At 41.8% G+C, this 1,082,486-nt stretch overlaps 3 protein-coding genes, 2 long non-coding RNA genes, 1 other non-coding gene and 1 pseudogene across 17 annotated transcripts; 2 read left to right on the top strand and 5 right to left on the bottom strand.

Annotated features, from left to right (window-relative positions):
• The first annotated feature begins 46,778 nt into the window (after positions 1–46,778).
• Positions 46,779–46,885, top strand: LOC126424528 (U6 spliceosomal RNA). The gene has a single exon (XR_007576178.1). It is a non-coding gene; the product is annotated as a U6 spliceosomal RNA (small nuclear RNA).
• Positions 46,886–107,973: 61,088 nt separating this feature from the next.
• Positions 107,974–724,185, bottom strand: LOC126473442 (uncharacterized). The gene is made up of 3 exons (XR_007586464.1): positions 724,025–724,185; positions 505,006–505,039; positions 107,974–108,041 (listed from the first exon to the last, which is right to left on the bottom strand). It is a non-coding gene; the product is annotated as an uncharacterized LOC126473442 (long non-coding RNA).
• LOC126425215 (5S ribosomal RNA) lies at positions 234,582–234,699 on the bottom strand (annotated as a pseudogene).
• Positions 724,186–724,776: 591 nt separating the features above from the next.
• On the bottom strand, positions 724,777–759,509 carry LOC126473428 (protein-lysine N-methyltransferase EEF2KMT). Of its 2 annotated transcripts, XM_050100471.1 has the most exons (6): positions 759,105–759,504; positions 758,688–758,831; positions 739,057–739,245; positions 732,415–732,781; positions 725,255–725,392; positions 724,777–725,042 (listed from the first exon to the last, which is right to left on the bottom strand). In XM_050100471.1, the coding sequence occupies exons 1-6, from the start codon at positions 759,177–759,179 to the stop codon at positions 724,927–724,929; spliced, it is 1,029 nt and encodes a 342-aa protein (XP_049956428.1). In that variant the 5' UTR covers positions 759,180–759,504; the 3' UTR covers positions 724,777–724,926. The 2 variants fall into 2 exon arrangements, with proteins under 2 accessions (XP_049956428.1, XP_049956438.1); XM_050100481.1 differs by lacking the exon at positions 758,688–758,831 and having other exon boundaries at positions 759,105–759,509.
• Positions 759,510–761,176: 1,667 nt separating this feature from the next.
• Positions 761,177–761,872, bottom strand: LOC126473446 (uncharacterized). Its single transcript, XR_007586465.1, has 3 exons — positions 761,759–761,872; positions 761,494–761,600; positions 761,177–761,317 (listed from the first exon to the last, which is right to left on the bottom strand). It is a non-coding gene; the product is annotated as an uncharacterized LOC126473446 (long non-coding RNA).
• Positions 761,873–835,647: 73,775 nt separating this feature from the next.
• LOC126473419 (sedoheptulokinase-like) lies at positions 835,648–950,345 on the bottom strand. Of its 2 annotated transcripts, none has more exons than XM_050100450.1 (8): positions 949,598–950,345; positions 916,236–916,497; positions 912,985–913,244; positions 889,234–889,499; positions 879,797–879,934; positions 856,905–857,048; positions 852,113–852,308; positions 835,648–842,114 (listed from the first exon to the last, which is right to left on the bottom strand). In XM_050100450.1, the coding sequence occupies exons 2-8, from the start codon at positions 916,464–916,466 to the stop codon at positions 841,931–841,933; spliced, it is 1,419 nt and encodes a 472-aa protein (XP_049956407.1). In that variant the 5' UTR covers positions 916,467–916,497; positions 949,598–950,345; the 3' UTR covers positions 835,648–841,930. The 2 variants fall into 2 exon arrangements, with proteins under 2 accessions (XP_049956407.1, XP_049956417.1); XM_050100460.1 differs by having other exon boundaries at positions 950,078–950,345.
• Positions 950,346–1,029,786: 79,441 nt separating this feature from the next.
• LOC126473382 (uncharacterized) lies at positions 1,029,787–1,072,033 on the top strand. 10 transcript variants are annotated; one of them, XM_050100417.1, is made up of 3 exons: positions 1,029,787–1,029,929; positions 1,057,466–1,057,712; positions 1,071,844–1,072,033. In XM_050100417.1, the coding sequence occupies exons 1-3, from the start codon at positions 1,029,867–1,029,869 to the stop codon at positions 1,071,921–1,071,923; spliced, it is 390 nt and encodes a 129-aa protein (XP_049956374.1). In that variant the 5' UTR covers positions 1,029,787–1,029,866; the 3' UTR covers positions 1,071,924–1,072,033. The 10 variants fall into 10 exon arrangements, 4 of the variants coding, with proteins under 4 accessions (XP_049956374.1, XP_049956351.1, XP_049956366.1 ...); XR_007586453.1 differs by lacking the exons at positions 1,029,787–1,029,929; positions 1,071,844–1,072,033 and adding exons at positions 1,030,636–1,031,008; positions 1,031,146–1,031,246 and having other exon boundaries at positions 1,057,466–1,058,607; XR_007586455.1 differs by lacking the exons at positions 1,029,787–1,029,929; positions 1,071,844–1,072,033 and adding exons at positions 1,030,636–1,031,059; positions 1,031,152–1,031,246 and having other exon boundaries at positions 1,057,466–1,058,607.
• The last annotated feature ends 10,453 nt before the right edge of the window (positions 1,072,034–1,082,486 follow it).

Genomic DNA, 1,082,486 nt, shown 5'->3' with positions numbered 1-1,082,486 from the left:
TCTTAATAGAGTCCTACCAACCTGGCCCTTCTGCTTGTCAGTTTTTTCCATATATTCATTTTCTTGCCTATTCTGTAGAGATCCTCGTCATGTCTTACCTTATCAATCAACCACATCTTCAACATTCCTCTCTAACACATCTGCAATGCTTATACTCTCTTCTGTTCCGGTTTTCCCACAGTACACGCCTCACTGCCATACAATGCTGTGCTCAAAACGTACGTTCTCAGAAATTTCTTCCTCACATTAAAGCCTATGTTTGATACTAGTAGATTTCTTTTGGCCAGGAATTCCCTTTCTACCAGTGCTACTCTGCTTTTTATGTCCTCCATGCTCAGTCCGTCAAGGGTTATATTGCTGTCTAGATAGCAGAAATCCTAACTTCATCAACATCGTGATCACCATTTCTGATGTTAAGTTTCTCATTGTTCTCACTTCTGTTGCTTCTTATTACTTTCGTCTTTTTTTCGATTTACTCTCAATTCATATTCTATAATCTTTAGACTGTTCATTCCATTCAACAGATCCTGTAATTCTTCTTCACTTTCACTGAGGATAGCAAAGTTATCAGCGAATCTTAACGGTGATATCCTTTCACCTTATATTTTATCCTAATCTTGAACCTTTTTTTTATTTCCGTCATTGCTTCTCCGACAGCAGGGGCGAAAAACTACATTCCTGTCTAAGACCCCTTTCAATCCGTGAATTTCGTTCCTAGACTTCCACTCTTATTGTTCCCTCTTGGTTATTGTGCATGTTGTATATTATCTGTATTTCCTATTTTTCCCTGGATTTCAAACATCTTGCACCATTTTACATTGTCGAATCCTTTTTCCAGGTCGACAAATCCTATCAATGTGTCTTGATTTTTCTTCAGTTTTGCTTTCATTATCAACCGCAACGACAGAAATGCGCCACTGGTGCCTTTACCTTTCCTAAACGCAAACTGATCATCACCTATCAGATCCTTAACCGGTACTTACATGCTTTATTTCATATATTTATGCTGTAAGCCCAGAGATGGCGTTAATGTATTTTAAGGATACATGTGATACTAGTTTATGCCCACAGAGAACACATCATTTTTTATTGTACCATTTTCAATCTTTATTTTAGGTATTCGTTCATTTATGTGCCAATGGCTAGCTTCATACCGTTCGAGATTGTAATGGTGCTTTATTCCACAAGTTCATAATGTAAGCCCAGAGATCGCGGCAATTTTTTTTTTTCCGAATTGCACGATTTAGTTTATGTCCAGAGAAGGCACATCATGTTTCATTGTACTATTTTCATTCCTTTATATTTTAATCATATTGGTACATTATTTTAAGATTGTACTTTTAGTATTGTATAGTAGTGTAAATGACATAGTATCCTGTACTTACTGTCATTGAGAAGGCTGGACTTATGGCACCATACACGTGACTTTCTTCCCATGGTTTAATCATTACTTGTAGTTTTATTGTTTAGTAAATTTAAAAAAAAATAGCATTACTATTATTTAACTATTCACCGGCACCTCGACAAAGGGCACCACACGGCTGTGCCGTCATGTTTTCTTCCTGTTCAACCAAATAAACAACATTTTCAGTTCATATTTAGCCTTCATATTTAGACTCCTGTACGCTCTGCACCGAACAATATTGTTTACTATGTGACATTTTTCACTAATGTCACCTGTTGTTATATGTTACGTAACTGTGTCGTGTTTATGTTTGCACTGACGATACACGGTCAATTATATTTGTTACATTGGCAATTACGTTATACTTGTTCCTGATTTCCTGTTTTGTAATTTTAAGAACTGACTATGACTATATAATAGTTGAAATCTAGATCAGTTGTAACAAAACGAAGGATTTCTCGATCAATAGCTATTGTTTTCTCCATTACCTACAAAATTAATGGTTGTTTTTCTACTTTAAATATTTTTGTTTTGGCTTAAAAACCATAATACCAAAAATATACAAAGACAACCATGAATTTGGCATAATAATCTTAGAGAAAGAAATCGAGTGAATCAGATCATGACACATATATGTCGAAAAATGTTTCTGTAAATAGAAAAAAAGAAACACACGGTGTTTTGCAAAAAGGCGGTGTTTAGGAAGCCAAATTTAATCTGCAGTAACGAAAAATATGTTAAAAGGAACTTCCAAGCCCAGAAAGATGGTTATTTTACCCCACTGACTGTCGTCAGACTTCCTATTGTTTTGTTTCCATTGCCGAGTTTTGGCTGTGAAACCATTTCAAAATGTATTCGTTAGGGTAACCAGGTAATATTATTTGAGTCACGCGCATCATTTACCTTCTTTCTTCTGTAATCTTGCCCAAGCACTTGTATTGCTACAACCAATTAGGATTTTTTTGAAAAGGAGCAGTAATTATAATGGTAACAGTTGTGGAAATTTCTTGGCGAGGCATAACAAGAAGCAGTGATAACATGATTATTTATTCATCGATACATTCTTTTGCGTCTTGCAAGTGCGGTGTTCGTTACGTACAGGCCAGTACGACTCCATGCAAAACGCACGTAAATTTGTCGAAGAATAAATGATACTTTGATCAAACCGGGAGATGAAACAGTGTACATGGCGGACAATGCGTTTTTCAGCATACACAGACTAAGAGCTGTGACCAAGGTAATCATAGCCTCCGTCATCGAGCTACAGTACGCAGAGGACGCCCTGCAAGCAATTTTTATGCAAAATGGTGAGACTTGTCTTACCTTACCTTGGCAATCATTTCTCGACTAACGCAAATATTGACACTGAAATCCAGTATCGCGTAAGATGTGCTAGCGCACGTTTGGACCTTCGGCAGCCATGACTTCCAAGACTCAGAAGAAACTCTTTCTCTGTCAGAGCAGGATTATGCCAACTTCCAATTTCAGAAGTGAGGCCTAGATTAAGTACAGAAGACATCTGAATCTCCTCGAGCAATATCGTCACTGCTGACTTAGGAGAATACTGAATCTGAAGTGGGAAGATCGGCACACTAACATCAGTATCCTGGAGGAAACAAACGCAACCAGAAAAGAAGCCGTCGCCATCAAATATCAACTTCGATGGACCGGTCATATTACCAACTGGCTCGACATACATCCACCACAACAAATAATGGATTCGGAACACAAACGAAGGCAACAAATATTAAGGACGATAACAGAACGTGTGCAGCGGTGTTCTGAAGTCCGACGATGCCACATCGACGCCAAGGTTTGGGAATCCATCGTCGACATGGCATCGGACTGTTTTCCACGGTTCAAACAACAATGACGAAGATTCGGCCCGCCCGGTTAGCCGCGTGGTGTAACGCACAGCTTTCCGGCCGGGAAGGCGTGCCGGTCCCCGGTGCGAATCCGCCCGGCGGATTAGTGTCGAGGTCCGGTATACCGACCAGTCTGTGGATGGTTTTTAAGGCGGTTTTCCATCTGTCTCGGCGAATGCGGGCTGGTTCCCCTTATTCCGCCTCGGTTCCACTATTTCGCGATTGCTGCGCACACACTTTCTCCACGTACGTGTACACCATAATTACTATACCACGCAAACATTGGAGTTACACTCGTCTGATGTGAGACGTTCCCGAGGGAGGGGGGGGGGGGGGCAATGGGGGCCGAACCGCACAATAACCCTGGGTTCAGTGTGGGGCGGCGGTGGGGTGAGTGGACTGCTGTCGCCTGTTTTGGGGTTGTGTACCATTGAGGCTACGGCAGGGCCGAAGCCTCTCCGTCGTTTCTAGGTCCCCAGTTGAATACAATACAATGGCGAAGATTAAGGTCCTTACCCGCCCACGGTCTAATAAAGGATGATGATTCTCGCAGAGGACAAAAATACTCCTTAACGAGTCAATGCCTTTCATGATGATAACCTGGCTATGTCCGCCCCCGGTAGCTGAGTGGTCAGTGCGACAGAATGTCAATCCTAAGGGCCCGGGTTCGATTCCCGGCTGGGTCGGAGATTTTCTCCGCTCATGGACTGGGTGTTGTGTTGTCCTAATCATCATCATTTCATCCCCATCGACGCGCAAGTTGCCGAAGTGGCGTCAAATCGAAATACTTGTACCCGGCGAACGGTCTACCACACGGGAGGCCCTAGTCACGAGGCATTCACCTGACTATATTCCGCCACGAATGTGCCACAATATTATTCGTTTGTAAAGAAACATGATTCGCTGTAGCGATTCATGTGACTCGAACACAGCCGGTTGCGATAATGACACTGCTCAAAGGCTGGCGCTGTGGTATGGTGTTGAAGAGTCTCGTAAAACATTTGAAATTCTACTTTTCGAAAACGTTTGAGAAGTGCTTAGTACCAGAGCAGCATTCATTTACATCTAAGTACCGTGCGGGAGACGAGCGAACTGGGGTTGTATGCTTGCGTTATATGTGGTACGCTGGATTTCTAGAGTAAATTATTGACGTCTGATGATGAAGTGAGATAATGTGGCCAAGCTCCTACGATTACACTATTATATATGCGCAGTCTACATATACATTTACGGGTATATCCATATTCTGCAAACCACTGTGAAGCGCATGGCAGACGAAACTCACCTTTATAACTAGTTATTAGGAATTCTTCCCGTTCCATTCACGTATGGATCAAAATGGTTCAAATGGCTCTAAGCACTTTGGGACTTAACATCTCAGGTCACCAGTCCCCTAGACTTAGAACTACTTAAACCTAACTAACCTAAGGACATCACACACATCCATGCCCGAGGCAGGATTCGAACCTACGACCGTAGCAGCGGTTCCGGACTGAAGCGCCTAGAACCGCTCGGCCACAACGGCCGGCTCACGTATGGATCACGTGAAGCATGCTGTAAACAGTATAACCCGTTTCTCATGATGCGCACGGTAAGGACAGGTAAGGGATTGTAGTATATTAGTATATTGCTAGACTCATTATTTAAAGCACAGTCTTGATACTAGGTAAGTTGGCATTATTCTACACACATGTAGTAATATATACTATGTCATCAAAAGTATCCGGACACCCCCAAAAACATATTTTCACATATTAGGTGCATTGTGTTGCCACCTACTGCCAGGTACTCCATATCAGCGACCTCAGTAGTCATTAAACATCACGAGAGAGCAGAATGGGGCGCTTCGCGGACCTCACGGCCTTCGAACTTGGTCAGGCGATTGGGTGTCACTTGTGTCATACGTCTCTACGCGAGATTTCCACACTCCTAAACTTTCCTAGATCCGTTGTTTCCGATGTGATAGGGAAGTGGAAGCGTGAAGGGGTACGTACAGCACAAAAGCGTACAGGCTGACCCCGTCTGTCGGCTGACAGAGACTGCGACAGTTGTAGAGGGACGTAATGTGTAATAGGTGGATATCTATCCAGACCATCACACAGGAATTCCAACCTGCATCAGGATCCACCAAAAGTACTATGACAGGCGGGAGGTGAGAAAACTTGGATTTCATGTCGAGTCGCTGCTCATAAGCCACACATGACGTCGGTAGATGTTCGGAAAGGCTCCCAGCGTGCTGTTCCATGCTATGACGTGAGAAATTCGGCACGCTCAGCGCTCAACGTTTGACAGCACGGTCCGTGTGCCAATGGCTTTAGGCTTCGAAGCATGCGGGCCGCGTTTGTGAATCCGCCACTCTCGAGAAACTCTGGGGTATACAACGCGGCGTCTGAACCCGAGCATCTAAAATTCTCGGAGCAAGTGTGCCGAGAACTTTCTAGTGTTGCAACTGCAATGTCGCTGTTTCACGAACGCAGTGGGCTGCAACCTTAAAATGTATTGCATTGGTAGTACGTCATATTACTAGGTAAAAAGTTAATCGTGTCCGCCACAGTGTGAAAAAGACAGTGCTGTCAAATAAAATTACTTAATGTGTAGTGCGGGAGACTTGTCGAAATGTCAAGGGAACAAAATAAACAGTGAAGCAAAAGTAACGAAAAAGTCATTATAGTTTCCTTTCGCACTACCTCGCCCGATCTGGCTACACACGACAGATGTATGTGGGACATCGCCATACTCAGCATCATTGGACCAGGAGCAAGCAGCTACTCCAGAAAGCCCAAGTCCCGCACGACACATCGTATCTTCTTCCAGATAGCCAACACCAATGAACCTCATGCTAAGAGACAAAAGCATAATTCCGCCAAATATCCTCAAGAGAGAATATACTATACGCAAATATGAAAGCATCCCTAGTGTTACCTTCAACTGAACTACGTGTTTAATTCAGAAAGGAATTATAACTGAAATGCGGAGGAAACAGCAATAATTTGACAGTTGGAGAACAGTGTGCTGCCGAAGCTGAAACCATATTGCCAGCAACTGTTTAGTAGTAGTTCTCGGACCTGAAAGTACCCTAATGTAGTGACCTAAATCTGAAGATGCAAATGGTGACAACCTCTCAGTTTAAGCTGGCATCGGTATTAGAGACCCACATGTTTTTATAGAAAAACCAGCGCATGTTAAAAAAAAATCGCCGTTCTTATTTATAAAATATCTGATCAAGTGAACATCCGCAACTTTCATTTATCTTCCATAAACCTTCGTACTTGGCTCATAACTGTTACGATGAGAAAATAAACGCATCAAAGCACCGAATGCGTAACGTTCCAATAGTACATGAAAGTCCAAAGCTTCAATGGTTACAAAAAGGTCCACGTTACGAACTCCACAATTTCGATTTTCCAACGTAGTTAAGTGTCCTAAATTCAGAGATGTTGTCATGTGGACAGGTCATGAATTATCTTTCCGTGAGCTTAAGTCTAGACACATTTAAGACGCAGTTATGCCAAACGAGACGAGTATTTTGAGAGACACTTTCTGATTAATGCCACTAAATCACTCAGTGGTAATCGTGTTGATAAGAGAAAGAGATATTCACTTTCGCATACAATTCTGATAACAACACTTTTTATCAATGTTCTATGCTACGATCAATAATACGAATTTCACTACAGTGCCAACAGGTTTTATACTGACACAATTGTTTTCAAACAAATTCATCGGTCAATTCCTGTCCTTCAAACAAATCCGTTTTTCTTTTTGCATCACATGAAATATTCTACGGAGATATACTCACGAGAACATTTGAATTAGTAGTAATTTTTCTGAGTGCTCTTATCGCCAGGGGAATGGAATAGTTCAGCGAGTCCCATAACCGACGTCTTCGACGTTATACTGTCAGCATGACAGTCTTGCGTAGGACAACTGCGCGTTTGATCCAGGTTGCGGTCGTATCGTATGTGCCCGATGCATGCGACACTCCATCGTCAAGGCGTGCTGGCACCGATTTTGATGTTCCACCGATTTAAGGACTTACCATGATTACTTCGACTGGGACAACACTATCTCGGCCTGCCTCGACTGCCGCAGGCCCCAAACAGCTAATGACAAAGTGGCCATCAACTATCGGAGGCTCTATGTGGTACCAGATGGACAGGACGGTTGCGCAGCCTTATGATGCAAAGGCAGTGTCTCACGATGTACTGCAGGGTTCACTGCTTCACAAGGCCGCAGAACACAGAGATTAGCAGTGGCAGAAGAAGAACACCACAGTTGGATGCTCGAACAAGGGAGAGAGGAAGAAATGTCCATTGGACTGACGGGTCGTGGTATACAGGGCGTCCCAGGTACCCTGACCAGGTCATATAATTTTCTGACAGAAGCAAAATAAAAAACGTATGAAGCAAATATGGTTTAGCTACCAGGGTGATACTGACTAGTATGATTGACTTTCTTGTCGCGCACTATATCCAAATCTGAAGAAAGAATGAAGGATCAGGATTAAAATGGCCAACGAAATGGCGGATCGTACACATTACACTACGAATAAATGTTGTCACAGAAATAGTGTAGGAAGATTATTGTCAAACAAAAGCTTCTGTCAGTGATTAACTGTTCTGCCATGCGGGGCACTGACGAATAGACAGGGCTCCAGTTGTAATAACAACTGAGTGTTCACGGTTACTGCGTCTCCTCCCTGTTTCCCTGGCGCAAACACAACAGTGCTGCCCCGTCGCCATGTTTTCAGTTCACTTTGTCGAGTCATATCCGAGATAAGCCGCGTTCCCAGAGGGAACGGAAACTTTCACAGCCGTCCCCTCGCCATTGCACGACCGAGTCAACTGGCAAGTGAAAACATCCTACTGGCTCATTGTCATGCCATGTAACCAAATAGTCATGAATAGCTTTCTGGTCCATCCATCGTCCCACACCACTGTTCAAGAGCTTCGTCAGATACCACCCGATAAACACAAGCCTTCAATCGTTCGTTTGTGTGCGTGACTAGCTAGTGTCATTGCAGAAAGTAGATTTTGTTTTCAACTAAATGAGTAAGTACTTTATAAACCTTATGACAAAAATCTCATTCCAGCCTTCTGCAAATTCTTATAATCATTCATTTGTATTACAGCAACAAAGCAATTTCAAATTTCAAAAGTATTGTAACTGAGAGTTTATACTTGTAGAGGTTCACATTTCTGCAGAAATGTCTACATTGTAATTGTGATTTCAGAATAATAATAATACTTTTTTTGCTTTAGTCTCTGTGTGTAGATTACAAAAATGGAAAATAAAATTAACTACAGGAAAAGTTATATTTACAGCACCTGTGGCTTACCGGAATTTTGACTAACTCTGAAAATAAAAACAAAACAGAAATGTTGAGAGAAAATCGTTACTTTTCAATATATCACCAAAATTTGGAACTAGTTTTACTCAAATTACTTTTCGAATGATACTTCGTCCTTTGTTGACAAGATTTATTACCATTCCGACGCACCCAAATGATTTATACGAAAACTCAATTTTCTTACCCAATATTTTCGGGCTCGTGATCTTTTCATTAACGCTTCTGTGATCTCTTGAGCTGATATCGGCGCAGTTACATTCACGCCTGTAGGGTCTACTACTTATTTCAGCTGACTCCATCGCGAATCAGCTGCTTAGAGGATCAAATCGCTCGTATGATGATGATGATTGGTTTGTGGGCCGCTCAACCGTACAAAGTCCCAGTTTTTTCACAGTCCAATTTTTTGCACAGTCCAATCTAGCCACCGTCACGAATGATGATAGTGATGTTGATGAAATGATAAGTACAACACAAACACCCAGTCCCCGGGCATAGAAAATTCCCAACCCGGTCGGGAATCAAACCCGAGACCCTGTGATCCAGAGACAGCAACGCTAGCCACTAGACCACGAGCTGAGGACAGCTAGCTCGTATGGAAACACGTATGATACACTTGCTAGCTTCTGAGGATGATGGTGTAGAGATATCGCAGATGATGGTTGAAGTGATTGCTGTAACAAGCAGAAATCTACAGATACCACTCTTTTAATGCTGACCTCTATTTTGGCCGGGACCGAGGTTGGAATTGCCTTACACGTCGGTCAGGGGGCCTGAAGATGGCATAATATATCGCCGAAAGTGGCAGCTAATAAAACAACAGTTTGGAAATTAGATGACTGAAAGGTGTTTGATTTGCCATTCTGTGCTGACCAGCCGAGTCCCGCAACCATCTCTGAAAATATGGACACACAGAAATAGGGTAGATGTTAGACTATTAGCTTTTAGATCATGGACATGATGCCCAACAACAGCTAGATTTCAAATACACCTGACGATGAGCCGGCCGGTGTGGCCGAGCGGTTCTAGGCGTTTCAGTCTGGAACCGCGCGACCGCTACGGTCGGAGGTTCGATTCCTGCCTCGGGCGTGGATGTGTGTGATGTCCTTAGGTTAGTTAGGTTTCAGTAATTCTAAGTTCTAGGGGACTGATGACCGCAGATGTTAAGTCCCATAGTGCTCAGAGCCATTTGAACTACCTGACGATGAGGCTAAGACCCCGAAACCGTAGTAGCGTATGGCGACTTCTGTCGTGCAAGGCTTCGGTCAATAAAGTATTTTACAACTGTGTAGGATTAGTTTACTATGAACACATTACTGGTTTGTTTTTCCTACTCATCCGCATTTACTTACTGAGCCGTGGCGGCTCATATCGATAGTGCCACTCTGGTGGTTTATCTTTCCTGCCACGGTCAGGGCGGTAAGCAGCGCCCTCTGGGGCCTACGCGAGGAGTAACGAGGCGTGGTCCTGGTGGGGGGGGGGGGGGGGGCGGGGGTTGCTCCGGGACGTGGTAGAAGACGGTTGTCGGGTTGACGCATGGAGATGTACAAGTTGGCTCTGAACGGAAGGCGCCGTAGCAAGCAGCGAGAAGCGGGCGTCCTGTAATTTGTGTGAAGGAGTAACGATTTTTGAATTGGATGTCCCAGTGGTTCCCGAGAGTTGCGGTGGCTGCTTTCGGAGAAGAGAATTGGTAAGAGCTTGTGTCTACGCTCTTTTCCGTGCGATGTTGTTGCCTGCCGTTATAAACGGGTGAAAATCAGGCGCTTGTATTGACTATTGTATTGACTATACGGGAACTGGTGATGTAAAATTACATTTGTGATTGAGTCTCACTTGTACTGTGACAATTTAGAGGCGAAAACTGTGGTGGTTTCATTAGGTCTGGTTCTTTGCTGTGCAACTAAGGGAGTCAGTTATTTGTGGTAACTGAGGGAGCACCATTATGTTGGTCTAAGTGATACGTTCTCCACGTTTTGTCTATGGCTTTGCGAATCGAAATCGTGGGGGAGTACACGTGTGAGTAATTTGCTATTGTATTGCTGGTTATGCTGTAAAGACTGTTCTCTGGTGTGTAATTTGCTATTGTATTGATGGTTATGCTGTAAAGACTGTTCTCTGGTGTGTTAAACCACGCTCTGATTTGTAGCCAATCTAAGCAGAAGTTACCATTGCTACTTGCTTATGTGCTACTGTCCTTATGATTGGCGTTGTTTGTCTATTGATTGTGGGTGTGCTCAAGTTCAAAAAAAAATTACGGCTACTATTCATAAGGGTTGTCTAGTAAGGAAATTACTTAAGCTTTCATCATATGCTGGTCTGTTTGCCTATCACATTGGCTTTCTATGCAGTAACTGAAGGAATGTGTATGGTGGTTCAAGATTGTAGGCTGACTAGTATTTGAACTGGTCACCAATGTCCCACCTCCCTAAGATCCAACGCAAGAGTGCAATGTCCTGAGCTACCTCGTTGCGTTTCGCTTCGTTTGTTTGCTCTGTACGAGCAGCGTCTCCGTTAATTGTAAGAGTCCCGCAGTTTGTGGAGTTTCCGCACAAAGAGGACTGCCGGATCTCGGCTGAGCATCTCTGCCGGAGCACACCGCTGGAGCCACACACGCGCTGCGGAAGATAGAATCTAGCAGCTCGTTAGGCGCTGCGGTCGCGACCTTACAAAGCCGTCCGGCCGCGTCGCGCGACTACAAAACGAGACCGCAGCCGCAACGCGATACGGCCGCCCCTCGCCGCCCAGCAGGTGCGAAAGCGCCGCTCCACTTTCCTCGGCGCCGCAGGATGGACGTCTACGTACGCCTCGTCGCCGCCACCCGTCTCTGTCCCACCCCGCGATAGGCGCCAGCTCGCCCGCGCAGCTTTCGCTCTTTCCCCGCCGACTTCGATTGTTTCCCGCGCTCCGGCCGGTTTTACTACCCGTTTCACCTCCGCCGGGTCACCTTTTGTTTGCCGTCGTTCTGCCGACTCAAATTACAGCGCGGTACAAGAACCGAGAGGAGGGCAACGTGGCGGAAATAATACCTGCAGCTCGTTATTTGCGATCGTTCGGCGAATGCCTGCTTGCCATCTGCGGTTACGTAAGGTGCTAGATTTCTCCGATACATGCGTATGGGGCGGTTTGATGTTCCGCGAGGAGGATGGCTCTGACCTTTAATGAACACACTTTCCCGCACAAAGGCGAGAGGGCGCCGCATGTATCAGCTGCACGATCGCCCCGGAGAGGAAACATTAGCGAAACGTAATACAGTGGTCAAAATAAGTTCAAATGGCTCTGAGCACTATGTAACTTAACTTCTGAGGTCATCAGTCCCCTAGAACTTAGAACTACTTAAACCTAACTAACCTAAGGACATCACACACATCCATGCCCGAGGCAGGATTCGAATCTGCGACCGTAGCGGTCGCGCGGTTCCAAACTGAAGCGCCTAGAACCGCTCGGCCACACTGGCCGGCTCAAAATAAGTGTTGCTTATTGCTTTACTCTCAGCACTGGACACAATAGCAAAGAAACTAAGTTACTTCTGTCACGTACAACCATAAGAGGGCAAAAATAAAGACAATAAATACATTTCCACTTGACAAACACAAACAAAAATAAAAACTTACAGAAGATTCCACACTACAGTTTCTTCTCACAGTGACCTTGCATAAGAAATTTTCTGTGAACCAATTGGCCCTCCGCATAACTGGAGACACTATTGAATGCGATCAGGCACAGTTCTTACCAAACTGTCCACATAAGCCTGTAGGATATTGTCCCGTTCCTCGACATCGGCGTGTATTATGACCTATAAGTTCTCTGGTGGGACAGGACGACTGCAGACTGCTCGTTTTAGCACTGCCCCTAAATTCTAAACGCAATTGAGATCAGGAGAACACGGAGTCTGTTCCGTCTAACTGGTTCTACGCACCACTATGGAGGTCTCCACAAGGTTGAGACGATGGGGGCACTCGTTGTCGTCTATCAACATCAATCCCGCTCCCAATATTTTCACCAAATGGAGCCACAATGCGTACGAGGAGGATTTCGTCCCCATACTTCACGTTAGTCATCAAACAGAAAAAAAAAACAAAAAAACAAAAAAAAATTCAAATGTGTGTGAAATCTTATGGGACTTAACTGCTAAAGTCATCAGTTCCTAAGCTTACACACTACTTAACCTAAATTATCCTAAGGACAAACACACACACACCCATGCTCGAGTGAGGACTCGAACCTCCGCCGGGATCAGCCGCACAGTCCATGACTGCAGCGCCTGAGACCGCTCGGCTAATTCCACGCGGCACGTTAGTCATCTTCCCGTGCAATGGCACAAGGGATGTCCTTAGACCATACGTGACTTCACCCCAAAACGTGACTAAATTAGGTTGATACGAGCAACAGTCTGTGACACAGACTGTAAACGATGTCCTCGTTTCCTCCACCCGTGAATATCGGCTTTGTCACGGCAGAGACAAGAAACGGCATTGTGTCTCACTGCTGCCTACACCACAAAAAGTGGTTTCGTGTCCATGCGACACGAGCCACTCTCCGAAACCGATATAGGATAGAAGCCTTGAGTCTTCCGGCACGTAGTTCCTGTTCATGGAGTCTATTCTGTATCGTTTGTGTTGACACCTGCTCTCCTGTAGACCTTTGGAACTGCCACCGTAGACGATTATCATTATGTTGATTGTTTCTGATTGCCGTTACACGCAGACATCGAATCTGTAGATGTGTTGCTTTTATTTGTCGGCCACTACTGTGACATTTCTCCACTGATACTGTAGTCAGAAGCTTGTTACATGTTCTAGAGACAGCGCTTTGACTCACAGAAACATTAGCTGGCTCCTACGCTGCCCCACTGGAGTGACTGTACGGTGTCTCTGACCGTACGTTATTGTTGTCTTGAAGCAGCGCACCTCTCGTAATGACACATAGTACAAGTACTGCACTGTTTACAGGTGACATGGCCGACCAGTGTGGCCGAGCGGTTCTAGGCGCTTCAGTCCGAAACCGCGCGACCGCTACGGTCGCAGGTTCGAATCCTGCCTCGGGTATGGATGTGTGTGATGTTCTTAGATTAGTTAGGTTTAAGTAGTTCTTGGGGACTGACGACCTCAGATTTTGAGTCCCACAGTGCTCAGAGACATTTTAACCATTTTGAACAGGTGACATGGAAACCATAGGTTGCATACTGCCCCCACAAAGTAGAGACATGAACTATTTCCCCTAGAATAACATCACAAACAAGGTAATGTAGTGATATCATAACGTATTTCTGGATCAAAACGTTCCATATTAAGTTTCAGCAATATGCAACATTTATTAGAGAAAGCTTTTGACAATGTTGACTCGAATGCTCTCTTTCAAATTCTGAAGGTGCCAGGGGTAAAATACAGGGAGCGAAAGGCTATTTACAATTTGTACAGAAACCAGATGGCAGTTATAAGAATCGAGGGGCACGAAAGGGAAGCAGTGGTTGGGAAGGGAGTGAGACATGGTTGTAGCCTCTCCCCCATGTTATTCAATCTGTATATTGAGCGAGCAGTAAAGGAAACAAAAGAAAAATTCGGAGTAGGTATTAAAATCCATGGAGAAGAAATAAAAACTTTGACATTGTAATTCTGTCAGAGACAGCAAAGGACTTGGAAGCGCAGTTGAACGGAATGGACAGTGTCTTGAAAGCAGGATATAAAATGAACATCAACAAAAGCAAAATGAGGATAGTGGAATGTAGTCGAATTAAGACGGGTGATGCTGAGGGAATTAGATTAGGAAATGAGACACTTAAAGTAGTAAAGGAGTTTTGCTATTTGGGGAGCAAAATAACTGATGACGGTCGAAGTAGAGAGGATATAAAATGTAGACTGGCAATGGCAAGGAAAGCGTTTCTGAAGATGAGAAATTTGTTAACATCGAGTATAGATTTAAGTGTCAGGAAGTCGTTTCTGAAAGTTCAAAAATGGTTCAAATGTCTCTGAGCACTATGGGACTCAACTGCTGTGGTCATTAGTCCCCTAGAACTGAGAACTTGTTAAACCTAACTAACCTAAGGACATCACAAACATCCATGCCCGAGGCAGGATTCGAACCTGCGACCGTAGCGGTCTTGCGGTTTCAGACTGCAGCGCCTTTAACCGCACGGGTTTCTGAAAGTATTTGTATGGAGTGTGGCCATGTATGGAAGTGAAACATGGACGCTAAACAGTTTGGACAAGAAGCGAACAGAAGCTTTCGAAATGTGGTGCTACAGAAGAACGCTGAAGATAACACGGGTAGATCACATGACTAATGAGGAGGTATTGAACAGAATTGGGGAGAAGAGGAGTTTGTGGCACAACTTGACTAGAAGAAGGGATCTGTTTGTAGGACATGTTCTGAGGCATCAAGGGATCACCAATTTAGTATTGGAGGGCAGCGTGGAGGGTAAAAATCGTAGAGGGAGACCAAGAGATGAATACACTAAGCAGATTCAGAAGGATGTAGGCTGCAGTACGTACTAGGAGATGAAGCAGCTTGCACAGGATAGGGTAGCATGGAGAGCTGCATCAAACCAGTGTCAGGACTGAAGACCACAACAACAAAAAATGCGCGCATCACTGTAATTACACACTTGAGTCCCTTGTGATCTTTCGTTCCAATCATTTAATAAAAGAATCGAGGGCAGGCTTCGTTGCCGCCACCATCAGAAGGAAGACTTCGTTTACACCATCTTCAGGAAAGGTGATTGACTAGCGTTGTCTCTTGTAGGCAATGGTTTTAATAAAACATCTCCTGGGGTTTCTGTCACTGCTCCCAAATGAAGTTTTTCTGAGTTGCCACGTCACTTATTACTGTTTATTCCAAGTCCAGCAAGGATTTACATTTTTATAAAAAATTATAGAAGCTGTAAGCTTCTCTAACGTCGTCCATCACCAGCCAGCGCCCTCGATTTTGCTGTCTTCACAATACACAGTATCGTTCCTGACGGGAGGTGGTTCGTCTATGTTGTCATTTCAGTGGCTTGCGACAAACATTTCGTAGCTCTGAAGCTACGCGAAAGCCTTGAAATGACAGATACTGGCGCCTCAACGCTGCCACGACTGCACGCTGCGTTTGATTTGTTCGAGACATCAGAAGATTGTACTCCGAAAAACACAGTCTAACTAGAGATTTGGACTACTACGGTCGCAGGTTCGAATCCTGCCTCGGGCATGGGTGTGTGTGATGTCCTTAGGTTAGTTAGGTTTAAGTAGTTCTAAGTTCTAGGGGACTTATGACCTAAGCTGTTGAGTCCCATAGTGCTCAGAGCCATTTGAACCAATTTTTTTTAACTAGAGATTTGTGCGATTACGTTGCAAAACTGAATCAAGAGACTACATTCTACATACAAATTAAAACCGACAAACATTTTGGACCACATGCTGTGCTTTTCGTTACTTTTTTATCAGCTGCCTATCCGAAGTAGGCAAACAATTCCTTCACACAGAGCACAGTTCGAGGCCCGTGTGGAAAGCTTGACGTTTATTTATAGTGTTTCCCCATCTCTTCTATTCACCTCTTTTGTCGATGTGCTTAACTTCGCTAGCGTAGATCACAAAGCGCTAATATCTGTCGAGAAAAGTTATTTGTAGATTATTTATACAATCCTACAAGAAAACTTATAATAATTATATTAACAGACTAGAGGGTTGACAAGAGGATTAGCTACAATTTGTGACTCATCAACTTAGTAGGGACATCAAGATTGGATTCAATGGAGAAGGAAGCTGGAAACAATTTGATCTTCACTTTTGGTCATCCAGTAGCTGCGACTGCTTCTCAATCGTCCTCTTAACAGCTGCGTCTGGCACAGTGGCATTCCATAATTTCATTGTGCATCTTTCAGTAAATTATTTTTAAATTTAAATTTCCAAGGTAATTAGATTTACTTCCTTGAGAAAATAGTAATTTTAGAACCGAATAGATTCTAGTCTTGTGTCATGTACCTAACAGAGATTTTTGTAATCTGTAGCGTGAATAGACAGTATTTATGTAGATGCCAAAAGATCGTGGCATTCACATATGTTATTCAACGTGGGACCCGACGAAGAATGCTGCTGGCAGAAGTGTCGTTTCGCCGTTACACGGAATTGGTGAGGAGCTTTTAACAGCAATCTGCAAATATAGTATCGCATATGGACATCAAGTTGGAAATAGGGGAGCGGAAAGTGGAGAAGGAGAAGCAGCTGGACTACCCATGTACGCTTCAACACCGAAATAGTTTCCGAACATGAGCGCTGCTTGTAACAGTAGTTTCATTTCTCAAGAGCTAGTGTTCCCAACATCCTCAATAATCTGTTTTACATATACTTATCTTTGACTGGATCAACAAATTTCCCCCTTCGGGGCCCACTCACTGCTAAGTTATCCTGGTTGCCGCAGCTGTTTCCCGCAAAACCGTCCTGTTTGTCTTTATATGTACTTGTCACACGCGGCATCCATTCGATGCCACCCTCACGATTTACATACTTGTCAATACTGAAGACCAGCACAGTTCTTTTTACCAGGGGCGTCGATTACGAAAAGCAACGCTTTTTTTTTCAGAAAGCGGGTTGAATTTATTCAGGATTCCAATACACCGTATTGTTCCCATTTTTGGTTCAAAATCCTATTTTTCAGTATGATCTCTGTTCAATGCGTGGGCCTTGCGCCATCTTACTGGAAGGGCCTGTATGTCCTCGCGGTATCACTCTACTGGTCATCTTCTACCACTAATTTATCGTAGACTGCTTGACCAAAGAATGGTATCTTACGATTGGAAGACCGGCGCAGGTCATTCCAGTTTTTAAGAAAGGCCGTAAAACAGATCCACACAATTACAGACCCATAGTGTTGACGTCAATGTGTTGTAGAATTATGGAACATATTTAATGTTCGAGAATTATGACATTTTTGGAAAATGAACATCTCCTCAACAAAAATCAACATGGATTCCGCAAACAGATATCCCTCGAAGTTCAGTTCGCTCTGTTCCTCCATGAGATCCACAGCGCAGTGGACGACGGCGCTCCGGTTGATGCGTGTTTCTTGATTTCAGTAAGGTATTTGATATGTGCCGCATTGCCGTTTAATGAAAAAAATAGAGCCTTACGGAGTATCGGAGCTGGCTTGGGATCGGATTCAAAACTTTCTTGCAGATAGAACTCAGCACGTCGCTCTTAACGGAACAAAATCGACAGATTTACAGGTAATATCCGGAGTACCACAGGGAAGTGTGATTGGACCGTTGCTGTTCACAGTTTATATAAATGATCTAGTAGAAAGCGCGGATGCTCTTTAAGGCTGTTTGCAGATGATGCAGTTGTTTGTACCATAGTAGCAACGCCAGAAGATAGTAAGAATTTGAAGAACGACCTGCAGAAAATTGATGATTGGTCGAAGCTCTAGCAGTAGAACCTAAATGTAAATAAATGTAACATATTGCGCATGCATAGGATAAGAAATTCACAGTATTGATGAAAAACAGCTGGAGACAGCATCTGCCATAGAATATCTAGGAGCAACTATCCAGAGCGACTTTAAGTAGAATGACAATATAAAACAGTTAGCGGGAAAAGCAGGCACCAGACTGAAATTCATCGGAAGAATCTTAAGGAATTGTAACTCATCCACAAAAGAAGTGGCTTATAAGGCGCTTGTTCGCCCGATTCTTGAGTGTTGTTCGTCTATCTGGGATCCCTGGCAGGTAGGACTGGTAGAGGAGATAGAGAAGATCCAACGATGAGCGGCACGTTTCGTCACGTGATCGTTTAGCTGGTGGGAGAGCGTTACGGAGATGCTAAACAAACTCCACTGACAGACGTTACAAGAGAGGCGTTGTGTATCACGGAGAGAGTTACTATTGAAATTTCGGGACAGCACTTTTCAGGAGGAGTCGGACAACATACCACTTCCCCCCACACACATCTAGCGTACTGACCACGAGGAGAAAATTCGAGAAATTAGAACCAATACGGAGGCTTACCGACAATCATTCTTCCTACGCACTACTCGCGAGTGGAACAGGGTTGGTGGGATCAGATAATGGTACCGAAAGTACCCTCCGCCGCACACCATTAGGTAGCTTGCGGAGTATGGTGCAGATGTAGATCGTCGACGTCGGAGCCAGCGTCCTCCACATCATCCACGTACTGCTTCCTGCAGAGTGCATTCATCACTGACGTAAACAGATGGAAGTCAGAAGGCGCGAGGTCCGGGCTGTTGGGTGGATGAGGAAGAACAATCCAATGAGCTTTTGCGAGCTCTTCTCGGGTGCACTGACCCGTGTGAGGCCTTGCGATGTCTTGGAGAAGGAGTAGTTCTTTTGCATTTTTCTGTAGACCAGAACGCTGACGTCTTTTCTTGAATTTCCTGAGAAGTGCACAACACACTTTCAAGCTGATCACTACAACCGTGAGGGACGTCATCAAACAGAATAACCACTTCGTAGTCCCAGAAGACCGTCTTCACGGCTTTACCGTCTGAAGGTGCGACTTTGAACTTTTTCTTTGGAGGGGAGGTGATGTGGAGCCACTCCATCGATTGCCGTTTTGTTTCCGGTTCGAAGTGAACCCACTCCTCACTCCTGTGTTCAATAAAACATTGGCACGATCAGCCTTGTAACGCGCAAGCAATTCCGCACAGATGGTCCTTCGTTGCTCTTTATGCGAGGCGGCGAGGAAACCATCTGAAAGCACTGAGTGTCCCAACAGATGGAAAAGGGTGTCAGCAGCGAAGAGTTTGATTGTTATGCGTCGATCACCTGAATGAAAGTGTCCGCACTTTCCAACATTGCAGGAGTCACATCTGTGTGCGGCCGTCCGGCACGCGGGAGACGGGACAGGTTTGCGCGACCTTGTTGCCATGACGACAGACGCCTCGCCCAACAACTCAACGTGCTTTTTTCAATGCCAAGCCTCCGTAAACATTCTGCAAGCGCCTATAAATATCTGCAGTGCTCTGATTTTCCGCCAAAAGAAACTCATTGACGGCACTATGTTTGGAAAGCACCTCCGTTAAAGACGCCATTTTGAAGTCTTAGATATAGCGTCACTATTTATTGGAAGTTCATGAAACTGTAGGGGCTGACGTGGGAATATTCCACGACCTCCCATAACTAATTCTGCATTTTTTCAGCCCAGAAAACAATACGTTGCATTACTTATTGAATGCCCTTTGCACAGAATGTTTTCTTCTTATGCACAAATGCTGTCTCTGTTCAATGCAGTCCGCAGCTCGTGGTCGTGCGGTAGCGTTCTCGCTTCCCGCGCCCGGGTTCCCGGGTTCGATTCCCGGCGGGGTCAGGGATTTTCTCTGCCTCGTGATGACTGGGTGTTGTGTGATGTCCTTAGGTTAGTTAGGTTTAAGTAGTTCTAAGTTCTAGGGGACTGATGACCATAGATGTTAAGTCCAATAGTGCTCAGAGGCATTTGTTCAATGCAACGGCCTCACACCACCTTACTGGAAGGACATACATGCCCTCATGGTACCACTCCATTGGTCGACGTCGGAGCCAGCGGCTTGGTGTATCAGTGACCTCCCCATCATCCATGTCCTGCGTCCCGCGGAGTGCATCCTTCATCGAGACGGAAAGGTGCAAGTCAGAGGGTGCGAGATCCGGTAACCCTATGGTCATCTTATGTGTTCTCACTTCCGATAAGAAAGTTATTCTATATTAATCAAGTCACCATTTTATTTTCTGCTATTTTTTCGCATTCGGGAGGACGACGGTTCAATCCCGCGTCCTGTCATCCTGATTTAGTTTTTCCGTGATTTCCCTAAATCGCTTCAGATAAATGACGGGATGGTTCCTATGAAAGGGCACGGCCGACTTCCTTCCCCGTCCTTCCATAATCCGATGAGACCGATGACCTCACTGTCTGGTCTTCTCCCCCACAACAACCCAACTCAACCCCAAATGCTATTTTTTTTTCAGTTTCATCTCAAGTTCCTCTATCATTAACAGTATTCTCTGCTAAGTATACTGTCCTTTCCAGTCAACAGAGGAGACCCCGCTTTTTTCGGCCATAACAGATACTACATTTAAACATTGGCACTAACATCGGTCCTCCTCGCATTTTCATTCTATTTTGGAAATTTTCCCACATCCCGCATTGCTTTTTTGACATACAAATCAAATGACAGTGGATGTAAGCTTCAACCTTATCTTGCAACTCTGTTAACGCGAAATAGTCTTCTCAAACATACTTTCGGTACGATTTCCAGCAACTGAAATAAGTACCTTTTTCGTTTTAACGGCACGTTTACTACCAGACAGCAACTCACTATTTTCCGAGGCATGTGGCGCAGTGGTTAGCACACTGTACTCGCATTCGGGAGGACAATGGTTGAAATCCGCCTGCGGCCATCCAGATGTAGGTTTTTCCTGATTTTCCTAAATCACTTCAGGAAAAAGCGAGGATGGTTCCTCTGACAGGGCACGATCGATTTACTCCTGCCGGACGGTGTTGCCGACTGGTTCTAGGCACTTCAATCTGGAACCTCGCGACCACTACGGTCGCAGGTTCGAATCCTGCCTCGGGCATGGATGTGTGTGTTGTCCTTAATTTAGTTAGGTTTAAGTAGTTCTAAATCTAGGGGACTGATGACCTCAGATGTTAAGTCCCATAGTGTTCAGAGCCATTTGAAGCATTTTATTTACTACTCCATCCTTAACAAAAAAACTACCCGAACTTTACTCCGTCTCTAATAATCTCGTTGTCAACGGAAGGAAGGAAGATTGGGTTTAATGTCGTTAATCGAAGTCATTAGAGGCCGAGCACAAGCTTGGATTGTGTCAAGGATGGGGATGGAAATCGGCCGTGCCTTTTCAAAGGAACCATCCTGGCATTCACCTAGAGGGATTTAGGGAAATCACGGAAATCCTAAACTGATGGCCGGTTTGAACTGTCGCTCTCCCGAATGACAGTCCAGAGTTGTCGACGGAACGCTAAACCCTAATCTTCCTTCCATCTTCCTTCAAAACAATACGAGAACCATCAGTTTCGCAGGAGCTCCTCAGCTACAACTTCCTGAAATAGTGTAAGAGTACAGTAACTTTGTCGGTGCCATCCTGACTCACTTCCTCTAGAGGCAGATATAATTATGGACAGACGCTTATAAAACATGTTTACGCCAGACCTGCGCGTTTTCCTTAAATACTGAAATAAAGCCGCGTAGACTGGCATTAAGACTGTCTAATTTCAAACTGACAAAAACAGCTACAAATTACGACGCGCGTCTGTTAAAGACAGGTTACAAGCTGGTCACGCTAAACCTGTTATTACTGCGATAATAAGACGAGCTCCTCCGCAAAGTGTGCTGCTCTTATCTCTCATCACGAGTACTACGCAGTGCACGCGCGATGCACTGAGCGGCACGGCCACTCTTGCTCATTTCGCTTTCTGAGCTACAATTTAACACGATTTTTTTAGTAACCCTTTTTATTCTCTGGCACTACAGGTAGAGTTCTTAGTGCGAGTCCTGGCCAACTGTAGAGTCCGGGAATTTTATATAAAATATCGGGAGAGCTGATAGTGAGGCAGAAGAAATCCGATTTTGGAATATTTAGGAGGGGAATTCCAGTTACAGCATTTGACTTACAACTATAGGAATCCTCTCGAAATCATGGTCAGAATCGGAGGTTGGCGACTACTTTCACTTTACGTCTCAAACAACACACCCTTAGTTCAACAATTACGGCGACTCTTGGCCCATTAGCGACGTCAGCGCGGTAACTAGGGCGGTAACTTGGTCTATCAACTGGAAACAACAGACGTCCATTCGACCAGTCACTTATGAGGTGGCAATGTTACACAGTGGATGTGTGGCCTTGATGTGTCAAGGTTGTTGAGTCAGAAATCGCAGTGCAGCGATATCTCTAATAAAGTGTTTGAGACAGCCTACAGAATATGCTGAAGACGAGAAAAGTGTGAGCAAACCTTGTCCCATTCACCTTGAGTCCCGAACAAAAACAATGATAATGATATGCAAAATGTTGACACTTTTTTCCTGGAAAAATTATCACAGGTAACAGATCTAGCACAAAACGACACTGTACAGGAATTCAGGTGAGGGCTCAGTGCTTTCGTGGCATAAAGACATACAAGGCCACGTAATGCCCGAATTGTATGACCGTTATGGGCGTAGTAGTGAGAGATCGGTGTAGCGCAAGGGGGGGGGGGGGGGGTAAAGGACTGTTTCGAACACCTGAAGCATTAAAACCACCATTTTCCTTATCTTTTATTAATCCAATCTCCCAATCTCGAAAATTTTTTTCGACTAGCGGGGTTTATATCCCAGACTAAAACTAGGAAAGCCTAGTGTTTATATAAAAGTAATTATTTACGTTTTTACAGAGCGAAGTTCATAACTTGTTCTTTGATACCTTGTTCGACCTACGCAGTCTTCCTACAGTGAGGTGACAAAAGTTATGGGATACCAAATAGTATCGTGTCGGACCTCCGTTCACCCAGCACAGTGCTAGAACTCGACGTGCCATGCACTCAAAAGTTGCTGAAAGTCCCCTGCAGAAATACTGAGCCATGCTCCCTCTATAGCCGTCCATGATTGACGAAGTGTTGTCGGTGCATAATTTTGTGCACGAACTGACCGCCCGATTACGTTCCATAAATGTTCGGTGGGATTCATGTCGAGCGATCTGGGTGGCCAATCATTCGTTCGAAAAACTGTGTGTGAATTCCTAAGGGATCAAACTGTTGAGGTCATCGGTCTCTAGACTTACACACTACTTAAACTAACTTATCCTAAGAACAACACATACACCCATGCCCGAAGGAGGACTCGAACCTCCGGCGGGAGGGGCCGCGCAATCTGTGACATACGACCTCAAACCGCGCGGTCAATTCGTTCGAATTGTTCAGAATGTTCCTCAAATGAACCGCAAACAACTGTGGCCCGGGCACATGGCGCATTGTCATCCATAAAAATGCCATGTTGTTTGGCAACATGAAGTTGAAAAATGGCTGCAACTGGTCTGTCCAGGCAGCCGAGCGTAACCACTTTCAGTCAGTGGTCGATGGAGCAGGAGTTGAGGACCCAATCAATTCCACGTAAACACAGCCCACACCATTATGGAGTCACCACCAGCTTGCACAGTGCCTTGTTGACAACTTGGGTCCATGGATACGTGGGGTCTGTGCCATCCTCGAACGCTACCGTCGGCTCTTCCAACTGAAATCGGGACTCATCTGACCAGGCGAAGGTTTTCCAGTCGTCTAGGGTCCAACCGAAAAGGTCACGAGCGCAAGAGAGGCGCTGCAGGCGGTGTCGTACTGTTGGCAAACGCACTCGCGTAGGTTGTCTGTTGATATAGCCCATTAGCGCCACATTCCGCCGCACTGTCCTAGCGGATAAGTTCGACGTATGTCCCACGTTGATTTCTGCGATTATCAGTGTTACTTTTCTGCTACCACTGACAACTCTACGCAAACGCCGCTGCTGCTGGTCGTTAAATGAAGGCCATCGGCCACTGCGTTGTCCGTGGTATGAGGTAAAGTCCGAAAATTTGTACTCTCGGCACACTCTTGACACTGTGAATCTTGTAATACTGAATTCCCTAACGATTTACGAAACGGAATGACCCATGCGTCTAGCTCCAACTTCCATCCCGCATTCAAAGTCTGTTAATTCCCGCTGTGCGTCGGAAATCTTTCCACGTGAATCACCTGAATAAAAATAACAGCTCCGCCTCAGGGTATGACACTGCCGATCGCAAGCGATGCGATCAGCGGCGACGTACTTCACACCAGAAACGATTTATTTAACTTCCCATTTTCTCCTTCAAGGGACAGAGTGAGACCATTTCCTTTTTCTGATCCAAATACTATGCAAGCAAGCAGTGGGACAGAAGGGGAGGGGATATCAGTCCCACATTTTGGTTAGTAGAGACACTCCTATAAAATATTAGTCGGGACTGGGGGATAGTAACTGTTTCCAATCTGACACAAAAGTTTTCTGAGTTTTACATTGGGCCGACACGTAAACGCAGGAGAACGCCTGTGGCTGAAACGTTGGTTTCTGAGGATTTGGTTTTTGCATTATGACGTGACACGGTATTCAGAAAATTAATATGTCAATTGATTCTGGCCGTGGAAGCCTACGGAGTAATGTTTTCAATTTGTATCTAACACAATTTACCCATCGTGTCTACTAGAAATAATAAGAGTGTCTTAATACTAGGAGCGATCAAAAATTTTCCGTTTGGGGGTGTTGCTGCTACGTATATGGCACATAAAACGACTCCGATGCCGATATATAAGCATCGACATGTAGGCAAGGGATAGTAGCATTCGTGTCTTTCCGACGTGCACGGGGTAAACACAACATGAACTGTGGCGACGCTGTTACCAAACCCGATATTGTCCTACACATTCGGATTGGTTCCCCAATGTGCTATTCCATGCTCTGACGTCAGAAACTCGGCACGTTCAACGCTCAATGTTCGATAGTCGACACACCAGTCCGTGTGCCGATGGCTTTAGGCTTCGAACTGTGAGGACTGCGTTTTTGAATCCGCCACTCTCGAGATACTCTTGGGTGTACGACGCGTCGTCTGAGCCCGAGTATCTAAAATTCTCGGAGCAAGTGTGCCGAGAGCTTTCTACTGTTGCAACTGCAATATCGCTGTTTCACGAAGGCAGTGGGCTGCGATCTTAAAGTGTGCTGCACTGGAGCTCTCGGAGTCAATCGTGATGATAGTACGTCAGATTACTAGGTAAAAAGTTAATCGTGTTCTCCTCAATGTGAAAAAGTCAATGCTGTCAAATAAAATTATTTAATGTGTAGTGCGTGAGACTTGTCGAACTGCCAAGGGAACAAAATAAACAGTGAAGCAAAAGTAATGAAAAAGTCATGTCTTCATGTCTGCGTCAGATGTTCGCGCACATTGTGACGAAAGTATGCTGGTGTGTCATCATGCATGAGGCACACTTACACTACTGGCCATTAAAATTGCTACACCAAGAAGAAACGCAGATGATAAACGGGTATTCATTGGACAAATATATTATACAAGAACTGACATGTGATTACATTTTCACGCAATTTGGGAGCATAGGTCCTGAGAAATCAGTACCCAGAACAACCGCCTCTGGCCATAATAACGGCCTCGATACTCCCGGGCATTGAGTCAAACAGAGCGTGTACAGGTACAGCTGCCCATGCAGCTTCAACACGATACCACAGTTCATCAAGAGTAGTGACTGGCGTATTCTGACGAGCCAGTTGCTCGGCCACCATTGACCAGACGTTTTTACTTGGTGAGAGATCTGGAGAATGTGCTAGACAGGACAGCAGTCGAACATTTTCTGTATCCAGAAAGGCCCGTACAGGACCTGCAACATGCGGTCGTGCATTATCATGCTGAAATGTAGGGTTTCGCAGGGATCTGAAATGTAACGTCCACTTTTCAAAGTACCGTCAATGCGAACAATAGGTGACCGGGACGTGTAACCGATGGCACCCCATACCATCACGGCGGGTGATGCGCCAGTATGGCGATGACGAATACACGCTTCCAATGTGCGTTCACCGCGATGATGCTGTAAACAGAACCTGGATTCATCCGAAAAAATGACATTTTGCCATTCGTGCACCCAGGTTCGTCGTTGAGTACACCATCGCAGGCGCTCCTGTCTGTGATCCAGCGTCAAGGGTAACCGCAGCCATGGTCTCCGAGCTGATAGTCCATGCTGCTGTAAACGTCGTCGAACTGTTCGTGCAGATGGTTGTTGTCTTGCAAACGTCCCGATCTGTTGACTCAGGGATCGAGACGTGGCTGCACGATCCGTTACAGCCAGTGGATAAGATGCCTGTCATCTCGACTGCTAGTGATACAAGGCCGTTGGGATCCTGCACGGTGTTCCGTATTGCCCTCCTGAACCCACCGATTCCATATTCTGCAAACAGACATTGGATCTCGACCAACGCGAGCAGCAATGTCGCGCTACGGTAAACCGCAGTCGCGATAGGCTACAATCCGACCTTTATCAAAGTCGGAAACGTGATGGTACGCATTTCTCCTCCTTACACGAGGCATCACAACATTTCACCAGGCAACGCCGGTCAACTGCTTGTTTGTGTATGAGAAATCGATTGGAAACTTTCCTCATGTCAGCACGTTGTAGGTGTCGCCACCGGCGCCAACCTTGTGTGAATGCCATGAAAAGCTAATCATTTGCATACCACAGCATCTTCTTCCTGTCGGTTGCATTTCGCGTCTGTAGCACGTCATCTTCGTGGTGTAGCAATTTTAATGGCCAGTAGAGTATGTTTAGCCGAAGCTGAAACCATGTCGCTTGTAACTGACAAACACCGGCAGATATCCATCGCGGACTGAAGATTGTGCATGGGGCAGAATGTCTTTCGAAAACCATCGTTGTGGAATGATGTGTCAAGTTACGTGCTGCTTCAGGACAACGCATGTCCCCACATCGCAAATGTCGTAACGCACAAGTCATGCAAACTCAAGTGGGAGACACCCGAGCAACAACTCTACAGGCCTGATCTTGGCTCATGCGATTATCACGCCTTTGGTCCCTTACAAAAGTCCTTGAAGTGTCGATAATTCCGGTCGGTTGAGGACGTGCAGCGGCCAGTTATGGACTTCAAGCAGAAGGGCACGGTGATCAATCCGACGCATCGGTGGAGCGATTGTCTCAATGCTCACGGCGGTTTTCCTTGATTGGCATACAGATTCTGGACTGTGTTGGCTTCAAACGGAAACGTTTCGATTGCCTCTTATATATTGGAGGGAGTAAGTGTCAGATTGCGATAACTTTGTCAATCTGAATTACAGAATCAAGATTCGTTGAAAGAAAGCATAACTGGAAATTATAGACTACTGACACCTGACCGGACCGGGTTTCATGCAATGATACAACGAGCCTCCTGCAAAGTTGCCACGACGGCTATCGAGATGTCAATCTTTCTTGCGTCTGAGGATTGTAATTCTCATACATTGATAACTCCACATTCTATTGCACTTTAACCATTCCTTCTTCAAGTCCTCCTTGAATTTGCAAATGTGCACTTTCGGTCCAAAAGCGACTTCAGTACTTTGCAACTGGCCATACTATGGCAGGAGCTGTTGCCCAAGGGACAATAAATTAGCTCTCGAATTTGTGCCATTTAATTTGTCAAGGATGTTGATTAACATTGACATTTTCTGCTGTTTGGCAACGGTGTTATTTGCAGGTGAGAAAACCATTCAACACAATGTCAAGGTGTTGCACTTTAGCTGCTGAGCTGTAACTGCGGAATGTAATGGACACTCTCACTGAATGCATGAAAGGCGCGAATCTCAGGTTCACTGGCACTAGGTTTCAGTCGCCAAGTGTTGATGCAATTATCCCTTGTAACAGCGTGACATCCTTTCTCAGTACTGGCTAAAGCTGCAGTAGCTGCATATCTAGATCGAAGCAACACTAGGTCCTACAAATTATATGGACTGCCATATAGCTCACTTCTTGCTCCACTTGCCGGCCGGTGTGGCCGGGTGGTTCTAGGCGCTTCAGTCTGGAACCGCGCGACCGCTACGGTCGCAGGTTCGAATCCTGCCTTGGGCATGGATGTGTGTGATGTCCTTAGGTTAGTTAGGTGTAAGTAGTTCTAAGTTCTAGGGGACTGATGCCCCCAGCTGTTAAGTCCCATAGTGCTCAGAGCCATTTGAACCCAATTTACTCCACTTGTGCTCAACATCAACACAGATGATCTTCCCGTGACGTTTGCAGAAGCAACGTATATCGCGACACTCTTATAGCCACTAGGCTAACTTTAAGACTGTTAAAGCTACTCTCTTAAAAATCTTCAAAATTCCATTTGTTTATAACGACATTTCCCGTATTTCTCATTCATATTATCATCTCTTAGTGTATATTCATTTCTTCCTGTAACAGACGATATATTTAAATCATAAATCTGCCTGCCAACACGACGAATCCGACTTGTTATAGCAGCAATGTACTGTCTTTTACAAAGAACTTTTATGTGTAATACGATGTGACATTACCGTCACATTTAGCCAAGAATATTGTCTCATTTTCTTCCTTAATTTGGTGGTTATTTTATAGAGTACTGGGAATGTGGGCATATGAGGAAGGGTTTGCGTTTTTCGCACTTGTAAGGTGAACTCCCAGTGTGGTTTCAGGGTCATGTTATTGGCAGAAGGCAGTCGGTGAATCACAGTAGGAGAAGTGAGCCTCCCCAGGGAGACAAACAGTTTTCGTGGAAGTGAGGCTGCAGCTTGCTACGTCCTTTTGTGGACTGAGCCAGTGACCGGCCTAGCTGAGTCCACGGAATGCTGTGCGACCATTGAAGTGCCCAGAGTAATCGAGTGTGACGTTTTTGATTTTTCTGCATGAGCATCAAAAGTCAAGATGCCACGATACTCCCGGCCAGCCTGAGAAAGACGATTGCTTTTCCAAAATTTTGATATTTCAATCGAATTGAGTTGCACCGTTACCGCGCTTCGTGCGAAGAGTCCTAGCAGTCCAGGAGACATTGCTCTAGGCCAGTACCAACCTCGTCATTGTTAATGTGCGTTTTGTACGCCAAGAGTGGGAAAGTTCTGTTGTGTTCCCCTTTTTTTTACGGAATATGTGATATTCTCGTCTATCACATTGGATAAAACATTAAGTCGTTCATCTAGACATTTTTAACAGTAGAGTGTAGAGGACCGAGAAGTAAGTTTCGTGGCATTTCTATTCTGGCCGCTATACGGTTTGTCTCCCTCCTGCCATCTGGTACTGATGGGCGCACGCTTTGCTGATTTTGGGGAAATGTAAGTTTCGCAGTCTGCGGTAGCGTGACTCGTAGTCTGAGTAGCTCGCTGTTTACTCGTTCTGGCTCATAACGGGAGATACCCATTTGATGATAATTTGTGATTCTGTCTCATTAACGTTGAATTTGTAAACTGCTTCCCATAAGAATAACCCGCTGCGTTTTCTCCAAGCAGTCTTCCGTATAATTTAGTACCACCCCACAGTGTTAGCCTCATTCCGTGTGAATTCAATCCAGATTTTTAGAAAATTTTCTCTTCATAGCTGCTTGTCTATTGTGTCCAATAATTAGAGCAAATAAAAATCTGTTTTACTCAGAACTGACTTAAACTAGATCCTTTAAATTGCCCTACAACTTTTCTTTTGTTAGGCGAGCAACTAATGATAAATACAGCCAGTTGTACACCGAAGCTTGTCGTTCTCACAGCGACTGTGTTACCGTTGCGCGCAATGGTTACAATCTATGAACATCCTATTATTATTCAGTGAAGGTAACGAGCATTGCAGTCAATTCTGTTTTTTGATTGTAAGAATTTTTATTGACTAGAGAGAGCAGTGTCGACTTCCCCTCAGATTATACGTTTTCTGTGTGTTACTATGTTCTTTCATGAACATTTGTCTGATGCCCATACAGCATTCAGACGCAATAATGAAATGGTTCCTTTCGTATAAATTGATTAATTTTCCAGATTCATAAAGTCTCAGCCAAAAGTGTCCACTCCAGAGGTGATAAAAAAGGGAAAGAACAACTATTTTCATTTTACAATTGAAATTATTGTAACAGCTGATTATAAATTTACTTCAAATGAAATTATACTCATCTACGTTAATATTTGCAGTGGAAATTAGCTGCATGACAAAACATCATCGTTGGTAAACAGTGCGTTTGGTGATGAATGATCATGCAAATAGTTAGTGGTCACACAAAAGAAGCTATTTTGTAAAAGTGAAACGGCCTTCGAATTGAGATGCAGGTTAGACATTTTAATAATAAAATAAATTAGGCTAGAACGCTTATGACGCTCGATCATAGCGTCACCAAACCAGCCGCTTCAAACTTAATTTAAATGGCCAGAAATTAATTGTAGTTCATGAATGACGCAACGAGCCAGAAATACTTTTTAAATGTTTTATTGTAGTGCCATAACCGGTTTCGCGCAAATCCAAAGATTATCATTAAGCAAAGCTATATAGATATCATTCATTAAATAAAGAATATAAACAGAGCAAAGATAATGCGTGAGATGCACGTGCAACATTTAACACGTTAATAACAGAAAAATGTTTGCACCGTACGCGTAAGCTTATTATTAAAAATTAGTAGAACAAATTATTTTTTCTTTTTTCTGTCAGTGAAAATTATTGACGAAATACTTCAAAGCCAACCGACTGCATATTATAAAGTACACATATATGAACATACATTTATGTGTACAGACATAATTCATCAGTTAATTGCAGGAAATACAAAATTAAGAAGTAGGTGGGTAGGCTGAGAGCAAGTCATTTGTTCATCATGGTAGTTCGTATTTAGACTACTATATACTGGTATCTTAAACTGCACCGGTGTGACTGTTAGGGGTGCAGTTTGTGTTTGATTTCTGTGAACAGTCCAAGGAAAGTATTTACAAAATGTTTATGTGCTAGCTCCCGCTGTTCATTTAGAATGTATCGGTGTTTCTAACATTAATGACAACTCACAGATATTACATACCACCAACAAAGACAAGAAAATGGAGGAACTAGAAATATATTTTCACACCCTCAGTTCACCGATAGGTTCTAAATGAGTAGCTGGAGCTAGCAAATAAACATTTTGTAAATAATTTCCATGGACGGTTCACAGAAACAACACAAAAATTGCACCCCTAACAGTCACACCACTGCAGTTTAAGATACCACTAAATAATTGTATAAATATAAAGTAGCATGATGAATAAATGTGTTTCTCTCATCCCACCCACCTACTTTTTAATTTTGTGTTTCCTGCAATTAACTTATGAACTGTAGTGATAACAAAATATCTCTACACATAAATTTATGTTCATATATGTGTACTTTATAATTTGAAATCGGTTGGATTTGGAGTATTTCGTCAATAATTTCCAATCACAATAAAAACAAGAAAAAAAATTGTCCTACTGTCTTTTAACAATAAGTTTACGCTTAAGGTGCAAACATTTTTCTGTTATTAACATGTTGCATGTTGCACGCGATTCACGATCATCTTTGCTCTGTTTGTATCCTTTATTTAATGAATGATGTCTTTGTAGCTTTGCTTAATGATAATCTTTACATTGTAAAGGAAAACGTCAAGTGTATACTGCAGGTGAGATGCTCAACATACAATTTAAGAATATTGTGAAGTGTGCCACAGTGATTTAGTTACAATATGTGTGTTATGCTGGAATTCAAGAACATATACATCCATCTGTAAAACCACATGGACCACAACAAAACAAATCGCCTCTACTGGAACGTCTGTATGTGAACACTACTGTTATGTATATTAATGAGACAACTGATATAGTGGCACTAAATACTCAAATACTCTTGTGCAGTGTGGAACAGAAGACGTGTTTTTAATCAAAACATCTACGTAACGAAAAATATTAGCCGTCTGATGACGGGCATGGTAGCGCGAAATCGGTTATGCCACTGCAGTAAGAAATTTAAAAAGTGTTTGTGACTCATTGCGTCATGCACAAACGGCCACGAAGTTCACAAGATCATACATGGATAAAATAACACAGAAATTAATTGTCTGATTTAATTAAAACACGAGAACTGAGAGGTTTGTCATTTTATAGAAAGAAACAGGTTCAAAACGTAATATTCCTATTATTGTAATTATTGGCGTAAAGATACATATAGTACAACTTACATCGGTATCGTGTCTATGTCAGAAGAAGAAGAAGACAATCTAGCGTAACTTATTTCTCAGATGGGACAATTACTGCAGAACAGAGATTCGTATAATGCTGATGTGTTAAAGATGTTAATTTTTCCAAGACTTTGTTTTTACGTTAGCACAACCAAAGCTAACAGCTTTCTTTCCCGTTCATTCAGCAAAGTTGACACAAACTCGCTAATATTTTAACTGAAATATTAGTAGCTCTTACCCCCTCGAGACGGTCTATAAGCAAGATATCGTTTGACGTTTCTATTATATCCCTTCAGGATTGTTTAATTACGCACAAGAATTCATCATTGCGTATATACCGAAGTACATGTTATAATAAGCAAGAACATTTTAGAGCAAAGGCATACTATAACGGACCAGGGCCAATGTCCAAGCAAACAGCATAAACCATGAATGTGACATATAATTTCAGGGGAAATGATAGGTCACACCTATTTCCTTCTAGATGAGGAAAGGCGATAGTGAAGTTAAGTCTTCTATGTGTTTTTGAATAAAGGTATGAACAGCCCATTGTGTGGGGAATGGTGTGTTGTTATGTGCAAATGTCCAGATGTCGCGTGTTTCATGGGCGCAGCATATCGGTTGGGCAGAATGACGAACGGGACGGAATCAGTTGCTGAAGGGTGGGAGGGGGGGGAGGGGGCTACTCCCGAAACGTGTAACCATAAGATTTCTATGGCCGTGGAACGCCAGCCACGAACAATCTACGAGAAGTTATAAAAACAAAGGAAATTACGTTATTCTGTCATTATTGACGAGTTATACTTATGTAAAGATTAATATCTACCTATGTAATATCTACCTATGTAAGAAGAGGAGAACGTATAGGGACAGTTAATGAAGAAAAGTTATAATTTCGTTGGTTGCAGAAGATAAAAGACTTTTACTTTTATCTTTAGAGAGCAGCCTACCTAAGCTGCCAGAAGAAGTTTGATGTAACACGGCACATCAGAATATAGTAGCTGTTCCGACGGAGAGGAACTACAAGATAGAGGCGACGGATATTTTAGTTCCATTACGCAATAAAGGGAAGAAGACTATGAATGTAGACTTAGTCCACAACAAAAGCGAACAGGAACAGTTCAGTCTTCAACGAACATGATACATAAGGCACTGGCAAAGGCAAACGTAAGATTTGCCCCTTTGATAACTTTTTCTTTCGTATTCAAAAAATTCTTGTCAACTCGGGTATGAGCACGGGCAGCTGTGTTTATTCAGGGTGCAGTAACAATTAACAGTGAAAACTGGCACAGTGCACCGTGTGGCTAGGGCCTATCGTCGGGTAGACCGTTCGCCTGGTGCAAGTCTTTCGAGCTGACGCCACTTCGGCGACTTGCGTGTCGATGGATGTGAAATGATGATGATAGGGACAACACAACACCCAATCCCTGAGCGGAGAAAATCTGCGACCCAGCCGGGTATCGATTAGCACAGTTGAAACTACTGTATGTGGTAACATACGCAAGAAGTTCCAGTAAACATATATGTGGAAAACGAGCCGTTTGTGAGATAACAACCAATTGTTACGAGCCGTCACTGACTTCAGTATTACTCTACTTAGTATAAAAAGTCCTCTTCGTCCGAACAGGTCTTGGAAGGCCGAACGGAACCGACCGACTGCAGTGTCATCCTCAACAGATAGTCGTCACCGGATGAGGATATGAAGGGGCGTGTGGTCAGCACACCGCTCTCCCAGCCGCTGTTAGTTTTCTTGACCCGAGCCGCTACTTCTCTATTATGTAACTCCTCAATTATTCTCAAAAGGGCTGAGTGCAACCCCCTTGCCAACACCGCTCGGCAGACCCGCACGGTCGCCATCCAAGTGCTAGTTAACGCCGACAGCGTGTAACTTCGACGATCTGACGGGAACCGGTGTTAACCACTGCGGCAAATCCGTTGCCTCTACTTAGTGTAAATATTTTTGAAATGTAATTAGTTCTGTCAAGTCCCCATGTAATTGGGATGGTTCCAGAATGAGATTTTCACTCTGCGCTGATATGAAATTTCCAGGCAGATTAAACCTGTATGCCGGACCGAGACTCGAACTCGGGACCTTTGCCTTTCGCGGGAAAGTGCTCTACCATCTGAGCATCCAAGCACGACTCACGCCCCGTCCTCACAGCTTTACTTCTGCCAGTACCTCGTCGCCTACCTACCAAACTTTACAGAAGCTCTCGTGCGAACACAGTTTTAATCTGCCAGGAAGTTTCAATTGTGATTTTTGGAGAATTTATTGCAAGCATGTGAGGCACCGGTAAATTTTGCTGCTGATGTAGAACGACACCTAAAGCACCTGTATGTTCCAAGATTCGTGCTGAGGTGGGGCTTTGGAACGGACAATAATTGTGAAACTTCGTTATAGATGACCATCAGCTGTTAATTTTTATGCTCAGTGCTATTAGTTTTGATCAGCTGACCATTATGAAGCCATAACAAAGCGTAACCAGCTTGCCAATTTCAACCGTTGTACTGACAAGCTGGCTTCTTAATACTCTATCGAATAAGGTACTGTGCATAAAAATTACCAGCTGATGGTCATCTACAATGAAGTTTCACAAATATGATCCAAGACGGATAAGTCTACACCTTGGCCTCCAAGGTCACCTGATGTCTATACTCCGGATTTTCATGTCTTGGGTCATCTCACAACTGAAAGGTACACCATTCCAACTGATATGTTTGAAGCATTGCAGCATCAAAATTCAATGTCTTCTCAAGATTTAGGAGATGATTCGGGGCTGTTTAAGAGCATTCGTAACTCGCAGCACAGAAAAGGGCAGTATTGCATTCAAACGCAAACTCAACACGTGGGACACCACCTGTAACAGATTCGAATGTACAGTAAATTGTAACATGTAACGTGCAGAGGTAGTATTGTGTTTATTGTTAACGTACGCCATGTGAGCGCTCATTTAGTGGGACTTTAGCCTGGAAATGTTAAGCTCTGTACTGGTCATGCTTTAGTTGAAGGGAGAAAGTGGGAAACCTGCTGCTTCCGCCGCGAGGATTATAACTTGCTGGTTGACGTTCTGTCGAAGGAGAGGCCTTGTGATTCCTGGAGGCGTTATGGAACCTTAGCGGCTGGAAGAACCCCGAGGCTTTCTTTCAGACCTTGAATGGAGGTCTGTCGGCAGCTGCCAAGTGTTACTTTCCGGTTGACTGTAATAGCTATGGTTCCAAGGCCACATTTATAATGGCAATTTCTCTGGGAGGAGGAAGAGATGAGGTGTGGACGCAGGGAACTGAGTGACCAATGACTGGTTTGATGCGGCCCGCCACGAATTCCGTTCCTGTGCTAACCTCTTCATCTCAGAGTAGCACTTGCAACCTACGCCCTCAATTGTTTGCTTGACGTATTCCAATCTCTGTCTTCCTCTACAGTTTTTGCCCTCTACCGCTGCCTCTAGTACCATGGAAGTCATTCCCTCATGTCTTAGCAGATGTCCTATCATCCTGTCCCGTCTCCTTATCAGTGTTTTCCACATATTCCTTTCCTCTCCGATTCTGCGTAGAACCTCCTCATTCCTTACCTTATCAGTCCACCTAATTTTCAACATTCGTCTATAGCACCACATCTCAAATGCTTCGATTCTCTTCTGTTCCGGTTTTCCCACAGTCCATGTTTCACTACCATACAATGCTGTACTCCAGACGTACATCCTCAGAAATTTCTTCCTCAAATTAAGGCCGGTATTTGATATTAGTAGACTTCTCTTGGCCAGAAATGCCTTTTTTGCCATAGCGAGTCTGCTTTTGATGTCCTGCTTGCTCCGAACGTCATTGGTTATTTTACTGCCTAAGTAGCAGAATTCCTTAACTTCATTGACTTCGTGACCATCAATCCTGATGTTAAGTTTCTCAGGATAGCAATATCATTAGCGAATCGTATCATTGATATCCCTTCACCTTGTATTTTAATTACACTCCTGAACCTTTCTTTTATTTCCATCATTGCTTCCTCGATGTACAGATTGAAGAGTAGGGGCGAAAGGCTACAGCCTTGTCTTACACCCTTCTTAATACGAGCACTTCGTTCTTGATCGTCCACTCTTATTATTCCCTCTTGGTTGTTGTACATATTGTATATGACCCGTCTCTCCCTATAGCTTACCCCTACTTTATTCAGAATCTCGAACAGCTTGCACCATTTTATATTGTTGAGCGTTTTGTCCAGGTCGACAAATCCTATGAAAGTGTCTTGATTTTTCTTTAGCCTTGCTTCCATTATTAGCCGTAACGTCAGAATTGCCTCTCTCGTCCCTTTACTTTTCCTAAAGCCAAACTGATCGTCACCTAGCGCATTCTCAATTTTCTTTTCCATTCTTCTGTATATTATTCTTGTAAGCAGCTTCGATGCATGAGCTGTTAAGCTGATTGTGCGATAATTCTCGCACTTGTCAGCTCTTGCCGTCTTCGGAATTGTGTGGATGATGCTTTTCCGAAAGTCAGATGGTATATCGCCAGACTCATATATTCTACACACCAACGTGAATAGTCGTTTTGTTGCCACTTCCCCCAATGATTTTAGAAATTCTGATGGAATGTTATCTATCCCTTCTGCCTTATTTGACCGTAAGTCCTCCAAAGCTCTTTTAAATTCCGATTCTAATACTGGATCCCCTATCTCTTCTAAATCGACTCCTGTTTCTTCTTCTATCACATCAGACAAATCTTCACCCTCATAGAGGCTTTCAATGTATTCTTTCCACCTATCTGCTCTCTCCTCTGCATTTAACAGTGGAATTCCCGTTGCACTCTTAATGTTACCACCGTTGCTTTTAATGTCACCAAAGGTTGTTTTGACTTTCCTGTATGCTGAGTCTGTCCTTCCGACAATCATATCTTTTTCGATGTCTTCACATTTTTCCTGCAGCCATTTCGTCTTAGCTTCCCTGCACTTCCTATTTATTTCATTCCTCAGCGACTTGTATTTCTGTATTCCTGATTTTCTCGGAACGTGTTTGTACTTCCTCCTTTCATCAATCAACTGATGTATTTCTTCTGTTACCCATGGTTTCTTCGCAGCTACCTTCTTTGTACCTACGTTTTCCTTCCCAACTTCTGTGATGGCCCTTTTTAGAGATGTCCACTCATCTTCAACTGTACTGCCTACTGCGCTATTCCTTACTGCTGTATCTATAGCGTTAGAGAACTTCAAACGTATCTCGTCATTCCTTAGTACTTCCGTATCCCACTTCTTTGCGTATTGATTCTTCCTGACTAATGTCTTGAACTTCAGCCTACTCTTCATCACTACTATATTGTGATCTGAGTCTATATCTGCTCCTGGGTACGCCTTACAATCCAGTATCTGATTTCGGAATATCTGTCTGACGATGATGTAATCTAATTGAAATCTTCCCGTATCTCCCGGCCTCTTCCAAGTATACCTCCTCCTCTTGTGATTCTTGAACAGGGTATTCGCTATTACCAGCTGAAACTTGTTACAGAACTCAATTAGCCTTTCTCCTCTTTCATTCCTTGTCCGAAGCCCATATTCTCCTGTAACCTTTCCTTCTACTCCTTCCCCTACAACCGGATTCCAGTCGCCCATGACTATTAGATTTTCGTCCCCCTTTACATACTGCATTACCCTTTCAATATCCTCATACACTTTCTCTATCTGTTCATCTTCAGCTTGCGACGTCGGCATGTATACCTGAACTATCGTTGTCGGTGTTGGTCTGCTGTCGATTCTGATTAGAACAACCCGGTCACTGAACTGTTCACAGTAACACACCCTCTGCCCTACCTTCTTATTCATAACGAATCCTACACCTGTTATACCATTTTCTGCTGCTGTTGATATTACCCGATACTCATCTGACCAGAAATCCTTGTCTTCCTTCCACTTCACTTCACTGACCCCTACTATATCTAGATTGAGCCTTTGCATTTCCCTTTTCAGATTTTCTAGGTTCCCTACCACTTTCAAGCTTCTGACATTCCACGCCCCGACCCGTAGAACGTTATCCTTTCGTTGATTATTCAATCTGTTTCTTATGGTAACCTCCCCCTTGGCAGTCCCCTCCCGGAGATCCGAATGGGGAACTATTCCGGAATCTTTTGCCAATGGAGAGATCGTCATGACACGTCTTCAATTACAGGCCACATGTCCTGTGGATACACGTTACGTGTCTTTAATGCAGTGGTTTCCATTGCCTTCTGCATCCTCATGTCGTTGATCATTGCTTATTCTTCCGCCTTTAGGGGCAATTTCCCACCCCTTTGACAAGAGAGTGCCCTGAACCTCTATCCGCTCCTCCGCCCTCTTTGACAAGGCCGTTGGCAGAATGAGGCTGACTTCTTATGCCGGAAGTCTTCGGCCGCCAATGCTGATTATTTATCAAAATTTAGGCAGTGGCGGGGATCGAACCCGGGACCGAAGACGCTTTGATTATGAATCAAAGACGCTACCCCCCCCCTTTTTTTTAATCTCATTTTGTTCGCTATTGTTCGTTTCATCTGCTCGGGGCGGACGTCGTAAGACATCCATTTAAGTTCGTTGTCGATCGATTAACTCAGTTTTTTTATTACAGAGGGCAACTGACCGTCTGACCGAACACGCTGAGCTACCGTGCTGGCAGCCCTAGACCACGGGTAGAGATCGAGTTGTGTATTGAAATGCAAAAGTGAAGAGAGCAGTATGTGTGTTGGGTGTTGGTGCAGAGTCGGGAACAGTAGTGTTAACTGTGAAGTGGTGGCAGCGGGGTGAGGTGTTGGTAGCAGCCCGACGGAACAAGGTGGCAGTTCGGCTTGAATAACAGAGACGTACCGCACACTTTCTGAGGCAAAGTGCTGTAGTACAATTTCTGTCATGGTTGGAAGCAATAATTATAATCGGACGAAGACTGGAAGACCGGAAGTTTGTGGGTTTTACCACCTGTCAGGAAGGCCTGTATGTATCCAAGGGCTAGATTAAACCTTACTTGGCATAATGTAGAGAAGGAGCGTTTATTAGACAATATAATTACAGAGACTAGATGAAACCTTACTTGTCAACTTGGCAACGTTTATTAAAGGAAGTGAATAAAACCCTTTCCGCTTTTAATTTATATTGCCATGTCCCTTTAACAGACAGTCTCTTCACCTGTAATTGTTTAGTGTTCGCTGTAATCTTTGTGTGATGGTAGGCTAAATTTATATATAGTTGTCTGTACTTCTGCGTTTGTTTTCCTGCGCTTCGACGATCTTTATCAGAAGGCGCTGGATCTTCGCGATTATCAGAGAGGTCAATGATTCCTCTTTATAATTATTCTCCTTTTCTCATGGGGAAATATTTTCATCGTTAGGTTGGCGCCTCTACAATTATAGTTATCGGTCTTGAAAGAAAGATGTTAAAGGCTGCCGAAACACTCAAGCTAAGAACCTAACCGCAGCGGTAACATCAGTTTCAGTCAGAGCACCAAAGTTAAGCACTGTTCGGCTTGGCTAGAAATTTGGATAGGTGAACGTCAAGGTCTGCAGATTGCTGTTGGCAATTGGGGTGCATTCGGCCCTTGTGAGAACAACTGACGAGCCCGCTGAGAGTAACTCTATAGTTGCTCGGTACCGTTGGGCCTTTCAAGGCCTGCTCGGGCGGAGCTGGTTACATAAGTAACACACTTAAGGGTGGTGCATGGCAATCGTGCATCTAATTTGAGCCAAATTAGATGGGATATTGATCAAAAAGCTGACATTACAGATACATTTGTACTATCTAGGAAACTATGCGTAAAAAAAGTTTTGAATCACTTCGGTTCTGAGAGTTCCGGAACCTATACAGAAAATTGGAATAGAAATCAACATAAACATCACTTCCGCCCTTTTTATTGCCCATGAAAACCACACATTACATGTTGTACCACCGTACAGCGGGAACTTCAGAGATGATGGACCAGATTGCTGTACACACCTGTACCTCTAACACCCAGTAGCACGTCCTCTTGCACTGATGCATGCCTGTATTCGTCGTGGCACACTAGCCACAAGTTCATCAAGGCACTGTTGGCCCAGAATATCCCAATCCTCAATGGAGATTCGCCATACATACCTCAGAGTGGTTGTTGGGTCCATAAACAGCCCTTTTCAATCTATCCCAGGCATGTTCGATAGGGGTCATGTTTGGAGAACATGCTGGCCATTCTAGTCGAGCGATATCGTTATCCTGAAGGAAGTCATTCACAAGATGTGCACAATGGGGGCGCGAATTGTCGTCCGTGAAGACGAATGCCTCGCCAATATGCTGCCGATATGGTTGCAATATCGGTCGGAGGATAGCATTCACGTATCGTACAGCCGTTACGGCGCCTTCCATGACCACTTGCGGCGTACGTCGCCCCCACGCAATGCCACCTAAAAACAACCAGGAATCCCCACCTTGCAGCACTCGCTGGACAGCGTGTATAAGGCGTTCATCCTGACTGGGTTGCCTCCAAACATGTCTCCGACGATTGTCTGGTTGAAGGCATGTGCGACACTTATCGGTGAAGAGAACGTGATGTCAATCCTGAGCGGTCCATTCGACATGTTGTTCGGCCCATCTGTACCGCGCTGCTTGGTGACGTGGTTATGAAAATGGACCTCGCCATGGACGTCGGGAGTGAAGTTGCGCATCATGCAGCCTTTTGCGTACGGTTTGAGTCGTAACACGACGTCCTGTGGTTGCACAAAAAGCATTATTCAACATGGTGGCGTTGCTGTCAGGGTTCCTCCGAGCTATAATCCGTAGATAGCGGTCATCCACTGCAGTAGTAACCCTTGGGCGGCCTGAGCGAGGCATGTGATCGACAGCTCCTGTCCGAACAACATCGCTCTTGCTCACTCCGAGACACCTGGACACTTCCCTTGTTGAGAGCCTTTCCTGGCACAAAGTAACGATGTGGACGCGATAGAACCGCGGTAATTACCGTGTACGCAACACGAGCCATGTACCTCCTTCCAGGTGGAATGACTAGAACTGACCGGCATTTGGACCCCCTCCGTCTAATAGGCGCTGCTCATGCATAGTTGCTTACATCTTTGGGTGGGTTTAGTGAATCTGTGAACAGTCAAAGGGACTGTGTCTGTGATACAGTATCCACAGGAGTCCTGGGAACCGGAGTGACGCAAAACTCTTTTTGATTTGTGTATTTCATACCTAAGACAGCAGCGGCTCGAAACTGCACACACGCAATTATCTTTCAAATTTCTCGTTTCCCACTTTCATTGGAACGTCTTTGTTTCTATTATCGTATCTTTTCAACCGTGTCAATTTTCCTATTAATTATGTGACGCCATGTACATCATGCATATTTCTATCTAGGTACAGCTTGGCCATAATACGAGTAAAAGAACGGTCACACAGTCAGCTTAATAACTGATGTATACAAGTTGCTGATATGTTTAATAGGCAGAAAAATTGAAAAGAAAATTGAGAATTTGCTATACGAAAATCAGTAAAGGAAAGATAAAGGCACCATAGAGGCAGTTCTGACTTTGTGATTGATAAGGCAATCAAGACTGAAGAAAACTGAAGACACATTAATAGCATTTGTCGACCTGGAATAAGCGTTCGTCAATATAAAATGGGGCAATGTGTTCTGAATTCAGAGAGAATAGGCTTAAGCGATAGGAAAAGATGGGTAATGTAAATAGTACTAGAACCAAGAGAGAAAAATACGAGTGCGAGGCCAAGAACGAAGTGTACGTATTAAAAAGGGTGCAAGACATGGATGTAGCTTTTCGTCCCTACTGTTTAATAGGGGTAATGCAAGAGTAGGTTTAATAATGAGTAAAAAATAGGGACACGGATAAGCTACTATTAACAGCATAGTGAACGCATTATGGTAGCCAAGATAGACACGAAGCCCACACTCACCACAGTGGTACAAGTTTATAAGTCAACTAACTCCGTAGATGAGGAGGAGATTGAGGAAATGTATGCTAATAGAAATTATTCAGATAATTAAGGGAGCTGAAAATTAGATAGTCATGAGGGACTGGAATTTAATAATAGGAAAAGGAAGGGAAGTAAAAGTAGTAGGTGAATATCGACAGGGGGAAAAGAATGGAATAGGAAGCCGCCTGGTAGAATTTTGCGCAGAGCATACTTTAATCTTAGCAAACACTTGGTTTAAGAATCATGAGATACGATTGTATACGTGGAAAAGACCTGGCGATACAAGAAGCTTTAAGATTGATTATATAACGGTTAGACAGAGATTTAGGAACCAGATTTTAAAGTTCCAAGGGCAGATATAGACTCTGACCACGATTTATTAGTTATGAACTGCAGATTAAAATTGAAAAAAAACTGCAAAAAGGCGGGAATTTGAGGAGATGGGACTTGGATAAATTGAAAGAACCGGAGGTTGTGGAGGGTTTCGGAAGGAGCAATAGGGAACGGTTGAAGAAAAGGGGAAAGGAATACGTTGGAAGAGGAATGGGTAGCTTTGAGAGATGAAATAGTGAAGGCAGCAGAGGATCTAGAAGGTAAAAAAACGAGGGCTAGTAGAATTCCTTGGATAACACAAGAGACACTGAATTTAATCGATGAAAGGAGGAAATAGAAAAAATGCAGTGAATGATGCGACAAGGAATACAAACATCTAAAAATGAGATTGACAGGAAGTGCAAAATGGCTAAGCAGGAATGGCTAGAGAACAAATGTAAAGACGTAAGGCATATATCAATCACTAGGGGTAAGATAGCTACTGAAAACAGAAAAATTAAAGAGACCCTCGGAGAAAGGAGAACCACCTGCACGAATATCAACATCTCAGATGGGAAAACAGTCATAAGCAAAGAAGGGAAAGCACAAAGGTGGAAGGAGTATACAGAGGGTCTATACAAGGGAGATGTACTTGAGGGCAGTATTATGGCAATGGAAGAGGGCGTAGAGGAAGATGAGAAGAGTGATACGATACTGCATGAAGAATTTGACAAAGCACTGAAAGACTTAAGTCGAAACAAGGCCCCGGGAGTAGACAACATTCCGTTAGAGCTACTGATAGCCGTGGGAAAACCAGCCATGACAAAACTGGTGAGCAAAATGTATACCCTCAGACTTCAAGAAAAATATAATATTCCCTATTCCAAAGAAAGCCGGTGCTGACAGATGTGAAAGTTACCGAACTATCACTTTAATAAGTCACGGCTGCGAAATACTAACACGAATTCTTTACAGTAGAATGGGAAAACTGGAAGAAGCTGACACAGGGGAAAATTAATTTGGATTCTGGAGAAATGTAGGAACACGCGAGGCAATACTGACCCTACGACTTCTCATAGAAGATAGGTTAAGGAAAGGCAAACCTACGTTTATAGCATTTGTAGACTTACAGAATGCTTTTGACAATAGCGACTGGAACACTCTCTTTCAAATTCTAAAGGAGATAGGGGTAAAATACAGGGAGCGAAAGGCTATTTACAATTTTTACAGAAGCCACATGGCAGTTATAAGAGTCGAGGGTCATTAAAAGTGAAGCAGTGGGTGAGAAAGGAGTGAGAGAGGGTTGTAGCCTATCCCCAATGTTATTCAATCTGTATACTGAGCAAGCTGTAAAGGAAATAAAAGAAAAGTCTGGATTAGGAATTAAGGTCCACGGAGAAGAAATAAAAACTTTGAGGTTTGCCGATGACATTGTAATTCTGTCAGAGACAAGAAAGGACTCGAAAGAGCAGCTGAACGGAATGGACAGTGTCTTGAAAGGAGGATATAAGATGAACATCAACAAAAGCGCCGGCCGCGGTGGTCTCGCGGTTCTAGGCGCGCAGTCAGGAACCGTGCGACTGCTACGGTCGCAGGTTCGAATCCTGCCTCGGGCATGGATGTGTGTGATGTCCTTAGGTTAGTTAGGTTTAAGTAGTTCTAAGTTCTAGGGGACTGACCACAGCAGTTGAGTCCCATAGTGCTCAGAGCCATTTGAACCATTTTTCAACAAAAGCAAAACGTGGATAATGGAATGTAGTCGAATTAAATCAGATGATGCTGAGGGCAATAGATTAGGAAATAAGATACTTAAAGCAGAAAATTAGTTTTGCTATTACTGAATCAAAATAATGGATGATGTTCGAAGTAGGGATGATATAAAATGTAGACTGGTAAGGAAAGAAAGATGTTTCTCAAGAAGAGAAATTTGTTAACATCGTATATAGATTTAAGTGTCAGGAGGTCTTTTCTGAAAGAATTTGTATGGAATGTAGCCATGTACGGAAGCGAAATATGGACGATAAACCATATAGACAAGAAGAGAATAGAAGCATTTAAAATGTGGTGCTACAGAAGGGTGCTAAAGATTAGATGGGTCGGTCACATAGCTAATGAGGAAGTACTGAATAGAAATTTGTGGTACAACCTGACTAAAAGAAGGGATTCGTTGGTAGGACACATCCTCAGGCATCAAGGGATTACCAGTGTAGTATTGGAGGGAACTGTAGGGGGGGGGGGGTAGAAATCGTAGAGGGGGACCAAAGGATGAATACAGTAAGCAGATTCAGATGGATGTAGGTTGCAGTAGTTACTCGGAGATGAAGCAGCTTCCACAGGATGGACTAGCATGGACAGCTGCAACAAAGATCACAACAACAACAGTGTTCAATCTATACATCAGTGGTAAGGTCCGCTGAGAAATTATTGTCCTCATTGAAAGTGCAAATGAATTACGTGATCTCTAATGGAATGAACAGTTTAATTAGATTGAGAGTAATTCGAAGGAAGACGAAAGTAATGAGAATTAGCAGAAATGAGAGCACCGGAAACTTAACATCAGAACTGAGCATCGCTGAGTTAAGGAATTCTGCTACCTAGGTAGCAAAATAACCGAAGAGGGATGGAGCAATCAGATTAGCACTGCCAAAAAGGAAGTTCCTGGCCGAGAAAAGTCTACTAGTATCAAACACAGTCCTTAAATTGAGGAAGAAATTTCTGATAATGTACTTTGGAACACGGCACTGTATGTAGTGGAACATGTACTATGGGAAGACGGAACAAAAAAAATGTGTGTGAAATCTTACGGGACTTAACTGCTAAGGTCATCAGTCCCTAAGCTTACACACTACTTAACCTAAATTATCCTAAGGACAAAGACAGACATCCATGCCCGAGGGAGGACTCGAACCTCCGCCCGGATCAGCCGCAGAGTCCATGACTGCTGCGCCTAGACCGCTCGGCTAATCCTGCGCGGCACCAAGACCGGAACAGAAGAGAATCGAAGCATTTAAGATGTGGTGCTACAGACGAATGTTGAAAATGAGGTGGACTGATAGGGAATAAGGAGATCCGTGGAATCGACGAGGAAAGGGATCTATGGAAAATACTGACAAGCAGTGGGGACAGGATGTTACGACATCTGTTAAGACGCTAGGGAACAACTTCCGTGGTACTACAGGGAGCTGCAGAGGGTAAAAACTGTAGAGGAAGAGAGCAATTGGAATATACCCAGCAAATAATTGAGAACGTAAGTATTGATACTCTGAGATGAAGAGGTTGGCGCAGGGGAGGAATTCGTGGCGGGCTGCATAAAACCAATACGAATGCGCAGACACTGGTTCCTAATTTCTGAATCCAAGCGTATCGACACAGAGAGGAAGCTTAACAGCCGCGCTGAGTGGCTGCGTGGTTTGGGGCGTCATGTCACGGACTGCGCGGCCCCTCCCGCCGGAGGTTCGAGTCCTCCCTCGGGCATGGGTGTGTGTGTGTGTTGATCTTAGCATAAGTTAAATGGCTCTGAGCACTATGGGACTCAACTTCTGAGGTCATTATTCCCCTAGAACATAGAACTACTTAAACCTAATTAACCTAAGGACAACACACACATCCATGCCCGAGGCAGGATTCGAACCTGCGACCGTAGCGGTCTCGCGGTTCCAGACTGCAGCGCCTAGAACCGCACGGCCACTTCGGACGGCCAGAGTAAGTTAAAGTAGAGTGTAAGTCTAGGGGCCGATGATCTAAGCAGTTTGGTCCCTTAGCAAAAAATAAGTAAAAAATAAAAAAAGAAGCTTAACACGTCATGTACTTGCCGTGAGACAAGTGCAGATGGCGATGAAACTCCAAATCCTTAGCAGGACATCAGGCATTCAGAGGGAAGCTTGTCAGCCAGCGATACGAACAGTCGGTCGTGAAGCGAGGGGGCGGCTTAGCCGTGGGAAAGCACGCGCGGCTGGTCGCTGAAGCGGGTGGAACGACGCCAAAACGAGAGACAGACGCGCGCTGGACCACGACGGCTCCGCATTACACGCCACTGTGCGGGCGCCAGCGCGCCAAGGACGAGCGGTAAGTAGGGCCACCGAGTGCCCAGATTACGATCCGACATCTCTCTCTGGACTCAGGCGACCACCATCACTCCGTTACTTCATTCATTATGTAGGAGGATACAGTGCTTGCGCACTGAAATGAAAGCGAAAGGGCAACTCGGTTAGAGCGTTTGTTTCGGGTATGGGTGTCTAAACTGAATTATCTCGCGTCCGTCTCCGGCCACGCGAAGGTTTTGTACTTTCTTCGGCAGTACATGGAGTAACACTGGAGCGATACAGAGAAGAACAGCATGGCCCCTCCTCAAGGATGACACTCAAAATTTTTAAGCGTTCCACATTTTAAATCTTAGTATGAAACTAAGTTGATCAACATAGACTGGGAGAAGCATTGAATATGAAGGTTATAAGTAACTGATGCACTGAGAACCATAAAGGCTTAAACCATTGACACAAAGTTTTGAGAAAACAGGTGTTCGTGAAAATCAGATTTGTAGAGAAACCACTAGTCTCATGGGTCCGAAATGAATGTTAACGCCGGCCGGGGTGGCCAAGCGGTTAAAGGCGCTTCAGTCTGGAACCGCGCGACCGCTACGGTCGCAGGTTCGAATCCTGCCTCGGGCATGGATGTGTGTTATGTTCTTAGGTTAGTTAGGTTTAAGTAGTTCTAATTCTAGGGGACTGATGACCTTGGAAGTTAAGTCCCATAGTGCTCAGAGCCATTTGAACCATTTGAATGTTAACCTACTCTCATTGTCCTATATTTCCTGCAAAAAAAGTAATGTACTCACTTTACGTTATTTAATACTAATTAATATTTAGGCTTATATTTAATATTGATGTTAATTCATAAAATATTCGTGTATAGGCTACTGACATTAGTGTGTTTTTGACAGTTGTAAAGTTTATGCTTAATGATAATGTAGAATCAGAACAAAGAGTATATACCAAATGTCCCACATACACGATTACCACCTATTCCAACACTCCAAGGTCCTCGTTATCATCATTTACATCCTATGGCTAGAGGACGATATAAAACTCCCGGTATACCTCCACCTGCGAAGTACTGTACAACGGACACCATGTAGACACTAAATTATATTCGCAACCCTAGATAACAATTGAGCAGCGAAGAGCAACAAGATTATGCTTTATACTCTCGGCCCAAATGGAAATGAAAATCAGAGAAATCGTTGAGCCAGCTTTTAATGAATGTTCATGTAAACAACATCAACAGATGTCAGGAGTATGCATACATGGTACAATCTCAAAATCCATAACGGTGTGCTTTAGGCCTTTATGGTTCTCAGCGTCCAAATTGTTTATGATAGTTCAAAACTTAGTGTAAAGTACTCGAACTGATGCTAAAGAGATTTCAATTGAACAATTAGTTTCTCTTCCACTTAAGATAGGTGAATACGATTTAGTTTCCACTGAGTCTAATTCAAGAAAACCGCTCGATAAAAAACGAAAGTGAGCATAGTTTTCTATCCTATAGCAAGAGAGAATTTCTTACAGTGTTTCCTGTATGAAAGCTACAACAGCTGTCTAAGGAGAACGGAAATGCTGGAAGGAAGAGGCTAAAGAATCCTACGGAATGCGAACATTTTAGGTTTGGCTTTACCGTGGCTGTTATTGACACTGAATGAAACGCAAAGTTTACTGTTACAAGTCACTATTTACACTCACAACGCGTTTCAAAGACTTAAACCTCCTTCATCAGGTGGATTTACGAGGGATATTCGGAAAGTAAGTTCCGATCGTTCAAGAAATGGAAACCACTGTGAAAATCTAATAAAGCTTTGCACATATGTGCTCGACAGTGTGTCTAGTAGAAAACCTGTTTAGATACATCACTTCGCTCTTTTCGGTTCTGAGCGCATGGTGAGCACATAAAGATGCGTAGAAAAATAGTGTCTCCCGCCAAATATGAGGTCCTGGTGAGAGATTTCCCCTGATGTTACGCAGCCCACATTACAGTATTGTCATACGGTTCCTACTTCGTGATAATTCTCGGTCGCAATGGAAACGCCCCTGCAGCGTTTTCGATGGGAAATGTTTGATCACCCGCACTACAGCTCGTAATTGGTTCCCTCTGTGTTTCATCTCTGCTCACGTTAACTACTGGCTATGAAGACAACATTTTCGCATAGACAACGAGCTACATATGAGCGTAGAGAATTGGCGGGAAGCACAAGCGGCTGCCTTCTATGACGAGGGTATTGGAAAGTTGGTACAACGCTACGACAAATGTCTAAGTGGGAGCGGTGACTATGTAGAGCAGTGGCTGGAAGCTGTAGCTAACTAGTGCAGATAAAATATTTCTCATTTTCAGAGTGGTTTCCATTTCGCGATCAATCGGAACTTACTTTCCGAACCGCCCTAGTACATGTGTGGAAAAAAAGTACATTAGTTACGAACTACGGCGTGTACACACTTTATTCGACGTTTAAACGTCACTACAGATATTCGGCTTTAGGTTATGACATGTTCGATATGCCTGCCATCATTGGTGATCATATCCCCCCTCTATATATCGACAAAGTTATCTATATGTCGACATACGGACGCAAAAAATACCGACGTACCATCAAAAATAATAGCGGCGGCGCACTGTAAATGTACTGCCAGTTTTAGAGCGTTTATTTAAGTATTGATTTTTATTATATATTCTGTACTCACCAAGCTAGCACCCTAGTTATCCCCCGTAGAACAAGAATAGAAAGGAAAACGATCCACGTTCACGCTCGGCGATAATCACTCTGCTAACAATGGTAACTGCAGGTAAGTGGCACAATAAAAGGTATTCAATGGGTCCGTCGTTCGGTTTCTTCACATATCAGATTTGTCTGGAACACTGCATGTCGTCCTCCTAGCAGTTGTAGTGTCAAAACTTTGTGGGGAAGTTAAACGTTGCAGTTTATATTGGTAGCACCTAGTGCCGATTACGTCAGTATTTCCCATCACAGGTCTCCGCGAAGACCAAGCTTGTCATTTAGATTTTTGCTCATCAGTTTCAGCAACTGTTTTCGAAGAATGCTGATGTGAAGAAATAGCACACTGTTGCGTTAAGAAATGTATTTTAACGCAACTGGTGTGCTATTTCTTCACATTGGATAGCTTGTTATTCTTCCTCCCCTCCCCCCCCCCCTCTACCCAAACGGACTTCTTCTTTGTGCCATCTACACTTGCTTCACACAGTCAAAGAGAAAGACTGGACGTGATGTAAGGCCAAGTAGTAAGACTCCTTCACACAAAGACAGTAAAATTATGTTGTACTACAGTTTTAAAAGAACAACTTCAAATATTTATCAAAAATTCCGAAAAAATATAATATAAAATAAAATACTTCGATATCGATGTATCCGTATATCGGTGACAAAAATGTCGCCGATATACATATGGATAAATGGATGTATAAATATTTTATCAGCAGCACTAGTACCGAGGCAAGATCGGTACATCGCGACGGAAACACAAGTAGACATAGAAGCAACGACGAATGAGAGTCGGTGGCGTAGACACGCCCAGAAGTGTTTCCACACGCCACCGCATCAGCTCGCTTACTTTAAGCCCCAGCGCGGTGCCGCTCAACCAAGTCAGCTATCATTTTCTCTCTTCGGAACCAGCATGCGAATTGTGTTAGACGTAACTCTGCGTACAAGTTTATAGTCAGTGTCTGTGTCAAGGGATACATAAATGTTCAGCGACGGTACCAATACTCATAATATTGCTGTGGACATGGTTAGTTACAAATTTACGTGTGTCATCTTGTTCAAGTTGTAATAAAGTGATCCGATATTTTGTATGTTGTAGATATAGTTGGCCCCTCCAGGAGTAAAGCTAAGAACCTACCACTGTACGACGGGAGTTATTTCGTCCGCTACAACATTAAAAATGAAACTGAAGAACATGAGGAGCATGAGGATAGCGTGGATAGTAGAACAGTTGATCAGATTCCTGGAACGCAGATGAAGACCGAGGAAGATATTAAAAATATTATCAAGAACCAGGCCACAAAGCAAATGAAGGAAAGTAAAGGTTTTCAGGAAAAAGTAAGACTGACTGAGTTAAAAAGAAGTGAAATTCACAGCAAGAGAAGAAACGTAAATTGAAATGGCAGGAACGCAATAAAGCAGAAGAAATAGCGGAAAAAAGATTGTATGGAATAGGATTATTTGTATTTGCGTAAATACAACATAAACGTTGTTATACACGGCATAATTATAGGTAGTCTCGGAATAGTGTCTTTGACTAGTAATGAAACCGTCCTGGGATCCAGGTTTGAACCCAGCTACTGTTTAAAATATGAATAAAAATCAACAGCAATGACGCTGAGTCACAGCGTGGAATGACAGAAGTCCCAATGTTGTAGGGAAGCTAGACAATCTGAGAAGGCTCACTCTAGATATAGCGCGGGTCAGTGAAGTGAAATGGAAAGAACATATACGTATATTTCTTTTGAGACAAATCTACGGTAATATCAATTCCAACAGAATGTGGTATAACAAGAGTAGGATTCCTTATGAATTGCAAGGTAGGGTGATGAGTGAGCTATTGACCCTGAATAAAGAAAAGTGTGAAGCTATTCACATGAGTACTAAAAGAAATAAGCTAAATTTCGATTACACGATAAGTCACACAAATCTGAATGCTTTAAATTCAGCTAAATGCTTAGGAATTACAATCACAGATAACCTAAATTGGAACGATCACATAGATAATATTGTGGGTAGAGCAAACCAAAGACTGCGATTCATTGGCAGAACACTTAGAAGATGCAACAGGTCTACTAAAGAGACTGCTTACACCACGCTTGTCCGCCTTATTCTGGAGTATTGCTGTGCGGTGTGGGATCTGCATCAGGTGCGACTGACGCATGACATCGAAAAAGTACAAAGAAGGGCAGCTCGTTTTGTATTATCGCGAAATAGGGGAGATAGTGTCACAGACATGATACGTGAATTGGAGCGGCAATCATTAAAACAAAGGCGTTTCTCGTTGCGACGGGATCTTCTCATGAAATTTCACACACCAGTTTTCTCCTCCGATTGCGAAAACATTCTGTTGGCACCAACCTACGTAGGGAGAAAAGCTCATCACGATAAAATAAGAGAAATCAGGGCTCGCACAGAAAAATTTAAGTGCTCGTTTTTCCCGCGTGCCATTCAAGAGTGTAACGGTAGAGAGACAGCTTGAAGGTGGTTCATTGAACCCTCTGCCGGGCACTTTATTGTGAATAGCAGAGTAATCACGTAGATGTATTGCAGAAAGTTTAGTAATAGGGTTGTTTCCATCAGAATCGACACCGAACTAACACCAACAACAATAGTTCAGGTAACATGGTGACGTCTCTAGCACAATGTGAAGAAATACAAAGACTATTTGAGAATATCATTTTGGGGTAATGAAAGCAGTTTTGGATTGATCTGGGGGAGGAAACCAAACAGCGAAGTCATCGGTGTCATCGGATTAAGAAAGGAAGTCGGCCGTGCCCTTTCCAAGGAACCATCCCGGCATTTGCTTAGAGCGATTTAGGGAAATCACAGAAAACCTAAACCAGGATGGCCGGACGCGGGACTGAACTGTCGTCCTCCCGAATACGAGTCCAGTATGCTAACCACTGCGCCATCTCGCTCGGAAAAGCGGTTTTAGGTGAAGCAATAGTTACGGGAGAATATGGGTGATAGTGAGCACACTGTTTAAAAACCACATGAGGAGGAGGTATACTTGGAAAACGCCTGGAGATCGAGAAGAGTCTGGTTGAATTACATCATGGTCATAAAGAGATTCCGACATCAGATATCGGATTGTAAGGCGTACCCAGGGGCAGATAATAATGCAAATCACTATTTAGTAATAATGTGGAATAAGCTGTGTAAGGAAATGGGGTTTGTACTGCCGAATGATGAGATGTATTGAAAGTTCTCTGAGTCTATAGATACTGCAATGATGAAAACCACAGTAAGCAGTCCAGTTGTTGAAGACTGGACATCTCCATATATGGCAATCACAGAAGGTAGACAGTCAAACACAGAAACAAGGAAGAAACACTTGAATGATTGACGAAAGAAGGAAATGCAAAAATATTCTGGGGAAAACAGGAGTAGAGCAAAATAAGTCACTTGGGAATGAAATAAACAGAAAGTGATGGGAAGCCCAGGTGCAATGGTTGCAGTAAAATGTGAAGAAATAGAAAAAGAAATGTTCGTCGGAAGGACTAATTCAGCGTATAGAAAAGCCAAAACACGTTTCGCTGAAATTAAAAGAAAGGTCGTCATCAATAAGACTGCAATGGGAAATCCACTGGAAAACACAGAATAGAGAGACAATAAGTCGAAAGGGTACGTTGGAAACTTGTACGTGGGGGAGGACTTGCCTAACGAGGTGACTGAGGAGGAAACATAAGTCGACATGAAAGACATAGGGGATCCAGTATTAGATTCATAGTTTAACAGAACTTACGATCAGATAAGGCAGGAAGGGGTAGATAACATTACTTCGGAATTTCTAAAATCTTTGCGGGAAGTGGCAACCAAGCGACTATTTTTAAGTTTTTGTATAGAGCCTATGAGTCTGTAGGCACACAACCAGACTTTCGAAAAAATATCACGCACACAATCCCGAAGAAAACAAAGGCAGATAAGTTCGAGAACTATCATTCATTAAGCTTAACAACTCATGCATCAAAGTTGGCGACAAGAATACTATCCAGAAGAATGGAACTGAGGATCCGTTATGCAACGATCAGTTTGGCTTTTGGAAAGACAAAGGCACCAGACAAGTATTTCTGACGTTGCGCCTGATAATGGAAGCAAGACTTAATATAATCAGGACACACTCATACGATTTGTCGATCTGAAAAGAAAAGAAAAAAAATTCGTCATAGTAAAACGGTGTAAGATTTTTTTGTTTTCGTCTTTACTTCTAACGATTATGATCCCATATTTGATATATTGCTGTCATCTGAGGCCAAATAGTATATTCTCGTTTTTACCTCTCGTGGAGAGGTCCTGTCTCTACAATCTAGTGAATATTGCAAGTCGTGTCGCATGCCGTTACTGCTCACCACATTTCCTCCAGCGCGGTCGGCAAAATGTTTTAGTGACTGTGTTTTCTACATTTTGTCCCTAACGTTACATGTGACAACCAGAGCTATTACACCATGATGTTGACACAACTCCGTGACGATTTTATTACACTGCTTAGTGGAAACAGTATGGCCACCTGCTTAATAGCTTGTTTTCCCGTCTCTGGAAAGAAATACATCACTTATTCTGCATATCAGGGATTCGACAGGTTTTTGGCAGGTTTGCGGATGTTTGTGGCATTAGACGTCTACGCACAGGTCATATAATTCGCGTAAAAAACGAGCTGCTGATTTACGTGCACGGTGAAGGCACCAGATAGCGATATAGACGGGTTCCATAAGATTTACATGAAGCGAATTTGGTCGCCGAGACATCAACGTGAGTTCACTATAACGTTCCTCTAGCCACTGCAGCACGGTTCGCGCTCCGAGAGACGAACAATTGTACTGCTGAAATATGACACTGCCGTCGTGGAAGACATGAAGCAGGAAGGGGTGCAGCGGGTGGTTCGCAGCTGTCAGCGCGTCTTCGATTCCACCACAGGTACCATAGAAGCGCAGGAGAATGACTCCCACAGCATAATACTGCTCCCACCAGCCTGCGTCCATAGAGCGCTGCACGTTTCGAGCCAGCGTTTGTGGAGACGACCATCGATCTAGTGTAGCAAAAATCTACAACTACAACCACATGGATACTCTGCAAATCACATTCTAATGCCTAGCAGAGGGTTCATGGAACCACCTTCACAATTCTCTTTTATTCCAATCTCGGAAAGCGCGCGGAAATGAACACCTATTTCTTTCCCTACGAGCTCTAATTTCCCTTCTTTTATCGTGGTGATCATTCCTCCCTATGTAGGTCAGTGTCAACAAAAGATTTTCGCATTCAGAGGAGAAAGTAGGTGATCGGAATTTCGTGAGAAGATTCCGTTGCAACGAAAAACTCGTTTCTTTTAATGATTTCCAGCCCAAATCCTGTATCATTTCTGTGGCCCTTTCTCCCATATTTCGCGTTAATACAAAACGTGCTGCCCTTCTTGGAACTTTTTCGATGTACTCCGTCAGTCCTATCTGGTAAGGATCCAACACCTCGCAGCAGTATTATAAAAGAGGACGGACAAGCGTAGTGTAGGCAGTTTCCTTAGTAGGTGTGTTACATTTTCTAAGTGTCCTGCCAATAAAGCGCAGTCTTTAGTTAGCCTTCCCCACAACATTTTCTATGTGTTCCTTCCAATTTCAGTTGTTCGTAATTGTAATACCTAGGTATTTCGTTGAATTTATGGCTTTTAGATTAGACTGATTTATCGTGTAACCGAAGTTTAACGAGTTCCTTTTAGTACTCATGTGGATGACCTCACACTTTTCGTTATTTATGGTCAACTGCCACTTTTCGCACCTTTCAGATATCTTTTATAAATCGTTTTGCAGTTTGTTTTGATCTTCTAATGACTTTAATAGTCGATAAATGACACCGTCATCTGCAAACAACCGAAGACAGCTGCTCAGATTGTCTCCCAAATCGTTTATATAGATAAGGAACAGCAAAGGGCCTATAACACTACCATGGGGAACGCCAGAAATCACTTCTGTTTTACTCGATGACTTTCCGTCAATTACTACGAACTGTGACCTGTCTGACAGGAAATCACAAATCCAGTCACATAATTGAGACGATATTCCATAAGCACGCAATTTCACTACGAGCCGCTTGTGTCTTACAGTTTCAAAAGCCTTACGGAAATCCATAAATACGGAATCAAAAAAAAAAAAAATGGCTCTGAGCACTATGGGACTCAACTTCTGAGGTCATCAGTCCCCTAGAACTTAGAACTACTTAAACCTAACAAACCTAAGGACATCACACACATCCATGCCCGAGGCAGGATTCGAACCTGCGACCGTAGCGGTCACTAAATACGGAATAGATCGGAAATCCCTTGTCAATAGCACTCAACACTTCATGTGAATAAAGAGCTAGTTGTGTTTCACAAGCCGGTCGGTGTGGCCGTGCGGTTCTAAGCGAGTCAGTTTGGAACCGCGTGACCGCTACAGTCGCAGGTTCGAATCCTGCCTCGGGTATGGATGTGTGTGATGTCCTTAGGTTAGTTAGGTTTAAGTAGTTCTAAGTTCTAGGGGACTGATGACCTCAGTAGTTAAGTCCCATAGTGCTCAGAGCCATTTTTTTTTTGTGTTTCACAGGAACGATGTTTTCTAAACCCATGTTAACTATGTGTCGATAGACCGTTTTCTTCGAGGTGATTCATAATGTTCGAACACAATATATGTTCTAAAATCCTGCTGCATATCGACATTAACGATATGGGCCTGTAATTTAGTGGATTACTCCTACTATCTTTCTTGAATATTGGTGTGACCTGTGCAACTTTCCAGTCTTTCGGTACGGATCTTTCGTCGAGCGAACAGTTGTATATGATAAGTATGGAGCTAATGCATCAGCATACTCCGAAAGGAACCTAGTTGGTATTCAGTCTGGACCAGAAGACTTGCTTTTATTAAGTGATTTAATGTTGCTTCACTACTCCGAGGATATTGACTTCTACGTTACTTATGTTGGCAGCTGTTCTCGATTCGAATTCTGGAATATTTACTTCGTCTTCTTTTGTGAACACATTTCGGAGGGCTGTGTTTAGTAACTCTGTTTTGGCAGCATTGTCTTCGATAGTATCTCCATCGCTATCGCGCAGAGAAGGCATTGATTGTTTCTTGCCCCTAACATACTTCACATACAACCAGAATCTCTTTGGATTTTCTGCCAGGTTTGGAGACAAAGTTTCGTTCTAGAAACTGTTATAGGCATCTCGCATTGAAGTCCGCGCTAAGTTTCGAGCTTCTGTAAAATAACGCCATTCTTGGGGATTTTGCGTCTGTGTAAATTTTGCGTGTTTGTTTCGTTGATTCTGCAACAGTGTTCTAACCCGTTTTGTGTACCAAGGAGGATAAGCTCCGTTGTTTGTTAATTTATTTGGTAGAAATCTCTCAATTGCTGCCGATACTATTCCTTTGAATGTAAGCCACGTCTGGTCTATACTTATATTATTGATTTGGAATGAGTGGAGATTGTCTCTTAGGAAGGCGTCAAGTGAATGTTTTTCGAATATGTATATTTTTCGCCCGAAGAGGCGACACTCTTCCATTAATCTGCAATCGAATCCCGATGGTCACGTGCCCACTGCAACCGTAATGGGCGATAATGCTGGGTCAACATGCGAACACGTAGGCGTGGTCTGCTGCGGAGCTCCATGTTCAGCAATGAACGATGAACGGTATTGGTCTCGCGGTTAAGGCGCTCAGTCCGGAACCGCGCGACTGCTACGTTCGCAGGTTCGAATCCTGCCTCGGGCATGGATGTGTGTGATGTCCTTAGGTTAGTTAGGTTTAAGTAGTTCTAAGTTCTAGGGGACTGATGATCACAGAAGTTAAGTCCCATAGTGCTCAGCGCCATTTGAACCATTGAACCGAAACACTTGTGAGGTGCCACAGATCACCAACCATCCTACTTTACAAAGCAGACAAGCCTCTGTACCCCACGTTCTGTGAAGAGTCGTGGACGTCCAACCTTTTAGCCCCTAGTGGTAATTTCCCTCTCCTTCTACCTCTTTCCGTAGATGCCCACGACAGTAGTTCGTGAACATTCGACCAGCTTCGCCGTTTTCGACGTACTCATTCACAGGCTCTGTGTAATAATAATCTGGCCAGATTTCCCCATTTGCAGCCCATATCTTCGCTAGGATGATCCCCCGTCCGTGCCTGCTCCGCTTACATAGTTTTGTTATCGCGTCACGTGCTCGCGATGCCACCAGGCGGCGTCCAACGTCGCGTGGGCAGTGGTCATAATGTTTTGGCTTATCAGTGTATAACACTGTTGGTAGCTTGGGTTTCCTTTTTTCTCTTTTCTCACTAATATACCATAGCTTTTAGCCTTATTTCTCGTTTTGTTTAACTGCAGGTAATTTGGTGATGCTCTAAACGTACGAATCCGGTCGTGACATTATAAAGAGTATAAATGCAGTGTGGTGTGGACATTACATTTTGGCACCTAGTGCGTGGAAAACACATAACAATGTGTTGCTCAAATGTCACAGATGCTACAATGGCCGCATGAAGTTCGTCACTGGCCGCTTGAAAGACAGAGAGAGGTCACCTGGAGCGTTGAGTGGCAGTACGTATTGATATTCGCCGATGGCAGCGGGTGATTTCGTCGACAAGCGTATGAAACAGTGTCCCCGACTTATTATCATATCTATCGAGCGAACGGCACACGAACTACTGTCCAATGTGCATAAACTTGTTCTCCAGCAGCATCGCCATTCCCCCTGAACTCTGTCAGAATCGTATGATAATTACACGACAGATCACCCGATCTCAATCGTACTAAGCGTGGCTGTACTGTCACAGTGACAATCGTACTCCTAAGGATCTCGGTCCGTCCACCACCACCGGCAACCATAAGGGCGGGAAGCCTGACGATGGTCCGACGAAAGGGCCGAAATCGGTTGCCAACAAATAAAAATAAAAAAAAATCTGAAAACGCGATCGGTACTGTTTTTATTGATTTTTAACATTTTATACCGATCGCTGTGCTCCAGACAAGAAAGCTTTCTAAAATTTTGGCTTGCATGGAGTTTTATAAACACCTAAAGAGGAAAAAAGACTTGCTTAAAAAGTTGAAATCTTCCGGAAAATAAGGTTCACCAACTACTTCTGCCGCAAAACATTCCATGTAATTGTGATCTGAAAAAAGTATTTATATTAAACAAACTTTTTACCTCATTTGCACACCCCCATCTCAGAGTTCAAATGGTTCAAATGGCTCTGAGCACTATGGGACTCAACAGCTGTGATCATCAGTCCCCTAGAACTTAGAACTACTTAAACCTAACTAACCTAAGGACATCACACACACCCATGCCCGAGGCAGGATTCGAACCTGCGACCGCAGCAGCAGCGCGGCTCCGGACTGGAGCGCCTAGAACCGCACGGCCACCACGGCCGGCCATCTCAGAGTGTCCCGACGAGGTCTCAGCTAGCTTTATGAACCCTAGTACGGCATGAAAAGTGACAATTGACGCTAAAAAACATGAAGTGTGAAGTCATCCATATGAGTACTAAAATGAACCCACTAAATTTCGATTACAGGATAATACACACAAATATAAGGGCTGTAAATTCAAATAAATACTTAGAGATTACGGTTACGAATAACTGCAACTGGAACGACCACGTAGATAATGTTGTGGGGAAAGCAAACAAAAGACTGCGATTTATTGGCGGAAAACTTAGAAAATGAAACAGATCTACTAAAGACACTGTACACCACGCTTGTTCGTGCTCTTCTGAAGCGGTGTGGGACCTGCATCAGCTACTATTGACGGAGAACACGGCAAATGTTCAAAGACGAGCAGCTCGTTTTGTACTACAGCGAAATACGGGAGAGCGTGTCATGGATATGATATAGGGACTGGGGTGGCAATCATTAAAGAAAAAGGGATTTTCGTTGCGCCAGAACCTTCTCATGAAATTTCAGTCACCATCTCTGTCCTCAGACTGAAAATATTTTGTTGATTTACACCTACTTAAGAAGGAATAGTCTTCATACTAAAATAAGAGAAATCAGGGCTCTCGCGTTGTTCGAGAGTGGAACGGTAGAGAAATAGATTGAAGGTAGTTCTATGAACTCTCTGCCAGGTACTTAATTTGTGAATTGCAAAGTAATGACGTTGATGTAGATGTAGATTGGCCTGGCCAGAGTCCGTACCTGAACTCCCTGAACGTAATGAAACGCCTTTGGGATGAGTTAGAAAGTTGAATTCGCATGAGACAGCAGCTTACATCATTACCGTTGCTGGTTTTGTCTCTTGAGAAAGAATAGGCTACCATTTCTCCACAGGTATTCAGTTACCTCGTTGAAAATGTCCTCAACAGAAGCAGTCATAAAGGCTAAGGGTGGACCCATCCATATTAATGCCCACCAGTAAATGTCCGGATACTTTTGATCAGAAAGTGTATGCGGTGGTATATGGTGCGACGCGTGGCTGGCTTCCTCAGGCGGAAAGAAGTTGTTACACAATACACTAGAAGAAGTTGTTACACTACTTAGGTGACTAACTCAACTGCTCATGAGTTGGTTCAAATGGCTCTGAGGACTATGGGACTCAACTGCTGAGGTCATTAGTCCCCTAGAACTTAGAACTAGTTAAACCTAACCAACCTAAGGACATCACAAACATCCATGCCCGAGGCAGGATTTGAACCTGCGACCGTAGCGGTCTTGCGGTTCCAGACTGCAGCGCCTTTAACCGCACGGGCACTTCGGCCGGCTGCTCGTGAGTGTACGCTACTTGTTGATGTAAATTCCTTTTCTTTGTTTTAGAAAATAATAATAATTAAAAACAGAAAACGTATTGCTTGGTAAATATAATGAGAGTGAGGTGGTAAGTCGTCAGAGAAAACGTGTGTAGCGATCTGGTTCGATGGTTCCAAGCGCCCACGCAGTAACGGTATTGCCCATATTCGATCGATGGTGAATTTCAGAGAAATCGGACGTTATTGCACGCTGCTAACCGGGCGACAAAAGACTCCAGCTGACACATTCCTCCACGTGAGCCTGCTCCTTAACGCCGCATTACCTTGCTTAGCGCAAAAGTTGGCGGGCAAATGTCGTGTCGTGCACCCGGCAAGGTTGTGTGGATCACGAGCGGTCCCATCGGCTTACGTTTACACGTCACGCAAGAACTAAGAAAATTAAGGCTTTCTCAACAAAGAGAAACGGAGAATTGAATTCATTACATTTTTTTAAGAACGAACATTAATTCACGGCACTCTGGAAAAAGCCATGGCTCTTGTTATCGGAGGACAGAGCGGGTAGTACTGTTGGTATTCCACTAGTTAACAGATTCGTTGCCTGTAATGCTTTACAAACGCAAACTGTTGGTTCCACCAGTGCTTCTGCCGCTTAAGGCGTTTTGAATGTCAAACGTAGCTGACCTACATAGACTGGTGCAGCCTTGGTGGTCTGTCCTCGAGAACAGATACACACTCCAAGATTGTTGGCTTCCATGAGTCGTTTTAAACAAACAGCGTTGCTGCCAACCGAGAAGCAGAAAGCCTCATACCGGTCCGTTGCAAAACCAAAACGAAGACATACGGACAATTAGTTTCATTCTACAGACGACTTTATAAAAATATTATAGCATACGGTATAATAAGTGGTTCTTACGTGTGTTCGACGTTACAGCAAGATGCCTCGTACTCTACGATACGTCACCGTCACTTATGCTAATGTACTGTACATCACTTAAGAGACAAGACTCCATTGTAATGGGTCCTTTCGCCTTTTTTTTGTTATTAGCTCTGAAGATGACTAATCATTGTTCGAAACCGATACGAAGCCTGTGAAACCGTGAAAACACTGTGGCTGTCAATAAATACTATAAAACTCCAGGTTTTCGATACGGAATCTAAAACATTGTTGGCTACTCAGGGAGACGTGGTACGGCGGTGTGGTGGAAACGGGGTTAGCGGGGAGTTATTTCTGTCTTTGGAAACGTCGATGAGTCTCTGAACACAAATCACAGAGACTGCCGAAACTTTGAAACTAAAGGGAGAATGAGATGCATAAGAGTGCGGCGTTGCGGTTCCTTTGGTCCATTATCTGCACCTACTTGTGATCTCGTTGCAGCAGATCGCCGGTAGGAAAGCCGAACAGAAACATACTGTACTGCAGCTCGGACAGGGCTGCATACAACGATACTATTCTAAGAATCGGGAAAAGGTCTTAACTTTGAATGAAAGGTGGAAATACTGGCAAAACTTGAGTATATTCTGAACCTTGATGTACACTTTCACTGCCAACCCGTAGAGTTTTTCCCATTTTTTGATTCATAACTGTGGTGCAGTAAATATAATACGTGTACCTCGACTTATGCAGGCAATTTGTTTCTAAGAATAAAACTTCTGCCTATAATTTGAAAATATTGTCACTAACAGCCGATAAATCTTGAGGAAATGTACATGATCTGACAAAAAGAGCGCAGTCTCACGAAAATGGCGATTAGAAAGAAGAAGAGTGTGATGGGTAATAATGGAACGCGATGTCCACTAAACTAACATGTATCGTAATGGCAAAAATTTCAGCATCAATCCCAGACGTTGCCGGCCGAAGTGGCCGTGCGGTTAAAGGCGCTGCAGTCTGGAACCGCAAGACCGCTACGGTCGCAGGTTCGAATCCTGCCTCGGGCATGGATGTTTGTGATGTCCTTAGGTTAGTTAGGTTTAACTAGTTCTAAGTTCTAGGGGACTAATGACCTCAGCAGTTGAGTCCCATAGTGCTCAGAGCCATTATTATTAATCCCAGACCTTGTACACGATGTTTTCCAGCGAAGAAAACGGAGAATGGAAGAAATGTTTTATGCATCGCTGTATGTAGTAAATCGCTCGTTCACTGCCACAGTGATGATAGAAAGTTGCACCTGTCACCGTGTGTGGAGACAGATCAAGGTCGAAAATCAGTAGCCTACTAAACCGCTACGGCAAATACTACCTTAGTGGTGCTCGGAACTCGCTTAGTTTTTCTCTGACATCGTGCGTTTCACACTTGTATCTTTAAATGCGCTCGTAACATGAGGATCGTTCCTTTGTCTTGTAGTCACCGAATGTATGCTTCTGTTTCTTTCAAACAAGTACATCTTATCATTCACAAATCCCACGATGAACTGCGATGTCAGAGTAATAATCTGCAGCTCGTTCAATAGTGGCATCATCTTCGAAATTAACACGACGTATGACTCTATTAATATAGCCCACATAACAGCAATAAATACAATATACACTATGCGATCAAAAGTAACCGGAGACCTGGCTGAAAATAACTTCGTGGCGCCCTCCATCGGTAATGCTGGAATTCAATATGGTGTTGGCCCAACCTTAACCTTGATGACAGCTTCCACTCTCGCAGGCATACGTTCAGTCAGGTGCTGGAAAATTTTTTGGAGAACGACAGCCCATTCTTCAGGGAGTGCTGCACTGAGGAGAGGTATCGATGTCGGTCGGTGAGTCCAGGCACGAAGTCGGCGTTCCAAAACATCCCAAAAGTGTTCTGTAGGATTCAGTCAGGACCCTGTGCAGGCCAGTCCATTACAGGGATGTTATTGTCGTATAACCACTCCGCTCCGCCACTGGCCGTGCATTATGAACAGGAGCTCGATCGTGTTGAAAGATGCAATCGCCATCCCCAAATTGCTCTTCAATAGTGGGAAGCAAGAGGGTGCTTAAAACATCAATGTAGGCCTGTGCTGTGATAGTGCCACGCAAAACAACAAGGGGTGCAAGCCCCCTCCATGAAAAACACGACCACACCATAACACCACTGCCTCCGAATTTTACTGTTGGCACTACACACGCTGACAGATGACGTTCACTGGGCATTCGCCATACCCACACCCTTCCCGGATGGCCACATCGTGTACCGTGATTGCCGCACGGGATTAGACGAGCGGTCTCAGGCGCTGAAGTCATGGACTGTACGACTGGTCCCGGCGGAGGTTCGAGTCCTCCCTCGGGCATGGATGTGTGTGTTTGTCCTTAGGATAATTTAGGTTAAGCAGTGTGTGAGCTTAGGGACTGATGACCTTAGCAGTTAAGTTCAATAAGATTTCACACACGTTTGAACGTTTGTACCGTGATTCGTCACTCCACACAACGTTTTTCCACTGTTCAATCGTCTAGTATTTACGTTCCTCACACCAAGTGAGGCGTGATGTGTGGCTTATGAGCAGTCGCTCGACCATGTAATCCAAGTTGTCTCACCTCCCGCCTAACTGCCATAGTACTTGCAGTGGATCCTGATGCAGTTTGGAATTCTTGTGTGATGGTCTGGATAGATGACTGCCTATTACACATTACGACCCTCTTCAACTGTCGGCGGTCTCTGTAAGTCAACAGACGAGGTCGGCCTGTACGCTTTTGTGCTGTACGTGTCCCTTCACGTTTCCACTTCACTATCACATCGGAAACAGTGGACCTAGGGATGTTTAGGAGTGTGGAAGTCTCGCGTACAGACGTATGACACAAGTGACACCCAATTACCTTACCACGTTCGAAGTCCGTGAGTTCCGCTGAACGCCCCATTCTCCTCTCTCACGATGTCTAATAACTACTGAGGTCGCTAATATGGAGCACCATGCACCTAATATGAAAATGGTGTGTGTTTGGGGATGTCCGGGTACTTTTGTTCACATAGTGTAGGAAAGTAAACATGTCGTCCTTTACCAATATCACGTTAATAAATGTAATAAATTCATATCATCGTAACAGGTAAAAATTGAGCCTCGTGATTCTAATGCATTGTCCAGCAATAAAGAATAAATGTTTTGCGAATAAAAATAGTGCTCGGCTGTGTTGTGACAACGTCGCAGTAACGTGGGGAACTTTGGCGTCTCTGATGTCACATAAAAGAACCGCAAAGTCGCAAGACAAGCAAACTACGCCGACCGTAAAACAGGTTCACTACTCAATCAAACGGCCCGTTGGCTAGAGAGTGAAGGGTGTCAACAACTTTAAATTGCGTCCCATTTGTTACACACTTGCCCTGAGACTGGTGTAAGCTATAGATTTTCCAAGCGCAGCAATCAGTATCGGAAGCATTAGAATGTACGTGAACAACATTTTTGCCTCCTACGCAATTGCGCCACATGCCTCTGCGCATTATTTCATACCAAATGTAATTCACGGCCACGCTTAAACTGACGGCCTAGAAAGCGTTAACAGCTGAGACACACTTTAGCTGGCTCTAGTCCAACGCGCCTACGAGATTCCATTTGTCAGTAAATACGTGTATAGCCTGCAAATATTCCTCCGGGAATGGGAGTGCCTTCTAGAAAGACTGCGAACACTAGATACACCACGCAGAAAGTATAGATGGAGGGCGAAAGACTAAACTACGAAAGCTTTAAAAAATTGGTATATTTTTATGGAAAGGAAAAAGGAATGTTTTATGGATCGCTGTTTTCGACCTCATTAGAAATAGAGAAGAATCTAGAATTTAATAGGAAAGGAAATCGGGCGATATCTCGTTTAAGGAACCATCACAGAGTACTCTTCAAGCGATTATTTTAAAAAAAAGAAAGAAGAAAAACGCTACACCCACACAGAGCTACGGGAATTTGAAGCCTACCCCATTCGAACAATTTTGCATTAACAAAATATAGGGTATTCAATAGAAATAGTCGTTCAATATATGGTTTGACGAATTAAACATTTTGTGTAAACATGCAATAAATTTTTAATGAGTTTGCATTTACATGTGAAATTGAAGCATATAGAAATTTCCTCTCGCATATCACATGTCTAACCAAGCAATGCAGGCGCCTTGTCACGGTGCGTGCGGCTACCCACGTCGGAGGTTCGAGTCCTCCCTCGGGCATGGGTGTGTGTGTTGTCCTTAGCGTAAATTAGTTTAAGTTAGGTTAAGTAGTGTGTAGGTTTAGGGACCGAAGACCTCAGCAGTTTGGTCCCATAAGACCTTGCACGAATTTGCACCAATGCGGTAGCTTCAAGCGGTCTTTTTTTTTTTTTTTTTTTTTGTAGTATATCAACTACTTGAAGCAATTCTACTAGAGAAACTAGCACGATGTTTGGTTGTGGGGTACTTAATGGAAGTGAACTTGTTGCTGGAAAAGAATACGATATTCTCTTTCTAGGACACTGAATGTTTTCCTCGTGTTTTCAAAAAATGGTTCAAATGGCTCTGAGCACTATGGGACTCAACTGCTGTGGTCGTAAGTCCCCTAAAACTTAGAACTACTTAAACCTAACTAACCTAAGGACATCACACACATCCATGCCCGAGGCAGGATTCGAACCTGCGACCGTAGCGGTCGTGCGGTTCCAGACTGTAGCGCCTTTAACCGCTCGGCCACTTCGGCCGGCCTCGTGTTTTCAACAAACATTATGAAACAGGAATTTCTCAGCAAACACATAATTATTTTTCGTACCTTGTAAGTGAACCTAATATGGATTAAGTAGAATCCAGCCTTCAGCAAGTAGAACACGATACTGGATGTTTATTTTGTGTGTTCATGGCGTGAAATTATTACAATAATGGTAGATCAGTAATAACATACGGAGATTAATTACATACAAAGTATTAATTGCAGAGAAATTTCAATAAAATAAAGACAGAAACTAATAACAATAAAAATATAAGGTTTAATATAAGGTTTAATATATGTAGCAAGGATTTATAAATTCAAACAGGAAGATAAAAAAAGTAGCAAGGTAATTCCCTTCATATATCTGAATATTCAATGCACGCTGCTGTAAATTATACATGGGCCTTTGCGTTTGTAAATAGCTTCCACAAATTATTTGTCTCTATTTTGTTTCTTTTTTGGATTTCTAGATACTACATAGGCTGACGCAGAAACTAGCAGCAAACATTCTGTAAAAAACTCTTGCATCAATCGATGCAATTTGCATTATATGTTTGCCTGTAAAGCAAACTTCTCATCTCTTCGTTCGACGTGCTATTTCAATCAGACAATTCGACCTGGCATTGCGCAACTGCAGACTAGTTATGTTGCATTCCAGATCACTGGTGGCATACTTTGTTAGGCGAAATAAGTTGAAACCAACATTCCCATGGCCTAGCATTCGAACATCTAATATAAACGGTACCATACTAAAAACAGACTGTTTACCTTGGTGTGTACAGAGGCTCGGATGAATATCTATCGTCATTTTTCGGATGCATTGTGGTAACTTTTCCAATTAACAACAGTATAAAAATTTTTGCGCAGCTTACAAGATATACAAATAGCCAAAAAGTAGCTCATAAACACTGTTGTCCTAATGGAGCTCTGGCTAGGCCCTTCTTCATCCTCTGCTTAGGATGTTACTGACTGGACAGCAGTACTGGAGGAGTACGTAGCCAACATACATGTCTGCCGGTCATCACTGATCACTTACGGAACGGGTGCTACCAGTTCAAAGTATGCTTTCAAGTATCCTTACGAGACTGAGTTTCGAGCTGCAGCCCTCACACAAAGAGAACATGTTTGGCGGTGACGAGGACTGAACGTGGTTCCCACGTGTCGATGTGGTTGCTTTGTGGTAGTCTCAGTGTGCCACTGAGTGTTCTGTAGACTTCCACGTCCAATATGGAATTGCACTGGTATCACTCTTTTCCTGTGTAAAAAAAAAAATGTTCAAATGTGTGTGAAATCTTACGGGACTTAACTGATAAGGTCATCAGTCCCTAAGCTTACACACTACTTAACCTAAATTATCCTAAGGACAAACACACACACCCAAGCTCGAGGGAGGACTCGAACCTCCGCCCGGATCAGCTGCACAGTCCATGACTGCAGCGCCTGAGACCGCTCGGCTAATCCCGCGCGGCTTCCTGTGTAAACTGCAGGTTTTTGTGCAGACCTTATGCTGGTGGGATTTCTCCAACAGGCCAGATAAGGACGGTAGCATCCACATACCTCAGCCAACGGCGTAGTTGTAACTGCGTAGTATTTAACGCTTTTGCTTGGATCTAGAATGAAGATGCGATAAGCTACGCAAGAGGGAAAGAGTCCATTGTCTGTATGTTAACAATATTGACGACTCCAGGTGGAACGCGTTGACGACAAACATGGCTGTAACAGGACACATACGTCAGATATTATTCGATCTTGCAGGATGCATAGCGTCGTTTCTCTGGATGTGTGGGCCATTATATCCAAAAATGGGATGAAGTGTTTACATACTATTATGTGGGCCCCCTAGTTAATGTAGTGTACTATCAACATCAACACGCTTCGAAATTTACGAATATCCTCCATCTACTCGTGAAAGTCCAGCGATATTGTGCGGCCAAATAAATTTAGAATAATAATATCGCTGTCTTGTGACAGAGGTAGAGGTGCAGTATACAGGCGAACCTACTCAAACACTCCGCGCTCCGAAGTAGGCCACTGTACACAGACAAAACGTCGAACTTAAATATTTTATATTGTGACGCGGGGGTACACCACGAACGATATGAAAATGACGAATGGCGGGGAGATCCACGTGACTGTTTTCACATGTTGCGTTTTTGAGGCACAGATGGGGAAAAAGACCCCTCACTTTCCTACATCGGTGTAAGAAGCGCCTAAAACGCACACATTCGTTAATCTGCTTTCATATGTCTAGCTACCAAGCATACAACGCGTTAAACTAAGCCAACAGGTCACTTATTCACGGTCAGCATTAACTAGACTTTACATTTCATTCAATATTTATTTTCTCAGAACTGTTATGTGGCTAGTAAACAGAGACACTAAATGTGGTGTAGCCGACAGGCATAGCGCTGGCGTCTGACATCGACACCACATAGATGCTCCTTCCTATCAGAGCACTGCTGGCCGCGCCAGGGAGAAGGAAGAAGAAGGACGCGCCCACAGAAGTTCTTTGCACCACCGTCGACGGCCTGTCTTGAAACAGATGGATACACGGACGCGAGGTCAGTTCTGCGCAGTTCTACGCTTGGCTACATTCCAGTCACCGCCTAGTCTACAGCAAGCAGCGAGAAGAGTACCGTGCCCTGCGACAAAAGAGTTAGAGACATCCAGTTCGACTCTTCAAGTTAATCTCCAAGTCTATGCACTGGCTGTGAACTTTGTCTATGAGCAGTATTACGAGAAAGAGTTTGTATTGAAAAGTATTTCGAGTTGTATTACCGACGACAGTCTATTTGATCATAAGATTTAGAATGCTTCTATCAATGTATATACATGTACCTAAGCTGTGACCTATAGTCACAGCAATGAAGAGGTTGTACAACAAAGATAGGCGTCAATTTCGACTGTAAATTTTATGCGTTGAATAATCATGTTATTTCCCTTCTGTTTAGAACCCATTCATTAGTGGCAACCCATCACAAGACTAACCAACGATAATGGTATCAACAAAAAAAAAAAAAAAAAAAAAAAAAAAAAAAATTAGCAAACTATTTACCTTGGTGAGCAAAATTTACGAAACAGACGAAATATCCTCAGACTTATGGAAGTAAACTTACAGAAAAGCAGGTGCTGACATGTCTGACTATTTTAGAACCATCATTTCAATAAATCATGTTTGCAAAATAATGACTAAATTATTCAAAATAAAATTTAAAATGTGGTAGAGGAGAACCTCGCGGAAGATCACTTCTGTTTCCAGAGAAATGTAGGATTACTCCCAGCAATACCGAACCTACTTCTTACCTTAGAAGACAGGATACACTGCTGCATTTGTAGATTTAGAGCAGGTTTTTGATAATGTTAATTGAAGTAGACTCTTTTAAATCATGTAGGCATCAGAGATAAAGTACAATAAGCGAAAGATTATTTACGTGTTCTGTAGGAATCAGACTGCAGTCATAAGAATCATAGAACATGAAAGGGAAGCAGTACTGGGCAACAGAGTGAGACAGACTTGTCGCATTCTCCCAGTGTCATTCAATCTGCACATCAACGAGAAGCTGTGAAGAAAATCAGCTGGAAATTTGGAAATGGAGTAAAGATTCAGGGAGAAGAAATAAAAACTTTGAGGTTTGCCGATGGCATTGCAATGCTGTTGGAGAAGAAGAAGGACTCAGAAGAGCAGTTGAATGGAAGGCATATCATCCTGTAAAAAATTACAAAATGAACTTCTAGAAAAATAAAACAAAGGGAATGGAGTGTAATTGAACTACATCAGACGTTGACAATGTAAGATGGCAAGAACTATGCCCCTTACATGAAGTCATTAAAGATCACCTAACTCACGTTGAGCGAACAGTAGGGCTGAACAACAATGACTGACAAGGCACAACGCATCTTGTAGAGGGCATAGTATGGACGTATTGGAATAATTAATGTCGGGTGACGGTTTTAAAGTAATTCACACGACATGAAAACTTTGTGGAAACGCGTCGATTTACTGGAGGCTACTTTACCCCAGGGAAGTACTCAGAATTGACCATGGCCGCCAGGGGAGCGGCTAAGGGAAGCGACAATAGGCAGCTTAGGGCGGCTCAAGCTCTGAGAAAGCGGTAACGGGGCGCGGCCTCCAGCCACCTTAAGATGAGTGACAGTGGGTGGGTGGTTGACCCCGACTCCATGCTGGTGTACCGGGAAACAGACGGAGAACTTGTACACCTGTTGATAAATGTACGTCGTCCCGTTTTCTGTGAAACATGTGAGAAAGCCGCGCAAAGCTATGGTGGAGTGGGCAACAGAGGTCAAAATATGCGTGTTCGTGACTATAGCAACTTCACGCTGAATTCACGGTCCACAAAGTCTGAAGCAAATCAGGTGAATAGCGACAGAATGAAATACGCCGGCCTCTGATGGGAATGTAGGACCAAGGAATTTGAAGTACTCTTCTGGGAGTCAGAATTCCAGAAAACTTGGTGTTCTGCAGACGCTAACCTTGATGGGTGGTCTGGGAGGAGCTAAATAACAGAAGTTGAGAGGAAGGGAAATTTTGTGGGAATTTGTTCACTTCCCAGAGCAGGCATTGGTCGGCGCTGGGAAGCGACGCATACTTAACAAGACTTGCATTGCAATTGGCGTAAGTGATTTTGCTGGAGGGGAAACCGAGGCGAAGAGCAGACAGTGAGAAGTCTCCGTAGAGGTCTTCCATTCCCAGCTTGCCTAGAGTGCGGACGTGGCGTTCTTTACTTAGCTTGCCTGAGAAAGAGTGAGCATCTCTGCAGTTTAGGACTTAGCAAATGGAACGATTGAGCTTGGAGATTGAAAGTTTTGATCAGCTATGTACTGAGCAAGATAGCTAGGAGTGAATAGACGAGCGCAGCCTTGCAGCACCACGAGGTCGGCCGACGTCCACACAACGACGCCGCTCCGCCACGCTGTATTCGGTGATATTGCGCCCGCTCCGGCCACTGATTAATTTGTTGGATCACGTCGGCAAAGTTTCCACGAGGGTTTCATGGGCCGTGTATTGTAGAATGCTTCTCGCACTTCGCATTACGCCTGGGTCAGTCGATAGGAATTACTTTTGAGTTATCGCACTTTACTCCACGCAAACGCAATTTATTACCACTGCCTGATAGGAGAGTCTTGTAATGTGATGATTGAAGGTCGGGAGTTAAAATAAATTTGTGCTAATCGACTGCATCTGTTTTCAATCAAGTAGTTGAAATCCCAAGTCACTTTCTTAATTAATTTTATGTTCTACATTTGCATCTGGTGTTCAATGTGCACCCCTTTTTAATTAAAAGTGATCAATTCTGAATAAATTAATGTCAACACTGCCACCGCAGTTCAATCAGGAGTCACAGGGACATACAACTTTTTTGCGTTATCCGATATTGCGGCAGTTTTGCACTCTCTGTTGATCTGTTAGTCAATTATTGGGGTGAACACACGCCAAAACCAGCTAAGTGACGGGTGGGGTGTTACAACAAAATTAAATCAGGAAATGAGACACTAAAAGTGGTAATCAGTTTTGGTATTTTGACAGCAAATTAACTGAGAATGGCCAGAGCAGAGAGCACATAAAAATGCAGACTGGCAATAACAAGGAAACTTCTAAGAAAAAGAAATTTTTTTTTACACGTAATGTAAATTTAAATGTTAGGAAGTATTTTCTGAAGTGATCTATCTGAGGTGTAGGACTGTATGAAAGTCAAATCTGGAAAATAAATTGTCCAGATAAGAATAGAATAGAGTTTGACAACCTCACCGTTATCAATATTTCGCTGTGTACTATGTGAATGAAGGCAATGCAGTTTCTATCAGTCGTTTCTGCTTGTCTTCTAGAGGTCAGTCTGCCCCTATTTGTATTTCGGTTCTACCTGCAGATTCACGAACTGCGTCGAATTTTTCTGTAAGGTACGGCTAGCTCGTCAATTGACGCCTTTACGTGAGTGGAACGTTACCCGTGAGGCTATAAACTCATCCTTGCGGTCACGCCCACACGCGAACAACTGAAAAGTATACTGTGCACAACGTAGCTTCTACTGTACAGAATCACTTCCCATTTTCGACACTTTTAGCTCTCACATTATTTTATTTTTCGAAACGTAGTAGTAAACTTCACAAACTGATGACGTAAAGCTATGAACGCTTCTACTAAAATACCTGTCAAAGAAAATAAAGCATCCAGGAAACATTTCGAATGTCATTGTAAATTCGTACAGGTATACACTATCAACTGGTGTGTAAATGATTAGAGCTGAAATTCTCTGTTGCAGGTAGAACGGACACCAGGTGCACTAGCGCTGTTCGTGTTTAGTGTTGTTACTAGGCCTGGTAGGGTATCTTAAGGGACGTGAATAGCTTCAGATGTTGAGTGATCACTGTGAACGATACGGAGATTCGCTTCTCAAGTGAAACAGCGATCATTGTGAAGGACACGAGATGTGGCGTGTCGTGTGAAACTCTTTTATCACACCTGACAGATTTTGAATGAGGTCTTATTTGGGGTGGGGTCTCCATTTGGCCAGCTGGTAGAATCAAGATTTGTGGGGCGTTCAGATGTGACAGCGGCCCGATCTTGGACTTCGCGAGAATGTGAGGGCATGCATACGCGTCGTAAAAGTTATTGTTGATCACATCTAACCACCACAAGGGAGGATCATGGTACTGTGTAGAAAGCACACCGGACCGCTTTCACATCTGCGCTTCTCAGTCGACAATACGTAATGAACTCGACGCTACATTCAGTGACATCTTGTACCGTTGGTCGGAGACTAGCGGCAGCTGGACTGGGCACTCACCGTCCCATTCTAAGGTGCTGTTAATACAACAACATAAAAGGCTGCGATTGGAGTGGTGCCTTGACCGGGAAGCATGGATGTCTCATGAATGGGATCGCATTGTGTTTAGTGATCGATTGCAGTCTGGACTACCCCAGACGACCATCATCAGAGACTGTGGTGGCGACCCCATTCTTCCACTGTCGACTAGAGGTACAATAGAGTTACTCCCGGCGTCATGATGCCGGGAACCATCGGACACGACTTGAGATACTGACTGAGGGAACACTGACGACGGAACGGTAGGTCAGGGGCATACAGCGTCCTCATGTGTTGCCTCTCAGGTGACAGTATCGTGGTACCGTTTTTCAACAGGACAATACTCGCCCACACATGGCACGTGTCTCTATGAACTATACGTGATGCTGAGGTACTGCTGTGGACCTGTGTGAGGCCAGCTCGTACCCCAACTTCGTCTCAGTACCAGTGTCCAGGACATAAAGAACCAGTTACAAAAGTTCTGAGTCAGCTCGTCAACTCGTCACAGAACAGGATACAACGGTTTTATGGTTCAAATGGCTCTGAGCACTATGGGACTTAACTTCTGAGGTCATCAGTCCCCTAAAACTTAGAAATACTTAAACCTAACTAACCTAAGGACATCACACACATCCATGCCCGAGGCAGGATTCGAACCTGCGACCGTAGAGGTCATGCGGTTCCTGACTGTAGCGCCTAGAACCGCTCGGCCACCAAGGCCGGCACGGCTTTATGACACCCTTCCCATCGGAATCAGTGTTTCCATCCAGGCCAGAGGGGGTGCAACGTCATTATGATAAGTGAGCTAGCCCGCATCTCGTGGTCGTGCGGTAGCGTTCTCGCTTCCCACGCCCGGGTTCCCGGGTTCGATTCCCGGCGGGGTCAGGGATTTTCTCTGCCTCGTGATGGCTGGGTGTTGTGTGCTGTCCTTAGGTTAGTTAGGTCTAAGTAGTTCTAAGTTCTAGGGGACTGATGACCATAGATGTTAAGTCCCATAGTGCTCAGAGCCATAAGTGAGCTAATTCTGCCAAGTTCTTCGTAAATTTATACCCACTGAAATAACGCCACACACATATCCTATCAACCCGTTCGTTCCGTTTCCTCCTCCCTTTCCGCAGGCTTCCCTTTTTCTGTCAGGCAGTGTGTATGTCATGAACCCCATGACCGCTCTCTGGGATCCGCGTTTTTTTCTGGCTGCACAACAACAGGAAAAGAAATTTTACTAATAGACCTTATCTCAGCGCCAGCTGGTTAACAGCCAGTTCCGTATCCATAACGCTACTTTCATCTTCCGGGAGATGTGGAAGGTCCGCTGTTGTTTTCTATCTTCTATCTACATAAATGATCTTTTGGATAGGGTGGATAGCAATGTGCGGCTGTTTGCTGATGATGCTGTGGTGTACGGGAAGGTGTCGTCGTTGAGTGACTGTAGGAGGATACAAGATGACTTGGACAGGATTTGTGACTGGTGTAAAGAATGGCAGCTAACTCTAAATATAGATAAATGTAAATGAATGCAGACGAATAGGAAAAAGAATCCGGTAATGTTTGAATACTCCATTAGTAGTGTAGCGCTTGACACAGTCACGTCGATTAAATATTTGGGCGTAACATTGCAGAGCAATATGAAGTGGGACAAGCATGTAATGGTAGTTATGGGGAAGGCGGATAGTCATCTTCGGTTCATTGGTAGAATTTTGGGAAGATGTGGTTCATCTGTAAAGGAGACCGCTTATAAAACACTAATACGATCTATTCTTGAGTAATGCTCGAGCGTTTGGGATCCCTATCAGGTCGGATTGAGGGAGGACACAGAAGCAATTCAGAGGCGGGCTGCTAGATTTGTTACTGGTAGGTTTGATCATCACGCGAATGTTACGGAAATGCTTCAGGAACTCGGGTGGGAGTCTCTAAAGGAAAGGAGGCGTTCTTTTCGTGAATAGAGGAGAGATTAGGGCTCGTACAGAGGCATATAGGCAGTCATTTTTCCCTCGTTCTGTTTGGGAGTGGAACAGGGAGAGAAGATGCTAGTTGTGGTACGAGGTAGCCTCCGCCACGCACCGTATGGTGGATTGCGGAGTATGTATGTAAATGTTAGTTCACTACTGTTTAGTAGCTGGCACGGCTGATGATCCGGCCACGTACGGGAATTAGGCACGGCCCTGGTCTACAGTGAGCGGCCGTCGATTGTTGCAGCGAGTAACGGTCGGCCAGTTGTTTTGTGTGCGCAGCACGCCTCGCAGCCATTGTCCGCGGCGCCCGGCAGAACAATAGCGATGTGCGGACAGTGGCGGGCGGGGCCGCACGCCCCCCGTGGCGCCCGGCAGCCGTCCGTTGCTGTGCAGATATTAGCGCCGCCTTGCTTACCACATCGTTACGCTGCCCTTTCCTAATCCATATGATACTCCATCCTGAGCACCTCTTAAGCCTGTCTACAGTCCATAGTCATGGATGACAGGAATCCACTGAAAGATGTACAAGCAGCATACTGATCGGTTTTACCCCTACGAGCAACGGCGTAGAAGTTAGAAAGCAGCTACCCTCAGGACTCAATACGAAACGTTTTTTTTTTTTTTTTTGCCTCTGTTAGAAGATACACCTCTGGCCATCACAATTGTACGCCACGAAGATGACATGCTCCAGACGTGATATTTAACCGACAGGAAGAAGATGCTGTGATATGCAAATGATTACCTTTTCAGAGCATTCACACAAGGCTGGCGCCGGTGGTGACACCTACAACGTGTTGACATGAGGAAAGTATCCAAGCGATTTCTCGTCCACAAACAGCAGTTGACCGGCGTTGCTTGGTGAAACGTTGTTGAGATGCCTCGTGTAAGGAGCAGGAATGCGTACCATCACGTTTCCAACTTCGATAAAGGTCGGGTTACATCCTATCGTGATTGTGGTTTATCGTATCGCGACATTGCTGCTCGCGTTGGTCGAAATCCAATGACTGTTAGCAGAATATGGAATCGGTGGGTTCAGGAGGGTAATACGGAATGCCGTGCTGGATCCCAACGGCCTCGTATCACTAGCAGTCGAGATGACAGGCATCTTATCCGCATGGCTGTAATGGATCGTGCAGCCACGTCTCGATCCCTAAGTCAACAGATGGGGACAATTGCAAGACAACAACCATCTGCACGAACAGTTCGACGACGTTTGCAGCAGCATGGACTATCAGCTCGGAGACCATGGCTGCGGTTACCCTTGACGCTGCATCACAGACAGGAGCGCCTGCGATGGTGTACTCAACGACGAACCTGGGTGCACGAATGGCAAAACGTCATTTTTTCGGATGAATCCAGGTTCTGTTTACAGCATCATGATGGTCGCATCCGCGATTAGTGCATCGCGGTGAACTCACATTGGAAGCGTGTATTCGTCATCGACATACTGGCGGATCACCCGGCGTGTTGGAATGGCGTGCCATTGGTTACACGTCTCGGTCACCTCTTGTTCGCATTGACGGCACTTTGAACAGTGGACGTTACATTTCAGATTTGTTACGACCCGTGGCTCTACCCTTCATTCGATCCCTGCGAAACCCTACATTTCAGCAGGATAGTGCACGACCGCATGTTGCAGGTCCTGTACGGGCCTTTCTGGATACAGAAAATGTTCGACTGATGCCCTGGCCAGCACATTCTCCAGATCTCTCACCAACTGAAAACGTCTGGCCAATGGTGACCGAGTAACTAGCTCGTCACAATACGCCAGTCACTACTCTTGATGAACTGTGGTATCGTGTTGAAGCTGCATGGGCAGCTGTACCTGTACACGCCATCCAAGCTCTGTTTGACTCAATGCCCAGGCGTATCAAGGCCGTTATTACGGCCAGAAGTGGTTGTTCTGGGTACTGAGTTCTCCTGATCTATGCGCTCAAATTGCGTGAAAATGTAATCACATGTCAGTTCTAGTATAATATATTTGTCGAATGAATACCCGTTTATCATCTGAATTTATTCTTGGTGTAGCAATTTTAATGGCCAGTAGTGTAATAGGGATGAAATATGGAGAGCGAAAGGTACTTCATAACTAGTACAGAAATCATACTGTAGTCATAAGAGTCAAAGGATATGGATCGGAAGCAATAGTGGAGAAGGCAGTGAGACAAGGTTGTACTGTATCCCAGACGTTAATCAACCTCTACACTGAACAAGCAGCACAGAAAACCGAGAAAAAATTTGGAAAGGTAAGTAAGGTTCAGCTAGTAATTTAGTTGAAATATTTTTTTTACTAACAGCCAGCTTCTCTGAGGTATCAGGGAACTTACAGCTTTATTAATTTTCAATCCAGAAATATATGACACGAAATGCGAATGGTATGTGTAGAGTGTTTAAAAAAAGTGTCACATATTCGTACAATAGGAAACACTGATCAAAAATAGAAGCAGCGCTGCATGTGGTTCCTACGCACCCTGATCCATCCTTCAGCTCTTCTTTGCACTGAATCACGCCCTCTTTCCGCGATTTTGTCACAGGCGTTGGACACACGCTCCTGTAACATCTGCACATTGTCGATGGGTAGGGCATATATAAATACCATGAATTACCCAGTAGCCAGAAATCCAGGTGATTCACGACCGGTGGACCAGGGGGGGAGGGAGGGGGAGCAATGTACCGGACCCTCTCGACAAATCCATCTCGACAATAGACGAACCACATGAAAAAATATCGGTCATTGCAAGAGGTAAAATATCGTCTTTCTCTAGGTCAATTCACATGCTCAAACTGTGCTTCGGGAATGAGAAAAGTGAGGGACTTGAAGAGCAGCAAATATTGCTTACTCTGAGTTCTACGTGTTTCCTCGACTAAACGAGTTAGCAACTGGAAACCAGAGGCCGATGAAAAATTTACGTTAACCGTAGATAGATTTTTTCTGCGTTTTGCGTCATCAGTATTCAAAAATGGAATGAGATCCTTTAGAAAACGTTAAACAAAGTGTATTTACCTAAAAGGGGACTACGTCGAAAATAAGTGCGTTTTGGATCTACGAAAAAAAGTCGTTCACGACAGGTCGAGACTGTTTCCCCTTCCTTTCGTACAGCATTCGTTCGCTCGACATTTCGTCCGACAGTGTTCCCCTGAAGTAACCATCAATGATTATGGATAAACGAAATGAATTTCCTACATGAATCCACGATCATTTTGAGTATTTTATGATTAAAATCGTCTAGGCTGCGTATGAAAATTTCCTTATTTATTACGACGTTTCGACTACTGCCATCATCAGCTGTCTGCAGTGAGGTACTGTCGAACGATCCTTATAAATGTGACGGTGCGCCATCGTGCATAACCAACAGTCGTTGTCTGTCTGCATGCCAACTTTCTCCAGTTGCGCTGGTAATTTATCGCACAGAAATCGGTGATCCATGATAGCGTCTATTAACCTGTTTGGTGAACATTATGGCTTATGAGGCTATCACCGACGATTCCTGCCAATGGATCGATACTGAAGCGATCCTGATGCCTCACCTCAAAAAATGGTTCAAATGGCTCTGAGCACTATGCGACTTAACTTCTGTGGTCATCAGTCGCCTAGAACTTAGAACTAATTAAACCTAACTAACCAAAGGACATCACACACATCCATGCCCGAGGCAGGATTCGAACCTGCGACCGTAGCAGTCGCGCGGTTCCGGACTGCGCGCCTAGAACCGCTAGACCACCGCGGCCGGCTGTCTCACATCTATGACCTAGAGGATTTGCTCATACGTTTGTATTGTGGTAACTTACTACACCATCTCCTGTAGGTGTATGTGACACTTAAAAAAAAAGCTGTGTTAGACGTTGTCTCGTAAAATGACATGCGGCCGAGAGGGCAGTATGCTGACCACATGCCGCTCCATATGCGCATCCAGTGACGCCTATGGGTGAGGAAGAGTCGGCGGCCGGTCGGTACCTTTGGGCCTTCATGGCCTGTTTGGGCGGAGTTTAGCTTTTTAGTTAGACGTTGTAATATCCTGAGCTGGCATACAGGAACCTCACTGACATTTTTCGCACATCGACATGTAATTGACATCTGCTGTGTTCATTAACAGCCACTCACCCAAATCTCATATGAGATTTTCTCCTGCTGCCCGAAGGTTTGTTAGTAACGTAATCGGATTTCGTTTATAATCCACTATAACACTATATTGTGAGCAAGTCAACTTATTTTTTCGCAGAACAACCTTTCAGCAACAGAGAGTAAATGAAGTAACATTGTCAATGAAGGCGCACATGTTACCTAAAACTGCTTCTGAGGAAAATGGAAAAGCTCATACATATGGACCAAGTCAATAGGAACAAATGGTAAAGACACAGTGGGAGAACGGCGTCAGGAAAAGATCACGCGGACGAGCAAAGCACATGCAGATCCACACAAAATAAAATTATAAAAGCTAGTACTGTAGAGAGAAAGACAACGGCAGATTTCCTCACTCCTGTTATCGCCATTCACAGTGCATTCATTTCCAGATACAGTATTTTTTCAAAGTACTTTTAATGTCCATCACGTTTTCTGCTGCTGTAATACACGTGACGAAAACTGTTATATCGGAAAAAGTTTCGTGGGTGGCACACACCACTTCAGGTACCGCAACGCATGTTGCTCAATAAGGCGGCTAGCTCCGAGATCAAAGAAGAATTACGGCGACACTTGCGCAGGCACCCGTTCTTGGAAGGCGGGAGGCAGCCGTTGTTGTTGCTTTGTAGAATACTAAGCGGCCTCAAAGTCAGCGCTGCCGTATGTTCTTAGATATTTCTTAACGTACTCCAACGGTCTTGCCAGTCAACACCTGAACGGACGTATAGGAAAGCCACTAAATCAGTGACCAGTCCTTGGGTACTAGCAAATGAAGAAACTCTACCGTGAGGAATCTAAATCGCATCGTAGTCACCTATGTGATATGAATTAAGCGACACACATCCACAAATTCAATTCGGAGAACATTAACCTCGCTTTTATAGTGATATCCAAACAAATTACAACGCAGAGGAGTTATTTAAATCTTCAAATTAAACTATTGCGAGCTTGTCACCTGATTAGTGGGAATAATATTACAAGTTTTAGAACAATATGGATGAATTATTGGCAAAAAAAGACATTTGCGCCTGAAATGAGAGTTTTTATAGGTTTCGAATTCACAATGTGCGTCATTTCAAATTCACAGTTCATTAATAGCTTCCTGAATAAAACAGTCTAGATCGCTTATTAAAATTTCGTTATTTATTACGATGTTTCGGCTACTGCGATTATCAGCTATCTGGAATTAAGATGAAAGGAACATAAGGAGAGACAGGGGTTGGTTAGATAACAATAAGTTAACAAAAAATAATAAAGTCAAAGTTTAAAAAATATTTTTAAAGTTCCACTCACCGAGAAGCTTAGCACTTATGAAAGAAAGTGCTATGTTGGTGCTAAAAGCTATGCGTAATCAGTTTGTCAGATAATAGATTGGTTCAAATTTTTTTACCAAAATGTAAGTTCCAGTCGGCTAGTGGCGACGTTGTGGGGAGTCGTTGCCTCAAAATTTCATTTTACACTCCTGGAAATTGAAATAAGAACACCGTGAATTCATTGTCCCAGGAAGGGGAAACTTTATTGACACATTCCTGGGGTCAGATACATCACATGATCACACTGACAGAACCACAGGCACATAGACCCAGGCAACAGAGCATGCACAATGTCGGCACTAGTACAGTGTATATCCACCTTTCGCAGCAATGCAGGCTGCTATTCTCCCATGGAGACGATCGTAGAGATGCTGGATGTAGTCCTGTGGAACGGCTTGCCATGCCATTTCCACCTGGCGCCTCAGTTGGACCAGCGTTCGTGCTGGACGTGCAGACCGCGTGAGACGACGCTTCATCCAGTCCCAAACATGCTCAATGGGGGACAGATCCGGAGATCTTGCTGGCCAGGGTAGTTGACTTACACCTTCTAGAGCACGTTGGGTGGCACGGGATACATGCGGACGTGCATTGTCCTGTTGGAACAGCAAGTTCCCTTGCCGGTCTAGGAATGGTAGAACGATGGGTTCGATGACGGTTTGGATGTACCGTGCACTATTCAGTGTCCCCTCGACGATCACCAGTGGTGTACGGCCAGTGTAGGAGATCGCTCCCCACACCATGATGCCGGGTGTTAGCCCTGTGTGCCTCGGTCGTATGCAGTCCTGATTGTGGCGCTCACCTGCACGGCGCCAAACACGCATACGACCATCATTGGCACCAAGGCAGAAGCGACTCTCATCGCTGAAGACGACACGTCTCCATTCGTCCCTCCATTCACGCCTGTCGCGACACCACTGGAGGCGGGCTGCACGATGTTGGGGCGTGAGCGGAAGACGGCCTAACGGTGTGCGGGACCGTAGCCCAGCTTCATGGAGACGGTTGCGAATGGTCCTCGCCGATACCCCAGGAGCAACAGTGTCCCTAATTTGCTGGGAAGTGGCGGTGCGGTCCCCTACGGCACTGCGTAGGATCCTACGGTCTTGGCGTGCATCCGTGCGTCGCTGCGGTCCGGTCCCATGTCGACGGGCACGTGCACCTTCCGCCGACCACTGACGACAACATCGATGTACTGTGGAGACCTCACGCCCCATGTGTTGAGCAATTCGGCGGTACGTCCACCCGGCCTCCCGCATGCCCACTATACGCCCTCGCTCAAAGTCCGTCAACTGCACATACGGTTCACGTCCACGCTGTCGCGGCGTGCTACCAGTGTTGAAGACTGCGATGGAGCTCCGTATGCCACGGCAAACTGGCTGACACTGACGGCGGCGGTGCACAAATGCTGCGCAGCTAGCGCCATTCGACGGCCAACACCGCGGTTCCTGGTGTGTCCGCTGTGCCGTGCGTGTGATCATTGCTTGTACAGCCCTCTCGCAGTGTCCGGAGCAAGTATGGTGGGTCTGACACACCTGTGTCAATGTGTTCTTTTTTCCATTTCCAGGAGTGTATTTTCAGTATAACCGACATATTTGGCCCGAGAGAAACAGCAACTATATTGATACATAAAAGTTCTAATTTATTCTTCACTCCCAGTTGCAAATTTTTAAATACATGACACGTTTCGATCATTCTGGATCATTTCCATATGTACGTAGTTGTATGTTCAACACTAATATTTTCAACAATTGTCATTTATCCTTCAGTCTCAATAGCACATTTTTGATTAGATGTTTCAATCACTCTGGATCATCCACACATCTATGTAGTTGCGTCACCAACCATCTTGTCTGTTCAGAACCTCGTATCAGTACTGTGATATAAGGTTCTGGACAAACAAGACGTGTTGCTGACGCAAGTATTAGATCTGAAGTCGATCCAGAGTGATCGAAACATGTCATGTAATTAAAAATGTGAAACTGAGACTGAAGAACAATTGAGATTCAGATTACAGATACGAGGTTCTGAATACACAAGACAAGTTGCTGACGCCACAATGTAGCTCTGAAGATGATGCAGAATGATCGAAACATGTCATGTTATTCAAAATTTGCACATGACACTGAAGAATATATGAGAACAATTTTAATTTTTATTTTACTCTTTACAAAATGGTTCAAATGGCTCTGAGCACTATGGGACTTAACATCTATGGTCATCAGTCCCCTAGAACTTAGAACTACTTATACCTAACTAACCCAAGGACAGCAGACAACACCCAGCCATCACGAGGCAGAGAAAATCCCTGACCCCGCCGGGAATCGAACCCGGGAACCCGGGCGTGGGAAGCGAGAACGCTACCGCACGACCACGAGATGTGGGCTTACTCTTTACATATTTTTTGTTTCTTCCTATATATTTTTTGTTTCTTCCTATTTATAAAAAGACAAATCATCTTTATATTATGAAACACGATTCAAATTATCCCATATTTTGACTTTAAATGTTTATATTTTGAATACAATCTTTTTTATAAGTACGAAGAGACAAAAAATATATAAATAATGAAATGAAATAAAACTTGACGGCAACGCCACTTGTCGACTAAAACTTACATCTTTCTAAAATTTTTTGAGCCAATTTGTTCGCTGATTTCCTTATTAGGCATAGGTCTTAGTAGTGCCACAGAACTTTCTTTCATAAGTTCCAAGCTTTTTGGTGAGCGTATCTTTAAATACACCTTTTACTTTACCTTATGCCACCTTGTTGTTGTATAACAAATACCTGCCTCTCTTTATGTTTCTTTCATCTTAATTGCAGATAGCTGATGATGGCAGTAGCCGAAACGTCGCAATCAATAAAGAAAATTTCATACGCAATCTAGACGGTTTTATCCACAAAATATTCACTATGATCGTGGATTCATATAGAAAATCAATCATCATTGATAGTTACTGCTGGGAAACACTGACAGACAAGACGTCGAACGAATAAAGACTGTATGGTAGGTAGATGAAACAGTATAGAACTCTCATGAACGACTTTGTTTCTTAGGTCCAAAATGCAGTTATTTTCCAAGTAGTCCCCTTTTAGATAAATACACTTTGCGTAACTTTTTTCAAGGGATCACATTCAATTTTTGAAGATTAATGATGCAAAACCTAGAAAAAAATGTATCCACGGTTGACGTAAATTCTTCCTCGGACTCAAAAGGTTTCCAGCTCCTAATTCGTTTAGTCGAGGAAACACATAGAACTCAGAGTATACAATATTTGCCGAGTAGAACGTATGAGCAACAATTCGCTCTTCAAGTCCCTCACATTTCCCATTCCCGAAGCACGTTTTTGAGCATGTGAATTGACCTAGGGAAAGACGATATTTTCTCCCTTGCAGTCGCTGGTATTTTTTCATGTGGTTCGCCTATAAGAACTATAGCTCCTTGCTTTACAACAAATGCAATAAGAGGAATCACTTCTTCCATCCCAGAAACTCTTGCCATAGCCATTACGGGAGAGGAAATCGATATTTTTGTTGCATGCTGACAGAGATCTAGAAACACTGCGTCGCTTGCCTTTATGGCGGAACTGCTTTTCATCCATAGTCACAAATCAACACAAAATTACTTGGATTCCATTTAAAATTGTCCAAACAGTGCTGAGAAATTAGTTTTTGTATTTACTTTTGATCAACGCTCATCGAAGATTTTTGTAGATTAATCTTCATGTAAAATGTATCGCACACTTCTTCTGGTATGCCTCTGGTGTTAGATATCTCCTTCACCGACTGTGAATGAACTTCCAATGGCAATAAACCATGTGAAACAACACATTATATGACGGCAACCTTTCGGACGCAATACAGTATTATTCATAAATACCTCTTGGGTTTCAGAAGACGACAGCGCGAAAATTATAACACGCATAAGAAATAAGATATACCAAAACGACAGATCATCTCTCCAATTTTAGATACGTTACACGCACCGTAGTGTAGTTCTTGAGCGCACCACTAGGAAGCAAGCGTGTCAGAACACGTACACAAACCACCCGCACCGTATTGTCGCGCCTGCAGATAGGCAAACCAATGAACGGGCGTGGAAAACGGACTGCTCTCATTGTGGATTCCCAATAGCAGCAGCTGCAACATCAGTGAATTGCTCACGTGTTGACGTTTGCCTTGTCACAAACGGTGCTCTTACTGAGCAGGTGAGGTTAAAGCTTAGATAGATGATCTACCCACTGATATGTGTCTGTTTCCTTTACATATCATACACTCCTGGAAATTGAAATAAGAACACCGTGAATTCATTGTGCCAGGAAGGGGAAACTTTATTGACACATTCCTGGGGTCAGATACATCACATGATCACACTGACAGAACCACAGGCACATAGACACAGGCAACAGGGCATGCACAATGTCGGCAATAGTACAGTGTATATCCACCTTTCGCAGCAATGCAGGCTGCTATTCTCCCATGGAGACGGTCGTAGAGATGCTGGATGTAGTCCTGCGGAACGGCTTGCCATGCCATTTCCACCTGGCGCCTCAGTTGGACCAGCGTTCGTGCTGGACGTGCAGACCGCGTGAGACGACGCTTCATCCAGTCCCAAACATGCTCAATGGGGGACAGATCCGGAGATCTTGCTGGCCAGGGTAGTTGACTTACACCTTCTAGAGCACGTTGGGTGGCACGGGATACATGCGGACGTGCATTGTCCTGTTGGAACAGCAAGTTCCCTTGCCGGTCTAGGAATGGTAGAACGATGGGTTCGATGACGGTTTGGATGTACCGTGCAGTATTCAGTGTCCTCTCGACGATCACCAGTGGTGTACGGCCAGTGTAGGAGAACGCTCCCCACACCATGATGCCGGGTGTTGGCCCTGTGTGCCTGGGTCGTATGCAGTCCTAATTGTGGCGCTCACCTGCACGGCGCCAAACACGCATACGACCATCATTGGCACCAAGGCAGAAGCGACTCTCATCGCTGAAGACGACACGTCTCCATTCGTCCCTCCATTCACGCCTGTCGCGACACCACTGGAGGCGGGCTGCACGATGTTGGGGCGTGAGCGGAAGACGGCCTAACGGTGTGCGGGACCGTAGCCCAGCTTCATGGAGACGGTTGCGAATGGTCCTCGCCGATACCCCAGGAGCAACAGTGTCCCTAATTTGCTGGGAAGTGGCGGTGCGGTCCCCTACGGCACTGCGTAGGATCCTACGGTCTTGGCGTGCATCCGTGCGTCGCTGCGGTCCGGTCCCAGGTCGACGGGCACGTGCACCTTCCGCCGGCCACTGGCGACAACATCGATGTACTGTGGAGACCTCACGCCCCACGTGTTGAGCAATTCGGCGGTACGTCCACCCGGCCTCCCGCATGCCCACTATACGCTCTCGCTCAAAGTCCGTCAACTGCACATACGGTTCACGTCCACGCTGTCGCGGCATGCTACCAGTGTTAAAGACTGCGATGGAGGTCCGTATGCCACGGCAAACTGGCTAACACTGACGGCGGCGGTGCACAAATGCTGCGCAGCTAGCGCCATTCGACGGCCAACACCGCGGTTCCTGGTGTGTCCGCTGTGCCGTGCGTGTGATCATTGCTTGTACAGCCCTCTCGCAGTGTCCGGAGCAAGTATGGTGGGTCTGACACACCGGTGTCAATGTGTTCTTTTTTCCATTTCCAGGAGTGTAGTTTTAATGCAGTCACCTTCTGAAATCTCAGAACTACTCATGAATAACCTGTTACTATCATAAAAGGATGCATAAACTAAGTTACTCAACTGAAGAAGTTGACATTTCACTTATGTAAGATATACCACATGACAGTAGCAAACTGTAGTCACTTGGGTTTTCTGATAATAATTAATTAATGTTATGCTTCTGAGTTTTTTTTTTTAATCTGGATGGAGTCCACGCAATAAGTATACATTACAGCGCTACTCGCTGAAGATGGGGACTGAGTCAGTTGTCGAAATATTGCACGACTTGCAGGTCGGTCACAAGTCTTGTTGCGAGATGTGTGTCTCACTCTGTCCGCCTGCTTAGCTGAGTGGTTACGTACTTACCTCCCATGCAGCTGGGCCCCGGTTCGATTCTCGTGCGCTGGGTGTTCTGTTGTTCTTATCATCATTTCATCCTTATCACAAGCATGCGAGTCGCCCAGTGTGGCAACGACTGAAATAGGACGCGCACTCGGCGGCCGAATTTCCCCGGATGGGGCCTCCCGGCCGGCAATGTCATACAATCATTTCATTTCTCCATCAGAAGCTAAAATGAAAGAGTATGGGACCGTAGGAGTCTGTGCACAATTTCAAGCGGCATCCAGAACGAATGGTAGGCGCAAAGAAATAACCTGTTTCGAGAATTCTCGTCAGTCTGATTTATACAAATACATATCCCGAAGAGCAATTCCTTCGTTGTGGAATATGTGGGGGGCAGAGTCGTACCCTACTCTGAGCAGAGTTATGAAGTTACTTGTAGTATACCGCCAAAGAATATTTATTATTCGTGGCTAGTAAAGACGTTTGATGATGCTTTACAGTGAAACTTGGCAGCCATTTTTCAGGAAATGCAAATCTTGATGATGAAATCCAACACCTCCTCAAATATTCCAATACGGGTTTTGGTCATCTTTGAGTAAGGATTTTTGATTATCATCAGCATTAAGACCAAGCTCTAAAGATACTAAGCTACTGTTATACCATCACTTCTCTAGGGGTGCGAAGCATGGACTACTGACAGAAGGCACGTACGGTGTCTGAAAAAGTACCATCAGCGCTGCCTGAGAAGGATCGTAAGGGTGGAATGGCAAGATCGGCGCACTAACATCAGTGTTATGGAACTGGCATTGAAGCCGTGATCATCAAGCATCAGTTCCGCTGGAAGGGCCACGCTGTTCACAAGCTTGAATCCCGTCTACCAAAACAGATTATGAATTCCCATCTAAAAGATGGTCAAAGAAAACTAGGAAGACCACAAAAATGATACGAATATGCATTAAAGGGCAATACGAAAAGGTGTCAGTTTGAAAACTGTACCAGAGAAACTACTGCGCTTAATCGTCCAGTATGGGTCATAATTTTTGGGAAGGAGTTCAGCGCTTCGTGCAACTGAGGCGGAAAAAAGATACTAACAAATGCAGTGCTAGGAAACAACGGGAGCTCCTGAAGCTAAGCAACACTACGCTGCCAATCTCCATCAGAACAAACTTGTGTTAATAATATGGAATCTAGAAATTGTATTTTGGAGACGACAATCACAATCTTCAGCGACTGACAGCCCATCACAGCTAATAATTTCGAAGATGTTTTGCTGTGAAACTCCTGAAGAAGAAAATGCAAAGTGAAGGTAAGGAATCTCTGGGGTTCGCTTACTGTGATATGACCAGTGTGCGTAGTGACTTTACAGGACTCATATAGTACATCTTACTTCGTCACTTGAGACTAACATCGTGTGAAATGCAGCATATACGTTTGCCTGTCAGCTTTCTTCGGTAGTCTTTGGTACGTCTGTCGAAACTGTCCCATGTACACCACAGTGAACTACTGGACAAAGCTGCCTACTTTAACATATATTTATTTCCTTCGTATTCGAACAGAATTCAAGTCATACGAGAAAGTCCGTGACGATGTAGCGTACTGCTTCAACTCATCTGCCACGGGCCGGAATGCCTGCGGCAGTCGCAAATACCCCTGTCAGTCTGATTGAAACGATCTGCTGTAATTATTTATTTTTCTGATGAATATCAAAAATGGCTCTGAGCACTATGGGACTCAACATCTTAGGTCAGAAGTCCCCTAGAACTTAGAACTACTTAAACCTAACTAACCTAAGAACATCACACACACCCATGCCCGAGGCAGGATTCGAACCTGCGACCGTAGCAGTCCCGCGGTTCCGGACTGCAGCGCCAGAACCGCACGGCCACCGCGGCCGGCGATGAATATCCCTGAAGTTATCAAAGATTATTTTCTTATGTTCACCGGCAATAGCCATCAGCAGTTCGAGTTGTACTTTACTGAATGAACTAAAAAAAAAGTATGTTTGTGAAGAAGAGTCTTTTCAACAGAAAGACAAGCATAATTAGATATCTCACCTAAAATACTTTATGGGCCCTGTGGTAGTATGCTCACATATACAAACTGACGTTTGTCGGCTCATAAAAAAAATCATAATCCAAGTTTTCAGGATACGACTTGTGTCGCACAAGGGCCTAGAATACTTGCGGCTTTTATGGTCCCCATCATTTCAACAGAAACATAACACTGTCCTGCGCCCATTTACCAGTAACACAAGACCGCATCACCTGTTGCGTGAAGCGTGATAGTTATCTGCGTATCAAGTTGACAAGTTGTCGATCAGAAACACCTCCTGTAAGATTACTTGTCAACTGATCTACAAATGTCAACCAGAAATTATTGTCAATAAGCTGTAGACTGGGACGGACACAGTCTAGGAAATAAATGATTCATTCAACGTGTTGCAGCACACCAAATATTGATTCGTGAGATACAACTGATGGAGTAATGGAGAATCAAATAGCTTCCGGGTTTAAAATGTCGTATTCCTAGTATGCACAAAAGAGTCGATTACCACAAAGCACCACCGGAAATGAACCGGTCTGCGTCATTCACCTCATTGTGGGCCACTTAAATACAGGAAATACTGCTAGCGATCTACCGCTGTTCAAGAAATAGGCGTGTGTCCAACAATAGAGTTGTTTCCTCTTATGTAATGAGTTTGTTGTGTGTTACGTGTGGTTGCAAGATGTATGACAAATATCATGAACACAGCTTATGAAATTTGTGTCCTGCAACCTAAGATGTGTTATTTGAAGTACACATGAAAAGGCTCGATTGTCGTGTATCACGACTGCACTTAAATGCAGACTGTCGGACGCGTTTCCCGTTCATCACTCTCTTCATTTACATCATTTATATACAGGGTGAGTCAGGAGGAAAGGTAAGTGTTCTGACGGGTGATAGCATTACTGATTCTGAACAAAAAACTTGATGTGGACATATGTCCTATTCCGAATGTTTTCTGAGATAGAACACTTCTAATGTACTTTTCTATTTGTTTTCTGTATTATTCGTTGTCATTGTTTACAACGTACCATAGTAATATAGAGGAGGTTGAGACGAACATTTTGATACAGGACGCTTGTGGTCTAACAAGTCGGAAAACTACCTCAAACTGTCATACAAAAAGTACCTAAGCTAAAGCGCACACGCGTCGCGTGAGATTTTCGATATTCCCGCGATCTCTCCGCGCAAACTGTTAATCCTAGACAAAAAATAAATAGGACCTTTTTTGTAGCAAATTTAATTTAGTTTAATTGTGTACTGAGACACTTTTCGTTGGAATGTGCGGTTTTCGAGTTATTGTCCACCCCGATAGCTGAGTGGTCAGCGCCGCAGAATGCCACGCAAGGGGCCCGGGTTCGATTCCCGTCTGGGTTGGAGATATTCTCCACTCAGGGACTGGGTGTTGCGTTGTCTTCATCATCCTATCATCCCCATCGACATGCAACTCGTCGAAGTGGCGTCTACTAAAAAGACTTGCACTAGGCGACAGGTCTACAGACATCTCATCTCTCTTCGAGTTATTAAAGAAAAACGTACAAAAGTGATATTAAACGTGTTCTCTCTCGGAAATCATTCGACATAGAACGTCTGTCCATATGAAGTTTTTTGTTCAGAATCACTAATACTGTCGCGTCTCAAAGCATGTACCTTTCCTCCTGACTCGCCCTGTATGTTATACATATGTGAAACTCGAATTAAATTGGGGAGGGAACTTATTTAAATTCTTTGAAATAAGTTTAATTAATACATAGTGCGGCAGCTTCAAAGAAACACGAAATGATCACGAAACTGAACATAGCTCATTGTGGTGATTTGTGCTATGAGACTAGCAACAAGAACGTACAGCAAGTTGACGACCGATGTCAAACAGCATAAAGTCGTTGTAAGAGAAGCTAAAGAGGACTTTATTCCTAACTGACTTACGGAAACTCTTAGAAAAAGAGAGAGATATGACACGTCATACTGGCGACGTCCACGTGGAGACTTTTTGACGTGTTTTCCTACTGTTTGACTTCGTTAGTCACACAACACTCTAGTATGGCTTTCAACTCTATAACGTATTTTAGGAGAAATAAATAAAACACCCCGACATATTACAATGTCGCTTCTAAAAACGAAGAAAATATTTCAGGCGACGAACACAGTACCTCTTAATTACACGATTTTGTGCACGTATACATTTTCTTCTTGACACTGACAAACGTTATATTGCGAAATTTTAACGTGTCACGGTTCTTTCCATATCGATTAGATGAAGAATATGATCTTAAACTAATTATATCCTTTGCGTAAGACGAAGTAAAATTATGGTGTAAAATAGAGGTTTGTATAGGTATGAATGCAACCAACAGCTCTTTACATTTTACCCGAATTAATGCACCATTCACTAGTTTTCAGATCACTGCAGGTTCCTCGTTAGGTGAAGGTATTAGAAGTACATTATTTCTGGACCACGCGCAGTTATACGAAAAGGTCGTGGTTTTGGATAAAATGACGGAAACTGAAGCATGTGTTAATGAAATATTTACGAAACGGAAATATCGTTATGTTTTAGACTTACAATGCACTGGATTTCGATAATGTACATTTCAGCCAGGTAGCTGAAAAAAGAAACGGACACACAATATTATGAGCACTTCGTTTTACAGTAAAAAAAAAATGGAATATAGGTGCTAGATCTTCACTAATACGCTTTCCCTCCTTAGCGATATTTGACATGAGTTGTATTTAATTTAGGGGATAATGTAACTACAGCAATAGGTAATGAACGCAAGTGAACACTGAAATCTACAGTGAATCAACAGCTCCCAACATCACATGCGTCCGTTATTTATGTTTGTAAATATAGAATTGTTTAAAACTATTGCGAAACTTTCTGAAATAATCGCTCCGACGTTCAGTTACACAATCGTCCGAGCCATAAGCCCAGCGGCATGCTTTACGGAAACGCTGTGCGATTTCAGCCTTGTCCCAAAGTGGCAAACAGGAAAACGTCTACCAAGATGCAAAATATTCCTAAAGAAAGGAAGCTTAGGCTTAATGTACCGTCGACAACGAGGCCATTACAGACCGAACAGAAGATTAGGGAAGAAAATTGACCATATGCTTTTCAGAGGAAGCATCCCATAAGTTGCTTTAATTGATTTAGAGAAAGCACAGGACGTCATGTCGATGGTTTGAACGCTACCTCCCGAATGGGAGTCCAGCGCCTGTCTTGTCTCGCTAGGTAAAGTGTTCTGACTACAATCGATAGGGGTTGTTGGGTTGAATCATTTATAACGCAAGGACTCCGGCAGCACCTGCGTCTCTCCATTCCCGCGATGAGATACTGATAGTTCCCCAGATCAATATTGCAGACCGCTCCCTTCAGTTAGGTGTTTATGACCGACATGTCGAATCCATGTTTCACAATTGTCCGAAACACAGCGCAAGCTGCTATGCAAGTCACGTTCTGAAGCTATCAAGAAGAACCGTGTCGCCTCTGTTAGAAAAGTAATTGATTTCTGCAGCTGATAAATACAAGATCACATTAAATTGTGTATTGCTGTTTTTTTGTTTCAAAAATTCGCCTTGCTGTGTGATTTGGCAATTATTCTTACATCCGATTGTATAAATTACTTGAGCTTAAATTAGCACAAAAAAACTAACTCGGAACAAGATGAACTCAGAAATCTGCATTGTATAAACGATAATCGCAGATTATTTCGCCCTAATTTGGATCAGCTTTGACCAAAAAATTTCGCAGGTCAAGTCACGATCAATTGCAATCATTAGTTCACCACCATCTCACCACCTTGCTACACTAAAAAGAACGGGTTTCGGTTTGAGCAAATACAAGTTGAGAAGAGGTAAATAATAAAGTTGTTGTAAATACTCCCACACTGCTGAAGTTTGCAACACTTTTTTCGATCTGTAAGGTTAGGTTAAGGAGAATATCAGTGATTAATGTACATAATAATTACTCTCTCAGAATTCTCGTAGCAGATTCATAATGAAATAAAGAAAGTTAAAAGTCTAAATGCATTTCCTAGACTCTTACTGGAAGAGTAAACGAGGGAAATTCGAACTGTTTGCAGTGAGCAGTTAAGTGTTTTAGAGATCAATAGCAGCCAATAAGGACTGAATATGTCTTACAGAAATACTCTGTAGCCTTCAACACAAGTAACTATATAATTCTTTTTAATTTTTAAATTATTCTTAAACTTCTATGACAAATGCACACATGTTGATGAACAGAAATAGTATTCATTTTTAAGTCAGTCAGCTCAGTCATTTTTAAAGGCCAATAGGTAAAAGAAATTGTCTTGGTCGCTCAGTGGCTGTGTATGTTTTACCTATCACTTGTTTCGCCTCTGACAACTTGTGTGCTAATGTGCAAAATGGCGACGTCACCCGTGCATCACAGTCCATATTAAACTGTAGGTCCCCTTATATTTGGATGAGTAAGTTGTTCAAAGGTCTGAGGAAGGCAGAGGAACATCACCTCCAAAAGGAAGTGGTAGAGTCAGCCTTCAGGTTCATGACAGCTCTAACAAAGCAGACAATTCTAATGTGTAGCTCTGCCACTTTCTTCGTTTATAGTTTCCTCGGGGTTGAATAACTGATGTCGTAGCGGACCCTTATCAGTTAGAGGGTCCGCACAACAGACAAGCAAGGTGGGCTGCCGACCTCCCTTCAAGAGCTCAGATCAAAACATCGGCAGTGGATGTAAACAATAACAGGCTTTCCGCATAAACACGGAACTACTTCGTGAAAAGCCATGTGACAGTGATCCACCAATTGGAACTAAGTGACTACGTGCAGCACTCCGCCGATTCGGCATTATAACCACACCAGCAGAGGCAGGCCGGCAGTGTGTACCTACAGCTACGACAGATCCGGCCAGTACTTGTGCCGGCTCTAGCATAGTAGATACTCGCCGTAGCACCCAGTAGAACGTTGTATCTTTGTAATTGGTATAATAGTATTTTGATCACTATTTTCTTATCATTGTCTTGTACTCTTACCTGGTTTTGCCATCACAAGAGTTGTGCTTCTTGTAGTTCTTGCGTTTGGAAATTAGTGCAGGCCAAAAAGGCTTTTTTTATCATAATAACGTGTGTTCAAACTTGATTTTTACTTATTTCCTGCCGACGGCAGGACCGAACAGTTATTGTGGAACTTTCATTTTCGAACGAAATGGTCTCCTCAGAGGAACTTCTTCAGTCCTTGGTGGAAATTCTACGGCAGATTCAGGCAGCGCTCACAAGGTCAGAACTTGGCCATCACTCCCCAGCGTTGCAAGAGGAAGCTCATAGATTTGATTCCAGCGTTTTTTTTTTATTTTTATTTAAGGTACACTACGTCCCCTTTTCTCTCCGAGACACGGTCCAGTTGGAACTTCGCTACTTACAGGACTAAGGCATCCTTCCTCCCGTTGCCAATACTAGTGAAGCCGACCAGTGCTTTACGAATCTATGGCGATTTTAAGGTCGCGGTAAATTCTCAGTCTGTCGTCGATGCATATACTGTCTCATCGGTGGATGACATACTCGCACGTCTTGCAGGTTCAAACATCTTCGCCAAAATTGATTTGCGCGATGCTTATTTAAAGCTGCTGTTGAACAAGGGATCGCAGCAGATCCTAGTCATAAATACCCCGTGTGTCCTCTTCTGGTACAACCGGCTCCCATTTGGTATTACCTAAGCCCCTGCCATTTTCCAACGTTATTTGGAACGCCTCACAAGTCAGCTGCTCGGTGCGGCCAACTATCTGGACGATGTCATCGTCGGTGACTCGTCAGCGGAGGACATCGCGCACATGCTGGACAGGCTGTTTCAGGTTTTTTCCTGGGGCTAACCTGCGTTGCTGGAAAGATAATTGAGGTTTTTTTTTTCCATGAGACGTCAGTTATCTTAGGTTCACGACTGATGCGCGCGGCCTACACGCCTCTAAGGAGGTGATTCAAAACCTGCCTCCTCCCACCAACGTGAAGCAACTGCAATCCGTCCTCATCAAATCAACTACTAACGGCGTTTTATACCCCACGCTGCCGAGATTTCGGCGCCCCTAACGCCGAAATCTCGGCCGCGTTACTGCCCAAGAGTGCTCGTTGGGTTTGGGACACGGGGTGTGAGCAGGCTTTTACAAGTCTCAAGTTGGCTCTCTCCCGCCTCCTTGTCTGGCTGCTTACGACCCTTTCCTGCCCCTCATCGTCGCCGCCGATGCGTTGGACTATGGCCTGGGTGGGGTCCTCTCGCAATTGGTTTACGGCATTGAGAGGACGGTGGCTTTTGCATCCAAAAATCTGACCGACGCTCAAACAAAACACAGTCAAATTGAAAAGGAAGCTTTGGCGCTGGTTTTCACCCAGACGAAATTCTTCGATTTCGTGTGTTGTTGTTGTTGTTGTTGTGGCCTTCAGTCCTGAGACTGGTTTGATGCAGCTCTCCATGCTACTCTATCCTGTACAAGCTTCTTCATCTCCCAGTACCTACTGCGGCCTACATCCTTCTGAATCTGCTTAGTGTATTCATCTCTTGGTCTCCCTCTACGATTTTTACCCTCCACGCTGCCCTCCAATACTAAATTGGTGATCCCTTGATGCCTCACAATACGTCCTACCAACCGATCAAGTTGTGCCACAAACTTCTCTTCTCCCCAATCCTATTCAATACCTCCTCATTAGTTATGTGATCTACCCATCTAATCTTCAGCATTCTTCTGTAGCACCACATTTCAAAAGCTTCTATTCTCTTTTTGTCTAAACTATTTATCGTCCACGTTTCACTTCCATACATGACTACACTCCATACAAATACTTTCAGAAACGACTTCCTGACACTTAAATCTATACTCGATGTTAACAAATATTTCTTCTATGGTCGTCATTTCACTCTGCAGACCGACCACAAACCTTTGGTTCGTTGTTTGACTCAGGTGCTGCAGACAGCAAACCGCTTCCAGCGTTGGGTGCTCTTCCTGGCGAAGTTAGACTTTGATGTCTATTGAACCTCTGAATGGCACGTGAACGCAGATTTTCTGTCCCGGCTACCTGCCAGAGCGGACCTTTAGTTTGACGCCTCCCCCTTGGTTTGTTGTCATGTGGCACCGGACGTGGTCGCAGCTCTGGATGCACTTCCGTTGGATGCCGATGCGGTCCAGCGGGCCACCGCTCAGTGCTGGACACGGCAAGCTCTCTGCCGCCAAATCGCTGCGGGTTGGCTGACCAGCCGTCGTAGCGTTTACGATGCAGAGGTCCAGAATTTTTGGGATCATCGGCATAGTCTATTTTTTTCCACAGTGTTGTCATTCTTTTGCATAGTGATTCAGATGTTCCCCGGGTGGTCATAACTCGTGCATTGCGCCGCCGTGTCCTCAGTCTCCTCCACACTGGCCATTGGTGCATTGTCCTCACCAAACAGTTGGCCTGCCACCATGTTTCTCGGCGCGGTTTGGACAGAGACATTGCCTCCCTCGTGTCAGCCTGCACCATGTGCCAAACACGTCAGTCAGCACACCCCCCCCCCCCCCTCCCCGCTCCAGTATTTTTTTATTTTTTGTGGCCGGATGCAGCTGCTCCATGGAAATGTCTCCATTTGGATTTTGCGGTGCTGTTTCATGGTTCCCAGTGGCTTATACTGATCCACTGATCCAATCTGAGTCGGGATACCTTTACGTCCCCACATGATGAACACCACTTTTGCTGAGACTATAAAAATTCTTCGGCGCCTCTTTCCTGCCGAGGGACTCTCCAAAACGATCTTTATGGACAACGGTCCACTATTTACTTTCACTGAGTTTAAGCAATTCTGACTGCCAGTGGGATTCCCCTCGTCCATATTGCCCGCTTTCGCCCTGCGTCAAACGACTTGCCAGAACGTTTTGTGGGAACGTTCAAGACCCAGCTCGATAAGCTGCTGAGCCATCACCCACTGGAGGAGGCCGTGCTTCTTTGGCTATATACTGCACTGCCCCCCCCCCCCCATGCTGGTAAAAGTCCAGCAGAGCTACTTCACGGTCGACCATTCCGCTCTCCATTATCTGTCATTGTTCCCGACACTTCTCACTCTCCCACCCACACTCCGATGTACTCCTTCTGCGTACTACTCTTCTCATCCATGGGAGCGCTGGGCTCCTGCCGTGATCACCAAGCTCTGTGGCTGGGCGATGGCGTCTCTCCGTTGGGCCGACGGTTCCACCACCAGCTGGCACCCCAACCAGCTCTGTCCCCGTCTGGTGGACCACGACGTCCCGTGGGAACTGCCAGTGCCTATCGCCGGGCGCCCTGTGATGGAACTCTGCTTCCGCTACCCCTGCCGCGTCGCCACCTCCCACCATTGCTAGCCACGAACTCACGGACGTCGATGAGGATGCCCTTACTCCTGCTGACGTTTGTGGTGCATTTTTTTATCATAATAAAGTGTGTTCAAACTTGATAGTTAGTTCTTTCCTGCCGATCCTACGACAATACAACGGTGGCATTAAAATTTGCGAAGTATTGAAACTCGTCCACACAGAAATAAGCCTAAATCAATGGTCAACGATCGGTAATATGTATGTTTTCATCAACCTCAGAACTCATCAGAAAGCCTGACATGGTCATACACTCCTGGAAATTGAAATAAGAACACCGTGAATTCATTGTCCCAGGAAAGGGAAAATTTATTGACACATTCCTGGGGTCAGATACATCACATGATCACACTGACAGAACCACAGGCACATAGACACAGGCAACAGAGCATGCACAATGTCGGCACTAGTACAGTGTATATCCACCTTTCGCAGCAATGCAGGCTGCTATTCTCCCATGGAGACGATCGTAGAGATGCTGGATGTAGTCCTGTGGAACGGCTTGCCATGCCATTTCCACCTGGCGCCTCAGTTGGACCAGCGTTCGTGCTGGACGTGCAGACCGCGTGAGACGACGCTTCATCCAGTCCCAAACATGCTCAATGGGGGACAGATCCGGAGATCTTGCTGGCCAGGGTAGTTGACTTACACCTTCTAGAGCACGTTGGGTGGCACGGGATACATGCGGACGTGCATTGTCCTGTTGGAACAGCAAGTTCCCTTGCCGGTCTAGGAATGGTAGAACGATGGGTTCGATGACGGTTTGGATGTACCGTGCACTATTCAGTGTCCCCTCGACGATCACCAGTGGTGTACGGCCAGTGTAGGAGATCGCTCCCCACACCATGATGCCGGGTGTTGGCCCTGTGTGCCTCGGTCGTATGCAGTCCTGATTGTGGCGCTCACCTGCACGGCGCCAAACACGCATACGACCATCATTGGCACCAAGGCAGAAGCGACTCTCATCGCTGAAGACGACACGTCTCCATTCGTCCCTCCATTCACGCCTGTCGCGACACCACTGGAGGCGGGCTGCACGATGTTGGGGCGTGAGCGGAAGACAGCCTAACGGTGTGCGGGACCGTAGCCCAGCTTCATGGAGACGGTTGCGAATGGTCCTCGCCGATACCCCAGGAGCAACAGTGTCCCTAATTTGCTGGGAAGTGGCGGTGCGGTCCCCTACGGCTCTGCGTAGGATCCTACGGTCTTGGCGTGCATCCGTGCGTCGCTGCGGTCCGGTCCCAGGTCGACGGGCACGTGCACCTTCCGCCGACCACTGGCGACAACATCGATGTACTGTGGAGACCTCACGCCCCACGTGTTGAGCAATTCGGCGGTACGTCCACCCGGCCTCCCGCATGCCCACTATACGCTCTCGCTCAAAGTCCGTCAACTGCACATACGGTTCACGTCCACGCTGTCGCGGCATGCTACCAGTGTTAAAGACTGCGATGGAGCTCCGTATGCCATGGCAAACTGGCTGACACTGACGGCGGCGGTGCACAAATGCTGCGCAGCTAGCGCCATTCGACGGCCAACACCGCGGTTCCTGGTGTGTCCGCTGTGCCGTGCGTGTGATCATTGCTTGTACAGCCCTCTCGCAGTGTCCGGAGCAAGTATGGTGGGTCTGACACACCGGTGTCAATGTGTTCTTTTTTCCATTTCCAGGAGTGTATTTTCGTCTACAGATGGTCTTACCAGTTTGTGTTAGCAGTTAATTCGGCCGCGCCACATAAAGGCCAATGTCCAGTGGCCATGATGTATCAGGTACCAAACGATGTATTCCCTGCGATATTGGTTATAAAGATAATTATGACAACACTGAGTTTTGGTTCAAAAGGCTCTGAGCACTATGGGACTTAACATCTGAGATCATCAGTCCCCTAGAACTTAGAACTACTTAAACCTAACTAACCTAAGGACATCACACACATCCATGCCTGAGGCAGGATTCGAACCTGCGACCGTAGCGCACTGAGTTTTAAAACCATACTGGCTGAACATGCCAATTATCGTTTTCCTAATCTTCTGCGTCCACGAACCTTAAGCTCTGAAAATTATATTATTTCTTGCCATTTGCTTCATGGATATCTCTGAGGGTTATATTGTTTCTTGTCGTTTGCTTATGGACATCTAGCTCGATGTTTCTCAGCTGTGAAAAAAATTTCTTAAATAAATTTGAGAAATTTCTTACGCTCATTTTGTTCCATATATACATCATGAATCCTTCAATAACAAATACTGTGTACAGACGGTCAAAGCCCGATAGTTGTCTCAGCAGCTTATTTAGCGGTGTTGCCAAGCATGTATGTTGTTAATTTAGATCAATACTGAACCTCGTTCAGCTGACGCAAGTTCAGTGTTACACAGTGAAGCCAATTCATGAAGTAGGTTCATTCTGTGAACTAAGATCAAAATTTATACAATTGGCCCTTCTTGTCACACAATTCGTGCCATATGTTTACGAGCATAGAATTGTTGACTACAGTAGTCTTTTTTACAAATGAAGGGGTCAGCGGAAGAAACTGCTAATCTTAAGTTCAGTGGTCACCTTGTCTGATATGTTTCTGAATGCTTGTAACAAGAAGTTCCTTATGTACCACTAGGAAACTCAGCGAGGTACCGGGGTTGAGAAGGGTTTGTACCTCTTTAATTCTGCCGAATTGTTCATAAGAAATAGACAAGCACTCGACCCCCTCTTTACCTACCATCCAATTGATTATGTGCACAAGAGTAACGAAAGGAACTCATGGTGGTCTCTGCTAGTTGGAAAAATAAGGACTGCACACTCACAATAATTTAATAAAAATCATAATCTACCCAGTAAAAAAAGAGAATTTTATTATAATAAACTACAGGAAATGGATTCTGCATCTATCTACGAAATTATAAGCGGATTAAAGATTACAATGAGATCTACTATAAGTTAGAACATAAAGGTACTTCATCGTCGGGAAAACAGTAGGTTGAAGTATATGGTATACTGAACTATTATGAGAATAAGAGTTGGCTCGAGAACAAAAGGCCCCTTCTATGTGCGATGCAATAAACTGACAATAATGACTGGAGGTCCTTATGAATCAAATATTACTCCCCCAACTATAATGCATCATCGCGATTGGTAGTGAGACCTCCAATAAAGAAACAAACAAGGTGGACTTGTAACAAAGCGAGCGTGTACTGCTGAGGACTTAAGTATAAAAATGATAGAGCCTGCAATGCCGAAGCCGCAAAATACTTTACCAGTCCTGAAACCTGCAGCACGTTGTCGGTAGGCAGTATTCTGATGATGTACGCGCTGACTCCAGCTGTGCAGCAACTCTTGTTCTCTGTTTCAACCCGTCGCCTTCAATGCTGTCCGAGAATTCTAAGTTTTGCTCACATGTCCGAAGCAGGGAAACTCCTGGATGCACGATGATGTATCACTAGGAAGAGGCACAGCAAAACAGCCTAAATTCGTCCTGTCGGTACAGGTGCGAAAACGCAGAGTAAGACCTGGTTCTTGAGTTGCAGAATGAAACTGGAGTATGACCGAAGTCATACTCCTCAACGATTCCAAAAAAGTGTGACTAAGTTGCACGACCGTACGATTACAATGAAGATCATACCATGAATGCCATGCACCCGCGCGACACAAGAGTGAAGCCAAAGTTTCTCCTCCCCACTACCCTCGAAAAGCTGCGAATCCACATTCAGTGCTGATTCCAAAATTCCCCGACACTATCTCGGAACATAATCCACGCCAATAGCGATCGTTCCCTCCACTTTCAACCATTATCGCAGCAGCATGACTAAGTATATATGAACGCGGAATGACGTACACTAGTGTGAAAAATGCGACGTAACAATGCACAGACAGCGCGTGCCTTTGGCAAAAAGCGGCGGCTGACCTTGATTCGACAGTAACCTGATTCATAAATCATTATGAAACGTTTCTTTTTTTTAAACAAAACTGAGCTGTTCGCAGGCTAATCAGCAGCCTCCAGCCAAGAAAGAACAAAGCTGAAGATCTTATATTAGTTGTCATTATTGGCACACACAGCTGTTACAGTGAAGAAGGTTTCTATAGACTGTTTCTTCCATAGAATAATCTACTATCATTGAATAAAATTTTCTCGGGTTTCCAACCGCGTCAATTGGTTAAAACTACACGAGCTTTCGGCCAAGCACTCCTTGGCCATTGTCAAGTGTTATGACTGCCAGTGGGCTGTTGGTGCGCCCTGATATACGCGAGACTCTGCATTCACACATTACGTACCTCTACGGGGAGGAAACATGGCGCAGCGTAAAACGTCTCTGAAAGGTGCGTGTCAAGAAGGCAAATTTGTTAAGTTCGCTATCCTTCCTTCTGCGCTGCCGCGACGAGAAGACCATTCCACGATTTGCTATGGTATCCCATCATATGCAGGATTGGCTCAGGTGACTTTTAACATAGGGGGGTTATGTAGGGATTTTACTAAAGAGGATCAGGTAGTGATTGTGGGTGGGGCTGGTAATAGTATTGATAGGGATGGGGAGTATGACATAGATGGTGACCTGGAAAAGATAGCCACTCAGACTGGCAACACGAATGTGCATTTCGTGGAACTGTTTCAGCGTCACGATCGGCCTCATCTTAATACAGCCGTCAGGCGTAATAACATGAGACTTGGGGGTGCACTGATGACAGAAGGCATGAGTCACATTTCAGTGGTGTCGGTGGAGTCTATCAGTAGGACGGGTTTCACTAGACATGGCCTGCACCTCAACAGGTATGGGAAGGGGAGGTTGGCAAAACTTATAGGTAACAGCATAGGTGGGGGTGGTGGGATCACTCATGGGAAAATTCCGGTAGTTGTGGGTGTTAGAGCTGTACCTTTTTTAGATTGAAGTCAGCTGATAGGTATTCCTGCTTAAGGGAAGTCTCTCTAACAAAGAAACCACTCTCTACAAAGCTTGGGTATCCGATTAATGAGGGAATTAGTATATTTCATCAAAATATACAAGGTATTAGAGATAAAGTTAGTGAACTGCTTATAGATGTTGACTCTGAAATTATTGGTATATCTGAACACTTCTTAAATAAGGAGATAATTCAGAGGCTTCCTTTACCAGGATACAGGTTGGCTGGCAGCTTTTCTAGGAGCTCTTTGCGGTGTGGGGGAGTAGCCATGTATGTGAAAAACGGTATCCCATTTGAGTCAATTGATGTTTCAAAGTACTGCACTGAAAAGGTGTTTGAATGTTGTGCAGGTGTGGTTAAATTTAGTGGAGCTAAACTTCTTACTGTTGTTATTTATAGATCCCCAGACTCCGATTTCACAACATTTTTGCTAAAGCTAGAGGAGGTTCTTGGTTCACTTTATAGGAAATACAAAAAGTTAGTTATATGTGGTGACTTCAATATTAATTGTATAAGTGATTGTGCAAGGAAAAGGATGCTGGTAGACCTCCTTAATTCATATAATCTTATGCAAACCATATTCTTTCCAACGAGAGTGCAAGGGAACAGTAGAACAACCATAGACAATATTTTTGTTCATTCGTCATTATTAGAAGGGCATTCTGTTAGCAAAAAGGTGAATGGCCTTTCAGATCATGATGCACAAATTTTAAGTCTAAAAGTTTTTTGTGCTGCAACACATGTTAAATATAGTTACCAACGTTTTAGGAAAGCTGATCCAGTTGCTGTACAGACTTTTGTAAACCTTATCAAGGAACAAGAGTGGCAAGATGTTTATAGTGCTGATACAGTAGACGATAAATATAATGCTTTCCTCAAGACTTTTCTCGTGCTCTTTGAAAGTTGCTTTCCGTTAGAACGTTCAAAACAGGGTACTAGCACAAACAGGCAGCCTGGGTGGCTGACTAAAGGGATAAGAATATCTTGTAGAACAAAGTGGCAATTATATCAAAACGTTAGAATCAGTCAAAATCTAAATGCAGCAGCCCATTACAAACAGTATTGTAAGGTGCTTAAAAAAGTTATTAGGAAGGCAAAAAGTATGTGGTATGCAGATAGAATAGCTAAGTCTCAGGATAAAATTAAAACCATATGGTCAGTCGTAAAGGAAGTGGCTGGTCTGCAGAGACAGGTCGAGAATATAGAATCAGTGCGTAGTGGGGATGTCCGTGTTACTGATAAGTCGCATATATGTACAGTACTTAATAATCACTTTCTGAATATAGCAGGTGAACTAAATAGAAACCTAGTCCCAACAGGGAATCATATAGCGCTCTTAGAAAAAAGTGTTCCGAGACTGTTACCTGAAATGCTCCTCCATGATACTGACAAGAGGGAGATTGAGTTAATAATTAAATCACTAAAGACCAAGAACTCTCATGGATATGACGGGGTATCTAGCAGAATACTGAAGTATTGTTCCACGTATGTTAGCTCAGTACTTAGCCATATCTGTAACTTTTCCTTTAGGAGTGGTCGGTTTCCTGACCGATTAAAGTACTCGGTAGTGAAGCCACTTTATAAAAAGGGAGACAGGGATAATGTTGACAATTATAGACCTATTTCTATGCCATCAGTGTTTGCTAAAGTTATTGAGAGGGTTGTATATACAAGGTTACTGCAGCATTTAAATTCACATAATTTGCTGTCAAATGTACAGTTTGGTTTTAGAAACGGTTTAACAACTGAAAATGCTATAGTCTCTTTTCTCTGTGAGGTTTTGGACGGATTAAATAAAAGGTTGCGAACGTTAGGTGTTTTCTTTGATTTAACGAAGGCTTTTGACTGTGTTGACCACAAAATATTACTGCAGAAGTTGGAACATTATGGAGTAAGGGGAGTAGCTTACAATTGGTTCGCCTCCTACTTTAAGAACAGAAAGCAGAAGGTAATCCTCCGCAATATTGAGAGTGGTAATGATGTTCAGTCCCAATGGGGCACTGTTAAATGGGGCGTTCCCCAAGGGTCGGTGCTGGGGCCACTGCTGTTCCTTATTTATGTAAATGATATGCCTTCTAGTATTACAGGTGATTCAAAAATATTTCTGTTTGCTGATGACACCACCTTGGTAGTGAAGGATCTTGTGTGTAATATTGAAACATTATCAAATAATGTAGTTCATGATATAAGTTCGTGGCTTGTGGAAAATAATTTGATGCTAAATCACAGTAAGACTCAGTTTTTACAGTTTCTAACCCACAATTCAACAAGAACTGACATTTTAATCAGACAGGATGGGCATGTTATAAGCGAGACGGAACAGTTCAAGTTCCTAGGCGTACAGATAGATAGTAAGCTGTTGTGGAAAGCCCATGTTCAGGATCTTGTTCAGAAACTAAATGCCGCTTTATTTACCATTAGAACAGTATCTGAAATAAGTGACATTTCAACACGAAAAGTAGTATACTTCGCATATTTTCATACGCTTATGTCATATGGTATTATTTTTTGGGGTAATTCTTCTGATTCAAAAAGGGTATTTTTGGCTCAAAAACGGGCTGTTCGAGCTATGTATGGTGTAAGTTCGAAAACCTCTTGTCGACCCCTATTCAATAGTCTGGGAATTTTGACATTGCCCTCACAGTATGTATTTTCTTTAATGTCGTTTGTTGTTAGCAATATTAGCTTATTCCCAAGAGTTAGCAGCTTTCACTCAGTTAATACTCGGCAGAAATCAAATCTGCATGTGGAATGCACTTCCTTGACTCTTGTGCAGAAAGGAGTGCAGTATTCTGCTGCATCCATTTTCAATAAGCTACCACAAGAACTCAAAAATCTTAGCAGTAGCCCAAACACTTTTAAGTCCAAACTGAAGAGTTTCCTCATGGTTCACTCCTTCTATTCTGTCGAGGAGCTCCTGGAAGAGATACAAAATTAAGCAAATTCCAGTGTACATTTTTGATTTTCTTTATTTAAACTAACGACTTGTCGCCTGAATATGTTTCTTATATTTCATTTTATCTGTTTCTACAATCGTGTTATAATTTCATGTATTGACTCGTTCCATGACCATGGAGACTTCTCCTAAATGTGGTCCCACGGAACAATAAATAAATAAATAAAATAAATAAATAAATATCAACACCGCGGCCACCAGGAGGATATGTCGTCGTGTCAGCTTTGCATTATTACGAGAAAGGATTCACAAAACAAGGCAACAGCTGGATGCAAATGGACGTACTATTATGGCCTTGCTCATGCAGTTATCAAGAACACTCACAGCTTTGGACTGGGAATGGATCGACGCTGCTACGGTTTCTCAACAGACGTCAGCACAGAAACGAACTACAGAGAAGCAGAAAGGGAAGTTCGGCCGCCTTTCGCAACAAGAACATGGTGCGGACCACAGATCTTCAGAACGCACCGTCATCAACTTGACGGCGAGAGATATAGACGCGGGTGCAATGTCGGCACTTAAGAAAGGACTTAATTTCGCACCCTCACCGCGGGACCTGTGAAACAATAAGCGGTGTTGAACAGGCAGTCCACAAGCTCCCACATGAAACAGCGGACGAAATACGGCGAGAAACCAGCCGTATACTGACAAAGGCGAAGTTACCAGCATCCAACATGACCACGGTTGAGCGCAACGGTCTTCGAGCACTACGTAATGATGAAAGCATTGTGGTACTTACCGCTGACAAGGGCAATGCCACTGTAATTATGGAGTTCGAGGACTATGATACGAAGATCTGTGCGTTACTGAACGAAGTTACTTATCGGAAGCTCCCACGCGACCCGACATCAAGAACAGTAAGAAAAACATCAGAAGTTCTTAAGCGATCTTTAGTGGAAGACAGTGTGGTTAAGAATCTTCTCCCACAGGCGTCTAGACCACCTACTGCTTATGGTTTACCGAAGATACACAAGGACGGGACGCCATTTCGCCTTATTGTGTCCACAATAGGTTCTCCAACATACAAGCTGGCGAAGTACTAGGCCACGCTCCTCGCTCCACATGTGGGACACTGCGAACATCATATAAAAAATTCAGCAGAATCAACCGTCTACGCCTTAGTGAGGACGATATTATGGTCAGTTTTGATGTAGTGGCGCTGTTTACGAATGTGCCTATCAAAGATTCTTTGGCTCTAATTTACCACTACTTTGTAAGTGACGTGGTCGAGCTATTTAGGCACACTCTTACGTCCTCCTACTTCGTGTACAACGGCCAGTATTACGATCAGACAGACGGCGTAGCAATGGGCAGCCCGTTGGCTCCAGCTGTTGCAAACCTCTTCATGGAGAATTTTGAGGATATTGCCACAGATACTGCGCCATTGAAGCCGAAGTGTTTCTTTCGATACGTTGACGACACGTTCGTCATTTGGCCACACGGACGCGAGAAATTAGACGAGTTTTTGGAACACCTCAATGGCATCAACAGTAACATCCAGTTCACCATGGAGGTGGAAAAAGATAATGCATTGAACTTCCTCGACGTCGTTGTCTACCGTAAGCGAAATGGGTGACTTGGCCACAGCGTCTACAGAAAACCCACCCACACAGACCTGTACCTGCACGCCACCAGCCATCATCATCCAGCACGGAAGGGCACAGTATTGCAAACATTGCTTCATCATGCAAGACTAATATCAGACGACGACAACCTGCCCCACGAACTGAGCCACCTACGCAAGGTTTTCAGGAATAACGGCTACAGCACCTATCAAGTGAAAGAAGTGATTTCTGGGAAATATCAGAATAAGACCACCGACGAAGAGCAGGAAAAGAAACTTGCTTTGCTGTCATTCTGTGGCTCTGTGTCGGGCAAGATAAGCCGCCTGTTGAAAAGACACAAGATCAAATCAATCTTCAGGCCTCCAACGAAAATCCTCAATTACTGAGACCATTTAAAGACGCCGTAGGTCTCAGAACACCTGGAGTCTATGAAATACCTTGTGAGTGTGGCCAGAAGTACATCGGACAAACTGTGCGCACTGTGGAACAACACAGGAAAGAACACGAGAGGTATTATCGCCTAAGCTATCCAGAGAAATCTGCGTTAGCTGAGCATGCGTTAGAAAACGTTCACCACATAAAATTTGGCGATACCTCTGTCGTGGTTCGCACTAACGGCTTCTGGGACAGTTTAATAAAGGAAGCTATTGAAATAAAAATTACCACAAACACCCTGAAAAAGAGACGGTGGCTTGCAGCTCAGCGCTGCATGGGATCCAGCGATCGCGCGGTTGAAGAGGGCACATCGAACGCAGACTCAAAACATGCCCATATATGGCAATGTCACGGGCACCAGTGACGTCACAGCCGGCAGCTAGCGTATATAAGGGCGCACCAACAGCCCACTGACAGTCATAACACTTGACAATGCCCAAGGAGTGCTTGGCCGAAGCTCGTGTAGTTTTAACCAATTGACGCGGTTGGAAACCCGAGAACATATTATTCAATGTTATCGCCGCGAAACTCTGCATCCATACAAATCTACTATCGGGTCACTGGGAGCATTTCGATGGATAACGCACTGATTTTCGCAGTGGACTGTAGATGTCTCTAACATGGCCTCTTCACTCGTAATGGAACGCAAACGTGTCAACTCCACGCACAGCTTACTTCATGGTTGGAAGGTCTCTCAACATTTCGAACTACTTTTTTGTGACATATCTGCAACACACTTGCTTTTATCAAATTCCAATACACAAGTACGATAGCTACAGTCACTGTGTCTATGGCATTGCTGAGTAGCACCAGATGCGAAAATGGACGGAACTTACTAACTTCCGGCGTTTCTTTTCAGTTTCATCGTACTTCGTAGAGTCTTATACGCCTTACCTGGCATTTCTTCTGTAGCAATCCGAACATTTAACGATATTTTGGATTGCCAGTACAATTTTCCCTCCCCTGTTGGTTACTGTTGTCAACTGGCATCTTAAATGGTGAAATATGATACCTGCTCAATAGAAGATTATGTTTTGTTTTCTTCTTATTTATATTGTTTGATTTATTACTGTTACAATATGTTTGCCCTTTCGACGACATTTCTGAATAGTTTTGTTAAATTACGCACATCCGTATTTCACCCATCGGGATAACCATGGGTGCTGAAGCGGCGCTTCCGGGATGGGGAGGTGTTCCAGCCACAGCACAAATCCACCCGGTGGTTTAAGGGCGAGGGTGGTGTGCCGACCAGACCTGGAGTGGTTTTCAGGCGTTTCCCACACCTCACTAAGTGAATACAGGGCTGATACACAAGACCTGCCTCAATTACACGATTCTGAAACATTTAGAAAACTACTACACGTACACGTACACTACACGTAAACAGTTGGTATACACATATTTCACCTGTGAGGGGGGGGGGGGGGGGGAGGAGGAGGAGGGTAACGGGTGGTGACAGAAAGTGCATCTCGCCACCGCTTCAGCCAACCACACCAAATCCGTAAATAACCATGCCGACCCTGCGCCGATGCGGGACTGCGGCACAGGAAACAGAAGAAGACTTATCATGCCCGTATTTTCATTTCTTGAAAATCACATCAGCAATCTCTCACTGGAGATTTTCTGTTCTCTTGACTTCTTCGTACCAGCAAAATGTTTTTCTAACTGTTTAAGCATCTTTCTTAGCTTTCTGGACCTCTGTGTATGTCTATTTAAACTTCGTTTTCCAAGATGCTAAAATTGTTGATTAATTTAATGTGGTTTACCTCCCTATTCTTAAAATATACCATGCTCTACATTTACGACTTTCTGCTTGGTACATCTAATTCGCTCTAGTTTTATGTTAAAATAAAAGCATCAAAAGACTTTTAAGTAATTATGACTAAAAAATTAATCTCTAGAGCACAGATGTGGTCATGTGAAATATGAATTACCTCTGAGTTGGTGACGACGTTGTGCTCTTTTCCCGTGAAATGGAAGAAGTGGTAGATGATCTGCAAAGAGAAAGCAGAAGAGGTAACAAACACCCATAAATCTTCCTAAACAAGAGATACATGGCGGACAGTACATACAGATACACAAAATGTCTTACAGACCACCTTCTGCCAGTGGTTATAGTATTTTCATCATGAAGTTAGAAAAAAAAAAAGAAACTGTGCAGCCGTTCATTGAGACTGGCAACGAGAAAGACCATCAAAACACTGAAATTCATACATAGGTACTGTAGTGCGGTTTATAACAGGCCGATTCTGTATTTCGTTCATTACACAGTGTAATGAATATAAAGCGTCACAAGCTACTTGGCGTCGTGTTCTGCTGTTGACCTGCTCTTACAGCTGTAAAGTAAAGCACAAATAAATCCTCGTTCCATGGCAGTAAATTTTATCACATTCATTAACGTTCTCTATTGGCCTAGTGTAACATCAAAATAATCATTTACACTTAAAAAAACAAACCAACTATAAACAAAACAAACCAACTATAAACACCGTACCGGTCAAAATTTAATGCACTAATTTCGTTCAACAAGGTTTCATGCCAGATATCAAGGAACGTTTTTTGTACGTAAATTAATTTTCTTTTTTTTGTTAGAACGAAGTTATTATAATACGCTATGCGTTCCAAAAATTATATCTTAGATATTTATTGGGACGTTGTTATAAATGAATTGTATTAACTAAACGAAACACTTTTTAGCCTTGTTTCACAAACTTGATTAATGTTGTACGACGTAGGTTTAGGTTTATAAGTCTATTTTCTAGTACATAACTGATTACAGAAACAAGCTCCAAACAAAGATAAACATGTCAACTTCTTAATCTATCAATTCTAGGGTTAAACTGTAAAAGTTATCTGTCTATAATTTTGATACAATTGCACGTCCATTTACAAAATTCATTAGAGACAACTTTTACAACAACTATGACTAAACAAACATTGGGGAAGAGCTACGCAGAGGAATGGACTTCTACTCGTAAATGAAGGCACCAAGTTTCTACAATGTAGGGGTTGGAACACTGTCTAAAAGGAGTGAACAGTTTAACTGAGTTTGTTCATTCAGTAATAAATGTGAGGATACAAACATCTGCTTCTTAATTTCTAATATTACTGAGTGAGCTTTGCACCCTTTCCCCCTGTGTGTAGAACCTCTACATCTATTATGCTTGACATTTTTTTCGTTTAAGCAATGTTCAGCAAAGGATGAATCTTACTTAAACTTCGTTTTTGAACAGTTCATGAGTTTCCAGGAATAATGTTGTTATGTAATGAGGACAATACTGTTCCGCAATTTTTCTAGCGATCATTCGGCACATCATCACTTCCTCTTCCCAATTGCAGGCTGTGAACCTACTGCCATTTTCAACGCGCGTCGATGAAAAACTCCTGAGCGTGAAAGCTTGCCTAATTTACTTGATGGTACGTAAGAATTACGTGACTCGAAGGTATAACGGAAAAGTCAATACACATGCGCCACTAATAATGAAGATGGCACGACATCGCTAAGCACAGATAAAATTTTGAAGCACTGAGCGTTAAAAAAAAGGGGGGGGGGGCACAGACAGCCATTGGGGAAGCTGCAAAATCCAGAAAGATAGTGAATCAGGTAGGGTATTGTTCGAAGTCATGGGAAGTTGCAGAGCAACCGGTTACGAAAGCTGAGAACAGAAACTCATGTGAGAGCGAACGAAAACCTGAAACTGGGGTACGTATGGTTCAAATGGCTCTGAGTACTATGAGACTTAACATCTGAGGTCATCAGTACCCTAGAACAAAGAACTACTTAAACCTAACTAACTTAAGGACATCACACACATCCATGCCGGAGGCAGGATTCGAACCTGCGACTGTAGCAGCCCCGCGGCGCCGTACGGAAGCACCTAGAACTGCTCGGCCACAGCGGCCGGCAAACTAGGGTAGTGTGTTACTTTTGCAGATTGTATTCTAGCCTCCTCGTAAAGCTCAATAACCAAGTTAAAGCTATTTTAAGCTTATTGCTTTTTCTGATCGAGCTTGTACGTGATTAGGACTTATTGTGCATAGAGGTAAAGGCAATAAGGACAGTCAAGTGAACATATGTACAAGATTTTGCATGATATGGTTGTTGGTCCAGTTCTTTTTCTCTGACCGTACTATCAAATCTGAAATGAACCTTGCAACTGATGGTTTTCTTTAATTGCTTATCACCTGTTATTACTTTTTGAAGAATACAATATATTGCTTCATTCGGTTGTAAAAGTTTATGCCTATCTTCGTACAACGTTTCCGGAATTATATGTTTTTCTTGGCCTCTATTCTATCCTGATGCAGCACCATTAGAGTTTTTCCTGTGGTGCTACATCAGAGACAAAACAAAACTACTATTCAAGGTTCTAAATCCTGAAATAAAGAGTATTCAAATTCATTACATAAATTCCTCCTTGGATGTTAACTAATGCGTGGAACTGAAATCTTGTATCGTTTACTTACTCAAGTGTTACTTTTTTCCCAGTATACGTTAATGACAACACTACGAAACCAGCCTCTCTGTCGTGTACTAGTCAAAAACAGATAAACTGTAAATAAATAAACACAACCAGCCACTAAACTTTAATTGTTCCGTTTAGATACGTTGTGGAGGCTTTGCTCCATCATCAGATGACAGTTTCGCTGAGAAGCTCAGCAGCATTGTTTAGAAAATCGAAGAGGTCGAAATATTTGCAGGCTCATGTATCTGAGTTGTGTTTTTTCTCGAGAACTTTATATACGTTCTACGAGTCGTAGTTGAATAATTAAAGTTTAGTGACTGGTTACGTTGTGGATTATTTATTGTTCAGACGCACATTGACAGATGCAGCGCATAAATTAAGTATATATATATATATATATATATATATATATATATATATATATATATATATATATATATATATATGTGTGTGTGTGTGTGTGTGTGTGTGTGTGTGTGTGTGTAGAAATGAATCAAGCTTGTAACAGCAGACACGCTTTTTCCGACATCTTGCTGCATACTGCGCAGGACGCTACACGCTGCTGGGAGCGCAACACTCACGGTTCGGCGCAACTCACGCCGTGTCTGCCATTTCTCCACAGGCTGCTGTGTGTGACCAGCAGTTTGCACAGTTGGTGCTAAGCAGAAAACCAGTTAGCCCTTACACAAGGACTCCATACACCCACCACATCGTTAGTACACTATAGCCTGTTCACAAGAAACTCTTCCGGTTTGATGAGAAAGTATACGTGTGTATTATTGCCAAAGAGTACAAGGCTTTAAAAAATCGAAACTCTTTTTCTCTTCCTTATCACAGTTACGATCATCCAATGTACATCTACATTGTATTTCAGTGCTTGGCCGGAGGAACACGGAAAAGAGACACACTAAACAATCGGAAGACTGCAATTGTGCACAGCGATTCCAGCGGCTTTCTAAAATGCGTTATTTTAAAACAAATAATATACTTTTATTAATTATATCTTTTCCGAATACAAAAACCGTAATCTTAAAATAGGAGGTTCTTCAGAAAGAAGAAAGCTAATTCAAAAATTATTTCTTACAAGCTAGAACGGGTACAATTATAACGTTCAAGGACAGAGAAGGGTTCAGATTTCAAGATTCAAACGGTTATGCATTCATTGTGCGCACTATTTGTAACACGCCAAACATAAAAATGGTAGCGCATTTCTTCCCAGAAATTAATCAGCCGGTCCCTATTTGTCGGATTCATAGCGTCGACAATTCGATGTCGCAGATTTGGAAGAGTAACTGTCGGCCGTTGTGGCCGAGCGGTTCTAGGCGCTTAAGTCCGGAACCGCGCTGCTGCTACGGTCGCAGGTTCGAATCCTGCCTCGGGCATGAATGTGTGTGATGTCTTTAGGTTAGTTAGGTTTAAGTAGTTCTAAGTCTAGGGGACTGATGACCTCAGGTGTTAAGTCCCATAGTGCTCAGAGCCATTTGAACCATTTTTTGAAGAGTAACTGGCACAGGTGGAGGAAAATACAGTCTTTCATGTAACCCCACAGATAAAAATCGCAAGAGGTTAGGTCTGGAGACGTGGGAGGCCACCGACGATGAAACTGATCTTCTGCTCCTTTTCCAATCCAACTTCCTGCAAGGGTGTTATTCAGGTAACGTCGAACGTGACTGGAGAAGTGAGGCGGGGAATCATCCTGCTTGAAGATGTAGTTAAATGAATCACTTTGAAGTCGGGTAAACAGCCAGTTTTGTAACATGTCCAGATGCGAGATTCCCGTTATAAATTTCTCATCAAAATGAATGGTCCATAAACCTTGTTTAAGGAAATGGCGCAGATTGAGTTAACTTCAGCGAGTCGCTTTCGTAATGAATAACTTCCACGTGATTTTCATTCGCCCAAAACCTAACATTAAGGCAATTAAATATAGCAGAAGGATGAGAAACGTGTTCATTCGAAAAAAAATCTATCTTTCAGAAAAACTGTACTCTTCCACGTCCTCTAAATTTGACTGTAAAGTTCGTAGCTTTTGGTGTTGTCGTCCGGATGTAACGCTTGCAGTAACTACAGTTTGTATGGTTTCTGACGCATACGGTGTTACGGAACCCTCCATACTTTTGGTTGAGGAGTTTTAAGCTCATAACTTGCTCGTATTGTAGAATTTCTTGAGCTCCTTTCGTAAATGCACAGACATTTTCATACGATGTGCGTGGACTATCTGAGAGGAGTTCAAACACCAGAAAATACTGCTGGAATGTGGGAAAGCCTGAAGAAAAGTCGACGAAATCTCAATGCCTTTTATCTGAGCTAGTGGGAATTAACAGACCGCCGTGTCGAAAAATTACCATAAAGGACTTTCACCTGCATCCTAACAAATTTACTGATGTGCGTAAGTTACAGCGTCGAGACCAACTGAGCGTGTTGAGTTCTGCCGGTATCTGAGTGAAGTGAAATCAGGACTTCTAGATTTTCAGTTTCTCAGTTCTTCTGATGGGGCCTGGTTCAGTATGGCAGGGTATGTGCTACTAGGCATCAGAAAATCTCCATGAGAACTCTGAAATTATGTTGCATGATCTCTAGATTGAAAGATCAGATAATCCTCAAACAGCTCGAAGGGCTACAGCAGAACACCTAAAACGCCATTGTTGCTGTCTCTCAGGCAGAGCTGCCTCGATGTTGGTGGTGGCCATTTGAAGGCCTTGTGTGATGCTTATTAGCAAGAGCCAATCCTGCGTCAGTCTTACTGAAAATATTTTCCGGGCCAGTTTTGTTTTCCCCATCCTGGTATATAACACCTAGCGTGAAACAGAACCTTTGCTTTGATGAATTTGCGGAAAGATAGGGTTGTTAAGTCTGCATGTATATAAGGAGCGAAAAACATCAGATGTTACTTTTTCAGTAACAGGAAACTAAGCATTGCCCGCGAAAGCCTAGGTTCCGGCACGCTGTTTTAATCTGCCACGGAAGGAGTGCGGGGGCGGGGGGGGGGGGGGGGATGTAGGGGGGGTTTCTAAACAAATGAACACTGCCACCTTGAGCGACCGCCCTCTTGCCCTTTCCCGTTCCAACACAAAAGGTAACACGCTTCCGCAACGCCCCTTCTTCCATTCAACTGACACGCTTGTCAGCGCTGTCGTTGGCGGCGAGCTCAGCGACCAACGTGCGCAATAACACAGGCGTAAACGCCCCGAATAGACCACAGACCGTGAGTTGCGGAGTACCAGCTGGATAGCTTGGAGTAGAGGTGAAAATTCTCTCTGGCTGTAACGTTCCCAGACTTTTTCTCGTGATGTGGAGTACCACGAAGTCCCAGGCACGTCCGTTAGTGAAATACCTATTCCTAGCTATGTCCGACGTTTTACGACACTAATTAGTATGAAAACGTTTATCGGCAGACCTGGATCACATCTCGGTACTGCTAAACTCATAAAATAGTCTTAATATGTGTCGACAGCCTGGCTTTGACGCACGAGACAAGGTTAAGATAAATCACCGCTCCTGCGCCACTCAAATAGGCCTTGTAGGAAATAAGTGAATCTCAGAAAGATTCCAAGGTCCCGCGAGTATACACTGAGGTGACAAAAGTCATGTGATAGCGACAAACAGATGTTGCCAGTACCGCGTACACAAGGTATAAAAGGGCAGTGCATTGACGTAGCTGTAATTTACAGTCAGGTGATTCAAAAAATGGTTCAAATGGCTCTGAGCACTATGGGACTTAACATCTGTGGTCATCAGTCCCCTTGAACTTAGAACTACTTAAACCTAAGTAACCTAAGGACATCATACACATCCATGCCCGAGGCAGGATTCGAACCTGCGACCGTAGCGGTCACGCGGTTCCAGACTGAAGCGCCTAGAACCGCACAGCCATAACGGCCGTCTCAGGTGATTCACGTGGAAGGATTTCCGATGGGATTATGACCGCACGACGGGAATTAACAGACTTCGAACTCGGAATCATAGTCGTAGCTAGACACATATGACATTCCATTTCGGAAATCGTTAGAGAATTCAGTGTTTCGAGATCTACAGTCAAGAGTGCGCCGAAGATACAAATTTTCAGTCATTACTTCTCACGACGGGCAACGCAGTGGCCGACGGCCTTCACTTAATGACTAGGAGCAGTGGTTTTTGCTTAGTCAGTGCTAGCAGACAAGTAACCGTGAAACAGCGGCAGATATAAATGCGGGAAATACGACGAACGTATCCGTTAGAAAAGTGCGGCGAAATCTGGCGTTAATGAGCTATGGCAGCAGACGGCCTTTGCTAACAGCACGACGTAGCCTGCAGCGCCTCTCCTGGGCTCGTAACCATATCGGCTGGTGGTTGGATCCCAGACGACTGGAAAACCGTGGCCTGGTCAGATGAGTTCCGATTGCTGTTGGCAAGAGCTAATGGTAGGGTTCGAGTGTGTTGCTGACCCCACGATGCCGTGGACCCAAGATGTCAACAAGGCACGGTGCAAGCTCGTGCTGGCTCCATAATGGTGTGGACTGTGCTTACGTGGAATGGACTGGATCCTCTGGTGCAACTGAACCGATCATTAAGTCGAAAAGGTTAAGTTCGAGAACATTTGCAGCTGTTCATGGAATTCATGTACACAAACATTTCACCTGGTCACAATTCTTCACGACCGGTTTGAAGAACATTCTGGACAATTTGAGCGAATGATTGGGCCACCCACGCCGCCTGACATGAATCGCATCGAACATTTATGGGACGTAATCAACAGATCAGTTCGTGCCCAAAATCCAGCAGTGGCAACACTTTCGCAATTACCGGCAGCATGACTCAGTAATTCTTCAGGGGACCGACTTCAAACGACTTGTTTATTCCATACCACGTCGAGTTCCTGCACTACGCCGTACAAAAGGAGGCCCGACGCGATATTAGGAGGCATCCCATCACTTCTGTCACCTCACTGTATTGGGAAACGTACTTTGCCAATGGACAGTGTCTTGAAATGGGGATATAAGATGAACATCAACAAAAGCAAAACGAGGATAATGGAATGTAGTCAAATTAAATCGGGTGATGCTGAGGGGATTAGATTAGGAAATGAGACACTTAAAGTAGTACACCTACATCTACATCTACATTTATACTCCGCAAGCCACCCAAAGGTGTGTGGCGGAGGGCATTTTACGTGCCACTGTCATTACCTCCCTTTCCTGTTCCAGTCGCGTATGGTTCGCGGGAAGAACGACTGTCTGAAAGCCTCCGTGCGCGCTCTAATCTCTCTAATTTTACATTCGTGATCTCCTCGGGAGGTGTAAGTAGGGGAAGCAATATATTCGATACCTCATCCAGAAACGCACCCTCTCGAAACCTGGCGAGCAATCTACACCGCGATGCAGAGCGCCTCTCTTGCAGAGTCTGCCACTTGAGTTTATTAAACATCTCCGTAACGCTATCACGGTTACCAAATAACCCTGTGACGAAACGCGCCGCTCTTCTTTGGATCTTCTCTATCTCCTCCGTCAAACCGATCTGGTACGGATCCCACACTGATGAGCAATACTCAAGTATAGGTCGAACGAGAGTTTTGTAAGCCACCTCCTTTGTTGATGGACTACATTTTCTAAGCACTCTCCCAATGAATCTCAACCTGGTACCCGCCATACCAACAATTAATTTTATATGATCATTCCACTTTAAATCGTTCCGCACGCATACTCCCAGATATTTTACAGAAGTAACTGCTACCAGTGTTTGTTCCGCTATCATATAATCATACAATAAAGGATCCTTCTTTCTATGTATTCGCAATACATTACATTTGTCTATGTTAAGGGTCAGTTGCCACTCCCTGCACCAAGTGCCTATCCGCTGCAGATCTTCCTGCATTTCGCCACAATTTTCTAATGCTGCAACTTCTCTGTATACTACAGCATCATCCGCGAAAAGCCGCATGGAACTTCCGACACTAAAGGAGTTTTGCTATTTAGGGAGTAAAATAACTGATGATGGTCGAAGTAGAGAGGATATAAAATGTAGACTGGCAATGGCAAGGAAATCGTTTCTGAAGAAGAGAAATTTGTTAACATCGAGTATAGATTTAAGTGTCAGGAAGACGTTTCTGAAAGTATTTGTATGGAGTGTAGCCATGTATGGAAGTGAAACATGGACGATAACCAGTTTGGACAAGAAGAGAATAGAAGCTTTCGAAATGTGGTGCTACAGAAGAATGCTGAAGATTAGATGGGTAGATCACGTAACTAATGAGGAGGTATTGAATAGGATTGGGGAGAAGAGAAGTTTGTGGCACAACTTGACTAGAAGAAGGGATCGGTTGGTAGGACATGTTTTGAGGCATCGAGGGATCACAAATTTAGCATTGGAGGGCAGCGTGGAGGGTAAAAATCGTAGAGGGAGACCAAGAGATGAATACACTAAGCAGATTCAGAAGGATGTAGGCTGCAGTAGTTACTGGGAGATGAAGAAGCTTGCACAGGATAGAGTAGCATGGAGAGCCGCATCAAACCAGTCTCAGGACTGAAGACCACAACAACAACAACAACAACTTTGCCAATAGTCGGTGCACCATCTCCAACTTTTAGCCTGAAACCCTACCGTGACAAAATTGTACAGAAGTTCCTTTACGCTGCGTACATTGAGTGTTCCACCATAATCAAAAGATTGCAAGAGTACGCGAGAAACAGCTACAGAAAGCTCTAGTTTAAAGATATGTATATCAAGAATCACACCAAAATCTAAATACTTTAAGTTTCCTCTGAAATAATTGCAGTTTATTTACTTTATATTAAACACTTCCAAGTCCGTCCCTCCAGTCGACGACGCCTCACATAGCCAGCTAATAGCTCCACAATCTAACACGAGGGCAGCAAAGACAAATCACGTGCATATGCACTAAACTTCCATTACTCTGCAAGAGACTGATCACGCCAGAAGCGAATCCTCGATGAAAATAACGTCTAGAAGTTTGTGGTCCTGAGTCAAAAAGGCATTGTCGGTTTCCTCTGGCAGAAAGGTTACGGACGGATTTCTGGAGAAAAAAGGAGTCATTCTTATTTGCCTAATAGTGTGCAAGTCTTCAGTGAAATGGATGAAAAACGCGTAATAGGAAGCCAGGATTGTAAAAGAGAAAAAAAGTTCGTATTTCTTTCTGAAAATGAATCTCCCCACTGAAATACTTTGACTATGGGAAAATTGCGGCGTCTAAATCACGCTTTGTTGGCACATTAATCCGAAGAGATTAAGGCAGCCATACAACAGATTTTAGAGAATTTCACTACTGCTATGGAATATACTCACCAGAAAAACGTCGGACAAAATGCATTGGTACAAGAGAGAACTACGTTGAACAGTTAAGTCCATATTTCTGCTGGGAAAACACAGTGGTAAATTTTCACCTTGTTCTTGCTTGTAGTAATTTCTTTATTTCGAGTTCTTTATTTTGAAATCTGTGCTGAAAATTTCCCACATCTCTGTAGGAGAGTAGAGGGGACGACTTTTTTCTTTGAGCAATAGCGTTACTAATTACACCCGCCAATAAAAGATACTACAGTTAAATTCAGCTATTAAAAGTTTCCTATCCAGAGCCATTCACGACAAGGATCGGCACGATCAAACGTATCTGAGAATTGTTAATTTCTAAAATTAATAACTTTAATAGAAAAAAGTCACAGTTGTAACCACGATGTCATTCGTTGACGTGCTTCAGGCTCCAACCAATGATATGTGAAGAATTTGAATAATATTCAAAATTAAAAGGTTTAACATATATGTAATTATATTAAGCAATTGATTTTGAAGTAAACTAACAACAAATCAAAAAAGGAAGCTGTGTAGTACCGTAGAGAAAAAAAATACTCAATACTGAATATCTATCAACAACTTGGGTGATGTATTTTCCAACAATTAATTACACTCCTGGAAATGGAAAAAAGAACACATTGACACCGGTGTGTCAGACCCACCATACTTGCTCCGGACACTGCGAGAGGGCTGTACAAGCAATGATCACACGCACGGCACAGCGGACACACCAAGAACCGCGGTGTTGGCCGTCGAATGGCGCTAGCTGCGCGGCATTTGTGCACCGCCGCCGTCAGTGTCAGCCAGTTTGCCGTGGCATACGGAGCTCCATCGCAGTCTTTAACACTGGTAGCATGCCGCGACAGCGTGGACGTGAACCGTGTGTGCAGTTGACGGACTTTGAGCGAGGGCGTATAGTGGGCATGCGGGAGGCCGGGTGGACGTACCGCCGAATTGCTCAACACGTGGGGCGTGAGGTCTCCACAGTACATCGATGTTGTCGCCAGTGGTCGGCGGAAGGTGCACGTGCCCGTCGACCTGGGACCGGACCGCAGCGACGCACGGATGCACGCCAAGACCGTAGGATCCTACGCAGTGCCGTAGGGGACCTCACCGCCACTTCCCAGCAAATTAGGGACACTGTTGCTCCTGGGGTATCGGCGAGGACCATTCGCAACCGTCTCCATGAAGCTGGGCTACGGTCCCGCACACCGTTAGGCCGTCTTCCGCTCACGCCCCAACATCGTGCAGCCCGCCTCCAGTGGTGTCGCGACAGGTGTGAATGGAGGGACGAATGGAGACGTGTCGTCTTCAGCGATGAGAGTCGCTTCTGCCTTGGTGCCAATGATGGTCGTATGCGTGTTTGGCGCCGTGCAGGTGAGCGCCACAATCAGGACTGCATACGACCGAGGCACACAGGGCCAACACCCGGCATCATGGTGTGGGGAGCGATCTCCTACACTGGCCGTACACCACTGGTGATCGTCGAGGGGACACTGAATAGTGCACGGTACATCCAAACCGTCATCGAACCCATCGTTCTACCATTCCTAGACCGGCAAGGGAACTTGCTGTTCCAACAGGACAATGCACGTCCGCATGTATGCCGTGCCACCCAACGTGCTCTAGAAGGTGTAAGTCAACTACCCTGGCCAGCAAGATCTCCGGATCTGTCCCCCATTGAGCATGTTTGGGACTGGATGAAGCGTCGTCTCACGCGGTCTGCACGTCAAGCACGAACGCTGGTCCAACTGAGGCGCCAGGTGGAAATGGCATGGCAAGCCGTTCCACAGGACTACATCCAGCATCTCTACGATCGTCTCCATGGGAGAATAGCAGCCTGCATTGCTGCGAAAGGTGGATATACACTGTACTAGTGCCGACATTGTGCATGCTCTGTTGCCTGTGTCTATGTGCCTGTGGTTCTGTCAGTGTGATCATGTGATGTATCTGACCCCAGGAATGTGTCAATAAAGTTTCCCCTTCCTGGGACAATGAATTCACGGTGTTCTTATTTCAATTTCCAGGAGTGTAGATTTTGAGTCTTAGATACGATTAATTTGCGTATTCTACAAAACCTAGTAAAGTTAGGGACGTATGGTCATCGCTGTTCAGAAAAAAATTGGAAATCAGTGGGCTCATGCTTAGTTTTAATGACACATTTTAAATAGCATAGTAACTTAGGAAAAAAAAAGTTTAATAAATGATTGCCAATAAATGAAGACATCGTGTTTCGTGTCCGTGGATACGACTTTGAAAGTAGCACACTGTGATGCCACTAGTATTAATTTCGGTTACAAGGTATAATTTTTATCTTCATTTGTCTGTATTCGGGCAGTAAAAGTAAATCTGGAGGCAGGTCGATGCCTTCACCGGGTGTCTCAAACGTGTTAGGTCAAACTGAAACAGATGATCGTGAGCCGGCCGGAGTGGCCGAGCGGTTAAAGGCGCTACAGTCTGGAACCGCACGACCGCTACGGTCGCAGGTTCGAATCCTGCTTCGGGCATGGATGTGTGTGATGTCCTTAGGTTAGTTAGGTTTAAGTAGTTCTAAGTTCTAGGGGACTTATGACCACAGCAGTTGAGTCCCATAGTGCTCAGAGCCATTTTTAGATGATCGTGGATCCGCAACCCATTGTATTGAGATAGGGAATCAATGGTCGGAAACGCATATTTATCGTGTTGTGAATATACAAAGCGTGCACCGCTTAACAACAACACAGCTCTCAGTAACTGTTCAAAGCGACGACCGCCAGTCTCAATGCATGCATGACATCGGTGCATGAAGTTCTGCCGCACTCTGTCAAAGATCCCTGGTGTCTGTTGTACCAGGAGACAGGGAGCTTGGACCCTAGCAAGCAGGTCTTAGTCCGTTTCCACAGACGTTTCATACAACAACGTCTTGACGTAATCTCAGAGGAAAAAGTCCAGGGTGGCCTTGGAACAGGACATCCCCTTCCAATCTAATGGCGAGGGTATGTGTTATTCAGTTGGTCGCACACATTAACAAAGCAAGAGCGTTGAAAAGGGGACCATTCAAACGGGGAAACAGCAAATAAGGTCCTATTAGGTGATCTTGGACGATGCACGACATACCTTGCAAGAAAATTGTTGCTCATGCCTACAGGTGCGTGTGGCGTGGGAATTGTCCTCAACACAGACAGGGCTGTTGCTACTGTTGAAAACACCATCATGGATGAATGAGGCCCCCGTCCGTGAACAATACAAACTGTACAAAGTTCGGTACTACGGTACTGCGGTGGATAATCCATTGACAGAAGTAAACACGGGGCTCAAAATCCGTTGGTGCCGGTGATTGCACACTTTCTTTATGATAGGTGCGTAATACTGTTTCACCGGTATTCTCCACACTGTATTCTTCGAAGTGTACGTTCCACGGGCAAGTTGACGGATACTTATTGCTGGGTGGTCGGCCACACTATCCAACACCATCTCCTCAAAGTCTGAAGTTTGTTGGAACATTGGCCGACTCTCTGGGGCGTGAACGACCCCGTCTCCCATAAGTTGGTATCCACGGAGATAAACTTCTTCCAATTGCGATGACGCCTGATGGGAAAGCGTTGACCTGTACATATGTGGTGCTTTACGGGCACTACTTCCTGCCACACCGTACATTAAATACATGTCTGCCAACTCTAGTGACGAGTACCTTCCACCTCTGACTACCTGTCATGCACTGTGCACAGTAACATACCTCACCATGGACACATCAAAAGCTATTTGATGCAGTGGACAACTGACACCAGGTATAGTGGTGTGCGTGCGGCACAGGTTTATGCGCCGGTGTGATGCATGCGGTCGTCACATGACACACGTACTATGAGCTAAGTTATGGCCGGTATGTGTGGTTTGAGGTCAGATGTATACGCTGCTTATCATCCGCCACATGTACAGCAGACACCCAGGGTCTTCACGAGAGTGCAGCATAACTGCGTGCGCCGTTGCAATACGTGCATTAAGACTGGAGGTCATCGATTCGAAAAACGTTATGAGGTGTACGCCGTGTATGTTCATAACACAATAAACATTCATTTCTGAAAACTGGTTCCCTATCTCAATATAATCGTGGACCCTTTAACACCTGTTTCAGTTTGACCAAAAGGTCAGAGACATTCTATATAGGGAGGGACTGGGCGTGCAGTGTGAGGGAGAGTGCAAAAGTCAAGGGTTATCTGAGTGAGATTCAATTTTGAGCTAAAAAGTTTTTTTTTTTTTTTTTAGGAAAATACGGAGACAGATTATGGAAGGCTGGAATCCCTTAGTGTGCCATAGTTACCGTTTAGTTGTGATTCGGTGCGGAAGCGCAAGTTTCAGATAAAAATCAGCAGACTGTGGCATGAAACTTTGAATTATTCGTGTGGCACGTCGCACTGGACTTAGCAAAATTTTCGTGCTGTGGCACCGAACTTTAGTAATTTAGAGTGAACAGTCGAAACTGAGTTTTACTGGTTAGTTTGTGATTGTCTTCAGCTTAGTATACACTGCTGAAATCTTCGGAATTATCTGGCACAAATATGCAGCTTAAATCTGAAAGATTACGTCTCTCTTGCAGAATCATATGCTGGCCGGATACTTACGTCCCCATTCTGTGCAATAGACTGCTGATATTTCTAGCCGAATTCTGTTTACTAAATGGTACACCAAATTATCGAGTGTAACCTAGAGTTATTGATTTTTCACTTGTGTCAGAAGCAAAAATTTTGAGTGGAACAAAGTGCAACTACGTATACTTGTCATCCTAGACAATCAAGAGTCAAACAATTTTGCGGCCATACATCGTTTCAGTAGCCTTAATGTTAATACGAAACATTTGTTCCCATCAGGTCGCAACCCTGGGTCTAGGTAAGGTCGAAATGTAACAATTCGGTAGCAGTTTGACGAAGTGATATCGAAGGCTTCAACTGATCTGGGTATTCTGCCTCCTCTCTTGCTTGCTCACTACCCAGTTGGAAGAGAGCTGTCAGTAAGGCGATAATTGGCTTGCACCCTTTACTTCTGTTTTATTTCATTCAATTCTTTATTTCCAAATGTATCTCCTTGATTTGCCTTTATTATAGCTCTTTCACTCTGATTCTGTACTCCTTATTCAACGTTAAAACCCTCAATCCTCTAATTTTGACGACGTAGTTATTATGCACAATATATGTTGGTGGAAGCAGGTAGTATGAATATTTTTGCTAATAAGACTCTCTATGACGCACAAAGTTTTTCTTGTATCAATTTTGTCTAGCATCTCTTTGAGTCTTCGCCTTAACTACACATCCCCATGATGAATGGTGCAGCTCTTCTTTGGATAATTTCCCCCCTAATTACTGGAACTCGATAAGTGTCTCAGACGATGATAATACTTATTTGGTGAGCTTTTTGTAAGCGACCTTTTTCTAGCGTGAGTTACGTTTCTTCCAGCAAATATGAGTCTGGCATCTGCCTTTTCCACAGTTACACTTAGGCGGTCGTTCTATCTTAAACCGCTGCAAACGGATTATATTACATACTAAACAGTCCGTTCGGGCACTCAACTGATATTGGATCTTCCAGTCTACTTCCGCGCATTACGTTATACTTATTTGCGTTTAGAGTTAGCTGCCAATCTCGTACCCGGCTCTGGCTATTTAAAAGTCTCTCTGCATTTCGTAAAGCAACAAGCCACTACGATTCCATCATAACTTGGGAAAAAATGATCTTTTTAACACTGCAATAACAAGACTGTTTCCAATTGCTTTAAGTATGGCGATTGGTTAAGCTGAACTAAAAGTGTAGCTACGCAATAAGTAGTTGTGCAGTAAATAATATGTACTTTACCGGAGACCACAAATTTAAAAGGGAAACAGCCGTCTGTAGTCGACATTCGAGCTGCAGCGACATAATTTCACGGCTAATCCTTGCATTGCATGCTGTAATTCAGACTGTATGAACAAGAAAATTAACTACTCTCAGTCGGATGGTAGATGTTAGAGGCAAGAAAATCACTTGTTAAATAACTTTGACGCAGCAGAAGAGTTTCAGCACCGTATTTAATGGGCAAAAAAGTAAATCATTGAAATGAAAACACAAGTGGAGAGGGACACAACTCGAAAGCAGTGCCGTCACCAGCAACTTGTCACCAAGTTTGCGCAAAAGAGGACGGGCTGTATTCAGTCGTGACGAGACATACACCACGAAATACAGCCAACTATTTTCTCGATCCTTCCGCTGAAAATTTCCTTTCATGCCGACAAGTTCTTGTTATGAACATGTCGTCTGCGCTTTAACTGAATTTTCTACTGGTTTTCAATAGCTACTATAATTGTTGTTGTTGTTGCTTCTGTAGTGGTGGTCGTGGTGGTCTTCAATCCGATGCAGTTCTCCACGCTTCTCTTTCCTGTCCAAGCTTCATCTCCGAAGAACTATTGCAACCCACATCCACTTGAACCTGCAAACTGTACTCATTTCTCAGTCCCCCTCTGAAATTTTTACCCCCACACTTCCCTAAATGCTAAACAGACAATTCCTTGCCGTCTCACAATTTGTCCTATCAACCAATATTAGTCAAGACGCGAAACAAATTTCTTTTTTGCCCAATTCTATTCTGTACCTTCTGATTAGTTACATGATATACCCACCTAATCTTCAGGGTTCTTCTGCAGCACCACATTTCAAAAGCTTCTATTCGCACCTGAACTGTTTATCGTACACATTTCAGTTCCATACAAGGCTGCACTCCAGATAAATGCCTAGAGAAAAGACTTCCTGACACTTAAATGCCTCGGGCATGGATGTGTGTGATGTCCTTAGGTTAGTTACGCTTAAGTAGTTCTAAGTCCAGGGGACTGATGACCTCAGGTGTTAAGTCCCATAGTGCTTAGAGCCTTTTGAAATCAAATTTATGTTCACTGTTAACAAATTTCTCATCTACGCAAACACTTTTCTTAGCATTGTCAGTATATATTTTGTATCCTCTCTCCTTAGACCATCATCAGTTATTTTACTGTTCAAATTGCAAGACCCAAGAGACTTCTAGTGTCTCGTTTCCTAATCGAACCCCTCAGCATCGCCTGATTTAATTTGACTATATTCCATTTTTTGATTCTGCTCATGTTCGACCTATACCATACTTTCAAGACGTTGACCATGAGTTGTAACTGCAGTTCCAAATCCTTTGCTGTCTGACGGAATTACATTGCCCTCGGTAAACATCAGCGTTTTGATATCGTCTCAATTTTTCTTTGACTTCCTTTACTGCTTGGTCTTTGTACAGACTGAATAACTTCAAGGATAGGCTACAACCCAATCACACACCATTCTGATCAACTGCTTTACTTTCATGTTCTTCGACTCTTACGTCGTCTACTACATATGGACACACACACACACACACACACACACACACACATACAGAGAGAGAAAGAGAGAGAGAGATCTCCTCGATTTACCTTTATCATAATTTTTTCACTCTTGATTCTGCAGTCCTGATTCGGCTTTAAAAGCCTCACTTATCTAATTTCTGACGACATAGTCCTTATGCGCAGTACGTGTTAGAAAAAGTAGTATAAACATATAGGAAACAAGGTTCCTGTATTTTATGCCTGCTACCCTCAGAATTTCATTGCGTTTATTGCAGTCAATAATATCAAAAGCTTTAATTCTATAAGAGCTATAAACGCAGGTTTGCTTTCCTTTACCCTATCTTCTAAGACAAGTTCTAGGGTCAGTACTGCCTAGAGTGTTGCAACATTTCTCCAAGATGTGTCTGTACTTCACAACCAAGACTTGTTAATCTGACAGATCCGTAATATTTACAACTGTCAGCATCTGTCTTCTTTCGAAATGGTATAATAACGTTCTTCTTGAGATCTGAGGATGTTTCGCCTCTCGTATATATCTTGCATGGCAGGTGGAATAGTTTTGTTACGTCCTCCGGAAGATCTCAACAACTCTAAGGGTGTGTCTTCTACTCCGACTTAGGGCCTTCGTGATCTGTCAAAATCTTTTCGCAGTATCGTATTTATTTATTGGCAATATTAGGCTCATTAGGCCCTCTTTTATACCGAATTAGGAATTCTACATACTTCACATTACATTCATTACGACAAGGATATTATTACAACTTATGTATAAAAATGGATTTTTTTGTATCTGTTTAAAATTAATGCGCTTCGACGTCGATCAGCATAAAAGTTGGCACTAATCTGTATTTTTTATGGACAAAATTATTCTGCTATACAATTTACTGTAACTTCCCACTTGATAGTGCTGCAGCATATCAACTTCTATATAGTTCAGTCGATCATCAACAACGATCCTCAATAATAACAGATACTTAGTCATTGTGATCATGATTAATAATTGGTGACTGAGTTTCAAATGGAGTAATTTCATTTTGTTTAGTGCTGGACATTGATAGCGATAGAAATTTGTGTCACATATAACTAAACTATCTTTGGACGCATCCTTTGTAACCAAACGTTAAGTACGGGAAACTTTTTGAAAAGTCACCCAAAAAAATCAAACATCGGGAGAACTATCAGACATGTGTTGCAACTGTCAGTCACTAGAGATGCTGAAACGTCTATAGGGGCAATATTCCGCTATGTCCCATAACAAATTCCACATTCTTTCAACCGAAATTGGTCGAGAAAGAAATGTATTGCATTACTTATTGAAAATGCCTCGTAACTACGGTGTCATCAGAAAATTCAAAGGTTTTATTTCTTCTCCCTACACTTTAGTTCAATTTTCCAAATTTTTGGTTTCTTTCATAACTTGTTGAAAGTACAGACTCAACAACGTCGGTTACAACCTTGTCTCACCTCCTCCTCAACTACTGCTTTTCTTTCATGTCCAACGACTCATAATTGTAATTCTTTCCCTGTACAAGCTGTACATAACATTTCGATTCCCGCATTTTATCGCTGCTACCTGAGGAATTTGAAAGAGTGTAGTCCGGTCAATATTGTCACAAGCTTTCTCTAAATCTACGTATGTGGTAGTGGATTGAGCTTAAGCTGAGCCCTCCGACCAGTTTGGGGCCCCGGCTGGCGACACTTCCCTGCTTTTGTACAAGCAGTGCTGCCCCAGTCCAAAAAGATCGTGACTATTGCTGTCTCGCTGAATGAGATGCCTGTGCTCCTGCACATAGACACTAGCTCGCCAGTCACCATCATTGATTGGACAACCTACCAGAAATTGGGAGCGCCACAGTTACATTTTGACACCCCTCTCCGAAATTTCAGTTATGATTTAATATCGCTCTTAGGCTTTCTGTATGTCAGAGTATAATCGGAGCTAGAACCCTACGGCCAGGACCGAGCAGGGTAGCACACTGGACTTGTGTTCGGAAGGACAACAGTTCAAACCCGCGTCCGGCCATACTGATTTAGGTTTTAATAATTTCCCTAAATCGTTTAAGACAAATGTTGGGATGGTTGCTTTGGAAGGACACGGCCGCTCTCCTTCTCCATCCTTCCCTAATTTGAGCATGTGCTCCGTCTCTAATGACCTCGCTGTCGACGGGACGTTAAACACTAATCTCCTCTTCCTCCTCCTCCTACGGACCGGATTTTTGGAGCTACTGTCCCAGGAACCTGCAGCGTATTAAGATTCGTTCTCTTTAATGTATATGAACGGGAAATTCACGACTCCACTGAGTCAACATTGACAAAGAGTTTCCCTAAATCTACACCACTGGCCATTAAAATTACTATACCAAGCAGAAATGCAGATGATAACCGGGTATTCATTGGACAAATATATTATACTAGAACTGACATGTGGTTACATTTTCACGCAATTTGGGTGCATAGATCCTGAGAAATCATTACCCAGAACAACCACCTCCGGCCGTAATAACGGCCTTGATACGTTGGGTTGGGTTGTTTGGGGAAGGAGACCAGACAGCGAGGTCATCGGTCTCATCGGATTAGGGAAGGATGGGGAAGGAAGTGGTCGTGCCCTTTCATAGGAACCATCCCAGCATTTGCCTGAAACGATTTAGGGAAATCACGGAAAACCTAAATCAGGATGGCCGGACGCGGGAGGCCTTGATACGCCTGGGCATTGAGCCAAACAGAGCTTGGATGGTGTGTACAGGCACAGCTGCCCATGCAGCTTCAACACGATACCACAGTTCATCAAGAGTAGTGACTGGCGTATTGTGACGAGCCAATTGTTCGGCAACCATGACCAGACGTTTTCAATTGGTGAGAGATGTGGAGAATGTGCTGGCCAGAGCTCCAGTCGAACACTTTCTGTATCCAGAAAGGCCGGTACAGGACCTGCAACATGCGGTCGTGCATTATCCTGCTGAAGTGTAGGGTTTCGCAGGGATCGAATGAAGGATAGAGCCACGGGTCGTAACACATCTGAAATGTAACGTCCACCGTTCAAAGTGCCGTCAGTGCGAACAAGAAGTGACCGAGACGTGTAACCAATGGCACCACATACCATCACGCCGGGTGATACGCCAGTATGGCGACGACGAATACACGCTTCCAATGTGCGTTCACCGTGATGTCGCCAAACACGGATGCGACCATCATGATGCTGTAAACAGAACCTGGATTCATCCGAAAAAATTACGTTTTGCCATTCGTGCACCCAGGTTCGTCGTTGAGTACACCATCGCAGGCGCTCCTGTCTGTGATGCAGCGTCAAGGGTAACCGCAGCCATGGTCTCCGAGCTGATAGTCCATGCTGCCGCGAATGTCGTCGAAGTGTTCGTGCAGATGGTTGTTGTCTTGCAAACGTCCCCATCTGTTGACTCAGGGATCGAGACGTGGCTGCACGATCCGTTACAGCCATGCGGATAAGATGCCTGTCATCTCGACTGCTAGTGATACGAGGCCGTTGGGATCCAGCACGGCGTTCCGTATTACCCTCCTGAATCCACCAATTCCATATTCTGCTAACAGTCATTGGATCTCGACGAACGAGAGCAGCAATGTCACGATACGATAAACCGCAATCGCGATAGGCTACAATCCGACCTTTATCCAAGTCTGAAACGTGATGGTAAGCATTTCTCCTCCTTACACGAGTCTTCACAACAACGTTTCACCAGGCAACGCCGGTCAACTGCTGTTTGTGTATGAGAACTCGGTTGGAAACTTTCATCATATCAGCACGTTGTAGGTGTCTCCACCGGCGCCAGCCTTGTGTGAATGCTCTGAAAAGCTAATCATTTCCATATCACAGCATCTTCTTCCTGTCGGTTAAATTTCGCGTCTGTCGCACGTCACCTTCGTGGTGTAGCAATTTTAATGGCCATTAGCGTACAAATGCTGTAAACATAGGTTCGCATTTCTTCTGTCCAAGATCAGTGCCAGTGTTGTTCCTACACTTCTCCGGATCTGAGGCCGATCTTCCCTGAGTTCTGCGTTTCACGTTAAGCCTGTGGAGCGAGGTGGGACCGCGGAGTGTCGGGTGGTGAGGCCTGGCCCACACGCGGCCGTGCTCTCGGGGCAGGTCCCGCACGCGTGCACGCACGCACGCAGCCCGGTAGAGCTGGCATCCCTGGCGGCGGCCACACGCGGCGCACACAGCCGCCTCCTCTCTCCTCTCCTCCCAGACAGAGCCGGGGGCAGGTAGGCCTCCCAGATGAGATGGTAATCGCCGGCCCAGCCTCGGGCCGCTAAACGGGAACAAAGCGTACGGCCGCCGCGTTCGTGCCTGTCCCAGCGTGCGTCGCTTTCCCGTTACGTACACCGTGTCACACGGCTGACCTGCAGTTCACGAGACTTCGCGCAAGCGTGATGTCATTCTGACGTCACACTCAATGTGGAAGAAGAAAAGAGCTCTCTATCGACTTCCGTTTGGTTCACAGCACGCGAGACAAACATGAGGGTCAAAACGATAACATTCAACTCAAGTAGAGAGAACTTGAGGTTACGATTTTTCTTGCTGCAGAGTACGTTAACCTCGAAGTTTACAAATGTGTAAAGTTCTGCAGTTATGTGGACTGGGTTGTGGATAAGGGAGATATTAAAGTGTTTGCAAGAATTAACTCCGAAACTTACTGAAAATATTTTACTAACTATTTTTCCTAATACGCCATCATCAACTACGAAAATGTAACGACTTTCTGATTTACAAGTGCCGTCCGGGGTGACCGAGCGGTTCTAGGCGCTACAGTCAGGAACCGCGCGACCGCTATGGTCGCAGGTTCGAATCCTGCCTCGGGCATGGATGTGTGTAATTTCTTTAGGTTAGTTAGGTCTAAGTAGTTCTAAGTTCTAGGGGACTGATGACCTTCGATGTTAAGTCCCACAGTGTATAGAGCCATTTGAACCATTTGAGTTACAAGCGAAAAAGAAGCTGAAGCCAGGCAGCACTGAATCCAATAATGTGTGTATTCAACAAAGTTCATTACGATATTCCAACAAAATAAACCTTTTTTTAGAAAATCTTAAGACTAGTTTCAGTAGTTGGTGTCTATTTATAAAGGGTGAGTAGCTATTCTACCATACGAAGCTCATTTATATTAGGTCCAATGAATAAATACTCTTTCAAAATACCAACACACTGTGGATCTCCTAAAAACACGTCGCTAACGGTAAACTTGGTTGTAATGAAATGACGACAACCCTAACATTAAAGATGTACTTTACTTGAAAAAGTTTTTTTGGAAAAAAAAGTAGAGTTGTCCTTTGTAGTTACCTTTTAACTCTGGTGCGCCGGCCGGGGTTGCCGAGCGGTCCTAGGCGCTACAGTATTGGAACCGCACGACCGCTACGGTCGCAGGTTCGAATCCTGCCTCGGGCATGGATGTGTGTGATGTCCTTAGGTTAGTTAGGTTTAAGTACTTCTAAGTTCTAGGGGACTGATGACCTCAGAAGTTAAGTCCCATAGTGCTGAGAGCCATTTGAACCGTTTTTAACTCTGGTGCAAATGTGACAGCCTTTTGTGTGTTTTTTATTTGGAATTGTAGTTTCCTTGACCAGATGATCAACGTGTGAATATTTATTCGCATTTGCGTGTTACATGATTAATTAGGAAATTATGTACGATGACGCCTCACACCTGAGGAGGAGGGGGAGAGACAGAGAAAGAGAGAGAGAGAGCGCACTCTGTACACAACATCCAGTATTACAGAAGGAACATACTTCTATTACTTTTAGAAATGCGAAGGCGAAAAAAAAAAATTCGAATACGTCAGAACGCGAACCACCCTCATACTTTACCCTTCCATTCAACACTCAACGCTTCCAAACGTTACACCACGATCAATTGACAGACTTTCAGCCTTTGTATTGTAACTTGCACCTCATGAAAGCTTTAACAGGCGATACCTCATTCTATGACGTTTCACTATAAAAAATAGTACCAACAATGATGTCTTTTTATATATATACAGTGCCAAATTGCCTTGAAACGGCATACTTTCATAACACGGAAGTTAAGATACGAAATTACTGTACCCAATATGGTGTTCCCAAGCACCTAGCATCGAATGTTAAGGAAAGTCGATAGCAGTTCCTGCGCTCTTCGATAAGTGGGTGAGGCGTCAAAATGACGTCATGTTTGCAAGAAATATTGTGAACTGTATGTTACCCGAGTCACACACAGAGCTTACAAACTGAACACAACGATTCTCGTGTCAGACACGTGCACCTGGAGGGTTACCGATTCGGCAATTAAGGCTGGCGGAGAGAAAATGCATTTCAGGTATGTCCGCGCATATGCGCGTGACGCTTTCAAGAGAAGGCTTTCGGCGCAAGCGTATTTCATCGTTCTTGACTTCCGTAAGGCACCGCCGCCTAATGAACAAAATACGTGCGCACGTCACATCAGAGCAAATGGGTACTAAATTGAAGAGTTTGTAGCAAGCAAAACACAGCATGGCATTCTCAGTGGAGAGAAGACTTCAACGTAAAACTGGCTTCGGGTGCACCCCAGTGATTATAGGTCCATTACTTTTCATAATACAGGGTGTTGGAGAGAGAGTACACATATACATATAATAAATATAAATATATTATTAAACTGTGAGACATATAGCCATGAAGCGTGGGATACATATTTACAAATCTCTCTAGTTTAAATTCTTCATTTGTGTGGCTATAGTGTCCGTAGTTGATTTATAATTCTTGAGAGTATTTTTGGTCTGTCGCTGCAACTACAAAAACGCGTGATCTTTTCACCAGACGCGTTTCGCTTTATTGAGGTAAAGCATCATCAGTGGTCTGTAATTAAGTTATTTACATTTTGATTTGCTTTTTAGATCGAAAATCAGTTAGTTAAGAATAGGTTGATCTGTACTTTCGGTGATTTTTCGGCTGATTTCTCGCTTACATCGGGAAAGGCGGTCGTTAGCACATCGATGTTTTTCTGTTTTTGACACTGATAATTTTCGACTAATTTTTAGATGTTCTGCAGCACTATTCATTTCTCACACCACACTGTTATGCAGACTACTGTATTCTATTTCTTTTTGTACTTCAAGTATGTGTTGTTGTTTCTGTTTTGTAGTTTTGCCAACATAACCCTTCCACTACTCTGTCTTTGACCTACAACTGTTTTTTTTTTAGATTGTTGTATTTTATGTTCCTGTGTATTTATATACCGCGCGAGAGGTAAGAGTAGAGAAGCAATAGCGATGTAGAGTTCTTTTTTTTTTTTTTTTTTTTTTTTTTTTTTAGGGGAGGGGGAACGAGGACATACGCATATAGCAATATAGCAGTCTGACGGAGTGTGAGTTAGAGGAGAAGGTGAGTAGCGACAAGTGAAATGAAACTGTCAGTGGGGGTGGGGGTTGTGGAAGAGTGGGAGGGGGTGAAGGATGGAAAAGGCTCTTTTCTTTTTAATTTTAATAATCAACAGCCTCAGTTGCACGGTTTACCTAGAATTTCAGTCGGGATAACCGAACCTTCTTCAGAATAACAGTAACTGCCGTTTGTCCATAATGGACATCGTCAAGCTAGAACTACAAATCCATAAATTATCGTCAGACTGTAAAAACTTATTTGAAACTGCCTCGACCCCACTTCGCGACCGCGATGCGGCAGCCACGAGTGCTGTACTGGAACTTTTCATGTAATTTCATCAATTATTCTATATAGAGTCTGGTTTCCAATATTTATCTGGTCATTAACCAACTGTTTATTTTGTGTTAATGTTTTTTGAATGTGGAAATTTTCTTGGAAAGGGAGGAGGTGTCTGTCTTAACTGATTTTTATGATGTTCATATCGTTTTCAATACTGCTTGGTCTATGGTGTTGTTCTTTTAGATGATACGCAAATGTTGAATAATTTGTACCGTATTTGAATGCTCTTAATGTTCTTTATATCTTGTGTCCTGCCAGCCATTCCAATGTATATCTTCTCACAATCTCTGCAACTGAGCTGATAAATACCACATTGTTGGTATCTGTCTGGTTTTGATTTTAGTTTTGGGATGTGCTTTTGTATGGAATTGTTTTATAAGCAATGTTTATGCCTTATTTTTGAATATGTTTCCTATTTTATGAGTAAATTTGTTGTGATAGGTCATTGTATGCCATTTTCTTGTTTTAGTGCAAGCTGTACGAGTTAGTGTGGTTTGGTAAGTTTTTTTCATTAATTATCTTTTTATTTTTTTGTTTAGTTTGTCTACCATTCTTTCTTTGGGTCCATTTTAATGCTATTTGTTTTATAATTGGTAAGTCTTTCTGGTAATTAGAATTCTTCAGGGGGATCCTGTTCAGCCTGTTTAACATGTATCTGATTGCTGCTTGTTTGTGGTTCTGTAGGTGGTTTGAAGTTGCATTTAAGATAATGTCACTTGTTGTTGGTTTTCTGTGTATGTCAAAAGTGTGTTTATTATCGTCTTTTCTTATGGTTATGTCTTAGAAGTTGTGTGTGTTTTCTTGTTATTCTTCTATTGCGAACTTTATGTTTTTGTATACAGTATTTATGTCTCTGTGTAGTTGCTTTATTCTGTTTTTAGGTTCATCTACCGTGCATATTATGTCATCCACGTATCTGTGGCAGTAGATGACGTTGTAGCTTTTCTTTGTTATTAAAAAAGTGTCAAAGACCGAAAAACATCGATGTGCTAGCAGACCGCATTTCCCGATGTAAGCGACAAATCAGCCGAAAACTCACCGTAAGTACAAATCAGCCTATTGTTAACGAACTGTTTTCCAATATAAAAAGCAAATCAAAATGTAAATAACTTAATTACAGACCACTGATGGTGCTTTATCTCAATAAAGCGAAACGCGTCTGGTGAAAAAAGTCACGCATTTTTGTAGTTGCAACGACAGACCGAAAATACTCTCTAGTTTAGTTTACAGATTTCAAAAATCCTCCACCAGCGACACGGACAATTTACATCGATACTCGAAATGAAGTAGGAGTTAAAAGTCCAGAAAGAAGATATAAAAACTTTGAGGTTTGCCGACGACATTCTAATTCTCTCGGAGACAGAAAAGGATTTGAAAGAACAGTTGACGACTTCGACACCGTTTTGAAAGGTGGATATAAAATGAACGTCAACAAAAGCAAAAAAAGGTTAATGCAATGTAACTGAATTAATTCAGGTGACGCTGAGGGAACTAGATTAGGAAAGAAAACATTTAAAATAGTGAGTGACTTTTGCTATTTCATAACTGCTGATTGTCAATGTAGGATATAAAATGTAGACTGGCAATGGCAAGAAAAGTGTTACTGTGGATGAGAAATTTGCAGACATCGAATATAGATTTATGTGCCAAGACGTCTTTTCTTTACGTATTTGTCTGGAGTATAGCCATGTATCTAAGTGAAACATAGACAATAAACCGGATAAAAAGCGAATAGGGGCTTTTGAAATGTTATGCTACATAAGAATGCTAAAGATTACGTGGGTAGCTCACTTAAAAAATGAGGAGGTACTGAATAGGTCCCCCCCCATGAACCATGGACCTTGCCGTTGGTGGGGAGGCTTGCGTGCCTCAGCGATACAGATAGCCGTACCGTAGGTGCAACCACAACGGAGGGGTATCTATTGAGAGGCCAGACAAACGTGTGGTTCCTGAAGAGGGGCAGCAGCCTTTTCAGTAGTTGCAAGGGCAACAGTCTGGATGATTGACTGATCTGGCCTTGTAACAATAACCAAAATGGCATTGCCGTGCCGGTACTGCGAACGGCTGAAAGCAAGGGGAAACTACAGCCGTAATTTTTCCCGAGGGCATGCAGCTTTACTGTATGATTACATGATGATGGCGTCCTCTTGGGTAAAATATTCCGGAGGTAAAATAGTCCCCCATTCGGATCTCCGGGCGGGGACTACTAAAGAGGATGTCGTTATCAGGAGAAAGAAAACTGGCGTTCTACGGATCGGAGCGTGGAATGTCAGATCCCTTAATCGGGCAGGTAGGTTAGAAAATTTAAAAAGGGAAATGGATAGGTTGAAGTTAGACATAGTGGGAATTAGTGAAGTTCGGTGGCAGGAGGAACAAGACTTCTGGTCAGGTGACTACAGGGTTATAAACACAAAATCAAATAGGGGTAATGCAGGAGTAGGTTTAATAATGAATAGGAAAATAGGAATGCGGGTAAGCTACTACAAACAGCATAGTGAACGCATTATTGTGGCCAAGATAGATACGAAGCCCACACCTACTACAGTAGTACAAGTTTATATGCCAACTAGCTCTGCAGATGACGAAGAAATTGAAGAAATGTATGATGAAATAAAAGAAATTATTCAGATTGTGAAGGGAGACGAAAATTTAATAGTCATGGGTGACTGGAATTCGAGTGTAGGAAAAGGGAGAGAAGGAAACATAGTAGGTGAATATGGATTGGGGGACAGAAATGAAAGAGGAAGCCGCCTGGTAGAATTTTGCACAGAGCACAACATAATCATAACTAACACTTGGTTTAAGAATCATGAAAGAAGGTTGTATACATGGAAGAACCCTGGAGATACTAAAAGGTATCAGATAGATTATATAATGGTAAGACAGAGATTTAGGAACCAGGTTTTAAATTGTAAGACATTTCCAGGGGCAGATGTGGACTCTGACCACAATCTATTGGTTATGACCTGTAGATTAAAACTGAAGAAAATGCAAAAAGGTGGGAATTTAAGGAGATGGGACCTGGATAAACTAAAAGAACCAGAGGTTGTACAGAGATTCAGGGAGAGCATAAGGGAGCAATTGACAGGAATGGGGGAAATAAATACAGTAGAAGAAGAATGGGTAGCTTTGAGGGATGAAGTAGTGAAGGCAGCAGAGGATCAAGTAGGTAAAAAGACGAGGGCTAGTAGAAATCCTTGGGTAACAGAAGAAATATTGAATTTAATTGATGAAAGGAGAAAATATAAAAATGCAATAAGTGAAACAGGCAAAAAGGAATACAAACGTCTCAAAAATGAGATCGACAGGAAGTGCAAAATGGCTAAGCAGGGATGGCTAGAGGACAAATGTAAGGATGTAGAGGCCTATCTCACTAGGGGTAAGATAGATACCGCCTACAGGAAAATTAAAGAGACCTTTGGAGATACGAGAACGACTTGTATGAATATCAAGAGCTCAGATGGAAACCCAGTTCTAAGCAAAGAAGGGAAAGCAGAAAGGTGGAAGGAGTATATAGAGGGTCTATACAAGGGCGATGTACTTGAGGACAATATTATGGAAATGGAAGAGGATGTAGATGAAGATGAAATGGGAGATATGATACTGCGTGAAGAGTTTGACAGAGCACTGAAAGACCTGAGTCGAAACAAAGCCCCCGGAGTAGACAATATTCCATTGGAACTACTGACGGCCGTGGGAGAGCCAGTCCTGACAAAACTCTACCATCTGGTGAGCAAGATGTATGAGACAGGCGAAATACCCTCAGACTTCAAGAAGAATATAATAATTCCAATCCCAAAGAAAGCAGGTGTTGACAGATGTGAAAATTACCGAACTATCAGCTTAATAAGTCACAGCTGCAAAATACTAACACGAATTCTTTACAGACGAATGGAAAAACTAGTAGAAGCCAACCTCGGGGAAGATCAGTTTGGATTCCGTAGAAACACTGGAACACGTGAGGCAATACTGACCTTACGACTTATCTTAGAAGAAAGATTAAGGAAAGGCAAACCTATGTTTCTAGCATTTGTAGACTTAGAGAAAGCTTTTGACAATGTTGACTGGAATACTCTCTTTCAAATTCTGAAGGTGGCAGGGGTAAAATACAGGGAGCGAAAGGCTATTTACAATTTGTACAGAAACCAGATGGCAGTTATAAGAGTCGAGGGACATGAAAGGGAGGCAGTGGTTGGGAAGGGAGTAAGACAGGGTTGTAGCCTCTCCCCGATGTTGTTCAATCTGTATATTGAGCAAGCAGTAAAGGAAACAAAAGAAAAATTCGGAGTAGGTATTAAAATTCATGGAGAAGAAATAAAAACTTTGAGGTTTGCCGATGACATTGTAATTCTGTCAGAGACAGCAAAGGACTTGGAAGAGCAGTTGAATGGAATGGACAGTGTCTTGAAAGGAGGATATAAGATGAACATCAACAAAAGCAAAACAAGGATAATGGAATGTAGTCTAATTAAGTCGGGTGATGCTGAGGGAATTAGATTAGGAAATGAGGCACTTAAATTAGGAAAGGAGTTTTGCTATTTGGGGAGCAAGATAACTGATGATGGTCGAAGTAGAGAGGATATAAAATGTAGGCTGGCAATGGCAAGGAAAGCGTTTCTGAAGAAGAGAAATTTGTTAACATCCAGTATTGATTTAAGTGTCAGGAAGTCATTTCTGAAAGTATTTGTATGGAGTGTAGCCATGTATGGAAGTGAAACATGGACGATAAATAGTTTGGACAAGAAGAGAATAGAAGCTTTCGAAATGTGGTGCTACAGAAGAATGCTGAAGATTAGATGGGTAGATCACATAACTAATGAGGAAGTATTGAATAGGATTGGGGAGAAGAGGAGTTTGTGGCGCAACTTGACCAGAAGAAGGGATCGGTTGGTAGGACATGTTCTGAGGCATCAAGGGATCACCAATTTAGTATTGGAGGGGAGCGTGGACGGTAAAAATCGTAGAGGGAGACCAAGAGATGAATACACAAAGCAGATTCAGAAGGATGTAGGTTGCAGTAGGTACTGGGAGATGAAAAAGCTTGCACAGGATAGAGTAGCATGGAGAGCTGCATCAAACCAGTCTCAGGACTGAAGACCACAACAACAACAACAACTGAATAGGTTACGGATGAAAAAGCTGAGAAGGGATGGGTTGATAGGACACATTCTGAGACATGAAGGATCACCTGTTTAGTACTGGCGGACGGTGTGTGTGGGAGGGGGGGGGGGGGGGCTAAAAATCGCAGAGGGAAACCACGAGATGAATACAGTAAGCACATTCAGGCGGATGTAAGTAGCAGTAGTTATTTGGGGATGAAGACACTTGTATAGGATAGAGTTGCATGGAGAGTTGTATCAAGCCAGTCTTCGGAATGAAAATCACAACATTTAGAATTCATCCCATACTCGGGTAAGCACGTCCATCGTCACTGACTTTATATCAGTAAGAATCCGGTTTTTCATCGCCTCTAGATTCTGTGATAGTGTTAGTGCATAAACGTTGTGCTCAGTGAAACCTCAAAGGAAGAAGTCACCAGCCATCAAATGCGGTGACCGTGGAGGCGAGCTAAGAAGGACTAAGTCGCCGTCTCTTCGCTGACCAATCCAAAGGCTCGGTCGAGTTTCATTCAGGTTCAGTTACTCGCGCACTTGTGGAGGTGCCCCATCTTGTTGAAAAATGAAGCCGTCTTCGTTCAGCCTAGGAAACAACCAGTTTTTTAACATAGCAAGATATTGCTAAGCGCTCAACGCGTTTCAAACAAAGAAGAATGAGCCGTAAGTAGATAAGTGGGATATAGCACAAAACACACTGACTACGTGTGAATCTCGTACACGTTCAACGTGTGCTTGTGGTTCTTTAGGCCCCGAATTCGAACACTGTTCAAATGGTTCAAATGGCTCTAAGCACCATAGGACTTAACATATGGGGTCATCAATCCCATAGACTTAGAATTACTTAAACCTAACCTAAGGACATCACACACATCCATGCCCGAAGCAGGATTGGAATCTGCGACCGTAGTAGCAGCGCGGTTCCGGACTGAAGCACCTACAACCGCTCGGCCACAGCTGCCGGCTCGAACACTGTGTTTGTTAAATTTACCACTAAGGTAGAAACTCGCTTGATCACTGAACACCTTACGTGGTGCGAAAGTACGAGACTATTCGTGAAATAAGAAACGATCGATTGCGAAATGGAAATCACAATGAAAACCCGATGAAGCTTTTCATAGATGTTTTGGGCAGTGACTCTAGTATGCCGTATATACCGCCACGTCGCTCTTCTGGGTCCTGACGCACAGTGAGCATGTAATTATGCCTAGAAAATAGTATCTCCCGCCAAGTGTGGGTGCCTGCCGAGAGCTTTCGTCTGATTGTACGCAAACCTGGTACAACGCTACGACAGATGTCTTAAGTCGGAGCAGCGACTATGTATAGAAATAGGTGGAAAATGTAGCTAAATGTTGCAGATAAAACAGTTTCGATTTCAATGTGGTTTCCATTTCACGACTAATTGTTCCTTACTTTCCTTATAGCTCTCGTATTATCACTGTCAAATTGTTCTTGAAGGCAAGTGTAGCTGCCGATTGGCACGACGAGCTCATCTTGTAGGACTACGTCGGAAAGCGGTTTGAATTCGTGCGACATTTTCGTCGGGAACATAAGGGCGGCGAGGACTCTTTCCCTTACACACACATCCTTTGTCTCCAAGCTGTCGATACCATCCACGAATGTTCCATCCCTTCGGAGGATCAGTTTGGTACCTCAAACATAAACGTCTTTGCACTGTAATCGCGGAATAACACTTCGCAACTCGAGAACACAAAATGGTGTCTGCGCAGAATAGCCATTTTGCAACATGTGACGGTAACCAAGCACATATAAGACAACTGATATATAGTGGCAATGATTATAAACTAGACAGTGTACTCGTTCCTCCCATAACCAAACGGTGGCGCAGCAATTATCGTCTTGACAACATAATAATTTGTAATATGTATATTCTTTTGCAAACACCCTGCATACATAAACGGCGTACTAGACAACATCGGAAGTTCCATGAGACTTCTCGCGGATGACGCTGTTGCACACGTTGACGCGTCGCAATGCTATAAAATTGCAGCGAATTGCAGGAGAATCTGCAGAGGATCGGCCGGACAGGTGGCCGAGCGGTTCTAGGCGCTTCAGTCTGGAACAGCGCTACTGCTACGGTCGCAAGTTCGAATCCTGCCTCGGGCATGGATGGGTTTGTTGTCCTTAGGTTACTTAGGGTTAAGTAGTTCTAAGTCTAGGGGACAGATGACCTCAAATGTTAAGTCCCATAGTGCTCAAAGCCATTTTTTGCAGAGGATCGACGCTTGGTGTAGCGAATACCAGTTGATCCTCAGCATAAACAAATTTAACGTTTGAGTATATATGATCAGAAATATCAGTCATTATATTATTACACGATTGCAGAACAATCACTGGAAACACTAACTTCCATAATATATCTAAGAGTATGTGAACGGATATGATTAGATAAAAGAAATTATTCAGGTAGTGAAGGGAGACGAAAATTTAATAGTCAAGGGTGACTGGAATTCGAGACTAGGAAAAGGGAGAGAAGGAAACATTGTAGGTGAATATGGATGGGGGGGTAAGAAATGAAAGAGGAAGCCGTCTGGTAGAATTTTGCACAGAGCATAAATTAATCATAGCTAACACTTGGTTCAAGAATCATAAAAGAAGGCTGTATACATGGAAGAATCCTGGAGATACTAAAAGGTTTCAGATAGATTATATAATGGTAAGACAGAGATTTAGGAAACAGGTTTCAAAACGTAAGACGTTTCCAGGGGCAAATGTGGACTCTGACCACAATCTATTGATTATGAACTGTAGAATAAAACTGAAGAAACCGCAAAAAGGTGGGAATTTAAGGAGATGGGACCTGGATACACTGACTAAACCAGAGGTTGTACAGAGTTTCAGGGCGAGCATAAGGGGACAACTGACTTGAATGGGGGAAAGAAATACAGTAGAAGAAGAATGGGTAGCTCTGAGGGATCAAGCAGTGAAGGCAGCAGAGGATCAAGTAGGTAAAAAGACGAGGGCTAGTAGAAATCCTTGGGTAACAGAAGAAATATTGAATTTAATTGATGAAAGGAGAAAATATAAAAATGCAGTAAATGAAGCAGGCAAAAAGGAATACAAACGTCTCCAAAATGAGATCGACATGAAGTGCAAAATGGCTAAGCAGGGATGGTTAGAGGACAAATGTAAAGATGTTGAGGCTTATCTCACTAGGGGCAAGAAAGATACTGCCTACAGGAAAATTAGAGAGACCTTTCGAGAAAAGAGAACCACTTGTATGAATATCAAGAGCTCAGATGGAAACCCAGTCTAAGCAAAGAAGGGAAAGCAGAAAGGTGGAAGGAGTATATAGAGGGTCTATACAGGGGCGATGTACTTCAGGACAATATTATGGAAATGGAAGAGAATGTAGATGAAGATGAAACTATCAATTTAATAAGTCACAGCTGCAAAATACTAACACGAATTCCTTACAGACGAATGGAAAAACTGGTAGAAGCCGACCTCGGGGAAGATCAGTTTGGAGTCCGTAGAAATGTTGGAACACGTGAGGCACTACTTATCTTAGAAGAAAGATCAAGGACAGGCAAACCTAAGTTTCCAGCATTTGTAGACTTAGAGAAAGCTTTTGACAATGTTGACTGGAATACTCTCTTTCCAATTCTAAAGGTGGCAGGGGTAAAATACAGGGAGCGAAAGGCTATTTACAATTTGTACAGAAACCAGATGGCAGTTATAAGAGTCGAGGGGCATGAAAGGGGTGCAGTGGTTGGGAAGGGAGTGAGACATGGTTGTAGCCTCTCTCCGATGTATTCAATCTGTATATTGAGCAAGCAAAAAAGGAAACAAAAGAAAAATTCGGAGCAGGTATTAAAATCCATGGAGAAGAAATAAAAACGTTGAGGTTCGCCGATATCATAGTAATTCTGTAAGAGACAGCAAAGGACATGGAAGGGCAGTGGAACGGAATGGACAGTGTCTTGAAAGGAGGATATAAGACGAACATCAACAAAAGCAAAACGAGGATAATGGAATGTAGTCGAATTAAGTCGGGTGATGCTGAGGGAATTAGATTAGGAAGTGAGACACTTAGATGGGTAGATCACGAATGAGGAGGTACTGAAAAGAACTGGGGAGAAGAGGAGTTTGTGGCACAACTTTACAAGAAGAAGGGACCGGTTGGTAGGACATGTTCTGAGGCATCAAGGGATCACAAATTTAGCATTGGAGGGCAGCGTGGAGGGAAAAAATCGTAGAGGGAGAAATGGTTCAAATGGCTCTGAGCAGTATGGGACTTAACATCTAGAACTTAAAACTACTTAAACCTAACTAACGTAAGGACATCACACAACATCCAGTCATCACGAGGCACAGAAAACGTAGAGGGAGACCAAGAGAAGCAGATTCAGAAGGATGTAGGTTGCAGTAAGTACTGGGAGATGAAGAAGCTTGACTGGGAGATGAAGAAGCTTGCACAGGATAGGGTAGCATGGAGAGCTGCATCAAACCAGTCTCAGAACTGAAGACCACAACAACAACAACAATGTGAACGGAGCAATTTAAAGTGGAATAGCCACACAAAACTAATCGCTGGACAGGCAGCAACCAGATTGAGAGTTACTGAAAGAATTCTCACGTGGTATAGTTCGTCTACAAACGACGTAACTTGCAAAAACCTCATTCGACCAATACTTGAATGTTGCTCGTTGGTCTGCATTAGGAACCAGATAGGAATGAAGAAATAGAGAAGATACAAAGAAGAGCAGCGCGTTTTGTTACACGTTGACATAGTAAACACGAAAGCATCATGGAGATGATCAAACAACTGCAGTGGCAGAGGCAGCAAGAGAGGATTTCTGCATCACGGTGTAGTTTACTGTTAAAGTTTCGAGAGTGTACGTTCCTAAAGGAGTCAAGAAATATATTGCGTTGTACCATGAAGATAAAATTAGAGAGATTCGAGCCCATATGGAGGCTTAACGGCAATGTTCTTACAACGAACAATTCGCGACTAGAAAAGGAAAACGGGGATGTTGGAGTGGTACACAAAGTACCCTCCGCCACATACCGGCAACGTGGGTTGCGGAGCTTAGATGTAGGTGTAGAAAGGGAAAAGGTGCATTAGGGATCACATCTTACCCGCCCTTAATGGGAATATTATGCGGTGTTCGGTCAACAACAGTCCCGTGCCATCAACGTAACAAGTCTTTTTTAAAAAACTGTTTATTATATATTGGCTTTCGGCTGATAGCCCAATAGACTTCAACTCAAAATTCCCGCAGTTTCGTTCTCGTGTATCATCAGCCTCATCCTCATCATTTACACACATACTCTGAAAGCCATCATACGGTAAATGACGGAGGGTCCTTTGTACCACTATAATCATTCCTTTATCTGTCTTATGAGCAAATGGACCGACGGAAAAACGACCGTCTATATGCTTCTGTACGAGCTCTGACATATCTTCTCTCGTCTTCTCGGTCGTTACGCAAGATAGGTCTTGATGGCAGTATTATCGTTCAGCAGTCTGTCACAAATGCTAGCTCCCTAAACCATGTCAACCGTATTTCGCGAAATGAACTTCTTCCCTGCAGGGATTCTCATCTGATTTCACTAAGCACCTCTCCAACACTTGCATGTTGATCGAACTAGTCAACAACAAATCTATAGCACGTCTCTGAACTGCTTCAGTGTCTTCCTTTAATTCGAACTGATGCGAATCTAAAAAACTAACTGTACTCGAGAATGGATCGTGAAAGTGTTACGTAAGCTCTCTTCTTTATAGATGAGCTTCGTTTTCCTACAGTTCTCCCAGTAAATCGAAGTCGACCATTCGTCTTCCACTACGTACTCGTTCCATTTCCTTTGTAACGCTACGCCCAGATAATTAATCGACGTGACTGTGTAAAGCAGCAAACTAGCACTGCTGTACGCGAACATTACAGGATTGTAATCATGACATTCGCTGCTCGAGACTGGTCTCGTCTACACTTTTCCATCCGTAACAGTTTTCAACTATACGCATCTTTTCCGCTGCTGTACGTTTTCCATTAGGTCGTCTTTTCTCATCCCTCCGAATCCAGTAAATACCTTTCTTGATTCGATTACTGTCTACTCGTCTGGCTCTATGTCCCGCCAGCCTCGTTTTCATTCCTACAGCAATCGCAGTTACGTCATCCTCTCCAGACTGTTCCCTGGTCTTTTTGTTTGTTCTGTCTCGACTAGTGATTCCCACACGCATCTCTCCGTCGATCACTGGGAGACCCTCAGTGTTTCAATGTTTTTCACATTAAAGTCAATTTGTCACTTCCCTAAGTCAAAACTAATTATACAAACTGAGTGCAAACTTTCAAAAACTTAATAAGTTTTCCAAAATAACTGCAGGCCATTTTTTTTGTTGTCCATTCATTCACTGTTTTCTGCTGCCCCACATTCTGTAACTAAAAAACTGGGCCTATGATTTTATTCATAACTGCTGCTATTTCCTTTCCGATATGTTTGTTATGTATTATTTTAATCTGATGGTAACCGATTTTCAAGTCTACTTTCAAACTTGGTCTCTTAAGTTATATCACCCATTGTTATGTTTGGCTGCACTAGAGGCAAGCAAGACAATGTTTTCAGCAAAACAAAATTAGTTCTGGTATGTAGCAAGTACCAGCACCAAACCCAGTAACAATGCGCCTCTCAGCAAGCTAGTGCGGATGCGCTCTCACTATTTGCCACGAGTCTCGATCCAGACAACAAGGAAAATAACGTGATGGACGGGGAGATACTGGATATTCTTAAAGTATTGCCCTACACTGGGCACTAGACTCGCGTTCGGGAGGATGACAGTTTAAATCCGCTTCCCGTCATCCATGACGTCCCTAAAACGCTCCAGGCAATTTCCAGGATGGTTCCTTTGAGAGGGCACAACCGATTTCCTTCTCTACTCTTGAAACAATCCAAGCTTGTGCTCCATCTCTAATGATCTCGATGTCGATGAGACGTTAAACGCTTATCTTCCTTCCTCAACATTGAGCAAGAGATGCCACAGCAGAGGCCCTAACTCTCAAACAGATTCTCCACTTTGCGCCAACAGCTGGCCCGAACGCTTACTCACCAACGCCGCCGTCGAACTATGAGTCATGAGCACGTTAGAACAAAGACGCCATCAGAGCGCAATTCTGTATTTGAAGGCTGTGGGCGAATGCTGGATGCAACAAGCAGTTTCTGTAGGGGGGTCATTTGGAAAATCCGCGCATCAAAGCGCTTGTTAGGCGCCATGTCTACCGACCAGGTGTGTAGAATATGCTGACAGTGGCTGCGGTACCTGCGCTGCCACCCGGGGGACACCGCTCCTGATTGATGTCACAACACTCATGGAAGCATGTCCACATCAACTACGATGGCCTCTTCCTCGGTGCTGTGTGGCTACTGGTCGCAGACGAGTCTCCAAATTTCCCTATGTAGCCTGCTTTTATACATCCCCAGCCGCAAACGGCATCCAAAACATGTTTTTTTCCAGTTTTCATCCCGCCTCTAACGCCGCACCGTCCACTTTGTGCGCGCATTCAAAACGCAAATAACCAAAGCTATCATCACTGTCGATAAGGAAGACACACTGAATATTTCCTTAGCACCCCAGTGCAGGGCCAATCACCAGCTTAAATTATCCATGAGCAGCGGCAGCGCACAGCTAGAGGCGCCTCAATATGACACTCCGCCCTCGATATAAAGTGTGCAACATTGTCTGGGCTGCATGTCCAGGAACCAGAATGGGTTTTTGGCGTCTTCACAGCCAGTTGGGCCACCATGATGATGTTCAACATAGAAGCATATGGGGCATACCTAGTGTGGCACACAAATCAGCTCCATGTATGCCTGTTATCCATTGGGTAAGCTACAGACCCACCTCTTCCTGTATTATCGGTATTTGTCACAGTCCAGTACCAGTTATGACGAATTCCCATTGTGCTCTCCCCCCCCCCCCACATCCACACCCCTCCCCCACGTCGGTGATCACATACTAGAACGAAGCTGCTGTAGTGCGCGATGGCACTGTGTTCTCGAGATCGCCCATCTGTTTCTATGCCTTCGCCATCTTGGGAGGTGGACCCACTTTCCAACTTCACTGCCACCACGGGACTTGACTCCTCTGGCAGAACCGTCGTGTGAGACAAACCTACCTGCATTTCGCCTTGTCCGGCTCGTCATCTCCGTCACCGTGCCCGACAGTTTCGGCCGTACCACAGTGTTCAGAAATGAGCTCCGTATACTCGCCTTAAACACGCCAGCGAGTCCTGTGGCATTCTCTTGAACTCGCCGCCTCCGCGTGCTCGTAGACGACTGGTGAGTCTGCGCCGCTGTCCACTTGTTACTTGAATCTGAGTCTGTTATCGGGCACAAGGGGACTCGACTCGCTCAGAAAGGGAGCGAGTACATGAGTTGATAAGTACTACCTCGGACTCGTGGCACACCCGCCATGTACGCAACATTTTCGAAAGAAATTTCCGCCATTGTAATGTAAACCACTATTCATTTATTTCACACAACCGTGATTTCGGCTTCCAATCGTTCTCAAGTGCAAGTTGATTATTACAAAATGTCGAAACTGCTAGTAAATTTATGATATTATGTGTTTATTCAGAGGGTGTCTAACAATTACACTGACGTACACACAATTTAGAGGAGTTACCAATTCTGTAACAACAGGAAGCATGATATGAGGATGAAGTGCAATCTCTAAATAGTGATTAATTATTAAAATAAATTCACAACAGTTTTCTAAAAAGCTACAGAAATTAATGATAAGCTACATCACTCGCTGTCAACCCATAAACGCATGATCCCATGATCAAAAGAATACGTAAATAGCACGCGTTTTGATCACAGGGATATAACAGTGACGAGTTTTAGTTTGACGTAGCACGTATGTTTTGTCATGGTGGAAGTGGAATAAACAGGAATACAACCATTTTGTTTGCACTGGATGAAATTAGTATGATTTTCGTCTCAAGCGTGGACTAAAGCATGAAAAGTGTTCCAGGCATCATTCCTCTTCGAATGGAATACGTTTGCAACTGTCTTCTTTGCATCAATTAACTTTCGTCTTACACCCTCCACAGTGTCACAAAACACACCTTCGTTAAAGGCTCTGTAATCCCGACAATCGGCCATTTCGCCTTGTCACTGCTACTTTGCAGCAGCAAGATCATGTACTCAGCTTCCATACTAACAGCTGGTCACCACTGTTGCATGTTTCAGTAAGAGAGAAAGAGTAAACGATTATGAAGCAACTGCAGCGCCACAGTTCTCGAAGTAGCAGGAACAAGGTAAGCCCGCTAGCTTTGATGTAACAGCGGAGCCTTGATTTAAAAAGCATGCAACCCGCAACATTAGACTCGTGTCGCTCCGTTTCAGATCTCTACAGTACCGGTCGACTACAAGAGGAGGAGGGTGGGAGGTCTATCGTGTATCTCCGCCTTAAAAGATATCGGCGATGTCGAATCAAAGAAGTTGTGGGGCACAGTAACCCAGGATAGGCGGCGTTTCCGGTGATTCACCAGGTACCGCCAGAATACCAGTATAAGCAGAGCCCGACAGCTCCGCTTACATATCGTTCGCCAGGTGTTACCACATCATTCTCGTGGCACGCTACTGGAACCTAGGTGTTCTCTACTGGTCTACGGATTGCTCTACTGACTATGAGCTGCTGTACTGATAACGACTTGAGAGAGGCTTTTTCGGACTACCTAGTTTGCTTGCTCTCGCTGATCAGCCATTTCACGTTTTGTGTTATACTTTGACCTATTGTTGTTTCATATTGAATTAGTAGCAGAGATGTACGTTTGTACACAGGAACCAAACAAGTGTGTACAAAAATTGGTATTAAAACTTGAAACGTTTATTTTACTATGACCTACATGGGTATGAATAAACCTCGTATTTGTTATGATATGGAACTGGAATGTTGTCCATGCCCAATACATATAGTATGTCACTTCATGAACAGTGCTGACATCTTGCCATCGCATCTCAGACTTGCTCAAGGGGTCGTGTAGGCCAGCCAGGGATCTATACATTCCTCAAGGCTATTTTGTGGCGTGAACTGCAATATGCAGACTTGCATTATGGTCATAAAGAACTTTACAATCTGGTATACTATTCTTGTAACCTTCAACTATTACCAAATCAATCAGTTGTCATATCTAATAGGTCCACATAACAACATTCCATGAGTTGGAGGGGTATGGGCATCGAGAATCGCTGTTACCTGTAACCGCCTACACGCAAACTGACGTCAATCTGATCAGCCCAAACACTAAACACCGTGGAATGTCACTCAGTGTCCCAGCGGACTCTCATCCTACACCATAAAAGTTCCTGTTGCTGTAGTATGGTAAACAACGTGTGACAACTCGGGTTCACAACCCAGCTTTCAGTAATCTATCCTCGACGGTTCGTGGTGACAGTTGACCTGTAACCTTTGCCCGGATTTCAGCTGTTCTAATTCGTCTGTTGTCCTGACTACAGTTCGTCACCAATCGTTCCACAATGGTTGTACTACAGCCAACTCTCTGTATGATCTGTTAATACGAGGGCTATCCACAAAGTACATTACGTGTTGGAATTAAAAATAAATAAAGTATTGGAAATTTTTTTTATTATATACAGATGAAAGCCACACTTAAATACTACTTTTCTACATAGTTGCCATTTAAATTAAGGCACTTATCGTAGCGATGGACGAGCTTGGAAATTCCTTCGTCGTAAAATTCGGCCGCCTGCGCCTTCAACCACGTGGTTACCTCTTCTTGAAGCTGTGCGTCGTCATCAAAACGCTGCAGAGCCAACCACTTCTTCATTGCTGGGAATAAGTGGGAGTCGCTCGGTGCCAGGTCGGGACCGTGCGGCGGATGAGGAAACAACTCCCACTTAAAAGATTCGAGAACTTCACGAGTGGCATTTGCCGTGTGGGCCCGGGCGTTTTCGTGAATCAGCAAGATCTTTGAGCCCAACTTTCCCCTGCGTTTGTTTTGTATTGCTCTTCTGAGGTTGTGCAGAGTTTGGCAATACCTTTGAGAGTTTATTGTAGTGCCTCTTTCCAGGAAATCCACAAAAATCACACCTTTTCTGTCCCAAAAGACAGTCGCCATCACCTTCCTTGCCGACATTGTCTGCATGTATTTCTTGGGTTTTTGGAGGGGAATTTGTGTGCCCCCACTGCATTGACTGCAATTTTGTCTCGCAGTTCACATGCTTAACCCATTTTTCGTCACCAGTAACGATGCGATCGAGTAATGAGTCGCCATCTTTCTCGTAGGCGTCCGAAAACGTTAACGCTGCAGCCATTCGCTGATTTTTGTGAATCTCTGTCAAGAATTTTGGTATTCATCTAGCACAAAACTTGTGGTAACCAAGCATTACGGTAATGATTTCGTGCAACAAACATCGTGAAATTTGTGGAAAACTCATAGAGAGTTCCGTTATTGTGAAATTACGGTTTTCACCGACCGCGGCATCGACTTTTTCGACAAGTTCCGCAGTCACTATGCCGGGTCTTCCACTTCGCTCTTCGTCGTGAACGTTAGTTCAGCCATTTTTAAATTGTATGACCCATTGACGCACTCCACCTTCAGTGATTATGTTGTCCCCATACACTTCACAAAGCTGCCGATAGATTTCTATCGGTGTACAGTTTGTTCAGTCAGAAACCTTATTACAGCACGCACTTCACACTTCGCGGCATTTTCAATTAACGCTGACGTTTCAAACTGTCACAGTAACTCAACGGAGTACAGCACGAACCTCTCACTAGCACGGCAGGATGCCGACTGAGCGGCGGAATGCCATGACACGAAAATGGCCGCGCTAGCCCCGCACCTTACGGACACAAACGGAAACGTAATGTACTTTGTGGATAGCCCTCGTACGATACTCCTGTGTCACCCATGTCAATGATTCGACCTTTCCAAAAGTCGAAAAGGTGGCGATAAACTGCACTTGCACATCGTCTCGGCGATCTCCACTTGAAATTTCCAGTAATGTTAGACTCTTCCAGCAGCCATCACTTACTCAAACCATTCTTCATAATTGAGAAATTTTTTTTGTCAGCAATCAAAATGCTGAAAACAAGCTGGCATTAGGATGAAATTTTAATCAAAATATCCCACAGGCATGGAAATACTGGAGTATCAGTTTGCCAGCATTCGATCTAGGGGTTCGTTGTCTGACACTTCCTGTCCCCTAAGTTTAAAAGCCCGTCCTAAAATGAAGTGCTGCTCAGACTACTAACTAAAACGAAATCTCGTTTCCGCAAGACTCGGAAACGATATGTTACAAGGGGTGATTAAAAAGGTCTAGTTTGAACGCTATACAGTCCAAAATCGGTATGCCAGTCAGGCAAAATCTGCATGAGCATTGAGCCAATTATCCAATCTAAGCACCAGGTTGAAGATACCCCACTGCTGTCTGAAGACGTTGTAGCTGCCTGCTGCGCGACGTCGTTCGACAGGAATGGGCGTCCCTTCAGTGTCCTTTTTAAGAGACCGAAGGCGTGATATTCGCTAGGGGAGAGACCAGGATTATAGGGCGGGTGACCGATTGTGCCCGACTAGAGTTGGTGCATCTTCTGTGTTACACTTGTGATATGAGGACATGCGTTATTATGAAGGAGCAGGACCCCTTGGCGCAGTTTTCCTGGATGTTTCGCCTTAGGTACACTCCGCAGAGTCTCCAGCTTTGTGCAGTACCGTTCCCCAGTAATGGAGAACCAGTTACCTTGAAATCAGGCTCCTTGTGTCGAAACGCAACCAGCACGGAATTTGGCGCGCCATTCCACATCCGTGGTTTCTTTGGATGCATTTGGTAATAACCTTGGAATAATTCACGTACCTGCATTTAACGCACGCATATCTGAAAGACAGGCATGCCACACTAATCCCTTACCTACATATGAATGCTTATATACCAGCAACGGAGGCGCGCTACGTTGCATGCACGCTGCAGCAACGTCCACAAATGGAACTTTTTGATAGCCCTTCATGCAATACGACTGGACTTTCAGTAGTACTACTGTGTATAAACGTAGGTGAATAATCACTTACCACAAATATTTGCTTAGTGCACGATCACAAATTTGATGTAGCATCAGTCAGTGACCAGATGTGACCTTGGATACTGGTGCAAGAACACGAAATATTGTCTGATACAAAGATAATTAAGTTTCTTTATCTACAAAGGTGAAAATGCTATATCAAATCCACGGTGCACTCCTGCCAGATCAGACGAATACTATATTCTCCTCAAAACATAACTAGGACAGATGAGTGTGACGCCGGAAATTTGAGGTAACATGTCGAGCCTAGATACAAGGAACAACTCAATGTGACTTATTGCAAGGAAAACATTTACCTATGGCAATAAAGTAAAGCTATAGCCTTAATAATTAACGGTCGCTACTAAACGTGACACACTTTTACGTCACGTTCGTTGTGTTTTTGCCAGTAGGTCAAGATAAAGTTCATTCCAGTTACATCCGAGCTTCCGCGGTACAGCGGCGCAGTCACCCATCTGCGCATGCGTTAAGGAAGCCGCGCACGCTCGTGGGCAATTAACGCGACTCGAACAACTTTCCGTTCACCTTGAGGCGGGTTCATCCCACAATCACCTTCCCACAATCACCTCCGGCGTTCCCGTTACATCCTGTTCCTACATCAAAGTCGGGAAAAAGGAAAACACAGAAGAAACGATTACGCCTCAGCGTTACTCAGGAAAGACAAATGAGAGACGCTTTTCGATTGGAGCCGATGTTTATTGCCTTTTCATCTTTTTCTTTTAAGGAGGATTTCTTTTAAAAATGCCGTTATACGTCAGATTGAAAACGAAAGGTGCAAAAAGTCAGGACGTGATTTAAAAGCCAGGATAGAAAACACAGAAAGAATACCGCCTTTCCCTAGATGTCCTAAAGAACGTTTACAGCACCAAACTGCAACTCCTGAGAAATCTTAGAGCAAGGACAGCGTGTGGATGTCGGATAATTCATTACAACCTCGATGCACTGTGCTATGGCCTACGGTGTGAATACACTGTGGCAGGGGAAAGACGATGAGGCGTGAAAGCACGATCAAAATATCTACGAAAACTATTGGTACAATGATGATGGTGATGATGATGATGATGAGGTCCCATACTCCGAGGAGCTTAGGGGACGATGTGGGAGACCCGCACCGGCGACTAGGCAAGGTCGTAGCGGAGGTGGTTTGCCGTTGCCTTCCTCCGACCGTAATGGGGATGAATGATGATGATGAAGACGACACAACAACACCCAGTCATCACGAGGCAGGAAAAATCCCTGACCCCGCCGGGAATCGAACCATGGTACAATGAAAGATTGAAATTTTGGACTATACGCCGCGTTTCTTGTCCGACATCAGTATTTTGCGCAGAACAAAGAGGGTTCAATAAGAGCATGTATTTATTTTGCCTAACATCAAAGAGACTTTGGAAGTATTTCTGGTGCACAGTCTGCCACCCTTCGTTTGGATCCAAATACATAGTTCGTTGGTAATGGTTACTGTAGGGCTGTCAGTCTCCAGATGATAACTAAAGGGATGTAACTAAAGGGATGGGATTGGGCTTTATCTTTTTCTACAGGTTAACGTACTGCAATCATAAAGCGACTAAAAACAGCTTTGTAAAACCGAAATAAGAAGGCTGATACCATCTCTCGCTAATACTACACAAGCTTCTTTATCACTGACCAGCAATTAAAACGCCAACCTCTAAACACTATATAAATAGTGGCACTTTCTAAGAGAAGTTAGCACAGAAGAACACCTTAATAACATGGACTCAAATAAACAGCAATAACTTTATATTAATGGACAATGCGTAAGGCATGACGTGAGTCCGAAGTATCTGTGGTAACGCTCGACTGAACGTTGTTGTATAGAGCCTTTCTGTAAGGACTGAAGCAGAAATTGAGTAGGTGTATTCCTACTTTAGGTTTTGGTAAAATAATCACCTCTGAATACTAGGCAACACTTCTAGGACAATTTAACAGGGTAACACGTGGAAAGAGGTCTAAATTCCAGCAAGAATAAAACATATTAGATCGGAACAGTGCACCTACTTACAAAGCGCTACAGGAATGGTTGTTGTTCGAACCCTATTCAGCAGATTTGGCACCATTTCACTATCACCTACTCCCACATGGACAGAAATCCGTGGCGAGGAAACTTTTTGAATCTAATGGAGAGGCTATGGCAGGCGTGGACGGGAATTTCGCAGAATTGCCTGGACTGCATTTCAAGGATGAAATCTACTCGCTAGATAAACATCCCATAAAGTAAGTAGTCGTAAAATGAGATTGCGATGAAAAACAAGTGCATTTTTGTGGTTTTGAAATTGATCTTTACTGCGTTGTGCAATTTCACATGGATAATGCTGGTCTGGCTGGCGAAAATTAATGCTCTAGTCCAGAACTCATGTATGAATGTTGCTGATAAATCTTCCGGCTCGTATGGCCGTACTCTTTGAAACTTTTTCGTTCCTGAGGTTTCATCCTGGGCTGCGTCGGACATCTTCAGAAGTCCTCCTGGTTCCGCTGAGTCTTGCCGACTGACGGATCGAACATAAGTGAGTAACATAAATACCTCGAAAAATGAGGGTAGAAGAATTTGGGGGGAGGAGGGGGGGAGGGAGGTATATGTATACAGTTGATCAACAGACGTAATACTTTGCAAAGATAAAACTTAATCATCGAACTGCCCACTATCAAAGGTAAAATATACCTGTTGGTTCTGTAAAGCTACTACCCGTGTATCACAAAGTCACATCGCTTCTTTTCTGTTAAAATTGTCTTCATGTTTGTAAACTTCGACAGCTTCTCTAAGTAGCTGTGGATCATCACTGTACATAAAACTTTGGTTTCGGAAAACTTCACTATTGGTTTCATGACTTAAGAGCATACTCAGCTACAGCTGACTTTCCTTAGTCAGCAGAGAGTTTCGTATCTTTTAGTTAAGTTTTGTCTTATACAAGGACAATATGTTCTGACCACGCATGCTCTTCTAACATGTTGCGTTCGCGCAGTATTTGTGTCGCTTTCCGACGTCCAGCCTGTCAGTCGACGGACCAGGAACGCGTCACAGCTCTGGATGAAACATCAAGAACTAAAATGTTCCATACACCACAACCGCAAAACCCGAAATCTTCACCAGTAACTAAGAAAATCGGTAGTGAAAACCTTCATACAGTATCTTTGTTTTACACTACTGGCCATTAAAATTGCTACACCAAGAAGAAATGCAGATGATAAACGGGTATTCATTGGACAAATATATTACACTACTGACATGTGATTACATTTTCAAGCAATTTGTGTGCATAGATCCTGAGAAATCAGTACCCAGGACAACCACCTCTGGCCGTAATAACGGCCTTGATACGCCTGGGCATTGAGTCAAACAGAGCTTGGATGGCGTGTACAGGTACAGCTACCCATGCAGCTTCAACACGATACCATAGTTCATCAAGAGTAGTGACTGTTGTATTGTGACGAGCCAGTTGCTCGGCCACCATTGACCAGACGTTTCCAATTGGTGAGAGATCTGGAGAATGTGCTGGCCAGGGCAGCAGTCGAACATTTTCTGTATCCAGAAAGGCTCGTACAGGACCTGCAACATGCGGTCGTGCATTAACCTGCTGAAATGTAGGGTTTCGCAGGGATCGAATGAAGGGTAGAGCCACGGGTCGTAACACATCTGAATGTAACGTCCACTGTTCAAAGTGCCGTCAATGCGAACAAGAGGTGACCGAGACGTGTAACCAATGGCACCCCACACCATCAAGCCGGATGATACGCCAGGATGGTGATGACGGATACACGCTTCCAATGTGCGTTCACCGTTATGTCGCCAAACACGGATGCGACATCGTGATGCTGTAAACAGAATCTGGATTCATCCGAAAAAAAATGCCTTTCTGCCATTCGTGCACCCAGGTTTGTCGTTGAGTACACCACCGCAGGCACTCCTGTCTGTGATGCAGTGTCAATGGTAACCGCAGCCACGGTCTCCGAGCTCATAGTCTATGCTGCTGTTCGTGCTGATGGTTGTTGTCTTGCAAACGTCCCCATCTGTTGACTCAGGGATCGAGACGTGGCTGCACGATCCGTTACAGCCATGCGGATAAGATGCCTGTCATCTCGACTGCTAGTGATACGTGGTCGTTGGGATCCAGCACGGCGTTCCGTATTACCTTCCTGAACCCACCGATTCCATATTCCGCTAACAGTCATTGGATCTCGACCAACGCGAGCAGCAATGACGCGATATGATAAACCGCAATCGCGATAGGCTACAATCCGACCTTTATCAAAGTCGGAAACGCGATGGTACGCATTTCTCCTCCTTATACGAGGCGTCACAATAACGTTTCACCAGGTAACGCCGGCCAACTGCTGTTTGTGTACGAGAAATCGGTTGGAAACTTTCCTCATGTCAAGCACGTTGTAGGTGTCGCCACTGGCGCCAACCTTGTGTGAATGCTCTGAAAAGCTAATCATTTGCATATCACAGCATCTTCTTGCTGTCGGTTAAATTTCGCGTCTGTGGCACGTCATCTTCGTGGTGTAGCAGTTTTGATGGCCAGTAGTGTACTATATGGTTTTAAATAATTTATTTTATGTTATGTCACATACCTGTATTAACGCATTTGTGATCCCGAACAATTAAATAAACAATGTGGAGGCCTAAAATGCACTGTCCAGTAAATAGTGTACATGTAATTGTCGAGGAGATCTGTAGGGCACATTACAGTCACTTAAGAAGAAACAATTTGCCAGTATGAAATCCGACAGCCGTACAAACTGATAGTCTCATCAACATATTGCTACGAGGGGTTTTTAACATAGTACACTGGAGCAAGTGAGATTTGTACATTATTGTGAAGATCGGTAGTGTGAAATCACTATCGGCAGGCTCAGTAGCCGCTCTCCGCAATTTAGGTGAAAGTGTGTTCCCAGTCTCAAAGCTCGTTGAGCACTGCCCGCCAGCAACGACTAGGTTGCCCAGTAACGATCCATTCATCCGCTCACTGCAGGTATTATGACCAGTTTGTCGGCAGTCCTAGTTTTTAAGCCAGCGATAAACCAACAGAGACAAAGTGAACCGGCATTTAACTCGGACTGCGGTCTAGAATTTATTTGCCGCGTTAGGGCGGAGAGAGCGAAAACCTCGTGACAGATGTACCGTAAGAACAGCTGTGGCCCAGTTTCGTAGTTACGTAAATTTCTCGATTGAATTCACCGGACCCTGTAATTTATGGCCCTTTCTTGCTGACAAGTACGTACCTTGTGTTGCCCAAAGTGGGTAATTTTTTTGTTAACATATCACTCTTGTTTCGCCACAGGCTTCATCTGTCGAAGGTCCAATGCGGCCATGTATGTAGCGGTTACATTCTTGTAAGGGGCTACTGTTGCATCAGCAGCGATATTTGGAAGTTTTCGGAAATACTAAATCGAGTGTAATCGAACGCAGACATTCTGCCCGATTAATAGCGAGAAATAAGCTTGCTAAATCGTAGTTGTTACTGAAGTCTTTCGAAGACGATTTCAGTTAGGTAATTAATTGGGCAAAGAAGTATTTAAAACAAATTACTCCTTTAGTTTCCACAATATGGCTCCTCGACGCGGCACCGAGCAGCAGCCGAATTCGAACGGCCACCGATCATCCTCTGCCACACACTGACGGAAAAGGATCGCAACACCAAGAAGGAATTGTGCAAAATAAACGAGATTTGGTACGCGAGAAAGATGACGTCTCCTCAAATATCGCGCCGCTCGCACAAGAGGGGCGCTAATAGCGCCTCTAAGAGGTTGCAAATGAGGTTTGCTTTAAATACGTGCTGTAACAGCCGTGAGCATTAGTTACCTTTGAGATTGGACGTAGTGAGTTGATTTTAGTCAAGAATGCCTTTAAGACAACAAAGACTCCATTATCTGAGTTAGAACGACGTCGTGCAGCAGGGCTACGAGAAGCTGAATGTTCCTTCTGCGATATTGCAGGAAGATTTGGCAGCAATATAGCCACTGTACACGACTGCTGACAGCGACGGTCACGAGAATGCACGGCTGCAAAAAGACCGGGCTCTGGATGGTTGGTTCAAATGGCTCTGAGCACTATGGGACTTCTGAGGTTATCAGTCCCCTAGAACTTAGAACTACTTAAACCCAACTAACCTAGGGACATCACACACATCCATGCCCGAGGCATGATTCGAATCTGCGACCGTAGCGGTCGCGCCGTTCCAGACTGGAGCGCCTAGAACCGCTCGGCCACTCAGGCCGGCGGCTCCGGATGGCCACGTGACACTAGCGAGAGGGAAAACCATCGTGTTATGCGTATGGCTCTGACGCATCGTACTGTGTCTGCAGCAGCAATTTGAGCAGCACTTGGCACCACAGTGACACTATGAACTGTTACAAAACGGTTACTTCAAGGACGTCTCCGAGCCAGACGCCTTGTAGCGTGCATTCCACTGACGCCAAACAACCACCGCCATTTGCGACTTCAACGGTGTCAAGCATTGGAGGTCTGTTGGTTTTTTTTATGAACTCTTAGTTCTGCCTCGGTGCCAGTGACGGCCATGTGCTGTTTAGAACAAGGCCAATTGAGAGCTTGCAACCAACCTGTCTGTGTGCTAGACACATTGAACCTACACCTGGAGGTATGGTCTGGGGTACGATTTCTTAAGACAGCAAGAGCACTGGCGTGGTTACCCACGAACTCTGACTGAAAATTTGTACGAAAGTCTGGTGATTCGAGCTGTTGTGATGCCATTCATGAACAGCATTCCAGGGAGTGTTTTCCAACACATATCGCTGTTATAAAGGTGGCAGGGGTAAAATACAGGGATCGAAAGGCTATTTACAATTTGTGCAGAAACCAGAGTCGAGGGGCATGAAAGGGAAGCACTGGTTGTGAAGGGAGTGAGACAGGGTTGTAGCCTCTCTCCGATGTTATTCAATCTGTATATTGAGCAAGCAGTAAAGGAAACAAAAGAAAAATTCGGAGTAGGTATTAAAATCCATGGAGAAGAAATAAAAACTTTGACATTGTAATTCTATCAGAGACAGCAAAGGACTTAGAAAAGCAGTTGAACGGAATGGACAGTGTCTTGAAAGGAGGATACAAGATGAACATCAACAAAAGCAAAACGAGGATAGTGGAATGTAGTCGAATTAAGTCCGGTGATGCTGAGGGAATTAGATTAGGAAATGAGACACTTAAAGTAGTAAAGGAGTTTTGGTATTTGGGGAGCAAAATAACTGATGATGGTCGAAGTAGAGAGGATATAAAATGTAGACTGGCAATGGCAAGGAAAGCGTTTCTGAAGAAGAGAAATTTGTTAACATCGAGTATATATTTAAGTGTCAGGAAGTCGTTTCTGAAAGTATTTGTGTGGAGTGTAGCCATGTATGGAAGTGAAACATGGACGATAAACAGTTTGGACAAGAAGAGAATCGAAGCTTTCGAAATGTGGTGCTACAGAAGAACGCTGAAGATAACACGGGTAGATCACATAACTAATGAGAAGGTATTGAATAGAATTGGGGAGCAGTTTGTGGCACAACTCAACAAGAAGAAGGGAACGGTTGGTAGGACATGTTCTGAGACATCAAGGGATCACAAATTTAGCGTTGGATGGCAGCGTGGAGGGTAAAAATCGTAGAGGGAGACCAAGAGATGAATGCACTAAGCAAATTCAGAAGGATGTAGGTTGCAGTAAGTACTGGGAGATGAAGAAGGTTGCACAGGATAGAGTAGCATGGAGAGCTGCATCAAACCAGTCTCAGGACTGAAGACCGCAACGGGCCGACCGAGATGGCCGAGCGGTTCTAGGCGCTACAGTCTGGAACCGCGCGACCGCTACGGTCGCAGGTTCGAATCCTGCCTCGGGTATGGATGTGTGTGATGTCCTTAGGTTAGTTAGGTTTAAGTAGTTCTAAGTTCTAGGGGACTGATGACCTCAGAAGTTAAGTCAGTTAAGTCCCATAGTGCTCAGAGCCATTTGAACCATTTTTGATCGACAGCTGAAATGATCAGAATACCCGATCTGTGAAGCCATCATTGTGTTAAGCCGGACTGAGGTTTGTGATATTTGTACGTCATCCAGAATTAAGAAAATTTGTCTGAACTATTCTTTGGAGAAAAAAACGCACACACACAGATAGTTCAATTTTATGCGTTTTGCATACTGTCGTCGTCTTTACAGAAGTGAAATACTGTCGCAGACTATGGGCATAGTCTTACGGGAACACAATGATCGCCTTACGAATGATACTCTTTAATTATATTTTTCTCACTCGGGTCACAAAAATGGTAACATAACCGACTTTCAGCTCGTAGCAAGGAACCACCAGATGATCTACTTACAAGGAATATTATAAGGGCTATAGTACATCTATAGCCAATGGCCTTGCCGCAGTGGTAACACCGATTTCCGTCAGTTCAGCATAGTTAAGCGCTGTCGGGCTTGACAAGCACTCGGATGGGTCTGCGGAGCGCGCAAGTGGGATGTACTCACCCCTTGTGAGACAAATTGAGGAGTTACGTGGTGAGAAGTAGTGGCTCCGGTCACGGAAACTGACAACGGCCGCGAGAGCAGCTTGTTGAGTCCATGCACCTCCATATCCGTACCCAGTGACTCCTATCGGCTGAGGATGATAAGGTGGTCGGTCAATACCGTTGAGCACTCCAAGGCCTATTCGGACAGAGAGAGAGAGAGAGAGAGAGAGAGAGAGAGAGAGAGAGAGAGGTAGTATGTGGTAGTCAAAAGAAAGCTGAAGAGTGGAAAATAGGTAAGTAGTGTTCATTATTTCGAAAGCAAACCCCATAACTGTTAACACATTTATCCCTCAGAAAAGACACTCAGTGCCTGCAATCAAGAATATTTGTGGTTGCATACGGAGTACCCAGGCAAATCGACGGCCACGAATGTCTTTTTTCAGGGGACTAAAATATGGAAATCAAACGGGGAGAAATAAAGACTATACGGAGGATGTGAAAGGCTTACCAACAAAACTTACGCAACGCAGTCGAAACAAACATGGCAACATGTGGGCGGGCATTTTGTTGGAACGTTGCTTCAGCTACGTTGCACAGGTGCACACCTGGGTACAATCATGGCGACAGCAGTTATTTTTCCATGCATACATTGACCGTCTTGCCTCAGAGTGGGATTACTTGAATAATAAACCAGTACTCACTTTTTTCCCCATCTGTCTTTATTTCATTTGACTGACCAACTGAAAACCTATAGCGGCGTTGTATGTAATCCCATCGGGTGAATATATTTCCGTGAGATGGCCTACTGGTATTCCAAGGGGCACAGGTGGAGTTAACGCTTTCGGGTTCCGCAGTTCATTGCATGATGGATTCTTTCCGATAGACACAAAGTGGGGTACTCAAAAAAAAAAAAAAAAAAAAAAACCAAAAAAGTGTGTGAAATCTTATGGGACTTAACTGCTAAGGTCATCAGTCCATAAGCTTTATTTTTTTTTTTTTTTTGTCATCAGTCTACTGACTGGTTTGATGCGGCCCGCCACGAATGCCTTTCCTGTGCTAACCTCATCATCTCAGAGTAACACTTGCAACCTACGTCCTCAATTATTTGCTTGACGTATTCCAATCTCTGTCTTCCTCTACAGTTTTTGCCCTCTACAGCTCCCTCTAGTACCATGGAAGTCATTCCCTCATGTCTTAGCATCCTGTCCCTTCTCCTTATCAGTGTTTTCCACATATTCCTTTCCTCTCCGATTCTGCGTAGAACCTCCTCATTCCTTACCTTATCAGTCCACCTAATTTTCAACATTCGTCTATAGCACCACATCTCAAATGCTTCGATTCTCTTCTGTTCCGGTTTTCCCACAGTCCATGTTTCACTACCATACAGTGCTGTACTCCAGACGTACACCCTCAGAAATTTCTTCCTCAAATTAAGGCCGGTATTGGATATTAGTAGACTTCTCTTGGCCAGAAATGCCTTTTTTTGCCATAGCGAGTCTGCTTTTGATGTCCTCCTTGCTCCGTCATTGGTTATTTTACTGCCTAGGTAGCAGAATTCCTTAACTTCATTGACTTCGTGACCATCAATCCTGATGTTAAGTTTCTCGCTGTTCTCATTTCTACTACTTCTCATTACCTTCGTCTTTCTCCGATTTAGTCTCAAACCATACTGTGTACTCATTAGACTGTTCATTCCGTTCAGCAAATCATTTAATTCTTCTTCACTTTCACTCAGGATAGCAATGTCATCAGCGAATCGTATCATTGATATCCATTCACCTTGTATTTTAATTCCACTCCTGAACCTTTCTTTTATTTCCATCATTGCTTCCTCGATGTACAGATTGAAGAGAGGGGCGAAAGGCAACAGCCTTGAGTTACACCCTTCTTAATACGAGCACTTTGTTCTTGATCGTCCACTCTTATTATTCCCTCTTGGTTGTTGTACATATTGTATATGACCCGTCTCTCCCTATAGCTTACCCCTACTTTTTCCAGAATCTCGAACAGCTTGCACCATTTTATATTGTCGAACGCTTTTTCCAGGTCGACAAATCCTATCAAAGTGTCTTGATTTTTCTTTAGCCTTGCTTCCATTATTAGCCTTAACGTCAGAATTGCCTCTCTCGTCCCTTTACTTTTCCTAAAGCCAAACTGATCGTCACCTAGCGCATTCTCAATTTTCTTTTCCATTCTTCTGTATATTATTCTTGTAAGCAGCTTCGATGCATGAGCTGTTAAGCTGATTGTGCGATAATTCTCGCACTTGTCAGCTCTTGCCGTCTTCGGAATTGTGGGGATGATGCTTTTCCGAAAGTCAGATGGTATATCGCCAGACTCATATATTCTACACACCAACGTGAATAGTCGTTTTGTTGCCACTTCCCCCAATGATTTTAGAAATTCTGATGGAATATTATCTATCCCTTCTGCCTTATTTGACCGTAAGTCCTCCAAAGCTCTTTTAAATTCCGATTCTAATACTGGATCCCCTATCTCTTCTAAATCGACTCCTGTCTCTTCTTCTATCACATCGGACAAATCTTCACCCTCATAGAGGCTTTCAATGTATTCTTTCCACCTATCTGCTCTCTCCTCTGCATTTAACAGTGGAATTCCCGTTGCACTCTTAATGTTACCACCGTTGCTTTTAATGTCACCAAAGGTTGTTTTGACTTTCCTGTATGCTGAGTCTGTCCTTCCAACAATCATATCTTTTTCGATGTCTTCACATTTTTCCTGCAGCCATTTCGTCTTAGCCTCCCTGCACTTCCTATTTATTTCATTCCTCAGCGACTTGTATTTCTGTATTCCTAATTTTCCCGGAACATGTTTGTACTTCCTCCTTTCATCAATCAACTTAAGTATTTCTTCTGTTACCCATGGTTTCTTCGCAGCTACCTTCTGTGTACCTATGTTTTCCTTCCCAACTTCTGTGATGGCCGAGATGTCCATTCCTCTTCAACTGTACTGCCTACTGCGCTATTCCTTATTGCTGTATCTATAGCGTTAGAGGACCTCAAACGTATCTCGTCATTCCTCAGTACTTCCGTATCACACTTCTTTGCGTATTGATTCTTCCTGACTAATGGCTTGAACTTCAGCCTACTCTTCATCACTACTATATTGTGATCTGAGTCTATATCTGCTCCTGGGTACGCCTTACAATCCAGTATCTGATTTCGGAATCTCTGTCTGACCATTATGTAATCTAATTGAAATCTTCCCGTATCTCCCGGCCTTTTGCAAGTATACCTCCTCCTCTTGTGATTCTTGAACAGGGTATTCGCTATTACTAGCTGAAACTTGTTACAGAACTCAATTAGTCTTTCTCCTCTTTCATTCCTTGTCCCAAGCCCATATTCTCCTGTAACCTTTTCTTCTACTCCTTCCCCTACAACTGCATTACAGTCGCCCATGACTATTAGATTTTCGTCCCCCTTTACATACTGCATTACCCTTTCAATATCCTCATACACTTTCTCTATCTGTTCATCTTCAGCCTGCGACGTCGGCATGTATACCTGAACTATCGTTGTCGGTGTTGGTCTGCTGTCGATTCTGATTAGAACAACCCGGTCACTGAACTGTTCACAGTAACACACCCTCTGCCCTACCTTCCTATTCATAACGAATCCTACACCTGTTATACCATTTTCTGCTGCTGTTGATATTACCCGACACTCATCTGAGCAGAAATCCTTGTCTTCCTTCCACTTCACTTCACTGACCCCTACTATATCTAGATTGAGCCTTTGCATTTCCCTTTTCAGATTTTCTATTTTCCCTACCACGTTCAAGCTTCTGACATTCCACGCCCCGACTCGTAGAACGTTATCCTTTCGTTGATTATTCAATCTTTTTCTCATGGTAACCTCCCCCTTGGCAGTCCCCTCCCGGAGATCCGAATCGGGGATTATTCCGGAATTTTTTGCCAATGGAGAGATCATCATGACACTTCTTCAATTACAGGCCACATGTCCTGTGGATACACGTTACGTGTCTTTAATGCAGTGGTTTCCATTGCCTTCTGCATCCTCATGTCGTTGCTGATTCTTCCGCCTTTCAGGGGCAATTTCCCACCCCTAGGACAAGAGAGTGCCCTGAACCTCTATCCGCTCCTCTGCCCTCTTTGACAAGGCCGTTGGCAGAATGAGGCTGACTTCTTATGCCGGAAGTCTTCGGCCGCCAGTGGTGATTATTTATCAAAATTTAGGCAGGGGCGGGGATCGAACCCGGGACCGAAGACGAAAACTTTTTTTTTTTTTTTTTTTGTTAGGAATCAAAGACGCTACCCCTAGACCACACTACTTAACTTAAATTATCCTATGGACAAACACACACACCCATGACCGAGGGAAGATTCGAACCTCCGCCGGGACCAGTCTCACAGTACATGAGTGCAGCGCCTGAAACCGCTCGGCTAATCCCGCGCGGCGTGGGGTCGTCCAATTCCATCGCGCATTAGGGGAACCTGTTCAACAAATGTATCGTAGAATGAAAGAGGTGTACAGAGAGCAGTATCTTGTATGGTGCAGGACGTGTGAACATCAAGGTATGCCACGCTCTGGGCAGGCGCACGTAGTCACCACTGCTGCCACGTTTTCACCTGTGGAGGAGCCGATACGAACGAGAGATTACTACGGAACTGTCGACAGCCTAGGAATTGTGCATCACATGATCCACGAGAAGCTACGTTACATGAAACTTTGTGCACAGTGTGTGCCCAGCATCTTTCAGCATATCAGAAGACAGCGAGAATAGGTGTTTCCTGATACGCAAAGCATAGAACCGATTTCATTGTTCAAATTATTACGACGCACGAAACGTGTGTTATCACTTCGATCCTGCCTCCAAATGGATGAGCATGTATTGGTGGCGTCCCGGCTCCCCACGTGCAAAAGATAAGCACGCTTGTAAGTAGGCTGTTTAGGTTCTTATATTGGTAACGCCACCGCCACGTAGCGCTCTGTATGAAAATCATTGGCTGTGCTGCGTGCAGTCTGTGGCTGGCTTGCATTGTTGTTGGCTATTGTAGTGTTGGGCAGTTGGCTGTTAACAGCGCGTAGCGTTGCGCAGTTGCAGGTGAGTCGCCAGCAGTGGTGGATGTGGGGAAGTGAGATGGCGGATTTTTGAGAGCGGATGATCTGGACGTGTGTCCATCAGAAACAGTACCTTTGTAAGAATGGATGTCATGAACTGCTATATATAATATGACTTCTGAACAATATTAAGGTAAATACATTGTTTGTTCTCTATCAAAATCTTTCTTTTGCTAACTGTGCCTATCAGTAGTTAGTGCCTTCAGTAGTTTGAATATTTTATTTAGCTGGCAGTAGTGGCGCACGCTGTATTGCAGTAGTTCGAGTAACGAAGAATTTTGTGAGGTAAGTGATTTGAGAAACGTATAGGTTAATGTTAGTCAGGGCCATTCTTTTGTAGGGATTTTGCGCTAAAAATATTGTGTGTCAGTTTAAGCACAGTCATGTATAATTTTTCTAAAGGGACGTTTCATATGTCGTCTTTGCAACGTCGTGCCAAAATAATATGTCGTAAATGTTCAGGCAATTTGATTAAGCAAATGCGGATGAGTTCTGAGGGGCTGTAAGGGTTTGACAGGTACTGATTCTTGTGCAACATGTCTTCAAGATATATCACAAGACTGGAAAATTCAGATTGTTCGAAATGTTTCATCATTATGATGCTATGATTTACTCGGTCTTGTGTAACTTGAGACCAATATGCTGAGAGGAAGGCATGATAAAATTCTCCTTCACTGCGACAATCGTGAATGACCGATCGCATTCTTTCAGCTGGTTCATTCCCTAAGTAGCCACACATAAATTCTAATCTGTGCTCTAATGACCAGTTGGGAGGAAAACCATGAGAGAACTGATGAAGCCACGCTTGTGGATGAATGTCGTTGCCGGAATTCTTAAATGTTTTGAATTTACGTGTAGTAATAAACAGCTTATAGTCAAAATCATCATGTCGGCGAGTCGCATATCTATCATTGTTACTTCGTTTCGGCGGTTCCATCTCAAAATTCGGTGTACCTTGCCAATTTCTTGCATAATTTCCGAAGTTCCCTGTGTTATTATTTTGTGGCTGTTCCGTATTTCTATGTCCCTCTTCCCGTATTGGAAGTTCTTTTATGGCTGCTTCGTGATTCTGTAATGCATTTTGATGCCGCGAAAAAATAGGTTGAAAATGCTCACAAATTTGTGTTTTTACGTCATTACAGGCTTTTTGACATTTCGATTCAATGTTATGTAACTCAGTGGTTAAATCTTCACGTGTTTGTTCAAGCGTTGTGTCTAACTTTTGAAGCTTTTGCTGTGTTTGTCTCTGATTTTGTTCCATTTGTTGCAGTAATTGCAATAATAATGTATTAGTGTCTGGAATCTGTTTCTCTATGCTTTTCGGCAGTGCATTTGCACCGGCAACATTCACATTTTGACAAGCAGAAAATATGTCTTGACTTATTTGAGAAATCGGTGAGGACGCAAAACCTGAATCTACAGTATTTGCAAGATTGTGTCCTGTCATTTCGGATTCCTGAGGCGAGCTGTTGCCGACCGATCGATCGATAATGCTTCCCTGTTCACTACTTGTTTCATTGTTTACATCATTATTTGCCGCTCGCTCCATTTCCCTATGCACAACTACCAAATTACTACTTCGAATGTCTGTTAATTCATTACACAGTGGTGCTGATAAGCTACGTTCGTCGTCGCTATTATTTCTCAGTTTACTTTGGAGCCTAGTGTTACGTTTTTCACACGCCATTATTGTCACAATATTTCACACGATAACACAGAAAAGCACAATTTGAAGAGCAAAAATAAGAGAACACATTAACATAGCACTGAAAATAATATCTAGTTAAGTGCAGCTGCGAAATACTTGGTGCAAATCTACATGCATGCCACAACTGTTTTACTGTACAACAATGAAAGACTGCAACTACAAAGGAGATTCTCTCTACAATTACACGCTAGCAATAAACAAAAGCTACACTAATTACACAAACTACAAGAAAAAAATCAGAAGATTCCAGTGAGGTATCCTCGGCTAAGGGTCGACATATGAAACGTCCCCTTAGAAAAATTATACATGACTGTGCTTAAACTGACACACAATATTTTTAGCGCAACGCAATCTGACTTTCAAAAATCCCTACAAAAGAATGGCCCTGACTAACATTAACCAATATGTTTCACAAATCACTTACCTCACAAAAATCTTCGTTACTCGAACTACTGCAATACAGCGAGCGCCACTACTGCCAGCTAAATAAAAGATTCAAACTACTGAAGGCACTAACTACTGATAGGCACAGTTAGCAAAAGAAAGATTTTGATAGAGAACAAACAATGTATTTACCTTAATATTGTTCAAAAGTCATATTATATATATATCAGTTCATGACATCCATTCTTACAAAGGTACTGTTTCTGATGGACACACGTCCAGATCATCCGCTCTCAAAAATCCGCCATCTCACTTCCCCACATCCACCACTGCTGGCGGCTCACCTCCAACTGCGCAACGCTACGCGCTGTTAACAGCCAACCGCCCAACACTACAATAGCGAACAACAATGCAAACCAGCCACAGACTGCACGCAGCACAGCCAGTGATTTTCATACAGAGCGCTACGTGGCGGTGGCGTTACCAATATAAGAACCCAAACAGCCTACTTACACGCTCTGCACCAGTTGCCGGAAAACTCATATACAGTTCTTTTTCCGACGAAGAGGGATCTTTTCTCATCGACTGACTGCCACAGAGTGCAACAGTTAACGACGAGCAGTAGTGCAACATGTTGCTGAGGCTCAAAGAGCCCATCAAGAACAAGAGGGGGGAGGGGGGCAGCTCTCGTATGGGATACTGCTTCTCCAGGACAACGCTAGGCCACGTGTGGTCAGGAAAACCGTCGTGTTCCGATAGAAATGTCGAAGGGAGGTCGTGGAACATCCTGCTTACAGCCACGTGACCTCCCCATGTGACTCGTATGTCTTCGGCCCCTTAAAACAATCTCTGGGAGGTCAGAGGGCCACCAGTGACAAGGAAGTGTAAGACACCGTGGAGAACTGTATCCGTCAGCAAAGGCTTTTACAGTAAAACAGCTCACTTCCTTCCTATCTACTGGGATCGGTATGCCAATGTCAGTGAGAACTATTGTAGTTGTACAGTTCTACATGAACCGTAATTATAATACTGTTATTAAAATTTCCTTACCTATAGATGTAGTATCCTTTTTATTTGCGCACACCATATATGTCCTGGTACTATCTATTGATACATGCACACTGCGACAGCCGTCACATATTATGAGACTAAGAGACTCTAGACATGGACTTAAGGCTGAATGGAACTGTGTGTCCGCTTAAATCTGCAACTGGAGAACAAATGCTCATTTGCGAGTTACTTACCTGACATCAAGCAGAAGAAGAATCTACTCCTTGTTTTGAGCGCTGTCTATAGCGTCAGGCCATAACTATGGCGGATGAAAACGACTATTTGAAGGACGTACGGAAGATGCATTAATATACGAGGATTGTTATATAAGTAACGCAACACTTTTTTCCTTGGCCAGTTTCGGTTGAAATAATGTGGAATATGTTGTGGGACATAGCGAGATATTGCCGCTTCAGCACCTGTAGCTTCATGACGTTCCGATACGTGGTGACGCTATACGTAGCCTTCAAAATGGCGTCTTTAACGGAAGTGCGTTCCTAGCAGAGAGCTATCATTGAGTTTCTTTTGGAGAAAAATGGGAACATCGCAGATACTCATAGGCGATTGCAGAATGTCTACGGAGACCTGGTGATGAACAGAAGCATGATGAGTCGTTGGGCGAAGCGTCTATCATCATCCACATCTACATCTACATCCATACTCCACAAGCCACCTGACAGTGTGTGGCGGAGGGTACCTTGAGTACCTCTATCGGTTCTCCCATCTATTCCAGTCTCGTATTGTTCGTGGAAAGAAGGATTGTCGGTATGCCTCTGTGTGGGGTCTAATCTCTCTGATTTTATCCTCATGGTCTCTTCGCGAGATGTACGTACTGCTTGACTCCTCGGTGAAGGTATGTTCTCTAAACTTCAACAAAAGCCCGTACCGAGCTACTGACCGTCTTTCCTGGAGTTTATCTATCATCTCCGTAACGCTTTCGCGATTACTAAATGATCCTGTAACGAAGCGCGCTGCTCTCCGTTGGATCTTCTCTATCTTTTCTATCAACCCTATCTGGTACGGATCCCACACTGCTGAGCAGTATTCAAACATTGGGCGAACAAGCGTACTGTAACCTACTTCCTTTGTTTTCGGATTGCATTTCCTTAGGATTCTTCCAATGAATCTCAGTCTGGCATCTGTTTTACCGACGATCAACTTTATATGATCATTCCATTTTAAATCACTCCTAATGCGTACTCCCAGATAATTTATGGAATTAACTGCTTCCAATTGCTGACCTGCTATATTGTAGCTAAATGATAAGGTATCTTTCTTTCTATGTATTCGCAGCACATTACACTTGTCTACATTGAGATTCAATTGCCATTCCCTGCACCATGCGTCAATTCGGTGCAGATCCTCCTGCGTTTCAGTACAATTTTTCCATTGTTACAACCTCTCGATGTACCACAGCATCATCCGCAAAAAGCCTCAGTGAACTTCCGATGTCATCCACAAGGTCATTTATGTATATTGTGAATAGCAACGGTCCTACGACACTCCCCTGCGGCACACCTGAAATCACTCTTACATCGGAAGACTTCTCTCCATTGAGAATGACATGCTGCATTCTGTTATCTAGGAACTCTTCAATCCAATAACACAATTGGTCTGATAGTCCATATGCTCGTACTTTGTTCATTAAACGACTGTGGGGAACTGTATCAAACACCTTGCGGAAGTCAAGAAACACGGCATCTACCTGGGAACCCGTGTCTATGGCCCTCTGAGTCTCGTGGATGAATAGCGCGAGCTGGGTTTCACACGATCGTCTTTTTCGAAACCCATGCTGATTCCTATAGAGTAGATTTATAGTCTCCAGAAAAGTCATTATACTCGAACATAATACGTGTTCCAAAATACTACAACTGATAGACGTTAGAGATATAGGTCTATATTTTTGCACATCTGTTCGACGTCCCTTCGTGAAAACGGAAATGACCTGTGTCCTTTCCCAATCCTTTGGAACGCTACGCTCTTCTAATGACCTACGGTACACCGCTGCAAGAAGGGGGGCAAGTTCCTTCGCGTACTCTGTGTAAAATCGAACTGGTATCCCATCCGGCCCATCGCAAGAAGGTCGCAAAAACCTATCCGAACTCCCGTGTTCTGCAATGTTAGACCGTGCGGACACTCTCATTCGAGGTGATCGAGTGACCACAATCAAACACCTCGCTGCAGAACTGGACGTCTCTGTTGCTAGTGCTGACACATTCGTCGACCAGTTGGATTACTCAAAGGTGTGTGCCCGCGGGTTCCTTGCCGCGCTGGATCTCGCTCCTTACGATTTCCAACGATTTGACTCTATGAAAGATGCACTGGGCGAGAAGCAGTGCGTGGATGATGCGGATGTTATTGATGCAGCAAGACGTTTGCAGCGATGTCGACCAGCAGAGTGGTACCATGCGTTCTTCCTGTAAGGTGGCGTATGGATGTCGCATGGAGCACGGATTGTGTTGAAAAATACGGTTTTGTAGCCGCAAATGGTTCAAATGGCTCTGAGCACTATGGGACTTAACTTCTGTGGTCATCAGTCCCCTAGAACTTAGAACTACTTAAACCTAACTAACCTAAGGACATCACACACATCCATGCCCGAGGCAGGATTCGAACCTGCGACCGTAGCGGTCGCGCGGTTCCAGACTGTAGCAGCAAGAGTGGAGAATAATATAGCGTGTTGAAATCCTGTTTAAATCCAACCTGCTCCCACAAAAAAAAAGTGTTGCATTTCTTACTGACCGCCTCTCGTAGTCCGTTCTGTGCGTCCTGCCTCTACAGCCCGTATTTGTCGCAACACTGGATACTGGCCTTGTCTTGTGGCACCCTCTGTGTACGTGTGTGTGTGTGTGTGTGTGTGTGTGTGTGTGTGTGTGTGTGTGTGTGTAGCTATCTACTGGCGGACAGAGCGTGTTATAAAGCTGTCCTAACAGCGTGAAAAAGGATCGCAACCTTGTGAAGGTCAGGAGACCGACGCGCAAGCTACCAATAAAGGGAGCTGGGCGCCATAGATCTCCCAGCATGAGAAACAGCTGCAGAGAGAGCGACGGCCGCAAAACACCGAGCGAGACGAGAATGAAGGAGCAACGAGTATGGAAAGGAAGAACTGCTTATTCCATTCTGGGCTTAGCATGACGGTCACAGGATGTCAGTGAACGCTGACGAGCCCGCATTCTCAGAACCCGCCTCCGGAAATGTTCGCGAGAGTGAAACCGGCACCGTCGCCATGCAGCGAAACCGGCGCCTGGGCTTATTTTATGCGTCGTCAGATTTCTTCCCAGACGTGCAAGTCAGCGCCGGCAAAGGCAGACCAGCCCAGGGCAGGACGGGCCGGGACACGGTCCGCGGCGGGCATATTGTTCTGCAGAACGGGTTCCGCGCCCAACATGGACTCCTCCCAGCCGGGCGTTCGCTCACCTCCGCGTCCGACCGACCGTTCTTTCACGTCGACTCAGCGCTGCGCATCTCCCTGCGTACAGATTCTTATTAATACACAGCGGGTCCCAGAATGTTTACGCTGATTTAGAGTGGTCACAAATCTGTAATTAACGTCGACACAGACATGCATACAGTCATAAGGCTTCCAGTCATATGTAACATCTACATCTATCTATACCTACATCCACCGGCCGCTGTGGACGAGCGGTTCTAGGCGCTTCAGTCTGGAACCGCGCTGATGCTACGTTCGCAGGTTCGAATCCTGCCTCAGGCATGGATGTGTGTGATTTCCTTAGGTTAGTTAGATTTAAGTAGTCCTAAGTTCTAGGGGACTGATGACCTCAGATGTTAAGTCCCATAGCGCTTAGAGACATTTGAACCATTTTTTATCGTTCCATTCACGTATGGAGAGCGGGAAGAATGTCTGTTTAAATGCCTCTGTGCATGCTGTAATTAATCTAACCTTTTCCCGAAGATTCTTTTAAGAGAGTATGTAGGCCGTTGTAGTATATTCCTAATCATCATTTAAGACCGGTTGTTCAAACTTTTTAAGAGGCTTTCTCAGGGTAGTTTAGGTTTATCTTCAAGAGTCTGCCAGTTCGATTCCTCCAACATCTTTGTGACCCTCTCCCGCGAGTCAAACAAAGCTATAGCCATTCGGTCTGCCCTTCTCTGTATACGTTCAACGTCCCATATCAGTCCTATCTGGTATAGGTTCGCACACACTTCAGTAATAATTTAGGATGAGTCACACAACTGATTTGTACGCAATCTCCTTTATGTTGTTGTTGTTTTTGTGGTCTTCAGTCCTGAGACTGGTTTGATGCAGCTCTTCATGCTACTCTATCCTGTGCAAGCTTCTTCATCTCCCAGTACCTACTGCAGCCTACATCCTTCTCAATCTGCTTAGTGTATTCATCTCTTGGTCTCCCTCTACGATTTTTACCCTCCACGCTGCCCTCCAATACTAAATTGGTGATCCCTTGATGCCTCAACACATGTCCTACGAAACGTTCCCTTCTTCTTGTCGAGTTGTTCCACAAACTCCTCCCCAATTCTATTCAATACTTTCTCATTAGTTATGTGATCTACCCGTGTTATCTTCAGCGTTCTTCTGTAGCACCACATTTCGAAAGCTTCTATTCTCTTCTTGTCCAAACTGTTTATCGTCCATGTTTCACTTCCATACATGGCTACACTCCACACAAATACTTTCAGAAACGACTTCCTGACACTTAAATCTATACTCGATGTTAACAAATTTCTCTTCTTCAGAATCGTTTTCCTTGCCATTGCCAGTCTACAATTTATATCCTCTCTACTTCGACCATCATCAGTTATTTTGCTCCCCAAATAGCAAAATTCCTTTACTACTGTAAGTGTCTCATTTCCTAATCTAATTCCCTCAGCATCACCGGACTTAATTCGACTACATTCCACTATCCTCGTTTTGCTTTTGTTGATGTTCATCTTATACCCTCCTTTCAAGACACTATCCATTCCATTCAACTGCTCTTCCAAGTCCTTTGCTGTCTCTGACAGAATTAATGTGTCATCGGCGAACCCCAAAGCTCTTATTTCTTCTCCATGGATTTTAATACCTACTCCAAACCTTTCTTTTGTTTCCTTTATTGCTTGCTCAATATACAGATTGAATAACATCGGGGAGAGACTACAACCCTGTCTTACTCCCTTCCCAACCACTGCTTCCCTTTCATGCCCCTCGACTCTGGTTTCTGCACAAATTGTAAATAGCCTTTCGATCCCTGTATTTTACCCCTGCCACCTTCAGAATTTGAAAGAGAGTATTCCAGTCAACATTGTCAAAAGCATTCTCTAAGTCTACAAATGCTAGAAACGTAGGTTTGCCTTTCCTTAATCTAGCTTCTAAGATAAGTCGTAGAGTCAGTATTGCCTCACGTGTTCCAATATTTCTACGGAATCCAAACTGATCTTCCCCGAGGTCGGCTTCTACCAGTTTTTCCATTCGTCTGTAAATAATCCGCGTTAGTATTTTGCAGCCGTGACTTATTAAACTGATAGTTCGGCAATTTTCACATTTGTCAACACCTGCTTTCTTTGGGATTGGAATTATTATACTCTTCTTGAAGTCTGAGGGTATTTCGCCTGTTTCATACATCTTGCTCACCAGATGGTAGAGTTTCGTCAGGACTGGCTCTCCCAAGGCTGTCAGTAGTTCTAATGGAACGTTGTCTACTCCCGGGGCCTTGTTTTGACTCAGGTCTTTCAGTGCTCTGTCAAACTCTTCACGCAGTGTCATATCTCCCATTTCATCTTCATCTAATCCTTTTTGAGGTCCATAATATTGTCCTCAAGTACATCGCCCTTGTATAGACCCTCTATATACTCCTTCCACCTCTTTGCTTTCCCTTCTTTGCTTGGAACTGGGTTTCCATCTGAGCTTTTGATATTCATACAAGTGGTTCTCTTTTCTTTGAAGCTCTCTTTAATTTTCCTGTAGGCTGTATCTATCTTACCCCTAGTGAGATAAGCCTCTACATCCTTACATTTGTCCTCTAGCCATGTCTGCTTAGCCATTTTGCACTTCTTGTCGATCTCATTTTTTAGACGTTTGTATTCGTTTTTGCCTGCTTCATTTACTGCATTTTTATATTTTCTCCTTTCATCAATTAAATTCAGTATTTCTCCTGTCACCCAAGGATTTCTACTAGCCCTCGTCGTTTTACCTACTTGATCCTCTGCTGCCTTTACTACTTCGTCCCTCATAGCTACCCATTCTTCTTCTACTGTATTTCTTTCCACTATTCTTTTCAATTGTTCACTTATGCTCTCCCTGAAACTCTTGTCAACCTCTGGTTTAGTCAGTTTATCCAGGTCTCATCTCCTTAAATTCCCACCTTTTTGCAGTTTCTTCAGTTTTAATCTACAGGTCATAACCAATAGATTGTTGTCAGAATCCACATCTGCCCCTGGAAATGTCTTACAATTTAAAACCTGGTTCCTAAATCTCTGTCTTACCATTATATAATCTATCTGATACCTTTTAGTATCTCCAGGATTCTTCCAGGTATACAACCTTCTTTTATGATTCTTGAACCAAGTGTTAGTTATGATTTAGTTATGCTCTGTGCAAAATTCTACAAGGCGGCTTCCTCTTTCATTTCTTCCCCCCAATCCATATTCACCTACTACGTTTCCTTCTCTCCCTTTTCCTACTGCCGAATTCCAGTCACCCATAACTATTAAATTTTCGTCTCCCTTCACAATCTGAATAATTTCTTTTATTTCATCATACATTTCTTCAATTTCTTCGTCATCTGCAGAGATAGTTGGCCTGTAAACTTGTACTACTGTAGTAGGCGTGGGCGTCGTATCTGTCTTGGCCACAATAATGCGTTCATTATGCTGTTTGTAGTAGCTTACCCGCATTCCTATTTTTTTATTTATTATTAAACCTACTCCTACATTACCCCTATTTGATTTTGTGTTTACAACCCTGTAGTCACATGACCAAAAGTCTTGTTCCTCCTTCCACCGAACTTTATAGACCGACTGAATTTCTCTACCAATACACCGAAGTCCGCTGCCGGCTTTACACACGACAAACCTATGTGAACGTTCAATTTCACGTCCTAACAAAGTGTTATACACGGGTATTTCTATGAATTTACCGTTTCCAGCTGTGGCTCACAGATATTACAGTCACAGCAAAATACGTTTTTTCGTTGCTTAAAGAGCACAATTTTACACTTTTGAATATTTGAAGCAAGCTACCGATCTTTGCACCACTTCGAAATGCCATCAAACTTCGACTGAACATCTGTGCAGCCTCTTTCAGACTGTAATTCGTTATTGATAACTGCGTCACCTGCGAAAAGTCTGGGGTAACTACTAGCATTGTCTGCAAGATCACTTGTAAACAACATGAACAGCAAGGGACCCAACACATTTCCCTGGGGTACTCCCGAAGCTACTTCTACGTCAACCGATGACTCTCCATCCAAGATAACTTGCAGCGTCCTTCCTACCAAGAAATCCGCAATCTAGTCATGGATTTCGTCTGATAACCCATACGAATTTTGCACAGAGCATAACTTAATGATAGCTAACACTTGGTTCAAGAGTCGTAAAAGAAGGTTGTATACCTGGAAGAATCCTGGAGATACTAAAAGGTATCAGATAGATTATATAATGGTAAGACAGAGATTTAGGAACCAGGTTTTAAATTGTAATACATTTCCAGGGGCAGATATGGATTCTGACCACAAAATCTTGGTTATGAACTGCAGATTGAAACTGAAGAAACTGCAAAGAGGTGGGAATTTAAGGAGATGGGACCTGGATAAACTGAAAGAACAAGAGGTTGTAGAGAGTTTCAGGGAGAGCATAAGGGAACAATTGACAGGAATGGGGGAAAGAAATACAGTAGAAGAAGAATGGGTAGCTCTGAGGGATGAAGTAGTGAAAGCAGCAGACGATCAAGTAGGTAAAAAGACGAGGGCTAATAAAAATCCTTGGGTAACAGAAGAAATATTGAATTTAATTGATGAAAGGAGAAAATATAAAAATGCAGTAAACGAAGCAGGCAAAAAGGAATACAAACGTCTCAAAAATGAGATCGACAGGAAGTGCAAAATGGCTAAGCAGGGAGGGGTAGAGGACAAATGTAAGGATGTAGAGGCTTGTCTCACTAAGGGTAAGATAGATACTGCCTACAGGAAAATTAAAGAGACCTTTGGAGAGAAGAGAACCATTTGTATGAATATCAAGAGCTCAGATGGCAACCCAGTTCTAAGCAAAGAAGGGAAGGCAGAAAAGTGGAAGGAGTTTATAGAGGGTTTATACAAGGGTGATGTACTTGAGGACAATATTATGGAAATGGAAGAGGACGTAGATGAAGATGAAATGGGAGATACGATACTGCGTGAGGAGTTTGACAGAGCACTGAAAGACCTGAGTCGAAACAAGGCCCCGGGAGTAGACAACATTCCATTAGAACTACTGACGGCCTTGGGAGAGCCAGTCCTGACAAAACTCTACCATCTGGTGAGCAAGATGTATGAGACAGGTGAAATACCCTCAGACTTCAAGAAGAATATAATAATTCCAATCCCAAAGAAAGCAGGTGTTGACAGATGTGAAAATTACCGAACTATCAGTTTAATAAGTCACAGCTGCAAAATACTAACGCGAATTCTTTACAGACGAATGGAAAAACTGGTAGAAGCGGACCTCGGGGAAGATCAGTTTGGATTCCGTAGAAATATTGGAACACGTGAGGCAATACTAACCTTACGACTTATCTTAGAAGAAAGATTAAGAAAAGGCAAACCTACGTTTCTAGCATTTGTAGACTTAGAGAATGCTTTTGACAATGTTGACTGGAATGCTCTCTTTCACATTCTAAAGGTGGCAGGGGTAAAATACAGGGAGCGAAAGGCTATTTACAATTTGTACAGAAACCAGATGGCAGTTATAAGAGTCGAGGAGCATGAAAGGGAAGCAGTGGTTGGGAAAGGAGTGAGACAGGGTTGTAGCCTCTCCCCGATGTTATTCAATCTGTATATTGAGCAAACAGTAAAGGAAACAAAAGAAAAATTCGGAGTAGGTATTAAAATTCATGGAGAAGAAGTAAAAACTTTGAGGTTCGCCGATGACATTGTAATTCTGTCAGAGACAGCAAAGGACATGGAAGAGCAGTTGAACGGAATGGACAGTGTCTTGAAAGGAGGATACAAGATGAACATCAACAAAAACAAAACGAGGATAGTGGAATGTAGTCGAATTAAGTCGGGTGATGCTGAGGGAATTAGATTAGGAAATGAGACACTTAAAGTAGTAAAGGAGTTTTGCTATTTGGGGAGCAAAATAACTGATGATGGTCGAAGTAGAGAGGATATAAAATGTAGACTGACAATGGCAAGGAAAGCGTTTCTGAAGAAGAGAAATTTGTTAACATCGAGTATAGATTTAAGTGTCAGGAAGTCGTTTCTGAAAGTATTTGTATGGAGTGTAGCCATGTATGGAAGTGAAACATGGACGATAAATAGTTTGGACAAGAAGAGAAGAGAAGCTTTCGAAATGTGGTGCTACAGAAGAGTGCTGAAGATTAGATGGGTAGATCACGTAACTAATGAGGAGATACTGAATAGAACTGGGGAGAAGAGGAGTTTGTGGCATAACTCGACAAGAAGAAGGGACCGGTTGGTAGGACATGTTCTGAGGCATCAAGGGATCACAAATTTAGCATTGGAGGGCAGCGTGGAGGGTAAAAATCGTAGAGGGAGACTAAGAGATGAATACACTAAGCAGATTCAGAAGGATGTAGGTTGCAGTAGGTACTGGGAGATGAAGAAGCTTGCACAGGATAGAGTAGCATGGAGAGCTGTATGAAAACCAGTCTCAGGACTGAAGACCACAACAACAACAACAACCCATACGATAATACTTTCGATAATAAAGTGTGGTACTGAGTCAAATGCCTTTGAAATCAAGACATACTGCCACTATCTGCCTTTCATTGTTGGCTTTCAGCATCTCATGTTAGAAAAGTGCGAGGTAGGTTTCACGCAATAGGCGTTTTCGAAATCGATGCTGCTTGGCATGGAGAAGGTAGTTCTATTCGAGATACCACATTATGTTTGTGCTCAGAATATGTTCTAAGACCGTACAACAAACAGATGACAAAGGACCGGACGGTAGTTCTGTGGGCCACTTCTGCAAGCCTTCCTGTAGACGGTTGTGACCTGTGCCTTCTTCTAGTTGCTAGGTACGGTTTCTTGTTCCAGGAATCAACAACAGATTATAGTTAACAGAGGGCTAACTCCCCCGAAAATTGGGCAAAGCATCTGATGTGTGTTCCATCGGGCCCTGGAGCTTTCTTCTATTTTGACGATTTCAGTTGCTTCTCACCGCCACAAATATTTATCTAACTCATCTTTCCAGTAGTAGTGGAATTAAATTGGGGCAGTACACTTGGGTTTTATTTCGTAAAGTATCATTTTAAAACAGAAGTATGCATTTATGCTATTTCTCCGCTACTCTCAGTTTCGTTTCCTGTCTCCTCCGTGAGCGGCTGGGTGCCGCTACCAGCCTTTACATCATTTAATGCGCTCAATATGAGCACCTGTTGGAGTCACGCAAAAGTACTCTTATCTCACGGCACACATTTTATACTATGTGACAGATGGCACTTTCAGCTGTTTGAATGATGCGTCCCGCAATGTGATCCGGTATACGTGTGGCATACATCTTGGTATTAAAAAGAAAGAAACAATAGAATGAGGTAAGGTCTCGTCATTGTGGTGACCATGGGATTGCACCATCCCTTCCAATACTCCGATATGGAAATTCTTCATCCAAAGACACCGGGACGCGTGTTGCCCAATGAGATGGTGTTGCATCTAGTTGAAACATTACATCGGACCTTCAGTAACTGGGCTGACGTAATGCTCGTATCGCTGATTTCGATGGTTATCGTTAAATACTGTCCGACGACAGTCTCTCCAGACGCAGAAAGTCGCCTACTGCTTTCCAATTTTTCAACTGTGCCCATATTTTTAAAAAATGCATTCATTTCTGGTAAATTGTTCTGAACCGCTGTTGCTTCGTTACTGGAGAGTTCGACACACCCAGTCACACAATGCATTGTGCTTTTTCCTGCACTAATGCAGCCATTTTACACTTTATTCGATGGTGTCGCTCCCCGCGACGCATTCAGAAAATTAAACACAGCGTCATGAGACATAATGATGGTTCAAATATCTCTGGGGCTTAACATCTGAGGTCATCAGTCCCCTAGACTTAGAACTACTTAAACCTAATTAACCTAAGGACATCACACACATCCATGCCCAAGGCAGGATTCGAACCAGCGACCGCAGCAGCAGCGCGCAGCGCGTTTCCGGACTGAAGCGCCTAGAACCGCTCGGCCACACCGACCGGCTGAAACATAATGAGTTTGTCAACAGGATATTACAGACATATGGCGTAATAAAATACTAACACCTGTTTAGAATCAGAGTAAGCATTCTGGGGCACACTGTGTATTATTGTTATTATTATTATTATTATTATTATTATTATTATGTACAATTATTGCATCACGCAATGTTTTATTCTTCAAATTTCTGGGTTTCGCTGCAGCTCTAATTTTTCTTCCGTGAATCCTTCATTTCTTCGGTCCATTTTGTTCCTGTCGACTTCGATCTTTCGTTCTAACCGCAATTCACATTTGTCAACTATTTGGTCTTAAGAGTTTGCATCTTCGAGAAACTTATCTCAGCTTTTTCTATATCTTTTTTAACTTCTTGTCTCCAGTGTCTAGTTTTCAGCAGTTTCACACATGTTAAAAACTTTGAGGACAAGTCTATAAAATTTTAATATTCTTTTTCGGCTGTCTATCGCAACTCTGGATACTTCCTGAGAATCTTTGTTATAACTTTGCATTCTTCTTTCAGGGTGTTTTCAAGCAGCCTTTGATGCGAAGCATGAGTTTCGCTGGCATACAGGGCTTCTGGTTTCATAGGTGTGTTATAGTGACTGATTTTTGTGTGTGTGGAGAGACATTTTTCGTTGTATGTGTTGTGCGTTCTTCTATAGACCAACTTAAGTTTCTGTAAGCGAATACACTATGCTTTTTTCCCCCTGCTCCAGAAGATCTCCTCTAGGTGTTTGAAGTGCGGCACTCTCTCGATTTGAACCTCTTTTGTGGACATCTTTGGATGTCGAGTGTTGACCACTTTTTTGTAAGTACACTTGAAAGCCATTTTTTCCAACAGGGTTTTCTATCTGACCGCAAAGGTCTCGTATATTCATATTATGGCCTATCAGTCTGCAAAGGCTAGGTATATGCCTCTGATATCTTTCTGTTGGATTAGTTGCATGGATTTCTAGTAGTTGTGTATTTATTAGCTTACTCGTACTGAGGATGAAGCTGCGATCTATATTTACTTTCTTAGGAGGAGAAAAATTTCTTAGCCAATATCGCAATAAAATGCTATATTGTGGATGACCGGTTACGGTAAACTGTGTTACCATCATCAGATCTGTAATAACATTACAAAAGGTGCTACAAATGTTTTACAAATAATGCCAGATTAACCTGTATAGAAATCAATGACAACAAACTTTAGTACAGGTTATTATAAATATGTTGTGCCAGATGCACACACGCATTACCTACCAGGCTGCCACAAGACTGTCAACAACCAATGCGTCAGACGAACTGACAAGGACAGTGGCGTCGCTGCAGTGCATGGTTACTACCATTAAAAATGAAATGCGTAATTTAAAACTAATCATGATTCGAAATATAAGAGTTATAAAATGCTAAAAAAACTTTTTGATGATTTCTTGCTTACCAAACTTAGTGAAGACATCCTATAAATCATATTTACGAGAAATCCATTATACGATGGTTGCCCAGAAAGTAATGCACCGTATTTTTTTCTCAGCCGAAAAGCAGGAAACGGAAAACGTTACGTATGTACACTACTGGTCATTAAAATTGCTACACCACGAAGATGACGCGCTACAGACGCGAAATTTAACCGACAGGAAGAAGATGCTGTGATATGCAAATGATTAGCTTTTCAGAGCATTCACACAAGGTTGGCGCCGGTGGCGACCCCTACAACGTGCCGACATGAGGAAAGTTTCCAACCGATTTCTCATACACAAACAGCAGTTGACGGGCGTTGCCTGGTGAAACGTTGTTGTGATGCCTCGTGTAAGGAGGAGAAATGCGTACCATCACGTTTCCGACTTCGATAAAGGTCGGATTGTAGCATATCGCGATTGCGGTTTATCGTATCGCGACACTGCTGCTCGCGTTGGTCGAGATCCAATGACTGTTAGCAGGATATGGAGTCTGTGGGTTCAGGAGGGTAGCACGGAACGCCGTGCTGGATCCCAACGGCCTCGTATCACTAGCAGTCGAGATGACAGGCATCATATCCGCATGGCTGTAACGGATCGTGCAGCCACGTCTCGATCCTTGAGTCAACAGATGGGGACGTTTGCAAGACAACAACCATCTGCACGAACAGTTCGACTACGTTTGCAGAAGCATAGACTATCAGCTAGGAGACCATGGCTGCGGTTACCCTTGACGCTTTATCACAGACAGGAGCGCCTGCGATGATGCACACAACGACGAACCTGGGTGCACGAATGGCAAAACGTCATTTTTTCGGATGAATCCAGGTTCTCTTTACAGCTTCATGATGGTCGCATCCGTGTTTGGCGACATCCAAGCTCTGTTTGACTCAATGCCCAGGCGCATCAAGGCCGTTATTACGGCCAGAGGTGGTTGTTCTGGGTACTGATTTCTCAGGATCTATGCACCCAAATTACGTGAAAATGTAATCACATTTCAGTTCTAGTATAATATATTTGTCCAATGAATACCCGTTTATCATCTGCATTTCTTCTTGGTGTAGCAATTTTAATGGCCAGTAATGTATTACCTGAAGTCTCCCGAGTGAGCGCGCCAAGTTTCCATTACTTCCGACAGATAGTGCAGCTGCAGGACAGTTTCAATATGGCGTCTGTATGTGATGTACATTACAAGCAACGTCCCGTCATTGAATTTCTCACTGCGGAGAAAGAAGCTGTGGGGAATATTCAAAAACGCTTGTGAAAAGTTTATGGAGCAGCTGCTGTCGACAGAAGTACAGTTAGCCGCTGGGCACGAAGGGGAGGTCATCAGAAGGCGCTTCGGCGGAGCTCCACGATTTGCAGCGGTCGAGAAGACCATCCACGATTGTCACGCCCGACATATTGCAGAGCTGATGTTGTCATTCGCGAGGACAGACACATTACTACTCGGTAGTTGGCGCTGCACTTGTTAATCAGCAAAGAAAGTTTGGATGCTCTTGGACTTTCAAAAGTGTGTGCAGTCCCGCGGTGTCTAACGGTGGATTACAAATCGCGCAGAAAAAACATGTATCATGATTTGATGCAACGTTTTGAAGCTGAGGGAGAGACCTTCTTCTCGCTGATTGTGACAGGTGATGAAACCTGGATTCACCATTCTGATCCCGAAACAAAACGACAGTTGATGGAATGCGGCCATTCCCACTCCCCACACAAGAAAAACTTCAAAGCAACTGTTTTCGCCGGTAAGGTCATGATCACCGTGTTCTGGAGCTGTGAAGGTGTGATTCTCATTGAAGTGATGCCAAGTGGTGGTACCATTAATTCAGAAGCATATGTCAACGCATTAACAAAACTCAAGACGCTCTTTCGGCGACTTCGGCGCCACAGCAAGCCAGGAGATGCTTTGCTGCAACACGATAACGCTCGGCCCCACACAAATCTGAGGGCTGCTGAACACATCGCAAAACGGGGTTGGACAGTTACCCCATCCACTCGACAACCCTGGCCTAGTCCCCTCGGACTTCCACTTGATTGGGCCATTAAAGGATGCCATTCGTGGAAGACATTTTGAGGACGATGAGGAGGTGATTCACACAGTGAAGCACTGGCTCCGCCGCCAGGACAGGGCACACACGCCCTTGTTTCGCGCTGGAGGAAGGCCATAGAACGGGATGGAGATTACGTGGAAAATAGGGCGCATATATAAAACACCATTCTTTCGTATGTGTATTTCTCATTACGTTCAATACAGAATTGTTGAAGAAAAATAATGCGGTGCATTACTTTCTGGGCAAACCTCGTATCTTCACGAAACTGCAAGTACCGTTATGACAACATAACTAAGTAATGGCCACATGAATACTACAGAAAATTAAATTGTTTTATTTTTTAAACATTATAAAAAGAAGTTAAACTGAACGACAAAAAAACTTTTAAGAAATTATTAAAATACAGCGGTGTTCAATCCAAAGTTTGGAGCTAACGCAACTAATCTTAAAATTATACTATTGTAGTGCAACACACCAGGCTTAGAGCACGGAAAGATTAGGTGATATTATTGCCCATATCAAGGTCATAATTACTATGTGGCATGCCAACAGAAAGCGGTCATAAATGGCTACAACATACTCCTTAGATTGAGCACATGGATGTCTGTAAATAATACTGAACAAAACACAAAATATGATTCTGAACCACAACCCTACTAAAGCTCATTCGTTTCATTACATGATTATAAATTATGATGCCTAGGAATATTGTCATGTAGCCAACTATCTGTCTTCAGCCATCAACCTCCACAAAGGCAATCCAGTGTGGATAGAACTCTGAATAACTCACAGCATACGCCAGAGATCCAGCATGGGCTCAAATAATTAATACTAGACCACTTGGGGGCTACCCTTAATAAATCGTTCTATTACACCATTTTAGCTCTAAGTCCACGTGGTGCATCAGTACACAGTCACTGGTACTAAAGAGCTAACCACACCAAATACCCGGCGCCTTGCTGCGTCTAACAAGCAGGCTGTAACCATTTTTGACCGCTTTCTGTTGGCATGCCATGTAGTAATTATGATCTTGATATTGGCACTCACATCGCCTAATCTTTCCGTGCTCTAAGCAGAGTATGTTGCACTATAATAGCAAAATTTTAAGATTAGTTGCGCTACCTCTAGACTTTAAGTTGAACACCGCTGTATTTTAATAATTTCTTAAAAGTTTTTTTGACATTCGGTCTACCTTCCTTTTATAATGTTTTAAAAATTAAAAAAATAATTTTCTTTAGCATTTACGTTGGGGCTTACTTAGTTATTTTCTTATAAAAGTACATGCAGTTTTGTGTGATGATATAATGCATTTATCATAGATATGATGTATACGATGTCTCAATTATGTTTTGTCAGGACGAAATCATCAAGATGTTTTTTTAGCATTTTAGAACTTTTATATTTGGAATTATGGTTGGTTTTAAATTACGCATTTGACTTTTAATGGTAGTAACTATGCACAACTGCACACTGACATTTCGAAGACATGATTTTATGAGAATTTGATTGAAAGAAAAAGAACTGATACAATGGACTCGGTTTGATAGAATTCGGAAATTACGTTAAGTGATCAAAATTGTAAATGTCAATTATAAATTTATTTCACTGATCTCAAATACTATGATCAGATTCATAATAATATATTTTATACGTCTTTTGTACAGGTAGTTATTTAATGATATTTTAATAAACATGAAAGAAATTACCATTATTAACAAATCGTTATGTTAATAGACAGCATATTTACTGCACTAAACTGAGAAATCTACTCAAAATCATTACGAATTTACAAGCCAGAAAACAGATGTACTTCAGAACATCATTATTTTCAAACTTTTGGAACTGAGCGACGTTTAGTTTTTTACAATATGTTTAGAAGCTACATTTGTAGAACGTTTAGAAAGTATTTCCACTAGCTGTTTCATTCAGTCCATCAATGCACACCATTGATCTTTAAAATCGTACAATAAATTTTAATGTGTAATGTTTTTGCTTGCAGAGCTGTTACTACAAAAGGCCAGACTGAGTTTAATATCAAACCGAAGAACAAATTAATTCATTTTTTATGCGTCAGAGCAGGACTATATGACTACTCATACTTAACGCACGAACAAGGACGACAGGAAGAAAGTATGGAACAGATACTGAAACGTAAAAGATCTGATTTAAATGACCCAGGAGAACCATGTCCAACCACGAAACCAAAAGTTACACTGTGACAAATGACAAAGACAATACCAACGGAATTACTCTAGATGTAAGACTGGTCGAAAAACCTCCTTTTTAAAATTATATTTTTGATGATCTATGAAAACGTCTTCCATCATTTTATGACTATGTTTTCACTCCAAAAAAAAAAAAAATGTATGTAGTTGAACTTTTACAAACTTTACAGCAGACTGAAGAAAAATGGGGAAAATCAGCTCAGATGACATCATTTACTAGTTGTGTATCTAGTTTAGAGAACTGGATTGGAAAAGCAAGCCAAAATGCCAAACTTACGACGTAAATAATTAGATAAGACGCTTAGAGTGCGTCCACAAACCACTAAAGAGATCAAATTAAAAGAATTGCAAAGAAAGAATACTTTACAAAGGTAAAAAAATCCCTTTGTTTATGTACAACTATGTTGTATAGCTACGTATTAATATTATGTAAAAGACTAATGTAAAGGACGTTTCTGAAACTCTACATCAATAGACCACATTAGTATCTAAGAGGAACGTCGAAGCAAGGTGAACTAGGGAAAAAAGAGACTAGAAACGTACGAAGTATGCTATTTCAAGAGGATCCTGAGAATATTATAAATAGTATAGTTTGTTAAAATTCATTAATTGAAGAGCACCTAGAAATAACAGACGAGCAACGAAGTCCAGTGAACACTTTACCAAAACTGTTTGTGAGACAAATGTCAAGCGTGCAAGAATCACAGCCAAGTACAGTTAATTTTACACTGGAATGGAGGTAAAAGTTGACACACAACGCAGAATATGTAGTATCTCTTTGTTTTTATTTAGACAGTAACCCACAGTACATGAGACGTCGGTAGTCTCAAGAATAATGCTTGAGACGTGATAAAAATACTACGTGCTTTAAGGAGCTCTGCGGTAGTAAAACTGGTATGCACGAGCAGCTTACGCGGTTGAGTTGAGAGAAGAGTACACACCCTCGTAAAACTCGGGCTAAAATTCGTAATCCACCGAGCCTTGAAACAGCGTCTCTTACCAAGTGATGCTGGATGAAGTACTAAAGCGGAGAAGTACTATGTTTAGAAGAACTAACAGGAAACGCTTGTTGATTTATGAGATGGTGAGAAGTAATGAAACATTAGCGCGCAGCATCAACAACCCGCAAGGCACATAAGTGAAACACTGAGTGTACTGAAAGGGTAAATGATCATATAAATCTTCAACACGCGTATCAAGAATGTGATGTACCTGGAAGACAATACGCTAGGCTGAAATTTTAACTGAACAATGTGGTATAGTGGTTACGGGATTGTAGCCGTACTCGTGAGCAGCAGGGTTAGATCTACGTCCAGAGAACCAGATTTCGGTTTGCCACGATTTTTCTACATCATAAATGCCAGGGTGGTTGCTTCAAAATTATCCGAGGCCAATCCTTTCCGACCTTCTCCCTTCTGGCAATTAATTCCTGGAGTATCAACGTGGTCTAAGGGTAGAGTCTTTGACTAGTAATCAACCAATGTTTAAATTTGTATAAATATCAGAAATGTCGGTCGAAGAGTTGCAATAGACGGGATCATCCTGTCAAAGATCTTGTGAAAGAGTGGTTAGGGACATCCTCTGCCCTTGGGGTGAAAATATGCCTCTAAAAGGCGGAAGAATTAGCAATGATCAATGCCATGAGGATGCAGAAGGCATTGTAAACCACTTCATTGAAGACGCATAATTTGTATCCATAGGTCATCTGAAAGACAGTTAAAAAATAACGGACCCGCAGAATCCTAAACATATCCTTAAACATCGCTTTGCTGCAGAATTCTTGAACACAGTGTGCGTTGAAGGTAATATATTTGCTTGAGACAGAAAACCTTCTGTCCACAAACGAGCACGAATTTAGAAAGCATCCTCATGCGAAGCTCGCCTTGCTCTTCTCTCACACGATATCCTGCGAACCATGTATAAAGAACAAACAGATTCCACATTCGTACATTTCCGAAAAGTGTTTGACACGGTGCCCCACTACATACAGCTGAAGGCCGCAGCATACCGATTAGATTACCAGATACGTAATTGTCTCGAAGAGTTCTTAAGTAGTAGAACCCAGTACTTTGCCTCCAACGGCAAGTGTTCATCATAAACAAGGGTATCGCCAAGAACGCACCAAGGAAGTGTGATAGGACCGCTCTTTTTCTCTGGATATATAAATGATCTGATGGCCAGGGTGAGCAGCAATTTACGTCTATTTGATGATGACGCTATGGTGTACGATAAGGTTTCGTTGTTGGGTGATTTCAGGAGGAGACAGGACGCTTTTAAATTTCTATTTGGTGTGGTGAGTGGTAGCTTGCTCTAAATCTAGAAGGATGCGCGTCAGTGTGGATGGGTAGGAAACGCAGTTTGAATACAGCATTAGTAGCGTGCTGCATGGTACAGTAACATCCAGACGAAACGTTGTAAAATGATATGAAATGGAACGATCAGGTAAGGGCAGTGGTAGGAAAGGCGAACGGTGAACTTCAATTCATCGGGAAAATTTTGGAAAAGTGTAGCTCATCTATAAAGGAGACGGCGTACAAAACACTTGTACGACCCATTCTTGAGCACTGCTAGACTCTTTGGGATCCCTACCAGGTCGGATTAATGGAAGACATAGAAGCCATTCAGAGGCGTGCAGCTAGACTTCTTTGTTGGTTCGATTAGCACACAAGTTTACAGAGCTGCTTCGTGAAGACAACTGGGAATCCATGGAGGGAAGACATTCTTTTCGCGACGCAGTACTGAGGAAATTTATGGAACCAACATTTACCGCCGACTGCAAAACGATTCTACTGTCGCCAGCTTACATATCGCGTAAGGACCAAGAAGATAAGATGACAGAAATTAGGGTTTGTCCGGCGGCTTATAGACGATCGGTTTTCCCTCGCCCTGTTTGCGAGTGGAACAGGAAAGAAAGTGGAGATTCGCAGTAAAAAAATGGTTCAAATGGTTCTAAGCACTATGGGACTTAACATCTGAGGTCATCAGTCCCCTAGACTTAGAACTACTTAAACCTGACTAACCTAAGGACATCACACACATCCATGACCGAGGCAGGATTCGATCCTCGACCGTAGCAGCAGTGCAGTTCCGGACTGAAGCACCTAGAGCCGCTCGGCCACAGCGGCCGGCAAGTGTCAGTATGTGTTAGCCTTCGACGAGCACAGTACGGTGGCTTGCAGAATATATCTGCAGATGTAGATGTAGAAAAAGTATCGTGATGATCTCTCGAATGGCAAAAGTTTCCAGAATAGTCCTCCAATCGGATTTCCGGGAGGGGGTTGCCAAGGAGGAGGAGGCCATAATAATAAGATCGAATAACCAACGAAACAGTAGTACTTGCGAGTCGGAGCGTGCAGTGTTAGAAAGTATGAATATGGCATGGAAGGTAGAAAATCTGCAAAGTAAAATGTAAAGAGACAAATATGAAACTTTCGAGCAAATTAAAACTATGTGCGGGACTGAGTCTCGAACTCGGGACCTTTGCCTTTCGCGGGCAAGTGCTCTACCAACTGAGCTACTCAAGCACGACTCACGCCCCGTTCGAGTCTCGGTCCGGCACATAGTTTTAATCTGCCAGAAAGTTTCATATCAGCGCACACTCCGCTGTAGAGTGAAAATTTCATTCTAGAAACAACCCCCAGGCTGTGGCTAAGCCATGTCTCTGCAATATCCTTTCTTCCAGGAGTGCTAGTTCTGCAAGGTTCGCAGGAGAGCTTCTGTGAAGTTTGGAAGGTAGGAGACGAGGTACTGGCGAAATTAAAGCTGTGAGGACAGGGCGACCGTCGTGCTTGAGTAGCTCAGTTGGTAGAGCACTTGCCCGCGAAAGGCAAAGGTCCCGAGTTCGACTCTCGGTTCAGCACACAGTTTTAATCTGCCAGAAAGTTTCATATCAGCGCACTCTCCGCTGTAGAGTGAAAATTTCATTCTTGTAAAGAGACAGTCACGACATAGGGGGAGGGGGAAAGGGGGGGGGATGAAAAGAAGATACGGATTTATGGTCAGACGATTACGGGGTAATATCAACAGCAGCGGCAAATGGTATAAGGGGAGTATGATTTGTTACGAACAGAAATGTAGAGCACAGAGTGTGTTACTGTCATACGATTACTCTCATCACGACCGTCAGGCAAACCAACGCCAGCAATAGTTCAGGTACACACTGAGATGCCAAAAGTCATAGAATAGCGATATGCACATATACAGGTGGCGGTAGTATCGTCTACACAAGGCAATGCATGGGCGCAACTGTCATTTGCACTCAAGTGTTTCGTGTGAAAATGTTTCTGACGTGATTATAGCTGCACGAGTGGAATTTACAGACTTTAAACGCAGAATGTTAGTTGGAACTAGACGGATGGAACATTAAGTTTCGGAAACTGTTAGGTAATTCAATATTCAGAGATGACACAGGGTCAAGAGTGTGCCGAGAATACCAGATTTCAGGCATTGCCTCTCACACGGACAACGCAGTGGCCGACGGACTTCACATAACGACTGAAAGCCGGCGTTTGCGTAGAGTTGTCAGTCCTGACACGCAAGCAGCACTGCGTGAAACAACCTCAGAAATCAATATGGGACGTATGACCAACGTAATAGTTAGAATGGTACTTCGAAACTTGGCGTTAATGGTCTATTGCAGCAGACGACTGACGCGAGTGCCTTTGCTGACAGTCCTACATCGACTTCAGCGCCTCTCCTGGGCTCGACACCATATGGTATGGACATTAAACGACTGGAAAACTATAGCCTGGTCAGATGAGTCCCGATTCCAGTTGGTAAGAGCTCATGATAGGGTTCCAATGTGGTGCAGACCCCAGAAGCCATGGACCCAAGTTTTCAACAGGGCACTGTGCTGGTTGGTGGTGGCTCCATAACGGTGTGAGCTGTGTTTAGATGGAACGGAATCCGTCCTATGGTACAACTGAATCGATCATTGGCCGCAAATGGTTACGCTGGGCTACTAGGAGAACATTTGCAGCCACTCACGGGCTTCATTTCTATGGATAACAATGCGCCATGTAACCACTACTGTTCGTGATTGGTTTGAAGAACATTCTGGCCAGTTCGAGCGAAATATTTTGCCACACAAATTGCCCAATATGAGTACCATTGAACAGTTATGGGACATAATCTATAGGTCAGTTCGTACATAAAATCCTGTACCAGCAACACTTTCGCAATTACGAACGGCTATAGAAGCACCACGGCTCAACATTTCTGCAGGGGACTTGCAACGACTTGCTGAGTTAATACCTTATCGAGCTGTTGCACTACGCTGGGTAAAAGAAGATCCAACACGATATGGGAGGTATCGCATTACTTTTGTCACCTCAGTGTACACGCGGTCGTCACAAGCAGAAGATGAGGAGATACAAAAATATATGGGTATATTGTACGTGTAATCCGAAATGTAAAGGGAGGTGATAATCTAATCATCATGGGTGATTCGAACAGAATAGAAAGCAGAGTTATGTAGGAATATGGGCTTGGCAGTAGGAATGAGAAAGGAAAAAGAATAATTGAGTTTTGTAATAAATTTCCGTTGGTAATAGAGAATACACTCCTACAAAATCACAAAAGAAAGAGGTATAGGCGGGAAAGGCAGGAGACACAGGTTCCAGCTCGATTATATCATAGTCAGACAGAGCCTCCAAAATCAGGTTTGGATTATAAGACGAATTCGGGAGAGTACACTGAAGAATAATCTGGTAGCATTTCCTGCAATACACGCGGTAATCTACAAAGATTCAAAAGGTTTGGTTCTCTCAGCATCAGGATACATAAAGTCTAAATACGGAATTAAATAGGCAAATGCTTTTCACGAAAACAATAAGTGGTTGAATACTATTCGTACGCTTAATCGAAGATTTGTACATCAGGAATAGTGACTACTAATGCTGAAAACTGAGGTTGAAGAACATTATTTTCGTGTTCATTTGTCTGTTTTCAACGGCTACAAGCAGATGAGGACATGTTATGTACACATAGGTAACAGATCAGCTACTTTCAATTTTTATTGTTGAGTTATAAGTTCTATCGTTACGCGATATCGCAAGTTTGTTGTGGCTTCTCCCATCCTTGATCTTTCAAAGAAAATGGGGCATCATAGTTCACTGGTACTGAACTTCGTAAAATTCTTCCAGACAGAGGATGGTGCGATTCTGTAATATGTCCGACAACGATCATACAGACCACATGGCGCAAGTGTCACACATTCCATGTACACGCATAGCATCCAATAGACCACGCCACATCATAACAGGTTCAGTACCGTCTTAGCAATGCTGCACCAATTCTTACGCCACGTGTATGTAGCTCGTTTCCGTGGGCATTGTTATTAAAATAGACCAGATCGCTTTTCCCATTTTCTATTACAGTAGAGGTACAATAAAGGTAAAGCTATTATCAACCTGGAGGTATGTTCGAACACCACTGTGCTTTGCTAGGCACGGTCCTATTGCACAGAGTATTCTCTTGCCGTCCTCAGAACTTTGACCTTTAAATTGTCTTACCCCGTCAGTTGTGAGCAGCACCAACATTTCAATGTAGGCTCCGAATCATGGTTCAATTCTGCGCTTCTTCACGTTAACAAGGATTGTCAGAGATGAAAGAAGTGATAAGTGATATATAAAAATAGTAACCTGACAGGGAATCGAACCCGAGACCTTTCGATTCCTTGTCTAATAGTACACCATTCGGCCATCGACCTGTGTATGTATAAGTTTAAACATTTAGTAAGCATTCGTAAATACACTTCGAAATTTTTCGTATTATTAATGAATGTGTACTCAACATTCGGTTAATGTTCGGCAAATTGTACATTAGAGCGTAATATAGCAAACATAATCTATAGAAGACGCCTCTGAACTCTTTAGACGTCTTTTTACGAACCCTCCGTAGCGTTCGTAACACACCAGCAGTACTTACAAATAGTTCATACAAATGTCTTGTACGCTGTACCCAGTTCACGAACTTTCCCATTATGTACTCTCATGCCGTGCGGGGTAACCGCGTGGTCTCGGGTGCCCCTTCCGCGGTTTGCTCGGCTCAGCTTGTCGGAGGTTCGAGTCTTCCCTCGCGCATGCGTGTGTGTGTGTGTGTGTGTGTGTGTGTGTGTGTGTGTGTGTGTCTTGTCCTTAGCGTAAGTTTAAGTTAGATTAAGTAGTGTGTAAGCTTCGGGCCGATGTCCTCAGCAGTTTGGTCCCATAGGACCTTACCACTAATTTCCAAAAAAATTTTCTCTCTCATGTTTCAGTATTATCTCTTAAACTTTCATTGATGCTACTGAGTCGGAAAATGTAAACAAGAAAAGTGTTAGTGTTTATGTCATATCAAATGTTGGTCCGGCCTTCACTCTCATGGACTTTCGTACGTGAACAGTAATATCGCCATACTATTCCACAGTCTCTTTGCTAGTTTGTGTGTGGATCTTGGAGGATATCCGTCATTCTCTTTGTTTCCTGATAACGATATATCGTTCGGGTCATTCATTCTGGCAATGACTTCATTATTTTTCAAAAGGTTATGTAGTCTTTTAAATTCGGACGACCCTGTCATTCACTCCAAATAGCACATAATGGTTGCAGCCTTAGACAACAAATAACACGCAGTCGTTAAGTGGTACACAGGCTGACACTAATCATACAAAGACTACAATGGATCGTTTGTCATATTCGTAATGCAGTTACTCAGTATTGCAACGCAAAAGCCGATCGCCGCAATTGTATTAGCGAGTCGTCCTTGATATCAGCTTCATGAAAATTCACCCCTGACTGGTTTGCAGCTGAACGTGCCATTCTATGTTCGCCACATCACTTACCTCTGACAGTAGGGAAAAAACAGAGGACACTAAACAGCGAGGGAAAAGAATAAATTTGCAGAGCAAACAGTACCTCTCGCTTCGGCAAAAAATAAACATTTGGATACGACTTAATGAGCGGAAGTAAGGTCGAGAGCGCTTATTGTTGTTGTGCCGCGGATTTCGTCAAGCACTGTAAGCTGCCATGCGGAAAATTTGTCGGTACCTTTGCTTGTGCGTCACGGCTGGACTGCGTACTCATTTACCGGCAGATAGACTATAATAAAGAACATTTTTAGCCACAGGATAACGGTGAAAATGAAGATTAATACGACGAAATTACTCTCGTAGCATGACCGTGACATGCTGCGAAAGAAAAACTTCGTTTGCCACGGGACCTGTGTACGCCGGACGAACGCATCGTGTCTATTTTTGTTACCAGAAATGAGCGGCGGAACGTAGGGATCTTGAGCCAGGACGCCGCTCTCAGTAACCGACTAATTGCGGAGTCTAACACTGAATACCCCGTTGGCGGCTCCATTCTCCATCTTGACCAACGACGAGACCGCTTCTAGCCAACGGAAATATATCATATCGAGAAGTATGTCCACTTTGCTACAGAAAGAAAGCAATATTATTGTGAATTAATGTATACATTCCTCTCTTTCACCAATAAAAACTATTATTTGATAAAAGACTCGCAATTTCACGAAAGAATCATCAGGTGGCGAATTGTTCACACTTGTTTTCGTCAAACAATAATGGATTCTGATGAAAAATGATGACGCTGTTTGTTTTTTATTTAATAACTTATTTTACGAAACAGGAAAAACTGCTGACAGGGTGTAAATTTTAAGTTGAAAAACCAGAATAACTCGAAAAACAAGCTTCACACGAAAAAATGTGTAGAAACCAAAGCTATTTATTTCCGAGGAGGACATCTGCTCCCCCCCCCCCCCCCCCCCCCCATGGGAACCACCATTTTTTATTGCAGAAACAGATTCTACATAAAGAAACTACGCACATTTTGTCTTAAACATTTGTTTTGATTCTTGGTAGTTGACGCTGTAATTAATAAAAATCCATGTTCTAATTTTGCGTGCAGAATGGTTACGGATAAATAAAAAATACTTAAGTTAGTAAGTAGGATGTTTGGTTAGTTAGGTAGCTAGTCAGATGATTTGTTTGATAATTAAAAGTTATGTGGCCTCATGACCACGAAACAAATAAAACTTATCCGAATCTGCGGAAAAAATTAATATTTGGGTCAACATTTGTAAAACTCTAATTCCTCTCTCTCAGACCCACCCTATGGGGATAGAGGGAGAGTTTTAGTTTTAGCGAATCAAAATTTACGAAGTAAATAAGTATTTTTTATTTATCCCTAACCATTTTCCACCCAAAAATGAGAACATGGATTTTCTTGAATTATAGCGCCACTACCAAGAATGAAAAGAAATGTTTAAGACAAAATGTACGCAGTTTTTTATGTACAATCTGATTCTGCAATAAAAAATGCGGGTTCCCATTTCAAATTTTAAAGTTGCCTCCCGCCCCACCATCTGGGGGTGGGGTGGCGGGCTAGTTTTAGCAGATGTCCCTCTCGAAATTAATCAACTTTGGATTCTACACATTTTTTCATGTGAAGCTTATTTTTCGAGTTATTCTGATTTGTCAACACCCTGTATACAATAAACTACTATACTACTATATACAATAAACTATTATGTCATTATGTCATCAGGGGAAAGCTTACCGTTTCACTCTCAGCCAAGTAGAAAGGAAGTAGACTGTAGCTTTACACTCCAGTATATATCAGGAAATTGACTTTCATCTAACTGGGTCACCATACATTACAATGTTCCTCGCGGTTGCACTCCGTCACCAATTCTTTTCTTAATATACGTAAATGATATCTTTACTTCTTTCCCTCCAAATTTACCTGCATATTTCATTGAACTAAAATATATTTGAGAATACCGCCTTAGTAAAACATATGGTAGCACACAGGTAGAACTGGCATTTACAGTGATGGAATTGTAATAACGTGAAAATTCAGCAAAAAAGAACAAAAGCACATTTTTGCAAAAATATAAAACTATAGACAACTAAAAGTGTCCAAAAAGTTAACATAATTATATCAGAAATTTGAAAGAAACGTTGCAGTTGAGATACTGTATGAAAATATCACCTTTAATAAAGAAGATAAACTGTAACATGGGCAACCAAATGTGCTGCCACGTAAGGTAACGAGAAACCCACTGATGTTGGTGTAAGAGCTTAGAAAAGTATTAGAAATTATGAACAGCAAGTTGAGTTGTGCTCAAGGCGAAATCGTCAGATATTTTTCATACACCAAGGAGTTACCGCTGAATATCCCACATAGCTCCAAAGCTCTGACATTTGAAATTTAGACAGTCACAGTGCTTACAAATTCTCATCAAGAATTCGATAATAAAGCACTACATAAAATGACTCGCGATTACAATAAAATCAACGTAAACAACTGTTATAGTAGTGACACTATACTTCTGTATAATAGTGGCACTGTAAGTGGAATAGAAACTTTCTGGTAATGGTTTCTAGTCTCGTAGGATAAACGTACTCATTGTAATCTGCAGAATCTGATTGCAGTTACCTTTAATTACGTCTTCACGTGCGATATACTTACGTTGGTTTAGTTTGCACACTTTCATCCCTTGTTATGATACTGTGTAGTATCTGGGTACACTTTTTTTCCAGAAGCGTGAGATTTGGACAACATGCAGTCCACTATTCATGAACCTCATGCTGGCTGACATTTAACAAGTTAGCAATTGTTGCAATGACATAACACCTGCACACATTTCATGAACCCGAGAGAGGGAAATATGTCTGCATTCGAGTCCTTGGGAAAAGTGTGCGTTACTTTGCAGCACAAATATTCAACACAGGTCCACATTCAAGTTCCGTGGCAAAATCTTTCCCACTTTCGCAGAAAATAATATTAATTGTGACTGTTGTCTTCTTAACTAAAATCAACGTAATTTGTGATATATTTTATCCGTGTATGATTTATCTGGTCTGTTGCGTGATCCAGTAATTCTGATTTGACCCCCCACTCCCCGTCCCCAAAAAAAAAAAGAATATTTCTACTCAATCTCGGAATCGTTCACAAGAATAGGCCACTGCGTTAATTTCCCGTTCCCTGATCATCTTTACCAACTGATGCGTAAGATTCACACAAGCACGTTATTCTCATTATTATTAAACGTATTTAACTATTATTCGCTTATTGTACTGACATGATTCACGATCACGTCTAAATATTACCACAGTCTTGTGGAATCAGAAATTATACAAATAAAAGTTTGCCACACCTGAAAAGTTCTCTCGGGCTCCTTTAGTTCTTGGCCACATCTACGCTCGGCATTAGCTGCTGTAAATGTCGCCCCACGATATTAATGTTGACTCATATAAAACTCACCGCCTGTTGTCGCCACAAGCTGGATAAGGAGTCCTGACCTTCGAAGAAAGCTGCAAGACGACCTTCGGAAATGGGCGTACTTCCAGCGCAGTATCTTAAATCAAAATGAGCAACGCATGGTGAGTCAAACAAGCCTGCAGAACAGGCAGAGAAGAAAACAAATCTTTTTCATGTGGGATAGGAATCACTGTTACATTCTATACAAATGTATTTTCTCCCAATTTTCTTTTTCAAGTATGTTTCTTTTCTCAAAGATTCGATCATTCAAGAACTTATTATGCTTGACCCGCATTGGAGGAAGGGGATATAATTCCGCACAGCTATTTGGACTACACGCAGTGTCCCTAACTCGATTAAAGTGATTGCCGGGATGGTTCCTGTGAAGAGCACACGGTCCACTTCCATCTTCATCTTTGTCCTATTCGAACTAATGCACCATCGTTGATAACCCCGTCGCAGATGGAGCATTAAAACACTGTCTTCCTTTCTTTTAGTGTCGAAATTAATATGTAGAATGCTATCTGAGATCTGTATATTCTTACTGACAAATACACATAAACACTGCAGTTAAACAACGTACATTTTAAAGCCAGTTTATTACATGTAACCAAAATAACAACGATACACATATAAATATATGTTTATTTCCATTTTGGTGTATTCTGAACTACGTTCAGCGTTACCAAGGCCCTTGTCCCCGAGTGAGTAGTCAGCCACCCTCTTCATCACTGGAGACGGTTGTCCAGAAAGTCGCGCGGTGTAGCCGCGCGATTTAGGGCGCCTTGTCCTGGTCCGTGAGGCTCCCCCCGTCGGAGGTGTGAGTCCTCCCTCGGGCATGGGTGTGTGTGTAGTCCATAGCGTAAGTTAGTTTAAGTTAGATTAAGTAGTGTACAGACTTAGGAACCGATGACCTCAACAGTTTGGTCCAATAAGACCTTACCACAAATTTCCTTGTTATCCGGAAATCTATTCTCCTCGCGAACGAAGTCGCAGGTTTCCCTCCTTCTCCCTTTAACTAAGGCGTGACTGTTATAGAGCTTAACTATATCTCCAGACTAAAGTCTCATTAAATGAGACGACATACCATACCAAAGAGATTATTTTAACACTGTGATATTTCATCTCGAACAATGCATTCTGCCGGCCGGAGTGGCCGAGCGGTTCTAGGCGCTACAGTCTGGAACCACGCGACCGCTACGGTCGCTACGGTCGCAGGTTCGAATCCCGAATCCTGCCTCGGGCATGGATGTGTGTGATGTACTTAGGTTAGTTAGGTTTAAGTAGTTCTAAGTTCTAGGGGACTGATGACCTCAGAAGTTAAGTCCCATAGTGCTCAGAGCCATTTGAACCAATGCATTCTGTGAAAAATATTGTGTGCTTGGGATACCACAACTTGTATTTGTTAAAAGACATCCTGCTGCACAAGAGGAGTGCCATGTAAAATATTTAATTCTCAGATCAGTTCTCGTGCATACAGCCCGTCATCAGTGGCAATATATTGTGCATGTCTACATCGAATGACGAATGCGTCGTTTATGAAGTTTTTATTATGTCAAAATTGATGAGGGTGTAGAAAACACAGAACTCCGTCGACATTTAAAAACTAATTATAACCATGCGTATGTGATCACAATAGGACCCATCGTCCGTCCCAGCGCTATGGGACACAGATCATCGTGCGTATACATTACAGCTGCCAAAAGGTAAAAGACCATCCTTCGAGGTCTCCTTGGGTGCCAGTGGCAACAGTAGTAGCGGAGATGCTACCTCGCAGAACTTGTAAGCTGCAGCTAGTGAGTCTGCAAAATGATACAATTAAAAGTTCGACAGTACGACCAATAATTCGACAAACATAGATGTCCAATGTCAGTAGGTTCCCACTACAGCACCAAAACAAAACTAGTGGAGTAAATAATGGATCAAACATAGCAACCTCCTCATCTCAGAGTAGCACTTGCTACCTACGTCCTCAATTATTTGCTCGACTTATTCCAATCCCTGTCTTCCCCAACACGTTTTGCCCTCTACAGCTCCCTATAGTACCATGGAATTCATTCCTTCATGTCCTAACAGATGTCCTATCATCCTGACCCTTCTCATTGTCAGTGTTTTCCACATATTCCTTTCTGATTCTGCGCAGAACCTCCTCTTTCCTTACCTTATTAGCCCACCTAATTTTCAGTATCCGCCTGCAGCACCACATCTTAAATGCTTCCATTCTCTTCTGTTCCGGTTTTCCGACAGTCCGTATTTCACTAACATACAATGCTGTGCTCCAGATGTACATTCTCAGAAATTTCTTCCTCAACTTGAGTCCTATGTTTGATACTAGTAGACTTCTCTTGGCCACGGAATCCCTTTTTGCCAGTGGTAGTCTGCTTTTGGTGTCCTCCTTGCTCCGTCCGTCATTGATTATTTTGCTGCCAAGGTAACAGAATTTCTTAACTTCGTCTACTTTGCGACTATCAATCCTGATGTTAAGTTTCTCCCTCTCTCATTTCTTCTACTTCTCATTCCTTTCCTTTTCCTTCGACTTACTCTCAATCCATACTCTGTACATATTTTGTACTCATTAGATTGTTCATTCCATTCAGCATATGATGTAATTCTTCTCCACTTTTACTCAGGATACAATGACATTATCGAATCATATCATCGATATCCTTTCACCTTGAATTTTAATTCCACTCCTAAACCTTTATTTTATTTTCATCATTACTTCTTCGACGTACAGACTGAACAGCAGGGGGGGGGGGGGAGACCACACCCCTTTTTAATCCGAACACTTCCTTCTTGGTCGTCCACTCTTTATTATTCCCTCTCGGCTATTGTACATATTGTATATTACCCTTCTCTCCCTATAACTTACCCCTGTTTTTCTCAGAATTTCGTACATTTTGCACCATTTTACATTGCCGAGCGATTTTTCCAGGTCGACAAATCCTTTGAACGTGTCTTGATTTTTCTTTAGTCTTGCTTCCATTATCAACCGCAACTTCAGGAATATCTCTCTGGTGCCTTTACCCTTTCTAAAGTCAAACTGATCGTCCTTTAACACATCCTCAATTTTCTTTTCCATTCTTTTATATATTATCCTCGCTAGCAACTTGGGTGCATGAGCTGTTAAGCTGATTGTCCGATAATTCTCGCACTTGTCAGATCTTGCTGTCTTCGGAATTATATGGCTTAATTTTTCCGAAAGACAGATGGTATGTCGCAAGATTCATTCATTCTACACACCAATGTGAAGAGACTTTTGTTGCCACTTCCCCCAATGACTTTAGTAATTCTGATGGAATGTTATCTACCCCTTCTGCCTTATTTGATCTTAAGTCCTCCAAAGCTCTCTTAAATTCTGATTCTAATACTCGATCCCCAATCTCTTCTAATTCGACTCCTGTTTCGTCTTCTATCACATCAGACAAATCTTCCCTCTCATAGAGGCTTTCAGTGTATTCTTTCCACCTATCCGTTCTCTCCTCTGCATTCCAGTCCTCCATGACTACTGGATTTTCATCTCCCTCTATGTACTGTATTACCCCTTTCAATATCCTCACATATACCTTCTCTATCTCTTCATCTTCAGCTGGCGATGTCGGCATGTATACCTGAAGTATCTCCGTCGGTATTGGTTGCTGTCGATTCTGATAAGAACAACCCTATCACTGAACTGTTCACTGTAAAACATTGTTTGCACTACCTTTCTATTCATAACGAGTCCTATTCCCGTTATACCATTTTCTGCTATTGTTTATATTACCCTATATCATCTGACTAGAAATCGTCTTGTTTTCATTTCACTTCACTAACCGCTACTGTATCTAGATTGAGCTTTTTATTTACATTTTCAGATTTTCTAGCTTACTGCGACACTGACAATGTGAAATAGAAAAAAACTGTGTTATTTGGACATTGTGTGCAATTCACCGACAACCTATTCGGCAGTCTTACCTGTGTACAAAATTTTCTTCTCCTTCTCGGCTTTCGTAAAGTAATGAAACCTCTGCTTTCTGCATTATCTTTACTATGCGATAGGGATAGTTCCTACAATCCTGTAAAACAACTTTTTAACCATATTTTTGATTCCTCGTTTGCTCCTTGCGACATAAATGTAATGACAGTGCATATAATAAAACGTGACTGATTGTGAAGAACTTTCAACTACATCTGCACAAACCGAGGTGACAAAAGTCATGGGATACCATCTAATAATGTCTCGAGCCTCCTATTGTCCGACGTGGTGTAGGAACTCGACGTGGCGTGGACTCAACAAGTCGTTGGAAGTCCGCTGCAGAAATATTGAGCCACGCTGCCTCTATAGACCTCCATTACTGCAAAGTGTGCCGGTGCAGGATTTTGTGCACTGACTGACCCCTGGACTGCGCCCCATAAATGTCCGATGGGGCATGGAGATCTCGGCGGCCAAAGCATTCGAAACCTCCAGAACGTTCTTCAAAACCAACAGCGGACGGCTGTGGCCTGGTGAGATGGTGCACTGTCATCCTTAAAAATTCCATCATTTTTTGGAAACATGAAGTCCATGAATGGCTGCATATGGTCTCCAAGAAGCCAAAGATAACCATTTCCAGTGAACTGACCCTGTCCATTCCATAAACACAGCCCACACCATTATGGAGCCACCACAACCTTGAACAGTGCCTTGTTGACAGTTTGGGCCCATGGGTTCTCGGGGTCTTCCCTACCATCAGCTCTTACCAACTGAAATCAGGATTCATCTAACCAGGTTGCAGTTTTCCAGTCGTCTATGACCTAACCTATATGGTCACGAGCCCAGGGGCGGCGCTGCAGGTGATGTCATGATGTTAGCAAACACACTCGCTTCGGTCGTATGTTGCCATAGCCCATTAATGCTAAATTACGCAGCACTGGCCCAGCAGATACATTCAACGTACGTCCCACACTAAGCTCTGCGGTTATTTCACGCAGTGTTACCTGTCTGTTATCACTGACAACTCGGCGCAAATGCCGCTGCTCTCGGTCGTTAAGTGATTGCCGTCGGCTACTGCGTAGTCCATGGTGAGAGGTAATGCCTGAAATTTCGTGTTCTCGGCACGCTCTTAACACTGTGGATCTTGGAATATTGAATTTCCTAACGATTCCGATGTCCCATGCGTCTAGCTCTAACGACTTTCGACGTTGAAAGTCTGTCAATTCGTGTCGTGCGGCCGTAATCACGTTCACACGAATCACCCGGGTAGAAATGAGAGGGTAGAAATGACAGCATCACCAATGCACTGCCCTGTTATTCACGATACTACCACCATCTGTAGATGTGCATATCGCTATCGCATGACGTTTGCAATCTCGGCGTACACATTCTACAAGGCAACAACGACCTATGTGGCTCCGAATGAGCCCTAATTTCTCATATCTTACCTTCGCAGTCCTCACAGGAAATGTATGTTAGCGGAAACAGGATTGATACACAGTCAGCTTCCAGAGCCGGTTCTCTAATTTTCGCAATAGTGTTTCTCGGAGAGAACGTCGCATTCGCTCCAGGGATTCCCATTTGATCCCCAAAGATCTCCGTAACACTTGCGTGCGGTTCAAACCTACCGGTAACAGCCTATCTTTCAATTGCTTCGATATCTTCCTTTAATCTACATCTACGTCTACATCTACATTTATACTCCGCAAGCCACCCAACGGTGTGTGGCGGAGGGCACTTTACGTGCCACTGTCATTACCTCCCTTTCCTGTTCCAGCCGCGTATGGTTCGCGGGAAGAACGACTGTCTGAAAGCCTCCGTGCGCGCTCTCCTCGTGATCTCCTCGGGAGGTATAAGTAGGGGGAAGCAATATATTCGATACCTCATCCAGAAACGCACCCTCTCGAAACCTGGCGAGCAAGCTACACCGCGATGCAGAGCGCCTCTCTTGCAGAGTCTGCCACTTGAGTTTGTTAAACATCTCCGTAACACTATCACGGTTACCAAATAACCCTGTGACGAAACGCGCCGCTCTTCTTTGGATCTTCTTTATCTCCTCCGTCAACCCGATCTGGTACGGATCCCACACTGATGAGCAATACTCAAGTATAGGTCGAACGAGTGTTTTGTAAGCCACCTCCTTTGTTGATGGACTAAATTTTCTAAGGACTCTCCCAATGAATCTCAACTTGGTACCAGCCTTACCAACAATTAATTTTATATGATCATTCCACTTCAAATAGTTCCGCACGCATACTCCCAGATATTTTACAGAAGTAACTGCTACCAGTGTCTGTTCCGCTATCATATAATCATATAATCTGGTCTGGTACGGATCCCAGACTATCGAGGAGCTCCATAATAGGTCGCACTAGGTCCTATATGCGATCTGATTTACAGATGAACCACATCGTCACAAAATCCTCCTAATAAACGGAAGTCGACCATTCGCCTATCTTGCCACAATCGCCAAACGCTCGTCCCATTTCCCTGGACCTAAAGTACGTAATGATTGTGGTGCTACGCAGTAAAGAGATAGCAACGTGAATGCCCGAAGTACGCAGCTTAGCAGATGACAGACAACTGAGACGGCCACCCCTTCGGGACAAAGGTATGGGTCCGCCTTTCGCTTAGAACGAGAATTGTTTTTTGAGCATACGTTGTTTTGTGCGAGCTCTTATTTTATTTTTCTCTAGCTGAATCAAAATTGCGACATTAACTGTGAGAATCCGGACAAGATCAACAAGTGGTACGCCATTTTCTGCTGGCTGTCTACCACTTCTTGCATTCGGCGTCAGCCATCTGTCAAACGAGAATGAGCGAGTGTAAACGACGTTAGCACGTCCGCCGCGCCAGCCTTCTCGCTTGCTGCAGCAAATCACTGGCACCGCAGACAGGTACGACCGGACACTGTTACGACTTATGGCCAGCGTGGGGCGGGGTGCGGCCGCAGCGTCGTAGAAAGCCGCTGCAGCGAAGGCACGGTCCGGCCCGCGCCAAGGACGCGTCGTGTCGACCGGTCACTCAAGGATGTGCCCAGTGCCTGTCACTAATGCCGCCTTATACGGCGGCGCGCGAAACACAAGCGGCGAGCCGGAGATGCTGCGGGGTGATCTGCGTTGCTCACCATGTCCGGTGTTGTGGTCAGGGCAGGGCCTGAACGCACATACTGGGACCGAAACACCGGCGGCTGAAACAGGACGCCGAACACTGTCAAAAAGACAAGGTCGCGTTCACTTACAGAAGTCTGTTTTCCAGCGTTTTTTTGCAAAGAAGGATAATTATTTGGTAAATATTCGATAGATTCTGATTCGTAGATTATTTATTTATCGCACGATGAAAACACACACACACACACACACACACACACACACACACACACACTGCTCAACAAAAGTTCGGAATACTCCTGTAAAATGATGTACTCTACGATACTAATGTCTCATTGACTTCATGCATTATTCACTTGGTGCCCATATAATGGAATGCTTTATGGTTGTTTCCCAGTCACGTAAACATGCCGCTGCCGTAGTGACACACCGCTAGCAATCCAATATCAACAACAACAGCTTCATTTAGTTTGTGTTCAGCGATGCAGTAACGTGCCGCATGGAGTCAGGATAGCGGCTTTACTTTCAGCAGGCCATACACAGAAAGATGTTGCCGATCGCTTACATGTCACTCGAAGTGGTGTGTCTAAGATATGGAGAAAGTACAGAGAGACGGGAAATGTGAACGGTAGACCTCGCAGCAATAGTCCTCGTATGTCAATGCCAATTAATGGTCTCGTATGACAATGCCAATTCAGGATCGTTTCTTCCAACGGTTGGCTCGCAGGCGCCCAACATTAGTTGCCAGAATTACCGGAAATGGCTTTTCCCGGGAATCGGAGATTCGTATGTCGAACCACATACTGTGTACAAGATTGGATCAGTGTTATCTCGTTTCCAGAACACCAGTGAGAGGTTTTCCACTGAACCAACGGAACCGACGCAGTCGAAGGACCTGGGCCCTTGCTCATCAACACTGGGCCATTGCAGAATGGAGTAATGTCATGTTTGCTGACAAGATCATGATTGGTTTGCGACCAGACATTAGACGTGATAGTGTTTGGAGAATCGATAGATGACACCAGGAACGCCAATACGTTCAGGAAGTCCATCCGTTTGCAGGTGGAAGTGTAATTTTCTGTGCGGAAATAATGATGGGATGGCGGACCCCTATAATTCAAATCTGCGGCAATTTGACTGATCCCCGATATCTCCAAGAGGTTCTACAAAAGACTGTAAGGCCCTACAGACGTAAATCGGTGACAACTCCACCCTAGTCGATGGCAATGCAAGACCACACTGTACTATGGCAGTATCACGGTATCTTCAGAGATGCAACATCAACGGAATTGGCCAGCACAGTCCCCAGACATGAATGCAACTGAGTATGCATGGGACGTGTTGAAGGCGGCCACTGAACAGCGTCCACAAAGATAAACTTGATGGTCTTATCCAGAGCATGCCACGCAAAGTGGAAGAACTTATTCGTGCGCGGGAAGGACACATTCACTACTGAAGAGTGATAATCATCGTTTTGAGATAAAGATTTTCACTGTTTTTGTTTTCAAGATGTACATTTACAAGAGAGCCTGCTTTGTTTTGTAATGGTGTTTTGTAACTAAGCAAAATCGTTCTTGTTTTCAGAAGGAATTATGTTTCTTTTGTTAATAAGGTAATGTAAAAACCTCAGTGGATGCACTATAAGGAGTCATTATAGTAAACTCTATGATATTCCAAACTTTTGTTCAGGTGTGTATATACAACATTTGTGAACAAATGAGCACAGTCACAAGCTCATACTATTTTACTCCTACGGGTCTAGTTCCCGCTATGGTAGATTCATCGTAAAGCGGCACCACAATTTGTAGGACTGGAAAGTTACACAAGTCGCACCAGTACCAAAGAAAGTAAACAGGAGTAATCTGCTGAATTACAAACCCGTATCACTAACGTCGATTTGCGGTAGTATTTCGGAATACTGAACGCTATGAATTACACCGAAGAAAATGATTTCTTGACAAATAGCACGTATTGAGAAAATAGCATTATTAGGAGACGCTTCTTACGAAGTGATGTGTGTTATCGACAGGGAAAGTCAAATTGATTCCAAATTTTCCAGAAGGCTTTCGACACCATTCCTCATAAGAGACTTCTAATGAAATTACGGGCCTATGAAGGATCGCTTGAGTTGTGCGACTAGATTCATGAATTCCTGTCATAAAGGCCACAGTTCGTAGTAACTGACGAAAAGTCATCGAGTAAAACGGAAGTAACATCTGTCGTTTCCCAAGTAAATGGTATAGGTCATCAGTTGCTCCTGATCTACATAAACGACACAGGAGACAATCTGAGCAGCCCTCTCAGATCGTTTACAGGTGATGCTATCATTTACCGTCTTGTAAAGTTATCAACAGATCAAAACCAATTGCAAACCGATTTAGACAAGATATCTGGATAGTGCGAAACGTGGCAGTTGACTCTAAATAACAAAAACGTGCGTGGTCATCTACATCTACCCATTAAATTTCGGTTACACAATAAATCACGCAAATCTAAAGGTTGTAAATTCAACAAAATACTTAGGGACTATAATTATGAATATCTGAAATTGGGAAGGTCTCATAGATAATGTTGTGTGGAAGGCAAACCAAAGACGGTGATTTATTGGCAGCATACTTATACAACAGAGCTACTGAAGAGACCTCCGACATTACACTTATCCGCCATGTTCTGGAGTTTTGCTGTGCGGTTTGGCATCCACATCACTTAGGATTGTCGGAGAACAACGAAAAAGTCCAAAGAAGGGCAGCTCGTTTTTTAGTATCGTGAAATAGCGGAGATGGTGTCCCGGATGTAATAAGATAATTGGGGTGGCAATCATTAGAACAAATGCGTTTACGTTACGGCAGGAAATTTCAATCCTAACTTTCTCCTACAATTGGGAAAATATTCTGTTAGTGCTATCTAAATAGGGAGAAATGATCGTTATGACCACATAAGAGAAATCATAGCTCTCACGGAAAGGTTTCAGTGTTCGTTTTTCCCGCGCTCCGTTCGCGAGTGCAACGGTAAAGAAATAGCTTGAAGGCGTTTCGATGAACCCTCTGCCAGTCACTTAATTGTTAATTGTGGAGTAATCATGTAGATGCAGATGTAGCCCATCCCCACTTGTGCTTTAGGTAACCATATCTGGCTTGTCCGGTTCGAATCCGGTTCATGATTCTCCAGTGACGTCTGCAGAGATCGCATCCTTGCATCCACATGGAAGGAGGCTCAACTAGATGTTTGTCGACTAGTGATGTCTCCTCCTACTGGGTTTTCCATGAATGGTCACTGACACTGAAGAGGATCCAATAGGACTGTTTGCTGCGTGCCACAACGGTTTTCTTGATTTCAAGCATTGATGTTCAGCTCGTGCAACATCTCGATGAATGGGTAGCATGTAACTGAGGTTTCTTTTGAATGTTATACCGACCTTCAGGAGAGCTTGTGAACGTCTTACCACTGGGGTTGGGATATTGCTAAAACAGGAATTCGCAGTGTATTTGTACTCCGAATATATCCCTTAATTATTCGAACTGCCTGATTTAGATCCAAGTCTATCTTCTCAGTGTGAGCACTATTGATTCAGATCGAACAGCAGTATTCAGCAACGGAGTATGATAGGGATAATGTTGTGAATCTCAAAACATGAGGATTATCTCCCCAAGAGGTATAAGAACGATGTTTCCCGTTTGAACTTTAACGTCCACGCTTGAAAGATGCTGCTTATAAATTAGACTTCTGTTTAATGTTATTTCTCGGCTTTTGGTGTACTGCAGTACGGCAAGACTTGGCCTCTGAATCTGAGTTGTGCGTAATTTGCCTGTCTGCTACATAGGTGACATGCAGATATAACTGTTTTCTGAGACTTAGGTGGAGGCACCATTTCTTGAAGCATACATCCATGACATCCATATCAATTGATTATGTGGTTTCATCATCAGAAAAGTTGGATCTCTGGGCCACCAAACAAATGTCATCAGCATAAATGAATTTCCTTGAAGATGTTTCGCCGGCCAGTGTGGCCAAGCGGTTAAAGGCGCTACAGTCTGGAACCGCGTGGCCGCTACGGTCGCAGGTTCGAATCCTGCCTCGGGCATGGATGTGTGTGATGTCCTTAGGTTAGTTAGGTTTAAGAAGTTCTAAGTTCTAGGGAACTGATGACCTTAGAAGTTGAGTCCCATAGTACTCAGAGCCATTTGAACCATTTTTTTTTTTTTTTTTTTTTTTTTTTTTTTTTTTTTTAGGATGTTTCCGATAATTTGTCTGTGTACGGACTGAAAAGGAGGGGAGCCAGAACAGATCCTTGACGAAAACCATCATTTTCTTCTTCTGTTATTGTTAGAATAGATGCAAAAGTATCTACAGCTTAAGTGGGTTCGTAACGTTACGTCCTGTGTTAACACTCATGAATTTTATAATAAGACCTTCTTGTCAAACAGTGTCATAACCACCTGATAGATCCAAGAAGGCAGCTAAACTCCCTGACTTCTTCTCATACCCATTTACGATACAAATGGCGAGAGAGAGAGTACCTGATAGTTACTTCTCCCTGATCTGAATTGTACTGCCGGCCGGTGTTGCCGGGCGGTTCTAGGCGGTACAGTCTGGAACCGCGCGACCGCTACGGTCGCAGGTTTGAATCCTGCCTCTGGCATGGATGTGTGTGATGTCCTTAGATTAGTTAGGTTTAAGTAGTTCTAAGTTCTAGGGGACGGATGATCTCAGCAGTTAAGTTTCATAGTGCTCAGACGCCATTTGAACCATTTGAATTGTACTTGTTGTACTGGAACATGTTTGTCCCTTACTTCAAAAATTCTGATGTGGATCAGATGTGCAAATAGCTTGTGTGCGACACCTAGAAGTGTTATCGGACGATACTTTTCCTTTTGTGGAATCTTTTTTTTTGATATGGTTAGTACTTTTGTTTTTTCATGAGAGGTGAAAGATTCCGGTCTTTCGGATATTTGAGAAGAAGTTGCCATGCCATTTTACTGTAGCTGGTCCCAAGTGAGCTTGAACTTGAGGGTATATTCCGTCAAATGCAGCTCTTTTCTACGTTTCCTACTTTTGACTGCGTCTTTGGTTTCCCCTTCTTCAAATGAATGGAAAATCTGCTGGGCAACTCTCTTCTTTTGCAATTCAATTGTAATATGAATATAAAAAAAAGAGCTGTCTTACTGATTTCTGAAGTGATGGAATATGCCTACGTTGGTTCATGTCTGTAGGTTAACTTTTAAATATCATACATGTGATCCTACACGAGGCCCCCGTGTGGTGTTGATAAAGCAACAGAGATGTGACCGAACTGTCTGGAAAGACTTCTCTGTCAAAGGACATACAAGAAGTCAGACGGTCCATTTCAGGATACAAAATTTCTTAGAATTGATTCGTAGTGAATACGTGGTCTTCTTTTTATATTATTTTTCCTGGTCTTATCCCGAATTTTCACGGGGTCGGCATGTTAATTTGCATTTGGCAGTGTTAATAGTAGACGGTGGCCGGATGCGCTTCTTATCGCCACAGGAATTTTGTATACCCCGTCTACATGCGTCCAGTGTTTTCTCAAGTGAAAGTGCGAGAAAGTTTTCGAAATGGTTACGAATCGTGTGTCTGGCTACCAACCGCATTCACCTACTCGGTTGTGGGAAACCGCTTAAAGCCCACATCCACGCTGGCCTACATCGTAAATTCGCCGGACAAATTCGATCTGGACCTGGTGCGCGCCTCCCCGAATCGCGGAAATGGTGCGCTAAGGCTCGTGGCAATCCGGGAGGGCTGTACTGAATACTTGATAACAGCTGAAAATTTGTGCCACACCGAAGTGTGAAACATAGACTTGCCGCTTATCCAGGGCTGTGGCCTAAAACGTTACGCTATCGGGGCACATCTCCATGCCTGACACTAACATTTCGTGGTGTGATTTTCGAATTCTAAAAGGCTAAATCTAAAGTTCTGTCTACTGGCCCCTGTCGGGCTATTCAGTTCCTACCGGCCGTCGTGTCATCCTAAGCCAATGGCGTCATTCGGATGCGGTATGGAAGAGCATGCGTTCAGGACACCGCTCTCCCTGCCGCTGTCAGGTTTTCAGACTTTGGAGCCGCTACTTCTCACTCAAGTAGCTCATCAGTTGGCATCACGAGGCTGGGTGCACCCCATTCCAGTACTCCACCAATGAAAATCTCCTGGTATTACTGGCAATCCAACCCCGTCCTCCGCATAGCAGTCAGACATAATGACCACTTAGCTACTGAATCGAACAAAATTCTACATCGCCCAGACTGGGGCTCGAATCCATAACTCTGAGGTTAAGAGTCTCTTGTTCTCTTGACTGAGCTCTTCATCTGCGAAAGCTACTACCAGGTGTTCTCCCAGTGTCCACCACTAGGGGAACGGAGATGAAGAAGCATGGTTTACCTAGTCACAAGCGATGTATAAATCATTCGCGTGCTGTGTAGTACAATTTCAAGCTTTCGACGAAATTTTCCGTTTTATTCATAAGGAATAACTGACTGCCGTGGTTGCCGTTGCGGTAACCATTTATAGTGCAAGTGGTTCAAATGGCCCTAAGCACTATGGGACTTAACATCTGAGGTCATCTGTCCCCTAGACGTAGAACTACTTAAACCTAACTAGCATAAGGACATCACACCCGTCCATGCCCGAGGCCAGATTCGACCCTGCGACCGTAGCAGCAGCGCGGTTCCCAACTGAAGCGCCTAGAAGCGCTCGGCCACAGCGGCCGGCATTTATAGTGTACAGACGGCTTGTTATTGGACTACATACGTCATCAATATGTCACGGTTACACAGGTTATGTTTACGTTTGCACTAGCGGTGCCAGCGCTCTCATAGGAACATAAACAGTACAGTGTGTTCCTCCATGTCTTCTCAACGTCGAGAGCTCGCTTTCACATACTACTGAGATTACAGCCGCTACCCTGATAGAAGTATTCTCGTACGATCTACTCTGTATGATGTATTATTACGTCACGATCGCTAATAAATATGTAATATTGTCATTATCGATTTCGGCATCAAGTTGCCATCTTCAGATGTGATTCATCCACAAAAAAGTATCGTCAAGAAATATACAATAATAGTTACAGTTATGCAATTTGAACATCATTAAGTCTAAAATACAATTCTATACGTCATGGTGTTGTAATTTTAATGGCCGCTATTGTATTAATGGAGGTAAATCAGTATCATACTTCAGCCCTTTCGTTGTTCTTACTCTCATATTTACGGAATATTAGAAGATGAACTATGAAAAGAGAGCTTAAGTGCTTGTCGGGCTTGCGAAGACCAGTCAGTTTCCCGGCTGACTGCATGAGTAGTGAGGTGAGAGTCAGCTGGCATTTCCGGGCCGTCCCCGTTTCATGACGGCAGCTACAACTGTGTGTTTCCCGCCTGGGTTTGGTTGGATCCCAATTATTAGCAGTAGTGACTCCCAAATATTGCGCTCAGAATCAAGGTTTAGAGCGCCATGGCGGAAGGCAGTGGTGTGGCGATTCAATTTGGAATTATTTCCACATCGCACAGATCAGTCTTGCAACTTCAGCTGTTACCATTAATGCTATTATAGGCATGGTGACTTTCGCCACTACATGCTCTTGCTCTTGTGGTCTTCACCGATAAGAGTGGTTTCATGCAGCTCTCCATACTACTCTATCCTGTGCAGGGCTCTTCATCTCTGAATAACTACTGTAACTCGTATATCCTTGTAAATACGCTTCTTGTGTATCAATTATTTTGCTCCCCAAACAGCAAAACTCATCTACTACTTTCAGTGTCTCGCTTCGTAATCTAATTCCTTCTGAAACACCTGATTTATATTGATGGTGTTAGGACAGCAACCAGCCACAAATTTACTTTCAGTTTCTTTATTCAAAGGGTACCTTTACCGGTTTCGAATCGTTGCGATTCATCCTCAGACGGTTTACATGCTTTCTTTATGACATGTGGTGTGCTTGTCCTAAAATATAAATAATACATAATTATAAACACGCCACACACAGATGGTTGCGTTACAGATTTTCGTTGCATGTGACTTACGTAAAACGTCGGTTTGGAGTGCTTGTTTTCATAACATTCGTCCAACAGATGTGAATACATTCCCACTGCATTCTTATTGTTGCACACGTAAATTGTTCTCACTGAACACTTTAGATTTGTCACCGAGGATCTACCACGCACCACATGTTTTGATACATACAAAGAGCTTACAAACATATGAGTATGAAAGATGCTATGATACATCGCAACATTTGACGATGATGTCCTATGTTTGGAAAGGATCATATATTCATTTACGCAACTGTAATGCCTTTTACACTAGTACAGAGACATTGAATTTTTGAGTTGATATTGTTAAATTAATTACACTCCCGGAAATTGAAATAAGAACACCGTCAATTCATTGTCCCAGGAAGGGGAAACTTTATTGACACATTCCTGGGGTCAGATACATCACATGATCACACTGACAGAACCACAGGCACATAGACACAGGCAACAGAGCATGCACAATGTCGGCACTAGTACAGTGTATATCCACCTTTCGCAGCAATGCAGGCTGCTATTCTCCCATGGAGACGATCGTAGAGATGCTGGATGTAGTCCTGTGGAACGGCTTGCCATGCCATTTCCACATGGCGCCTCAGTTGGACCAGCGTTCGTGCTGGACGTGCAGACCGCGTGAGACGACGCTTCATCCAGTCCCAAACATGCTCAATGGGGGACAGATCCGGAGATCTTGCTGGCCAGGGTAGTTGACTTACACCTTCTAGAGCACGTTGGGTGGCACGGGATACATGCGGACGTGCATTGTCCTGTTGGAACAGCAAGTTCTCTTGCCGGTCTAGGGATGGTAGAACGATGGGTTCGATGACGGTTTGGATGTACCGTGCACTATTCAGTGTCCCCTCGACGATCACCAGTGGTGTACGGCCAGTGTAGGAGATCGCTCCCCACACCATGATGCCGGGTGTTGGCCCTGTGTGCCTCGGTCGTATGCAGTCCTGATTGTGGCGCTCACCTGCACGGCGCCAAACACGCATACGACCATCATTGGCACCAAGGCAGAAGCGACTCTCATCGCTGAAGACGACACGTCTCCATTCGTCTCTCCATTCACGCCTGTCGCGACACCACTGGAGGCGGGCTGCACGATGTTGGGGCGTGAGCGGAAGATGGCCTAACGGTGTGCGGGACCGTAGCCCAGCTTCATGGAGACGGTTGCGAATGGTCCTCGCCGATACCCCAGTAGCAACAGTGTCCCTAATTTGATGGGAAGTGGCGGTGCGGTCCCCTACGGCACTGCGTAGGATCCTACGGTCTTGGCGTGCATCCGTGCGTCGCTGCGGTCCGGTCCCAGGTCGACGGGCACGTGCACCTTCCGCCGACCACTAGCGACAACATCGATGTACTGTGGAGACCTCACGCCCCACGTGTTGAGCAATTCGGCGGTACGTCCACCCGGCCTCCCGCATGCCCACTATACGCCCTCGCTCAAAGTCCGTCAACTGCACATACGGTTCACGTCCACGCTGTCGCGGCATGCTACCAGTGTTAAAGACTGCGATGGAGCTCCGTATGCCACGCCAAACTGGCTGACACTGACGGCGGCGGTGCACAAATGCTGCGCAGCTAGCGCCATTCGACGGCCAACACCGCGTTTCCTGGTGTGTCCGCTGTGCCGTGCGTGTGATCATTGCTTGTACAGCCCTCTCGCAGTGTCCGGAGCAAGTATGGTGGGTCTGACACACCGGTGTCAATGTGTTCTTTTTTCCATTTCCAGGAGTGTATAAAGTTTTTTATATTAGTACTGTATGGTAAAATAGTATATTATTTAATTACATTTAGCATCATGAGAATTATAGTAACACATAAATTTTCTACTTGATCTGTAGATAGGCGTACTAATATTATTTGCTTTGGAGGTTGGAAAATAATTTTTCGAAATTTTTCATTAAAGGGGTGTTAGCTAACTCTGTTTGTTCATTAAGGATATAGTCTGGGGTGCTGTTTGTGTGTGTGTGTGTGTGTATTTCTATTTCTTCTAATGCATTCATAGTGCCTCCTTTTTCTGCTAGATGTAAAATTTTTAAGTTGTCCTCAATGTTTCCCATTGAATGGTTTTCTTCGGCAATATGGGCTGCAAATGCTGATTTGTTCAAGTTACCAAGTCATAAAGCATCAATATGCTATTTGTATCCTGTTTTAATTCGACTACATTCCATTATATTTGTTTTGCTTTTGTTGATGTTCGTCTTACAGGGGATAGGCAAAATAATGTGAACACCTGTACTTGCTTGGGAATGATTTATTAATAAGGGGTTGGGCCCCCACTTGCCCGTAATACAGCTGAGATTCTTCTTGGACTTCTGGCATATAACGATTGTATAGTCTCCAGTGGAATGTTAAGCAACTCTTCGATCAGAACCCCTTTAGTGACGAGGGAGACGGAACTCTGCTCCAGGGTCTGCACTCCAAAACTGTCCACAAGGGTTCGATAACGTTCAAGCCAGGGGACTGTGCTGGGCACGGAAGACGCTGCAGTTCAGTTGCATGCTCCTCATACCACAATTGTACTGTCCTAGTTGTGTGAATGGGTGAATTATGGTCCTGAAATACGGCGTAGTTGTTAAGGAACAGCATTTGAATCATGGGGTGCCCTGATCACACTAATGGTCACATAAGCTTTGGCTGTAACACGGCCTTTGAGAGTAATGATTGGACCAGCAGAGTACCATGATATGACTGCCCATACGACTATACTTCCACCTCCATGCTTAACCATTGGAATTAAACAATGAGGATTGTAGGCTTATTTTGGCGTTCTCCAGATGTAAACCTGGCACGGTGTTGGAAATAATGAAAACGTGGACTCATTGCACCATTGTTTCCACTGATCAGCCGCCCAGGATTTATGTCTTTGCATGTTTTGTGTAGGCCGTCATGACTGTTGAGATAGTTGCTCTTGAAAGATTCAAGATTATTATTGTTGTCCGGAGGCACACGTTTGCCGATGCATATCGCTATTGCGTGGGCCGCTTGGTTCCGCTTGGTTACTGATGCTCCAGCCGATCGGGCAAGCTGACGTCTTTGGAACTCCGTTAGGTCTTTCATTGCACGTCGACCTCGGGCTCTGAATGCACATAGGAAGTGTGCATTACTTGTAAACAACCTGCACTGATGCTTAGTCCGTACCAGCGAGACACGGGCCTTACCTTCGTCCCGTCACTACCGCTCTTCACATTATTTTGCCCTTTCCTTGTATATCCTCATTTCGAGATACTGTCCCTTTCGTTCAATTTCTCTTCGAAGTGTAACAGCTATGTTTCTCGACATTACTAAATACACGCGGCACAGAATTTATGCCACAAATTCTATTTTGGGGCATACCTGTTGACACGACGCATGGCACCTGTAGCAGGGGAGCGCGCCGCGCCGTGCCGCTGCGCCTTGCGCAACCGCGGTGCGTGTGTGCACTTGCCGCTGCACGCGCCGGCGCGCCCCCCAGGTGGTCGGGTCACGGCTGCGAGATCTCGGGGGGCCAAGGATTCTGCGCGCGGTTCGTGACTCGCGCCGCTGTCTGCCTTTTCAGGAGAGAGTGCCGCGGCCCACGCAATAGCGATATGCATCGGCAAACGTGTGCCTCCGCACAACACTAATAATATCCGGAAACTTTTATTTTATACCTCAGCTAAGGTAAGCAGCTATCCAGGAGAAGGGGTTTAGGCTGGTTATTCCAATCACTTCGATCGATGCGGCAGCCAGCAGATGTGGGGCAGTGATTCGGATCCTTCATTCGTATTTGGGAGGAAAGGGTTAGCGTTACAGGCGCTTGTGAGTCAACGGGGAGAATTGACCCCAAACGGGCCATGACTGAACAGGTATTTTGTCACAGCAATTTCACAGCTAGCACATATTCTATCTGATCAAAAGTATTCGGACCTCCCTTGTGTAATGTGGATCTAACCAGTAGATGACACGAGAGGCGGGCCCGCCACTGTGAAAGGAAGCAGGCAGTATTGACAGCAGAGCGGGGTCGCTCAGGAGAGCTGAGTGATTTCGAACGTGGACTACTCATTACACGTCACCTGAGTAACAGACCCATCTGTTGTGTGCTACTTCGTACACAGAGTTAAGGAGAGACGGGGCACAGAGTGGTGCAGCAGCTGTCATTGTAGGGAAGTCAGAAATCATTAGCGAAAACATAAATACAGTAAACAGAAGTTTTGCTTAACTTGTAGCGTTCTCCAAGCGTTGTGAATAAACTTGAAAAAAGAACAAACAGCAATAAGTCCAGCTATTTACAAGAAGCAAAAGAGTGTGGTGCAGCGTGAGGCTCACACTACTAATGCATGAGCGAATTGTCGAAGGCTAACTTAGACTGAAGTCCCTAGAAGATTAACGACCGAGACTGGACCGTGTAGCTGCCGCCGGCCATCCTGTATCGCGGCGGCAGAGGGCGCTCGTTTTCGGAACCACTGTAGGCGTGGCCCAGCGGGCGCGCATCATTGGATCCGGCGGGTACCCGCGCGACCGCTATTGGCGTCTGTCGGAAAATGAGACGTCGGTGAGGGTGGTATCAATGTATGCTACCGCACCATCACGCACATTTCAGCCCTTCTAAAGATGTCCGGAAGAAATCACCCATGAGTTTCAAAGTGTTGCCAGCAGTCTACCTTGTACAATGACTGGATTTTTTGAGTCATCAATCTTCCGACTGGTTTGATGTGGTCCGCCAGGAGTAGCACTTACACTATATGTCCTTGTTTATTAGCTGGATGTATTCCAATCTGTTCTTCCTCTACAGTTTTTACCCTCTACAACTCCAATACCATATAAGTTATTGCCTGGTAACACATGACTGATTTATAGAGTTGTATTCGTGTATTTATATAGTTGTATTCGTGTCTTGCCGCGAACATTTTCATATTTTCTTCTTTCGTCGATCAGTTGAAGTAGTTCTCCTATTACCCACAGTTTCTTCGCTGTTACTTTCCGATTATCTATTTTTGTCTTTCCAACATCAGTAATTGATCTTTTTAGAGATGTTCACGGTTCTCTAACTGAACTGCCAACTGTGGTATTCACAAAGTAGTGTCCACACCTTCAGGGAACTTCAAACGCGTGTCATCACTCCTCAGAACGGAAAAAAAAGGTTCAAATGGCTCTGAGCACTATGCGACTTAATTTCTGAGGTCATCAGTCGCCTATAACTTAGAACTAATTGAACCTAACTAACCTAAGGACAGCACACACATCCATGCCCGAGGCAGGATTCGAACCTGCGACCGTAGCGGTCGCTCGGTTCCAGACTGTAGCGCCTAGAACCGTACGGCCACTCCGGCCGGCTCAGAACTGCAGTTGCCCACTTTGCTGCACACATTATTCCGTATGATTTTGTTACACTTCTATCACCTCTTCAGCAATACCACACTATTGGCCATTAAAATTGCTACACCAAGAAGAAATGCAGATGATAAACAGGTATTCAATGGACAAATATATTATACTATAACTGGCATGTGATTACATTTTCACGCAACTTGGGTGCATAGATCCTGAGAAATCAGTACCCAGAACAACCAACTTTTTTTTTTTGGTCATCAGTCTACTGACTGATTTGATGCGGCCCGCCACGAATTCCTTTACTGTGCTAACCTCTTCATCTCAGAGTAGCACTTGCAACCTACGTCCTCAATTATTTGCTTGACGTATTCCAATCTCTGTCTTCCTCTACAGTTTTTGCCCTCTACAGCTCCCTCTAGTACCATGGAACTCATTCCCTCATGTCTTAGCAGATGTCCTATAATCCTGTCCCTTCTCCTTATCAGTGTTTTCCACATATTCCTTTCCTCTCCGATTCTGCGTAAAACCTCCTCATTCTTTACCTTATCAGTCCACCTAATTTTCAACATTCGTCTACAGCACCACATCTCAAATGCTTCGATTCTCTTCTGTTCCGGTTTTCCCACAGTTCATGTTTCACTACCATACAATGCTGTACTCCAGACGTACATCCTCAGAAATTTCTTCCTCAAATTAAGGCCGGTATTTGATATTAGTAGACTTCTCTTAGCCAGAAATGCCTTCTTTGTCATAGAGAGTCTGCTTTTGATGTCCTCCTTGCCACCTATGGCCGTAATAACGGCCTTGATACGCCTGGGCACTGAGTCAAACAAAGCTTGGATGGCGTGTACAGGTACAGATGCCCATGCAGCTTCTACACGATACCACAGTTCATCAAGAGTAGTGACTGGCGTATTGTGACGAGCCAGTTGCTGGGCCACCATTGAACAGACGTTCTCAACTGGTGAGAGATTTGGAGAATGTGCTGGCCAGGGCAGCAGTCGAACATTTTCTGTCTCCAGAAAGGAATGTACATGACCTCCAAGATGCGGTCGTGCATTATTCTGCTGAAATGTAGGGTTTCGCAGGGATCGAATGAAGGGTAGAGCCACGGGTCGTAACACATCCGAAATGTTGCGTCCACTTTCCAAAGTGCCGTCAATGCGAACAAGAGGTGACCGAGACGTGTAACCAATGGCACCCCATACCATCACGCCGGGTGATACGCCAGTATGGCGATGACGAATACACGCTTCCAGTGTGCGTTCACCGCGATGCACCAATCGCGGATGCGACCATCATGATGCTGTAAACAGAACCTGGATTCATCCGAAAAAATGACGTTTTGCCATTCGTGCACCCAGGTTCGTCGTTGAGTACACCATCGCAGGCGCTCCTGTCTGTGATGCAGCGTCAAGGGTAACCGCAGCCACGGTCTCCGAGCTCATGGTCTATGCTGCTGCAAACGTCGTCGAACTGTTCGTGCAGATGGTTGTTGTCTTGCAAATGTCCCCATCTGTTGACTCGGGGATCGAGACGTGGCTGCACGATCCGTTACAGCCATGCGGATAAGATGCCTGTCATCTCGACTGCTAGTGATACGAGGCCGTTGGGATCCAGCACGGGGTTCCGTATTACCCCCTTGAACCCATCGATTCCGTATTCTGCCAACAGTCATTGCATCTCGACCAACGCGAGCAGCAATGTCGTCGCGATACGATAACCCGCAATCGCGATAGGCTACAATCCGACCTTTATCAAAGTCGGAAACGTGATGGTCCTCCTTACACGAGGCATCACAACAACGTTTCACCAGGCAACGCCGGTCAACTGCTGTTTGCGTATGAGAAATCAGTTGGAAACTTTTCTCATGTCAGCACGTTGTAGGTGTCACCACCGGCGCTAACCTTGTGTGAATGCTCTGAAAAGCTAATCATTTGCATATCATAGCATCTGCTTCGTGTTGGTTAAATTTCGCGTCTGTAGCACGTCATCTTCGTGGTGTAGCAATTTTAATGATCAGTAGTGTAAACTGTTTATATAATAACGTGAGTGCGCTGAGCCGTGACTTCCTGCTATGCTCTTGGCAGGACAGTTTCTCTCTCGGAGTTACGCGGTTTGCGGCATCCTGGTTGGCTAGCGCCCTCTGCTTAGGACGGCCGCGGCTCGCGAGGTGGAGACTCGATCGGGGCAGTGACGGAGGCTTGTCTGGCGTCGGTGACAGAGGGAAGACAGAGCACGGGGCACCGCGAGTAGTCAGTCGGCGCTTGGTGTACTGCGAGGGCGCGCGGTGTTGACATTACTGTGCCTGTGTCTGGTGGCGAGCGAAACTGGAGTGCGCAAGCATTCATCGGTGAACATAGACTCTTTTTAAGAGTCGTGTCTATCTCGCATCCTGAGGAGAGCGCGGGAGAGTACCCTAGGGTGCATCTTAACGGCGAGATCCTGGACTATATATGGTGACCCATTTTTTGGTGGAAGTTTTGGATGTCATTGCTCCGTGTAGCCACTTTGATTTTCGCTAGTCATTCCTTAAACCACTTGGACGTGTGTCCGGGATACTACATATTGCAAGTCCATGTAACTATGCTGTGCCCTGATTCTGTTGCATTACAAACGTGGCCGATATTCGGCGATTACTTTTTTGTTATTATTGTTAATATGTTAAGTGGTCAATTTTATGAATAAAAGTTTATTCTCTGTATAAATCTTCAGCCGCCAATTTCAATTGGAACTGCCTACTACGTTCTGATTGGCAACTATAAAAGTAAAACTTCGCGCCGTCAAATGGTGCTTTGGTATTTAAGGTTGTGTACGGATTGTATAGTCATTATCACGTTGAACTAGTTGCGGTTTATAAATTTATCAACTGAAAAATCACGTCATTGGAGACTGTGTAACCAACTATTGCCTTAATAGTAACTGCGGTTGTCACACTATCACATTTAACATCTATTCCTGCTTCTGGCTCTACCCAGTGCTTGGTTGTTGGTTTTATTGGTTTTATTATTTTAGTGAACTGTGTATTAATACTGGGTTTGTGTGTTCTAGAAGCCGTTACTGGTGTGCGCAGCCCCTCCAGCCCGTTGTCGCTTGCCCGCATCTCGTGGTCGTGCGGTAGCGTTCTCGCTTCCCACGCCCGGGTTCCCGGGTTCGATTCCCGGCGGGGTCAGGGATTTTCTCTGCCTCGTGATGGCTGGGTGTTGTGTGCTGTCCTTAGGTTAGTTAGGTTTAATTAGTTCTAAGTTCTAGGCGACTGATGACCTCAGCAGTTGAGTCGCATAGTGCTCAGAGCCATTTGAGCCTGTTGTCGCTTGAGCTCTCGAGCACGGAATTCAGACGCCAAACGTCGAGAATGCGCTGATTGCTGTGTAGATCTTTCAGGCTATCACAACATCACTTTGCCGAATGTTTTCCATAAAAATTAATTCATGTATTTATGAGATCTTGTTATTTCAATACCTTTTGAAACCCAATAGTATTTACAAACTGTTATTTTTCATATTCACAAGGCCTGTTTGTTGACTAATGAGCTCAGATCTTTAGTTATGTTAAAGTTATATTTGTGTAAAGTAATTTTTTATTAATTTAAATTTGGGACATAAGGCTGGTTTTCTTTTAAATGTTTTTGAATTATTCTCATTGCTTTTATACAATCGAATAATCGCTGTAGATCACCGCCATTTGCAAATACTAAGTAATCACTGTGTTCTTACCAGTGCTTTGTTTAACGTGGTGAAAATAAATTTTTGTATCCTCAAATAGGATCAGCATTGCACGCCAGTAGCCCTTGTGCCCTGATTACCAATCCTATACCTGAAGTTACCATACGCCTTAGAATCCAATATCTGATTTCTTAATCTCTGTTTGACAGTCTCAAGCGTATGCCGAGAATATCACAGTTCACGCATTAACTCTCACCAAGGACGGGGCAGTTGCCGACGGTCTTCGCGTAACGACCGAAAGCAGCGGCGTTTGCGTTATCATTGTTAACAGAGAAGCAACACTGAGTGAAATAAGAGCAGAAATCAATGTGAGACGTACAACGAACATATCCATTAGGAAAGTACGACAAAATTTGGCGTTAATGGGCTATGGCAGCAGACGACCGACGCGAGTGCCTTTGCTAACAGCACGACATCGATTGCAGCACCTCTCCTGGCTTCGTACCATATCGGTTGGCCCTAGGCGCCTACAAACCAGCGTCCTGGTCAGCTGAGTACCGATTTCACTTGGTAAGAGCTTGTGGTAGGACTCGAGTGTGGCGCAGAGGCCACGAAGCCGTGGACCCAAGTTCTCAACAAGGCACTGTGCAAGCTGGTGGTGGCTCCATAACGGAGTGGGCTGTGTTTACATGCAATGGACTGTGTCCTCTGGACCAACTGAACCGATCATTGCTGGAAAAGGTTATGTTTGGGTACTTGCAGATCATTTGCAGCCATTCATGGACTTCACGTTCCCAAAGAACGTTGGAATTTTTATGGACGACAATGCGCCTTGTTATTGTGCCACAACACTTCGCGATTGGTTTGATATCTATTACAGACATTTAGAGCGAATGATGTGGCCACCAATCGAACGTTTATGGGACATAATCGAGATACCAGTTCGTACAAAAATTTCTCCACTAGCAACACTTTCACTATTACGGATAGCTATAAAGCAGCATGGCTCAGTATTTCTACAGTGGCTTCCAACGACTTGTTGAGTCCATGCCACGTGGTATCCCAAGACATTTGCCACTGCAGCGTACAACTAAGGGAGACATAGCCAGAGTCCTGGTGCTGTTTGTTCTTGATGGACTGTTGTTTTGTTATTGGCATATATATGTAACCTACTGTACACATATCCATATGTGATGTACTGTATTTCCGTCTTTGAAATAAAATATATAATTTACGGCTCAGCATATTATAGGGTCCATGGGTCTGTAACGCCGGAAATGCATATCCTCCTATTTCCATCTATTGTACTATTATTTTTTTTCCTTGTTTTCTTACCTCAAGATATGACATTTCTGTCTCTTTATATATTGTAATTGTTTTACTGTTTGTATATATATATTTATGCACTTATGTCGATGTATAATTGGTTTGTTTCGTAAATATTATTTGTATTTTTACGCTGGGTCTTGCCTAGGAAAACTGCTATCGAACGATTACATCGATGGGTCGTGTGAAGAATCAAAGTGTGTAGGATCTTTGGTAGTGAACTCTGCCGCGTGGAGCGCGGGCAGAGCTGTGGGAGTCTGGCTGGAGTAGCGAGTGGAGCAGGTGTGTTGTGTGACGCTCCCGCGAGTTGCCGCGCTTTCGGGGTTTGGCAGCATGTAATTGCGCTCGACTCGCGATGATAGTTTCTGACATGGTGTCGCCGACGGGAAGCATTAGCTGGCGCACATCAAGAGCCCGTTTCGCCTGGTGACCGTGTCGAGAAGAAAGCGCGCCAACATCCAGCTTCTGCAACAGCGACGGCCGACAATGAGTGACTGTCGCCACCTCCTCGATCGACGGCTTCAAACCTTCAATCAACCAACAAGGAAGACTAAAAGCACGTAAAGTTTCAGAACTGTATGGCAGACCTCAGCTTTTCAAATTGTTCCATTTGCCTCGCAAAATTACAGCAACTTAGCATGAACCTTTGTTGCTCATTGTCCCAATTGCATTGCCAAGCAGGGTCCCTTCCTTTTCCGAAATGAACCCGAGTGTCGTTGAAATTCAAACGCCAGCATAATTCCATTTCACTGCTTTAATTTCAAAGTTCAATTTAAGTATTCATAGCTGGCTACAATAGTTAGATTACACAAGCACAAATTAAGAGTGCGAGTTTTGTTACCGTATTTTAGCTTACCTGTGACTGCAGCTCAGCTTGGTACGTACTAAATTTTACTATTGTTAATTGTTCAGAATCGTTTAATTCAAGTTCAAAGTTAAATCTCTTCTTTCTAAATTGCGTAGATTCAAGTAGCTTTAGAAATGATTGTTGAGGTAGTCCAAGACTAACTGTATTTCGATGTGCTTCAGAAAGAAAGCTCACTATTAACTTCAGTCACTAAATTAACTTTCGATTTTCCGGTTTCATTAATTCTTTTGCTAAATTAAGTGTAGCGAAATTTATTACTTCTGACAAACTTTCAGTTTTCACACTACACGTGTCAACCTTCAGTTGCCACGCTTCTAGTGTTAATTATATGTGTAATAACCTTTCTTTTTCAGTTATTATAGTAATTGTCCATAGGACTGGCGACCGTAATTTCCCCCAAATCTCAAATATCTAATTACCGCTAGTTGATTGTTAACGTAACGGCCGCACATTTACTTTCTTTATTAACTTTATCCCTATTTCAAAATTAATTTCCACCAGATTCACTTGCATTTTTCCTTTCATTTAGATGTAACCCTTTCCTCCCTCTTTACCGACAGGTTAACTTCGGTGACGATTGCTTTTCCAAAATTCCCATTAGGTACACGCGGTTTCATCTTTCACTGTCATTAAGGTCGATAAGTGAGGGGGAGGTTACAGGTCCTCCCTTCACACTGCAGATTTATTCTGCCAAAAACCAAGAAGCATATACACTATGTGATCAAAAGCATCCGGGCACCACCAAAAACATACTTTTTGCATATTAGGTGCATGGACTCCATAACAGCGACCTCAGCAGCCATTAGACATCCTGAGAGAGCAGGTAAGGGCGCATCGTGGCACTCACGGACTTCGAACGTGGTCAGATGATTTGGTGTCACTTGTGTCATACGTCTGTACCCGAGATTTTCACACCCCTAAACATCCCTAGGTCCACCGTTTCCGATGTGATAGTGAGCTGGTTACGTGAAGGGACACGTACAGCACAAAAGCGTACAGGCCGACCTCGTCGGTTGACTGACAGAGACCGCCGACAATTGAAGAGGGTCGTAATGTGTAGTAGGCAGACATCTATTTAGACCATCACACAGGAATTACAAACTGCATCAGGATCCACTGCAAGTATAGTGACAGTTAGGAGGGACGTGAGAAAACTTGGATTTCATGGTCGAGCGGCTGTTCATAAGCCACACATCACGCCGGTAAATGCCAAACGACGCCTCACTTGGTGTAAGGAGCGTACACATTGGAAGACTGAACAGTGGAAAAACGTTGTCTGGAAAAACGAATCACGGTACACAACGTGACGAAACGATGGTAGGATGTGGGTATGGCGAATGCCCGGTGAACGTCATCTAGCACGTGTAGTGCCAACAGTAAAATTCGGAGGCGGTGGTGTTATGGTGTGGTCGTGTTTTTCATGGAGGGGCTTGCATCCCTTGTTGTTTTGCGTGGCACTATCACAGCGCAGGCCTATATTGATGTTTTAAGCACCTTCTTGCTTCCCACTGTTGAAGAGCAATTCGGGGATGGAGATTGGACCTTTCAACACGGTCGAGCACCTGTTCATAATGCACGGCCTGTGGCGGAATGGTTACGCGACAGTCACATCCCTGTAATGGACTGGCCTGCACGGAGTCCTGACCTGAATCCTATAGCACACCATGGCTCAGTATTTCTGCAGTAGCTTCCAACGACTTGTTGAGTCCACAACGACTTCGTGCCAGGCCTTACCGACCTAACTCGATACCTCTTGTCAGTGCAGCACTCCGTGAAGAGTGGGCTGCCATTCCACAAAAAACCTTCCAGCACCTGACTGAACGTATGCCTGCAAAGGTGGAAGCTGTCAGCAAGGCTAAGCGTGGGCCAACACCATACTGAATTCCAGCATTACCGATGGAGGGCGCCACGAACTTGTAAGTCATTTTCAGCCAGGTGTCCGAATACTTTTGGTCGCGTAGTGTATATCTGTTAGGTACAGCACTGGTCTACATTATCTTTGGACTACGTGACCTTCACCAAGTTCTTACTTATACTCTGGTGCTGAACAGCAGTTACGTTCGCGCCATTTTAGTTTAGCTAATATATGGTGGTGTGCAGGGCTGTTGTGGATGGCACATGAGGCTTTTCTTGAAAACACGGTGGAGAGTAAAGTGCTTCCAACGCTCTTACAACAGTCAGGAATAAGACCTAGTTTGGGTCCGCAAGAAACTGCTCCTGTTCACAATGTAAAGGGCAATGAATCGCTGCTCGTCCAAAAGCAAATGGATTTGCTATGCTGAGGGGCTCAAACCGCCGACGTGAAACCCACTGAACATCCCTCGGACCACTCTGAATGTCGTCTGCCTACCATGTCAGTTTCTCGGTACAACCACTCAGCATTCTTCAGGAAGATTACAACAAACTTCGCTTTGTGCGTTCAGAAAGCTTCCCCCGAAGTTTAAAATTAAGCCCAGCACTATTACTAACATGTTTGGCGTCTTTGAAATCGACAACAATGAGCGTTGGGACTTCGCACGACATACTGAATGATTGTTCTTTAGTAGTACCCATGCAGTGAGTTACTTTTATGTATGTCGTGTAGCTTCGTACTAAACTCCACGTTATTGTTGCTTTGCGAGTATGTGCAGTAATGGAAAAAACGCCAGAAAAGGCAGAAAGACATATGTGTACTACCATAACGCCGTGTCAGCCTCTAGCATTCGAGCGCCCATAACTGTCATCTTCGTCCAGTTTCCAATGTCGTCTAAGCAGAAGCTGGTGCAGGGGCAGCAAGCACTTCCCATCTGTCCGTACTCAAGCCTTGTGGAGACGCCCAGGCACTTTGCGCCGAATGGTTTCCGCTCTCACGATCCGCTCAGCCGTTCATGCTCTACAAATATTTGTTCAGTTTCGCTCTAAGAAAGAGGCACACCTCTCTCCTCATCTTAAGAGTAAACCCGTGTACACTTTCGTATGAGCGCCTCGCACCTGTCCTTCTGGACAAACACAGCGCAGTGCTTTTATAAACTCAGCGGAACCAGAGTAGTCTCACTGAGACGAGAATCTTCGTCTCTTCGGCTACCTTGTATCCAGTGAGAGTGCAAGTGCCTCTGAGGACGATATGTACAGCGTAGCCAAAATAAAACTGGCTCGGAAAAAAACGACGCACCATAAAGGAATTATCCGAATGGTACGGAAATCGGTAGGTGTAATGTACAGGTACAGACAAATAAATGATCACAATTTCAGAAAATTGGATGATTTATTCAAGACAAAGAGCTTCATAAACTGAGAGAGTGAAGAACGCTTTGGTCCACCTCTTGCTCTTATGCAAGTAGTTGTTCAGTTTGACATTGAGAAGGTTGTTGGATACCCTCCTGAGGGATATCGTTCCAAACACTGTCCATTTGGCGCGTTAGATCGTCAAAATCTCCAGCTGGATGGAGGACCCTCTTCATAATGCTCCAAACGTTTGCAATTGGGGAGAGCTTCGGGCACTTTCTGCCCAAGGTAGGGTTTGGCAAAGACGAAACAAACAGTAGAAACACTCACTGTCTTCAAGTGGGCATTTTTTTGCTGAAATGTGTGCCCACGATGGCCTGCCATGAAGGGCAACAAAATAGGGCGTAGAATATCGTCCATGTACGGCTGTGCTACAAGGTTGCCGCGGATGAGCACCAAAGTGGTCTTGCAGTGGAATGAAACGGCACCCCAGACCAAGACTCGTGGTTGTCGGCCGTATGGCGGGTGACAGTCAGGGTGGTGTCCCCACATTTTCCGAAGCGTTTACAGAAATGTCTACACTGGTCATCGGGGACCAGTTCGAAGCGTGTCTCATCACTGAAGACAATTCTGCTCCGTCAATGAGATTTTAGGTCCCGATGACCAGCAAAAATGTATCTGGAGAACGAGCGGTATGATACGAACTTGTCTGTCACTCGCCATACGACCCAACAATTAGGAATTATGGTCTGGGGTACCATTTCTACTGATGGCAGAAGCCCTTTGGCTGTCATCCGCAGCACCCTTACGACACAGCGGTACGTCAATGATATTCTACTCCCCATTTTGTTGCCTCTCATGACAAGCCATCTCGGGGTTACATTTCAACAGGATAATGGCCGCCTGCACACGACAAGAGTCTTCACTGCCTGCCTTCGTGCTTGCCAAAACCTACCTTGGGTTACCTTGGCCAGGTCACCGGATCTCTCCGAAATGGAGAATGTTTGGAGCATTATATCAGGGCTTCCAACCATCTCAGGATTTTAACGGTCTAATCCATCAACTGGACAGAATTTGGTGCGTCAGTGCCATGCCGAATAACTGCTTGCATAAGCGCCAGAGGTGGACCAACGCGTTATTGACTTGTTCAGGTTGTTAAGCTCTTTCTCTTGAAAAAAAATCACACCATTTTTCTGAAATTGTAATCATTTGTTTGTCTGTACAAGTACATTACATCTACCGATTTTCGTACCATTCGGATCATTCCTTCGTGGTGCAACCTTTTTTTGTGTCTTACAGTGTATTTCATGTACCTTAAAATAGGCAGACCACCTTACATCAACACCCATAGTTGCAGATGACTAAGTTAGGCTGCCGGTCTTAAACCACATGAAATATTCTGTGGGCCGTTTTATTTGCGCATCGTGTGTGTGAGACTGGATAGAACGCATCTGAAGAAACACACGTGAAGTTGAACCTGGGGATGGGCGAAATTAGTTATTAAAGAAATGAAAATTGCGATCTTTTTGGAATACTATAATACAAAATAATTGGCCTAAAATTTCTCATATGGCGCATGGTTCAAGTTTGTGGTACATGCATGATGGAGCACCGGGACCTTTTGCTGCCGATGTATGACTTCTAACGCGCCAATATCGTCACTTATAGATAGGGAGAGCAAAGCCTGTGCCTTGACTGTAGCTACGAGACATCAGAAATGATGTGTACAGCGGTCCCGTAGGTAACACTGAGGAACTGGTGCAACGAACTGTATAGTCTTATCAACATTTGCTGTGTGTTCCAGGGTGTTTGAAAGAATTCGTGACTTACTTCAGAGAAGACTGCAATTTTGCATCGAAATGCGAGGAGACATGTGGAACCCTTCATTAAGCTGTAACACGTAACGTGCTAAAGTAGTACTGCATTTCTTGTTAAGGTAGGCCGTGGGTGAAATTTGAGCCCAATTAGATGGGACTTAATCGAAAACTATGCTTTTCAGATACATCTGTACTGACTCGGGCAATATTTCTCGCTTAAGTCAATGGCGGTTCATAACCACACATACGCAGTTATCTCGCAAACGCCTTATTTTGGCTTCTGTTAGCGTATGCTTTCAGCCGTGACACTTTTCGCCATTAGTTATCATACAGGATATTCAGAAATACCCGTTACAGATTTGCAGGACTTGGGAGTGAATAATTATATTTTGAACCCATGTGCGGAAACGTACTGTTTCCTTGCTACAGCCCTTTAAAACATGTTGGCAGCACGACCACATTTACAGGTAATTGATTAGGTGTGACTTATTTTACAATTCCATTTTTAAGCAGAGTTTCGAAAAATTAGAATTAATAGGAGAACACTGGTGATTTTTTGTAGTATTCATGCACTTACCACATATGGTGAAAAGCAGCCAAAAGTGGACGGACTAACTTTTCTTTCATTTGCTTTTTTTATCTAATATTTTGGTTCTATGTATCTTGAAACTGAGGCAGTCAAAAGTTTTCAATTTTTGTTCGATTCCTGCGTTTATTGCAGGAAATAACACGAATAAAATACCGAAAATTGGTTATTTCCCAAACACGGTTTTTGAGAGGCGTAACAGGTTAATTGGCTTTGAAAAGAAAAACGATATAAGCGAAGACCGTTATTTCATTGAGAACTACCGTCCTTACTAGGTGATGTGTAAATGGCAAACTGTTAGGGTTATCAGTTTGAGGACTTGGGCTTCACGTATTTACCCTACAACGTAGAAAGACTTTTAATTCAGTCGAATGAAGAAACGTAACTGAAAAGTAAGTCGTACACTGTCTCGTATCTCACAGCGTGTATTTCACTACAAAAGGGGCACTTCACGTTAGTGTCCGACACTCGTTTTGTAGCACGGGTGACGCATAGAAGTGTCAGAGCACTACAGTGAAATCACATTAAAGCTGTGCACATATTTACTGAGTGCGATAAAGTTTTCAAGCGGTGTCAACTCTAGTTAATGTACATATTTAGAGGCAGACTACAGAAATAAGCGTCACTGCAACGTGATACACGTCCGGATGACTTTTCAGACTGTCATGACGAAGTAATCCCATGTTCTCGCTAAAACCCTGGTCCAAAATCTGCAACTAGTCCGAAGCCTTCAGCACTTCTACCTTTCACGGAATTGTGAGTTGTTGGTGTTGCGGTCTTCAGTCCGAAGACTGGTTTGATGCAGCTCTCCATGCCAGTCCAAAGTGCGCAAAACTTCTTCGTAATTATTGAAACCTACATCCATTTGAATCTGCTTGCCGTATTCAAGACTTGGAGTCCCTCTAGAACCCCCCTCCCACCGACCCTACCCCCATTCCCGCACTTACGTTACCAAATGGACAATTTCTTGATGCCTCACGATGTGTCCCATCAATCGATTCCTGTGTAAAAGTTGTTACTAAATTTTTTTCCCCAATTCTGTTCAGTACTTCCTCATTTGTTATTCGATCTGCCACCTAATCTTCTTCATTCTTCTACAACACATTTCAAAAACTTCTATCTGCTTTTTGTCTAAATTGGCTATCGTCCACGTTTCACTTCCGTACAAGATGACACTCCAGACAAATACCTAAAAAAAGGCTTCCTAACACTTAAATTTATATTAGATGATGAGAAAATTCCTTATTTTCAAAAATGTTTTTTCTTTCTACTGCCTGTCTGTATTTTACATCTTCCCTAAACGACCATCATCAGTTATTTTGCTGCCCAAATAACGAAACTTTTAGTGTCTCATTTCCTGATATTATTCCCTTAGCATCATCTGACTTATTTCGGCTATATTCCATTACCTTGGTCTTACTGTTATTAATGTTCATCTGATAATCTCTTTTTCAAGGCACAATCACTTCCGTTCAACTGCTCTTCCGATACCTTAGTCATTTCTGACAGAAGTACAGTGTTTTTTCCTTTTGTGGGTGGACTTTCAGTGATTGATATATTGCGAGATGTCAAGTCTTTAATCGTTCGCCGACCTGTGTGGCCGAGCGGTTCTAGGCGCTCCAGTCTGGAACCGCGCGACCTCCACGGTCGGAGGTTCGAATCCTGCCTCGGGCAGGAACCATTTTTGAAACCCAGGCAGAGAACATGCTCTTTCCTCTACTGCTAATGAGAGTCATTTTCTTTACACGTACATTTTACATTGATCTAGTGAAAGAAAAGTGAGACGTTTTTCTATGCACCACTACAAGTGCCATCAACAAATTTCATAATTTTATTCCATCACCCCGAACTGTGATTAACTTTGAAAATTTTTCCTTGGTTTCCTTCACAGCTTACTCAATTTACAGATTGAATAACATCGAGGACAGTGTACAAACTGGAATATGAGGCGCATATGAAATTAAACTAGATAGACAAGCACTGGAAATAATAACAATTATCGCGACGAAACTGGAAATGAAGGTGATTCTTTAAAACGTAAGTACAGCCGGCCACTGCCATTCATTGCCACAAATTGTCGACTAAGGTTTTGAAACATGAAATGTCATTAAAAACAGCTTTCAAACGTTCTTGATAGCAGCGAGGTTGACAGAACATGCCCCATGAACGTTTCAGCAACAAAGAGTTGATTGAAGATCGAACAATTATTCGGTACGCGAGTTTATTTTTGCACACTAAAAAAGCTTCGGACAGAATCATATCTCTGTTGTTACGAAGGAAGTGCACCACTACAACTGGCGAAGGCTAGTAAGCAACTGTCGTAACATCGCACATTTTATCGAAAAATGTGATTGCTTGCTGTCATTTGTCATAGTTCTCCAGACGAAGGAAGAGTGGAATAAAGTAGTATTAAGAAGCACTAAAGATGGAGTAAGTATTACATTGGAAGATGCTAAATTAAAGATGTCCGTACAGCACTTGCGTAGTCACAAAGCTCCGTAAATGACAAGTAGTTTTCTCTCTAACGTTTCGAGTAGGGCTGTGAGAGACGCTGTGTGAGACTCTTACGGGGCATCGTGGGCATGCGCTGGCTTCAAATTCATCAAAATACAGACTTTTGTACTCTGGAAACATCATCGCCATGGCAGCCCTAACGGTACTGTTCCTATAACACTAGCAACTTTAGAGTAAAGAGTAAGTACAAGTAGCGACTAGGGGAAAGCTGTGCTACACTGACACTCGACCCCACAGTTCTTGTGCTTCGCACGCACTCGCCTTAGCCATTTGGCTTTCTGAACAAGCCTCCAACCGAGACACAGACTTTTATTTTCACTATCGTTCCGTCCTATTACTTCTGAACAAATACAGATAGTTCCTCATTTCAGAATGGTACCGCCAGAGTACGTATATTCTGACAGTGGATGTAATGGTGGATCCGAGCTTACCACGAAGGACATATACCAAATGAATTAATTTGACTGACGTGAAATACATGGCTTCAAGGAGGATGACTGGAATTAAATGCAGTGACATGTAATATTAGAGCGGACACGCTGGAGAACCACTTTGACAGTCACCGGGAAGTCGGTTTTATACGGTGACCGATGTTTTACAAAATGACGCGGCGACATACCCAGAAAATCTTTATGTTAAAAGCAGATCGCATGAAATTTTCTGCCTAAAGGGCTGCAGAACACAGTTCGGGGAATTCGAAGGTGTTTCTCCAAAGACCATGACGATACTTCCAGCCAAAGAGAGCAAATGTTACACAGACCATGGTCTAAATATCTACAAACCATATTTTAGCAACAAAATGAAAGAATCATATTGTACTTTTTTTATATGAGGCGCCATTTGCTTTGCTCCGTCATACATCTATTCAAAAAATGGTTCAAATGGCTCTGAGCACTATGGGACTGAACATCTGTGGTCATCAGTCCCCTGGAACTTAGAACTACTTAAACCTAACTAACCCAAGGACATCACACACATCCATGCCCGAGGCAGGATTCGAACCTGCGACCGTAGCAGTCGCGCGGTTCCGGACTGAGCGCCTAGAATACATCTATTCTTGAGACGGTTCGTCACCTATGAAATTTAAAAAGGACCAGATACTTTTATTAAATATAAACGATGATCGTGATACTGGAGTAGTATATTACTTATTGACTGCAATTTCATAATTAATGACGAAAAGCAAACAAATTGTATTTTATATACTAAGATGGTATCTGTTCTTTCGGACATGTCCCAAAGAACAGATAAGGCTCACCGGCCACTTGACCATCTTCTTCTTCTATGCAAATGCACAAACAGTGCTCGAACGCTTACGGGAATCGGCAACGCGCCGCGAGTAATGAGTATAATGGGAGGGGGTGGGAGGGGAGGGCACTACGAATGTAGTGCGGAACAATACATTGAGAATGAGGGTTTCGCGGGTGCCAGAGATAAATCCCTGCAGTCGTACTATCCTCTGTGTCTTCGTTGGCTCAGATGGACAGCCGGCACGGTAGCTCAGCGTGTTCGGTCAGAGGGTTAGCTGCCCTCTGCAATAAAAAAACTGAGTTAATCGATCAACAACGAACTTAAACGGATTTCTTACGACGTCCGCCCTGACCAGACGCAACGAATCAAAGCGAACGCCGGCACGATAGCTCAGCGTGTTCGGTCAGAGAGCTGGTTGGCCTCTGTAATAAAAAAAAAACTGAGTGGAAGGATCAACAGAACGAACTCTAACGGACGTCATGGGACGTCCGCAACAACCAAACACAACTATCAGAAAGAAAAGAAAAAAAGAGAGATGGATAGAACGTCTGCCATGTAAGCAGGAGATCCCGGGTTCGAGTCCCGGTCGGGGCACAAATTTTCATCTGTCCCCGTTGACGTATGTCAACACCTGTACGCAGCTAAGGGTTTTCATTTCATTGTAAATTGTATTTTGCTCCGCCAGCATTATTAATGGACAAAAACACAATTATTTTTCACGCTTACATCCAAATGAAGACGTTAAATAAGAATATGTCCCTAATAATTCAATGGGTGTTTAAACGGAGTTCGTACACTCTCTCTCTCTCTCTCTCTCTCTCTCTCTCTCTCCCTCTCGCTCTCGCTCTCGCTCTCGCTCTCCCCCCTCTGTCTCCTTCCGTACGTCCGACTCACTGCCGTGCGCTCACGCACGTTAGTCACGGCAGTGTCGTGAACTATCTTTCCACGAGTATGTGATGCACCGGAACAGGAAATCTCGCTATAAACACGAGGCAGTTGGGTCTCGTCACATCACTCAATGTGTCACCCTTGTTTGTGTGTGTCGTCAGCTTAAAAGACCTTATTGTTTATCACATGAAACGTCACTCACGTAACCACGGAGTATTTCTTGAGAAACACAGAAGACGTAATGGCAGCGCTTGTGTAGATGCGGCCAGGTTGACCAGTTAAATACTGCAATACGCAGACGACACCTTAGCATTCCATCGGATTTGAACCAGACTAAACTGGTCTCTAGATAAATGAAATAGTGAAGCAGTCTGAAACCCTTAATTAACGTAGCTACAACGTTTTTCATGCTTTATTATCTTCCCATACGACAGGAAGGTGGGATGGGTTGAGTCTAGTAATAATAGTACACTGCAAAGTCAGTGCATCAGTAATTTGAGTACCATGAACTAATTTCCTGGCCCGCTGATTTGCCGGACATCGAGCGCCTGCAGGAAGCTCATATAGTACGTATTAATAATTTATATTAATTGCATCTCTTGAGTATAAATAACTCTTGTATCTGTGGCCCGTCAAGGTATATGTAATGCAGAAGTGCAGACCTTTTTCCTGTCAGGCATTTACCAAGCAAAATTCAAGGTGAAAGGATATCAGTGATAAGATCCACTGATGACATATTATCTTCACTGAAAGTGAAGATGACTTACAGAATTTGTTGAATGGATTGAACACTCTAATGAGTACAGAATGAGAGGAAATTGAAGAAAGACGACAGTAACGGGACGTAACAGAAATGAGAACAGGGAAAAACTTAACATCACATTTTGGGACCACGAAGTAGACGAAATTAAGGAATTCTGCTACCCAGATAGCAAAATAACCGACAAACGTAGCAAGGACATAAAAAAAGCAGTCTAGCACTGGCAAAGAGAGCATTCCTGGCAAGAAAGTCTGCCAGTACCAAACATAGACAACCTCATGATACCATGGACCCTGCATGTCTGCAGGGAACTGTTCAACCTGGTGGAGACTCTGTAATGGTGTGGGGCGTGTGCAGTTCTAGTGATGTGGGACCCATTATACGTCTAGATACTCTGACAGGTGGCACGTACGTAAGCATCCTGTCTGATCGCCTGCATCCATTCACATCGATCGTGCATTCCGACGGACTTAGGCAATTCCAGCAGGACAATGCAACACCCCACACGTCCATAATTGCTACATTGTGGCTCCAGGAACACTCTCCTGAGGTTAAAGACTTCCGCTGGCCACCAAACTCCCCGGACATGAACATTATTGAGCATACCTCTGACGCCTTGCAACGTACTGTTCGAAAGAGATCTCTAACACCTCGTACTCTTAGGTATTTATGAACAGCCCCGCAGGATTCATGGTGTCAGTTCCCTCTAGCACTACTTCAGACATTATTTAAGTCCCTGCCACGTCGTGTTGCAGCACTTCTGCGTGCTCGCAGGTGCCCTACACAGTATTAGGCACATCTACCAGTTCCTTTGACTCTTCAGTGTACATGTTTTGAATGTAAATTTTTGTTACACACTGCAGTGCATTACAACACCCTTAATTTAGCTTCATATTCCTTGCTACACATACAGGGTGACTCAGGTGCCCCTACCGACGTCTTACGCAAACTGCAGTCTTATATCTGGCCTTCAAAAACCATGCGCGAGATTTTCATACTCTCCCGCTTGCTACCCGCAGACTATCAGTCCTACAGAAAAAAACGCACTCCGTCTGCAGGCCACAAGTGACCCATCGGGACCATCCGACCGCCGTGTCATCCTCAGTTGTGGATGCGGATAAGAAGGGCGTGTGGTCAGTACACCGCTCTCCCGGTCGTTATGATGGTTTTCTGTGACCGGAGACGCTACTATTCGGTCGAGTAGCTCCTAAATTGGCGTCACGAGACTGAGTGTACCCCGAAAAATGGCAACAGCGCATGGCGGCCTGGATGGTCACCCATCCAAGTGCCGGCCACGCCCGACAGCGCTTAATTTCGGTGATCTCACGGGAACTGGTGTATCCGCTGCGGCAAGGCCGTTGCCACAGAAAAACCGAACAGGTCATTTTTGTAGGAAATTTAATGTAGTACTGAGATACGTTCTCGAAGGAGGCCATGGTTTTCGAGTTATTCGAGAAAAACGTACAAAAGTGGTCGTGAAACGCACGTCCACCGTCACACTGATCGCGAAACATGATTTGAAGTATGGCACTGGCTCTGCCTCCTACCACTGCACCTACGTTTCCATCTACGCGAGCTCTTCCTGATATTCGGCCTTTTTTAGTATTTATTGACTGGGCTATTACGCCACCAGCATAGTCGGCCATGTCGTTAACATTATTAATTTAAGCGTGCCCTCCTCTTGAGGGTAACTAAAGAAGAACGATTTTTGTAAACGTTACGCTAAAACTAATTACGTTGATAGTTCCATGCAAACTCAATCTTTACAAGCGCATTAGTTTCGTAGTGAGAAGGCCTGACGAATACAACTATGTAATTGTTTATTTTGTTGTTGTTGTTGTTGTGGTCTTCAGTCCTGAGACTGGTTTGATGCAGCTCTCCATGCTACTCTATCCTGTGCAAGCTTCTTCTTCTCCCAGTACCTACTGCAACCTACATCCTTCTGAATCTGCTTAGTGTATTCATCTCTTGGTCTCCCTCTACGATTTTTACCCTCCACACTGCCCTCCAATGCTAAATTTGTGATCCCCTGATGCCTCAGAACATGTCCTACCAACCGGTCCCTTCCTCTTATCAAGTTGTGCCACAAACTCCTCTTCTCCCCAATTCTATTCAATACCTCCTCATTAGTTATGTGATTTACTCATCTAATCATCAGCATTCTTCTGTAGCACCACATTTCGAAAGCTTCTATTCTCTTCTTGTCCATGTTTCACTTCCATACATGGCTACACTCCATACAAATACTTTCAGAAACGACTTCGTGACACTCGATTTTTACACTGTTAAAATTCACGAAATTGTTAGGTAACGTTCACATAAACGTTAATTTTACAATTTGTGTGCTCGGCTAAGGCAGTGGCGTAATAAAGCAAGTTAATGAAGACCACAGGAGGTCGATTGTAGAAAATACAGGGTGATTCAAAAAGAATATCACAACTTTAAAAATGTGTATTTAATGAAAGAAACATAATATAACCTGTTATACATCATTACAAAGAGTATTTAAAAATGTTTTTTTTCACTCAAAAACAAGTTCAGAGATGTTCAATATGGCCCCCTCCAGACACTCGAGCAATATCAACCCGATACTCCAACTCGTTCCACACTCTCTGTAGCATATCAGGCGTAACAGTTTGGATAGCTGCTGTTATTTCTCGTTTCAAATCATCAATGGTGGCTGGGAGAGGTGGCCGAAACACCATATCCTTAACATACCCCCATAAGAAAAAATCGCAGGGGGTAAGATCAGGGCTTCTTGGAGGCCAGTGATGAAGTGCTCTGTCACCCATTCTCTGTAAACTGTTTATACCAACGTTTAATGCACCACCTATCAGGAGGTTTAACACCATACTTCGTTCGAAATGCACGATGGACAACTGTCGTCGATTCACTTCTGCCGTACTGAATAACACAAAAAGCTTTCTGTTGAGCGGTCGCCATCTTAGCATCAACTGACGCTGACGCCTAGTCAACAGCACCTCAAGCGAACAAATGTACATCTAAATGAAACTTTATAGCTCCCTTAATTCGCCGACAGATAGTGCTTAGCTCTGCCTTTTGTCGTTGCAGAGTTTGAAATTCCTAAAGTTGTGGTATTCTTTTTGAATCACCCTGTATTTCGTGTTGTCGCAAACTCTTGTACAGTGGCAGGAGGGAGTACGGCCTCTAGCGAAACAGTATCACAGTACAAAATTTAATTACAAAAAGGTCCCGTTCATTTTTTCTATAGAACTAATAATATGTGCTTAGTGAGCAAGAGAATATGAAAACCTCACGCTTGGTTTTTGAACGCCAGATATATACAGTGCAGGTTTCATAAAACGACATCGGTAGGGCAGCTGGATCACCCTGTACGCACCGCGTTTGTTGATGACCGTGTATAGTTGGGCATTCAAGAATTCATGCTACTTCCATTTGAAATCCATACCACAGCAGCTGATGAGGTGAATCGCGCAACAAGGCAACGTAGGGGAAAAAAGACAGCTTTTAAGCGATATGATTGAAGCAAGTACTTGTCATAAGGGAGCTGAGAAATCAACGTCTCAATAATATTTCCAACTGTTTCACAATGAAAATACATTTTCGTTTTTAGGAGAAACACTCAACGAATGAATCTGCAGTTAGATCAAGTTACCATACTGCTTTTCAGCCTGCAAAGTGTTGCTAAGTTTCATTGAGATCCAGGCTATACTGAGTGTGGAAACTCCGCTACAGTTAGAACTTACACTCCTACTGTCTGACGTTTGCGATATTAGTTTCACAGCGAAATTAATGTCGGAAACTTCTGCTTCTTCAGTGTACATTTTCACGATTTTACAAGTCTGCAGCTACGATAATGTAGATGTTTAAATTTTTCTGTACATGCTGCTTTTTTTCGCAGTGAAGGGGACCAAATCCATCCACAGAAGTCTACTGTTAGACTTCAACTTACGAGCGTTTTCTCCGAGTTAGCATTAATCGAAAGGTGGTACCAGACATTGATCCTCTAGTGAAAAGCATAGGTAGTATTCATTGACATTCTGTGTTTTTATGTTAGACTTATTAGTGCGCCTGTACTGTGAAAAGCCGGTTTGCCTGGCAAGCGCCCCAGGCAGGCTCCGAGTAACTGTCACTCCGTGCAACTGTTCCAACCACGCTCGAGTCGTACCTCTTACGCAAGAATTACTATATTTGGTAGGATAATTTAAATAACACAATTTGTTTTGCGAACTCTGGACCTTTATTTTTTAAGCTATCAATCAGCTTCCACACAAATGCAAAAATCTTTTCTCAAAACGAGTTTTCAATCTTTTTGAAATCTATACTTTCAGTACGATCAAGGCACATGATTTCCTAATTCGTACCACGAATAAGGTGTCGGCGACGACTTAGTAAACCTGTGGAATAATTTACCAAAACGTCACAATAATTTATCAGAAACTACAAACTTAACGTTACTGCTATTGTTCCACGTAATGAAATCACGCATAAGAAACAAAATATAAATTCTTAACAAAGTGCTAAACTGGCATGTGGAAAAACGGTTGGTCTGAACACAGATATCAGTGAAATATTTCTTCAGTTTGCTTTCCACACCAGCGCATAGGTCATGTACATCAACCATTACATTTCATAATGTCTTCCTCTCGATCTTTCTTACACATTTGACAAACCAATTCACACTGTACTTTAATTTTTACTCAACTTGAATCTTACTGTCTTTTTTACAGGTTTGTGCATCTTCTTTTTATTTGCCCTTTCTTTGGCTTCTACTTCCTTTCTGTAAGGACGTGACGTTAATTTAAATGTTGGTTTTGATCCTTTCGTACTTTGCTAGATAACTATTGTTATACACGCAACAGGAGATAAAGTGTTCTAGCAAGGCGTTATTTGTTGACTGTTAATTTCGGCAACAGTTGCAATATTGTTTTCGGGTCCACATTCTTGAAACATTGTAGAAGCTCCAGACTGATCATTGAGTGTTACAGCGGCAAGCGGCCTTCCACATTTCTGCGTTGTTAGCCGATTCTTGGTGTGATTGATCAACAATGTGTACAGTAGGGCTACAAAGTCCTCTTCTTTAACGACATTTCTATCATACGGCCACAGGCCTGTTGCCTTAAAACCATTTAGTGCTGCGTCCATAAAAACTGATATGGGATATGCATTATACAGCAGTTCTGCTTTATCAGCTTGTTTTATTACACTGCCAGGATTTGCACGTAGTCATGAAGATGCCGCTTTATTCTAGTTGTTTTTTAGTGTTTTAAAGAACGATCTGTTCAACAGTTCTAGATGATGAGCCATGTGAGCAGGAAATTATAGCATGATTACATCACAATGACGAGCCAGATGAATTGCCTCTAAATTTCTGCTGTGTGTGCTATGTCCTTCCAGTAAAACTTTCCTGTATTTTATGAACTGTTCTGGCCACGGGACAAATAGTTCTGATATTATCCATCCATATGTTGTGAATCGCCGGCCGGAGTCTAGAACAGCGCGACTGCTACGGTCGCAGGTTCGAATCCTGCCTCGGGCATGGATGTTTGTGATGTCCTTAGGTTAGTTAGGTTTAACTAGTTCTAAGTTCTAGGGGACTGATGACCACTGCAGTTAAGTCCCATAGTGCTCAGAGCCATTTGAATTATTTGTTGATAATCCAAATAGTGTGTTTGGTGGAGATCCTCTTTTTCAGACATACTTCATTCAGCTGCGCTTAAACATCGCCTGCTGCATTAATTGCGTATGTGCATGTCGCTGTACGACCCATTTCTCCGCTTGTGATTGCGTCCACATGCGTTTGCTTTTTCAGGCAACTACTTAAGCGGTTTGCGAACTGTGAGTAACGCACTTTCATCCGCGTCATATATTTGGTGAACAGTAAATTAATATTTCCTCATATTTATCAAAAAACTCATTAACACGCTCTTTATTAAACCCCTTCCTTCGTGCCATCTCTATTGCTTCGGGAACTCGCAAGGACAAAGAGGGTGCGTTCATTCATAAATCTTTAATACCATATTTCACTGGATATCTATTTTTTTCTTTATTGAACCAATGTGGCATATGAAGTTTCTCGGCAAGTTGGTAGGCAAATTTCCTTAATTCAGTAAAAGTTACTCCGAAGAAACTTCACTCTAAATTAATTATATGCTGTGCTAAATCATCTTCCGTCTCTGCTGTCACATAATTAAGTCTTCCGAATTTTGATGTTCTATTTAAACTCTTCAAATGAAGACACAGTGTAGCCTTTCTACATGATTCATTACATACAATTTCACCATTCCTATGTTTCAGAATAGCTTCGTCCATATCCTGCTGCTTCTGCTTATACAGGGTGACACAAAATAACAGGAATGTTTCAAGTGAGTAGTGGCAGCCATGGGCAGGTGGCAGCACTGCGGGTTCATGATAGCGAGTAAACAGTCGGCCTTTTCACATCAATGAAACGGACAACTACGTGCGTTAGCCATAAAAAAAGTTTTATAAAAACAATGATAGTTAGCTAGCGGCGCAGAGGGAGTTTCGACCTTTTCATAATTTAGGGCGTCATGATGCCGTTCCGTCGGAACACGCGATAAAACGATGGATTAATAACTTTGAAGAGACTGGATCTGCCCTCAAGAAGAAACCAACAGGACGACCAAGAAGTGTGCGTCCTCCAGCGAACATTGATGTTGTATACGAGTCTGTCTTACAGAGCCCACGGCGTTCAATTCGTAAGCAAGCAGCAGTGGTTGGAATGTCCCGGGAGTGTGTCCACAGAATTCTTCATCCTGTTTTAAAACTTCATCCGAAAAACGACAGATAGTGCAACAACTGAAGGACAACGATTACCGGTTACAATTAGGATTCTGTCAACAAATGATAACAAAAATAAACAATGGTGATAAATTTCTAAACAAGTTGTGGATTTGAGATGAGGCACATTTTACTCTCACAGGTTATGTGAATAAACAGAACTACCGTTACTGGGCAAACACAAATCCTAATGACGTTCGTGAGGGTCATTTTTACGCTAATAAGGTGACAGTATGGTGTAGTGTTTCAGCCTGGTTTCAACAGGACAGAGCGACATCACACATTGCACGACAATCAATGGCATATGTGCGAGAATTGTTTGGCAACCGTGTGACCTCACGATTCGATAACATTCCCTGGCCCCCTAGATCCCCAGATTTGTCCATTTGTGATTTTTTTCTTGTGGGGCTACCTCAAGAGGGAAGTCTACACGATTCGACCACGAATCCTGGATGAGTTAAGAGAATTAGGGATGTAATTCATAGTATCCCAGTTGAGATGATGCAGCGGTCGATGAGGAATCGCAACAGCAGATTTTACGAATGTGTTCCTACAGCAGGACGCCATCAAAAGCACTAGTTTTTAAAAAGTGATAAATGACATCAATGTTTCGTAAATGGCAAAGTTGTAAGGTTTTAATTACTATGAATGCAATTTCTTTTCCTCATCACTTTTAGTTTTATTGGACTGTTCGTTTTTCTGTGTCACCCTGTAGTACGCTTTCTTCGCCATATTAATCAACTGAAGCAAACAATTTTTAGTTGGTATGTAATATTCTTCAACGCCAAAGTCGTACTGGCACGATTAACGAATTCTTCATAGGGGTGGCTTAGGCAGTGAGAATTTTAATATTTAAAACCAGAGCTACAGGCATAACCTCAAAGTTTTCTACCGTTTGGTCATGCTTTCCGGTAAATAAATTGTAGAGTACCACGAAAACGGACATGATAGAAAACAATTACTTCATAATCGTATTCTCCTCTGAAACTGCTTACAAATGAGCGAAAGCATGTAAGAAAAGCAGTAAAACAAACTTACAAGTTAATTATTTTTCTGTCACGACAGCCAGGGTTCGCTCACTTGTTTTTGCTTACTCGCACGACTACTTGGTTCAGTTTTTAGCCACTTAATGTCGCATTCTGTACGTTCGAAATCAGATATTACCGGAGTACGACTTACGCAACTTTATCCTACCTGATTCGAGCCACATGCCACCCGCGGGCCGAAGTTTGACGATCACAGGTATGGCCGGTTCCACTACAAGCCGTATCATGTATCGACAGACAATAAATAAACATGAAGGGTCAAAAGAAAAGAAGAGCACAGCAAGTCACACGACGTGAATGGAAAAGGCTTAAAACGAACGTAAAGTCGAGCAACGTTCTAGTGGCTGACAGCTTCTGCGAATTATTGTTATGAGTCATAGCAGCCAACTGGATGCCCCTCTCTAATGTGGTTTTCTCCAAAAGCGGTGTTCTACAACAACAGAGTACAGGTTATCTACCTTTGTGTGGTATTGCAAGTGGAGAAGCTGTGTTAGCTGTCGCCGGCCGCGGTGGCTCAGCGGTTCTAGGCGCTTCAGTTCGGAACCACGCTCCTGCTACGGTCGCAGGTTCGAATCCTGCATCGGGCATGGATGTGTGATGTCCTTAGGTTAGTCAGGTTTAAGTAGTTCTAAGTCTAGGGGACTAATGACCTTAGATGTTAAGTCCCATAGTGCTTAGAGCCATTTTAACCATTTTGTGTGTGTGTGTGTGTGTGTGTGTGTGTGTGTGTGTGTGTGTGTGTTAACAGTCCTTCGTCCGTCCCAGGACAGAGCAGATTTCTTTCGCGATACTTGGCGTCGTCAGCAGCAGTCCCACGCTGCGGGGAGACTGCCCAAGTGCCCACTGCCCTCACAAGTCACCTCGTCACACGCTGCGTGTTCAGGGCCGGGCGGTCCGTGGGAGGGGTGTCTCCAAGTCGCGCCAGGAAAGGACGCGCAGCTGTTAACTCAGTCACTTAGAGCGCGAACCACGCAACCGTAATAATGGAACAATGAGCAGTAGCAAACCTACAGTCGTTACGTAGGAGCAAAACTGCTAGTTGCGTGCGCATGTCATTATCTCAGCAAGCCAACAGTTAACGTTGGCGCTTCGATGTGAACGGGATAAAACTGACGAAGAAAGTCGAAGCAACTAAAGCTTGTTTGCTGTTTCTTTAATCACTCGGAAAGAGAAATTCCAAAGTATGAGAAAAAGGTACATTAGGGAAGTTTCTCCAATATCCTCCTCCCCTTGCCAGCTATCATGTTGGTGCCTCCGAGATGTCCGCTATGTAACGACGTATTAGTTTTTTTCTCTTTCTTCCTGTTTAAGCAAATTTTTTTTTTTTTTTTCGAAGAGCAAATTTAATAGTCTGACGATGAAGCGTATTTGTGGTGAAGAAAAGGTTCATGTGTATTTAACAAAGCCACATTGCTGAAGGTTTGAAGGGATAAGTTCAATACCTAAGTAATTTTTGTAAGTCACTATTCGTCTTTTATCTGACATACTTCAATTGTCACTTCCTTCTTTACCTCCCCTGGCCACGATGTGTTACAACGCATGTAACTTTCTTTAAATAACAATGGCTCTGAGCACTATGGGACTTAACATCTATGGTCATCAGTCCCCTAGAACTTACAACTACTTAAACCTAACTAACCTAAGGACATCACACAACACCCAGTCATCACGAGGCAGAGAAAATCCCTGACCCCGCCGGGAATCGAACCCGGGAACCCGGGCGCGGGAAGCGAGAACGCTACCGCACGACCACGAGCTGCGGACTAAATAACAATAATCACTAATTTTTGTTCAAACAGTGTCATGTTCTTTTACACTGAAGAGCATACCGGGAGGAGGCATTCCGGATGTGGAAAGGGTGCTTCAGGATGCCATGAAGAGTACAGGGTGCAAGGTGGTGACTCATGTCGATACCAATGACTTGTGTCGCTTTGGATCGGAGGAGATTTTCTCTGGTTTCGGGCGGCTAGCAGAAATGGTAAATATTGCCGGTCTTGCTTCCGAGATGAAGGCGGAGCTCACCATCTGCTTGGTTCAAATGGTTCAAACGGCTCTCAGCACTATGGGACTTAACTTCTGAGGCCATCAGTACCCTAGAACTTAGAACTACTTAAACCTAACTAACCTAAGGACATCACACACATCCATGTCCGAGGCAGGATTCGAACCTGCGACCGCAGCGGTCGCGCGGTTCCAGACTGAAGCGCCTAGAACCGCTCGGCCACACTGGCCGGCGCTCACCATCTGCATTCTATATAAATACAAACGCAGAAGTACGTTTCTTCAGAATCTCAAATCTCCGAAAGTTCTTCACGAATCGCTTTGAAATTTTGACATAACGTTGGAGTCTAATACTGGCGTGTTTTACGTATCTAATTCTTTAGTACATTTATATTTTAATACATATAGTACATAAACATACCTGTACTAAATGAAAGGAAAACATGTTACCAGAAATCTCAAAATGTACCTTCCCGATTTACTTCAGATTCTTACAAGTTACTGCAATAAATGTTTAGACACATATGGAATATAAACTTTTTACTACATAAATATATACACTATGTGATCAAAAGTATCCGTACACCCACAAAAACACAAGTTTTTCATATTAGGTGCATTTTGCTGCCACCTAGTACCAGGTACTCCGTATCAGCGACCTCAGTAGTCATTATACATCGTGACAGAGCAGAATGGGGCACTCCGCGGAACTCACGGACTTCGAATGTGGTCAGGTGATTGATTGGGTGTCATTTGTGTCATACGTTTGCATGCGAGATTTCCACACTTCTCAACATCCCTAGGTTCACTGTTTACGTTGTGATAGTCAAGTGGAAACGTGGAGGGACACGTAGAGAACAAAAGCGTACAGGCCGACCTCATCTGTTGACTGACAGAGACCGTCGACAGTTGAAGAGGGTCATAATGTGTGATAGGCAGACATCTATCCAGACCATCACACAAGAATTCCAAACTGCGTCAGGATCCACTGCAAATACTATGACACTTAGGCGGAGGTGAGAAAACTTTAATTTCATGGTCGAGCGGCTGCTCATAAGCCACACATGACGCCGATAAATACCAAACGACGCCTCGCTTGGTGTAATTAGCGTAAACATTGGACAATTGAACAGTAGTAAAGCGTTGTCTGGAGTAACGAATCACGGTACACAATGTAGTGATCCCATGGCAGGGTGTGGGTATGGCGAATGCCCAGTGAACGTCATCTGCCAGCGTGAATAGTGCCGACAGTAAAATTCGGAGGCGGTGGTGTTATGGTATGGTCGTGTTTTTCATGGAGGAGGCTTGCACTCTTTGTTGTTTTGTGTGGCACTATCGCAGCACAGGCCTGCATTGATGTTTTCAGCACCTTTTTGCTTCCCACTGTTGAAGAGCAGTTCGGGGATGGCGATTGCATCTTTCGATACGATCGGGCAGATGTTTATACTGCACGGCCTGTGGCGGAGTGGTTACACGACAATAACATCCCTCTAATGGACTGGCCTGAGTCCTATAGAACACCTTTGGGAGGTTTTGGAATGCCGACTTCGTGCCAGGCCTCACCGACCGACATCGATACCTCTCCTCAATGCAGCACTCCGTGAAGAATGAGCTGCCATTCCCCAAGAAACCTTCCAGCATCTGAATGAACGTAAGGCAGCGAGAGTGGAAGCTGTCATCAAGGCTAAGGGTGGGGCAACACCGTACTGAATTCCAGCATTATCGATGGAGGGCGCCACGAACTTGTAAGTCATTTTCACCCAGGTGTCCGGGTACTTTTGATCACATAGTGCATATATCGTATAGCATAGTGAGACCTTGTTAGCAAAGGAAAGCTGGGTTTTATGATTTACTGGTTTATGATTACAGGATCTGAATTTGCAGTGACTATAAACAAGACTCGAGGTCAGAGAGAGGAGGGAAAAGGACAGAGAAAGGGGCGCTAGGTGATGCACTGAGGGAAGGGGAAGGAGGAGCAAAAAAATGGCTCTCAGCACTATGGGACTCAACATCTTAGGTCATAAGTCCCCTAGAACATAGAACTACTTAAACCTAACTAACCTAAGGACATCACACACACCCATGCCCGAGGCAGGATTCGAACCTGCGACCGTAGCAGTCCCGCGGTTCCGAACTGCAGCGCCAGAACCGCACGGCCACCGCAGCCGGCGAAGGAGGAGCAGATGGACGAAGGAAGGGGGATGGGGGAATGGACAAAGGCACGGGAGAGAAGGAGCTTACGACGTGTATCCAATTCCCATATATATTAGTAACCAGCACTTTCTCTTTTCTTTCTTTTCCATTTAAGCAGACTTAATCACTGCAAAGTGCAGCCGGTGGTCGGGAACAGCTAGTTTTGACATGAAAAAAGCTTTGTTTTAACGCTGAGCTGCGGGCCATCTTACACGGGAAACTCCCCATCGCACCCCCATCAGATTCAGTGGTAAGATGACCCAGTGGAGAGCCCGTCGAAAACTGAACACAAATTAAGCATGGAAACAGGAAGAAAGAGTACTGAACTGTGAAAGAAAAACAAAATAGAAACGGTGAACGGTCCAAGGACAAGAAATGCAACTAGATCAGCCCGAAAGAGCAACGGCGTCGCGGTTAAATGGACACGGCGTTGGACTGCCAGGCGGGCGAGTCACGTTCTAACCTCCCTAGGGCCAAATTTTATTTTTTTCTTCGTTTTTCGCTGTATTCAAATTCGTGTCTGTGTCGTGGTGTAATGTCAGTTTTCAAAAGCGAGGTGTAAGGAAGGGACCTATAATGACAGTTGATTCGGCACCTCTATTAGCAGCCGAAAGGAAGTGGCTTTCGAATGCGAACCGCAAATGTTTGATAACAAGGCGACAAGTCATAAACGGCATCAGTGACAGTACGTGTGTCGTATGACGGGAATTTCACCGACGCACCTAATTTCTACGCCCGGTAAGTGAGTGAGATACGCCTCCTTGTCCGATTTAGGTGTTTGTAAAACTGAATGTGATCACTCCCAACGAAATGATGAAAGCGTAATAGCTTGTCACATAACCTGCAACAAATGAACGCAAGTTTCACAATCACACAGTTTCTCTGTGCTCTGTGAAAACACATGTTTTTAACGGTTTTGAAGTTGCGTTCCGTTTTCCAAGTTTTGACACTCGAACTTCATAGTTCACAACCGTTTATTTGTTGTTTTCATTTCTGTGAGACGTCTTTGTGGTATATCGCCTACTCTCACTATTCAAGTTTACTTGCAACTGTAACGTGTTCTTACCACATGATTCATATTCTATAAACAGTGTAGAGTATGATACCAGCTAAGACTACAGAAAGAGAACAAACATTTCAATGACCGGACGGACAGTTCACAATGTTGTGCGAATATAAATAAATAAATAAATTGCACGACGGAGTTTTGAACATGGCTCGTTGTGTTTACAGTTCAACACGATGACTAGTTAACCACGATGCCATTGGCTATTCATCTTTCCTTAATATTGCGTTTGTTTTTCATAGGTCAGTACACCTCCCTTCTATTTGCAAGCTTGATCTATGTTCAGTTTTTGACGGGATATCTACTGGTTCATCTTACCACTAAATCTGAGGGAGATGCGATGGGAAGTTCCCTTTGTTAGGATTGTACGGCCTTTTTCGGGTAAATTTTCAGTGGACAGCAGATACGAATGAAGTTGGCGTTCTCCTCTCAAATTCTGCGCTCCGCAGGCTCAAATTCGCCGTGGTGCCCGATCAAATACGTGTCACTTCAATTGGCAAAATCGAAAAAGACCTTTGAAAGAATGGCTAACGGAATTTTGGCAGTTGTTTGAAATGGGTTCGATTTCGCGGAAAGCTGACATCTTCCAAAGCTAATTTCATCCAAATCGGAATTTTTTACTTCCTGTTGCGAGAAGCGTGTTCTTCAGCTCTTTACGCTGGGAAAAATCATATTCGGGTAACTTTATTCGATAACGAAATGTAGTGGGAAGCATGCAATGTGTCTTAATATGCATCTGATTGGTAGGTCACTCATAACGCCATAGCAAGGCCACGAGCCTACTATAAGCTTTTTAGCAGGAAATTCTAAAATCTAACAAACAATTGCGTTTCGAATTACGAATATATTTTTACGAAAATATTTATTGTTCCTAATGTAATGTCTCTTGCAGCGGTCTCTCCACGATATTTTCAGAAATTTTATAAATTATATAACTCAGTACATATCTCGAAATATCTCTTCTAATCTTACCGATTATCAATGCAAAGTAGTTTCAAGCCCGATTATTCCTTGGAGCGTCCATTTACTCCATGGAATAGCTTCTCTGCTATCTATGTTTTCTCTTATTGAAAAGAATGAAGGACTTCTTGCCGATTAGTCGTGAAAGAAGGATGTATATGTATGTATTGTTGAGCTAGTCGCCATCTTGATGAGATTCTGTATGAGAAGGAATTTGATACAGGAACTAAACTAAAGTAAGTGTGTTCGCGTATTATTTAACTGATTATTATTGGCTTCATTTTTTCGTCGATTTATTAAAACTCAAGCAATGAACTCTGAAGCACTAAACCGGCTCCTGAGGAAAGATGTACCATTGCAATGGTCTAATGATTGTGAAAAGGCTTTTTGTGAAATTAAGGATCAACTGATAAATGCTCCGTTATTATACCAGCTCAGATGGAAACCCAGTTCTAAGCAAAGAAGGGAAAGCAGAAGGGTGGAAGGAGTATATAGAGGGTCTATACAAGGGCGATGTACTTGAGGACAATATTATAGAAATGGAAGAGGATGTAGATGAAGATGAAATGGGAGATATGATACTGCGTGAAGAGTTTGACAGAGCACTGAAAGACCTGAGTCGAAACAAGGCCCCCGGAGTAGACAATATTCCATTGGAACTACTGACGGCCGTGGGAGAGCCAGTCCTGACAAAACACTACCATCTGGTGAGCAAGATGTATGAAACAGGCGAAATACCCTCAGACTTCAAGAAGAATATAATAATTCCAATCCCAAAGAAAGCAGGTGTTGACAGATGTGAAAATTACCGAACTATCAGTTTAATAAGTCACAGCTGCAAAATACTAACACGAATTCTTTACAGACGAATGGAAAAACTAGTAGAAGCCGACCTCGGGGAAGATCAGTTTGGATTCCGTAGAAACACTGGAACACGTGAGGCAATACTGACCTTACGACTTATCTTAGAAGAAAGATTAAGGAAAGGCAAACCTACGTTTCTAGCATTTGTAGACTTAGAGAAAGCTTTTGACAATGTTGACTGGAATACTCTCTTTCAAATTCTAAAGGTGGCAGGGGTAAAAAACAGGGAGCAAAAGGCTATTTACAATTTGTACAGAAACCAGATGGCAGTTATAAGAGTCGAGGGAAATGAAAGGGAAGCAGTGGTTGGGAAAGGAGTAAGACAGGGTTGTAGCCTCTCCCCGATGTTGTTCAATCTGTATATTGAGCAAGCAGTAAAGGAAACAAAAGAAAAATTCGGAGTAGGTATTAAAATTCATGGAGAAGAAATAAAAACTTTGAGGTTCGCCGATGACATTGTAATTCTGTCAGAGACAGCAAAGGACTTGGAAGAGCAGTTGAATGGAATGGACAGTGTCTTGAAAGGAGGATATAAGATGAACATCAACAAAAGCAAAACAAGGATAATGGAATGTAGTCTAATTAAGTCGGGTGATGCTGAGGGAATTAGATTAGGAAATGAGGCACTTAAAGTAGTAAAGGAGTTTTGCTATTTGGGGAGCAAAATAACTGATGATGGTCGAAGTAGAGAGGATATAAAATGTAGGCTGGCAATGGCAAGGAAAGCGTTTCTGAAGAAGAGAAATTTGTTAACATCCAGTATTGATTTAAGTGTCAGGAAGTCATTTCTGAAAGTATTCGTATGGAGTGTAGCCATGTATGGAAGTGAAACATGGACGATAAATAGTTTGGACAAGAAGAGAATAGAAACTTTCGAAATGTGGTGCTACAGAAGAATGCTGAAGATTAGATGGGTAGATCACATAACTAATGAGGAAGTATTGAATAGGATTGGGGAGAAGAGAAGTTTGTGGCACGACTTGACCAGAAGAAGGGATCGGTTGGTAGGACATGTTCTGAGGCATCAAGGGATCACCAATTTAGTATTGGAGGGCAGCGTGGAGGGTAAAAATCGTAGAGGGAGACCAAGAGATGAATACACTAAGCAGATTCAGAAGGATGTAGGTTGTAATAGGTACTGGGAGATGAAAAAGCTTGCACAGGATAGAGTAGCATGGAGAGCTGCATCAAACCAGTCTCAGGACTGAAGACCACAACAACAACAACATTATACCACCCTGATATGAATGTCGGATTCTGTTTAGCCACTGATTCATCAGATGTCGGATTAGGATCTTGTTTATTTCAAATTAGGTACATCGATGGTGTAAAAGCCTTTTGTCCAATTGCATTTGCTAGCAGAGTTTTATCCACCTGTGAAAGAGCATATACCACTACGGAATTGGAAGCTTTAGCAGTTATTTGGTCTTTGAAAAGGTTTAATTATTATGTATATGGCTCAAGGATAGCTGTTTATTGTGACCACCAATCACTAGCCTTTTTACAAACTTGTAAGTTGCTGCATCCTCGCTTGTCAAGGTGGACGCTGGCGCTGCAAGAATTTCGGTTTCAAATTATTCATGTAGCCGGAAAAGAAAATATTATAGCTGACGCGTTGTCAAGATCTCCAGAAGGAATAACACCTGAACTGGATGTAAATAATAAGGCAGAATTTCCAGTGCTTCTTCTTCAAGAAAATAATTACAAGGTATATTATATTCATTTATGTAAGACAATGGCTCAGCTTCAGAAGAAGGATCGACGATGGAATGCTATAATACGACAATTCAATCAACAAAATCCTATGGTCAATTTGGAATACTACCGGCTTGTGAATAATATTTAATTTTTTAAATCTGGGAAGGCTGAGAATCCAAAGTGGTGTGTCTGCATACCCGAAGAATAGGAAGAACGACTAATTTGGTTTACACATTTGACCTGGGGTCATGTTGGTGTTGTAAAGTGTGCTAATAAGATTAGATATTATTGTTACTTCCCAAATATAAGGCACAAAGTCATACAGAAATGTATTCTCTGTCAAAAGGCTAAGCCGGACAACAAGGGAAATAAAATTGCGCTTCACTCAATAATATCTGAAGCATCAAGATCACATATATCATGTGATATTTGTGGACCACTTCCTAGAGCCAGAGGTGGTGTTAAGTACATTATTGGATTCTGTGATGTGTTTACAAAATATGTTAAACTATATCCTATAAAATCAGCAACTGCAAGAGCTGCCGCAGTAAAGTTTGTAAATGACTACATTCCTCATGCAGGGATTCCAAAATCTATAATCTCCGACAATGCGAAGATATTTATTGGATATTTATGGAGAAAATTAGTATCACAACTAGGAATAAAACAGATATTTATACCTTACTATCATCCACAAGGGAATTTAATTGAACGGGTTTTTCGAGAACTAAACAGATTCATGAGAACGTACTCTCATGATAAACAAACTACCTGGATAAACTATTTGACCGAGTTTGAGCAGATTTATAATAATTTACCTCATAGTTCTACAAACTTTACCCCGAATGAACTGATGTTCAGAGATAACGAAAGAAACTTTTGGGTAGATAACTTGCCTAAACTCGAGGACACCAAAATGTCATGGGAAGAAAAAATTCGCAATGCTCTCATTAATATTACGGAGAAAGCAAGACAGCGAAAGGAAATCCATGACAGAAACATCAAACGGATTCAGACTTTCAACATCGGACAGAAAATTCTTTTAAGAAGACACATCAAGTCATCAAGGTTGAAGAAGACCATCAGAAAATGGAATCTAATTTATACAGGTCCATATATAATAGTTGATATACCGAATCCTGGTGCGTATTTATTAGCATATCCGGATTTCCCCATGTAGACCCAAAGAGGTACTTTTAAGGAAAGTGTTTCAAATTAAATGAAAAGTCTGTATGAAGTATAATAATTGAAGTGCGAAGGACAGTATGCCTCAGCTACTGTGATAGGTTAAATGACAGCATGCCAAGCATCTGTGATAGTTTAATGAACAGTAAGCGATTGCTTCTGTGATAGTATAGGAATATTTAGAAAAGTAAGTGGAACTGTAGTTATTGCTGCTGTGAAGACTTACGGATTATCTGTCTACACGATGATCACCAAAGAAGCTTATGCGTGTGAAATAATATACATTCAGGGAGTGTTAATCTCCGTGAGAATAAGTTTACTGAAACTATATGAGCGAATACGGCGCTTGCGTGTGAAGTTAGTGTTTGTAAACTGACAGTTCACAGGAGAACAAATGAACCGCGTTAGGAAATTAGAATCGATTGCTACTGTCCACAGATATAAAGACTCGCTGGTTTTTTTTTTTTTTTTTTTTTTTTTTTTTTTTTTTTTTTTTTTTTTTTTTGCGCGAGCTAAATTCTATTCAAGAGAATTTAATTAACCAGCTTAGTGTGTGTTTATAAAATTAGAGTTAATAAGAAAGTTCTTGATTGAATTTGTAATAATGTGTCATTTTCCAGTTGGATTTGTTTATTGTTATATTGCATTCATATATGTTCATGAGAAAATGCGGCATTTGGAGTATAAAAGAGAAAAATTAATTTCAGCTGGAGAGGTCATGCAGCAAGACTTAATTAAACGTTCTCTTTCAGCAAAATTTCATTTTAATCATGTATGAGTAAGATATAATTTTTTTTGGAAATTGTCTCAAATAATAAAGTTTTTAACATTTTGACATGCTATCCACATTCGTACTTGAAACCAAATTAGGAAAGATTCAGATCTACTTCCACCTGGAAAAGCCAACGAAAAATAAATAAATAAATAATTAAAACCAGGATTAGAACGTTTCGGCTTACTCAAGAAGATGGATGAAATTATCCATGTTTTCAAAATTGTTTTCCGATCTGGAGTTATGATATTGTGCAACTACAGTATCGATTAAGACACCTAAGTGTGGAAAGTATAAGACGAATGGATTTTCCCATTCCTCAGATGGAAGATTGGATGGATCAGGTCCATATTTGAGTTCAAAATGAATCTGGAAAATTTCGACTAACCATTCTCTTCCAGGAATCTTTAATAGTTGACCATTCCTTAGACGAATTTCGATTGTTTCATACCACAATACTGAGTACCTGTTCCTGAGGTTCTTTCTGGTCTCTCAAATCCGTTACGTCTCCTGTCCGGTACGCCAGTGCGACGCCTGTCCTCCGTGCCGTGTCCCATGTTCCTGTTCGATCAGTTTCACCGCAGTTCAGCAAGACATCGATGAAGAAACTTTTTCAGAAGATTGTTAAAATTTGCATGTGTAAAGATTTTTTTTTTTTTTTTTTTTTGGCTATGAGGCAGATTTTATCTTTCCTACGAATTCTAGAATATCTCTCAAATTTCTAAGTTATTCTGTCTTTCCTATCTATGATACCTAGTTGGTGTCTAAGCCTCCAGGTTTTCCGGGGTTTCCCTGTGAAGGCCAGTTCCTCAATAGGTAGACCTGATTAACAACTATATAAGTCCATCTTCCCTAGTTAAATACGTGGGATGAGGGTATGCCCCAGTACACGTGAAAGCAACAACTAGGTATCTAGGTAACGAAGATACCAAATCTCTTTCAATTCTTGTAATCAAAAAAATTCTTACTAACTTCTTACAATTTATAGGAACGTATGTTCCACAAAATTCTAACGAGTTAGCTAAGCCAATAGTTAGCTCACAAAGTGGATACATATCAACTTTGCTCGATGCGAGGGGCGATGTAATGTCTCTTGCAGCGGTCTCTCCACGATATTTTCAGAAATTTTATAAATTATATAACTCAGTACATATCTCGAAATGTTTCTTCTAATCTTACCGATTATCAATGCAAAGTAGTTTCAACCCCAATTATTCCTTGGAGCGTCCATTTACTCCATGGAATAGCTTCTCTGCTATCTATATTTTCTCTTATTGAAAAGAATGAAGGACTTTTTGCCGATTAGTCGTGAAAGAAGGATGTATATGTATGTATTGTTGAGCTAGTCGCCATCTTGATGAGATTCTGTATGAGAAGGAATTTAATACATGAACTAAACTAAAGTAAGTGTGTTCGCGTATTATTTAACTGATTATTATTGACAGTGTCTGCTTACTACGCTGTGTTGCACGGGATCAGTGGGGAACGTCTGATTTACGCTGGACGAACCTGCCGTTTGTATGCTCAAGATATCCAGTTACTTCAAATAAATAGGCTAACACGGTCTTACCAGCAGATCTCCGGTCTTCCCCATGTGATCACCGAAAGTTAATAATTATTACAAATGTTTCCAGGAGATCGACTGACAATTTTCATCGCACCGAGACTTCGAAATTGCTTCACTGCCTTATGGAATTTAAGTTAACCTCAGTTTAATCAGGATAGAACAGTATTGAACTGTGTGAATGTGATAAGCCTGCTTTGTCAATGAAAATTCCCTTAATATACGCATGGTTTTACTATCCTGATCAGTGAAGCTAAATCAGGCCGGTGTGTGAGAGGTTTTTTAAATTTTAGATCCCACACACAAAAAAAATATTAAACTAATGATTAATACACTATCAGATGGTAATAACTACTATAAATTTGTCAACTTCAGGATTATGATGGATCTTTGCGTAACTGTAATGCAATACACAGAACTGCCACGTTGGGTGCAACCGTCATTGTAGGCGAATAACAGTGGTGTAGCAACAGCTTAAAAGTGTCACTGTAATAAGAATGTGAGGATACAAGAGGCGGGAGGAGTGTCATTAAACCCTCCTTCCAGCAGCACTTTGCTACAAATATATTATTACATGCAAATACACTCTAGGACAAAAAAACCGTTGCACCATGAAGGAATCATATAATGAGATGTAAATCGGCAGATATGGTGTACATTTACGGACAAACAAATAATTACAATTTCAGAAAACTGAATGGTTTATTCTACAGAAAGGGCTTAAGAAGTTAAAAATGGTACAAATGGCTCTGAACACTATGGGACTTAACAACTGAGGTCATCAGTCCCCTAGAACTTAGAACTACTTAAATCTAATTAACCTAAGGACATCACACACATCCATGCCCGAGGCAGGATTCGAACCTGCGACCGCAGCATTCGCGCGGTTCCGGACTGAGCGCCTAGAACCGCTATACCACCGCGGCCGGCTTTAAGAAGTTAAACCAGTCAATAACGCGTTGGTCAATCTCTGACCCTTGTGCACCAGTTATTCGGCTTGGCATCGATTCATAGTTGTTGGATGTCATCCTGAGGGATACGGTGTCGCACAGTGGTGGGACACCGTTTTGACTGTCGCCCGCCATACCATCCGTCAAGCGTGGGTGATGGTCTGTGGCGCCATTTCTTTTCACAACGGGTCCCCTTTTGGTTGCCATTCGTGGCACCGTCACAGTACAGTGGTACGTCGACAATAATCTACACCCTGTTTAGTTGTCCTTCGTGGCAAGCCATCCTAGGCTCACATTTCGGCAAAATAATTCTCACCTGCACACCCCGAGAGTTTCTAGTGCTTGTCTTCGTGCTTGCCAAATCCCATCTAGGCCAGCAAGGAACTCTCCGCAACTGAGAACGATTGGAGCATTATGGGCAGGGCCCTCTAACCGTCTAGCGATTGTGACGACCTAACACGCCAGACGGACGGAATTTGGCACTCCGTCAGGAGCACATCCAACAACTCTATCAATCGGTAACTAGCCGAATAACTGCTTGCTTACCGAGTCCATATTCTGCTAACAGTCATTGGATCTCGACCAACGCGAGCAGCAATGTCGCGATACGATAAACAGCAATTGCGATAGGCTACAATCCGACCTTTATCAAAGTCGGAAACGTGATGGTACGCATTTCTCCTCCTTACACGAGGCGTCACAATAACGTTTCACCAGGCAACGCCGGTCAACTGCTGTTTGTGTATGAGAAATCGGTTGGAAACTTTCCTCAGGTCAGCACGTTGTAGGTGTCGCCACCGGCGCCAACCTTGTCTGAATGCTCTGAAAAGCTAATCATTTGCATATCACAGCATCTTCTTCCTGTCGGTTAAATTTCGAGTCTGTAGCACGTCATTTTCGTGGTGTGACAATTTTAATGGCGAGTAGTGTATATACACTCCTGGAAATGGAAAAAAGAACACATTGACACCGGTGTGTCAGACCCACCATACTTGCTCCGGACACTACGAGAGGGCTGTACAAGCAAGGATCACACGCACGGCACAGCGGACACACCAGGAACCGCGGTGTTGGCCGTCGAATGGCGCTAGCTGCGCAGCATTTGTGCACCGCCGCCGTCAGTGTCAGCCAGTTTGCCGTGGCATACGGAGCTCCATCGCAGTCTTTAACACTGGTAGCATGCCGCGACAGCGTGGACGTGAACCGTATGTGCAGTTGACGGACTTTGAGCGAGGGCGTATAGTGGGCATGCGGGAGGCCGGGTGGACGTACCGCCGAATTGCTCAACACGTGGGGCGTGAGGTCTCCACAGTACATCGATGTTGTCGCCAGTGGTCGGCGGAAGGTGCACGTGCCCGTCGACCTGGGACCGGACCGCAGCGACGCACGGATGCACGCCAAGACCGTAGGATCCTACGCAGTGCCGTAGGGGACCGCACCGCCACTTCCCAGCAAATTAGGGACACTGTTGCTCCTGGGGTATCGGCGAGGACCATTCGCAACCGTCTCCATGAAGCTGGGCAACGGTCCCGCACACCGTTAGGCCGTCTTCCGCTCACGCCCCAACATCGTGCAGCCCGCCTCCAGTGGTGTCGCGAAAGGCGTGAATGGAGGGACGAATGGAGACGTGTCGTCTTCAGCGATGAGAGTCGCTTCTGCCTTGGTGCCAATGATGGTCGTATGCGTGTTTGGCGCCGTGCAGGTGAGCGCCACAATCAGGACTGCATACGACCGAGGCACACAGGGCCAACACCCGGCATCATGGTGTGGGGAGCGATCTCCTACACTGGCCGTACACCACTGGTGATCGTCGAGGGGACACTGAATAGTGCACGGTACATCCAAACCGTCATCGAACCCATCGTTCTACCATTCCTAGACCGGCAAGGGAACTTGCTGTTCCAACAGGACAATGCACGTCCGCATGTATCCCGTGCCACCCAACGTGCTCTAGAAGGTGTAAGTCAACTACCCTGGCCAGCAAGATCGTCGGATCTGTCCCCCATTGAGCATGTTTGGGACTGGATGAAGCGTCGTCTCACGCGGTCTGCACGTCCAGCACGAACGCTGGTCCAACTGAGGCGCCAGGTGGAAATGGCATGGCAAGCCGTTCCACAGGACCACATCCAGCATCTCTACGATCGTCTCCATGGGAGAATAGCAGCCTGCATTGCTGCGAAAGGTGGATATACACTGTACTAGTGCCGACATTGTGCATGCTCTGTTGCCTGTGTCTATGTGCCTGTGGTTCTGTCAGTGTGATCATGTGATGTATCTGACCCCAGGAATGTGTCAATAAAGTTTCCCCTTCCTGGGACAATGAATTCACGGTGTTCTTATTTCAATTTCCAGGAGTGTAGTTAAGGCTGGCTGGCTCTGAGCACTGTGGGACTCAACATCTGTGGTCATAAGTCCCCTAGAACTTAGAACTACTTAAACCTAACTAACCTAAGCACATCACACACATCCATGCCCGAGGCAGGATTCGAACCTGTGACCGTAGCAGCCGCGCGGTTCCTGACTGAGCGCCTAGAACCGCTAGACCACCGCGGCCGGCCTATAGTTAAGGCTCACCGTTAGTGAGTCAGCCGTACTGAGTCAGCCGACAGAAAGGGCGTATCAAATGTGAAACTTGTCAATAGTTTGTTAAAAGGATTGTAATTAAGTGAGGTGCAAAACAAACCTGTATCTTCGGGAAAGACTTCAAACATCCAGCAAAACAGGGAGGTAAAACTAGTTTACTGACAAGATAATTACAGAGTGAATAGAGAATTGCATATTTATTAATATAAATACATGACGACATGGATGGAAGGAGGGCATAAATAAAAGAATGTAGTTTTGAGCAATCGAATTTCAAAAGACAAGTATCGATACCTTTCTTTCATAACTTTAATGTGGAAGACATTTTGCTTTGGACACCATTCACGGTCGGTACTTTTAGTTCGACGCCGTGTCCGCTATCACACTTTCGTATGGGTTATAAGGGCATGTTGCGCTCCTAGGAAAGTGCTTCTGAATTCCTTCGAGGCCTTCCTTCGGACCCATCCAGTGACTGCTGAAACACTGTAAAGCTAGAATAGTTCCTACTCAAAGAGGTACACTACATAGAGGGGCCGTGGCACCTTACCTAGCACTCTCTGCGGTCCAGCGCTGTACCATTAGCCACCATCTTTTGGGAAGTCGAACTACGGTTGTTCTGAAGGCGAGATAGCACATGTGAGAACTTTTAAGATAAGCAATTGCGAATTTCTTTTAAAAGTCATGCCTAACGTTTGCGCAGCGAGTAAGTGCAGTCACAGAAGCAATAAAACTATTAATATTTCTCATTTCAAATGAGTACTGTTTTACTGACCGTCTGGGGCTACAGTATATGAAAGCCACTGACACTGTAGAGGAATGGTGTATACAAAGTGCTACACTCAGAGGTAACATTGTTTCCGGCTCTAAACGCTAAGCGCAAGAAGTTGTACACTGATGAGATAGAAATCACTGGATACCACCCCCCCCCACCCCCCCACCCCCTCAACCCTCCCGACCAATATCTTGTCGGACCTCCTATTGCGCGGCGTAGTGCAACAACACGACGTGCCATGGGCCATGGACTCAACTAGTTCAACTGGCTCTGAGCACTATGGGACTTAACATCTATGGTCATCAGTCCCCTAGAACTTAGAACTACTTAAACCTAACTAAACCTAAGGACAGCACACAACACCCAGTCATCTCGGGGCAGAGAAAATCCCTGACCCCGCCGGGAATCGAACCCGGGAACTTTGAATCCTGCCTCGGGCATGGATGTGTGTGATGTCCTTAGGTTAGTTGGATTTAAGTAGTTCTAAGTTCTAGGGGTCTGATGACCTCAGAAGTTAAGTCCCATAGTTCTCAGAGCCATTTGAACCATTTTTGAACACGGGAACCCGGGAAGCGAGAACGCTACCGCACGACCACGAGCCGCGGACATGGACTCAACAAGTGGTTCGAGGTCCTCTGCAGAAAAAATGTGCCATGCTGCCTCTTTAGCCGTCCATAATTGCGAAAGTGTTGCCAGTGGGGATTTTGAGCACGAACTGACCTCTCGGTTATGTCCTGTAAATGTTCGATGGGATTAATGTAAGGTGATTTGTGTTGCCAAATCATTCGCTCGAATTATCCAGAATGTTCTGATGTGGCGCATTGTCACCCATAAAAATTCGATCGTTATTTGTGAGAATGAAATCCGTGAATGACTGAAAATGGTATCTAATTAGCCGGCGTAACAATTTCCAGTCATACATCGGTTCAGTTAGACCAGAGGATCCAGTTCACTCGACGTAAACACAGTCCACACCATTAGGGAGCCACCCCTAGATTGCACAGAGCCTTGTTCCTATCTTGGGTTTATGGCTTCGCGAGGTCTGCGCCACCCTTGAACCCTGTCATCAGCTCTTAGCAACAGAAGTCGTAGCTCTTCTGAACAGCCACGGTTTTTGAGTAGTTTACGGTCCAACCGATACGCACACGAGCCCAGAAGAGGCGCTGCAGGCCATTTCGTGCTGTTAGCAAAGCCACTCGCGTCGGTCATTTAGCAAAGGCACTTGCGTCGGTCATCTGTTGCCATAGATCAAATGGTTCACATGGCTCTGAGCACTATGGGACTTAACATCTGAGGTCATCAGTCCCCTAGAACTTAGAACTACTTAAACCTAACTAAGGACATCACACACATCCAAGCCCGAGGCAGGATTCGAACCTGCGACCGTAGCGATCGCGCGGTTCCAGACTGCAGTGCTTAGAACCGCTCGACCACTCCGGCCGGAGCCATAGATCACTAACACCAAATTTCGCCACATATTCCACACTGATTTCTGTGGTTATTTCACTCAGTACCGCTCATTTGTTAGCACTGACAACTGTACGCAAACGCCGCTTCTCTCGGTCGTTAAGTGAAGGCCGGCCGCCACTGCGTTGTCTGCGGTAAGAGGTAATGCCGGAGATTTGGTATACTCGGCACACTCTTGACAATGTGGATCTTCGAAAATTGAATTCCCAACTGACTTCCGAAATGAAATATTCCATGTGTATAGCTTCAACTATCATTCCGCATTGAAAATCTATTAACTCCCGTCGTGCGGCCATAATCATGTCGGAAACCTTTTCACGTAAATCAACGGAGTACAAACGACAGCTCCGCTAATCCACTGCCCTTTTATACCTTGTGTACGCGATACTACCACCATCTGCATATGTGCATATCGCTATCCAACGACTCTTGTCACCTCGGAATAATTCCGTAATTTTCTTATGCAGTATCATGCCCTTTTCTTGACTTCCGAAAACGTGGCGGAGAATTGTTCATTTCGCTTCACTCTAGACGCGGTGTTGCTATGTATTCTGTCTCTCTGGTTTCAATAGACTCTGAGTTTCCTTACAGATGCAGTACACTTTCCAAGCATTCTATCAACAAATTTATATCTTTCAGTCGTCTACTGCTATTTTCAAGTTTTCGTTACAATCGGGAAGTTTCCTAGTGATGCAGTCAAATGACACACTGGCATTCTCTCTCTTTTTATGTGCTTGTCTTACATGACATTGGCGTTTTTGACTGCAGACATTTGGTACGACGTATTTCTTCTTCAGAAGTGAGGCAGCTTCGAGGCCGCTTTCACAATGTGTGTCACTCCGCAGTGCGCCCCCAGGCACAGACGCCGCGGCAGTGTAGCGGACGTGTCCGGCAGTGAAAGTGGCCGCCGCGACAAGACCCACATCGGCCGGCACACGGCACGCACATGCGCTCGGCCGGCCAGAGGACGGGTTTTATTTTTACGGGCGGTCCGGCTGCTGGCAGGGCGATATTATCTGCGCCGGCTTACGGCACCGCCAGACGTGACGCTAATGTTAACACCAGGGTCATCGAACGCCCCGCTGCGCCACGCCGCGCCTCAGACGCGCCCCTTAGCGCAGCCGGCCCGACCACTCGGCGAGTGCAGAGAGAGTTGGTTGCGTCAGGCGCGACGACAGTGAGTGATGGAGGCTGTGGCGGCCGCCTGTAACACAGCCGTGCGCTCCTAGTCTTACATGAGGGCCGCCATCTCTCGTTACCGTGGTCTGTCTCCACTTCCCGGACCACACTTCTCGCTCGCAAACGGAGCTAATGAGACATCCGCTGCGCACTGGACAGGCAAAATGACCGCCCTCGTCCACTCCAGGCCAACGCGAAAGCCACTTGGCAACACGACAGTTGTCGGAGGAAAAATGGTGCAAATGGCTCTGACCACTATGGGATTTAACTTCTGAGGTCATCAGTCCCCTAGATCTTAGAACTACTTAAACCTAACTAACCTAAGGACATCACACACATCCATGCCCGAGGCAGGATTCGAACCTGCGACCGTAGCGGTCGCGCGGTTCCAGACTGTAGCGCCTAGAACCGCTCGGCCACCCCGGCCGGCTTGGCGGAGGACAAAACTTTGCCGGTCAGCAATCGCCGACATCAAAACTTCGTTCGAATTCAGCTACGGAAATTAGCTACAAGACTGTTATAAACGTTTGCTGCTTTATGGTACCACGCAACATTTTAATGTTTTCCCTGTGCCATCACCCACATACACGTTAACAGTATTGCCCACATCTCCTCCCCATTTATCTGTTTCCACCTCTTCCTCCATCAATCCACCTCATCCTCCCACCTTCATCTACTCCTCACATCTCTCTCTGACCATCTCCAGCTCTTCCTCTCTGTCCAACCCCTCCTCATCTCTCTCCATCTCCTCCTCACCTTCTATCTCGTCCTCACTCTCTGTCTCCTCCTCACTCCTGTCTCTATACATCTCTTCCTCCACAAACTCTGTCTCCTCCTTCCCCATAGTCCTCCTCTTGCTTCCCGTGCTTATATCCCTAGCTCCTTCCTCTCTATCCATTCGTTCCTGCTTCTCTCTCCTCCTATCCATCCATGCTGACATTAATCTACAAAACACACCTGTCATGTAAGGCAGCCTACATACCAGGAGCTGGAAAACTGTGTCTTGCCCCTGACATGTAGGCTGCCACACAAAGCAGGTCGATAAGGAATGGCAACACTAATCCAACACAACATGTCTGTCATTTAGGGCAGTCTACTTGTTAGGGTCTGGAAAACCATTTTTTGCCCCTGAAATCTACGCTACCCTGCAAAGCAGGTCGATCAGGCAGCTGCTCTTCCTACACACTATGCATGTCATACAGGACAGCCTATACACCAGGGGCTGGGGGAACACATTTTTGCCCATATTTCCACTCCTATTGAAGTTGGGAGGTTATAAACACCATAGTGCTGATACTTGTGAGACCTGCTGTTTCTATGCCACCTGCCACTTCTGTGCCTAGTTCGGTTGAAATAGATCCAGGGGTTTGAAAGATGGTCCTGGATGTATACACATGAATATATTCTGCTTTTTTGTATATAGGGTGTAACAGGCATAAGCGAAATATTGTTCTATGTGGTACCTTAATGTGTGCACACATCAGTGTGTTGGTTGTTTTCTCTTTGTGTCAAAAATCTTCCCACAGACATGATACAAACTGATCTCAAAAATGGTTCAAATGGCTGTGAGCACAATGAGACTTAACTTCTGAGGTCATCAGTCCCCTAGAACTTAGAACTACTTAAACCTAACTAACCTAAGGCCAACACACACATCCATGACCGAGGCAGGATTCGAACCTGCGACCGTAGCGGTAGCGCGGTTCCAGAATGTAGCGCCTAGAACAGCTCGGCCACCCCGGCCGGCCTAATGTTCTCCCCCATTACACAAATGCACAACTACATGGACTGCAAGGTTTGCAGAAGAGCTTCTGTGAAGCTTGAAAGGTAGGAGACGAAGTACCGGCAGAATTCCATAGGACTGGTCGAGAGTCGTGCTTGGGTAGCTCAGATGATAGAGTACTTGCCCACAAAAGGCAAAGGTCCCGAGTTTGAGTCTCGGTCCGGTACAAAGTTTTAATCTTCCAGGAAGTTTTATATGGACTATGTCTGTCAGTATAGACCAACTGTTTTGCGTCCACATGTCCGCACTTGAATACACAACCGGAGGAACAAAGGAAAACAAGCATTAATGACTTGCTCCTGACACATGTACTTCGAGGTTCTAACCAGCCTACAGACATACTACTCGTAAGAGTTATAGGTATTAATCGGCAAATGAAGTACATACTGATGTTATGTTGCTCAGTGCACTGTCCTTAGTCATCAATAGAAATATATGCTCTTATAGTCATTACAAACTTCTAGGACTCGTAGAGGGGAGTGCGGTTGCAATATTAAATAGTAACCTATATCCAGAGATATACTGTTTACGCCGGCCGTAGTGGCCGAGCGGTTCTAGGCCCTTCAATCTGGAACCGCGCGACCGCTACGGTCGCAGGTTCGAATCCTGCCTCGGGTATGGATGTGTGTGATGTCCTTAGGTTAGTTAGGTTTAAGCAGTTCTAAGTTCTAGGGGACTGATGACCTTAGCAGTTAAGTCCCATAGTGCTCAGAGCCATTTGAGCCATATACTGTTTACATGCTACAGCCATCTGAAAACATTTTTGCTAGGTAGGTAAGCAACAGGGTAGTCATGGTGGGGTGGGGTGGTTGCGTCGGATCGTCTGATATCATTTGACGTCGATCCTACCTATCTGACATGCTTAGTAACCCATTCACGCGTCTGTGAGTGTCAGAGCAACATGGTTGAGTATACGTTTGCAGGTTATACTGAAGTGATCATTCTGGATTGCGTAGCTCACGGTGATGGAATTGCTGCTTGCAGACTTTATCAAGATCGTTCTCCACAACGTCCGACTCCATCGCATTCCATTTTCGCCACAATTACAAAACAGCTTCCATAAAGGGCACCTTCACTCCTTCAACAAGTACCTATTAAGTACCTATTAATGAGTGGAATTGCAAAACAAGTGATATGCTGGGTCACGCCCAATCAATTACTTGTAAAGGTGGTCGCGTTACTAACATGTTTTCAAATGGTTGCAGCACAGAAACGATACGTTTCTGGACATGGATCCGAATTCAAAATATTATCTACTCACTCCCGTGTACAAGTCATATAAGTTTGTAAAGGGAATTTCCGAACACGCTGCATTACAGGTAACTCATTGATATTACAAAGGTTTCGGCCACTGTTACAGTGGCCATCTTCTGGGTCTACTCAATCCCTTTTACATGAACGACCCGTCAATTCCGACCACATAGAGTACGTGAAAGAACTTGCTCCTCTTCTGGGAGCTGTGTATCATAGGTCGCTGGACGAGTTAAGCCTTCCTAGTCACTTAAAAAAAAGCACAGGTCATTCCCACTCTCAAGAAGGGTCATCGAACACACGAACAAAACTATAAATCTATGTTTCTGATGACGGCCTGTCGTAGAATAATGGAACATGTTTTTACGGTCACATATTATAATACAGGGGTATTCTAAATGATGGACCTGTTTTCAGAACTTTGTATTTATTCAAGTACAAATCAAAAAGGAACAAGATTAATACCAATGAAAAGAGAAACTTTCATTTTTTCATAATGTTTGATATTAATTTAATAAATTTAATAATTTATAATTAATTAGTTTTTAACAATTATTTAATAATGATAAATGTTAGAAATGTTCAATATGGCCTCATTTGGCTGCACGTCAAACATCGACGCGGTAGCCAAACTCGTCCCACACACACGAACGCTTATCTGCTGTTACTGAGTCCACGGCAGCAGTGATCCGGTTCCCCGGACATCATCCTCTGACACACACGGTCGGCATGTGCTTTTCCCTTTGCACACACTTCCAGTCTGTTTAAATTGCTGAAACCAACGACTAATGCTTTTGCGAGTTGGTGGCAGAATACCGAGTTTCGTACGAAATGGCGCACTGCACTGCAATTTGCGACTCACTTTTCGCGAGCTCAAGAACGCAGAAAATATTGTGCTCTACAGTCGTCATCTCACTCACAACTGACAATGAAACGGAATGACGGCCTCGCGAACACACGCTTCTGAAACCATTACCAACCGCCCGCGGCCGCCCGCCAAAAACTTTGACACTTCCTCCTTTCATTGGTATAAAGCTTGTTCATTTTGGATTTGTACTTCAATACATACGAATTTTTGAAAACGAGTCCATCATTTAGAATAACCTTGTATTTTGGAGACCGAAATTCTCCTCTGCAGCAATCAACATGGATTCCGAAAACAACAATCATGTGAAACCCAACTCTCTCTGTTCGGCCATGAGACTCACAAAGCAATAGGTACCGGCGTCCAGGTATATGTTCAAAAAATGGCTCTGAGCACTATGGGACTTAACATCTGAGGTCATCAGTCCCCTAGAACTTAGAACTGCTTAAACCTAACTAATCTAAGGACATCACACACATCCATGCCCGAGGCAGGATTCGAACCGGCCACCGTAGCAGTCGCGCGGTTCCGGACTGGAGCGCCTAGAACCGCTCGGTCACCACGGCCGGCTAGATGCTGTGTTCCTTGACTTCCAGTAGTGGTCCTCATTGTAGCGTACTGAATAAAATACGAGCGTATAGAATATTATGCCAGCTGTGTCATTGGATTAGAGTTATTAGCCAAGAGAACACACTACGTCATACTCGACAGAAAGAAAGCTTCAGACGTAAAAGTAACTTCGCAAATACCTCAAAGAGTTACCTTTCATTATGTACGTATAAATCAACTAGTGTATAACACTGTAAGCTGAAGATGCATGAAGATTTTCGCGGATGACACTGTTATATGCAGGCAACTCACAACACTAGAAAAATTGTAAGATTTCTAGCTTATTTTTTGTATTCAATGATAATAATGTGAGCTCTCTTTTTATTCAGTGTGTTACACTTCATATTTTTACACTAGATATTTTTCAAACAGAAACCTTCAATAACTGATATGTTGGGCCATAGAGGTTCTGAGTACAAGCAATGTGAGCTTTGGTTGTCAGTAGCATTGCCCTTGCCAATTACATTTAGTGGGAAGTAAGTGAAGGTGTCGGGTGTTTGTTACACAGAAGGCAGAGATGCAAATGCAGACTATGTTGCTTTTTGGAAATATGATTTGATAAAGACTGATTTGTTTGAAGTATGAAGATTTTCAGGTAAGTTGTCACTGCACTGCCTGCTCGCATGTAATTTATAAGGAATCTGAGAGCTCATTTATCATTTCAATAATTTTTTTTATAAGAACTGATTTTTGCAAAGATTGTTGTTTTGTAAATAATGTTGTAATTGTCACGGAGAGAGCTTCAGAACATAGTTTTCAATGTTAGTCTCTTTTTCAGGCATTTCATAAGTCGAGTTTCTACCACTGTCTTCTCATGAAAGTTTTATTTTCTAATAGTGTGTTTCCGCAATGCATTGAGCGGAACACAGTCATTCAAAACAAAGTATGATGTGACTAGCATGGCTACTTTCCCTTGCATTACACTGGACATTGTTTCTTTTCTTTATCTGCTTTGCTGCTGCAATGTATTTTAATATTCACCATTTTAGAGAAGAGCGGAGTTCCCGAAAAGGTAAATCATGAAAATTTATTAGGGCCAGTTTAATATCCGCCAGGACACGATAACATTATTTGCAGTTGAAAATTGTTATGAAATTCAGTTTAAGTTCAAATTACATTTCTTTGTCAGAGTCCTATTCTTACAGGTCAATGTTACATTCGCGTGTGCATCATTTAATGCCTGAACTTTTATTTAGTCTCTTTGCGCACGTTTCTCCCTACATTAACCATGGACCTTACCGTTGGTGGGGAGGCCTGCGAGCCTCAGCGATACAGATAGCCATATCGTAGGTGCAGCCACAACGGAGGGGTATCTATTGACGGGCTAGACAAACGTGTGGTTCCTGAAGAGGGGCAGCAGCCTTTTCAGTAGTTGCAGGGGCAACAATCTAGATGATTCATTGATTGGGCCTTGTAACATCAACCAAAACGGCCTTGCTGTGCTGGTACTGCGAACGGCTGAAAGCAAGGGGAAACTACAATCGTAATTATTGGTTCAAATGGCTCTGAGCACTATGGGACTTAACATCTATGGACATCAGTCCCCTAGAACTTAGAACTACTTAAACCTAACTAACCTAAGGACAGCACACAACACCCAGTCATCACGAGGCAGAGAAAATCCCTGACCCTGCCGGGAATCAAACCCGGGAACCCGGACGCGGGAAGCGAGAACGCTACCGCACGACCACAAGCTGCGGACCGTAATTATTCCCGATGGCACGTAGCTCTACTGCATGTTGAATGAAGATGGCGTCCTCTTGGAAAAAATATTCCGGGGGTAAAAAATTCCCCCATTCGGAACTCAGCCCCGGGCGGGAACTACTCAGGAGGATGTCGTTATCAGAAGATACAAAACTGGCATTCTACGAATCGGAGCGCGGAATGTCAGCTCCCTTGATCGGCCAGGTAGGTAAGAAAATTTAAAAATAGGGAAATGTGTATGTTGAAGTTAGATATAGTGGGAATTAGCGAAGTTCGGTACCAGGAAGAACAAGACTTCCGGTCAGGTGAATACAGAGTTATACATCAAAAATCAAATAGGGGTAAAGCAAGTGTAGATTTAATAGTGAATAAGAAAATAGCAAAGTGGATAAGCTACTAGCCAGCCGCGGTGGCCGTGCGGTTCTAGGCGCTCCAGTCCGGAGCCGCGCTGCTGCTACGGTCGCAGGTTCAAATCCTGCCTCGGGCATGGGTGTGTGTGATGTCCTTAGGTTAGTTAGGTTTAAGTAGTTCTAAGTTCTAGGGGACTGATAACCACAGCAGTTGAGTCCCATAGTGCTCAGAGCCATTTTTTTTGGATAAGCTACTATGAACAGCACAGTGAACGCATTACTGTAGCCAAGGTAGACACAGAGACCACGCCCACCGAAGCAGTACAAGTTTATATGCTAACTAGCTCCGCAGATAACAAAGAGATTGAAGAAATGTATGATGATGTAAAAGAAATCGTACAGACAGTTATAGGGGACGAAAACTTAGTAGTGATGAGTGACTGAAATTCAATAGTAGGAAAAGGAAAAGAAGGGAATAGAGTAGCTGAATATGGACTGGAGGAAACGAATGAAAGAGGAAGCCATATAGTAGAATTTTGCACGGAGCACAGTTTAATTATAGCTAACACCTGGTTTAAAAAACATGAAAGACGGTTGGGGATGTGGAAGAGACCTGTAGAAACCCGATGGTTTCAGATTGATTATATCATGGTTAGACAGAGATTTAGGAACCATATTTTAAATTGTACGGCATTTCCAGGGACAGATGTGGATTGAAACTGAAGAAATTGAAAAAATTCAGGAATTTAAAGAGTTGGGACCTAGATAAGTTGAAAGAACCAGAGGTTGTTGAGAATATCAGAGGGAGTATTAGGCAACCTTTCTGCTTTCCCGTCTTTGCTTAGGACTGGGTTTCCATCTGAGCTCTTCATATTCATACAAGTGATTCTCTTTTCTCCAAACATCTCTTTAATTTCCCTGTAGGCAGTATCTATCTTACCCCTAGTGATATGTGCCTCTACATCATTTATCCTCGAGCCATACCTGCTTAGCCATTTTGCACTTTCTGTCGATCTCATTTTTGAGACCTTTCTACTCCTTTTTGCCTTCTTCATTTACTGCATTTTTGTATTTTCTCCTTTCATCAATTCAGTATCTCTTCTGTTACCCAAGGATTTCTACTAGCTTTCGTCTTTTTACCTACTTGATCCAGTGCTGCCTTCACTATTTCATCTCTTCTTCTACAGTATTTCTTTCCCGCGTTCTTGTCAATCGTTCTCTAATGCTCTCCCTGAAACTCTCTACAACTTCCGGTTCTTTCAGTTTATCCAGGTCCCATCTCCTTAAATTCCCACCTTTTTGCACGTTCTTCTGTTTTAATCTACAGTTCATAACGAATAGATTGTGGTCAGAGTCCACATCCGCCCCTGGAAATGTCGTACAATTTAAAACCTGGTTCCTAAATCTCTCTCTTAACGTTATATAATCTATCTGAAACATTCCATTGTCTCCAGGCCTTTTCATGTATACAGCCTTCTTACATGATTCTTGAACCAAGTGTTAGCTATGATTAAGTTATGTTCTGTGCAAAATTCAACCAGGCGGCTTCCTCTTTCATTTCTTACTCCCATTCTGTATTCACCTAATACGTTCCCTTCTCTTCTTTTTCCTACTATCGAATTTCAGTCACGCATGATTATTAAATTTTGGTCTCGCTTCACCATCTGAATAATTTCTTTTATGTCATCATACATTTCATCATTTCATCAATCTCTTCGTCATCTGCGGAGCTAGTTGGCATATAAACTTGTATTACTGTGGTAGGCGTGGGCTTCGCGTCTATCTTGGCTACAATAATGCGTTCATTATGCTGTTCGTAGTAGCTTACCCGCACTCGTATTTTTTTATTCATTATTAAATCTACTCCTGTATTACCCTTATTTGAGTTTGTATTTATAACCCGGTATTCACCTGATCCTCCCGCCACCGAACTTCACTAATTCCCACTATATCTAACTTTAACCAATCCATTTCCCTTTCTAAATTTTCTAATCTCCCTGGCCGACTAAGGGAGCTGACATTCCGCACTTGGATCCGTAGAATGCCAATTTTGTGTCTTCTGATAACGACATCCTCCTGAGTAATTCCCGCCCGGAGTTCCGAACGGGGGAATATTTTACCCCCAAAATATTTTTTCCAAGAGGACGCCATCTTCATTCAACATACAGTGGAGCTGCATGACCTCGGGAATAACTACGACTGTAGTTTCCCCTTGCCTTTAGCCGTTCGCAGTACCACCCCAGCAAGGCCGTTTTGATTGATGTTACAAGGCCATATCAGTCAATCATCCAGACTGTTGTCCCTGCAACTACTGAAAAGACTGCTGCCCTCTTCAGGAACCACACGTTTGTCTGGCCTCTCAAGAGGTACCCCTCTGTTGTGGTTGCAGCTACGGTACGGCTATCTGTATCGCCGAGGCACGCAAGCCTCCCCACCAACGGCAAGGTCCATGGTTCATGGGAGAGATACAAACCTTGTGACCTTACAAATGTGCTATAATGACTTAGCTCCGCTCCTGTATCCACTATCTTCTTACGATAAATTTTTTTACTCAATTTGTACACACCCTCTACTTTCCTGATCTGGATACCGGTCACATCCCGTTCAGTATCTGTGTTGGATTACTTCACCCAGATACTTAAACTTCTTTGCTTTTCCTATTTTTCCGTGCTCACTTATCATCTAATGTGCTCCATCACAGATACAGATAGAATACAGATGATGTACGAGGGCTGTTCAGTAAGTAATGCAACACATTTTTTTCTGAAAGAAGGTTGGTTTTATTCGGGTATTCCAGTACACCACATTATTCCTCTCTCTTCTGGCTACAGAAATCTGTTTTTCAACATAATGTCCCTTCAATGTAACGGCTTTATGCCACCTCATTGGTAGGGCTTGTACGTCCGTATGGCACCACTCTACTGGTTGATGTCGGAGCCAGAGTCTTGCATCAACAACCTTCCCATCATCCATGTACAGCTTCCCGCGGAGTGCATCCTTCACGAGGCCAAACGGAAGTCGGAAGGTGCGAGATTCGGGCTGTGGGGTGTGGATGAGGAAGAAGAGTGAAATAGAGTTTTGTGAGCTCTTCTCGGGTGCGCAGACCTGTGTATGGCGTCGCGTTGTCATGGAGAATTTCGTTTGCATCTTTGTGACGACGAACACGCTCAAGTCGTTTCTTCAGTTTCCTGTGTGGAGACAACACACTTCAGAGTTGATCGTTGCACCATAAAGGAGGACATCGAGCAGAATAGCCCCTTCAGAGTTCCAGAAGACCGCTGCCGTGACTTTACCGGATGAAAGTGCGACTTTGAACTTTTCCTTCGGACGAGAGGTGGGCGCCACTTCCTGGATTGCTGATTTTTTTCCGGTTCGAAGTGACGAACCCATTTGGCGAACCCCTACGACGATCTTCATAAAAAAAATTGTCCTACGCAACCTCGTAACGCGTATCCAATTCCGGATAAATGGTCCTTCGTTGCTCTTTGTGGTCTTCTGCTGCGCGGTGAGGAACCCAGCGACACAAATCTTTGAGTGGAGTGGAGGACAAGTATGTCTGCACTACCAACAGAGACATCCAGAAAAGAAGAGCAGAAAAGTGTTTGATTGTGATCCGTAGGTCAACTTCCAACACTGCACGAGTCACGGCTGTGTGAGGCCGGCTGACACGAGGGAGATCGAACGGGTTTCCGTGACACTGTTGCAATGAAGACAGACGCCTCGCCCAACGACTCTCCGTGCTTTTGTTCAGTCTCCGTAGACATTTTGCAAGTGCCTCTGCATATTTGCTATGCTCTAGTTTTCCGTGAAACGAAATCCAATGACAGCTTTCTGCTTGGAAAGCACCTCCGAAACAAATGCCGTTTCGAAGGCTGCGTATAACGCCAACACGTAGCGGAACTTAATGAAACTATAGGGGCTGAATCGGGAATATTCCACGATGACACACAACAAATTCCGAAGTTTTTCAGCCGACACCACCAGAGAGACAAATGTGTTGCTATGGTTACTGCACGCCCCCTTACATTTCGTCTTCACAGGAGATTTGTAATCCTACTTCATTTTCGTGACTGCTGAAACACTGTTTTTGCCACAAAAGGACAAGACACCCGCGGAAGTCTGGTAGGCTACAGACCCTCTTTCGGGTCTGGGGCCTAAATATAACAGATCATTATTTCCTTCTTCTTTGTCAAACGATTTTCGCCATTCTCGAATGACCTTTAAGATAGAAGTGAGAAGAAGCGGACGACATCTGTCTGTTTCTCTGCCCCTAATCTTTATGTCGAGAGGCTCCAAAATCTCAATCTTGAATTTTATTTTCCATATTGCTTAATCAAGTTTCCACACCAAACTCTTCTACAAAATTCATTACCTATCCTCAGGCAATCGACTCTACTTTCTTCTGATGTCAACAAACGTAATCACGTAGTCAAACTTCCTAGTTTTATCGTATCTTATACTGTTCTACAGACTGAAAAGTTGTTCATGATATGAACGGCCCTTTCTGAAACCAGTCTGGTGCTCACCATTCTGTTTCTCAAAAAGAACTTTAATTGTGTCTAGTAGTGTTTGGAAATAATTATGTAAGAATAAAGTTTCTGTGTGGCTACAAAAAACGGGCTGTGGAAGGGCTAGTGAAAAAAGTAACTATCGCTAAAATCATTGTCATTATACCACCAGTTCTCCAGTACATTTTCCGAGTATGTAATTGAATTTAAGACATCCCAGACATCACGTGTCGTTCTTAACGTGCAGGTGTCGTGAGACGCGGAAGGGGCATGGTCGTACGCCACGGGAGTATTGTAAGCTTTTCGCGGTATCTCTACATGAAGTGGGCGCAGGGGGGACCAGCGACCGTTAGAAATTAAAACTGTACAACTGCCACAAGTCACATGTAACTTTTCACTACTGGCCTGTTTCATTCGACCAGATGACAAGATATTTAATAAACTGTAATCGGCGATTCTATGCAGAGCCAGATACAGTTAAAGTGCCGGCTTTGGCTGTTTACTTTCTGAAGATGTTCGCACCTGTTGAGTGAAGCATGCCAAAAAGTGAAGTTACATGCGACTCGCGGCTGCTCTACAATTCTAATCTATAAATGACGACATCTGTGGTCTAGCGGTAGCGTTTTTGATTAGTAATCAAAATATCCTCGGTCCCGGGTTTGAAACCCGCCACCGCTTAACTTCTGATTGATAATCAGCACTGGCGGCTGAAGAATTCCGGCGTAAGAAGTCACACTCTGTCAACGGCCTTGTCAAAGAGGGCGGAGGGGCGGATGCAGATTCGGGGCACCCTCTTGTCCTTGAAATGGGAAACTGCCCCTAAAGGCGGAAGAATCAGCAATGATCAACGGAATGAGAATGCATAAGGCAATGGAAACCACTGTATTAAAGACACACAACCTGTATCCAAAGGACATGTGGCCTCTAATTGAAAAAGTGTCATGATGATCTCTCCATTGGCAAAAGATTCCGGAGTAGTCCCCCGTTCGGATTTGCGGGACGGGGCAGCCAAAGAGGCGGTGATCATCAGAATAAGATTGAATAACCACCGAAAGGATAACGTTCTACGAGTCGGGGAGCGATTCTTGACCATGGTAGGAACACTAGAAAATCTGAAAAGGAAAATGCAAAGGATCAATCTAGATACAGTAGGTGTCAGTGAAGTGAAATGTAACGAAGAAAAGTATTTCTGGTCAAATGAGTAAAGAGTAATATCAACTGCAGCAGAAAATGGTATAGCGGGAGTAGGATTCATTATGAATAGGAAGGTAGGACAGAAAGTGTGCTACGGTGAACAGTTGGGGTTGTTCTTATCAGAATCGACAACAAACCAACACCGACAACGATAGTTTAGGTATATTTGCGGACGTCGCAAGATGAAGATGAAGAAATAAAGAAAGTATATGAGGATATTGAAAGGGTAATACAGTACGTAAACGGAGATGAAAGTGTAATAGTCATGGGAGACTGGAAGCAGCAGAAGAAAAGATTACAAGAGAATATGGGCTTGGAACAAAGAACGAGAGAGGAGAAAGACTAATTGAGTTCTGTAACAAATTTCAGCTAGTAATAGCGAATACGCTGTTCAAGAATCACAAGAGGAGGTGGTATACTTGGAAAAGACCGGGTGACACGGGAAGACTTGAATTAGATTACATCATGGTCAGACAGAGCTTCCGAAATCAGGCACTGGATTGTAAGGCGTACCCAAGTACAGATATAGACTCAGATCACAATGTAGTAGCGATGAAGAGTAGACTGAAGTTTAGGAGATTAATCAAGAAAAATCAATACGCAAAGAAGTGGGATACATAAATACGAAGAAACGACGTGATACGCTAACGCTATAAATACAACAATAACAAATAGCTCAGTAAGCAGTATAGTTGAAGAGGAGTGGGCATACCTAAAAAGGAATATCACAGAAGTTGGAAAGAAAAACATTGGTACAAAGAAGGTAATTGCGAAGAAGCCATGGGCAACAGAAGAAATACTACTGTTTATCGATGAAAGAACGAAGTACAAAAATGTTCAACCAAATTCAGAAATACAGAAATGTAAATCGCTGAGGAATGAATTAAGGAAGTGCAGGGTAGCTAAGAAGAAACGGCTGCACAAAAATGTGAAGAAATCGAAAAAGAAATTATTTTCGGAAGGACTAACTCAGTGTAAAGGAAAGTCAAAATAAGCTTCGATGAAATTAAAAGAAAGGGGGGTAACATTAAGGATGCAACGGAAATTCCACTATCAAATGCAGAGGAGACAGCGGATAAGTGAAAAGAGTACATTGAAAGCCTCTATGAGGGGCAAGATTTGTCTCACGCGATAGAAGAAGAAAATGGAATCAGTTTAGAAGAAAAAAGCGGATCCAGCGTTAGAATCAGAATTTAAGAGAGGTTTGGAGGACTTAAGATGTAAAAAGGCAGGCTAAAATCATTGGGGAAATGGCAACAAAACGACTATTCACATTGGCGTGTAGACTGTATGAGTCTGACGACATACCATCTGACTTTCGGAAAAATACCATCCATACAATTCAGAAGACTGCAAGAGCTGACAAGTGCTTAACAGCTCATGCATCGAAGTTGCTGATAAGAATAATATACAGTAGAATGGAAAAGAAAACTGAGGATGTGTTAGATGACGATCAGTTTGGCTTTTTGAATGGTAAAGGTAACGGAGAGGCGTTCTGAAGTTGCGGTTGATGATAAAAGCAAGACTAAACAAAAATCAAGACACGTTCATAGGATTTTTCGATAATGTAAAATGGTGCAAGAAGTTCGAAATTCTGAGAAAAACAGGGGTAAGCTATAGGGAGAGACGGCGGGTAATATACAATATGTAAGAGAGGCTAGAGGCAATAATAAGAGTGGACGACCAAGAACGAAGTGATCGGATTAAAAAGAGTGTAAGACAGTGATGTAGTCTTTCGACCCTACTGTTCAATCTGTGCATGAAAGAAGCAATGATGGAATTATAAGATAGATTCAGGAGTGCAATTAAAATTCAAGGATATCAGTGATATGATTCGCTGATGACATTGCTATCCAGGGTGAAAGTGAAGAAGAATTACATGATCTACTGAACGGAATGAACAGTCCAATGAGTTCAGAATACAGATTAAGAAAAAATCGTAGAAAGACGAAAGTAATAAGAAGTAGCAGAAATGAGAAAAGCGAGAAACTTATTAGATTTGAGGGTCACAAAATAGATGAAGTTAAGGAAATCTACTACCTAGGCAGCAAAATAACCAATGACGGATGGAGATAGGAGGACATCAAAAGCAGACTAGTACTGGCAAAAAGGGTATTCTTGTCCAAGAGAAGTCTACTAGTATCAAACGTAGGCCTTAACGTAAGGATGAAATTTCTGAAAATGTACGTTTGGAGCACAGCATTGTATGGTAGTGAAACATGGACTGTGGGAAAACCGGAACAGAAGAGAACCGAAGTATATTTTGAAATTTGGTGTTCCAGATGAATGTTGAAAATTAGGTTGACTGAGGAGGTTCTGCGAAGTATCCGAGGGGAAAAGAATATGTGGAAAACACTGGCAAGGAGAAGGAACAGGATGATAGGAAATCTGTTAAGACATGAGGGAATGACTTCCATGGTACTAGAGGCAGCTGTAGAGGGTGGAAACTGTAGAGGTAAACAGAGACTGGAATACATCCAGCAAATAGCTGAGGAAGTAGGTTGCAAGTGCTATTCTGATATGAAGTAGCTGAAACAAGTGAAGAATTCGTGTCAGGCAGCGTCAGACCAGTTAGGAGACTGATGATTCAAAAAATAATAAATAAATAAATAAAATAGAAAGAATGTAGCGGGAAGGAGGAAGACACTGCTTGACGCAGGAGTCTGCAACTGATCCTCAACTTAAACAAATATAATGTAATTCGCGTACACCGTGGGCTAAGTCAGTTATTTTTGTTTACGCGATTGGCCACCAATCGCAGCGAACAGTCATCAACGTTGAATATTTAGAATTGGGGCTCGAACTTTATAAAATGGAATGACCTCATAGTACGAAATGCAAATGCCAGAACGAGATTCATACGAAGAATTCTACAGCAACGTGGTTCCCCCGCAAAGAAAGTAGCTTACATAATTACCGTCCACACGATTCAGGAGTACTCCTTAGAAGTTTGGGACTCTTAAGAGAATTATTAGGAGAGGCAGAGAAGATCCAAACAAGAGTACAGCATTTCGTGATGACTTATGTGCGGAAGCGTCACAGAAGCACTCATTCATTTGTGTTTTATAAAGAAAAGGCGTCTTGTGTCACGACCTTGTTTACTGTCAATAGAGTACGCTCTAAGAACCGTCAAGCAAATATTATGTAATCCATTATACATCTGGCAGAATGTCCATGACGGTAGAATCTGCAAAATGTGAGTCCATTCGGAGGATTACCAACAGCAGTTCCTTGCACACATGCCTCCGCCATACACCCGAAGATCACAACGTGGTTTGTAAACTACAAACGCAGATATAAGAATTACCCTGGTCTCTGTCCTCAAAAAATGAAACGAGATATTGCAATAACGAGTAAGTCACTTCGTGGAGTGAAAGGTCAAGACAGATCTACAACAATCTTCCTCGCATGTTTTACCATCAATTAGTGTGGGAGCAATCTCCACTGGCAAACGACGAGAGCCATTCACGAACGTTTGGGAACTAATTACAGAAAAGGTATATATTACATAGGTTATCTTGCCTCAGAGTTTGAGAGGATGTAGTGAACAGATTCTCTGAGGCGTCTCGCAACTACACTCATTTTCCACTGATCGTTGCGTGGAACCGAATCAGACTGCGGCCTTGTCCTTTCAAGTTTCTCTCCAGCTCGTTTCAAACGTAAAAACTCGATAATTATTTGGCATTCCTGGTTCATGGTGTCGGTTCCTGTAGTCATGTCCTAGTTCATGAACCACGGGCAACGTATGAGTGGCCAAGTAAGTGGTCCCGACAGTCGGAATACCAGTTACTTTGGAATAAGGCTGGGCATCTCGGACATATTCTGAGTCGTGGTCACCTTTGTGCTCATACGGCAAAGACTACCAAATCCACCGGTTAGTCCCTCAACCGTTAGGGGTAAAACCCAATGGGACTCGGGGCAAGTAAGGCTAGCAACCTGCTTCCCTGGTACTTTAAATATGATGCTGGCAACAATCAGAGCAAAATGCCTCGGACCTTTGGAGGTGACGGAGTCCCACCTCTAACTGACAAACCAGGGACTCCTAAGATACGACTTGGCAAACAAATGGTAATGAGATGAGGAGCTATTAATATCATTGGGGGCTACTCTGGGAAGAAGGTAGAGCTGGCAGAGGCTGCAAGTAAGATGGGGCTGGACGTCTTAGCTGTTAGTGACATTCGGGTAAGGGGTGAGAAAGAAGAGGAAGTGGGAGAATACAAGGTCTACCTGTCATGAGTCAAAGCAGGAATAGCACAATGGGGTGTAGGGCTTTACATCAGGAAAGAAATGGAGCCCAACGTAGTTGCAATAAGGTATGTAAGCGAACGACTGATGTGGATAGATTTGACAGTGTCTAGCAAGAAAATTAGGATTGTGTCAGTATATTCGCATTGTGAAGGGACAGATCAAGATAAGATGGATAGCTTGTATGAGGCACTGAGTGATGTAGTTGTTAGAGTAAAGGACAAGGACAGTGTTCTGCTCATGGGTGATTTTAACGCCACGATTGGAAATCGAACAGAAGGGTATGAAAAGGTTATGGGTAAATTTGGAGAGGATATGGAGGCTAACAGGAACGGGAAACAACTCTTGGATTTCTGTGTCAGTATGGGCTTAGTAGTCACAAACTCCTTTTTTAAACATAAAAACATTCACCGCTATACTTGGGAAGGCAGGGGAACCAGATCTGTCATTGACTATATAATAACAGATCAGGAATTCAGGAAGGCTGTGAGGGACACACGTGTATTCAGGGGATTATTTGATGACACTGATCATTATTTAATCTGCAGTGAAATTGGGATTGTGAGGCCAAGTGCAGGAGGTCAGGTCCATATGTAGGAGGATAAGAGCGGAGAAACTTCAGGATAAGGAAATCAGGCACAAGTACATAACAGCGAACTCAGAAGATTACCAGTTAGTTGAATGTAGTCAATTACAGTCATTGGAAAAGGAATGGACAAGGTACAGGGACACAGTACTAGAAGTGGCTAAAGAATGTCTTGGAACAGTAGTGTGTAAAAGTAGGATGAAGCAAACAGCTTGGTGGAATGATACAGTTAAGGCAGCCTGTAAAAGGAAAAAGAAGGCGTATCAAAAATGGCTACATACTAGAACTCAGGTAGACAGAGAAAGTTATGTTGAAGAAAGAAACAAAGCCAAACAGATAATTGCAGCATCCAAGAAGAAATCTTGAGAAGACTTTGGAAACAGGTTGGAGACTATGGGTCAAGCTGCTGGAAAACCATTCTGGAGTGTAATTAGCAGTCTTCGAAATGGAGGTAAGAAGGAAATGACAAGCATTTTGGACAGCTCAGGAAAACTCCTGGTGAATCCTGTGGATGCCTTGGGCAGATGGAGGGAATATTTTGAAGAGTTGCTCAATGTAGGTGAAAATACGATCAGTAATGTTTCAGATTTCGAGGTAGAGTGGGGTAGGAATGATGATGGAAATAGGATCACATTTGAGGAAGTGGAGAAAATGGTCAATAGATTGCAGTGCAATAAAGCAGCTGGGGTGGATGAAATTAAGTCGGAACTCATCAAATACAGTGGAATGTCAGGTCTTAAATGGCTACACAGGATAACTGAAATGGCCTGGGAGCCGGGACAGGTTGCATCAGACTGGACAAAAGCAGTAATCACACCAATCTTTAAACATGGAAACAGAAAAGATTGTAACAACTACAGAGGTATCTCTTTAATCAGCGTTGTGGGTAAAATCTTCTCAGGTATTGCTGAAAGGAAAGTGCGAGTATTAGTTGAGGACCAATTGGATGAAAATCAGTGTGGGTTTAGGCCTCTTAGAGGTTGTCAGGACCAGATCTTTAGCTTACGGCAAATAATGGAGAAGTGTTATGAGTGGAACAGGGAATTGTATCTATGCTTTATAGATTTAGAAAAGGCATATGACCGGGTTCCTGGGAGGAAGTTATTGTCTGTTCTACAAGATTGTGGAATAGGAGGCAAACTTTTGCAAGCAATTAAAGGTCTTTACATGGATAGTCAGGCAGCAGTTAGAGTTGACGGTAAATTGAGTTCATGGTTCAGAGTAGTTTCAGGGGTAAGACAAGGCTGCAACCTGTCTCCACTGTTGTTCATATTATTTATGGATCATATGTTGAAAACAATAGACTGTCGGGGTGAGATTAAGATATGTGAACGCAAAATAAGCAGTCTTGCATATGCGGATGACTTAGTTGTGATGGCAGATTCGATTGAAAGTTTGCAAAGTAATATTTCAGAGCTAGATCAGAAATGTAAGGACTATGGTATGAAGATTAGCATCTCCAAAACTAAAGTAATGTCAGTGGGAAAGAAACATAAGCGGATTGAGTGCCAAATAGGAGGAACAAAGTTAGAACAGGTGGATGGTTTCAAGTACTTAGAATGCATATTCTCACAGGATGGCAACATAGTGAAAGAACTAGAAGCGAGGTGTAGCAAAGCTAATGCAGTGAGCGCTCAGCTACGATCTACTCTCTTCTGCAAGAAGGAAGTCAATACCAAGACTAAGTTATCTGTGCACCGTTCAATCTTTCGACCAACTTTGTTGTATGGGAGCGAAAGCTGGGTGGATTCAGGTTACCTTATCAACAAGGTTGAGGTTACGGATATGAAAGTAGCTAGGATGATTGCAGGTACTAGTAGATGAGAACAATGGCAGGAGGGTGTCCACAATGAGGAAATCAAAGAAAAACTGGGAATGAACTCTATAGATGTAGCAGTCAGGGCGAACAGGCTTAGATGGTGAGGTCATGTTACACGCATGGGAGAAGCAAGGATACCCAAGAGACTCATGGGTTCAGCCCTAGAGGGTAGGAGGAGTCGGGGCAGACCAAGGAGAAGGTACCTGGTTTCGGTTAAGAATGATTTTGAAGTAATGCGTTTAACATCAGAAGAGGCACCAATGTTAGCACTGAATAGGGGATCGTGGAGGAATTTTATAAGGGAGCTATGCTCCAGACTGAACGCTGAAAGGCATAATCAGTCTTAAATGATGATGATGATGATGATGGAAGAACCAAAATAGACGACTACGGACTAACTGGTGCTATCAAACAGCGTTGGCCTCGTCAGCACATGGTTTTCCTGGTCTTTTCTAGGCTTTAGAATCGAATGCACTACTTCTACTTTAGTAGGTCATTATTGGTCCATTCGAGAATGATTAACCCTTGTTTACCATCCCCCCACCAAGCAAAATTCGTCCGGTGGTAGTCGAGATCTACCGTAGGTCCGCCAAACCGTGAGATACGCAGACGGACTGATTTCCATTATCACAAGTAATACTTTCACCTCCTGTTCTGTTCGCGGATATATCAGTTCATTAGTTTAATGGAAAACTCACTATCAGTTGTTGGCGAAACAGTGAAGAGCAATAAATTTATAAAAAAGATTAGAGAGCTTTTACAGTAGCGTTTTGCACAATGCAAACAAATAATCATCCTCCAACTGCCCTCATTTGGCTTCGCACGCTACTGGCTGTCAACATCTGAATGCAGTGCCGCAAATTGTGAAGAGCGCTGTTGAAGATCCTCATGCGTATGCGTCGTGACTCCTACTTTCCGCGGCACACAAGCCTGCCAACGGCAAGCAGTCTTCGCCAGTCACGCATCTGCTGCTTCGCTTTCTCCTTTTGCCTTTCTCAAAACACACGCCAACATATGGCGCTTAGCCATTCACCGCTCAATCCTCACTGAAAACAAAACAAGAGAGAGAGAGTTAAAACTGCCTTCTACATTTTTAAGATTTAAAGGCTTTCCAATGAAGGACGTAATATTTGACGCAGCAATGGTCTGGCAAGAAGTTAGTTTGAACAGCAAAGTGCTTTACAACCACCACCTCTTATCCATACAGTTATAGAGGGACCTGCAGCTTAAGGGGAGAGTCTGGTAAAAAATGAAGCTTTTTCCTTAATTAATCAATTGGTCTCAAATTTTTGACATACCATTTCTGCTAAATACAATGATAAAGTTACAACTCGACCTACCCAATAGTTTTCGGGAAATTTTTGTTTCATTTTATTTTGAAGGGTTTTTTGAAAATCTGCTTTAATATAGTAAATTTACTTTAATGAGCTTGACAAATTGAAGACTGTTTTTAATAAGATAGACAGACAGTTTCACTTACGCTTTTAAGGATATATTTTACGAGGGCCTTAAAATTAATTTTCAAAGTTCTAAATCTTTTTATTGAAATAAAACATTTACACATTAATATTTTTTTTCTAATATTTTTATCCAAAAGTATACTCAAGAATGTTAGCACTGATACTAAGAGTTTTCTCTAAAAATTTCATCCAATTTACGGAATTTTTACTACTAAAAAGATATATTTGAATGTTCAGTTTCACAAAATTAGAGGTAAACGCCGTCACAGTTACACAACACAATCACTCCCCGTTCCTTGCTCTAAAATCCACCTAGGCTGTAAGTTGTTCTTTCCGTTCTCTTCTGAGCTTCCTCTGCTTGTATGAGCGTCAATCTGGATGCATGTCTTCTTTCATCAAATTATAGGCGCTGTTTGGTTTATTGCTTCCTTCTCCGCTCGTGGCTAACTTTCCTCTTTTTCGGTCTCCGTTGTTCTTGTTGCTTGTCAGACAGCACCCTCGACTGAATGTGAAACTGCTTCTGTCACAGCTAGTTCTACTTTTCTTTTGTATAAATGTACATTCTTTGGGCACTTTGATCAGATTGTACTATGCAGACACTCATTTGCATTTTGAGACCTTCCAGAAGTGCATCTGGAGAGAACTGTTATCAGATGCCAGCCTCTGACAAACATGCATCTTTTAACACCGACAGCCTCAGAGCGGTACGGATAGCAGTTTTATGTGCTTGTTCTCCTTTGGCAAGGATACGATTACAGGGACACCAAGAATTCGCACCTTTTGGACACGTCATCTGTTCCGGTTTCTCATCAGTGCTAATGTAGTGGTACAGTGCTGCGTAGATTGCGCTTTTCATTGGCGTAGTAGCTTGGGCATTATCAACAGCGGTTCTTCTATCATCACGAGTCCGCTTTACAATTTTTTCTCCTTTCAAACTTCCAAGTGCTTTCTCACCGAAAGTTACGTTTGGTGCCCGACTTTCCTTCACCACATTTCTCAATCCTATCCCAAGTTGTTTCGCGATGTACCTCACACACTCTTCCTTCACACTTCACAATTTCAGTGTGACCATAGACATTCAGTTGACCTCATTATATTTTTTGTACATTTCTCTTTTGTATTTCACAAAATCCTTACGTATTACAAGAGTGCAAATACTAATGAACACATTTAAGTGACATTTTTTTAAATTCAGTATTTTCTTACCAGACTATCACCTTAATGTGGACATTTATTAATAATACAACATTAAAAGCTCTACACTGCGCAGGTTTTAAAGGATTAATTTGTTCAGCTTTATCGGTTTCGGCTTACAAGGACAGCATCAGACTTTAACAGACTATCGTCACCACAGAAGTTACAATGTTGGTAAACAACATTTGAAAAGTTGTCATTCATCTACGCTGAGGCACAAACACACAGTAAACGTCATCTTTCGCAGCGCGGCGGTAACGCGATTTAAAACGTAAAAACGTTTAAAAATAAAGACATATCAGGGGAGGTTACCAGGAAAAACATTAACACTAGACTCGAGTCTAGTAGTCTAGGGCCTGTATAACAGTGTACATTAAATAAGTAAACCCAATAAAATAAAATAAAATTTGTACTTGACTACTTCAAGAGGTATTATTCTAGGGGAGCGATACACAAACCACTGTCCTTGAATAATACCTGTTGAAGTAGCCTTATCAAGCTTTCATTTTACTTTTATATAGCCTTTAAAATTGCTACACCAAGAAGAAATGCAGATGATAAACGGGTATTCATTGGACAAATATATTATACTAGAACTTACATGTGATTACATTTTCACGCACTTTGGGTGCATGTTGTTGTTGTGTTGTTGTGGTCTTCAGTCCTGAGACTGGTTTGATGCAGCTCTCCATGCTACTCTATCCTGTGCAAGCTTCTTCATCTCCCAGTACTTACTGCAACCTACATCCTTCTGAATCTGCTTAGTGTATTCATCTCTTGGTCTCCCTCTACGATTTTTACCCTCCACGCTGCCCTCCAATGCTAAATTTGTGATTCCTTGATGCCTCAAAACATGTCCTACCAACCGATCCCTTCTTCTAGTCAAGTTGTGCCACAAACTTCTCTTCTCCCCAATCCTATTCAATACATCCTCATTAGTTACGTGATCTACCCACCCTATCTTCAGCATTTTTCTGTAGCACCACATTTCGAAAGCTTCTATTCTCATCTTGTCCAAACTACACTCCTGGAAATGGAAAAAAGAACACATTGACACCGGTGTGTCAGACCCACCATACTTGCTCCGGACACTGCGAGAGGGCTGTACAAGCAATGATCACACGCACGGCACAGCGGACACACCAGGAACCGCGGTGTTGGCCGTCGAATGGCGCTAGCTGCGCAGCATTTGTGCACCGCCGCCGTCAGTGTCAGCCAGTTTGCCGTGGCATACGGAGCTCCATCGCAGTCTTTAACACTGGTAGCATGCCGCGACAGCGTGGACGTGAACCGCATGTGCAGTTGACGGACTTTGAGCGAGGGCGTATAGTGGGCATGCGGGAGGCCGGGTGGACGTACCGCCGAATTGCTCAACACGTGGGGCGTGAGGTCTCCACAGTACATCGATGTTGTCGCCAGTGGTCGGCGGAAGGTGCACGTGCCCGTCGACCTGCGACCGGACCGCAGCGACGCACGGATGCACGCCAAGACCGTAGGATCCTACGCAGTGCCGTAGGGGACCGCACCGCCACTTCCCAGCAAATTAGGGACACTGTTGCTCCTGGGGTATCGGCGAGGACCATTCGCAACCGTCTCCATGAAGCTGGGCAACGGTCCCGCACACCGTTAGGCCGTCTTCCGCTCACGCCCCAACATCGTGCAGCCCGCCTCCAGTGGTGTCGCGAAAGGCGTGAATGGAGGGACGAATGGAGACGTGTCGTCTTCAGCGATGAGAGTCGCTTCTGCCTTGGTGCCAATTATGGTCGTATGCGTGTTTGGCGCCGTGCAGGTGAGCGCCACAATCAGGACTGCATACGACCGAGGCACACAGGGCCAACACCCGGCATCATGGTGTGGGGAGCGATCTCCTACACTGGCCGTACACCACTGGTGATCGTCGAGGGGACACTGAATAGTGCACGGCACATCCAAACCGTCATCGAACCCATCGTTCTACCATTCCTAGACCGGCAAGGGAACTTGCTGTTCCAACAGGACAATGCACGTCCGCATGTATCCCGTGCCACCCAACGTGCTCTAGAAGGTGTAAGTCAACTACCTTGGCCAGCAAGATCTCCGGATCTGTCCCCCATTGAGCATGTTTGGGACTGGATGAAGCGTCGTCTCACGCGGTCTGCACGTCGAGCACGAACGCTGGTCCAACTGAGGCGCCAGGTGGAAATGGCATGGCAAGACGTTCCACAGGACTACATCCAGCATCTCTACGATCGTCTCCATGGGAGAATAGCAGCCTGCATTGCTGCGAAAGGTGGATATACACTGTACTAGTGCCGACATTGTGCATGCTCTGTTGCCTGTGTCTATGTGCCTGTGGTTCTGTCAGTGTGATCATGTGATGTATCTGACCCCAGGAATGTGTCAATCAAGTTTCCCCTTCCTGGGACAATGAATTCACGGTGTTCTTATTTCAATTTCCAGGAGTGTAGTTATCGTCCATGTTTCACTTCCATACATGGCTACACTCCATACAAATACTTTCAGAAACGACTTCCTGACACTTAAATCTATACTCGATGTTAACAAATTTCTCTTCTTCAGAAACGATTTCCTTGCCATTGCCAGTCTACATTTTATATCCTCTCTACTTCGACCATCATCAGTTATTTTGCTCCCCAAATAGCAAAACTCCTTTACTACTTTAAGTGTCTCATTTCCTAATCTAATTCCCTCAACGTCACCCGATTTAATTTGACTACACTCCCTTAGCCTCGTTTTGCTTTTGTTGATGTTCATCTTATATCCTCCTTTCAAGACACTGTCCACTCCGTTCAACAGCTCTTCCAAGTCCTTTGCTGTCTCTGACAGAATTACAATGTCATCGGCGAACCTCAAAGTTTTTACTTCTTCTCCATGAATTTTAATACCTACTCCGAATTTTTCTTTTGTTTCCTTTACTGCTTGCTCAATATACAGATTGAATAACATCGGGGAGAGGCTATAACCCTGTCTCACTCCTTTCCCAACCACTGCTTCCCTTTCATGCCCCTCGACTCTTATAACTGCCATCTGGTTTCTGTACAAATTGTAAATAGCCTTTCGCTCCCTGTATTTTACCCCTGCCACCTTCAGAATTTGAAAGAGAGTATTCCAGTTAACATTGTCAAAAGCTTTCTCTAAGCCTCCATAGTTCACGGCGGTGATACTTCTCCTTAACGTCAGCCTAACGTGTCCGTGCCCAGTTTCGACATTGTTGGTGCTTTGATTGTGTGGAGACAGTTTCTTCATCAAAAACGTCAGTTTGCGTTGTTTACGGGAGTACTAATCGGTCCGATCGTAATCTAAAGTTTAAAGGAATCACATTTCATTCTTAAGTGGAGTAATTCAATCAATATTTTCTGTCATATGCATGTATTAATTTTACACTGTTTACTTTTATCGTAATGGTTTTGTTTCGGTCATTTGACTTTAGATTTGCCGTACTTTACTCAGTGTCTGTTCTTTCTTTTCTTTCCTGTGTTTCTCATTGCCTTCCAAGTCGCAAACGCTCCGACGTCCGGGCCACACTGTACCAATGATCTCGTAACCGCAGTGCACACGGCAGCGTAAACACGCAGATTGTTGGGGCAGCATCTCGTGCCCTAAATTCCTCTCGCCGAGAATTATTATTTATTCTTCACATTTCGTCCCCCTTTAAAAAAAGATTCTGACTAGAACAGCCAGAGACAGTAGTCATATGTGCGTGAGTTTTGTGTGCATGATTGCTTGAACATGTATGTGTGTCGTGCTTCCGTTCTGAAGAAGGCTTTGGCTGAACATTTGTGTGAACACTCTTTTCGTCGTGCTTGCCTTGTTCTCGGCATGTGAGCAGCAATCTATCCGTTTTACAGTATAGTTATTGTCTCATGAATTTTGTTGTAAATAATCCACTGCACTTCAACGGAACAATGACGTACATAATTACAACACTAGAAGAAAAAAAATGACATTCCATACGCCACATTAAAGTTGTCTGTAGCACAAACAGAGCTTCACAATGCTGCAACCGAAAGTGTTGATCACTTACCCATTGATATGAAATGCCTTACACACAGGAAAAATGGTTCAAATGGCTCTGAGCACTATGGGACTTAACTGCTGTGGTCATCAGTCCCCTAGAACTTAGAACTACTTAAACCTAACTAACCTAAGGACATCACACACATCCATGCCCGAGGCAGGATTCGAACCTGCGACCGTAGCGGTCGCACGGTTCCAGACTGTAGCGCCTAGAACCTCTCGGCCACCTCGGCCGGCTACACACAGGAAAGTAAAACTTGAAACTAAACTGAAAATGTTTCTCTCTGATGAAACCTCCTATTCTGTGGAAGATTATCTCTTACTGAATGTGTAAATGGTGATAGATAGGAATTACCAAATAACATTTGTCTTTAACTAAAAAAACATAAAAATTAATGAATGATCAGCATGGAAGCATATTTACAAAAATTTGATGTCAATATACAGGGTATCCCATTTATCTTGACCACCCTAAATAACTGTTTGTCCAGATGCAAATTACAAAATGTTTCAAGCAAATGTTCTTTAGCCGCCAGGGGGACATCAATCAGCATGATTGTCTTCGTTATAGCTTTGTTTTTTACGAAGATATGAACAGCGGTATGACTTTTTTAAATGGGACCCTGTATTTTTTATTCTGTAATTCATTTCCTCTCCTAAAGACCTATTCAAAAATGTATGATAGTGTACCATTCACCGAAATACAATGTTATTAATTACATTACACAACACTGACTTTGAGCCTGGGATCACAAACTCGTACACTTGCTGGAGTTGTCAGAAAACAAATGAAAACCAGCTTTGACTCTCCTGTACTACTGCCCAGGAGACCTAGCAGTTCAAGTAACTGTTCCCCCTCGACCAATCCATCTGGAAGGATACCTTCGGTTCAGAACACGTCGTGCACGCAAGGCATTACGGCACTTCATCCAGAAGAGGAGGAAGAATTCGTCTGAGGAAGTTGGCATACGCTGTGCCGTTTAGACTACAATTGATGAAATAAGGGCCAATAATTTTAGTACCAATCATCCCACACCAGACGTTAACCCTCCACTGACGCTGATGTTCCACCTGTCTAAGCCATCGTGGGTTGTCGCTGGACCAATAATGCATGTTCCTTGTATTTACCTGTCCTTTGTTTCAGAAGGAACATTCATCAGTAAATAGAATATTGGAGAAGAATTTCGAGTTGGCGAGGATTTGCTGCTGTGTCCACTGACAGAACTGTTCACGATTCTGAAAATCATTCCCATGCAATTCTTGATGTAGGTGTACATGGTAAGGATGGAACCGGTGACGTGTAAGAATACGATGTACACTGGTTTCAGGAATGCCAATCTGGTGATCAAGCTGTCGTGTGCTCACATGTGGATTCACAGCAACGGAAGCGAGAACAGTAACTGCGGCAGCTTCATCTGGGCGAGTGCTACGACGATTGCGTTGTCGTGGGTTGAAACTTCCCGTTTCCTGAAGCCTCACAACAAGACGAGAAAACATCCGGGGTTCTTGTCAGGACATCGCTCTCTGTGCAGTTCCGCTGCCTGTGTAGCATTTCGCCTACCTTTAACAACAACAACAATGAAAGAAACGTTATGTCGATGCAGTTTGTAGGAAGGACAGTCTTTACTGCATGCCTACTCTACACAACAGTATTTAAAAGGACTAAACTACTGTATATAAGAAATCAGTATTGCAATTACTGTTCTGCTAACTGACATTTCCCAGAGATGTGTAGCATTTCTACCTTTTCTTCGTTGGTGTACATTCTACTCACACAACTCTTCAACTGACGATGGTTGACGGAATGACAGGCGTGCATTCTACTTATGTTTACATTTGTCCTCTGTTAACGTCAGCATGTAGATGTGTTCCATTACCCTGAGTACCTGCACTAAGCGCTGGGAGAGTCAACGTCATTGTTGTGTTATGTAATTAATAACGTTGTGTTTCAGTGAATGGTACACTGTGACACATTTTTGAATAGGTCTTTAGGAGAGAAAATGAATTACGAATAAAACATACCGGGTGCCATTTAAAAAAGTCATACCGCTGTTCATATCTTTGTAAAAAAAACAAAGCTACAACGAAGGCAATCATGCTTATTGATGTCCCCCTGGCGGCTAAAGAGCAATGGCTTGAAACATTTTGTAATTTGCATCTGGACAAACAGTTATTTATGGTGATCAAGACACATGGGACACCCTGTATAATGACTCGTTCTATATCATTATGATTTATTGTGCAAACTATACATGGAACATGAAATTAAGTAACTAACTATTGGTCCATCACAAAGCATGATATAGACTTACATACTTTGAAAATCTCAAAAATGGTTCAAATGGCTTTGAGCACTATGCGACTTAACTACTGAGGTCATCAGTCGCCTAGGACTTAGAACTAATTAAACCTAACTAACCTAAGGACATCACACACGTCGATGCCCGAGGCAGGATTCGAACCTGCGACGTAGCGGGCGCTCGGCTCCAGACTGTAGCGCCTAGAACCGCACGGCCACTCCGGCCGGCTGAAAACCTCAAAATAAAATTCAGAAGTAACATACAGCAGATGATCAAAGCAGCAAATTCCAACTGTGCTATGGTTGGTTATTCTTGAAAAACTGACGGAGGTACTGGCGAGAAATGTTCCGCGAATAGAAGCAAATAGGTCACTGTTAGAAAGGCATGCTTACGTCTTCCACAGGTTACGCTACCATTGCTAAAAAGTTACTCACATACCTGTTAAAGAAAAATACCCATTTCAAGGGGTCTTAAGCGCTGAGATCATTCCCTCAATCACATCTACAGCAGTCCACAGAGCTGGAAGATGTTTAAAAAATTACATCTTTTTTTACCCAGTAAGTTGCTGTTATTTGCCACACAATGAATAACGCATTATAGGTAGGATTTCTAAGTGAGAAAATTTGCAAACTACAGTGAGATTAGTGCACTGACTGTCTAATAAAACAAGAACTCTATTTTTCACGGAGGTATACCTGTATGCAATTCTGTTTCTTTGACATTTCAATGAAAGTTCACTATGTTGACATGCACAAGATACTGTAGCATCCCTTGCTTCTTTCCTCACTGCACACATTTATGGGCTAGCAAAGAACAGGTAGCTAAATGTTTTGCAAAAGTGAGCACTAAAATGTTGTGCACGAGAGTTGAAAGCTGAAAATGTAACGAACAAGAAGCAGTACAGATACCAGTAAGCAAACAAGCATTGGTTTCAGAGTTCCAGATTCATTTGCTATCGGTAAAAACACAGTAAAAGTGGAATTAAATGGATTACGAAAGAATGCTTTTCACATCACTTCCATCTGTTTCTGGTTATCCGAGATATAACAGCAAAACAGAAGTTACGTTAAAGAGACCGAATGCGTCGCATTACTAAAGATGCACTCAAGAACAGAAAAACGTCCGAAATTGCCTTCCTTACACTATGTTGCTCATGCAACAGCTGTTGTGAGCACACGACAGAAATAACGAACAAAAGGCAATCGTAAACAATAGTGTCCTAATGTTTTGGACTACTTAAAATGGTGGCAGGACCCGTCCACTCCGGTCTCAAAACAAAGTACAGCGCTAAGTCTGTAGTGCCATCTCCCTTCTTTTTTTGCCCCCATGGTATTTATGCCTCAGAGTCCGTAAGTAACATTTTTCCAATGTTATTTACGAACGTTGTACCTTCTTTGGCGACGATAGTCAGTAAAAAAATGATGATGGCCTCGTAAACCTAAAACCGGTTAACCTGAACAAATTAATACTGTAGAACACACGCATCATAGCGTTCCTCACTGATTATCGATGTTGCTCTATTAAGACGCTACGGAAGGATCAGATAAGACGATATTTTTCACATTAACGTACTTTGCCGGAGGTGAAACAACAGTAAAGTCATACATAAAAAACACAGGTCTGATTTCGGATAGAACCTAAGACATTTGAATGCATAGTCTGGCATTTTACCACTCAGCCGCCGAGCCACACCAATTCACAGAGTTAAAAATTAATGCACGAAAATCCCATGAAACAGGAAGGAAGATTAGTGTTTATCGTCCCATCGACGACGAGGTTATTAGAGATAGAACATCAGCTCGAACTGGGGAAGCAGGGGGAAGGAGAACGGCATTAGCCTTAAGTGTTTCAGCAAAATCACGGAAAACCAAAATCTGGAAGGGCTTCCTCCCGAATACGAGTCCAGTGTGTTACAGCTGCGCCACCTCAGTCGTTATGATGAAAGAAAATGGTTTTGGAATAGGATGGCACAACATTGCAGTACAGCTCGAGGCGGATATTTTTTATAACTATGTATGCATCGATCTGTACGTACGATCATTTGTTCATTTCACTTTGTTGCCATATGCGTACATATGGTCTAAGTTGCAGATATACTATGTCCTGAAAATACTGCTGTGACCCAATTAGGGATACATTTTATCAACGTGAAATGTTGTCAAGACTGAAGAGGTTTAGTTGTTAAAACAAGAGAATGTGAATTCCTGTGTCGGATGGTGTGCGCAAGCGAGGGTGTTGCCAACACGTTGAGCGCATATTTTAATTTTATTGTGAGACATTCTGGGAACGGATTTGAGCTTGGACTGTGATTAGCTTAGGAAAGACCCTTTTGGCTGTACTTGGCTATGAGAAGACAAGGCTGTGGAGTAGGTATTCTTTTTGTATGTCGCATTATTATGGAAATGGAGGTTGCATCCACGTAAAAACCCTAAGATATTACCCTCGTGAACTTGAACTTTGTGTGAGTTTAATAAGTGAGAATTTCTGATAAGAGCTGTGAACTGTGTTAATTAGTTACTCAAGTGCATCGATCAGTGATTTGCTCTTCAGGACTGAATTAAGGAAATTCGAAATTGGTAAGTCCTATGGGACCAAACTGCTGAGGTCAGACGGCCGGGGTGGCCGAGCGGTTCTAAGTTTGTGGTAAGTCCTATGGGACCAAACTGCTGAGGTCAGCCGGCCGGGGTCGCCGAGCGGTTCTAAGCCCTACAGTCTGGAACAGCGCGACCACTACGTTCGCAGGTTCGAATCCTGCCTCGGGCATGGATGTGTGTGATGTCCTTAAGTTAGTTAGGTTTACGCAGTTCTAAGTTCTAGGGGACTGATGACCTCAGCAGTTAAGTCCCATAGTGCTCAGAGCCATTTTGCTGAGGTCATCGGTCCCTGCGCTTTCACACTACTTAATCTAACTTAAGTTAACTTACGCTAATGACACACACACACCTATGCCTGAGGGAGGACTCGAACCTCCGACGGTGGCAGCCGCGCGAACCGTGACAATGCGCCCTAGACCGCACGGCTAAAATTAAGGAGAGACTAAAATTCCATGCAATAGACTGAAGTTTAAACAATCAGTCTGATCAATCGACCGATTCTATGGGCCATTCGCACTTTTTACGTTTTGTGTGGGTCGAATAAAGCAAATGCGCACACCCTGAAGAAATAGACTTGGAACGAGCATGTACCGTTTACTGCATTAACCGAAGCGTGTTTTGCGCTAATTCGACATTAGACTCCTATCCTAGCATCCGCTAGTGACTGTTGGCACTTTTATCACGTCGCAATCTGTCGAACAGTGGACTCCAAGCGCAGAACCCATAACGCATTGGAAAAACGCCATTACCAAGATCGTCAGCGAGGCAACATCTTCCCAGCCTTTGTCTTCACTGAAGTCCCTCCACCTTTGCAGAAACACACCTTCGACAAGAAAAGATGGTGCAGCCATTGAGAACTTTGTACGTCAATGTTTATTTATCACAGTGAGCGACATAGATACTGAAATGGAATCACAATTAAAGATAGCAAAATACTAAAAAGATTGTGTAATGTAATCAATCAACTTTTGCAGAGAGTGAAGTGCTTCATTAACTTGGCAATAGCACCGACAAACCATTCGAACTGAAAAGCATTGCAATATCATTTATTACACTGTGCAGTCACATTAAAGTGTCCTCCTGTCAAACAAAAGCCTGAATACCACATTCCATAGCACTTGCAGAGTTAATGAGGTTCTGGACGGTACCAACAGGTTGCGCTAATTTCTCGGATGAGCATACCTGGCGCGAAAAGGTCGATCGAGGTGGTCCCACAGATTCTCGACTGAGTTTAAATCCGTGGAGTCTGGTGGCCAAGACAGTAGGGTAAACTCATCTTGGTGCTCTTCGAACCACACGCGTACACTGCGAGCTGTGTGACACGTTGCTTTGTCCTGCTGGTAGACGCCACCATTCTGAGAAAAAACAAGCTGCATGTAGGGGTGGACGTAGACCCCAGGGATGGATGCATATCTGCGTTGATCCATTGTGCCTTCCAAAATGAAGAGATCACCCAACGAGCAGACCATAACGCTCCCTCCTCCAGCGTAGCCCCTTCAGACGACTATTACAGGGTGTTTACTACCAGACGTTGAACGTCGTACACGCCAACGGCCACCTGTCCCATGGAGCATAAAACGTGATTCATCTGAAATGACCACCTGTCGCCACTCAGTGGACGCCCAGCGCGGTACCGTCGTGCAAATTCCAGCCTTCGTCGCCCATGAAGAACAGTCAGCTTTGGTGCATAAACCAGGCGCCTGCTGCAGAGGTCCAAACGCAGTAACGCTCTCTAACTAGCGTTGAGGAGACACGTTTGGTAGATCTTTGTTTCATATAGAGGGTGTGTTGGTAAAAGGTTGACATTTACTCGCCTGTACACATCTTCGCAGCCGTCGTTCATCCCTGTCATATATGGCGCGCGGCACACCACAGTTGACTCGGCGCCAATTTCGGGTAGCACTATTTTGCCATGCACGGTATACTTTAACCACGACAGGACGCGAGCAGTTTACAGACTTAGCCCTTCCGGAAATGCTTCCACCCTTGGCCCGAAAGCCAGTTGATCATGCCCTTCTGGATCTCAGATGAATCGCCCCGTTTCCACATTACGACCACTGCGGTGCTTCCCGCGTCCTCCGACACGCTTTACATACCCTCCGCTGCCAGTGCTGCCAGCTGCCGTCTGTGAGTGGTTATTGCACGTTGACGTCAAACATACGCGATGGTCACATTGATGTGATTGGACCGTGTATTTAATTCAGACAGTTACAACAGATCAGAAAACAATTAATTTTTATCAGGTAGTTTTCCAAGTCATTACAAAGAAAAAATTCACAATTTGCATCACTAATCTTAATTTATATGCTTATTTAAAACTGTAGCACATGATCTGAACATCTTGTTATGTAGTATGATTAACAGTAGGATTAAGAGAGAGCGTATGAATTGAGTGTGTTAGAGAGGGAGAGAGAGAGAGAGAGAGAGAGAGAGAGAGAGAGAGTCAGAGTGTCAGTTACAGTTACCTCTGCCAGAGAGGAAGTGCATCCATATTGGCAAAAAATCTATTACCTGGAAGAACTGTTATTTCTCCAATCGCTAATATATTGCTCTGTGTGATTCATTTTTTAAATGAATAGGACAGTTGACTTAGGCTTTACTTTGATAAAAATGTGATAAGCTCTGAAGATCAAACTCTTCGTAAACAGCGTCCCCAACGGTAGATTTGCACGTCTGGTATATGGCTTGAACATGAAACTACGTACAATTTTTTTCTGTGGCGCTACAAAAAATTACTCTGTAAAATTTTGTAATTTAAGTTAGGGCTTTTGATAACAAATAGTTATTGCCTCAGCTAATAGCAACTGAAAACGATTTACAATTATTAAAATTTTCAAACATAAAGTTATAGCCACATTTCTATCCTCGCCAGGCAGCGACTGGGAAATGGTCTCCCGCCGCACTATAGTATCGATATGAATGTTACGAAAATTATCACAGCTGTTACTTTAGTTGCATTTATCGAATATGTATTATTTTATATGTACATCGTCAGGTGCAAAAGTGGCACACATTTGCAGACGTTGTGATTTAAAAAGCCTAATCGCCGAATAAGATGTTGAACGATACATGCTGCAATTGGACAAGTACAACGTCTTACTTCATTGAGCCGGCCGAAGTGGCCGTGCGGTTAAAGGCGCTGCAGTCTGGAACCGCAAGACCGCTACGGGCGCAGGTTCGAATCCTGCCTCGGGCATGGATGTTTGTGATGTCCTTAGGTTAGTTAGGTTTAACTAGTTCTAAGTTCTAGGGGACTAATGACCTCAGCAGTTGAGTCCCATAGTGCTCAGAGCCATTTGAACCATTTTTTTTTACTTCATTGATTGTGCCTGCCTTAAGCACAACCAGAAGATCGTGCTGGGTACAGAAAAACGTTCAACGCTACACTGGGCCAGTAAAAACAAGGCCTGGGGATAGATTCATAGGGTCTGAAATGGCAACATGCATAGTTTTAAATAAGGTTTCATGTAACTGAAGACGGCATGCCAAAAGTATCGCCACAGACAAGATTCTTTCTAGTGTAAAAGTCAGTTTTATAACTGGCTTCGTATGGCTTCCCACGAATTCGTCTCTTGTGACAGCCTCTTCGTCACAGAGTAGCACTTTCACAGTACATCTTCAATTCTTTCCTGGATGTACTCCAAGCTCTGCGTTCCCCTACAGTTTTCACTCTCTACGATTCCCTCTAGTACTGCGGAAGCTGTAACTCGATATCCTAACAAATGTCTTATTATACTGCCGCTTCAACCTGTCAGTGTTTTCTTTATGTTCCTTTCTTTCCGATTCTGCGGAGAACCTTATCTTTGCAGTCCATCTAATTCTCAACGCCCTTCTTTAGCGCCAAATCTCAAACGTTGCGATTTCATTACTCTACGTTAATTATTTTTTGGCGTTGCGATTTTTTTTTCCCACCAGTGTGTATGCTCACTCAGCTTCTAGATAGTTCACCGCTTCCGGTTTCTAGTGGAATCTGGTAAAACACTGATCGCATACGCAAACAAAACGATCGAAATGAGATAACGCCGGATTGGTACGCAAAACACATAACGTGTAGAGGACGCGTTTATGATATTCACTGACCAAAGCCACTAGGAAAACCACCGTAGTATGATAGTATACGGTAGCCCGCGGCAGTCTTACAACTCTACCACTAACGCAATATACAGTCTCGTGGAGTGGGTCCTGGCGCTTCTGGAAGAGCGCGCCGCCGGGTGCTGTTGTCCTTGGGGACGACAGACACACCGTTTCGAGTGCTCCGGACTGCCGCCCACTCGCGTGCACGGGCGACGCGGTGCTTTACGAAGGCGGCGGCTCGGCGCGCTGTTTTGCATTAGCCGGCTGAGTTATTATTGTTTTAATTAGCGCCCGGGGGGCGGCGGCACGGGCGCCCACCTTTGTAGTGGCACGGGGGATAAACAAGGCAGCGGCGCCCGCGGGGACAGGGGGCCGCGAGACGGCGTCTGCCTCCAAAATGGCCGGTAATTGGCTGCTGCGGCCAGGTAGAGGGCGTAATATGTGAGCGGTGAGTTTGTGTGATTTCAAAGCTCTGACGGCTTTATGGAGGGCGCGGGCGCAGGCGCTCCGGGGGGATGTAGGGGCAGGGCGGGGAGGCGGAGGCGTCCGTGTAGGCGTGTGTGTGTGAGGGGCGACGAAAAAACGAGGAGGCGCCCGGCGGCTGAGAGCGGTGGGGTGGCTCGCCTTGTCGGGCTGCCGCGGCCGCGGCCGCTCGCGAGATGGGCCCTCCTCTTTGTTGCGGCTCGTGAGAACGCCGCGTCACATCCACTTGTTAATCATTTAGTTCCACTTACGATGCCGCCCACAGCCGGCGCCGGCCACAGGTACCGCGGCGCACGTTGCGGTGGGCCCCCTGCCGTCCCTTTCATTCCCTTCCCTTCCCTTCCCTAGCGTGCCCTGCCGACTGTCTCTCTGATTTGTTTGTTGCGCCCCTCCGCGCCGCTGATGCTGCCGCCTTGAGGACGTTGCCTAATCGAACGCGGAATAGGGACGCATCACGAGGTTTTGTTCCTCCTCGGCTTCCCACAGAGCTTACACTGGGGGAAAGGGAATTCTGTGCTGGTGTTTAAAAAAACAGTCACACATTTCTACACGCGTCAAAACTAGAAGAAAACTTGCTATGTCCGAAGGAACAAACATCACACGTATAATAGTAATATCTATACGCGTTGGTGTCCGCCACCGGTAGCTGAGTGGTCAGCGTGCCGGAATGTCAATCCTAAGGGCCCGGGTTCGATTCCCGACTGGGGCAGGAGATTTTCTCCGCTCAGGGACTGGATGTTGTGTTGTCCTAAACATCATCATTTCATCCCCATCGACGCGCAGGTCGCCGAAGTGGCGTCAACTCGAAAGACCTGCACCAGGCGAACGGTCTACCCGACGGGAGGCCCTAGCCACACGACATTTCATTCATTTCATTTCTACGCATTGATGGCATTTCTTACTCTTGAATATGGATGCACCCTTGGTCCGACCTCTTGCGGGAATTATGCTAAATACTGGGGGAAAAAGAATGGTGGACATAGGGAACTACAGAAGTAGTGTGCGACAAGTTCGGAATTTGATCCGGATGTGAAGCGTGCTCGGATACCCGAAGCAGTTAAGGCAACCAGTAGCGCAAAGCAGCAAATTTTCACTTGTCGCCACTGAATTATTTCATTTCCCTCATGCTCATCAAAGAAGAAAATCGGCTGTAATGATACGTTTGGAAATCAATATCTGTTGAGATATGGGCCGATCTGTAACGGACGGCAACGCTGCAAGTGCTTACTATTAATCCTGACACATCCTTCACTCCTTTTTCACAGTGATTCACGCACTCGCTCCATTCCGACTGTGTTACATACTTTGGTCACACGCTCCTGTAGCCGGTCGGTGTGGCCGCGCTGTTGCTACGGTCGCGGGTTCGAATTCTGCCTCGGGCATGGATGTGTGTGATGTCCTTACGTTAGTTAGGTATAAGTAGTTCTAAGTCTAGGGGACTGATGACCTCAAATGTTAAGTCCCACAGTGCTCAGAACCATTTGAACGCTCCTGTAACGTGTGCACATTTTCGATGGCCTTGGCATACACCAATGTTTTGCACTGTCCTCAGAGCCAGAAATTGAGCGGATTCACGTCCACTGAACGTGGACGGCATGCTATAGAAACTCGTCCACCGACCCATCGACCATGAAACGAAACCATGGCACGATACGTAGCAAATGAAGTAGTACTCCTTCGTATATAAACCATATCCTTTGGCTTTCTGCAAGCGTGACGTTCTCCAATAACGCTGGTATTTTATCACGCAAAAGCTGGTGATTCATAGAACCTGCTAATCTGTTTGGTCAAGCGTATTGTCCTTTGAGTCTGTCGCCGACAATTCGTGCCCACTGAATGATACTGAAACCATCTTTATGCCTAGCCTCGATGACTGCTCGAGAACTTGTTATCTGTTCACTCCTGTGTGTTTTGATAATGTACTACGCCGTCTCTTATGAATCCGTTCTCCTCCACACAAATTATAAAAACAGATGTACGTACATAGTTATGTATATCGCATATCTGCTCCCAAACAACTGGAGCGGATTTCAACCAAACTTGGTACATGCATCATTTACTTTCTGGAAAGAATCACTGTGGGGTACGGACCACTTATCTGTCAAAGGGGTGCGAGTGAAACCTTTGCGAAACTTTTTCTCGCTGACAGACCCCACGAAATGATGAAAGACGTCTATCGTTTACTACAATTTCGCTGAGCATGTAGGATAACAGTCGTATAAAGCATGACGTTTTAATTTATTACTTCTTTACTGCTAATTGTATTTGTGACACATTTTGAAGACAGTATTCACGTATACCACTGAATACACCAGTAAAACTACATCACTGCCGCGCAGAGTGGCCGCTGTATCACGGATTGCGAGGCGCCTCCCGCCGGAGGTTCGAGTCCTTCCTCGGGCGTGAGTGGGTGTGCTGTTCTTAGCATAAGTTGGTTTATGTTAGTTTAGCTAGTGTGTAAGTCTCGGGACCGATTACCTCAGCAGTTTGGTCCCTTAGGAATTCACGCACATTTAAACATTTTTTGAACATCATTGTACCACACTTAGTTCAGGAGATACGACGTCAAAAACACTGAGATGCGTGAAACTACCGTATCATGCAAGATGTTTAAATTTAGTACTTAGTTGTTACTAACTCTGTTCGCTGCATGTTTCGAAGATAGTATCCACATCTGCCGCTGTACCTACAAAAATTATCGTTGTAGGACACATAGTTAAAATACAGAGACGCGTGAAGAAATGCAGCATCAGGCATGACGTTTTAATTTATTACTACTTTACTATTAACTCTATTCACAGCACATTTCGCACACTTTAGCCAAATATAACACGGATGAACCTGCAAAGTTATATCATTGTACAGCATATAGCTCACTAGGTACGATGTCATAAATATTGAGCTGTCTAAAAATGAAACTGCAGCGCGAAATTCACTAGACATACAAATGAAATATGTGTAAAAATACTTCTGAAATATGTCAAATATATGTGAAATATATTTGAAATGTGCTCATTTCGGCAAAGTCACGGATAAAAAGCTTATTCTTAACTCCTGGAACGATTTCCATCAAATTTGGTACACATATTTTCAGTCTGGAAAGAAATACTGTAGAGGTAAGAACCACCAGCCTTCTACTGAAGTGAGCGTAATAACGTGGAAAGATATTGGGGCAGAAAGAATGGACAGACAGTGAGGAGAGAGGAGGAGAAAGGCGCAGGTAGGAGGAGGAGGAAGAGATGGAGAGAGATAGGGGAGGGTTAAATGGACAGAGAGAGGGGAGAGGTGGAAATGAGAAGGAGACAGCGACAGGGGGAGGGAGAAACAGGGAGTGGGAGGAGGAGGAGATGAATAGACGGAGGAGGCAGGAGGAAATGGAAAAAGTGATGAGGAACAGAGTGAGGGGGAGGAGGAGACGGGCAGGGAGAGGGTGGGAGGGGAGGAGATGGACAGACAGTGAGGAGAGAGGAGGAGAAAGGCGCAGGTAGGAGGGGGAGGAAGAGATGGAGAGAGATAGGGGAGGGGTAAATGGACAGAGAGAGGGGAGAGGTGGAAATGAGGAGACAGCAGGAGACAGAGACAGGGGGAGGGAGAAACAGGGAGTGGGAGGAGGAGGAGATGAATAGACGGAGGAGGCAGGAGGAAATGGAAAAAGTGAAGAGGAAGAGAGGAACAGAGTGAGGGGGAGGAGGAGACAGGCAGGGAGAGGGTGGGAGGGGAGGAGATGGACAGACAGTGAGGAGGATAGGCACAGTTAGGAGGAGGAGGAGGAGGAGGAGGAGGAGATGGACAGAGATAGGGGAGGGGGAAATCGATGGAGTGAGGGGAGAGGAGGAGACAGACAGAGAAAGGAAACAGGAGATGGACACAGTGAGGAAGATATAGTCAGAGGGGGGAAAGAGAGAGATGGGCAAAGAGAAAAGAAAGAGGTGGGGGGACGGTGGAGGAGGAGATGGACAGAGATACAGGGAAGGGCGAAATGGCCTAATAGAAAACTGAAATAAATACACACCAGGCTGTGAACCAACTCTCAAGAGGCATTCATTTCCAGACATATCATTGTATTAATTTTTCTTCTAGTTATGACAAATAATACCTCAAATAAGCACATGTGACACTTTTTCGAAAACACCCTGTACAGCAATGGTTGTGTTATTAGCCTTTATAGCAGCAACAGTAGAATATCAATAGCGACAACTGCTACCAGTCACTTATAAAAAATTTCCTTTTTTCCATAAATAATACCTCCTACTGTGGCAACAGGATAGGAAACACTTTCATGTATCGCTATGAGTGGTCGTTAAACGGCAAATTGTGTGCAAAAACTAATTTCTTTACTTACTTCGGCAGTGTGGCGGGTATTGCTGTTAATATCCGACTGGCAGTTTGCATCTTCATCATCCACTCATCACAGAATAAGTCACTACTCACTACAAGCACTGGATCCATAAATCCGCTGGCATCCGACACGACGTGTAGTAGAGCTATCTTCAATCAAGATATTCCGCTTGCAAACTTTTCCAACAGGCGGCAACTATCTTCTTTTCTCCATGCTTCTAGAGCTTTGCATTTTTCCTCAAACCATTCTTGCTTACCCATTTTGCACTTTATTTTAATCTCATCTTTTAGACCCCTGTATTGTTTTCTTCCTGCTTCATATGCTGAATTTTTATATTTTTTCTTTCGTCAATTAAATTCAGCATTCAGCATTCATTCTTGTATTGTCAATGGATTTTTACTCACAATAAGCCTTGTCTTATTATCTATGTGATCCTCTGCTGCCCTTGCTACTTCGTCTCTCAAAGCTATTCATTTGTCTCTATTCCTTTCCCCTGTTTCAGTCCAATGTTGCCTAATGCTCCCTCTGAAACGCTCAACAACCTGTGGCTGTTTCAATTTTACAGATTCCATCGCTTTAATTTCCTACTTTTTTCCAATTTCTTTAGTTTTAATCTGCAGTTCATAAACAGTTAATAATGTTCCGCGTCCACATATTCCACTAGCGACATCTTGAAGTTTAAATTCTGGTTTCTTTTATCTTTAACTATACAATCAATCTCTAACCGTCAATCCATATTTATGGGTGTATATAACGCAGGGAGCGTTCGCCAAATACGATAAAAAAGTGCTTCCAGTTTTTACGTAGCACTTGGATGTGATGATAAAGCATAATGTTTCTGTCCTTGTAGAAAATATAAATAATTAATTTCCGCTACAAATGGCGGCACTATAATAGCCAAACTACATTAAACGCACTGGCAAAGAAATCTGGATACTTCTTCTTTAGATATATTTTACTTTTTAAACTTATTTTACTCCATATTGCATTTAATTTTATGTATTAGTCTATTGTTTAAACACATAATTAGTCAAGGTAGTCTAATTCCTTTCATATCAAAATGTATTGAAATTCTTGATTTATATCTCCCAATAATGTCATACTGTTGAACTAAATTATAGTAAAACATCTGTATGGTACTATATTCACAGCAAGTTATAATGCAGCAAATTTATTCTGTTGTGAATTGTATACGCCCATAAATAATTTATGAGCTCATTATCGTTACGATTATAATATGCATCACAAAAAGTAAATGGTGTTACCTTTTCTAAATGAAAGGTAGATTCTGCTAGTCCCTAAACGGTTGCTTTCGTCTTTCAGACACGGAATGAAATGTACCTGAAAAAAGGTATTAAAATTAATTACCATCGATGACTTATACATCTGAAACATAAAAACTAGCGTGCGATTTTGCTTTCAGAATATAAGGCTAAGTTTGCATACTTTCATGTGCAACAGTCATAATCAACACCAACATTCAGATGTATGAAATGTGTTGCCTGTCACTCATATTACCGTAGCATGACCATCATCCTGTGTGTGCGCGTGCTGAAAGCGCAACCATGGCCATGCGAAGCCGCCGTGCCAAAGAATAGGTGGCGGGACTTGCATAGGGTGTTTGGTAGGACAGGAAAGCATTGACCCGCAGAGGCATATATTAACTCACCTGAAACTGTAGCGGCGTGGATTATGTGGTTCAAAGAAACTATTTGAACAGACGCTTCCAGAGAGTGATTTGTGGCGTTTCCCAGCGGAGGAGAAAGCTGCTTAATTAGTTGAAGTCTTGCCAGAAGACGTGCAACGAACGACTTGTATAGCTCCGACGTGTGATGTGTTTGTCAATCACATATGACAGCGTTAAGCGACGGTTGAAGGAAGCCGAATTAGTTTCCACAAGAGCATCCTAAGATGACATTCTTTCCCAAAATAACACATCATATTTTTTGGCTTGCCTGGTGAATACTGAATCTGGAGAAGTTATCTTCACGAGGAACCTACGCTTTGAACTACAAACGTTGGGATGTAATATCTTTGCGGTACCTCCTTCGACCCTCAGAAAGAGATAGCGATCGTTTCTGTCTCGAATCGAGATTCGATATCGTCTGGAGGCGTCTCTTCACCGTCCTGACGTTAGCCTCAATGGGGATCACAGCCTTCTGTTCATGGAGCATTTCATTTTATTTACTGTGAGGGAAAGATATCCACAACATTGATCCAAGCCAGTAGGTCTGATGAACATAAATTTTTAGTTATGATTTCTATTTGACTTGTCGCAATAGCTGTGTACGGTTTTCTATGCACTGGTATCCATATCGCCTCACGATGCCTCTACGTTACGCCAACAACAACAACAACAACATAGCAACCAAAACGTGAGGCGTGCCTTTTACAATGCGACCGTCATGAAACACTAATGTATTCGGTAGTTACGTGGCGCACACGGAGCGGAGATCGGACACTGTGGCATAACGGAAAGGAACACTAACAAGTGGATAGAACGAACTTCCCTCCATCGATTTGATTCGTACTGGCAGACTGTGTAGAGCACAACTAGAACTTCGAAGATGCAACTCTCAACAGTTTTCAAGAAAACTGAGTTTGAAAATCTTAAGCGTGCTCATACACTTCGTGTCTCAATGGCCTTGCCTCCGTGGTAACACTGGTTCCCGTCGGATTACTGAAGTTAAGCGCTGATCGACTTGGCTAGCATTTGGATGGGTGACCGTTCGGTCTGCCGAGCGCTGTTGGCAAGCGGTGTGCATTCAGCCCTTGTGTGGAAAATTGAGGAGCTTCTTGATGGAGAAGTAGCGGCTGTAATCATGAAAACTGACAACGGCCGGGAGAGCGGTATGCTGACCACATGCCCCTCCATACCCGCATCCAGTGACGACAATAGGCTGAAGACCACACGGCGGTCGATCAGTACCGTTGGGACTTCCGAGGCCTGTTCGGACGGAGTTTAGTTTTATATACTTCGTAGGGTCGCTAGTCCTTAGCCCAACGAGTCAGTGCTTAGTTTCATAAGTGTAAGTTCTTTGGATCGAATCTCACTACCGGTACAGTTCGTTTTATTCTCACGTAATTCTAGCAACAAATATGCGAGGTATACCATGAAACTGTGTGATAAACGCGTACCGTTTGTGAATGTACACCAAGTCTCTTTTTCAACAGACATACTGAAAAGAACCATGCACATGTGAATATTCGGAATTCACTACAAGCGCTGTATGTTGCAATAATAATTGTATTCCGTGTTTCTGTGATCAGTATCACCCTGATTCTAGCAGTGCTCCATAGGTTACACGTTATCCTTGTCACACATGTAGATAAAATAATATAAACAAAATGAGTATAATGTTTTGATTGAAAGTACTTGTGTGTCCTTTTTATTTCCGAACTCCTTACGAAAATTTTTCCTTTCAGGATAAAGATTAGGAATATAACTAATGAATGATTAAATACTGCTATCTGGCACAGTCATAATAAACCCATTGTTAGAATTATGTGGGAATGAAAAAATACAAGTCCCAGCGGGGAGATTCGATCCAGAGACCTTGCGCTTTTGAAAATATGTGCTATACACTACTAGCGTAGCAAGGCATATGAGTACAATGAATGGCGAATGGGTAACCTTGCCGTCACGTTACCGGACACATGTAACAGATATTATAAGGATCACCACACAAGTGCTATATTGCTGCTATATTTCAGCGTACATCTTCGGACGCCATAGCAGATCTACAGAAAGCGTGATCGTGTTGTGCGACTTCCACATCATGGGAAGTTGGTTTGTGGATCATTTTATTCAAATGGTTCAAATGGCTCTGAGCATTATGCGACTTAACTTCTGACGCCATCAGTCCCCTAGAACGTAGAACTAGTTAATCCTAACTAGCCTACGGACATCACACACATCCATGCCCGAGGCAGGAGTCGAACCTGCGACTGTAGCGGTCGCGCGGTTCCAGACTGTAGCGCCTAGAACCGCTCGGCCACTCCGGTCAGCTCATTTTATTCGTCTGCATCGCTTGCAAGTGACACAGGTGCCTTCATGAATTAATGTACATCGTCACTGTTCGTATATTATTTGCCTTATTACTAGTCTAGTCACGACAATATCTTCATATTTTAAATGAAACTACTCGTACTAACAAAGCGAACAACGCGCGACATTAAACACTAGGGAGCGAAGGCAAGGCCCCAGTTCATCACGTCAAGGGAAACATTTTTAAGCGCTATAATGTCCGACTACTTGTTGCCCAGAATGTGGAATATCTCGAAACACAATTGGTACGTTTTATTTCCGATCTGGCACCTCGGACTAAGATATCGTCGACTAGGAAAGAGAATAGGATAATAATCACACCGGACAAAAAATTCGTCACCCCAAGGAGACACGACGCCAGGACTGTGTAACGCCGGCTCTGACCGTGATAATGCCACCAGTTCGGCGAAGACGAGAGTCCGCGCGTTTCTCCAGCTATGCCACATCCAGCTGATGGCGCTAAATTCATCATTAGACAACGCAGAGCTACGAAAATTGCGCGGTTGCAATTGCTACGCTCCAACCGCTGTTTCATATGTCCTAGAAATTTTCTATGCAATTAAATTAGAATGATTTAGCGGGCCACTTGGGGAGAGAGTGCACGTCAAATCAGAAACGCATGTGTCCAGCCCTTAGCTGTTGTCGTCCTCGACAACGGGAATGTCCACAGCATAAACACCATGAAGACACAGAGAATGTTCAAATAATCATGTTGTTTCACGTACACGGTACTTTGAATGAGTGAGACCAATTCATGGCACGAAAAACCTCAAAACTTCGAAGAATAACCTCTGACCATAACTAGACAATTGACTGCCTTATTTTTTCTTTTGATTTTCTTTGAGTCATCAGTCTTCTGACTGATATGATGCGGCTCTCTACGAATTCCTATCCAGCGCTAACCTCTTTATCTCAGGATAGCACTTACAAACTTCGTCCTCAGTTAATTGCTGAATGTATTCCAATCTCTGCCGTCCTCTGCAGTTTCTACCTTCTGAAGCACCTTCAAGTACCATGCCAGCCTGCTTTTTACATCCTCACTATTCTGTCCTTCGTGGGTTATTTTGCTGCCTTAACTTCAACTACTTCTTGAGCCCCAATCCTGATGCTAAGTTTCTCGCTGTTTTAATTTCTGGTGCTTCTCGTTACTTTCAACTTTCTTCGAGTTACTCTCAGTCCATATTCTGTACTATTCATTGCATTCATTCAATCCTGTAATTCCTTTTCGCTTTCAATGAGGATAATAATGTCATCAGTGAATATTAACATGACTATCCTTTCACATTAAATTTTAACCCCACACTTCAATCTTTCCTTTAGTTCCGTCATTGCTTCTTCCATGTACGCGTATATTGAAAAGCAGAGGCAAAAGACTACATCCCTGTCTTGCACCCTTTTTAATCTGAGCATTTCGTTCCTTGTCTTCCACTCTTATTGTTCCCTCTTGGTTCTTCTACATATTATGTATTACCAATCTTTTCCTGTTGTTTACCCTTATTTTCTTCTTCTTTTCTTTTCTGTATTTTCTTTTCTTCTTGTATCCCAAGTCCTTCTCCTCAAACAGACCCTCGGTGTACCCTCGGCCTATCCACCCTCTCCTGTCCCACTTAACAGTGGAATTTAATTGCACTTTTAACGTCACCGCCCCTACTTTCAGTCTTACCGAAGGGTTGATTCGATTTCTGGCAATCATTTCTTTTTCGATTTCTTCACATTTTTCGTGCAGCCATTACACCATAGATTTCCAGCACTTTCTGTTTATTTCACTCCTAAGTGACTTTATTTCTGTATTCCTGAATTTCCCTGAACATTTTTGTACTTCTTTCTTTCGTTTATCAACTGAAGTATTTCTTCTCATACCAATGGCTTCTTCGTAGATACCTTCCTTGTGCCTACGTTTTCCTTTTCAATTTTTGTGATTGCTCTTTTTAGAAATTCCATCCCTCATCCACTGAACTGCCTACTAAGCTAGTCATTATCTATAGCCTCGAGAATTTCTAGCGAATCTTTTCATTCCTTAGTATTTCCGAATTCCACATCTTGCACATGGATTCATCCAGACTGATCTCTTGAACTACAGATTCCTCATCATCACTACTAAGTTGTGATTCGAGTCTACATTTGTTCCTGGGTATACCGTACAATCCAGTCTTCGATTTCGGAATATCTGTCTCAGCATGATGTAATCTAACTGAAATCTTCCCGTATCTCTCGGACTTTTCCAAGTATAAATCCTTCTCTTGTCATTCTTGAACAGAGTATTCGCTCTTACTGGCTGAAATTTATTTGCAGAACTCAGTTAGTCTTCCTCCTCTCTCATGCCTACTACCAAGAACATATACTCCCCTAACCCTTTCTTCTAGTCCTTTCCCTACAATCACATTCCAATCCCCAATGGCTATTAGATATTCAGCTCCTTAGACGCACTGAATTACTCGTTCAGTATCCTCATATACTTTCTCTGTCTCTTCAGCTTATGCCTCAGAAGTCGGCATCTGTCGGTTTTGGTTTGCTATCGATTCTGAAGAGAGCAACCGTATCATTGAACTGTTCACAGTAACTGACTCATTCAGATTCATTCTGTTATATCATTTTCGGATGCTGTTGATATTATTCTTCACTCAGTTCACCAGAACTCGTTTCCATTTAACTTCACTGACCCCAGACTACAGATTGAGCTTTAGCGTTTCTCGTTTCAGATTTCTAGCTTCTCTAACACTTCTGGCACTCTATGCCTCGACTCGTAGAACGTTATCTTTTCGTTGTTTATTCAATCTTTTCTCAAGGTCACTTTCTCCTCTGCAGTCGCTTCCCAAAGAGCCAATTCGGGGGATTAGTCACTAATATTTTGCAAAATGGCTCTGAGCACTATGGGACTCAACATCTTAGGTCATAAGTCCCCTAGAACTTAGAACTACTTAAACCTAACTAACCTAAGGACATCACACACACCCATGCCCGAGGCAGGATTCGAACCTGCGACCGTAGCAGTCGCGCGGTTCCGGACTGCGCGCCTAGAACCGCGAGACCACTGCGGCCGGCTAAGAAAATTTTGCAAATGGGGAAATGATTATGACCGTTTTCCAATTACAGGCCACGTGTCCTGTATGTACACATTACGTACTTTTAACGCAGAGGTTTCCATTGCCTTCCGCATCCTCATGACCTTGATCATTGTTGACTGTCCTCATTTTAGGGGCAGTTTCCCGTCCTAAGGGGAGAGAGTACCCTGAACTTCTGCCCGCTTCTGCGCCGTCTTTGACAAGGCCGTTGCCAGAATGAGGGTGACTTCTTATGCTGGAAGTCTTTGACTGCCACTGCTGATGATTTTTATTCAAAATTTAAGCACTAGCGGGATTCGAACGCGGACTCGAGGTTGTTACGATTATTAGCCAACGGCGCTACCCCTACACCGCTGTCACAGCATTCCCACACTGCAGGTTACAGCTTCATTGGGCTATCAGTACACTCAACACTTCCTTAACTGAAAAACAGGCAGAATCGTTACACGTCGGACAATACTACACGCCTCCAGTGAGTTACTGTCCGGCTTCTGCCTTATTTTCTGATTTATGTGCCGCTCCGAACAATAGCCCTTTCTTGTGAAGTACGTGATTTTCAACGTCGACTGCATCCAGTTGCCTTTGGAATGTTAAAACCAGCTGAGATGGACGTGCATTCACTGACAGCAGAAACTCCTATCAGGCTTGAAACTGTCACTGACAAGACTCTCTTTGGTTCTGTAGGTTGGGGTCTGTTAACGACCAGTGTCCTTATTGCGTGTTACATGGCTGCTAGCGGTACACGATTCCATGCAACAAAGTTGTGTAATCTACACTGATACACCAACAAATTGGCCACCTTCATTCATTGTATGGCTATGGGCGCGTCCAAACATGAAAGCATCTCCAGAATGAGAGCTTCTGTAAAGTTTGGAAGGTAGGAGACGAGGTACTGGCAGAAATAAAGCTGTGAGTACCGGGCGTGAGTCGTGCTTCGGTAGCTCAGTTGGTAGAGCACTTGCCCGCGAAAGGCAAAGGTCCCGAGTTCGAGTCTCGGTCGGGCACACAGTTTTAATCTGCCAGGAAGTTTCAAGTTTCATGAAAGCATCTGTCTGCCATTCTGTCACGTCTCCATGTCGACCCATTTCGCTGCGCTGACAGTATACCACTGACTACACACACACACACACACACACACACACACACACACACACACTCTTCACTATCAAGGCTTACGTCAGCCGTGGAGGGTCACGTGACCTCTCGGTATCAGTCCTGCACCGTCTACTTATCAGAACAATTTTAAACACATCATACGGAAGGCAACACTAACTTAACTCCGAAGAGAATCGAAATATGGCATGCAGCACCTCAGTAACACATTGTGTCCCAAGGGGAATGGTCAATGTCCATGGATATGGCAGAGACGGTCGTTCGAAGGATAAAAGTCTAGAAAAACGGGTGATAACATGCATCGTTTAAGAGCTGTGAGTTGTTGTTCAGCAGAAATGTGTTCCACAGTATCGAAGATAAACAAGTGGTCTTAAACTCTTAAAGTCTATAATTACTGAACATTTTTTTTCTTAATTTGGTCCACACTATCATTTCTCAAAATATGGAAAGCAAAGAGCTTGCAGTAGAAAAAATTTGTTTCAATGTATCGAAAATGAAGTAGTCCTCGAAGCTCTTAAGGTATGCATCTTGGAGCCCAAGTTTACTTGACCTGCTCCCTGCCGCCGTTGGATAAGCAGCTGCAGCAGCAAGTCGTATACCCCTAGCTCACTCATTTGTTACATAGTTTAATTCTTAATTTCTTTGCGTGTTTTTGGTACTTGCAATGTGTAATTAATAAATTTCGGGCGTATTATAGTACTTGAGAGTTGTAGCATCGCGTTTTAGTACCTGAATAGTGTAAATTCGCGTAGTCGTTTGTCTACTGTTTTGTTTTGAACGGCCAGTGTCGGTTGGTCGCAGTCAGTGTGCTCCCTGCCGCCGTTGGATAAGCAGCTGCAGCAGCAAGTCGTATACTCCTAGCTCACTCATTTGTTACATAGTTTAATTCTTAATTTCTTTGCGTGTTTTTGGTACTTGCATTGTTTAATTCATAAATTTCGGGCGTATTATAGTATTTGAGAGTTGTAGCATCGCGTTTTAGTACCTGAATAGTGTAAATTCGCGTAGTCGTTTGTCTACTGTTTTGTTTTGAACGGCCAGTGTCGGTTGGTCGCAGTCAGTGTGCTCCCTGCCGCCGTTGGATAAGCAGCTGAGCAGCAAGTCGTATACTCCTAGCTCACTCATTTGTTACATAGTTTAATTCTTAATTTCTTTGCGTGTTTTTGGTTCTTGCATTGTTTACTTCATAAATTTCGGGCGTATTATAGTATTTGAGAGTGTAGCATCGTGTTTTAGTACCTGAATAGTGTAATTTCGCTTAGTCTCCTTCCGCCGCCGAGCAGTGTCAGCAGTGCGCAAGTAGCAGCATTACTGCATTTACTAGGCAATCTTGTATTTTAATAACCGTTTAAATTTTGTCGATTTGTTTGCGCTCTCTGTAGATTAGTTCAGACGTTCTTTGCAAAACAGTTTTTAGCATGGATAGGGACTGCAACTGCTGTGTTCGGATGCAGGCTGAGTTGGCATCCCTTCGCTCCCAGCTTCAGGCAGTGTTGGCTTCGGTCACACAGCTTGAGGCTGTTGCCAATGGGCATCACTGTGGGGGTCGGGATGGGGGTTTGTCGGGGACGGCCAGCTCGTCCCACGCATCCCCTGATCGGACTACGACTGTGGTTGCCCGGGATACTGCCCGCACTGAGGCTGATCCCTCACCTGTGGTAGAGTGGGAGGTCGTTTCAAGGTGTGGCAGGGGGCGAAAGACATTCCGGAGGGCTGAACGGAAAGCCTCTCCAGTTTGTCTGACGAACCGGTTTCAGGCTCTGTCCCAGGCTGATACTGATCTTCGGCCTGACATGGCTGCTTGTCCTGTTCCAGAGGTTGCCCCTCAGTCTGCAAGATCCGGGCAGTCGCAGAGGGTGGGCTTACTGGTAGTTGGGAGCTCCAACGTCAGGCGCGTAATGGGGCCCCTTAGGGAAATGGCAGCAAGAGAGGGGAAGAAAACCAATGTGCACTCCGTGTGCATACCGGGGGGAGTCATTCCAGATGTGGAAAGGGTCCTTCCGGATGCCATGAAGGGTACAGGGTGCACCCATCTGCAGGTGGTCGCTCATGTCGGCACCAATGATGTGTGTCGCTATGGATCGGAGGAAATCCTCTCTGGCTTCCGGCGGCTATCTGATTTGGTGAAGACTGCCAGTCTCGCTAGCGGGATGAAAGCAGAGCTCACCATCTGCAGCATCGTCGACAGGACTGACTGCGGACCTTTGGTACAGAGCCGAGTGGAGGGTCTGAATCAGAGGCTGAGACGGTTCTGCGACCGTGTGGGCTGCAGATTCCTCGACTTGCGCCATAGGGTGGTGGGGTTTCGGGTTCCGCTGGATAGGTCAGGAGTCCACTACACGCAACAAGCGGCTACACGGGTAGCAGGGGTTGTGTGGCGTGGGCTGGGCAAGTACAGAAAGGGAAACAGCCTCAACGGGTGCGAGGCAAAGTCAGGACATGCGGGGACCAAGCAGCAATCGGTATTGTAATTGTCAACTGTCGAAGCTGCGTTGGTAAAGTACCGGAACTTCAAGCGCTGATAGAAAGCACCGAAGCTGAAATCGTTATAGGTACAGAAAGCTGGCTTAAGCCAGAGATAAATTCTGCCGAAATTTTTACAAAGGTACAGACGGTGTTTAGAAAGGATAGATTGCATGCAACCGGTGGTGGAGTGTTCATCGCTGTTAGTAGTAGTTTATCCTGTAGTGAAGTAGAAGTGGATAGTTCCTGTGAATTATTATGGGTGGAGGTTACACTAAACAACCGAACTAGGTTAATAATTGGCTCCTTTTACCGACCTCCCGACTCCGCAGCATTAGTGGCAGAACAACTGAGAGAAAATTTGGAATACATTTCACATAAATTTTCTCAGCATGTTATAGTCTTAGGTGGAGATTTCAATTTACCAGATATAGACTGGGACACTCAGATGTTTAGGACGGGTGGTAGGGACAGAGCATCGAGTGACATTATACTGAGTGCACTATCCGAAAATTACCTCGAGCAATTAAACAGAGAACCGACTCGTGGAGATAACATCTTGGACCTACTGATAACAAACAGACCCGAACTTTTCGACTCTTTCAGTGCAGAACAGGGAATCAGTGATCATAAGGCCGTTGCAGCATTCCTGAATATGGAAGTTAATAGGAATATAAAAAAAGGGAGGAAGGTTTATCTGTTTAGCAAGAGTAATAGAAGGCAGATTTCAGACTACCTAACAGATCAAAACGAAAATTTCTGTTCCGACACTGACAATGTTGAGTGTTTATGGAAAAAGTTCAAGGTAATCGTAAAATGCGTTTTAGACAGGTACGTGCCGAGTAAAACTGTGAGGGACGGGAAAAACCCACCGTGGTACAACAACAAAGTTAGGAAACTACTGCGAAAGCAAAGAGAGCTCCACTCCAAGTTTAAACGCAGCCAAAACCTCTCAGACAAACAGAAGCTAAACGATGTCAAAGTTAGCGTAAGGAGGGCTATGCGTGAAGCGTTCATTGAATTCGAAAGTAAAATTCTATGTACCGATTTGACAGAAAATCCTAGGAAGTTCTGGTCTTACGTTAAATCAGTAAGTGGCTCGAAACAGCATATCCAGACACTACGGGATGATGATGGCATTGAAACAGAGGATGACACGCGTAAAGCTGAAATACTAAACACCTTTTTCCAAAGCTGTTTCACAGAGGAAGACCGCACTGCAGTTCCTTCTCTAAATCCTCGCACAAACGAAAAAATGGCTGACATCGAAATAAGTGTCCAAGGAATAGAAAAGCAACTGGAATCACTCAATAGAGGAAAGTCCACTGGACCTGACGGGATACCAATTCGATTCTACACAGAGTACGCGAAAGAACTTGCCCCCCTTCTAACAGCCGTGTACCGCAAGTCTCTAGAGGAACGGAGGGTTCCAAATGATTGGAAAAGAGCACAGATAGTCCCAGTCTTCAAGAAGGGTCGTCGAGAAGATGCGCAAAACTATAGACCTATATCTCTTACGTCGATCTCTTGTAGAATTTTAGAACATGTTTTTTGCTCGCGTATCATGTCATTTCTGGAAACCCAGAATCTACTATGTAGGAATCAACATGGATTCCGGAAACAGCGATCGTGTGAGACCCAACTCGCTTTATTTGTTCATGAGACCCAGAAAATATTAGATACAGGCTCCCAGGTACATGCTATTTTTCTTGACTTCCGGAAGGCGTTCGATACAGTTCCGCACTGTCGCCTGATAAACAAAGTAAGAGCCTACGGAATATCAGACCAGCTGAGTGGCTGGATTGAAGAGTTTTTAGCAAACAGAACACAGCATGTTGTTATCAATGGAGAGACGTCTACAGACGTTAAAGTAACCTCTGGCGTGCCACAGGGGAGTGTTATGGGACCATTGCTTTTCACAATATATATAAATGACTTAGTAGATAGTGTCGGAAGTTCCATGCGGCTTTTCGCGGATGATGCTGTAGTATACAGAGAAGTTGCTGCATTAGAAAATTGTAGCGAAATACAGGAAGATCTGCAGCGGATAGGCACTTGGTGCAGGGAGTGGCAACTGACCCTTAACATAGACAAATGTAATGTATTGCGAATACATAGAAAGAAGGATCCTTTATTGTATGATTATATGATAGCGGAACAAACACTGGTAGCAGTTACTTCTGTAAAATATCTGGGAGTATGCGTGCGGAACGATTTGAAGTGGAATGATCATATAAAATTAATTGTTGGTAAGGCGGGTACCAGGTTGAGATTCATTGGGAGAGTGCTTAGAAAATGTAGTCCATCAACAAAGGAGGTGGCTTACAAAACACTCGTTCGACCTATATTTGAGTATTGCTCATCAGTGTGGGATCCGTACCAGGTCGGGTTGACGGAGGAGACAGAGAAGATCCAAAGAAGAGCGGCGCGTTTCGTCACTGGGTTATTTGGTAACCGTGATAGCGTTACGGAGATGTTTAATAAACTCAAGTGGCAGACTCTGCAAGAGAGGCGCTCTGCATCGCGGTGTAGCTTGCTCGCCAGGTTTCGAGAGGGTGCGTTTCTGGATGAGGTATCGAATATATTGCTTCCCCTTACTTATACTTCCCGAGGAGATCACGAATGTAAAATTAGAGAGATTAGAGCACGCACGGAGGCTTTCAGACAGTCGTTCTTCCCGCGAACCATACGCGACTGGAACAGGAAAGGGAGGAAATGACAGTGGCACGTAAAGTGCCCTCCGCCACACACCGTTGGGTGGCTTGCGGAGTATCAATGTAGATGTTGATGTAGATGTAGAAATACTGATCTTAATAGTGATCATTCCTCCTGATTTTAACGGTTCTCTTTACTGGTTTCCTATAAGCTAACAAGACTGTACTGCTGTCTGAAACTATCTCACAGGTTTTTAGTAGTACGTTCGGCTGTATTAGTGTATAAATTTTAAGTCCTTTTTTTCAGCATTAGTCATGCGTTCCAGACAGGTTAGGTGATCATGGTAAATTACTATTATTATTTATTTTATGGCCTTTATTGGACCACTCTAGTCAAAAATACAAAGTTGTAAACAAGTTGTTACACAGGGATACAATTTCGCTCAACAATAACTTAATATGATATTTAGGTAATATAATTATTAGAGTCTATTCTTATATGAAAGGTGTTTTGCTCTTCTGTCTGCCCAATATTTCTTCATTCTTTCAGCTATTTTCTTTCTTTCTTCATCATGGTAAATAATAAGTAACACTCCAGTTATTTTGTCTAGCAGTCTACATTACTCTGAAGTAATGGTGAGGGCCGTGTCTTATGGACTTTAGACTCAACAAAAGCACTGTCCACGAAAAAACATCAAAAGACGACTGTATAAAATACTATTAAACTGTCACTGACCGATAATGTACCGACCACTTCGCTCATCACCAACGATTTGAATGCACATAAATGTCACGCTACAGAGCGGGTTTCACTTATGTTCTTTACTGTGAAATAAAATTGATCCAATAATTATTTTCCTGTAAGTTGTAACGGTCATCCGGGTACAGCAACGAATTGAGTCACACTCTTCTTCAGGAACTCACAATCCACATCTGTATAAAACTCAAAGGCTAATAGGTCAGTTTTCCGTTCGAAAAATCTGCGTTTAACATTAGTAACGGTGCGACTGCACCATAAAAAGGACAGGGCGTACAAAGACCAGACAACCATGATGAAAACTATTACCGCACAGGCAGACGGCAGAGCACAGGTCAAAATACAAATTAAATTATCGTCGTAGACACTACAATGATATAAGCGGTACAATGTACAGTGCCAAACCGTGCAGACGCGTGTGTGACGAGAGGCACGCCGTTATGAGTCACCTACAGCTGAAACTAAGAAGAGGAAAGAAGTCGGAACTGAATCATAGTTTATTCGCTGCAGTGTTCTTCTACAGGAAACAGCGACCACATTTCACCTGTCTGAATGCTTGCTTTTACGGCAGCACGCGTCCCTTTTTCCTAGCAACAACGATTTGCTCGTGTTTGTATTGCACAATGCTTCATTTCAAATTGACTGATATGAGATAGTGAATGAGGGGATAAGCACATATTCCAGAGATCTTGTAGGTTTATTTGTGTTAACCACTTTATACTGGCAGAGGGAAATGTTCCATACCTCCTTGCTTTCGCGAAGCTTCGTCTGACTGAAAGGTATGCAAAACCACTGCCCTTCTTAAATATACTTATATTCAAAAGCTGAGGGATCGTTGAGTCCACAGAAAGCATTACGTCTTTTCAAAACGGTGTGCACTTAACTGTGTCTGGGTCAACACAGAAAAGTATTACACAAATGGCATTCCTCCAACAGTCCGTGTGGGCAGAGGTCTTTGGTATAGTGATTACGACTGCGTGTTGTGTGTGGTTGACAAATATTCAAATATCATTCGCGTCGTATGGAAGCAAGATGGTACTGTGAAGTCAAACCTGGACAGATCATTGTCAGATTACAGACTGGTCACAAGTACGAGGTGGAGATGTAGCCATTTTCTAGGCACAAACTGCAACGGACAGGCGATGTACAGGCAAATTTAAAACTTCGGTTCTTGGAGTAACTGAGCAAAGATAACACGCACACACTGGACACTAGTACCACTAGTCAGAAGTATCGACAGTGAAAGACTGTGAACTACAAGTGAGGTAAAATTGACTCTGTCCCTCTGTTTTTTGACAAGGGACAGAGCAGGATTCTAAGCAGAGTTTAAACAAAAACCTCCATCCCTGTTTACGAGGTTGCTCGCTAATTTAATCTCAACAGCCTCCTTAATAACACTGTCCCGATAGCAGGATGTGCATGCCTATATCTCCCTATTGTCAAAAAACCTGTTACCTCACTTGCTAGTTTGTAGTCTTTCACTACCGATGCTTCTGACTTTGGTCATCTTTGGTGGCACTAGTGTTCACAGAGTGTGTGTGTGTGTGTGTGTTATCTTTCCCGAATTACTCCAAGAACCGAGGTTTTAAATTTTCCTGTACACCGCCTGTCGGTTGCAGTTTGTGCCTTGGAAATGGCAGGGTGTACTCCCGCCGAAATATCGGCGGTCGCTGTAAATATTACCTGGCTGAATTCCCATAAGTTGTTGGAAAACTTTATACACCCGGAGAAACTCAGGTCTCACAGTACGCTAAACAAATTGCGACTTCTTTTCCAGTAACATTTTGAAAAGTAAAATTGTTAGTGTAGGATTTAGAACGGGACATTTTGTACTTATTTTGTTTGAAACGTATCAGGAGATCTTACGATTGTAATTAAATTGTGCATAATCTATAAATTATGTAGCGTACTAGTTACAAATTATCATAATTATTTTAGCTCTAACAGTAATTTGCATACAAAGTGTCTACAGCGCTTTCTGCTTCAAACACTATTATTACAGTCTAAGCAAGAGCTAGGTTAGTGCTCTCCACAAGCTGCTCCTGAGTAGTGGTTAAAAACAGTCGTCGTCAGTCTTCGTTTGCTTGAAGGACAAAATGAGCATAATTTTGTTGTTATCTTTACTAAATTCTCAATCTTCTGCGTCTTTATCAGTTCCTTCAACCACATCATGCAGTGTGTTAGTGTCAAAATCAAAGTCAGCACCATCAGTATTGTGTTAATTTCAATAGGAAAAGACGAGGTTAGCACAGGGGGGGGGGGGGGGGGGGGGGTGACTACTGTGATTTAAAGTAACACTGCTTGATATTTCACCAAAAATGCCACACTGAGACAAATTCTAAGATCTAAAACAAATACGTCACTATTAGAAACCAGGCACACCCTTACTAAAAATTCATAATATTTACAGTCAGCTAACCGCTGGACTCAGGCGATAAATAAACAAACAACGGTAGCGACCATGTTTGCTAGGAAGGTACTCAAGAACACGTGTCGCTGTTGTGTACGGATTGGCGGGAACCGAGAGGAGGTAACAACTGCTATCGTAAATTTTATGAGGGTTTGGTTATCTAGGGCTAAGTTCTCCGGTTCCTAGGCTGAATCTGTGGTGCAGGTCCTAACAGGCGAAATTTGTGATTTTAGAGCACTTTTCAAATTAACATGTTTTAATGCAGCACGTGAGTTATATTATTTAATTTATAAAGTTTTGCTGTAAAACTGTGCTGTTTAATGAGCTGATGAATGAAAAGAATTGAAATCTTGCAACATTCAACATGATTTATTAACACCGCTATGAAAAATTATAGTTAAAAAGAAAGAGAGATAAAAGGTTGAGATTGATTGATATACAAGCAAAAAACAGTTACAATTTCAGTAACGATAAATCGTAACCGTATGCAGTTGGTGGTAGTATAATTGCTGCTATTACCTTCAGTCCGAAGACTGGTTTGACGCGGATCCCCACGATAGTCTATCCCCAGCAGGTCTCTCTATCTCCGAATAACTACTGCAGCCTACATCCATTTTAGCCTCCTATCTGTATTCACGCCTAAGTCTCCCCCTATGTATTTTACGCCCTCCACCCCCAAAGTTCCCTTCATTATCAAATTGACAATTCTTTAGTATAATTATCACCACAACATAATATTTTTTAAAAATAAAAACAGATTCGCTTTCTTCATTAAATAAAACTCTCATGTGTTACCACGATCTGGCAATGACGTTATGAAGTGATCTGTCACGCTGTCAGCCATCTTGTACGTTTCCCGCAATGTGTCCTCAAGGGAGAAAGTTAATCCGAAAATGGACTTCTCCAGTTTCAATCACGGGCTTAAAAATCTGCTTCCGACGACAGTAAGTAAAAGTTTTGATGGATCCCAGTTGGATGAAATGAGGACTACAAGTCATTGTCTTTCCGCGAATCGAACTCACTTCGGACCCCCAAAAATGAAGTTAATATTTCTTTTAAAAGTCTTTACGGTTGCCAGTTGAAGTGCCACGCGTTTGACCGAGTGCCTGCGGGAATTTGGCATGAGGGAGCCTAAGGTTTGAGAGAGGAACGCTGACTTAATTCATATCAGACACATCCAGCTGTATGTGCCTATACAAAACAATTACAGCTACGAATTTTACGATTGCAAGAGGGCCCACACCGCGTTATTGAAACGAACGCTGTTTATTTGAATTTCAAGCTTTCGCGTTGCTGGCCCTTACGAGGTAGCCTAGAGAGTGTGCGCCTACGTACGGCTCGGCGGCCTCATGTATCCACTCACTCACGAGAGGACCGCGTCTCCTCCTCGTCAAAGATTTCGTCCAGATTTACGGTGTACGCAGGACTTGGCCGGAAATGAAATTAACAGAACTGGGCGCTCCAGAAGCGTAGTTCTCAGGCAGAGGTTGACAACGAACAGAGTACAGAACGGTAATCCGAGAAACGTGGGGTCGACTGCCTGACCGGAAACTTTTTTATTTTGAGTACTTACGTTACTTACACTGCAAATAAACCGAAATAATGGCGAATATATTATACTTATTAATATTTTCATAAAATGCATGAACAGGAAAGGCAAAGAAAAATTTGAAATTGCAAATAAATTTCCAGCAACGGAGTGCAAGGCGTACATGAGAACTTCGTATATAATGTCGGATACTTTTAGTGTTTTAAACTGATGATTTACACTTGTTGGGGTGGTATTCACCGTAAAATGAAAGAAAGGAGAGTAGTAATTTTCCCGGTATCTTGCACGTTTTAAACGCGCTTTATTACGGTTGCATGATCGTTTTAAACTTTCTATCGAAAAACTAATTTGATTTATATTCATAAAAGGTTCTCTCTCATAGCAGCAAACCACACATAGCGTTTCATTTTTCGAAATATTGGCCAGCATAAGTCATGATGTGTAAAGGAACCTGTTTTGATACAGTCTTCTTTTTTTTTAGGCTTTTTGATCAAGTTCTTTAACTGACGGTGAAAATAGTCATCGCCGGGTTGCACTAGCGGCATGCATTTGGGATTAATCAATTTAATAATGCCTTTTATAAAAATATAATAAACAAAGTACATTGATCATTATTTCAGTTTATTTGAAGTATAAGTAACATAAAAATTGAAAATAAAAAACAAGTTTCCGCTAAGGTACTCTCCCATACAAACCTCGGGTTACCGTTCTGTTTTCTTGCGCTAACTGCTACCTGGAAACTACGCTAACATAAAGGGTTGAAGCCTCGCCCGACCCACGCTAAAAAGCTATTACTTCCAAACACTTGATCACTTGGAGCTCTCACTTCTGTCATTTTCATTGCTGTCCAAGTCGTGCATATACCGTAAGGCTGGATAAAATCGGTGATGGCGAGTAGGTGCCGTCCCCTTATCAGACAAAACCACTGTGCGGATTGACGAATGTCGTGTCTCGCCCAGCGTTAAGGTGGAGTAGGGTCCTGCTCACGGAAGAATCGCTGTTTATTCTGGAGAGCGGTTCTCGCCTCCTCTGCTTAAAATGGGCTCTTGGGCACGTTACAATGCTGCCAATGTCGTGGAAAGGCGCCGATACGGCAGAGCCAGTGTCGTCGTGTGGTAAGAAGTACGAATATTTTTTCTAAAGGCAGTATTTCTTCTCATAAGAAGCCTGCTAGGATCAAACATAGGACTAATTTTATAGAGGATTTTCTGGTTCAAAAATGGTTCAAATGGCTCTGAGCACTATGGGACTTATCAGCTGAGGTCATCAGTCCCCTAGAACTTAGAACTATTTAAACTAACTAACCTAAGGACAGCACACACATCCATGCCCGTGGCAGGATTCGTACCTGCGACCGCAGCGGTCGCGTGGTTCCAGACTGAAGCGCCTAAAACCTCTCGGCCACTCCGACCGACCAGGATTTTCTGACCATGTATGATATGGTCAGAAGTGTCAGGACACCTATTAGTCGTCGCTGATACACGCTTCGCGTTTATGACGGCTTGAAATCTACTGGGAGCATTTTCAGTGAGGTGTCTTGATGTCTGTGGAGGAATGGCCGTCCATTCTTCCCCGGAAGCCGAAACCACAGAAGGCTGTGATGCAGAACGCTGGGGTCTGTCCCACTGGGTTCAGGTCGGGACTCCGGGTATGTCTTATCATCTCAGGAATGTTAACCTCCACAAAAAAAAAATGCCTCACAGATGCAGCTCTACGACAGGGTATATTGTCCACTGATAGAAACACTCATCTTCTCCGAACTCTTATCCTACTGTAGTCAGTACCCAATGATGCAAAATGTATCCATATCCTTTCACATTCAGCATTTTCTAAGCGGACCGCAAGCTAACCATGAAGAACACCCCCATACCGTAACACCACCTGTTCCGTACCTCGTTGTTGGCACTACACATGATAACAGGCATTGTTTTCGAGGCATTAGCCTAAAACAAGCACTTCCATCGAACTGCCACAGGGTACAGCGCGATTCGTCTCTCCAGTCACTTGCTTCCAGTCACCACCGTCCTCCTTGCGCCACCCCAAAAGTCCATTAGCATTGCCTATGGAATGTGTGGGTTACGAGGAGCTGCTCGACCCTTGTACCCTATTCTTTTTAGCTCCATACGCGTAACTGGACTACCGGCAGCACTCCGGAATTCACGTGTGACTGCTTCCACTTATTCCATGCGATTTTTAGAACCATTCTCTGCAATGCTCGACGGTCCCTGTTAGTCAATACATGAGGTCTGCGCGGTCTCGGTTTACGTCTGGTTCTTGCTCTGCGTGTCCACAATCTCGTCACCAATAGTCGACCTTTAGAAGGGTTGAAATGTCCCCAATGGAGTTGTTACTCAGGTGACATCCAATGACTAGTCCACATTCGAAGTCACTGACCTCTCCCGGCCGACCCATTCTGCGTGTGTGTGTGTGTGTGTGTGTGAGAGAGAGAGAGAGAGAGAGAGAGAGAGAGAGAGAGAGAGAGAAATTTTATGGGACTTAATTGCTAAGGTAATCAGTCCCTAAGCTTACACACTAGTTAACCTAAATTATCCTAAGGACAAACACACACACCCATGCCAGAGGGAGGACTCGAACCTCCGCCGGGATCAGCCGCACAGTCCATGACTGCAGCGACCCATTCTGCTGTTACTGCTACTCTGTTGACAACATGTACTCTCCGTCTATTTTTAAACTCTACCGGCCCGCCTCTCATGACATCTGGTGGTCGGTTACGCATTATATACCGGTGTCCGGTTTCTTTTGATCAGACACTGTACGTCTGGAGCACAGCACTATAGGGAAGCGACCCACGGACTGCCAGAAAGCCGCAAAGACAGAGAATTGAAACGGTTGAGACATTGTATTACAGAATGATGCTGATATTAAGTGAAATGACTGATAAGAAATGAAGAGGTTCTCCGGAGAGTCGGCAAGGAATAGATTATGTGAAAGACACTGCTCGGAAGAAGAGACGGGATGACAGAACGTGTGTTTAGGCAGCAGGGTATATATTTGATTGTAATAGAGGCAGTCTAAGAGCGCAACAACTATACGAGAAGATACAGATTGGAGAACACACAACAAATAATTTAAAGTTCGTCTTTGACGTGATGCATGTGGACCTGGCTTCCGTTTGATGGATAATGAAGCCGAGTTACACAGGGGTGGTCTGTTGGACATACAAGACTGGGCCACATGCTTTTGCCCTAATCCTGCCACCGTGAAACTCTGTTGATCTCCACGTTGCCCCAAACCAAGCCCGACGCCCTGATCCACAGTACGATTAATGGTTGTACATTACTGAAAGGTGACTACCGGGAATTTCGGGAAGGACTGCACCAGGGGTTTACAAACCTTTTTGATTCACATTTTTATTACGAAGTTTTATTCGCCATTAAATTTAACAGTAATTAAATATCTTTGCCAAAATGGTCACAAAACAATTTTACAATATCAATAAATATGAGCAGAGATTTTGCGTGCTCTAAGTTAAGACACATTCAGTTAACACAGAAGGCACTTAAATCCCAATGAAAACAAACCCAATTAGTTAACTATAATTATAATATTAATGTAATCCTCCCTACGAAACTGGAACAGAATTTTATCATAAAAAATAGATCTTAAGGCTTCAACCCATTACAGAACAGAGCAAGGTCTAAGCTTACGATAGCGTAAACATTAAGACGAAACAGTTTGCAGTATACGAAAAACTCAGCAGTACATGAATATTACATTCATTAATGTCATGATTATAACATTGCCAATACAGCTCCTACAAAGGGAATTTCAACATACAGGGGGAAAAAGGTAAATAGTGGCCCAAATAAAAGTGTACAAACTAATGGCCAAGTTCTTAATTGATCTATTGATACATTAGAACTAGCAGACTCTTTAGGTGCTTGGACTCTAGTGGCTAATGCCAAAATATCTGAAAAAGATACAGTAAGTAGCTGAACTTGTACTGCCGGATGACATGGCGTCGCTTATTCCCTAGTTACGCGACCAAACACAGGACCACGGAACCTCTAGCGCGGGCACAACTCGTACCCGTCGTAGTCAAATTCCGTTCGGCCGGGCACGAACGACCAAACAGGAAAGGAAATACACAGAGAAAGTTTTTCACACGATGCCCAATCGCAGTCCGGGCTACGACTAATGTACGAGTAATAAATGGCTCAAATGGCTCTGAGCACTATGAGACTCAACTTCTGAGGTCATTAGTCCCCTAGAACTTAGAACTAGTTAAACCTAACTAAGCTAAGGACATCACACACATCCACGCCCGAGGCAGGATTCGAACCTGCGACCGTAGCGGTCTCGCGGTTCCAGACAGCAGCGCCTAGAAGCGCACGGCCACTTGACTAATGTAATAAAAAAAAATGGCTATGAGCACTATCGGACTTAACATCTGAGGTCATCAGTCCCCTAGATTTTAAGGTTCTAAGAGGAGAAATAGACTAACAAATATATCACCTGCTTCCCGGTACACAAAATAGCCTGCAACAGACTAAATCAAGACTCTAGAAAAAACTTTAACAAACAATTTCGTAAAATATAACATATAAATGGCAGTATAAGAAAAGCAGAAATGTAATAGTGTGACAAATCATTTGACGTCACCTCTTGGGAATAGGCTAATGCACCAATCACTTCCTCACCTGTCGCAACATTTAACGGTCTTTTCAAAATGTTGCGATTATGCTAGAGGCAAGTCCACTGCGGCTGTAAGCACGGAGGCGAGAAGATATGTCGCTAGAAAAACAGAAGCAATCACCATCACCTAAACGTGTGATTTCGGCTCCACATGTGGCAGTCTTATTGAAACCAATGGCAGTCCTTCAGTGTTGTAAGATGCCAACCGCACAAGCTACCCTGCTGGACTCACGACAAACTACAGCACCCCCCCCCCCCCCTCTCTCTCTCTCTCTCCTCTCGAAACCATGGAGCGCTCCTCTTCCCCTCCGAGCCGAATGCTAACTCATCATGATGGGTCTAACTTTTAGCTTCCCCCCCCCCCCCCCCAATCGCCGCCAGAGCGTTCCGTCTACCACGCCCTCATCGATAAACCATGCACTTGGTGAAGAATTGATGACCAAACGCCCGAATGGCTCAATTATCATCCCTACCAACTTTCAAAAACTAAGAATTGGGAAATTCTTACTTTTAAAAATCGGTAAGAACGAATGACCAAAAACCGCGGCTCATTTTCAGTATAATCTCGAGGCAACTGATGTGAGTCTTTTCGTACAACATCACAAAGCTATAAAACTGCTGTACAAATGCAAACACTAGAAGTACCCAAAACATGGATTCGTAGGCCTAAAATGAAGGAAAGGCAACCACTTTCCCGCAGCGGACTGGTGCGCAGTGCACAGAAACAGGTAACAGAAAATAGTTAACCTACCATTTCTTACCATTATAACACTTCGACCGTACGTTTTCATTATCTTTTTTTCAGATTTAACTTCTTGTAACTGTCCACCACGCTAATTGTCATACTAAAACTGCCTGTTCTCAGGCGGCTGCCTCTTTTCGGAATTCCAGTAAAATTTTTTTCATTTTCTCCACTTTTTTGTTTCCACATTTTTTGAAACATCGTTTTTTCACTAGGTGATAAACGAATGTCACATCGGCAAAGAGTATAAAATGCAAATGACGGGCGTTCCCTTGGCCTGAAGATCCACGGAAATTTGCGAACATTTTTTTCGCGAAAACAGCATTATATTTGTTGGCATGAAGAGGAACAAAACACCGAACAAAATTGCTATGAATATGACGAATAAGATACACATAAATTTTCCGCTTTTCAGGGATTCGCAATAACGCTCTTAATCATCCACTTCACAGATTTATACAGATTATAGGAACGACTTCACTTGAGCACAACGACAATACAGACAAGTCCAAACAAAGCACAATATCGAGCAATAGGCGTATACTGTTACGCCCCGGGATAGTTTCACCGGTGTACACTAGAAATGTATCCAAGTTCTACCTTGACAGCTCCCAAAAGGCGAACTGCCTGTACCAGAGGTCAGTAGACTACCTGCTAGGGGGAAATGCTGAGCGAGTTACGGCAAACACGGAAGCTATCCCAGAACAGGGTGACGACTGAGCACACAGATCTGCAAGCAAAGCATAATGTCACGGAAACCGAGAGATACCGTCATACTAGTGACAAAGCAGAGTTTCGTACGGAAGGCCACCAGAAAAGTCTCTGGAAGGTGAAGCTGCAAAAGTCTGAAGTCACTAGCAGAGCTGACAGCGAGGGAAAAGCAGGACACATGATATCATTGCCATCACTACCGCCACAGAGCGCACAGGAAGCGCAACATAAATACCCCACCCTTCTTAGCAAATGTCTGATGAGTGCTGACTGCCGAATGCTCAGTGCTAGTCTAAGCCCTCATGTTAGTTGCATTGCAGCTACCCAGGGAGAGGGGAGGCTGTGAGGTCCTCCCTCGGCTCTCTTAGCTGTCTTTGATCGTCCACGGAAGCTCGAGTCTGTTTGGGAGGCTGCTGCTGTTGCTGCCAGCTGCATTGCCAACATCCGAGGCCACATTGTTGGAGCATGGAGGCCGCCATCAGTCTGCAGGCCAGCTGTATGTTTGACTTGCTTGACTTGGACATTGTCTGTCATCCGCCTTCAAGATTTGGGGGGGGGGGGGGGAGGGGGGCACTAGTGCTGTCATCTCGTCCCTGTGGCAGACACTGATATTGCCACCTCCTATCTTCCAAAAGGGCTGAGAACCACTCGTGGGAGCCAGTGAGTACTTAGGTGGAAATCTTCAACATCATCTTGAGCACTTTGGTGATCGATAAGCAGAGCGGGAGGTCGCTGGAGTCCACGAGTAGACGGCTGCCCCGTGACGTTGCAGCAGCCATCTGACGCTTCGCTTCACCGGCGATACTGCACGACGAGCACATGCCAGCGTTCTGTCACTGAAGAGGTGCGGCGCTTTGGAAGACAATCCTGTATTACCGCCTAATAAATGTGTTATTGTCAGTGATGTGCTCCTGGATCTCTTGAGCGTAACTAGGTCCTCTTCAGCACATTCCACCCAGCTCTCTTGTGACGATTGTAGGAGTCTGAGACTGGACCCGTGCAATACAAATACATTGTGCATACTACACTAGAACGAGGAAAAATGGCAATTGATATACAGGTCATGCGTGACATCCTGATTTCCGTAAACTTCGATATGTATATTAATTAAAACGACTAATGAGTGGAGGATTTGTGACCACTGGGCAAAAAAAAGGGCAGGTTTTCAAAACAAATGTATTAGTTTGGACAATAATTAGCTAAAAGTCGGGAGAAATAATGGAATCATAGGGCTGCGGGAGAAAAAGTGGAAAATCTGGCGTCTGCGTAAAGCGGTAATGTTTGCAGGTATGCATTATGTATTGCATCATACCCAGAGCTGGCGTACATTATGCCCTAGCAGGGGTACCAGACCAATAACTGGTCTGCTCACCGCCTCCCCTCGGCCTGTCGCCAGTTTTCTGGCACACCTTCTTCCTACACCACCGTGCACAACGTTGCAGTGGCACTTTATAGTGCACACCTTATCTCTATGATTGTTGTTGTTACATAGACCACTTATGGAGATGAGTGTACAAACATCGAATTATTTCAGCAGATGTTATGTCTGACATTGTAGTCTTTAGTTTCATAAACTACATCTGTATAAACTGCCACAAAATTCCTAATACTTCCAAATTTGTCACATCTCCTTGTTACTTCTGTCTTTTCATCGCAGAAGTGAGCCAGACCTTTTAGAAATGGTATCTTGTAAGTTAGAAATACGTACTGCGCTCATCGAACCGTACCAAGAGTAAAACGTGCGTACAATAAATAATGTTGGTAAGTGCTCGTTTCATCTCAGATGTAATTTATAACGTCGTAGTGTTAATCTTAAATCCGGCTTCGATGTTCTTTCTATTATACAGTGACACAATAGAATAATAATTAAATACAACGCCGTCGATTTTGTTGCAATGGTCGAATGTGTTTGCGTAAAAACTATTCTCAAAATATTGACAGGAAAATATTCGAAAAATAACTGTTGATTCCCTCGCAATTAACCAAGTGCACCGTTTCGCCGGTCTGACAAAAGGAAAGGAATACCAACACCAAGATACGTAAAAATTTGTTTTCCGACTGAAACTTGTTGATCGCTAAATACTGAAACTATCATCTGTCGATAAATATTGTGTGTCGTCTTAGTTGCAGAGAAAGAGACAGAATACCACAGAAAGGCAACACTGCGACGACAGCAAAGCAAGTTGCCAAAACAAACTGGTGTCGTTTAATATAGTGGTCGATAACGCGTCAAGTAATAGCAAGATAACATTCAACTGTTAATGTTCAATGGTTACAGTCAGGAACGAAATTACCCCTAAATGTAGCAGACGAACACTTTACATTCACAATCTTTCAGCAGTGACTGTAACGTAAACATGTAACTACTGTAATCTCAGACCATTTGTTATTTGACATACACAATGAGAACACGGTGGTGAAAATTCAGTTTTGGATCATTCTTTGAGTGATTTAATAATCGTTTATTATAGATAAGTTACATAAAATAGAGAAAAAAACCAAAATCAGTCGGAGATATGTGTAATCCACACACAAGGTGGGGAGAACAAAAATCTCTGAGAGAAACGTTCTACAAAAATATCCCTCTCCCTCCCCCCCTGTCGCCCTCTCCCTCTCTCTCTCTCTCTCTCTCTCTCTCTCTCTCTCTCTATCTCTCTCTCTCTCTCTCTGTGTGTGTGTGTGTGTGTGTGTGTGTGTGTGTGTGTGATGTTTCGAGTCAGTCTGCTACTAGTTTTGTGACAATGTCAATTTGTGTGTATGGGTGAAATAGCTACCGCATCTGCCTTATATCCCCCACATCACAATCATGTCACCACAAATTAATTATTTATTAACTTCAGCAGTATTTCTGGGTCGACTCCCTGTCAAGTATTTACTTTAGGAGGAAGGCGTCTCTTGTGGGCGGTGGTATACAGTAGGTTGGTTCATTCATACTTTCATACAGACCATTTGATATGGAGGGGGAGGGGATGGCGACATGAATTTCTCACTTATCAGTATCAAAGGAGTGCTGCCACTTGATGCTTTTGTTGAGGCATTAGCGCAGTACTTCACGTAGCTGTGCAGCCACCGACAGCAGTCGCCGGCCGTGTGGTGCGCGGCTGGGGTAGCCTGCGTGGGTGGCGAGACGCGAGCAAGTTTTTCAGATATGTTTAAGCGGTCTGTGTGTACATACGTGTTTCCTTACGAGATCGCAAAGAAAAAGCGCCGAAACTCTTTAAATATTCCACACACTGCAATCGATATCCCTCCAAATTCTTTACATAAATAAATAAACAATACTGCCTAAATTGTTTAAACAATAGTCCATACACTGCTATCAATTTCCCACAAAATTCTCTAAATACGTAATTAAATAAATAAATAAATAAAGTAGTATCATGTGCAGTCCTGTATACCATAAATTGTTTAAATACACAATATTCCACACATTAGCCAAATTATTTAAACAATATTCCATACATTGCAATCGATTTCCCTCCAAATGGCCAATCAGTTGAGTCTTTCTTCCGCCAATTTCCGGGTGGGGGGGGGGGGTAGGGGAGGGGGAGGGCGGTGGGGTTTCTCAGATGGCTGATAAATTAATTGATCAATTTAATTAAGTAGTGAATCAAATTGATACCATAATGTGCTTGTATCAGTGAAGGCAGTTCTCAGAAGGGCGGGGGAGGGGGAGGGGTGACATGGAAAAACCACTTAACCAAACAATAGGTTAAGGATGTATCAATCAAAAGGATAGATTATCCCCAGGGTGTCATAATCCACTTAGCAAAACAACAGGTTAAGGACCCATCAATCAAATGAGAACAATAGGTTTGCCCCTGAATGTATGCAACCTGCAGTAACAAATAGTGCTGATGTCCTTGTTGCCTCCTACTACTGCCAGCTTCGCAGGAAATTGCAAGCCCTTCTGTATTTGAATATTTTCTAATTTTAAAGCGCACTTCATTTAAAATATGACAAACAGCACTAAAAACAATTATTGTAATAATGCCTATTGTCACTGTGAAAAACTGAAATTATTACTTTATAAAATTCGTACGAAAAAGAAGTATTTAACCATCCCTTCCATCCACGTAATAGGTTTTCATTCACAACAAAAACTTACGTTCTATTCTAGAAACTTTACAAGGTAAACTTTACAATGTATGCTACAAGGCTTTATCAAAATTCCGGAAATATGGCTTAGACAGGCATGGGCAAACTTTGGTGACCTGCGTGCCTGATTTACAAACACACCTAAGCTCGCGGCCAGCATTGTCACGTGACGCGACTGCAACGCTGCTAGCACATAAAGTCGAAACTATAGCGTCCATGACGTTGTTTATGGTGTAACCTATCAATAGGAATGGGACCTCTTTCTCCACCCGCCACACCAACAAATTATGCTTCAAAAGACGCGTTTCTGAGAGAACATTCATTTTATGTTCACCCCATCTTCAAATGTTTACATTTATTTACGAGTTGTGAACACTGTTTCTTCACTTACAACGTTTTACAACAGCTGTCTTAAAATTTTCTGCTGCAAAATTCTGCAAGGCCGTTAGTAAAGAAACAACGTTCACAGCACATAAATAAATGTAAAGCTCTCAAGACGGGATGCCAGACATCTTGAAATGTTACTTATAAAAGCAGCTGGTTGCAGTTAATTCATTATAAACTACCTTCAATATCAAAAGTTGCAGTGTTCTATTACAACGGACAAAAATTATTTCCAAGAGAGAATAGAAAGACAAAATACAGCATTGAGATAGAGAAGCCGAACTGACAAGTAACTGTAACTTTGTAGGACATTCGAGTGTTTGAAATTTAGCTTGTTGATATTCACTAACGCTATTAGGAAGCGTTTTTAAAATATTTGTCCCGAAAACTTTTGATGGGTGATTTCTGAGACATTAAATAAATTAAGTTATCATTTGTCTGTTCATTTAAAACACTCCAAAGTTTAAATCGCTTAAACATAGCGTGTATCGGCTGGATTATACGAAAGCCGAACTGGAAAAATCGAACATTCACTGGTCTGCTTCATGAGCTCCAAAGCCGAGGCGAGCCGAACGTCCGCTGAAATAACCGAAAATGCATTCCTGGCGCTGTCAAACGCGAGCACCACCCTCTCGCTTCCATGAATTTCTTCCGCGGACCGGATTGAAATTAATCGCAGACGGGGGTTGCCCATCCTTAGGTTAAGGTATATGGCAAGGAGAATTTGACTGAAACAAGTTTTATCACACAGTAAGCAAACACATCAATAAAACAAAATACAGCTCTAAATGAAACAAGTAGTTTACTGTTACCAGTCACCGTTTTATTTATTTCCACGATGCGTTTCAAAGGTTTTTTTTTAATCTTATGTGACTTAACTGCTAAGGTCATCAGTCCCTAAGCTTACACACTATTTAACCTAAATTATCCTAAGGACAAACACACCCACCCATGCCCGAGGGAGGACTCGAACCTCCGCCGGGATCAGCCGCACAGTCCATGACTGCAGCGCCTTAGACCGCTCGGCTATTCGAAGGTTTAAACCTCCATCATCGGGTGGATTTACATTACTTAGTATGATATTTGTGTGTGTGTGTTGTGTTACGATTTTTTGGAGAAACTTGTGGCACCGCCTAGTGGAGAAACAAGACACTATTTCAGAACATGGTTTTGGATTTCTTCTGACAAAAAATTAAACTGATATCTAATGGTAAACATAAAATAAATAAACTAGAGTACCTCCAGAGGTCACAGTTTCCTTTCGCTGTCGTAACACATCACATGTATACTGTCACATTTGTAAACAAATATGGCGTCTGGAATCTGCTGTGTGCAAGGTTCGTACAGCAGAAGAGAAGACATAATCGCAAAGTGCAAAGAATATACATCGTAACAACATTATTACATATATATTCTTTGCACTTTGCGATTATATCTTCTCTTCCGCTATACGAACCTTGCACCCGGCAGATTCCAGACGCCATATTTGTTTACAAATGTGACAGTATACATGTGATGTTTTACGACAGCGAAAGGGAACTGTGACCACAGGAGGTACTCTAGATTACTTATTTTATGTTTACCATTAGATATCAGTTTAATTTTTTGTCAGAAGAAATCCAAAACCATGTTCTGAAATAGTGTCTTGTTTCTCCACTAGGCAGTGCCACAAGTTCCTCCAAAAAATCTTAACACAGCACACACACACACACACACAAATGTCATACTAACTAATGTAAATCCACCCAATGATGGAGGTTTAAACCTCCGAAACTCGTCGTGGAAATAAATAAAACGGTGACTGGTAACAGTAAACTTGTTGTTTCATTTAATGTCAGTAACAGTCACGGTAAAGCCTAACCTAAAATGTTCGCATTTAAAATACAGCTCAGTTTCAGGACATACGTAAAAATACACGCACCTATCTTCAGTTGTTTTTTCATACATGTGTGTGCATCTATATCCTGAGCACATGGTAGGCACGATTCCGGAAAGACATTGAGCAGTTGTATAGTTCACAAAACAAAGCATCAGAACAGCTGCAGAGTGACTACATGAAATATGGTGACTAGTAGTACGGTGTGGCGCGGCAGGAACAGCTAAATGACGTGTCACGATCTCTATGTACACTCTTTTTCTTTAGTTTCAGAGATTCTAGGCAAACGACTGGTGTAGCCTTCTCGAGCCATCGTTCATCGGCCTGTGGGAGTGAACGTGAGACGAAGCCTTCGTGACCTCTTTGGCGGAGTCAGCCGCACCCGTGACTCACCGCGTCATACCCGCGAGGCGGGCCCGCAAACAAACGGCTAATTAGCGGATTACGCTGCATATCTTACGGAAAGCGCGCAGCTTTCTAGGTCAAGCGCTGCGTTGGCCTCGCCGTCCGAGCCGGATCAAGCCTATCGCCTGCAGTCACCTGTCACCGTCCCCCATCTTTGAGCCGCGGGAAAATACCTGCTCTAAACAAAGGCACCGATAATTAACACCACTGAACTCTCCTGACTCATTACAGCTGTACGCTGGAGCGGGATTCGAACATGGACTTGTGCAGAGCCGACCTGCAGCTGCTAACAGAGAGACGACGGCGTAAAGCACGCATCCGGGTTCCAATCCGTGACCAGCACACAGTTATAATACTCGTAAATTAGAAATATTCATTTCTGTTAATAGCCAATTGTAGATAGACTCGTAACTGACCTATTTGTTCCAGTCAACAGTATAACTACACTATTGGCCATTAAAATTGCTACACCGCAAAGATGGCGTGCTACAGACGCGAAATTTAACCGACAGGAAGAAGATGCTGTGATATGCAAATGATTAGTTTTTCAGAGCATTCACACAAGGTTGGCGCTGGTGGCGACACCTACAACGAGCTGACATGAGGGAAGATTCCAACCGATTTCTCATACACAAACAGCAGTTCACCGGCGTTGCCTGGTGAAACGCTGTTGTGATGCCACGTGTAAGGAGGAGAAATGCGTACCGTCACGTTTCAGACTTTGATAAAGGTTGGATTGTAGCCTATCGCGATTGCGGTTTATCGTATTGCGACACTGCTGCTCGCGTTGGTCGAGATCCAATGACTGTTAGCAGAATATGGAATCGGTGAGTTCAGGTGAGTAGTACGGAACGCCGTGCTGGATCCCAACGGCCTCGTATCGCTAGCAGTCGAGATGACAGGCATCTTATGCACTGGCTGTAACGGATCGTGCAGCCACGTCTCGATCCCTGACTCAACAGATGGGGCCGCTTGGAAGACAACAACCATCTCCACGAACAGCTCGACGACGTTTGCAGCAGCATGGACTATCAGTTCGGAGACCATGGCTGCGATTACCCTTGACGCTGGATCACAGACAGGAGTGCCTGCGAAGGTGTACTCAACGACGAACCTGGGTGCACGAATGGCAAAACGTCATTTTTTCGGATGATGCTGTAAAGAGAACCTGGCTGAATCCAGGTTCTCTTTACAGCATCATGATGGTCGCATCCGTGTTTGGCGACATCGCGGTGAACGCACATTGAAAGCGTGTATTCGTCATCGCCATACTGGCGTATCACCCGGCGTGATGGTATGGGGTGCCATTGGTTACATGTCTCGGTCACCTCTTGTTCTCATCGACGGCACTTTGAACGGTGGACGTTACATTTCAGATGTGTTACGACCCGTGGCTCTACCCTCCATTCGATCCCTGCGAAACATTACATTTCAGCAGGATACTGCACAACCGCATGTTGCAGGTGCTGTACGGGCCTTTCTGGATACAGAAAATGTTCGACTGCTGCCCTGGCCAGCACATTCTCCAGATCTCTCACCAATTGAAAACGTCTGGTCAATGGTGACCCAGCAACTGGCTCGTCACAATATTCCAATCACTACTCTTGACGGGGTATCGTCTTTGATTCATAATCAAAACGTCTTCGGTCCCGGGTTCGATCCCCGCCACTGCCTAAATTTTGATAAATAATCAGCATTGGCGGCCGAAGACTTCCGGCATAAGAAGTCAGCCTCATTCTGCCAACGGCCTTGTCAAAGAGGGCGGAGGAGCGGACAGAGGTTCAGGGCACTCACTTGTCCTAGGGGTGGGAAATTGCCCCTAAAGGCGGAAGAATCAGCAATGATCAACAACATGAGGATGCGGAAGGCAATGGAAACCACAGCATTAAAGACACGTAACGTGTATCCACAGGACATGTGGCCTGTATTTGAAGAAGTGTCATGATGATCTCTCCATTGGCAAAAGATTCCAGAATAGTACCCCATTCGGATCTCCGGGAGGGGACTGCCAAGGGGGAGGTTACCATGGGAAAAAGATTGAATAATCAACGAAATGATAACGTTCTACGAGTCGGGGCGTGGGATGTCAGAAGCTTGAACGTGGTAGGGAAACTAGAAAATCTGAAAAGGGAAATGCAAAGGCTCAATGTAGATATAGTAGGGTCAGTGAGGTGAAGTGGAAGGAAGACAAGGATTTCTGGTCAGATGAGTATCGGGTAATATCAACAGGAGCAGAAAATGGTATAACAGGTGTAGGATTGATTATGAATAGGAAGGTAGGGCAGAGGGTGTGTTACTGTGAACAGTTCAGTGACCAGGTTGTTCTAATCAGAATCGACAGCAGACCAACACCGACAACGATAGTTCAGGTATACATGCCAACGTTGCAAGATGAAGATAAACAGATAGAGAAAGTGTATGAGGATATTGAAAGCGTAATGCAGTATGTAAAAGGGGACGAAAATCTAATAGTCATGGGCGACTGGAATGCAGTTGTAGGGGAAGGAGTAGAAGAAAAGGTTACAGGAGGACGTGGGGTTGGGTTGGGTTGTTTTGGGGAAGGAGACCAGACAGCGAGGTCATCGGTCTCATCGGATTAGTGAAGGAAGTCGGTCGTGCCCTTTCAAAGGAACCATCCCGGCATTTGCCTGGAGCGATTTAGGGAAATCACGGAAAAACTAAATCAGGATGGCCGGACGCGGGATTGAACCGTCGTCCTCCAGAATGCGAGTCCAGTGTGGAGGACATGGGCTTGGGACAAGGAATGAAAGAGGAGAAAGACTAATTGAGTTCATTAACAAGTTTCAGCTAGTAATAGCGAATACCCTGTTCAAGAATCACAAGAGGAGGAGGTATACTTGGAAAAGGCAGGGAGATACGGGAAGATTTCAATTAGATTACATCATGGTCAGACAGAGATTCCGAAATCAGATACTGGATTGTAAGGCGTATCCAGGAGCAGATATAGACTCAGATCACAATATAGTAGTGATGAAGAGTAGGCTGAAGTTCAAGACATTGGTCAGGAAGAATCAATACGCAAAGAAGTGGGATACGGAAGTACTAAGGAATGACGAGATACGTTTGAAGTTCTCTAACACTGTACATACAGCAATAAAGAATAGCGCAGTAGGCAGTACAGTTGAAGAGGAATGGACATCTCTAAAAAGGGCCATCACAGAAGTTGGGAAGCAAAACATAGGTACAAAGAAGGTAGCTGCGAAGAAACCATGGGTAACAGAAGAAATACTTCAGTTGATTGATGAAAGGAGGAAGTACAAACATGTTCCGGGAAAATCAGGAATACATCTACATCTACATCTACATCTACATTTATACTCCGCAAGCCACCCAACGGTGTGTGGCGGAGGGCACTTTACGTGCCACTGTCATTACCTCCCTTTCCTGTTCGAGTCGCGTATGGTTCGCGGGAAGAACGACTGCCTGAAAGCCTCCGTGCGCGCTCTAATCTCTCTAATTTTACATTCGTGATCTCCTCAGGAGGTATAAGTAGGGGGAAGCAATATATTCGATACCTCATCCAGAAGCGCACCCTCTCGAAACCTGGCGAGCAAGCTACACCGCGATGCAGAGCGCCTCTCTTACAGAGTCTGCCACTTGAGTTTATTAAACATTTCCGTAACGCTATCACGGTTACCAAATAACCCTGTGACGAAACGCGCCGCTCTTCTTTGGATCTTCTCTATCTCCTCCGTCAGACCGCTCTGGTACGGATCCCACACTGATGAGCAGTACTCAAGTATAGGTCGAACGAGTGTTTTGTAAGCCACCTCCTTTGTTGATGGACTACATTTTCTAAGCACTCTCCCAATGAATCTCAACCTGGTATCCGCCTTACCAACAATTAATTTTATATGATCATTCCACTTCAAATCGTTCCGCACGCATACTCCCAGATATTTTACAGAAGTAACTGCTACCAGTGTTTGTTCCGCTATCATATAATCATACAATAAAGGATCCTTCTTTCTATGTATTCGCAATACATTACATTTGTCTATGTTAAGGGTCAGTTGCCCCTCCCTGCACCAAGTGCCTATCCGCTGCAGATCTACCTGCATTTCGCTACAATTTTCTAATGCTGCAACTTCTCTGTATACTACAGCATCATCCGCGAAAAGCCGCATGGAACTTCCGACACTATCTACTAGGTCATTTATATACATTGTGAAAAGCAATGGTCCCATAACACTCCCCTGTGGCACGCCAGAGGTTACTTTAACGTCTGTAGACGTCTCTCCATTGATAACAATATGCTGTGTTCTGTTTGCTAAAAATTCTTCAATCCAGCCACACAGCTGGTCTGATATTCCGTAGGCTCTTACTTTGTTTATCAGGCGACAATGCGGAACTGTATCGAACGCCTTCCGGAAGTCAAGGAAAATAGCATCTACCTGGGAGCCTGTATCTAATATTTTCTGGGTCTCATGAACAAATAAAGCGAGTTGGGTCTCACACGATCGCTGTTTCCGGAATCCATGTTGATTCCTACATAGTAGATTCTGGGTTTCCAAAAACGACATGATACTCGAGCAAAAAACATGTTCTAAAATTCTACAACAGATCGATGTCAGATATATAGGTCTATAGTTTTGCGCATCTGCTCGACGACCCTTCTTGAAGACTGGGACTATCTGTGCTCTTTTCCAATCATTTGGAACCCTCCGTTCCTCTAGAGACTTGCGGTACACGGCTGTTAGAAGGGGGGCAAGTTCTTTCGCGTACTCTGTGTAGAATCGAATTGGTATCCCGTCAGGTCCAGTGGACTTTCCTCTATTGAGTGATTCCAGTCGCTTTTCTATTCCTTGGACACCTATTTCGATGTCAGCCATTTTTTCGTTTGTGCGAGGATTTAGAGAAGGAACTGCAGTGCGGTCTTCCTCTGTGAAACAGCTTTGGAAAAAGGTGTTTAGTGTACTGAGGAATGAAATAAATAGGAAGTGCAGGGAAGCTAAGAAGAAATGGCTGCAGGAAAAATGTGAAGACATCGAGAAAGATATGATTGTCGGAAGGACAGACTCAGTATACAGGAAAGTCAAAACAACCTTTGGTGACATTAAAAGCAACGGTGGTAACATTAAGAGTGCAACGGGAATTCCACTGTTAAATGCAGAGGAGAGAGCAGATAGGTGGAAAGAATACATTGAAAGCCTCTATGAGGGTGAAGATTTGTCTGATGTGATAGAAGAAACAGGAGTCGATTTAGAAGAGATAGGGGATCCAGTACTAGAATCGGAATTTAAAAGAGCTTTGGAGGACTTACGGTCAAATAAGGCAGAAGGGATAGATAACACTCCATCAGAATTTCTAAAATAATTGGGGGAAGTGGCAACAAAACGACTATTCACGTTGGTGTGTAGAATATATGAGTCTGGCGATATACCATCTGACTTTCGGAAAAGCATCATCCACACAATTCCGAAGACGGCAAGAGCTGACAAGTGCGAGAATTATCGCACAATCACCTTAACAGCTCATGCATCGAAGCTGCTTACAAGAATAATATACAGAATAATGGAAAAGAAAATTGAGAATGCGCTAGGTGACGATCAGTTTGGCTTTAGGAAAAGTAAAGGGACAAGAGAGGCAATTCTGACGTTACGGCTAATAATGGAAGCAAGGCTAAAGAAAAATCAAGACACTTTCATAGGATTTGTCGACCTGGAAAAAGCGTTCGACAATATAAAATGGTGCAAGCTGTTCGAGATTCCGAAAAAAGTAGGGGTAAGCTATAGGGAGAGACGGGACATATACAATATGTACAACAACCAAGAGGGAATAATAAGAGTGGACGATCAAGAACGAAGTGCTCGTATTAAGAAGGGTGTAAGACAAGGCTGTAGCCTTTCGCCCCTACTCTTCAATCTGTACATCGAGGAAGCAATGATGGAAATAAAAGAAAGGTTCAGGAGTGGAATTAAAATACAAGGTGAAAGGATATCAATGATACGATTCGCTGATGACATTGCTATCCTGAGTGAAAGTGAAGAAGAATTAAATGATCTGCTGAACGGAATGAACAGTCTAATGAGTACACAGTATGGTTTGAGAGTAAATCGGAGAAAGACGAAGGTAATGAGAAGTAATAGAAATGAGAACAGCGAGAAACTTAACATCAGGATTGATGGTCACGAAGTCAATGAAGTTAAGGAATTCTGCTACCTAAGCAGTAAAATAACCAATGACGGACGGAGCAAGGAGGACATCAGAAGCAGACTCGCTATGGCAAAAAAGGCATTTCTGGCCAAGAGCAGTCTACTAATATCAAATATCGGCCTTAATTTGAGGAAGAAATTTCTGAGGATGTACGTCTGGAGTACAGCATTGTAGGGTAGTGAAACATGGACTGTGGGAAAACCGGAACAGAAGAGAATCGAGGCATTTGAGATGTGGTGCTATAGACGAATGTTGAAAATTAGGTGGACTGATAAGGTAAGGAATGAGGAGGTTCTACGCAGAATCGGAGAGGAAAGGAATATGTGGAAAACACTGATAAGGAGAAGGGACAGGATGATAGGACATCTGCTAAGACATGAGGGAATGACTTCCATGGTACTAGAGGGAGCTGTAGAGGGCAAAAACTGTAGAGGAAGACAGAGATTGGAATACGTCAAGCAAATAATTGAGGACGTAGGTTGCAAGTGCTACTCTGAGATGAAGAGGTTAGCACAGGAAAGGAATTCGTGGCGGGCCGCATCAAACCAGTCAGTAGACTGATGACCAAAAAAAAAAAAAAAAACTCTTGATGAACTGTGGTATCGTGTTGAAGCTGCATGGGCAGCTGTACCTGTACACGGCATCCAAGCTCTGTTCGACTCAATGACGCGTATCAAGGCCGTTATTACGGCCAGACGTAGTTGTTCTGGGTACTGATTTCTCAGGATCTATGCACCCAAATTGCGTGAAAATGTAATCACATGTCAGTTCTAGTATAATATATTTGTCCACTGAATACCCGTTAATCATCTGCATTTCTTCTTGCTGTAGTAATTTTAATGGTCAGTAGTGTACTTCTGATACGCGACTGTTGTACGGTTTCGAAGAGCAATGGGAATGAAAATAATAGCGTCACATCAGCAAAGCCAAATATGACAGCTGCTCCACAGAAGTGAATTTCTGAATCCATATTCAGATCGATAAAGTACTGTGGTTAAGGCGCTGTACTCGACTTTATCTTCAATTAAACGTAGTACTTTTCTAACTAAACACACTCAGCATTAACGTAACACATATTGTGCACTATTGGAGTTACATACCGATAGCATCTTCTTTTCTCGTTTCCTAAAACACTTGTTTTACACACTGATGGAAAAATTCGCAACACCAAAAAAATAATTAACGTACAGAAATGAAATTTCGGGAATACGGCGGCCGTGGTTTCCGAGCGGTTCTAGACGCTTCAGTCCGGAACCGCGCGACTGCTACGGTCGCAGGTTCGAATCTTGTGTCGGACATGGATGTGTATGATGTCCTTAGATTAGTTAGGCTTAAGTAGTTCTAAGTTCTAGGGTACGGATGACCTCAGATGGTTAGTCCCCTTATCGCTCAGAGCCATTTGAACCATTCGGGAATACATTTGTCTAGGTAACATATTTAAATCACTAAAATGGCAAGACTACAGGTTAATTGAAGCATGTTATAAGTCATTGCAAACGTGAAATGCTGGTTCGTTAATAACCAGCGTTAACAGCCAGAATGCTGAATGCAAGCATGCAAACGTTGCAAGATACCCTCGCTTCTAAACTGATACAGTTATTACTCAGCTTAGCCGCGAGTCCGTAGAGGGTGGTATATGTGACGTACAGTATAAATGGTCAGCATTTCCACCCGGAATTTGCGAGTGTAAGTCGGACCTTCCTTGATCCGCCTTGGTGGGTCGTGTCGTCGGATTTCCTCCCGTGCGCGGTGCAGCTCTCGTAAATGTCGTCCCATGCCGATTTTTCATTGGCGCCTTGGATGTCTCTGTCGGTGGAAGCTAATTATCTGAGATTGCTGTCGATCAACTTTGGGGTATCTATTCACGCGAAATTAACATTCAGAATGCCGTAATATCACTTTTATTCCTATTAGATCAATAATGAAACACTCATGTCACAAACTACTCGTAAACGAGAGCATGGCTACCATCGAACAAGACAGAAAGAGATCTTAACGCCGACTGGCGACTTTGGCGCCCCGTCCGTATCTCTTACTAGTTTCTTCACAGTTGGTGGATTCCCGATCAAGTTCGTACTTACGAAGATTATGCATTTGTTAATGAACGGGTGTGAATTTTAACGAGGCAAAATTATGATAAATAGTTTTAAACATCCAGAGGCTCCTCCTAGTATTCATGTTGTCATAAATGACTTTAATTATTAAATATAAATAAACACAATCGGTGACTTTGGCGCTAAGATGGCCGTACTTCCCGTCATGTACATTTCCCAGGCTGACGCTTGTTGCTACGGTCCAGCGCCGGCCCCATCCCACTACGCGCAACATACGGTCGCTTCGTCACCTAGCCAGCCAGCGTGGGAAATGGTCTCCGACTCATGGCCGGTTACGGACTACAGCACTTCCTAACTATCGTGAATACATCAATAAGAGACAATAATTTATTAAAACTGGTAAAAATGTCTTCCTCACGTAAGAGGCACCTTACAACGTCCGTGCATTGTGCGTTACGGGTGCCGGATGCCAGCTTCCGCGATGGAGTTCCGTGCCTGCTGCATTTAGTTAGTCCTACAGGGGCTGTTAAAGTTGCTCGTGGATGACGCTGGAGTTGCCGTCCGCTGATGTTCCATATGTGCTCGATTGGAGACAGATCTGGTGATTGACCATGTCGACACTGTATAACATGTTGGGTTACGACAGTGGTATGTGGGCGGGCGTTATCGTATTGGAAAACACACTCTGGAATGCTGTTCAAGGATGCTAGCACAATAGGTCAAACCACCAGAGTGGGGTATAAATTTGTAGTCAGGGTGCGCAGATAACCTATGAGAGCGCTCCTGCTGTCATATGAAATCGCATCTCACACCATAACTCCAGTTGTGGGTCCAATGAGTCTATCACACTAACATGTTGGTTGCATGACCTCAACTGGCCTTTTCCTAACCAATGCACGGCCATCAGTGGCACCGAGGCAGAACTAGCTTTCATCAGAAAACACAACAGACCTCCACTCTGCCCTCCGATGAGCTCTTGCTTGACACTGCTGAAGTCGCAAATGGCGGTGTTTTGGGGTCAGTGGAACGTACACTACAGGGCATCTGGCTCGGAGCTATCCCGATTTGTAACAGTTCGTTGTGTCATTGTTGTGCCAACTGCTGCTCACACTGCAGCTGCAGATGCAGTGCGATGCACTAGAGCCATACGCCAAACACGATGGTCTTCTCTCATGGTAGTGCCACGTGGCCGGCCGAAGCCCATTCTTCTTATGATCGTACATTCTCGTGACCACCGCTGCCAGTAATCAGGTTCAGTGGCTACACTGCTGCCAAGTCTTTCTGCAGTACAGCAGAAGGAACATCGAGCATTTCGTAGCCCTGTTACGTGATCTCATTCAAATTATGTGAGTTGCTCATAATGGCATCTTTGTCGTCTTAAAGGCATTCTTGATTAACAAAAGTCGCCACGTCCTGTCTGAAAGGTAGCTAACGCTCACGACCGTTACAGAGTGTATTTAAAGCAAACCTGAGTTTCACGCTCATCGTGGTGCTTCTATTGCCACTCTCGAACGACTGGCGCGAAATTTGAACCAACATCAGCTTTTAGATATAGAAACTCGCCTACCAATCTTCGTTTGTGTCACACAACACCTTCTTGATGTTATGATTTTTTTCCGTATGGAAGTGACACGAAAAAAGTCAGTCTGAAATGTTGTACTTCCAGAGGGTTTGAAAATTAAGTGGACAAAGTGAAGTCTGAAATGAATCCTTACCGCAACAACATTCAACGGTCGTATCTCGTTGAATACATCGGTTCTCATCAGATCACCGAAACTAAGGAACGCCGGCGTGGTTAATCGTCTGCATGCACCACGTGCAGTTGGCTGCCTCCCTTTTGCCTTTACGGCGAAGCGGAGGACTGTTATGGCGTAAAATCCCTTACCAGCAGTCTTTGCACTAGTGTCCTGGATTAAATTCGAAACCTCTCGTAAGTGAACTGAAGGCAAATAACACTGTTGATGGCGATCCGTCTGTCTGATGGTTAGGGTAAGTTCGGTGGCCCTCTTCCTGCCATTCGAGAGGGGCATGTAATGTGCCGGCACCGGGTTTCACCCTGTCCCTTCTCCCATCATCATCATCATCAACAACAACAACAAAACAACAACAACAACACAAACACGACATTACACGACACTACACATACAATTATTCTAGTCACGTGCTCTTAAACGCACAACTGTCGCACTCTGCGAAGGAAAGGTGCCAGAAGCAAAGGGAAAACCTTTCCAATTGGGCGGCTGAACTTGCCCTTCGGGGTCTCTCAGCCAATGCAATATGATTTTATTTTCTACCGAAAAAATAGGACATTGAAATATGCTAAGTCACTATAAATACAATGTATTTCCATGAAGAGTGTATAAAATTTTAGGGGTGATGGAGAAGTTAAAGAAGTGTCAAGTTGAGATAGGGAACTCTGGTGATGAAACGACTGAATTGAAAGTGAGACGATTTCACTTTTACTGTTGGTCTGCAGACAATGATAAAAATCGAAGCGGGCAGGATTTTGTAATAATTTCGTTCATCTGCACAAGATATTTTAGAGTCAGCTGAGGTAAATGAGACGCTAAATGCGTTAGGAAATCATTTCTGGCGGTATTTGTCTCGAATATAGCCTAGTCCGGAGGAGAAAAATGGATTATAATAGTTCAGAATAGAGAATAGCAACTTCTGAAATGTGATGTTACTGAAGAATGCTGACGATAGATCGAAGGAAGGAATTTTGGATTTTAACCTCCCGCCACGGTGAGGTCATTACAAACTGCACATAAGCTTGTATTAGGGAGCAATGGGGGAAGGAAATCGGCCAGACCCCCTCCAAGGAAACACTCCGCCATTTCCTTTGAGCGATTTCGGGAAATCAAAAGAACAAAAATCCGGAAGGCCAGGCGCGGATGTGAACCGTCATCTCCCGAATGCGAGTCCAGTGAGCTAGCCACTGCGCTTCCTCGCTCCGTTGATAGATCGAGTAACTGATGGAAAGGTAATGAATTGGGAGAAAAGCAAATAATACCACAACTTTGCTAAAAGAACAGAGCAGTTGACAGGACACGCACTGGGGGATGAAGAAACAGCGAACTCTTTTTAGTGACGAACGTGTATAGGGTAGAGACCAAGGCTATCTATAATCAGGTGCAATCTATGTAAGCTGTAATAATTATGCAGGGATTCAGATGCTAGCACGGGACAGACTGGCGTGGAGAACTGCGTCAGAGGAGTGCACACGAGCAACAGCAACAACAACGATATAAGAGAAAACAATCACTCACGTTGTTATTAATTGCCTAGGATAACAATTTCTTAAAGGGAAATTTGTTCGAAGGATTCTATAGTTTAGAATCTAGATAGGGATGCTGTTTTCACGAGTTTTGCTATTAACTTGAGCCGCCGACAATACTTATTTTGTTGGCAAAAAGTATATCGGACATGCATGCGAAGAAACTTTACATCGTAATTCGGAATAACACAGGCACTGCAATATGGTATTTATCCGCCTTCACTGGACAAGCGACTACCAAGTAAAATGTCTCACCTCTACGGGTATATACATAATGGATGTACGATTACAGGTTATAGACACAGGTTTGACGACATGTGGAAGTTTGTGCCTGGGTGTGAGTTGTGCTCGGGTATCCAAATGGTAAGGCGACCGCTCGTGGTAGCTGGAAATCCGGGTTCGAGTCCCGCTCCGGCAAAGGTTTTCAATGTTGTCATTCCATTATACAGCTGCTGGCAGTCCATATTCACAATTGCGAATACATTTCATGTACTCCTTGAATTACGTCCTGGCCTCTACGCGGTGTTATCTTTCCATTATATCTACTGCTGGGTGACTCCGTCCCCTGCATCTCAATGGTCTCGCGTTTCAAGATGTGTGGTGATAACCGCCCAGTACTGTTTCTCTTCGAAAGTGGTAGTTGCCTCGCGCACAACAGACCAGTAATACTCGTCGCAGCAGTAGCGTAAAGTTTTGTGCTGAAAGGAAGTCATGATGACCACTCTCTAGAAAAAAAGAAGAAAAATGTACTACAAAAAGCCAGTGACGGTTGACCTTGCACGCTAGAGAACGGAGCTCGAGGTACAGTCCCGACACGTGACTCGGCGCGCATGACTTCATAGACCATAAAAAGCGTCTGGGTGATCTGTACGCTGAGGAAGTTAAGACATATGGGCTGCTCCTAAACGATGTCCAACGAGGACATCGTTTAGGATCGACAAGTGCCGTAAACGTATACAAAACTACGGGAAACTGAGTTAATATTGTTGGTAAATATGATCAGTGGTATGATTTTGTTCAAAATTTGAAACATACACATCGTGTCTTCGGAGTTGTGAAGGCGTGCTACCATTTGTGCCTAGATTGGCTTCGTCGAGGCGAAGAGCATTGGGCGTGAATGGTAAGGGGGCCGAATACCGGTCCGGTATTCAGATTTCACCTGCCAGGAAGTTCTGCCAGAGTTAACGATTCATTCCTAGAATGGCTGTTGGAAAGCACTTACTGTGAACCTACATGCATAATTTGATGTTGTTACCTACATCAGAATACTTTATAATCTGAAGATGGCAGCAGCCGAAACCGGTAACAGTGAACTGTAAAAGTTTGTGTGACCTGTAAAATAAAGTGCCGCAATATGATCACGGACTCATTTTCAGAGTTTTTGTCTTCGATTCCACAATATTCTTTCTCACAGGAGTACTAGCGCCGCAACGTATACAACTGATCCTCTTTGAAGTTTGGAATATAGAAGAGAGGTAAGTAAACAAAGATAAGTAGGACAGGGGTAAGTAAAGATGTGAGTGTGGTGTGAGTCGTGCCTCGATATCCCTGAAGATTCAAATTCCTTTTCTCGATGCAGTCAGACCATGCATCAACGGCGGACTAGGGTTCAAAAATCCGCACCAGTATTGCATGACAGTATTCCTCAAATAAGCAAGCAAGATACTCAGAGAATGCGCAAGAATCATCTCACAAGCGATCTTCCGAACTATTCGACCCTCAGATTTCAGGCCACAGATTTATATCGAACAAGAACAAAAAATTTACAGCTATGTCTGCATCTACTACGAACAAACAAGCAAAGTAGGAGAAGGCGCAGTGAAGCAATCCGCTATAAGAGACTATCAACAAGTAATCTCACGCGCTCCTTGGTATCCTACATCAATCAAATATCCTCCCAGAAATGCTCACAAGTTTGGAGAAATGTCCAGGCGAAGATTTTACCTACAAATGCTAGTTATTTGGTTAGATATCATTACCGAAACCTACCCAACTGTTGCAAAAAAATATAAAACCAAACTGACCCGCTCAGCTTTATTGAAGTGTACAGTTTTGAAGCGAATATAACACATATGTATCCAAAATGTTCAAATGTGTGTGAAATCTTATGGGACTTAACTGCTTAGGTCATCAGTCCCTAAGCTTACACACTACTTAACCTAAATTATCCTGAGGACAAACACACACACACCCATGCCCGAGGGAGGACTCGAACCTCCGCCGGGACCAGCCGCACAGTCCATGACTGTAGCTCCCTAGACCGCTCGGCTAATCCCACGCGGCACATACGTATCAACGCCATAAAATGATTCCTATTGCGAATTAGAAAAGAAGAAACCCTCTATCATTTCGAGAACCGCTATATGAGAAACATCGCCCTCGTTTTGCAGCCAGACTGTAAATACACTGCATTTCAGCACAATGTAAGATTTTAGATAAAAAAAAATCAAACTTTACCGAATAGTGCATTGCTCACGAATGGTAGAGTTCCGTGTTCGTGTCCCACTCCGGCACAGATTTTTAATCTGTCAAGCAATTACGAAATAGAGCACACAGAATGAAGGTTTGATTTTGAAGCCTTTTCTGACAAACTATTTTTAATCGTCATTGTCAAAAACTTTTTAATGTAGCGTCAGACGTACGTCATGGACTCCGTTACGCGCACTAACACAAAAGGCGCGCAAAATTTTTGTTTGCAACATAGTGTCCCAGAAACAAATTAAAAAATATCTCCAATCAACCGGTTTGGACCAGTTTTTCATGGGGTTTTAGTAAGTTTTACAGCAAACTGCGAAACTGGTAATCACCTAAAAATATTCCTAATTGAGAAACCTATTGCCCCATTCCCAACTCTCTGGGAGTTTTCTGAAAAGGTTAAAGTCCTTAATGGGCCAAGATCTCAAACAGACTGCCTTGCAAAAAGCTTCCTAGAAATTGGTAAAAACTACTGTCATTATTTAATAATGTGAACTCCATCCCAGATACAAACTGAGCTGAGGAGACCACGGGCACTCTCCAACACTACTTAAGAATATCTAGTAAGGGTCGGTTAAATTTAAAGCCGATAATAGTACAAGCAACGTAGGTTTTGCAAATTACGGACGTCTTATTGAGGTTTGTTGCTACGAAATTCATTGTATCGTAACTGAGGGCAGTCACACTGAGATTAGTGATACTGTTCAGATGGTAGTTTCATCATATGAACGAGTCATATCATGCTGAAAGGATTTCTGTATAGGATGAATTGGCTGAGGGCGCGATATCTATCGCGTCTATTCACGGCGGACTGCAAACGTCCGAAGCATTGTGCTATGGAATGTTAAAATATCGTTTGAAACATGTTTGATACTGTTAAGTTACTGAAGATTAAACGTAGACCTAATAACACTGGTTAGAAACGATAGTCGGAATACTTGATCGTCGAATGAGGAGACCATGTGTACTGTAAGCGAGTATTAAGTAGCGTTGGAAAGAAAATTTCATTTTCGATAGTATCAAACAAGTTGGTATCTCGTTGCACTAAATGCACTGAGCTCTATGGAGATTGTGTTCAAAAGTACTTTTTTTGCTTTCTAAAATAATGTTGCTTATTATATTATCAAAGCCATCAACTTTCATTCGTAATTTTTAGTAGAACTTTCGGATTTTCTGATCAGGAGATTATATTCTTGCTCTCCACAAATTCCTCAAGCTCCAGAGACAGAAAAAGTTTCTGAAGAAAATTCAAGAGGACGCTCTATAACAGTCAAATCCTGAAAAGAGCACTGTAAAAAGTATATAGCAAAGACACTATTGCATCTTTATCGGGATAACATTATTGCAGTTAACAGCGATTAATAAAACAGGCACATGTTACTTCATATTTCAGAAATGATTTTCTTCAGGACATTTGTAGATCTAGTTACATAGAATGAGAAATGTGTACCTAAGGCAGTAGTTTAATATCTAGAGTCTACAGGAAGAAATAATTTACAGAACAAATGATGTAACCAAATGAAGAGCACTGTAGTAGACAGCACAAGAGAATGCAACATTTACTACTCCGAAGGTAGATCAAACAGAAGATACGGAACGGAAGACACAGCTGTTTAACGGAAGATGACGAAAAATAAGAAGAATACAAATATCACATTTGGCTCTGGAATCGAAAATGTTGATGAGAAAACGGCTACTCAAAGGAAAGACACACACTGAGTACCTGAATACATGCGTTCTTAAGACATGACATGAAACGTACAAACTGAAATATGTTACGCAGTCGCGCTATTTGAATGCCGATATTTTTCATTTCTCCAGCGCCAGGAAAATGTGGTACGCGCTGAAGGCCAACCGGATGAGAGGTGAGCAAAGCATCCGCCGAAGCCTAGTTGCAGATAGTTAAGTGGAAGTGAAGGTTGATTCCCTTGAAGTTGTGGCGTTCGCACGATCGCTTCCCAGCTACTTCACAATGGCAGTTCACTTTCCCTCCGGGAAATCCGTGTCTTATTCCACGTACTGCCCTGTACACGCCCTTGTCATATCGTGTATGAATCAGAGGCAACGTCAGCGAGTTTGCAAGAGTAATTTATGCAGCCTACTTTCACCTACAAAGTACCCAGTGAGTTTCTGTTATGAAGCTACTACGAACCACATGCAGATTCCTTACAACCACTCACATACTGATTCCTCATTTATTAGATTCATCACTATTTACACAACTTAGCAGTTCAACGGCTGAGTTTGATTTTCCTTGTTTTGGAATAAGCAATGTAATCAAAGGAGCGTACTCCTCTATTGATAATAAAAAGGAATAATCAAAAATTGTTCAAATGGCTCTAAGCACTATGGGACTTAGCATCTGAGGTCATCAGTCCCCTAGACTTAGAACTACTTAAACGTAACTAACCTAAGGACATCACACACACCCATGCCCGAGGCAGGATTCGAACCTGCGACCATAGCAGCCGCGTGGTTCCGGGCTGAAGCGCCTAGAGCCGCTCGACCACAGTTGAATAATCAAAGATAATTGGTATGTACATCCCTCCGTCATGTCTCGCTCGCGTTCAACTAGCGATAGATGCCGTGATCTTGCTGGCCAGGTCATTTGTTTACAGCAGAAAGAGCATGTTGCATCCCAGCAACTGAATGTTGACGAACGCTGCCCTAGTGAAAAAGCACATCATCTTCCTGTCGAAGAAATGGCAGTCGTGCGGGGATACCAGTCTATGCACTGTAGTGGCCACTGGCTACTTTACCCTGCAGAAACACCAGATGAGCCGAATTTTAACTGATGGCTCTTGTTATATCGGCGAGTACTCGGACAGCGGTACACATGTCAGAAAAACAGGAGAAACCGGTGACGACACAGACGGGAAGACCGCCTTAGGATGGGGCTCAAACCCTCAGCGGAGTCAAGCAGCTGGGCTGACCGAACCATGGACCCGACACATCAAGAGCAAGTCAACAGCAACCTACACAACATAGAAGTGCAACCAACCTTAGGCAGAACGCTGTCAAGAGGTCACATAGAAGCCACAATCCGTATCGAGACGAAAGAGGAAAACCAATTTCAAAGCGAAGTCGTCGATGAGTAGACGTATGGTGAAGGGAGCAACGAGCGCAATCAGATGAAGTACACGACTGACTGAGCGCTCGAGATGCGGCGGTATTTATGCTGGCCGCGAGAGACACTATTGGCCGATGTATTCAAGTGCCAAGACGGCCCTCTATCGTTCATCGAGATCCATTTGCTCCAGCGGTCATTCAACTTCTGCGCAACGCGATACCAGAGCTTTTACTCACCGTGAAGTCTGAGACCTGTGTGACGTGGACAAATGCACCCTGGAACAGCCAGTTCACGAGGTATACGCCATAACGTGTACGTCCAATGCTCGCATACAGACGGCACTTACTTTCAAAACCTGAAGAAAACAGAGCGCGATTCCATTCTCAAATCAGCTCTTTCACGACACCAGAGCAGTCATGCCACGGGTTGTTGTGGCGACACTAGTAGCCTTGTCAGAAGCGCACATCTACTTAATTCTGCTGCAAGCAGACGTTCCCAATTGTCCCTGATGACACAGCAGGTGCACCACGTACGTGGGTTTTGTCCCTGAATAACTTCGGGTCGGCCACCGCTGCTCGCATAATACGCCGATCTTGTCGTGCATCTCGAATAAGCGGACGTCCAGAATATGGTCTACATGTGTGAACATTCCACCGATCACTGTTGAAAGCAGCGACATACCACCAATACAGTGTGCCCAACACGTTTAACAATCCGTCGGGACATCTATCCAGCTTCCTATAGGCACACAATGTGACCCCTTTCAAACTGCCGAAGCTGTTCAATAGGGACATGTAGTCATCGGTGGAGTATATTTTTACCGTGGAATGAATGTGACAAACACTGTTCAACTCTTAACTCAGCATAGTTGCTGCCTGAGGAGTCAAAACAGAGACAAGCCTCATGAGCATCATCATTGACTAGGTGCTGCATTTTTTTCCCGACGATGTTCATTACGTTACACGACTGAGAATTTTTCCCTGATTTTTTTTCGCCACGCACTGGCATCAACAAGTTAGAAATTATCATATTTCCGTTTCAACCAAGCCTCTATTGTCCTTCGTGTATAAGGAATACACCTGTAAGGCGAAGTCGAATGTATAGAGGGCCTAGTAAAGTAACATTCCGGACTGTTCTTTTCAGATTTTTCTGCAAAGGAAGAGTTAGTTAGAACATAAAAGGTCCATCCTGATCAGTCGACCGCTTATCTTAGGACCAGAGGTTTTAAATAGGACAACAGTTAGGTCTCCACGCGAACAACTCACGCTTCCCTAATTGGCAGAGTCCCCTACAACCTACATGGACCAGTTGTTTAAATGCTATGTCTGTGGACGCTTATGAGTGATGAAGTATTAGAGGCCCAATGGAGGCTGCAGGTCACAGTCAGGACAGGAAAGATATCAGGCAGGATCCCAGTTTAGTAGAACTCAACGGCAGAGGGGAGAAAATACCGGTATTTAGGGACTTTAAGGAGCCCCAGTACTACACAAATGGTGAAAAAAATTTATGCCTCCTTGAGCCGCGGTAAAAATTTGCTGTTTTGAAGAGCGCGCCGCAGCGCGTAGTGTGAAGCAGTCGCCCTCCGTTCTGGCGGTGGCGCCGCTGTGGAAATCGCAGTTCTGGTGTCTCCCTATCGTGGGAAAGGGGAAAGGTTGCCTGTTCACGTGCATTTAAGGGGCGCTATGAGATCGCCAGTCAGTCTGGGAGTCGGTGCAGTGAGTCGACAGAGTCCGTCGGAAGGCAGATACTCGCATGTTAGTCAGTCGGCTCTAAGTCTCAGTCTCTGTTTGGTTGTGGACTGAGTCGGGTTCGTCGTTACTCCGCTATTTAGGACGAGTTTGCAGTCAGCAACAGGCAGGTCCGCACGGTGCAAGTACGCGCCGGGACCGTGGTCGACGCAGACGGAAGGCCGTTGGTCGATCGGTCGGCTGGTCGTCGGATGGCGACATGTGGTCTGCTGAGGACTGACACCAGGATCAGTCGGGAAGAGTTGGCAGCCAGCAACAGTCGGGTCCGTATGGTGTTAGTATTCGCCGGGACCGCTGTCGGTGAAAGCGGGCTGCCGTTGGTCGTTTGCTCGGCCGGTCAGTCAACGACGTCTTGGATCCTCAGGATGAACACCATTTTCCGAGTCGGGATGTGGTTGGACCTTGTTGGTTCGTTGAACTGAGCAGCGACGTAGTCTCCACAGCGCGAAGCCAGGCCGGGGCTTTTGGCGGCGGGCACGCGCTGTTGCACTGGGAGGAGCTAGCTGCGAGAGCGACTTTTCGCTTTCCTCCGAAGCAGGATCCTCAAGTTGAGTAATTAGTTACTTCTTTTTAAATTTTGACTGTTACGATTTGTTCGTTATTTGTGGATTGTTGTTTCCTCAGCCGTTCACGCGTGTGATAGCAAGTGGTGTGTGTTTTTGTCTAGAACCCGCAGCCTTCTTCCGTAGTGATTTGACAGTTGTGACTTGTGTTTTCTGTATTCTTTATACTTGTCTTGAGTGGTGTTTCATGCCTTGATCTTGGTGGGGCCGAGATAGAAGGTGTATGTATCTTGGTTTACTCGACATCGGCGATATTCTCTGTTGTTGTGCAGTTTGATCTGACGGTTGGAAATCGGTCAGATTGTCGGCCGGAGTGCTTGGATGTCTGTCGTTCGGAGCTGCCTCTGTCATGTTTGTCGGATTCGGCGTGTTAACGAATTTATTGGTTGAAGTGTAACGGCCTAATTCCTGAAATATGTTTTGATCTTGCCTATCATCTTGAAAGGCGGTATCTGCGTACTGTACAGTATGTTAACTTGTTTGGCCAACCTTGTATAATTTTGTATAAGATTGCATTTCATGGGCTTTTATGTAACTGGTCATTTTAGTATATAAAGTTGCCACCCTTCCAACGTAATACTTTTCTTAGAAGTTAAAATCAAGTTGCACCTTCGGTGGCAAGTTAATCTTTTAATTTACACCATTTCCATCCCTCCTGCGGGGTGCATAGTTTGTGTGCTTGTGTGAATTGTTAACACTTTTACTTTAAGGTAATCTGGTGTGTTGCAGATTTCACCAGTGTAGTCTTTCAGAGGTTGTTGTGAGCGGTCGTGACTACGGCCGTGTCAAAAGGGAGCGGCAAGGTTCTCAGCCCGAAAGCTCATATACTCAAAAATTTTTCTTTCTGCCTCTGAATAAATTGTAACTTGATATTTAGAGGGCGCTTTCTGCTTATAATTTTAAATCTGTTTCTTTTAAAAAAAGCTTTTAGGAATAAAATTCCAATTTGTTAAAAGCAATTTGATTTTTATTTCATCAGTTACTCCCTGGCAACTACTTCCACGCTCACACAGTGTGATCAAATGTGTTAATGTTCTTGATGAATCGCTAGTATATAAAATAAATTTTTAAGCATATTCGTTGAAATTAAATCCACGGTTCACTCCTTATCTTGATCACGTGTTTCTTTTACAAAATCTGTAAGGCTGAAACCTCGTTTAACAAACTGCCTCGAATATTACTTCTTTAAATACGACCAACTAAATGCCGTCCTTCTTCCGACAACTCCCTTGGAAGATATCTGAGAATATCCACAACATTCTTTCCGATTGAACAGGCTCCTTAAAAATCTGGTTGTACAACTCTGAAGACCTTCGATCTCCACTTAGAATCAAACGCAGTGCGGACAACAAACGCTCAAGTAGCAGCAATGTGCTTTAGTGAAGCACCGTCTTCTTCATGCACGACGTGCGATGTGCGGTGAAGATCAATTTGTGCTACAGTCTCCTCTGACGCAACATCACCTGAAAATCTTCACAAGCTCTGTCACCAGTCACTGTCAATTACGAGAATCTGTTGGGGACGTGTGTGGTAAGAAGCATTTATTGAGTATGTCTCCTCACGCTTCCTGTGTTCGTCTGTCGCGCCTTCAGGTCGCTATTTGTTTCCAGCTGAGAAGTACTGTGGTAACATGTAGTACACTTCAGCGTCATTCTAGTTTGCCAGGCGGCAGAGTATTCGAGGGTTTAGAGACACGTCCCTGCTGGTTTTGTACGGGACAGAGCCACATTACAAAACCCGTCTAGGCAAACGAGCTGCATTAGTCGTAACATTAACATCAGTAACGCCGCGCAGAAAGCGGCTTCTTCCAGAAGGGAAGAAGCCGCCGACAGCATAATCTCACCATTTACTGTTGACAGGATCATTTGTATTTCTACCTCACTCGGCTATAAATTACACACACATGTATAAACAGAAATCTAAAAGTCTCTCACAGTGTTCATAATACGGTCATTTGAATTTATAGATGAATTTTTATTTTTCACTTGAAGTTTTATATTTCAGTCGACTGTTAGGTCGCGCTCTTACTGATTTTTTTGCAGCGGTGAGAGAAAGAACGTGTAAGAGACCTAACCGGAATATCTCAAGCCCCGCCTACTCATTAGGGGATGTTTACTAAATATACTAAAATAGTGAGACAGTGTTGCTCTTCATCCTCAGCGTAAACTGTCAAGCATTTATTTGTGACCGGTCGAAAACTGTGTTCATTGCCTATCCGCTGTAGCCTTTTACCAATGTGGTTTTATGTATAAGTATGCAAATGAAAGGAACAGGAGGGATCTTAAGTCACTTTACTCCTCGCGAACAACACCAATGAAACCACCGATCTTAACATACGACGCTGCGATCATTAACTGTGGCCCTTGACTCCAAGTTCAAGATACATTACAAATGTTCGAGAAAGAACACTGCTACATACTAGAAGGTCCAGGAATTGTATGTCAATACTTTTGCACTCCCAGTCGGCTGAAGACTATTTCTTCTTCCATCACAATAGTATTTCAGGATGAGCGGAGAGTTTTCTGCCGTTATCTCGACTGCACCTTCAGGGAAGGTATTGGGCTTGTCTTTTAAACTGGTTGTGCTACTTGGAGACATTTTCAGCACACTTGTACCGGTTAATTAACTGCCAATCCTAAAACAAAAATAAAAACACGCAGCCGCGATAATTTGTGAATGAAATGGTTGCTGGGCCACTTTCTCTAGACAGCTGGTCAACGCACCTATTTTCCACTTGGCGCTCCACTATATTTACGAGTTTATCAGTGTATTCTCTTTTGCAACAGTGAGCGCACGGAACCCAATTCTGGCTACAATATTACTCCATATATACTTCAGTTACACTAATACTCGCACAAACAGTTCGATGCAACATTTTAAGTAAAAATCGAAAGGCTACAGTGGTGCTCGGTGTTTGGCTCATCATTCATAAGATTGAACTGATGTTGCTGCTAGCTATGCTGTCCATTTCAGCAAAGCTGCTGTATCCTATGTCACTGACCGTCTGTCTTATACACCCCTGCGATTCCTCCTTTTCATCACGCAGTCAGTTTTCAGCAATGACTAATACTGCAATATGCGAACAAATATTACGTCACTTCGATTCTTTGTATAATTTACTGAATTTTTTTTCCCTTACGAATCACTGCAGAACGTATTTATTCTTTCTTGATTAAACCACCTGATGTTCAGTGGCCTTCTGTAACTTCACATTTCAATGGTTTTTAATCATTCCATTTCTGTCTTCCCAATCTTTACACAGTAACTACCTTCCACAGATATGCATAGTTTTCACGTGTAAGGGTTTTTCTTTTCGTATGTTTCAGAAAATCCTTCTTCCGTATACAGTCAATGCGAACTTGGCTTTCCTGCAAACCTTTTTTAATGACTTAATAACGACATAGCAAAATTTGTCCACCTCTTCGGGTCTCCTGTCCAAGTTTAAAATATACAAATCCAGTACGTCCGTTGTGTACATAATTACATTTTTTTTTTTTACATTCATATTATTGCTATCGGCATAGTGTTGGATTCATAATTTCGTGTGACTCGATGCGTGTGTGCAAGTCTTTCAATTGGACGCCACTTAGGCGTGATTTCCCTCAATCACTCTAGGCAAATTCTGGGCTGGTTTCTTGGAAAAGGGCGCTGCCGATTTCCTTCCCCAACCTTTCGGAATCTGAACTTGTGCTCTGTCTCTAATGACTTCGCTGTCTACGGGACGTTAAATCTGCCTGTCTATTTGCCGCTTAGGCGACTAGCGTGTCCCTAATCTACCCCAGGTACTCAACCGGAGTCCAAACCACGTGCATTCCGGGCGACTCTGCACATCGCTGAGAGCTGAAGGTTAGTTAAAGGTAGACTGAAAATCTGTTTGATCCGATATGGATTCCATCCCGCGGCTTTTCGAATTCCATGCACGCAGTTACTATTAGACCACCAGACTCAGAAGAGTGGATTGCAAACCTACTTGGGAGGAGGTGCGCTAAATTCGTTACGTAAGTTCCAGAAGTTTCTCAAGATCGTGAACGTTTCCCGGTATCGAGATCTCTAGCTATCTCGATACCGAATTTAATCTCTAGCCTTTCTTCTTCTTCACTGAATCGCTTCTCTTTACGATCATCTTTGACATCGGAAGGATAAAGAAAAGGATGTAATGGTTTAGTGTACCCTGGGCAAAGAAGTCATTATGGCCGACCACAAACTCGGATTGGACAGAGACAGGGAAAATAACCGGCCATGTCGTTTCGGAAGGAACCGTCTCAACGTTAACAATTTAGGGAAACATCTTGGATGGATAGACAGGGATTCGAAGTCCACGTTTCGAGGATGCGACTCCACTGCCTTAACCGACGCGCCAGTTGGCTAGGGTTTCAATTCCAATAACCACCGATTTGGAAATTTGTGGTAACCTGTTATGGGACCAAACTGCTGAGGACTGATGACGTCATCGGTCCCTAAGCTTACGTAAAGCAGGGTGATCATATACTTATAGTCGCCTGCCAGTCTTACCCAGAAGGATTGGCAGCAATATTGATCTCAATGTACCACTACACACGTCAGATGCTCTATAAGAAGCGTAGATGAAGAGTGGCTGTGATCGTATCAACGTACCTGCAAAGGGTATACAGGCTTGTTTTCTTAATCGTGATTAGGGTTTTCCCACATCATTCCAGCTGAATGCTGTGGCAGTCACTGACACCTCATTAATAAGTTCCGCAAAACGATGTAACCACCATGCGCAATTTGGTGGTAAGTTCCTATGGGACCAAACTGCTAAGGTCAACGGTCCCTAGGCTTACACACTACTTCATCTAACTTGAACTAACTTAGGCTAAGAACAACACACGCACATCCATGCCGGAGGAAGGACTCGAACCTCCGACGGGGTAGCCGCACTAACCGTGGCAAGGCGTGTTAGACCGCAAGGCTACCCCGCGCGGCATGCGTAATTATTATTATTATTATTATTTCTTTCCTTTCTCGGACGTTATGTCTGGTTAAAAATGGAAAGTGACGCGGACCTTGATCAAGTGTGACTTCCTTTTAACTGTACGGTATATGTTACATTGCATTTAGGAACTTTCGGGTAATTGAACATGTATCAATAATTACAGATTTCTGTAGTTGTGTATATACGTTTGGATGTAGCTGTATTCCGTTGATGTACTGGTGGATATTGTGTGGTATGACTCCTGTAGTTGATAGCATAATTCAAATGGCTGTGAGCACTATGGGACTTAACATCTGAGGTCATCAGTCCCCTAGAACTTAGAACTACTTAAACCTAACTAACCTAAGGACATCACACACAACCATGCCCGAGGCAGGATTCGAACCTGCGACCGTAGCAGTCACGCGGTTCCGGACTGAAGCGCCTAGAACTGCACGGCCACCGCGGCCGGCATAATATAATGTCAACTTTATCCTGATGCCAGATGTCCTTGACTTCCTCAGCCAGTTGGATGTATTTTTCAATTTTTTCTCCTGTTTTCTTTTGTATATTTGTTGTATTGGGTATGGATATTTCGATTAGTTGTGTAAATTTCTTCTTTTTATTGGTGAGTATGATGTCAGGTTTGTTATGTGGCGTTGTTTTATCTGTCATAATGGTTCTGTTCCAGTATAATTTGTATTCATCATTCTCCAGTATATTTTGTGGTGCATACTTGTATGTCGGAACGTGTTGTTTTATTAGTTTATGTTGTATGGCAAGTTGTTGATGTATTATTTTTACTACATTGCCATGTCTTCTGGTGTATTTTGTATTTGCTAGTATTGTACCTCCACTTGTGATGTGATCTACTGTTTCTATTTGTTGTTTGCAAAGTCTGCATTTATCTGTTGTGGTATTGGGATCTTTAATAATATGCTTGCTGTAATATCTGGTGTTTATTGTTTGATCCTGTATTGCAATCATGAATCCTTCTGTCTCACTGTACATATTGGCTTTTCTTAGCCATGTGTTGGATGCATCTTGATCGATGTGTGGCTGTGTTAGATGATACGGGTGCTTGCCATGTAGTGTTTTCTTTTTCCAATTTACTTTCTTCTTATCTGTTGATGTTATGTGATCGAAAGGGTTGTAGAAGTGGTTATGAAATTGCAATGGTGTAGCCGATGTATTTATATGAGTGATTGTTTTGTGTATTTTGCTAGTTTTTGCTCGTTATATAAAGAATTTTCTTAAATTGTCTACCTGTCCATAATGTAGGTTTTTATGTCGATAAATCCCCTTCCTCCTTCCTTTCTGCTTAATGTGAATCTTTCTTTTGCTGAATGTATGTGATGTATTCTATATTTGTGGCATTGTGATCGTGTAAGTGTATTGAGTGCTTCTAGATCTGTGTTACTCCATTTCACTATTCCAAATGAGTAGGTCGATATTGGTATAGCATAAGTATTTATAGCTTTTGTCTTTTGTCTTGTTTCTTGCTGTCAATTCTGTTTTCAGTATTTTTGTTAGTCTTTGTCTATATTTTTCTTTTAGTTCTTCTTTAATTTTAGTTTTATCTATTCCTATTTTTGTCTGTATCCTAGATATTTATAGGCATCTGTTTTTTCCATCGCTTCTATGCAGTCGCTGTGGTTATCCAATATGTAATCTTCTTGTTTAGTGTGTTTTCCCTTAACTATGCTATTTTTCTTGCATTTGTCTGTTCCAAAAGCCATATATATATCATTGCTGAATACTTCTGTTGTCTTTAGTAATTGGTTGAGTTGTTGATTTGTTGCTGCCAGTAGTTTTAGATCATCCATGTATAGCAAATGTGTGATTTTGTGTTGGTATGTTCTAGTAATATTATATCCATAATGTGTATTATTTAGCATGTTGGATAGCGGGTTCAGAGCAAGGCAGAACCAGAAACGACTTAATGAGTCTCCTTGGTATATTCCATGCTTAATCTGTATTGGCTGTGATGTGATATTATTTGAATTTGTTTGGATATTAAGTGTGGTTTACCAATTTTTCATTACTATGTTTAGGAACTGTATCATTTTCCGTGTGGCTAGCAGTGTCGTTACCATTGTGGACGGGCATAGGATTCAAGCATCGTCCCCGACCATGACAGCGCTTGTCCGAGGCTTCATTAGTTCTGTCCTGAACCAACTAATCACACTAAAAGGGAGGTTAGCCCTATTAGTGGTTTGTTCTTCTCGTCGCCTTTTACGACTGGCAGAACATACCGGAGGCCTATTCTTTTCCCGGGCCTCCATGGGTTTTCCCGGAACTCCACAGGAATTATTATTATTATTATTATTATTATTATTATTATTCAACATAGGATTATCAACCAAGCGGTTGCAAATAACTGTTTGGTACATTGACTTAGGTTTCGACACCTACTAAGGGTGTCTTCATCAGAATGAAATTTTGATGTACCGTAAAATGACATTCCGAAAAGGCAATGTCTGAAATTAGAGCAACTATGCTCAAATCACGTACGCATAACTAGGAACATCATCAGACTGATTTGAGGATAGCTGCTCTAATTTCTGACCATTCCTTTTTCGCAATGTATTTTTATGGTTTATTCTGATGAAGACACCCTTAATAGGTGTCGTAAACTAGGCCAATGCACCAAACAGTTATTTGCAATCGGTTGGCAGTATAATTCTATGTTGAAACGGTTGCTGAGTAACAGCCAAGTTTAAAACTGTATTATTATTATTATTATTATTATTATCATCTTTCCTTTCTCAGACCTTAGGTCTGGTTCGGAATGAAAGTGACGCGGACCTTGATCAAGCGTCACTTCCTTTTAACTGTACGGTATATGTTACATTGCGTTTAGGAACTTTCGGGTAATTGAACATGTATCAATAATTACGGATTTCTGAAGTTGTATATATAAGTTTGGATGTAGCTGTATTGCATTGATGTACTGGTGGATATTGCGTGGTATGACTCCTGTAGTTGAAAGTATAGTTGGTATAATGTCAACTTTATCCTGATGCCACATGTCCTTGACTTCCTCAGCCAGTTGGATGTATTTTTCAATTTTTTCTCCTGTTTTCTTCTGTATATTTGCTGTATTGGGTATGGATATTTCAATTAGTTGTGTTAATTTCTTCTTTTTATTGGTGAGTATGATGTCAGGTTTGTTATGTGGCGTTGTTTTATCTGTTATAATGGTTCTGTTCCAGTATAATTTGTATTCATCATTCTCCAGTACATTTTGTGGTGTATACTTGTATGTAGGAACGTGTTGTTTTAAAAGTTTATGTTGTAAGGCAAGCTGTTGATGTATTATTTTTGCGACGTTGTCATGTCTTCTGGGGTATTCTGTATTTGCTAGTATTGTACATCCGCTTGTGATGTGATCTACTGTTTCTATTTGTTGTTTGCAAAGTCTGCATTTATCTGTTGTGGTATTGGGATCTTTAATAATATGCTTGCTGTAATATCTGGTGTTTATTGTTTGATCCTGTATTGCAATCATGAATCCTTCTGTCTCACTGTATATATTGCCTCTTCTTAGCCATGTGTTGGATGCGTCTTGATCGATGTGTGGCTGTGTTAGATGATATGGGTGCTTGCCATGTAGTGTTTTCTTTTTCCAATTTACTTTCTTTGTATCTGTTGATGTTATGTGATCTAAAGGGTTGTAGAGGTGGTTATGAAATTGTAGTGGTGTAGCCGATGTATTTATGTGGGTGATTGCTTTGTGTATTTTGCTAGTTTCTGCTCATTCTAGAAAGAATTTTCTTAAATTGTCTACCTGTCCATAATGTAGGTTTTTTATGTCGATAAATCCCCTTCCTCCTTCCTTTCTGCTTAATGTGAATCTTTCTGTTGCTGAATGTATGTGATGTATTCTATATTTGTGGCATTGTGATCGTGTAAGTGTATTGAGTGCTTCTAGGTCTGTGTTACTCCATTTCACTACTCCAAATGAGTAGGTCAATATTGGTATAGCATAGGTATTTATAGCTTTTGTCTTGTTTCTTGCTGTCAATTCTGTTTTCAGTATTTTTGTTAGTCTTTGTCTATATTTTTCTTTTAGCTCTTCCTTAATATTTCTATCATCTATTCCTATTTTTTGTCTGTATCCTAGATATTTATAGGCATCTGTTTTTTCCATCGCTTCTATGCAGTCGCTGTGGTTATCCAGTATGTAATCTTCTTGTTTAGTGTGTTTTCCCTTGACTATGCTATTTTTCTTACATTTGTCTGTTCCAAAAGCCATATTTATATCATTGCTGAATACTTCTGTTATCTTTAGTAATTGGTTGAGTTGTTGATTTGTTGCTGCCAGTAGTTTTAGATCATCCATGTATAGCAAATGTGTGATTTTGTGTGGGTATGTTCCAGTAATATTGTAACCATAATTTGTATTATTTAGCATGTTGGATAGTGGGTTCAGAGCAAGGCAGAACCAGAAAGGACTTAATGAATCTCCTTGGTATATTCCACGCTTAATCTGTATTGGCTGTGATGTGATATTATTTGAATTTGTTTGGATATTAAGTGTGGTTTACCAATTTTTCATTACTATGTTTAGGAACTGTATCAATTTAGGATCTACTTTGCATATTTCCAATATTTGTAGTAACCATGAGTGGGGTACACTATCAAAAGCTTTTTGGTAATCAATGTATGCGTAGTGTAGCGACCTTTGTTTAGTTTTAGCTTGATATGTCACCTCTGCATCTATTATCAGTTGCTCTTTACATCCTCGTGCTCCTTTGCAACAGCCTTTTTGTTCTTCATTTATAATTTTGTTCTGTGTTGTATGTGTCATTAATTTCTGTTTAATGACTGAAGTTAATATTTTGTATATTGTTGGTAGGCATGTTATGGGTCGATATTTAGCTGTGTTCGCTGTGTCTGCTTGATCTTTAGGTTTCAGATATGTTATTCCGTGTGTAAGTGTATCAGGGAATGTGTATGGGTCTGCAATGTAACTGTTAAATAATTTAGTTAGATGTGAATGTGTTGAGGTGAACTTCTTTAACCAGAAATTTGCTATTATGTCATTTCCAGGGGCTTTCCAATTGTGAGTAGAATTAATTGCTTGGGTGACTTCATGTTGCAAAATTATCACTTCAGGCATTTGTGGTATCATCTTGTATGTGTCTGTTTCTGCTTGTATCCACCGTGCATGCCTGTTATGTTGTACCGGGTTTGACCATATGTTGCTCCAGAAGTGTTCCATATCTGTTATGTTTGGTGGATTGTTTATTTTAATGTGTGTGTTATCTATTGTCTGGTAAAATTTCTTTTGGTTTGTGTTGAATGTTTGGTTTTGTTTCCTTCTATTTTCACTTTTTTTGTATCTTCTGAGTCGTTTGGCTAATGCTTGTAATTTCTGCTTCTTTTCGTCTAATTGCTCTGTCGCTTCTTGTTGTGAGATTTTACCTAACCTTTTTCGTTTTTTTTCCAAGATTTCATTTCTTATAAATTGTGTTAGCTGTCCGATGTCTTTTCTCAGTTTTTCTATTTTGATCTGTAGCCTGTGTTGCCATGCTGGTTTTGTGGTTTTCTTCTGTGTGTTGGTTGGTTCTGATCTCTGCCTAGTGTGTATATTTAGTGTAGTGAGTGCTCCTATATAAACCAGTAGTTGTAACTCTTCCATAGTTGTATTTTCATTTATTTTGTTGTGTATGACTGTGTTGATACTTTTTATTGTTGTTTCGACTTGTGGGTTATTTGGTGGTCTACGCAAGAATGGTCTAATGTCTGTATTTGTGTCTTTGTATTCTATATATGTTAGCTGAAATTTTTCTTCTATATCTAACATCTGTGTCACTTCGTGTTCTATTTGTGCTTGTTCTGGTGGCTGTCTTAAGATTTCGTTTTCCTCTGATTGTTTAATTGGTGCGTGTTGTTCTTTGTTTGTTTGCTCTGGGATGTTTCAGTCTATTACTGTATTTTCTTCTTCTTCTGATTGCACATTTTGTTCCAGTATTTGTTGTACTTGATGTTTGATGTTTTCTAATTCTGACTGGGGTATCCTGTTATTATTATTATTATTATTATTATTATTATTATTACTGTTGTTGTTGTTGTTGTGGTCTTCAGTCTTGAGACTGGTTTGATGCAGCTCTCCATGCTACTCTATCCTGTGCAAGCTTCTTCATCTCCCAGTACCTACTGCAGCCTACATCCTTCTCAATCTGCTTAGTGTATTCATCTCTTGGTCTCCCTCTACGATTTTTACCCTCCACGCTGCCCTCCAATACTAAATTTGTGATCCCTTGATGCCTCAGAACATGTCCTACCAACCGATCCCTTCTTCTGGTCAAGTTGTGCCACAAACTTCTCTTCTCCTCAATCCTATTCAATACTTCCTCATTAGTTATGTGATCTACCCATCTAATCTTCAGCATTCTTCTGTAGCACCACATTTCGAAAGCTTCTATTCTCTTCTTGTCCATGTTTCACTTCCGTACATGGCTACGCTCCATACAACTACTTTCAGAAATGACTTCCTGACACTTAAATCTATACTCGATGTTAACAAATTTCTCTTCTTCAGAAACGCTTTCCTTGCCATTGCCAGTCTACATTTTATATCCTCTCTACTTCGACCATCATCAGTTACTTTCCTCTCCAAATAGCAAAACTCCTTTACTACTTTAAGTGTCTCATTTCCTAATCTAATTCCCTCAGCATCACCCGACTTAATTAGACTACATTCCATTATCCTTGTTTTGCTTTTGTTGATGTTCATCTTATATCCTCCTTTCAAGACACTGTCCATTCCATTCAACTGCTCTTCCAAGTCCTTTGCTGTCTCTGACAGAATTACAATGTCATCGGCGAACCTCAAAGTTTTTATTTCTTCTCCATGGATTTTAATACCTACTCCGAATTTTTCTTTTGTTTCCTTTACTGCTTGCTCAATATACAGATTGAATAACATCGGAGAGAGGCTACAGCCCTGTCTCACTCCCTTCCCAACCGCTGCTTCCCTTTCATGTCCCTCGACTCTTATAACTGCCATCTGGTTTCTGCACAAATTGTAAATAGCCTTTCGCTCCCTGTATTTTACCCTGCCACCTTTAGAATTTGAAAGAGAGTATTCCAGTCAACATTGTCAAAAGCTTTCTCTAAGTCTACAAATGCTAGAAACGTAGGTTTGCCTTTCCTTAATCTTTCTTCTAAGATAAGTCGTAAGGTCAGTATTGCCTCACGTGTTCTAGTGTTTCTACGGAATCCAAACTGATCTTCCCCGAGGTTGGCTTCTACTAGTTTTTCCATTCGTCTGTAAAGAATTCGTGTTAGTATTTTGCAGCTGTGACTTATTAAACTGATAGTTCGGTAATTTTCACATCTGTCAACACCTGCTTTCTTTGGGATTGGAATTATTATATTCTTCTTGAAGTCTGAGAGTATTTCGCCTGTTTCATACATCTTGCTCACCAGATGGTAGAGTTTTGTCAGGACTGGCTCTTCCAAGGCCGTCAGTAGTTCCAATGGAATGTTGTCTACTCCGGGGGCCTTGTTTCGACTCGGGTCTTTCAGTGCTCTGTCAAACTCTTCACGCAGTATCATATCTCCCATTTCATCTTCATCTACATCCTCTTCCATTTCCATAATATTGTCCTCAAGTACATCGCCCTTGTATAGACCCTCTATATACTCCTTCCACCTGTCTGCCTTCCCTTCTTTGCTGAGAACTGGGTTTCCATCTGAGCTCTTGATATTCATACAAGTCGTTCTCTTATCTCCAAAGGTCTCTTTAATTTTCCTGTAGGCAGTATCTATCTCACCCCTAGTGAGATAGGCCTCTACATCCTTACATTTGTCCTCTAGCCATCCCTGCTTAGCCATTTTGCACTTCCTGTCGATCTCATTTTTGAGACGTTTGTATTCCTTTTTGCCTGCTTCATTTACTGCATTTTTATATTTTCTCCTTTCATCAATTAAATCCAATATTTCTTCTGTTACCCAAGGATTTCTACTAGCCCTCGTCTTTTTACCTACTTGATCCTCTGCTGCCTTCGCTACTTCATCCCTCAAAGCTACCCATTCTTCTTCTACTGTATTTATTTCCCCCATTCCTGTCAATTGTTCCCTTATGCTCTCCCTGAAACTCTGTACAACCTCTGGTTCTTTCAGTTTATCCAGGTCCCATCTCCTTAAATTCCCACCTTTTTGCAGTTTCTTCAGTTTTAATCTACAGGTCATAACCAATAGATTGTGGTCAGAGTCCACATCTGCCCCTGGAAATGTCTTACAATTTAAAACCTGGTTCCTAAATCTCTGTCTTACCATTATATAATTTATCTGATACCTTTTAGTATCTCCAGGGTTCTTCCATGTATACAACCTTCTTTCATGATTCTTAAACCAAGTGTTAGCTATGATTATGTTGTGCTCTGTGCAAAATTCTACCAGGCGGCTTCCTCTTTCATTTCTTAGCCCCAATCCATATTCTACACTCGAATTCCAGTCACCCATGACTATTAAATTTTCGTCTCCCTTCACAGTCTGAATAATTTCTTTTATTTCATCATACATTTCTTCAATTTCTTCGTCATCTGCAGAGCTAGTTGGCATATAAACTTGTACTACTGAAGTAGGTGTGGGCTTCGTATCTATCTTGGCCACAATAATGCGTTCACTATGCTGTTTGTTGTAGCTTACCCGCATTCCTATTTTCCTATTCATTATTAAACCTACTCCTATTACTATCGCTTTCATTTTATTTCGTTAGTCGGCAATCTAAGCATCTTACATTCGATACGACTATTGTTCTCTTCAAGGACAAGCCTGACATTCTACAACAATGCACCGTGTCATCTACTCTACGTCTACATCAAAATTGTATTCTGCGAGGCCTCTTACGGTTTTGGCAGATGGCACTTTGTGAACCACTATTCTTAACCTGTTCTAGACAGGAATGGTTCGTGCGAAGGCTCCGTGTGTGCTCGAATCTCCCTAACGTTATACTCATGGTCTTTCCGCGAGATATACGTAGGAGGAAGCAATATATTGCTTCACTCTTCTAGGAACGTAATCTCTCTGAACTTTCACAGTAAACCACATCATAATTAAGAACGCCTCTATTGTAGCATCTATGACTGGAGTTGACTTTCGCGCTTACTAGACGAACTTGTAAGGAAACGTGCTGCTCTTCTTTGGATTTTCTACACTTCCTCATCAATCCTATCTAGTACCGATCGCAGACTGACGGGCAACATTCAAGTATTGGTCGAACGATGGTTTTGAAAGCCGTCTCCTTTCTGGGTTCACTACACTTCCTGGGGATTCTTCCAGTGACTCCAGTCTGGCATTTACTTACTGTAAATCGCTCCGTACGGACACTCCCACATAGTTCCTGTATGTGACTGCTTCCGGTTATTGTTCTTCAATCGAGTAATCAAACAATGACAAGTCTTTCTCCCTATTTATGCGCAATACACTTGTTTATGTTTCAGTTCAGTCGCCTGTCCCTGCAACAAGCGTCGATTCTGTGCAGCTCTTCCTGCCATTCGCTACAATTTTCTAGCGTTTCCACTTCTCTATGCGCGCAAACCTTAATGGATGTTCCGACGTTATCCAGTACGTCATATATACGTATTGTGAAAAGTAATCGACCTACAACACTCCCTTGGGCAACGCCCGAAGTTACTTTTGTGTCTCAAGATTTCTCTCCGTTGAAAATGGCACTCTGTGCTGTTTCCTGGAAATTCTTCAGTCCAGTCACACAGCTGGTCTGATATTTCGCACGATCGTATTTTGTTAACCAAGCGGCAGTACACAACCACATCGATTGCGTTCCGGAAGACAAGGAACATTGCTTCAACCTGGCCGGTTGCATCTACTGCCTTGTGGGTCTCGTGGACGAACAGAGCGAAGTGAGTTTCACATGATCGTTGTTTTCGGAATTTGCGGTGATTAATACTGAGGAGAGCCACTTATGAACACGTCGCTCCTCCAGCGAGCTACGGTACTACTAGAAGAGGAGCGAGCTGCTCTACGTTAGATTATAGTACGTTCATTATATTTCGTTCGATCAAAACTGAGTTGTTATGTAAAGAATAAATTATTTAAAAAAGAAATAATAAATTCATGATGACGACAGAATCACATACACTGAAGCGCCAAAGACACTCGTATAAAATTTACCGAAAAGATTCCTTCATTGACACTTTCATCCCGGCTTCCTCCCAACATCCTACAACCTACAAACATGCAGCATTCCATCACATAATCCACCGTCTCCTTTCTATCCCTGTGTCCCTAGAAGACTTTGACCAGGAACTTGACACAATAAAAACAATACCCATAAACAATGAATTTGTCCACTGCGCGAGGTGGCGCAGTGGTTGGCACAATGGACTCGCGTACGGGAGGACGACAGTTCAATCCCGCGTCCGGCCATTCTGATTTAGGTTTTCCGTGATTTCCCTAAATCGCTTCAGGCAAATGCCGGGATCGTTCCTTTGACAGGGCACGGCCGGCTTCCTTCCCCATCCTTCCCTAATCCAATGAGACCCATGACCTCGCTGTATGGTCTCTTCCCCGAAATCAATCCAATCCAATCCAATGTTTTGACACCAACATCATTATACAATTTTAGGTAAAAAGATGAAGAAGCAAGCCAGGTTCCTACTGTCCCCAATAAAAAACACAGACAAACAGGAAAGGAAATGGTGCAGATTACCTTCTACAACGAAAATATCAAACAGCATAAGTAACATCTTGAAGGCAAAGGGTTTCTCTGTGTTTTTCTATGTCCCTCAGATAATAGGTAGTTTCTTGTTCAACACAGAAGACTAACAGCCAGCTATCATAAAAAGAGGGGTTTATAAAACCACATGGCGTGAGTCTCAGTCTTGCTATGATGGGGAGACGGGGAGGTCCGTCTGTACCAGGTTTAAAGAACTCCACAGAAGCTGGAGATTGAAGAACCCTGATTCAGCCTCTGCAGAACATTGCCTGAACAATAACCACAAATACACAATAGATGTACAAGTCCTACAGACGGTGGAAAAGGGGGCCGAACTCAACCGATTAGAAATCTGAGAAATTAAAAATGGCTCTGAGCACTATGGGACTCAACAAAAAAAATGGTTCAAATGCCTCTGAGCACTATGGGACTCAACTGCTGTGGTCATCAGTCCCCTAGAACTTAGAACTACTTAAACCTAACCAACCTAAGGACATCACACACATCCATGCCCGAGGCAGGATTCGAACCTGCGACCGTAGCAGTCGCACGGTTCCTGACTGCGCGCCTAGAACCGCGAGACCATCGCGGCCGGCGGGGACTCAACATCTGAGGTCATCAGTCCCCTGCACTTAGAACTACTTAAACCTAAGGACATCAAACACATCCATGCCCGAGGTAGGATTCGAACCTGCAACCGTAACAACAGCGCGGTTCCGGACTGGAGCGCCTAGAACCTCTCGGCCACCGCGGCCGACCAGAAATTAAAAAACAGATGTATATTTTCCCACACCTATTATTAAACGAGGAAACCCAATTCACTTATTCACCTCTTTTAGATGAGATCACAACCCCTGGATAGAAGCAAAACTTAATACCCCAGTTCATAGTAGTTAAAAATATCTTGGCTGATGCATAAGTTTAATCCGGTCATTGTAGTAGAAGCGGTGAATGTGTAATAATTTATGTAATTTGTTAAAAATTGGTCATTGACATAATTGTACATTATGCTGTGGATCGATACCGTAAGGAGGCGCCTTGTCACAGTCCGCGCGGCTCCGCCCGTCGGAGGTTCGAGTCCTCCCTCGGGCATAGGCGAGTGTGTTGTCCTTAGAATAAGTTAAAGTTAGATTAAGTAGTGTGTAAGCTTAGGGACCGATGACCAAAGCAGTTTGGTCCCATAGTACCTTACTACAAATTTCCAAAAAAAAAAAAATCATGTTTATCTGCGCATTATCATCTTTGGGAATCAGTAATGTACTTGAAAATGGGCTTATAATCCGGGACCTTGGTTGTGAAGTAACATTAATAATAAATTGTGAAGCAAGGCTAAAACCAGAGTTTGTTTGTTTAAACTGGTATAGGCATGCGTATTCAAAATGGTTCAAATGGCTCTGAGCTCTATGCGACTTAACCTCTGAGATCATCAGTCGCCTAGAACTTAGAACTAATTAAACCTAACTAACCTAAGGACATCACACACATCCATGCCCGAGGCAGGATACGAACCTGCGAACGCAGCTGTCGCTCGGCTCCAGACTGTAGCGCCTAGAACCGCACGGCCACTCAGGCCGGCCATGCGTATTCAAATACAGAGTTATGTAAACAGGCAGAAGACTGCGCTGCGGTCGCAAACGCCTATATAAGACAACAAGTCTCTGACGCACTTGTTAGATCGATTACTGCTGCTATAATGACAGATATCGAAGTGCAAGTGCGTTTGAACCTGGTGTTGTAATCGGCGCACGAGTGATGGGACACAGCATCTCTGAGGTACCGATGAGGTGGCGATTTTCCCGTACGACCATTTCACGAGCGTACCGTGAACATCACGAATCGCGTAAAACATCAAACTCCGACATCGCCGTGACTGGAAAAAGATCCTGCAACGACTGAAGAGAATCGTTCAACGTCATAGAAGTACAGCACTTCCGCCAATTACTACAAATTTCAAAGCTGGGCCATCAACAAGTGTCAAGCTTTACGCCTCACCTGGGCTCGTCAGCACCGACATTGGACTGTTGATGACTGGAAACATGTTGCCTGGTCGGACGAGTCTCGTTTCAAATTGTATCGAGCAGATGGACGTTTACAGGTATGGAGACAACCTCATGAATCAATGGACGCCGCGCGGGATTAGCCGAGCGGTCTGGGCCGCTGCAGTCATGGACTGTGCGGCTGATCCCGTCGGAGGTTCGAATCCTACCTCGAGTATGGGTTTGTGTGTTTGTCCTTAGAATAATTTAGGTTAAGTAGTGTGGTGTCACCGCCAGACACCACACTTGCTAGGTGGTAGCCTTTGAATCGGCCGCGGTCCGTTAGTATACGTCGGACCCGCGTGTCGCCACTATCAGTGATTGCAGACCGAGCGCCGCCACACGGCAGGTCTAGAGAGACTTCCTAGCACTCGCCCCAGTTGTACAACCGACTTTGCTAGCGATGGTTCACTGACAAATTACGTTCTCATTTGCCGAGACGATAGTTAGCATAGCCTTCAGCTACGTCATTTGCTACGACCTAACAAGGCGCCATTATAATTTGCTATTTATCTTGTGATGCATGTACCGTCAGACCGATGTTCACCAATTACGGATTAAAGTTAAGAATTCCAGCAGCTACGTACTTTTTTTGCTAGTATAATTACTTTACCTGTTCCAGACCTCACGCCAGCCTGCGTGAGCTAAAACGCGTGCCTTTCGGCCTCCTCTAGTAACCCGGTGTTGGCTCTCCTGCCAACCAAAACAAGTAGTGTGTAAGCGTAGGGACTGATGACCTTAGCAGTTAAGTCCCATAAGATTTCACACACAAACAAAATCAATGGACCTTGCATGTCAGTAGGGTTGGTTGGTTGTTTGGGGAAGGAGACCAGACAGCGTGGTCATCGGTCTGTCAGTAGGGGACTGTTCAAGTTGGTAGAGGCTCTATAATGGTGTGGGACGTGTGCAGTTGGAGTGATATGAGACACCCGATACATTTAGATCCGTCTCTGACAGGTGACACGTACGTAAGCATCCTGTCTGATCACCTGCATCCATTCAGGTCCATTGTGCATTCCAGCGGACTTGGGCAATTGCAGCAGGACAATGCGACACCCCACACGTCCATAATTGCTACAGAGTGGCTCCAGAGACACTCTTCTGACTTTAAACACCTCCAATGACCAACAAACTCCGCAGACATGAACATTATTGAGCATATATGGGATGCCTTGCAGCATGCTGTTCAGAAGAGATCTCCACCCTTGGATTCGTAGTGTCGGTTCCCTCCAGCACTGCTAACATTTTGGTAAATGCATGTAATATAACATTCAGAAATCCTGATCAATTTCAGATGAAAAAGTCGAGTATAACCACCAGCTGTAATTAAAATGACAGTCACATAAATATCAATATGTGATACTGAGATAAGTATTTTTGTTAACAATATTATGGTTCAAATGGCTCTGGGCACTACGGGACTTAACTTCTGAGGTCATCAGTCCCCTAGAATTTAGAACTAATTAAACCTAACTGACCTAAGGACATTACACACATTCATGCCCGAGGCAGGATTCGAACCTGCGACCGCAGCTAACAGTATTATGAATACTAATGTCAAGATTGCAAAACGGTATATACTATCATCCAAAGTTTTTACGTGTTTTTGATAGGAAATAAATGAACTGACTGACAATGGTGAAACTTAACTGAAACATGCTTGTAAGATATTGAAGAGCTTGTTTTGTTCAGATGTACAATGCGGTATTCCTTAGGACATGCATGCATGTCCGAACGAATAGGCACTTCGGAGGTATGAAATCCATGAAATGTGTACGCAGTTGCGAATATGGACAACCATCTGCTCTATAATAGAATGACGACAGTGAAAATTTGTGCCGGACCGGGACTTGAACCTGTATTTCCCGCTTATCGCGAGCCGTCGCCTTACCAAATAACCAACGTGAATTCAGAAAATGTCGTCTTGTGAAACACATCTAGCTCTGCATTCATAAACTAATTATGTTGACGATGGATGGTATAGGTGTCGCCGTGAGTCGTGCTCGGATAGCCTAACGGTACCCGGCATGGCAGCTCAGCGTGTTCGACCAGAGTGTTAGCTACCCTCTGTAATAAAAAAAAACTGAGTGAACGGATCAACGAACAATCTGAACGGGTGTCATGAGGCATCCGCCCCGAACATATAGAACGAACAATACAGGACAAAATGAGATAAAAAAATGATAAGATGACCGCTCACAACAAGCGGGAAATCCGGGTTCGAGTCCCGGTCGGACACAAATTTTGATTGTCGTCATTCCATTATACAGCAGATGGTTATGCATAATCGCAAGTGTGAATACATTCCATAGAAGTATGTTTGGGTGTTAGAGACCGATGTATCGGCTCAAGGCAGAACCACGTTGCCAAATAGCCAACACGGATGCAGAAAACATCGTTCTTGTGAAACACGTCTAGCTCTTTATTCTTGCGAAGTAATGGGTGCTGTACACAGAAAACGTCAAATTGTTTCCGTATTTTTGGATTTCCATAAGCCTTTCTTCACAAGCGACTTATAATTAAACTGCGTGCCTATGGTGTATCGTCTCAGTTGTTGAACTGGATTTGTGATTTCCTGTCAGAAAGGTCACAATCCGTAATAGCTGGCGGAAAATCATTAAGTAAAACAGAATTAATATCTATGTATGTCCATCTTTTAAGCGATAGCCACGGGATTCGGCTTTCGATAGAGGATTTCAAATTAAACACCTTTCAGCCGTCAATTTTCAACCTTATTTTATTAGGCAACGAGTTTCAGCGTTTTACTACGCCATCGTCCGACCCCTGATCGACGTGTAGGAATAATCTACCTCGCATGTTTGAATTAAGTTTTGGCGTTCCCCAACGAAGCGTATAGGCTCTCTATTGTTCCTGATCTACATAAACGATTTAGGAGACAAACTAAGCAGTCATCTTCGAGTCTTTGCGGATGATGATGTCATTCACCATCATGTAATGTCATCAGATGATCAAACGAACTGCAAAATGATTTAGACAAGATATCTGTGTGGTGCAAAAATCGGCAATTGGCCGTAAGTCATGAAAAGCAGGATGTCATCCACACGAGAGCTAAACGGAATCCACTAAATTTTCAGTTATACGAGCAATCACACAAATCTAAAGGTTGTAAACTCAACTAAATACCTAGAGATTACAAATACGAATATCTTTAACTGGAATGATCACATGGATGACGTGGTGGGAAAGCAAATCAAACATTGCGATTTATTGGCAGAACACTTACAAAATGCAACAGGATCACTAGAGAGACTGCTTACACTACGCTTGTCCGCTCTCTTCTATAGTATTGTAGATGAAAGGAGGAAGTACAAACATGTTCTGGGAAAATCAGGAATACAGAAATACAAGTCGCTGAGGAATGAAATAAATAGGAAGTGCAGGGAAGCTAAGACGAAATGGCTGCAGGAAAAATGTGAAGACATCGAAAAAGATATGATTGTCGGAAGCACAGACTCAGCATACAGGAAAGTCAAAACAATCTTTGGTGACATTAAAAGCAAAGGTGGTAACATTAAGAGTGCAACGGGAATTCCACTGTTAAATGCAGAGGAGAGAGCAGATAGATGGAAAGAATACATTGAAAGCCTCTATGAGGATGAAGACTTGTCTGATGTGATAGAAAAAGAAACAGCAGTCGATTTAGAAGAGACAGGGGATCCAGTATTAGAATCGGAATTTAAAAGAGCTTTGGAGGACTTACGGTCAAATAAGGCAGAAGGGATAGATAACATTCCATCAGAATTTCTAAAATCATTGGGGGAAGTGGCAACAAAAAGACTATTCACGTTGGTGTGTAGAATATATGAGTCTGACTTTCGGAAAAGCATCATCCACACAATTCCGAAGACGGCAAGAGCTGACAAGTGCGAGAATTATCGCACAATCAGCTTAACAGCTCATGCATCGAAGCTGCTTACAAGAATAATATACAGAACAATGGAAAAGAAAATTGAGAATACGCTAGGTGACGATCAGTTTGGCTTTAGGAAAAGTAAAGGGACGAGAGAGGCAATTCTGACGTTACGGCTAATAATGGAAGCAAGGCTAAAGAAAAATCAAGACACTTTCATAGGATTTGTCGACCTGGAAAAAGCATTCGACAATATAAAATGGTGCAAGCTGTTCGAGATTCTGAAAAAAGTAGGGGTAAGTTATAGGGAGAGACGGATCATATATAATATGTACAACAACCAAGAGGGAATAATAAGAGTGGACGAGCAAGAACGAAGTGCTCGTATTAAGAAGGGTGTAAGACAAAGCTGTAGCCTTTCACCCCTACTATTCAATCTGTACATCGAAGAAGCAATGATGGAAATAAAAGAAAGGTTCAGGAGTGGAATTAAAATACAAGGTGAAAGGATATCAATGATACGACTCGCTGATGACATTGCTATCCTGAGTGAAAGTGAAGAAGAATTAAATGATCTGCTGAACGGAACGAACAGTCTAATTAGTACGCGGTATGGTTTGAGAGTAAATCGGAGAAAGACGAAGGTAATGAGAAGTAGTAGAAATGAGAACAGCGAGAAACTTAACATCAGGATTGATGGTCACGAAGTCAATGAAGTTAAGGAATTCTGCTACCTAGGCAGTAAAATAACCAATGACGGACGGAGCAAGGAGGACTTCAAAAGCAGACTCGCTATGGAAAAAAAGGCATTTCTGGCCAAGAGAAGGCTACTAATATCAAATACCGGCCTTAATTTGAGGAAGAAATTTCTGAGGATGTACGTCAGGAGTACAGCATTATAGGGTAGTGAAACATGGACTGTGGGAAAACCGGAACAGAAGAGAATCGAAGCATTTGAGATGTGGTGCTATAGACGAATGTTGAAAATTAGGTGGACTGATAAGGTACGGAATGAGGAGGTTCTACGCAGAATCGGAGAGGAAAGTAATATGTGGAAAACACTGATAAGGAGAAGGGACAGGATGATAGGACATCTGCTAAGACATGAGGGAATGACTTCCATGGTACTAGAGGGAGCTGTAGAGGGCAAAAACTGTAAAGGAAGACAGAGATTGGAATACGTCAAGCAAATAATTGAGAATTGAGGACGTAGGTTGCAAGTGCTACTCTGAGATGAAGAGGTTAGCACAGGAAAGGAATTCGTGGCGGGCTGCATCAAACCAGTCAGTGGACTGATGACCCAAAAAAAAAAAAAAAGTGCGGCGTCAGATGGAACTTCAAAGTAGGGCGTCTCGTTTTGTACTATCGCGAAATGGGTTGAGAGAGTGTCACGGCTATGATACACGAATTAGGATGGCAGTCATTACAACAAGGGCGTTTTGAGCTGCGGCAGGGCCTTCTCATGAAATTTCAATCACTAACTTTCTCCACAGAGTGTGAAAATATTTTGTTGGCGCCCATCGACATGGGTAGAAACGATCATCATAATAAAATAAGAGAAATCAGAGCTCGCACGGAAAGAATTAAGTGTTCGTTTCCCCCGTGCGCTGCTCGACAGTGGAACGGTAGAGAAATACGCTACTGGCCATTAAAATTGCTACACCACGAAGATGACGTCCTACAGACGCGAAATTTAATCTACAGGAAGAACATCCTGTGATATGCAAATGATTAGCTTTTCAGAGCATTCACACAAGGTTGGCGCCGGTGGTGACACCTACAACGTGCTGACATGAGGAATGTTTCCAACCGACTTCTCATACACAAACACCAGTTGACCGGCATTGCCTGGTGAAACGTTGTTGTGATGCCTCGTGTGAGGAGGAGAAATGCGTACCATCGCGTTTCAGACTTTGATAAAGGTCGGATCGTAGCCTATCGCGATTGCGGTTTATCGTATCGAGACATTGCTGCTCGCGTTGGTCGAAATCCAATGACTGTTAGCAGAATATGAAATCGGTGGGTTCAGGAGGGTAATACGGAACGCCGTGTTGGATCCCAACGGCCTCATATCACTAGCAGTCGAGATGACAGGCATCTTATCCACATGGCTGTAATGGATCGTGCAGCCACGTCTCGATTCCTGAGTCAACAGATGGGGACGTTTGGAAGACAACAACCATCTGCACGAACAGTTCGACGACGTTTGCAGCAGCATGGACTATCAGCTCGGAGACCATGGCTGCGGTTACCCTTGACGCTGCATCACAGACAGGAGCGCCTGCGATGGTGTGCTCAACGACGAACCTGGGTGCACGAATGGCAAAACGTCATTTTTTCGGATGAATCCAGGTTCTGTTTGCAGCATCATGACGGTCGCATCCGTGTTTGGCGACATCGCGGTAAACGCACATTGGAAACGTGTATTCGTCATCGCCATACTGGCGTATCACCCGGCCATTGGTTACACGTCTCGGTCATCTCTTGTTAGAATTGACGGCACTTTGAATAGTGGACGTTGCATTTCAGATGTGGTATGACCCGTGGCTCTACCCTTCATTCGATCCCTGCGAAACCCTACATTTCAGCAGGATAATGCACGACCGCATGTTGCAGGTCCTGTACGGGCCTTTCTCGATACAGGAAATGTTCGACTGCCGCCCTGGCCAGCACATTCTCCATATCTTTCAGAAATTGAAAACGTCTGGTCAATAGTGGCTGAGGAGCTGGCTCGTCACAATACGCCAGTCACTACTACATCCAAGCTCTGTTTGACTCAATGCCCAGGAGTATCAAGGCTGTTATTACGGCCAGAGGTCGTTGTTCTGGGTACTGATTTCTCAGGATCTATGCACCCAAACTACGTGAAAATGTAATCACATGTCAGTTCTAGTATAATATATTTGTCCAATGAATACCGGTTTATCATCTGCATTTCTTCTGGGTGTAGCAATTTTAATGGCCAGTAGTGTAGCTTGAAGGTGGTTCGATGAACCCTCCGACAGGCACTTAATTGTGAACTGCAGAGTAATCATGCAGATGTAGATGCACCTCTGGCGCTAGTGATTACAAAGCCGGCAACATCAGGAGAAAGAAACGCCCACATTATACAGAGCAAAGCACGCAGCCAATTGTAAGCAATACAGTGGGTGAGTGGGAGCAACATTGTGAGCAGAGGTTGATTATAAGTCAGTGGAAACCGCGGATAAAAGGAAAACGAGCAGCGAGGGTTGCCGGCGTTGGCTGCCCCGCCGTATCGCTTACACGCGACGCCAGACGGGACGCGTTCCCACGGCGGACCCACCGCGGCCGCATCCGGTGTCTGCGTCTCTGGCCGCCCGCGGTCTCCAACAGGTGTCACATTCAGTCCCCGCGGCAGCGCCCGCCTCTCCTCTGACGCATCGCACCGGAAAACCACGGGCCATTGCCCGCCTCAGGTGCCCAAACACTTGTCACTTCTTCTATAGGGATAGAAGCTGAAGTAATGAATTAAAATTTTTGCCAAGGCAGGTGTGGTGTGCGTACTGTAAGACCTTAGGTACACACACCATCAGATTATTTGACGTGTCGCTCTAACGAAGTAGGCGAGTGTCAGCAATATGTCTCGTGGTCTTATCGTGGCGTGTTTATCTTCTGCCGTTAAGTCAGACGATAGAAATGCCACTTGCACGCTTAGAGTAGCAGATTGACGGTGACCAACTTTAAGTAGAACTTGATTAATTTTCACACACATTTATTAGAATAATAACAAGCATAAACATTACGTAACTTGATTCTGGATGCTGTTTACAATTGACAATTTGAAGTTCCTTTGGTCTTGGTACGTTAATCTTATTCTCACATATGTCTCTGATACTTGACAAAAGTGTCTATACATTTCTCTTCATGGCTATGTACAGGAATATGGTAATCTTATTAGGCGCAAACTGAAACTTGACTATAGACTGGTACAGACTAATGCAGACTCGTACAGACTGGTGCAAACAAATGCAGACTTACCAAGCAGAATTTGGTCTGTCTCTAAGGCAGCGCCATCTCGTAGTGCGGAGATGGACGAACGCTGCGCCTGCGCTGTTGTGCTTAGCGGGGCGCGCTTTAGTGGGAAAGTTGTGTACACGCTGACCACGCGGAACTATTTACACAACAGCAGGTAAATTTGTGGTAAGATCTTATGAGACCAAACTGCTTATCTCATCGGTCCCTAAGCTTACACACTTCTTAAGGGAACCACACCCTGCCTATCTAACCCATGTTAATTTAGGCAAGTATTTGACCCATTTCTGAAAAAACTATTGCACGCAGGACCTTAATATTTTTACTGTATGTTACATGATGCTAATAGAGTCAACCGCACTAAAATCTACTTTATCCATTTCATAGTTTTTAAGAAAAACTGTTTTTAAATTTATTAACAAAAAATATTAAGTTTTTTCAGCAGAAAACTTTTTTGTGAAGTTCCTAATGGGGGAATATTAATGAATGTAGTACCAGAGGTGGCTTTTTATGTTATGCAGAGACTCTGAAAATTTCATTCATTTATCTATTATAGTTTCCAATATAATAGGGCACATGTACTGAAAATTTTAGTTTGCGGGAGATTGACTTTCAAGAATAAATTTTTGAAATTTGTTACTTACAGTTAATTAAAACTGTTCTGCTGCATATGATGGCCCTTGTTTGGCCTCTAGCAGGTCTTCCAGCTTCTTTTTCACCTTACTGCATGTTTGTCCTGGATTCGAACTTGCGACTCCAGCAGCATGGCCATATTAGATGCAGACCTGTCTGCATCGGCTATCCTCATTTTATCGCAATGTTACAGCCCAGTGATCATATTTTCACCAGGATTAATTCCCAGCTTTTTCACTACCCAAAACTTTCCAATATCACCACAACTGAATGTAATAACAGCATCATGAACTCCTAGTTTCATTGTATGCATGCCTACAAATACAGTTTTAGAAAGGCGGTTCCAAATTATGCTGCTGAAGCGTTCATTTGGTTCAAAATGGCTCTGAGCACTATGCGACTTAACTTCTGAGGTTATCAGTCGCCTAGAACTTAGAACTAATCAAACCTAACTAACCTAAGGACATCACACACATCCATGCCCGAGGCAGGATTCGAACCTGCGACCGTCGGCCGTTCATTTGGGTTCTGTGTCTGCCCATGCAGACATTTCCTTAGAAGGTTAGGATGAGCCAAGTCTCTGAAAATAGGTTTAATTGCTGTAATAACAGCAGCAGGAAGAGAATGCTGGTGAGAATAAGATTCTCCAGTTGCCTGACCCCTATTGTATTTGCACCACTGATGGACACAATGCATGATATGGCTTATCATCAGTAGAGGACTTATGGAAGAATATGGAGCAAACATCTCTCTTCATTGTCTCCAGATTTTCTTTATTTCTCTGCCCATCGTATACATGCAGCTTTCTATAACAACTACTCGCAATCAGACTTGAACAAAACTAACCGCACGTTTGAAAGCGTGTTGTTTACAAACAGCAGAAACAAAAGAATACCGACCGTTGCATTCCAAAGATAGCCAACACACTCGGGAGTAAAAAAAAAACCTAACGTGCAATGTAGGGGATATAAAGATCTAAAATGCATGCACAAAAGTGGGTGACAGAAAAGTGAGCATGGCATATAAACACACGTGGTAGGAAAATGCTCTTTAAATGTTTGAAAAAAATTTTTTCAGCAAAATCGTTTTCAGAGTACTTAAATAAAACCTTAATCTATCGAAATATGATGAAAACCGAAAATCGATTTTTTTCGACCTGAACCACGGTGTGGTCCCCTTAATCTAACTTAAACTAACACGACCATGCCCGAGGGAGGACTCGAACCTCCAACGAGGGGAGCCGCGCGGACCGTGACAAGACGCCCTAGACCGCGTGCTGCGAAGGCAGGACCTGAACCCGGGTCTCCTGCTTACTTAACAGGTGTGCTTTCTACTGCACCACCCATAATTCATTACTTCAGCTTCTATCCTTATCGCACATAAATTTGAGACTCAGTATGTCTCCAGGAAAATGTAATTCCATCACTTGTTACTTCGAATATGACACAAACGACCCGTGGAGATTACTGAGCGTGTTACAGCGCCACCTCCGGGATTCGGGAAGGCGAGACGGCCCCTGATCGAGTACACTTCTAGGGTTTTTACCCCGGATTTGGTTTTTAACCCGCTTCCCCACATACAGCCCTGTTAATACCGAGCTGTGCCAACGCTCTCCCTCAATTACACGCCTTGCAAAAATTTAGAAAACATTCTCACACTTGAATATGAGATTTACTCCGCACGCAAAGAGATGCAGTACACATCCAATCCCGTCCCCATCCCAGTGACGTCAAGAAGCGTATCCCGCCACCCACTGTCACTAACATTGCCTCGGCCAATATAACAATGCCGACCCTTCATAGAAACGGGAGCAGGCAAGGAAGAAGAAGAATGTGACACACGTGGATAAATTTTGAAATTAGCGGACAATTAGTGTCATATCTTACGCTTGTAACCTATACTAAATTTCTCAAAAGCTGTAGAATTCCACTCTAATCAATCGTGTGGATTTTTACCCCCTTATCGACCATACACTGTTATCCAAAAGAAATCGCTCAAACCTGGGAAACCTGGTCGAACCGTAGTGCTGGAAGCAATTTTAATCCGCATAATGTAGCCAGCAAATGGAAAGGCCGCGTCGAAGTACACAGGGCGTTCCGAAACTATTCGTTCGGAATAATACAGGAGATACTGAGCATCAAATCAAATATACCTAGTTATGGTACGTTTTCTGACGCTAGGGACTATTTACACAGAAAGTAGTGTAGCATGGTAATTACGGCAGTTGCTTTCATATGAACGACTCGAATACGTGACCATCGGTCTGCATCCACGCAGTACATCGTCGGACCACTAACAGTACATCGTTCGAAGATTCACGGCATGTCTGCAACGGTACCAGTAGTGACGGCAGTTCTAGCGATGATGTCTCCTTCTGTTTCCACAACGCTTTCGTACAACAGCTGCTTCATATACCCCCAGAGCAAGAATCCATACGCGTGAGGTCAAGTGACCTGCGAGGCAACACCAAGGACAACCTCAGCCGATCCATCGATTCCCGAAGATGGCTCTCAGATGATTCCTCACAGCAATGCTGAAGTGGGCTGCCCCCCTCCCTCATTGTCCTGAAAGTACATCCTTTGTCTAATATTCTGAGGTTCATCCTCTTACAGTTCTGGCGCAACACATGTTCCACGAAGGTGCGATATCTCCGTCGGTTGAGGCGGAATGGAAAAATGTATAATATAATCAAGCAATCACCGAGAATGCCGGCCAACACCTTAACACCGAATCGCAACTGATGAGCACGAGATCGAGTACCTCAGTGATTCACACGTGCCCAAACATACTGATTCTGGGTACTGAATCAGCCTTCGCGAGCAAACGAACCCTCACCAGTGTACAGGACCTGGGTCGGAAACAGGTAGCGCAGGCTAGTCTGTGTAAATCCCATTGTGCAAACTGCACGCGCTGTGGAAAATTGTCAGGTCCTAGTGCTGTCACACGCTGAAATGTACGAATCTGCTGGTCATGTAACACGTTCCACATAAAACTATGTTTGGCGCAACAAGTCGTGTATTTGTAGACAGAGTGTCTTCAAGATGTCACAAAATCTCATCTTCCATATCGGGAGTTCGCGCTGTTCGATTCCGACATGCATCACTCATGGGTGCACGGAAATTGTTTCACGCAGCAGGCGATGCAGGTTTCCAAATGTCTGATGTTGTAGAGCCCGTCAGTTGGGAAAGCATTGTTGATATAACATTCTCACTGCAACTCGTCCATTTCCAGTCCCGTTTACCAGATGTATGTTAGGAATTTCAGCATATCTAAAACGCTCTATGTTCACTGGTGTCGTCACAAGGCAGTAATGACTGCCGTGTGTTTACAAGGAAGTCACCGTTGTTGTCGCAGGCGGGTGGTGCTTGCGAATGAATATGTGTTTTTTTTTTTTAAACAAGGGCCGCGCGGGATTAGCCGAGCGGTCTAAGGCACTGCAGTCATGGACTGTGCGGCTGGTCCCGGCGGAGGTTCGAGTCCTCCCTCGGGCATGAGTGTGGGTTTTTGTCCTGAGGATAATTTAGGTTAAGTAGTGTGTAAGCTTATGGACTGATGACCTTAGCAGTTAAGTACCATAACATTTCACACACATCTGAACATTTTTTTTTCTTTTTTTTTTATCAGGCCTCAGAGACAATCGTCCGTGCACAGAGCAGTTTTGAATGTCACTGCACATTCCCAGTCAGCGACACCGACACAGCAGCGTACGTCAGCACCACTAACAAAATTTTCCTTAACATCACAAAATGGTTCAAATGGCTCTAAACACTATGGGACATAACATCTGAGGTCATCACTCCCCTAGACTTAGAACTACTTAAACCTAATTAACCTAAGGACATCACACACATCCATGCCCGAGCAGGATTCGAACCTGCGACTGTAGCAGCAGCGCTGTTCCGGACTGATGCGCCTAGAACCGCTCGGCCACAACGGTCGGCCCTTAACATGGCAATTTGCCTTCAGAAACGATATGTCCCCTTTACAGATATGTGGGTTCTGATGTGCTCTACCTACTGTATTAACTTTATAGTATAGTTTAGGGACACCGTGCATACATATAGGAGGTGCACAAACATAAGGAAACACTAAAAAAAATGGTTCAAATGGCTCTGAGTACTATGGGGCTCAACTGCTGTGGTCATCAGTCCCCTAGAACTTAGAACTACTTAAACCTAACTAACCTAAGGACACAACCTGCGACCGTAGCAGCAGCACAGCTCCGGACTGGAGCGCCTAGAACCGCTCGGCCACCGCGGCCGGCGAAACACTAAAAACACATCACTATGCCTGTTACGCTGTAGAAAACCCGCTGGCGTTCAAAACAACTTCCAGTCGTCTGGATAAATAGACCCTCTAAGGTTTTCAGTAGAATGTTGTAACATCCTTCCTGCAAGTTCAGATAAAAATGATGGAGATGGATGGCGATCACTCGCCCTCCTCTCCAAAGTAGACCACAAAGGCTCAATAATATTGATATCTGGTGGCTGTGGCGGCCAGGGGACACGCCACAATACGCCCTCGTGCTCACAAAACCATTCCTGGACGATGCGAGCTGTGTGAACAGTGGTCTTGTCGTCTTTTAACACAGCGTCACCATCGAGTAACATACACTGTACCATGGGATGGACCCGATACGCCGATATTGTCACATCCTTTGCAGTAATGTGAACCTACTTATTTACCCCAGGGCCCATGGTATACTAAGAAATTGCTGCCCAAATCATCAGTGAACCAACGCCATGTTTCACTCTTGGCGCATACACTCGGCCAGAAGTTGAAAACAGTGTGAAAGCTGATTCATCCGACGAAATGACATTTTACCACGCCTGCCTAATTCAGGTTTTCTGGCTTCAGCACTACGTTTTGCTGTTACAGGCATTTGCATCACTGATACGCGGGTTTTCCAGCTCGCCCTGCGGTTCCCTACTTATGCAGCTTCCTGCGTTTTGCTTTGATGCTGACAAGGTTCACGAGTGCGGCATTCAGGCCTGCAGTGACTTTTTCAGCTGTCGTCCCCTTATTTTTCATCACAATCCTCTACACCGTCCATCTGTCAGGATCGCTCAACATGCAGTTTCGTTTGCGTTGTGACTTAGCGCATGGTGTTTTTCCACCTTCCCTGTAATATAGTATAAATCTCGTATACGGCGCCTCTTGAAGCACCAAACACTTCGGCTCTATTGCTTACGGAAGCACTCACCACACGAGCGCCAACAATTTGCCCACGTTCTAAGTCACTTAGCTCCGACAAATGGTTCAAATGGCTCTGAGCACTATGGGACTTGACAACTATAGTCATCAGTCCTCTAGAACTTAGAACTACTTAAACCTAACTAACCTAAGGACATCACACAACACCCAGTCATCACGAGGCAGAGAAAATCCCTGACCCCGCCGGGAATCGAACCCTAGCTCCGACATAATGCACTCACGACTCACTGTTCTGACCACGACTGACAATTGCAACGTATTGATGGCAATGCACAGGTGCTGTTCGTGGTTGAATACAAGAGTGCAACCTGCAGGCTTAGCTTATGTTCAAGCACGCTTTTCTCGCGGTGTTTCCGTACATTTGTCCCACCACTGCACACGCGTAAGCACACAATATGCCACTGTCCCAGTTTAAATTCCTAAACTCACCGTGGATTCATGAGTGAGGCTAACACTGTTGATTGCGATTTGTGCATTACATCTACATCGGGGGTTTCTGGTACAACTAATTCATCGAGTCCCCCCTTCCCCCTTTCCCCGTTCCACTCAGGAATGGCTCGTTGGAAGATTGTTTGTCGGCAAGCCTCTATATTAGCTCCAATATCTCGAATTTTCGCGAGATGTATGTGCGGGAGGGGAGATGTGATATGTTATTCCACTCTTCCCAGAAAGTAGTCCCCCAAAATTTCAATAGTAAATCTCTCCGTAATGCACAACGCTTCTCTTGCAGCATCTTCCCTGGAGTTTGTTGACCATATCTGTAACGATCTCGCGCCGACCAAACGATCTAGTGACGAAACACGCCGCTCTTCCTCTCTCTCTCTCTCTCTCTCTCTCTCTCTCTCTCTCTCTCTCTCTCTCCCACCAGTCCTACGTGATAAGAGTCCCGGATTGATGAACAGTACTCAAGAATCGTACGAACAAGCGCCGTGTAAGCCACTTCCTTCGTAAGTTACATTTCCTTAAGATTCTTCCTATGACTCTCGAGTGTTCTTTTCTTACTGTTTGTTCTATATGGTCACTTAAGGGGTCCTTCTGGATAGTTACTGGATTTCTTTTCCTAAACATGCGCAGTGTGTTACATTTATTGACGTTCAGGGTGAGCTGCCACAGACTGCCATCATTCACCAGTCCTTTGAAGGCCATTCTGCAAATCGATACTGTCTTCTGGCGTTACTACTTTCTTATAGAAAACCGCATCATTTGCGAACAGTCTTAAAGAGCTTCCGACACTTTCTAGTAGATCATTTATATACACTGTAAACTGTAACGGTGCTATTAGACTCACTTGAGGCACCCATGAAATTATCTTTACATCAATCGATTTTGTCCGGTTAAGGCGACGTGTTGAGTTGTCTGCGAGGAAGACTTGAATCCAATCGCAAATGTGAGCCAACACTTGGTAACCTCGTATTTTTCTTTTATTTTTTACTCAACGGTAGTGCGGCACAGTATCAAATGCTTTCTGAAGTCGAGCAACACGGCATCAACCTTAGCGCCGATGTCTACAGCGCCGTGGATTCATAGCGGAAGAGAGCGAGATGAATGTCTCACGATCCTGTTTTCGGAATGCATGTTGATTTTTATAGCTTGGATGAGGGAGGGAGTGGCGCCACGCGGCTTTTCGAGAGCAGTAGTCTATACGTCAGCTCCGAATTTCGCATCGTCCCTTCTCTCGCAACTTGTACACAACAATACATTGTAAAAACGCTGGTCAATCAAATGGCTCTGAGCACTATGGGACTTAACTTCTGAGGTCATCAGTCCCCTAGAACTTAGAACTACTTAAACCTAACTAACCTAAGGACATCACACACATCCATGCCTGAGGCAGGATTCGAACCTGCGACCATAGCGGTCGCGCGGTTCCAGACTGAAGCACCTAGAACCACTCGGCCACAGCGGCCAGCTTTGGTCAGTCACCCACTCTACATTAACTGCCTAAAATAAGGTTTGTAGCAGCGGCATTTATTTCAAAATTTCTGTTTATTTTGTATTTCATCCATACTGTTTTCACTACTATAAACCAATACGCACAACTAGCTGTGGAATAGAGCTAAAAGTAAACTTCCATTCTGAGGACAGTTGAGTAGAGTGATACTTGCCTCCAGTCGTTATCGGGACACGGTTGGTGTTGAGTACATTGTTTAGTCTGCCAAAAAGCCTTGCAGGGTGTTTTCAAGCCCAGACCTTACATACATTATCACTGAACTCCAAGAGGATTGTCAGTATGGGAAGCTGCGCGCCAAAATTGGCGTACTCTAGAGCGCTGTCATTCGAACATCGCGAAACACCGAATGTTGAAGATAGGCCGCGGTCAATAACACCAGCTGACTATCCCTGCCATCTCTGCAACGAATTCTGAAGAAGATGAAACGGGTACATGCGCCATCTTCTGGGGCAGCTGGAAGCGCTGTGTCGAACCAGACAGTACACAACCGTCTCCTCAAGATCATTTTCGTCTCCAGGCATACGTTACGAAAAATAGTACGAGGGTCGGTCAAAAAGTAATGCCTCCCATTTTTTTTCTACTTAAAGAAATTAAGTTAAGTGAAAAATTTGAATTTGGCGCCATTCCTCAAACCTTCTTCTGCAATCCACTGCAGTAGTAACTTTCTGTGTCAACAGGTGGCAGCACAGCAGAAGTTTGTAAGATGGCCGACATCGATGTTCGTTTGAGACAGCGTTGTGTGATTGAATTCTTGAATGCAGAAGGTGAAACGCCCATACGCATTCATGAAAGACTGAAGAAGGTGTATGGTGTTGTGACAGTGGATGTCAGCACTGTTAGACGATGGGTTCGTCGTTGTAAGGAAGCTGAAGGGCAAACACCGTTGACTGACGAAAAGCGGAGCGGCAGGCCGGTGAGTGCAGTGACTCCACACAACATTCAGCAAGTTGATGACATCATTCGTAGTGACCGTCGTGTGACTGCAGATGAAGTGTGTCGCATTATTTCTCTTAGTAAAGGCAGTGTGATCACGATTATTAAACAATTGGGGTACTCAAAAGTTTGTGCACGGTGGGTTCCAAGAATGTTAACCGATCAGAATAAAGAGGCAAGGAAAACAATAGCCTCCCAACACTTGCAGCGCTTCCGTTTGGAGGGAGATGAGTTTCTGAAAAAAATTGTGACCGGGGACGAAACATGGGTGCATTTTTTTGAACCCGAATCAAAGAGGCAGTCAATGGAGTGGCGTCACACAAGCTCGCCGAGGAAGAAAAAATTCAAAACTGTGCGATCGGCAGGGAAAGTTATGGCAACAGTTTTCTGGGATACAGAGGGTGTGATTCTGGTTGATTTTTTGGAGCAGGGATGCACAATAAATTCTGTTCAATACGTCACAACCCTCAACAAACTTAAAGCACGTCTTCAGCGAGTTCGCCCAACAAAATCAATGGCAGATGTTCTTCATTTGCATGACAATGCAAGACCACACACCAGTCGTCACACCTCTGACGAGATTGTCAAAATTGGATGGGAAGTTTTGCCTCATCCCCCATACAGCCCTGACCTGGCACCATCAGACTTCCATCTGTTCGGGCCACTAAAAGAAGCTCATCGTGGGATTCATTTTGAAGATGAGGAGGCCGTCAAAACATCCGTGCGTCAATGGCTTAGGAAGCAGAGCTGTGATTTTTACCGTGCTGGGATACATGCCCTTGTTCAAAGATGGACCAAAACTGTAGAGATGGGCGGAGATTACATTGAAAAATGACAAAATGATCCTCAATGTTGTGGTTTTCAACCTATGTAATTGCATTTAAATTTCCTGACAATTAAACGTAGAAAAAAAAAATAGGAGGCATTACTTTTTGACTGACCCTCGTAGGATTCCCGGCACTGTGGTGAGCGAACAACTCAGACAAGTGAACACCTGGATTTGAACCCGGATCATTGGCGTCGGGTTCTCTCCACTGACGAGTGCACGGTTTCTGTGAAGCCTGATGGTCTTCGTAGTAGGGCGTGGCAGTGGGCAGTTACCAAACACGTCTCACGCATGTGGCCCCATGGGATCAGCAGGGAGGTCTTTCCTTGGGTTGGTATCACATATGAATGCCGGACACATCTCATTCGAGAATGGTTTGAGGATTTTGCAGTATCGGCAAGCGATTCTCCCAAGTGTTTTTGGTTATACTTTTGTTTTTAATTCACAGTAAACTCGTTTTTAGTTTCATAAACGGTTATTCCCCTCGATGAACCTTGGAACTTGCCGTTGGTGGGGAGGCTTGCGTGCCTCTGCGATACAGATAGCCGCACAGTAGGTGCAACCACAACGAAGGGGTGTTCATTGAGAGGCCAGTCAAACATGTGATTCCTGAAGAGGGGCAGTAGCGTTTTCAGTGGTTGCAAGGCAACAGTCTGAAGTATTGACTGATCGGCCCTTGTAATATCAACGAAACCACCTTGCTGTGCTGGTCCCGTGAAAGGTTGAAAGCATGTGCATCTCCTGTATGGATGAATGATGATGGCATCCTCTTTGACAAAAATATTCCGGAGGTAAAATAGCCCCCACTGGGAGTACTCAGGAGGATGTCATTATCAGGAGAAACAAAACTGGCATTCTACGGATCGGAGCGTGGAACGTCAGAGCCCCTTAATCGGGCAGGTAGGTTAGAATATTTAAAAACGGACATAGATAAGTTGAAATTATAATAATAGTGACCTTCGGTAGCAGGGAGAACAGGACTTCTGGTCAGGTGAACACAGGGCTATAAATACATAATCAAATAGGGGTAGTGCAGGTGTAGGTTTAATAATGAATAAGAAAATAGGAATGCGGATAAGCTACTATGACAGGCATAATTAACGCATTATTGTACCCAGACAGATAAGAAGCCCACACCCACCACAATAGTACACGTTTATATACCAACTAGCTCCACATACGATGAAGATATTGAAGAAATGTACTATGAGATAAAACAAATCATTCAGATAGTTAAGGGCGAAAATTTAATGGTGATGGGGGACTGGAATTCGACAGCAGGATAAGGAAGAGAAGGAAAAACAGCAGGTGAATATGGACTTGGGGCAAAGGAATGAAAGAGGAAGGCGCCTGATAGAATTTTGTGTAGAGCATAATTTAATCATCGCCAACACTTACTTTAAGAATCATAAAGAAGATTGTATGCGTCGAAGAGACCTGGAGACAGCCAAAGGTTTCAGACTGATTATACAATGGTAAGACAGAGACCCCAGAGTCACATTTTAAACTGTGAGACATTTCCAGGGATAGATGTGCACTCTGAACACAACTTATCGGTTATGAACTGTAGATTAAAACTGAAGAAATTACAAAAAAGTAGGAAATTAAGGAAATAGGACCAGAGGTTACTGAGAATTTCAGATGGAGCATTAGGGAACGACTGACAAGAACAGTGGGAAGGCATACAGTAGTGCAAGAATATACAGGGTGTTACAAAAAGGTATGGCCAAACTTTCAGGAAACATTCCTCACACACAAATAAAGAAAATATGTTATGTGGACATGTGTTCGGAAACGCTTACTTTCCATGTTAGAGCTCATTTTAGTTTCCTCAGTATGTTGTATCAGGTTGGAATGAAGGTTCATCCGTAAAGAGAACATTTGCACTGAAATGAGGATTGACACATTGTTGGATGAACCATTCGCAGAAGTGTACCCGTGGAGGACAATCAGCTGCTGATAGTGCCAGCACACGCTGTACATGGTACGGAAACAACTGGTTCTCCCGTAGCACTCTCCATACAGTGACGTGGTCAACGTTACCTTGTACAGTAGCAACTTCTCTGACGCTGACATTAGGGTTATCGTCAACTGCACGAAGAATTGCCTCGTCCATTGCAGGTGTCCTCGTCGTTCTAGGTCTTCCCCAGTCGCGAGTCGTAGGCTGGAATGTTCCGTGCTCCCTAAGACGCCGATCAATTGCTTCGAACGTCTTCCTGTCGGAACACCTTCGTTCTGGAAATCTGTCTCGATACAAACGTACCGCGCCACGGCTATTGCCCCGTGCTAATCCATACATCAAATGGACATCTGCCAACTTCGCATTTGTAAACATTGCACTGACTGCAAAACCACGTTCGTGATGAACGATGCTACGTACTGATGTGCTTGATGCTAGTACTGTAGAGCAATGAGTCGCATGTCAATACAAGCACCGAAGTCAACATTACCGTCCTTCAATTGGGCCAACTGGCGGTGAATCGAGGAAGTACAGTACATACCGACGAAATTAAATTGAGCTCTAACATGGAAATTAAGCGTTTCCGGACACATGTCCATTTAACATCTTTCCTTTATTTGTGTGTGAGGAATGTTTCCTGAAACTTTGGCCGTACCTTTTTGTAACACCCTGTATACCTTTGAGAGACGAAATAGTGAAGGCAGCAGTGGATCATATGGCTACAAAGACAAGGCCTAGTTAAAATTCTTGGGTAACACAAGACAAACTCAGTAAGGAGAAATCATAAAAAAGCGGTAAATGAAGCAGGCAAAAATGAAACCTAAGGTCTAAAAAATGAGACGCACAGGAAGCGTAAAATTGCTACACTGGAATAGCTAGAGGACAAATATAACGATTTAAAAGCATATGTCACAAATTAAAAAAAAAGCTTTGGAGAAAAGAGAGTCACCCGTATGGACACCAAGAGCTCATATGGAAAACCAGTCCTAAACAAAGAAGGGAATATACTCGAGATATACGCAAGGGCAATATTATAGAAATGGAAGAGGACTTAGGTGAAGATGATGTGGGAGATATGATACTGCGTGAAGAATTTGACAAAGCACCGAAAGACCTAAGTCGAAACAACGCTCCGGGAGTAGACGACTTTCCGTTAGAACTGCTGACGGCCTTGGGAGAGCCAGCCATGACAATACTCTTCCATTTGGTGAGTAACAAGTATGAAACAGGCGAAATACCCTCAGATTTCTAAAAGAACATAATAATTCCAAATCCTAAGACAGCAGGTGTTGACAAGTGTGAATTTTATCGAACTAATAGTTTAATAAGTCATGGTTGCAAAATATTAACACAATTTTTTTTCAGAAAAATGGAAAAACTGTAACAGGAAAGGTCAGTTTGAATTCCGGAGAAATGTTGGAACACAGGAGGCAATGCTGATCCTATGCGTTCTCACAGAAGTTATGGAAAGGCAAATCTACGGATAACTATACAGTAAGTTCTGGTGATGGTTAGATACGTCCAGCATTTATTCAAATAATTCAGACCGGTAAAGAGCACTAATTCTAGGATGCATGGGTAACCAGTATTGTAAATTCAATAGTTAAAATGCAGTATGCGTAGTCATTAATTTAATTTATTTCATATGGCAAAATGAGGGTCTAAGAATAAAACATCGACTCACATAACATATGCAGAAATAAAACCCATACTTAATATTTACATAATTATTTGAATTATATAAATTTCAACTTGACACGCCTTTCTGGACCTGAGAAAAGGCGTTTTTTAACAGACGGACAACGAAGCGATCCTATAAGGGGTCCATTTTTACCGACTGAGGTACGGAACCGTAAAAGAAAAGGTAGCCTACTTAGCACCAAAATCTGAAGATACACAGTGCTGCAAGAAATCAAAGAATTCTCTCTGTAAGTAGCGAGATTATTCGAGATTGTGCAAGCAAGTGACATAAGATACAAATTCATGTGACGAAAACGTGCTTCAACGATACAGCACTGCTGTTGTCAGACATTGAGACTGAGTAGAGCAAGAACTTGTTGTGGAACTTCAGACGCAAGTCATGAAATCATGAGATACTTAGAAAGACTTAACGAGGAAGCTCTGACTTGACACTGGAAGGTGTAATGCAAGGGACGAATTGTTGAGACAACAAGATTTAGAACACACAGAACAAGTTATGCTGTATATTAGGTGAAGTAAGTATGTTTGGATGAGAAGATGAGCATGGAACAGGTAGAAACGGAGGACAGTGTAAAACAAACCGAAAGACTGTTGACAGCACGGACAGTCAGAATGTTAGCGGACATCTCTCACTGAGTGGGACGTTCTATGCAGCCGGTGAGGCGCAACTCCATCCACGAGGGGTAGCATCTGAAAACTATATCTCATCTTATAGCTTGCAGCTTTTTAGAATTCGTGCTCCTTTATTCTTCTAACGTTAGCTGAGAAACTTCGAAATTCCAGAATGAGATTTTCACTTTGCAGTGGAGTGTGCGCTGATATGAAACTTCCTGGCAGATTAAAACTGTGTGCCGGACCGAGACTCGAACTCGGGACCTTTGCCTATCGCGATCAAGTGCTGTACCAACTGAGCTACCCAAGCACGACTCATGCCTCGTCCTCACAGCTTTACTTCCGCCAGGAGAGCTTCTGCGAAGTTTGGAAGGTAGGAGAGGAGATACTGGAGGAATTAAAGCTGTGGGGACGGGGCGTGAGTCGTGCTTGGGTAGCTCAGTTACGTTTTTAACAATATTGGGAGCGATGAACATAGTGAATACAAGATGTATATGGAAAATGAATTCGAGAAAATACTTAAATATCAGAATCACAATAAGAAATATGCTACGAATTGTCTTCAACAGAATGGGTATAGGTTAGGAACTGGATTCCTCGTAGAGAGGGAATGAGTTGGGTCACGTTCCCGACCCTAACCTCACCTGCAAGTGACACATGAAAAATAAATCAGCAGTACAGCAGATACAAGAATATGGCGACAAACATCTGGTGTCTGATATAAAGGAAGGTCTTGAACTCCCTAAGGATGCGTTTAGAAGGCTGGAACTGACAAAAATAACAAGGCAGTGAAAGATTTTGCGCTGTCGCTGTTCGGGACTGCTCTTCTGTCCACGTAATTTACCCTGGAAGGAACACACATCAAGGATTTACTGAATGATTAATTTTGGTCTGGGAAATGATGATAAGGAACCTCAGGCTGCAGAAGAAGGAAATGTGCCATGCTGAGCTGCCACCAGTTGAAGGTGACAGTGAAGGTGCTAAATTGTGCTACTGCTAAAGACTCATTTTTTGAATGCTGTAATTTATGACTGCAATTATCTGTCACCTTATTTATGTCATTTCATTGTAGTCATTTTTGTTACTGTTTTCGTGGAATTAAAAAAAAAGAAAGGTTGGTAGAGCACTTGCCCGCGAAAGGCAAAGATCCCGAGTTCGAGTGTCGGTCCGGCACACAGTTTTAATCTGCCACGAAGTTTCAACTTCGAAATTGATATATGACTTCACGCACACTCAGTTTTTTGGGTGCTATTTGTACATTGACACGATTCCTTTTAATACGTCAGTTCACAATGCGTTCTTTTAGAGTTTTACCATCTTCCTGACAACTGGTAACTCAGACAAAAATACCACTTATATCCGTGACAGTAATGATCAGTTGTCACACACCTTACTGGGCTACGTATCTGTAAATCCCACGACACATGATTTGAGTTGTCTAACCGAAGTGCGCCATCGGCAGTCATTAAAAATGAGACTTCACTGGGAAAAACAGTACCACACGACCAGAACTTGTAATGGACTAAGGCTGCAAAATGACTGTGAAATGTTTTGTCATTTACTGCCTGCATTACTCACTACGTAGTAAGGGCACATCTATTCCCAGTGGGTGGGCACATCTCTTCAGTGGGTGGCCACATTTTACTCTGTATCTCGAAAGAGAGGGTATGTAAAAAAAAAATAAAGAAGAATAAATGAACCATGCCTACGGTCTGCATGGGTTCTGTGTATAATCGGGGAGAGCCCCGGGTCGGGTGAGGGTGGATGGATGCTTATTAAGGGACGAGCGGCTTGTTGAGGCGCGGTACCGGCCTTGACTGCTGGGCACTGCTTCCGCTCCCGGGCTGCGATTACGACACGCTGATTAAAGCACCTGCGCAACGCATCATTAAACAGGAAAAAGTACCTGGCACAACAACGTGATCGCCAAGGACGATCTTCGCAAGCGAATAATGTTCGAAGAAGAAACACGTGACGTCGACATCCCCTTCACGAAACACCCATAACATCTACAAATGTGCTACTGAGCCAGCATAGTACCCTCCTACTGTACCATGCATGGCGGAGGGTATTTCATGCGGCAGAAGCTATTGTCGTAATCTGTGATCCACATAACTCTTTGTCAAAATCGGAATACGCAGAAGGAATGGTGTGAATCATTCTAAAATCAGAAGATGAATAGAACAGTGAAACCATAATATCCGATTAAGACAAGGAATGGCCGCCCGGCTAGCTGTGCGATCTAACGCACTACTTCCCGAGAGGGAAGTCGTTCCGGTCCCCTCCACGAATCCGCCCGGCGGATTAGTGTCGAGGTCCGGTGTGCCGGTTAGCATGTAGATGGTTTTTAAGGCAATTTTCCATCTGCCTCGGCGAATGCGCGCTAGTTCCCCTTATACCGTCTCAGTTACACTATGTCGGCGATTGCTGCGCAAACACTGTCTCCACGTACGCGTACCATGCAAACACTGGAGTTACACTCGTCTCGTCATGTGCGACGTTTCCGGGGGAGGGGGGGTCCACTGGGAGCCGAACCGCCCAATAACCCTGGGTTCGGTGTGGGTCAGCGGTGGGGTGAGTGGACTGCTGTAGCCTGTTGTGGGGTTGTGTACCACTGAGAGCTACGGCGGGGCGTAGTCTCTCCGTCGTTTCTACGTCCCCAGTTCAATACATACATACAAGACTGTAGGATGATGGGGTGCACGTGTACCCATTAACACCCATCTTTGAGGGAACGGACAGGTCAGTGTTACGTCACGCAGAGTCCGTACAGTGCCGCCAAACAAAGACGCGTACAAGCAAGAGGCGGCATGCCTTATCGACATCAAAAAGCGCAACATCGGCTCCTGAGTGAGTTCGAAGGGCATAGAATGATTTCTCTCTGGGAAGAGCTTTTTTCATACCGCATCATAACGCTATAACCACTACATGCAAGGTATGTGAATCAGTGCGTTGGAGGCTCGTACTAAGGGCGAGCGGTTACTGCCCCACGCTTTGTGACCAAACCGCGGGATGATTGTCATCTTGTCCGCATGGCCGTAACTTACAGAACTTTTCCGTCCACAGTGTTTGCTCGACGCTGGAGCACACCAGCTGATGCTGATATGACTGCGTCGACGGTTCGACGCCGTCTGCTGCGGGCTGGGTTGCAGACACGCATGCCATTGCGTCCATTTCCATTGATCTGCAACCACCAAATGCCTCAGATTTCAATGGACTCGTGAACGACGTGATTGGCGTGCTGATTGGCAAAATTTAGCGTTTCCGGACGAATCCTGCTTCATCTTGCCTTACCGTGATCATCGTGTGTAACATCCGGTCTCGCCCCCTAAGTATTCCGGGCAATTTGAACAACAACCGCTACACCAGGGAGGTTTCAGAGACCTGCCCCTTCTGAACTTAACGGTTCAAATGGCTCTGAGCACTATGGACTTAACATCTGAGATCATCAGTCCCCTAGAACTTAGAACTACTTAAACCTAACTAACCTAAGAACATCACACACATCCATGCCCGAGGCAGGATTCGAACCTGCGACCGTAGCGGTCGCGCAGTTCCAGACTGAAGCGCCTAGAACCGCTCGGCCACAACGGCCGGCGAACGCAGCTCCACATGCTATATTTCAGTAGGACAATACCTTGCCAAATGCCGTGAGAAAGCCTAAAAAACTAACGATATCACTGCTTCCCTGGCCTGCATGACAAGTCACCCATCGAACTTCCCTACTATATGATAGGTCGGCAGTTTGTTCGGTCTAGTCCTCCTGCAACCACTGTCGATGCTTTTTGGACGTTGCTTCAAATCCCTCGGCAATGTGTTCCGCAACAGCAACCCTCTTAGATTCTCTGCCACAGGGTCTAGACCATAGGATCGCTTTTAGCACGCGGTGGCTTCACACGGTACTCAATTCTTGTCGTCAAAGTGAGTGTACAATTCTGTAATTATATTCATTTGTGCACTGTCGCGTCCCCACACTGTGACATAAACTTTATTGTAGTCACATTTCTCCGTCTTGGTGCTGCAATTTTCACAAACAGTAGTGTATAGCCGCATCATTAGCTCAACCTCTGCGGCTGAATCAGCTCGTATGCGATGCCACACCTGGGAACCGCGTTGGATCCATGATTGCCTTCGCAGTGCATTTCGTTGATGAGAACTGTGAGGGGAAAGAGCTGCTTGGCTACTGTTTCGGACGTCTTCCATAATGGCTGAGAGAGCACTGTAGTGATCAGTTTGTCCTTTCAGCAACGCCGTGGAAGTCTCAATTAGAGGATAAAGCACGGGTAAGAGCGAAGGGCAAATGACCACCTTTATGCCATCGTACGTACCCCAATCTCCCTTGTCATGTTTGCATGATTGCTACACAACTGGTACAATGAAGGCAACAGGGTTGTTGGACAGTCCATGTCAAATACTATTTCTGTAAAGTTAATCAATAGCAAACTGCCTATTGGCTTCTGTCACGGGTTCTTCGGCCGACGTTCATCTAATGATTTTACTGACGTTTCGCCAGCACGACTGGCTGGCACTGTCAAAGCTTCACCCTCCATTGCCGGTGGTAGAGGTGGCAAAAAATAACGTAACTGATAGAAATAACCGGTTACTGAAAAGTAGCGGTTACTGCGATAACCGTTCCTCTGATACAGGCAGTTATTTCAATAACTGTCTAATGTCAACAGTGCCTCGCGCCATCTGTTGACCGAAGATCGTACTACGCTTTCCCGTCAACTCATCGGAGATCTGGCTAGGAACTAAGGAGAGGGCAGACCATTTGGAAGGGGTTCTATAGGTCATGGGAATAACTGTGAGACTGCGCGCCATCTGTTGATAAGAACTGTGTACTATATCGTGCGCCTTCGTTACTTTTAGCACAAACAATTAAATAAAGTTAATGTCCGAGCGGTGGGTGATCGGACCTGCAGCACAGGTATTGACAAGTACGGTCGTTCCCTTAAGCCACCGCCTCATATGTCAATTTAGCTTGGACGGGTTGTATAAAGAGAGGTACCATAAGGAAGTCGAGCGACTATGGAAATAACTGTCAGAGATCGGTATTTTCCTCTGGCAGTTATCGTTATTGGCTCACAGTTCTCGCTCTCTGGCAGTTATCGGGCTACCATTACAGGTAACCTGGAAGTTGGTAACGGAATAACTGTGTGTCTGTTTTCCTGATACAGTGACTCCAGTCTTAGACCCCGGTGATATTACAGAGACGATAGTTACTGGAGCGAACAAATATTTACGTACTTCTTCGGAAATAGCCGCTGGCCATCGCGAATGACAAATAGCATGTCAGAAAGTATAACATAATACAGTTGAATATAATAATTATTATCCTCATCATTTGTCAGGAGATCGTCAAAATATGTGAATATATCACAGTAACTGCTAATATTTACAGAATTGATACACTGTCAGAATAAAACACAGTTACGCACTTTTAATAAATTTATCATACACAGAATACCCGATCTTGACTGTTGCAACCAAGTGCTGTCAAAACTGATATATAGCAAAATTTTTACCTAAGCTGGTCTATCAGTCTCTGTTACGATATTCATCTACAGAGTAGAAGGAGGGGTCAATGGAAGCGTCTGATTCCACCCGTCTGCTTCGACGTAAAGGTGTTGTGGTGTGTGAATGTAATTACGGCACGGTGTTTATGAGTTGGTTTTTGTGGGGGGGGGGGGGGGGTGGCTGCCGATCTAGTTTGCAGTGCCGGAATTTGCTGGTGGTAATTAATTTTTTTTCTAGCTGTGATGTTTTGTGTATTTATGGAGTATTGAATGTGATTTAATTTATGTAGGGATGATTGATTTGTGGACTTTTGGGATTGTGGTTTTATTTTTCGCGGTTGTAGGTGTTGGTTTTTTGGCATCAGTAGCTGTGGTGGACCTATATAGGTCACCGGAAATAACCGATTCCAATTTTCATAGTTGTATGTGTTGATGTTTTAGTATCGTCATCTGAGGTTGACCTATGTAGGTCAAGGGAAATGTCCGATTCCAATTTTCGTACTTTTAGTTGTGGGTATTGGTGTTTTGGTATGGTCACCTATGGTTGACCTATATTGTTCAAGGGTTGTGTCCGATTCCTGCAGATTTTTGTTGGTGTAGCAGAATGCTGTATTTTTTTTCTTTTTGTTCTTCATTTTGTGTTCTGGGATCATGGTGTGTGTGTGTGTTTTTTTTTTTTTTTTACTAGTTTGTCCTCACCCTAAAACCCCCAACTTCCCGCAGTTGTCCCGTTGGTTTGATTGTATTTTTGGTGGGAGATGTTATTGTATTATTTATATGTATCTTCGTGTTTGTTGCCATGTGTATGTAGTGACGTCATAGACACACTTAAAATAGCTATTCCCGGCATATTGATGACGGGTGGAATCAGACACTTCTGTATCAAATAGTCTTTCAAACACACTGTAAACCGTGCTTTATCTGAAACCAAGTTTTTAATGGTTGCTGACTTGCTGGCAGTTTATTGAAAATGCATGTTCCTGAATATTGGACCTCTTTTGGACCAAGGTAAGTGAATTTAGGTCTTTATGTAGATTGTTGTTACCATTTCTAGTACTGATATTATGTATTGAGCTATTGGTTGGAAATACTTGTAACAAATTTTTTAAGGAATAAATATACTAGGAAGCAGTGGTTAGAATACAAAGTTCCTTGAACATAATGTTCTTGAATTTATACCACAAGCGAATTTTATTACACGATTGTACATGCGAAAAACTTTTGCTACATTTGATAAGTTACCGCAGAACATGCTCCCATATGAAATAATAGAGTGAAAAAATGTGGTATGCGCTTCCCAACTGAATTTATTATCGAGTTGTAGTTCCAGAAATGTAACACTGTCAACCTTTTCGATCTGCATGTCTTCATATGTTATAAACATGCCGTAGCTGGAGAAATCGAGCATTTTCCAAATCTGACATAAAACTTGGATTAGCGTATTCACAGTTTCCCCAATAGGACTAGCTTTTACAGCACAGGAGTAAACGAATCTGTCACATTACGTATATTTTTTGTTTTATTACAAGGCTGTACACTTTATTCTATTATGTGAGCAGCACAAGAATTTAAGCTTCGAATTTAACCTACAGTACTTCATACTTAAAAACGCACGTTGTTAACATTTTACTTAAACAGTGCTGTGGCGAAGTTCCGCGTACTTTCTGTCGCAGCTGCGAAGATAATATTTCTAATAGCGACCGCCTACAAACATATATTATGAAACACTAATAATCGTTCTAACATCAACTAAAATGTACCCGGAGTTAATAAGCTAAGGTTATGACACGATTCATACGACATTCCTGCCATTTCACACTACTCGCAGTTATACTGATAACTAAACTGATGGATTCCAACTATGTCGTTATTTAACTGTATCCCCTCGGAGTATTCGGTATTCACTAGCGAAAAATAACTTGGCAGTTATTAATAATCGTTAACGATAACGGTTATCAAAGAATAACTGGAACTGTGATAACGGTTACTCCAGAATAACCGTTTGGCCCACCTCCAGCCGGTGGTGAACTGGAGCCGAGCTCGCGGCCGCAGACTATATGTACCTGGCACGCCAACGTCCGAGGGCTTCTCCGCGGTCATTTCCGGTGCGGTTCTCCTCTTGCTACCTGCGACGGTCGTTTGCTGCAGTACGGGAAGCCAGGATCCGTTTACCTCAAGGCTTTCCTCTTTCTTGTTGAAATTATCCACGTGTTTTTGTATTTCTAGAGCTTCTCTGAACAAGCGCGTGTGATAGTGCTTTTCTACAGTCAGAACTTACGTGTCGGCGAATTTTATTACGTGGTCGGTCTCACTCAGTGCATGCTCTGCCACGGCCGATTTCTCCACCTTCCCCAGCCTGCAATGTCGCTTATGCTCTTTGATCCTGATGTTAATTGATCGTCCAGTCATTCCGACATAATCTTTTCCGCATGTGCATGGTATACAGTATATTCCCGACACTGCAAGTGTGTCCCTTTTCTCCTTCGCCCATCTAAGACACTCTTTGATCTTCCTTGTCGGTTTGAAAATCGTCTTTACGCCATGTTTGCGCAATTTACGGCCCATTCTGTCCGTCACTTTGGGAATGTATGGCAGAAAGGCCGTACCCGACATTTCTTTTTCTGATTCCTTACCCCGCTGAGTGTTAGGCTCTATTACACTTCTAATATAATTTGTGGAGTACCCATTACTCCTCAGAACACTTTCCAGGTGTTGCATTTCTCCTCTGAGGTGCTGCGGCTCACATATTCGTCCTGCTCTCGTTACGAGCGTATTAATCGTGCCCTGTTTCTGGCTCGGGTGGTGTTTTGATAGTTTGTGCAGGTATCGGTCTGAGTGTGTCGGTTTTCGATACACGCTGTGTCCCAGGTTTTCGCCATCCCTTGTGACCACCACATCTATAGATGGCAGTTTCTTGTCCTTTCCTACTTCCATGGTAAATGTTATGCTGGCATGGAGGCTGTTCAAGTGTCTTAGGAAGTTACCGAGCTGTTCTTCACCATGGCTCCACACCACGAAAGTATCATCGACGTACCTGTACCACACCTTAGGTTTGCAAGTAGCCAAATCCAGTGCCTGTGCTTCGAATTGTTCCATGAAGAAGTTGGTCACCACTGGACTAAGAGGACTACCCATGGCGACGCCTTCCAGCTGTTCGTAGAAATCGACGTTCCACGTGAAATGCATGGAAGAGCTTTTTGGTGTCTTGCGGGAAAACCGATTTGCTCCAGAGCGTCACTGAGTGGCACTTTCGTAAACAACGAAACAACATCAAAGCTGACCAGGATGTCGTTTGGTGCAAGTTTCAGTTTCTTCAGCTTCTCAATGAAATGTCCTGAGTTCTTTATGTATGTGTCGGTCCTCCCCACGTGTGGCTGGAGCAGAGAGGCCAAGTGTTGCCAGTTATACGTCGGTGAGCCAGGAACGCTAACGATCGGTCTCAGTGGAACGTTGTTCTTATGGATCTTGGGTAATCCATACAGCCGAGGTGGTAGGGCTTATGTGTTGCGCAGGTTTCTCTGTTTGTCCGCAGGCAGAGAAGACGCCTTGATTAACCCATTCGTATTCCGTGTGATGCGCTACGTCGGATCTGCGCTTAGTTTTCGGTACGTCGTCGGACCTAATAGGTCTCGGATCTGTTGCTCATAATCTTCGGTCTTCATTACGACGGTCGCATTCCCCCTATCGGCAGGCAGTACCAATATACTCTTATCGTTGAGGTTCTTAATGGCCTGTACCTCTTATTTCTTCAGGTTGCAAGCTGGTGGTTTTGCTCGGCGCAGTATCCTGGCTGTTTCAGTGCGTATTTCCTCTGCCCTTTCACAAGGAAGGGTCCGAATGGCTGCTTCGGTGTTGGCAATCATATCCTCCATAGGTATAGTTCTCAGGATGATAGCGAAATTCCCTCCTTTTTGAAGAACAGACACTTCCTCTTCGGTCAATTGTCGTTCAGTGAGATTGACCACCGTGCGTGACATGTCGGGAATCGCCTTGTCGCTCTGCTTCCGGCATCTTTCAAACTTTCTCTTCTGTCGCTCGGTGCAGCGCTCGAGTTCGTTCTGCATGCTCCTGTGAGTGATGCTGTCGATCTTGTCCCAGTTGTCTCGATGCATTCTGCTACTTAGTTGATAGAAAATGTCCAGACGTTCCTGATCCGTTCTTCCCAAGTCTCTCCGTGTTGTATGAATTAGCTCACGAAGAAAAGCTCGTTCCATTCTGTCGTAGATACGATGTGCTTGGGCGGTGGTGAATAGGAGCTTACATCTCAAGAACTTCGTTGTAGCACATTCATCTCGGCACCGTGATAGAAAGGCGAGAGAGGACATCAGTCGCGCTTTCTTCTTTGTCGTTGATCAAGATGTCGGTACAATTTGCAAATCTCCTCCCCGTAGAGGCGTAATACAAAATTGTTAAGGTTTTCGTGGCCATTTGTTGACAAACTGCCTATTGGCTTCTGTCTCCGGTTCTTCGGCCGACGTTCATCTAATGATTTTACTGACGTTTCGCCAGCACGAGTGGCTGGCATTGTCAAAGCTTCACCCTCCATTGCCGGTGGTGAACTGGAGCCGAGAAATCGGCCGTGGCAAAGCACGCTTTGAGTGATACCGACTACGTAATAAAATTCGCCGACAAGGAAGTTCTGGCCGTAGAGAAGCACTATCACATGCTTGTTCAGAGAAGCTGTAGAAATACAAAAACACGTGGATAATTTCGACAAGAAAGAGGAAAGCCTTAAGGCAAACGGATCCTGGATTTCCCTACTGCAGCGAACGACCGTCGCAGGCAGCAAGAGGAGAACCGCACCGGAAATGACCGCGGAGTAGCCCTTGGACGTTGGCGCGCCAGGTACATATAGTCTGCGGCCGCGAGCTCGGCTCCAGTTCACCACCGGCAATGGAGGGTGAAGCTTTGGCAATGCCAGCCACTCGTGCTGGCGAAACGTCAGTAAAATCATTAGATGAACGTCGGCCGAAGAACCCGAGACAGAAGCCAATAGGCAGTTTGTCAACAAGTGGCCACGAAAGCCTTAACAATTTTGTATTAATCAATAGCATTTTGCGAGAGGCGTTACCCTTCTTCCAAGAGTCGGTTTCTTTAGCGCTCGTTTACGCTTTCGCGCAGTGTATACCTATCTCTTATGACAGTGACAATGCATCTCTGGACTCCTTCGGCGTTATGGGTCAGAACCATCTGATTACCCTTGTAGGCAGTAATTCAGAATTCTTTAATCCTCCAAACAAACTTAGACCTTGCAAAGACTGACATTTTGTCGTAGAAGGATACGCTTGACGAAAGCGTTAACATGTTATTTGTAGTTGACAAAATCACAAAACGTTTCAAAGTTCAGCCGGTATCGCCCGAAATGTAATGCTTTACGTACTACTCAAAGCATTATGTATTGTTGTGATCACCATTCGCCACATTTTACGGTTCTGACGGCCGGTGGAGAGGATACCGCATAACTGTTTGAAGTTTTACATGATTGTGCCAACTGAAAATGCAGTTTTAAGAGACTTACAATTCCATTCTCCTTCTCTAGCGCCTATTTCACATGTTCATTCCACATCGCAACGACTCAGTTGGTTCTATAACGAACGATACACACAGTTGGAGGTTTTGCAGTAGCAATGATATGCACAGAAGTGTGGAAGGGGGGAGCGGGGGCGGGGATGGTGTCAGCCCTTATTCACGGTATCTCGGCAATTTCGATGTGATTTCAGCGTTCTATCATTTGCACCTGACAAGAAAGTAACAATCTACTACGCATAGTGTTTACTAGGAAAAGTGTCTACAGCTCGGAAGTATTAATTTGCAACCGCTGAAGAAAAATCTAAGTCTCAATGACTAGATTTCTTTTCCGATAAAATAGCTACTGAAAATTACACGAAGCTATCCCCTGAAAGATATGCTTCTATGGTGGACCAATTATCATTAAAACAATGGAATTATCATGTCCTGCCGAAATGTGGCTTCCATTCTCAAGTAGTATGTGTACATGTCTGTGACACTGGAGGAAGCAGAAACAAAGGTGAATCCACCAAGGCATATATTTTCCTAAAGTGAGTTGGAATACCTAGATCAGGATGACCAGTCGTGGATTTCAAACTGCTCCTCCCAAGTTAAGAATCCAGTATCGTAATCGCTGCCTCAACCCGCTTCGGTACGACTTGGGTACACTTTTATTGTCGTGCTGCTTTACAACCTGATTCCGTAGCAAACGTTGGTGTATAGCAAAGAGAAGCTCTCGTGTAACTGGCATCGACCGGTATGACTCACACCGATTCATCTACGCTATCTGATCGGGATCTACGCTGTTTGCTCGACTGACATTTCAAGCTCTTCACATCGACCAGTCCTTCGGATGAGAATGTTAAAGTTGGCGAGTCCTTTGGTGCATTTCAAGAGCGGCACACGATGTATTACCACATTCAGCTGACCGACATTTGCACCGAGATGCTGCACCTGTAAGTCGCGACGATATTGTCAATACGCGCCAGTTATGGACACCTTTCCAATTAGGCAGAATGAGCCCCCGACGGGAACTCACACCCAACAACTGACTAATAGTTTATCGTTCACTTTTTTACATACGTTCGCTGTCTTTTGTTAAGCGAAACCGATACGAACTTCATAATCTTAAGCAGTATTGAAATGAGAGCTGAACAAGCACTTTCTAAGCAATCTCTTTTACAGGGTAATCACAGATTCTCAGCATCCTCCTAATAAATAGAAGTCATCCGTATCTTGTACCCACGATTTAATTGTTTCCTACTCGTATTCCCACGCCTTTTGTGCCGAGTATCTATATAAAACAGCTGATTCCAGTCGGAATTGGTTAATTCCGTAGGCAAATACACTAGATTTGTTTCGTAGTATTTTGTCAAGGTATGAAACTATGTTAGTACCGTTTTTACAGAGAACTAGTTCCTCAACCACGTCAGTTTAAAGTATTGCATGATAAATGTATACGAAGTTGTGGTTGTTACGTAGTTACTGGAATATTTAACTTCGGTTCAGCATAAATCATGATGAATCGCATGTCACATGACTTATGTCAAGAGGAAAGTTCTCATCGTCTAGTTACACATACAAGAATCATCGTGTTTAACTGTATAATGTTTGTTTTAACTTTTAATGTGTGAAAACTACAGTAGATTTAACCTCAGGATCTTCCTTCTTGAGATGTGCTGTTGAACATAGGATTTATATATAATTATATTATGTAAGGACAAAGCTTCTTATTCCACTAATCGATCACGTTATATGTGAAAAGTGTACGGTAGTTAACACTACAATGGGCCGGCCGAAGTGGCCGTGCGGTTAAAGGCGCTGCAGTCTGGAACCGCAAGACCGCTACGGTCGCAGGTTCGAATCCTGCCTCGGGCATGGATGTTTGTGATGTCCTTAGGTTAGTTCGGTTTAACTAGTTCTAAGTTCTAGGGGACTAATGACCTCAGCAGTTGAGTCCCATAGTGCTCAGAGCCATTTAACACTACAATGTACACATTGCATACTTCTGATGTAGACTATCACTCTACAGGGCGGCTCCAGGTTTTGAGAGATGTATACACTTGGTTTAGTTTGTATTTCATGCATTCCTGACGTGGTATATCTTATTATATCACATACACGGATTTTGTTGTCTCATGCGTGGTGTAATGACTGGCAGTTATCTCTCAATATTAGTAAGTGTAACCTACTGCGTATGACAAGGCGAAAATCCCCATTAATGTATGAGTACAAAATAAATGATCAGTCTTTGGAAGCGGTAACATCCGTCAAGTATCTGGGTGTGACTATTCGAAATGATCTCAAATGGAATGATCAGATTACACAAGTAACGGGTAAGGCGAACTCTAGATTGCGGTTTATTGGTAGAATCCTGAAGTGATGCAGTCCTTCAACAAAGGAAATAGCTTACAATACGTTAGTTCGTCCAGTCTTAGAGTATTGTTCGTCTCTATGGGACCCTTACCAGTTGGGTCTGATTCAAGAGATTGAGAAGGTCCAAAGAAGAGCGGCAGGTTTCGTGATTGGTACATTTAGCCAACGCGAGAGCGTCACAAATCTCACAGAAAGTTTGAAGTGGGACATACTTGCAGATAGACGACGCGCTAAACAGAAGGGGCTGCTCACTAAATTCCGAAATCCGATCTTCACCGAAGATGTAGAGCATATATTATTACCACCAACTTTCAAATCGCGTAATGATCATCATTCAAAGATAAGGGAAATAAGAACTCGTACTGAGGCGTTCAGACAGTCGTTTTTCCCTCGCGCGATCCGCGAGTGGAACGGGGGGGGGGGGGGGGGGATATGACGTAGGCGCGAATTGTGCCCTCCACCACACACCACTTGGTGGCTAGCGGAGTATATATGTAGATGTAGATGATTGTAAAATGATGACACTAATTTACATTACAGACATGACAACTTTATTGTATACATTGACACAGCGGTGATATTGCGCTGACATTGTTCTGTGTACATTGACATTGTCTCTATTACATCTGTGTGTAATCACACACGCGCACACACACACACACACACACACACACACACACACACACACACACACACACACAATATTTGTGTACGCAGACGGGGAAATTTGAATCGTCAATTTTACCATAGGACCAGGAATTCAAAGGAATGTATAAGGGTTCGGATCAATTCGGATTGCAAAGCGATACAACATATGTAGAGAAGCACTTATTATTGAAAGCAATCAAACGCAAAGAAAATATACGTATTCATCTTCGCCCTTTAGCATACGAGGCGCGCGGGCCCCGACCTACGGCAGCCGCCCCAGTGAGTGTCCATTCACAGTTGTCTGTCTCACTCTCGCCGCGGTGTGTCGCGTTAGGGGTGGCATCCCGGCCATTGCCTCTTAGGTACAAATAACCCAGCACTCTCCAGTGACTCGGGCGAGTGTAGCGACTAACATATATATGAGCCCATTTCAAAAAGCAAAGGAAGCTGGATTAGAAGTAAATGATGAGGAAACAAAATTCATGAGAATAAAAAGAAATTACAGAACAAAGGGGGGGGGGGGGGAGGAAACTCTGCAGATCGATAACCACATGTTGGAAGAAGTAGACGAGTTTCAATAGCTGGGGTAGCAGTAAACAACAAAAACGATGAGAAGCAAGAAATAGAGGCGAGGATTAAAGCTGCATCCAGAGCATGATACTCATTCAACAAACTACCGTTGTCAAAAGTTTTTTTTTTTTTTTTTTTTTTTTTTTTTTTTTTTTTTTTTTTTTTGGAGGAACCAAAGCAAGAACATATAAAACCATAATCAGACCAGTATTACTATATGGGGCGGAAATATGGAGAACAGGTAAATACACGTATAGAAAGATAAAAGTTTTTGAAAAAAAATCCTGCGAAAGATATTTGGCCCAATCTATGAGGGAGGAGAATGGCGAAGAGAAAAGAACAGAAAGCTCAGGCAGCTATATGATGAGCCAGCTGTAGTTGCAGGAGCCACGACAAGAAGACTAAGATTTGCCAGCCACATATATAGAAGAGAGCAGGGATCTTTACTGAGAGAAGTTCCAAAATAAACTGGAAGGACTAAGAGCTCCAGACAGGCCGAAAATGAATGGAGAGACCGGGTTGCCGAGGATCTCTAAGTACGGGGACCAAGGAAAGAAGGTGCCGAAGACAGAATACTGTGTAATTGCTACTGTAATATTCCTGGATTTGCAACCATCAATTCAGGTACAAGAAGCTCTTATTAGAGCAGCTGAGAAGGCAGCAGCTGCAAGATGACGTAATGTGGTGTGAGGTACCGATGACAGATGGCTTGCTAGGTATGGGTATCGTGATAAAGATCGCCTAAATTGTGCTCCTCCTCCGCGAGTGGCTGCTGCATTCGGAAGTTGCGCACCAAAATGACCATCTTCTATTATTAATATTAGACAACCTAAACAGCGTATTTACTTGCATTTCATATTTAAAGCATCTCTCAATAGCGAGCTATCATTCCATTATTTTACAAGTATTAATAACCATCAGAACAATAAACAACTGCGAAACGAAAAGGCAGACGAAGGACTTTGGTGATCTTCGGATCGCGCCTAACTTGGATGGCGGGAAAAGTGGTTCGGCTGTAACGACAGAGCTGGTTCGGCAGTGTCAGAAGACTGACATGTAGTCTGCTGGGGTCAGTGTTAGTTAAGACTTTCTTAGCAATCTATGTTTATTTGGAAAGTGTGATAATAATAACGGAAATATGCAGTTCATTAATTTGTTCAAGAATAAAAATCATTTGTGACTCTAAATAGGAATGTAATTGACCAATTTGTTGTGTTCTGCTAATGAAAAGCGAGTGGCATCCCATATAAACAAACTGAAAATTTACTTATTTCAAATAACAGTTCCTCACTATGTGTTTCTTACGGCCTCAAGATAACGGATTCACGACCTACGTGCTGTTTTCTGGGCAGGGAGCAATTGTAGAAGACTGGAGGTTGGTGAACATTTGGTTCTTTAAAAATGGTTCTGAGCACTATGGGACTTAACATCTGTGGTCATCAGTCCCCTAGAACATAGAACTACTTAAACCTAACTAACCTAAGGACATCACACACATCCATGCCCGAGGCAGGATTCGAACCTGCGACCGTAGCAGTCGCGCGGTTCCGGACTGAGCGCCTGAACCGCTGGACCACCGCAGCCGGCCGGTGAACATTTAATAGAACTTATGCATTCCACTCATGGCGGTGGAAGCAAATGGTCAACTCGCATGTACTGCAATCTTAGAACAAATAAGGTCAGTGATACGTCGTCTGTAGTAACACAGAGGAGGTATAAAGGGGAGAAGTTTTCGAGGGAAGGGATCTATCATACGCACGTATATATCACCCTCTCTCTCTCTCCTTCCCACACTCTATTTTTAAACTTGTCGTCCTACTTGACGAAGCCTAAGAGAGAAAGTGTAAGTAAGTATCGCGATATTCACGTATATGACTGCCATAGTAGCATCTTTGGTATGGTTCAATTTATATTTTGCCACTGAACGGACTAAATCATCTTGTCGGTTGCTTTGGCATTATGTTGTGCACAACAGTTGTGATTCCAGTAAGGATGTTAATCTTGTATTATATTACTTATGACAGACATGTGAGACCCTTTTTCTTGTTCTTTTGTAACTATGAAATTACGATTGGTTTACCAAATGTTTTTTGGATTTTGTACGTTTTTACAGCCTGTATTTTTTCTCTATTTGTCATTGTTATAATCCCTGGATGACAGTTTGAGACCTAAACCGATCGGAATAAATACGAAATTAGAAAACATCACCACGTAATGCATTTCATACAACGCTAAGCCAGTAAAACAAAAACAAAAATGTAGTAACTCTGAGGTACGTCAGGAACTACAGTTGTTGTTCTTGTGGTCTTCAGTCCGGAGACTAGTTTGATGCAGCTCTCCATGTTTCTCTATCGTGTGCAAGCTTCTTCATCTCCTAGTACCTACTGCAACCTACATCCTTCTGAATCTGTTTACTGTATTCATCTCTTGGTCTCCCTCTACGATTTTTACCCTCCGCGCTGCCCTCCAATACTAAAATGGTGATACCTTGATGCCTCAGAATATGTCCTACCAATCGGTCCCTTGTTCTAGTCAAGTTGTGCCACAAATTTCTCTTCTCCCCAATTCTGTTCAGTACCTCCTCTTTAGTTATGTGATCTACCCATCTAATATTCAGCATTCTTCTGTAGCACCACATTTCGAAAGCTTCTATCCTCTTCTTGTCTAAACTATTTATCGTCCATGTTTCACTTCCATACATGGCTACACTCCATGCAAATACTTTCAGAAAAGACTTGCTGACACTTAAATCTATACTCTATGTTAACAAATTTCTCTTCTTCAGAAACGATTTCCTTGCCATTGCCAGTCTACATTTTATATCCTCTCTACTTCGACCATCAGTAGTTATTTTCCTCCCCGAGTAGCAAAACTCATTTACTACTTTAAGTGTCTCATTTCCTAATCTCATTCCCTCAGCATCATTTGATTTAATTCGACTACATTCCGTTATCCTTGTAGTTACTTTTGTTGCTGTTCATATTAAATCTTCCTTTTTCAAAGCCGTGTCCATTCCATTTAACTGCTCTTCCAGGTCATCAGCAAACATCAATATTTTTATTTCTTCCCGCTGAACTTCAATGCCTGCTCCAAATTTTCTTTTGTTTCATTTACATCTTCCTCAGAGTGCAGGCTGAATAACATCGCGGACAGGCTACAACCCTGTCTCACTCCCTTCCAAACCACTGCTTCCCTTTCATGCCCCTCGACTCTTATAACTGCCATCTGGTTTCTGTACAAATTGTAAATTGCCTTTCGCTCCCTGCATTTTACCCCTGCCACCTTCAGAATTTGAGAGAGAGTATTCCAGTCAACATTGTCAAAAACTTTCAATAAGTCTACAAATGCTAGAAACGTAGGTTAGTCTTTCCTTAATCTATTTTCTAAGATAAGTCGTAGGGGCAGTATTGAATTTGAAAAATGTCCCTGGCATAACAGTAGCTTCATCATATATTGCGCCGATCTTGTTCGTCGCCTATCCCAACATTGCAACAGCCATAAGATTTGTATCGATGCTCTTTTAAAAATTGACAATTATAACTTTTTACTCAGCTGTCATTCTGAGCCACAGTACTCTCACAGAACCGCCATTCCAATATACGTACATTCCAGGAGACACTTATTGCAGTCGCAAATACTAATGTGAGCTATATAGTTACGGTGTTGTATCCAAAATTAAAATAGACATACCCAGAAACTTTACTACAGTTTTAACTTATGACAACGTATTCACCTTTTGGAAACTTTCAGAATGCACAAAAATGTGGGTCGTACAGATTTTCGCGAGGAAATAAGGACATTCTGCTTTGTTTCCCAAAAGTGGAAGGTCATCGTGGTCTCGACTGGCTCCATCGCACTCCTGCCGTGGCCGGGGACGGCATATCGCATCAAGGGTCCGGGTTTGGCGCGCAATCGCGCCAAGATCCGGTTGCGGCTTTTCACAGCTCCGGCTCAACGCCGGAACCCAATACAGGCAGTTGACCGCCACCACACTGCCAGATTACTTTGGGCAAGCCCGATACATTATTGTGTGTACCTACTGCAGCACGACAATGTCGTGAGACAGAGAGAGAGTAAGAGAAAGAGAGAGAGAGAGAGGGGGGGGGGGAGGGAGGGAAGGAGAGTGTTAGAGACGGAGGGTGAGAGAGAGGTGGAGAGGGAAGGAAGGGCGAGGGAAGAAGAGAGAGATAGGATAACCAGAAAGAGAGAGAGAGAAAGAACATTTTTTTAAAAAAATCTTTCTCTTCTTGTAATATGTGTAAAAATGACTTCTCTCGAAAAATAGTTTTTGAAACCCAGTAAAATGTTCTGAAAAATGGAAGGAGAAATAATATTTGAAAACTTTCAACATTTCAACTCGTAAATGAATCCATAGGCATTCTCGGAGCAGTCATGCACACAAATTAGCAGGGCAAGGAACTCGCACTCACTGACACTCTATCGCTTGTGACGCGAGTAAATCAGAAATCGTGGGTTTTTTCCAAAACTTTCCAGCTCTTTCCCTTTACGACAATCATGAAACACCAGCTTTCTCTAGGGCTGTACTACAGTTCTGTACTAGTCAAGAAATTTATTGAACTGTGACCATGGTAGAGAACTGTAGAGACCGCGACTGTGTGGAATAATTGTTTGTGTTACATTTCTACCATTCACATTTACATGTTGTTTCTGTTAACATTACGCTTCCCGTTTAGGGCATGTTCTGCACATCATCAGGCGTTTGTACATATAGACATGTACGTTATTTGTTGATAAAATGTCTCAATTAATCTAAATTAACATCACCACAACATTGCACAAAATTGCAGCTATAGTATTTCTTTGTTAATTTAGATTAATTAAGTCATGTTATCATTATAACAAAAAAATGGTTCAAATGGCTCTGAGCATATGGGCCTTAACTTCTGAGGTCATAATTCCCCTAGAACTTAGAACTACTTAAACTAACCTAAGGACATCACACACATCCATGCCCGAGGCAGGATTCGAAACTGCGACCGTAGCGGTCGCACGGTTCCAGGCTGTAGCGCCTAGAACCGCTCGGCCACTCCGGCCGGCTATCATTATAACAGTGTTGTGTTACATGGAACAGAAAATGAATTTAAATACGCCTGGTAGCAATATAACCCAATTCCGATCTAAAACACTTTCGGTACATCTGCAGTTGTAAACATAATGTGTAATTAGTTATATACATGTATAGAAATGTATGAAGTCGACAGATCACTCACAATATCCTTAGCTGAATATGTAAGAATTGATATTATAACGTTACTGATCTGTTTTTGGTTAAGGATAACATTTTCAAATAGTTGTAGCACCCTTGCAACTATAAGGTGCCGACAATACACAGAGACTTTCCGAAGTGAAAGGAAAGTCCCAGCCTCATATTTCATACAGGCCCCACCTTTCCCTTCCTTCCATTTCCCTTCTCAACTCTTTTTTTATTAATTTGTGCTGCCAGTTGTTTTTAACGAGTTTCTTTGAATTTGTTGAAGTATCATTACAGTCTCAAATATTACTCGAAAACTGTACTTCTTAAGAGTCATACAGTAGAAGACTTGAACAGTTACATGTTCACTCGACTACTTCCTGACGAAGCCATCGCTTGAAAATTAATGCGTTTCTTGTTTCATAAGGCTATTGCAAGTGATATAAGGATAAAAACCGGCTTAACCATTAAACTGTGTGTATGAACATAGATGGATGCCCTCTATAGGGAGTTCACCGACGCTCTGCGCCAGTAACATGGCAAATCTGAACCTTCATCTTTTGCCTAAGTAAAAAACAGAGGAAGATTATTGTTCTCGCCGTCGGCAAGGTCAACAGAGCCGGAGCACAAGCTCGGATTTGGAAAGAGCAGAGAAGAAGACTGGCCGTGCTCTTTCATAGCAAGTCGCCCGGACGTGGATCTGAAACGCCGTCCGCCCGAATGCGAGCCCATCATCCCACCACACAACCATCTCACTTGGTCTCTGGTTAACTCTCGAATGGCTTTGCTGAAGAGCCAAGGGGTCAGTACATCTCTATCCCCGTTGTGTCAAAGTCTTCATCTCAGAGCACCATTTCCACATAACGTTCTACGCTATCTACTGAATGTATTACAATCTCTTACTTCCTCTCTACGGATTATGAGCTCTTTCCTGATGTCCATGGGCACACCAGTCCGAAAACTACAGCATAGTCAGCTTACCAGCTCATGCATCGAAGCTGCTGACAAGAATAATATGCAGATGTATGGAAATAAAATTGAAGATCTATTAGATGACGATCAGTTTGGCTTTAGGAAAGGTAAGGCACCAGAGCGACAGTTCTACTGTTGCCCTGCATAATGGAAACAAGACTGAAGAAAAATCAGGACACGTGTAAAGGATTTGTCGACCTATAAAAAGCTTTAGACAATGTAAAATGGTGCAAAATGTTCGAAATTCTGAAAAATATAGCGATGTGCTACAGGGAGAGACGGGAAATACACAATAAGTACAACATTCAAGAGTGAACAATAAGACTGAAAGACCAAGAACGAAGTGCTCATAGTACAAAGGATGTTGACAGGTATGTAGTCTTTCATCCCTGCTGTACAATCTATACGTCGAAAAGGCAAAGAGGGAAATAAAAGAAAACTCCAAGAGTGGGATTAAAATTCAGGGTGAAAGGATAGTGCAGTGAACGCGAAGAACTGCAGAATTTACTGAACGAAATGAATCTAATGAGCACAAAATATGGATTGAAAGTAAATCGGAAAAAAGAAAAATCTAATAAGAAATAGCAGAAATGATAATAACGGAAAGTTTAACATCAAAATTGGGGATTACCAAATATACAAGGAATTCTGCGACCTTGGAAGGAAAATAACCCACGAGCGACAAAGCAAGTAGGACATATAAAGCAGACCCGCACAGGCAACAAGCGTATTCTTGGCCAATAGAAGTCTACCGGTATCAAACATGGGTCTTAATTTGAGGAATGAATTTCTGAGAATGACGTGTGGATCACAGCATTTTACGTTAGTGAATCACGGCCAGTGGGAAAACCGGAACAGAAGAGAATCTCAGAATTTCAGATGTTCTGTAGCAGAATATTGAAAAGTAGGTGGACTGGTAAGGTAGGGAATGGGGAGATTCGCCGCAGAATCGGCAAGGAAAGGAACTTACGGAAAACACTGACGGAAGACAGAAATTTGAATACATCCTGCACATAACTGAGGACGTTGGGTGCAAGGAAAGTCAAAACAACCTTCGGTGAAATTAAAAGCAAGGGTCGTAACATTAAGAGTTCAATGGGAATTCCACTGTTAAAAGTAGAGGAGAGAGCGGATAAGTGGAAAGAGTACATTCAAGGCCTCGATGAGGTGGATGCGTTTTCTGATGGAGTGACAGGAGTCGACTGCGAAGAGATATGGAATCCAGAATTAGGATGAGAATTTAAAAGATCTTTGGACGACTTATGATCAAATAAGGCAGAAAGGTTATATAAAATTCCATCGGAATTTGCTAAAATCATTGGGGGAAGTAGCAACATAACGACTATTCACTTTGGTGAGTAAAATATATGAGACGGGCTACATACCATCAGACTTCCGGAAAAATAACGTCCACACAATTCCGAAGACTGCTAGAGCTGACAAGTGCAAGAATTATCGCACAAGCAGCTTAAAAACTCATGCATACAAGTTGCTGACACTAATAATATACAAAAGAATGGAAAAGAAAATTGAGGATGTATTAGATGACGATCAGTTTGGCTTTAGGAAAGGTAAAGGCACCAAAGAGGCAGTTCTGACGTTGCGGTTGATAATGGAAGCAAGACTAAACAAAAATCAAGCCACGTTCATAGATATGTCGACCTAGGAAAAGCGGTCGATAATGTAAAATGGTGCAAAATGTTCGAAATTCTGAGAAAAAGAGGTGTAAGCTAAAGGCAAAGGCGGGTAATAAATGTACAAGTACGAAGAGGGCATAAATTAGAGTGGAAGATCAACAACAAGTGCTCTGATCAAAAAGGGTGTAAGATGAAAATAGTCTTTTTCCCCTACTGTTCAGTCTACACATTGAAGAAGCAATGATGGAAATGAAAGTACATGAGTGGAACAAAAATTCAAGGTGAAAGGATACTAATGATAAGATCTGCTGACAACACTGCTATCCTCTGTGAAAATGTTGAAGACCTGCACAATGTGCTGAATGGGATGAACAGTGTAATAGTACAAAATATGGACTGAGAGTACATGGAAGAAAGACCAAAGTGATGAGAAGTAGTGTAAATGAAAACAGCGAGAAATTTAACCGTAAAACTGGGGATGACGAAGGAGATGAAATAAAGGAGTTCTGCTACCTAGGCACAAAAAACCCCTGATGGAGAGAGCAAGGGCGACAAAAGGCATTCCTGACCAAGAAAAGTCTGATGGTATCAAAAGTAGACCTTGAGGAAGAAATTGAGAATATACGTTTCGAGCAGAGCACTGTATGGTAGTGAGACATGGACTGTCAGAAAACAGGAACAGAAGAGAATCGAAGCATATCGGATGTAGTGCAACAGAAGAATGTTGAAAATTAGTTAGACTGATAAGGTAAGGAATGGGGAGGTACACTGCAGAGGAAAGGAAGCTATGGAAAAAACTGTCAAGAAGAAGGGACAGGATGATAGGTCATCTGTTAAGGCTTCAGGGGATAAGTTCTATGGTACTAGAGGAAGCTGTAGAGGGTAAAAACTGTAGAGGAAGACAAGATTGGAACACATCCAGCAAATAATTGAAGACAGGGCTGCAATTGCTACTCTGAGATGAAAAGGTTGGCACAGGAAAGGAATTCGTGGTGGGTCGCATCAAACCAGTCAGAAGGCTGATGGCACGTAAAGGGTGCAAGTGAAGAGGTTAGGGCAGAAGAGAAATTGGCAGCTGGCCGCATCAGACCAGTCAGAAGACTGATGACACAAAAAATCATCTTGCCCTTTCTCGTCAGTATTTGGCATATATATATATATCCTCCCTGTTTTTGCGGAGAACTTCAACATTTCTTACTATTCAAACTAATTTTCAACGTTCTTATATATCTTCACACATCAAACGCTTCGATTCTCTTCATTTCTGGTTTCCTCATCGTCCATGATTCACTTCCATATAATGCTGTGCTCCAGAGACCCATTATCAGACCTTTCTTTCTCAAATTAAGGTCTACGCTTGACGCTACTTGTTTTTTCGCCAGGACTGCCCTCTCTGACTGTACTGGTCTGCTTCTTACATCCTCCTTGCTTCCTCTGTCATGTGTTATTTTCACCAACTGCGACATGGTCGCGTATACAAACAGTGATCCAATACTGTCAAATGTTTTTTATTATTCCAGTCTTTGATCACAATATGAATTCTTTAGACGATGACCGGTTTCAGTCCGTAATGACCATCCTCAGATCTTTTTTACACCATGTCCTAAAGTGATAAGGCCATAATGGCATCGTCAAAACATATAAATATAATCAGTATAGCATCGTCATATAGACCTAAAATACAGTGTAGAATAGGCCGCATAGTCCACACAGTCATTACTAGGTAATAATGACTGTGTGGACGATATGGCCTATTCTACACCTCATTTTAGATCTATATGACGATGCTATGCTGATTATATGTTTTGACGATACCATTATGGCCTTATCACTTTAGGACATGGTGTAAAAAAGATCTGAGGATGGTCATTACCGACTGAAACCGGTTCGTCTAAAGAATTCATATTGTGATCAAAGACTGGAATAATAAAAAAAACATGAGTTATTTTGCTTCTTAGGTAGCGGAATTCCTCCACTCCATCTATGTCACAGTCACCAATTTTCATTTCTACTTCTCTTTGTTCAGTAGATTGTTCATTCCATTTAGTAGACCCTGTAGTCCTTCGTCCGTTTCACTGAGGATAGCAATGTCATCAGCGATTCTGACGTTCTCTAACCTCGAATTTTAATACCACTCCTCAACTGAGCTTTTATTTCCGCCATTCATTTCTTCGATATACAGATTGATTGGTAGGAGAGAAATACTGTATCCCTGATTTACACCTTTTTTAATAGTGCGCATCGTTCTCGGACATCCAATCTTGTCCGTCTTTCTTGGCTCTTACTCGTAGAAAATAATGTGAAGTCTAGTGCATGATGACGTATAAAATGAACAGTTCTGCTGTCCTTCTTTTACAGAGAAGCATTTCGGAACGGCTCTCAGGTGAACGGATACTGACAGGCTGTGATCGGTGGCAGGGCACGCTGTCCAGCGATGCCAGACGGCGTTGTTTACTCAAGGAGATAGCGGCGAGGAGTGGCGGCGCAGAGCGGCGCCTGCCTCCTGTCAGTCCCGAGGAACAGGACCCCAGTGTCCCTGGCGTCTGTCTTCTGTCACGTGCACGGGACAGACAAAAACTCTTAACTTTCTTGCTGAGCGAGCAATATCGCGACAGGCTCCGTAGTGCAACAAAGTTAATGGGCGGGAAGAAAGGGGAGATACCTGCGCTGAATGCAACACAAGCTTTCACCTCCGATACTTTTCATTCTTATCCACAGTTTTTCCCGGAATCTTCAGTCCGAAGACTCAATCGATGCAGCTTCCACGCTAATCTATCCTGTGCAAGCCTCTTCATCTCCACATAACTACCGCAATCTACATCCACTACAACCCGCTTGTTGTTGTTGTGGTCTTCAGTCCTGAGACTTGTTTGATGCAGCTCTCCACGCTACCGTATCCTGTGCAAGCTTCTTCATCTCCCAGTACCTACTGCAACCTACATCCTTCTGAATCTGCTCAGTGTATTCATTTCTTGGTCTCCCTCTACGATTTTTACCCTCCACGCTGCCCTCCAATGCTAAATTTGTGATCCCTTGATGCCTCAGAATATGTCCTACCAACAGGTCCCTTCTTCTTGTCAAGTTGTGCCACAAACTCCTCTTCTCCCCAATTCTATTCAATACCTCCTCATTAGTTATGTGATCTACCCATCTAATCTTCAGTATTCTTCTGTAGCACCACATTTCGAAAGCTTCTATTCTCTTCTTGTCTAAACTATTTATCGTCCACGTTTCACTTCCATACATGGCTACACTCCATACAAATACATTAAGAAACGACTTCCTCACACTAAACCTATACTCGATGTTAACAAATTTCTCTTCTTCAGAAACGCCTTCCTTACCATTGCCAGACTACATTTTGTATCTTCTCTACATCGACCATCATCAGTTATTTTGCTCCCCAAATAGCAAACTCCTTTACTACTTTAAGTGTCTCATTACCTAATCTAATTCCCTCAGCATCACCAGACTTAATTCGACTACATTCCATTATCCTCGTTTTGCTTTTGTTGATGTTCATCTTATACCCTCCTTTCAAGCCACTATCCATTCCGTTCAACTGCTCTTCCAAGTCCTTTGCTGTCTCTGACAGAATTACAATGTCATCGGCGAACCTCAAAGTTTTTATTTCTTCTTCGTGGATTTTAATACCTACTCCGAACTTTTCTTTTGTTTCCTTTATTGCTTGCTCAATATACAGATTGAATAACGTCGGGGATAGGCTACAACCCTGTCTCACACCCTTCCCAACCACTGCTTCCCTTTCGTGCTCCTAGACTCTTATAACTGCCATCTGGTTTCTGTACATATTGTAAATAGCCTTTCGCTCCCTGAATTTTACCGCTGCCTCCTTCATAATTTGAAAGAGAGCATTCCAGTCAACATTGTCAAAAGCTTTCTCTACGTCTACAAATGCTGGAAACGTAGGTTTGTCTTTCCTTAATCTTTCTTCTAAGATAAGTCGGAAGGTTAGTATTGCCTCACGTGTTCCAACATTTCTACGGAATCCAAACTGATCTTCCCCGAGGTCGGTTTCTACCAGTTTTACCATTCGTCTGTAAATAATTCGTGTTAGTATTCTGCAGCCGTGACTTATTAAACGGATAGTTTGGTAATTTTCACATCTGTCAACACCTGCTTTCTTTGGGATTAGAATTATTATATTCTTCTTGAAGTCTGAGGGTATTTCGCCTGTCTCATACATCTTGCTCACCAGATGGTAGAGTTTTGTCAGGACTGGCTCTCCCAAGGCCGTCAGTAGTTCTAATGGAATGTTGCCTACTCCTGGGGCCTTGTTTCGACTCAGGTCTTTCAGTGCTCTGTCAAACTCTTCACGCAGTATCCTATCTCACATTCATCTTCATCTACATTCTCTTCCATTTCCATAACATTGTCCTCAAGTAGATCGCCCTTGTATAGACCTTCTATATACTCCTTCCTCCTTTCTGCTTTCCCTTCTTTGCTTAGGACTGGGTTTCCATCTGAGCACTTGATATTCATACAAGTGGTTCTCTTTTCACCAAAGGTCTCTTTAATTTTCCTGTAGGCAGTATCTATCGTACACCTAGTGAGATAAGCCTCTACATCTTTACATTTGTCCTCTAGCCATCCCTGATTAGCCATTTTTCACTTCCTGTCGATCTCATTTTTGAGACCTTTGTATTCCTTTTTGCCTGCTTCATTTACTGCAGTTTTATATTTTCTGCTTTCATCAAGTTAATTTCAATATTTCTTCTGCTACCCAAGGATTCCTACTAGCCCTCGTCTTTTTACCTACTTGATCCTCTGCTGCCTTCACTACTTGATCCCTCAGAGCTACCCATTCTTCTTCTACTGTATTTCTTTCCCCCATTCCTGTCAATTGTTCCCTTATGCTCTCTCTGAAACGCTGTACAACCTCTGGTTTAGTCAGTTTATCCAGGTCCCATCTCCTCAATTTCCTACCTTTTTGCAGTTTCTTCAGTTTTAATCCACAGTTCATAACCAATAGATTGTGGTCAGAGTCCACATCTGCCCCTGGAAATGTCTTACAATTTAAAACCTGGTTCCTAAATCTCTGTCTTACCATTATATAATCTATCTGGTACCTTCTAGTATCTCCAGGATTATTCCATGTACACAACCTTCTTTTATGATTCTTGAACCAATTGTTAGCTATGATTAAGTTATGCTCTGTGCAAAACCCGCTTACTGTATTCAAACTTTGGACTCGCTTTACAATTTCTTACCTCTTAAACTTCGTTCCATTATCAAATTGATGCCTCGGGATGTGCTCTAAACACAGCAAACTGAGGCACAGAATTCGTTTTTGTCCAGTTAGATTCAGTTTGTCTTCATCTGACCGGTGAGACTGATCTACCCATCTAATCTTCAGCACTCTTGCACAGCACTACATTTCGTATGCTTCTATTATCCTCCTGTGTGGGCACTTTATCGTCAACGTTTCACCTCCTTAAGAGGCTACACTCCATTCAAGATTCTTCAGGAAACATTTCCAAACATTTAAATTTATTTTCCATATTAACAAATTTCACTTTTCAGTAACGCTTTCCTTGTTATTGCCTGTCTGCATTTTATATCCTCTCTACTTCGGCCATTGTCAGTTCTTTTGCTGCCCGAATAGCAAAACTCATCTGCTACTTACAGTGTCTCATTTCCTAATCCAAGTCTCTGCACACCACTTCGTTTAATTAGGCATTTTATTATCTTTGACTTACTTTTGTTGAAATTCATCTTATAATCTCTTTTCAAGACACTGCACATTTAGTTTAACTGCTCTTCCAAGTCCTTTGCCATCTCTGACAAAGTCACAACGTATTCATCAAAGAAAATACTTTTTCGGATCAAAGAAAGTACTTGACAATGGACTGGAAGATTTTGTTTGGTAGCCACCGTTCATTAAGTTTCCCGATCTTGCCTAGTTATTGCTGCTCTTCATCTCCTCTCGCCACTTCAGAACATGATAGACCACGTAATTTGTTACGTAGCTTACTTTGTGAAGTAACCTATTTTCGGCTAATGTCGTGGCTGCCATAGGTATCTGCATCATTAACTGTTGGTAAGTTTGCTTTACGTCAGCACATTTCAGACTATTTTAACTGAATCTAATAATATGTTTGGAATTCTCTGTACTCTCTCTACTCGATGCAATTATGATGCCCCATGAAATAATTTCTGTATATTTGCCTTCGCCGCTCAAGCTTCTTCTTTTTTAAATCATTTTCTGTGCTCAGAGGTGTATAATCGTTTTCTGAGCGGCTTGTTTACAGAGTTTCTTAATCCAACAAGAGTGTCAAAATTCCGTAAGGGTGGTTCTAGCTCTTTCCATCATTTTCACAAAATTTTAAGTATTGCATATACGAATTTTAACCGTAGCGCCAAGGATTCGTTAGAGAAGAAAGCGGGTAGTTCAGCGTGACAATTTTTTCACGATAAAAAGTATTTCAACGTCGAATACATTTGCAAGATTCTTCATCAACTGCAGGCAAAAGTGCAATTCATCTTGTTTTATTATGTCCCAACATTATTTTGTATAACATACCAGATTCTTTTGCAAAAGGTGTTTGAGAGCTCCTACACACACACACACACACACACACACACACACACACACACACACGGTATATATAAAGTGATTCAGCTGACCCTGCTGATTCGTTTTAGTCTAACTGCACTACATCTAGATCAGGATACCAGACAGGCGTCAGCCATGTAATCGATATGAGTTCCCTCTCAAAGCTTTGAAAAACTGTTAGCAAACGGAATCAAGTTCTGAAAAGGAGCTTATATCGCCTGTCTGGATATCGTTACTGATAAAGACGTAGTGCGGGTTGCATACAACAAATCTGTAGGGGCCGCTGAATCACTCTGTATAAAAGTATGAATATATCTTGCTTAACTAAATCTTCGATATCCATTGCTAAAAGACCTGCAGATTTTTGAGTGGCGTTGTGCAACCCCACACCAACATTTTTTCTTCCTCAGCCACTAAGAACACGATGCACAATGCAAAAAATTTACGCTGACATTATCCACGAAAATTAGAAACACTTTATCTTTAAAGTGGCGCTATTCAAGAATGTCCACACACACACACACACACACACACACACACACACACAGACATTCTAGGCTTCAAGATTTGTAACCAAAAGATTAAACTGCCTAGGGTATTGAACGGGTCACAGGGGGCGGATATTAAACATCCCATCAGATATGGTGAACAGCTGCGAATACAGAATTAGCAGTCCCGGACCAAGGCGAAACAAAACCAAACCCAATTTACGCTTGTCCAGTAGCAAACGGCAAAAAGGTCAACGTCTGTGCGGCTGAAATTTATATTCTGGAACTAACCCTTCCAGTCTTAACACTCTTGAGTTCACTCAGTGAGCCTACTCAACCACACCTGATTCCACGCACAATCATCATGAAGGATTCTGATAATCACAATATTACCCCATGTGGTTAAACCACAGCCAGTATTATTGGCGCAACCGGCCTTTCGGATTCTGGGGCGGCCAGGTTAAAATACAATGTGATTCAACAGAGGAAGTCGGAGTCCTCTGGCCGACTTAAAACTAACATACATTTTTTGCAACACTTAATATGCAAACACTTTTGCAACCAAGTTAACTTCATAAATTGGAAGATACATTAAAAGAACAGAAGATTCAAATTTTGACGCTTCAAGAAACATGAATTACAGACAATAACACCATGGAGTTCGACTGTTGTAGTCTTTTTAAAAGAAACTGATAAAAGAATACTAAATAATGCACCACGTCTGGGACTTTCTTTTGCAGCCTCCAAAATTATTTTAAATTCAATAACGGAGGTAAATCCCATTAATAACAGACTAATGACAATTTCTCTTAAATGCGCAAATAAAGCATACACTTCATTAGTACATGCAAGTGAATCAGGATAAACGTAAAAAACCTGAAGAAGTTAATGAAGCTTGGGAAACGTTAGAAAACATCATCTCGAAAATTCCATCAAATCATATTAAAATTTTAATGGGTGATTTTATTGCTCAATTAGGTAAAGAGAAAAAAATATAAGAAAACCGGCGGTTGAATTTCCTGCGCTTAAATGAACAAACCAAAATGGCCAAAGACTTGTTGAAACGTGCAAAAATTTTAACCTTACAATCATGTCAGCACTTTTAAAAACAACCCTTCTAAACAAAACGCTTGGCAGGCACTCAGTACATTTATTGGAGAAATCAAACCGATCATGTAGCAATTTCAAACCCTAACTACAAAGAAATTTTTAATGTCCATGTTAGGAAAGGGGTAACATTCATTTTGATCATTATTTACCAGGAATAAAAGTAAAAATGAACCTCAAAAACTCTTCAAAACAAAAAAAGTCATCCCAAAATTTTACACGGAAAATATTTACAACACCTTTCTCACTGTAAGAAAAGAAACCTCTAAGTTAATCCGACAGACTAAAAGAAACACGAAAATGCCCAACTTTTAGAAATCGAAAGAGACTTCCAAAAGAAGAATACAAGAAGCTTTTATAAAACATTCAAAACAAAACTAACCAGTTACCAAACTCAAGGTCTTTGCTTCAAAAATGAAAACGCCAGTTTGCCTCTTAACCACCAGGAAAATTTTGAGATATTAAGAGACTTTTAAACAATAAAGCCTACAGTGAGGACAGAATAATGACAGAACTACTAAAATCAACTGGTCCTAACACTATAAAAGAGAGACCTCGACTAATAGGACATAGCTGGCAAACTGACAAAATACTTGAGTACTGGAAAACTGCCCTAATTCATCCATTGTATAAAAAGGGAATAGAATCAATGTTAACAATTACTGAGGAATCTCTCTTCTCCCAGTCACATACAAAATTCTCTCGCAATGTTTACTCGATTGAGCACAAGAACAGTTAGCAACTAAAATTTTTGAATACCAAGGAAACTTTAACCAAACAGATCCTGTCCAGAAAGAATTCTTAATTTAAAGCTAATCCTTAGGCACCAAAGGATTTCTAGTAACAATACTGTATGTATGTATCCGGAATTTAAACAGTTGATTGTGAACCTCTTTTCCAAATTTTAAAGGAATAAGGGCTAGATAATAAAACTCTAAAACTGATTAAGGGAACGTTAATCAACACCAGCTCTAAAGTTAAATTCATGAGAGAAATTTCTGAACCATTTGATATAAAGACTGGTGTTATATAGGGAGATGGACTCTCCCCATCACTGTTTAACTGTGTTTTGGAAAAGGTAATTACAGAATGGCGAGAGCTAAAATGAGTCAAAACCTAAATCAGTCAATTAGCTAGAAGTAATATTAGATTGCCTCCGCTTTGCAGACGATCCGGCAATTTTAACTAGGGATAGCTCAAAAACAAATTGAAACTCTTAAGGAAGTTGCGAAAAAAGTAGGACTAGAAATATCATTCGAAAAAAAGGAATATATTACATGCAGCAAACAAGCACAAAAGTTTTTGAACACGAAATGTGGAAAAATAAAAAGGGTTTCCCAGGTTAAATACTTGTCGGAATTTACAAGAAAACCATCTCGAAAAGCTGCAATTTAAGTTTGCTGCCAAAAAATGGCAACTACATTCAGATTAACACAATATTTATAATTTAAATCACTTTCTAAATTCAGTAAACTCAGGCATTACAGCACTGTAATCAAACATGAATAACTTTATGGAGCAGAAACTGTAAGATGCCAGAACCATGCCCCTTACATGAAGTCATCAAAGACATTGAGCAAACAGTGGGGCTGAGCAAAAAAATGACTGACAAGGCACAATGCATCTTGTAGAGGGTATAGTATGGACGAATTGAAATAATTAATGTCGGGTGATGGTTTTAAAGTAATTCACACGACATGAAAACTTTGTGGACACAAATCGATTTACTGGACGCTAGTTTACCCCAGGGAAGTAGTTAGAGTTGACCGTGGCCGGCAGGGGAACGGCGAAGGGAAGCGGCAATAGGCAGCTAAGGGTGGCTCAAGCTCTGAGAAAGCGGTAACACGGTGCGGCCTCCAGCCACCTTAAGATGAGTGACAGCATGGGTGGTTAACCTCGACCCCATGCTGGTGTACCAGGAAGCAGACGGAGAACTTGTATGCCTGTTGATAAATGTACGTCGTCCCATTTTCAGGGAAACATACTAGAAAGCCGCGCAAAGTTACGGTGGAGCGGTCAACAGAGGTCAAAATATGCGTGGTCGTGACTATAGCAACTTCATGCTGAATTCACGGTCCGCAGAGTCTGAAGCAAATCAGGTGAAGGGCGACAGAATGAAATACGCCGGCCTCCGATGGGAACGTAGGACCAAGGAATTTGAAGTACTCTCCTGGGAGTCAGAATTCCAGAAAACTTGGTGTTGTGCAGACGCTAACCTTGATGGGTGGCGTGGGAGGAGCTAAATAACAGAAGTTGAGAGGAAGGGAAATTTTGTGGGAATCTGATCACTTCCCAGAGCAGGGATTGGTCGGCGCTGGGAAGCGACGCATAAATAACGTGACTTGCACTGCAATTGGCGTAAGTGATTTTGCTGGAGGGGAAACCGAGGTGAAGAGCAGACTGTGAGAAGTCTCCGTAGAGGTCTTCCATTCCCAGCTTGCCTAGAGTGTGGACGTGGCGTTCCTGACTCATTTTGCCTGAGAAAGAATGAGCATCTCTGCAGTTTAGGACTTAGCAACGGCAATGATTGAGCTTGGAGATAGGAAGTTTTGGTACAGCTATGTACTGAGCAAGATAGCTAGGAGTGAAAAGACGAGCGCAACCTTGCAGCACCATGAGGTCGGCCAACGTCCACACAACGACGCCGCTCCGCCACACTGTATTCAGTGATATTGCGCCCACTCCGGTCACTGATTAATTTGTTGGATCGCATCGGCAAAGTTTCCACGAGGGTTTCATGGGCCGTGTATTGTAGAATTCTTCTCGCACTTCGCATTACGCCTGGGTCAGTCAATAGGAATTACTTTTGAGTATCACGCTTTACTCCACGCAAACGCAATTTATTACCACTGCCTGATAGGAGAGTCTTGTAATGTCATGATTGAAGTCTTGAGTTAAAATAAATTTGTGCTAATCGACTGCATCTGTTTTCAATCAAGCAGTTGAAATCCCAAGTCACTTTCTTAATTAATTTTATGTTCAACATTTGCATCTGGTGTTCAATAGCCAAATATAACATCAATGTGCACCCCTTTTTAATTAAAAGTGATCAATTCTGAATAAATTAATGTCAACACTGCCACCACAGTTCAATCAGGAGTCACAGGGCCATATTACTTTTTTGCGTTATCTGATATTGCGGCACTTTTGCACTTTCTGTTGATCTGTTAGTCAATTAGTTGGGGTGAACACACACCAAAACCAGCTAATTGACGGGTGGGGTGTTACATATGGCGACCCTGCCAGGATATGATAGTTCGGGATTTGCTAGGAAGTAGTCTTGAAATAGGAAATATTTCCACGTGATAAATTGCTTAGCCATTTTAATTGAAAAATGGGTAGCATTAGGTACAATAAGTTACATTGTCCTATTCATGTGCTGTCCTTTCAAATTGACATTTATAGGTGCCTGTGCATTGTATTTGTGATTTGTTGGAATACTTATGATGTGTAGTGCCGTAATCAGCCGATGCTGAGCACACAGAACACAATCATTGGTACTAGCCCTTTTGGGGGAATGCTTCATGAACTGTTTGTCGGGTCACTGTTCACACCCAGTGTATCAATTTGTGTCCTAATATATGTTTTGTGTTATCTAATTATTGAGTGTAAGGGGTACTTGGGTTTTGAGTTTTCGTGTAACATAAAAGTGCAAATGATAACGAGGGGAAAAGCCAAGACAACGGCAGAATATAATCAGACTGTTACTCGGGAGAACATGGGTGATAGTAGGGAAAGCTCTACCGATGAGCGTGACGAACGCGAGTTGCAACTTCCTGAAACTGCGTCTCATGACTGGTTTAGTCCGCTGAATAGCAAGGACGTTGATTCAGGCAGTGATACTGAGGGCTCGGGGAACGTAGGGAGTACAGGATTAATCCATAAGTAAGGAAGATCCAGCCTAAGAAGCCAGAGTGTGTTGGAACAAAACGGTGTCCGACCATTATCAAACGATTCATTCACAAGTGATCCGACGGGGGCGCGGAGACGGTACTTGTCTAGATATCGAAGGGTTCCTCAGAACAGAGGAGAAGAGTCGCATTTTCAACCACAAAAGAACGAGGATCAAAATGCGGCTACTCTCAAAAACATGAGGGACCTGTTGCAACAAATGCAAATGGTGAACTTAGAGCAGAGCGCCAACCTTAATGCCGAAATTAAAAAGGTGAATTCGGAGCTGAACTATAGGCTCACAGAAGTTCATAGGGAAGTAAAAAAGGACGTAAAGAATCTCGGCGTCAAAATAGAGAAAGAGATTGCCATCATCAAACGAACGGCAATTGAAGCAAAATTAATTGCGGAAGGTGCAAGGAAAGTAGCGAGAGAAACTCGGGACTCCACGCAAAGCACGGCAAAAGTAGGAAAGGTCATGTTTCAAGGCTACAAAGCCGGATAAAACGTATCGAAGAAAAGCAACAAGAGCAACCGGACATAGGGCTTAACGAGATGTTGAAATGAAATGTCGTGTGGCTAGGGCCTCCCGTCGGGTAGACCGTTCGCCTGGTGCAGGTCTTTCGATTTGACGCCACTTCGGCGACCTGCGCGTCGATAGGGATGAAATGATGATGATTAGGACAACACAACACCCAGTCCCTGAGCGGAGAAAATCTCCGACCCAGCCGGGAATCGAACCCGGGCTCTTTGGATTGACAGTCTGTCGCGCTGACCACTCAGCTACCGGGGCCGGACAACGAGATGTTGAAAGAGGAGGTGGTGATATTAAAAAGAAAGTTAGAGGACGTGGTAAAACGTCTCATTACAGAGTCATCAGGAAAGGAGAAGGGTGTAATTACTGCGTCGACTGAACCGTCACTTGCCGGAACACACATAATCGCTTCACGGTGTGACAAAGTTGACACTATAAGCAACGGGAGCCACGCCTTCATTCACAGTTCTGTGGCAACGACCGAGGTAAACACGGACATCGTGCAGCAGTCCAGTGAGCACAATTGTGTTCGGCTGATTAGGTGTACCGAACAACTGTCGAACATACAGAGGGGGAGGGATGACGATAGCGTGTCGGAACGAATTCGTCCACGTCCCGAAGTTCATACGAATGATAACTGGAATGATGACCGGTTTGACTACAAGCATTTTGTATCAGTCCGAAAGTTCCATCACTACAAGGACGAAGGTAATAGCTTGCATCCAAAAACTTTTATGGGACAATTCGAGTTATCTTTGCCCCCACACTGGCCGTTGATGTACCAGCTGGATTTTGTGCGCTCCCATATGGAGGGCGCGACCGCTGAGTACATGTATCGAAGACGAGAGTCTCGTTCGAAGAATTCAAAAATGCCTTCTTGGGCAAGTATTGGTCTAAAGAAACCCAAGAAAGGATCAAACAAGAAATTATGATGTCCAGAGATATGGAAGGGGCAGGGTACCGGATTCCGGTCAAATTATTTGAAAATATGACAAAAAGGAACCAGTACCTAGACAATCCATGCAGCGGTGGGGAAACCATCACATTATGCTACATGAAACTTCCCATCTCGTATCAACAATCACTTGCCGGTCATTGTGGTAGCGATACTTAAGTATTTAAGGGTATTTTGCGCGAACTGGAATTCGCATTTCAAGAGGAACAGGCGCGGGAGAAACGCCGACAGCGTGAACAAAATAACCGTTGCAATAATGGACCGCAGTGGGATAGTAGACCAGTGCCGAACTACAACGGCCACAATCATGATAAGAGTAATGGAAACTCGAGAAGAAGGTACACGGAAGAAGAGCGACACTCTCCGGTGCAACATAATAAATTACAAAGGACTTGGGGCGGTAACCAGCAATCGGGAAGGAACAGGAATAATGGTTACCAAAATAACAACCAGGAAGAGGTCGAAGTCCGCCCTCTGAAGCCTGGTCCATCCCACCATAACGGACAGGATTACGAATGACTAGACGAGAGTGCGGACGTAGTAAATATAGGGTTAGAATAAGGATTTTTGCTAAAGTGTCTTGTTTGTTTGTATATGTACTGATCTTAGTGGTAGAATGTCTCGTTTATATGTGCCTATATTTTGTGTTTTTATTATTAATAATGGTATCTCGCCTCTAGATGTTGAGAAAATGAAGTGCACTAGAGTATTTTGTAAAAACACGTGATTAAAGAATGGAAAACAAGTGTTTCTGGGCGTACCCCTAGAGAAAGATAGATTAGGAACACTGTAAATTACAGAAAAGTTCCCCGTAATTGTATCTTCGTCATTGGAGAACATATTTAAGGTGGCCAGCCCCGTAGGTCGTTACGAGGACGCACCGACGCATCTCGTATGCCCCTGAATACGTAAGAGGTGGACAGCTATGCGCAGTTGCGTGAATTAGCGCACCCAGTGCATGTTAAAAAAGAACCGGATGTAATCATCTGCAGAGCAAACAGCAGCATTAATACGGCAGAAATACTTGTTGATACCAAGATAGTGTAAAAACTGCGAGTGTGAGCAGTGTGCTATATTCGTGTTGTGCCATTGCTAATCCGTAACATGTTCACAGACCTTATAAAACCATTAGTGACAAAAGGAGAAAACGGGAAGAAAATAGAGGCGAGAAGAAGTGTCGCAATAGAACACGATAAAGGACGCTATCCAAACTTCCAACAAAAAGATCTTGTAAAGACTGACACATGTCTAAGTTTGTTGTGTTTTATAATGTTCGCAGGCACAATAAGAGGGACGTCTGCCACATAGGGAATTCAGAAGAAAAAACAAGATTAGAGATAAAAAGTAGTCAATAGTAAATATGTAGTCGGGTTGGCCAACACCGTGTTAGTCGTAGGAATTGGTAGTTAGAAATGGTGATGGTATCCTGTCCAGATAATCTTGATTCCCTATCCCTTGATTGTGTGTGTGTGTGTGTGTGTGTGTGTGTGTGAACGACTGTGAAGCAAGTTGTCTTGTACATTTTATGTTTATGTATAAAAAAAGTTCTGTTACATTTCTATTCTAATTGATCCTGAAGTTGATTTACAAACAAGTAAAATTATTCCTTTTGTAATGAAATACGTCTTTAAAAAAATGTATGGTCCTGATGGTTAAACATGAGCACTTTCCATGTACTAAAATTAGTTGTCTTAGTGTGTTAAGGTGGCGTAACTGAGTAAGAGGGAGTTGAAGCTACGACACCTGGCACACCACACACGAGCTGACAAGGAATGAGGACGACAGCAATGAGGGGAGCACACAGCTGACGATGGTGATGGCTTGCAGACCACGCCCTGAATCGACGGGGACGGTGGTCAACTCAACAGCCAAGGAGAGGTGACATCCAGCACCTCTGTGTACGACGAAGAGGTCGGTCCTGGTCTCTGTACACGGTACGGATCGGGGGCAGCAGCGAAGAGGTCCAAGAAGATTTCTATATTTGTTGCTCGCCACGTCAGGTGGAGCGACAGCCCAGATGATCTTTTGTGCCTAATGACACCAACTTTGAAGGCCTGAGCAAAAAATAGGCTCTTGTCTGATCACGGTCCCTCCCTTGCCCTAAAACGTCTACACAACGAGCAATGACCTGTGGCTGAGCCGCGAGAGGTCACTGATCATAGATGCACCGATGGGGTCTTGTGCCTGTCGGACAAGATGTCAACAACGAGCTCTTAGGTGAGAGCCATCCTACCTCAAGAAGATGCGGGTGCCTGTGGCGCCATCTCGGTAATCGACGTTGCTCTCTTCTTAGCCGTTAGCCATCCTTCAACTTGCTAGTCAGAACTAATGTCACTTGCGTTCCTGCAAGAAACTTGTGCCGTGTGTGTGAGTGTGTGAGTGTGGATTCAAATGAATAACACCCACCTCAAAAAAAAAAAAAAAAAAAAAAAAAAAGTAAAGTACTCACTTGTTCTGTTCTGTTTATGAATTATGTTATAGGAAGGTTATGATGTTATAAATGTGCCATTTGTTAAAACGTCATACATTTGTCATGCCACATCTCTTTGTGTTATAATAATATTTCATACTTATACCTTGTTACAAATACACAACAGTGGTTGCTCAATACGCAATGATTCTTGTTATTTTGGTAGTGTTTTATAGATATGTATAAAAAAAAGGTACATTTGTGTACACAATCCCAGACACTGTACTGGGCCAGACCTTGTTGAATTGTGTAAAGATGACACTTACACCATGCTCAATATAAACATCCAGAGACAGTGAGACACAAAAAAACCTTTATTTATAAAATATCAAACGGGTGTTCACATATAATTGAATGAGAGCAACCACTACCAACTTCAGAAAATGTTACACAAATATTGTTCATGTATGTTTTTAGTAATTTAAGTCGAGTAGGGATGGATAACTGAGAGTGAATGGACCTTAAGTTATAATTGCGGGTCTAGCCATTCAAATGACAAGCACAGAGGCGCTTAAACATGTGTATTTGCCTTTGCGATGTGTGTCCTTGTAATATAATTGTAATTTTCTTTTGAGTGCTCTGACCAATAATTGTCTCAGGAATCGGCAGAGATTAAAGTACAATTAGACTAAATAATGACCACATCTATAACAGTAAATCCAGTCACTGAAGGCAGGTACCCTAGGAGTGAGTGGGATTGTGCATCAGAGAGGAGGCAGAGGTAATCAATCGCCCGTAACTATTCACGCAAATGGACTAAAAATACCAGTTATGGAGATATTAATTTTGTACCACAGGTGGTAACACCATAAGAGTCATCACCTCTACTACAAAATTGATTTGAAGAGAGGGGCTATGTAAGATGGCAAGAACCATGCCCCTTACATGAAGTCATCAAAGATCACCTAACTCACGTTGAGCGAACAGTAGGGCTGAACAAAAAAATGACTGACAACGCACAATGCATCTTGTAGAGGGTATAGTATGGATGTATTGAAATAATTAATGTCGGATGATGGTTTTAAAGTAATTCACACGACATGAAAATCTTTTGGGGAAACAAGTCGATTTACTGGACGCTAGTTTACCCCAGGGAAATAGTTAGAGTTGACCGTGGCCGGCTGGGGAACGGCGAAGGGAAGCGACAATAGGCAGCTTAGGGCAGCTCAAGCTCTGAGAAAGCGGTAACACAGCGTGGCCTCCAGCCGCCTTACGATGAGTGACAGCATGGATGGTTAACCCCAACCCCATGCTGGTGTACCAGGAAGCAGACGGAGAACTTGTATGCCTGTTGATAAATGTACGTCGTCCAGTTTTCAGGAAAACATGCGAGAAAGCCGCACAAAGCTACAGTGGAGCGGTCAACAGAGGTCAAAATATGCGTGGTCGTGACTATAGCAAATTCACGCTGAATTCACGGTCCGCAGAATCTGAAGCAAATCAGGTGAAGAGCAACAGAATGAAATATGCCAGCCTCTGATTGGAATGTAGGACCAAGGAATCTGAAGTACTCTCCTGGGAGTCAGAATTCCGGAAAACTTGGTGTTGTGCAAACGCTAACCTTAATGGGTGGCCTGGAAGAAGCTAATAACAGACATTGAGAGGAATGGAAATTTTGTGGGAATTTGTTCACTTCCCAGATCAGGCATTGGTGGGCACTGGGAAGCGACGCATAATTAACGCGACTTGCGCTGCAATTGGCATATGTGATTTTGCTGGAGGGGAAACTGAGGCTTAGAGTGGACTGTGAGAAGTCTCTGTAGAGGTCTTCCATTCCCAGCTTGCCTAGAGTGCGGATGTTGCGTTCTTGACTCATTTTGCCTGAGAAAGAGTGAGCATCTCTGCAGTTTAGGACTTAGCAAAGGGAACGATTGAGCTTGGAGAGAGGAAGTTTTTGTTCAGCTATGTACTGAGCAATATAGCTAGGAGTGAAAAGACGAGCGCAACCTTGCAGCACCATGAGGTCAGCCGACGTCCACACAGGGACGACGCTCCGCCTCACTGTATTCAGTGATATTGCGCCCGCTCCAGCCACTGATTAATTTGTTGGATCACATCGGCAAAGTTTCCACAAGGGTTTCATGGGCCGTGTATTGTAGAATTCTTCTCGCACTTTGCATTACGCCTGGGTCAGTCGATAGGAATTACTTTTGAGTATCGTGCTTTACTCCATGCAAACGCAATTTATTACCACTGCCTGATAGGAGAGTCTTGTAATGTCATGATTGAAGGTCTTGAGTTAAAATAAATTTGTGCTAATCGACTGCATCTGTTTTCAATCAAGCAGTTGAAATCCCAAGTCACTTTCTTAATTAATTTTATGTTCAACATTTGCATCTGGTGTTCAATAGCCAAATATAACATCAATGTGCACCCCTTTTTAATTAAAAGTGATCAATTCTCAATAAATTAATGTCAACACTGCCACCACAGTTCAATCAGGAGTCACAGGGCCATATTACTTTTTTTGCGTTATCCGATATTGTGGCACTTTTGCACTCTCTGTTGATCTGTTAGTCAATTAGTTGGGGTGAACACACACCAAAACCAGCTAAGTGATGGGTGGGGTGCTACAAAACTTTAAATAGAAAAATGGATATTGATGAATTTCAAAAGAAAGAAAGAAAGATTATTAGGAAAATATTAGGTCCCAAAATCACTGATGGAAAAATTTATATGCTCAGAAGTCATAAGGACATAGAAGAATACACAGATATACATGGTGATATGAGAAAACAAAGACTTAAATTTTATGGTCACATTAAAAGAATGGCACCCACTAGGTTGACAAAACAAACAACAGAATTCTACAAAAATGGAAGTAAGGCCAAAGCTGAGAAAATTAAATGGATCGCTGTGACTAAGGAGGATATACTATAAGTAGCCAGTGTAACTCAGGCAGACATTACAGACAGAAAAAAAGCATTCAGACAAAAGATATTTGATTGGAAAGTTAGTCAGAGAGAAAATTAGAAGATGTACTTGAACATGGTGGTCTGATGAAAGAAAGAGACTTCAGTCTGAAAGGATGAAACAGATTTGGACACATAGGAAGGTCAACCATCAAAAGCGACAGTGATTGATTGTGCCTCACCTGGTCCTATTGGGCCTATACATGAATAATACATACAGGGTGAGTCTATAACTACTGCCACCAAAAATAACTCGGAAAGTATAATAGGGGCTGAAAAAATCAAGGGACGAAAGTTGCATGGAACAATGGGGGCCATAATATGATGTTCGTTTTTGTTACTAGGCGGGATCGCTTGAGAGATATGAAGGTCAACTATGTTTTTTTAAATGGGATGCTATAGTTTGGTACTTATTTTTTGATAGCGGCTGTCAAGACGAATCCAATGATGTGTAACAGTAAGGTCTTTGAAGGACAACAAAGGTCAAAGGTGGCATGAACATCCATTGCAGGTGTTCGAAGTGATGACCACTGGTATAAATGCAGTGCTCCAATCTTTTTATCATGGGTTGAGTGGTATTCCTTATCACATTGGCATTTATCAAAGCACATGCTCTGAAAATTCTCTCTCACATATCTTCGAGTGTAGTTGGAACCTCTTTATAAACAATGCCTTTTAAGAAATCTCCACAAGAAAAAATTCAGTTGCGTCAAGTCTGGTGAAAAAGCCAGCCTTGACACATCTACGCGTCCAATCCAACGATTTAGGAATTGAGCTCTGCAACTCATTTCTAGCCATCAGCAAGAAATGTGCCACACACCCATCATGTTGATACCACATTCTGTTCCTTGTTCCTAAAGGTACTTCTTACAATAACAGACCTATTGTTTCTTGCAAGAATCTGGTGTACTTCCTACCATTAAGATTTCCTTCTATTAAACAGGGGCCTATAATTCTGTCCTCCAGGGCCACACCTACACGTTCACTGAACACGGTTTATGGCGTGCAACTTGCCACAGCCAACATGGATTTTCAACTGTGCAATAATGCATGTTATGCAGATTAATATTTCCATGGTTCATGAATGTAGCATTGCCAGTAAATAAAATAAAATTAATAAATGTGTCATCCCTCTGAATCTGAAGTTGAGCCCATCGGCAGAATTCAATGCAATGCATACAATCCTTACCAGTTAACACTTGGTGGTGACTGATATGGTAAAGATGATATTTGTGACAATGCGGAACACAAACAATACTACTCCAGCTCATACCAGATTCCCTTGCAATTTGACACTAACACAAGGATCTCGAACCACAGTGGCAAGAGTACCAATTTCCATTTCCTCGTTAGTAACTTTCGTTTGCCAGATATGTTTCTGATGCATTAAATATCCAGTTGTTCTCAATTTATCATACAGACATTTAAATGTATGACGTGTAGGGTAAGCATGTTGAGGATATTGAGGATATCTTTCAGTGTGTAAGCCTTAGCTCTCACTGAATTTCGTTGGCATTCTCTGTAAATGAGAAGCATATTGACTTGTTTTTCGAAGGACTACATCATTCACATTCGTTTGGTTTGACGCTACTAGTCTTACCGTTCCAGTTAGTGTTGTAGTGTGAAACTGTCGAATGGTGTTTACAGTAGAGGGACAAGGCTGGCACGAGCGCATTTTGTTAGTGCTGGTTGCCTACATCAGGGGCAGGTATGCACTAAGGGACAAACCTATTGTTCTCCTTTGCTTGACAAGCACTTAACCTAAAAGGATCCTTCCTTTTGATTGACACGTCCTTAACCTATTGTTCCCCCCACCTTCCACCACATCCCAGGAAACCTCCAACCCACCCCCTCCCCATCACTGCTACAGGTGCACTTTTGATATCAATCTGATTAACTAATTAAATTGATCAATTAATTAACCTCTACCCCTCTGGTAAACCCCCTCTCCTTTCCTCCCCTCCCCTCCCCTTCCCAAGAAAATGTTGGGAAGTTCAAATTCCAGACAATGCAACACACCACAGCTACCTCCATACACCTAAGAAAATGCCAGGAAAATAGGTCATTTTGGCTACCTCCACTAACCTAAGTCATCCGACCGCCACTTTTACATGGGATCTGGTGGGGAAAGAACTCAGCCTGTGCTGGGTAGGATAGATGTAAGTCTTTATTTTGCAGGCTGTCTTTATTTAGACAATTTGAGGCAGTAGCTCCATCCAGTGTGTTCACCATGAGGTCTGGAGCCTAACTGATCTAGTACACAGTACCGCCACCAGAGATTGCTGTAGTCCCTTCTGTGACATAATCCAAAATGGCTGTCTGGGGGGAAGAATGGTGGGGAAAGGACTCAGCCTGTGCTGGGCTGCTGGAGAGAGGAAGGAGTGTACTTTATTTATTTTGGAACACTTCATTTAGGGATGGATTTCATGTAGATCATTTATTACACTGATACAAAACACTCGCCCTGACATGCTTTGGGTCACACTACACTGGTGTACAGGCACACAAACAACTCATAAATTGTCAAAATAATGCATATATCTTAAGTAGGACCCCCTATTTTTTAATTGCAGATATGGTTTCTCTGTGAAAAAATGTATATCTTTTGTATGAAATATTTATTTCGTTCTGTTATAGATGGTGCTGTAATCGGAAATCATGGAAATGAGGTGACAATTGTTGTAAAACGGCACTATCTCAAACAAATACACATCCGATTAGGATAATTGAAGTACTTTTTTGATATTTTTGATAATGCTATGATGTGACACCTCCCAAATGGAATGAAGTACAGACTTTGATCATATGCTCAGTCCGTGGTCAGACTATGCAAGTTACTTCAATGATTCAGACTGTACACATCTCGTCGCAATTTTCCACAATGTTAATGATTGCAGAGAGGATCGATATCATTGCCGCGTACTTCGAGGCTCATAGAAATGTTAATGAAGAGCGTCAAACGTATGTTAATCTGTTCTCCGATAGGAAAGTTCCGTCTGCAACGACGTTTCACAGTATTGTCCACCTGTTTACTGAAATGGGAAGTGTTAAACTTAGAGAGATAGTCCGACTGCTGCCCGTGATAAACGAAAGTAACACAGTGAATGTTTTAGCTGCAGTTGCTGCGAACCCTCCCATTAGTTCTCGGCAAATTGCACAAGGTTCAGGAATTTCGGAAAAAAGTGTGCTACGCATACTGCATGCACACAATGGCATCTATTTCATTTATCGCTGCATCAAGAACTGCATGGTGGTGATTTTCACAATCGCCTGAGTTTCTGCAGCTGGATACAGGAACAACTGGCAGTCAATGATAATTTCATTTCACGGATACTATTCTCTGATGAATCAAATTCTACGAATTGTGTTCGAGCGAATCGACATAATATGCATTATTGGTCAGTCAAGAATCACCGACGATGGAGTGTCAACGTTTGGTGCGGCGTTTTAGGCACGCAGGTAATTGGCCCATACTTCACAGAAGGTAATCTGCCCGATCAAATGTACAGCGACATTATGGATAACGTTTTATCCGTACTAATCGACGATGTTCCACTTCAGACAAGACTGGATATGTGGTTTCAACACGATGGATGACCAGCGCATTACTCACGAATAGCTCGAAAAGTTTTGAATCGAAACTATCCGGTACATGGACTATCCTCAAACGTGGCCCGCACTTTCACCCGATTTGACGTCTGCCGATTTTCTCCTGTGGCGATGGCTGAAAGAGAGAGTTTACATGGATGTACCAACAACCACCGAAGATATGCGGCAGCGAATTCGCAATGAATGTGCATATTAGCGCAGATGCACTAATACATGTCGGATTGTCGTTCAGACACAGAGTTGCAATTTGCACTAGAAACAACGGACAACATTTCGAATATTTCTGCACTGAAACACTTGTGAGAGGCAAGAGGACTCACAGTAATCAGGCAACCCGAGACAGTGAGAGGCATGGGGACTCACCGACATCAAGCACACCGGAGGGAACACATTTCTATTACAACAACATCGTTGTTCCCAGATAACGCTAAATGTAGTCTAAGTATGCATTGCGGGAGGGTAGACAGTGTCACATGATAGCATATTCCCAAATGTCAAATTATGTTTTTTTTTATTTCCTAATCGGGTGTGTATTTTTGTGAGATATTACCGTTTTGCAATAATTGTGATCCCACTTTCATGTTTGCCGATTGTAGTGCCATCTGTCATGAAACGAAAGAAGTGTTTCACACAAAAGCTACTTTTTTTTCACGGAAAATCCTAACCTGCAATAAAAAATTGGAGTCCTAGTTAAGATTTCAAATCACCCCCTCCCACCCCCGGGGGTGGTGCAGAAGGGTCGAGTGTTATGTTAATGGATGTCCCTCTTCGTGGTGAACAACGTTTATTACCACTTTTTTTAATCCGATGTGTATTTTGCCAAGTACTCCGACAAAGAGTTTTAAATGCCTCACTCTGTGTATCTAATGACTTGTTTTTTTTTTTCGCCAGGTAAATTTAGGAAATCTGTTATCATGACGATAAATCCGGTTGTAAGATGAAAGTACCGCACTAGCGGTGGAAAACGAGTTGAGGTCTTTATCGCTTGAAACATCCATAAATATACAGAGAGATGGGATATTATCAAGCTCTGCCTCAAGATTATCTGAAGAATACGGCGCAATCACAGCCGGGCGCTTAATTTTCCAACGACAAAACTTTTCACAGAAAGTAAAATCCATCGATCGAAAATTTTGACTGTGATTTACCATCTCGAAAGCCCACAAACGTTTGGCTCTTGCAAGCTCTGCTTCTTAACGCCATGTTTCTCTTGAGGGAAGTAAGTCAACGGTGAGGACAACGTACATGCGACGGTCAGCGTTCTTTTTTTTCTGCTTGTCAAATGTTAAATGCCTTTGTATGTCACGTTACTACCCCAAGCAACGGAAAATATTCCACTGAATATAGTCTGGACTGGTATTCGTGAGGACGACTGCTTAAATCCGCGCCTGGCCATCCGGATTTAAGTTAAAACTTACTGACAGATTAAAACTGAGTGCTGGAACGAGACTCGAACTCGGGATCTTTGCCTCTCGCGGGCAAGTGCTCTACCAACTGAGCTACCCAAGCACGACTCACGCCCTGTCCTCACAGCTTTAATTCCGCCAGGAGTGCTAGTTCTGCAAGGTCCGCAGGAGAGCTTCTGTGAAGTTTGGAAGGTAGGAGACGAGGTACTGGCGGAATTAAAGCTGTGAGGACGAGGCGTGAGTCGTGCTTGGGTAGCTCAGTTGGTAGAGCACTTGCCCGCGAAAGGCAAAGGTCCCGAGTTCCAGTCTCGGTCCGGCACACAGTTTTAATCTGCCAGGAAGTTTCACATCAACGCACAGTCCGCTGTAGAGTTGTCCATGATTTCCCTAAATCGCTCCAGGCAAACGCCGAGATGGTTCCTTTGAAAGGCCGATTTCCTTCGCCACCCTTGAAACGTTCAGAGCGTGTGCCGCATCTCTAATCACCTCGATGTCGACGGGAGGTTCAACCCCTGATCTTCTTTCCTTCCTTCCTTCCTTCCTTCCCTCCACTACATATTGTACTGCAACAGGTGTTACACTTCTACAAAGAAAGGCAATCCTTTTTGCAAATCCTCCGTGAATTTACAACTTCGCTTCTCCGTAGTAGTCGGCACTGCTAATTAAAACAAAGAACTACTCTAGTTGGAATGGACGAGACAGACAAATACACGTTAACGATGTCGTCTCACCGCAAGCATTAATTTAAAACCAAGCAGTTGCCAGTACTGGAGCGTTTTGACATTGCTGTGTTTCTTTCTGTTTGAGTTGCACTTGTCGAGTGATGGCTATTGCACTCACTGACAAACACAGATACTGCGTCATGAAGCTGAATCGTACCCTCTACGACACAGAAGTATGTAAACAGATAGATCCTGTGCACCTAGACCAGGTTCAAATGGCTCTGAGCACTATGGGACTTAACTTCTGAGGTCATCAGTCCCCTAGAACTTAGAACTACTTAAACCTAACTAACCTAAGGACATCACACACATCCATGCCCGAGGCAGGATTCGAACCTGCGACCGTAGCGGTCACGCGGTTCCAAACTGAAGCGCTTAGAACCGCACGGCCACACCGGCCGGCGCTAGACCAGGAATTTAACAATTACAGGAATGCGGGACGTTAGGACGCATTAGGCCTTTTGCAGCAAAATTTTATTAATACTCCTTTATTAATTATTCAAGAGCAAGATTACAACTACCAACGCGAGACGGTTCCGCGGGAACCGGGACGGTTACCCACGTTAGTACGAAGCAGACGAAACAGCGAATTACGCTTTAAGTGCTGCCACTGTGTCTGATGTCTGGTCACACTAAAAGCAGTTTTAAGGGAAAGAGGATGGAACACATGTTTAAGACGATTCTTGACTTAAAAAGATCCTGAGATTTGGCAGCTATAACCGGCCGTTGTGGCGGAGCGGTTCTAGGCACTTCAGTCTGGAACCGCGCGACCGCTACGGTCGCAGGTTCGAATCCTGCCTCGGGCATGGATGTGTCCTTAGGTTAGTTAGGTTTAAGTAGTTCTAAATTCTAGGGGACTGATGACCTCAGATGTTAAGTCCCATAGTGCTCAGAGCCATTTGAACCATTTTTGGCAGCTACAGAGGAGGGACCAGCGGCGAACAATAATTTTATTGCTGCCTTTGTAAGGCCTTAATGCCTGCACTGCTAAAAGTTTGCATAATATATTGGAGATGTATTTTCTTCCACGTTTTCTTGGAAAAAACAGTAATTAGAGCAAAAAATGCTATGTGGGAGTTTAAATGTGAAGAAATTTATAGCTGCACAGGGAGTTCAAAGCCCAAGAAATATGGAAGGTGATAAAATAGCTAAGAACAAATGACAGAAGTAGTATAAGTTTACAGCTGATAAGTCTAGGCATATGGAAGACATACTATGAGAAAAAGAAGATCGATTCGAATATATGTTCCTTTGCAAGAATCGAACATGACAAAGAAATGCAGCAGATAACAGCAGTGGAGGTATAAGATACAGTTAAACAGTTCAAAAATGGCAAAGCACCAGGACCTAGAGCTGTATACAGGGTGTACATAAAGTCCGGGAACACTTGCAATTATTTATTGCACAAAAAATAAATATTGTACACATGTCATAGATATTGGATTTTGACGAGAAACTCTGAAAGTTTTTTTTACAAACATTCTATATGCGAACCATGAGCGACCCGGCAGACGTCAATATGGTAATCTAATTCTTGCCATACCCGTCCCAGCATGGCATTGTCGACTGTGGCAGTCGCTTCCCGTATTCTCTCCCGGAGCTCTGCTACACCACGTGATAGAGGCGGTACATACACCAGATCTTTAATGTGTCCCCACAGAAAAAAGTCATACGGAATGAGATCTGGTGATCGGAGAGGACACTTCATGAAACTGCTCGCTCCGCACCTGAACTCACTATGTTTGCGACTATCGCTGACTATCGGCAAATTACCAAACTAAGCTGTGGCGGTTTATATGAAAAAAGATGTTCAGGGTTTCTCTTCAAAATGAGATATGTATGATATCTGTACAATGTTTGGTTCTTGTGCAATAAATAATTGAAAGTGTTCCCGGACCTTATGTATACCCTTTATAAGGACTTGGTGAATGCGAGGCCAATCGTGTTATTTCAACATCGCGCAAAGCTACTTTATCTCTATCTTATCCCTGTCAATTTTAAAAGAAGGTTCATCACAAACATATTTAAAAAGAGAACCCACGATTGCGCAAATTATCTAGGCATCACAGTTCTCAGTTCTATTATGGCTATAGGGTCAGATAAAACTATAACTGAGAAACTGAGGAAGTGGTCTTGTATGGCTAATATCTCCGGCATTAGGCAGATGACTAACAAGAAAGAAGCATATATCATGGAGACACGCATGGTTTTTATACACTTACAGAAGGCCTATGACAGTGTACCACTTTCTGGACGTGAGAAGTAATGAATAACCAGAACGTAAATAAATGCTACGTACAAGCCGCCAGAAAGGTGTATTCAGATAACACTTGTCTGATAAAGTTGGAAAGTTATTGTCACAGAAACGTTAAGTTATCAATGGACTAAGACAAGGATGTTACCTAGCGCCTACCGTCTTTAAAATATTTTTGAACGAAGCATTGAAAATTTGGAACAGGAAATGCAAAACATGGGAATCAGAGTTCGTAACGACGTCCTATTCCCCCTAAATTTCGCCGAAGATCATTTTCGCAGAGGAAGATGAGGATGTGTCTTGTATGTTAAGGAAGCTTAAAGAAGAATATGAGCCGTGGGGCATGAAAATTAACCTTAGAAAATTGAATACTTGGTTGTCGGAGATATAGCAAGATATATTGTTACGAATGATCAAGCTGTAGTAAAATGTAGTCAGTCATATAAATGTTTGGGGACAATAAATAAATTTTTTAAAGAAGAATATGAGCCGTGGGGCATGAAAATTAACCTTAGAAAATTGAATACTTGGTTGTCGGAGATATAGCAAGATATATTGTTACGAATGATCAAGCTGTAGTAAAATGTAGTCAGTCATATAAATGTTTGGGGACGATAATTTCGGATATAGGGGGAAGCAACTAGGAAATGATTCACAGACTAGGAAAGGGAAAGATGGCAATTAAGCAGTTACATTCCATTACTTTGAATAAAATTACGTGAAAAAAATACTAACCTATAGTTGAGAGCATTGTCTTGTATGGTGCTGAACTGTGGAAAGCCTACAGGGTCAATGAGAAAAGATTAAAAGCAATGGAAATGGAGTTTTCAAGAGGAAGTTGCAACAAAAAGAGACAAGAAATCAAGTACTACGAGAAAAGATGGGAGTTCTCACGGATATTGTCGACACAACTGAAAATAAAAAGGTAATATGTTATGGACATCTTAGAAGAATACCAGAGGAAAGATGGTCTTCTAAAATATGACACTGGATACCTCTAGGGCACAGGAAAAGAGGAAGACCGCGGCTACATTGGAACGATGGAGTGCGAGATGGGATGCACGACACAGCCATCCAAGAAGAGGACTGGCAAAGTAGGAGGAGGTGGGAAGTCGGATGCGAGAGACGCCGATTGGTGTAGAAAATTCGCAGAAAGAAGCAGAAGAAGAAGAAAGAAAAATAAAGTTCTAAAATATGCGAATTGGCCGAAAACTTGTTAAGTAATGGAACCCAGTACGCCGTCCTGGACGGTGTTCGTCGGAGACAAAGGTATCGTTAGGCGTGCCCCACGGACGTACGATACGACAGCTCTTATTCTCTGTATATATAAACAATCTAAAAAGGAGGGTGAGCAGTAATATGCGAAGGATTACATATGATTCTGCTGTGTGCGGCAATGCGTCGTCTTTAAGTGACGGTGGGGACATACAGGATAGCACGGACAGAATATCTGTTTGGTGTGACGAATGGCAGTTCGTTCTAAAGCTGGAAAAGCATTCCTGCAATATTCGAATACTGTTTTGGAGGTATGCTGGATGACAGAATCACGCCGACTATGTATCTGGGCGCAACGTTGCAAACTGTCATGACATGGAGCGAGCATGGCAGGTCGGTTGTAGGAAAGCATCCTATAGAGGTGTAGCCCTACCATGTACAGAAAAGTTGTGCGAGCCATTCTTGAGTATTATTCGAATTTTTGGGATCCCCACCATGTCGAAAGACATCGAAGTAATTCAGGGGCGTGGTGCTAGATTTCCCACCTGTAGGTTCGATCACCACAACGGACGGGTATCTAGTTCCTGAAGAGGAACCTTTTCAGTAGTTCAGTCTGGATTGATTGAACTGGCCTTGCAATATCAACCAAAGCAGTGTTGCTGTGCTGGTACTGCGAATGGTTGAAAGCAAGGAGAAACAAATGTAATTTTTCCCGAAGACGTACAGCCTTACTGTAAGGTTAAATGAATGATGACGTCCATTTGGGTAAAATATTCCGGAGCTGAAATAATTCCCCCTTTCGTATCTCCGGACGGGGACTACTCAGGAGGACGTCGTTATCAGCAGAAACAAAACTGGCGTTCTACGGATCAGAGTGTGGAATGTCAGATCGCTTAATCGAGTAGGTAGGTTATAATATTTTAAAAGGAAATCGATAGGTTAAAGTTCGATATAGCAGAAATTACTGAAGTTCTGGACAGGAGGAAGAAGACTCCTGGTCACGTGAATACAGGACTATAAATACAAAATCAAATATGGGTAATGCAGGAGTAGGTTTAATATTGAATAAAAAAATAGGAACGCGGACAAGCTACTACGAATAGCATAGTGAGCGCATTATTGTGGCCAAGATAGACACGAAGCCCAGGCCTAGCATAGTAGTAGAAGTTTATATGTAGTATATGCCAACTATCTCTGCATATGATGAAGAGATTGAAGAAATCTGTGATGCGATGAAAGAAATTATTCAGATAGTTAAGGGAGCCAGAAATTTGATAGTTATGGGGGACTGTAATTCGATAATGTTGTTGTTGTTGTGGTCTTCAGTCCTGAGACTGGTTTGATGCAGCTCTCCATGCTACTCTATCCTGTGCAAGCTTTTTCATCTCCCAGTACCTACTGCAACCTACATCCTTCTGAATCTGCTTAGTGTATTCATCTCTTGGTCTCCCTCTACGATTTTTACCCTCCACGCTGCCCTCCAATACTAAATTGGTGATCCCTTGATGCCTCAGAACATGTCCTACCAACCGATCCCTTCTTCTGGTCAAGTTGTGCCACAAACTTCTCTTCTCCCCAATCCTATTCAATACTTCCTCATTAGTTATGTGATCTACCCATCTAATCTTCAGCATTCTTCTGTAGCACCACATTTCGAAAGCTTCTATTCTCTTCTTGTCCAAACTATTTATCGTCCATGTTTCACTTCCATACATGGCTACACTCCATACGAATACTTTCAGAAATGACTTCCTGACACTTAAATCAATACTGGATGTTAACAAATTTCTCTTCTTCAGAAACGCTTTCCTTGCCATTGCCAGCCTACATTTTATATCCTCTCTACTTCGACCATCATCAGTTATTTTGCTCCCCAAATAGCAAAACTCCTTTACTACTTTAAGTGCCTCATTTCCTAATCTAATTCCCTCAGCATCACCCGACTTAATTAGACTACATTCCATTATCCTTGTTTTGCTTTTGTTGATGTTCATCTTATATCCTCCTTTCAAGACACTGTCCATTCCATTCAACTGCTCTTCCAAGTCCTTTGCTGTCTCTGACAGAATTACAATGTCATCGGCGAACCTCAAAGTTTTTATTTCTTCTCCATGAATTTTAATACCTACTCCGAATTTTTCTTTTGTTTCCTTTACTGCTTGCTCAATATACAGATTGAACAACATCGGGGAGAGGCTACAACCCTGTCGTACTCCCTTCCCAACCACTGCTTCCCTTTCATGTCCCTCGACTCTTATAACTGCCATCTGGTTTCTGTACAAATTGTAAATAGCCTTTCGCTCCCTGTATTTAACCCCTGCCACCTTTAGAATTTTAAAGAGAGTATTCCAGTCAACATTGTCAAAAGCTTTCTCTAAGTCTACAAATGCTAGAAACGTAGGTTTGCCTTTCCTTAATCTTTCTTCTAAGATAAGTCGTAAGGTCAGTATTGCCTCACGTGTTCCAGTGTTTCTACGGAATCCAAACTGGTCTTCCCCGAGGTTGGCTTCTACTCGTTTTTCCATTCGTCTGTAAAGAATTCGTGTTAGTATTTTGCAGCTGTGACTTATTAAACTGATAGTTCGGTAATTTTCACATCTGTCAACACCTGCTTTCTTTGGGATTGGAATTATTATATTCTTCTTGAAGTCTGAGGGTATTTCGCCTGTTTCATACATCTTGCTCACCAGATGGTAGAGTTTTGTCAGGACTGGCTCTCCCACGGCCGTCAGTAGTTCCAATGGAATATTGTCTACTCCCGGGGCCTTGTTTTGACTCAGGTCTTTCAGTGCTCTGTCAAACTCTTCACGCAGTATCTTATCTCCCATTTCGTCTTCATCTACATCCTCTTCCATTTCCATAATATTGTCCTCAAGTACATCGCCCTTGTATAAACCCTCTATATACTCCTTCCACCTTTCTGCTTTCCCTTCTTTGCTTAGAACTGGGTTTCCATCTGAGCTCTTGATATTCATACAAGTCGTTCTCTTATCTCCAAAGGTCTCTTTAATTTTCCTATAGGCGGTATCTATCTTGCCCCTAGTGAGATAGGCCTCTACATCCTTACATTTGTCCTCTAGCCATCCCTGCTTAGCCATTTTGCACTTCCTGTCGATCTCATTTTTGAGACGTTTGTATTCCTTTTTACCTGTTTCACTTACTGCATTTTTATATTTTCTCCTTTCATCAAGTAAATTCAATATTTCTTCTGTTACCCAAGGATTTCTACTAGCCCGCGTCCTTTTACCTACTCGATCCTCCGCTGCCTTCACTACTTCATCCCTCAAAGCTACCCATTCTTCTTCTACTGAATTTATTTCCCCCATCCCTGTCAATTGCTCCCTTATGCTCTCCCTGAATCTCTGTACAACCTCTGGTTCTTTCAGTTTATCCAGGTCCCATCTCCTTAAATTCCCACCTTTCTGCAGTTTCTTCAGTTTTAATCTACAGGTCATAACCAATAGATTGTGGTCAGAGTCCACATCCGCCCCTGGAAATGTCTTACAATTTAAAACCTGGTTCCTAAATCTCTGTCTTACCATTATATAATCTATCTGATACCTTTTAGTATCTCCAGGGTTCTTCCATGTATACAACCTTCTTTCATGATTCTTAAACCAAGTGTTAGTTATGATTATGTTGTGCTCTGTGCAAAATTCGACCAGGCGGCTTCCTCTTTCATTTCTGTCCCCCAATCCATATTCACCTACTATGTTTCCTTCTCTCCCATTTCCTACACTCGAATTCCAGTCACCCATGACTATTAAATTTTCGTCTCCCTTCACAATCTGAATAATTTCTTTTATTTCATCATACATTTCTTCAATTTCTTCGTCATCTGCAGAGCTAGTTGGCATATAAACTTGTACTACTGTAGTAGGTGTGGGCTTCGTATCCATCTTGGCCACAATAATGCGTTCACTATGCTGTTTGTAGTAGCTTACCCGCATGCCTATTTTCCTATTCATTACTAAACCTACTCCTGCATTACCCCTATTTGATTTTGTGTTTATAACCCTGTAGTCACCTGACCAGAAGTCTTGTTCCTCCTGCCACCGAACTTCACTAATTCCCACTATATCTAACTTCAACCTATCCATTTCCCTTTTTAAATTTTCTAACCTACCTGCCCGATTAAGGGATCTGACATTCCACGCTCCGATCCGTAGAACGCCAGTTTTCTTTTTCCTGATAACGACATCCTCTTGAGTAGTCCCCGCCCGGAGATCCGAATGGGGGACTATTTTACCTCCGGAATATTTTACCCAAGAGGACGCCATCATCATGTAATCATACAGTAAAGCTGCATGCCCTCGGGAAAAATTACGGCTGTAGTTTCCCCTTGCTTTCAGCCGTTCGCAGTACCAGCACAGCAAGGCCGTTTTGGTTATTGTTACAAGGCCAGATCAGTCAATCATCCAGACTGTTGCCCTTGCAACTACTGAAAAGGCTGCTGCCCCTCTTCAGGAACCACACGTTTGTCTGGCCTCTCAACAGATACCCCTCCGTTGTGGTTGCACCTACGGTACGGCTATCTGTATCGCTGAGGCACGCAAGCCTCCCCACCAACGGCAAGGTCCATGGTTCATGGGGGGGAATTCGATAATAGAAGATGAAAAAGGAGTAGGTGAATCTGGACTGGGGGTAAGGAATGAAAGAGGAAGCCGCCTGGTAGAATTTCGCACAGAGCGTAACTTAATCATCGCTAACACCTTTTTACAGTCATTAGTCTCCTGACTGGTTTGACGTGGCCCGCCACGAATTCTTCTGCTATGTCAACCTCTTCGCCTCAGGGTAGCACTTGTAATCTACGTCCTCAATTATTTGCTGGATGTATTCCAAACTCTGTTTTCCCCTAAAGTTTTTGCCCTTTACAGCTCCCCCTAGGACCATGGAAGTCATTCCCTCATGTCTTAACATATGTCCTATCATCCAGCCCCTTCTTCTTCTCAGTGTTTTCCACATATTCCTTTCCTCTCCGATTCTGCGCAGAACCTCCTCATTCCTTACCTTGTCAGTCCATCTAATTTTCAACAATCGTCTGTAGCACCACATCTCAAATGCTCCGAGTCTCTTCTGTTCAGGTTTTCCCACAGACCATGTTTCACAGTGTTGTGCTCCAAACCTACATTCTCAGAAATTTCTTCCTCAAATTAAGGCCTATGTTTGATACTAGTAGACTTCTCTTGGCCAGGAATGGTTAGTCTGCTTTTCGTGTCCTCCTTGCTCCATCCGTCATTGGTTATTTTGCTGCCTAGGCAGCATCTACTTCGTGACCCTCAGTCCTGCTGTTAACTTTGTGGCTGTTCTCATTTCTGCTACTTCTAATTACTTCCGTCTTTCTTCGAGTTTTTCTCAATACATATTCAGTACTCATTAGACTGTTCAGTCAACTCAGCAGATCCTGTAATTCTTCTTCGCTTTCACTGAAGACTGCAATGTCATAACAAATCGTATCATTGATATCCTTTCACCTTGAATTTTAATCTCACTCATGAATCTTTCTTTTATTTCCATCATTGCTTCTTCGATACATATAAATTGAACACTAGAGGTGAAACACTACGTCCCTGTCTTACATCCTTTTAATGGTTCAAATGGCTCTAAATACTATGGGACTTAACATCTGTGGCCATCAGTCCCCTAGATTTAGAACTACTTCAACCTAACTAACCTAAGGACACATCCCGGGGCAGGATTCGAACTTGCGACCGTAGTAGCAGCGCAGTTCCGGACTGAAGGGCCTAGAACCGCCCGGCACCCTTTTAATCCGAGCACTTAGTTGTTGGTTGTCCACTCTTTTTATTCCATCTTGACTGTTGTTCATATTAAATATTATCCGTCTCTTCCTCTAGCTTACCACTATTTTTCTCTGAAATTCGAACATCTCGCAACACTTTTCATTGTTGAACACTTTTCCCAAGTCGACAAATCCATTGAACGTGTCTTGATTTTCCTTTAGTCTTGCTTCCATTACTAATCGCAACGTCAAAATTGCCTCTCTCTTGCTATTACCCTTCCTAAAGCCAAACTGATCATCATGTAACACATCCTAAATTTTCTTTTCCATTCTTCTGTGTATATTCTTGTTAGCAATTTGGATGCGTGAGTTCTTAAGCTGGGTGTACGATAATTCTCGCACTTGTCAGCTCTTGAGTCTTCGGAATTGGTTGATGGTATTTTTTCGGAAGTCGGAGGGTATGTCAGCAGACTCATGTATTCTACACACCAACGTGAATAGAACTTCAGTTGCCACTTCCCTCAATGACTAGAAATTCTGATGGAATTTTATCTATCCCTCCTGCCTTAATTTAAGTTCTCCAAAGCTCTTTTAAATTCTAATATTGGATCCATATTTCTTCTAAATCGACTGTTGTTTCTTCCCATATCACATCTGACAAATTTTCTCCCTCATAGAGGCCTTCAATATACTCTTTCCACCTATCCGCTCTCTCTTCTGCATTTAACAGTGGAATTCCCGATGCACTCTTAATGTTACCACCTTTTCTTTTAATTTCATCGAAGGTTGTTTTGACTTTCCTATATGCTGAGTCGGTCCTTCCGACATTTCTTCTACTTCGAGTTCTTCACATTTTTCATATAGCCTTTGCGTCCTAGCTTCCCAGCACTTCGAGTGACTTGTATTTCTGTATTCCCGAATTTTCCTGAGCATTTTTGTACTTCCTTCTTTCATCGATCAACTGAAGTACCTCTGTTACCATGGTTTTTTTCGCAGCTACCTTCTGTGTACCTCTGGTTTACTTTCCAACTTCTGTGGTTTCCCTTTTAAGACATTTCCAGTCCCCTGCAACTGTACTACCTACTGATCTGTTCTTTATTGCTGTATCTATAGCCTTAAAGAACTTCATACGTATCTCGTCATTTCTTAGTAACTTTTCTTAGCACTTCTATATCCCACTTCTCAGCCTATTGATTCTTCCTGACAAATCTCTTAAACTTCAGCCTATTCTTCATCACTACTACGTTGTGATCTGAGTCTATATCTGCTCCTGGGTATGCCTTACAATCCAGTATCTGATTTCTTAATATCTGTTGACCATGATGCAATCTGAATCTTTCCGTATCACCCGGACTTTTCCAAGTATACCTCCTACTCTAGTGATTCTTGGACAGAGCATTCGCTATTACTGGCTGAAATTTATTACAGAACTCAATTAGTCTTTTTCCTCACTCATTCCTTGTCCCAATCCCATATTCTTCTGTAACCTTTTCTTCCACTCTTTCTCCTATAACTGGATTCCAGTATCCCATAACTATTATATTTTCATCTCCCTTTACGTACTGTATTACCTTTTCCATATCCTCATATACTTTCTCTGGGTCTTCATCATCAGCCTACGACGTCGGAATTTATACCTGAATTATCGATGTCGGTGTTGGTCTGCTGTCGATTCTGATGAGAACAACCCTTTCACTGAACGGTTCACAGCAACACACTCACTGCCCTACCTTCCTATTCATAACGAATCCTACGCCGGTAATACCATTTTCTGCTGCAGTTGATATTACCCTATACTCATCTGACCCGAAATCCTTGTCTTCTTTCCATTTCACTTCACTGACACCTGCCATATCTAGCTTGAGACTTCGCTTTTCCTTTTTCAGATATTGTAGCTTCCCTACAGCTTTCAAGCTTCTAACATTCCACGCCCCGACTCGTAGAACCTTATCCTAACGTTGGTTATTAAATCTTTTACTCATGGTGTCTTCCCCCTTGGCAGTCCCCTCTCGGAGATCCGAATGATGTACTACTCCGGAATCTTTTGTCAATGGAGAGATCATCATGACTTTTTCAATTACAGACCACATGTCTTGTGGATACACGTTATGTGTCTTTAATGCAGTTGTTTCCATTGACTTCTGCGTCCTCATGCCATTAATCACTGCTGATTCTTCCGCCTTTAGGGCCAGCTTCCCACCTCAATGGCAAGAGAGTGCCCTGAACCTCTGTCCGCTCCCATACCCTCATTGACAAGGCCGTTAGCAGAATGAGGGTGACTTCTTATGCCGGAAGCCTTCGGCCGCCATTGTTGATTATTAATCAAAATTTAAGCAGTTGCGGGTTTCGAGCCTGGGATAGAGGACATTTTGATTTCTAATCAAAAACACTATCTGCAGACCACGGTCGAAGAATCATGAAAGAAGGTTGTGTACGTGGAAGACGCCTGGAGACACCAGAAGGTTTCAGGTAGATCATATAAAGGTAAGATTGTAAATGGTAAATTGTAAGATATGGAGTGTGTATTGGTTACGGACTATAGATTAAAACTGAAGAAACTGCAGAAAGGTAGGATTTTAGGGAGATGGAACCTGGATAAACTATGGATGTAGAGAATTTCAGAGGGAGCATTAGGGAACGATTGACAAGAATAGGGAAAAAGGAATACAATAGAAGAAGAATGGGTAGCTTTGAGAGATGAAGTAGTGAAGGCAGCAGAGGATCAAATAGATAAAAAGACGAGAGCTAGTAGAAATCCTTGGGTAACACAAAAGATATTGAATTTAATTGATGAAAGGTGAATATATAAAAACGCAGTAAATGAAACAGGCGAAAAGGAATACAAACGTCTCAAAAATGAGATCTACAGAAAGTGCAAAATGGCTAAGCAGGAGTGGCTAGAGGACAAATATAAGGATGCAAAAGTATGTATCACTAGAAGTAAGACAGCAGCCACCTACAAGAAAATTAAAGAGACGTTTGAAGAAAAGACAACCACGTCTATGAATATCAATAGCTCAGATGGAAAACTACTCCTACGAAAAGACGGGAAAGCAGAAAGATGGAAGAAGTATACAGAGGGTCCATACAAGGGCGATGTACTGAGGATATTATTAGGGAAAGGAAGTGGACGTAGATGAAGACGAGAGGGGAGAGATGATTCTGCGTGAAAAATTCAACAGAGCATTGAAAGACTTAAGTCGAAACATGGTCCCAGGAGTAGACAGTATTCCGATAGAACTACTGATAGCCTTGGGAGAGCCACCCACGACAAAACTCTTCCATCTGGTGAACAAGATGTATGAGACAGGCTGAATACTCTCAGACTTGAAAAAGTATAAAATAATTCCAATTCCAATGAAAACTGGTGCCAACAGGTGTGAAAGTTACCCAACTATCAGTTTCATAAGCCACGGTTGCAAAATACAAACACGGATTCCTTATAGACGAATGGAAAAACTGGTGGAAGACGACCTTGGGGAAGATCAGTTTGGGTTCCGTAGAAATGCAGGAATTCGCGAGGCAATACTGACCCTACGACATATCTTAGAAGATAGGTTAAGGAAAGGCAAACCGTTTATAGCACATGCAGACTTAGTGAAATCTTGTGACAATGTTTACTGGAATACTCTCTTTGAAATTCTGAGGGCAACAGGGGTGAAACACGGGGAGCAAGCCGGCCGGAGTGGCAGTGCTTCAGTCTGGAACCGCGTGACCGCTACGGTCGCAGGTTCGAATCCTGCCTCGGACATGGATGTGTGTGATGTCTTTAGGTTAGTTAGGTTTAAGTAGTTCTAGGTTCTAGGGGACTGATGACCACAGATGTTAAGTCCCATAGTGCTCAGAGCCATTTGAACCATTTGAACGGGGAGCAAAAGGCTATTTACAACTTGTACAGAAACCAGACAGCAGTTACAAGAGTCGAGGGCCATTAAGGGGAAGCAGTGGTTGAGAAGGGAGTGAGACTGGGTTGTAGCCTACCCCCGATGTTACTGAGCTGAGCAGGCAGTAAATGAAACAAAAGAAAATTTGGAGTATGAATTAAAGTCCAGCGGGAAGAAATACAAAATCTGAGGTTTGCTCATGACATTCTGACTCCATCAGAGGCAGCAAAGGAGTTGGAAGTGCAGTTAAATGGAATGGACACGGTCTTGAAAGTAGAATATGAGATGAATATCAACGAAAACAAAACAAGGGTAATGGAATTTTAGTCAAGTTAAATCAGGTGATGCTGAGGAAATTAGATTAGAAAATGAGACCCTTAAAGTAGTAGATGACTTTTGCTATTTGGGCAGCAAAATAACTGATGACAGTCGAAGTAAAGAGGATATAAAATGTAGACTGGTGATGGGAAGGAAAGTGTTTCTGAAGAAGAGAGATAAGTTAACATCGAGTATAGATTTAAGTGTCAGGCAGTCTTTTCTGGAAGTTGGTTGGTTGGTTGATTTGGGGGAGGAGACCAAACTGCGAACTCATCGGTCTCAAAGGATTAGGGAAGGATGGGGAAGGAAGTCGGCCGTGCCCTTCCGAAGGAACCATCCCGGCATATGCCAGAAGCGATTTAGGGAAATCACGGAAAACCTAAATCAGGATGGCCGGACGCGGGATTGAACTGTCGTCCTTCCGAATGCGCCACCTCGCTCGGTTTTCTGCAAGTATGGAGTCTAGGCATGTAAGGAAGTGAAACGTGGACGAGAAACCGTTTAGACAAGATTAGATGGGCAGATCACGTAACTAATAAGGAGGTACTGAATAGAATTGGGGAGAAGAGGAATTTGTGGCACAACTTGACTAGAAGAAGGGAACGGTAGGTAGGTCATGTCATGAGGCATTAAGACAACAGCAATTTAGTAATGGAGGGAAGCATGGAGGGTAAAAATAGTAGAGGAAGACCTAGAAATGAATACAGTAAGCAGATTCAGAAGGATATAGGCTGCAGTAGGTGAAGAGGCTTGTACAGAGTAGAATAGCGTGGAGAGCTGCATCAAACCAGTCTGTGGACTTAAGACCGCAACAACATTGTGCGATCATCACTTAAGTATTATGGAAGTGGTAAGTGAACTAAAATGGGGATCCTTGTAGGAAACAAGACGTCCGTTTCGTGAAACACTATTGAGAACGTTAAGAGAACCGCCATTTGCTGCCGACTGCAGAACGGTTCTTCTGCCACCACATACAACTCGCGTACTTACCGCGAAGACAAGAGAAATCGACGCTCGTACGGAGGCATATAGACACTTTTTTCACTCGTTCCATTTGCGAGTGATACAGAAATGAGAATGACTAGCAGGAGCGCAAGGCCATTCGCATGGCGGCTGTCAGAGTATTTATTAAAATGTATACTGTTTGTGTGCATAGGGAGGGAGAGAGGGGATGGGTTCGAGAGATGGGGGGACGAGGTTGGAGTGAGGGAGGGAAAGATTGGGAGATAATGGGGAAGGGAGACTAGTTGTAGATGGAAGTAGAAGGGGAGACAATATAAGTGAGAGGGAAGGCTTTCAGCTGCTTATGGGTAGGTGAGGCGCTGGGAGAAAGCCATTTTCGTGCTGGGTCATACTCTGATTATTGTGAGTCGGGATACTTAAGCGGTGTATCTTGCTTCCAGTTGTTTATTTGACAAATCTTTATTTGTGTACAAGGCGCACACGACAGAGATGCGGGGCAGATAGAGGCCTCCGTAAGCGGCCCAGTAAACAGCTCCGCCCACCGGAGGCACGAGGCGGCCGAAAGTACGTTCCGTTTTATGACCCCTATTGATAAAGGCGGCTGTTAACGTCAGACACGGTGGAGGGACCAGTGTGGAAAAGGTCATGCGAAACATAAATGCGGCACTCCGGCCATCCGGCCTGCTATATATCTGCACACTGACCAGCTAAATACAGTTATACGACCGCGGCATCTGACGCAGACGAATAATGATTGCCTTCTTGTATATATCCCCTACGTTTTATTGTTCTACTTCTGGGCTCTTTCTTCTTACAAATACATAGCTCCTTAACCAGTTTAATCAGTTCATTAGGATGTGACGTTTTCGTGATGACACTGTTGAATCAAATTGTAATTGGTCTTGTTCCTGCGTCCAATGGCGTACCAAATGTTCTGAAACGAGGAGTGCGGGAGGAAAAAGTACACCTATTCACTGATTGCTGGAGGAGCAGAAAACGTATTCACTGAACGTGGCGCAGTTAGTGTCGTTGTACAAGGAGAAAAAGTCGTAAATATGGACTCCATTTTATAGGTCCTTTTTCTTACAGCTGAGAAGACATTAGTTCTGCTTTTCTTTGAGATCTCTTACGAACAGAGACAGCAAAGGACTTGGAAGAGCAGTTGAACGGAATGGACAGTGTCCTGAAAGGAGGGTATAAGATGAACATCAACAAAAGCAAAACGAGGATAATGGAATGTAGTCGAATTAAGGCGGGTGATGCTGAGGGAATTAGATTAGGAAATGAGACACTTAAAGTAGTAAAGGAGTTTTGCTATTTGGGGAGCAAAATAACTGATGATGGTCGAAGTAGAGAGGATATAAAATGTAGACTGGCAATGGCAAGGAAAGCATTTCTGAAGAAGAAAAATTTGTTAACATCGAGTGTAGATTTAAATGTCAGAAAGTCGTTTCTGAAAGTATTTGTATGGAGTGTAGCCATGTATGGAAGTGAAACGTGGACGATAAATAGTTTAGACAAGAAGAGAATAGAAGCTTTCGAAATGTGGTGCTACAGAAGAATGCTGAAGATTAGATGGGTAGATCACATTACTAATGAGGTATTGAATAGAATTGGGGAGAAGAGGAGCTTGTGGCAGAACTTAACTAGAAGAAGGGATCGGTTGGTAGGACATATTCTGAGACATCGGGGGATCACCAATTTAGTATTGAAGGACAGCGTGGAGGGTAAAAATCGTAGAGGGAGACCAAGAGATGAATACACTAAGTAGATTCAGAAGGATGTAGGCCGCAGTAGGTACTGGGAGATGAAGAAGCTTGCACAGGATAGAGTAGCATGGAGAGCTGCATCAAACCAGTCTCAGGACTGAAGACCACAACAACAACAACAACAACGAAAAGTAATTCAGATTTACTGTAAACTGCAACAATAGTCGACTACAGATAAACCTCTTATTATTAATATTATAGATCTTGCCTACTGAGGACCATATCAAAAAACATGTCTGCTTTCTTTTCTACTTTCTTTCCTTCCGGTAGTTCTTCAGTCTTCCCCTACGTTGCTCTCCCCTTTGCTCCATCCAGACTGCGCCTGTCTTTTTCTTTGTTCTCTCCAGAAAGCTCTTGAAACTTCTTACTGTTGTCTTGAAATTTTCTCTTTCTCCTACTTCTTCCTTCGTTATTTCCATTCCCCTCAGGTCTTCTTTGACTTCTTCGACCCACGTCATTGATGTCTTTGGGTTTCTGCGAAAAAGTTGAAAATTGCGTTTGTTATTCCTTTTTCTGCTAGCTTTTTCGGGTGTCCATAAAATGCATCTCTTCTATTCCTTATTGTGTCTAATACTAGTTCTATTATCCCATAAACTTCTTTATTAATTCTTAGTTTCCATTTCTCATTGTCATGTTCTGGTCCCAAAATGTTCTGACTATTTTCCTTTCTATATTCTGTTTCACTTAATTGTTTGGCTGCATTTAGCGAAAGGCATTCTGAAACACAAGGGCATTTTGCAGTCATGGAGGAAGATTTCTTATTATCCAAGTTATTTCTTAACTGAAAAGCCACTGCCATTTTACTTGTCCTAAGGTAGTTTCTTTGTCCACAACATTTGTTTGTGCACCTTCAGCTAGATATTTAAACTTCGTAGCCTTTTCTATTTTTCCATAATCAGTTCATATATTTCTGTGCGTCCTTCGCATCTGTCATATGCTCTATTCCTTGAAAAGATATAAACAGCCCTGCTTCTGAAGCTGTCCCTTGTAGGAGACTTATTTGTGTCGTTGTATTTTGTATAGATTCAGCTGAGACGGGAAGATCGTCTGCAACAACCAAACAATCACCCCTCAGATTATCCCCTTTTCCCTAAATTATGGTTTTCAAATACCTTCTTCTTCTGTTCTTTTCCTCCATTTGTTCATTTCCTTTTCTAGTACAAAGTCGAACAGCAGTGGGGACATCCCATCTTCTTCTCTGACACCAGTTTTGATCTCAAAAGCCTTGGAAGTTTCACCGAAAATTTAGTTTTGCATTTTGCATTTGTTAGCGTGTCTTTTATGATTACCACTGATTTGGTGTCAGCTCCAAGTTTTTTTAAGGTGTTGAATTATGTTTCCCGTCAAGCGAATCATTTGCTTTTTCGAAGTCTATAAATGCTTTTGGCTCTCATTCTTCTGCACCTGATTATAAATTTCATATTTAAAATTTTATCTACACCGGTTCGTCCTTTTCTAAACTCTCCTTGATACTCACCTAATAGCTGATCCAGTTGGATTTCCAGCCTGTTTTGCTATGCTTTTGAAAGAATTTTATAATGCACTAGAATGAGACAAATGCCTCAGTGTTATCTTATTTTTTGTGGATATGGTGAATTAATGCTCTTTTCCAATCTTCTCGTATAACTTCTGTTTCCCAGATCTTCTTGACTGTTCCAGCATCTGCCTTCCGAGATCTCAAAGCTTCAATGATATCATTATTTATTTATTTAATTATATTGTAATGCCGTACATATCGCTTGTAACAATAAACACAGCAAATGAGTTCACTATGCTGGTTTTCACACCACTATTTGGACACTTCCCAAGGATAAAGTGAAGTGTCAGCGAATAGTTCGTGCAGATCCCAGTAAAATGACTTTTCGCAGGGAAGGCAATGTCAGTGACCTATACTTTTTTTTCGACACAACTGTGATATCTCGTGTACTGTGTTTCAGCATTCGCTCTCTCTGAAGTCGTAAGTCCGACAATAATTTGGCATATTCATTTTCGACATTTTTTTCTAGTTCGTTTTCCCACCAGTTTCTCGTCAGATGGTAATTTTGGCTTAAATTCCAGTGGATCATTCGTGCCACTTCATTATGTCTCCATTTATAATCAGTCTGAGCGATCTTGTTGCAACAGTTCAAAACAATCGTTTCGTTAACTTATCTGCAGAGTCTGCATTTCGTGTCTTTGCTGATTTCTCAATTCTGGCTTTGATAATGTCAGTTCTGATGGCTTGCTCCTGTATAGCAAAAATCAGTCCTTCAGTTCTCTTCTTTAGCGTTTGTTAGTCAGCCAAGACCAGGTCTTTTCTTTATATACTCCGCCTTCAGACCCCTTCGAAAACTGTCCATACAGTGCTTTATTGTGTAGGCTGTCAGTCCGGCGTTGGAGTACAGTTTTCCACTGCCGAATTTTAGTTTGCTGACCCTGACAAGCTTTCTGTTGTTGCTTCAGTCACATCTGATTCTTGTTATCCGTCATACGGTCACCCAGTGCATGCTTCTCTTTTTTCCTCTGTCTGCCTCACTTGCAAGAGTTCTCCACCGTTTGAATTTCTGGGCGAGTACAGCCCGTCGACGTCACGGCCAGAAGGGCGGAGTGCGTGGTGAATTGTCATTAATTTTCTTGTGCTCCTGTCCACATTATCCTGCTCTACTTGTGCACGCATTGTGAACTGTACACAAGCAGAGCTGAATAATCTGGACACGAAAACAAGAAAACTTACGACAATTCACCACCCACTCCGCCCTCCTGGCAGTGAGGCAATAATTAAATACGTTTTGTTGATTTTATGATTCCACAGCCTCCAATGCACAGATGTCTACAATTAGTGGGCAAGAGGAGGCCCTTCCCCCCCCCCCCCCCCCTCTATTCTGGAGGTATAACAACAGATTTATTACAAAATTCTCGTGCATTTCTAGCAATGATTGCTATTCTGCTAAATTACGGATTTTACCATTGCCTAGCTGGCTTTTAAGTTTACTTTTGTTTCTCCTTTCTGAGGAGTATAAATTTGGCACCTCTCCTGATAATTTTTGGGTGGCATTCAAAAAGATTTTCTCTCTCGTTCTGATATTTTTCCTATTTCATATTTTTAATTTTCAATGAAAACCTAACCTTATTCGTATCCGGCGAAAAAATATTTCTTTTAAATAATTCGTCCCTTTAGTAGATCTGTTACATTTCCTAAGTGTTCAGCAGTCTCTGATTTGCCTTCCCTGTAACATTTTCTGTATGTTCTTTCCAACTTAAATTTTTCGTAATTGTAATTCCTACGTATTTATTTGAATTTACGTCCTTTGTTTAGACTGATTTAATAGAATATTTCTTTCGGTACACCTGTAGATAGACTCTCACTTTTCATTATTTAACGTCAATTGCTAATTTTCGCACCATTCAGATACGTTTTCTAAATCGTTTTGCAATTTGTTTTACTCCTCCGATCAGTTTACTAGACGATAGACGACAGCACCATCTGCAAAAAACGTAAGACGGCTGATCAGATTGCCTCCTAAATAGTTCATATAAATAAGGAACAACAGAGGGTCTATAAGCCCAGAAATCGATGACCCGTCAATTACTACGAACTGTGACCTCTCTGCTGGAAATCACGAATCTAGTCACATAACTGAGACGATATTCCGTAAGCACGCAATTTCGCTACAAGTCGCTTGTGTGGTACAGTTTCGAGTGCCTTTTGGAAATCTAGAAATATGGAATCAATCTGAAATCCCTTGTCAATAGCACTCAACACTTTGCGTGTGTAAAGGTGAAGAAGAACGATGTTTCCTAAATCCTTGTAGACTGTGTGTCAATAGACCGTTCTCTTTGACGTAATTCATAATGCTCGAACACAATATATGTTCCAAAAACCTGCTGCATATCGACGTTAATTATATGGGCCTATAATTCAGTGGATTACTCCTAACACCTTTCTTGAATATTGGTGTGGCCTGTGCAACTTTCCAGTCTTCGGGTACGGATCTTTCGTCAAGCGAGCGGTTGTATGATTGTTAAGTATGGAGCGATTGCATCAGGATGCTCTGAAAGGAATCTAATTGGTATACAGTCCGTATCAGAGGACTTGCTTTTATTAACTGATTTAAAATGCTTCACTACTCCGAGGATATCTATTTCTAAATTACTCATGTTAGCAGCCGTTCTTGATTCGAATTCTGGAATATTTACTTCGTCTTCTTTGGTGTAGCAATTTCTAAAGGCTGTGTTTATTAACTCTGCTTTCGCAGCACTATCGTCGATAATATTTCCATTGCTATCGCACAGAGAACGCATTGACTGTGTGTTGTCGCTAACATACTTTACACACGACCAGAATCTCTTTAGATTTTCTGCCAAGATTCAAGATAAACTTTCGTTGTGGAAACTGTTATAATCATCTCGCAAGGAAGTTCTCGCTAATTTTGAACTTCTGTAAAGGATAGTCACTCTTGGAGATTGTGCCTTCGTTTAAATTTGACATGAATTTTTCGTAGTTTCTGCAAAAGTGTTCTGACTCGTTTTGTGTACCAAGGGTGATCAGCTCCGTCGTTTTTAAATTTATTTGTTATAAATCTCTCAATTTCTGTCGGTCTATTTCTTTGAACTCAAGCCACATCTGGTCTACATTTACACTGTTAATACGGAAGGAGTGCAGGTTGTCTCTCAAGAAGGCCTCAAGTGAATTTTATCAAAGCAATCTACCTAAAATGACAAAGTGGATACCTATCATGTCATTGAGACACAAAATGTTTTGTTTAATTCCTACCAAATTTAGATTTTGGGACATTATACGTTCTCAAACTCACCCGATTTATATCGAAAATGTTAATATTATTTTTCTGCCCCGTCTTAGATAAATTTTTGCGGTTGCACGCGATGTTAGGAAACGTTTTCTGGAAGTATTTGTCTGGAAGGTAGCTGCACATGGAACTGAAGACAAAGGAAAAAAACGAAATTTTTGAAATGTTAAACATAGATGGATACTTTGGATAACTAAGGAAGAGCTACGTCTTAGATGTATAGGAAAGAAACTTGTATGCCACAACATCACAAAAATAAGAAATAGACTGAAGTGACACATACTGAGACATTGAGGATAGGTTAATCTTGTTATGGAGTGTAAAAATGGTAGGCTTGAACACAGTAAAGAGGACAGGCAGATGTAAGCCGCAGTAGTTACGCAAAGACGAAGAGACTTACATGAGGCAGGTTAGCGTGGAAAGCTTCATTAAATCATCACACATGACAGCATCTAGCAGTTAAAATCCTTACTGAAACAAACTTAAAATGAAAAACAAAGCAGACAACTGGCAGCAGCGGGCAAATATACATATGTAAACTAATCCACGAGCAGACTGTGGAGATTGATAAATTTTGGAAATTTGTGGTAAGTTCCTATGGGACCAAACTGCTGTGGTCATAGGTCCCTAGGCTTACATACTACTTAATCTAACTCCAACTAACTTACGCTAAGGACAACACACTCGCCCATGCCCGAGGGAGGACTCGAACCTCCGACAGGGGCAGCCGCGTGAACCGTGGCAAGGCGCCCTAGACCGCGCGGCTAATATTGATAAAAATGTTTCTAGCAGAGGTAACTGTTTTGACTTGCATCACTGAGGCACGGTTTGTGGTATGTCAATGGCTCTTTTGCGTGAACGCTACCGTCCGTGTGCGTGCAGAATGACTAGCATTTCGTCTCAACGCCACCTACAGAGATGGTAGCTCTGACGAAGATAGGTCGATTCACTCTGTTCCGAAGGGAGCGTTACGGAACGGGACGTCAAACAATTCCACAATGCATTTCAAGTGGCGGTATTCAAACAGAACGTCAATGGAACGGAACGAGAGGTGAGGGGACGGGACGGAACGAAACGTTCAACGTCAAGGTTTCTCGGTAAGAAAGTTCTAACTTTTATACATCAGTAAAAACAGTCTCGATCGCACAGACATTTATTAAAAATACGATCAGTTTCGGACTTAAGAAGCAGCCCATCTTCAAATAATGCATCATCGGGTGACGATGACGACGCTTCAAACGGCTATGCTGTCCCCATTCGCAAGATTTTTACTAATTTTACTTAACAGAAAGGTCGCTGTTAAATTCCAATAATGTTATCTAAAATATTGGCGTTCACGTTGGTGGAGGTGAAGGTGTCGCCGTCTGTTAACAAAATTTTGGAAATTTGTGGTAAGGTTTTATGGGACCAAACTGCTGAGATCATCGGTCCTTAAGCTTACACGCTAGTTAATCTAACTTAAACTAACTTACGCTAAGGACAAACACACACACCCATGCCCAAGGGAGGACTCGAACCTCCGACGGAGGGAATCGCCCTGTCCGTGACAAGACGCCATAGACCGCGCGGCTACCTGCGCGGGTCTGTTAACAGCGGAAGTTCAGTTCGGTGGAGGCTTGAATATTTTTGCAAGAGAGGCCTGACATCTAAATGTGAAAAATGAATTAGGTTTTACAGTACCTGTACAAAGAGAGCGCCTACACTGCGCATAAATAAAAACATAAGAATATTTGGCACCCATCCATTGACGAACTCACCTCCATTCGGGGCACACTGTTGGTGCTATGGGCTTTTTATTTGCTCTGTTTATGTACCGGGTGGTTATAATTAAACTGTCCCTATTTAACACGTTATAAAATAAATGGTTCAAATGGCTCTGAGCACTATGGGACTTAACATCAATGGTCATTAGTCCCATAGACTTAGAACTACTTAAACTTAACTAACCTAAGGACATCATACAACACCCAGTCATCACGAGGCAGAGAAAATCCCTGACCTCGCCGGGAATCGAACCCGGGAAACCGGGCGCAGGAAGCGAGAACGCTACCGCACGACCACGAGCTGCGAGCTAACACGTTATAACACGGAGACTAATAACCGTACGAGTACCAAACTTGGTAGCTTTAATGTCCACAGTTTGGCGTGCATGATTTCCATGCGACACAGCGCCACCGTCCAGTTCCAACTATGGCCTCCAGATGCCGTGATCAGTCATCGTGTTTCATAGCCTCACAAACCCTACCAGTCGCAATATACTTGTTGACGTGACAACACGAGCTTGGATAAAATGAGCAGGGCGTCACTGGTGAAGCTGTATTATCAAAACAACAGTACTGCTGCATCTGCACTTCGAGAATATCGCCGGCTGAAAAGATTACGGGTGGGTCCTCTTTCTCCAACTGCTGTGCGTACCATGATAATGAAGTTCAAATCAACTGGAGAACTGGGCGTCACTCAGGGAAGAGGCCGACGACCGATTGCCCCACAGGTGATTCATGTTGTTCTGGCAGACAACGCTGCGCGCAGTTCCCGATCTCAGGCAATGCACGTGCTGTGTCACAACAGTTGACCATCCCGTGGTCCACTGTGCGGAAGGTGTTTCGAACCATTCTCAAATGGTTTCCGTACAAGACCCAAATTGTACAGCAGCTTGCAACCACAGGACGCACAACGACGTGATGACTTCGCTCTCCACTTTCTCGCAAGGATCAGAAATGACGAGGGCTGACCCTGGACCATCCTATGGACAGACGAAGCTCATTTTTCTCGGAAGGGTGAGGAGAACACAGAGAAATGCCAGTTGTGGGGGATCTTCATCTCCAGTCACTATGCAAGGAGTTCCTGTGTATGGCGAACATGTCACACTATGGTGTGGCTTCACAGCTACATTCATCATTGGCCCATTCTTTTTTGAACAGGTTGGCGCTCAAGGACCAAAGACGTGCAAGTGTGACTGGTCAGCGTTACTGCGATATGTTTCCCCAGGACGTCTTACCCGCCCTACAGGAGACAGAGTAAGACGGGGCCCCACCGCACATTGCTCGTGAAGTGCACCTGCTTCTCCGAAACACATTTGGAAACGATCGAATTATTAGCCGATCGTTTTCAAATGCTTGGTCGGCACGATCACCTGATCTCACTCCCTGTTATCTCTGCTTATGGGGCTACCTATAAAGGACAGGGTTTACCAGGGGAACACTCACACATGTGCTGATCTGAAGCGCAGCATATCAAGAGAGGTAGCCAGCAAAGATATGGACATGCTTCGTTCTGCTGTGCAGAAAGCAACCCTGCGCTTTCAGACTCTTTTGGACACGAATGGGTGCCATATTGAGCGCCTTTTGCAGCAGCAATGGTACCTATATATAATGGTATGATGTACCGTAGCAACACATTAAAGGTATTGAAATTGAATGGATTCTGCATTTTTTCTTTTCCCCATGTCCTTGACATTAACGCAACCAAGTTTGGTACGGAAATTAGTTTCCGTGTTATAACATGATCCATCGGGAAAGTTTAATTATCACCACCCGGTGCTTGACAAGCCAATGTGACGCCACTGTTTTGTTAGTGGAGTGTACTCTCGTTATGTTGGATCGTTATGTACAGTAATATTATTTCTAGAAGGCATGTAAGAAATATTGTGATATCTGGTTACCATATTGTTTTCCCACATATATACAGACTGTGCAGTTGTGCAGATTGTCACAGTAGTGTTTTTCTCCTAGTACATCGTAGATCCGAAGGTGGCAGCTAGACTCTGTCGAGACCAGCCATAGAGGAAATAAAATTTAAATTTTACAACACACAATCTTGGCTGCCAAACATTCTTATTTGTCAAATGTCAGATTGCTCGCAGCAACATGAGCAACTTCTAAAAAAATATAAATAGTCTTTTTTTTACAGAGAATCAATCAGCACCATTGAAGGACAAAAATACGGGTTTTTGACCTTATATGGTGCAGTACCTAGAAAGAAATCACAATGCAGGAGATAAAAACGCACTATATATTGCCCTACTAATAATGTTTGACGTTCGAGGTATCACAGATCACGTTTGATACGTGACCTAGGCTTGTATCAATTGTCGATCCAAGATTCGAATCAGCGGGAGATCATGGTTTTTACATTCTAGTGTGTGTGTGTGGGTGGGTGGGTGTGAGGGGGGGGGTTCCCTCCCTTTCTCTTTCACATTATTCAACTTCCTGTGTCGCCTGTGAATGAGTGCCTTTACCTGTCTGAAATGTTTTCTGCTGGCAATCAGGACGCAAAAGACCATCCATGTGGCGAGGGAACTGAGGAATTGCTTATATACAATTTCTTGTTCTTTTTTCTATGATCTTAGTTTTATGGTACTTTGTTGCTAATTTGAATATTTATTGTTATGTACATTACTCAAGAGATACAAAAGAATGGCACAAGACTTATTTGCAGCCTGCTGCATGGCAATAGACAGCAATTTCTTGTTCTTTTTATGATCTTAGTTTTATGGTACTTTGTTGCTAATTTGAATATTTATTGTTATGTACATTGCCCAAGAGGTACAAAAGAATGCCACAAGACTTATTTCCAGCCTCCTGGATGGCAATAGACAGCAACTTACTATGATTCAATAAAATTACAAACCTACGAAAGTTGCACAGAAGTTTCTTTTTATTTAAATGGCGACCAGTTCTGGACCTCTGTAGTCCATTATCAAACCATCCACAAAATCCTAAACACGATAATGTGTGTAAACAGTAACACAATTGCATGCATCACTGCACAGTCGTGAGTGCAAGATATTATTTGTGTACAACTGTCCAGAGCTGCATCCAATAAAACAACTGCATGCAGCACTGCACCGTCGAATACATATAATGTCCTGCACTCAGTCACTCATGCAAGCGACGTGGCCAGCGAACAGACATTACTGCCTTATGTTGTGGTCTTCAGTCCTGAGACTGGTTTGATGCAGCTCTCCATGCTACTCTATCCTGTGCAAGCTGCTTGATCTCCCAGTACCTACTGCAACCTACATCCTTCTGAATCTGCTTAGTGTATTGATCTCTTGGTCTCCCTCTACGATTTTTACCCTCCACGATGCCCTCCAATGCAAAAATTTGTGATCCCTTGATGCCTCAAAACATGTCCTACCAACCGATCCCTTCTTCTCGGTTAGTTGTGCCACAAACTTCTCTTCTCCCCAATCCTATTCAATACCTCCTCATTAATTATGTGATCTACCAACCTTATCTTCAGCATTCTTCTGTAGCACCACATTTAGAAAGCTTCTATTCTCTTCTTGTCCAAACTGGTTATCGTCCATGTTTCACTTCCATACATGGCTACACTCCATACAAATACTTTCAGAAACGACTTCCTGACACTTAAATCTATACTCGATGTTAACAAATTTCTCTTCTTCAGAAACGATTTCCTTGCCATTGCCAGTCTGCATTTTATATCCTCTCTACTTCGACCATCATCAGTTATTTTACTCCCTAAATAGCAAAACTCCTTTACTACTTTAAGTGTCTCATTTCCTAATCTAATCCCCTCAGCATCACCCGATTTAATTTGACTACATTCCATTATCCTCGTTTTGCTTTTGTTGATGTTAATCTTATATCCTCCTTTCAAGACACTGTCCATTCCGTTCAACTGCTCTTCCAAGTCCTTTGCTGTCTCTGACAGAATTACAATGTCATCGGCGAACCTCAAAGTTCTTATTTCTTCTCCATGGATTTTAATACCTACTCCGAATTTTTCTTTTGTTTCCTTTACTGCTTGCTCAATATACAGACTGAATAACATCGGGGAGAGGCTACAACCCTGTCTCACTCCTTTCCCAACCACTGCTTCCCTTTCATGCCCCTCGACTCTTATAACTGCATAACTGCCATCTGGTTTCTGTACAAATTGTAAATAGCCTTTCGCTCCCTGTATTTTACCCCTGCCGCCTTCAGAATTTGAAAGAGAGTATACCAGTTAACGTTGTCAAAAGCTTTCTCTAAGTCTACAAATGCTAGAAACGTAGGTTTGCCTTTTCTTAATCTTTCTTCTAAGATAAGTCGTAAGGTGAGCCTCACGTGTTCCAACGTTTCTACGGAATCCAAACTGATCTTCCCCGAGGTCCGCTTCTACCAGTTTTTCCATTCGTCTGTAAAGAATTCGCGTTAGTATTTTGCAGCTGTGACTTATTAAACTGATAGTTTGGTAATTTTCACATCTGTCAACACCTACTTTCTTTGGGATTGGAATTATTATATTCTTCCTGAAGTCTGTGGGTATTTCGCCTGTCTCATACATCTTGCTCACCAGATGGTAGAGTTTTGTCATGACTGGCTCTCCCAAGGCCATCAGTAGTTCTAATGGAATGTTGTCTACTCCCGGGGCCTTGTTTCGACTCAGGTCTTTCAGTGCTCTGTCAAACTCTTCACGCAGTATCTTATCTCACATTTCATCTTCATCTACATCCTCTTCCATTTCCATAATATTGTCCTCAAGTACTTCGCCCTTGTATAAACCCTCTATATACTCCTTCCACCTTTCTGCCTTCCCTTCTTTGCTTAGAACTGGGTAGCCATCTGAGCCCTTGATATTCATAGAAGTGGTTCTCTTCTCTCCAAAGGTCTCTTTAATTTTCCTGTAGGCAGTATCTATCTTACCCCTAGTGAGACAAGCCTCTACATCCTTACATTTGTCCTCTACCCATCCCTGCTTAGCCATTTTGCACTTCCTGTCGATCTCATTTTTGAGACGTTTGTATTCCTTTTTGCCTGCTTCATTTACTGCATTTTTATATTTTCTCCTTTCATCAATTAAATTCAATATCTCTTCTGTTACCCAAGGATTTCTATTAGCCCTCGTCTTTTTACCTACTTGATCCTCTGCTGCCTTCACTACTTCATCCCTCAGAGCTACCCATTCTTCTTCTAGTGTATTTGTTTCCCCCATTCCTGTCAATTGTTCCCTTATGCTCTCCCTGAAACTCTGTACAACCTCTGGTTCTTTCAGTTTATCCAGGTCCCATCTCCTTAAATTCCCGCCTTTTTGCAGTTTCTTCAGTTTCAATCTGCAGTTCATAACCAATAGATTGTGGTCAGAATCGACATCTGCCCCTGGAAATGTCTTACAATTTACAATTTACAATAAGTGGCTGCAGACTGCCAAGCATTTTATTGAACTGTTGTAGGAATTAACTTTTCTGCAACAATGGATGTCTGGGTTGAACTGAGAGTAACATTGTTACAACATCCGTCATTTATAAATGCAAAAATATAAATGGCTTTACTAAAGTGTTCTTTCCTGCAGTTCGCCTAGTACAGACAGTGCCAACATTTTCCGCAGTTATGCTACGGACCACGTTTAAACTCATCAGTCGCTGTTTCAGTTATAGTGATTACATCATAGACTTGCAAGAGACGGCGAAGTTATAGGTTTCACTGTATTGTATAGGACATAAAGTGCTGTGCATCAAACTGTTGCCAAAGCTAAGAACCTTTTTTGTATCATAACTATTAATAAATGGTTATTAGAAATCATTACTGTGTCGCCACAGTTCCGTTCTAGTGTCGCCCTCTCGAGCAAGTGTTCAGTTAGTAATAAGTGGCTGCAGACTGCCAAGCATTTTATTGAACTGTTGTAGGAATTAACTTTTCTGCAACAATGGATGTCTGGGTTGAACTGATAGTAACATTGTTACAACATCCGTCATTTATAAATGCAAAAATATAAATGGCTTTACTAAAGTGTTCTTTCCTTTTATTGGAATCATGACACCCAACTATTCACCCCCCCCCCCCCCTCACCACAGCCTTCCATCCCCCCCCCCCCCCTTCTCCTCTCGTCGAACTTGCGTCCGTACATGGTTTGTATATGTACAATATATTTTCACTAACAAATAACTAGGTGTTTTCAATAGTTTGAATGGCGCTTCTCCTATTGTTTGACTTCTCAGTAGTTAACCTTCCTTTTTAATAAACACAATCACTGTTAGTTCCTTAATTGTGACACCACAGTCCGACTTTTTATATTAAAGATGGTACCTACTAATCTCACTTCCACCGTTAAATACTGGGCTAAGCGACGTGATACTATGTTGACATCCCATCTACATCTCGATCAAAATAACACAGTGATCTACAGTTGAGCATGGGAGTGGACGATATTGTCGGTTCATGATTGTCTGCGTACATAACGTGGTTGCGGCAGCAGCACGGCAATTATGTTCTGGATACATCCACAAGCTGCCTGTTAATGTGCAGTTCTGGGTTTGATGAGCACGGTGCTAATAGGCTTACCATTTTTTGCGCACTGCGCAGTAGTTTAAGACATTCTGCCGAGTAAAGTAAACACGCCACATACAGAAACAAACGATGAAAACAAGTCACAATTGTTACGTTACCGGCTGCAAGAGTCGTCTGCAACTGACTGTGACAACTGGGACCTGAGTAGCAGAGCGATACGGCAATGGTGAACACAGTCAGAAGGCTCTTTCTCGTAGTGATTGTTGATATGGTAACTGTCTTGCAAACAACTGTCTTTGATCGAATTAAACAACAAGTTTATTGTTATCAGTCACTGTTTAATTGCCGGCCGCGGTGGTCTAGCGGTTCTAGGCGCTCAGTCCGGAGCCGCGCGACCGCTACGGTCGCATGTTCGAATCCTGCCTCGGGCATGGATGTGTGTGATGTCCTTAGGTTAGTTAGGTGTAAGTAGTTCTAAGTTCTAGGGGACTAATGACCACAGATGTTAAGTCCCATAGTGCTCAGAGCCATTTTGAACCATTTTGAACTGTTTAATTTGTTTCCACAACGCACTTCACACATTTAAACCTCCATCTCCAGGTGTGTTTCTTTGTATTGATGTGCCGCGTGTGTTGTGTTATGACTTGGGGTAGCTTGTGGCACTGGCTTCAATGCTCACAGGCTCCTATCTCTGTCGTAATACACCTCTTGTAAACCGTCCCACTTCGTATATAAGGATGGTGTTTTAGCTTTGTATACATATTGTGACAGTTTAAATGTGATGTATTCCGACAGAGAAAGTTTCCTGTGACCGCTGAAGAGAGTGGCACTGCTTACTCCAAGGTCGTAACACAACAAAAATAGTTCAAATGGCTCTGAGCACTATGGGGCTCAACTTCTGAGGTCTTCAGTCCCCTAGAACTTAGAACTATTTAAACCTAACCAACCTAAGGACATCACACACATGCATGCCCGAGGTAGGATTCGAACATGTGACAGTAGCGGTCGCGCGGTTCCAGACCGAAGCGCCTAGAACCGCTCCGTCATTTGTTTCAAAATTTATGTTTATTTTGTATTTCACCCATACTGTTTTCACTACTGTAAACTAATACGCACAGCTAGCTGTGGAATAGAGCTAAACGTAAACTTCAACTCTGAGGGCAGTTGAGTAGAGTGATCCCTGCCTCCAGTCGTTACCGGGACACGGTTGGTGTTGAGTACATTGTTTAGTCTGCCAAAAAGCCTTGCAGGGTGTTTTCAAGCCCAGACCCCAACCCCGGCCGGCGTAACACAACACGAGCGTTTCATACTAACACGAATAAATCCAGCTGATGATAGAGGTAAAATCTTTAAAGTGCATTGTCGAAATACCGGGTGATCAAAATGTCAGTATAAATTTGAAAACTGAATAAATCACGGAATAATGTAGATAGAGAGGTACATTCTGGAAACATCCCCCAGGCTGTGGCTAAGCCATGTCTCCGCAATATCCTTTCTTTCAGGAGTGCTAGTTCTGCAAGGTTCGCAGGAGGGCTTCTGTAAAGTTTGGAAGGTAGGAGACGAGGTACTGGCAGAAGTAGAGCTGTGAGTACCGGGCGTGAGTCGTGCTTCGGTAGCTCAGTTGGTAGAGCACTTGCCCGCGAAAGGCAAAGGTCCCGAGTTCGAGTCTCGGTCGGGCACATAGTTTTAATCTGCCAGGAAGTTTCAGAGAGGTACAAATTGACACACATGCTTGGAATGACATGGGGTTTCATTAGAACCAAAAAAAAAAAAAAAAAAAAAAGTTCAAAATGTCCGACAGATGGCGCTGTAGTCGAGGAAGAATGTTGTGAACAGCACTGTAGAGAATGTCCGGAGTTATGGTGAAGCATTGGCGTCGGATGTTGTCTTTCAGCATCCCTAGAGATGTAGGTCGATCACGATACACTTGCGACTTCAGGTAACTCCGAAGCCAATAATCGCACGAACTGAGGTCTGGGGACCTGGGAGGCCAAGCATGACGAAAGTGGCGGCTGAGCACACGATCATCACCAAACGACGCGCGCAAGAGATCTTTCACGCGTCTAGCAATATGGGGTGGAGCGCCATCCTGCATAAACATCGTACGTTCCAGCAGGTGTTTATCAGCCAGGCTGGGGATGATGCGACTCTGTAACATACCTCTCACCTCTCACCCGTCACGGTAGCAGTTTTGCTGTCCAGCGCCATCTGTCGGACATTTTGTGAACTTTGTTTTTTTATTCCAGGCATGTGTGTCAATTTTTACTTCTTTATCTACATTATTCCGTGGTTTATTAAGTTTTCAAATTTATTCTGACTTTTTGATCACCCTGTAAATTAAACTGTGGCTATTATCAGTAATCTTGTCGTTTCATTCGATATCAACAACTATCGTGGTAAAGCCGAACCTAAAATGTTCGCATTCCATGTAAACTAAATGCCAGTCACTTGTTATGCTGGTCGAGGTACAGTGTGAACATACACCCATCTGACGCTGTTGTCGCCTGCCTTTCCGTTCCGTTCACTTCTCGTGTGAACTCGGCCTTCAGGGGGAAGCAAACGGAGTGACGGGCCAACAAAGGCCGCGAAGTAGAGTGCACAGCATGACCACCAACCGGCAACCTTTCTGTTCCGTCCGTCCTGTTCCATCTCTCGAAAGCCAAAACCTCAGTCCGCCGCTGCGGGGTGACGAGAGAACAATAGGGCACAGGTAGCGGCAGCTAGCTGGGGGACCGCCGGGCCGCCAGAACTGGGGCGTGGAGTGGGCCCTGCACAGAGGGGAGCGACTGGCGGCGCACAAAAACAGCCACTGTGTGTATGGAGCGGAGCGCTGGCGCCGGCCGCCGGCAGGGATTCCTGCACACCCCGGCGCTCGGAAGTGCGACGCGGAGGGCCGCCCTGGCAGACGCGGCCGCGGCAAGGTCGCTGCCAGCCGGCCGGGAGGTCGCCGTAACGGGCTCCGCCACCGGCGTCTGGCAAGCGCGCGCACCCAATCGGCATTTCTGTGGAGACTCAGCCCGACTATACCTGCGAGCGCGATCTGCTCGTCCGTGAAATCCAAAGCGTCCTACTCTAGGGTCACCGATTTCCAAAATCAAAAACTATGAATCCTGCCTCGGGCATGGATGTGTGTGATGTCCTTCAGCCGTCGGCACACGGACCGTGCATCCGAACGTTGAGCGTTGAGCGTGCCGAGCTTCTGACGCCATAGCGTGGAACAGCACGTTCGGGAGTCTTTCCGAACGTGCAGAGCAATATCTGGCATGTCATATATTCTGAGCGTGCGTCTATGTGTTGACCAATGAGATGGCACAACGCCACCTACGTCACACGCACGCCATTTCCCTTCAGTACAGAGTTGTGAGACGCCATATTGTCATTCATTTCAAGCCTATACGTATATACGCCGTTTCTGACAAGGGAACCTCCCCATCGCACCCCCCTCAGATTTAGTTGTAAGTTGGCACAGTGGATAGGCCTTGAAGAACTGATCAATCGAGAAAACAGGAAGAAGTTGTGTGGAACTATGAAAAAAATAAGCAAAATACACAAACTGAGTAGTCCATGCGCAAGATAGGTAGCATCAAGGACACTATGAGCTCCGTACCGCCGTGGTCCCGTGGTTAGCGTGATCAGCTGCGAAACGACAGGTCCTTCGTTCAAGTCTTCCCTCGAGTGAAAACTTTGCTTTCTATATTTTCAGACAATTCATTGTTGCAGTTCATGTGACAAACTCTTATGTTCTCATCACTTTTTTTGGAAGTGATTATCACATCCACAAGAAAACCTAAATCGGGAAAGGTAGAAGAATCGTTTTATCCATTCGCCAAGTGTACAAGTTAGGTGGGTCGACAACATATTTCTGTCATGTGACGCACGTGCCGTATAGAATATATCAGACGTGTTTTCCTGTGGAGGGATCGGTTGACCTATGACCTTGCGATCAAATGTTTTCGGTTCCCATTGGAGAGGCACGTTCTTTCGTCTACTAATCGTACGGTTTTGCGGTGCGGTCGCTAAACACAGACACTAAACTTATTACAGTGAACAGAGACGTCAATGAACGAACGGACAGATCATAACTTTGCGAAAATAAACTTTTTCACCCGAGGGAAGACTTGAACCAAGGACCTTTCGTTCCGCATCTGCTCACGCTATCCACGGGACCACGCCGGTCCTGAGGTTAGACTATCCTTGATGCTGCTTATCTTGCGCATGGACTACTCAGTTTGTATATTTTGCTTATTTTTTTCATCCTGTTTTCTCGATTGATCTGTGTTCAGATTTTCAAGGCCTATCCACTGTGCCAACTTATAACTAAATCTGAGGGGGTGCGATGGGGAGGTTCCCTTGTGAGTAATCCTTGCGCAAGATAGGCAACATCAAGAATAAAGTGAGGTCAGGAGCGCCGTGGGCCCGTGGTTACCGCGAGCAGCTGCGAAATGAGTGGTTCTTGGTTCAAGTTTTCCCTCGAGTGAAAAGTTTAATTATTTTATATAATCAACTTCGCTCTCCAAAATTCCAGGACATGTTCAGATTGGCGTGGACACATGCAAGATTTGACGGTCTACACACGGAAAAATTTGCAAACGTTAAAAACATATGTTTTGACAGAGCACAGGGAAAATTATGCGACTGTGAAACTGTTGCATTCATTTGTTGCAGTTTATGTGACAAACTCTTATGTTTTCATCACTTTTTTGGGAGTGATTATCACATCCACAAGAAAACCTAAATCGGGAAAGGTAGAAGAATCTTTTCACCCACTCGCGAAGTGTACAAGTTAGGTGGGTCGACAACATATTCTTGTCATGTGACGCACATACCGTCACCAGTGTCGTATAGAATATATCAGACGTGTTTTCCTGTGGAGTAATCGGCTGACCTATGACCATGCGATCGAATGTTTTCGGTTCCCATTGGAGAGGCACGTTCTTTCGTCTACTAACCGCATGGTTTTGCGGTGCGGTCGCAAAACACAGGCACTAAACTTATTACAGTGAACAGAGACGTCAATGAACGAACGGACAGATCACAACTTTGCGAAAATAAAGAAAATAAAACTTTCACTCGAGGGAAGACTTGAACCAAAGACCACTCGTTCGACAGCTGCTCACACTAACCACGGGACCATGCCGCTCCTGAGTTCGCGTTCTCCTTGATGTTATCTACGTTGCGCGTGGACTACTAAGTTTGTATATTTTGCTTATTTTTTTCATACTTTCACACAACTTCTTCCTGCTTTCTCGATTGATCTGTGTTCAGTTTTTCAAGGCCTATCCACTGTGCCAACTAATAACTAAATCTGAGGGGGGTGCGATGGGGAGGTTCCCTTGTGAGCACCAGCAAATTGAGAATCTTGAGAATCACTGGAAAACCCGTTGTTAACTGTGTGATTCGTTCCAATAAAATAATGAGAAACATCATATTCGGGCAAAAGAATTATTGTAACTTGCCTATTATGAGAGTAGGCTATTTGAAGTCAGCGACACACTGAAGATCCACCCAAAACGCATTGTTCTTGGTACAATTTGTTGTAATTAAATTTCAATTGGTAACATATCTACGATTAAGGTTTTCAGAAAGCTGTAATACAATATAATTATACACAAATGACGTGGTGTTGGTTTAGCGCAGCCGGCACGGTAACTCAGCGTGTTCGGTCAGAGGGTTAGCTGCCCTCTGTAATAAAAAAACTGAGTTAATGGATTAATGACGAACAGAAACGGGTGTCTTGCGACGTCCGCCCCGAGCAGATACAACGAACGAAATGAGATTTAAAAAAGAGAGAAAAAAAAGCGTAGTGAGTAGCGTCACTGAACTGAAAGAAAATGATTATTAGGACAGTGGTTCGCCTCTTAGCACTTCCAATTTTTTTTTCCTAACATTCGCGTTTTTATTAGGTTCTGATACTTTATATTAGTTTAATATAAGTATATACTATAATAGTTGATGTTATGTAAATATAAGTTCACCTTTTTTCAGGGATGACTGTTCGATTGGCTTGATCTACAGGACAGCTTCTGCTACTTGTATAAAGATATATTGCTCCTTTCTCTTTTACGCTTCGTAATTCACATGTTGCACAGATTCTGCTACTTGGTAGGAACAGTGATCAAGTAACATTGACCTTGGGGTTTTACTAAAATGTGGGAATGATGAAATAATGTTTATCTTATGCGGAGAAGTATTTCAAATTTGCACCGCACTGCTTGTAATGGAGCTTTTTATAAGTCTGTGTCCTTGTTGACTGGACATGGTACTTTCCTTTTCGTGGACGATGGCGGAAATGTGCGTTTTAATAGAGGTAACGTGGGAATTTTACGGTTGAGTAAATACTGTGATATACGAACTAGAAACATCCCTCAACTGCCGCTGGAGTGCGTTGCGATCGCGTATACCACGTTGGTCCCACGCTGAACTTGGCAGGCTCAACGGTAACGTTCGACAGCACGGTCCGTGTGCCGACGGCTGTAGGTTAGTTAGGTTTAAGTAGTTCTAAGTCTAGGGGACTGATGACCTCAGATGTAAAGTCCCATAGTGCTCAGAGCCATTTGAACCAAAAGCTGTGGGACTGAAACTAGAAGTTCAAATAAATAGACACTTTGTGGAAACTCTAGTTAATACTGTATCTATGCAGGGTAAAGAAAAATTCGCGCATCGGAGTTCGCAGCGTAATTCCTTACATACCATCAATACAAAAATGTCTCTCGCCAAATTTCGTCCCGAGCTTATTTCTGGCAGTGAATTATCGTTTAAGATTATCAATCTGGCAACACTGTAATCACATGTACGGTAACTACCTCGATCAGCACATACGGTTAGCGCCGTCCAGGTGATGCAGCACCTGGCGTTTCGGATTAACTTGCAGGAAGCTGAGGGTTCGATTCTGTGATTAAGCGTATTTGCTTTTATTTGCCAATTTCTTTCTGCCATATATACACTCCTGGAAATGGAAAAAAGAACACATTGACACCGGTGTGTCAGACCCACCATACTTGCTCCGGACACTGCGAGAGGGCTGTACAAGCAATGATCACACGCACGGCACAGCGGACACACCAGGAACCGCGGTGTTGGCCGTCGAATGGCGCTAGCTGCGCAGCATTTGTGCACCGCCGCCGTCAGTGTCAGCCAGTTTGCCGTGGCATACGGAGCTCCATCGCAGTCTTTAACACTGGTAGCATGCCGCGACAGCGTGGACGTGAACCGTATGTGCAGTTGACGGACTTTGAGCGAGGGCGTATAGTGGGCATGCGGGAGGCCGGGTGGACGTACCGCCGAATTGCTCAACACGTGGGGCGTGAGGTCTCCACAGTACATCGATGTTGTCGCCAGTGGTCGGCGGAAGGTGCACGTGCCCGTCGACCTGGGACCGGACCGCAGCGACGCACGGATGCACGCCAAGACCGTAGGATCCTACGCAGTGCCGTAGGGGACCGCACCGCCACTTCCCAGCAAATTAGGGACACTGTTGCTCCTGGGGTATCGGCGAGGACCATTCGCAACCGTCTCCATGAAGCTGGGCTACGGTCCCGCACACCGTTAGGCCGTCTTCCGCTCACGCCCCAACATCGTGCAGCCCGCCTCCAGTGGTGTCGCGACAGGCGTGAATGGAGGGACGAATGGAGACGTGTCGTCTTCAGCGATGAGAGTCGCTTCTGCCTTGGTGCCAATGATGGTCATATGCGTGTTTGGCGCCGTGCAGGTGAGCGCCACAATCAGGACTGCATACGACTGAGGCACACAGGGCCAACACCCGGCATCATGGTGTAGGGAGCGATCTCCTAAACTGGCCGTACACCACTGGTGATCGTCGAGGGGACACTGAATAGTGCACGGTACATCCAAACCGTCATCGAACCCATCGTTCTACCATTCCTAGACCGGCAAGGGAACTTGCTGTTCCAACAGGACAGTGCACGTCCGCATGTATCCCGTGCCACCCAACGTGCTCTAGAAGGTGTAAGTCAACTATCCTGGCCAGCAAGATCTCCGGATCTGTCCCCCATTGAGCATGTTTGGGACTGGATGAAGCGTCGTCTCACGCGGTCTGCACGTCCAGCACGAACGCTGGTCCAACTGAGGCGCCAGGTGGAAATGGCATGGCAAGCCGTTCCACAGGACTACATCCAGCATCTCTACGATCGTCTCCATGGGAGAATAGCAGCCTGCATTGCTGCGAAAGGTGGATATACACTGTACTAGTGCCGACATTGTGCATGCTCTGTTGCCTGTGTCTATGTGCCTGTGGTTCTGTCAGTGTGATCATGTGATGTATCTGACCCCAGGAATGTGTCAATAAAGTTTCCCCTTCCTGGGACAATGAATTCACGGTGTTCTTATTTCAATTTCCAGGAGTGTAGTACTATCGTATGCACCTTTTCTTAAGCCAGACGCATCCGACATTTACTACTGCATTCCTAATGAAATGTAATGGACCTGAACGTGGTAAGAATAATAGTTGGTATTAACCGATCGGGCCATTGGGGGAGGGTACACAGGAAACAGGTTTGGAATCTAGGAGATTCAGTAGTGCGAAACAATTCGCGTCCACGGTGTACAAAAGGCTTCTTTAAAGGCTGACCAATGGAAACGAGTGTACTTCCATTTCTGTGTTCGTAATATGCAATTGTAAATCTTTTGTAGAAGACACACTGTAATCGCCGTACGATAAAACAAATCCGCCTCGATCCAGAATCGAATCCTCGAAATCCAGCATGCTAACCCAAAACACCATCAACTGCACAGCACTATTCTGGTATGCTGACAGAGGTAGTTGCCGTCCGTGTGATCACAGTGTTGCCAGATTGCAATTTCTGACGTCCATTTACTGCGGGAAATACGAGCAAGACGAAATTTTGTGAAAGACATTTTTGTATTATTAGTATATGAGGAACTGCATTTCGATCTCCGAGTGCGCGAATTTTTCTGCGCCCTGCATAGTAGAGCTGTCTTAAAATACTTGGTTTATGCTACAAGTACATGGATCATAACACCTTTTTATTAAAACTCGCGCTAAAAGACATCAAAATAATCTGCATTGCTATTCGAGAAAATAATTCATCGTTTTACTGTTGTCATATGCAAACACAATACATCACTTTAATATCACGAAGCCTTTAACTAGTGTAGACTATGAGCCGGCCGGGGTGGCCGAGAGGTTCTAGGCGCTACAGTCTGGAACCGCTCTACCGCTACGGTCGCAAGTTCGAATCCTGTCTCGGGCATGGGTGTGTGTGATGTCCTTAGTTTAGTTAGGTGTAAGTAGTTCTAAGTTCTAGAGGACTGATGACCTCCGAAGTTAAGTCCCATAGTGCTCAGAGCCATTTGAACCATTTTTTGTAGACGATGATTATTGCTTACATTTCTTACTCTCAGTTATAGACTGGCGGAAAATAATCGCAACACTAATTAATCTAGAGCAATGAAACTTCGGGAATACATTTGTCTAGGCAACATATTCAAGTGATTAACATTACAAGATCACAGGTTACTGTAAGCGCGATAAACCACAGGAAATGTGAAATGATAGTACATTAATAACCAGTATAATCGCCAGAATGCTCAATGCAAGCATGCAAAAGTGCATGCATCGTGTTGTACATGTGCCGGACGTCAGTTATGGGATAGAGTTCCATGCCTGTGACACTTGGTCAATATAAGGACGGTTAACGCTGTGTGTGGATGACGCTGGATTTTCCGTCCGATGCTGTCCCGTATGTAGTCGACTGGAGACAGATCTGGTGATCGACGGGCCAAGACAACATGACGTCACTCTCTAGTGCATGTTGGGTTACAACAGCGGTGTATGGGAAAGAGTTATTATGTTGGAAAACACACCCTGCAATGTTGTTCATGAATGGCAGTACAAAATGCCGAATCGCCAGAGTGACGTACAAATTTGCAGTCTGTGTGCGTGGGATAACCAGGAGGGTGCTCTTACCGTCATACGGAATCATACCCTAGACCATAACTCCAGGTGTGTAGGTCCAGCGTGTGTTTCCATGCAAACGGATTAGTGTATTATGCAAAAGAATATTTGTCATTTAGGAATCTGATTTTTTCAAATAGAATCTTATAAAAATCCAAGGATAAAGAATCCTGAAAATGAGTCTTAGTTCTAATTATTTCCTTAACATTTTCCACACTAATCTTATTCTTTCCATCATTCCTTACAGCACTCGTGATAGAGAATACACTTTCTGCAGCAGCGTCAGTCAGTGCCAGGTGCTAGTACAAACACAGTGATGAGCTACAAATTTTTGCAACACATATCTTGAAATGTAAGGAAGTTAAAAATGATAGACCACTTTTCAACGACACACTTAACGCTTCCTAATTCAAGGTTTTTCACTTCACATACATTTTTAACATGATTCACTTTCTCAATGCAGTCCACTGAATGGAAGGATTGGTTGTTTCACTGCACGGAATTCCAGACAAATTTTCCTCAGCAGCAAGACCCTCTGCTTCATCATTTGAAATGTCGCTATTCTCACTTTTTGTAACTAAATACCTAATACTATCTGGTGAAGATTGGCTTGAAACAGCTAGCTTGTGTTTCTTTGCATTAATGTGTTGCACAACATCAAATCGAACTCCATGGTCGATTTAAAAAGTACGAGTAATTTAACACGATGTGGAAAATAATTTCTCGCTTTGCAGTACTAATTTCAGAAATGGAAACAACTTCAATTTTGTCAGTAAATACACTCTTTCTATTCATTTTTTAGATTTGCAGCTCTTGAATTTTTTCCGTACATGCAGTTAAAAGTATTCGATATATATATCGCCTTTATGCAAAACAGTGTTTTTTCTGTTTGTTTCTTGTTTCGGCATCTCTGTGCGATCATCAGTGGGCTTTGCTTATTGAAAAACTTATACATCATATGGTTTTGTAGTACAGTCTGTATGGTGTCCTGCACTGATACACTATGTGACCAAAAGTATCCGGACACCTGGCTCAGAATTACTTACAAGTTCGTTGCGCCCTCCATAGCTATTGATGGAATTCAATATGATGTTGGCCCACCCTTAGCCTTGATGACAGCTTCCATTCTCGCACGTTCAGTCAGGTGCCTGAAGGTTTCTTAGGGAATGGCAGCCCATTCTTCACGGCTGCTGTACTGAGGAGAGGTATCGACGTCGGTCGGTGAGGCCTGGCACGAAGTCGGCGTTCCAAAACATCCCAAAGGTGTTCTATAGGATTCAGGTCAGGACTCTGTGCAGGCCAGTCCATTACAGGGATGTTACTGTCGTGTAACATCTCCGCCACAGGCCGTGCTTTATGAACAGGTGCTCCATCGTGTTGAAAGATGCAATCGCCATCCCAGAATTGCTATTTAACAGTGCAAGCAAGGAGGTACTTAAAACATCAATGTAGGCACGTACGCTTTTGTGCTGTACATGTCCCTTCACGTTTCCACTTCACTGTGGATGTTTAGGAGTGTGGAAATCTCGCGTACAGGCGTATGACACAAGTTCGAAGTTCGTTGAGTTCTGCGGAGCGCCCCATTCTGCTCCCTCACGATGTCTAGTGACTGCTGAAGTCGTTGATATGGAGTACCTGGCAGTAGGTGGCAGCACAGTGCACCTAATATGAAAAAAAGTATGTTTTTGGGGGTGTCCGGATACTTTTGATCACATAGTGTAGCTCTTCATGTTTTGTTGTGATTGACCCTTCTTCTTTCTGAGTGCATTGCACACACATGTTCAATGTACTTTATGTAATTGTGGTTTTACAGACGCCTTTTTACTTTCCAAAATGCGGTGTGCAGGATTGGGTATAGCTTTCGCCTTTTATGGAAAACACTTTTCTTTTGTTACCCAAACATGTTTCAGCACCTCTGACGGTCTAAAATCAAACTTCATAACATGGAGACCTGAAGGAAGCTGAACTAACAAATTTCTCGCCATGTGAAAGCTTTACATAGTATCAACCAAAGAACTTCAAAATTCGTGCCTCTTTCAGTTCGGTTTAATGATAGTGTGTACGGTATTTTCTTTATTGTTTGGGTATGACAACATTTGTTTCTTCTCGACTTGGTTATACCATATGTTACTTAAAAACCTGCTGTTTGAAAATATGAGAGACGCTTAACGAAAACCGGGCAATATTTGTCCAGTACGTATTTTGTCAGGGCATTTAAGCTAAATGCGGGGCAATCCCATAATATACGGGCCGTGTGGTCACCCCATCGTACACAAAGGTGACCAGGTTTATTCCTTGTTCCTTAAGTTCCGGAAGCCGTTCGATACAGTTCGATACTGACTAATGAGAGCTATCGGTAGGAGATTTCAAATTTATTCCGTACTTCTAGATGTCCTGAAGGCTTTTGACACCGTCCCTCGCAACGGATTTTTAAACATATTGCGTGCAATGGAGTATCGTGCTAGTTCTGCAACTGGATTCGTGATTTACTATCAGAAGGGTCACACAGTCCATGGTAATCCACGGAAAGTCACCGAGTAAAACAGATGTGATATCTGGCGTTCCCGAAGGAAGTGTTATAGGCCCTCTGTTGTTTCCAATCTATATAACTGATTTAGAAGGCAATCTGAACAGCTATCTTAGATTGTTTGCGGATGAGGCTGTCATTTACCGTCTAATAAAGTCATCAGGCGATCAAAACCAATTGTAGAATGACTTAGACATCTGTGAGGTGCGAAAAGTGGCAGTTGACTCTAATTAAGTCAAAGTGTGAGGTCATCCACAGGAGTACTAAAAGAAATCCGTCAAATTTCGGTTACACGACAAATCACAGAAATTTACAGGCTGCAAGTCCAACTAAAAACCTAGGAATATCAGTTACGAACCACTTAAATTGTAACGATCACCTGGGTAATATTGTGGGGAAGGCAAGCCAAAGACTGCGTTGTATTTGGAGAACATTTACAAGATGCAACAGGTCTACTAAGGAGACTGCCTACACTACGCTAGTTCTTCCTCTGTTAAGAGTATTGCTGTGCGGTATCGGATCCTTACCGGATAGCATTGACGGAGGATACAGAAAAAGTCTAACGAATGGCAAGGTCATTTGTACTATCGCGAAATAGGGGAGAGGGAATCACGATATTATAAGCGTGTTGGGGTGCGTATCATTAAAACAAATGCGTTTCTCGTTGTGGCGAAAGTTTCACGAAATTTCGGTCACCAAATTTCTTCTCCGTAGGCGAAAATATTTCATTGATGCCAACCTACACAGTAATAAATTATCATCATAATAAAGTAAGAGAATCTAGACTTCGTAGGGGAAGATTTCAGTTTTCATTTTTTTCACGGGCTGTTGGAGAGTGGAACGGTACAAAATAGTCTAATAAGTGGGATGACCACATAAAAAAATTGTAGGTAAAGCTCAGGTTCATTACAAGATTCTTAAAGAAAAATATAATTCATCCACGAAAGAAGTGACGTAGAAAAATCTTCTTCATCCGATACTTGAGTATTTTTCATCTGTCTTGGACCTCCACCAAGTAGGATTAACAGAATATCGTGTCCTGGGGGGAGGTGAAGAGGAGACGGAGAACCTTAGTTAGATGTTAAGTCTCTTTACACACACTATCAGCAGCAAAAGCATGAGAATAACACAAGGGGGTGGCGCGAGGGGCGGTCACAAAGATATGGAAATAGTAACAAGTCTGGAGCGGTCTTTTCATAGATTAAACAAACGGCTGCGGAGAACATGGAGGAACTAAGAATGGAGATGTGACGTGTGTGGAGGAACTACGAACGAGGCAAGTTCCTGTACTCGTTCTTCACGCGCTTGTGGTGAGGACTATTGTTAATACGTTTTGGCCGAGATTTCCTGTTAGCCGTTGTTATGCTGAACAAGTGTGCAATTCCCACCATTTTATTGCTGACTTTAAATCTTGTGTGGAGGCGTGCAAGGAAACGGAATAAGGCCATTTTAACTTTAAAAAAATGTCACTATTGTGCAAACTGTGTAACAGCAGCCTAGCTAAGAATCATGTCTACCCGGTTCCAGCGGATGTTTAAAGTCACTGGGCGTCATTTACGATTCGCAGAAATAGCAGACGTGTTTTACTGTTGATCTTTGACTATACTGACTTGACTGAATAGTATTTTAATACATCGCTAACAAGTATATCAGAAGATGGAGGTCATCAAAGTTGCCAGCGTAGGTTCGGTATTTTATCTGACAAGGAACCCCTTGAGTGCGAGGTCGCAAATTCAATCATTCGAAAGTGTTGTGTTAACAATTATGACAAGGAAAATATGACTCACCATGTACATTAGGAGTGCGACAGAAAATGAATGGTCGGAAGATGCAGAGACCAAATGTCTGTTGGATGTATTATACTTTACAAAATGGACATCGTCAACATTCAAGAAATATTCAAAATAAATCATTAATTTGCATCACGATCAGCGACTGAAATATGACGTGTCACAGTGATCAAAAAGGTTGGAACCATCAAGAGGGAGGGCGAACTCCTTGGGAGTTACAAATCGTGCAGGACGCACAGATAGGTATCCAGTTTTAAAGAACGCGTTTAGAATCATATTGGTGTAACGGGGCGATGAGAACTGATGGAGTGTGATGGCATGCAACCGAATGCGGAGCCGTCTGTCGTCGAGCTTATCCTGAAACTGGCTATCCTATGAGGAATAGCTGCAGAAAGTATAATAATATGTTTCATAGGTACGGAAAAACAAGCATCCAGAGGCTGAAAAAAATGGCTCTGAGCACTATGGGACTTAACATCTATGGTCATCAGTCCCCTAGAACTTAGAACTACTTAAACCTAACTAACCTAAGGACAGCACACAACACCCAGCCATCACGAGGCAGAGAAAATCCCTGACCCCGCCGGGAATCGAACCCGGGAACCCGGGCGTGGGAAGCGAGAACGCTACCGCACGACCACGAGATGCGGGCCAGAGGCTGAACTTGCCCGTCAGTTTCAGGCGGTATGAGTTGCAATGTTACACACTTTTCAGGAGGGATAGTTTACTCTGTAGAGTATGATTTATAGAAGTAAACCAGGAATCAAGCAAAAAAAGTTATTTTGACCAGCTATTAGCCAAATGCTATGCTCATACCATGGTTTTAGTTCTCTTAAGCCCGTTACCCACTCTTGCTTGATGTGACGTAAAAATTTCTTACTGTCCATGCAAGATGACGCACACGAGAAATAATCGTAGGGGGCAGAGCACCTGCAACTTCTCGCAGCACAATAAACAACTTTCCAGCCAATTTACCATCCAGAGTAACAGTCTGCATAATTGTATACGATTGCGTTAAGACACAGATTTTAGTTGATATTGATACAACTCTGCTGGTACCTCTAATTTCCAGGTTTCTTTCATATGCATTTCCTCTTGAAATTCCGATTGGTCGGAGGCGAAAACAAATTCCTTACTGAGCGATGGGTTAAGTTTGGTTATCTCATCTGCAAACTTTAGGGTCGATTCCGCAGTTTCCTGTGCATCGTTAAGTTGACCCTTTGTTTGAAATTTCGTTGTCTTTCGTCTTCCAGTTCTGTAGCGCTGTCTGGAGTATAATATACGTAAACATGGTCCGTAGTAGGCTGTAATGCGATGTTTATTTAAACGTGCGATTAGCTAATTTCGACTGAACGTACACTATCACTGTAGTGTGGATCTTTTTATAAAAGACGGAGTATGGCTACTTTTTACAAGAATGAGTGATTTGAAAACGGCAAGAAATACAAATGTTGCAAATGTGCTTGACAATGACGCTTAGTAGAAATTAGCTAATCGCACGATTACATAAACGTCGCATTACAGCTTACTGCGGGCCATGTTTACGTTTATTAAACTCTGGCTCTAAGGACTATGGGACTCAACGTCTGAGGTCATCAGTCCCCTAGACTTAGAGCTACTTAAACCTAACTAACCTAAGGACGTCACACACATCCATGCCCGAGGCAGGATTCGAACCTGCGACCGTAGCGGTCGCGCGGTTCCAGACTGAAGCACCTAGAACCGCTCGGGCCCCAACGACCGGCGTAGCGCTTGCAACCTGCGTCCTCAGTTATTTGCTAGATGTATTCCAGTCTTTGTTTTTCCATACAGTTTTTACCCTCCACAACTCCCTTTATTACCACTGAAGTTATTCCGTGATGTCTTAACTGTTGTCCTACAATTTGGTCGCTTCTTCTTGTCAGTGTTTTCCGTATATCCCTTACCTCGCCGATTCTCCGTAGAACCTCCTCATTCCTTATCTTAACAGTCCACCTAATTTTCAAAGTTCTTCTGTAGCACAACACCTCAAATTTTTCGGTTATCTTCTTTTCCAGTTTTCCCATACAATGCTGCGCTCCAAACATACATTCTCAGAAATTTCTTCCTAAAATTAAGATCTATGTTGGATACTAGTCGAGTTTCGTTGGCCAGGAATGCCGTTTTTGCCGGCTTTTTGTGTACTTTCTCCGTCCGAGATTGTTTTGCTGTCTAGGCAGCAGAATTCATTAAGTTCGTATACTTCGAGATCCCCAGTTGTAATGTTAAGTTTCTCACTGTTCTCATTTCTGCTACTTATCAACACTTTCGTCTTTCTTCGAGTTATTTTCAATTCATATTCTGTACTCGTTCGAGTGTTCATTCCATTCAACAGATCCAGTAATACTTCACTTTCACTGAGGATACCAATGCCATCAGCGAAGGTTACCATTGATATACTCTCACTTTGAATTTTAATTCTACTCTCGAACTTTTATTTTCATCATTGCTTCTTCGATGCACAGATTGAACAGTAGGGGCGAAAGACTACGTCTCAGTCATACACCCTCTTCAATCAGAGCGCTTCGTTCTTGGTCTTCCACTCTTATTGTAACCTTTTGATTCTTGTGCATACTGTCATTTACCCGTCTTTCCCTATAGCTTACTCCTATTTTCTCAGATTTTCGAACACCTTACACCATTTTACATTGTCGATCACTTTTTCCAGGTCGACAAATCCTATGAACGTGTCTTGATTTTTCTTTAGTCTTGCTTCCATTATCGACCGCAACGTCAGAACTGCCTCTCTAGTGCCTTCACATTTCCTAAAGCCAAACTGATCGTCGTCTAAAACATCTCCAACTCTCTTTCCCAGTTTCTGTATGTCATTCTTGTGAGCAACTTGGTTGCATGAACTGTTAAGGTGACTGCGTGATAATAGTCGCACTCGTCGGCTCTTGCAGTCTCCGGAATTGTGTGGATGACGTTTTCCCGAAACTCACATGGTTTATCACCAGATTGATACCTGAACGAGATCGAGTCTCGGTCCGGCACACAGTTTTAATCTGCCAGGAAGTTTCATATGAGCGCACACTCCGCTGCAGAGTGAAAATCTCATTCTGGAAATATCCCCCAGGTTGTGGCTAAGCCATGTCTCCGAAATATCCCTTCTTCCAGGAGTGCTAGTTCTGCAAAGTCTGCAGGAGAGCTTCTGTGAAGTTTGGAAGGTAGGAGACGAGGTACTGGCGGAATTAAAGCTGTGAGGACGGGTTGTGAGTCGTGCTTGGGTAGCTCACATGGTAGAGCACTTGCCCGCGAAAGGCAAAGGTCCCGAGTTCGGGTCTCGGTCCGGCACAGTTTTAATCTGCCAGGAAGTTTCAGATTCATACCTTCTACGCACCAAAGTGAACGGTCGTTTTGTTGCCATTTCCTCCAGTAATTTCAGAAATTCTGACGAAATGTTACCTATCCCTTGCGCCTTATTATCTCAAATCTTCCAAAGCTCTTTTAAATTCTGATTATGTTGCTTGATCCTCTAGCTCTTCTACATCGACCGCTGCTTCTTCGTGTATCACGTCGTCAGACGTCTTTCCCCTCATAGAGACCTTCTGTCCATTTTTTCACCTATCCGCTCTGTATTGCATTTTACAGTGGAATTCTCATTGCACACATTGCACACATAAAGAGGATGTTCGTAACGGAGGACACCGTCCGACCAAAGGGATACTTTGCAGAAGGAAGAACATAGATTTCGTGTAATAATTTCGCCTCCATTTCCTTATTGGAATAATAAAGAAGAGAAGTACACATTTGAAGGCTCTGCCGCAGACGGAACAGTGGCTTGCGAAGAACGTACGGAGATGCAGAGGTAGTTAGGTGCGCATTAAAGCGGCCGGCCTAGAACTTGGCCGCCGATTAAAGCGCGACAGCCCGCGGCGGCGAGTGGCGTGCGCGGCCCGAGGCTGCGAGACCGATGTGCAGATAAGTCGGCGGGATCAATAGCGGCGCCGACTGCAGGTGCGCAGCAGCCGCCGTCGCCACGGAGACGGAAAGCGAGCGCCCGCCTCTCGACACGATACGTGACTGCCAACCCAAACAACGGCGATACACACTACTCTTGATTAGCTTTGTTCTTATTCTGTTCGAGGCTTGCCATATCGACGGCAAGCAGTGAGAGTATGTCAACATCGCTCTCTGCCCCAAATGTCATCACACGATTAAAAACATCTCGGTTATCGTGCTTCCATCTCAGACAATAGCAATAAAGTCTTCTGTTATGTCGAACTGCATATTGTATCTTGATGAACTGCGTAGGTATTTGTTTTGATTGGTCTTGTTTCAAAAAGCATCTTCTTTAAAACGTCACGGAGATAAACAAACTAAAATCTGGATATAGCCTTTGCAAGAGTACTGATAAATTTTTAATTATCACCTGGAAAAAATCAAGCTGCGACCACGAAAGTCCCTACTTGCGAGGTGTGATCAACAAAAGTTGATGGATAATTTTTTTAGGAAAAAACTATTAAGCTTACATGGAATTTGATTAAAGCTCGTTCAAAGTACATGGTGTATCAAAAAGAGTCATCCGAATTTAAAAAATCACAACTATTATGTTGTTTAAGACATTTGCGTGAACAACGTACTGTTGGAAAGAGCAAACTCTCGAGTTTTACGTGGTTCCCGCTAGGTAGCAGCAGTGTGCGCCCACTTCAGTTCTAGCGAAAATTATGTCGGGACAATATACTAAAACTTGCGCAGCACGGGTCAGTAATAACTGTTCAGCGTGACTTTCGTACTAGGTATTGTGTATTTTGTATTAAACCGGGGACCTAGAAACGACGGAGAGGCTTCGTCGCGCCGTAGCCCTCAGTGGTTCAGAACCCCACAACAGGCCACAGCAGTCCACCCACCCCACCGCCGCCCCACGCGGAACCCAGGGTTATTGTGCGGTTCTCTGACGCGCTAACCACTCACCTAAGAGGGGCAGGTCTTTCAACTTGCACCAGAACTCTCTCGATGGTGCGTGAAAAGTCAGAACGTGTTCAAACAAAGCTGCCTGATCAAGGGTTAGGCTACAGGGCAAATTACGTCAAATGGTTGTAGCGTGAGCAGCTGCTGCCTAAAAAATAAATTAACTGTAGTTTTTGATCACATTCTCAAATTCTCTTCAATGCGACGCTTTTTTTCCCAAAGATGGATGCCTTCCTTGTAGAAGTCTGCACTGTGACTGTGCAGGAAAAGTTCATCTAGAAAATCACTTCGTCGTCAATCTGGAAAGCGATAACACGCAATGGTTTCTTCATTCGAAGAAAGAGGGATACATCACTGGGTGTCTTGTCTGGAGCATACAGCTGGGTGATGTAAAAGTTGATCGCTGGAAAAAGCGGCATGTGAAGAATCAGCTGCAGCGTAGTTGCAGAGCAAAAACTAGCGGTCGGAGACCTTTTCCATGTTCAGAATATCGTGTAATATGTTGAAAACTCATCCATGATTGATTTTCACTTCCTTCGCTATTGCGTAGATTGTGACGTGCTTGTCTGCGATCCCTGGTTCTTCACAGTGGGATGTTATGCCACTTCGTTCTTCGTCACAGGGGAAAATTTGGCCATACTAGAACCGTCTGCGTCATTTAAACCCAGTGTCACATCGTGATATTTTCTTGCTGTGCACGTCCCAGCATGGATTACTGGAGCGTAGTTGTCCTTCAAATGCAGAAATCTGACTACCGCACGATACTCCACTATATCAATGACCAGCCATTTTTTTAATGGCTCGTCTAACGACACGCTATGGGATATGACACGCGGCTTTAAATTTGTACCAGGAATGTAGATACGTGTCTGCAACAAGACTGTGTCAAACAAAAAAGTTAATTACGCAACTTTGGTGATAATTATAACTTTACGATTAGCTACCTCTTTCGTCTTTATCACAATTACCCTCTGACCAACCGTACCAACCGTTGAAAATTGCTCTACTTCTACAGCTACATACATACTCCGCAAGCCACTGTATGTGGCGGAGGGGACATTGTACCACTAGTAGTCATTTCCTTGCCTGCTCCACTCGAAAATAGAATGGGGGAAAAGCGAGTATCTGACTGCCTCCGCGCAAGTCCTAATTTCTCTTATCTTCGTGGTCCTTACGGGAAAACCGAGCGAGGTGGTGCAGTGGTTATCACACTGGACTCGCATTCGGGAAGACGACGGTTAAATCCTGTGTCCTGCCATCCTGATTTACGTTTTCCGGGATTTTGCTGAAACGCTCCAGGCAAATGCCGGTACGGTTCCTTTGAAAGGCCACGGCCGACTTCCTTCCCCGTCCTTCCCTACTCCGATGAGACCGATGGCCTCGCAGTTTGGTATCTTCCCCCAAACAACCCAACCCACCTTACGGGAAATGTACGGTGGCGACAATAGAGGCGTTCTGCAGTCAGCTTCAAATGCCGGTTCTCTAAATTTCCTACACAGCGTTCCTCGAAAATAACATCGCCTTCCTTCCAGGGATCCCATTTGAGTTTCCAAAGCATTTCAAAAATGTTCAAATGTGTGTGAAATCTTGTGGGACTTACAGGACTAAGGTCATCAGTCCCTAAGCTTACACACTACTTAACCTAAATTATCCAAAGGACAAACACACACAGCCATGCCCGAGGGAGGACTCGAACCTCCGCCGGGACCAGCCGCACAGTCCATGACTGCAACGCCCCAGACCGTTCGGTTAATCCCGCGCGGCAAAGCATTTCCGTAATGCTTATGTGTTGACCTAATCTACCGGTAACAAATCTAGCAGCCTGGCCTCTGTAATTGCCTCGGTTGTCCTTAAATCTGACCTGGTAGGTATCCCAGACACTCCAGCAGTATTCAAGAATAGGTCGCACTAGCGTCCTATGTGCGGCCTCCATTACAGATGAACCACATATTCCTAAAATCTCCCATTAAACTGAAGTCGACCATTCGCCATCCCTTCTACAGTCCTCACACGCTCGTCCCACTTTAGGTCACTTTGCATTGTGACGCCTAAGTATTAAATCGATGTGACCGAGTCAAGCAGGGAACTGGTAATGCCGTATCCGAACATTAAGGGATTGTATTTACTATTCATCTGAATTAACTTTTTTCTACATTTACAGTAAGCTGCCATTTATCACACGAACTATAAATTTTTTTCTAAGTCATCTTGTATCCACCTACAGTCACTCAACGACGAGACCCTCCTGTACATCACAAAATCAGCAGCAAACTGCCCCAGACTGCTGCTCACCCTGTCCGTCAAATCATTTATGTATATGGAGAGTAACAGCGGCCCTGTCACACTTCCCTGGGGCACTCCTGACGATAGCCTTGCCTCTCATGAACATTCGTTGCCGAGGACAACGCACTAGGTTCTATTACTTAAGAAATCTTCAAGTCACTAATGCACAAGGAGACTTACTCCGTATGCTTCTACCTTCCTTAACAGTCGGCAGTGGGGCACCATGTCAAAAAAAATTTAGGAAATTTAGAAATATGTAATTTGCCTGTTGCGCTTCATCCATTCTTTCTAAATCGGTGCTGATTCGTGAACAAAAGCTTTTCTGTTTCAAGGAACTTTATTGTATCCGAACTGAGAACGTGCTCAAGGATTCTACAGCAAATCGATGTTGAGGCTACTGGTCTGTAATTTTCAAGTCCGTTCATTCGTTTGTCTTATATACAGGAGTCACCTCCGTTTCTTCTCAGTCGCTTGGGACCATGCGTTGGGCGAGAGATTGACGATAAATGCATGCAAAGTGGTTATGCAGTAGATTACTCTTTGTAAAACCGAACTGGGATTTTGGCAAGACTTGACGACTTACTTGTTTTGAACTCTACGCCAGAGACGGTTATTACTATGTCGTCCACACTGGAGTCTGCGATCGTCAAATGTACGATATGTTTGTACAGCCCTCCTGCATCAACGATTTCTTAAACGCGACATTTAAAACTTCTGCTTTCTGTTGCCACACCAGACTGATCAGTAAGTGACTGGATAGCAGTCTTCAACGCGTTCGACGATTTTACGTCACCTGAAGAACAGAACACGTTCTGCAACGATACTGCATTTGGTATCGTCCAAGGGTCACGGTCCCACACCAAGTCGGCCATCCTCATCGACACCACAGACACTAGCGATGTCTCGCGGCAATCGGCAACGACGAATGGGAGAGGCTAAAGAAGACACACCCTCCCTCTCAGCACAGCAGTGGTCTCACACGGAGGTCAATGTAGAGCCGAGAATGGAAATTCTCTCCCCACTTCGTGACCTCAGCTGAAGCAGTCAACATCATCGAGTAGGACTAGTGTTAGTCTAGCCTCATATGTACATATAAATGTTGAACACTGTACTTCAAAAGAAGAGGTTATTACTGTATGTATCAAGTGATCCTTTAATAGACAGTGACTTCCAACTTCGGCATAGAAGGCATTTTGAAGTGATCTGGAGTCCCCTGCCCATTTCAAAGACTTTACCATAACATGTCATTATATTTGAGACACTAATAGTCCACATTTGAGGAGTGAATCATTACTTGGAGCTTACCCGATTTTAGTATAGACTGTCTTGAACATCCAACGTCCAGTATACACAAACGTCAATTCGCCACGTTCCACCTGTCAGAAATTTCCCTACTTACGAGTGAAAGAATTATTCGATGCTGAGATTAGTAATGTGTGGTTTTCACATCCCTCACGCTGACAACTTCAATTTTACGAAAAGAAACTACGAGCACTAAATACAGCCAAAGCTAGTTGCTGCTTACATCTACACAGAAGCACACTAAACTAACCGCCCCGCACAGAGGCTGATCCAACCGACGCTGCTGATACTGGTGCAAATACCTCGAGATGTGGCACATCAGAATTTTCGTTCGCTTCGGATGTGCAACGTCTGTCTTACATACAAATGCTCATACCACTTTTTGTTCAAGTCCTTCCTCCATTTTCACGAAACTATGGCGATAATTATATGGTACCAACGATGGCATATATAACAGCCATTAAGAACAGAACCGCTTTATCAAGCAACCGCACCGAGAAAAATTGTGCAACGTCTGCAGTGCGACAGGTCTCACTAGGGAAGTCTCTCGACTCGAACAGGAATTCGGTGTTCCGATTGCATTTAGAAGCTTTACGCACAACTGTGGTTAGGACAGTGAAAGCATTCGATTGTGTTACTCTTACTTTGCCCATTATCGGACATCAACATATGAGGTCCCTCAACAAAAAGCATGAAACAATACACAGAATCATAATAGGCACATTTGGCGAAATCAGTATCTGAACAATCCTCAGAATCACATTCTTGCACTGCAAAATCAAATGCCACTTAAATCCCATTCTTCAATTTAGCACCATGTGCGGGAGTAGTGTACCCTGCCGTTTGGCAGGAATATTGAAGCACAGACTGATACACTGGAATAGACAGTTGGTTATAACAGGAGGCATTTTCATTATGAAAATTCTATTTCCTAATTTAGTGTCGAAGTCACTGTAGACAATCCTTATAGAATCTGCTATTCTTTTTGCTTATATCTCATACTGCCGGTGGAAATATGTCTCCAAAGGCTCCACGTATTTCGTGGTTTTTGGCGGAATGGTCATGCATCCAATGTCTTTACCCGCAAATGAATCATTGACTATTATTATGTCCTTGTGGGCACTCCAAGAATTACAAAGTAGTATACAATTTGGTTATTTGCGATACTGTCGTTAAAAACACTCACGAAAAAGGATTTTAAACGTTCTTTCGACGTCTTCCCGCTCTAGCTAGCATCCAAATGTATATTTTGTAGATGATTGTCCTCAATAGCCTTTTTAGTTTTCGGGCCGAAAGTTTTTCCTAAAGACAAATATATAGGTTTTCTTGTTAGATGTCCACTCATTGAATGTCCCACATCTATAGTATAACGATAAGTGGCATTGTGTGCAGACTGGACCAAAGCAACTTTAGAGTTTCCTCCTTTTTTAGACAGTGTCACACCAGAAGTTAGTTCATAATTAAATCCACATTGAAGATTATTCCAAATGTTGTGTGTCTGTATCTGGAAATTAAGTTTTCTGGTTTACTTCTTCGACAAAACTGGACCCAGACTGGCAAATATTTTGGTCTGCCTGCACATCTCTGGCAGTCATGAAAGCAGTGATGACTCCACTGCACAGTCTGTATGCTTTCTTGAGACACGCTATGATAGCTGCAGAACATTTAAACTTCAGGTGACAGTAATGAACTCATTTTCCTTCATTCCTCGCTATGTCATATTGGGAGAGAAGGCACTGTATTACATCCAGTCCTTTGATCGACTTATTTCCTTGAAATGGACGTTTATTTAATCTTTTTTTCTCCACACAATCAAATATTACATTGATGTTCGACGTGCTTTTTATAGATGGATGTCTCTTCGACAACGAGCTGTAGGTCGCAACTTTACGTGGAGGTGTATGATAAACACTATAAATAAATTCAAGACGTTTTTCCGAAATTTCTGATAAAATAGAAGCAGTGTGGATTTCTTTTCTGGTAAAGGTTCATAGTCCCCAGAACTGTTAGCTTTTCTTTGAGGAGTACTGTTTCCGCCACTGCCACTAGCACTACAATAATTAACACTATTAATCGCGTTAACGTCTATGAAGACATTTTATTAAGGTTTGAAGCTCCTCTTGCTGTTTTTCCCTGTTTGCAATTTGAAAGTGGGCTGCTTTGAAAGACGGCCTTATGCAAACACAATTGGTTTATTTTTGTATTTACCCCGACATGTTTCCACACCTAAGTGTCATCTTCTGTGGGTCAAATTTTATTGCTGTAAAGTACAATATCGCCCGCCCGGCTAGCCGCGCGGTCTAACGCGCTGCTTCCCGAGCGGGAAGGCGTGCCGGTCACCGGCACGAAACCACCCGGCGGATTAGTGTCGAGGTCCGGTGTGCCGGCCAGTCTGTGTATGGTTTTTAAGGCGGTTTTCCATCTGCCTCGGCGAATGCGGACTGGTTCCCCTTATTCCGCCTCAGTTACACTGTGTTGGCGACTGTTGTGCAAACACTGTCTCCACGTTGCGTACACCATAATTACTCTAACAACTTTTTTTGTCCTGTGTAAGACCTGACTTCCTGTGTTATGTCATCGAAATGGGCTCGCGTTTTTAAGAGAGAAGAGGAAATGAAACTTAATTTCGTAGACTTCACCGTACACAGAACCAACAACAAACATAATTTTGGAATTTTCAGGAAACCTACAGCCACAAGTACAACCATTCACATCATCTCCAGCCATCCCCTAGCACACACACTCTAATGTTTCAGACACATACTACACAGGCTCAACAGAACTCCACTGGACAAACTCAGCTACACGACAGGAACTAAACACAATACAACAAATCGCCAGAGAGAATGGGTACAACAAACAGATGATAAACAAAATGAACAACAAAATTAAAAAACAAATTAAAAGAGAAGAAACCATGAACAAATCATCAGCCACGACAGAGAACCGAGAACACAAACTCCAGACAAACACTGGGTACCAGAAACAAACTACAAAGAAAACGTACACAGGGTGGGAAACATACTGAAGGAAAAAGGGCTACAAACATCATTCCGCACAAATAACACAGTACAGAAAAATCTAAGCGCTAAGAACTCCTCAGCAGACAAATTCTCCCAAACCGGAATATATCAGTTAACTTGTAGTTCATGCCAGTCGGTCTACATAGACAAATATGCAGAAATTTCAAAACGAGGTACTCTGAACATCTCAGAGCCCTAAGAAGTGACAGTGCACACTTCACTTTTGCATATCATCTGATACAAGAAATCCTCCACCCAAATAACATGGAGACTGATCTTATGATCCTTAGAGAAAATAACAGTCTCTATCAAAAACTCACAATAGAGGAGAACTACCACATACAAAAAGCAATAATATAAGGAAAGAGAATCCTGAATGAAAATATAACACTGTGCAACAAAACTCTGTTTGGAACACTCAGTGAACTATACAAAGCCTCCTACCCAAATAAAACACAACACTCAAATCGTTTATAAAATTTTTTTTAAAAATTTGTTTTCTCGGTTCCATCCCCACCCCTCGTTCCAGCTCTCTCTCTCTTTCTCTCTTTCTCTCTCTCTCTCTCTCTCTCACACACACACACACACACACACACACACACACACACACACACACAAATTACATACATTCAGCCCTCTCCCAGCAGCCACACCACACCGGTTCTGACGAAAGATTCAAAATTAGCGCCTCAACAAATACAATACCAACGATGAACAAGTGAGTAGTGACAATAACATAACACCTCTCACTGAGAATAGGGTCAGAAGTGTCTGCTCAAATCACGTTTCGCCACGTTTTGTGTAAGTGCCTGTGACGTGAACTAGTGATCGAAAGTTTTGCGAAAACCTGTTTGGAAACAGTGCACTGAATATCTGTTGATCGAGACTCCAACCAGACACGCAAGAGGACGAAGAAATGTAAGTACAGAAACGCACGTAACCTCTACCCACGGAAAACTTCTGTACAAATACGCATTAATATTTTTCATGTCATGCTCTCAAAACAAAACAAAAACGACAAAAAAAACACAGAAACCGATGTATAATAATGCAGTTTATCTAGCGACTTAAGTTTAAGGTGAGTGTCTAAACAAAACAAAGCAAATTGCACATATTGTAATTCCTAAGCCTACAACTGTTAAATTGTTATAACATCTGATATTGTACTTTACAGTAATAAAAATTTGACCTACATACGATGACACATAGATAGGTGTTGAAACATGTCTGGGTAAATACAAAAAAAAAAAAAAAACTAATTGTGATTGCATAAGGCTGATTTTCAAAACAACAGGCGTCTATAAAAGTTTTCTTCATCACTGTCCTATCAAATGTAGCTTCACTCGAGCAGTCAAATGAATTTTCATATTTCTGAATAATCAGATTCACCAAAACATCGTGAAAGTGTCATTATCCTGTCCTACACCGTCTTCCGTTGGATGATGTTTGGTTTTGTTGGGCGCTCAACTGCGCGGTCATCAGCACCCACCTCCGATCGATAACGCCTTCTCAACTTTGACGTCACAACATTTAAAACGTTCGCCGGAGGAAAACATTACACATTTGGCCGCGCGGGATTAGCAGAGCGGTCTTAGGCGCTGCAGTCATGGACTGTGCGGCTCGTCCCGGCGGAGGTTCGAGTCCTCCCTCGGGCATGGGTGTGTGTGTTTGTCCTTAGGATAATTTAGGTTAAATAGTGTGTAAGCTTAGGGACTGATGACCTTAGCACTTAAGTCCCATAAGATTTCACACACATTTGAACATTACACATTTGGTGAAGAAGAGAGAACCAGTGACGTTACAGCCAGCGGCTACGGAACGGCGAGGACACTGCGACATGGCAATCGTTTACCGGTCGACAATGGCCTAGGAGAGGTCGATTCAAAGCTCGTGGGATTTTAATCATCTGACGCGGCTGGATGTCCGAGAAGATTTTATTAATTAATGGCTTCGTTCATTTTTTCTGTACATGTATGGCAGTACTGACACACGTATGCTAAACATGTCAACTACTTGCTGAGGTAATGGACTGGCTGGCGTGTTAACCCCCTATCCCCTTCCTCCAAGACTGTGAGCTTTGTTACGTACAAACCAAGCACAACAAATGTTTGAGTAAAAAATTGTCGTTTGAGCCGAGAGATGTTCCCTGTCAACAGTGACATAATATGCACGTCACACGTATCACTGGAAAACAAAAACGAGGGTTTAATTACGCTGTGGAGAGCTCCTGAGCTCGGATACGTGACCTTTCGAAGCGTGGGTCGCCGACAAGTGGCTGCAGTTCTTGGAAATCTCGCTTCCGAAACCACCCGTCTTCCCTCAAAACACACTCGTGCTGCCTCTAAACGACTGGGATTATCAGCGCCTCGTTGCCAGAGTGCAGATAACGGTCGCAGCGAGGCGCACCGCTGCAGTCGGTTCTCAAAGACACGGGTCGCCCTTCCTGCTACAAGTATTCTGCGCTGACGGAGTTGTGTTCTCCACACGACTAACGTCCGATATTTAATAATCTATGCGAACTTATTTAACAGACACAACTTGAAACACAGCAGCTAGAATTGATAGTAGGGATGAAAAAATATTTGGTAACACCGAAACATAACAAATTACCATGCCTATTAAAGTGTAGGAAACCCGATGGCACTCAAAACAACTTCCAGTCCTCTCGAAGGGGATAAATACAGATCCTGTATCGTTTTCAAGGGAATCTTATTCCACTCTTCCTGCAAAATAGTGGCGAGTTCAGGTATCGATTATGGAAGCGGACAGCGGACACGTACCCGTCTCTCCAAAGGAGACCACAAAGACTCAGTAACAGAGCAATCAGGTGACTGTGTTGGCCAAGGGATATCGACAATTTATCCTCGTGCTCACAAAACCAGTTCTGGACGATGAGAGTTCTACATCTACATTTATACTCCGCAAGCCACCCAACGGTGTGTGGCGGAGGACACTTTACGTGCCACTGTCATTACCTCCCTTTCCTGTTCCAGCCGCGTATGGCTGGCGGGAAGAACGACTGCCGGAAAGCCTCCGTGCGCGCTCGAATCTCTCTAATTTTACATTCGTGATCTCCTCGGGAGGTATAAGTAGGGGGAAGCAATATATTCGATGCCTCATCCAGAAACGCACCCTCTCGAAACCTGGACAGCAAGCTACACCGCGATGAAGAGCGCCTCTCTTGCAGAGTGTGCCACTTGAGTTTCCTAAAGATCTCCGTAACGCTATCACGGTTACCAAATAACCCTGTGATGAAACGCGCCGCTCTTCTTTGGATCTTCTCTATCTCCTCCGTCAACCCGACCTGGTACGGATCCCACACTGATGAGCAATACTGAAGTATAGGCCGAACGAGTGTTTTGTAAGCCACCTCCTTTGTTGATGGACTACATTTTCTAAGGACTCTATCAATGAATCTCAACCTGGTACCCGCCTTACCAACAATTAATTTTATATGATCATTCCACTTCAAATCGTTCCGCACGCATACTCCCAGATATTTTACAGAAGTAACTGCTACCAGTGTTTGTTCCGCTATCATATAATCATACAATAAAGGATCCTTCTTTCTATGTATTCGCAATACATTACATTTGTCTATGTTAAGGGTCAGTTGGCACTCCCTGCACCAAATGCCTATCCGCTGCAGATCTTCCTGCATTTCGCTGCAATTTTCTAATGCTGCAACTTCTCTGTATACTGCAGCGTCATCCGCGAAAAGCCGCATGGAACTTCCGATATTATCTACTAGGTCATTTATATATATTGTGAAAAGCAATGGTCCCATAACACTCCCCTGTGGCACGCCAGAGGTTACTTTAACGTCTGTAGACGTCTCTCCGTTGAGAACAACATGCTGTGTTCTGTTTGCTAAAAACTCTTCAATCCAGCCACACAGCTGGTCAGATATTCCGTAGGCTCTTACTTTGTTTATCAGGCGACACTGCGGAACTGTATCGAACGCCTTCCGGAAGTCAAGGAAAATGGCATCTACCTGGGAGCCTGTATCCGATATTTTCTCGGTCTCATGAACAAATAAAGCGAGTTGGGTCTCACACGATCGCTGTTTCCGGAATCCATGTTGATTCCTACAGATTAGATTCTGGGTTTACAGAAATGACATCGTACGCCAGCAAAAAACATGTTCTAAAATTCTACAACAGATTGATGTCAGAGATATAGGCCTATAGTTTTGCGCATCTGCTCGACGACCCTTCTTGAAAACTGGGACTACCTGTGCTCTTTTCCAATCATTTGGAACCTTCCGTTCCTCAAGAGACTTGCGGTATACGGCTGTTAGAAGGGGGGCCAGTTCTTTCGTGTACTCTGTGTAGAATCGAATTGGTATCCCGTCAGGTCCAGTGGACTTTCCTCTGTTGAGTGACTTCAGTTGCTTTTCTATTCTTTGGACACTTATTTCGATGTCAGCCATTTTTTCGTTCGTGCTAGGATTTAGAGAAGGAACTGCGGTGCGGTCTTCCTCTGTGAAACAGCTTTGGAAAAAGGTGTTTAGCATTTCAGCTTTACGCGTGTCATCCTCTGTTTCAATGGCATTATCATCCCAGAGTGTCTGGATATGCTGTTTCGATCCACTTACTGATTTAACGTAAGACCATAACTTCCTAGTATTTTCTGTTATGTGAACAGGACCCTTGTCAACACAGCATCGGTGGCCGAGCGGTTCTAGGCGCTTCAGTCCGGAACCACGCGGCTGCTACGGTCGCACGTTCAAATCCTTTCTCGGGCATGGACAGGGGTAATGTCCTTACGTTAGTTAGGTTTACGTAGTTCTAAGTCTAGGGGACTGATAACCTCAGATGTTAAGTCCCATAGTGCTTAAAGCCATTTGAACCGTTCAACACAGCATCACCATTGAGTAACAAACAAAGTACCAGGGAATGGACCTTACCAGACAAAATGGTGACAACCTTGCAGAGTAGCCATAGTGCCCATGGAATATCGCGATATAGTTGCCCAAATCGCCACCGAACACACACTATGTTTCACTCTTGTGTTGTAAACTCGGCCAGAAGTTGAAAACAGTACGAATAAAGATTCATCCGACCAAATGACATTCTTCCATCGCCTCATGGTCCAGGTCTCATGGGTTCGGCACTACGATTTCTTGTTAGGGCCACTTGCGTCGCTTATGACTTGTTTTGGAATTCCAACTCGACCTGCAATTTCCACCTTATGGGGCTCCCTGCGTGTAGTTTTGGTGCTGACTGGGTGCGCGATTGCGACATTCACTTCTGCAGAGACATTTGCATTTCTCTTCCTCTTATTTGCGTCACAATGTTCTTCAATGACCGTCTGTGACGATCACGCAACACACTCTTGCGTGTGCATTGTGACTTAGCTTCCCTTGTAGACGGTGTAAATTCTCGATGCAGAGCCTCTTGAAACAGCGAATACTTCTGCTGCCTTGGTCACGGGAGCAACCGTCATTCGAGCACCAACAATTTGCCCACATTCGAATTTACTTAGCCCCGACATAATGCACTCACAACTACACAGAGCACTGTTATGACCGCGACTGATATATGTAACATGCTGAGAACGGTCCACAGGTGCCTTTCGTGGTCAAACACAACAGCGCAACCCGCAGACTCGGCTGGCATTTGCACTGATTTTCAAGCGTGCACTTCTCGCGGAGTTTCCATACGTTTGTCCAACCACTGCAATAGCGTAGGCTTGCACGGCCAGAGACTACTTGAGTAAAGACCTTTTGTGTGTAAGACCACGCTATTACGGAACACTTAAAACAACTAAAAATCCAGCGTTTCGGTCATCTTTGCGGTAATTCTCTTCAGTGTGACTGAACCAGTCGCCTTGAAGAGTGTCGCTGTGAGGTCGATCGAAACTTACGTTTTATAGTTATTTCTAGTGTTCCGTAAAGGTGAGGCCTAACACGTAAGAGAATCTTATTCACATTCAAGCAAAACCCTTGTTTTCAGAAAATAGCAAGCAACCGCAATATTTTTTTTCCATTACGCAGTTGGTGAAAACAGTGACTACATTACAGTTGATATGATTAACAGCAGTAAGTCATTATTAGGTTCTAATATTCATTCCTCCTTGAACTTTTTCACAGTCATCAACGCAAGAATTCAGTGGAACACAATTCAAAGTGAACAATAGACATGAAACTTCTCACATTTTCCCGCAATCTATTCATGCTTGTTGATTTGGCTGTAGTATAGAAACATTGCTCTGGCGTACGTACACTATGTGATCAAAAGTATCCGGACACCCCCAAAAACATACGTTTTTCATATTAGGTGCATTGTGCTACAACCTACTGCCAGGTACTCCATATCAGCGACCATGGTGAGAGAGCAGAATGGGGCGCTCAGCGGAACTCACGGACTTCGAATGTGGTCAAGTGATTGGGCATCACTTGTGACATACGTCTGTACGCGAGATTTCCACACTCCTAATCATTCCTAGGTCCACTGTTTCCGATGTGATAGTGAAGTGGAAACGTGAAGGGACACGTACAGCACAAAATCGTACAGGCCGACCTCGTCTGTTCACTGACAGAGATCGCCAACAGTTGAAGAGGGTCGGAATTCCAAATTGCATCAAGATCCACTGCAAGTACTATTACAGTTAAGCAGGAGGTGAGAAAATATGGAATTCATGGTCGAGCGGCTGCTCGTAAGCCACACATCACACCGGTAAATGGCAAACAACGCCTCGCTTTGTGTAAGGAGCGTAAACACTGGATGATTGAACAGTGGAAAAACTTTGTGTGGAGTGACGAATCACGGTACACAATAGGTCGATCCGATGGCAGGGTGTGGGTATGGTGAATGCCCGGTGAACGTTATCTGCCATCGTGTGTAGTGCCAACAGTAAAATTCGTAGGCGGTGATGTTATGGTGTGGTGGTGTTTTTCATGGAGGGGGCTTGCACCCGTTGTTGTTTTGCATGCCACTATCACAGCACAGGTCTACATTAATGTTTTAGGCATCTTCTTGCTTCCCACTGTTGAAGAGCAATACGAGGATGGCGATGGCATCTTTCAACACGATCGAGCACTTGTTCATAACCGAGCGAGGTGACGCAGTGGTTAGCACACTGGATTCGCATTCGGGAGGACGACGGTTCAAACAGTCTCCGGCCATCCTGATTTAGGTTTTCCGTGATTTCCCTAAATCGTTTCAGGCAAATGCCGGGATGGTTCTTTTGAAAGGGCACGGCCGATTTCCTTCCCAATGCTTCCCTAACCCGAGCTTGCGCTCCGTCTCTAATGACCTCGTTGTCGACGGGACGTTAAACACTACCCACCACCACCACTTGTTCATAATGCACGGCCTGTGGCGGAGTGGTTACACGACAGTAACGGACTGGCCTGCACAGAGTTCTGACCCGAATCCTACAGAACACCTTTGGAATGTTTTGGAACGCCGATTTCGTGCCAGGCCTCACCGACCGGCATCGATACCTCTTCACAGCGCAGCACTCCGTGAAGAATGGGCTGCCATTCCCCAAGAAACTTTCCAGCACGTGATTGAACGTATGCGTGCGAGAGTGTCATCAAGGCTAAGGGTGGACCAACACTATACTGAATTCCAGCATTACCGATGGAGGGCGCCACGAACTTGTAAGTCTCTTTCAGGCAGGTGCCCCGATACTTTTGATCACATAAGTGTATGTGATACAGTGCATCAAACATCATGCAACAATTACATTTAATCAGAAGTTAAAGTCGCTTTTTGCATTTTCCACAGGCGTTTATCGATGACTCACGTCAACTTCTACGTTCATTTGTTTACCACTGTAAATGTGACACAAAGCTGAAGTGAAGAACAGTGTTCTTTTATAGAACAGTAATTCAGTGTCTTCTCTACAGTGTTTGTTTGGACGAGACTGGATTTATACACATTACACTAAAAAGAAAAGTTCTTAGAGTAAAGGGTAAGAGGCTAATAGGCGAAGCGCCCCACTTTTTATGAGAAGAGAGCTACCGCGAGGTTACGGTTCGAGCCTCACAGGTACACTACCATTCCACGTGTAATTGTTCTGACATTTGCTTCCAGTCATCTTACAAACCGGACGAGACATACATTAGAACGAGCACACTTAGAATTACCGAGCACACTTAGAATTACATGTCGGCTCCTTTGAGTACGAAGCTACGCGTAAGTACCGCATCAGCTTTCAACATAACTGCGCTAGCCTATGAGGCTGCAAATTTCCCCAGAGTAATGGGCAGACACAAAAATCTTTTATTATTTAACTATACGTTTAGTTTCGTCAGAATCAATTAGGCAGTCGCCATGTACCGTTCACATGGTGGCAAATGACAGGTATGTATCTAATTGACCGGACAGGATCTAACACACAAGCTTGTGTCATTTCGAAGGAGATAGATGAATCTTCCCGACGGCCAAGATCTTCTGGTAATAAGTGGATAGTGCTTTGCGATCATAAAGGGAAACATTTAGAAAAGAAAACAAACGCAACACTAATTAGGCCTACTAGAAGGCGTTCAGCAATATCCTTTTCGTTGTTGTACGTGCGCACTCCACAAGGAAGTTTTATTACCGTTTTGCAGGCGCTCACTTACCTACGCATCTTTTGCTTTATGTAACAGATAAAATTTTATGAAGGTATTACAATCGGGTACAGAAATGCCTGTCAGTGTGCCAGGACTCACTAAAGCAGACATTTTTGACCCTACTCGCAAGATAAGGAAGTAAGGAAAATTATGGTTTGACATCCCGTCGACACGATGTCATCAGAGACTAAGCAAAAGTTCGGATGGTGAAGGAAATGGACGTACCCTTTTCCAGAGAACTATCCTGACATTTGCCTTAGGCGATTTAGAAAAACCGAGGTCGGTGATCTGAACTGGCGTACTCCTGAATGCGAGTGCAGGGTCTTACGAATGTGCCACCCCGCTCGGTCATGTGCACAGGTAACGGATGAGAATCCAATATAATGCAATGTAAGCACGCGGTAAAGCATTTGACAGTGCGCATGCAAAATTCTTCTCTCGATAAGGAAGGCTGTTGTCTACAGTGAGGTTCATCGACTTTCAATGAGAACGGCTAAGAAAGCAAATTGTACTCAACAGAAACCCTAAAAGCACTGTTAATACACAGTATCAACTAAGACATATTACTACAACGCACTCTCCTGTATTGTTATGCCTTCTTTCCTGTGAGAAGTTCAATCCACAAAGACATCTGAGGAAATAGTGTGAAGTAGAATACGATTCATTCTTCGCTGGATCATTCTGCACACAAAGAAATTTAGGTGGAGCAAAACCTTGATATACGCCCGCCACCGATCCTTCCGTTGAATAGAACAATTACATTAATCGCAGATTTTTTCTCTTCCTTTATATGCCACTAATTATTCGGCGTTGCGTGGTTGCTTCTCTTCCCCAGCAGGCCTTTTTCTATTATTTTTATCCCTCTTTTACGCCGATTGTTATGACATGGGATGTCGACATTGTCGCCAGCGAGTCTTGCGATCCAGAAAACAATGAAACCGCCACTATTATCGGCTTATTTTGGTTATTTTTACGTCACTCCCCTCCTAACCGCATCCTCAGGATTGTGTTTATCAGTATTTTCTTCTGGACGGCAGATCATGCGGGTACCAAGTTTGGCTGAAAGCATCCCAAAGTTCTCACCCCTCCTCTAGATATTCTAGGTGTATGCTGCATCCAGAGCGACTTCCCATGACTGGCTGAAATTGCTCTACACGTTCTAGAGTTATGCTGCTAAATCTTATAACCCATCCCCTTCCACATAGCAGTTACACTCAGTTAGTAAGAACATCAAGTTTAGCTGAAACTGCTACAGGCGTTCTTCGGAGCTATGCTGAAAATCACACACACACACACACACACACACGTCAGCGCGCGCGCAGTTTCGATTACGCGATAAGTCACACAAATCTGAAGGCTGTAAATTCAACTAAATACTTAGGGATTACAATTATAAATATCCTAAATTGGAACGATCACATAGATAATATTGTGGGTAGAGCAAACCAAAGACTGCGATTCATTGGCAGAACACTTAGATGGTGCAACAGGTCTACTAAAGAGACTGCTTACACCACGCTTATCCGCCCTATTCTGGAGTATTGCTGTGCGGTGTGGGATCCGCATCAGGTGGGACTGACGGATGACATCGAAAAAGTACAAAGAAGGGCAGCTCGTTTCGTATTATCGCGAAATAGGTGAGATAGTGTCACAGACATGATATGTGAATTGGAGTGGCAATCATTTAAACAAAAGCGTTTTTCGTTGCGACGGGATCTTCTCATGAAATTTCAGTCATCAGTTTTCTCCTCCGATTACCCACCTACATAGGGAGAAATTATCATCACGATAAAATAAGAGAAATCAGCGCTCGCACAGAAAAATTTAAGTGCTCGTTTTTCTTGCGTGCCGTTCGAGATTGGAACGGTAGAGAGACAGCTTGAAGGTGGTTCATTGAACCCTCTTCCAGGCACTTTATTGTGAATAGCAGAGTAATCACATAGATGTAGATGTAGATGTGTACAAAGATTTGCGAGTTTATATTGTATAAACAGGAATTATTTTCTTCGTTAAATTATTATAATAATACACTCCTGGAAATTGAAATAAGAACACCGTGAATTCATTGTCCCAGGAAGGGGAAACTTTATTGACACATTCCTGGGGTCAGATACATCACATGATCACACTGACAGAACCACAGGCACAAAGACACAGGCAACAGTGTCGGCACTAGTACAGTGTATATCCACCTTTCGCAGCAATGCAGGCTGCTATTCTCCCATGGAGACGATCGTAGAGATGCTGGATGTAATCCTGTGGAACGGCTTGCCATGCCATTTCCACCTGGCGCCTCAGTTGGACCAGCGTTCGTGCTGGACGTGCAGACCGCGTGAGACGACGCTTCATCCAGTCCCAAACATGCTCAATGGGGGACAGATCCGGAGATCTTGCTGGCCAGGATAGTTGACTTACACCTTCTAGAGCACGTTGGGTGGCACGGGATACATGCGGACGTGCATTGTCCTGTTGGAACAGCAAGTTCCCTTGCCGGTCTAGGAATGGTAGAACGATGGGTTCGATGACGGTTTGGATGTACTGTGCACTATTCAGTGTCCCCTCGACGATCACCAGTGGTGTACGGCCAGTGTAGGAGATCGCTCCCCACACCATGATGCCGGGTGTTGGCCCTGTGTGCCTCGGTCGTATGCAGTCCTGATTGTGGCGCTCACCTGCACGGCGCCAAACACGCATACGACCATCATTGGCACCAAGGCAGAAGCGACTCTCATCGCTGAAGACGACACGTCTCCATTCGTCCCTCCATTCACGCCTGTCGCGACACCACTGGAGGCGGGCTGCACGATTTTGGGGTGTGAGCGGAAGACGGCCTAACGGTGTGCGGGACCGTAGCCCAGCTTCATGGAGACGGTTGCGAATGGTCCTCGCCGATACCCCAGGAGCAACAGTGTCCCTAATTTGCTGGGAAGTGGCGGTGCGGTCCTCTACGGCACTGCGTAGGATCCTACGGTCTTGGCGTGCATCCGTGCGTCGCTGCGGTCCGGTCCCAGGTCGACGGGCACGTGCACCTTCCGCCGACCACTGGCGACAACATCGATGTACTGTGGAGACCTCACGCCCCACGTGTTGAGCAATTCGGCGGTACGTCCACCCGGCCTCCCGCATGCCCACTATACGCCCTCGCTCAAAGTCCGTCAACTGCACATACGGTTCACGTCCACGCTGTCGCGGCATGCTACCAGTGTTAAAGACTGCGATGGAGCTCCGTATGCCACGGCAAACTGGCTGACACTGACGGCGGCGGTGCACAAATGCTGCGCAGCTAGCGCCATTCGACGGCCAACACCGCGGTTCCTGGTGTGTCCGCTGTGCCGTGCGTGTGATCATTGCTTGTACAGCCCTCTCGCAGTGTCCGGAGCAAGTATGGTGGGTCTGACACACCGGTGTCAATGTGTTCTTTTTTCCATTTCCAGAAGTGTATATTTATTACAGCCAAATAGCCACACAAGTTCAGAAAGTAGAAATAGAAATTTTACACACATTGTTCTGCACAATCACTTATTGACCGTGTCCTTTTAGTGCGGAGTTTTACATGGCAACATTCGCATATCTGGTTACGCAGTTACGCTGACACATTGTGTCTGGTTCAAGATATGTTGTATTGTTTCACATAAGGTAGTGGAAACCATGGGCTGCTATCCTAGTGTCTCATTTCGAAGTTTTCCTTTGTTCATGTTCGGTCAATGACTGCTCCTGTACCACATTTATTACAAGGAAATGATAAGCATAAATAAACAAATCAAGCCGTTCAGCGGAGTAACTGTGTTCATGAAGATGCACTCAGATCCTGTACCCATATTTTTCACATATCGTAAACTGACTTTTGTGTTTACATTGCATTTTAGACTTTTTTGTAATAATTAAATTCGCGTATTACTCAGTTTGACGGAAGTAGAGTGGTGAGTGCATCTGCACACAAGATTTGTCGGTGTTCAGTGTTGTTTAAACTTCTTTAATTCCTTGTCAACCTTCTGTTTCATCTCTTCTACAGCACCATGAGAGCACCTTTCAATTTTACAATTATATGGGAGAAGTGAGTGGTGTCACTAATGAAACGAAGAAAACCGCGCACGCACGCGCTCACATACCCACACACACACACACACACACACACACACACACACACACACACACACACACACACACAGAGAGAGAGAGAGAGAGAGAGAGAGAGAGAGAGAGGGAGAGAGAGAGAGAGTAGTCACTAGTTCGCGCAAATGAGTAAAAGCAATATAGAAAAGACGACCGCATCACACACAACAGTAAGAAAGATGTGCAAGTAGCATGGAAGCGACGAATTTCGCGTTGCAGCACCTTACTAGGTACTTCTCACGATAAAATAACGCAATTACTTAATTCCGTATAGTGTGACAGGGATCATAAGCCAGCGTCTGAGAGAAAACACGTAAATAATACCTAGCGAAGAGAACTGAAAACACTATAAGGCCAAATTAACTACTCGAATCTTCTTTCCTATCTTTCAGCCAAATGTTAGCGAAATCACAATTTCGTCAGAGGTGTCTGACGACTACAAGAAATAAAAGGAATCCGCTTTGGTCGACGTAAGGACTTTATAAGGACATCTAATACTCAGTAAAATACTTTATCATTTCTGAATGGGGAAAACTCACGAATGGGACGGAGCAAATTAAGATGTAGCATCCCCCTTTTCGACAGCCAGACACAATGACCGAAAGACCGCAACAATTGAACAAGCGTAGACTTGTGGTTTTTCTTATGTTCGTTTTTATTTTCTTGTGTCTCACAAAATACTTATCACAAGTGTGCAAAAATTAACTCTTGGCAGAAATACGCTGCTTGCAAACATCAACTAAGTGACTCGACATATATAGTATCTCTCAGTTGCACCCTCCACAGAGACTGAAATGCGAGTGGTGAGGGCATTGCATTACCTGCGAATTTCCCCGTAAACAGTCGGAGCTGCACCTGAAAAACAAGAAAATACATCGTGAATCAACATGTTAGTACACTGCCTTTCACTATGTTGAACACTAAGTGCAATGTTTCGTTACTGATCTGTGCGTACATGACGACTAAGCAGTGCAAAGTATCTAACGTACCTTGGGCCACGACGACGATAATGCTAACGTGTATCGTAGTTTGTAAACTAAGGTGTATTCCACAAGTAAAGAAAACCCGCGGACCTGCATAGTGTACCTTATCTGCGTTATGATCAAACGAACTACAGTTTACAAAATGGTTGAGCTCTTATTCGGATGCTCCAATCCTGAATTCCGTTGGTGTCCTCAAAATGCTTCGCTGTTTCCTCACAAGTACCACACGTACCACAAGTACCACACGTAATGTGCTTCTAAGAGATCTTCGACGGAATATCCACAACTACATATCTAAAGCAACGTAATACTTTTCATTTACGTCCGTACTCTGCAAACCACAGTGGAGTGACTGGGAGGAGGCTATTTCCCATTTTAGCACATATTTGGGTATCTTAACGTTCATTTCACGTTTGGAGTGCGGAAACAACGCTTCTCTGCGCACTGTAGTAAGTTTAATCTTGTCTTCGCGGCTGCTACGTGAGCAATACGTAGGAGGCTATTCTTAGGTTCTGCAATTCAAACCGGTCCTTGGCACGTCAGGCTTCCTCGGGATAGCTGGCGACTAAGTCCAGGTGCCTGCCAGATCAGGTTTGCAGCATTTCCGAAACGCTCTTCCACAATTAAAACCAATGACCATTCGTGCTGCCCCACCTTCTATTGTTCATTTAATTTTTCATGTTGAGTCATATACTTTGTCCTGTGCACGCTATCGTCATCAGAAAATTAAAATTATTCTTTTGTTTTGGTGTGTTAGCAACTGTAGTTCTAACATGGTATTTATTTACGACAGTCGGTGTTTTTGTTTTCAGGATTGATATTGTCATCTTATATTAGATAATTATACAGCCTAGGTATGAAATCTACAACGAATAATCGCAAGTTGATTAGAGTTTCTTTGCTCAGTTTTTGCTGTAAGGAAGTCACAGATTTCCTCGTTTGGATTATTGGCTCAACTATCTGTGCTACTTTGCAAATACCTGAACACCAGCGGAAATGTGACTCGAAGTTTTTCCTTAACTCATGGTACGCTGGTGAGGACACAACTTGGTCAACGGACATGACGTGTGAAGTGACTAGTTATCGATGCGCCATTTGATAGTCGCGTTCTTGGGAGTGTCACACCCTCTGACTTTGCACACCACTCGGAGATTCTTGCGTCTTTCTACCTATGATCATATAACGACCAATTAACCACTATAATAGCAGCGTGTAAAAAGGGAAAATTCCGCGCTCTGACCCAGAGGGTATAATAGGTCCCGATTGACTGCCATGTCGTCCTCTACCAATGGCGCACCGGATGCGGTTTGAACGGCCATGTTGTCAGCATACCGATCTTCCTGTCGTTGTGTTTCTTGACCTTGGAAGCGCTACTAATCGGTTAGGCAACTCCTAAGTTGGTCTCACGAGGTTGTGTGCACCACGTACCAGTCGTCCCACCCAGGAAAAGTACCTGGCAGTACCGGGACTCGAACCCGGGTCCTTTGCATAACAGTCGTCCGCACTGACCGCTCAGCAACAGAGGCGGACAATAGCACCAAACAAAATAATTTCACCAACATCGGCATATTTGCAACTTTCTCGTCTTCTCCATCCCTGAAGAAGTAATGAAGTGTTAGACGATGAATGATCGTAAACTTCACACTAACAAGAATGGAAGTATTTTATACTTTTAACTTACCTTTATACCTATATTCTTATTTCTGTTAGCAAAGCAATGCAATGATTTTCAAACTATCGAGCCTCACAATTGCTGTACAACGAGTATTCGTATACCGTTTACGAATAGCAAAAATTATATAGTTTATTTTAATTTCCTCATTATTGAGAAGACTTTTATTTTTGACACTGTTCCCTTCTTTGAGTCATCAGTCTTCTAAGTGGTTTGATTCGGAGCGTCACGAATTCCTCTTTTGTGCCAACCTCTTCATCTCAGAGCAGCATTTACATTATATGTCCTCAATTATTTGCTGGATATACTACAAACTCTGTCTTCCCCTGCAGTTTTTACCCTCTATATATTCTCTAGTATCATGAAAGTTAGTCCCTAATAAATTAGCACATGTCCACCATCATGTCCCTTTTTTTTAGAATTTCCCACGTGTTCGTACCATAGTATGCTCTAACTCTCAACAAATAATATTGTTTTTTATATTGCCGTTCGCAAACGTATGTTGCAATTGTTTTTAGACGCAACAGGATACTGAAAAACATAACGGTCACATCAACAATACATGTAGTTCAGATGTCAACATCGAGAACTCACGCATGCCAGCAAGAGAAATGGAAAAAACGGCAATCTGCTAGAGTGAGAATTAGGAACATGCAATGTTGACAAATCATGGACGCTGATTCCAATTTCAGCATCAACGGCTGAACATCGATGGCCGATGATAATCAACCCCAAATCATCGATGTTTTGACATTGATGTTCAATGATGAATCCGTATAATGGTTAAAAATCACCAAACCGATACATCTAATATCATACTTATACTTAAATACGGAAATAATGAACATGATACGAGTATATCCACAACATTTCGTCTGGAAGCTATAAAAATAACATTTTTTGATACGGTTTCCCTCCAGTCCGTTACTTTGTTGACAGAGTGCATATTCTAATTTTGGGAAGAGTCTTTCGGATGCTATCCGGCTTCAAAGCTCAAATATTTAAATGTAGTTTTTGTAGCTTTGGGTAGATAGTACCGATGGTGTGATTCCATACTTATAATGAGTCTTGTTTATCTAGAGGGCGATCTTTCAGATAATAACTGAATTTTGTTGGTAGATCAGTTTCTGTCCCAGATTGCAATTTGTAGTTTTCTTGGGCTATTTTACAATGTCCACTCCGTAATTCTGGTTTCTCTGTTTTCCTGTAATGTTTCTGCATGTGGTCACCGCGGTCACTGACTGCCATTTCAACGGCTGTAGCCAAAGCCTTGATGGTTTACTCTTCGAACATGCTAAAGCACCTTGCCGCGTATGTTTTAAAATCTATGATCGAGCAACATTGATATACCACATATGGTGGTGTTTTCAATTGGTAGTAACCGTGCAAAATGTAAACATAATATTTTCTAACAAATCGATTTTTTTTCTGGATTGAGGGCGAGGTGTGGTTCCGAATGTGAACACCTGTGGCACGAACTAGACAGAGAGAAAAAATACAGGGTGAGTCTAAATGCTTCCGACAGAGGTTCATGGGTTAAACAAGGATGTATGCTTAGTGTCGTGATATCAGGAACCTTCGGTTCCCAGTGGCTCGTCACAGAATAATTTGTTCTGTTTGTTATACCAACTATCTTTGCACTGATAATTGTAATACCCGCACACCAAGTGCACCCTGTGTGACGAATCAGCACGAGAACATCGTTAGCCTCGTTTGCTGGATACAGAAAATTTCCCCTATCCCCCTCCTCCCCCGGTCATGTTTGACGAGTGACAAGGGTGTTGCACTGGTGTCGTTATGAGGCACGTTCAGAAAAAGATTTATTTACGTTGCGAAAGAAGTAGGTTGTCTTTTCTTTTTTTCCCAAAACATCGGAGGTCGACATTTTTTCTTTGACATCGATGAAATGATGTTTCAAAAATTACAGTATCGATACTGAATCATGGATGTTTAAACTATAAACATCAATATTTTGTACAAATCAATTAGTCATGGAGTATGTCTAGTGCGAATACCGTCTGCTATGCTTTCGTGGGGCTGGTTTCTATCAACGCTAAACTATAAGAAATTTCCAGATTATTTAATAGACTCTTCTGCAATAATGGTCTGCTCTGTTATACAGCGTGTGTTTGGTATAAGTGCAGATACTTCGATGACTCAGGACGGTGTATTGAACAACATTACATTAGCACTTATATCATTTTTAGACAAATAATTATAGCTATTATAAGTCGTATGTTTGTAGGTTGGTTAGTACCTCCAAGTACATATGGCAAGGGCAAGCCATTAATGCTCATTTTTTCCCTGGGCAGCAAGGCAGGTGTTGCAGTGTGGACGCAAAACCGATAGTCTATACTGACAGGCGTAGTCCGCTTAGTGGTGCAGTTAGGACTATGCGTAAAACATCAGGTCGTTTGTGACGTGTTTGTAAGTACTGTTCGACGCAGAGAAAAACAACCAACATAGTGACGTTGAACTGTGTACATATTGAGATACCACGTAAAAAAATACCTGCACTTATACCCGTTACATCTACACTCCTGGAAATGGAAAAAAGAACACATTGACACCGGTGTGTCAGACCCACCATACTTGCTCCGGACACTGCAAGAGGGCTGTACAAGCAATGATCACACGCACGGCACAGCGGACACACCAGGAACCGCGGTGTTGGCCGTCGAATGGCGCTAGCTGCGCAGCATTTGTGCACCGCCGCCGTCAGTGTCAGCCAGTTTGCCGTGGCATACGGAGCTCCATCGCAGTCTTTAACACTGGTAGCATGCCGCGACAGCGTGGACGTGAACCGTATGTGCAGTTGACGGACTTTGAGCGAGGGCGTATAGTGGGCATGCGGGAGGCCGGGTGGACGTACCGCCGAATTGCTCAACACGTGGGGCGTGAGGTCTCCACAGTACATCGATGTTGTCGCCAGTGGTCGGCGGAAGGTGCACGTGCCCGTCGACCTGAGACCGGACCGCAGCGACGCACGGATGCACGCAAAGACCGTAGGATCCTACGCAGTGCCGTAGAGGACCGCACCGCCACTTCCCAGCAAATTAGGGACACTGTTGCTCCTGGGGTATCGGCGAGGACCATTCGCAACCGTCTCCATGAAGCTGGGCTACGGTCCCGCACACCGTTAGGCCGTCTTCCGCTCACACCCCAACATCGTGCAGCCCGCCTCCAGTGGTGTCGCGACAGGCGTGAATGGAGGGACGAATGCAGACGTGTCGTCTTCAGCGATGAGAGTCGCTTCTGCCTTGGTGCCAATGATGGTCGTATGTGTGTTTGGCGCCGTGCAGGTGAGCGCCACAATCAGGACTGCATACGACCGAGGCACACAGGGCCAACACCCGGCATCATGGTGTGGGGAGCGATCTCCTACACTGGCCGTACACCACTGGTGATCGTCGAGGGGACACTGAATAGTGCACGGTACATCCAAACCGTCATCGAACCCATCGTTCTACCATTCCTAGACCGGCAAGGGAACTTGCTGTTCCAACAGGACAATGCACGTCCGCATGTATCCCGTGCCACCCAACGTGCTCTAGAAGGTGTAAGTCAACTACCCTGGCCAGCAAGATCTCCGGATCTGTTCCCCATTGAGCATGTTTGGGACTGGATGAAGCGTCGTCTCACGCGGTCTGCACGTCCATCACGAACGCTGGTCCAACTGAGGCGCCAGGTGGAAATGGCATGGCAAGCCGTTCCACAGGACTACATCCAGCATCTCTACGATCGTCTCCATGGGAGAATAGCAGCCTGCATTGCTGCGAAAGGTGGATATACACTGTACTAGTGCCGACATTGTGCATGCTCTGTTGCCTGTGTCTATGTGCCTGTGGGTCTGTCAGTGTGATCATGTGATGTATCTGACCCCAGGAATGTATCAATAAAGTTTCCCCTTCCTGGGACAATGAATTCACGGTGTTCTTATTTCAATTTCCAGGAGTGTATATATGATATACGATAGACGCGCAAAGCTGCTGTTATTAATAGCTTCAGCCACTCCTGAGGGCAGTGCGTAGGTCTATCTTTACGTTAATAAGTAATTAGGTAGGACTAACTTCAATCCAAAACTGATTTGAACACCACAGTTCTGGACCTACTGAATGTGGTACGCTCTCTTTTTCTACATCTACGTGGATATACTGGAAATCACATTTAAGCGCCTGGCAGAGGGTTCATCAACCCACTTTCACAAAAATTGTCTATTGTTCCGCTCTCGAAGAGGGCGCGGAAAAACGAACACCTGTATCTTTCCGCGCGAGCTCTGACTTCCCTTATGATGGTCGTTTCTCCTTATGTAGGTCGGCATCAACAAAATATTCTCACATTCAAAGGAGAAAGTTGCTGATTGAAATTTCGTGAGAAGATCCCTCCGCAACGAAAAACGCCTTTGTTTTAATGGTGCTCATCCAGAATCCTGTATCGTGTATGTCACACTCTCTCCCCTATTTCGCGATAACACAAAACGTGCTACTCTTCTTTGTACTTTCACGATGTACCCCGTTAATCCTATTTGGTAAGGATCCCAGACCCGGAACTTATTCCACGCTTCCTTTGACTTACTGCGCATGGTCTCCTTCGAAACACTCTTCTCCACAACTGATACACCACTCACAACGCCGTGTCCACTTCCGGAAGCAGTCTCGGTACGCTTCCTGCTGGGTCGCGCGAAGTGCCGTCTGCGAATTTTCTTATACCTCGTCTACCGTTGCAAATCTTCGATCTTTCAACGGGGTTTTGAACTTTCGAAATAGAAAAATTATGCAGTGGCCAGGTCTGGAGAGTACGGAAGACAAGAAAGCACAGTGATTTTGTTTTTTTGCGCAATAGTCATGCACCAACAGGGATGAATGTGCAGGAGCGTTATAGTAATGCAAGAACCATGAATTGTCTCGCCACATTTCAGGTCATTTTGTCCTCACATTTTCTCGCAGGCGTCGCAACACGTCCCGATTGTACCACCGATTAACAGTTTGTCACAGTGGCACGAATTCGTAATGAACTAATCCTTCAGAGTCAAAGGGAACTATCATCATGGCTTTTACATCTGACCTGACGACCTTTTTTTGGTCTTGGAGAATCTTTTCCGATCCATTGTGAAGACAACAGTGGTCTCAACATCTTAACAGGAAACTCACGTCTCATTATTGGTTATGACTCTCTTAAGGAACAGCTTGTTCTTATTTGCAAGATCCGAAAGCTCTTCGCTGATTGCGAGGCGAGGATCTCTCTGGTCTTGACCCATGAGCAGTGGGACGAACTTGGCGGCAACACGATACATTCCAAGATGTTGTATCAGGATTTCATGACATGAACCAAATGAAATGTTACACTCTTCCGCAGTCTCTTGGACAGTCAGTGCCCGATTGGCACGCACAGTTTCGTTGACGCTCCCGACATGAGCATCGTCGATAGACGCCTAAGAGCGTTCTGCACGAGGTCCTCTTTAACTTCCGTCCCGCCATTTTGGAACCGTGTGAAGCACTCGCAACACCGAGTACGGCTTAAGCACTCATCGCCGTAGGCTTCCTGCATCATCTGCTGTGTCTCTGTAAAAGTCTTCTTGATTTTCACGCAAAATTTAATGCAGACGCATTGCTCCTCTACCTCTGCCATCTCGAAATTCGCAAACCGTGCGACACAACGGTCTAATCAATACAGCACTAAAAAATAACTGACCAACATACAACAATGAAACTTGTGGCAGTTACACATTCAACACAGGTGTGTGCAGCCGAAAGATGACGCGCAAGCTTAGTGTACGCAGTCTCTTTAGTAGAGCTGTTACATTTTCTATGTGTTCTGTCAATAAAATACAGTCCTTGGTTTGCCTTCCCAACAACATTTTCTGTACGTTCTTTCCAATCTAAATTCTTCGTCTCTGAAATTCCTAGGTATTTAGTTGAATTTACTGCCTTTGGATTACATTGATTTAACGTATAACTGAAGTTGAACGGACTCCTTTTAGCACTCATGAGGATTAACTCACACTTTCCACTGTTCACGGTCAATTGCCAATTTTCGCACCATTCAGATACCTTTTCTAAATCGTTTTGAAATTTGTTTTGATCTTTCCATGAGTATAGTACGCGATAAATGACAGTATTATCTGCAAACAATCTAAAACGCCTGCTCAGATTGTCTCCTAAATCGTTTCTACAGATTTTCTATAGATACGGAACATCAGAAATCACTTCTATTTTACTCAATGACTTCGCGTCAGTTACTACGAACTGTGACCTCTCTGGTAGGAAATCACGAAGTCAGTCAAATAACTGAGACGGTAGTCCTCAAACACGCAATTTCACTACAAGCAGCTTGGGTGGCACAGTGTCAAAAGCCATTTGGAAGTCTGGAAATACAGAATCAATTTGAAATCCCTTGTCAACAGCACTCAACACTTCATATGTGTGAAGGGCTAGTTGTGTTTCACAAGAATTATATTTTCTAGATCCGTGTTGATTGTGTCAATAGACCGTTCTCTTCGAGGTAATACATAATGTTCGAACACAGTATACGTTTCAAAATCCTGCTGCATATCGACGTTAATGAAATGAGTCTGTAATTCAATCGAGTGGTTGATTGTTAAGTATGGAGATATCGTATCAGCTTACTCTCAAAGAAACTTAATTGGTATACAGTCCGAACCAGAAGACTTGCTTTTATTGATTTCTGTTGCTTCACCACTCCGAGGATATCTACTTCTAAATTACTCATGTTAGCAGCTGTTCTTGATTTGAATTCTGGAATATTTACTTCGTCTTCTTTGGTGAAGGAATTTTGAAAGGCTGTGTTTAGTAACTCTGCTTTCGCAGCACTGTCGTCGATAGTATCTCCATTGCCAGAGCGCAGAGTAGGCATTGACCGTGTCTTGCTGCTAGCATACTTTATATCCGATCAGAATCTCTTTATGATTTTCCGCCAGGTTTCGGGATAAAGTTTAGTTGTGGAAACTATCATAAGCATCTCGCATTCATGTCCGCGCTAAATTTCGAGCTTCTGTAAAAGATCGCCAATCTTTAATTTTGGCATGCTTTTTTGGTTGTTTCTGCAACAGTGTTCCGACCCGTTTTATGTGCCAAGGGGAACAGCTCCGTCGTCTGTTAATTTATTTGGTATAAATCTCTCAGTTGCTGTCGATACTGTTTTTTTGAATTCAATCCACATCTAGTCTACACTTATATTGTTAATTTGGAATGAGTGGAGATTGTCTCTCAGGAAGGCGTCAAGGGAATTTTTATTCGCTTATTTGAATAACTATATTTTTCATTTATTTTTCGAAGATTTGGGGGGTTGCTATATTTAGTATCGCTACAACTCTGTGTTCATTAATCCCTGTATCCGTTTTGATTCTCGTTATTACCTCAGGATTATTTGTTGCTAAGAGGTCAAGTGTGTTTTCACAACCATTTACTATTCGCGTGTACTCACGAACTAAATGCTCGACATAATTTTCAGAGAATGCGTTTAGCACAATTTCGGATGATGTTCTGTGCGAACCACCGGAGTTAAACATGCATTTTCGCCAACATATCGAGGGCAAATTAAATCACCACCAATTATAATTGTATGAGTCACGTATGTGTTTGAAACTAAACTCAAGTTTTATTTGAATCTTTCAGCAACTCCATCATCTGATTTGGAAGGTCGGCAAAAGGATCCAATTATTATTTTATTCCGGTGGCCAAAATGACCTCTGCCCATACTAACTATCTGCTTCAATTTCGCTACAAGAAGTACTTCTAACAGCAACAAACACGCTACCGCCAGCTGTGTTTGGCCTACCCTTTCGAAACACCGTTAGGTTCTCCGCAAAAATTTCGGCTGAACTATAACGATTTGAACATCAACGCTCTCTATTAGCGCTTGGAGCTCTGGCACTTTCCCAGCACAGCCACGATAATTTAAAACTGTTATACCGATGGTTCCTGTACCCACGTTCTTCCTATGTTCAACCTGCACCCTTTGAGACTGAAGCCCTTTTTGTATTTCCCCGAGACCCTCCAACCTAAGACACTGCCAGATCCACGCAACACAGACCCTGCAACCCGTGTAACCGCCTCCTGCGTGTAGTGGACTCCTGACCTATTCCCAGAAACACCACCACCCTATTGCGCAAGTCGAGGAATTTTGCAGGTTATACGGTCGCACAGCCGTCTGAGTGATTCAGACGATCCACTCGGCTGGGTACCAAAGATCCGCAATCGGTTCTGTCGACTACGCCGCAAATGATGAGCTCTGATTTCATCTAGCAAGCAAGACTGGCAGTCATTGCCACTTCCGTTAGCTGCTTGAAACCAGAGAGTATCTCTTCCGATCCAAAGCGACACAAATCATTGGTACCGACGTGAGCCACCACTCTGGAATGACTCCACCCAGTATGCACGCGGAGTGCCCATTGGCTTTCTTCCCCTCCTTGGCAGCCATGTCCGTAAGGGTCCCCATAACGCGCCTAATATTGGAGCTTCCAGCTACCAATGATACAACCCTCTGTGATTACCCGGATCTTGCAGGCTGAGAGGTTCCCTCTCAAACAGGAAAAGCGACTGCATCTGGCTGAGGGACAATGTCAGCCACAGACAGCACTTGGAACATGTTTGTCACAGTAAATCGAGAGGCCTTACGTGCAGCCCCCTGGGAAGTCTTTTGCCGCCTCCATACCCTGAGACGACCTCCCACTCGACTACAGCGCGAGCAGTTACTGGGATGGTCACCAGTGGAGGGGGGGGGGGGGGGGGTCGATAGGCGTACTCAGACGTGGGGACGTACGTTGGATCCACACGGCCAGCCCATAAGAGTGACACCCATCCACTGCTGCTTTAAGCTTTAAGCTGTGTAACCGAATTCATCGTAGCCTGGAGCTTAGAGCGAAGTGTCACCAAACTCAGCTCGCATCCGCACACAACAATCACAGTCCCTATCCATGCTAAAGACCGTGGAAAACTATACTACACAGACAAACCAGGACAATCGACACGCGCTACGGGACTCTACTGCAGACACGAAGGAAAACGCAAGAACTGCGTGTCCAATAAATTAGATTAACACGCAAAGATTAAAAAACTGAACTACCAAAGCACACAGGTGAGACTAAATAGTTCGCTCCTGATTAGGAGCTTGTAATAGGTCACAAAATCGGTTTACTTTCCGATTCAAACGAAAACGCGACAACTGTGTCTATTAAATATTTAAGCAACACGCGGAAACTCAAGAAACTAAACTACCAAAGCATGGCGATGAAACTCCCGGTTAGGAACTCGTAAAACGTCACAAAATCGATTACTTCCCTGTGGCTGCTTGTGGCTCGGCCGGCTGTTGCTGACTGATTCTCTCACCTCTGAATTGACTTACACAGTCCGTCACAGGTGACGTACAGTTTAACGTGGGGTCTGAACCAAGGGGCAGCTTGGCGTTCTGTGCATATAGATGTTTGCCGGAGGTGACAGAGGCGATAAATGACAGAAAAAGTTCTCACAACCAATTGACGGTTATACCTCTCACTTAAGGATTACTAGTATACATATTGCCTTTTCAATTATAGTGTCACACATTGGGAAATAAACTGTAACCTTATCTCGTGTGTTTCTTTTTCACAATCACTCAATAGTGACAACTGTGAGTATCGATTCATTCTGTCTTTCCACAATGTCTGAAGTGAAAAAGAAAGAACGTATTCCTACAAGTCACTATAATCTCGACAAAATAAAAATTAGATTCTTTCGGTACACATGAAGATTACGAACAGCAGGCAACTGTGTGATTCTCTGGGCGAATGTCAGCTCGATCGACGGTTGAAGGCTTCGAAGGTGTTCCCCTGCAGCGTATGTAACACGCAGCGCTCAAATGCTTGAATGTTTGCCTTACTTCCAGCTACATGACCGCAAAGTGGATTCGTGAATTCATGACGCAATTCGTCACGAGAATCAACAACACCCAGTCACAAGGTAGGTTCTACAATCGATAAATCACTATTCGGTCAGAGCTATTCAGTTTCATACATCTTTTGAAGAACGAAATTATTAATTTGCCGTCAAGTACATGTGTGAATGTCGCGTTACATTTATTTACAGCCGGCCAGGGTGGCCGAGCGATTCTAGGCGCTACAGTCTGGAACCGCGCGACCGCTACGGTCGCAGGTTCGAATTCTGACTCGGGCATGGCTGTGTATGACGTCCTTAGGTTAGTTAGGTTTAAGTAGTTCTAAGTTCTAGGGGACTGATGACCTCAGGAGTTAAAAGTCCCATAGTGCTCAGAGCCATTTGAACCATTTATTTACTTATTTATCTATTTTTGGGCTTGGCAAACATCGCATGGGTTTACATACATGAAAATTATCACTGTGCATCGCGGTTCAACCATGACTGAGATATCTTCATTTATAGACATATTTGTCTTACGTTTAAGCATCAGCTCGTTCGCTCACTACCAACCCTACACCTGTTCACTAACTCTTTTTTACGTCCCAGTTTTGTCTTACATTATGTGTATCTTATCAAGAACATTCTGAATGTTTAATATGGTGCATATATTTGTTCTGTTTCAATGTCATGGTTATTTATGCCAATTTCGGCTGGCACTTCACGTGTATTTCTTGTTTGCTTTCTAGGTTCCTTTCTTTGGCTCGATAAAGTATTGATTCTTTCTTCCTAAACTTGGGGTATTCTTTATTTAGTTCTGTATAGTTCCTTTACTGCTGTTCCTTTACTTTACACAAGCCTCAAAGTACTGTTAAAGTTGTAAACATGGCTGCGTAGTTCAGAGACCGTTTACAAATTACCGTTAAAGCAATTACAGCCCTCGGTCAGTCTTTTGACCAGGTTTCAACACTTCTATGAGTGTCTTCATCAGAAATTAAATATTCAAATTGGCCTATAACTTACGTTCAAATTTATGGGAAAAATTGTTTTATATAAAAGTGTAAGTACAGACAACAGTACAAGAAAGAAACAGTATTTACATGTCACGTATAAGATAAATATCTAGCGATAAAGGCTTTAGTCAGAAAAATTTAAAAAGAATACGTGGAAGGCGAGCCACTATCGGCAGCTCATACCTATAAAGCCACAGGTAGCAACATACTGAGGCGCCAGCGTTAGGAACTGCGGGCAAGTAAACATTTCATCAAGAGTGCCATCTAGTAGCAGTAAATACAAGTAGGCTACTTAACATTTAAAATATAGACAGCTGAATGTTAAAATGAACAGTATTTAGTCTATGAACAAACAGGTAAAGTTTTATTTGACAGCAGCAGACATGGTAACTTTTTGCTTAGTAAAAGCTTAGAAATACAGTTTGAGAACTGAAAACTGATTAACAGTACAAAAAGAAACATTACTTACACGTCACGTATAAAATAAGTGTTAAGCGAAAAAGCTTTGTACTTACGTTATGGGCCGATTTGAATATTTAATTTCTGATGAAGGCACTCATAGAACTGTTGAAACCTGGTCAAAAGACTTAAATTTTGTGACCGAGGGCTGTAATCGCTTTAACTTTAACTTTCTTGATTATTTTCATTTATACAGAAAGAGTGTTGTTGTTATGCGTAATGTTATGTCTGTCTTCCGTAATCTTGCTCTGTTCGATTTTTCTTCCCCCTGAATTGCACCTTCGTGTATACAGTGCATATACAAGGCCTACTCGGAAAGTAAGGTCCGATCGGTCGCAAAATGGCAATCCCTGTGAAAATCAAAAATGTTTTATTTGCAGCAGTTAGGTACACCTTCAAGCTACTTCTCTACATAGTCGCCGCTCCGATTTAGACATCTGTCGTAGCGTTGTACCAACTTTCCAGTACCCTCGTAATAGAAGCAAGCCGCCTGTGCTTCCTGCCAATTCTCTTCGCTGGTCTACAGCTCGTTGTCTGTATCAGAACATTGTCTTCATAGCTAGTGGTTCATGGGAGCAGAGACGAAATTCAGGCAGAGTCAATCACGGGTTCTATTGTGGGTGATCAAACATTTTCGCATCGAAAACGCTGCATGAGCATCTTCATTGCCCCTTCAGAGTGCGGCCGAGAATTGTCATGCAGAAGGAAACGGATGACAGTTATGTTATGTGGGCTGCATGACATCAGGCGAAATCTCATACTTTTTTTTTTGTTATTAATCTCATTTTGTTCGCTTTTGTTCGTTGCATCTGCTCGGGGCGGACGTAGTAAGACATCCGTTTAAGTTCGTTGTTGATCGATTAACTCAGTTTTTTTTTACTACAGAGGGCACCTAACACTCTGACCGAACACGCGGAGCTACCGTGGCGGCATATACCAGGCCCTTGTACTTGGCGGGTGACACTATTGTGGTAAGCATCTTTACGTGCTCGCTGTGCGCTAAGAACTGAAAAGAGCGAAGTGACGCGATCGACGGGCGTACTAGAGACACTGCCCAACACACCTGTGCAAAGCTTCATCGGATTTTCACTGTGGTTTCCGTGTCGCACCCCATTGGATCTTACTTCCCGAATAGCCCTCGTACGTACTGTGCACGACGGAGAGTACTTTGCCCTAACAACCCTCACACCCTATTGAATGTCATAGGATTTCCACTCTGCAACTCGCTCTAGTTAACGACTAAGGCGTTCCGGATCTAACAATTCAGTTGTGAGTGTGACTGTGAAACTAATTCAAGTTTTCAAAACAGAGTAAGGGGGAAGGACAATGACAGATATACAAGGTTCGGAGGTCAGCGGAGAAAGGCGTGACTTTTTTCCCGCCATAACTGCCCAAGCGCAGCCAGCCGCCAGTGGAATGACAACACACCGATATTCGGCTGGTTACGACAGCCACCTGTACTCACCAAGGTCCAGTCGTGCGCCGCTTTCGCCGGATATCAGTCACGTAGGTCTAAGCGCCAACAAATGTAATTTGCCTCTGTGTACAAAGCTAACAACTGTATAAAATTACAGTGCACACTTCATTTGTGCTGCGGAACTTTCGAAAGTTTTTAAGAGACAGGAAAAAGTAATGGAATTTCCGCATTCAGAAATCAGCTATGCCAAGGTACACCGCCCCGTGAGTGGAAAAAACAGATCTTACGCAACTATAATAAAATCAGCAAGTACAAATCTATTAGCTTGTTTCACGGTGGCATACTCCACAGCATGACCTGAACCACGTATACTTGTATTTCTTAATTTCGAAATAACCAATGACACTGTAGGTTCTGCTAATCACTTTGTCTTCCGCTAAAATTGTATTAATTCCTGTCAGCTAGAAAAGCGTTTCTGAAAAAGAGAAATTTGCTAACGTATCTACATCTACATCTAGATCTACATCTACATGGGTACTCTGCAAATCACATTTAAGTGCCTGGCAGAGGTTTCATCGAACCAGCTTCACAATTCTCTATTATTCCAATTTCGTACAGCGCGCAGAAAGAAAGAACACCTCTATCTTTCCGTACGAGTTCTGATTTCCCTTATTTTATCGTGGTGATCGTTTCTCCCTAAGTAGGTCGATGTCAACAAAATATTTTCGCATTCGGAGGAGAAAGTTGGTGATTGGAATTCCGTGAGAAGATTCCGTCGCAATGAAAAACGCCTTTGTTTTAATTATGTCCAGTCCAAATCCTATATCATTCCAGTGACACCCTCTCCCATACTTCGCGATAATACAAAACGTACTGCCCTTCTTTGAACTTTTTCGATGTACTCCGTTAATCGTATCTGGTAAGGATCCCACACCGCGTATCAGTATCCTAAAAGAGGATGGACAAGCGTAGTGAAGGCAGTCTCCTTAGTAGATCTGTTATATTTTCTAAGCGTCCTGTCAATAAAACGCAGTCTTTGGTTAGCCTTCCCCACAACATTTTCTGTGTGTTCCTTCCAATTTAAGTTGTTCGTAATTTTAATTCCTAGGTGTGTAGTTGAATTTATGACCTTTAGATTTGACTGATTTATCGTGTAACGAAAGTTTAACGGATTCCTTTTAGCACTCATGTGGATGACCTCACACTTTTCGTTATTTAGGATCAACTGCCAATTTTCGCACCATTCAATCGTTTTGCAGTTTGTTTTGATCTTCTGATGACTTTATTAGTCGATAAACAAGAGCGACAGCTGCTCAGATTGTCTCCCAAATCGTTTATATAGATAAGGAACAGCAAAGGGGCTATAACGCTACCTTTGGGAACGCCAGAAATCACTTCTGTTTTACTCGATGACTTTCCGTCAATTACTTCGAACTGTGACCTCTCTGACAGGAAGTCACAAATCCGGTCACATAACTGAGACGATATTCCATAAACATGCAATTTCACTACAAGCCGCTTTTGTGGTACAGTATCAAAAGCCTTCTGGAAATCCAGAAATACGGAGCCAATTTGAAATACCTTGTCAATAGCACTCAACACTTCATGCGAGTAAAGAGCTAGTTGTGTTTCACGAGAAAGATGTTTTGCTAATCCGTGTTGACTGTGTGTCAAGAGCTCGTTTTCTTCAAGGTAATTCATAATGTTAGAACAAAATATATGTTCCAAAATCCTGCTGCACATCGATGTTAATGATATGGGCCTGTAATTAACTGGATTACTCCTACAACCTTTCTTGAATATTGGTGTGACCTGTTCAACTTTCCAGTCTTTGGATACGGATCTTTCGTAGACCGAACGGCTGTATATGTTTGTTAAGTATAGCGCAATTGCATCAGCATACTCTGAATGGAACCTAATTGGTATACAGTGTGGACCATAAAACTTGCTTTCATTAAGTGATTTAAGTTGCTTCACTACTCCGAGAATATCTACTTCTACGTTACTCATGTTGGCAGCTGTTCTTGATTCGAATTTTGGAATATTTACTTCGTCTTCTTTTGTGAAGACATTTCGGAAGGCTGTGTTTAGTAACTCTGCTTCGGCAGCACTGTCTTCGATAGTATCTCCATTGCTATCGCGCACAGAAGGCATTGATAGTGTCTTGCCGCCAGCATACTTCACATGCGACCAGAATCTCTTTGGATTTTCTGCCAAATTTCGAGAAAAAGTTTCGCCGTGGAAACTGTTATAAGCATCTCGCATTGAAGTCCGTGCTAAATTTCGAGCTTCTGTAAAAGATCGCCAATCTTGGAGATTTTGCGTCTGTTTAAATTTGGCATGTTTTTTTCATTGTTTCTGTAACAGTGTTTTCACATAAATTTAAGCGTTACGACGTCTTTTCTGAAGGTAGTTGTATGGAATGTAACCTTGTCCGGAAGTGAAACATGAACAGGAAACACATCTGACGACAAGAGAATAGAAGCTTCTGAAATGTAATGCTATAGAAGAATGCCGAAAATTAGATGGGTAGATATCGAAGATCTACTGAGGAGGTACAGAATGAAACTGGAGAGAAAAGAAATTTGTGGCACAATTGGGCTAAAAGACGATTTAGTTTGGCAGGATACATCCAGCAGTCAGTTTGGTAATGGAGGGAATTGTGGGCGATACGAGTCATACAGAGGGCCGTAGGCTTGACGACAGTAAGCAAGTTACAACGGATGTAGATTGCAATAGTTACGCAGAGATGATGAATTTTGTAGGGGGATCTGCATCAAACCAGTCTTCGGACTGAAGACCACAACAACAATAACTATCATAAATCATCAAGATTAGCGCTTTCAGCACGTTATTGCCATCGATAAATGTAGTACGAATGTCGACAAAAAAACGTATCGGACAAAGCTAAACAGTTCTGTAGACACAACAGTCAACAACGATGAACACAGTTTTACGAAAATATAAGCGTATATCTCACTGCACACCATGATAAAGTCATATTCTGATAAGATTGTGTTCGTCACTGTCGACGTTCAGGTTTACAGATCTGCTTAAGACGAAAAATTCCTTGGTGAATATCCATATCATGCTTGTCGATTATAATAAAAAGACAAAATCGATAATGTAAACGTTTTGCAACAATTAGTGATCCTGGTAGTAAAAATGTTGACTTTCATTTAATTTATCCATAGCTATTGTTGTTATTGTTAAGGTCCTCAGTCCGAAGACTGGTTTGATGCAGCTATCCACACTACTGTATTCTGAGCAAGTCTCATCATCTCTAAATAACTGTTGCAACCTACATACGCTTGAACCTCCTTAATGTATTCATTCTTTGGTCTTGATCTACATTTTTTACCCCTCACGCTTCATTACCGAATTGACGATTCTTTGACATCACATGATGTGTCTTATCAACCGATTCCTTCTTTGAGTCAGTTTGTGGCATAAATTTCTATTTTTCCCAATTCGATGCGGTGCCTTCTCATTAGCTACTTTTCATCTAATATTCAGCATACTTCTGTAGCATGGCATTTCTAAAACTTCTCCCTTATGCAGAACGAGTCGTAATGAAACGCGTGAACGCACACATACACAACACTAGATGCATAAAGTATCAATAAAGATGGGCTCTAAAATGCGTATCTTTGAGCTACGTACACTTCGTCTTCGATACTGTGAAGCGAATCGCTTTTCCCGTAGTCTCTTCGGTTTCCAAATTTTGGAAAAGGATAATACGGACCACAACAGGGAAAGGAGTTCATTAAACACGGGCACCAAGTGAGACCGTTATTCCATATAACTTTGTATACGGTCAAATAAATCCTTATAGTATCACTTCATAACCTGAGTTATTGCTTTCGCCTGCGAGAGCACAGCATTGTAAATAACATCGTTGGTTTGTTAGCGTTCCGTGATTTTTAACACACTTGTGTATTCCGTGACTCTACTAATGGCGTTTTTTCTTGGATAGTAGAGCTGACTACAGAAGGCCGTATTTGAAAAGGAGGGTACTTCTATTGTCAAAAAGGAAACAACAGCCGCCATTGCTGCGAAATATACGAAAATATTAATCTTTGTCAGTATATGCTCTTGTAAGAAGACGAATCTTGTAATAGTTGAGCACTGAGAAGAACTTGTTTTGAAGTAATTGTTATGTTAAAAGGTAACATTTTTCTCATTTTTGAAGTGAATATTATGCTCATCTTTCCTCTCCTAGTATTTACGATACAAAGTGCAAGCAAGCAGAAGATTGAGGATTTTTAATGTTAGATAGTACTGTGCGATCCCTGCTTAATATGACGGTCTTTTGGAATGAACAGATTCTCTTTTGTGAAAAGCGAAAATTTGTGGAACTTTCCCTACCGACACAGAGTATCATAGTTGTTCTGAATCGAATCCGTCTGACTTGCTCTTCAACAACAGCGTCAAGAATTTTTCAGAGCTACATTACGACCCAGATCTTGAAAACCTGCTTCTTTCGCTGGCTGATAATGATTTTAACCTTGGATGCGCTCGATTGCATTCCGGAGACGCCACGGATTACTGCAAAATTAATAATTTTTTTCAGCCAAGAAGATAGTAATTAAGATCTACAGCAGTAAATATTTTATTTTTGATGAAAAGGTCGATTTCAATTTTCACATTAAAAAGTAACAGCAAAGGCAGATTTATTCAAATCATTTAATACTAGCAAGGAAAGAGGACTTGATAAGGGTAGGGAACAGTAGTTACAATTAATTTTGTAGCGAAAAGTTTCGAGGCTGCCTGTCTGTTTCTTCTTTTTTTTAGTGGCCAAGGGAGGGTCATTAGTGCTTTTACGCCATTAATTATGATACACTCCTTATAAAGTCAACTAACTAAAGTAAGTCGTATAATTTTATTATTTGTGTTAAAGTATTCTTATACCGCCTTCGTAGCCGAGACTGCTTGTGTAGTGGTGGTGCAATCGGATGTAGGCAATCCGAACTCTTGCAATGGAAAACTTTTCACCGCCGTTTTTTGTTCGCCTAATACGAGGAGGATGAGGCGTGAAATTACTAATCATCAGACTTTACGTTTGTCCGTAGGTTAACTCTCTTGGCAATGAGACATGAGACAATATTGGTGATGCTTTCGTCAGATGGGAACATTAACATGGGAACATGTCAGGCAGGCAAGCAGCCCCTGTCAACTACAAAAGCTTGCACTAGGCCGTGATTCTTGTAGACAAAGTACTTTAGTGCTCACAGACCTCAAGTGAGCGTGAAATGCTTACTGAATGAGCCGGAGAGTACACGGTGCCACAACTGCATTATTTTTTATCTGTGTTTTATGTTACGTTATACACGGGACACGACAAATTGGGCGATGAACCTGGTGTAACCATATACGTGATTCAAGCAACACGTTTCTATGGGTCCACGGTATAATCTCGATGACCACTGCAGTCGTAACTAATGATGTCGTTGCGTCAACATGGCAACACGTAGAAGTAGTCCGCTGCGGAGCGCTATGTTAAACACTGTGCGGTGAACGGTGTCCCGAAAACTTGTACCTGTACTCTCTCGTCAGATTTGAAACAGATCGACGCCCATCCTGCTTTATAGCGCGGGCAGGGCTTTGACCCCCACGTGGTCGTAAAACACCTCGTCGCCTACTCGTGCTTTCGCCATCCTTCAATCACTTCGCAAATACGCTCACTACATCAGCACACGAACGGCCGACAAGATGAGATGTTCGTTCCCAGGTGCTAAGCCATAACTGTACTATAACATGGAGAAAAATGTCTAAAGCCGCGAAGACTGCAAAATTTAGCGCGCTATTGGCGGAGGAAGAGGTGCAGTTAATTTCCCCATGTTCGTGTGAAAGCTGGACAAACACTGTGGTGAACGTGGTGAAGAGTCTCTGCATGAGCCTCGTCATGATTTTGCCATACCACACAGCTTCATTTGTTTGACTCTGGCACCTCAATTGTTGGTGCAATTGGTTTATTACCCTAGATGTAAAGAAGACTGCTCAGTTGAGTGTGTTTGTGGTGGTCACAGTATACTATCCATATTTCGTTTTATCATTTCATTAGGTTACTGGTACTTGTCGGAGCCCCACACGCTTATTTGATACATTTAAGTGCCATATTTCAATGCATTTTTGCTTTCCTCTTCTTGTCGGATCAGTTGAATGTATGAATGAGAGTGTGCAGTGATTTCAGTGTGTTGATCCGTGGAAGTGTAGTAGTCTGCCACAGTGTCGGAACAGCCAACTATAGGAAACACGTACCAGGTAGCAAAGAGGTTTCTGAATTAAACGTTCTCGGTTTTCAAGCCGCGTCAATTTGAATAAAATCCTCTAGCTTTCGATGACCATCTCCGCCATCGTCGTCAGGAGTTCATTGACTGCCGGGGCTGCTACGGTTTCTCGTTTATATAGGCATGATGACATCATACTTATACAAGCGAGAAACCGTAGCAGCCCCGGCAGTCAGTGAACTTCTGACGACGATGGCGGAGATGGTGATAGAAAGCTCGAGGATTTTATTCAAATTGACGCGGTTTGAAAACCGAGAAAGTTTTATTCGTGTATGCCGTCGCGAAAGACTCTGAGGACACAAAGGGGTTTTTGTTTGTCTTGGACGAACCTTTTGTATAGGTTGGCACCACAATAGTGGTTCCTCTGGCCACTACCGTAGGTACTGGGGGCGGTTTTGGTTGGAGAGCGAATGCTCGTGGAGTGTTCCGTGGGACGCGAGACGGTGAGACCTACTACCAGTAAGTGTGGCTTTTCGATGAGAAGTTAATGTTGTGTTTTATGTAAGTTTTTCAAAGCTAGTCAAAGTAAATGATTCCTTTCATCGATCAAAGTTTATTATCGTGTGTGAAAAATTGTACTTGCCAATTCGCGACTGTTAAATGCGTTAAAATCCAGGGGGCCGTGTAGTGTCCGAGCGGTGTTGAGTTTACTGTGATTCAGTTCATTTTGTTTAGCATCCCTTTCGCAAAAATGGTTCAAATGGCTCTAAGCACTATGGGACTTAACATCTGAGGTCATTAGTCCCCTAGACTTAGAATTTCTTAAACCTAACTAACCTAAGGGCATCACACACAGCCATGCCCGAGGCAGGATTCGAACCTGTGAACATAGCAGCAGCGCGGTTCCGGACTGAAGCGCCTAGAACCGCTCGGCCACAGCGGCCGGCATCCCTTTCGCGGGAGGATGTATATTGCGTATGATTTCCGTGATTTTATGACTGAATTTTGTGCAATTCGTCTCATCTGGTAACTTTCTTTGTGCACACTTTTGTTTGTGAGGACCACGTGGGCGTGTTCTAATGAGAAAGTTTACAGTCCCCAGGCCATAGTGATCTTCAGCTGTAGAATATCTGAATTATGATTCTTAATTATGCTTCATTTTCATAGCAATTCACTTCAAATAGAAACTTTATTCATTTATCCCGCATGTTAAAATCAAGGGAACAGCCCCTCTAGCTACCCACGTGTGCTGTGGTGAGGGTTTTTAGTTCTTTTCCTTCCTGTTAAGACTCTCAAGTGCGTGTGAATGTATGTGCTCGTGATTGAACCATCCTTTGATCATTCCTCTTCCACAGATCATAGACCTCGCAGGGGACTCCGAAGTAAAGTTCTAAGGTTAATTAATATGCGAGGTAATAGATTGCAGGCAACAGCAACCATCATATTACTCACTATACACATTCATGTGTGTAATTAAACTTACCCATCTAATAAATGTTCTTTTCCCAGAACTTTTATTTACGCTCTCACTGCTAAAATTCCACTCCATGATTCATCCAGCTCTGACGTACAGCACATCATACTGCATTCCGTTTGCGCGACAGTTGTATTGAGCCCACACTTTACCGCCCATATTCAGATAATTGTAAAGATACCCCTTAATTGTAATTGTAAAGATGCCTTTCAGTGGGACATCGTATTAAAAAGCCAAAATGATAAGGGCAACATGCTGAATAAATTTCACTTCTTTACGTTGTGAGTTAAAACAGAAACATTTGGAGGCACTGTTTACTACCTATCGTGTAAATTCACACAATTCACAGAAGTGAACACTCACTACCAAGCATGGATATTTCAGACCGTAGAGCACTTGCCCGCGAAAAGCAAAGGTCCCGAGTTCGAGTATCGGTCCGGCACAGTTTTAATCTGCCAGGAAGTTTCATATCAGCGCACACTTCGTTACAGAGTGAAAAGCTCATTCTCAAGACTTTTATTTCTTCTCCTTGGATTTTAATTTTAATTCCCACTCCAAATTTTTCTTTGATTTCCTTTATTGCATGTTCAATTTACAGACTGAATAACATCGGGGATAGGCTACAACCATGTCTCACTCCCTTCTCAACGACTGCTTCCCTGTCATGCCCCCCCCCCCCCCGGCCCCGACTATTATAACTGCCATCTAGTTTCTGTACAAATTAAAAATAGCCTTTCGCTCCCTGTATTTGACCCGTGCCACCTTCAGAATTTGAAAGAGATATTGCACTCAGCATTGTCAAAAGCTTTCTATAAATCTACAAATGCTAGAAACCTAGGTTTGCCTTTCCTTAACCTAGTTTCCAAAATAAGTCATAGATTTCAGTATTGCGTCGCGTGTTCCTACATTTCTACGGAATCCAAACTGATCTTCCCCAAGGTCGGCCTCTACCAGCATTTCCATGCGTCTGCAAAGAATTCGTGTTAGTATTTTGAAACCGTGACTTATTCAGCAGACAGTTCGGCACTTTTCACACCTGTCAACACCTGCTTTCTTTGGGATTAGAAATATTACATTCTTCTGGAAGTCTGAGGGTATTTCGCCTGTCTCATACATCTTGCTGACCAGATGGTAGAGTTTGGTCATGGCTGGCTCTCCCAAAGCTATCAGTAGTTTTAACGAAATGTTGTCTACTCCTGGGGCCTCGTTCCTACTTCAGTCTTTTAGTGCTCTGTCAAATTCTTCACGCTATATCATATCTCCCATCTCGTCTTCATCTACGTCCTCTTCTATTCCCATAAGATTTCTCTCAATCACATATCGCCTTTGTATAGACCCTCTATATACTCCTTCCACCTTTCTGCTTTCCCTTCTTTGCTTAGGACTGGTGTACCATCTGAGCTCTTGATATTCATACAAGTGGTAGTCTTTTCTCCAAAGGTCTCTCTAATTTTTGTGTAGGCGGCATCTATTTTACGCCTTAGTGGTAGATGCTTCTACATCCTTTCATTTGTCCTCTAGCTATTCCCGCTTAGCCGTTATGCATTTCTTGTCGATCTCGTTTTTGAGACGACTGTATTCCTTTTCGCCTCCTTCATTTGCCGCAGTTTTATATTTTCCCCATTCATCAATTAAATTCAATATCTCTTGTCTTACCCAATGATTTCTACTAGCCATCGTCTGTTTACCTACTTGATCCTCTGCTGTCTTCACTACTCCGTATCTCAAAGCTAACTATTCTTCTTCCACTGTACTCCTTTCCCTTGTTCTTGTCAAACGTCCCCTAATGCTCCGTCTTAAAGTCTCTACAACCTCTAGTTCTTTCTAGTCCCAGGTCCTTAAATTTCTATCTTTCTGCAGTTTCTTCGCTTTTAATATACAGTTCACATCCAATAAAATGTGATCAGAGTTCACATCAGCTCCTGGAAATATCTTACAATTTAAAATCCGGTTTATAAATCTGTCTTACCATTATATAAGCAGTCTGAATCCTTCCGGCGTCTCCAGGTCTCTTCCATGTGTACAACCTTCTTTCATGATTCTTAGACCGAGTGTTAGCGATGATTAAGTTATGCTCTGTGAAAAATTCTACCAGGCGGCTTCCTCTTTCATTTCTTACCCCCAGTCCATATTTACCTACTACTTTTCCTTCTCTTCCTTTTCCCACTATCTCATTCCATTAAATTTTCGGCTCCCTTAACTATTTGAATAATTTATTTTATCTCATTACACATTTCTTTAATCTATTTATCATGTGCGGAGCTAGTTGGCATATAAACTTGTGCTATTGTGGTAGGCGTGGGCTTTGTGTCTATCTTGGCTAGAATAATGCGTTCATAACGCTGTTCGTAGTAGCTTATCCGCGTTCCTATTTTTTGATTGATTATTAAACTTACTCCTGCATTACCCCTATTTGATTTTGTAATTATAACCCTGTATTCACCTGACCAGAAGTCCTGTTCCTCCTGCCACCGAACTTCATTAATTTCCACTATATTGTTAACCTATCCATTTCCCTTACTATATTTTCTAGCCTATCTGCGCGACTAAGGGATCTGACTTTCCACGCTCCGACCGGCAGAAAGCCAGTTTTGTTTCTCCTGATAACGACGTCCTCCAGAGTAGTTCCTGCCCGGAGATCCGAATGGGGGACTATTTTACCTACGGAATATTTTACCCAAGAGGACGCCATCATCGTTTAACCACACAGTAAAGCTGCATGCCCTCGGAAAAAATTATGACTGTAGTTTCCCCTTGCTTTCAGCCGTTCGCAGTACCAGCACTGCAATCATGTTTTCAGTCAATCATCCAGGCTGTTGCCCCTGCAACTACTGTAAAGGCTGCTGGCCCTCTTCAGGATCTACACGTTCGTCTGGCCTCCAACAGATACAAATAGCGACACATAACATATAGAGTTTCAGGATCAAGAGTTATCAGTCAATGATCCCGATGTGATATTTCCACAATAACCTTCCGATTACCTGCCACTGCAACTGGAATTACTATCCTGAATATCACCCACACATAATTGACCCACATGTAGAAATACTAACCGCTGGGACCTGCCCTACTTAAATATCATCTCTTCGCCTCCCTAGATCAAATGTTAGCTACACAAAATGTCCACATATAAATGGAGCACCTTGCAGTCCATGTAACAGAGTACGCGCTGAAGATCGTCACCAACTTGTAACTATAGGAACTTCGACCTCAGCTGCCTCCATAATTTTTGCAATAACAGGTATTGCTTTACTACCAGTTCAAGTGAAAGGTAGACCAGATCCCACCCCTGCCAGCATTGAAACTACAGGTTCAAATAAGTCGTAATGACGGCAGTGAGAAACAATCTGACAAAGGACAGAATTAACCATTAACAAAAACCTGTGTATGGAGCCAAGTGCTAGTGTGTTCAGAAAGTGTAAACAGTTTAAAGGAAAAGGAGTCACCATGAGTGAAGTTTAAATTGTAAATAAATTAGTACCTATGTAGATTTCAGTGCCGATGCCACGCCAGTCTCTAGAAAGTCTGTACAGACCCTGCCGATTGCGACAGCCAGTCATTGCCTCTGTTCAAGAGCGTTCAGCGTGACGTAGAAACACAGATGCTACTGGAAGTCAGCAAGCAGCAGCAGCTTTTAAACCTGACTGAACCAGTTTGTCACTGTCAAACAGCTAGGGCACTTATGAGACACCCAATATGTGTCCGACGGCGTCGTGCCGATGTTGCAGCCAAATCTACCACAGCCGGGCCATACATCCCAGGCCATCACCCGATCACTTAGACGCTCAAGCACCTCAGCACTTGGACACTGTCTCGCGAGTATGACGCAATGGCTCAACCATCCCCATCCCCTCCTCCAACAAGATATCAACGAAAGACTTCTATGCTCTGGGACACTGGAGCATGACACAGCCAGATGTAAAAGCAACTACTGCTGCATGGCCGCCCATACTGCAACAGGGCAATACGAGTCTCTTACAACGCAGCAACAGCAGCACTGAGGCAGATGGTCATCAACCATAGCCGACGTACTGGTGGACACTGTGATGCGTATTCACCTTGCCCGCTATCACCACTTTCAGTTTTCTAATCCCATGACTGTAAACAAACAGTAATAAAAAACTTCTTTTATCGAGAAACAACTGTCTCTCCAGCCACACCTGCTTTCATCTTTGGCAGAGACATGCCACCCGCATCCATCGATGCTGGCATCCCATTATACTACTGTTCCACAACAGAATAATAACTAAGCAAAGAATAAAATTTGTGTAAAGAAGCTGGACATGGCAGCTGAGTAGGCAGTGGTGGTGTGCCAATGTTAACACACATAAGAGCTGAAGTACAAAACTTCAGGGAGCTCATTGCCTCAGACTGCGTGAGAGAGAATGGTAGGGACACCTGATTCAACACTTACCCAACAATGCAGAACAGACACGACACTCTTATGCAATAGGACTGTGAGTAGTAACTATATCTACGGACTATGCAACAACATCTTACAGGCTGCATACCTCGCATAAAGAAACACTCTGAAATTAAACATTAGCCAGCCAAGAATGCTGACAGGCTCACAAAATAGGAGCACATTCGGTGACCAGTCATCACGTCATCATCAACTGCTATAAAACCCTCATCTTCCTTCCACTCCTTTTCAGAGAGTGGCCACACCATCTGCGAGAATGATACCAATGGACGAGAAGCTCTGCTAGTTGAATGACCCAGTGAATACATACAACGAAGTATTACCAGTCGCCAGAAGCTTGGGGAGGTACTGTTATGAGTCCTCAACCCTCCGGTTGTGGAGGAAGCTTCAACACTACAAGCTGCATGTCTGCCGGTCACACTTTGGACTAGCCAAAAATGAAGGCTGGGTGGATCTTCAGTGAATGAAGAACCTATCTGTCCATCTGCCACCTGTTCAACTTGGGAGCAGGGTGCCTGTGTCATTACTCTAGGGCAGTACAAGTACTGCCCTTATGCTGGGATCACCTCTCGGGCTGTCCTTCGCGAAGCCACTGGCTCTTCTGCCTACACAGCATCTCAACGTGTAATTTCTAGGGCCGAGCGTAAGCACAGCTACACTCAATGAGAGTGCTATGGCTCTGACAGGCGTCCACAGCCATGCCAGTCTGCAGAAATGCGTCGGCCGTCGTGCCCTCATACGACGAAACTGATGCACTGACCTAAAGACAACTCCAGGGCCGTGCCAACATATTCCTCGCAGGGTGCTGACTTGCTACCCTGCGCCTCTCTGCAGTGCGGGCTCAGAGCATCTGCTACCAGGCAGCACTGGGAAGAAGACAGGGTCATTGCATAACTCTCGGAAAACATGACTGTTAATCTCTCTTTGGGGCCTCGATTCATTACAGGACCATACATCAATACCACATTTCGAAAGCTTCTATTCTCTTCTTGTCCAAACTATTTATCGTCCATGTTTCACTTCCATACATGGCTACACTCCATACAAACACTTTCAGAAACGACTTCCTGACACTTAAATCTATACTCGATGTTAAAAAATTTCTCTTCTTCAAAAACGCTTTCCTTGCCATTACCAGTCTACATTTTACATCCTCTCCACTTCGATCATCATCAGTTATTTTGCTCCCCAAATAGCAAAACTCATTTGCTACTTCAAGTGTGTCATTTCCTAATCTAATTCCCTCAGCATCACCCGACTTAATTCGACTACATTCCCCTATCCTCGTTTTGCTTTTGTTGATGTTCATCTTATATCCTCCTTTCAAGACACCGTCTATTCCGTTGAACTGCTCTTCCAGTTCCTTTGCTGTCTCTGAGATAATTAAAATGTCATCGGTGAACCTCAAAGTTTTTATTTCTTCTCCATGGATTTTAATACCTACTCCGAATTTTTCTTTTGTTATACAGATTGGATAACATCGGGGAGAGGCTTCAACCCTGTCTCACTCCCTTCCCAACCACTGCTTCCCTTTCATGTCCCTCGACTCTTAAAACTGCCATCTGGTTTGTGTACAAATTGTAAATAGCCTTTCGATCCCTGTATTTTACCCCTGCCCAGCTACAGAAGAATGCTGAAGATTAGATGGGTAGATCACATAACTAATGAGGAGGTATTGAATAGAATTGGGGAGAAGAGGAGTTTGTGGCACAACCTGACTAGAAGAAGGGATCGGTTGGTAGGACATGTTCTGAGGTATCAAGGGATCATCGATTTAGTATTGGAGGGCAGCGTGGAGGGTAAAAATCGTAGAGGGAGACCAAGAGATGAATACACTAAGCAGATTCAGAAGGATGTAGGTTGCGGTAGGTACTAGGAGATGAAGAACCTTGCACAGGATAGAGTAGCATGGAGAGCTGCATCAAACCAGTCTCATGACTGAAGACCACAACAACAACATGAATACCTCTGCGCTACTACCGTACATCCACACATCTGTTGGGCTCCTGCAGTGCTCTGTCTTTATTAAAAAAACATTATGAAGGTGCTGGTAGCCCCACTTCACCATACTCATGAAATCGAAGGAGCAGATTTACAGACAAGTGATGCTCGAAAAACCCAAATTTGACCAGGCTAGGAAAATTGATTCTGGACTAACACGGCAATATCACAGTGACAGTCGGTTTCCGAAATTTGAATTTCGTCTTCCGCAAGTTGCGAGGCAGTATAGGTTGAGACCGTTAGAGTAGCACTCAGGCTCTGCTGCAGGGCTGGAGCGGCGCGTGACGTAATGCGACAGTGGCGCCCGCGCCTCGGCTCGGCTCGCCACGCCGCGCGGCGAGTTTCCCCGGAATTTAATCCCGCGGTGTCACGACCGCACCGCCAGGGTAGCGCCGCGCCGGTGGCATTGGCCCGGCGGCCGTGACGAGCCCCAATTACAGCCGGCGATGAGTCAAGGCGATGCACGCGGCTCCTCGCGGCGGCTGCCTTTGGCGAGCTGCTATCTGGCCGCCCTGTCCCCCGGACACAGCGACCGACCGGTTCCGCCGGCGCTCGTGCTGCCTGCTGGTAATAACGTCCGTTTCACGCTTCCAAATTAATCCCACGGGCCACCGCTGCGAGCTGTTATGATATTGTGCCAGTCAGCGGGCTCTGCTGCTGCCGCAGGACTCTCTCTGTCCTGCTCGCTCTGAACGTAACGCAAATAGCCGTAACGAAGGACAGATCTTACACGAAAGTGGCCTGCCAGACTTTTCGGAACGGCTGTCTGTCTGCCGCTAACTACGCTGGCATCGGTGCCCCTCAAGATCGCAGACGTCCTTTCCCTGCCACGTGTGCGCAAGTAGGGGCAATTGCGCTTTTTATTCCCTTTTCGTTCTGGTGGTACCTGGGATTATTGCAACACCTCCAAACCCCCACCACCACCACATGCATCACTCACACCGCTCTAAGCCGCTGCGTATTACTGACGTGTATTACTAATCCGTTCTATATGAAATGGCCACCTCTAGTGATAATGATTTTATCATATGCAGTAAAGGTGCGGATACTGGCATATGCATTCGTTTCACATTACTCTCTCTCTCCTAGAACCGGTCGCAGAAACAGCATTTCCGAGCCATGAAATCTACTCTGTTTCCTTGTAGATAAGGATCTATAATTTAGCACCACACACCACTGTTGATGCCCCTTCAATCTTATAAAATTTCAGCAGTATTTACTTCCTTAGTTTGTTTTAAGCTATTTTCTAGGAAACTATTGTGGGCAGAACATTCGTATGCGTTATCTTATCTGGTCTCTTATTTAGTCCAGTAATAACGTAAATATTTTCTTTGAGGTGTATTACAATTTGTTTTGATCTTAAAATTTATCTTTCGTTTTGCCGCGTCAGTAAAGGCCTTGCCGCAGTGGATACACCGGTTCCCGTGAGATCAGCGAAGTTAAGCGCTGTCGGGCGTGGTCGGCACTTGGATGGGTAAGCATCCAGGCCACCATGCGCTGTTGCCATTTTTCGGGGTACACTCAGCGTCGTGATGCCAATTGAGGAGCTACTCGACCGAATAGTAGCGGCTTCGGTCAAGAATACCATCATAACGACCGGGAGAGCGGTGTGCTGACCCCACGCCCCTCCTATCCGCATCCTCCACTGAGGATGACACGGCGGTCGGACGGTCCCGGTAGGCCACTCGTGGCCTGAAGACGGAGTGCTTTTTTTACCGCCTCAGTGGCGTATTTAGCCGTATGATATGACTAGTTTTAATCTTCCTCATATATGTGTAGTTGGGTAAGCAAGTCGTCGTATTGATATAGAGCTACACTTCATTCTAATGTGTAGTTCTACGTGGTTACTAAGGGTTGCTTACACAGACATAAATCTGTATATGACCAAATATTAACCGAAACTAGGGATACAATAAACATAAATGTGCGACTGAGTGTACAGTGGGGGCCGTTGATTTATTAGTATAAAAAATTGATTTTTATTTTTCACTTGATGTTCGTCAGTGCCTTCTGCCTGGCGGCTAGTTGCAGTGTCTCAGTCACGTTGCCCATAACCGGATAGAACCACTCCGAAACTCACGTGTTGAACCATCAGCAGCTAAATTCACGTGTTGCTGACGAGGTAACGCTATCGAACTGCGCGTCTTACGATCTGGCCGACCAATATTAAATTTAAGGAATCTGGAAGACACGATGTTTAGCACGAAGAGCCGAAAGAAGGAGACATTCCACCAACATGTGGGACCCGTCAGTCTGGCTCCACGACCACGCTGTGGGGGTGGGTCGTTACGTAGGAGGAAACACTGGGTGAGCCGGGTATGACCAATGCGTAGACGGCATAGAACAGTGGACTCTTCCGGGAGGAGCGGAAGGAAGAGCGTCAAACTGCAGTAGACTCCTTGATTGCGCGGAGTTTATTTTGGTGTTTCACGAATAGAAGACAGTTTGAGATGTGTGTTGATGAAAAATACACATTCTGATTACCTGGGAAATAACCCCAGGATATACACTGGTGTGCAAAATTTTTAGATGAAAGTAACTTTCCCATACTGCGTCACAGTCAAGTAACACAGCTCGATGAAACATGGACCATGCACGTAAAGAACTGATATAATGTAGTACAGAAAGTAGGTGAAATAGATACGCAATGACACGAATGCAAATCACGCTTTTATTCAAAGAAAATCATTATAATGAAGTTACTACGATTTACAGTGGTGCCCTAGACATTAAAAATGTGGGACATAGTTCTTAATTGGCTTTGTATCACCACGAACGGCAGTGCATCTTGTGCAACGTCCTCCCACGCTGGATATGGAAGGTTGGCAAGAAGTAATTTTTCCCGAGGGCATGCAGCTTTACTGTATGATTAAATGATGATGGCGTCCTCTTGGGTAAAGTATTCCGGAGGTAAAATAGTCCCCCATTCGGATCTCCGGGCGGGGACTACTCAGGAGGACGTCGTTATCAGGAGAAAGAAAACTGGCGTTCTACGGATCGGAGCGTGGAATGTCAGATCCCTTAATCGGGCAGGTAGGTTAGAAAATTTAAAAAGGGAAATGGATAGATTAAAGTTAGATATAGTGGGAATCAGTGAAGTTCGGTGGCAGGAGGAACAAGACTTTTGGTCAGGTGAATACAGGGTTATAATACAAAATCAAATAGGGGTAATGCAGGAGTAGGTTTAAAAATGAATAAAAAAATAGGAGTGCGTTTAACCTACTACAAACAGCATAGTGAACACATTATTGTGCCAAGATAGACACAAAGCCCATGCCTACAACAGTAGTACAAGTTTAAATGCCAACTAGCTCTGCAGATGATGAAGAAATTGATGAAATGTATGATGAGATAAAAGAAACTGTTCAGGTAGTGAAGGGAGACGAAAATTTAGTAGTCATGGGTGACTGGAATTCGAGAGCAGGAAAAGGGAGAGAAGGAAACATAGTAGGTGAATATGGATTGGGGGTAAGAAATGAAAGAGGAAGCCGTCTGGTAGAATTCTGCACAGAGCATAGCTTAATCATAGTTAACACTTGGTTCAAGAATCATAAAAGAAGGTTGTATACATGGAAGAATCCTGGAGATACTAGAAGGTATCAGATAGATTTTATAATGGTAAGACAGAAATACAGGAACCAGGTTTTAAATTGTAAGACATTTCCAGGGGCAGATGTGGACTCTGACCACAATCTATTGGTTATGACCTGTAGATTAAAACTGAAGAAACTGCAAAAAGGTGGGAACTTAAGGAGATGGGACCTGGATAAACTGACTAAACCAGAGGTTGTACAGAGTTTCAGGGAGAGCATAAGGGAACAATTGACAGGAATGCGGGAAAGAAATTCAGTAGAACAAGAATGGGTAGCTTTGAGGGATGAAGGAGTGAAGGCAACAGAGCATCAAGTAGGTAAAAAGACGAGGGCTAGTAGAAATCCTTGGGTAACAGAAGAAATATTGAAATTAATTGATGAAAGGAGAAAATATAAAAATGCAGTAAATGAAGCAGGCAAAAAGATTACAAACGTCTCAAAAAAGAGATCGACAGGAAGTTCAAAATGGCTAAGCAGGGATGGCTAGAGGACAAATGTAAGGATGTAGAGGCTTATCTCACTAGGGGTAAGATAGATACTGCCTACAGGATAATTAAAGAGACCTTTGGAGATAAGAGAACCACTTGTATGAACATCAAGAGCTCAGATGGAAACCCAGTTCTAAGCAAAGAAGGGAAAGCAGAAAGGTGGAAGGAGTATATAGAGGGTCTATACAAGGGCGATGTACTTGAGGACAATATTATGGAAATGGAAGAGGATATAGATCAAGATGAGATGGGAGATACGGTACTGCGTGAAGAGTTTGACAGAGCACTGAAAGACTTGCGTCGAAACAACGCCCCGGGAGTAGACAACATTCCATTAGAACTACTGACAGCCTTGGGAGAGCCAGTCCTGACAAAACTCTGCCATCTGGTGAGCAAGATGTATGAGACAGGCCAAATACCCTCAGACTTCAAGAAGAATATAATAATTCCAATCCCAGAGAAAGCACGTGTTGAAAGATGTGAAAATTACCGAACTGTCAGTTTAATAAGTCACATCTGCAAAATACTAATGCGAATTCTTTACAGACGAATGGAAAAACTGGTAGAAGCGGACCTCGGGGAAGATCAGTTTGGATTCCGTAGAAATATCGGAACACGTGAGGCAATACTGACCTTACGACTTATCTTCGAAGGAAGATTAAGGAAAGGCAAACCTACGTTTCTAGCATTTTTAGACTTAGAGAAAGGTTTTGACAATGTTGACTGGACTACTCTCTTGCAAATTCTAAAGGTGGCAGGGGCAAAATACACGGAGCGAAAGGCTATTTGCAATTTGTACAGAAACCAGATGGCAGTTATAAGAGTCGAGGGCCATAAAAGGGAAGCAGTGGTTGGGAAGGGAGTGAGACAGGGTTGTAGCCTCTCTCCGATGTTATTCAATCTGTATATTGAGCAAGCAGTAAAGGAAACAAAAGAAACATTCGGAGTAGGTATTAAAATCCATGGAGAAGAAATAAAAACTTTGAGGTTCGCCGATGACATTGTAATTCTGTCAGAGACAGCACAGGATTTGGAAGAGCAGTTGAACGGAATGGGCAGTGTCTTGAAAGGAGGATATAAGATGAACATCAACAAAAGCAAACCGAGGATGATGGAATGTAGTCGAATTAAGTCAGGCAATGGTTCAAATGGTTCAAATGGCTCTGAGCACTATGGGACTTAACTACTGTGGTCATCAGTCCCCTAGAACTTAGAACGACTTAAACCTAACTAACCTAAGGACATCACACACATCCATGCCCGAGGGAGGATTCGAACCTGCGACCGTAGCGGTCACACGGTTCCACACTGTAGCGCCTATAACCGCACGGCCACTCCGTCCGGCAGTCGGGCAATGCTAAGGGATATAAAATGTAGACTGGCAATGGCAAGGAAAGCGTTTGTAAAGAAGAGAAATTTATTAACCTCGAGTATAGATTTAAGTGTCAGGAAGACGTTTCTGAAAGTATTTGTATGGAGTGTAGCCATGTGTGGAAGTGAAACATGGACGATAAATAGTTTGGACAAGAAGAGAATAGAAGCTTCCGAAATGTGGTGCTACAGAATAATGCTGAAGATTAGATGGGTAGATGACATAACTAATGAGAGGTTTTGAATAGAATTGAGGAGAAGAGGAGTTTGTGGCACAACTTGACTAGAAGAAGGGATCAGTCGGTAGGACATGTTCTGAGGCATCAAGGGATCACCAATTTAGTACTGGAGGGCAGCGTGGAGGATAAAAATCGTAGAGGGAGACCAAGAGATGAATACACTAAGCAGATTCAGAAGGTACTGGGAGATGAAGAAGCTTGCACAGGATAGAGTAGCATGGAAAGCTGCATCAAATCAGTCTCAGGACTGAAGACCACTATAACAAGTATCAGATGCGACTATAACAAGTATCAGACGCAGTTGTGGCGCCGCGTCAGCACACGGTTAGTTCATCATCAAACATGTTATCAACGTTTTGTACTTAATAGGGACCCGTTACGCCGCACAAGTTAGAGACAAATACACTGACTTCCATCTACAGAATCTACGACGGAAAAAGTATCTGCATTTGTACGTACCTTGCGTCACATGGCACTGTACAACAAGGAGAAGACATCTTTAAAAGATATATAACTTACATTTCGAAGCGGACAGGTAATTTTCGCCAGCGTGGTGCAAGCCAGATGTCATAACGTGTAAGAATGCTTATTAAGTAACCCAGGGACAAGGTTGCGCATTTCTTCCCGCCGAAGCAGCAGTCCGTCTTCACGCGGTCGACGTAACATGAGGCCCATAAATTAAATGACCCGACGCCTAATGAATCATCACCGATTTGCAACAAGAAAAAAATTAACGATAGCTTTTCCGCACTGTTGGCCACGCGCTGTGAAACGCGTTACTTACGTTCCAGTCCGTGGCCGAAAGCCGGAGTAAAATCTTACGTAAAGACATCTAAAAAAATCCAAAGAAATTCTCGGCATATATTACGGCTTTCAGTGGCACCAAAGTTAGTGTTCCGACATTAATGGATTAAATCGAGAGGATCATGACCAAAACAGAAACACCGAATATCGTATTCAACTGTGCGTTTAGGAAGGCGGCAGGAGGAGCACAGTCCAAGTACCGTTGTCGTACTCCCGCAAAGATGAGTGAGATAGATATTAATGTAAGTGGCGTTGAGAAACAGCTGAAATTGCTTAAACTGAAGAAGACTGCATGAGCTGATACAATTACTGTCAGATTATATACAGAATTTCGGGATGACTTAGCGGTTCCCTTAACCATAATGTACTGCTGTAGGACCACCCAAAAAAAAAAAAAAAAAAGAGAGAGAGAGAGAGAGAGAGAGAGCGAGAAGAAGGGAAAAAAAAGAATCTTGTTCAGTGGTAGGATGAGAGCAGATATCACATCCGTCTGTAAAAAGAGCAGCAAGAATGAGCCAAAAATCTATTCTCCAACATCGATTTCATCTATTTGTTGCAGAATCTTAAAACATAGCCGGCCGATGTGGCCGAGCGGTTCTAGGCGCTTCAGTCTGGAACTGTACGACCGCTACGGTCGCAGGTTCGAATCCTGCCTCGGGCATGGATGTTTGTGATGTCCTTAGGTTAGTTAGGTTTAAGTAGTTCTAAGTTCTAGTGGACTGATGACCTCAGATGTTAAGTCCCATAGTGCTCAGAGCCATTTGAACCATTTTTTTTCTTAAAACATATTCTGAGCTCATAGGCAATAACGCATCTCACAGAGAATGACTTCCCCTATACCAGCCAACATGGATTCCGGAAATATCGGTCACGCACAGTCTGACTATAGCTTTCATCACACGACATCGTAAAACACACGGATCAACGTAAGAAGGTGGATGCAGCATTTCTCGACTGCCGAAATGCATTTGATTTGGTGCCCCACACCAACGATTATTAACGAAAGTACGATTACACGGGACATCAAACAAAATTTGAGACAGGCTTGAGAATTTCTTGGTAAGGAAGTTATAGTTTGTTATCTTTGATGGAGCGTCATCGACAGAAGTAGAAGTAATTTCAGGAGTGCCCATGAGAAGTGTGTTGTACATTAATAACCCAGCAGACAATATTAATTGAAATTAATATTTTGAATATGATGAAGGTATTTATAATGAGGCACTGTCTGAAAAAAATCTGTACAAATATTCAGTCACATTTTGGTAAGTTGTGTAGAGACTGACAAGTTGTTTTAAAAATTCAGAAATGTAAAACCGTGCATTTCACAAAACGCTTATAACATCCTGGAGTCACAGTTGGGATCAGTCAACTCGTACAAATACCTGGGTGTAACAATTTGTTGGGACACAAAATCGAATGATCTAAGAACACGACCGAATTCTCAGTCTACGTTTGTGCTCCGTCTCTAACGACCTCGGCCTCACCTACAAGTTAAACTGTAATTTCTTTCCCTTCTTCTTCCTTGATTCTATTTGCGAACGTCACTGTTTCCCAATTTTGAATACTTGTTTAAACCTCGGGTCATGGAAAATACTGGACATGAGTTTGATCAACTTGATAAACCGCGGTTAAACTGCTGATGCCATTCGGAATCTGTCTCTCACAGTTTCCATTGACTCTGCGTCTTCGCCCGTATTGTATTCGCCTTGGAGACCGAAATGAGAGCCTCTGAGGTATAAGGGCATCCATACAATACTAATAATAACTAGGATAGATGCTGCGAATGTAATTAATGACACAATACGGCATTTTAACGCGTCAGCAAACATAATTTTCAACGAGTGACCTAATCTTAAGCGACCCAGTAAAGTAATGATAGAAGAACTGCTCAGAAGTTTAAACATACGATGACAAGAAACTGGAAAACAATCATTAAAATATTCAGTGTAATGAAAATAAATATAGCGCTTAACTTTGCTTTTGAAAATTCTCATACTAAGATGAGTCTGTCAAAGACGACAAATGACTAGAAAAATCGCCTGAATAAATTGTATGGTGTCCGTAAACAGAGGTTGTAAGATGAACATAAACTAAAGTAAAACAAGAGCCATGAAACGTAGTCAAATTAAAACAGGTGATGCCGAGTGAATTAGGAAGTGGGATGCTCAAAGTAGAAGATGAGTTATGCTATATGGACAGCAAAATAAGTGATGTAGAAGCAGAGAAGATATAAAGTGGAGGTTGAAAAAGCAGAAAGCGTCTCTGAAAGACAGAAATTTGCTAACACAGAACGTAAAGCTGAGTGATCGGAAGTCTTTTCTGAAGTTAGATGTCTGAAGTGCAGTCGTATATTAATGTGAAACGTGGACGATCAACAGCTCGAACAAGAAGAGAATAGAAGCTTATGAAATGTCGCGCTACACAAGAACGCGGAAGGTTAGATGGAAAAATCGTATAACTGAAGCAGAGGTAATGAATCGATCACAGGAACACAGAAATTCATAGCACAGCTTTACAAAACGAAGTGATCGGTTGATGACATATTCAAAGCTATCAATGAATCGTTAGTTTGGTAACGGAGGGAAGTGTGGGGGCAACAATAGTAAAGAGGGAACGAGGCTTGACTACAGTAAGCAAAATAATTAGGCAAAGATGAAGAGGTTTGCGCAAGAGAGATAAGCAAGGAGAGCAACATCAAACCAGTGTTCGGACTGAAGATGTCGACAGCAGTAGCAACAACGACAGCCGGCCGCTGTGGACGAGACGTTCTAGGCGTTTCAGTCCGGATCCGCACTGCTGCTACGGTCGCAGGTTTGAATCCTGCCTCGGGCCTGGATGTGTATGATGTCCTTAGATTAGTCAGGTTTAAGTAGTTCTAAGTATGGGGGACTGATAACCTCAGATGTTAAGTCCCATAGTGCTTAGAGCCATTTGAACCATTTTTGCGAAAAAGATGCTAAACAAAATTAACTGATGTCCTTAGGTTCTACATCTACATCCATACTCCGCAAGCCACCAGACGGTGTGTGGCGGAGGGTACCTTGAGTACCTCTATCGGTTCTCCCTTCTATTCCAGTTTCGTATTGTTCGTATTGTTCGTGGAAAGAAAGATTATCGGTATGCCTCTGTGTGGGCTCTAATCTCTCTGATATTATCCTCATGGTGTCTTTCGCGAGATATACGTAGTAGGGAGCAATATACTGCTTGACTCCTCGGTGAAGGTACGTTCTCGAAACTTCAACAAAAGCCCGTACCGAGCTACTGAGCGTCTCTCTTGTAGAGTCCTCCACTGGTGTTTATCTACCATCTGCGTAACGCTTTCGCGATCACTAAATGATCCTGTAACGAAGCGCGCTGCTCTCCGTTGGATCTTCTCTATCTCTTCTATCAACCCTATCTGGAACGGATCCCACACCGGTGCGCAGTATTCAAGCAGTGGGCGGACAAGTGTACTGTAACCTACTTCCTTTGTTTTCGGACTGCATTTCCTTAGGATTCTACCAATGAAACTCAGTCTGGCATCTGCTTTACCGCCGATTAATTTTTTTTGGTCATTCCATTTTAAATCACTCCTAATGCCCACTCCCAGATAATTTACGGAATTAACTGCTTCCAGCTGCTGACGTGCTATATTGTAGCTAAATGATATATTATCTTTCTTTCTATGTATTCGCAGCACACTACACTTGTCTAAATTGAGATTCAATTGCCATTCCCTGCACCATGCGTCGACTCGTTGCAGATCCTCCTGCATTTCAGTACAATTTCCACTGTTACAACCTCTCGATACACCACAGCATCATCCGCAAGAAGCCTCAGTGAACTTCCGATGTCATCCACAAGGTCATTTATGTATATTGTGAATAGCAACGGTTCTCCCCTGCGGCACACCTGAAATCACTCTTACTTCGGAAGACTTGTCTCCATTGAGAATGACATGGTGCGTTCAACAAAAGCCCGTACCGAGCTACTGAGCGTCTCTCTTGTAGAGTCCTCCACTGGAGTTTATCTACCATACGCGTAACACTTTCGCGATTACTAAATGATCCTGTAACGAAGCGCGCATACTTACGAAATTGTCGCCGGTGCAGGATTTTGTTGAAGAACTGATGGTTCAAATGGCTCTAAGCACTATGGGACTTTACATCTGAGGTCATCAGTCCCATAGAACTTAGAACTACTTAAACCTAACTAATCTAAGGACATCACACACATCCATGCCCAAGGCAGGATTCGAACCTGCGACCGTAGCAGCAGCGCGGTTCCGGACTGAAGCGCCTAGAACCGCTCGTCCACAGCGGCCGGCTGGACGAACTGACCTCTCCATTACGTCCCATTAATGTTCGATGAGATTCATGTCGGGCGATGTGGGTGGCCAAATAATTCGCTTGAATTGACCAGAATGTCCTCAAAACAATCAAACAGTTGGGGCCCAGTGACATGGCGCATAGTCATCCATAAAAATTCCATTGTTCGATGGCTGCAAATGATCTCCAAGTAGCCGATCATAACCATTTCCAGTCAATGATCGGTTCAGCTGGACCAGAGTGCATTCCATGTAAACACAGCCCACATCATTCTTGAGCCACCACCAGCTTGTTGGCAACTTGAGTCCATGTCTACGTCAGGTCTGTGCCACTCGAAACCTACCATCAGCTCTTACAAACTGAAATCGTGACTCATCTGACCAGGCCACACGGTTCTTCAGTCGTCTGGGGTCCAACCGATATGGTGACGTGACCAGGAGCGGCGATGCAGGCGAAGGCGTCCTGTAAGCAAAGGCACTCGCGTCGTTCGTCCCACTACCATAGTCCATTAACGCCACATTTCGCTGCACTGTCCTAATGGAAATGTTCGTCGTACGTCCCACATTGATTTCTCCGGTTATTTCAGGTAGCATTGCTTGTCTGTTACAACTGACAACTCTGCAAAAGCCACAGCTCTCGGTCGTTAGATGATGGCCGTCGGGCTCTGTGTTGTCCATGGTGAGAGGTAATGCCTGAAGTGAGGTATTCTCGGCAGAATCTTGACGCTGTGGATCTCGGAATATTGAATTCCCTAACGGTATCCGAAATCGAATGTCCCCTGCGTCTGGTTCCGCGTTGAAAGTCTGTTAATTCTCGTCGTGCAGCTATAACCGCGTGGGAAGCGTTAGCACATGAATCACCTGGGTACAAATGACTGCTCCGCCAATTTACTACCCTTTGTACCTTTTGTACGCAGTGCTACCACCATCTGTAGATGTGCATATCATTATCCTATGACTTTTGATGCAACAGCAGTACTATACCCATATCTACTTTCTGCTATGAATGCATGGCAGGGGGTCTCTTCCTATTGTACCATAAATCAGTCTTAAAGGACGTTGGAAAGCATGGTCATAACCACCTGAAACATCTCGATGTTGGTAAAATATTACGGTTTCAAAATCAACATTCGGTTTGACAACAGCTTTGTCTTACGAAAAGTTTCTTCCCGTTTCATTCACGGATGGGAATAAAGATTAGTTACACGTCTTTAAGCGAGCTGTTATTTGTCTAATTTTATTTTCACGATTTCAACCAGAGCAATATGCAACGAGTTGAAGATTCCTCCCACAAAGCTAGTGTTTACAAATTTCCTGACGGCCGTTGTGGCCGAGCGGTTCTAGGCGCTTCAGTCCGGAACAGCGCTGCTGCTACGGTCGCAGGTACGAATCCTGCCTCGGGCATGGTTAGTTAGATTTAAGTAGTTCTAAGTCTAGGGACTGATGACTTCAGATGTTAAGTCCCATAGTGCTTAGGGACATTTGAACCATTTTTTAACAAATTTCCTGCACGATTTCAGCAACATATTAGGTGTCTTTCCAAGATTGCCTGACTTGACTTTCTCAGGTTTTTTGTTTCAGTCTCGCCTACCATTTGCACTGACCTTCTATGGATATGTCCGATGTCCCAAGGTACATATCGCCCTCACTTTAGCGGTATGGACCGTACATGTGTTTCGTAAGCTTTCTTTTTGTAGACAAACAGCAATTTTCTAGTCATAACAATGAATCGAAGCCTGAAACTAAGCCTGTTTTATCACTACAGGATACAGCGTTACCACCAGGTATATGAATGGCATGACAGATTATATTGTAACCACAACTATTGTAGACAAAATGTACTAAATTTTTACCTTTCATGATGTGTACAAATGCTCATTTCGCTCTATTAAAGCTAGTTGCTAGTCTTAGCAACAGTCACATTTTTGCAAATTATCATTTAATTTTTCGTCGCCCAGTACTATCGCATTGTCTGCTACAAGTCTGAGACTGCAATTAATACTATGTGGTAAATTATTAATTTACAACATGAACAATAGCAGCCCTACTAAATTTCCTGGGACAGAATAGGTACGACTGGATCTCCATCAACGATAACGCGCTGCGTTCCGTCTGGCAAAAAAGTCTCATTCTAAAAACATCAAATGCACCTGATTCATTTTATATATGAATCATAGGGCATAGCGCACGAAGAGCTCTAGTTACGTCTTGGCGGACAATGTGGCTGTACTCAGAATCTGCAACCTGGATTTAGCTTGAATGATGATACTTTTTGTCACTTTTTTCCTTGCCACTCTCGGCAGTGGCTTCCTGGAGAATGCCAACGACCTGCAAAACGTTGGCAACACTGAGCCGGCCCGACCCAACCCACAGTTCGCGGTGGAAAGCAACGCCAGATAGGCACTCGATTTCGGAATGACGTACTCCCCCCCGGAAATGCCTCACCACGATTAGTGCGAAACAGAGCGTACTCAGCACCTAACGTCATCTCCAACGTTTGCAGTTGCCAAGCCCGGCTACCTGGCTTGACAGTCCCACTGTATAAGAGGACACAATAAACGGAGAGCGAACGCTACCGAAACATAAAATAACAACTATGATTTGACAGTTGCAACGTCGTTAACTGTCTACAAATGAAAACTCCGGAGTTTGAGCTGGCTGTAGGATTTAGATTGTAGTCAATTTAACTTTGTCTTCCTGACAAAGAACTCCATATGTATAAAAATTAATTTCTGCCCTTTTTCTTCACTGTCACGTTATAGCCTCTTAAAGCGCTTATAATGTGCCAGGTCAGTCCGCCGGATACAGCTGTTCAACACGCTCCAGTAACAATAGAAACAAGTTTCACTTTCAGTTTAACTGAACTTAAAGAGGGAAAACTTCGATGAAGATTAAACGTTGTAAAACTAACAGCCGGAAGTACTACATTCTGTTACCTACATAGATGGTGATATTGGTCTATCAACAGCGGGTGTCTGTAGATATATGATCAACCGTAATAGCGCAGCCTTATCTGCAATTTTCATATTAGCAACTCCCTTTTTTACTTTCCCAATTCGTCACCCTCTAATACATTTTTCTTTTTTCAATTTTCTCGTAATTTTTATGTTGTAAGTTAGCCCTGTTTTCTCTAACACTCTGTTAATATCTTTTCTCGGCACACTGTTTTGTTAGATACCTTTCGCAAAACGTTCATGTTGTTGCGGTGGGTTTCAGTTCGCAGATTGGTCTGACGCAGCTCTCCATGCTACTCAATCGTGAGCAACCCCTTTCATTTCTGTATAACCACTGCAACCTACAACTATCAGAACCAGCTTACTGTAGTTATGCCTAGATCTCCCTCTATAATTTTACCCTCCTACCATCCATTCCACCCCCTCTTAAACAAAAACACACACACACACACACACACACACACACACACAAACTGATTATGAAGCCTCAGAATCTGTCCTATCAATCGAGCTCTTCTTTTAGTCAAGTTGTGCCATAATTTTTCTTTTTTCCCCCTAATTACATTCAGTACCTTCTCATTTGTTATTCAGTCTACCTATCTAAACTTCTGCCATCTTATGCAGCATTACATTTGAAAAGCTTCTTCTATTTTCTTCTTGTCTGAACGTTTCACTTTCGTAAAAGGTAACACTCGAAAGAAATAGCTTCAGCAAAAAGACTTCCTAATAAAATTTATATCAGATGTTGTCAAATTCCCGTTTTTGAGACGTGCCTTTCTTGCTATTGCGAGTCTGCATTTTACATCCCCTCTACTTCGGACACCGTCAGTTTTTTTTACTGCACAAATAGCCGAATTCATCTACTACTTTTAAGTGTTTCGTTTGCTTATCTAATTCCCTCAGCAACGCCTTATGTAATTCATCTGCATACAGTTACACTTGTTTTATTTGTGTTGAATTCATAATCTCTTTTCAAGACACTGTCGACTCGACGCAGCTGCTCTTCCAAGCTGATATAATTACAACCGTTTGTTGTGGCTGATATAATTACAATGTCATTGGCAGACAGCAAACCTTTTATTTCTTCTCACTCGCTTCTCAACTAATGCTTCCATGTCCTTCGACTCCAATACTGCAGTCTGGTTTCGACACAAGTTGTAAGTAACCTACCACTTCTTAAATTTTATTCCTGCTACCTTCTGAATTTTAAGTAGTGTAGTCTATTCAACACAGTCAAAAGCTTCCTCGATATCTGTAAATGCTAAAACGTAGCTCTGCCTTTCTTCAGTCTGTCTTTTAAGATAAGATGCAGGGTCAGTATTGCTTCGCTTGTCTTTACATTTCTCCGAGACACAAACTGATCTTCCCCAGGATCGACTTTTATCAGTTGTCCTATAGTTCTATAAACAATTCCATACTTCTATAAATAATTTCTTCCACCTTTCAGCTTTTCCTTCTTTGTTTAGTACTGGCTTGTTTAGTACTGGCTTGTTTAGTACTGGCTTGCCACATTGTCCGTTGTTATTCACAAATATTCTTCTCTGTTCTTCAAACGTCGTGTTAATTTTCCTGTAGGTGACATCTATCTAACCCTTAGTCACGCATGTTTCTGCAGCCTTGTATTTATCCTCTAGTCATTCCTTCTCAGCCATTTTGCATTTTCTGTCGATCCCATTTTTTAGACGTCTGTATTCTCTTCGTCTGCCTTGAGCTATAAATATATTTTCCTAGCTATCCACGGCTTCTTTATCTATACTGTCCTAATGCCGATTTTTTTGTTTTGTTTTTTTGGAGTCATCAGTCTTCTGACTGGTTTGATGCAGCCTGCCACGAATTCCTCTCCTGTGCCAATTTCTTCATCTCAGAGTAGATCTGCCTCGTGATGGCTGGGTGTTGTGTGCTGTCCTTAGGTTAGTTAGGTTTAAGTAGTTCTAAGTTCTAGGGGACTGATGACCATCGATGTTAAGTCCCATAGTGCTCAGAGCCATTTGAACCATTTTTGAACCTCAGAGTAGAACTCAAACTACGTCCTCAATTATTTGCTAGATGTATTCCAATCTCTGTCTTTCTCTACAGGTTTTGATCTCTACTGCTCACTCTGGTACCATGGAAGTCATTCCCTCACATCTTAACACATGTCATATAATCCCGTTCCTTCTACTTGTCAGTGTTTTCCACACATTTCTTTCCTCTCCGATTCGCGCAGAGACTCCTCATTCCTTACCTTTTCAATCTTCCTAATTTTCAACATTCGTCAATAGTACCACATCTCAAGTGCTTCGATTCTCTTCTCTTCCGGTTTTCCCACAGTCCATGTTTCACTACCATACAATGCTGTACTCCAAACGTACATTCTCAGAAATTTCTTCCTCAAATTTAGACCTATGTTTTATACTAGTACACTTCTCTTGGCCAGGAATGCCCTTTGTACCAGTGCTAGTCTGTTTTTCATGTCCTCCTTGCTCTGTCCGTCATTGCTTATTTTGCTGCCTGGGTAGTAGATTCGTTTTTGATGTGCTCGTTCCGTCCGTCAGTGGTTATTTTGCTGCCTAGGTACTAGAATTCCTTAACTTCATGTACTTCGTGACCATCAATCCTGATGTTAAGTTTCTCGCTGGTCTCATTTCTGCTAATTCTCACTACTATCATAACATGTAAGCTTTCACGGCCGGCGTCTTCATTAATTAAAACTTCCGGGCTGAATTCTCGTGGTCCATATATAAAACTTCTTCTCCTTCCTGACGTTTCGTCGCCGACTCACCTCAGATGATGTTGCTCGCAGTAGGCAACGAAACGTCAGGAAGGAGAAAAAGTTTTATATATGGGCCACGGCAATTCAGTCCGGAAGTTTTAATTAGTCTCATTACTTTCGTCTTTCTTGGATTTACTCTCAATCCATATTCTGCTTTCATTTGACTGTTCATCCCATTTAGTAGCTCCTATACCTCTTCTTCATCTTCACTCAGGATAGCAATGTCAGCAGCGAATCGTATCGTTGATATCCTTTCATCTTGAATTTTAATTGCACTTCTGAACCTTTCTTTTATTTCCGTCATTGCTTCTTTGACATATAGAGAGAATAACAGAGGCGAAAACTACATCCCTTACATCTTTTTTACTTCGTGCACTTCGTTCTTGGGTTCCTGTAGATATTGTATAGCACCTGCCTTTCCCTATAGCTTAACCCTACATTTCTCTGATTTTCGAACACCTTGCACCATTTTACACTGTCGAACGCTTTTTCCAGGTCGACAGATTTTCTTTAGTCTTGCCTCCATTATCAACTGCAACGCCAGAATTACCTCTCTTGTGCCTTTACCTCTCCTAAAGCCAACTGTCCGTCATCTAACAAGTCAATACTAATTACTATTTTTTCCTTCTTTAGGACGTTGCGCTACTCTTCACCGCATTGCCCTCGTTGATTTAGCTCAATCTAGTCATCAAGAATCTATGAGAATTTCGGCTGCTTTCACTCGTCGGAGTACTAGTTACCACTGACCAACGAAGATGATGAAACATTAGCATTTACAGTCCCGTCGACAGCTGGATCACTGGAGAAAGGAACACTCTTGGCCAAAGACGAAGGAATTCATTCAGGCAGTCGCCTTAATCGATTACGAAAAACACAGAAAACCTAAAGCTGTACGGCCGGATTTAGGTTTGAATCCCGCTCTACCTCTCGCGTTTCCTCTCGGAAAACTTCTCCTAGCTGTACAAACGCTGTCTTGTAGCGTCTGTCACTGCAGTTTGTTGAAAATATTCATAAAGGTCTTGTACACACAAAACGAACACACGAGGAAACGCACCATTCTTCTTTTTATCTTCCCTCTGTCTTGTATTGATTCTACGCAGTGACACTGTTGATGCTAATCTGTATTTTGGTTAGGACTGTTACGTTCGGAGGCCTGTTTTCTGGTGGCCTTTGCAAAAGACGACGAGGCAACTCCAGTTTTCACGATCTTTATTTCCTTTTACTGTCATAAACAGCACAGGCAAGAGGTACAATCCAGGCAGTTGTCCGAACGAAACAGTAACATTTAAAGAACTATCTTACTTAACGAAAGAATTATGCCTCATGAGTGCGAATGAAGGGAAACTTTCCAACCAGCGATATTTAAAAAGAATATTTTGTAATTATTTATTTATTCATTCTCGAAAAATTCTATAAAGATAATGTAATAAACTAATGTAACTGTAACGAAGTACGGGCTTCTGGCACCTAAACTGACTGTGATCGCTTGTGACTTACCACGATACACTACACTATCCACAGATTGATTAGTCACCTACACGAAGTACACTGTCGACGCACTACGCTGAGACGAAGAGAAAAACTCTACCGTAACATTTCAGTATATCGAGAGAACCGTCGGGAAAGTCGACCGCAATGTTGAATTCGAGCTAATTAGATGACGCCTATATTTTCAGTCTTCATACGAGAGCAAAACGCGGGCCTTAACCTAAATGCCAAAAAGTTTCAAGTAATTTTAGTATCCGATGAGAAATTAGTTCCGAAATCTGCTAACAGTTTCCTCCCATTCTCCTTGGTGGTATCCAAATAAAGCATCAGAAGAGGGCAGAGAACTGGGTATAACACTGGATAAGCACCTCAGCTGGGCAGAAAATACTGTCGACGTCAGTTTTCATTTATCTCCTCCAGAAGTTTCGAAACATATTTCCACTTTACGTGAAACATAAACTAGTGCCATCACTTGCGCTGCAAAGCCTCACCGACTGCGGAGTAATTCAGCACGACAGTGAAAATTCTGGATGATTAGACTTAGCGATGAATGCTCTTGAGCATCACGTCTTCAACATCACTCTGTCCGACCATGAAAGCTTGCGGCCAGAATTTATTACGTGACTACCATTAGCTGCGTCAACTTCATCTGCTTCTCAGTGCGCATGCAGCCCAGTATCCCGTATCAGAGATCAACTACCCGCTACTTCATTATAATCGTAATACTAGGCTTCACTTATCTAGTAACCTGTCCCCATCTACAAAACATAAACATTCGCAAACTCCTTGTCTCTGGAACAAACTACCTGCGCTTTACCCATCATTCAGGGCCTTGTTACATTTCAGAAAAAGCTGCAGAACTTCCTCTTCACCTCATAACTATTTCCCAGATAATTAACAAACACACCTTGTTCTCTATATCAAACAAAAAAGCAAATACTTCTATCTTCTCCCAGTTCCACTTCCTTTTCTTTCCGCTTCTCAGTCTGGCTACTTTCTTTTCTCCCGTCTTCATTACTCGTGTTCTTCTTCCACACTCCTCTTTCTCCTTCTCTCCCATTCGTTCTCTCAAGTCTATTGCTGCCAGTGCCTTCAGTTTAAATAAACTATTACATCAACGATCGCGTATATATCTAAAAGATATGCACATGATCTTTTTCGACAAAAAATTGCCATCTTCAAATGTGGTGAATCCACAAAAGGTTCGTGAATACAAACAAACGTGGTTAGGCACTTTAAACATCATTGAATCTGTAAGTAGGCTGTTTATGTTTTCTCTATGTAAGTAGGCTGTTTATGTTTTCTTATTGGCAACGTTACGTAGCGCTCAATATGAAAATCACTGGCTGTGCTGTGTGCAGTCTGTGGCTAGTTTGCATTGTTGTCTGCCATTGTAGTGTTGGGCAGCGGCAGCTGGATGTGAACAGCGCGTAGCGTTGCGCAGTTGGAGGTGAGCCGCCAGCAGTGGTGGATGTGGGGAGAGAGATGGCGGAGTTTTGAAATTTGTCATGAACTGCTATATTTATATATGATGACATCAAGATAAATACATTGTTTGTTCTCTATTAATATCTTTCATTTGCTAACTATCCCTATCAGTAGTTAGTGCCTTCCATAGTTTGAATCTTTTATTTAGCTGGCAGTAGTGGCGCTCGCTGTATTGCAGTAGCTTGAGCAGCGAAGATTTTTATGAGGTAAGTGATTTGTGAAAGATATAGTTTAATGTTAGTCAGGGCCATTCTTTTGTAGGGAATTTTGAAAGTCAGATTGCGTTGCGCTAACAAAATATTGTGTGTCAGTTTAAGCACAGTCTTGTATAATTGTTAAAAAGGGGACGTTGCATATGTCGACCCTTAGCCTAGGATACCTCACTGGAATCTTCTGATTTTTTTTTCTTGTAGTTTGTGTATTTAGTGTAGCTTTTGTTTATTGCTAGCGCGTAATTGTAGAGAGAATCTCCTTTGTAGTTGTAGCCTTTCATTGTTGTACAGTAAAACAGTTGTGGCATGCATGTAGATTTGCACCAAGTATTTCGCAGCTACGCTTGCAATTAACTACATATTATTTTCAGTGCTATGTTAATGTGTTCTCCTATTTTTGCACTTCAAATTGTGCTTTTCTGTGTTATCGTGTGAAATATTGTGACAATTATGGCGTGTGAAAAACGTAACACTAGGCTCCAAACTAAACTGAGAAATAATAGTGACGACGAGCGTAGCTTATCAGCGCCGCCGAGTAATGAATTTACTAATGTTCAAAGTAGTAATTTGGTAACTGTGCACAGGGAAATGGAGCGGGCGTCAAACAATGGCGTGGACAGTGAAACAATTAGTGAAGAGGGAAGCATTATCGATCGATCGGTCGGCAATAGCTCGCCTCAGGAAGCCGAAATGACACGACACGATCTCGCAAATACTGTAGATTCAGGTTTTGGATCCTCACCGTTTTCTCAAATAAGTCAAGACACATTTTCTGCTTGTCAAAATGTGAATGTTTCCGGTGCAAATTCACTGCCGAAAAGCACTGAGGAACATGTTTCAGACACCAGTGCATTTTTATTACAATTAATGCAACAAATGGGACAAAAGCTTGAAAAGTTAGACACAATGGAACAACATCAGAGACAAACACAGCAACAGTTAGACACAATGGAACAAAATCAGAGACAAACACAGCAAAAGCTTCAAAAGTTAGATACAGTCGAACAAAATCTTAAAAAGTTAGACACAATGGAACAAAATCTTCAAAAGTTAGACACCACACTTGAACGAACACGTGAAGATTTAACTACTGAGTTACATAACATTGAATCGAAATGTCAAAAAATTTGTAATGACGTAAAAACACAAATTTGTGAGCATTTTCAACCTATTTTTTCGCGGCATGAAAATGCATTACAGAATCACGAAGCAGCCATAAAAGAACTGCAAACCATTGTTCATGAAAATCATGAGACCTTGTGGGCAAAATTGACTCAGTTGCATCTACCGATTCGGTTACGCAACTGGCAAAAACTCAGGAAAACTTAAAGAACACAGTAGATTCGATTTCAATACAAATGGACACTCTGAAACTTGGTTCAGAAAAACACACTGAGGAAATGTGTTCACTATCGGAGAAAGTAGCCGAACTTTCGGATCAGGTCACTAACTTATCTACAAAGGTAGATGATGATCTGAATGACACAACACCTGTAGCCTTCACTGACACAGAAGAGTATGAACAAATTAGAAAATTCAAACAAAATCAAAATCAAATCAATACACAGTACAAAAGAGAAATCCGGGAAGTGCAAGATCAGTTGGCACAAGTAGTACAAGAATTACGTATTTCAGAGGACACTCGCGCTCCAATACGGGAAGAGGGACATACAAATACGGAACAGACACAAAATAACAACACAGGGCACTTCGGAAATTGTGAAAGAAGTTGGCAAGGTACGCCGAATTTTGAGATGGAACCGCCGAAACGACGTAACAATGACCGACATGCGACTCGCCGACATGATGATTTTGACTATAAGCTGTTCATTACTACACGTAAATTCAAAACATTTAAGAATTCTGGCAACGACATTCATCCACAAGCATGGCTCCATCAATTCTCTCATCGTTTTCCTCCCAACTGGTCGTTAGAACACAGATTAGAATTCATGTGTGGCTATTTAGAGAATGAACCAGCTGTAAGAATGCGATCGGTCATTCACGATTGCCACAGTGAGGGAGAATTTTACCATGCCTTCCTCTCAGCATATTGGTCTCAAGCCACACAAGACCGTGTAAAACATAGCATCATGATGATGAAACACTTTGAACAATCTGAATTTTCCAGTCTTATGAAATATTTTGAAGACATGTTGCACAAGAATCAGTACCTGTCAAACCCATACAGCCCCTCAGAACTCATCCGCATTTGCTTAATCAAATTACCTGAACATTTACGACATATTATTTTGGCAGGACGTTGCAAAGACGACATTGAAGCTTTTCAGGGACTGTTACAAGAACTAGAAATTGACACTGACAATCGCGGAACGCGAAACCAGGAACACAACAATTACAGGTCACATCCGTCGCAATTCCGCGATGAAAGAAGTAATAATTTGACACGACAAGGCTATTATCACAACACAAATCGTGACCAAAACAGACACCACCCGTATGACAACCGTTGGCAGAGTAGTAATAACTACAGGGAAAGATCACCTCTCCGTGGTAATGACTATCACAGAGACAATAAGAGAAACAGACAATATGGGAACCAAAATAAATACTATCAAGGGAGACAGAATAACTTTAGACGCAATGGACCAGCGCGCAGTTACGATTCAGGGAGAAATTCTCCACCATGTGACCGACAAGAAAGAAACTATGGAATCTACCGACATGACGACAGACGATATGATCGTAACGACAGACCTGAATTGCATCAGAACTGGCGGGATTCAAACAGAGCAGGGCCCTCTCGAGGAGGTGAATTTGTAGAAGTTAGGTCTCCAAATCCCAATAACGACGCGCGCCAACAAAGAGACAGACAATGACTCGCACAGCAGGCAGCCGCATGCGCCAGGTGGCTCAGAGAAAAATAACATAGACGCTAACCTTGAGAAAAACTCCAGTATTCTTTACCGACGTATACCGCCTGACAATTCCATTCAAGTTCAAACTCTGAGTACTATGAAGAGTAAAGGTTTACACCACATTTCACATGTAAAACCGTTTATTGAGAGATTATCTGCTTTTTACCTTTGTCTTTGCCATATAACTTTTCACTTTACGTTGCTAGTATGCTTTGTCAGACTTAGAATCTGTTAACATGTAACAATGTTTGAAGTGAAATATCCAGTCAAGAACCAAGAGAACTTATTTAAACAGAAATTACGAATGCATTGTTATAATGAACAGACGACACAGTGTTGTTAGTTGTACATTCTTGCTTGTTAGTTGCACGATTACGTAACGACTATCAGGCTTACATACTTAGGACACATACTGGTACTGCTAATGAGATTTTAATGCAACATTTTGGTTTACTTGAAAATATATTCTGGATTTAAAGTACTTTCTGTGAGATACCAGATGACACAGGGGTTAGTTTATGTGACAGCTACACGATTTTTATCACGACGCTACTAATGAGTGACAAGTTACAATGTTGCTTTTGCGGTGTATCTGTTTTATATCTGCACAGTTTTCTGAATTCTTCTGGAAAGCAAAACATGTTTTAGTAGTAAGCTACAATGTGAGGACCTTTTTCTTAGCACAACAATACTTTACAGTATAGTATTTTCTTGATCACAGTAATGTACATAATAATTATGATATCTATACACAAAGCATTTCACTTTCGTTTCTGATGGGGTAAGTACATTGACTTCTGCAGAACTTAGCTTTCAGAGGACAATAACTACGACACTTTCACAGAGATTATCTTACAGCAAGACGCACATTTAGTGCTACAGTACATGTGTTTGAGTGATTAATTTTGTACTTAATTCATTTATTTATAAAGATATTTGAAGGACAATGATACAAAGGTTTTCCGTAATACATTTCATTCCATTGTTGTAATCTGTAACACCTGAGGGTATAATTACAATAATCCTCAGGGGGGTACACGCTTACTTTGTGTACCATGTGTTTGGCAAGCACAAGGAGCCCTAGCTAATATGGTATTTGCTTATACAACTTTACACATCGGTACCTTATTTCTCTAACACACAAATTACACAGCTATCTGATTATTTAACTGAGAGAGACAAACATTTATTTTACTACATCAGCGACACATGTTTACGCAATTACACGGTTGGATAACTTCACACTTATGAAACTGTATTTTGTCTGTACTGTGTGATCTGTTCATATTTTTTCGGAACCATTGTGATACTATGAGAGCTTTGAATGATGTATTTGGTATGGATTCATGATTTTTAAAGTACGTTTGAGGCAGATGACACTTTTGACATGAGCAGAGAATTTTTTTAATTATTGGAGGAAGTTACGACGATTTTGAGATTTGACTGAGGTGTTATGATGTTATTTTTACGACGACGATGTGTATTATGCTGCTGAGGTATGTTTATGATTAATAAGCTGATGCTATATGAGGAATCTGATTATACTATGTAGCTATTATGATGAAATATTGAAGACGTGTTGATGAATATGAATATGTATATGTGTAATAAGGTAAGGAATAAGGAGTAGGGGTTAGGGACTCTGATTTATGAAAAGATTGTTGGAAACCAAGAATCGTACTTTAAGAGTTATGAAATGTGTGTGTATATGCATGAATGTATTACAATGCAGACGAAAATTTTTTGGACACTGTTATATCAATAGCATTTTGTTTCTACAGATTTGCAACGCTAATTCTTGACCTGTGAAATATTTTTATGTGAGACTGTCACTGTAGCGGAAACTGCTGTCGTAAATATTTCCGTAAGAAAGTTAAGTGACCACCTGCACGTAATGCGTCGCGGGCACCCACCTGGACGACAGCCGCCCGAAAAAAAAAAAAAAAAAAAAGAAAGCCATTAGCGCTTGCCTTTCAGAGCACAGGAAGCAAAAAAAATGGGAGGCCATTATCCTGGCCATTGCCATTCCTTTAGAGAAAGCATCGCAAATCCGACACGCTGATTACTTGGAAACATATCGTACTTTCTGATATTTACTGAAATGCCTAATAAAATGACAAGAAATATTTTTACATCTGCACACCTGATTATGACAAGCGTCTTTCTATGAGAGTTGAGAGAATTTCTACTAACTTATGAAATGTCACATGACTACTGAATGATATTTTTATGCTTTGGTTTGCGTAATTGCTTATTTCATTTGATATCTGGTTTCCAGCTGTGTTGCAGCATTGCTTTTATAAAATGAAATGCATTTGCTAATGTGAACACTTTCTGTCGACAGATCTATTAAATAATTATTTTATGATCCACATTCTTTAAAAAAGGAGCACTTGGAAAGGAAAGAACAATAAGAAGGAACTAGTAACAGTAACACATAATTTTCTTTTCAAGTACATGGTAATATTTTTTTTACAATAAGTTGTTGTGGTGCACCACTTTAATTACTTAGACATTAAGATGTGATTATACATTTCCCTTATCCGCATTGTTATCTTTAGTGTACTATTTTTTCTGCTTGAGCTATGTCATGTTTAGGTATAAGTTACTGCTGTTTGCCAGGCATCGTGTTACTGAATTTTAATTTGTGTTACTCTGCTAAGCCAGATTTAATTTTTTGTTTACTGCGCATTGGCTCATATTAGTTGTAATGTTGCATTGCTTGTTAATTTAGATTTACTGTAGCTTGCTTTGCAAATTTCCATTTTTTTTCTCATTGCTGTTTGTGTTAATTGTTATGTGATGCTGCATTGCCTCGTCCCTTAGTTTAGCATCTGAGCTCAGTAGATTTAAGTTAGCTTAAGAGGGGTAGACTATATAAGAAACTAACTATGATGAATTGGAAGAAATGCATTTAGACGCTATAAGAAAATGGTTTGGCCAAAAAAAAAAAAAAGTATTTTAGGTAGGATTTTCTTGGAAATAAATGATGAGGTAAGATAATGGAAAATAAAAATGAGGTAAGAGATGTGTGAACATATAAACACAGAAAGCATGCTTAGATAGATTTTTTTTGGTGGAAACAAAGGATGAAATAAGAGGAAAGATATATGAAGTTTTGGGTTGGACTGCAGTACCAAATGTTACACTGAAAACGAACCCTGTCCTTTCCTATTGGTGTTATTCCACTATGTGTTTGTGTACCCTTGTGTAGTTGTTTTCTTCCTGTCTCTGTGTAGTTTCATAGAATTTTTTCTCTTCTAATACTAAGTTACATTCACTATGATGAGGAATACTGTTATCCTCAAATATAATTTGCATTAATAATATGTTATTTACTTTGTAAAGATGTTAGACATTATTAATTCCGTTCTCTTTAATACTCATGTGTAAAGTTGATGTTCCAAAAGTTATTCTGATCTTTTATGTATGTACTCATGTCATAATTCCTGGAACACTGACGTATATGTTATTTCTATTCTTTTGTAAAGCTTGTACTACAAATGTTCTCTGTATTGTTATGTTCTTTAATGATGTATTTTGTACCTTTGTTATTGTATTTTTATGTTACCAAATTGTAATTGTTACCAGTTCTTCAAATTAAGTTACATTTCACTGCACACGTTTGTGTTGGTCATAGTATATGGACAATATGTGAGAAGTAGGGACTGTTAGTGTTTGCACGTGTGTTAATAATTCAGCAAGGGACTGGATAACAGCATTGCTGGTTCTAAGAACAATTTCAAAAACTTTGTGAGTGCACAAGTGGTGGTTTATGGACTTGCTATATTGTCCGCAAGACTCTTCAGTGGTGATTGTGCACCAGCACAGTCACAACAGATGGCTGCTGGCCATCTCTTCAAGGACTACAGTGGGTCTACATCTTTGATGATCCATCAATACCATTATCTCTACAAGGACTGCAGTGGGCCTGCACCTCTGGTGGCCCAGTAGGTCTACATCTTTGATGATCCATCAATACCATTATTTCTACAAGGACTGCAGTGGGTCTGCACCTCTGGTGGCCCACCAATACCGTAATCTCTACCAGGACTACAGTGGGTCTGCTCTGTGATGACCTACCTACCAATATTCATCAAAACTTCGACTGACTCTGCAGTGGGTTTGCTCTGTTGTGGCCCATTACCTGTCAGCATGTCGAGAGTCAGCACTGTCTTTCCGTTGGAAGGACAACACTACTTCTTCAAGACTGCATGGAAATCCACTACTTCCGTGTGCATTTTCTTCTACTGCTCGGACTTTGAGAAAAACACTATTTTACCGTAATGAATGATCAGGACTGTCTTTATGGATTGTGAGAAAATTTGAGCTTTTGACCAACATAATATCAATAAGTGTGTGCTTTTGATTTCTTTGTTATTGTAATTATGAAAAATTTTATCAAATCATTATTGGCCACTGCCCAAAAAAAATTTGTAAAATTTTTGTGGGGAGCATGGGGGCTATGTAAGTAGGCTGTTTATGTTTTCTCTATGTAAGTAGGCTGTTTATGTTTTCTTATTGGCAACGTTACGTAGCGCTCAATATGAAAATCACTGGCTGTGCTGTGTGCAGTCTGTGGCTAGTTTGCATTGTTGTCTGCCATTGTAGTGTTGGGCAGCGGCAGCTGGATGTGAACAGCGCGTAGCGTTGCGCAGTTGGAGGTGAGCCGCCAGCAGTGGTGGATGTGGGGAGAGAGATGGCGGAGTTTTGAAATTTGTCATGAACTGCTATATTTATATATGATGATATCAAGGTAAATACATTGTTTGTTCTCTATTAATATCTTTCATTTGCTAACTATCCCTATCAGTAGTTAGTGCCTTCCATAGTTTGAATCTTTTATTTAGCTGGCAGTAGTGGCGCTCGCTGTATTGCAGTAGCTTGAGCAGCGAAGATTTTTATGAGGTAAGTGATTTGTGAAAGATATAGTTTAATGTTAGTCAGGGCCATTCTTTTGTAGGGAATTTTGAAAGTCAGATTGCGTTGCGCTAACAAAATATTGTGTGTCAGTTTAAGCACAGTCTTGTATAATTGTTAAAAAGGAGACGTTGCAAATCATTTAACATTTCAATAAACATACATATCGTCACATGTGAAAAACTAAAATTATAATAACGTTTTGTGTTTAAGTTTACCTGTCTGCAAGTGATCATGAACGAATACAATTTATGATTTTTTTATGCTAAAGCTACTACTGTTACCATTGTTATAGCTGTTTATGTTTTTAAATTAAAAGTAAAACTCTTTATAACAGGTGTCTCGTAACAAACATAAACTAAAATATGCAAGACACAGCTTGACAGTCCCAGTCTTACCAGGACAAATACACTAAAGTGACAAGAGTCATGGGATAGCGATATGCACGTATAGAGGGGCGTTAGTATTGTTTACACAATGTATAAAAGGGCAGTGTATAGGCAGTGCTGTTATCTGTACTCAAGGGACTCACATGAAAAGATTTCCGACGTGATTATGGCCGCACGACAGGAAACAACAGACTTTAAACGCGGAATAGTAGTTGCAGCTAGACACATGGGACATTCATTTTCGGAAATCGTTAGGGAATTCCATATTCCGAGATCCACAGTATCAAGAGTGCGCCGAGAATACCAAATTTTTGTATTATCGCGAAATAGGGGGATAGTGCCACTGACATGATACGTGAATTAAAGTGGCAATCATTAAAACAAAGGTGTTTTTCGCTGCGACGGGATCCTCTCATGAAATTTCAACCACCATTTTTCTCCTCCGATTGCGAAAACATTATGTTGGCACCCACCTACATAGGGAGAAATAATCACCACGATAAAATAAGAGAAATCAGGGCTCGCACAGAAAAATTTAAGTGCTCGCTTTTCCCGCCCCCCGTTCGAGAGTGGAACAGTAGAGAGACAGCTTGAGGGTGGTTCACTGAGCCCTCTGCCAGTCACTTTATTGTGAAAAGCAGAGTTGTCACGTAGATGCAGAATTTCAGGCATTACCTCCCACCACGGACAACGCAGTGGCCGACGGCCTTCACTTAACGACGAAGAGCAACGGCGATTGCGTTAAGTTGTCACTGCTAACAGACGAGCAACATTACGTGAAATAACGGCAGAAATCAACGTGGAACGTATGATGACCGTATTCGTTAGGGCAGTTCGGCGAAGTCTACCGTTAATGGGCTATGGCAGCAGACGACCGATGCGAATGCCTTCGCAAACAGCACGAGATTGCCTGGAGCGCCTCTCCTGGACTCGCGATCATATCGATTGGACCGTAGACGGCTGGAAAAACGTGACCTGATCACACGAGTCCCAATTTCAAGTGTAAGAACTGGTGACAATGTCCGAGTATAGCACAGACCCTACGAAACCGTGGACCCAAGTTGACAACACTGTGCAAGCTGGTGGTGGCTCCATAATGGTGTGGGCCGTGTTTACATGGTATTGACTGGGTCCGCTGGTCCTACTGAACCGACTGGAAATGGTTATGTTCGCCTACTTGGAGACCATGTGCAGCCGTTCATGGACTACATGTTCCCAAACAACGATGTAATTCTTACGGATGACAATGCACCTTGTCACTGGGGCACAATTGTTCGCGTTTGGTTTGGATAACGCTCTGGACAGTTCGAGCTAATGATTTGACCACCCAGATCGCCCAGCGTGAACCACACAGAAAATTTATGGGGCATAATCGAGAGGTTAGTTCGTGCACAAAATCATGCACCGGCAACACTGTCGCAATTATGGACGGATATAGGGCAACATGGCTCAATATTACTGCAGGGGCTTCCAACAACTTGTGAAGTCCATGTCACGTCGAGTTTCTGCACTAAGCCGGGTAAATTGAGAACCGACACGATATTAGGAGGTATCTAACGGCTTTTGTCACCTCACTGTAAATCAGTAATCATTTTTTTATTAAAAATATTTCTGAAGGCTTCAGAGTCGGAGCTAGCTGCTTCTTGGATCATCAGGCCTTCTATTGGTTCCGTGCTGCCATCGATCTCTCACTGCACTGCGCTAATCGCTTCACCTCTACATACTGTATTCAATATCCACTATTTTACACCAACAGGTAGTCCCGAACTTCGTATGTGTTTAGGCAACGCTGCATGAACTCGCTTCTTCATGATTCTCTACAGAACACTTTCTCTGCCTCATATGAAAAACTGTGAACCTATCGAAGTGTTCTTTTCCTGCCGACTACACGTATCTCCTACACCGAGGCTACAAGAAGGGGCGGTCCCGCCCTTTACTATCACGGAAGCCTACGCCTGACGGCTTCGCAGCGTCTATCGACCGCAGCAACGGCTATAGGCTGCCCGGCAGAAATATCAGTGGGTCGCAATGAGTAAGGCGCGGAACATCTACGCCGGCAGCCAGACAGAAAGAGAAAGCACTGATTGTGGGCCGCCGTGAACTTTGGCGCGCTACGAGTTTGGATACAGCGCAGCGCAAGGACATCCGGTTCACCTGGTCCGGAACGCCGATACTTTTTCACTGATATGCGCACCGGATCTTACAAAAATTAAAAATTCCCTAATCTCCCAAAGAACCATCAGAATTCTGAACACGACATTAAACTGAACGAATCACAATATTCTCGAAGGCATATGACTAGGGGCGTATTTATTTAATAACTGGTATGAGCATCCTGTGCTAGAAATTCACACACGAGAGTTATAAAATAATTTCCATAGTTGTTTGGTTGTATTAACGGCAGTCTCTTTCACAGTAAATTACTAGAGAATGCATAATCTACGAACTCTTAATAAAATGTCTGTTGTAAGGCCAGTTAACGGGTAAGAAAGTCATTTGTACTTTACTGAGACAGCTGCAACATTTCCGCTCGTGCCGAAAGCGAATTACCGCACGACATGCTATCAGTGGGTGGCTCTTTATTGTTTTCGTTCGTCTAACAGTGTACTAAGAGACTGTGGCGAGAGAATTCCATTCTGCACAAGGACCGCAGACATATACCTGGAAACAAATCAAAAACCCATTATACATCTACATCTTCATCCACATGGATACTCTGCAAATCACATTTAAGTGCCTGGCAGGGGGTTCACCGAACCACCTTCACAATTCTCTATTATTCCAATCTTGTAAAGCGCGCGGAAAGAATGAACACCTATATCTTTCAGTACGAGCTCTGATTTCCCTTATTTTATCGTGGTGACCGTTCCTCCCTATGTAGGTCGGTGTCAACAAAATATTTTCACATTCGCAGGAGAAAGCTGGTGATTGGAATTTCGTGAGAAGATTCCGACGCCTTTCTTTTAATGATTTCCAGCCCAAATCCTGTATCATTTCTGTGACACGCTCTCCCATATTTCGCGATAATACAAAACGTGCTGCCTTTCTTTGAACTTTTTCGATGTACTCCGTCAGTCCTATCTGGTAAGGATCCCACACCGCGCAGCAGTATTCTAAAAGAGGACGGACAAGCGTAGTGTAGGCAGTCTCCTTAGTAGGTCTGTTACATTTTCTAAGTGTCCTGCCAATAAAACGCAGTCTTTGGTTAGCCTTCCCCACAACATTTTCTATGTGCTCCTTCCAATTTAAGTTGTTGGTAATTGTAATACCTAGGTATTTTGTTGAATTTACGGCTTTTAGATTAGATTGATTTATCGTGTAACCGAAGTTTAACGAATTCCTTTTAGCACCCATGTGGGTGACCTCACACTTTTCGTTATTTAGGGTCAACTGCCAATTTACGCACCATTCAGATATCTTTTCTAAATCATGTTGCAGTTTGTTTTGATCTTCTGATGACTTTATTAGTCGATAAACGACAGCGTCATCTCCAAACAACCGAAGACGGCTGCTCAGATTGTCTCTCAAATCGTTTGTATGGATAAGAAACAGCAAAGGGCCTATAACACTACCTTGGGGAACGCCAGAAATCTCTCCTGTTTTACTCTATTTGGTTCGAGATGATAAAAGGTTTAACATTTCAACTCCTATGTGGTGATTCTTGTAGTCATCATTTCCGAGGCTGGTTTGATGCAGCTCTCCATGCTAGTCTACTCTGTGCAAGCCTCTTCATCTATGCATAAAATCCGCAGCCTGCATCCTTTTGAGTCTGCTTACTATTTTCAAGCCTTGGCCTCCCCCTGTAATTTTTATCGCCCGCACTTTCTTCCATCACCAAACTGACAATTTTTTGATACCGCAGGACTTTACCTGTCAGTCGATTCCCTCTTTCAGGCAAACTGCGTACGACCGCTTCACGCGTGTACCGCAAAAATCAGGAATCCCGTAAAACATCAAATCTCCAACATCGTTGCAGCCGGAAAAAGATCCTGCAATAACGTGACCAACAACAACTGAAGAGAATCGTTTCACGTGACAGAAGTGCAACCATTCCGCACATTGCTGCAGATTTCAGTGCTGGGCCATCAACAAGTGTCAGTGTGCGAACCATTCAACGAAACGTCATCGATACGTGCTTTCGGAGCCAATGGCCCACTCGTCTACCCTCACTGACTGTGACAAAAAAGCTTTACGCCTCCTCGCCTGGGCCGTCAACACCGACATTGGACTGCTGAGGACTGGAAACATGTTGCCTGGTCGGACGATTCTCGTTTCAAATTGTATCGAGCGATGGACGTGTATGGGTATCGAGAAAACTTCATGAATCCATGGACCCTGCATGTCAGCCGGGGACTGTTCAAGCTGGTGGAGGCTCTGTAATGGTGTGGGGCGTGTGCAGTTGGAGTGATATGAGACCTCTGATGCGTTTAGATACGACTCTGACAGGTGAAACGTACATAAGCATCCTGTCTGCTCACCTGTATCCATTCATTTCCACTGCGCATTCCGACGGGCCGGCCGGGGTGACCGAGCGGTTCTACGCACTACAGTCTGGAACCGCGCGATCGCTATGGTTGCAGGTTCGAATCCTGCCTCGGGCATGGATGTGTGTGATGTCCTTAGGTTAGTTAGGTTTAAGTAGTTCTAAGTACTAGAGGACTGATGACCTTAGAAGTTAAGTCCCATAGTGCTCAGAGCCATTTGAACCTTTCCGACGGACTTGGGCAATTCCAGCAGGAAAATGTGACACCCCACACTTCCAGAATTGCTACAGAGTGGCGCCAGGGACACTCTTCTGAGTTTAAATACTTCCGCTGACTACCAGACTCCTCAGACAAGAACATTATTCAGCATATCTGGGATGCCTTGCAACGTGCTGCTCATGTGTACCTGTTTCTTTCGCTCTTCAGTGTATATCTACCCTACATCAGTCATCATGAATCATCGTGCTGCCCAGACATATAGACTGATGAGTCAAAATATTAATACGACCTGCTTAATAGCATGTAGGTCCACTATCTGAAAGCAAAACAGCTGGTTTAAATGGTTCAAATGGCTCTGAGCACTATGGGACTTAACATCGGAGGTCATCAGTCCCCTAGAACTTAGAACTACTTAAACCTAACCAACCTAAGGACATCACAAACATCCATGCCCGAGGCAGGATCCGAACCTGCGACCGTAGGAGTCGCGAGGTTTCGGACTGAAGCGCATGGAACCGCTCGGCAACCGCGGCCGGCTCTGCTGGTTTCCGGAGGTATGTGACACCAGAATTGTACGTACAACTCACCCAACTGTCATAAGTTACGGGCTGGTTGTTTGTGGGTGGGCAGCTCATTTCCGATCATGTCGCAAGTGAGCTCCATTAGGTCCAGACCACGCAGATTGATGGCCAAGACATCAACGTGAGCACTGTCTTGCTCCTCATATCACGGTAGCACTATTCTGGCCTTGTGAAATGGAGAGCTATCTTGCTGAAAGACGCCATCGCCTTCTCGGCAGATATCAAGATTTAAGGTATTGCTTGTAGCCCTCAATACAGTTCATGTAGTCCACAGCTGTCATTGTGCCTTCGATTGCTACCACAAGGTTCACAAAAGCACAGGCGAATGTCCCCCATGACATAAATCTGCTCACACCGGCCTGCGTCCGTAGCGCAGTGCGTATTCCGAGCAGCTGCTCGTCTGGAAGACGTCATATCCGGACACGACCATCGACCTGGTGTAACAAGAGACGTAACATTTTCGACCAGACGACTTTCCATTGATATACGGCGTAATCTCGATGTTTCCGTTCCGTCTGCAACCACAACTGATGATTTTTTGGGTCAACGTGGGAACAGGTAAAGGTCGTCTGCTGCGAAGCCCCATGTTCTGTAATGTGAGCTGAACGGTGTGCTCCTAACCCTAACTGCACCAGCATTGTACTCTGTCGTCAAATCTCCCACAGATGGCCGCCTAAAGAGTGAGTGAACCTCCGACCTCCACGTTCTGTTATTAGCCGTGGAGGTCTAACACCTTGTCGCCTATTCGTTGTTCCACTGTGCTTCTAACAATTTCCACAGACGCCCGCGACAGTAGCAAGCGAAAAGCCGACCACCTTTGCCGTTTCCGATATGCTCGTTTTCAGGCGCCAGGCTATAACTACATGCGCTTTGTCGAAGTCGCGTTGTTGTTGTTGTGGTCTTCAGTCCTGAGACTGGTTTGATGCAGCTCTCCATGCTACTCTATCCTGTGCAAGGTTCTTCATCTCCCAGTACCTACTGCAACCTACATCCTTCTGAATCTGCTTGGATGTCGGTGGAATTCGCCATTTGCGCCCGCATCGTCAGTAGGGTGATTTCAGAGGGCCGTGAGAAATACGGGCCCCGCAACGAAATTGTGACGTCACGCTCGGCTTCGTGCAGGGGCACGGGAAATCAATATGTAATTGAAAGGATACCCACTGAAGATCTTTACTTTGTCGAGTGCTGTCGAGAGATTGCACGCATTTAAAAGCAGAGTCGAGAATTAGTAAATTTGTCTGAAATAGCTGCTCGCTCCTCGCCAGATACGGCTGCTGGCACTCCTAAGACCTGTAGTCTCACGTGCTGTGACGTACGTTCAAAATGGTTCAAATGGCTCTGAGCACTATGGGACTTAACATCTGAGGTCATCAGTCCCCTAGACCTTAGAACTACTTAAACCTAACTAACCTAAGGACATCACACACATCCAAGCCCGAGGCAGGATTCGAACCTGCGACCATAGCGGTCGCGCGGTTCCAGACTGAAGCGCCTAGAACCGCTCGGCCACACCAGCCGGCGTCACGTACGTACCACAGCCTATCTTTCTGTACAGCTCGGGTGTTTTCTCATTCGACTAAGCTCCGCATAAATCGTGTCCTTACCGCGTCACGGCCCGCAACGCAACCAGGCCGCTTTGAATCTCGCGGTGCGCTGTGGTCATAATATGTGGCGTATCAGAGTGTACAGGATGTATGTTTCACAATTCCTGTTACTTACTGCGTGGGGTCGTAGAGGGGATTTCGCACTAAAAGTTCGGTAGGGAAACCCATGTCCGGAAATGTACCGTATGAATGTTAAATAAGTTTGAAGTCGGATCAATTTCAAATCTCCCGCTTCACGGTATGCACGCAGCGAAGTTCTGACCTGGAACCCATGGTACGGGCAGTGTTTCAGGCACTCGTCGTCACGTTCTCTTCTACGTGACGAAGGATGTCCTCTTCAAAGTCGAGACTATAGTAAGTCTGTGGAGCACCACAGTCAACCCTCCTATTTGCAAAGCCGTTGTTGTACTCGGATGAAAATAGTATATGATGTCATAATTCTCGGTTTGTGTGGGTACCACGAAGCGGGAGACTGGAAAGTGATACGATCTACAAATTTATTTCGTATTCAAACGGTACATTTCCGTACATGGGCTCCTTATCAAGACTTCATTAATTCCCCCTCTACAACCTCTAGGAGCCTGTAATATAAACTGTGAAACACACCATATACACAGAGAAAAATGTAAGGCACATTGCCACGCAAAGACTTCCAGCATCCCAGAAACAAATGCTGAAGGAAAAGAGAAAGGGGGAGAAGGGATGGAAATTGTTAGGATACAAATTTACAGCGTCTGGATAGAATATTTGTATGGGGCTGTTCGAACCAAAGATTTTCGCTATAGATGTACCACATTAGTTAGAATCTTTCTTATAATGTTATTATTAGGCAGTATCATCACACTTACACAATTAGAAATTTTTACACAAAGCCATTACACATAATTTGGCCAAATGCTACACCAATTTGGCAAAAAGTTACTTTGTCGCTCAGCTCCATAAACACGAACGAAAATTCCACGCTACACTGTAAAACTGTTTGTTTAAGTTCGATAAATTATCAGATTAACTAGATTTTTCTTACAATACATAGCAAACCACTGCGCGTTACCTACCACCAAAACTGAGAAAATCTGAGCCGGCCGTTGTGGTCGAGCGGTTCTAGACGCTTTAGTCTGGGACCGCGGTGTTGCTACGGTCGCAGGTTCGAATCCTGCCTCGGGCATGGATGTGTGTGCTCTCCATAGTTAGGTTTAAGTAGTTCTAAGTCTAGGGGTCTGATGACCTCAGATGTTAAGTCCCATAGTGGTCAGAGCCATTTGAGCCATTTGAGAAAATCGGATGCAATTCCAAATTAACGGTTACCACGAAGAGACAGCTGATAGAATGGCTAGATTACACAGGAGTAGGCAAGCATGTAGTGAAATGAGGAAAAAGGTGCACCCGTGAGCAAAAATTACGTCAGAGTGAAACAGTAACGTCAACGGGCAACAGTCAACAAAGCATGCCTGAATTCCTCTGTCTCCTTCATTGTGTCTAACAGGCGAGAGGACTGCGTCTCGGTCCGATGTGCGCTTGAATGTAGCTCCCGCTGCTGCTGCTTGTACAAACATACGCAACTGACAGGACGCTACGCAGAACTGTGACAACTGAAAGATGCAGTTGCTGAGTAATGGAATTGCGTTTAGATTTCTTAACAGCATGAGAACAACTCGTCTTTTATGACAGCTTCTCTGATTTTCAATCGCGTTAATTCGCTAGGTACTCACGAAATTTCGAGAAACGCCATTTCTCTAAGTGGTAAGGGATATTCACTCATCGGTGTCGTATCTGCGGGACCGTATACAAGTATCTTGCCCTTAAAATTAAACTTTTATTCCGTGTACGTTGCGTTTCAGTAACCCATTCTTGTGGAGCGGACGTGTAGGTCCGTCACATAACCTGATTTTGCAGCAGAAAGTGAAGAAATTCCGTTGAAAAACTGTGTCACGAAACCACCAAAAAACATATGTAATCTGCATTTATTTACGGATAACCGATGTGAGTCAAGTAACCGTCTTCGAGTCACTGGTACGAAGGTTCCTTGGTGTCGAGTACATTATTATCGGGAACCTTCCTTTAACCTGATGTAATCGTATCAGTGACCTGAAGACGGTCGCTTAACTGAAATCTGATGTCCCGTAAATGAACACAGACTGCAGGAGCCTGATTGCCACGTGCTTCGTCACGGATTTAATATACGATGTATGTGCTGCAGATTTATTGTTGAAATAACGTATTGGCTTTCTGACATAATTGTTGACACTGATTATGGGTTGTCATACATCTGATTGTGATGTCACAGTATACCTGAAGATGGTCTGTTTATAACTGCAACTGTTGTATGATGAAGTGACAATAAAAATGTGTGCAAACCATTGCTTTACATAAATTTTAAATTCCGTTGTCTCAGAAGGAAAATTATGCATGACTGACTAAGGAAGAAGACCATCACATGCAAAAAGACCATTCTTCACCAAAACAGATCTAGTGGTATCAAAACCTGGCTTTAAATTGAGAAAGAAATTTCCGAGAATGTATGTCTGAAACCCAGCACTGTACTGTCGTGACTCATAGGCAGTTGGTCAAACAGAAAAGGAGATAATTGAAAAGTTTTAATTGTGGTGTTACAGAGGGATTTTTTAATAAGTTGACTGATAAGATAAGAAATGTAATCCTCTGCAGATTCGGCAAGCAAAAGAGTATGTGGAAAACACTGGGTAAAAGAAGGGAGAGAATGACAGGACATGTGTTAAGAAACTAGCGAACTTCTACCGTGGTACTAGGGGAAACAGTAGAGGGCAAAAATTTAAAGGGAAAAGACAGACTGGAATACATCCGATTGGAATACTAAAAACAAAACTAAACTAAACTCCGCCCCAACAGGCCATGAAGGCCCCGACAGTACCGATCGGGCGCCGTGTCATCCTTAACCCCCAGGCGTCACCGGATACGGATATGGAGGGACATATTCGCTCTCCCGGCCGTATGTCAGTTCCCCAGAGCGGAGCCGCTACTTCTCAAGCAAGTAACTCCTCAGTTTGCCTTTCAATGGCTGAGTGCACCCCGCTTGCCAATAGCACTCGGCAGACCGGATGGTCACCCAATCCGAGTGATTATCCCAGCCCGACAGCGCTTAACTTCGGTGATCTGACAGGAACCGGTGTTACCACTGTGGCCCGATTGGAATACATCCAACAAATAATTTACGACGTTGGGTGTAAGTACAATTATCTAGGCGGGCGGATCAGAAACCAAGAAGACGTAAAGAAAAAAACAAGAGCTAACATATTGTGAACTGGGCAAAGAGTGTCAAGACTTTATTCAATTTGACTCGTGTGCCAGAAAAAATAAGCTATACCAACAGCGACTACGAATATCTTATCTGACGTTATTTAGGACGCGGCAATTCGAAATGCAAAAAAAGTGCTTATCCTAGTATGAAACCGTGAGTTTTTAAAGTTGCAACAGCGCTGAGAAGGGTGTTTCTAGCTACGGTAGGTGCTAGTCGGAGACAGAGTTTCTTAGCCAATACAGTGCATCTCTTGCGGCTCTCTCTCTCTCTCTCTCTCTCTAGCGCGAGCACGCACGCACACACACACACACACACACACACACACACACACACACACACACACACACACACATGCGTCACAAACCACACGTGACACTTGTGGAAGACGAAAACAGAATTTCGAAATATGGCGTTCTCTGGGATGTTTATATGTCAGGCCAGATTCACGCAAATCTTTATGAGAAAATTTAGATTATTCGTATTGGAAGTAGACTGCACAGCACCGCTACTGCAACAGTCGTACACATTGCATAGGAATTGTAAGAGCAAGCTGAGAGAGAGATTATTGCGCTCGTAAACTGACTCGTTCGACAGCATTTCGATTAAAGAGTATTTCAAATTATCTATGGAACATTTAACTAACTGACTCAGGTGCATAGAGTCAAATTTTCTCTCACTACATTTGCAAATGGAATAGGAAGAGGAATAGTAATATCGGTGCGAAGAAAAAAAAATGGTTAAAATGGCTCTGAGCACTATGGGACTTGACATCTGAGGTCATCAGTCCCCTAGACTTAGAACTACTTAAACCTAACTAACCCAAGGACATCACACATATCCACGCCCGAGGCAGGATTCGAACCTGCGACCGTAGCGGTCGCGCGGTTCCAGACTCAGCGCCCAGAACCGCTTGGCCACTCCGGCCGGCTGTGAAGTACACTTCGTCATGCACTAGACATTGGATTCTGGAGTATAAATTAGAGATGTATCACGTACAGCGAACCTAGGTGGGCCCATTCCTACACGACTGTTACAATGTGTATTTTGAGTTTTTCTGATTTTTCCAAAGCATATAAAATATTACAATGGAAGACTAATTTAAGCTATCAATGCTACACACACGTCTGTTTTCTCTTGAGGCAATATCGCAGGGCACACGTAGTGCACAATGTGATGAAAGTGTGTCCCGTTCCTTCGTTTCACCTGTTCTCGCAGAAAGGGAAGCACACATTTGAGCTATTGTAATGCTGGAACGACCGTCACTGTGCAGTAGTGGGACGAGCATTGTGAACGGGAACTGAAAGGTAGCTGTTCCAGTACTGTAATAGGCTCTGGAGCGTCTAGTAGAGACGCAGTTTCCACAGCCGGAGAGGGGGCAACGCGGTCGGCACGCTCCACTGTGCGCCAGATTTGCTGAGAGAAGAGGAAGGCAGGCTGGCGGCTGCGCTGGCGCACAGGGCAGAGTAGAGCCGCTATCGGGCATTCCGATCTGCGTCCAGGTCCTGGCAAGGTCGCCACCGCGCTGCGCCGCTTCACTGGCTGCGCACGCAGACTGCAGCCGACAACAGCTGCCTGCAGCGGCTGCACCCAGAGGCTCTCAATGCGCACTGAAAGATTACAATTCCTCTGACTTTTAAGTGAACCTTAGCAAAATGTTGCTCTGTGCTTCATCCTCACTAATATGTGTGTCTTCTACCTTCAGTCCGACATATTTGATGTAGCCCTCCACTATACTTTATCCAGTATAAGCCTCTTCGTTTCCAAATACTACGACACGCCGTATCCGTTTAAACCTGGTTACTAAAGTCATGCCTAGATCTCCCTCTACATTTTTACCCCCCCCCCCCCCCCTTCTCCAACCCTTACTTGTCTCCGCTACCAAATTGACTATTCCTTCATACCTCAATGTGTGTCCTGTCAACCAATCCCTTCTTTTAGTCAAGTTGTGCCATAAATTTCTTTTCTCCCCAATCTTTTCAGTACCTCTTCATTACTTATTCAATCTATCCATATAATTTTCTGCATCCTTTTGTAGCATCACATTTCAAAGCCTCTATTCTCTTCTCGACTGAACTCATTAGCATTCACATTTCAGTTCTGAACAAATACCTCCCCCAGGAAAGGCTTCTTAAATATTTACGTGTTACTACTTCTCTTTTTTATCTGTGGCCGGCCGGTTTGGCGGAGCGGTTCTAGGCGCTACAGTCTCGAACCGCACGACCGCTACGGTCGCAGGTTCGAATCCTGCCTCGGGCATGAATGTGTGTGTTATCCTTAGGTTAGATAGGTTTAAGTATTTTTATGTTCTAGGGGACTGATGACCTCAGAAGTTAAGTCCCATAGTGCTCAGAGGTATTTGAACCATTTTTATCTGTGAACTTTAATTCCCTATCGAAATATCTTCTTCATTTCATTTACTACTTACTCAGTGTGCAAATTTAATAATATCAGGGATAGGCTACTAACCTGTCTCACTCATTTGCGAACCTCTACTTCTTTTTCACGTAGTACTCCGACTCTTATAACTACAGACTGGTTTCTGTACAAGTTGTAAATAACAATTCGTTCCCTCTATTGTATCCCCGCTACGCTCAAAATTTCAAAGAGCGTAGTCCAGCCAACACCATAAAAAGCTTACTCTTAATATCCAATTGCTATAAAGATATGTTTTGCCTTTTTTCAGTCTATCTTCTATAATAAATCGTAGCGTCAGTGTTGCCTCCCCTGTTCCTCCATTTCTCAGAAATCAAAACTTTTCATCCCTATGATCGGCTTCTACTAGCTGTTCCATTCTTACGTAAATAATTTGTGTGTGTATTTTGCAACCATGATTTATTAAACTTATGGTTCGGTAGTATTCACACTTGTCAGCGTCAGTCTTCTAAAGAACTGCAATGATTACAGTCTTCTAGAAAACTTTTTATATATCATGCACACCTGGCGGAATAGTTTTGTCGTAGCTAGCTCTCCATGGATCTCAGTACCACTGGAGGAATGTCGTATACCCCAGGGGCCTTGTTTCCACTTAGGTCTTTTAGTGCTTTGTCAAATTCTTATCGCAGAATCATATTACATCTGTCCTCTTCATTTCCTGCCTCACTAAACTGTAGGGTACCCTACAACTACTGAAAGTGCAAATCAGTTCGGAAGAAGCTAAGGACATACCATCGGCAACAGGACCATGCCAAGTAAAACACAATGACTTGGCTTGCTGACAACTTTACAACTACGCGATTTGTTTAGAGATAATACTGATAAAAATAAAATACTAACCATCGCTATTGTTTAGAGTCCAGACCTGCTCGTGTAGCATAACGCGCAGCGCTCTAGTTTGCCAAACCGGGAGGTAAACCAAACCCCTACAGAAACCAGGCGGCCGATTAACGACGGTTGGTCTGGCATGTAGACCATTTAGACGGTTTGCCAAGTTTATTTAGGCAAACAATGGGCTCTTCTGAAATAGGATACACAATATTTAAAGTATAATACACAATTACGTTTACACGAATTATTGACAGCTGGGGACCACGACTTCACTCCCTTGGGTTATGTGAAAACTGGGGCGAAAAGAAGGGAACCTGGACACAAGTTAACATCAAATAAAATAGCCAAATATGAAAACAGTGAACTCCTTAAGTGGGAGCTATGAAAGAGATAAGTACTGCTGAGGATCTTAACTTCCTGGCCGTAATATTAGCTGTCCGATGCGCTCGTATCAGTATTGGTTCATCATTTATCTGACTCTGACAAGAATTAACGTGAAGAAGGGGCGATGCTCACAACGTTCTGGAATCCAGAGAGCTAGTTAGTGGTCAGCGTAAGAAGTTTAATTAATGGTTTCCCTACATCTACTTTTCGTGGCAGTGTATTTAGTAATCTACCTGGGTCTTTGTGTAAACCTCAGGGCAATAATTTTGTCATTCCAGAATGAAATTTTCACTCTGCAGTGGAGTGTGCCCTGGTATGAAACTTCCTGGCAGATTAAAACTGCGTGACGGACCGAGACTGGAACGCGGGACCTTTGCCTTTCGCGGGCAAGTGCTCTACCATCTGAGCTACCCAAGCGCGACTCACGACCCGCCCTCACAGCTCCAATTCCGCCAGTACCTCTAGAGCACTTGGCCGCGAAAGGCAAAGGTCCCGAGTTCGTGTCTCAGTGCGGCACACAGTTTTAATCCGCCAGGAAGTTTCAGTTTTGACATTATTTACACAAGTGCAAACTTCGCTTGAAAATCGTCGCACAAAACTAAGAACTTTGTGAAGATCGTCATTGAAATGGAACAGGACGAACTGTTTTAAGGTGAAGTGGCATAAGGTTTACATCTAATTTTGTCCGAGGAATGAAATGCGGTTTACTTGCATCAACGGTAACGAAGTATGTCGATAGAACAGCCCCATGTTTCTTTATGACTAGTCAGAATTGTACACTGAACCCTAGCTTTTGCTTTTGCGAGAAATACCCTAATCAATTCATGAACCACCCAATTTTCCAATGAAGTTCTTACCCGTTGTTCTGTCCAGCATCTTCGTTGCAAACACGATATCATAGTACTATACCGCGACGCTTCCATTTTTTCTGTTACATCTTTCTCGCTGTTATTTCGAACTTCTCTGCCGGCTGCCGCGAATTCATTTCCTGTGCCAACCTCTTCGTCTAGAGTAACACTTACACCTAATGTCCTCAATTATTTGTTGGATATATCCCTGTCTCTTTCTTCCTCTACAGTTTTTACCCTGTACAGTTCCCTCCAGTACCATGAAAGTTGTTCCCTGATGTCTAAACACATGTACTATCGTACTGCCCCTTCTTCTTGCTAGTGTTTTTCATATATTCTTTTCCTCACCGTTTCTGTAGAGAACCTCTTCATTCGTTACCTTATCACTCCACCTAATTTTCAACGTTCTTCTGTAGCACCACATCGCAAATGATTCGATTCTCTTCTGTTCCGGTTTTCCCACAGTCCATGATTTACTGCTATACCGAGCTGTGCTGAAGATGTACTTTCTCAGAAACTTTTCCCTCAAATTAAGGCCTACGTTTCATACCAGCGGACTTCTTTTAGCGATAGATGCCCTCTTTCGCTAACATCCTTCGTCATGCATTATTTCGCTTCCAAAGAATTCCTTCATTTCATTTACTACGAGGTCCCCAAATCTGATGTTGAGGATGTAACCTCTGTTCTGCTAATTCACACTACTTTTGTCATTCACTGCGTTATTTTTAATCAACATTCCCTGCTCACAAGGGAACCTCCCCATCGCACCCCCCTCAGATTTAGTTATAATTTTATTTATTTATCGTATGATGTGTACATTGATTTACATTTATATACAATATTTTCAGGACTAAAATGTACAATCACAAGTTCGTACAATTTTACAGCTCTATGTCTAGTTCTTCAATCCACTTGACTGCTTCATCCGATGTACGATGAATGTCCATTAAAGTTCCTCTGAAAGTACGATGAGGGCAGTCAGCAACAATGTGATGAATCGTCTGTGAGGGGGCACCACAGTCACAATTTGCAGAGCCAACCCATCCCCATTTGTGCAGTAGATAGCCACATCTGCCTTGTCCAGTTCGAATGCGGTTAATGATCCTCCACTGACGCCTTGGAAGATCAAATCCTTGCGTCTGCTTGGAAGGGTCCTCGACTAGATGTTTATTGGCTACTGAAGACTGATCCCACTGGAGTTTCCATGAACTGTTAATGTTGAAAGCAGATCCTTCAAGGTCGAGTGCTGTGCGCCATGGTGGTTTCCTCGATTTCAAGCGTTGGTGTGTTCCTTGTACAATATCTTGATGGATGGGGAGCTGGGGGTTCTGCTGAATGTTATAAGTTGGCACAGTGGATAGGCCATGAAAAACTGAACACAGATCAATCGAGAAAACAGGAAGAAGTTGTGTGGAACTATGAAAAAATAAGCAAAATATACAGACTGAATTGTCTATTTGCAATATATGCAATATCATGGAAAGCTTGAGCTCAGTAGCGCCGTGGTCCCGTGGTTAGCGTGAGCAGCTGTGGAACGAAATGTCCTTGGTTCAAGTCTACCCTCACGTGAAAAATTTAATTTTTTATTTTCAGACAATTATTATCTGTCACCAGTGTCGTATAGAATATATCAGACGTGTTTTCCTATGGAGGAATCGGTTGACTTATGACCTTGCGATCAAATGTTTTCGGTTCGCATGGCAGAAGCACGTCTTTTCGTCTACTAATCGCACGGTCTTTCGGTGCGCTCGCAAAACACAGACACTTAACTAAACTTATTACAGTGAACAGAGACATCAATGAACGTACGGACAGATCATAACTTTGCGAAAATAAAGAAAGTAAACTTTTCACTCGAGGTAAGATTTGAACCAAGAACCTCTTGTTTCGCAGCTGCTCACGCTAACCACTAGACCATGGTGCTCCTGATCGCAGATTATTCTTGATGTTGCCTATCTTGCGCATGGACTACTCAGTTTGTATATTTTGCTTATTTTTTTCATAGTTCCACACAACTTCTTCCTGTTTTCTCGATTGATCTGTGTTCAGTTTTTCAAGGCCTGTCCACTGTGCCAACTTATAACTAAATCTGAGGGGGGTGCGATGGGGAGGTTCCCTTGTCAGTAGATTGTTCATTCCATTCATCAAGTCACAATAACTATTCTTCACTTTCAAAGACCACTGATACGTCATCAGCGAATCTTACCACTGATATCCTTTCAACCTGAATTTTAATCTCGCTTCTAAAGCTTTCTTTTATTGTCTTTGTTGCTTCTTCGATGTACAGGTTGAACGGCAGAGGAGATTGCGACCCTGCCTTACACTCTTTTTAATCCGAGCACTCTTCTATCTTGCTTAATGAATAACCGCTCCAGTTGCTAAAAAATTGTTTAGCGCGCGACCGGTTTCGGCTGTTACATTGAAGCCACTTTCGGCCACTAGAATATAACGTCAATATAAAAGCCGAAACCGGTCCAGGAGTGAAATAAAAAACTTTTTAACAACTACTCATCAATTCAGCTCCCAGACTGCGAAACGGCAGCGCTTTCCAGACATGCAGAAAGCAGTGTTTTCTATCTTATATTCTTATTGTTCCCTCTCCGTTCTCGTACTTGTTGTATATTACCCGCCGTTACCTATAGAGCTGACCTACTTTTTTGAGGAATTCAACTATACTGTAGTACTCCAAATTGTTGAAAACATTTTCTAGGTCAAGAAATACTACGAAAATATTTTTATTATTAACTCTGGCTTACGTTACGATGGAAAACGTCAGAACTGCCTCTGGTAGTCTGGTGATTTTTTTTCCTTCCAGAAGCCAAAATTATCGTTACATAAACAAATCAAAGATTTTCTCTTTGTTGCGAGGATCCTACAGAAATGGCCACATCCCACATCTCCGTCGCTAAATTCCAACATCTCGCCATTCTTTCTCGGCCTTCTCGTATTACTCTTCTCTTTGTCGCTTCTCGGATACCGCACAGCAAACCTTTACGTGGTCGCTCGTTCTTCTCCTTCGAGGACGTTGTCATGAAAGTGCTCTCCTAGGCCGTCTATCTTCTCTGATTCTTTTGACATTCCCTAGCCATCCTAGCTGTGTTTCTTCTACTCCAGTGTTCCGAAACCGGTGCGTCACGGCCCACTGGTGAGCCGCCAGAAAGTGTTGTGTCACCAACATTTACGCATTGTTGTAAAAAAATTAAGGAATTACAATTTTAGACATATCGCAATCTTTTTGTTTTTAAAGGAACTAAATATATTTCCTCTGATCTTAAGAACGAAGGTGACTATTTTTATTTAATTATTTATTGTTCTTTTAGTTCACTGCCAAAGGAACCACTCGCTTTGAGGCAACAACACAGTATGTCAGTTCAACAAAATTCTCCTTATTCCACATTGGACTTCCCATTTTTCACTTCAGTTTTATCACAAATTATTGTGCACTGCATTAGGTGAATATTGTGAACGCTAAATACTATTTTGTTCTTCTTCTTATTATCATTATTATTATTCTTTTGTTTCACCCTCTTTCGGGTACGTTGGATCAATCATTTTTTTGTGTGGTGTTCTTTTCTTAGTGCCCAGTATTTCTTCATTCTTTCTGACCTTCTTTTCTCTATTCTTCTGAGATGATGTGTTTGGGTTTTACTGTAAATTTGTCTTGAAACCTTCTATTTTCATCTTAGTAATTACTTTAGCTGTTCGATCGATTACTGATTTTTCTGAAATCTTTAGTTCTACTAGGTTTCTCTAAGTTTCTACAAACCAGTTGGGTTTGTTCTGCCACATAAAAAGTCAAAGATTTGTTTGGGGTTTCAGATAGAATAAATAATGATATGACAGAGCTTTAGGAACCAGGTTTTAAATTATAAGATATTTCCAGGGGCAGATGTGGACTCTGATCACAATCTATTGGTTATGAACAGTTGATTAAAACCGAAGAAACTGCAAAAAGGAGTGAATTTAATGATATGGGACCTGGATTAACTGAAAGAACCAGAGGTTATAGAGAGTTTCAGAGAGAACATTAGGGAACGATTGACAAGAACGGGGAAACGAAATACAGTAGAAGAAGAATGGGTGGCTTTGAGAGATGAAATAGTGAAGACAGTAGAGGATCACGTAGGTAAAAAGACTAGGCCTAGTACAAATCCTTGGGTAACAGGAGAGATATTGAATTTAATTGATGAAAGGAGAAAATACAAAAACGCAGTAAATGAAGCAGACAACAAGAAATACAAAAGTCTAAAAAATAAGGTCGACAGGAAGTGCAAAATGGGAAAGCAGGGATGGCTAGAGGAAGAATGTAAGGATGTAGAGGCATATATCACTAGGAGTAAGATAGTTGCCGACTACAGGAAAAGGGAGAAAAGGGACCACGTGTATGAATATCAAGAGATCGGATGGAAAACCAGTTCTAAGCAAAGAAGGAAAAGCAGAAAGGTGGAAGGGGTATACAGAGGGCTATACAATGGCGATGTACTTGAGGGCAATATTCTGGAAATGGTAGAGAACGTAGATGAAGATGAAATGAGAGATACGATACTGTGGGAAGAATATGACAGAGCACTGAAAGACCAAAGTCGAAACAAGGCCCCGGGAGTTGGCAACATTCCTTTAGAATTACTGATATGACAAAACTCTACCATCTGATGAACAAGATGTATGAGACAGGCGAAATGCCCTCAGACTTCAAGAAGAATATAATAATTCTAATCCCAAAAAAAGCATGTGTTGACAAGTGTGAAAATTACCTATCAGTTTAATAAGTCAAGCTGTGAAACACTAACGCGAATTCTTCACAGACAAATGGAAAAACTGGTGGAAGCAGACCTCTGGGAAGATCAGTTTGGATTTCGTAGAAATGCTGGAACAAGCGTAGCTACACTGACCGTACGACGTATCTTAGAAGATAGATTAAGGAAAGGCAAACCTACGTTTCTAGCATTTGTAGACTTAGAGAAAGCTTTTGACAATGTTGACTGGAACACTGTCTTTCAAATTCTGAAGGTGGCAGGGGTCAAATACCGGGAGCGAAAGAAAAAAAATGGCTCTGAGCACTATGGGACTTAACATCTATGGTCATCAGGCCCCTAGAACTTAGAACTACTTAAACCTAACTAACCTAAGGACATCACACAACACCCAGTCATCACCCGGGAGCGAAAGATTATTTACAATTTGTACAGAAACCTTATGGCAGTTATAAGAGTCAAGGGGTATGAAAGGGAAGCAGTGGTTAGGAAGACAGTAACACAGGGTTGTAGCCTATCTCCAATGTTATTCAATCTGTATATTGAGCAACCGACAAAGGAAACAAAAGAAAAATTTTGAGTAGGAATTAAAATCCACAGTGAAGAATACTAACTTTGAGGTTTATCGATGACATTGTAATTCTGTCAGACACATCAAAGGACCTGGAAGAACAGTTGAACTGAAAGGAAAATGTCTTGAAAGGAGGAGATAAGACGAACATAAAAAAAGCAAAACGAGGATAATGGAAAGCAGTCGAATTAAATCAGGTGATGCTGAAGGAATTAGATTAGGAAATGAGGCGCTTACAGTAGTAAATGAGTTTTGCTATTTGGGGAGCAAAATAACTGATGATGGTCGAAATAGGGAGGATATAAAATGTAGACTGGTTACGGAAAGGAAAGTGTTTCTCAAGAAGAGAAATTTGTTAACATCGAGTATAGATTTAGGTGTCAGGAAGTCTTTTGTGAACGTATTTGTATGGAAGCGAAACATGGACGATACATGGTTTAGACAAGAAGAGAATAGAAGCTTTCGAAATGTGGTGCTACAGAAGAATGCTGAAAATTAGATGGTAAGATCACATAACTAATGAGGAGATACAGAGTAGAATTGGGGAGAAGAGGAATTTGTGGCACAACTTCACTAGAAGAAGGGATCGGTTGGTAGGACTCGTTCTGAGGCGTCAAGGAATCACCAATTTAGTATTGGAGGACAGCGTGGAGGGTAAAAATCGTAGAGGAAGACCAAGAGATGAATACACTACGCAGATTCAGAAGGATGTGGGTTGCAGTAGTTACTCGGAGATGAAGAAGCTTGCACAGGATAGAGTAGCATGGAGGGCTGCATCAAACCAGTCTCTGGACTGAGGACCACAACAACAGAATTTACGTTTATACTTGGAGTCGCGAACGATGGCGGTCGAGTTTAGGCTTGTTTGCACACCTACCTCACGCTCTCTCGGACAGCCTGTGGGCGTTCAGTAACGTTCTAAGCACTCCGCTGTGAATATTGTACGCACTACGAGCATTATACGCGATAATAGCGAATTATTTAGTGAATTTTTATCCCATTTGTTGCGAGTTCTCATGGCTGATGTTGGTGGTGAGCGACAAATTATACACAAGTAAGCGAGAGACGATCTGCGGGACACATGCTTTCATGACGTGCAAAGCACATGTGTAAGCTTACCGCAACCATCGCTTGGAAATGGGAACACTGCAATCCCCATCATTGTCTCGACCTGCTTGAACTGTCGGCGTTCGTGGACCGGCCTATTGGCTTATCAGAGGAACTGGCACGCTTGAAACCAGACAGAAAAATGAAATCAAGTGGCTTTGGATACGTTTTCGTTGTCAATAAGCAGTGAATACTCGGGAAACCCCCAAATGGGAGATAATGTGTTATTACTATTTTCAGCTACATATTTGTGCGAACTGGGCTTCTCGACGTTGGCTGAAATTACAACATCAAAGACGGAGAGAGACTCCCATCGACGAAGAATTGAGGCTTACCTTGCCAGCGAGTCTGCCACGAATCAGCCGTCTGTGTGCAGCTAAGCAGGCTCAGTTACCACATTGAAGATGGGAGTAGAAGTATTTACTTTAAAATTCATATTAGAAATGTATATTTTCTAGAGTGAATTAAAGTTAATAAGTTAATAATAAATGCAGGAATCTTATTTAGAATAATAACGATAATAACAACTGATTACATAACGACGTAATAATTCGCAATTATAATAAGAGCCGCGCGATTTTGAGGGGACAGACGTTTTGGTTTGCCGTGTCGAGTATTCGTAATACTGCAGTGGGCCTGTGTGGTTTCATGTATTTCCTTATGTCTTACGCTCTCAAGTCGGGAAACTTTATATGTTGTTTCTCAAGTGATCCATTTACAAAGCCCTGTCTCTTGGTTTTTAAAGAATTCCCAACACTCACTCCCCTAATCCACGACGGATTTATAAAATCGCATTGTAACATTTAAACTCGTTTTGAGGGGCAAAGTACATGATTTGATTTTTTGATAACCACCCTTACCTGCCTGACCTATTGCTGGATGTCTGTGTCACAACTTCCACCACATCATAGTATACTATCCAGGTACTAGAACTCTTTTCATACTTTAATTGGATGTCCGCCAATGTCCAAGTTACTTCTCTCCTCTTGTCAGCATGGATATTCCGTCTTCTCAAAGTTAATTTCCAAACCCCACTTTTCATTTCTTCCAACAACTTCCTAAGCACGTAGGATATATACTCTTCATCGTCCGCTGCAAAGACCTGGTCATCAGCATAAAAAACTGTGCACATACACTGGTTCCCTACTTCAGTCCCCATGTTCATGCACGTTCTACACCAGAGATCCAGTGCCTTCCGCACAGACGTGTTACCGAGGGTGAGAGCCAGAGAGCATTCTTGTTTCAGTCCTTTAGTTATTCGGAAGAGCTCTCTATCAAATTTCTGGCCCCACTTCAGTAGTATGGTAAAGCTGGCGCCCGACTTTCGAAAAATATACTCTTTTTCTGAGTTCTTGGTAGATACGACATAGTTCTAGAGTTTTCTGTACGAAATTTGAACAGTTCTGCAGACTTTCGCGAGGAAAACACTGGTAACAGGGAAACTTTTAATATAAAAAAAATTATTTCTCAATTTACGAAAAATTAAATTGTGATCACAATTCTGGATAGCTCCCCAAGAGTTCTACAGAAAACCTTAATGACATATTTTGTGCAGATAATATATTGTGAGATAATTACACTAATGAGGGGCCCATTTTCACTACAGAAACTACGCGAAATCGCACTAGAGGTCTGATGACGGTTATGATCAAACTTCTGGGTAACACCCCAAAAGTTTTATCTAGAAACCTAATGTAATTGTTTAAAATTGCAACAAAGTGAGAACCACTTCACTAACACATAGCTTTTCGTTCGGAGGCTGAATTTCGCTGTTCTAGTTGTGATCAGAGCATGAAGATGGAGATCGGCACACATGTCGTCTGTCGCTGTGTGTCCGACTGCTAACAAACCCAGCAAACTAACGGTAGCTGCTGTTTTCGTCTGCTTATTGCGTTGTATTACAACAACTTTAATTTAATATTACTTTCTTTGCCAGAAGCGCCGAAATTGAAGATTGCTGTCTAAAACTTTGAAAAAAAGATGTACACTACTCGATAATCGGTTACCAGCTTCACAGCTATTCATGATTATGATCGCACGAGGGTAATCCCAAAAGTAAGGTCTCCTATTTTTTTTATAAGTACAGAACTCCGTTTGTGTGTCAGTTGGTCACACTGTTATGAAGAGTGCTTCACGCGCTGTGCGTAAACATGCGCACGTCGCGCTGAGGCGCTGTCATGGCTTGGCAGCCGTTGAGAATGGAGCTCCCGTTGGATGTTCCGCCAAGTGCGAATTGCGTGCAGTTACTCGGTTTTTGAACGCAAAGGGCACTGCGCCGATTGAAATCCATCGCCAATTGACGGAAGTGTAAGGTGAGACGTGCATGGATAACAAAAATGTTCGTAAGTGGCGTTGAGAGTTTGCAGCTCGTCGGACCGAAATTCACGACGAACAAAGGAGCGGGAGACCGTCAATTTCTGAGGAGACAGTGTTGAAGGTTGAGCAAAGCATGCGTGAAGATGGGCGGATCACCCTGAATGATCTCTGCACGTCGGTTCCTGAGGTTTCCCGAAGCACCGCTCACAGAATTTTAACGGAAACATTGAACTACCGGAAAGTATGCGCAAGATGGGTGCCACGCATGTTGAGTCAGGACCACATGCGGCAACGAGTTGATGCTTCCCGCGCATTTCTTCACCGCCTTGCAGCCGAACAGGACAACTTTCTGGACTCAACTGTCACGGGTGACGAAACCTGGGCATACCACTTTACACCTGAGACCAAGCAACAATCACGCCAGTGGCGGCATCCTTCTTCGTCAAAGCCGCGGAAATTCAAACAAACACAGTCGGCCGGTAAAGTCAAAAAAATGGTTCAAATGGCTCTGAGCACTATGGGACTCAACTTCTGAGGTCATTAGTCCCCTAGAACTTAGAACTAGTTAAACCTAACTAACCTAAGGACATAACACACATCCATGCCCGAGGCAGGATTCGAACCTGCGACCGTAGTGGTCTCGCGGTTCCAGACTGCAGCGCCTACAACCGCACGGCCACTTCGGCCGGCCCGGTAAAGTCATGACAACCGTTTTTGGGATCGGAAAGGACTATTGTTGGTCGACTTTATGCCCACTGGGACAACAATTAACGCTGACAGGTACTGTGAGACTGAAAAAACTCAGACGGGCAATACAGAACCGGAGAAGAGGAATGTTGAGCAAGAGCGTACACATTCTCCATGACAACGCACGCCCACTCATCGCTCGGCAAACTGTTGCTCTCCTGCAACAGTTTCAGTGGAACATAATCACCCACCCACCCTATAGTCCTGACTTGGCGCCCAGAGACTATCACCTGTTCCCTTGGTTAAAAGAACATTTGGACGGAAAGCGATTAAGCTCCGATGACGAGGTGAAAGAAGAGGTTCATAACTTCCTGAACAGCATGGCGGCGAGCTGGTATGACATGGGCATACAAAAAGTGCCACAGTGTCTACAAAAATCCATCGACAGAAATGGTGATTATGTCGAGAAATAGCTAAATATTCAAGCTGTAAACTGATGTAAACTACTGTAGAAATAAATAGGTCTATGTACTTATAAAAAAAAATAGGAGACCGTACTTTTGAGATTACCCTCGTAGCTGTTTGTTGCAAAATTCTACAGAGCTATTAAAATTTTTTACTGAAACTCTAGAACTATAGCAAACATACCAAAAACTCTGATAAAAATGTATATTTCTGCAATGTCGGGTGCCAACTTCACGTGTGCAATTTTACATTTTTGTACATTTCTACCGAGAAGAGCACGCGTTGGTCAAGTCCCTTTGTTCTTGACACCATCGCAAACTGTGGCCCCGATGGAATGTTGTCAACGGAACGCATCGTACTAGTCATCAGGCAAAGAGACCATCCCCATGAGAGTGAAATGCGTGCCTCGCAGTACTGTTGAATGTGGTTGTAACTGCACTCTGGCGTGGGTCCCTGCTTGCTTGTTGCACAATGTACCGGAGGGATTCCACTGCCACGGATGGGGAACTTGCACTGCGTTTTTCGACAATCAAAAGCTAATATAACAAAAAGTATACATAGAAATATATTAAAGATTAGCTGATGTCATATGAATGGTTGTTTTACGTTAAATGTGAATATCAGATGTTTACAAAGGGGCTGTTAACCATCTTAAAGACCTCATCACGGGTGGGACAGCAAACAGACATGCCCATCAACATTTTACAACAACTCGGTGAATTATGCACTTACTTTCCTTTGAAAACACTGAATTCATACTATTAAAAGAATTCCCTATGTGATGAAATGGCAATAAATGGAATATTATTAATATTTACTTACAAATATTTCCATCGAAGACTGTCACAGGCTGCACAAGAAATTATCACGGGCGGGACTCGCGTGAAATAAAATCTGTTTTTACTTGTTAAAATTAATTTTCTTATATTAATTTGTAGATGAATCAGTAGTTAACATATTTAGACCTTACTTCCTACTTAAAAGATCTTTTGGGAAAGTTTTGTTACCTGCCAGTAAGATAAATTTCAGTGCAGTATTACTTTAAAGTCATGAGTACCTACTCATGCACTTCCAAAAATGTCTTAATTTCCTGAAAATTTATAATATAAGGTATTCCTAAAATGACTGAGTCCCCTATAGATCTCATAGACATAATCCACATTCCTCAGTTTTCTGGAAGAGCTCTCTGTGCAACTGCAGAAGACGAGTATTTGGCTGATACCTTTCTTGCAGTTTGAAACACCAACAACATAAATGTTCTCGGTAAGATTTTCTCGACAGCTGGTTCTGACCCCGTAAATTTTTCAAGACTGAGTGTCGACAGGTCTTCGAAATATGATTGTTCATCACTCATCTCACAATCTCAAAAGATGAGACAATGTACAGCAAGCGTAATTTGAAAAACCTGATTTCAATATCTGGATGTTCTTGCTAGAAAATCATCTTTTACTGCCACATTCATTTAAAGTTTCTGCAAGCTAAGTACTTCCCCAGCTGCTGGGTCTACAATAGACTTGACATCCTTCATACGAGGCAACTGCCTGCTGATTTTATCATTTGTGAAAAAGTTTTGTATTTTGAGAATACTTGTCTCCTAAGAAACTCTGCATGCTACGTTTTTAGTCAGGCTTTTCCCATACAAACTTTTTCCATGATCGCTGATTTTCTCGAGGGGCTAGAAAGAAGCGCCATCTGTACCTGAGAATCATCTTTGCCGAGCGACTGAAGACATTTATATGATCACAGTCGGGAAGCACAGGTCTCCAACTCATCTTCAGTCGGTACAGGATTTAGTTCAATCCTTTACTTCCTTTTTCTTTCAGCTTCCTCCTTATAATGTTCAATTAAAATTTTTTCACAGGAGGATGCCTTTATCTTCATGGTTTCCCATGTGTTTCTATCCTGTTCTCTTTATTTTTAGTCATGGATGCTGTATTTTCTGTTATCTTTCTGCAGCTTTTGTCGAAGTTGTCTCTTATACTTTGTTGCCCTTGTTTTCCCATTTTCTTAATAAATAACATGTTAATATTAGTGGAAACCATTAAGACACTTGCATATCAATGTACATAAATTAAAAATGGCAATAAGTGTTAAACGGTTTTCAGTAACAACCCAAAGAACTGTTATGAGTGGGACACGAGTACTTTTAACAATTATACGTGGCCATTTACACATTAAACACGGCTTTATGGGTCACTAGATATATTTATTGGGTTTCCTCACTCCGAAGCTAAAATCAACGGGCGTTGCTGAGGTAGACAGTAAACTTTTTCATGTTTTTGTCCCGGTGATACACTAAATACATTGCTGTTTTTGTAAATTAGCTGTAAACTTAATATCTTACCTTTCTATAAAGTTAACAACTGAAACAGCTACTCCGGCTGCAACTTCAGTTTAAATAGCTGCGAATATAAAAAGCAAACTTGTTGTCCTCCGTCCTCGGCAGAAGTGCCGACTTCATTTAACTACAGTCCCTCAAACAGTCTTGTAACTTCGATAATTTGTTTCTGGACACTAAAATTTAGTTTATGTAGATTTAGAAAACTATGACATAAAATTAATTAAAAATAAAATTTAAAAAAAAGTCTCAGGCTCAGTTTCACATGAAATCACACAGCGGTCATCTGCTGCTGTAGTCGACCGTGTTCGATCACCACCTCTCCTTCGAGGGGCAGTGCAAGTGTTTTGGAACACTCCCCGTGCATTTGATACAACGCTGCGAGCGACAACAATCTCCTGGATTACAGTCGTCATAGTTCGTCCTTCTTCCAGTTTTTCGAAGGTTCTTCCAAGTGTGAAGTCATCCAAACCTTGTGTATGTATGGACCGTGTTGTAATGAAGACACCAACACAGTACGCCGTAACCGACCGCTGAGTCGCCCACACTGTCTTTTCCCATTCTCTCAACTGCCTCGCCTTGCGTGGGCAGCCCCTTTTGGCGCTAAAGCCATGCTGATCCCTCGCCATTGTGGCGTCCAACTTTCTGCCGCGTCTGGTAGACTTCTGGCAACATGTTCCAGTATTTTCATTTATTTCCACAGAGTATCTCATATATTAAAGTTACTTCCGCTTAAAAAGAATCCTGTTCCTACCTCTCTAAACCAGCACATATAAAAATTCGTTTGGTAAAGAATAACCGCCTTGTTCTTTGTGCAGTTTTATTTATTTGTTCCAGAAGCGTTTTCTCTTTTAGTTTAAGGCATCTTCGTGGAATAGTTTTTGCAGTGTTTGGCTGGCATTTGATTTTCTCTCATCTGGTCACGTGCTGGAGGCCGCACTTTAACTTCGCTTACGAAACGTTGGCACATTTTCACGTTTCCTTCAAAACTTCCAAGTTCTTTCGTGCTAACTGGTACGAAACACGAAAATGGTCAAGAAAAAAGTGCTTCCGTTTTTGGTAAGTGAAGCTATAGTGCGACCTCCGGCATGTGACCAGATGACCGGAAATACAGAAGCCAGCCAAAAACTCGAATAAATATTCCACTGAAGACGCCTTAAAGTAAAAGACCAAACGTGACTGGAACAAATAAATAAAAACCAGCAAGAAAAAGGTGGTTATTCTTTACAAAACGAATATTTCTGTGCTTGCTGCGGATGATGCCCACGCAAGCAAACTTGTACACATATAAATTTCTTGGATAGAGGAGACAGGAAGTTACCTTGAACAAATGTTCAGTCACATGTAGGTAAGATTTCAAAGTACTTCAAAGAATGGCAGATTTCTGTCCATGTTTATCACACAGAACCAAGTCCGGCTTTTTTTGTAAATTCCAGAGCACCATCATACACTTCGGTGTAATTGTTGTCTTTCAATAAGGCCGTCATAGTCTTCATTTCACTGCGTATTTCTTCCAGTTATCTTCTGTTCTATACTTAACAGCTCCGGTCATGTATGATCTAAGTTTTATCGTGCCGTGCTAGTTGGCAGTGAGACATGATGTGAAATTTACACTATTGGCCATTAAAATTGCTACACTAAGAAGAAATGCAGATGATAAACGGGTATTCAATGGACAAATACATTATATTAGAACTGACATGATTACATTTTCACGCAATTTGGGTGCACAGATCCTGAGATATCAGTACCCAGAACAACCACCTCTGGCCGTAATAACGGCCTTGATACGCCTGGCCATTGAGTCAAACAGAGCTTGGATGGCGTGTACAGGTACAGCTGTCCATGCAGCTTCAACACGATACCACAGTTCATCAAGAGCAGTGACTGGCGTATTGTAACGAGCCAGCTGCTCGGCCACCATTGACCAGACGTTTTCAATTGGTGAGAGATCAGGAGAATGTGCTGGCCATGGCAGCAGTCGAACATTTTCTGTATCCAGAAAGGCCCGTACAGGACCTGCAACATGCGGTCGTGCATTATCCTGCTGAAATGTAGGGTTTCGAGGGATCGCATGAAGGGTAGAGCCACGGGTCGTAACACATCTGAAATGTAACGTCCACTGTTCAAAGTGCCGTCAATGCGAACAAGAGGTGACCGAGACGAGTAACCAATGGCACCCCATACCATCACGCCGAGTGATACGCCAGTATGGCGATGACGAATACACGCTTCCAATGTTCGTTCTCCGCGATGTCGCCAAACACGGATGCGACCATCATGATGCTGTAAACAGAACCTGCATTCATCCGAAAAAATGACGTTTTGCCATTCGTGCACCCAGGTTCGTCGTTGAGTACACCATCACAGGCGCTCCTGTCTGTGATGCAGCGTCAAGGGTAACCGCAGCCATTATCTCCGAGCTGATAGTCCATGCTGCTGAAAACGTCGTCGAACTGTTCATGAAGATGGTTGTTGTCTTGCAAACGTCCCCATCTGTTGACTCAGGGATCGAGACGTGGCTGCACGATCCGTTACAGCCGTGAGGATAAGATGCCTGTCCTCTCGACTGCTCGTGATACGAGGCCGTTGGGATCCAGCATGGTGTTCCGTATTACCCTCCTGAACCCACCGATTCCATATTCTGCTAACAGTCATTAGATCTCGACCAACGCGAGCAGCAATGTCGCGATACGATAAACCGCAATCGCGATAGGCTACAATCCGACCTTTATCAAAGTCGGAAACGTGATGATACGCATTTCTCCTCCTTACACGAGGCATCACAACAACGTTTCACCAGCCAACGCCGGTCAACTGTTGTTTGTGTATGAGAAATCGGTTGGAAACTTTCCTCATGTCAGCACGTTGTAGGTGTCGCCACCGGAGCCAACCTTGCGTCAATGCTCTGAAAAGCTAATCATTTGCGTATCTCAGCATCTTCTTCCTGTCGGTTAAATTTCGCGTCTGTAGCACGTCATCTTCGTGGTGTAGCAATTTTAATGGCCAGTAGTGTACTTTCTTCCTTAAGTTTTGCACACCAGTGTATTACGTCGCTGCCTAACACTTTTCCACCTACGTTCACCTATTTCTTTCTGTACTCCCATTCTTGTCCCTCATTCCTGAGCTGTCGTGAATCTGGGGCACGTTAACACAGAGCATATGAGCTACTGCAGACGTCGCCTTACCGGAAACGAAATCTTGCCAAGCCGCCAACCAACTGTTTCGCCGCAGTCCGGGTCTCGGGACCGAGAAGCCACAAAAGCCGAAGGGGCAAACAATGGCGTAAGAAGAAACGGACGGTGGAGTGTGTTCACAAAGGTATAACGATTCAGAGCAATTGTTTCTCTGATTAGTTACGCGTCGCTGACTGTTTCTCCGCTGGCCGGCAGCAGTGGAGAGCGCGGCTCGGTCGTTAGGGCTTACGGTTTGTCGAGCAACGTGACTGCTGAAGGGCTGGTGGCGGGCACGTTTTTATTCCGAGTGCCGCACAAGGAGCTACTTAAAAGCGGCAGCCGAGACGCCAGTAAAGCCAGTCCGGACCTCCCAGGTGGCCGAGTCCTCAATGCCCCTGCTGCGCCCTGTACACAATAGCTGCATGTTTTTCAGAGACGGCGGAAAGACGGCGCTGTGATTAGCTAATGCGTATCCAGTATAGCAGAACAAGACGTGATGTCAAGGAATGGAATGACAGAATTCTGAGCCCTGGAAACCGGACTCTAAGACGTCAAAATAAGTGTTGCATATTGCTTTATTGTTAATACTGGACATAATAGGACACAAAACTTATCTTCTTCTGCCAGGCACAGTCAAAGAAAACAAAAATAAAGAATACAAATAATGAATTAAAATTTGTGCCAAGGCTGAGACTTGGACCCGAGTCTCCTGCTTAATGAAGCAGATGTGCTAACCACTACACCCCTGTAGCATTGTGGCCACCACAACTTTACGGGCACCCCTAGTCCAATGCCCTCCTTAACACAAACTTCATTTCAAGCCTTCAGCCCATTTTCCCCTTCTTAAATCGTCAGTATTGTCGAGGCAACTGTCCGTGTTAAACTTTGGACGCTGGTACAAATTTCGATTCACTGCTTCAACCTCTAACCTTATCGAGGATGAAGCTGAGACTCGTACGTCTCCAGGAAAATGAAATTCCATCGGATCAATAGATCACCTATGCCTGACGAACAGGCAGGATTTTCCCATTACGTGCAAAGTTGGGATGCTATTCAAATGTGACATAGCCTCGGCAATACTGACGATTTGCGAAGGGAAAAATGGGCTGAGGGTGTGAACTGAAGCTTGTGTTTGGGATGGCGCTGGACTAGGGTAGTCCGTGCGGGTTTGGTAGTCACGACACTACGGTGGGTTAGTGATTTTTCACGTCTGCCAAGTAAGCATGAGACCCGACTACATGTCCCGGCCCTCACCCAAATTTAAATTCACCTCTTCAGCTTCCGTCCTTACTGAAGACAAAGTTGACATTCATATACCTCCAGGAAAAATACAGTTCCATCAGATCAAAAATAAAGTATATAAACACTTGCCCGCGAAAGGTAAAGGTCCTGAGTTCGAGTCTCGGTCCGGCACACAGTTTTAATCTGCCAGGAAGTTTGATATCAGCGCACACTCCACTGTAGAGTGAAAATTTCAGTCTAGAAACATCCCCCAGGCTATAGCTAAGCCATGTCTCCGCAATGTCCTTTCTTCCAGGAGTGCTAGTTCTGCAGGTTCTCAGGAGAGCTTCTGTGAAGTTAGGAAGGTAGGAGACGAGGTATTGGTGGAATTAAAGCTGTGAGGAAGGGGCGTGAGTCGTGCTTGGGTAGCTCAGTTGGTAGAGCACTTGCCCGCGAAAGGCAAAGTTCCCGAGTTCGAGTCTCGGTCCCGCACACAGTTTTAATTTGCCAGGAAGTTTCAACATAAATACATGTTCAAAGGCGGGCTGCTAGATTTGTTACCAGTAGGTTCGAACAACACGCAAATGTTACGGAGATGCTTCGGGGAACTCAAATGGGAATCCCTGCAGGGAAGGCGACTATCTTTTCGAGAAACACTTCTGAGAAAATTTAGAGAACCAGCATCTGAAGCTGACTGCCGAACGATTCTGCTGCCGCCCCACACACTGCGCATAAGGACCACGAAGAAACGATAAATTAGGGCTCATACGGAGGCATACGGACAGTCGTTTTTCCCTCGCCCTCTTTGTGAGTGGAACAGGAAAGGAAATGACAAGTAGTGGTGCTGGGGCCCCTCCGCCACGCACCGTAAGGTGGGTTGCGGTGTACCTCAGTACATATAGGTGTAGATGTAGGTAAACATAAAAAATATCCTTACAAAAGATTCCACAGCGAACATTAAAGTTTCTTCTCATTGTTATCTTGCATAACACATTGTTCACGAGCCAATTGGCCCTCCTCGTATTTGGAGACACTTTTGAACTCAGTTAGGCATACTCCTTACCAAATTCTCCAGATCATTCATTCACCTCCGTGTCCGGTTAGCATTTCCAAAAGACAGCAGCTGCAATAGCTTTGTAATTTCCGTCGTAAACATTTTGTATTGTGCACGAGTTGTCCAGGAGGAGGCATACAAGTAGGTGGCTTGGATCTTCAGCCCGCAGTCGCAAGAGATGTCTGCGATCGCTGGAAGGATTCCCCATTTCTTCAGGTTGGTCTTGTATCGGGGTACACCCACTCTTAGGCAATTGAGGAACCTCCGTACAAGGTATTGTAGATTTGCTCCAGGAGCTAGTTCTTCTTTTGGTGATACGTCTGTGGGCAGTGAGCTCTTCCATGTTGCAAGACGAATTGCCTCTGGTACTCCCTCCAGCCCACCCCCATGAACCATGGACCTTGCCGTTGGTGGGGAGGCTTGCGTGCCTCAGCGATACAGATGGCCGTACCGTAAGTGCAACCACAACGGCGGGGTATCTGTTGAGAGGCCAGACAAACGTGTGGTTCCTGAAGAGGGGCAGCAGCCTTTTCGGTAGCTGCAGGGGCAACAGTCTGGATGATTGACTGATCTGGCCTTGCAACACCAACCAAAACGGCCTTGCTGTGCTGGTACTGCGAACGGCTGAAAGCAAGGGGAAACTACAGCCGTAATTTTTCCCGAGGGCATGCAGCTTTACTGTATGGTTAAATGATGATGGCGTCCTCTAGGATAAAATATTCAGGAGGTAAAATAGTCCCCCATTCGGATCTCCGGGCGGGGACTACTCAAGAGGACGTCGTTATCAGGAGAAAGAAAACTGGCGTTCTACGGATCGGAGCGTGCAATGTCAGATCCCTTAATCGGGCAGGTAGGTTAGGAAATTTAAAAAGGGAAATGGATAGGTTAAAGTTAGATATAGTGGGAATTAGTGAAGCTCGGTGGCAGGAGGAACAAGACTTTTGGTCAGGTGAATACAAGGTTATAAATCCAAAATCAAATAGGGGTAATGCAGGAGTAGGTTTAATAATGAATAATAAAATAGGAGTGCGGGTAAGCTACTACAAACAGCATAGTGAACGCATTATTGTGGCCAAGGTAGACACGAAGCCCATGCCTACTACAGTAGTACAAGTTTATATGCCAACTAGCTCTGCAGTTAATGAAGAAACTGATGAAATGTATGATGAGATAAAAGAAATTATTCATCAGGTAGTGAAGGGAGACTAAAATTTAATAGTCATGGGTGACTGGAATTCGAGAGTAGGAAAAGGGAGAGAAGGAAACATAGTGGGTGAATATGGATTGGGGGAGAGAAATGAAATAGGAAGCCGTCTGGTAGAATTTTGCACAGAGCATAACTTAATAATAGCTAACACTTAGTTCAAGAATCGTAACAGAGGGTTGTATACATGGAAGAATCCTGGAGATACTAGAAGGTATCAGATAGATTATATAATAGTAAGACCGAGATTTAGGAACCAGGTTTTAAATTGTAAGACATTTCCACGGCAGATGTCGACTCTGACCACAATCTATTGGTTATGAATTGTAGATTAAAACTGAAGAAACTGCAAAAAGGTGGGAACTTAAGGAGATGGGACCTGGATAAACTGACTAAACCAGGGGTTTTACAGAGTTTCAGGCAGAGCATAAGGGAACAATTGACAGGAATGGGGGAAAGAAATACAGTAGAACAAGAATGGGTAGCTCTGAGGGATGAAGTAATGAAGGCAGCAGAAGATCAGGTAGGTAAAAAGACGAGGGTTAGTATAAATCCTTGGGTAACAGAAGAAATATTGGATTTAATTGATGAAAGGAGAAAATATAAAAACGCAATAAATGAAGCAGGCAAAAAGGAATACAAACGTCTCGAAAATGAGATCGACAGGAAGTGCAAAATGGATAAGCAGGGATGGCTAGAGGACAAATGTACGGATGTATAGGCTTATCTCACTAGGGGTAAGATAGATACTGCCTACAGGAAAATTAAAGAGACCTTTGGAGAAAAGAGAGCCACTTGTATGAATATCAACAGATCAGGTGGAAACCCAGTTCTAAGCAAAGAAAGGAAAGCAGAAAGGTGGAAGGAGTATATAGAGGGTCTATACAAGGGCGATGTACTTGAGGACGATATTATGGAAATGGAAGAGGATGTAGATGAAGATGAAATGGGAGATACGATACTTCGTGAAGAGTTTGAGAGAGCACTGAAAGACCTGAGTCGAAACAAGGCCCCGGGAGTAGACAACATTCAATTGGAACTACTGACGGCCTTGGGAGAGTCAGTCCTGACAAAACTCTACCATCTCGTGAGCAGGATGTATGAGGCAGGCGAAATACCCTCAGACTTCAAGAAGAATATAATAATTCCAATCCCAAAGAAAGCAGGTGTTGACAGATGTGAAAATTACCGAACTATCACTTTAATATGTCACAGGTGAGGATATAAAATGTAGACTGGCAATGGGAAGGAAAGCGTTTCTGAAAAAGAGAAATTTGTTAACATCGAGTATAGATTTAAGTGTCAGGAATTCATTTCTGAAAGTATTTGTATGGAGTGTAGCCATGTAAGGAAGTGAAACATGGACGATAAATAGTTTGGACAAGAAGAGAATAGAAGCTTTCGAAATGTGGTGCTACAGAAGAATGCTGAAGATGGGTAGATCACATAACTAATGAGGAAGTATTGAATAGGATTGGGGAGATGTTTGTGGCACAACTTGACCAGAAGAAGGGATCGGTTGGTATGACATGTTCTGGGGTATCAAGGGATCACCAATTTAGTATTGAAGGGCAGCGTGGAGGGTAAAAATCGTAGAGGGAGCCCAAGAGATGAATACACTAAGCAGATTCAGAAGGATGTAGGTTGCAGTAGGTACTGGGAGATGAAGAAGCTTGCTCAGGATAGAGTAGGCTAAATCGGGTTCGGAGAATTGCTCGTATCGTATGGGCACTTTATGTGGCCGGCCGGTGTGAACGAGCGGTTCTAGGCGCTACAGTCTGAAACCGAGCGACTGATACGGTCGCTTGTTCGAATCCCGCCTCAGGTATGGATGTGTGTGCTGTCCTTAGGTTAGTTAGGTTTAAGTAGTTCTAAGTTCTAGGGGACTGATGACCTCAGAAGTTAAGTCCCATAGTGCTCAGAGCCATTTGAACAATTTGAACTCCATGTGGGCTGGGCAGCCGTATCAGTCTCCACCCTGACCTTACGGATATTCGAGAGTGGAGGCGACGACGACAGCGTTTACACCCGAACGGCATCATAGACTGCCACTCATATCAAGGCAATTTAGTCACGTTTTGGAGTGAAATCATGTATGGCCGCATAACGTCCCTTATGCCAGTGCACGGGAGGATGACCGGTGGAAAGTATCGAGACGAAATCCTCACACGCTTTGTGGCTCCATTTGGCGAAAATATTGGAAGCGGGACTGACCCTGATAGACAACAACCCACGCCCCATCGTCAGAATCTTGTGAACACCACGCTAACGGAGCATTGAAAGTCAGATGGAATGGCCTCCATATTCTCTCCAAATCTGAACTGCATTGAGAATGCCGGGGCCATGCTGAAACAGCGGATTGCAGTCGTCCTGCCCCACCACAGACCTTACAGGTCATAATAGAGGCCGCTGGGGATAGGGAATACAACAGTGTCCCACAGGTTTATCTGGACAATGACACAGCAGTAGCTATTCAGATTTCGCCTTAAATCCCACAAGAGTTTCCTTGCTAGGACTGTGCCACTGGAGGGAGTTGTTGTTGTTGTTGTTGTCTTCAGTCCTGAGACTGGTTTGATGCAGCTCTCCGTGCTACTCTATCCTGTGCAAGCTTCTTCATCTCCCAGTACTTACTGCAACCTACATCCTTCTGAATCTGCTTAGTGTATTCATCTCTTGGTCTCCCTCTACGATTTTTACCCTCCACGCTGCCCTCCAATGCTAAATTTGTGATCCCTTGATGCCTCAGAACATGTCCTACCAGCCGATCCCCTCTTCTTGTCAAGTTGTGCCACAAACTCCTCTTCTCTCCAATTCTATTCAATCATGTGATCTACCCATCTAATCTTCAGCATTCTTCTGTAGCACCACATTTCGAAAGTTTCTATTCTCTTCTTGTCTAAACTATTTATCGTCCATGTTTCACTTCCATAAATGGCTACACTCCATACAAATACTTTCAGAAACGACTTCGTGACACTTAAATCTATACTCGATGTTAACCAATTTCTCTTCTTCAGAAACGCTTTCCTTGCCATTGCCAGTCTACATTTTATATCCTCTCTACTTCGACCATCATCAGTTACTTTGCTCCCCAAATAGCGAAACTCCTTTACTACTGTGTCTCACTTCGTAATCTAATTCCCTCAGCATCACCCGACTTAATTCGACTACATTCCATTATCCTCGTTTTGCTTTTGTTGATGTTCATCTTATATCCTCCTTTCAAGACACTGTCAATTCCGTTCAACTGCTCTTCCAAGTCCTATGCTGTCTCAAACAGAATTACAATGTCATCGGCGAACCTCAACGTTTTTATTTCTTCTCCATGGATTTTAATACCTACTCCGAATTTTTCTTTTGTTTCCTTTACTGCTTTCCTTTACAGATTGAATAACATCGAGGAGAGGCTGCAACCCTGTCTCACTCCTTTCCCAACCACTGCTTCGATTTCATGTCCCTCAACTCTTATAACTGCCATCTGGTTTCTGTACAAATTGTAAATAGCCTTTCGCTCCCTGTATTTTACCCCTGCCACCTTTAGAATTTGAAAGAGAGTATTCCAGTCAACATTGTCAAAAGCTTTCTCTAAGTCTACAAATGCTAGAAACGTAGGTTTGCCTTTCCTTAATCTTTCTTATAAGATAAGTCGTAAGGTCAGTATTGCCTCACGTGTTCCAGTATTTCTACGGAATCCAAACTGATCTTCGCCGAGGTCGGCTTCTACTAGTTTTTCCATTCGTCTGTAAAGAATTCGTGTTAGTATTTTGCAGCTGTGGCTTATTAAACTGATAGTTCGGTAATTTTCACATCTGTCAACACCTGCTTTCTTTGGGATTGGAATTATTATATTCATCTTGAAGTCTGAGGGTATTTCGCCTGTATCATAAATCTTGCTCACCAGATGGTAGAGTTTTGTCAGGACTGGCTCTCCCAAGGCCGTCAGTAGTTCCAATGGAATGTTGTCTACTGCGGGGGCCTTGTTTCGACTCAGGTCTTTCAGTGCTCTGTCAAACTCTTCACGCAGTATCGTATCTCCCATTTCATCTTCATCTACATCCTCTTCCATTTTCATAATATTGTTCTCAAGTACATCGCCCTTGTATAGACCCTCTATATACTCCTTCCACCTTTCTGCTTTCCCTTCTTTGCTTAGAACTGGGTTTCCATCTGAGCTCTTGATGTTCATACAAGTGGTTCTCTTCTCTCCAAAGGTCTCTTTAATTTTCCTGTAGGCAGTATCTATCTTACCCCTAGTGAGATAAGCCTCTACATCCTTACATTTGTCCTCTAGCCATCCCTGCTTAGCCATTTTGCACTTCCCGTCGATCTCTTTTTTGAGACGTTTGTATTCCTTTTTGCCTGCTTCATTCACTGCATTTTTATATTTTCTCCTTTCATCAATTAAATTCAATACTTCTTCTGTTACCCAAGGATTTCTACTAGCCCTCGTCTTTTTACTTACTTGATCCTCTGCTGCCTTCACTACTTCATCCCTCAAAGCTACCCATTTTTGTTCTACTGTGTTTCTTTCCCCCACTCCTGTCAATTGTTCCCTTATGCTCTCCCTGAAACTCTGTACAACCTCTGGTTTAGTCAGTTTATCCAGGTCCCATCTCCTTAAGTTCCCACCTTTTTGCAGTTTCTTCAGTTTTAATCTACAGGTCATAACCAATAGATTGTGGTTAGAGTCCACATCTGCCCTGGAAATGTCTTACAATTTAAAACCTGGTTCCTAAATCTCTGTCTTACCATTATATAATCTATCTGATACCTTTTAGTATCTCCAGGGCTCTTCCATGTATACAACCTTATCTCTTGTACATATTGTACATTTAACCGTCGTTTCTTGTTGCATACATCTGTTTTTCTCTGAATTTCGAATATCTTGCACCATTTTACATTCTGGAACGATTTTTTCCAAGTCAACATGAAACGTCCCCTTTGAACAATTTATACATGACTGTGCTTAAACTGACACACATTATTTTGTTAGCGCAACGCAATCTGACTTTCAAAATTCCCCACAAAAGAATGGCCCTGACTAACATTAAACTATACCTTTCACAAATCACTTACCTCACAAAAATCTTCGCTGCTCAAGCTACTGCAATACAGCGAGCGCCACTACTGCCAGCTAAATAAAAGATTCAAACTATGGAAGGCACTAACTACTGATAGGGATGGTTAGCAAATGAAAGATATTAATAGAGAACAAACAATGTATTTACCTTGATATCATCATATATAAATATAGCAGTTCATGACAAATTACAAATCTCCGCCATCTCTCTCCCCACATCCACCACTGCTGGCGGCTCACCTCCAACTGCGCAACGCTACGCGCTGTTCACAGCCAGCTGCCTAACACTACAATGGCGAGTATTACAACAATGCAAAGCAGCCACAGACTGCACACAGCACAGCCAGTGATTTTCATATTGAGCGCTACGTAACGTTGCCAATAAGAAAACATAAACAGCCTACTTACATAGAGAAAACATAAACAGCCTACTTACATAGCCCCCATGCTCCCCACAAAAAATTTTACAAATTGGTTTGGGCAGTGCCCAATACAGATTTGAAAAAATTTTTCATAATTACAATAACAAAGATATCAAATGCACACACTTATTGATACAATGTTGGTCAAAAGCTAAAATTTTCTCACAGTCCATAAAGACAGTCCAGATTGTTCATCACAGTAAAAATGCAGAGTTTCTCTCAAAGTCTGAGCAGTAAAAGAAAATGCACACAGATGTAGTGGATTTCCATGCAGTCTTGAAGAAGTAGTGTTGTCCTTCCAACGGAAAGACAGTGCTGACTCTCGACATGCTGACAGATAATGGGCCACAACAGAGCAAACCCACAGCAGAGTCAGTCGTAGTTTGGAAGAATATTGGTAGGTAGGTCATCACAGAGCAGACCCACTGTAGTCCTGGTAGAGAGTATGGTATTGGTGGGCCACCAGAGGTGCAGACCCACTGCAGTCCTTGTAGAAAGTGTGGACAGGCCCACTGTAGTCCTGGTAGAGATGACCAGCAGCCATCTGTTGTGATTGAGCAGGTGCACAATCACCAGTGAAGAGTCTTGCAGTTAATATAGCAAGTCCATAACCACCACTTGTGCACTCACAAAGTTTTTTTGGAATTGTCCTTAGAACGAGCAATGCTGTTATCCAGTCCCTTGCTGAATTAGTAACACACGTGCAAACACTAACAGTCCCAACTTCTCACATATTGTCCATATACTATGACCAACAGAAACGTGTGCAGTGAAATGTAACTAACAAGTTCATAATATCATGAACTGGTGACAATTACAACTTTATAATAACAATACAATAACAAAGGTACAAAATACATCATTAAAAAACATAACAATACAGATAACATTTGTAGTACAGGCTTTACAAAAGAATCGAACTAACATATACATCAGTGGAATTATGACATGAGTACATACATAAAAGATCACAATAACTTTTGAAACATCAACTTCACACATGAGCATTAGACAGAACAGAATTAATAATGTCTAACATCTTTACAAAGTAAATAACATATTATTAATGCCAATTATATTCGAGGATAACAGTATTCCTCATCATAGTGAATGTAGCTTAATATTGAAAGAAGAAAAAATTCTATGAAACTACACAGAGACAGGAAGAAAACAAATACACAAGGGTACACAAACACATAGTGGGATAATACCAATGGGAAAGGACAGGGTTCGTTTTCAGTGTAACATTTGGTACTGCAGTCCAACCCAAAACTTCATATATTTTTCCTCTTATTTCATCCTTTGTTTCCACCAAAAAAATTCTATCTAAGCATGCTTTCTGTATTTATATGTTCACACATTTCTTACCTCAACATTTATTTCCAAGAAAATCCTACCTAAACCTGTTTTCTCAATGCATTTCTTCCAATTCATCGCAACTCATTCTCTTAGAGGCTACCCCCTCTTAAGCTAACTTAAATCTACTGAGCTCAGATGCTAAACTAAGGGACGAGGCAATGCAGCAGCACAAAATAAGTAACACAAACAGCAATGACCAAAAATTGGAAAATTGCAAAGCAAGCTACAGTAAATCTAAATTACCAAGCAATGCAACATTACAACTAATATGAGCCAATGTGCAGCAACAAAAAAATAAATCTGGCTTAGCAGAGTAACACAAATTAAAGTTCAGTAGCACTATGCCTGGCAAACAGCAGCTTATATCTAAACATGACATAGCTCAAGCAGAAAAAATAGTTCACTAAAGATAACAATGCAGATAAGGGAAAAGTATATTCACATCTTAATATCTATGTAATTAAAGTGGTGCACCACAACAACTTATTGTAAAAGAAATATTACCATGTACTTGAAAAGAAAATTATGTGTTACTGTTACTAGTTCCTTCTTAGTGTTCTTTCCTTTCCAAGTGCTCCTTTTTTAAAGAATGTGGATCATAAAATAATTATTTAATAGATCTGTTGACAGAAAGTGTTCACATTAGCAAATGCATTTAATTTTATTTTATAAAACTAATGCTGTAAAACAGCTGGAAAACAGGTATCAAATGAAATAAGCAATTACGCAAACCAAAGCATAAAAACATCATTCAATAGCTATGTGGCATTTCGTAAGTCAGTAGCTCTCAACTCTCGTAGAAAGACACTTGTCGTAATCAGGTGTGCAGATGTAAAAATATTTCTCGTCATTTCATTAGGCATTTCAGTAAATATCATAAATTACGAGCTCCACAGTACCCGAGGATAATGGCCTCCCCTTTTTTTTTTTTTTTCTACCTGTGCTTCCGGAAAGGCACACCCTAATGGCTTGTTCTCCAGGTGTCTGACACAGCTGCGTGCCCACAACGCATTACGTGCAGGTGGTCACTTAACTTTCTTACGGAAATATTTACAACACCAGTTTCCGCTACAGTGACAGTCTCACATAAAAATATTTCACAGGTCAAGAATTAGCGTTGCAAATCTGTAGAAAGAAAATCCTATAAATATAAGTGTCCAAATAAAATATTCATCAGCATTGTGATACAGTCACGCATTTACACACATTTCATAACTCTTAAAGTACGAATCTTGGTTTCCAACAACCTTTTTCACAAACCAGAGTCCCTAAACACTACTCATTATTCCTTACCTTATTCGTCGACACTTCTTCAGTATTTCATCATAAGAAATACGTAGCATAATCAAACTCCTCATATACGGTATCATCATCTTATTAATCATAAACATACCTCAACAGTATAATACACATCGTCGTCATAATAATATCATAACATCTTAGTCAACTCTCAAAATCGTCGTAGCTTCCTCCAATAATTTCAAAACCTAAAAAAAATTCTCTGCTCATTTCAATAGTGTCATCTACCTCAAACGTACTTTAAAATCATGCTCCCTTACCAAATACATCATTCAAAGCTCTCGTAGTATCACAATGGTTCCGAAAAAATATGAACAGTTTACAAAGTACAGACAAAATATAATTTCGTAAGTGTGAAGTAATCCAACTCTGTAATTGCGTAAACATATGTCACTGATGTAATAAAAAAAGTTTATCTCTCAGTTACATGATCAGATAGCTGTGTAATTTGTGTGTTAGAGAAATATGGTACCGATGTGTAAAGTTGTATAAGCACATACCATATTAGCTAGGGTTCCTTGTGGTTGCCACACACATGGTACACAAAGTAAGCGTGTACCCCCCTGAGGATTAATGTAATTACACCCTCAGGTGTTACAGATTACAGCAATGGAATGAAACGTATCACGGAAAACTTTCTTTGTAATTCAAAAATCTTTAAAAATAAGTGTTTTAAGTATAAGATTAATCACTCAAATACGTGTACTGTAGCGCTAAATGTGCGTCTTGTTGCAACATAATCTGTGTGGAAGTGTCGTAGTTATCGTCCTCCGAACGCTAAGTTCTGCAGAAGTCAATGTACTTACCTCATGATAAACAAAAGTGAAATGCTTTGCGTATAGATATATTAGTTATTACGCTTATTGTTGTGATGAAGAAATTACTGTGCTGTAACGTATTGTTGTGCTACGGAAAAGGCAGTCTCATTGTAGCTAGACTACAAAAGTTACTACTAAAACCTGTTTTACTTTCCAGAATAAAACAGAAAAACTGTGCAGATATGAAACAGATACACCGCAAAAGCAACATTGTAAATTGTCACTCATTAGTAGCGTTGTGATAAAAATCGTGTAGCTGTCACATAAACTAACCTCTGTGTCATCTGGTATCTCTCAGAAAGCACATTAAATTCAGAATGTATTTTCAAATAAACCAAAATGTTGCATTAAAATCTCATTAGCAGTACTGGTAAATGTTCTAAGTATGTGAGCCTTATAGTCGTTACGTAATCGTGCAACAAACAAGCAAGAATGTACACACACAATAACACTGTGACGTCTGTTCACTATAACAATGCATTCGTCATTTCTGTTTAAATAAGTTCTCTTGGTTCTTGACTGGATATTTAACTTCAAACATTGTTGCATGTTAACAGTTTCTTAAGTCTTTCAAAGCATACTAGTAATGTAAAGTGAAAAGTTTTATGGCAAAGACAAAGTTAAAAAGCAGATTATCTTTCAATAAACGGTTTTACATGTGAAGTGTGGTGCAATCCTTTACTCTTCCTAGTACGCAGACTTTCAACTTCAAAGCAATTATCATGTTGTTTACATCGGTAAAGAATGCTAAATCTTTTCTCAAGGCTAGCGTCTTTGTTATTTTTCCCTGAGCCAGCGGCCGCACGCAGCTGCCTGCTGTGCGAGTCATTGTCTGTCTCTTTGTTGGCGCGCGTCGTTATTGGGATTAGGAGACCTAACTTCTACAAATTCACTCTGACGAGAAGGCCCTGCTCTGTTCGAATCCCGCCAGTTCTGATGCAATTCAGATCTGTCGTTACGATCATATCGTCTGTCGTCATGTCGGTAGTTCCTGTAGTTTCTTTCTTGTCGGTCATGTGGTGGAGAATTTCTCCCGGAATCGTAACTGCGCGCTGAACTGTTGCGTCTGAAGTTGTTTTGTCTCCCTTGATAATAATTGTTTTGGTTTCCATATTGTCTGTTTCTATGGTTATCTCTGTCATATTCATAATTACGGAAGTACGATCTTTCTCTGTAACTATTACTCTGCCAGTGGTTGTCATACGGGTGGTGTCTATTTTGGTCACGATTTGTGTTGTAAGAATAGACCAGTCGTGTCCGGTTATTGTTTCTGTCGTCACGGAATTGTGACGGATGTGACCTGTAATTGTTGTGTCCTTGTTTTCGCGTTCCGCGATTATCAGTGTCAATTTCTAGTTCTTGTAACAGTCCCTGAAAAGCTTCAATGTCGTCTTTGCAACGTCCTGCTAAAATAATATGCCGTAAATGTTCAGGTAATTTGATTAAGCAAATGCGGATGAGTTCTGAGGGGCTGTATGGGTTTGACAGGTACTGATTCTTGTGCAACATGTCTTCAAAATATTTCACAAGACTGGAGAATTCAGATTGTTCGAAATGTTTCATCATTATGATACCATGTTTTACTCGGTCTTGTGTGGCTTGAGACCAATATGCTGAGAGGAAGGCATGGTAAAATTCTCCTTCACTGTGGCAATCGTGAATGACCGATCGCATTCTTACAGCTGGTTCATTCTCTAAGTAGCCACACATAAATTCTAATCTGTGTTCCAACGACCAGTTGGGAGGAAAACAATGAGAGAATTGATGGAGCCATGCTTGTGGATGAATGTCGTTGCCAGAATTCTTAAACGTTTTGAATTTACGTGTAGTAATGAACAGCTTATAGTCAAAATCATCATGTCGGCAAGTCGCATATCGGTCATTGTTAGGTCGTGTTGGCCGTTCCATCTCAAAATTCGGTGCACATTGCCAATTTCTTTCATAACTTCCGAAATGCCCTGTGTTATTATTTTGCGGCTTTTCCGTATTTCTAAGTCCCTCTTCCCGTGTTGGAGTGCCAGTGTCCTCTGAAATACGTAATTCTTGTATTACCTGTGTCAGCTGATCTTGTACTTCCCGGATTTCTCTTTGGTGTTGTGTATTAATTTGATTCTGATTTTGTTTGAATTTTCTTATTTGTTCATACTCTTCTGTGTCAGTGAAGGCTACGGGTCTTGTGTCATTCAGATCATCATCTACCTTTGTAGATAAGTTAGTGACCTGATCCGAAAGTTCGGCTACTTTCTCCGATAGTGAACACATTTCCTCAGTGTGTTTTTCTGAACCAAGTTTCAGAGTGTCCATTTGTGTTGAAATCGAATCTACTGTGTTCTTTAAGTTATCCTGAGTTTTTGCCAGTTGCGTAACCGAATCGGTAGATGCAACTGAGTCAATTTTAGCCCACAAGGTCTCATGATTTTCATGAACAATGGTTTGCAGCTCTTTTATGGCTGCTTCGTGATTCTGTAATGCATTTTCATGCCGCGAAAAAATAGGTTGAAAATGCTCACAAATTTGTGTTTTTACATCATTACAGACTTTTTGACATTTCGATTCAATGTTATGGAACTCAGTAGTTAAATCTTCACGTGTTTGTTCAAGTGTGGTGTCTAACTTTTGAAGCTGTTGCTGTGTTTGTCTCTGATTTTGTTCCACTGTGTCTAACTTTTTGAGATTTTGTTCCACTGTGTCTAACTGTTGCTGTGTTTGTCTCTGGTGTTGTTCCATTGTGTCTAACTTTTCAAGCTTTTGTCCCATTTGTTGCATTAATTGTAATAACAATGCACTGGTGTCTGAAACATGTTCCTCAGTGCTTTTCGGCAGTGAAGTTGCACCGGCAACATTCACATTTTGACAAGCGGAAAATGTGTCTTGACTCATTTGAGAAAACGGTGAGAACCCAAAACCTGAGTCTGCAGTATTTGCAATATTGTGTTCTGTCATTCCCGATTCCTGAGGCGAGCTGTTGCCGACCAATCGATCGATAACGCTTCCCTGTTCACTACCTGTTTCACTGTCTACACCATTGTTTGCCGCCCGCTCCATTTCCCTATGCGCAATTACCAAATTACTACTTTGAACATTAGTTAATTCATTACTCTGCGGCGCTAACACACTGCCTTCGTCTTCACTGTCATTTCTCAGTTTACTTTGGAGCCTAGTATTACGTTTTTCACACGCCATAATTGTCACAATATTTCACACGATAACACAGAAAAGCACAATTTGAAGAGCAAAATAAAATAACATAGCAATGGAAATAATGTCTACTTAATTGCCAGCGCAGCTGCGAAATACTTGGTGCAAATCTACATGCATGCCACAACTGTTTTACTGTACAACAATGAAAAACTACAACTACAAAGGAAATTCTATCTATAATTACGCGCTAGCAATAAACAATAGCTACACTAATTACACAAACTACAAGAAAAAAATCAGAAGATTCCAGTGAGGTATCCTCGGCTAAGGGTCGACATATGAAACGTCCCCTTTGAACAATTTATACATGACTGTGCTTAAACTGACACACAATATTTTGTTAGCGCAACGCAATCTGACTTTCAAAATTCCCCACAAAAGAATGGCCCTGACTAACATTAAACTATACCTTTCACAAATCACTTACCTCACAAAAATCTTCGCTGCTCAAGCTACTGCAATACAGCGAGCGCCACTACTGCCAGCTAAATAAAAGATTCAAACTATGGAAGGCACTAACTACTGATAGGGATAGTTAGCAAATGAAAGATATTAATAGAGAACAAACAATGTATTTACCTTGATATCATCATATATAAATATAGCAGTTCATGACAAATTACAAACCTCCGCCATCTCTCTCCCCACATCCACCACTGCTGGCGGCTCACCTCCAACTGCGCAACGCTACGCGCTGTTCACAGCCAGCTGCCTAACACTACAATGGCGAGTATTACAACAATGCAAAGCAGCCACAGACTGCACACAGCACAGCCAGTGATTTTCATATTGAGCGCTACGTAACGTTGCCAATAAGAAAACATAAACAGCCTACTTACATAGAGAAAACATAAACAGCCTACTTACAAACAAATTCTGTGAACGTGTCTAGCCTTTTTTTCCCTTTCCTATAGCCAAACTTATTATCATCTAACACATTCTCAAATTTATTTTCCATTCTTCTCCATATCATTCTTGTCAGAAACTTGGATGCATGAGCTGTTAAACTGGTTGTGCGATAATTCTCGTACTTGTCAGCTCTTGCAGTCTTCGGAAATTCTATGGATGATGTTTATCCGAAAGTCAGATGGTGTATCGCCATATTCATGCATTCTACACACCAATGCGATTAGTAGCTTTGTTGCCACTTCCCCCATTGTTTTCAGAAAACCTGATGGAATGTTAGCTACCCTTCTGCCTTATTCGATCTTAAGTCTTCCAAAGCTCTTCTAAGTCCTGATTCTAATACTGGAACCCATATCTCTTCTATATCGACTCCTGTTTCTTCTTTTATCGCGCCATCAGTGAGTCTTCACGCTCACAGAGGCCTTAAATGTAGTCTTTCCACCTGTCTGCTCTCTCCACTGCATGTAACAGTGGCATTCCCATTGCACTCTTAATGTTACCACCCTTGCTTTTAACTTCAACAACGGTTGTACTGACTTTTCTATATTCTGTGTCAGTCCTTCCAACGATCAGTTCTTTTTCGATTTCGTCACATCTTTCATGCGGCCACTTCGTCTTAGCTTCCCTGCACTTCCAAATTAATTCATTTCTAAGTTACTTATTTTTCTGACTTTCGCTGAATATTTTTGAATTCATTCCTTCATCGATGAACTGAAGTATTTCTTCTGTTACCCATGGTTTCTTCACACTTTTCTTCTTTGTACCTTCTGTGATTGCCCTTCTTATAGAGGTCCGTTCCTCTTCAAGGGAAGTGCCTATTGGGCTATTTTCCTCTCAATATCTATAGAAGGGCCGACACCGGCGTGCCAAGCTTCCCACGTGCGTTGAGTGCGAGCCATGGGCGTGGCAAGGCCTGCCCTGTCACTCGGTTTGCTCGGTCCTTTTCGGAAGTACCTGGCACAATGCAAAGTTTCGTTTATCTACCGTCACAATCCTTTAAAACGAATGGGAATGACAGAAGAGAGGGATGAGAATTCTCAATTCGCATAACCGACGGGAACTGTTTATTTGCTTTGGAGCGACATTGCGGTACCATGCAGTGAGAATTTAAACACTTAGAGGAAAATGAAAGAGCAAAATATTACAACGATCGACAGAGGGGATTCATTGTCCCGTACATCAAGAATTACTTTGTGCTAAATTGCACGCATGGAGCACTAAATGAAATTGGTGGTACGAATAATAAAATTTCTGGAGTCGCACCCATTATTCCATTGCCAGTTGCAACAGTTTTCAATGGAAATGAGCGAAGAGTAAGGAGACTTCATATATTAGTTAAAAAAATACGTTGGTTAAATCGAGGGGCAAGCCTGGAACGATTTTTCGATTTAAAACTTGCTATTGTCGAATTTATGAAGGAAAAAGAGAACAGGAACGAAAATTAAAACATGCGGAATTGACTGCAGACTTGGCATTTTAAGTGGACTTTAGTGCATGCTGTTCACACTGAAACACTGCAAGGTAACTTCTTTCTAATTTGATAGGGATGCATTTAAAAAGAAAATCGCATTGTAGAAGGGACACATTCTGATAAAGCCAGTCTAGTACCGTAAGCTTACTGGCGTTAAAGAAAGTGTGAGGTGTGAAGAATTCATTATGGCCTCGCAAGAATTAAGAGGGTAAGGTTTTGAGGACAGTGTCAGTCTTAGATCTCTTTTCGAGCTGTTTTCTACATTTAATCTACATTTATACTACGCAAGTCACCCAACGGTGTGTGGCGGAGGGTTTCCGAGACGTTTTCCGTTTCGGTTGAAAGCGTCCTGTGTATGTGCAGACGTAACTGATTGACCTGCAAGGCAATTCCGGTTTCAATGACAAATCTTTTTACGTAAAAACTGTACAGGACGTCTACATTGCTTTCCTCAGCTAGATTTTCCAAGCCCCCATAATGACGCTGCAAAAGTGCTACAATACTTCGATCGAAATGTGAAAGACGTTTCTTCGATAATGAAACGAAATAAATCACGATTTAGTGGCAACCCGAGTACGAAACTCAATGAAATTGTCTGCGTCTGTCCATACACCGACAGTTTGTACCAGATAAAAATTATATAACGGCTTCAGTGCGCCAAAAATATTTAATTTATGCTGAAAATTTGTTTGGTTTGTGATCTATGTATTTGAGAAATGTGAAAATAAAACCAAGTCGCACCCAGTGCGACTGTACTTTCATTAAACGTTCGCTGTTTCCCCTCTTCCCTATCCTCGCACTCAGACAGCATGGCGTGGGGGTGGGGGACATGTGAAGCGAGGCTGGGAACGAGTACTTTGACACTCGGGTCCTGACATGATCCGCGAGCCGAAATGTTGGCCATCCCTGATCTATATATAACCTTAGAGAACTTCATTCCTTAGTATTTCCGTATCCCATTTCTTTTTGGATTAAAACTTCCTGACCAGTCTCTTAAACTTCAGCCTGCTCTTCATTATTATTAAATTGTGATCTTAGTCTATATATGCTCCTGGATAGCCTTACAATCCAGTGTCTGATTCCAGAATCTATGCCTGACCATGATGTGATCTAATTGAAATCTTCCCTATCCCCCAGCCTTTCCCAAATACACCTCCTCTCCTCGTGGTTCTTCAAGAGAATATTCGCCAATACTAGCTGAAATTTATTGCAGAACTCAATTAGTCTTTCTCCTCTCTCATCACTAGTACTCAGTCCATATTCTCCTGTAGCCCTTTCTTCTACTCATTCCTCCACAACTGCATTCCAGTGCCCTATGATTATTTTCATATCCCTTTACATACTGAACTACCTGTACAATATCCTCATATATTTTTTCTATCTCTTCATCTTCAGCTTGTGATTTCGGAATTTATACTTGAACTACCGTTGTCATTGTTGGTCTGCAGTCGATTCTAATGAGAACGACCCTATCACTGAACCGTTCACAATAGCTCACTCTTTGTCCTACCTTGCTATTCAGAACGAATCCTACTCGTCTCACAACATTTTCTGCTGCTGTCGATATTGCCCTATATTCATCTGACCAGAAATCTTGTCTTGTTTCCATTTCACTTAACTGACACCCACAATATCTAGATTGAGCCTTAGAATTTCCACTTTCAGATTTTCTAGCACCCCTACAACCTTCAAACTTCTGACAGCCCACGTTCTGACTCGTAAAACGTTACATTTTCGTTGGTTATTCAGTCTTTTTCTCATGGTTACTTCCTCTCTGGCAGCTATATTAATAGAAAAAAGTAGAAAAGAAAGAAACCAAGAAGAGTGAAGTGAAAGTAAAACAAAAACCAACAACTACATGACACTCCGTCTCTAAACCGTTACACGGGAAATTAGCAATCTTGGAATCGTTCAAGATTGCTGAAATGCAGTTTGCTATATTTAGGTTCGTCCTCATGTTAAACTACTGCTAAATGATTAAGCGTGGCTTGGCAGCCCCTGAGTCTTCGTGTTACCATTTGGCTTCCCATAAATAATTTTTTCAATGCAATTTAGACTACTGTGCACTATAAATGAAAACATTACAGCATTAATTTGGGCATTTTAAATGAAGTTTAAATAATTAAGAACTCTAAATTAACACTTTACTTCATTAATCAGCCTACTCATCGGCATCTCGTTCCCATTCGACGTCTTCTCCTTCCGAACTGAGAAAAACTGACGACCTTTCCTCCTCAGAGTCCCATTGCTGACCTTCTCGAGCTTGTCCTGCTGCAGTTGTTCTTAAGCTCATACTCTCCAAAACTTCATTAATCTTGAATGAATGGTGGTGGTTTCTCCTTTCACTTCCACTTAGTTCTCTCTTCTTGCCTTTCTTACTTTTCTTATAGTTATAGGTATTAATATTATATATTCAATGCCAAACTGAATGGTATGGAACATAACGACCTGCCTTAGAACCACAAGACGGTGTACATCATCATTTATATCCCGATATGCTGTAATGAAAAACTCGTACCGCTGTGCTGTTGGTATTCTCTTGGCAGCATAGTTATTCGTAGTTCCTCTAAGTAAGCGTGATCATCTTAGATACTCAATGCGCTGGTGGCAGTTGTGTTGGCGATGGTTCCGAGCGGGGCTTTCAACCTGTAACGTGTTGCCATCGAGGCAACGAATATCTGATGATACTAGCGTCTGACGAGCAAGCCGAGTCAAATAAATCAAATTATTAGCGACCTGTGGCTTTATATCCGCACATTAATAAGCCTGTAAGCTTTCGTTTCGTCGTGTTACCAGTAGCTTAAACGAACGTAAGACTGGATATTGAGTACTGTCATCCCAAAGAGTTATACTGGGTTAAGAACTCAAATGCGCTGCAGACGACTAACAAGGAGACCGCACCTACTCATCATCATCGATATTGTTCTAATTTCCGGTACATGCAGGGCCTGGCAAGAACTGAAAGCGACAGAAATGGGAGCACCAGATGGCCAGCGTTTAGGAAAAATAGGATTTCTGGCGCGGAGCGGGCGAGACATAAGCCTTTTGCGTTAGCATAGCTTCCAGCCAAAGGATGGAGCAGCGGGAAGAGTACATAACGGTAATCCAAGGGTTGTAGATTGGGCCCCTATGCAGAAACTCCTTTTTCTTTTTTTTCAGTTACACTGCAAAAAACTCGGAATGATGTTCAGTATACTGTATTTATAAATACTATAAATATTTTCATAAAATGCGTGAAAAGGAAAGGCAAACGAAAATTTGGTGGATGAGTACGTGGCAAAATAGAGGAATGGCGTCATTACTTCATCAAAATCTGGGAAACTTACGATCTTACACAAAAATTTTCTGACCGATGTGTTAAAGCCTTATTTGCAGGAGAAAAGATTTCTTCTGTTAATTGACTCGTGGGCAGGGCAAACAATTCCACGACTATACGACGTGATTTCTCAAGATGAAGGAGTGCCATGGTCCAGTATAAAGTTATTCCTCACAAATGGACTCGCTAACGCAATCCTGCAATGCCTATTTTTATTGTCACTTGAAGAATCTGATCAAAAATCTTCGAAAGTGCTCTTATCTCATCGATAGATAAAAAGAAATCACATTCCGAGGAGGTTCGTTGTGATACTGTGCGATGGGTGAGAACCTTTCATTAATGTAGACCAAGTACGTTTTCCTATAGAAATTTTAAAACCAACATATAATTAAAAATGCGGCGTTTATGCCATGTACAAGATGTCAAAAAGTTACTGCTTTCCCTATTTTTAGGATGAATTTCACCCCAGCGCACGTAAATCATCAACTGTAAGATAATAGAAATACCAAATTTTATGTATGAAATTGTCGTGTACGCCTCACAATTCTTTCGTGAAAATTTATTCGCAATTCAGAGCTATCATTGATCTTTCCTTTTCATGTCTTCGACGAAAATAATTAATAAATCTGATACAGTGATTATTATTTCGGTTTATTTGCAGTTATTTCGGTTTATTTGCCATCTAGATCTCCCGCTTCTCTCATTTTTATTTCTGGCTAAGCCCAGCATATGCCAAGAATTTGGATGAAATCGATGACGTATAGGCGCGGTACCCAAGTATATATAGTTAAAGATTTAGCTGCTAACGCTAACACACAATTCGATATGCCTGGAAATTGTGTTCTGCTTTATAATTAATTTTTTTTTCTGTCACCACTCTGTAAGTCTACACTAAGCTACGAACAACGCTACTACGAAAGCTTTTCTCCTTGATCTGCGAAACTACAGCATTCTGCTTCTGTGCGTCGGATAATATCCTTCCGTTTTTAGATCCACGCCTTGCCTAAATTTTGTTTACGTTTCGGTTGTTGTCCATCACGTTTTCTCTCTAATCACAGTTCAAGGGAGAATTGTATGTAATGCTGAGATGTTGTAATTTCTTTTCTCCTCTTCTGAATTCTACTCGTCTGATTTTATCATTTAAAAATAGTTACACAAATATTGAATCGGTTATGACGTCTGTAGGGATTTCCACAGATCAGACTTGCATGGAGAGCTGAGTCAAGCCAGTCTTTGGACTGAAAGCGACAACACTAATGTTAAGCCCCTGCCATCGACATCTAAATGTAGTGCAAGGTTGTGTGTTCTTTTTCAGTCCCTAATTTTTGTGATCAGAACCGAGCGCGATGGAGTAGTGCGTAGAATAATGGACTCGCATTCGGAAGGGCAGCGGTTCAAATCCCCGTCCGACCATCTACATTTAGGTTTTACGTGATTTTCCTAAATCGCTTAAGGGAAACGGCGGGATGGTTCCTCTGAAAAGGTGCAGCCGACTCCCGTCCTCATCATTCGATAAACCGAGCATGTGCTCCGTCTCTGATGACATCCTTGTCGACAGGATATTAAACGCTAATAGTCCGTCATTCCGTCACCAGACGCGAAAATTTTCTCAGGATTTCCTTTATTTCGTTTCTAATTATTATGCGAGACGTTTATTACTCCGTGAGACTTTCTTATCCATTACATATCGCTTTACAACAGTTCGAGCTTCTGGTCACATGACTCTAGCAAAGAGCTTCGCATTGGCGATCCAGGTCGTCTGTCATGGAAGCCCTAGCATATTTGTCTTACAAGCCCTTTGTTCGAAGATACGGACTCTGTCCACGTCTGTTTTAACCTCTCTACCAGGTTGATTTTCTCCTGTTTCATATTTGTTCATGTTTTTTATTACTAAGTGATGCGCCGCATGTGAGAAACAACTTCTCTACATATATAATTTGAAGTCTCCTGCTTTTTTTATTTTTATTTATTCGGGCTAATCTTAGTAACAACTGTAAAGATTTTGATACGATTTTTCTGTTTCATTTTTTATGCTACCAGTGTTTTCAGCAGCAGAGCAGATGACTAAACTTTCAGCTTTCTGCTTTCCTTGAATCAAACCTAAATGTGGACAGGCTTCTTTGCGTAGCACGTCCAAGAAGTTTGCCATAAAGAGCCCACGACAAAGAAGTGCGGCAATGAGTGTTAGCATTGCATCACAGCGCACACTCCCGTGCACCTGCATACAGTCAGCCGCTTTTTGTCGCCAGTCTTCGGTGCACAAAGCCGAAGTCCCGTTCACTGCAGCCTGTCGTCGGCTCTGACCACTGTAGGTGTCGCGTGGCACCTACAAAGAACTGCTGCCTGTTGGCGTTTCGTTTCTAGGACCATTCAGTAACAAAATGCTTCCTGTAGATGAAGTAGCTGCTGTCGTTGCTACTGCTGCTGCTGTTATTATGAAGAAACGCAAAGGCAGAAAAGAAAGCACTGGTGTCACCCAATAACTAGATCTCGATCAAGCTTAGGAGCTTTTCAGTGCCTCCACGGGACACTTCCAGCAGATCTTGAGAAAAAAAAATTTTTTTCAATTTCTGTCATATGAATAGCTTCATTGATGAACTTTGGTTGGTAGACACACTACCAGGAGAAAGTCCATAACAGTGGGCGAGAAGGTAGCTGTTACTCTTAGGCCGCGCAGGATTAGCCGAGCAGTGTAAGGAGCTGCAGTCATGGACCTTGCGGCTGTTCCCGACGGAGGTTCGAGTCCTCCCTTGAGCATGGGTGTGTGTGTTTGTCCTTAGGATAATTTAAGTTAAGTAGTCTGTAAGCTTAGGGACTGATGACCTTAGCAGTTAAGTTCAAAAAAATGGTTCAAATGGCTCTGAGCACTATGGGACTCAACCGCTGAGGTCATTAGTCCCCTAGAACTTAGAACTAGTTAAACCTAACTAACCTAAGGACATCACAAACATCCATGCCCGAGGCAGGATTCGAACCTGCGACCGTAGCGGTCTTGCGGTTCCAGACTGCAGCGCCTTTAACCGCACGGCCACTTCGGCCGGCAGCAGTTAAGTCCCGTAAGATTTCACACACGTTTGAATTCTGAGGTGGATGAAAAACAAACTTCTTCGTTGCAGGAACATGGCACATTTTATCAGAATTGTAACAAGTTGTTTGTTATAGATACAATCATGTCAATCAACATAATAGAACCCAGTATCATGGAAATTCTTCCGAATTGTGCGACAACTTAAGTGTTGCACGTATTAAGGAAGCAAGAAGTTTCTTCAAAGCCTCAGAATTGACGAATTATCAGATTTGTTTTCGATTTCTGGAGATGACTGAGTGGACTGTTGTGTGTCAATGCTAATTACCATGACTGAGGAAGGATGGGGTGGGGTGGAGGGGTGGGGGAAATGGTTTGGTGATTTATTTTTAAGGCGTTTGTGGAAAACCGCTAGGGGTGCGTAAAAAAGGAACAAGGCAAACATCACACAGTTGTGCCATGTGTGTTGCAATGTTTGCATTATCTGGCTGATGCACATTCCTAGAAGTCTGCATCTCATATTTAGCAACCACTTGCATTATTTCAAATTTTGCCTCAAGCTTGCTGTGTTCTGGAGTAGCTGCTAAATCTTTTACAAAAGATAATAAAAAAGATTGTCCTCATCAGGCGATGATGTTCTGTACTCTTCCCTAATTTCTAAGCTTCGGTGTAAAACATTACACAATTTATCTATATTTGATTTTGGACCTTGTTTTGTAATTGTTCTTGTATTTGAAGGGATCCATTCTCCCTCACTAATACTAACTCGGAATTTGATGCTATCCGCTTCAGCTTAGTCGTTCCTAATTGTGTCACCTTTACCACATAAGTCAGAGTATGTTCTGGAAACAACCACGTATGTGACAGCACTAAAAAGGAAAAGAATCCGAGTGCATTCAGTTATACAGAATAAGATAATACATGAGTACCGCATGTTTTGTTTACTTACATATTCTTTACTTACATTTTCTGTTGAATAAGAGGCGATTAAAATGGCACGTGGTCAATAAATATATTTAGCTTTGTCAGTTGGACCAATCTTTTCTTTTCTAGACCTGCAGTGCATCCTTTCTGTGTTGCAGATTCTGTAATAGGCATAGCGTGCTGTAAGCAGCTGAATGGTTAGGTATTCATGGCGGAAACAATCCAAGATGAGATTTGTGTATGGCCAAGCAGATAGAAACGGTCGAGACCCAGCGCAGCTACACCAAAACAAGTACCCTCACAGAAACCAACCACATCACACAACATTTCCATCCCTTTTTGGGTGTTTGTGTGATCATCGGTCCTTTCAGACAGACTAACGGGTGGAGGTGGAGCTCCAACGTTAGGCGTGTTATGGAGCCCCTTAGGGAAATAGCGGAAAGGTCGGGGAAGAAGGCCAGTGTTCACTCTGTCTGCTTGCCGGGGGGTCTCATCCGAGATGTGGAGGCGGCCCTGCCGGCGGCGATAGAGAGCACTGGGTGCACCCGACTGCAAATTGTTGCTCATGTCGGCACCAATGACTCCTGCCGTCTGGGTTCAGAGGTCATCCTCAGTTCGTACAGGCGGTTGGCGGAATCGGTGAAGGCGAAAAGCCTCGCACGCGGGTGGAATCTGAACTAACTATCGTTCCCAGAACCGATCGCAGTCCTCTGGTTTGGAGCCGAGTAGAAGGCTTAAACCAGAGGCTCAGATGATTCTGCGGAGATCTGGGGTGCAAATTTCTCGACCTCCGCTATCAGGTGGAGAAATGTAGGGTCCCCCTGAATAGGTCAGGCGTGCACTACACGCCGGAAGCGGCTACAAGGGTAGCGGAGTACGTGTGGAGTGCACATGTGGGTTTTTTAGGTTAGAAAATTTCCTCCCTACGCCCGACAAGACGCCTCCTGAGACGCGGCAAGGTAGGAGTAGGCAAAATGCAACAGGGAATAACAATATTAATGTGCTAATAGTAAACTGCAGGAGCGTCTATAGAAAGGTCCCAGAACTGCTCTCATTAATAAATCACAATGCCCATATAGTACGAGGGACAGAAAGTTGGCTGAAACCAGACGTAAACAGCAATGAAATCCTAAAAACAGATTGAAATGTATACCGCAGAGACAGGCTGGGCCGTGAAGGGGGAGGCGTGTTTATAGCAATAAGAAGTGCAATAGTATCGAAGGAAATTCACGGAGATTCGAAATGTGAAATAATTTGGGTGAAGGTCACGGTTAAACCAGGCTCAGACATGGTAATTGGATGTCTCTATAGGCCCCCTGGCTCAGCAGCTGTTGTGGCTGAGCACCTGAAGGATAATTTGGAAAATATTTCGAGTAGATTTCCCCACCATGTTATAGTTCTGGGTGGAGATTTTAATTTGCCGGATATAGACTGGGAGACTCAAACGTTCATGACGGGTGGCAGGGACAAAGAATCCAGTGAAATTTTTTTAAGTGCTTTATTTGAAAACTACCTTCAGCAGTTAAACAGAGAACTGACTCGTGGCGATAACATATTAGACCTTCTGGTGACAAACAGACCCGAACCATTTGAAACAATTAACGCAGAACAGGGAATCAGTGATCATAAAGCGGTTACTGTATCGATGATTTCAGCCGTAAATAGAAATATTAAAAAACATAGGAAGATTTTTCTGTTTAGCAAAAGTGACAAAAAGCAGATTACAGAGTACCTGACGGCTCAACACAAAAGTTTTGTCTCAAGTACAGAGGGGCCAAAGCCTTGCAGGCAAACAAAAATTACGCGAAGCGAAATGTAGTGTGAGGAGGGCTATGCGAGAGGCGTTCAATGAATTCGAAAGTAAACTTCTATGTACTGACTTGGCAGAAAATCCTAAGAAATTTTGGTCTTATGTCAAAGCGGTAGGTGGATCAAAACAAAATGTCCAGACACTCTGTGACCAAAATGGTACTGAAACAGAGGATGACAGACTAAAGGCAGAAATACTAAATGTCTTTTTCCAAAGCTGTTTCACAGAGGAAGACTGCACTGTAGTTCCTTCTCTAGATTGTCGCACAGATGACAAAATGGTAGACATCGAAATAGACGACAGAGGGATAGAGAAACAATTAAAATCGCTCAAAAGAGGAAAGGCCGCTGGACCTGATGGGATACCAGTTCGATTTTACACAGAGTACGCGAAGGAAATTGCCCCCCTTCTTGCAGCGGTGTACCGTAGGTCTCTAGAAAAGCGTAGCGTTCCAAAGAATTGGAAAAGGGCACAGGTCATCCCCGTTTTCTAGAAGGGACGTCGAACAGATGTGCAGAACTATAGACCTATATCTCTAACGTCGATCAGTTGTAGAATTTTGGAACACGTATTATGTTCGAGTATAATGACTTTTCTAGAGACTAGAAATCTACTCTGTAGGAATCAGCATGGGTTTCGAAAAAGACGGTCGTGTGAAACCCAGCTCGCGCTATTCGTCCACGAGACTCAGAGGGCGGGTAGATGCCGTGTTTCTTGACTTCCGCAAGGCGTTCGATACAGTTCCCCACAGTAGTTTAATGAACAAAGGAAGAGCGTATGGACTATCAGACCAATTGTGTGATTGGATTGAAGAGTTCCTAGATAACAGAACGCAGTATGTCATTCTCAATGGAGAGAAGTCTTCCGAAGTAAGAGTGATTTCAGGTGTGCCGCAGGGGAGTGTCATAGAACCGTTGCTATTCACAATATACATAAATGACCTTGTGGATGACATCGGAAGTTCACTGAGGCTTTTTGCAGATGATGCTGTGGTGTATCGAGAGGTTGTAACAATGGAAAATTGTACTGAAATGCAGGAGGATCTGCAGAGAATTGACGCATGGTGCAGGGAATGGCAATTGAATTTCAATGTAGACAAGTGTAATGTGCTGAGAATACATAGAAAGATAGATCCCTTATCAATTAGCTACAAAATAGCAGATCAGCAACTGGAAGCAGTTAATTCCGTAAATTATCTGGGAGTGCGCATTGGGAGTGATTTACAACGGAATGATCATACAAAGTTGATCGTTGGTAAAGCAGATGCCAGACTGAGATTCATTGGAAGAATCCTAAGGAAATGCAACCCGAAAACAAAGGAAGTAGGTTACAGTACGCTTGTTCGCCCACTGCTTGAATACTGCTCGGCAGTGTGGGATCCGTACCAGATAGGGTTGATAGAAGAGATAGAGAAGATCCCTCGGAGAGCAGCGCGCTTCGTTACAGGATCATTTAGTAATCGCGAAAGCGTTACGGAGATGATAGATAAACTCCAGTGGAAGACTCTGCAGGAGAGACGCTCAGTAGCTCGGTACCGGCTTTTGTTAAAGTTTCGAGAACATACCTTCACCGAAGAGTCAAGCAGTATATTGCTCCCTCCTACGTATATCTCGCGAAGAGACCATGAGGATAAAATCAGAGAGATTAGAGCCCACACAGAAGCATACCGACAATCCTTCTTTCCACGAACAATACGAGACTGGAATAGAAGGGAGAACCGATAGAGGTACTCAAGGCACCCTCCGCCACACACCGTCAGGTGGCTTGCGGAGTATGGATGTAGATGTAGATGTAGACTTCTCTACATATATAATTTAAAGTCTCTTGCTCTTTTTTATTTTTATTTATTCGGGTTAATCTTAGTAACAACTGTACAGATTTTGATACGATTTTTATGTTTCATTTTTTATGCTACAAGTTCTTTCAGCAGCACAGCAGATGACTAAACTTTCAGCTTTCCTTGAATCAAATCTAGATGTGGACAGGATTCTTTGCGTGACGCGTCAAAGAAGTTTGCCATGAAGAGTCCACGACAAAGAAGTGCGACAGTGAGTCTTAGCACAGCATCACTGCACTGCATCAGGACTGTGCGTACACCAGATTTTGAGGACCCGGTTCTGCAGGATATTGAGATGAACCCTAGTACAATTCCCAGGCAAGTGGCGCGCCAACATGGTGTAAGCCAAAGAACGATTATGTGTATCCTGCATGACAACCGCTTCTATCCCTATCACCTGAAATCCCGTGGATGCCACTTTGTTTTGGAGTTTGGATGTGATGCAACTCTGTACTGTGTTCCGGACGATTTGTGGTCGTTGCATGCAGACGATCCATTTCTAAACACATGTTCGTAGGACCTTTTTTCCCTCCATTTCGTGTCAGGAATCCGTCTCTGCATCTTGTCGGTTTCATTAATGTTTACCCTGTATATGCTATGCTATACGTGTTGTTGCACTATCTGCATGTATAGCCTTGCATTCTTAATATGACGCATTACGTACATTGACATATCGTCCACTATCATATTTTATTTGTGGTATGTTTGGTCTGGCCCCTTTCACATTTTATGTTATGGCTTTATTAATTTTACATTTTGCACTATCTTCTCATTAATTTTATTTCTTCACCATTTCATTATAACTTTTATTATTTTTATTTCTTGACAAGTACATTATATATTGCATGTCTCGCTTTTAATGTTTGCGGCACTCTACAGAGTAGTGTTGCTGGGCTTTCACGATATGTGGCGGGCTGGACAGTTATATGGTAAGCTATTTTTCAGGTTTGGCAAATTGGATTTCTAAGGCTTATACTCCTTCATTTTATTTTGTTAAGCCCATGCCACATGTCTAGTCGTTCGCAGTTGGTTCATAGGTTACATTAGGCAATGTGTGCTTAGTTGTTGTTACATTCATGTTTTTTCGGTGAGGTCACGTTGATCCGGTGTGGTACTGGTTGTCTCAGAGAAAATTTTCATTCCTCAACCGCGCGGTATCTTGCCTGGTACTTGAGAAATGAGATTATCGACCAATTTAACATAAAAACTAGTGATCATGTAATAAATGAAGGAAAAGTATTCTGCTGCCTTGGCTGAAAAATGCGACACAATGGATGGAGCAAGAAGGACAGAAGTAGCAGAAGGACATGGAAAGAGAGCAGTCCTCGACAAAAGGAGTTTAGTAGTATCAGACATAGCCTTTACTTAGAAAAAGATATTTCTGCAAGTGTACGTCTGGAGCACGCCATTGTATAAGAGTGAATCACAGACTTTGGGGAAAATGGAAAAGACGACAACCGGTGCGTTTGAGATGTGGAGTTTTATAAGGTTGCTGAAAATTAAGTGGACTGATCGAATAAGAAATGAGTAGGTTATCTGGAGAATTACTGTAAAGAACACCAACCAGAGGACAAGAGAAAAGATTGGATAAATATTTAGACCCCAATACAGCAGTACATTGATTAGTCAGAACATCATGACCACCGACCTCCTATCAATATAAACCCGTTCACGCGATAGCAGCGTCACCTGGCGAGGAATGACTGCTACTCAGACACACGCACGGCGAATGTAGTACCAGTGAGCATGCTGTCCGAGTGTGGAATTTGAAAGACGTGCGATCTCTCTGAGTTTGTCCGAGGGCACACTGTGATGCTCGACACGAGTATTTCGGAAACTGCACGACTTGCCGGGTGTTCGAAGAGTACCGAGATGAGTGTCTCCAACACGTAGCGAAACCAAGGTGAAACCATATGTTGTGGGGTAGGGCGGCCATCCCTCATTTCAGATGTCGGACGTCGTATCCTGAGCAAACTCGTGAAACAGGACGGGCAGCAGCAGGCCGTTGTGGCCGAGCGGTTCTAGGCGCTTCAGTCCGGAACCGCGCTGCTGCTACGATCGCAGGTTCGATTCCTGCATCGGGCATGGATGTGTGTGATGTTCTTAGGTTAGTTAGGTTTAAGTAGTTCTAAGTAGGGGACTGATGACCTCAGATGTTATGTCCCATAGTGCTTAGAGCCATTAAACATTAAGGTCAGGCGGCGAACTGTGACGAAACTAACAGCAGACTTTAGTGCTGGGCATAGTACAAGAGTGTCTGCAAACACAGTGCACTGAACACTACCAACGATGGGCCTACGCAGCTGACCACCCATGCATGTGCCAATGTTAACACTACGACATCAGCAGCTACGACTGAAATGGGCACATGACTATCGGCACTGGACGTTGGCGCAGTGGCAGACCGTTGCATGGTCTGATGAATCCCGATACCTTCTTCCTCATGCCTATGGGAGGGCGCGAATCCGTCTTTTTCCAACAAGGGATGGAGACAAGCTGGCGGCGGCTCCATTATGCTCTGGGGAACATTCACGTGAGCATCCATGGGTCCAGTGGAGCTCGTGTAAGGCACCATAATGGCCAAGGATGATAGTACACTGGTTGCAGACCACGTACACCCCTTCCTGACGATCATGTTTCCTGACAACTGTGGCATTCTTCGACAAGGCCAGGAGTGTGATGGAGTGGTCCAATGAACACAGTGGCGAGTTCCAGTTGATGTGCTGGCCATGACTCTCCAAATCGGTACCCGAACGAACAGGCCTGGGATGTGGCGTCACAGCTCATCGACCCCCTCCCCGAAATTTACGGAAATTAGGTGACTTGTGTGTGCAGATGTAGTGCCAAATCCCTCCAGCGTCCCTTGCTACTTCCGTGTCACGACGCGTCGTCACTGTTATCCGTTCCAAAGGGGACATACTGGGTATTAGGTAGGTGGTCGGCTATTAGGTAGGTGGTCATAATGGCTGATCAATGTAAAGGGTAACAACTGTAGGCGAAGGCAGGGCTGCAGTATATATAATAAATAACAGATGATGGTGAATGTAAGTGCTACTCTGAAATAAAAAGACTGTCACAAGAGAGGAAATCAGATATCCGACGGGAACGTAGGCAGCCCCAACTACATGGTAATGCCACACAGAGTCTTTAAAACGAGGCGATAACGCAGCGCATTTCATTTCATTTTTTACTTGAATAAATCCATTGCGCATTAGCGCATACGATTTCGGCAAATGCAAAATTTATACACTCCTGGAAATTGAAATAAGAACACCGTGAATTCATTGTCCCAGGAAGGGGAAACTTTATTGACACATTCCTGGGGTCAGATACATCACATGATCACACTGACAGAACCACAGGCACATAGACACAGGCAACAGAGCATGCACAATGTCGGCACTAGTACAGTGTATATCCACCTTTCGCAGCAATGCAGGCTGCTATTCTCCCATGGAGACGATCGTAGAGATGCTGGATGTAGTCCTGTGGAACGGCTTGCCATGCCATTTCCACCTGGCGCCTCAGTTGGACCAGCGTTCGTGCTGGACGTGCAGACCGCGTGAGACGACGCTTCATCCAGTCCCAAACATGCTCAATGGGGGACAGATCCGGAGATCTTGCTGGCCAGGGTAGTTGACTTACACCTTCTAGAGCACGTTGGGTGGCACGGGATACATGCGGACGTGCATTGTCCTGTTGGAACAGCAAGTTCCCTTGCCGGTCTAGGAATGGTAGAACGATGGGTTCGATGACGGTTTGGATGTACCGTGCACTATTCAGTGTCCCCTCGACGATCACCAGTGGTGTACGGCCAGTGTAGGAGATCGCTCCCCACACCATGATGCCGGGTGTTGGCCCTGTGTGCCTCGGTCGTATGCAGTCCTGATTGTGGCGCTCACCTGCACGGCGCCAAACACGCATACGACCATCATTGGCACCAAGGCAGAAGCGACTCTCATCGCTGAAGACGACACGTCTCCATTCGTCCCTCCACTCACGCCTGTCGCGACACCACTGGAGGCGGGCTGCACGATGTTGGGGCGTGAGCGGAAGACGGCCTAACGGTGTGCGGGACCGTAGCCCAGCTTCATGGAGACGGTTGCGAATGGTCCTCGCCGATACCCCAGGAGCAACAGTGTCCCTAATTTGCTGGGAAGTGGCGGTGCGGTCCCCTACGGCACTGCGTAGGATCCTACGGTCTTGGCGTGCATCCGTGCGTCGCTGCGGTCCGGTCCCAGGTCGACGGGCACGTGCACCTTCCGCCGACCACTGGCGACAACATCGATGTACTGTGGAGACCTCACGCCCCACGTGTTGAGCAATTCGGCGGTACGTCCACCCGGCCTCCCGCATGCCCACTATACGCCCTCGCTCAAAGTCCGTCAACTGCACATACGGTTCACGTCCACGCTGTCGCGGCATGCTACCAGTGTTAAAGACTGCGATGGAGCTCCGCATGCCACGGCAAATTGGCTGACACTGACGGCGGCGGTGCACAAATGCTGCGCAGCTAGCGCCATTCGACGGCCAACACCGCGGTTCCTGGTGTGTCCGCTGTGCCGTGCGTGTGATCATTGCTTGTACAGCCCTCTCGCAGTGTCCAGAGCAAGTATGGTGGGTCTGACACACCGGTGTCAATGTGTTCTTTTTTCCATTTCCAGGAGTGTAGATTGATTGTTGCTTGTTTGGATTACAGCTTTTGTTATTTTTCTAAATTATTGCTACTGGACGTTACGTTGCAGACGGCATCGGCTTCATTACATGTTTCCAATTAAGCGCGATTCATTAAGCTCTCCTGTCGTAGCTTCGAATACGCTGCCGTAAAAGACCCAGCACCAGTACTGAGCAGTAGCGGATGACAGAATTCTTAAAGGAGTGTGACTCGTTGCCGGAAGAGGTAACACTTGGAAGCTATATGACTCATTCTGTGGCTTTCAACAACAGCGGTTTGCATTCGTCATCGCAAGGCAAATAAATGACACGAATCCAAGCAAAAACACCAGTGTGTGCAAGTGGGGGAGAATGTTATCTCATCTGTAATCTGCTCTTGCGTGCTGACGCAAATGGAAGAACTCAGAACTACCCATATACCCACTCGCAACTAAAGTGCCTGTCAATAAAGCGTTACGTAAAATAGAAAAGGCGAAATTAATTACACCATAATTAAAGAACGATACTCACTGTGATATCTCAAGATGAAATGCGATATCTAAAAGGCGTCACTCACGTATAAGTGGTTTGATGCTATCTGAAACCTACTTCTAAAAGGAGTGTTAAGAAGTGGTTTCATGCTCGGGTGCTTACCAACAGCAGTAATTTTTCATTAAGATGAAATACACATCAAGAGAGAAAACTGAAGCAATGAGAGCGAAAATACGGCACACTTCTACTGTCCAATACAGCAAACAAGTTACCTACCCAAGTTCTTGTCTTTTTCCTTCTCTTACATTATTATTATTATTATAGCATCGTCATTAGTCTTAACGGATAATTCCGCTAAACCGCATAAACAATCAAGGCATCTGAAACAGTCAGCGACTAAGATGAAGTATCAGGCGGAATGCTGAATATCGAAGTGAATCTTGAGAGATCAATAGGAAGTAAATAACTGTAACTGATAATTCTTCTAATATTGTAGAAACGCATCGTTTCCGTACTTGCAAGAAAATGATTGAGCACGAAAATTTTGCCTTATGCATGACAGTTATTTACTTTTAGAAGACTAAAACTATTTTTAGATGACTCTCGTTGTTTCGTTATTCAGTTACGTATTATCGGCCGATTTAGGCGCTTGGCCATTGTCCGGTGCTTCATGAAAGCAAATAGCGCGAGACGTTGCAGTGCTCAGATGGAGCATACATTATTTGTGAAATGATGTATACAATGAAGTTAAATGGACTTAACAGTTTCTTCCCTGTCACACAGTGTTTGCTTGTACTCGTTATGCTGTTTGCTCATCTTATAAGAAAGGGAGATCCTGTCGATGAGGTCACTATAGACGAAACACAAGTTCGGGCTGGGAAAGGAAACCGGCCGTGTCCTTTTCAAAAAGGAGCCTTCCCGGCAATTGGCTTAAAAGACGTAGGAAAAACGCTGAAAACCTAAGGTGGATCGCCGGATGTGAATTTGAAGCGTCGATTTCTTGAACACAAGGTCAGTGTATTAACCGGTGCACCAACTCGCACGGTGTTCATTTGGAGAGTTTTGTTTACACCTGCATGTTTTTCCAATGGTAGGTAAGTGCTGACAATGGCCACGCGCCGAAATAGGCACATAGTGCGTAAATGAAAGACGAAGTAAGAGAATAGTCAATTCTAAATTTGCAAACAGCTGAAAGGGTACATTTTAACAGATTGTCACGAATTTCAGTATTTTATCTTTTTGTCCTTTTAACAGATTACTTCAGTTCATAAATAACAAAATTACATGTCTGTGATAAGACTTAGCACTGTCTCACAGATAACTGGACATTTATGTAAGAAACAAGTCAACAATTGAAGACAAAAGTCCAGAAACATGGCCGTATAAAAATAAATAACTGTTTATCCATACTATGGAATTATCATAGTAGTGTATTAATCCTAAGAAAAGTCAGTTAATGACAAATGTCACACATTTCTCATTCTTCCAGTACATGACAATGTAGCAACAGCTTGGAGGAACTATGAAGACCTAAAGAAATTCGTCAAAAGATTTTTTAACAGTTTTCCCACTGGATAGTGCTCCAGTTTCAAATGTCGTGAGGCTAAAAATATTTCGGTTGACCAAGCAAGGTCGTTAACTCACAATTTAATATTGATCGCAATACTTCCACAAACAAAGGCCTTTCACCGTTGACCAAATTTTAGAATGTGAGAGAACACAATGGAGCATGACAGAACTGCCCGTGAATGTTCTTTTGTAAGATCAGCATTTCCACCATGACTGGCACGCACAGCACCATAAACAAATCTGGCCGAAAGCAATGCAGCTTTTGGACTTGAACACCAGTATGTGAGATACTTTACTGCAATGAGCACCTGGCTGTAGACTGCTACCTAAAGACTGGCAACATATGTGGGGAACACAGTATGTCAAGAGACAGCGTGCGGGCTTTCTGTTGAAGCCTGCATAAAATGGTGACAAACGAATTACTTGGTGACGCTTGTGCAACTGCTGTCAGTCGGTGAGCGTATTCAACAATGCATTCCTGAAAACTGTAGAATATCCATTCCTCCACAGTACGTCTCTCTGCCAACTCTTCTCAGGCCAGAAATGGGCTCCGAAGAGTATCAACAGCCTTTGAATAGATTTCGAGTCTATGGTGAGGCTGCTCAGTAGTCAACTGGTATATGTCATGATGCCTGGAGACCTTGTTTTATCCCTGAGACTAAATGAAATGATGGAGTGAAGAAATTAGTAGTATGGTAATGTGGGCATGAGGAAAATTTTGATATCAAATTGACATGCAAATTTATTAAAATGGTCAATTAATTATCCAGCCCCCACACTCATCCCAAACCCCATCCCCAGATGATGTGATGTGTTTTCCTCAGCCTCCACATAGGTGCCAGCCCCCTCCACCTCCCTCCTCCTCAACTTTCAAACCTAACCTATTGGCGGGAATTTTTAATTTTGGTAGGAATTTCGAATTTTGCTTTCTTTGTCCCAGGGTTGTGCTAATGTCCCAGCCCCCACCCCCACCCCACCCCCGAGCAAAGCAAAATGGCAGTACACTTACTGGAACTCGAACACAGGTCCAACTGGAAGAAAGCCCAAGTGCACCCCTCCCCCCCCCCCCCCCCCACCTACCCCAAACGCACGGAAACTGCCCAGATGCAGGAGAGGAAGATTAGATTAGTGTACAAGAATTATTTTGGTTGGGAAACTGAAGTAAAGATCGGTCCCAATTACGTAATTAAGTTTAAAGATCGGTCCTAATTACACAACTTCATTTATTTTGGTTGGGAAACTGAAGTAAAGATCAGTCCTAATTACATAATTAATCATAAAGATTGGACCTAATTACACAACTATAAGCACAGCGCTACACAAGGAATAGCTAAAATCGCAATACCGATCAAAAATTGAGGATGCCATAGAACTGGTTTTATCCTGCTGGGAAAAAAATATCACAATATCACTCGAAGCTGGTGGCAGATGCACGCAAACTCTGCCCTTCATCTACAGGCTGCCAGGAAAAAAAAGCTGGTGTGCAAGGTACTATCTTTATTTTTTGGTGGAAAATATGTTCACTGACAAGATACTGGTGTTGGATAGAGAGGAGTTTAATAAGTGTATTACCTGTAAGAATACGGCTGAGGACTGTATCTATCACTGTTTGCCATCAGAGTTCGCTACAGACCCTGCTCGACAATCATCCCGCAGCCCAGGTAATCGAAGCCAATACACACTACGGAAACGGATGGAAAATGCTTCACTGCGCTAATTACATATCGAAATTTGTCGTGAAATAGCGTGAAGGGGTGTACTCGAGGAACAAACCTGTCTACCATCAGACCAGGACTTCTTTGTTCAGGCCGAACGCTACCAAGCTCCGTGGTGATGCTACTGTCAACAGCAGTAAGACTGTTACATCTCCTTTGGCTACAGATCGTGATGCTTACTCCCTCGTAAAAAGTTGCTTCTTCTTCACGTGCATTTTCATGCAGTTGGGCGTGGGTGGTACCTGAATGTACCAGCTACTGAAAATATTCAGGTCGGTTTTTCTTCACTCAGTTTCCTAGTGATACATAGCGGCACCCATCAAAACCGATACCACTACTAATAATAAACATGACTGTCACAGGAAATGTGTTTGAGGGTACGTACATTTCTGACTTCTAAAGATGGATACAGTCCATCAATATGCTAAGAGACAGAACAGCAGTCTCTAGACTTTGTTCTAGTTAGTTTACAAGCAGGTCGAGCGCTGGGCATACATTGACGATGCCTTCCTAGGACACCAAAATCGTGTGGAATGGAGTAGTTTTACCTTTTTAAAGTTTGTCACCGTAATGGCTGGGGTAGGAAACGTGCACGGTGGTTGTATGTCTGATGTTGGACAAATATATCCTGCATGAGAGCATTGCACTCTGCATAACTAAAACCTCAGAAACCATATGACTTTAACAATATACCATTTGCAGATGTACAAGTATGTAGCCACTGGAGTGCGTGTTTATACTCTATGATCATTTCTCTCATGTTGGCACCTTCCTGGTACTGACTCCATACAGTGAAATAATACTTCAGAATTGATAGCACAGTTGATTTACATGAAATGTTTCAAACTTCATCTGCCTGGGGCTCCTTCATATATAAACCACACATTTCGTCTTAACTGTCTGTTATATTACCACAACACTCTCATGTCTACTATACACCAGCAACAGGTGCTACTCTTCTCGACATGCACGTATCTGGAGAGATCTTGTGGTTTGGGTGGGTGCCGTGAGTAATATTGATGTGTAACAGTCTTCGCTGAGCAGCAGTTAAGGACACAGCTCGCCCTGTTCCTCCACATTATGTGGAATGCAGTGGAGTAGGACCCTCACAGATCTGGTCAGTCGCAGGATAAACTGGCGATTGTGTTGCAGGGAGAATCGGTCAAGGAGAACGTGGGAGGAATCTCTCAATCTCCGATTTTATCCTACGAATGCAAGAATACTCTGTGATGCCCATCAACACAGAAAAGGTGACCAGTTGTGATTGTAAATTCTTCACTACGATTGATGTGCTGGAAACGTGTAGATAACCTAATTGCATCGTTATAGGATGCTGTCTGGTAAAAAAATGGAAAAGAGCGTATGGCATCGTTGGCTGGGAGGCCCCTTCTGGGGCAGTTTGGCCGATTGGGCGACTTGCTCGATGGTGATGAGGATGAAATGATGATGAGGACAACACAACACCCAGTCCACAAGCAGAGAAAAATCTCCAACCTAGCCAGGAATCGAACCCAGGCCTACTTGCACCATAGGCAAGCACATTACCACCCAGATAGGCAGGTGGACACTGTCTGGTATACTTTGGTGCATATGGCTAAAAGGATGTACTGCACAGTCATCTATCTGCATTCTAAATCTAATATATGGTATTTGCAAAGTAGTGGATTTTTCCAGTTTCCATGTGTTGTGAAGTCTTCCGCCTTTTTGGTAATGAAAAACATAGCCTCTGTGTTTTATTTATACCATCCTGTGTGTTCTGGGAGCTGAATATTTTGCACCATGCCATATTCAGCTTTCTGTAAGAGCCAATGGGTCGAAACGTGTTAATGTCAGTTTAGCACCTGACACAGACCTGGAAGTCATGATAGAAAAACAAAGTGTACGACGGTGTACAAAGCTGTAATCGTCATATACTGCTTAGATGTATTACAGCTGACAACCAATGAATGAACAATACAGGGACCCTCTCTTGTGATGATAGTCTGTTGGATATGGCCTTCCAGCACTAAAGTTGACAAAGCTTTATGCAGATCTGTGCAAGTGACTTTCACTTTGGCCACCTGCTCCTGTATGCTCATTGTCAAAAACATGCAGACGATATTTGTTTTTCGATATATCGGAGGAGAGAGACATGGTAAAATACTATAGGAGGTTCTCTTACAATCTGCTTAAAGCTTGGATGCAGATAGTTCTCTCAAAATTATGCGGATTTTACTCATAAAACTAACAGAAAAGGGCTGTATATATTCTCATCGAATCGTGACTGTTCTTATTATTGTTATCTTCACAATTGCTTGTTTAAAAATAGGTGTTATGCAGGATCTGTGTTATTTTATGCTTCATAACCCATAATTACAAGTAGACACAACTTGAATTATAGCTCGTTGTGGAACCTAGAAATGATAGTGATTTTTCCTGACATGTGAGGGGATTGCGTGAAAGGACATGATGATAAAATTGCTTACAAAACTAGTGTATAAGAATCTGCTGCTATTGTGGTAGATTGTCTGCTCGATGTAAGAAATTTTACACGCACGTCTGTGGAGCAAAAATGGCGAATGTAAGCACGCAGCTGGTATTTGGTTTTGATGTAATGGAAGAGAGTGAGACACCATAAAATCTTATGATGGGGTTCTATTACAAGACAGGCTCTCAGGATTTGTTTCACAAACGCTGGTGTGATATAGCTTTGCATTGGTAAAAGAGGACTTTCCATAGTGTACAAAATAACATCATCCTCTTGAATTACAGCTTCTTGTTGTCAGATGTAAAATGATTGTTTTTTCTGGCATGTGAACAGATGGTGTGAAAGATTGTACTCTTTATGTGTCTGTAATGCACACATGCATGAAAGTTTATTTACAGACACTAATTTCAACATGAGAGATGCTCTCAGGTCACGTAATTTGTCCATCAGGCTGAAGGAAATTGCTTAACACAGATTTTTTTTTTTTTTTTTTTTTTGGAGTTTAAATTTCTGTACTTCAATGATGGTTTCAAAGCAATGAGGACATTCTGTGGTGACTGGTAGTTTTGCAGCAAAATAGTGGAGGTATTTTTTTCAGATTTTACGCAGGGTGCACTAAAAGAAAATCGACTGCACCTAAATTTGTGGGAAGAGGATATTTATTAGCGTCGCAATTGTGTTTTCCTTTTTAATAGATGCTCGCTTATAGGAGGCGTGTTAACACTAAATACAATTGTTACAGTGAAGCGTTCACATATTTAGAACAGTAGACATTTGTGGGGGGCAGTGTGGAGACAGCCCAATGTGTGGTGTGTGTGTGTGTGTGTGTGTGTGTGTGTGTGTGTGTGTGTGTGTGTGTGTGTGTGCATGCATGCATGCACCCTGCACCCTAGACAGTTGTGCCTCAATCATGGAGCAGCAGTTGGGGTGGTGTGGTCCTGCTGTATTTTAGATGAACAAATAAGGTGCACTAGGAGCAGCCCTCATTTATCTCCTATTGTTTAGTTCACTTTATACTCTTCTGTGTTAGTGAGGGCCAATGCTTGGACCATTGCCTCAAGGCGAGCTGGGTGCCATTCATCTACTGGTGGAAGGGTGGTAGGCTGCAGGAAATGGCTTGGCGGTCAGTAACAGTTGACCATTTGAAAAGACCTGCGTCCCACCATAGGTGAAGTGAGGGAAGGAGGGAGGGAAGAGAGGAATGAGGGGGGTAGGTGTGCCAATAATACCCCTAGTTCTTGGCTGTATATTGAGGAAAATCCATGTTCGACTGCCACCCTCTGCAATTTTGGGATGACGATTTTCCCCTGAACATGTGTTGCATTATGACCCATTCATTACAAGTGTTGATTTCTTTAATGACAATTTCAATTTATAATTAGAGCAATGAAGCATTTTCCATCAGTTCCAGTAGCATGTATTGGCTTCAGTTACCTTGGTTGCAGGGTAATTGTCAAGCATGTGTTTGTAGTGAATTCTAATGTCAAACAGCGACAGATACAGTCCTCTGCTGTATTCTTACAGGTAATACACCTATTAAACTCCTGTCAAACACCAGCATCTGGTCAGTTAAACATATTTCCCACCAAGAAATAAAGATCGTACCTTTCACTCCAACCTTTTTCTTCCATCAGCTTGTAGATGAAGAGCACAGTTTGAGTACGCCTGCCACTAGTTTGGAGTGGTATTGTGAAATTTTTTCCAGCAGGATAACACAAGTCATCTGTATTGCGTTTTTAGCTATGCATATAATTGTGTAATTAGGACGAATATTTATAATTAGTTACGTAATTATGACCGATCTTTACTTCAGTTTCCAAACCAAAATAAATAACGTACACTAGCCAAACTTTCCTCTCCTGCATCTGGGCAGTTTTCATGTGTGGGGTGGTGTTCTTGGGCTTTTCTTCCAGTTGGACCATTGTTCGAGTCCCAGAAAGTGGACTGCCATTTTAAATTTCCCAAAAATTCTCTGAGGGGGAGGGGGGTAGGATATTAGCACAACCCTAGGACAAAGGAATTTCCAGAAAAATTCGAAATTCCCGCCAACGGTTGTGGGGGTTGGGGATCGGGAGGGTACCCACACACACACGCTGAGGAAAATACATGATGTCATCTGGTGGTGTGGGTGGGGTGAGGGCTGTGGGCATGGGGTGTAATTAATTGATCAATTTAATTAATTTTCATATCAATTTGATATTAAAATGGTCCTGGTGTCACCATTGCTCTACTACTGAAACTATGCTATCTTGGAAGTAAGATAATGCAAAACAGTCCAAGCACAGAGGATATAATGTCAGGATCCAAGGTGGGTGAGCTGGGGATAGTAGTGCAGTCTACATGTTTGCCATATTTCAGGTGTTTTAAGCATAGAGTCCTGCCCCAAGTATAAAATGGTGAAAAATTGCAAAAATCCACTTCACATAACTTTAAAAAGTACCCAACTTGTATGTTCAGATGATTTCCCCCACCTGAGCTACCCCAAGTTTAAAACTGTGTCATGTTTAAAGGTTTGCAGTAGGATATGATGGGAACAACAGTGTCTTTACTTAAACAAAATGCAGACAAGCCCCTTCTACAGTCTGCTAGCAAGGTCTCTGGACATCTCACCTCACACTGTGCTGTGCCTCTACTGGTAGCCACGCCAGCACTTGGGGCATCACACTTCAGCTAACCCCACACTGCTGTAGACATCTCAGCCATCCTCTCATAACTGTAGAATGCAAGTTAAAAACTCCAGAATGTTAAAAATTCAAGATAGTGGAACTAGCACAGTTGTCCTCCTCTCCCACACTGCCCACTGCACCACTTCTATCTCCCAAACAGACAACGAACAACAAGTCTCAAATTAGGACCCAAGAGCCCACTTGCCCACTATGAAAACTAGCTGGAAATTCAATTTTTTCTAATTTTAAAATGATCTCAGATTTGCAGTTTCCCACATACGTCCTATGGCATCACGATGAAAAAATACCCACAGCAGTAGATGCAGGATCCCCAGTCCTACTGGTGCATGGATGCTGAATGCTTAGCCATAGGCCTGTCAATGGAGTGGAAAAGCACATTGCCTGCTTTGTGGAAGTATGCATGACAGTTCTACTCAAATGCTTGACACTCAGCTTGGTTAGGTACACCACCCACCACACACAGAAAGATGCAACAGTTCTCATGATCTATGAGCATTTAGAGGTGGTATTACACAAGTGAGTGTACGCACCTCTTAAGATGTCCTGACGTAATTGTTGCTTGTAGTTACCTATGAGTGACAGCAGCTTTGACCCTCATAAAAAATATTGGCTTGTTAAAGGTTTTGCACTAAACGTTCTTGAAAAAAACACAGAAAATGACAACAGTTTCTACATCTACTTAATTCTACTCATCTGCTGGTTCAGTTTCAGTAACAAGTAGACATGATAGGTTTTATTAAACGAATTTAGAGATGGGCTACTAGGATCATAACAGGTCAACACATGCATTTGAGAAATGTTAGAAAGATGCTCTGAGAACCCTAAAGAGGAAGCGTGGAAGCAAGAAAGACTACTATCAGAAGACATAGCTGTAAGTAAGGAGGTGGTATGTGTCAAACTTGTAGGGACTGAGAGACAAACAATGAACATACCTGGTTGGGGCACTTTAGGAAGACAACTTAACCAGTTGTTGAAATATTGTGAGTAAAGTGGAATCGTTTGTGCAGAAATCCAGAAACAAACCATCAGTCACCACACTGAGAAAACATCATTCATGTCACCTCTGTGAATATATAAGTGAAAGAAAAAAAAGAGTTGTGAAACTAAATACAGGGAAATATGGAGAAAAGAAAATTTAGGGGAGTAGCTGGAAACAATATAATACTTTCACATGTTTAGTGGCACTTCATTTCAATTGCAATGTGTTTATACATTTCGTTAGTGATCCACCTTTCAGATATCCAATGATAAATGTCTCAGCTTTGGATTGAAAATACTGTCAGATATACATACTGGACATATCTGCAGAATGACAAAATCATTTCTGATGGACATTGGTCTGATTTCTTCGATAAAGTTACTACTGATTTATACCCGTCTCAATGTAACCTAATGTTTTATATCTCATTATCTCGATGTAGATGGTACATTAAACACCAGTCATCATTCATATAAACAGAAATCGATCTAATGTTTATGTTATCATTGCATTTTAAGTGATTTATAAACGATTCCTCACATAAATTCTAATGAACAACTTGTTCTCTGATAGACATCCTATGTTTCTACGGAATTTCTAATTATTTACTTAAAAATTCAAGTGTGCTTCATTCAACAAAGGTGCTTGCGCAAGAAGTCTTTTGCTGTCATATGACTGTCTGCAGACTGAGCATGCTGGCGAAGCAGTGCTACAGTGGATTCTTCCAGGTTTGCAGACGTATTTGGCATCGCATGATTACACAATTCTTGTAGATTCCAGGTGCAGAGATGACGTCCAGTAGTATTCCAGAGGCGTTCAGATCAAACGAATTTGATTGCTATGACATTAACATAATTGCTTCTCAAACCCTCAAACCACAGTAGCACAATTTGAGCCTTATAATGAAACTTTGTTATTCAAAGTCATAAGAACTATGATTTTATGAAGATTACACTGAAACATTTTGGATGAGTTCAGCCTTTGAATATTTTATCTTAAGTGGGAATATGGTAGGAAGCGGATCAATTTCTGTATTGATCAATAGCTATTTAAATTAAGTATTACTTGTATTTTGTGATTGTGTTGAGGAACTAATAAACTTTTAGACTGATAACGCTAATCTATGCTATTCCATCACAAACACTACATTACAATTGATCCTATACACTGACATTTTACGCAAAATTGTAACTTAATGGCCTTGTTACAGTGAAATTGTAACAAATTACCCCATGCTGCAGCGAAATTTTCACAAAATACCTCATCTTACACCCCAATTGTAACAAACTGTCTCATGTTACAGTTAAATGGTAACACATTTCACCATGTCACAGCAAAATTTTTACTAGTTGCCCATGGTACAGCATAATTTTAACCAACTGGCTCTCAATATTCTAAATGTTGTGTAGCTGTCTCTAGAGCAATCTCATAAGTACCCTCTAAGACGCAAAAAACGACAAAACATAAAGGAATTATCAAAATGGAACGGAAATTGGTAGATGTGATTCAGATGTACATACATACAAATGATTACTATTTCAGAAAAATTGGATGCTTTTTCGAGAGAAAAAGTGTCATAAATTGATCAAGTCATTAGTGCATTGGTCCACCACTGGCCCTTATACAAGCACTTACTCGGCTTCGCATCGAATGACAGAGTTGATGGATGTCGTCCTAGGGGATATTGTGCCAAATTCTGTCTAACTTGTGTTTTAGACTTCAAACGCCTGGGTTGTTATTGGTTCCGACCCATATTGTTCCAAATGTCATGTGGGAGACATGCAGTGACCTTGTTGACCAAGTTAGCAGTAGATACTCTCGTTATGTACAGGCAGGCTTTATATTGCTGAAATGTGACCCCAGGATGGCATGCTGTGACAGGCAACAAAACTGGGCACAGAATATCGTCAACGTACCACTGTGCTCTAAGGGTCCCACAGATAATAACTAAAGAGGTCCTGCCATAAAATAAAATGTCACCCCAGACCATCACTCCTGCCTGTTGAGCGTTATGGTGGGCGACAGTCAGGTTGGTATCTTACTGTTGTCTGAAGTATCTCCAGATAGGTCTTCACAGGCCATCGGAGCTCAGTTCATAGCTAGATTCATCACTGACAGTTCTACTCTAGTCGATGAGATTCCAGGCCAAATGTGCCCAACACCACAGCAAATGGGCTCATTGGTCTATAGAAGTCAAAGGTAGTTGGCACAAGAGGCGCCATGAGATCAGCTCCTTACTGTGAATCACCTATTAATGACACTTGTGGTCACTGAAGCACCAGTTGCAAGTTGGATTGACGATAACGATAAATCTGAGACTCTGAGTATCTCTCTGATGATTGCCCAGTCCTCGTGTTCCTTCATCTCTCTAGGTCGATGCTATGTTCGACCATGGTTCTCCCATTCCTGTCAACGTCCTTAAATAGTGGCATTGCTCCTATTTGAATACTGAGTGATTTGCCAATTACTCCAACTGGCTTCTTTGAGCTCAACTGCATGTCCCATCTCAAATGCTGACATCTGCATATATTGTTTATGGATCTGTCGGCGAGACATAGATACTGCCCAACTTGGTGCACGGGATGAAATTCGCCACAATTTTACGCACTGTTATTGACATGTCCCCTTCTACTATCCTTGCAGCGTCACATATTCATCCACTTGCCATCAAAGTTTACAATTTTGCATCTTCCGTCGATGCCTGTATGAATATCAGTTTTTGACTAATTTGCACAACTTCTTCATGTTGAGTCTTTTTTTTTTTTTTTTTGTCTTAGAATGTATTATCAACATGTATACATATGGACAAGAAAGGTCTAAGAGATAGATTTTCTGGCACAGATTCTTGCAGCTTTATCCAACAGATGCCTGTTGTCAAGCATATTCTTTTCCTGCCCCCATCAGTTGTCAGTTCTCTCATATCCTAAGGCGTTTGTCCCAGACTTTACAGTGGAAGCATGACGTTTGTGCTAAGTATAGAATCCAGGAAGGATACTTGTAAAATTACAAGATGGCCACTATGTATAAAATCCAAGATAGCAGACCTTAGCACAGCTGTCTGATTTCACAATCCAAGATGGCAGACTTTAGCTCACTCCTCTGCCATCACAGACCACTTGTGCTAAGCAGAGAATCCAAAAACTTCACTTGTCAAATCCAATATAAAAATACCAGAGAATACTGAAACAACCTAAAGGGTTGTCAGATTTCTGATGACATCAGAATCCAAGATAGAGGTCCAAGATGGCTGACCCAAATACACTCCGGGAAATTGAAATAAGAACACCGTGAATTCATTGTCCCAGGAAGGGGAAACTTTATTGACACATTCCTGGGGTCAGATACATCACATAATCACACTGACAGAACCACAGGCCCATAGACACAGGCAACAGAGCATGCACAATGTCGGCACTAGTACAGTGTATATCCACCTTTCGCAGCAATGCAGGCTGCTATTCTCCCATGGAGACGATCGTAGAGATGCTGGATGTAGTCCTGTGGAACGGCTTGCCATGCCGTTTCCACCTGGCGCCTCAGTTGGACCAGCGTTCGTGCTGTACGTGCAGATCGCGTGAGACGACGCTTCATCCAGTCCCAAACATGCTCAATGGGGGACAGATCCGGAGATCTTGCTGGCCAGGGTAGTTGACTTACACCTTCTAGAGCACGTTGGGTGGCACGGGATACATGCGGACGTGCATTGTCCTGTTGGAACAGCAAGTTCCCTTGCCGGTCTAGGAATGGTAGAACGATGGGTTCGATGACGGTTTGGATGTGCTGTGCACTATTCAATGTCCCCTCGACGATCACCAGTGGTGTACGGCCAGTGTAGGAGATCGCTCCCCACACCATGACGCCGGGTGTTGGCCCTGCGTGCCTCGGTCGTATGCAGTCCTGATTGTGGCGCTCACCTGCACGGCGCCAAACACGCATACGACCATCATTGGCACCAAGGCAGAAGCGACTCTCATCGCTGAAGACGACATGTCTCCATTCGTCCCTCCATTCACGTCTGTCGCGACACCACTGGAGGCAGGCTGCACGATGTTGGGGCGTGAGCGGAAGACGGCCTAACGGTGTGCGGGACCGTAGCCCAGCTTCATGGAGACGGTTGCGAATGGTCCTCGTCGATACCCCAGGAGCAACAGTGTCCCTAATTTGCTGGGAAGTGGCGGTGCGATCCCCTACGGCACTGCATAGGATCCTACGGTCTTGGCGTGCACCCTTGCATCACTGCGGTCCGGTCCCAGGTCGACGGGCACGTGCACCTTCCGCCGACCACTGGCGACAACATCGATGTACTGTGGAGACCTCACGCCCCACGTGTTGAGCAATTCGGCGGTACGTCCACCCGGCCTCCCGCATGCCCACTATACGCCCTCGCTCAAAGTCTGTCAACTGCACATACGGTTCACGTCCACGCTGTCGCGGCATGCTACCAGTGTTAAAGACTGCGATGGAGCACCGTATGCCACGGCAAACTGGCTGACACTGACGGCGGCGGTGCGCAAATGCTGCGCAGCTAGCGCCATTCGACGGCCAACACCGCGGTTCCTGGTGTGTCCGCTGTGCCGTGCGTGTGATCATTGCTTGTACAGCCCTCTCGCAGTGTCCGGAGCAAGTATGGTGGGTCTGACACACCGGTGTCAATGTGTTCTTTTTTCCATTTCCAGGAGTGTATATAGGCACAGTCTGTCGTTCCAATTTCTGTCATGCTGCAGTATCCTAGCCCCACTATTCATCCGCAGCATGCAAGCATAATAGTCATCAGGTGGATTTGGCACACCATAGTGAAAGGGTGATCATCATCAAGTGTCACCAGAGATCTGCCACCTCCAGACAGAAAAGAAACAGAATCTCTCAGCCGACTGTATCCATCCATTCCTATCTCTCTAAATGTTTATTATTATTATTACCATGGTTTTCAAATATTTTTCTCTCAGCAAGACAGCTACCTGGTGGAGACGAAGTAGTGCCCAATGCATCTGAATGGCAGCAGAAATCAACTCTACATACAGACACGTTCCCTAATGCAGCTCCTGATACTTTGGAATTCAAATGAAGTTAGCAGGCAAAACTGTTTGCAGACACTGTGTTCCCACTATTTCCGATAAACGCATCATTCACTGAGCAGCAACTTGGTCAAATGCAAGCAACTGTTACTGCACTCTCTAACGATAATGTCAAGCATGTGCAAACGTGTCTTATAATATAAAGGTCCATTGGAGGGGAGGAGTTATACAAGTCTGCTAGTATAAGCGGAGTTTACAGATGGAATATCTGGGTCTATTAGTGCTCCAGTCGGTTCTGAATGGAATACAATCTGATACAGGTTAACCATACAAGATTTCTGTGGGGTGAAGACGCCCCCTGGCGTGGCACGTTTATGCACTATCTGGACAGGATAGTATGGCATGACAGTACCCAGACGCATTAGTGTGACACAGTTCTCAGACCTGGGAAGGATAGTACCGACACGTGATAGTACCCGGACGGGGTGGTAGAGTCGGATGATTCACTACAAGATAGTGCAGCACCTTACCCAGACACGCTTTCACAGAGCGGTACCAGAACCTGGCTACAGGCTTATGCAATGTGCAACAGTGTGGTACTCGAGATGGACAGCCTCCCTCCAACAGAAATCTTCACTTGTACAAACTTTAATTTTTGAGCAACGACAGATTTTGTGTCTGCTAATAATGAAGTATTAAGTCCAATAACCGCGAAACAACATGAACTGCTCTCTTTAACATGGCATCAACAACTGAAAATATATGAACCGCTACGTCTCTCACTCTGATTTTCAACAGCTTAACTGTTACATCTCATGTTGCTGTTGTTGTGGTCTTCAGTCCTGAGACTGGTTTGATACAGCTCTCCATGCTACTCTATCCTGTGCAAGCTTCTTCATCTCCCAGTACCTACTGCAGCCTACATCCTTCTGAATCTGCTTAGTGTATTCATATCTTGGTCTCCCTCTACAACTTTTACCCTCCACGCTGCCCTCCAATGCTAATTTATGATCCTCTGATGCCTCTGAACATGTCCTACCAACCGGTCCCTTCTTCTTGTAAAGTTGTGCCACGAACTTCTCTTCTCCCCAATTCAATTCAATACCTCCTCAATAGTTATGTGATCTACCCATCTAATCTTCAGCATTCTTCTGTAGCACCACATTTCGAACGCTTCTGTTCTCTTCTTGTCCAAACTATTTATCGTCCATGTTTCACTCTCATGTAAAATCTGCTAATTCTCTTCGACTACCAACAGCTTGTCCTGTAGAGTCTATCTATCTCTCTCTCTCTCTTTCTACGTGTTTTAGTATTCTGCAGTGAATGTCTAACGTGTGGGAAGGAAAACCTGTGAAAGTAGGTTTGGGGGGGGGGGGGGCAGGATTGTGCTAAATCAAATGTTTTACACCTTGAACTGTTTTATATAATACAGGCTACAGCCTGTATAGAATGGCAATTTACCTGAATTCATCTCCTCTCCATATTTCAGCTGGCTGCACTGTTGTTGTCACTCCATTTCAGTGAACTGCGCCACTGTACCCCGCCGAACATTCACTACTTCTGCTATTTTCTGTGTCATGTGCTAAACCGACATTACGATGTTTCGATCTGTTGGCAGTCAACTGATGATTATAGTTCAACAATAGCAGTCTGAAATGACTCAGTTGTGGTTCAATGAGCGGTCCATATATCAGAGAGTGTGGTAAATCAAAATCTGGAAACAATGCCACTTACTGACTTGAATTCCACCCAAATATGTCGGTTTCTGCATCAGGGAGCTTATTTGAGGGCTGAGTTGATTTCTACTGTTGTATCAGCTGCTACGTCTGTTGTGCACAATAATTGTAACAGTAATAAGGTTTTCAATCCCATGTTGCATGAAGTATAACATGTGAAAGCTTTATTATCTTTCTTTCTTCCTGGATGATGGTCAAAAAACAAAACCGATCGTAATAAATACGAATCGACCACACAGCAATGCGTAGTGCGTTTCCTGTTATATATTTCTGCTTTTTATTGTCGCCTAAAAGAAGTGTTTTTTCTTATTTGTCAACTTTGGTACCAGTTCTGTAGAACCTCTTTCATTACCAACTTTTTAATGGTATCTTTAAAGCACGAAGGAATTTTACCACCACCAAAATAGTTCTTGTAAAGTAATTGTTTACAATTTAAGCCACAGTTATTTTATATTTTCTTCGCCATGCACTGCATATGTACCTTAGTTGGCAGGTAGTCTGAAATCAGTTTTGTCCAATTTTATACATAAAAGGGGTAATTTCCAGCTTGTTTTAAAATTTTTAGTAGCACCAATAACCGTCGGTGTTATAACAGCCTTTTCGACACGTTAACTGAATCAGAACATCACAATATGTGATGCGTTTCCATCTCAAATGGTCTGTCTAACGAGTTATTGAAGATAATTATGGCAGAGCACTTTCGGTAAGTTTTGAAACGAATGTTTATCTCCACCACTACTATTAATCTATTTTCCCAGCCAGTAGCTGACTGATTTATGTGGGTTCTGCTTAGTGTGGCGTGACCTATGTCAACGCGTGGCAATATACCGGGTGATCAAAAAGTCAGTATAAATTTGAAAACTTAATAAACCACGGAATAATGTAGATAGAAAGGTAAAAATTGACACACATGCTTGGAATGACATGCGGTTTTATCAGAACTAAAAAAAAAAAAAATAAATAAATAAATAAAAACGAAGTATTGCTAGGCGCGTGAAAGATCTCTTGCGCGCGTCATTTGGTGATGATCATGTGCTGAGCCGCCACTTTCGTCATGCTTGACTTCCCAGGTCCCCAGACTTCAGTCCGTGCGATTATTGGCTTTGGGGTTACCTGAAGTCGCAAGTGTATCGTGATCGACCGACATCTCTAGGGATCCTGAAAGACAACATCCGACGCCAATGCCTCACCATAACTCCGCACATGGTTTACAGTGCTGTTCACAACATTATTCCTCGACTACAGCTATTGTTGAGGAATGATGGTGGACATATTGAGCATTTCCTGTAAATAACATCATCTTTGTTTTCTCTTACTTTGCTGTGCTAATTATTGCTATTCTGATCAGATTAAGCGCCATCTGTCGGATATTTTTTGAACGTTCGTATTTTTTGGTTCTAATAAAACCCCATGTCATTCCAAGCATGTGTGTCAATTTGTACCTCTCTATCTATATTATTCAGTGATTTATTCAGTTTTCAAATTTACACTGACTTTTTGATCACCCGGGATATGCTTCTTTTCCTCCTGGATTTATTTGTACAACATTAAATCTCGGGTAGCAAACAAAAGAGTTTATTTTACGTGTCACATTTGGATAATATGTGTAGATACACGTTCCTTCATATTGACAGGAAAATGAAGATTAAACAGAAATCTTTACTTCTACGATTTCAGCAAGTTGACGGAATCCTGTTACGAAATGGAACATAAACCACGACGTTTACAGGATGTGTCACTTATACTATTAACCAACCAACGTTGACTGTTGATGTAACAAAAAGAGAGCATTTTTAACTCAAATCAGGAAAAACTGTGTAAATTTTTCTGACGCTAAAAATATCATAGTTTAGGATTGGTAAAAACGTGCTTTAAAAGAGCAGTTTTCACGGAGTTCTCTGAAAAATGGTTCAAATAGACTCTGAGTACTATGGGACCTAACATCTGGGGTCATCAGTCCCCTAGAACTTAGAACTACTTAAACCTAACTAACCTAAGGACACCACACACATCCATGCCCGAGGCAGGATTCGAAACTGCGACCGTAGCGAGTTCTCTAAACATATGGCCTGTACAATGTGATAATAGTAGACACTGTTCCATGTTTAAATGCTACCGAGTTTTTCCAAGACATATCGCATTAAAGGGAAATACTTAGTGGCGCCAGGCTGACAGTGTGACTCCTGTGTCTCCAGTCGTTCGTTCGTGAATGTTGTTAGAAAAGTGGAAAGACATGCGTAAATGTTGCAATTTACTTTTTTATCTGTAATGTGGAAATGGTCATGCATAAAAATCTCTAAACCGACTCAGTTTCGTAGATATTTCATCTGTGTGTCGCTGCACTGCAGTCTTAGTCTTGGGAATATGGCGATTTCATTCGTGTGCTGAGATGCGGTCTTTAGTCGGGAGCAGTGCAAGATGTCCATCTGCAGTGTTTCACTTGTCTCTGTTTCACACTTCGCACGTTTAACTTTAAGGCGACTGAGAAGCGCCGATCGTTGGGGACGAGGTGCAGAATATTAAGGAGGTTGGAGCGAAGGCTGCCAGTGTCGATACAGTTCTATGCGCCGAGTGTTGATGGGGGTGCTATCATTTCCAAACAATATTTTGCACTACACCAGTGGAGTAATATAGGCATTAATTTCTTCCCCCTTTATGGTACAGCGATGTGTCCTTTAAGACTGCCGCAAATACGCTTCCCGAAAGAAGCTTCGGTTTGCTTCTTTTAAAAGCCGAGGGAAATTTGTGGAGTTAAATACGCGGCCCCCAATTTTTATCTAAATTTTTCAACTAGTCTCATTTCTGTTACTCCTCATTACTATTGTCTTTTTTTGGTTTACTCCCAATAAATCGCCGTGCGGTTCTGGGCGCTACAGTCTGGAACCGGGCGACCGCTACGGTCGCAGGTTCGAATCCTGCCTCGGGCATGGATGTGTGTGATGTCCTTAGGTTAGTTAGTTTTAATTAGTTCTAAGTTCTAGGTGACTGATGACCTCACAAGTTAAGTTGCATAGTGCTCAGAGCCATTTGAACCATTTTGAACCCAATAAATCCACTATGTAAATACACATACCGAGAACAGTAATGGTGCTCCAGCACTTTCTTGGGGCACGAATCTACTTTTACGTCTCAGTATTTCTTCTCCATTAAGAACTAAATGTTGTGTTCCATTTGCTTGAGTCTCTTCAAAGTTGGTCTGATATTCTGCACGCTCATAATTTGTTCATCAGGGGACTATGCAGAACTACTGAAAGCCATCCAGAAGTGGACGAACACGACATCACCTTTGATGTCGGTATCTGCTGCCTTCTGGCTCTTGTGAATGAATAAAACTAATCTTGGTTTCCTGTGTGTGGTATCCATGTTGATTCCTACACAAGAACACGAATTACGTCACTGTAAGTCGTTTTCCCAAATACTACAACAGACCAGCATCAAGAAAAAAAAGAACGAAAAAGAATAGCTGATGTAAAAACCGGCTTTATTTTGATAAAACTGTTACACCTTCTGAAGCTGAGCGTGTGATGGTGTGCAGGACGTGTGCTGCCATCGCGGATTAAGGCACTTTTCGCGCAAGCGACTTTCTTGTCTCGATCGACTCCTCTTGGCAAGTGAGACTACTGCAGTGCCCCTGACGTATTGCTTCTATACTCTGTTTTGTCTGTCACAAGTGGTCGTTTCTGTTTACTCGTCGGTGCCAATGGGAATTGTGAGGCACCGTCGTTCTAATCACAGAGTCGAACTGCAATAACGGAACTAAGAAACTTTCCTTTCAATGATATTCCAGTTTTATAATGATCAAACGAAACTTCACAGTGGACGTTGCTGACAGAGGTACATTGAATAGCCAGTGCCTAATATCGTGTAGGGCCCCCGCGAACACGCAGAAGTGCTGCAGCTTGATGTGGCATGGACTCGGCTAATGTCTGGAGTAGTGCTGGAGGGAGCTGACGCCATGAATCCTGCAAGGCTGTCCATAAATCAGTAAGAGTACGAAGGGATAGAGATCCCCTCAGAACAACAGGTTGTAGGGCATCACAGATATGCTCAGTAATGATTACGTCTGGGGAGTTTGGTGGTCAGCGGAAGTGTTGTAAGTGAAGAAGAGTGTCCCTGGAGCCACTCTGTAGCAATTCTTGACGTGTGGGGTTGTCGCATTGTCCTGCTGGAATTGCCCAGGTTCTTCGGAATGCACAATGGACATGAATGGATGCAGGTTATCAGACGGGATGCTTACGTGTCACCTGTCAGAGTCGTATCTAGACGTATCAGGGGTCCCATATCACTCCAAAAGCACACACCCCACACCATTACAGAGCCTCCACCAGCTTGAACAGTCCCCTGCTGACTTGCAGGGTCCATGGATTCATGAGGTTGTCTCCATGACCGTACACGGCCATCCGCTCGATACAATTTGAAACGAGATTCGTCCTACCAGGCAACATTTTTCAAGTTATCAACAGTCCCATGTCGGAGTTAATGTGCCCAGGCGAGGCCTTGTGTCGTGCAGATGTCAAGGGTAAACGAGTGGGCCTTCGACTCCGAAAGCCCATATCGATGATGTTTCGTTGAATGGTTCACGCGCTGACACTTGTTGATGACATAGCAATGAAATCTGTAGCAATTCGTGGAACGGTTGCACTTCTGTCACGTTGCACGAATCTCTTCAGTAGTCATTGGTCCCGTTCTTGTGGGATCTTTTTCCGGCAGCAGCAATATCGGAGATTTGATGTTATACCAGATTTCTAATATTCACGGTACACTCGTGACATGGTCGTAAGGGAAAACCCCACTTCATCACTACCTCGTAGATGCTGTGAGCCATCGCTCGTGCGCCGACTATACCACCACGTTCAGACACACTTAAATCTTGATAACCTGCCATTGTAGCAGCAGTAACCGATCTAACAACTGCGCCAGACACTTGTCTTATAAAGGCGTTGCCGAACGCAGCGCCGTATTCTGCCTGTTTACACATCTCTGTATTTGAATAGGCATGCCTACACCAGTTTCTTTGGCGCTTCAGTGTATAATAAAGTGAACTTTAAAACACTGTCGACCAAACATTTCGAAACATCAAGATTTGTTTGCTCGAGAAATTAGACTGCCTGAGGAAAAAATGAGGCACCCTCAAGACACGGTTGGACGGAAATGTTACTTCGTAAACGTACACACAATTAGCGGATATGCACATGACTACAGCTCCAGTTCTCTGTGGCAGCGGGAACGGCTTCCAGAGTGCGTTAGTGTTGCTCGTGTTTAGTGTTGTTACTAGGCCTGGTTGGGTAGATAAGGGGGCGTGAACAGCGTCAGATATTGAAAGATCGCCGTTAAGGATGCGCACTCGTGTGAGACAACGTCATCAGGGCCTGACAGTGCTTGAAAGGCGCCTCATTGTGGGTCTCCATTTGACAGACCGGTCAAATCGCACAATATCCAAATTTGTGGAGCATTCGGATGTGGTAGTGGCCCGATGTTGGACTGCATGGAAACTCGATGGCAAGAAATCTCGTCATCAAGGTTCCGGTCGCCCACGTCTGATCACTGCAGTGTAGTATCACGTTTTGCGCACCAAGAACATCGTAACCTCTTCACATGTTCATCTGCCATTCGAGAACAAACAATGGGCTCCCTGTAACATTCTGTATCATATCACACCACTGGTCAGAGACCAGCAGCAGCCGTACTAAGGAATTACTGTCCCACACGTAGGTTGAAATCCACAACACAAACGGCTGTGATTGGAATAGTGCCATGACGGGAACCGTGGATTTCGGACGAATGGCGTCGCATCGTGATTCAGCAACGAATCGTGGTTTAGCGCTACTCTTGATAGCCATCGTCGGCGAGCATGGCGGCGACATGGGGAGAGGTCCATTTCTTCCAATGTTTTGGAGAGGCACAGCGGTGCTATTCTTAGCGTCATGGTGTGGGGAGCCATCAGTGGCAGTGACTGAGAGAACTCTGACAGCTCAACAGTATGTCACGACATCCAGCATATGCATGTGGTACATCTCATGCGACAGTGCTATGGTGCCATTTTTCAACAGAACAGTGCTCGTCCACAAAGCGCACATCTCTCTATGAACGTGGTATATGTTGTTATGTTGTTGAGGTACTTCCGTGTCCACGGAGTTCGCCAAATCTTTCCTCGGTAGGACGTGTGAGAGACCAGCTCGGCCGTCATCTTCGTCCCAGTGACAGTATTCAGGACATAAAGGATCCGTTACAGCAGTTGTCGGCTCGATTGCGTCGGGAAAGGATGCAACCGCATCCTGAACCCTTTCCAATCGAAACGGCGCGTTCTACCAGGCCAGAAAGGGTGCACCGTCATAGTGATAAGTGGACTGAGACTGTCAACTTCTTTGTAAATTTGACTGGATTTTAGAATCGCTGAAATAACGTCTCGTACCCCCTCAGCCTTTGAGGTTTCATTTCATTACCTCTTCCCCGTCTGGGTGCTTTACTTTTTTCTACGGCATTGTATATACACATATAGAAGTCCGTACCCACATTTTTTCTTCAACTAAGCTGATTTTTTCACTGTTGAAATATTTTAATTAAGAATTTTTCTTTTGTTTGCATTCATACACTGATGTCCATAATTAAAGCAACAAACGGAAATTTTGCAAGGTTGCGTTTATATTGCCACAAAACAGTATAAAGAGGTGATTGTAAAGTAGAAACAATGTAAAGAATACAGAACGTGATCAACTGGACCATAAATAACGGTACACAAAACTGTTCTTCGTTTTCTTTTTTTTTTCTTTTTCCAACTTAACGGATTTTCGCAGACATTCTGATAACTGGTTAATGTGCTCAGAATGATGTGTGACCACCTCTGGCACCAATGCAGGCCTGACAACGACGGGACATGCTGTGAATGGATGAGGTCGAGTATTATCGTCCATTAATACGGTGTCTCGGCCCACAGCACCTCGGAACAACCACGCATGGGATCCCAATTTCTCCTCAGGTCACCTGACAGCAGTTAAATCTTGATGGTTCACCTGTAAAATTTCAGGAAGAGACGTTAGGAGTGGTCAACATCATCCCTGCCCACACCAGTAAGGATACTCCTCGATATCGGTCTCTTTCCGCAATGTGTGGGTCCTGAAGTCGTGTCCACGCGCCCTCCAGATGCGAATCCGTCGAGAATCACCCTCCAGACCAAATCGGGGCTTTTCTGTGAAAAGAACATTGGCCCATCATTCAACCGTCCAGGTGGCACGTTGACAGCTCCACTCTAGACGTTCCGTCTATGAAGACACGCCAGAGGTATACAGACAGCTGGTCTCCAACAATAAAAGCTTCTCTGCTGACGCCTTCTGTACACAGTTTGCCTCGACACAAGACGTCCAGGAGATTCTGCGAGGTCAGACTGCAGATGCAGTTCAGCACTAAGGCGGTACCGTCGCGCTCTCACAGCCAATAACGGTCCACTCTTTCTGAGGTCACACATGGTCGACCCTATCTGGTCTCCAGATACAGTTTCGGCATCTATAAACTGTCGCCTCATCAGAGAAACAACAGAACGATTAACATTAAGCCATCGGGCCACATCATTTCGACTCTCCTACTTCCATTCTTCCTGCGGCCCTCCACAGCAGATAGTCTGTAGGCGTCTTCTCTGTGCCATACTGCAACGTTTGTGACTGTGGGATTACCCTGCAAATACTACCCCGCTTGATAGGTGTCCTGATGTCATTGCTGGAATGATTGTCCGTTGATCGAAACGCCATCTTCCGTACAAAGGACGATCGTAACGACATCTGTTGACAGTTTGTATGACTATGTCGTGAATTTGACACAGTGCAGAGAAACAGCAGTTTGTTGCTTTAATTTTGGACAACAGTGTATTTATACGCAGTGTAGGCTTCTTTCTAAGATCAGGTATTGTAAAACCTACATAAAATTTTGCATATACAGCTAGCTCCCAACTGTGCTGTTAAGTGAAGATATTACAGATAATCTAAAATACACGTCTTACGGTAACTGACCCGTACTGTTTCAAAACATGCTACACGTCACTTTTGAAAGCTCACTGCATTACTTAGGTTACTCGCCGAAAACATACACTTTATTTATAAAATTGCTCTTAAAACGTACTGGATTTTGTATCGCTTGCTTTCAGTTAACTTTCGGAAGATATCGTCCATCTTCTTCTGTTTCTGTTTTCCGTTCACTGTCTGTCTGACTCGGTTAGGTTTTCTGAAGAGTCAAAACGTCGGTATGGTCAAACGAATTCTGTCCTGCGCACTCTATCAATAGATAAACCCACTTCTGAAGCCTTGGTGTTGGTGATAACGAGTTCCACGATAGCATTATCTTCGCTCACTTGATATGCAGAAAACATTTTGTTCCCTATGACCGCGTCTTTTAGCTGCACAAATCGCATTTCCTAGGCATCGCTGTTTAACCACTTCCAGATAATTTCATCATCTACTTCTTCAGAGACAGAAGTTTGTTTTCTAAACGCAAATATTCAAGACACAAAGGAATTAATGGTATTAGCTGCCAGTGAGCATAGATTAAAATCAATGGGGAAAGTTGCAAATCTGTGCCAGACTGATATTCAGCCTGGGTCTGCTGCTTACTAGACGCAAATATACGGCATGGGCGACCAGTTGATCAGTTCAGTGCGGATGCACACCATGTCGAACTCTTTCGGGCATCGGTGAAATGCTGCGAGTACGGATTATAATGGGCAAGGGGCACATCAATAGCTGTGAGTGAACTGAGAATTTGGCCGGCCGCGGTGCTCGAACGGTTCTAGGCGCTTCAGTCCGGAACCACGCGACTGCTACGGTCGCAGGTTCGAATCCTGCCTCGGGCATGGATCTGTGTGATGTCCTTCGGTTAGTTAGGTTTAAGTAGTTCTAAGTTCTAGGGGACTGATGACCTCAGATGTTAAGTCCCACAGTGCTCAGAGCCATTTGAACGATTTTTGAACTGAGAATTTGGCTCTGACACAGAGGCGTACTGCTGTGTCTGGGTGGTGTTATGGTCAGTTCATCTCCATAGTAAGCAAGGCTCCCGGGTTCCAATCCCAGTCTGGCACAAATTTTGAGCTTTCCCCGTTGACTTAAATCAGTGCCCACAGGCACCTAATGCCATTAATTCCTTTTTATCTTGATTCATAGTGGCCGCAGGATCATAATGGTATCTGACCTTTTGGATTTGTCCGAAAGAACAGACACCACACACACACACACACACACACACACACACACACACACACACACACGCGCGCGCAAACATTCGTGTAGGTTAGAACAGAGCAGTTCAGGCTTTTTTTGTTTCCTTTTTTTTCAAAAATCGCCGAACTGTGGACGGATAAACTAGAAATTGGATTATTGGATTATCCGCACCCATATAATCAAAAAGTTTCATTTTCACTCTGAAGCGGAGTGTGTGCTGAAAAGGCACGTCTCACCAGGTTCGAGTACCCATGCAGCAAACAGTTTTAATTCGCCATGAAGTTTCAAAATCGACATTCTTGTAGCAGAGCACTGTTAGAAAACATACAGAACCTTTGTAATGTGTCATGAGCACAAAGCGAAGAATAAAATTAAGATTAACCGCAAAAGCACAAAATCCATTACTATATCATGACCGAACGAGGCTGGAATTGGTTAACTTCCAACGTTAGCAACGATGCCGATGGTCCCTGTCTCCGCGGATGTGCAGTCTTCAGCACACTCAGAATTGTACAACTCTACACAATCAATTCATCACTCACGACACCGACTCATTATTGGCGTGGTTAGTGGATAGTTTTTTTCCACTTTATTGGCTTTTGGGCACTGCCCATTTAGCCGGCCTAATAGTAGTGTCAATTACGACGATATGAAAGTAAGAACAACACAGCACCCTGTCCCCGAGCGGAGAAAAATCTCAGACCAGTCCGCGAATCGAACCGGGCCCCTTCGCTTAGCAATCTGCAGCGCTGACCGCACTTCTAGAGGTGGACTGGCGGCTAGTTTACATGCTTGTACGACGTACAGCCACCACGAATAGCCGGTTTTGACTAATATGTCGCTCGCATACAACGGGTTCAACCTTTTAAAGTGGGCTTGACGGGAGATACATCCTCCCTTGTCCTGCTCGTTGTCATTGAGTTACACCGGTCAGCAGCATTCTGTTGCTGGTAGCAGATGGGAGTGACTCCTTTCAGGCCGGTTGGTGTTTTAATGGTGTTAGTTAATGCTTGCTCTGCTAGATAGTTCTTCTCGTCGGCCAAGATAATTCTCTATTACTTTACCGTTTTTCAATGTTTATATTATCATAAGGACACCAATTATGACAGTCATGATCCTGAAGAGAAAAGACTCTTTTAGAGCTTATTCACTACTTGCTCGGATAGTGTTACTGAAATACCACGACAACTCGACAACTAGTGCGCTAGCCCAGAGTTGATGGGCAAACTAACTAGTAAGAAGACCGACGCTGACGGCACAATGTGGCGAAGCTGAGAGGAGTTCCGTGCCTTCCTGAAAATAATAAAAGTTGAAAAAAACTGAAGAAGTGCGAAAACTTGACTGCTTACAACGACGTTAATAGAATGCAAGGACAAGAGAGACGTCACGATCGTCAGTCCATTCCATGAGGTACATTTCAAGTAGTAAATTCGAAGAATGGCGTTGTCCAAAAGCCTAGTGGTGGCACAGATTATGACAAGACTACGGAAGGTGTGGATGGAAGCGATTTCTACTTACAAAGCATCCACGAACAGACTGAAAAAAAAGCATATACATCAGAAATATCTTCGCCATTTATTAGAGGTCGCAAGTTTCAACGTATACGTCCTGTATAAAAAATACTGTGGCGAAAAAAGAAGATTAGAATTCATGATTACTGTCTGTGGAACTGTTGGTTGTATCCTCTCGACAACAAGGGTCATTAATTAAACTCTCACCTCGAACACCAAATGCGACAAGTCTTACAGTAGCGCATTTTTCAAAATTTTCAATCGAAGAACAAGTAGGCGTGGTGTATGCATGAGAATAAGCCTATGGAAGGAGTCATCTTATTCGTGTATTGAATGAGGTTCGTGTCAGTGTAGCACCATGTTTCAAAATATTTCACGCAGAAAACGACGTGTAATTATGTTAAAATAAAATTTCATTAGTTGGTGAATCATGCAACGAGTCGCAAATACTTTTTAAATGTTTTGTTGTAGTGTGATAACCGGCTACAATCTACCATGCCCATCTTCAGATGATTCATATTTTTTGTTACATATATGTTTTGATCAAAAGAAGATGGAGCTAGAAAATAAACATTTCCATGAGCTGTTCACAGAAATCAAACACAAACTGCTCCCCTAACAGTCACACCACTGCAGTTTTATATATCAGTATATAGTTTTATAAATATAAACTACCGCTATGAACAAATATGTTTCTCTCACCCCACTCTCCAACTTTTTAATTTTGTATTTCCTGCAATTAACTTATGAACTTTAGTGATAATCAAATATATATATATATATATATATATATATATATATATATATATATATATATATATGCATCACCCCGGTTCCCAGAACTCCTGAAGATAGACGTTCACTGAGGATATTGTATCACAGACACAGTTCCTTTGACTGTTCAGAGATGTCACTAAATGCGCCCAGATGCAAACAACTATGCATGAGCAGCGCCTATTAAACAGAGGGGGTCCGACAGCCGATCAGTTCCAGTCATTCCACCAGGAAGGAGGAACACGGCCCGTGTTGTCTGTAGTTCAATCATGCCTAGACGGGCAGTACCGCGGTTCGATCGCGTCCGCATTGTTGTTTTGTGCCAAGACGGGCTCTCAATAAGGGAAGTGTCCAGGCGTCTCGTAGTGAACCAAAGCAATGTTGTTCGGACATGGAGGAGATACAGAGAGACAGGAACTGTCGATGACATGCCTCGCTCAGGCCCCCAAGGGCTGCTACTGCAGTGGTGGTGGTGGTTAGTGTTTAACGTCCCGTCGACAACGAGGTCATTAGAGACGGAGCGCAAGCTCGGGTTAGGGAAGGATTGGGAAGGAAATCGGCCGTGCCCTTTCAAAGGAACCATCCCGGCATGTGCCTGAAACGATTTAGGGAAATCACGGAAAACCTAAATCAGGATGGCCGGAGACGGGATTGAACCGTCGTCCTCCCGAATGCGAATCCAGTGTGCTAACCACTGCGCCACTTCGCTCGGTGCTACTGCAGTGGATGATCGCTACCTACGGATTATGGCTCGCAGGAACCCTGACAGCAATGCAAGCATGTTGAATAATGCTTTTCGTGCAGCCACAGGACGTGGTGTTACGACTCAAACTGTGCGCAAGAGGCTGCATGATGCGCAACTTCACTCTCGACGTCCATGGCGAGGTCCATCTTTGCAACCACACCACCATGTGGGGCGGTACAGATGGGCCCAACAACATGCCGAATTGACCGCTCAGGATTGGCATCACGTTCTGTTTACCGATGAGTGTCGCATATATCTTCAACCAGAAAATCGTCGGAGACGTGTTTGAAGGCAACCTGGTCAGGCTGAACGCCTTAGACACACTGTCCAGCGAGTGAAGCAAGGTGGAGGTTCCCTGATGTTTTGGAGTGGCATTATGTGGGGCCGACGTACGCCGCTGGTGGTCATGGAAGGCCCCGTAACGGCTGTACGATACATGAATGCCATCCTCCGACCGATAGTAAAACCATATCGGCAGCATATTAGCGAGGCATTCGTCTTCATGGACGAAAATTCGCGCCCCCATCATGCACATCTTATGAATGGCTTCCTTCACGATAACGACATCGCTCGCCTAGAGTGGCCAGGATTTTTTCCAGACATGAACCCTATGGAAAATGCCTGGGATGGATTGAAAAGGGCTGTTTATGGGCGACGTGACCCACCAACCACTCTGAGGGATCTACGCTGAATCGCCGTTGAGGAGTGGGACAATCTGGACCAACAGTGCCTTGATGAACTTGTGGATATTATGCCATAACGAATACATCAATGCAAAAGGACGTGCTATTGGATATTACAGGTACCGGTGTGTACAGTAATCTGGACCACCACCTCTGAAGGTCTCGCTGTATGGTGGTACAACATGCAATGTGTGGTTTTCACAAGCAATAAAAAGGGCGGAAATGTTGATCTCTATTCCAATTTTCTGTACATGTTCCAGAACTCTCGGGACCGAGGTGATGAAAAACTTTTTTTGATGTGTTTATATAAATATATGGACATTTATGGCTACTTTATAACATGCAGTCAGTTGGCTTTGAAGTAATCTGCACTGACAGGGAAAAAAATCCTGCTGTCTTTTTTAATAATAAGTTTACAGTTAAGGTGAAACATTTTTCTGTTATTAACATGTTACATGTTGCATTTCCCACATAATCATCTTAGCTCTGTTTATAACCTCGGTCAATATTGAATGAGTGGTATCTTTTTGTTTAATGATAATCTTTAGATTGAAAAGAAAAGCTTGTAGTGTGTAACACATGTGCGTTGCTAAACACGCATTTCAAGAATACTATGAAGTGTGACACAGTGATTTGTCTACAATATGTGTTCTATGGTGGAATTGAAGATCATATACATCGAGCAAGAAAACCACATGCACCACAATAAAACAGATCAATTATTGTGTGTGTGTCCAAAAATGTTCAGATGTGCGTGAATTCCTAAGGGTCCAAACTGCTGAAGTCATCGGTCCCTAGACTTACACACTACTCAAACTATCTTATGCTAAGAAAAACAAACACACACTCACCAATGCTCGACAGAAGACTCGAACCTCCGGCAGGAGGGGCCGCGCAATCTGCGACAAGGCGCTTCAAACCGCGCGGCCACTCCGCGAGGCTCTGTGTGTGTGTGTGTGTGTGTGTGTGTGTGTGCGTGTGTGTGTGTGTGTGTGTGTGTGTGTGTGTGTGGGCTAAGTACTTAAATATTCTTGTGCATTGTGGAGAAGACGACGTGCAGTTTATCAAAACATACGTGAAACGAAAAATATGAGCTATCTGACGACGGGCATGGTAGCCCGAAACTGGATAAAGCACTAAAATAAAACATTTAAAAAGTATTTGTGGCTGGTTTCGTCGTTCACCAACTATGATTAACGGCCCCGGAGTTCACAAGATCCAACAAGGATAAAATGAAATTTCATTGTCTTCTTTCGTACAGGATTCTTCAAAAAGTGCTTTTGATCAAACTGCCGTGTATTAATTCTGTTTCTAAATCATTCCGATTGTTGCTACTGTGTTAATTTCTCACATTTCTTCACTCCGTGTTAATCTACGGAGCAGTTTACTACAGTGCACCGTGTGTTAATAGTGAAAACATTTTTATCAGAACGGAGAAAGTTATGCAACAACTGTGAGACGTCCTCATGCTATTCTAGGGTTCAATGAACCACGATATGGATCAAGAGATCTCTGTTTCTGCAGTGAACATTCAAGTGTTCTTTGCGCCCTCGTTCTGGTCTGTATATGAAAAACTTTGCAGTGTTTCGTGATAGTGTTGCTCTTAGTCTAAGCACAAGAATTGGGCACAGGATATTCTTTAGTATGGTGAATTCACCGGTAACATTTTCATTACTACCCTTAGAGAATTCAGCTAATACAGCAGCTGAACGTATCAGATCATCTTAAAAGGTGACATTTTGTTGACTGGCTCTAAGAAGACGACCGTTTTGCGAATATCATCATCTTTGGTGATTAGGCGTTGTTCCACTTAAATGGGATTTGTGGAAAAACAGAACTCCCGAATCTGGGGGGTGGAAGTTTATTGCATGGTGCAAGAGAGCGAAATGCATCCAGAGCGAGTGATGGTTTGTTGTGCTGCCTCCCGTCGCACTTTCGCATACCAACTGATTGCACCCTGACCGGTTTCCAGATCGCCCCATCTCGCATAATGGTTACGAATAATGCCCACCAAGGTCATGTGACTTAACCCCTAGCGAATTTTTTGCTAGTGGTTATTTTAAATCATTGATATATGTTAATGAACCTCAAAACATTCACGAGTTAAAGGGTGAAATTCAACGTTTCCCGTACATCCGTCTTTCAATGGATAATGGGACAGTATCTGTTTAGTATCAGTATAGCAACAATCAGCTGCATGTATTAGTTTTATTTAACTGGAGCCAGTTTCGGTGATAGAATCCACCAACTTGAAGCCCTTCTGCAGCATTATGTGATACCGGTTTTAACGTGTATCGTCGCCTCGTCTCTAATAAAAGGCGCAGAAACTACCGGCATCAAAGGAACTTACCGCTCATGGTGCGTTAGGTTGCAGCGCACTGAATTGATTTGATGAGCTGCAACCAGACGCACCATAAACCATGAGCTCCGCGGACGGCCGGTGGTTATGCTCCGTTTAATAGAGACGTGATGATGATGTCCAATGAAAGCACGGTCACCCTATGTTGCACAGGGGCCTAAAATGGTGGACTGAATGATCGAAATCTACTACAACAAATTCTTCATCTTCATCTGAAGAGACGCCACTTAGTTCGGAATCCTCTAACAGAGAAGTATCTGATAGTCTGTAACACCTGCATGTGTAAACAAATGATACGTATCAAGTCATTTTTATTGTTGTATGGAAATCAGGAGTAAAACCAACTAAATAGTGACGTAACAACCTGCTCCGTAAAAACGGACGCTACACAAGGTAAGACTTAACTGACACAATCGTGCTGGTACAATTCTGGTGCCAATTTATTGTTAAGAAGTATGAGATTACTGGCGTTTTTCATTGCCAATCTGTTGTATATACAATATCAAACAAACACAAGCGGTTATACGTTAAAAGACTTTAAATAACACAAAGAAATCAACTACTAACCCGAAGAAAACATAACGTTAATGTTTACACTCACTTTCAAAGTTGCTGCTGTGCTCTGTTGGCGCGGAATCGGAACAAAAACAAGTGAAACGTGTAGCGCGCGAGTTGCACGATCGTTTCAGGCCTGTTGGAAGCAAAGAAGAAGCTACAGGTCGGCATACAAAATTAAAAACCGAACCAGCACGATCGTGTGGGCTCGGGTGGAAAGGGCTATGTTGCACAGGGGCCTAAAGATGGTGGACTGTATGATCGAAATCTACTACAACAAAATTAAACTAACACATACAGCTGATGATGTTACTGTTGCTACACATACATTCGACGTTTCGTTGGCGAATGCAAGTGGAGGCTCGTCAGGCAGTCACAGCAAAATTCACGGGCAGAGTTTATAGTAAACATCATTTTCCGTGCCTCAAATGGGAAGTTATGATGAACATGTTTATGTATTTTCTTATTGTGTTTTTAAAAAATAAAGTTCATAATTTGATTTATCAAAATCTGCGCGCGTTTTGAAGGATCCTATACGTTCATTTCCGTCCCAATCCACTTTGTCCCAATCCGCCTTGGTTTTTCATCCGCCCACTAAAACCACAGAAATGTTCAATGAGTGAGCAAGGCACGTGGGGCGATTGCGTCAGCCGGCGCTATGGGAAATTACCCACTGTGGCATAGAAGTGCGTTCAAAAACAGTCTTAATGTGAGCTGGAGATAGGACGGCCGTGTCCTGGTGCCCCGCAGCGACAACAACCCGACACTCGTGTGTCGCAGCCAGCCGTAACGGCCAGGGCGGGACACGCTGTGCTGTGCTGTGCCGTGCTGTACTGTACCCCGTTCCGTCCGTTACCGCTTAATTCCCCTGCCCGCTACTTGGCGGCGCGCCGCGCCCTCCGTAAGCAGCGCTCCCGCGTACTCCACTCTTCCGTTTACCGCTGCACTCACCACCTGATACCCGTAATTTGGCTGCGCCGTGAAAGACCCTTCTGGCAGCTTTCTGGCATCCGTCAGGAGGAACACAAGAGCGGAAAAGACTCGGGCTTTGCGGTTGTAGTGGCTAACGCGCACGTCATTCGATGTCAGCGGGGGGCAGCGATGGCAGTTGCTCTCACCTGCCCGCAACCTCTCCTCTCCTAGCCCACCTACCAAAGAAAAAAATTTTGTATATTCAAATTTCGTGCCAGTGGTATAAGAGTGGCGTGAGTAGCGCCACTGTGAGGATACAAGTCAGATTTGCTTTAAGTCCACGCTATAACGATCGTGATCGTTCGTTACCTTTGAGATTGGACATTGTGAGTTGATGTTAGTCAAAAATGCCTTTGAGGCGACAAAGGATCTATTACTAACACCTCACTGAGTTTGAACGAAGTCGTATAATAGGGCTACGAGAACCTGGATGTTGCTTCTGCGGTACTGCAGAAAGACTTGGCAGGAATTTAGCCACAATACAAGAATTCTGGCAGCAGTGGAGCCCGAGAATGTGCGGTCGCAAGAAGACCGTGCTCCGGACGGCCACATGGCACTACCGAGAGCGAATACCATCGTGGTCCGCGTTTGGCTCTGGCACATCGTCTGCATCTGCAGCAGCAATTCAAGCAGCAGTTGACACCACAGTGACGCAACGAACTGTTTTAAATCGGTTACTTCTAGGTCAGATCCGAGCCAGACGCCCTGTAGCATACATTCCACCGACCTCAAACAACCGCCAATTACGACTTCAACGAGAGTTCATTGTAGGGAAGAGGGGAGGTCTGCTGTTTTCTGATGAAAGATGGTTCTGCCTCTGCGCCAGTGACGGCTGTGAATTGGATAGGAGGTAAGTTGAGGGCCTGCAACCAACCTGTCCGCGTGCTACACCTGGAGTTAGCCGGCCGGAGTGGCCGAGCGGTTCTAGGCACTACAGTCTGGAACCGCGCGACCGCTACGGTCGCAGGTTCGATCCTGCTTCGGGCATGGATGTGTGTGATGTCCTTAGGTTAGTTAAGTTTAAGTAGTTCTAAGTTTTAGAGGACTGATGACCTCAGATGTACAGTCCCATAGTGCTCAGAGCCATTTGAACCCATTGTTGAACCTGGAGTTATGATATAGAGTGCGATTTCGTATGACAGCAGGAGCACTCCCATGCTTATCCCACGCACCACGACTGCAAATTTGTACATCAGTGTGGTGATTCGACCTGTTGTGCTGCCATTCGTAAACAACTTCCCAGGCTGTGTTTTCCAATAGGACAACGCTTGCCCACATACCGCTGCCACAACCCAATGCGCTCTATAGAGTGACAGAGAGTCGACATGTTGCTCGATCACCAGATCTGTCTCCAATCATGTACATATGGGACCTCATCGGACGACAACTTCAGCGTCATCCACAACCAGAATAATCGCCCCTGTATTGACTGACAAGTGCAACACACAAGGAGCTCTGTCCTAAAACCTGACATCCGGCACCTGTACAACACACTGCAAGCACGTCTGCATGCTCGCATTCAACATTCTGGCGGTTACATTCTTTATTAGTGTACCAAAATTTCACATCTGCAATGGTTTATCCAGCGCTTACGTTAACCTGTGATCTTGCTTTGTTAATCACTTACATGTGTTATCTAGATAAATGTATTCCATATATTTCATTACTCTAGATTAATTGTCGTTTGGTGTTGTGATGTTTTTTCGTCAGCGTACGATCTAAAACGGGAATCGCGTCATGCCCAGTTTCACAAACGCTTTAGTTAAAGCAAACTGGGAAATATGAAGTATTAGATGCATCCAAACTTGTTGTTGTTGCTGTTGTTGTTGCTGCTGTTGTGGTCTTCAGTCCGAAGACTGGTTTGGTGCAGCTCTCCATGCTACTCAATCCTGTGCAAGCCTCTCCATTTCCGAGTAACTACATCCCTTTGAATCTGCTTAGTGTATTCATCTCTTGGTCTCCCTCTACGTTTTTTACCCCACACGCTTCCCTCCAGTACTAAATTGGTGATCCCTTGATGCCTCAGAACGTGTCCTGCCAACAAATCCCTTCTTCTTGTCAAGTTGTACCACAAATTTCTCTTCTCCGCAGTTCTATTCAGTACCTCCTCATTAGTTAGGTGATCTACCCATCTAATCTTCAGCATTCTTCCGTAGCAACTCTGTTCAAAAGTTTCTATTCTCTCCTTGTCTAATCTATTTATCGTCCGTGTTTCACTTCCATACAAGGCTACACTCCATACAAATACTTTAAGAAAGGACTTCCTGACACTTAAATCTATACTCGACGTTAACGAATCTCTCTTCTTCAGAAAGGCTTTTCTTGCCTTTGACAGTTTGCATTTTATATCCTCCCTACCTTGACCATCATCAGTTATTTTGCTACTTTAACTGTCTGATTTCCTAATCTAATTCCACAGTGTCATCTGATTTAATTCGACTACATTCCATTATCCTCGTTTTGCCTTTGTTGACGTTCATCTTATATCCTCCTTTCAAGATACTGTCCATTCCGTTCAACTGCTCTTCCAGGTCCTTTGCTGTCTCTGCCAAAATTGCAATGTCATCGGCAAACCTCAAAGTTTTCATTTCTTCCCGCTGGATTTTAATTCCTTTGTCTGGGGCTGGGTCTCGATGTCTCGATGTCTACGTTCTCGGTCTGTTGTGTCGTCTTATAATTTTCAGGTTATGGTGTGCGTCGGAGTGACTTTCAAACTAAATTAATAATATTTAATGTTTCAATGAGTAGTAACTTTCGGCGAAAAAAATAAAGAATATCTAAATTGTTTCACTTCTGGTGTTTCACATTTAATGTCATTTTTAAGGGTGAAACTTCAAGTTTAACCTTCAATCTGTTTTTTTTATTTGATGCTTGTATTGCTGATTAATAAATTGTTTTAAAGAGTACTTGGTAACAATCACTGTTCAATAGTTTTCCCCAGCCCTTCCTTTAGGACATGTTGGTTGGTGTCCTCCTAGGACACAAGCTCTTGTTGCCTGTGTCATGGAGACAGGACTGTTTATACACCCATAGATAGTACACTAGATTTCACATACACACGTTAGTACACTGTCTAATCAAAAGTATTCGAACACTTTTCTCCTTTCAATGACGTTTCAGAATATCTGCGGAGGAACGACAGCCAATTCCTCCTCAAGAGTTGAAACCAGACAAGGTAATGATGTCGGACGCTGTGGTCTGAAGCGAAGTCGACGTCCAAACTCATCCTAAAGTGTTCCATCGGCTTCAGATCTGGGCTCTGGTCAAGCCAGTAAATTTCAAGGTTGTTGTCGACCACAAACCATTATGTCGCAGATGCTGCTTTATGCTGGGAGGACTGTCGTGCTGGTACAGTCCTGATCTCAGAACCGTTCCTTTATTTTATGCAGTACATTATGCTATAAAATGTTTGTATCCTTCCGTATTTAGCGTTTTCTTGAGCGCAAAAATGGGATCACACCCTAACCACACAAAACGCCCCCTCCCCCCATGTTATAGCACTACGTCTTAAGTGGCAGTACACATGATGGCAGGTAACTTTTTCCAGGCATTCTCCAAACCCAAACCCTTCCATCGGATTTACACAGGAAATAGCGTGATTCATCACTCCAAACAACTCGATTCCAGTCATCCGCTGTCAGCGGCGTAGCTCTTTACACCAGCTCAAGCGTCTCTTAGTATCTCTTAGCACTGACTAATGAATATGTGGTTTATGGGGAACTGCCCGACCATTGTACCCCAAGGTCCCTGTCCGTCGTTACATGAGATCTGCCTGCTACTGGTTTAGCTGTGGTTGTCGCTCGGCATTGCCACTTCACAACCACATCAGCGTCGACTTGGGCACCTTTAGATTGATTGGAATGGACTTGATGGATCTGTTACCCAGTTGACACCCAATGATTGGTCCACGTTCGAAGTCACAGAGCTCTACTGACCGACCCATTCTGGTGTTACTGTACTGGTATTGACAACACAATACTTCCTGCCTCCTTTTATACTGAGGGGTCCGTGTCCCATGACATCTACTGGTCGGTTCTGCTGCACATAGGGGTGACCAGATACTTTGGACCAGGTACTGTATCTTGTATAAAATTAAAAAAAGATTTAGAATTTTTTAGATCTTCATGACACAATAAACCACGAGCACTTGTTTGGAGGGGCACCTTCAATTTCACAGGGTTTGGCAATAAACAGTTATGTTGTGCATCGAAGAAACTGCAGGAGAACAGCAAATGGTTTACATCATCTTATACTTTCTTCTGACAGCGGCGAACCATACGTATTCGTAACAACATGCCTTGTCTGCCGTTCATCATCGCAGTGATGAGACATTTTCTGCCGACTTGTTCCGAACCGGTTACTCACGGACAGAGCGTCACGGCAATATAGCGATCTCTACTGCGGAGGTAAGTCGCAGCTAAGGGCGCAGAAACCAAACTCCGCAACGGAAGCTGAGCGGGACGGCGAAGCGAAAGTGAGTGCAGCCGGCCGGCGCTCCGTGCAGCAATTTATAGGCGGCACGCCTCGCAGATAGCACGCCGCAGCGCGCAGCACATCACGGCGTGACGCCGAGCCCTATCACAGCAGGCGCTTCCGACGCAAAGTGAGCGTGTCTGACGTAACGAGCTACAAGCGCCGCGCAGCCCCTGCTATTACAGGCGTTGCCACGCATTACGAAACAGGGGCTAATGCGCCGTGTATATTTCTTACCTACAGTACAGGAAGATTCTGACGAAATAAAGGCTCTCCTTTCACTAGCAACAGTTCAAAAAGTATTCCTGTTTAAACGGATTGTATTTACACAAAAATATAAATTCGAATGACTCGGTGACTTCCCCTTTTAAAATACTGTAATCATGGCGACGAAAAAAATTTGTGTGCTGTATTTCACGTCGTAATTTTATTGTGTATAGAGTTTCCTTAGCAAAAATATGGACAATTTTATGTACAACAAAAATGAACAAGTCATTCATACCCTTAACATAAATTTTCACTTTCTTGCAATGCGCCTAAAATTCCCATTAGGACAACATGTATTCTGCAGCAATTTGTGTAGTTCTGTTGTTCAACTTCTCTAACTTATATCTAAAACCGACTCAAACAATACATCAACGAGCACAGAGAAAATGTTGTGAAAGAAGGAATTAAAATAGATTCATATTGTCAAAAATATTCTTCTGGATATAAAATGTACGTCGATATTGCCACTTATTTTTTGTCAACTTTTTATTTTATCGTGCCTTAACATAAATATTTGGAAGGATATGTTTCGTAATGTCGACATTTGCGTCGTCATTTATACAGAGTTGTAGTACACTATATTTACGCACAGTCAAAGACATTTAGAAAAGAAACTGGCTCAATGGTTAAGTGACATAATATCGATGAAAACGCCTGGTGTTCGATTCCCAGTCAGTCCTAGGAGTTTTGTCTGTCATTTATCACATTCTCCATGTCTGCCAAAGTTTGCTGATGCGAAGAATTCCGAGTTTCACCGTGGAGTCCACGGCAAACCGTAGATCCCCTTACAGCTATGGCTGTTCCGATGCAAATAAACGCAAGTAAGTGTTCGATACTTTTGTTTCGTGCAGAGTACTTTTAGAATCCGAATCATTCCTTCAATACTTACTCGGTATCGAAGGAAAAGTACTGGTATCGATTTACATTTGAGAAAAGTGATATCTGAAACCGTAATTAATAGCATTTCAGCTAACTGCTGTAGAGATGGAACTACTCAACCAACTATAATATGTTACAAGAGAAGTGTCTGTACGAAAGTATGTTAGAATACACAAAAGTATACCAATGATTATTGTTTTTCAGCAGAGCTTAATCGTCTCACCAACTGTCAAAGAATGCAAGAGAGAGCTAAAGAAAAGGTATGCCACCAGCCTTGCCACAATGGTAGCACCGGTTCCCGTCAGATCAGCGAAGTTCAGAGCTGTTGGGCTTGGCTATCACTTCGATGGATGACCGACCGGGGCGGCCGAGAGCTGTTGGTAAGTAGGTGCACACAGCAACTGTGAGGCCAATTGAGGAGCTACCTGACAGAGAAGTAGCAGCTCTGGTCACGAAAACTGACACAGGCTCCTCACCTGCATTCAGTGACGCCTATCGGCTGATGATGACATGTCGGTCGGTCGGTACCGTTGGGCCTCCGGAGAATTCCTAAGATCCAGCAGCATACGGGCGAAACTCAAAAGTGTTGTCCGTGAGCAACGAAGTAGCCCGAGTGAATCGGAGGAAGTCGTTGCTTCGTCTACTGAACACAACAATACATTTGGAAACATCGTAAACAGGCAGCACACGCTATAAAAAGGAAACATAAGAAAAGTGACGAAATCGCTCTTTATTTGTCAGGTACTAGCGCCTGTAATGTCTTTAAAAAGCAAACCATTTGCAGAATGGGGAGACATGACACTCATTTTTCCGTGTTTGTACAAATATGCTCATCAATATCTTATCGTCGTTTACAACATCTGTGTCTAGTGAGTGTTTACTTTCTAAAGCTGGTGCAAGTGTGACTCAGAACAGAAACAAGTTGTCTCTTACATATGTGCAGCAATTGTTATTTTTGGAAAACTTTCCACAAGATGACTTCTTTGTTTAAAGATTATCATTAATAAAGAAATAAAGGTATTTAACGTGTTTTACTAGACTACATAAAGTAAGTAATCGGTTAAAATATCATATATGCACATCAATAATTCATCTGCATAAAACGTTAAGGAAACGTCGATATGAGAATAATCGCAGGACAACTTGAGTACTATTCATTTGAGTAGGTATCGATACTTTAATAGTAGTGGAATTTCCCTACATATAAATGAGAGGATAGGGTAGTTCAAAGGTGAGCGCCTGGCGAGGGCATATCCTCCAACAGAACCATGCCCAACTAAGCACTGTGGTATTCAAACCAACCTTCGCGCTGATGTCAAACACAATAGAAATTATAACTTGTTCTAGTGATACCCAAAGCCCATAAGTATGTGAAAAACGGCGTATTTCAATCGCCAAGAGTTGTTGATGAATGAAACAAACATTTTCCAGTTTTACATCATCTTCGGGTACCTTAACGTTTTATTCTTTTAATATTAGCAACTGAGCTGTTATAAGTAAAGGTAAGATGAAACAACCTGAAGATGATCTGGAATCAGAAGGCGGCTATAGATGAAAAATTATTTATCAGTGAGAGTCGAAATATGACGCTCTTAAAAAAAAAATACAAGTTTTCGCAGAGGCTATCTACTTTCTTGGCGACAAAAGTTTTGGGATTTATATCGCTGTATTGGAACAGAGTTATTAAAACTTTTTCTGGTTTGAATACTTTCATAGAATTCAAACATATATCTCCACACCCTCCGAAAATGTGCCTCCTCAGCAGGAATCGAAAGGTTAGTAGAAAATCACGGCCAAGTCTGTGTACTAAATCCCTAACTAACTAATAAAGCTCAGACTTCAAATACTTGTGGTGAGGCATTTCACTGCATCCTCAAGAGCCCCGTCGCTGGTAATATCGAGATCGATACTGTCTGCACGCGGTTCTTCGCCTTGACCCCATCATACGGAAACGATTTATCAAACAATTTTGGACAGTATTTCGAATGCCACTGTGTCATAAAGGTACGCTACACCAAATGAACTGCTATGTTCAACAGCAAAAAATGTTGGTAATAGCTGGAATCAAACCCTGGCTAATGAATTACTAGTCAGAGCACCTAATCACTCACCTACGGACCCAATACTGCAACTGACCCTCAAAAACCCCTCATGTTCTTCATTTGGACAGTATGTTACAAGCAGTTTCAAAGGAAAATACTGGCCTGGTGCTGTAAGCAATGTAGCACTCATTGTGCCGGAAAGGATGATGTCAGATCAGAGCATGCATAGTCAAAAAGACGGCTATGTCCCTTCTCTGGGTTGATCGTAGCATGGCTGAATATCACTCGACACTGGTTTCTAGTTATTGCGAAGAGTGCCGTATATAACATATTTTCGTCCATTTTATTAGCATATTACCATGCATTCGAAGAGAAATGGTCTAATTTTAGTGAGATTTCGGCTCGCATGCGAAGAGAAATAGCGCAATTTTAGCGCAAAATTTACAGTATGCAGTATCATATTAACACATGATGACAGACCGCGAACTGCAAAATTGATCGAAAGTACAGTATTTACGGGATTTCAGAAGATAACTGTGTGGAAACCACGAGTCATACATGAAATAAACACATACGAGTCAATGTATAGAGAATCTCTCCAAGTTTTTAACTCTCATTTCAGTTGCAATATCAGAACTTTTTGTGACGCAGCAAGTGCCAATTTGTATATGCAGTGTATTGAACTCGGTGTTGCTGTTGCCTGGGAAGGCGGAACGACCGCAGCCCGCTTGGGAAATCTGTTAATTGGGTAGCCTATCTGAGGCGCAAAGAATTCAATGCGCAATACGGAGTAATCGACTTGTTTATATTTTTTGACATGCCTGCCACAGAGTTCTGCATTCTGCAAGTACGTCACAATGTGTACTACAATTCAAAATTCGCTGATGTGTCCTCCTCACCGATGCATGTCTTCTTCTCATGTAGCTTTCAAACATTTTGTCACAGACAAAAGTTGTTTCCCATGATCTATCCCCGCTAGACGATTGTCGCTAGACTTTTGAAACACCCTGTATAGCTCCTCACTGCTCAATCTAATGGTATCAATGTCTTCTAGATTTACAGTCCTTTTTGACATAAGCGTCAATTCCGCCTTTAGCTTCACTTTTCTGAGTGGTTCGTCCTCCCTGAATGAAAATTAATTACAATGTAAAGATCTCACCCCATATGAGCACAGCGAAACGAAACATACCTGTGCAACCACACGTAACAGCTAGACTAATGAGTCGCAGCCATATTGCCACAGTCGATTCGTCACATGCGGTTTTTCAGACTGCTTCCGCATTGCGAGCGGTCAGCGATCCATCGCTGCAGTCTGCTCGCCGCTACGAACATGCGATACCTGGCGACAGACTGCTGCGATCCCATACTCGCGTGTGGAACTCTTAGCACGCACTTTCTTTCAGATTGAAGCGAATTTTCTTGGTGTTGTACAGCAACCAGCCACAAATAGGTTTTAGGTTACTTTATTCGCAAAGTGCCGGTACCGGTTTCGACTTTCTTACAATTCATCATCAGACGGTTTTTTCGTGCCTTCATTATTACAGATCATATACTGCTTTCCTGTAAGTCGCCCTAGGATAAACAGTAATTTACAAATTGCAAACGTGTAACCAAAAATGGTTGCGCTATATATTTGTGTTTGAATGCAACTTACGTTAAATGTTCATATAGCGAATTTGTATTAGCAGTCTTCTTGCAATGAAATTCTCAACGATGTTTGTATTTTCACAGACACAAACGTTGCACTGCATTGTAAACCACTATACTGTCACCACAGCGTAACTATAATAATGATGCTTCATCTTTACTGATCTCCAGAAATATAAACATGTACATGAATGTATAAACATCTGAGGATGGGCACAAGCCCGAAACCGGTCGTGGGACAAATAAATAACCTTTTATTGAGACTGGTAGCGGAAATTTTTCTACACCCTATAAAGGAACAGTCACAGAGTTCAACAGCATCCACTATGGACAAAATTCATCTGGTCATGGGTTGTCGAGAGACTGGCGCACCACTGGTCGAAAACCATTACGATTGATGAACTCTGGCGAACAATGATGTCAGTGAAGCTCAATCCGACTCAGTGCACAGCTGCGTTAATCACTTTGCCGCGTTATGTGGCAGTGTGTGTGCTAAATTTCGCTCCCTGTATACCCCCAAATCACTTACAAATTTAATCCTACTACAATGAAGTTCGTTACTTGTTATCCTACCTGGAGTTGTATTTTAATATCATTATCATTTAAACGTGTGCATCTTAGGATGTTGTTATTTTGCGGCATGTACTACTATCCCCGAATCTACGATATTTCCGGACCGGGGCACAAACTTAGAGGCGTCCCCCCCCCCCCCACTCCGTCGCCCCCCCCCCCCAAATCACCCCCCCCCCTGCCAATCGAGAGTTTGAGATAGGTCGGGCAAAAATTTAACAAAAGAATCAATTTTTCAAAAATATGTTGTAAAACATGTATGTTACAGGATATTTAAGACATGTTATTTGGTCCGAAGTGTGCTAAATTGCAGTGCCACGCTTTTTCACACAGCATTCTTCTGTCGCACGTCACTGTTTTCGCTCTGTGGAATTCAAACGTGTATATTTTGAAATGGAAGGCATCAAACCAATATTCAGGACAATGGAAATTAAAATGTCCTGTGCTGTCTCTCTTACTCCCATAGGGCCGGTGTGACATCCTACCTCCACTTATTTTTTTTAAAAAACCTCACAATTAATACTGGATGAGATTATCTGTGACCGGAAGAATAAAAACTCTTCAGAAAATTTGAACTGTTTACTGCCTATTAGCTACCAACTTTCGTGCTACAGCTTTACACGGCGTGCTTTCCTTTCTGCGAAAGAATCTATTACCTCATCAAAGCTCGTCAAACATTTTGCTACATGAAAAATTAAAACGTCGTTGTCTAATACTGAAAGAGGTGTTACCACGAATAGTACCCAAGAGAGTTTTGGTTTCTCGATTTGATTACTTCTATTTTATCACTGTCTGCTAGATAAAACCATATAAGTTTTTCTAATATTTCCGCAATTGTAACACGCGCCAAATAAAGGAGACTGTTTTGGCACAAATGGTAATTTTTATCTACCTCATTTACATACATAACACGACAGAATATAACTCACGAAGTACCAAAATCAAATGCCTATTAGGCGTGTTACAACCAAAAAGATTTATGTCAGGAAATAGTTTCACATTTCATTCATATGCTCCAGTTTCTCAAGCATATGATCTAAAAGTAGTAGTAGTATGAAATTTCTATACAAATTTGGAATCGTCATATTCTTCCATATAATTTGTGTGATATACCCGTTTCTTCTCCTTCCTCTTTCTAAAAAACAATCTTGTCATCACTAATTCTGTGGCTATTCCTGCCGTTGTCAAAACTTATTGTCTAGTTAACTTCACTAACCCTGCCAGAATCACCGGTATAGTTATCCGACGTTTGTTCTCCTGTTAAAAGTTATTACGTGTTCTTACAAGCGTTTTCCGCGCAATTCCTTGAATTCCAACTTAGGCGGCTGCTAGCCGGGGACTGTACAGCTGGCTTTTAGTAGTGTAGCGATCTGGCAAAATTTTTCTGTCAAAATTTCATTTTCTTGGGTACACCGAAAAGATAATATGCAATCTTTCTCAGCTGTCATGCGTTTATTTCCACTCTGGTAGTCTGAATCAACGGACTTTGCTAACACTGTAATTATAAAAAAACCTTATCATTCGCGCATCCAGTCAGCCACATAAAAAACAGCGATTGGTATTCACCCGTTCGGGTTTATTCGACTCAACTAAAATAGCCCAGTCTCCTTTCGTCTGCCGGAAGTTTTTTATTTCTTGATGCGACAGGGATTCCCCTGGCAGAGATATCACGTACAGTACGCACGAATTCAAAAATCAACTTACAATTCGTTCTGAAATCAACATAGAATGCGTTCAAAAATGTTCAAAAACCAACAGGTATGCGCTTCAAAATCATGTGAATAATCGGTAGACCGAAGTGCGCTGGATGCTAGACGCCTTGTGAAATAAGGTTTTTTTTCTTCAAGAATATGAAGGGATGAGAATAATATAGTCCAGAGTGACGCTTTTCTCAAAATACGTTTTTTGTGTTAGTTCAACTTCTGTGCATCAGAGGAAGCTACTGCAACAATATTTTAACTTTCACTCACTAGATGGCAGAGCAGTTCACACTTTTTGTCATCCCAAAGCCACAGTAAAATGACGATTGCATAGGAAGAGGTTATTTCCATGCGTAATCGAAAAAGAAGATTCCAAGACAGAAATGGCCAGTCCTGAAGAATATTATTTGCCCAGTGAAAGCTGTTATTGTCCCTCTAAGGAATATTCATCCGAAAATGACATGGTAAGTGGAAAATACTTACTTTTTTAAACATTTAAAACATTGAGGCTTAGGTCTGTATCGGAGTAAAATATTATTGCTTAATTGTAACTATTATATACTCGCTAATTAAAATATGTATTTATGAATCATGAACAAATTATTGTTCTCCTATTAATTACTACATTATTGGTAATAATTTTAACATTATAAGGCTATTAGTATAATATATTAAGGTAGGTATGTTATATGTGTTAAAGTGACTTTGATCTTTCTCATTCTGAATACTTTGTTTGGTTTAGAATGCTGAAGAATGTAAAAGGTCTGCCAATGCATCACATGCCAAAGAACCTGAAGGCAGAAAAAAAGAAGAAATAGGTGCAACTGGAAAAGGCCGGAATGTAAACGTCGTAGAAATTCTGGCAGTGAGTAACATCCGATGAAACACGAGAAACAGTTGGTGCTAAAATGCATAGTCTTGAATGTTAATTTTAAAACAAGTGTTGGAACATAATTCATGAATGTGTAGATCAGATATTCCATTATTTTTCAGATATGTGTGATTTCAATTGCCAAAATAATTATCCTCGGAGTAATATTAAGATGAATCAAGCGCAAAAGAGGTAACTTTGAATAATGAAAATCTCGGTAACTTTGAACAATAAAAATCTGAAATTAATTTTTTATATCATGTACTTTTTATAAATAAAATATTATTATTTTGATTAATATATCTTCCTTTTTTAAGTACTCAAAGAAAAGGAAATGCACAGTTTCGTGGCGAATGGTTACTTTTTTGTACCAGGTTAAGGTTAATGGCTGCAATATTTTGGTATGCAGAGAAGCATTTTTAAGTGTGCATAAGCTTCAGAACAATCAATGACGTCTTAAGAACTTACAAAAACCCTTGTGTGATGGACACTCCACTTCTCAAAAAGACAGAAGAGGTATTTAAAGATTAAATTAATGTTGTTTCTATTCTGCCCATTTATCCAGTGTTTTTCCTTAAGTCTCATATTCAAAGATAAATTCACTAAATTTCTCTGACTTTGGCATTTACCTTTAAAATTACTTTTATTCTTTTCCTTTGTTTCCAAGAAAAAAGGGAATCCATCACGGAAAATTTCACCAGAAGCAGTTGAGAGAGTTCACAATTTCGAAAATTCTATACCTAAGTATGTTACTTATTACAGCCATTCTAGATGCCCAATAAAGTGTACTTCGTCCATGACATGTCGATTTCTTTATTATATCAAGAATATTATTCGAAACATTGTGGAGAATATAATGCACCACAAGTAAAAGTTCCGAAATTTCGAGATATATTTAACACTATTTTAATACTACTTTCAAATTGCCTCGTTCAGACACATGTCATGTATGTGATGAATTTGAAATTTAAATAAAAAATGCACAATTGTCCAACTCTGATAATATGCACTTTATTGCAGTGCTTGTGTTATTCTGATGACGATGCACTGCGGCGACCATAGCAGTTACGAAACACATCAGATGAGTTTGGCAACCCGTGCACGACTCACGTCCAGACCCAAACATCCATATGTCGTCAACCATACGTCTACGATCTGTACTCGCACGTCCATTATGTGTACTCCCGTAAGATCAGACATTGTGCTTGGAGGTCGCATTCCCGGTGTCGGAGGATAAATACGATATTGCAGTGATTGTGTTATTCTGCCAAATTGTAAGACGACCGCTCGCGATAAGCGGGAAATCCGGGTTCGAGTCCCGGTCCAGCACAAATTTTCACCGTCGTCCAGCTGATGCTACACATTATACGCTATTGCGAACTCATCTGATGTGTGTGATAATATGATTAGAAGATAAAAAATTGAAAGGTACCTACATCATGCCAAAGCATCTGCTGAACAAAGGGTGATTCAAAAAGAATACCACAACTTTAAAAATGTGTATTTAATGAAAGAAACATAATATAACCTTCTGTTATACATCATTACAAAGAGTATTTAAAAAGGTTTTTTTTTCACTCAAAAACGAGTTCAGAGATGTTCAATTTGGCCCCCTCCAGACACTCGAGCAATATCAACCCGATACTCCAACTCGTTCCACACTCTCTGTAGCATATCAGGCGTAACAGTTTGGATAGCTGCTATTATTTCTCGTCTCAAATCATCAATGGTGGCTGGGAGAGGTGGCCGAAACACCATATCCTTAACATACCCCCTTAAGAAAAAATCGCAGGGGGTAAGATCAGGGCTTCTTGGAGGCCAGTGATGAAGTGCTCTGTCACGGGCTGCCTGGCGGCCGATCCATCGCCTCGGGTAGTTGACGTTCAGATAGTTACGGACAGATAAGTGCCAATGTGGTTGATTGTGGAATTTGCAGCTCTCTGCTAGCTCTGCGAGTCGATTTTCCTTGGCTGCGAACAAATGCTTGCTGGATGCGTGCTACATTTTCATCACTCGTTCTCGGCCGTCCAGAACTTTTCCCTTTGCACAAACACCCATTCTCTGTAAACTGTTTATACCAACGTTTAATACACCACCTATCAGGAGGTTTAACACCATACTTCGTTCGAAATGCACGCTGAACAACTGTCGGCGATTCACTTCTGCCGTACTCAATAACACAAAAGCTTTCTGTTGAGCGGTCGCCATCTTAGCATCAACTGACGCTGACGCCTAGTCAACAGCGCCTCAAGCGAACAAATGTACAACTAAATGAAACTTTATAGCTCCCTTAATTCGCCGACAGATAGTGCTTAGCTCTGCCTTTTGTCGTTGCAGAGTTTTAAATTCCTAAAGTTGTGGTATTCTTTTTGAATCACCCTGAATTACATAGCTTTCCAAGTTAGCATGGGAAAATCCTGTGAAACATCTTACAATAGCCTTTGATCTACAACAAACGTTCCCAACACCAAGGCTGATGTCTGGACCTGCATTCTATAAGAGGAAGTTGTGGACGTGGTATTCATGATTGTGGGTCTGAAAACTGACAATTTTTCGTGTGGAGTGAAGATGAAGCAAAGCGTGGGTCTGATGAGATAAGAAGCTGTATTCCTAGAAACAGAAAAGTCTCAAGCAAACATTCTTCACATTATTAGTGATAATTGCAGAGGCCAAGGCAAAAACAGGACAACTGTTGCACTAGAGACATCATTCGTGCGTTCAGGGTAATTTAAGGCCTTTGGACATTGGTTTCCACAGTTGGACATACACGATTGCCCTGTGACCGAGATATTGGTCGAATTGAGAAGCACGTTAAGAATAGAAACCCCACTGTGTACACCACTGATGATTGGATTACAGCTGTCAGAGAATCGTGCAAGAAGAAGCCGTTTTCAGTTGTTAAAATGAAGCAAGCAGACTTTATAGATCTGACACCTTTGCAGATAAATATTGCAATGGGACAAACATGATGATGGATCACAGATCCGATTTTTTGAAGAGACAGCTTTTCGTTTTGATGAAGAAATGCCACGACATTTAAAAGTGAAGTATCAGTCCACTGATTTTGAAGAATTCGGAACTGTAAATACACTAGAAAAGGACGGGCATTTCAGGAGCTTAATCCATTCCGGCTATCAAGGAAATACCCATTCCAAATTGCGACAAAGAACTCAAAGATGTTATGTCATTAATGCCATATGTACCATATGTTTCGAAGGGATACTTCAGAGCCCGAGTGATACGAAGGAATAAAGTGATGAAAATGACACAGAGGTGATAGATATTGGCTATATTGTTTGAAATATTGTAGTCACTACATTGTAAGTTACGTCGTACGCTGATGTTTAAATTTTTGTAAACCTTGTATTCATTTAGCATGAGACAGGCCAAAGCCCAGTGTCATGTCACCCAGGGATAAAATATGTTTTTATTTATAATATTTAAATTTGCTGACAAGATAACTCTGCACACATGTATATTAACGCATTAGAGACATAAACTACGTTTGTTAGATACCCAGAAAAGTTGAAATATGACTTATGGATTCATTCAAAGTTTTAAAACACTCTCCTGAAAAATTTACATTTTGTGGTTTTGGATTATACCATTCTCACTCCTTCATATGGCGTACCCTGAAATTGCCGCCCGGGGCAGATACCCGGTTTGCCGCACCTTCCTCTCCCCCCCCCCCCCCCCCCCCCGATTTTGGCCTGCGTACTGCTCATGTAAAATTTCTGCGAATACTCAAAATATAAGTGATCCGAAACAATCATATTACTCGGCACACAGTAACATAATCATGTCAAGCGCTGATGCGGAAGGTCGACGTTGATACTATCATTTAATCAGAATCTCACCATAGATTCGAAAACTCAAAAGACTTTAAATGAAAACTTTAGATTAACCAGCTTGCTGCAGCACTGTGTAATTTTTTCTTCCTGATGTGCCGGCCGGGATGGCCGAGCTGTTCTAGGCGCTACAGTCTGGAACCGTACGACCACTACGGTCGTAGGTTCGAATCCTGCCTCAGGCATGGATTTGTGTGATGTGAGTTAGGTTTAAGAAGTTCTAAGTTCTAGGGGACTGATGACCTTAGAAGTGAAGTCCCATAGTGCTCAGAGCCATTTGAACCATCTTCCTGATGTCCCATGCTCACTGCAGTCCTGCAAATGCCACCTGCGGGAGGAGCACCTCAGACAACTGTCGATCAAAACCGATCACTCCACTACGCCTCACGACTTTATCAGTTCTTGTTTCCTTGTGTAGAATGTGAGGTGAGTTCGGTTGTTTTGGGGGAGAAGATCAAACATCGAGGTCATCGGTCGCATCAGATCAGGGAAGGAGGGGGAAGGAAGTCGGCCGTGCCCTTTTCGAAGGAACAATCCCCGCATTTTCCTGAAGCGATTTAGGGAAATCACGGAAAACCTAAATCAGGATGGCCGGACCGTCGTCCTCCCGAATGCGAGTCTAGTGTGCCAATCACTGCGCCACCTCGCTCGGTTGTAGAATATGATTTTCACGGTGCTATTGTGAATAGAGCGTTGCAGCACTTTTTAAAAGTCATTTCTCATGATGCTGTCTAGTTTGTGCAAACCGATTTCTTACATGCATCGCTACTTTTCATCAAGGTGCCGCAAGGATTAATCAAGTCGTAGCACATGACAGCAAAGAGACAAGGATAATTGGAGCCCACATTTGAGAGCAGAGGTTAAAAAGGACAGGCGTGAAGGAACGAAGACGCCTGTTGTAGTTAACTAAGGTGTAATTTGAGTTCACGGCCTCCTAGAAACTAAATGGGCGCACGTACGAGGAGGAAATTTAAGTACAACCACAACGAGCACACTTTCTGAATATTAGGTAGCAGCGCCATTTAACGTCACAAGAACGGAATAATGAGACGTTTTTACGTCCGACTTCCACGTATTTCATAATATCGTGCTGCACACCACTATCAGATTACAGCGGATATGCTGACTAAAATTACATTCATTACGTGCTTACCCACAGGTCATTTTGACAAATGTTCCTCCTTCACAATTCTTCTGCCACACCAATTTAATTTTTTAAGTAGTTTGTCAGGAACGTTTAAATAAATTTCTGAGAAAGGTCATATGAACGCGATAAAAAAGTAACAAGAAATTTGGTACCCAAATTAGGGCAAAAAAACAGTATCCACAACTGAATTGAATATTTTTAAAATCTTTGGTGTAAATAACAGTACGAATTCCTTGTATTTAACTTTCCTTCGTAGTAAATATGGTGCAAAGCGATATTTTTATACCAACACGCAAATAATTAAATAGTTATCACCTACAAACGTTGTTAAAAACAATATTTCATATTTTTAGAGGTGGTAGTATGGACTAAAACAAGGAAAAAAGTGTGCATTAAGCATGAGTTTTATAACGCATACCGTAAGCGCTACTATGAAACACGTCTCTTCTACTCAATACTAACAGGACGTTACATATTGCCAATCAGGTTGACTGGCGACATGTATGTTCAGTTGCTGCCAAACGACTTGCATGCCCCGGAGAAGTTTAAATTCCGTTCCTAGAAGAGGCCGTAATTCTCGCGTAAATACCAAGTAGTTAGACGGAGTGAAGCTCACACAGAAAATTCAAAATTCGTTCTTCCCGCACACCTATCACGGCTACAATAGCAAAGGGCAGGAAATAACAGTAATACACGAGGTATCCTGCGCCACACACCGTTAGGTATCTTCCGGAATACATACTTATATGTAAACGTATTTGTACATCACCGAGGAAAGTTCATTCAACCACTGTGGATGACGAACTGTAACAGTGAAAATTGGCGATTTACGCAGCTACGATATAGAATGAGTCACTTTCGACACGTGTGTCGTGGTGATTGCATTACATCATAGTATTGTATATACAAGGGCACTTCGTTTTACTGTAAAGAAACTGATGTGCTCAATTGTTGTATTACGATTTTCTTCGCGTTAACATTAATTATGTAGTCGCCTCCTAGAGAGAGCGGTAGATCATGGTAATGGTACTAACGCTTGCTTAGTTAGCAGATACCGAGCTTGAGCCGCGCAATCTTCTGAGTTGCATGTACGGTAGCAGTGGAGTAAGTATATGTGAACGGTTGTAGCTTTGACTGAGACAGCCGTAGATAGGGTGGCCAAAATAAAAGCTGGTTCGAAAAATGTTTTCGTTAATTCGTAACAAAGCAATCGAAGCAGCAAGGAAATCGTCAGAAAACTATCTGGAACGATTTCGAACGCCAAAATACATTGCTCAAGTGAAACATGGCCAGCAGGGAGGTACGACAAAATCGAAACGCCGGTTAGCTGTGGAAGTGAGAATTAAAATATTATAAAAAATGACCTGCATCTTTTCATCCTTCCGATTTCTTAGCTGTTCATGAGTTACAGCTTCCTGGCCAATCTTCTGTTTACTTCCACTGTGGGTCCCACGTGAAGTGGTTCAGAGACATTTGGATCCTCGGGTTTTCTTATCGTCCGGATATGTGAACTTACAGAAGACATCATCTCTGTATGTATGAGAAAATACCAATCATTACACTGAACAATGTAATGAACAACGATTGTTTAATGTTAAGATTGGGGTTTGGTTGACAATTTCCAAGCCAAATTTATTTTGGCTGCGCTATATAAATCCGTTACTTGAACCCAGCCTTCTGAATTTGTCTATTTACTCATTTTAAGACGTTTCTGTATTTTAAACATCGAAATGTTGTGAAATTATGAAAAAATTGACCCTTTTTTCGTTCTTAACGTAACTCAGAAACTAATGTGATCTGCCAAGAACAACAAGAAGTGCTCGATGTTCTCGTAAGAAAAAATCTGCATTTCTTTCTAGATCGGTAGTTGTGTTCCGCACCAGTTAGCTAACGAAACATGAAAACTACAAAACTAGAAGAACGCGTCTAAAACCGTGTCTTTGACTTATAAGCGGAGTGACAATGTGACTTCTGATCTATGACCAGATGAGAAGATACGCAGAGTAACTGAAGTAATTATTTATTCATGTAAAACTTGTGACGTGAACTGCTTTCTAATCTATAAGTATCGCATACAAAAATAAAACTGTTTTATTGCAGTCAGATACAATGAAAACCTTTTAACGAAAAAGCGGAACGAGCCTGGAACATGAGTAAATATAGATAAGAGCAGCAAAAAGGTGTTCTCTCTCTCTTGATATAACTAATGTGATTTGGGAGTGCTATTGTTGCAGTGGCGTTTATCTAGGAGGAGAAACAGGATCGCCTAGTACAGTTCAACGATAGTTCCGAATTACCTATTGTCGGGATCCACCACATGAAGAGCATCAAAGGACGGTATGGAAAGTTTAAAGAGACTGCCAGTGTTGGTAACAATGTCAGACGCGGAGTGACAACAATGTTGATACCGTGCGTACGGCATTTCAACACAGTATGCGTAAATCTACTCGTCGTGTTTCGTGCACAGCGAAACTCCTCCCAGCTTTGCTGCCGCATGATAGGTCCAGAAGTGCCGTATATTCTCTCAAATAATGCCTCATTCATTCACTGTGATCGGACTTGCACAATCCATAACGACCTTCTTGAAGACGAACAGCGAAACACAATGTGTAACTTGGTGGCCATTTTTAATGAGCTGTGACGTCATAGCAAGCATTTTTTTCCGCGCACTTAAAATTTTATTCTTTAACTAAAAGTTGGTATATAACTTATTTATGTATGTTTCTCGGTTTTTCGTGGTCCTATAACTTTAATTAATATTGTGTTTATACTGGTTGCTGGCGAGGAGGAAAGTTAGTTATTAGTATTTTATTCATGATCTCGTTCATAAGCAGCCGTCCGCAGCTCGTGGTCGTGCGGTAGCGTTCTCGCTTCGCACGCCCGGGTTCCCGGGTTCGAATCCCGGCGGGGTCTGGGATTTTCTCTGCCTCGTGATGACTAGGTGTTGTGTGCTGTCCTTGGGTTAGTTAGGTTTAAGTAGTTCTAAGTTCTAGGGGACTGATGACCATAGATGTTAAGTCCCATAGTGCTCAGAGCCATTTGAACCATAAGCAGCCATATCACAGTCATCACAGTCGCTCAAGAAAGTTCTAACTAAGCTTTACTTGTTTAATCAGAATCGGACGATGACTCTCCTTGTCCGCAGCCTCGATGATTCGAAGCGATCTGCAGTCCTGTGTTAATAAAATGTCTTGGTTTTCTTGCGTTGCGTAGTCAGTCGGGAAACCTCAGATCAAGCGGAAAGTTTGCTTTGATAGAGTTTAATTATCCGATGAAATAATGGAGCTCTTGGGCCTAATAATTGCAGGTTCGTTTCCAATTCATCCGTGAAAATTTCCAATTAGAGAATACATATATAATGAAATTCCTTACACACCTTTGATGTAAATGCTCAGTATATATTCTCTTGATTAGCATACAATATATTTCCAATCTCTTTCTTCCAGTAATCTCGATAGCAAAATTACAATTATTCAATGCGGCTATTCGGCACGGAGAAGATCCTAGAAGTCCCCCCAACACACACCAGAGAGAATATTACAAAGAGTAAATATGCGCTCATGGAATAGTAATAGTACTGTACTACTTTGCGCATCGATTCTGCGAGTATTATAGATAGTCAAGCCGCGCAGGATTAGCCGAGCGGTCTAAGGCGCTGCAGTCATGGACTGTGCGGCTGGTCCCGGCGGAGGTTAGAGCCCTCCCTCGAGCATGGTTGTGTGTGTTTGTCCTTAGGATAATTTAGGTTAAGTTGTGTGTAAGCTTAGGGACTGATGACCTTAGCAGTTAAGTCCCATAAGATTTAAAAAAAAAAAAAAAAAAAAAAAAAAAGATGGTCAAGTAGGAAACGTAATTCACTCATAGAATTGTGCAGGGATAATTAGTAGAATAAAAAGAGATATTATTCATATGTTTGGTTATGTCCATTCAGTGCTGCCAGTGCCTCGCAGTATAATTCAGAAGACCCTATTTAATTATTTTCATATGTTAGACCATGGCGAACGATGGGGGATGGACAGAAAATGAATTATAGTACCTGGAGGCAAAATAATCTTACTTCTAATTCAAGTAAATGCAGTGCAAGTTCCACGCCTGCAGTTGTGTTCCCGCATCAGGGATTACAGTCCGTCACACATCGACACAGATGTCTTGCTTTGCTCTGCCTGGGGCTTGTAGTACCTGATATGCGTGACATTTGAGGACCTTTCAGCCATACCTGCGAACGCCAGGTTGTCTTGTTACTTGCACGGCACGAACGAAGCAAAGTATCACAAGCTGATGGCCCAGCTTCACAGCGTCACAGTACGACGTTGCACCCCCTGCATCCTTTCCTGAGGCACGTTGGTGGGTAACAATGTTGCAATTGGTCCCTGATACCATGGAGAGTGTCACTGTCGGAGCTGACGTTAAAGTTTGTCCCACATGTATGTTCTACTAGGGAAAGACAGGCGATCTTCCTGGCAACAGGAATATTTCAGATTCACGGAGCATTTCATACAGACAGTGCCATGTGGATGAACGTTGTTCTCTTGAAAAATGGTACCATGATACTTTCAGAGGAGTGGTAACACATAAGGACGCGGCACGCCCGTGGCGCGTCGTTGCGCCGTTAGAGGTCCGCCAGTCACTATCAGCCGTGATCTGAAGTCATAAACGATGGCTCCCGACACCATGACGCCGGGAGGAACACCGCTGTTCCTCTCCCAAACTCTGGAAGAATGAGAAACCTTCCCAGGTTGTGGCGATATTCGCAGCTCACTGTTATTCGTAGTAGCCCATAACAGCGATTCGTTCCCAAACACAATGCGACGCATCTCTTCAGCAGTCCTCTCTTCCTGGTCATGGCACCAATCCGAGTAGCTGTTTCTGTTGCGGTGTTAGCCGCAGCCCACCTGTGGGACGGTAATTCCTTAGTCTCGCTGATCCGGGAGGGGACTGCCAAAGGAGAGGTGACCATGACAAAAAGATCGAATAACCAACGAATCCATAACGTTCTATGGGTTGGGGCGTGGAATTTCAGAAGTTTGAACGTGGTAAAGACGCTACAAAATCTGAAGAGGCAAATGCAAAGGCTCAATCGAGATATAGAGGGGTCGATGAAGTGAAACGGAAAGAAGACAAGGATTTTTGGTCATATGAGTAGAGGGTAATAACAACAGAGACAAAAAATGGTATAAGGGGAGTAGGATTTGTTATGTACAGAAAAGTAGGGCTCAGAGTGAGTTAGTGTGAACAGTTCAGTGATAGGGTTGTTGTCACCAAAATCGACAGCAAACCAGCACCGACGACGATAATTGAGGTATACACGCCGACACCGCAAGCAGAAGATGAAGAGATGAGAAAGATTATGAAGATATTTAACGGGTAATTCAGTACGTAAATGGAGATGAAAACCTAACAGCAACGGGGATTGGAATGCGGTTGTAGGGGAAGGAGCAGGAGAAAGGATTATAGGAGACTATGAACTTGGTACTAGGAATGACGGAAGAGAAAGACTAACTAAATTGTGCAATAAATTTCAGCTAGTAATAGCGAATATTCTGTTCAAGAATCACGAGAAGAGGAGGTGTACTTGGAAAAAGCCTGGGGATACGGGAAGATTTCAGTTAAATTATACCACGGTCAGGCAGAGATTCCGAAATCAGACAGTGGATTGTAAGGTGTATCCAGGAGGAGATATAGACTCAGATAACAATTTAGCAATGATGAAGAGCAGGCTGAAGTTTAAGACGCTAGTCAGGAAGAAACAATGTGCAAAGAAGTGGGATACGGAAGTACTAAGGAATGAAGAAGTACGCTTGAAGTTCTCTAAGGTTAAAGATACTGCGATAATGAATAGCACTGTAAACAGTTCAGTTGAAGAGGGCTGGAAATTTCCAAAAAGGGCAATCACAGAGGTTGGGATGAAAAATACAGGTACAAGAAAGTAACTGCAAAGAAACAATGGGAGAAATACTTCAACTAATCGACAAAAGAAGGCATTTTGAAAGTGTTCAGGAAAATTCAGGAATACAGAGATAAAGGCGGAATGACTGCATGAAAAATCTGAAAAAATCGAAAAAGAAATGATTGTCGGAAGAACTGACAGCATGTAGGAAAGTCAAAACAACATTCGGTGAAATTAAAAGCAAGGGCGGTACCGTTGGGTGAAAAGAGTACACTGAATGCCTCTATGAGGGATGCAACGGTCTGGTGACGTGACAGGAAAAGAAACAAAAGTCGATTTAAAAAAGATGGGGGACCCAGTATTAGATTCAGAATTTGAGAGAGCTATGGAGGACTTGAGATTAAATAAGGCGGAAGGGATCGACAACATTCCATCGGATATTCTAAAATCATTGGGGAAGTGGCAACAAAACGACTATTCACGTTGGTGTATAGAATGAATGAGACTGACGATGGACCATGAGACGTTGGATGCTTATCATCCACCCAACTCGTAAGATAGCTAGAGCCGACAAGTGCGTGAATCATCGCACAATCAGATTAACAGCTCATGCATCCAAGTTCCTGACAAGGGTAGTACACACAAGGACGAAAAAGAAAACTGAGGATCTGTTAGAAGACGATGAGCGTGGCTTTAGGAAAGGAAAAGACACCGTACAGCCAGTTCTGACGTGGCGGTTGATAATGGCAGCAAGACTGAACAAAAATCAAGACACGTTCATAGGATTTGTCGACCTGGAAAAAGCGTTCGACAATGTCAAATGCCGCAAGATGTTTGAAATTCAGAGAAAAGGAGGGGTAAGCTATAGGGAACGATGGGTAATATACAATATGTGCAAAACCAACAGGGAACAATAAGAACGGAAACCTAAGAACGAAGTGAACGAATTAAAAAAGATGTAAAACAGGGATGTAGTCTTTCGCCTCTGCTATTCAAACTATACATCGATGAAGCAATGATGGAAATAAAAGAAAGGTTTAAGAGTGGGATTAAAACTCAGGGTGAAAGAATATTAATGTAAGATTCGCAGATGACATCAGTGTCCCCGAGAAAGCGAAAAAGACTTACAGGACCCGTTGAATGGAATGAACAGTGTAATGATTACAGAATATGGCCTGAGAGTAAATCGGAGAAAGAGGAAAGTAATGAGAAGTATTAGAAATGTGAAAAGCGAGAAACTTAACATCATAATTGATGTTCACGAAGTAAATGAAGTTAAGGAATTCTGCTACCTCGGCATCAAAATAACCCATGACGGGCGGAGCAAGGAGAATGCAAAAAAAGCAATGGCATCCCTGGCCAAACGTATCAAACGAAGGTCTTAATTTGAGGGAGGAATTTCTGAGAATGCACATGAGGAGATCAGCATTGCGTGGTAGTGAAACAGGGACGGGAAAAGGAAAACAGAAGAGAATCAAAGCTTTTGAGATGTGGAGCTACAGAAGGACATCGAAAATTAGGTGGGTCGGTAAGGGACGAAGAGGCTATTCGTAGAATCGGCGAGTAAAGGAATATATGAAAGAAGGGACAGGATGGTATGACACCTGATATCAGGCAATAAATTTCATGGTACTAGAGGAAGCTGTAGTAGGGAAACACTGTAGGTGAAGGTAGAGTTTAAAAAAACGGAGCTGCTGCTAGTCTCTGACCAACGGTGAGGGATGAAAACGTGTTTTGCACGGAGTCCGTTTACTCAGACGTGATCGACACATTTGAATGACCCACAAATCTGGATATTGCATGATTCGACCAGACGGCCACGTGGAGGCCCGCGATGAAGCCTCTTTCAAACTGAAAGGTGCTGATAACGCTGTCTCACACGAAAACGCAGCATCTCCGTGTCCTTCACAGTGATCTTTCAACATCTGACACAGTTCACGACCCTTAAATACCTATCAGGCCTAGTAAGAACACTTAACACGAACAACACTAATGCATCCTGAGGGTTGTTCTACCTGTCACGGAGAAAATGTTCAAATGTGTGCGAATTCCTAAGGGACCAAACTGCTGAGGTCATCGGTCCCTAGACTTACACACTACTTCACCTAACTAATGCTAAGAACAACACACACACCCATGCCCGAGAGAGGGTTCGAACCTCCGGTGGTGGGGCGCCCAGTCCGTGACATGACGCCTCAAACCGCACGGCTGTCACTGGGAACCGCAACTCTTTTCGTTTATCTACCCGCTGATGTTATTTACGTGTACGACGTTACATTGACATCCGACGATGTCTTCTGGGTGCTTCACTTTTTTTGTCAGGCGGTATATGTACCGATACAACCCCAATTTCTAAACTATACAACTGTCAGCAAATCCCCTTATGATTTGCTGCTAATTGACGAGTCTCGAAACATGTACGGTTAACGTTTCCCAGCCCATCGCATTGTGAACTGCGTAAAATAAACTATTTTACATCTCAACGATATCCACGTGACAAAATATTCCTTGTTTGTTTATAAGGTGGTTCCATCAACACTGAAACTCATCTGCTAATTAAGTGCTCATAGGCATACCGAACGATGTCTTGAGGATAAATCAGTGAAGATAAAACCCAGGAAAGATAATAAGGGAAGAAGGTATGGTGTTACGTATCATCGACATCGAAACCATATGATGCGCTAGGTAGGGTAGGAAGCCTTTTGTTCAAAGAAACGTCGCATCGTTCGCCTAGAGCCCTTCTTCTAGTCAAGTTGTGCCACAAGCTCCTCTTCTCCCCAGTTCTGTTCAATACCTCCTCATTAGTTACGTGATCTACCCATCTAATCTTCAGCATTCTTCTGTAGCACCACATTTCAAAATCTTCTATTCTCTTTTTGTTAAACTATTTATCGTCCACGTTTCACTTCCATACACGGCTACACTCCATACAAATACTTTCAGAAACGACTTCCTGACATTTACATCTATACTCGAAGTTAACAAATTCTTCTTCTTCAGAAACGCTTTCCTTGCCATTGCCAGTCTACATTTTATATCCTCTCTACTTCGACCATCATCAGTTAGTTTCCTCTCCAAATAGCAAAACTCCTTTACTACTTTAAGTGTCTCATTTCCTAATCTAAATCCCTCAACATCATTCTACTTAATTCGACTACATTCCATTATCCTCGTTTTGTTTTTGTTGATGTTCATCTTATACCCTCTTTTCAAGATACTTTCCATTCCGTTCAACTGCTCTTCCAAGTCCTTTGCTGTCTCTGACAGAATTACAATGTCTTCGGCGAAACTCAAAGTTTTTATTTCTTCTCCATGGGTTTTAATACCGACTCCGAACTTTTCTTTTGTTTCCTTTATTGCTTGCTCAATATACAGATTGAATAACATCGGGGATAGGCTACAACCCTGTCTCACTCCCTTCCCAACCACTGCTTCCTTTTCATACAACTCGACTCTTATAACTGCCATCTGGTTTCTGTACAAACTGTAAATAGCCTTTCGCTCCCTGTATTTTACCCCTGCCACCTTTAGAATTTGAAAGAGAGTATTCCAAACAACATTGTCAAAAGCTTTCTCTAAGTCTACAAATGCTAGAAACGTAGGTTTGCCTTTCCTTAATCTTTCTTCTAAGATAAGTCGTAGGGTCAGTATTGCCTCACGTGTTCCAACATTTCTACGGAATCTAAACTGATCTTTCCCGAGGTCGGTTTCTATCACTTTTTCCATTCGTCTGTAAAGAATTCGCGTTAGTATTTTGCACCTGTTACTTATTAAACTCATAGCACGGTAATTTTCACATCTGTCAACACCTGCTTTCTTTGGGATTGGAATTATTATATTCTTCTTGAAGTCTGAGGGTATTTCGCCTGTCTCATATATCTTCTTCACCATATGGTAGAGTTTTGTCAGGACTGGCTCTCCCAAGGCCGTCAGTAGTTCTAATGGGATGTTGTCTACTCCCGGGGCCTTGTTTCGACTCAGGTCTTTCAGTGCTTTGTCAAACTCTTCACGCAGTATCGTATCTTTCATTTCATCTTCATCTACATCCTCTTCCATTTCCATAATATTGTCCTCAAGTACATCGCCCTTGTATAGACCCTCTATATACTCCTTCCACCTTTCTGCTTTCCCTTCTTTGCTCAGAACTGGGTTTCCATCGGAGCTCTTGATATTCATACAAGTGGCTCTCTTCTCTCCAAAGGTCTCTTTAACTTTCCTGTTGACGGTATCTATCTTACCCCATACATCCTTACATTTGTCCTCTAGCCATCCCTGCTTAGCCATTTTGCACTTCCTGTCGATCTCATTTTTGAGACGTTTATATTCCTTTTTGCCTGCTTCATTTACTGCGTTTTTATATTTTCTCCTTTCATCAATTAAATTCAATATTTCTTCTGTTACCCAAGGGTTTCTACTAGCCCTCGTCTTTTTACCTATTTGATCCTCTACTGCCTTCACTATTTCATCCCTCAAAGCTACCCATTCTTCTTCTGCTGTATTTCTTTCCCCCATTCCTGTCAATTGTTCCCTTATGCTCTCCCTGAAACTCTGTACAACCTCTGGTTCTTTCAGTTTATCCAGGCCCCATCTCCTTAAATTCCCACCTTTTTGCAGTTTCTTCAGTTTTAATCTACAGTTCATAACCACTAGATTGTGGTCAGAGTCCACATCTGCCCCTGGAAATGTCTTACAATTTAAAACCTGGTTCCTAAATCTCTGTCTTACCATTATATAATCTATCTGATACCTCCTAGTATCTCCAGGGTTCTTCCATGTATATAACCTTCTTTCACGATTCTTGAACCAAGTGTTAGCTATGATTCAGTTATGCTCTGCGCAAAATTCTACCAGGCGGCTTCTTCTTTCATTTCTTAGCCCCAATCCATATTCACCTACTATGTTTCCTTCTCTCCCTTTTCCTACTCTCGAATTCCAGTCACCCATGACTATTAAATTTTCGTCTCCCTTTACTACCTGAATAATTTCTTTTATCTCATCATACATTTCATCAATTTCTTCGTCATCTGCAGAGCTGGTTGGCATATAAACTTGTACTACTGTAGTAGGTGTGGGCTTCGTATCTATCTTGGCCACAATAATGCGTTCACTGTGCTGTTTGTAGTAGCTTACCCGCACTCCTATTTTTTTATTCATTATTAAACCTACTCCTGCATTACGCCTATTTGATTTTCTATTTATAACCCTGACCAAAAGTCTTGTTCCTCCTGCCACCGAACTTCACTAATTCCCACTATATCTAACTTTAACCTATCCATTTCCCTTTTTAAATTTTCTAACCTATCTGACCGATGAAGGGATCTGACTTTCCACGCTCCGATCGGTAGAACGCCAGTTTTATTTCTCCTGATAACGACGTCCTCCAGAGTAGTCCCTGCCCGGAGATCCGAATGGGGGACTATTTTACCTCCGGAATATTTTACCCAAGAGGACGCCATCATCATTTAATCATATAGTAAAGCTGCATGCCCTTGGGAAAAATTACGGCTGTAGTTTCCCTTGCTTTCAGCCGTTCGCAGTACCAGAACAGCAAGGCCATTTTGGTTAGTATTACAAGGCCAGATCAGTCAATCATCCAAACTGTTGCCCCTGCAGCTACTGAAAAGGCTGCTGCCCCTCTTCAGGAACCACACGTTTGTCTGGCCTCTCAACAGATACCCCTCCGTTGTGGTTGCACCTACGGTACGACTAGCTGTAACGTTTCGTTGAGGCACGCAAGCCTCCCCACCAACGGCAAGGTCCATGGTTCATGGGGGGGGGGGGGGGGGGGGGGACAGGTTGTTACAAGGCGCAAACGTAGTAACATGGTACTCCACAAGCTGCAGAGACAAGTGTTCAGAGGAGTAATTATCTGCCTATGGGCGCGATCTTTTCTGCTGGCGTAGCAAAACTCGAAAACGAGAGTTTCCAGGCCTCATAGGTTGCGAATGCTTGCTATAGTCTGCAGCTGATGGGTTGGTTTTTCCCTAACATAGAAATATTAGTGCGAGTACTTCTGCCAGAAGGTAGCACCTACCGGAGAAGTGTTACGTGTGAGGGAGATGTCCAATGAGGACTCCGAACATCCACGATAGAGTCAAAAGCCAATCATTCTGCACCTGTGGGCTGATTGGCTGAAAAGCCTTAATGTAGAACAATTTAGGTGGTTGTTTGGAGCTTACCTTAATCTGGTAATCCGTCAACAGTCCTACAGCCCCCCCCCCTCCCCTCCCCTCAGTGTCAGAAGCGAGGAAGTAGACACTCTGAGCTGGAGGTAATGTTTGTCAGCGTTAAAGATTTTTTCCCTCCAGCACGAAAAGTTTACGAGAATTTTCTAGTGCGCGTCCGTGGAATTCTGATCTTTTTCGTCCATTTTCTATCTAAGTTTTGCAGAATCTCGTGCGCGTATATGAATGATCAGTACACGCCCCATACAAGACAGTGGCGCTGGTAGTTAGCTAGACGAAAGAAACAAATTTGGGGAAGTTTAATAAAAGCTAATGAACTCCATTTGTTTCTGAAGGAAGTTGAAATGTTTTGGTGTGACGCAGTAATCTTGGTTTATCTTAAGTGCAGATTTTTTGTGGAAGTTGCAAGGACTAGTTACTGAGAGTAACTGGATTGTTATACGGCTATTTCATTGGTGCATTTACATTAATACTGTCTCGCAAAAGTACAGGAGCAGTGGATATTTTAAACCTGTCTCGCCGGTCAAAGTGAGGCTATTTTACAAGAGAAGTAGTGCCGAAAATCCAGATCTGAATCCATCGGTAAACGTTTCCCCGCTGGTCAGTGAAACAACAGTCCACCTCGGTAGCTGTGGGGTCAGCGTGGCTGAATGCCAACCGAAGGAGCCAGGGTTCGATACCCAGCCGGGTCGGAGATTTTCTCCGCTCGGAGATTGGGTATTGTGTTGTCCCCATACTCAATGACGCGCAAGTCGCCTAAATGGGTTACATAAAAAGACTTGTACCCGTCGGCGAGCCGCCACACGAGAGAGAGAGAGAGAGAGAGAGAGAATTCTGGCCATAGACGAGCGTGAATTGTTGCATGACATCGCGGAGGGACAATTCAAGGAACGTAGAACTAATCTAACGCTGCTGCGCGGAAAGCGGACCCTACAATACTGAAATTAAACTAGAGAGACACTGAATACATAGAAAGGCTGTGGATCGTCATTCAGCGCTCCCTACGGTGTCACGCCGTACTACGCCATTCAGTGGCATTAATGTGCCAACCTGTCAGAAGCCTGAACCTGTTACGGACCGCAGCGGGACGTACAGGAAGAAGAGTCGATGAGGTTCTGGAAGATACCGACGGAGATGTGGAGCCATGCCGACTCCAGCTGCGCTAAATTTTTCGGCTGAAGATTCATGGCGCGACAGCCCGATCGATGTGGTCACACAGGTTCTCGATTGGGTATACATCCGAGTAGTTTGGTAGCCAGTGAAGTACAGTAAGCTAATCCTGGTGCTCTTGGAACCAAGTACGTACACTGCGAGCTGCGTGACACGTTGCATTGTCCTGCCGGTAGATGCCATCGTGCAGAGGAAAACCAACTTCATGTAGCCGTGGACCTGGTATTCAAGGACAGATGCATGCTTGCTTATGCCTTCCAGAATGACGAGATCACTCACGGAATGCCACGAAAACATTACCCAGACCACAACGCTCCCTCTTCCAGCCTGCGCCCTTCCGACGTTTGTTGCAGGATGTTTTCTTTCAGACGTTTCACGCCGGTGAAGCATTTTTTTTTTTTTTTTTAATCTTGCCTGACATGTGCTCAGGTTATAAATGCACGCACACATCTAGAAAAATGGATTAAACATTGTAGCACATATTTTTTACATAGGTTCTGTAAATGTGCTGTATTTTGTGTCTATTGATGTCTTTGTTTATCTGTGTAATAAAGCATGTTTCATACAAGTTCTCCTTGTCATATACCTTAAGCTATATGATATTTCGAGATTTCTGTGACAATGGAGAATCTTCCCAAGGGTTTGCATCATACTCTGTAACATTTCCGAAGCGTCAGGACCATAAGTTCGTGGGTTTTTGTTATGACTGGAAACTTAGCTGCTGGCTGCAAGGTATGGTAAGTTACTTCTTTTTTTGTATGAGTATTATAAAGTAACTGATTCAGTTTCTGACAGTTGTAATAGATATTACTCCAATAGTTGTTTTTATTGCTTTCTGGAAACTGTAAATGAAGTACGTTTTCACATTAGAAAACATGGATTACAGACAGAAAGGTCTGTAATTTCCTGTGAGCAGATAGTTATTTATTTTAGATTATAAATTCAAATTATAACTGAAGTCATTGGTACGCAAAGTGAAATGTGTAAATTACTCTATGAAACAAGTTTGTGATCCTTTTGTACGTGGGTAGTCATTTTGCCAAGTTTAAATGTATCTAATGATCAGATAATAATGTAACAATTCCGAAAAAAAAACAGTTTAGCTACGTAGTGCCGTAAGCCTTAATTTCACAAACTTACGATTATCCAACAACTTCGTTGTATCTTCGACTACCTGAGTGGGTTTGGTCGTAACGTATTGATCCGTGAGAGGGCGTTTCCCTATTTGACCCACATTACATAGAGTTTATTTCACCTATTTCTAATTCAGATACAAATTTAATCCTATCCTACATACAATTATACAAAGCTAAACTGTTTCTAGAACGTTTCTCTCTTGTTCTCCGAAACTTGGTGAGGCACACATATCTCCAGTTGATTTTCGGATGTTTATGTATTGGATGTAGCTTATGTATACTAAAGGCGAAGACTGGTCCTAAACTGAATTTTCCGGCTCGTGTATTCTTGTTCTGAAAGTCAAGCAACAGACAGTCTGGGAATGGAGTATTTGTACGTACGTGTTACAGTCATTGTTGAAAGACGATGTATATTAAGTGTTCGTCATAATCAGGGTAAATTCGCTTCTATTGAACATTAATAGTTGGATTCTATTTCGCAGGTACTTCACACATTATCTACCGCTACCCTACACCTCACCCATTTGTTTTGGCAACAGAAAACGGTCGAACCCGCGTCCGGCCATCCTGATTTAGGTTTTCCGAGATTTCCCTAAATAGCTCCACGCAAATGCTGGGATGGTTCCTCTGAAAGGGCACGGCCGATTTCCTTCCCCAGCCTTCCCTAGTCCGGTGGGACCAATGACAACTCTGTTTGGTTCCCTCCCCCAAAGCAACCAACCAACAACATAAAACATGGCGTGAGTTGTTCAATTTGCGCCACTATCGTCGCTGTGTTCCTTCTTCATAGACGAACATCACAGAGTAAAATTAAGTTTTTAAGCGGTAGAATGAATAGTTAAAATTTTGAGTAGACACGTATACGAAAGGAGCGCGGTTGAAAACCCAGCTGATTGTCTACGTTCAGGTCTTTGGTAACACAAAGCTTCAGGTAAAGGTCGACATGGTTCCTTGAAAAAGACAGCCCTTTTCTTTTCCCATCCCTGTCACATCCGCACTAATAGTGCCACTTTCTCGGGATCGACTGAACGGTAAAACCTAACCTTGCTTCCTCCTTAGTAGTTCTCTAGCTACGTAAATTTTACAATAAGAACGCCGTTCAATTACGGAAGATAATTCCATGCACGAAGTTAACAGCCACGAAACTACACCAGAACTAAGATGCAAGAAAACTGTAACAGCAGTGGTGGTATTCTACTTGGGCAGAGAACCGGGTCGACACAGCAAATTATGGCAAAAAGTTAACGTATTTCACATCTTCTCTCGAAACAGTCCCTTGATTTTGACTCGAAGAACTAAAGTTGACGTAACAGGATTTTCTTGCTTTCGTCGATTTATTTCCCTGTTAATATACGTGTCAGCGTTCCTCGTGTAATCTTATTCTCAGATACACGTTCGGTTTAGATAATACGTTATCGCTATAGGTGTGTATCGTGAGTCACCTGGAGGCCTCTTCAGCAGATAGCAACAGCAAATGTTCAGCAACAGCCAGCATGCAGAACATCAGGCCATTGGGATTCCAGAGAAAAGTAAGCTGGAGGAAAAAAGGAAAGAAAGGAAAAACAACATGAACTGCACACAGCCATTGAAAACTGTGAACAGCATAGCGCAGTACGGTTGGGCCGTCATACGTTGTGACAGCAACAACGTCATTAAGATGTATAACTGCATAACTAACTTACATGGAAGGGCGATGTAATGATGTAGCTTCAAATATTAATTAGTGACGGAATTTATAGCAGAACATCTGTGCATATTACGGACTACGCTAATTCATAGCATTTAATGATGCAGTGTAGCACTGCTTTTTTTTCTAATCAAAAACAAAACATGATATGGCTAAATAAATACAAACATAACACTCTGTGCATCAAAATTTAGAAAAACCATGACATAAAGAAAAGACACCCTGATCGATTTCCAACTCACTTGGCATGCATGATCTGAACGTTCCTGTTCTTACTTGCGATATCAGAGTAATTGTGCATTGAGTACAAAACAAAAGTTATTTTCTTTCCTATTGTATAGGTAGCAATGAGAGTGCACATAAGGCTGCTTCGAGTCAACAGCTACATACGTAACTTTTTAGAGACTGTGGCTTTCGTAATAAAGACTATGATCGCCATAAAGAATGGCATTCACCTTGCATCAAATTTTGGAATCAGTCTGTTCAGGCAAGTTCTAGGTTAACATTTAGGAAAACTTCCCATTTGTTTGCCTGAAAATGAGAGTCACTATTCCTACAAAATGGCTGAGATGTTGAGCTCAGAAAGAGGATAAGATGTCAGTATTACCGACCGTACAGATATAGTATAAGGTTTTCCAGAAAAGAAAAAAGGAACGTTATAGTTTGAAAGTGTGGTATGAGATGACAGAGCATTATTATCATTATTATTATTACTACTATTTGCCTGTGTTACTCTTTCATCAAACCCTTACTCTGTGTTACCTAAGTACTACTTACTTGTGCTACATGTTTTACCATACCCCTACTCTAAGTCGTCTAAGTAATTCGTCTCTATATATAATGTAAGGCTTAACAGGTACTTTTTAACTACCATTTTAAATGAGATTGTATTAGTAGTCTCTTGAGTGTCCTTGTACAATTTATTGTACAATTTTATCCCTTTGCAGAAACTGCTATTTTGAGTTTTATGTTTATTCTTTCTAAATTCAATCTAGATATCGTTCTATGGTCATGGACAAAATTATTTGTGTTGTAATTACTGCGGTTCTTATTTCTTTACGTACATGACGTATTCGTTAACATACACTTATGGCGTAGTTAAAGTCCCCAATCTTCTGAACAGATCTTTACAATAAGCTCGATTATTATTATTTGTTATTATTTTGTGGTCTTTTTCTTTGGTTTGAAAATTATGTTCATATGCTGCACATTTGTTCCCCAGAAAAGAATTCCACACATAAGATTTGAGTGCGCATATCAACAGGTTATAACTCAAAGAATCTCCATAGGGTTAAACTACGGCTTTTCTCACTTCTACGGAGACGCAATATTTTTAATTACCCCATCACTTTTTCAAATGTGCTGAGACAGTAAATACGATGTACAGCAGTGGTTCCCGTACGAGCTCTGATTTCCCTTATTTTATCGTGGTGATCGTTTCTCCCTATGTAGGTCGGTGTCAACAAAATATTTTCGCATTCGGAGGAGAAAGTTGGTGATTGAAATTTCGTGAGAAGATACCGTTGCAACGAAAAACGCCTTTCCCCTGAGGGGAAAAACGAAATTTACTGAAGGGTAAAAACGAAAGGGGTAGATAGTGTTTTGGTCACAAAACTAAATTACTGTTACGCATTACATAAGTTACCAATCATCAGCTTTTTTGTTACTTGTATTAACAGCTGAAACAATGCGGTGGAGATTAATAACTTCCGACACACACACACACAACTTTGTACTTTGTAGCATGCATCCGTGTCATTTTCACATATGCTTAAATATCTCATGATAATTCTATCTCATTTTTGTAGGTAGTTCCCGCAATGACCATAAATTGCTTCATTAGGCATTTCGCAACAGTTGTACACAGCCTAACAGCAAATACGTAATGGTTATTACATTGGTGCAAGGGCTACACATTATTATTATTATTATTATTATTATTATATATTATTATTATTATTAATCTACATCTACATGGATACTCTTCAAATCACATTTAAGTGCCCGGCAGAGGGTTTTTCGAACCACCTTCACAATTCTCTATTATTCCAATCTCGTATAGCGCGCGAACACCTATATCTTCCCGTACGAGCTCTGATTTCCCTTATTTTATCGTGGTGATCGTTTCTCCCTATGTAGGTCGGTGTCAACAAAATATTTTCGCATTCGGAGGAGAAAGTTGGTGATTGAAATTTCGTGAGAAGATACCGTTGCAACGAAAAACGCCTTTCTTTTAATGATATACATCCCAAATCCTGTATCATTTCTGTGACACTCTCTCCCATATTTCGCGATAATACAAAACGTGCTGCCCTTCTTTGAACTTTATCAATGTACACCGTCAGTCCTATCTGGTAAGGATCCCACACCGCGCAGCAGTATTCTAAAAGAGGACGGACAAGAGTAGTGTAGGCAGTCTCCTTTGTAGGTCTGTTACATTTTCTAACAAGGGAACCTCCCCATCACACCCCCCTCAGATTTAGTTATAAGTTGGCACAGTGGATAGGCCTTGAAAAACTGAACACAGATCAATCGAGAAAACAGGAAGAAGTTGTGTGGAACTATGAAAAAATAAGCAAAATATACAAACTGAGTAGTCCATGTGAAAGATAGGCAACATCCAGGAGAATGTCAGCCAAGGAGCGCCGTGGTCCCGTGGTTAGCGTGAACAGCTGCGGAACGATAGGTCCTTGGTTCAAGTCTTCCCTCGAGTGAAAAGTTTAATTCTTCATTTTCAGTTTATGTGACAAACTCTTATGTTTTCGTCACTTTTTGGGAGTGATTATCACATCCACAAGAAAACCTAAATCGGGCAAAGTAGAAGAATCTTTTTACCCATTCGCCAAGTGTACAAGTTAGGTGGGACGACAACATATTCCTCTCATGTGACGCACATGCCGTCACCAGTGTCGTATAGAATGTATCAGACGTGCTTTCCTGCGGAGGAATCGGTTGACATATAACCTTGCGATCAAATGTTTTCGATTCTCATTGGAGAGGCACGTCCTTTCGTCTACTAATCGCACGGTCGCACGCTTTTGCGGTGCGTTCGCAAAGCACAGACACTAAACTTATTACAGTGAACAGAGACGTCAATGAACGAACGGACAGACCATAACTTTGCGAATATAAATAAAGTAAAATTTTCACTCGAGAGAAGACTTGAACCAAGGACCTCCTGTTCCGTAGCTGCTCACGCTAACCACGGCGCTCCTAATCACACATTATCCTTGATGTTGCCTATCTTACACATGGACTACTCAGTTTGTATATTTTGTTTATTTTTTCATAGTTCCACAGAACTTCTTCCTGTTTTCTCGATTGATCTGTGTTCAGTTTTTCAAGGCCTATCCACTGTGCCAACTTATAACTAAATCTGACGCGGGTGCGATGGGGAGGTTCCCTTGTAAGTGTCCTGCCATTAGAACGCAGTCTTTGGCTAGCCTTCCCCACAACATTTTCTGTGTGTTCCTTCCAATTTAAGTTGTTCGTAATTGTAATAGCTAGGTATTTAGTTGAATTTACGGCTTTTAGATTAGACTGATTTATCGTGTAACCGAAGTTTAACGAGTTCCTTTTAGCACTCATGTGGATGACCTCACACTTTTCGTTATTTAGAGTCAACTGCAACTTTACGCACCATTCAGTTATTTTTTCTAAATCGTTTTGCAGTTTGTTTTGATCTTCTGATGACTTTATTAGTCGATAAAAGACAGCGTCATCTGCAAACAACCGAAGACGGCTGCTCAGATTGTCTCCCAAATCGTTTATATAGATAAGGAACAGCAAAGGGCCTGTAACACTACCTTGGGGATCGCCAGAAATCACTTCTGTTTTACGCGATGACTTTCCGTCAGTTACTGCGAACTGTGACCTCTCTGACAGGAAATCACAAATCCATTCACATAACTGAGACGATATTCCATAAGCACGCAATTTCACTATGAGCCACTTGTGTGGTACAGGGTCAAAAGCCTTCCGGAAATCCAGAAATACGGAATCGATCTGAAATCCCTTGTCAATAGCACTCAACACTTCATGTGAATAAAGAGCTAGTTGTGTTCCACGGGAACGATGTTTCCTAAACCCATGTTGACTGTGTGTCAATAGACCGTTTTCATCGAGGTAATTCATAATGTTCTAAAATTCTGCTGCATATCGACGTTAACGATATGGGCCTATAATTTAGTGGATTACTCCTACTACCTTTCTTGAATAGTCGTGTGACCTGTGCAACTTTCCAGTCTTTGGGTGCGGTTGTTTCGTCGAGCGAACGGTTGTATATGATTGTTAAGTATGGAGCTAATGCATCAGTATATTCCGAAAGGAACCTAATTGGTATACAGTCTAGACCAGAAGACTTACTTTATTGTTATTATTATTATTATTATTATTACTGCTACTACTATTAGTGGCACTGACAGACACAAAGTATTGGCAGCCTGAAGACTCGTAATTTGTGTCAGCTCAGAAGTAGTGTGTCCAGCAATCACGTCATTAACAACAAGAAGTATATTGCACACATTTTAACTTGGCTAATTGAAAACGCGGGTGCAGGGCGTGGGTGAAGTAAATGTCGCCAGGGAGAGGAGTGGGACAGCGGAAGTACGTTTTGCAACAAGTGTCTGCCCCAGTTGTGGATACTTAGGTTGGTTGGTTGTTTGGGGAAGGAGACCAGACAGCGTGGTCATCGGTCTCATCGGATTAGGGAAGGATGGGGAAGGAAGGCGGCCGTGCCCTTTCAGGGGAACCATCCCGGCATTTACCTGAAGTGATTTAGGGAAATCGCGGAAAACCTAAATCAGGATGGTCGGACGCGGGATTGAACCGTCATCCTCCCGAATGCGAGTCCAGTGTGTGGATAATTAGCTCTCTTTTATAATGAGGAGTTGAACAATGAGAACTGATTCACCATTCTATAAAGGAAAGTTGTTTGAAATAAGCCGTACCAATTGTCTCACTGACTCATTACACTGCCAAGCGCTGTGGCCGAGCGGTTCTAGGCGCTTCAGTCCGGAACCGCGCTGCTGCTACGGTCGCAGGTTCGAATCCTGCCTCGGGCATGGATGTGTGTGATGTTGTTAGGCTAGTTAGGTTTAAGTAGTTCTAAGTCGTAGGGGACCGATGACCTCTGATTTACAGTCCCATAGTGATCAGAGCCATTTGAACCATTTTGAACTCATTACACTGACGTGACAAAAGTCATGGGATATCTCCTCATATCGTGTAGGACCTCCTCTTGCCCGTGGTAGTGCAGCGACTCGACGTGGCATGGATTCCACAAGTCGTTCGAAGTCCCCTGCGAAATATTGAGCAATGCTGCCTCTATTGCGAAAGTGTTGCCGGTGCATGATTTTGTAAATGAACTTATCTCATTTATGTCCCATAAATATTCGTTGGGATTCATGTCGGATGATCTGTGTGAGCAAACCATTCTCTCGAACTGTCCAGAGTGTTCTTCAAATCAATCGTGAACAATTGTGGCCCAGTGACATGGCACATTGTCATCCACAAAAATTGCATCGGTGTTTGGGAACATGACGTCCATGAATGGCTGCAAATTGTCTCCAAGTAGCCGAAAATCCAGAGAACCGGGTCCACCCCATCTGAACACAGCCCACAACATTATGGAGCCATCTCCAACTTGCACAGTGCATGGTTGAGAACCTGGGTCCATGGCTTCGTGGGGTCTGCCCCACACTCGAACCCTACCATCAGCTGTCACCAACTGAAGTCGGGACTCATCTGACCAAGCCACGTTTCTCTAGTCGTCTTGGGTCCAAACGATATGGTCACGAGCCCAGGGCAGGCACAGCAGGCGATTTCGTGCTGTTAGCAAAGGCCCTCATCGGTGGTCTGTTGCCATAGCCTATTAGCGGTAAATTTCGCGGCACTGTCGTAACATATATGTTCGTCGTACATCCCACAATGATTTCTGCAGTTATTTCACGAAGAGTTATTTGTGTTACCACTGACGACTCTACGCAAACGTCGCTGCTCTCGATCGTTATGTGAATGCCGTCGACCACTGCGTTGTCCGTGGTGAGAGGTACTGCCTGAAATTTGGTATTCTCGACACACTCTTGACACTGCTGATTTCGGAATTCTGAATTCCCTGACGGTTTCCGAAATGCAATGTCCCAAGCGTCTAGCTCCAACTACCATCCCGCGTTCAAAATATGTTAATTCCCACCGTGCAGCCCAATCATGTCGGAAACCTTTCCTCATGAATCACCTGAGTATAAACGACAGCTCCGCCAATACACTGCTCTTTTGTACCTTCTGCACGCGATACTGCCGCCATCTGTATATGTACATATCGCTATCCCCTGACTTTTTGTCACCTCAGTGTACTTCGTGATGTGATAAAATACCTACAAAAACTAAATATCATTTATTTTTCGTTGTTTTAAAAATAAAATTGTTCAAATGAAATTATTTTTCGTTCTAAGGTTTGCTTACATGCTAATGTTGTTGAGGGCAGGGTGGTGAGTATTGGGGTATCTCCCACTGTAAGCCGTGTTTAGAGATTCCCGACTCACCTTCCTGTCCGAGATCCTCTTTTCTTGCCCTTTTGCTCTGTTTTTACCCTTTTTTTTAAGGATTGGTTAGTCTCCTTTTCCCATACGTACTTCTACATTCTAGCGGTTGCACCTTTTAAGTCGCAGGTGGTCTTGCCTCTGCTGCTTCAGCATAGCGTTGGGTTCGTTCTCTTGCTGACTTCCCTCATTTTGTTTTTACCATTTTTAGCCTTTTCCCTTTTATTGTTCTGACTTTCCTGAGATGTCGCACTAGCGGAATGGACCACATTTGAAACAAGGGACTGATGACCTTGCTGTTTGGTCCCTTAAACCCCAAACAACCAACCAACAAATGTTGTTGATGTGGGGCCGGGGAGGGGGGGGGGGGTTTACTAGCTAATCCCTGATTGCACTCAGGGGTAATGGCCTCAGAAAAGTTGGGAACCACTGAATTGTAGAGTGATGCTCACGTCGCACATATGTGCGAATTAACAGCATGTGTGCTGTTTGCTGCTACCACCGATTTGCGATAAATAAGGAGGTAATTTTTCGGAACTCAAATGCAAGCTTTTCGTCGACTCTTTCGGTATCCCTAAGTTCCCCAGTGTTTTAAGCGAAAGCTTGCAAACGGCGTCGGTCTTCTCTGGTCACTCTCGCTCGTATTGTAAAGGCAGAGGGGAAGACGGCTCACACACTTTAACGGCGTTCTAGAGGAGCCACGTGCAGGGGATATCGCTGCTAAACGCTCCCACGACGACCGGAGTCACGTTTCGCCACCGAAAAGGTCATTCCATCGTCGGCCACAGCCTCCCCTCTGAACGCGCCGTCTGCCGCTGGTACCGCAGGGCAACGACCTATGCCGCGGCAGACAGGAAGGAAGCGGCGGACGAAAGCGACGTCTGCGTTGCGTCAGTGGAGTCTACCGAGGCGACCGGAAGCCGGAGAAAGCAAAGAGCGGGCGGGACCGGTCTGACCCAGTCTGCCGACAACACAGCTGGCCCGATGGCCGGCCAGCCGGTCGCTCCAGCTCCAGCCCAATCCAGTCCAGCTGGGCTGGACCGGCTCCGCATTGGGAGCGGCGCGCAGCGACTGCAGGAAGAAATCAGAAACGCACTGCGAGCCTGCCACCAGCCCTTCCGGGTCTGCGTAACTGGCCCCTGCAGCTGTCTCCTGCAAAACTGGCGGCTCCCAGAACTGAACTTACATTAAGCCAGAATTAAAGTGACGAAAGAATGAGCGAGTGAGTGAGTGACGGAGCAAGCAAGTAGGACATAAACAGCTGGGCCTGGGTATAAAGTTATCCAACAGGCACACAGATACTAAATACTGCCAAATTGAAAAGTCTGTTGTTGTTGTTGTGGTCTTCAGTCCTGAGACTGGTTTGATGCAGCTCTCCATGCTACCCTATCCTGTGCAAGCTTCTTCATCTCCCAGTACTTACTGCAACCTACATCCTTCTGAATCTGTTTAGTGTGTTCATCTCTTTGTCTCCCTCTACGATTTTTGCCCTCCACGCTGCCCTCCATTGCTAAATTTGTGATCCGTTGATGCCTCAGAACATGTCCTACAAACCGATCCCTTCTTCTAGTCAAGTTGTGCCACAAACTCCTCTTTTCCCCAATTCTATTCAATACTTCGTCATTAGTTATGTGATCTACCCATCTAATCTTCAGCATTTTTCTGTAGCACCACATTTCGAAAGCTTCTATTCGCTTCTTGTCCAAACTATTTATCGTCCATGTTTCACTTGCATACATGGCTACACTCCATACAAATACTTTCAGAAACGACTTCCTGACACTTAAATCTATACTCGATGTTAACAAATTTCTCTTCTTCAGAAACGCTTTCTTTGCCATTGCCAGTCTACATTTTATATCCTCTCTACTTCGACCATCATCGGTTATTTTGCTCCCCAAATAGCAAAACTCCTGTACTACTTTAAACATCTCATTTCCTAATCTAATTCCCTCAGCATCACCCGACTTAATTCGACTACATTCCATTATCCTCGTTTTGCTTTTGTTGATGTTCATCTTATATCCTCCTTTCAAGACACTGTCCATTCCGTTCAACTGCTCTTCCACGTCCTTTGCTGTCTCTGACAGAATTACAATGTCATCGGCGAACCTCAAAGTTTTTATTTCTTCTCCATGGATTTTAATACCTACTCCGAATTTTTCTTTTGTTTCCTTTACTGCTTTCTCAATATACATATACATCGGGGATAGACTACAACCCTGTCTCACTCCCTTCCCAACCGCTGCTTGCCTTTCATGCCCCTCGATTTTTATAACTGCCATCTGGTTCTTGTACAAATTGTAAATCGCCTTTCGTGCTCTGTATTTGACCCCTGCTACATTCAGAATTTGAACGAGAGTATTCCAGTCAACATTGTCAAAAGCTTTCTCTAAGTCTACAAATGCTAGAAACGTAGGTTTGCCTTTCCTTAATCTTTCTTCTAAGATAAGTCGTAAGGTCACGTGTTCTGATCACTATTAATCCCAACACAAACTATGTAATTGTATGGAATGCAGGAATACATGGCTTTAACATGACATTTACGAAGTACACTGTTCAAAAGAACTAGGGTTGGTTGATTGGTTAGTTTGTTACATGTTCCATGGATCATTTTCCACGATAGATCGTAACGATGTGGAACGAGTCATTCTACATTCACATCGCAAATTAATTTGTACACAGAGTAACATTCTGAACATTTCTAGGTTTTTTTTTCAAAAAGAAAAAAGATACACTGATATAAGTTAGCAACTCCTACCAATCACATTACCAATTTTTACACATTACAACAACAGAAATTCTTTTACGGAACAGGGGAGAGTTTATAATCAAATTTTACTTTGCCGTCTGTCAGACATTTTTTATCACTTGGTAAGTGATCAAAATTTCGTTTTAGCATTGTGCGCCCCTTCTTGTGCTAAAGACAACCTTAATGTGAAGTAATGAATGTCATTTTCCTTCTGGTATTGTAATTATATACCTCTTGTTCCTACTGAACTGTAGTGGATTATTTACAGCAAACTTCATGAGGGAATGAATACTGAGAGACAGTAGCCAAAACGCCCAGCTCCTTAAACAGATGTTTACAAGATGATCGTGGGTGATCACCGCATATTATTTTTATATCGCGTTTATGTGCAATGAAGACTTTCTTTCTTAAAGATGAATTACCCCAGAAGATTTTCCGTATGACATTATTGAATGAAAATATGCAAAATAGGTTAACTTACTTGTCTTACCACAAGATTTGCAATGATTCTAAGCGCAAATGAGACTAAACTAAGCACTGTTAGACGTTACAAAATGGCTTTTTTTTCAAATTTAAATTCTCATCAATGTGGATCCCTAAGAATTTTGAAGTTTCCACCCTATTTATTATTTCTTCACTATGTGTTACACTTATCATTGGTGTAGTACCTCTAGATAAGCATTAATTAGTATGTTGTGTCTTCTTAAAATTGAGGATGAGACCACTTGTAGAAAACCAGTCAGTGATAGTTTTAAAAACTTTGTTTACTATTTTTTCTGTCTCTGTACTGATTATAGTACTTGTGTAATCTACAAAAACAACTAATTCTGTTTGGTGTATACTAGACAGAAGACCATTTACATAAATGAGGAACAGTAGTGGTTCTAAGATTGAACCTTGGGGAACCCCATACGCTATTTCTCCCCAGTGAATTATATTCCTGGACTATATTGCTTAAATTACAAAGTTCAACTTCCTGCATTCTTTTGGGTAGATATAACATTATCCATTTGTTAAATATACTACCAATCCCATAAAAATTCAATTTATCTTGGAGGATACTATGATTCACACAGTCTTAGAGAAGTCACAGAATATACCAGCTGGCGTTATTTTATTATTTAATCTTGTATGATCTGGTGAGGGAATGTGTAAATGGCATTCTCAGTCGAGCAACCCTTCTGAAACCTGGACTGCGATTTGCAAAGGATACTGTTTGTGCTAAGGTGAGATACTATTCTAGAATATATCATCTTATCAAAAATTTTGGAGAATGATGTCAGTAGTGAAGCAGATCGGTAGTTGTTAACATCTGTCTTATCACCTTTCTTAAAGAGATGTTTCATAAGGGCATATTACAGTCTCTCGGGAAAAATACCTTACGGCAATGATGGAGCTAGTGATGCATTTCGTATTTCAGATAAGTCTGGACTTACCACATGGGAACAAATTTTTAGTACCCCATTGGAAACACCATCAAAACCAGATAAGCTTTTGCTTTTGAGAGACTGTATAATTTTCTTAATTTCAGAAGTAGTAGTTGGTGATACATTCATATGACTGAATTTTATGGAAGTTACATTTTCAACACACTACTGTGATTTTGCTCCTTTTAACTGTTTGTCCTTATATTTAAAAAATGATTATTAAATGCATTTGCAACCTGTAACACATCACTTGTAGCCCGCCCATTCAGTTCAATAGTGAAGTTGTCTTGTTCTGTGGCTCGTTGACCTGTCTCTCGTCCCACTACATTTCATATACCCTTAATTCTGTTGTTGGAAGTGCTGATTTATGACATTACATGCATGATCCTTGATTTTTTAATAATATTTCTTAGTAATTTTGAACTGTTTTTGAAGTGTGCAACCACTGCAGGATCCCAACTTGCTCTTGCCAAAAGATGTATTTCCTTTTCCTTTCACAACATACTTTAACCCTTCTAGTGATCCATGGTTTTTTTTAACATGGCGGTTTGGTGTCCTTTCTGTTTATCTTATACGAAAGCTGTTGTCAAATAATGGTATCACGGAATAGATTAATTTTATGTTAGCATTTGGTTCATTATAAATTACATCCTACCTCGTCATCTGTAAATTATTCTTAAAAACATTTGTCGTGGAGTCATTAATTATTCTAACTGATTTCCACTGAGTAAGCATACTGTAAGGCACTATGTTATTTATCCTAACTATCGGTGCATCATGGTCAGAGAGAGCATCTGTTCCTGGGCAAACAGTTATTTTCTCAAAGCAAACGTTATGAGTTAGGGTCCTACTGTTTTTATCACCTGTGTTGGAAAGTTAATTACTGAGATAAAATTGTAGGATCCAAATAAGGTTTCCAGACCACTTTTCCTACCAGAATCCTTTATAAAAAGTACACTGAAGTCACCATAGACCATTAACTCTTGCTGCTGTATGACAGATAGTATAGCACATAATCCATATTCCTCATAAATAGCTCAAAACTTCCCTGTGGAGATATACATATTCAGTTACAACTAAAAGTGAACTGTTTTTCAGTATTAATTCACACTTCTATGTGCTGATCACTACAAATTTACTTGTCTCAGTGTTTTTGAACTTGTGTCTTAATGTATGTAACAACTTCTCCTTCGCCAATGTTATTTCTGCATGAGTAAGCTGCAATAGCGTAATTTTTTATATGTAACTTATCTAATCCTGTTGTTATGAGTTGCTCAGATATGCACAGGATGTCTATCTTTTCAGAGTTCTCAAAATTTTCCAGACAGACAAGAAGCTCTTCTTCCTTCTTACTCCGTTTTCTAATATTTTGACAGAATAAGCTAACCTTACTTTTCTGTGCATTATTAAGCATTTTGTCGGGCTCTTCTGTTATTTTCATTTCTTTCAAAACAGGAAGCCTGAATACTGATTCTAGGGGAGTATGTGTATCAACGTCCAGTATGTTAAATCTGTTTTTATATAGGTGGTACCTGTGTGCATGGCTTGAGATCTTCCCTTTTAGTGTAGGCAACAATTAAGCTCACTCATCTGTTGACTGTGTAATGCATTACAGTGTCAGGTCTCACCTCATGGGGAAGTGAGTAGCGGTGTCCCAGTGCTTGTAGTGAAGTACACAAATGGCAGTTGTCATTTGTGGATGGTGTATTCAGCCAAGCACATGCAATGCGACATATTAATGCAGTGCAGGTTGCAAGGGCGATGTGTTTGGTCCAAAAAGGATCGGCTTTCGGTAGTGTTGCTGCAAATGCCAATGCGTCTTCATGTGTCATCCCTAGGTTGCAGACTTACTACATGGACACAAGTCAGTACACAAGGCGAATTGGACAAGGTCGCCCACGCATTACAACGTCACGTGAGATCGATATATGGCCATCTATGCCTTGCGGCGTCGAACGGGTACCGTCAGAACACTGCAAGTCGATCTCAGAAGGGCCACTGGAGCCGCCATGTCCTATTAGACTGTAGGGAACAGGTTACGAGAAAGGATCTTACGATCCACACATCCTGTTCGAGTACCCCATTTGACACGACATCATCTCGCAAGTCGCTCTCATTCAGTTCTACTATTCCAAAGTCAACTGGTTATTCGTCACTGGATAAACGTGTTATTAATAGACTAGTCAAAATGTCTTCTGATGCAAAGTGATGGCCGTTTTCTTGTGCGGAGACACGCGGTGAGCGGCCATGCCATATGCTGCCCTGGAAACTGAAAGATTCGGCAAAGGTTCTCTGACGGTGTGGGCAGGAGCCTTACCGCCAGGCAGTACATCAAACAGATCCTCGGTGGACCATGTGGTGGCTGCTGTATAGGGGTAGTGGATCTAAATTACTCTTCACCCACGATATCGCCAGGGCGCAAATGACGGGCGTCGCCAGGGATGTATTGCAAAGTCTGGACATTGAAGTAGTGGAATGGCCATTGGTGAGTCTTGACCTAGACCTAAAGGAATATGTGTGAGACATACCTGACAGACGTGATCGTCTTGTTCCATCACAGGTTCAAAGGACTCTCAAGCGTTCTCACAGAAGAACTGGATCGGATACCACAGGATGACCTCTGTAGACTTATGCAGAACATGCTTCTAGGTGACAGGCGGTGACAAAAACTCACGGAGGGCGTACACGTTATTGAAGCTCTCAATGTCCGATGAAAAGCACGCAGGATGAATGATTGTTTCCACTGTGTTTTCGACACCTGTTGGCCATTTCAGTTCTTACTATGTAAATGAAAGGAGGATGTAATGACTTTTTGTTATGTATTTAATACGTGAGAGGTAAAGGTATAATTTGACAACATAACCACTTCAGTGCAGTATGAGGGACGCTCAAGGTCACGTTTCCCTGCTTCTTGTGAGCAGCGTGTTTGTTTATTTCCATTAACTAGTTTTTGAACATTTTGAGACTTATCTTCAGGTAAGTCATGCAAAAGTTACTTAACCATGTTTGTAGCTTGATGCTGGGTATTGGAGATTGCTTTCCGGTCACGATAAGATAAGTAGTAGTTTAATGTATCGCGTTGTGGATTTGTTATATTGCAACTTCGTCTGTCTAATGTATCGTCTTTAGTGTTAGTTACATGTCACGTTATGTCGAAAAACCAATTTTTACTGCGGAAGTATGGATTGTTTTATTACTATCCTTCGTCATTGCCTATCAGCCGAAAAGTTAAGCACTATTCACTATTCGTTACTATAATGTTGTAAACACAGAGAAACTGGCCAGCGTTTAGCGTGTGCTTACAACTGCTGGACACCAAAAACTTAAGTGTAATGTATACAATTTTCCACGTAACTAACAGGCAAGGCGATACATTAAAGTGCCACATACCTTATGGTCACAGATATCCAGTACCCAGAATAAAGCTGAAAACCAGAAAATGTATCTTCTACGAGGGTCTTCTTAACATGAGCTTGAAAGAGCATGAAAACTAGGTAGTGGCAATAAATAAATCTTTCGTCTATGACAGGCTGCATCTACCAATGGATGAGCTTAATTTATATCTTACCAAAGACTGGCATCGCCTGGCAGGAACCACATGATTATAATTAATGTAAAGGTAGACCACCAGAGGGGGGCCTATTATTTGATTTATTCAACTACTTTCGCTCCTTAGACCCGAGCATCATCAGATACTCATTGTCCTGGTGAGGGTTACAGCAGTGTCCGGTGCCATCGTGAACACAAAGTGATGTGAGTGGGATCTGCATTGGATAGCGGTAATGGCCCTTTCAAGGAACCTTACCAGCGTTTGCTTGCAGTGATCTGGGTGATCGCAAAAAATCGATATCTGGATGGTCGGCTCGAGTATTAAACCCGGTCTCTGGAATGCGATTTGAGGGTGTCAGCCACTGCCCCATCTCGCTCAGTATCCATGGACATAACGCTGAGTTAGTATTCTCTCAGTTTTCTTCATATTTGCTGCTAACAGAATTTTTATTTGTGCAGGTACACACACACACACACACACACACACACACACACACACACACACACACAGAGAGAGAGAGAGAGAGAGAGAGAGAGAGAGAGAGAGAGAGAGAGAGAAGGGGGGGGGGAGGAGGAAACTGTTACTGAAATCTTGTCTGTAACTTTCACAGGTAATATTTCAGAATACGTTAATAGGTCAGTCTGTATATTACAGACATCCGACAACTAGAAAAACTAAACTCCTCCCGCACAGGCCATGAAGGCCCAAAGGTACCGACTGGCCGTCGTGTCATCCTCAGCCCACAGGCGTCACTGGATGCGGATACAGAGGGGAAGTGGTCAGCACACCACTCTCCCAGTCAGTTTCCGAGACCGGAGTCGCTACTTCTCAATCAAGTAGCTCCTCAGTTTGCCTCACAAGGTTTGAGTGCACACCACTTGCCAACAGCGTTCGGCAAACCAGATGGTCACCCAGCCAAGTGCTAGCCCAGCCCGACAGCGCTTAATTTCGGTGATTTGACGGGAACCGGTGTTACCACCGCGGCAAGGCCGTTGGCAGACATCCGACACCTGTGCCCTAAGCAGTTTAATACAAAACTGCACCAGAGGAAGCATTAAAGCCGACATATTCCGTGTGCGGACGCGTTTTCATCAGTTCGGGAATCTGCAGAGACATAACGTAAATTGTATGAATGACTTCAGTGAATGAGGTGGTAATAATTTGTAAATATGTACTATTTTCCTCTGTTAATTTCCTTAAAAATGCCTAGCTCCGACGGATAAATCACTAACCATAGAGGCAGAAAAAAAATCTCTCACAAAAGTTGTATAATTAGAATTTAACTTTATAGTTTCCCAGTGTGTCAAAATGCATCTAACAATGACACAGAGTTTTTATGTTAGTATAAGGAAACTCTTCAAAGAAGGAATATGTTAATATGAAACCAAAGAGAATAATTCTAACAACGTCGCAGGAATCACAGCACTGTTGGTGTCCCTTATGCGTGTAAAATATACCTTCAGTCAGAGATTGTGTTGTAGGGTTGTGCCTGCTGTTATTTACTGCTGCTTTACGTCAATACGGATGCTTGGTTTAGGACGGGGTCATGCTCCCACTTTAAAGTGGATTCGCATTGTTTCGAATATGGCCAGCATTGTAAACATTGCGTACTGTGTTTATATCTACATCTACATTTTATACTCTGCTAGCCACCAAGCGGTGTGTGGCGGAGGGCACAATTCGCGGCAAAGTCATAAAAGTCATATTCCCCCCCCCCCCCCCCCTCTGTTCCACTCGCGTACCGTGCGAGGGAAAAACGACTGTCTGAACGCCTCAGTACAAGCTCTTATTTCCCTTATCTTTGAATGGTGATCATTGCACGATTTGAAAGTTGGTGATAATAATATATGCTCTACATCCTCGGTGAAGATCGGATTTCGGAATTTAGTGAGCAGCCCCTTCTGTTTACCGCGCCGTCTATCTGCAAGTGTGTCCCGATTCAAACTTTCTATGAGATTTGTAACGCTCTCGCGATGGCTAAATGTACCAGTCACGAATCTTGCCGCTCTTCTTTGGACCTTCTCAATCTCTTGAATCAGACCCAACCGGTAAGGATCCCAAAAGAAGACCAATACTCCAAGACTGGACGAACTAATGTATTGTAAGCTATTTCATTTGTTGAAGGACTGCATCGCTTCAGGATTCTACCAATAAACAATTCCGAGCAATATGTATATGGACATGATCTTTTGCACAAGGTGCTTTACGTTTTTATATATTTTAGCGATGGAAAACATTTTGTAATATGCTATTTTTATCTACTTGGCGTCTTCTGCGTGAGGTCAGCGTAAAATAAACATATTTTACAATGAAAATATTTTGAGATATGAAGATTACAGCATAGTCTGTTGGAACTGGTTGTTTTACATAAAGAAATATTTTATGCGATCTTGGATGTTGAGTGGTTTTTAATAATTAAAAGATCGCCTTACAGTACTCCCAAAATAAGAAAATTCAAAGTTCCTACTTAGATTGTGTGACTGACGAAAACTGGTTGACATGGTTGGCTTATATGGCGGATATTTTCGGTGCCGTCAACATTCTTAACTCTGCAGGGTAAGGACGGCGAGAAATTTTTTGCAAGACAAAGTAGAAGCAGTGATAATGAAACTTCAACGATGGGCTCAAAAAGTGGAAAAGATTCCTTCAGCATATTTCCAGTCTTACATGATTTTCTCGAAATCAACGAAGTCAAAATTGATAAAACAACATCTACAACCATAAAAGATCACTTCAAATCTTTGGCCTCCAGCCTCAGGTAATTTAAAATTATATATTTTTCTAAACTCTATCCAAATATTTTTAATAAGCCTATCTGGAAATACTAATTTTCTTTAAACAGTAACTTTATCTAAAACAGTTAATTTTTCGAACATTGTGATTTTTAAAACTAATAATAATTTATTTTATTTACTTGTCTTATACAGATTATACACTTAATGCTTCATTTACATGAATGATGATGATATAAGGACAACACAAAAACCCAGTCCCCGGGCGGAGAAAATCGCCGACTCGAGCGGGAATCGAACCCGGGAGTCAGTGATCCAGAGGCAGCAACGCTAGCCGCTACATCACGAGCTGTGGACTTACATGAAAGAGAATATACTAATTGGCCTTACTAGAGCAGTATCTAAGCCTTTTTATGTTTCTTTTAGGAACTAATTCCTTAAAATTCAAGGCTAATCCAATTGATCAGTAATCACTTTAAAGAAATTACTTTAAAAAACTGAAAATGTCATCAAGTGAAGAAGACTCTTTAACTGAACCATCATGTAACTACATTCTAAAATCGTTTTTTAAACACATCACCATCGATCCCGTTCTGGCTAACATTTTGGCAAGAGTTTTCAGCAACTGCCAAATCTGCACTGAAACACTTTATTGGAGTTTCAACAACCTTCCTTAATGAACAATCATTTTAAACTTTACTTTTTTTGAAAAATAAATAGACTGAATGTAGATAGTGATTTGAGACTAAAATTAATGAGTTTTAATCCAGATATTGATTCTCTCGGGGCGACAATCAATGTCAAGAGTCGTATTGACTACTTTTTAACATTGACCACATGATTTTAAGCTTTCAGATAAAAAATGCAAACACGTATTTTTTACTTCTAACCTTTGTTAACAAATTAGGTGGACCGCATAGCTAAAAAGGTTGGGAGCGCTGCTCAAAACCACGAAAGTGTTGCCACCGGGACAATGAATATCTGACGGTGCTCGGGTCTGAAGAGTGAAACCAGTCAACTAAACCAAACCATAGGCCACTATTGGCGGTTTATCTGCACACCGACTGTGTAATCCTACATCTAACGAACACGTCTATTACTTCAAGTATCAGTTCTGCAGCCCCGGATCTACGACATTTTCGAACTGGGGCAAAAACTTGATATTGCGGACTCCGCTCCCTTCCCCTCGAGCGTTTGAGAGAGGACGCCAAAAATTTTAATTTTTTTTCAAAAATATGTTCATTTTGTCGCGTATATCTTTCTGAAGAATTTGATATATAAAACATACATGTTCGATGAAATGTATGACATGTTATATGGTCTTGTGTGTGCCAAAGTGCAGTGCCATATCTCATTAAACAGCTTTCTTCTATCGCATGTCACTATATTTCGCTCTGTCGGATCCAAAGGTGTACATTTTGTAGGGGAAGCCATAAAACCTATATTCAGGACAGTGGAAATTAGAATGTCCTATGGTGCCTCTTCTGCTTTCTTCAATTTTTAGGGCCAATCAATTTTTCTCTCTAATGTTGCTACAGCTCTACGGCGCGCATTCCTTTTTGCGAAAGTATCTATTACTATATAAGAATTCATCGAGCTTATTGCTAAGTGAAAAATCAAAATGTCGTTGTCTAATACCGAAAAAGGTGTTAATACGAATAGTATCCAAGACTGGTGTTGTTTCTCTATTTCATTACGTCTATTTTGTCACTGTCTGCTAGACAAAACGAAATAGAACTTTCTAGTATTTCAGCAATTGGAACACATGCCAAATAAACGAGACTGTTTTCGCATAAATTTTCATTTTTATCTACATCATCTATATAAGTAACGCGATATAATATAATTCACGAAGTGCCAGTATTTAATGCCTATTAGGCCTACTACAAGCAAAAAGCTTTGTGTTAGGAAATTGTTTTACATTTCATTCATACGCTCCAGTTTCTCAAGCATGAGTTCGGAAAGTAGTAGTATGAAATTTTTATATAGATCTGGAAACTTTATATTCTTCTATAATCGTTCTAACAAAAAATCTTGTCATCACAATTCTATAAAAATTCCTGCCATTGTCAAAACTTATTCTCCGGTCGACTTCACTAGCCCTGCCAGACTCACCGGTTCAGTTATCCCGTGTTTATTCTCTGGTTAGGCGTTATTGTTTGTTCGTACAAAGCGTTTTCCGCGCTATTCCTTGAATATAACTTGGAATCTGCTAACCGAGAACTGTAGTAGTGCAGCGTTCTGGTACAAATTTTCTGTCGAAATTTCAATTTCTAAGATACACCGAGAAGACAATATGTAATCTTTCTGTTGCCTGTTAGTCCTTTACTTCCACTTAGGTAATCTGAACCTATGGATTTCGCTAATACTTGTAACAACGCTTATCATTCGCACACCCAATCAACCACATAAACTAACAGCGACTGGCATTCATCCGTTCGGATTTATTCGGCTCGGCTCATATAGCACTGCGCCCTTTTGTCTGCGGGAAAGTCTTATTTCTATATGCGACGAGGATTCCACTGGCAGAGACATCACTTAAACAATGCAAGCATTCAAAAATCAACTTATGATCAGTTCAGAAATCAACTTACAATAAAAAATGGCCAAAAATCAACAGGGATGCGCTTCAAAGTCATATGAATAACACAGGCCAACTATGGAAAAACATTTCTGCTGAAAATACCTTATTCTTTTGCTCTTTAGGGTGGGAAATCCAAATATGATACTTAAAAAACTGTATCACCCACCATGTCTTTACATTTTATAGCTAAATTTATTAAATTAAGCGATTTTTAAAGAATGTAACAGCTTTTAAATAGTTAAAATAACTTAAAAAGGAGGCGCAATTAATGTAGATGACGTTGATGGCACTGCTGAAGACATTTGCTGGCAAAAAAGGGTCGTTTCTATTTTTGCATTAACAGATGGTGTTTTGTTTACTGTCAATCTAACCTCACTTTTCCGTTTCTTGTACATGTGCTCAGTACAATCTCTAATCGTGGTTGCAAAAACTCTGCTGACAGTTTTTGTTACATTTGTGGTGAATTTGTGATTAAAAAACACCAAAGAAACATTACACACTTTGCGAAAAAGGTTTATCTATCACAGGCCTACTTTGTATCTAAACTTGGTGAAGAAGATAAATCTTGGGCGCTGCATAAGGTATATTAAGTGTGTGTCGAAGATTTGAGAAAATGGTCCAAAAAAGGAGGAGAAAAGCCTTTAGATTTGCTGTTCCTATGATATGAAGGGGGCCAAGAAATAATTCCAATGTTTGCTACTTTTGCAGTGTTGATATTACTGGTCTAACCTTCCGTCCGCCATCCGACCAGTAGGGCATGGTGTAGATTTGCTGGTTCTGGAACCACCAGATGATTTAAATTCTATTCCAACAGAAGTATTTTCTGATGTACAATGTGATTTAGATGAACCAGATGATGATGAATTCCATTGTAATACAGAAATTCTAGAGCCCAAATTCTTTACTCGGACCTAGATTAACAATATGGTTAGAGATCTGGGCTTAACGAAAGAAAAAGCTGAATAGCTTGGCTCTAGTTTAAAAGGAAAGAACTTATTGGCAGTTACATTCCCAGTGTGAGGAATGAGTTTGGTATTGAATACAAAAAGGAAGACTGGAGGCTGTTTATTGATTTATCCAAAACTAGTTTAAATGCTGTTTCATTACACAATGACAACATGTATGCATCTATACCTGTTGGACATTCTGTACATACGAAAGAATGCTATGAAAACCTAGAAATAGTGCTAAATAAAATAGGCCATTCTGCTCATGGTTAGATGATACGTCGCGATCTAAAAGTAACACGCATGTTCCTTGAGCAGCAAGGTGGCTTCACCAAATTTCCATGTTTCTTCAGTGAATGGGGCAGTAGGGCTAGGGATCAACTCTGGCGCAGAAAGAACTGGCCTGTGAGGGAGTCTTTAAAACCTCGTGAGAACAAGATTCAACGCAAAAACCTTGTAGATTCAAATAACGCCCTCCTACCACTTCTACATATAAAGTTAGGCCTAATGAGATAGTTTTTAAAGGCTTTGCCTAAAGTTGGACCATGTTTTAAGTATTTCTGCCAAAAGTTTAGACAACTTTCAGAAACTAAACTAAAAGCAGGCGTCTTTGTCGGACGTGACATTAGAAAATTGATGTTTGATATTAACTTCGAATCCACAATGACCTTAAATGAGAAAGAAGCATGGCTATCATTCAAGCAAGTCGTTACAAAGTTCTTAGGACATGAAAATGTCCCAGAATACGTTTCTATTACAGCTACAATGTTAAAGAAGTTTAAAACTTTAGGATGTTTAATGAGCATGAAAGTTCACTTTTTGAACAGTCACCTTGATTACTTCCCAGACAATATGGGAGATATTACTAAGGATCAAGGAGAGCGTTTTCACCAGGACATTAAAGTGATGGAAAAACGCTACCAAGGCCGCTGGAACACCAACATGATGGGGGACTACTGATCGTCACTTCACCGAGAAGTTCAGCAAGCGACTCATCGTACAAAAAGCTGAACAAGAAGCTTCAAAGAAAAAATAGAAAGAAAATGCAAACCAATTCCTGCTGACAAATGAAACCACTATTAACATATACCATTGTTTTAAGTAGCTTACTGTAAATACAAACCATGCTTATGTTGTAACAAAGCGTTTCATTAATTTCCCCGTTTACCATATGGCATAGGATTTTTATACTACATAATAAAAAGCATATTGGCCGAAAACTATGGGTTGGATTCAGCTCATAAAAATCTCTAATCATCAGATATCAAAGTAGAAAAACATTTTCAAAAAAAATTTTTAGTAGGTCTGTGTAATCAATAAACCAACGTGCGCTGGATCTGGGCGCTTCCTTCAAAAATATGAATTTGACGCCTCCTGAAATTGAAATTGCCGCCCGGGGCAGATACCCCGTTTGCCCTCCTCCCTCCCCCCCCCCCCCTCCCTCCCTCTCACTAGATCGGGGCCTGTAGTACTGTTGTAGTCACTGCTCGCTGTAACTTTTCCGATGCACAGATGAGCCAAAACATTAAAACCACTGCGAAACTGAATGTCGCCTGGTTGCGTTGTGAACACAGTAAGGGAGCATAAAATCTGAGCAGTTACGAATGGTGATCTTTCTGGCGACGGCAGGGCCGCGAATGTGAAAATTCGCTGTCATACGCAACTTTGACAAAGGGCACTTTGTCATGGTCCGACACTTGGAAACGGTTGTTCGCGAGCATTTACGGACAGTGATTTAAGGAAGGTGAAACGACACGAACGCTACAACGGATTAAACCTCCACGACTCACCACAAAACTCGGAGGAAGGCGGCTTGTCTGCTCTGTGAAGAATACTAGATCTATGACAGATTTGGAGAGACAGTACAATTCTGTTACAAATGGTAATGTGTTAACTGTATATTGGCCAATCAGCTCCGTAGTCTTGAATCGGTGGTCATTTTTTTAAATTGCAGCCAACGATAGCTAGTTGACAGTACTGTGAGGTAGTCTTTGTTGGCTTCACTGTGTTTCGTATTGTTTACTTTCCTTGTGATAAATGTACTTAACTGCTGCTCTTATTTAATATTCCAATCCATATGACGATTTTAGTTTCGATTGAGAACAACATTTAAACTGTTTCTACCTCTTTGTGTGACTACTGCTTTAGCAGAAGCATGAAGCACCGGCTGATGTGCCTGCTTCCTCCGCTCCCTTCTGCCTGCATCCCCCTCTGACATGGTGAACACATGGCAAGTATTTCGGATCACGCCGTTAAGCGCGCATGTTTGAAACCTACGCAGCAGACGTGTTACGGGTGATCCAACGACATCGTCAATTACGACTGCAATGGGTACGAGATCATCGAGACTGGATCGTGGACCATCAGAAACGCGTCGTCTGGCGGGATGAATCGTGTTTCCTGCTACACCAGGTTGGTGATCGTGGCCGGATACACCGCCATCCAGGTGAGAGGCCACGTGAAACATGCACCACGTCAATAACGCCGGCCGGGGAGACAGTTTACGCTGTGAAGGACATTCACTGTAGCTTCCATGGGGCCTGCTGTTGTAATGGAAGTCATCGTGACAACTGTGGACTATGTAAACATTATTGCGAACCTCCTACATCCCTTCATGCTTGATTTCTTCCAGCAGGATAACTGCCAGTGTCACCAAATCAGAATCCTTCTACAGTGATTCGAGGAGCATGACAGTGAACTCAAATTAATGCCTTGGCCACCAAAATCGCCCGATCCGAATACTATGGAACAAATCTAGTGCGATACTTGGTCCCAGTTCCGCGCCACAAATAACCAACCAGTAATTTACAGGAATTATGTGACCTGTTCCGTAGACATGTGATGCCACATACCTCTGGAAACATACTAAGGACTCGTTGAATCCGTGCCACGCAGAATCGCTGCTGTATTGTGTTCCGACAGTGGACCAACACACTTAAGTAGGTGGACACAGCGTTCCGGCTCATCAGTGTAAAATAAGAATAGTTATGATTGAAACTTTTCTAGTTGTTTTCAACTTCAGGGCAATTAGCGTAAATACACAGCTATCCAACGAATGGACGTTTTTGAAGGTTCCTTTGCGACAAACCCTGTGTTGCACGACAAAAATCGAACAACGTTAAAAGAAGGGTACCTTTTGAAGTCCTGTCACTGTGCAGGCCACGGCAGCTCTGTATTTCCGTGCTGCACTCTGATCGAGAATGGAATAAATACAGTCTCCACTTTCTAACAGGTTGTTATTAAATATATTCTCTTGTAAGAAAATCTCGGGAATTTTATTCCGTTTATCGTGAGCAAAACTATGACGACTTGCGAGCTGCACAAAATGACCTTGTTAGACTATGCGGCCTACGGGTTGCTGACCACTGCCCTATGTGATCTGGTTGTTGCGTCTTACGTATCAGAATTTTGCTATTACTACTACTACTACTACAACTACAAATATAAAACTGTGTCAAATAGTGTGAGCGAGTCCTTTCATAGGTCGGAAGATGTTCCTGCAACTGCATTCTGCCATGAGAGTGTAACTGTTGTCGACAACGAACTGATCACAGCCGTAATTGCATAAGGATGAGAAAGGAAGGAAGGATGTATCCCAGCATTCGTCTTAAGTGATTCATGGATACCACAGAATATGTAAATCAGGATAGACTTTTCTCATCGTACATACAACTGTCATTCTTGCAATAATGAGGATATTCAGCCCAGATGTCAATCGCGTGTTTATTGGCACAACATGTCTCGGGACAACATTATTCCATTTTCAAGTGTTAAAAACAAGGAAACAATCCTCCTCAAACCTACAGTCATATGATTACAAACGTCCTGTGTTATAACCTACCTTAAAAATGTCATTAGGGCTCGTCACAACTTAGAAACAAGCTGCACCCGTGCTCTGTTAACTCAAAACTAATAACATCACAAGCCGGTGCATCCATCATTCCTGAGATTTGAGGCTGTACCTCGGGAACAATGGGTGCACCGGCTTGTGATGTTTTTAGTTGACAGAGCACGGGTACAAAATGGTCCAAATGGCTCTGAGCACTATGCGACTTAACTGCTGAGGCCATCAGTCGCCTAGAACTTAGAACTAATTAAACCTAACTAACCTAAGGGCATCACACACATCCATGCCCGAGGCAGGAGTCGAACCTTGGACCGTAGCGGTCACGCGGTTCCAGACTGAAGCGCCTAGAACCGTACAGCCACACCGCCGGCAGCACGGGTACAGCTTGTTTTTAAGTTGTGATGCCTAATGGCACAATTTTTGTTATATCTGAGGACGTCTGTAATCCTTATATGTCTGTCGGTATAAGGAGGGTTGCTTTGTCTGGTTTCCTTGTTTTTAGCACTTGAAAATGGGGTATGTTATCGCAAGATACGTCGTGGCAATAATCATACGATTGCCATCTGGGCTGAATATCCTCAATATCGCTTTTCCCATTATAACTGGGGGCAAATTATTGGGATGTTCTGTAATTAGCACAATGTTGAAGTTCGTTAAGCCACATATAAGTGGTGAATAAATGTAAAATATGTTTTAACACTAATTTTGTATGTAGTTATACCTAAGTTTTATATTCCATAGGCTAGCATTTGTGCCCCACTATTCGTCAGTATGAGCCCACTGAGTGTCCACTTTCGTTAACACATTGTAAGTAAACAAAGATCTGCTGAAATGCTATGCAAGAGAAGATAAGCAGTCAACGTTTGTTGTCAATTTCTCCATGTGCTACACAACTGTTTAATTAATTAACAAAAAAAACTGAAACCAGTAGAGGACTAAATAAAATTCTGTAGAGCAACTGGAGAGAACTTTTCATCACTCAGTGGTTGTTTCCAACATAGCATTTCTTATTGTGCATTGTTTTCCTGGTGATGATGTGGCCCTAGCTTATGAATAATGCAGATTAAATGGAAAACTGCTATAACCGAATTCATCGTCAGTAGTGTTCAACACTTACCTGCGAACCATTTACGCTGGACTCCGATTATGGGGGAGTGGAGTTTAAATCCTTAAATGCCATAAAGATTTACAGTCTCCGTGAACCTCTACAATTAATTACTGGGAATAGTTCCTCTGGAAAAGGATACGGAGGGTATCATCCTCATTGCTGTAAAATTCGAGCGTATGTTCCGTCTCGAATGACCACGCCGTGGACTATATGCTTAATTCAATTCTTTTCAGGCTATTGGAGCCGTAGCGTCAGTTCAGATGGAGAAGGATGGACGAAAAAATGGCCTTGTTAGAGATACTATCAGCTACTCTCCTTAGTGATTTGCAGAAATGATGAAAAACCTTACCGCGTTGGCTGTCACACGCCAAGAGATTATGCTTCACCAGTAGACCAAACCCACAGCACTGAAGGCCTGAAGCTAAGCTGTAGCCACTGGGGCCAACACGACAGTCAATAATGACAGATAAGCATTTGAAACATGCTCCCCCGAATGTGTCTCCAATTTCAAAATGTCATATGTTTAATTTTTGTTTTGAAAAGTAGGATACACATGTGGATATTGTAGGGGGATTCATTTAGCCTCGGACTTATCATACGTGTAATACGGAAAATAACTTTATTTCTCAAAATCTGCAGGAGTAAAATATATCAGTTCTGAGTGTAAGCTTTCTGGTGTCTATTTCAACATAGTATATGACGTAAATGAAACTAGCAGCGTTTCAGCTTCCTTTGTTCCCACCTTGATGCAGTCACTCATTGAAATGTATTTTATTGTACTACGAACATTAGTTTACATACGGTCCTGAGCGTATATTATTTCTCTGTCGCTTAAAAACTGGGGGCATTGACGTAAATGTTTCGTGTGTCTACTGCCAATGACTGTGGCGTCCAAAAGGTGATCGTATAATGCGTATAGATTTTTCATTGGTCGTAAATGTCTGGGATTTATGCATAAGAAATCTCTTAGATTTGTTTTTGTGTAAGTTCCTGATTAAGAAAATAAGCTCTTTTGGTGCTCTTTGAACTACGTGCTGTGAAATAAACTCAAAAGCCTTTCCAAGTGAGGAAAAAACGTTTGCGCTTCTCTGCCTTCTAATGGAATTTCCGTAGCAATAGTTTAGACAACGTATTGGATTCTGTATTCAGCTTAGTCTTCTTATAATAAGGCCCAAAAATGAAAAATGAGAGTCAAGTCTAGCAGCGACATTTTAATTTATTTGGCACCATCCGTTTCGATCTTGGCTCTTATCCAGAAGCGCAGGTGGGCTTCGAGCCCGTAGCCGTGAAGACTACGGATATGATACTTTCTTGTACTACAAACAAGTTAATATTTCAGCTGGACACTGAACCGGACGTCCATGTCTGCTTGATATCATGACACGTTTTTAAGTCGATGTTTGGCCAATGAATGCCAGATATCTAGATCGGATATTCTCTGTACTTGATTAACTTCATTCTCTCTTTGTATATTGTTTTTCCCTTTCGTTTGTGGCAGGGGCCTCAACCTGGCGTCATAATGCTTCTACGGAGATTCATTTACCCTCAGACTTTTCATTCATGAAATACCGAAAATGAGCTGTTTGTTTCTCCCGGTACATTAACAGTGCTTTATAGGCTACGTTATTTGTTTGTGTTATGTTGTTTTGTGACACGTGGTCTGCATCTGACCCACGGTCTACGAGTTAGATTCTCGGAACACTCTGCATTACATTGAATGGTTAGGATGCTGCGTTTACAGCATTTATTTGTACAGAGATGTGCAGAGTGTTCCGAGAATCCAACTCGTAGACCGTGGGTCAGATGCAGATTCAATGTAAAAAGGAGGTAGCGTTGCTCACGTCCGTAGGTTTAACCTTAAAATACCCTACACGTGCCTCCTGGGTGGTGCTAACTGAGCAACAGTGATTACAGGCAGCCAGACTATCCATAGGTTCTCCTGGCAATGACATATCAACTAAATAGCAGAAACAGTTCTTCTCAGAGCTCATTAACAAGAAACACTAGACCAACTATCAGACTCCTTCATCTGAATATCGAAAGCATTAGCAGGGCAAAGTGTGACTACCTGTCAAAATTTTTGCTGGACAACAATATCGATGTCGTCGCCATTCAAGAAACTCGTGTTTCCAGAGAAGAAATATTCCGAAGCCGAGGTCGAATTCCTGGATATTCAGCACTTGGTGTAACTTACCACGAGGTGTATGGAATTGCTACGTATGTCCGCAACAACATAAACGAAGCTTCACTGATTTCTGTAAGTGTGGAGGCAGATATACATACAGTTGTCATACAATTGCACGGCATTACTATTACAAATGTTTACAAACCACCCAAAACAACATGGCCCGATTTTGTCCTACACACAGCAGAATATCCCGCAATTTACATAGGAGACTTCAATAGTCATCATGAACTTTGGGAGTACTCTCAAAATGATGAAAATGGGAGCATGCTTGCAGAATGGATCGAAGAGAATAATCTTCATCTAGTGTTTGATGCCAAAGATCAAGGCACTTTCAGGTCAGCTGCTTGGGACAAGGATTCAAATCCTGACTTATGCTTTGTTAGCTGCAACGAAACTGGTTTTCCCATCAACACCACAAGGAAAGTGATAGATGCCTTTCCTCACAGCCAACACAGACCTGTAATAATACAAATTGGCTGCACTGTTCCTGTCATACGATCAACTCCGCATGCTCGATGGAATTTCCAGAAAGTTGACTGGATAAGTTTTCAACGGAACTGCATAAGACCATTCGATGGATACCTCCACCACATAGTAACTATCACCGCTTCATTGGTGCAGTAACAGCAACAGCTAAAAAGTGTATGCCAAGAGGATACCGAAAGGAATATGTTCCAGGATGGAATGATGAAAGTGAAACACTGTACCAACACTTCCAGAAAAGTGGTGACCCAGAGATAGCTACGGAACTATTGTCCAGCTTGGACATGTCTCGGAGGCAGAAATGGGCAGAAACAGTCGAAAATATGGACTTTACCCACTCGAGCAGGAAAGCATAGAGTCTCCTGAGAAAACTGGAAGGAAGTGCACCAGCATGCAGAAAAAATTCCGAAGTAAAACCAGATCAAATTGCTTCCCACATCATTACTACCTCAAGAGTACCTCCTGACAAGAAACATACAAGACATATCAGACGACAGCTTCGTGACCTGAAAAAGACGGCATCTCCCTTATCTGAGTTTCAGACATTGACTCTGGACTGAAGGACCTCAAACCTCTTAAGGCACCTGGATTCGATGGTATCCATCCAGAATTCCTGATCCATATGGGAGGAAAAGCTAAAAAATGGCTGGCAGAATTCTTCACTGACATCCTGCTGACTGGTCAACTTCCATCAGAGTTTAAAAAGGCGAAGATAGTATCTGTTCTGAAACCTGGCAAACCCAGCAACAAGGTAGAAAACTATCGCCCCATTTCCCTACTCAGCTGCTGCTACAAGCTTTTTGAAAGGCTAATATATAACACAATAAGTAGCGCTATCTTAGAGAACGTTCCAGTTGATCAGACAGGCTTCAGACCAGGGCGTAGCTGCTGCGACCAAGTATTGTCTCCCACATCCTTCATAGAGTCAGGATACCAAATGAAGCAGAAAACATCTGTGGCATTTGTTGATCTAACTGCCGCCTTCGACACTGTGTGGAGGGAAGGCCTTATCTACAAATTTCTCCGCATCACACCCTGCAGAACAATGGCTCGACTGATTAACAGCATGCTAAGTGATCGGAAGTTCCAGGTAATCAGCGGAAGCAACATAAGTAAGGAGAGGAAGCTGAACAAAGGATTGCCTCAAGGATCAGTTCTCTCACCCTTACTGTTCAACCTATATCTATCTGATCTACCTGACACTTCGTCCAGAAAATACTGCTATGCCGATGACCTGGCTCTAGCCGTAAAACACCAGGAAATGAAGACAACAGAAGAGATTCTAGCGAATGACTTGTCTGCATTAGATAATTACTTCAACATCTGGAGACTCCAACCCAGTGTGAGTAAAACAGAAGTGTGTTGCTTCCATCTAAATAACCAGTTGGCGAACATAAAACTGGAAGTAAGTTTCAGAGGCAGAATTCTTCGTCATAATTGGAACCCAAAATATCTTGGTGTCATCCTGGATCGTACACTATGCTTCAAACAACACCTTCTTAGCTCAAAAGCTGAGGACTCGAAACAACATCCTCCATAAGCTATGCGGAACTACCTGGGGATCTTCAGCAACCACCCTGGGATCTTCAGCTCTGGGCTTGGTGTACTCAAGTCCTGAGTATTGCGCACCTGTTTGGATGAACAGTCATCATACAAGGCTTGTTGATACCCAGCTGAATACGACAATGCACATAATATCTGGCGCAATCAGATCTACTCCAGTTTATTGGCTTCCACTGTTAACCGGTATAATGCCTCCTGATCTACGCAGATGTACTGCCCTTATGAGAGAATTCCACAAGATCTCCAGGAATTCTAACCTACCCATGCATAGCGACCTGCCACTTTTAAATCGCAAGAGACTGAAATCACGCCATCCAACTCTGTGCGATGCTGCTGACATGGTTGCTAAGAATTTCAAATCTCTTGAAGAATGGAAAGGTCGGTGGGAAGCAGTGACAGATGTGCACCTGCATTAACTTCTTCTCAGGTGCTGAACTTCCAAGTGGATTCGACTTACCACGCAAGACCTGGACTACTCTGAACAGAATCCGTACCAGCCATGGGCGATGCAGGGATGCCCTCTTTAAGTGGAAGAAGCTGCCTGATCCAGCTTGTGACTGCGGGGCTCCATACCAGACTGTTCACCACATTGTCAGTGAATGCAGGATTCGAGCCTATCACGGCGCCAAAGAGGACTTCCTGCTAGCAACTCCAGATGCAGTGCGCTGGATTGAAGGACTGGATATTCAGTTATAAAGACAAACTTAAGTTTCTTGTGTGTCAATATGTACATATGTGTAAGTAATTTAATTTCATGATATGTCTGTATTAGCCATACGCTCAATAATAAAAAATAAATGTAAAAGTTACACATGAGCATAAACTAAATCATATTTGTTTCTCTGCCGAAACAGAAGTACGGAACAAACAGTTCAATAATGTGACAGATACAACTACCGCTTTAATTGAACGCACAAGTACTACTTTTTATTTTCAATTTGTACCTTGCGGTGACGCCTTCACGTATCAGAAAGTAGCACTAGTTCTCGGGAACAAGCTAACAGCAACCATTCGATTTCAAACAAATATATCGTTACCCTGGTATTTTTTCCTCATTTTGACGTGTTTTCTTACTCTAAAAATACAAATTAACGATACAAATTTTTTAACGAAAAACTGGAGTTTTACATCTCGTCAACATGGAAGTCATTGAGACGAAGGAATAGTTCCGATTTTTAAAGCATGGAGGATGAAACTAGCATTGGCCTGGTTAAGGGTGCATCCCGGCATTCACCTGAAACGATTTAAGGCAACCACGAACGTTTTTAAATAGTGTTGCCTGCCGGAAATGCTTCATGTAATGCCGACAACTGCAGTTTAATGCAATAATTATGAAAAACTTTACGTTGTGGAACGTTTCGTATTGCTTATATTTGTTGGGAGCACAGAAACACAGAAGAAACTTGTAGCAAATACGCAAATGCGCTTGCTACTAATACTGTGACGTCTGAAATCTGGGAGGGGGAAAAAACAAAAGCTGTACTAGCTTAACATCTCGCCACCTCAGTCCTCTGTTGGAGCACCGTATTTCCATCTCATTGTACTGTGACAAGTAAGGAACTCATACGTACTTTATTAGGTCTGCTGTAATTTATTTGGCCTCAGATTTTTTTTCTTTGTGAATAAATGTTCTAGGTTCTTCAACGACGCTTCGCTAGTTAAACCACGTGGTTGTCAAAATATTCAAGCGCCTTTCATTGAGAAAGTGCTTCATATTAAACACTGCAGAATCAAACAACGATTTTGCTAATCCGATAAAAGTAGTAAAACATACACCTAAACAAGAAGAAGCCATAATTACTCAGTGATCAATGCTACTTTAGCTGAACGTCAACAAACAAGTACGGATATATGACAGAAACCTAAAACTGAATCACGACTAGCACTGCGAAACTGGATTAGAAAGACGCTAAGACGGCTGGTCTTATACATGTTACAGAAAATCGTCCTTCAGAGAACTCGAATTATTAGAACAATTTGATGATGTAGCATGAGGCATATGCTTCAGGTAAATCGAAGCATATGAGTATAATTTTAAATAACAGAGCATCATTACCTCTCTTCTTCGATTTTGCTGACTGTCGAGATTGCTGAAATCTCCGACACAATATTTTACGCCGATCGTACGATGAAACGAAAACGCCGTATGTCGCGTTAACCACGAGTACAAAGTAAACAAACGTCTGCTAAACACACGATACGAACTAGAGCAATGCTGCCAACAGTCGGTCCTGACAGTACGTGACTCACGGTGAGGAAATTCCTTGTTGACACGTATTCTCGCAAGGCTGAGTTGCGTTGAATAAGTGCGAAGAAAGGTTTGGCAGTTTACTTATAAGGAGTGAGAAACTGACAGTTCCATATTCAAATTGTTTAGTAAATCTCCACAGTAAACTGTTGAGTATTAAGCAAGTTCTCTTGGGAATCTTCCGTACCGTTATTTTGTAAATAAAATAACGTCGTAAACACAGGAAATTTGACCAAGAACACCATCACCACACGTCAAGAGGAATATTTGTAATGCGTTTTATTATTAATTGATCTGAACCCAAAACCTTCAGTTCGAGTGAAGGTCATTACAGTTTTTAGTGAAGCAAAACCTACCTTCCTTTCAGTTTCGTATATTGTAATACACAAATAAATATATAAAATTACCTAACTTGCTGTACAGGATGTGCTTCCCATACCAGCACGGCTAGTAACAGTCGAGTGTTGGATGTATTTTTAAGTGTGGCCCTTGATTCATTTATATGAAATACGAACAATTATCTAGGTTACTGCAGTGTGCAAAAACATAACATGCAGTACTTTCACAGTCCGTATGAAACACATTTTAATATTTGTTATCATCGTAACCCACATGAACACAGTTTGAATACAGGTAAGTGTTGCAGCCTGCATCACAGCTTTTGATGTCTGAGTCTTCCATGAAACTATTCCCTGTGCCCAATTATGTGTCTACTGGCCTGAGCTTTGGAGTCTGTAGATATTCACCAACACATCTTGAGGCAGCAAAAAGTGGGTAGGTCTACTAGAAGGAACATCGATCTGTACTATTTTGATCTCATACTGTGCTGTAATAAAGATAAATATAGATTAAAGAGTTATTAAAATGTACATTAATGGATTATTCGAATTCTATAGTAAGTTTAACAAGAAATGAACCTGTGAAAGTACCACAAAGAATTAACATATTTAGTAGTACATAAGTAATTAAAAAAACTAAACAGAACTATATAATTGCAACTGTGTAATTAGGAAAAATTCAAGGTAAAAATGGTCTTACCAAGTGTGTGCAGAAACTGCTGTAGTGTATTTTGATCTCTTACAGTACATGCAATAATGGCTACTGTTTTTTGATAGTGTAAAAGATTCTTTAATGCTTGACAAAGCTCAGTAAATGTGCTTGTGTCATACACAACATCTGCAGCAAACAACATGGGAATTAAAATCACAGAGAAAAAGCATACTACAGCAAACAAAAATGACTGACTACAATAATTCTACTCATTACTCACTTTTGAGAATGAACTGAAATACCATTAAGAAACACACACGGGAAGGAATCCAAAGAGTAGACACACAGTAAAAGTGCTGAATATCTCAAAGACAATAGGAAATCTGCTTAGAGCAGATATTTGGTACCCTCTAAATATGTCTCTACTGGATTTCTACATTTATCTATATGTGATGTACATTTATCTATATGTGATGCAGTGGCAGAATAAGAGAGGGGTGGAGGTGGCGTCCTGCCCTGTGCCTCTGGTTCTGGGGAGCCTCCAAATCTTGAGACCCTCAAGAACTACCACCTCATGCTGATGTTACAAAGCTAACTGATATTTTAATTGCACAAGCCTTATCCCCAGATGTATAAAATAAAAGCTAATTTCATTATTATATCCTTTATTATTTCTTTGCACTCTACCTGATGGTTGCTGTGCTAAATGCTGATTCATATTCTAAGTTTCTCACCTATATTTTTATGTATGTTTGTTACAATTGCTAGAGAGTAGAGTCATGCAATTATAAATACTTGATTTTTTTTTCATGGCCATTACATCTATATTATTCATTTTTTTTAGAATTGTATTCTACAAATGCATCAATTTCTAAGCAGACCATGGGCCTTGTTTAGTTTCACAGTCTCAGGCCTCTATTGGGTTTAGCCCGGCACAATGTGGTGGCCATCTGTTTCATTATACATTACTATTCCCTCCTTAGCATCATAATACATGAAAAGTAACTTACAGTATGATGGTATAATGTAAAGACTTACACTGGGCATTCCCTGATTAATAAAAATGAAATTGCAGCGATACTCATATGTTATAAACAGGTAGTCAGGTTCACATAGATAACACTGTTAGCACAGTCTCACGTACAAAGTTAATGAAACTCTACAGACTTTTATGACTTAATTCTCAGTAATTACCAACAGTCAATAGAGAGAGTTGTGGATAAAATGAACACATTTTTCACATTGACAAGGAAACCCAAGTTATTCTCACAGAGGACATTTAGCAGCTATTTTCTGTTCATTTTGTGGGGGAGAAATTTTGCAGTTCAAAGTGACGCCTCAGCTCACATAATAGTCTTTTTCTGGGATGATGCCTAGAGCAGTAGGAGAAAAATCAGCATTTTTTTTACTGTGCTCAAAGATGGCAAACATGATTTAAGTATTCATATATATCTGTTTGTCCTTTCAGTAAGTACCTGAACCCTACACCACAGGAAAAAAAGTACTATTAAATACTGTTGAAAGATTTTGAGAAGAGCTGGGTGCAGCTTATTCTATTCCAGAGGAAGCAGTACCTTTATAAGAGCTGCAAAAGCTTCCCATCTTCTTCAGGGAAGGGGACTCCTATGAACAAATGTCAACTACCTCTCATGGATGTAGCATGATGCACAACTGGTTATATTAATTTGTGGACATTATGAGGCTTTAGTTTTACATGCAGTATTTCTGGCAGGAAGCCAGACAGCAGATAGCCATAAAGCCACACAGCTATAATAATGAAGAACTGCAGATATGGTGCATATTTAAGGCTTCGGTGAAGATAGTGCTCCTGCTGCTGTCAAAGAATACATGCATACTTAGAATGAATGCGTTATAAATATGTATTTTTCAATAGATATTTTGTAAAATGCATGTTGTAATGTTTATTAACTGTTGTACATGTGCAAATCTGACAGTGTTTCGAATAACACAGAAAATAACCAAGCTCATTAAAAGTGTTCGACCTTGGAAACATTTGGAACTGGGCATATGTCCGTATCAAACAACGGAAAGTCCAAGTTGGAGTATCAACAATATTATAAAAAGGACAGGTTGCTACTCACCATAAAGATCACACATTGAGTTGTAGACAGGCGTGAGGAAAAGGGTGTTACACATTAGCTTTTGCCCCAAAACCTTTGTCAGAAAAGAGAAGAACACACACATTCACACAAGCAAGCACACACCTCTCACACCTCTCTCTCTCTCTCTCTCTCTCTCTCTCTCTCTCTCTCTCTCTCTCACACACACACACACACACACACACACACACACACACACACACACACACACACAACCTCTTGTCACTCCAGCCAGACTGCAACAGAAACGTATTGAACGGAAGTAGGAATTCGGAGTAGGACAGTGATGTTGGAGGAATAGATGGGTATGGGTGAGGGAAGATTAATCACCACTGCCTAGCGAGCTTGCAGGAATTAGAGGTGGCAGGACAGGACTGACAGGCACAGTGTTGGGAGGTTGTGTGAGATGGAAAAAAATGGGGCATGGAAAGGAGACGAGCAGAGAAGGACAAAAGACTGGTGGTTGCTCTGGCAGTAAGCAGTGCACAATTAGGGCCATCCTACCCAAGAGCCTTCCCAATTTCCTAAAGTGATGTTCTGTCATCCACACATCCTCCACAATATCCTAGTCCATCCCTATGCCAATTCCAATTCATTGCCACGGGTATCATACCCCTGTGGAAGACCAAGGTGTAAGACTTGCCCAATCCAGAGGCCACCAGTGCAAGCAGTCATGTTATGTACCGGCATTGCCGCATTCATTATTCACCTTTTTATATTGACATGACTAAAGCAAGCTGTCCACAATGATGAATGGCAAGACCACCCTGTGGCACAACTTGGAGCTGTCTATTACATACTTGATTTCAATGGCTGCTTCCTGATGTGGGCCATGTGGATCATCCCCTCTACCACCAATGTTTCTGAACTGTGCAGACAGGAGTTACCTTCACACCACATTCTCCACTCCCAAAATCATCACAGCCTCAACCAACTGTAACCTACTGCCCTCACATCTTTCACCCAACTGTTTCTGCCCCTCTGTCCTGTCACCACCACCTCTCAATTCACCACTCACCCTCACTGTGCTCTGCTCTTTGCCACTGCATCCACTGGTCTTTTCCATTTCTCTGCTTCTCTCTTTCCACTTTCCATTCTTCCCTCCCCCTCTCCTTCTCCACCAGGCAGTACCAATTCCTCTTCCCTCAACTGTACACTGCTATCCCTCCCCACTTCCCCATTCCACTCCAAATTGTTGCTCATATTCAATGATTTTCTGTCACAGTCTGGCTGGAGTGACCGGAGGTAGTGACCATGTGTGCTTGTATGGATGTGTGTGCATGCTTCTCTTTTCTGATGAAGGCTTTGGCTGAAAACTAATCTGTAACAGTCTTTTCATCAACCTGTCTGCAACTTAATGTGTGATCTTTATGGTGAATAACATATGTCGATACGATATTTTTGTTTCAAATAATCATTCCTGACATATCCCTGAGTACTGAGCATTCCTCCTGGAATACCCTGTATTTATGGGTGATTTGGGGGTATATACAGCATGAAATGAAGTATATATACACTAAGTGATCAAAAGTATCCAGACACCTGGCAAAAAAACAACTTACAAGTTCATGGCACCCTCCATTGGTAATATTGGAATTCAGTTTGTGTTGACCCACCCTTAGCCTTGTTGACAGCTTCCACTCTTGCAGGCATACATTCAATCAGGTGCTGGAACGTTTCTTGGGGAATGGCAGCCCATTCTACATGGAGTGCTGCACTGAGGAGAGGTATTGATGTCAGACGGTGAGGCCTGGCATGAAGTCGGCATTCTAAAATATCCCAAAGGTGTTCTATAGGATTCAGAGCCCATTACAGGGATGTTATTGTCATGTAACAACTCTGCCACAGGCTATGCATTATGAACAGTTGCTCGATTGTGTTGAAAGATGCAATTGCCACCCCTGAATTAGTCTTCAACAGTGAGAAGCAAGAAGGTGCTTTAAACATCTATGTAGGCCTATGCTGTGATAGTGCCACGCAAAACAAGGGATGCAAGACCCCCCATGAAAAACACGACAGCGCTGTAATACTACCGCCTCCAAATTTTACCGTTGGCACTACACACGCTGGCAGATGACGTTCACTGGGCATTCGCCATACCCATACCCACACCCTTCCTTTGAATTTCCACATTGTGTACTGTGATTTGTCGCTCCACACAATGTTTTTCCACTATTCATTCAATGTTTACGCTCCTTACACCAAGCGAGGCGTCGTTTGGCACTTACTGACATGATGTGTGGCTTATGAGTAGCCTCAACCACGAAATCCAAATTTTCTCACCTCCCACCTAACTGTCATAGTACTTGCAGAGAGTCCTGATGCAGTTTGGAATTCCTGTGTGACGGTCTGGACATTACGACCCTCTTCAACTCTAGGCGATCTCTGTCAATCAACAGATGAAGTCACCCTGTACGCTTTTGTGCTGTACGTGTCCCTTCATGTTTCCACTTCTCTATCACATCAGAAACAGTGGACCTAGGGATGTTTAGGAATGAGGAAATCTCGCGTACAGATGTATGACAAGTGACAGCCTATCACTGACCACGTTTGAAGTTCATAAGTTCCGCAGAGCGCCCATTCTGCTTTCTCACGATGTCTAATGACTACTGAGGTGACTCGTACCAGGCAGTAGATGGCAGCATGATGCACTTAATATGAAAAATGTTTGTTTTTGGGGGTGTTGTAGAGTAGCTGCCCCCTGTGACAGCAACAGTGGCACCTAAATGAGCCTTGAGTGGAACTGAGCTTGGATGACAGATGCCTGTACATTATTCCATGCTTTCAGTTCTAAGCCAGAGTTCATCAGTCATATCTGCTGGCAAGTGATGGCATTCCAGTCTTAAAACACCCTATGACCAGATGTTTTCAATGGATGACAGATCTGGAGAATATAGTGTCAGGGCAACTGTCAAACACGCTTTGTGTTTAAGCATGCCAGCACAGCTTGAGTTGTAAGCAGTCTTGTGTCATGCACCAATGTGAGCTTCCTCTGTTGCAGTAATCATCTCCCCGTTTGCTAACTAGGTCTTGTGTCCCCCCTATTCCCTTCACCCTCCATGTCCCCTTTGATCTTTTCATCTGCTCCACCTGTCAAACACTTGACTCCAGTCATGCCATTTTGGTCCATATTTTTAAAACTAAGGTGTTCACATCTGATTCACAGACAGTTGTTATATCATTTATATGACAAAAAGATACAAGGAGCCCTTCACAGGGATTGATTCCTTTGCTTCTGTTGTTCTGTATGAAAGAACTATCCAATAACTTAAATCAAAGACACAATCAACTATTTTTGCAGGTAAGACCAAGTACCGTCATGCTAAGCAACGAAGCATAAACAAAAAGTAATAAATTGTATTTTATGAAAGTTACTAACAAGATTTGCTATACATTTTGAAACAGTTGTGTACTGTTAAAAATGCTCACACATCTGATTGTCATGTACCAAGAAGAAATAGTGGAAAGAGCAAGATCTCTCAACTATGTCGATGAATATTTAGGTCTACTTATATTTGCAGCAATTGTTGTTCAAATAACACAATCAGCATCATAATATTTATCATGAATATGAACTGTGACACAGTAAACTAACAGACTAACCAAAATTTCTCTGAGACTCAAAGGTTTTATGGTAGAGCTGTGCTGCATGAGTTACAAAATTAGCTGAAAAGCATCTGTAATTGTCAGGTACACTCCCTGGCATGGACTGTCCAAGTTATGTGAAGATGTTCAACTGAAAACAAATTCATGAGCTAAATACTATCTGAGCTTATGGATAAAGTTCTTCTCCAGTCTTGTTTCCGGTTGTCACAGAAGCTATGCCATGAGACATGTGAACTGCAAGCTGATAGTATACTGTGTGCTGTATCAGAAGTTAAATTCACTTATACTGAAATTTTGCTTCCTGAAGGTAAGCACTGGCCAGTTTGTTTCTGCAGACAGATGGGATACAAGAGAAGAAAATGTTAAGACAGGAAATTTATGGACATGTCGAAGGAATTTGGAATAACACAAGGGCAACAAAGATTGGAATGTACTTGGTTGCAGAATGGAAGAGAGGCACAAGGGAAAATAAATACTTCCTAGTTGCTCCGTCAATCATGTAACCTCATAAGGTTTATGCTTTGTTTCTTTACCTTTTTTCCATCATCTTTTCTGGTCATTCATCTTTTCCGTTTCTGGGCATTTTCCCACTCGTCTCTCATCTCTTTGCAATGCACCGTGTGAAAAAATTTCCATGTCACACTGTGTGCAACCTGAAGTGGGACTTTTTCTAAAGCCTCAAGTGATAGTTACGTTTATTGTTAGCATAAGAAGCACTTTGGCACATATTTTTGAAGAACAATTATACAGGGTGTACATAAAGTCTGGGAACACTTTCAATTATTTATTGCACAAGAACCAAACATTGTACAGACATCATACATATGTCATTTTTTTCATATATACCGCCACAGCTTAGTTTGGTAATTTGCCAATAGTCTGCACTAGTCGCAAACAAGGCGAGTTCATGTGTGGAGCGAGCTTTCTGTGTGTTGGAGTTGGAAGTGGCCTCCCCAATCACCAGATCTCACTCCATGTGACTTTGTTTCTGTGGGGACACATTGAAGATCTGGTTTATGTACTGCCTCTACCATGTGAAGTAGCAGAGCTCCGGGAGAGAATACGGGAAGCGATTGCCACAGTCGATGATGCCATGCTGGGACAGGTATGGCAAGAATTCGATTACCGTATTGATGTCTGCTGGGTCACACAGGGTTGAATGTTTGTACAAAAACTTTCAGAGTTTCTCTTTAAAATGCGATATGTATGACATCTGTACAATTTTTAGTTCTTGGGTAATAAATAATTGAAAGTGTTCCTGGACTTTAAGTACACCCTTTAGTACACATATGCAATGACTATATCTTTGTTCAGCAAAGGATTCCTCATATGTTAGCAAGTTGATAACTTGCAAATTATTCATTTGAACACTAAAATTCTTACAAGTATTTTGTTGTGTAGCTAACTATGTTATAATTATATAAAATGTGGCCAAACATGGAACCCAGCAAATATATTTATACAAAAGTGCACTATACACACCTGCTGCCAGCACAAAATCCACTTCTGGTACTGTATTTTTAGTGACATCTGCCCATGGGAGATTCATAACCGCAACATCAGTATTTTTATGCTTAATTCTGAGCAATGTATTATCCGTTGTTTTTGTGACATTACCCACAAACCTGTGGCAGTCTTTTTCATTTGGTGTACTTAAATTCAGCAAAACATTTTCACACAAAGTGCTCAGAACAGCTGCATGGCAGTCAGAAAAACTGTAACTCCGCAGCTCGCAACACAAAACTGTTGTTATTCCAGTGAGGCCCACTCCACTTCCAAGTTCCAGTACTTCTTTATCACGTAGTTCTTCTGAATGACTGACACACCAATCTGCGAGAGCTTGTGCAGCCTTTTATACAAGGTAAAATGAATTAATGGGGCAATATTGTGATTTTGAACACTAATACAGTTCAGACCATTGTAAACATTTAATCATGATATTTAACAACAGTCACCCAAAGGTGAATAATCAGAATGAATAAGTACTTTATACATCTTTACCAACAGCGGAAACTGGAGATGGTAACATTAAACAGTTATTTATTTATTTATTTTTTTTTTCATACTATCTGTGTCTTTTTCTCAAATTCTTTTTAATATTGAGATATGAAGCAAGGATATTAAAGTTCTGCACAATATTTCCTGTGATTAATTGCAGTTGATATGGTATTGTAAGCTATAGAGTTCTTAGAAGTTTGCTTAATATTAAAATTTCACCAAAAATAATACTAGAAATTTTTACCAAACATAGGCACCAAGGATTTGTTTCAAAGATTAAACTGGCAAAATGTGATTAGATAACAAAGAAAATTGTGAAATTTTAGCAAAATTTTTAGAAGCTGTTAAACTGTCCAGTTCCAACAGATAAATTAGAATTTCCAGTACCTCAAAATCTAGAGGAAGATTCCCCACCTACAGACTCAGAAATTCTTGAAGCCATCAAAACACTCAAAAACAATAAAGCAAGTGGTTCAAAAATGGCTCTAAGCACTATAAGACTTAACATCTGAAGTTATCAGTCCCCTAGACTTAGAACTACTTAAACCTGACTAACCTAAGGACATCACACACATCCAAGCCTGAGGCAGGATTCGAAACTGTGACCGTAGCAGCAGGGCCGTTCCGGACTGAAGCACCTAGAACTGCTCGGCCACAGCGGCCGGCAAAGCAAGTGGTGAAGACTCCTTTACAACAGAATTATTTGAAGTGGTTAGAACCAAAAATCATAAAGGATCTACAGCTGCTTTTTGAGAACATTTGGAAAACCGAAAAGATTCCAGTTGAATGAAAAACATAAAAAGGGAGACAAACAAAATGTCAATAATTACAGAGGAGTGTCACTTCTGCCAGTGGCATACAAAATATTATAAAAAATTCTCCTGAACAGAGTGGTAGATACTTTAGACAAACAACTGGGAGAATATCAGGGTGGTTTTCAAAATGGAAGATCCTGTGCAGAACAAACTTTTAACTTAAAAGTCAATAATTCACCATAGGATGTTAACCAGCAGCCCAATAATAGTGTAATTTATTGATTTCAAGAAAGCATTTGATTGTATAGACAGAGAAACAATAGATAAGGTCATTAGAGAATTTGGTGTTAAATCAAAATTAGCAAATATAATTCGTGAAACGCTAACAGGTACAATATCTAAAGTTAAATTTATGGGAGAAGTATCTCAGCCATTTGAAATAAAAACTGGTGTTAGACAAGGTGATGGTTTATCACCTTTACTGTTTAATTGTGTTCTAGAAAAAATTGTAAGGATCTGGAGGAAAACAAATGGAATCAATGCTTGGCTTCTGCGGATGATTTTGCAATACTTTCAGAAAACCTGACAGAAGCAGTTATTCAAATAAACCTTCTGGAAAAAATAGCGAACATAACTGGTCTCAAAATTTCAGCTGAAAAAACAAAATTCATGACAAATATAAAACATGTGCCAAAATTCATAGAAACACAAATACGGAAAATAGAGTGGGTAAATAAATTTAAATATCTTGGAGAAACTACACAACAGAATAGACTAGAAAAATCTGAAATAGATGTAAGAATTAACAAAAGGGAAAGGGCAAATGGTCTGAACAAAAATATTTACAACAAGAAACGTATATCTAGAAAAACAAAACTAAAACACTAGACCACATTGGTACGACCAGAATGTTTATATGGATCTGAATGCCTAATGATGAACTATAAGATGGATAAACTAGAGGTACTGGAAAGAAGGATTATTAGAAAAATAATGGGCACAATAAAAACTGCAAATGGTTGGAAAATAAGAAGTAATGAGGAGATCTACAAAAATATAGAGAAAATATCTGAAGTAATGGCCAAACGAAGATTAACCTTTTTCAGACACCTCTACTGAATGGATGGAAAAAGATAATAAAACAAATACTCCTATATTTCTGGATGAAGAAATCGACAATACCATGGATTACAGAAGTAAGGAAAGAGCTAGAAAGAAACAACACCAAAGAATCAGAAACAGCAGAAAGAAACCATTTTAAAAATAAAATACTAAATTTGGAAGGCTTTCAAAGCAGAAGGAAAAAAAAAAAAAATCAGGAACAACATGGACAGAAGAAAGGAAGAGACTTCATGGGGAGAAAATGAGGGAATAGTGGAAAAGTAGGAACGAACAACAAAGGAGGAAGAGGAACTGAAGTAGTTGATGTGATCGTAGTTGGTCAATACGACTGTAAAAAAAAAAAAAAAAAAATCACACTGAGCTCATAAGTGTGAAATTATACAATGTGCCATGTACAATAAACTGTACTGTCTGCTGCAGACTGAACATACATTCTGATAACAATCCCCTAGACTTTGGTTAAGACATTTCCCCATGATACCCTTTCTTCCAAGAGTGCTAGTCCCACAAGGTATGCAGGAGAACATCTGTGAGTTTGGACGATAACTGACAGTATTAAAGCTGTGAGCGTGGTTAGTGAGTCATGCTTGTGTAGCCTTTAGTTGATAGAAAAATTGGCTGCAAAAGGCGTAGGTCCCAGGTTTGAGACCTTTGCCTAACAATTAGTTATAATCTGCCACAAAGTTTCAAATCATTGGACACTCCACTACAGAGTGAAAATTGTTTCTGGATATGGTAAGGTAGGGAGAGAGTGTGCAGAAAGAATTCTATACCTTTAAGTAGATCAGAGTGCTCAAAGTGCAGTCACAATTGTATGGGCACACCTCTCATTAGCAGAATGAAGGAACGAACAACAATTTTCTTATTGTCTTAGACAACTCTAGATGGCTTTACAGTGGCACACAAGTGTTGACTTGCAAATGGTTACTACAGTAAAGTTTTTGGAAACTGAAATGAAAAACCAATATTTCTATTCAAAAAATTAAAAAAGATCTTGAATAAGAAATTATGGTCCTGAGTATGTTGTCATTAAGACAATATCTGCAGCAACTGTACATCAGTAGCATCATAAGAAAGAAAGTTTGAAGTTGTCAAGAAAACAAAGATGCAGGATAAATGAGGACAAATTGAAGAAAAGTTCCTTTCACACCAGTGTTGCTTTTAATGCCTGGAAGATGAATCATAATTCAACAGATACCATATGAGAACTTTGCTAACACAGATGTTGTCAGAACATGCAAAACCAAATGATGATGGTCAACAGATATCAAATATGACACAGTTGTTCTCAAAATGATTTCAAAATAGCAATGTCAACTCAAAATTACACTGAGTGTGATGCTTGCAATGTAAGTCATTTTCTAAAAGCAAAAGTAGAAACAGCTGCTAAATTTATCTAGTACTCATTTCCATTTGTGTTGAAAAAGTTCTGAATAGGCAGGATAGTGGTGTAACTTTCAAAAAAGAAAAAAATGAAATATTGTTTCACTCTCACTTACAAAATACTGCCTGTAGATTCTCCTACACATAAGGTCGACACCACCTGTGTGTAACCTTTCATCTTCATTAACTGGGACATGTTCAAGACATAGGCATACAGAAATGTTTGGTAAGAACTGGGACCAAAAGCTGTCACTTCACTGTTCCAAAAATCTTTATCGGTTTTATATCAAAACTGAAATATTGTCATCAAGTGATGTCAGGCAATGGTATCCACTTAACAACATGAAGTTGTAATGTTCAGCAACATGGTACCAAACATTACTGAATCAAAAATATATGATAGTACAAATCCGTCCATTGTTTGAAATGCTACATGAGAACACCTAGTGATACAGGTTGAAAAGTTACAAACACTTGCATAATGATAAAAAACATATGTCCATAATATATAAAAACAAAGATGAGGTGACTTACCGAACGAAAGCGCTGGCAGGTCGATAGACACACAAACAAACACAAACATACACACAAAATTCAAGCTTTCACAACAAACTGTTGCCTCATCAGGAAAGAGGGAAGGAGAGGGGAAGACGAAAGGAAGTGGGTTTTAAGGGAGAGGGTAAGGAGTCATTCCAATCCCGGGAGCGGAAAGACTTACCTTAGGGGGAAAAAAGGACAGGTATACACTCGCACACACGCACATATCCATCCACACATACAGACACAAGCAGACATATTTAAAATATGTCTTTAAAATATTTAAAATATGTCTTTAAAATATGTCTTTAAATATGTCTGCTTGTGTCTGTATGTGTGGATGGATATGTGCGTGTGTGCGAGTGTATACCTGTCCTTTTTTCCCCCTAAGGTAAGTCTTTCCGCTCCCGGGATTGGAATGACTCCTTACCCTCTCCCTTAAAACCCACTTCCTTTCGTCTTCCCCTCTCCTTCCCTCTTTCCTGATGAGGCAACAGTTTGTTGCGAAAGCTTGAATTTTGTGTGTATGTTTGTGTTTGTTTGTGTGTCTATCGACCTGCCAGCGCTTTCGTTCGGTAAGTCACCTCATCTTTGTTTTTATATATAATTTTTTCCCACGTGGAGTGTTTCCCTCTATTATATGTCCATAATAGACGCATAAGACAAGTCCTATGTAACCAGCATAGTGAAAGAAACACCACGCTGGTCACATGGCACTAGGTTTATATGTCTATGATGGAAGAAATACCATGCTGGTTACATGAGACGTGGCTTTTGTATATATCATGAACTTAGGCTTTTATGATTATGTTAAATGCTTGTCACTTTTTAACCTGTGGTAATGTGTGTATTCATGTGGTGTTTGAAAATGTGGATGGATTTGTTCCACCATATGTTTTTGATTTTATAATGTTCAGTACCATGTTGCCATACATGATATTTCATGTTGTTAAATGAGTATCATTGTCCCTCACCACCTGATGATGACAAAATGTCGAAATCACAATCGTGAAATGTAAACAACAAAGATTTTTGGTACAGCGTAAGCACAATGACAACTTGCAGTATAGAGAAATGTTTTATATTATTTTATTTTTACTATCAATTTGAAGGACTGCTCAGTTTTTTATCTTGATGTTTTAAGAAGGTATTTCAGATACAATAGTAGTAATCCGGAAAGTTCTTTATACACATAATTGGAACTTTATGTAAGCGGTGAAGTGATAGATTCTGTATTATTGAAAATGTATGACACTTATTGCAAGTTACATTGGCTAGCACAGGATAGCTTGCAGTTGCATTTATGAAACCAGCAGTATGGTGGGTATAATGTAGATGTGTTTTGCAGTATCTTTGTAATTTTCTGGGAGAGCTGAAAAAGGTAGCCAGTTTCCAAACCTATGTAAATGACAGTGTGTTTGGCAGGTGATGTAACTGTTGGTGCTGCCATTTTCAAAGGTTATCATCCAACAGCTTAAATGACTAAGGTATTACATACAGAGCTGAGTGGAAGCTTTATGAACTTTGAAGAGAGGAAAAAATACACCTCCACCTGAAATGAGGCACAGTTGTATAAAAGTACCTGGGATAACTGAATGTAGTTTGGCTTCGTTCATTTTGTGACTTGTGTTTTGTTTCTGACAACTATCTCAAAGAAGTCCATCTAATACGTATGTGCATTTGCATTTCCAGTTATTTTATGTGTGCAGTCTCACTTTGTACATATTAGTGCTATTTATGACACTTCTGTGACTGAAAATAAGTTTTTAAGAGAGCAGCCAGACTGCCATTATTTCCTGGGCAAATTGCATAATTAAATTCAAGTGTTACTCTCTAACTCTTTCTGAAGGTGATTCTATTGTCATTAATTCCTAGCCAAAATACTAGTCTAGGAACTGATGATCTGCCTGCTCTCCAAAAACTCTTCAAATAGTTTTCTGTCAAGAAAATTTTGAAAAACCACAAAAATTCTGTTTGAGCAATAAAAATCCATAGTACACAAGAATCTGTATGACTAGCTGATAGAGGGAATAATTTATAGTGGCTTTCATAGAATACATACCAGGCAATGCTATAACAGTAATTCAAAATACAATGTGGGCTATTTGACACAAATAATATTTGAGATAGAGTATGCTGAAAACAAGAATTACACTCTAAAAGTTTATAGCAATCAAACAACCTACGTGAAATCTGTATACCATTGTTTTGCTTCAAGGTTACAAGCAGAAAATATTTGGTAGTGTTTCAAAAATATTGTGGAAGCAAACAACTAATTATTCAAAAAAGGCTCCAAAGTGATCAATTTTTCAAACTTAAAAAAATTCACCTGCCAGCTGTGCAGACCAGTTGTTCCTTGAGAAATTATATTTCTGCTCTCTTTCAGACTAATGCAGGTACTGGAAGTATCATCCAATATGTAATGTTTAAAAACAGTGTCCTGTTCCTTTTGGTAAGACAAAAGATTACAAAGATTTTCATACAGTTCATCACAGACTTCTATCCCTTCACTTTCCAGCTGAAAAACAAACCAAAGACTGGGGATTAATATATTGGGCAATTTTTATGTACATGTTCAAATATCAATGAATACAGTAGAACATCAATTATCTGACCTTCGATTAACCGACTACTCTGATTATATGACCATCTGTCTGTGCTCCGCGCCAAACAGTGTGCCAGCGATTTCAATCGCTTTTAGTCCTGTCATGAATTACAAGCAAGTGAAAGTTGGCTTCACTGGTGGACGTTAGGCAAGTTGCTATTTCAGGAGAATACCTGTTTGCTGATGATAGTGCTGGTAGAGAGTTTGTTGAAGTTTTTTTTTAAAAAAAAAAACAGGTCAGAAAATGAACTGCCAGCTGACCCAGTATAAAATGTTGATGAGACTGGGCTAAACAATAAAATGCTTCCTCAAAACTCTTGCCTCAAAGAATCTTTTTAAGCTTTTTGAAGCACAGGCACATCACTAGCAAAGGACAGGCTGACTACTGTAACATGCAGCAAAGCATATGGCAACCAAAAATTGATGTTTGTAACCTCAGATCTAAGAAGTCAAGAACCTTCAAAAACTAAACATGTCAGCCCTTACTGTTAATTACAAAGCTAAAAAACACACTTGGATTAACAGTAATTTCTTTAAAGAATGGTTTGTGACATATCTGTTCTGACTGTTAAAAAAATACTCAAAATCCCAAAACCTACCATCCTGTCCAATTGTATTGCTAGAAAATGCATCAAGCCACCCCTCTGAGTCTGAACTTCAAGAAGGCGAAGCAAAAGCTATGTCTTTGCCCCCTCCTCCCCTCACCATGTGACTTCAATAATCCCACCAATGGACCAGGGTGTTATCAACTGGTTAAAATGACCTTACAGGAGGAAGTACATCATCAGTGCTTTGTGACAGTAAACAGAAGAGGGCTGTAATCTTTTTGAAGCAATGAAGAGCATCAACATAAAAGATGCAATTTACACCGTTACTCACACTTGGAAAGAACTTAAGAAACTCACTCTACAATAATCATGAAAGAAGCTATGTTCTAGCCTAAACCAAGAGCAAGAACTTCCATAAACTAACGAGTCAGATACAGCAGATTAAGTCATTGATTTGCAAACTCTTCAGAATGTTATCCAACCTGTTGATGTATAGGAGACATTGCTGCTATTACCAATGAAGAATTTGAAGATGATCAGTTCATTGATCTCATTTTGCAACAGTATAATGCTGAGCAAGAGGAGCTGGATGATGAAGAAAAGGAAGAAGATGAAAGATCAGATATGTGACACAACAGGCAACTGCTACAGCTACGGGCATGCAGTGTGATGCAGCCACAAAGTCAAGGTTTTAGAAACTGAAACAGAAAACATTTTAGACTTTTCTAAATCTATATTCAGCATCTAAAATGTTCTTTTTTCCTTTTTCTTTATTAGAAATATACAGGGCGAGGCAGCTAAGTCATAACACCCCTTGTATCTCCCCACCGTAATAGATACAAAGATGCAGTTTGGACAGTGAATTGCAGGGACAGGGGCTACTTGAATGCATCACATTTCATGTTTGTCCTATTTTTTATTACAGAGATATGAGTCCATCTTTGTTTTTTTAAATGGAACCCTATGTTAAATTTTAGCGTAACATGATGGGCTTAAAAAGACGGTTTCAAATATGTGTATATCATAATTTTTAGGTGGTGTTCGTCCTTCAAAGCGACATTGTCCAATGTGACCTTTCCTGTTGACCACTGAGGAACTTAACAGGGAAGGCGTTGTTTTCCTGCTTCTCAATAACGCCGCAAGGTGATGCACGAGGTAGCCAGAGAGAAGGGTATAAATGTGCTGCTGGGGTAATAGGTCATTGCATTTCCGTCACAGTTTCTTGGAGCAGACATGTACACGAATGAAGAAAAGTTAGATATGCTTCTAGTGTATGGTGAAAGCAGAAGAAATGCTGTTAGAGCAATAAAGCGATATGGACAGCTGTATCCTGACCGTGAGCATCCTATGCGCCAGCTTCTGGCACGTATTTGCAAGAAACTACTTGAATCGGGACATACAGAGGACAAGGCAGAAAACTGCAACTGGCGAGGTACACAAAGAGGGCGTCTTAAGATTGACACATAACGAGCATACTATTTTGTCGTGACGTATCGCCTTGGAATGTGGTATAAGTCAGAGATGTGTTCTACGCATATTGCACCAGAATAGGTTTCACCTCTCATTACATCAAGCACTCCCTGGTGTGGATTTCAAACAGCGCCAGGAATTTTGGTGGTTTGCTCTGCAGCGCCTACAAGATGATCCGACGTTTTTTTCAACAGGTGCTTTTTACTGATGAAGCGACTTTCACCAACCACGGTAATGTGAATTTGCATAATATGCATTACTTGTCAATATAGAACCCTCATTGGCTTCGACAGGTACAGCATCAGCAACCGTGGAGTGTTAACATGTGGTGCGCCATCGTCGGAAATGTCATTGTGGGTCCGTACGTCATTCCGCGTATACTAAATGGCAATAACTATGCACAGTTCCTGCAAAATGTTCTACCCCTTTTGCTGGAAGAGGTACCACTAACTACGTGTCAGTGCATGGGGTTCCAACATGACGGCTGTCCTGCTCACTCTTCTTGTGTGCCTACAGAGCTCTTAAATAAAAAGTTCCCGAATTGTTGGATAGGACAGCGTGTTGACGTGAAGTGGCCAGCCCGGTCTCCTGATTTGACCCCTCTAGATTTTTTCTGTGGGGAGCAATCATACATAAAGTGTATGCTCAAATACCAACTACACTAGATAATATGAAGCAACGTATCATCGAAGCCTGCGCTGATATCTCACATGACGCCCTCACAGCCATTCACAAATCATTCAAACAGCGAATACAATGGGCATTGCAGCAGAGGGGAAGTATTTTGAGCATATGCTTCAGTAAAGTTTTGTATCATGTACAGTATGTATTTTGCAACTTTGTGTGTATTTGCTTCGTATTGTGATCAATAGTAAATATTTTCAAATAAAAACAAATACCTACAAAATAATTATGACCAATAAAGGCCTCCTCATTTACATTTGTATTTCTGTTTCTTAAAATGTATTAACATCTTGTAGCATTTTAATACTGTATGTTGTCTACTATTTTGGTATCACAGTTGTCAAATAACTCAATAATATTTGCGTGACATCATCAGTTAATTTTTACGCAAAATATCGCAGTATGTATTATTATTGTCGGGTAAATGGGTCTGTTTGTCTAAGGACGGACTCACGACATTTACCATGTACTCTACACAACAGGAAAGATCGCATTGGTCAACTCCATTTCGAAGGACGAACACGATACAAGACCATATCTGTGTCTCAAAAACCATTCGCCTAAATATTATGATATACACATATTTGAAACCGTCTTTTTAAGCCCACCATGTTACGCTAAAATTTAATGTAAGGTTCCATTTAAAAAAACCAAAGGTGGCCTCATACCTCTGTAATAAAAAATAGCACAAACATGAAATGTGATGTTGATTTATTACGTTGTTTTGAGCTCTGTAAATGACTTGTTTTATTTTCCTCTGACTATCCGACCTTTTTAGTACTCTGACCACCGCAGCCTGATCCCGAAAGTGACAGTTAATCAAGATTCTATTGTAGTATATGTATCTGTTAATGTACATTCATATATCATGTTCCACAGATCCTGACTCAAAGACTGAGTGAGGTGGCATAGGGCTTAGCACAGTGGACTCGCATTTCGGGTGACGACAGTTCAACCCCGCATCCCGCCATCCATATTTAGATTTTCTGCGATTTCCCTAAATCGCTCTACGCAAATGCCATGATGGTTTCTCTGTAAGGTCACGGCCAATTTCCTTCCCCATCCTTGATACAATCCGAGCTTGTGCTCCATCTGTAATAACCTCAATGTTGACAGGATGTTAAACCCAATCTTTCTTTTTTTTCTGACTCAAAGAAGCAACTTAAAGAGATGAGGAAAGACAGCCTGCATGCCAGTTCAAATCCAATCACCAGCAAAGATGTTAATTTATAATTTCTACAAGATTGTCAAAAGTCTTATGTTTGTAATGTTTGCATATGTTGGAAAACTTGGTGTTTTATAAAAATATCAGCATCCCCCATCCAGGGGGCAGCTCTGATGTGTCTGTATGTTGTTGAGTGTGATGAACCACATTCATTGCTAAGTGTTGTACTTCACTAATGACCCCACTTTCGGACTTGGACTTGATTGTGGTTACAATGTGACACCATTTGCTACACAGACAGGAACCAGAATACAAGCAGTGTATTATTTCCAAGGTCTGTATAGTCAGGAGACCAGTGGATTCCAAAACAGCAGTAATTCAGGCATCCATCAGCATTTTCTGGAAATGCTGGCTAGGACCTGGTGAAATGGCTGAAATGATTTGTCTGAGTCACCAAATACAACAAATGTTTGGCAAATACGTACTTTTACTAGGTGAGCATAGCCCAGCAATTATTCAAGATCAACAGACAGAGGTCTACATCTGGAATAAATTCCCAACAGATTCTATGAACAGAATGTTTTGGTAGGACCATTGTAAATCTGAATGTGACAGAGCTGACAAATTTCATATTTCATGGAAGGTGCCATGAGAAAACACATACCAAGCTCTCTGTTAAAGCGTATGGCAACAACAGCTGGTGCCGGTACATCAAGGAAATGCAACATAAAAAGGAATTAGATGAAAGAGGTATAAACAACTCCAGAGTGTGATCCCTATGGCAGTTATGGGAGACCACTATGATCTTGCCTATCTCATATGCCAGTTAGTAAAAGAAGAGATACAGCAATTTGTGGCAGTCAGAAATTTTGGGACAGACACAAGACACAGCAGCCATGAGCGTTGGAGACACAGCAGCCATGAACATTGCCCCCAGGAAAGAGGTATAAACAACTCCAGAGTGTGATCCCTATGGCAGTTATGGGAGACCACTATGATCTTGCCTATCTCATATGCCAGTTAGTAAAAGAAGAGATACAGCAATTTGTGGCAGTCAGAAATTTTGGGACAGACACAAGACACAGCAGCCATGAACGTTGGAGACATAGCAGCCATGAACATTGCCCCCAGGAAAGAGGTATAAACAACTCCAGAGTGTGATCCCTATGGCAGTTATGGGAGACCACTATGATCTTGCCTATCTCATATGCCAGTTAGTAAAAGAAGAGATACAGCAATTTGTGGCAGTCAGAAATTTTGGGACAGACACAAGACACAGCAGCCATGAACGTTGGAGACATAGCAGCCATGAACATTGCCCCCATATCTCAGACAGTAACAGAAACTGTTGAAGGAGGAGAATATCAATCTTTAGCACCAATTTATGCCACCAGTCAAGCATGCCATGAAGAATCGACTCTCAGAATTGAGAATTATGCTGCGGCCATCAAATAAAAACCCAGCACCCAACCAACGCATGTACAACCAACTCCCCTGTCAAGAATAGCGCTCTGCAGAACAACAGGTATTTGGAGGCTGAAGGACAACATGCTGGTATGTTTCCCTGGACACACTGCACACTACTGCACAGAAATAAGATGAGTGTTCAACTACTGTTACACTACAAGACTTCAACCATCACAACAGTCCAATTCAAGCCAGTCAACTGCATACGTGGGACCATGGACAAGGTCACTCCTCAAAAGGCCGTAACCATTGACAGCCGCAGTGTAGAGATACCGGCCACTCACCCCTAGCTGTCAAATTCAGGAAAACTAGTGAAGGAAAACTAGATGAGGTGACCATTTACACAGGTGTGTCCACCAGGAATGAAAATAATCTATGGATGATAGTTACCTACAAGTCAGAGAATGTCATGGACATCATCACCGACGGCCAAGCTGTCCATCCCCTAGTTATCTCAGGGGCTTCTTTTTTGCTTATCGTCACCACATATGGAAGTAATTGTACTGAAGGTTGCAAATGGAAAATTCATGCAGCTGACAGAAACATGTACTGCAAGAACAGCTATCAATGACAGACAACAGCCACTTAAATTTGTCATTTTAACAGAATGTAGTCATATTGTTATCCTCAGATGGGACTTTCTGCAGGCATCACGAGCAGTCAGACTGTGGAAGAGCAGTCTTACACTGTGGAAGATCAAAGCTGCAGATTGATGAAATTATTCCAACAAGCACGCATAACAAAGATTGTTCTGGGTCTTTGTTTGCCATTGAAGTATTGTTATCCTACTGTCATCAAGGAGATGAATTTACTCATCAATCAAGATGCTTAGCGCAACTGTGAAGCTGTCATTGAATGCAAAATTCTTTGGGGTTACTAATTATCACAAGCAGACACAATCAACACCAAACTTATGTGTGTCAGAACAGCTGAACCAATCCAGGATGGGCACCTCAGCGCATGGACAAATAATTGTGCTCTGCTACATTACAGACAACAATCTATGAATGACATCAGTGAGTGTTAGCCATTCTGTGCCAATTTTTGAATGCTTTAAAATTTAAGGTAGAGATAGACAGACCAGGTCCACAGTAAAACCCAATGTCATCTGCCAATTACCCTGTGCTAATATAGTGTGTTGCCGGCTGAACAACATGTAGTACAGGAGGAAGTGAAGAAGCTGCTGCTTCAAGATGAGACCACTGAAATTTTAGTGTATCCTTGGTACTCTCCTGTGGCCATTGTGAATAATGAGGATGGCACATGGCATTTGTGTCTTAACTACTAAAAAAAAAAAAAAAAAAAAAAAAAAAAAAATATCTGTCTACCAATTCTGCACACTGGTAACTTCCTTCATTACTTGAGTGGAGCAAAGCATCATTCCTCAACTATGGGCATGGAGCCAGTCTACTGACGAATAGAGAAAGACCAGCAAAATACAGCCTTATAACACACAGTGGTTTCTATGAGATCAAAGTTATGCAGTTTGGATTATGTAACACTCCAGGCATCCCTGAGTGTATGATGGACAACCTGCTTCAACACCTTAAATGGATGACATATCTTTGCTGTCTGGATGACACTTATTTTTTAAAAGATACTTGAAGAACATATAAGCTGCTTGGTAACCATTCTCTATGGTGGCTGTCTAGCCAGAATGATCAGTCGGGTCAACTGGCGAAATGGATACTGAGGCTTCAGGAGTACGATGTCACAGTGGCATACAAAAACCACTGCAAACAAACGAACGCTGACTGTCTTTCAAGGAATCCTTTGGGGGAACAAGTGGTGTTGATGAAGTCTTAGTAATCACTGCATTAAATAATATTGCTGCTGAACAGTTGGGAGATCCAGCACTGCTGAAAACTGTAGAAACACTGGAGGAGGAGGAGGAACTGACCAAAGGAGAATTCCAATTATTAATCAGGACACTGTATAAGAGGAATTATGATCTAATGGGACGAATGTCCAGTAATGGAACAATGTGCTGCAATTAGCTCCAGGACATCTGATACCAATTTTGCCTAAACAGCACCATTCCATTGGACTGTAATTGACTTCTTGGGGAGGTTCCAGAAGTCAACAAACAGGATGGATGGATAATAGTCTGCACCGACTACCTCCCCTGCTATGATGTTACCAAAGCTGTGCTGACTGCCAACACTCTGGAAATTTAAATTCCTTATAGACAACATCACTGTGAACCACTGAGCACCCTCTGTGATTATCTCTGATTGAGGAAAAGGTCTTCAGTTGAAACTAGTATATAGGTAATTTCAGTTCTGAGAGCACCTGCAGAATGACAACTACCAAGCACCTAAAGATGAATGGCCTCAAAGAACACTTTAATGAGATGTTGGTAGATGTGCTCTCAGTATAAATTGATATCGGACAGAGAGATTGGGATACAATAATGCCTGTCACGACATTCGCATATAGCACAGTGAAGCAAGCACTACAGGCTTCACACCATTATTTCTGCCCCATGGTCACAAACAAACAATGGTCAGTGTTATCATTTCAGTTGCACAATGTTCAGAATGACTAAGTGAAATGCCTCATCAGCAGGACCAAAAAAGCAAGACAGCTGCCTTGCCCATGTTTCCTGTATGTGCAAGAGGAGGACTGAGAGCACTAGAATGCCAAGCACAGTCTAGTGCGACACAGCTATGAAACTATCAGAAAAGTTACCTAACCACTACTTTAGGGAATTTCATACTCTTTGTTGCTTGTTGGACATCATACATGAAGTTGAGGATTATCACCCAATGTCAAGAAGACAAAAGCACATAGATGTCATCCACGCCTTCATTATGAAGTCCTACTGCAGTCCTGAGGTGCAGATCGATGGTGGGAGCTTCTCATTCGAGAAAACTCGAGTCCAGATCAATGACAGAAAAGCTTTCACAAGAGAGGCTTCCTTTGATCCTCATCTAAGTGAACAGGATGTGACAGCATTACCTGAATGTGAGGATCTTCCACCGCTGCCATACTGAAGACCACTGACAAGACCTACATCTAAAATGATGTAGCTCCACTGAGATAGCATGTTGCTGTTTGTCCAGGAGAGGGAGCAATACCACGATCTGCACTGCATACATGGTTGTTTAGCAGTTAACATCGGTTGTTTCAAAGTTAACATTCGTTGTTTAGCAGTTAACATTGCTGGTTAGCATGCTGAGGCTCTCCAGTTCAAATCTGATCACCAGCAAATATTTGTTATTTAGTATTTATCATTTCTAGAAGGTTCTCAAAATTTCTAATGTTTGCATGTTCTGGAACATTCAATGTCTGTAAAAACAGCAGCACACTTCACCCAGGAGGCAGTTTTGTTTTGTCTGTACATTGATTATAATAAACATGTGTTCAGTCCACAGTTTTGTACTTCACTGACAACAGATGTCAGAACTGTACTGCATTACAAAGAACACTGCAAAGTATTGAAGCAAGTAATCCAGAAATCAAAGCAGCTTTATTATGAGACAAAGATAATCACACCAGGCAACAAAATAAAAACTGTATGGGATATAGTGAAGACAGAAACAGAAGGGGCTAAAAAGGAAGAGGCCGCTATTGACAGGGGATCTCAAGTTGATTCCGTATTTCTAGATTTCCAGAAAGCTTTTGACACCGTTCCTCACAAGCGACTTCTAATCAAGCTGTGGGCCTATGGGGTATCGTCTCAGTTGTGCGACTGGATTCGTGATTTCCTGTCAGGAAGGTCGCAGTTCGTAGCAATAGACGGCAAATCATCGAGTAAAACTGAAGTGATATCAGGTGTTCCCCAGGGAAGCGTCCTGGGACCTCTGCTGTTCCTGAGCTATGTAAATGACCTGGATGACAATCTGAGCAGTTCTCTTAGGTTGTTCGCAGATGATGCTGTAATTTACCGTCTAGTAAGGTCATCCGAAGACCAGTATCAGTTGCAAAGCGATTTAGAAAAGATTGCTGTATGGTGTGGCAGGTGGCAGTTGACGCTAAATAACAAAAAGTGTGAGGTGATCCACATGAGTTCCAAAAGAAATCCGTTGGAATTCGATTACTCGATAAATAGTACATTCTCAAGGTTGTCAATTCAACTAGGTACCTGGGTGTTAAAATTACGAACAACTTCAGTTGGAAAGACCACATAGATAATATTGTGGGGAAGGCGAGCCAAAGCTTGCGTTTCATTGGCAAGACACTTAGAAGATGCAACAAGTCCACTAAAGAGACAGCTTACACTACACTCGTTCGTCCTCTGTTAGAATATTGCTGCGCGGTGTGGGATCCTTACCAGGTGGGATTGACAGAGGACATCGAAAGGGTGGAAAAAAGGGCAGCTTGTTTTGTATTATCATGTAGTAGGGGAGAGTGTGTGGCAGATATGATACGTGAATTGGGATGGAAGTCATTACAGCAAAGACGTTTATCGTCGCGGCAAGATCTATTTACGAAATTTCAGTCACCAACTTTCTCTTCCGAATGCGAAAATATTTTGTTGAGCCCAACGTACATAGGTAGGAATGATCATCAAAATAAAATAAGAGAAATCAGAGCTCGAACAGAAAGGTTTAGGTGTTCATTTTTCCCGCGCGCTGTTCGGGAGTGGAATGGTAGAGAGATAGTATGATTGTGGTTCGACGAACCCTCTGCCGAGCACTTAAATGTGAATTGCAGAGTAGTCATGTAGATGTAGATGCAAAAATAAATGAGACTTTGGTATCAAATGCATGTAGTGTTGCAAACCTCTTAAACAGGTACTTCATTTCTGTTACTGACAGCTTGGGGTTATCAGAAGTGTCTGAGACCAGTCTTTAAAAATAACTTCAGTAAAATGGAAATGACATTCACGTGTTGCACAGAAGTAACATCCATCATAAAACCTTTAAAAATCTAGTATTCCAGTGGGTATGATAACATCCAGTGGACGCTGTGAGCTCACATGCCAGTTGTTGTGCAGCAAGAAGACGGTAATGTCATGCCTTTACAGCCAAATTATGGTCCTCTCTTCTGAAGTCACACATGGTTGGCCCTGCCCTGGTCTTCAGGAAACAGTTTTGGTCTCTCTAAACTGTTGCCACATCCAAGAAACAACAAAACAGTTCACATTAAGCCATCAGGCCATATCAGTTTGCGACTGTCCTGCTTCCTTTATTTCTATGGCCCTCCACTACAAAGAGTCTGGTAGGCATCTTCTCTGTGCCATACTGCACCGTCTAACTGCATACAAAGCAATTGTGGTTGTGGGGCTACCCGGTAAATAGTACTTGTTTTGTAGGTTCCCTGACATCATCGTTGGAATGGTTGTCCTCTGACCAGAATGCCATCTTCCACAGAGAACACGTACTTACATACATCTGGTTGACAGTTTGCATAGTTATAGCAGGAATTAGACACAGGACAGGGAAATAGCAGTTTGTTGCTTTAATTTTGGACACCATTGTAAATCAAGTGTATTAAAATTAAGCATGGAATGTCTAATAAGCTGTCACCTACATCATTTCATTGTTCCTTAGACATGGTGCATGGAACTACATACCTGATATTAATGACACTAGCTCTTTGTTGAATTTTCTGCTCCTCAGTCATTTTACATCTGATATTTTTCTAGCACATTTTCATCAAGAACCAGCTAAGGATAGTAGCAAGTCTATTTGCCAAAGTATTGCGGAGAACTTATGACGTGACATGGCTGGACAACTGAGCATCCTAAGATTTAAGGTTCACTAAAAACTTTTATTCTTGATCCTGGATTTTTTTCAGTGGATGCAAAACAAACTACCTACCCTCCCACTAAATGTTGTTATTAATGCGTGTTATTTTTTGCTGAGAAACTTATTACATAATTAAACATAATGCAGCACAGTTTTAATCTGCTTTTGACATGAAAATTACATAATTAAACATAATGCAGCACAGTTTTAATCTGCTGTTGACATGAAAATCAAGCTTACAGGATAAGGGTTCTCTCTTTTGAACCTATAGAAAACAAAGCAGAAACAGAAAGCTTGCAGAGTTACAATAAAAATCTCTCTCTCAGGGTGTAGGATCAAGGGGAAAAAATGAGCCATGGGATGGGATGTTGAAGTACAATATCAATGTGAAACAAGTGAATACCAAAACACTGAAAGAAAATAAATAAAAATTTGATGGATAAAGTGGAGATGACTTACACCATGACTATGATCTTTTCAACTAAAATCTACAAGTGAAGTTCTGTCTAAGGCTTTCTAACCATAAAAGAACTGTTGACAGTGAAACATGGTGCATCTCTGCATTTTTCACATTAATAAACACTGCAAAAGATGTACAAAGTGATGAGCAATAGACAAAAATCTTACAACTGACAGGAGTTTGAACTCCAGATCTTTGGATTCATACGTTAGCCTTTGACTCTGCAAATGGCAACTTTATTTTAGAGAAACTTAATTAATGCTTCCAAGGTACAATGAGTAAGTGGTTCACTTCATATTTAACTAATAAAAAGCAAAGGGATCACATTATGTAGCTCACACAGATCTCGTGATGAATCTTCTGAGTGAGTCCCCTTTACTACTCATTCCACAGACCTTAATTCAGGGACCACTACTATTCTTGCTGCATATAAATGACCTTCCATTATACACCGATAAAGCACAAATAGTGATCTTTACTGGTGAAGCAGCCATAATCAAACCCAACAAAGATGCAACAATAGAAATATCATGTAATGTAAACAACACAGTTCATTCAACCTGCACTAGGCAAGATTCATCATCATCATCATCATCATCATCATCAATAATAATACAGCATGGAGAAAGGAAATATCTCAAACTTATTGCTCAAAATTCCTGAATGTGCATGTTGATCAGAATTTGAATTGAAAATCATATATTACAGATGTTCTGAAATGCTCATAGCTGAGTAACATTTGCTCTATGTGTAAGTGTTAGTTTTGTTTCCAGAATGAGATTTTCACTCCACAGTGGAGTGTGCACTGATATGAAACTTCCTGGCAGATTAAAACTGTGTGCCGGACCGAACTCGGGACCTTTGCCTTTCGCGGGCAAGTGCTCTACCAACTGAGCTACCCAAGCACGACTCACGCCCCGTCATCACAGCTTTACTTCCGCCAGTATCTCGTCTCCTACCTTCCAAACTTTACAGAAGTTCTCCTGCGAACCTTGCAGAACCAAAGCATTGGAGAATTAGCTTACTTTCCACATTTCTATCCACTGATGCCATATGGAATAATTTTATGGGGCAATTCCACACATTGTACAGAGATGCACTACAAGAATAATAATCTGGCGTTCAACCACAAACTTCACATAGGCAGCTGTTTAAAAAAATAGGCATTTTAACAAAGCTTTCACAATGCACTTAATTTCTTGTAACATTTGAAAATAGCAGCAGCATTCACAAGTATAACACTAGGAACAAAAACAGCCTCAATTACCTATAACTTAACATTACTCTTGCACAGAAAGAAGTATCCGGCCATAAAAAAATTTAAAAAAACATTTGACCATTTCCTTTGTGAATTAAACGTGCTGGCAAATAAGCAAACAAATTAAAATAATTTCTACATGACAACTTCCTGTTAAGGGCACTTGCATCACTAATGAGTGGTTTTGGAATTCGAGCTCGCCCTGCAATTCTGTGCTGATAGCAATCCATGTTGTTTTGGTGCTGACATGATTTGCAAGTGCTACTATCAGGTCTGCAGTGACTTTTGCAGCTGTCAGCCTCTTTTCAATGACTGTCTCTCACAATCACTGAACACACAGTTTTGTCCATGTTGTAACTTAGCAGGTGATGTTTTCCCACTTTCCCTGTGTGCAGAATAAATCTTTGATACTGTGCTTCTTGAAGCACCAAACACTTTGGCTACCTTTGTTACAGAAGCACCCACCATACAACCACCAACAATTTGCTTACTTTTGAATTCACTTAGCTCCGACATACTGCACCCACAAATACACAGAACACTGATCTGACTATGGCTGATACTTGCACAGGTGCCGTTCTTGGTTAAATACAACGGCGCCACCTGTAGTAAGGGAAAAATGAGTGCTGGTCTGCCCCTCTCTGCATCCTAATTTCTCTTAGTCTATTCTCATGATTGCTAGACAAAATACATGAAGGAGACTGTATAACTCTTCCACAGTCTTTTTTGACTTTATTCCAATATTTCCCATTTATTTTCTCTGAGACACTCTGTTATAGTTTTGTATACACCATACCAACCCGTTACAATTCTAGGAATAACCAAACAAATTAGAAAACAAGTACAAAATTGGTCATGCCAAACTGTTTAGCTTTAAATGTTTCAAAAACCAGTCTTAAGCAACTCCAGGTCATCGTTGACAATGACTGCAGGAAATGGAGATTAATAAGCTGCAAATTAAAGGCATCTTTATATACTTATTCTTAGAGAGCCAGACGAACCATTATTTTTGATCAGCTGCTTAGTAATCTAAGCTCATAACATTTTGATCGTACAGGTTTGTCACTATGTTGACAGGTAAGTAAAACTTTTCATACACCGCAAGATTTTACAGCCAGTGTTTACTTCCATGATCAAATAGTAAGTCTGAATCCAACATGCTTCTGACAAATGAGAATATGTTCCATAATTTCATTCACACTTTTTAAAATAGAAAGACTGTTCCAGCTTCTTTTTAATGCATTGGGAAGAAATAATAATAATAATAATACCACCCTATGATTATTTCAGTTAATTATACCATCAAAATTTGGTGGTGAATAATCTGTTCTTTTTTTTATGCACAATACTGCAAAGTTCGTTTCTACCCACAGCACAATTTTAGGAATTTAATATTTTTAGGATTATTAAGTTAAAATTTTCTGGTAATTATTCAGGAAGGCTGCCTGTCTCAACACAATCTTTGCATTCCGTCATCAGATGACATTGATGGCATGTCAATCTAATATATGAGAGTTGCCTCCTGGCAACAAACATACTGTACAGAGAAGCATGTATTGCAAGCACCGCATAACGGTTGGTCCTCTTGTCTAACAAAGAAGCTGTGTGTGTCACAGGACAAAGGCCTCAAAATCAGGTCAGAGTCACTTCCTTCCATCTCTGAATTTAGGAGGATTTGCTTATTGGTAAAGTAGCTAGATATGTGGTCACACCTTGCCATTTGTTACTACTTTTCTTTCCACATAGCATGGTTTTTCCCTCATTAATGAGAAGAGCGCTTTCCTAAAGAAATTTTCAGCTACTGTGTACACAATATGCCAACAGTCTTGCCACAGTGGTAACATCGGTTCCCGTCAGATCACAGAAGTGAAGTGCTGCTGGGCTTGACTAGCACCAGGATGTTTCACCACCAAGGTCTGCCGAGTGCTGCTGGCAAGTGGGTTGCACTCAACCCTTGTGAGGCCAAGTGAGGAACTACTTGACTGAGAAGTAGTGGCACTGGTCATGAAAACTGACAATGGCCAGCAGCACTGTGTGCCAACCACGTGACCCTTCAATCCGCGTCTAGTGATGCCTAAGGGCTGAGGATGACATGGTGGCCGGTTGGTACCGTTGGGCTTTCAATGCCTGATCAGAGAATGGAGCACTTCATAAACAAATGGGTAACCCAACCACCTCGAATATACGAAGTATCCTTACTAACAATCTGAAAACTACTTTTGCCCTCTTGGCAACAAACATATTGTACAGAGCAGCAAGCATTGCAAGCACCGTATCGTGGTTAGTCCACTTGTCTAACATAGAAGCTGTGTGTCCCAAGACAATGACCTAGTGGGCCAATTAATTGGGACCCTCTGCCGGTCCACCAACCAGTGTGAACATGGTCTAATACTTCCGTGCTTAAATTGTGTAATGAGGTGGGCAACCGTCATTCTGAAACCACGTAAGTTGTCGAATGTCCACGACAACATCCTGCAATAGTACCAGCAATTCTTCTTCCAAAAACATCTGTTATTTGCATCCATTCACTGTGCCACTGATAAAATATGGACTGATAAGTTTGTCCCCCATGATGTCACACCATACGCTAACCAATCAAGGACATTGATGATCAACTTGCCATAACCAGTGGGGATTATCTACCATCCAGTAATCTAAGTTATGCCGGTTAACGCTACTATGGTTTGTGAATGCACATTCATCGGTGAATCGTAGCTCAGTAAAGAACGTGGAGGTCGTTTGCATATGTTGATGTGCATATTCACAAAACACTACCAGGTTACGGAAGTCAGCATAATGAAATTTTTGATCCAGGGACACACAGTATATGGATAATACTTATGACAATGCAGTATTGTGACAGCACTACCTATGGACGTACCAGCCACATGGAGTAATGGCCAGGCACTTATCCATGGTTTGCAGCTTCGGCATTTCTCCTAAAGTCTCTGTAAAGCAGGATCATTTCAATTTTTTCTTCTGTGGTTGCCACATTCATCATCCACTTGCACGTCTGTTCTCCAAAATGATAGGTAGGTGCGCAAACACTGCACAAGTGTTGTACTGTTCAGAACTGCTATACATTCTATGTCTGCACGATACGTGAGCTCCAGCCACAGTGTATATCATAGTTCGCTACACGGCCATAGTGGCAAGTCGGGTAGTCCCCTGTTCGATGTCAGAGGATTACAATGCTGCGAATGGTGTTTCCAATTAGAAGTTATGAAATAGTCCTATCCTCACAGCATGGAGGTGGCATCCCATCAGCCATTGGATATTCAAGAGCCATTGAGTAACATGTCATAAATTAAAAGTATGTCCTATTTCTATTCTGCCGATAACGGCGCCTTCTGTGGTGAACCTAGGAAAATGCTTCGGACAAAATGTATGTAGATTCTGCCATAGAATCGTAATCTGCAATAAAAATTAAGGGTTCCCATTGAAGATTTCAAAGTTGCTCATCGCCACCCTCGCACGGGATGGGGTGGTTGGTCGATTATGCTGTCATTGGATGCCCCCCCCCCCCCTTAGACAAACAAATAGGAATCTTAACTTTTTTGATGCGATGTGTAGTTTTTGTGACATTTCAGCCTTCAGTTAAAATGAACACCTTGTATACACAATATAGTTCTGGTGCACAGTTAAAATATTATAAAATACTGGAAACTGCTCTCTCTGAACTGCTAACTGGTTGTTATGACCCCTAGAGAAATGTAGCATATCAAATACTACAGATGCAGGCAGCATTACTCTACTTGCTAAAGTGGTCTAGGACGTGCAGGGAACCAATTCATTCACAGTTTGTGCATTCAGCAATTCATAGGGTGTAGGTAGAGCATTTTTTATGAACCTACATATCAGCTTAAAAAAAACTCAAACATCAAGAATGTAGGAAAAACTACTCCTTTTTGAGATCCTGAAGTAAAGCACTACAATGTGGTAGTTTCAGGACTGAGTAATGGCAACAATTTGTGCTGCAAATGTCTGACACATTGCTGCTCATGAAAATAAATGAAGTCAAAACATTACGTAAAGAGTATTATACAAGGTGCAAACACTATTTCATCTCAATAGGTTGAGTTACTGTGTTATGGCAAATATCCAAGTGCATGCAATTGTGTACAGGGTTGGTTCAAATGGCTCTGAGCACTATGGGACTTAACTTCTGTGGTCATCAGTCCCCTAGAACTCAGAACTACTTAAACCTAACTAACCTAAGGACATCACACACATCCATGCCCGAGGCAGGATTCGAACCTGCGACCGTAGCAGTCGCGCGGTTCCGGACTGAGCGCCTTAACCGCGAGACCACCGCGGCCGGCTGTGTACAGGGGCTCGTTTGATTTTGTGATTTAGTTTCCTAGTATTTTTGTCCGTTATTTTTTATCTATCTTTACACAAATCACATATATTGACTTTCTAAGTAGTAGAAACCAGGTATTATCCTATTTATGTATCCCAAGGCTGAAAAGCACAATAAAATAATTTTGTTTGGAAGCTGGTCACTGTGTTCCCCTTACGGAGTATGCCTAGTATGTGAAAAACAGGAACTGGTAGAACATGGCAAACATTCACACAAATAAAATGCCAATGAAATTTTTTTTTTTTTTTTTCAATGGTTTCATTTGAAGAAACATTTTTCCGCTGAGTCAGAGAGGTAACACGTGCATCTTATCCTTTCTATCTTTCTCTCCATGAAACTCACTCAATATATAGGCCTAGATGGGTTTTTGAATTTCTCTCTGCCAAAGCTGTGCCAGTCACTTCCATTTGGAAGCTAATAAAATGTGTGATAGTTACAGATGACAATTTTACACAAAGATGAAATAGCATCTTCGAGCATTACAAATATGTGCATTTCTCCTTTAATCAGGCAATGCAAAGAAACACATGCTTGTCAAGATAGCAGGGTCAGATGTGGGTGGTATCCATAGAGGAGAAAGCAGTAGGTTTTCCTATAGAAATACATGTCATGTATGGAACTGTTAAGTTTGAAACAGCACAAAGGAACAATAAAAGGTAGACATTTACTACAAAACCCATAATCTCAATAATTTTACAAAGTGGAATGTAAATTCCACCTTTGATTTAGAGTTGCTGCAACATTTCTCGCTACATACGACCTAAATTTCATATGTACAAAACAGAAAATCTCACCCTAAGAAATATATTTTCAACAAAAGCATATGTTCATAAAGTAAAAGAATCTAAAGGTAAGACAATTAATAGATATTAAAAGTAAGTGCTAACCTCTTATACAAGAACATATTTAGGGGAAATAATTGACTTCTCATTCCAAATATCAATTTGGTGACAGGATTAGGCACCAGAAATTATGGATCCCCTCAAACACACAACCAGAACACACAAGATAAAACATTATCCTGAACTGCAATACTAGCATAATCAAAGATATGGAAACATCCCCCAGGCTGTGGCTAAGCCATGTCTCCGCAATATCCTTTCTTTCAAGAGTGCTTGTTCTGCAAGGTTCGCAGGAGAGCTTCTGTAAAGTTTGGAAGGTAGGAGACGAGGTACTGGCAGAAGTAAAGCTGTCAGTACCAGGCGTGAGTCGTGCTTCGGTAGCTCAGATGGTAGAGCACTTGCCCGCGAAAGGCAAAGGTCTCGAGTTCGAGTCTTAGTCGGGCACACAGTTTTAATCTGCCAGGAAGTTTCAAAGATATGTAAGCTAGATGCTAAGGTAGTTAAAGTACCACTAAAGATTTTCAGTCCATACCAATGCAATGAAAGTCCCTTGGGTTTCTGTACGCACCATGTTGTTGGCTGGAACACTTTTACAAATATCTCTCTCTCAAGATTAGCCACTTCGTATACAAAATTATCTGAAGATACTGATCTGTGCTTCGTAATTCCCTGTATGTACTGACAAAACAGCCTTTATTGCAAACAGATTGCTACAGCATTGTGCACTACATAATAGGCTAACTTTTTTCTTAAACATCAATCAATGTTCTCAAACTGTTAAGTGTGCGGTTACAAATCAACACCGCTTAAGGCTATAATTAGAAAACCAGAAGCTCTTCTGATAGCAGTGGGCTTTTCTGCTGATTACTTAAGCCAATTATCTTTGACATAATACTGGTCATTTGCCTTTAATGATAGCTACTAGTGTATTAACAGATGCATTATGATTCATCACCATCGTAATTTAAATTTTAAAAATGCAACGTCCTTAATATCTTCCCTGAAAATGGGATATACAACAATGTTTACTGTTATCAATCTACAACTACTAATTTGTAAAAGAAGTGCAAAATTCATTTCAAATAAATCCATGAACGTACCTAATATGAAAATGTTTATTTTGTAATACCAGTAAGTGGACACCAGAAGACAATTTATTACCTTTTACATATATCCATAGTACTCCAATGTATCAATGAGGGCAATATTCGTTATCATTCGTTTTAGCTCAATCAAAAATCCATAAACTCTGGTGCAAAGTTATCAACTCTTAAACATAGGTCTGGTTCATAAACAGTTTCACCTTTTCGTTGCACAGTCAGTGCCAAGTTTGCACACATTCTAAACACACGGCTCCGATCTTATGTCACGTCTGTTTACCTGTCTATGTTGGAAGTCTTACCCTTGATATAACCAGCTTGAGGAACGCGTGTTCATATTTCGGGTCAATCTCGTGCTTCATATTAAGTGGATGTTTCACCGTACTGTTAATAATATCCTTCTGCCAATCAGAACCCATCTCATTGGCTTTTTCTATGATCGCATCCTAAAACGAACGCCCTTGTCCATCAGTTTCCGCAAATATTATGATGTACATATAGTAACAACATGCTGTAGAAAAGCTTATATTTTTCTTCAGGACCACATTTTTGTAAACATATTAGGGGCAAAAAGTTAATAATTCACACAAGCTGAAGAAGAAACAAGTTAAACTATATAATTACATGTTTATTTTTCACATATAAACATAAAGTACACATCAGTGATACATTCCTTTAAATATGACAGTTTACAGGTGATTTCCAAACAGCACACTTACAACATCAGGTGAAAGTAACTTAAGTGGATACATGTTCAAGAAGCGCCTTTCAAGGCGTTTCAGACAATCGTCCATCACTTCACTGAAAAAAACATTGCAACCGACATCATTCAGAGAAACGCCAGCCTCGAGCGTTGAGTGACGTCACTAGCATGTGGCGTGTAGTCGATAATGAGCGCACATGGCATGGGTCGTTCGATCAAGAGCTTTTTGATCAAAAGCAAATAAGAGCAAATAAAATACCCTGTCAAAGGATTCTGCCGAGGACAACCACAGGTTTGCTCCTTTATTCGCAATTTTCCATTTATTTTTCTTAATAGCATATGTTTTTGTTGTTCATTTTGCTGCCATCTGCAGGACAGCTGATATACTGGTATAGTTGTTTACAACTGTACTCTGCAAACCACTACGAAGTTCATGGTGGAGAGTATGCCCTAGTGGTGGGCAGGAAATCGCGTATCTGTTAGAAATCACAGTGACTGAGAAGTCACAGATATCACAGAAGCAACTTTACAGAATCTAACTGCGATTTCAGTCACAGTTAGCAGTCGCAAATAGTATTTCATATTCAAAGACGTGAGCCATCTATTGGTCGAATTTAGCATTGCTTTCTGCGATTTCAGTGACAAGTCGCAACTAAGAGTCGCAAGTAGCAACTAAAAAGCGCGGTTAACAGTGGCATCTGTTGGCCAAAGTTCGTACTACGTCCATCTCTGCGGTACGCTATGGAGTCTAACTGCGATTTCCGTGACAAGTCGCAACTAAGAGTCGCAAGTAGCAACTAGAAAGCGCGGTTAACAGTGCCATCTGTGGGTCAAACTTCGTACTACGCTCATCTCTGCGGTACGCTATGGAGTCTAACTGCGATTTCCGTGACAAGTCGCAACTAAGAGTCGCAAGTAGAAACTAAAAAGCGCAGTTAGCACTGCCATCTGTTGAGCAAAGTTCATACTACGCTACTCGCTACCGAGTCAAACTGCGATTTCTGTGACAAATCGCAACTAAGAGTCGCAAGTAGCAACTAAAAAGCGCAGTTAACATACTTTTCCTAGTGTCATCTGTTGACCGACGTACGTACTTCGTTATGAGAGCGTTGTGCCTCACGAGATCGATGTGCTGTGTGTGCATATGAAGGGCTTATTTCAGTAGTGGTACAAGTCCATTTTTGTTAATTTTGAGATATAGAGTCGTAAAGTTAAATGAGCGCTGAAAAATCTGCAGTTGAGATACCAGAAATATTCAAGCATATGGCTTCTTGCTGGAGATGAACCTTTATTTATGTTTGTTTGGATCACTAATTTCAGAAGCATTATAGACAGAAAAGTGTAGGTAATGGACTTGTACCACTATTGATATAAGCCCTTCATATTATATGACGACATGCACATTCAGCATCAGTTATGGTTGGTCAAATACTGCTGTGACTCTGAATGTATTATATTAATAAGAAGCAACATTGCCTTTTTCTCCTGAAAATATCAAGTAACGTTTCAAATGTGTTTGATTCTGCTTCCAATATGACAGTTTTGGTTAATACTCCACATGCCTACAGGACTTTGCAATGTTAACACAGCAGAACTCAGACATCTGTATAAGTGTAGAGAAATGAAAACAGTCATATGAATGCCTCACTTTTGTTCCGACACAGTTCAAGACTCGGGAGAAAAGTTTTACACCTGGTGTTCTACATGGCAACTTCACACACAAGAACTTTTTGCCGACACTACTACCACCTACATAAGTAAGCTTTTCCTGTGTCACTTTCAAGTAATGCACTTAAGCTATTCCTGATTTAACTGGAAGATCTGTACTTCCCCACTTTCATAACAACAGCCTCAAAATGCATATTGTAGACTTTGGGATATGTTACAAGTCAGTGTCACACCAAGATTGTGGAGAAAGGGGGGGGGGCGGCACATCTGTATCCAACAAGTGTTTACCAATAAATAAGTGGCGGGAAATTACGGGTATAGGACGGCTTAACATGTGGAAAATGAGATTTTTATTATTCACTCAATGTATTTAACATTTATTATTCCTTTAAAATCGCACACTTCAATAAAACACTTTAATCAGTCGCACACTTATTTCATAATTATTTCACTTTTAAACTGCAAATCCTCTAAGAGCTGTCTTGAATCTTCACGAGTCTCTCTCAACAGCCTTGATGTGGATAGATATGTACAGCAACCAGTAATCAGTCAGAACTGCGTCTGCAAAAACACAAGGATTATTAAACAATTTTTGCTGTCACTAATTACTAGCAATATAATTGACAGAGTAGATTGCTAATATTTGCTATATCACATTTGCTAATATTTGCTATATCACATTCGCAAGAACGATCTCACTGAAGTAATTAAGTCCATCAAAACGCTTAGAAACTAACCTCTCGTCTGACGAAAACGGTCTAAAGACTGGCAATTTCTTCAGATCTGTTGACAATGATACTTTGAATTATCTCTTTACTGAGTGACTGAAATGTAGTTCAGGTACCTATGAACATAACAATATGTTAGAATTCATTTTCTAAACACGAACTATTACGGTACTGTGCGGCTACTTACATATTAATTACACTATTAATATTTTCACAGTTGTTTCTTTAATACAAAATTAAAGCCAACGGAAGAATAAACGTAAAACATACTTACCAATGACAGGTTTGTTGAGATGCAATTTTCTGTGTGGACAGATGTAACTTTTTCATACGGTGGTACGTCGCAGAAATCGCAGGAGTCACAGAAATCGCAGAAGTAGCAGAAGTCACAGAAATCGCAGAAGTCGCAGAAATCGCAGAAGTCGCAGAAGTAGCAGAAGTCGCAGAAATCGCGGAAGTAGCAGAAATAGCAGTGGCGGAGGGATGCGCGACTTAGGTTCCTTAACTGCGACTCTTAACTGCGACAAATCACAGTTAAAAATAACAGATACTGAAAAGTAGCATTCACAGAAATCACTGATATCGGAAAATCGCAGTTTAGCCCATCACTGGTATGCCCCATTATATCAGATGTAAAGATCGTTTCCCGTTCTCTTCGCGTTTTTAGCGCGGGAATAATGGTTTTTAAGTGGCCTGTACAAGCTACAATTAATCTAATCTTCACGGTCCCTGTGGGAGCGATATGTAGGGTGTTGTTAAAATATTCCTAGAGTTCGTCATTTAATGCTGGTTCTTGAAACTTTGTAAATAGGATTTCTCGGGATAATATCCGTTTATCTTCAAGTATCTGCCAGTTCAGTGTTTTCAACTTTCAACACTTTCGCGTGTGTGAAACAAACCTGTGACCATTCGTGCTGACCTTCACTGTATACGTTCAGCATCAACTGAAAGGGCACAAGATTTTTGTTTAGTCGATGTGAGCACCATTTATAACATGGCACACATCAAGTCTATAGCCGAGCTCTTCCCAAGCGCTGGATAGACCGCAAGAGGCCCAATGACAGGGCTTGCTTTGCATGGCCTCCACGTTCACCCGATCTAACGCCATGCGATTTCTTCCTTTGGGGCTTCATCAAGGATCTTGTGTACGTGCCTCCGCTGCCAGCAGACCTCCCTGAATTAAGAAACCAGATAGAAGCAGCTGTTGCTGCAATGACTGAAGACATACTTATCAACGTTTGGGAAGAACTCGGCTATAGACTTGATGTGTACCATGTGACAAATGGTGCTCACGTTGAACATTTATAAGATTCTTGGTAAAACTGTTTGAGTTGCTCTTTCATTTGACATATCATTTATAACTGTTCGTTTAATATAATAAATATTATAAAATGTTAAACTCCTGATATTCATTTATAACACCCTGTATTTCACCAGAAGAAAAAACTCGCAGGTACATTGAGGTAAGTTTTTTAATTAATCAACACACTTATTTATAAATCAATACTTGTTTAGGGAAGAAAATTTAAAGATAAAAAGAACGTTTTGTTATTCGCAGAATAACTGTAACTCCGATTCATCGCTGGCATTGGTTGGTGCTGGCGATTGAGTATGTGTTACTGGCGGTAGAGATCCCATTGCTGTAGTATAACCATAATGTGCTAAACTATTTGGTACACTAAGACTGCTGTGATCTGTAATCATGATATTGAAAGCCTTCGACAGAAGCTTGACTATGCTGCTCTGGTGCCAAATAATTTCTTCATTATGATAAAGGGTTATGACAATCTTGATTTTCAAATGACTGATGTTGTGGTACTTGAAGGAAAATTTCGTTCTGCAAGATTAAATTATGAATTCTAATTTTAGTACGAAGTCGTCTATATTCCGGGATTTTTTAATCTCTTTAACGAGTAACAAACAAAACAGCTTGTCTTCATCGTCATCTTCTTTTGGTTCCGATACATTTTTCTGTGCTAAACTTTGCTCTATATGCTTGCAAATCTTTCGTCAGCAGAACTCATTTTTTGTTTTTTTCTTGGAGTAGATTTAGGAATCTTTTTAGAGGCAGGACTTACTTCTACATCAGCAACTTCTGACGAAGCTGATGCGTTATCTTCTAGATTCTGTTTCTTTCTTGGTTATAGATGCCAGTAGAAATCGTAATTTATTATAATGAATAAGTGACGAAATTTTCGAGGCTACTGATCCAGATTTAACAGTCTTCATTTTCCTAAACTCTCTCATACAATTATCTAGTAAGCTCTTCCATTTCCTTTGCGGGGGTAATGTTGAAAAAAAAAAATGAGTAGTAATAGACTACCCTCTTAGCTTCTTTTCAAATATTTATATAAATGTTTTATTTTTTCAGATATTTGACCACAGGATGTTCACTTGGGGCATTAAGCTACGATTATAGAATTGTCAAATCTACTGCAACGACTATAATACCACATGTATGCGAAACTATTTGGAGAAAATCGAGACCCATTGTTATTAGTGAACCAAAGAAAGAAAAGTGGTATGAAATATCCACAATATTTGAAATGAACTCAAAGTTTCCAAATTGTTTGGGAACCTTGGATGGGAAACAAATACGGTAAATCCAGCCTGAACACACTGGTTCGGTGAACTATAACTACAAAAATTATTTTTCGTTAGTTTTACTGGCGCTAGCGGATGCAAACTATTGTTTTGTATGGGTTGACATAGGTGCCTAAAGTAAAAACAGTGACTCAGGTATATTCAAGAATTCTTCATTGTACAAGAACCTGACAGAAAGCCCATTAGATCTCCCTGAGCCAAAGGCATTGTTAATACAAAATAGGCAAACGGTTTTGCCATACGTTATACTGGCTGATGAAGCTTTTGGCATGATGGAGAATTTTATGCGGCTTTATGGGTGAAGGTCACTAGCTTATGCTAAAAAATATTTAATACCCGTTTGACGTTAGGATGCCGGTATGTCGAATGTACTTTTGGCTTAAGGTGCAATAAATGAGGTGTTTTACATAGGCCATTAGATGTTATCACCGGTTTCGCAGAAAATATCGTAAAATCGATATGTACACTACACAATTAAGCCAGATACTCTTAATACTCCACCACTGGAGAATCCAATCTCACATTATACCAGGCGTGCTGTGCAACAGGTGGATAATGTTCGAGTATATTTAACAAATTATTTCATCAACAAAGGAAAAGTTGATTGACTAGACTGCAATATTTAATTTGTAACACAGATTTATTGAAAATATAAATATATGTACTCATATGATAATTTCTTCTTTTCTTCATTGTCATGTCCTTCACAGAATATGAGAACGAGTTTTACCCGAGCCCTTCTCTGTAAGTTCTTATCTGAATAAATGTTACTTGTCATGTTCCATATCTGAAGACGTTTCTCTGTTTCATCTATAAATAATTCGGTATTAAAAGCTTCCGTTTTCATTTCGGACGATTTCTGGATGTATTGAGCGACCGCTAAAATACGTCTATCCGCGTCAAAAGCGCGCGCTCAACTGAACAGTAACATAGGAAACTAATGATCTCAAAGCGCTTTGACGCATGTTGACAACAGTCAAGTGTTGGCACAGTGTTGATCGTGCCTTTTTGAAACGCCTGTTAGCATGTGTACGGCCTGAATCGTTATCAAAAAGCTAAGAAGACTGGTCAAATTTTAGAATTTGTATGGGTCAAATCACATTCCGGCATTCTATACAATGACAAAGGAGATCAACTAGCGAGCGATGCGATCAACAGTGAAAGACTTATTGGACATTAAGTCCCATACACAGAATACCTCCTAAAAGTATAACAACAAGCGATTCTCTCATGGCAGGAAGAATGGAATGAAAGCCAACAAACAAGAGGTAAAAGCTATGCACGTATACAGACATTCATACAAAGACAGACATGATTTGCGAACTTCAAACATTCAAGGAAAATTATAACGTCCATTGTGAGAATGCGTCTCAAATATGGATTTCCCTGCCCACTTACATATAATTGGCGTATCGGAGACACTCTGCTGTCAATGCGAAGAGGAAACAATTGGTGATGTAAATCACATCTTATTTCAGTGTAGACGCTATGAGAAAGGCAGAGTCAACTTTTTAAAGGAGCTCTTAATACTTGGTCACTGGCAGCCGCTTTGCACGATCCCAATTCTCGGAGACACAAGGGGTACATTCGATGCCATATCCCGGTTTCTAGCGAAAGAAAACATAAAAATCTAAAATGAATCGAACTTAACTAAAGAACTGAATTAGCAAATAAATTTTTAGTAGTCAACTGTGTTTTGTAATCTGATTACTATAATTTCGATCTGAAAACATATGAATGTATGCCCTAAACAGTATGTATCACGAAGAAAAAATGTTACCTTGTTATGTGTGTCAGTACATTTATTTGTGATGGCTAAAAAGTTTGTATGCTAGAAGCCAATAAACAGGGAAAAAAGTTGTAAATGCGCGTTAAGCGCTTGTCATGTAAACCTGCTCTTACAGTACGTGCATAAAAGTGCTTTGCACTTTATGGAAGCGTGTATCCTGCAAATTATGTCTCTCACTTGCTTGTGTAGAATTTGTTGCTTACCATCCACGACAACTCGCAACAAGTGGAATAAAGATTCAATAAATAACTTGCTACGATCATGTAAATGTTCGAATTAGGCAGAGCGCTCAGAATATTGCTTTATAGAAAGTTGCTTTACACACCCCAAGCGAAACAAATGAGAAAGAGGAACTTTTAAAAGAAACAAGAAAATACAGTGACAAACAAACAAACGTTTTTATGCAGAGACCAAGTGAAGAAACCTAGTATGAAGTGCATACTTGTGAAAATGCCAATAAAAGGTTTGAAAAATTCATGGAAATCTTCATGTCATGCTTTGAAGCTGCATTTCCATTGAAAAAAATGTCAACTTAACTTCAAAAAGTACAAATGGATTACAACAGGTATTAGAATCTCTCATGCAGAGAAGAGAAGATTACACAAGACACAGAACATGCCTCATGAATTTCATTTGTGCGTGAAGAATTACAAGAGGATCCTCAAAAATGTCATAAGAAGAGCTAAAACAATGGCAAATGACAAATACATTGAAAATTCAAAAAACAAATCTAAAGCTATATGGGAAGTTATAAAAAATCAAACAACAAGTGAAACCAAACCATATAAAAATATACACTTATGTTATGAAGGACAAATGACTTCTTGCCCAACAAAAATTGCAGAGACCTTCAACAAATCTTTTGCAAACTTAAGTGAACAATTGGTGAGTGGACTGGAAGAACACAACAAAATATCACCTCCATCATCCAATAGCATGAAAAATGTATCTATGTCATTGTTCCTTTCACCCAGAAATACTGAAGAAATTTTACCAGTTATAAAACCTTGAAAACAGGGTACTCATGTGGAACTGGTGGAATGCTAGATGCGAATATTAAAAAATGCTGTCTTGCCTTAGCTGAACCCTTGACACACTTGTGCAAAAGCTCACTGGCATCAGGAACCTTCCCCTCATGCTTAAAAACAGCCAAACTCTCTGCTCAAAAAAGGAAATCCAGATGGTGGTTCAAATTATAGACCAATAGCCCTACTGCCTGTATTTTCAAAAATTTTAGAAAATATTTTTTTTATAAGAGATTGTCTGATTTCCTAAATAAACATAAAATTCTCTCTCCCTCACAGCATGGTTTCAGGAAAGGCTATTCAATTGAGAGTGCAATATTTGTATTTCTTAATAAAATCTATGCTGAACTGGATGCAAGTGGGTTTGTGACAGCCATATGTCTTGATTTATCCAAAGCTTTCAACGTCTTTGACCATAATGCCCTACTGCAGAAGCTTGACCAATCAAGAATTATAGATATACCCAATGAGTGGCTCAGGATATACCTATGTGGTCGCAAACAGATGGTTGAAGTACAATATACTGACCATAACAAAATCAGCTACTAGTATTCAGGATGTGAAATATATCGTTCCTCAAGGATCAGTATTAGGACCCATTCTGTTTCTCCTCTATGTCAATTATCTTATGTACAACAAGTATTCCCAAACTACCCTCCAATTTGCAGACGATACAAGCTTCCTTATTAGTAAGAAAACAGAAGAAAAACTAAAAGACTCCGCTGTCCAAACAATGAACAGTGTAGAACAGTGGTTCAGCTATAACAAGCTAATTGTAAACAAAGAAAAGACAGTAGCACTTAACCCTCTATTGCCCAAATTATTATTTCCTGTAGAAAAAAATATTTATATGCACAGAATGTTAGAGAATAATTTATTTAATACATATAAGGTGAATTTTTGTTTTTGAAATAATTTATTTTTTAAAAATAGTTCTGTGGCTCTGGGATCACAGTGGGCAGTTACATTTTTTGTTCAGTCTTGTACAAATAATTTAGTATTTCTAATTCGAGGCAAGAATGGAGCTGCATGTTACGGTAAAATTGGAAGTAAGTAAAGAATAATGAGATAACAATTAATTACAGATAAAAACATACACAATACAATAATTAAAAAAATACAAACTTAAAAATTGATTTCAATGTCAGGAATTTTCTGGTTATTTTTAGTTTCTGACATGAACTACTGAATACGAAAATAAAAAAAAACAGTTAGAATTTGGTGTGAAGCAAAGATGCACTTTACATTTTGTGCAAAACACTTTTGGTGCACCATTACATCCTGTTTTTTTGTAACGACCTCTTTTTTCTGAAAATTGACGCCAGTGGCCAATTCCATCCCTCCTCACTTCTTTTTCAGGCAGTGGTGCTGCTGACCCAGTCTTCTTCTTCAACTGAATTGGAGTTTCCATTGACGAACTACTAGGTCTTCCCCTTTTTTTTCTGTCCGTCCTTATTCTGTTTTCAAAGACAAGCAGCAATAGTAGCTTTGAAGTCCAATAGGCTGAGCTGATCTAGTTTTCTCACGTTACACCCTGTACAATTTCTTCTGTATAGTAGCCAAGCATTGACTACAGTCAGATCAAGCAAGTGAAATACAATTCTCAAATACCATTTCTTCGACCGGATCTTGATGCGATACAATGCCATCAGTGAGTCCAACACATCAACACCACCCATGCACTGATTGTAATAGAGAACAATACTGGGGCAGTCAGCATTTATTTTTTCTTTCTTTGTACGGCCCCATCTCTCCACTGTTGATGTTGGATGAGCACCAGCAAAAGTACTGAGCAAATGAACAGGCTTGTTATCATACCATTTTACTGCACTCAAAGTAATGCCATCAATTTTAGATAAATGTTCCTCATAACTCCCTCGACCCTTCTTTTTCATGACTTTGTCAGAAGTGAACATACAGCCTTTGAGCCGATTAGGTCTCACAGTTCCTAAAGACTGAATACCCATCTTTTCTACTTCAACTTCTAACCGAACTCCTGTGAACCAATTATCAAAATACAGTTTGTGAAACATGTGTCTAGGTATTATAGAAGCCAATCTGAGAACAACATTTCCACTCACACCTACATCAGGTAAGGATGGGTCATGTTTCACTTTCCCTGAATATATCTCTAAATTATGTGCAATTCCATGTGAATCACACAAGACAAATGCTTTGTAACCCCATTTTATAGGTTTATTTTTGACATAATTCTTCAAGGTGTGTCTTCCCTTGAAAGGAATCATCTGTTCATCCACTGACAATTTTTCACTAATGGGAATTCTTCGAAAATTTTCAACCAATGGCTCCAGGAAGGGTATGATCTTGTACAAAGTGTCAGCTTGATCTATAGTTTCGTTATCATTGAAATGGAGTCCTAATTTTAGCTGCTCCCACCTATTGCAGCTCATTACATCAGCAACAGCTGGAATCCGAGTAGTAGTTTTCCAATATATACGAGACAATGGAAGTCCATAAATGGACATGTACATACAACAACAACAAAATTGTTCAATCTCATTTTTATCAGTGTTTATTGGTTTAGAAATGTCTTTCTGTATTGCATATAAGTTGGTTTGATCTACAGCATTTTCCACAATTTTGTCGTCTAACAACTGCCTAAAATAGGTCATAGGTAGATGAGGTTCTTCTTGTGCACAAGGGAGACAACACTTCCATGGGAGAACAGGACGAATAATACGATTGCTAGAACGTCTCCAATCATAATTGACTTGAAATTCATCACTAACATTCTCGTTATCACTTTCATTATTCACAAGTACAGCATTATCACCGTCCTCTGCACTATCATTATCACTCTCGCCTATAATTATGTCACCTTGACGCTTTTCTACTATCTCAATATCAACCTCACTATCTGAATCTAAGACAGAATCTTCTGATTCATACCCAGGAGTAGTTCTAACTTGATATTCTTCACCTTTCTTACGTTTTCCATAAAACTTATTGGGCTCCATGACTCTGTAACAAAGTGAGGTTATGATTCCATTATTGCCCAACCTGACTTCAGAGAAATGGACCCAAATTCGCTCATAGCACATGCAATATTAATAGTTACGTGAAATGCAGTGTTTATAATGAAGAATGATACTTGCATTTCTAACTAAGTATTTTTGTTTCTTGAAAAATGACAATAGCATCACTGTAAATAATAGCTAAACTTGCATCAGCACAGGAAGACGACAAATGACTGCAGTCCTTCGACCATAGAATATCTATGGTCGAAGCTGCAGTCCAACATTCAATGCTACCTACCAAAGATAATATTATTCTGGTGCCAGTGCAAACAAGCTAAATATAAAGCAGCCATATTGTAACACTCAAGTCACACTGGTCAAGAAAGAAATAACGATCCTAATGCGAAATGTAACGATAAAATTTGACGTGACTTCAGAGTCACGGTGGGCAGTAGAGGGTTAACTTCGATAATCCAAAAGGAAGGCACCATGAAATATACAAATAGAAATAAGGGACAGAGTTCTTGAAAGTGTTAACAGCACAAAATTTCTGGGGCTCTGGCTCCAGAACAACACATAATGGGAGGTACACATTGAATATTTGGAAAGAAAACTAAGCAAAATCTGCTACATGATAAGGATCTTAAAAACTTCTTGCAGCATAGTCAGCCTGTTGAATGTATACTACTCCTATGTGCATTCTGTAATTAAATATCTTATGGAGCAATGCAACAACAAATATTAAACTTTTCAGGATGCAAAAGAGAATATTAAAACTTATTAAAGGGGTAAACAATAGGAAATCATGCAAACCCATATTCAAAAAATTGTCAGTTCTTTCTCTTCCTTGCATTTTTATCCACGAAATGTCAATTTTCATTGTTGTTGTTGTGGTCTTCAGTCCTGAGACTGGTTTGATGCAGCTCTCCATGCTATTCTATCCTGTGCAAGCTTCTTCATCTCCCAGTACCTACTGTAACCTACATCCTTCTGAATCTGTTCAGTGTATTCATCTCTTGGTCTCCCTCCACGATTTTTACCCTCCACAGTGCCCTCCAATACTAAATTGGTGATCCCTTGATGCCTCAGAACATGTCCTACCGACGGATCCCTTCTTCTAGTCAAGTTGTGCCACAAACTTCTCTTCTCCCCAATCCTATTCAATACCTCCTCATTAAATGGTTCAAATGGCTCTGAGCACTATGGGACTTAACAGCTGTGGTCATCAGTCCCCTAGAACTTAGAACTACTTAAACCTAACTAACCTAAGGACATCACACACATCCATGCCCGAGGCAGGATTCGAACCTGCGACCGTAGCAGTCACACGGTTCCGGACTGCGCGCCTAGAACCGCGAGACCACCGCGGCCGGCTGCCTCCTCATTAGTTATGTAATCTACCCATCTAATCTTCAGCATTCTTCTGTAGCACCACATTTCAAAAGCTTCTATTCTCTTCTTGTACAAACTATTTATCGTCCATGTTTCACTTCCATACATGGCTACACTCCACACAAATACTTTCAGAAATGAATTCCTGACACTTAAATCTATACTCAATGTTAACAAATTTCTCTTCTTCAGAAAAGCTTTCCTTGCCATTGCCAGTCTACATTTGATATCCTCTATACTTTTGGAATTTGTTGTGGGACATTATTGAATATTCCCACTTCAGCCCCTACATTTCTGAAGTTCTGATAGATGGTGACATGACATGCAGCCTTCAAAATGGCAATTGTATTGGGACTGCATTTCAAACAGAGAATTGTCATTGATTTTATTATGGTGGAAAACCAGTACATTGCAGATAGTCATAGACTCTTGCAGAATGTCTACATTGACCTGGTAGTGGATGAAACCATGGTGAATTGTTGGGTGAGGCATCTGTCATCATCGCAAACCTGTCTGATCTCCCACCTGCTGGCCAGCCACACAGCTGTAACTCCTGCAATGTTGAAACATGCAGACATTCTTATTTGTGGTGACAGATGGATCAAAATCAAACACCTTGACGCAGAACTGGATGTCTCTGCTGACACACTGTTCACCAATTGGGGTATTCAAATGTGTGTGCGTGCTGGGTTCCTCGCTGCATAACAGAAAACCATAAAGGGCAATGTAGGACCACCTGTGCAGAATTTCTTGCATGTTACAAGGCTGATAGTGTCAGCTTTTGGGGAGCATTGTCATGGGTGAGAGGAGCTCACAAAACTTCATTGGACTGTTCCTCCTCATCCACCCTACAGCCCAAATTTTGCGCCTTTGAACTTTCAGTTGTTTGACCCACTGCAGGAAGCAGTACATGGATGATGGGGAGGCTCTGATGTTGACCAGTAGAGTGGTACTATGCAGGCACACAGGTTGCCCCAATAAGGTGGCATAATGCTGTCACATTGAATGGAGATAATGTTGAAAAATAGGGTTTGTAGCCAAAAGAGTGGGGAATAATATGGTGTATTGGAATCTTGAAGAAAACCAACGTGCTTAAAAAAAGTGTTCCATTACCTATTGAACATGCCTCAGATGTGATACAGCCTGGGCCACAAAAAAGAGTTCAGTAAAATAAAAATAATTTAAATGAGTTCCATGAAGGGAAACAATGGCAGAGGAATTTAAAAGGATGGCATGCTAGCAAGGAAAATAATGGAAAAAAGCAAAATTCCTGTGAAGAACCCAAGCAAGGTGGCACAGTGGTTAGCACATTGGACTCACATTCGGGAGGACAATGGTTCAGTGGTTCAATCCCACATCTGGCCATCCTGATTTAGGTTTTCCACGATTTCCCTAAATCGCTGCATGCAAATGCCAGGATGGTTCCTTTCAGAGGGCATGGCAGACTTCCTTCCCTAATCCGATGAGACTGATGACCTCGCTGTCTGGTTTCTTCCCCCAAGACAACCAAAGCCAACCCCCCCTGTGAAGAAGAGTCACTTAGAATGACACTTGTCAAAGAAAGGAGAAGTTGTGATCCAAAAGAAATGATAGGACCCACAGAAGAAAAGGTCATAGGATTCTGACTGGAATGACAGGAGATGATTCAGTAAAGCCAAGAGATATAATAGTGCTGAAACAAGAAGTATTGAAGAGTGTATACATTCCAGATGTTTTAATAAAAATACTCACAGGAAATGTATTATTAGTATAGTGAACATGAAATGAGGTAGTGTGTGATGTTAGTTCAGCATGCTTAATTACTGAACCCTTATTCAATGAAGCTACAGTAACAAGAGTAATAGAAACGTCAGAAAAGGTATTGAATTATAAGAATCATATAGCGCAGGTCAGAGACACTTTGAAAATGGTGCACCTAAATAAACAAGGGAAATGTGAAGTAGGAAAATTGCATAGTCAACATTGCGATGTGTTTCATTTGTAAGGTGACAGATTGTCATTTATGGAGACAGTAAAACATGGACTTCCAATATTGCTTGAGCATGGAGGCAAGATTATAAATGTCAGACCACATTGGATACCAGAATCCCAGAAGGAGATATTACATAAACATGTAGAAAAACTGTTGGCTGATGATACTATAGCAAAAAGTCAATGGCCATGGAACACACCAATACTGATAATTCTGAAGAAGGTAGATGCCAGTGGGAAACTACAAAATAGGTTGGTGACTGACTTTCATAAAGTAAACAAGATTTCAGTAGGGGAAGCATTCCCAATCCAAAATGTATTGGAAACTTTGGACCATCTGGGAAAAGCTAAGTTTTTTCAATTGGATTTTGCCAGCAGATACTACCAGATTTTAATGGACCCCCCAAGACAGGGAGAAAACAGTATTTACTGATAATTTTCAGCACTACAAGTACAAGAGGATGCTGATAACATTAAAAGGGGCACCTATTACATTTCAGAGGCTAATGAATGTTGCACTGTCAGGATTACAGGGAGCAATGTGATTAGTATAATTGGATGATTACATCTGTTAAGGAAGTTCTTTATGAGAGCATAATAACAAATTATGAGAGATTTTTGACCAACTCAGGAGACACCAGCTGAAGTACTGGAATACAGTCAGACAAATGGAATGTAGGGAAAATAAAGAGATTCCCAATGCCAAAGACAAAGAAAGAATTAAACGGATATTTAGGGTTAGTAGGATAATATAGAAAATTTCTAGATTTCAGTAAAATTGCAGCATGTTTGCATAAGTTGCTAAGGAACACTGAATATTAAGCATGAAGAAGACAATATCAAGATGTGTTTGAAGAACTAAAAGAGAAGTTAACTAGTCCTCGCACACTTCAGTACCCTGACTCTGGTAAACTTTTATTATTACAAGAGATGCAAAATTGGAATGGTACTTGGTGTGATATTATCATAAGTCAATGTCAGGTATAGCTTACCAATAGCACATGCAACTAGATCACTGAATAAAGCAGAGAAAAACCTATTCAGCCTCCAAGCCGGAGTGTTTAGCATTAATATAGACAACTAAACAATTTCAGCCTTATGTGTACAGAAGGAAGTTCACAATAGTAACAGATCACAAACTGTTAACAGAAGTTTTAGTGTAAAAGATGCTGCCTCACATTTATTAAACTGGAGACTGAAATTAGGAGAATATTTATATGATATTATATACAAGCCAGGGAGATCGAATGCCAATGCTGATGCATCAAGAAGAAAGTGACTAAGTGATGAAGAGGCATAGGTAAGGGAAAACCAAGAGCTCATAAGACAGATATCAGAGACTAACGAATTAGGCAAAAACCAGGTGGAGGTAAATGAGGAACAGAAGACCTAAATTATGAAGGAAGTACATCACAATCCATTAGGTGGACATCAATGAATTCACCAAACACTGGATTGTTTAGAGAGATATAGTTCATGGAAGGAAATGAAAATAGGTGTCAAGAGCTATAGCAGAATGTTGGAGAATTGTCAGTGAAATAAATGTACTCAGAGTAAAACTAAAATGTTTTTGGTGAATGTTATATGAACATAGTTGGTATAGTATACCTTTGAAGTTGTTGACAGAGCAAGGTTTGAGTTAAGTCAAGCATTTAAGAGAGTATGCAGAATAAAGAAGATATAGACGGCAGTATTTCACCCCCAGATGAATGGAGCATTAAAAAAGACAAAAAGACATTAGTGGCATATTAGAGACATTTCATAAATGATCATAGCTGAGCCACATGTGCTTGGCATTCTATCACTTTCAACCCTTGTTGATGATATTTGTCCAGATAACTTTGGAGGTGTGCTGACGTGCCATCGGTGGGGCAAAAGCCGTGAGGCAGGAACATTTCCAGCAGGGAGTGTGTGGTGTGCCGAGGGTACATGAGAAAAAAAAACAGCTCCTGTGAAGGTGTCAAGCCTGATTTGGCTGTTGGTTATTGCTTGCCCTGCAAAGTGATTTCCATGAGTGACTTGGAGGTCATTTGGCTGATTAGACATTAGTAAAGGTGGTCCGGTTTCTTGCAGGCTTAAGGAGTGGTAGGACAGCAATCATCCTGTCCAAGTCAGGAAACTTCTGTGAATGTCCATACCTCTCACTCTTCCCTTTTTGCACACTCCCCCCACCCCCCACCCCCTCCCACTAAATGGGGTTTACACAACCACCACTCCTTTTTGAAAGTCATTTGATTAAAAAAACTGATCAGTGGCTTTTGGCTAACTGTAACTGCCTATTCAGTGCCTTTTTATTTTATTTCATTTCTTTTTTTAATTCTGTGGTTCATAATTAATAGTAGCTGTTTAGTAATCATTTGCTTTAAACCTTATCAATGAATTTAGCTGCCTAATCAGAGATGCTCTTAAGTGTTTTAAAATTCTGTGTCTTGTGTGTGTCCCAAATGACAGTGAGTTTGTAATTAATGGCAGCTGTTTATAAGTCATCTGCTTAAACTCTGATCAGTGAATTTTGGCTAACTGTAGCTGTTTATTCTTTGACTGTTAATTGCACCTGAAATTCGATATTTTGCTGTACACTGAATGACAGCGGGCTCATAGTTAATAGCAACTGTTTAAAAATCATTTGCTTAAAATCTGATCAGAGAATTTTGGTTAACTGTAGCTAACTATTCGGTGACTGTTAATTGTATTTAAAATTCTCTACCTTTACTTTCTACTGAGTGACAGTGGGCTCATAATTAATGGCAGGTGTGTAAAGGTCATTTAGTTAAGAAAATTGCTCAGTAACTTTTGCTAACTGTAGTTAATTGTTTTTAAAATTGTGTACCTTTAGTGTATACTTAATGTGGTCTGCAATTAATGGCTGGTGGCTGATAATTAGTGGCAGCTGGTCATTTTTCTAAAAGTCTGCCCAGTCAAAATTTTACTCTTGATTGTTTTTAAAATTCACTTGACTTTAGTACATGGAAGTTATGCATTATAAATGATGAATGCTGTTTATGCGGCCCTTCCATTAGGGTGACTTGATTCCATATCGTCCCACCTGAATTCCTAGTTATCAACTGGTAACACAGAGCATGGTTATTTTCCCAGAGGGGGATGAGGAGGGGGGGGGGGGTGGATATCATTTCCCTTCTTGCAAAAGCATTTTCAGTTATGGCCTTAACTGTGTTACCTGTAAACTGTATTCGACTAATTATGTGCTGTTTCCCAGGTAAAAATCATCAGCATGGAAGCCAACTGTGCCCTCAAGAAAGACCACATTTTTTATGAGCTATTAATTATGCAGCAATTGGGCGATGGCATGGTACATGAATTGGCTGCTCATTTGCCTAGTGCTGTGGAGAAAGCCTTGGATCTCAACCTCAGCTCCACTGGTGAAATAGGTGCTGTGCTCTGTGATAGTTTGGCAGTGTTCGCAGTACTGCAGGAAAATGCGAAAATTTTACAAGACAGTCAGCATAAGTGCAAACAAGTGTATAGAATTCAATTGCAGGTCACAGTTGGGTGACTGGTCTTGGTGATTTACAGCAGGCATCCCTGAAGCCCAACGAAAGCGCTGCTGGTGGTAGCTTAATTAGTCAATTCAGGGAGCTACAGGTAGACTTGAGTGTTCTCGTGTTGGATGACATAACTAGTGTCAGCGAGATGGATGGTGTATGTGATAATTCATGCCTTCAGGAGAGTGAGCAGGGAACTGAGGGACCAGTTAATGTAATCTCCTCTAAAGCTGTTGTTAGGTTACCAAACCCCATTTTGCATCTCCTACAAGGGGTTAATGAGCTTTCTATCAAGTAGGCTGCACAGGTTGAATTCATGTTATGGTTAATGGTCCAGTTTGAATTTCATGCTGATCTGTGCATTTAACAGGCCATTGTTCTTCAGATTCCTTATCCACTAACCGAAGGGGTTTGAAGCAAAATTTTCTCTGAAGTTATGCAGAATGAAGGAGCCCTTCATAATTTGAGACGGCACATTATTTGTCTAAAGTTGTCGCCTCGGATCATGCATGAATTGGAATGCAAGAATTTTTGGCATGTGCAGTACCAGCACAAGACCTTGCCTAAATACATTGATGAGATCCGCACTGCTGTGCTAGCTCTGGAGTTGCAAGAGTTGAAGGTGATGTGGTTAAGAATATATTAGAGGGCATGAAGCTTGAGGACCATTTATGTGTAGCTTTTTCTAGGAAACTTACCACCTGTGTAGTATTAGATACCTTGGTTGCTGAGATGGAAGCATTAAGATTTGCTGATGAGCAACAGGAGGTGGTGGTCACCTAGCTACTCCATCTGAGGGGAACCAGCAGGAGGCGGTGTGCTTTGTGTTTTGTAAGGTTAAACCTAACGTCTGTTTCATGTGTGGTGACAGTAAACATTTTGTGTGATCATGTCCAATGTATCAGGGCCTTTGTCCAAACATCTGATGCCATAGGACACCAAAAGGAAGAGGTATCTGTCTACCTGTTAAGAATTGCTCCCTCATTAGAGCCTGTATGTGCTTATTTGGATTCTGGAAGTTCTGTTTCACTACTTGATTATAACTGGTACTTCAGAATTGAGAATTTGTGCAGAATTCCACCTGTATGCCCCCACCCCCCACCCCGCAGTCTCAGAGATGTCATCTGGTCAATGGACAAAAGATACCTCTGGTACGGGAGTTTCGGCACAAGTTAGGTATAATGGACTTTACATGCCCTGTCAACTTAGTCATTGCTAAGAATTTGTCAGTTAATTTGATACTGGGCTGTGATTTCTTTGAGTGTACCAGTCTGACTCCTGGTTATCAAGATCATGCCTTATATTTCAAATTTTGCCCCAATGAAAGGCTAGCTTTGTGTTCATGCTGGCATTCTCAACCAATTAGTAATGTGCAGTTGGGGTCATCTGAGTTTGCCACTGATCATTTGCAACATGGTGAGGCTAGGCAGCTGTTGAGCATGTCATACCAATTTCCCAATGTCCTCACTAATAAATTAGGATTTTTATCTACATCTACATCTACATTTATACTCCGCAAGCCACCCAACAGTGTGTGGCGGAGGGCACTTTACGTGCCACTGTCATTACCTCCCTTTCCTGTTCCAGTTGCGTACGGTTCGCGGGACGAACGACTGTCTGAAAGCCTCCGTGTGCGCTCTAATCTCTCTAATTTTACATTCGTGATCTCCTTGGGAGGTATAAGTAGGGGGAAGCAAGATATTCGATACCTCATCCAGAAATGCACCCTCTCGAAACCTGGCAAGCAAGCTACACCGCGATGCAGAGCGCCTCTCTTGCAGAGTCTGCCACTTGAGTTTATTAAACATCTCCGTAACGCTATCACGGTTACCAAATAACCCTGTGACGAAATGCGCCGCTCTTCTTTGGATCTTCTCTATCTCCTCCGTCAGACCGATCTGGTACGGATCCCACACTGATGAGCAATACTCAAGTATAGGTCGAACGAGTGTTTTGTAAGCCACCTCCTTTGTTGATGGACTACATTTTCTAAGCACTCTCCCAATGAATCTCAACCTGGTACCCGCCTTACCAACAATTAATTGTATATGATCATTCCACTTCAAATCGTTCCGCACGCATACTCCCAGATATTTTACAGAAGTAACTGCTACCAGTGTTTGTTCCGCTATCATATAATCATACAATAAAGGATCCTTCTTTCTATGTATTCGCAATACATTACATTTGTCTATGTTAAGGGTCAGTTGCCACTCCCTGCACCAAGTGCCTATCCGCTGCAGATCTTCCTGCATTTCGTTACAATTTTCTAATGCTGCAACTTCTCTGTATACTACAGCATCATCCGCGAAAAGCCACATGGAACTTCCGACACTATCTACTAGGTCAATATGGTTAAACCATCAGCTGTTTATCTGCCCCATTAGTCATTTACTGGTTTCAGTTATTAGCCATCATCCAGCATGTAGGGTACATCAGATAAGTAAAAAGCATCCTATATTTCTTTGAAGCTGAACAATATTGAAATTATACAATGAAATTGTGCAGATACCTGACATAATTTGTCTTAGAATACTGACAGTCATATCTCATGTCAGACAGACATCACAGGAAAAATAAGAACAACAGTTGTTTTTAACTAATCTGGTATACCCTGCATCCAGGATTATGGTTAATAACCAAAACTGGTAGATGACTAATGAGACAAATAAACAGCTGATTGTTAAAATACATTTTATAAAATAATTTACAGCTATTGAACCTCACCTTGTGGAAACATTATAATAAATTAGGTGTCACTCGTAAGATTTGCTTGGTTGACAATATACCTGTTCATCAGGCACCTTATAGATTATCCCTACCCAAGATGAAGATTCTGCACTGGATAATAAATAATATGCTCTGAGGTGATGTCATTAGATCTTCAATTTCTTCCTACACTTCATCTATTTTTCGTGTTCCATAAGGACAGAGTGGTGATTACTGGCCAGTTGTTGATTAAAGGGCACCCAAGGAGAAGTTTGTCTTGGAATCAGTTCCGTTGCCTGACTTTCACAATTGCTTCACCTGGTTGGTATCTCAAGCAAGCCAACCATCAGATACCACTGACTGAAAGTTCTAAACCAGTAACAGCCTTTTGTACTGATTTGAGCCTTTACAAGTTCCTTTCAGACTGCCTATGGGGGAAGTTGTGTTGTATTGTCATTTTGGCCATGTTTTGGAAGAGCTTAAGCTCAAATCCATTTATAACTATCTTGATAATGTGGTGGTTTATAGTGCTACATTCACAGAGCATTTGGACCACCTCAAAGGAGGTTTGTTATGTCTTAGGGAGGCCAGGCTTATTGTCAACCCTTTTAAAATTACGTTGGCTCGCCCTTGTATATCCTTTTTGGGTCAGCTGGTTTTGACTCCAGAAGTCAGCATTGTTCAGGAGCAGACATATATTCCTTGTTTCACTCTCCAGCCCCCCAAGAGTGAGAAGGGATTGGCCAGATTTGTTGGAATTATGAGTTTCTTTTGGATCTTTGTCCCTAATTTCATCCAATTGGCAGCGCCCTTGAACAATTTGTGCAAGAAAGGTGAGACCTTTCTTTGGGGAAGAGTCATCAGGCTTCCTTTGAGGCAAAGCCACCTGTAGCAACCCTCCTGTGTTAGATGCCCTGGATTTTAGTGAGCCCTTTATTGTTCAGACCAACACATCCACTTCTGGGGCAGTGGCAGTACTCCTTCAAGAACATGAGGGGCAGTGGCATCCCATTGCTTATGTATAGCACTACTTGGCTCCCACTGAATTAAAACATTCAGTGTATTAGTAGGAAGCTTTAGCAGTTCTCTTCACCTTGGAGAAAAACAAGTTCTACCTAGACCTTAGGAAATTTGTGCTTGAGACTGATAATCAAGCATAGAATTAGGTATTGGCCTGTCCCAGAAAAACTCGTAGGGTTACTTGTTGGGCAGTCTGCATTTTGTTTTAAACTTCATCATGTCAGGGGTCCAGACAACAGTGTACCCAAAGTTTTAAATCATATATATGAAGATTGTGACTCCCCACAAAATGTAGAGGATGGTGGACAACTTGCCTTGAGTGGTGCTGTGTTGACTGAAGTTCCTGAACTTTTTTGCCATCTCAAGAGGAGACAGGAAGAAAATTTTCCAAATAAAATAAGGCTTTTAAATGGCGAGAACATAGTATGTTCTTATTAAAGATAATGTGTGTGTCAAAATTTCTCCACCTCAGGTGTTGGTTCCCACTGCTTTTAAGGTGTTTTCATAGCTCTGTGGTGGGCAGTCATCTTAGGCACCATATTGTTTGGCTGTCTATGTGTAAGGACATAAGTCAGTTAGTGGGGGTTGTCAGTTATGCAAACAAGGGAGAACCAATTCTAACTCATGCAAGCGTCTTCTTGAGTCTACTCATGAGAGCAGATGCACGGCTCATCTCTTTGTGGGCTAAGTAGGACCCCTTTCATGGACCTGCGTGGAACCTTTACATCTTGGTGGTGGTGGTGGATGGGTTTACCTGTTTTAGCTGGTTAATTCCCAGTCACAGGGTCACCTGTGACCAATCTGTACAGCATCTTGCCAAAATCTTTGCCGTCTTTGGGCCACTGAACACCCTAGTAAGTGATAATGCTCCAACATTTATATCTGTGGAATTCTGGACATTTTGTTTTGTTCACAGTGTTAGGCATGTTACCACTTCACTACTCCTTACTAACCCCAGTCATACATTGCTGAGTGCATGAACAGGAATTTGTAGGCAGTGTCAATAATACTTCATTTTAGGTCCCCAAAAAATGCTGGGACTTTTCTATCCCAAGGTTAAATCTTGCTTTTAATGTTGCTCAGCGTGAGGCCATCAAGGTCACTACATCCTCATTAATCCTGGCCTTTCTGATTAAATATCCCTTGAGTAATATTTGGATAACTGATGAGCAGTTCTCTGAATGAGTCACCCCCCAAACCATACAACATAACTGGGAGAGAGCAAGATGCAATATAGAGCTCACACACAGGCATCAGGCACTTAGATACAATTGTGGGGGGTGCCAGTTCAAGGGGAAGATCAGAGACCATGTGTTTGTGTGTAGGTTTAATGTTGGAGCCAAGGCTGGAGCAACCCCTTCAAATAAACTGGCTCACCATTTTATAGGCCCATGTAAAATTTTAAGAGGAGGAGATTAGTGCTTAACGTCCCATCAACAACAAGGTCATAAGAGATGGAGTAGAAGCTCGGATTGGGGAGGGACAGAGGAGGAAATCAGCCACGCCCTTTCAAAGAAACCATCCCAGCATTTGCCTGAAGTGATTTAGGGAAATTACAGAAAACCTAAATCAGGATGGCCGGATGCTGGTTTGAACCATCGTCCTCCTGAATGTGAGTCCAATATGCTAACCACTGTGCCACCTCGCTCAGTAAAATTTTAAGATTTCTGAGTTCAGTTAATATCTTGGTCCATAATGAATTGTTCAGGAAGATCTCAAGAGTACTTGTTAGTCAGGTTAGGAGAGTAACTAGCCCCATCTTTATCTTCTGCCCTTGGTGCTGAATCCTGATGGGGCTTCTTCGACTTTCAGAGAGGGAGGCTGAGGCATGTGGGCTCAGCCTTCTATCGATTTCATCCCTTGTTGACAATATTTGTCTAGACAACTTTGGAGATATGCCAGTTGCAAGTGGCACCATGAAGGTGCTGAGCCCAGGTTTCACTGTCAGCTATTCCTTGCCCTGTGATGCAGTTTCCATCAGTGGGCATAGTATTTGGGAAAACACACCAGCGACTTGGAGGTTATTTGGCCAATTTGGCCTAGTCTCTTGCAGGCTTACAGAGTGGAAGGATGGCGGCCATCCTGTTCCAGTTAAGTAACTTCGATGTATGTCCTTACCTTTCGCCCTACACCTTAAATCATGGCAAATACTGCCAGAGTTATCATATACAATTTGTAGGCAATGATGACAGCCACAACATTAGCCAACCCATAATAAAGATGAAGTAACAGACGTAAAGAAACTTGTGCGCAATAAAGGTTATATGATTTTCTATCCCACTCTTTACAGGTGTTTACATGAAAAGCAGGTGTTATTAAGATATTTATTTACAATATCGAAGTTCACCCCCATGATGTATTTTGTCACAACACATATATGGTCCCTGGTCAGAGCAAGCAACTGTGGGAGATGAGATCAAGAAATGCTAGAATAGAACATAGTTGAACCATCTAGATCAACATACTGTAGTCCTTTGTTAGCAATGACCAAACTTAATTGGAGTATTCATCTCATTAGATAAACAAGTCATAAATAAAATAATTGTACCTGCATATCCTAGACCTAAAGACCTTGATAAACACTTACAAAAATTCCATGATGTCAAATATCTGACAAGAACTTATTTAAGAAGTTCATATTGGCAGGTTGAACTTAACATCAGAATTTAGAAAATATATAAACTTTATTCTTGGCGGCAGGGGTTATAAGTTTTGCACCCTACCTTTTGTTAGCTCTGAAGTGTTCATCACTGCTTTAGACACAATACTAGGTTTAGAACTCCTAGAAAGTATTACACTGTATGTTGACAGCATTCTCATAGCAACGGGTACTTGGGAACAACATATACACATTACAGAAAGAACACTAGAGAATTTTCCACAAGCAGGAGTAAGGGAAAATTTAAAAAAAAAGAACATCTGAGTCTTCTAGAAAGGAGATCAAATTTCTAGGCCATATAATGTTCTTCCAAGGAATATGACCACATCCTGATAAAATCAGCACAATCAAGAATTTCTCATATGTAAACAACAAGAAGCAGTTAAAAGCATTTCCTTGTCTCTGCTCTTTGTTCCACCATTTCATTCCAGACTAGTTATGAAATAGCACAGCATTGCTAGGTTTACTTAATATGGCTTTGGACTGAGGAATGCACCAATGATTTTAATGCAATCGAAGAAGCAGTAGTTAATTGAGAAATCTTACATCACCCTGATACGAGCAGAGATTTTTGTGTCACTGCAGATGCCCCATACACAGTTGAGGCTTTTGTTTGTTTCAAATTGACCAAGAACAGGGCAACTATGAAATCAAAGTGATTAGCTTTGTAAGTAGGACACACACTGAATGCAAGTGTATTTATTTAGCGGTGGAATTATAAACTCTATCAAATGTGTGAGCATTCAAAAAATTCAGTTACTACATTTATGGTAAAAACATAAAGGTGTACACTGATCAACAAGCTTTGATGTCCCGCAGATTATTATACCCATGTATAGCATGTTGGGCATTGTCTTTACAAGAATAATCTTATGAAGTAATTCAAATAGCAGACAAATAAAACATTGTAGCTGACATATTGTCTAGGTTGCCACAAGGTCTAATTGAAAATGCAGATACACTAGAACAACTAACAGACTATCACATTTCACTCATAAAAGACAAACACAACCAACAATAATATATTGACATGTGCAGACACATGAAAGAGTTACAAGAAGCAGAGCTGTATTGGCACGAGGTGAGAACACAGCTGTAAAGCAACAACAAAAGCAGTTTGGGGCAGTATTACACCTTAGACCAGTGGTTCCCAACATTCTTTAGACCATTACCCCTAAGTGCAATGAGATTAGCTAGTACCCCTGGCCTCCACCTCCCCCCCCCCCCTCCCCTTCCCCTCACATTATCATTAAATTTTAGCACTAACTGAACTACAGAATGTAAGACTTTTATTTTAAAAATGATAAAAGATGAATGATACTCTTTCTTGGATAAGAAAGCTAACTATCCACAGTGAGGGTAGACACTTGTTACAAGACATACTTGCCTGCATTACTCCTCTCGGATGTGCCACTTACTCGACCTGCACACTGCGGCCCCTTTATGATCTGATGGGACTTCAAAGTCCCACTTTATAAAAATGAGTGTAGAACATTCTTCATCATTTGAACAGCCACAGAAATGTAGGCCGCCGCTTAGTCTTGCTTTGGTATATCGTTAATGCATTGCAGTTCTTTCATGGCTGTGTTATCTGTGAAGCCAAAGCAATTTCAATTTCAGCGCATGCAGTCCTTGCAGTATTTTGTTATATGCAGTTGAAAGGTGATCGTTCAGTTTTTATTCTATGCATTTCCTGTGAGAATCCAATCTTCATAATTTTTTCCTGCTGCTTGGTAAGTCAGTTTATGCTAATATTTAGCTAGAAGCGGAATACATTACAAATCCTTAGAATAAATTTATAAAGATAAATTTGGTTCTTGCAAGTCCTGTCAGGCCTATAGATGTGTTTTTGCATAATAGGCTATGGCAAGAAAGTTGACGGATGAAGAGATACTGTAGCCATTCCTGGAGGATTTTCCATCTGATGTTGATATGCCTGATGAGGAAAGTAGTGATTCTGATACAGAACAAGTATTAGAAAAATTCAAACTCAACAATGTACAAGTGCAAAGAACAAAAAAATATATCACACACCAGTCGACAAGAGAATATTACCACTTGTTCTCAAGAAGCTGAAGAAACACATTTTGAAGACAGTAGTGATTTTGAAAATGACCTGACAGATGACAAATAAGAAAGCAACAATGTGCAAGTGCAACAAGCAGGAAATAACAAAAAGCATGCTAGTAGTAGTAGTAGTAGTAGTAGTAGTAGTTGCTAGGAGCAAAGATAATACAGACTCTCACTCAGCTGAAAATGAATGAAATGTGGAAATTGTCAATCATAATTTAAAAGTTTCTCACAAATTTAGGATACAAAACTGTGTAACACTTGTGAATTCATATGTTATATATTCAGATTTCAGTGGATGAAATATCTTTCCTTCAGCTCAAGCATATGGTAATTCAGGGACTTCTGACAGAAGGTAAAACAGTTTTGAAGAAAAGAGGAAAACCAAAGCAAGATATGTGTCCCAGCTCTTTACTGAATAAAAGAAGGAAGAAATGTTTTTCACCTTCAAATGAAATTCGAACCCAACATCTTGGAGTTTATTGGCCAAATTTTGTTACAAATTGTGTTAAATGTGAAAACTGTGGTTTTCATAATATAGAATCAAAGCCTCATTCTAAATGTTCTCATTGTAAAGTGTTTTTGTGTGCCAATGAAAGAAAAAACAGTTAAGAGTATCACTTTTCAAGAAGTAATGTTTGTGACTGTCTGTACCGTTGTGACTTGATGGGACTCTTAAGTCCCTTTTTGAAAAAAAAATTAATAAAATTTGCATAATATTATTTCATCTGGTTTTTCTTTATACTAAACATATTTCCTAACAGCTAGAATGCCATAGAAAAATTTCGAAATGTCAAAGTCAAAAAATAAAAAATGCAGGTAATAAAGGGTTAAAATTAAACAAGTTAAAATGTGTGCACTATACTTACTGTTCATAAATGACCTGATTACTGCACTCCTTACTTCTGAACTGGCAGAAACTGGAAGATTTCAGACAGTTAATGCTTTGTGGCTGTCCATGGCCACTGATATGAATAATAATAATAATAATACTGTGTACAGCACTGTAGTAGCCCTTATGTAGTTACTGCTGTGTCATACTATCAATTAATTCATTTATCTGCTTCAAAGCGAGTGATGAAGCAATTTCTGGACTACTGCTGGTACTATCTACAACTTGGAGAAGTCATTTTCTTGAGATATTTAGCATTTGTTACTAATATGACTCCATTTTATTGTCAGTGATGTACGGGACAAAGCACAACACATGTATGTAGTGGGTGGATTATGTGAGGAATCTGTAACCTTCATCACATTACAGCTACTAGCTACTAACTGAGTAATTTTTAATAACTTAAATAGTAATCATTAATAACTTACATAATCAGAATCAGAATCTTAAAAACTGTGATATAGTAATGATGTTTTGAAAATAATTTTTTGCGTGACTGAAACAGACTCCAATTGTTTACTTTTTACCCCTCAGGGAGTAATTACCCACTGGTTGGGAGCCACTGCTGTAGACACTAATGTATTGTTCTGTAGGAGACATCATAATACAGGCACTTAGTGTGTTTGCATTCTGTATTAAAGCGTAGGTAAACTGGCTTGATGTACATATAACGCCCAGGAGCATTATGTTACTTCGAAGTGTGTAAGTAAAGTTCACTGGTTTGCTAGTCTCTCAATATGTGACAAAAGTACAGTGCACTCTATTTTGCCTAGAAAACACTTGAAATGATTGCTGTTGATATTGTTGATCCATACCAGACTGCCTGTGGAAGCATCAAATATGATATTGGATTACTTGTCTTCTTACAATTTTGTAAAGCTGTATGCTGCTAAGTCCATTATGGCTGAAGCAATTTGTTAAAGAATTTCAAATGGTTACATTTCCACAGTAGGAAAATCCAAGTTACTTCTAACAGGCAATGCATCTTATTTCATTGGCTATAAATGGAGATAATTCTTGCAGATAATAGCATACAAATAATTTGAATATCATTTTTTACCCCACGAGCAAATCCTTGCAAATGCATGTTCGGCCAATTGAACAGGTTCATACGCACTTATACACATGAGCAACACACTTAATGGGTGCAGTACCTTGATTTGTTTGAGCAGGTTGTGAACCATGTACCTATTTATAACACACAATATACTACTGCGGACTTGAAGTTGTATGTCCAAGAAAACAACGAGTGGGTAGATGCTCTTCTGTAAAGTCCAAGACAAGCAGAATCCTATGAAGAAAAGGCAAGATCTGTGTTAACTGCACTCATTCATTAAGCACAGCTTAAAAAAATCACAGTATGCCAAAAATATTAGTAATACCCAAAATTATGAAGTAGGAAAATATATTTTACTCAGAACTCACTGCAAATCTGCACACACACACACACACACACACACACACACACACACACACAGATATATATATATATATATATATATATATATATATATATATATCTAAAAAGAAAGATGATGAAACTTACCAAACAAAAGCGCTGGCAGGTCGATAGACACACAAACAAACACAAACATACACACAAAATTCTAGCTTTCGCAACCAATGGTTGCCTCGTCAGGAAAGAGGGAAGGAGAAGGAAAGACAAAAGGATATGGGTTTTAAGGGAGAGGGTAAGGAGTCATTCCAATCCCGGGAGCGGAAAGACTTACCTTAGGGGGAAAAAAGGACAGGTATACACTCGCACACACACACATATCCATCCACACATACACAGACACAAGCAGACATTTGTAAAGGCAAAGAGTTTGGGCAGAGATGTCAGTCGGGGCAGATGTACAGAGGCAAAGATGAAGTTGAAAGACAGGTGAGGTATGAGCGGCGGCAAATTGAAATTAGAAATTAGCGGAGATTGAGGCCTGGCGGATAGCGAGAAGAAAGGATATGCTGAAGGGCAAGTTCCCATCTCCGGAGTTCTGACAGGTTGGTGTTAGTGGGAAGTATCCAGATAACCCGGACGGTGTAACACTGTGCCAAGATGTGCTGGCCGTGCACCAAGGCATGTTTAGCCACAGGGTGATCCTCATTACCAACAAACACTGTCTGCCTGTGTCCATTCATGCGAATGGACAGTTTGTTGCTGGTCATTCCCACATAGAACGCTTCACAGTGTAGGCAGGTCAGTTGGTAAATCACGTGGGTGCTTTCACACGTGGCTCTGCCTTTGATCGTGTACACCTTCCGGGTTACAGGACTGGAATAGGTGGTGGTGGGAGGGTGCATGGGACAGATATATATATAAAAGGTGGGGGGGGAAGAGGTACGCGGGTATTGCTTTATGAAGGATCACGTATCATTACATGCACTCCGCACCCAGGTTATTATTTGCTCAGATATCCTAGAACCAGGTTTTCACCCACACAAAGATTCGAAAGAAGTTTCGATATACATAAAACTAGTAAATAAAAGCTATGAAAGGTAGGTACCAGCTATTACATATTCTGACTTTGTTTGGAATGAGCATTAAATTTCCAACATGTGTTCGTATCAGTGACACAAGATCTACTCTAGCTGGAGTTGTACTTATCTGTTTGCATACACACACATTAATCTGAAGATGATGTACAGTAGCACTAACTCACTTTTATATATAGTTTTTGTATGTTTATTATAATGCTAAGTATTTTCACCTGTACAGGTATAAGGTTGTTTTCTCTGTGTGCAAAGGTGCACCTCAGACTTACACATTGCTGAATACTTTCCCTGCTTAGCGCATTTTAAGCCTATGTCATTTATTCTGCGAAGAATGTAAAAGATGTTCAAGAGGTGTTAAAAATAAATGAATAGTAAAATACCAGACAATGATATTCTATCAATAAATGAAACTCATTTCTGCAGATACACTGTTCTAGTGACATGTATCATTTAAACACAACATTCTCACACACTTATATGTTGCATACTAGCTAATTCACAAAGTAAACGTTAGTAGTACACTCACACAAAATGCTGCTAAACAATGTGAATGGTAGTGGGCTGCTGATGTGAAACTTGTAACTAGAGGTTTCTTTCCTCTACTCCTGTAGGTGACCATTTGTTTGTTTTTTAATTGAATCATTTCTAAAAGTAGATTTTTTTTCCACTCATGTACTTTAGGTAGTGATGTGTTGTAGTGAATTTTTTCTGAGCTGACTTTTAAGTGAATATAAGTATATCAAATGTTAGCTTCATGACATATGAATCCTACAGTCAGGTTCTAAAGTATATTTTAAAATACCAAAAGTAGGTTAAGTAAAGTTTGTAAAAACATGTGACTGGTTAATGGATAAAATGACTTGGACAGAAAATCAGTAAATGCAAAAGCCAATAGCATATGAAAGTACCTAGACTTTTATTATAGTGAAAAACAAACTAGTGGTGTGTATGTGGTCCACTGTGAACAATTGTGTGTTGGGGTAGAGAATTAGTGCATTGTGTGTAATGCTGATCCCTGGTGGGTGCTAAATGAACGTTGGGACAAGTAAACAGCATCTCTGCTGGACACAGAAGTATGCAGCTACCTTGTGAAAAAACTGAAGCTTTTTCCTCCAAAAGAGAGAACTACGTAATGGGTGCCAATGGACACCACTGCACAGGATTTCAAGCCACATCCCCAACAGCAATCCTTGATAAGAAAACTTCACATTACATACACTATGTGATCAAAAGTATCTGGACACATAGCTGAAAATGACTTACAAGTTCATGGCGCCCTCCATCGGTAATGCTGGAATTCAGTATGGTGTTGCTCCACCCATAGCCTTGATGACAGCTTCCACTCTCACAGGCACACATTCAATCAGGTGCTGGAATGTTTCTTGGGGAATGGCAGCCCATTCTTGATGGAGTGCTGCACTAAGGAGAGCTTCGATGTCGGTTGCTGAGGCCTGGCATGGAGTTGACGTTCCAAAACATCCCAAAGGCATTCCATAGGATTCAGGTCAGGATTCTGTGCAGGCCAATCCATTACAGGAATGTTATTGTCAAGTAACGACTCTGCCACAGGCAGTGCATTATGAACAGGTGCTCAAGCATGTTGAAAGATGCAATCGCCATCCCCAAATTGCTCTTCAACAGTGGGAAGCAAGAAAGTACTTAATACATCAATGTAGTCCTGTTCTGTGATAGTGCCTTGCAAAAGCCCCCTCCACGAGAAACATGACCACATCATAACACCTCCACCTCCGAATTTTACTGTTGGCACTACACACGCTGGCAGATGATGTTCACCAGGCATTCGCCATACCCTCACCCTGCCATTGGATCACCACATTGTGTACCGTGATTTATCACTCCACACAACGTTTTACCACTGTTCAATCGTCCAATGTTTACTCTCCTTACATCAAGCGAGGCATCATTTGGCATTGACCAGTGTGATGTGTGGCTTGTGAGCAGCCACTCAATCACGAATCCAAGTTTTCTCACCTCCCGCCTAACTGTCATAGTACTTGCAGTGGATCTTGATGCAGTTTGGAATTCCTGTGTAATGGTCTGGATAGATGTCTACCTATTACACATTACAACCCGCTTCAACTGTTGGCAGTCTGTCAGCCAACAGGCGAGGTCGGCCTGTATGCTTTTGTGCTGTACATGTCCCTTCATGTTTCCATTTCACTATCATATCAAAAACAGTGGACCTATGGATGTTTAGGAGTGTGGAAATCTCACATTCAAATGTGTGACACAAGTAACACCCAGTCACCAGACCATGTTCAAAGTCCATGAGTTCCGCGGAGGGCCCCAGTCTGCTCTCTCATGATGTCTAATGACTTCTGAGGTCACTGATATGGAGTACCTTGCAATAGGTGGCAGCATAATGCACCTAATATGAAAAACATATGTTTTTGGGGGTGTCTGGATACTTTTGATCACATACTGTGTAAATATGATGTGCTGTGTCAAGTGGTCATGCCTAAATTAAGCTGCAGGTGCACCAGAATTAAAATGTACACACTAATGTGCATACAAGTAAACAAAATTATGGACACATTGCTATTTGTGCAAATTTAACAACTTTTGACCTTTGCGAACAAGCAGTGTTTTATCCAAACAAAGAAGGAGCTTCCAAATTGTCTCAATTTACATTGTTGTTGTTGTTGTGGTCTTCAGTCCTGAGACTGGTTTCATGCAGCTCTCCATGCTACTCTATCCTGTGCAAGCTTCTTCATCTCCCAGTACTTACTGCAACCTACATCCTTCTGAATCTGCTTAGTGTATTCATCTCTTGGTCTCCCTCTACGATATTTACCTTCCACACCGCCCTCCAATGCTAAATTTGTGATCCCTTGATGCCTCAGAACATGTCCTACCAACCAATCCCTTCTTCTTGTCAAGTTGTGCCACAAACTCCTCTTCTCCCCAATTCTATGCAATACCTCCTCATTAGTTATGTGATCTACCCATCTAATCTTCAGCATTCTTCTGTAGCACCACATTTCGAAATCTTCTATTCTCTTCTTGTCCAAACTATTTGTCGTCCGTGTTTCACTTCCATACATGGCTACACTCCATACAAATACTTTCAGAAAAGACTTCCTGACACTTAAATCTATACTCGATGTTAACAAATTTCCCTTCTTCAGAAATGCTTTCCTTACCATTGTCAGTCTACATTTTATATCCTCTCTACGTTGACCATCATCAGTTATTTTGCTCCCCAAATAGCAAAACTCCTTTACTACTTTAAGTGTCTCATTTCCTAATCTAATTCCCTCAGCATCACCCGACTTAATTTGACAACATTCCATTATCCTCATTTTGCTTTTGTTGATGTTCATCTTATATCCTCCTTTCAAGACACTGTCCATTTGGTTCAACTGCTCTTCCAAGTCCTTTGCTGTCTATGACAGAATTACAATGTCATCGGCGAACCTAAAAGTTTTTATTTCTTCTCCGTGGATTTTAATACCTACTCAGAATTGTTCTTTTGTTTCCTCTACTGCTCAATATACAGACTAAATAACATTGGGGAGAGGCTACAACCCTGTCTCATTCCTTTCCCAACCACTGCTTCCCTTTCGTGCCCCTCGACTCTTATAACTGTCATCTGGTTTTTGTAAACATTGTAAATAGCCATTCTCTCCCTGTATTTTACCCCTGCCACCTTTAGAATTTGAAAGAGAGTATTCCAGTCAACATTGTCAAAAGCTTTCTATAAATCTACAAATGCTAGAAACGTAGGTTTGCCTTTCCTTAACCTAGTTTCCAAGATAAGTCATAGATTTCAGTATGGCATCGCGTGTTCCTACATTTCTACGGAATCCAATCTGATCTTCCCCGAGGTCGGCTTCTACCAGTGTTTCCATTCATCTGTAAGGAATTTGTGTCAGTATTTTGCAGCTGTGACTTATTAAACTGATAGTTCGGTAATTTTCACATCTGTCAACACCTGCTTTCTTTGGGATTGGAATTATTATATTCTTCTTGAAGTCTGAGGGTATTTCGCCTGTCTCATACATCTTGCTCACCAGATGGTAGAGTTTTGTCGGGACTGGCTCTCCCAAGGCTGTCAGTAGTTCCAATGGAATGTTGTCTACTCCCGGGGCCTTGTTTTGACTTAGGTTTTTCAGTGCTCTGTCAAACTCTTCACGCAGTATTGTATCTCCCATTTCATCTTCATCTACATCCTCTTCCATTTCCATAATATTGTCCTCAAGTAAATTGCCCTTGTATAGACACTCTATATCAGGGCCGCACAAACACGGAAAACTGCACGCTTGCAAAGCAAGGTGCAGCGAGTGCCTGCACAGTTCATCGGTTCAACTCGGCATACTTCACCTCAACTCGGCTTGCTAGGTGAGGCCGATGCTGTGTGCTGCCGAATCCACTGCCAGATGGCTTAGTCAACATTGGAATACGTAAGCGCAAGACAATTACCAGAATAATGGAACCATCTGCTCCAAAAAAAGGGAAAATTGCCAAAAGTCAATTTAAACCGGAATGGGAACTCTCCTACTTTTTTGTGCATTGTGACGATAAAGCCAAATGTCTAATCTGCGGTACACTAATTACGTGTGTCAGAAAATCGTCTATTTAAAGGCACTACAGCAAATTGCATTCGGAAAAGTATAGCTATATAATAGGGGATGCCAGAGAGGAAGAATTACGGAAGTTGCAAACTCTTGCAGAAGAGAATTCTGTATCTACAAACGAAGTTTGTTGCAAGTACTTCAGCATGTATATTTTGGTTAAAGGTCATGCGAAACGAAATAACATTTGTTTGGATTCCTTAGTTTTCGTTTTTGCATATATTATTTCTAACATATCTTTTTTTCTCTACTTTAGGGTGAAGAAGATGAGGGGTGTTGCGAAGGACTCTCAGAGCTAGTTACAAAGTTTCTCTACGTTTAACAAGAGCTGGGAGGCCATTTATGGATGGGCCATTAATAAAAAACGTTATGTTGGACGTAGTAGAGACAATGAATCCCACATTAGCTCCCGCGTACAGCAGAATACCACTTTCCAGAATGACAATACATCAGAGAATCAACTACATTGCTGAGAATTTGCATGAACAACTGGCAGCCAAAATTGAAAACTTCCTAGCGTACTCCATCGCACTTGATGAGTCCACGGATATTAACGAGATGACTAATTTAGCAATATTTTTACATGGCGTGGACGACGACCTACATGTAACGGAAGAGCTCCTGGATATGATTTCGTTGAAGGACACTGTTACAGGGGCGGATATTTTAGCAGATGTTGAAATGGCAGCTGAAGGAATACAACTCCCTTGGGAAAAGCTGTTTTCCGTAACCACAGACGGGGCACCAGCAATGTGCGGTAAAGCAAAAGGGTTTATTGGCCTACTGGGGAACAAACTTAACATGCCGAATTTACCGTCCATTCATTGTTTTGCACACCAAGAGGCTCTTTGTGTGAAAGTTATCGGTCTTCAAGCTGTGATGAAGGTACTGGTGCGTATCGTGAACTACATTCGTTCTCATGGACTCACTCATCGTCAATTCAAAGAATTTTAGATTTCCTTTGAAGAGGAGTATCCAGATATTCCCTACCACACTGAGGTGCGCTGGCTGAGCAAAGGGAAAGTGATTTCCCGAATTTTTCGACTACGCCACACTGTGGCTCAGTTTTTGGAGAGCAAAGGACGCCCGGAGCCACTTTTTCATGACCCAGAATGGGTAGCTGATTTAGGATTTTTAGCAGACATTATGGCTCTCCTAAATGATTTAAGTCTGAAACTCCAAAAAGAAAACAATCTCATCAACAATATGATCAGCAAAATAAACGCTTTCCAGTATAAACTGAAGCTCCTCAAAAACAACCTTTCAGAGAAAAATACGCAACACTTTCCTGAACTTGGTAAGCGAGATATAAATTGTACCTTTATTAAAACAGCCTGATTTTTATTACTGCTCTAATCAAAATGATACTATGTTTTTGTTTGACAGCATCTGTGCAGGAAAGAGCGCGCTTTGAAAAATACATAGAGGTGCTACAATCCCTTGAAAATGCGTTTAACGACCGATTCCAGGTAATGTGCCGGTATATGACATACAGCTAAATAAAGGAGATTGCGTTACATATGCAAGTGTAACATTACATTAAAACCAATAGTACACATTACATGTTTATTAAAATCTATCGCATTTTACTATTTCGAAACAACGGCTTGCATTACTTTCATTTATTAACATTGGCTTTATTATTGTTTCAGGAAATTACCTACCTGCAGCCAATTCTCGATGTTTTTGTGGAACCTTTTTTGATGGATATTGAAAGTGCGCCTTCAGATTTACATTTCGAACTAATTGATTTGCAAAGCGATGTTCACCGAAAGGATGTGTTTTACAATACAAAAGGTTTGCTCCAATTTTGCCAGAATTTGCCGACGGAAGAATTTCCAAAGTTACACTGAGAAGCAGCGAAGATTATTTCTATGTTTGGTTCCACTTGTGTATGTGAAAGGTTTTTTTTTCTGTTTTGTCTTGTACAAAAATTAGATGGCGTGCGAGTATTTCTAATTGTAATTTAAAAAATTCTCTCAGAACTGGTGTCAGCCAATCTCTTGTTCCAGATCTTAGTAGCATAATTGCAAATAAAATAAAGAGCACATAGGAAGATACATTTGTGTTGAAATCAAATTTAAAATTGTTACCATTACAATTATTATATAAATCTCTTTTGTACCGGTACACCAAACTAAGCTCTCCACCAAGTGTACATTAGTATTTGGCAATGACGAAGACAACAGGGTAAAAACTTTGAAACAGGTCGAGACAGGCGGCGCGAGTGACACAAGCTAAGGAAGTGAGAGGCAGTGCTGTTGCGCAAAGCCGAGGAGTGGGGGGGCTGCACTGTCATCAACATAGCGCAGCCGTCTTCTGCACTCTGCACTGTGCGATGCACCGGTGCATGCACCTTGTGTGGCCCTGCTCTATATACGCCTTCCACCTTTCTGCTTTCCCTTTTTTGCTTAGAACTGGGTTTCCATCTGAGATTTTGATATTCATACATGTGGCTCTCTTTTCTCCGAAGGTCTCTTTAATTTTCCTGTAGGCAGTGTCTATCTTAACCCTAGTGAGATATGCCTCTACATCCTTACATTTGCCCTCTAGCCGTCCCTGCTTAGCCATTTTGCACTTCCTGTTGATCTCATTTGTGAGACGTTTGTATTCCTTTTTGCCTGCTTCATTTACTGTGTTTTTATATTTTCTCCTTTAATCAATTAAATTCAATATTTCTTCTGTTACCCAAGGATTTCTACTAGCCCTTGTCTTTTTACCTACTTGATCCTCTGCTGCTTTCACTACTTCATCCCTCAAAGCTACCCATTCTTCTTCTACTGTCTTTCCATCATTCCTGTCAATTGTTCCCTTATGCTCTCCCTGAAACTCTGTACAACCTCTGGTTTAGTCAGTTTATCCAGGTCCCATTTCCTTAATTTCCCACCTTTTTGCAGTTTCTTCAGTTTTAATCTACAGTTCATAACCAATAGATTGTGGTCAGATAATTTACATTATTCTTGTGCAAAGAGCAATGTCCAAGTCTTTCCAGTCAACAAAAATCTGATGAAAAAATGCATAATTGAACATCATGACCTTATGTTCTTATCTATTGTTAAGAAACAAATCCAATTTTTTATCTTGTGTGTATGTATTTATCTGTGTACTTTAATTCTGTATGCACCCTAATAGTGTGCCCTTTCGAAAGACTGTTGTCACAGTACAGATGTTGAGTGAATCATAGAGTCTCAGCACTGCTCCACATATGTGAGTGGACACTGAGTTGAGAACCACACTGTGTGCATGGACAGCAGGCATTCTAAGGAAATGAAACCAGACCTCCTGATACTGCCTGGGTGATGTCACACAACATGTGTCTCATGCATCAAGCCACATATGACTTCAAGATCCCCATCTGATGTCATTCCTCTGATGGACTTACAGCCAGCATTGCATTGCATACCGACAAGTGTTTGGAATTATCACTCACCCTCAGAATATTTTGTTACTTATAGACCATGTTAAGACTTGCAAACAGACAAGCCTATGCGAAGGACATCATAATGTGTGGATTGTACACTCACTGAATCTGTTGTTACTGAACAAGTAAAAGAAATGTATACATGTTAACTTTTCTTTCTATATGTATAAAAGTTAAATGACTACTCACAATGAAGCAACAAGTAGTCTCAAAGTCATTCATTGCATTTTAATACACCTTTCTAAAAAAATATTTTTTGTATGTGTGTAAAGATTTCCTGTCTTGTTCCAAATGTAAGATATTTTACGCATAAATGCTTTTGTGGTAAAAGAAGGCATGGCCTTCAAATATTTTAGAGAGCAACTAGGAGAATCCTGGATGTTCACATTTGTCTTTCTTCCTCTATCCATCAGAAAGTAAGCATGATGGCCTGTAGCTATAAATGATTTCTAACATAAAGAAAGGATTATAGCTTATCAGCATGTTGTGCCTCCATTCATCCACTAAATCACATATTTATCACTATATTTATTTTATTACTAATTTACATTGTTCATTTTTTCTTAGTGTATGATCAGAGCCAGCAGTCATTCAGAGAAGTTGTCCATGATTTTTTAAATCAGTGTGTGTGTGAATTCCTAAGGGACCAAACTGCTGCGGTCATCAGCCTTTTAATCAGTCACTCAGCATAAAGTGGTTATCAAATGAGGATATGCAATTTACATTCTCTACAAAATTCCATCGTCCACATCCTCTGTTGCACCACTCCCAAAACCAATCAGGGACACTTAAAAACCACATTCTAGTAAAGTTTTATCCAAAACATTTGATTGAGTGGAGGTGGAAGCCAACTCACATAGTGAACATTGATTCAATGATAGCGAGCCAAGTTTGTGGCCGATCTGTAAGAACAGAGACAGTTTTGGTAGTACATGCTGCACAGTGGAAACATTGTTGGGAAAGTGTCACATGTCACTAACATAGTCATTGTGAGGCATAACCCTTTCAATCAGTCATGATGTGGTAGAAAACCCAGAAATTTTCCAACATGGCTCCACCAGCCAAGTTCGGTATAACTTCAACTGCAAACATGCGATAACTAATAATGTCCCTTTCATTGTAGGCCTCCAATCCTTGTAGAGGTTTATCAGTACCTCTCACTATAGCAATTGTTAATCATGAATTACCACTAACTACTTCTGTTGTAGTACAAGAAAACTGAATCTTGCAACCAACAAAAGTGATAGGTCCTTGTAGTAATTCCTGCTGTCCAGTTTCATTTGGAGTAATTGAAAACGTATCAACACTCTTGTATACTGGAATTCTACTCCTTCTTCTATACATTCTCCTCCTGTACGGCATGGCTGTGTGTAGCGTGGTTTGTTGCCTCAGAAACTAGCATGAAAGCACACATCAGGTTGGGAGGAGAAAGGAAGTGGTGTGGCACTTGTACATTAGGATCTAACATAGGCCCTGTTGTTCCTCCATTGGAGATAAGTCAGTCAGGTATGAGAAAAAGCTGCACTGAATCTTGCCATGTTAAATCAGCATGTCTATGTACACATGTAGGAGGAAGGTGATAATCACTTCCACTAGCATTTTTGGACTTGTCTGTTCAATACAGTTCATAGCACTATGTAATCCATGGGAAAAAAACAGTGAAAACTGGCAAAAGGTCCTAATAGCTTCTGGTGATTCACAAAATCCATTGTCTTGGCAGGAAGCAGTGCTGTGTGTTCAGCAAGTATTTGAAAACGTACAACAGTCATGGGCCGACAATGTGGGAATTTGCTACACACTAAAAAAATGAAATTGCAAACATCTGCCACAACAACAGAGAAAATGTGACACAACTCTTAGGAGAGACACATTGTGTGTACAGGGTTTCCCTCCTAAGAGCTGTCAGGTGCATTTTCACCGGTGTTTAGGCAGATGTTTGCAATTTCATTTTTGCAGTGTGTAGTTGGAGTCAGCCCAAACAAATACTGCTGTCTTTCAAGTGCCACCCTGTGTCGATGGAAAGTGTCAGTTTGTTTCCTGTTACAAACAAAATAATTGTTCGAAGCAAAATTTTAGATGCTCATTCGATAGAGCAGTTATGAATTAGTCTCACATGATATTTGTTTTATCAATAGGTATTGATAGGGCAGTAAAACATGAAGAATAACCAGTAATCCAGCAGCAACTGAGCAACACTGCTGTATGGTGGTAGCAGTAAGCATGGGCCAGGGCAGTGCTGTCATTGCTGGACCACTCCTTGTTCTTCTTATCTTATTGCCCCTGTTAATACATATCAATAAAACAAATATTGCACCATACCAGGGCTTCACAGCCAGTGTGCTCCACAAGTAGACAGTGAGTACAGACATGTAAGCAGTGAGTACCATAACCTCGGCCCCCTCCATTGTCACATGGAATGTGGTGGGGAGCCATATAGAGATTTGTGTAAATGAGGAAATTGAAACTGAGGGAAATGTTTGGATGAATCTAGATTATCTTTACATCCCCTGTCACATTGCAGATTAATTACATCAAGCTGCAGATCAGTGCAAAAGCTCTACTGGAAGCTTTTTGATTTTTCTCATTCAATTACCCTACAAACTGTGGTACTCTACCTGTACATGCATAAATTTCATGAAAGACCCGCATTTCTACACTTTCTTTAATAATGCTAAGAATGTTACATACAGTTCTGGTCCTATGATATCTACACTTTCATAGAGTGCTAAATAATATACGACAAACTGTTCATGAAGATTTCTCAAGTTACCTCTGAATATCAACTGTTGTTACCTGTGTGGGTCACATGACTGTCATATTTGATAATGACACCTTGCAAAACTGTTGCTGAAGTGGATATAAATATTCAGCTACAAATACCAAGCATTCTTTTAATAAATCACCATCTGTGAATACGCATAAGGGCTTTGCTAAAAGTAGTGCCATTTTTACCTAATCTGAACAGCACATTCACTTGGTTTTTCTTTTCTTCCTCCTCTTCAGAGAGCTTTCTTTTAAATTTTAAAACCTTTTTTACATGCTCAGGTACTTCACACTTTTCATTTCCATATTTTTTTATGGGATAACACAAGCAGTGCGGCATCTTTGTAAACTTAATTTCCTGAAAGTATTCACTGTCTCACAATATGCTAAATATTTTGCAAACCCCTCTTCTTTTTTTTTTTTTTTTTTTTTTTTTTTTTTTTTTTTTTTTTTTTTTTTTTTTTTAAAAAAAGATGACTTCGTGCACAACAGATTCTAATGCAAAGACACTGTCAGTGTCGCAAAATGTTGACTCAGCATTGCTGCTGTTAGATGGCACCACTATCAAAACTGACCATTCCTTGTTTCACAATTGGCAATTCTCCCAAGTTGTCTAGACTACATGTTGCATGCTCATTTTCCTCAGCCCCAACCATGCTGCCACAAGTGCTCTGCACGTGTGCAGGAGTCTGAGCAGGTGTGATGCACATGCTCAAAATCAGCAAATTTTTAAGCTCTGCCCAGTGTACTAGATAAATTCGGAACTGCTCTATTGAATGGACATGGCCTCAAAAATCATTTTGTCTGTAAGAGGAAACAAACCATGCTTTCCATGTACATTGGACAAAGCATGAAAGGTGCAATGAGCAGTATGTTTTTGGGCTGACTCTGGCAACACATTGCATAAAGGAAATTGTAAACATTTGCTGAAACACAATGAAAATGCACCAGATGATACTTAAGAATGGTATGTCTTTTTAGCTGGATTTTCTTCTTTAATGGGGACACTTGGTATATATAATTTCCTAACTTTAAAATTAGAGCAGGCTCTTTGAGTAATGAGGCACTGAAGAGCTAGGGCTTTTTAGCCAAATACCAGGTGTGCTGGTAATGGGCAGAGGAAGTCCCAATTGGAAATATTTGGAAGGTGATTTCCACTTCCAGCATTTGCCCTGCAGCAAAAGGAAACCTATTTTTAATTTAATTCTGTGACAATATGTCCCAAACAAAAAGTGTGTGTTTGCATGTGTATAGACATTTACAGTGTACTAATACTATCTTGTTTGTCTTTACATAGGTGATAAAGTATGGTGGTCCTCCCCCTCCCCCCTGCTCTCCCCACCAGCAAAATACAGGTGGGACGAGAGGAAGGGTCACAGTCAAGTCCCGATGTAGTCGATCAGACTTCACCTCACATACTGACTGGATGTCTCTTGGGTGAATATGCTTATGGCGTATTGTGGCCAGTAACAGGTCACAACTGGATCTAATTTGGCAAATACCACATCTGTTTAGGAGGTCATAATTAGTCTTCATTTCAGGGCTTCCTTTTTATTGTGCTGTCCCAAAATCCACTGGCCCTGCACAACACTCACATCTGTTCAAAATCAAACATATGACTTTCTTCCAAGCTGTGCTCAGCTACTGTCAATAGGTGAACATACCTGATGTGCTCTGAGCAGTGCTGCCGAGTGCAAAGTTGTGTCTGTCTGATGGTACTGTGGCCCACACTCACACTGAATGCTGTAGATGCCAGACGTGCACAGCCCCACTGGAACCTTGGCTGAACCAACTACATCTTTAATGTTCTGTAGTGGTCACACAATTGTTTTGACATCATATTTCTTCAGAATCATTGCGATATTTGCCATTGGAGGTCCCACATATGACAGGAAGACCAGTTGCTTGCACTCTTCATGCATTATTTTGAGCTGCACATTTTTTGTATTGTCTTCTTAATTTTTGTGCCACATAGCCATTCCTCTAGCAGACTTCTCTAAGGTGAAAGTAATTTGGTAGGCAGGCTTTCTTGGTTGCTTACAGCTGAACTCTGTGGACAAGGATTTTGAAAACAGCGCACCATTGCTTCAGGTGCGGTTTGAATGGTTTTGTCTGCTTGCTTGGTTTTCCACTTTATTTTTAAATAGCAATAGGTGTGATCGGAGGTCAAAACTTTGATGGTATTTATCATTGTCTGTGAACTTCTTGAAACTTTCAACAGATTTGCATAAAGCTTCATTTTCCCTGTTTTTCCTATGTGAAGTCCATCTCTTGTAATATCCAGCCACTGCAGAAGCTTGTTTACACCAAGTACTATGATGTGGTTACTGTATGAGTTCCTGTGCAAAAAGTACCTGTTGATTTAAAATATCCTGCAATTTTCACTTAGCATATCATACCTGTATTGTGTTATGTACAGTATTAATTATATGTTGATTTTTTTCAGTGGGCTAAAAAGACATTTTGTGTTCCAGTGACATTGTTTGTCCTCATTATAGTAATTTCAGAGTCAGTGTTAACTAGAGAGAGTGATTTATTCTTTATATTGCTTGTTATGTCTTTGTGTATGGCATTCATCTTGTCAAAGTGACTGTCTGATGATGGTGGTGATGGCAATGATGATGGTGATGATGTGATGATGGTGATAATGATATTTTATTCACAGCAATGCTATTAGTAATAAACTTATTTTCTGATTATTACTGTCTTTGAAATTTATCAGATTGAATTCAGTTCAGTTTTAATTTCAATCCAGCTTGTGTAGCATCCTCATATCCCACCATACACAATGATGTAGGATTTTCCACAGATGATGTTACTTAGAAATAATACACTATAATCACGTGTTAGCACAGCAGCATATTGACAATTTGTGTGTGTGTGTGTGTGTGTGTGTGTGTGTGTGTGTGTGTGTGTGTGTGTGGAGGTGAAGTTATGTTACCTATCCATATTACTTCAACGTCCAAAGTTATAAAAATAAAGTGTGTCATTGGTTGACATTTGTTTAATTAGAAGACTAATGAAATTATGAAAATGATTTATTGAGGCTATGAATTACATCATGAAATCAATTTTATTACATTGTGAAGGTTGAATAATTTTAATAAAATATAATCCAATTTCTAAGAGAATTTTCTGCACCAATTCTATTGTTCCTTCCTGCTCATTCAAGGCTAGTGTCACTGGTAGAGTTGCCAAGAACTGTAGAAACCAAAACAAAAATATTTCTCCAACCCCACACTTTGCGAAGTTTGAGAACACTAGCAGAAGCACTTCAAAATGTTTCCCCTTTTTTGTGGTGCATTGTCTTACCTCTCAAAATCAAAATTTCACTATATTAGCTTCAATAGCACTGGATTTTGCAACACTGTTGTATGAACAATTTAACATGTGTTAAACCAGAGAGTCACCTACAAAACAAATTATAACATTTCCTGGGCAGCACATGCTCTGACAAGGTGTTGACCACCTCTATAATGCACATTGTTTCTGTATTCATTAATGTTCGTTTACAGGTAATGTAACATACTGAGACTGAGCTTGTAAACTTTGTATTTAATCCACCACTGACATTGAACTGATATGTGTTACTAAAAGAAAAGTGAAAACATGTAATGCTGCTATGTAATGGAGCATGTTATTTAAATAAATAAGCTTTAATGCTTAAAAAACTCTTATTTACTATTAACCAGTCACAACATGCAGCTTCACAATTTCACTTCTTTACCATTCTATGTCAGGCCAAAGATTAGTTATTTAGTAACTGTTTTACAGAGTAGAAAAGCAAATATGTCCTTCATACCCCCTTATCCCAAGTGGAAACAATGATTATTTATCAGTCACTGTAAGTTTAACCTGTATTTCATGTATTCCTAATTTGTTTTTCCTGCTTACCACATCAAAATAACATTAAATAAAACTGCCTTACAGCTACATATAGTAAGATCAACAGGCATACACTGAATGAGGCCTGCTTTGCACTCAGTAATCTCTCTTACTGTGCTAACCTGCAAACAAGATGGTTAGCATACTTCCACTCTGTTATGTTCTTGATATAATTTTCTGGGGCATTGCAGCTAATATGGAAAATTGTTTGTTGTACAGAAGTGTGCAATAAGAATATTCTGTTAAGTTGATAACCAAACATGTTGCAGAGGTCTCTTCGGTGACTGGGCATCCTTACACTGACATACTTCTACTTGTATTTGTGGTTGAGAATGGATTTAAGATGAACTCAGCAACTCACAGCCACAATACTAGGCATAGAAATAATTTCCATGTAGACTATACATCCCTCTCTAGGGTTCAGAAATGAGTTTTATATCCTGAGACAAAAGCCTACAACAGATTGCCAGCTGACAAGAAGGAGAAAATTGAAAATCTCCAAACATTTAAACACAAAGTAAAACAATACCTCATTAGTTAGTCCTTCTACAATATATCTGAATGCTTGGTTCCAGGAGTAAATTCTGCCCGTTCTAAAGTTTGTATCTGACAGATCCTGATCTTGCCACTTTATAGATAGCTAACAGTGATCTGCGTAAAATTAAAATGCTTCATTTGGAGTATTAGATAACAGCAGCAGCTGAGTAAATTAGAAGGAACAATGGCTTCTTTCTAATTAACCTGTTTTTATCCCACTATATATAATAAAGCAATCTAGAAGCAATTATCATAATTATCCATTTCAGCAGATCAGTGTCAGTCATAATTTGTTGTACATACATATGTGGATATTACGAGTCATAGATCAGTAATAAGACACTTTTGCAGTCAAATGAAAATTTATTTAAACACTGAACAAGGCTGTACGAACATAGCACGCAGAGAGACATAGACAAAAGTAAAGTCAAAGATCATCAGATGCAAAGACATAGTGCTTCAAGCCTTAGGTACCATAGAGCCCCCAGCCCCCACCCCCACCCCTATCACCCTGTGGAGCATGGCGGGGCAAAGCTAGCTGACTTCAACACAAAATCTTGGTGTCAGTGCAGGGGATGAAGGCTGCATCCAGCACGTGAAGTGAGCGCTTCGGAAGCTGCACCAACAGGGTTATGTGTGTCAGACTGCTGCGCAGGCAATGGAGAGTCATTGGGGGCCAAGTCGACAGCGTCAGCGGGTGAGGCGTTGGCGATGGCAGGCCAGCCAGGGGCATTGGGACATGGCTCAGAGAGGGACCACGCAGGTTTAATCAGTTAACTGAAACTGTATTTGGTCATCCATTGAGTAGTATCATGAACATATTCAATCGGCGGTGTAAGGCGTGGTGCGGACTGGAGTAAGGAGGTTGCAGGGCCACACATATGGAGTCGTCTCATAGCAAGAGGAATTTGCACGATGCCAGGTCTTTGTGTACAAACACCAGCAGCTTTGAATGAGTGTGAGGCAGGGGTGGGTGAAGGCAGGCGACGTGCGCATGCACTCGTTCTACAAGGGCCGGAAGGTCGATTGCATCGGTCAGGGGTGTGTCCTCGATGAATTCATCTGGCAGGACAAGTGATTCTCCTTACAAGACCTCCGCCAGTGAAGCACGGCAGCCATGCAATGTGAGGAATCCCGCGAAGCGAGAACGTGTTAGGCTGGTTACGGTTAAGTGGCGACTGGCATGGCTGGGACCAGGTAATTGTTCACTTTTAACCAAATGTACATTAGGAGCACTAGTAAAAACAAGCACAGTTAATAGGCTGTGAGGCACTGGCACAAAACAACAATGGTAGATTCATTGTTCCGAAGACAATGTGGACTGGCACACGAAGTTTGTTAATGATGAAAAGAAGCACAAAATAATTCCTGAACATATGACAACAATGTCAGGGGCACCACTGTGGATACTACGAGTCGTAGATCAGTAATAACACACTTTTGAAGTCGAATGGACATTTATTTAAACACTGAACAAGGCGAATACAATATGGCTGTACAAACATAGCATGTAGAGACGTATAGACAAAAGTAAAGTCAAAGAATACGGTATGGCTGTACGAACAGAGCATGCAGAGACATATAGACAAAAGTAATGTCAAAGATCATCAGGTCCAAAGACAAGGCATTTCACACCAGAGGTGCCACACATACATACGTTAATCCTTGTTCCATAGATCATGAATACGACATTTCATAATGATGTGAAATGTATCACTTTAACATAAGTTTTCTTTACACAAAATAATTATATATATATATATATATATATATATATATATATATATATATATATATATATATATATATATATATATATATATATATATATATATATAATGGAAGGAAACATTCCACGTGGGAAAAATTATATATAAAAACAAAGATGAGGTGACTTACCGAACAAAAGCGCGAACAAAAGCGCTGGCAGGTCGATAGACACACAAACAAACACAAACATACACACAAAATTCAAGCTTTCGCAACAAACTGTTGCCTCATCAGGAAAGAGGGAAGGAGAGGGGAAGACGAAAGGAAGTGGGTATTAAGGGAGAGGGTAAGGAGTCATTCCAATCCCGAGAGCGGAAAGACTTACCTTAGGGGGAAAAAAGGACAGGTATACACTCGCACACACGCACATATCCATCCACACATACAGACACAAGCAGACATATTTAAAGACATATTTTAAAGACATATTTTAAAGACATATTTTAAATATGTCTGCTTGTGTCTGTATGTGTGGATGGATATGTGCGTGTGTGCGAGTGTATACCTGTCCTTTTTTCCCCCTAAGGTAAGTCTTTCCACTCCCGGGATTGGAATGACTCCTTACCCTCTCCCTTAAAACCCACTTCCTTTCATCTTCCCCTCTCCTTCCCTCTTTCCTGATGAGGCAACAGTTTGTTGTGAAAGCTTGAATTTTGTGTGTATGTTTGTGTTTGTTTGTGTGTCTATCGACCTGCCAGCACTTTTGTTCGGTAAGTCACCTCATCTTTGTTTTTATATATATATATATATATATATATATCTTTGTTATATATATATATATATATATATATATATATATATATATATATATATATATAAAAAAACAAAGATGAGGTGACTTACCGAACAAAAGCGCTGGCAGGTCGATAGACACACAAACAAACACAAACATACACACAAAATTCAAGCTTTCGCAACAAACTGTTGCTTCATCAGGAAAGAGGGAAGGAGAGGGGAAGACGAAAGGAAGTGGGTTTTAAGGGAGAGGGTCAGGAGTCATTCCAATCCCGGGAGCGGAAAGACTTACCTTAGGGGGAAAAAAGGACAGGTATACACTCGCACACACGCACATATCCATCCACACATACAGACACAAGCAGACATATATATATATTTTTTTTCAGTTACTACATCATATCTAAGAATTCATCTATTGAGTAGAAAGAGCTGTCATTCAGAAATTCTTTTCATTTGTTTTTAAATGTTGGTTGGCTATGTGTCAGACTTTTAATACTATTTGGCAAATGACCAAAGATTTTTGTGGCAGCATAATTCACCCCTTTCTGTGTCAAAGTAGAGTTTTAATCCAGATAGTGAAGAGCATCATCCTTTCTTCTAGTGTTGCAGCTATGCACTTCGCTGTAATTTTTGAATTGGGATGTGTTATTAATAACAAATTTCATAAGTGAATATATGTATTGCCAAGGTACTGTGAATATCCCGAGTTCCTTAAATAAAGGTCTACAAGGTGCTCTTGGGTTGGCTCCAGCTATTATTCTTTTGTGGAATGAATACTTTCTCTCTTAATGACTAATTGCCCCAAAATATGATGCCACATGGAAGCAGTGAATGAAAATAGCCATAGTAGGTTAATTTACTGATATGTTTATTGCCAAAATTTGCAATACCCTAATAGCGTAAGTAGCTGAACCTAACCGTTTCAGCATATCATCAATGCACACACCCAGAAATTTTGATTATTCTGCCTTAGCTACACACTTCTGTTCATAGTCTATATTTATCAATGGTGTTATGCCATTTACTGTACAGAATTGAATAAACTGTGTTTTCTCAAAATTTAGTGAATGTCCATTTCCAGAGACCCACTTAATAATTTTCTGAAAGACTTTATTTACAATTTCCTCAGCTGATTCTTGCTTGTTGGGTGTGATTACTATACTTGTATCATCAGCAAAAAGAATGAACTTTGCATCTTCATGAATATAGAGTGGCAAGTTGTTAATATATATTTAGTACAATAAGGGACCCAAGTTGAACCCTGTGGGACACCATTCTTGATACCTCCCCAGTTATTAGACTTTACAGAAGTAGCTAGCAGTGGTTGCTTCTGCCTGTTGATGTATACTCATACCACATGCTTTAAGGCTCTCCTTCATGACAGGTTGACAAAATATGAAATGTGAATTAATTAATTAAACAGTCTGTATTGCTAAGTAATGAAAGCAGTTAAGGCAACAGCTTGTATATGGGTGGTATTGGTGATCAATAGGCAGACAAAGAAACTGAAAATTTTGCTAAGCTTTTGGACGATGTCGTGTTTCAGAACTAAATATGGTAGAGGGGGGTGTTGAATTTTTCCCATTTTCCAGCTGCCAAATCGTATAAAGCATTTTGTCTGAGAATGTTTTAAATCTCAATCAATTTTTATTTTTCTCTTGACAATATCAATACCTTTTGCTGTTTTATTAGTTAAACCTTTTCCATAACACTAGTTTACTATATTATTGTCCGCAGCTTGTGGTCTTGCAGTAGCGTTCTCGCTTCCCGCTCACGGGGTCCAGGGTTCGATTCCTGGCGGGGTCAGGGATTTTTCTCTGCCTCAAGATGACTAGGTGTTGTGTGTCTTTCATCATCATTTCATCATCATTGACTCGCAAGTCACCAAAGTGGCGTCAGCTAAAAAGGATTTGCAGTTTCGGCGGCCAAACACCCCGCATGGGGTCTCCCGGCCAACAATGCCGTACGATCATTTCATTTCATACTATATTATTGTGCAATAAGCTGATGGCAGCAGTGCCACAAAATCAAATGGACATATACCATCATCTTCATTTCAAGGAATAGACTACACAGCCTGTTCTAGAAATCATGTTGTCCTTATTTTTGATGTCTGAAATTTTTTCCATCAAAAAATGAACCCTCAAATTGTTTTCACTTTCCTATAACATCTCATATCAGCTCTGACATCATCTTTCTGTTCTTATCTGATGAAACAGAAAAGTGTATGCTTTACATACTTTTTGATTCCCCGTCTGAGCCCATAACCCAATGAAATAACTTCAGATTTTAAAAAACAATAAAAAAAAACTTTGTCCTAAAGTATGTATTCACATATAAAAAAGATTGTTCATTTACCATTCCAGAGTGTAATATTCAAGAAACAAACCAACACTAACCTAAAATTAAATAAGGAAAGAGAAAGTAATTACTAATTAACATACACAGCTCTACAACACTTTATTTACTGTGAGAGGTACATAACATAGAAATGTAATTTTCAACACTGTTTGCACCACATAAAGCCCTTAATGATCTTCTGATCTGAACTTTCATCAACTTCGAGGATTATGATCTAACTTCCAATTCCAATTACAGTACTTTCAGTTTACCTCTCCGTAACTTCAAACCTGAATTTTTGATTATCACTCACAGTATACACTGTTTTTGTGCTCATATTTTTAAGTTGCTAGGGAATTGTAGAGCTTCAGTCTTCAATGTATCAGTTACTTCAGTTATCATTTCTGATGTATCCTATCTTTTATTTTTATTTATGTGTAGATTAAATGAATAACTTTTTTACAGTGCAACTACCTAATTTCCTCAGTAGTTTTAAAAAATCTTTATGTATGTATGCCTGCCTGCAGTGTTTCTCCGTTAATAACTCTCTAGAATACATGTGGATGAACCACACAGGAGCACAATGCCTGTAGCTTAGATTGCCCTGGAGGTTATTGTTCGTGGAATATCTGCATTTACAGTTTTTAGACATTTTCTTCACTAAGACAATACTTGTGATTATGTGTTCGTAGATTTTACAAGTATGTTTCTCCCTTGCCTTGTACATATCAGCAATAGCATCCAATAATTTGTAGCTGTCTACCTCATTTAGAATTGAATTTGCCAACTTAAGACAGGTGTCATTTGACTTGTCTAGTTTGCACTGATTTGCATGTATGCTTTTTTACTATTTATAACTAATTATTATCAGGATATTACCATATAGCAGAGATGCTAAGTTGCAGATAGGCACAACAAAAACACTGTCACAAAATAAGCTTTCGACCAACAAGGCCTTTGTCAAAAATAGACAGCACACACACACACACACACACACACACACACACACAAGCACAGTTTCTGGCAGCTGAAGCCAGGCTACGAGCAGCAGTAGCACATGATGGGAGAGGCAGCTGGGTGAGGGTAAGGAGGAGGCTGGGACAGGGAGGGGAGGGATAGCAGGATAGGGGTGGGGGATGGTAAAGTGCAGCTGGGAGCGTGCAGTGATGAAGGGGAAAGAGGGTAGGGCAGCTATGTGCAATTGAGAGTTTAGATGGAGGGCGGAGGAGAGAGGGGGGGTAGTGAAAAAGGAGAAGTAAAAAGATTGGGTACATTGGTGAAATATAGGGCTGTGTAGTGCTGAAATTGGAGCAAAGAAGGGGCTAGATGGATGATGACAATTTTATTTATTTATTTAGCAGCTTATAATGTTCATCTATGGAGTAAGTCCAAGTACATATTTGCTTTGTCAGTTTTCCAATAAAATACATTGCTTTTACTGATTCTGACTATAGTTTTGCTAAAATAACTAATAAATTTTAGCCACAACATTTCTGGAAAATAACATCATAGTTACAAAATTTTAGATACTGTAAACGGAATGGATTTTATGAGGCATACATAATCTATGTACCTAAATTACATAACATTTAATTGCAATAATTCTATGCTATGGGTCCATCATTTATATATATATGGTATAATACAGTCACATAGCACATACATATTCTAGATCCCATTTTTTTACATTTATAACAAAATTTAACAGCAATAATACTGTAGAAAAACAAAATCTTTAGATAAAACAATGCTTTTAAGAAGTTAACACATTTTACTTCTTCTTTATCTCTATACTTCTGTACATTTTTCTTTTAGTGTACTCTGAAATTCTCTGATTTGGTGGTAAAGAGTTGTACAACTTTACTGCCATGTAACCACTGCTTCTCTCATATTGAGTTGTGTTATGCTGCAGAATTCTTAATTTCTTGGTGTTTCTGGTGTGGTTGTGGTGCACATCTTCATTTTTGTTGAATTTATCTTTATGATTCCAAGCAAGGAGCAGAATTATATATATATATATATATATATATATATATATATATATATATATATATATATATATATATATATATATATATATATATATATATATGATTCCAAGCAAGGAGCAGAATTATATATAAGCTGTAGAAGATTAGAATCTTATATTGTTTGAAAAGAGGCTTGTAACTATCCATTGTTCTTTTATTTCCTATTATTCTAATTGCTCTCTTTTGTAATTTGAATATTTTAATTGCCTCAGTTGAGTGGCCCCCAGATTTCTATACCACAGCTCATTATAGCATTGAAGTATGAAAAATACACCATGCACACATCATCTTCAGTTATTAGTGGCTTGATTTGTCTCAGAGCAAAAACAGCACTGCTAAGTTTATTGCTTATATTGGAAATATGACCTTTCCACCCTAAACAACTGTCCAAGGTGATCCCTAGAAATTGTGCTGTTTCAACTACTCTTACATCTAGCTCTTGCAAATTTGTTAGTACACTTGTTTTTATTTTGTTGTTCCTAAACAGAATTGCATTAGTTTTCTCATAATTGGGAATTAACCTATTCACTTCAAGCCAGTGGGTGATCATTTCAACTGTTTGACTACTTTTACTTATGGCCTCCTGTAAGCTCGGTCTCATAGTTATGCTTGTTGTGTCATCTGCAAAGAGTATCAATTCACTGTCTATGTTACAAGGTAAATCATTTATGTATATGAGGAAAAAGAGTGACTAACAAAGGTTGAGGCCAGGAGGGTTACGGGAACATAGTATATATTGCAGGGAAAGTTCCCATCTGCACATTTCAGGAAAGCTGGTGTTGTTGGGAAGGATCCATATGGCACAGGCTTTGAGGCAGTCATTGAAATGAAATGTCATGTTGGGCAGCCTGTATAGCAACAGGCTAGTCCAGTTGTTTCATGGCCAGAGTTTGTCAGTGGCCATTCATGTGGACAGACAGCTTGTTGGTTGTCATGCCCACATAGAATGCAACACAGTGGTTGCAGCTTAGCTTTGGTTTCACAAGTAGCCCTGTCTTTGATGGGACAGGTTATGTTTGTGACTGGAATGCAGTAGGTGATGGTGGGAGGACGTGTGAGACAGGTTTTGTATCTAAGTCTGTTACAGGGATATGAGCCATGAGGCAAGGCATTGGGAGCACGGGTTGTGTAGGGATGGATGAGGATACTGTGTAGTTTCAGTGGACAGCAGAATACTGGTGTGGAAGGAGGGGGTTTGGGAATGATAGTGGCATTTCAGGGCATGATGAAAAGTAGTTGAAACTCTGGTGGAGAATGTATTTCAGTTGTTCCAGTCCTGGGTGGTACTGAGTTACGAGGGAAATGCTCCTCTAAGGCCATGAGACTTTGGGAGGTGATTGGTGACTGGAAAGATAATCCATCCTGGATTTTTCATTGTTTAATTATTGTCAGTAATGTACGAGTGTGAAGGATTTAGAATCTCACTTTTCCAGCTCTTCTCTTGACCCAGCAATTGCTATTAGAGGTGTGTCAGTTGCATATATGATTGCCATTGGTCAAACCAATTATTTGACCATTGTGCACTTTCTTTCAATCTCCAAGAATGGGAAAAATTGTCCTCACTCCACTTCATATTGGACACTGCCTAGTGACACATGCTTATCTCTTGGACCGTGAGAACCCACCAGAATGCATTGTTTATGGCATCCCACCCATGATGCACCATGTTTTTAATGTTGTGTGTTTTCTACGCTAATACCAGGGTAGCCTTTGGTTTACTGAGGGACTTACCCTCAGTTTTAGGTGATGATGAAGCAATTGCAAGAAAATTGTATTTGAGCCATGTCTGGACTCCTGTGCAATTTAATTCGATGAAGGGTTTGATGTGCTTTTGGGGTGGCTGGCTCATCCTATCAGTCCCATGATCAACCAGCTATCTGAATGGCATCCACTGTTTTATCAATATTATTAACAGATCACCACAATATGAATAGATATACTAGGTACTCTAAGTGATTTTTATTATTATTGTGGCTGTAGTTCTATGGCCTTTTATTTTCATTTTAACATGAGTGACTATTTATACACCAGTACCACAAGCTTGAGAAAAGGCACTGATGAGTCCATGCTGTATAGTGTTCAATAATTTGGATCCATCCATCATCACATTGTCACTATAGAGCTTGCCACATCCCAAGGTGTACCCCAACACACACGTAGTGTGTGGATCTCACAAAGTGTTGCTGCAGACAATAATGAGTGACACTACATTGTTGCTGAAGTATGGCCACCAAACTGGAGGATAACAATTATTGCTGCACAGAATTATTCATGACAAGAAGACTAAATTTCTTGTATGGGAGTCGACACAGAGAACTGTTCAAAATTTGTCCATTCCAATCTGATGCGCACGTAATTGCTGCAGATATATCACTTGCAAATTGGAATAATAAGCTTAGCGCCAGAGCTGATACCTCTGGCACATCATGTTTTATTAGTTTAAAATTGAAGTATACATAGTCTGTACTGTTGATGGTATACTTAATGTGTATAAATTACTCTCTGATGTCTACATGTCAGTTTACAACAACACTAGCTTAATATGACATGCATAACCAAAGTGCTGGAAATATAAAGAAAAACACAGAAACACTATAAAATTTGCTATTGCTGTTTTTGTAAACCTTCACCTATCCTTGCTGTGTTATTTTGCACTATAAAATGTGCTATTGTTTGCTGTAGCATTGTCCAGTATTTTAGACTAGATGATCACCAAGTGTTGACCAGTTACTTATCCAGGCCAACCTTATATTAGGAAAAGTAATGAAATATTTCTACAACGTAAAAGAAAAATTAGTTTATTTACACATTAAATTGTAAATTTAAATACTTGCTCTTGATAGTTTACTTTCAACTCTTCTGATGTTACCATAGCATGATGTACAGTAGTACTATCGTTACAAATATGACACTTAACTACTAATATCACATGATGTTAAATAAACCTGTTTGTTGCAACATGCTCAAAGAAAACATTTGTTCTCTAATGAACTGTTGATTCAAACAAATAAGTACAAAATTGAACAGAAGCATGGATAGGGCATGGATAACTCCGGCTTTAAAATATATCTACATCTGCATCCATACTGATAATTATGTATTAAAGGAGACTAAACATCTAAGGTTATCTGTCTCCCTATTCACCCTCCAAGGTGAATCAGTGTACTCTACAGCCTGTGTCTAATGTAAATTCTATGTGCAAATGTGAGAAAGTTTCTAAATGTGTAGCAAGTATCTGAGACAGGATGTGGATACCAGCCAGCCAGCCAGATATTCAACTTGTGGAGTCGATAGGTCACATCAACCACATAAAGCATGATCTTTGAACTCTAACTGCTCTGACGAGCTGCCATGTTAATGTTCCAGTCAGCCTTTGTACCTTGTACAGTGTATACGTGTATCTTTCTTTGTGCTGAAATATATGTATGTATAGACATTTATGGGAAAAATTTGTTGTGTATATAGTTATCCATATTCCTGTTTCCCATATTGGTGATCCCGAAGTGTCTACATCTTCCGCGACTTCTGTGCCAGCTGTGTGGAATCAACAGGTTTTACGTTCGATGCCATGGCTGCCTCACCCAACATTTTATACAAGGATTTGGAGGCTCAGCTAGTACTACCAGGCCCCTCCAATCCCCTGCCAATGGTTGTTTCACCACTAACGAACAGTGATTCGCAATCTCCAATGAAGTTAACCTCAAACTCTGCAGCTCTACAATGGCCGAGTGCTACGACATTACCTCAAACAATGGAATCTGGTTACATGTCACGGGACTGTGCATGCCAACATGTCAAAGGTGAAGTGGATGATTTCCAGAATTGTGTATTGATTGATCACTCGTGTAGTGTTCAAAGGGATCCAAATTCGCACACATGCTTTGATCCTCTATGCGCCACAACATCGGTCACAGTAGTGCTGTGTACAATGCCGCCATTCATGCAAAACGCACATCCGGTCAACTGCTATCAAGCTATGCCAGTTTTGCCTTCTTCACAATTTAATAAGGGTCATTTTTATACATCAATTTCACCAGACTCAACCACCAGATCTGTCGCCCAGTTTCTCGACCATGTGGGTTCGCCATCCAGGAATGTTGTACCACGACAATGTGTCTGCCAGCAGGTTTCACCAGTGATTTATAGTCCTATCACACAGGGTGTGTCTCCGATGTGCACAGAAAACTCTCACTGTTGCCACACCAAGAACGAAACCACCCCTCCCCCCCCCCCCCTCCCCCACCTCCTATCCCCCCCTCACTCACGGGGGCCCCAATTCCAACCACACAGCCACTCGCTCCTTCCGCAGTACCGTCTGTGCCTGCCGCACCAGCCTTCTGCGTCCTTTCCAAGATGGACATTTTAAGTACTGTGCCTTTAACCTCTGGTCCAGTTTACAGGTCTACCTCATTCACCACTCACCTGCTCATTCCCACGGTACTGTACGAATCAACATTACAAACTGTCGGCTCTGCTAAAGTTATGGTGCATCTATCTCCTTCTCTACATTTCCCATGGACTTTTTACATCACCAACATTGACGAACCAATTCTCGGCATGGATTTCTTGTCCCATTACAAACTCTCCCCAAACATAGCCCAAGGTTCAGTGCTACACCACTCTTCTGACACTGAGTTACCATGCTCAGGCACTTATGCTCGTTGTTCCATTTCCTTCACGACATGTGATTTGGTTCATGAGTGCTCCACCCTCAGGGACAAAATTGTGACCTGTGTCACTAATCTGCTGTAAGAATATGATGCAGCAGCACAACTCCATCAGCAAAACAACGAGTTGAAACAACACATTGCTCACATTTCAATGAGCTCACCATGGCTTGTACCTCGCTGCTGCAACTGCAATCCACAGTTCCTTCACCTGATCGATCTTCATCAGCAGACACCAGCATGGACACTCATCAGGTTAGTTCAAAAACATTCATTGTGTGTGACAATTAGCATTCAGTGATCTCTGGACCGGCCAGACGCCCACTACGTGCAGTGCCACGTGTTTCAAACAGTGCTTCTAATGATAGTCGCGTGTGCGATATGAACACGCCCACCATGCAGGCAGCCACCTCGCATGTTGATAAACATTCCCCCTCTCTTGCGCGCCAACCACATGATTCGGCAGCCATCGCCATTCCCAGTGTGATGCCAATACCTCTCTCGCCCGCGCCGGTTACTCAAGACAAAGATAACAACAGACAGTCACTGTGGGCCTCGATCCGCTCTGTTTGTGTGCGCAGCCGACCTCTCCAAACAAGCGCACGCCACGCTCATGTAATAGGCATGTGACTTTCGTGCTGCGTTTTCCCAATCACGCTAATGGCTACGCCTCATCACGCACCATTTGTCCCAAAACTTCATGTCAGGACGTTACTCAGCCTCGTGTTCAGTTCTCAGTCTCTTCTATCACTGACAGAATGACACACAAGATAATTACCACTGCCAGCCCCCCTATTCAGCACAAGGTTATACTCCTCAACCCCATTAAGTTGCGCACGCCCCGGCAGCAAATTAACGAACTTCTGGAGGCAGGCATGCTACAGCCATCGGACAGCAATTGGTCTTCACCAATTCACTTTGTCACCAAACACAATGGTTCTTTTCGAATGTGTGGTGTTTACAGACGCTTAAATGCTCATACCGTCATGGACAATTACCCAGTGCTGAACATAAACGATTTCACCCATATGTTATCGGGCACCACAATCTTCAGTGTGATTGACAGTAAACATGCCTATCACCAGATTCCCGTAGTAACAGAAGACATTCCAAAGACTGCTATCATCACGCTGCTTGGTTTGTTCCAATACAACTTCATGCCATTCTGCTTAAAGAATGCGGCACAAATGTGGCAACGTTTCATTGACTCAATCTTACGACAGTTCGAGTTCTGCTTTGCATACCTGGATGACATCCTCATTTTTAGCAAGTCGATTGAGGAACACAAAGACCATTTATCCCACGTCCTCCAGACCTTGAACTCCAATGGTGTTGAGGTCCACAACAATAAATTCCAATTGCGCCAGTCTTCTGTGACATTTTTGGGTTACCCTGTCTCCGCAGACGGAATACAGCCTCCCAAATCCCGCGTGCAGGCTATCACGCTATCACGCCATTGCCACCCCTGGCTATGTACAAAGAACTCCAACATTTCCTGGGTACTATAAATTATTACCACCAACATCTACCTTCTGCCACCGCCGTGCAGGCCCCGCTGAAGGACTCACTGTCCAGCGAACAGACTTCAGGCCTTAAGCCAGTCCGTTGGATTGAACCTATGCTAGAGGCCTTCAGGGCTCTAAAGACAGCATTAGCTCACGCCATTGTACTCGCCCACCCCAATCTGTCTGCCAAGTTGTTCTTCACTACGGATGCCAGTGGCATTTCGGTCAGAGCAATATTACAGCAACGCAAAGGTGACACAGTTTCACCCCTTCATTTCTTCTCTAAAAAACTGTCTACAGCACAGAAGAAATATTCCGCTTTTGATAGAGAACTTCTGGTGATCCATGAACCTGTCAAAAACTTTCGCCCTGACATGGAGGGCCATTCTTTCTTCATCCTTACTGACCACAAACCACTGCTGTACGCCTTCTGCAACCCTTCCGAGGACCCCCCCTCTACCTTTTCGCCACTTCGACCTGGTCTCTCAATTTACTACAGACGCATGCTACATCAAAGGCACGGAAAACATCCCCACGGATTTCTTTCTCGGATGAATACTGTCTCACACATCGTCGATTTATCTGACCTTGCCACTCTCCAAGTCTGTGACAAGGAATCTCAAGCTCTCCTCATGGATCTTCAGAAATTGCTTGTGTTTACCAAAGTCAAGTTCCCCGGCATTTTGGACGAAGTGTGGTGTGACTCTTCTACCGGTACTCTGTGGCCGTTGCTCCCTCCCACGTTGCACCAACAAGCCTTCGACACCTTGCATAACCTCGCCCAACATGGCGTCCTCTGCCACAGATATATCCTCTCCACAATCGACCGCATGTCTCGTTGGGTGGAAGCTGTTCCTTTACCCAACATCACAGCAGAAAAGGTGGCCAAGGGATATTCATCTCATCATAGATCACTAGGTTCGGTTGCACATCCACCATCACCACCGACCAGGGTTCACTCTTTGAGTCTGCACTTTTCACAATTCTATGTAACCTTTGTGGTATTAAAAAAATTCGTACAACAGCCCACCACCTGCAAAGCAACAGTTTAGTGGAATGACGGCACCGCATCCTTAAAACAGCCCTCAGGTGCCATGACTGCCTCTGGTCTGCAGCTAACTTCCTTTTTGGCAAGAACCTGGGGAACCTATCCTGCCTTAAGCACCCGAGGATTTCCCCACCTCCCCGCACTTTATTAGTAGAATGTGCACCAACTTTAGACATGCACGGCCACACCTGCCTGTCAGTCATTCCCCACCAGACACTTACGTGCCAATTGCACTCAACACGTGCTCCCACATTATGCTCAGGGACGATTCCGTTAGACAACCTGCAGCTCCCATACCTCGGCCCCTTTGAAGTACTCCAGAGGGGCAAGACGACTTTTGACATTATGGTTAAAGATCGCCTGCAGACCGTTTCACTACACAGGCTCAAGCCTGCTTTTGTGGACTCCGGCACCCCTCTGCCATCCCAGTCGGACCATCCAGACAAATTTTCCATTTCTGAGCCCAATAATGAGTTAGCTCATCCCATGGTAGAGTCTTCTCCTTCTGATGATTCGTGACCGCAGTTCATGGGTTTCTCAAGCATGTCGTCATGAACCCGATATGCAGGTTTTGATGATGTTTCATCTACTGGAGAGACTTGCTCCCCGGCTTTCAACTTGCACTGCAATGTACCACCTAACCGCGTCGACGATGTGTTGTTTGTTGCTTTTGATGACCGTATGCTAGTGCTCCTTACAGACATTGCAGACTCAACACTCAACGAGGAACCAGATGTCAAGATAGTGCATACCCTGTCCCTCCCCCGAGAGTGCGATCCATCATGAGTTCCATGCACTCATCTCCTCGGATGGCTCGATCTGCATCAGGGGCAGGCATGCTCGCACGCTGTACCCTGCCCCACACCTCTACTCCTGGGCCGGCTGATGCACCGTCTGCCCCTGCTGGCTGTCTGATTATGATGTGGACCTGCAGCCCATTGCTGTGCCTTCGCTCGCCATCCTGACTGAGATGGAGCTTCTTCCAGTCGTGCGCCTGCCACCTCGCACTACTCACTCCAACGCCGATGCCCACACAAGCTCCCATCAGGCCTCACAGGCCACACCATACTCCATAATGCGGGGGGGGGGGCTTGCTGTGTGGTGTTGATAGGTCACATCAGCCACATAAAGCATGACCTTTGAACTCTAACTGCTCTAATGAGCTGCCATGTTAATGTTCCAGTCAGCCATTGTACCTTGTACAGTGTAAACGTGTATCTTTCTTTGTGCTGAAATATATGTATGTATAGACATTTATGGGAACAGTTTGTTGCTTATACAGTTATTCGTATTCGCACTTTCCATATTCTAATGGGATCTGGGAAACTGCCCAAAAACCACACACAGCTGACCAGCACACCAGTCCTTGTCATTAATGCACTGGGTGTAACTGAATTGGGTCCGACAAGCCTCCTCATCCCAGAAACGGGCACTTTAATGTGCTATATGGGTAGATAAATCCATATTCTGCTCTGAAGTTCATGAAAGGGGGTACTTCCCAATGTACCATTAATTAGGGCTTCTTCCTTTTCTATTCATGTATGGAGAGCAGTAAGAATTAGTGTTTAAAGTGCCTCTGTGCAAACTTTAATGAATGTAATGTTGTCTTTGTGATTGCTATGGCAGTGATCTGTAGGAGGGTTGTAATACATTCCTAGATTCACTACTTAAAGTTGGTTCTTGAAATTTTGTAAGTCAGTTTTCACAGGATGCTTTCCCATGGGTCAAACAAACCACAGACCATTGGTGTTGGTCTTCTTTGTGTGTGTTCAACATTCCCTATTAATCGTATTTGGTATGGGACCTACATACTTGAACAATATTCTAGGATGTGTGGCATGAGGTTTTCTAAGCAGTCTCCTTTGTAAACTGACTGCATTTCTGTAGTATCCCAGCAATGAACACAAGCCTGCCACCTGACTTACTTGTGACTGAACCTATGTGACCACTCTTTTTAATATCCCTCCAAATTGTTACATCAAGTATTTGTATGAGTTATTGATTCCAATTGTGACTCACTGGTATTGTAGTGACAGCATGTAGACACTTATTTTCTATGAAATATACTATTGCAGTGATGGAAATATACTACTAATAACAGATAAAAAGCATTTTTGTAGTATAACTGAGAAGGCAGCACCTTTTTATAGATAGCAAATTTCACTCTTCTTTACTCATTTACATTTAGATGGCATAAGTGTAATAGTATTATAATGTGTAGTGATAGTTTATTGTTAATACATTATGCAGATTAAGTTTCTATCATTTGTTTATCTTTTTAAATGTATGCCTTGAGTTGTTCCACATCCTTGAAGATTCTCCTACCTGACAGAATCTACAGAACTTGATGAACGGATTGCACACAAACTACATTATTGATATTGATTTTTGAGAAGCAAGAAGTTCTAAACATAAATAGTAATTCTTCAGAGTACACTTTCAAATCCGCTGATGTCACTGCACCATATAATAGGGCTGTACTTTTGTTAAATATGTAACTTTTAACTACTGCTCTGTTATTACATTAAATAAATCTGTTTGTTATGAATAATTCTATTACTTCAATATGACAGACATCATAGTGCAATTTTCCCTTACACCATAGATGGTAATACAGTGATGGTATTGATGTTGTGATCAGCACCTTCAACAATCAGCACTGTAGCTAATGATACGTTTCTAAAAGTAAATGATTATTCAGAAAATGCAGTTGTGGGGAAATGAAATGCATCCTTGCAATTTAGTTCCTTGAAGTAGATTTCACAGAGTTCTGTTCATTCAACTTGACCGAAGTTTAACATAAATGTGATGGGGACCATAAAAAATTAGCGTGGTGATCCAGAAAATTGTGGCTTCCACTCTGATATTGGTATTTTGATTATTTTTACATGCCACTGGCTTCCCACCAAAACTCCATTCCTATTCCTGATGTCACTTGAAATATCTCACCCCCCCCCCCCCCCCCTGCAGTTTTTCCTAGTTACTAAGTTAGCTCAAAATATCTACAGTTATTACAAATTACCACTTTTTCACCTTTGCTACCAAAGGGAAGGGTACCTTACATTCACAATAATTTTGCCCTGGTACTAACTCATGTGTGTTCAAGAGTAGTGGAAACTGACCCAGGTCTCCCTCCTCCTTCTCCTCCTCCTCTTCCTCTGCCCCCCCTTCTATTCCAGCAAGGTGCGTAGGAGAGATTGCCTGAATTTTGGTGATATGGAGATAGATACTGTCAACACTGAGATGCCAGGTTGTGAATAATGCCTGAATAGCTCAGTCTAAAGGCAAGGTTCTGAGTTAAGTCCTGGTCCACCACACAGTTTTACTCTGTGAACAAATTTCAAACCAGCACACATCCCACTGCAGAGATAAACATTCAGTAAAGAAAAATTGCAGATAGGTTTTGAGCAGTAGAACGAATTAATTCATAGTGTTTAGAACCAAAGTGTTCTACTTTGCGGGTGACTAGCACTAGTGGAATGTATTTTGCAAAGAAACAAATTAATTTTGATGAAACTTGTTGCAGCATAAGGAAATAGTTTGAGCTCAAAAAACAGCTGTGCACTAATATGACACAATAATAATTTGTATATACATGCCCTTGTTAATAACATATCCCACTCCTGTTTATGATTCCTGTTCTGTTCCTCTGAAGTAATAGACATTTCCTGACAGCTATTTTATTTCACTTTTTTCTTTGTCAATTTTACAGCTTATTTACTTCAGCCTCCTGTGTCGCTATCTATCTTCATTCCCTATTTTTCGCCAGTTCATGGCCCTTTTATGGAAAACAGTAGAAGTAGTGTTGTTTTTTTTTTTTTTAATTTAAATCCATAATACTTCAGTTTAATCGTGCATGATGTGAGTATACGAGTAGTTGGGTGTTTCACATGCACATATAAATTACTCTGGCCCAATGAACTAGTACATGTTTGGCAATACATACTTCTCTTGCAGTGCATATATAAAATGCTTTAAGTGAGGAACACTGAAACATGTACTGTTCTTTGTAATACCAGAGCACTATTGAAGAAATTTAATTTTGTTTGGCACCAAGGCAACAAACAACAGCTTAGTCTCACACTTCATTCAAATGAAAAATAAGTATTGTTATTATTGCCTCATATTAAGTGTAGGGATACAAACTTAATCATTCATAATTTCAGTATGTCGCAGGCTACAACAACACCAGTCATAAAGGCCTATACAATACATTAAGGAGAAAAAAATTCAGCAGCATTAACTTCTCATTGCAGCACAATTTCCACCACTACAGGATTCTGGAGGGTTGTATTTACGTACTTGGGATAAAGGCATGAGATATCTATCATCAGTTTTTCCTGAACAGTAACAATTATGTCAGAGTTGTAATGTGTGATTTCTGCGCAAGATGGAAATTCTCTCTGATGGCTGCGGTTGTTAGACAATGCTGCAAGAAATGTGCTGGAATGTTGACCAGAAACATCAGAGCAGTGCAGCTACAACTGCAACTTAGTGATACTTATATTATAGCAGTGTCAGGTCTGCTAGTCATGTGTTACGAGTTTTCCAACTAGTTTGTACTGAGCCATTAGATAAACCCCATGTTGTGAAGCTGATCTGTGTCTACCACATTTATTATGTATAAAAATTTATACTTTAATGTGACATTTGCGATCAATAACTAAAAGGATTGAATGCACCACCTGCAAGAATGTAATTAAGGCATACTGTAATTGCTTATATTTAAACAAAATATATGTGTTTTAAACCACAGTTAAAGTGAGTGCAGTTACCCTTTACAAAACTTACTCCCATATGTCTTTTTCCAAAACACATTACAATTAAAAAAAAAAAAAAAAAAAAAAAAAAAAAAAAAAAAAAAAAAAAAAAGTATTCCCATCACATTAATATAGTGATTTCTGGGTCAATTACCAGTATTTTAATTACAACTTACAGATTAATGTTCCATTAATCCACTGGGGGCTAGTCAATTAAGCAATTTTATGCTTATCATTAGCAAGCATTATGTCATAAGTAGATACTAAGAGACTCTTACAATGATATTCATCACGTGGTGTCTGTTGCCAGAGTGAATTGGGCCATACGTCGCTCTTTTATAAGTAACTGGTAGCCACTGGGCTCAAAACCAAAGTCCGGAAGAATCTCCAAGCAGTTGTTGAAGTGGTTGACATTGGTCCTAGTAGCAAAGTAAAGTTTTGAGTCTATTTTAAAGTAAGTCCATAATTTTCACCAACATGGTAAAGAGGTAACAGCAATCTGTTCTTGATGATAAGTTGGTAAAAACAGTCAAGATCACTGAATACCTCTTTCATTAAAGTAACAAGTCTTACCACATTTATTCAGCCATCTTCAGATTATGGTCACCATTTGGTTGGAGCTGGTGGCATGGTGAACAGGTGAAATGTACTTACAATGGTAACTGCTCAGTTCCTGTTGTGATGACCTGCAACTGTTCATCACACCACCAGCTCCAGCCAAATAGTAATCTGAAGACTGTCGATTAAAAAGCAAACCAAAACCAGTCATTTCAAAACATAAGATATTCTGCGTTCTTGACTGTTTTTACTAATTGATCATAAAAGTTGGTTGTTTTTCTGGTATCCCAGTCCAACAATTTGGACTGCCTGCCAGAAGGCAAGGATGTAGAAGACAGTCGCTAGGCAGCCCCCTATAACCTGCAAGTGCTGCTGTCGCCGCCACAGTGCTGGGCATGGGTCACACCTGCCGCACCAGTCTATTGGCACTAACTGCAGCCCTATAAAGCTGGCAGCACAGGGGCTCAGAGATCTGTCACATTCTGACTGTGCTCTGTTATTATACGTCACACTCATCATTGTTTGGTTCCTGATCTTGCTATGTCTAGGTTCTAGATTTGGTTCACTCTTCAGACTTTCCATTCTGTCATATCCGTCCACAGCTGTTGTTGTCATCTCCTTTGTTGATTTTGGTTTTGGAAACTCACCATTGACACCCTTGGCTGGTCAGTCTGCCTCTTCGAGTTGTGTCGGATTCTGATTACTAGAATTGACGATGAGGTAAAAGGTTCACAATGAATTACAGACGTGAAACTTGTACAGCTCATGGAACAGCAACAGCAACAGCTGCTTCTGCAGCAGCAATTCTAAGAGCGGTGCCATTAGCATTTTGAGTAGCAAATGGACTTTTGTGTAAAGAGATTCAGCTGCTGTCAAACTGATTACAGGTACAATGTTCGCAACCCATCCTGACTGTGGTTATCTCCCAGGTGGAGTCCTACCCATCCACATTTCCGCCATTTAATGATACCAAGGAGGATTGGGACATTTATTTGCAGCTATAACAGCACTTTGCCACTTCCGAGTTTTTGATGATGCTGTCCAACAGTCACACTTTCTTTCCTGGGCTTCCCAGGAGACATTTTTCATACTTAAGAAGTTGGCTCCCCTCTTTAATCTGGTTAATCACTTTCGAGGAAATGTGTTTGTTGTTGACCACCTACTATTCACAATGGTTCCACATGGTTGCATTACATCCTAAGTTCCACCATTACCACAAGCACGGGGCCAGTTTCATTGCTTGTGGGTGATGAATTCGCAAAGCCTGAGCCATCATTGTGATTTTACCTGTGCCAACCCATCCTGTAAAACCTCATATGCTGATTCCCTGCTCTGTGACATAGCGGTCCAATTGGCAATTGGCTCCCGATTCAGAGGTTTGCACTGCAGCCCTTGAGCTCGACATTGCTCCTTTGCATGACATAACGAAAATTGCACACTCTTTTGAGATTGCACAGGCAGAAAATGAAGATCATATGGCCCACCCTCAGATTACTGCAGTTTAGCCACCACCATGAGGATGGAATTCTCGCAAGCCTTCTTCCTGATGGTGGTGTCATGATTCATCACTTTCAGACATGTCAGTGACCTCTGAGCAGCCTGTCCAGGCACATCAGTGCAACCAGCAGTTCTGCCTTCTTGTTCTGACTGTTTTGTGATGCATCAATGGGTAGATTGCCCTGATTGTTTGTCGCACTTTACCCGTTGTTGCAAGGATGGCCATATCTGAACTGTCTGATATCAGCTGTCAGGTCAGTCTAAGCCCACTCCTAACTTGAATCATGGAACTGTGCATTAATGTCAGGCCAGATTCCCTAAGGCAATCCTGGCACCCCCCAAGTTGTTTATTGATCTCATGATTGCTCGTCAGGATGCTCATTTGCAAGTCAACACAGGATCAATGGATCCCTGGTCAATCTCCTGACACATGCTCATCTGGGTTACCCACCATTGGCCCCGCCCTCTTGCAAGTTGGACCACAGAGATCAATTCACCACAACGGCAGCATACAGTATGGTTACGTGTATGTTGTCAACAGTCATTCAGCTCGCAACACTTTCAGCCTGGATGCTTTCTCACTGTTTGGGGTTCTCCATCATGGACAAAGTTCAGGTCACCTTGAACACACTCCCCTTCCATGAACTAGCACCTCTTTTGCATCTCTGTTTGAGCCTGGCCTGGGTGTACCACCAATTTTGAGTTTCATATTTCTTTACATATAGATGTGGTGCCCCATTTGTTTCGAGCACATCCTCTTTCAGTCTCCTTATGAATGGCCATTACACTCAAATTCAATCATCTTCATGATGATGGGGTCATAGAATCAGTCAAAACTAGTGTTTGGGCCACACTCCTGGTTGTGGTCTAGAATTCAAATGGATCCCTTTGGCTATGTGGAGATTTTCAGTCAAGAATCAATGCCCTCTCATGTTTACCCTCAGAAGCTGACTCAGGATTTGGCCAACTGGAACCCTCATGTTTTCACATCGACATGGAACGACCACACACATTGAGTTGGTTTCCCATTACCACTACTCACATTGCGGCAGACATCTGCTGTGACCAGTGGTGGATACAGAAAAACCTGAAGGAGGCACTAAAGGTATCTTGAGCTACCTTTACATTTACCGCAATAAAAAAATAATCAAGTCACATGCAAAGATTAAGAAAGTTTTATTTAAATTGAGTATGCAGCTATACCAGACAATGCCATCTTATGATATAAAAAAATTACAATTGTGGCTCTCTTCCTTAAATGATGAATTATATGGGTCTATTCTTCCTGTTATATTGGTTAATTACATCATCAATAGACCAATCAATGTTAGGGTGAGCGTTCCACAGAGCTAAGCGAATAGTATGTATTTATAATGCTACGTATCGAAGGTTCTCTGTACAAGAAAACAGTAGAATGTTCACAACTTTTCTTGAACAAATGCCAGACAGAATAAAGTATCGAGATCACTAGGATGGCCACGACTTTTCTTGTAGGTGTCTGTGTGCCAGACAGGAATGTGTAAAATATGATGATGTGGACTCATGTGCTACGCAGGAAAGCACAACTACTCGCTAACTCGACTCAGTCACGTCGGCTGACAAAAGAAATGGATTAATAGTGTGTGGGCTGACTGGTGTGGGTGGTGCAGGTGGCAATGCAGGCAGCCTCACAAGGAGGGGGGGGGGGGGGACATCCTCCATGCACCCCCCATATGTATCTGCTAATGGCTGTGACCCTATCTTCCAGGGTGTCATACACTATATACTCCATGAGTGGCCCATTTATTTTTCAGTCAGATGCTACCAAGCTCCAGGCCTCGGCTCACCTCTCTTCATTTGTCTGTTGTCTCTGATGTGTTCCTCCTGGATGCAGAGGTGGGTACCCACCGTATTGTCCTTCCAACTACCTTACGCACTCACGTCTTGGAACTCCTCTATCACAGGCACTGGGATGTGTCATGGACGAAAGCATTTGCCAGGTGATATGTCTTTAGGCCAGGACTGAACTAGGACATGGAGGCTATGGTGTGCAGCTGTTCTGCCTGTGCTTACTAACAGCTGTTCTGCCTCAGTCTTTCACCACCTGATTCCCCCCCCCCCCCTCCCCCCTCTCTCTCTCCCCAATCACCCTTGGGTTCGCATCCATCTAAATTTTGCTGGCTCCGTCCTCAGCTCAATGTAGCTTATTGTTGTGGACACTTATTATAACTACCACTAAAAGGTCAACATGGCATCCACCATCACAGCTGTCCCACTCAATGCCCTTCAGCAGATTCATGCCGCTGCAGGGCTTCCTTGCACATCGTAACTGACCATGGGCCCCAGTTCACAGCTAGGGCCTTCAAACAGTTCTGCACTGCCAATGGCATCACACAGCTATGGAACCCTCTATTTCACCCCTCTTCCAATGGCGAAGCAGAGTGGATTGGTGCACCTAGTTAAGTAATAAATGTTGAAGGCCATGGCTGCATCTACTATGATATAGGCATTCACTATGCTCCTAAGCACCTACAGATCTACCCCCATCCATGACTGCAGCCCAGTAGAACTTCTACATGGTCGACAGCCGAATACCCTGCCCCCCCCCCCCCCCCTACCCAAGGAACCCCAGACCCAATATGCTGGATGGTACCCTTCTGGTTCAGATGTTAGGGCATGTTCCTGTGGGGCAAAATCCTCATGGCTGCCAGCTATGGTAATGGCCACTCATGGGCAGTGCCATATGGCAGTTGATACCCTGAAAGGTTTGGAACATCGGCACTTGAACCAACTCCATCCCCAACTCCACCTTCCCCCTCTAGCAGAGGATAACTCTGAGTTGGAGTTGCCATCCCGCACCTCTGTCCATCTCACAAGTACCATTTGCACTCCAGGACACCATCAGCAGTACCCATAGGCACAAGCATGGAGGTAGAGATGTCACCACAACTTCCAACTGCTCCACGGTCATCCCCCACTCTGCAGTTCTCCAGCACAGTGCCTGAAGCCCTGAGTTCCTTCTCCCAGCAGGTGGCCTCCACTGACGGTACACCACCTTTTCACATCCCAAAACATCAACCAGGGCACTTCAGGCCCCATGCACCCTTTTCAGGTGTAGAGGGATCCAGTATCCCAGTCTCACAATTTGGATGACCCGACAGATGGCAAGGATGTAGACAACAGCTGCTAGGCGATGCCCTGCAAGCGCTGCTGTCGCTGCCACAGTGCTGTGTACGGACCACACCCACCATGCCAGCCTATTGGCACTAATGGCAGCCCTATAATGCTGGCAGTGCAGGGCTTTGAGATCAGCTGTGTTTGGACTGCGCTCTGTTGTTACACGCCATACTCATCATTGTTTGGTTCCTGTTCTTGCTACGTCTAGGCTCTCAATTTGATTCACTCTTCAGACTTGCTGTTCTGTTATATCTGTCCATAGCTGTTGTTATCACGTCTGTTGTTGTCCTTAGCTGTTGTCTTTCTGTGGTTTTGGCGACTCACCGTCGACGCCCCCAGCAGGTTGGCCTGTGTCTCTGAGCCATGTCGGATTCTGCTTACTAGAGTTTAAGAATATTTTTTAATGCTAGGTTTTGGCATGAAAATTGAAAAACTTAAAATAGCAAAAGTTGTAGAAAGGTGAAAAAATTCCAAAACAGTAGCTAAGAAAATCTTTACCTTGCCACTTTTTATCTCCCCAGGTTCTCCCATGTCTAGTTCTCAAATTTAATTTAATGCTCTTGCCTCCCTACCTGTATCTTTATCACCCTTAGCTCTTTCAGGTCTGGTTTTTTTCTGGAGGAAGGAAAATTTTTAGATATGTGGTAATGCTCTTAGGTGATTTTTAAAATGATTTTAGATGTAAGATTTATTCAAAAATACGTATACTTTTTCAAAACATATTGTGTTCACATGGCTTCATTTTATGGACTGCTATAAATAATTACTGTAATAAATAGTATAATGATCATTCAGTAATTACCTTGCAAAATAACAATTATGGTATTCAATATTATAAAAAGGAAAGTTGCCACTCACCGTATAGCACAGATGCTAAGTCACAGATAGGCACAACAAAAAGACTGTTACAAATAAGTTTCCAGCCTATAAGGTCCTTGTCAAAAATAGACGGCACACACGCACACACACACACACACACACACACACACACACACACTCACACACACAACTCACATGGAGTCTCTGGCAACTGAAGCCACACTGTTTTTTTGTTGTGCCTATCTGCAGCTCAGCATCTCCGCTATATGGTGAGTGACAACTTTCTTTTTCATAGTATTGTTACATTCCATCCTGGATTTTCCATTGTTTAATTATGGTATTCAATTACACAGTGGAATGTAATAAACCACCCACATTCTGCTGGTCACAAGCTGCTGCGTACAGCCACGAGTTGCTACACACTGCTATATTGACTTGCTGATGTTTTCATAGTGATGCCCAACAGTAAGTGTGTAAGTTACTGTGGTACAATCCATGTTTCTGTGTCTATTTACTGATAAACTTCCCTACTACAGTGTGAGTGGTTAACTTTGCCAGATTAAAGCCTAGATTTGTAAATTTATTATAGTTTGTATGTGTGAATGTGAATTTCATGGTGTATACTAGTGATGAAAAGCCCTCTTTAACACTGTCATATGGTTGGTAAACAGAGAGCTGCACAGCAATATTAGTATACTTTTATAATATAATAGTTTAGCTGTTTATTACTGCAAAAATTGGTCACCAGTTAAAAAGAAAATTTGTTATTAGTAGGTGGTGCTTTAATGTCAATATGTCTGCTGGAACGTATGTTTATTTGAAATGAACAATATCAGTAAAAAAAACTTGCATGACTTTAAACAATGAACTGTTCTGGCATCCATATGAAAAGATTCTGAAAAGCCATAAGAATGTTGAATAAGGACAGAGTGTCATGGCAAGTAGAAAAGACAAAATATTTATAATATGTGATCAAAATATCTGGACACTTATTAGTGGACATTAATATGGGGTATGTCTACCTTTTGCCTTCATGAAGGCTTCAACTCTGCTGGGGACAGTTTCAGTGATGCATCTGAATGTATTTGGGGGAATAGTAGCCCACTCATTCTCAAGAACTGAAACCTGAGAAGGTAGTGATGTTGAAGGCTGGGGTCTGGAGTGATGTTGCCATTCTGACTCATCCCAGGGGTTATCCATTGGGTTCAGGCCGAGAATCCAGGCAGGCCAGCCCTTTCAAGAATGTTATTGTCCAAATACTGTTGCCTCCCAGATACTGCAGGATGCAATGTCTAGCTGATACAATCAATCTTCAGCTCTGAACTGTTCCGCTACTGTACGCAATAGACAATGCTGTAAAATGTGCACAACCTTCTATATTTAGTGGTTTTTTTTTTTTTTTCAACAAAATAAAGGAACCACACTCTAATCATGAAAAATATTCCTGTATCTTAACACCACCTCCTTTTTACTTTACTTTCAGAACTATACATAATGACAAGTAACATTCTCCTGCCTTTTGCCAAACTCAGACCCTTCCATCAGACTGCCACAAGGTCTATTGTGATTCATCACTCCAAAAGGCTCATTTCCAGTCGCCCATGGTCCAGTGGCCTCTTTACACTACCTCCAGTGTCACTTAGCACTGATTCCAGGAATGTGTGGCTTATAAGGTGTTGCTCGACCTTTGTCTCTCACTCTTTTTTTAACTTCATACACCATAACAGGCATGGCGGCTAGTGTAAAAATTCGTTGTGCGTATCCGAGAAAAAGTGTGAATTTTGCCGTGAAAAAGAAAAATTGTGACAGTTGTAAGGATGAAATTACAAAGCTCAGCGAACGGGTGTCTAGTTTACAATTTATTATCAGTTCCTTGAAGATGGATATCAAGAAACTTAAAGAAGAAAAAAGTGAACGGAACATGAAAAACTCGCGCCATGAAAGTACGAATATGTCGGATAATTGGACGGAAGTGAAGTACAAAAGACGCAAACAGATAATACAAGATACAGAAAACGGCGAAAGAAACATAAATATAGTGAACGAAAATTACTTTCAAGCTCTGTCGACTACGGATTGTGAAAGTGAAGTTAACAATGCGAGTGTACCATGTGGAAAATCAAACGACTTTGTGAATAAGGTAAAACATGGAATATTTCAGCAGCAGTTAAGTAAAAGATCATATGCGAAAGTGCTCACGAAAAATCTTCCACCGCTAAGCTGCTCTACTGAGACAATATCGACATGTGTTAGCAAGAAAGACATAATAAATAGTGCCAAACAAGACTTCGCTTACTGCAAAGATAGGCAGAAAACAGGCAATCTCGGAACAGCAAGTACCGGTAAAATTGAACTGTATGCCGACAGCCAAGGACGAAACACAGCCGCTGAATTTCGGCGTACAAGTAGTCAGAATTTTAGTTTTAACTGTACAATAAAACCAGGAGCAAAATTCAGTGCTGCTACGTCAATGAGTCAAGAAAAAATTTCCTCATTGAGCAAAAAGGACTTTTCCATCTTCCTGGCGGGATCAAATGATATTGCTAGGAACGAAAAAAACGATCTCTTAATCTCGCTAAAAAGAAAACTGTATGAGCTGAGAGGAACAAATGTTATTGTTTTTTCAGTGCCACACCGTTACGACTTGATGGAATGGTCTTGTGTAAATAAAGAAATTGAAACTGCAAATAAAGAGATGCAAAATATTTGCAAGCGGTTTGAAAATGTAACATTTGTGAACATCAGCAACTTAGGGAAAAGATTTCACACAACACATGGTTCCCATCTAAATGTACTGGGAAAAAACGTAATAGTAACCAAAATTTTAGAACTTGTAAATAAAATCTCAAATGTGCAGTGTGATGATAGAAAAGTCATACCTCTCATGGACAGGAAGTGTGTGTATCCTGTAGAATCCAATGTGAAATCTGCTATCAGTGAAGCTACACCTCTCCAAGACAAATGTGAAATTTTATTAATGCAAGTGAACACTCCAAATGTTAATAATTCACAGAAAGGCACAGCAGTTATGGAACAACAAACACCAGAAATAAGTGAAACAGCAGCAGCACCATCATTATCAGCAGAAGCAGCAGCAGTAACAGAACCAACAACGACTGGAGCAGCAACACAGCAATGCTTAAGGAGGAGCCAAAAGAAAAATACATCTGTGTCATTCAGTGATAATTTTTTATGGTTTCAAGCCAAGAAGAAAATAAAAATGTGAAAAACCAGCCTGCTAACTCACAGATAAGTCACAACAACATCCTATTTTTAAACATTCAGGGTCTTGAAAATAAAGTTGAAATTCTGGATGAGTCATTGCCACAGAATAAGTATTCTTTCTTATGTATATCAGAACATTGGCTTAAACCAGAACAAATACAATACTATGTACCAGAAGGTTATAAATATGGAAACAGTTTTTGCAGATCTCAGTACCGTAATGGTGGTACTGTTATCTATGTTTCAAATGAAATAGAGTGTAGAGAACTAGATCTTGGTTGGGCATGTGTAGAGAAACACTTTGAAATTACCGGGATCATATGTGATATAATGAAACTTATCATAGTATGTATCTACCATTCCCCTGACTCAGATGATAAAACTTTTTTAGATAATTTAGACAGTGTACTCTGCTACATAACGAAATGGAAACAGTATGTAACTGTAATTGGGGGAAACTTTAATTCAAGCTTTGATGTAACATGTAACAAACCCAGTGTAAATAAGTTACTGAATATGCTGAGGCAGCACAACTTCCATCATGTAAATTCAGAACCAACAAGACTACAAGCGTGCTTGGATAATGCTTTTGTCAACTGTGCTCGTGATATGTACTCCACCAAGGTAAAGGAGTTTGTTTTCTCAGACCACTCCATGTTAACAGTAAAGTTAAGACATTTTATAAAAGGAGATGAGAGCAAGGCTGGACAAAAGTTAACAAAATCTAATACCTTAATATTAACAAAACACAATCTCATAAAACTAACACACCAGTTGAGCATAACAAACTGGGACAAATTATTTCAAAACTGTGATTCCAGTGCCCAAACAGTTTATGAAACATTCCACAATTACTTAACAGGTATTTTAAAAGCCCATCTTGTTCAAAAGAAATACCATAAAACAAGAAAAGGTAAATTTTGGTACACCAAAGAACTGGAGAATCTAAAAAATAAGCTACTGCTGTTGAAGCGCCTTGCCAAAGTAAACAATTCTAATGAAATTAAGGATCTTGAAAAAATCACTAAGAAACTGTATAAGAAAGAGTTGCAATTAGCGAAACTAAGATACAACACAAATTTCATAAAAAATAGTAAAAACCAGTGCAAAACAGCCTGGTCAGTAATTAATACTGTTAAAGGTGAAGTCAGAAACTTCGACAAGACAGTCCCAATACCAGCAGATACATTCAATAAATATTTTGTAAGCTGTGCTGATGATATCAAAAAGCTGATCAGTAAACCCAATGTAACATATATAGATTATCTGAAGAGAGCAAACCTAAATCATAATAGGGCCGGATCATCATTGAAACACTTCAGAGAGGTATGCCAACATGAAGTTCTTAAAATAGTCAAAGAAATGAAAAATTCATACAGTACAGATATTTTTAATATGTCAAACAATCTATTGAAAGAAATCATACATTACATTGCAGCACCATTAACGTATTCTATAAACCTGTGTCTCATAGAAGGGTTTTTTCCTGATCCTCTCAAACTATCCAAGGTAACTCCAGTCTTTAAGAAGGGTGTCAAATCAGATCCAGGAAACTACAGACCAATTTCACTAATTCCAGTACTAGGAAAAGTCTTTGAAGGCGTAATATATAAGCAGATGTATGAGTACCTAGAACTAAATGGTATGTTAAGTGCATCACAGTTTGGTTACAGAAAAGGAAGGTCAGCTATACATGCCATAGAGCTCGTAGTCAGAGACATTCTAGCAGCATTTGAGGACCATGCGCACGCACAGGTAACCTTATGTGATCTGAGCAAAGCTTTTGACTGTGTTGACCACTCACTTCTGCTCTCTAAACTTGAGTACTATGGAATATGTGATAAAAGTTTAAAACTCATCAAATCATACCTCAATAAAAGGAACCAGGTGGTGAGTTCAGGAAATCATCTGTCAAACATACTCGAGGTTCAACATGGAGTGCCACAGGGATCTAAATTGGGGCCACTTCTTTTCCTTGTACACATAAATGACTTACCAGGAAATATAGATGTAAAGACATATATGTATGCAGATGACACAACTTTTCTATCTGTAAACCATGTACTTGATAACCTTGTAAGTGATATGAAATTGGCAAAAGAAAATGCAACATCATGGTTTAATGCCAATGGTCTGCTATTAAATGAGGAAAAGACCCAGAATATGTGGTTCAGTCTATCAAAGTCTACAAAAATAGAAAAACAAAAGGCAAAGTTTTTAGGTATTGTACTTGACAACAGTCTAACATGGAACTCTCATGTTGATCACATAGTGGTTAGGTTGTCAAGAGTTATATATTTGTTGAAGAGACTGATGTGTTGTGTGACATTTGAGTACGTAAGGACAGCGTACTTTGCCTTTTTTCAATCTGTTTTAAGGTATGGGTTAATACTCTGGGGAAACAGCAGAAAAATAAATGAAATTATGGTGATCCAGAAGAAAGCAATCAGAGTAATGGCTAAGGTAGATAATAGAACACATTGTAAACCATTGTTCGCTAAATATAGAATTTTAACAGTAATTAATTTATATATTCTTGACAGTGTTAACTACATAGTTGCTGAACTACCTAATTTAAGTGTAACAAATGAAAGACATGGCTACTATACAAGAACGTGTACTTCTCTGCTGTTGCCACAAAATAGATTAGCCAAAACTAACAATAGTCATAAGTATATGGCAATTAAAATATATAACAAATTGTCTAAAAATGGGTCAATCAAGCCTGACAAATTATTTAAAGACAATGTTCATAACTTCTTGTTAACCAATCCATTCTATTCATTAGAAGAATTTTTAGAAATGCCTAATATCAACTTAAATGTGTAAAAAATTTTTTTTTGTAAAATTAATAAGTTAAGTGAACTGACGAAGTCTATTGCATGTAACAATGCTGAATGACTAATAAAGAATCTGAATCTGAATCTGACAATCATTTTGCTAGTTAGACTGCTGGTAGCACTTTGGAACTCATGAATGATCCCTTGCACTGATTTAATGCAATTTTTTACAACCACTCTCTGCAATGCTCGATGGTTCCTGTTCATCTGTACCTGAGACCTGCTTCGCCTTGGTTTGGTTTGGCTGTAGTTGTTCTTTTGCATTTTCGCTTCACAATTATATCATCAACAGTCATCTTCAGCAGCTTTAAAAGGGTTGACATGCCCTTGGTGGATTTATTACTTAGGTGACATCCAATGATGAGTCAATGTTCAAAGTCACTGAGCTCTCCTGACAAACCAATTCTGCTGTTACTGCTTCTCTACTAATGACACAACTCTCCCTGCCTCTGATTATAATGGCACTTCCACTTCCCATGACATCTAGAGCTCAACCACACATTACCTGGGAGTGTCCAGATGCTTTTGGTAAGATATGTAGGAACCAAATCAATATGAATAGAAATAATTAAGACATTCAAATGGAATAAATAGTGAATTATAAAGATGAAGTGCTGAGCAGCAGATATAATAAATAAGTGATTATAAAGTCTTCTATCCAGCATTTATGCACTGATATCCTGCCCCCCCCCCCCCCTATCTAGTAGTAATTTCTGGTGCCAAGTAACTCAAATCTGCTTTAGTCCAGCAGAATGAACACTCTAGGTACATACAAGAAAACCATTTTTATGCTGGCAACTCCTTAATAAGCTTACTGCTCAAAGAATATCATAATTAAATATCAACAAGTATTTCAACAGGCACACAGTCTCAAAACATTGCAGGAGACATAACAGACAGACAATTTCTATTGGCAAAAATTTTATTGGAAATTATTGCAATCAATAACAGTAAAATATTACAGTTTCTGAATGAATTCAGCTGTGTATAAAATATGAAATATTAGGAATGCTTTTTTCAAAATAAAATTCAGTCATCAGGTGCACAATTGAGCACCTTACAAGTGATTTTTATTTTGAAAAAACAGGGACCACAGTTCTGAACAAATAACAGCTATGAATAAAATCTTGGGAATGATTTGGACCTGAGATTCTTAAAGCATTTTATGAAAGTAATATATCCCATTTTAGCACAACAAGCCCATTCAAAACTTATATTTTTGTAGCTACTATGGTCTGTTTTTAAAGGCACTGTGACATTTAAGCCATGGATGGATTTTTTGTATAATAAAAAATGATCTGTAGTATTTCAAAGTAAAAGAGACAGGAAGACAGCATGTTCTTAAATCCTTAGTTACCTTAGCCCAATAGTCATTGCAGTCAAGTTTCAACACCAAGTTATTATCAAATGAAAGGAATGTACCCTAAATTTTAACAAATTTCAGCACACTGAATCTAGATTGTGAGTTGGAATGAAACACTGTGTTTGTGAAATGAAAATCTATTGAAATAAGAATCAATTGTTGACATTTCATGAGTACAATAACAATGATAATAGTAGTAGCTACAATAATAACAATTTCAAGCAGATGCAAATCATTCCCTCTTTTTATGTGATATATTACAAAAATATGCACAATTTCTAACAATATAATAAGTATTGTAAATTACTCATGTAATACATGGTCCATGCATGTTGTGCATATAGTTATTATTTGTACTTCATGTGGAAACAATAGGAACTAACATAATAAACACTATATAAATACAAATATCTCCAAAACAGTACTATATCACAATCTTATATGAAGTGGAAGTACAAAAACAACAACATCACTCCTTTCATAAAAAGAAGTTTAAACTCCCTTCAAATTTTAATATACCATAATCAGTTTCAATTTACTGTTGTGTTGCACTGATATGACTAATTTCTTTTATCTGCATTTCAAATATAATAACTGCAACTAACTTTTGATCCTTAAACTACAAATAAATCTTTTTATAAATAAATATATAGAGGAACTAATTTATAACCTGCAATATCCACTCTCCCTCTTATAGAATATTTTGGGAGTTCTTCAAGGTTTCGTCATATAACATACAATAACAATAGATAAAAATACGGTTGTATACACACTGAAAGAGCTGAGCACAGCTTAGCTCCAAATAACAAACGGTGTGATTTTCAGTCATACCAGTTATGGAAACTAACAACAACACAATTCAATATATTAAAAAATTGTTGTAGTTCGGCTTCAGCCCCCCGCCCCCCACACACACAACCATGCACAGTGTGAAGTACAAGTGCAGCAATATGATTACACTTTTCTTAAAAAGAAGATTCTGTTTCTGTGTGTGTGTGTGTGTGTGTGTGTGTGTGTGTGTGTGCACTTGTAACTAAGATATTTATGAAATTAGTGATACAAAATATGGAAGACCTGTATAAGTGAGGATGCTAAGAACATACTGGTAAGCACAAATAGCTTACCAAACATTTGTTTATGGTACAGAGTGTATGTCTGGAGGTGGTTGCAATACACAATGAGCTAACAAAAAATTATAGCCGAGTTTATAAAGAAAGCAATATACTTCTTACAGCACAGAACCTCCACAGTATTCCCTGTAAGGGAACAATATGCTAGCACAGACCAATAATTTTTGTAAGAGTAAGGACTGTGACTACAAAAGAAATTCTTCCATCGGGAGTCAAAGACAGACAGAAAATATCTGTTAATTACTGGTAAACAAAGCAATTTGTCACTGAGAACCAAAAGATAAGAGGAGACTATGACTCTGTTGTAAATCCTTCTGATATGTCATTTGCTGATACTTGTTTAAAGAAGTGGTGGACTTTTTCTCACTGTGTTTGCTATATAATCTGATTAAAGGATTGTAGTGATTTTGTTTGTTATTGGTCTTCTGTTATGATAGTGAATATTGAGTAATTTATCTGTTACTGATTTATAAGTTCTTACACCTTAACTTAATCTTAATGCTTTCTGGTCATTACCCCCAAAATTTATGCACACCTACAGCTCACCATTTACAGAATAAAGGGGCATGTAATCACAGCAACAATTAAAAATGTATTTTTCCAAATTTTCTATTGATTGCAAATATTGTTCACTCCTGAAACATTGATTTTCTGAAAATTAAAGGTGGGAAGAAATCTCTTTATATAATAAGTTTAAAGTCCAATAAATTAACATCATCAATAAATTTTTACTTTGACATTTTTATATAAAAAGTGGCCATTAAATGTGTAACATGCATGACTTTGGTGAGAGAATAGCGGAGGGTGAGAGAATAGGTGTTGTTTAAATGCTCCATCATTATGGGCTCAGACAGGCCAATTGGGACTGACCAGCCGCCATGTTATTCTCGGCCAATGATGTCATCTGGATGCAGTATGGAGAGGTGTGGGGTCAGCATACTGCTTTCCAGACCATTGTCAGTTTTACAGACATTGGAACTACTGCTTGTCATTCAAGTAGCTCCCCAACTGGCTTCAAGAAACTGAGAGGACCCCGCTCCAGCCCTCCCACCAAGGAAAAACCCCTGGCAGTACTGGGAATTGAACCCAGGTTCTCTGTATGGCAGTCACCATGCTGACCACTCGGCTATGGAGGTGGAGGGTGAGAGAATAGGTGTTGTTTAAATGTTGCTGCACTGCTGTGTCTGAAGTTATAAACTGGATTTTGATACTGTTAAATGTCAGTGACTGAATGGCATTAAAAGGGCCTTTAAAACTGGTAAATGTGATTCCGGTCGGAGCTACTGGTAGTAGTGGTCATTTGCATGAGGAGCCCTTGCTTATGTGAATGTGAATGTGTGTGTGTGTGTGTGTGTGTGTGTGTGTGTATGTGTGTGTGTGTGTTTCCCTTGCTGAAGAAGACTTTGGCCAAAAGCTATAATACACCACAGTATTTTTGTTATACCCATCTGTAACTCAATGGGCCAACTTTATGGTGAGTAGCAATCTGTCCTTTTCCTAATCTTGTTGATATTCCAACCTAGAGTTTCCAGAATATGATTTTAAATTTACAGGAACCTACTTTCCAGTTTCGTGAAACAAAGGATTAATAAATCTTTGTAGCACCTGGAATAACATTAGGCACATAGGTTATGCAACATGCTGAAAACCTGGATTCAGATAAATCAGTATTTGTAAATACCAAAGCCTCTGTAGTTGAACTTATAATAAAGAATCCTCTTTGCTTCTGAGAAAATTAATTTTGAAAGCTGTGGCTATAGGAACAAAGATGTTTCTGCTATAGTAATGTGTGATATCTCTCAAACAATAGGAAATAAATTTGTGTGTTAGCTTAACTGTATTAGATTCATTTTGTGTATTTGTCATCCCTGTCTCATGAAAGTCTTACATTGGAAAAATATTCCCTTTATTACTGCATAAGATTAAGTATATTTTAGATTACTGTACAGTAAAGTCACAATTAGCACACAATATACTGATATGTTTAATTTGTGCTGCAGAAGATTAATTGGCACACAGTACATATACTGCAAATTTTTATCAGAAGTGAGCACTAGAAAACTCCTGGACACTTCAGTCTTCTTGCAAAGTTGTCTTTCTTTATATACTTGAGAAAAAACAAGAAATTCTGTCAAATACTGAGTGAAGAACCAGTAAATGATCTAGAACATGAAACCTACTGAATATCTTAGTTTGTGTTGGGGACAAAAAAAAGATAATGAATACTGCAGGCTACAAAAAAATGTTTATTTGTGGTAAATCATGATAGATAATATGATAAGCAAATATATGACAGAAATATTGCATAGATTAAAGTGAAAAAGTACCTAACAGAAAACAGATACCCCAAGATGAATAAAAAATAACGAATATGTGTTTTAGTTTTAAGAACAGTGTGTGATTTCATACGAAACACACTGTATGCCAAATAAAAGACAGCAATGAGGATTCTGTAATGCATAGCATGGTATATATCTGAGAACCATGGAACACTCACAGTTTTTCAGTTAAAATATGATAAGCCTGAAACTGTTTTGTAAAACAGTGAGTGATGTACCCTTCAATTTGAAGAGACACAAAGAAAGCATAAAAAACTAGTGGATAAGTGAGCTTATAGTAGATGACAACTGCCCAGAAAGGTTTAATTTGATCTGATTCTAACAACTTGTACAGTGTCATTTATCTAAGTTCTGATAGCTGATCAGAAGTTGACATAAAGAGAGTGGATGGAATAATTTCACAACTTTATGGACTGAGAAACAACTTAAAAGTTTTTTTCCATGTGTTATCAAATCTGCTAACCATTAGAGATTACTATTAGACATTATTAAGTGTAGAGAACAAAGTAATATAAGATACTGAACATGGTGAGATGCCAAAATATTTACATGGAAGAAAATTTTTAACTGTAGCACTTGGTATATGAGTACTTGTCTTTAGAAGCTCGTAATGCTACATGAACAAGAATGTAAGACAGGTACAGTCATCCATTACAGAAAGTTTTCTCATTCTCTAATGCATTGATACATGCTCTTCATGCACATCAAAACTAACTATGATTCTACATATAATGATAAAATTTTAACAGGTCAATCAAATACAATCCTGTATAAATGTTGACAGGCAAGAAACTGGCAAATAACTTATATTTTTGCTGCATTACAAAAGAACTATAAAACTATTTTAAAGCTTTTTAGGTAACAGTTTCCTACATAACTGTTTTACATGCAGTACTATGCTTTAAAATTTCCTGTTACAATATCTGAAGCACCTCAAGCTGTGAAGAAATTGTAAACCCAATAACTTTTACATTGAATTATGATTCATGTTTGTTCCATGTAATAAATACCAATGTCTGTTACCATATGACATGAGACCTTAAGCTTATAGCAGAACAAACAAACTCATACACTGCAGGGGACAGCAGGGCATTAACAGCAACATTAACCAAAATGCTGGTTTCCAGTCTCTCTGAGACAACCTTATACATTTTTATTTGTTGTCCTAAGAGAGCTTTAGCTAACAAAGGATGGATTAATGTCAGGCAAGGCTTTCTGGTGATCACCACTTGGCAAATGTATGAGATTATCTAAACAGTGAAACTAGATTACACAGTGATACATAGAACTGGTCACATATCAGAGAAATGTAAAATAAAATCCATCAAAATTTGGCAAATGCATGAGATTATCTAAAAAATGAAACCAGATTACACTGTGATACATAGAACTGAGCACATATCAGAGAGCACCACATGTAAATGCATGAGAGTATCTAAAAAATGAAACCAGATTACAATTTGATGATATCTTGACTCTTTCAAATAGCTGAGATCTGAAACAAATGGAATCATCTGCTATGACTATGTGTCACCAATTCTGATCACCTAGGAAAACTGTGTAATATTTAGGTGTAACAAAACAAAAATTAGGAAAGGCAACCCATTCACTTGAAGCAGATTGGTACATGGTGCATAAACAAATGTAATAGCAGAAACTTTACTAGCTTTCAAGTAACTGCCCTTGTTCTCTTGGAAGTACATCTGCCAAATTTACTACTTGTAGCCTCCAATATTCACAAGCTTGATTGTAGAGAAGAAAAATCTATCTGAAAATGCTGACCACACTGAGTGGTTAAAATCTAAATTATGTGACACTATGGCAACATTTACAGCTGTATAAATAGTCTACCCCAATTAACCTTCTCTCCTCTTCCATCCCTCCTCCACCCTCAAATCAAATCTGCATTTCCTGGTTATCTTATTGTTTTCTTGTTCTCCCTTCAGCTCAGATAACAAAAGCTTGGTATTCATTCTTGTTGTGCAGTTCTTAGAATGGGTTTAATTTCTCTGTTATATGAGAACAGCCAAATTTACTTTTTCACTTACAAACTTTCACATGCTTAATCATGCTTCTGGCCTCCATCTTGATTTCTTTTGATTGGTACAGTACATAACCTATTTCTGTAGTTAACTACTCCTCGACCCACCTTACATATAATGATATGTTTTTAAAATCAATATTACTGCTCAAAATATAGTTTGAGCAGTTCTAACTAGCACTATCTTCATTTTAATTTCTTGGCCTACTCATTTCCATGCAAGCATAAATCAGGAAATCTGTATGACAAATGTCATACAAATTGCCTTTTGACAAAAAATATTACTCTGACAGAGACTGTTTGACCAGTTACAGCTAAGATACAGACAAGGCTGATAAAGCCGCTCCCATAGCAGCATCTCCTCCAGATACAAAATCAATTGGCAATTGATACCAATGCTGAACTTCTGCCTGGAGAACTTTATTACGAGTTAGTGCAGAACCAATACCTAATATCCGCTTTATACTTGAATCCAACAGCACTTCTCTTGGCATCATGCTATATTTTAGGAAGGCAAAGTGAAGAATTATAAATTTTATATTATTAATTATCTCTTTTGTAAGTAATTTATTAATAATCACTGTTTAAAAGTACATTTAATTTTTAACACCAGAACTAAGTCTATGATTGTAAAAGGATCATCTTTCTAAATTACTATTCAATGAGAAGACAGGGTGAAAGGGAGAAAAAGAAAGATAAAGAAGACAATCACACACAACTTTCAAAAACAAAGATTATATGACAACATTTTTAAAGAAGATATCAGTTATTTTGAATGGTATTATCATTTTTTAACTTCATTCCCCCCTTCCTCTCTGTTCTCTTAACATATCCTTATACATATATAATGTATGTGTGTGTGTGTGTGTGTGTGTGTGTGCCACAAGAAATACATATAAGAAAGCTGATTTTAATTATATTCTATTAATCGATTAGGTAGCTAACTGAATTATTATCATACAAAATAATAGATCAACACTTTTATGATTAATACATTATTATTGTACTGTGGCCATTATTCCTTAAAGAATTTGATACATGATATTAATGAATAAGCAAGTAACAGTAACACATCAGAGATTTCTTAACAGCAGTACAGTACTTGTTCTACATAAGGAACAAAGATAATGTGAGGAAAGCAATTTCTTCTTCTTTTTTTTTCATGAAACATTTCTGTTTATGACAGTTGGCCACAAAGTCTCTTCCAATATTTTCTCTTCCCCCCACCCAGTCTACTGTTCAGCATATCCTGTCACTATAGACCTTTCCAATTCACATTACCTTTTACCTGGTCACTCCATCTCGTTTGTGGTCTTCCAACTCATCTCCTTCCAGTTTCTGTTCACTCCAAGGCTGTTTCAGTTAGTCTCTCTTTTCCCATTCTTTTAACGTGGCCAAACCGTTTCAGCCTATTCATGTCTATAGTTTCTTTTACAGGATTTATATGAAACGTTTTTTGTATTGGTTCATTTCTTATCTTGATGATTCTCATATTACCCAGGTTTCCTTGCAGAAAGTGCATCTCTCTTTCATCTTTCTTTGTCCAGGCCCAACATTCTGAGCCATAAGCCAAAACTAATAGATAATGTGATTTGTATATCATAATCTTTACTTTGGCAGATATTTTATGATTTCCGATAATGTCTGATTCACAGTAATAAAATTTTGAGCAATTTTCTATCCTCTCCAAATTCTGGATGTTTCCTGGTTAGCTTACTTCTTGGATATCTGAAAGCATTTGCTTCTTTAATAATTTTTCCATTGAAAATTACACCCTTTATTTCTTCATTTTCCCTACTCAATTTAATAGCCTTACTTTTTGTTAAGCTTATTTCCATGCCTGTTTCTTCAATTACCGTCTGCCAGCTATTTAGTTGTTCATTCAATTTCTGCTCATTGTCTTATGATATTATCACATCATTCAATGATTTTCATAGCATATGCTGTTGACCCTGGGTGAACAGACATTGTCTGTGGCTATATTAAAAGTAAAGTCATCAAGTAAAATAGAAGTGATTTCTGGCATTCCCCAAGGTAGTGCTATAGGCCCTTTGCTGTTCCTTATCTATATAAATGATTTTGGAGACAATCTGAGCAGCTGTCTTTGGGTGTTTGCAGATGACACTGTCGTTTGTCAACTAATAAAGTAATCAGAAGATCAAAGCAAACTGCAAAATGATTTAGAAAAGATATCTTAATGGTGTGAAATGTGGCAGTTGACCTAAATAACGAAAAGTGTCAGGTCATCCACATGAATGCTAAAAGGAACTCATTAAACTTCGGTTACACGATAAATCAGTCTAATCTAAAAGCTGTAAATTCAACTAAATACCTAGATATTATAATTATGAACAACTTCAATTGGAAGGCTAACCAAAGACTGCGTTTTATTGGCAGGACACTTAGAAAATGTAACAGACCTACTAAGGAGACTGCCTACACTACGCTTGTCCGTACTGCTGCACGCCGTGGGATCCTTACCAGATAGAACTGACGGAGTACATCAAAAAAGTTCAAAGAAAGGCGGCACATTTTGTATTATCATGAAATATGGAAGAGAGTGTCACAGAAATGATACAGGATTTGGGCTGGACATCATTAAAAGAAAGGTGTTTTTCATTGCAATGGAATCTACTCACGAAATTCCAATTACCAACTTTCTCCTCCGAATGCGAAAATATATTGTTGACACCGACCTACATAGGGAGGAACGATCACCAAGATAAAATAAGGGAAATCAGAGCTCATACGGAAAGAAATAGGTGTTCATTCTTTCCACGCACTATACAAGATTGGAATAATGGAGAACTGTGAAGGTGGTTCGATGAACCCTCTGCAAGGCACTTAAATGTGATTTGCACAGTATCCACGTAGATGTAGATGTAATGGTGAGAGCACACTTCAATGTCAAAATCCTCTATGTGTTCTAAATCATTCCGACTTTTGCCATTTATTAAAACACAGTGCAGGCATTTGTCATACGTGTTTCTGATTCTGAGTTGCATCCTTTTGAAAGTTAAAGTCTATTCAGATCTTGCAATATCTCTTCCCTTCTAACAGTGTTGTAAGCATTTTGTGTAGCTCATAATGTAACTAACTTTTCTCAATTCCCATTTTCTTCTACTACCTGCGTAGCTCTAAAAATGGCATTGTTGATCTTCCAGGCCTAAATACTTGTTGTTTTTCTCTTAATTGTGGTTCTATCTTGTTCCTGATTTTCTGTGCAATTATCTTTTTGTAAATATTCATGCAATGTTGCAGTAACGCTATTATCCTGCAGTTGTTGCAGAACGCCTTGTTGCCATTGTTAAATATAGGTACATAATTCCCTCTGTTCAATCATCAGGAATCTCACCATAGGTTCATATTATCCGTATTATTATAAACAGCATCTGAATTCCAATACAGACTTACATCTTCTCTTTCTATTTCAGCATGTCATTTATACATCTTCTCCTCTGTAATGGTATTATTTCTTTCGTCTCCCTCCATTTCATTTCATTGTGCGTATTTGTTTCATCCTATTCTTCATACAAATTCTGGAAGTATTCTTTCTATACTTTCAAAACTACATCTTACTCCGACATGCATTTTCCTTCTTTGTTGATGACTTGTAAACTCTTTTCTTTTTGCTTCTTCCTGTTACCTAATATGTGTTACAAGATCTTCTTGCCATCCTTAAAGTTCTCTTCTATTTCTTTTGTGATTTTTTCACAAGATATTTTCTTAGCCAATGCTATAGTTTTTATTTTGTTCCTTTTATGTTCCATTCTGTTTTTGAACCATTCTTCCCAAAGGCCAACAAATCAACAGTGGCTGTCTGCAAGCAGACTACACTAAGTATGGCACCAAAGATTTACTAGTGTAAGAAAAGAACCCAACAGTCTACCATTTGTTATATTACATCATAATTTACATCTCTTCGAGTAAAGATTAATATACTGTCAGCACAACTTCAGTATAAACTAAATATTAATGTAAGTTTAATGTGCAGAATTGGCTAAAAAAACTAAGAAATAATATTACCTCCAACAGTAGGATATAGAATAGTGAACTAGTTTATCAGGAGTAAAGGTAACAATTCATGAAATAGTAGAGGCACTGAGTCATCAGCAGGCACACACACACAGAGAGAGAGAGAGAGAGAGAGAGACAATTCACAATGTACTTAAAAGTTGGAACTCAACTAATTAGCCAGGAACTAAATTGAATAAACACATTAATATATGTGCATTATTATTTGCAGATGATAAAGTAATAATTGAAAGTGAAAATTATCTCAATTTAGCAGCACCTTGGCCAGACTAAATATATAGAGAACTTAATCTAGAAATTTCATTGCATACGACTAAAGTTATGGTCATAAATTCCCAATGTGGTAAAAAATAGTAGTAAACAAGAAGATAATTGAATAGCTGTTACAGTTTGAATATCTAGGCTGTGATATGAGTTACAATTATGATAACAATGTGGATGAAAAGTTAAACAAATTTCAAGCAATGTGTGGGATAATAAACAAAACAATTAACTACAACACCCAAAAAGTTAAATTTTATAAAATTATGCTGATTACCCCCCCCCCCCCCACTCCCCCACCCCTTATGAACCATGGACCTTGCCATTGGTGGGAAGGCTTGCGTGCCTCAGCAATACAGATAGCCACACCGTAGCTGTAACCACAACAGAGGGGTATCTGTTGAGAGGCCAGACAAACATGTGGTTCCTGAAGAGGAGCAACAGCCTTTTTTGTAGTTGCAGGGGCGACAGTCTGGATGATTATTGATCTGGCCTTATAACACTAACCAAAACAGCCTTGCTGTGCTGGTAATGCGAACGGCTGAAAGCAAGGGGAAACTACAGCCGTAATTTTTCCTGAGGGCATGCAGCTTTACTGTATGGTTAAATGATGATGGTGTCCTCTTGGGTAAAATATTCAGGAGGTAAAATAGTCCCCCATTCGGACCTCCAGGCGAGGACTACTCAGGAGGACATTGTTATCAGGAGAAAGAAAACTGGTGTTCTATAGATAGGAGCATGGAATGTCAGATCCCTTAATCAGGCAGGGAGGTTACAAAACTTTAAAAGGGAAATGGACAGGTTAAAGTTAGATATAGTGGGAATTAGTGAAATTCGGTGGCAGGAGGAACAAGACTTCTGGCAGGTGAATACAGGGGTATAAATACAAAATCAAATAGGGGTAATGCAGGAGTAGGTTTAATAATGAATAGGAAAATAAGAATGCGGGTAAGCTACTACAAACAGCATAGTGAACGCATTATTGTGGCCAAGATAGATACGAAGCCCGCACCTATCACTGTAGTACAAGTTTATATGCCAACTAGCTCCGCAGATGACAAAGAGATTGATGAAATGTATGATGAGATAAAAGAAATTATTCAGATAGTGAAGGGAGACAAAAATTTATTAGTCATGGAGGACTGCAATTCGATAGTAGGAAAAGGGGGAGAAGGAAACATAGTAGGCGAATATGGATTGGGGGGAAGAAACGAAAGAGGAAGCCGTCTGGTAGAATTTTGCACAGAGCATAACTTAATCATGGCTACCACTTGGTTCAAGAATCATTAAAGAAGGTTGTATACATGGAAGAAGCCTAGAGATACTAGAAGGTATCAGATAGATTATATAATGGTAAGACAGAGATTCAGGAACCAGGTTTTAAATTGTAAGACATTTCCAGGGGCAGAAGTGGACTCTGACCACAATCTATTGGTTATGTACTGCAGATTAAAACTGAAGAAACTGCAAAAAGATGGGAATTTGAGGAGATGGGACCTGGATAAACTGAAAGAACCAGAGGTTGTAGAGAGCTTCAGGGAGAGCATTAGGGAACGATTGACAAGAATGGGGGAAAGAAATACAGTAGAAGAAGAATGGGTATCTTTGAGAGATGAAATAGTGAAGATAGCAGAGGATCAAGTAGGTAAAAATCCTTGGGTAACAGAAGAGATATTTAATTTAACTGATGAAAGGAGAAAATATAAAAATGCATTAAATGAAGCAGGCAGAAAGGAATACAAATGTCTCAAAAATGAGATCGACAGGAAGTGCAAAATGGCTAAGCAGGGATGGCTAGAGGACAAATGTAAGGATGGAGAGGCACATATAACTTGGGGTAAGATAGATACTCCCTACAGGAAAATTAAAGAGACCTTTGGAGAAAAGAGAACCACTTACATGAATATCAAGAGCTCAGATGTAAACCTAGTTCTAAGCAAAGAAGGGAAAGCAGAAATGTGGAAGGAGTATATAGAGGGTTTATACAAGGGCGATGTACTACAGGGGAATATTATGGAAATGAAAGAGAATGTAGATGAAGATGAAATAGAAGATATGATACTGCGTGAAGAGTTTGACAGATCACTGAAAGATCTAAGTTGAAAAAAGGCCCTGGGAGTATACAACATTCAATTAGAACTACTGACAGCCTTGGGAGAGCCAGCCCTAATGAAACTCTATCATCTGGTGAGCAAGCTGTATGAGAAAGGTGAAATATCCTCAGACTTCAAGAAGAATATAATAATACCAATCCCAAAGAAAGCACGTGTTGACAGATGTGAAAATTACCGAACTATCAGTTTAATAAGACAGAGCTGCAAAATACTAACACAAATTCTTCACAGATGAATGGAAAAACTGGTAGAAGCCAACCTCGGGGAAGATCAGTTTGGATTCCGTTGCAATGTTGGAACGCGTGAGGCAATACTGACCCTACGACTTATCTTAGAAAATAGATTAAGGAAAGGCAAACCTATGTTTCTAGCATTTGTAGACTTAGAGAAAGCTTTTGACAATGTTGACTGGAATACTCTCTTTCAAATTCTGAAGGTAGTAGGGGTAAAATACAGGGAGCGAAAGGCTATTTACAATTTTTACAGGAACCAGATGGCAGTTATAAGAGTCGAGGGGCATGAAAGGGAAGCAGTGGTTTGGAAGGGAGTGAGACAGGGTTGTAGCCTATCCCTGGTGTTATTCAATCTGTATATTGAGCAAGCAGTAAAAGAAACAAAAGAAAAATTTGGAGTAGGTATTAAAATTCATGGAGAAGAAATAAAAACTTTGAGGTTCGCCGGTGACATTGTAATTCTGTCAGAGGTAGCAAAGGACTTGGAAGAGCAGTTGAACGGAATGGAGAGTGTCTTGAAAGGAGGATATAAGATGAAAATAAACAAAAGCAAAACAAGGATTATGGAATGTAGTCGAATCAAGTTGGGTGATGCTGAGGGAATTAGATTAGGAAATGAGACACTTAAAGTAGTAAAGGAGTTTTGCTATTTGGGGAGCAAAATAACTGATGTTGGTCGTCGTAGAGAGGATATAAAATGTAGACTGGCAATGGCAAGGAAAGCGTTTCTGAAGAAAAGAAATTTGTTAACATCGAGTATAGATTTAAGTGTCAGGAAGTCGTTTCTGAAAGTATTTGTATGGAGCGTAGCCATGTATGGAAGTGAAACATGGACAATAAATAGTTTGGACAAGAAGAGAATAGAAGCTTTCAAAATGTGGTGCTACAGAAGAATGCTGAAGATTAGATAGGTAGATCACATAACTAATGAGGAGGTATTGAATGGAATTGGGGAGAAGAGGAGTTTGTGGCACAACTTCACAAGAAGAAGTGACCGGTTAGTAGGACATGTTCTCAGGCATCAAGGGATCACAAATTTAGCATTGGAGGGCAGTGTGGAGGGTAAAAATCGTAGAGGGAGACCAAGAGATGAATACTCTAAGCAGATTCAGAAGGATGTAGGTTGCAGTAAGTACTGGGACATGAAGAAGCTTGCACAGGATAGAGTAGCATGGAGCACTGCATCAAACCAGTCTCAGGACTGAAGACAACAACAACAACAACAACAACAACAACTGTAGACTTCCACTGTTTTCATTAAGAACTGTGCTTGTATTGTGAACCTGTGTTTGTATTGCGAACTGAGTGATGTTCTGAGTTTTCTCCTAAGTAGTTTAGTACAAAGACAGGACAAATTACATGATAATTTAAGGAAACGGCAACATACAACTTTGTTTTATGGAAAACAGTACGCTGCTTCCATTTCGTAAAATCATCTATCCTATGATTTTTTTGTATCTCATTCTTTTTTCTAATCAAGAACTTTTTTTGATATTAATTTCATTGTAAAGTTGAAGCAGATGTTTAAGACATATCACAGCAGATCAACAGAATTTAAAAATCCAACTGTTATGGTTCAAGAAACCATTCCCAAAAGCAGTGGTATTTTTTATGATATGTATGTGCACTCAAAAAAGCACAGCTCTATTCACTTTCTCTCAAGACGGTTACTGGAAGTCCTGAGATTTTGACTATTTTTGTTGAGACTCTTCTTGAGTGAGAGAAATTCCCATTCCTAGATATACAGGACGATTATAACTGAAGTCCTGGTATCAAAAAAGTGTAAAAAAGGAACCACTCCTCAGAATGGCATCAAATTTTAACAGAATATTGTTGGAGAAGGGGGGAACATTGCGGAAACAAAAAAAAATTTAATGAAAATTTTCTGTTAGAAAATGCTATAAGCATCATAATGTAAATGGGATTGACTACAATTGACGGATGAATCGCAATACAATGGCTATGGTGTGGGCTGAACATTGAACCAAACACACTGTGCAATGTGCATGAACACAGAGCTTCAGCATTCAATAGTTGAGGCACAATTAGTTTGGCAAACCTGTCCACTATGGCAAGATTGTATGACACTGGAAGGGAAAAATCAGTTTTTAATTATCCTGAGGCCAAAACTTGCACAAAAAGCAACAATGAAATTGGTTTTTAATTGTTGTGAGATGCGCACAAGACATTTTCACTATGCCGTCCACCATTTTCTGCCACAGGCTAAAACTGAGAAACGGCACCTTCTGCAACGGATCGGAGTGTCTCAAGCTCATGTTCAGAATGTGTTGTGCAGTGCATGCCTTCAGTTCAGCTATGTTTATATTCAAAGCACTGAAACAGCATCTCTGAGATAGCTTCACAGCCAGAAATCACATGGATTAAGATCACATGATCTGGATATGCCAGTGGCTATAGGGAGATGATGGCTGATAATTCTAACATTTCTAAAATGCCTCTGCAGCAGCTGCTCCAATGACTATATAATGTGCAGAGGAGCGTCATCTTGCAAAACATGATCCTATACACACAGCCACATTGTTGAAGGATTTGAATCACTTTGGTGCATAGAAGACTCTCCTAGCATTTATCAATTACAGTACAAGTAGTAGGACTGATAGGATCCACTTCCTCAAAAAATATGGCCCTATGACAAATGAAGTTGGCAACTCACAACACACAGTTACCTCTGCAGAATGAAGTGGTACCAATTGATGTGCAAATGGATTTTCATAGCTCATATTCTGAAATTCTGTGAATTCACATGTTCTAAGAGATGGAAATGGACTTTTTCTGTCCACAGAATGTTCCATGGCCATTCATTGTCAACTTCCATGTGAACAAGAAATTATAGAACAAATGTTTGTCTTACTAGCAGGTCAACATGAAGCAATTCCTGATCATGAGTAATTTTGCACAGATAGCAATGCAGGATGTTTTGTAGAATTTTATGTACCATGCTCACAGGCACATCCAAAGTTCAGGCAATTCCCCGAGCACAGTACACAACTGCTTGGCCCCTCTTGCAATGCTGTGATCACTTCTTCTACTGATGTTTTCCTCTCTCTGCCACACCATTTTAAAAAAAAGAAACTGGCTTTTCAGGTTTCATAATTATTTTCTCCAGACCCTTGGCAGGAATGGCCCACCACCTTTTTTGATAACCTTGAGTGTCTGAAATTTCCGCAGAGCTACTGATGCACAGTTAAGCGTCTTGTAATTTTTTTTAACTGTAATCTACTGCTTACAGCACCATCTAGGGGTTCCATAACAGTTTTTTGTTTCCATAACGTTTCACCCTTCTTCAACAATATTACATTCAAATTTGACATCATTCTGAGCAGTGATTTGTTTCTTACAACTTTCTGAAACTTTAATATACAATCACACCCTGTACATACTTTCTAAAGGTACTTATTTGCTGAAAACTACTTGCTGTATTTTTTTACAGTTGCATGCATATTATTCTCATTGAAATCGCTATGCTAGAGGAACTCTACAGTTTAATTAGTGAAAATGAGGTTTATATAATAATTCTACATATCATCAAATTCTATTACTAAAAAAGCTATTATTGGTGGAAAACTGTCAGGCTTCCAGCCAAGTAGCAGTGTTAAAATACTATGACACTTTGATGAGTGTCATGTTCATCATCTTCTGGTGATGTCAGCTGGAAACCAGAGAGCTTTTCACCAATGGTACACACCGAGAGGGCCTACATTCATGTACAACTATTATTATTTTTATAGGTGTGTTCTGATGATTTTAGCTTTGTTGTGCATTCTCAGTATTCTAACAGACACTTTTCTAATTATGTGCAACTGGAGAATACATACATCAACATAAAGCTTACCTGTGTAGATTTTCAATAACACCACTACATAATGCACGGAATACTTGTCCCAATGACAGATTACCTAAATCAATGTTTGTAACTGTTGCATTTTGTTCAGGACTATGCCTTTCTCCCAACAATGTTGGTATCACTTTCAGTGATGAAACTGCATTTTCCTCAGCAGCCAAAACCAGTATTTTTTCCCACACTTTAGCTGTAAACAAAAATGTTTCAGCAGTTACAATCAGATGATCATTCTATGCTATGGCCATAAAGAACTGAACTATAAAGATACTGTCAAATTTATACATGTAATATCTGGATGTCAAAATGAGAATAGTGCCTCTGTTTAAATAGAACCAATCAACATAATACTTTCACCAATGTGATAATGGGGTTTTTATTTTATTAGAAATAATAAAAGACTATCGTGTTTCCAACTTTAATAATAAAAGATATAAAACTTAGATCTACTATATAAATTTGCTACACTATTACCACAATGAGTACCTACTAATGTATTGAAGCAACAATATTAATGTAATTTAAAACAACATGAAGATAAGAAGATGAAATATTACTCATAGATCACGAGAGATGAAAAACATTTTATATTTATACCAATGTTCTTAGCAGAACTCAAATGATATCAAGCAAAATTATGGGAGATATCTGGTTGGTTAGATGATTAGTTAGTCTTGTGTTCTGTAAATTACATTTATGATAAATTTGGTATATAGATTGTGCTAGCTGAACAGCAATTCCACACATTCATTAAAATCCTGGGTGATGGAATATACCATAATTAAAAATGGGATTGAAACTAAAAGAAGCTATGACAGTATTTTAATTCATTTTGAACAGTCCCAGTCAGAAAAAGTAGTGAATAAGAAATCGGAAGATAAATGTGGTTACTGTATTCAGTTATTGCAAAAATTTTGATTCTGTCCCCACACTTTTATTTAGCTAGGTGCACAATGGTTAGATAATTATACAAATGGTAGCATTAAAGAATAAAATTTCTTTTCTGGTGCATTCAAATATTAAATGGGTTGTGTTCAATGCAGAAGTTTCAGACTTCAGAGAGTCTACAACTAGAGAACTGCAGGTACTGGAGGCAATGAGATGCAGACAAACACAATAAAAAGAATACTAAAAATTTATATGCTTTCAGACAAAGTCCTTCCTCAGAAGTGGAACTGTCACACATTCACACAACAACAACAACTATTCACACACACACACACACACACACACACACACACACACACACACATGATTACTGTCTCCAGCTGCTACTTAGCTGCAATCACTGTGATGCATTCTACGTGGGCATGACTACTAACAAGTTGTCTGTCTGCATGAATGTGCACTGCCAAACTGTGGCCAAGAGACAGCTGGACCATTTAGTTGCAGAAAAATCTGCCCACAACAGATGTGCTTCACTTTAATGACTGGCTCATAGCCTGCGCCATCTGGACTCTTCCTAGCAACACCAGCTTTTCTGAACTGCAGAGGTAGGAACTCTCCCTACAACATATTATTCATTCCCGTAACTCTCCTGACCTCAGCCTTTGTTAACCCCTGTGCTCCACCTGTCCAACACCTTCCCAATTCCATTACAGTACATGTGCCTTGTATCCCACCAGTGCACCTAGAAGTCCTTTCCTCTTCTCTACTTCTCTACCCTCCCTTTTCCAGGGGCCAAAACAAATGATGGAGGCAGGTTCTCCTATGTGCAGTCAGCCACACATGGATGAACTTAGTCATGGTGTTGTGACACTGAGCCATTGGAATTGAGCATAAAACAGAGAGGGTGGCCTCAGCAGTGATGGATGACCGCTGGTATGCACTTAGGATGCTGGCAAAACCTGCAGGCCCCGATGGCAGGGCACAGCTGGAACCGCAACGAGGCTGGTGCTGGCAGGTGGGCATGCGGTGGCTGGAATGGATGAATCAGCATACAGGACTGACATCTATGAAGTCGCTTTGCCAACTGGAGTGAAACCTATATGAACTCAAGAACCTACTGAAGGCTTCCTTGGGAGAAGATTGAGTGATATGTTTCCTCATCTGGGTTTTGAATGTATGAACCAGCTGCCCCGCTTCTCCATTGGACAGGGGATGAAAGGGAGGGGGCATAACATGCCAGATGCTGATCTTTGTACAAAAATATTAAAAATCTTGACTCACAAACTGTGGGACATTGTTCGTTACCAGTGTATAAGGCAACCCTTCTAAGGACAAAATCTTTGAATGGGCCTTGACTGTGGATGTGGACAGGCAACAAATCACATAAGGAAATTCTGAGAATTTATCCACTACTACAATCCAAAAGAAGTTAAGGAATGGCCCCTCAAAATAACAATCACGCAAAGGATCTGATGATCGATCCAGTCGATGTCTAGCCAGCTGTTGTTGACAAATTGAACAATCTGACATAAGACAGGATTGGTCATGACAGCCACCAAAACCCAAGAATGGGAAAAGCATCCATAGCATTTTGAGGTTCAACATGTAAATAGAAACACAACAGTTCATCTTGATCAAATGGTGTATTGGGGCCAATCGGCAATCGAGGAAGAGCATCTGCATTAGTGTACTGTGCTCTGGGTCAGAAATGAATCTCATAGTTACAGCATGACAAAACAGAGTCCAGCATTGCAGGAAATGGGCCACTTTGTCTGGTAAATATGCTGAACAACTGAAAAGAGAAAACACAGGTTTATGATCAGTAGTCAAATGATACATGGAACCCTATATGAAAACATGAAATTTTTGAGCATGTAAATTTAACAAGGGCTTTGTTCTCTATCTGCAAGTGGTGCTGTTGCACCTGATTCAGAGTTTTGGAAGTGTACACAAGAGGGTGTACAGAACTGTCCACATATTTGTGCACAAGTACAACGTCAAGGTCATACTGGGAGGTGTCTGTGGCCAACAAAAACGTTGGCTTGGTTAGAAGGTAACTGAGCAAGGTCCCAAGTGTAATTTTGACCTTAACAGGGCAAAAACTTACTAGCTAGTGGGCGAACAGTGAAAAGAAACATCTTTGCATAAGAGACCATTAAGTGGCTGGGCCAGTGGTTCAGGATCCACATAGGTTTAAAAATTTAATGGTCACTGCTGCACCCCTGTCCACTTGCATTTTTAACATCTAGTCCATCACACGTACTTCAATGTAGACTTACTTTGGGGCTACCATCACTTGGGAAACACTTCTCATCCATGTTCATGTCTCGTGAAGAAGGCTGCGAGTTCTACACGGATGCACTAAGTTTTTTTTTTTTTTTTTTTTTTTTTTTTTTTTTTTTTTTTTTTTTTTTTTTTTTAAATACAATGGTTGTGTATTGACCAACTCTTCGGGCATGCAGCCCACTCATGTTCAACAAAATAATAAGCTATGATAGAAGAGGAGCATGCGCCAGCAGTAGTGATGCTGACTGCTGTTGCTGCTTCGATGGTGCTGCCCCACACAGCATTGAGGCTGCAGTTGTATGACCACAACGTCCTCTTGCCCCCGTGAGCTAACTGATGGCAGCCGAGGAGTAGAGGAATCAATGGCGGCTACTTCACACCATGCTTCTATCTGATTTCTTTGTGCCACAGATACTTCAAAAGAATCAGCAGTGTTCATAATATCTCTGAGAGAGGTATTTTCACACTTTAAAGCACTTTCACAAACTTCCCTTTTCGGGGCCAGGTGTATTGTAGCATCATGAGTCATCAAATCAACATTGGAGTCCCAGTGGGCCTTAGTAACAAACGTAATTATGGCTAAGACTATAAAGTTCTGTTGCCCAAGCTCTGTATGACTGTTGCAGCCACTTCTGACAACAGCAGAAGCAGCAATAGCATGGATATGTTTGCAATGACAATTAGAGAGCAACTGACACATTCCATCAAAAGAGAGACTGATTGGTTCCTGAAGAGGAGCTAGCTGACCAAAATGTGATAAAAATGAGGATAAATCCACAACCAAAATAAAGCCTTACACAAACTTTGGTTGGCAAAAACTTGAAAATGTTGCCAAAGGCATTTTCCTTAAGCATCCCAATCTTCCACAGACACAATATATGGAGGAAATGGTGGGGGTTGAGTTAACGATAGTAGAAGCAGATGGATCAATGAAGCTGCCAAATTGTTTAGTGCCATGCAGAGACCCTGATGATGGTTAGTGAGCGCTCGCTGTTGTTCAACAATAAATTGAAGAATTTCTTCCACTGACATGTTGGCTGTATATTGCACCAAGAAACAAAACACACGGAATTGAATATTGCCAACTATCTTGTAACATTCTACAGACACAATATCAGAAATAAAACCAACAAGTTTTATTTTTCTTCCACTTGAAGAGATACACAATAACATTGAATGAAGTACAGAATGATACAAAGTATCATAACTGTAGAATGCATCAATATATAGTCTCATTGGTGAGCATCAATAAGTAAATAACATAAGTGAGGCTGAAAGCCTGGCACACCGGGCTTATATTGGCTTGTTTGCACATGGCACTACACTTCCTACACCATCTGTCCAGGTTGCAAGGCAACCTTTCTAGGCCAGTTGTGGATGCACTTGTTTCGTGCACTGTTTGATTATGCACACTCACTCTATAGGGTTACAACACTCTCCATATCAGTGCTACACCTACTACCAGACAAACTTCAATATTAGCTTAAAGGATAAAATATGCAACCCAATAAAGAGAAATTTGCATTGCAAATCATGATTTATTATACTATACCTAAAGGTGACAAGAGAAAAAGCACAACATACATTCTTTCATACACTAAAAATAACTCACACTGTGGAACACTGAAGCCAAGTTCTAACGTCCATTGTTGAAGGGTACGAACAAAAGTAGCCAGTGCATTTCCACCATTTAATGATGCAGCCACAGCTAAGTATCTCCCACTAAAGTAAGGGAAATACAGCACTGTCTGTTTCTCTGAAACAATAATTAAAACTAATTAGATGAAGAGCACTACATGATGTTGCAACATAACTACCTTCGACAGCTTATAATATGTTACTGAGTGTAAATGATCAATGAACAACCCAATACACCTTTTAAAAAAAAATCCTGTAAGTTGTCAGTCCAGGGTTTCAGCAATAATTTTGAATAGACAGTAAATATTTCTGATTAACAGTCTGAGTATTTTACTTCGTCTTGTGATTAATTAATGTAATCACTTAAATTAATAATTTCTGATAAAAATATGTATGCATGGGTAGTCCATTGTTTGGGTCAATTAAATTTTAAAGTTATTGTGAAATGTGACATTGCTGTGAAAAGGCAAAAATTAATTTTGTATTCCAGTTTATGTTGTCATTGAAACCATGCAAACATATAACAAACCTCAAGATAAACAAGAAATTTTATCAAATAAAAATAATATGTAAATCATATTAAAAAGATCACATATTTACATCTGAGATGTAAAATTTGCAAAAGAACCTAATGGTAATAATTTGGGGAGAAAATATTAAATAATGAAGTACAGGGAGTCTATTGTAAATATGTCTGAGTATGACAAAGTTACCTACAAATACATTTTTAATAAAGTAAGACTTGTATGAATTATCAAAAGAATATAAATGTGATTGTGGCTGTGACAGCATGGTTCACTGTCATTCAGTATGTGACTCAGTATATCTCAGTCTATGACTCAGTTTTTGAGTCAGTGCTATTATGAGCTGTTATGAATTGTTTGAGCAGATTTAATACAATTTTCATGAGAACTGAAACACAATCTTTAAGCCATGCATCAAGTATCCAGGATCAAAATAATCCCCTAACTGGACTAAGTAAAATATGAGGTGTGTGGTGTTTGTAAATGCGCCTCATTGCAAATAAATACGAGCACCACATTATCAGTCCCATTAACAGTTATAAAGTGCTCCAATTTGAGATTAATATTCCACAAAATGTATTTAGGGAAGTAGTGGGCACCTTATAAAGCATACACAATGTACTTTGCTGCCCATCAGAACTGCAGTACCATGAAGGCAGCATACAACAAATGTCAAGTAAGTATAAAGTGTGCTACATACTTGGATGTGTAAAAGATTAACATTTCAGCACAATTCCACAAGTAGTAGGAGCAATACCATCTACATGCTATCTGCATTTTGTGCCATTTACATAAAAGGAAAGATTATACAGTTGTTTTCAAATTCAGAAATCACATCTGAATGTTGTTTGTTTGTGAGAAGATCTTTTTATTCCGCTTTTAAGTATAAGATACATCAACCAGTACACATCAGAATTTGACAGCAGTAGGATTGTGGAACATTACGACTATGGTTTATTATTCTGTGATACTGCTGCTTGTATTAGTTGGGATATCATGAATGTCATGCAACTTTGGAATTTATGGGTTCTGGAAGACCATACTCAACATGATGCAGCATCTCAATGACCCCATGTGACTAGTACCTGAGAGGAGAAACATATTGTTTGTTTGTTTGTGCAGGCTCGTACAGCATCACATACGTAAGCTCTGACAGAGTTACAGTCACATACACTGACTCAGAAAAGGGGCTTGTTTGTAGCAACACAAGTATCCACATGGATAATGCAATGCCATCTGGAGCAGCACAGGCTGTCAGCAAAGGTACCACTTTTGCGATTTTCCTTAATACAGCAGCAGAAAGAGGTGTATGAACAGTGGTGCACCCAATGATACCACAGAAATGATTACATGTTGTCTTTTTAGATGAGCCTCAATCCTGCATACTACACCACAATCCATGAGTGGAAGCTCAAAGGAGAATGAAAACTGTCAGACTGCATTTGTCATTATCATCTGGCCCAAGCATGATACCATTTGGTGCACAACACAGTCAAATGGTTCAAATGGCTCTGAGCACTGTGGGACTTAACATCTGAGGTCATCAGTTCCCTAGACTTAGAACTACTTAAACCTAACTAAATTAAGCACATCACACACATCCAAGCCCGAGGCAGGATTCGAACCTATGACCATAGAAGCAGCATGGTTCCGGACTGAAGTGCCTAGAACCGCTCGCCACGACGGCCAGCCACAACACAGTCAGCTCTGGTTCACACAGCCAGTAATTTGGACAGAAGCTATACATTTCTGATGTGTTAAGGACAATGGCTGTGCCCTACTTCTGAGGGCTGTCTGAGATTATCTTCCAACTAGATACCATAAGACCGTATGTTTCCCACATTGCCGTCACCCTCCCTGATACTACAGTGTTCAGTTGTTGCCCTGGACAATACAGTCTCCAGATCTATCACTCACAGAGCTGAAGCAACATGACTGATGAATTCCTATCTGTCATTCAACCTCAGTTTGACTCAATGTCTAGTGAGGTTGGAGCCACTGTTGCTGCCAGAGGTGGTAACCCTGCACACATACAAAATTTAATTATGTATTATTGTTACTGGAATGTATATGTAGAATTTTTACAAAATGTTGCTTGCTACTTTCTTGGTGTTGCAATTTTAAAGATCAGCAGAGTAACTGAAACACTTGAATCATAAAAAAAATTGTTTCCTGTCTTCTGTGAGAAACAGTTTTTTTCTTAAATGTTACTACCTTTTGTACACATTTTTTAAAAGAGCTTAAGTTCTAAAAATTTCAATCTTTCCTTCAAGCACAGGGAGAGAGATAAAACACACACACACACACACACACACACACACACACACACACACACACACACACACACACACTTTAATGAAATTGTTGTATGTCTCATACCATATAAGCAGTCCATTATTTGAGAGAAAAGTCATTGTTTCACAGGATTCACTGTCAAATTGTCATTTACTGAGTCAGTTTATACCCACTGGTTTATTTCCTAGTGACTACTCACAAACACAGTTAATATGTACAACTGCAATAAAATTGTTGTCATTTTAAGTAACATAAAATTATAGCAGTGTCATCATCATCATCATCATCAGTTTTCTGTTGTATTAGCAGGTCCTTTGCCTCTCCATTTTCTGTGATCCATTGTTTCCTTCTTACTGCTGCTGTATGTTGTACTGTCCATCATGTCATCCAGTATCTGAAATCTCTTCCTTCCTCGCTTCCTTTTCCCTTGTGCATAACCTTCTAAAACTGTTTTTATCAGTCTGTCATTCTTTCTTAATATATGCCCAACCCAATTTCTTTTTCTTCTTTTTATTACATCTAGTAACTGACTTTTCTCTCCCACTCTTCTCAGTACCTGTTCATTTTTGACTCTGTCCATCCAACTTATTCTTTCCATCCTCCACCATGTCCACATCTCAAAAGCCTCTAGCCTTTTTCTGTCTTTCTTCCTCAAAGTCCATGTTTCAGTGCCATCCGGAAGAACACTCCATACAAAACATTTTATGAGTCTTTTCCTCAGTTCTCTGTCCAGATTGGTGCAGGAAATTCTCCTTTTCTTATAAAATGCCGTCTGCCATTGCTACCCTTGTTTTAATTTCTGTGCTGCACTTCCAGTTGGTGTCCATCCAGCTTCCAAGATACTTAAAATTTGGCACCTGTTCTAATATTTCTCCATTAAGTATAATTTTTATTTCTTTATTTCCTCCTAGTGCCAATACTTTTGTTTTCTTTGTGTTCATTTTCATTGCATAATTTTTTCCGTTATCTTCAATGGTGTCCCCTAAATCCTGTAATTCTTTTTCCCCTGTGGCTAGAAGGACCATGTAATCAGCAAACCTCAAACAACCTACTCTTCTTCCTCCAATTTCTATTCCTTTGTCATCTAATGAGCATTGGTCAATCATATTTTCCAAGTAGCAATTGAAAAGGGTAGGTGATAAACAGCATCCTTGACTTACTCCTTTGCCTAGTTTGATCCAGTTTGTACTTTCTCCTCACACTTTAAATGAGGCTTTTTGATTCAGATATAATGAGTTTACAAGTCTTCTGGTTTTCCAGCCCACTCTCCTTTCCCTCATTATAGTCACCAGCTTTTCCCAAGCCATACTGTAAAATGACTTTTCTAGACCGATGAAGCACATATAGAGGCCTCTTCTTTTTTCAATAAATCTTTCTCCCAAGATTCGTAGGAGCCCTATTGCATCTCTGGTGCCCGTATTCTGTCTACAGCCAAACTGCTCCTCACCAGGATTCTCCTCCATTACTTTTTCAAGTCTCTTATTAATTATTCTTAACATCACTTCGGCTGCATGTGAAATGATGCTGATTGTCCTGCGCTCACTGCATTTTTTGGTTCTATGTTTTTTTCGGTAATGGAATCATTACTGTTGTCAGAAAGTCCTCAGGCCATTCACCACTGTCATATATTTTATTACATAACCTGAATATTTCTCTTATTCCATCTTGGTTCAAGCATTTTAATACAGGCTGTTTATAAATGAATATTGGGGTTTCAACGCTTTATAACATTTATTACATTCAACTTACAGTTAGTTATAAATGATATGTCAAATGAAAGAGCAACTCAAACAGTTTTACCAAGAACCTTATAAATGTTCAATGTGAGCACCATTTGTCGCACAGCACACATCAAGACTATAGCCAAGTACTGGATAGGCCGCAAGGGGCCCAATGACAGAGCTTGCTTTGCGTGGCCTCCACGTTCACCTGACCTAACACCATGCAATTTTTTTCTTTGGGGCTTCATCAAGGATTGTGTGTATGTGCATCCGCTACCAGCAGACCTCCCTGAACTAAGAAACTGGATTGAAGCAGCTGTTGCTACTGAAGACACACTTATCAATGTTTGGGAAGAACTCAGCTATAGACTTGATGTGTGTCATGTGACAAAAGGTGCTCACATTGAACATTTATAAGGTTCTTGGTAAAACTGTTTGAGTTGCTCTTTCATTTGACATATCATTTTAGCTGTAAGTTTAATATAATAAATATTATAAAGCATTAAAACCCCGATATTCATTTATGAACACCCTGTATTTCTCTTGGTACTTTATCTGTACCTACTGCTTTGCCATTGCAGCAATGGAAAACTTTTCTTCTTCCATTATGGTGGTTGGCCCTTTCTTGTCATCACTTACACTGTTGAGTGATTCAAGTTCCAGAGTTTCTGGTTTACGATCTGTGTCATAGCTCTTTTAGATAATCTTCCCATCTCTGGAGGACATCGTCACGATCTTTGTACACCACCTCTTCATCTGTACTCAAAATTTCCATAGTAGCACTTCCTGCTCTGTTTTGATCCCATGTCATAGTCTTTCCCTGTTGTATAGCAAGTTGTATCTTCCCTTCCTGTCCAGTTCTTCAACTGCATCACATTCCTCTTTTAGCCATTTTTTCCTAGCCTGCTCTTCGCAGTTCACTATTTAATCTTTGGTACATCTTTCTTGCATCTTCAGTGTTCTTGTTTTTAAATTTTCTTCTCTTGTCCATCTTGCAAATCATTTCTTGCATAAGCCATGCTTTTTTTTTTGTTTCCCTTTTCCCTTTTACATATCTTATATTTCGCTGTTGTGTTTTAATGATTCCTTCTTTCAGCATATTCCAGTACTCATCGACATTATCAGGTGGTTCTTTGTCTCGTAATGTGTTTAGAAACCCAAGTGACAGCATTTCTGTAATTTGTAATTTGTTGGATCTTATCTTCTCTAGATTCCACTTCTTCACCATGGTTTTTCATTCTTATTTCTATTCTGCCATTAAGTAAGTTGTGGTTGGTATTAATATCTACACCTGGTAATGTGTGAATCTTCTTGATACCATTCCTGTATCTTTCTGCTATCAGTATAAAATCAATTTGGTTTCTGTATTTATGCCCTGGTGATTTCTAAGTGTAGGGCCTCTTGTTGTGGTTATTGAAACATATATTTACCACTACCAGCTGCCTTTCCCTGCAGAAGCCAATTAGCCATTCACTTCTATCATTTCTCTTTCCAAGACCATGACTGCCTACTATGCTTCCCTCTTTCCCTTTTCCCACAACGGCGTTCCAGTCTCCCATTACTATTTTGCAGCTTTTTTTATTTTCGTCCATTATTCTCTTTATTACATTGTATGTTTCTCTACAATTTGGTCATCATGTTCTGAAGTTGGCACATACACCTGGACAATCAATAAATCTTTTCGTGCTCGTTTCAGCCTTACACCAATAACCCGGTCATTTGCATAGTCCACATATTCCACATGTTTAGCCAATTCCTTTGTCATAATCATTCCTACTCCATTCATTCCTTTTACTTCTCCTCCTGAGTAGTGCAATACATATTCATCTGACTGTAACTCTCCACATCCATTCCATCTTACCTCAGCAACTCCTAAGAGGTCCAGCAGTGTACCATGATTAACACACAATAGTTTAAAAGCGCGCAGAATTGAAAAATATTGAAACAATTCTTGTTATGTCCATGATATTAACCTTAACAGAGGTGATTTCAAGTTTATTTCAGTTTTTCAGTACAACTAGGTGTAAGCTATCCAAACAACTATAACTGTGCATTTGAGACACTCAGGCAATTGCATAAAATATGAACGCCGGTGTACCAGGAGTAAATGACATTTATTAATTTATAAAAACAGAAAATACACTTGGTGATACTTGGTACTAGTTGGCACTAGAGAAGAATTTCATGAGACTGTTTATAACTGGCAAGAAATCATCACTCTATGTAGCACTTGTGGAACATAACACTGCACACAGAGAACAAACCAAAACCCACCATCTTAGTGGCTGGAGTGGGAACTCTTTGACAGCTCACATGAACACAGCAGCTGATAGTAACTGGTGATATTGTTCGCTACAAATTCACACCTTGTGATTCTACAAAGACTAAAATATTTCAAAATGAACACACTACAGTTTTATTAAAATGAGCAGTACAATTACCTATTGTTTGTGTATGGCATTTCTGTACGTATGCAGTGTAAACTGGATGTCATTCTAGAATGTAGTGAATTTGTAATTAATGATAGCCATTCTTATCGTCTTTTTCAAACCTAGTTGATTAATTATGTGTTACTTTCTTCCTGCGGTGTAGAGGGCTACAACAGACCCATGGTAACTCCTGCCTGTCATAAAACGTAACTAAAAGGAGTGCTATACATACCCAACCTTTCATGTTGAAGACTCCACTATCACCTGAACAATAATCAGTGTTGACAGAAATGCAGGCCATTTGGTGATGGATGCCTTCTTCCCCCCATCCTACTCCTACCACCAGCACCACCACCAGCACCACCACCACCACTATTCCTTCAGTCTTCTGATAGGCTCAATGTGGCCCTCCGCAAATTCCTGTCATAAGCCAGTCTCCTCATCTCAGTGTAGCACTTGAACCTTATGTCCTCAATTATTTGTTGGATGTATTTCAATCTCTGTTTGTCTCTCCAGTTTTTACCCTTGGCAACTGGAATAAAATAATAACTGGATCCTTTTACCAACCTCCCAACTCAGGTGATACAGTTGTGAAAGGATAGAAGAAAACTTGAGTCTAATTTCAAACACGTACCCAACTCATAGAATTATAGTTGATGTTGACTTCCATTTACCCTTGATATGTTGACGAAAATACATGTTTAAATTCTTGGTCAAAATACACATTTAAATCTGGAGGTACACATAAAACATCATTCAAAATGGTCCTAAACACATTCTCTGAAAATTATTTCGAGCAATTAGTTTATGAGCCCACCCAAACAGTAAACAGTTGTGGAAACACACTTGACCTCTTAGCAACAAATAAACCATAGCTAATAATGAGCATCAAAATGGATACAGGGATTAGTGAACACCAGGTTGTCACAGAGAGACTGAGTACTGTAACTTCCAGATCCTCCAAAACTAAATGAAAAATACATCTATTCCAAAAAACAGATATAAATTTGCTTGACAGCTTCCTGGGGGAGAATCTCCACTCCTTCCAAATTGACAATCTAAGTGTAGACCAGATGTGGCTTTTAATTCAAAGAAATAGTACTGATAGCAATTGAGAGATTTATAAAAATTAAACTAATGAACAATGGCACCGATTCCACATAATACACAAAACAGATCAAAACACTGTTGCAGAAACAACTAAAAAAGCATGCCAAATTTAAATGAATGCAAGATTCCCAGGATTGGTGATCTTTTACAGAAGCTCAAAATTTAGCACAGATGCAAGATGCTTATAACAGTTTCCACAATGAAACCTGTGTGATGACAATGGAAATACCATCAATGACAGTGCTGGTAAGGAAGAGTGCTAAACGCAGCCTTTCAAAATTCCATCATCAAAGAATGTGGAGTAAATATCCCACAATTCAAATTAAGATGCCACCATGAGTAACTGAGAATTAGATCTCCTTGAAGGATTGAAGCAATTTAAATCACGTAATAAAAGCGTCTTCCAATCCAGACTGTATTAGGTTTCTTTCAGAGTATGCTGATGCAATAGCTCCATACTTACCAATTGAATACAGTTGCTTGCTCAACAAAAGATCCACACTTGAAGACTGGAAAGTTGCACAGGTCGCAACAATATTCAATTATGCTCAAATATCATTAATGTTGATATGCAGCAGGATTTTGAAACATATACTGTGTTCGAACATTATGAATTGCCTTGAAGAGAAAGGTCTATTGGCACACAAGTCAACATCAACTTAGAAAACATCATTCTTGTGAAACACAATAGCTCTTTACTCACACGAAGTGTAGAGTGCTATTGACAAGGGATTTCAAATTGATTGCATATGTTTGATTTCCGGAAGGCTTTAGGCATCGTACCTCACAAGTGGCTTGTAATCAAATTGTGTGTTTACAGAATATTACCTCAGTTATGCAACTGCATTCTTGATTTACTTTCAGAGAGGTCACAGTGCATAGTAATTAATGGAAAGTCATCAAGTAAAACAGAACTGATTTCTGGAATTCCCCAATACAGTCTTATAGGCCCTTTGCTGTTCCTTATCTATATAAATGATTTGGGAGACAATCTGAGCAGCAGTCTAAGGTTTTTTCCAGATGAAGCTATAATTTATTGCCTAGTAAAGTCATCAGAAGATCAAAACAAATTGCAAAAGACTTGGAAAAGATATCTGTATGGTGCAAAAATTGACAGATGACTTTAAATAATGAAAATTGTGAAGTCATCCACATGAGTGCTAAAAGGAATCCATTAAACTTCAGTTACACGATAAATCAATCAAATCTAACAACAGTAAATTCAACTAAATACCTAAGAATTACACTTATGAACAACTTAAAATGGAAAGAACACACAAAACATGTTGTGGGAAGGTGAACCACAGACTGCACTTTATTGGCAGAACACTTAGTAGATGCAACAGATATATTAAAGAGACTGCATACACTACTCCTGTCTGTTCTCTTTTGGAATACTGCTGCATGGTGTGGGATCCTTACCAGATAGGGTTAACGGAGTACACTGAGAAAGTTCAAATAAGGGCAGCATGTTTTGTATTATTGAGAAATGGGGAGAGAGTGTCATGATCATGATATAGGATTTGAGGTGGGCATAATTACAGCAATGGCATTTCTCATTGCGACAGGATCTTCTCATGAAATTTCAATCACCAACTTTCTCCTTCAAAAGCAAAAATATGTTTGTTTTTCCCCACACGTTGTTCAGGAGTAGAATAATAAAGAATTATTGTGAAAGTGGTTCAATGAACTCTCTGCCAAGTGCTTAAGTGTGATTTGCAGAGTATTCATGTAGATGTAGGGGTATCTTCTACAGCTCTCTCTAGCACTATGGAAGTTATTCCCTCACATCTTAATGTGTCCTGTCATCCTGTCCCTTGATTTTGTCAGTGTTTTCCTTATGTTCCTTTCTTCACCTATTCTGCAGAGAACCTCCTCATCCCTTATCTTATCAGGTCACCAAATTCTGAACATCCTTCTACACCATCATTTTTTAAGTGCTTGGATTGTCTCCTTTTCTGGTTTTCCCGCAGTACATGTTTCATTTTCATACAATAATGTGCTCCAAGCGCACATTCTCAGAAATTTCTTCCTCGGGTTAAGGCTGATGTTTCTAGTAGTTGACTTCTCTTGGCCAATAAAGCCTTCTTTGCCTGTGTTATTGTGCTTTTTATGTCACCCTTGCTTCATCATTTGATTTTTGCTTCCAAGGTAGCAATATTTCGTCACTTTTCCTACTTCACAGCCATCAGTTTTGATGTTAAGTTTATCATTCATCTCATTTCTGTTCCTCCTCATTACTTTTATCTTTTTTTCAGTTTACTCTCAATCCATATTTTGTCCTCAAAGGCTGTCCATTCCATTGAACATGTCCTGTAATTCTTCTTCATTTTCACCAAGGACAGCAATGCCATCACCAGTGAACCTTACCATTAATATCCTTCCACCCTGAATTTAAATCTCTCTCTTGACTTTTCTTCCATTTTTGACACCACTTCTCCAATGTGTGTATTGAACAGTAGGACAAAGCCTACATCCCTGTTTTAAACCCTTTAAAAACTAAGCACTTAAATCTTTTTGCCATTCTAATTGTTCCACCTAGCTTTCTTGTAGATATTGTATATAATATATAACCTACTCATATTTTTCTCAATATTTCGAACATCTTGCACAATTTTACAATGACAAATGCTTTTTCCAGATTAATGGTTGGTTGGTTGTTTTGGGGAAGCAGACCAGACAGCGAGGTCATCGGTCTCATCGGATTAGGGAAGGATGGGGAAGGAGGTCGGCCGTGCCCTTTCAGAGGAACCATCCTGGCATTTACCTGGAGTTATTTAGGGAAATCACGGAAAACCTAAATCAGGATGCCCGGACAATGGATTGAACCGTCGTCCTCCCGAATGGGAGTCCAGTGTCTAACCACTGCGCCACCTCGCTCGGTCCCAGATTAATGAATCCTATCAATGTGACTTGATTTTTCTTAAGTCTTGCTTCCATTATGAAGTGTAATATCAGAACTATGTTTCTGGTGCCCTTGCCTTCCCATAGAGCAAAACTGATCATCATCTAACAGGTCCTCAATCTTCTTTTCCATTCATCTGCGTATTATTCTCGTCAGCTCTTGGATGCAAGAGTTGTTAAGCTGAATGCCTGATATTTCTTGGACTTACCAGCCCTTGCTATCTTTGATTGTGTGGATGACATTTTTTTAGAAGTCTGATGGTATTTCTCCATACTTATAGATTCTACTCACAGACTTAAATAATCACTTGGTTGCTACTTCCACCAACAATTTCACAAATTCTGAAAGAATGTTATCTATTCCTTCTGCCCTACTAGTCACAAATCTTCCAAAGCTCTGTTGAACTCTGACTCTAATACTGGATTCTCTATGCCTTCCACATCAAATCTCATTTCTTCCTCAATCACATCATCAGACAAGTCCTTTCCCCCTCTTAGAGGCCTTCACTCTCTCCTCTGTGATTCAGTGGAATTCCCACTGACTCTTAATGTTGACACTCTTGCTTTTAATTTCACCCAAGATTTCCCATATGCTCAATCGGCCCTTCAATCTACCATTTTTTTTTTATTTCTTCACACTTTTCCTGCAGCCACTTCACTGGGTTTCCCTGAGCCTCCTATTTATTTCATTCCTAACTGACTTATATTTCTGTATTCAAGAATTTCCATGAAAATTTTTGTATTTACTTCTTTTTTCAATCAGATTAAGTATTTCTTCTGTTACCCATGGTTTCTTTGTAGTTACCTTCCTTGTACCTATGTATGTTTGTCTGACTTCTGTAATTACCCTTTTCAGAGCTGCTCAGCCCTCTTCAGCTGAGTTGCCTACTGTGGTACTGATGATTCTAATGCACCTCATCATTCCTCAGTACATCAGTATCCCATTTCTTTCCACACAGTTTCTTCCAGACAATTCTTTTAAATTTTAGTCTTCTCTTCATCATTATTAAATTAGGATCCAAGTCTATATTTGCTCCTGTGTATGCCTCACAATCCAATATCCAATTTCAGAATCTCTGTCTGACCATGATATAGTTCCACTGAAATTATCCCGTATTTCCAGGCCTCTTCCATGTATATCTCCTCCTCTTGTGATTTTTTTAACAGTGTGCTATATCTAGCTGAAATTTATTGCAGTACTCAGTTACTCTTTCCCCTGTTTTATTCCTACTGCCAAGCCCATATTCTTCAGTGATCCTTTCTTCTGCATCTTTTTCTAATGTCATGTTCCAGTCCCCCCCCCCCCCCCCCCCTCCCGTTATTGGATTATCATCTCCTTGTATGGTCCATAATCTGTTCACTATGCCCTGTGATCTCATGCACTTATTATCAGAGTGTATTTATGTTTGCCCCTGAAGTCCAGTGTCATAATCAATCGACCATGTAGGGTCATCATGTACCCTTGATAACACAGGGTCCCACAGCTGATACCTGAACTGCAAACTCCATATGTATTGCGAGGATTAGGTATATGTCCGATCAGGGTACCAGGACTCTGGGCAGCAGCTACTATGCCACGTAGCCTTTGCCATGGTGGCATGGTGCCCATGTGGAGATTCTTTCATCAGAGTGAGTGGCATCAGAGTGGACAATCCACAATGAAATAAATCAAACTTACCAGTAGCTGTGCCAACAAAACATTCTCAATAGATAGGAAACAAGATTTCAGTGCAGAGACTTACAATACCATGGTATTTCCATCTTTGTTCAAGTTATGGGATGAGAGTCAGGCTAAGAAGAAATGGAGATAGATAATTCAGGCAGTTCTTGGTATGCTCAAGAACTGATGGAAATTCTTTTGCAAAAATGAAGTAACTGTTTTTCATTGAAAGTACTGAGGATAGGTTTGGAGAAGTTGTGTGAAGGAGGAAATGAGAAATGGATTTCTGCTGATCACAACCTTGACTGCTAACCAATCACAGGCACTTCAGGGCTGTGACAAGTGTAGGGATATGAGGCCTGTTCAAAAAATTCCAGAATTTTGTCCACAAAATGTTTTTCGTTTACCTTTTACTTGTTGTGCATGGTCTCCTTCGAAATAATCTCCTCCACAATTGATACATCGCTCCCAATGCCATTTACACTTCCAGAAGCAGTCTTGGTACGCCTCTTGCTCGATCAAGTGAAGCACCATCTGCAAATTCTCTTTTATCCTGTCTATCATTGCAAATCTTCATCCTTGCAATGGGGTTTTCAACTTTGGAGATAAAAAAAAAACACAGGGGCCGAGTATGGAGGTTAAGGCACCACAGTGATTTCGTTTTTTGTGCAATAGTCGGGCACCAAAAGAGATGAAGGTACGGGTGCATTATTGTCATGCAAGAGCCATGAATTGTCTCACACATTTCAGACTACTCTCACATTTTCTTGCAGGTATCACAACACATCCTCATAGTACCATCACTTAAAGTTTGCCCTGTGGCAAGAATTCATGATGAACTAATCTTTCAAAACCAAAGAAAATTACCAGCATGGCTTTGACATTTGACCTGACCTGGTATTGGAGAACTTTTCCTAACCAACTGTGAAGACTAAACCTTGGTCTCAACATCATAACCATAAACCCACATCTCATTACCAGTTAAGGACTGAGCCAGATGGACTTATATTCAGGAGGATGACAGTTCAAACTCACATCTGGCCATCCTGATTTAGGTTTTCTGTGACTTCCCTAAATTGCTTCAGGCAAATGCCAGGATGGTTCCTTTGGAAGGGCATGGCTAACTTCTTTCCCCATCCTTCCCAGTAATCCGATGGGACCGATGACCTAGCTGTTTGGTTCCCTTCCCCCCAAATCAACCAGTCAACAAACCAACCAGTTACAATTCTCTTAAGGAACATCTTGTACTCATATTCGTGATCCAAAAGCTCTTCAGAGATTGTGAGGTGAAGGTCTTTCTGATCTTGACTCATGAGCCACAAGATGAACTTGGCAGCAACATGATGCATTCCAAGATGCTGTGTCAGGATTTCATGACATGATCCAACTGCAATGTTACATTCTTTTGCAACCTCTCAGACAGTCAGTCTTCAATTGGCATGCACAATTTCATTGACGTTCCTGACAAGAGCACTGTCGGTAGACATGAAAAAGTGTCCTGAATGATGGTCATCTTTAACATCTGTGTAGCCATTTTTAAAACGTGTGAATCATTTGTAAGCCCAAGTATGGCTTAAGCACTCATCACCATACGCTTCCTGCATGACTTGGTCCATCTCTGTTAAGGTTTTCTTGAGTTTCACACAAAATTTAACGCATACGCATTGCTCCTCTAACCCCACCATCTCAAAATTTGCAAACTGTCCAACACAACATTCTAATCAATAAGGCACTGAACATTAAGTAACAGACATACAACAATGAAACTTCCAGCACTTACACGTTAAACACAGGCATGTGCAGGGATGCCAACTGCATCTTGCTCCAATACACCATTGTTGCGAAATTGTGTATGTTCTAGAACTTGTTCAACAGACCATGTATGCCAGTAACTGTCTCTCCTCATTACAAACTCAACAGGATTCAAGGCATCATCTCCCATCACATCTAACATTACAAACAGGCAAAGAACTATACATTAACCTGCAGCACTACAGAGTACATTTTGTTCCTCACATTTAGAGAAGACTTAAGGATAACATAGTGGACACTGAAGCTCCGATCATTGCTTTCAATGGAAATGTTTCACCTACGAAAAACAAGGTTTAACTTTATATTTTCCTCCATTTATGAAATGCTTTAGCTTTGGACACGTGTCCTTATGCTATACAATGAACTTACCTGTGAAGCACACGAAAGGACAACACATTGGGACAGACCTTACAATCCTCCTACAAGCATAAACTGACCAGCATGGCAATTCAGGAGAGACAGTTTTCAGAAACCCAACTCCCTAAAATAAAAAATTACGAATTATATTGTAAAAATTGTGTAATACTGAGATGGTTACTGGAGGAGCCTGTGCACTTATACATTCAGACAATTTCAGTGAGCAGATGCTTGTAAATACTGCATTACAAGCCATGGTAGTCCATGCACTTGTCAGTTACAGTATCAGTATGTAATATCTGTTTATTCCCAAATCAGTACATGCTGTATCAAGAACTGGTGAAGCTACTGGAACAGCTGCCTCCACCCTACCTCCTACTAGGCTCAAATGGCTCTGAGCACTATGGGACTTAACATCTGAGGTCATCAGTCCCCTCTCTTACTAGGGGACTTCAATGGTTGCAATTCTCTGGGGGGAGGGGGGGGGTCACTAAAACACATCCAGCAGGGTGTCAAATAAGAGAGAAATTAATCTCAGGACTGGAAGTGTTCTTACTTAACACTGGAGCTCCAACACATTTCAGTACACCCTATGGAACATACTCAGCTACAGACATTACAGCCTGCAGCCCAAGCATCTCATCACTGATTCAGCGGAATGACCATGGCAATCTCTGTGACAGGGACCACTTTCTTATCACTCTGTCTTTCTCAACTCTCCAACCACTGAATGCGCACCATGATGGTTGCTTTGGAAAACCAACTAGCAGTCTTCCACCTCCAATGCAATGTTTGAAGACAGCCAAGAGAAAGATCTCAAATGAGTAACAAAAAACACTATTGATACAATAATATGTGCTGCAAAAGCAACAATATCCCATTCTCCAGGCCTTCCTCACAGGAAACTTTTACTGTGGTAATTAGAAGAAACAGGCACAGCTGTCAGAAGGGTGCTTCAATGACACAAATTTTATTCTTCTGTGGAACATGTAATAGCATTCAAGAGATTTTGAGCAAAGGCATGGTTTTTAATACAAAAAAGGAGAAAGCAGGAGTGTGGGGAACAGTATGTATAGTCCATGAGAGCCCACATCCCCTCATCTCAAGTATGAACTAAACGTTGCCACATTTGCACCCACTAACCATCCACAGCAGCTCCTGACATCTCCTTAAATGGTGACATCTATGCCAATCCCTCAGTTGTTGCTGAATTTTTTGAAGCGTACCTTGCCACGGCATCTGCATGCAGTAACTATATGATCTGTAAACACCCAGCAGACCAAAACTAATTATCCATCTGTGTGCAAGGACTTGAGTCATATAATGTTCCTTACAGTGAATGGGAGCTTCATTGTGGTTTAGCAATGTTGAGACACAGACCCTGGACCAAATAAAATCTACAGTCAAATGCTTAAACATCTTAGTAATGACAGCATCAAACACGTACTTGGTTTTTTTAGCAGTGCTGACGAGAAGGGGAATTTCTCTGCCAATGGAGGGAGAGTATCATTATTTCTATCCTGTCATTATTTTTATCCTGAAACAAAGAAATTTCTCACAAATTTTGACTACTTATTGACCAATCTCTTTAGTGAATGCGATGGTGCCTGGGAGCCAGAGGATATTTACCATAGTTTCAAAGCAGCTTCTGTGTACTCTGACCCACTACAGACCAATTAATATGTCTGGAATCTGCAGTGCAATGTTTTTGCACATCACCAACAACTGACCATCATGTTCTTTGATCTGCAGAAGGTCCAACTGTTCTGGGTCCAGTCCCTCATAACCAAAGTGTACAGGAAAATGGACTCTCTAGAGGATCAGCTTCAGGCATTTGCCATTGCAATCACTAGTATAGTGACCACCTTGCAACTCGATGTGTCTTGTTTATGGTAAGTAGCAATCTATGTTTTCCTACATTGTTGTTACCCATGAGTTCCTTTTACATCAAGAGGACTTGCCTGTGCAGCTGTGGTAATCATACAACAACAATCTATATTCTCACAGTGTTATCCAGCTGACTAACCTGAGACAAGCCATGAACCTATCTACCTCTCCTCCTTACTCCAGATACTTGCACATGATGTCACAGAAGCCAAAAAAGTTATACATTTTCTGAGGGAAAGTGAACATTATAACAAAATCTAAATAACTTAATTTTCAGGAGTGGATGAGGACAGAGAACCTCTCACTGTGACTCATACCCTGAGAGGCCTCAAGCAGCTTTTCCCCCCCACAGTATCATGCATTTTTAAAATTTTATGCACATATTTTATACATCCATTTAAGCTAATAAGCTCTCTACTTCATATAAATCTTCATTTTCTCACTCAATTTTGGTCATGCAGTGTACGATGACCCTCCTCGGCATATTCTTCAGTGACATTGGTATGGGATGGGTGAGAGGGTGCACTATCTGCTACATAAATCTGCTGTGTAGTATTCTCCAGGTGTGGCCAATTCTGCTTCTATGTCAGCATCAATTCCTGGTGATTGTCTATAATTTCTAGCTGCCTGGGTTTTGTCTCTCTTTCAACCATTTCCCTTTACTTGACATGAATTTCCAGTGGAATGAGTGACTGACAACTGAGATTTAAATCTATAATCATCACCACCACCATTACATTGTATTTTTTGTGGGTAATTCTTCTTCTAACCAGATCATTGCAGTGATGAACCCATCAGTTGTTCTAAGCCTGTAATCACACTAAAGAGTGTCATCCCTAGTAAGTTAATAATTTTTATGTGAACTTTGCACAGCCTTATGTCTGAGTGCACTATTCATTAAAAACAGTTCATGAAAGTATAACAAAGGAAGATTTGTTGCTTTCTCTTTAGAAACAGCTGATATATATGCAACAACTGATATGTTTTGTTTTGCTGGACATCACCTTGAAGCTACATGAATTATTAAATTATTTAGTTACATTTTAATTGGTTCTTGCTACTCTGTAGGACCAATGGGAGACAAGGAGATAAGGAAAAGGGGAGGGGGGTGATGGCAATTTTCATGCCAAATGTTCTTGGCCACCTACAGGAAATACAATATTCCACAGGTCTTTGTCCAGTTAAAAACAACTCCTTAAAAACTTTATAGGAACAGCAGTAAGAGCATATTATGTAGAAATTTTAATATTAATTTTCTTGCAAATAAAAACAGTCATAAACAGTTGGAATCATCATTGTCTACCTTTAAATTTATTCTCTATGATCTCATTTTCTGACATTAGTAGATGGGCCCAGCAAGATGATTATTGATAACCTGTTGTTGGACCCCAAACATTATAATGAAGTATGATCAAACGATAGCCTTAAAAGTTTCCAGCAGAGAAACGGTAAATGGTCAGATCCTAGTCAAACATGTTAGAATAATAAATACAGAATCTATTAGTTTGTTTGGAAATAATTTACAACATGAACAAGCTTATCAGGCAGACACCTTGGATTAGAAATTCAATTCATTCTTGAACTTCTTTCTCAAACACTTTGAAGTCTGATTCTCCCAAATCAAGAGTAAAATCGAACCAGCCCCAAGTGCTAGGAAAGAGGGGCTAACAACTGAAATTAGAATATCATATGGTCAAAAAAGGGACCTGTGGGTAGAACAGAGGGCTAGTGTAAATTTGTCAGTAAAATTATATCAAAAGAAATATTGCAAAATATAAACATGTGTAACCAAGAAGGCCAAAGACATGCACTGCGCACAAAAAATTAGCAGTTCAAACAATAAAGTAAAAACCATGTGGAACACCATAGAAGTGATACCAGCAGGAACAAAAAACCAGAATAAGCAGGATGTCCCAGTTCTCTGGTGATAGAATGGGCCAGAATAGTCAAAAGTTGCCTCATTAGAATTCAATGAATTTTTTTCTCACACTACTGAAAAAACAGGAAACTACAGTTATCAGCCTCTCATAGAAGCCAAGAGCTGCTTAATCACAAATACCAAACATAGCACTTCATTTCAAAAGTGCAACCCCATAAAATTACTTATAAGTATTCAATCCTCTTTGTGTGATGTATCAAATAAGATTTTCATATCATGTGCAGACTTAACCAGTTACATATTGTGCTACATGTGTAACAAATTGATGTAAACCAGGATATTTCGTGATAGAGTAGAACAAAGGGTAGTGATGTTAATTCACAAAAGTGGAGAGTGGCATGTAATAGCCAACTGTTAGCCCATCTCTCTGTTGCCAGCATTCTCAACTGTTTTGAGAGAATAGTGTATGACAGGATTTACAACCACAATACAACACCTTACTGACACCTTTGGCTTCCTGAAGGGATTCTCCACAGAGAGAGCTATATTTTGTTTAATAAGAATTCTAGCTGAACTAAATTTCCTAAACAATTTTTGATGTTGCTGAGCAACAGTCATACAATAATTTTTAAATGAACACACTGCCACTTGACTGTATTGTTATTTATTTAATTATGAACCAGGTTTTGGCCTTTTATGCCATTTTCAAGTGACTGAGATTATGCTACTAACATGTATTGCAGGAAACAAAGAGTTACCCTAACAAGGACAGGTGTACCAATAAGGAGTCTCCCTAGACTTGTTTCTTGGAGCAATGATTTTGTTGATCTACATTAATGATTTACAAAGTACAATTTATAACAGGGTGAAAATAGTAACATTTGCCGATAACACAAATATCCTGATCAAAGGGTTCAAAACACTATACATCCCTTATAGTCACTAACGATGTATATGAATGGTTAACAGCAAGTAGTCTAGCCTTAAATTTGTCAAAAACTCCTATTAAGCAATGTTAGAGAACAAATAACGCTTCAAGTTCCTGAAATGGATACTGACTAGCAGGAAATTAATATGCAGTTCATAGGCATCCAGATGGACAATCAGCTATGAACAAATGAGCAGACTGATAAGCTGCTCAAGAAACATTGCTCAGCATGCTTTTAACTGAGCGCTATTTCTCACTTCATTGCTGGAGAAATAATATTAGTGCCTTATTTTTCATATTTCTATCTATACTCTCCTATGACACAAACTTTTGGACTACGGCTGTAGGAGTTGAGAAAATATTCAGGCTTCAAAAACAAGCATCCATTTTTAATCATTCACACAAATTTATGCCAAAAAATTGCAGAGTGTAATATTATATGTAGCCAACTGTAGATACAAACTAGCTAAAACAGTATCTATATGATATCTAAAATGTTTGTGTAGAAAAATGTTCATGTCAGTTAATACTATATTCTTTAACTCAACATGTGCTATATTAGTAGAACACTTCTGTACAACATATAATCTGCAGGACCAAATAAAAAATCAAATTAAGGGAAATTAGTTTATATCATAAGTTTCAACCATTCACTGGGGAAAAATATTGTGTAAGATGAGAGAGCTCTGGGATTGTTAGAGTATCCAAATAGATATAGAACTGGATCGGGAACTTCCTAACAGGAAGGATTCATTTCATCACACAAAATGTGCTATAACATCAGAAGTTAATGTCAGTAAATCTTGATTCTTTAGACCATGCTGTTGTCTATAAATATGGCATTACACAAAAAGTTTAAGATTCAGGCAGATTTACAGATAAATTCCAGCTGGCCCTCAATACAAGCAGCAAATACAATGGTACTGTAATCATACACATCCACAAGGGAGGGCACTCCACATTGTCCCCCCCCCCCCCCCCCCACCCTTGCCACAGAATCTGGAGTACAGAGTTTTTATACATTACAGAATTCTTGCACACTTCAACAAATGAGTGGAAGACCATCAGTTCCCCGAAATTTTTTGTGCCACCTATAAAATTTTGTTCTTGTGGCATGACTTGTTTCAAAACTGACCAACTCATTTACAAAAAAACTGGTAATTTTAAGTCTTGTGCCCCCTCTCCTTCCCCCCTGGATAAATTTCTGTGGATTCCCATGACTATAGTACACATAAACACTTTTATTTAGAGCATCAGTAGTAGATCACAGGAATTACATATTTGGTAGTACTTTACATAAAGTAATTTATAATGGAATTAACACACAAATCTGGTAACAGATAAATAAGACACCACATTCAGTCACTGGGAACACTGCAAGAAGCTGTTACTTATTTATGAAAGGAAATCATTTACAAAAGTTGCAACTGGTGAACTGTATAGTCTATGTCTAGGATTCTTATCAAAGGAGACTTGCAGAAGGGACTGAAAAGATTCAGAATAGCTTTTTAGCTTTGTACAGTGCGCAGCCATCACATAGTTTTGGTGGGAAGAAACTACAAGGAGAGTGCTTATGTTCATATAGAGATGCACAGAGATTATAGTTCCCATAGGGAAGACATGAAAATTAGAAGAATTCTGGTTCACATTACTGCACTGGGTTCTGTAGTACATAAACTTTGTCATTCGTAGTAGTGCTTCCCTGGATTTATGTTCCATTGAGCAATAGGCAATGAAACTGTATAAGCTGTGAAAACAATTTTAATATCTTCACATAATAGCAGGAAACACTATTCTGACACAATTTTGTTGCCGTTATTCTTACATTTACAATGCTCAACAGCACAGTTACTCTTTGCAAAAATATGCTGAAATTTGTATGAGTAGTTGTTGAATGTGTTCATCATATCTTGAGTGATCACTTTTCAAATGCCAAGTGATTTATCTGAATGACATTCTTAATTCTATGCTCATCAATCTCAGATTCAAACAGTTAAAAACTATTATTCACTAAACAGAGGGCAAGTAAGTTTGTTGTGCTACAAATGGCTGTGTTTTGGAATTTGAACCCTTGGATTAGCATATTTCTGCAGGTCTGGTTATTTTTTTAATCATTCTTGTCAGATTAAATATGTGAACTGGACTGGTCTTGAACCACCTGTGAGTAATGCTCTGTAAGGACTTACTTAACACACACACACACACACACACACACACACACACACACACACACACACACACACACACACCTCCCCCCCCCCCCCCTCCCCCCCGCACACACGCACACTCTCTCTCTTTCTCTCTCTCAAACACACAGTTGCAGTTGCCTTCAAATGCTGCAACTTGGATGGAGGGAATACCGATCTTGGATAGTTTTAGTGTGGGGAAATGGAAGAGATCAGGAGAGGGAGGGGGAGGAGGGGAGGGGTGAGAGAGAGTAGAATGAGACAGTTTTCTCACCCTCCTCCCCTTCCTTGCCCTGCCCCATCCCATCTGTCCAACATAACCCAATCCCAAGTTTACTTTTCTACTCCATTCCAGATAATTTATTGGAATCTTTCCTTATCCCACTATCTTTTTCTCCTGCTATGCATCTTTTACTTTCCCCTGTGCTCTCCCCCTTTCTCTTAACTTTGCTATACCTGCACCCAATGCTTCATTTGTGATGGTACACACTGGTATCCCATACTAGTACCTCTGATGGAAAAAAAAATCAGAACTGCAGGTTTTGAGATGTACGATTGAACTTCTATTGTGGCTGGAGCGATGTGAAACTAATGTTGTATTCACACTTTTAAGATGCTCAGGAAAGTGTTAAAATAATGTTTTAAGAAGTATAAATTTCAAACACACCCTCCTTCCAGGAAAATCACTGTACCACAACTTCTTTTTTTCACAGATTGAGCACTGCATACACCTTCTTAATGTATAGTTCCTGTCAGCTGCATAACTCTTTGACCTCAGGCATCAATGAATAATTTTAGAACATCTCTCAATTTTATACATTACAAAAAAGCTGGGCTACTTGTTTCCTCACACCCACATACTTGATACATACCTTTTCATCGCAGCTGACCACATATGATTCCCATACTGCCCAAGAATTGTCAGAAGTGCTCAACAATGACCATTTTAAAAGCAACAAATAACCCATGCAACTTTTCTGAAAAGCATTGATGCTAAATAAATCAGCCTACCCCACACTGAGGTTGGTATCACAAGATACAGTACTCTTACAAACACTTAAGTTCAAAACTGACAATGGTAAGTGAAAACTACAGAAATAAGTGGTACGTAAGAGGCTGCATTTGTTTTTCAGTCGTATTATGTTAATGAGATCTAAACTATTAATAAAAGTACCTGGAGATTGATGGCTAGGTTGAAAATCTGGTTTCATAACAAATGCTAGTTGTGCAGATGTAGATATATTCATCACAGCATCATCATCTTTTTCCAGTGTGGCAAGAACTGAACATGGAAGATCCCCCAATGCTGCTCCTGGTATTGAAAAATTGGAAGTTAAAGAAGAATAACTTTTATGCTTTAATTATAAAAGTAAATTTACAAACCAACATGTAACAATGGAAAATGGCATTAAAGACTAGCTGAAAGCAAAACTGTAAATAATTACATAAAATTTGCAGTCTTTGAACACAGAGATTCATTGTTGACAAACTTTCTAGGTTATGGATATTTTTGCCAGTAATACACCACCTTCAGTTACAGCAGTTTATTTACTTTTTTAATTCCAATGTGTTTCAGAGCTATAACTCTGTCTAGAGTTGTAGCATTTGAACTCCAACAATAAATTAAATATTTTGGTTTAAAATGGTATATAACTAGTAAGTACCACTAACATATGAACTAGTCGCAGATACTGTTTGATGAAATATATGCTAACAATGTGGCAACCTTTCTTCTGCCTGATCCTGATCTCCTCAACATACTGTTGGTCATAAAAACTGCAACACAAGTTAGGATACCAAACAAAGAAATTTTACTAATGATAGTTATACAATATAGTACAGTAGGAAGACTACTTCATTAAATTTGTATGTAATTTGGGTGTATGCATGGTAAAAATTTAGTGCTCAGATATGCTGTCTCTGGCAGCAACAATGCCTGTAATCTAATTGGGCAGGAGCTGAACAGAGATCAGATGACAGATGAGGGTAGGCCTACATCATTCCATGGTACTTCAACTCTGTGGCAGAGTTCATCAATTACAGTGGCTGGCAAATGATGATGCACCAGTGTCTTGGCAAAGTGTGGCCAGATTTTGTTAATTTCTTAAATAACTGGGAAGCCATCATTGCATTTCTCTTGCACGTACTGCATAACACACTGCTCCAATTCTTGAAACTTTCCCTAGTAATGCACTCTGCAAGATATTCTTCATCTAACAACAGTAAAATATCTGGGTGTAAACATCTGGAGTGATAAAAAGAGAACAAAAACAAGAGGTAGCTTAAAACCTTTGAACATATTCTTGACTATTGCTTGTCATGTTTGTTTTATGGGCATTAGGTCTTGGTCCAAGGCATATTTCTTTTCCTAACGTTTCATCTTCCAATGCTGGAGAAATATAGGACTCAGAAAGCAGTTACTGTCATAAACAGGTTCAACAAGCCAAACAGTTTATATGTATCCATGCAATGGTCAGTTCATGACATCATCAGACTGCTGCCTAAGATGGTGGAGCTTTTGTGGGGAAGAGTTAATGTTGTTTGTTTTATTTAGCACTAATGCCCTTAACTTGTCTAGTTTCAATCCTCTTCGTTCCCTGTTAAACTTTTATTTTTGTGCTTCTGAATTTCTATGGCCTTGGTATGAGGGCTATCCAGAAAGTAACAGATTTTTTGAAATAAAATATTAACAATATAGAAAAACTAAATTTTATTTAGTACATTTTTTTCTACATAACTGCTATTCAAACTAAGGCACTTATCATACTGTGTCACAATACCATCTCTGTAGAAATCTACCACCTGTGACTGCAACTACCGATTTATACAGGCATGCAGTTCAGCATCAGTATCAAAGTGTTGCGTATGAGACATGTCTGCATTGCTGGGAAGAAAATCCAGGCTGTATGGTGCATGATCAAACACCTCCCATCCAACATCCTGTAGGAGCTCTCAGGTACAATTGGCCATGTATGAACATGTTGTCACGAAAAAAACAAAACTTTTGTGCTACGTTTTGCTCTACACTTGTTTGCATCACTCACCTTAACTTTCTCAGTGACTGACAATACCTCTCTGAGTTAAATGTTGTGCTATGACCAAGTAAATCAATGAGAATCACTTCCTTAGAGTCCCAAAACAAAGTAGCCATGATCTTTTCTGCTGACAGCATTTGTATAAACCTCCTTGGTTTCTTGGGAGAATTTTTGTGTCTCATCAACTGGCTTTACATTTCACAACTGACATGCTTCACCCAAGTCTTGTCCCAGTCATGATAAGATTGATAACTTTGTTACCATTTTTCTTGTAATCTTCTGGACAATCAGTGCTGCAGCCAATCTGTTTCTTTGTGAGCTTCTGTTAGGAGATTGGGAACCCACATAACATAAAATTTGTGGAAATGAAGCTTCTCTGGCAAAATTTCATGCACCAAACTCCATGAAATTTGGGAAAATTTTATGAAAATTCCATAATCATGAAACGAGAATTTTTATGAATGTTGTTGATTTTCATCTCCAGTTCGTCAACCAGAAGGCTAGGCCTACCACTGCAGTCCTCATTGTAGACACTAGGACGGCCATTTTTAAAACCAATGCAACAGTCTCACTCGGCTTTCACTCATTATTCCTTTTCAGTACATATCACAAAGATTGCGATAAATTTTAATTGAAACTTCCCGGCAGGTTAAAACTGTGTGCCCGACAGAGACTCGAACTCGGGACCTTTGCCTTTCGCGGGCAAGTGCTCTACCATCTGAGCTACCGAAGCACGACTCACGCCCGGCCCTCACAGCTTTACTTCTGCCAGTATCTCGTCTCCTACCTTCGAGTCATGCTTCGGTAGCTCAGATGGTAGAGCACTTGCCCGCGAAAGGCAAAGGTCCCGAGTTCGAGTCTCGGTCGGGCACACAGTTTTAATCTGCCAGGAAGTTTCATATCAGTGCACACTCCGCTGCAGAGTGAAAATCTCATTCTGGAAATTTTAATTGGTTTGTAGTTTTTTGGCAACAAAAACCTAATCACAGAATGCATGTCACAAGTGGCAGGATTTTTTAATGCAGCACACATTTTAATGCATCACAGAAAACAAAGTAACAGAGACACAGACCACACACTAGCAGTGCTGGATGCGTACTGAGTGTAGGAACACTATGGCTCCAAGATGGCACCTGTAGCCCTGCCCATAGCCATGACAGAGTGAAACATCTGTTACTTTCTGGACAGCCCTCAAACATTCTAGAGTAGTAATGATTAAAAACTTGAGAAAACTGTAGTATCAGAGAAATGAATTTGGTAGTTCCCTAGTTCCAGTGCATTATCTGCTACTACTGATTTATCTGTGTTGCCCACATGACAATTGCTCTTGTTTACCTTAAAGTGAGTGTTTATGTTTCGTTTTGTAGTTCCTATGTACACTTGACCTCATGTGCAGGGGATTTTATATACTCCTACTGTGGCAAGCACAGAGCATAGGTCCTTTACAGCGTTCAAATATTCAAGTGTCTTTCTTCTTGAGTTAAGTACAATGGTACTCTGCTATGTCATCTGTAACCATTTAGTTGGGTGTAGTGCTCTATTTTTCACTTTGTCAAAGTAGCTGTTTCTTCTGAATGCAATTCTTAAATGATCAAGCTCATCCCCCATGTATTGTGGTTTGCAGATTCTTTCAGCCTGGTCCACCTATGTCACCAGCACTGGAGGACAAAACATTAGGTAGAGATACAATATGCTTTGAACCACAGCCTAATGCCCTTAAAAATCACAAAAAATGCAAATACCAGTCATGAAATCCAGCACTGAATGGCTATTGCTTGTCATACTGGACGCTTACTGTTGTGACAGTGCCACGACATTCATAAGTGCCGCTACATTAGTACGCGAACACGGCGATAGAGGCGCTCCGCAGCTCGGCCGAGCGCGGGAGCGCCACCTGGTTATGAACGGCGCCGGCCGCATGTCACGGCCCGGCAGTCGAGTGACAGATATGGAGTTAGTAACATGTAACCCGCGAGTGTTTATACTTTTGTATCTCCACGCACTTTATTAGTGATTAAAGGTTATAACACTTTTTGGTGACGAGGTCGGATATTTTTTTTTCCCCTGCGTTGTGGACTTGTGTGTTCGTGTCGGGGCAGACATGGAACAGCTTATGCAAGCGCTTATTGAACAACAAACACAGCTGACGGCTGCTATTCAGGCGCAACAAACACAGCTGACGGCTGCTATTCAGGCGTTGTCGACGTCGCTTACTCATCGTCTGTCTTCCTCTTCTCTGCCTCCGTTTCCTCCTTATGACGAGGCCGCTGAAGACTGGGAGGATTATGAGAAGCGTTTGCGGCAACACTTCTTGGCTTTCGGTGTTGTCGACGCTCCTATGTGTAAGTCGTTATTTCTATCTTGGATTTCCCCACGGATCTATCAGCTGTTATCTCAGTTAGCCCCTCTGCGGGAACCTGCCTCTCTGTCCTTCCAAGAAATGTGTGACTTATTGTCTAACTATTACCGAAAAAACACCCATGTCGTTGCCGCCCGCGTGGCTTTCTACCGGTGTCGTAAACAGCCCCATCAATCTTACCGGGCTTGGGCGGCGGAACTACACGGTCTGAGTCGGAAATGTCAGTTTGTCACGGACACTCATCATGAGTCTTACGCTGATTCAATGGTTCGGGACGCTATTCTACGGCTTGCTCCTGATAAAGAAGTTCGGCAACGTGCCTTACAATTGCGAAACCCGTCGTTGTCTGAAGTTCTCAGCATCGCTCAATCGTTTGAAGTGTCTCACGCTGCTGGTGCGCAAATAGACGCGTGGTGTGATGTAGGCGCTGTACACACCACTTTCGACGCAGACACTGTGCCTGTTTCACAGGAAAACGACGATGTGGCGGCGGTGCACTCGCGTCAACAACGTCGCGTTGGGCCGCCACGCTCGCAGCGAAAACAGCAACCACAGAAGCAGGCTCGTTCCGCCCTTCCTTCTTGTCCACGTTGTTTCGTACAGCATGACAGAGCCGCGTGTCCAAAACGTTGGGCCACGTGTAATTCATGTAGGAAAAAAGGCCACATTGCTTCTGTGTGTCAGTCCCCTAAAGTTCCTGTCGACGAGGACGAGGCATCGGACATGGATGTTAACTGTGTGCTTTCTCAAACGAATAAGTTGTTTGTTACTGTTCATGTTCTGGATAAAGACATTCGCATGCAAGTGGACACTGGCTCTGCAGTAACTCTCATTAATTCTCGCACGTATTTGGAGTTAGGCTCCCCTTCCTTGTCTCCAGTTACGCGAAATCTACGAACTTATAATAAGCAGAAAATTCCTATCGTTGGCCAGTTTGATGCATCCACTGCCTACAAGTCTGTTGTTCGGCCCCTCACGTTTTATGTGGTGGATCATGCGGGCACTGAAAACCTGTTCGGTTATGATGCTTTCCAGTTGTTCGGGTTTTCCATTGATGATGATGTGCACCTCATATCTGAGGACATTCCGTATCAACAGCTGGATGGCTTGTGTTCTGAATTCTCGTCCGTGTTCTCTGCGGGTCTGGGTCGGGCCAAGGATTTTGAAGCCCACATTACTCTTAAACCTACGGCTCACCCTAAGTTTTTTCGGGCACGCCCTATTCCGATGGCATTGCGTGCGCCTGTCAAAGCTGAGATAGACAGGTTAACAGCTTCGGGGATTCTCCTTCCTGTTACCTCCAGCGAATGGGCATCGCCCGTCGTGGTGGTTTCTAAACCAAACGGGAGTCTGCGATTGTGTGGTGATTTTAAAGCCACTGTCAATGCTCAAAGCCTCATTGACACTTATCCTCTTCCCCGTCCTGAAGAGTTATTTACCAAGCTCGCTGGGGGCCAGTTCTTTTCCAAACTTGACTTATCGGAGGCGTACCATCAGTTGCCGCTGGATGCATCTTCCAAGGAATTTCTCGTCATCAACACTCCTTGTGGGTTGTATCAGTACCAGCGGTTACCATTTGGCGTCGCTAGCGCGCCGGTCATTTTTCAGCGGTTTTTGGAACAGCTCACGACTTCCGTTCCCGGCTGCATCAACTACCTGGATGACATTGTTGTCACGGGGGCCTCCACTGAGGAGCACCTTCGCAATTTGCGTTCACTGTTTCGGGTTCTGCATTCAGCAGGGTTGAAGTGCAATCTGGACAAGTCTCAGTTCTTCCAACCCTCCATTGTGTATCTTGGTTTCCACTTGTCCCGTGAGGGTATACGTCCTCTACGACAGCACGTTGCGGCCATTACCGCTCTACCCCGGCCGTCTACGGTCAAAGACCTTCAGGCGTTTCTAGGCAAGGTTGCTTATTATCACAAATTCATTCCCTCCGCGGCGGCGGTGGCTCATCCTCTGCATCAGCTGTTACGCAAAAACGTTCCTTTCTGTTGGTCCGCCGAGTGTGAGCAGGCTTTTGTCCGCCTGAAGGCTCATTTGCAGTCGGCGCCTTGTCTTGCCACATTCCGTCCGGGTCAGCACTTGGTTCTGGCGACTGACGCGTCACAGTATGGCCTAGGGGCTGTTCTCGCCCATCGGTATGAGGATGGGTCGGAACGACCCATCGCCTACGCTTCCAAGACCCTCAACGATGCCCAACGGCGTTACTCTCAAATAGAAAAGGAGGCGCTTGCTATCGTTTATGCTCTGAAAAAGTTCAGCGTTTTTTTGTATGGTTCTAAGTTTCACCTCATCACCGACCACAAGCCGCTGGTTTCTCTGTTCAGCCCCTCAGCATCGCTTCCGGATAAGGCAGCTCACCGCCTGCAACGTTGGGCCTTATACTTGTCTCGTTTTCACTATGAGATTCACTATCGCCCCACGGCCCAGCACGCCAACGCTGACGCGTTGTCGCGTTTGCCGATGGGCCCCGACCCGGTTTTCGATCGCGATGAACTCCTCTGTTTCCACATTGATGAGGAAGAACGTCGTGCGGTCGAGGGTTTTCCACTAACAGGTTCGCAGGTCGCGTCGGCTACTGCGCGGGATCCGGTCCTGCGTCAGGTGATTGGTTTTGTTCAGCGGGGTTGGCCGGACAGGACCAAGGGCCGGGCGTCGGATCCCCTTCGCAACTACCATGCCTTGCGCCTTCGTCTGTCTGTTCGTGAGGGTGTTGTTCTTCTGGCCACGGATGGCGCATCTCCACGGGTTGTGGTGCCCGCCTCTCTTCGCAAAGCTGTTCTCAAACTATTGCATGAGGGCCATTGGGGGATTTCTCGGACTAAGTCCCTGCCCCGCAGGCACATTTATTGGCCCGGTATCGATTCGGACATCGCCCACATGGTCGCTGCGTGTGCTCAGTGTGTTCAACAACTGGCTGCGCCTCGTACTCTGCCCTCTCCGTGGCCTGATCCGGCGCAGCCGTGGGAACGGGTGCACGCTGATTTTGCCGGCCCCTTCCTCGGCACTTATTGGCTACTGTTGATTGACGCCTTCTCGAAGTTTCCATTTGTTGTTCGCTGTCCGTCGCCCACCACTGCGGCTACGACGCTGGCTTTGTCAAAAATCTTTGCGCTAGAAGGTCTTCCATCCACGATTGTCACGGACAATGGCCCTCAGTTCTCTTCGCAGGCCTTCCGTGATTTTTGTACTGGACAAGGGATTCATCATGTTACAGCACCGCCCTTCCATCCGCAATCGAATGGGGAGGTCGAGCGCCTTGTCCGCACTTTCAAAAGCCAAATGAAAAAATTCCTTAGTGATTTTTCCACAGATGACGCTCTGTTGCAATTTCTGAGTTCTTATCGCTTCACGCCTCTGGGTGATCGCAGCCCTGCTGAACTCTTGCATGGCCGCCAACCGCGCACCCTACTGCATCTGCTTCACCCTGTCAGGCCTTGTACTGTGTCCCCTAGTGCGGGAAAATACCCGGTGGGCGCCGACATGTGGGCACGGGGGTATGGATCTCGCCCTAAATGGATTCCAGCGGTGGTCCAGGCTCTTTGCGGCCGCCGGCTTTGTGAAATACGTACGGACGGCGGCATGGTTGTTCGCCATTACGACCAGATGCGCCCACGAGTGGTGGCCACGCCGGTACCACCGCCCCTTCTTTCGTCTCCACCAGTCCGAGAAGCCAGTCCTGTCGCTGCTGCCGATCTTCCGGGCGTGTTGTTGCCGCCGCCGTCGCTACCGCTTCCGAGTACGCCGGAACCGGCCCCAGTCGCGACGCCGCCTTCTCCGGGACCCATCTCGCTGGAGCACACCCCCAGGTCCACAACACCTATGGCTGCTGCTCCGGAGTTTTCACCCATCATCTCGTCCAGGAGGCACGTTCCACGCGCCAGCTTCCGTCCTGGACATTTTCGACCATACTCTCGTGTTTCTCCGCGGGATCTTCTCGGGACCTCCCAAGAGGCCATGGATGTCTCCGCACTGTCCGTGTCTCCACGAAAGTGAGCGTTTTTTTTTTCAAGGGGGGAAAAGTGTTGTGACAGTGCCACGACATTCATAAGTGCCGCTACGTTAGTACGCGAACACGGCGATAGAGGCGCTCCGCAGCTCGGCCGAGCGCGGGAGCGCCACCTGGTTATGAACGGCGCCGGCCGCATGTCACGGCCCAGCAGTTGAGTGACAGATACGGAGTTAGTAACATGTAACCCGCGAGTGTTTATACTTTTGTATCTCCACGCACTTTATTAGTGATTAAAGGTTATAACACTTACCATGTAGGATTAGTAGAGGAAAGAGAAAAGATCCAAAGAAGGGCATTGCATTTTATCAAGGATATACTTAACAAGTATGAGAGCATCCCAGAGATGCTCATCAAATTATAGTGGCAGAAGGCTCAAGAGAAGAGTTGCCTGTCACTGAAACGTTTGCTTTTAAAATCCTGAGTACGTTCCTGGAAGAATCAGGTAACATATTACTTCCTCCCATGCCAGTCTCACACAAAATGAGCAAGATGGGAATATCAGAGTAATTCAAGTAGTTTATAGGAGCTTATTGATAGTCATCATTTCCGTTCACCAACCACGACTGTAGTAGGAATGAAAGTAGATTACAGTGGTACCAGAAGTACCCATCAGATATGAAAAGGTGGCTTGTGGAATACAGGTCCTGATATATGCTTTGTATGGCAGCACAGAAAAACTTCATGGTCATAGCAATGTTTGGTATCTTTAATGTTTTGAATGTTTTCGGTTTATCTACTTTTTTCACAAGTTAAGTAAAAAAAGTTTCCCTTCAACAAATCACAGACTTCTGTCTCCTTTGATGGAAGTTCTTACAGTAACTGCATCACTTCCCTCTAGTAATATCCATTTTTGTCTTATTTTTCAGATGCACTTCTACCACTGGTAACTTTTTTTTATACAAACAATTAATCTTGCTTCCATTTAATATATACCTGTTAACTAAGCAGTGCGATAAAACTAATATTGTGTGTAAATATGCTTATCACTTTGAGTATGACAGCAATAAATCACAACAAGAAATTTTCTGCTGTAATAAAATCTCTGAATTATAGAAAAAACAGAAACACTTTTCTATCCAAGTCTCTCAAATGCGTAGCATGCTACTATATTAAAAATAATTTTTTTCTATTATACAGATAACATATGTTATTGAGAATCTAATGTAGGGTGGAATCATATGTGCCCACACTTGGCAACATACCTACAGGAGTACCACTGGGAATCCCATACCAACTGTTTGCAAGACTTCCTACAACTTCTCCACTTTTGACAATTCTTGGTAGTATATGGGTTGGAAATCCAGCATTTTGTAAAATATCAGTATTCCATTCAGATGTATTTGTGTCAAAATAGCCCCACATTGCAGCATTCTGCACAGACATAACAGGCTTATCCATATCACATAACATGGCCACAGCAAAATCCTGGACTGTCCCAGCACAATTATATCTGTCAAGTTTATCAGGTCTGGAAATAAATCAGAGAAGTTTAGCCAGTTTTGAGAAAATAATACATCACCATGAGAAAGGACAAACTAGTACTGTTATAATCAATTGTAGGCTAAACTAAATTGTGCTCATTAATAATTTTTGAGGACAGTAGGCCCATCCTCATTCAAAACAATCTTTCTCTAATTTCACTGTACAATTATGTGAGAAATAGGTTAGTTGCAGAATTTTTGGACGCTCACAAAAGTATATTTTCATAAGCTAGCAGTACCAGTGATTTGGATACATAATTTAATTTGTAGCAAATCAGCATTTGTGGTTCACAGTTCAGCCAAAGTATACATCACCCCTAAATTTCATTGTATACCAACACAAATAAAAGTGTGTTTTTGAGAATTTTTGGGAGCTACCATTATCGTTTGGATAATCTATACGCAAATTGTAACAAATCAGCAATTGTGATTTAGTCACTGTAGTAGATTTTCTAATTAATGTATTGTGTTATATTTAGTTTCCCCTTTAAGAGAGGTAGTCCCATATATTATCTGCATTTATCATAAATTAACTCTGGTTTTGAGTTTGCTAACAAATATAATTAAGTTCACAAGACATGGACGGCACCTCAATAGGTATGGGAAGGTGAGGCCTGCAGAGCTTATAGGTGACAGTGTAGTGGGTGGTGGTGGGGTCACTCAAGGAAAATTTCCTGTAGTAGTTGGTGTTAGAGCTACAACATTCTTTAAATTGAAGTCAGATGATAGGTATACCTGTTTAAAGGAAGTCCTTCTAACAAAGTAATCACCTTCAGAGGTGGTCAAGTACCCAAATAGAGTAGGAAGTAGCATATTTCATCAAAGTAGAAGAGGTATTAGAGATTAAGTCAGTAAACTGCTTACAGATGTTGACTTTGATATTATTGGTGTATCGGAGCACCACTTAATGATTTGGCAGATCAGAGGCTTTCTTTACAGGATACAGATTAACTGGCTGTTTTCCAAGCAAGTCTTTGTGGAGTGGGGGAGTGGCCATTTATGTAAAAAACAGTATCCCATTTGAGTCCATAGACGTATCACGGCACTGCACTGAACAGGTATTTGAATGTAGCGCAGGGACAGTTGAATGTAGTGAAACAAAACTTCTAATTGTTGTTGTTTATTGGTCCCCTATCTCTGACTTCAAAGCATTCCTGCTCAAGCTAGAGAGGGTTCTTGGCTAACTTTATATGAAGTATACCAAAAATTAGTTATATGTGGTGACTTCAATATTAATTTTGTATATGATTAAGCAAGAAAAAGGATGTAGGTAGATCTCATAAACTCATATGATTTGATGCAGACTGTATTTCTTCCAACCAGGATGCAGGGGAACAAAAGCACAGCCATAGATAATAGTTTTATTCATTCTTCATTACTAGATGAGCACTGTGTTAGTACAGGGGTGAACGGCCTTTCAGACCATGATGCACAAATTTTAACGCCAAAAGGCTTCTGTATTCAAAGAAATGTTATATATAACTACAAATTATGTAGGAAATCTAATCCAATGGCAATACAGAGTTTCTTAACATTGTGAAGAGCACAGGATGTTTATAGTGCTGATAATATAGATGACAAATACAATGCTTTCCTCAACCATTTCTCATGCTCTTTGAGAGTTGCTTTTCATTAGAATGCTCCAAACAGGTTACTAGCAGTAAAAGGTGGCCTGGGTGGCTGACTAGTGAGATAAGGATATAATGCAGAACAAAGCAGGAATTATATCAAAATGTTAGAAGTAGTTACAATCAAGCTACGGTAGCCCATTACAAACAGTATTTTAAGGTGCTTAAAAATGTTATCAGGAAGGCAAAGAGTATGTGGTACGCAAATAGACTAGCTAATTCACCGGTTAAAATTAAAACCATATGGTCAGTTGTGAAGGAAGTCTCTGGTCAGCAGCACAAGGTCAACGATATTACGTCAGTTCATAGTAAAAATATTTCTGATATTGATAAGTCAGATATATGTACAGTATTTAACAATCATTTTCTGGGCATTTCTGGTGAATTCAATAAAAACTCAGTTTCTACAGGGAATCATATAACTCTCTTAGAAAATGCCTTTCTGAGATTGATGTCTGAAACACTCATTGTGATACTGACAAGGGGGAAATTGAGTCAATTATTAAATCACTGAAGACTAAGGACTTTCATGGATATGATGGAGTGCCTCGCAGAATATTAAAGTACTGTGCTGCACATGTTAGTTCTGTACCAAGCCATATTTGTAATTTTTCCTTTAAGAATGGTCAGTTTCCTGAATGATTAAAGTACTCAGTAGCAAAGCTCCTTCATAAAAGGGACAAAGGGATATTCTAGACAATTTTAGACCTGTTTCTATGCCATCCGTGTTTGCTAAAGATATTGAAAAGGCTGTGTCTGTAACGATAATTGAACATTTTATATCACATAATTTGCTATCAAATGTACAGTTCGGCTTTAGAAGTAGTTTAACAACTGAAAATGCTATATTCTCTTTCCTCTGTGAAGTACTGGACGGATTAAACAAAAGGTTCAAATGCTAGGCATATCTTTTGATTTAACTAAGGTGTTTGATTGTATTGATCACAAAATATTGCTCCAGAAGTTGGACCATTATGGAATATGGGGAGTACCCCACAACTGGTTCACCTCTCACTTTAACATCAGACAGCAAAAGGTCATTATTCACAGTGTTGAGAGTGGCTGTGATATCGGGTCTGAGAGGGCCACAGTCAAAGGGGGGATGCCCCAGGGATCAGCGTTGGGGCCACTCCTGTTCCTTATTTATATAAATGATCTGCCCTTTAGCAGTACAGGTAATTCTAAAATATTTCTGTTTGCTGATGACACTAACTTGGTAGTAAAGGATGCTGTGTGCAACACTGGCTCTGTTTCAAATAGTGTAGTTCATGACATAAGTTCATGGCTTGTAGAAAACAAACTAATGCTAAATTACAGTAAGACTCAGTTTTTACAGTTTCTAACACATAATTCAACAAACCCAACATTTTAATTTCACAGAATGGGCATATGATAGTGCAAATGAACAGTTCAAATTTCTAGGTGTCCAGATAGATAGTAAACTGTCGTGGATAGCCCACGTTCAGGATCTTGTTCAGAGATTTAATGCTGCCATTTTTACTATTCAAACAATATCTGAAGTAAGTGATCATTCGACATGAATTTGCTTATCTTCATTCGCTTATATCACATGGTATTATATTTTCACATAACTCTTCCCATTGTCAAAGGATATTTTTGGCTCAGAAATATTTGGGCAGTTTGTGCGATAAGTGGTGTGAGGGAGTTCCTTGAAAAATTAAGCTGATTCCTATATTATATTGTCGATTGCATTTACTTAAACTTATGGCTTGACTTTTTTTGGGTTCATAAACATTTTATTTCATCTATTATTACTTTTATCTTGTAGTTTTGTGTACTGGCATGTTCCATGACCTTGGACATTTGCTCCACATTTTAGTTCTATGCAACCAGATGTGTAAATAAATAAATAAAAAACATAAAAATGTTTTAGGAAACTAGATATTTTACCAGAAGTTCTTGTGTCACCTTGATAGAAATCTTGTTTTGCATATCTGCTTCAATTCTTACATGGAATTAACAACCTTTTAGCTAAACAGATTAAAAGATACTCAGCAGGTTCAATTTAAAGTTATTTGTTCACTGCCCTGTAATACATTACACCAGCCAAAATGCAGCCCGACTGTGAATGCTGTTCTCAAACATGGGATGAGTTGGTTGACATTCATAACCAGCAGGAAATTGCCCTGACAATGGTCAAATGATTGGCACCTGCTTTGAATTGGTGTGTTGGAAGATCTTCCAAGGTTCGTGTACCATGATACCTGTACCAGAGATACCTCAAGTACTATCCTCTCCCATGGATCCAGCCTCTTCTGCAGAAAGTACAGGATCTCTCATTACCCATCCATTTGACTCTGAGTGGCATGTCAATGGTAGATCTGGGCATCCTGTACAGTGTGGATGGGGAACAGCAAGGACTCAGAGTGTGCTATGCTATATAGCTGAGGTGCTATGATTCACTGAAACTGAGCCAGTGGGACTCACTTCACCTGTTTTGGGAAAACCTGTTTTGTCCAGTGTCAGGGGGAGGAAAATGCAAAAGCATAGGGGTCTATTAATCATTGGCAGTTCAAACGTACAGCAAGTGATGCCCTTAGGGAAATGGCAGCAACGGACAGGAAAGAACACCAGGTGCAAACAGTGTATATGCCTGGAGGCCTCATTCATCTTGCTGAAGAGGCGTTGAGGGAACAGGGTGCAGCTAGCTGCAAATTGTGGTGCATGTTGGAACAAATGATGCTTGTTGTCTGGGCTCTGAGGTCATTCTTGGATCATTCCAGCAACTGGCAGAGAAGGTTGAGAAGACCAACCTTGCACTTGGGGTTTCAAGGAAGCTTATGATTTGTAGCATTTTTCCCAGCACTGATCATGTTGCTCTGATTTTGTATATCGAAAGATTAGGCAAATGGCAAGTGGAGGTGGTGTATTTATCACAGCAGACAAGAAACTTAAATCCACCAAGACAGAAATTGAGGCTGCACATGAGATTGTTTGGACAAGACTTAGTAACAGGGGTGAGCATAAAATGATAAGTGGATCCTTCTATTGTTCACCAGGCTCATCTCCTGATGTAACCAAAAACTTTAGACAATACCTCTGTTCCCTTACATGTAAATTCTCCAGTCCTACCATAATCATCAGTGGAGACTTTAATCAACCAACAATTAATTGGGAAAATTACAATTTTGTTAGTGGTAGGCATGATAAAACATCCTGTGAAACTTTACTAAATGCCTTCCCTGAAAACCACCTACAACAGATGGTTAAGAACTCCACTTATGGTGGAAATATATTGGATCTAATGGCAACAAATAGACCTGACTTATTTGAGAATGCCCACATCGTAACTGATATCAGAGACCATGATGCGGTTGTGGCAACAATGATTACCAAAGTACAAAGGACAACTAAAACAAGCAGAAAGATATATATGCTTAGTAAACTAGATCAAGAATCAGCAGAGTTGTATCACAATGAGGACCTTGAAACCTTCAGCACAGGTCAAGAGCATGTAGAAGAACTCTGGTTCAACTTTAAAAGAATAGTTGACTACACACTGGATAGATATGTACCCAGTAGAACAGTTCATAATAGTATACAGTCACTGTAAAGAAACTTCTAAAGCAACAGACATTACTGCATAGTAGCTGTAAAACAAAGTGTAGGGCTATTGATAGAGAGATGCTGAATGAAACGTGTCTGGCTGTCAAAAGAGCAATACACGATACCTTCAGTGACTACCATGGCAGAATATTGTATAACGACATTTCAAAAAAGCCAAAGGAATTCTGGTGATATGTAAAGGTTAGTGGCAAAAAAGTCAGTGTCCAGTTACTAATTAATGAGACAGGAACTGAAATTGAGGGTAGCAAAGCAAAAGCTAAAATGCTTAACTCCATTTTCAAATGTTACTGTACAAAGGAAAACCCAGAAGAATTGCTGCAATTTAATCCAAGTACCACTGAAATGATGAACAAAATAATTATTAGTATCAGTGGTGCTGAGAAAGAGCTGAAATCATTACAACTGAACAAATCTCCAGGTTCTGATGAAATTACTGTCAGATTCTATACTGAATTTGTGACTGAGTTATCCCCTCTTCCAACTATGTCCTATAATGGATCCCTCGAACAAAAAACTGTGCGCAGTTCTTGGAAAATGGCACAGGTCACATCCTGTACGGAAGAAGAGTAGTATAAGTGATCCACAAAACTACCATCCAATATCCTTGATGTCAGTTTGTTGTAGAATCTTAGAACATATTCTCATCTGAAACATAATGATGCATCCTGAGCATACTGACCTCCTCCATGCCAACCAGTGCGGATTTCGAAAACATCGATCATGCAAAACCCAACTCGCACTTTTCTCATATGACATATTGCAAGTTTTAGATCACGGCAACCAGCTAAACGTAGTGGTTCTTGATTCCCAAAACCATTTGATTCAATACCATACCTATGTTTATTGTTAAAAGTTTGATCATTTGGGGTATGAAGTGAAATCTATGATAGGATTGAGAACTTTTTGGTAGGGAGGACACAGCAACTTATCTTAGGTGGAGAGTCTTCATCAGATGTAGAAGCAACTTTGGGTGTGACCCAGGGAAGTGTGTTTGGACCCTTGCTGTTTATGTTGTATATTTAATGACCTTGCAATTATCTATAAAGAAGCACTAACTGAGAGAAGCTCCATAAATATTCAGTCAGATCTTGATAAGATTTCAACATGATGCAGAGATTGGCAACTTGCTCTAAATGTTCAGAAATGTAAAATTTTGCACTTCACAAAATGAAAAGTTGTAGTATCCTATGACTATATCAATGAGTCACTGTCAGAATTGGCCAACTCGTACAAATACCTTGGTTTAACACTCTGTGGGGATATAAAATGGAATGGTCGCATAAGTTCAGTCATGGGTAAAGAGGTGTTAGACTTTGGTTTATTGATAGAATATTGGGAAAGTGTAATCAGTCAACAAAAGAGGTTGCTTACAAATCACTTGTGCAACTGGATGTAGAATATTGGCCAAGTGTGTGTGACCCATACCACATAGGACTAAGAGGGGATATTGAACATATAGAGAGAAAGGCAGCATGAATGATTACAGGTTCATTTAATCCATGGGAGACAGTCACAGAAATACTGAAGGAACTGAACTGGCAGACACTTGAACACAGATGTAAACTATCCCAACAGTCTATTAACAACGTTTTAAGAACCGAATTTAGATGATTACTCTAGGAATGTTCTACAATGCCCTATGTGTCGCTAGCAAAGGGATTGTGAGGATAAGATGAGAATAATTACTGCATGCACCGGGACATTCAATCATTCTTCCTGTGATCTATACATGAATGGGACAGGAAGAAACCCTAACAACTGGCACAGTGGGTTTTATTCTCTGCTGAGCATCTCATGGTGGTTTGCAGAGAATAAATGTAGATGTACTAGCTAGATGCAAGAGGAAATGAGGTGTGTGTGGAGGGGGGGGGGGGGGGGATGGGTAGATGAGAGAGAGAGAGAGATTATAAAATATTTCAAAATATAAATTTAACTCAAGAAATGCCAGAAATGTCTGCTGAATATTTTAAACTTATCACTCTAATTTAGACATTTCTTCAACAACAAAATGGTACAAACACTGGACGCATTGAGAAGAAGAGGCATATGTACAAGAGGTGGAACATTATCTTGAGTTAAGCTTCGGAGGCAATACATACATCGAAAACATTAAGAACAACATGTTCAATTTCTGATGGATAGAAAATTAAACATGAAAGTAGCTATCAATTTTCAGTAATATTTTGTGCAAATGTCAAGAAGCATCACTTCAATTACATCCAATAAATTTTAAAATGCATGGAAATCTGCAGGGTTGTTGGTGTGTTCAGTTCAATTTTCAAGATTGTTTGGAAAAAGGGGTAAAACCCCTCTCTAACCTTGGCTTTTTCCTGGGAAAATGTGTGAATTAGTTTCTTTTGCATTTAAATTCATTAACAACACCTCATATTAAAAATGAGCTGAGATTTATCATCTGCATATAATACTGACCAAAGGATGGACCTAATTCAATATACATACACATCTTCCACAGTGATCAGGAAGTTCTGAGATACCAAGGCTGAACAACAGTCATAACTGTCTTTTACCTTACTGTTAATACACAGAGATGATGGGAGGACACCCCAGCTATACATGTATATTAATGTTGGAAAATTGATGCTTTTATCAAGTAGCTGAAGGCCACTTCCTTGGTGCTGTCAGTGCAGAAGAACCTGGGTTCAAATCCTGGAAGCTCCTTACTCTTTTTCTGAGGCAGGGACATCTGTAATGTGATCCACTCAGCCTCGTGAGACAAAATGAGGAGCTGCTTGAATAAAGCAGTGGCATCATTTGGATCGATCTACTGGTACTGGCAATAATGGCTGGAAAGATCCCATGATCCCATAAAACTGTACAATTTAAAAAATGAAAAAAACATCACATCTTATGACTACAGTATCAACAAATCACAGCTGGAATTGGTACACTCATATAAATACCAGAGCGTAGCACTTTGTAGTCACATGAAATGGAATGATCACATAGACTTAGTCATGGTTAAAGCAGATAGCAGACTTTGCTTTATTGGTAGAATACTGGGAAATGCAATTAGTCTATAAAGAAGATTGCTTACAAATCACTCATGTGACACATCCTAGAATATTGCTCAAGTGTGAGTTACCTGTACCTATAGGACTAACAAGGGATACTGAACATATACAAAGAAGGGCAGCATGAAAGTTCACAGGTGTCTTTGACCCAATGGAGAGTGTCACAGAGATTCTGAAAGAACTGAAGTGGCAAACACCTGAAGATAGTTTATGTATACCCTGAGAAAGCATACTTATTAAGTTTCAGGAACCGATTTTAAATGATGAGCCTAATAACAAACTAAAACCCGCTATATATCACTTCCATACGGATCACAAGGACAAGATTAGATTAATTACAGCACACACAGAGGCACTTAAACAGTCATTCTTCTAGCACTCCACAGATGAACGGAATAGAAAAAAAGCCCTCATAACTGGTACAATGGGATGTATCCTCTGCCACGCACTTTGCAGTGGTTTGCAGAGTATAGATGTAGACACCATCTCGTAGGTAGCAGTTAGCCAGTTTGAACAGGCCTAAGGCCTAATTAGTGAGTGTTGTTTATACTTATGTTTATCAAAAAGTAACAACTTATCCATTCACAGGATGCTATGCACAACATTCTACAACCAGTTGTAGAATATTGGCCAAGTGTGTGGGACCCGTACCACGTAGGACTAAGAGGGTATATTGAATGTATACAAAGAAAGGCAACATGAATGGTTACAGGTTTGTTTAATTCATGGGAGACAGTCACAGAGGTACTGAAGGAACTGAACTGGCAGGCACTTGAAGAAAGATGTAAACTATCCCAACAAAGTCTATTAACAAAGTTTTAAGAACTGGAGTTAGATGATTACTCTAGGAATAGTCTACAACCCCCTACGTATCACTTGCAAAGGGATTGAGAGGATAAGATGAGAATAATTACTGCATGCACTGAGGCATTCAAACAATCATTCTTCCTGTGATGCATACACGAATGGGACAGGAAGAAACCCTAACGACTGACACAGTGGGTTGTATTCTCTGCTGTGTTATATTGTTACTGTTTTAAATCACTTGTTAGGCTACTGAATAATTTAACACTTGAGAGTGAAACACCTTTTTAACACTATACTGTTTGAGACTGAGAAATGTGGAAAGTACAGGTGTACAACGAGTTTTTACTATCTTTATTTTTTTGGTAGTTCCTTGGTTCCGTACAAAAGAAGCTTCATAAAGCAGTTGGAAATTTTTTTAAAAAGGTTACAATTTTAAATGGGGAATCATTTTTTGTGGAAACTTAAATGTTTATTTTCTGCCAGGCCACCTAGAGAGATTTATGACAAGCTCTGGAATATTTTCTGTTGTATATCAGCCACAGGTCGGCTACATATGCTGCCAGTATGTCTTTGCCCTGCAGGTTTCCCTACCTGCCTACCCGTGGCCTGCAGGTGTCTCTCCTCTAGAGACTGATCACTAATACCAAACGAGCATTGTGTGTCATGGACGCAACACTGTATACAAACAGTCTGTTGATATGCCATCTGTTACAGGTGCCACCAGAGGGCACAAGCCACACATCCGAGCAGTGCACGCATGAGGAAACCAGCAGTGCTGATGTTGAGGAAACAATACTGTCCACACATCACATGGTCACACATATTTATTTCTGCCTGCTGGATACTTGAGGCCAAGCACAGCTTACAGCATCGGCATTCAACTGCTCCTTCACCCATCGCTCAGCAATCAGAACTCGCTGAGACCAGCCCTGACTCTCTGCTCTAAAACCACACCATCTCCATGCCGCTTCATGGCACTCCGTGCAACATGGTCCTTCTGGACACCACATCTACAGCCACTCAGGATGAAGCTTTCCCCAAAATTGGTATCATGGCAGTGAACTTTGTTTCTGTTACTTTCAAGTGATCATGAATGCTCTTTTAGTTGTTATAGGACTTTACTTATCTGTACCATGAATAAAGTGTTACTAACTTCAGTCTGAGACTCATTGCCCAGATCGAATTTAACAGTAACAGGGAAGGCTTCAACAATTTCTACAGTAAAATTCCCTAAAAGGATTGAAGGACTTAATGCAACTGCTGCTGACAATTTGTTTGTGGACCCAACATGGACCAAACAACATGCAGTGACTTAGCTTGAAAACCTTAACTGTTTATTTAACCATGATGGTCAAACGTTAAAAATAAAATCTGCTGACCAATTAGGTACAGATCATACAGACTGTAGAAGGAAGGTACTACAATTGGATAGAAATCAAGGGGAAGAAACTTGGAAGATATGTGTAAAGGAGACAATGTAGATGTCACATTTAATTCTTTCTAAAGCAAATTTCTGTTACACTTAGAGTCTTGTTTCCCTCTAAAACAAATAAGGACATAATTAAACAGAAGCAGGGTAAGTGGCAGTTTGCTCCTAGGATTAAAGTATCTTTTGCGAGTAAGTGAGAGTTCTACCACATTTAGAGAACAAGCTTTAGTCAAGATTTGAAATGCCATAACCACCAGTATTGTTAAACCATCCAACATGTCATCAAAAAAGAAAAACCATGCTCAAAAAAGAAAACACTCCAAAACTAAGGAAAAAACAAATTGGAACAATATTAAACAAAAAAACAAACAAAAATAGTAATCCAAATGAAACTGAACCCCCAAAAAATAACTCCACCTGAAATGGCAACACTTTCAAATCACTGACCACCAAATGTGATGATTGCTTCCACACAGGGTCAAAAAACTTTTTGTTTACTAGTAAACAACTGAATACAGTTGCATTACTTTTAGTTGTGCAGAAACTGCATGCACTACCAACAGATATTAGTTTCAAAAATATAAACCATAAGGAAAACACAAAAATTCATCAAGCCACTAACAAAGAAAAAAGTAATTATGGTTGCTGTAATTTTTTTATAGCAGACTTTAGAGAATAACTCATAAGCCATCTTTGTAATCAACCAATGACTTGGGGCATATTTCCTGCCAGACATAAATATTCTGTAGAAACTCCAATCCACAGAACTGGAGTAAGTAAAGCAACTTTTTTTACAGACCTACATCACTTCTGTCCAACCTTTTCAAAAGGGTTTGAGGAAGTGGAAATTATTAGCTACCCTCAATTTGGCTTTCCCAAATCATTCTGCATAGAGACAGCAACACAAGACCTCACAAACAAAGCTGGACAAAAAATTAACTTGTTAGTTTATTATGAGACCTTGCCAAAGCCTTTGATTGTGTGGATCACAAAATTCTATTTCACACAATGAAGTGTTATGGCATCAATGACATCACTCTTCCATGGGTGGAGTCTTACTTTGACAACAGAGGGGACCACATAACATGCGGTTAGTACTGCACCATTCTTGTTCCTAACCTACATAAATGATCTTCCAGTGAAGTAAAAAGTTGTTGAAAACCTGTCATGTTTGCTGACAATGCAAGCATTATATTAGGGTGGTGCATAAGTCTTTAGTGTTTCTGTTTTGCATATTGGGTATTCTGGTTGCTATGGGTTTATTTATCAATTGTCACTTTTTATTTGTAGTTCACTGTTGCTGTTTGAGTTGTCATTTTGCCATCTGGAGATAGTGAATGGAGCTATGGATACTAGAAAATGGAGTTCAATACAAGGATGGTAGCAGTGAAGGCAGGCAGAAACATTTGTGCTATATATGGGGATAATTCCACTTCACAGAGCACAGCAAGAGAATAGTTTTCTCATTTTAAGGAGGATCATTTTCACATTAGTGGCACTCCACATTCAGGAATAGCTTCGGGGTTCGATGAAGATCATTTAAATACATTAATCCTCAATGATCCAAATCAGTGTACTAAAGAATTGGCAAATGTGATGAAATGTGATGATTCCACTGTCATGTGACATTTGCATGCAATGGGGAATATTCAAAAATTGGGCACATGGGCACCACATGCTTTAACCCAAAATAACAAACATCAGCAGGTGCCCATATGCAATCTCTTCTTGGTCGTCATCAGCTAGCTCATGAACAAACTGACCACTCCTATCCTGTATTGTTAATGGTGACAAGAAATGGTGTCTTTATGCTAACATAAGGAAAAGAAGGGAATGGGAAAGGAATGGTTGATCCCAAACAAAGCAGCAACTCCCCATACCAAGACCTGCACACACCCACAAAAGATAATGTTATTCAGCGATGGTGTAGTGTACTACGAATTGTTTCCACACTGTGTAATCTTCATTGCTGACTTTATTGTCAACAACTGAGGCATCATGCACACACAGTCCAAGAACAATGGCCAGGAGGACTGCATGAAGTGATGCTCTTCCACAAAAATGCCTGCCCACATTATGCTACACTGGCAAAAAACACTGTCCATGAGTTGACCTTATTCACCTCATCTTCTACCCTCAAATTTTCAGCTTTTCCACTCTGCATTGTACAACCTCCAAGGAACTACCTTTCTGGATGAAAAGGTCTCTGAACTTGGCTCAATAAGTTTGTCACCTCAAAACCACATGATTTCTACTGTTGTGGAATTGAAAAGTAACCAAGCATTAGCAGACTGTAGTAAATAGTAAAGGATAATATATTATTGATGACTAAAATCTCTGTTATGTGTTGATGCAAAAACACTACGAAGTTATGCACCAACCCAGTAATTAAGCATCCACAAACTCAGCCTTAGTAGACACAGCTCAGATGATAGCTGAAGAGACCTGCAAGTGGTTCACAGCTAACAGTTCAAGTCTTTATCTCACAAAGACTCAATACACTTACTCCATACTGGTTTTTGTCGCTGATGATAAAAATCAGTTTCAGCTGTGTTATGACCGACTGAACATGTGCATGTGTGTGAGTTGTGTTTACATGAATGTGTGTGTATATGTTGTCTAATTCAGAAGAAGGCCTTTTGTCTGAAAGCTTACTTGTTTAGCAGTCTTTTGTTGTGCCTGCTGTAACTCATTTAGCTTACAAAATGCGAAGATAGTGCATAGTACTGCACAAACTTAATTTCACATTTCTGGCTATAGGTTTCTCATTAAAAAATGTTCTGAATTTCAACCTCTACAATCTCACAGGATTTTAAAATGTCATTCTGCAACAACCTGTATGCAGTACCTGAGGAGATTAAGTTTCCATGATTTGTCTGTGTTTTTTTAATGTATACAGTGATCTGTTCCACATCCCTGAAGATTCTCCTTCTTGATAGGTTTTGTGGAACACAATGAATGAATGAATGAATGAATGAATGGCCAGCACTGTCAATAAGTGTAACTTCCTAACATCATTGGCACTGAACATATTAAATCCATGGTTAATGTTTATATTTCATATGGTGCACCATTTTGGCATTCACAATGTTCATTATAGTATTTATCTTTCACCTGTGAGCTGCTGTAGCAGAGTAATTCTTGTCATGTTCTTGCATTCAACTGCAGCTGTAATGATGCTTCTGCACTATTATATTCTGAATAAATGGGTATATTATTTCATTTATAAATAGCATCTACAATCATAAGCTGAGAGTTACCAACAGCAGATGCCAAAAAGGATATAATACCATCAATCACTAAACTTTTTGTTACATTCACAAAGAAGCACAGAGAAAAATGGCCACTGGTGCATCTCCATGAAGTCCCTAAACACCTTGCAAGTACCATGTGCTGTTCTCTTTGCATAAAATGTACAATTCAGGCAGCAGAAAGGTTTTTCAACCTAAATCAATTGTTAATCCCATGAATCTACTCAACAGACTTACTAAAGAAGAATTTTGTTTTCTTTGCAGTAATTTCCCTTAAATTGCTGAGCATCTTCCAGTATCTTGTCACTGAAAAACCAGTGGCAGTCACTGATATATCCAGGATTTTTACTACCAACAAAGAATGTCAGAAACACCTTACAGTCTGAAAACCAGACTATCCTCAACAGTACCTGAGATGGCTTGTACATGGGTGAAGTGGTGACAAACACAGTTAACACTGTGTTTTCTAATGAACCTGTACTGCTGAATGAAATTCTGCTCAGATACAGCAAGATGACCAATGTTTCCAGGCTATCTGGTATTTTATTATTATTATTATTATTGTTGTTGTTGTTGTTGTTACTATTATTTCTGGCTGGTTTATCTCTTATTCAGAGTTTCAAGGCATACTCTGCTGTTCGGAGCAGTCAGTGCAGAAAAATGTGTCCTTAGATTATTTAGTTATTTTTGAAAAAGTTCTCAGTGTGATAGGTTGATCTCTATGTAGAACACCTGCAGTTCTCTGATGAACCGAAATGAATGATAACAGATCGTTGTGCGAAGGTGCAGGCATGTTACTATGTACTAGTATATACAAAAAGAATGATTGTGCACAGTTGTCGGTCTCTATGATGAGCTGAATCTTAGTTTGGAAGGAATTAAGATGTATAATTTATTGCAAAGGAGTCGATGATATTATCTAATAATTTAAAATAACATCAAAGTATCGCATAAAAATGGAAGGCATCAAATCTGACAGATAAAGTGTACCTTCCTTGAAGTCTTTCTTGTAGTCTCCACTAATCTACTTGACAGAGGGTTTCTCACAGTGACATTGTCAAATTATGCACCTTATTAGCAGTTAAATAAAAAATTAGTACTAGTAAGCACATGTCTAAAAATTCACAAAAAACTTGCTACTAAAAACATGTAAGAAGTCCTACAAATGCACTTGTATGAAAACAGGAATGTCATTAAGGCTTACAAGATTATTGGAAGTTCCAAGTTGGCACTTCTTCAGGTAATGTATAAAATCCTTTGGCTTCATGTACAATAATCAGACTTTTTTTACCTCCATACTGAAAGAGGAAATTTTGTGAAGGATACCTGTTATGCAGTCTTGTTAGCAATATAGATAAGCTACCAGTCCACCATGCAAAATCCAAGAGTTCATTGCTGCATCATGGGACACCTCAAATAGTATGCTACAAATAACAAGCTTTGATTTCAGACTGAAGGCAATACCTGTATTGGCAAACTGGAGCTTTGAGTCAATCTGTTAGGTGTGCTTGTTTGGTACAGATGGGATTTCTTTGCATCCAAGAAGCACAAAGCAAAGTTCAAGTCCTCATCTGGCACTCTGCTTAAATCTATCAGGGAAGCCATATCTTAGGTTTTATATTCACGTGGTTGGATAAGATATTTTCATATTGCTTAACAAAGTAATTAGAGAAACTCCTACATAATTTTATAAACTGTACGTAGAGGAAACCAACTCTCCAGTGTTGGATTTTCACCATACATTATGAAATATGTTCAGTTATGCACTGAAAATAAGACTGAACATTCTGCCACAATGAGACACTTTTAGTTAAAATGTTTAAAGTACTAAAAACATCCTATTTTCTATATATGCAAAGAAAACACAATTTGGCATTTCTATTTAGTTTGGTGAAATAATACCATTATCAGTATCAAACTCTAGTAGTTTGTGTTCATAAGGCTCTCTGAAGAACTCTGAGAGGCTCAAAATTGTAATTGGTTACTGTGTTTTTTTACATAGAGAAATGAACATATGTATGGTATATCTACAGTATCACCATGCCAGTTTTTGACAAAATGAACTTCCATTACCTAAAAGCAGATGTTAATTGCTGAGTTTTCTTTTCAAATAAGGAATCTGTTGAAACTTGGACACACAGCACAACCAAGAAAGGCAGCACAACTTTATTAGACTGTGGCATGTATGCCAATCACCATAACATACACTGAAAACAATAAGATAAGCCAAATGCATATAAGCAGTAATACAATGATAACTGAGTATGATCACAGCACGGGAGGGTTTGAATAGGCACTTGCCTGAGGTGGGCTCTATCAGAAGTTCTCAGTATTGCTTTTCCTTGGTGCACTCTTGGGGATGACAACACACTGCTAATCTGCATGGCTTTCAAGTGCACACTTTACTTCATTCATCTTCCCTTGGAAAACAGCTTGTATTCATGAGATTTAGATGGTGTCTTCCTCTGTGAGGCTCTGACCGAGATGATGTGCTAATACTGGGATCTATGAGCGGAAGTACTTGGGGCACATCGTCACAGTCCACCTTATCATGTCAACCCATATGGAGATATGGGTGATATTGGCATGAGCTCTATGGCCACATCAGGTTCAGCAGGCCCTGCTGGTGGTGGTGCCCCACAGTTGGCAGATGAGATAGAGAAGATGGCTCTGGTGTGGATGGCGGCAGCATCAGGTGATCCACATCAGGTGATCCTTCGAGTGATGCAGACTGGTGCGGCGATGTCAGTGTTCCCGCCAGGGTTGTCCAGTCATCTACACACAGGAGCAACTGGTAGTAATGACATGCACAGAGGCCCTCCTCCATATGGACATCACAGAGACAGTGGCCACAGCATTGAGGGATCACTGCAGGAATCCATTTTGGGTGATAAGTAGACCCACGTGCCCAGACAGCCACCCTGGGCTGGAAATGGGACAACGGTTGCACGGGTTGGCGATCCTGGTCAGGCCACAGGAGATGCAGGAGCATCTGGGGTTGACACCTCTGGGGCAGTTCGGTGGGGCTGTTGTTGCCAAACAGCATGAACTGATAAGAAGACAGAAATTGATCCAAGGAAACGTCAAACAGGGAGTGAATCGCATACCTTTTCACCTGTGTTTTGAACATTCTAACTAACCTTTCAGCCTCACCGCTGGACTGTAGGTGGAAGGGCAGGGCAAAAATGTATGAATCCCATGGGCGTTGCAGGAGGAGACAAACTCCTGAGAAAAAAACTGAGGGCTGTTATCAGAGACCAAAGTTGCCAGAAGTCCTTCAGTGGATAAAATTTTCAACAGAGCTGCCACGGTGCCAGAGGCTGAAGTTAGCAGGCAATGAACAACATAAGGGAACCAACAGAATACATCAATTAGTATTAGCCAGCATGCATTAAGGAAAGTGCAGGCAAAATCGATGTGGAGACAGTCTCAGGTCTGTGAAGTTTGTGGCCATGGAGACAACGTTACCCGCAGGGCAGCTGGCTATGATGTGCATTGAGTACACGCCATGACCATATGAGTGATGCTGCTGTCCAAACCAAGTCAGAAAACATGAAGGCAGGCTAATGCCTTAGTGCGTCACATGCTACTGCACCCCAGTGGTCAGTGTGCAGGGATTGCAGGATCTCTGAACAGAGAGCAGAGGGAATGACTACACAAGGAGCTAAATAGTCTGTATCAAAGAGTAGAATACCATCAATGACAAGAAACAATGCTGAAACACATAGTAGTTACAGAGGGGGGTTAGATGCCCATAGTGGAGGTGCCTCGGGCCAGACACATTGTACACAATGTATCACTTTCTGTAAAATCGAATCATTAGGATGAGCCTGCAAGACCCAAGTGCTAGTGATTGGAAAACCATTGACAGTCTGTGGAGCACAGTCATCAATGTAGAAACAAAGTAACCCTTGCTGATCAAAAAGTGGGTTCATACTGGCCGGAAGACAGGAGAGCAAGTCAGCATTCATGTTTTTAGCTATGGGGCAGAAGTGAATCTCGTACTTGAGCTGAGAGAGGAGCAGCGCCCAACACTGAAGACAATGCGCTGCTTTGTCTGACAATGGCGCTGAGAGGTTAAACAGCAAAGCTAATGGCTTGTGCTCCATGATTAAATGGAATTTTACACCATACAGGAAAACATGAAATGTCTTTAAGGCATAAACAATGGCAAGGGCTTGTTTCTCTATTTGCGAGTATCTAGTCCGAGCCAAATTAAGTATTGACATGCTTATGAAACAGACTGCTCAGAGCCATCAGAATATTAATGAGCTAATACTGCCCACAGGCCATGCTGGGATGTATCTGTTGCTAACACTAAATGTTGACCCGGACGGTAGGTTATGTGGCAAGGTGCAGATTGTAACACAGACTTCATTTTGCAAAACCCCATTTCACATGCTTGCAACCAGTGGATAGATGCCCCCTTATGCATCAAGGCATGTAATGGTGGTGCAACCAACACCGCCTCTGGCAAAAACTGATGATAATAAGCAATCCTAACTAAAAACACCTGGAGTTCCTTGACTGATGTAGTACATGGAAGAGCCACAATGGCAGAGAGATTCTGATGAAGGGGTTTGATATCAGTACTACAGACCTCAAACCCACGATAAACGATAGAACGCTTCACCCAGCAGCCTGTAACACCAAAAAGAGTGTACATAAGATATTGAGATTTTCAGCAGTGGAGAAGCCAGAGATCACAATATCATCAACATATTTGGCACAGCCAGGTTCAGACCTCATGTGTTGTTCAAGAAACTGTTCAAAAACCATTGGGATGCTGGCCACACGAAATGATAACTACAAGTATTGGCACATGCCAAAAGGCATGTTAACAATGAAGAGCCACTAAAAATCACCGTCAATGGGAAGCTGCAAATATGCAACATGAGTGGTCAATCTGGTGAGCTTAGCAAAAAAGTTCATCAGGGCACATCAAGGGACACAGACCTATAATAGACTGATCATTGACAGAAACTTTGAAATTGCTGCAAAGGTGTAACCATCCTGATAGCTTCTTGACAATGACTAGGAGGGTACCTCATTCACTGGATGTGATTGGTTGGACAACACAAGAGGCTGTGAGAGGGTCAACCTCCACCTCGACTTGGTCACAGAGTGCCATCAGCACTGGCAAGCCTGAAAGGAATGGGATCTGGCTGAAGGTTTAATGGTAATTTGGGCTTTGAAATTATTGGCACAACCCAAGCCCACAGAAAACAGAGCAGAAAATTCAGAGCGTAAGGGGTCGCGTTGTGTATAAGGCACCTGATCAGAGACAAGATCAACTTCGTTGGAGACAGTAACCCCAAAAAGGCTGAAGGCGTCCAAACCAAATTTTTTTGTGCATGCACAGTTCACCACCAGGAAACTCAGCAGATGAACCACAGATTTATATATGACGGGCTGATAAATCATCTAACATCGGCATGCTTTGTTTATTGTAGGTGACATATGTACATGACACTGGTGCTAAAGGGGGAGAACCAAAGTCAATTTACGTTAGAAAGTTGAGTAATGACATAGCAGCAACAATGTCAATTTGCACATGCAAAACCTTCTGATAAACCCTGATATCAATAAAAAGCTTATTGGGTGCAACAGAGATTGCTGATACACAAATGACATCCAAGTCAGCATCTGCAATAGGCTATTGGAATTTTGCATGACAAACATGTGGCCCATTTTGTTGCACTGGTGGCAAACAGACCACCAATTAGGGCATCCTGTCTATCATGAGTGACAAAACAGGATGGACAAGAGCGAAGTGAGGAGCACTTGCATTGTTGTTCATTACTGGTCTAGCTGTGCTGCTGCTGCGACTGTGGCTGCCACAGTGAGCTGACCCGGCTGTCATGATATTCTGCACACCCACAGACCACTGCCACCATATCACCCCCTGTGAACTGTCCAACAAACATCAGGGGGAAGTGGGTTGAACTTCTGCACCTCACTTATTGATTCAATTTAAGTACCAACAGCCCTCAAAAGGTCAAAATATTGTGCAATATTCAGAACATTGTAGAGGGGGAGGTTCTCACACTGAAGGGCCCACTCACCAACCTCATGATCGGGAGTCAACCAAATGATTGCATCACTAGCATATGACTCCTTCCGTGCACCAGTGACAAAGTGACAACAATGGCTTAAACCGTGAAGCTCAGCTGCCCATGTTTTATAGGAATCTTCTGGTTTCCTGTGACACCAAGTGGCAATGATGTTGAATCCGTTTACAGTAGTATTTTGAAAGAAAGTCACACACATTACCAAAAGAGAGTGTAGACGGGTCCTGGAGGGGGGGGGGGGGGGGGGGGACAGTTGGCACAGGAGTTGATACATGCAAGGTGATAACAGAGATGAAAAAAGCATGTCATAAGGTAACATGAGTCAATCCAAACACATGAAAATGCTGTCGCAACAGTTTTTTGTGGGCTTCCCATTCTTTGACAGACTCATCCTAAGTCATAAATGGTGGGGGATAAACAAAAAAAGGGAAAGCAACAGATGAAACATGAGGTGCAAGGGGCAACACGGCAGGTGATGTAGATTAAGATGGACCTGAACAGATCAAAACTGTGGCAAGATTTTGCAATAAGTGGCTTTGATTGTGTTGCGCTGTGGTGAATGCCTCTTGCTGTGGACTGAGACGCTGCAACGCTGCAATAAGAACCACTTGCTGATCAAGCAGCCAGTGTAAAAACTCATCAGTAACACCATCAGACATGGTAGACACAATGGAGAACCAATCAGAGACTGAAAACCATGTTGAGAACAATCCTATACTTGTCACTTGTGTTGCAACTTGGATACACTACATAGCAAAGAATGGTAGCACAATCTTATTAGACTGTGGCGTGTACACCACTAATCTTGACATACACTGAACACAATAAGATAAGGCAAATGTATGCAAGCAGTAATTATATGATAACTGAGCACAAGCACAGCATGGCAGGGTTTCAATAAACACTTGCCTGTGGCGGTCTCTGTCAGGAGTTCACAGTATTGCTCTTTCGCAGCGCACGCTCGTGGATGACAACAAACTGCTAATACACACTTTACTTCAGAATCACTTGAATTTATGATGTTCTTAGCAAAACATTATAAAATATGTATAATGGCTATATTATATTTTCATTCATTCTCTCCCGTTTTCACTGACAAGCGTACAGATGCACAATTTGTTTTGCGTAAGACATACTCATGGAACAAAATCAAAATAAGAGATGACCAGTTTTGGCTTTCAGCCATTCACTAGATCTTACAAAGAACAGTGATGCACAGGATGCATAATAGAGAACAAAATCAGTCCTAAACCGCACTGTTAATTTTAAAATCTGATGATGCTTTTAAAGCCAAAACTGGTCACCTGTTTAAATAAATCAAAATGTGACCAGCTTATCAAGATATCAAGTCACTGGTCTCTTCCATAGGTACAAAAGATATCATTTAATGAATAGCGCATTTTCTTGGCAGTAACCAGGTCATGTGCTTCAACAGCATGCAAAATGGCATATAATAAGCCACTGTAGATATGATATAGGACTTGTCAGATGCTGTATTTTCAAGACCATTTCCCTGAAGGTAAAATTGCTCTGCTGTCTTACGCAGTGGATGTTTCTTTTTCTTGCTGTTGTAGGTGGAGAGGGTGTCACTTAACATGATGGACTGATGTTCAGTTAAGTACATGCTGTGAACAGCTTGAAAAGCACCAAGGAAGTCAAAAAAGGTTAAAGTTTACTGCCATAATCTGACAGCTTTTGCTATATCTTGAAGATTTCAACAAACACTATGAATTCATTTTACAAGCATACATTAATGAGATGTTAAGGTAGAATAACAGAGCAGCCTCGCTTTTGGTTCATCTGTGTATAGTGCAACATAGTTTCAGCAATTATATGATAAAATAATAATTCAAAAATATATTCTGAAGAGAAAATACATCTAATAATCAAGTAAACTGAGAGCCTTCTTGATGACTACATAGCGATTGTGAGGACAAGATGAGACTAATTACAGCAAGTACAGAGGCATTTAAGCAACCACTCTTCCCGCACTCCGTATGTGAATGAAATGGGAAAAAGCCATAATAACAGGTACACTGGAACATATGCTCAGCTGGGCACTACACATTGGTTTTCAGGGTATGGCTGTAAAAGTAGATGTAGATGTAGAAACAACTAACTATGTAGCAACTGACTGAACATCTAGAAAAATACTGCTTGGCACTGACAAAAAATGCTTCTATGTTGCACTTTGTCCAGATACCAAGTAGTTTTCTTGTTTGTAAATGATTAATCAAAATCTAACTAAGGAATACAAAGCAAGTATACCATTGTAAGTTACATTTTTCAGTGTCTTGAAATGAGAAACATGCTCCACAATGTCACTCCCGCATATCTCAAAGTAGTGTTCTGCCATCTGCCAAATCAATGAAAAGTCATTGTGCATTATTATCTAATACCTGCTTCCAACAATCAAAGAAGAATTCAAGTGCAACTCCTGTCCACCTAACCAATTCCAGTCCTAGCCTGTTAGAGAAGGCTCTTCCAACACTGCCCCCTGGAGCACCCATCAGCTCATCCACAGGATGACCCTGACAGTATGAACTAACATGTATCTCAGTGTTACGTTACTGGCCAGGTGACTCCACTGCACTGCGTTCATGCATTGTCCTGTTGCATGTGTGGACCTTTCACCCACCTCTGGTGATGGACATTTTGTCCAAGCTACGATTATGTAGGCTGCAGCCCAACTCCCAAACATCTTGTGCATCATGTGTCACCCACCCCTGCACACATATAACTACGGGTACCTGGCTTTGATCATCCTTATCCTGAATTTGCTTCTGCCCCCTTTCCAGAACCTATCCCCAAACCTTATTTCAGTTATAATTTTAGTGTGTATGTTCACATCTGACTGCCCTTGGACCGCTTGCATCTCGTTATATATCCTCTACCCTTGTATATGATGTTTTCTATACAGTGCCCACATGCAAGTGTATCACTATGTTCAGATGTGCCCCACATATAGGTGATTTTAGGAAGAATGGAAGTTGCTGACACATTGTTTCTACATCATTTTTACATGTCTATCTACTGCTCAGCATTTGCGCTATGCTGTGACGGATTGTCTTCTTCTCAAACCATTGTTATTATACAAATTTTGTTTGATAAACAGTGAAAACATCCCTACATGTTTCATTCTACCTCAACAATGAGGTGTTGTTTGAGTGGTATTGTGGATGGACGTAGAGCAGGCACACCTATAATTCAGCTGACTGCCTGCTGTGATATAGGAGATTAATACATAACATTGATCAGGTACATCTGAGGATGAGGCATAAAGTCTCAAAATTGATCATGAAATAATAAAACAATTCTAGCAGCCTTAGGCTACTTTATTTCTTTTTATTACTTAAATGCCTGCGTTCCCTCAGTCCACTACCTGTAAGATGTGAGCGCATAATACTTATGATACTAGCTTATCCAGGGCATAATTGTTCCAGTATGGCTTATCACAGAAAAATTTAACTTCAGCTGACAGCCCACATTTTATCAGGTAAGTCTACATTGTAAAACTATGAAGATTTTCTAAAGAGTTCTGAAAATACTTTAAAATCTACTAAGTCTAAAATTAATTAAAACTACTAATGTTAAAACAACAACAAAGTTAAATCCTTTTAAAACAACATAAAAATAAAGGTATGAAAAAACAGCTTATTCTGGTACCTGTTGCGAGCAATCCAGAACAGTGTAGCACATCCATAGCCAGAGTAAACATGAAGGTGTGACTGAGGCTTTGGCAGTGTAGCCAGAAACTGTGGGTCACAACGAGAGTCTTGCCATGTATATAGTGCCGATACAGCTTTGGCATTAGCTTCGTATCTACAACCAGTAAACACCTCTGTTCGTTCCCAAGCTTTTTCTCCTTCCTGACTAGTCCACAGCATAACACCATGCATCTGTCCACAAATCCCAATATGCTCCACCTTAAATGTCAATAAGAACAATAAGTGTATGACAACTTCTGTGTAACTACCACACTGACTTTCATAAATTAGGGAAAATCACATGAGCATTTACTCAGAAAAACGTAGAGCACCTAACCTAAATATTACGCACATTGTCACTATTAAAGCACTACTCAAAACACTATATGCAAGCCAATGGCACAGTAATCTGTCTGCATTACGTCTATATGGGAAACAGCTTTGTGTTTAGTAGTAGGATATTGGCTGGTGCTGTGAGAATGATGGAAGACAACACAGATACTTAACTTGATTGGACTGTGCTGAGATATCATCCACTAGAAAAATTGTGATGGGTAGCCATTTAAAAATGGAAGCAAAGTTAAACAGAAGTGGTCAGGTGGTTAATGTACATCCTTCTGTTGTCCATAATATGTCTTAACAATTTTTAAAATCCAGAAAATTCAGCCTCAAGTGGAAAAGGACTGCAACAAGTTCCAGCCCATTTCCAAGTTCCAGTCTCCAATACGTCCAGCTGTGCATTCCAAAGAATAGAACCACACCCCATCCCAGTATTAGCCTTTTCTCCAATTCAAGAAGTGTATTATCAGAAAGAAGAATGCTTCATGAAGTTAGTGTTTATGTGAGGTGACCAGTGAGATCTGTGTCATTCATCACAGTAGGGAGTATTTGCAGTACAAACACGGACACTAGGCAGAAGATCAGTACTGGTGTATCTTCTTAACAGATGATTCCCTGTTCAGCTTTAATACTGATTTGGCAATTACATCCATCAAAGGACTGTCTCTAGGCACTACAGTGTCTGCATGTAAGTTGATATATCTTTAGATACATGTACATAGCTCAATGTCTTTCCACGTAGAACTGGCAGATGTCTTTTTTGACAATGTTTTCACATTTTCTGGATATCCTCATGCTGAAAGAAATAAAAACTTTGAGGTTCGCCGATGACATTGTAATTCTGTCAGAAACAGCAAAGGACTTGGAAGAGCAGTTGAACAGAATGGACATTGTCTTGAAAGGAGGATATAAGATGAACATCAACAAAAGCAAAACGAGGATAATGGAATGTAGTCAAATTAAGTCGAGTGATGCTGAGGGAATTAGATTAGGAAATGAGACACTTAAGGTAGTAAAGGAGTTTTGCTATTTGGGGAGCAAAATAACTGATGATGGTCGAAGTAGAGAAGATATAAAATGTAGACTGGCAATGGCAAGGAAAGCGTTTCTGAAGAAGAGAAATTTGTTAACATCGAGTATAGATTTAAGTGTCAGGAAGTCGTTTCTGAAAGTATTTGTATGGAGTGTAGCCATGTATGGAAGTGAGACATGGACGATAAATAGTTTGGACAAGAAGAGAATAGAAGCTTTCGAAATGTGGTGCTACAGAAGAATGCTGAAGATTAGATGGGTAGATCACATAACTAATGAGGAGGTATTGAATAGAATTGGGGAGAAGAGGAGTTTGTGGCACAACTTGACGAGAAGAAGGGACCAGTTGGTAGGACATGTTCTGAGGCATCAAGGGATCACAAATTTAGCATTGGAGGGCAGCGTGGAGGGTAAAAATCGTAGAGGGAGACCAAGAGATGAATACAATAAGCAGATTCAGAAGGATGTAGGTTGGAGTAGGTACTGGGAGATGAAGAAACTTGCACAGGATAGGGTAGCATGGAGAGCTGCATCAAACCAGTCTCAGGACTGAAGACCACAACAACAACAACCTCATGCTGTGGCAGCAGCCGATTACATTAACCAACCAAATAAAATCAGTGGACCCATTGGTTGGCATCAACATGACTATCTTCACAAGCAAACAAAAAGTGCACCCCTTTGCCAGCTTGATCTCTTGATCTGGATTGCTTACAGCATGCCAGAGAAGCTGCCATGTGATGCACTGGCGTTCATAATACTTCTCCCCAAACTCCCAACTCAGTGGGAATAGCTCTGCTAGAAGGCTGGAGCTTAAAAAAATCTTTAACTGTGTCACATATGGCTATTTGGAGTAATTGCACATTACATGGTTATGATTTATGCTCTACCAAACAGACACATCAGTTTTAAATGAAACAACAAGTTCACTGTTACCAGTCACCATTTTATTTATTTCCACGACGAGTTTCGAAGGTTTAAACCTCCATCATCAGCCATATTTGTTTACAAATGTGGCAGTATACATGTGATGTGTTACGACAGCAAAAGGAACCTGTGACCATTGAAGGCAGTGCCACAAGTTCCTCCAAAAATCGTAACACAACACACACACAAATGTAATACTTACTAATGTAAATCCACCCGATGATGGAGGTTTAAACCTTCGAAACGCGTCGTGGAAATAAATAAAACAGTGACTGGTAACAGTGAACTTGTTGTTTCACTTAATGTCAGTAACAGTCACGGTAAAGCCTAACCTAAAAATGTTCACATTTAAAGTTCACATCAGTTTTTTTCATATGTTTCAAGTTAAAAAATAAGTTTTTGTCTCATTTTGTACTTTCACATGTCATCATCGCCGTTTTGTGTGGTCCACATTTTGATTGAATATCATCACACTCAAGAGTCTACTTCTGAGTCATTTGTTGAAATAAAACGGCTTCCATTGCCAACTAAGCTGTATTTTATATAAACAACAAGGATTCTTAACAAGTGTGTTACAACAGTATGCCGCAGACAGCAGGATTACATATGTAACATGTGTTGTTGGCTGACAGTCACTGTTGTCAGTTAGAATAACATTTTTGAGTTGTAATTATTTTTGTTTTTCCTTGATTACAAAAGAAGATATAGAATATATTGTACTTCTGATTAGATAAGTCTTTAAAATCTTGAACTGCATACAGATGCATCGCTGTTAGAAGTAATTCAGCATCTTATGATTACCTAACAAATTCACTTATATACATTTGAAACAGTAACTCATTAATTTCTAAGGGCAATATAATTGCTAATACACCCATAAAATAAATGAGATGTACACAATTAAACACTCACATCTTTCAGTTGATCCTTTGGAAGCCTAGATATGCAAAAATTCAATGCAGAAATAATTTTAGGTACATTTTGCTTGTTTCCTTCTGACCCTTGGTCGCTAGGCACATTTGCTTGAGTATCCTTTGCCTGCTTAGACAATGTCTGTTTTGTGGCTGCATCAACAATGCAGACTTTTATAGATGTTGTTCCAATATCAATACCCAAAACTAATTTCCTTTTGACTTCAGACATCACGATTATTCTCTCTGGACAGTCTATTGATCTGTTAAACAAAACAGAGACTTTTAAGAAGCACCATAATACAATATATTATTGTTGAACTCACAAATGAATGGCTGTAAACAATAGATATAAAGTTTTTTTCATCTGAAAGAACTACTTGTATAAACAACAAGATACAATTTTTCACTGAAGAAACTGAAAGTTTCTACATTTCTGAGCCTAAAAGGAAAAGGAAGGTAAGAAAGAACATAAGAAGCTAGAAAATGCAAGATTCAGTGTAACTAAAAAAAACTATAAAATATAGATTTTACTTAGGTAGACACTACAGGCATTGCTAATAAACAAGCTTTCAGGGCACAACCAGTAAAGACGTTTCTTAAAATATTAAATCAGTGATAATTATCCATATTAGAAATGTTTGTGAGACTCATTCTCATTTTGAGCTATCACTGCAACTGGTCAAAGACTTTTATCTGTTTATAAAATGAGATCATATTTTACCTTTGGAGGAGATATGGAACCATGATGTCTAAATAAACTGTACAATTGTCAAATTTTAATTTACCTGAACACAGAACTGGTTTTGATTTTACGGCCATCGCCATATCATAAAAATTCAGCAACACACAGTCAAATTTATGACTCCACACTCTTTCTGTCACTGAATTTTTGACTGATTATGGCTGCAAATCTGTAACAGGTTCTATTTGTTCAAATAAATTAAAATGTGAGCAAGACCACACATTTATGTACATAAAGATAAGCATATGACCACAATTACAGTTCTCTATGATATAGTAGAGATCATACAACTCACCTAGGAAACTAGATTATTACTAGCAAAACCTGCAATTGCTAAACATGTTTTGGAATTGGTTGTACGTCATAGTCTGCTTTTCCTTCCCGCTTCTCCCTGTCCATCAGCTCCTCATCCTCTCTCTGTCCATCTCCCCCTCCCCCTATCTCCACATCCTTCTCCCTCTTCTCTCTGTCCACAGCCAACAAAAACTTGACTGGGAATTTAAGTTGCTTAAAATAAATGGGTAAACTGGTTGGGATCATTGGATCATTGGTATACTGGATGTGAGAGATCTCTCCTGCTGCTCTAACTATGAGGACAGTAGTTTCATTGAGAGTATTTTGCATAGTTTTAAACTGCAGATGGATAGCATTACAGACTTTCACACAATAGAGATTCCATAGTAGTGTCCTAATCATAAGGCAATAAGCCATGCATATCACTTTCACATTTTGTGTTAAAAAGCGACTATGATAGAAAACAAAACAGTGCACAGTTGTGTACAATTTTTATTTAAAATTATATATAGGGAGGAAGAATGTATATGGGAGAAACAATATATCTAATGGTTTAAATGCTCTGCTGTTGTAGTTAAAACTGAAAGTGAGAAAGAAAACAAAACAGCACACTTTCACAGCACAACATTTTCTTTCTCATAGTCAGTTTCAACAGAAAACCTATACATTATTGTCTAAAAAATATACATAGCCTATGTCCATTTGAATCTTTATTAGAATATTGTGTACAAATTTGAAGCATGTTGGCTAACAATTTTTCCTTAGTTTCAGATTAAAAAACAATACTCGACCAAATTTCTTGGCCTGACACTTGATGCAGAGTGAAACTGGTCTGATCATGTAAATGAAATTTGCAAAAAGCTATGTACTACCATATATGTCCTAAGAAAACTGACACCTTTTTGTAACATCACCACTCTCAGGCAAATATATTTTGCACTATTTGAATCCCATCTAAGATGTGGGATAGAGGTATGGGGATACAGCAGTAAAGGTAATATGAAAAGGCACTTAGAATTATGGGAAAGAAAAGTGCCAGGGAGTCCTGCAGAAATTTGTTTAAAGAATTTAAAATACTAACTATTCATAATGTGTATGTACTGAAGATAGTCATTATGGCAGTAAACAGTAACAAACACTTAATAAAGAAATACATGATCACAACACTAGAGGTAGAGAGAGACCCCACATCATCTCTCATAGAACAACACTTTATGAGAAAAGCCCTCGCTTTGCAGGCATAAAACTACTGAATTGCTTCCATCCTAATACCTCCAAATTGCCCATTACAAACTAAGAAAGAAATTAAAATTGTGGCTCCTAAAGAATCCTTCATATTCAATAGATGAGCGTCTAGATTTAGTCACTCATATAATGGAAGACCATCTATCTAAAAATATATGTAATCTCAGATCTTAGACTGTGTCACAAACTGTAGATTCCTTAATCTAAGTATTGCAATAATTAATTGTCCATATATGTAACATTGTTCTCTCAATTAAATTTAGAAAAAGTTGTGTAGATAAAAATGCCAGGCAATAATATATAACTCTAGTAAGTAAGGCTCTGACTTATCTAGAAGACTGGACAAAAAAAAAAAACTTTTTTGTGTTGATGTTGGGTCAAAATAAATAAATAAATAAACTTCTCTATATTTTAGCTAAGACCCATATTATATATTACATATATTTTTAGATAATAAAAATATATAGTATATACACATCCAAATGTTCATTTGAATATTGCATTAAAAATTTGAAGTAAATTGGTCAAAAACTTTTTCAAGACTTTTGCTAAGAACATTTCCTGTCTATATACTATTAGATACATACTTTATATCATATACAGGGTGGTCCATTGATAGTGACCAGGCCAAATATCTCACAAAATAAGCATCAAACGCAAAAACTACAAAGAACGAAACTCGTCTAGCTTGAAGGGGGAAACAAGATGGCGCTATGGTTGGCCCACTAGATGGCACTGCCATAGATCAAACGGATATCAACTGCGTTTTTTAAAAAATAGGAACCCCCATTTTTTATTACATATTCATGTAGTATGTAAAGAAATATGAATGTTTCAGTTGGATCACTTTTTTCGCTTTGTGACAGATGGCGCTGTAATAGTCACAAACGTACAAGTACGTGGTATCACGTAACATTCTGCCAGTGTGGACGGTATTTGCTTCATGATACATTACCCATGTTAAAATGGTCTGTTTAGAAATTGCAGAAAAGGTCGATATTGTGTTGATGTATGGCTATTGTGATCAAAATGCCCACCAGGCATGTGCTATGTATGCTGCTCAGTATCCTGGATGACATCATCCAAGTGTCCAGACCATTCGCCAGATAGTTACATTATTTAAGGAAACAGGAAGTGTTCAGCCACATGCGAAACATCAACCATGACCTGCAAGAAATGATGATGCTCACGTAGGTGTTTTAGCTGCTGTCGTGGCTAATACGCACATCAGTAGCACACAAACTGCACGAGAATCAGGAATCTCAAAAATGTCGGTGTTGAGAATGCTACATCAACATTGATTGCACCCATTCCATATTTCTATGCACCAGGAATTGCATGGCAATGACTTTGAACGTCGTGTACAGTTCTGCCACTGGGCACAAGAGAAATTACGGGACGATGACAGATTTTTTGCACGCGTTCTATTTAGCAACGAAGTGTCATTCACCAACAGCGGTAACGTAAACCGTTATAATATGCACTATTGAGCAACGGAAAATCCATGGTGGTTGCGACAAGTGGAACATCAGCGACCTTGGCGGGTTAATGTATGATGCGGCATTATGGGAGGAAGAATAATTGGTCCCCATTTTATTGATGGCAATCTAAATGGCGCAATGTATGTTGATTTCCTACATAATGTTCTATCGATGTTACTACAAGATGTTTCACTGCATGACAGAATGGCAATGTACTTCCAACATGATGGATGTCCGGCACATAGCTCGTGTGCAGTTGAATCGGTATTGAATAGCATATTTCATGACAGGTGGATTGGTCGTCGACGCACCATACCATGGCCCGCACATTCACCGGATCTGACGTCCCTGGATTTCTTTCAATGGGGAAAGTTGAAGGATATTTGCTAACGTGATCCACCGACAATGCCTGACAACATGCGTCAGCACATTGTCAATGCATGTGCGAAGATTACGGAAGGCAAACTACTCACTGTTGAGAGGAGTGTAGTTACACGTATCGCCAAATGCATTGAGGTTGACAGACATCATTTTGAGCATTTATTGCATTAATGTGGTATTTACAGGTAATCACGCTGTAACAGCATGCGTTCTCAGAAATGATAAGTTCACAAAGTTATATGTATCACATTGGAACAACCGAAATAAAATGTTCAAACGTATCTAAGTTCAGTATTTTAATTTAAAAAAACCTATCTGTTACCAACTGTTTGTCTACAATTGTGATCCATATGTTTGTGACTATTACAGTGCCATCTATCACAAAGCAAAAAAAGTGGTCCAACTAAAACATTCATATTTCTTTACATACTACACGAATATGTAATAAAAAATGGGAGTTCCTATTTACAAAAAAAACACCCAGTTGATATCTGTTTGACCTATGGCAGCGCCATCTGATGGGCCAACCATAGCGCCATCTGGTTCCCCCCCTTCAAGCTAGACAAGTTTGTTCTTTGTAGTTTTTTCATTTGATGCTTATTTCATGAGATATTTGGTCCGATCACGATCAATGGACAACCCTGTATATTACAAATGTGTAGCCTATGTCTGTCTGAACCTTTAGTAGAGTATCGTGTCAAAATTTGAAGAGAATTAGTCAAACACTATTTGAATTCTTTGATAACAATGTTAATCAATGACTTGTCTTTATACAGTAGTACTGATGATACTAATAGTCTCTACTTGTATTGCTGGAATCAGTACAACAAATATAAAATATGACACTGCACAGGATTCGTGCTTCCTCTGCTCCTGATTTTGACCTATCACAATATTTAAAAGATATTTTGAAATCTGCAAAGTTCACTGAAATCACAAGTTCATAAATAAGTGCCTTGAACATAATCATTATTGACACAGGGAAGGCAATAGCTGAATAGGTAAGTAAGTAGTTTACAAGAAATAACTTGATTACTTGCAGGGTTTATAAATACATAATTTTGATCATTGTTAAATGAAAATTAATGGTAAAATTCTTTGTAGTACAGGTGAATGGTAAACTAACCCGGAATCAGCACACCAAAAAAACATATTTCAGCCTTATTCTGCTCAGTACCCAGGCCTCCAGACAAAAGTATTGGCTTACAAGATACTTTCCTGGTATGATGTTGCTAATATCAAGAAAGCATTCATTCTGAATAAAAAACTATTAAAATTTTATGCAGAATTGAAACTTGAATGTCTTGCAGGTCTTATTAAAGACCTCAAAATTAATACATTTACTGATGACTAACTGAAACCCTCACCTAGCGACAGGCGTTGTTGATATACCTCGATGTGGACAGCTGAAAATGTGTGCCCCGACCGGGACTCAAACCCGGGATCTCCTGCTTACATGGCAGACGCTCTATCCATCTGAGCCACTGAGGACACAGATGAATAGCGCGACTGCAGGGACTTATCCCTTGCACGCTTCCCGTGAGACTCACATTCCCAACTGTCCACAATTCTACATATGTAATGTACCTTATAGACATTTGCCCATCCACTCATTACTCGCGCACACTTTGGCGATTCCCGTAAGAGTTTGGGCAACCTGTGCGCATTTGCACAGACGAAGGTCAATAGCTGGGTAGCCTTTAACTATATATATGAAGACAGTAACTGTTCTCGAAAGAACAGATACTGTTGATGACCATGCAGCTTTTTCCTGGAATAAATGATGACTAACTGAAACCCTCAGCTGCCAACAGGGGTTGTTGATATACCTCGATGTGGACAGCTGAAAATGTGTGCCCCGACCGGGTCTCAAGCCCGGGATCTCCTGCTTACATGGCAGACGCTCTATCCATCTGAGCCACTGAGGACACAGATGAATAGCGTGACTGCATGGACTTATCCCTTGCACGCTTCCCGTGAGACTCACATTCCAAACTGTCTACAATTCTACATATGTAATGTACCTTATAGACAGCTGAGGGTTTCAGTTAGTCATCATTTATTCCAGGGAAAAGCTGCACAGTCATCAACAGTATCTGTTCTTTCGAGAACAGTTACTGTCTTCATATATATAGTTAAAGGCTACCCAGCCATTGACCTTCGTCTGTGCGAATGCGCACAGGTTGCCCAGACTCTTACGGGAATCGCCAAAGTGTGCGCGAGTAATGAGTGGATGGGCAAATGCCTATAAGGTACATTACATGTGTAGAATTGTGGACAGTTGGGAATGTGAGTCTCACGGGAAGCGTGCAAGGGATAAGTCCCTGCAGTCGTGCTATTCATCTGTGTCCTCGGTGGCTCAGATGGATAGAGCATCTGCCATGTAAGCAGGAGATCCCGGGTTTGAGTCCCGGTCGGGGCACACATTTTCAGCTGTCCACATCGAGATATATCAACAAGACCTGTCAGCAGTTGAGGGTTTCAGTTGGTCATCATTTATTCCAGGGAAAAGCTGCACGGTCATCAACAGTATCTGTTCTTTCAAGAACAGTTACTGTCTTCATATATATAATATATTTACATTCTATAATTTTTATTCTTTTCACTCAGCACATTTTATAGATGTATAATGGAGGAGATGCCATAACGAACTAATGAAGGTGGCATTAAGAGAGAGACATGTTTTCAGTACTTAATTGTCTACAGTTCAGTAACAATTAATCACAATTAAACTGATGTATGCAGTTTTCATTTGGGTTACATCAGGAAATAAAAAAGATAATGCTGCTACATTGCAGAAGGCAGTAAATATTTCGAGCCAGTTGAAACCTTTGAACAGGCACTCAATCATAACAATAGACAACATTTAAAAATAATAACGACAGCTGTAGGAAACCAAGAAGTATCACTGTCAGACAGAAAGGAATGCCTCCCACTGGTGAGAGTATTAAAATCCTGATGGTAAACTGCCAAAGATGAAAAGCAGTGAAGCTATCATAATACTAGGTATAGAAAGATGGTTGAACCCTGAAACTGACAGCAGTAAGATTTTTGGGGAAAATTTAAGAGTATATCAAAAGGATAGGCAAAGGGGTAATGGAGGTGTGTATTTGTCGCAGTAGACAAGAAACTTAAATCCACCAAGACAGAAATTGAAGTTGCATGTGAGATTGTATGGCGAAGACTCAGTATCAGGGGTGGGCATAAAATGATAATTGGATCCTTCTATCACCCACCAGACTCACCTCCTAATGTAACCGAGAACTTTAGAGAAAACCTCAGTTCACTTGCACATAAGTTCCCCAATCCTACTGTAATCATTGGTGGAGATTTTAATCACCCAAGAATTGGGAAAATTACAATTTTGTTAGTGGTGGGCATGATAAGACATCCTGTGGGACTGTACTCAATGCCTTCTCTGAAAACTACCTATGACAGATAGCTAAGAACCCCACTAATGACAGAAATGCACTGAAGTCACAAAGAAACTGGTATAGGCGTGCGTATTCAAATATAGAGAGATGTAATTAGGCAGAACACAGCACAATAGTTGGCAATGCCTATATAAGATGTCAAGTGTCTGGCGCAGTTGTTAGATTGGTTACTACTGCTATGATGGCATATTCTCAAGATTTAAGTGGGCTTGACCAGTCGGCGCACGAGCAATGGGACTCGGCATCTCTGAGGCAGAGATGAAGTGGGGATTTTCCCATAAGTCCATTTCATGAGCGTACTGTGAATATCAGGAATCCAACAAAACAACAAATCTCTGGCATCAATGCGGCCAGGAAAAGATCCTGCAAGAACGGGACCAATGATGACTGAAGAGAATCGTTCAACTTGACAGAAGTGCAACCCTTCTGCAAATTGTTGCAGATTTCAATGCTGGGCCATCAACAAGTGTCAGTGTGTGAACAATTCAACAAAACATCATTGATATGGGCTTTTGGAGTTGAAGGCCCACTAGTGTTCCCTTAATAACTGCATGACACAAAGCTTTACGCCTCACCAGGGCCTGTCAACTCCAGCACTGGACTGCTGATGACTGGAAACATGTTGCCTGGTTGGATGAGTCTCATTTTGAATTGGGTCGAGTGGATGGAGTACAGGTATGGAGACAACCTAATGAATCCATCAAGCCTGCATATCACCAGGGGACTGTTCAAGCTGGTGGAGGCTCTATAATGGGTGGGGCTTGTGCAGTTGGAGTGATATATGACTCCTGATACATCTAGATATGACTCTGATAGATGACACATAAGTAAGCATCCTATCTGATCACCTGCATCCATTCATGTCCATTGTGCATTGTGACGGACTTGGCCAATTCCAGCAGGACAATGCAACACCCAACACATTCAGAATTGCTACAGAGTGGCTCCAGGAACACTCTTTCTGAGTTTAAACAAATCCGCTGGCCACCATACTCCCCAGACATGAACATTACTGAGCATATCTGGGATGCCTTGAAATGTGCTGTTCAGAAGAGATCTCCACCCTCTCGCACTCTTACGGATTTATGGACAGCCCTGCAGGATTCATTGTGTCAGTTCCATCCAGCACTACTTCATACATTAGTGAAGCCCATGTCATGTTGTGTTGTGGCACTTCTGTATGCTCGCGGGGGCCCTACACTATATTAGGCAGGTGTACCAGTTTTTCTGGCTTTTCAGTGTATATTGCACTTAATGGCAATGAACAGACCTGACCTCTTCTCGGATGTTCACATTCAAACTGGTATCAGTAACCATGATGTGGTTGTGGCAACAATGATTACCAAATTACAAAGGACAACCAAAATAAGCAAAAATACATAATTGCTCAATAAATTAGATAAAAAATTAGTGTCATCTCAATGAGGAAGTTGAAACTTCCAGCACAGGTCAGGAGCATCTGGAGGAACACTCTGGCTCAGGTTTCAAAGACTAGCTGATCATGCACTGGACAGATATGTACCCAGTAGAACAGCCCATAATGGGAGAGAACCTCTATGGTATACAGTCCCTGTAAAGGAACTTTTAAAGACACAGAGATTCATGTATAATAGCTGTAAAACAAAATATAGGGCTGTAGATAGAGAAAAGCTGAATGGAACACATTTAGCTGCCAAGAGGGCAATGTGTGGCACCTTCACTGACTACCATAGTAGAGCTTTGTCAAATGATCTTTTACAAAACCCAAAGAAATTCTGGTCATATGTAAAGGTTGTTAGGGGCATCTAAGTTAATTTCCAACCACTAGCTAATGAGACAGGAACTGAAATAGAGGATAGCAAGGCAAAAGCTGAAATGCTTAACTACATTTTCAAATGTTCCTTTACAAAGGAAAACCCAGGAGAGTTGTCCCAATGTAATCCTCGTACCTCTGAAAAGATGAATGAAATAGTATCCATGGTGTTGAGAAACAGCTAAAATCGTTAAAGTTGAACATAGCTCCAGGGCTCTTTGGACTCCCTGTCAGATTCTATACTGAATTTACGGCTGAGTTAGCCTCTCTTTTAACTACAATCTATCATAGATCCCTTGAACAAAAAACTGTGTCCAGTTCTTGGATAAAAAGCACAGGTCACACCCATCTACACAATGGGTAGTAGAACATCAATCATGTGGAACCCAACTCGCACTTTTCTCACATGACATACTGAAAGCTTTGGATCAATGCAATTAGGCCAGTGCAGTATTTCTTCATTTCTGAAAAGTATATGTATGATACCTGTACTTATTATCAAAAGTGTGATCTTATGGGGTATCAAGTGAAATGTGTGACTGGATTGAGGACTTTTTGGTATGGAGAATGTAGCTTGTTGTCTTGGATGGAGAGTAATCATCAGATGTAGAATTAACTTCAGGAGTCCCCCAGGGAAATGTGTTGGGACCCTTGCTTTTCATGTTGTATATTAATGACCTTGCAGACAATATTAAACACAACATCAGGCTTTTTACAGATGATGTAGTTACCTCAATGAATAGAGTTACCAGATTTCCTAATAGAAAAGCAAGACACATGGTAAAAATGTAGGACATTTTTCAAAAATGTAGGACATTAACACTCAATGAAAAAAAAAATTATGTAAATTTCAAATTTAAACGCTATTTATAATTCCCACAGGCATAGACATTAATATTTTTTTTTTATAATTATGACACATACAATGTTAAATACGATAATCAACAGCGGGTCAGTTATATTTCTCTGAAGAACTAATCTTGTGCAAAACATTTAGCTTGTTTGAAATATAATCAAAAAATTCCAAAGAACTGAAGTTTTTAAAATTATACTTTACAAAAACAATACCTTTGACCAAATCAACAGATAATCTGTTCCTTTCATCTGTCCACTGAGCTCTTATTAGTGAAAATACTCTTTCAACATTAGTGTTATGTGTAGGAATAGCAAAAAAATACTGACTTAGTTTCAACAGTTCAGAATGCTGTACCAAATGGGACTAACAGACGATATTGATGCACACCAAGAAGGGCAGCATGAATGGTTACAGGTTCGTTTAATCCATGGGGGAGTGTCACAGAGATACTGAAGGAACTGAACTGGCAGACCCTTGAAGACAGACATAAACTATTCTGAGGTGGTCTATTAACAAAGTTTCAAGAAACAGCTTTAAATGATGATTCTAGAAATATACTAGAATATCTTGCAGACCGTTCACATCGGGATCGTGAGGATATGATTAGAATAATTACAGCATGCACAGAGGCATTCAAACAATCATTCTTCCTGTACTCCATAAATAAAGGGAACAGGAAGAAACCCTAATAACTGGTCCAATGGGATGTACCCTCTGCCATGCATCTCACAGTGATTAACAGAGAATAGATGTAGATGTAATGACACTAAAGCTACTACTGTGCCACTGCATTGGCAAAGCTCAGCAAAAACCAAAGACAATAAACCATGCACCCAAAGCTTTTGACTTCAGCCAGTTACATCTGAAGAACCTGCAGCTAAAGATAAAGTGTCAAATAATAGTATTTATTCATTAAATTCACAAAAAAATCACTTCATGAATGAGAACTGTCCAGATTACCATCTTTAGGAGTTAAAATATCAGACAGTAGTTTTAGCTTATTGAAAGAATACACAATTACGTTACAATCTATAGAGTATTTTCACATACAATTTTTGCTATGGTAAGTGTCCTTAATAAATAAGCCTTGTATCATTAGTTGGAACTGAATGCTACAGAAGAGGTTTATCACGATGCATAAACTCTCATTCATTCCAACTTGAGCTTTCATCTTCAGTTGTACTCATTCACTTTTCTTTCATTCTTTCATTTTTTTATTTACTAGATTTTCTGTCTACTCAATTGCACCATTAGAATACCCACATAGCAGTGGGGAATGTCTATTCTTCAAGAGTTAATAGAAACAGCCAAATTCTCAATAATTTCATAAAGAATGCAAGAAGGAGGGAAATAGTGCTATACACGATTGAAGATAAATACAAATCATGACATAAATTTGGTGGCAGAGCTGTTTTTCCCAAAAATCTCTCTGCTGTCAGTTTCAGGTTTCAACTAGCTTTCTGTACCTAGTATTACGTGAGCTTCACTGATTTTCAGGAGTGCTTCAAACTCTGGCACTCTGTTGCACATGCTTTAGCAGTTAACCATTAGGATTTTAATACTCTCATCTGTGGGGGGCATTTCTTTCAATCTTACACTGATACTTCCGGGTTTCCTACAGCTATTGTTATCTGGATTGGATGGAGAGTTGCCTAATGTAAGAAACCCTTAGTGCACCCCACACACAGTCAGCTACCTGAGTAGCTGCCTCTGACGAGTAGTGCACACCTGACCTACTTAGGGGGAACCCTACAGTTCTCAGCCTTATTATTGCAAGTCCAGGAAGTCGCATCCTCACTTGTCACAGAACCTTTGAAGTCTCTGGTTCAGTCCTTCCACTCAACTCCCAACCAAGAGGCTATGATCAGTTCTGGAGACAATGCTACAAATTGTGAACTTCATCGAAACTCCATGTGCAAGGCTGGTCTACTCATCTTTTCTGCCAGTCACTGGAATGACCCAAGTATGCCCTCAGAGCCCAGATAACAGGCATCGTTTGTTCCCATGTGTGCCACAATCTGCAGTGGTTGCATCCTGCTCACTCAATGGCTGCTGGAATAGCCTCTTCAGCTTGTTGATTGATGCCCCCAGGCACATACACTGAGTGCACCTGTATCCTTTCCTGTCCCTTGCTGCCATTTCCCTAAGGAACACCATCATTCACTGTATGTATGAACTGCCTTTGATTAATAGACCCCTGATACACAATTTCATACTTAAAAGCCAGAAAAATCATAATCCATCAAATGACAAGATCGACAGTCTACCAAAATGTTCATGTCCAGTCAACGGACAGTACTAGCAGTCAAAGTGTTAAAGGACATCAGTTGGTATGAATCTTCTGCAAAGAACTGAAAAGAGTATACTAAATTAAATTTAAATATGCAAAGTTATTTTGCCATAGCCATTGTGTTGATGCTTAGCACTGATTTAATGTTGATTATGTACCTGTTGAGTGCTCAACTCCTCAGCTACTTTTACCACTTCCATTATTTATACTCTTATTACACTCAGGACTACCCAGCACCATATTAACACATCAAATTTATATACTTCCTGTCACAACAAAGAAAGTGAAAATGGTTGGCAGAGAACTCAAAAGAAAACTCTATGGAATTGGGAAATGTATCAAAATACTGAAACACTAAGTAAAATTCCCTGAAACACATTTAATAGCTCTCTGAAACTAGGAACTGTTACCAGCAGACCTAAATGTGTAAGTATTAGACATTTGTTCCATATGGCAAAAGTCTTTTTTTCACAAAACAAAGTTTCCCAACTACCATCTGATTTCAGTATTAACAGCTCTGTCTGAAGCTCTAGATAAGCTTAGCACAAGCAGAGTCCATTTCACATGCTCTTGCAGACTCTTAGTCAAACAACTGAGTCCTAATCTTTTCATGTTAACATCATCTTCACTTACAAGCTTCATTCAAAATGATGATATAAACAAAGTGCTTGAGGTATTATATGCCATGATACAGCTGTTAAACATGATTCACATAGATAGATAAAAACTCTTGGCACGGTGAAGAAAGGAGTACATTATTCAAGCAAAAAGCTGTCTAATGCTCTAATGGATCAAATCTGTTATGAGTGACATGATTAAAATGTAACAACAGAAAAAAGAAACTGCAAAAGCATTATCTTTTAGAAAACCTTTTATGTGTATTTGCTGATATTATGTACTACTTAATGAAATAATGTGTGATAATGGTAAAGCAAAAATACGTACATGTTATTAAAGCATTATTTGATCTCTTTGTGTATGAATACGATTGTAAACCTTAACAAACAATGCATGATTTTCATTGTAAAAACTTGACCAGTCATAAGTCCTAAGGACATAATCATCCCATGTTTTCACTGAACTCTAAATAAAGTAAATCAGAACTAAGATTTAAATCTTGCTTGAGGTATTATGGATAACAGAGATCAGGTACTTTCTTGTGGAAAACTTCCATTTCTTGCTTGATAGGTAACACAACATACTGACTTGCTTGCATGTGAGGCACTGCTTAACTCCCATGGGAACTGACTAACCTCACTGGGAAAAGATTAACACTAATTTACTCTGCAAAGTGTGTTTGTACAAGCAGATATTTGTAAGACATATGAGATTATTAAGATACATATAACCAAATAAGATACATACAAAAACCTCTCAGGTTTCCAGCCAGGTGATAGCATTGATACCATAATGCTACCATCCAGCCAGAAGCTTGGAGCTTTTCATCAGTAGCACACACTGAGAAAGTCAGTTATATATGCCAGCAAAGTCTACATTCACACAAATCAGATATGCCTTAAATTATAGAATGTACCATCTTAGTGATCTGAACTATAATCTTAGGTTCGTAGCAAATGACTTAAGTATGATAATGGAATGTCCAGTAGAATGTAAATAATTTGGGACTAAAGATAACAAACAATTCACTGGATAGCAGAGACATTAAGCCATTGACAGAATTTATCTAAAAGCTAATAAATTGTTTAGTCTTGTTGATGTGTCTGTCAATGACTCAACACATCTACAATTCAGTGATTTGTTACATTTACTCCTAAATTATTTACAAACACTTGTCATCATAGGTTATCTGTCTTGAGCTGACTGCAATCTAATTAAAAAGAATTACACCAGATATGTTTTGCTTTTATTTACAAAGCATCTTCTGTGGTGTTCTGTAAATTGGATATACACATTTGTACTGGTACTTTTTTTATTGTTTTGGGTCAAAAACAGCTTTTTCTTTATAAAGTTGGTCTGCAAGCTACTTACGGTGTTTCTTTACATAATCTACTCATTCCCTTCTTGCTAGCAGTGGCTGGTGTCAACAGGCTTCATTGCACATCTGCACTTCGCAGTTTTTGTCATTTTGCTTTATTTCCTGCACTGCACTATTTACAACTGACTTTCTTAACCGTTTTTCATTTAACACTGCGACAGTGTTTATGGCTATTTGTTTCGTTTTGTTCACATTGTGAGTGTTATCAACCTATAGAACAATTTTGTGTGTGTGGGTGAGAGAGAGTTTTTTGAATGTGTGTGTATTTGTCGTTGTATGTCATTGTGTACCATCTTTTACTTTGTTTCTTTCATACTTTATGTTGTTTCTATTTTTGTATTTTGTGTATTTGCTTGTGTGTGATTTTGTCCTCGTGTTGGTGACAGATGGGTGTTTGCTCTATTTTGTTTCTTGATTTTCTTGTTCAGCTTTGTTACTATGTTCTCTTTGTATCCATTGTTTGTGGCTATTTGTATTATAGTATTCATTTCTTTTTTGTAATTGTCTGTATCTAATGGTACCGTGTTTAGTCTGTGGAGCATTTATCTAAGTGCTGCCTGCTTTTGAGAATTGGGGTGTTATGATGTCTCATGTATAATGTTGTTGTCAGTTTTCGGTATATGGCAAATGTGTGTTGGTTGTTTTGAATCTTTATGGTGATGTCCAAGAAATTTAACTGTCTATTTTGCTCTTTCTCTATTGTAAAATGTATCTTATCATGAACAGAATTTATGTCTGTGTGTAACTGGTCAATTTTATTGTTTGGTTCATCTATCAGGCACAAGATGACATCCATATATCTAATCCAGCATAGGATGTTGTACCCATTTGACACTATTTTGTTAAATATAATCTGTTCTACATGATTGATAAATATGTTTGCTATGGTTCCAGACACTGGAGACCCCATTGGCAATCCTTCACTTTGTAAATAGAATTCATTATTGAACTGAAAATAATTCTATTCTGTTATTAGCTCTAGAAGCCTGGCTGTTTCTTTGATATATTCATGTGAAAGTGCACTGTGTGTCTTAAGATTTTGTTCTAAAATGTTTCTTGTTTCAGATATTGGTATATTGGAATACATATTTTCTACATCAAATGACAGGAGGGTGGGCGTGCCTGGAACTTGTACGTCTTTTATGCACTGAATCAATTGTGTGGCGTTTCTTATAGTCCTGTCTTTTTGTTCTCTGTAGTTTTCTGATTAGACTTTCAACATGTATCTTGCAAACAAACATATTATTTACAAACAGCTTAAGTCTATGACTTACAAATAGTTGTGCGACACAGTAGGACTGTATACATTTGCGTGTTACTGTATTACGGTTTAATTCTCCTTCTCCCATGGCAATGCAGTTAAGGTTAAGTGTTTATTCTATGGACTTCTGTGGTACTTCTCTTCATGGAACCAAATTTGTGAAAAGGAAAGTCACTACTCACCATATAGCGGAGACGCTGAGTCACAGATAGGCACAACAAAAAGACTGTCACAAGTAAAGCTTTCAGCCAGTAAGGCCTTCATCAAAAAGAGATGACACACACGCACACACATGACTGCGGTCTCAGGAAACTGAAGCCACACTGCAAGTAGCAGCACCGGTGCATGATGGGAGTGGCGAATGGGTGGGAGTAAGGAGGAGGCTGGGGTGGGTAAGGATAGGGATAGGGATAGGGATAGGGATAGTAGGGTAGGGGTGGTAGACAGTGAAGTACTGCTGGGGAGCGTGCAGGGACAAGGTGGAGAGCAGGTAGGGCAGCCGTGTGCAGTCGGGAGGTTAGGAGGAGGACAGGGGAGAGGTGGGGAGTGGAGAGAAATAGAAATATTGGGTGTGATGGTGGAATGAGGGCTGTGTAGTGCTGGAATGGGAAAGGGAAGGGACTGGATGGGTGAAGACAATGACTAACGAAGGTTGAGGCCAGGAGGGTTACAGGAATATAGGATATATTGCAGGGAAAGTTCCCACCTGTGCAATTCAGAAAAGCTGGTGTTGGTGGGAAGGATCCATATGGCACAGGCTATTAAGCAGTCATTGAAATGAAGGATGATATGTTTGGCAGCATGGTTGTAACATCTGCAGTGATGAGCACTCCCTCTCAAAATATACCGAGGGTTTCAGTGAAGTCTTCACAGACTGTAATTATTTTCTCAACCTTGTACTAAAACAAATCCCATGCCATCTCTCTCCAGTCTCTCACCATCTCCCAAGTCCCACCGTCTGGCCACAGGGGAGCATTCCCCTCATAACTCAGTACCACCCAGGACTAGAGCAACTGAATTAACTTCTCTGTCAGGGTTTCGATTACCTCTCGTCATGCCCTGAAATGAGAAATGTCCTGCCCACTATCCTTCCCACCCCTACCATAGTGGTATTCCGCCACCCACCGAACCTAGACAATAAACTCATCCATCCTTACGATACCCCTGCTCCCAGTCCCTTACCTCATGGCTCAATATACCTATATGCAAGACCTGTCCCATACACCCTCCCACCACCACCTACTTCAGTCCAGTCACAAACATCATCTACCCCATCAAAGGCAGGGCTACCTGTGAAAGTCATGTGACCTACAAGCTAAGCTCCAACCACTATGCTGCTTTCTATGTGAGCATGACAACCAACAAGCTGTCTGTCCGCATGATGGCCAGCAACAAACTGTGGGCAAGAAACAAGTGGACCACCCTGTTGCTGAGCATGGTACTAAATATGACATCCTTCATTTCAATGACTGATTCACAGCCTGTGCCATATGGATCCTTCCCACCAACACCAGCTTTTCTGCATTGCACAGGTGGGAACTTTCCCTGTAATATATCCCACATTCCTGTAACCCTACTGGCTTCAACCTTCGTTAGTCATTGTCCTCACCCATCCAGTCCCTTTCCTGTTCCCATTCCAGCACTACACAGCCCTCATTCCACTATCACACCCAGTCTTTCTACTTCTCTCCTTTTCCACCAACACCCCTCTGTTTCTCACCTCTCCCCTGTCCTCCTTCTACCCTTCCGACAGCACATAGCTGACTTACCTGCTCTCCACCTCGCCCTGCACAATCCCCAGCAGCATTTCACTGTCTGCCACCCCTACCCTACTACCTACTATCCCTCCTCATCCCCACCCCAGCCTCCTCCTTAACCCTCCCAGTCGCCACTCCCATCATACATTGGTGCTGCTGCTCGCAGTGTGGCTTCAGTTGTCTGAGACTGCAGTCGTGTGTGTGTGTGTGTGTGTGTGTGTGTGTGTGTGTGTGTGTGTGTGTGTGTGTGATCTATTTTTGACGAAGCACTTACTGGCTGAAAGCTTTATTTGTGATAATCTTTTTGTTGTGCCTATCTGAGACTCAGCACATCCGATATACGGTGAGTAGCAACGTTCCTTTTCACAATATTGTTACATTCCATCCTGGATTTTCCATTGTTTGATCTTCATGGAACCAAGGGATTCTTACACTCATACTGACCTCCAAATGGAATTTGTAGTTAATAAAAAAAAGCAAATTTAGCTACAATACTAGAACTATAAAAAATTCCTAAATTGATTTACATCCCTGTCTAGAGTTCAGAATGATGTTTTATAATATGGGGAAAAGTTCTGTAACAGGCTGCTAGTAAGCCCCAAGCAGGAAATTGGAAACACCAAGCCATTCAAAAATAAAGTAAAAGAGAACCTTATTAGCTACTCCTCCCATAATTTATCAGAATGTGTGGATTAGAGTACATTAGGAGAAAGAGATTAGTGTTTAGCGTCCGATCAACAATGAGGTCATTAGAGATGGAGTACAAGCTCGGATTAGGGAAGGGTAGAGAAGGAAAGCAGCCACGCCCTTTCAGAGGAACCACCCTAGCATTCTCCGACACCTGCAGAGTTACAAATACAGTGTTAAAAAAAAGTGTTCCATATTCTGAGAGGTGGTAGTATGGACCAAAAGAAGACAAAAATGTCCAGTAAACAGATTTCTGAAATGCATACCGTAAGAGCTATGAACACTTGTACTGCAAGTTCTTTGCTGCTATGAATGACTTACAAATTGCAGTAAACAAATGAGGACACATTCCCCTGTTGTGCCCCATGGCCACATTTAGAGTTCTGGGTACATGCAGTGTATACATTAGTTTTAATGGAACCAGTCTGTATTTTCATAAGTTTGTGAAATGATTTTAAAATGTATGAGAGTGATCCCATAAGTACCAGACCCAACAAAGAAAACACAAAAATTTTGGAAACAATGTATATATTTTTAACAAAATTTCCTTTCAGTTCTACACACTTTTCCCAGCAATGTTCAATAAGTTCAATACACTTTTTATAATTAAAACTGTCTAACTCCTCAAAATAGCCATTAACTGCTTACATCACATCCTCATTTGTTGAAAATCTTCGAACACCTGGCTAGCACTTGGAGGGGTTTTAATTACTGACAGCTTTCACACAACTTGGCACTACAACATGAGTTTACGTACTAATGTGTTCCTGTGATTCTCGCTTTGGTGAGGAGACTCCAGTCTACCACTCAGTGTTGTCAATCCTCAAGAAACAAAAACCATTGCCCACTATGGTCACAGTGTACTTACTTTCTGAAAATGCCTTGTATCTGTGGCTTGTCCTGCAGAGTCCTGAAGAAAATTACTGTAGAGCCTGCCCAGCCATTAGCCATAGTAATCAACAAATGATCATCCTTTGGTGTGGTCCTGAATTTCTGAAACTAGCACAGACAGTACCAGTCTACAAAAAAGGTGACCCATTTGAAATGTCCAGTTTTAGATCAATTTCAATAATCCCAATATTAGTTTAAGTAATAGAGTCTGTGATAAAATGCCAAATACTAAGTTACTTTGAAGACAATAACCTCTTCCAGGACATGTAGTATGGCTTTTCCAAAGGAAAGTCAACAATTATAACAACAGTTAAATTACAAAGATAAGGCAGGGATTTGAGGACAGAGAAAGTGGGGCACTGACACTCTGTGACATCGGCAAGGCATCTGACTGCATCCCACACAAGATTCTGCTTAATAAGCTGGAGTGTTATGGCACCTCCTCATGCTTATCTTTAAAATTGAAGGCAGTTATTATCAGTCTATGGAACAATCTCAGAAGAACAAAAATTGGGGCATGGCAAACACCAAGGGATCTGTCATGGGATCTCTCTCATATCGTTTTGATGTCAATGATATAGGTTGCAACAACCAAATGTTAAGTTTGCTGATGACACCACCCTTTTTGCCAAAGGAAAAACTGCTGCACAAGCTCTACAAGCAACAGATGTGCCCTTTGAAACATCAAAGAGTGGCTTCTCAAAAATAAAATGAATGAAGATACAATGCATCATCTGATATGCAGCCTCAGCTGGATGCCAGGATAATAGGAGAGCTGTCAAGCTGCTGGGCTCCATGATTAACAGCAAACTATCAATGAATGAGCACACAGTTTACACATGCTTCAAGCTCTCCAGTGTAATATACCTACTGACCATTACCTGATAACAGTGTATTATGCACTATTTCACAGCCACATTAATTATAGCTTGCTGTTAAAGGGAAACACTCCAGGTTGCAAGGACATGTGAATGCTTAAAAATAATTAATAATAATAATAAAAGACCAAAGAATTTACATTCTGTCTGCTGCCAGGATTATTCAAAAGAAAAATTGCACAGGATTTGAAACAGCATCCATTATACTCTATTAGAGAATTTTTCAACAGTGATCAAAGTTGACTGGACAAAACAATGTTGTTTTCACCTGTTATATACACTGATGAGCCATAACATTATGATCATCTGCTTAATAGCTTGTCTGTCTGTCTTTGGAACAAAATACTTCTCTGATTCTGTGTATCAGGGATCCGACAGTTTGTTGGTGGGTTTGGGGAGGTATGTGGCATTAGATGTCTACATACAGGCCATGTAATTCACATAAACAATGGGTTGCTGATTTGCATACACAGTTCATTATCTATATAAATGATATGCCCTCTAGTATAACAGGTTGATTCTGTTTGCTGATGACACTAGCTTGGTAGTAAAGGATGTTATGTGCAACATTGGCTCAGTTCCAAATAGTGCAGTTCATGACATAATTTCATGGCTTGTAGAAAATAAACAACGGTAAATCACAGTAAGGCTCAGTGTTCACAGTTTGCAACACACAATTCAACAAAACCCAACGTTTTAATTTCACAGAATGGGCATATGATTAGTGAAACTGAACAGTTCAAATTTCTATTCATATAGATAGTAAACTGCCGTGAAAAGGCCACATTCAGGATCTTGTTCACAGACTTAATGCTGCCATTTTAACTGTTCGAACGGTATCTGAAGTAGGTGATTGTTCAACACGAAAATTAGTCTACTTTGCTTATTTTCATTTGCTTATGTCGTATGGTTTTATATTTTGGGGTAACTCTTCCCATTCTAAATGGATATTTTTGGCTCAGAAATGTGTGATTCGGGCAATAAGTGGTGTAAGTTCACGAATCTCTTATCGACCCCTGTTCATGAGTCTGGGTATTTTGACATTGGCCTCTCAATATATATATTCTTTGCTGTCATTTCTTGTTAACAAATAGCACCTTATTCCCATGAATAGCACCTTTCCCTCAGTTAATAGTCGGCAGAAATCAAACCTGCATTTAGATCGGACTTCCTTAACTCTTGTGCAGAAAGGTGTGCAATATACTGCTGCATTCATTTTCAATATGCTACCACAAGAATTGAAGAAACTTAGCAGTAAGCCACGCACTTTCAAATTGAAACTGGACAGTCTCCTCATGGGTCAATCCTCCCATTCTGTCGACGAGTTCCTTGAAAAATTAAGCTGATTCTTTTTGTATTATTGATTGTGTTTATTTAAACTTATGGCTTGACTCTTTTTTTTTGGTTTCATAAACCATTTATTTATATCTGTTATTATTTTTACATTGTAATTTTATGTACTGACACATTCCATGACCTTGGAGATTTGCTCCCCAATTTGGTCCTATGGCACTTTATGTGTAAATAAAATAAATAAATAATGTTGCTTGACAGCGACCCAGATGGGTTCCAAAGAATTTACATCCAGTGAATTTGGTTGCCGAAACATCAATATGGGTTCACTACAATGCTCCTCGAATCACTGGCGCATGGTTCTGGCTCCGAGACATGGACAATTATACTGCTGAAAGATGACATTGCTGTCGGCGAAGACATCAAGCATGAAGGGCTGCAGGTGGTTCACACATGTCTGTGTGTCTTTTATTACTACCCCAGGTCCCATGGAAGCACAGGAAAATGCCTCCCATAGCATAATACTGCTCCCTCCAGCATGCACCCATGGCATGCTGCTTGTTTCTAATTGCTGTTCACCTCAATGATGACATTTGTGGAGATGACCATCAATCTAGTGTAGCAAAACTGTGATTCACCCGAGAGCCGATACGTTTCCATTGATCGACTGTCGAACTCTGGGTGGTCCCTTGTCCGCTCCAATCATATTGATGATGTTGTTGGGTCAACATGTGAACACATAGGGGTGGTCTGCTGTGGAGCTCATGTACAGCAATATATGATGAATGGGGTGCTCTGACACACCTGTAAGTGCACCAGCATTATGCTCTTTTGGCAGAGAAGCCACACATCACCGTCTATCCTATTTTTCACAGCAGACAAGCCTCTGAACCCCATGATCTGTAAAGAGTCATGGTAGTTTCACTGTCCTACCTCTTTCTGTAAGTGCTTACAATAGTAACACGTAAACATTCGACATGCCTTGCTGGTTTTGAGGTACTCATTCACAGGCTCTGTGTAATAATAACCTGCCCTTTGTCACAGTCACTTATCTCAACGGATTTCCCCATTTGCACCCCATATCTTCGCTAGGGCAATCCCCCATCCATGTTTGCTCCACCTTACCTACTTTTGTTACTATGTCACATGCCCACAATGCCACCAGGTGGCATTTGAAGTTTCAGTGGGCAGTGGCCATAATGTTTTGGTTTATCAGTGTATGTCGTCATTGTGAACAATTTTCTTGATATGGTATTTGAAAAACTGTAAAAACTCATGTGTTTGTGTGTAATCTTGATGCAGCCTATCCAGTCATGACTGGTGAATGATACAGATCTAGTAATAAAATAGTAATAACAGCAGACAGGTTACATTAGAAGTCCTGCTGTTTTGCAGTTACAGAAGAATGTGTTCCATTTGTTTACTGCATTCTGCAGGTCATTCATAACAGCCAAGAGCTTGCAGCAGAAAACGTGTTTCACAGTAGTTATGATGAACAAGTGCTAATTACTCTTAAGGTATGCATTTTAGAGCCACTGTTTACTGAACATTTTTCTTGTTTTGATCCACTCTATCACCCCTCAAAATATGCAATACTTGTCTTTAACACACTGTATACGCTGTTGAAGTACCAGATAGAAATAGCAACTCAGGAGTGTAATAAAATCATCTGCGACTTTTTTGCTCATAGGAGCTACTTTTCTCCTATTATAAAAATCCTATAACTGGTAATGTGTGTAGTTGTCATCAGTTATGACTGGTTGTTGATATACTTAATTCATGTGGCCTGTACTGGATGCCTGCTAATGTACCCTTGAATCATTCCACATCCCTGAAGGCTCTGCTTCTCGACTGGATTTAAATAATAAAATGTGTGAATGAATGAATAAAATGAGAACTTATTTAGCTCCAAATTCTGTAACATTACAACAGTATTGTATAAAATGTGTTTACAAAGTTATGTATTAGCTACAAATAGCTGAAGGAGTATATCTGTATGTTTTCTATGAGGGCTATCCACAAAGTACATTATGTTTTGGAATTAAAAATAAATAAAGTATTGGAAATTTTTTTAATTATATACAGATGAAAGCCACACTTAAATACTACTTTTCTACATAGTTGCCATTTAAATTAAGGCACTTATCGTAGCGATGGACGAGCTTGGAAATTCCTTCGTCGTAAAATTCGGCCGCCTGCGCCTTCAACCACGTGGTTACCCCTTCTTGAAGCTGTGCGTCGTCATCAAAACGCTGCATAGTCAACCACTTCTTCATTGCTGGGAATAAGTGGAAATCGCTCAGTGCCAGGTCGGGACTGTACGGCGGATGAGGAAACAAATCCCACTCAAAAGATTCGAGAACTTCATGAGTGGCATTTGCCGTGTGGGCCCAGGCGTTGTTGTGAATCAGCAAGATCTTTGAGCCCAACTTTCCCCTGTGCTTGTTTTGTATTGCTCTTCTGAGGTTGTGCAGAGTTTGGCAATACCTTTGAGAGTTTATTGTAGTGCCTCTTTCCAGGAAATCCACAAAAATCACACCTTTTCTGTCCCAAAAGAAGAGGTAACCACGTGGTTGAAGGCGCAGACGGCCGAATTTTACGATGAAGGAATTTCCAAGCTCGTCCATCGCTACGATAAGTGCCTTAATTTAAATGGCAACTATGCAGAAAAGTAGTTTTTAAGTGTGGCTTTCATCTGTATATAATAAAAAAAATTTCCAACCTCTCTGTGGCTATATTGTGACCAATGCTGTAAAATGATAAAATTGTGTTTGTGTATGCACTGTACATCTGTATGTTGTATTTATTATCATAATGTGTATTCAATAGACCATTCACACAGTTCTGTATACATACTCTACTTACTCTTTCCATATGTATTCCACTAAATCTTCCATTTTGACTACATGCAAAAAAGCTACATCTAGTCTGCCAAGCCAAATTATTGCTTGTAGTGTCAAAAGTGCCATTTGCAGTGCACAAAACTAGACTACAAGAAAATCACTCAATCAGGTGCCTGTAAGAACCTGGAACCATGCTCCTCACATGCTTCCCTCGTGTAATGAAGGGTATGTGGCAGAATATACACAAAGCGAACACCACATTTGAGGTTATCCCCAGATTTTCATTAGAGTTAAGAACAGGTGACTTTGGAATCTGACATAGCACTAGGAAGTCTTCAACATGCCCTTCCAGCCATTTGTGTATACTTCTGCACAGTTGGGCTACTTTTCTTGCTGAAAGATCTGATTATGCATCGAGATGGCAATTACATGCATGGATGAATATGACTGATCATAAAATCAAACAAGCATATTTTCACATGAGTTGGTAGTCCTAGATGATGCCAAAAAAATATTCCTATGGACAGAACTCTGCTTGTGCCATATATTGTTCTTCTAGCATTCCACAAACTTCTTTTCTTACCTATTATTTCTGATTTCATTTTGTGCTTTCTGTCTGGTAAATTAACTTTTACTATTCTTCTAAATCGTCTGATTAAAAGGCTTTAACTTCCCCCCCCCCCCCCCCCCACACTGACTTTCTTGAGGTCCATGTTTTACTTTCATATACTGCTGCATTTCAAGACACAAATTTTTAGTATTTACTACTTCAACATGTATTTTGTCCAATAAATTTTCCTTCACTTGCATCAACCAACTTCTGATTTATTTCTTGCTTCAGTCATTTCCTCTACAACTGGATATCCCTCAATTCTGATCATAAGCAAGGCACTACTCTGCTTTTTATTATTCTTTATTACTCTCATCTCAGCTTATTTTTATCCTTAAGCCATATTTGTCTTGTGTTTGCATCCATCATAATTAGTATATCTTCTCCGCGTCCTTAAATTTACCAAAAAATTAAAACTGTGAGCTATCTAGGACTTGAACCAGGGCCCTTGCCTTTTGTGGCCAATGTTCTTACCACCTGATCTGTTCAGGCATGACATACATCCCATCTCCACAGCTTCTTAGCAACTGTTCTGTTCAGGTGTGATGTAAAATTCATCTTCACAGCTTCAAGTTGGCAAGTACTTCTCTCCTACTGTTCTCAGTAGTTGGCAAGTACTTCTCTCCTACTGTTCTCAGTAACTCAGTCAGTAAGCACATTTTCCACAAAACTCAGTGCCAATCCAACACACAACTTTAATAAGCACCACACTGCACAGTTGAGAGTGAAACATTCATTTTCTACACATTTTATGTCTTCCTAACTTTCTCGAAAGATGAACAATATAGTTCACAAACCTTACCATTGGTATCTGTTCCTCCAACATGTTTATCCTGAGTTCGAGTCTCGATCCGGCACACAGTTTTAATCTGCCAAGAAGTTTCACTTTTTTCCTCCTTTTGATACTTTCATGTCCCTCATTACTTTTCAATATGCAAGTTAAATAACATTTTTTTTGCTCTTCATATTTATTACCCTATTTTACTTTGGTAAACGCAGATCACTTTCCTCCTCCTGTTCTTTAAGCTATGTCCATCTCACATTTTTTTGATCTTATACCACCTTACATTGTCGAAGGCTTATCTCCGTCCACAAATGTTGTGATAATATTCTGATTTTCTTCCTAATGTCAGCAAAAAAAGGGCAACTGTTTCTCAGGTAGGTTTAACTTTTTGAGATAAAACTGGTAGGCCTATATGACCAGCACCTCTTCAATTTTTTTTCCTATTCTGCATACTACCATAGGCAACAAAGCGCAAGCACGAGATGTAACACTTACTGCCCAATAGTTTTCACTTTTATCAGCTAATTAATACTGTCTTGGGCAAGGTGCCAATAATGCTTTGTGTGGATATTTGGTGATGTCTTACATGACAGTTTTTGACATTAGCTCAAAATCCTTAAACATTTGGCTGGTTTGAGGAACTCAGAAGGTATGTTGTGACTTCCTGTGATCTCAAGTCGTGCTATGCTCTGTGGACACTTCACCTCATTACTGAACTGAAATTTTGCCTGAAATTTCTCTTTCACATCCATCCCACAGTGGAACAGTCCTCATACATCACACATACCTTTGATTTACTAGAGTTATCTACCTGCCCTCTCTTCTACACTTATACAATTCGGTAAAAAGCAGCCTTCTGCAAAGTTTACTCAACAGTATTTCATAATCACCACAGTAAAAATTTTGGACAAGTGTTAAAAAGACTAATACTAATAATAATAACAATAATTTATGAAGCTTAATGACTAAAATTTTAATGTCTTTTGAGTTAATAAGCCACTCCTGACCTCTCACATTAGAGTAACAACTATTTTATCTGCACAATAGAACTGCAAATTTACATGATAAGCTACAGAAACAATACTGAAAATGGAATATACTGTAACACACTCAGAGGATTCTGTTTTGAAGTTTTAGATAACTGGAGTACACGAAGGTGAAACTGGATGCAAGGGCACCTCAGGTACTAACAAACCTAAAAATTAATAAAACTCAACTTCTTTTTACAAACTGAGCACTATATGTTAATCTGGCACCTGCAGCAGTTCTTTACACAATTTACACTTGTATTATTTTGAACCAATAGAAAGATTTACTTACCTCTGAAGCAAAATAAATTAAAAATTTTGAGGTACAGTTTTGTTAGCATGGGGCCAATAAGTGAGGAGAAAACTGTAACAATCACAGCTGATTCAGATGTTTGATCAAACAACATGGTACAGTGGCAAAAAAATTTGTCATGCTTGGGGAAGAACATAACTCCAAATGCCTGCAAATCCAGACTAGCGCGTGGTTTCTTAAGTCAAAAGCATTTTTTACACAGTAAGCACTTTGTCATCATCAGTTTGGAGAAATAGTGTGGGGAGTGGGGAAAAGGAACTCGGACACTAACATACAGTGCCACGTAGAGAGAAAAACAATGAAGGGAACAAGCCTGTGCCTCCCATATGTAATAATATCAGAGACAAGCACAATACAATTAAGCTGTATATGTTTCATACAGTCAAAACTGATATTGCTTTAGGGAGTAACATAATCACACAATGGTATACATTACTACATTAAAAATATCAGTTATCAGTGTTGTGTTTCCTCATGACTGACACAGTCATCCTGTTTCTGAACATCTCCAGACTCCTAAAGACAGAAGGTTAGGGAGCTGTAGGGTCAACAAAAACTTGCAGACTGTGCAAGGTTGCATGCAGATACCTTTCACTATACTCTGGTTAAAATTGCTTTGCGGCTGATGTTTCAGCAAGTCGAGTGGTAGTGGCCAACGACCATCCAATCACAGTTCTTTCTTGAGTGCAAAGTGCTGGCAGTGCTGCCTGTTTGGTAGGTGTGTGCAGTTCCTTGTGAAGCATGGATGGCTGTACATTGGCAATAGTACCCCCTGCCACTGAAATCACAAACCAATTTTAACTTCGCCTTCAAAAAAGGACACCCATAGGGTGTCTCTTTGGACAGTCATCAGACAATTCTCCCCAGTATTTTGGCAGATACTTGCAGTTTTCATTTTGTAGTGTGTAAATGGAGTCAGTCCAAGAATACTAATCACAAAGTGTTTTCTGCAAAGCTCATTATCAATGGGAAGTTTTTTCCTTGTTAAAAAAAAAATTAAATGAAATTTTGTATATCCATCTGACAGAGCAATCCCAAATCAATCTAGTGCAATATCTGGATTATCAATATGTATAACAGTTAAGGGCAAATAATCCAAACAACAGTGACCAAGTTGTGCTGCTAGATGAAGGCAGGAGATGGCACAACTGATGCTGCCAAGTCAGGAAGGAAGACACTAAGACCAGTAATATTAACCATTAATTTGGTATGAAATAAAGTCACTTCAGGTGTAATCTCCTTTTATTGTTAGGCAGTACCAGTTTCACAGATCTTACAGCTGCACATAAACAAAAAAGTTATTATGTAGAAAAATGTATAATTCTAAGCTAAGATGAAACTGTAATGAAAAATGTACTCACTAGAATCAAGTCATGATATTCAAAGCATATTATGAGAAGACCCAGCTTTCATAGCCAGTCCCATTGAATAGCTTATCCACAAAAAAGGGTATGTCCTAAAACCTTTGGAGAAGGGTAAAAACAATGAAGAGAAATTTTATATACTGTCACAATGGCTAAGGAAGTGGTGTAAGAGGCATTCATCATATGTCATGATGCAGAGGCAAACAATCGCTATCAGACACTATTTAAGTGACAGTCAACTGGCTAAAAACCACTGACCACTATGATAGCAATACATCAATAAAAATGGACTGCCATGTATGGGTTCTCATTAAAACCTAGAATCAAACATGCACTGTAACAAGCAGGTGTAATCCACGTCAAACACAAATAAATTGCACATGGCATCAAAATGGGTACGATGGAAATTTTGTTACTCCATTTATAACGGCATCCTTAGGGGGGGAGGGGGGGGGGGGGGTGAATTATATATATTATTACCATATATGCTTTTCAAGACTCTTTACAACAGACCATAATACTCACCAATGCTAATCAAGGCAGAACTGGCACGCGTACATATAACAGAATACCATATCTTAATAAGATTTCTGACAAAGTTGGCAGATGCTTAAGACTGAAGAATACTGAGGCTGCGTACTTTATACCCATGACTGTAGGTAAAAAATTTAGGCAAAAAGGACACATCACTTGTGATAAACTCAAAACTATGGCTATGTACAATACCACATGTGACAACTGCTCACTGAGATATGTGTCAGATGGGCAGAAGCTTTGATGTTAGATTCGAAGAGTATGTCTACTTGGAACATTCAAAATCAGCCTTAAGTTCTCACCTTTTGGAACAGTGTCATTCTTTTAAGAATCTTTCAAATAATTTACAGATTTTGCACAGGGAAGATAAAGGTAATACCTTAAACAATCTCGAAGAGGTAGATATCATATGCATGTCACCCTAGATTCACTCTGGGACATATTAACATTTGTACTTCAAGTTAATTGCAAGGGATCCCCCCAGCCCTCTTATCTACCCTGCAAGAGTTTGACACATAAGTTCCATATTGTTCCCACTTCTGTGTCTGCGTGCACATTCCATCGCACATGCCCCTGCTGCTTGCTGGTCAGTTCCTTGTGTTTCTCAGTAGTGCTTGGGCATTCTGGTTTGCACTTTTGCACAATAATGGCCACCAGTATTTTTGGTAAGTTCCTTTCTTGGAATCAGTCATCAATGTCCCTTCGATATCTGCAGCATGTCAGCCTGTTTCTTTGGTACAATTTTGTTTACATATTGCCATTCTTGCACTACAAACAGCTTCTCCCTTTCCATCTGCCTGATTTTCATGCCATGTGAAAGTTATTTGGGTTGCTACCTAAACCTTCAGGTTATGGATTATGCTTGCTTTCATGTTCGATTATAGATTTTAATGGGAACCCATACACAGCACTCCATTTTCATTGACATGATGCTATTACGGCAATCAAAAACTTTTTAGCCAATGAAACAGTCACCTAGATAGGAAGTGACAGTAGTTGATCAGATCTACATGGTGACGTTTGGTGTCTCTGACACCTCCTTTTTATGCATTGTGCCCTTATGTAAAATTGTTCTCCACTATTCTTTTTCTTTTTTACCCTTCTCCATAGGTTTTACAGGAGTGGTCCCTACCATATTTTATCACTTTCAGGACATATACTTTTTTGTGGATAATTCATTCCATCGGAGTGACTATGAATGCTGGATCTTCCTCTAACATGTTATGTGTATCACACATGGACTCCAGTGAGTACATTTTTCATTATGGCTTCATCTTAGCTTGGGATTATACATTTTTATACATAATTGTTTTTCACTTATATGTATATAGATTAGCATCTGAAGAAGCACCTGTATATGCTGAGACACCAGTAGCGCCTAACGATAAAAGAATATTACAGCTGAAATGATTTTATTTCTCAATGACTTATTGTGGCTGTGGTTATCCAGACTATCAAGTTTTTTGCACTTTATTTTGGTATCAGCTGTTGTCAGCTGCATTAGTGACTGATAGTAAGCCAAGTACGTATAGTACTAACACACCCCTGTGCGGTTTGATGTTCAATGTTTTCATAGAATACCCTTATGTTTCGGTTTCCCTATGCTCACTTGCCCTACCTCACATACAAGCTATGTCTGTAACCAACATGTAGCTGCACTACTTAGGCACTGCTGGAAAACTCTTCTGTAATGCAATTCCTGTTAACATGTACTTTTAAGCCAATGTAACACTAAACTAATTTGGCCCACTCTTTTGATCAGTTAAAATTATAATTTTAAAAACATTTCCTGCAGACACTAGCATCATCAGCAAATGGATATTTCTACTGATCCCATTTGAACATTATTTATACAAGGTGTACAACTTTGCTTCCGGCAATAGGTGGCGACAACGGTAAGTAGTGGTCGAAAGAAACATATCGCAGTCATCAGGCAGTTAGCTTGGACTTCGGTCAACATAACCTCATTCAAACATTAGTCGATTTGTGTCTGCATCATAAAGTTGTTCTTGATCAAAAAGGTCAGTTTATGAGCCTAATTCTTGTCATTTGCAGGAGGTGTTACTGTTTTGTTTCAATCTGAGGAAAACAGCGGCTGAGTCTCATCGAATGCTCTCAAGTACGCACAGTAAGGACGCAAGTAATGAAAGAACATGTCATGAGTGGTTTCAACACTTCAAGAACAGCGATTTTTAATGTTGTAGACCGGCATAGTGATGGCAGAGAGAATGTTTTCAGAGAAGCAGAATTGGAGACATTGATGAGTGAAGACTCACGTCAAACTCAAGAAGAATTAGCACAATTAGTGGGAGTGACACAACAAGCCATTTCAAAATGTCTCAAGGCAAGTTGTGCTAGTCATAGAGTAAAAGGAGGATATTACACAGGAGATTTTTCTGTGAATAAGATTTGTACGATAGTTGCACAAGAGGTAAACCTGGGAGAGGTGGTTGTTGTATGGGTTGATGGATTTGGTGGTGGGGTTAGAGATGTTTGCTGTTCATGCCTAGGCTGTAGGGAAGGGAGCATCTGATACAGCATGGGTTGCTGATGTCAAACAATAGGTCTTGTCACGCGTGGGCTGGTTTTATATGCACTGACATTAGAATGAGAGCTTCACTGAGGTGAAGATCAATGTTGATGAAAGACCCTTGTCTTATACCAGCAAAACCGAGAATTTTTCTACCTGATGGTAAGTATTGGCCAGCCTTTCTGTGATATAGCTGTATAGTTTTCTCAAGGGAATTTTCTTTTTCATAAATATCTGTGTGTGCACAAATTAAACAGTCCTATTACATTTCCTTGAGGAACTTCCAATGTTATTTTCCATTCTGCCGAAAATTCACCATCCAGTATAACATATTGGGATCTAACGGTAAAACATTCTTTAAACCAACTGAATATTAGCCAAAATGCTCTGTAAGAGTGCAACATTTTTGCACAGTGCCAGTTACCTTTCAGTAACATACAAAGGCAAAAGTTTACCTGTTCAATGCATCTACTATTTGCAAGATACAGATTGTGCAAAAAGGAGGCTATGTTTTATGCGTGGCTTTTCGTGACATGGACTAATATTCCATGAGAAGTTTAATTTCATTCACGAACATTACTTTAGGAGGTGGAAATATGTTCTTGGATTCTGCAACAGGACCTTATTTGATGCTGTGTCTTCATTATTTTCTTCTTTATAAATTTGGGTGCACATCTTTATTTTACCATCACACAGGCTGTTCATTGTGTAAGAAATCTTTGATAAAGATGATTGTGGTGCTGTTCATTTCTAGTTAGAATGATAGTCACTGTTTTCACTACATTTTTCAAATGGTATGTTTAAGCTGACATTGTTCTTTGTAGTCTTTTAACCTTCATATGTTTACATAGAGTGCAACTTATGATCATTTTAGCTTCGGCCACAAATCTTCATAATTGTTGGATCTGATCTAATGGTTTCAATTTCATATTTTAAGTAGAATGTCAGTGACGATTTATTAGTTCTACCAAACTAATATTTTCCTGGCTTTCACAGTGAAATTCTTGCCCTTTCTGCACACCATTGCTATATCATCATCATGGTCACTAAACATTGTATCATAGGTGATGCTCAGAAAACAAGTGCCTTTCTAATCACGAAGTCTAAAACCCTGGGGGGAGAAAAAAAAAACCTGTACTTCATAATATCTATTTAGAGATTTCCCAAAAGAAACTTTCAACAGGAGCTCACAATCCAGTTTTAACTTACTGAAACAGTAGCTACATACAGTATGCAAACTTTGTGTCAGATTGTTCTCCACTCTTGCTGGGATCTCAATAATCTAACGTACATAAAATATCAAATTGGTTAAAGATGCTGTGGAAGACAAGAAATCAAACCTTGATGCTAAACAATATTTTAAGTGTATTTTTTTTAAAGTTCTGTATTAAAAGATAATAGTAACTTAGTAGAAAGTTTTATTAGTTAAGAATATTCTAGCAAGTTTCATAAGTACAAGTCTTACATCAGAGCACAATTACCCACTACCATTATTATTTAGGTGTCACAGATTTGGTTTACATGGCTGTATTTATGGTCTCCTGCTGCTGCGATGTGGAACTGTTTCCATCTATATTTGACTGCAGTTTCATGTAGCACACAGTTTGTATTATAAATAAAACTAACAGGCAGAGAATGTTGGTATGAATCTTTCACAATGTCTGGAAGGCTTATCTATCCACGAAAGTTGTTCCAAGTTTTACATTTCTCTGTTCATCTTCTTTAATTCTGATTTTTATCTTACACGATATCAAGATTGTTATTCATATTCTAACCATGATTTTTAACGGAGGAAATTAACTTAAGGCATCAAATAAGTGGTATGTAAACAGCAATTTATATTATGCATAGTTTCTGAATCATGTAAGGAACATCTGGGTTTAAGTCCTATTAAGTGCTAATGTCTAGTAGTTACTGATGCAGCACAGGCTCGGACAAGCTGGAAATCGGCCGGTCGTTTGCAAACGAACTATTCCAGCATTTGACTTAAAACGATTGAAACAACCGAAAATCTAAAGTAAATGGCCAAACCGGTAATTTTAACCGCAGTCCTACCGAATGCAAGTGAAGTCTTACCAGTGTGTTACCTGGATCGGTGAAACGCGTTCTAACGCGCACATTCTGCTCAGTGCGGAAATACATCATCATACCTTATGCATCATTAACTGAAAAAGGAATGAATAGGTTCGCAGACACCCGATTCAAAAGGGCTAAGTAAAACTAACATTCCCAAAAAAAAATCATTACTGCACAGTGGTACAGACGCACTTGGTCCTGGTTGATTAAAGGGCATGGAGGGTTTTATAATTTAAACATTTTGCTTCAACTTTTTCTAAGAGCGAAAATGATAATTATCGTCAACTTCAGTGATTCACAAAATTACATAACGTTCTTCACAAACAAAACAGAACCGAGTCGCACAACCCGCTCACACTAACAACCATGAAACGCGTCAGTCAATTTACTATTGGAGCGTAAGCATCGAAAGATTTAGCATTCTCCTTTAAATGTACAGGTACATCAGCCTATTTCTTCACTGACATTTGTCATTACTACCTTTCAAGCAACCCGCACGAAATGCTTCTCCGCGCAACACGTAATTGTACTGTCGTAGGCAAAGTTAAGTTGCACTCTTTACTTCTGAAGGCCGCAGCTTTTTGTTCCCGTATATCCTAAACACCTCCAAGCGAGTAATTACTACAGAGATACAGGGTGTTCATAGGATCAATAAACCTCTTCTCGTCGAAGTTCAGCAGAATAGCTGATAGCACAAAGATACAAGAACCACCAAATATTTTATTCACTACATTCATATTCGTATTTTGCTTCATTATTTTGCCTCATTAGGCGTTACATGTTATCTGCCTGTATCATTGTTAATTTTCTCAAAATATCCAATCTCTCTGCTTAACTCATATAAGATATATAACAATAAAGCAGTGGTTTGTGTCATATGGTACATCTATATCGATAGTACTGTGTCGATAGAGATCTCAACAGTGAGTAATGTATTTTTAATGCACAACAGTTCGTCAGTTAAGCCGGGTAGACAGATGCAACGGAAGTGTCACCACAGCTAGTGCCACACTGGATTTGCGTGTAGACCCACTTTTTAGCGAGGCATCTTCACAGACGCAACTTTTGCCATGCCACAAAAAGTTCAACTTCATTGTATGAGATTGTCGCACCGCTTTCCTTCCACCACTGCTCCCTGGTGGCTATATTGCATTCTGTTGCAGTTATCGTGTAGTAACTACTGCTATATATATATATATATATATATATATATATATATATATATATATATATATATATATATATATATATATAAGTGTGTCTTCATCTTATTACTGAAAAAAGTGGAAACACTGATCGGCAGGTACCCTTTCGCAGTTCCAAAACTGCAAGAACAACAACTTACGTTTCATTTTCTGTAGGCGTGTGTGTGGAAAATTTGAGAAGTAATGATGTATCCCAAAAATATTAAAAGACTTTTTGGATGAATAAATAAATAAACTTAATATATAACCGAAAAACAAATCGAATAAACATCATGGTTTGTGATATCAAATAGTGTCCGTGAATTAGCGAGACGAGACGAGAGCTGTTATTTGTACTCAGGTGATTTATGTGAAAAAGTTTCCGACGTGATTATGGCCACACGACGAGGAACAGCAGACTTCGAATGCAGAATGGTAGTTGGAGCTAAACGCATGGGACAATCCATTTATGAAATCGATGGGGAATTCAGTATTCCGAGATCCACAGTGTCAAGAGTGTGCCGAGAATACAAAATTTCGGATAATATGTCTCAGCACAGACAGCACAGTGGCCAGCGGTCTTCATTTACTGACCGAAAGCAGCCACGTTTGCTTAGAATTGTCAGAGCTAACAGACAACAACACTACATGGAGTAACCACAGAACTCAATGTAGGACGTACAACGAAGAAATCCGCTAGGACAGTGCGGCGAAATTTGGCGTTAATGGGCTGTAACAGCAGACGACCAAGATCAATGCCTTTGCTAACAGCATGACATCGCCTGCAACCCTTCTCTTGTTCTTGTGACCTTGCCAGTTGGAACCTAGGCGACTGGAAAACCATGGCCTTGTCATATGAGCCGCAATTTCAGTTGTTGCGAGCTAATAGCAGGGTTCAAGTGCGGCACAGACCCCACAAAGCCATGAACCCTGGTTGTCAACAAGGCGCTGTGCGTGCTGGTGGTGGCTCAGCTGTGTTTACATGGAATAGACTGGGTTGTCTGCTCCAACTGAACTGAGCGTTGACTGGAAATGGTTATGTTTGGCAGTCATTCATGGACTTCATGGTCCCAAACAATGATGTCATGTCACTGGGCCACAGTTGTTCATGACTGATTTGAAGGACATTGGACAATTTGAGTGAATGATTTGACCACCCAGATTTCCTAACATGAATCCTATCGAACTTATGGGACATAATCAAGATGCCAGTTTGTGGACAGAATTCTGCGTTGGCAACACTTTTGTAATTATGAACGGCTCAAAATTTCTGCTGTAGATTTCCACAGACATGTTGAGCCCATGCCATGTTGAGGTTTTGCACTACACCAGGAAAAAGGAGGTCCAACAAATATTAATGGGTATCCCATGACGTCCATTACCCCTGAGCAACTACATAGAATTTTTGTTTACTACATGCTCCAACACAACATTAATAACGTGACATGTACATAGCGCGCGCGCGCGCGCCTGTGTGTGTGCGTTCGTGTGTGTGTGTGTGTGTGTGTGTGTGTGTGTGTGTAGAGCGAACTGTAATGATAATAATGTTTGTTTTGTATGATGATGATGAGACAAAGGAGAGGGTGAAACCTGGTGCTGGCATGTAACCTACTCCTTGCGGGGCCTCCAAACTTAACGTCCCCATCAGATGAGTGGATCACCATCAACAATGTCACATGCCCTAACTTCATGAGACACTGCAGAGGGGCTTGGTATTTAAACCAGGATATTGGCACAAAGTCTGATGACTACGAACTTCACACCACCACCACTCCTCTATTGCTGAGCAAATACTGGCAGTGAAAATTTTTCCATCACCAGGATTTGATCTGGCTGCTCTGAGTCGAGTGTCACTCCACAAGCTTGTGTTATCAACCTGTAGGGAAGCAGCCTACTCACGCTGTAGTAAATTCACATCAGTTTCCATTGTGTGCCAGCCAGTCTGCTGTAACTAGCTCTGACGCCATAAATGTTGCGCAATACCTTAAAAATCAAGCAAATGAACTAAAACTTTTCTAGCATGTCAGAAATAATACTAAATTAATGTGTGTTAAATATCAGTTCGATAACTTCAGCCATTTTCGAAATTTGGACGTTTTTCTGGAAAAATCATTGGCGCAACAGAAAAGAGCTAGAGACTTCAAAATTTATATTTAGATTCATCTTTCATAATGATTTAATAAAAACAGTACTTTGGATTTCACATATTAAGATTTTAGTGGAAATTCATGATTTTGTGGTTTTCGTATCAAAACTGAAGGAAGCAAGATAGATTAAGTAAGCTAATAAATAAGGCTAGGATGTTTAGATTTAAATAGGTTGGAGGTCCGCTATGACCATGAAGATGTGTAAAGTTTCTTTTTAATACCTATAAAATTATAGCGATAGCGGATCTCAAAAGGGCCAGTTCAGAGCTCATCTACTTCGTGCAGTGTAATTTAATTAATTCTCTCGCCCAAAGTATTTAACTTAGCCACGTCAAAATTTTATTATCAATACTTACCTGCGTGCTGAATGCACGTTTAAATTAAGAGCTTCATCGGCCATCAGCAAAAGAAGCTATAAATTATTATGTAACTTGAAGTGGTGCGTTACTAGCCCACGGCTAGTCGAGAGAGCCGGAAAGATCAGGCGTTCCCTTCGCCGTCCGCACCGCGGCTTTATATATAAGAACACTGCGTGAGGAAGCAAGGCCCCAGTTCTCTCCAGACGCTGAATGACACGCCATCTGTGTCGGTAGTCGCGTCGCATCAGTGTATCTGCTACAAACAGCCTCGGGTGCCGTATTAAGTTACTAGAGATACGCGGAACCATGAAAACATTTTATGTGAAGTGTTAATTCTGGGATGATTTTCATTATCTAGCTTCAGTTTGCGTATTGTCGTATTTTCACGTGCCGTCGCGGGACAGACATTCTACCAAATATTTAGCGTGGCGTTTGATGAAATATTTTCATCAAATTATGGCGAGCATTCTTTTTAACATTTAATTCGGACATTTATAGTTGCATCAGCGCATTAGACTCTGAACTGCTCTGTTAGTTAGGTTGTAGGGATACTTGTGTTTTTTTTTATCAGTGAATTTCAGAATATACTCAACTATTTTGGAAAACCGTTTTTGATTAGAAATCCCGGACAATCTCCTAATTCCTCAGAGCTGTAAGCTGCAGCTATAATGGTATCTCAATTGAAGTGGGCACTAGGATCTCTAATTACTGGCTCCATGTTTTATTAAATCACTTTCTGGGTGCCAAGAAGTAAATAGAGAGCCAGTGTTGAGAACGGCGAAAGACACCATTAACAACATTCTAAAAGCTAGAAACTGATTCAACACGCAAGCATATATCCAGCATTTATACATTAGACTAAATTTATACAAACTTATCCGCCAGCCCACATATGGTGCATCGGCCGGGAAATCAACTAAGTGAAAGTGATTTTTAACTATTCGGATTAGCGAGTGAAATGCGACACGCAACTGAGTATAAAACAGTGAATGTGTTACGTGTGCATGTGGACGACGCAATTGGATTAACAACACATCTGGATTGACGGAGCTGGCACTGAGTCTAGCGGTGCTGCCGGCATCGCGAGAAGCCAGTCTCGCCGCACCGCAGTCGTCCGCTGGAGCAGCCGGCGCAGAGCCTGCAATTGCGGGCCACGCAAACACACAACAGCTGTCGGAGAGCCGTCTGCAGTTCAACGTGCCACGTCGCATCAGGAATCCTGGTACGCCGAGCCGGCAACGTCATACGTCGTGCAGAAGGAACTAAGTTAAGTGAAAAGCTGTTAAAAATTTTACTAACCTGCACTAAAAGACTGTTGGCGATGGAACCGTCAAAAGAAGCCGAGGTTAAACTTAAATCAGAACCTATGTCTGTTGAGGGAACTGTAAATCCAGACAACGGTTCGAGTGTAAATATGCATGAAAGTAGTAATGTTAAAGTGAAAAATGAAGTATTGTCTCCGGACAGTAGTGTGCGAAGGGGAAATGATTCAATAATAGAGACACCTGTAGTAAAGAAGAAAGTAGAAATTGTAAATTTATTGGATGATAGTTTCTCTGATGAATTAAAAATGAAACAGTCATCAGAGATGGTAGAGTTTAAGAAGGAGCAGTTAGATATGACTAATCAATCAGAAGTTTCATTTAGTTTTGATGATTCTGGTATTGGAGCTAGTTTTTCGTCACCTGAGTGTGATAAAAAGCCAGCTACTGAGCAACCCAAAGATGCTGGGGCTGTTGATTTAAATGTTATATTACAAGCAATAGCTGCCAGTAATGCAAAAATGTCAGCCAGTAATGCTAGTATGACAGCTGAGTTAAAATCTGATATAATTGAGGTAAATAACAGAATTGTGGCCAGCCAAACAAATTTTAATATGCGGTTTGAGGCAATGGACAATAAATTAGAATCCAATAATGCTGAATTAAAGTCTGAAATTATGGCCAGCCAAACAAATTTCAATAAACGATTGGAGGTAATGGACGATACCTTCAAGGCTGGTTGCAATAAGTTGAAAGAGGATCTAGACAGTTTGAATTATAAAATTGATTACAACCATGAGGATATTAAGAAAAAGGTTGCTCAACAGTTTTCTGAAATGTATAAAACAGTAAAATCCGAAGTTGCTGAGGTTCGCAAAGACTTCCAAATGGATGATGCGAAGCTGGAGCACAAGTTAACAGAAAAGATCGAGGCGGAGTCTGAACTGTGCTCAGATAGATTTAAAGATGTTAATATTAAAGTAAACATATGTCAAGCAGATGTAGATGCAATTAAAACTGACACTACTCATATTGTGCAAAGAGTAGATAATGTTGAAATGAAAGTAGAAAATATTAGTACTAACATTGCTAACATTGAGAGTAAAGTAGCTTCAGTAACTTCTGGTAATGGTAACATACAACAAGTTGTAGCTGCAAACGCCGCTTTTATCGGGTGTCGGCAGTTCTTGCGGTTCGATCCAGATAAAAATATCCACCCGCTAGATTTCTGGAACGATTTTGAAGATGTGATTCCACCAACTTGGTCTGAACGAGAGAAAATCTCCTTTATTAGAAGCCATTTAGCAGGTGACGCCATGCGTTGGTCAGCTGATGTTATGTTGAAATGTAAAACATTAGCGGAATTTAAAACAGCTTTTATTAATGAGTATTGGTCTAGTAACAAGCAAAATGAAGTATTGAGAGAATTTTGGAGTGGAAAACGATTCAATGCAGGCAAGGAATCAATTAAAGAGTTTGCTAGGTCATGGATTTCACGTTTGTCACATTTGGCGGAAAAGCTAAAACCAGAAATGATTATACTAGGTCTTGAAGCCAAACTGCCATGGTATTGGCAAACTAGAATTATATCAGCCCCTAGAGACAATCTGGATCGTTTCATTGAGTATTTGGAACGTGTAGAACGTGTTGCTGCCAATGAGGAGCAAGCACGTAATAACCGAAATGCCAATAACAATAATAGTAATTTTAGGAACGAGCAAAATGGCAATGTAAACATCAGAACAGTAGGTGTTCGCCATCCTAAGAGAGGTAGGAAATGGGGAAATAATTATCAGAACCAACAATGGCATCCAAGGGATAATAATTTTGTTCCAAACAGAAATATGCATGTAAACAACAGTACGGAAAGTAAGGCTATGCCAGCTAACTATAATGAAACTAAAGGAAACAGTAGTATGCCGAAGCAGGAAAACTAGTTCCCGTCTATGAGGACACTGGCGCTCACCAGGCGGTTACTTTTCCTATGCCAGTAGTTAAGGGAATTGGTAAGGTAAATCAGAATACTCAAACTGAACAGGTGGATGAAGTGTCGGTAGCATCTAAGGACACAACAGAAATATTAGATCACTCACAGTATTTGATAGATACCGTGTTAGAGACGCTTTCTAAGTGGGAAGAGAAAGAGAAGGCGCAGCAGTGTAACGATAGGGACGAGCTACAAAATACTGAATTGACAGGTGAAGAAGCAGAAGAAATTCATGCTTATATTTACGATGAGGATGATGTGCTCTTATCTAAAGTGCCTGTGCAGGATATTGATAATGTACTAATAGATTTAGGACAGGAGGTAAGTGAGAATGTAGAGGGTAGGCTGTTGAGGGTCGATGAACCCAGTAGCTGTAACCAGTTGTCACTTGAGAAGGAAACCGACGATAATGGTGAAAGTGGTTTAGCTGTAACTAGTGTTATGCCCGGTCTGGAGGCGCAGAATCGCTCAGACTACAGTAATTTGGGTCATGTTCAGCAAACTAAATGTAATGAAGTCGTGCGGTGTTTCGATTTAAAATTAATAGACCGACTGGAAAAGGCAGCTGAAAATGTAATTCAGGAAACCCCTACACACTGTGACCTAAATGTAATGAAGACAGATGTCGATCACTTTAGTTGGAGACAAATCCAAAAGGAACTACTAGATGAATTTGAGGAACCACCTGTACAACCTAGAATAAGCCACCCTATAATAATAGTGAATATGTTGGGTATCAATGTACGTTGTCTCTTAGACAGTGGAAGTGAGGTGAGTGCGATATCTCAGTCCTTCTTTGATGCATTACCTGGTAAAGACAAGCTTACAGTAATGAGGGTATCAGGACTAAGAATAATTGGTGCTACTGGCAAGGTGTCAAAAACGGTAAAGGAAGAAGCTTTACTGCCCTTTAACATTAATGGTAATTTAATTGATCATCCATGTTTAGTTGTAAATAATCTCAGTATTGAGGTTTTAATTGGCATAGATTTCTTGTCAAAATATCAGAGTGTTGTTGACTTTGAAAGAAGCCAGTTAAAAATGGTCTTGCCAATAACCGGAGAAGTTATAGTACCTTTTAGTGATAAACATGTAGTAACTGATAATGAAACTTGGGAGCTGCCTATACGAGTTCTGAAAAATAGGAGGTATTGGAACGAAGGTGTTAATCTTAGTAACAGTAAGCTAAACACAGAAGAAGAAGCAATTATTTTAGACAAAATAGAAGCTAAATTGCAGGAAATCGATAAAATTTCAGCCAGTCAGAAGGAAGAACTGAGACAGGTTCTAAAAAGGCATCATAAAGTATTTTCAGATCGACGTGGCGTGGTCAAAGGTTATGAATGAATGCTGTAGGGAGGAGGTTGTTCTGTAACCTCTACACAGTGTGGCAGCTGTGCAGTCCCAGCTGTGTGAGATCTTCTTTCCATTTCAGGTCTCACTCATTCTTCCTCTTTCCTGTCCTAAAAAATTTCGACTTTTTCTTTCCAAATACTAAAATTTTCCGTTATGACTATCAAGTCAGCATTAAGCTAATGAATGCTGTAGGGAGGAGGTTGTTCTGTAACCTCTACACAGTATGGCAGCTGTGCAGTCCCAGCTGTGTGAGATCTTCTTTCCTTTTCAGGTCTCACTCACTCTTCATCTTTTCTATCCACCTAAAATTTCTAACTCTTCTTTACAGCATTAAACCAATGAATGCCGTAGGGAGGAGGTTGTTCTGTAACCTCTACACAGTGTGGCAGCTGTGCAGTCCCAGCTGTGTGAGATCTTCTTTCCTTTTCAGGTCTCACTCACTCTTCATCTTTTCTATCCACCTAAAATTTCTAACTCTTCTTTACAGCATTAAACTAATGAATGCTGTAGGGAGGAGGTTGTTCTGTAACCTCTACACAGTGTGGCAACTGTGCAGTCCCAGCTGTGTGAGATCTTCTTTCCCTTTCAGGTCTCACTCATTCTTCATCTTTCCTATCCACAAAAATTTCGACCTCTTCTTTCATACATTAAATTTTCCGGAATGGTTATCAATACAGCATTAAACTAATGAATGCTGTAGGGAGGAGGTTGTTCTGTAACCTCTACACAGTGTGGCAACTGTGCAGTCCCAGCTGTGTGAGATCTTCTTTCCCTTTCAGGTCTCACTCATTCTTCATCTTTCCTATCCACAAAAATTTCGACCTCTTCTTTCATACATTAAATTTTCCGGAATGGTTATCAATACAGCATTAAACCAATGAATGCTGTAGGGAGGAGGTTGTTCTGTAACCTCTACACAGTGTGGCAGCTGTGCAGTCCCAGCTGTGTGAGATCTTCTTTCCTTTTCAGGTCTCACTCATTCTTCATCTTTCCTATCCACAAAAATTTCGACCTCTTCTTTCCAGACATGAAAATTTTCCGTCATGGCTAACAAGCCATGAGTTATGTAACCATTCTATCTACCGATTAGTGACAAAAAATACCTAATGTGACAAACCTAATAGTGACAAACAATAGAGAAGTATGACGTAATTAAGATACAAATGTATTTGAGTAACAATTATGTATAGTACCCTGGTATTATAGTAAGTACAAAGTGTTGTTTTATTGGAAATGGTCCACCAACAGTAATTTAAAGAGATATATGAATTCATGTACAAGCAGTATCTGAAGTGGTAGTGAAACCTAGTGTATGCATTAGAGCTAACTAAGAAATAGTAAAAGAGATTGCTTAGTGTTAGGAAAAATATGCAGATAAGTTGTAAGATTAAACTCACCTGGTGTAGCAAGGAAAGGCAATGTACTAGAATTGAGCAGTGTTTGTGGTTGAGACGTGAAGGACACGTCCCTGGAGTATTTATAAGGTTGGAGCTGGCCATTATTTTAGTGTAGTGTGTGACAGGATACACCTACACGTATTGAGGTTATGAGTTGGAGGCGTGAATGCGACCATAGGTACCCTTATGTTAAATGAGACAGAGCAGCTCATGGTGTCCTATAGGTTTAAGGAATTTAGCATTACGTTCGTCCATAATTACTTGAGGCAGTTTAGTGGTAGGTCCGAGAGAGACTACCTGAGGTTTCAGCGTCCGATCGAGTGGAAATGGATTGCCACGTGAGCAAACTAATCAACTGCAGTACACTATGAATATGAAATAAATGTTCTATCCTATGCTTTAAATATTAATAGAGTGAGTGTTAAATAAGTACATACACTAGCAAAATAAATAAATAACATACTGACAGACGTGAAACATTATTTTAGCTCAGCATAAATACACTTCAAAGTAAGTAAGTACCTAATTGCAGATATGGAACTGACAGCAGCAGAGAACCAATAAGTGGATTTTGTAGTCAACTAAACGTAGTGTGTTTTGAACACTCACAACTGTACTATTACCAAAAGTTACTCACATGTACAAAGAAGCTGAGAAAACAACCACTAATCATACTCATACTATCTCTAAGAATAAGGTAATCAAAAATGAGTCAGTTAAGTGCTTAAAATACAAATGTATCCGGAATGTACCGAGCATTGGTTCAGTGTTCCGGCCCAGAAATAATAAATTGATGTTAAATATGATTTATGATTGTATGCCTTAGGAGCATAGATTTTCTCTGGTACGTGACTAACGGCGTTTTGAGTCAATTGTTTACCGATTTTATGACAGTTAAGTAACCGTAAGAGTAAAATTGAGAAAGGTGCTGTTAACTTTGTTCCAGCAATATATTGAAGGATAAAATGTATATATCCCCATTTCATTGTGACCCACCTATAGATATTAAGTGAACAGAGTCTGAGGCACTCTTTTTGTTTGTTCTACAGGACAAACCAGATAATGGCAGCCTGGTAGCTGCGTGAAAGCGTGGAGTGACTTGGACACAACTCACAGTGACCCCTCCCCTTTCCCCCGTGTAATTTAGAGTGATCGAGAAGGACGCACACCATAGCAACTTCCCCTCCTCTACCCTTGTGAATGGAAGTGTAGGACGCCAGCCAAAGCGGCTACAACCACGTGTGTAAAAATTATTTGTGGAATTTTCTTTCAGGTTTAGAAAGACTGCTAAGAGATAATCATCTGTTTATGTGTCATGTTATTTTCTTTGAATTTGTGTATGTAAAAATGTATTTAATGTATTTAATGGATCTAAGATTTTCATAATTTTTCAATTTGTATGTGTTTGTTTGTCTAAGGCAATATGTATGCCAAAATATTTCATTGACTTTGCTTAAAATTTTGAGTAATGACATTGTTTAAAAGGCAGTGAACATGCGTACAATTTAAATAATTAATGTAGGTAATCAGTTTTCTTTAATGTTTCTACAGGTTTATATTTCAATTTTGATTTTCATAGGAAGTTAAACTGTACTCTTGCTTCCCTTTTTGTAATTAATTTTTTTTTCATTCATCAACATTCATAAACAAAAAATTTAAGTAGAGGGTGATGTAGGGAAGCCGCCTACTCACGCTGTAGTAAATTCACATCAGTTTCCATTGTGTGCCAGCCAGTCTGCTGTAACTAGCTCTGACGCCATAAATGTTGCGCAATACCTTAAAAATCAAGCAAATGAACTAAAACTTTTCTAGCATGTCAGAAATAATACTAAATTAATGTGTGTTAAATATCAGTTCGATAACTTCAGCCATTTTCGAAATTTGGACGTTTTTCTGGAAAAATCATTGGCGCAACAGAAAAGAGCTTGAGACTTCAAAATTTATATTTAGATTCATCTTTCATAATGATTTAATAAAAACAGTACTTTGGATTTCACATATTAAGATTTTAGTGGAAATTCATGATTTTGTGGTTTTCGTATCAAAACTGAAGGAAGCAAGATAGATTTAGTAAGCTAATAAATAAGGCTAGGATGTTTAGATTTAAATAGGTTGGAGGTCCGCTATGACCATGAAGATGTGTAAAGTTTCTTTTTAATACCTATAAAATTATAGCGATAGCGGATCTCAAAAGGGCCAGTTCAGAGCTCATCTACTGCGTGCAGTGTAATTTAATTAATTCTCTCGCCCAAAATATTTAACTTAGCCACGTCAAAATTTTATTATCAATACTTACCTGCGTGCTGAATGCACGTTTAAATTAAGAGCTTCATCGGCCATCAGCAAAAGAAGCTATAAATTATTATGTAACTTGAAGTGGTGCGTTACTAGCCCAGCGGCTAGTCGAGAGAGCCGGAAAGATCAGGCGTTCCCTTCGCCGTCCGCACCGCGGCTTTATATATAAGAACACTGCGTGAGGAAGCAAGGCCCCAGTTCTCTCCAGACGCTGAATGACACGCCATCTGTGTCGGTAGTCGCGTCGCATCAGTGTATCTGCTACAAACAGCCTCGGGTGCCGTATTAAGTTACTAGAGATACGCGGAACCATGAAAACATTTTATGTGAAGTGTTAATTCTGGGATGATTTTCATTATCTAGCTTCAGTTTGCGTATTGTCGTATTTTCACGTGCCGTCGCGGGACAGACATTCTACCAAATATTTAGCGTGGCGTTTGATGAAATATTTTCATCAAATTATGGCGAGCATTCTTTTTAACATTTAATTCGGACATTTATAGTTGCATCAGCGCATTAGACTCTGAACTGCTCTGTTAGTTAGGTTGTAGGGATACTTGTGTTTTTTTTTTATCAGTGAATTTCAGAATATACTCAACTATTTTGGAAAACCGTTTTTGATTAGAAATCCCGGACAATCTCCTAATTCCTCAGAGCTGTAAGCTGCAGCTATAATGGTATCTCAATTGAAGTGGGCACTAGGATCTCTAATTACTGGCTCCATGTTTTATTAAATCACTTTCTGGGTGCCAAGAAGTAAATAGAGAGCCAGTGTTGAGAACGGCGAAAGACACCATTAACAACATTCTAAAAGCTAGAAACTGATTCAACACGCAAGCATATATCCAGCATTTATACATTAGACTAAATTTATACAAACTTATCCGCCGCCCCACAAACCTCGGCCGCAGTGATGGGTTTTGTGCCATTCTGTATGAATGGTAACCTGCAATGCCGCTACAGAAAACCAGATCCTGTGGCATCACATTTGTTGCATTGTGAACCCAGCTTCAGTTCCATGCCATGGATGTTTTCACTATGTAAGGACAGATGTATTTGTATTTACCTTTTTCTACGTTAGATTTTCTTAACATGGTAGCAGTCCGTGTTTGTAAACTAAAAAAGAAGAGTGTAATTGGGAAAAGCAGTAGTTGGTTTTGAACTAAAAAGATGATTGTTATTCGGAAAGTGCACTTTGTGAAATTGGACGTGACTGATATTAAGACACCAGTGTTTGATGGAGAAGACTGAGGGAACTGGAAACAAAGAATGGATATGTATATGAAAATGGAATAATGCTATACAGTGGCTTCAAGAGAGTAAACAAGCATAGACAAAGCAGATACTTGCGATAAAAAATGTCTGAAATGAATTACATACATGGAGAAATCTCAAACAAGCAACAAGAATTTGCGAGTGATAAAGAAACTGCATTAGAAATAATGAAAAAGTTCGAATCAACAACAGCACAATTTTGTACAGAAGCAAGTTGGATAAACTGAGGTTAAAAGACTATAGTGACATGTCAACTTTCTTTAGTATTTTTGAAAAAAACATTGTATGAATCGAAATTAGCAGGTGCGAAAGTGACGAAAAAGGAAAGATAAACTACATGTTGAGAACCTTTCCAGAATCCTTGAGCTGCAATGGGGATAAGATTGGTGTTTTGCAGGAAGATCGGACATTCGAATATGCTAAAAGTAAACTCCAGATGGTGGATTAAAAGGACAAAAATACAATGCATTTCATACTGAAAGGAAAACCAGTACGAGCTAGCAGGAGCTGTTGTGTTATGGATGTGGCAAACCAGGACATTTCTATAGGCATTGTCACCAGTTAGGAACAAGCAGAAATTTATGGACGCATGGTGGCAATCATCGAGGAGGTGGCCACATTAGTTTGAAACATGGGCAAAGCGATCAGCTCAGTGTGAACAACAACAACTGGTCACATGTTTGGAGTGAACATTATGGTTCAAGAGGCAGTAATCAATCTGGATGCTGAGGATATCAACAGTGTGGAACCAGCATGAGCAGTTTAGTAACAGGTGTACAGCCTACAGTGCTGTGTAACAATGTGTCAGGTAACACATCGATAGGTTATTGGGTAGTGGTTGAACAGATGATGATGTTAATGATGAAAATTATTTTTCTGTGCATAACCTTAAAATAGCTGTGAATGTAAAAACTGCGGATGTCGGATTTTTGCAAGCTACAAAAGTAGGAAATATGTCTAGTTATCTTGCAGTTTATGATGACAAGATTCCAATCAAAATGAAAAATGTATTTTATGTCAAAGGAATGGGAAAAAATTTGCTTAGCTATGCAAAAAAAAAAAAAAAAAAAAAAAAAAAAAAAAAATGGGAAAACACAAAACTGTATATGCAGGCAATTTCTCAAAGGTTTTTGATAAAGACAATAACTTACTTGCAATTTCTTTGAAAGAAGATAGGCTGTATAATATGGCAAGTATAATTTACAAGAAAGGGATTAATGTAAATAGTGTCAATAACATGGATAGCATGTCAGTGCAGGAGAAATGGCAGTATAAACTTTAATGATTTGAATACATTGTGTAAACATCAGTTAGCAAATGGATACCCAACAAAGTTAGAATCAGAATTTATGATGCGTAAAGACTGTACTAAAACAAAATGCACAATATATTTTTTGAAAACAATAGAAGTAAAGTAAAAGAAACACTGGAGATTTTTCATAATGATCTGAAAGTGCCTCACTCAACTCATGGTTTGCATTCGGAAAGACATTTCCTCACTTTCATCTATGTTTATATAAAACAGCTAGAGTCTACACTATCAAATTTAAAAATCAAGTTTATCATTGTTTTTTGGAATATGTTAATGAAATTGAAAATTTAACTGGTATAGCTATTGAGAAATTGAGATGTAACAGTGGGAAAGAATATTTAAATGCAGATGTCTATCAATTTATACGACAGAGATGAATATTTTTAAAGTATATCCTTCCTATGTACATGAATTAAATAGTACAGCTAAAAGATACAACAGCTCAATTATGAATATGTCAAGATGCTTGTTAGCTGAAGAGAGACTAGACAGGAGATTCTGGCCTGCCATAGTTTGTGCCATTGCATACTAAAAACATAACTATTGCTAACACTGTTGAAAGGGAAACTCCTTAAGAAATGTTGTTTGGGAGGAAACGTAATTTTAAACATTTACAGTTGTGTGGAAGTAGGGCTTTGTATGTGTGCCAGAATAGCTGAGAAAGTCAAAATGCATTCGTCAGACTTGACAATTTGAAAAAGGGCACAGTGAAGTTGGATACAGAGTATTTATTAATAACAAACCTATCATTGCCAGACACGTTGATATTGTGGAAGATGACGTCAGATGTACTGATATTAAAGATTCAAGGGGCGAACATTTTTAGTGATTCTGAATACAAAAGCATAAACAATGAAACAGTAAATAACCCAATGGAAGAAAGGGGCATCAAAGGATGTCCAAGCAATCATAAGTAAAAACAGGAACAAGTGTTGAGCAGGTCAGCTAGAGAATATAGGATGCATGATAGATTTAATGATTATGTCATGAGTAACTTTATTTATGTATACTTCTGTAATGCTGATAGTCCAGAAAATTTTGACGAGGTGATGCATAGTAATGAGTTAGAAATTTGGAAGTGAACAATGAATAAGGAAATTGAAAGTATAATTAAAAATAAAACCTGGAAACTAGTAACTAAACCAGCGGATATAAATATTCCTGAGCGTAAGTGAGCCTTTAAGAGAGAATCAGAAAACACTTGTAAAGCAAGATTAGTTGTAAGGGGCTTTCAACAAAAAGAAATTGTGGATGACATCTACTCACCAGTTGTTAAGATGTAAACATTGAAACTTTAGTTGTCATTCTGTTGCGAAAAGGGTTTAATTGTAGAACAAATTGATGTACAGGCTGCATCTGTTAATGGTAAAGATTTCTCGGAAATTTATGCGAAGCAATATTTTGGATACAAGGATGGAACAGATTGCGTTTGTATGTTATTTAAGGCATTATATGGCTTGAGAGTAAGTCCTAGAGCATGGTATGATTGTTTAGATAGGTTTTTAACATGTCAAAAGTTTAAAAGAAGTAAATATGGTTATTGCCCATATGTATTGAAGACTACAAATTATATGGTCTATATAACTTTGTTGATGATTCCCTAATATGTTGTAAAAGTAAGGGTGAAATACAAGAAATAAAAAATGCTGTTATCGAAGTGATTTCAGGTGAAAGACTTAGACGAAGGGAAGAACTATCTTTCGATAAATATTAACTGTAATTATGCAAAGAATGTAATGACTCTGAGTCAGGGAAGCTATACTGAATCTCTAGCTAAGAAGTATTAGTCTGAAAGTTTAGAGTTGTGCATGGAAGTACATTTGATAGTACATATAGCACTAGATTAAAGTCTTGATATTAAGTACAGGAAGTTGACAGGGGCTCACTTGTATTTTTTTAGTCATCAGTCTTCTGACTGGTTGATGTGGCCAACCATGAATTCCTCTACTTTGCTAATCTCTTCATCTCAGAGTAGCACTTGCAACCTTCATCCTCAATAATTTGATAGATGTATTCCAGTCTCTGTCTTCCTCTGCAGTTTTTGCCCTCTACAGCCCCTCTAGTACCGTGAAAGTCATTCCCTGATGCCATAACAGATGTCCTATCTTCCTGTCACCTCTCCTTCTCAGTGTTTTCCACATATTCCTTCCCTCGCCAATTCTACACAGAACCTCCTCGTTCCTTATGTTGTCAGTCAACTTAATTTTCAACATGCATCTGTGGCACCACATCCCAAATGCATCGATTCTCTTCTGTTCTGGCTTTCCCACAGTCCATGTTCCACTGTCATACAATGCTGTGCAAGAAACGTACATTCTCAGAAATTTCTTCCTCAAATTAAGGCCTATGTTTGATACTTGTAGACATCTCTTTGGCAAGAATGCCCTTTTTGACAGTGCTAGTAGTCTGCTTTTGATGTCCTCCTTGTTCCATCCATAATTCGTTATTTTGCTGCCTAGATAGCAGAATTCCTTAACTTCACCTACTTCATGACCATCAGTCCTTATGTTAGTTTTCTCATTGTTATCATTTCTGCTACTTCCCATTACTTTCGTCTTTATTTGCCTTACTGTCAATCCCTGTTCTGTATTAATTAGGCTGTTCATTCCTGTCAGGAGATCATGTAATTCTTCTTCACTTTCACCCACGATACCAATGTCATCAGTGAATCATATCATTGATATCCTTTCACCATAAATTTTAATTCCAATCCTGAACCATTCTTTTATTTCCGTCATTGCTTCTTCGATGTACACATTGAACAGTAGGGGCGAAAGGTTACAACCCTGTCTTACACACTTTCTAAACCGAGCATTTTGTTCTTCGTCATCCACTTTTATTATTCCCTCTTTGCTCTTATACATGTTGCATATAATCTGTCTCCCTATAGGTTAAGTCTGTTTTTCGCAGAATTTCAAATATCTTGTCACACGGTTGTCGAACGCTTTTTCCAAGTTGACAAATTCTATGAGCATGGAGGCAGACTAATTGAGTTATGTAGTAAATTTCGGCTAATAATAGTGGATACTCTGTTCAAGAATCACAAAAGGGTGAGGTATACATGGAAAAGGCCAGGTGATATGGAAAGATTTCGGTTAGATTACATCATGATCAGACAGAGATTCCGAAATCAGATTTTCGATTGTAAGGCTTATCCATGAGCAGATATAGACTCAGATCACAATTTAGTAGTGATGAAGAGTAGGCTGAAGTTTAAGAAATTAGTCAGGAAGAGTCAATATGCAAAGAAGTGGGGTCTGGAAGTGCTAAGTCATGACGAGATACGCTTGAAGTTCTCTAAGCCTTAGATACAGGAATGGGGAATAGCTCAGTAGGCCATACAGTTGAAGAGGAATGGACGTCTCTAAAGAGGGCAATCACAGAAGCTAGAAAGAACATATATAGAAAAATGTAATTGTGAAGAAACAATGAAAAACAAAAGAAATACTTCAGCTGATCGATCAAAGAAGGAAGTACAAAAAGGTTCAGGGAAATTCAGGAATACAGAAATACAAGTCCCTGAGGAACTCTATGAATGTGCCTGGATTTTTCTTCAGTCCTGCTTCCACTATCAACTTCAGCGTCAGAATTGCCTCTCTAGTGCCTTTACCTTTCCTAAATCCAAAATGATCTTCATCTAGTGCATCCTCAATTTTCTTTTCCACTCTTCTGTGTATTATTCTTGCCAGCAACTTGGATGCATGTGATGTTAAGCTGACTGTGCAATAATTCTCGCACTCGTCAACTCTTGCAATATTCGGACTTGTGTGGATGCTATTTTTTTGAAAGTCAGATGGTATGTCACCAGACTCACACATTCTACACACCAATGTGAAGAGTCGTTTTGCTGCCATCTCCCTCAACGATTTTATAAATTTTGATGGAGTGTTACCTATCCCTTCTGCCTTATTTGATATTTAAGTCCTCTAAAGCTCTTTTCAATTATGATTCTAATACTGGATCTCCTATTTCTTCTAAATCGACTTCCGTTTCATCTTTAATCACATCAGACATATCTTCCCCCTCATAGAGGCCTTCAAGGTACTCTTTCCACCTATCCGCTCTCTCATCTGCATTTAACAGTGGAATTCCCATTGCACTCTTAATGTTACCACCCTTGCTTTTAATTTCACAGAGGTTGTTTTGACTTTCCTATATGTTGAGTCAGTCCATCTGACATCCATTTCTTTTCGATTTCTTCACAGTTTTCTTGGTGCCATTTCGTCTTAGCGTCTGTGCACTTCATGTTTATTTCATTCATCAACGACTTGTATATCTGTATTCCTGAATTTCCCTGAACGTTTTTGTACTTCCTTCTTTGATCGATCAGCTGAAGTATTTCTTTTGTTTTTCATGGTTTCTTCACAATTACGTTTTTCTATATATGTTCTTTCTAGCTTCTGTGATTGCACTCTTTAGAGACGACCATTCCTCTTCAACTGTATGGCCTACTGAGCTATTCCTCATTCCTGTATCTAAGGCTTAGAGAACTTCAAGCGTATCTCGTCATGACTTAGCACATCCAGATCCCACTTCTTTGCATATTGATTCTTCCTGACTAATTTCTTAAACTTCAGCCTACTCTTCATCACTACTAAATTGTGATCTGAGTCTATATCTGCTCCTGGATAAGCCTTACAATCGAAAATCTGATTTCGGAATCTCTGTCTGATCATGATGTAATCTAACCGAAATCTTTCCATATCACCTGGTCTTTTCCAAGTATACCTCACCCTTTTGTGATTCTTGAACAGAGTATTTGCTATTATTAGCAAAAATTTATTACAGAACTCAATTTCTTTTTCTCCTCTCACATTTCTTGTCCTAAGCCCACATTCCCCTTTAGCCTTTTCCTCTAGTCCTTCTCCTAGAGCTGCATTCCAGTCACCCATGACTATTATATTTTCATCTCCCTTTACATACTAGATTGACCCTTCAATATCCTCATATACTTTCTCTATCAGTTCATCTTCTGCTTGCAACATTGGCAGGTATACCTGAACTATTGCTGTTCGTGTTGATTTACTGCCAACTCTGTTAAAAACAACCCTATCACTGAACTGTTCATGGTAACACACTCTCTGCCCTACCTTACTATTCATAATGAATCCCACTCCCATTATGCCATTTTATGCTGCTGTTGATATTACTCTATACTCGCCTGACTAGAAATGCTTGTCTTCTTTCCATTTCACTTCACTGACACCATACTACATCTTGCATATCCCTTTTCATATTTTCTAGCTGTCCTACAACGTTCACACTTCTGACGTTCCACGCCCCAACTCATAGAACTTTATCCTTTCGTTGGTTACTCAGTCTTTTTCTCATAGTCCCCTTCTCCTTGGCAGTCCCCTCCCGGAGCTCCAAATGGTGGACTATACTGGAAACGTTTGCCAGTGGAGTTAGTATCATGCCACTTTTTCGATTACAGGCAACATGTCCTGTGGATACACATTATGTGTCTGTAATGCAGTGGTTTCCATTGCCTTCTGCATCCTCATGCCATTGATCATTGCTCATTATTCCACCAGTAGAACCAGATATGAAGAGGGGCAAATAGCATTAAGAGTAAATGATACATTGATGACGGATGTGTATAGTGATGCAGAACTTTTTAACAAACATTTTATATCTGTCACTGAAAGGATAGGGTTGCCAAGTTGTGTAGATGCTGCCATGGGATACCTCAGACTAGATATTTCAACTTCCACAATATGAATTTGACCCTCACTATCTCAACAGAAATAATGTCCATCATAAAATCTTTAAAATCAAAAATATCTAGTGGGTGTGATGATGTTTGGAACATTCATATTTTACTCTTTGATGTACTATATGTAGGGTAGTTTATGTTTTCTCCTTGATCTTCGTTATGTACATCGCTGAATAAATGGTCTCTAAATATGCGTGTTCCTGGCAATATGATGTATTGTATATTTGATTAAAAGGTCAACTTTATAATCTCACAGAGGACTAATTAGAGTCAATATCTAATAGATGTAATATCAACAAACTTAATTAAAGAATGTGATTCTGAGTTAAGTAAAATATTAAACTATCTGTGCAACCAGTCAGTTAAGTAACACATTAAATTATTTGTGCAACCAGTCAGTGGAATATTTCCTGAATCGTTGAAATATACTGAAGTTAAGCCACTGTTTAAGAAGGGAGATAAAGAAATATCAGCAAATGTCCGTCCAATTTCACTTTTGCTAGCATTCTCAAAAAATTTAGAAAAGGTAATGTACAATCCGATTTATAGCTATCTTATCACAAATAACATACGGTCAAAGTCGCAGTTTGGATTTCTAAAGGGTTCTGACATTGAGAAGCCTATCTACACTTACAGTGATAATGTACTTAACTCATTAGACAAAGTATATTAGAATATTATGGTGTAACGGAAAATGAAATCAAATAGAGGTAATGCAGGAGTAGGTTTAATAATGAATAAAAAAATAGGTGTGCGGGTAAGCTACTACAAACAGCATAGTGAACGCATTATTGTGGTCAAGATAGACACAAAGCCCATGCCTACTACAGTAGTACAAGTTTATATGCCAACTAGCTCTGCAGATGATGAAGAAATTGATGAAATGTATGATGAGATAAAAGAAATTATTCAGATAGTGAAGGGAGACGAAAATTTAATAGTCATGGGTGACTGGAAATCGAGTGTAGGAAAAGGAAGAGAAGGAAACATAGTAGGTGAATATGGATTGGGGCTAAGAAATGAAAGAGGAAGCCGCCTGGTAGAATTTTGCACAGAGCATAAAATAATCATAGCTAATGCTTGGTTCAAGAATCATAAAAGAAGGTTGTATACATGGAAGAATCCTGGAGATACTAGAAGGTATCAGATACATTAGATAATGGTAAGACCGAGATTTAGGAACCAGGTTTTAAATTGTAAGACATTTCCAGGGGCAGATGTGGACTCTGACCACAATCTATTGGTTATGAACTGCAGAATAAAATTGAAGAAACTGCAAAAAGGTGGGAATTTAAGGAGATGGGACCTGGATAACCTGACTAAACCAGAGGTTGTACAGAGTTTCAGGGAGAGCATAAGGGAACAATGGACAGGAATGGGGGAAAGAAATACAGAAGAAGAAGAATGGGTAGCTCTGAGGGATGAAGTAGTAAAGGCAGCAGAGGATCAAGTAGGTAAAAAGACTAGGGCTAGTAGAAATCCTTGGGTAACAGAAGAAATATTGAATTTAATTGATGAAAGGAGAAAATATAAAAAGGCTGTAAATGAAGCAGGCAAAAGGAAATACAAACGTCTCAAAAATGAGATCGACAGGAAGTGCAAAATGGCTAAGCAGGGATGGCTGGAGGACAAATGTAAGGATGTAGAGGCTTATCTCACTAGGGGTAAGATAGATACTGCTTACAGGAAAATTAGAGAGACCTTTGGAGAAAAGCGAGCCACTTGTATGAATATCAAGAGCTCAGATGGAAACCCAGTTCTAAGCAAAGAAGGGAAAGCAGAAACGTGGAAGGAGTATATAGAGGGTCTATACAAGGGCGATGTACTTGAGGACAATATTATGGAAATGGAAGAGGATGTAGATGAAGATGAAATGGGAGATACGATACTGCATGAAGAGTTTGACAGAGCACTGAACGACCTGAGTCGAAACAAGGCCCTGGGAGTAGACAACATTCCATTGGAACTACTGACGGCTTTGGGAGAGCCAGTCCTGACAAAACTCTACCATCTGGTGAGGAAGATGTATGAGACAGGCGAAGTACCCTCAGACTTCAAGAAGAATATAATAATTCCAATCCCAAAGAAAGCAGGTGTTGACAGATGTGAAAATTACCGAACTATCAGTTTAATAAGTCACAGCTGCAAAATACTAACACGAATTCGTTACAGACGATGGAAAAACTGGTAGAAGCCAACATCGGGGAAGATCAGTTTGGATTCCGTAGAAATATTGGAACACGTGAGGCAATACTGACCTTACGATTTATCTTAGAAGAAAGAGTAAGGAAAGGCACACGTACGTTTCTAGCATTTGTAGACTTAGAGAAAGCATTTGACAATGTTGACTGGAATACTCTCTTTCCATTTCTAAAGATGGCAGGGGTAAAATACAGGGAGCTGAAGGCTATTTAGAATTTGTACAGAAACCATATGGCAGTTATAAGAGTCGAGGTTCATGAAAGGGAAGCAGTGGTTGGGAAGGGAGTGAGACGGGGTTGTATCCTGTCCCTGATGTTAATCAATCTGTATATTGAGCAAGCAGTAAAGGAAACAAAAGAAAAATTCGGAGTAGATATTAAAATCCATGGAGAAGAATTAAAAAAGGGTGGAACTTAATGTTATAGTGCAGGTTATGGCTTTAAAGTAATTATAAAAGTTGAATACAAAGAAGATGAAACCCAAATGTTAGATATGAAAACAGATTTCTTGCGGGGTTAAATCAGGGGTAACAAACACATTTATAAAAGAAGCTGGTATGTAAATATCATCCACAGGCATACCACCCTTCCAAGATTTTCGAAACTTTTATTCATTGATAGTTTTTAGATTAACAACTGCCACATCACATTCAAGGGCTAGTTCCCACATATAACGTACATTTACTGTGTTTGGGTTACACAAACTCCCAAGTTTATTCAAATTGCTTTTTGGTTGCATATTAAGTTTATTTCTTTTATTCATCCAAATATCTTTGAAGATTGTGGGATATTCAAGATAACTGCAAGTGTGAACTTATAATAAAACTCACATCTTGGCCACAGTAATTGTTTTATTTTTTTCATCATTATACATTTCAACATGATGCCATTTTCAAATGAACTAAATATAATAGAAACAGCAAATAATGGGAAGAGCACATACTGAGAAACATAATAGCATCAGTAACTAAATATAATATTCAAATAGCAGAACTTGCACCTACCAAAATCCTGTTGATACCATGTATCACATCCAGCTTAATAGTATTAAGTGTAAGTGTAAACTGGCTCGATAGTGGCGTAGTCCAATAAGGAAAACAGCTCTGCCTGATGGCACTAACATACAATAGATGACTTTGTGTTGCAACCAATACATGTTTTTTGTATTTACAAAAATAGCAAGTAAATATTTTACAATCATTTAAGAACACCCACCCACACACACCCACACACCCACGCCCACACACCCACCCACACACACACGCCCACCCACCCACCCACCCACACACACCCACACACCCACACACCCACACACACACACACACACACACACACACACACACACACACACACACACACACACACACACACACACACATATATATATATTCACTTAATGTCACACACAGACACACACACACACACACACACCCATACACCCACCTACACACACACACACACACACACACACACACACACACACACACACACACACACACACACACACACACATATATATATATATATATATATATATATATATATATATATATATATATATATATATATATATTCACTTAATGTCACACACACACACACACACACACACACTTTCTTTCTCTCTCTCTCTCTCTCTCACTCCCACACACACACACACACACACAAATATATATATATAGTTACAGTCTGAAAGTTCTGCAACAATTACATACGAAAAGGCTGTGTACGGAATTGTGGTATTCAAGCTAAGAGCTTCGGCAAAGGGCTTTTGGTTAGCCTAGACCAATGGGCATTTGTATAGCCACTTGAACATCTGCCTTACTGTAGCTATGTTACAGTATACTAAGCAAGATGGGATCAGCGAACACGAGCTCAGGCGCAGGTAAATTGTGTGAGTCGATTAATTTCTCTTGCAAAAGATTTTTTTGGTTTGAAATATATGCTCAGCTAATAGCATCATTTGTACATGCAATTATCGGATTTCATGTGCAAAAACAGTCATCTTTAAATAACTCCTGGCTAGAGTGAGGCGAATCGTTCAAATTCGGTTCACTGGTGTATCAGACCTTAGTCTAAGATAAATTTTAAGCATTCGAAAAACTCCTGCTTCGTTTGGATGTAATTTGCAAAAAAACATGTTTGTGCGCCACTTCTCTATGTTAAAATTTTACAAATCGGTTCAAACTCTGCACAAAGGTAAACAAATGGATAAAGTCAAAACTATGTTTTTGTAAGGTAATTTTGATCCATTCTCGATGTACCATGGTTTGAAGTCAAGTTGAGTATAGTGCTTAAAATTCGTTTTTATGTGAACTGAATGCACAGAAACTGTTTAAAGTAAAGCCAGATAAATGAAAAATGCATTCTTACAATGAAACTGAAATCTAGCTTCAATCGGATTTTATATGCAAAAAACTCGTTTTGTGAGTTTTTTATGTGTGCCTCTTCTATGTTTCAGACTTGTGCAAATTAGTTCAAATTTTGTAAGAATGGAGACAAATACTTTTAATTAATGACAGACCAGTTGTGCTGTGAAAGCTTTCTCCATTGGCATGATATAGCAGTCTAAAATTGCATACAAAAGACACATAAAATTAGGGTTTGTTGGAATCGTACATGCTGAGCCGGAGTAAAGTAGTAAGTGTAATAATAAAAAGTACAGGGTGTCTCACGAGAGATGCCTGGGATGGGTCCACGCTTTGTCGGTTGTCGCTATGGCATAGTTCTCGGACACCAATACTTTGTGCGTGCCCCCTACACTGTGCGACTGTGTACTGGTATTTTCTTTTGAGCTTTTTTTGGTCAAGTTTAATCGCTTCAGATATTGTTGCTAGACTTCATTACTGTAACTGCGCCGAGGCCGGTGCTTTCTTAACCCCTATGTCGCTGGTCCCGGTCCTCAGACAGAAACACCGTGCATGTGTCTCCTGTACCCTGCAATTCAGTGTTCAAGTGTTTTGTTTTGTGTTTCGTGTTGGCTTTCCATTTGGTATGATATACAGGAAGGATCAACGAGTGTTTATCGCGTTGAACTATGCAAAAACAGAATCATATGTGCAATGTCGTTCTGAATTCACAAGAAAATTTCCCACTGTGCACGTTCCCAATGATTCGACGAGACACAGATTACTGAAGAAATTTCAAGAGACTGGATCTGTGTTACTCAAACGAAGTCCTAGAGAATTCAGTATTTTAACCAAAAATAAATTAGAAGAAATAGGGGAGGCCTTAGAAAGAACTCTGAGAAAATCTCTGTGCTGTTTGGCATTTCAGTCTGATGTTGTCAAGAGAATCTGCTCACAGCGCTGTGCACAAACTGAAATTGAAACCATACAAAATAATGGTAGTGCATCAGTTGAGGAGCTCAGATACTGTTGCCTAACATCGATATTGCAGCTGGCTGTTACAGTCTGTGCGCGATGGGGAAGTTGATCCTGAGATGCTTTTTCTCTGAAGATGCATGGCTGCATTTGTCAGACAACGTGAATTCTCAGAACAGTCGACGCTAGAGCTCCGAAAATCCTCATCGATTACATCAACAACATCCGCCTTATGTGAAAACTGGAGTGTAGTGTGGAATACGTTCAAGGCGAATTATCTTTTTCCACGAAACAATACGTTCTGACAGGTATGTTGACAATGTGCTGCATCCTTTTTTTTTCGAGAACTAACCTAACGAAAAGATGTACGGCTACTTCATGCAGAACAAAGCAAGACCACACACCGCCAATGCTGCTGTGACAGCTGTATGGAGTGTTTTTGATGATAGAATAGTTGACTGGCCTCCTCGTTCTCCAGATCTACGTCCATGTGATTTTTATCCTTAGGGAATGTTAAAAGACAAGCTGTATGCAACCAATCCCCTGAAGCTCGATGAGTCGGAAGACACTGTTCGGCTAGTCATTTCCCAGATTTCGGCAGCCGAAATTCGTCGTGTTTTTGCTAATGTGTTCAGGAGACATCAGGCTGCTCTTACCACAGACGGACATCATTTTGAACACCTACTGTAAATAAAGGGAAGTTCAAGTTAATCAGATGGCAACGTTGTTTATGCTTAACTTAGGAGAAGCGCGCGCGCAGCCGACTACCGGTAGATCAGTGTCTGAGAGTCGGGCACGGCAGCGGGCAGCGGACGCGGTGGCGGCGGCCGTGCCACAGGACCCACAGGCCACTCCTGGGTGTCTTTCGTGAGACATCCCGCATATTCTTATGGTAATTACAACATGCTTTTGCAAAAATCTTTCATTGTTTGGGTTTTATGTGTGTAAAAAGTCAGGTTTGCACATGTGTGTTTCGTAGAAGTGCATTGCATTTTAAGTACTGCATTTACACATAATTATAAAAACTGGTTTATTACAGTCGATTATCGTTTTGTTGTTTGTATGTATAAGATTTTATTCAGAAGTGGCTTAAAATCATTGAAAAATCTCTGGATGTGCAAAGCAATGCATGTACCGAACCAAACTACTATGCTGTCTTGCAGAAAATTTATTTTCCGATAAAGTAAGCTTAAATTGGTCAGTTTTCGTACAGGATTGAGAACTTGATAACATTTTGTTGTGTGTACATTGTTTCACAATTCTTCTGTTTATTTCTGTCAGTACTGTTTTGCAGCTCAATGATTTGTGCAACAAATAATAGACTACCGAAAAGTATACATCTATATGTTTTATCTTCAAAATCTAGTCATTGTTGATTTGAAGTTTGCAAGAACTAAAATTGAAAATTAATACCCAGCCATGAGAAAAACGTGGGTGGATAATTTGGTGTGAAATGTGTGCAACAAAACATCTGAATTAAGTATCAGAAACTAAAATTGAAAATTAAGACCCAGCCATGAGAAAAACTTCGGTGAATAATTTGGTGCGAAATGTTGCAAAAAAACATCGGAATTAAGTATGAGATACTTAAAGAGATACTTAATTCCGATGTTTTGTTGCAACATTCAACACCAAATTATTCACCCAAGTTTTTCTCATACTTAATTCCGATGTTCTTTTGCAACATTTTGCACCAAATTATTCACCCAAGTTTTCCTCATACTTAATTCTGATGTTTTTTTGCACATTTTGCACCAAATTATTCACCCAAGTTTTTCTCATGGCTGGGTGTTAATTTTCAATTTTAGTTTTTGCAATAAACAATGACAAGATTTTGAAGATAAAAGGTTCAGATGTATACTTTTCAGTAGTCTATTATTTGTTGCACCAATCATTCAGCTGTAATACAGTAAGTTTTAAGTAAGTTTATCTATGTAATATGTTAGTATCATAATTTGTCTACATAATATAAACTATTTACAAATATTATTATCAGACATTTTGCTCAGTATTTGACATTTTCTTTGGTATCATATTTATGTTTGCTGTTATTTTGTGCAGTGTATGACGTATTTATGGTTATTTTTCATATGTTTGCATTCAGAGACTCATACATATATGAGTAAAACGTACGTAAAGTATAGCACAAAAAAATTAAAAAACAATAAAAATTAAATAAAATTGTAAAAAATTAAAAAATAAAAATAACAAAGACTAAAATATGAAACAAAAAATTAAATTGAAGAGGTGATGAGGCTTTTGGGCACTGAGGACACAGTATGCTAATAACGGACATGTTCAACCATATGAGGTAGGTAAGGATGGAGGAGTCAGGCTAACAATGGCCAACTCAAGCAACATGGTTTAAAAGACAATAAGAAAACCTATACCAGACCTGTCATCACCTGAGTCAACAAAAATCTACATTGATTGCAAAGCTTAGGCAGCCTAATGTCAAAATTATGATAAAGTAAAAACTGGAAAATACAACAAAAATTCTCCTATCATGGCAAAAAAGGCGAATATGTCTTGGGCAGAGTTAGGGATATGAGAGAAGGGAATTAGCTTTTCGACTTGTTTGGCAGCTTGGAACACATTTAAATCAAAACATCTTGACATATTCACACTTTTCAATGAGTTAATTCTACTTCTCCAATGTGGTGACCTCTCTTAGCTGCAAGGTGTTGGCACACCTGCACCTTGCAATTTATAGGCTAAAGTCCCTAATCGTGTGCCCAAAATGCAGAAGATTTGTCAGCCATAGTAAACAATATATAGTATCATATGGCTAAAGGATATACATGCAGTAGCTAAAAAAGTTCTTCTGGGGGGAGGACACTCAAATAATTTTTTGATTTCTGGATGGGGAGGCTGATTTTTTCCCCAAGGGGAATATTTCTCCCTCAAAGCCACCATGCCCATTACTGGTATGATGAGGAGTGTAAGAACAAGAAGAGAGAAAATTATGTGCTTCTAAAGTGTGGGATGCATCTGTAATAGGAAGTATCCCAGAGTGAGGGTACATATCTAATAGGATGTATCTGAAGAATCTAAACTTTAATGAGACATATACTAACTAGGACAATATTTCCTACTGAAGGGAGTGGCGGATTTTAACCACACACTCGCATTTATCTCCTATATACCTCATCTACATACCTGAGTTTACTTTAACATTTTTGCTTCTGTTATTATATACTTTCAACCATGTCGGTTTCTGCTATTAATTAAGACATATCTTGTGGACAACTTTCACCTCTGGTTTCTCTCACAGCTTGGTGCCCCAAGCAACCACGTGTGTCACTTGGGCCTTAAACTGCCCCTGTGCCAGCAATCAGTTGCTCCCTTAGACCTCATAATACACCAGTAAAGTACTAAGGAATTTCAACTGGATTTTCAACTCTTCTGTATGGTGAAATTCTAGAATGGAAACGAAACTGTTGTATTAAACAGTGCCAATTGTTGTTATTGTAGTCTTCAGTTCAAAGACTGGTTTCATGCAGCTCTCCATGTTACTCTACCCTATACAAGCCTCTTTATGTCCGAATAACAATTAAAACTTACATCCAGCTGAATCTGCTTACTGTATTCATCTCTTGGTGTCCCACTACGATTTTTCCCCCCACACTTCCCTCCAATACTAAGCTGGTGATCCCTTGATGTCTAGGAATGTGTCCTATCACCTGATCCCTTCTTTTGGTGAAGTTGTGCTACGAATTTCTTCTCTCCCAATTCTATTCATTACCTTCTCATTAGGTATGTGATCTACCAATCTAATGTTCAACATTCTTCTGTAGCAACACGTTTCGAAAACTTCTATTCACTTTTTGTCTAAACTGTTTATCGGTCATGTTTCACTTCCATACATGGCTCACTCAAGACAAATACTTTCAGAAAAGACTTCCTAACACTTGAATCTACATTCGATGTTAACAAATTGCTCTTCTTCATAAATTCTTTTCTTGCCATTGCCGGTCTATATTTTGTATCCTCTCTACTTCAGTCATCATCAGTTATTTTGCTGTTGAAATAGCAGAATTCACCTACTACTTTAAGTGCCTCCTTTTCTAATCTAATTCCCTCACCATTACCTTATTTAATTAAACTACATTCCATTATCCTTATTTTGCGTTTGTTGATTTCCATCTTATATCCTAATTTCAAGACAATGTGCATTATGTTCAACTGTTCTTCCAAGTCATTTGCTGACACAATTACAATGTCATCGATAAACCTCGAAGCTCTTATTTCTTCTTCCTGAACTTTAATTTGTACTCCAAATTTCTCTTTGGTTTCCTTTACTGCTTGTTTAATGCACAAATTGAATAACATCAGAGTAGGCTACAACCCTGTCTCACTCCCTTCTCAAGCATTCATGCCCCTCAAGCCTTACGGCTGCTCCCTGCTTTCTGCTATCTTCAGAATTTCAAAGAGAGAATTTCAGTCAACATTATCAAAAGCTTTCACTGAGTCTACAAATGCCATAAAAGTAGGCTTGTCTTTCTTTAACCTATCTTCTAAGATGAGTGGGAGAGTTACTATTGCCTCACGTGCTCCTCTTCTGAATCTTCCCTGAGGTCGGCTTCTACCAATTCTTCCATCTCCTGTAAAGAATTTGTGCTAATATTTTGCAACCATGACTTTTTAAACTGATGGTTCAGTAATTTTCACACCTGTCAGCACCTGATTTCTTTGGAATTGCAATTATTACATTCTTCTTAAAGTTTGAGGGTATTTTGCCTGTGTCATAAATCTATCATACCAGATGGAAAAGTTTTGTCATGACTGGCTCTCCCAAGGCTTTAAGTAGATCTGAGAGAATATCATCTACTCCCACGGCCTTGCTTTGACTTGGATCTTTCAAAGCTCTGTCAAATTCTTCTTGCAGTATCATATCTTCCATACCACCTTCATGTATGTTCACTTCCCTTTCAAGAATATTGCCTTCAAGTTTATATCCCATGTATAGATCCTCTATATACTGCTTCCACCTTTCAGCTTTCCCTCATTTACTTAGGACTGGTGTGCCATCTGAGCTCTTGATATTCATACAGCTGCTCATCTTTTCCCTAAGGACCTCTTTAATTATCCTGTGGGCGATATCTACCTTTCCTCTAATGAAATATGCACCTAAATCCTTACATTTGTCCTCTAGCCATTCCTGATTAGCCATTTTGCAGTTTCTGTAAATCTCTTTACGCTTATATTCCCTTTCACCTGCTTCATTTGCTACATTTTTAAATTTTCTCCTTTAATCGGCTAAATTCAATATCTCTTGTGTTATTCAACCATTCCTGCTAGGTCTTGTTTCTTTTTAACTATTTGTTCCTCTACTTCAACTCTTAAAGCTATCCATTCGTTTTCTACTGTATTCCTTTCACCTGTTCTAATCAACTATTGCCTAATGCTTCCTCTGAAAATCTCAACAACCTCTGGTTCTTTCATCTTATCCAGGTCTCATATTCTTAAATCCCTACTTTTTCCAATTTGTTCAGTTATAATCTACAGTTCATAAGCAATAAATTGTGCTCAGAATCCACATCTGCCCTTGGAAATGATTTAAATTCAAAACCTAGCTTCTAAATCTCTGTCTTAGCATTATATAATCAATTTGAATGCTTCCAATGTCTCCAGGTCTCTTCTACATATACAACTTCTTTTATGATTCTTAAATCAAGTGTCAGCGATAATGAAATTATGCTCTGCTCGCAACTCTACCAGGTGGCTTCCTCTTACATTCCTTTCCCCAAATCCATATTCACCTACTATTTTTCCTTCTCTTCCTTTTCCTACTATCGAATTCCAGTCTCCATCACTATTAAATTTTAGTATCCCTTTACTATGTGAATAATTTCTTCCATCTCGTCAGATATTGCTTCAGTCAACTATGGATGTAGTTGGCATATAAACTTGTACTCCTGTGGTGGCTGTGAGCTTCGTGTCTATCCTGGCTTTATTATTGTGTTCACAGTGCTGTTAATAGTAGCTTACCCACATTCCAATTTTTTTTGTTGTTATTAGATCTGCGCCAGCGCTACCCCTACTTGGCTTTGTATTTATAAACCTGTATTCACCTGACCAGAAGTTCTGTTCCTCCTGCCACTGAAATTCACTAATTCCCACTATATCTAACTTCAACAAATCCATTTCTTTTTTTAAATTTTGTAATCTTCCTGCCCAATTAAGGGATCTAACATTCCACACTCTGATCTATAGAATGCCAGTTTTATTTCTCCTGATGACGACATCCTCCTGAGTAGTCCTCGCCCGGAGATCCGAATGGGGGATTATTTTATCTCCAGAATATTTTACCCAAGAGAATGCCATCATCAATTAACCATACAGTATAGCTGCATGCCCTTGGGAAAAATTACAGTTGTAGTTTCCTCTTGCCTTCAGCTGTTCGCAGTGCCAGTACAGCACAGCCCTTTCGATGGTGTTAAAGGCCAGATCGGTCAATCATCCAGCCTGTACCCCCTGCAAGTACAAAAAAGTCGGCTACCTCTGTTGAGGAACCACATGTTTGTCTGGCCTCTCAACAGATACCCTTCCTTTGTGAATGCACCTTTGGTATAGCTATCTGCATCTCTGAGACACGCGAGCCACTACATCGGTGGCAATTTCCGTGGTTCATGGACAGAACAGTGCTCACAGTTTTGTGTAACTCTACTTATACTCGTAAAATAAGAACCTAGAACAAGATATACCTTTTAAAGAAAGAAAATTATCTCATACCAATTTTTTGAGAGAATGAAGATTTCACTCGAATTACTGGGATACTAAATGCACATGCGTCAATGTGCTTATGTGGAGTGAATGAAAATGATTACACTGGAAATAGAAATTACAGTTCTTACTAATTGAGTTATCTCATGAAGGCCTTAAATTTCTAGTACTGATTTCGCTGCAATCCTTACGAACAGAATTGCTGAAATAAGTGTACTGATTCGAAAACTCTAAAGAATTATTGTAAGGTGGAGGAATAAAATCGAATTTTGTTGCACACACTGCCAGAAAAAAAATTACTAAACTTGGAAAGACGACATCGATTTTGATCCGATGACAGCATATGCCACCTAGGGGATAGTAGATGCGCTGATAGTCCGCCAAGAGATAGTGTACTGGCATAGCTACCAGAGCGAAATCTGTGTCTACATTTAACAGGAATTACTCACATCTAGAAGGCTCAGTGTGGTGCAAACATGTGAAGCAAGCAGGCAAACATGCCAGAGATGCACTCGTGCCTCCTATAGTCAACTAAGTGAGTTTCAAAGTGGTCAAATTGTGGCCTTCCGAATGGCAAGATGATCCTTTTGGGCCAATGTCACACAAGTTGAACGTGTTGTGTCAGTTGTGCAACGATGCTCGCATGGTCATGTGAACGTTCTCACACCCATAGACGAGTTTCTCGGCGCCCATGCAGCGCAGACGCCCGCCAGGATTGTCATATTGTAAGGGCAGCAGTGGCAGATCTTACAGCTACCATACCCTAGATAAGAGGGCTTGTGAACCCAGACATGTCAAAATGAACTGTCGCGAATCAGTTATTACCAGTGGAATTATGTGCACATGTACGTATGTCCCATATTCTACTCATGCCACAGCATCGATGAGCATGGCTCGACTGCTGCTGTTAGTGGATCCCTTGGAAGATGGAATGGCATGCTGCACCCTTCAACGATGAAAGCGGATTCTGCCGGCATGCAGTAATGGTCGATTGCACGTATTACATGGACCTGGTGATTTCTGTCTCATAGAACGCATTCATCCAAGAGACATTGGCTCCATCCAAATCTTTATGATCTGGGGTGCGATAATCTACAAATCTCTTTCACTTTTGGTGTTTCTGGAGGGGACGCTAACCAGTACTCGGTATATATAGAATGTTGTTAGAGCTGTTCTTCTGCCATTCTTGCAACAGGATGGTGATGTGTCGCTTCAGCACGATAATGCTGGTCCACACACTGAACGTGAAACTCAGTGCACTCTGAAAGGCGTGCTGCAACTTCCTCTGGCCAGCTCCATCTCTGGACTTGTCTCCAATCGGGCATATGTGGGATATGATGGGACGAGAAGTGACTCATGCAACTCATCAGCCAACAACTCTCACAGAACTATATGAACAGGTCAAGAAGGCGTGGCATAGCGTATCGCAGGACAGTATTTGTGACCCTTACTATTAACTGGATGACAGGGTCTGCACCCGCATTGCCGCCCATGGAGGCTACACTATGTAATAATACGTGTGTTTCAGCATGAGTCAATACTTGGTCCCTCAGAATCGCTTGTGCTATTGATTCATGAATGTAATCATTTTATGTACTCTGTATGCACTGTTGCAACAATAAATCTTGAGTGAATTGGAAACCTCTAAGAGGATTATTTACAGCTTTACATTTATTTTTAAAATGTACAGTTTAAAGAAATGAATCGTTCTGATCAGGGGGCGAACATAAACACAAAATTTTGGATAACTGCACTTTTACTCCTGACTATTGTGAGCCTACCATGCTAATAAAGCAATTATTCATTGTTTTATTTGTATGTTATTGTACACCTGTTAATGTTGTGCAGATATGGTCTTGTAGAAGAGTGGTGCACCAGCGAAATCTATTAACCCTGTTAACAATAATCCCAGGCCTGATTTTAGAATATAACAATAGCTGTATACGGTCTGCACTGGCGGAACTCGATAGACAAAAAATCAAAATGTTCAAATGTGTGTGAAATCTTATGGGACTTAACTGCTAAGGTCATCAGTCCCTAAGCTTACGCACTACTTTAACCTAAATTATCCTAAGGACAAACACACACACCCATGCCTGAGGCAGGACTCGAACCTCCGTCGGGACTGATAGACAGAGTATGGTATTGATTTTTATCTGCCGTACACTTAGGATTGCTCTCGCATTGATGAATGTAGTATTGATATTAAATTAATTAACGTTCACATTTGTCATTAATAGTGGCATTTACTCTCAGTATAGTACACAGTATTCTCTTTTACGTTGTTTTGGCAAAGGACAGATTTATTAAAGTTCGTCGACTTCTCTAAGTTACATTCGTTTCTGTCACTCGAGTAGCAACTGTTAATCATGTCCAGATCAGCAAGACTCAGTTAATGTTGATTAGAATGGACATAATATTTAGCAATAATAGTGGCACTTGTTGCTGATTCGCATACAAGAAAATATGTAGCCAGGTGGTCGGTAGTCTTACATTATCTGCGTATTATTTGTTTACAGTTTGTCTCTAGAACACAAATTTCCTGCCTGAGCCTCGAAAGTTTGTCTACATACAGACTTTTTTTGTCATAGCCCTCAGCTGAAAACCTAAGACACTACCGTTTTAAGATATGTATTGACGGAATCTTTTTTTGTTTGCCAGAGTTTCTGCAAATGCCTCAAGGGCTTTCTTCACTGCAGCTTCCCGCCTCCTCTTAAATGTTCTACTATTTCCAAAGCTTGGAATAGCATAAAAAATTTACTTTGTTCTTCTTCATCCTCCTTCTCCAATTCGGTGCTCTGCTGTTTGTTATCTGGTAGCATTTCCTGAAACATATAGTAACTGAATTATTATTTTCTTTGAAAAGGGAAATTTTTCTCTCTATTCTGTGCGGCGCTCTTTAGTGGCAATTAAAAAATAAATTTTGATAAGAGGAAATTAACTGAAATGCCATTAAAGGAGGCAGCCAAGTAAAAAAAAAAAGTGGTGATAAGTTTAAGTTATCACACGGCACTAATAAATTTATCGCTAAGAGAGAGAAAATTAATAATTCAAGATTTTATCTAACCTGCTTTAATACCACTGGAGTGAACTAAGCGCGCACATCGTTTGTTGGCCGTATGCCGATAGTTACAAAATAGCTCTGAGCAATATGGGACGTAACTTCTGAGGTCATCAGTCTCCTAGAACTTAGAACTACTTAAACCTAACTAACCTAAGGACATACCACACATCCATGCCCGAGGCAGGATTAGAACCTGTGACCCTAGCGGTCACGCGATTCCAGACTGTAGCGCCTAGAACCGCTCGACCACCCCGACCGGCCGATAGTTACAATTACGCGTTTTTCACAGAAGTGCTGCATTTACAGTTCGGCTTAACAGACTTCAGGGATGCACGAATGCCCGCTACAAGTTAGAACGTCAATGATGTTCGACAGCGGCCAGTAAACGATATGTCGGCCGTCTTTCAGTTCTCCTAGCTGAATCATAAAAAGGTTGGCAGGCAAGGTTAACGTTATTGAAACATTGATAAACAGTAACAGTTATTCATATATTGGCGATTTCTTACATAGATGAATACCTTACACACCTTCAAAATATCTTTCAAGTACAAGAGCGAAGATATCAATAGAGAGCGGGCCTCATGAGAGAGCAAGATTTCGAGAGAGAGCGAGCCAGACGCCGCTCGTGTTTATATAAAGTAGATAACTGAAGACAAATTTATTATCATTTTCCCTCAGTCTCTTCCTGTTCTGGAAGACTCTTGCATGGAAAAATGTTCGAGAGACTTCGCTGCGCTCCTTTCTGGCGTGGCCGATCCGTTACAATTTGGCTGTTGTCGCCACTTGCGCTGCATATGATGCACTATTTGCCAATTAAAAGATACAATTGCTCTCTTTTGCTACTTTTAACAACTGTATTATCTAGAACATTTGAGAAAAATTAATTGACATTTTACATTATAAGACAACTTAAAGACAATACACAGAATTAATAAAAAAATACAGCGTTTCTGACGTAGGTTTAGATAAATTATTTTAGTTTTTGGAGCTTCAATTTATTAACATATAAAAAGAAACATTTCATAACGGTACTGTATGTTGCATTTCTGTGGTTCCCATCTACAGAGCAAGGATGGTAATTAACTGTGTACGTGTTTCAAATAATTGGAATTTTCCCAACTGTCTGGCAGGAGCCGACAGAAAATACACTGAAGAGCTAAAGAAACTGGTACACCTGCCTATGATCGTGTAGGGCCCCTGTGAACTAGCAGAAGTGCCTGGTACGACGTGGCAGGTACTTGAATAATGTCTAAAGTACTTCTGGAGGGAACTGACACCACGAATCCTGCAGAACTGTCCATAAATCCGTAAGAATACGAGGGGGTGGAGATCTCTTATGAACAGCACGTTGCAAGGCATCCCAGATATGCTCAATAATGTTCAGATCTGGGGAGTCTGGTGGCCAGCGGAAGTGTTTAAAGTCAGAAGAGCGTTCCTGGAGTCACTCTGTAGCAATTCTGGACGTGTGGTTTTAGATTAGATTAGATTAGATTAGATTAATACTAGTTCCATGGATCATGAATACGATATTTCGTAATGATGTGGAACGAGTCGAATTTTCCAATACATGACATAATTAGGTTAATTTAACAACATACTTAAGTTAATATAACAACTTTATTTTTTTTGTGTTTTTTTTTGTTTTTCTTTATTTTTTATTTTTTTTATTTTTTTTCAATATATTTTTTTTTCTTAATTTATATCTAAAAATTCCTCTATGGAGTAGAAGGAGTTGTCATTCAGAAATTCTTTTAATTTCTTCTTAAATACTTGTTGGTTATCTGTCAGACTTTTGATACTATTTGGTAAGTGACCAAAGACTTTAGTGCCGGTATAATTCACCCCTTTCTGTGCCAAAGTTAGATTTAATCTTGAATAGTGAAGATCGTCCTTTCTCCTAGTATTGTAGTTATGCACACTGCTATTACTTTTGAATTGGGTTTGGTTGTTAATAACAAATTTCATAAGAGAGTATATATACTGAGAAGCTACTGTGAATATCCCTAGATCCTTAAATAAATGTCTGCAGGATGATCTTGGGTGGACTCCAGCTATTATTCTGACTACACGCTTCTGTGCAATAAATACTTTATTCCTCAGTGATGAATTACCCCAAAATATGATGCCATATGAAAGCAATGAGTGAAAATAGGCGTAGTAAGCTAATTTACTAAGATGTTTATCACCAAAATTTGCAATGACCCTTATTGCATAAGTAGCTGAACTCAAACGTTTCAGCAGATCATCAATGTGTTTCTTCCAATTTAATCTCTCATCAATGGACATACCTAAAAATTTGGAATATTCTACCTTAGCTATATGCTTCTGATTAAGGTCTATATTTATTAATGGCGTCATACCATTCACTGTACGGAACTGTATGTACTGTGTCTTATCAAAATTCAGTGAGAGTCCGTTTACAAGGAACCACTTAGTAATTTTCTGAAAGACAGTATTGACAATTTCATCAGTTAATTCTTCTTTCTCAGGTGTGATTACTATACTTGTATCATCAGCAAAGAGAACTAACTTTGCCTCTTCATGAATATAGAATGGCAAGTCATTAATATATAATAAGAACAACAAAGGACCCAAGACTGACCCTTGTGGAACCCCATTCTTGATAGTTCCCCAGTTTGAGGAATGTGCTGATCTTTGCATGTAACGAGAACTACTTATTTCAACTTTCTGCACTCTTCCAGTTAGGTATGAATTAAACCATTTGTGCACTGTCCCACTCATGCCCCAATACTTGTCTAGCAGAATTTCATGATTTACACAATCAAAAGCCTTTGAGAGATCACAAAAAATCCCAATGGGTGGTGTTCGGTTATTCAGATCATTCAAAATTTGACTGGTGAAAGCATATATGGCATTTTCTGTTGAAAAACCTTTCTGGAAACCAAACTGACATTTTGTTAGTACTTCATTTTTACAGATATGTGAAGCTACTCTTGAATACATTACTTTCTCAAAAATTTTGGATAAAGCTGTTAGAAGGGAGATTGGACGGTAATTGTTGACATCAGATCTATCCCCCTTTTTATGCAAAGGTATAACAATAGCATATTTCAGTCTATCAGGGAAAATGCCCTGTTCCAGAGAGCTATTACACAGGTGGCTGAGAATCTTACTTATCTGTTGAGAACAAGCTTTTAGTATTTTGCTGGAAATGCCATCAATTCCATGTGAGTTTTTGCTTTTAAGCAAGTTTATTATTTTCCTAATTTCAGAGGGAGAAGTGGGTGAGATTTCAATTGTATCAAATTGCATAGGTATGGCCTCTTCCATTAACAGCCTAGCATCTTCTAATGAACACCTGGATCCTACTATATCCACAACATTTAGAAAATGATTATTAAAAATATTTTCAACTTCTGACTTTTTGTTCGTAAAGTTTTCATTCAATTTGATGGTAATACTGTCTTCCTCTGCTCTTGGTTGACCTGTTTCTCTTTTAATAATATTCCAAATTGTTTTAATTTTATTATCAGAGTTGCTGCTGTGTCGCAGTGTCCTGGTGGAACTGCTCAACTCCGTTGGAATGCACAATGGACATTAAGCCGTGGCGGGACCGGCGCCAGTAGTACCTCTGACATGAGTACGACCGATTTCCTAGTGCAGAGGTTTGTCTTTGGGCTTGAGCTGGCTCGAGATATAAAGGAATCCCGACCTCGAGTATAGGGAGAGGACACAACACTTTGAGCGTGGAACGCGGCGGTGCGCGAGTCGGCAATTGGCTGGCAGACAGAAGCGAAGACGGCGTGCCTGAGGCCGGGCGGTGGTTATCACGTGGTTGTATTGGAGTCGGCGGGAGTTGGCCGGCGCTGTGCATTCTCCGGCAACCTCGTGGGCTGTGGATGTGCCCGCTTCCTTGGAGGGGCACGCTGTAATGGTCTTGCAAAATGATGGTCTGACATCTTCGCAAAATCGACTCAGCATCAAGACACCCAGTAAGGTACGCTAACCACTAAGAGCGCTTAGTTAATTGTGATTGTGGTCGCTCTTCGTACAGCAAGACGTTGCAAGACGTGTTATGTTATGTCTGTTCAATATCATTTGAGGCCTCTTACTAAGCGTGTGCTCTGCTTCTGCTTAATATTGACGTATTTGCGGATGTTCGTCATTAGGTTCTACTGAGTGTCGGTTCTCGTGAGCCAGTTCATTTCCCGCTCTTAGTGTTTGTTTATCAAGTACTGCTTCACTTAAAGGAAGCACTTCCGAGTGAAATTAGTTGTTGTTTAGCCTTGATTTTATAGAGTTAATTTACCGGTCAGTCTTAAATATTATAGTTAAGAAAAGTTTTTCTGTCTCCTGTTGATGGGTGTGGTCAGTGTTTCAGTGAGCTGAGGTAGTGGGCACAGGGCTTCCCTTTAGATTACAAGTTTGGCTCATGGGCGGTGGACTTCGCCTGAGCTCGTGTGGTCCTCTTCGGTAGTGTTTGCTTGGTTCACATTTTGGTGGTTTACTCGACGTGGGGTTGCAAATGGAGCCACGTCTTAGTTCAAAGTTAAGTATTACTTCTCTCAGTCGGTTCCACCATTTATGGTTAAACTTTGTCCTTACAAGTTTGGACCTTGCTTCTGTTGTTACACATTTACGATTGTACAAAGTTTTAGCTTTCTATGCCCTAAAGGTCCATCTTACAAGTAATGGGCATTTGAATAATTTCGTGGTTCGCTCTGCAAGATTGTCCAAGTTATGTTTAATAAATATGTTTTAAGTACTCGTGTTAAAGTTGAGGCTGTGTGTCAACTGTTATTTTACATGTAATGTTAATGTTTGGGATTGAAAGGATCTTAAATAATGTGTCTCAACTAGAGTTGTTTCGTTAAAGTTATGGTTAAATTCAGCCTTAGTGGATTTTATCAAGTTTGGTGGGAGAGTGTGGGCTAATGATTTATTAACTTGCTTATGATTTTATGTAATGAGAGTTTCTTATATATTTTGCCTGAGTGGCGGTTCTCAATGTTGGCTAATGATTTATTAACGTGTTTATGGTTTTATGTAATGAATGTCTTTTAAATAATCTTGCCCGAGTGGCGCCTGTTAAATTTTACGTGAGATTGTTTTGGGAGTTAATAAATCCATTGGAATTGAAATGTTCACTTTATTGGGTCAGTCCTTCCACCCGCTTTAGATTTGAAGGTTAAACAAAACAGGTATTAAGTAAAATCGTTGCAGACATGCAGGTGATCAGACAGATGCTTACGTATGTGTCACCTGTCAGAGTCGTATCTAGAAATATCGTAGGTCCCATACCACTCCAGCTTCCAACTGCACCCCCCCCTCCCCCCACACACACACCATTACAGAGCCTCCAACAGCTTGAACAGTCCCCTGCTGACATGCAGGATCCAAGAATTCATGAGGTTGTCTCCATCTGATCGATACAATTTGAAACAGTACTTGTCCGACCAGGCAACATGTTTCCAGTCATCAACATCCCAATGTCGGTGTCGACGAACCCAGGCGAGTTTTGTGGTGTGCAGTCATCAAGTGTACGAGAGTGGGCGTTCGGCTCCGAAAGCCCATATAGATGATGTTTCGTTGAGTGGTTCACACACTGACTCTTGTTGATGGCCCAGCACTGAATTCTGTAGGAATTTACGGCAGGGTTGCACTTCTGTCACGTTGAACGATTCTCTTCAGTCGTCGTTGGTCCCGTTCTTCCAGGATCTTTTTTCGGCCACAGCTCTGTCAAAGATGTGCTGTTTTACCGGATTCCTGATATTCACAGTACACTCGTGAAATGGTCGTAAGTGAAAAATCCCCACTTCATCACTATATTGGAGATGCTTGTACCATCACTCGTGTGTCTACTATAATACCCAATCAAACTCAATTAAATCATGATAATCTGGCATTGCAGCAGCAGTAACCGATGTAACAACTGCGCCAGACGATTACTGTCGTATATAAGCGTTGTCGACCGCAGTGCAGTGTTCTGACTGTTTAACATGTCTGTATTTGAATATGCATGACTATACCAGTTTCTTTGGCACTTCAGTATAAATGTCAATTATTCGTCCACCTGGAGTGGAATCGAGTTTTTTCAATAACTAAGAATCTTCACAGCTAAGTACACTCTACCATTTTTAGGCAAATTATGAGCTCATTAAATTTCCTCATTGGAGATACGGATGCGTATCTGATGTAAGAACAAAATAGATTTCCATATGAAACTTGTGCATCACATTTTGGGACTCCTTCCACAATCCGTGGTGAATCGATACAGGCTGTGCCATGTATCTGTCGAAGTAGAAACCTCATGAAACCATTCAGTAAGAATCAACTGACCAGAGAATAAAGAGCTTACAGTTTCAAAGTGTCAAGTATCAGATGTATGATGGAAAACATATTTGGGATATCTGTTGCAATATTTTGCATGTTCTAGACATAAATCAATTTAAATCTAAAGACCACCTCTTAAGTTGTAATGGCCTGTTGGACTATTCACAATGTCCTCTACCAAAACAATTTATACATGCAATCATCTTCATAACGTTTTGTCAAGAAAATGGCTACTGAGAAGAGGCAAACAGTACGTCATTGCGTTTTATTGGGCTCCAGGGAAGCGGAATTATGTCTAATGTTTCTGCTCAGTAATTTTGAGAAGTTAAATACTTCAGTGATGCTAGTAGAGTGCCATAATAAAAAGAATTTGTTTTGTGTTCACAAGTGTGCTTTCAATGGTGTAGTGATACAAATATTTTGATTTAGCACCGCTAGGCTGGACATGTGATACTAAAGCAAAGTTAGGTACTTATTAATATATTTTTTAAACTAATAATGATGTAAGTGAGGGAGGAGGCAGAGGAGCAACATGGCGCATATTTACTGACATATAGCTCTAGGTTGTTTATCGGAAGGAATTTTGTACAATTGTCACTTCTTGGTACAGGAAGTCAGCATGAAGCCATTAAATCCAAACTCAGTGAAAAATACAGAGATATCGTCAGTGGTAGGCCTCAAGCTAAATCGACCCTCTCAGGAAATCGTACAGATTTTTTTTTTTTTTGGGAGAGAGAGAGAGAGAGAGAGCGAGAGAGAGAGAACCTTCAATACCAGTGCACTGCTGGGTGCCTGATCAGCACAGACGATTTATGTTTTAGGGCTCTTAGTTCCAATAGCAAGCAATTTCCCTGCATGCAAAAAACAAACGCCATAATTGGAAGACAGATAGTGACTTCAGAAGAAACGCTATAGGCATCTGTAATTTTTGGTACCAAGCCACTCTACTGGCGGAGTGATGTTTCCAGTGTCATGGAGTGAGGCTGTGCATTGGAATGTTTATGCGACTGGTGTAGAGAGAGCGTGCCCTTATCAATTGGCACTGTTTATTTTCTGTGGTACTCCACGTGATATGTATTTTGGAGAATTAGTTTTTTTCGAGAGAATTTTAAGGAGTGTTCGGTCGGAGTGCTGATCACCCAGAGAGGTGGTCTGAGGACAGAGCTAATTGGAACCAATCTACACTTCATTTAAGCAGAGAAGCAATGTTTTGTTTTAGAGCCACTTCACTTATAGAAATTGCACGGAACAAAGAAGTTCTGTGTCGTGGAAGAACAAGAAACAGCATAGCTGGACACTGAGGTAAATCATTAGAGTAGCAAGGCAGAATATCTACACCAATCTAATAAAGGAGTGTTAAGGTGGTTGTGTTATGTGTAGGTGCATGGAGTACTAGGTCTATAATCGACGTTGATCAAGCAGTCAAAACATCTCCGCAATAGCTATATACAGCAGTCATCAGCCGTCTAATAAACACTCCACATGGCGACTGTATGGTTATAAATGAAAAGTGGCAGATAGAAAACAAATTGAAAGGAAGAAATTCCATAATAAATCAGTAAAGAGAAGACGAGTTGCCAAGGGTAACAGGAAGCATAACTAACAACGTCGATGTGCCTGGGCTAAGAGCGTCCACCTAACCGACGTGCACACAGCCGTAGACGATCCGCCAAAAGTGAGCATACTGCCAGTGACGCCCAGAGAGCGCACAGCCATCGGCGAGTGATGCAACTCCCAACATATAGCCCACACAGGATACGGTGGCCGACGTGCAGTGACAAGTTTTCGTCCAAAGTGCTGGGCGAGTGAATACGTTTGTTTGGAAGACGAGGTCGACTCAAACCTTTCGGCCGTTCGGCGACGAGAGAATCGAGGCGCACACCCTGCAATCTTTCTCAAACGATTTTACACAAACTGTTCGATAAAAAAAATCATTTTTGCTTTACTTATAGCTTTATATGTCAGGTTCATGAAGGCGTACCCATCATTTCGTTAATGGTTATAGTTATTGTGATATTTACATGGTAGTAAAACACTGCGCGAAATTCGAAAATGTTTGTAATGAAAAATAAATGCTGCTATAATTTTGCGTTTGTTGTATATTGTATAATATGTTGCAGTGAATGGAATTTAGCTGACGTATTACTTTTTTTTTTTTTTAGACGTGGCTGGAGGCCTCTATTCGTCGCCAATCTCGAGAAAATTGAATTGCGATTGCACCGCGCCAGCGATAAAGCCACAGTGAAATATTCACAATATTCCTCGTATTTCATAAACGGTTTGAGATATCAAATGAGATTTTGGCAAATAAGAGCACGCAAAGAGGAGAGTATTGCGATATGTTTGTTATGCAAAACTTCACTATCTACCATGTTATTCCACTAACTACCAGACTTTTTCGATGAAAGAACGCAATTTTTAAGTGCCATCGACAGCTGGTGAAATGAGAAATGCTATGGGTTTTGGAACAATACAGGTGAAGACATTGTACGTTTATTATGTACTGAGAGGTTCTCATAAGCCACTGACCTTACTTTCCCTCAGTTCCTCAATAAACTTAACAAGCCGCTTTTTCAGAATTCTTTTACAACTGCATCTGCACAACATGTTAGTGAGGCGAGACTGTGCAAACAATGTTATGTTTGGCAAAAGAAGTAAATTTTAACATGGTAACTAAAGAAGTGCGTAGTTTTTACTCAAAATTCGCCACTCATGATGCTTCTCTGAAAGTGACATTAGGTTATCAAGTCAAGCGAAAATAAATCGCTGCATTTTCGGCGAAATTCTTTTTAGGTACTAACCAAAGCAGAGGCGACAGTAGATCTTTTCAAATGGCCACCATACAATTTTGGGCATGGAGGGCCCCACTTAATATTTACAGAAGATTTGAGTGTACGCTTCAGTTTAGAATGGCACTTCCCCTCCAGTACTCGGCATTTCCCCTACAGCTCCTGCCCATAACCCCCACATGTGCCCTGCCCTCTGCACATCTAGCGGCCACAGCATTCTGCACACACTATACGCCAGCAGACAGTCTACACCATCGTGACACTAGCACACAGTTTACACCATCGTGACGCCAGTGGGCTTCACCAGTATTTCACTTCAAAATTGTTTTGTGTGTATTGTGCAGTGACTCGGTAATATTTGTGAGTTTGTTAATAACAAGGAAAATGTCGACAGAAGTCAGTATGGAAATGTTATTACAAAAGCAGGATGATAAATTTGTGCAACTATGTCAAGAGTCAGGAAATCAGATTAAAGACACTCATGAGCAAGTAACAGAAAACTAAGAGAGACTGCAACAAGAATAAGAAACTCAGATTAATGACACTCATGTAGCGTTAGAGCAGCGTTTTGGACATAAGCTAGATCACAGACACAATTTGTCAAGAGAGGAAATACGAACCGAAGTCTTGACAGTGTGACTTCCTTCAGGAAGAGATACATGAACATATGAAAGATTTGCATATGGACATAGATAGTGTATGTAATTTTGCAGAAATTGAATGTAAGTTGGTAAAAGATCAGATGTCAAGTGCGGAAATGGACACAGGAATTTTTGAACAGAAATGCGACTATGGAGATTCCATATATCTACACGAGATACATTCATGTTTGGAGAAAAAAATACAAGCATTGTTCGATCAGAAATTTCAGGAAACTTAATACACTTTACGAAATGGGCAGCTTTCTTGGGAGGAAGTTCTGGTGCAACATCACTATTAGAGGAATTACAGTTAGGAAGAGGAATGAACTTTTATATGCATTTTCCAAAGTTTAAGCCAGATGGGGAAGTATATCCAATGTACTTCCTGTGAATGTTTTCCAGGTTATTGTCATAAAAGTGGGAAGACTCTAGAAAGATATATTTTTAGATAGATTTATTTTGTAGAGTAAAGAAGCTAAACCAAACTCTGACCAAACAGGACATGAAAGTCCAATGGTACTGACTGGCCACTATGTTATCCTCAGCCCACAGGCATCACTGGATGCGGATATGGAGGGTCATATGGTCAACACACTACTCTCCCGGCTGCATGTCAGTTTACGAGACCAGAGCCGCTACTTCTCAATCAAGTAGCTCCTCACTTTGCCTCACAAGGGTTGAGTGCACTCCACTTGCCAACAGCACTCAGCAGACTGGATGGTCACCCATCCAAGTGCTAGTCTAGCCTGACAGCATTTAACTTCAGTGACCTGACAGGAACCAGTTTTATCACTGTGGCAAGGCTATTGGCGAGAGTAAAGAAAATAAGATTCATATAGAGATTGTGTGTACCACAATCTGTAGAACCTGATTTAATAACGTTTATACATAAAGGGTGAGGACACTTTGGGGTACGAAAATGTGTTCAATGTATGGCAAAATTTTACTACTGTAAGAACTTAAGAAAAAAGTACTGCCTGTACTACGTACATGTGAAACTTGCCAAAAGATGAAAGACAACAATCAAGTGATGATGTATAAGCTATACCCATTGATACCTAAAGGCTTATATGACCTCATGGCTCATGATTTCTTTAGCCAGTTATAAACGAGTAGAGGGGGGGGGGGGAACTTATATATTTGTACCAGCTGAGTGTTGGTCCAAGTATGTTAACCTCTATCATGTTAAACAGGCCAACACAGAGACGGTGATTAGATGTCTACAGGAATATTTCTCAGAGGTAGGAAAGCCACTTAGATTGTTGACAGACAATAGCCAACAGTTTGTGAGTAAAGCCTTTAAAGAGTTTTCAACATTGCTATTTCGAAAAATCACCTGCAAAATAACCCTTGTGAACGCATCATGAGAAAAATCGGTAGGTTATGTAGGACATACCGTCCAAAAAGACACACAACTTGGTCACAGGAAATAGCAGAATTCCAAGTAATACTTAATGAACTTCCTCATTTATCTATTGGTTTATCTCCCATCGAAATGACACAAGGTAAATTCATAGGCGAATAACTGTTAAAGTTATGTAAATGGCCAGACGATGATAATAATGTACATGGAGACAACTTAGACAATGTTGTGAAAGAAAATTTACAATGAGCAGCAGATAAGCAGCTGCATAAATATAATGAAAAAACTACAGCACTTACCTTTGATATGAACAACTTAGTACTAATTAAGGAAATACATAATGGTTCAAATATGAAGAAAGAAACACACAAGTTTTTCCCTCAATATAGCAGTCCCTACAAAATTTTAAATGTATCACTTCCAAAGGCAGTTATCTTGGACGATTCAGAAGCCGGTCAAGAAATGGGATTATGTAGTACTGATATGTTTAAGCAATATAAGACACCATTAAATTAAACTTGGGAAAGGAACAGTAACAACAAAGATTGTTCTTAGTGGTGAAAGTGTGTAAACAGGTACTGTCCACTGTTATTTAATCAGCAGTTAAGTATTCCTTTAGTGTACGATCGCTGACTAAAGAGGCAGGTTACTTATCATTCACTACGTTTATTTGCGACACATCTTCTGGAAGAAAAAAACCGACTTTCGTAAACCGTTTTACAAGTTAAGCCCTGAAGCGAATTTGCTAGGCTAGTTAAATAAGGCGCCTGGAAAACAGCTGTTACAGTTTTTGATTTAATCAGCACAATCGCTACTTTTTTTCAATTAGATGAGCTGTAAACAGCTTCACTCTAACATTTCTACTTATCCTTCGCTGTACAAAACGCCAATAAGTCCATATTAGCCCAAAATTTGTAAAAACAAGACGAAATCTGACAGTCCAAGCATATTTCAAAACCGGCTGCGTTTACTTGGGAGAGAAAATCGATTGCGGAATTGGAAAACCGGCGTCCAGAAGCGAATTTCTGGAATGGATTTTTAAGTGTTTATGCCAGCACCCAGAAGTGGTATTAGGAAATCGATTTAAGAAATTCGGTTTTGGGATCCCCATGTAAACGGGGTAATTATATAGTAAAAGCAGGGACTGGGTTTGTATTTGAATTTTTTAAGGGATATTAATCGTGGGTAATATTACTTCAATCGAGTATTTACCGACGAATAGATCTACTACAGAAATTATACTGACCATTAGTGATGACTTAACGTGAATATAGGCCTATTGCCTGTTCTATTGGATTTCATAGGGGTTTGTTAGGATCAATTTTCGATGTTTCTGCGATGGTGGAGCTGTGGCAAGTCCTTTCTGTAGGGAATGACAAACAACTTCTCCCTCCGGCGCCACGGTGAAATACATTGCAGGTGGTTTCCCTGGGATCAGGGGTGGTAGGGGAATCCATTTATGGGGTACTGTCTTATTTTCTTCTTCGGTCCTAACATACTTGTCTCTCCTTACGTCCAAAATAGGAGTACCTATCTATCTTCCCTCTGTCCATATGCAAAGTTCCTATCGCAGGATCCCTTATTTTTACTATCTGTATAGTAGAATTTACAACCTATAACAGTTGGATTGCACTGGGTAGTATTTAATGTATGACGACGACAGTGTACAAGTCTCGTGACATGGCACAAGATGTATTATGTCATGATTATTTAGATGTAACTGAGGACTTTTTTCGAACTTTTGTCGTAGTTTGATGTGTTGTGGATGGATTTGGTGTAACTTTTATAGGAGAAGTGTGGGATTTCTGAATATTACACACACACACACACACACACACACACACACACACACACACACACACACACACACATATATATATATATATATATATATATATATATATATATATATATATATATATACCTACACAAACACTCACTCACATGCACATATACACCTTCAGATCATGCATAAACAGAGATGATTTAGGGATGTTCCGTTGCTAGGGTTGTCATTGCTTCAAGGGGAGGGAGGAATAGGACAGGATATCCTACTAATAAGCTTGATATGGAAGTGACAAGCCAACGTGAAGAAGGAAACGTAGTTTTTGAGAGAGGAAAATAGACAAGAGAACTTGTGGTGGAAAAGTGGGACAGAGCTGAAGTTTCGTGGAGGGTGCAGCCTTAAGATGAGGTGAAGTGAAAGGCGAGAACTATTGAAGTATTCAGTCAAATGGTAGAATAGGAGGGTAAGGTACTTCAAATTGGGAGTTATGGGTAAGTAATCCCCAAAGAAGAGAGCTTATGCCAGGTTCTGGTGGATCCGTGGAAGAAAGGACTAACCATTTTAGAAGAAAAGAGAAATTAAAAAAATGTTTAAAATGTGTGTGAATTCCTAAGGGACCAAACTGCTAAGGTCATTGTCCCTAGACTTACACATTACTTAAACTAACTTATGCTAAGAACAACACACACACACCCATACCCAAGGGAGGACTCGAACCTACTGCATGAGTGGCTGCGCAATCTGCCACACCAACCAGGCCTATGAAATAAGAGGAAAGGAATACTGCATCCCCAGAAACGTAGCCTTCAGTGACAGAGAAGTACTTAAAGGTAATATTTGTGAAGAAAAGGAGTAAGGACCCTGCTTAAGGGACTATCTCCTCCAAACAGGATAGTAAATTGAGAAGGTAAAAAATTAGCTAAATCTGTAGTTTACCACACATATTCGAGTCTCTGCAAAATCTGAAGTTTGATCTTGAAATTATGTACAAGTTTTTCCTCAAAATGCCAGAATACAAAGTAATGAGATTAATGGTTCAAGAGCTGAAAGTGCGCTAAAAGAAAGCAATGTAATTGTGGTTCACTCTATGTCACTATGCTAAACAAAGTAGAGGAGCTATTAAAAATAAAATAACCAAATTAATGAAATTTATAATTAGAGAATATGTATGTTTGTAGTGATAGATTGTTAAGTTGTATGATCATGACATCTTTTCTCTTACAGGAGGGATATATAGTCATCCATGCCGTTGATGGAAGGGCATGTGTCATATACGTCAGATGCAAAGATCAGAATAAGATGTGCATAATCACAAGTAGTTTGTAAGCGTTGGCCCATATACTGTGGGAAGGTGTTACTCTACAGGTCCGGAGTTTACTGGCTAGAGAGCATTTGTAATCTCCATGGAGCAAGGAGGAACGAAGGAGCTCTGGCTCTGGTACCATGGAAGATCTCTGGCACCGTGAAAAAAGAATATGATGTATATAAGCGATTGTTGTTATACACTATTCACAGAATGTTAATGACAAATCTTTGAGCCAGTAATATTAGTTGGTTCCCACGTCACATTTTGTGAAAGTTTGTGATAACACACAGAGTTCATTGTAATTAATCTACACTTCATTTCAGGAGATAAGTAGTGTTTTGTTTTATAGCCATTTATAGAAATCGGCACGGAACAAAGAAGTTCGACACCGAGGAAGAAGAGGCCACAGCATAGCTGGACCCTTGGGTAAATCACAAGAGTTGCAAGTCTGAATATCTTCTACACCAACCTAATAATGTAGTGTTAAGGTGGTGGTGTCAGGTGTAGCTCCATGGGGTAATTGGTCTAGAACAGCAGTCAAAACATAGCCACACTAGCTACACTACTGGCCATTAAAATTGCTACACCAAGAAGAAATGCAGAAGAAAAACGGGTGTTCATTGAACAAATATTTTATGCTAGAACTGACATGTGATTACATTTTCACGCAATTTGGGTGCATAGATCCTGATAAATCAGTACCCAGAACAACCAACTCTGGTTTAATAACGGCCTTGATACGCCTGGGCATTGCGTCAAACAGAGCTTGGATGGTGTGTACAGGTACAGCTGCCCATGCAGCTTCAACACGATACCACAGTTCATCAAGAGTAGTGAATGGCGTATTGTGAGGAGCCAGTTGCTCGGCCACCATTCACCAGACGTTTTTAGTTGGTGAGAGATCTGGAGAATGTGCTGGCCAGGGCAGCAGTCGAACATTTTCTGTATCCAGAAAGGCCCGTACAGGACCTGCAACATGCGGTCGTGCATTATCCTGCTAAAATGGAGGGTTTCGCAGGGATCGAATGAAGGGTAGAGCCACGGGTCCTAACACATCTGAAATGTAACGTCCACTGTTCAAAGTGACGTCAATGCGAACAAGAAGTGACCGAGACGTATAACCAATGGCACCCCTTACCATCACGCGAGGTGATACGCCAGTTTAGCCACGACGAATACACGCTTCCAACGTGTGTTCACCGCGATGTCGCCAAACACGGATGCGACCATCATGATGCTGTAAACAGAACCTGGATTCATCCGAAAAAATGACGTTTGGCCATTCGTGCAAACAGGGTTGTCGTTGAGTACACCATCGCAGGCGCTCCTGTCTTTGATGCAGCGTCAAGGGTAACCACAGCCATGGTCTCCGAGCTGATAGTCCATGCTGCTGCAAACGTCGTCGAACTGTTCGTGCAGATGGTTGTTGTCTTGCAAATGTCCCCATCTGTTGTCTCAAGGATCGAGACGTTGCTGCACGATCCGTTACAGCCATGCGGATAAGATGCCTGTCATCTCGACTGCTACTGATACAAGGCCGTTGGGATCCAGCAAGGCGTTCCGTACTACCCTCCTGAACCTACCGATTCCATATTCTGCTAACAGTCATTGGATCTCGACCAACGCGAGCAGCAATGTCGCGATACGATAAACCGCAATCGCGATAGGCTACAATCCGACCTTTACCAGAGTTGGAAACGTGATGGTACGCATTTCTCCTCCTTACACGAGGCATCACAACAACGTTTCACCAGGCAACGGCGGTCAACTGCTGTTTGTGTATGAGAAATCGATTGGAAACTTTCCTCATGTCAGCACGTTGTAGCTGTCGCCACCAGCGCCACCCATGGTTGAATGCTCTGAAAAGCTAATCATTTACATATCACAGCATCTTCTTCCTATCGGCTAAATTTCGCGTCTATAGCACGTTATCTTCGTGGTGTAGCAACTTTAATGGCCATTAGTGTAAATACAGCAGTCAACAGACGCTAATAAACACCCCAAGCAAAACAGTTAGCGACATGTGAATATCCTGGATAGAGCCGAGTGGAACTAAGGAAGAGGCCCTAGTAGCCAGGAAACATGCAAAGCTAGCTCGCAATACCATGAGTCAAATTATGAAAGTTATAGCCATACTGCAATACTAAGATCAGAAGATACTGGAATTAACCCAGGACGAAATATTGAAGAACTTAAAGAGGATAAACAAGATAGACCGTCGCGTCCCGGCACAGCCTCACTATACCAGAATGAAGTAAGTGAGAACTGCATAATGCAATCAGGACGTTAACGACAATGGGTTAGTTATAAATTGCTGTCAACTTTTGTATCTGAGATGAGAGGGAGAGAACCTCCTTGGTTAGAAGCAAACAAGTTTCCTGAAAACAGGTTACAGAATTGTAATAGGCAGAAAATATTCGTTAGTTTCTATAAAGTTTATTCTCACATATACCTATGTGAGGTGTTGGGCCATAAACCCCTTAGTAAGATTCAGTCTATTTATTTGGTCTTGCTACTTCAAAGCCAATTGCCGGTACATATAAGAAACAAGTACAAAACAATCACTTGTTCTTGGTTAGCACTGAAATCTCTCTAAGTAACTGAGTCAAAGACTGACAGCCTCTGTTCAACACTATTCCAATGAAACTCTAAAAATCCTACTTGACCTGCCGTTCCTGAATGTCTACAAGAGTCTATCACCGTCTTCTCATAGTTGAAGTCTTTATCAGCTGTATTGGCTGCTATGGGCCTACTTGGCCCCACTGGCGTCTCGATGTGGAATCTCCAAACTCCCGGCTCTGAATCTGCATCTGAATCTCTGCCTCTAGCTATTCCGCTGCGTGGCCTTTTATTTAGTTTCTCATGTACTTGGGTGCACACGAGTTAATTTGTTTCACACGACCCTTTCATTTCTAAGTGATCGGATTACACAAGAATGCCTATGGTTCCACACGACACTCTCATTTCTAATTGGTTAGCTTGCGCAAGAATGCCTACGGTTCCACACTACACTTTCGTTTCTAGCTGCACAGAACTTAATTTGATCCCACACGAGTCTTTTTCGCACGTGACTGACACTCTCTCTTGCTGTATTATCGCCCTGGTGTTTGTGTCATGGTGGACTATTTCTTAATGTCAGCTAGCTGTTTGCCTATGGAGCCTGGACTGTTATTATGGTCACAAAAGCAGGAATAAAAATTAAAATTTTCTACGGTCACAACACCTTCCCCAAAATTACATTCATGTGCACTTATCCAAAGTGCCATTAATACCTGTAAAATATAGTTACAAAAACATTTTAACATCTATTGGTTATAATTACACTGTCATCCATGTGTCTCGGATGTCTTTCATATATGACCATTTCCTCGTCTCTGTTTACTGATTTTAATGGTATTCGATTAAGTTCGGGTGTCTGTACTACTGTCGTCTTTACACAAATAGATCGACAGCAGTTCCCATCTCCTGGGCCATCAAAGAATTTATTGTACAAATATTTACAACAATTACATTTGGTACAGCATGTAAATACAATGACAAAAATGATTACACTTGTACTGATATAAGTAACAACAGAATAGGCTTGGACCATCTTGTCCTGTTCCAGTTCCATTTGTTCTTTATCTACGAATTTATCTATGTCTTCTAGTCTTTTACCCATTACTTTTAAATCATCTAAACTGGATGTGATGTGCTTCAGAGGTAATTCAAATTTTATTGTTGTAGTATTAATTTTTGTCTCTATGTCATCACAACAATCTAAATTCTCTCCTGGTGTAATTTGATTTGTCTCGATTACTTTGTCTGACTGGATATATATATATATATATATATATATATATATATATATATATATATATATATATATATATATATATATATATATGTGTGTGTGTGTGTGTGTGTGTGTGTGTGTGTGTGTGTGTGTGTGTGTGTGCGTGTGAGTGATCTATAACCTTTACAGTTTTTCTTGAATATGATTATTCCCATTAATTTTATATCCTTAGCTGGATATGTGCTGCACAAAATGGTCATGTCTTCTTCCTTAGGCATTTAATATAACCAGTCGTTAGTACTTGAACTAGTCCACAAACATCTCTCTAATGAGATCATATTCTTGAAACAATTACTTGGGATGTGATTGTCGTGTAATACTTTCACTTCACAGTCTTCCTGATAGTACATTGAAATTAACCCAAAGGTTTGTTTACATATACTTCTTTGCTTGTCCATTTCCTTACAATCTAACTGATCAGAGGACAGTTTAGCATATAGTTTCTTAGAATTATCAATCAGCAAATACTCTTTCTCTGGTTCTATGTAAGCATATTGATCTTCATCGGAGGTCATTTTAATTGGTAATGGCAACATCTTATATAAATTAAACTCATTATTCACAATTAATGGAAGATTAATTACATAACCTAATACATACTCAGTTACAAATTCATCAAGTTAACAATATGTATCCAGCGCTTCCGTGAGCAGTACTGGAAACTTTACTTCTCTCAACTCATTTTGTATTAATCTTAAATACTCCACAATTTGCACTGTATTTACAATGTGAGGGGCTAACATTCCCTTCTGTGCATGAACTATTGCGCTTACAAGTCTATCATATTCCATACTTAATTCATTAAACAAAATTTGTAATTGTAAGAGTTGTTCATTGATCGTCATGAATGCAGCAGTTCTCTTCAGACCATGGTCTGTGGTCTTCAGAGAGACGTAATAAATTGTTCTAGTATATCCATTCCATTTTTAAGCAATTGCTTGTTTGTAGCGACTGAATCTACAGTTCTATTTAAACCTGACAATGTGGCCCTGACTACCACCACTTGTTCTTTTAAGAGTCTCAGTAATTGTTCTGATCTAGATTCCATCTCATCGACATGCTTTTTGTAATAAACAGCACCTGCCTCGTCCAAGGTTCCAAATAAGATATTACTGATTTCTCCGACACAATTGAGAACTCCTCTTTTCTGTCGCTTTACTGGTCTTGTTAATTGATGTATTAAGGACTGTGCCTCTTGTAACCGATCGACATTGTGCGAAACCCCTTGAATTAGTCTATTACGTTCTATCTGACTAATACTGAGTTGCTCTAATCTCTCTTTACATTGTTGTTTCGCTCTTAGTCCTACTCGTCTTACCGAGTGAAACCTTTCATTTAGGGTTCTCAGATTCACGTAAGTTACCAGTTTCCAGGCTGTTATGGTTATCTCGATGTCGCCTTTATGATGGTAATATATCCCTGGTGATGTCTGTATTGTGTGAACGACCACAATCTTGTCTGTGTACTCCACACACTTGCCAATTACTGGTCCACCATCCGCTGATGAAACACAACATCCACATCATTGCAGTTGAGGGCATCATGATGGGTCTGTAAGTGATATCTTGATCTCAGTAATATGGTTTCACTCTATTGGCATGAACTTTCAGTTCATGCCTCCTGGTTGTCTTTGATGTTACATTAGGCAATTCTACATTTATTACCTCATGTACCGTAGGTGCAACCACAACGGAGGGGTATCTGTTGAGAGGCCAGACAAACGTGTGGTTCCTGAAGAGGGGCAGCAGCCTTTTCAGTAGTTGCAAGGGCAACAGTCTGGATGATTGACTGATCTGGCCTTGTAACAATAACCAAAACGGCCTTGCTGTGCTGGTACTGCAAACGGCTGAAAGCAAGGGGAAACTACAGCCGTAATTTTTCCCGAGGGCATGCAGCTTTACTGTATGATTACATGATGATGGCGTCCTCTTGGGTAAAATATTCCGGAGGTAAAATAGTCCCCCATTCGGATCTCCGGGCGGGGACTACTCAAGAGGATGTCGTTATCAGGAGAAAGAAAACTGGCGTTCTACGGATCGGAGCGTGGAATGTCAGATCCCTTAATCGGGCAGGTAGGTTAGAAAATTTAAAAAGGGAAATGGATAGGTTGAAGTTAGATATAGTGGGAATTAGTGAAGTTCGGTGGCAGGAGGAACAAGACTTCTGGTCAGGTGACTACAGGGTTATAAACACAAAATCAAATAGGGGTAATGCAGGAGTAGGTTTAATAATGAATAGGAAAATTGGAATGCGGGTAAGCTACTACAAACAGCATAGTGAACGCATTATTGTGGCCAAGATAGATACGAAGCCCACACCTACTACAATAATACAAGTTTATATGCCAACTAGCTCTGCAGATGACGAAGAAATTGAAGAAATGTATGATGAAATAAAAGAAATTACTCAGATTGTGAAGGGAGACGAAAATTTAATAGTCATGGGTGACTGGAATTCGAGTGTAGGAAAAGGGAGAGAAGGAAACATAGTAGGTGAATATGGATTGGGGGACAGAAATGAAAGAGGAAGCCGCCTGGTAGAATTTTGCACAGAGCACAACATAATCATAACTAACACTTGGTTTAAGAATCATGAAAGAAGGTTGTATACATGGAAGAACCCTGGCGATACTAAAAGGTATCAGATAGATTATATAATGGTAAGACAGAGATTCAGGAACCAGGTTTTAAATTGTAAGACATTTCCAGGGGCAGATGTGGACTCTGACCACAATCTATTGGTTATGACCTGTAGATTAAAACTGAAGAAACTGCAAAAAGGTGGGAATTTAAGGAGATGGGACCTGGATAAACTAAAAGAACCAGAGGTTGTACAGAGATTCAGGGAGAGCATAAGGGAGCAATTGACAGGAATGGGGGAAATAAATACAGTAGAAGAAGAATGGGTAGCTTTGAGGGATGAAGTAGTGAAGGCAGCAGAGGATCAAGTAGGTAAAAAGACGAGGGCTAGTAGAAATCCTTGGGTAACAGAAGAAATATTGAATTTAATTGATGAAAGGAGAAAATATAAAAATGCAGTAAATGAAGCAGGCAAAAAGGAATACAAACGTCTCAAAAATGAGACCGACAGGAAGTGCAAAATGGCTAAGCAGGGATGGCTAGAGGACAAATGTAAGGATGTAGAGGCCTATCTCACTAGGGGTAAGATAGATACCGCCTACAGGAAAATTAAAGAGACCTTTGGAGATAAGAGAACGACTTGTATGAATATCAAGAGCTCAGATGGAAACCCAGTTCTAAGCAAAGAAGGGAAAGCAGAAAGGTGGAAGGAGTATATAGAGGGTCTATACAAGGGCGATGTACTTGAGGACAATATTATGGAAATGGAAGAGGATGTAGATGAAGATGAAATGGGAGATATGATACTGCGTGAAGAGTTTGACAGAGCACTGAAAGACCTGAGTCGAAACAAGGCCCCCGGAGTAGACAATATTCCATTGGAACTACTGACGGCCGTGGGAGAGCCAGTCCTGACAAAACTCTACCATCTGGTGAGCAAGATGTATGAAACAGGCGAAATACCCTCAGACTTCAAGAAGAATATAATAATTCCAATCCCAAAGAAAGCAGGTGTTGACAGATGTGAAAATTACCGAACAATCAGTTTAATAAGTCACAGCTGCAAAATACTAACTCGAATTCTTTACAGACGAATGGAAAAACTAGTAGAAGCCGACCTTGGGGAAGATCAGTTTGGATTCCGTAGAAATACTGGAACACGTGAGGCAACACTGACATTACGACTTATCTTAGAAGAAAGATTAAGGAAAGGCAAACCTACGTTTCTAGCATTTGTAGACTTAGAGAAAGCTTTTGACAATGTTGACTGGAATACTCTCTTTCAAATTCTAAAGGTGGCAGGGGTAAAATACAGGGAGCGAAAGGCTATTTACAATTTGTACAGAAACCAGATGGCAGTTATAAGAGTCGAGGGACATGAAAGGGAAGCAGTGGTTGGGAAGGGAGTAAGACAGGGTTGTAGCCTGTCCCCGATGTTGTTCAGTCTGTATATTGAGCAAGCAGTAAAGGAAACAAAAGAAAAATTCGGAGTAGGTATTAAAATTCATGGAGAAGAAATAAAAACTTTGAGGTTCGCCGATGACATTGTAATTCTGTGAGAGACAGCAAAGGACTTGGAAGAGCAGTTGAATGGAATGGACAGTGTCTTGAAAGGAGGATATAAGATGAACATCAACAAAAGCAAAACAAGGATAATGGAATGTAGTCTAATTAAGTCGGGTGATGCTGAGGAAATTAGATTAGGAAATGAGGCACTTAAAGTAGTAAAGGAGTTTTGCTATTTGGGGAGCAAAATAACTGATGATGGTCGAAGTAGAGAGGATATAAAATTTAGGCTGGCAATGGCAAGGAAAGCGTTTCTGAAGAAGAGAAATTTGTTAACATCCAGTATTGATTTAAGTGTCAGGAAGTCATTTCTGAAAGTATTCGTATGGAGCGTAGCCATGTATGGAAGTGATACATGGACGATAAATAGTTTGGACAAGAAGAGAATAGAAGCTTTCGAAATGTGGTGCTACAGAAGAATGCTGAAGATTAGATGGGTAGATCACATAACTAATGAGGAAGTATTGAATAGGATTGGGGAGAAGAGAAGTCTGTGGCACAACTTGACCAGAAGAAGGGATCGGTTGGTAGGACATGTTCTGAGGCATCAAGGGATCACCAATTTAGTATTGGAGGGCAGCGTGGAGGGTAAAAATCGTAGGGGGAGACCAAGAGATGAATACACTAAGCAGATTCAGAAGAATGTAGGTTGCAGTAGGTACTGGGAGATGAAAAAGCTTGCACAGGATAGAGTAGCATGGAGAGCTGCATCAAACCAGTCTCAGGACTGAAGACCACAACAACAACAACATGGGCCTCTAAAATGAGAGTCTAATTTCTTTGATCTCCCACGTCTTACTGATTCGCCCTTTACAAGTACTTTATCCCCTATTTCAAACGTTCTGTGCTTTTCTGTTTTGGCATAATAAACTTTACTTGCCTCTTTGGCCTCTTTTATTTTTTCTCTTGTTATTTGATGTGCCTCTTGCATTCTAGCTTTGAATTGGTGTGCATAATCCTCATAATTATATCCTATTGTGGCTGCTTCCTTTTGTAGCACTCCTGGTAAGTTCACTGTTCTCTTGAACATCAATTCAAAAGGAGTATATCCTGTACTGCTATTGGCGGTAGTATTGGAAACAAACACACTGTAAGAAATTCACTTATCCCAATTGCTGTGATCTTCCTTTATAAAGTGTCTCAAATACTCCACTAAAGTTCGATGTGTCCTCTCTAAACCTCCGTTCGTTTGGGGGTGGAAAGCGGTTGCTGTATCTTCTGTATTCTCAATAAGTTTCATATTCTTTTAAATACTTGACTTAAAAAAATTTGAACCTTGGTCTGTCAACAACACTGAAGGAATATCATACCTTAAGATAACTTCTTCTACAAACTTTTCTGCTACTGTATTTGCATCTTGTCTCTCCAAAGGTATTGCTACAGTAAACTTACTCAAATCATCTCGAAAAGTTAAAATATATCTGTTGCCTTGAGCAGTTACATCTAATGGACCGATTACGTCCATATAATATTTGTCAAACGTGGTTTCCGCTGTATCTGTAATTACCAATGGCATTTTGGTCTTACTCTGAGTAAATTTATTTCGCTGACATTTATCGCATTTCCTGATGTATTCCTCTACATCTCTTGTCATTCCCTTCCACGAACCATACCTTGCTAACCTGTCTAGCGTTCGGTGGATCCCTTGATGTCCACCCAATGGATTGTCGTGTACTTCTTTCAATATTTCGGCTTTCTGTTCTTCACTTAGATCTGCTGGTTCTTTATCTGACTCGTTAGTCTCTGTTACCACTCTTACTGGGTTTTCCTTTACGTGGGCCTCTTCATCTTGTCGAGGTATTCTACCTAATGCATCTGCGTTAGCATTCAGTCTGCCTGGTTTTTATGTAACGTCGTATGAATATTCTTCTAGTTTCAGTTTCCATTTTAATAAACGTAAGGATGGGTCTTTTACACTAAAAATTCATGTCAATGGTTTTTGATCTGTGGCTAATGTAAACTTCCTTCTGTACATATATGGTCTAAACTTCTTTGTTGCCCATACTAATGCTAAACATTCCAGCTCAGTAGGTGAATAATTTTTTCTGCTTTATTCAGTGACTTAGATGCGTATGCTATTGGTAGGTCGCTGCCAACTTTGCCCTGTGATAGAACAGCACTAATTCCTATTCCAGATGCATCTGTTGTAATCACAAAAAGTTTTTCAAAATTAGGGTACTGTAGTATTGGAGGATTTATTAACGTCTCCTTCAGTGTTTCATACGCTTCTTGTTGTGGCCTTTTCCATTCGTATTTCTCATTATCTCTTAGTAATTTATGCAAAGGAGCTGCTATTCTATTGAAATCTTTTATGAATTTGCGATAATATCCAGCTAACCCTAAATACCCTTTTAATTCTTTCTTTGTCTTCGGTACTGGGAATTTCTTTACTTTTTCTACATTTCGCTCGTCTGGCTGTAGGTCGTTATCGGTTATTTTATGTCCCAAAAATATTACCTCCTTTCTCAGAAATTCACACTTGTCTGGCTGTAATTTCAACGGTGTTCCCTAAGTCGATCAAAAATCTCGCAATTTATCATTGTGTTCTCTTAAAGAACTTCCATAGCAGATAATATCGTCTAAACATACTAGACACTTTGTTCCCTGTATTCCTGACACTGCAACATTCATTAGTCTTTGAAATGTGTTAGGTGCCCCTTTCAATCCCATAGGCATCCTCCTGTACTCATAGTGTTGGTAATTTGCACTAACTGCTGTTTTCTCCCTGTCCTGCGGATTCATTAAAATCTGGTGATATCCACTGGCCAAATCTAGAGTGGAAAAATATTTAGCCTTCCCCAACTGGTCTAGGATCTCCGATATATTCGGGATTGGGAACTCCTCTCCTACTGAAATCTCGTTTACCTTACGATAATCCGTCACCAACCTGTATTTTCGTTTCACACTAACATCTAATTTTTTATGAACTGACAATACTGGAGCAGTCCACGGACTTTGACTTTCTATGATGATATCGTCTGCCAACATTAATTCTATCTGATCACGTAATACCTCCTTCTGGGATTCTGGTATATGATACGGTCTGACATTGATAGCTTTGCCTGTGTGCTCGGGCAATTGTGGAAGTACATGCTTTAATGTCTCCGTGTATGATAATTTATCGCCTTTTAAGTGATATATATCACAATATGCACTACACAATTTCTCTACCTCATATTTTTCTTCCTGGTTTAAGTGTTCTGTTCGCAAAGCATCTATGACCTGTGCTATACGATTCTCATAATCCGGTGCCTGTTCCAGCCTTTCCGTTATTCTTCTTAGTACTGCTTCTTCGTGTAAGGGTTCATTAACTAAACACACTGAACTAACATCACATTCAACTTCATTCGTATTCATCACACTAATAATACACGTACCTTGTGTATTTTGTACTAGAGCTTCCGGAATGTATACACCCTTCATTACTTCTTGTTTCGGTACTATAATCTCTTCGCCTTCCAAAATCATCTTACGCTCTAATAATCGGATTCTCATAACCTTTTCTTGTCTGGGACCAATTGTTTCCGTGCAGTCACGACCTTCGCTTGCCTGGCCTTGAGTCAGCGTGTGTGACCCTGCCTCATTTGACCGTGGTATCAATCCCTTACTACTACTGATTGTCCCTTTAACTCTCTGTTTCAATATTTCCCTTCACGTAACTCGTTCAGCTTACTCTTATCTTTCTGATGGCCTTGCCGTGCTCCCGTTGGTACATTAAACTTTCGTATTTCCCTTCGTCCCTTTGGTAACTCGCTTTCAGGTGCTGTGATCAACAGAATACTTCTCCAATTTATTTCTAGTCGGCTATCGCCATAATCGATGACTACTCTCTGCCTTTGTAGGAAATCTCTACCTACCAAACCACTATACTCCCGTAGCTCTAGCTATTCCGTGTCTTTTCTTAACACATGGAAATTATGCTCGCCTAACACCCTTCCAGCTACTCGTACCTTCCACCTACTCGTAAATTCAACGTCACTGTACCCAACGTGTTCATTGTATCCTGTGTTACTCCTTTTAACGTCCGCACCTCGTCCTTATTCACCAGCATTCCACTATCTATCACTTCTTCTTTGATTAAACTGATATGGGCGCCTGTATCTATTAAAAGCATCAATTCTTTAACCAATTCATTGCAATAAGGCATCATTACACCATTTTCAGCTTCGCAGCCTGCTACCCTCACCTTGGGCCATTTAACGGTGGCTATACGTGACTGCTGCCCGTACCACCTGTTTCGTTTCCCGTCCCTTTTCTTCGGAACTTTTCTATTTTCTCTCTACACTGCGATGCTAAATGCCCATATTTATTACACCGATAACATTTAGGAGTTCGACAGTCTTTCTCCCTATGCCCACGCCTCTGGCATTTTTCGCATATAATAGTTTTATTACATTTCGCATCTGTATGCCCTGGTTCATCACAATGGTGACAATAATTTTGAAATTTCCGTGCTTCTACTGCCCTGCTAGGTGTCTGCATTCATCTTACTTTGGTATTTCTGTTGCAGTGCTTGGATATGTGCCTCACTTTACCACAATTGTAACATTTAATCTGCTTTGGTTGGTGTCTTTAATAATGCTGCCTGCATATTTCCCTTGACTTTTGATTCTTTTCTCTCATTGACGTGATTGCACTTTCTTCTTGTTGCGCGAGTTCTACAGCGTAATTTAAATTAATGATTTCGCCTCGACTGCGTACAATCATCTGTATTCTTTCATTCGCTAACTCTTGAATAAAATATGCACGGCCTAGAGCATAAACCAATTCTATTGCACCCTTTAATTGTTCCTTATTTGTTATTCGTGCTACAGCAACCTTGAATGATTTAGATAACTCGTCTATTCTATTTCCCCAACAGGCAATTGATTGCCCCCTCATGCTGTCTAGCTTGGAACATTTTGCACACGTAAAAGTCAATAGTTCTTTTGTCCGCATAATTTTCCTCTAAAATGCTTCTTACTTCAGGCCAATTACTTGTGTTCTCTCTTACTAATAATTTTGATCTAGCATTCCCAGTTATTTTTTACGAGACATACTGAAACAATAATTTTGCATCCTCAGTTTTTACAACTTCAAATGCAGCATTCACGTTTTCAATGAACTCTTGAAATTCTCTTTCGTTACCTTCAAATGTTTTCGGAACAAGAACTAACGCATCTTTAGCACTTATACCTGTTCTGTCACAACTGGAGGACGTCATTGTATACAAGCACAAGGGACCTTATATTTAAGTTGTCTAAGTGGCTTGCCTTTTTCAGATGTCTTGATGTTGCCTGCAATGTTCTGCACTGCTCAATGGTGCTCTGGCTCTGCTTGGTTCTGCTTGCGAATCTTGAGTGCTGCTACTCGTAACGGCTTCTTCTTCTTGCGGTGAGAGTCCGTGACACAACTGCTAATCTTTGCTCTCTTACTTTCCTTACACCTCCACCTAATTCCGAAACCACCACACATCTGACGCCATTTATTTATCTCGCATCCCGGCACAGCCTCACTATACCAGAATGAAGTAAGTGAGAACTGCATAACGCAATCAGGACATTAACGACAATGGGTTAGTTATAAATTGCTGTCAACTTTTGTATCTGAGATGAGAGGGAGAGAACCTCCTTGGTTAGAAGCAAATAAGTTTCCTGAAAACAGGTTACAGAATTATAATAGGCAGAAAAGATTGGTTAGTTTCTATAAAGTTTATTCTCACATATACCTATGTGAGGTGTTGGGCCATAAACCCCTTAGTAAGATTCAGTCTATTTATTTGGTCTTGCTACTTCAAAGCCAATTGCCGGTACATATAAGAAACAAGTACAAAACCATCACTTGTTCTTGGTTAGCACTGAAATCTCTCTAAGTAACTGAGGCAAAGGCTGACAGCCTCTGTTCAACACTATTCCAATGAAACTCTAAAAATCCTACTTGACCTGCCGTTCCTGAATGTCTACAAGAGTCTATCACCGTCTTCTCATAGTTGAAGTCTTTATCAGCTGTATCGGCTGCTATGGGCCTACTTGGCCCCTCTGGCGTCTCGCTGTGGAATCTCCAAACTACCAGCACTGGCTCTGAATCTGCATCTGAATCTCTGCCTCTAGCTATTCCGCTGCGTGGCCTTTTATTTAGTTTCTCATGTACTTGGGTGCACACGAGTTAATTTGTTTCACACGACCCTTTCATTTCTAAGTGATCGGATTACACAAGAATGCCTATGGTTCCACACGACACTCTCATTTCTAATTGGTTAGCTTGCGCAAGAATGCCTACGGTTCCACACTACACTTTCGTTTCTAGCTGCACAGAACTTAATTTGATCCCACACGAGTCTTTTTGGCACGTGACTGACACTCGCTCTTGCTGTATTGTCGCCCTAGTGTTTGTGTCTTCCATTGTGCAAGTTTGATTCATGCTGCTTCCTCTGGCAGGAAGTCAAACACTAAGTTATTTAATCAACAAGCCATACTTGGCAGCCTCCATTGCTTATCTTGTCCCTACGTCCTGGTGGACTATTTCTTAATGTTGGCTGGCTATTTGCCTATGGAGCCTGGCCTCTTATTACGGTCACAAAAGCAAGAATGAAAATTAAAATTTTCTACATTCACAACAAGATACACTTCAGTAATATACACTACTGGCCATTAAAATTACTACACCACGAAGATGATGTGCTACAGATGCGAAATTTAAGTGACAGGAAGAAGTTGCTGCGATACGCAAATGATTAGCTTTTCGGAGCATTCACACAAGGTTGGTGTCGGTGGCGACACCTACAACGTGTTGACATGAGGAAAGTATCCAACCCATTTCTCATACACAAACAGCAGTTGACCAGCGTTGCCTGGTGAAACGTTGTTGTGATGCCTCGTGTAAGGAGGAGAAATGCGTACCATCGCGTTTCCGACTTTGATAAACGTCGGATTGTAGCCTATCACGATTCCGGTTTATCGTATCGCGACATTGCTGACCGCATTGGTCGATATCCAGTGACTCTTAGCAGAATATAGAATCAGTGGCTCCAGGAGGGTAATACGGAACGCCGTGCTGGATCCCAACGGCCTCGTATCACTAGCAGTCGAGATGACAGGCATCTCATCCGCATGGCTGTAACGGATCGTGTAGCCACGTCTCGATCCCTGAGACAACAGATGGGGACATTTGCAAGACAACAACCATCTGCTCGAACAGTTCGACGACGTTTGCAGCAGCATGGACTATGAGCTCAGAGACCATGGCTGCAGTTATCCTTGAAGCTGCATCACAGACAGGAGCGCCTGCGATGCTGTACTCAACGACGGACCTCGGTGCACGAACGGCAAAACGTAATGTTTTCGGACGAATCCAGGTTCTGTTTACAGCATCATGATGGTCGCATCCGTGTTCGGCGACGTCGCAGTGAACATACATTCGAAGCCTGTATTTGTCGTCATACTGGCCTATCACCCAGCGTGATGGTATGGGGTGCCATTGGTTACACGTCTCAGTACCTCTTGTTCAAATTGACGTCGCTTTGAACAGTGGACGTTACATTTCAGACATGTTAGGACCCATGGCTCTACCCTTCAATTCGATCCCTGCGAAACCCTACCTTTCAGCAGGATAATGCACGACCGCATGCTGCAGGTCCTGTACGGGCCTTTCTAGATACAGAAAATGTTCGACTGCTGCTCTGGCCAGCACATTCTCCAGATCTCTCACCAATTGAAAACGTCTGCCGGCCGAAGTGTCCGTGCGGTTAAAGGCGCTGCAGTCTGGAACCGCAAGACCGCTACGGTCGCAGGTTCGAATCCTGCCTCGGGCATGGATGTTTGTGATGTCCTTAGGTTAGTTAGGTTTAACTAGTTCTAAGTTCTAGGGGACTAATAACCTCAGCAGTTGAGTCCCATAGTGCTCAGAGCCATTTGAACCATTTGAATTGAAAACGTCTGGTCAATGGTGGCCGAGCAACTGGCTTGTCACACTACGGCAGTCCCTACTCTTGATGAACTGTGGTATCGTGTTGAAGCTGCATGGGCAGCTGTTCCTATACATGCCATCCAAGCTCCTTTTGACTCAATGAACAGGCGTATTAAGGCCGTTATTACGGCCAAAGGTGGTTGTTATGGGTACTGATTTCTTAGGATCTATGCACCCAAATTACGTGAAAATGTAATCACATGTCAGTTCTAGTGTAATATATCTGTCCAATGAATATCCATTTATCATCTGCATTTCTTCTTGGTGTAGCAATTTTAATGGCCAGTAGTGTACATGACAGTGTTAAATAAAAGAGGTATCATATAGAGCAGGGGGAAGATCAGATGTGAAAAGAAACTCAGTGAGAACGAAGACAGTTTAAAATGTATGGAGCAGAAAATGAGAAAGGAATGATCACAATTTGATACTAGAGCCAGTGTGTATGGTTGAGTCCCCAGTAGATCGATCAATACATGCTTGTTGCCTGTAAGTCGGCGCACAGAGATTGACCAGTCAATTATGTATCAGTCAGATCTACATCTACATATATACTCCGCTAGCCACCAAGCGGTGTGTGGCGGAGGGCACAATTCGCGCAAAAATCGTATTTTCCCCCGACTGTTCAACTCGAGGATCGCGCGTGGGAAAAACGACTGTCTGAACGCCTCAGTACGAGCTCTAATTTCCCTAATCTTTGAATAGTGAACATTGCGCGATTTGAAATTTGAGGGGTAATAATAAATGCTCTACATCCTCGCGAAGAACGGATTTCGGAATTTAGTGAGCAGCCCCTTCCGCTTAGCGCGCCGTGGTGGTGGTGGTTAGTGTTTAACGTCCCGCCGACAACGAGGTCTTTAGAGACGGAGCGCAAGCTCGGGTTAGGGAAGGATGGGGAAGGAAATCGGCCGTGCCCTTTCAAAGGAACCATCCCGGCATTTGCCTGAAACGATCTAGGGAAATCACGGAAAACCTAAATCAGGATGGCCGGAGACGAGGTTGAACCGTCGTCCTCCCGAATGCGAGTCCAGTGTGCTAACCACTGCGCCACCTCGCTCGGTTTAGCGCGCCGTCTATCTGCAAGTGTGTCCCATTTCAAACTCTCTATGAGATTTGTAACGCTATCGCAATGGCTAAATGTACCTGTCACGAATCTCGCCGCTCTTTTTTGGACCTTCTCAGTCACTTGAATCAGACCCAACTGATAAGGGTCCCATACAGACGAACAGCACTCTAAGACTGGACGAACTAACGTATTGTAAGCTATTTCCTTTGTTGATGGACTGCATCGCTTCAGGATTCTACCAATAAACAGCAATCTAGAGTTCTCCTTGCCCATTACTTATCCAATCTGATCATTCCATTTGAGATCATTTCGAATAGTCACACCCAGATACTTGACGGATGTTACCGTTTCCAAAGACTGGGCATTTATTTTGTACTCGTACATTAATGGGGTTTTTAGCCTTGTTATGTGTAGTAGGTTACACTTACTAATATTGAGAGATAACGCCAGTAATCACACCCCCGCATTTATTTTCTGCAAATCCTCATTGATTTGTTCACAACTTTCGTATGATACTACTTTCCTGTTGACTACAGCATCATCGGCAAACAGTCTAATGCCGCTAACAATACCATCAACCAGATCGTTTATGTAAATCGTAAAAAGCAGCGGACCTATTACACTGTCCTGGGGCACATCTGAAGTTACACTTGTTTCTTTTGAATTCACCCCGTTCAGGATGACATACTGCTCCCTGACTGTTAGAAAACTATCTATCCAGTCGGATATGTCATTGGATAGGCCGTAGACGCGCACTTTTTGAAGAAAGCGACAGCGCGGAGCTGAGGTGAACGCCTTTCGAAAGTCGAGAAACCTGGGAGCCAGTATCTAGAGCCTGTTGTATATCATGCACAAAGAGTTCAAAAGTCGAGAAACCAGGGAGCCGGTATCTAGAGCCTGTTGTATATCATGCACAAAGAGGGCCAGCTGTGTTTCGCATGGCTACTATTTCCTAAAACCGTGCTGGTTTCTGCAGAGGAGCTTCTCAGCGTGTATAAAGGTCATTATGTCTGAACACAAAATATGTTCCATGATTCTACAACAAACCGATGTCGGTGAAATTGGCCGGTAATTATGTGCATCCGATCTTCTACCCTTTTTATAGACTGCAAAGACCTGGGCCTTCTTTCAGTCCCGTGGAACTTTCCGCTGTTCCAATGATCTCTGATAGATGATGGATAAGAACCATAGACTTACTGAATAAAAACTAGACCGCGCATTGGCGCTGGTGTCGCGCCCTCACATTGAACGTGATAGAAGCCGCCATTTGCAGGGAAACAGTGCATAAACATGGTTCGTTCGTGTGCTGCTTTTAATTGTAACAGTAAGAAACGAAGCAAAGACGAAGATGGAAACAATGCTACATTTCACGGGTCTGTCATTTCTGGTTGTTTGTTACTTTCTATTACTTGTATATAGTATATATAGTACTCTCCCCCCCCCCCCCCCATGAACCATGGACCTTGCCGTTGGTGGGGAGACTTGCGCTCCTCAGTGATACGGATGGCCGTACCGTAAGTGCAACCACAACGGAGCGGTGTCTGTTGAGAGGCCAGACAAACGTGTGGATCCTGAAGAGGGGCAGCAGCCTTTTCAGTAATTGAAGGGACAACAGTCTGGATGATTGATCTCGCCTTGTAACATTAACCAAAACAGCCTCGCTGTGCTGGTACTGCGAACGGCAGGTGGGTTAGAAAATTTGAAAAGGGAAATGGATAGGTTAAAGTTAGATATAGTGGGAATTAGTGAAGTTCAGTGGCAGGAGGAACAAGACATTTGGTCGGGTAAATACAGCGTTATAAATACAAAAACAAATAGGGGTGATGCAGGAGTAGGTTTAATAATGAATAAAAAAGTAGGAGTGCGAGTAAACTACTACAAACACCATAGTGAACGCATTATTGTGGCCAAGATAGACACGAAGCCCATGCCTACTACAGTAGTACAAATTTATATGCCAACTAGCTCTGCAGATGATGAAGAAGTTGATGAAATGTATGATGAGATGAAAGAAATTATTCAGGTAGTGAAGGGGGACGAAAATTTAATAGTCATGGGTGACTGGAATTCGAGAGTAGGAAAAGGGAGAGAAGGAAACATCGTGGGTGAATATGGTTTGGGGGAGAGAAATGAAAGAGGAAGCCGTCTGGTAGAATTTTGCACAGAGCATAAGTTAATCATAGCTAACACTTGGTTCAAGAATCATAAAAGAAGGCTGTATACATGGAAGAATCCTGGAGATACTAGAAGGTATCAGATAGATTAAATAATGGTAAGACAGAAATTTAGGAATCAGGTTTTAAATTGTAAGACATTTCCAGGGGCAGATGTGGACTCTGACCACAATCTATTGGTTATGAACTGTAGATTAAAACTGAAGAAACTGCAAAAAGGTGGGAATTTAAGGATATGCGACCTGGATAAACTGACTAAACCAGAGGTTGTACACAGTTTCGGAGAGAGCATAAGGGAAGAATTGACAGGATTGGGGGAAAGAAATACAGTAGAAGAAGAATGGGTAGCTCTGAGGGATGAAGTAGTGAAGGCAGCAGACGATCAAGTAGGTAAAAAGACGAGGGCTAGTAGAAATCCTTGGGTAAGAGAAGAAATATTGAATTTAATTGATGAAAGGAGAAAATATAAAAACGCAGTAAATGAAGCAGACAAAAAGGAATACAAACGTCTCAAAAAATGAGTTCGACAGGAAGTGCAAAACGGCTAAACAGTGATGGCTAGAGGACAAATGTAAGGATGTAGAGGCTTATCTCACTAGGGGTAAGATAGATACTGCTTACAGGAAAATTAGAGAGACCTTTGGAGAAAAGCGAGCCACTTGTATGAATATCAAGAGCTCAGATGGAAACCCAGTTCTAAGCAAAGAAGGGAAAGCAGAAAGGTGGAAGGAGTATATAGAGGGTCTATACAAGGGCGATGTACTTGAGGACAATATTATGGAAATGGAAGAGGATGTAGATGAAGATGAAATGGGAGATACAATACTGTCTGAAGAGTTAGACAGAGCACTTAAAGACCTGAGTCGAAACAGGGCCCTGGGAGTAGACAACATTCCATTGGAACTACTGACGGCCTTGGGAGAGCCAGTTCTGACAAACCTTTGCCATCTGGTGAGCAAGATGTATGAAACAGGCGAAATACCCTCAGACTTCAAGAAGAATATAATAATTCCAATCCCAAAGGAAGCAGGTGTTGACAGATGTGAAAATTACCGAACTATCAGTTTAATAAGTCACAGCTGCAAAATACTAACGTGAATTCGTTACAGACGAATGGAAAAACAGGTAGAAGTCGACCTCGGGGAAGATCATGTTGCAACATTTCTACAGAATCCAGACTGATCTTCCCCGAGGTCGACTTCTACCTGTTTTTCCATTCATCTGTAAAGAATAACAATCCATCCTATCTTCAGTTCAGAGAAACATATAGGAACCTCCTCCTTTCAAATGAGGTCAGACCTAAGGCAACTGCTAACTGTCAGGTTCAAGATGATACATGTCTTTTACCTTGGACTGGGAAAAATAAACGTGTTTCAAATGACCCAGTTGAGTCTTGCAACAGCAGGAGTTATGACTGTACTGATGAAAGAAATGTAGTGTCTGTGTCTGACCATGGTGATGTGATATTGCCAAATAACTTAATAGAGTACACTAGTAATGTTGTTGTATATATTGAAGATTTTGTCATGAGACATATGGTAAAGAAATTGAACTGCAGTTCTTGTGTACATAGTTTATTTAGTGTAGAAGCAGTTCAGTTCTCTGATTTGTTAAGGAGGAAAAACAATGGTGGTTTGATTATTCCATCAGCAGGAGTAATTGTGGTTTGCAGAGAAGCTTAGAAAATAATACAGCTACGGGTTGTGAAATCAACGAATGTAATTCGGAAAAGCAATACACTCATTGAAATAATGTCACATGTTGTGCCAATAGTAATGCAGAAGGACTTATTTCCTGAACTGAAGGATCATCTGATGGAAAATGTTTTCCCAGAGAATCATTTGTACATTATTGTAAAATTAATTGTAAGGCAGTATGTTACTGTTCGTTGTCACCATATTGCAAACACATGCAATGCAAAATTGCACAAAAAAGTTATTAGACAGACACAGACAAAATCAGTGATGGGTGAAATATGTTTTTAATTAAAAATAAAACTGTTTAAAATTGAAGATAGCGTTGTTCTATCATTTCAACTCTTGCATTTTACCACCTGTGTGTGAATAATCCAGACAGCTGTAAATGTCTTTCTTATGTATGTGTACAAAATTAAACCCTGTGAACTTAATTATGCCAATTAATGTCTGTAGTGTGGTGGTCCTTCCTCACACCTCTTACGTCCTTCTACTGAACATTACATCAGTAGTATTCCATGGGGTGTGGAATGTCAGTGTAAGACGGTGAAAAGTCATTACATCGTCGTACTAAAGTGCTAATTCTATAAACCAAAATAATAAATTTAAGATTCACCGAATAGGTTTCAAGGAGTTGCCACATAGAAAGTTCTTTGATTGTTTTGACCTCCTCTACATGACATTTAATGTGCTCTGGTAACTTACTGAAAACATGGATAGTGGACTCTTCTTAATACCTTTAGGTCTTTGCAGAGGCTCTTTTTGGTCCTAGTATTTTATTTCCATGCTTTCACCATTTATTTAAAGTGAGAAATGTTGATAATGATAAAGGGTATTAATGGCTAGTTGTCAAAATACCCATAATAGGTTGTTATAGGATGTTCTTGACGTGACACATCATCTTGGTTGTGATAAATCAATATGTGATGCCTCTGAGTTGTAGGTTAAATTGGAAAGTAACAATTTGGTTGCAAAGCCAATTAATACAAATGCTAAATGTAGGTGACAGCAGATTTCTCTATAGCCTAACCTGATGACTATATTTACACCTTATACTGTATCTAATAAACTTTATGCTACAAAAATTGCAAGCTACATAGGGAAAAAGTTGCAGTGTTAGATTACAGACAAAGGTACTTTGTTGCATGTCAGGTACTTATATTGTATTTGCATATAAATTACTAAAAATACTAAGAGGGTTAATGCACTAAGTTGAACTGAATGAAAAACTAGGCACATGATAGGTATTTAGATTTTTAATCAAATATATATTAAGTATGAATCAGAGGTAGGTCGAATAATTGCGTTTATATGCTTAACATGTGTTGTCAGGTGGTGATTATACTTCGTAAATGGTCAAATATTTGATCAAATGTTGCAAACTCAACAACTTTCAGAGGTGCTATCGGTGTTAAATACTAATGTGCGAATGAAATTCCTACGGTATTTAAAGTGATATGGGTTATCACAATTAATTATACCAAAACTCGAGTGTAGACAATACTGTGTTAAACAAAAGCAAGCGTGCAAAATGTACACAGTAGTCGGCAAAAAGCAAAGAGGACCTGACAGGAAAATTACCTGAATTAAATAATAATCGTACTGTCTGCTACTTTAAAAGTTTCATGTAAGTATCTCATGCAAATAACTGGATGTAAACTCGCTCCACCTAGTCAGGAAAGAGCCATACATTCATAAATTTCGCGTCTCTATGCAGACACATCCGGAAATTAGGAAACTTCATTCATTTAAGTATTCTTTTAAAATACACTCGAATACTCAGTATTTTTTTAAACAAACACGTGTTTAATTTGTGCTTCAATTTGGGGAAATGGTGCTGCAGTCCTCTACCGTAAACGAGTTTTTGAAAGCTAGGTTTAGAATTTCGGCCTTCTGTTTATCATTATCAGTTACATTACCCATACTGTCGGTACTGAATTATTTGTAGCGTTCATAGATTTTACATATGACCAAAATTTTATCACTCAGATGATGTGACACATGTCAGTTATGAAAATAATGCAATGTCAGTTATGAAAATAAAGCAGGACAAAGTTGTAACATTCGAAGTCCCAAGGTTATGCACAATCTGGACGAGTCAGTGTATGTAAAATGAGAATGGGAATGAATGAAAGAGAGGACATAACATTCGACCACAAATACTTCATGTCAGTGCAGAACTTCCAAAATTATCGGCATAGTGGGAATACACTACACCTAAACGCTTGGATCACTCAGTCTGATAGATCAATACCACCTCCCTGGTCATTAGAATATAAATTAGTGTTTAAATGTGGTCATATAGGAAGGTTTATAACCGAGAAAATATAAAGTATTGTGACCATCTGAATATCATACAAGTAATCTGAGAACCTTTCCTCACCAGCTATTGCATACATGAGATGTAGGCTCAGATTAAAGAAGAAATTATGAGTAGTAGGGCAATGGCGGTATCAGCACATTTTGTTAGAGCAGGTTGCATACATTCAGGTGCAAGTATACATTCTGGGGCAAACTTCATTGATTTATGACTCCTTCCTCCTCTCCTTAACCTATTGTTATGCTAATAGGTTTATGAACCCCTTATGGATAATCTGTCCTTCTGAGAGACCCCCCTCTCTCCTACTCCCCCACCTTCTGGGAAATTTCCAACCTTCCCGCCTCTTCCTCGCGTATACAAGCACTCTTTTGGTATCTAAATAATTAACTAATTAATTAAAATAATCAATTGATTACCCCCTTTCTCGCTAGGGAAATCCCCCAGTTCTCCCCTCCCCCAGTAGTGTAATTACACTGTTGAAGACCCTGCACGCCCATGCCTGCAATCATTCCGCTGGGCTGACTGCTTCGCATATTCCCACATGTGCAGGCTGCACTACACCCACTCGGACCCTGCAACAGTCCCTGAACACAAGCGTCATGTGGTGGCAACACTTTGGTATTGGTACCTGAGAATTTCTTGTCGAAACACCTGCTCTCTCTCTCTCTCTCTCTCTCTCCCTCTAAGTGGCTACATCCTGTTGCATTTCCTTGCTTGCTATTGGTGGATACTAAATTTAGAATATTTGGTGGAACTCAATTCTGCAACCACCTGGTTATCAAATCCTACTGGATTTTTTCCCCTTGCCTCCTGTCAGTTGATACTGGCACAGCTACCTCATTTGGTAGGAGATCTATTACATTTGAGTTAGGTGAAAATTTCATATTTTATCCAGTTGCATGCTATGTCCTTAAACATTCTGTGGAGGATTTGGACTGGTGTGTGTGCTCATAATTCCACTATCGGAAAAAATTAAATTGATCAGTCGAGAGTTTTACACCACGATTGGGTTTTTTAAGCACTATAGAATTCCTAAAAGGGCTCCCTAATTGGGTACTGCTCACATCTGCGCCTCCCACTCTCGCTTCCCATGATGTAATAACTGCAATAACCGAGGAATGGAATGAAGTGCAGTATAGTATCCACCGTTTGGGGTCTCCCGCGTGTGTGTATGTCGTTAGGGCACAGCCGTAAAGGTAAAAACAGGCCAGTGTCCTAATTACAGATGATGTTACTATATTCCACCTACCAAGGACTGTATATCAGCCTCCTTTGATCTCACAGCCCCCAAACAAAGCATCAAGCAGCGGCATTCTGTTTACTGGGAAATTCCAGACACACTTCCCTGTCTCTCTCTCTGAAGAGGCCTCTCCCTGTGTGTCTGTGTGAACCAATGTCTCAAAAAACACAGAAGAAGGTATTCGTTTCTCCTCAGAGTACTGTTGATTGGTTGGTTGATTTGAGGGAGTGGCCCAAACAATGAGGTCATCAGTCTCATTGGATTAGCGAAGGATGGGGAAGGAAGTCCACCATGCCCTTTCAAAGGAAACATCCCGGCATTTGCCTGAAGCCATTTAGGAAATCCTGGAAAACCTAAATCAGGATGGCTGGACGCGGGCTTGAACCATCGTCCTCCCAAATGTGAGTCCAGCGTGCTAACCACTGCGCCATCTCACTCGAAGAATACTGTTTCCCTATGGGCTAATGCTGGGGACAGAGGGAGAGCTGACGCAATTTCCACATCAAAAATAGAGTAAAATTGTCTATTTGTATTACCCTATCAAATTACTTAGTTGAACTAAGTCGGGTGATGCTGAGGGAATTAGATTAGGAAATGAGACACTTAAAGTAGTAAAGGAGTTTTGCTATTTGGGGAGCAAAATAACTGATGATGGTCGAAGTAGAGAGGATATAAAATGTAGACTGGCAATGGCAAGGAAAGCGTTTCTGAAGAAGTGAAATCTGTTAACATCGAGTATACATTTAAGTGTCAGGAAGTCGTTTGTGAAAGTATGGAGCGTAGCCATGTATGGAAGTGAAACATGGACGATAAACAGTTTGGACAACAAGCGAATAGAAGCTTTCGAAATGTGGTGCTATAGAAGAATGCTGAAGATTAGATGGGTAGATCACATAACAAATGAGGATCTATTGAATAGAATTGGGGAGGAGTTTGTGGCACAACTTGACAAGAAGAAGGGACCAGTTGGTAGGAGATGTTCTGAGGCATCAAGGGATCACAAATTTAGCATTGGAGGGCAGCATGCAGGGTAAAAATCGTAGGGGGAGACCAAGATTCAGAAGGATGTAGGTTGCAGTAAGTGCTGGGAGATGAAGAAGCTTGCTCAGGATAGAGTAGCATGGAGAGCTGCATCAAACCAGTCTGAGGACTGAAGACCACAACAACAACAACAACAACAGCAACAATTTAAGTGTTTAACAATTTTCAGAAGCCAAATAGATCGCTTAAAACACTCATCTGCAACTTACGATGATCCTTCTTTGTAATAAAACATACTTTCAACTTTTAAGTATTACACACAAACATCATGCAAGTCAGTTAATGGAATTTCCCCCACAAATTGACCGTAGTGGTAAGTATAACCGAGGTCTTATATGCTCTGAAGAACACAAGAACCCTCCTCCACCTCAATGTTTCCACTACACGTATCAGGTGAAAAAAATTCTACAGATCACACAAACTCGCCATGGTGTAGAGTTCGCCGTCCATCAACTGCAGGAGCCAGGATCACGCTACCCGCCACTGTCAGTGACATCATACCACCTCGTGAGTGCTGGTGAGGAGAGACCGGCACACGCATTGGCTAGGCCGGCAACTACACGCCCATTCTCTGGCATTCACACACCCACCATACCAAATGCTCAGAGATCGGAGAAAGGCTGTTACCAAGTATTTACTAATTTTTCGATGACTGTTCTTATGCTGTCTTACATGGCTGCAAATGGCACACTACTCTGTGTCAACATGTTGGAATGTCTGCATAGTTACATCAAAAAATCAGACAACAATATTGTGGTTGTGGATACAGTAAATTTATCAATCACTGTTTGATATACTTATGACAGAAGAGGACCCAATAAGCTGACCAAATAGAATGAGCTGAAAGCTGTGGGAATTTGTGAAGAGATGGCAGGTTTCAGCAGGTGTACTCACATGAGGCCTCAAAGTCCATCTGGTAGGAATATAGTGAGACTAGACCCCCTCTCCCCCAACTCTCTGGCATCTCCCACTAACTGCCACACACGAAATGATCTACGTGTTCCCAACAACCTACATTAAAACTAAGTATCATGAAATGAGAAACGAGTTCATTGCACCTTAGAATTTGTTTGTATGAACAATATTGTGAATGAGCTATGTTTATGGTTCCTGAAATTAAACAAAAATATTTAAAGCACTCTTGTGTGTAAATGTGTAAAGCTATGAACGAGATCTAAATGTTGAGTGGTAGTAGACAGTTGCAGCAGTGGCTGGTGGAAGTCACATATTTGTATCATGTTCAGGTGGAGCTTGAAAGGAATTTTAATTACCATATAATCAATCAATCAAGCCAACTCACACACATAAGGTGATCAATACATTGTATGAAAGCAGATCTGTAATGACCTATGCCTAACCTCCATTATCGTGGATCACAAGAGTAGCTCTAAGTTAATGTTGTTAATAATGAATTATTGGCCAATAATAATAGTAGCTGTTGCCACTGAAAACAAATCTGATAACACGTTCAGGGGTAGCAGAGAAAGATGGACAAGTTGGGTAGCCACGTATGTCATAATAGTTTTAATTCGTTCTTTGTATTTTTGTGTCTTTTGTGACATCATCAGATTTAGACATTTATGTTTATTTCAGTAATGAATACAGTGTGCAGATCTGAAATCCGAGGAAGTGACAAGCATCAAAAGATGCATTTTTGAGGTACATTACTTACAGGCTTTGTAGATTACATTTAAATGTTGTTGCAAAATTTTTACAGGCTGCAAGTCTTTATAACCAATGGGAAATTTGTGTGTGTGGTGGCGGGAGGGGGGGCGGGAGTAGGGGAAGGGTGGAGGGGCAAGGGTCAATCTTGGTTAGACAGTCTTGGCAGTCAATTTTTACAAGAGAGGTTGGCAGTAGTGAAACTGTGAAATCTTAATCAAGTAAATGGCTCTAAATTTACTTCACTTACTTGGATACTTCGTACTTTCAAAAACTAATTAAATTCTCACCTTTGTTTTGTTTTTATACTAAACTGTTGTTTTATTCAACTATTTCTGTTATAATGTCTCAAATGGGCATATGTCACTGTCTGTACACAATAGGCAGTGCAGCTTGAGTCCAGTTTTCGTCGCAGCAATGTAAGCCACTGTGGAAATCAGTCTATTGCTGTTCATCGCAAGGTATACATACCCAAGGCTAGATCATTTTTTAAATTTAAAGTTTTGACTTGACTGTGGCCTGTTTGCCATGTAATTTTACCAAGGTAACCTTTCTATGGTATGACATTTTTCATCTTTGTTAATGTTTCTGCCAAACTTATTTTTCTATGTCTTATTTTATAGTGTTTTAAAATTTCAATCTGATGGAGACATCCTACGAGGTTTCGAAACCCAGGTCAATGTATTTAAAAAATATTTGCAACAGTTGGCTGTGTAATTTCTCCATTGAAACTTACGTGTGATTGCTAAAGGACAACCATATTCAAAACTAAAAGATAATTGCTTTCACTCCACCCTCTGTTTTAGGAAATGAAAGGCAGGTTCATAGTTTTCAGATGCAGAGACTTTAGCATAATGCAGAGCAAAATGTTTGGTGACAGCAACTGGGTCAGTGAAGAGAGTGCCATTCAAGGTATTGCCAGGTACACCTTCAGGTGTCTGGTATCCATAGGGATATCTGATAATTGCCCAAACCTGTGGAGGGGACGTACATGGTCCAATGGTTGAAATGTACCATTCCCGACGTTCTTGTTTCTTATTAGGTGGTGGGCCTGGACATGGAGCCATTTAAAGGAAATGAGTTGCTCAATTGATGGGTGCCACTTACGGTGCTGGAGAGCCTGTTGTGTTCTCTCATGGCCTCTGAGATTTCTGATGACCGCCAAAATACTGTCTTCCATTGGGGCACGCCTGAAGAACAGGGGATCGCCACATCAGCTGCCATAAGAGTGGCTGTAGTTGTATTGTGGAAAGCCTCATCCATGTCTCCATGTGAGCAGGGTCAAGGGTGAGAGCAGAAACGAAAGCAGCCCAGTCAACACTGTTGAGAGCGCATCTGGGCAGGTTTCACGGGAATGACGCTAACAGAGGGACAGGAAGATAGGGAAGTAGTTACTACCAACAGGTCGTCGTAGACTCTCTCGTGGATGGATGGATGGATGGGAGAAGACAATAGCTGCAAATGGGAAGGTCAATGGCCGAGAAAGTTCTGTGCACCACATTCAAGTGTGTGAGGATACCATTATTCAACAGGCAAAGGTGAAGTTGTGCCAGTAAGTTTTCAAGGTCTTTACCATGACCAGTGATTGTGTTCCATCCCAAAAAGGATTATGGGCGTTTATTAGGAAAGGTGAAGGGGTCAGACAGGGGTGGGGGGGGGGGGGGGTGGGGGGGTTGAAAAACCAATGCAAACGATATGTTCTGATACACTTCACCATTGGGAGGGAGGTAAACTTTACAAATGGTGATATCCTGAAATGCCCTTACCCCAGCAGCCACGATCTCCAAAGGGTTATTAAGAGGCACAAGGTACCTAGCAGTAAATATACAGAACATATGTGCAAATTCTACCCAACATCCCGTCATAAGTAACTTGATTCTCATAATATCCCTGGTATCCACAAAGGACCGCCATCTGCATTGCTAGGAACCATGTCTCTTGAAGAGCAGTGCAAAAGGCAGGGGATATGGTTAAAAGATGTCGCAGCTCATCTTTTGGTGAAAAAAAAAAAAATGTTACAGTTCCACTGGAGAATAATGGTGTCGATGTACTGCAAGGCCATGAAGGGGCTATGGAGGCAAGCTATGCCCTAGGGTCACCTGTGGCCACTGGCTGAGGGGTTATGGCATTAATATACAGTAGAAACTCAATTAATGAGTACCTATCATACGCAAAATTCGCATAATGAACGCAAAACAAATTTTATAAACATGAGAGGCTTAACGAGCTATGTTCGGCATAATGAGTCACGGTGATTTATTGTAATGTCACCAGCCACTTGCACAGTGGAGGAAATGTTCAACAATACGAACACCTTTCACTGTCGGCAGCGGCACATAAACAATGACCTTACGTACTGCAGTCTGGGTTTCTGCCACTATCCTGGTGCAGCTTGTGATGACACATTCTTCTGAACTTGTATACACACAGAGGTTTTTTGTGCAAATTTTAATAACCTTGGTAGAAATGTCCTCAAAGATAAAGCCGCAAGACGACGACCATAAGAGGAAGAAAATGATCTTAGAAATGAAACGTAATATCATTGAAAAACGCGAATGTGATGTGAGCGTTGCTGATTTAGCACATACGTACATTTGATCTACATCAACTATTTGCACTATCCTCAAGAACAAGGACAAGATTAAGGAGACAGATGTTTCCAAGGGAGTGTCCAGAGTATCTAAACAATGGTTTAGTATTCTGGACAATGTCGAAATGTTGCTCCGTACGTGGATAAATGAAAAGGAATTGAAAGGCAACACTATTAACGAGATCATCATTTGATTTTCGTCAACATTGTTAAGAACCTGCCAGGACCATCAGCGGCCAATGAAGAGTTTATGACAAGCAGTACGTTGTTCGAGAAGCTTAAGAAAAGAACCACAGCGTTGTGAGGCTCAGCGAAGCAGTCAGCTCCAACACAAAAGCGGCAGGGAACTTCAGCATCAACTTCAAAATGCTCATAGTGAGGGTTTTAGATTAGATTAGATTCAGTTTTCGTTGCATAGACCCAAAAAATGAAATGTTTTTCGTGGGCGTGGAACATATAGGAAAATATAACATAAAAACATAAAACATTTGAATATAATACTACAATGGTCATTTGTCAGTAGATTGTCTAAATAGGCGAATACAGTACAGTAAACTGGAACGGCTAATATTTACAGAATTAACACGCTGTCAGAATGAAACACTTATGCACAATTAATAAATTTATCATACACAAAATATCTAATCTGCTGTCAAAACAGAAATCTAACACATATTTTTACTCAAGCTGGCTTAACAGCCTCTATAGAGTAGAAGGAGTTGCCTATCAAATAGTCTTTCAAACTCTGTTTAAACGTGCTTTATCTGAAACCAAGTTTTTAATGGTTTATGGCAATTTAATGAAAATGAGTGTTCCTGAATATTGGACCCCTTTTTGGACCAAGGTAAGTGATTTTAGGTCTTAATGTGGATTTTTCTTATTCCTAGTATTGATACTATTTATTGAGCTATTGGTTGGAAATAGAGATGTATTACTTGCAACAAATTTCATTAGGGAATAAACAGAATTGAAAAATATAACCTCCGTTCTAGTTGATTTTGCCATCTATAATATTCTCAAATTTGTTGGGTGTGAGAGTGTTAATGTACATATTATCTTTCACGATTAACGTTGCGTAAACAAATAAAATACAAATGACGCATTGACAGTTAATTAACGTTCACATACGACTAAGAACACCCCTTCAGTATTTCCCAGTTTCAGGGGTAATCACAGAAATGCTTTGTCTTAAAACGAGGAATACGTAGTTGAAACTAGTATGTAGGTCACCACTCACTACCTGGCGAAATTTTAGTGCCAGCGTAACAGCTGCAGTTTCCCAAGCAGAAAATCAAAAATCTCGTTGTGACCACCTTTCAAATTTGCGGACAAAACGTTGTTATCACTTCATATTTCACGTACTTCTGTTATTCATATACTTCTTTACGCATAGTCGCTTTTGTGTTTTCTTTATCTGTCACCTTGCCATCACAATAACGCAACAGAATCTACAGAGTACAGAGCAAAGAAGGGAATTCATAGCAGTCTGCTTGCACAATGAGACAACGTGTGGACACAAGAACGCCTAAGTATATATGCGTTCTTTTCACAAATTTTGTGCACGTCCTTTCATTTTCGTGGGTCTGCGATTGCGCACGGCGAAAGAGGCTTCGTGTGGACATACCTCTACGTCGATATCATCTCAACTGTGTGATATTTGTATGAGAACCGTTTTGAAATTTGTTGTAGTAGTGATTGGTAAACATTCATGTTATTGCTTTTGCGTCTCAATCTAGTTTCTCATCCGTCGTAATAATAATCCACAGTACTCGTGAATAGTACATCTGCAAAAAGTAAAAGTGAGAGGCAATCACAAAAGGATTCAATGTACTGTCAAAGCATTGTTCCAGTGCTTTCTGTCAAACGCTCAGGTTGAAGCAACAGCGACATTTGTGTTCATGGCGCTGCTTTGATCATCCGAAAGTAGGTTTTTTCGCAGTGAGTGGAATCAGTGGTACATTATAGTCCATGGAGGTAAGAATATTCTTACCTCCATGTTATAGTCGTAATGTTGTGTTTGGCTGAGGATTGCTCGTTCGTGTAATTAACAAATTTCGTAGTTACAGCTTAGCACATGAGGGGCGTATGGGCTATTGAAACTAAATATATGTCACTGCAGCTGAATGTCGTGACTGGGTAGAAAACTAATGCACACAAGAAGGTAAGGAATGGGAAATATACAAAGCGGCCGGTTAGTGTGGGATTCTTTGTTGTGTTCAAAGGTAGGTATTTACTAGAAAATGTTCCCTTTCGACTCTTTAACAATGTTTTATTCTCACGAATCTTTTCCACTTAGCTATAGGCCTAAGTCACTGCCGTTTTAGCGTTAACTATCCTTTCCATTGTTTGTACCAGATTTGGCTGTTGATGCATAGGACACAGATTGTCATTAAATAAATAAAAATTGTAATTTTGGATCATTAATGACCTACTTCCATATTTTCGTATTATCACTTGCGTGCAGAGTAGATGTGATGCATTTGCACTGTCTCCAGTTAAACAGTTTTTTTTGGCTTGGCAGCAAAGGAAGAAGAATGAAGGGAACATCTTATGTGCGTTTGTCAAAAAGTTGTAGTAGCATGTGCGTAAGCATAGTTCAAGTCATCGTAGATATTTACTGTATCCCTAACAAGTCGGGTCGTTGTTTCAGCTTGTTGTTCTTGCCTCGAGTCCAGGCAGTTGTGAATCACGTAAAATAATTATTTTTGACTATGAGGTACATTATCCCAGTACTTTTTCAGTCCTTCACTCTGCATTTTCTGTTATTGGGTGAAGACTATTCCATGTTAATTCCTCTTTTCGTGAAACGTTCGAAGTTTTTCTGTTTATGAATTTTTCTGTTCTCGAAAGTAATTTTCAGTTCCTTCTTATTGTCAGGAACGTAATAATTGTAAATACCTGTTCCCCATAATTGCGAACAAGCCCTGAGTAACATGCAGTGGTTGTCTGCTGCTGCCGTAATTGTATACTTTTCTCAATGTTTTCACAAAGACGTCAAGTGCACACCACATACAACAAATAAACTCGGAGATTAGATCAGAAAGAATCAGAAACACTATTCTACTGGCGGTGTATACAAAAAAATTCAGTTAATTGACTGAGGCAGTTGATGCCAGAGTTAAGTAATACGCAAATACTGGCTAGCTAACGAAACTGTCTTAAAGGTAAAAGGAAGAGTAGCTACTAAAAATAAATTATAAAATGTACTACTTTTTCTCGAGCTGTACTGACAAGCCACAGAGGATAGAAACATTGATAAATAAAATGTTTAAATCACTGAATGCAGTGTTGTGGTTATGCAAATAAAATATTGGATTCCTGTCCCATCTGGATAGGACTTCTTGTCTTTACAGTTTGTCTTTGATATAAGATCACTTATGCTTACTGGAAAACTGTATATCCATTTTAAGCCTTGTGTAACATACTAAAGATGAACAAGCAGAGTCTGATTTGAGATCCATTGCACCATGGTGGTACACTTGATTTCCTTTCTGGTACCAAATTGTTTAAGTTACCTCAGTTTGGCTTTTGTATTGCATTCTGGATAAAGACGTATTTTCGCTCTTAAATGAAGTTGTCAGATTCTAAAACTGTTCCCTGTAACCTTACAAGACTGGCGACTGCTCAAAAAATTAAATGGAAGGAAGTATATACAAAAAGTATATGGTATTTATGGTGCCCCATTTGCTTAGTTCGAGACTTATCGTAATAATAGAAAACAGGCTGCACTGCAAAAAATTTGTGGATAGACCTTGCACACCCAATAAAACAGTGTACATATAACTGAAGGGTTTGGAATTGTTTTTTTTTATTTTTTTATTTCTAATAATAAAAATACCCTTTGTATGGGAGGTAACATACCATACATTAGTCACTTGCTGGATTGACTGTTCCTTCCAAAATGGTGCCCCCTTCCCAATAATCTGGCATGCTTGAGACATAAATCAACTATAAGTTTATTTGTTGCAGTGCTCATATGTGGACTGCTGGGTTTGGTGTCAGTGCTGATACTGACTACAGGGATGTGGCTGATGGAGGAATGTGTTAACTGCAGATGATATCTGCATATGTGGGTCTTGGTATGGCGAGGCTTACGGTGTCCATGGGAAATACGGAAGCGTCCGATCCAACCCGTCTGCTTTGACTCATGACATCACAAATTTGGCGGAAACAAAAACAAACACACACACTTTCCACAAGAAGCCTAATGACACTAACGGGACAAGTGCGGGAAATGGGGTGTTTTGGCTGGGGGGCAAACTAAATATAAACAAATTTAGACGCCTTGCGTAGCTACAACGTGTAAGTGAAGACAGCCATGCATGAATACCCACCCACCTCCCCAGGGGTCGTAACCCCTGCAACCCATAGAAGATAAAGATGCTTCAGTAGCTGATTAGTGTTTTTTGTCTTTTTTTTTAAAAAAAATCTCACGGGATAGAACGAACAGATCAGAAAGATAAATATAATAAACTAAAACAGAAATTCGAGGAAACAGATAATTAAAATAAGTAATAAGTGTTTTTAAATTTAAAAAAAAAATCTCACGAGATAGAACGAACAGATCAGAAAAGTAAATAAAGTAAGATAAAACAGAACTGGAGACAGCCACACTCAAACCAAACTCCGCGCCGTCATGACGTCACACACGACAACACCCTTACGTCACGAGTCAAAGGCGACGCGTTGGATCGGACGCTTCTGTCGACCCTGTCTGTGCAGTGTCTTGTAGGGATTGTGTAAGTAGGACCCGTGCTGGCTTGACCTACTTGATAGAGACTTATGTGGCTGTGTCATTTTGCAGGATTCCAATGTTGTGGTCTGCTTGTTGTAGGGATGGTGTAAGTAGGACCCGTGCTGGCTTGACCTACTTGATAGAGACTTATGTGGCTGTCATTTTGCAGGATTCCAATGTTGTGGTCTGCTTGTTGAGACCAGTGTGCTGCAACTGGAGTGGCCCTTCCTCCCCCCACTTGCTGGTGGGATGGTAGATTATTGTATGATCATGCTGTATGCCATACCAGTAGGTCAATTCTTGGAACAAAACTGTTTCAGATTGCCAGCTCTGGTCTTCAAATGGCTCTAAGCACTATAGGACTGAACATCTGAGGTCAGCATTCCCCTAGACTTAGAACTACTTAAACCTAACTAACCTAAGGACATCACACACATCCAAGCCCAAGGCAGGAATCGAACCTGCGACTGTGGCAGCAGCGCGGTTCCGCCGGACTGAAGTGTCTAGAACCGCTTGGCCACAGCGGCTGGCTGGCTCCGGTCTATATTGATGTGGAGGGTTAAGTGGATCATGTTATCTAGTTGTCTTTGAAGCTATTGGCTGGCTGTTTCAGCAGAAATGTGCATTTCTGCAGATGGAGTACAGCTGTTCAACACTGTGAAAAGGAATCTAGCTGTCTGCAGTTGGAAGGGGATGTACAAAATTGATGTACATATGGGCAAATCGTGCTGGAGAGCCTTGAAATTGTCCAATGTTGGTGTGTACATGTTGTCCCATTTTGCACTGCTGGCACTAAATACACTAACATGCTCATGCATGGTCATCTTTTTAATCAGTGGGCTATCACACAAAAACTTAGGGTAGGAAGATGATGGTTGTGTTTGCTTCTACAGGTGATGGATTGCGATTGCTGTAGAAAGCAGCTTTGCAGAGGTTCAGCAAAACGTAGGGCCATGGGCTATGCTGAGAGATGCCAGACCATAGTGTTAAATTGATTCCTGGCACCAGGGTTTGGATGAGTTGCAGTCCTGCAGAAGGGTGACCGGTAGATCTTGTAGTTGCAGATCTGTCACAGTGGCGAGTTTTTTTTTTTTCCAAGCCACAGATGGGCAAAACATAATTGACCAAAAAGTTTTCTGCTCCTTTTATGTGGTACAAATCTGTCGTAAACTGGTTGACAAGCTGTACATGTCTGAACTGCCAGGGGAGACATTTTTTGCTGGTGTTATGGACTAATGTAAATTGTTGGAAGACGAGCTTCAGTGTGGGGTCGAATGTTTAACAGCTTCATAAATTGCAAGAAGTTATGTCGTGCAGTCCACCGCTACTGCGCTGTTTGCATTCTTTTGGAAAGAACATTTAACAGTTGCCAAATTCAGTCAATTTGTTAGTATAGTTTGTCACCTATTGCTGTTTGGCTAGCACCTACAATTATATCAGGTATGCATATTGCCCTTGGAAAGGATGTAGCACTGCACTAATTAGGATCAGCTGGAGTTCATGAAAAGCTTTTTCTTCATGAAAAGCTTTTTCCATTTCTGGGGTCCACTTGCAGGATTACCAGTATGTGGTGTCATAATGCAATACCATCTGAAAGTGGTGTTTGTGTAATCACCATTGCTGTGAGATGGCATCAACAAAAATGCCAGGAACTAAGTTAATACTATAGTCTGACATCTCTCAGCATAGCCATGGCCCTAAGTTTTGCTGAACCTCTGCAAAGCTGCTTTCTACAGCATTCACAATCCATCACCTGTTGAAGCAAACACAACCATCATCTTCCTACCCTAAGTTTTTGTGTGATACTGATTAAAAAGATGACCATGCATAAGCATGTTAGTGTATTTAGTGCCAGCAGTGCAAAGTGGGGCAACATGTACACACCAATATTGGACAATTTCAAGGCTTTCCAGCACGATTTGCCCATATATACATCAATCCCCTTCCACCAGCAGACAGCTAGATTCCTTTCTTTTCACAGTGTTGAACAGCTGTACTCCATCTGCAGAAATGCACATTTCTGTTGAAACAGCCAGCGAATAGCTTCAATGACAACTAGATAACATGATCCACTTGACCCTCCACATCAATATAGACCAGAGCCAGCCGGCTGCTGTGGCTAAGCGGTTCTAGGCACTTTTAAAAAGGGAAATGGATAGGTTGAAGTTAGATATAGTGGGAATTAGTGAAGTTCGGTGGCAGGAGGAACAAGACTTTTGGTCAGGTGAATACAGGTTTATAAATACAAAATCAAATAGGGGTAATGCAGGAGTAGGTTTAATAATGAATAAAAAAAATAGGAGTGCGGGTAAGCTACTACCAACACCATAGTGAACGCATTATTGTGGCCAAGATAGACACGAAGCCCATGCCTACTACAGTAGTACAAGTTTATATGCCAACTAGCTCTGCAGATGATGAAGAAATTGATAAAATGTATGATGAGATAAAAGAAATTATTCAGGTAGTGAAGGGAGACGAAAATTTAATTGTCATGGGTGACTGGAATTCGAGAGTAGGAAAAGGGAGAGAAGGAAACACAGTAGGTGAATATGGATTGAGGGGAAGAAACGAAAGAGGAAGCCGCCTGGTAGAATTTTGCACAGAGAATAAAATAATCATAGCTAACACTTGGTTCAAGAATCATAAAAGAAGGTTGTATACATGGAAGAATCCTGGAGATACTAGAAGGTATCAGATAGATTATATAATGGTAAGACAGAGATTTAGGAACCAGGTTTTAAATTGTAAGACATTTCCAGGGGCAGATGTGGACTCTGACAAATTAAAACTGAAGAAACTGCAAAAAGGTGGGAATTTAAGGAGATAGACTGGATAGACTGACTAAACCAGAGGTTGTACAGAGTTTCAGGGAGAGCATAAGGGAACAATGGACAGGAATGGGGGAAAGAAATACAGAAGAAGAAGAAGAACGGGTAGCTCTGAGGGATGAAGTAGTGAAGGCAGCAGAGGATGCAGTAGGTAAAAAGACGAGGGCTAGTAGAAATCCTTGGGTAACAGAAGAAATATTGAATTTAATTGATGAAAGGAGAAGATATAAAATCGCAGTAAATGAAGCAGGCAAAAGGGAATACAAACGTCTCAAAAATGAGATCGACAGCAAGTGCAAGATGGCTAAGCAGGGATGGCTAAAGGACAAATGTAAGGATGTAGAGGCTTATCTCACAAGGGGTAAGATAGATACTGCCTACAGGAAAATTAAAGATACCTTTGGAGAAAAGAGAGCCACTTGTATGAATATCAAGATCTCAGATGGAAACCCAGTTCTAAGCAAAGAAGGGAAAGCAGAAAGGTGGAAGGAGTATATAGAGGGTCTATACAAGGGCGATGTACTTGAGGGCAATATTATGGAAATGGAAGAGGTCGTAGATGAAGATGAAATGGGAGATACGATACTGCGTGAAGAGTTTGACAGAGCACTGAAAGACCTTAGTTGAAACAAGGCCCTGGGAGTAGACAACATTCCATTGGAACTACTGACGGCCTTGGGAGAGCCAGTCCTGACAAAACTCAAAGAAAGCAGGTGTTGACAGATGTGAAAATTACCGAACTATCAGTTTAATAAGTCACAGCTGCAAAATACTAACGCGAATTCTTTACAGACGAAAGGAAAAACTGGTAGAAGCCGACCTCGGCAAAGATCAGTTTGGATTCCGCAGAAATGTTGGAACATGTGAGGCAATACTGACCCTACAACTTATCTTAGAAAATAGATTAAGGAAAGGCAAACCTACATTTCTAGCATTTGTGGACTTAGAGAAAGCTTTTGACAATGTTGACTGGAATACTCTCTTTCAAATTCTAAAGGTGGCAGGGGTAAAATACAGGGAGCGAAACGCTATTTACAATTTGTACAGAATCCAGATGGCAGTTATAGTAGTCGAGGGGTATGAAAGGGAAGCAGTGGTTGGGAAGGGAGTGAGACAGGGTTGTAGCCTATCCCCAATATTATTCGATTTGTATATTGAGCAAGCAGAGAAGGAAACAAAAGAAAAATTCAGAGTAGGTATTAAAGTCCATGGAGAAAAAATAAAAACGTTGAGGTTCGCCGATGACATTGTAATTCTGTCAGAGACAGCAAAGGACATGGAAGAGCAGTTGAACGAAATGGACAGTGTCTTGAAAGGAGGATATAAGATGAACATCAACAAAAGCTAAACGAGGATAATGGAATGTAGTCAAATTAAATCGGGTGATGCTGCAGGAATTAGATTAGGAAAGGAGACGCTTAAAGTAGTAAATGAGTATTGCTATTTGGGGAGCAAAATAAGTGATTATGGTTGAAGTAGAGAGGATATAAAATGTAGACTGGCAATGGCAAGGAAAGTGTTTCTGAAGAAGCGAAATTTGTTAACATCGAGTATAGATTTAAGTGTCAGGAAGTCGTTTCTGAAAGTATTTGTATGGAGTGTAGCCATGTATGGAAGTGAAACATGGACGATAAATGGTTTGGACAAGAAGAGAATGGAAGCTTTCGAAATTTGGTGCTACAGAAGAATGCTGAATATTAGATGGGTAGATCACATAACTAATGAGGAGGTATTGAATATAATTGGGGAGAAGTGGAGTTTGTGGCACAACTTGACAAGAAGAAGGGACCGGTTGGTAGGACATGTTCTCAGGCATCAAGGGATCACAAATTTAGCATTGGAGGGCAGTGTGGAGGGTAAAAATCATAGAGGGAGACCAAGAGATGAATACACTAAGCAGATTCAGAAGGATGTAGGTTGCAGTAGGTACTGGGAGATGAAGCAGCTTGCACAGGATAGAGTAGCATGGAGAACTGCATCAAACCAGTCTCAGGACTGAAGACAACAACAACAAAACAACAAGTCTAGGGGAATGCTGACCTCAGATGTTCAGTCCCATAGTGCTTAGAGCCATTTGAAGACCAGAGCTGGCAATCTGGAATAGCTTTGTTCCAAGAATTGACCTACTGGTATGGCATACAGCATGATCATACAATAATCTACCATCCCACCAGCAAGTGGGGGGAGGAAGGAGGGGGGAGGGCAGAAAGATGGTGTTGGACCTAAAAGAGAACTCATGTGCCACTAGAAGAAATGGACACACACACACACACACACACACACACATTGTTGCTTTCTGTAGTGGAACTGTTGCAGTTAGTACAACAGCTCCCAGACCACGTAGCAATGATCAGTCACCATGGTGTACAATCTGTTCTTGTCCAAAAAGCTTAGGACAACTTTAATAAAATTTTGCTCCCCACAGATCTTCAAGTTGCCACTCCAGTTGCAGCACACTGGTCCCTTCACAGTGTCTCTACGAGCAGACCTCAACATTGGAGTCCTGCAAAATGACACAACCGCAAAAGTCTCTATCAAGCAGGTCAAGCCAGCATGGGTCCTACTTACACAATCCCTACAAGACACTGCACTGACACCATCTCACCATTCCAAGACCCACATATGCAGATATCATCTGCAGTTAACACACTCCTTCATCAGCCGCATCCCTGTAGTCAGTATCAGCACTGACACCAAACCCAGCAGTCCACATATGAGCACTGCAACAAATAAAGTTATAGTTGATTTACGTCTCAAGCATGCCAGATTATTGGGAAGGGGGCACCATTTTGGAAGGAACAGTCAATCCAGCAAGTGACTAATGTATGGTATGTTACCTTCCATACAAGGGGTATTTTTATTACTATTATTCAATTATATGTACACTGTTTTATTGGGTGTGCAAGGTCTATCCACAAATTTTTTGCAGTGCAGCCTGTTTATTAAGATAAGTCTCGAACTAAGCAAATGGGGTGCCATAAATACCATACACTTTTTGTGTATACTTCCTTCCGTCTAATTTTTTGAGCAGTCACCAGTCTTGTAAGGTTACAGGGAACAGTTTTAGAATCTGACAACTTCATTTAAGAGCGAAAGTATTGTTTGAATTGGTTTTTCAACCCCCCCCCCCCCCTCCCCTTCCTCCCTGACCCCTTCACCTTTCCATGAGAGAACACAACAGGTTCTCCAGCACCATAAGTGGCACCCATCAATTGAGCAGCTCATTTCCTATAAATGGCTCCATGTCCAGGCCCACCACCTAATAAGAAACAAGAATTTCGGGAATGGTACATTTCAACCATTGGACCATGTACGTCCCCTTCACAGGTTTGGGCAAATATCAGACATCCCTACAGATACCAGACACCTGCAGGTGTACCTGGTAATACCTTGAATGGCACTCTCTTCACTGACCCAGATGCTGTCACCAAACATTTTGCTCTGCATTATGCTAGAGTCTCTGCATCTGAAAACTATGAAGCTGCCTTTCATTTCCTAAAACAGTGGGTGGAGTTCCTATTCATGGGCCATATAGAGGAATCCTTCATAAACATCCAGAGTCCTAAACCCCTCACCTGGTTCAGATTTAGTGAAGACATCTTTGCGATCTTGACTGAGGGTGAGGACACCCTATCCACATTCCTCCTGCAACTCAGCATCTCCACTACATGATTAGCAGCAATTATCCTTTTCATAATATTGTAATATTAGAGAAAAGGGTAGTTGCTACTCACCATATAGTGGAGATGCTGAGTCTCAGAGAGGGAAAAAAAAACAAAAAACAAAAAAAAAAAAACTGTCACAAAGTAAGCTTGTGGCCAAAAAGACATTTGTAAAAGAAAACACGTACCCACGTACGTTTGCATATTCTTGTAAACAGGTTTGTGACTTGAGGCTCTGTGAGTGATACTTGCACTCTGCCAGATTTGAAATAATGTCTTTGGCTCAGAAATAGCTGTAGGGGCTGAATGTGAACTAGTGCAAAACAGTTCCCCTCTTTAAATTTATTTCCAGAACTTCTTAACTGCAGCATTAAATGAATGTGGAGTTAGTATGGTTGATTACAGTAGATGGCACTGTAGTGTATCGTTTCAAACCACAATATTTAGTTAACAAAAAAAGTTCCGGAGATTAGTAATGCAAGCAAGCAGTAACTGCACACAGTGCTTCACTACTATTCCACTAAATGAAGAACAAAGTTCCTTTTTATATCTCTTACTACTTTCATCACAGTACCTGATGAAAACCCGAGAAATTTAACGACATAAAATACTTTGTGATAACACCTAAGCCCCACATCAACTTGTGTCACAAAATTTATTACTTTTGGCTGCATAACTGTATACTGCCAAGAAACTAATTGGGTCAAGTTGTCTATCCTGTCCCCCCCCCCCCCCCCCCACCTAAATGAAGCCCTCCCTCATCTATCTCCCTGCATGAAACAACCTTTCCCATCAGTCTTGTGAGAGTCTTCCATCCTCTACGTTCACGTACTACCAAAACTACCTAGCTTGTCACTTTTACTGCATCCATTCCAGCTTCACTGTCAATAGTGACGTAACTTAAACCTGTGTACATGGCAGTAATTATATTTATTTATTGTCTTTATGCAAATACATCATACTACTTCTGTGCACTCCTGGTATCTAGTGGTTGTGTGCTCGCCAGCTGTAGTTTCTGTTCATTGTGAAATATAGCTTTAAGGGCTATGGGAAGCATACATACTGCCAACTAATGTTGTTTTGAAGGTCTTGTGAAGCAAGATTACCACCAAAGAACTTTTTTCGTGAAGCATGCTTACCACAAAATTGATATGTCTTTTCTGGACTTTGGGAAGCATGCTTACTGCCAACTTACTGGTTTTACTAATATGTATTGCCACCTCTGGGTGTGCCTCATGCTGTACTAGGCGTGTAAAAACTGCTTCAACAATCACTTTGTGCTTATTGTGATATCTATTGTTGTTACTTGTCAAGTTGGAAAACATATCACTTTGGTTTTATTGTCATATCTATTGTTGTTACTTGTCAAGTTGGAAAACATTGCTTCATGTCTACATTAAATACACTCCAGGGCAATGTACCACAAAGGAATTATCTGAATAGGATGGAAATTGGTAGATGTGATGTACATTTACAGACAAGCAAATGATTACTCTTTCAGAAAAATTGCATGATTTATTCGAGAGAAAGAGCTTCACAAACTGAACAAATCAATAACACATTGGTCCACGCTGGCCGAAGTGGCCGTGCCGTTAAAGGCGCTGCAGTCTGGAACTGCAAGGCCGCTACGGTCGCAGGTTCGAATCCTGCCTCGGGCATGGATGTTTGTGATGTCCTTAGGTTAGTTAAGTTTAACTACTTCTAAGTTCTAGGGGACTAATGACCTCAGCAGTTGAGTCCCATAGTGCTCAGAGCCATTTGAACCAACATTGGTCCACCTCTGGTCCTTAAACAAGCAGTTATTTGGCTTGGCATTGACTGATTGAGTTATTGACTATCCTCATGGGGGATGTTGGGCAAAATTCTTTCCAGTTGGTGCATTATATCGTCAAAATCCCAAGATGGTTGGGAGGCACCAGGCATTCTCAATTGGGAAGAGATCTGGGGACTTTGCTTGCCAAGGTGGGGTTTGGGAAGTTTGAAGACAAGCAGCAGAAACTCTCCCTGTGTGCGGGCAGGAATTATCTTACTGAAATGTAAGCCTAGGATGGCTTGCCATGATGGGTGACAAAACAGGGCATAGAGTATTGTCAACTTGTTGCTGTGCCGTAAGGATCCCGTGGATGACAACCAAAGGGGTCATGGTCATGGTCCTGCTGTGAAAAGAAATTGCACTGCTGACCATTACTCCTGGTAGTTGGGCCTTATGGTCAGGTTGGTATTCCACCACTGTCTGAGGAGCCTTCAGACATGTCTTTGCTGGTCATTGGGGCTCAATTCGAAGCAGGACTCATCGCTGAAGACAATTCTGTTCCAGGCTGAAGACGTGTTTAGAGATGCCCCAGACAGTGGTGGGATACCAACCTGATTGTTGCCTGTTGTACAGACAAGACTACCAGGAGTGATGGTCAGAGGTGCCATTTGTTTTCAGAGCAGGGCCCCTTATATTGTCATCCTTGTCACTCATCCCGCACAGCAGTGCATCAACAATATTCTGTGCCTCGTTGTGTTGCTCTTGGGGCATCCTGGGCTTACATTTCAGCAAGATAATGCCCACTCACACACAGCGAGTTTCTATTGCTTGTCTTTGTGCTTGCCAAGCCCTTCCTTGGCCAGCAAGGTCACTGGATCTCGCCCAAATTGAGAAAGTTTGGAGCATTATGAGCAGGGACTTCCAATCATCACCATATATTAATGGTCTAAAGCACCAGTCAGACAGAATTTGGCAAGATCTCTCAGGAGAACTTCCAATAACTCTACCAATCAGTGCCAAGCCGAATAACTGCTTGCACAAGGGCCAAAGATGGACTAACATTATTGACTTCCACAGTTGGCGACACTCATCCTCTTGAATAAATCATAATTTTTTTTTCTGAAATTGTAGTCATTTGTTTGTCAGTATATGACATCACATTTACTGATTTCTGTTCCAGTTGGATAGTCCCTTCTGGTGACATATTTTTTTGTCTTAGAATGTATTTGTGTGACTTGTATCAGCTCTTGTCTTTATTGTATGATAAACGAAGTGTCCAGGATTGTTTTCATATTGTGGTAAGTAAAATAAAAACATAAAATGCTGTTTCTATATTTTTTCTCGTGTAATGGCAACACATAACAGCTTACAAACATGATATTCATGTTGGGTCCCCAGCCAGAATATATCATCATCTTGACACAATACTTGAGTGGTCCGTATGACCGCCATCTTCAGGTGAGTAAGCTGTTGCACTAACTCTCCAGAACTGAAGTCATACACGCCGTTGTGGCTCCTTTATACAGCGCATGTGCATGAACATAACTGCCCTCTGACGCAAGGCACAGCAGCACACCAGTGGTGAAAACTTGCGGAAATGATAAATTTATATCAAACATATTGACTGCTTCTGATGACCGAAACAATGACGATTGTTTTTTAATGTCAAACAAAACAGGGTTCCAACTTGTACTTAAAGGATGCCCCATATCTCTGTTCATAATATTGTCAGATTGGTGGATTTCAAGAGCTTCTTTCAGTACACTTCAATAATGTGATGCAGGGGCAACCACTTGTGTCTTATCGTACAACATTTTATGTCCTTCAGTAAGACAATATTTCGCAACTGCAGATTTTTCTGGGAGAAACAAACGCGTGTGGCAGTGGTGCTCCATGCATCAATCCTGTATCGTGCAAATAGTCTGTCCAATACAGGCTTTCCTTCATTGGCAGGGAATTTTGTAGACATCAGACTTCCTCAAACCCAAATCATCCTTCACTGAGTCCAGCGGAGCTCTTTTCTTAGCTGGCAGATGGAATACACTTTTAATATCAAATCTCTTTAAAATTCTTCGTATTTTTGAAGATATGCTTCCTGCAAAATGCCACTGATTTGCTTGTATCCTCTGTTGGTTCCCTCAAAGATCCAATCTGTACAGCATGATGGATCTGATTGTCAGTATAATGATTCTGCTTGAACACAGCTTTTAGCTGATACAGTTCTTGTGTCAAACTATCTGCATCTGAGATGACGTAAGCTTTCTTTACCAATGTACGTAGGACCCCATTACGTTGGTACGACGGATGTCAACTTGATGCATGAAGATATCATGCGTGGGTGTATGATAAATACTGTGTCCTAATGTCCCATCATCCCTCCTGTAGACCTAGACATCTAAAAACGAAAATTTCCATCTTTTTCAACTTCCATCATGGACTTAATATTGGGATGCAGAGAACTAAAATGATCTAGGAAAGGAAACAGAGCATCCTCCCACGTGGCCATATCATAATCGTATTGTCGACATACCTCCAAAAACAAATCAGTTTTAAGAATGCTGCCCTCAGTGCTGTGTACTCAAAAATCTTCCATAAACAAATTTGGTGACTGTGAGGGATAACAGACTCCTCATAGCCACTCTGTCAGTTTGTTCAAAGTATATGTCATGAAATAAAAATATGTCAATGTCAACACGTGGTGACAAAGCATAGTTGTTTCTTCTTCCAATTTTTCACCAATTAACTGCAAAGACTCTTCAAGAGGAACTCTGGTAAAAAGAGAGACATCAAACCTAACAGCAAATCCATGGGATTGAGACACAAAGACTTCAAACACTGAATAAAAACCAGAGAACTGGAAATATGATGATCGTATTTTCTGATGTGGGGTCTGAGAATGGATGCTAAATACTTGGCCAAGTTGCAAGTAGGAGCTTCCAAACCTGGACACCACTTGTTCAACCGCAGAAATGAATTCCATGATGAGAACATTCCTGGGTGTAGGGGCAAAATTTAATCTCTTTTCCAATACTATCAGCATTGTGTGGTTGCGAGTTTAATCACAACATATCCGTGGATGTCATAATTTGTTATTGTATACTGAGAAGAAAGCCATTGAAACTTTGAAGATTGCCTACAGATGGCATTTGCGTGGACCCAGCCTGATATTGCCCAGGATGAACTGTCAACCCAATCCCAGGATGCAGCAGACAGCAATGCCAAATCTTCCAAATGCAAATCAAATAAATCCTTGTCTATGAAATCCAGTTGTCTGCACGTAAAACCAATGCGCTCCCTTACTAAGGCAAAATTAGTGTGCCACTTAATGTTGTTGGCCATTTTTGTTCCAATGTAATGAACAATTCTGGCAAATTTAGGTATTATACATTCATTCTGGCATCTCAGCAGAAAAGTGAGGGCATTCAGTTCTGACGAGTTGGTGTGATAGCTTACTCACCTTAGGATGGTGGGCAGGTGGACCACATTATGTTCCATCTGGAGAACCGACATGAATATCGTCAATTACTACATTGGGAGTTTATGGCGGCATGTCAAGAGTCTTTACGGGGAGACATTTGAACGTGTAAGGAAGTTTGATAAACTTCGTAAGAAGAAGGGGAAGTGACAGAGTGCCCTTGCTTTTCTCCTGAGATGCCAGATTGAAGGTAGAATACCTAAATTTGCCAAAATTGTTCATTATATTGGGACAAAAATGGCCAACAATATTAAGAAGCGTGCTGTTTTTGCCTTAGTAAGGAAGCTCATTTGTCTTACATGCAGACAACTGGTTTTCATATCCAAGGATGTATTTTGTTTGCATATGGAAGTTTCGGCATTGCTGTCTGCTGCATCCTGAGATTGGGCTGATAGTTCGTCCTGGGCAATATCAGATGGGTCCATGCAAACGCCGTCACTAGACAGTCTTCGAAGTTTGACGGTTTTCTTCTCAGTCTGCAATAACAGATGACGACACCCATTAACAAGTTGTGATTAAACCTCACAACCAAGCAACTGGATGATGCTGTGCTGGCAGTATTGGAAAAGTGATTAAATTTTGCCCCCTGTTCCCAGGAATGTTCCCATTATTCATTTCTGTTGTTGAAGAAGAGGTGTCCAGGTTCCCCAATGATCTAGCTGATGTAGTCGGGCAAGAGGTCTCACATACAGTGCGTTCGGTGCCACCCCTGTGAAGCAACATCTCACTTGAAAGAGCTGTGATCCGATCCATCAGAGAAGGCCAGGACTTAGTAATTCTACCAGCTGACAAGGGCAATGCAATAGTTCTTCTTTCGCAAGATGATCATTTGGGTAAAATGCTTTCACTTTTGAGGAAGAGTTCATTATCTGATTATGATCTTTAAAAACTTCGACCTGGTGCTGCAGTCACACTGTGATTACACATTTAGCTCAAGGTACACAAGCAAGGGGCTCCTCTTCCGCCTATTGTTAGCAATTTGGGTGCTCCTGTTTACAACTTGACCAAGTATTTAGCATTTATTCTGAGTCTCCATGTCAAAAAATGTGAACATCATATTTCCAATTCTCTGTTTTTTATTCAGCGTTTGAAGTCTTTGTGTCTCAGTCCCATGGATTTGCTGTTAGTTTTGATGATGTCTCTCTTTTTACCAGAGTTCCTCTTGAAGATTCTTTGCAGTTAATTGGTGAAGAATTGGGTGAAGAAAAAATTAAGCTTGTCACAATGTGTTGACGTCGACTTACTTTTAGATGATTTTGAGAACATGACACTGAAAATGGCGTTCTTAAAACCAACTTGTTTTTGTAGGTACATTGACAATACGATTATGGTATGGCCACATGGGAGGGCTGCTCTGGACCATTTCCTAGATAATTTTAATTATATGCATCCCAATGTTAAGTTCACAAAGGAAGGAAAACTTCCATTTTTAGATATCTAACTCTAAAAATGGTACATTAGGACACAGTTTTTATCGTAAGCCCATGCATGTGGACTGATATCTTCTTTGAAGTTGTCATCTATCATACCAACGGAGTGGATCCTACATACACTGGTGAAAAGAGCTTATGGCGTCTCGGTTTGACATAAGAACTGTGTCATCTAAAAGCTGTGGTCAAGGAGAATGGTTATACTGACAATCACATCCATCATGTTCTACAGATTGGACCTATGCGGGAGCCAACAGAAGATATAAGCAAGTTTGTGTCGTTCCTAACTTTTTTGGGAGGCATATGTTCAAAAATAGGGAGAATTTTAAAGAGATTTGATGTTAAAAGTGTATTCCGTCTGCTAGCTAATATTAAGCTCTGCTGGGCTCAGTGAAGGATGATTTGGGTTTGAGGAAGCCTTGTGTCTACTAAATACCCTGCCATTAAGTGAAAGCCTATATTCTACAAATAATTCGTACAGTCGAGAGTGGACCACCATTGCTACATGCAGTTATTTCAGCTAGAAAAATCTGTGGTTGCAGAGCACTGTCTTACTGAAGGATATAAAATGTTGTACAATGAGACACAACTGGTTGCCCCCCCCCCCCCCCCCCCCTGTGTTGCAGTATTGGGACTGTGTAGTGAAAGAAGCTTTTGAAATCCACCTGTCTGACAATATAATAAACAGAGATGAGTGGTATCCTTTAAGTAAGAGTTGGATCCCTGTTTTGCTTGACATTAGAAAAGAACGGTCTTTGTTTCGCTCATCAAAAGCAAGTCAGTAGCGTTTGATATCGATTTATCATTTCTGTGGCTTTTCACCACCATTGCGCTGGTGTGGCTTCACTAGATGGCAGCTGTGTTTGCGCACTTTTGGTAGACCTACAGGCAGTGTATAAAGGAGCCGCCGTGGCGTGTTTGATTTCATTCCCAGAGTCAGTGCGACAGCTTACTCACCTGAAGATAGTGGTCAGGAGGACCACCAAAACATTGTCAAGATGATGTCACGTTCTGGCTTTTGACGTGACATGAATATCAATTGCTATGCCAGGAATGTTTACAGAGCCACAAGCTTACTGAAGGGCTGCGCGATATAAATACACCACCACTGGTTTTGGCACTAAATCACAAAAATAGAATTATTGAAAAATAAAACAATCAATTTACTGCAATTCTAACAAAATACAAAAAAGTAACTTCCATGAGTTGTTACTGAAAGTGTGCATGTGCGAGGTATCGTACAATAGAAAATAATGTTAAATTAATAATTTGCAACTTCACTGAGTTAGTCTTTTTGTACCAAGTAAATTAAACCACAAGAATTTACAGATGTAAGTCATTATGAAGGTGCAGTGTATGCTACCACTGCTCATTTTTATCTTTGTGAAATCTCCATAACTTAGCACTATAGTTAGACATTTACACAAGAATTGTGCACAGGTATTACTTTACATAATGGATGTGGGTAAAGGTAAAAAGGTTCCCGTGTTTGCATGCCATGGTGTATTTTCATACGTTATTTAGTATACCTGACTGAAATTTCAACCTCACTATTAGTAACTTTAAATCATAAGTTTAGCTGTTCTTATAAGTCCCCAGTACATGCTTGCATGGGTTTTCCTCCTCACATTGGCGCTGCCAGCATACCTGAGCTGCCGGCCACTAAGTACTTTCTGCCCCATCTCCATACAATAGGTAGTGCTTAGCTGTATATTCCTGTTTCCATTCATACATTCACAGGTAACTTTTCGTAGTTCTTTCCTAGAAAGAAACAACTTCACTCACTACGCTAAGCTCCTTATAACTGGGCTGGGCACTCATAACTATGTGGCACAGATAATGTCTGTGTACAAATTCCATTGCTGGAATTTCACAGTATGCTCAAAAGTCAACAAGGGTGTTCACTTTGGCACATCCTTTCAAAGTCCAAACTCTTCAACAGATAGCTATAAAATTGCCCATTGCTTAAATTTTAAACTTGGGAACCTCTCCATACTTAGAACATTATTCCAGATGCAATACTGTAATACCTGAGTGCCAGAGATTCCATTTTGGTCCATACTTTTTCAGCACTCCATTTGTATATTTTTCCAGTGGAATGGGTTTCATTCCTGTTGTCCATTAGTTAAAGATATTTCTGTGCATGACTCTTCAATAGATTTTTTTAGGTTAGCATACAGACTTTGCAAATGACTGATCAGTGATTTTATAAATATGGTAAAAAACTCAATTGTGTCCACAACGGCAGAAGATTTCACACACACCTAAATGATCTTGGTAAATTATATATATATGCAATGTTATTACTAATTGTATTAAAGTAATAGTACACAATGAAGCAGTGTGAGGTAATACGGATGCAGGCTGAGTTGGCATCCCTTCACTCCCAGCTTCAGGCAGTGTTGGCTTCGGTCACACAGCTTGAGGCTGTTGCCAATGGGCATCACTGTGGGGGTCCGGATGGGGGTTTGTCGGGGACGGCCAGCTCGTCCCACGCATCCCCTGATCGGACTACGACTGTGGTTGCCCGGGATACTGCCCGCATTGAGGCTGATCCCTCACCTGTGGTAGAGTGGGAGGTCGTTTCAAGGTGTGGCAGGGGGCGAAAGACATTCCGGAGGGCTGAACGGAAAGCCTCTCCAGTTTGTCTGACGAACCGGTTTCAGGCTCTGTCTCAGGCTGATACTGATCTTCGGCCTGACATGGCTGCTTGTCCTGTTCCAGAGGTTGCCCCTCAGTCTGCAAGATCCGGGCAGTTGCAGAGGGTGGGCTTACTGGTAGTTGGGAGCTCCAACGTCAGGCGCGTAATGGGGCCCCTTAGGGAAATGGCAGCAAGAGAGGGGAAGAAAACCAATGTGCACTCCGTGTGCATACCGGGGGGAGTCATTCCAGATGTGGAAAGGGTCCTTCCGGATGCCATGAAGGGTACAGGGTGCACCCATCTGCAGGTGGTCGCTCATGTCGGCACCAATGATGTGTGTCGCTATGGATCGGAGGAAATCCTCTCTGGCTTCCGGTGGCTATCTGATTTGGTGAAGACTGCCAGTCTCGCTAGCGGGATGAAAGCAGAGCTCACCATCTGCAGCATCGTCGACAGGACTGACTGCGGACCTTTGGTACAGAGCCGAGTGGAGGGTCTGAATCAGAGGCTGAGACGGTTCTGCGACCGTGTGGGCTGCAGATTCCTCGACTTGCGCCATAGGGTGGTGGGGTTTCGGGTTCCGCTGGATAGGTCAGGAGTCCACTACACGCAACGAGCGGCTACACGGGTAGCAGGGGTTGTGTGGCGTGGGCTGGGTGGTTTTTTAGGTTAGATGGCCTTGGGCAAGTACAGAAAGCATACGTACTTTCTGCATTATAGCAGTTGTACCTTTTAAGTCACAGGTGGTCTTGCCTATGCTGCTTCAGCATAGTGTTGGGTTCGTTCTCTTGCCAACTTCCCTCATTTGTTTTTACTAATGACAACGTGACTGCCCTTTTACGTTTCCCCTTTATCCGTTTTATTTTTCTGACTATACTGAGATGTCCCGTTAGCAGAATGGAGTCTATTTGAAACAAGGGACTGATGACCTTGCTGTTTGGTCCCTTTAACCTCAAACAACCAACCAACCAAGTACAGAAAGGGCAACAGCCTCAACGGGTGCGGGGCAAAGTCAGGACATGCGGGGACCAAGCAGCAATCGGTATTGTAATTGTCAACTGTCGAAGCTGCGTTGGTAAAGTACCGGAACTTCAAGCGCTGATAGAAAGCACCGAAGCTGAAATCGTTATAGGTACAGAAAGCTGGCTTAAGCCAGAGATAAATTCTGCCGAAATTTTTACAAAGGTACAGACGGTGTTTAGAAAGGATAGATTGCATGCAACCGGTGGTGGAGTGTTCGTCGCTGTTAGTAGTAGTTTATCCTGTAGTGAAGTAGAAGTGGATAGTTCCTGTGAATTATTATGGGTGGAGGTTACACTAAACAACCGAACTAGGTTAATAATTGGCTCCTTTTACCGACCTCCCGACTCAGCAGCATTAGTGGCAGAACAACTGAGAGAAAATTTGGAATACATTTCACATAAATTTTCTCAGCATGTTATAGTCTCAGGTGGAGATTTCAATTTACCAGATATAGACTGGGACACTCAGATGTTTAGGACGGGTGGTAGGGACAGAGCATCGAGTGACATTATACTGAGTGCACTATCCGAAAATTACCTCGAGCAATTAAACAGAGAACCGACTCGTGGAGATAACATCTTGGACCTACTGATAACAAACAGACCCGAACTTTTCGACTCTGTATGTACAGAACAGGGGATCAGTGATCATAAGGCCGTTGCAGCATCCCTGAATATGGAAGTTAATAGGAATATAAAAAAAGGGAGGAAGGTTTATCTGTTTAGCAAGAGTAATAGAAGGCAGATTTCAGACTACCTAACAGATCAAAACGAAAATTTCTGTTCCGACACTGACAATGTTGAGTGTTTATGGAAAAAGTTCAAGGCAATCGTAAAATGCGTTTTAGACAGGTACGTGCGGAGTAAAACTGTGAGGGACGGGAAAAACCCACCGTGGTACAACAACAAAGTTAGGAAACTACTGCGAAAGCAAAGAGAGCTCCACTCCAAGTTTAAACGCAGCCAAAACCTCTCAGACCAACAGAAGCTAAACGATGTCAAAGTTAGCGTAAGGAGGGCTATGCGTGAAGCGTTCATTGAATTCGAAAGTAAAATTCTATGTACCGACTTGACAGAAAATCCTAGGAAGTTCTGGTATTACGTTAAATCAGTAAGTGGCTCGAAACAGCATATCCAGACACTACGGGATGATGATGGCATTGAAACAGAGGATGACACGCGTAAAGCTGAAATACTAAACACCTTTTTCCAAAGCTGTTTCACAGAGGAAGACCGCACTGCAGTTCGTTCTCTAAATCCTCGCACAAACGAAAAAATGGCTGACATCGAAATAAGTGTCCAAGGAATAGAAAAGCAACTGGAATCACTAAATAGAGGAAAGTCCACTGGACCTGATGGGATACCAATTCGATTCTACACAGAGTACGCGAAAGAACTTGCCCCCCTTCTAACAGCCATGTACCGCAAGTCTCTAGAGGAACGGAGGGTTCCAAATGATTGGAAAAGAGCACAGGTAGTCCCAGTCTTCAAGAAGGGTCGTCGAGCAGATGCGCAAAACTATAGACCTATATCTCTGACGTCGATCTCTTGTAGAATTTTAGAACATGTTTTTTGCTCGCGTATCATGTCATTTCTGGAAACCCAGAATCTACTATGTAGGAATCAACATGGATTCTGGAAACAGCGATCGTGTGAGACCCAACTCGCTTTATTTGTTCATGAGACCCAGAAAATATTAGATACAGGCTCCCAGGTAGATGCTATGTTTCTTGACTTCCGGAAGGCGTTCGATACAGTTCCGCACTGTCGCCTGATAAACAAAGTAAGAGCCTACGGAATATCAGACCAGCTGTGTGGCTGGATTGAAGAGTTTTTAGCAGACAGAACACAGCATGTTGTTATCAATGGAGAGACGTCTACAGACGTTAAAGTAACCTCTGGCGTGCCACAGGGGAGTGTTATGGGACCATTGCTTTTCACAATATATATAAATGACCTAGTAGATAGTGTCGGAAGTTCCATGCGGCTTTTCGCGGATGATGCTGTAGTATACAGAGAAGTTGCAGCATTAGAAAATTGTAGCGAAATGCAGGAAGATCTGCAGCGGATAGGCACTTGGTGCAGGGGGTGGCAACTGACCCTTAACATAGACAAATGTAATGTATTGCGAATACATAGAAAGAAGGATCCTTTATTGTATGATTATATGGTAGCGGAACAAACACTGGTAGCAGTTACTTCTGTAAAATATCTGGGAGTATGCTTGCGGAACGATTTGAAGTGGAATGATCATATACAATTAATTGTTGGTAAGGCGGGTACCAGGTTGAGATTCATTGGGAGAGTGCTTAGAAAATGTAGTCCATCAACAAAGGAGGTGTCTTACAAAACACTCGTTCGACCTATACTTGAGTATTGCTCATCAGTGTGGGATCCGTACCAGATCGGTCTGACGGAGGAGATAGAGAAGATCCAAAGAAGAGCGGCGCGTTTTGTCACAGGGTTATTTGGTAACCGTGATAGCGTTACGGAGATGTTTAATAAACTCAAGTGGCAGACTCTGCAAGAGAGGCGCTCTGCATTGCGGTGTAGCTTGCTCGCCAGGTTTCGAGAGGGTGCGTTCTGGATGAGGTATCGAATATATTGCTTCCCCCTACTTATAGCTCACGAATGTAAAATTAGAGAGATTCGAGCGCGCACGGAGGCTTTCCGGCAGTCGTTCTTCCCACGAACCATACGCGACTGGAACAGAAAAGGGAGGAAATGACAGTAGCACGTAAATTGCCCTCCGCCACACACCGTTGGGTGGCTTGCGGAGTATCAATGTAGATGTAGATGTAGATGTAGAACCCATGAAGCTGAGTTGGCCTTCAGAGTGCAAAAATATTTTTTATGAGTAGGTGTGATAGGCCTTATGGAACTAATGAAACCTTCCGTACTTTTTATCAAAGCATGCAGTCTATACAAAATAAATTCTAGAATTTGAAATGTATTGCTTGTCTGATCTTCCCACTGTGGATGCCTTGCTGGACAGTGGATGAAAGCTGATGAGCTCTCATTTTTTAATTTTTCTACGTATGTCATGGGTGCTAGCTACTGCAGGTCCACAAAAAGGGATGGTAGTCGCCTAATACATGTAAGAGATGCATTCAGTCCAGTGAAATCAATAAAATGTGGCATCTAAATGTAGAAAAACACTTTGGACATTGTGTACTTGAACTGAAACAACTGTAAACAGCCAGTATTTGCAGCTACAGATCACAAAGTGGAACCATGTTTCACTTTCTACAAAATCTGGAATCTGCAATCAATTATTATGTTTCAAAAAGGGAAATAGTTATTGTGTGCTCTGATTTTAATGCAAATTTAGCAGTGGCTTCACATGAAGCCAGCGATTTAAGAAATGTGTTAGCAACATTCTCAGTGGAAAATATTGTGAAAGAACCTACTAGAACAACTTCCACGTCCTCTTCTACCATTGACACAATCTCTGCAAACACTGCCCCAGTAATAAAACTTGAGAACGTGTCAAATGGTCTCTCTGACCACCAAGGCCTCCTGTTTGATGTAAACCTATCGTTCCATGTGCACCTCATCTGAAATAATTAATGGAAGGTACATTAATGATTATGTTGTTTACAATTATTTAAAGATTTGCTAACCCAACAGTCTTGGGAAAATGTTTACCTGGAAAAGGACGCTGATAAAAATGCTAAGAATTGCCTTCCCGCTTAAGAAACGTGTAATTAGGACCTCCAGGAAAAATGAATACAAAAGGTGGATAACAGAAGGGATACTCACCTCCTGTGAAACTAAGGAAAGACTGTACATGGAAAGTAAAAGTAACAGATTCTAATTTTCTTAATTATCTCAAAAATATACTGAAAAGTTCTTCAGAAAGTGGTAGCCCAGGCAAAAAAGCTCTGTCAACCAGTACATTAAAAATGCAAGCACATAAGTAAAGCTGTGTGGAAAGTTGTCAGTGGAAAGAGGAACATAGGCTAAACAACTACTGCCTGATTTTGTAAATGAAAATGGGGAAAAAAGATAATTTTAAAGAAATAAATGAATTGTTTGAAGCACATTTCACAGGTAACATAAGCAATCTTTCTTCAGGAATGAGCAAACCACGAAAAAATTTGAAATAGTGCTAAAAAATCAGACAGGGCACTCTTCTCAACACCATCATCAACTGCAGGGGTTATAAAAATTATCAGAGAAACAAAAACTCATACTCCTGTGGCACTGATGGTTTGTCTGACCATTTAATGAAAAATATTTCCACAGAAATTGCTGGAGCCCTGTGTGATGTAATAAACAGTTCATTAAGCAATGGCTGCCTTCTGAAACTCTTCAAAATCTCAAAAGTCACGCCAGTTTTCAAAAATAGTGACCCACATGACGTCAATAATTATCAGCCAAAATCCCTCCCACCAACAGCAGCAAAGGTAATTGAAAAAGTCGTGTGCAGTCATGTGTTAGAATTCATCAATAAAGAAAACTTATTTTCTGAATGTCATTATGAGTTGCACAAGAACAGATCTGTTAATGATGACGTTTGTGCTCTCTGTGACCAAATCTTCTCTTCCTTCAGTCACAGAGAATTCTCCTCCAGATTTTCATTGACCTGACCAAAACACTTGATATCACCAGATATTGCTTCAGGAACTAGGCACATATGGCATCCGAGGCATATGTAATCAATGGTTTCAGTCGTACGTAACAAATAGGATGCAGGTAGTTGAAGTCTCCAGCACTAGCAAAGAAAGAACTTGCATTAAAACAGCCCTGATTACTTGTGGTGTGCCACAAAGCTCTGTTATGGGTCCCCTTCTTTTTCTGCTTTTTATTAATGATCTTTCTTGAACCCTTTTAAAACTTCTCATGTACTGTTTGCTGATGATACAAATCGGTTGTTTAGTACCACATCAGTGCAACAAATGAGTGACCAAATATCGGATACAATGAGTAGACTGCTGTCCTGGTTTCTCAGAAATAAACTGTTGCTGAAAGCAAATAACAGCTCACATGCTCTTTTGTTCATCAAAAAATCGCCCTACGCAAGTGATATCAATAATAATAGAAGGCCATGAAATCAATCAAATAGAAACAATGAAATTTTTGGGAATATGCATAGATAACACTTAGAAGTAGGATGTGCACAGAGATAAAGTACTGAATAAGCTGAGCAGCCTCTGTTATGCATTTAGAATCCTCATCCAAAGATGCAACATAGATACATTAAAAACAGTGTACTTTGGCCTAGTGTATTCCATTTTAACATGGGGCATCCCCTTCTGGGGGTCATAACACAAAATAATCTTTATAGTGCAGAAAATACTATTAAAGATAATGGAGCAAGAATATCCCAGATTCTCAGCAAAGACAGTTTTCAAAGCCTTGGAAATTTTACCAGTACCCTGTATTTATATAATGGAAACAGTCTTATTTATTAAAAATACATGCACATTTTCACAATAAAAAGGGATATACATGATCACAATATGAGATATCTGAACAATCTGTTGCCACAGAGATTAAGTAGATGTCAAGCTGGTGTCTGAAATATAGGCACTCAGCTGCACAATAAACTTCCTATGACCATAAGAAATAGTGAAGGACTGTCATTCAGAAAAAAAAGTAAAAGAACTACTTGTCACACACTCCTTTTACTCTGTTGGTGTACTTGCAGGCAAATTTACACTAGCCCTCCAAAAATCTTTCTCAAAAAAATAAAAACACAAGCTCACTAATCGTCAGATAACATATTAAATTTATATTTGCTTACTCTTAATCTTGTTTTATATACTGAAATAAACTGCACTGTAAGTTAGGTAAATTAGGACTGTACAGGAATAAGTCTGTGTGTTTGTACTTATTCTTAATTCCCATCATGCATTGTAAGCCCATGTATATTACTGTTACTTAATGTTCTGTGCACCCTCATATAAATGTAATCTGTTCCCTACATGTATCTAGCTTTATGTCAAATGTAATTTAGTCATACATGTAAACATGTCCCCTGTGTGTGTTTAGCTTTTTGACCATTTTAATGCCACCATATCTGTGAGCTTATAACCTTAATACTGTTTGTATTATGTCTAATAAAAAAATGAAACAGTCACCACACAGGTTATGTAAACTATGTCCTATATCTTTGTACATTGTTCACCACAAGATGCCAGGGACAATAAATAAATAAATAAATAAATAAATGTATGTTTTAAATACCATCATTGTTCAGTTATACCACACTGGGTTGCAGTGACTAAGTGACTTGTGGCTGTCGTTGACAAGGCTGCTCAGAAAGTAGGAATGTTGTGTTCATTTCTTATGTATTGCTTTAATTTCACTGGTAATCGCCCCATTTAAAGTATCTAGTAACCTATCTCTTCAGGGGAGAAAAATCCAAGAATTAAGAATATCAAAATGTGTATCTTATTCTGGAGCATAGAGTCCTACAAGACATTAAAATAACCATGTGCTACTACTTCCTTAGCTGTGTTAATAAAATACTAACTCAGAAAGCCACAAAGTCTGTATAGACAGTAGTTACTGTACATAAGGTATCATGTCCTGTCCTGATAGCTCTAGTCTTGTACACAAAATTTTGACTGAATATGACTCAGAAGATTTATGTATTCATTTTTTCTGAAGATGTTATGAATTTGGTTATTCTTATTTTGAATTGTTTTGTACAGTAACATGTTGCTGTCTTTGGCGTTCAATTTACTAACCACCGCGCTACATGCTCTGCTTGGAAATTTTTGTAACTGTGGCATGGAGTGTTCTTTGAAAATGATGTTCATCTGTAGTCTTTGTATCTTAAATAAATACACAGGCAAATTAATTTGCAAATCTGATTTGCAGGTGTGCCCTGATACAATGCTGCTTCAGGACTTCCCTGATGAAATACTGCTTGAAATTTTCTCACGACTTCCAGTTAAAGATATAGTTACATGTGCTCTTTATGTTTGTAAACGCTGGAAAGCCGTGTGTAGGAGTTCAGCCCTCTGGAAAGGGCGAGAATATCGGTTAACAGACAAAAAAAGGAAATGTGAGATTGTGGAAGTAGCCAAACTTATTCCACACCTGACAACACTTTTTGTAGGGACAGGTACAAACTTCTGTGTATGGTTTACTGGTTGCAATGTGCTTCTTTCATCAGGTGTTGATTTTGAAATAATTAGGGATTTAGTTTGGAGTTGTAATATTAGTAACATAACAGTTCCAAGAGGTCTCTTCAGTCCTGATTTGTTTCCAAAGCTGCTTGATGATGATAAGAAACTCAGATATTTAACTGTGAAACATGATCCAATGATGTATAACACTCCAGGTGAAACTCTACCACTTTTACTAAGACAGGGGTCACTGTCGGAGTTGAAAATACTTCACATACATGGTGCCCGAAGTATTACTGTTGACACTGTCCTTCAGTTGTGCCAGCACTGTCCCCATCTTGAAGAACTGGCGTTACATGAATTAAGTCAGGCCTCAGACCATGTGTTACAGAATTTATAACTGTGCCCTAAACTTCGCTTACTGGAAATCACACAGTCTAACTCACTTCGTGATCTTTCATTTTTAAAATGTTGTCCAAACCTGTTGGAATTGGATCTTACTATGTGCTACTCTTTACAGCCCTCCTCTTTTCAGCATTTGCTACACCTGAAAAAGTTGAAATGGTTTCATATGAGGCACTGTAGAGCAATTGGTTTACCACTTGCTGCCATGGCTGAATATCTTGTTCACTTAAAGATTATTGACTTGTTTTATTCTGCTGGTTTTAGTGAAAGTGAACTGAAAAAACTACAGATGATAGCTCCACACATAATTGTGTTACAGGGGCCTTTTGACCATAGGTAGCTTCACATATAATTGTTACAAGAGTCTTTTGGTCCAATGTTTGAAAATACAATTAATTGTATCCTTCATAAATGTCAGTACTTGTGCTAATGATCTGCTAAAAAGTTGTCATGTACCTTGTAAATAAAGAACATATGTTCATGGTAGTGAGTATTATTCAGTAATACCAGCTTAGTATGTAAACTTTGAAGGAGGAATTTGGCAAGATATGTATGTAGGAAAGGATATTTGACGCTAGCCTTGTGAGAGATGCCGTCCGTATGCAATGAAGAGATTGTATTAGAAATAATTAGACTAGGTAAGATTTTAAAAAAAGGTTTTGGTTTACTTTGGTTCCTTACTGGGCTGTAGCATTAGAAAACAGCTATATTTCGTCTACTTAATCATAGGGCAGTTCTGAACCATATCTTACTGTTTCCTATGTTATCTTGGGTAACATAATTCTTTGGGGTACAGCAAATTCAGAAATATCACAACCCCTTTTATTAGTATAAAAAGTGGAGGCATATTACCTAGACAGTGTGTCATAGAGACAAATGTAGGTCAAGGTTAATCACATAATACGTGGCTCACAAATGTCGAAAATGTGAAGTTAGAAAAATTCTGAAATCTAATATACAGATATACACCTTGCAGTGTGGCTTTTATTGATGGATGTGTGTCTGGGAGGAATGCAGTCAACTCCACATCTGATGATGCCGATTAAGCTATTCTGTAGTTTCACCCTCTTGATTAAGGCAAGTGCAAGAATTGTTTTGTAGTGAAGGATGTGACAGAGCTGCTTCATGTATTTGAACTAGTGCTGCCTCTAATGACCTCATCATTCACTCAACCATAAACCATCTTTCTGAGCTTCCTTTATAAAGTACATATTTTTAAAAAGGAAAAAAAAAGAAAAATCTTGTTCACTAACAAAACAATTTTGTGAAAAATGTGCTCTCTCTTTCTGATGTAGATTAAGAGATCCTTTGGCAGCTGATCTCACCACTGACAGTGGACTGTGCAAAGGTATTGAAGTGTTCTTAATGGGCTGCAATTCATCTCCACTATGCCTGTTGTGAGACGAGGTCTACAGGATTGAGGTAGAAAGACCTCTATGGCCATTACATATGGTAGAGATCTACAGCAGTAAGAAATTTGTACACAAAGCAACTCTATGGGGGTAGACATTATTATGCACAAAGCAGTAGTCTGGACCAACTGTAACAACTCTTGAAAAGTTAAAAGTATTGTAATACAATCTCCCCCCCCCCCCCCCCCCCCCAACCAAAGATGTGATGTTCTGTACACACATCCAGTGTCCCTTAAACATTATTTTGTACACTGGAATGGTACTCGTCAAGGAAGAACACATTTTTCTATTCAACATGGGTTCAGTCTCAATGTTCCTTCACAATATACATGCCCCTCTCTGTACTACTATGAAGAGGAAAAAATTATTGGTCACACGGCATACAGACCATTTGCTCTGGTACAGATTCTTGATAAACTGCAAGTCATGAGGCAGACAATTCTCTTGCTGTCATTGTTGAATTTTGTCGAGCAGTTACGTCAATGTTGGTTGATGTGGCACTGGGCTGTGGCAAACATTTCCTATTTATAAGAACCAACTATGTCTAGTTTAGTATCCCTAGTATGCAAGATATATGAAACAGATGAAATACATGCAGACTTGAATAAGAATGTGATAATCCCAATATCACAGAGGGTATGTGCTGACCTTCGGATTCTTCTGCAACATCACATTCCAGAAGTTCCTATTCTGTTATTGTTCATATCATTTATCATCCACATTACACTTCCAAATAAGGCTACACGCCAGAAATATTTTCGGAGAAGGACTCACTAACAAATTTATATCATAACTTTTTCTCTTCTTAAGAAAAGCTTTCCTTATTATTACCTATCTGCATTTTACATTCTCTTTACTATGGCCATTGTCAGTTTATTTTGTTGCCAAATTACGAAAATTCATTTCAAAACTCATTTTCCCTGCTTAGTGTCTCATTTCCAAATCTGCAGTGCTGGCCATTGAAAGTTCAACATCAGGGGAACAAAAAAAAAAAAAAGGAATTTTTACATTTTGGGTGTACATAGCATAGAAGGAAGAAAGCATGATTAAATTTGTAAATGATTTGTGTGTATACGGAGTGCAAAATTTAACAGAGAGCTGCCACCTCTGGCAGCAACAATGGCAGTAACCCTGCTGGGCAACAAGTCAAACTGAGATTGGCTGACACATTAAGTTGGAAGAATGGGGGCGAGATGCTGACATTCCCAGTGCTTTAGATATCACTGCATTGTCCATGTGGATAGTTTTCTCACTGTAAACATGTTCATTTCTTGAATCTAGTTACATAAAATAACTGTATGAACCAGCACAGCTGAGTGAACAATATGCCAGTTATTTCGGGTGTTAGTTGTGTAGGGCCATTGAGAGATCCTGTGAATTCCAACACATGCTGGTAGACATTTCTCCTCATCAAATGAGGTGTAATACACTTTTCTCACAAACATTCATCTTAGATACATAATGAGGATGGCATTAATTCCACCTGCTTTATGGGGTCACACTGAAATGCATCACTTGCACTTCCAAGCAGGTGGTACACTTCATACCAATTCGTCATTTCTTGTATGCAATCTTCATCACAGTGTTACAGTTTTAATGGCCAGCTATCTAATTCGCTAGGCATCACTAGATTTAACTTCACTACCCTTCATTACTCTATTTTGACTTTTGTTGGTGTTTATCTTATAACTTAATTTCCATGGCATTATCCATGCCATTCAACTGGCCTTCCAAGTAATTTTCTCTGTCTGATACAATTACAGTGTCATCAGCAAACCATGAGTTTTGTTCTGCCAAAACTAATTTCCTATCCAAATTCGTGGTTTCTAGTGCCATTTGCTCACTGTACAAACTGAACACCGAGCGAGGTGGTGCAGTGGTTAGACACTGGACTCGCATTCGGGAGGACGACGGTTCAATCCCGCGTCCGGCCATCCTGATTTAGGTTTTCCGTGATTTCCCTAAATCATTCCAGGCAAATGCCGGGATGGTTCCTCTGAAAGGGCACGGCCGACTTCCTTCCCCTTCCTTCCCTAATCCGATGAGACCGATGACCACGCAGTCTGGTCTCCTTCCCCAAAACAACCAACCAACCACCACAAACTGAACAACACAAGGGGCTACACTACAACCCTGTCCTATCTACCTACCTAATATCTCCCTTTCATGTTCAGCTCAAATAACTACTGTCTGGTTTCTGTATGAATTGTATATTTTTCTCTCTGCTACCTTCTGAATTTCAAACAGTGTATTCCAGTCAATTCTGTCAAGCTTTTTCTACATCTACAAACCCTAATAATGCAATCTGTTGTCTTAGATAACTTGTAGTGTCTGTATTTTCCTGAGTGGTCCTGCATTGATCCTGAACCCAAAATGATCTTTTCCTCAGTTCAACTTCTACCAGTCTTTCCATTCTTCTGTTGATAATTTGGAATCTGTGCGTTCTTCCGTATAATTTATTTGATGTCCCCATTTCTTCTCCTTCCTCATTCCAACAAACAATATTGTCATTACTAATTCTGTAACTATTCCTGCCATTGTAAAAACTTATTCTGTGGTTAACTTTTCTAACCCTGCACAATCACAAGTTCAGCTATCCCATGTATATTCTCGAATTAGGCGGTATTAAATCTTTGTGCAACATGTTTCCCGTGATATTGTATGTATAGAACTTAAGCAACTGCTAATTGGGGAGTGTACAACTGGCCCTCGGTAGTGTAGCTTTCTGCTGTTAGTCATTACTTTCCACTCTGGTAGTCTGAATCTATGGATTTCCCTAATAATTATAACAATGCTGATCTTTTGCACACCCAATCAATAGTATAAACAAACAGTGATTGGCATTCACCTGTTTGGGTTTATTCAGCTCAGCTTGTATAGCCCTGTCCCCTGTTGTCTGCAGGAAAGTATTTCTATTTGTAGATGGGACGGGGATTCCCCTGGAAAAGACATCACATACGCTATGCACACATTCAAAAATGAGCTTATGATCTGTTCAGAAATAAACTTAGAATGTGTTCAAAAATATATAAAAACCAACAGGAATGTGTTTCAAAATCATATGAATAATCGATAGACCAACAGCTCTGGATGCAGGTGCTTTGTGAAACATGATGGTTTTCTTTAACAGTATGAATTTGGCACCCTCTGAAATCTCCAACCTGGCAGATACCTCAGTTTGCCCCCATTCCCCTATATCCAGGCCTGGCATGGAGAGCATCATTAGATCAGGTTTTGTAGTGAAGAACACAGTCATGACAGTGCAACAACACTTAAAATGTAAAGTGGCAAATTGTGGCATGTAACACTGTTGTGATTGCAGTCTGACATTGTAAATGTCACCAAGAGGCTGTAGGCTGTTCATAAGAATAGCACAGGCTTGAGTTACGAGAGTCATCCATCTTCTAGAATGGCAGATTTTAGACATAGATTATGATGTCCATTTAATGTTTCAGGTATTTACAAAATTTTGTGTTCACAAAACTAATATTGAAGGTTACTAACATTACAGATTCAACTGAAAAGCAAGATAAACAAAAACCAGACCATTAGCAAATCTGCTGGTAAGAAATTTTGATTTGAAGATGAAAAGTCCATTACTGTATAAAGCTGTCATGATGAGGCACATTGTAACCATGAAATATCAGGCTGCTCTCTCCAGCACTAGTTTCTCAATTTCTACAACATACGTTCCAGGTACTGTTAACCTGTAACCTACAATACAAATTTTAAAAAAAAGTTAATAATGGCTCTAGGGTTTCTATTCTATTAAAAGTACTCTCATGGTTCACAGCCATAAATATAAAGCATTGTGGCTTCTAAGCATCAATTTATTTAAAATGTTGTACAATTTGGAGATATGTAGAAGTTCTCTTCTATCACTTCTCTTCGAAAATATTTTCCTTTTGCTCTTGGCTACTCATTACTACTGCAAGTGTAAGAATAACTCATATAGCACAAAATCACTGAGTCGTCAAGTATTTGGGGGATACGCTACCTTGCACTCTTTTAATTCTGGTATAAATGCTTGTCATAATCTCGTACTTGAAATAGTTTTGCAGTAGAAAATGGAAGTATATCACCTGTATTACCAGTTGTAGGTCATTCATCGGTCATTTCTGGACAGACTGCGCCAAGATTAGAATATTACCAAGATAAAATTGAGACATTTTACTGTTTAAACTATGATAGTGAAATGGATATTATAAAATACATTAGACTGTGGAATTAGATTACAGTATACTTTACAGTAGTAACATAACTATAAAATCAATAGCATAACATAGTGTAAAGTGTAATTAAATAGCAGAATTGCTGTTGTCAGGAAAGGAAATGGGAGTAACCTGTTGAATTACACATCCATGTCGGTAACATAATTTGTGGATATTCAGGCCTGCTATGTTGGAACTTCATTAATTCAGAATGAAGTTTTCGCTCTGCAGCGGAGTGTGCGCTGATATGAAACTTCCTGGCAGATTAAAACTGTGTGCCAAACCGAGACTCAAACTGGGGACCTTTGCCTTTCGCGGGAAAGTGCTCTACCATCTGAGCCACCCAAGCAGCACGACTCACACCCTGTCCTCACAGCTTTACTTCCACCACTACCTCATCTTCTACCTTCTAAACTTCACTGAAGCTCTCCTGTGAAACTTTCAGAACTAGCACTCCTCCCTCTGCGGGTCTGGGGGTTAGAATAGGCCTGAGGTATTCCTGCCTGTCATAAGGCGACTAAAAGGAGTCTCATGATTCAGCCTTTATGTGATGGTCCCCTATAGGGTTTGACCTCCAATTTTCAAAATTTTTCCGAAGAGTGAGCCAATTGGGAAAGGGTACCTTGCATGGTGCATAGTGTCCATCATGCGCGGAGACCTCTCGCACCCTTTGTCGACGTGGATCTGCACTTCCATTCCTCCTCCAGCTGTTGGGCAAGGTCGCCCTCCTGAGTGTGTTTTCCTCCATCCTCTGTGCAGTATTGCTTTCTACACTGTGGACGATAATGGACTTCTTAGCCCGTTTGCGCCTGATATCCAGCATAGTAGTCAGTCTGTTGTGGTGGCGCCGCCATGTACCATATTGGTTGTAGTCCCCTGACCACACAGTGGTCGCTCTGCTGATGCATGTACCGTTAACTTCCCACATATGCCTAGGAGTAGATGCCCATCACCCTGCGGCATCAGGATTGGGTGGCGCTCATGGGGAGGGCCCCTGGTCCGAGTGGGTGATGCTCATGGGGAGGGCCCCTGGTCAGAGTGGGTGGCATCAGAACGGATGACACGCCATGAAGCGTAGTACGTCATCTCTTGCTGGCGGTCGAACACCAGCAGTCTCTAAGCGATCAAGGTCTAACTTCAGTGCTAAGAAATACGACCCCAAATTGTATCCCCCCCCCCCTCCCCCCTCCCCCCCCCGCTGCCCCGCTGCCCCCTCCCCTTCGTCACACCATGGGAAGAACACGAGGCTAAGGATGGCAGCGAAGCTTATTCACCATGTTACCTCGTATGTACGAGAGTTGGTCGGGGAATCTTTCTTGTCAATGAAACCTCAGTTTTTTTGTGGAACTTTTAGAGGACAAGTTTGGGAGGTGGAGGGCTTGTCTAAAATGCAGTCAGGGTCGGTCTTGATCAAAACAGCATACTCTGACTAATCGTGGGCACTACTTACCTGTGACAAGCTGAGGGATGTTTCTGTTTCCATCACGCTCCATAAGAGCTTGAATATGGTCCAGGGTATCATATTTCACAGGGACCTTCTTTTGCAGTCTGACGATGAGATGCGTGCCAATTTAGAGCAACAAGGTGTCCATTTCATCTGGCCCATGCACCGGGGTCCGAGGGGTAATCAGGTTGCCACCAGTGCCCTCATCTTGACCTTCAAGGATGACACAGTATCCAAGAAGGTCAAGGTGATGGTCTACCGCTGTGATGTAAACCCATATGTCCCTCCCACGATGCGGTGCTTTAAGTGCTGGAAGTTTAGCCATATGTCCTCCCGCTGTACCTCCAGTGTCACCTTTTGGGATTGTGGATGTCCTTCACATCCCAGTACTCCCTGTGCCCCGCCTCCCGTCTGTGTCAGCTGTGAAGAGCACCATTCACTTTGCTCGCCAGACAGCAGGATTCTCCAGAAAGAAAGAAAAATAAGGGAATAAAAGTCCCTGGACCGACTAACCTACACTGAGGCTAAGAGAAAATATGAGAGGCTACAGCCTGTGCATATAACGTCAACCTATGCCGCCGCTACGACAACGGTTCTACCATCTTCCGTTCTGCTGCATACAGTTGGCTCTCAGAGCTGTCGGACTCCACCTGCCCCCTTGATGGTGGGGGCACTTCCCTTCCTGTTGTTCCTGCACAACCTACTTCAGGAGCTACACCCCCCTCCCCCATTGGGGACATCAGTCCCCACCTCTCAGGCAGAGAAACGTAAGTCTTCTTCGGCTCCTCTTGCCAGGAAGGGTTCCCTTGAGTCACTCCCTTCCCAGGTTCCTACCAGTTGAAAAGCTGACACCTGCCAGTGGCTGAAGCAACCACAGGTAGGTCGTAGGGCTCCATGGTCCTCCTCAGTCCTGAATCAGTGAAGCCCTCCCACCTGGACAAACCTAAGGAGCAGTGAGAGAAACCTAAAAAGAAAGAGACCCCCAACAACCAAGGCGCTGCAGTGGCACCCGCACCACCACTACCTACAAGCTCTGTGTCTGAGGATGAGGTGGAGATTGTGGTGTTGCTGGGCCCTCAGACACAATGGATATCAATTGCACAGGTACTCATCTGTTGGCAGCAGGTGACCCTGAGGCATAGATTGCCTCATTGAGTGTTTCATGCACCCCAGTCTCACGATCACGGAATCCTCCAGTGGAATTGTGGCGGTTTTTTCCACCACCTGGCTGAATTACGGCAGCTGTTAAGCTTTACACCTGCTTTCTGCATTGCCCTCCATGAAATCTGGTTCTCTGCAATGCGGACCCCTGCCCTCCACGGCTATAAGGGATATTACGGGAACTGTAGCGACTATAATCAGGTGTCAGGTGGAGTTTGTGTTTATGTCCTAAACTCAGTGTGTAGTGAAACTGTGCCCCTTCAAAGCCCTCTTGAAGCTGTGGCTGTCAGGATAAGGGTGATGCTGGAAATAACTGTCTGCAATGTATATATTCCTCCAGACGGTGTGTTACCCCTGAATGTATTGGCTGCATTAATTGCTCAACTCCCTGAACCTTTCCTACTTTTGGGAGATTTTAATGTGCATAACCCTTGTGGGCTGGCACCATGCTTACTGGCCATGGTAGGGAGGTCAAAAATTTACTGTCACGACTCGACCTGTGCCTCTTAAATAAAGCTGCTCCCACACATTTCTGTGTGGCACATGGCACATATCCGACCATTGATCTCTCGGTTTGCAGCCCTGGCATCCTCCCATCTATCCACTGGAGAGCAGATGACAACCTGTGCGGTAGTGACCACTTCCCCATCTTCCTGTCACTTCCCCAGCATCATGCCCATGGACACCTACCCAGATGTGCTTTAAACAAGGCAGACTGGGAAGTCTTCAACTCTGCTGACACCACTGAATCTCCTCCACATGGTACCATCGATGTTGTCATTGAGCAAGTCACTATAACGATCGTTTCTACAGCGGAAAACACTATCCCTTGTTATTTAGGGTGCCCCCAGCGAAAGACAGTCCCTTGGTGGTCGCCGGAAGTTGCTGAGGCAATTAAAGAGTGTCGGAGAGCTCTACAGCGACATACATGGCACCCTTCCCTAGAGCACCTAATAGACTTTAAGCAGCTCTGTGCCCGCGTTCGCCAGCTTATAAACAGATGGAAACAGGAGTGTTGGGAAAGGTATGTGTCAACCATTGGGTGCCATATGTCACGTTCCCAAATCTGGATGCAGATCAGACGTCTTTCTGGGTACCAGACCCAACAGGTGTCCCTGGCATTAACATCAATGGCACGTTATCTACCGATGAAAACGTGATTGCTGAACATTTTGCTGAGCAAATGCTCGAGCCTCTGCGTCTGAGAACAACCCCTGCCTCTCTCCCCCCCCCCCCCCCCCCCTCCCCCAGCCTTTTGCACCCTCAAACGGTGGATGGAAACGAAAGTCCTCTCGTTCACTACCCACCACAGTGAACCCTATAATGCCCCATTTACAGAGTGGGAGCTCCTCAGCGCCTTTGCACATTGCCCTGACACAGCTCCTGTGCTGTATCATATCCACAGTCATATGATTAAACATCTCTCATCTGACTACAAGCGACATCTCCTCGTCATCTTCAACCAGATCTGGTGTGATGGCATCTTTCCATTGCAATGGTGGGAGAGCACAATCATGATGTGCTCAAATCTGGTCAAAATGATGTGGATAGCTACAGGCCCATCAGCCTCACCAACTTTCTTTGTAATCTGCTGGAATGTACAGTGTGTTGGCAGTTGGGGTGGGTCCTGGAGTCATGTGGCCTACTGGCTCCATGTCAGGGCGGCTTCTGCCGGGGTCGCTCTACCACTGATAATCTTGTGCCCCTCGAGTGAGCCATCTGAATGGCCTTTTCCAGATGCCAACATCTGGTTGCCGTCTTTTTTGATTTATGTAAAGCATACGACACAACCTGGCGACATATTCTTGCTACACTGTATGATTGGGGGTGTCCGGGGCCTGCTCCCGGTTTTTATCCAAAACTTCCTGTTGCTCCATACTTTCCATGTCCATGTTGCCCCCCCCCCCCCTCCATATCCAGGAAAATGGGGTCCTGCAGGGCTCTGTATTGAGTGTGTCTCTATTTTTAGTGGCCATTAATAGTCTAGCAGCAGCTGTAGGGCTGTCCATCTCACCATTTCTGTATGCAGACGACTTCTGCATTTCATACTGCTCCACCAGTACTAGTGTTGCCGAGCGGCACCTGCAGGGAACCATCCACTAGGTGCAGTCATGGGTTCTAGCCCACGGTTTCCAGTTTTCTGCCGCAAAGTCATGCATGGCGCCATTCATCCAGAACCAGAACTTTACCTTAATGACGATCCACTCACTGTAGTGGAGACATACTGATTCTTAGGACTGATTTTTGATCCCTGATTTACTTGGCTTCCTAACCTTTTGCAGCCCTCTCACAGGGAATCAGTTGTCCTAACACATGGCTACCTCCTCTGTTGCGAGGACCCACCTCGTCATCACTGTGGCTCACATATGAATGTTGTCCAAACCTTGCTGGACTGCCACCTTTTAGCCACTCTGTGGCGGAATTCTAACCTTCCCAGCACCCTATCTTCGGTGTTGGGCGACAATGCCTCAACAGCATTTTTAGTTTTACGTTTTATTCATGAGGGTGGGCTTTATAATTAGATCTAAGTTTTAGCACATGTCCTTTGTCCCTCTGTGTCCTCCACCCTAGTGCTCTTAGGTTGGAGGTTTTAATGTGTTGGAGAGTGGCAGGCTTCTCCTTTTTATTCTCATGGTCAGCCAGCCTTGGTAATCTGCTCTCTTGTTTTGATCTCTTCTAAATGTCTCTTGTGTATCTCTGTGGTGTTCTTGGCCGATTTTGTCCATTTTAATATTTATTGCCCTTCTGTCATTCTTGTGGATTTCTCCTTTCTTCCAGCTGTGTTTTGTATGTCTCGATTATTTTACTCCCACCCTTCTGGAAGTATTTTAATCGGAACGATGAACCGATGACCTAGCAATTTGGTCCCTGCCCCCCTCTTCTAAACCAACCAACCAACTAGCACTCCTGGAAGAAAGGATACTGCAGAGACATGGCTGTACCACAGCCTGGGGTTTCCAGAATGAAATTTTCACTCTGCAGTGAAGTGTGCATTGGTATGAAACTTCCTGGCAGATTTAAACTGTGTGTCGAACCAAGACTCGAACTTTGCCTTTCACGGGCAAGTGCTCTACCAGGTAGAAAATACTGTTCTTCTGAAACACAACTAGCTCATCATTCACACAAAGTAATGAGTGCTATCAATGGATGAACTCAAATTGATTCCATGTTTCTAGATTTCTGGATAGTGCTTGACACTAATCCTTACTAGTGGCTTTTAATCAAACCGAGCCTATGGAGTATCGTCTCAGTTGTATGACTGGAATTGTGATTTCCTGTCAGAAATATAACAGTTCTTAGTATTTAATGGAAAGACTTTTATATTAACAATGAGGAAAGAAGATTGGACTGAAACATTGTATGCATAAAGCATGAATGAGAAGTATGATGCATTTCTTAACACACTAATATCATTTTTATACAGTCATTCCCAAAATGAAGTGTCAGGAAGGTCAAAGCAGGAATAGATTGCCAAATAAATAATTGAACTCAGGACTAAAGCGAAGGAACTTGGACAAACAGGGAACACGGAGACACACAAAAAGTATCAGTAGTAGTGCAGGCAATAAACAAGAGGCAAAAGTCAATTCAAGAAACAGAGCCATAGCAAATTTCAATCATAAAACTAAAACAGCATGGGATATATTAATCACTGAAAGATGTGGTGAAAAGAGTGTAAATAACAGAAATTAGATGAAGTCAGTGAATATTGAGAATAATACTGTTACAGATGGAACAAAAATTTCTGATGTACTAACAGTAATTTGTAGATATTGTGCAGAATTTAAAGAGAGAGAGAAGTCATCGAGGATTAAAGCGTCCAATAACACTTGGGCAACTGCCCCACTGTGTTCCTGGAATCAGTAAGAAAAGCGGAACTCATAAAACATTCCAAAATTAAAATCTAAGAAGTCTGCAGGAGATGGTGATATGCCCAATTTTCTAATAAAGCATGCAAATGAAAGAATAATCTAACCTTTTCTGGATGCAGCCGACTGCTCATTCAGAGGAGCACTATTTCCAGAAAAATAAGTGAAGTAGTACCAATATGTAAGAAAGATGACTCAAAATAACTACAGACCAGTATCTTAGATCTATGGTTTGTCAAAAATTCTAGAGACGCTCTTGCATAGTAGGATGACCATATCACAATAATACATCACATGGTTTCCAAAAAGTGAAATCTACAGAAACAGCTATTTCAAGCTGAACAGAACCTGTTATTGATGCATTGGACAAGAGAAACTCCACATCTGCTATGTTTATGGATTTAAGGTAACTCTGAGTTATTGTTCCGTCTCAGTTGCACTTTTTTTTAATGAGATTACATGTTTTGATCACTGGTTCATCTTTGGATCTAAAACAAAGCAAAACTAGATAAGTACCATCCAATATTTTGCCATAAGTAGAAGGAAAAATAATTGTATATAAACATAGAATTTATCTAGGTAGCTGCATCATTTGGTTTCTGGATTTGTTTAAAGCTTTTGACACAATCACCCATACATCAGTAATAGAGAATCCTTAGAACTATAGCATACATGGATATGCAGGGCACTGGATAAAAACCATATGTCAGTTACAGAAAGCAGCATGTGACAACAGAAAAAGGATGGAGATCTGAAATCAGCAATATTAAGTACAGTGTGAAATTTTGGCGTTAATATTTCTTTGGAAAGTTTACCACTGATTCTGCTTGGTGTGCGAGTGAACAGTTGTTGATAATTGTCAGAAGTCGTCGGACACGGCGTGTGATGCAGGGAAGCCATGCGATATGAGATATCTTCGCCTGCCATGACCGTGCTAGTAGTGCCAGAGGAAGCTTTGGTATTAATTGAGGGTTTTTGGTAATTGTCTTTTTTGTTGCTTACTCGATAGATTTTGTCAGATTTGTGTGTGCATGCATTGAGAGTAATATATCTTTGTTGTGACCAGAGACATGATTATAGACACTTTTGAATAATTAAAGTTGCTGCTAACCATGCAGTTGAATGAAAGAAAGGTCTATATAAAGTTTGGCAGTGTTTAAATCATCAATTTTCTGAATATTGTAAATTAAAATTTTTTATTCGTTTCTTTCATGGTTTACACTGCTTAAGGCTTGTTGACAATACCCTTCCTGATCATTCAATTTCTACATAAAAAAATGACAGTAGTTGTTTCAGTGGTTGTGACCCTGTGTTATACTACATGGATTGCAGAATTATTTTAGCATGTTGTTGGTCACGCAGTTGCAGCTGCAAGACGAGGTAAGCTGCATGTTGGATGTACAGGAGCATTACAGTATAGTTGTTAGGAGACATTAGAGGATATTTTAAAACACAGTCAGACACTAGAAAATTGATTTTTTGTGATTGGTAGTAAGAGCAATTACTTTTTTCTCCCTCAATCAGAATACTCTTATTGTCAGTAACTTCACACATTTCTGTACATCTTTCGCCCAATAAATAAGTACAAATAGATTGAGATTTTATGAAAACAAAATGACTTTCAGGTGCATCTCAAGGATCCGTACTTGGCCTGCGTCTGTTCAACCCATTTGTAAAGAATATTGAAGTCAGTGAGAAGGATTAAAAAAATACTGTGTGCTAATGACATGACACTGATGTATGTAGAAGAAAAGCTCAAAATATTGAAAACAATGTGTCTATGTTGACAAATAATACAGTACAGTGGTTCATACAGAATGGCTTAATTATAAATCTAAAAAAGACTATGTTCGTGGTGTTCACAAATAGAGATAAGGAAGATCGCAAAGTTGGAAGAAGTCACTTCCATAAAAATCTGGAAATTGCAGCTGACAGTAACCTTTAATGTAGAAAATATACAGACAATATCTGTTGCAGATTAAGCATCATAATATTTATTATGAAACAGCTTGAACATTATGCTAAAAGTAACTTCTATATAACATGTTCTATTTGAACTATACTTACAGTATGGACTTAGTGTTTGGGGATACTCCAGCAGCAATAATAATTAAAAAATTAATCTAAAAAAGATGTTGACTTGTCCATCTGTGTAAACATACAAAACAATAATTTCACTAATTGTAAGCAATACATAACTAGAAAAATGTAGATGTTCATTTACATGACACAAGAAGTAAGTAAAGATAAGCCAAGAACTATACCTCACAGACTGAGACCGGCTGAAAAAGGTTCTCGATACTGAGGAGTACAGTTGGTAAAGCATTGTCGTATGAGTCTACAGGACAGTATGAATGATAGGACATTCAAGAAGGTTGAAAGGATAACTCACAGATAAAGAATTTTATATTGTAGAGGTACATATGTGTAAAGAGTGACAAATGGTGTTATTACTTGTATCTATGTATAGTAATCAACTAAAGACATTATAGTATTATGTATGTAAATAACTTGTAATACATGTTTCCATATTGTAATACGTTGGCTATGACTTGCCCTATATTACGAGCACACACACTCTGTATCTAATGAAACCAAATGGGACCAAATATAAATCATTTGGTCAGAAAAACAGAAGTGATACCTGAGGTTCCACAAGGAAGTGTTAGAAGGCCTCTACTGTTCATGATCTATATAAAGAGAGACTAGTCGAGCAGCTTTCTTAGACTATTTGCAGATGGTGCTGCCATTTACTGTCTGGTAAAGCCGTCAGATGATCAAAACCAATTGCAAAATCATTTAGACAAGATATCTGTATGGTGTGGAATGTGGCAATTGACTTCAAATAACAAAAAAAATGTCAGTTCAGCCACATGAGCACTACAAGGAATCCATTAAATTTTGGTTACTGTAATACCACAACCCTTTTGGGATCCTATATCCTCTTACAGTCTCATCCCCACTCTCCTGAAGAGGGCATATGTATAATATCAGTAATTTACAGCAATTTAAACTTCTGCTTTGACTTACTCTTTCAGTTTTCAATTTGCACACAATGCAAACTACGGGCACATGGTAGAAATAAATTTGCTATTGTAATTATGGTGTGATTAACGATTACATTTCCGATATTTCTAGTCGTCTATAGAAAGCTACTTTTATGTTTTCAGGCTGAAAACTGTTTGTAACCCTAACAGAAATATGATGTGATGATATTTCAGTCAGAATTAAGCATACTCATATTTAAATTGGTGCGGTGTTAGTTAATGGAATTGTGATTACGACTATGTAGGAATGTAAAGTTTTACTCGTACAAAATTTAATTAATTGAATTTAGGCCTTTCATTCAGTAAAACTAATCCCTCTGTTCACCTGAAGATGGTGGGGTGATTATCCTTTAAGTAAGTAAAATGATGTGTGCAAATTAACAAAATATATTGTTGCAATGATAAAACATGTAATTTATGGTCTTAATAGAAACAGATTCTTTCCTGTCTTTGTTGAAATTAGTCACTTTTATTTTATGTAAATTTCTATTTATTTTAATTATATAAATCTAAAAATTTAATATATAACAATGACAGTAATTGCTTAAAATCATATAAATAGAGACAATTTGTACGCTACCAAAGGTCCACCATAGGTCAGTGTGAAGAAGTCAGTGTGAGACAATTTTACACATGTAGTTCGCTGCTGAACATGTAGCGTGCAAAGTAAAACTCTTTGTGAACAAGAAATACCGGAACTTATTGGAACCATTGCATGATTCTCGTGTGACGATGCAGTAATGTGAAAATGAACATACGGCAGCATTAAGAAACAGCACCCCCAGATTACACAAGATACGAATTATTTATTTGGTGGAGGATATCCGTAATAGGACATAGTATATTTTTTATCTGGTGTTAAGCAATAATACACATCCCAAACTTCACACAAAAACATTTTCACCACATTACATTACAAAGTGGGGAAAGGAGCTGGGATGTGTATAAAACTGCATTATATGGTAATAGTTATTAAGTTTCAGTTAAAATAATTGATTACAATATACTGTGGTATATACCAGTATTGGGACATGAATGGAAACAAGGACCTCTGTGGAACTTCCTTGCAGATTAAAACTGTGTGCTGGACCGAGACTCAAACGTGGGACCTTTGCCTTTCGTGTGCAAGCCCTCTACCAACTGAGCTACCCAAGCACGACTCATGACACCCTCCCCTCCCCCCCCCTCAGAGCTTCAATTCTGCCAGTATCTCGTCTCCTACCTTCCAAACTTTACAGAAGGTCTTGTGCTAGTTTCACAGAAGCTGCATGCACCAATGCAGAATCTAAACACTCAAAGCCATGAGAATTCATCAAGCAGTTTAACTTCATCCTTCCACGAACTTCAACAATCGGGAGAAATACTAGAAAAATTTACTAGATAGTAAACTGTCAGAGCAAAATAAAAAAAGAGAGGACACCGAAAACAATTTTAGAAAAGTAGACAATATTCTTGTAAAAAATGGATCAGGATCTAGAAGCAATTAAGGAAGATGTTAATAAGGTAAATATAAAAATAAACAGTGTAAATGAAAGAGTAGCCAAAGAATCTAAAGTGGATTGTTTGAAGAACTTTGCTGTTACTGAATTACAGCTACTTACCGAATGTGTTGATGTAATCGATGAATGACTAAAAATAACAGAAAACATTGTCATTGATGAACTCGACAGATAAAAATCAGTTGCATAACATACAAATTTACATTCAAACTGAAAATAATTTCATTGACGAGAAACTAACATTAAATTTTATACTTGTTTCAGAACAAATTTCTTCAATAAACAACAAAGTAAATGAAGTATCAATCTTCAAACAGTCAACTCTAAAGTTGTGAATCTAGAGACTAATATGTTTAGTAATATATGTAGTGGTAATAACATGTTTCAAAACAGTTGCAATAATGTTATGAAAATTCTGGGTGATTTTAAACTACACCTTATCTATTATTTGCACCAGTGCAAGACAGCTTTGCACCGAGCTTGCCAGAACATATGAAAGTGAAATGATGTTAGCAGAATTTGAAAAATTATTTTTAAACAAATTTTGGTCAGAAAGTAAGCAAGCGCAAATAAAATCAGAATTTTTGAATGGAAGTAGATTTTGCAAGGGAGATGTGAGAAGCGAGAATTTTGTGAAAAGCAGCTTAGGACTTTAGAATGTTTAGATGAACCACTTGACGAATTAATCCAAATTGACACACTGAAGCAGCATTTGCATGGCCATGGTCTGAGGAATCTTGTTTATGGACCTGACAGCACTGTTGAGGAATTTCTGAAATACATAGATAAATTAGATCATGCATGGGAGAACAATTTTCAGAATGGGGGGTCATCACACCACCAGAATAACAACAGCAGGATCAATAACAACAGATATTATGGTAATAGAAGTAATAATGATTTTGGTACGAACTATCACAAACAGAATGATAGTGATGTTAATGATAATGAGCAGAGTGGGGGTAATCAGAGGAGAAATGTTAACAGATCTTATGAAAATAACAATTGGGAAAACATTGCGAGCCTGTCAGTTTGAGGTGAAGAACAGTTACAGAAATCAGGATATAGGTAGGAGAGAAAGGTGAAGTTCAGGTCACAGACACCACAATAGACACAATAATTACCAGATAAACAGAGCTGATTATGATAAAGCATTTTGGGACTTCATGCTGATGGAAATGGATGAAGATACTAGTAAAGTGGAAAATAAATTTAATCTTACTACAGATGATTTGACTAACTTTCGGTATTTGATGAGAGTTGTGTGTTCAGTAATAGTAACATGTATAATGTTGCTGACAAGTATGGCTTAGCTTATTTTGTGATGATGAATTTTCAGTGTTGTCTGAAAAAGATGTGCAAGAAAGAAAACCTAAGTTGAGTTATGTTTATGTGCCCGCTGACACAAGTCCTGGTACTTGTAATAGTGATTGTGTCTGCCTCTGTAGCACATTACCACATACCACACACGAGGCCCCTGGTTCGATATCTGGCAGGGGACTGAGTGTTGTGTGTCTTGAATCATCTTCATTGACATACAAGTCGCCAAAGTGGCGTCAACTAAAAAGGCTTGCAATACAGTGGCCGAACCCCGAAGGGGATATCCTGGCCAATAAATGCCATATGATCATTTCCTTTTATTTTCATAGTGATTGTCGTGTGGAGACATATAATTGCAGTTTAGGTTCATGTAGGTGCAGTTGATGTTGCAAATGGGTATTTTGAGACTATTGATGCTGATGTATTTTATAATGAATTAGATGGTATGGTTTATGTGGAAGTACTAGACAATGATCCAAGTAACGAAATGAAAATAAAAGGAGCCACTGATGAACTTAGTACATTAATCAGCAGGCTAGCATTAATTTTATTTACTGTCAGTATTATTGTACTTGAGCAAGAATGTGTGGTAATAACTGATTTAGATGAGCACATGTTGTTAGGATGAATTGGTTACTGAAAGTTTATGCTAGGTGTGATTCGTTAAATTTTACTGATCCAAAAATCTGGTGTTCATGGTGAAACTAAATTATACATAATGTTTGATGAGAAATGTAGCAATAATTAAAGAGGAGTGGAAGTATTTGATGACAGAAACTATTTAGATGAAGATAACAAATATTTTGATTACCAGATGGTTAGTGAAGATTTTTCTCAGTTAGTACTGGACAAACTTAACTCAGCAGACAATTTATGTAGTGATGAAAAAAGTGACTTGGAGGGATTCCTTGGGTATATAATGGCGTTTTCAGTGACAGGACAGGCAGGGTGAAAGATAACATGTGTAAGCTAAAACTGAGACCACATGAACTATTTTTCATTAAGCCATAAGGAGTACCTATTTGTAAGAGGAAGGTAGTAGAAAAGGAGTTGGAGAAATTGCAAAGTTGGGGCATAATAGAAAGTTGTAGCAGTCAGTACAAGAATCCTATGGTTGTAGTACCTAAGAAAGATGGTGGGCTTCGAACAGTACTTTACTCTCGACATTTAAATAAATTCTTGGAAAAGGAAACTGACCACCCAGAATCAGTGGAGGAATTGTTATATAAATTTCATGATGCAAATGATTTTGCAAGTTTGGATTTGACATCAGGATTTCATCAAATTACTTTAGAACCCAATTCTAGGCATATACTTGAATTTTTGTATAATGGGGAAAGTTTTCATTGCTGTGTAGTACCTTTTGGATTAAACTTAACAGTTGCTGAATTTATCAGGGCTTTGGATTTCATTTTAGGAATTGAGTTACTTTCAAAATTAATCATTTATGTGGATGGCATTCTGGTAGTCAGTAAAACCGTGGGATGAACATATGGAAATTCTGAAAGCTATTGCCATAAAATTTAGGTAGGGGAGAGGGGTATATGACATTAAAATTGGAAAAATATAAATTTCGAGTAACAGAGGTGAAATTTCTTGGGCACATTATTAATAAGGAACAAATTATATCTGAGGAATGCAAATTGTTGGCTATTGCAGATTCTCCAAACTGAAATCAAAGGAGGAACTTAGGTCATTTTACAGTTTATGCAATATCTATAGGAAATGTAAGAACACACGCTTTAAATGCTCCACGGCTTCTTGTGCTCTTGAAAAAGAACAGTATTTGAGAATGGACTGATGAATGTCAAGCAGCTTTCGATGAGATTAAAAGACAGCTTGTCAATAGTGAAATCTTACGTGGATCAGACTTAACTTTACCATTTTGTATGATGACAGATGGGTGTGATTATGACTTAGGAGTCTGTTTATTTCAACAGAAGGAAGTTGAGGGAGAGACCATGCACTGTGCTATTAGTTTTGGCTGCAGTAGTTTGCAAAAACATGAAAAGAATTATACAGTCACCGATAAGGAACTTTTCGTCATTGTTTGGGGGTTTACAAAATTTCAAAATTAATTAGTTGGACATGAAGTCATTGTATATACAGACCACAAAGCTTTGTGCTACTTTCAGGAGTGCAAACTGTATCACAGTAGAATATCACTGTATTACAGTAAGTCCTATGTCAGTCATGAGACAGTGTTAATCCTAGAAATAAACATTCTTCAGTTATCTTATGTTACAAACGATCGTAATTTTTATAACATAACAAAAAGTAAGCAAAATTTGGTAACACATTTTATTATTTATCACTAATAAACAATACAATCCCCAGTTGATAACCACAGAAAAAATAGTTTTTGACAACAATTGGAACATTTATTTTGAACAATTAGTGCATAATTGCACTTGATGCTCTTTGCAAAATGCCTTACAACAAACAGCACAAAACGTTATTGTAATTCTTCTCTTTTTTGATAGACATATGTGGCAGATAGTTTTCCTCAGGGCAGATGATATTTGATATTCTTGGTATGTGTTGCCTGCTTTGTGTCCATGGTGAGAGTAGCTCTTCACCCAGTCGTATTAGGAAGTGTTTCCTCTTTAGGACATTCTCCTTTTCATAGGTGTTATTGTGAACATGGATTACTTACATATTAACAAACACAATGTTCAAAATTCCATAAAAGACACAAAAAACCCCAGTGTTTAGTCTTCCGGCTGCAAGAAATGTTGCAAGACATCTGGTCTAATGAATCAACGCCATCTTTTGTGTCGTTATGGCAATGAATCATATTAGGTTTCTTAGTTACTTCAGCTTGGTCTTGCATTGTCGATAGCAGGATTATTTTATTTGCCTTAGGTTTATATGAGACAAGAGTCATTTCCTTGTCAAAGATGAACATGGTTATAAGTAATACTGGAGGTATTTCTCGCTTATTGTGTCTCAAAGTACCAATGAGAGTGAGTTTCTTCTTTAGCAGATCATCAGCTAACTTGGTAGACGTGAACCAGTCATCAACTGTAGCATTTCGGTTAGATCTCATTGTTTTTGAGAGCTCCTTTACATAGTATTCTCCAAATGGCAGACCATTAGTATCTGTGCCTTTGCTGAGAAATTTTGTTCCTGCATCACACACCATGGTAATTTTAATCCCATATTTGGCGGGATTGTTGACTATGAACGTATGAAATGGACGTCTACCATGAGAAGCAAGGAGTTGTTCGTCCACTGTAATGAATGAGCCTGGTCTGTAACAGTTACAGCAAATGATGATAAATTCATCCCATAATTCCCTGATAGCTGGAAATGTATTGGACTGCTTTCGTTCCTCACGAGTCAATTTATCACTAAACCTCAGACAAGAAATTAAAAGCTCATGCCTGCTTTATATCTATGGCTACATAAATTACTGTCAAATAATTCACATGATAAATGGTTATTCTTCAAAGCTGCTGTCAAGATCAGGGTACCAATTAAAGCTTTCAGTTCTTCAGTGGAAGTTGTACTCTGAGTACTCTTCATATTTTGATCTTTTCCTCATTACCTCCTCGCCCATGTGATTTACTATTAATTGTAACGTCATCTCTGAAGAATAAAGAAAACATTTCTAATGGCATAGCAGCATTTCAAGCATCGTTGATAGGGGGCTGAATATGATGAATAATATTTCTTTGAGGTGTACATGCTGTCTTTCTTTTAGGATCTACAGATTACCAGCAACATCCATCCATACCCTGCAGAGAGATCTTTCGAGGCCGAATCATGTAGTCCTTACCATCTAAAGATGAAGAAACACTTTTACCTGAATCTGAAATTATGGGTTACTGTGACGATGAGGAAGATGAAGACACAATCCTGGGTCGCTTTCTTGACCGCCAGAATTTGGATGGTTTGAACCAACGATTGTAATTTGGTGTTATTCACTCTCGCCGTCTATAGGGTCAAAATCATCCTCTTCAAAGTTATTGGGTTCATCTCCACTTCTCGAGTCATAAATGTCGCTGTTATTCTCCTCTTGCTTGCTCTAGCTCATCAAGTAATTTCCTTATTTTATCTCCCAGATTTGGGTCATTTGCGTTTATTAAATCTCACATCTGAAATTAAATACGAGATAGTTACAGACTGAGTTTATAAATACTCATATTGTTATCTCAGTAAACACAGCGTGGATCATGCATAAATGTAATGATAAACCCATATTGTGAGCATTACTGACCTTATAAGATGTAACCAAGTTACAAACGGATTACACAAGATACATATTATTTATTTGGTGGAGGATATCCATAACATGACGTGGTATATTGTTTTTCTTATGTTAAGCAACGATACACATCCCAAACTTTACCACACAAAAACATTTTTGCCACGTTATATTACATTACGCAGTACATTACACAATCTAAAGGCCGTCAATTCAATCAAATTCCTTCAGTTACAAAACAATTTAAATTGGAATGATCACATAAATAACTTTGCGAAGAAGGCAAGCCAATGACTGTTATCTTCTAGATCCAACAGTTCTACTAAAGAGACTGTCTACACTACACTTAACAGTTCTCTTCTGCAGTATTGTTGCACAGTATGGGATTTGTAGGAGATAAGAGTAATCGAAGATATAAAAAAAGTTCACAGAAGAGCAGCTCATTTTGTATAATAGCGAAATAAGGGAGAGAATGTCAAGGATAAGATACACAAGATGGGGCGGTATCATAAAAGCGTAGGTGTTTTTTGTTGCAGCACGATCTCTTCACAAAATATCAATCACTAGTTTTCTCCTCTGAATACGAAAATATTTTGTTGGTGTGAACCTACAGGGGGAGAAGTGATTATTGTAATAAAGTAAGAGAAATCAGAACTCCCACAGAAAGACTTAAATGTTCATTTTTACCTGTGCACTGCTTGAGGGGAATGGTAGAGAAATAGTCTGAAGGTGGTTTGATGGGACCACTGCCAGGCACTTAGTGTAAATTGCAGAGTAGTCTTGTAGATGTAGATAAACCGGAATGGGTGACTGCCAATTGCTGTTTATGCATGTGATTGATTCCGTGTGCAAATGGTCAATGTTAGTGAAATCCATAGATTCAGACTACCAGAGTGGAGAGTAATAACCAACCGGAATAACAGGTAAGAAGCATTATATATTGTGTGACATTCTAGGCTTTACCGGCGTAATAAGTCATGAGTGTCTCTTTGGTTTGCTGCCAGATCCCAAAATCAACTCAATTCGATATTTCGGCGATCCAGCTGGTCGCCATCTTCAGGAGAATGTTACTTCTGCTGATGAGTCCTGCTGAGAACACAGTTACAAATAATGTCATCCAGTATAAATTGGGAGTTTTTTTAATGTGGAGTAGGCTATCAAACTGGCCAACTGGGAGTTGGAGTGGCACCACAGGAGTATTAGGCCAAGGGCGGTATCAGGACAGTTTGTTAGTGCGGGTTGCCTGTATCAGGGGCAAACCTGTTGTTCTCCTTTGATTGATAGATCCTTAACCTATTGTTCTGCTAAGAGCATTAAGACCCCCTTGGGATAATTCATCCTTTTGATTGACAGGTTTTGATCCCCTGGGGATAATCCTTCCTTTTGATTGAATGATACTCAACCTATTGTTCACCCACCATGAAAGCTCTTCCTCCCCCATTCCTCTGGGAAATCCCCTCGCCGACACAAGCACACTTATGATATCAATTTGTTTGAGTAATTAATTAAATCCACCCTCTTTGATACCCCACAGCCCTCCCCCTCCCCTCCTTCTCCCAGAAATTGACAGGAAAAAGACTCAGTTGATCGGTTACTTGGAGGGAAATCGATTGCAGTGTATGCAATATTTTTTAAACAATTCATTGTGTGGAATAGTGTTTATTTAAAAAGTTTATGGGATTCCATGTGGCACATAGAATATAGTTTAATTATTTAGTTAAAGAATTTGTCGGAAAATTGACTGCAGTGTATGGAATACTGTTTATTTAAATAATTTACAGGATATGAGATGTTGTTATTTAAACAGTTTGTCAGGAAATCGATTGTAGTATGGAATATTTAAACAATTGCGACCCTTTTTTATTCTGATCGTGCTTGAAAACGCTGAGTATGCTTAGTTTTTATTTGCTCTGGGGTCAGGGATGTTAAGAAAATGGTTCAAATGGCTCTGAGCACTATGGGACTCAACTGCTGTGGTCATCAGTCCCCTAGAACTTAGAACTAATTAAACCTAACTAACCTAAGGACATCACACACATCCATGCCCGAGGCAGGATTCGAACCTGCGACCGTAGCAGCAGCGCCGCTCCGGACTGGAGCGCCTAGAACCGCACGACCACGGCGGCCGGCGGATGTTAAGACTCTTATTATTTATTTTCCTCAGTTTTTGAAGCTCACTGGTGTCTAAGCGC

The sequence above is a fragment of the Schistocerca serialis genome, chromosome 1 (assembly GCF_023864345.2).
Source record: "Schistocerca serialis cubense isolate TAMUIC-IGC-003099 chromosome 1, iqSchSeri2.2, whole genome shotgun sequence".
NCBI classification, from domain to species: Eukaryota; Metazoa; Arthropoda; class Insecta; order Orthoptera; family Acrididae; genus Schistocerca; species Schistocerca serialis.
Note: the sequence above shows the minus strand (reverse complement) of the source record. Positions and strands in the feature narration are given on the sequence as shown.

Coding starts and splice junctions, on each gene's coding strand:
- LOC126473382 (XM_050100394.1), top strand. CDS start 1,029,867: ATGGTTTATGGCAATTTAATGAAAATGAGTGTTCCTGAATATTGGACC. Junction 1,029,930..1,057,465: donor GGACCCCTTTTTGGACCAAG/GTAAGTGATTTT, acceptor TCTGATTTGCAG/GTGTGCCCTGATACAATGCT.
- LOC126473428 (XM_050100471.1), bottom strand. CDS start 759,179: ATGGACGATTGTCTGAAACGCCTTGAAAGGCGCTTCTTGAACATGTAT. Junction 758,832..759,104: donor AGTTACTTTCACCTGATGTT/GTAAGTGTGCTG, acceptor CGTTCGTTTTAG/GATGCGATCATAGAAAAAGC. Junction 725,393..732,414: donor GGATTTTGTGCTGGCAGCAG/GTGTGTATAGTG, acceptor TGTTTGCTGCAG/ATGTTGTGTATGACACAAGC.
- LOC126473419 (XM_050100450.1), bottom strand. CDS start 916,466: ATGTCTGAAGTCAAAAGGAAATTAGTTTTGGGTATTGATATTGGAACA. Junction 913,245..916,235: donor CAAAGGATCAACTGAAAGAT/GTGAGTGTTTAA, acceptor TTGACATTTAAG/GTGGAGCATATTGGGATTTG. Junction 889,500..912,984: donor TTCTGGATTGCTCGCAACAG/GTACCAGAATAA, acceptor ATTTATTTCCAG/ACCTGATAAACTTGACAGAT.